This window comes from Crocodylus siamensis, chromosome 11 (genome assembly GCF_052110815.1).
Source record: "Crocodylus siamensis isolate JL-2025a chromosome 11, ASM5211081v1, whole genome shotgun sequence".
NCBI classification, from domain to species: Eukaryota; Metazoa; Chordata; order Crocodylia; family Crocodylidae; genus Crocodylus; species Crocodylus siamensis.
In genome coordinates, this window is record NC_143405.1 from 13,014,836 (window position 1) to 14,168,268 (window position 1,153,433).

General features: G+C 45.1%; 3 protein-coding genes, 2 long non-coding RNA genes and 1 pseudogene across 12 annotated transcripts; 3 read left to right on the forward strand and 3 right to left on the reverse strand.

Annotated features, from left to right (window-relative positions):
- The first annotated feature begins 53,171 nt into the window (after positions 1-53,171).
- Positions 53,172-651,233, forward strand: ASTN2 (astrotactin 2). 2 transcript variants are annotated; one of them, XM_090021411.1, is made up of 23 exons: positions 53,172-53,612; positions 150,073-150,260; positions 207,666-208,050; positions 244,368-244,517; positions 264,262-264,369; positions 287,838-287,984; positions 300,529-300,696; positions 324,318-324,402; positions 324,609-324,683; positions 325,159-325,296; positions 380,684-380,834; positions 403,798-403,964; positions 411,143-411,331; positions 451,419-451,543; positions 452,169-452,273; positions 454,835-455,014; positions 488,775-489,040; positions 506,372-506,505; positions 508,269-508,417; positions 596,526-596,667; positions 635,448-635,548; positions 636,841-637,024; positions 650,324-651,233. In XM_090021411.1, the coding sequence occupies exons 1-23, from the start codon at positions 53,246-53,248 to the stop codon at positions 650,559-650,561; spliced, it is 3,942 nt and encodes a 1,313-aa protein (XP_089877537.1). In that variant the 5' UTR covers positions 53,172-53,245; the 3' UTR covers positions 650,562-651,233. The 2 variants fall into 2 exon arrangements, with proteins under 2 accessions (XP_089877537.1, XP_089877538.1); XM_090021412.1 differs by lacking the exon at positions 244,368-244,517.
- On the reverse strand, positions 395,017-396,390 carry LOC149855459 (uncharacterized; annotated as a pseudogene).
- TRIM32 (tripartite motif containing 32) lies at positions 462,682-470,937 on the reverse strand. 5 transcript variants are annotated; one of them, XM_090021415.1, is made up of 2 exons: positions 470,915-470,937; positions 462,682-467,657 (listed from the first exon to the last, which is right to left on the reverse strand). In XM_090021415.1, exon 2 carries the CDS (start codon positions 467,589-467,591, stop codon positions 465,648-465,650), a length of 1,944 nt encoding a protein of 647 aa, XP_089877541.1. In that variant the 5' UTR covers positions 467,592-467,657; positions 470,915-470,937; the 3' UTR covers positions 462,682-465,647. The 5 variants fall into 5 exon arrangements, with proteins under 5 accessions (XP_089877541.1, XP_089877539.1, XP_089877540.1 ...); XM_090021413.1 differs by lacking the exon at positions 470,915-470,937 and adding an exon at positions 470,304-470,651; XM_090021414.1 differs by lacking the exon at positions 470,915-470,937 and adding an exon at positions 470,139-470,249.
- A 15,711-nt stretch (positions 651,234-666,944) lies between the features above and the next one.
- PAPPA (pappalysin 1) lies at positions 666,945-905,071 on the reverse strand. Of its 3 annotated transcripts, XR_016438474.1 has the most exons (23): positions 904,348-905,071; positions 863,855-864,923; positions 832,718-832,863; positions 827,082-827,375; positions 822,829-823,021; positions 815,236-815,357; positions 806,177-806,684; positions 781,603-781,731; positions 779,763-779,854; positions 766,206-766,402; positions 743,135-743,248; positions 741,862-741,997; positions 738,026-738,239; positions 727,441-727,609; positions 717,643-717,826; positions 713,825-714,035; positions 710,743-710,914; positions 705,892-706,039; positions 701,981-702,087; positions 692,560-692,631; positions 686,211-686,309; positions 672,022-673,341; positions 666,945-671,086 (listed from the first exon to the last, which is right to left on the reverse strand). XR_016438474.1 is itself a non-coding variant. In XM_090021909.1 (22 exons), the coding sequence occupies exons 1-22, from the start codon at positions 904,742-904,744 to the stop codon at positions 673,234-673,236; spliced, it is 4,881 nt and encodes a 1,626-aa protein (XP_089878035.1). In that variant the 5' UTR covers positions 904,745-905,071; the 3' UTR covers positions 666,945-673,233. The 3 variants fall into 3 exon arrangements, 2 of the variants coding, with proteins under 2 accessions (XP_089878035.1, XP_089878036.1); XM_090021909.1 differs by having other exon boundaries at positions 666,945-673,341; XM_090021910.1 differs by lacking the exons at positions 666,945-671,086; positions 672,022-673,341 and adding an exon at positions 677,963-678,953.
- LOC149855462 (uncharacterized) lies at positions 722,723-726,103 on the forward strand. The gene is made up of 3 exons (XR_016438475.1): positions 722,723-722,849; positions 723,023-723,067; positions 725,933-726,103. It is a non-coding gene; the product is annotated as an uncharacterized LOC149855462 (long non-coding RNA).
- A 166,890-nt stretch (positions 905,072-1,071,961) lies between the features above and the next one.
- On the forward strand, positions 1,071,962-1,079,784 carry LOC149855463 (uncharacterized). Its single transcript, XR_016438490.1, has 4 exons — positions 1,071,962-1,072,481; positions 1,076,709-1,076,760; positions 1,077,569-1,077,689; positions 1,079,528-1,079,784. It is a non-coding gene; the product is annotated as an uncharacterized LOC149855463 (long non-coding RNA).
- The last annotated feature ends 73,649 nt before the right edge of the window (positions 1,079,785-1,153,433 follow it).

The window sequence follows — 1,153,433 nt, forward strand, 5'->3', positions numbered from 1 at the left end:
GCTAGCACAATATTACTGCTACTAATACTTGATGTGCCAGCTGAAAAGTGAGCCACGGTAGTTGGAGGGGGTAGGCTGTGGTGGTTGTAACCCTTCAGGGTCCTTCAGCAAAGACCCTCAAGAAGGGAGTTCACTGTATGGTGGTTGAGGAGATACTGGTGCTCTGCGTACGAGGCTCAGAATTCAGCCAGCCTCCTTGGAAAAAGGACACGTGTGCTCTAGCTGAGTGTGCACGGAAACCATTAGCTACCTGCAGGGCATAGGATGAGAAGCAGCTTCTGCAAAGATGATGGGATGACAAGACTCGGCACGTGGCAACCAGTGGGTCCGCGCCACCTGCAGGCAAAGCAGAGGCATCAGAAGCAGCTTGAATAGTGTCTGAAATATCAGATACAGGGTCGGAAGGAGCCCTGACTTGCAGCTCTGGCTCAGGGCTTGAGGTTGTTGGCATCTCTACTCACAGGATCAGGCCTGAATCCCTGCCTGCGTCTGCTGGTCACACTAGACTTGTGCAGCCCATTGCACCACCTTTGCCTGCCCTCTTGCATGGTGCCAGGCGTTTGCAAACTGAATACAGCATCCCATCCCCTCGCAGCTCTGCCCCCCTCCCCTCCTGTCATTCCATGACATAATGGAATCAAATTAAAGCCCCATTTACCAGTTTTATTACCTATTATTTATAATACTCTGGCTCCAAAGTGCTGTTTTATAGAGTGCTTAAGCTGCCATTGCTGGATAGAGTTTGCCATAAATGTCTCCACATGCACAGAACATAATGTCCTCGCGTCGCGCAGGAAAAGGGAAGAGATTATTCTCAATTATTTCATATAGTCTGTTTTATTGTCTTATTGTAATAAACTGTCATACCCTACAACACTTTAAAATCAATAGTTTGCATTAAAAGTAATGAAAAGTAGTTATTAATCCCGCTTAGTGCTTCCGCTCTTCTGTTCACCGCGAAACCCTGGAACAGAGAAAGAGGGTGATAATTATTCATTTTCGATCAATAGGAACATTTTCAAATGCTCCTGTGTGTATCAGTGTTATCACAGCAGGGTGAGTTAATGGTAACCGGGAGTGGGAATGGATCTCCAGACTCCAGTCGGGTGTGATGTTTTTCCCCACCCCCATCTCATGCGGTGCCATCTTTACAATAAACCAAACAACTCTTCCCTTGACCATGGGTGTGGACTCAGACTGAGAAAGGGGCAACTCATCTAAGGGAAAAGGGAGGTCCTGAGAGTTGAAATAGTGCCACAGGCAGGAAATTCTGTTGGGGAAACTGAGTCTGGGTTGCTGTGTCTTGGTGCTCTGTTACCAGTAGATGCTCAGAGGAGGGACCCTATGATAGAGCCAGGGCAAAGCAGCTGAATGATGTCCCTCTGGCCACCCGTGTTCCTGCTATGTCTTGTGCCATTTGGGACTTATGGGACTGTGGCTTTCCTATCCCTATCAGACTGCAATAAAATGACTTCCAATAGACACTGTACCTCAGCTCTGATCTAAGGCAAACACCTCTTTATCTAGCTTGGTCTTCATAGCCCATTGAGTCATGGGTAATTTGAACACATGAGCAACCACGCATTGGCATCTGAGCAGAGAGACTCACCAACTCATTTCACCTGGGCCACTAAACAGTAATTCTTTGTTACATCAATCTCAACCTGGCCTTGGGTCCCTATTGGTGGCCAGCTCTGTCTCCCCATTGCAGTGCCCTGAGCCACCCTATCCAACTGTGTTCACAATACAAAAGAGCAGGTCTTTCCAGAAAAATGAAAAGACAAAAATATTTGAAACAGCATCTGGGTGTTTCTGAATTCACTCTCTATCCAAGATCATTCAAAGCTAATGCCCCTGGACTGCAAATCAAAGCAGAGATTTCTACCACTCCCTCTGAGCTGCTTTCAGAGCTCAGCCCAGGCTCTGAAAATAAAGCTGTGCTCTCCTTGTTCCACTTCAGACATCACCAGTTATAAAGATTCTGGGAGCACAGCTTGGCTGGTCATTCAAATGGTGATGCATGAAGCCATACAGTGTAGCTCTCAGTCTTCCAAGCTATATGGCTCTCGGGGGATGACAGTATAGTTACAAATGCTCTTGGTGCATCCATGGAGTCAGTTGTATAAAGAGAAGCTGTGGGATACGACTAAGGTACAATCGATGCTATTATTTTTTTAGCTATACTTTGACTACTATTAACTATTGGCCTGGACTTCAAACCCAATTCTCCTTGCATTTATATCAGTGTAATCCCAAGGACTTCCATAGAGTAATTCCAGCATTTCCAGATTTGCATGGCTGTAAGTGAGAAAATCAGACTTATTTATAGCCACGATGTGAACTGGATGCCAAACACTGCCATTTAGACTTGGTGGAAGTTTGCATCTGCTTTGCACCGCTGGAAGTGACAGCAGAAGGTGCAAGTCCATGGTGAATTGGGTGTTAACAAACAGGATCTGATTTATGGTGTAAACTGGAGAACCTCCATTGTTCAGGCTAGCTGAGGATCTAGTCAATGATCTCAAAAAGCTTTGAGCATGGCAGACTGAGTGACTGCATCTCCTATGCATTGCCATGATAATTAAAACTAACTAGGATGCTTTTTTGTGGTCTGACTGTCTAGGTTTAATGGAAAGAGAATGGCCTCCCCTGGGATGTTCGTTCCTGCTGGCAGTTCATAGCTCTGGGATGAAGTGCGACGTGTTTTTATTTGGGGTTATTTTTGTTTAGTTTTATTTTCTGGCAGGATATGAGCTAAATCTTATATGCAACAGGGAGGAATCTGCCACACCAGCTTTTGTGAAACAAATATACAGGAGGCTTGGCCAGTCCTAGCAAGTTTCAACACCTCCATTGCTACTGTAACCAGATCTTGTAAATATTGTAAAGATGTTTAAAACTGGACAAAACTAGGGGTGATTTTGGTTCTGCTGCAGATCATCAGCCATATATTGTAAAAGCCAGAGCAGGGCACGAGGGCCTATTCCACTCAATCCCAAATGCTGATAGTAAGAAGGTGGCAGATAATACGGAGTGATTTTCATCACCAGTTCTCAAAAAGGCGGCTAAGTACTGTTATTTCCATGTTTGAGATGGAGGAATTGAGGAGATGATCTGATTTGTCCAGGGTGTCAGAGCTGAGAAGAGAATCCAGGTCACCTTGCTGGGGTTATGTGACCCCAGTAGTCTTTCCTGCCAAAAGCAGGGAGGTTGGACTTGATGATCTCACAAGATCCCTCCCAACCCTAATCTTCTGGGAATCTGTGTGAATTTTTGATCCAGCTCATGTAGTGCAGGCCACTGGTACGCATGCCCCCTCGCTCAGGTTAGGCAACCCATCTCCAAGGCTGTGCACATGAGATGGCAGGAAATGCCAGCCGTGTGCAGAGCGGGTTCTCTGTGGCAGCTGTACTGAACATCAGTGCCTTCCCTTTAGTTTTTAAAGTGTGTGTCCTTTTTTTTTTTTTTCCAATGGGAAAGCCCATCTAGTTGCTTGGATTTACACTGTCTTTGATACATTACAGCTGCAATGAAAAGAACCCACCAGCCAGCACATTAATTCTGTGGGATGATAGCATCAGTGTTCCCCTACCATCACCCTATCCACATGCACTGCTCCCCGGCAGGCCCATTGTAATGATATAGGAGGAGCATTTTTTTTACTGCCGGTGTCTCCAATAGCCGAGTAATAAAACAAAATAATAATAGAACACAAAATGAGTTATCTTCACCTGGGATTAAAGATCGCAAGAGATTTGTTTATTTTTAATAAGGTCCATTTTCTCTGTTTGTCAAAAGCATGTTGGTATAAATGGTAAATGAGCAGAGGCAGAAATCCCCGTGTTTGTATTCACTGAGGAAAGCCATATATAAGGAAATAAGTTTGTACATGCAATCCAAGGATTTCAAAGCACTTCTTCAACTACTAAGCATTGCTTTAATCCTATGAGGCAGACACTTTCTATTAAACCTATTTCACAGAAGGAGAAACTGAGGCATGCATCTGTTCTGGCCATGGGTCAGAGCTTCAGTTGGGAGAAATGCACATGGACTTTGGGGGAGATATTCCAGTTTACACTAGCCAAGGGCCTCTCTCTTACTTAGTTGCCTAAAGTTAAACATCCCACATCCACCTACATAATATTGTTCCAGCTCTCTGAGGGGCCAGTGGACTTTGGTGCTTATGGACTTCAGTGAAAATCATGCTGAGTTTCATTAGTGGCCTAAATATAGACTTAAGTGTCTTTTAGCCCTCTGCATTTGATCATGGTGGTTTAAGTGACTTCCCTAGTTTCAACAAGTCTCTGGCAGAGGCTGAAATACAACCCAGATCAATAAGACGGTTTCTTATCACAAGACTGCCCCAGGGAAGGGACAGAGGAACAGCTAGGCAGGGCAGGAGGGAGAAGGGAGGCAGCACAAAAGGAGAGGCTGCGATTGTGTTTTTCCTGTTGACTCTCAGGCTCCATTTAGGGCAAGGGGTGGCGTCTCTGTCGCCCACAGGGTGACTGGGGAAACACCCTGAAGGGACTGGCCTTAGTGGCCCTTTGGAAGTAGCTCTATCAGGGGAGTCAAAAGTAAAAGTCCTCACCCCTGGAGAGTCGTCTGCTGTATGTCTCCTAGCCTCCAAGGTAAACCAGCAGAGACCATTAAGAGCGAAGGAACCAGAAAGCAGCAGGGAGTAGAGTGGCAGATTAGTGACAACAGGAGGAAGAACAGAAGACAAGGGTGGAGTAGAAACAAAGAAACTGAGCAGAAAAGAAAGAGAAAATTGCACCCTGCATATACATGAATAGGTGCATGCCTGGCCACATGCATGTGAATGCTGACACAAAAGCACGTATGTGCAAACACACACACAGTTGAGATGCTAAACCTCCAGGAAACCTACTCTCTTTGGTACTTTTGCCTGCTTTTTTCCTCTCCTCCAGTGTTGTGTTGGAGTGCAAGTGCCCAATACATTATTATGCGTACTGCAGCAGTGCCTGAGAGCCCAAGTATGAAGCTGGGTCATCCTGTGCTAGGCACTACAAAAACAAGGAACCAAAAGATAGTCCTTGCCTCCAAGAGCTTGGTATCACACCTTTTTCAGTGGCCTAATTAACTCTCAGTGCCCATGCTTGCTGCACTGGTGTCTCGTTGAATATACCCATCTGTAATTCTACAGCAGATGTATTTTCCACATTATCCTTACCATTCACCTCCAGTCCTATCAAATAAATGACAAGCCACTGAGGTAGTAAGTGCAGACTGGGAAAGGTGCAGGCAGGGTAAGGGGCACTGCTACAGGAATAGCCAGGCTGGAGGTGAAAAGGACAAGTGGGACATGCTGTTGTTCCAGCTCCGAGTACGTGGGGGTTGAAGACCAGTTAGTACTGCATACACCTGAGCGTGTGTGCAGAGAAGGGGGAGCGTAAAGTGCTCAGTGCAGAGTGACGTGGGGCAGGAGGCTGGGTTTTTACATAGGCTTTAATCTGGTTTTGACATTATCTGAAATTAAAATCAAGCTTGACATGTGGACAGTGGCAGAAATGAATTACACCTCTCCTGCCAATACATAATCCCCTTCTAATTCCCCATTTTATTCAGACGAGGGAAGGTTTAAAAGAGAGGGGAAAAAAATCTTCCTTTTCCCCTTTGCGGATGCCAGCCTGTTTCTGCTTTCATCTTCCATGGGTCCTCGCAGAGGAAGCTGTGACCCTATGTCACAAAACAAACCCTTGTCCAGCAGGAGAAAGAAGGCTGATTCATAGCTTCTCTACCAAGCAGTGTGTCCGGAGGCCAAGCCATAGGTGAGAACAGGGGCACTGTCGGCTTTACTAGCGAAAGGACTGGGGAGGTAGAGACCTGAGCCCCAGAACAGGGAGCTGTCGATTAGTGACATACAGCGATCATACCTACCCCTGGGTGGGTAAACGTACCAGTACCCCAGAAGCAGGACATATAGGGGCCCTATCATCATCACATCTGAGCATAGGAGGATCTTTTGTTCAGCCTCATAATACCCTGGCAAGGAAGGGAAGTGCTTATTTCCTCATTTTACAGATGCGATATTAAGGCACAGAGAGAGGGTAAATGATTTGCCTGAGGTTACATAGAAAGTTGGTTGTCGAGCATGGACTCAATCATAGGTTTGTGGTTGCTTGCTCTGTGTACCACTCTCCCATGTACAGCAGCACTCAGTGGCAATGCACACACTCCTGTCCATGGCATACTAACTGCAGCACACACACACACACACACACCTGCACACACGCGCGCGCGCGCACACACACACACACACTATTCCTTAACCTCCACCGCTGCTTATGTTCTTCTGAAGAAGCAGGCAACTAGACAGACAATTTGTAAGAATGACACACTCAAAAAAAGCCCAAGCTACATGGCAGTCAGCCCAGAAGTAGCTGGGAGGTCAGTGGTGACACTTTTACATATACGTTGATCACAGCCGCTGCAAAAGAAGGATGGTGAAATAAGTCAGCGGGGACTTGGATATGGAGATGTTTGCTGTTAGGTCACTGGTTCAAACCCAAGCCAGAGCAGCACTTCCTAAAAACAGGGGAAAGTCAGTATTATCAACGGCAGCACGGTGAGCCCTTCCAATTGATCTTGACTAAGGTCAGCTCCCAATACATAGTTGTCCGCACATGCAAATATAACTCTTCCACCACAGCTGACAGTGTCAGCAGAGAAGTTGTGGGTTAAGTGACCCACAGAGATGTTATTAACTGCTGCCTCCTCCATATTGGCATGTGCCCAGTAAGTCTGAGAGTGAAGGGTCCCTATTGCTGCATGTGTCGTGCCTGTCCTCTGCATTAGGACAGAGCATCAAACCATCAACCCCGCTTCACCTCTCATTTGAAGGCATGTAACCATTGGTGAATCCTGCCCATCAAAGACAAATGCATAGATCAACCTACTGGGGCCACGAGTTGTTTTTCATTTGGTTTCCTTGCCTCTCTCATGAAAGCTTCTGTAAGTGAAGGAACTGCTGGAGATCCCCCTGCCTCAGCCCCGATTCGCTCCCCCCTCCACTTACTTCCTCGTTCTCCGATTCTAATGCAGCCCCTGACCACAAATGAATGTGGGTAAAATGAAATGCGCCTGCGAGACTGCAGCACAATTCAATTTCAGGGCCATTCCAGCCAATAATGGCTCTAAACAAAATATAATGAGTAATTCACATAGTAATATAGGCCTAATTACATTTTTGGAATGGGCTTTTCTCTCATTCCCTCCACTCCTCCCACCCCAGGCAGCACAACCAAAATTGGAGAAAGAAAGACATCCTTCTTTTGACACATCACCAGGGATGGGGAGGAAATTGAAGAAAGAATTGATGAAAATTGCAGGGAATTTTGCCATTTTTGTGGAACATTGTTCTAGGCATCACTCTCATACACAGTGTAATTGATTTTCCAGGGAACTCTCAGGTGCTATTTTTTTTCCAATTTACTTTTTGAATTTTAAGTGAATTTCATGCCAGATAGACAGCCCTGCACAGTGAAGCCTACTATTTTTCTACAGATTATGTACAGAAGAAACACTAGGACAAACTCCCGTGCAGGCTGCCCTACCACTGGGCTCGAGTCTGGCTCTATGCTGCACGTTATTACCTACTAGGGGGACCTAGAGTTGGCTGCTGACAGAGACGCCCCAGGCTTAGCTGCATCATTGTTCTGATCCTATACCCATGGATTGTAAGACCAGAAGGTCTAGCGTGACCTTGTATTTAGCACAGGCCATAGGACTCTGCTGTTAACTGCAGTTTGAACTAGGGCATGTCTGTTATAAAGCATCCCATTTTGATGTCAAAATTGCCAGCAATAAAGAATAACAGTCCCTCCACTCCTGCACTGCGAAAGTGAGTCATACTTGACAACAGGCAGCCAGTGACCTTTCTTTCAGGCAGTGTTCATACATCTGTCCAGATGGCATGGCTGCAGTCAGCCAAACGCAGCCCCCAGCTGCATCCAAGTGGGTGATACCCATCATCTCACCAAGTGAGATAGATAACCCACCCCACTGCCAATGCCCCAGGAGGGGAGAGGCTGTCTGCAGTAGGGAGCAACCCCCAAACCTCTGGATTGTAAAGCAGGAGCCTTCATTGCTTGAATCAAAAGCCCCAACTCTGTTAGCTGAAGCAGTCGCAAATTAATTCATCTTTATACGTGGCCCAGCCACCAGAACAAATAGGTGCGGAGTCCACATGTACCTTTTCTTACTACAGCTGACCCCCATCCCTATCAGAAGGATAAGAGGCAACACTGCCTGTTGAGCATGGCGGAAAGGAGGAGTGTTTGACAACAGCTGTCACATACCATCCATTCCTGTTATATAGACTCAGGTCATAGTTTTTACTGAGACCCCCGGCCAGTGGTTAAGTGGGAGGATATGACTCACAGTGTGCCTGGTCCAGTAAGAGCTAAGCTGACGGCAAGCACCCATTCGAGGTGAACACTCTCACAATCTGGGCTGGGTTTGAACTCATTGCCTGTCTTTCTTCGTCAATCCCAAAGCCACCCAAACACCATTTTTTGCTACTGGCTTATTGTCAGACTGCAGAGCCAGCAAGCATCTGGGCATAAGCACTGGCAAATCCTGCTGAAGTTTTTGCCCTGGAAGTCTGCAGTCCATTTTCTTTAGATCATGTGGGCAACAGTCTTAAAGCCTCTGGTCAAGCAGAAAGGGCTGCAGAGAAGGAGAAGTGTGCAATGGTAACATTATCAAACTAGCGCTGCCTGAACATGTTACTCCTCTAAATTTTCACAGAACTTAGAGAGGTGTCACAGTACATAGCTGTAGGAATACCCCAAGGCCCAGAAAGGTTTCCTTTTTTTTTTTTTCCTGCAATAATCCACTTAGGATTCAGAGGTAAAGTGCAGAACTTGCTAATGCACAGTTACTATTCTGCGCCAGGTGATTTCTGCAGATGTTTCTAGCAGCTGTGAAACAAAAAGGAGCAGTACGCCTGCCCCCTGAGCTATAGACTAAAGTGGGAAATTAAGAGAAATGTGAGGGCTGGAGTTTGTTGTTACAGTGTCTTATACTATGGTACCACAGGATGATTCACAAAGATGTAGAAAAATGTCTTTTCTCCAATGGGCCTGCTGTCTAATGTAGGCAGTTTCAAGTTAATGGTTAACTACCAGGTGCAAGGGTTGGTATCAGCAGTGTATTCCTGTGTGACACCTTATATTGTACCTCAAGTACCATCCATCTGTGCCTTAGGTTCCAGACTCAGTGCAGCTGCAAACTACCATCCCTGCTTGCACACTGATGTTCACCAGAGACGGGGTGAACATGTTTGCACTGCTCTGCAACGAAAGTCCAGGGTGTTGGATCTTACTTTCTAGACACTCCATTACCTTCATGAAATGTTCTCATAAAGGGACACAATGCCTTCTTTGTGGCTGGTTTGAGACTGTACAGGGGACTCTCCTAGGAACTGCAGGCCATCGCTAACCCCTCCACCTTCTAATCCTTGCTTTCTCTAACATGAACACAGAGCAAAACAGGGGTGTGAGTGGGTGTGAGTACATGCATGCACACAGGCATAGCTATATCTGTTCTTCAAAAGATCAAACCCCGAACACTCCCCTGCACGCATTTCTTCCCCGCAAGAGAACAACCACAAGACAAGTGTTGGTTCCATTGCCTAAGACGCAACTTGAAGACTCTCAGATGTGACAGCAGTGTAAGGACCTTTGGAGGACAGAGAACAAAACACTGCATGAGTTCAAGGTGATTGGTCCCTTATTAAAGAGGCAGTTTCCAGGGCTTTTGTTCACAGCTTTCCTCCACTGAGATTCAGTCCTCCCTCTCATCTGGGCTCCTGTGTCTGGCGTGTGAAGCCAGGGCGGATGGGGCATGAGTGCAGTTTGAAAGGGAACAACTTGTTTTTCTTTTGTGTTCATGCCTTCCTGTATCAATTACTGCAACAATCTGCCCTGTAACCTTCCCAGACATCTAGGGAAAGGACAAGTAGGTAAACACACACGCACACCTGAGTCAGAGCTCCTGATGCTGCTTGCTGAGCTAATGACTAGAAGACCTAGCTTAGCCAAGCACCACGGGAAGCGCAGGTGCAGCTGGGGACTCAAGGGGCTTGCCCATCCTCAGAGGTGCTTTAGTTTAACTAGGTGTGTGGTTTTAAACAAAACCAGTGCAAAGGGCTGTGTGGAGTTTTCACTGCAGTTTGTAAGATTGCCTTGTTTTACTTTAGCTAAAGTTGATTGGGGGGGGAAGAGTTTAAGAAAATATGGAATAAGGCGCATTTAAACTGAAGGAAGAATGTCAACACAGCAGTTTGCACCTGTATAACAAAACCCGTGTTTAATTTGGTTGACAGATGGCTACAGGTTTATGTCTTCCTGGGGGCTAAGGGCAGGAGGAAGTCGTTTATAATAGTTTTACTGGTTCTTGGGTTCCTTGCTCCAAAACGGGGAGGTCTAATTTCAGGTCTAGTTCCTTCTCTCTGGTATGGCTTTTCCTTTGCTCTTGATAAACTCGGTCAGCCACCGGCTCTCCGTGACGTGTACCTCATGCTCCTGCGGTGAACGCAGCAGATAGGGGCCTTCAACTGAAGGAAGAGACCTCACTTTTATTCCTGGTTCTGCTACTGGCCTGGTGTGTGACCTCTCTGTGCAAGGGTTATGTGTGGAATGGATGCATGGATGTTCTGGAGGAGGTGGCTAATTTATAACCTGAGCTGCAGTGTTTCCTTCCCAGAGCTCATCATAAATATAAATTAAATAGCTATCTCTTGACTGATGGGTGGTTGTGAACGCCCTCCTTTTTCAATGATGGCAATAAAACTATAAGAAAGGTAGGACCCTGAAGCTAACGGTCCCTCTGCAAAGGGAAGCCAGGTGGGGCTTGGCCTAAGAATAAGAAGGTGGCTGAGACACCTCTCCTGTTGCCTGCAGAGGGTCCTGTTAGGAAATGACCCTTTATAAAACACACCATGAGGGTTTAATATTGCTTTTGAGGTTCAGATGTTTCCCAAGACTTTCTGAATCCAGCTATCCCATCCATCCCCTTAGCTATGGGAAAGCAACTTTGGGGGAATTCTCCAGCCCAGATCCTCATATGATAGCTAGATACAAAACTCCCAGAAAAGAGTGCCTAAAAACTTTTGAGGATTGGGGCCTTCCTTCCTATAGGCAGGTAGTAGTGGCACCCGTGCTTTGGTTTAGCTTCACAACACGAAGCGCTAAGAGCTGTAGCCACACCACTGCATTAACTGCAATTCATGTAGGTAAAGGAGTACTGTCCCCACTTACATACATTAAAATGAAAGAAAAGTGAAGTTGCTCAATTCCATAATCAAATCTATGGCAAAATCAGGCTCCTATCTGCAGCCCTGAACTCTTGGACCACCCAGCTCTATGTCTGCCGATGAACTCCATCCCCTGCCTCCTTTAAACAAGATCAGATGGAACAGCATCCCAGCTCCAAGGACTTCTTCATAGCGAGGCCCAACTAGGCTTTGAAGGTTAAACTGCCTTGGAGTGAACGGGCAGGAGAATTATTGATGTTCATGCCTTTGCTGCTGCTTGCATGGCTGCATACAGTTTCCCAAAGCCAGCTGTCAGCATGCTGATTTAGATAAGGAAAGCTAGCTCCACTCAGCAAAAATTGCTGTGAGCAGTATTGATTTTAAAAAGAAAGCTGGGATGCACTGGAAAGACCCTAAAATTCAAAGAGCCCACAACTGCATAATGGCCCTGCACCTGGTGCTTTCGCTGGGAGAAGTGGGGTGTGGAGTAAGGAGGACACAAAAGCTATTTGGAAAATACTCTGTGTTCTTTGTACCATCTGAGATGCCTGCTGGGCAGGCCATGGGCTCGGTGTGAACCCACGCATCCCCGAGCTTTCAAGTTCCTCCAGCAGAGCTGAACATCTAGCTTTATTGCACCTTTTCCCCCACTAATTTCTCCAGCTTCTTCATCAGCTGCTGAACAGGCCTTTTTCCTTTCAGTTGTGAGATGTGGTTTGCACAGTCAGTCCTTTTCAGCACAGAGACCCACTACCATTGTTGGAGATGATCCCACACTTCAGCCTGGAGTTTGAGTTTGTTGGACGCTGGAGTACTTATAACTGTTATTTTATTCTCCAACTCTTGGAGCCCTTTTTGGCAACCTGTGCTCTCTGACACATGCACCATCTGGTAAGTCTTGCCCATTTCCATGCTGGGATCACCCTGAGGGAAGCTCTACTCCCAAGAAGTCAGAGAAGGACAGGGCCCAGAGATGCTCATGCTGAGAACCCACACTGGAACCTCCTCAAGCTCAGGCTAACCTGCCTGGTCCCTCTTTCAAGCAAATGCCTGTCTCTGTTTGCTTGTACCTGCTGCCCTTTTACAGCCATAACCATGTTTCCTGCAGCTGCACACAGTACCCCTGCTCCACATCCTCACAGGTGCCAGATTCATGCCAGGTGCTTTCCAATGCAAGCTTCCCTGCAAGTGATTCTCTAAGGCTACCTGCTGTCCTGTTTCTTTCCTGCAGATGGTTCACCCCCATCAGCACCACCTCTCTCTCCTGCTCTGCATTTTAGTGTAACCGACAGCACCGGGGGTGAAACACTTCACACAGATGGCAAATTATCCCTCCCAGCTGCTCTTAGCTGACACAGACCTTCTCCAGCTTCATCGTGCTGGAGTCCCAGGGCTCCTCTGCCTCTGTACTGCCAGTGCACCTCGGCGCCAGATGCAGGAAGATCCTAACCCCTGCAGGATACAAGTGAACTCCCAGTGACGTCAACAGGCTTTGCTGGGAGTCTGAGAGCAGAGAACGGGGCCTGTGGGGAGCTTTTTCTGCAAGTCCTAGGGAGTTTCCAGTCTCCGCTCCATGCCCTCTCTTTTCAGCTCAACAGCTTCCTTTCCTCTCTGCTTTCCTTCCATTACAAGGAGAGGTAACAATCACCTTGGGAGGATGCGCACCACACAGGGCATCACTACCCGCATGGCGTATTTCACATCTGTTCTTCATTTCTCCTAGCACAACAAAGTCACTCCACCTGAGAAGCTGTTTCCATGGCAGGGCTCTGGTTACCTAACTGCTCCAGGTGGAGCTAGCAGCCCAGGTGCAATGGGAAACATTCAGGTGGGCTCCTTAGCTTTCAGCATCCAGCTTCAGTGCTGCCCCTACTCTCTAGATCTGATCAGTCCCAAAGCCCAGAAGGGTGCCTGCCCTCTCCATGCACGGACATTTGCCCTTCGCTCCCTTTTGAGAGTGCTTCCCCTGTAACAGCTGGCTTCTGTTTTCCTGTTAGCTCCCTGCTAAGCTCCCTAGGCGCAGGGATCCAGCAGGACGAGGCATTTGGGGAGTATACAAAATGGCTACAAAGCATTTTTAGTTACAGCTGAAACAGCCCTTTCTCCTCTATTCAGGCTTGCAATACTGCCTCTTTCCCTGAGGTATCTGATGAGAGCCAGATGCTCAGGTGGTGTAAATTGCTGCTAATTAGAGCTAAACAGATGACAGAGGTTTCATTTTATGGAAGGGTTTGAGATTTCAAATTTGGCTTCCTTCCAATTAGGAATGCCACTTCAACATGTTTGAATTCTCCATAAAGGAAAAGCCTGGGATGGGGCAGGAGGGGAGAGTTTGATTTCAGTTCTTCAAAATACTTTGGCTCGACTCTAACTTGATTACCTTGTGCAATGTTACAATAATAGAGTAAAATTAAACCCCCTTGAAATCAGAAGCCATTTCCAAAGGGGGAGGAGAGGAAAGGAAAGGAAATGTTTTGGTTTAAAAATTTCAAGCCAGGATATTTCAGCATTGTCAGAACTTTTTTTATTTCTCCCTGGTTTTCTTCCAGAATGAAATTTGGGCCAAATCAAGCCAATTTTTCCAAGTTTTCTGATACAGACAGAACTGCCTTTTCCAATGGCATATGATGCTCTAGGCAGCTCTACCACTGATGGCAGTAGGAAGACATTGGTTTACACCACCTCAGGATTTGGCCCTTGTTGCTTGCCATGGCAGTGCTGTCCAGGCATGTCTGTCATTAACGATTAATTCTTGAAATCAGTTCTCCTTGCTCCCTGATCCTGCTGGCTCCGTGTCAGGATGGCCGCAGCCATGGGGCTAGCCTTCAAGGTCAGTCCTTCTGTTCCCCTGCCCTTGCTTTGGATGTGGTCCAGAGCCCAGATCCATTCTGGTGACCATATCTTCCTCCCCATTAGCCTCTTGCAGCAGGGCACTGCTGACAGCTCCCCAGTGTGCATTTATGCCAAACGTGTGACACTGTGCCCTTCGCTTGAATTTCCAGCCTCTCAGTTGGTGATGCCCTTGAGAGCTAGTTTCAAATAACCTTGGGCAATGCAAAGCAAAGCATGTGCTACTCCTCTGGGCACCCTCTGCCTCCCATCTCCATGGTGGGTCAGAGCACCACTCTCTGTTTACTTCTATAAGTACAAATCTTGGGAAAACAATCAAGATATGCCACTCATTAAAAGAAGGGATCTGGGGAGCAGTGAAAATTACCAGCAAAATGACTTGAAAGCCCTCCCATTTTTTTTGCGTGTTTCTTCTTGGTTTCTTGCAGATTTGAAAGGTCACCAGGAGCTAATGAACCTCAGATAGCAAAGCTGTCTACTGTTTGTTTGTCATTTTGAGTTTTTCTGGTTGATTAAGATCCACACTGGCAGCAAGGTATGAAATAACAAGTTCCTGTATGCACAGAGAGGTCATATTTCCCATCCTGAAAAAATGCAGAACTTGCAAGGAAAAATAGTTCATCCCGGCCAGTAAAGGGAAAGACCGCAGACATAGAAATAAAGATTTTTTTTTTCCGTGTGAATAGCTTTCCTCTGCCACCTGATTTTTTATTACTATTATTATTATTTTCTGCTTTGTTTCATATTTTTCAGTAAATCAGGATGTTTTTATTTTTTTCTTAGAAGTAGAGAAATTGAATTCTCAGTTACAGGCATAAATTGCAAATGAAACTCACTCAGGATAAAGCTCAGGGAATAAATAGACATCTCAGCTGCATCTCATCCAGTCCCTGCCATCCCTGCTTCTCTTCTTTGTCCTATTACAATTCAGCTGTAGGCAGGTAAAGCATCCATTACTGCATTTCCTAAGCACTTCCCAAGTAAATCACACCCCAAAATAAGCCCTATTGACTCTACAATGCCAGTCACTTTGCATCCTCACTTGGTGTCGCGCGGAACATGAGAAGCTTTTGTCCCAACCTCAGTGTTGTCAACTATCATATTTTTGAGGACTTGTTTTTGGAATGAATCATGTCCCAGCTCCTGAAGTCAAGTGATTTTATTTGAAAAACAAAGCTTATTTCACGCCCTTCTGGCAGTGCGCGCTGGGTACTCAAATAAAAGAATCTACCATGTCTTATTAGTATTTTTTTCTAAGCTCATGATTTTTGAATGCTCTGAGTTGGCAATACTGTGATTTGCAGACACTGATGAGCACCCACCACTTGTGGCTACGCCAATTGAAGTTGGAGGCACTCTGCATTGTCTTAAAAATCAGGCCCCTCTATGGGCTGTTGCCTGAAGTGGGAACTTTCTGTTTCCACTTGTACCTCAAAAATAATTGTCTCAGGGAGTGAAAAACTTGCTCAGTGAATGCCTCGCTGATTGTTGCTAGACCCTCCATGCCAGCTTTCAGGCACTTCAGGAAATTTGTCAGAGATACAATTGGGCTCTCATTATTCTGCTGCTCTTGGAGCACTGTGTTCACCAGTGGAACTGAGTGGAAGGCAAGGCAAGTTTCCAAATGATTAGTAATTTTGGGTGCCCTGCTTTGGACATCTTAAAGGGGCACTGATTGAAGGAGGGTTGCTCAGCACTGTCTGAAAAGCAGGCCCCTTTAAAGTATCTCAGGCAGTGTACTGCAGACCTACCTGCGCTCATTTTAAGCAAGCTAGCTAGGTAGCTTTAAGCAGCTCTGCCCAGCTAAAGAACCCATAAGGGAAGCTGGGTCAAGACAGCTGGCCTGCACTGTCACTGTGACAAGACTGCTATCAGTAGCAGTGATGAAAGTTAGCTCAGGTAAGTCTGCATTACCCTGCAGTCACAGCAGCAACTCTGATACAGGCATGATATTCATCTCAGTTAAAGTCCATGAGACCTAAAGTATAACAAAACAGTGACTGCAGTGTAGACGTATCTTCAGGCTGGGCAGTCCAAATCCATATTTACTTCTGAACATTTGGCCTTAAATGCAGTAACTGCCTTGGCTTTTCTCAAAATCTGAATACGCATCTGTGACCTAAATAGATGAATCAGCTAGAAGATTTGCACCTCTGTAGACCAGAGCCTCTTTCACCCCTTCACGAACCACGGCCCCAGTGCTACAAATAGGAGCTTAACTTTACCACTGTGAGTAGGCGGAGGGAAAGGGTCAGTTGTTTAATCACGCACAGTAACACTCCACAACAGTTTAGGCTAGGGAGCAAAGAAGTATTCTCTATTCAATTGAAACGGCAGGGTGGATTGAGGTAGACAGAATGCAATTATCCAAATTACAATTTAGCCAAGACATAAATCTTTCTGAAATAATAATAACACTTAGCACTTATATAGAGTTTTACATGTTCAAAGCACAAGTGGTAATGTATATGTCAAAAACGTTTGAACTTCAAATAATTATTAACCACCAAGGAAACTGCCACAGCTGTGGCTTTCTCCAACTGTAATTTACATAAGTAGCTTTTTTGTAGAGAAACTTTACTCAAACTTTTCTCTCTCTCAGCCTGCAGCAACACCAAACTTTCCTCCCCTCCCGAATCCAAGTTTAAAAAGCCATCAAAATGCAACCCACCTGCTTTTTGCCTGCAAAAAATGTTTTGAATATCAGGAAAACAAAGTGACTAACATGAAGGCTAGGGACAGAAGTTACACATAAACCAGTTTAAGTGCTCAGAAGCTGGATTAAGTCTGTAACAGAACTGAAGTTCAGGGCACATAAACCATGTTCAAAATGGCCAAAAGTGGTTTAGGATAAACCTGGTCGGAAGTAGTATCAGACTGAATTGATTTAGGTCAAACTGGTTTATGGAACTTCTGTCCCAGACCCCTTCCTGGTTCAACTTCACTCACAGTCCCCCAGCATCCCAGGATGCTTTGCATCTCCCCTGCAAACACCTTGTGCGTACTCTAGCATATTTTGGCTAGAAAAAAAAAAACTCACATAGAGTCTTTCTTCCATTTGAGGATTACTGGAGTGTGCAAGCTACCTGGACAATGTCCCTTTCCTCCCCTAGACCAAAGGGGTGGGAGAAGTTACACAGGCCAGTATGTGCAGTTGGCCCCTTCAGGTTGCTTCCTACCCTTTTTTTAACATGGCAGGAGCAGTGATCTGGTCTTAAGGATGTATATTGTCTTTCTGCACTAGTTGGGACATTGTGAGACTTACTGCCACATGAACTGCCCACATGAATACCGGTGATTGCACACATAACATTTAGTCAAGTGAAATGGCATGTACACAACTTGCTCTCTGCCCAAAACAATGGGTGCACCTTGCCTTTCAGAGCATGGGTCAAAACCTCACTGAGCATCCCACCTTTCCTAAAACTGCAGAGGATGTTTAGAGTATTTTCTAAAGAGTATAAGCAGACAAGATTATTTGGATAAATCCGATATCATTTATTAGACCAACTAAAATAGTCAGGAAATTTTTGTTTGCAAGCTTTTGGGTACAAACACCTTTCTTCCTGACACACCTTTCTTCCCAAAAGCTTGCAAAGAATTTCTCCAACTATTCTAGTTGGTCTACTAAAAGTTATTGGATTTACCCAAAGAACCTTGTCTGCCTATGTCCGTAGATCAACATGGCTACAACCAATACCAACCAACCAATATAGCAAGCATATTGCTACTCCTACTACTCCTACTATTATTATTATAAAAAAAAAAAAAATCACTCTTTAATTTCTCTCCTCCCTGGACAATTGCTGGAGACATAATTCATTTCTGCCACTCTGCTTTTCTACAGCAGCAGTGATGGCCAGTATTTTGTGCACTGATGGTGCATCGGCCAATTTGCCAAATGCCCCAGGGCCTATTTCTCACTTGTATATCTGCATACATTTTCATCCATTTTGGAAAAAAAAATATTACTGGGGATATGATTGTGATTCAACATGCCTCTGGAGTTTGCAAGTTTCTGGGCAGGCAAACCCTGATTCAGCAACGTGCTTAAAGAGCCCTGCCCCCAGTATCAAACAACTGCCTAGCATAGCGGATGTGCTTTGGTTTTAGCATAGCCACCAAAAGAATTAACAGTCCAAACTCGCATGCACTCATGCCCCTTCCTGCTTCTCAGTCTAGCCCTTCCCTGTTGTGAGCAAGAGTGCAGCATTAAAAGGTAGAAAAAGGAAAGACACTAGGATGCACTGGGGAGGAATAAAGTCACAACAAACCCCTGAAATCTCTTTTTAAAAAAGAAGTAGTAGCGAAGCAGCAACTTTGGTTTAAATACCTTTTTCTAGGCACAATTAAACAGAACAGGCTGCTTGAACTTTCCCTGCAGCAGGATCCCAATGGGGTTAAAGCTTTCTGAACTTGCACTGGCTAAGTTTCTGTCTCTCCTTCTTTCTGTCTCTCTCCCTGTCTCTCTCAGGCTCAGAGCTAGAGGGGAGACTGAGTCATTTGGTTAAAAATAAAAACACTGCTATCTAAACTTTAATGGCTTTGTTTCTTGTTGCTGCAGGCAGTGGTTCATATGCATTCCAAGCAGCACTTTGACTGCAAATGTACCGTTTTGGAAGCTATTCCACCTGAAAAATAATATCTTTCATCTCCCTTCCCTGCACTGTTGTGGGGCCAGGAGCATATCAGTTCTGGCTTTCACAAACAGGAGCAGTAATTGACTGGAGATGGAGAAAGAGCTGGAACAATCCTGGGGGCAATCCTGATTGCCACCTGCCTCAAGCACCAGCAGCAATGCAGCGACATGGGGTCATCGCTGACTTGGGTAGGGATGGCAGGTGTGGTGGTAAGAGGGGCATGGCTTTGAGCAGCTATTGGGTCAGCATTGGAAGAGAAAGCTCTCCACGTATTGTTGTAACTCTTCTAAGCAGGCCTCTGTGTCCTGTCCTCTACTTGCCCATTTAACTGAAGCCTCACAGTCTCCCAGATCACTTGATCATTCACACAACCTCTTGCAAAACCACATAACCAGCTACACACCGTTCACAATGCGCACAGCTAGACATTAGCCAACCTCTCAGTGTCTCACGAACACACGCTCCCACACTGTCATCTAGAGGGACATGCACTCATGCACTACTGCACACGTGCAGACAGCCAGACATTTGCACACTTCTTACGAATGCACGAGCATACTCACAGTTCAGAACCTGCTGACAATATTCCCATGCAGATTTCCACCGGGCGCACACACAAAATGTGTTTGTGCTCACCCTCATCCCGCAAACACACGCCCTCTCCCAAACACATGCATTCACCACCTCTGATCAACTCTTCATATCTTCCCTGTTTTTCCGATCAGGTTTTGTCTAGGTCAAGAAAAAGGGGTCGAAGTTAGGCTGAGTCAGCCTAAAATGTTGTAGATTCACCCTGACTGCCTCCTAGAGTTAGGTATGGTTTATAACTTTAATTAACTTGTATTAACTACCCATTCTCAGTCGTGTAAATCCTTCTCAGTCACCAACAAGGGCATGAAGATGTCTCCCCCCATGTGCCCAGCATAACATGTCTCCTGGCCAACTTGCATATATGGTTTGACATACCCATAGCTCCAGCAGACATCGAAGACTTCTCCCCTCCTCCCAAACTCCTTGACAGCCTCTTGGAATCACAGCTTATCCTCCAAATACTGGCATGGGCAAAGAGCTTCCCCCAGGTGTCTGCCGCTGCATGCACACTGTTCAGAAGCGCTGTAAGTGCAAGGCATGGGGGTTTCCCAGCTTGAATTCCTTTAGCATTAACAGACATCATGAAGCATAAGTGTAACCATGTAAAAACAGCTGGTGAGAGAGTGAGCATTTTCTTGAACGCGTGAGATTTCAAGCCGCACTGACAAGGCGATCAGGGGGTGAGTTGGAAAGGCAGGTGGGGGGCATGTCCTATTCACACATGCCCCAATGGCTTGCCCCTAGGAGGCGCAGCTCAAAGTCCGCTGAAGTTAGTGGGAGGCTTTCCACCGATTTTGGTAGGTTTTGGATCAGGTCCCTGTTGTACAGCAAAGCAGACTCCATTTTGTCTAACCTTTGAATGACTTCTAACATTTCACATAGGACCCTGGGCCCTAACTCTGTCTCCCAGTGAAATCAGTGCTCAAACTCCCACTGGCTTTCTGTGTTGCCGGATCGGGGCCTTCACAGGGCGGCAAAGACAGCAGAGCTGGGGGCAAGGAGGGGTGGCCAAATAACTGGCCCTCAGAGGGGTAAGGCATCCGCCGCATACACATAATGACTTTGTGGTGTTACCCTGGCAACCGAAGCTCTAAGACGATGCAATCAAATTTGGGAACGATGTGATGAGAAATGACAGGGGAAGGGAAACAAAGGGAAGCAAAGTTACTGTGGCAGCTGGGATGCAGCGCTCAGTGCGTAATGCATGTATCCTGGCTGCAAGACATTATTCCAAGCAATTACACTAAATATCATATTCTATTTGCCAGCTAATTACAGAATATCATTCAGAGCTGCTGTCCACCCGGCCCTCGCTCTCCCCGCTTCAGAGCGGCCCTGGGAATGACACTCTCATTAACCTGGTGGTGTTTGATCTGCTCCTACATCTCCACTTGGCACTGGCCCAGCGCTGGCTGCCTTGGTCTCTTCCCCATTTGCATATTCTCTCTCCCCCTTTAACCTCCTGCTCTCACTCCACCGTCTCCTATCTGCGTTTTTCCAGGGACCCTTTATTCCCACCCCTTACAGCATGTCTGAACCTCATCGCCTATCTGCATCGTTTCAGGGACACTTCATTCCTGCCCCTCACAGCATGCCTGAACATCTTACTCAGCTGTCTCCTATCTGCATCTTTTCAGGGACCCTTTATTCCTGCCTCTCGCAGCATGTCTGAACCTCAGTTTACACCACCTCAGAGGGGCTGTCAGATGTCAGGAACAGGGATGCAAAGCATACTTACCCCTCAGCCTCTCATACAGAGGTGTTTTGCTTTCATTGATACTTTGAGGTTTCCTACTGTGCAACAGGAGGAATTAAATTACCTCGACATAAGAGGACTAGCCTCTAGGCTGCTTAAGTCCTTTTTAAAACTGTTGCATAAAACCTATGCTGCATCAATATCCTAAGGCTACATTCAGACAGTCAAAAAGCCCAAGGCTGAATCGATTAAATCTTCGCAGGTTAATCTAAACTGTGTAGATCGAACCGATAAGCAAGTGAACAGACATTCACTTTTGATTGCAGAAACACAGCCACATGCCTGCAGTGGCCCAAGCCAGAAGCCGGGGGGCGCTCAACCACACCTCCCTGCTCTGCTAGAGCAGACAGCTTGGACCAACGCTAGCCCACCCACTCTGTGAGGGGGGTTGGCAGAGAAGGGGCAAAGCACCCTAGGCTGCTGGAGGATTGTGGGTTAACTTGGATCAAGAGGCGAAACTATGAAACTATGAGATCTGGGACAGAAGTTCAATAAACCGATTTAAACTAAATCAGTTAAGTCTGATACGACATCCATCCAGGTTTATCTTAAACCAGTTTCGGCTATTTTGAAAGCAGTTGATGCGCACTGAACTTCTGTTGTGTTCCAGATTTGAACCAGTTTCTGATCACCTGTACCCATTTATGTGTAATTTCTGTCCCTAGCCTAAATGGCTTAAATGTGACCTCTCTGGTGCATAGGCCTCTCTCCTGTACCCCTGCCTATGGCAGGGTACATTAGTAGGCTAAACATGCACATTTTACATGTTTTATAAGGCATAAGGTCTGTTCTCAGTTCCCAAGGTGAGCCCCATTTGTGAACTATAGCACAACCTGGCATAGTTAGGATGAATGTTTCATTCGGGTGTGCCCAGGAGCCTGTTCACGTGCCTTTTGTATGGAAGGAAAATAGCTTTTGGTGGAAAAAGAAAAGAATGGGAAAAGGAATGATGCTATTAATTGTTCATATTGAGTATGATGTTAATCCCTTTTCCTTAGGATTTTGCAGGTCCTTGGACTCTTTTCCCTTTCTCAGGAGGCTGCCAAGTTTAATGTAATTCCCATTATAAAATCATTAAGCCCAGTTTTCCACCACCCTGCACCTTGTGATATCATCACCCCACTGCAAAGGGGTTTGGTGCAAAATGTTGTTGTTCTGAGGTGATGCCATTTGCACTTCACTTGAAGCTTGCACTGGTACAGGTCAACGGAGATTTCCACACCTCCAACATTTGATGGGCCTCAGCATCTCCAACTCATGCCAGAACTTGGAGTGCCAAAAAGATGTGAGAGGTGGCAGTGCCTACTATCTGGATACTAGAGATAGATACTAGAGCTCTGATTCAGTCACCTTCTCAACTCCCATGGAGACCTAATAGCTGGAAGGCCAAATCATGCACAGGACAATATCAATGATGCCAAGTTAAGAAACACTGACTTGGATACATAGTGAAGAGGGAACTGTTAGCAGGAATAGAGTAAGGGCTGAAGATCATGCTTTAGTCCATGTCTCAGATCCACCCATTCTTTGCTCACATTCATCACACCTTCTATATGATAACTAAGGGGCATCTTAACCAGGAATTATAGTGCAAGCTTCATCATTTTGCAGATAATTTCTATGGTATATCTCAGGCACGTGCTGTACCACTGGCTTCATCATTTTGTGCATAATTTCTATGCAGCAGCTTAGTAGTGACTCTTACTTTTTGCATCTTCTCTGTAATATCCACTCTGCAGAGCTCTCTAATACACATCTCTTCCCCCTACTCCCCATTTTGCATCTGAGAATGTGTTGCTTAAAATGAATAGGTCTGGACTGGAATTAACAGCAGCAGGTGTCTATGAGGAGCCACAGGCCTGCAGAATTCGGACAGATAAAAAAACCACGGGATGCAAAAGGAGGAGAGCAGCTGAGAAGGCAGCAAACTTAAATGGGGGATCTGCTATTGCCAGATGGGGCACGGTGAGATGATCTTAATTTGAATCGCTTGCAGGCTTAGCAACCAGGCAGAAGGAAATCGTATAAAATCCTTCTAATGCAAACTAATGCTAGTCATTAGAGAGCAGCATAGAATGGTGCTGTCTGCACCCAAGAAAGATATTAGGAGGAAAGTTTCTGAGCAGGTGCCATAGCCAAAATATAGCAGCTCAGAACAGTTCATTCCCATTTATTACTGTTCTTCATTTAGTTTTTTTTGTTTTTTGTTTTTGCTTTAAATATAAAATAACCCCCAAAGAGCCTGGTTCATGTGTGGAATTGCAGAAAGATTCTTGGAACTGCTGAAAGCCAGCAACGCCCCTTGCAGTCAGTGGGCGCTGAGGCTGCGCAGCGGCTCTGAAAATGAGCCCACCCTTTCTCTTCCCTTGGCTCCAGGTGTAATATCTGTGACCCGTTCCCTGCAATTCCAGGATGAAAAACAATCCCTGCTGGCAATCTGAGTTGGCGGCAACCCCTGTCCTCAGAAACCGGATCCCAAAGCAGCCATTTAAAAAGGACCAAATGGGTTTTGATGGCAGTTTGTAAAAAGCAAACAAATCAATAACTCTCTCACAGCTGCCAAACTTGCCTGAGTTCTTCCAGCCCTCCTGGTTGCTAATGTGTCAAAAGGGACCCGGCACAGTTAACGTTATCTTTAAAGGGAAACTGTCCTAGCAATCACAGTGCCTTTGATTATTCAAAACTGAACCTCTGTTTCCAAATCAAAAGTATTATGAAGCCACTGCTGGTGTCAGCTTGCGTGCCTGGTGTCTCATGCGTCCTACCAAAGCGAACTAAGCAGGGCAAGTTCTTGTCATTATCCCACACATGGTAGTCAGGGCCATGGGTGCTAGAAGAGAGGCACGCCTTTGAAATCCTCCAGGAAAGATCCCCAGCGGATCTGTATTCCTGTCTGACTGCATAAACAGTGACCACGCTAGACATGGAGGCTCCAAGCACAGTCCAAATGAGTGATTCTCAACCAAAGTGCCACCAGATCCTTTGAAGGGTGTAGAAGACGTGAGGAGATAAGCACAAGCTAAGCAGATAAGCCCAGCTCAGGCTTGTCCCTGCCTAGATGATCCCTCACAGTGGAGCCCCTACATAACGAGATAAGCACTGTAATACATACATTTGCCTTTGAAAGAGATGCCACTCCTTTCCCAAAAGCTTTGGAGGGGTGTCTTGAGGCCTGGGAGGAGTGTCTTGATACCATAAAGGTTGATAACCACTGTCTAAATGCAAAGAGGAGTGACCGCACATGGCACATTGGAAGAGAGGGTGACAGAAAGTCATTTTTTTACACCTCTGTGTCAAGGGTTTCTAGCAGCATGTTTTTTACTGGGAAAGCGATGATTCATCAATGCAAGAATGTTTCACGGCAGCATCGCAGTTCCAATCCCTTGTTTTGGTACGATGTGTGCCTGTTTCTGACGGACGCTGCTAGGTTCCCTGCCAGCTCTCCGGTCGCGCTGCTCGGGAACCCCGGCTTCCAGGAGCCATTGCTCTGGGACAGCTCCTCCAGTGAACTCTCCAAGAACCAGGAACCACTGACCGTCCAGGGTTGTCAAGCTCCCCGCCACACCTTCTGCAGGCTTGAAGTGCTCAGGTTTCCCAGCTCCCCACACCAGCACACACAAACAAAAACAAGATTTTTTTCCAAAATAGAAAAAAAAACCCCAGAATTTCCAGGGCCAATGTCTAATTTTTACTCCAAATCTGACTGCTTTTTGAATGCCTGCAGAATAGAAATTCCAAGTTTCCGCCATCCCGTACCGCTTACCTCTGCGTGATATTTGAGGGGTCAGTCCTCTCCATACACTTTGGGAACATGCATCTAACTTGTTGTGCCAATAAAGTCTTATTAAAGTGAATTGAAATTGACTTTGGGGAAATGAACCTTGAAGCTGAGAATCATTGCCTAGGGCCTTGATGAGTTAGCTTGATAACATTTCTTAATGGAGAAAGCCCAATTGGAGAGGAGGCTATGGTACAGAAGGCCACAGAATGAGAACTTTTCAATCAGTTCTTAATCATCCTATAAAATGTAATAGGAAATTGCACCCCACCTATGGCTATGTCTTATAGTTTTTTAGAGAGTAATTTCTGTGAATTTTCCATGAAGCCCTTTGGTTTCATTCCTACTCAGATCTGTAGTGCATTTCAGTACGGGTTCCCGGAAGTAATCTGGACCTTGGCAAAAGTAAGCTTAGTTAGAAGGCCCTGTCTACATGGGAGAAATTGCAGATTCATGGGCTTTTAAGGCCAGAAGAGAGCACTAGCTCATGTAATCTGGCCCCTGCCACAAAGCCAACTAAAGTAATTTTGCACTAGTATAATTTACTGGTTTTGGTTGCATCAGGGCAAACTCTGCTTCATTCTGAGGAAACAAATCTTCAATACAGACAAGGCCTAAGTTACTCAGAGGGTTAGAAAATCATTTATGCTCCTCCCGCTGCAAAGGAAGGAGGAATCTATACAAAAGGAGAGGCCTTAATTCCACTTAGTTCTCTTCTCTTTCAAAGAGCAGCAGGTGTCTGAAATCATCAACAAACTGACCCACATTCAGTCTCCCTGGTTGCAGGGAAATAACTAAGCAGAACTGCAAAAGACTGCTATCAAAGACAACAATCCAGGGTATGTCTACACTGCAGTTCGAAGTGGGGAGTTCAAGTAGCTAGGTTACATCCTGATAGCAGCAGAGGCAGAAACAGTAGCATGGGGCTCAGTGATGGGTACACAACCCAGCCAGAACCTAAAGGCACTATTTGGTTGGCTAGCTAGTGATGACCTGTGCTACTGTGACTATGCTGCAGCTGTACCTGAGCCAACTAGTCAAAAATTAGCTCAGGCACGTTCATGTGAGCTGCATACACACTCTTAGCATCTCCATTTAATAGACAGGATAACTGAAGCACTGAGTTGTTCCAAGTCACACAGCAGGTCCTACTGTTATGCTCTCCAAGGGAGGTATTTAGCAAGTGGAGGGGTTCAATAATGTCCCCGTCCCAGTTTTAAATAGAATGTCATTTTCTTGCTCTGATTTTACTGTCTGTGCCCCTCTAATGTTTGCTTCCGTCTCTCCTATCAGCTCTGGTGTGGTTTATATTAGTCTGTAAGCTCTTTGGGAGCTGACAGTCATTTTTTTTACCACCAAAATGACATGCAGTTACATGTGTGGCAATAGCACCCTAGGCAAATCCCTTCACACAACTCATGCACACTTCATGGCATGTTGGGACAGGGTCTGGCCACTTGAGAGGAAAAGGATTAACCCATTCTTCCTGAGCAGAAGTGATTTAACCCAGGTGTCTGCTATCATTGATGTGACTGTGACTGGGCTCATCTGGAGAGAATTATTTTATCAGGAGCAGTTCCTCAAAGAGGAGCTCTGAAAAAAACACCTTTATTGGTGGGTTTAGGAACTGTGGTGCCTGGGAATGGCAGAAGTAGGTGGTAGGTAGGTGGTAGGAAGCTCTTTGTCAGGGTCAGTTTTCAGGTACTCAGTGCTTGCATTTGGGATGAGTCTTCAAGATGCACAGCACCCAGCAGGAAAACTGCACGGAGGATTGGAACTCGGTTACAGGAAGCCTTTTATTATTTGGCGTCAGTTAAAACATGTCAAAATTCCTAGAAAAGAGAATATATTTTTAAAGGCCATCTTGCAAGGGATCATCCCAAACTAAAACATTTCAGGTTGATCAAAAGGTTTAATTTCGGGTCAACAAGGGGAAACATTTTGGACCAACAAAACAGTCCTTTCTTAACTGAACCATCTGCAAGACCCTGTCATTCCAAGAGAAATGCTGTTTCTAAACCAAACTTAGAAATGTTTCATTCTGAAAATGTCAAAACAGGATTTTTTTTTCTCCTTAATGAAATTCCAGTACAATCGCCTTTTTTTTTTTTTTTGCAAAGTGTCCCGACTGTGACAGAGGAAATTCCCCTGGAAACATTTGTTTCTGTTTTCTAAGCAAGTTTAGCACTCAGCAGTTTGATGTACCATACAATTAAGAGCGGAGCTGTCTGGATAATCAAAGCCCTGGTGACCTCCGGCTTTGGCAATCCCCTGGGGTTTCACCTTGGAGATCAGCTGGAGCTGTAAGTCTAGATCTGACTCCAACTTTCCTAAACCTTCTGAAACATCTGGTTTGGGAATTATTGGGTCTGCCTCAGGTTCATTTTTTGAATCCAAAACCCAGGGTGGTTCTCTCTTTCAGCTTTCCTAAGCTGTGATGTGGCCTGATTCAGGTACTAACACATGACAAGAATTTTCCAGCATACCCTACTGTCTAGACTCCAGTCTGGCACCTTTAAAAAAAAGCAGAAGCTCTCAAAACAAAGCCAGAAATAGATCGAAGCCAGTGATACCAGCCTAAGTTGTACTAATAAATAGATTCCCTCCTCTCAAGATCCTGCTTCCTAGCAGTGATACATAACCCTGAATACCCAGAGAGACATTACAACCCCACGCACCGTCTCCACCAAGTATTCTGGAGTGCGCAATCCCATTTCAGGCCTTGCCTATAGCCTCCCAGAGATGTCTTGCAGCCTCCGTGAGGTCCACTGAGTACAATCCCGACATACACCTCAGCACGTGGCAGACAGTCGCAGTACTGGAGGACTGTTACAGGCCCTTGCCAACCTCTTCCACCCCAGTACTACAATAGACTTCTGTTCACTAATCCTCTTTATATTTTATTTTTTGCTGATACCTTCAACCTCTCCCCCTCCACCTTTTCTGGGGGGGAAAAAAAAAGAGACTTAAACATATTTTGCAGTTAAACCACTTTTTTCATGTCTGCTGGTTCCCACTGGGCTGAAAAGCAATAAAAAGTCAGGAAGAAGTATGGGCTTCCCTCTCAGCTTTGTCATGTGGATGAATAGCACAGTAAAAAGCGCTGAATGCTATCGGTTAACATGAACTCGCTGCTCTTCCAAGTACATTTTGCAATGTTCTGATGGGAAGAGGTGGGGGGATTGGATGGCAGAAACCTTTCTCCGAGATGGATATTTTGTCGGGTTAAAGATTTTTGCATTAAAAAGAGATTCTGGTTATAATCTCCCCACCGACAGCAACAGTTCGGTTCCCCCATTTTTCGTGGCACGGAAATAAATCTCAGGGTAATGTAACTTTCAGCCAGGCTATCTGTGAACATCTGAGAAGATCTGTCAACTGGGGCCTTGGTGAGCAGAGCTAGAGTGCAAAGAGCCTCATATTATCTTGCCTTCACAGTCTTTCCTGGGTATTTCTCTCTCCCATGTTTCTTATTGGGTCCCCGATCAGGCTGGGGGTAAAAAGGAAGAGGAAAAAATGGCATAAATAGACAATGACAAGGCCTTGCAATATTTCACACTCTCACCTGAAAAATACCTCGGTCTGGCATGTTAATATCTAATTGTAGATAAAGGGAGCTGAGCAGTTGCTGGAGAATTTCCCATTAAGATACTAAGATATTTAGAAATCTCTTCCACCCGGGTTTTGATCTCCTATCGTCAAGCAAGCTGAAAGCTGCTCACGTTAGAAGAGTGTGGGCTGCATTGTATCAGATCTTCCTTCCGACAGTGAGAACTGGTGTGGAATTTTTCGATGAAACAACATTTTTGGTCAGAAAAGAGCTGATTTGTCAAAAACAAAACTTTTCACACTTTGACAAGAAGGTTTCTCTGGTCCAAGATGGAAGTTCTGGTAAGACGCACATGTACACACACACACGTGTCTGGGGGCTCTGTGCAAAAATCTGGGGTCCAGCTTCTGTGCTTTGCTAGACAATGTGTATAGTAATATGACAGGAAGACCTGAGCACATGCAGTTTGGGTCCACATGCAGCTGGGCAGTTTGCATTGCCCTAACATCTCCCCTGCCTGGACAGCAGAGCCACAGAGAAATCCCAGAACAGTAAATAGACTGGCGATTAGGACTCGTTTCAGATGTGATCGATCCAAGACCAAGTCTCTGGTTGGCCTGACTCAAAGAGGGGACTGGTGCCTAGGCCACCAGGTTATTGGCTGCTTTAGAGTGTATGTTTTATCTCCTTTTATGAAGTTTATGAAAAACCTTGAAAAGTTTAGGATGCATCCCAATGTGCAATGGGGAAAATGTTGAAATCTTGGAAAGTGTTGCAGGACAGGAAAACCATTTCCTGCCTTGACATAGTCGCAGCATTTCATGGACTCTTTCGTATCTCCTTTATTCTGCAGTGGATATAGGGACTGCCTTTGGTTTCAGTCCCATGGAGGTGATTTCATATTACCTGCTGTAATTCCTAAGACAGGTACTGTTTCTAGGACACTATAGGATGGAACTGGTCCTTCTTATAGGCATATTGTTGGGCCACGTGGTTCAAAAGTCTTGATCGTGGCCAAGCTAGGTAGGCTATTTGAATCCAGTCCAGGCTAGCTAAAATGAGGTGCTTCTTCAAAGTTGGTGTTCGGCACCTCTTTTGTAAAGTGACTTGTGAGTCTCAGTTAGAGCTGGTCTACAAATTGCCATCCAAACTTTTGTTTTAATGCCCGATTGAGTCTTTGGTTAGAGGGAAACTTTCACAAAAAATGTAGGCTTTTCTCAGAAGACCCTGATTTTTCATTGGAAAAAACCAACGTGCTTTTGGTTTTCAGGCTTTTGGGATTCTGACATTCAAAACTTTGCATGGAAAATGTTGATGAAAATGAAAAAAAGCATTGTTCCAAAATGTTGAAGGAAAATGACTGATTTCCTGACCAGCTCTGGCCTCAGCACAGTTTCAGAGGGCTGTTAACCCCCTCCCCTATTCCTTCGGTACAATCTCAACACAGTGAAGAGCTGAGTGAGCCATGGAGAATGACTCTCCCCTCTTCCAGAAGGGAGTCCTCAGTGGATCAACTCTGAGGCATATCATTGTGGAAGAAGCTTGCATCACTGCTGCCAGCCAAGCAAAGACCACCTTAGGCTCCAGGGCTATTGACCCTATACCTTATGCCAGTATTGAGTTCAGTTAACAAAGCCCCACGTGGGGAGGAGGTGAGTGGGCTTTGTGCACTTATGGGAAACGCTACACAAAACAGACGGGAGGAACCCCAGCCCCCTGTCCATCAAAGAGAAAGGGTGGGAGGTATGAGCCATTGCAGAAAGAAAGCAAAACAACAGCTGATCAGCTTCATTATAGCTAAACACATCTCTCTCTTTCTTTGTCTCCGGCAGACATGTGACACCGATCCCATGAAACATTTATAATCAGCATGGCTTTTAGCAATTTCTTTACAAACATTTTTCTTCCCTGGGCTGCAGCTAGACACAAACTGAGACAGCAGCAGAGCCCTCCCAAACCAGCCTGCCAACTCAGCTATTAAAGAGGAACGATGACACCATCTTCTCCGCTTGCCCCTCTCTCCTGTCTGCCCACAGATGTGACAGGAGGAGTAGAGCCAGAGAGGGAGGGGAAGGGACTGGGATGCCATTCAAGCCTTTAAATGCCAACTGGAAAGTCATCCACATGCTGCCTGCTGCTGTCAGCAAATCTCCAGCTGCCCCATGGGTGCAGGACGAGCTTATTCTCTCCATATTATCCAGGCGAACGCTAGGTACCAGTTACTTGGTGGAAATCAGGTGCCTATTCTCCCCACACTGGGCTATGGAAACTACTCCACACACTGCAGAGGTTCCCAGTCACGTAGGTGGACACTGAAATGGAGCCCCATTGTATCCCCCTCCTTCTGCTTCTGTGGCTGGCTGAGAGGGTTCAACCATCCACTTTTCTATCTGGAGTCAAACAGATGGGACCAGTGGCTATAACATTTATTGGACTGCTCTGCTGTTGTTGTTTATCATTTGTATTATAGGGTCACCTAGAAATCCCAACCAGCAACAGAGCCCTAATGCACATACATAGATAGATACTGACCCTGCCCCAGGGAGTTGGCAGCCTAAGTAGACAGGGGACAAAGGGTGAAAGGAGATTGGCAGAGGGAGGTCACAGGATCTTCGGAAAGTAGGCCTGGAAGAGACCTTATAAGATCACATAATCCAGCCCCTGCTCAAATCAGGAACATCCCCGACTAAACCATCCCAGCTAAGATTAATCATCCCAGCCAAGGTGATGAAATGATTTGGCCAGAGTCACAAAGCTGGTTAGTGACAGGGACAGGACTCACAAGTAACATGAATTCCAGCCCACTGCTTTATCCAGTAGATAGAGCATCTCCATATAATACCATCAGTGAAAGTGGTAATTTTATATAGTGTTATGGTTTGTGTCCAGTGCATCTTTCCATCTCTGTACTACCCAGTACAGAAGAGACTAATAACAAATTGAGGACAGTGCAGGGAAGCATAGAGGCTTTCCCTAGGAAGTGATCAAGTTGTATGTGTGCCTTTCTGTGTCTTATCTTCAGCACCTGTGGACTTTATGGGAACAATTGAAACTGGATGGGGAGGTGGGAGATGACCCTACCACAAAATATCATTGCAGCTTAAAACAATTCAAAAGATGGGCATTGTGTAAAGACAATGAGTATCTGTAGATAAAAGGTTAAAGAGTTTTGCAGGAATATAAATCTATCTTGCTCTAGTGGATATACCAGAAACGCTCTGATAATGACAGGGAAGAAACTCTCCTTCTGGTGCTGTAGCTGACTGTCATGGGGTTTTTTATTTATTTATTTTTTGAAGCAGCTGGCATATTTCATGACTGGAGAGACAATCCTGGCTGAACGATCATCTTGCATCACCCTGTGGCACGGCCATGTGTTTTTTTTCTTACCACGTGAGCAAGTTTTGCAGCTTGGGAGGACATTCTTTACTGATGTTAAGTTTGGGCTTTCTAAAAGAGGGAATTGTGTGAACTGCAAGAGAGTTTGCTCTGCCTGGGGGCCCTAAGCATGGTCAATGCTTAAGGCACGGTTGTTCCCCAGGCACTGATTACATGTGTTGGGCTGAGATCCCTGGAAGAAAGAATGCATGCATGCTGTCTGCCTAATTGGTGGATGTATGTGAATCAAGGAAGTTACACTTCAAATCCATCCAGACTCCGCATCACTGGTTTCTGCTGTGCTAGAAAACTGACCTGCAAAACCCCAGACAGCTGCTATTGCTCTGAAGAGGAGTGACACGAGTGTCAGTGGAGGGATCAACATTATGTTTCATTTATCGCATTTCCTTTTGTTTATGACTCCCACTGTCCAGATGGGCCCAAAAGCAGGCAACATGGATGCCAAAATGATGGTTACTTGGGATGGGGATACAGCAGTAACCACAACCCCTCATGTCCAAAAGCCTCTGCACAGATGAGTGCATGGGAAATGCTTCACACATCAGCAAAACAACAGAGCTTGGATGATGCCTTATCTGTGCAAGATGGAAAGCACTGTACTCCACCTGCCAGGTTTAATGGAAAGCCAGTAAATTCCCACCTTGCCCCCTTAAACCAGATATCAGCAATTAATCCAGTGGTGAAAAGAGATTGGAACAAAAGGGGATTTGGTCTTGATGCAGTCAGCTGGGAACAGGGGCACCCCTTGCACTTGTGGTGGCACCCGCCAATACGGGGAGTTTTCACCCACTATCAGAAGAGGATAAGGAACAGTCCTGCCCCTCTCCCCGCTCCCCTTCTGGGACCTCATCAAAAGCATTTCTAATGCCTTAGTCTAAGTTTAATCAAAAGTTTTCAGATAAGACTGATTTTTAGCTAAACAATCCTTTCCCCTCAAGAGATCTACTTGCTTCTGGAAAAAAATTGACATTTCATCAGAAAACTGAACACCCGAAAATTGAAATATTAACTGATGCCACAAGGCCTCACAGTCATTGCTGTGTAAGTGCCTCCTGCTCTGGTTCTCCTCTCTAGGCCCAATGCCCAAATGTAGTGCATCTCCCATGGTGTGACCTGGCCAGGGGACTCCCAGGAGACACTGCCTCCCGTCAGCCAGGGCATGATGGGCCAGGCCTATTGAGGAGGTTAGGAGCATGAGGGAATCAGAGTAGACTTCTGCAGAGGCACTATGGCAGCATTTCTGAATACAAATGCTTGGGTTTTGATTTTTCACCAAAAAGTCCCATTTCTAGCAAGGGGGGAAGGATTTCCTGACTAGCTTGAGTTCTGTCCCCCTACCCCAATGACATGGATTTCTACACCCAGACCCATGACTCTGTATGCCATGGCAGGGGGTCAGACTGGATGATCTGCTCAGGTCCCTTCTGACCCTAGAAACTATGAAACTATGGGTCATATCAAGGATTGACAGGCTGCTAATTTGAATGCCATGTTTCCTGGGCTGAGACTCTGGAACAAGATCTGTGGCAGGAAGAAGCTTCCAGCCAAAAAAGACCTCTTCCTTTCGAGGGCCCATTGCCCAAGGGCAGCCTGCAGAACATGCTGGTCAGAAGATCCTTGAACTGTGAGACCTTGTCTCTTTTAACACTGGCTGTATGGCAGCAGTTCCTAAACGAGTGGGCTTACTGAAGTTTTAAGTAGTATCAAAATGTCCATGGAGCCCCTAGTTTCCTTGGACCTCCAATTATTACTGGTGCCTGAAGTTAATAGGACTGGGGATTTACTGTGCCTTAGCTGCTCAGTGATAATTGTCCCTGTCTCCTACTTACTCTGCAGTAAGAGCTAAGCCAGAGTAATTTAGCTTTGTTTTGTTCAGGGCTTAGCTATCCCAATTTAGCTCTTCCCTGTGGTACAAGTGTGGATGGGGCCAGTTCCTGCAGAAGTGATGAGGCCCAGGAAGTCCCTACTCCCTGTTGATTGTGAACACCCAAACATAGTGCTGCATGGCAGGGAGTTTCAACCTTTTTTTAACAAGTGTACCCCTTCTGTGTCAAAGTTTCAGCTCATGTACCCCTTTATTTTTTTTTGTTTTAACGTTACCATTAAAAGGAGGGAGAGAAGGGGTGTGGAGGGGGACAGGTCAAGGTCCCAGTGGTGAGGCAGGGGTGCAGAAGCAGGCTACAGGGCTATGGGGAGATGCAGGGGGGAGGTGAAGGGGGGCTACACCCACTCCAAAATTTGCTGTAGCCCCCCCCCCCAGCACTGCCACCTCTTGCCCCGAGTGCAGCCCCGACCCGGCCCCCCACCAGGAACAGCCTGGCACTGCCCCAACCCCAACCCCAAGCCTGCAGTAGCAGCCCACCCTCACCCCACATGAAGATCCAGGGGCACATGCCCCCCATGTCCTCCCAGGATGCATGCAGCAGCGGGAGATGTGCCCCCTCCCCACTTCTCCCAGACAAGCTGCAGCTCCATCCTGCTCCCTGCCCCAGCTGTGAAGCCCCTGTCCCAGCCCCGCTCCCTCTCTCAATGCTGGGGCCTTGATCTGCACCCACAATGCCCCTTCCCACATGACAGCCAGCCAGACCCGGTTGCTCTCCACGCTGCTGGGCTGTGCTCCTGGCCACCTACATGCTGCACTGTGGTTGTGTGCATGCACAGGGCATTTATTGGCCACATTATTGCCACATCAGCCAAAAAAAGCCAATTGCCAATACAGTCAATTTTCCTTATATTGGTGCCAATCCTAGATAGGACCAATGTATCGGTGCACCTCTATAAAACAGTAATTTTTTGTCATTTGTTTGCGTACCTCCTATGACCTTTTTAAGTACCCTATGGGTATGTGTACCCCCAGTTGACAACCACTGATGTATGGCATAACACACAATTATCAGTCTGCAAGAAGGGGTGTGACTGGGAAAGGTTTGGGAATGGCTGCTGGAGGAGAAGGCTGGATGACCAAAAAAGCAAGTTCCCCTTAGTGAGGAAGAAGGGAAAAGGCAAGGAAGAAAATAAGGGCGGGAGTGTGGGGGGGAAGGGGCTGCACTGCTGAACTGTGGGGAGAACAGACAGGCCTTTACCCAGAGCCTAGTGCATCTGGACCTGGTCCTGCCCAAATAAGACCTGGGAAGGGGAAATAAAGTCATATCCTTTCTAGCCTCAGGGCAGGACAGAGGGATTGGGTGTGGAGTAGCCCTGTCTACTGCTTGAAGGGGCCAGGGGGGGTGGGCACAGATTTTCCTCCCTTTATTCTCTAGCAAGCTGGCAGGCCTAGCCCCAGAGATCCCCGTGCTGCTTCCAAGAGCCAGGCAGCAGAAAATGACTCACGTCAAGTGAGCCTGAAATGGTTTGTAGACAGTCAGCCTCCCATTGTCTGTGTCCTAGGATAGCTGCCAAGCCCCGGTGCCTTGGCTAAGGGATGTAGAAGGAGCCCTGTTTGGTTCACATCTGTTCTGCTCAGGCTCTGATGAAGGAGGAGGGGATGGGGACACTCCGTTCTCCCTGCCACATTGTCATGCAGTAGAGGACAGCAAGCCCATCCTTTGTGGGGAGATGCCGGTCCTGCCTGACAGCGACTGCCACCCAGAGTCAGGCCCTAGGATGAAGCCCTGGGCTGGAGATACTTGCTCTGCAAGGGCAAGCATAGAGCCCTGATGCAGGGAGCTGCAAAGCGTATGTCTCTGTACCCACAAAGGGAAAGGAAAAGGTACTCGTATTATCTGTCCATTCACAAGGATCTGCCATGGGAAGGCAACTTTGAACTCAGCAAGGGGCTCCAGAATCAGAGGATACACTGAGTCCTTGCATTTCCAAAGACCTCTACTATATTCCCTCCCCTGGCAAGGACATCTACTTTCTGGGCCATATTGGCAACCAATTGCCCCTGTTGCAAAGGGAAAGTTGGAAGTGCTGCCAAACCCTCCATCCACTGCAGCTAGGTATGGCTGGGGGCCTCTAACAGGATCTACACTGGTCTGGGCCCCTGTATGAATCCAGATCTGAGTATCTGTAATGAATCCCCGTGCACACTGAAAGGATCAGAGCAGACCAAGGGACATCCAAGAGAATGGCAGGTGGAAGAGCAACTGATCAGTGGTAGGCAAAGCCTTGCATCTTGTAGGACTTTAAGCAAAAAAGTTCCCATCTGGCTTCTGTTGGGATCTTTTCCTCTCATTCAGTGCTGCTGTGAGTAAGGAGCGGACAATTAATCATTTCACTATCAGTTCCACCACATGCATTAGCTCACTGACCCCAGAGCAAAATGCACAATCCTTGACTAACTTATTTTGTGGGGGCAAGGGTGTGAGAATTTCTGAACCATATGGGGAAAATTTCCATACTTGTGTAAGGCTGGTTACTAATAAAGTATTATAATTGATTCTGATGTTGTTAGGTATTAAAAACATGCCAGAACTTTTACTCATATAACTACAATTATGTTTATGCTCATAATGCTTGGAGACTATAACAATATATGCTGATGGGTTTTTGTTTGCTTATGTGTTTTGTTTTTTTTCCCTTATTGTATTAAATGAGATGTTCAGGCTCATTTAAGAAATTCTAGGTCATTTCTTCTTTGTGTCCCCCAAGGACAAGCCTCAAGTATCAAAAGAAATAACACCCTTGGCTATAAAACACCCAAGCACATTTACACTGACTCTAAAAGGCGGCATTTATAACTTCTATCTTGCTTTAATTTTCCATACTATTATCCTTTTTGCTGTGTTTTGGAAAATATATAAGCATTTGTTATTGGGATATGTGCTTTGTACAAAATATTTAATAGAAGTCTTTAATTGCAAGCTATAAATGTGCTGCAAACAGTAAATTGCAAGGCTAGGAACTATTTGGTCAACAAACAATGCACACAAGTTCTCCTTCAGGAAAAAGACCCCTCATACAAGACACCAGCTTGGAATAGATGAGATCTTTATCTCAAGAAAACAAACGCTAAAATATATTTATGCTTTGGAGAGAGATCTGGTTGTGCAACAATAATAATATTAATAATAATAATCTATTTAGGAGAAAAGAGGAATGTAGGGATGTATTATCAGAGCCATAAACTATGTCATGAAGCGGGCTTTCTTCCAACCCCTCCTTTGCAAGAAAAAGACTCTTGTTTGGACTTACTCAAAAGACAATATTTTTTTCTTATTGAAAGTAATATCTTCCATAAGTGCTGTAAGTCTTCAGGCATTAAGAAAAACATTGACGATTAGAAACATTTTCTACAGAAGCTGTTGGTTCCTCCTTTTTAACTCACATTTCCCCTCTGCGCTGTAAAGCTTGGTTAGTTCCTTAAATGTTTGAGATGAGAAGCTTCTTTTGAGATGTAAAATTGCAAATATTGTGTATATTTATGCAAACCTTCAAATTATGACTTCCCAATACTCTGTTCATGTGAACCGGGAGATAGTTTGTGTACAGTGCAGCAAGCTCAGTTGATGTTTCAACTGGTTACTAATAGAAGAAGTCATTGGAGCAAAGAATATTTATATTAATTGAAGAATTATCTATCTGTCAAGAGCCACCTCACCAAAGGTGGTTAAAGCAGAAAGGAAAACAACTTATTTAATGACTATTTAAGCTTAAAGAAGCTCTTTAAGAATTAATTAAGTTTAATCAGACTATTTTGAGATCTGGAAGTATATAATAGTAAGGCTGTTTGGACTTATTTGAAACAGACTCTCAAGTTCCACTGAAACTACATGGACCTCTCAGAGAATGGTCTCAACAAAAGAGAAAAGTTGAAATTCTTAATTTCAAGAAACTATGAACATGTCCTACCACCAGTACAAAGGCAATTAAAAGTCTGCTACATTATGCATTAAAAGACTACATACATATGCCTAAGTTAAAGAAGTTGCTAAGACCAGCCCATGAAGGTGTTGAGTAAATGAACAGGTGTCAACAGGTAATTTATAGCCTAGTTAAGATATGTGTTCTTCCTTCCATGAAGTGATGGGAAGAGGACATTATAAAACCCGCAAAACTGAAAAAAAAAGAAAAGTGTCTCTCTAAGCCATTCTCAACTTCATCGCACTCTCCAAAGACTCTCTGCAACTAAGAGCTTGGAGCAGACAGCTAAATCAACCAAAACATAGTAAAGACATAGTAATATTCAGACTACAATCATGAGATTTAATGTATGTTTAAGACAGGATACTCATGGATTGGGCCATGTCAGCTCCTGAATGGCTTCTTTTAACTAGCAAATTTAATTTCTTTTGGTTAGGATTTAGCTCATACTATATGCATTTTCAAACTAATTAGGTTATCCAGGCTTTACCAAATTGCCTGTGTCAACCCTTACATGCAATTGGTTCCCAACCTTTTTTTTGCTGTAACCTGCTGCTGAGAGCGGAGTCCAGCAGTGGCCCAGGGGCAGGGATGGGGGAGCTCCCAGCATCTGGAGCAGCTCGTCATTTGTGTGTGACACCACCAGCATTGCCCCCACAGCACTCATTTGGGTCATGAGCCAAGGTTGGGAACCACTGGTCTAGGATAACTAAAAAAAGGGATCACTACTAATTTGAGAAATAAAGTGTTTTGGTCCCCTCTAAGAATGGAACTATTCTCAGAGGTATAATATCTATTAAAATATCCATAGAGAGAGGCAAAGAGGAGCTAATGACAAAATTCACCATTGCTGATTTTTTGAGCTATCTTCTCCTGCTTGAACTTTCTGGCTTAGATCAAAAACAGCTTCTTTCTCATTCTTTAGCAATAAAGCAACCAGGCATCAGTAATTCTAGGTCATTTGCTTGCCGGTCATTGGAGTACCCACAAAGGTTTGTTGATGAACCCTTTGGCTAGGGACAGACATTACACATAAACTGGTTTAAGTGATCAGAATCTGGTTTAAATCTGTAACAGAACAGATGTTCAGTGGTCATAAACAAGTTTAAAAATGGCTGAAACTAGTTTGAGATAAATCTGGTTGAATGTAGTATCAGACTTAACTGATTTAGGTCAAACTGGTTTATGCAATTTCTGTCCCAGACCCCTTCCTGATTTAAGTTAAACCAGAGTTCCCCAGCATCCCAGATGCCTTGCAGCCCTGGGTGGAACTTGGTGATTCGAATCACTGTCCTGAATTAATTCTGCCGAATCTCTGAATCGGCCCCATCCCCCGCTTGCTCTCAATGGCTGTCCCGCCCGGCCCCAGCTCCTGGATCTTTAAAAAAATAAATAATAATAATTTTTAAAAAGCCCATACTCACAAGCTGCTGCCAGGCGGGGTGCGATTCCCACTGCCCCCCACTACCCCACGCTGCATGGGGGGCTCTGCCCCAAGACTGCTGCAGCAGCCAGTGAGTGCAGGCCAGGAGCTGGGGTAGGTGAGGCAGCCATTGGGGGGAGGGGTCTGGGAGAGCAGGCAAGGGTCAGGGGGCTCATAGCAGAGCCCCCCACGCAGCATGCAGCAGTGGGGGGCAGTAGGGATTGACCTCCACCTGGCAGCAGCCAGTGAGTGGGGGCCTTTTTTTAAAGATTGGGGAGCTGGGACGGGCAATGCAGCCATGGGGGGCGGGGAGAGCAGGCAGGGGTCGGGGGGGGCATTCAGGGAGGCTAGGAGAGCAGGCAGGGGATGGGGCCTGGCAGGGGTCCCCCCAGGGTCCCTTTTCCCTCCTCCAGCCCCCACTCCCCCGGGTCTAGCTATCTGCTGCAGTCAATGGGGACTGCTCAAATCACCAAAACTCTCTGAATTTTTTCTGAATAGATTTGGAGAGCTTCAGATCAATTCTGACCATTTAAATGGTCTCCTGATTTGATTTGGATTCAGAAATTCAGCCACTGAATCAGGCCAAATCTCCTTTAAATCGAATCAGCACCCAAAGTTTTGTACAACCCTAGTAGCCAGCATGTGGTATTCTAGCTAATGGTGAGAGGTATCTGTGTAAAGCACACAGGACAGTGTCAATTTAGGGCTTTTTGAAGCTAATCAACAGGTACCTAGGTGGTAATGTCCCTCCATTCCTACCTTGGAAAAAGTTGTTTAAGAAGAGCTTGAACTAATGAGAGAGGTTCTTGTGTTCTGGATGGGCTGATAAATACTATCAATTCCTTGTGTAAGTCCCTGCTGTGTAACTCAATGCTGTGCAACTCCCTGCTGGCTCCTTCGCTGATGAGGAGTGGTGGGGAGGGCGGAGGACCCCTCCCTAATCAGAGCATCCTGTCTGGGCCTGGCCACACCCCTTCCCCCACCACACACACAGAGCTTAGTACTGTTGAAGGGAAGGGAGGGATGCTTTAATGATCCCCACCCCCCAGCTTCTAGCCTGAGACACTGCAGGCATGTGTCAGCATTTCTTCAGTCCAGAGGGGATGTCTATACAGTTACAAACTGGTTCATCCTAGCCAGGTTAGACTAACCTGCAGAGACTGAATCAGTTCAGGCTCAAGCTTTTTGAATGTCTGTCCCTAGCCCTTGTGACTAGAAGGGCAAGAAGCATATCCCTGAGTTGGCCTTAAGAAAGACAACTAGGACCAGTTGGCCCCTACTGTCTTCTTTCTCTTGATTTTGAATTTTCAGTATTTTTTTAGATAAAATAATTTGGTGCTTAATAACCTGAAATGTATCTTGGGTTGATGAGGAGATGCATATACACTGCGTTACTGTACACTGCTGCTAGGGCTCAGAGGCTACATTATGGGATAGAGCAGCTCTACTCCCTTTCAGGTCATAGAGGCCCTTCCTCCTTTGTCTTGGATTAAGAGGACACAGAGACAAAGGGGCTGACTATGGAGCTAGAGAGACGGGTACAACCAAACTAAACACCCAAAACATCTGTTCTGGAGCCGAGGTGAAGTCAGGGCTCTAAGGAGCTGTTTCTGCTTGTGGTGTTACAAGCCACTTCAAAGGAAATAGCACAGGAAAGATGCAGGGGCAAGGGGAGGGGGGGGAGATGGGGGAAGGAGTCCTTCCTGTGAAAGTGGCATGAGCTGCTGCCATTTAATATAGGGACCAATTAGACAAGTTGCTGTATTCCCATTGACTTCAGTGCCTTGCAGGAACTATGGTGAGATGTAACAATTTTGCTTCCTTGAAAGAGGTCTTTCTATGCATGGAGCTGATCTAGTGGAATTGCTTCTTGTGTCCTCTCTATCCCAAGTGGAAGCTAAACCTGGGCAATTTACCACTGAATGAGACAGCTGCTAAATGACCATGGTTTAACTTCTATTTACACTCAAAACTGTTACAAGGCAGTCATAAGCAGGAATCCCCTTTCAAGCTTTTCTTTCAGTATAGTTGTTTCATCTGTCCATACCCTGAATTAAACCACTTGTGCCCAGCACGATCCCAGGGCAAGGCTCTAAGGAGTTTATACACAGCAAGTGTGTACTCCAACCTCCCTCCCCACCTTGAATTGCACCACAACCCTCACGCCATAGCCCGCTCTCAGCAGCCAGTATTAATAGGCCCAGCAGGCTCTATGAGTCTTCCACTAACAAGTCATATCAATCACTGACTCCTGAGGCCTCAGAAAGCCAGCACTATTTGGTGGGTGTTGCTGGCACCATAACAAATACTGATACAATAATCAGATTTAAGGGATCAATTACTGAGAAATGGTGTTCTGCCTCCACAGAGCAGCAGCTCCCACCCTAACCTAGCCGCACCATTTCAGAAAGGACAAGAGCAGATCTCATTTTTCTAGGGGAAGAGAAGGTCTTGACATGTCCTGCTGCTAATTTAACCAATCTTCACTATATTGTTTGGCACTGCAGGCTGCAGCTGTCTGCCCAGGGCAATGGTGGAGAATGCAACCCTCCAAACAAAGTGGCTTGTTCATTCAGTGACAGAAGAGAAGATTGCTGGGTGGGGAGTTCCTTCTTTGGGACAGAGCACATCCTCATGTTATGTTTGTGCAGTAGGGCTGAGATCTCTAGTCAACTCTGCTGCAGCCGTTTAAGGTGCAGTTTTCCTCTGTATAAAAGTTATATCTGTGTGTCTGTGTGTCTTCTTGCAGTGACTGTTAGGTGCAGTTTGCGAGATGAGAGAAGGTTAATCCAATACCCCAGGATCCACCTGGAAGCTGACAATCCAAATTGGGCCATTGCTATCTCTTATATCACCCCTTGGTGATTAAGATTCTGCAGTGAGAGCTGGCAATATTGTCCATGACACAGAGGGCAGCTGTGCAACCTGTTGGTTTGGGCTATGCAGTAGTTTCTTGGGAATGAGAACAGTAGTGGACCTGACCAAACTAAATATTAGCTTGTGGATTTTTAAAGCAACTTTAGTGCATTCACTCTTTTCCAAATGCAGTTTGTGGTGGGTTCGTTTCCCCCCAGCATGAGAGCTGAACCTCAAGGGAGAGGCAAAGGATCCCATCACCTGGATCTAAGAATGACCCATGCTTCTCCATTGCTGCCTTCTCCAATCCCAGCTCTCTGCTACCCCTCAGCTGGAGATAATACACTCTGTCCAGAGCTGCTAACACAGGGGTGGGCAAAATGCGGCCCAGGGGCCAGATGCGGCCCACCAGGACATTCTATCCAGCCCGCAGGGCCCCTAAAAATTTAGAAATTAACATTTATCTACCCCTGGCTGCCATCATGCAGCCCTCGATGGCTTGCCAAAACTCAGTAAGCAGCCCTCTGCCCAAAATAATTGCTCACCCCTGTGCTAACAGAACCCGCTCTGCTAGAAGCTGGAGCCCAGCAATCAAAGGCTGTGCTGACTCAGTTCTCCCTAAAATGCTGTCCTCCTTGAGAACTGAAGGGGAGGCAGAGGGTCATAGAAGTAAACTGAGGTCTTATTCCCTGAAGATCAAAAAATAAATAAGGAGTTATGAAAAGAGCCCTGGACTCCTGACTTCAAGTCTCCTGCTCTCATTCCCATGCCTCTCTAGATAGTTAAATTGATGGGTCACAAGAGGTAAGAAAATTTCCCTTGAAACACAACTGTATTGCTTGTTAGATTATAATTTTTTTGGGGGGGGGGGGCGAGGTCTTTTGTTTTGTGATAATACAGCATGCACTATATGAGTCCTAGGGCATGTCTTGGGCTGTTAAATACTACCACGTTACAAAGCCTAATAATAACAGTGGCTCACATTTTCACTGAACTGTAAGTTCACATTGCCATGTGCATTACCAAAAGGTGCCAAGAGAGGGCATCGGCATTTAGTTCAGCCTGATCCCAGGGAGTTGCAGGATACACAAGCCTGGACTATTGCTGCTGCAGCTGCTATCACACTGCTAACAGAGCTACTTCACATGTTTAACCCTTTCTTAGCAGCACGTGCCATCCTCCCCCTTTTCTTCCTTTTGGACTCTTTGTTTGCAGTTTTAAGTGGAAAGGCTTTTCCGCTGGGGCTTCAGCTTTGGTTTGAAAAACTACGGCCGCAGTCTCTTGGTCAAGGCCCAGCTTTGATAAATAGCATCTAAGCAAAATCTCCATTCAGCCTGGCGGAGAGAAAGCCAGGTTCAAAGTGAAGGTGGATGCTCTGATCTCAGCTGCACGCTGTTGTAAACAAACTCAAAAGCACTGCTGCGCTGGGGTAGAGGAAAGAGCAGCAGCTTTCACTATGAACGTCCTCGCTTTGCTTTTTGTGTGTGTGTGTGTGTGTGTGTGTGCGCACGTTTAAATCCTTGGCATTATTTATAGGTGGCTTTTCTTGGCATTTAATCTCCTCGTTTCGTTTCTCTCATGGATGGTGAAAAAGAAATCGAACTTCTAAAGCTCTGAGCTCCCTCTGGTAAATACATATTGATGTTTGGCCAATGTATCAGAACAGCTCCAAGCAGGCGGTGTCTATTACTTTGCTAAGACTAAGACACATGACATCAGGGACCAGAAGGAATCACCCCCTTCAAAGGCCAGCTACTCTCCGACAAACAGGTCTTTAAAAGCTAGAGCTTGCCTTAAAGCTTCTGACGCCCCAATCAAAGCTCGATTAGAGTCAAGGTTTCCTGCAGAGGTCAGGAGTAGAAGATGTCTTTGCGGGGGATTTTTTTCCACCTTGAGAAAAAAAAAGCATTGAGAGAGGGTTTAATTGTCTCAGCAGGGAAGCTACACTGAGGGACAGAGGAGGAGATGCTGTTTGCTGTTAATATCACAGAAATGTAGGTGTTAGGGAATTCAGTCTCCTCCTAGAAATAGGACACAGTGACACTTGCATACTACTGGGGGGAGGGCTCGATCTAATGGGGTGGCAGCAAACCATGACATTTTAATGCAGATAAAAGGAGAATCCAATTCATCCTCACCTGATTGTCATGCTGCTATAACCCGAAATCCATGAAGCTTGATTACTACCACTTGCCAGTAAGTACATACTCAGGGCTGGGCATGTACCTGGCCCATGACTAGACATACTGGGGTTTAAGTTTTCAGAATGATTTTGCCTGCCCTGCTTGAAAGACCATGCTTAGTTTTCAGGAATTGCTGAGCATCCATAACTGCAGATGAGCTAGTGGGAGTGGTGGTCAATTAACACCTCGGAAAAATCAGCCTCAAGATGTATCAGATCATTTGCTTGAACAATCTTCATCTGCTGTTGAATATGTAGGCCACGCACACTACATTCAGTATGTTGAATAGGGGCCAGAATTACCAGAAACATACAGCCCAGTTTGATTCATTGACTACAGTAGAGATTTAAGAAATTTATGATTTGATTAATCCATCCCATATATCTTTATCTTTATTACCAGTAATTCATTTCATCTATCATAGTCCTCTGAGCAGTAATTTGGCTGACGGTCCAGAATAGGACAGTGTTTTTAGGGGTTAAAACACATCATGTGCTTAACAGACAATAAACTGTTGTGATCTGCTGTTTAAATATGTATTCAGCATTACTGGAGTCTGACTTACCCAGTGGATTTACTCTAGTTTACCCTGTGAATATGTATTTAGGACACAAGCTGTATGCAAAAGAACATCCTTAGGTAATTTTTTTGCAAAACATACTGGCACCTCAGGGTGGTCAAATGTGGTACAGTAGGAGCAGAGATCTGTAAAGATTTCTTGAAACACAGATTCTTCCTTGTTACATCACACACAATTCCCTGTTGTCAGTATATACACAGAAAAACGGGCACTGGACAGCTGCTAACAGGACATGGACTCTTTTTCATGAGGTCATCAGCTTGTATCTAAGTCCCTGCTGGCAGTTCTCATCACGTGTCAGTTCAGTGCATGAGAAAGATCCATTAGAGTGAAGACAAAAAGAACCAAACCCCATAAAACAGCTAGACTCTGACCAGTGATGTTACTTGAGCCCAAAGCAGGGTCTGGAACTAGTCTATGTATTTTTAACACTGTCAGTACTTTTACATGATTGCATTATTTCCAGGGGCAGTTAGTTTTGGCAAAAGGGACTAAATTTCAGGACTGACCATCCCAAGTGTTCAAAGATTCAAAAGTTGGGTCCCAGAATAGCTTGAACATCCTGAGATTTAAAAGAAAAAATGAGGTTCTTTCTAATTTGCTTTCTTTTTTTTGTGCTTGAGGGGTTTGTTTTTTCACTCCACTAGGGAAAGAGCTGGAAAAGTACTTCTAAAGAAGGAAAAGAAAATTAAGACTAAGTAATCCCATGACTCCTAGAGTTGGGACTTTGAGAGGAAAAAAAAAATACCCAGTATTGCAACACATTATTACAACACAATACAATAATGAAAATTGGTAGCAGTGGATTTGAGAGACCCAGGACACATCTTCCCTCCAAAAGACAGGTCCAGTATAGGCGGAAGTTGGGAAAATTTCCCTTTTGCCTGCTGTAATGCCTCACCCCAAACACGTATGTATTGCTTTTCAAAGAGAGAGAAAATCCATCCCTTTGACCCACTCAGCTCTTAGCCTTTCTGCTAAAAAGACCAAAGATGGCAATTAGCAGAAACCGGATTTGTTTTGTAATGCAGACTCCTGTCCATCAAGAAGACAAGCTTGACTTTGCCCAAGCTGCCCATTGGCCATTAATGACAGTCCATCTCTATTAACCCAGTTTGGATTTGAGACCTCCTGAGAAAAAAGCCCTGCATCTTTCTTTCAAGTCCCCAGAGCCATCTGGTCCCCAAAACTGACCTTTTTTGTTTTTTATTTGGTTTAAAAAAAATTAGACCACTTCCTGAACAGAGACCTTGTGTGTCATATTTAAGCCCAGAGCAAATTTTTATATGCAAGTTGTAAAACCCTGAAAATAAAGATTTATAATTGAGATTCTGGCTGGAGTCGAGTGAACAGAGATGCTCTAATTAAATTCTGTAGTGGATATAATTAACCCATTTATTCATTTATTACCCTTTATACAGCTAATACAGGGCTACATACACCATTATCTCTCATTTATTAGGAACCTGTTACTTGCGTGTTTGGCTCAGGTGGTACATTAGGGGTTATGTCTGTCATGCTGCTTCAAAGGGAAGTGCTGTGATTTTATAAAAGCAGGACTCTGTTGTTGGAACCCATTTTGTTTTTCAGGCATAAAATGCATTGTGCACAGCTTTATTCAGAAGGGGAAGGCATGTTGTCTACTGAATTAGGTAGGGCCAGGCATCAGGGGACCTAGGTTCTAGTCCCAGCTCTGCCACTGACCTGCTGTGATCAGTCCTCTCCCCTCTCTGCACTGATAGCTTCCCTTTCCTGGACATAGCTGTTTAGCTTCAAAACTTTGTGCCCTGGACTGGATTTGTACAGCTCCCTACCACAATGTAGTCTCAGTTGAGAGAGCTCCCCAAAATATTTGAACAATAGTACATGTGCTTATGCACTGAGACACTGTACAATGAAGAGACAAGAGGTTTGTTTTCTCGTCCTCATCTTTACTAGTGAAAAGGTCATTTGCAAAGCATTAACTCCTCAAATAGAATGGGCGAAATTGCCATGATAAATGAGACAAGCCCAGTGCTGTCCCAATGCTCTCAGTTCTGAGCTTGCAAATCTGCACTCTCCCTTCCCCTCCCTTTGAATTCTTGGAGGGTTTCACCTGACCAAAAGCCAGCTTAGCTCTTCCAAAACCAGGCTTTTTCTCTGTGCCAGAGGCCCATTCCCTTTCAACGTTTCTGGATCTGCCATAGGATAAAACAATGACTCATCTGGAGATTAGTTCAATAAGGAACCCTCCCCCACCCCTTTCCCTGTCACATGAGCAAACTTGGAGATAAATGCATAAAATCTGGATGTAGAAATACAATTTGTATGAGGGAAGTTAAAAGAAGTGTTGAGCATGGGTGTTTTATTTTGGCATCCATTTCTCCGTAAAGTCCAGCCTGTTGAAGATGTACTGCCTGCAGCTTATCTTATAGTCACTTCCATAGTCCATCTCTTTCAGCAGTGGTGCCGTGAAAAGACAGTACTACCCCTCAAGTTAACATTTCAGACATCAAAAGTTTAGGGTTGTCATTTAAATACTGGTCAATTAATAAGGACACAAGAGATGCATGCATTTAAAGTTTTTTTATCTCTCAAGTGAGAGGAAACTTTATGCAGACACCTATTGTTATTTCTAGCTAGCTGATTTGTAAGGGCAGACTTGGATGGACTAGCTTCTATGGGCAGTCAGGGTGTGCAAGCAAAATATCCTAATCCTGAGCAGCAGTACATCTCCATCTGTGGCCTGCCGTAGGCCTAAGCCATCCAAGCAATCTCTTGACATCTGCTTCCCCCCCAACCTCCTTCACAATCACTTGGCTTCATCAGCATAGCAGCAAGGTGCCAGACCTATGCTAAGTCAGCACCCACTGGTCAGCTCATTCTCCCCTCTCCTCTGGGCACAGGGGTGTTTGAAGAGATGACTCATAATGAAGTATCTGTCCAAGTTCAGGAACGATAGTCAGTTCAGGCCTTATGATGCTTATCCAACTGGCTCCAGTATATTAGAATACAACAAAAGTTCCCGCCTCCCTACTGGTGCTATATGGAAAAAAAAAATGTGCTGCTGCAGCCAGAAACCTCTCCAAGGGTGCTATTTGTCAAACCAGGCCAAGATTGTGAGTTTAAAGGTACTCGGATCCCACTGAATGATCGGCAGTGGATAAAGACTTGAACAGAACTTGCCCTTGCTGCCATCAAACCAAGACTTTGTAGTCTTTGGAACAACCCTCCTATAGCACTTGCACCAGGCAGTTCCTAAACCACGTAGTAAGCTTCAAGGGTACGAACTGCAATACCAATTCCTCCGCACACTACTCAAGTGCAGCCACATCTAGATGTCACTTCCCTGTGTCACCTAGTTTTTTTTCCTAAAGACTTATGTGAACAAATTGCTGACCTAACTTGCCCCTGAGTAGCTTGCATTGGCTGATAGGAGCAGTGAGGTTGCAGACAAGAGTTAGAGACAATACAGCTGCAGACCAGCCTTTATACACAACCGTTTAGAAGCAAAATTAATTCTGTAGCATTTCCTTTGGATATAAAGATCCTCCTGTTCTCTTCTTTAAAAGAGTTATTAATGCTGATGTGAACCTTGCAGTGTGAAATATAAGCCTCTGATTATACCACAGCTGTACAATATGACTTATTTTCCCCTCCACTCACCAAGAGCAGGATTTGCCATATCTATTATAAGCTCTATAAATCGTTCTATATATTGTAAATACATATATAGTGCATTTAATGATTGCTGCTGTATATACATATCTTTGGTAAGAGGGCCAATTGAAAACTACTTCAGAAAGCCTCTATTGATATATTTGCAATGATCTCCTAATTTGCTGTACTAGTTGATAAAAGATGCATTAGGCCAGGCTGTCCAGAACGCCAGCTCACAGGATTGTAAGTCAGAGGATGTTTCACCTATGGCCACTTAAACCAAACTGGCTTTTCTCCCTTTCGCTTTTCTAACTTGGATTTTATTGATATTTTAAGTATTTTCCAGTTAAGATGTCTGCATGAAGATATCCAGAGGGGCACAAAAATTACAAGCTGGCCCGACTCACAATATCCTTTTTGTAATACAGGAGAAACTGGCAGGAGAACAAATGTATATCCAGATCAAGTTTAAAAATAAATACAATATTCCTTGGTGCCATTTAAAATCCACCCAGGTGAGAATCTAGGATTAAACCTAGGTAGATGCAGTCATCATGTAGGCAGGTATTAGCCTTCCTAAGTTTCTTATGCTCCTCTTTCAATTTGCAATATGTTTTTAAAGTGCATATTGTGCGCAGCTCTAGTAGCTAATTCATACAATACATAACAGCCTAGTCGTACTGCAAGACACTGTGGAGAACCCCTTTACATATATCTTGAAGCAATTATAAATACTGTCCCTATAGCCCATAATGCCATATTGCTAGTGTTACTGTCGTGTCCAATTGGTTTGCTTGTGCTACATTTTCTACAATGTAAAATGCAAGTCCAGCCAAGGAGTTTACTGTGTGAATAGACAAGATAAAGAGAGGAAAGCAAAACAGAGGTAAAGTGACTGAATCAATATCCCCTAGCTAGTCAGGGGCAGAGGCAAGAATAGAAGCCATGTCTCTTGACAACCCTTTAAGCACTTTGGCCACTAAAGGACATTGTCTTACTGCAAGTAACTCACACTTTACTGTTGAGATGGCCAGTTACGCTCTAACCTTATGGCAACATGTCTGATCCTGAGGCTCTTTTTTAAAAAGGGAGCAGGGAAGGTGGGAGTTAAAGGGAAAGAGAAATGCCTTTATTGCATGGATTTCAGTGGGTAAAAGGACACTGGAAACTACAAGGGACCTTCCCCATGTAGCCCTGGGCCCTAACTTGAGGTGAAACGCATATCAGGGTTATGATGAGCTATGCTATACTTCATAACAAAAGCTTTCAGCCTAAACAGAGAAGGCTGAAAGAAGAGATAAATTAAACATTGAAAGCATACTTTCTAGCTATCCCTAGAACTTAAGGAAAACTTTAAAATGCAATTTGCTTTTCCCTTTGAGTAGCCCTTCACTTGTATCATAAACATAAGTGGATTTCTATTGTCCATTTCACTTTTGAGGGTTTTACAGCCGACTTTCAAACAGTGCAAAAAGGTTTGGATTTCTCTTCCTTGGAAGTATAGAAACAGACAATAAAGCTGTATTTTATGGGTGGAAATGGCAATCTTAACATTTGCATTTACACAGGTCACAAACCGGGATACACCTAAGCAGACAGTTTCTTTTTTCTAAATAGTTAAAAGAAAGTCACTCCCTCCAATTCTATGCATGTATATGTAGGAGCATTTTTGCATCCTAAGATCCAAGTGCTCAAACAGCAGATAAATATTAGCTGCACATTCCACCAGAAGATGCTGAAGCACAGTAAGGTAAGTGACTTAAAGGTCATACATTTAATAAGAAAACAAACATTAAAATCCAAGTCTCCTGATCTCCAGTCTCCTATTAATCCCCTGAAAACACTGGTCAAACTGCTTGACTACAGACCATAGAAAAAGGAACATAAGTACAACTGCAAGCCTTTGCTGTTGTTGGGGAGGAAGGGGGTCATTTTTTTTTAAAAGGCAGCTAGGTTGAAAGCAAAATTATACCTAGTCAAAGAAGAGGTAAACAAGAAAATACTCTCATACACATGACCCAGATAGCAACAGCACCATATGTTTTTCTCCACTTTGATACCAGCAGAGCAAGTTTCTTAATGTCCAGGAGAACCAAAAGCAACCTATTTCTTTCCCCAACATTATCTGACAGCTTAAAACCTTTTATACCCACACAATTCAAAGAGGGTAGAATAGGCTGGTGCAGTAGCAGCATCACTCCTCATCTCCAGCACTAAGAGAAATCTCATGCTACAGGCAGGACTGATTCAACCCCTTGGTTAGGCACAGATTTAAGCATTCCTTTTCCCCCCAGAATACATTTCTCTACAACTATGTAGACCCTAATAAGAGCTGTTCCTCTAGGACTCCCTTCTTATACAGATTTCCCCCTCCACCCCCTAGCATTTTTGGGAGGGGGTGGGGGCACAGCTCTTTAAAATAAGAACCAAACCAGCTGTGCCCTAAAATAGCTATTTTGAAGCTGGGAACCTTTCTTTTTCCCACTGTGTGAGTGCTTTTCCCTCCTTGTTTATGATTGGGAATGGGGTAATTTTGTTTTTTATTTTTTAAAATAATGATTCATGTTTATTTTGGAATATTCAATGGTCTGAATATTCTCCTGTACAGAATACAGAAGGTGGCTGGGTTTTTTCTGTTTGTTCTTTTCCCTGATTCCAGTTCTTTTATATTCACCCCCAGCTGTAGCTCTTATGTATGGCGACCTTGATTATCTCTGAACAGGACTCTATTTTGGTATATGTTGATTCATTCTCTATTAACTTAATGAAACAGAGGCAAACGACTAGAACTGGCTGTTAAACCTGCTTAACTAATCTTCGGATAACTTTCCTCCCATCTACCACCAAAGAACACGTCTGATGGTAACTTTCTAGAGGCTGTTGAATTGTGTTGGTTTTTTACTCAGAAATTCCCTGATCCGTTTCCCTTCGAAACCTGGTTTCCGTGGTCTCAGAGAAAAGCTTATCCTAAGGCCTTAAGTCTCAAGCTTGCCTGAACTACGTTCATCTTTATAGGCAATCTCGGTGTACCTTGGAAGTAGGAGCTTACCTATCTACCTATAAAATAGTAATAACCAGCAAAATCTCACACAAAGCACACTTCTCTGTTATTGTACAGTCAGTTGTCTAACAGAAATGGATAGCCTATGGGCATGCCTGGCAATGAGCAGTACCATTTCCAGAAAGGAGAGAGATGTGGAAGAGAGGGTTGGTCTCTATGAATAAGAAAGAAGAAGAAATTATATGCAAAGGGCCAGGAAGACATAAGAGAAATCTAATAGCAGAAGGGAAAAACATGTAAAGGGAGCAGATTAACAGAGAGGGAGCAAAGAAAAAAAAAAAACATGGAAAGATGAGTGAGAGGGTAAAAGGCCAAAGGGTTAAGGAGCAGATCAGAAATATATTAATAAGCTAACAGTTAGAAGGAGGGAAACAAAGACAAGCCAAAGGCAGCACGTGAAAGAGAAATGCTGAGAAAGTACGACAAGGGTGGGTTAAAGGCTGGAGTGATGAAGACCAGGGAAAACATAAGAGTGAAGTCTGGGGGGAAAAGGTATGGCTGGAAAAATGGGTCCACAAGACACAAGCCAGTTTGTGTTAGGGAGTTGCACAGGCCATGACTTTTTAAGGTGGGGTTGAGAGTTAAAGGGACCGGGTGTGGGGGTCAACTGAGCTAAAAAGAAAGGAAGGGGCCCAATGGATGGCGGGGGTGTGGGAAGCGCAAGGGAAGGAGACTGAGCTGAAGGAAAGACAAATGCTAGATTCAGCAAGCACTAGAAGGAAGATGCGATGAATGACCAGAGGGGGAGAAAAGACTGAAGTGAATTAAAGTGGGAGGAAGGAGGAAAGCAAGTGATGGGAATAAGGTTCTGGAAGAGAAGTTAAGGACTGACGAGAATAATAATGTTCAGATGATAGCAGGAAAGCTGGAGAAGTAGAATATGTAGAGAAGGGGAAACCACAGAAGACAGGAGAGGGAAGACTGAGCAGAAAGACCTGCCTGAGCACATGCCTGACAGCCAGACACTGCTGAGTTGTCAGCCCTGGTTCTGCCCGTGTCCCGGAGATGGAGGTCACCGCTCAGGTCCTCCAGGTGCGCTGGTAGTAGAAGGGGTGAATGATGCTCGACCTCATCAAAACTTTCTGAGGTAACTAAAGTTTGTCACATCTTGAAACAGTGTGTGTGTGTGTGTGTATATGAAGGGAGAACTGGGTAGGGGTGTGTGTGTGTGTGTGTGTGTGTGTGTGTGAGGTATAACATATATGTATACACACGTACCACATGCTCCTACCCAGTCTCCAGTCTTTTCTGACTCTCCCCTCCCCTGGTTTCTCCACCTCCCGCTGCCTCCGGTCTCCTGTCCGTCACTCCCTGAGCTCCCTTCACCCCTCATGCACCCAGCCCAGGTTCATCTCCTTCCTCGGGTTGTGTACGTATCTACACCGCTACACCGCCGAAAGTAGGGGGATGAATGGAGATCTGGGGCGCTGGATGTGCAACACACGTGTGCGCGCGCACACTTCCCTATTGAGGGACAAACACACAGACACTTTGAGGGGGGACACACTTTATTGAGGGAGAGACGCACGCACTTCTCTACTGTGGGAAACACACAACACTTTGTGGAGGGAAACACCCCCCGTATTGGGGGAAACACATTTCTCTTTTGGGGAAAGACGCACTTTATGGAGGGACACACATTTCTCTCCTGGGGAAATGCGTACCTCACCGAGGTAGACACGCACACGCACACGCCGTACTGAGGACGGCGCGGGCCGGGCCGGGCCGGGCGGGGCGGGGCCGGGGGCGGAGGCGACGGCGGGGGCGGAGCGGCGGCGGCGGGAGGCGGGAGCTGCGCGCCTCAGTCGCTCCGGCTGCGGCTGCGGCTCCAGCCCGGCTCGGCTCGGCTCGGCATGGCAGCTCCCGCCCGCCGCAGCCGGCCCCGCCGCGCCGCCCCGCTGCAGCCGCCGCCGCCCGCGCCGCCGCCCGCCCCGCCGCCGCCGCCGCCGGCCCCGCTGCTGCCGCTGCTGCTGCTGCTGGCCAGCGGGCCCGGCTCGTCCGCGTCGCGGGAGCCCGACAGCCCGTGCCGGGTGAAGACGGTGACCGTGTCCACGCTGCCCGTGCTCCGCGAGAACGACATCAGCTGGAGCGGCTCCCCGCCCGCCGCCGCCCCCGGCCCCGCCGAGTCCCGCCTGCTGCTCTTCGTCCGCAACGAGCTGCCCGGGCGCATCGCGGTGCAGGACGACCTGGACAACACGGAGCTGCCCTTCTTCACCCTGGGTGAGCGCCCGGCCCGCGCGGGGAAGGGCTCCAGGCCACTGCCCCTTCCCCGCGCCTGTCCCGCAGCCGCCCGCCCCCGGGAGCCGCCTTCCCTGCTCCCAGAAACACAGCTATGCCTGTGTGTGGGGACACAGAGTTTTTCCTTGATCTCCTCCCCGAAGTTACGAGCAGCCCCCCTGCACCTGCTCAGGTGGGCGCCCGGCTCCCCGGCCCCTCCGCTTTCTGCCGGGGGGTGTTTGCCACAAGGTTGTCCTCGGCCCTTTCCTCCGCTCCCCATGCTCGCTTCTACCCCCCTTCTTTTTTCTCCCTTCCAGACCCCCCAGCAGCATGGTGGTCACTTCTCATCCCCCTCCCTGTCACTGACAGGCTGGGGTCCTGTGTCTCAGGGCTCCCCTGCCCTCACTGCTGTCAAATGTAGGCCGTTCTTGCTCTGGAAAGGGCAAGTTTTCTTCCCTTTCTTACCCCCCCCCCTTCTTTCCCAAGTTGCAGAGCAGTTTCCTTCCTTGCAATGATCCTGCAGGAGTCACTTCAGTGCTGTCACATTGTTGCGGTGTGATTCCCCCCCTCCTTATGGAGAGCCTACTTAGAGCTTTTTTTCCTCCCTTTTCATGTTTTCCTCTTGGTGCGCATTCCTCTTCCTGGGAAGCAAGGCTTGGGAGGGATATATAGATTTTTTTTTTTTTTTTTATAATTATTATTATTAGCAGGGTCTCTCGGCTGTCTAATGACTTTGGGGAAGACTTCATCCCGGAGCCTGGTAGCTCAGGCTGCGAAGTAGCGGATGCTCCCGAAACGGTCTTCTGCAGAAGGTTGGCCTTGGAGAAGCTGCCGTTGAGTGCAGAGGGAAGAGGATGCTTCATTTTAGCAAGAGGCTTGTTTATAAATATTTTGGTTGAATGGCGCTGATTGCCCTGGCTCTGTGCGGTGCTTGCACAGTTGGGTCTCTTGCAGAATGCCCCACACGTTGTTGTTTTCCTGTACTTTGAAAGATTTCAGCTGTAGCGGGGAGGAAAACTAATGCATTTTTATGGGAACAGCATTGCCTTATTTTTGTGTAGCTGGTTGATCTCTTCTCCAAGAGGATGCTCTCGCTGTGTCTTGTCACTATTATCTTATGCTCTGCCTTAGATCTGACTTGTTATGCTCAATAAAAGTGAATTGTTTAGAATTTGGTATCTAAAGCTTGGCATCTGCTATGGCAGATCACTGAAGGTTTTTGTTGATCTCAGTACAGCTCTTCTTTATCCACCAGCTTCTCTGGTATCTAAACCTACTGTAATTTGAGTACCTGCTTAGTTTTGTGTGCGAGATGCAGCTTAATGAACCTTGGTTGCGACTTTCAGTGGATTGTGTGCATTTAGCATGTCAAGATCTTCTAGCCTGTGTTCACGCTAGCCCGGTAAATAGCTGTAAGCTCAGCAGTGTTGTGGGAGCCGACTGTTGTGCTTCCAAGTGACTGCCTCTCCAGTGAATGTGATGCGCTAGAGTAGCGAGATGACTGACTGCATCTCATGGTCCTTTTAACCCCCTGTGAGGCTCTCCTAGTAGAGCATGCTTGCAGTAGACACTCACGTAGTGCATAAGGGGTCTCGCAGGCTGAGTCTGTCGGGTCCTTACTTTGCAGCATTTTCTAGGAACCTGAAGTCGATCGCAAAGAATCAATGTCCTTCGTATCTTACCTGAAATACAAAGTTCAGAATCGGGGAGCAGACTGGCATGAGGGTGGGCCAGCCTTTACCGTGCAAGCAGCTCGGAGACAGTAAGAGTCTTAGTGTGCTGCTGACTTGAGATTTCGGGGTAAAGTAAACATTATGATAGGGTCTGGGAGTGAATTCTCTCCAGCTCCATATCGTACTCTTGGCTAAATGTATCAGAGGAAGGCAAAAGGCCCTCCAGGTAGCTTTACATATTGGTTCCTGCTCTAAGAAAGATTTGGCTTGCTAGATCAAAAAGTCTGATCTGGTATAGCAAATCTCATTTCAATAAGTGACTGAAGATACTGTATCTGCTGAAGAAATTCTTTACTTAAAACAGCCAACCTGGGGTTTAGCTAGTGCTGTGATGTGCATGCAGCCTCTACCGCAAGACTGCCTCTTTTTGTTGTGCTTTTTTATATGTTGGAGAGCCCAAGGTATCCCCCAAAATTGTCAGAGTATAAAGGGCAGGGAAGCAACTTCCCCCTCCAACCACCACTGTATGGGATGGCTTGATGGCCATTCTAAGTTTAATAGGTGCCTCGTTCCAAGGGGAGATGATTCTTTTCCTTTCCCAAGCTCTGTCGTATGAATTATTTGTATCCTCTGATATTTTAAATTTGTGCCTTTTTTAATATCACCTGGATCTTCTCCTACACTTAACTCTTTCCTGGGCCATTGTTATAAAGGATTTTGCTGGTTAGCATGCTGGTTTTTACTAGACATTGGTCCTAGTCCCAATACACTTTCATGTTGCACAGCATCTGAAGGCCTGAAGAACTTGATTGTTTTGGATAGTGGGGGAAATAGCCTCAGTTAGTTTGTCCTTCCTTTACATGCAGAAATTCTTGGTATCTAGTATCAAAAATGTATTGACCCGTCTTGTGCTGACCATCTGTACTGTCTCTCTGTTGAAGGAAAAACTTCATAGGCATCTAACTATTTTTTTTATTTTAGGAAGGAGAGAATGTTTCTGCCTTGAATAGGTACAGGCACCCTAAGCCGCCTGGCCTGAATAGCTTCAAAGAAGGACTTTGTTAGAAAGTTGTAATATGGGTAACGGAGGGGAAGGAGGAAGTGATGTTTAGAACTTGCACGGAAAAGTTGAGAACAAAATAAGAGCCAAACTTGGGAATTTATTTATTTATTTATTTTTTAACCTTGGGAGAGACCAGAAACACTTTCCTGGCAACTCTCTTCATTCACCGCAGCAGAACGTAGATGCGAGTCCTGAATGTCTCATTGCCATGTTTCCTTTTCCTGTGAGTGGTTTAGGACTCTTAAGGCCAGGAAACACAAACTGTAGCATTCAGTTCTTTGTAGAGATATGACTCTCTGGACCCAAGGACGACTGACTTCTCCTGGGACGCTATCTACAATAAGCATCCTTTCTTGCTAACGCTTTTTTTCTCCGACCCATGGTGTTCCTGCTGTAGAAAAGATTGTCTGACTTCCTCATGGAGTTCCATGTAGGTACGCTTGGAGCAGGGTTAGGGAAGACTGTATCAAGGGCTGCTGGGCTTTGAGAGCAACAGAGGAAAACTTGTGCTCAGGAAAGCAGTTGAAAAAGTTAAGAGATGGTGAATCTGTGAAGACAAGGAGGATTCCCATACAAAAGGTGTGCTGTGATTTGCGTCATAAAAGATTTCCCACCTGAAATCTAGGAAAGACCCAACTTCTGTGGGGCAGGAAACTCCAGCATGTCAAAAATGTCCTGTGCGGCTTTGAAAGGAATTAAGTGCTTTTGAAGTCTTTGGCAGAAAACCAAAAGAGCTATTCTGAGGCAGGAGGTAATAGTCTAGTGCTTGGAGAGCTCTCCTAGGAGGAGATGGGGAAACCAGCTGGGACTTGAACCTCGGGCTTCTGTGGCCCAGGTGATGTTCTGCTTCCCCCGCCCCTCCCCCCCCCCCATGATATTGGCTACTCTGGGTGGGGGAGTCTGGTTTTACCAAAAATGCCATCCTGGACCAGAGAAGAGTGTTTTGCTGAACCTAGTAGGTATCTTCTAGTTAATACTTTGATTATATCAACAGCTTTTTGATGGCGGGGGAAAAAACCCTGTATAAAAACAGGGCCTCTTTTTTTTTTTCCTTGCTTTGTCTTCACAACCCTGATCTCAAAGGGTACTAGTAGGAGACTAGTCGCACCTTTCCTGGCATGTGGAAATATTCCTTGTGAAACTATAGATTTGCTATGCCAAAGGAACATTTTTCTGCCCACTAGGGGGTGTTGGTGTCTGGAGATCTGTGTGCCTGTAATCCCCAGGGCTGCGTAGGACAAATTAATTTGCCTATATGTATATGCTTCATTCTTGAAACCAGTTGTGGGAAGAGAAAGAGTTCTCCATTTCCGCTCAGAAAGCTAGCAGCTGGTTAACTTTTATTGTGCTCCGTCTTCCTGTGATCAAAACACGGGACCCCTGGCTAAAAACTGACCTAATTTTGTTTCCTTATTCTCTTTAGAGTTGTGTTAGCACCCCTCGTCTCTGACTGACACCAGTGCTCCTTGTATTTCATCAGCCGTTTCCCTGTTTGAGAGACCATACAAATTGTCTCCTTCCCCCACTACCAATCCGTGGTTCAGGAATGCTAAAATTATTCAGTAAAGTGCTCTTAAGGCAGGAAATGGAAAATTTTAACTTTACTCCTTGTGCATATATGCTATCAATTGACATACAGCTCACGATGATGCACGAGTTCTCTGCAACCTTGGGTACACCTGTACTACCTTGCTGTATTTAATATCTTGCAGTATTTTTATTGGCAAATGGTCTAGCATCTTCATTGACTTGATCCATTTGTGATGAGGTCTCTTCTCTCTCAAAGGTATGCATCTTGATTGAGTTAGTGGCCATGTGTTATATACAATAGCTTTTTCAACAAGCGGCAGAGCCTGCTTTAAGTGCAATTCAGAGAATGAGGCAGTTAACTTCCAATCTAATTTAGATGGTCTGTGTATATATATGCAGGCAGATTTTCAGCATAGCTCTTATGTAAGAGACTACAATGTAAATGTAAAAAGAGTTTACTATATACTTCTCATAAATGACTTTAATGGATGCTGTTTGACAAGCATATGCAGCTCTGCAAGATGCTTTGTATCTAGGGCTGTCAGAAAAAAGTGTGTGTGCATACGCATTAAGACTCTCTAACAATATCCCCACGTGCAAAGGGCCTGTGCTAAGGTGGTATAACTCTGACTGGAGCTTTTATGGAGTCTGGCTGTGTTGATCCTAACATCGTAATCTGTGTATGTAGTTTCCTGGGTTCTTGTTCTCAAAGTTAACTTCTTTTCCCACGTCCATCTGGGTACTTGAGTGGTTTTTATATATATATGTAAATAAATGAAATGTTTGGTTTTTTTTTTTAATGGAGAGAGTGTTTATTTCTCTCCAAAAGACTTGAAGTGATTTCTCGTTTCTTTTTAAAAACAAATAAAAATCCTTTTGTTTCGCTGAGTTGATTTTTTTCAAGACTTGCTGTTTTCAAAGATGGGATTTTTTTGGAAAGATTTTCAACAAGTGGAAAGGTGGGAGATGCTTTTACAGCTTGAGCATTTGCTGCTACTCCTGTTTATAATACAATACAGGAGTGTTCGTTTGGTTTATGGGGTCTCTGAGCAGGATCAGCTCAGGAGTGAGGGCCAATGTTTGACTCTCTGTGGGTACTTGCCTGTGCCCTGAGTTGCAATTTGTATTTTGTGGCATACTGAAGTAAATTTGAACTCCTGTCTGTTCAGGGAATTTGTTCCCAAACGTGGATTTCCACTGCATGGGCAAAAACAAGCGACTCCAGTGGGCTGGAAGGGGGTAGGGAGGAGCTGTTGCATGGGCTGTTTGTATGAGATTTGAAGAAGCCTGCAAAATACTGAACATGATGAGTTTAAGTGGTTTAAACTGGTTTAAGTGATCAGAAACTGGTTTAAACCTTTAACAGAACTTGAGTTCTGTGCACATAAACCAGTTTCAAAATGGCTGAAACTGGTTTAAGATAAACCTGGTTGAATGTAGTATCAGACTTAACTGATTTGGGTCAAACCGGTTTATGCAATGTCTGTCCCAGACCTCTTCCTTGTTTAAGTTAATCCAGAGTCCCCCAGCATCCCAGATGCTTTGCAGCTGGGCTGGGATAGGCTGTCCTCTCTGCTCTCCAAAGAACAGGCTGGCTTTTCCCCTCTCCTTCCTAGCTAGAGCTCTGGCAGAGACTGCAGGCACAGTAGCATCTACCTGGCTTCCCTTGCTGCTCAAGCAGGGATTCCTGCCCCCTTCCATTTCCTACTACATGGACCCTAGGCATGTGTGATGCTAGCTAATGCTGAGAGGTGTGTATGTGTCTCCAGTTTCACTGGGACAGGCAGACAGAACAGTGTTTGCTTAGGGCTTTTTGGAACTAATCAACAGGTAGCTAGTAATGTTCTTCTGTTCCTTCCTTGGAAAACGGTGTTTAAGAAGAGCTTTAACTAATGAGAGAGGCTTTATTTTGCTGATGGGCTGATAGCACTGGTTTTATCAGCTGCCCTGCTGGTTTGCGGAGAGGGAGATTTGAAAAGCTGATGTCGCCAACAATTGCATGCACTGCCCACCTTCTCCTTGCCTCAGAGTGTTAGCCCAGGGCTGGAGTCTGGCAACACTCCCACCCCTTGAACAGCCGGCAGGGAAAAGCCTGAGACTTCCCCTCCCTAATCAGAGCATCGTGCCATGCCCCCCTCAGCTCAGCATTATGTAAGGGAAGGGAGGGCTGCTCTAGCAACCTGGCTTCTAGCCTGAGCCACTGCAGGCATGTATCTGTATTTCTGGAATAAAAAGGAAACGTCTATCCACCTCCAAATTGGTTCAGGCTTCGCAGGTTAGACTAACCTGCAAAGATTGAATCAGTTCAGGCTCAGACTTTTTGAATGCCTGTCCCTAACCTGTGTGGGTTGGTTGGTTGAAGTTGTCCACTAGATTATTGAATGCCCCCTTGCCTTGCACTGACTGGGTTATTGTGGACAGTCAGGTAAAGTACAGCAACTTCCAACGTTTGCTTCCTACAGATTCAAAACTGAATCATGCTGTGCAAAAGCACTGATGGGAAGTGCAGTGAAAACAAGACGCTTGCAGCAGGCTCCCTGGGGCGGCGAGCCGGGGAGGGATGTCTCCTGATTCTGACAGCATGGAGCCTTCCCTCTGGAAGGACTCCTGTTTGTGTGAAACAGCTGTTGTTAATGTGTTAGTTTGATTCAGGGAGCAGTTCCTTAAATGGGGTGTGCTCTTTATAGGTGGGAGGTGGGGAGGGACATGTGAAGACTAACAGTAAGTGTTGCGGTGTTTCTGTGCCCTATCTGGGTTTTCATTCCAGTATGTCCCACAGTCTCTGTGTAATACTATCTGAGGGGTGGAGTGGAAAGATGCTCTGAAAAAGAGCCCCTTGAAGTTCATTTTCTCATGTTAATAACCTGACACGGAAGAGCTTTGCAGGCAGGTAGCAGGGGGGAGATCAGGGAAAGGGCTCTACAAATGCATGGTTTTAGCTGAGTGCTATCTTTAGCATGTTAGAGAGAGTTCTTCCTGACTACTGCCCCCTTCCCAAGGCAGAGAAGACCCTCTGGGTTACTTGTAAGCAGGTATTGTATCGCAGGGAAAGAAGGAAAGGCGGGTGGGCTTTTAACTCTGGGGCTGTGATGCAGGTGTGAAGTGGTACTAATGTTCCTCCCTAACTGTTTCCTGAAAGGAACTACTTTTAGGATGAGGTGGCTCCTGGCCTGAAAATCTGTCGGCCTTGGCAACGGATCTGAATGTGCCTTGTGGGAGAAAGTAGTTTCTGTTCTTTCCCTCTAATTTGTTGCTACCATTATCGCCCAGGCAGCTGGCTAGAACAGGTAGGATTGTGCAGCTGCATAAGCTGAAGCAATACGGTCAGGAAGTTGCCGCAAGTCGGTAAGAAGAAAGTCTTCATTCTTATTCCTTGCTCTGCTGCTGGTTGCTGTGTCACCTTGGCAAAGTCGCTTAACTCCATTAGCCTCGGTTTTGTTCTGTGACTGTTCGTGCTTCACAGATGCACCTGCAAAAGAGATACTATGCCTCGTATTAAGTTCGAGAGGATGCATGAGTCTGACTCATCGCTCCAGGTTTGGGTTTCCTTGTACTCGACAAATGTTTTAAGCTTCATCTTTAAGAGGCAGTTGAAATTTACCCCGCAGAGAATTCTGACATCTCAAAGTCTTCATTTCTATCCAGGAAAAAAGGAAGTCGAACTTTTCCTGAAAAAGTAGTTTGTTGGGGAGGGGAAAGTGTACTCCTGGGGGCAAAACAAGTGGGTTTCACTAGAATCATGATTTCAGGAAAAGTTGAATGGCCCCGAGTTCCAGGGATTCAGAGAGTCTGGACCTGAAAACCCTGCTATAAACTGACCCTCCTTGGCTCTTCTGTAGGGCTTTCTTTGTTTTCAGTGTTTGGGAATTTTTGATCAAACTGGACACGTGCGTATGCGCGCTCTCTCTCTCTCTCAAAAAAAGTTTACAGAGCATCTCGATTTTATTCCCAACCCCTTCTTTTTAGCCAAAAGAAACGAAACAAAACCCAGTTAAACAAGCAGCACAACGCAGACTGACTTCCAGCCATCTCGCTTGCAAGCTTGTTAAGGGCCAATTTCCCAGAACCTTGATTCAGGACTCTGGGTGCCCTGAGGTGCCCTTGCCATAGGACACTATCGCTGGGATTACAGCAGATCTGGAGAGCCTGGTTCAGGAAGAGACTTCTGGGAAAGTGAAGCTGTGAGGTGGCAGGAAACCAGCCAGGTTTGTGATGCTACCCGTGTTTTGACAAAAAGAATCAAAATAAAGATGTTTCTGTAATCGTTCTTCTTTTGCCAAATCATTTTTTGGGGGAAAGAACCCAGTCTGACAAAAAAATCCCCAGTCACTTTTAACAGAGCCTACGGAGGGCCATTGATGTGATAAGTTTTGTGTTATTTTGATCACAGATTTCTGTGCGCTCTGACTAGTTTTTGCTCCTACTACCTCAAAAGTTTTTTGCTTGTTGCTGTCTAAATCTGTGGAAAGTCTGTCGAAATGGGTGGTGGGGGCAAGTCCTTTATGCCTCTGTCTTTGGTGATATTTGAATGTGGTAGATCCAGCTGAGCAACAAATGCAGCAGCCCCCTCAGCAGGCCCTCAGTACCTCTTATTTTTGTGGTGTTAGGGAAATACAAGTCTGTGTTAAAGCTTCAAAAGACCATCCTTAAAGAATTGCTGCTTTGCAAGAGTACCCATATTGACCAGCTAGTGGCAACAGAAGATTAACTATAGACAGAGCCTCCTAGACTTGCAGCTGAACTGCAAACAGTAAGAGGGTAGGAATAACTCAACACTAGCAACTGGGCAGGGTGGGTTCAAACCTCACTTCCTTCTCCCTTTCTGAGCGGGGAGGGAGGAAGCAGGTGGAGCAGGGTTCAGGTGTGCCAGCAGGGTACAAGTATACTCATGATCCTGGCATCATACAAAGCTGCGCTCCCCTACCATGCGTTACAGGGAACTTCCGGTCCTCTTTGCATGTATTAGGGGGAGGGGAACATTAAAAGCCTCAGATGGGTGGGACCAAAGCAATTAAATTCATGCTCCCTCTGGACAAAATGGGACTAGCCAAGTCCTTTTGTGCTACTTCATGATGTATGTGATGCTAATAACCACACTGACTCCTTAAGTAGACTCCTTTTGCCTGCCTTGCTGTGTAACTGGGATGTTGGCTTGGTCCAATGGCAGGCGTAGAAAGTAGTTGTCAATTATGGTAAGAGCCTAGTAGGGTGGGAAGAGACCGAAGGATTGTTTTCAGGCTATTTTTACTAGGTGCCTGTTCTAGCATGTTGAGGTGGCTGGAGATGCATGTATGCCATCTTCATGCTGGAGGCCAGTCCGTGTTCACTTGGGCAGGAAGGGGGGTATGAAAGGTCAAGCTGTATGGTGTATAACAGCTCCTTTGCTGGGAAGCTTTTGAGAGTGGGTGTATTGTTCGCATCTGTACTATGTCAGGTACATCCAGGATGATTCATAAACAACAAACTGGGGAATTGCCCTCCTCCAGCTGCAGCTTTGTGAACAGGGAGAGAGCAGCACCGCCACTTTTCTCCCTCCTCCTCGTTCTCTCTCCCTTTTCCCTCGGCATTACTGCCTGCTTCTGTTACTGATTACAGTAGCCGCCACACAGTGTAATGGACAGGATCCTTATACGTAACTAGCTTAGACAGTGGTGCCACAGAAATGAATTGAATGTTTTGTGCAAACCGCTGGGAATCTGCTAATTCATTTAAGATTCCCAGTGTCCAGACAGTATGGCGACAGTTAATGGTATTGAAGATGCCAGGTGAAGCAGTGTCCTTGATGTCCAGGATCGGGTGTCCTGGATCTGCCTGTCAATGGGCAAAGCTTCTGATCTCCTTCTGGAGGGTACAGTTGTGCGATCATCTTCTCTGGCTCACCCACTGACTCCTGTGGCCTCTATCCTGTATACGCCAGGTGAGAGAGGAAGCTGGGTCACTCTGCTGCTCAGTCCCTACATTAACTTTAATATACTTTGCCTGGTATGAATGAGTGAGAGATGGAAATTCCCTGATGACTTGGTGACAGGCTGGCTTATCACTGCTTGGGACAAAAGAGGCCAAATACTGGATGGAGCTGGCACTCATCTGTGCCGAATGAGGCTGCTGATTTAAGAAACAAAGGAACTAACAGGTCTGCAGCCATTTTCAGTTATCTGTTCCCTGCCAGCCTTACCTCCTCCATCCCCATGCCTCCTGTCTTTCCATTTTTCTGCAAAAGACAAACTCTGCAGGAGCTGGGGAAACCATGACTGGCTTTGCAGGCAATAGAGAAAAGGAAGAAATTTTCCATTAGCAGCATCAGCAGTAAAAGAGATTTCCCGGTCACCTGGTAACTGCTGTATTTAGGAAGATGGAGTTGACTCTGTTATTGTCGGGGATGTGTTTGTGGGTTATCCTGCAGAGGGAGGGAAAGGAGGCAAGAGCAGAGGTTCTGGGCAGCGTGGGGATGAAGCCGAGAGGAGGAGTGTTTGACTGTCAGGTCTGATCTTGGTAAAGGAGCAGCTCTACATCCCCCTCCTGCAAGCCGAGAAGAAAGTGGGATGGGGGAAACCTGACAAGTCTGGAGCCCTAGGTTCATTGTCATCTTTTGGTTTTGTTTTATTCTTAATGCACTAGAATAAAATACAAAGTGCCCAGCCAGCTGCACTAATGAGCTGCACTTGGGAGCAGGGTGAGGCGGGACAGTGTGGGGAGCATGATGCTGGGAATCCCTGAGGGAGAGTGGATAGGAAAACACCTTGGTCTGGATGTGAGTGGGAGTAAGTGAACTTGTCCTGAGGAATGCAGATGTCCCTTGGGTGTGGAGGCAGGGGGTGCTCAGTTGTGGTTGTGTGGGCCAAACCTCCAAACTGCAGAATCAACACGTTGCTCCCACCTGGCTCCATAGCTCCAGGGACCTCCTGGCTGCTTTGCTTCTTTGATTAAGTTGCTTGTGTTGTTTAAGAAAGCACTTTCCAGAGCCCAGGAAAACCATGGTCTCTGATCAAGAGTCAGCACTGAGCTTTTAGGTTGGAGGCACTGAAGTGAGATGGTGAAAGGCTGAGCCAGCAGCTGTGGAGTCAGGGACTTGGACTCTACTCCTATCTCTGCAGCTGACCTGCTGTGAAGCCCTGGGCAAATTGCTTCACCTCTATCTTCTCTTTTAGCATTGGCCTGTCTTGTCCTTTTAAATAAAATCCTTGAAGGTGGGGATCATCTCACCTCATCCCTTGCCTAGAACAATGGGACCCTGACAGCATTTGGGCCTTCTCCAAAAGACCTAGTAAGGAATGGGGAAGGCCAAATTGTACCACAGCAATCGCATGCTGCCTAGCATGCGTGGGTTTTCTGTAAGAGATCAGCCATATTTTGCTGAAGGGCTGGGTATCTCCAGTGACCTCAGTTCATTTCTTTGTCTCCTCCTGCTTTCACCTCCCTTTTGCAGAGTACCCATCCTGGGCAGAAGCACTGAGATGCTAGAGAGGCTGCTTTAATACACGCACGCATGTTGTCTGTGGAAGGGAGGGATGGGATTGCACCCGGCACCCACCAGGAAGGAGCAGCTGGCTGGTTACAGCTTGCTCTTAGTGGGTCTTGTCAGATGACCTATTTGTTTCAGTTCCCCTTTCCTTTCTCCCCAAAAAGCCTTAAGCATCTCAGGGTCGCCAGCAAGCTCCCTTTGCCTTTGCGGGCAGTTCTCTTTCCCAGACTGGCTATGGTTTCTGTCTCTTTCTAGCTCCCTGGATTATTGGTTGGTGTACCACTGCCTGAACGTGTAGCATCCCTAAAATATGGGATCAAGCAACAGAAAATAGGAGCTGGCAGCAATGCAGGATTTTTGCCTCTAACCAACTGTTCTGTAACATCAGCTTCATGATTCACCACTCCCATGTCAATAGCTTGCTGCAATAGCAAACACCAGGCTTGTGTGGGATGATAGTATATCTGGGAGTGGTGTCATTGGGAGGGAGTGGAGGGGGCGGGCCTGAAATGGAGCTTGCTTCTTGACAGTCTGCGGCTGAGGGAAAAGAGGATGTGTCTTGAATTGTTCCACTTTCCTCTGGCCTGAGTGACCTGGAGGTTTTGGTGATTTGAACACCGGATTTATTTGGGAGCCTGTTGCAGTTACTGCTTCTACCCCAGCGCCTTTCTGGCCCAAATGGGTGAGTCAGACACGCTGGGAACTTTATGGCTCCTTCTTCATGCTGGGTCTGTTCTCCTGCCTTGCAGTAAGTCTGTTTACCACTCACCTGAATATCAGAATAGATGCCTGCCAATTGCCCCCATTTTAATTCTTGGCTATAAAGTTGTCTCTTCTGTGGGGATGACCTACAGCTGTTGAGAGGAGTATAAAACCCTGATTTAGCTTTTCTGGATCACGGTGGCCACTTGTGTGGTACTTTCAATCTAGCTGTCAGATTAAAAACTGTGTTGGAGAAGGAACATGAGGGAGCAAGCCCTATCATCCTGTTGCTCACACTTCTTCATTCTTGTGCACATCAAAAGAGCTGCTGCATGAAAAGGAAGGGGACCTTTACCATGGAAATAAAAGAGGCTCTGTAAACTCTCCTGTAACTTGCCCAGGAGATTCTTCCAGGGCTTCAGAATCCTGTTTGGTAATATTGGTTTTGGACTCTCCCTTCTCTTTGTACCTAAGTGTACACTTTGTGCTTAAATCCTCAATCTTTGTCTGAAGTGACTGGAAGGAGAATTGGAGCCCAGTGAAGGTGGCAGGAGGAGGGTGATTATTGATGAACTTGTCAGGCTTCTGCAGCTGATATAATTACTAGTTCATGTTTATCTTTCCTCATCTTCTCTGCTCAGCCATAGACTCTGAGGCTAAAGCAGGGTACCTCCTTAGCTCCTTCATGATGGCAACAGAGTTCTTCCTTTTCAGCTAAAAATGGAAACAACAGCAATCTCTGTCTCCTTCCCCAGATGGCAGTAGGCCTCGATCAGTCTGTAGGGTCTGTGCAAAGATATTCCTGGGGAAGCTGAGATGAAGAGGCATGCTAGGCATTGAGGTATGAATAGATCGGACCCATGCATGTTCTGAATCTCCTGTGGCATGGAGTCCCACAGTCCAGGGCCCAGCTCCTAGGGGGGAAAAAAAAAATCTCTTCTGTATTCTTGAACATTTCCCATGGTGGCAACTTTTTTATTTTCCAGTGGGAGGTTGTGCTTGTGAAAGTAGTTGTGTTACTTAGGGGAGATGCCTTGAGCTGGATTTTGGCTCCTCATCTAAGTGGAGCACACTGAAATTCTGTGCAGGCACTTGCTTATGTTGGTCTGTAGAGGGGCTGCTGTCTCATATTGGTTGGGGCTTTTCTGGGGTGGGGCTTTGTTTCTAGATCAGAGGTAGTAATTAAGTCTACAGGTGGTTGGTGCATGGGTCTCTATTTCCAGCTCCCTGTCTGAAGCGGGGACGCACAGGCTGCTGGACTCTGCAGAAGATGTGGTAGGCTTCGAGCTGCATGACCAGCTGGGCCACTGGAGGTCCCTCGTATGTGACAGTCTTGGTAATTGTGGCATCACTGCTCCTAACAAGCCTCTGGGATCAGTCAGAGAGGAAGAGTATGGATCATTTATCACTCCTGCTGATTCTGTAGCATTATGGTGGCAGGACAGGTTTGACAAAACTTGCCGATCAGATGCTGAAGGTGCATATCTGGCAAGATGGACCATATATGATACTTCCCCTGCCTAAGGTGGGTGGTCTTTGTTAGCCTCCCCTAAAGGTTACCTGGGGTAGTTGTGGCTTGGGCTGACTTGTTCATATCAGGGCTTTTACTTTTTTAATATCTTGTGGTGTCAGGGGAAGTATTTGGGGGCACATTTGTCATCCAGACAGCCCCTAGCTTCAGGTGAACTTCATGTTCTTGCAATAAAACCATGCCAGGAAATGTGTACTGTAACAAAGCCCCTGGATATAATACATTCCTGTAATATTGCACCTTTCATCTTGAAGGATCCCAAGGAGCTTTCTGAACTACAGTGCGCTATACCCAGCCTTAGCTAGTGATTGCTGTTGGTGAAGGTTGAAAACCAATTTCTACAATATCCTCCCTGCTTTCTTTACTTGCTGAATTCTCTTGGACCAGCAATGTTGTGTGCTTGATCGGGGCCTGAGCATGAATTCTTTAGAGGGGAATTCTTGTAGTGATTTGAGTTATGCATGGATGGGAAAGAAATATTCTTCCTGGGGCAGTGGCAGTGGGTGGGAATTACTTTCACACAGCTCTAGCAGCTTTGGAACTTGGCAGAAATAGCACTCACGGAGGAGGCGTGTGCCCTCCATGCAGCCTGGAGAAATTGGATAATAAAGTTTGAGTGCTTGAAAAATTGTTTCTGGGCATAGGCAGGATAGCAGAGTCCAGCTGACAGGCACAGGGGCTGCTGCCACTGGGACAACTCTCAGGAGGGAGACTGTAAATGTCTCACTGAAATATACCCAGCACAAGTCTTTCACCACCCACCCTCTCCTTTAAAAGTGGCATCATGGAAACAATTGAAGGCCTGGCTATTTTATGGAGTGAGCATCTTGGGTTTGCAGCATTCAGTAACAGACATGCTTCTCTCTCTCTCTGTTTTTATATTAAACTTGCCTTGCAGAAAACTGGTTTCCCAGGTGAGAGGAGGGAGGGAAGGAGCAAGCTTAGTTTACTGTATTACCCAAATCCAAAGTGACTTTGAATTTAAAATGATTTTATATATGGAAATGTTATAAATTTGTCATGTATAGAATCTAATTATTAGAGGATCACCTTAAACTTGTCTCTGGTGCTGCTACAGTTGGGAAAGCGGGCGGGGGGGACACGTGCAATGGGGGGGCAGGCAGCCCCCCACTTCTTTACCCCTCTCCAGACTGTCCTCCCCCCCTGTAGTGCTTGCATTCCTGTAGACTCTGTCCTCCCTTCCCTGTCCCCCAACCACTTAGTCAGGCACAGCTCCAGCTCCACTCCCTCCCAGGCATAGAAAACGTGGAAGTTTTGGCCTCTTCCTGGCCACGCAGCAGCCAGTGTCATCTGCTCCTACTGTGCTCTGTGTCCCAGGAGGGTATTGAGTTGGAGCTGTCCCTGACAGTAAGCAGTAGTGAGGGGGAGGACAGGTGAAGTGGGGCAGGCAAGTGGCTTCTGTGGCTCTGCCTCTAGCCCTGACTCAAGCTCGGGGCTGGAGTCAGATGCAGCAGCCACCTGCCTGTCCCCCTCCACCTGCATGCCCAACATCCAGCTTGAATCTAAGATGAAAGGCTTCCCCTCCCCTTTCCTCTGTTGAATGGGGCTGGGGGTTGGATGGAACTCATCTTGGATTCAAGTAAATATGCCGGTTTTCTGTTTGTGGGCATATGAAGGAACATGGTTTAGTTATTCACATTTTACAGCTGGGGAAGCTGAGGGAATGAAGTGACTGAAGTCCACAGCCGCATCTTTGGAGCATGAATTGTGGAGGCTCGTTCAGATGATTTGCATGCTAAAAGAAGGATGTGACGTACACAATGCTTGCTACAGATGCACACTTGGGGTCTGGATACAGGAGTGTTGGTACAGCTTACCTGTTTTGTAAACTGTTGTGCAAGGTGGACAGATGGCCATCTCTTCCAGGGTAGCTGCCTGTATTAGACATCACATATTATAATGCTTCTCTGCTGGGGGGCAAGGAGTCGACAGTAATCCTTCTACACTGAGCAAAGATTTGCCCTATGGTGAAAAGTGGGTACATGAGGCAGTCTGAAGTCTGGTGTTGTTACCTCTGACACTTACTATTTTTTTGCCCCCTGGGAGAACTACACTGAATAATTTTAAGTTTCAAGGGTGCTGCCTTCTATTGGATGTTTGCCTGCTTTTTAGTTAAACAGGTGCACACATCAGGTGTCCAGACCCTCAGTGAGGAAAGGCATTTAGTATCAAGATTAACATGTGCGAGAGAACTGGTACAGTTAACTTGCTTTTAACAGCAGCCTTGTGGGATACATTTCCCATACTGTACAGCTTGCTAAATGTGTGCTATAAATGTAAAACTAAAATTGCTTCAACTTTGTTCCCTTGAATGTGTCCCTTGTGTGCAAAGCATCAGGGATGTGTGAAGCCATGGCTCTTAAAGCACTAACCCTGTATTTCCTGATTTTATTTTATTTTTTTTTCCATTTTAGTTGAGCTCCATTATGGCAGGGACAAGGTAATGTCTAGGCAGGGGGTGTAATTTTTGTATTTGTTCTTTCCAGATTCAAGACAACTTGTGAACTTGAAGCCATTTCCTCCCCATTCCTCAGCTCTGTAGGGCAGCTCCTTAGACTGCAAAGGGAATATCCTATCCCACTAAAACTACAGGGAAAGGAGAGGGAGCTGTAGTGTGCTAACTGCTTGCAACACTGGGGCCAATGTCCCTTTTTCCTGCAAGCAGTCGGGTCCTCTTGTCTCAAATGGTTTCTAGCGGCACACTGATTTAAGGAAAGCATGCCACCTACTGACTGACAACTTTATTGCGTACAGCCAGAGCAGGTTGGGAACTTTTTCATCTGAATGGTTTCTGCCAGAGAATGTGGATTTATTGAAGCCATTGCCCCCCCCTTGAATTCCTTCCCTCGGAAACCTGTGTTGCTACCTTTATGAAGAAGATTCTTTGCATCTGGGGTGGACATACTGGTCAAAACCAGGCTAGAGAGAATAAACCCTAGAATAAACTCTATCCTTTTAGAACAAGTAACTGGGTATAGGGAGCTCAGGTTCAAATCCATGTTCAAAATTTGGATCAGCAGGGGCTTGAAGGGAATCTTAGTTTCTAGGTTGGTTCCCCAAATATTAGGCTATTGCAGGGGTGGGCAGTTATTTTGGGCGGAGGGCCGCTTACTGAGTTTTGGCAAGCCATGGAGGGCCGAATGACAGGTAGCCAGGGGCAGATAAATATTACTTTTCTAAAATTTTGAGGGGCCCCGTGGACTGGGTAGAATGACCCGGTGGGTTGCATCTGGCCCATGGGTTGCATTTTGCCCACCCCTGGGCTGTTGACTATTCTGGAGTGAGTGCGTGTGGTTCCCCCTCTTCTCTGCCCTAGACACCAAAATTAGAATGGTCTAGCTTTCATCCTGTTGTGGAATAAGAAACGTCAGTGCTTCAGCAGTCTCTTTTCACATGCAGATTTGGAATGCTGCTTTTCTAGCTGTCCCTACTTCAGCATTTTCAGTGTCTCTGGTTTCCCTTCCGGTGCTGATTTAGGCGGTCCCCCTGCCTGAGTCTGTGAGATTTGATTAAACACAGTCCTTAGTAGTTGGGCTGCAGTTGCGTGCTCTTTATTTTCTCTATGGGAGTGTGAAGGAGGAGAGGGTTTTTCTTCTTGCATCCCAGCTCTCCCTTTTCTCTGATGCTGAACTGAATGCCCAAGCCTTCTGACGTTGCTGTGTGTTCACTTAGAAGTGACTGCCTTAGTGGCCAGGATGTGGGAGAGCAAAGCTATTCTAAGATTTGTTTAAGCACTTCTTTCTTGATATTTTTGGGTTATGAGGGATCTGTTCACAACAAACCTGCTGGGGAGGCAAGTCTAGCAACCCTGCTGTCAGCTAAGAAGAGGACTCATGGCGTAGCCAATTTCAGGTATCCGAAATCCTGAGTCAAGCCCCACAAAAGTTTTGAGATAAGCCTCATTTGTTACTTTAAATCTATTTGCCGTGGTTCCTTGAACCACTGTGGTGTCAGCTCTTTTAGCTGTTCTCCACAACCGCGATGGCTAGAAACTTAAACAAAAAGCTCAGCTTTCATTTTTACTAATTTCATGAATCCAGTAGCTGAGGTTTCACAGCCGATAATTCCATTAGACTGCGTAGTAGCCAGTGATTATTCTAGCCCTGTTGCTATCTTCCTTTCTTCCCCACCTCCCCCTCCTTTTATTCCCTACCCCTCCAGAGCTGTGGTGCTGGCCCTTGCTGCTTGGAGGCAGTGCTAGATTCGGGTGCTGTGCTATCACATGGAGCGCCAGCTTGAGAGGACTTTGTGTGGGCTGGTGACAGCTGGCTTGAGGCGTTTCTAAAGCAGCAGTGTGTAACCTAAAGACATATGCAGGGTTCGCTGCTGTGTGTTCTGCTGAATTCCTAACTGTCCTTTAATGCATTGCAACCTGAAAGGGAAATGGAAAAAGGGCTGGATTTGAACTGGGCAGGCCACACTCCTCTGTGCCAAAGGAGTGGGACCGCTTCAGGCTCAGACCCCACTTGCTGTGTCATTGAAATGCCTGTTGCCCAAGACCCCCCTGCTGACATGCAGTTTGTAGAGTTGAACCGGCTGGACTTTGTGCATACCTAGGGAGACTCCCACACCTGGATTCGCTTCAAACGACAGTTTAAAAATCATTCCTTCCTCGTTGAAGGGTTTTACTGTGTGCTTTGAGGAGCCCCTGGGGAAAGGGCAATTTGCTTGCAAATCTGTGTAATACGCTGCTTCCAAATTACATCATCTTGGCTGCCCTGTAGGATAATACCAAATCCCTGGATAGAGTGAGAGAGACCCTTTACTCCCTTTGGGGGCCACTGAGGAAGAATCAGGGGCCTGTCTGAGGGGAGAAATCTGCAGACAAACCACTGCTGGGTTTCTTTCACTGCTCCCCCAGCTCACTTTCCTCCCAGGTGAGGAGGAGTGTGATCCAGGAGTTATGTTTGGCTGGTGCTCATCTTTTTGGCAGTCTTCCCCGCTGGGTTTATGATGCACGGCGAGTCATTCAAAACAAATTTTTTAGGATGTCTTAGCCCATAAAGCCTTTCTTCAGCAGGAATGGGTGCAAATTTGTTTTTGAATTACCTGGGGCAGTTTGAATGGCTCCCTGGGGGTGTGGGGTTACATTTTGATTACAGTGTGCAGCGAGACATGCCTTTGTAGGGGAGAGAGGATGGCAGGGCTGCTCCCAGCCTCTATTAATGGGAGAGGTTTATAACGGGGAGGAAATGTTGTTTGGAATATAAACCCTTGTTGTAGCATAAAAAGCAAGGATTATCTGTTAACACAGGGTTACTGTTTTATCACTGCTGCTTCTGACTGCTGCCTCTATAAAACTCTAACGGTATCTGGGGGCAGGTAGGAGAGGTATTAGTTTACCTCTTTCCTGCTTCTTTTGCAAAGAAGAAATTGGATTGCTCCAGCAAAAGCTGTTTTAAGGGACTCCTTAACTTGGCCTTGATGGCTGGAGGGCACACACGAATCGGGGGGCCCCACTCTGGGCTTAATAGCCAAAGCACCATGCCTTTTGTGGAAAAGCTGGATTAATCCAGGAACTACGCTTTAAAGGGCAGTGATAGAAAGTTTCCATAGGTGTATGCAAGCCTGACCTCCTCCAGAACCACTGAGAGAGAGGACTTACGATAAGCCTACAAAGGTTAAGGAACCAGACCATGGAGGTCCTCTTTCTAACCTGGTGTGAGCCTAGACTACACTGCTATCTCCTTTGCTGGCAGATCAGCGCGTGGAGAGACCCTCTCTGGCGACCGAACCCTCCTTTCTGTGGCAGAGCTATGCCATCTCAGCCGGGTGGCGTTCCTGCATCTTTATTCGGCTGCTGCAGGCCAGTTGGTGGTTGCTGCCTTTCCCGAGTCCACTTTGTGCTCTGGCAGCTAACAAGCTATATATACTAGGGTTTCCATCAGGGCCTGGGTGTGCAGATGCTCTGGAGCAAACTTGCAGTGCTCCCATTTCCCTACTTATGAAATGAATAATGCTGGTCTTAGTGATGAGATGAATCTTAAGCCGTGGCAGACATGTGCCTTGGGGTCCTGGAAAGTGGTATCTAAAATACAAATTTACCTAGTATATTGACAGGATTGTTCTTGAGGACGCTGTCCTTATCTTCTTGTGCTGGTGTAGGCCGAGGTAAGCTGATCTTTTCCGCATGGCAGGGACTGCACGGACCTGCTCCTCTCGGGTCCTTCTGGGCACTCCATCACACTGGCCCCTGAATGGGGACACTGGAGTAGCAAATAGAAGACCATCTATGGTAGACTTTCTTATAGTCCAGTAAGTTGCTTTTCCATTTTTGGCTCCTCTGGACTATTTTTTTTCCCTAGTATTTTAGCCAAATGGAAAACGGTGTTTTTCCCACATTTGGCATGAGCAGAGGAGAGAAACCTGTTGTACTTACGGTGTCAGCCATCAGGAGAACTTGAAGGGCTTATCCATACCAAAGAGAAAAGTGCTTGTTGGAAACAACAGGTGTGGATAAGAAGCTGATTTTCTGTTTTGTTGGAAATTTCAAGATTTATGAACCTTTTCTCTGTTCTGGAAGGGAGAGAACATTAAATTGAGATATTTCTTTAGGGGCAAAACAATCCCCAAAGCTTTATTTCAGACTAATGAAAATATTTCATTCTGAATTAGACCATTAAAGTTCAGGATTTTTTTGTCTATTCTGAAATGGTTATATATAAACTAAATCCTCCCTTCTGTAAATGTTGAAACATAGTATCTTGACATTATCAAAGTCTTCATTTAATTTTTTTTTTCTTGGAATCACTTAAGCAAATTTGATATATTCTTTGAAATGTTTCAAATTAACCAAAATAGCTTTTTCAAAGAACAGCTCTGACAAATTTTCAACCAGCCCTATTAAGACTTAACTCACACATGCAGCTAATTGACTTTTTAAGCAGTAGTAGCCTTGCCTACAGTAAGGGCAGAGTGTGTAGTTTGATGCAAAGTTTACACATTCATACTGGTATAATGTGTAGTGTAGGAAAAGTGCTGGCCTGTTAAACTTATGTTGGAAAATCATTTTCTCGAGAGGAAGGGGAAGAGCCAGTGGAGGGGGCTTTGCATACTTGCTTGCTCTTGTAGATGGCAGGGCTCATTTCAGCATACTTCAGTAGATCTTAAGCGTTGTAAGGAGTAGATATGGTACAAGACAATAAAGCCAAGGGTCTGTAATGGACCCTGCTTCTCAAGTACATGCTGGCACAACCCTCTTGTTTTCTTCTGTACTCTCTTAATCCAGATGTCTCCCCATCAGCCTTTTTCTACTTCCTGCTGTTTCAAACCTTCTTGCCTTTTGTTTTCAATTAAAGTTAGGAGGGTCTGAAAGCTCACAAATGAAAACAAATTTTTCACAGCTGTTTAGTAGGCATCTGCATAATAGATTAGCCAAACAGCACCATCTTAATCATGAACTAGGGAAGAAAATGAAGCAGGCAGCCACTGGCTCCCAGGAGAGTGGCTCGGAGACTGACACGGTACTGAACCGTTCCTGCTCTTTAGCCATTCGCATTCTTTGCAGACATTCACTGCGCAGTTCATCTCAGCTTGCTGTACACACGGCTCAAGAAGCAAACGTGAAATCAGGCAGGCAGATGGGCGATGCGGCAAAGGACCGGTATCACGGTGGTGGTGGTGGATGGGGGGGATGATCTATCAGTGAGGCTGCTGGGTTCAAGTCCCTTGTCTGTTGGACCCACACACACACGTATGTATCAGTCATTTAATCTTGGTGCTGGCACTTCCATGCCATCGTGCTGCCGCCTTCCCTTCTTGCTTGTTGTCTGCTTGCATATTTAGACTAGAATCCCTTGGGACAGAAAAAGATATCTTTTTTGTGATTTCTTAGTTGGTTTAATAAAAAGCATCTTCTCTGAGCCAGGCGATCTAGAGTTTTGCATTTCTTTGGGACAGGGACTGCTTTTGTTTCGGTACAGCACCTTGCACGCTGGGGCCCCTCAGTCCGCGGGAGCATAAGATCAAGCTCAAAGAATGGGTGATTATCTAATGGTGTCTCTTTTCTCCCCCACCTCCCCAAGCCCTCTATGGAGTCTTTTTTTAGGTTTAGTGATGTGAATAGCAAATGCTGGAGCTGGCTGCTGACCTGCAGCCTACCTCTTTTATTTTAAGATACCCTTTCACAGAACCAGTTTCTAAATGTGTTGGGCCATACTGGTCCCCTGCCATCTCCCCTCCCAACCCTGTTAAATTCTGGGTTCCCCCTCCACCCCCTTTACACTGGTAGATAGAAACTTTTGTTTTTAATTATAGGGCATGTGCTTAATTTATTGCGAGATCTGCAGGGGGTGGGGAGGATGAGGATGGGGGACAGCTACGGAAATGTGAGTTAGGAGGCCTCGAGCCCCTGACTGCTGTGCGTGCGTCAGGCAGCTCCTGATAAAGACAAGATTCTCCAAAAATTCCTCACTCCCACCTCCTTTTACCTCCTTGCAAGTTCTAGTTTCCAATGTTATTTAAGGGTGTTTTTCTTTTGGGGTGGGTGGGTGTAGAGCAAATATTTTTGCTGTTCATATCTGACAGCCCCTGGGTGGGTGGGTGGTGTTTGAAGATGTGATGAGAGAGACTGGAATGAATGTTTCATATCTGGGGTTCTTGCAACTACTCCTTGTCTTGTCTCTTGACCCTGTGTTTCTGAAATGCCAGTGATACCTGAGTGTTATTCCTCGGGGGCAATAATGTCCACATGGTGGGGTTCCACTGCAAGGAGTCCAAACAGCCATGCAAGCGGCTTCATGGCTAGCTTCCCAAGAGGGAACTAATAATGGTTGCCTAGCCCCATGTCTTCACGCTAGTCTGGATCCTGCCTGGCAGTGCTGACACCAGAGTTGGGCACCGGAGCAGCTGAGAAAGGCAACATAATCCCAGGTGTAGCCTGTTTTAAGCCCTTCTCAAAGGGACATTTTCCTTCCTTTCTCCTGCCCCAGCTTCTGGAATTGTGGGAAAGCTCCTCAAGGAGAATAAATGTTGTCTTTTGTTTGGCTTTTTTTGGGTTTCTTTTTTTTTGTTTTTTGTTGTTGTTGGTTTGGTTTTTTTGGGGTTTTTTGCAAGCCATCACTCACTTGTGTCCATTTCTGTGAGAGAAGGCTGTACTGCGGTTCTTCCATCACTGCATAGGGCAAGCCTCGGACTGAAAAACATACAAAGTGCAAAGGGTAGACTCTCCAGTCGGCAACAAAATGCTAGTTTGCAGGTGTTGTACCCTGCCTTCTCACTGTGCAGGTGACTGGGCCCATCTGATCTTCCTTGGTTCCACAAAGGGATTTTGAACACTCGACCTTCGTACTCTGTTTCCCTGTCCTTGTTGCCAGGCTCTCTGTAAGCTGGGAAAGTGACTGAGGTGCCACAGTGTAGTACTAGGAGGTGAATCTCTCTCCACTCCCAACCCAGTTAGCTACCCTCCAGTTTAGGGAGTGGAGTCTTGTAGCTAGAAGCAATGCAGATCATTGTGATATTCTGTTCCTGGCTCTAACACTGACTCATGTGATCTTGGAAAAGTCACTTGCTCTTTGTCCCTCTGTTTTCTCCCGTCTGTAAATCAAGATTAATGACTACTTTGGAGCGAAATTTAGAGGTCTAAATTTAGAGGTGCAAATTTAGCCATCTGCAAGTGTGTTCTGGTACAGGGTGGAACATCTAAAGCAGACCCTTGTCTTTTGGGGTGAAGTGGGGCTGTATTTCTCTTGTATTAGAAAGGACTGTGGCATATAAAGGAACTGTGAAAGAGGGGATTATTTTCAGTGTAACGCCAGGCCATTGCAAGGAAAGGGAGTGGGAGGGAGAACAGGGGTTTAAATGGCCTGTATAAACCAGGGCTTGCTGCTTCCTCTGAACAGAGACAGCTGTTGCTCCGCTCTCCTGCTCAGCCACCTTTTCTCCTTCTGCGTGCTGTTCCACCAGTCGCCCAGGCAATGGGGAGCACGATGTCACAATGGTGGTATAATTGCTCCGACACATGGCCCTATTAGGTGATGGTTTCTTGCTGTAGTGCAGTACAAATTGCCTGCGTTTTTAAAAAGTTTTTCTGGCTCCTCCTGATCTTTGCCAGAGAGTGACAGCTTCTCTAATTAGGCAGCTGAAAAGGTAACCTTAGCAACTCTGCACTGGCGAAGGGAACCCATCTCCGGCTGCCCTCGATGTCACGTCTGGTATTAAACAGCCTCTCTCAGAAGGGTCAGGAGAGCTCCTGCTGCTCGAGCTGAGTCTCCCTCCCTGACACTGAGGCTAATGCAGCTCAGAGTCTTGTCTCAGGATGACAAGAGTAAGCGCACAATGACGAAACTGAACCCAGTCTTTCTGCAAACTGCTGCAGCAAGTAGTGGTGTCACTGAGCCTGCTTTGCACAAATATGCATCTGCTGGAGCATTTCGGGGGAGCCTGTGCAAGGGGCAGGTCTAGCTGAAGGAGCTGATGATTGTCACCTTCCTTGCCATTTCCCTTTTTTGATATGGGATCCTCCCCTGCCCTCTGCTTTTCTTGGCACTTTGCGGCCTAATAAATTTTCAGGCATTGGGAATCTGCCGGTTCTCCTGGAGAGCTTCCCATCTTCAGGTCTCATTGCAGCTTGGATTTCTCCCGTTCATATTTCCGGCTGCTCGCTCAACTTCACGGTGACCCCGGCATCCTGTTTCTGTAACGCTTTCTCCTACCCTCCTCCTTGCTTCCTTGTTCGTAACACTGGCTCCCAGGACACATTCCCCTAAGACGCAGTTAGCTCAATAATAAGCTTCTAAGCTTGGAGTCATCGAAAACTAGCATTTTAACTACTTCCCAGCCCTATCCCATGACTCCCTATGGAGACCACAGTTAAAACCCGGCTTTGGAGGGAATTTTGAACCCTTTCAACACTAAATCAGCCTCTTGCAGGGAACTTAATGTGGATAAATACATTTGCAGGGGGAGCTGGCATGCTTTATCCTAGCCCCTCCTCTCCCCCTTTAAATGGCTCAGGTTGCAGGATATTGCAGGTGTTCACAGGGAAGGACATTCAAATTATTCCCCAGTCCTCAGCCTTCCTTGGGAGCACACTGCCCTGGCATGAGATGGAAAAATTCTCTGTGATTCTTAAGGTACTGAAGACTTGTCCCTTCCCTCTCCAGTCTGTATCAGGGTAGTTCAGTGGCACATTAATCTAGCCACGCTGAAATAAGGATGCCTCCGCCACCTTTCTGGGGCATAGCACCTGTGTAGCTCACGGCCATCCCCATGCCCTCCTTTTTCCACTTGGCCAATGTTACAGGAGTATATGAGGCTGCTTTGAGTTGCCCCAACCTATTGCAGCATTGAAGTCCAAGTGCACCCTGTGGTGGCTGTAGGGTTTGCCTTCTCCAAACCATGCTTGGAAATGTTCTTTGAGAGCAGCTGGGAGAGAGCCAGGGTGAAAATGAGCTGAGGCCGCTGAAGGCAGATAAGCTGAGACGTAAACTGTGATTTTCTGCCCTGTGAGCCCTGTGCATGGATTTCATCTTTTAATGGAAGTGCAGTAAATAAAAGCCATTTTCACAATAAGCCAAGCAACAGGTCATAAGCATCTGAGCTGCTGAAATTGATAGAAGTGAGCTAAGCGTAACAAATCTCCCCAAATTGCACCAGACTCCACTTGTATAAACTCCCTTCCTGCATCTCACCAATTTTAGCAAACGGCAATTATTTCTGAGCCAGAGCTTTTTCCAAATAGAACCTCAGACAGAGAGAAGATCAAGCATCTCCAGCCGAAATAGATTTGTACCGGATGGGGGGGGGGGGGGAAACAATTGGGAGAAATCCCATTTGAAGGGGCTTCCCTAGCCATGCCTGTGGAGGGACGAGAATGTCAGACTTGTGGAGAAGCACAAATGTACCTTGTCTGTAGCATGCTGCCTCCAGCTGTAAGGGAGCTGCAGAGTGAGATTTCAAAGTACTTTCCTTCTTTCTCATTAAATGAATGCCTCTAATTAGGACAAAGGATGCCCAGGTGCAAGACTTCAGCCTTGGCATAAGAAGGTCCAAGCTGAGACAGCTCTCTTAGCGTATAGTTAGTACGGTCCTGCCTGCAACACTTTGCATGTCCCTGTTACCAAACACGGACATCCTGCTTTTTCAGGTAGGTTGCTGGCTATTTCCAACTTGAATGTTGGTGGGTATTCATTATGCTGCTCCTAAGTGTGTTTTTTTGAAGCCAGGCTTTCAACAGCTTGGACTTTATTTAAATATTCTTGTGTGTGTGTAAAATAAATAAATAAATCGAATAAATAAATATCTAGCTCTCTCCTATACCCAAAGTAATTTATCCTGTGCCCCTTGGCTATTACAGTATAGATGGACCTATGTGACACCCCCCCCCCAAGGGTAGGTATTGGGGCGAGTAAGCGTGGGGGGGTTCAGATTAGATGCCGAATTTTAGTATCCACCTATCTGAGTCCAAAGCAATCAATCTCTGTAGGAAACGGTCCATGGTGTGAATATGCTCTGGGGGCATATGGGCCCTCTTTCCCAACTCTGAAAGTTATTGCTGGAAGATGTGTTAACTGGGGGCAAAGCCTGCACTACTTATGCTCCTCTGGACCTCCATTAGGTATTCCTCAAGATCCTAGTGTGGAACTGAAATAGCAAAGATCAATCAGCCTGTGTTTTGACCTTGCATTATGTGCCTCATCCCAATGAAACCTTGGCATCTGGGAAGGACCCAACTCACTTAAGTTTGTCTTGAAAATCCCAAACTAAACACTTATTTCGTACATAAAGAACAGTCTTGAGTATTGTTCCATTAACCCAGCACGAGACTAACTGGGGGAAATTTTTTTTTCAATGGCCCTGCTGCCGCTGCCTTGTGTCCTTGTAATGAATTAGATGTTTTTTCCAGAGTCGGAGGTTGTGATGACAAGGTATTTAGCAGATTTGTTGGAATCTGTCAAGGCCACAATGTGAATGCTTCTGCTATGGCCATTATGACAGTCAGAATTTCAAATGGCCAAGGAGAAATGATTGTGCCATCCTCAAACTGGCAAAAAGAAGCCTTCCTTATACATGACGTAGCACCCACACCATTGCACACAAGGAACATTTCATGGCTTTTTAGCACCTTAGGCACCTTGTCTCCTCTCTGCAAGGCTCCTGCAGAGCAGTTGAGGTGAGAAATCACAACTTGGAACAATCAGTGTTGTTCAATGATGCATCCTTTCATGCTGGGGTGGAAGGGAGGTGGAAAGGGTTTGATTGATTTTGCTCAGTGTTAGTTTCACATACTGAATTTTTTTTTTTTCTTTTCCTCAGTCTGGGAATTACGTTTTTTTTTTTCCCTTGGAGTGTCATTAATGAAAACCACTGAACCAACTTCCCTTAAATTGAATTTGCTTGCATGAGCTGTCAGACCAAAACAAAACAAAAAAATATGTCAAATATTTGTCCAGAAGCAGCCAGGACTGCATTCTAAATGGGCTCAGAGACACAAGGCAATACATCTGCAGAGCCATTGGTGAGGTGCCCCCAAAAAGAGGCTTAGGGACTTCTTTGTTTTTTGTTTTGTTTTTCTTCCTCCACCAAAAAAAAAAAAAAAAAATCCACTGTGGAAAGCTTAGCTTTGCTACATAATCACATTTTCCTTTGGCCCCCCCTAGATGGGAAGCATGAGTGGGAATCCCTTGTGGAAACAGCAGTTCTTCAGCAAGGCCTGGGGGTGGGGCACATGGATTCAGGTAGCTTTGAGATGGTTGTATAGACCTACTTGGACCTTGGTAAAGCAATCAATCCTTTATTGTTGATTATTAGCTCAGTAACTTGGTAGAATGGTGTGTGTGGAGGATCCTGTTGTCACTCGTTAGAGGATCACAGCCCAGTAAGCATTGCTAGGGATGAATGTAGTATTGCATAGGCATATGTCTAGAGTTTGGGCATCCTTTTGCCCTTGGGAAGCAGGGGGAGGGAGAGGCACTGCAAGTATCAGTAGAAGTTGTAGAACATATGTCCAGTCGGTTGTCAGGAAATGAGTGAGTAGTGAATTAAGCAAAGTTTGCTCTGGCAGTACAGAAGTGGTACAGGACAACACACAGGGACGTGCCATGTTGTCTTTGCCTCTCAGGTGCCTTATGAGCAAATTCTTTGGCTGGTTGCAGTGTGATGAAAGGGCTAACTTGAGCAGGACCATTTGATGTGGCCTTTAAAACTTGCTTCCTGAGGTGGGAGTCTACTGAGATTTGTTGGAGTCAGGAGCCAGATATCTAGAGCAAATGATCTTGCGTTGCTGGAGCAGACAGTTGTGCAGCAATGTCCCACTGCCTGGTGTCTGAGGGGGTTGACTGCTACCTTTTCCATAATGCAAGCTTACTTATGAACAATGGGACACGCTTTCTCTGTTTTTGCAGGTGTTTGGTTTAAATGGTCAAACTTGTGATCAAGTAGTTCATCTTACTTAGAGACAGCCTTTCTTTTCAAGTTTGGTAGATGTTTCATGTGTATGAAGCCACTAAATATTCTTGTCAGCCTTATCCTACTTTTGCAGGTGGGAAAACTTTGGCACAGGAGGTGAAGTCATTCATCCCAGTTCCCAGAATGTCTGACAGGAGTTAGCAATACAATGTCTTGCCTTAGCTGGGGTAATAAGGATGTTAATTGTCAATAATCTTTTTTTTTTTTGTTTGTTTGGGTTTTTTTTAAAGACTCAAAATAATTGGCTTTGAGTTCTTGTGACAGTGAATTCTCTGGGATGGATATTATAAACCTCTGCAGTTTTTTTTTTCTATTTTTTTCACTATACTTTGGACATGCCCTTTCTCCACTCATATTTTGGGCTACCTGTGGGTTAGAAGGTGGCTTTGATCATTTTGCAGAACTGTCAAAGGGATAGTAAACTTGAACTTAGCAATCAAGACTTGTCTGCTTGTCTCCCTTGCTTGCTTGGTAAGTCTGAATTTTTGGTGTCTCATCACAGGGAAGTATGTTAATTTTAGGACTAAATTTTAGGACTCCAGATGAACATTTTAATTGTTCAATATATCATTTTCTCTCTCTCATTTTTGAAAATGTACCAAAAACATTCTATCTGCTGCTTGAATTGCTGTGACCCACTAAGGCGCATCTTCACTGAACTGTAAGCCTTGGTAGGGAGGAACATGCGTTCTCAGAGGTGGAGGTGGATCTTCAAGGTCTGGTCCATTCAGAATCTATCAGGAGAGGCTTAAGACTCTTCTAGGGTGCCTGACATGAATCCCATCTTCCCATTCCCGCTGTTACAAATATATCAGGAGTTTCTCAAACACTTTATAATTTCTGCAAACTAGGGTGATTTAGTCTCTTCAGCAAACTGCAACTCACTGTCTGCTCCTTCAGTGTAATTTGCTCATGGAGGCAGCCCTATTAACTTATCTCTAATTTAGGTACCATTACTTTTTGGTTTCTTTTTGGTTAGCCAGTTTTAATCCATGACATGGTTTTGCCTCTTACCTGATCAGTCTTTATTTTCCTTAATCTCTTTTGAGGTACTTTGGTACGCTGTCTTAAAATCCACTGAAATTATACCTACCTGATCACCTTTATCTATTTTTTTTTTATTATTATTAACTTTTTCACATGACTCTTAACAGGTTAGTGGTCCAGGGTTTTCCCTCCTTTATGGAGGCAGTGCTCACTTGACCTGTTCAGATTATCCTTATCCAAGTCCCATGTTAGATTTCTGACCCCTAGTTAGATTCATCATCAGTTTTCACTCTACTGTAACTGGGCTCTTGGGTCTGTAATTCCCAGGATCTTCTTCAGCTGTGCAGTTTTTTATTGAAGCACAATAAAGCCCCATTTTACTGACTCTGTGGCTTTCAGGAAGTGTCTGGTATTTAAGAAGAATGCAGTGTGAATCCTTGTCAGTCTCCCTCGTGTTTGAATTCACACATGGGAGGGGATATAGTAGAAGCTGGTAATGAGGAGGAAGATTTGTAGAGTGATTTGAGGTGTTGAATGACTTTTGATGCTTTTTTTGATTGGGAAGTACAGTTGACTGGTACGGCTAATGCCCAATCACCCTGAACTCTCTACTCTAATATAATACGGTTCCCACTCTTCCTTTTGCTTTCTGTGGTAGGATAGGCCTGTACTAACCAAAGGCCAGAAAAATGCCTTGAAGCAGGATGTATTGAATGGGTAGGTGAAGAAAAGAGCTAGGCAAGGAGATACAAAAAGTGAGTTTTTCTAGGGGGAAAAGTATATTAGCTCCTGTAACTTCTAGACTTTCTAGTTTTCCCCCTCCCTAAAATGTTAAGGGTTATAAGAGAAGAAGCCTTACTTATTAACTGGGACTTGTCCTCTAGGATTCTTAAGATGCTTCTGAAATGTCACACTACATATTTAACCCTGTCAATGCCTCGTGGCTTAATACAGTTGGGTGGACATCTATTGAATGATGGATTTTTGTCCCATTGCTAATGGCATCTCAAAAGGGGCTGGGTCAGTGGCTTGCTCTGTCTGGTGGCGACCGCTTATGCTGTTTAGCAGAACCTTTCTCATTCCTCGGTTCTTGTCACCTTTTTCCTGACCAGGAGGAAAACTAAGCACAGCTGAGTCTATGCTCAGGACTTGCTTTCCAGGCTACATTTTAAGTGCTTTTACTGGGAAGAATAGAGAGAGGTCCCTTTTTGAGGCTGGTTTCTATAGAAGTGCCCTGATTAACCTTGTGAAAAAAAAATTGCTTTTTAAATCTGCAACTCTCCTTCCTTCCCCCACCACCCCCAAACTTGTAAAGGAGCTCAAACCTGATTTATAGAGCTTCCTCAAAGCTTTTATACAATGCAGGAAAGCTGCAAGCTGAAATTAGACTAGTTCAGGCTGAAACAAAGTGCAGATTGCTGAGTGAATTATTTTGGTCAGTATTAAGCACAAGGGTGGACTGGATTATCACAATGGTCTCTCTTGCTTTTAAAGTCTGGGAGAATAAACCTCTTTATGGAGTAGGCAAGGAAATGCTTCTTCTTTGTCTGACTGCTTAGGTGCCAGAAGGCTGTGTTAAGACACAAAATAGCTCCTGTTTGAAGCAAAGCATGTTTTCTGAATGTTTCTCTAAGGACATGTAAGAAAGAGGGAAAAGATTCTGTAAGAAAGTCCTAGTTGCCTCTCTCCTTCCTGGTGAAGCTAATGCCAGGGCAGTAGAATGGAAACAGAGCAACCAGCTTCTCCTCTTTCAAAGGCTCACGGGGCTTTCTGCTCAGCTCTTATGTTGCCTTTCCCTTGGGATCGCTTGTTGGCCATAACATGATGACTTGGGCTTCAGGGTTTGCAGCCTATGCTCCAAGACTTCATGTGGTCAGTGGAGCTCCAGCCTCTCCATATCTCTCTATAGTGGAGAGGGCCCTTCTGGGAATAAGAATTTATTCACCATGTGTGGCCTGGCGAAGACGTACAATAATTTGGGATTTAAGCCTGTCAGGGTGTGAAGAATATGTAATCAGATTCCGATTCTCTGAAGGGGGATATAAAGCAAAAAATGTATGATTCTGTTGAAAAAAAAAATTTGCACAACTGGTATTTCATTTTAGACTGCATGGGCCGTATGTCAACGAGACAGTAAAATGGAAGTTACAGCCTTGGAGCATGGCTATAAAAGCTGTGCAAAAAGAAATCCAGAGCAACTTTCTCCTAATCTCATCATAAAGGGGGGGGCACTGGCCTCAAGGGGCTCTCAGGGAAGTAGGAAGACTCCTCCTTGCCTTCCCCTTTCACACCCAGCCCTCTTGTTCAAGGGTCTCTTTGTGGGCTTCTGCATCTCTGCCTTTTGTCCACATGTTAGCACACATTAGGTGAGATTTCAGATGGCTGGCTAGATAACTTGGTTTCTGCATCATCTTGACAGTCCCCAGATTGGTATATTAGGTTGCTGTAGGCTGCTGCTGGAGTGCTACTATTAATATGCTAGCAGAGCTGCACAAATCTAGAAAATATTTTTCACTCTGTGTTTCAAATGGGTAAATGGGGGAAGAAACTTTTTTCTAAGCCCAAACTACAGTAGGAGAAGTGCCGAGAACAGAAGTCAAGTCTTGTAAACCCTAGGCCCTGTGCTCTGCCCACCAGACTGCAGCTAACACTTTTCAGTGGGGAAGTATCCGTTCTCCTGCTGTGGCTTATGTCCTAAACTAACTCACTTTCTGGGGGTTAAATCGGGGAGGATGGCACATTCATAGCTGCTTTGGCCTGATGGAGCCAAGCAAAAGGATTTGGCACAGGTTCTAGTGTGTCTAGTGACTTCCATCCAAAGCATGTGCAGGGCTTTTTGTCCTCCTACAATCCTTGCAAAAGCAGGGGAATAAGCTCCCTCTACTTTCAAAGGAACAAACTCTGGCTTGCCCGTTCTGACATAAGCTACAGCTGAAAATGCAGCGCAGAGCTCCCAGTTACTGCTTTCAGGAGCAGGCAGTTAGCAAGCTGTGCCGTTAGCACGCTGCCATTCAAGGTGACCCGCAGTGATCTCTGGGGAATGTCAGCTACATGCTGTCTCCTGGCACCCTCCTTCACTGATGCAAATTTGGATTGACTAAAACTTTTAAGGATTTGCTTGCGTCTGAAGGTTTCCTCCTTGGGTAAGGCTCCATGGCCAGGTGCTGTCTAATGAGGCCAAATATCTATCAGTAATTAACTTGGAATCAGAACAAAGGGAGTATTTTCTTTTCTTGTGTGGGTAAACTATTTCTGCTCCATCACCATGTGACAGAGATGGTCTCTGCAGGAGCCTGTCTGTGTTCCTGTAGTCTGGCTCCGATCTGTGGGAGGCCGGTCTGTCTGGGAGCCCCATGTGTCGTCGTGGATCAGCTGTGAAATCTGCAGCCTGCAGGGGGGATTCTTCTGCTCGGGTTCTTGTCATATTTTCCATTGGATTCCACAGATGAGGCTTTCTTGGAGCAGGGACAACATTTCCTGCCTCCTGCGTGTTCCCAATATCCCAGGCATTTCTAGCTGACTAAACTGATGCTGGCTGCTGAGGGCAAAATTTGCCAGCTGCGTGCTCCCCACTGCCTACCTCTGCCAAGTTTGGTCGCTACTATGCTTCCTCTCAGGACTCCAAATAATTTCAGCTGCAGTGTCCTATTCGTGGGCCCTGCCAGCTTCCCTGTCTTGGAATGAGTGAATTCTCTTCTCAGCAATGAGCGCCACTTCTGAGAATCAAACCCGCTGGCTGGCCTACAGGGTTCAACTTGGAAGCCGTAAGTTTTGCTTTGGCCTCTTGCTATCCCAAAGCAACTTCTAAGTAGCTGTGCTGCTGCTGACTGAATGCACATGCTTAACACTTGGATACAGTTTTTACTTGATGGTGCCTTTTTCATATGCTATTCCCTTGACTTTTGCAAACCAATTATCCATAGCAACACAGAAATGCACTTCTGGCTGACAACAAGTGCATATTGTTGTGTGACAATGAGTTGGTGGGGGGGAAGAGAGACTTTTTACAATCAAAGAACTGGGGCAGATGCTTACCTTTCTAGGATGACTGCCATGAGGCTTTTCTTCCTCTTGCAGAAGAGAAAGCATATTTGTGTACTGGCTACATTAAGGGCTTGCTTACAAGATCTGCCTTCCACAGTCTGCATGGAGCTGTCTTCTTTAAGGCAGACTGAGTTAATCCTGCCGGCTTGGAGGCGCATTTCTTTGGGCTTCTAAAGCGTGCCATGCCTGTTGCTTAGAAGGCACAGTTATTCTCTCTTCTTCTGTAGTGTGGTATATGTTGGGGCTGCTGCCTGAGAGCAGATGCTGTAAAAGTCACTTTCATGCAGCACTCTCCATAAATTATGAAATAATTTGTACGCTTCGTGTCTCTGCTCTGGACACACTGGTGGCTCGGTTTTGTGATTAGTGGCTGAATGTAGCTTGTGGCAGAGCAAATGGCTCCAAGTTCTGGCATGGTGCTTTTTCTTTAAAATGAATTAAACTCCCTTGCTGGCTCAGGAGTTCAAATTTTCTTCCTTTAGTTTAGTTTCCAGCTGTGCAAATTGGGTATATGCACAAATAGCAATGCCTACTCCAGGCCTTGCTACTGGTGTGAAGATATCTCTATGGTGCTGAAATATCAGGGGCTCCAGGCATGGCGAATATTGGATTTAGATTACAAAAGTGGAGGGGGGGTGGAAGGAACACACATGTCATGACCTCCCACTCTGTAATGGGCTCTCTAGCCTGCTAGTCCAGATATATAGGTCTTTATTCTTTCCTCTTCTTTAATTCGGGGGAGGTTATTGTGAATAGGATGAGGGAACATGGCCCAGAGGTTCTGTCTAGGGCGTGTCTATCTTATTAAGCTCCTGTGATCTGCTTTTTGGCCTGTGTAACAAGGCATTAAAGTGTTATTTTGGCCACTTTTTACCATGAGTTGCAAAGCTGTGAGACCAGAGGATGTAATTTTAGCTTCACTGTGAAAGGAACCATTAACTCTGCTGGGGTCTTGAATTGCATCCAGTGTCTGCACTAATGGCCTTGGTGTAAGGATAAAGTGGTGGTGGTGGGGAACTCCTATCCTGGGCCAGCTGCAAGTAATCCAGAAAGCAAGGCAGGAGTGTGAGAAGCTTTGCCTGGCTGCAGAAGTCTGGTGCGAGTGGCTGGCAGCATTCTCATGCTTTGTGATAAAGATGCAGCCCAGATGGTGTGACCTGGTGTGATGTGATGTAAGCCGATGAGCATAGCGTATGGCTGCAGTTAACACCTGTCCTGTTGGAACAGACCCTTGCTGCTGGATTAGGAGAGCAGGGCTTTGAATGAGAAGGGACTGCCTGGGATGAGGTTTCATGTACTGGCTGCTGCCCAAGGAGGAAAGATCCGAGACTAAAGGAACATTAGGGATATAGATGCTGAAGGACGAGGTGTGTGTTTTCTCCCTCCATTCTAGTTCAAAGGTATTGTCGATTCTAGAGTTTTGCCATGCAAAGTTTTGTTTTGGTAGCCTGTTACCTTCACTGATGTAGCATTTTGGAAATGCCTGGCCTCTTTCTCTCCTCACCCTGTTTCTGATTCTCACCTACACCTTTCCTGCATGGTGGATGCTGATCCTAATAGTGTATTACTCCTGAACTGGGAACGTTGGTATTTTATCTCACCATCACCTAGGTCAGGGGTCAGCAACCCCTGGCACGCATGGCACGCAAGGCCATTTTGCTTGGCACAGCACTGCCAGCCTGAGCTCTAAGCAGCTGCTGCCAGCCTCGGAGCCCAGGCTGCTCCCAGCAGGCGGCTGGGAGGCCGCAAGCCCTGCTGCAAGCAGACGGGGCTCTGTGGGCCGGCTGCAGCTGGGAGGTTGCTCCAGGCTCTGGCATGTCGGCACTCCGGCACCTTCCAAGGTAGACACTGTGATATTCCCCCCCCCCTCCCCCCCCCCAGCTCTCTGGCCAAAAAATGTTGCCTACCCCTGACCTAGGTTATATCTATATTTTTCCCTTTTCCCTCATGTTCTGCCCCAATGCTTGTAGTAGGGAGAATGCCTTGATTGCTGACAGACTCTCAGGAGTTGCAGCACAATTGAATCAGTTCCTTTTCAGCATGTAGAATCCCTTCCAATTGTAATCACCGGCCATTCTTCCCTCTGAATTGTATTCTTCAGGCAGCTGTAAGCTTAATGCTTTTGTCCCTCTCTAGCTGGCATCTGTCCCCGTGCTGTTTTTGCCTAGTAGGCCACCCCTCATTTGGAGTCTGAAAGTACCCTACAAACAAATGCTATCATGGGCCTTCAAGCAAATGTGAATTGTTGGCCGTGATGAGCTAGTCAGGCAAGTATGGTGTGATACTGAAAAGATCAGGTGAGCAGGATTCGGGCAATATGGTGCACCGTGTTCTTTCAGAAGAAGACTTGAGGTGAAGATGGTGGGTTAGACATGCACTTGAAGATATGTTTCTTCTTTTCTTTCCAAGTGAAGGAATGGAATTAATACTGCTGGAGTTGAAGAGCTATGTTTTTGTCAGACCACAAGCTCTATCATAAGCAATCCTGTACAAACAAGAAAAAAGAAGAGGTAGATCATGCCAGTGGGATCTCAATTCCTACCAGTGCCTCAAACATTATAATAAAATAAATTCTAAATACCTATATATTTTGGTGGTTGATTTTTTTTATTTTTTAATCATGGATAATCAGAGATCCCTGTGCCCCCTTTGCTCACCAGGATGTGGATCCAGTTGTGCTGCTTTGTGGTGCTGAGCCATCCTGATATGTCAGAGCCCTACCTATGCCATTGACCCTCACTCCCAAGCCACAGCACTGCCCGCTCCCCTCAACTCTGTTCATGCTCCTCATTCCCAACACACATCCTCCCTCCTGGCCATGCCAGTGCCCCTCACTCCCAATCTGCAGCCCCTTGACCACCCGAGACATGCTGGTGCCCCTCAATCCCAATTTTACAGCTTGCTGGCCCTGCTAGTGCCCAACACTCCTGATCCGTAGTGTCCTACCCCTCCCCTGGTGCTCATCAGTCCCAAGTCATAGTCCCCCTGCTCCCTCCAGTAGCCATAGGCCCCCAGCTGCCCCTATCCTGCATGGGCCAGAGCACACAGCTGTGGTGGCTACAACAGCCAGCGAGCCCAGACCAATGGTCAAAAGGGAGAAACAGGTAAGCGATGGGGGACGGGGCATTGCTGAGACTAGGGGGTCAGTGGGCACAACCGTTGGAGGCCTCAAATGCCTCTACACGAATGCTCGAAGTATGGGGAAGAAGCAGGAGGAACTCGCCCTCCTCCTAGCTGTCACCAGCCCTGACATAGTAGGGATCACAGAAACGTGGTGGGACTCATCGCATGACTGGGCGGTGAGTGTCAAGGGCTATAGGCTATACAGGAAGGACAGGATAGGAAGGAAAGGTGGAGGAGTAGCACTCTACATCAAGGAGGAATATACTTCCTCGTTAATTAGCAAGGGGTTAGAGGGGGGGCACTCTGAGGTGCTCTGGGTTAGAGTAAAAGGCAGTCCAGGGGAGAGAGACTTAACGGTGGGAGTCTACTATAGACCTCCCAACCAGGGAGAAGAGCTCGACCAGGAATTCTTAGGTCAGCTTACAGAGGCAGTGAGGGCTAAGGATGTGGTCATCATGGGGGACCTGAACTTCCCAGACATCTGCTGGGAGGAGCAGTCAGCCAAGTCTGATCGCTCACGTCGGTTCTTAGCCAGAGTGCAGGACCTCCATCTAACCCAGGAGGTGCACAGTCCCACCAGGGGAGACGCCTTGTTGGACCTGGTGCTGGCCACGGGTGATGACCTGGTGAGGGGGCTGCGGGTGATGGGCCACCTGGGAGACAGCGATCATCGCTTGCTGGAATTCACCATCCAGCGTAAGGTGGCAAAGGGCTGCAGCAAGGCAACAGCCCTAGACTTTAGGAGGGCTGACTTCAACAAGCTAAGGAGGATCGTTGGGGAAGCGCTGAGGACCCAGAGGGGAAGGGAATCGGATGTCGAAGGTGAGTGGTTGCTCCTTAAGGAGACGATCCTCCATGCCCAAAGGGAGGTAATCCCAACAAGGGTCAAAGGGAGCAGGAGGGCACATAAACCCCCATGGCTCACTAAGAGCATCCGGGAGTGTCTCCTTGCTAAAAGGGAGGCATATACCCAATGGAGAGATGGGGTCATCACCAAGAAGGACTATGTTACAGTCGCCCGAGGATGTAGGGGGGCAGTCAGGAGGGCCAAGGCAGAGTTGGAGATAGGACTAGCTTCCCGGATTAAGGACAATAAGAAGTCCTTCTTCAAATACATAGAGGGTAAAAAGAGGGTCCCGGGTAATGTGGGGCCCCTGCAGGACACGATGGGCAACTTAGTCATCACGCCAGATGACAAAGCTAACATATTTAACGATTTCTTTGCCTCTGTCTTCCTAAGTAGGGACCAGTTCAGCCACCTCCCTGCTGAGCCCCCCTCGGGCCCCGAGAGAGACACGCCTGGGCCAAGGGTTAGCGAGGAGTTAGTTAGGGTACTTCTGGAGAGGCTGGACGTGTTCAAGTCCGCTGGTCCGGACGATCTTCACCCTAGGGTTCTACAGGAACTGGCCGAGGTCATTGTGGGACCCCTGGCGTGGCTCTATGAGCACTCGTGGTGCTCTGGCGAGGTGCCGGAGGACTGGAAGAGGGCCAATGTGGTCCCTATCTTCAAAAAGGGAAAAAAAGAGGACCCGGGAAATTACAGGCCAGTTAGTCTGACCTCAATCCCGGGTAAGCTCTTTGAAAAAATTATCCTGGCACACATCCAGGAGGGCCTTGCGGGGGAATGCATGCTCAGGGGCAACCAACATGGGTTCATCAGTGGCAGGTCTTGTCAGACCAACCTGGTGGCCTTTTACGATCAGGTCACCAAATCATTAGACGCAGGGGTTGCTGTGGATGTAGTCTTTCTGGACTTCCGGAAGGCTTTCGACACTGTCTCTCACCCTGTCCTCATCAAAAAGCTGGGAGACTGTGGTGTCGATGCCCACACGGTCAAATGGGTCGCCAACTGGTTGGAGGGCCGCACCCAGAGGGTGGTAGTGGATGGGTTCTTCTCGACCTGGAAGGACGTGGGCAGTGGGGTTCCGCAGGGCTCGGTCCTCGGGCCCGCACTGTTCAACATCTTCATCAGTGACTTGGATGAGGGGGTAGAAAGCACCCTGTTCAAGTTTGCTGATGACACTAAGATGTGGGGGGATGTGGGCGCACTAGAAGGGTGCAATAGGCTACAAGCTGACCTTGACAGGTTGCAACGGTGGGCGGAGGAGAATAGGATGGGGTTTAACACTGATAAGTGCAAGGTGTTGCACATGGGGAGGAAGAACCGGCACCACACTTACAGGTTGGGGAACTCCCCTCTTGCCAGCACGGAGACGGAAAAGGATCTTGGAGTCGTCATTGACTCCACGATGAACATGGGCCGGCAGTGTGGGGAGGCAGTCAAGAAGGCCAATCGTACCCTGTCATGCATCCACAGATGCATCTCGAGCAGGTCCAGGGAGGTGATCCTCCCCCTCTATGCGGCACTGGTCAGGCCGCAGCTGGAGTACTGCGTCCAGTTCTGGGCGCCGCACTTCAAGAGGGACGTGGACGATATGGAAAGAGTCCAGAGGAGGGCCACTCGTATGATCAGGGGTCAGCAGGGCAGGCCTTATGAGGAGAGGCTACGGGACCTGAACCTGTTTAGCCTCCACAAGAGAAGGTTAAGGGGGGACCTTGTGGCCTGCTACAAACTGGTCAGGGGGGATCAGCAGGTATTGGGGGAGTCCCTGTTCCCCCGTGCGCTGCCAGGAGTGACCAGGAATAACGGTCACAAACTGGCGGAGGGTAAGTTTAGATTAGATATTAGGAGGCGCTACTTCACAGTCAGGGTGGCTAGGGCCTGGAACCAGCTTCCAGGGGAAGTGGTGCAGGCTCCTAGCCTGGGGATTTTTAAAAGGAAGTTAGATGAGCACCTTGCCGGGGTCATCTGACCCCGGTGCTCTTTCCTGCTAAGGCAGGGGGTCGGACTAGATGATCTACCTAGGTCCCTTCCGACTCTAGCTACTATGAAACTATGAAACTCATGTGGACTGTGGTAGAGTGAGTCTGGCTCTGGCCTGGGCTGGAGGGAGGAGGAGAGGTCTATGACACCTGCCTGCCCTGGGCTGGGGCTTCCATACCACACCAGAAAGCTTGGCCTTGCGCCCCCGCCCCCCCCGGTGCAACGTCTCCCAGCTGCCCCAACCCTGCATGCATGCATGGGCACCAGCCTTGGTGCTGCTGGCTCAGCCCTGCAGCTCTCTGCTGCCCCTGAAGACCCCTACAACCCTCTTCCACTGGAGAAGGAGGTGCCTTCCTCTCTGCCCTCCATGCCTTGCTGCAGCCCTAGTGCCTGGACACCTTCCCCAAGTGCTGGCAGGCACCCATCGCCCCCTCACATACCTATCCCCACCACACATCTCTCCCATGCGCACACGTGCTCCCCAGCCCCCTGGACAGTCCCCAAGCCCTGGTCCTCCAACTCCCTCCCCCCAGACTTACCTGCATCCAGCTGCTGGGGCTGCTCCCACCACCCTGCCTGGCTGTATGCCAGCCACGTGTTTGTGCACATACACGTGCACGTGGTGCCCCTACCTCCAGTTGCTGTCCCTCCAGCCCCAGGCAGCTCCTTGCAGGCTGGAAGTGCCTTCCTGCAGTTTTCTCCTTTAAAGGGGGGGAAAGCCACATTTTTCTCCTTCAGAGAGGAAAAGCTGCATTTTTCTGCAGCAAATGGAAAACCTGGATCCCTGCTCATCAACCCTCTTTCAGTCTTTGCTGGGGCTGAGGAGAGAGCACATGTTCTGACTGCTTTTCTTTATTTGGCTGCTTGTTTTCTTTGCACCTGCTAAAGAAACTTTGGGAAGCAGGTTGGGGCAGTGACCTCTCTTTCACCAGCTTGCGTGACAGCAGTTTTTTTTAAGGGGAAAGAGCCAGTGTGTTTTCTGTCAGGGGATTCTGGAGGATCTTTTGCTAGAATTACTCCACAAAAAATATACCTTCCTCTCTGCTGCTGCATGTAGTCCAGAAGGGTTGTGAAAGGTGGTGGAGAAGCAGCAAGGGGTGGATGGAGGGAAAGGAAGGTTTAGCAGCATCTGTTGTACCTGGGGTCACAGAATTACACGCTTGAATGCAGTGACTGCACACTCCCACTAATGCTATGTGCATCGATGTTATCGTAATGCTTCAGCCTTCACTTTTTTCTCCCTAGCCTTACTGTCTCAGTCACTTCAGCCCTCCTCTTTCTCTAGCCTGTTCCCCTGACACTTCCTTTTCTTTTACTGTCTCTTGTTGCTTCCTTGCCTTTCCCCTTCTTGCTTGCTTCCCTTCTCGTATTTTTATTCTCTTCTTTCGTGAGTTCTTGTCTCCCTCCACCCCACATGCACACTCCTCAGTCCATTCACCTTTCTGTGTTTTTTTTCATTGTCCCTAAAATCCCAGTTCTGCTCTCCCCTCCCATGAATATCATGACTTGACCCATGCTTACCCATACTGGCTGAAGGCAGACTGTGCCATACCAGCTCCAATCCCTCCTGTTTTTCCTCTGAGGGAAAAGTCCAGAATAAGGATCCAGATGGCTTAGTGTGACCCTTCCTTCTCAGAGATGAAAGCCAGTACTTCCTTTAAAAGCACCACAGATCGTGTCCCTACGTTTGCTTGTCTGAACAAGGAAGATCAGGCTGCTGGAAATTCAACAGTGAAGTAGGCATGTGTGTTTGGGTTGAAGTGCCATTTGGAGAGTGGAGAGAACTTGCACCAGAGGTGTACTACCCCTGTGCCTGGGGCTGGAGCTGATGGAAATTTATCTATTGCATGTTTTTGTTTTGTTTTTTGGACCATCGCTTTTACCCAGTTGGTCATTTCCCGTGCCAATGCCCCATGTAACAGAACCTTCCAAAAGGTAGTGTTTGAACCTGCTGAAAGGAAACCCCCCCCACCCCCCCACGAGAATCTAATTGTTTCAGAGGGACAGAAAAAAACTCCCAACCAGCTCCATGCAGGCAATCTCAATTTCCAAGGTGAGACTTGTTGTTTTCAGTGCTTAGTTCTGCTACTCGCCTAGATACCTTTGTTGAAGCTTAAGCAGGGGTGGGGCGGGAGAGTTTGTCATACCAAAGTATAATATCTGGCTGGGATTACTGGCAAAGATGTAATGAATATGTCAGCCAGGATGCCAGGAGAGCACAGAGTCAGCAAGAAGCTAATGTTAGGAGTTACCTTTTTTGCAAGGACCATAGAAGATGGGTTTAGGGGTTGAATCTCCAAATGAACCCATTTTGTTTTTTGCAGTAGAACTCACTTTGGCTGCAAGTAATTGAACAGAGCCCATGTGGGATCCCACTGTGTGAATTTGGGAAAGCATGAAAGGAGTTATCCATTTTTTTTTTAATGGATACCTGCCTTAGAGTAATAAGAGGCTCTCCCTGCTTCATCCTCAAAGCAACCTGTGCCTGTAAAAGAGGCTAGAACATGTAAGAGCAGCTTCCTCAGTGACTCAAGCCAGCTAACTTAAGCAGCAGGGCCAAGACATCTTTGGAAAATTTAGTGAGGAGAAAATTAGGGCAGCAAGGTATAATAATAAAACCTATTACTGTTGAAATGCAGCCAGGAGAAGCTATAGGAGGGCCTGGTGCCAGCTGTGGGAGAAGTACGATTTGGAGAGCCCCTGAGCACATTGATCTAGAGGCCAGGACAGGGCTAGAATAAGCAATCAATCACGTGAGCAATAGGGAGCCAGGCTGGGATATTTTACCCTTTGGATTACGTTAATTATCTTCTATGTACAGGCCTGAACCGTAACTTGGAGCCCATCATCCTAACATGTTTCCCAAGTCAGGACCCAGGGTTATGTAGTGACATGTAGGTCCTTCGGGGCAATGTGAACCTTCTTCACACGGAAGCAGTCTTTCAGCAGGGAAGGAAATAACACAGCATATTTGACGGAGATGTTCAGTTCTTTGCTGTTATGGCACATGTGACCCCATGGTAATCCTGGGTGGACATTCAGGAGCCGCGGCGGCTGGACAGCTCCCAGAAGGCTGTGCGGAGGGGACATCCTGTTGTTAGCTCTGGTTTGATTAAGTGTAAGCCTGACTCTGCCGAGAGACTTGTGGCCATTTTCCTTTTATTTTGACTAGCTCTTCTCCCCTCGGCCCCCTGGTGCACTTAGTCATTATTGGTGAGTCTCGCGTCACTGACCTTTGGTGTAGACTCTATCAGATGTTGTTCTGTTCTTTTCCCAGAGGGTCTCGGAGGTAAATAAAAAGGAAAATAAATCTTCCAGGAAAAAGAACCACATGAAAGTAACACTGCAGTTTCTGCTAGGACACAATCGTGGTGTCTTTTCAGCTGTATTCGGATCGCAAGCTGCTTCTTAGGGGGAAAAGAAAAATGCCAAACTTGAAGTGCTCCAGCGCTCCCAAACTCTGGGTTGAGACCGCTCTCTGGGAGCGTCTCCTTGCTGCCGTCTTGCAGTAATGTCAGGGACTTGTTCTCCGGCTCTGTGAGCTCCAGCCCTAATTCAACAACTTGCATAAGTGCTTGTGCTTGACTTGCAACATCAGTTGAAACCCATTCCTGTTCCCTAAAGGCTCTGAGCATGTATTTATTTATTTATTTTTTTGCCATATAGGAGCTTACAGGTATAGTACACTGCTGTATCGTAATCCTGTGCACTAGGTTAAAAAAAATCCACTGCCCACCAATGGCATTTTTTTTTGCTGCTTAATGTGATGCAGAGGACAGCTTTGCACAGAATTACTCATGGCTTCTGATCCAATCTTCCCTTACGTGCTTCAGGTATTTACACAATTGCACTGTGATGATATCAATCTACTAGGAAGAGCCATCTCATTACCTGCACTTGTTTTCTCCCAGCCTTCTAAATTTTCCATTAATCCCAAGGAGTGGAGAAAAATCATAGACTGTTGGGTAGAGCTTGCATTCCCTTGGTTAGCCTTTCTTCTATTGCATACGAACAGGTTTTTATTTTTAATGAATTTGAGTTTCTTACAAGTGCTGGCTGTACAAGTAGTAGAAATTATATGGTGTACAGTGACACGTTTGCTCAGGGAGACTTTGGGCAGAATGGTAAATAAGGTCAATGCATACATGTACAACAGTTGTGTGACTTTTTTTTGTTCAATATTGCAGTGCAAATGTTACAGTTTCTTGAAGTTTAGTTGCGTAATAGAATCATCCAGCCTTGAATGGCAAAGCGGGGACCTTCACTGGGTGGCAGCATGCCCTCCACCTTCATGCGCAATATAATGCCAGGATGAGTTACATATGACAACTCTTGTTTCCCAGAGCTTTGAGTCGGGTAGTGGAGAATCCATGCTGCTTTGCTCATTGACCAACTCCCTGAGCACCTCACTCCTTCCAAGGAGAGGACAGCAATGCTCATCCCTTTGCCCACCCCAAGCCAAGTAAACAAATAGCCTTTGCTACAGCTTAAAACTTGCGTCCGCACGTCGGCTTGGGTAGAAAAGCTCATATATTCTTGTTTCCCTAAATGAAGGATGCACTCAAGCAATTGAAAACAACTTCTGGGACAATCTTGTTCCATTATGTCTAATGGAATTGAGTCTATGTGGCGCACAGTGTGTGCTGATATCTTAGAGAAACAAAGAGGGATTTTCCCATTATTCAGAGAATGGATGAGACGTGAAATGAACTCCTCGGAGGCGTTTCAGTTTGTCACAATACAGCAAAGTGAGTCACATTTTAGAGAATTCAGGAACAAAATGTGTGTGTGTATTTAATGTTTTCCTTGTTTGTGTCCAAACCCTCTCCCCCCACCACCATCCGCCCGCCTTTTTTTTTTTCTTCTCTCTCTGCTAATAAATTTGGCAGTAGAAGCCCCAAATAATGGCACATTTGCTCACACTTTTAAAGAGTTGTCATTGCTGTTTAGAATACAAAAAACCCTCTTTGGAGCATTGAATTGTCTTTCTGTTGATTTGCATTGGGATTGTTTAGAGAGGAGTTACATTCTGCGGCTGATAAAATGAAGAGTCGCTGTCTTGGGTGCTTCCTCTTTTATGCCGAAGTGTTTTGGCAGCTGTGTCATGGAGCTGTGAATAAAACCTGTCCCTTCTCTGTGTTTGGGAAGGATCCTTGCCAGGAAACTGGTGTCACTCACCCATGCTTGCAAATCCTTTTGATTTTGGTGGGGCTTGTCTGTCTTTGTGAGGATGGAGATTTAATTCCTGCATACCTGCCTTTTGATCCTTTCTCTTGAAAAATGTATGGTTGAGGTTCAGACTGTTGCTAATTCAAGCATTCAGAGCAAACAAAAGGAAAGTAATCGGGTTAAAAATCATGATGATTTTCAAATTGCATTTCTTTGACTTTTCTGTCTAGTATCTTGGCCTTTAGCTTGCTTTGCTACATGTTTTCCTCATTTTTCCTGGAGACTTGAGGGCAACAGTGTCCTCCTTTTTATTTTATTTTATTTTTATTTATTTATTTATTTTTTTCATGATCTAAGATTGTCTTGATTTCCAGCAGCTGTGGCATTAAGAAAAATGCAAAATATTGTAGGCCTTATGATAAAAGGGTTGTCAATGCTGTTTTGGGAGAACTCTAAAAGACTAATGGATGAGTGTTTCAGCTTCTTGAATATTAGGTAAATATTCACTAGAAATTTTGGAAACTCTTCACAGAAAATGTTTCCATCAACACATTTTTTAATTGAACTCAAATTTTTCCCTTTGTAAAATGTGCCTATTTAAAAAAAACCCAAAAAAAAACCCCTTAAAATTTTGACTTGACAGTCCAAAGGCCTGAATCAAAATTGTCCTTTCACTTCTAATATCAAATGATTTTGATGCTTCTGGTGTCAAAACTTCCTGGAATTCTTCATAAAAAATGTTGATATTTTCCGCAGCTTTCTCTTGTGAATTGGGACAAATAATTTGCATTCCCCATAAAAAAGCTGCCATTTTGCAAAGAGCTGTGATCTCACTCCTATAAAAGCTATACACATTTCATGTTTATAGCATCTTGTGAAGACCAAAGCTTTCAAAGACAACTAGCAATTTGGAGTGCTTTCACTGCTCATATCCTCATTTTAAGATGTCTTAAGACATTTCAAAGAAGCAAATACCTGGCCTCTGAAAGCCAAAGTCTTTCGGTGAGTCTCAAACTGGGTCTCCAAAATCATTACTTGTTTTGTCAGATCCCTTGAGGCAAAGATTTACTATCTAAAGGCAAGAGTTTTCCTACAGAAGTTTGGGCCGAGAAGCATAAGTGCTGACTGTTGTAACTATAATACCCTGCGATTTGGAAGGGCAGTGGAGACTGTTTTGTTGCCGGCGTGGAACACTGTAGTTTTTTCTCATTAAACGGTGGCATTTGATTTTCCTACTATAAAAATGCCATCCCAAAGTAAATTCCTCACATGAGAAGTTTTAATTGGAAAATGTCTGTGATTTTAATCTATTCTGTGATCCCTTAGGCTTCCTGTTTCCCATCTCTGCCCTTTGCTTCTTGCTGCCAGTTTGAGCATTTCCCCATGTTTTCTGTAGGAGGAGATGGCGGGGAAAGCCCTGTGTTCAGCACTTTCTCTTGGGGAGCATCGCCTGCTTTTTGTGGGCATCCTCCCTGTGACCCCCTCCCCCCCCCCCCCCCCCGTGTTGCTGATTTAAGATTTGTCTTTAAAGGTGGCTTCCCAGTCTTGAAGGACCGTTTCCTGGCTGAACAGATCGCTACATTAAAATCAATAAATATTTAATCATGCACTTGTCCTCCAGAGAAGTTTCTGCAATTGTGTTGGACTGGCCATGCCTTTCCTTGCTATCCCAACATGCCCCCTCCTCCTTCTTTAAAATATTTGGATAATTTTGTTACTAATGATTTCTGTATTACCGTATCCATTTTTCTCAGTCAGTGTCAAGTTCAATTAGAGAAGAGAGTGGTTGGTGTTTTAAAATGATTAAAAAAAAAAAAAAATTCCTGGAAGATATTGGCTCCATGTGGCTTGATAGAGGGAGAATTTCCAGAGCAAAGGGAACATGGCAGCTCGCCGTAGCTTGTTTGTTGTCTAGTCCAAAATAAGGAGGGAGTTGACTTTTTGTGCTGATTACAACAGGTTGGCAGGCCTGGGCATGTCAGAGCCCTGTAAGTGGTTTTATCCTCTCACCTTACTGAAGGGTCTCCAGTGTCCCACAGTGGCTATGACTGGTAAGGGGCCTGCATTTTGTGTTGGGGCTCGCAAAGGGCTATTAAGTATGCCCAGTCTAGATGTATGCGGCAGCCGGAAGCGCATATGGGCATCATGTGACGTGGCCTTGGAAGGTTTGTCAATACAAGTAGTGTCTTGGGGCAGTCTCGGCTTAAATCAGATCTTAACTGGCTGCCCCCAAATTGAGAAACAAAGCTATCAGACTTTAGGCGGGGGGAGGCAGTGTGGCTCAAGTGACTAGGCACTAGGCTGGGAGTCGAGAGATCTATAGATCTGCGTGCTTATCCTGGCTTATCTGCTGGGTAGCAACTTGAACAAGGCTCTTCTTTCCACTGTCTTGTCTGCTTTGATCAGAACCTCTCTGAGCCAGGGACTTGTCTCCCATTGTGTGTTCAGACAGTACATATCATATCAGGGCCTGCATCTTTGATGAGGGCCTCTGGATTTTACTGCACTGCATCCATATGAATAGGAACGTCACTCTGACAGCTTCTTGGAAAGCGTGTGATCCAGAGGCAACCCTATGAGCTGCCCCCCTCTGGGTTTCCCTGTTGTCTTCCCCTTTTAGTCTGTACATCCCTTGTCATAGACCCTTCTCTCTGTAGGGCAGGGACTTGATTTTGTGCCTTCTATATGTTGCAGGCATTTATTAAATGAGGCAGTAGTTGCTCCACCAGCAACAGCTTTACTTTTCTCAGGTGAACTCCAAGTCTCTCCCTCAGCTGGAAATTTGGAATCAGATTTGATTAAAGAATCAAAATGAGATGACCCAGAATCAGAAGGCTTCAATAATTTGTGTGGTTCTTGTCCCGGGATCCTCATCCTTCCCAGAACTCGTATGCGTGGCTAAAACAGCAGACTGTGCATCACACAGCTCTCTATCCTTCAGAAGAAGCTTTCAAAGCAGTCTCATTTTCTTAAAGTGAAAAACTCCAACTTCAATGAACTCAGATCCTCCAAAAATAGACACGGCACAAAGGAGGTGGCTTGTAACATGGGGCTCTTTATCTTTAATTTCTTCACTCCTGCTTCAAAAATCATCTGATGGCAAACTGAAGGGAATAATCAGGGGAGGTTCTCTTGGGTATAGAGTGTAAATTAGTCTGAATGGAGTGGGGTACTTGCGTGTGTTTTTGTGTAGGTTTTTTTTCAGGGAGAATGGAAAAGAACGCCACGTCCTAGAGTATATCTAAATAATTCGGCTTTCTAGTTTTAACCCGTTCAACAAGAAGACTTAACACAGAAGTCTTGATGTGGGGAGTGCCTAGTGTGTATATATGGAGTACAAAATAATGCAATGCAGCTGTACCCAGGGTAGCAAGGGTACTGGAAGCAGTATGGATGCCGCCCCCCCAGAAGCAAGATGTTACTCTGGGTAGAGGGCCATGCCACTTCTGGTCCCTGAGTTAGGTTAAGCATCTCTGCGTGGTGCTGTGTTGTGTTGTGGCAATGCCCAGAGAGGCAATTTCAGTTATGCCTGAAATTCTGTGCCCCCCACCCAAACACACAGGCACATACACACACCTTTGGGAATCAGTGTGACAAGGGGGAATATAGTATCTTGTAACCAAGGCATACTTTTCTTAAAGACCCATCATAGCCTGTTATCAGATTGCAATCTGACACTTATGACATTGTGTAGCTTTTCTTTTTATTAAGAAAAGCATGTTCTGGCGACATGGTTTAGGGGGAAGAACATTTTAAGAGCAAGTTTTCGTATTTTTTTTCTTTTAAAATTAATGGAAAAAGCTCTTGTCTAGAGTCTGGATGAGATGCTTGGTAGGCTGCACTTCTTCACAGTGATTGCCTCACCCGTTTAACTCTGCTTAGGAGACTGGGAGATGCTTTTCACTAGGGCTGTGCGAAGCTTCAGGTGGTGATTCGATTTGGAGAAGATTTGGCCTGATTTGGTGCCCAGATCTCTGAATCCAAATTGAATCGGGGGACCCATTTAATGGTCCAAATCGATTCGAAGCTCTCTGAATTTTTGGAAGAGATTTGGAGAGCTTTGATGATTTGGGAAGACCTCAGTGGTCAGTGATTCTGGGTTTTTTTTGGGGTGGGGGGTGTTATTTTTGGAGCTGGCCTGGGTGGGGCACCCATGGGGAGGCTGGGGGAGTGAGGGTGGGGTTCACAGGGCTTGTGCAGAGCCTCCACGCAGCATAGGGCAGTGGGGGGGGGGGGCAGCGGGGATCGCCCCCCCACCCGGCAGCACCTGCTGAGTTGGGGCTTTTTTTTTTTTTAAACAAGTGCTGGGAGCTGGGGGAGCCATTGCCCGGCTGGAAGAGGAGCTGGCGATGGGCCTGGCTTGGCCGGTTCTGCTGAAAAGAATTGCGACAGTGATTTGAATCACCAAATTGAATAGCTGTTCCCCGAATCGGCTGAATCCGAAGCAAATACAAGCTGCTTCATGCAGGCCTACTTTTCACTGACCTGTCTTCTCCATTCCTTTCCAACCAAGTTACAGGAGCTTGAGGACATCCCAAGAGAGACTATGGCCCCACTGTGCTAGGAGCTCTCTAAATAGGAGTCCAGTCCTGCCCAGAAAATGGTCAGTCATAAACAGGGGAGTGAGACAGTTGTGGGAGGGAGGTTGAGACATAGGGATGTAGCGACTTGTTTAAAGTCATGCTGCCAGCGAACGCAGAGGCCAGGACTAGAACATGCGCTTTCTTCGGTCCCAGCCCAGTGAGGCAGCATCTTCCCCTCTCGGTTGCATGATACGCTTCAAGGGGGGAGGACATGAAGAGACCTGTCAAACGGCTTTGGGGCAAGGATTTTCAGGCTGCAGGTTGCAAGAGACTTTCTGCTTTTCTGCTGTCTGTACCAAAGGGGACCGTGATGCCGGGTGTCCAGGTATGTTATCTTGAGCTCAGCCAGCTCTCCGACACGGTGACTTATTGCCGTGTTGTTACAGGCTCACGGTATTTGTGTTTTGTGTTGTTTGTTCTGAAGATTTCCGGGGCTGTTTGCCTGAGTTATGGAAACAGACAGGCCTTGGAACAGCTGTGTTGTTAATAATAATGGGGGCTTGGCTTAGCTGGGAACAGGCTGTTTCTTTTACTTGCTTGGTGGATGGCTGTATTTCTGGGGGAATCTAATTCTTTATTTCTTCCTCAGTGATTACCCATTTTACTACCTCAACTTTGCTTTGTTTCTTTGCCTCTTCCTGAACAAGTGTAAAAACTGAGGCGAGGGCTCAGTGATATGTAGGAATGAGCCAGTGTTAACTTAGCTGGGCTTGAATTTTGCCGGCTCTCACGAACTTTCTCCTCCCATGCATTTCCAAGATGCGGAGACTGGCTGCCTTCTGCTGAGGGCACGGAGGTTTTAACTGCATCAAGGGAACATGACAACTGGAGTCAAATTGTGGAGCAAAGGTACTGGTGCTCTTCCAAGCTCTCTCGTTGAAATAAGTTCCTCCCACATGAGCTGTCACTCAATGTCTTGTACAGAGCTGCAGCACAGGATCCAACCTCTCCCTTCTGGCACGTTGTAAGCAGAGACATGGTGTTGACACTTGGCATGTTGTCATTGGACAGATGAGTTAGCTTCTCATAAAAAAAAAAAAAAAAAAAAAAAAATGGGGTGGATGACACCTTAGAGCTATTTATTTTGGGCTTAACAGACCTAGGTGGACGTCACTCTGGTAGTGACACCTTGGTTCTCCTTTCTCAGGCTATGCCAGAGGCAGGCATAATTAGACTGAAGCCTGGTTTTGGGAGAACAAGATGACAATGTGGGAGAGGTGTTGGGTTGCTGAACTGCAACATAATGGCCCCATCTCAACCCTGTGCTGAAGGCTGAGAACACGTAGCTATAACCAAAAAAAGCATCCTCACGCATTGACAGAGCACTGTAGGCTGGTGATGTGTGGTGATTTGTCGTGTAGCTGTTCCCCAGTACTCATTCTATTCTGGTATTGTGGGTATAAACCACCAGCTATGTGTTCAGTCCCAAATGAGAGACAGCTAAGAAATGTTCCTGCTCAAAGAGCTAATTTTAGGGAATGTCTCTGTAGCTTGTCTCTACTCTGAATTTTCAAATCTTAAAGGTTAATTTTGCTGTGGTGCCAGTGGGGACTAGAGCTGATCAAGAACTTCCAGACTCAATGGCTTACACAGGCTGTTCAAATCCAGTGCCCCTTCCCCCCCACACACATATCAAACCCAGTCTTTCTTCTTCTAAGGGAGGAAAGTGAATCCAGCAAACTACAGGCCCATCAGCCTGACCTCTGTCTTGGGAAAGGTCTTAGAAAAGATTATCAAAGAGACCATTCTTAACAGACTGGCTGATGCCAACGTCCTGAGGGATAGCCAGCATGGGTTTGTTGTAGGTAGGTCTTGCTTGACCAATCTCATTTCCTTTTACGACCAGGTGACCTATCACCTGGACAAGGGAGAAGAGATTGATGCCATGTATCTTAACTTTAAAAAAGCCTTTGATTTCATATCCCATGATCACCTCTGCTGGCTGGGGAGTTGGCTCTGTGGTTGGACCCAGCGGGTGGTGGTTGATGGAAATCAATTGTCGTGGTGCACTGTGACCAATGGGGTTCCTCAAGGCTCTGTCGTTGGGCCAATACTGTTCAACATCTTCATTAATGATGTGAACATTGGTATCAGGAGTGGACTAGTCAAGTTCACCGATGACACTAAACTTTGTGGTAAAGTGTCCAGACCTGAGGACAGGAGGGCGATCCAGGCTGACCTCGACAGGCTCAGCAAATAGGTGGACGAGAACCCGATAGTGTTTACCATTGAAAAATTCAGGGTTCTCCACCTTGAGAAGAAAAACTTGCACCATGCTTATAGGCTTGACAGTGCTACGCTGGCTAGTACTATGGACAAAAAGGACTTCGGGTTCATGATTGACCACAAGATGAACATGAGCCTTCAATGCGATGCTGCAGCTACTAAAGTGACCAAAATGCTGGCTTGCATCCATAGATGCTTCTCAAGCAAATCTCAGGACAACATTCTCCCTTGTACTCAGCCTTGGTGAGACCGCAGCTGCAGTACTGCGTCCGGTTTTGGGCTCCACAATTCAAAAAGGATGTGGAGAAGCTTGAGAGAGTCCAGAGGAGAGCCACGCGCATGATCAGAGGTCAGGAAAACAGACCTTATGATGAGAGGCTGACAGCTATGGGACTCTTCAATCTGGAAAAGCTCAGGCTCAGGGGTGATGTGGTTGCTGCCTGTAACTTTAAGGGTGGCTCACCAGGATCTGGGGGAGCATCTGTTCACCAGAGTGCCCCAAGGGATGACAAGGTCGAGCAGTCACGAACTCCTCCATGACTGTTTCAGGCTGGACATAAGGGAGAACTTCTTTACTGTCCGAGCCCACAATGTCTGCAATAGACTGCTGCTGGAGGTGGTTCAAGCACCTACTTTGAATGCCTTCAAGAGACATTTGGATGTTTATCTTGCTGGGGTCCTTTGACCCCTGCTGACTTCCTGCCCCGGGATAGGGGGCTGGACTCGAAGATCTTCCAAGGTCCCTTGCTGCCCTAATGTCTATACAATCTTCTCATGAAAATATTTTGGTGATGAACTTTCACCAAAAAAAACCCCAAGGAGGGTCCCAGCTGCAATGCATCCATGTCTCTGCTGCTTGGCCTGGTAGGGGAGGGGAGGGTACTTGGGCTGCTAGGGGGTAGCCCCTACTACCCTGTTCTAGAGCTGGGGTTTTCAGTGTCCTAGCCAGGGAGTATGGATTCCCTTGGAGACCTGGGGCTCAATCTACAGTAAGTACCCTAGAGTACTAAGGGTACACCATGCTGGCCACATCTCCATTGGAGTCTCTGGACAGTCCCGAGCCCCCAGAGCTGATTCTGTGTAGGGTGTCCTCAGGTATTTAGATAGATGGCCACTGTCTTTCATTTGGAAACATTTCAAACTTCTTTTCATACTTAAAATTCCACGTGGGAATTCTTTTTTCATGGAAATTCTAGCATTTCTGAGATTTTTCTGAGATTTTTTGGTTCCAGTCTGGAATGAAACCTTTATTTTTTGTTTTATTTTTTTTTTTTAAACAACCATCAGTTATACTTGTGACATGTACACCCCAAAGACCTACTAGGGAGCCAAACTTTTAGGAAGGGGGAAAAAACAGAGACACAATAAGCACAGAGCATCCACATCATTGCATGAAAATAAGACATGGCACAGTTAAACTCCAGGTGCCTTCTCTTTCTTTCCTCCCACCCAGCATGACTCCCTGTGGGAGATGATGTTCTGAGTATTATAATTGATTATAATAATTCAGCATTTATGGAATCTTCCATCTCAGAATAACAAAGCTTGTCACAAAGGTATCATCTGCATCAACAGATGAGGGAATGGGAGGTGAAGTGATTTACCGAATGAAGTCAAGTGAGTTTTGAAGCCTGGGGTATAGAACCCAAGTTTCCTGGTGCCTTATCCAGTTAATGACCGTTCTTGCGCAGCAGACAATTACACGTTAGACTGACATAATAGTACTTCCAAACCTTGCAAGTAGTGGAATTGTCCTGCCCTCCGGGTTTGCAAAGTTTTGCTTGCATGCTAATTTCGTTTGTTGATAAGGGCCTGGTCTTTCACAAAAATCCGTTTTTGCAAGAAACATCCCAGAGATTTGGAAATGAAGCTTTGGAAACCCTTTAAAGAGTTACAAGCCCAAGGAAATAGCTCATGCAGTAGCTGTCATTGAGGACATGTGATAAGCTGAAGTTCTACAGAAGCGGAGTTGCTTTGTCGTTCTGGGCTTGACAGTGCTTAGATTTCATTATGAAAGTGAAACCTCCACATTATCATTGTACCATAATTGTGAAAACTACTTATCTGTATGAGATTCCTTCTAATGTAACTAGATTAAAAAAAAAAATACTGTCAAGTGTGGGAGGAGGGGTTTGGGCTTGGGGTACTGCTTCAAGAACTTATAACAGAAATTGTCTTCTAATTAAAGTTATGGAGCTGCTGCTGCAGCAGTATAATTACTAAAGTGGATCAGTGGAGCATGGTTGGATATCAAATAATGTGTGAGATCGGGCTCTTCATCGGGCTCTGGGTGAGTTTGAGGAGGGAGTAAGTGACAGGGGTTTGGAGAGGGCATGGGAATGGTGGTCTCAGCTTGAATTAGTATTGCTAAGAGGGTCAGTCTTATCTGCTGCAGTTCTGCAGTGTGTGTGTGTAATGGTGATACATGGGGCTTTTCTAATGCCTTATGTTGATCTGTGCACAGACCTTCTGGCTCAGTTTAAATGGTTTCCTTCCCTAGTCGCTTGTCCCCCTCTGCATCACTAGTCCCATGACGCCAAGCTCCTTCTAAGCACTAGACTTTGTGCAGCGAGGTGGCAGGCAAGGGCAGCTGTCCTGAAGCTATGTAGGGGCTCTGCTTTTCCTTGCTTGCTTTCCCTGGGTTCTGGGCAGTGTGCACTGCCCAAGAGGGCCACAGCCTTGCGTGCTTCTTAGTCACAGACCGGTGGGCCCTGTTGTTTGTTTGAAAGGAGCCCTTTAGGTGAGCAATAGCCTCTGCTGATTAATTTCATGCCTGGTGCTCAGGGATCAATGGCCTTTTCTTTCCGAGGCTTTACTAAATGCTTTGAATTACTAAAACTAACCACAGTCTGGCCAGTTAACCCAGACGGGGAGGGGAGAAACTTCTTTGTGGCCAACTGCTTCCAGCTGTTTTCTCCTTGCCTTCTGCTTCTTACCTCCTCCCCCCCCCTCCCCCACACTTTTTTTTATTTATTAATGGTTTAATGTTGGTTTAGGAAGAGTGAGACAATTGCAGTCGTTAAGCATTTAAAATGAGCCATTATCCATGTCCCCTGTCTGCAGGGGCCACAGAGTCATTAGCCTTTGAAGTTGGCTTTTGTGACCCCAGTTTAATTTTAGGTGTGGGTCAAAGTAGCTGTTTTTTATTTCCCCTCCTGCAGAATTGATGTGTGGTCTCATGTTATTACTTTCCCCTTGTGAAGAGCTTATGCAGATGGAGCCAAGGTCAGGGAGGTGGCTAGAGGTGAAGTGACAGTGTGTATATGGACCCTGAACACATGTATTGAACCTTTCCTCTCAGCCCCATTCTGCTACTGACTGGGGTAGGAGGGGGATGCCATGCTTTGGTTGTATGCAAATCTTCCCCCTTGTTGGTTTTCCATTGTAAGGGTTGCGTAAAAATTGAAATTCATTCAACAGGCACTAGAGAAGCTACGAGCTGCCAGTCCCTAACAGATTCACGACCCAGCTAGTCTTGTCCCCCAACTGTAAAAGTGACCTGGCCTCAGTGCCTCCAAGGAAGGCAAACAATGTTAATTGTATGTTGCTCTGATATGCATCAAACTGTCCTCAAGCACTTTCTAGGTATGAACCCTATTTAGAGATGCAAGGAGACACCTCTGTGCCTCAACTTCCTTTCCTACTTGGAGATACAAGCATGATTCCCACTTCATAAGTAGTCAGTCTGAAGCATAAAGTGAAGGCTTAAAATTTTTGCCAACTTGTAGATACCTTCATGTTTCTGAACTCAAAATGAGTTGCTTCCCTCCCTCCCCACCCCCCAAATAAATAAATAAATGCAGAGTCCCTTATCTCTCAATGACTCTGCTGAAGGTCTAGGTGATTTGGCCTCTCTGAACACCTACTTAAATATGCATCAGATCAAGGACTCAGAAATTAATGGACCAGGCCTGAAGTAACAGACCTGAGTCCAAGCCATTGTAATGGTGTAGTGACAGTGTGGGACTGGGACCCGAGGAGTCCTGCATCTTAGCTTCCTGCACAAAGTGGTTGTAACACGCTGTCCTCTACTGTGCAGTAAACTTAGTAGAGTGACAGTGGGAATTTCTTCCTTATCTCAGCTGGTATGGTGATCAATTAATACCCCCAGGTATCACAATGAATAGCTTTGACTTATAAAGGATGAACTCTGCATTAACATTAGCTGGAATAAAATATATAAGTTATCTAATCCTTTTATTCCCCACCCTATAGTAAGTGGAAGTAATTTGCTTCTCTCTCATGTCTTCTCCCTCTCCTCCTGCCTTTTCCCAGTCAGCCAGATTCTTGTTTTCTCTTCATTGCATGAAAAATGAAAACCTTCCTTTCTTCAGCAAGCCTGGCAGGATGAGCACTGCTCTGGAGGTTGGACCTGAAGCAGTATTTCTTTATCCAGTGCTATTTCAGAGCCTGGACTTGAAACTAGGGCTTAGGAGAGACTCGAATCCTCTGGGAAAAGGCCAGTTTGAATGAAGGAGCAGTGTATAGAGGAGAAGTCCAAGGGGATTGTCCTGGTGAACAGCTCTGTATCCGAAGTGGGAGCATTCAGCAGAAGTGGGTTTTCTCCTATGGCTATCAGGGGGAGGATGAAGCACTTCCACCCCAGTTGCTTCTGTAGTTCTGCCAAGCTCATCAACATTACCTTCTTGACCTCCAACTCTACAGCTCCATCCTGTGGATTCAGTCCCTATCCCCTGAGTCTTCTGCTGTAGACTTTAATCTTTGCACAGGTTAAATCAGTTTGGTTATTCAGCTAGCCTGTGCAGCATTTGGAGACTTGAGCCATTCAAAAACCTTTGCAGCAGGAGCCATAACATACCCCTTAGAACATTTTCTCAATATTTTCAGGTACTAGACACATCCAGTGTGATTTCTAGTGATTTCTTCAAACCTGGTTTGCTTTCTACTGTAGCAACTGGCTCAGCCCAGCTATTCATATTGCAAGATAGTTGGAATCGAATTCATATGCTTTTAGGGTCTTAAAGATTTTTAAGATTGTTTTTCATAGCCAACAAGTATTAACTGTGCTCATGAGTAGTATCTCAAAACTACTAGGGGTATCTTGACTCAACTTGTAGTTTCTTCCACATCTCCCTTCAACCTCACAAGCAATCTCAAGGGAGAAAGGATTTCATAGTTTCTAGGGTCGGAAGGGACCTGAGCAGATCATTGAGTCCGACCCCCTGCCATGGCAGGAAAGAGTACTGGGGTCAAACGACCCCAGCAAGGTATTTATCTAACCTCCTCTTAAAGACCCCCAGGGTAGGAGCCTGCACCACTTCTCTTGGAAGTTGGTTCCAGATCCTAACCGCCCTGACCATGAAGTAGCGCCTCCTGATATCTAACCTAAACCTGCCCTCTGCCAGCTTGTGACCGTTATTCCTGGTCACTCCTGGCAGTGCTCAGGGGAACAGGGACTCCCCCAATGCCTGCTGTCCCCTCTGACTAGTTTGTAACAGGCCACTAGATCCCCCCTCAGCCTTCTCTTGTGGAGGCTGAACAGGTTCAGGTCCCGTAGCCTCTCCTCATAGGGCCTGCCCTGCTGCCCCCTGATCATGCGAGTGGCCTCCTCTGGACCCTCTCCATGTTGTCCACATCCCTCCTGAAGTGCGACGCCCAGAACCGGATGCAGTACTCCAGCTGTGGCCTGACCAGTGCCGCATAGAGGGGGAGGGTCACTTCTATGGACTTGCTTGAGATGCATCCATGGATGCATGACAAGGTGCGGTTGGCCTTCCTGACTGCATCCCCACACTGCTGGCCCATGTTCATCTTGGAGTCAGTGATGACTCCAAGATCCTTTTCTGCCTCTGCACTGACGAGAAGGGCATTCCCCAGCCTGTAGGTATGGTGCTGGCTCTTCCTCCCCAAGTGCAGCTCCTTGCACTTGTCGGTGTTGAATCCCATCCTATTCTCATCCGCACACCCTGTAACCTGTCTAGGTCTGATTGCAGACTATTCCTCCCTTCTAGCGTGCCCACATCCCCCCACATCTTAGTATCATCAGCAGATTTGAACAGGGTGCTATTTAGCCTCTCGCCCAAGTCACTGATGAAGTTGTTGAACAGTGCGGGCCTGAGGACCAAGCTCTGGGGGACCCCGCTGCCCACATCCTTCCAAGTCGAAAATGACCCATCCACCACCACTCTCTGGGTGCGGCCCTCCAGCCAGTTGCCGACCCAGTTGACTGTGTGGGTGTCGACACCACAGTCCCCCAGTTTCTTAATGAGAACGGGGTGAGAGACAGTGTCGAAGGCCTTCCGAAAGTCCAAGAAGACGATGTCCATTGCTACCCCTGCGTCTAAGGATTTGGTGATCTGGTCATAGAAAGCCACCAGGTTGGTCTGACAGGACCTGTCTCGAATGAACCCGTGTAGGTTACCCCTAAGCATAATCTCCCCCGCTGGCCCCTCGTGGACATGTGCCAGAATAATTTTCTTAAAAAGCTTGCCTAGGATCGAGGTAAGACTAACTGGCCTATAGTTTCCCAGGTCCTGCTTCCTCCCCTTTTTGAAGATGGGAACCACATTGGCCCTCTTCCAGTCCTCTGGCACCTCACCAGAGCACCATGAGCGCTCGTACACCCCGCAGTGACCTCAGCCAATTCCCTCAAACTTCTGTCCAAATAGCTTAAATCAAACTTCCTACTTGCTACATATTAATTTGTAAGATAGATGGGTCTGTTGAGATTAAGGCCCTCTTCCACATTGTCCTGGAATCAAATTCATACCCTTCTGTTTCTCATGGTTACGTAAGCATTTCAGGGTAAGTAAGTCAGAAGGAAATTTGTGTCTTTTTCAGTATTAGTTGATTAGTTTCACTGTACTGTGAACATTTAGCTTTCCACTCAAGGGACTGTCAAGCTGATCTCTTAGAAGGTGGCCTCCAAATAAAGGTAGAAAAAAAAATTGCACTTGACACTTGGTGACGGCTTTATTGTTAGTAACTGGGCACAACTACCTGTGCAATTAATTCAAAGGAATAAACTCCAGTGCCTGGGATCACAGCATGCTGAGCAAGGTTGGAACAGCCCTGGCTGGCAAGAGAGTCCAAGGGGTCAGCCTGCCAGCCTGGGGCTGCTCCAGCCTGACTCAACATGCTGCAGATGGGCTGGCTGGGACACGAGGGTGCTTCAGTGTGGAGCTAGCTGGCCAGTAGCTCCTGCACTAAAGCACCCTCATGTCCCAGGCAGCCCTGTCAGCATCTACACGTGCACTGCTGCCCATGAAAAAATTCTGCAGCAGGGTGGTACTCGTAATTAATTAGCTTCCTTCAGCCTAATAGGGCCACACGTGTAGAACTGAAACGTTTACTGTGGAGATTATTAGGCAGCTCCATAGTAAATCTCATGTGTAGATGTGCCTACTTTAGATCTAATTCACGCTTTTCTTTTTTTCTATTGGTGTTTGTTTAAATGTATACAGCAGTCATCATTTTGTCTTGAAATCAACTGCATGTTACAGTAATGTGATGTACCAGCATCCAAAACCCCACATCTTAACATGGCTAAACTTGGAGTCCTGTACATCTTAATCCAAACTTTGTGGCTGACCACTCTTCTACACTGGGCCATAGTAGAACACCTGAGCCAAACACCCCAAAACTCAACTTGGTAAAGTTGTCAGCTAGATAACTAGGGGAGTTGAATCAAAAATTCAAATGAAACGCAACTTCTCTGTAGTAGCCTTTACTATTAATTTGTTTTCCACATCTCTTAAGTTATAGTAAGAAATTAAATAGCAGTAAATAGTACAAAAGCACTCAACAGGAATCTTTTCCTGAGCAGAAGAGGCAGACTAACTATACTATGACTGTATATCAGATAAATTAAGGTTATTAACCAAGACTCTAAGTCTTGATGTTAGACTTACCTACATATAGAAGTCTTTGATAGAAATCACTTGGTCTTTCATAGATAATATTCCATAGATTTATAAAATACTTTTACTTCTAGATTTTCTGTCAGTGTTTGCTGGTGGCCATTCCTAAGTATCAAGTTTAATACCATGTTAGTACAATGTTTAATATTGTGGGGTTTTTTTCTAATAGAATGAATTGGCAATCTGAACTCAGCACTTCAAAATGAATCAAACTGTGTGTTAGTAAAAGTGAGGAATGGGCTTACTAGAACTGTCCGTTAAACCATTGTGCATCATGCCATTGTGATTTGTGTAGCTTACTGACTGAATTGCTACTTGGGTGTCCTGGGCTTGATTAGGCTATTTATTGAGCATTTCTTGTATGTGCTGAACTCCCAAAGTTATCAGGAATTTAAAGGGGCCCAGCCTTTCTGACCCTCCCAACTTAGCATTAAATATTGCTGGGGTGAGTTTGTAGGTTTGGGTGGGTGGATGCTTGTCAAGGCCATTCTGCTAGAAAAGTCCTCCTGGTGTAACCCTTGGTACCTTATCGGCAAGTGAATGATGACATTTATATTTGGGATGTAAAAAATAGCTTCTCCTTAAGAGATTCCATGTTCATTTCTAACTTTTGAACTAGCTAAAGATTTGATTTACATCTGAAGCCTTCCCACATCCTGACTTGGAAAGAAGAGTTTCTTTTTTATCCCCTTTGCTTAGCCTCCTGACTGGCAGTGTGTAAAGATGTGCACTGCTCCATCTCTTCCATCCTAGCTCAGCTGCTGGCACATTTCCTGCATATACTTTGTGCACAGCTGCCATGTTGCCTTCCCCCATTGAGTTCTTAGTGCCAAGGCAGCACCAGAATTGTCTTGGTACGGTTTGTGACACTCTTCATTGGTGGCCATGACATTGTGAGCAATGATGATGGGACTGACCAGAGCTATGTTAATATACACCTGCTGCTGATGGGAAAGCTCTGGGCAGCAGCAGATGCACCAGCGCTTGTTTTATAGACTTAGGGAGGCAGATAGTTGGCAGAAAACTGGACTAGGCCCAGCTTGTGTTGGCCAGGAGAGCCAGTGACTTTAAAATTTAAAACTTAATTTTACTGTAGAAACTGACTTGGTTTCTTTTGCTTTGTGTTACTTGGAAACATGTTTCTATTTGTCAGGGGTGAAGGAATTGTGCAAACCCTGCCTAGAGTTGGAGGTTTTGAACAAATCATGTATATGAGGGTGAAGGATTAGAGCTTTTAAAAACAATTACGACTGCACTTTCTATCCCCTTGTGAGGTTAGATTTATACCATGTTTGTACCTATGTTAAGCCCTGGAAATATGTCAGTGAAGCCACCCTGGGGGCATGTCCCCTTGTGATTGCTCTTCCTGTGTTTCCAGCATACTTGAGTATAGCTGGGGTAGGGGCTTTAGATTCACCTAGCACAGCTTTCCTGTTAAACCTGGAAATAGGGCAGTGGTGAGAGCTGGTGGGTCAGTCATGCTTGGGAGCATTCCTTGATATGCTGGGGATATAATGTAGAGCTGGAGGGGTGCAGCGCTGGGGCCCACTGTGGGGCAGGGAGGAACCAGCCACAGGAAGCCCTTGGTGGCTTTTTTTCCCAGCAGTACAGAGCCCCCCGGCGAGCAAACTCTCCGCTCTTCAGATTCCAGTGCTTGTAGCAGAGGGTCTGGCCAAGGCTCAGGCATGGGTTGGACTAGACGCAGGAAGACTGCTGGAGGTCCCTGCCAGCCCTGCTTCTCTGTGATTCCTCCCTCCCTCTCCCCCTTCATCTCAGATGTGGGCCTGGGGTCTAGCCATGCCTTTGCGCACTCATGCTCAACCTTTTGGTGCTAGCCTGGGGCTGGAGTCTGGCCACGCCCCCCCACCCCAAAAACAAGCCTGGCAAGGTGTGCTTGCCCCCTCCACCTGCAGGCACACCCTGGCTGGGATCCCTGCAGGCCAGGGTGGGGGTTTAAACCCCTCCCCAGTCGTACACAGACAGCTGGGCCCTGGCCAAGCCCCCCCCAGCTCAGTTTTCTTCCAACCATTGCCAAAGGGGAGGGCTCGCTTTAGCGTCCCCCAGCTTGTAGCCTAGGGTTGGGCAAAATGACAGATCCTTTTCCCTGCAGCTCCTACCCATGTGGCTGGGGCCGGTTTCCATGGAGACCCCAGCAGCAGGCTGTGATAGCATGGGGCCAGGTTTCCACGGAGACTGGTCCCAGCAGGGCTGGGAGCTGCTCTGGTGCCAGGCTGGGATTTTGTAGCGGTGACAGCATGGTCTGGAACTAGGGGAGAACTGCGATTTGCAGCCTGCATGCTTTGGGTAGCGGTTTGTGGCTCTGCCCCGGCTCCGGACTGTGCTGTCACTGCTGCAAGGAGCTAGGGCAGACCCGCGATCCGCTGCCTGCATGCCCCTGCTCAGAGCATGCGTGCTGCAGATCCTGGTTCTGACCTGGCTCTAGACCATGTTGTCACCACTGCAAGATCCCAGCCTGGCCCCAGAGCAGCTCCCTGCCCTGCCTTAAACCCTGCCAATGCTGCTGGGGCCAGTCTCCATGGAAACCCCAGTCCCATGCTATCATAGCATGGCTGCTACTGGGATCTCCATGGAAGCTGGCCCCAGCCATGTGGACAGGGGCTGCTGGGAAATAGAGCCGACTGCTGGTCGGATCTGGCCTGTGGGTTGGACTTTGCCCACCTCTGTTCTAGCTTCAGCCGCCGCAGGCATGTGCTTGCATTTCCAGAATGAAAAGTGATGTCTATTCACTTGCTTCTCAGTTCAATCTACACAGATTAGACTGAACTGCAAAGATTGAATTAATTCAGGCTTGGGCTTTTTTATTGTCTTTACTAAACCATGGTGTCACCGAGGAGCACTTGGCATGGCAAGCACTTCTGGGGCTTCTAAGATGTGACAGCTTTTCAATGACTTTCCTTTTAAACCATTCTAAATTGTGAAGCTTCCAGGGTAGGGATCATCTGTGTATGCATGTATTCATGCCACGGCTAAGGATAGCAACTACCACAAAAAAAGAATAGCCCATTCAGATACATGGACATAGTGGCAACACTGCCAAAGGGTGGCAGCAAGTGAACTGAGTTGATCTAAATCCATCTTCTGCATGTTTAAAGCTGACCTCCTCTTTCTCTTACATCATAATCCAGCAGATGGCTCTTCTGTCTCTCTCCCCCAGTTTGAAATTAGTAAATGCTGTTTTAAATTTTGATTGCTAATCAACCACAGCTAATCTTGTAACTCACTGTGGGGAGCCCTCTGTGTATCCCAGTCTCACGTGTGCACAGGCACGCACCTAATTGATCCTGACCTGCCGGGGGACAAGAGTTTTGCATGAACGTTAAACAATGAAGTCCTTGAATGCAGTGACTTGGAAAACAAACTGCTTAGCAGGCAGAATGTTAGGGAGCTGTTTTTCAAGGCTGGAGTCATTATAATGCCTTTGCACTTTAGCAGTTCCCGCCATTAGCAAACTTGCTTTGCCAGGATCCCCATACATAAACGCAGACTAGTAAATGCACATGGACAGAAGGCGCAGCTGGAAAGTGATCAGCAGCACATGCTCAGAATGCAGTCGCAGGCTGTGGGGAAAGTTATCCCAGTTGTCCTACAGGCAGCAAGATTAGTTGGTAACACAAGAGAACAGGAATGTGGGGGTTTGCAGCCAATGTTAATTCAGTGCTAGTGAAGACTCTTGCATGGCCTTGAAACTGCTCACAGCGTGGGGTGCAATATAGGCTGCAGCGCTGCAAGCTACTGCATTACTCCTTGGTCTGGAAGGAACAGTGTTAATGTGAAGAGGGAGCTTATTGACACTGGATTTATGACCCAGATACCTTCTGGGCAGGCTCAAACCCTCAGATCAACCATGGCTTCTCCATTTGAAAAGAGGCAAGTTTTACTGACGCACAGTGATAGTGGATAAGAATAATGCAGGCAAGGCAAACAAAATACACCCCCCAACAACCTTCCTGATTCTATACTTACCAGTACTAGGGCTGTCACAGAGGGGAAGGTTTGTCTGGCCATTATGTGAGCTCCACCCTGCAGTTCTTTCTTGAATGTCAGAAGCCTGGAGGTTAAAGGCCGAGCCGCCCTCCCCTCCCTGTGGGGTGGGTGAGATGGGCTGGTGGTGTGTCCTCAGTCCATGGTGGCCCCAGGTTCGCCTCTCGGGGACCCTTTGCTGCTCTGAGATCCCTCCTTTTGTATCCTTTTTCTCCTCTGATGACTCTTCATTTGCAGGCATTGTTGACTAGTCTCCCTGTGGTCATCATACCGTCCACATTCTGTCCTGTCAGCATATTTCTTTGTTTCAACAGACCCATCGCATGCACACATCTTAATTTGGTCATTTACCGGCATCTTACTTCGGTCCATCCACCAAAACCGGAAGTCCCAGGGCTCTGCAGCTGATCACCATGACCTGGCCAATGCAGCAAAGTCCCTTATGTCATGTTATGGAACAGCGTGTCTTCAGTTATATGGAACATATGACTTCGGTTTCCCAGCTAGCGTGCCTGTTGGCCTCAGACATGGTGTCTGCCTTGAAGAAAACTGTGGCAAGTAGGCTTTTTGAAACAATGAACCCTTTCTGTTGCCCTGGACCATTGCTCTAATGCAACATGTACTTTACCTACAAGCTGGTTCTTACAATCAAATCTCTGAATTCATTTTCTAGACATCACAGCTCAGTGGGCCTGGCACTTGAAGAGTTTGGTGCCTCTGCCACAGGTTGTGGGGTGAAGCCACTCATAAAGCTGGGTAATGTGGGCCATCAGGTGACAGCCTGGAGGTGCTACTCACCAGAGTCAGACTGGAAAACAGCGAGCAATAGTCCTTTCCCAGGCTCTGCCCACAAACCAGACTTCTCCCAGCTCTGATTCAAGCTGGGTGCAATTTTATGACTGATTTTTCCCATCCCTCCTCAGAAATGCAGACTTGGGTCGGCTGAACCTCTTTGTGTAATCTTTCTGATTTTTTTCTAAGGGTGGGGTGGGATGGTAACATATCTCTTTTATCCGAAGCCAGCGTTTCTTCTGGAGGGAAAATTTCAGCCTGAAATTATATTGTATTTATTTAGGTTCTTCAGAAATTCCAGCGAATAGAAAATAGAGCTATTTTAACAACTCCATCTTTGGTGCCAAAATGAGACACCTGTCACAGTAGATCGTGTACATCTAGTTTGTTTTTTGCCCCCTGTTTTTCTCAGGAGCATTAGATGGCAACAAAATGACATCAGATTTCAGAGTTGTCCTCCTGTGTAGATGAACAGGACAGTTCACAGCATTACGTTATCGTTTCCAGTGTGTGACTCGAGCCAGTATTTTTGCGTGTTGTGCATGGTTCACTTTTTGAAAGTTTTTTCTTCAGGCGTATAAAGACTAGAGGAAATAACTTAATTGCAAATGAATAGCAAAGTTCAGGCTCTGAAGTGGAAAGTTTGGGCACCAGGAAAAGTCCAAGCTACCATAACGCAGCCGAATGTTGATTTGGGCTGGATTTGAAACAACAGTAACCTCAAGATGAAAGGTCCCATGTCACAGGCCTAGAAAGGTGAGGCTGGGAGCAACCTCAACACCATCCAGTTCAGTCCTGCACACTGGGCAAGTGGGTTCCTTGTGTTCCCTAGTTTCCCTCTAATCACTGCTCATACTGTTTTTTTTCCTTCCCCTTTTAGCTGTAAAATAGGTACAGTGTTATTTCCTTACCACTCCGGTCTCCCTAAACTTCTTGGGTGGAGTGAGCTGTGGGATGTGTCAACCTGAGTCAAAGTAGACTTCTTATCCCTAATCTTCTTTTAGAGGAAGCAGGTTGGAGAGAAGGCTTTAGAAAAGAAAAGTCTGGTTTTGTTTCAGTTGAGAGAAAGTTCAAAAAGGCCTAAATTTTAAAATAACCACCCCTCCTCCTTCTGCTCTATGCTTATTTGAAAGCTGACTAGTTTACATAGCTAAATGGCCCACGTGGACTATAAGCTTAGTTTCATTGAATCCCCTAATCCCGAGAAGACAGAGTGCCTGGCCTGTTCCATTGCACATCTGTTAATGTTGCATTTAGAGAACTAATGACAGCGATGTTTCCAAACTGGATTTCCATTTGGAGATGTGAAGCGGCTGCGGCTCTACTGAGTAACAGCTGCTTAAGAGTGCCGCAGGGCAGATGGGCTATCTGTGGGGAAGGATTAAAGTGCGGGCATTGCCACAGACCTCCCTCTATCCTTTGGCTTCCACATCAGCGCGTGTATTTGTGGGCAAGGATAACACTGCCTTAAGACTTATGACCCTGTTATATCAACAGGAGGCTATTAAGGAGTTTGGGGCCACAGAGCCCCATTTCTACAGTGATGCAAATGGACCTTTTGTTTCTTGATTTATTCCTGTTATTTCACTCTCCTTAAAATACATAGGGACATTTTTCCCTCTGACACTGAGGCTAGATCAAGCTGGCAAATGACTTTCTTCAAAAAACACTGCCAGTGCAGATGCTTGGGTATCAAGGCAGTAATTCTTTCTCCCTGTCTCCATAACACTGCCTAGAACGGCCTTCTGTCCAGAAATACACTTCACATTTTTGATTGCAAAGAAAAGCAAGCGGAGAAACTGCATCACTGAGACTGTGCTTCCGATGTGGGGCCTGATTGTCTTGAGGTATATAGCAGTGGAACATAGCAGGGAAGGGAGTTTTTCAGATAGCAAAGAAATGTTAGAAGAGGGAGGCCAGATTTTCAGAGGTCACGGTCATATTTTTAAATGCTAGCAATTCACAATCAGGGGTCAGATATTCAGAAGAGCTCCACATCCATCATGTTGAGCAGTTTGTGCCAGGATTTCAGAACAGCTCTCTGTATTGAGATGCTTCTAGCGTGCACAAACTAATTACCTTACCCTGTCTCTGGAGAAGAGATGCTATTTGAGCTTCTAGTTTTGTATCTTTATCCTTCTGTATGAAAGCAAGAAACAAAACAGAACACAAAAACATGCTATCCTTCTAGCCACGTCCCTGTAGACCACAAATGCGCAACAACCTGAGTTGTATTATTCAGTCAGCCGCTAAAATATTGGAAACCTTTAATAAACATGTTTTTAAGGTAAAGTTTTGATGCATTTGAATTTCAGGCTGGGAGTTCACACTTGAGTTCCCACCTGCTGGTCTGTCTTGCTAGAGGACGGTATGCAGCGGTTGGCAGTGCACAGGTCTGACTGACCCTTCCCCAGTCACTTTCTGTCACTAGTCTGAAAGAACAGGCATTTAGTTAAATTGCCAGGGATTTTTGCAGATTCACAAGGGAATAATTTCTTGGACGTCCATTTCTAGAGCCATCCAGAGGATGAAAGTTCTGTTTTGTGACAACTCTCAAGGTTTCTAATTTTTTTTTTTTTTTTTTTTTTGTGAATGACCCCAAAGCCTGCAGAAGGTTTTGCAAACTGGATTTTTTTTAAATGTCCATTTTTAGACTGTAATGTTCAGGAAGGCATTTGAGTTGGGGTTTATCTCTCCCTCCATGCCCTTGTTTCCAGCAGAAGCAACTGGAGAGTCTGTCCTGGACCTTAAAACCTTCCCATTGAAATGGCGTGTCTCCAAAATGTTTCATTTTGGCCCCTTTGTTAGAGAAAAGATGTATAATGAAACATATTTTCATCAATTCTGATTTCTCTTCCCCCTCCCCTACTTGCATAAAAAGCTTTGCATGAATTTCACACTTGCTTCTGCCCTACCAAGTTGTTTGTTCCTCCTTCATTACCTGGGTGTCAGTGGGGCGCTCTATCACTGTCTCTTCTCAGCCAACACCTGCTTCATTGCAATATGCAGCAGATAATCAGAAGCTTCAATTCCAAATCCTGCAAAATCCTTGAGACTTGAAACTGAAAAGCAACCAATAAATGACCTTGAGACAACTTCACACGTCTGTGGAAATGAAATTTAACTGGACTGATTTGACTGGCCTGAGGGGAAGAAGGAATAACAAATGACAAATGAGTCAGGAAAGTTTTGGGTGTCCCAGGTGACCAGGAACATTAGGATATGTATTGCTTATAAATGTTTCAGCTCAGGATTTCTGAAATTGTTACAGGGATGTAATCCTGAGTGTGTGTGAAATGCAGGCTGTACATGAAAGTCTAAAGTGAAACACTGCTTCCTTGTGTCAGTAATTCTTCAGTGATTTAAATCGGGGCACACTCGGAGTCGGCGCCCCTGGGTTCTTTTCCCAGCTCTGCCCTGATTTAGTGTTTGACTGTCAGTAAGTTGCTTGGCATTCCTGGGCCCCGAGACTCGCACTCGTATGGATATTTTATTTGTACTCTAGTGGTGCCAGAAGGCTTCATCTGATAGAGTGAGGCTTGGTGGGTTCTGTATGAAGCAGCATCTGTCCTAAAGAGCTTGCAGCCTAAGTAGACAGAAGGAAACGATGCATTTTTTTTGCAGCTGGGGAACAGAGATGTGGAGGCATTAAGGGACTTACACTAGGTAACGCAAACTCAGCGTCTGCGGCTACATTTGAACCCCAGTTTCTTGAGTCCCACTCCAGTGTCCTATCGATATGAACAGTTTCATTTGGGCAGGTAAGAGTTATACAACATTTTACATCAGAGGAGGAACAGTGACTGATCAAGAACAAGACTTGTTCTTGGTAGGTCCCTAGCCACAGGCTTCCATTTGGAATAGCCCGATTTCCAGAGTCTTTCTGTATTCCCCTGGCATCATAGATGTCACATTTTACCCTTATTTTAATAGGGATGAATATATCCCCTGACAATCCTATTGAGTTGCTGTCATTTTCTATCCAGTCCAGGCATTTGAGAACTGTCCCCGTTTTAGCTTGAATCTTGGGAGGTGAAAGGAGATCAGATAAAGAAGTGGGAGGAAACCCATATCCAAATGCACGTTTTCTTGTAGCGCATAGTGATCCTCATTTGTCTGACTTGGACGGGTGGGGATCCAGTGTAATGCCCCTCCATGAAAATGAAGCGTAAATGTGCATAGTACAAGTATGGGGCAAGTGTAGTACAAGTCCAGCACTTGGTGGGCCTAGTAACCCCTTATTGTTAAAGGGATGGTTGGAGTTGGCACAGATGCCTTGGTATTCAACTGCTTGTTTGGATACTGGAAGGTTTACTAAGGTGTTCAGGGCGTGTTTTTTCTCCTCTATTCATTTTACCTCTACTGAGTGGTCAGAGGAATTGGATGTCGTCTTCCTCTGTATGCTGGTCAAATAACCCTGGATGTTGACAACCTCATTCAGACCAGAGGTTATTATAGCCAGCCCTAACATGTCCACTCAGTTTTCCTTCTGGGTCTTGGAGCACTGAAGGTTAGGGATGGGACCAGTTAGGCCAGTGGTAGGCAGTTATTTGACTGGAGGACCACTTTAGATATTTGGATGAGCTGTTGCCACTTCCCCTCCACCCAGTCTGCCATGGGTGGAGGGGAAGTGGCAATTGATACCATCTGGCCCAGGCCCATCCACCCCACACCCACTGCAGGGGGCACTGGACAGAGTGGGTAGGGGGGTCTTCATGGAGATCGGCTGGGACCCCCGCAGGCTGCACATGCATAGCCAGGCACATGGGATGGGACTGAGCATTCGCTGCCTACAGGGATCCTCGTGGAGACCCCACCTGCCCACTCCATCTGATGCCACCCGACCGTGGGTACAGGGGGGACAGGCCAGAGTGCCTGGGCAGCAGGGCTGGATTAGGCAACGATGGAGGAGACACTAGCAGCAGAAGCTGGAAGGAGCCACCACCAGGTTTTTGGGAAACAGTCAAGCTGCTGCACCGCCCCCACCCTGCCGCATGCCTGGGGGTAGTGGGACCCACTGCACACCCTGCAGCCCAGGACCAGGCAGGGCCGAGGGAGCCTCTGCAGACCTGATACAATCTCTTGTCAGGCTGAATCCTGCCCGCAGGCTGTATTTTGCCCACCCCTGTGTTAGACTCTGGCTGAGATTTGCTACCTAGGGGACCGGTTGTGGGAGTGCCTCATGGTTACAGGCTTAGCCAACTGGCACTGGCCAGAGATCATCAGTCCTTTCTAAGTAGGTCCCTGAAGAGGCATTGGATGGCAATACTGCTCTCAGATCTCTGCCCTGTGAGAGCCCAGCCCTATGACAGGGCCACCCGCCTCTCCTCATCGCTTTCTGGCACTGTCGAATGTTTGCTCACTGACTCATTTGTCGTTTTTAAGGCTGGGCAGCAATGTTATCTTGACAAGAAAGCGATTTAAAACTCTAATCTGTGCTCGTCCATCCTAATTACTTCCCTTATCAGCCTTCAGGAGGGCAACTTTACAGTAGTAATTAGGGTGGGCTTCATGAGACTTTCTTAATAATTAAACAGCATCACACAGACTATGAAGGGAGGAGGGGGAGAGCCTTCTGTGCAGAGTCAATGAGGCTTTCTTGGGAACAGAGAACCAGGCTGTTTCCTTGAGCAGTCAAAGGGCATGGGCAGACAAATGCGCACACACATAACCAACGTAAGTCGTATCAGGGAAATGTGGTCAATTAAATTAGGATCTAGATGGGGAGATGTGCATCTATATGTTCACACAATAGGTGGCTATTATAACACCTCACTGGCAGGTAATAATAGGTAATAGTCTGATTTGCTTTTGACAGATGGCTGCTGTGGGATGGACTCAGAAAGATGAAACTTAAGCCAGTTAATAAAGGTTTAGTCTTGATTTGTCTGGGACCAGTGGAGAGTATGAATCTCCAACTAGATTGGCCAATATTACCTTGGTTTAGAGGCTTACATCATCTGTTTGTCCCTTTTACACTGGCATAATACTGTTTTACACCAGGATAAACTTTGGGAACTGGTTTTCCAGACTGCCTTTGGACATGGATATACTTTGGTTAGCTGAGACTACCTGATCAAAGCATTTCACAATTAGGCGTTTCAGGGAGATCTCGGAAAAGTATATAATGTGGTACAGCATAACTGAGCCAATTGTGTGGCCTGAGAGGTTTATTGAAAGGAGCATTTACTATGCATTGGCAATAAACCATCAGGGCTTGACCTTCAGAAGTGTCAGGCACTTGCAGCTATCAAGGACTTCAGATGGAGTTATGGCTACCTGGCTCTTCTGAAAATCAAGCTATTCATCTCCTCTAATGCCTGAGAATCAGTAAGAAAAGGGCAGTGTGTAGAAACTGCAATTGCTCAGATGAAACATCTAATATTCAGGGGCTGCTGGACTCAGGCTAAAAACGATGACTGGTTTGATTCAGATTTCAGCATTTTTGTCTCTCAAAACCCCTAGAATTTACAGAGGAACAAACCTCTCGTTCCACATGAAATACCCATGCAGTATTCAAATTTAACACTTGTGGCTAATTCAAGTTAAGTGCCATTTATGCTTCAGATGTAAACAACTTTCCCCTGCTTGTTTTGATGTAATCAAATCTCAACTAATCAAACCCAGATTGGACTAACCAGACCCAGGTTAAAACCGACCACTACCCATATTGCAGGGATGCTTTAGCACTGTCTGTAGCAGCAGTTTTCTGTATTTGACACGCACCATTGGTAGGATGGACCTGTACCTTGGAAAGGACCTTAGCCTGCTGCACCTGCTCCATGCATAAATACAGCTCAGTCTCTGTTACTCTCCAAATGACCTCTGTCCAGCAGAGGTAAAGAGGACTTGGAATCCGTTTGTCCATTTCCTGAGTCCTTTCCATCTTACTTGATGTTATAAAAAAACCCCAAAAAACCAAACCCACCCCCAAAAAACCTTTCTGTTTTTATTACAAACCTCAAAAGCTTTATTAACAGGCTGTGTCACCTTCAGTAACCCTTCCAAAGTATGAGAGAAGCTTTTGAGACATTAAGCCCTGACACTGCTCTGTTGGTTTGAAGGTATATCCTAGCCCACCCTAGCACTTTGCTTTCCTTGCCTAAAGCTGCGGTCTATTGGAGAAGTCCTATACAATGCTTGCGTATGCCAGTACTGCAGTTCCAGCTGTTGAGTTGAGGGCCAGATACTGCTAGCAGAGAGTGAGTTGGCCTGATTAAAGGAAAATTATCTTTGTTATTCCATGGCTTGTGCTTTATTCCCCTTTAGCACTGAGTTTTTGGGGACTGGGATCCAAGGGGTAGATACTTCAATGAACGTGAGGCAGTGAAAGTCCATGGGAGTGAGGTGCCAGACTCCTGCTTCCTTTAAAACACTTACTCGTGCGGTGGTGTCAGACTTTGGGAGGGCAAAACTTGGTGTAGCAGCAGAAATTACACATATGTTGGTGTAGGTGGTTGGAAACTAGTTCAGATCTGTAATGCAACAGAAGTTCAGTGCACATAAACTGCTTTCAAAATGGCTGAAAATGGTTTTAAATAATCCTGGATGGATGTAGTATCAGAGTTAACTGATTTAGGTTATATTGGTTTGTTGAACTTCCATCCCAGATCCCCTCCAGATTGCTCCAGCTTGGTAAGGAGGTATGTTCAGTCTACTTGCGTTAAAGTAATCTGAGAAGATTGAATTGATTCAGTCTTTGGCTTTTTGACTGTCTGTATTTAGCCTTAGAGAGGAAATGGCTGCATTGTTCTTGGCCTGAGTCACCACTGTCACTACCTCCTATGGCAGGGAAAGAAATGCATGGCGACAGCTTCTTTTCTTTTAGTGCCCCAGAAGTGGGAGGGAAGGGGAAGCTGGAGAGTGTGGAAGGGTCACCTACTTGGAGAGAGCCCACCTTGTTTCTCAGCCCTGGCCATGGAAAACACATTTCTCTCCCTTTTAAATTTTCAGTTTGCACAGTGCCCATGGTGCCAGGCAAGTGTCGGGCATTGATTGGCAGGCAGTGACAACTAAGTGGCTTGGTAACTAGCCTGTCCTGTCTCTTCCCCTCCCCTCTTTCCCTGATGGGAGCTGGCTTGGGAAGGGCATTTGGGTGGCGTTATGTATGCATATTGTCTGCTGTGCTGGGGACAGTAACCTTCTGAGGTCTGCATTTCCATTCCATCATCATATTGCTAAATGGAAGAGACAGCACTCGTTCAATAATTCATAACCCCATGGAGCCTCTATCATATTTAAAGGGAGGGGAAAAAAAGAAAACCTGTGGTTTGTCCTTCCTCCAGGCCAAGAGAGGAAGAGGAGAAGTAATGGAAGCCACTAAGTCCCTTGAGCAGTGCAATTTATTTGTACAAATCCCCTTCGCAAAGCAGAGTGAGATGCCCTGAAAGGTAACCGGCATGCAGTGCAGGTAGATGTCTTTGAAGGAGTAAGTACTCTGTGCTGGATTGGTGTTTGGAAGGGCATCAAATGCTGCTTAGATGACTTAAGCATTTTGGACAGTCTGAAGGTGCAATAGGAAGGAATAGATTTCTGCTTATAACCAGGGATCCTGGTTTTCTCTATTTAAAAATTGCAAATTTTCTGATAAAAAAGAAAACATTGCAGGTTCTCTGATTTAAAACCCCCAAGATCTACATTTTTCTGTGGTTAAAATGAGATGGCACTATATAGGTAGGTAGATATCAGTCAAACACAATATTTTATTGATATATTTTCAATTTTAAAGCAGTTTGGAAGCCTACTAGTACCTCAGTCACTATAATACAATGCATTCTAAATGGCTATACATTTTGGTGCTTGATTTGGGTTTTTTATCATGAAAGATCAGAGTCCCCCATGCTTCCTTTGCTCATCGGGATGTGGGTTCAGCTGCCCCCACAGTGGCGTGGGGGTCCCAGCAGCGGCACTGGGTTTTCCCACCCCACTATGCTGCCATGCAGGGTCCCATCCACTGGGCTGCAGAGAAGGTAGCAGGGCAGGGAGCCCGAGCCTGTAGTTTGTATCCTCCCCCACCCCATGCACAAAGCTGGGGCAGGGGGCATGTACCTCCTATGCCCCCACCCTCCCATGAGTGCATGCAGCAGCGGGGAGCTGCCTCTTCCTCCCCCTCCCCGCCCCCCCGACTTACCTGCAGAAGCTGCTCTCCAGGCTACCTGGTGGCCATGCACATGTACCTGCGCATGCATGCATGGTGCCCCTTGCTGATTGCCCTCCTCCTACTCTGCCAGTCTGCAAAGGGAAACCCATCGTTCCCCACGTTTTTCTCCTTTGAAGGAGAAAATCTAGTTTTTTCTCCTTTAGAATGAGAAAATCTGGGTTTTACCGTATTTTTCTGTGGCAAACGGAAAACCTGGATCCTTGCTTATAACCGATTGCTCTATTTCTTCCTCCCATGACTATTCTAAGCTGCTCTTCTGAGGGGAAAACTCCCAGTGGGATGGGGAGGTGTGATCTTGCATTTATCTCCTTCCAGCAAACTGCTGGGAAGCAGTAGTAGTTAATGACTGAGTTGGGTTCCCAGGTCTGTTCCTGGGTATGTTGGTGGGGCTTAAATAAGAGCCAATGAAGTGCTGAGCTTCTATATTACTTTCTGTTTGAAGGACCCCAAAGGACTAGTATTATTCCTGCCTCACAAATGAGGGAATTAATGTGCAGAGGTGAAGTGACCTATTTGAGGCCCCAAGGAAGTCTGTAGCGGAGCCAGAAATAGAATACAGGGCTATAATTTTCACATGTGCCCTTGAGATTCAGTAGCCAAAATCCCATTTCCAAAAGTGACTAAAGATATAGGAGCCTAATGCTCATCTGCAGGACTTAAGCTGTTATGGGCTTGATCCAAGGTCCACGACAGTCAGCAGAAAGGCTTCTGCTATGTCAGTGGGTGCTGAAAAAGGCTGTAAGCCAGGTTTTAAGTCATTTTAAACCATGCATTGGAAAAATCCCATCCTGATTCTCTTGAAGGTGGGCATGTTCTGTAACCAGCAGCCTGTTCCATTACCTTCAGATACAGGGTAAGATCCTGCCCCTCATTTGTAGCCTTTATAAAGCAAACCTAATATTCTTCTTTGGTTGAAAGGTGCTGTGTAAGTCCAGCATGTCTGATGACAGGTTAGAAGTCACTAGAGTATCTTGTGTTCATTATTTTAACAATTGGATTGAGGGTTTTATTTTCTCCAGAATCATAAACACAATCTTCAGTGTGTTTTATGAAAACAATAAAGCTAAACTCTAATAACCACACATTTTCCTTGCTTTATGTGTACGCATCCTTGGGGAGTAGGACCTCAAGGACTCATCTTGCTCAGCTTTTAACGGAGTTTTAATGTGCTCAAGTTGGTAACAGGTAGAGAGCTAGATTATGGATTTGCTTTGGTTTCAAAGGGAATTTTCTCTGCCTCGAGGATGCTTGAGGTGAGCATCAACATGTCTTTGGGAAAGGAATCTGTACCAGCAGCCCAAGGATTTAGCACCGCAATATAAAAAAAAAAAAAAAACCTCCCAAAAACAGCTTCATTTAAATGTTGTGTTTTGCAAACTTATAAGCTGTTACTAATTAGTTCACTTCCTTTAAAAAAGAAAGAAACAAACAAAAACTATGAATAACACTTTTCTTATATAGCAGAGCCATAGCTCACAAAACATTTTGTAAGGAAGAGTGGTGTCTTGTAGCTGCAGATACTGAAGCAAAGAGACTACCAGCCAGTTTCAGAGGTATTTAAGCACCTAGTGGGCTGATCAAAAGCACAGAAGCAGGCAAGGTGCCTAGCTCTGATCTTTGATGTACTGATCTACAGGCAGTTACGTATTTTTCAATAAAAAGTTTTTTTTCATCAGAAAATGTTGATTGGTCAAAACCAGCTTTTTTCAGTGGAACGTTTTTGCTTCTAGTGCGAAGTTTGGCTCATAACTAGAGAGGAAATACAAACCACCTTCCTACCCAGGGCAGCAAATATCCTGAATCAGGTAGAGTCTCTCCCCTGCATTCTGGTTGCATGCCCCTAACACCTGGACTTTTGAGGGGCTGTGCTGTGGTTTTCATTTCATGAAATCTGTTGGTCTCATCTTGATACTGAATGAGATGGTTTTTGAGATTTCAAAAAAGGGTTTGTGGGATGACCAGACTTGTTTTCTGCCAAGTTTTAGTGACTTCAGCATGATGGGAATGAGGCATCTAATCTACCGAGGTACTCTGAAAATCCCACTAAGTGCTCACCTACTTTTTTAGGCCCCTAAATACTGAGCCAAAGTCATATGCTTGACATAACACAGAAAACCCACTTCAGAGTTGGGAAGTGAACCCAGATTCCTGTGTCTGTCTATGCCCTAGAGTATACAGCCTCAGTCTGCCCTTTCTGAATACATGCATGAAGTAGTTCCCTGTTTTGCATAGGTACTTTATTATTTTGATGTATTGAGAACCCAGTCATAAAAACACTCATTGAAGAGTCAGCTTGTGTAATCAAATCAAAGCCAATGGGACTGTTTGATCAGGTAGGGAGTACTTGCCTGGGTCACTGTTAGCACGACTTGGAGCTATAAGAATTTGAGGTTGAAAAGATCTGCAAAAAAATCAGCCCTTAGGCTCAGTCTCTCAGGACTTCCAGGTAGTCTGAGTCAGACTCTTGATTCATAAATCAGTTTCTCCTCTCTTCGGAGAATAGGCTATGTACAGATGCAGGAAGGTGCCGTCTTTCCTGTAGAGGGAAACATTGTAATGCAGCAATGGACTGAAATCTTCCTTGCACGTTCTGTGGATTCTGGTACCTATGTTGGTGAACATTTGGTCTCTGGGGGCATGTCCACACGTGCAATTAACATGCAGTAATAAACTGGTGCAGTTTGTACTGGAATTTATTGCTTCTGGGAGAAGCTTTTGCACACGTGCCCGGGACTGCAGCACATTGAGCTGAGGCAGAGCAGCCCTGGCTGGCAGAGGCCCCTGGGCATCAGTCTGACAGCCCAAGGCTGCTCCAGCCCAGCTCAACATGCTGTGGGGGGGGGGGGGGAGGGGGGCAGTGGCAACTGGGGCACGAGGGACTCCAGTGTGGGGCTAACCTGCAGACATCCCCCACACTGTAACACCCTCATGCCGCAGCCATCCTGGTCACCATCTGCACGAGCATTTTGTTGCATATAACTACTCCGCTGTAGGAAAGTACCTGTGTCAGGCAGTACTATCCTACAGCAGAGTTAACTGGTTTACTGCAGCCTAATAACACCCCATGTATAGATGGCGATACTTTACAGTGGAGCTAATGAGTCAACTCTGCAGTAAAGCATTTCGTGTAGACATGTCCTGGATGTATAAAACGCTGCACAGGCTGAAAAGGCACGAAAGCAAGTGCTCGTGCTGTTCTGGGAAGGAGATCAAGCCATTACAAAGCTTAACTGAATTTGCAGCCCTGCTAAGCATGCTGAGCTATTTCAAGCCAGAAAGCCACAGGTCAAGCTCCTCTCGATGAACATACAAATTAGTGGTTGGGACTGCTCTTGGTAATGTTCACCCAAACTAGTTTCCTACTCCCAGAGGAAAAGAGAACAAGACAAGGCAACTGAGAGCCACATTTCCAAAATTACTCATCCTACGCTGAAAATGTGGTGAGCTATTTTGGTGCCGATCTGAGAGCTTTTGAAAACCTGGCCTATGCAGAGAGGAAGACTGAAGCTTCAGTAGCTTTCTATCATGAATGGTGGGTGCTTTTAAAGCTGACATACCCTGAAATTGTGTCCCTGGCTTTAAGGCAGAACAGGTTGGTAGAAAAATCTCCCAGGCTGCAGGGGTTAATAAATGAGTGTGATCTTGCAGCAGACCTGAGACTCATCACTGTTTAAGCCACAGTGGCACTCCTGCTTCTTCATGATGTCTTTGCTTGTCGAAAGATCGTCTGAGATCTCCAAATTCCAAACCGAGCTCCCCACAGAAGAGTGATAAATGCATTTATTATTATTTTTTCCTGGAGCTTGTAGCTTAGCTTTATCCAACTCTGAGGTTTTATTAGCTGAATGGTGCCTGTGGGAAAGGTTCACAGTGATTAGGCAGGCCAAGAAATTGATGTTGAGAGCAGCAGCATGTTTGGGAGGGAATGTGTCTCCCCTTTCCCTTTCTGTGCTGAACTGAAGCAGTGCTAGTCCGGTTCCACGCTAACTGCTTGGCTTCTGTGTGGCAAGCCTGTCCCCCAGGGTGCCATCCACCTGGAAACGCAGACACTGCAGTGGAGCAATAGTCCTCCTCCTCCTCGCTATTGGTCCTGTACTTCAGCCCACCAAAGAGCCCTCTGGATGTGGCCTGGAGCACAGGACCAGCAGCAAGATGCCTAACGAAAACCTTTCCCTTCCCCCACATGTGGTGCCATAAACCAGGTTGGAGGAGGGAAATGCTTGGCATTGCCTGCTTTTAGAAAGCTCCAGGTGGCAAGAGGAGGCTGCGTCAGCTACCGGCGTGCGGGTGCAGGGACACAGTCCCCCTACTTTTGAGTCTGGGAAAAAGGCAATTTGCAAACACATGTCAGTGCGTTCCCGTAAGAAGCCAGGCTCTGAATCATTACCTTGCAGCCTGCATGCAGCTTCCATCCAGGGAACCTGTTTAATTAGGGGATAAATTTAGAAATCAATTACTATTTGCAGAAGCCATCTTTCTTACTTCTCTTAATGAGGGGGATGCGGGGATTCATTCCCCCTGCCTTTGCCCCTTGTGTGTGTATCAAAAAAAGAAATACTCTGCATGGCTTCTCCCTTTCACGTACCCGTCTCCCTCTATGGCACATCTTCCCACCCTCCCAGGGCCCTCAATACCTGGTCAGCCACCTACAGATGAACTGTTAATACAGAGCGCATTCTTCTTTCCAAATAAATTGTGCTGTGGGTATAGAGTAATGGTTTCTTTAGTGGGTGCATGCATCAGCTTGTCACCTCCAGTGACCTGGTGGTTTTCTTCTGGAATATATTAGACATGATCTTAAACTTTGAATGGGGATGAGAGGGCTTGGGGAGCATGCAGAGCTGCTGGAATAGTTGACAGAATGAGAAATACTGCTGCCAGGGAGGGAGAGAGGGAGATCAGAGCCTCAGGGCTGAAGGAGTTGGGCAAATTGCATGAAGTCTTGTGTGGCAAGAGGGAAATAGGTGCGTCGCGGTCAGAGAGCTTATGGGATGAACTGCAGGGAGTCCCTATGATGTGTGATCATTTCAATCTGCAGAAGCCACAGAGCGCAGTGGCCCCTTGTGTTTCTTCCTCAGAGGAAACCTGCCAACAGTGCTTACCCGAGTCTTGCTCTCGAAAGGTGCCAGGCCATAGCAGAAGGATAAGGGTCAGAGGTCCATCGTGTCCATCTAAGGGTCCATTCCATGTCCTACATTGGAAGAGGTTTCCCAGGAAGCATGTGCTATACTTGATTTGAATTATGGATAGTAGTACATATCCAGATACATCCAGATCCAGGCAAAGCTGTCATGGAAGTCTGGTGGCTGAAAACTGCTTAGGTCTGAAGGAATGTAAGGCTAAATTCCTTCCCTGTCTTTATAGGGTTCAGTGACTCTTGCATCTTCTTTCCCCACCCATTCATACACAACCCAAGCATCAGGTTGCAGAAACAAAAGCTAGGCCCTCTCCATAGCATGGTTCATTGCTGGCACTGCGAACGGTGCCACAGGAAGTGGGGACTTGTAAAAGGCTAGCTTACTCCTGTAGCAGCCAAGCAATATTATCCTATGAGCCAAGAGTCTGCTCTTATTTCTTGCATGGGGTTCATTTCTGACAAGTCATATAACATTTTTCAAACAGAGTGGGTATCTTTTCCTGTCACACGCGTGCGCTATTTCCCCAGCCACCAAGCAGATGTGTTATTTATAAAAACTCTTGGTGGAAATGGTTCCCTTGAGCTTCTGGAACAGCTGGGCTGCTGAACAGACACAGGCTTCAATCACAGGCAGTGCAGTAGCCCCCACCTGCCCGTCACTGACACGCGGTGTAGGGAAGCTGCCTGGAGAAGCTGGTCGCTGATGCAAAGTGGAGCACTAAGTGCAATGTGACACCTGCAGGGGAAGTATTTCTTGAGGTCTAATGTTGATAGCCTAGAATAGGATCCCATCTCATGCCAGGTGGGAGGTTGGCCAGGTGGCTTCTGAGAGTATTGGTTCTTTCCTCACTGCCTGCCCATTGTAGTATGGGACTGTTATCTAGTGGTCTGGGGCGCTGCCTAACTTGTGGCTTTGGCAGGTCACTAAATCTCTTTGCCTCAATGCACCCACCTGTGAAATGGGGATCATTTACCTCACAAGTGGGGTTCTGAGGGGTTTGGCTTGGTTATATGGTGTGTAGGGAGTCGGGTGGGCTCATATTACCTTTTGTTGTTCATATTAAAATGCCTCGTATCCGCACAACATAACTGTTCAAATTATCTGGATGCTTCTTGTGAATGTGAGAATTTTTTCAGGATGAGTTAGTTCAGGAAAAGGTTTATGGGGATGTAGTTGGGTTTCAAATGAACTTTTCTGCGTCTGGCAGTCCTTCCGCTCCCACTGTGTTGCTTCACGTCTGAATTAATGTTTTTTTTCCTGTTTATCAGTGCCTTCTGCTCTGTGGTGGTTGACCTGGTGTCCTCTCCCTGTTTAAATGCAAGGGCATGGTCAAGTGAGATGTGTTTTTAAACTCTTTCCCCTAAAGTTGCATACCCTTCTCAAAGTCACAGCACCCTATGCCATGTACTTCTGTCTGGACCCATGCAGGCATTTTCCTTGATCTGAGGTGGGAATGGTCCTGGCCTGGTTTAAATAAAGCCATAGAAATGCCAAAGTATATGAAGCAAGTGACAGAGCAATCACTCCGGGACAGGTTCCAGTGCTACAACAAGGGAAAGGAGCATTGGCAGAATAATATATACAAAAAAGGTTAATAATGGGACCTCTGGCAGTGATCCCAGGACCTGCTGCTGCTGTGATGAGTTGGACTGGATTATTTCGAGGAGGCTGCCACAGAACTTGGGTATTTAGCTGACAGCCCTGAAGGCAGCTTGAGACCGTGAACCCTGACCAGAACTCGGAGGGGGAGATAACTTATGCCAGGAGCTAAGATCCTTTTCTTCAAGCAAGGTCCTGAAGAAGTTGGTTGTAAAACCAAAGCAAACAACTCATCGAATGGGGCTTGGAAGGAAACTCCTTCCGGTACGTGTGGTGTGCTGCATTACAATGCAGCTGTCAGGGATTTAAACCAACTTCAGTGCCTAGGGCTGCTGGCATTATGGGCAGAGATGAGCTAGGAGATTTTCTAGTCTTGCTTGGCTTTTATTGCCCTGACTCTGATGCATCCACTGCATGCTCAGAGTAGTACCTGTACTAGAAAAATCTAAGGTTCCCAGCAACTTTATTTTTTAATATCCTACAGACATTAGCTACAAAACCACTTTTAATTCCAGCCCCACCCTCCCTGCTCCATTTTTTCTGTCCCACTTAATGTTCCTTTTTCCTCCTGGTAGAGGATAATTCCTTCCCTACCCTCTGCATCTGCCGCATGGTCTTCACATCACTGGAATTTGAACCAGACAACATCCCCCCAAAATAATAACGTTTTTCTCTCTGTTTCACACTCCACCTGGTGGCACCACAAAAGTAAAATGAGGATCCTGCAGTGTACATGGTTTTTGGAGTGGCAGACAAAGAAAGCAAGCAATATAATAGATAAAAACAGTACTTGCCATCACAGGTCGAGCAATGCTGTTAGCTATCGGCTACCTTCTCTCTTTGAGGTTTATTTCCCCAAATGAGATATTTAAAAGAAATGTATGGGGATTAGAAAGCACTTGGCTAATTTTGATCAAACTCCCACTTCTTGGATTCTGAACAGCCAGTGCAGAAGCTTTATTCTGCACTGCACTTTGTGCTGATCTACTGTTATTATAAAAGCTAATTTTAAGACAAAAACCAGTGACTATTCTGGCATGAACTTTGCAAGTCAATGCAGACTTCTTGAGGTCACCTGCATAGTGAAAATTGCCCTTCTAGTCCTGTAGCAGCTGTAGGGAGGATAGTCTGGGTAAGTGTCATCCCTGCATATCTTGCTGGTCTGCACATCTGCCTTTTGGGAAGAAGATTCTTCTCTGCTTTTAGTGATATCAGTCACAAGCTGGATAGGCATCTAGCTGGAGTCATCTGACTCCAGCACTCTTTCCTGCCTAGGCAGGGGGTTGGACTTGATGATCTGTTGAGGTCCCTTCTGACCCTACCATCTATAAGTCTTCCGATATAATGGTTACAGAAGCACATTTGCCCATCCTCTGTGTCAACCCAACCCTACATCAGTGCATCATGAGTTCAGTTTTGGTATGGTGGCCCTATGCAAAGAAGGAAGGTAAAGTATATGGGGACAAAGGCATGCCACAACAGCTGCTGGAATTGATGTAATAGGCAATCCTGTGGAGAACATTTTGGTGTAAAGACTGTGCCCAGCACTGTGATCTCAAACTCTCTATGGCAGCCTGTTGAAAATGGCAGGACGCATCCCCACCCTAACTGCAGCCTTCCCCCTCCACGCCTGAAGACGATGAGAATTCTGGGATCTCACCTTCCTGCAGGCAATGGGCTTGTCTCTCACCGTTTCACACCCAAGGAAGAGCAACGGGCAGAAACTGACTGTTAAAATGAGAATAGATGCACACGTGGGGGCTTCTGCGGACATGTGTCACATCCACAGTGTGCTGTGCAGTTTTGCTCAGTTAATGTTCAATAAAGGTTTTTATTATTTGCACTATTTGTTCAATAAAGGTTGCTATTGATACATTTCAATAACATCACGCTGGCCATATGCAATAAAATGCAATAAAATGATTTCATGAAATCATTGGACAAAACATTAGAAACATACCTGCTAGTCATTTCAACACTTATCCTTGAAACAGGCATTGTGATTCTGTGGCCCTGGCTATTTGCTGCTGTTTGCAGAAGTCGCCTCACTCATGGCTTATAACATTACAAAAGACTCTGTACCTTGTACGGTGATGAGGCACTCTCTCTTGAGCTCTCAGGTGCAGTGTTGTTAGGCTTTTTGGTGGGAGGGGAGGTTGGGAGGGGGGAGGTAAAATGGCAAAACAACCCTCCCCAAAATCCCAAAGAAACAGCAAGCAGCTGTCACGTGAGGCAGGTATTTGCTCACCAGCCTGTAGGCTTTTCATTTCTCACCATCATCTCCCTCTCATCCATCAAAAAGCACACACTACTATCCTTCTGCAGCTATTGAGGGCATAGTTAGTCAGCTCCTTGCTTCTGTCCGGGTGTGCAGCAAAAGCTTCACAAGTTGGAGAGCAGGTTACCACACTTCCCAGAAAGGGAAATGCAACTCTGTGAATGTCCACTGTGGTCCTGAACACAGAAATCTTCTCTTCATTGACGATGGCGAGTCTTGATCTTCTGCGAAGTGTGAAATCATGAACCTTTCCAGATCACCTGCCTTGATATCCATGAACTTGTCGTGGTGATCAGCAGGTCTCGGAGCACTAATGGAGATACTTCCCCCTCTGTTGATGAAGTTTGTCTACTGTGAGGGGGCAGTGAATAGGCACATGCGTCTCGTCAGTGGCCCTGATTATCTTCAGATACCTCAACCTGGCACATCTGTCAGTAAGCTCCTCCAAGCTTTCTGGCCAAAAACGATCAGAACTCACTTTGTAACAGCATGCACTGTAAAGACGTCTGCTGGGTGATCTGTTGGCTTCTGACTGGTTGCAAGTGCAAGTGGTCAACTTCCAGGTGGTGACGCACACGGGTTGCTTCACTCCAAGGAGAGCGGTCATGTTGACATGCCGCTGCTGCAGCTTTGGAAGGTCATGCTGGTGACTTTTAAATGAACATTTGTCCTCTTGGCAATTCTTGTCTTTGGGATTGTGTGTACCTGCAGGGGAGGAGGTTTGGCCCTTTGTTCTTCATGCCATCTTGAAAAGCGCTGCATAAATGACATCTAGAATGACTGAATCGGGAACTTGGGAATACAAGATTTTGAATCTTTTAATCAAATGAGCACGTGACTACCAACTCCTTGGCGTGGACTTTACTCCTTTTCTCTCTAATACGTGTAAACCTGGATGGCTCATCTGAAAGTGCTTCAGGACCTGAGTAAAACTGGATGTCTGAGTACATGGGCAGCGAGAATTTGTCAGCAGTGTTTTCAAAGGAATCATACCTAACATCAGCGATACCATTGGAAAATCCCAGGCAGATGGGGAGCAAAGCTCCTGCAGTTGCTGTGCATGTATCAGAAGGATTCCCAAGACGATCCCTCGGTTGCTAGCTGGTGGAGTGCGACCTTATATGCTAGGTTCCTAACGGATCCTGAAATGTCAGATCCGCACAGCATCTCAGAAAGCAGAAGCCATACAGGTGGTTAAAGTGCATAGGATTCAAGCGGTAAACATCCCATTTGTATGGTGCAGTTGCTTGTTATTTGCTTACTGGTGAGGATTTATCAGAACACCAGGATTGCTTTGAGTCTGGGCATCGTTGTAGTTAAATGCTAACACGGCAATCCTGACTCTTTGTATCAGTGACTCTTAACCAATGTGCTGCTAGATCCTTTGAAGGGTGCCCCCGAGATGTGAGGAGATAAGCCGATAAACACAAGCTCAGGCTTATCCCTACCTAGACAGTCCTCTACCCCACTGCCTGGCCCTCTGCAAGGAGATAAGTACAGTAGTATATAAAATAGTTTTGAAATGGGGTGCTACTCAAGTCACAACAGTTACGGAAGAGGTGCCTTGAGTCCAAAAAGGTTGAGAATTATTGGTTTACATGAATCTGGCTTTTGTTTGGGGGTTGGGGTAAAACTGGGGAGCAGGCACACAAGAGGGTCTTTGGGGTACCCTGGGTGTTTCGGGCAGTGCATTCACACACTTTTCTTCTCTGATCTTTGTCTCATGGATCAGGTTGTCTGCCTTTTGAATCCCAGGCACTTAGACCATCCATACCAGCTTCGTCTCCCTGAGAAAGATGTCAGTGACCCTCACGTGTGACCTGCGAGGCCACCTGCTCATTTAAGTTTCCAGGTCTCTCCCTTGAAGAGAGACAGCCCATCACGTTGAACAGTGTGGGAGTGATTTTTATAAGGGCTGACTTAACGTTCGGCTGTGCAGCCTGCCTGTTTGCGGTTGGGTTCCACTATGCACAAGTCTTCGGTCAGTGGGAGTCTCTGCTGACAAATAAAAATGGAATTGAATGGAATGGAATTGAAAGTCAAAAGGGCCCTGTAATAATTTTAGATTGCCTGAGGCACCATGCTCAAGCAGTAGCATTATAAATAAGGGTAATGTACTAGAGACTGAATTACAGGCAACGCATCCATAAGAACATGGAACGTGCACCAAGCTTATTTAAAGTATATAGAATCAGATTATGATCTGCAGGCAGTGCAGTGCAGGCAAATCAATATTCACTCACTCACTCAGCGGGGGCCACGAAAACTTTGATTAGGAAGGGGAAACGGGGAGGCAGGGCTCTTTGGTGGGATTTGAGTATGAAGTGCAGGATAAAAACTGGAACATCCTATTTCATCAGTGCTCTTGCACGGTTCCACGGCACAGGAGGCTTCTCCATACACAGAGTGACTTGCTTCTCTTCACCTCCTGTAAATCTCTTCGTTCGCAACCCTGCATTGTAGATTGGATCCAAACTTACAAGACAGAGTGTCTGATCTCTCATTGAATTTCCCTTTAATTAAATGTATATAGAATAAATGAACAAAAAAAAATGCCCCAATATAGGTTTGTAACACAATCTCATGGTCTCATTTTGAGTTCACTTACCCCAGCATAAATCAGAAGTAATTCTGGTGACATCAGTGGGCCTTCCTAGTATAAAATCAGTCCGAGAGAGATAAGACTTCCATAGAGAGGCTAGGCTTGAATTAGGAGTCGATGCTTATACGTGCTGAGGCGCTATTGTGCTAATGTAGCTGTCTGCTGAGCAATCACTGTTCAGTTAGAAGCTCTGAAATAGATGATTCAGCTGTATAATGCTGCTATTCTCTCCTAACGAGGCCATGAAACATTTTGACAGGGAGGATGGCTCTTTTTGCATATGTCCCCCTGTGCTGCCTTGACAAGCTTCTGTCACCTTGCCACAACCTTCATCCCTGCAGAAGGTGGTCACACCAGGTCTAGGGCAGAATCCAGGATCTGACTTGGAGAACCAAAGGCTGAATGAATGTGTTAGTAGGAATGAATGCATGGCCAAATGCCACCCCCAGCTATACACAGATCAAGCTCCTATTCATTGCATTTATGACTGAAGGGGAAATTTGACCAAAGGGTGTGCTGGAATCCCTTAAGGCAGTTTTTTTCAATCTTGTTTTTCATTTGTGGACACCTTAAAAAAATTGAATGGAGGTGCAGATCCCTTTGGAAATTTCAAACGGAGGTGCAGATCCCCTTCATTTGTAAGTGTGAGTATTCGCCTACGTCTGATTAATCATAGCCCTCTTTCATGGACCAGGGGTCCATGGATTATGGTTGAAAAACATTATTGTAAGGCCCCTGTGACCCAGGGCTCTGATGGCACAACGTGCATGTATTGGCTCTTCTATCTACAGAACTATGGTTCACATAGTTTGCAAGTGAGAACAAGCTTGGTGTTTCATGATTGCTACTTGTTGCCTGAAGCACCTAATAGTTCAGCATAATGGGTGATCTCTGCTCAAAAGAATACAAGTTCAAAGCCATTTTTGGTATTTCCAAAATGCCTGGGTAGAGAAAGGGAAGGATTCTTGGCAAAAAGTCATTGTAAGGGGTGGAATGACATGTTTTCCTTGCATTCGCTGTGCTGCCTCTGATACTGTCAACCAGACGGACTGTTTGAGAAATGCAGGGGAGAGGGCTTGGCAAGGAGGCTACTGCAGGGTGTGTGTGAAGGGCGTAAACAACCAAAGAGAGGGAGGAAGTATTTGAGGGGAATGTCCTCTCCTGAGGATGGTTACAGATTGGCCGTATTGACATTTAGATCTTCTATTGCTGCCTTTGATGTTGTAGATTGTGAAGTGGTATTGACTTACCTGCACTTCTGGTATGGGAATCTGTTCCTCCTGAGATCCCAGAGGGTAATACTAGGTGAATTATTCTTCCCCGAGGGCTGTCTCATGGGCTACCCTGGGGCTATGTTCTGATGCTTCTTAGCTTGTGCCTTAAGGCCTACGAAGGAAGTACAAGTAGAAATGCACACTGTGCTTGTGTTATCCTATGACTGTTCCATTTTCAGAGCTCAAAGAGCATGGCTGTGTATTGAGAGCAAGTCGTTAAGGCTTAAGCCAGGTAAAGACGAACTTTGGAGGGTTGGGAGAAGCAGCCAGGAGATATGTCAGGGTCTATGTTAGCAGCCCAGAAGCTGTTTGAACTGGGACTTTCTGACCCATGTGCCACTTGGGAACAGGCTGGGGTGTCTAACAGATCTCCAGATACTTCTACAACAGTGATTCTTTTAAAGATGAGGTTGTTTTAAGAGTGCTGCAAAGTGCCACTCTATATTGTCACTGTTAGATGTTCAAACACATGCACAATTCAGAAAAGAAAAGCAGAGATTTCAAGTAGGAATCCACAGTGTCAAAAAACATTCAGACCTGTGGTGGTATGTCTCATTTTTTTGGCAACAGAAAAATTATGTAGAGCAGCGGTCAAAAATGAAAGCAAAGAACTGGTATTTTCCGAGGGGTGCCTTGAGTCTGGCAAGGTTGAGAACTCCTGCTCTAGAATAAATAAAGGCAGGAGGTAGGATGGTTACTTCTTTCTCTGGTTTGTCTGGCTCATCCCCAACCACTTTCTCCTGGAGTGATTTGGGAATGCACTGTGACATGTTGGCTTTCAAATAGACTTTTTGTTCCATATAAAGTTCTGAATAGTCTAGGTGCAATGCTCATTTAAAAGAGAGGGCAGCTTTAATTGGTCAAACACGCCCCTTCCCACTCATTTTGTAACACCGGTCAACCTTGAAGGCATGGCGGAAAACTTAGCTCTGTGGGCTGAGACAAGAAACTTATTTTGGATCTACAGAAAGGAGTAGAGGTGCACTGATACAATGGGCCGATATCAGATTGGCGCTGATGTAAAGAAAATTTATTGTATGGGAAATCGGCTTCATGTGGCCGATTAATTTGGCCGATAAATGCCTGTGCTGCGCTCAGCCACAGCGCAGCACGTAGATGGTGAGGAGCACAGTCAGGCAGTTTGAAGAGCTGCATGCAGCGGGTAAGTCTGTTGTGGTAGAAGGGGTGGGAGGAAGGGAAGAGGTGTTGGGGGGGAGAACAAGGTCCTCGTGGTGAGGGAGAGAGTGGTGTTGGGGCAGATGCTGCCCAGCTGGGACGGAGTGGGTTGTGGGACAAAACTATGGCCCGTTCGGGGGGTGTGGGGAGGAGGGGGCAGCTCCTGCTGCTTTGCGCACCCCGGGAGGGCATGGGGGGGTGCCCCTGGATCTGTGCGGCGTAGGGTGAGGAGGGCTGCAGTTGTGGGCTGGGGTCGGGGCTGTGCTGGGCTCTTTGCAGCACTTCGGGGGGAGGGGTTGAGCTAGGGCTGCACTCAGGGTGGACAGCGGCAGCACTGGGAGGGGGGCTATGATGAATTTGGGGTGGCTGCAGCCTTCTCTCCCCCTCCCCCCATATCCTCTCTTCAGATGCCACTGCTTCCTACCCCGAGTGCAGCCCAGCCCCCACCAGGAAGAGGCCAGTGCTGCCCCCAGTCCCAACTCACAGCTGCAGCCTTCTCCACCCCATGCAGATCCGGGGGGCACCCCCCCCCGTGCCCTCCTGGGGTACATGCAGCAGTGGGACCTCCCTCCATGACCCGTAGATAGGCCACGGCTCCATCCTGCGCCCCTCCCCAGCTGGGCAGTGCCTGTCCCAGCCCTCCCTTACCGCCGGGGGCTTGATCTGCCCCCCCACACCTCCTTCCCTCCCCCTTCCCCTTCCACCACACCAGATTTACCAGCTGCACGCAGCTCTTCAAGCTGCTGGGCTGCATATCAGAAATTGGATTGGTATTAGCTGATACATCTCCTTAAAAAAAGGCTATTGGTATCAGCCCCAAAAATCTCTGTTGGTGCATCCCTAGAAAGGAGCTCAGTTTTTGTATTTCTTGGCTGTCTTTGTATTCGGGATCTGTCCCTGTTTTCTCTTCCAGTGCTTTAATTGCTAAAGTTTAAGTGCTTGTTGTTTATGAGGGAGCTTAGAGCTGATGGAGGTGTCTCTGAAGAAGGTTACATGTATACATAGAGGAGGTGATGAGGAGTCCTGGGGTAAAACTGGCTCTCTCACCAGCTTCTCCCTTTCTGAAACCTTTGAGTTTCTTTCCTGATCTTTTTACCTTTCACAGCTTTGACTGTGTTTATACCTATAAAACTGTAGAGCCCTCTGGAAGTGCTGTTTGTAGAAAGGCCCCCGAGGAAATAAGGTTGTGTGGAAACTCAGCAAAGGAAAAGGCAAGCAGGTCATCAGGATAAAACAAGTCCTAAAAACTCGGTCTGTCTAGCCGGGGAATAATACCTCTAGGGAACGCGGGGGAAGCCCCATTTCTTCAGTCATTTGGCAACTCATCTGAGTACAGCGCTGTAATCTGTTCCATAGGGAGTAATTCCATGCTGGCAAGGGCATGGGAGGGCGCTCTGTTTACGACTCTCTGCATAATTTTGGATTATTAGCTCTGAAGCCTCTATAAACTAATACTTAATGAGGAGTCAGAGCATTCCTAGGACCCTCCGTGGGGAAGGAGGCTGGGGCCAGTAGCAGGAGGGTATGATACAAAGCAATTTCTAGTGTCAGCTCCACTAGTCACAGTCACAGTGAGAACAATCTATATATTTTTAGCTTCATATTATAGACAGTGTACTCCCCAGATTCGTTCTCCTTTTCTTTTTCCTTGGTCTTTCTGGTAGATAAAAATGCTCAGTTGTCCAGATGAGAGACATTAAAGCTGTTTGGCGTGACCCAGGCCTGGTGTTGTATAGCAGGTGGTAGATTAAGGGTAAGAGAAGCATGGTCTGTATGCTGCAAATTCCTTAGAGCTGTCTGCCTGCTCCCCCCACCCGTCCCCAAGGACTATTTCTTTCTGTAAACATACCTGATAGAGTCCAGCAATCTGTGCATAAAGGTGGGGGAAGCACAAGAAACATTTTGGTTATTCATGGGGGAGGCGTTACAGAAATGAACTGCCATCAGTAGTATGGCTTATTCTAATAATGACCTTCAGGAATTAAATAAAAATACACAACAGATTAGAAAGAACAAACCAGTTAAATACAAAACATGCTTTGTAAAAACTCGGTGACAGATAAAGTAGGCTGGTAACCTCCAGAATAACTGATAAATAACTGTGCAGGGGGATGAGGGGTGGCAGGGCAAGTGCGGGTTGGGCTGTTGAATATTTCAAGAATTGCAGCTTACCTTGGAAAAGGGAGAAGGGTGAAAAGGTTATCAGTGCTTGCTTTCCGCCTTCAGTAAAACAAAGAGGGGGGGAAGGAAGGTGGGGGCAGGCTGAGCCGGCCTGGAGCCTGAAGGCATGAAGTTACAATTCTCCAACTTTAATATCTGCTGTTTCATTTTATATTCATCATGTCAGCATAATCTGCTTTTATGGGAATCGTCTTGGTTCCCGACCAAATGCATTTAGGCCCTTTTGCTTTTAAGTTTGATTGTAATATGAGTTGAAGACTTCAATGAAATGTTTATACATAAGGACTGTAGAAATGGCAAAGAGAAAATGGAATTACAAAATCAATCAGAAGGGATCTTTCTCTGGTGTCTTTCCACTGCTTTCCCTGTCTCCCTCTGACCTTTCTCATGAACAGACGACCTATCGGCTGGCTTTGCACCAGTTCCTGGTGTAGGCATTTGGAAACTATTTCCAAGACAGAGATGTGGAGACTACTTCGAGTTTTCTGTGCTTATCCACTAGAGGAAACGGTATATTTGGAGGGCGAGTAACAGCTGTGTTTCTCTGCAAGTTGATTTCTCTTAGAATCAAGGAGTTTAAGGCCATCGAGGAGCATTGGATCATCTTCTCTGACCTCCTGTTACTGTAATGGCCATGATCCCTAACCCGGGAGAAGGATGCATTGCTATTCTTTAAACAAACAAACGAAATGCAAGCGAAGAAACAACCACCTTGTGCATTGCCATTAATGTACCTAGTACTTCACATTATAAGGCTGAGATTCACACCAAAGAGCCTTTGCTATAAGGTAGAAGAAGTGAACTGAAGGTTGTTAGACCTCGACTCCATGCGACGTCCAACAACTGAGGAGACAACGGATCGATGCTATCATGCATCACCTGTACACGTTGTTCATCAGCAGCTTTATTCCAAATGGAGACAGCTTCAGACTAGCTCCAACAAACCAGGGAGCTGCACCGAACATTAATTTTTTTCCATATTTATACACCTTGGTTTATACTCATTAACATTTACCCCACTGTTGTCCCTCCTTTGTTCCACCCTTAGTCCTTCCCATTTTAAGCTCCACCTGTCTTTACTGTTTGTTTCATTAGCATGGAATTGCCTATGTATTTCACTTATTTACATGTCTTTTTGCTATGAACGCATGTCTAAGCCTTTGACCCCACTTCTCTCGGTCGCTTGGGCGGACTTCGACCAAAGCCTGGGAGCTTTTGGAGGCTTCTTTACCAGTCACCATTCACCTTTTGGCTTATGATTATCTTGGATTCTGTTACCAGTTACATGTTGTCTTTCACATTTCAGTCTGTTTTTCAGTCCCACGTTGCACCATTTCCACATCCCTAAGACTTCACCTTATTCACAGCACACAGACTCACTTGCTTCTTTTTTCAGAAAATGGTTGACACAGTTAGAATGGCTACTTAGCATAAGCATTCATAAGCAAAATCTGCTTTATCTTCCAACGATAACTGGTGGTTTGCATCCTGTTTCTTTTACACAATGAGCCACAAGACTACTATATTGTTAGGAAAATGTTTGCCTAAGCATCTTGCAGTGTTACTTTTAACATACCATTCTGCCTTGTGGTTAGCAGCTCTGCTAGGCCACAGGTTATAGCCTTTTTATTCAGCTGCAAATCCAGTGCTCCCCAAGATTCAAATACAGTCACCCTAAAAAAGGTAAGTTCCAGGAAAAGAGTTTCGGTAAAATGGATGGTGTGAGGAGATCAAGTTTGCTGAAAGAAAAGGGTTTGAAAATAGTTGCTTAAAGACCATAGCTTGTGTGAGAAGAGCTAGAAGGTGCTGGCGTATGAGGGAGTAGTGGGACCTATTAAGCTGAACAGGTGAGGAGCAAAAAGTGGAGCACGGAAGTTAGGGTCTGGGAAGGTGAAGAAGAGACACTGGGTTGAAGGAAGATTTGTGTGACACCTGTAGGTGAAGCAGAGGAATGGGATACGATGAAAGATGGAAAACATCTGAAGGCAATTGGGGTTAAAGGAAGGTATTGTAGGATCTGAGAAGAGGAAGGGACCTTTTGCGCAAACCTTTTGGCTGTTCCGGAAGGTGATGAGGCAAGTGGTCATGGGGCTGGACAAGAGGGAGGGTTTGGGATTCAAGGTGAGGGATGGCCAAGGAGACCACCCAGAAGTTCAGCAGAGAGGGTACAGATAGTAAGGGACCTTGTCAGTGGTCTCTGCGAGGGGTGAATGGAGGAGGAATCAGATGCGAAGAGCACCTTAAATTAGGCACGGTTAGGGATCATGAGCCTAGCTACTCTAGGTCCCAGCTACCCTGCATGAAAGGCACAAGAAGGGAAAATCATAAGAGTGTATGCAAGGAGGCTGGGTGTAGACAGTGAAAAGGCATATCCCTGCTAACCCTGAATAAGATGCTCCCTTTACTTTTCCTACCTTGGAAAGCAATGAATGCACAGCTGGCTAGCTGGTTTTGGGAGTCCTGAAGGGGGTCTATCGGGTGGTAGGGAATAACAGAGGAATCCTCCATTGTATCTTTAAGACATATGAAGTGCATGTGAAGCCCACTGTCTTTCCAGACTGAGACTCCATTCCCTTGTGGGAGCTGCTTGGTATGTAATCAGGCAGGGGAGGACAAGGAAATGGCAGAGGCAGCCTGCCAGCAAGTTTCCCTTGCTAGTGCCAGTGGTGTTTTGTTGCACACTCAGTTGTGTTAGGATAGAATTTGAAGACATGTTTGAACCTAGGCTAAGACTCTCCTGTCTTCTAGACACTCTTTTTAAGTACCTGTGGACTCTTAATGCTTTTTCATTACTGCCCATTCAAAGCCTTAGCAGTATTTTATTCTCTTCAGTGCTGAAATGCTGTTAATTTGTTCAGAAGTTATTTGAAAGCTTTGATAACAAGCAATGATGGTGCAGGCTATTACACTCTCTGATGGACAACATATATATATATATAGTTTGCTGTAACTACAATGTAGATAGTGTAAAGATGATATGAGTTCACTGAAACACAGGACAGCATAGTAGTATGCTCAAATGTGAAGCTGGAAAACTTGCCAGCACTCATACAGCCCAGGGCTTCAGTTCCAAATGCCTCTGTTCTCGCAGTCTGTAATCTGTTTTTACTGTAGCAACTCATCTGATGGAAGTAGCAGGTTTTCCAGCAAAGCCGTGGGGCAAGAAGCTTCTATGGCCTTCATATTTTGTGGGGACACTGGCGCTGCTGAGGCATAACAAGCTGTTCAAAGGTTTATGCATTTGTGGTAAGTGGCACTTCGTGTTTGATCTTTATCAGAAATTGTCTCAGGATTCGATTTTTACTGAAACGGTGCAATAAAACATCAACTGAAAGTTCCAGGCTTAAGCCATTTTGGGAGGAAACTTTTACAAAAGGCCCTGTTTCCTTTTTTCAGGAGTTTGGCTCATTATTGTGGAGTCTTGTATTTCAGCTAACCTCCAAACTTGCCCAAAATGCACAGCTCTGACCTTGAGTCATGGCATGCAGAAGTCCAGGAGACAGAGGCAGTCTAGGTAAAGGTTGATTCTGGAGTCACTTCTGTGCTTCCTTAACAGAAGACAAAGGCCCTTACACCTTAGCATTGGGCTCCGGGAGGCACAGGCACAGATTCTTCATCATCGTCCTTGCATAGAAAAATGCGTGGACAGAACCGTCTTACCTGAGCTTGCTTGGAAAGGCTTGTTGTGCTGCAAGAGGTACATGTGGATCCTGTAAATAATGCTTTCCTTTCGGGTCATGGAATAGCCTCAGGGTGGCTCTGGGCAGATGGAGGTCCTGCCTTTCAAATATTCAACTGTGTTTCTACTTAATGAGTGAGTGCATGGCATCTTCTCCGAGCTTGAGCTTGAGGTGGGTTCTAATACTCCTGATGCATAAAGCTTTGTTTCCCTGAGCTCTTCCTGCAGTTTTATATAGACGTGGGGATGTTCTTCATTTCCTGCCTTTAAAGGAGTATCAGGCTATGCTCGTTCCAAAGGGAACTGTCTACCTATGGGAGAAGCAAACTCCTTCTGTTGGAGGCACTTACAAAGATGAAGGAAGTCCTATAAGAACATGGTGCTGTTATTTTATTAGAGACTGTCTCAGGCTTTACCTCACTATGCGTCCTTGAGCATTAGCTCTGGGGTCAGTTTTTGATTTAGCTGGGGGTGAATGCAAGGGGCACCGTTTTTTGAGCTTGCTTCTGGAAATGGCTATTTATATTACAGGAGGCAAAGGGGTTATAAGCAGAAAACCCATTCTGGTGGCAGAGGCATGACAGTGAATTCATGCATCTCCTCTGAGGGGCATGTCTGGCCTCTTACGTATTCTGCGCTTGGTCAGGAGTTTATTTTTTCTAAGTACTGGGATGTGCCGCAGAATAGTGATTGGGAAAACTAGCTGCTGTTGTGTGTATAAGGGAGAGATAACGAGTGCTGTGGGGAACTAGTTGCCCTCCAATTAGATTCCAGTGACAGTGCCATTGTCTTGGGTTTGTCAATAGAATAATTAGTGAGGTGCTGAGCACAGGAGTTTGCAATAATGGCCTAACCTTGCCTCTGCTGTCTGCTGGGCTGCAGCCAGGGATGCAGCCAGCCATGGGGCAGGAGAAGCCTGACTGACAGGTAAATTTAGTTCCTTGGAAAGGATTCTGCTTTCGCCTCTGTGAGCAAGGAATGGCTCTCTTGGTTTAAACCAATGATAAAAGGAGTTGTGAGGGACAGTCTCCCTTGGTACAGTGCTCATGCTGCTTTTGGGGCTGGAAAAAATCCATTTCCCCGCTGAAGAGTAGAGAAGTTTATTTGCTGAATGGTGGGGCCTTGATCCATTGCTCTCTGTAGAAATTAAAGGATGCCTATACACATGCTCTGGGGTGGTGGGGCGGGGGAGGAGGCGGTTCATTTAAGTACAGCAACTCTTGGGAGCCACTCGAATTAAAACGCCCACAGCGTCTCATGCAGTCAGCATCCTGCATTTCAAAATGGTGACGAGGGCGTTTTAACTAAACCTTGTTTGACGAGCTTTAGTTAAAGCACACCTTCTGCCATTTTGAAACACGGGAGTGTTCTGATTGGTCGAGCCTGCTCCACCATGTTCTAATCGGAACGCATCAGAGCACCTGCAAAAGTGCGCAAGCTTCTCGCCTTACGGCTGCTGGAGAGCTTCAAATGGAAAGCAGTGCGAATTAGACACCTCCATTCTTGAGCCTAAGCAGCTGCTAATGGCGTTACTGAACCACAGCCCTGCAAGACTGCCCAAACACTTCCTCTTTTCACTGCTGCTGCTTGGAGCTGAAGCCTTGGCAGGGTTTTTTCATTTTGGTTTTGTCTTTTGGGTTTTTTCGGGGGAGGGAAGTTGTGTGTGTGTGTGTGTGTGTTTGTTTTTATTTATTTTTTTGACAAATAATTTATTTGAATAATAATGGTAAAGAAAAAGAATTGCAAGTTTAGACACTTATTCATGCAAATTGCTTGAAGAGTTTCAACTGGCAGGAAAAAAAAAATCAAATCGAATTAGAACCGCAGAAGTGATAATGTCGCAGCAGTTTTACTTGGTCCTCCCACAGGGAAGACGTTTGCCTGAGAGTCTACAGAAAAGAGCAGTGTCGGAAGGGAGGTTGGGGCCAAATACTCCATCAAGCACAGGAGGGAATTGCACCTCTATTGCCCAGGTCCCGGTGAGAGCTATTGTAGAAGATGCCACTTGTTTCCTTTGCTTTCGCTACAGATTCCCAATACATTCTGTTTTTCTTGAGGCAAAATTGTTTCGTTTTTGCGTTTCATGCCAGAGAAACAGCAGCAGCAGTAACAAATGTGTTTAGTCAATCTGGACTTTTTTCCTGGTGTTTTTGGTTTGGGTGCAAGTGGAAGAATCAGTTATTTGAACTGACTGATTGATAGGCAGCGATGGAGCTTTCAAGACCCCCATTTAGTGGTATGCTGCGCTTGCCAGGTAAGACTGAACAAGCTGAGGCGCAGTAGCTGTTGGCTCTGTTTTGTCACTGATTCTGTGTTTTTGGGCTTTGCTTTTGAATAGAAGGTGTCTGAAATTCCCAAACCCTTAATGATTTGTTTCTGGTGCCATAGGCATATGGGGTGTCTTTGAGCGATTTGAAGAGGCACTCCCAGCCCTGGGCTGTGTACAGTGGAAGTTAGAATAAAGTGAGGTTCAAGAGCTGGGAACTGTGACACCGTGGTTGAGAGACTTAAAAAAAAAAAAACAATTGCAAGGGTTAGGAGGATGGGCAATGCTTTGCAGCATCTTCCCTGCTCAGTGGGAGCTTGCATTCAGCTGCCTCCTGCTGGTATTACTTTTGTGTATTTAGTTGCCATGCTGGGACCGGGGCTATTTTCAGCACTGAACATAATTGCGGTGGCAGTAAGGTAGCAATGGAAAAGTGTTTGTTTTTTGTAATTGCCAGATGAGTGCGGGTTGATCTCTGCTTTTCTGGCTTCTACGTCAAACCAGGAGATGTCTTTGGCTCCTCTTTTGACTGACAGCAAAATCTCTGCTAGGATTGCATCTCTGATCCCTTGGAGATATTTGTTATGAGTTTACTGCATGGGGCACCTTGCCTCTTGGGGACGAAGTCCTCTTTCTTTCATTGCAAATCCTAATTGTGTGTATGTGCGCGCATGTGCACATGCACAATCACACACACTTTGTGTCGTCTTCTAGCTGTCTAAAAAGATTGGGTTTATGTTACTTAGCCATATAGAAAAGATGGAGCTCTGCTTGGGCTTTCTGTTGCACTTCTCTTCCAAAGATCTTAAAACACTTAATAGCCAGTAATTAAGTATACACAGTCCTTTGGGAAGTAGGGACAGTAGTTCAATTCTGTATGTGCAGAAAATGAGGGACAGAGGCAAATTGCCTTTCCTAGGGTCTCTCAGTAAGTCAGATGGAGTGATGAGGAGGGGACCAAGTTGTCCTGGCTCTTAGATCCTTGTTCAGTTCAGTTGGAGGGCTGCACATGTTGTCGTGAGACTTGCATTTGAGCACAGCCCCTTTGTGAGTGCAGGAAGTTTAACTGCCGGGGTGTTTTTGTTGTTGCAGAGATGTCCGGGACTGTAGCTGACATTTCCTTGGTGCACTGGAAGCAGCAATGGCTGGAGAACGGTACCCTTTATTTCCACGTTTCCATGAACAGTGCTGAGCAGCTGTCCCGGGTTACGCCGCCCACCCTCCAAGAGCCTTCGGAGATAGTGGAGGAACAGATGCACATTCTTCACATCTCTGTCATGGTAAGTAAAATCTCCTTTTTCTGGTGAACCTACTGATTCTAGGGGCAAGAAGAACCAACTGGGAGGGAACTCCAGCTGGCAGCCAGATTGAAGTGAGAGGGTGGTGTTGATGGATGGTAAGCTGGTGAGTCTAAGATGAGTTTCCAGTTTGTAAATGTGTCTATCCCAAAAGCATGACAGCACTTCTGATTATCATCCTTGTAGAGCCTCAGCATAGGAAGGAAGAGGATTGAATGTGGTTATGTTTAACGGTATTCTCTCCAAGGGAGGTCAGATCTATGCCAAGAAGAAAGAGCATGGAAACTGGTGCTACCACTGCCTCTGTTTTGCATTTACAGTATATAGAAATCTAGGTGGTGTCACTATAATAATTCCTAGCGTTACAGATGTCTGGCCCACATACACAGAGATTAATGTTAATGTCATAGTATTTTTTAAGATTATTTCTACCCATTAGAGCGTTAACTATGGACCAAACTTCTATTTTGTTCTATGAGAAGCAAAACTCTGATCTTGCAGTGTTGTTCAAATTCATCTCCTGTCTTCTGTGTCCTTTCAATCTGTTCATTTAAGTTACTGATATGTCCCTTCTTACACTAAGCAGTTCACAACCTATAGTGTGGTTAAATTCACAGCACCCTGTGATGTGGGGAGATTGCTGTTATTCTGTTCAGAGATGAAGAACTGAGTCAAAGAGACAGTGGGTATGTCTATACGTGTGCTTTACCCAAGAATTGACTAATTGGCTTCGCAGTAAAGCGTCACAGTCTACACATGCACTGGTATTAAGATGCAGTAAACTAATTCACTCTACTGTAGGGACAGTATTGTTGGGGACAGTACTATCCTACAGTGGAGTAATTTATCTGCCAAAAGGCACATGTAGACAGTGACAGGGGCTGGCCAGGGCACAAGGGTTGTGAAGTGTGGGGTCTATCTGCCACCTAGCCCTGCACTTTAGCACTCTTATGCCCCAACAAGCCCCTCTGCTGCACAATGCTACCACCCAGAGCCTGGAGCTGACCCCTTGGGTTTCCTGCCAGCCCTGGGCTACTCCACCCCAGCTCAAACCGCTGCGGTCCCTGGTGCACATGCAGATACTGCACCCGGGAGCAGCTGACTCCGGCGCAAACTGTGCCAGAATTTACCACGTCACCTTAATGGCATGTCCAAATGCACCCAATGCAACTCAACTGCCCAAATAAAGTCTGTGATAGAGACAGGAATTGAACTGCACTGAAAAGAAATCCAAGATCATCTCAAACTTCACATGAAGATGATGTATGTGAAAAACAGAAGCCCCAGTATAGCGTTGCCATTGTAGTTTTGCCTGCCTCTGCTTTTTAGACCAACATGGCAACCACCTATATCAACTGCAGGTAGGGCATTCACTTGGAACATGCAGAGTGCCAGATACTTGGATTGATTTGAGCAGCCACTGAGAGAGACTTACTCCTGAAAGGTCCGCCATATCTGCCGAAATTATTTCATTTTTCATAAATAATGTAATTAGTAATTATTTACTAATTATTAATAATAAAATATTCATTGCATCTCAGAGAGAGAGTGCATGTCTAAGGGTTGGTAGATAAAGTTATCACCTAACATGCAGAGTTACCTTTGGTTTAACTAGAAGTGGCATCCTTGATATGAAAAACCTTCTTATTCAACTTGAGACTTTTTTTTTTGCAAAAACTTTCAGTTGTGATAAATTGGCATTTTCAGATAGAAAACTGTTTAATTAAAAAAAGGCCAGCAGCTGTCCTAGTACCTGCTTCTCATAATAGAAAAAAACAAGAGCTTCGTTAATAGAAGTGGAAGGCAATATGCCCTGCCCCCATGGGTAAATTTTATTGCTACAGTCTTGTGGTATTCCAGGTCAAAAAAATTAAGCATTTATGTGGGCAATGAGACCATTTACAGCCAGATTAAATGGCACAACTTTCTTAGGAAGAGTATGAATGCTTGTGGTTCGGGACATATACCAACTACAGACCAGTGAGGGAGAGAGTAAGAAATGCCCTTATGCCCAAATTGTGCCATGCTTTCACCTTCCTCCAAAGTGGCTGAATCATAGTCATTGTGGAAGGTCAGAGGCTGAAGTGGAGGGGAGCACAGGTCTGATCCTGATGTGTTCCTGTGTGGAATAGCCTTTAGGGTCTGTGAAAAGTTGTGTGAAAACTGTCTCAGCAAGTTGGGAGCTTCATTACAAATTTGCAATTCTTCCCTGTTCTCTGTTGAAGTCATTCATTTTAAGTGAAGGTAGGCCCAATTTTGAGCTAACAATGGCGGGGGTGGCAGTTTTGGCCTCAGAATTGCATGTAAATCCTGGTTTTACAATTAGTTAAAACTGATTTTAATTGAGCTTTTTCAGCTGAGTGTCAGGGTTTGTTCAGTTAGCCTTTGGCACGCTTCCCCTGGTTTACCCCAAGCCTATATCTCTGAAACAACCTGACAGACATGTTGCATCTCCCAGAGATGTTGCTTTGCTTTACTGTCCCATGCTCTGTCTTCTGTGTCATCCAATCATTTGCTACATGTGGGACAAGCTAAAACATTACTCCCAGTTTGATGTACTTCATAGATAACTTAGAAACTGCTAACCTTTTGTTTCCCGTGCATGACTCCATCACTTATGCTACCTTGTTCCTGTAGCTGAAATGATGGTGTCCTTCTTACCTCTTCACGGTTCTTCTACACCCTTTCTGCTCTCATTTTACTCTGTGCCGCAGACCCCAGTTTTCCTTATCCGTCTTCTCCACGCAGACTGGAAACATGTTAACACTGCCCAGAAGTCGTTTCCAGCTGAATAGCTACTGACTCTACCTACCCTACATGTCCTATTTGTGGATCCTATTTACCAAGCCTAGACAGGGCTAGGATCTTCCCTTTTGTCCTCTGTGTGAAAGAGAGATTTGTCATGTGTAGGCTGTATATTTCTTTTAGTCTAATTTAAATAACCATAACACTTTATCTGCATCCGTATGTTCAGTTAAATTACAGTGTGTCAAGGTCCACTTTACTTGTGGGCTTTCTGTATTTTTCTGACTTGGGGACTGGAGTCCTCTGGTGAAATTTCAGTGGATGAGCATATTATTGCAACCTAAAACTCTACCTTAGGAAAACTTTATTTTGAACACGTATCCTTGGTAAAGTCTATGCATGGCTTTTTAGTAACCTGTTCTGTCCCTCTAAAGCTGAAGTGTACATTGCATTGGGACAGCAGCATAAAGGATAGGTTCCAGAGGCTGGGTCAGTGGCAACTGGGAGTTTCAGGTTTGGCACGTTTTGGGTGTTACAGGTGTGAAGTATGGGGTGAAACTGGTGCTCCAAGTTCAAACTTCAAGCACTGCAGTGCAGAACTGAAGTAAGAAAGCAAGGGGAACTTCTGTAATGCTGCAGTGCAGATCTGAGCTGGGGAACGGCGTACGTTGCGAGGGAGGGCGCAAGGATGAAGAGCAAATGAGCTGCAGAAATGATTGAATCATACCTCAAATTAACCACTCTTGGCATCTTTCACATTTAATTTTGCCTTTATACTTCCGTTAGATTCTTCTGATGCTCACGCGCGTGTGGGGGGAGAGGGTGGTTTTGAAAAAAAAAATTTGTTAATGCAGTGAAACAGTGGGGAATGCTTTTATTCTCCAAGTTGAGCTAATTGTGTTCAGTGTTTACAGTGGGCTACTTCCTTGCAGGGTTTGGGTGGAGGGAAGATCCAGTTCAGTTCTGAGATCTGGCAGTAATGGGGAAGAGGGAGATATACTCAACAAGAAGAGATGAGCATGAAACAGTGCCTGTAAGGTTACAAATTGTTGCAGGGGATGGATTTGGCAGTATGTGGTATTTTAGTGCATTGGAGTCATTGTTGTAAAAGCCATGGATACAGTGCAACAATTACCCGATTCAAACTTCTAGCAACATTCCCCAGCTCAAGGGCATCTTTAATAGCAAAATAATACTTGTTTTTTTCCCCCTCACTGTTTTTTCCCTAATCTCTCCCCAATGAGACATAACATTAATTACCGCAGTTAAAGGGAATTCAGTCTCCATTACTGTCTGCCACCCCTTTCGTCTTGGCTTGAGCATCTGAAATTTGTCTCCCAAATGAAAAGAAAGAGGGGGGAAAATGCAAATGCAGGATTTTATTTATTTACTTTTTTGCGCAGTGTCAAGTAGAAAGGAATCAATATTTTTGTCATTACGCCTGTTGTGGTTTTTTTTTTTTTTCCATAATCTTAGCTGTCATTTGGGTTTAATTGTGTTGTTTCCTCTTGTGTGGAAGTAAATCTTATCTGTTTTGGATTAAAATTCAATGAAGGTCACAGCAGCTCGAAAACTTACCAGGCTGCAGCAATTAATGTTCATTTGGCTTTGATAAATTGGAATGTTCCCCACAATAGGACTGGAGTGGATTTCAAAAGCAATAATTCTTCCATTAACTCAATGATTCCCTGCATGATAGAGCATCTTGTCACTACTCTGTTTTGTCATCTGTCACTTCAAGGATCTGGGCATATGCCTGATATGATTTATCATGATTATTGGGGCTGCTTGTGTCAAAACAGTTAAAACCACTAATTAGTCTTGCCCTGTAAGTTGCTGAATTAAAGAAAACACGAGAGAGATTTCCACCCCCCAATCTTGTTCTCCTCTTCCTTTGCTGTTCTGGGTCATTATCAGTCCAGGCCAAAGGCTATCTTTAATCACGCCTTCCTTTGAAGGAGAAAGGGGACCCCAGCGGGGGTGGAAGAAGGGTCAGCAGGAGCCAATGAAAGGAGGATATTTAATCACTGATTTCTAGTTATTTTTCATTTTCAGTCTTTCACCCAGTGATTCTGTCTATGTATGGTATGTATATGGACCCTCATTGCTATAGTGTCTGAGGCCCTTGCTATCTTTAATGGGTTTATCCTCACAACAGTGTGATGTAGGGCCGTGCTTTTACTCCCCTCTTACAGAGGAGAAGTGGGACACAGGAACTAAATGACTTGCCTCAGGTCAGGCACACAGGGCGTCGCAATAGAGCAAAGATTTGAACCCTCCCAGGTCATGGCAGACGTCCCTAAGATTATGCTATGTTGCTTCCATTTTGCACACTGATTACCATGCAGGCACGTCCCATTGCTAAAACCAGCACTGGCCCACAAATTAGGTGGCTCCAGGGTCTTTGATTTGGAAGGCAAAGATCTTTTCAAAAGGAAGGTTGTTTCAATTATTACCTGACCTGGGCAAGCTCGTGAGGAATGTTTTGAAGTCAAACTTGACAGACAGGATTCCTTTCTCTCTGTTTCGGTAGGGCCTGGAGCTCTTGAGTGAAGCTAAGAAGTGGATTCTAGAGTAATACAGTAGATTCCCTCTCCTAAACGATGGTAAACAACGAAAAAACTTTCCTATGAAGAAGGGAGAAGGAAGTCCAGACTGAAATCAGCCTTGGTCAAATCCATGAGCACTGCATGAGGCCAAATCATGCATTTTTGAGAAGTGCTTATTGGGTTCAGAGTTCAAAGGGTCATTGCAGATGTGAGACAGGTGAGGAATGCACCCAGGTGTGCAGCTCCTGGGAAGGAATGTGCTCCAGGTAAACGCCACCTGCGCTTGTCTCGATTCAACTCAACTCGCTGCCTGGGACCTGGGGGTAAATCCCCTCCAACAAACTGGACTGGCAAAGGTCAAGAGATAAAACACTGGTGAGGCAGCAGGCTCAACACTCTTCAAGTTAACAGGAGGAGCTTTAGTAATGTTCTGTGGGCTGGATTCTGTTCTTGCCTCTGCCCACGTAATCGAGCAGGTCCATTGAAGTCAATGGCATTATGCGGGTGTATACGAGATCAGAAGCTGGCACTGTGAGTGTGTGCAGGTATGCGTTTGCATAGACAAATTGCCCATTGACTCCTCTGGATTCATTGCAGGGATGAGCTAGGCTCTTCAGAGAAATGTAGCAAGCAAATGCTTTGTTTCATCTTCCTTTTAGGGAGTACTAGAGAGTCTGGAATAAAAAGCGAACGAGCCTCATAAGATATTTTCTCTGTCTACACTCTCCTGGCTGTCAACGGCATTAGCCAGTTAGCTGCTGGATTCAAGTTCTCCCAGCAGATTTTCCAGCTCTTATTTATACCAGTTACTTTTTTTATTACGTTCTTACGTATCCTGATGTTTCCCTAATGATCAGTCATTGGGGCTGTGTTCTGTCAGCTTCTGAGATGGACATAAAGTGCACTCTTAAACACTTCACTCTGATTTAGCATCCTGTTTCTGCCTGCTCTGAAGTGTAGTCTGGGGATAGATCTAGTAGGCCTGATTCTCTCCACCCACATCCCAGTTTTACTGGTGTGAGATCAACATCGAGCCCACTGCATGGTGACAGTCACACCTCGCTGCCTTGTGTCTGTGGTCCCTGGGTTTATTCCTACAACAGCGCAAGCATGTGCTTAAACAGGGGGAGGGATTTCAAAGAGGAAGTTCCTTCCTTTCAGGTGCTGTTCCTTCCAGCATTCACAACTCTCCCTGACAGGTGCATTCATCTGCTGCTTCACCTATATACAGTATTGCAACAACCTTTTCATCCACTACTGCAAGCATTTTCTGGAGCAGCCTAGCTCTCCATAGGCTCTTGGCTTTGAGTTTTGCTGTAAAAAGTATGTGACATGGCTTCCTGTCTGTCCTCTTGACACTGTGCAGCAGTGCTAGGATTTATTAATTTTTTAAAATTTTCCCCAAGTGCCTGTGCTTTGTAGTCTCTAGCACAGAGGGATCCCCTTGGCTTTTGCATGTTTCCTCTAAGGTCTGTTGTATCTACAGTTTTGTCTAGGTATAACTTCTGCTTAGGTAATGAGATTTTAGTAATATAGCTATGCCAGTACAATCCCTGGAATGGATGCTTTTAGGTGCCAGTAGGGCAGTGGTTCCCAACATGGTGCCTGTGGGCGCCATGGCACCCCCCCAAGGTTTATTCAGGTGCCCGCGCACATTTTCATGATCAGTAAAAGTCATTATTCCAACAAAAAATGCTGCCGCTGCCAATTGAACTCAGAACAGCAACACTTCAAAACATTTTTCACAGGCTGTACGCAACAGCCCCCAAAATGAGACTGAGTCAGTCTGACTGACGCAGTGATGGAGTGGCGTTTACTACTCCCTCCCCAAACGAATCTATACACATACGCATATCCATGAGTTTAATAGTCATATTGGCACTCGTTGCTTTTTCTTTTAAATTCAAATGTGTCCTTGGGTACATAAATGTTGGGAGCCCCTGCAGTAGCAAATATTCTCCTTTCCAGAAGTGATTAAGGTACCTTTTCATATAAGCATATTTTTACCTGTGCACCTGGGTCTCAGCTGGGGGTGTGTGTTTCCACTTTAATTATGCTGGTCAAAGTTGCAGAGGAGTGACTTTCTGCATGCAGGCAGGTGCTGAGTAAAGGGAAATCTGGTCAGGATCCAATAAGTCATTGCTTTTCCTGGACTTGATGCCAGTCCAGTAGTACAGAGCGAGTGCTCTGATTCATTCTCTGTAAAGTCTCAAACTAAGTTGCGCCTCAGCATCTAGGATCCTTCACAGTTAATATGCTCATCTTCTTGGCATTAACTTGGACTGCTTCCCTTCATAGGCCTCAACATTTATTTGCCAGCTCTGAGCATGTTGAGGGGCTCTCAGTGGAGTTGCCATTCTCCCAGTCATGTAATTCAAAGCTTGATCTCCTTGGAGTCTCCCCAGGGTGTCCTTGGCTATAGTGTGGGAAGGGTCTAATGCAGGAGTGGGCAAAGTCTGGTCTGCGGGCTAGATTGGGCCCAGGGCAGACTCCATTTCCCAGCAGCTTCTGGCTGCCACTGCCTGCCCCAGCACCGCTGGGACCCACAAGGGCAGAGCGTGCACCCAGGCAGCTGGTAGGGGGCAGCAGCCAGAATGAGATGAGTGGGTGGGTCTGGGGAGACCGCGGGATCTGGGGGAGGGCAGAGCTGCAACCTGCTGCTTATACACCCTGCGATGAGCAGGGGTATCCAGGCAATAGATTTTGCCCTGGCTCCTGCCCCAGGCTGTCACCATGTCAAGATCCCTGCACCAGCAGCTCCCTGCCTAGCCCCACGCCCTGCTCTTGCTGCTCCAGGCAGGTCTCCACGGAGACCCCAGGAGCGGCGTGGGCAGGGGCTGCTCTGAAATGAAGTGTGTCTGCTATCCAGCTTTGCCATTTTGCATCCCCTGCTACCCCCCAGGTCTGACGGATGTAAGGTAGTGCTCTCTTTTGGGGGAATGTGCGCTTTTGCTCTGCTGCTGCCTCCCTCCTTCTCTCCCTCTTGGTGGCAACATCTGACACCGTCAGCCTCCTCTATTGGAAAAGTGGTGTAATATGAATAATGAGGTAATGAAGAAGGCGCAACATCTGTGTCATCATTTCTGCACCAGGAGGTCAACTAGATTCATAAAACATGCACTTCCAGCTTGTGAGATGTTTAGGAATTAATTAGGACAAGGAGGGAATTGCTGCTGCAGCAGATTTCCTTCTCTGAGATGTGTAAAAACTAAACTGATTTCAAACGAGATTCATTATTTAAATAAATGGAAACCCACTTCCGTGCCATCCCCACGTGGCAGCGGTGGCCCTGCTCCCAGTTAATGAGCATGGGGGAAGGAGCTTTTAGCTCAACTTCCAGATGGGCTGTGCATCCACAAATCCCACTGAAGTCTATGGGAACTTCAGGTGCTTGGCACAATTGAAAATCAAGCCGTTAGTACTTACCCCACAATGGCAGACCATTAGCATCCTCATCTAGGCAGTGGTTGAGCGGGCATTTAAGTTAATCTCATCAACTGCTTTGCTGAGTGAAGGCCCAGAGGAGAATGCTAATGGGATCTTGCTCCAGAATGGGGACTAATGACTCAATTGCCAACAACTCTGAGCACCTGTAGCTTTTGTTGACTTCAGTAGGGTTGGCAGGAGCTCAGTGTGTCTGATGTTGGGATGTATGAGCTCTTCTTTCTCTCCTTTTTGAGTGGAAGAACACTTAAGTATTTTGATACCAAAGGGACTGAAGCACTTGCTTAAAGTTGCACACGTACACTTGAGTACTCTGCTGCAGGACAAGGCTGCTGAATCAGGACCTTGGCTGAGACCTCTGGTTGCATGGATTCATGCAAGATCCTTTTCTTGAGGGTTTTGCACCATGCCTTATGCATAGACAAAGAAATCCAGTGCTGGACTTTTTTTTTTTCTTGTGAATAAAACACGCTTATGGGTCCCTGCTCCGCTGGATTCTACCGAGGACTTCATGAGACTGGTCACAGGGAAATAAAAAGAAATAACTGGCTCATTCCACAGACCTCAGGAGGGAATGAAGTTGTGCTGTGGAGAGGAAAGAGCAGATGAAATCTTAATTTGGCACCATGGCTGAGCGAAGCAAGCAGTCAGTTTCCCAGTCTCATCCCAGCAGCGCTGTCAGTAGCATCCGCTCACGTTCTTGTGTCAGGAATGTTCTCGATTTCAGATTAATTTCCATTATGTTCCATTAACCAACTTCTGAGTTGGAGGAAGACGCATCTTTCTCTTTCCTATCCTTTTATAAAGACAGCATAAAACCAGCGTTAAGTGTAATTAAAGATTTGCTCTTGCATTTAGGGAATTCATTTTTTTTTATTTGTCTTTAAAGTGTCATTCTTGTGACAAAGACACCTGGTATGCTAATAACTTTGCACCAGTCTCTCAGTAGAGGCCTTGATGTTTTCTATCTTAGTTACTGCGAATACATTAAACGCTTTGCAGCATTCTAGTCTAGCAAGTTTGGTCTATGTTAAAATATGTAACTGGAGTGCTCAATTTGCATCTCTGATACAGCAGGGGTGAATAAATTTAGTCCATCCAACCAGGATATACCTGGACTGGGCAGTGAACCAACTTTCTCAAAGCATCCCTAGAACAACCCAAGCTACTGCCCAAGGGAAGACCAGCCGTGTGAAGCATTCATATGAGATGTGATTTTTTGCAGAGAGGAGCAAATGTGCAAAATGCCTTGCCAGCAACAGAATCTCCCAGTTTAAGTACATTGAAAACAGACAGGCACTTGGAGAAAAATGTTGTCACAGATTAACTCCTGAAGCAGATGGAGGGATGAGTGAGAGAGAGCTGAAGTTGGAGTCGGGGAGGAGCAGGTATTTGAGGACTGGGAGCAGGATTTTGGCAGAGGCTCTGGTGAGCATCAGATTGCTGGTGGTTCCCGAGAGTATTGGAAGGAGGATTCACAACGGACGCTCGTTAGGAGTACCTTTCCCCTTGTAGTGCAGAGCTCCTGAGAGCTGCGAGCGTGAAGGCTGCATTTTTACATGACTCTCCTTTTGGGTTAGGAATGAAATGTTGTGTTTCAAACTCTAATCTTATGTGTCTCATGCATTGCTGTGGGTGGGGCGGAGGGTGGAAATCATGAACCTACAATTCTGGGCACTGTTGTTTGTATCTCGGGATGCTTATGCTCAACTTCTCCTCTGCATCTCTCCTCTCTACACAAGGAAGCTAAGGGAAAAGCTTTCATTTTTGTGCTTTTCTGTGTTACCAAAGCTGTGGGGGAGTAGATAGAACATCCTTGTCCAGCACAGAAGGGTTGTTTCTGTCCCTAGCCAGTCCTGCTGATTTGCAGGTGCAATTCTGTGCCAAAGCCTGGCACTAATCTTTTATTATGTCTGAGTCCCTGAGTATTGGATAGATTCCTTTGAAATATTGAAGTAAAGGCAGAACTATTGTCTACTGGGCTAGACCTAATCATTTTAAACTGCCAGTCTCAAAACTACTTGAGATGTTCTATATAATAATCCAAAAGTAATACCAAACTCTTTTGTAACTAGAGAATCAGCCACCCAAATAACATTTTGGCCAAAGGGGTGGTAATGGGAGGGAGGGAGCAAAACCAACAAAAAGAGAGCTCTAGAAAGGAAAATGTGATTGAAAGATCATGAAGTATTATTTCTTTGCATAGGCTGCCTTTGTGCAAAGTTCTGAATGAGTTGGAGTGTTGGCTAAAAAGAAGGGGGAAATGCAGTCAAGAAGTGAATGCTTGCCAGATAATGGTCTGATCTCAAACTTATTCCAGCATCCATTGCCTCCATCTAGTTCGGGGTGGACAAAATGCAGGCTGTGGGCCAGATGTGGCCTGCCAGGCTGCTCTATCTGGCCCTCAGGGCCACTAAAAAATGTAGAAAATTAATATATAGCTGCCCCTGGCTTCCTGTCATGCAGCCCTCAATGGCTTGCCAAAACTCAGTAAGCGGCCCTCCGAAATAATTGCCCACCCCGATCTAGTTCTCACCCCATGGATTTGTTTGGTCCTTAAAATAGTGCATTTATAGAGGATTCGGCTTGTAAATGCTGTTGGGTTGAACCTGACTCTCAGACCAGCCTTTTGTAAAATTTGTATTTCAAGTAAACGAAATTTGTATTGGAAGAATATTCTTGTGGAAACAAACACAAGGTTCGGTGAAAATAGCGCCATGACGTTCTGCTTGTTTTGGTGGTTCCCAGAGCAAATGCATTCAGTTTCTCATGAGAAATGGTTTTCCTATTTCTCCAAATCATGTCCCCAACTGGACCTGCACAGCCATTTTATTGCTAGCAGATGTGTTTGGTCTAAGTGACTGCAGCGTGACAGTTGTGCCAAAAAGGTGCAAGAAGGAGCACAGTCTGATTCGCCCTCTCTTAGCCATCTTGGTTCTGCGGCGCTAATGGAAGTAGAAAGCAGAGACAACCTGTAATCTATCATGAGCTCAGCAGTTGAATCTGGACATGCATGTGAAACTGGTCTGTTTAATAACAAGGTCTTTTTACATTGGCCCTGTCTGGATTGAGGGCTACAAATGCCTATATCTGTAAAACAACAAAACAAAGCAAACTTAGCTGGAATAGTTGTTTTTCTTTCAGTTTGAACTTGGCTTGTATCAGTATAACTCAAGGTAAGATTAACTGATATAAGCAAGCTTACATTTTAATGGAGAGACCGTGCAGGATTTTGCATTAGGACTGTGCAAATTATTGATTTGTTTGCCCATTTTGTTGGCCAAACCAAAAAAAATGGAATATGTTTTCATTTCCCAGTGGAATGAAATACTTTATTGGATCTAAAAATGTTTAATTATCTTGTTTGCTAATTCTTTGTAATTAACATAAAGCTGACTTGTGAAACAGAATGTCCTGAAACCAGACCTGGCTGACATGACTCGAGTTTACCGTTTGGGGTTTTTTAGTTGTTTTTTGGGGGTTTTTTGTAAGCCAATGGTACAAAAGGGAACAGTGTGGCCAGCATCACACTTATCCACCTTTTACTCCCTGGCTTGAATGTCCAGTTGCCCATTGAGAGCTGTGCTGAGTGGGGTAGCTCTTGGCAGATCCAGAATAAGGTCCAAACTCATTCCCCTGGAGCTGCCGAGAGAGGCACCTTAACTGCTCTTCTGCCACACCCCTTGATAACATAGGTGGGTGCTAAAAAAAGGAGCGAAAATGTGTATAACTAGATCTTGCTACTGTGGAAAGTCAGCAAAATTCCCATTGACTTAATTGGTACCAACATCAGGCTAAGCGTGGTTATTTTTAAACCTGACGCTGTTTCCACTCCACCTTCTCTTCCCCTCCCCTTGCCTCCCAGGACAAAAAGAAACGAGGTCTATTTTAGCCTTCAAAGGTCTCTGTGAATTCGGAGGCACAGCCGTGCATTCGAGACATACCACAAAGAGAATAAAATAATTGCATTTATTTTAAAATCCAATTATCTTAAAGTCCCAGCATTTTTTTATTTTATTTTTTAATGAGTAAAATGTTCCAAGAGGAAAAGATTTACCCCTAACTGGTTGCAGCCTGGGCTTGGATGCCTTTTCCATAGCAAGGACTGAATCATTTTAAGGTCAGACTTGATTCTTTTAACTAGAAAGAAAGCTACAAGTTTGGCTGTTGGTCAGTGTAGGGAAAGACCCTAAAAGGAGTCCACAGAAGGACCTGTTTCATTTTAGGTTTTTCTTTTTCTATCAAGTTGTTCCCTTTAACTAGGTCAAATTCCCCCTCCCTCCCTCATTCTTTCTGTCTTCTGAACAATCAGTTTATTTGCCGTGAATGGGCTCTGAGATCTGATCAACACTTGGATATCATTCTTCCAGCTGGCCCCAGAAAGCGTAGCGTGGTCCCAGCAAGGGCTGGCAAAATCCATCAGGTAGCAAAGGCTGGTTCCAAGCAGCTTTGCTAGCGGGGAGGAGAAGCCCATGTCCCGGTGATGTTGACAGACTGCAATCCATAGTGAAGCGAGGACCAGGAGAAGTTGGAGAGTTTGTGCCTATTAGCCAGATGGCCTTGCTTTCCCCAAAATCATTAGTTTATTTAATCTTGGTTGGGGATGTGTATGGAGCTACGGGAGGGGGGAGAAAAGGAAGGGTAGAGGAAGCAGATTCACAATACTATATGGTTATACGTAGCGTATGTACATTTATTCTGCCCTCCCTGCCCTCCACATCCCCTCCCCACCCCTGGTCTGGATTCTGTTAAAAGTTTACAACCTGGAGCACCATACACGCTTCTCAGATAAAATGGGTTCTGGTTTCTGTCCCAACCTGAGCAACTGTTTTCATGTTGCACTAGTTTTGTAGAGCTTTGCCTGGCTTTTGAGTCAAACTGGGGGAAACTTGGTGACTGTAGTGCCGCGGTGCATCAGAGCAGTGAGGGGCTGTGCACAGCCTCATGGGGGAATTGGGGATGCTGCAGGCCACAGAGCGTCGCAACAGTCGTGCATCGTGTAACCCTAGAGGGAGAGGGAGTGTGAGCATTGTGTGCGGATGGCAGGCAGTGAGAAGGCAAAGTTAAACAGATGGGTAACCCTCTGGGTAGGGTGGAGTGTGCCGAGCAGCAGCTGCATGGCAACAGTTTGCAGCATGAAATGGAAATGGGGTTTGATTGCATGGAAAGCACTTGGCCTACATTAATGCCCCAAAGAGACTCTCTCTCTATGATTAAGCTGCAGGTTTTGCTTGGCCTCTCCTGGAGATCCATCATTATTCATGTCAGCATCGAGCCTGTCAAACTCTCTCTGCCACAGAAATTAATGATTTGAACTCTGCGACCTGCTCGCAGGATGGGATGAGCCTCTGTAAGCCTGTGCAGGGTTGTGCAGAGTGACAGCAATCCTTAAAATGGCAAAGTGCCAGGTGCTGGGGATAGCTGCTTGCTCCACTGCTGAGTGGGTAGAGCTGGGCAAAGGGGGTAACCGAGGTGCAGACACAGTTTCTCTATTTTCAGGGCTGGGCTGGACAGTTAAAGCCTCAAGTAACAAGAACCAAAGCTAGGTTTGTTTAAAAAAGAATCAAAAAAAAAAAAAAAAAAGCCCTGCCTTTCAGAGTTCAGGGCTCCTGTACATGTGCAGGGAGGCTGCTCCGATGCATGTCAGAGCAGACTCGATTAATTGAGTCTGCTGGAACGTGGTAATTACTGCACTCCAGCAGACCCAGCATCATGTGTATCAGCATCTCCACACAGAAAAATGGCAGCAGGGTGCTTTAAATTAAAGCTTATTCGATGAGCTTGAGTTCAAAGTGACCTGCTGCTGTTTTTCAACACGGGGACTCTTATATACTAGACACTCTGGATGCTTTTAATTAGCACAGCTCTTGGAGCTTCCCCCCACCTCCAGGAGTATGTCTGTAAACTTAGTTTGCAATGGCAAATCCTCCCCTGATCATTATTTCCCTCTTTTTGTCCTCCCCTTCCTCCCTTTTCACCCTGTTCTCTTTGAGCCTAGCTTTGGGGAAGTCTCAAAAAACCCTACACTTGGTGAGTTCCCACCTGTATCAGACTAAGAAGTATCAAACTCTATGGGGGGCAGGCTAAAATGCCTTCCCAAGCTTCCCCTGTGAAGACAGCTTCTGTGCAGGATCCTAGCCCTTTTTGCATGGACCCATCTTGTGCTCACCTGGGCAACGCTTACCGCTTCAGCAGCAGCTGCAAGCAAAGAGCGGTTTTTTGTTCTCTCTCACAGCAAACAGACTTGAACTGCTGCCTGCACGACGCAGCTTTGCTCAGCCTCCCATTGTCTGGGGAAGGAGGGGAGGAGACAATGCAATTCAAGTTGTTCCAGTAACTGACTGCCTCTTGCCCTTGTACACTGCATTGAAGAATCACCTTGCAGAAGTAGGGAAGGTGCCTTCCCCTTCACTGGGCTTGGTGGAGTCAGAGGGAGGGGGAATAACCAACACTAGTGCGAGTGTCCGTTTTCTCACGCTTGCTGTTCTTCAGTCCACTTGGGTGGGGGGTGAATCACTTCTGCATTGGCATTAGCAGCTAGAAAGATATACCTGGCTCTCTCTCTGATTTCCCTGAATGACAGTCTGATGCTGTGTGTCCTGAGGGGTCATGAGGGAGTGGACAGAGCTGGGGACATCTTGCAGACAGGCTCTGCTGTCAGCATTGGAGAGGCTGGCCCTGGCACATCCCATAGTTGGGGCCCACATGTTGCCCACCTAGTGCACACTCCTAATGGCTGCCTCTCTGGCATGGCAGTCTTAAGCATCCCTGTACAACAATCCCGACCCGTGACACTGCCTTACTGTTTGAAAGGGGAATCTTTGGTGGGGTCGTTCCTTAAGGCTTTGGCTGAGACCATCCACACAGATTGGCGTCCAGACTTCCTGAGGTCAGATGACACATTGACCTATAGTGGCTGCAAACCCATTGCAGATCCCTTCCTCTATAACCCAGAGTGCGTGTTCCAGCCTCCAGAGTTGGGTAATTAATGTTGAGCGTGTGGTGCCTGGGTCAAGCAACCTGATGCAGAGAAGATGGGTGGAACGGCATTAATAATGGATAAGCCACGAGCCCTTCAGCAGCCATCACTTTAATTTAAAGTGAGCACACTTCATCAGTCCAGGCTTCGCCTGCCTTTGGGTGTCTTTGTCGATACGTGATGTCTTGTGACTTTACCCATATGTGCGGGCCTTGCCAGGCATGGCTCTGGTGCAGTGGAGGTGACACTTTCTGCCGCAGAGATAAAACAGTCGTGTTTAATAGCACATGCCACTTGGCTCCAAGGCTATCAAAGCTGTGACCCTGATGTGAGACGTATGCCGAGTTTGAGGTTTGATAGCTGTGCCTGTCCCTTTCTTTCTCAGTCTGTCTCCCTCCCCTTTTTTTTTCTCAGCACACAAGGCAATTAAACTTCAAACCCCGAGTCCTTCCTTGAGAGACTTCTTCTCCCAAATGCCTGTTGCTCAGAGCTCGGAAGCAAGCTTTGCAAGCATCTTTCTACCCTCTGGGCACTGCCTATATCTTGCTCATGGGATTCCTTCAGTAGAGCAGGCATTTATGGATGAGCGTCATTCCTCAGCTTTTGAAGAAAAGGACTTTTGCTCAGAACATCTGCACTGATTGCCTTCCGAGACACTATTTTTAGTAAATAATCCCCCTCACTCACCTGCCCATCCCTGCTCAGTGTGCTGGTACAGCTGAGCGCTCCACATGTAATAATGCTTCCCTTTTGCCTTGAGGACTTTTGATCATGCTAATTATCTTCTGAGGCTGGAGTTACTGTCTCTGGCAAACTCCTAGCTTCTGCAGAGCAGTGTGGGGTGGGTGGGAGGATTGACAGAGGCCTGGAACTGCCTTCTCCTAGGCACTGGAGATAGGTCCATTTTAAATGACACTGTGACAGTTGATTAACACTGGGTGTGCCTGCACATTCATTAATGCACTGTAATTACAGCGTATTACATTTTGCGCCTGTAATAACAGCTACTAACTTAATAGGCCCTAATTGACACTACTGTGCCTGCATACACATTTTTGTGATGCTAATGTGCAGTAGACTAATTCTGCTGTGCATTAACATGGTTTTTCCCTGCTGCAATAATGCGCAGTAGAATTAGTCTATTGTACATTTAGCATCTTGTGTAGACACACCTGCTAAGGCACAGGTGTAAAGGATGGGCCGAGTCCTGGACTGTTGCTGCTGGTTATGATTTGCATTGCTCAGAAATTATGCTTGCAAAGGAGTGCACACCTGGCTTTTGCTTGTTACTATAATTACAGGCACCAGCTGAAACTGGGGATGCTGCTGTGCTCTGGGCTGGAATGGGATGTAATAGACGGTCTCTTTTAGGAAAAGCTTCTACTCCAAAAAGATGAGGCCGAAGAGGTGGGAGGGGAGATTGAGGCATGTTGAGCAGAATGAATCAATATACCTGGAGTCACTGAGCAGATCAGTGGCAGAGCAGGAAATAAAACCAAGGGTTTGTCTGTGCTGAGGCAGTGTGCTACAGAGCAACCCCATGAACAACACCCCGCATGCTTGTTTTTGCTTTGCGCATGCCGAATGCTGGAAAAACGCCACATACGGGAGCCGCGTTGGTTGTGCCCAACACTTGCTCTAAGGATGGCAAAGATGGAGTTGGAGGGTAGCACCTGGCATTTACCAAAAAACAATTATATTGAACTTTTTTTCCCCCTGCATTCAGGGTGTACAGGGGATGAGCATGTGGACAGGATAGGCATTTACAGAAGAACTCCCTAGCAGGCTCTGGTTCAGTGTAGATGTGCCTCAGGAGTCCAGTTATATAGATTGCAGTGCAATTTATGCCTGTGAGATCAGGTCAAGTATCTGAACCCGGGCTCCCTTATGATGGTATCAGGCCATGGGGTGGAGCTGGCTTTATCAGATCAGTACTTTTGTGCTGAGAGCAAGCTCTCCCAGGACATGTTTGTTCACATGTTGCTACAGTGCTTGCCAGCGCATGCTCATTTCTGATCAAATGGGCTTGGGTGGGGAGCAGTTGGGTGATCCCACACCCCGGCTCTTTTCATGCCAATTAGCTTTATTTATTTTATTGCTACCTTTTTCTAACAAAGGAGAATCATGTGGCCATAGACACTGGACATTGCTATAGTTCCTGTTGCCAATAGCATTGATGTTTTGAAGGTGTTAGGAAATATGTGTTAAATATTACCTCCCAAGTTTTCTCCTGGAGAGAAAAGGCCGTGCAGCAAAACTAACATCTTGGTCCTTGCCTTTACCTCTGTTGTCCACTTCCTGCACATTGATCAACTAGGTAGCTTGATCTGCTCTGGCCCTGTCAGGCCTGATCTGTTCATGTAGTAGCACAGGATGAAGCTTCTGACAGGTGGGGTTGAGTCTGTTGTGCTCCAGGAAATGGCAGAGATCAGGCAGTCGAAGGTGAGCTCTCTGCTACCCTGTTGTGCTCAGAGGTAAAAATGCAGAAGAAGAAAGTTGCAGTGCTTGTAGCAAGCACCCCTTTTGACAGTCTTCTGGATGGACCCATGATGTGATTGATATGGCTGCATTTTGTAAAGTGGCATAGGGTGTCTGCAGTCTTAATCGTGACATTCAGCAGGATGGGGATGAAGGAGCCAAGTTGATTGATGGCTGCCTGATGCATCCTCCGGGACTAACACAGTGAGCTGTTCTTGCCCCAAGATAACTACTAAGAAGAACCAAGGTTGCGGCACCCGGAGATTCCTGTTGGCAGAGATAGACTAGGGCTGCACAGGCCACTTGGAGACAGCAGAATTAGGTGAGCTCAAGGAGGAGTCAAAATACTATAAAACTAGAGATTTCTTTGGAGAAAGGGTCTATGACACAGGCTATGACAGGCAGCTGTTCCCTCAAGCCTTTGCCTGTGTGCCCTCATCTCTAGCAAAGTTGCCAGCCTGGAAAGGTGGGAAAGGACAGGTTTGTATCCTATAGCTCTGTAGTAGCAGGAACATCAGTGTTAATTCATACCATGAATAGGAGCTTTCCTATGCACCTGCCTCTTCAGAAAGGGGGAAAAAAAGGTGTAATAGTTCAAGAAAGGGGCTTGGAATCAGGAGATCTGGGTTTCTGTTCCTGACTCTGCCACCGACTTACTGAGTGGCTTTGAGCCAAGATACTTCACTGTGGTGCCTCGGGTTTTGTGGGCATTTTGAGGAGCCCGGTGTAGCCCAGCAGACCTCCCATGATGTGACCTGGAACATCCACCCAGCCGGCTTCAAGCAGAATGCTGTTTCGGGGTCTCTGAAAAGATAGACCTTATTTCCAAGTGTCTGGTCAAGCCTCTCTGCTTGCCGTACCATGCCATTGAATAGAGTAGATGGGGAGGAAAATCCTTTCCTAGGCTGTTGCTTGAGAGGCAATATATCAGGTTGCTGGAATGCAGCACAGGAGCTGGATGAAACACTCCCCAGACCCGCTCCATGCTGCCAACAGCCCTCTTTCTACACGCCTTCAAGGAGGTATGTATGTGAGAGGGCACTGGCTCCTAAATGCAGCCTGGGGCTTTGAATGCTTGTCTCCTCCATCCTGGCATCAGATATCTTAGGATACAGCAGAGGAAATTCCATTTCTTAGAGTCATGCAGGGTTTTTTTAGTTTGCTTTTTTTGAGATCTATGTTAGCCCCCTGCTTTGCACTCAGATTAGAAACTTCAGTGTCATTTTCTGCCAAAAAAATAATTTAGCCTTTTTCTTAATGACTGAAGAGCAGCCTTGAAAATACACGTATCTGGCTTATACATCTTGTTAGGAAAAAGAGAGTTGTATTGTCTTGAACAGTTACATGCTAGAGAACCTTTCCTTACTGTAAGATTTTGACACTTAGTTCATTTGCCACTTGAAAAAAGAGAGTTATCTTCTTTTAGACTATGTGATCACTTGATTTTGAAATGGTAACTTCTGGGGAGAGTTTAGTGAAAAGGGTCCTCAAATTTAAGAGACTAGTCTCACCAGCGTGATGGTGCAAATGAAACCCAGTGAAAATTCAAAGGACTCGAACCCTGTAGTGCCCCTGCAGGTAGAATAAATGCAAGAAAAAAGGAAGGGACAAGATATCCCTGAGAAGTGATTTGGCAGTAGCAAGAAGGAGGGGGGCAAGAGAAGAAGCCAAAGGGCAGGGGTCAGAGCAATGACAAGTCTAGGAGCTGTCTTTTTTTTTTTAATTTTTGCTCACATTAGCTGCAACCCAGCTTCAAGTAACAAAATACCCCTGCCTGCCATGGCCATGTTCCTTTCCTCCAAGTTTTTGACACGGGAGATGCTGCATTTATACCTGTAATTCTGCTGCAGACAATGTGTAAGCACACATTTCAGGGATAAGCTGTAGTTCGCACAAGGTGGCTCTGAGGTCAGGCTTGAGAGGGCGGGCAGCAGATCTTTTCTTGTCCTGGGGCATTCTCTAATCTGCTCAAATTCCACTTATGTTAGATGCTATTGTAACAGCAGCTGGAAAAGCCTTGCTGAAAGATAGGGCTTCAGAGTGTCAGGCCCTGGACATACAGATGGTAATAGCCATTCCCTGCTCTGAAGAGCTGGCAAGAAAGATAATGAGCGGAAGAAATAAATTGTCTTAATTTTTTTCTGAGACTCAGGAATCGGAGAAATGTGAAGAGCCTTCCCACGCTTGAGCAGACTCTGTGATGGACCCAGGAAATAAACCCAGATCTCTTGAGCTATTTTTGTCCATTCTTCACTGCAGGTGTCTTTGGGCACTTCAGCTTCACTTTCATAGCATTGTTTTAATTGCTCTCAAATACCTCACTCCTGGCCTAATACCCATCATTGAGTTATTCCTTAGTGCCAAGATTTGGGGCTCATCTGCAGGTGAAAGCTGTTAGAATAGGTATTCTGGAGTGGACACTCTGGGACACATGGTAGATGCACTCTGGTTTAATCAGCCTCTGCAGTGGTGTAAACAAGAAACAGACTTAATGTAACTCCCTACGCTGTTAAGCACAGTCAAATTCAGGATAATATTTCCCCAGAAATGAACTGTAGTTAAAATCCAGCAGTGTTAAGTTACACTGGCCTAAGGGTCACCTATCTGCTTCCGTTCCACAATAGCCTTTTGCTCAAGGCAAGCAGCTGCTCCTGGCTAGCCAGGGGTCTGCCCGTTTTGGAACTGGTATATAACTGACGTTGGTGTCAGAAGCCTTATGTAAATTGTGCCTTAGCCTGTGGTGATTATTTAGTTTCCTGAATTCACGGAGTCTGTTTTGTAAATGGTTTAAGAAAGAAAAAAAAATATTTTTATTCTGATCCCAGATGTGGAAAGCTTCCAGTACTTTGAACTTCCCCCTTACTCCTACAACAACTTCCCTGGATAGATCAGCCCTTTGTCTCTAAAAATCATTCCATATGGTTCAGTGGAGAGCTTCTATACTTGCCCACCCTACGCTTTCTCTTGAGCCTCTCTGCAGGACTGTTTGGGCTAACTGGATGTCGTCATGCTGGGGAACAGTTTGAGGACAGAGCAGCATGTCTGGATGGAGAATTTCAGCCACGACTTGTTTCACCACCTGCAGGTGGAGCAGGGTTGTCTGTTGTTGCACGCTGCTGACTGCTGCACAAGGAGGTGTTAATGACTTTTTAGCACCGTGCAGTGGCAGGTTGGGGTGGGCTAGGGGCTGATGTTGGTTTTGACTGTATAAACAGACTCTCGTGTTCCAGTGCCTGCTGTGGGGGAAGGAGTGTGTCTTTTTGCTGAGCTGTGGCTGCTGCCTCTGCTCCTGGATTCAGTGCTTGCTGTCTGTCACCTTTTAAAAGCGGCTCTGTAGTGGGGGAATGTGGACCGTTTTCCTGGCTGCTGCCTGTGTGTTCCTGTGTTTGTGTATGGGATCTTTCCTGCTGGAAGGGATGCCAACGAGATTTATGGACTAGACCCAGTGTCAGTGGAAATACTATTGTGATTTGGTAAAAACAAGCAAACAAACAACACCTCCCCACCCCCGGAAGATGAAGCCCGGTTCTGAGCTGGGTTATGGGCTCTCTGATCCTATGGAAGACTAGACACAGTATTTGCTTCTTTAAGGTCAAAGATATTTGTGCATATTTCAATGGATAGGACTCAGGGCAGAGGGATAAGCGACTCAGAGCCACTGGCGTTTGACCAGGGGTGTTTTGAACACTGTGGTAGCTCTCTGCTGAGCTACTGGTCACCGTACTTCTGCACAGAGTGGAGGAGACAAGGGTCCCTGTACCAACTTGTGGAGTGGGCTCCTGCATCAATGCACTTCTGTTGCAGTCTGTAAATCCTGATCAGGTCCTTCCAGCTGGATGACGTCTCCTCTTCACTCTCCCCTCACGCACATCACAGAGGAGTAGGTGTCCTACGGACATTGCTAGTTTCTTTTGAAGTTTCTTGGAGCGTAAACTCCAGAGCCTTGTGCTCCAGAGAGAAACTTCCATTAAATCCAATCTTTGATGAGAAATGCATAGGGCAATACGTTATGGAAACATTTATCTTTATTTTAATTAGCTCTGCTCCCTACAGCCCCCCACCCCCCCAAAAAAAAAACAAAAACAAAAAAAACAGTGCTACCTGGTGTGTTTCTGGCTGAGGCTGGCCTTGTATATACTGCAAGCTAACCAGGTAACCCTAGATTTTACCAGTGCTGCTCTCAGACCTCTGGCTGCTCTATTCTAGTTCCCTGCATGACACCATGGAAAAATGCGATGTCTCTGGTTCTTCCTGCCCTTCACATGCAGCTTGCCTTGAGCAGCTGGCTACCCCAGGATAGATGTGGACAGATGCCCCTGTACTGGTATAATACACATCAGTGTATTTTAAGTACAGGGTTTTTTTGCTTTTTTGTGGGGGGGGGGCGGGGAAGGTGGCCATATCCTGGATTGGAGGCCCTAAAATTTACAAAGCTGAGCATGACCCTAGGGATTGGCAGGTCTGTTTGTGGAAATGCTGTTCTTCTTCCAGCTTCTGTCCTGGTTCCCATGTGGCTCCTTCATCTGTTAGTGAAGTCCACTGATTTGAGCTGTGTAACATCTTCAGCACTTGCATTATCTTGCTTGTGTAAGTGTTTTGTCAGCCCATTGACAGACTCTTCCTGTCCCCTCTCCTCCCTTTGCAGCCGTTCTACTTCCACCATAACGATGGACCAAATCCAAAACCCTTTCTGTGCTGGCCAACACCTCATCCTGTACCTGCAACAAGGGGCTGGGAACAGACAAACAAACATTACTGTGATGTGCCTAGAAAGGGTTAATGGATACGTGTTCGACTCAGAGAGTAAAACCCATGATTTTAAGAGGAAAAATGAGGTTCTGATTTCATAGTTTAGCTTTATTTATATGTTGCTAGTTCTTTACTTCTCCCCGCCCCCCATTTTCTGTTCTTAAATTGCTGAAGTGGGTGTCTTGTGCTTGTTTCTTAATTGTTGCAGAATTGCAGATTGTACAGTTTTCTAAGAAGTTTCAAACTTAAATGCCATCCCTGCTCCAAAACATCCTGACTGTGGAAACAATGCAAATGTGAACAGAAAATGGACAATCAAATAATTCCCACTATGTCTGCAGCCATCGACAGCTTCTCCGCTATATAACTCCTACAGCTTAGGCAAAAGCTGATTGTGGCCAGGTTTATGCTCCTCCATCATCGGTCGAGGTTTGGCGTTGTAGCAGCTTGTTCTTCTTGGTAACTGAGATTTGTTTTTGAAAAGGCCCTGGTAGGTTCCTAGGCTTTTTTTCCCCCGACATCAGAATTTTGCCTTCTATTTTTAAGCGCTTGGCCTGCGTGTGAACTGTGTCTCGCACTAACTTTGTAAATCCGTTTGTTGTTAACACTGAAGCAATTATGTTTTGAAATGGTGCATCTTACACCATGAGGAGAAGGGGGGGCTCCTTCTTCATACCTTATGTCTCTGCTGAACTTTAAGGTAAGAGCACTGAAATCTGTGGGACTGTGCTTGTGAATAAAGTTACAGGTTGCGGGATGAAGGACTTGCTTTTCATTAGCTCTTTGTTTATGTCTTTAGCAAACCTCGCGGTGGCGAGTGGCTTTAACACTGCTTAGAATATAGCTCTTTGTAAATATTGACCCAAGCTGCACTACTGCAAATGTGGAGATTTCTCTCTTCCTCAGTGAGATCTAAATTTACAGTTTAAAAAAAAATTAAAATGCCTTTTAACCTCCTCCTGTGCATGGCTCCTTCGAAACTTTCAGCTCTGCTTCAAGGACCTGCCTGGCTCTGGGTGTCCGATCTGTGGCCCCAGAGTTGAGCTCTGCTCCTCTGCCACAGACCTAAAGCAATTCTGCTGCTTCACCTTCTCTTCAGCCGAGGTCAGCGCTGTTTCAACATGACCCAAAGGCTGCTGGTACCACAGTTACATGGGCCTTGGCAACCCTGAAGAGCCACAGAAAGGATGGGCTTGGAGGAAGAGAGGGAAGTACAGTGCAGCATGCAATAGCAATGGATGATGAAACCGAAACGGCCTAGAGGTCTGCTTAGAGAGGGGGAAGCATATATAGGAATCAAGACTGCCTTTGGCAAGAAAAAGGGATGAGTGTTTTATGGGCCCTGGCTAGTAAGGAAAGGAGGAGAGAGCCCTAAAGAAGCTGTGCCCAAGCCATTTTCTTATCAAGCCCTCTCCTCCCTCACTCTTGGGCACTTGGGAGTATTTATCTATCTGGTTTTAAGTGGTGTTTTCAGGTAGAAGCTCACTATGTCCTGAGCTACCTTCAGCAGGGAGCCGCATCCTCAGCAGAAGTGCAAGGTGCCTAAGCACGTGGGTATGCAAATAGGAAGCTTGACTTTGTCTCACCTTTCTCACCTTTCTTCCAGAAAAAAAAAATCATGACGCTACATTTTTTTGCAGTGGATAATCTGCCCCTTGCTGAGCCTTTGGGGAGATGCCAGGCAGGGCAAAAGGGAAGAACAGGTGCCTGGAAACAGAAGCGAGCGCTGTGGGGAGCATATGTCAGAGCAGGCCAGGCACTTCTCAGCAGAGAGATTTAAGCATTTCATTATTTTCCTGCCAAGGTGCCCCCTTGCTACATTGTAAGCAGCTTCTTTGCTGCTCTCTCCTGCTTTTACCCTGAACCCAGAAGTGTCCAGAGCCAAGTGGGGAGGAGGATAATGTTCTGCCTGCCCATCTGACAGATACTGTACTGCCTGTAAACACTAATCTCTGCCTCCTGGCTTGCACTGTTCAGTCCCTGCAGGGACCATGTTACTTGGTGCCGGAGGCAGGGAACGCTGTGCCCTGTGCAGCAAATCCATTAGTGCCCTTGGTTGCTACAGTTCTTTTTTTCTTGGGGCTCCTTTCTCATCTGTGCAGGTCACATCCAGCAACTGATCTAAAAATTATTATTCTGATTGCTGAGCCGGTGTTTACAGAATATGCTGTGAGCGTGGGCTGTGTTTAGAGCCAGGATCCAGCTGGTCGTATGACCCTTTTGGTTGTAGTGCCGGAGTGCCTTGCATACCCGAATAAGTCTCATCTTCCCCATGCCCTGTGTGGCAGGGAGGTATTTCTCCCTCTGAGGCAGACAAGAACATGTAACAATTGTATGATGCGTCTAAGGCCAGGCACAGTGTCAGAGCTGGGAGCTGAACCCAGTTTCCCAAGCACAAGTCCAGTGCCCTGACCCCGAGCTCCTCCTCCTCCTGTTTGTGCTTTAAGTGGGAAAAGCTGCACGTTTCAGAAGGAGAGATTCTTGCTTTTTAGTACAAATTAATAAGACTCATAGATTCATAGACTGTAGAGTTGGAAGGGACCCCAAAGGATCATCATGTCCGACCCCCTGCCCCAGGCAGGAAAAGGACCGAGGTCAGACAACCCCAGCCAGGTGCCTTGTCTAGCCTCCTCTTGAAGATCTCCAAGTTAGGTGATAGTACCGCCTCTCTTGGCAGATGCAGTGAGAATGCACATCAATCTAAAATTGATGCTCTGTCCCATGGTGGCCCCTCAAAATGATGATCAAAGATGAGGGCCCCTTTTGCCTAGGGGCAGTGCAAGTATGGTGGCCTCTACCTTGCAACTTGCGACCCCAAGGGTTACTAGAAACAATGGCCTTAAACTGGAGGAGAGTAGATTTAGCTTGTACATCAGGAAATTCTTTACGGTGAGGGATGCCAACATATGGAATGGGCTTCCAAGGGAGGTGGTGCTTTCCCCTACCTTGGAGGTGTCCAAAAGGAGATTAGACAAGCACCTGGCTGGGGTTACCATTCCTTGACCCCAGCGCTCTTTCCTGCCCAAGGCAGGGGTTGGACTCGATGATCTAATCGATCCCTTCCAACGCTACAAATCTATGAAATCTGTTTCCTTTGCCAATATACTGTGGTCCTTACACCTTGTAACACGCCCCCCCCCCCAATTCTATGGAGACTCATTTCCAGGATGAACCTGCAGTTTTAAGGTAATTTCTGGAATTATGAGACATAGTGTACATTCCTACGTTTGTCTCCGGCCTTTTACCCCAGCTTGCTTTAACCTGACTGCACCCTGGACTCTATGCAGCCAGTGACTGAACTGCATCCTCTTTCAATAGGAAGAAGGCTGCTGCATGGCACATGGCAATTTTGCGACAGTTTAGTACAGGCAACGAACAAGTTCCAGTTAAATCAGTACCCCAGGGTTTCTGCAGCATCGCTTGTGTAGAGTATAGCCTGCAACTGCCATGGGGCTGGAGTGTGTTAAATGGCAACAGGAAGATATGAGGGAGGTAAAGTTACATCAACAGAGCTAAATTCCTTGTGCCCCTGTAATATTCCCTATGCTGCATGGCGTGGCTGGTCCAGCAAGCTCCGTCACTGGATGGGCAGGAAGCATGGAGGGACCGTCTCTGAGGGTCTTCCCCTGTTTCAGCATCCTCCTTGTACATGTGGGTGCACTGCACTGCTGCATGTGTTTAAGGGTCTTTGTCCACTGGCCTGGCTCTGTGGTTAGCAGTTGAGAGGGTGGCAGTCCTCCTGAGTGTGTAATTTTACTCACCTGTTACTCCTGAGAGAGCCTTTTTGTTTTCTCTTGCTATCTGGGGCTATTACATTAAATTGCCTGCAGCAATTGCTTGGCTGTCTCATAGATTTTATCTTGAGCAAGTGTTGTTTGGACAGGGAGCCCGAAGGTGATGCCGGGAATGTTAAAACAATAAATTTGTTTTGCACCTGGAAACTGGAAGCGGCAGCCCTTAGGCGATTCAGGAGGTGTGTGACCTTGGAGCAGCAGGAATGGGCAGGGGCTGTGGGGGTGCTACATGGGGCAGGTGTGTGATAGGGGAGACCCAAGATAGCAGTGCCTTGGCCCTTTAACTCACCCCTGGGAAAGGGACATCTGGTTCCAGTTACCTTCTGCTGGGGAGAACCAAAACAGAAAGGAGAATGAAGTATAAGACGGGATAAGGCAGGTGGAGCCTGGGGCTTTTGTGCTGCGGAGGTGGTGAATGGCTGGCTGTGCAGTGTCACTAGTGTGCACGATGCCGCACAGAGGGATTAAACCTGCCTGCAATTTCATCTCTCGCATGTAGTCACTGCCAGAATCCTCTGCCTTCCATAGCACAGAGTCTGGCACTAAATTGGACTGAACACATTATTAAAATAGGCAGCTCTTGACAGAAGCAGGACAGACGGAGGCAACATTATGCGGCTGTAGGGATGCATTGCTTGCAGTTGCGCTGTGGGGATTAGGGCATGGAGTATGTTCCACAGAGAGAGCTTATCATGCTCTTACGGAGAGCCTCTTTGTTCCTCTTTGAAAGCTGGAGGCTGTCCCGAGCCTCACCTGAGGTATCCAGCAGCACATGCTGCCTTGGAGCTGGAGAACCTTGCTGCAAAATGTGTGCGCCTGGAGCTGTGCTTGGCTGAGCTGGTGCTCCACTTCCAGCTCTATCTACCCTCTCTGCTGCACAGTCTGTTGTCCTGGCAAGTTGTCTCACAAATGGAGAAATCCTTCAGGGTTCAGAGCCCCTGTAAGCCTGCACAGCGTCCTCTGTGGGGGGGCTGAGGTCAGCGTGACCCAGCATGTTAGCAAACGTCTCTTCAGCCATCAGAGGTGTTTTTGGCAAATGCTAAGTGGTACTGCTGTCCGATGCTGGGAAGCCGAAGGCCAGTGGTTAGGATTTATTTTAATTTTACAACTGGGGTGAAAGGAAGAGGTGAATAGAAGGGAATACTGAGCCAAGCAGAAGGTTTTCCATAGTGAACGTGCTACTCTTTTTACCTGGATTGCAAGCAAATGCAGATTAGAGCTAGTTAGAAAATCCTGCCTTAACAGCCCCCCCTTCAGATGTTCCTTTGCTGTGGTGTCAGCTTGGCCCCTGTTACGTGCTCCATTTTTCTAGGTGCTGTATCAATGTACAGTGCAAGGTCATCCTTGCCTTATAGAACTGTGCTTTAAGTCAACATGAGAAACTCATGGGTGCAAGGGAGTACAGAAGCCCAGAAAGCTCAATTGACTTTTCCAGGGTCACCCAGCAAGTCAGTGGCAAGGCTGGGGCTATAACCCAGGGGTTCTGATTCCAGTCTGCTGCTTTGCCCATTAGACAATGCTGTCTTTCCATGCATTGCAAGCTGAAGGCTCATAGTGAGCTTACATTCCTCCTGAAAATGGATGAGCTCTCACTAAATGCAATGGAGCACCTAAAGAAACCACTTGAGGCTGATCAGAAACCAAACTGGATTTCATGCATCTTGAGTCCACACCAAAGCTCTTGAATTACTGCTGATTTTTCTTTCCTCCTTTTTGTCCTGCAAAATAATAGCAGGCTTTGTATTTTCTGTTGGTAACAGTGAGGAGGAGGGTAACTGGAGGGTTAGGGCTGTAGCTCTGAACTTGAAAGATGGGGCTTCCATATCCTGCTCCTTCTCAGCTGCTTCAGGCAAGTCACCTAGCCTCTCCGTGACCTGGTGCCTCATGAAAAATGGGGGGTTCACAGCACTGTCTTAACATCTCAGAGCAGCTGTGAGGATAATCCAATGGTGATGGTGATGTTCTTAAATAAGGGGAGCTAGAAGAAGTTAGGGTAGATGATGCTGTTCTAGGGAGCTTTACATCTTCACAGCTTAGCACTCATCCCAGAGGCAGATGTTACATTGCTCCTCTTTGGGAAGAAACTGAGGCACAGCAAGGCTATTGGTAAATGGCCAGACCAGGACTGCCCAGTGAGTCGGTGCTGGCGGCAGAACGAAGATCACGGAGTTCCCGGCTCTGAGGGTTGAGCTAAATCCACTTGCCCGCACTCCCTCGGCAACCTGGCAGCGCACGCCGCCGAGAGGCTCGTACCCCCCCTGCTTTGCTTTACTCCGGGAACAAACTTCCCGAGGAACACATGCATTATATATTCATCTTTCACGCACTCTCCCTTCAGGCCAACTTCTTCCTCCAGCCGGAGACCAAGACTCCTCTGAACGCAGAAGCTGCACATGGACTCAATCTAATGTGATTTAGATGTCCGCTTAGGAATCCAGTCGAGTTGCTGCTGGAGTGTCAAGAACTCATCCCTCCGTGCCAGCAGCACATCCTCCTCCCTCTGTTTGGATACATACATCCTGCCCATGCAGGCAGATTTGTTTTCCTCTCCTTTGTCCTCCCCATATAAAAATCAAAGATTAAGGAGGCTCTTTCCCTGTCACGACCCTTGGCAAGGATTTGTCTGTCTCAGGCACTGTTCGTCAGAAGGACTTTGCTACACAGTGCATAATGTGTAACTAACATTTCTCCTTTCAGCGCATTTTAATTTCCTCCCCGCTATTCCCTTAGCAGACAGAGGGATCTGTCTGCGATGTGTCAGCTGCCAAAGTTACCTAACGGCATGTTGAAAGAGAGAAATGGTGGTGGGGGGGGTGGTAGAGGAGATGGGTGGGAGCACAGCAGGCCTGAGTGAACAGTGCACTCAGTGGTGTAGCTAGGAAGGGTCACCTACCCATCGGGTTTTTATACTCGACAACTAATTAAATGTGTGCAGGCAATGTTTTTCCTGTCCCAGGAGAATATGCACACATCTTTTACAATCCAAATAAGAACACAGGAAGAAAAAAGAGGGGGAATTCTGAAAATTTTATACAAAATCATAACCTGAAGGTAGGGGAGGGGGAAGGATAAATATGATTGGGCCAGTTTGGTGGGGTTGGTCTGAAAGTTTCCAAGCATTTCATACTGATTTATGACTTGAAAATAAAAAGAACCACTTTTTGTCCTAAACTTTTAATTAAAAACAAAAACTCACTGCAAACTGTGAAAGGAAGAAACTATAGAAAATGTCACAATTCTGATGATGATGAGAAGGATGGGAGACGGGAGCCTGGTTTAAGTGGAAGGAATGACTAACTTTAATGTGGCTTGTGACTGAAGAGGAAGAGACACAGGACCAGTGCAAGAGGATGGAAAGTCACTGTGTCCCCAGTGTTTGAGAGTTAGAATCCAGGCCATGCCTCTGACAGGTGCAAGGTTGGACAGAAAGGGGAAAGCAGCTCTGCTAATAATGTTTTATGGAGCTGTGAGACTTGAGGATACTGGAGAGTAGTTGAAGCTTTTTTTTTTTGTCCTTCATACTTCTTGGGTTCAGCTGTTTCTAGTCACCAAGGACACTAGCTTCAGAGCCTTACTGTAGCTCCAGGAGCTGCACATGCAGGAGCGATAATTAGCTTGGGTTGGTGGGGGATGTTTTAATTGCGGGTGTTCTTAGAGACAGGTTGGGGAGGAGCTGGAGAATGGTGGGCTGCTCAGAGGCCTGTGAAGTGATCCCTTCTCTCAGTCCAGGTGCTTCACCCTGTTTCCCTGAGTCAGAATGAAAATGTGCTTGGTTTTCATCATGTCAGCAGCATGCATCGTGATCTGCGAAACCAAGGCTAGAATACTTGGCAGCCTTACACATATGGGGCCTGATTCAGATTTTGGACAGGTTAGGTGGACTCTTTAAAGATCTGGCTGTCGGCATCACAGCAGCATTGCTAGGTGCTGAGACGGTCTGAAGGGAGCGGTGTAGGTCTGAGTGGGCTCCTCTGTTTCTGTAAGGAGAGGGCTCCCTGGCAGAGATTGTACAGGGCTTTATGGGTCTGGGAGGAGAGAGGGAGTGGAGGAATTCCCCTTCCTTCCTGCCTTAGCAGGGATCAAACTAGGGCACACGTGTATTGGTTTGTATAGCATAGCTAGTGATCTGCGGGGAAGTGGAAAGCTGTGCTTATGTGACAGCTCGTTCCACATCCTTAACCTTTTGGAAATGAGGATTCTGCACCACATGCTACAATCATGGGAAGTTTAATCTTGTCCTGGAGCTTGGTGTCAAATCTGCTGAAAGAGCTGGGTGCATTGTGGATGCTCATTGCCTCCAATTTCATTTACGGTAATGAGTAGTGTGCAAGGAGAGATGTGCTGGCAGCTGGAGAGGGGCTTTATCCGCAGGTCCTGAAGCACCTTTGACACACAGATTAACCTAGAGACTGTGTCCTGGGACAGTCCATTATCTCTGCAAGATCACTTCAGACAGGGCTTTCATTTCCCCTTTGCTGCTTCTATACCACATTGTGAATGGAGAAGCAAGGAGGTTGAGGGAGAGTGGAAACAAACAGTAGAGGGAACTTTAGTCGCTGATAAATGTGGAGCTTAGGAAGATGGTGAAAAATCAGAACTAGCAGCACTTTAGGAAAGGGCACCAAAATGCTTTGGGCAAACTTGAGTGGAGAACTATCCAAGTAGTCTCTCCTGGGCTCTGGAGAGGAAACAAGGTGGGTGAATTGGTTGTACTGATCCCAGCTAAGAGCTGGATCCTGTACTGTGCTAAGTTCTGTACATCCACAGAGTAAAAGAGTCAGTCTCTGCCCCACAAATCAGTGATCCAAGTGGTGAGGAAAGGCTGGGAGGCTGGAACATTACCATGCCCAGGCCCAGGCATCTAGCAGCTTGTCCACGAAGCCCAGGGCAGAGCCAGGAGTCAAAGCAGAGTATAAGCTTTCACCTCCCTAGGCATTCTGGATGTGACCTCTGAATGCCTATGATGACTGAGCTGGATTCAGTAATAAACTTAGCTGGGTCAGATAGAGCTGGATAGCTGTGCGGAGGCAGATAAACACACAGCCTGTGGTTATGATGAGACTACTGCTCTCATTCATCTTTCTTTCCTTTTTGCTATCACTCTAGCATCGTTCTCTTATTACCTTTTTTCCTTCTCTTCCACGCGGTTATCACTGTCTCTGATCTCTCCCTCTCTGGTATTACACGCTCCCTTTCTCCTCTCTAAAAGCCTCCTCTGCTTTGCTTCCAATTATGCTCCCACCCAAACAATCGGCCTCCTTGTTGCAATTTTAGTAGCTTTCAGCTCCATTGATACTTTGGGGTTGATGGGTGGGGGGAAATGTTGAGGGGCAGAAGAAGAGTCTTGGCTTTGAGGGAGGTCACAAGGTGAAGAGAGATTAGGCTAACTCAAAATCTGCCTTGCAGTACAGTCGCAGCCTGTTTCTGAGCAATGATGCAGCCTGCAATGGGTGGCTTGCTTCATTCCAAGAAGATTATTCACAGATGCTGCAATTACATAGGCAATATTGTGTCAAAAATGCAAAGCAGCATCCGAATGGGTGTGGGGGTGTTATTAGCCCGTTATTATCCATTTGCCCACATATCCCAGCTAATCAGCTTTTAGACGGCAAGAATTAATTGGTTTTGTTCGGAGCGCCAGGCACGTTTAATTGAAATGAATTCTTTCCCATTTCCGAACGGACGGCTTCTCAGCCACCATTAAATACAGAGAGGGGGACAGGCTACATCTCATAGATTTCCCATCACAGATTGTCACAGCACAGTGCAGCTAGGTTGAAGTGAACCAGCTTTAATAGTGATGCCCTTGAATTCTCTCCCCATCTGAGAAGGACTTCTTCCTTAGCAGGCATGCACCATGGTCCCACTTGGATACAGTAGAACCGCTCTCTTCAGTGAGGAAGGGGATGCGACTTAAATTGTTTCAGCCCCTGAAAGCATACAGAGCAGCCTGTACAATAAAGTTGGTAGGGATCTGTATCGTGTATGTGTAGTGTCAGCCCTGTCTCTTGCTGCCTCGCATGGGAAGGTATTTGGGGGGGGGAGTGTAGGTGCAGGTGGGAAAATCAAAGAACAGAGGAGAGATGTGATTAGTCAAAAAATGGTATTTGAGCTGGGGTGCCAAGCAGATGAGCAATGCTGATTGGTAGCTCCAGGCATTGCCTGTACTAAGGATGTGCCCAGGTCAATGTAGCTGGCTCCAGTAAACTCCCTAATGAGGACAGGCTAAATTAGTACAAACCGGGGCTTGCTGCGGTGCTGCTTATACTTACTGGGGCTCCAGGCAGGACTAAACTTCTATGAGGGCATGTAGCCCTAGCTGGTGGCTGGATGTTGAGGACTTGCTTCAGTGGCATAGTCCCCCGTAGTGGGGGCCTTGTCTTTAGACTAAAGCTTTTGTGTAGACCTAAGCTTTTGTGTAGCAACACAGTAAGTCCCTAGAATGTGACAGTGATATTTGGTGGATTATCTAAGGTGTCTAGATTGCAAACTTGCCATAGTCAGCAGTGCAGCTGTGTCTGGGCAGGTATCCCACCACTGGTATGGTGAGCATGTAACTATACTGCTTCTGGTTTGAGGGGGGAGGGAGGAGGGAGAGAATAAGAGAGTAGCGCATGCAGAGCAGCGTGGCATGTTTAGCATTGTTGCTAAGAGTGGTAAGTTTATGGTCTAAGTGTGACCTGAGGTTCTCAGCAGAGTCCGGTGTCCTCATTCTTCACTGTCTTTTGCAGAGGTAGAGGTGAAGGGCTTTTGCAGGTTGGTAGTGACCCTTGAGAAAGTGCTTGTGGCCTCTGCCAGGCAGACACCAGGAGTGAGGCTGTCCTTTGAGTTTTCTCTGTCCTGGCTTGAGCAGGCTGTACCTCAGTGCCTGGGCACTCCCACGTTGAAGAAAGTCATGCCCCATCCTGTTAGGTGAGCAGATCTTCTGAGCCACAGCAGCTGCTACTGATGGTTGAACTCTTGCCTGCTCTACGTGGTATGTTTTCCACTTATGTGGCTTCAGTCCCAGATGAAACATGCCTTGATGGAGACTTCATTTCCACTGGGGAACATCTCCTTCCTTCCTCAGCCCAGCATAATGTAGCTAGGAAAAGACAGTAAAAAAAACCTGAGCCTGAATTGATTCAATCTTTGCAGCTTAGACTAATCCGGCTAGGCTAGATCAGTTTGTAACCATATAAACATGCATTCTGGACTGAAAAAAATGCAGGCACGTGGCTCAGGCTAGAAGCCAGAGGGTGCTAGAGCAGCCCTCCCTTCCCTTCCATAGGGCTCAGCTGAGGGGGGCATGGCTGGCTCCAGCAGGATTAGGAAGGGGTTCTCCCCTCTCTTTGATAACAGGACATTTATCAGCTCTGTTATCAGCATTTATCACCCCATCAGAAAACAAACAGCCTCTTTCATTAGTTCAAGCTCTTCAACAAAGAAGAAAGGAAGGGACATTACTGAGCTGTTGATTAGCTTCAAAAAACCCTAAGCCAACATCGCCATCAGCCATAGCATGGGCCATAGCCAGCATGTGGTTGGCTATCTAATGCTGAGATGTCTTTGTAAAGCAGAGGGGACAGGATATCCCTGCTTAGCAGGGAGTGGTGAGGGGAGGGGGAGATCGGGAGGAAGCCAGGCAGATACTGCTGTGCCTGCAAGTCTCTGCTGGAATTGCAGCCAGGGAGCAGAGGGGAGGGGCCAGCTGTGTTGCGGAGCAGAGAGCAAATCCCTGCCGAGATGCTGGGGGGACTCTGATTTAACTTAAATCAGCAAGGGGTCTGGGGCAGACATTGCATAAACTGGTTTGACCCAAATCAGTTAAGTCTGACACTACCTTCAACCAGGTTTGTCTCAAACCTGTCTCAGTCCTTTTCAAACTGTTTTATGTGTACTGAACATCTATCCTATTATAAGTTCAAACCAGTTTCTGATCATTTAAACCACTTTGTGTGTAATGTCTGTCCCTATCCTGTGAGGGCAACTGAAGCTGTTAGGGATTTGAACTGGGAATGTTTGTTGCTGTGGGGGGGGGCATTGTTTTGCCCTATCTCTGTGTCTGTTGCAGGGGGCTTCATGGCATCTCCCTCTCATTGCCAGCGAAGTGCAGTGGAGTGCAGAGGCATTGGCTGTGTTAAAAGCATATCTTTGTGTGGGACAGAGTGGCATTTGTCACCAAAGCAGGAGGTTGTGGGGAGAGGTGGAGCAAAAGCAGGGGGAAGTTGGGGGTAGCACTGAGGATGAGCCTGGCAAGGTGATTTGAGCTATGCTTCACTTTTAAAGCTCATGATATAAAGTTTAACAGCAGGAGACGATGCCTAGGTTTTTTTAATGGCCCTTTAAAATGCTGCAGCTTTATTTTTGGTTCTTTAATCACTTGTTTACTTGGGCTTCCTGGTCAAGACCTTCTGGGACTTAGTTGCTCCCCACATAATGAAAATGATTGAGTCGGCCTCTGTGTCGGGAAAGCAGATCACATGCTTGCAGGTCAGGCCTTAGTGGAGAATACAAGCAACGGATTGGGCTGCTTTACCGTACAGAGTCTTTCCTTGTTCCCACTCCCTCATCTCCATCCTAGCACAGTGAATGGAGGGAGATTTGACTTTGCTTTTATGTTGGATCAGGGTGCAGAGAATCTATCCATGGCAAGGTTCTTGAATCAGTGACTTTCAAGGGGCTGGTGTGTGCCATGCTCCCTTAGAGCTGTACTCCCAATGTGGGATAACAAAGGTGGGCAGAAGGGCCTCGGGCTGCATTTGAGTGCCAGGTTCTGTGCAGGGCCCGTCGGCAAGACAGTTTCAAAAGCTCTCATACGTGAAGAGGTTTTGAGTTGTATTTTTAAAAGCCTGGCACTAACCCTTCGGCGGGAGCGGTGAAACACTCCTGTCTCTAGCCAGCTCTTCTTAATTAAAGCTCTGTCTCCTCTGTACTAGGATGCTGCTGTAATTAGCACCAGATGTGATGGCTGATTTTCACTGTGTGGAATCACAAGGGAAGACTTGAGGGCCTGGCACCTGAGTGCATGTCCCCTTCGTGCTCATCACAGGGTTGTTCCTTCCTGGGATCCTCTGTGATTTCCCCACCCCAAGCCCTGAACTGCTCTGTTGATCAGCTTGCAGAGACGGGTGCTGCGTGGGAGGAGAATAGTCACAGGTCCTAAAGTGGGAGGGCTCCTCAAGATGCTGCACACTGAGCAGTGCAGCACAAGCCATACGATTTCATGCAGTGTTTCCTTTGTTGGGCCCATGCATCGAAACTCATCTGGAAATGATCTGTTATATTGCAGGAGCACTAGGGCTAAGTACAGAAGGTACAAAAAGCCTGAGGCTGAATTGATTCAATCTTCGCAGTTTAGTCTAAGCTGTGTAGATTGAACTCTGTGTGTGTGTGTGTGTGTGTGTGTGTGTGTAATTTCTCTCCCTTGCCAAGAAGCAAGAGTCATGGACCAAAGCTGCTTATTAAGTCACTGTAGAAACACAGAACAAAAATGCCAGTCCCTCTCCCAATAACTTACAACCAAAATTGGAAGCAGGGGAGGAAAACTGTGATTTCTTCTCCTTCAAGCTGTAAGGGCATGTGGTTTCAATGGAGTGATATTGCTTCTGATGTCCTGCTGTGAGTGACAAAAGCCAGCTCCGTTTGGAAGTCCATGTGGATGCTTGAAAATTGTTGTCCTGTTTGGATGCTAGGTAAAATACTGCCATGTTTGGTGGCCAGGGCAACCAACTTCTTTTGGTTCATGTACCCACACAACCCTTTTCCACCTGTCCAAATTCCACCCTGGGCCTCAACATGAATTTGTCCTAAGCCAAATCTTTTCAATTTCTGTTACTGTTAGCTTTGTCTCCCTTACCATCCTAAGACCAAGTCACATATGCCTTGCTTCCCCTACAAACTGCCCAGTGCTACCCTACCATAGTGTCCCCCAGCACTATAACAAAAGTTAATCTCTCTTATCCTGCACCCAAAAATGCTTCAGTGAAATGTTATACTTCTGTTGTTGGTAACAAGTGTTGTATTTTATTTTTCTGAGCAGCTTCTTTAGCAAACACAGCCATTTCACCTAGCGCCTGCTTTTCCCTTCTAAATCTTTGCTAGATGTTTATGTGCACATGACTTCTCATAAATCACTTGTGATTTCCAGGACTTCAAGAACACTTAAGGAGGCCTAGTTTTCAGGCATTCAGTCACTACTTACTTCTCCAAAGAAGGCCAATGTCCTTTAAATAATTGCTATGGAACGTGTTCAGTGCTCTTATTCCAAGAGCACAGTGGGGAAGGTGAATATTCAGAAACCCCTCATTTTTCTCCCTCTGATGTCTGGTCTGTGTTCCTCTTCCCAAATCTTTTCAACCCCAGTGATTAGGTCTCACTCCCCTCCCCCATCTTTCCATTCAAATGAAGCTGGATGATTTAGATTGTCAAGTCTTCGGGGAAAGGGCTATTTTTCGCTGTGTGTAGAGCCAGGCATGGAGCACTGAACCTTGAATATATTTCACAGGTGCTGCAACCATACACATAAATACTAGGGTGGGATCCTTCTGAAGCTCATGAATGCCTAAGATTAGTTATTGGAGCAGTTTCATTTCCAATACCATGTAGTGATGTGCAGTGCTTTTCCCTTGCTCCATGCTCTCTTCTCAGATCTCATTTGTTTGGCAATGAGATCACTGGGCCAGTCCCTTTTAAAGCACACTTGAAAACAAGGAAACCAAACTACAGCTGAGTTCTTCCAGTCTCGTTTTATCATACTGGCTTTCAATCAATACACTAAGAGATCTGGGAGCTCAGGTTACGAGTTTTCAGCAAGAGGGCATAGCGGTGAGTGTAACAGCAAGCATATGGTCCTAAGTGTTGTAGAATAAAATTATCCATGAGCCTTAAGATGTGTGAGCATTAATTACAGAAATGCTGTATTAGTAAAAACCCTTCCTTGTGGGATTCCTCACATACAGCCCAATGCCGAACTTCTTTTGGAGACTTCTAACCTTGAAGTGGGGACTGGAAACTATCTGGGCCCTAATCAAACACCAATTGCGCTTAACTTACAGCATGTGGTCCATTCTTAAGCATTAAAGGCCTGTTTGAAGGCAATAGGAATTTAGTGCCCTGCTGAATTGGGTTCTGAGTGACCTGCTAGACATAGACGGTTTTCGTGGGAGAGGGGAGGAAGATGGAAGGGGACTGTGAACCTCTTACAGTTTTGATTAAAAAGAAGTCAGATACCCAGTGGTAATGCTTAGCCCATGCTGTGGCGTACAGAGAGGTTTGAAGTCCCTACTTTCTCCATCCTTCCAGATTGGACCTCTGAGACAGCAGTCTGCTCATCCATTCCTCTGAGGAAGGGCTTCCTTCTAATATGTGTGCTTGCATCTCTTGGGAATAATCTTCTGCCAATTATGGCAAAATTGGGTGACTTTTCCATAACTGTTTCCCTTTCCCTCTCCTATTCTAACCCCTGTCATGCAGCATCCTGTGAGCCAGTCAACTGCTTCTTGCCATGCCTGAGATTGCTGCATCTCAGTACACTAAGAAGCCACTTTGCAGTGCTCCCAGATGCTAGGAACTGCATACACAACTCTGATCCTTACCATTGTGACGAGTGTCCTCCCTCTCTCCCCTGGAAAGCAGTGTTCATATGAAAAGTGGAGCTCTGTTTTTTACTGCTGCTTTTCAGGAGCATGTTCATTATGCTGAAATATTTTCACTTTAAAAAACTGCCTAAACATATGTACACAGTCGGCTGGATCATTCCTGAAGCAGCTGCCAGCTATCAGCTCCATAATAATAATAATAAAAAAAAGAACCAACAACCAAAAAAAAAAAAAAAGAGAAAACCTAACAAAGAGAATGCTTTCCCTGCGCTCCTGCATGCACAATCACACCTACCCGTCAACTCCTAGCTCCATAAGTTGTTTTGAAATGTTCATAAATACATTTTCAGAGTCCTTTTTAACATTCTCTCATGCTTTCATTGTATGGTATGTATATATGAGCGAGAAAGAGTACATGCCTAGCACAATGGAGTCTTGCTTTATGAACAAGGCACAACAGTAATCTGAATCCTTCCTGCATAGTCACAATTTTAGGGGCAGTAATTATCAGTCTGGATGATCCCATGGCCGACTTGCAGCTATCCTTCCCTGCAAACTGTCCTTCCCCACAAACAGCTCCACACTGTGCCTCCTTTGTGGTTCTCCAGTCAGTCATGCCACAGAGACATCTGGACCTAGCATGTGCAGAGCTAGTTTGGGACAAAGGCAGCATAGGTCTTCTTGCACGGTGCTGTGCCAACCCTCTTAGGCTAAGTACAGATAGTCAGAAAACCCAAAGCTGAATCAATTCAGTCTTTGCAAGTCACAGAGATTAAACGGAGAAGGAAGTGAACAGACATTCACTTTTGATTCAGGAACTGCAGCTACACACCTGCAGTGGCTCAGTCTGGAGCCTGACAGGGGCACTAGAGCATGGCTCCCAGCCTGCCAGCCACTGCCAAAGGGGAAGGGACTGAAGATCCAAGGCTTTTCCCCCCTCTCAGTTGGAGCAGAGGGTGATAGTCAGGCCCCATTTGAGGGGGGTGTGGAGGACAGCCCCTGCCAGGTAGAGGAGGTGATGGGTGGGGAAAAAGGTAGTGGCATTTAATTGATAAAAGCTTGAACAAGTATAGCCCTTTCTCTGAAACAAGCATGTATTGAACAAATCTATTTGCAACCTCAAGCGCACAATAAAGAATGACCAAAAATCTTTGCCTAAGCTAAGATATAGCCCAGTAAAACACAGCAAGAGCACATGGGACTTAGACTAACTTAAAATGGAATGTAATCAACCAGAAAGACAAGAGAAAGCCTTGCATAAGTCTTGCATAATCCTGAGGTCAGAGTGTCTCCTTACAGCCAGGGATTCCAGGAAGTCCTTCTCGGGGAATCAGCAGGTGGTCATAGGTGTTGGAGTGGAGATACCACAGGCCTCATCTTTACTTGGGTTTTTACAGATGCGCTTGTACTCTCTTTTCCCATGGGGTGCCTTGACATGAGTATGCTTGTCACCTCTAGCACCTTTGGCAAGACTCTCATGCATTCATTGTCGTTTGTCCCTGCTTAGGTATTCCAGTCTCCCACCTTGTACAGGTTCTGCTTTATAATGTAAATGTAGTTCTCTGCTTTCTTTAGCTGTACTAGCTCAAGCTATCTGTGACCCTCTCCTGTTCCCTTAGCTCCATCTCCAGCATATAAATGGGATGATTGTGCCAGGTCTTTGCCAACCCCCCTTCTCCCTCTGTCTGGTCCTGCAGGGTTTGGCCCTGTGCTCACAGGTGGCAGGGGACCTTCTGCCCTGGTTTCTCCTCTTCCATGGCCTATGGGAGCTGAGGGGAATTAAACTTCTTGCCTCAGTCTCTGCCAGACGTGGGAGGGGGTAGAGTCTGCTGGTCTCCTGTTGATCCCCTGTCTGGGGTCCCATGCAGGTAGAAGAGGGGGTTTAAATCTCCCTCCCTCCCTTAAGCCTGAGCCTGCCTGCTCATGTCCCCACCCTCTCTGCTTCAGCAGGGAAAACTCTGGCCCCAGCAGACTCAGCTGCGGTCCTGAGCCAGGTTTCCCACCTGCACCCTGTTTGTCAGCCAGCCCTCAATACTCTGGCCAGGGAGCAGAGGGGCAGGGCCAACCCTGCTCTCTGGAGCAGACAGTACAGCCCAGATAGGCCCAGGGCTGCAAAGCATGCTGGGATGCTGGGGGACTGTGATTTAACTTGAACCAGGAAGGGGTCTGGGACAGAAGTTTCATAAACCAGTTTGACCTAAATCAGTTAAGTCTGATACTATATACAACCAGGTTTATCTTAAACCAGTTCTAACCATTTTGAAACTGGTTTATGTGCACTGAACTTCTGTTACAGGTCTGAACCAATTTCTGATCACTTAAACTAGTTTATGTGTAACGTCTGTCCCTAGCCTTAGCAGAACAAAATTAGGCTTCCTGCAGCACTTCACTAGGCTGTTTCTCATGCTAGAGGTAAAATTAATGGGGTACCTGGGCAGCACTCTGGTCTGTCCTGAGTTTCTCTTTGTACATCCTCTGTTGTTCAGTTCTGTAATGGTGCTTGCTCTCTCTCTCTCTCTCTCTCTCTCCCTCTCTCTCTCTCTCTCTCGTTTGACACAGGGTCTCTGCTTTGTGAATTTCCAGTAATATGAATACAACTGTTAAGTGAGTCTTTGCTTTATGTCCTTTCTCTGCCCTTTGCTGTGTTCCTCTTCCTGGTTTGCCAACTCCCCAGGATGGCCATCTGAGAATTCACAGCCTTGGGAAGCTCATTGACTAATTGAGCAGAAGGGATGCTGTAACGTGTCATTCAAAAGCATCTGAGCGCTGGAGGCACCATTTGAATTGTGTTAATGTTCCCTCATCTGGAGATGTGTGTCTTTTTATTAGATTAATTTTTTTAATATATGCAGAATATACAGTAGGAACAGCATTAATGCACACTAATGACTGGGAGATCCACTGAGAATTAACTGTGGTTTTTGTAAATTAGCGAGGAAGCTAATAAACACAATTATTCTAAAAAAAAATAGAAAGAAAGCAATAGTTCTGCAATAGCAAATGTTCTTCATGCATTTTCCTGACAAGTGTTCTTTACTTTTAATTATTTATGATGTTCCACGGTTTGCTAGAAAATGTTCTGTAGTAGATTTTTGTAAAAATAATGAAGTATTAGTAACTTGAGACCCTGCTCCAGCATCTGTTAAATCTTTGTTTGGAAGAAGAGAGAACCTGCTGGGTTTTGTCTTTGTGAATTACCAGGTAAGAGAATTAGCAGGGTCCTTCTGTAATTATTATTTTGATTATCATTAGTGTTGTGATAGCTCCTAGTGGCTGCAGCTGAATTCATGGCCCCCCAGTGATAGGTGATGTGGTCCCAGAAGGACTTACTGTATAAACAGAAAGACTAAGGGTGGCAGAAAGGAAGGTTCTTGTTGGGTGTTGGGGGACAGAGAAACTTATTTGCTTGAGGTCACTGGGAATCTGTGCAAGCACTGGGAACTGAAACCGGGTCTCCTGAGCTCCAGTTCAGAAGGCTAAGTACAGACAGTCAACAAGTCTGAGGCTGAATCGAGTCATTCTTCACAAGTTAGTCTGAGCTGTGTAGATGGAACCGATAAGCAAGTGAGCAAACATTCACTTTTGATTCCAGAAATGCAGCCACATACCTGCAGTGGCCCAGGTCAGAAGCCAGGGGAAATTAGAGCATGCCTCCCTGCTCAGCTGAAGCCAACACCTTGAGCCAAGGCTAGCCCACCCACTGTGCGTGGGGAGGGGTTTTGAGGGGTGGCGCAAGACATCCTGGGATGCTTGGGGACTGTGACTTAACTTGAACCTGGATGGGATCTGGGACAGAAGTTCAATAAGCTGATTTAACCTAAATCAGTCAAGTCTGATACTACATTCAGCCAGGTTTATCTTAAACTGGTTTTGGCTTTTTTGAAAGTGATATATGTGGACTGAACTTCTGCTGTGTTACAGATTTGAACCAGTTTCTGATCACTTATTCTGGTTTATGTTTAACTTGTGTCCCACCATGTTCCTTGAAGAAGCTGTGCAGTTTCTCTCTGAGTTTCCCATTTACTGACTAGCCATTTTGCCCTGTATCCAGTTTTTCCCCTCTAACTGCCATACAATTAGTACCACTGCTGCTCTGTACACTAGAGCCAGTTGGTCAAGGGTAGAGGTGGGTTTTCATCACTTCAAGTCTTTATAAAGAGACACAAAATCCTTATTTAGATGAGAGCATCCATCTGAGTGACAGCCTTATGGGCTTAGTGGAGGAATCGCTGGGTGAAATTCTGTGGCATGAATTGTGCTTGCGTTCAGTCGGCGTGATCATAATGCGTCTTTCTGGTTCCTTCCAGTGACTTCCTGACAATAGTTTGAACTCCCTTTGGAGCAGCCTTTGGACAGTAACAGCTGGGTTTTCCAACAGTGTCTTGGTAGTGGGAGCTGGGATTTCAGAGCACATGACTCCTGTGGGTTTATAGACAGCTTTTACAAGGGGCAAAGGAAGATGGACTCAGAAGAACAGAGAATCCCTGTGGTTTTTTCTGCTCAGATATACTGTGACCTTCTAGAATTGGTAAGAGAAATTCAGGAGCTGCTTTGATATGGGGGATAGGCCATCCCATAGGTGCGGGCTGATGGGGTGTGTGGAGGAGTCTCTGGGATGCTAATCTCGGTCCATGGCTGTTTCCTTGGGAAAGCCCATTCTCTCCTCAGAAGAATCCTATACCTGGGGTGAGAGCAAAATCCTCAGCAGAATAACTTTTTGGGAAGAATTTACCCCTGCTTGCGTAACACAGGCGAGTCATTGCCATGCTGGAGAACTGAAAACAAAACAGACCTGGGAGCTGTTCATTTCTCTTCCTTCCCATTTGTGTGGAAGTTGCGTGACCCCAACCTCAGTCTCTTCAGTCCTCTTAGTTCTTGGTGAGTATTTTCCTCCTTGGGTAGACGTTCCTAATTGGTGCTGTTCTGCGCTGGTCAGGGTTGCTGCGCGGAGCACGGGAGGGAGGTGCAGCCTGTAAGGATTCCACAGATGTCTTTCAAATTGAGTCTGCACTAGCAGCTCGAAGGGCCTTTTATTCAGACATATTGTCTGAACTAGGATTCATTTGGTTGGGTGAGAGGGTGGTAAGGGAAGGTGAGCGTGGCCGCTATGCTGCGACCCGGTTTAATGCACCTTGCAGAGCTAAGGAGGGAAAAACCACAACAGAGAGTGCAGACGCAGGATTTCCCTGGACGCTGCCACCTGCTTTTTCAGAACAGCAACAGACTTCTGAAAATATTCCCCTGGAAACTAGTTTTGGGGTGGGCATCAGAAACTTTGAATGTCCCCTTCCTGCAAAGACAAATCACCGGGAAGGCAGAGTTAGCTGGCTTTCTTCAGTTAGGATGACACTAGTATTTTCCTGATGGCCACTCTACAGACTGCTAGAAAGGGGGACAACCCCTATACATGCAACTCCCCCCACCTCAAGAAGCATTTTCATTTAACTCCCTGTTTAAATAGTAATTAAAATATTATCTATCATAAATTTGTATAGTCTTTGTACCTAGAGGCAGCAGCTGGTCACTAAACAAGCTTGAAATAAATGACAATCCCTTCTCCAAAGAGCTTACGGTTTCAGATCGGTGCAGCGCAGGGGAGTTATTGTTGCTTTGAAAACCCTTTTTATTTAAATGGGAGCCTGTCAATTCTTGACTCGAATAGATGTTTTTTCCCCATACAGTGTTGCTGAAATTCAGGTGAGAGGTTTGAATGATCAGAGTATGAAAAATAAGTGCGTGTCTCTTGAAGACGTGTTCCTGATGAAAAGGTGTGTTTTTGGGGAGTGGGAGAGGGGGGCTTGGATAATTGAATCTTCTTGAAAAAAGCTTTCGTCTTGTTCCAGACTATGCACTTTGCTGGACCAGCTGCGTTAAGAAATCTGACAGCTAACACCTGAGTGTTAGTGTATTTTATTGTTGCCCGATAGATGAGGCAGGCTGTAATTTTTAGCATGTTATCTGGTTGAGGTGAAGCAACTAACAAATGCGCAATAAAACTACAGTTTGCCCTGTCTGTGCTCAGATTTCAAAACATGTTAGCTGTCAGAGTTTTAGAATAAAATCCGTTTTTTCCCCTCTAGCCTATTGAAGACAAGTGCGTAATAACTCTGAAGAAATAATGCAAATTCTTAACCTACAAAGACATGCAGCTTCAGAGACAAAGAGGTATTCTCTGTTTATCTGGAAGCTTTGTGCGTGTCAGTCTCTTCATACAGGCTGTGTGAAGGAGACCATTCAAATAAACGGTACTAGTCCATCACATCGAATGTTTGAATGGCGCAGGTTGTCTGATTGGCATCCCTCCTCCTCCTGTTTGTTTGATGGCCTACATGAAACGGCATAACACAATTCAGTGCGTCAAAACTATGAAAACGTGGCTTGTCGTTTGACATTTTTTTTTTAATACAAAAGAGTCAAAGATTTTAAAGTTATGGTTCCCACAGCAACTGTAACTCTGCTGTATTGTGTGTGTGCCATGTTTTGTAGGACTGTATATGTTGTTAAATTTATGGACAGCATGTACACATATGCCACAGCATATAATACCAATGTGCAGAATACATATGAGGAGAGGAGGACTTAAGGCTATTGGGAGAGCCTGAACTTTTAAATTCCTGTGCCAGATCCTATGCTTAGTTACATCAGCATAAATCATTGATACATGTGAGTGAAGGATTTGACCCCTGGACATTTGTTTTGAGGCTCCCAACGGCAGCCTCCATGCATGAGTGCGTCCGTGCAAGAACAGCGATCTGTAGTTACTTGTCAGCTCTGGGCATGGTGGAGATGACAATAGTAATAATAACATCATCATGAGTCTAGGTGTGTTATAATAAGAACTTATGCATGGGAAAGGAAATAGAGTCCTCTCCGAGGCTGCAAATCAATAAACCGTCTCTATTCAGCAAAGCATTTCAGCATTTGCTTAAGACTCATAAGGTTTGATGAGAATTATATGATATGATTAACTTCATGCATGTGTTTTACTGAATCAGACCTTACATGGGGTGTTGGTATATAGGTGGACTAACTTGTGCTGTCGTGTTTTGCTGGGGTGTCTTTTTGAGAAGAATACTGGGCACGTTTAATTGAGATGGTACTGTGCAGTGGTTACTGTGCGTTTATTGAGTCCTTGTATAATTAGGTATTAAACAAATGTGCAGTAACCAGAGTTACTGTGCAGTAGTGCCTGCAAATGCCTTTTTAGTGATACTACTGTGCAGTAGCATATTAGCACTGTTGGTGCTGTGATGTGCTACTGTGCAGTATTGTTCGGCCACTGCGCATTTAGTGTCTTGTGTAGACGCGCTATCTCCATAATGGACTGAGTTCCAGATTAGTATCAGGGACTCCTATGGTTTATTTTATCCCAGGTTTTACTTCTCCATCCCCACCCCTTTCTCTTTCCTTCCCACAGACTGACTTTGTGACCTTGCTCTAATCACCATCCTTGGCCTCAGTTTCCCTAGCTGTAATGTACTAAATAATGAGGATTAGTTTGCTATTTTATCTCAAGGCCACAGTGGATATGAGCCATTTAAGGTAATTACAGCCCTTCAGCATAAGAGGATAATGAGCTCTACAGTCTACCTTGGTCCACTTCATGTTGCCTGTAAATAGGCTGCCAGTCCTTATGTGCAGTGTGTATCTTCTGGCGTGTGCACAATACCAAGTCTGGAGATGGCTTGTCAGAACTCCATTAAGTACTCAGCTCATTGCACCTGATGCACCTAGCTCTTCTTGCCTCTGTACCACTGGCATCTCCATTTTTCTTAAAATCCTGCCCCATAGTCTGGCTTCTTCCCTTGTACACAGCCTTGGTGAAAATAAGTCTTTCATTTGACTTGGATTTTGTTCTCTGACTTGACTCACTGTATGGCATCATTTGCCTGATGTTATATGGATGGGTACTAAATAGGCAGGGGGAGTGAAATGTAGAGTTTGCAAATTCTTGTGAGCTCATTAGGTGAAAAAAGTTGCAGAAGGGCAGAGTGTTGTTAGTCTTGGGAACAGTTGTGTGCTGCTAATGTATTTCCATGCTGTTCGGTGTCATGATCTGGAGTCATGGCATGGGAACATTGAGGGTCTGGTGGTAATTTCAAAAGGCAGCTGTAAGAGAAGAATACACTATTGGATCTTTTTCCCTTGGCCTGCTCTTTCTCTAGAGCTTGAGGAAGCTAATGTCAAATACGAATCTCCTACACCCAGAAAGATACAGAAATGACAGAGTGCAAAGAAGGTCATGATAAATGGCAGTGTGTAGGAGAAAGAGCAGCCTGAAAGGTTTTTGCAGGGATCCATCTTATTTATCATCATTAATGATCTGAAGGAAGGAGCAAACAGCACTTTAATTAAGCTTTGCAGAAGAAATTACATTGAGAGGTGCAGCAAAGATGGAAAACAAAGCAGTAATACAAAAGGGTCCCAAGGAGGTGGCCAGTGCAGGTAGAGAATCCCATATTACATAACTGTCCTGATAAAAATGTGAATTAATGCACCGGATCTGGACAAAAATAACTTACAATGTTTTTCTTTGAAATTACCACTGGATGTAGCTCTACCAGTGGTACTGCTGTGGGGAGCACCGGTCTGGAAGGACTAGTAGTGGGATAGACTCTCCTGCTCTTTCTGGGCTAAAGGAGTTTTAGGGGTTGGGGCATTTAAGAAAAAAAAAAATAAAGATGCAAATGTAGGCACAGCTGGGCCAAGACCTGGGAAGGAAAGAGACTGAAGGACATTTAAGGGGTGAAAACAGATAAGTTGATGTAATTTTGGGGACAATGCATGCAGAAGTACAATGTCAAAAACAGGAAACTGATATGCATTCTCCATAGGTTTGGTCTTAATCACAGCTTTTAGTCTAGATAATTGATCACTTACCACTGAATGCAGTCGTAAATGCTAGTGTAGAAGCTTCTAAACATTTAATTCTAGTTTTTTGGGTTTTTTTCCCCTACATCTCAGCCTTTGAATCACAACCATGAACAAACATTTGCTGCTGGAGCAAGTATTTATGGAGTGCTTGCAGCAGAATTAACAATTGTATCAGTTAACACCAGGTAACAGGAATTGATTACCCTTCTGTGTGATATTGTGGAAGCCCTTTGAGACCAATGGGGATCAGAGATATGGGCTGTCCCTGAAGTGGGATGGTGCAGTTTTGCCAAATGCTGAGTAGGTGGTGAAATAACTGGTTACCTGTCTTTCTTGGTTGGTTGTAAGCACAAAGTAGGGTATTAACTGTTGTGTGATATTAAGAGGGGTACACAGTAAGTTAAAATGAGCAAAAGAATAGCCAAGGTGTACGACGTAGGGACTTTTCCTGCCTGACATTATTCTGTGTGATGCTATAGAGTTTAAAAGGAAACAAACAGGAAATAATATCCAAGGAAGATGACTCTATAGAAACTACCCAAGGTCCTGAAAGCTGGAGGGAGCTAGTTCTTGGGGAATGCCTGCCTTCTTGGCTCTCACTAGGACACCCAGGCTAGTTGCCCCTTGCCTGAGCCCTGAGATTTAAGAGCTCTGAAACTGTTAAATACTCTTGCTTGCAAAGGAATGAGAGTAGCGGAGCAGGCAGCAGCAACTGGAAGCGAGTCTGGCAGGGGCTCTTCTGTCTCCCAGGAGTATCCAGGCTTAGCGGGACTTACTCACAACTTGCAAAGTGAGATTGAAGTTTAGGTGTGAGTCACGTGCAGGCCATCTTCTTTACTGTAACCTGCTCCTTTGACTACTGTGCTTTGCTTGCCAAATAAATAATACTTTGTTTTGAAAAGGCAGTAGCGTGTCGCTGTTGCACATTGTCTAGTTGCAAAGCTCCTGGGAGAAAAGGCTTCTGCAAGGAGCCCAGCCAAATTGGCTTTGCTGTAGGAGCTATGGTATACAAACAAGGGATGTTAAACATAGGGACCTGCTCAAAGATCAGCAGAGTCTGAGGAAGAGTGAAGTGGAGGCCCAGGGCACGCAACAGGGAAGTCACTCTTGAGTGACAAGGGGGATGCCTAGATTGCTCTGAGAGCTCTGACACCACCTCATCCCATTGCATGCGAGTGTGTAAGTGGGGTGGGGAAGGAGCAACTTTCTGCTGAGTCCCTTGTTTTGAATACTGTCTTCCTGCAAGGAGAATTTGTGCCCGCTCCTATTCTGAAGGTTCAGTTCCCCGCAAAATAGATTGAGAGTTCAGTGCAAGTCGCACAACTGTAGGGACTGTTTCTCTTTGTTGACTCAGCGAAGGAAAGCCTCCTTTGTTGAGAAGGAAAGCCTTTAACCCCAAGGCACAGGTCATGCGTGGGTGGCCTGTGCTCCTTTTGGACATGTTTATGGTGCTTATGTTAAGATTAACTGTGCTGTATCCCTGATCTGTCTAGATCTTTGTAGTGTTTCTAAAAATGGCTTTGCTATTGAATCACCTTGCCATTGGGCAGTTCTCAAGTATCCCTTTGGAGATGTATGCCCATATTCTCACCGGTTGTCTTGGGAAGTGTTGCTGCTTTCTCATTTGGACTGGGGATCTGCTCCCATTTCTTCCATCCACTACTGAGCCTTGATAAAAGCTGCATTTTGTGTACATGGTAAGCTTTTGCCCTCTTAAATTCTGGTTGCCCTTGTCACAACCTCTGTATATCATGGCTTCTCTTGTATGTGGCCCAACAACCATCTGCTGGAGAAACCTTTTATCAGGTTCAAAATGACTGTGGGCTAAGTTTCTTTAGGATGACTACAGCTGCAGGGCTTCACTTTTTTCCTTTCCCAGTGCTGATCTGAATAACTTCGTCCACCCTTTCTAAGATGCCCCTGGTGAACCCAGCTCTCAAATCCTGTTGCCTGTACACCTCTGTCCCAGTTGAACTCAGTTTGTTGCCAGCATTTCTGAGTATCCTGAAGTGACAGGCAGTGCTTTTATCCACTCTTGCTATGTCTTGGTAATGTGGAGTCACATGGCTTGACTCAACATGTCCTGGACACGTTGGGGCCTGACTTGAAAGCCTGTCCCTTATGACTTCATGCACGTTCACCTTTGTCTCAGGCATCAAGCAGAGGAGAGAGCTAGTGTCAGGTGCAGCTTTTGGGAAGGCTTTTGTAATCCCTTTGGGTTGGACAGCCAAGGAGCGAGCTCAATGTGCATCTTGGCACTTGTGAGCCTGTGTGCTCTGCCAGTCCCTGTTGGTGCTTGGCTGACTCCAGGGGCACAGAGGAGTGCAGTGAGAAGGACATTACGCAGGAGAATATGCATGTTCACAGCTCAGAGGATTAAAGGCCCGTGTTCTTATCACTGCAGAACAGAGTATTATAAATCCAGTCTTAGAATACCAAATCCCCTTGCGGCTCGGCCATTGTTTGGGAATATTAAAAAGCCCTGAGACAGAAATAATCAGTTTCCGAATGACACATTGTCAAATAAAACATTTCTCATATTATCCCTCCCTTCCCCTTTCTCTCTCCCGCTCCCTCAGTTGGATAATTTAACATGAAAAATAGATTAAAATGAGGCCGGCTTGAATGCCTCCTAAGTTTGACTTTTTCTTCAGGAAGATCTCTCTGCATGTGTGCGTTGTGTTTAAACAAGCGGCTGTTGGCACAGGGGTCAGGGACGAAGAGAACGAGTTGAAAATGAGCCGTCCTTCTGAAAGTGCTTGCTGCTCAGCGAGGGGGACAGGTAGCAGCAGCGGTGTGAGGAAAGAGGCTGCTTCTGTGCTGCTCCCATGGCATGAGATGGGATGGCTTCCAGCACCTGCGTGATGCAGAGCCCACAGGGAAGCAGTTTCATCCCTACCAGCCTGACTTGGGGCTGGCAGCCTGGCCATGAAGGTCATGAAAACCCAGAGAGCCTGTCAAGTATATTGTACTGTAGTGCAAGGGGCAGTGGCTATTCCAAGTACAGGGGGAGAAAATGTTATGCTGGTTCTGGACAGCTCTTCCCGCTACTAACACCACGGATCGTGGATCTTAGCCTTTGGGGCTAAGTTTCCTCTCTTCAGTTACAGTGTGGTGGAGCAGGTGTAGTGGGAAGAGGGACTTGGAGGATGTATTCAGCATAGTCTCTCTTCCACTTATGGTTCAGCTCAGTTTCACATATGATCCCTCCTTCCTTCACTGGGGCCTGTTGACAAGAGCATTTTCAGTGACAGGAATTCCTGTGTCCATGGGTCCTCTTATTGCCAAGACCTCCTTCTGTCACAGACCTGTGGCCTAGGGACAGAAGTAACACACAAACTGGTGGAAATGATTGGAAACCAGTTCAAATCTGTAACACAACAGAAGTTCAGTTCACATAAACCACTTTCAAAGTGGCTGAAACTGGTTTAAGATAAACCTGGATGGATGTAGGATCAGACTTAACTGATTTAGGTTAAATTGGTTTATTGAGCTTCTGTCTCAGATCCCATCCAAGTTCAAGTTAACTTGCAGTTCTCCAGCATCCCAGGATGCTTTGCACTTCCCTGCACACCTCCTTTCACAGGGTGGGTGGGCTAGACTTGGCTCAAGCGTTCTGCTCCAGCTGAGCAGGAAGGCATGCTCTAGCACCCCCCAGCTTTTGACCTGGGTCACTGTAGGTGTGTGGTTGCATTTCCAGAATCAAATGTGAATGTCTGTTCACTTGCTTATCAGTTCAGTCTATGCAGCTTAGACTAACCTGTGAAGATGGAATTGGGCTTTTAGATTGTCTGTACTTAGCCATAGGCAGGGAGAAGGAAAGTTTGTCTATGTATGTGTTGGCAAGAGAAGGAGAGGGAGTGACTTCTTTCCTTACATGGGGGATTGCTTACTCTTGCGGTGAAAATGAAGGAGCAAACATGGAAGCTCTGTGACGTAGGTGTCCTTTGGTGATTCAAATGCACTTGGATGATTAATGCTCTAGGTATGTGTGAGTGAGGGAGGAATGTCTACACTAATTTTTTTTCTGCTCATCTAGTAATTTTGGGTGATGTAGATGAGTTATTTTTCTAAAGGCCTTTCTATACCAGGGCAAATCCCAGTGTGGACACTACTGGAAGTCCATTCAGAAAGCTTGGCACAAACTAAACTAGCAAAATAATGTTTGTTTTTTTTTTCCTGGCAAAAGCCATACTTGCACCTAGAGTATTTGCTGGTAGAGTGGGAAACCCTAATATAAAGTAGGCTTTGGTATGGAACTGAGCAGTTCAGAGCCTTTGCTAGCCTAAAGCATCCGTAGCAGCCCCATTCCTACCTTCCCAGCTTAGTTTTTCAGCCAAGGAACTGGAAAGCTGGATTCTGATCAGATGATATCTTTTCTCCTAAGCTAATAACTGGCATTGCCTGTGTGTGCGTGTGGGAGTGGGGAGGGAAAACAGTTGGGGGGCGGCAGGTTGGAGATTTCCAGGACCAGCATTTAGACATGCACATGCTGTTACACAGAGCTGGGGTAATGGAAAGCTCCTTCTGTGCATTTCCTGAACTGCCATGCAAGATCTCCAGACTGAAATCTCCAGAAGATAATGGAAGATGCTTCAGAACAAGACCATGAGGTGAAGACCTAGGTTAATGCTAGCTGTATTGGGCTTTCCATGCTTTAGGCTGGTTATGGGACTGAAGGGTTAGGGGAGCGCTCTATTTTGACAATTCCCTCCCATCTCAGGCAACTCACAGCTCTGTTTTATTTACCAGGAAAGTGTCCCCTCCTTTCCTGCCTCCTGACCTGCTATCCTAACTGACTGAATGAGCATTGCACATTAGGGGCCACTCTGAGCCTGTAGGCTGAGAGCTGCTGTGGAAAAACTGTGTGATACTATAGTCAGACAGTTCAGTGGGAAGGACTCTAGAAGTATTCCCAGGCTACCACTGTTGCATCTGTATGACCACAGGATACACAGGGTTTCTGTCTTGTGCAATGTGGAGCTTGTATGTCTGGAGTTCTTCACAGTGTCACTGCCCTGCTATTCCTGCAAGTCATGCCATGGGAATCCATTTAGCTACCTGGTTAAATTGGTGAGGTGTTGCAGGTGACTTTGTAGCAAGTCCCAAGATGTAAACTCCTTGTTCTCATAAATGGCTTTGCAGAAATCTACCCCAGTACGCATTGCTGCCCGTTGTGTAGTATTGCCCAGAACTTTATCATCCCTCACGGCTGCACAGACAAAGCAGAAAATTGATTTCCTTTCTTTAAAACTTGAAGGCCTTTAGTCTCCCTTGATTTTAAGCAAGGAAGAGGCATCCACAGTGCTTGGCACACTGGGCTCCTGGTCTGTGACAATCCTCTTAGGAGCTACAGTTAAACAAATAGTAATGATGATGATGAAGTCGGTAGTGCTCCCTTGGTGTGCCCATCTCCCAGTCGGAGCTCCCAGAGCCTCGCCTGGCCACTAAAGTGTTATGTTTCTTGACAGAAGCTGTCAGCTAAATTGGGAAAGTCGAACTGAGCAAAGTCATTCCGCCTCCCTGAGCCCTTCTTCCTATTAGTGTCAATTATGGGACCAAATGAGAAAACAGATGAGGCTGGGGAGGGGAGAAGGGAGGGAATCCTAATGAGAGATGCCATATTGCATTTGCCAAGTCATTCTCTACAGAAAATTGGAGGCCTCTGCAGCTGGGCTGGGCTGAGGAAGCTATCCCTCCCTGTTCCCTTCTTTCCCCACCACCTCCTTGCTTCAGGCAAGTGGCTGTTGGAGTCATGGCAAGATCTATGTGTGGTAGACCCCCTTCATGTGGGTAGAGCCTCCAACAGTTGAGTGGCCAACGAGAGCTGTTTCACACCCTTCCCAGCCAAACCAACGCTTCCTGGCACTTTTCTGCATCCCATGGCTTTGAACAGGAGCTCGGTAATCTCAGTCTCTGTCCTAAAAGGGACCCTGGCCTTCTATTTCTCTTGCCAGCTCAGGGGCAAGTAGAATTTCCATTGCACGGGGCTCCAGAAATCAGGTGCAACTTGTGGAGGTGCAAATCTCCTGAGCTGTGAATGGACCTTTCTCCTGCAGGTGTACATGGACTCAAATGACTTGCTGGATATGATGAACAGTGCAAGCACCATCTACCATACACATGCACATATTTGAGCTCCTTGGGTGTTTTCCAGAGGTCCTCCACGTGGGTTAGTGAGTGAAGTGTGGTGTTCTACAGTTACTCAGAGTCAAGGTGTCTGACTCGGGACTGTTTTATTTAATGGCTTGAGTTGTGATCGGGGTTGTAATGTGAACCTCTGAGCCACAGTATGGGTGGTTCTGACTGACTTACAAGTACCTCTTGAAGGGACAGTTCCCCACCTACAGGACATTTGTACCATGCATATGAGAACATGAATTTGTGGGTGCGGGAGTGACACCGCCACACTGCAAGCGAGTGTGCAGGGGGTGTGCGTGCCCCCCAGAGATCTGCCACGCGCGAGTGTGTGGGGCTTGTGGCTGTACACAGTATCTTGCCATCTGCTTCCTGTGCTCTGGCGCGTATTCCTCGGTGCCTTTCTAAGTTGAGCATGACTGAATTATGATGGCACCTGCTCACAGCGCATGCAAAGATTGCACTCTGCGAGCGCAGCAACCAGCTCAGCCGAATCCATCCAGCTGCCATTGGCTGACTGGCTGCCTCCCAGGCGAACTCCTCTCGTGAATCGTGTTTTTAGACACTAGCTTTTTATAGATTATCCTTCTTGAGTCTCAGATCCTCTCCATGCACGTGCAGTGCTTTTGCATGGAATGCAGATGAAATATGTGTTAGTCTCTTCCACACTGTTTAAAGTTCTTGGATTTGGGCATACTTCTTCTGAAAGAACGGTCCCCCCTACCTCTGGCAGTTACACGTCACGCTGCAAAGCCTCGATTGTTCACGCCACTCCAGATTTACATACCCTGGCTTACTTGTCCGCCACAGTATGAAATTGTCTGTGAACTGCGGAGAGATTCAGAGCGGCTTCAAAATGCCAAGCACATGTCTCCTCTCGGCCTCAGAGAGCATGCTGGTATTTACCTCTAGAATAAGTGTGTCATGGGGAGTGGTAGCGTATGTTTTCTTTGGTCCTGCCTTCTCCATATGACTTAAAGACTCATGCTAGGGATGTAACTACACCAGGAAGACAGTTATTTTTTCCGATAGACCAGGGGTTGGCAACCTATGACTTGCAAGCTGCATCTGGCCTGCCTGGCAATACCACCTGGCCCATGAAGCCAAGATGTTGGCAGCAGTTTGGTAATGGGGCATATCAGTGGCAGTTCAGTGGTGGGGCAAACAGCATTTGGGGTTGCAACACATTGGCAGCTGTGAGGACTGACAGTGGCTGTGTTGCAAGCAATGGCCTGCCTTAGGAGCAAGCTACACTAATTTATCCCACTGTTCCTAAAAGCAGTGGCATAGATAGTGTGTGCTATCAGCAGGTTACACATGACCTAGCTCTGAAGGGGTTGCTTTCTGGCTAAGATACTGAAATGGGAAGCAGGAGAGCTGGATTCACCAGCTGTACCTGCCCTGTGTGACCTTAAATTTATTGGTACCTCAGTTTCTCATCTGCAAGAAGGAGCATTGCTGTTTGTCCTGGCCACCCGTGGAGGGTTTAGATTGAGAGTGTGGTTGGGGTAGAAAGGTAAGAAAGATTTATTGACTTAAGAAAAACACAACTATGCGTAGTAACAAGACAAATGATGACAGACACAAGCCATTCATGTCGGCAACTTATCGGCAGTCCCTCTGATGCCTGATACACAGCAAGCTTCTCGTTCTGCAAAGTTCAACGAGGTCAGGTGTCCCCGAACAACGCTGTCTGAGGGGTGCCGGGGAAGGACTCTGGGATGCAGTTCTTGGGCTCCTTGGGGCCCATGGGCCCACTTATCCAGGCAACAGCTAACTAATCCTTTTCACAGAGCTGCATCTTCCTTCTCAATGGTTTCCAGATATTTCAGGTAATTTATAGCTTCTGAAAGACACTGATGATGTACAACCACTTAGATTCCTTTTTCTTCAACTGTCCTGAAACTGACCAATAGCAGTACACGCCTTGCATTCCTTTGATAAGGTAATTTTAACTGTGCCACAGGGCTTTACTACTTCTAGGCTTTGCTAAATTTACTAGGCCTTACTTTATACAAGACCTCACAACATCTTAAACAATTAGGCTTTTAGCAGCAACTTATAGCTTAATATCTAAACAAATACAGAAAAAAAACCCCACTTGGTCTAATCTTCGTAGAGCCTTCAGCAAGCACTTTTATCACACATACATACTTTTCAGCTGCCACAGCTGTCCTGTCTCTCAGGCAACATTGTAAGCAGTGATCTGATGTCTGCAAGGTGCTCAGACACTGTGGTGACAACAAGAAGAAAGAAGTATATGGGGTGCTTATAGAAAAAAAAACCTGAGCTCTTTACTTATTTTCAGCTTGGTGTGCCCCTGGGCTGAGTGTAGCGTATACCCAGAGGAGAATCGTGCCAGTTTGACCTGGCTTGCCCAGCATCGGTATAGCTCACATGCTTTAGTGGGGCTTTTTGTCACTTTTGCATAATGGCTGATTGAATCAGCTATTAGATAAAAGCACCAAAACCCTTGCTGAAGCGCATCAGCTATACAGAGACTGGGGAGCCTGGTCAAACTAATGCGGTTCCTCTTCCAGTAAAGTGCTCTTTCCCCCTGCCCCCCTCCATCTGTCAGCACCGTTAAAGAACAGTAATGCAATGGATAAGCTCGCTGTTGGCTTGGAGAGAGAAAAATGAGACCCATGAACTGCGCAGGAGGGTCTCTGTGTAGTGCGGGGACCAGCTGCAGGAAGGATGACATGGTGGTCGGGTACCTCAGTGGTTAGCATGCCATGTCATGAGCTGAGTTCAATTCCCTGCTCTACTGCAGACTTTCTGGGCTTGTGTGAGGACATATGGATGCCTCCTGGCCACTCTGGGGAGGGGAGTAGCACAGGGAAGCAACACATGCCTGCTCTATTCACCTTAGCAGTGTGTGACCTGTGACAGTAATCTTACTGTGTTGGCCTTGCTTATCAGCAGAAGCTTAGTACTGCTGTGGGATGGCTGTGTTGTCTCCATTTGGGGCCTTAGCACCTGAAGATCAAGTATGGCATGCTTCACAGTCATGATGTGTTCATACCCCTTGGCTGCCCTGAGCAAGTCACTGTGGACATGTTAATGCTGCAAAAAGAGAATGTGTTTTTGCACTGGGTTAGCAACCTTGCCTTAAAATAGTGGTGAACTATTTTTTTTTACCCCTGGGTAGATACAGCAGTTCAACCCCAGCTTTACTCTATCAGCTTGAACTTGAGCTGGTAACTAAGTTAAAACCTAGGCTTCCTTGCCTTCCTTGCTGTTTTAGTTAAGAGCTGAAAAGCCAACTTTTTTTTGTGGGGTAGAGAGACTTCCCCTTGCCTTTGTGTTTCAGTTTCTCAGTGGAGTGGCTGGTATGGCCCTGCCTGATAGGATGGCATGGGGTTAAATATATGAAGAAATGTGATTTGGCTCATGAAGTGATTGGAACCAGAGAAATAGCTGAGGTGATCTCCGCAGTGCAGCGCCGCTAGGCAGCGTGCTGTAGAGCAGTGGTCGTACATCTGATTTGGGGGCTTGCTCTAGGTTTGGCATTTTGCCACAGCTTTGTCTTGCTGTACTCCTAGATTATTGTTCTGTTGTGTCTTGGCTTGAGTAGGAGCACTTGTGACTGTGGCGTCCAAATGGCCAGAGTAGATGGCTGGAGTTGTAGTAATGTGGCCTCTGTCCCATGACAGCTTAGTGGTGTGTGTTGCTGTTTGCAGTGAGACAGTCTTTTAAATGAACTCTTTTGACAATATGCTGTCCTGCTGGGACCTCAAACTTCTTTCACCCTCTTTTGACTACAGTTATCACTTGTCCTTGGCTGAACATCCCCTCTCTGTGCCCTGTGCACTTTAGATTCCCGGCTCCTGTCTTCACCCCAGAGGTGGCTGCTTTTCAGGAGTAGGGAAGCATTTCCCCAACAGCATGCAGTGTGCAAAGTGCTGTATGCTCCTCAGGCTTGAAAGGGTGCTCCAGAAATGGGGTGGGAGGATGGGTCTCCTGCGTGCTGCTGTCATTGTCCCCTGTGGATTGGGACAGGGCAGTGATGTAGGTTCAGAGCCCCCGTTAATTCCTATTATTTCATTTTGCTTTAGGGCGGCCTGATTGCTCTGCTCTTGCTCCTGCTGGTGTTCACAGTAGCGCTGTATGCCCAGAGGCGCTGGCACAAGCGTCGCCGGATCCCCCAGAAGAGTGCAAGCACCGAGGCCACCCACGAGATCCACTACATCCCTTCAGTGCTGCTGGGGCCGCAGGCCCGGGAGAGCTTCCGCAACTCCCGCCTGCAAGCCCACAACTCTGTCATCGGCATGCCCATCCGCGAGACCCCTATTCTGGATGACTACGAGGACGAGGACGAGGATGAGAACCCACGGCGGGCAGAGTCCAGCACCCGGGAGGATGAGTTTGGCAGCCAAGTGACCCGAACTCTGGAGAGCCTAGGCAGGGGCGGGGAGGAGAGGCCTGACTACGAGAAGAAAGGTTTGCGTTTTGCCTTCTTACTTAGCCCCTCCTCCCTTCCTGCAAACATTAGTGGGCTGTGCGGCTTCTCCTCGAATACACTGGGGGGTCAGTAAGAGGTGATGGATGAGCAAGGAGGCAGCTGATTGCAGTGGTGCTGGATGGCAGCCATTGCCTGTATGGCCTTGCTCTCCTTTTTCTCACTCACCTACAGTGCAGGGCACTGAGCTTGCAATGCTTTATGGAAAGAGAGAGAGAACTGAGCCACTACTTGCCTGGCTGCTCGATCATGCTTGTTTCCACCTTGGGCCTCTAACTGATCTTGGCTTTGAAGGGGGGCCCCCTTCCTGAGCCTCTGATTCTGCTGCTACTGTGGTTCGTGCTAGCACCTCTGTGCTCTGTGTAGCATATCCTCTCTGTAGCGACTCAGTCCTTAATGTCAGGCTTGCTGTCATTTAGCCTGAGTCCAACCTCTGTCACTTAGCCCGATCCTCGCGTTCTTCATAGTGCTTGCAGGGTGCTCCCTTAGAAGGGCAGGCTGTTGACTAACACAGATTAACCTTTTACAAAGCTTTTCAGCTTCAGATTACTTTGCAAGCAATGCCCTCCTTAACCTATCTACAACAGGGGTCAGCAATGTTTTTTGGCCAAGTGCCAAAAACACCCACAGCCACGACTTGTAAGATGTTGGCGTGCCAGGGGCAGGTGGCAGGGGAGCAGCGAGGGCCCCTATCCTTGTTGTGGCAGTGCAGTCCCAGCCCCTTCCCAAGGCATGAGTGCCAAGTAAAATGGTATTTCGTGTCATGCTCTGGCACACATGCCAGGGATTGTCTACCCCTGGTATACACAGAGGTAAGTAATGATAGTGCCATTTCAGAGAGAGATGGGGAAACTGAGGCACAGAGAGTGATGGGGAAACTGAGGCACCTTTCTCTAGGGTAGAGATGATGTGTGTGTGGGTGCCAGGAATAAAGCTGTAGCTCTTTGCTCTCAGGTAACCAGGTTCTTTAATTCCACGTGCTTACCAATTCTGTTTAGTAGTCATGTGATTTGCAAGTAGAGCAAGGCACCAGAATGTGTAGGTGGCCTGCAGAGTTGCGGCTTTTTATGGATTTTACTATATTTTCTCTTGCATCGGTTTCTATAAAAAAAAAGATGGTCTGAAGCCTTCTATTCCAAATGAGTTTAAGAGCCTTCACAGCATGATCTAACAGACAGACAATTTTGCTGTGTTGGAGAGCTTAGTAGCTGCAACTCTATTTGTGTAACATGGTGGTTCTGGTGGAAGCTGTAATGCAGATGGAGATCTTGTCTCGCCTTTTATGCCATAGGTTACCAACCTCATGGCAGAGGTCATCTTTTTGCTTTGTGTTTGTGCAGTACCCAGCGCAGTGCTGCCCTGGTCTAGGAAGGTGTGCCACAGGCACTTCTGCATTATAAATAATAATGCTGATGATAATACTGCTGGAGCTGTGCCATTGGTGGCACAGTGCTACACTTGTCTGGCAGTGCGGAGACAGCTGTTGAATTCTGCATCCTGATAGACAGAAACAATAGCACCACAAGATGTGCGACTTTCCCACCTCGGTTGGGTGTCAGCACAGAGGCTTTAATTAGGCCAAACTTTATTCTTCCTATACCAAAGGTGTTACACCCATCTAACAAAGGGATTATCAGATACATCCTATGGTCCAGTGTGGCTCAGTGACCCTGTTGTGCCCTGATGATACCAGGTGGGTTTGTTGCACCAGGCTGCATGTTCTAGTAGCAGCAAAATAGGTTGGGCTTATTGTTTGCTTGGCTGCTGAGACAACCCTGTCACCACCCACAGCCAAAGCCACAGGGCCAGCTTAGGAGACTCTAAATGTAATAAATACAAAAAAAGCCTTCATGAGGTTAGACACAGCATTTCAGAAGTGTGTTGTGGAACTGAATACAGATGCAGCTAGAGGGGCACTGGCACACTTGAGAAAGTGAGATCCTTTCTGTGGCTTATTTTATTTTAGCCATGGTATAGGTTTCAACCCAGCATTTGTTTTTTAAACAAACAAATAAACAATCTGCCCCCTGAACTCCCCCTCCAAAAAAACCCAAACCCAACCCAGATCCTATGGTAATCTGTCTCCTGGAATTGTTACCACTCTATAGCTCTCTAGCTTGGTTATGGCCCCTATTTGTCTAACATTGGATCAGATCATAGTCTTGGATATGTTAATCCTAGGCAGGTCAGTGCTACTATCCTCATTCTAGAGATGGGAATGAGATGCTAAATAACTTGTCCAACCTCACACAATGACTTGTTGCAGAGTAAGGCATGCAGAGTCTCAGGTCAGCACCTCACTCCTTCCTCTGCCAGGGATATGCTAAATTGTGCACTTTCCTATTTTATTCTTCGCACGCACCGCGTTGATGCTGTTCTGGGCAGGCAAGAAGGCTGCAGTGTATTGTACATCTCTTTCTGAAGGTGCTGAGGCTCATGCTTGTCAGAGGCTTTGCATGGTGTCATCCATGGATTGACAGTTGCCAAGGGAGCTCTGTCTGCTACACAAGCAAATTGGGGCAGATGTTCTGCATCCCAGAGGAAAGTAGCTGTGGTGTAGGAGGCCAGAGTCAAGCAAAGTAAAGCTGCCCCTCAGGAGCTGTAAGTTGGACCAGTCTCCTGCTGGCCTTGTGGATGACAGATCCGGTTGTGACATGACGCCCCTGGTGAACCAAGGGCCAAAACGGAGAGTTCTGGGGCATTGCAATCTTTGTCAAAGCTCTTTGTGATGGCTCCTTTTATATGACATATAGGTATGGATTGGGACATTGCAGTCACCAGCGAATGGCTTGATATGGGTACATCTGAGTGTGATGGGATTGGGTGCAGCCTTTCTGCCTTCTGTACATTTAGAAGAAGAGCTTTTAGGCAGCTGTTGCTAGCTATTGAGGGTATCCAGAGGCCAAAGAGATGGGAACAGCAGGGTATCTGGTGTTAAGGTCTATGACTTCTGGGGAAGAGGACGAGAGAGAGAGACACATGACAGAGATTAGTGATGTCTCTTAATACACTGTTGGAAGGCGCTCAGGCACTCCAGTCATGATGGCAATATAAAAACCAATATAGGGGAGAATAGACTGGCTCTTCTTTATTTAATTGCTCTCTTAATCTAAAATAAAGCTCGCACTGCCAGTTCATGCAGTTCTGCTCCTGTGGTGGGAGAAATGAAGCTTGGAAGAGACGAGTTCAAAGCCAGCTACCCTGCCCCTACCCTTCTCCTGCTGGCTGTGTGCTTTCTGGAGGCATTACCTGTTTGAAGGTGGACCTTGCAAAATTGCAGAATTGGTGGGATTTGTTTCTCCTGTACAGAAAGGAAAGTGCTTTCCCCAGAGTGCTTAGGCTAATGCACATTTGATTGCCTGCATTTTTAAAGTCTGTCTCTCCAAAATTGTAACACCCACATCCGCTTATTGAAATGTCATTAGAAAACATTTAGTACTGTTAACCTGCAACACACTGCAAAATGCATTCAAATAAACAAAAGCCAAAATACATTATTTGTAATTGCTAAGTGACTACAGAGATAGCTAGGGTAGGAGTAGATGATAATGCTGCACAGGTTTGCTTCTCAAATGAAGAGGTCACCTTTTTCTTTTCCAAAATATTAGGGCGTGGATAGACTTTCAATCTACCAGGGAACCCAGTAAAGCATAGGGTTACTTTTAATACATTAGGAGTTCAGTTACTGTCTTAGATCACCTAAGCACTTCGTGCTGTCTAGCTAATGCAGTGGGCTGTAATTTAGGAAGTCTGAGTCCTAGGTCTGGTTCTTTTGCTGTGTTGCCTTGGATAAAAACACTGAGGATCAGATGTTCAGAGATGCTGAGAAAGTAGGGAGAGCCGTGGGTGCTCTCTGCAAATCAGGCTTCTAAACTCTGTGCCACAGTGTCCACAGAGCAATTGAGGCTTAAATAATCCGGCATAAAAAACACTTTGATTGCAAAGCGTTATTATTATTATGGTGTTCAAATGAGTCTGTAGATGCCCCAGTGTTCATAGATTGGCACTTAGGTATCATCAAAGCAGCTCTTAAGCACCTGTAGTTGGGTGCGCATGGTTGATATTGGACTTGCAGTGCTCACATAATGATTCCCCAGTCTTTTGCACTGAGAGTCCTTTGCATGCCTGAATTTGCTTTATTTTATTTTATTTTGTGTTGTTTTGTTTTATTCTGTAGCATTCTTTTCTTTGTTTTGCTTTTTTATGAATTATTTAGGATTGTATGAGTTGGTTAAGACAGAAATAACTGAATTTTCAATACTCTTCAGAACATAATAGTAAACAAGATATAAGGCAGAATATTAAACTCTACTAAGGTTTCAGGAGTCGGTGATAAAGTACCTTTTACATTGACTGGAGAATTTCCCCAATGTATGACTTCTAATAGCTTGTTCTCATTGCTAGAGATGCTGGTAGACTTCTAGCCGCCTTGGGTTATGTAAACAGATCTTACCACTGGTTCAGTTAAGGTAATAAACTTTTGTTTTAAATTACCCTCCTCCATGTTTTACCCAGTGGAGTGGCCTTAAACTGTAATAGCAGAGTTGGGGGAAGGAAAGACCTAGAAGTTATGTAGATTTTCACACATTTTAAATGGAAATACCTGTGAATCTAGTTAGCGTGAAAATGACTGCCAAAGTTGAGGATGCTGATGAAGAACGAGGGAAGATATTCAGGGGTGTGTGAAACTGTACTGTTATCATTTCCATTTGGCCTTATTGATGGCATGGCTACCTGCCCATCTGGCACTTTGGAATCAAGTGTCTCGGCTCTCAGCTGTCAGACGATCTCTGGAGCTGCCCAGTTTTGCCTTTCTGCATCTCTTCAGATGCCCGTTGATGCAGTGGTGCTCTTGATAGTCCCAGACATAATGATTTGGCCCAATATCAGATCAATTTATTTTACTCTTTTTACTTCATTAACTGCCAGGGTAGTGGCAAACACTCAACATACCCTAGCCTGAGTCTTTAGAGGGATATTTTTGTATCCAGTTTTATCTACTGTTTTGCTATTCTGGCTATTCTGAACATGTTCAGTAGAACTTTTTATTCTCCCCAGATCCTCAGATCCTTGAATTCACTAACTGATTCATGCTGTGGCATAGGGAAGATATTGCTGCCCTCCTGGAGTTTGGATGACCAAGGAAAGTCTTTGTGCATTAGTATGGCTGGTCCCCTGTTCTTCCTCTTCACCGCTCACCCTGCTCCCTGAAGCTACCTTGTAGCAAGCAAACTGTCATGCTTTGTCTGCGTGTGATGCTCTTCCAGATCTCAGGTGGAGAGGGAGATGCTACTTGGAGTTCTTGCAATGCGGCACTAATAAGGTATCTGCGGGGACTTGCCAATAGGCTACAAACACTGACATGGAGCCTGTCACAAAAGCCTCTTTCAAGTGTCAGTCCCTCGCATTAATTGCTGGAGATAGCAAATTGTGGGGGGAGCTCAGGTGTTCCTATTCTGCCCCCGTGTGCTGTTCCTGCTGCTTTCTCACATGCACACTGGCATGCAATGAGAGCAATGTGCGGTGCAAGAGTGATTGATTTGGGGATAAGGGCTTTGATGAATGCTGAGCGCAATGAACTCTGACCCAGGGGTGCTGCCTTCGATCCAGTCGGGCTTTGGGGCCGCAAGCTGGTGGCAGCTTTTCCTGTTGTTAGGAAACTGTGCGCCACATGGTACAGCTGCAAGCTGTTTGGATCGATTGTGCTTCCCATGAGCAGTAGCATTTTTCTCCCTGTGTGGAGCTTTGCAGTTATTTGATTAGGCAGGGGAGGCATGCTGGCCCCTTTCATGGAGGACTCTGGTTGCATACAATGTTCAGGCCAATGGAGAATCCTCTGCCAGGCTTTGCGTGCTATTTAGAAATGCCCATTCCCCTAAATGATAGGTGAATGCAACACAATAGACCAAAGATACCCCGATAGACAGCACCTTGACAGCAAGCAGAAAAAAAAAAAAAGCTCCCCCTGTGTTACCTGAGCAGCTGAAGTTGAAGCCCAGTTCAGACAAACACTGGAGCAATGCACTGAATAATGACATAGAGCAACAAGCGCATTTGAGTGATAAAGTTAATGAAATTACAGGTTCTGACCTGATACCAGGCTCTGCCAGGGACAGATAAACAGCAGGGCAAAGATGAGATGTTTATTTTTCCCAAGCAGCAGACTGTAATCTGGATACACTGTACCAGTTTCATTAACATTATTGCTGTTAAGCAAAATCATTTTTGATTAAAAAAAAAAAAAAAAAGCAGAAAACCTAAAGTACACTAAATTAGAATTGTAGCAGGAAAAGAACTGACCTGGTGACATTGCATAGAGACTAGATGATTTAGACAGAAGAAAATCCAGTGCATACGGTTTTATAGGAGGAAAATGTGAACAATAAGCAGGGATTGGTTTGGTTTGGTTTGGTTTGGTTTTAAGAAGGGGTATTTTGGAAGTGCTAACTAACCTTTTAGCCAGGCACCTTTTCCTGATGGGCTGGGGATAGGGTCTTCAGAGTCTGCATTGGAAGGACTGAGTTGCCATCTTCCTCATTTAGGAGGAGAACAGGCTTGGATGATCTCCACTCTTTTTTGCATTGTAGGTTTGAGAGCTGTGGCACTGATTTGTGGCTTTGCGGACTGTGCTTCTCTGGGCTCTGTGCTCCCTTCAGGTGTCTGGTGAACTTAGGTTATGGGGCATTTTATTCCCTTCAACCTGAGATTGCGTTCAAATCTTTCTTTGACATCTTCCCTATCTCTTTCTGTAACTCTGTGACCAATCTCCATCCTGGATTGTAACTCATCTCTCCAAGTAGATGAGAAGCAGCATTGCTGATGATTTCTGCTTATGATTTCCAGCTTTTCTTCCCCTTTCAGAGCTGTTGCCTAAAGCTGCAACCCGCTGGGAATCCCTAATTTAGTTGCTGGTATCTTTTAATACCTTTATCTCTTGTCTTTACCAATAACATCCTGTCTTGCAGGAGCAGGAGCATTGTGTTTCTTTGTCAGTATTACCTTGCTCATTCAGGTGGTAACCAATGAATATTTCTGCTTTTTCCTGTGGAGCAAGTCCTCTGTGGCAGCGAATTTTGAGTTCAGCCCATCTCTGGAAGCGCTATTAGGCCCAGGGATGTTACCGACAAGCGGCATCAGTTACAAGGGGCTGGAGGAAATGAAGCAAGTTTAAGTGAATTCAAAGGTGACCTGCAAAGCAAAATTGAAAATAGAGTTATCTTCAGATTTCTGGGCTGAATGCCCTCTTACTTAGACTTGGGGGAAGGGCTTTTAGCACAGAAACATTTTTTTTTTAAATTCATTTCAAAAGTTTCATCTGTATTTTCCTCTGCCAAAAGTCTGTTGTCACTTGCTGGTTTACTGAAGAAACCCTGGAATATAATGTCACCCGTGTTCATTGTGCCGTTGTAATAGGCATAGGGAGAAACATGTTTAAATCAAGTGGAACAGAAAAACCAAGACATGTCAAGTTTCTCACGGCAACTTCTACTCTCTCGTTCCTCTTCTGCACCGGCAGTCAAGCAGCCCTCGTTTAAGACTTTTTTTCTTTCCCTCAGCAATGAGGCGTGTATGTGGGGCGGGGGTTGGTGGCGGTGGTGGTGGGATAAGCTGAAATCTGTGTTTCAGCTTCCCATCTATAGATACGGGGACAAGCATGGCCCTTCCTCTGTATGGAAGTGCTGTGCGGATAAACACATCAAAGATTGTGAGGAGCTCAAATACTAGAGTAATGATAGACACTTGTACACACAAAGGAATTAAAATAGGACACCCTTATTAATTCTTGCTTCTGCTGTTGTGGTACCTAAACCCCATTGAGCTAGGTCTATAGAGACACAGAAAAAGGAGCACAGTTCCTCTATACAAGAGCTTGCCATTGAAGTATAAGGCAAGAGACAGCAGAGGGATACAGACAGGCATACAGGGGAGCAGTGAGACCGGATGAGTTGCTGTGCTAATCAGCGAGTCTCAACATGCCATCAGCTTCTCTGCTTTCAGGTTTCTGCAGGCTTCACAGCAAAATGGGGTGCTAAAGCTGGATATAAAGGGGGATGATGCAGGTATTTACAGGATGCTTCTCCCAAGCATGGGGGGCCACAGAGGAGAAAGCATCAAGGTGTTTACTTGAAAAGTGGGAAGTGGCAAGCCTTGTGCATTGGTTGGAGGCAGGTGTCTGCCTTTTGATAATGAATGGAAGGTAATAGGTAGAGATAAGTAGGAATAAGTTAGGAAGGGCCTTGGAAGGGCAGATAAGGAACTTGCACTTGATGTGAAAAAGGCTGGAGGCAGTGGAGGGATGCAAAGAGAAAGGCAATTTGGTCCAAGTGATGGGTTAGGGGAATGAGCCATGCAGCAACACTTCAAGTGGGTACAAGCGAGACAACAAGCATTGGGAAAACAGCCAAGTAACTGGGGGTGACATGCAGAGGGGGCCAATCTCTCTACCGTATAATGTGGCATATTTCCAGTAGTATAGAAAGCCTCTACATGAGGAAGAGTTTGGCAAAAGTGTGGAGTAAGAATAGACTTTGAGTGCACCCAGGTTCCAGCTGAGACTTGCTGCTGAGTGCGAGAAGGTGAAGTGAAATGGGGAGTCAACATATTAATTAAAGGCTTTGGAAACCTTTAGGGGGGGAAAAAATGCTGGTTCAAATTGTTGCTTCAATATGAGGTTAAGCTGAAGCACAGCCTCAGTGTGATATCTGGAGGCTCCCCTTAATAGGCCTCAGTTTTATTTGATTGTGCCTGCCTTGGGTCTGATCTCTGCAAGCTCCTCATGTTTTACAAGTGCCTATTAAAAATAGAGTGAGAGTGTCCACTTGGATGCTGTTTAGAATATTCCAAGTAGCATATTGATTCCTGGTTGAAAGGTCCCATTGCAAATTTAAATTAAAAAAAAAGAAAAGGCAAAACTCTGCACTTTAAGAAATAGACCCCAATTTGGCAAAGCATTTAAGCAAGTGCTTAACTCCATCTCTAGTTAACAAAACACTTAAGCATGTCCTTAACTCAGATCAATGGGAATTAAGCGAGTGCTAAAGTGCTTTACTGAATAGGAATGCCTTGCTGAATTGGGGGCTTTAATTGCTGGGGTTATTATGTATATGCCATGCCGTCAGGTCCTGTAATTTTGTAGTGATGCCTGCTGTGACTTAATGCTGTCATTTTTTTAACACATGCTGGGGAAAATCTTTGCTTTCTGGAGACATAAACAGTCCTAATTAATGCATTAATTGCCTTTTAGGCTCTGACTGGACAGCTCCCGCACTGGGGTTTGGGGTTTGCTTTGATCACCCCATTTTGTGAAGCTGATTGCTTCAGTTGTCAATTTGGGTTGCCGTGGGGACATGGGGTGCAGCTTGGAGAGGGGTCCAAGTTCAACAAACCACGTGCAGGATTGGGTAGAATGAGATTTTTCTTTCCCTTTTTCCTCTTGTTTAAAATTTTTAAAAAATTTAAAGAAGCCAAGCAGGAGGAGAAACCTCTGAATATAAATGAGGCATGCTATTATAGAGGAGCTCTTAGGGATCCTGTGGGCTGTTAGTACAGCAGGGTAATGTTTGCTTGCTTCTCCCAGTGATCCATTAATCACAGGGGAACAGGAGCAGGGTGCTAGGAGAGTGGCATGAACTGTGAAATTGGTATCCTCCAAGGTAGCCTGGAGCAGCAGGTAAAGAGTGGCTCCATTTCACAGCTGGGAGAAAGCAGCCTGGGGAGGGAAGGGGTTGAAGGGGTCTCTATTGAGTTGGTGCAACTCCAGCACTCGACCTGAAGTCTGCCTCTGCTGCAACATACCCGAGGCTTTTTGAGGAAGAGTGAGAAGAAAAGAACAGTAGATGGAGGGAGAGACCTGAAGAAAGCTTGTTTGATAGCAGGATGATAGCAAAGGGCCTCTCTGCTCAGCAGAATTATTGATGCGGGGAACATTGGTGTCCCTCTCCTCTGGAAGGAGTTGAATGGGGGAAGAAAGTCCAGTAGTTCTGGACAGGCTCTGTGTGTGGTCATGTTGTCTGGAGCTGCTCTGAAGAAGGTTAAGGACCCTTAGCCCCAAAGATGCTGGTGCTGGAGTCCTGTGGGGTCCCAGCGAGGCACATCAAGATGGGGGAGTTTTCAGGAAGAGCATGCTGGAAGCAGGCATGTGCCCTTAGTCTACTTCACATCTTTTGGTCGCAGCAGCACGGTTGGGGAGGTGTCGGGAGGCCCTGGGAAACCCAAAGTATCCTCTGTTAGGCTTCCAGTGAGCTTGGTTTTGGGGTTGCCTCAAAGCTAGTGTTGTCCATGAAACAAACTGTGAAGTGCTTGTGTAGGTCTGATAATTAAGGCTGGAGTGGTTCAGAGCACAACTGAGGCTTGCTCTGTCCCACAACAGATGCTGCAGTGAAAATGCTCAGAGGTTTGATTTCCTGGTGTGCTTTTCTTCTCCCTTCTCTCCCAGATACAGTTTGCTAATTTTATTAGGCAAAAAGCAGGTGGAAGGCTGGCCCCCCAATGCTGCTTTTTGGGCAAGAGGGGGAGGTCAGGGAATATGGGCAAGGGGACATTTTAATGTATTTACTTTCTTGGAAGAGCAGCCAATTGCAATAGCCCTTGCCTAGTAAGGCTATCTACACAACATTGATTGATTGATTGGCATGTGGACCTGAGCCCTCAGGTAAGCCCAAGTGTGAGCTAAGTCATACCTGCATATCTGCTGCTTTTCTGCGCTCACCTGTGCAGAAACATGGGGCATTTCCAATGTTTCCATGGGCATGAGACATTTTAGGGATCTCTCTCAGACAACTGGGGAGAACTTTTGATTCTAATACTTTTCAGGACATTTTGAGCCTTGGTATGTGATGGGGCAATATTCAGTCAGGGATGATGGGCTGGATGATGCGATTGAGAGGGACAGATTTTTTTTTCCTGATTTTATCCCCAGTCATTTGATCCTTTAAGGCAAAGTACTTCACTGATTGAGAAAGGAACAAGAAAGCCTTGTCTCCCTGCACCGTTAAATCTATTTCATAGCTTCCTAGTTTCTAGGGTCGGAAGGGACCTGAGTAGATCATCTAGTCCGACCCCCTGCCATGGCAGGAAAGATTACTGGAGTCAAACGACCCCAGCAAGGTGTACATCTAGCCTCCTCTTAAAGACCCCCAGGGTAGGAGCCTGCACCACTTCTCTTGGAAGTTGGTTCCAGATCCTAGCCGCCCTGACCGTGAAGTAGCGCCTCCTGATATCTAGCCTAAACCTGCCCTCTGCCAGCTTGTGACCGTTATTCCTGGTCACTCCTGGCGGTGCTCGGGGGAACAGGGACTCCCCCAATGCCTGCTGGTCCCCTCTGACTAGTTTGTAACAGGCCACTAGATCCCCCCCTCAGCCTTCTCTTGTGGAGGCTGAAAGGGTTCAGGTCCCGTAGCTTCTCCTCGTAGGGCCTGCCCTGCTGTCCCCTGATCATGCGAGTGGCGTCCTCTGGACCCTCTCCATGCTATCCACATCCTTCCTGCAGTGCGGCGCCCAGAACTGGACGCAGTACTCCAGCTGCGGCCTGACCAGTGCCGCGTAGAGGGGGAGGATCACCTCCTTGGACCTGCTCGAGGTGCATCTGTGGATGCATGACAAGGTGTGGTTGGCCTTCCTGACTGCATCCCCACACTGCCGGCCCATGTTCATCTTGGCATCAAGAATGACTCCAAGATCCTTTTCCGCCTCTGTACTGACAAGAAGGGAGTTCCCAGCCTGTAGGTATGGTGCCGGTTGTTCCTCCCCAGGTGCATCACTTTGCACTTGTCCGTGTTGAATCCCATCCCGTTCTCATCCGCCCACCCCTGCAACCTGTCTAGGTCCGATTGCAACCTATTCCTCCCTTCTATCGTACCCACATCCCCCCACATCTTAGTGTCATCAGCAAATTTGAACAGGGTGCTTTTTACCTCCTTGTCCAAGTCACTGATGAAGATGTTGAACAGTGCGGGGCCGAGGACCGAGCCTGGGGGGACGCCACTGCCCACGTCCCTCCAGGTCGAAAGTGACCCATCCACCACCACTCTCTGGGTGCGGCCCTCCAGCCAGTTGGTGACCCAGTTGACTGTGTGGGTGTTGACACCACAGCCCCCCAGTTTCTTAATGAGAACAGGGTGAGAGACAGTGTCGAAGGCCTTCTGAAAGTCCAGGAAGACTATGTCCACTGCTACCCCTGCATCTGATGATTTGGTGATCTGATCATAGAAGGCCGTCAGGTTGATCTGACAGGACCTGCTGCTAATGAACCCATGTTGGTTACCCCTAAGCATGACCTCCCCTGTTGGCCCCTCGTGGATATGTGGCAGAATAATTTTCTCAAACAGCTTGCCTAGGATCGAGGTAAGACTAACTGGCCTATAGTTTCCCGGGTCCTCCTTCTTCCCCTTTTTGAAGAAGGGAACCACGTTGGCCCTCTTCCAGTCCTCTGGCACCACACCAGAGCACCACGAGTGCTCATAAAGCTGTGCCAAGGGTCCCACAATGGCCTTAGCCAATTCCTTTAGTACTCTAGGGTGGAGATAGTCTGGACCGGCTGATTTGAATACATCCAGTCCCTCCAGAAGTTCCTGGACTAGATCCTCACTAACCCTTGGCCTACATGTGCCTCCCCTGGGGCATGAGGGGGGCCCTGCGGGAGCGTGACTGTTCTGGTCCCTGCTCAGGAAAATGGAGGCAAAGAAATCGTTAAACATGTTGGCTTTGTCGTCTGGTGTGATGGCCAAATTTCCTAGCGTGTCTTGCAGGGCCCCGCGTTACCCAAAACCTTCTTTTTGCCCCCTATGTATTTAAAAAAGGACTTCTTGTTGTCCTTGAACCGGGAGGCTAGTCCCAGTCCCATCTCTGCCTTGGCCTTCCTGACTGCCCCCCTACATCCCCGAGCAACTGCAGTATAGTCATCCCTGGTGAAGTCCCCTCCTTTCCATTGGGTGTACGCCTCCCTCTTAGCTAGGAGACACTCCCGTATGCTTTTGGTGAGCCGTGGGAGCTTGTGTGCCCTCCTGCTCCCTTTGATCCGTGTTGGGATGACCTCCCTTTGGGCTTGGAGGATTATCTCCTTAAGGAGCGACCACTCTCCTTGGACACCTGGCTCCCCTCCCCTGCGGGACCTCAGTGCCTCCCTGACTATTCTCCTTAGCTCATTGAAGTCCACCCTCCTGAAATCTAGGGCTGCTGCCTCGCTGTAGGCCTTTGCCACCTGGTGCTGGATGGTGAATCCCGGCAGGTGATGATCACTGTCGCCCAGGTGGTTGAGCACCTGCAGCCCCCTCATCAGGTCATCTCCCATGGCCAGCACCAGGTCCAACAAGGCGTGTCCCCTGGTGGGGCTGGGCACCTCCTGGGTTAGATGGAGGTCCTGCACTCTGGCTAAGAACCGACGTGAGCGGTCAGACCTGGCTGACTGCTCTTCCCAGCAGATGTCCGGGAAGTTCAGGTCACCCATGACTACCACATCCTTAGACTTCACCACCTCTGTGAGCTGACCTAAGAGTTCCTGGTCAAGCTCTTCCCCTTGTTTGGGAGATCCATAGTAAACCCCCACTGTTAAGTCTCTTTCCCCTTGACTGCCTTGTATTCTAACTCAAAGCACTTCAGAGTGCCCTTCCTCTGACTCTTTGTTAATTGATGAGGATGTGTATTCCTCCTTAATGTAGAGCGCCACGCCCCCACCTTTCCTTCCTATCCTGTCCCTTCTGTACAGCCTGTAGCCCTTGATATTCACCAGATGAGCTCCTCCTGCATATTCCTCAAGCTCCTGGCATTTGTGTACAGACAGGCAAGTGTCCCCTTGGGGGCCCTTGCCTTGCCCACAGATTGTACCAGGGCAGGGGAGGGATCCCTTAAGTGCCTTGTCCTGTTGGCTTTGCAAGGATTGCTCAGTGGGCTAGCAGTGGCGGTAGTCCCCCTGTCCCCTGGCAGGCTTAGTTTAAAGCCCGGTGGAGCAGGTCAGCCAGTCTGGCTGAGAAAAGCCTCCTCCCCAGTGGAGAGAGATGGAGGCTATCTCTTCCCAGCAGCTCGCTGCCTCTCTCGCCAAAGGGTGGGCATGGTCATGGACTTACCATATTCCACAGTGTATAAGTCAAGGTTTGGAGCCAAAATATTTACCTTTAAATTTCTACCCTGACTCAACCCAGCCTTTCTCAGTTACCGACAGTGTCCCTGTCACTGGAGGCCGTGGGGCCTGGGCCCAGCCTGAGCACAGTCTGTGAGCCTTGCCCTCACCATGGAAATGCTGCTCAGCCAGGTGCCGAGCCCGGCCCCATCCCCTGTGAGTGGCACTGCCTGGGACATGCCAGCCAAGCGCCAGGCTCAGCACTGCTCAAAGGGGATGGGGACAGGGCCAGGCTTGGTGCCCCTCCAAGCAGCATCTCCATGCTGACAGCAAGGCCCACAGGCTGGGGTTCACAGGGGCTCATGGCCTGTGGGCCTTGCCATCAACATCAAGATGCTGCTTGGCCAGGCACTGAGTCCAGCCCTGGCCCCATCCCCCCGGCCCTATCCCCTGCAAGAGACATTGTGGCACGTGTCCACCCTCTGGATGCCAGGCCCGCAGTGAGGGCACACGGGCTGACGTTTCTGATCCAGAAAGTTAGGTCAGTTTATACCAGGGAGAAAATCCTAACATTTTGGATCAGAAAAATGGGGTCGACTTATACGCCATGTTCACTTGTACACCGTGAAATATGTTATATCCCCTCAAAAGGTTGTAGCAATGGGGCTAGCTTCAGGTTATGTTAAAGTGCATAACCGTTACGCACTTTAACAACGTCTTCATTGTCGTGTCTCCAGTCCAACTTTTCTATGTGGTCTGCTCCCAATATTCTGCACAGGCCACTGCTTCTGGGGTTGATGTTGCCAGATCTTATGGGGTACGTTGTGGGCTTACAGGGCATTTCAGGAGATGATCCGTGGTTTGCTTCTCCTGATAAACACATTGGTTGGTTGTGTACAGGCCCCATGATTTCATGAGAAAGTTGCATCTGCTGAGACCCACTCTCAATCTGTGCAGGCCCTGCCCATTTGTAGTTGGAGCTGGATGCTAACTCCTCACTGGGGTTAATTCGGTAGCTTTGTCACCTGGTTTCTCCTGTTCTTTTTGCCAGAGGTTAGTTCTGGCTGATTCTGGTGATATGGTCAATGGTATGGTAGAGGTCAAAAAGCTATTTCTCCATGAGAGACAATGGTGCGTTGGTTGATGTCCATATAGCAGGCGACAGTTGTCTGACTCTTGTTTCTGCAAGTCAGTGTTGCCTGTTACTTTCCTTCTGCTGGAAGGGAGTGCTGTGCCAGAAAGTGTATATTGACAGGGAACAGTGATGGGTTTTAACTTTAATTTTAACAGGGGTTGGTTTTACACTTTAACTGACTATTTACCTTAACATAAACCTGCATTTAGATCCGGATTTGTATAGGTTTAAGTAGGTATATGTGTGGACAAGAGTCACCGTGGTTTGACTGAATGTGTATGAAATCTCACCTCTGATTGTGCTGGCACATGTGTGAGCAGCCTGGTCTACGGGAGCTCAGAAGAGTTTCCGTTTGCATTTGTGGAGAGAAGTCAGCTGTAGAGCTAGGAGAAACTGTCCTTTATAAATTCACAACTACGTGGCTCTTTGAGTTTTCACGTCCTTCAGCAAATTAAATATTCCAAGTTCCATGAAACAATTGTATGCTCTTTGGATACAGCTGGCTACAGCACCTTGCACAAATGGGCTTTGCACAGGCAGTGCCACGGTATAAATGATTTATAACTGTGTTTTGCAGATCATCCAAGCGGACCTGGGTCAGTCTGTTTTTCCATTGATAGTACATGACAGTCACGGGCTAGGAGCAGACACTTTAATTGAATCTGAAGAGAAGGTTCTGTATGAACCCCTGTAAACCAAAGCCCTGGAACTTTTTGCCGATTGAATTGGCAGCTCTTTTAATTTGGGGTTTATCTATTTGCATGGGGTCATGTCAACCTCTTGATGCCTGTTGGGAAGTCATGGTGGCTCTTTGTGTGATAGCGATGAATTCCCATGGTGTCTAAAATGCTTTTCATCCAGGCGAAATCGCAAGTGCACGGAAGATAAGCTGTGAAATTTTGGCTGTCCAAAGAAAACAAGCCATCAGGAACTATATTTATCTAAATGCCAGGCCTGCATTGTTCATCACTTTGTACATAACTATGAATGTTTGATAAAGCATTTAAATTATTTATGGCTATGCTGCTGGTGCTAGCTAAGTTGTAGGCTGATTGTTGACCAGTATTGGTTTGGAGATATGTTTGTCTTATGCAAAAAATATTAAAACAAAAAAAATAAATTAAAAAATGGTAGCTGTTTATCTTGCCCAGGGGGCCTCTGTCCCCTCTAGGGAATTTAGACTATTCTTCTCTTTTCCTCTTCCAATAATCTTCCTGTTGCACAGTGTTTATCATTAAAGCAACCTTCTTCTAGGTGGGGCCAACCCTTTTGTCAGGCATGCCACAAATTACCCCCACACCCTTCCTGAGTGCCAATCCGATCCCCTTTTCCTGCCTGGTTGGCTGCTCCGCTTTCTGTGCCCTTCCCTGTGCTCCCTGCCTGATTTGCCTCTCTGTTCCCTGACTATTTGCCACTGTGTGGCCTGTCCCCTCCCTGGTCTGCTGCTTGTCATACAGAGACTGCCTGGGCCACAGATGGCACATGTGCCACAGGTTGGCCACCCCTGATCTATTTGCCTCTCTTAGGACTGCCAAGCATTGTGCTTTAACCAGCTAGGTGGAGTCACTGTTGAGCAAAATCTTACGTTGGTTCTTGAATTTTTGCTGAAATGAAAGACAAGAGGGTGTGGGGGTGGGAAGAGGAGAAACACCTTGCAATTTTCCAATTGCTGCTAGAAGGAACTGCACAGCACATAATTCCCATTTAACGCGTTGGGCATTTCATTCCAAAGGGAGGTTAATTGTCTTTGAGCTGCAGCAAGGCCATGTGGATGGTTGCTGTAATAAAACAGTTTGTTTCCATGGCCTGTTTCAAAGGCATATGATTACCTCTATGCTTTTCTGGTTTTGCTTATGTTTCTGGGCAAGCTGTGCCTGTCTTCTCAGTCTGGGTTTGAGGAGCGTGCGGGTGGTAGTCACACTTGTCATGTGTGAACAGGATCCCTTCCAGACAAAGACTGGTCTTTCCCTTGCTCTCATCAGTATTTTTCTTAGGAGACTGGGTTACCAGGAACTCAAACACATTGCAGATTGTCCTTTATTTAAGAAGCCATCTCGTCTTCAACCCTTTTTGGAGGAAGGGAGAAGACAGGCAAGTCCAGCTGCTGCTGTGTTGTTCCCTCTGTATATCCTCCTGCTTTCAGTCAGGCGTTGCCTCAGTCTAGCACCGAGGCAGTGTTAGCCCTGTCAGTTGACCTAGCTCTTAAGGATGATAGATCGAGGACAGATGTCTGTGCTGTTATTAAATCTACCAACCGCTTTTGTTGCCATTTATCATGACGCACTCACCTACATGAAGGACCTGGCAGGGTGAAAAGCCTTGGTAAAAGTTGCCTTCACTCATTTCTTTTGGAAAGCTCTTCCATGAAGTCTCTTTATGGTAAATTCCTATAGAGCGTCATTCATTCTCTTGCCCTTCTGGTTTAACATGGGCCTGAGGGCCGTGTAGGAGGTTGTAAGGTGAATAATGACTTTTTGGGGCTGGTGCTTAAACTAAAGAGGGTGAGGAGAGAAACCTGACAGGAAAAAAAGTTTGTTTTTTATTGGAAATAATAATGATAAGGATAATAATAGAAACAAAGATTGTTGTTCAACTTGGAATGAAGTATTTTGTTCGCTTTTGGGGTTATTTAAACCTTTCTGAACACTTTTCCCCCTCTTTCCGTTAAGCGTAGGTCAGTGTTTTAGAAATCATTTTCAAAGCTGTCAAACAAAGTCTGTTTGAAAAATACTGAAACAAAGAGTTCTGGCATTCCTCAAATGAAACATTTCATTGAAAAACAAAACATAATTGAACAAAACATGATTTTACGTTCTTGAAACATGTCCCTCCTTCCCCCCCCATTTCAGATGGAACTGTTTGCAGACTCTGACCCGTATTTGAAGATGGTTTGTTTTTCTGAAACACTTTTCCTGCACATTTTGCTAATCGCTGGGGGGGAAAAAAAAAAATCTCCCAGCTCCAGATGCAAGGTGCTGTGGGCTGCAGCGCTGCTTAGAACGTTCTTCTTTAGACAAGCTTGGAGAGCCGTCGTGGCTTCCTTGCTCTCTTGAAGATGTCTTCTGGAGCTAGGGAGCTCAATGAACCCTAATAGGTTTAGGATCTCTGGTTACTTGAACCTGATATGAGTTGATAGGGGGAAGTAACTTGAGGAATTGCAAAGACCTGCAATGACATTTTTTGAGAGTATAGAAGCTCAGGCTGTCCAGATTTCCAGTATTGGGTTCTTGGGTTCCTGGGTCACAGAAATAGCCAGAAGTACCTTGGTGGACAAGACGGCCATGTTGTCTGCTGAGATGGGGACCTCTATCCATGGCCCTGGCACTTCCAGACTAGAAAGGTATAACCTGTCTTTTCCAGTGGGCTTTTCTTGAAGACCATTCAGGTGCATCAGCTAGTGGAGAAGATCTCCCTGGCGTTGCATCCAACCAAGGAATGCAAGCATGCCAGACCAGCTCCATGTTCTCGTCGGCTGTTTGTCTGCTACATTTTAACTCATAAATTGGATAAATACACCAGGCTTCTTGTCCACTCATTCTGCCAAGCCAACTTGTTCCCCATTGCATACTTGTATTTCTACAAGAGTAGTTCTAAGCCCCTGGAGTCATGTGGCTTCCACCAGTCTGCTCAGGTATTCACCCCTCCACTTTGAGAGCATAATCCAGCCCTGTCAATGGAAAGCTGGCTGTGATATCTAGCCTCTCTCTTCCATACATTCATTTTGAAGGTATGTGACAACCTGCACTTGAGTCTAGGATCTCCAGCCATTTTCTAAGCAAGAGCCCCACCCCTGATCACCAAGTCTCACCAAATCAGCAAGCAGCTCAGGGTTTTTCTTTTGTTGCAAAAAATGGCTGCTTGCCTGAGACCCTTTTTCATTGCCTTTTTGTGAGGTTTTGCACTTTGAACTGCATATAAAGATTTTGAAACATTTTTTGTATTTGTACCATGTCTGACACTGTGTCCCCATGACTCGGCCCCCAAAGTCTTTGCCACAGTATGATAGAGAAACAACACTTTGCAGTATAATGTTGTTTCCCTTTTGATATTTAGCCGTGCTTGAGTGCACCTTTTTTTAGCTAACTGCTCACTGTGCAGCTCAATCTTTCACCAGGCCAATTTTCCTAGGGAATGGGGCTGGCATTAATTTTGCTGCAACGTATGGGAAATCTGAAAGTCTGAATAGCCAACTTGTTAGTAAAATGAGGGCTCTCCTCCTTGGCCGGGCTCTCTTCCCAGATGTGTGGCATTCTGCTTTAAAGCAAGAGGTGCCTCAGTGGCAGCATGCCACGTGTTTTGTAGCACTGATGAGGATCCAGGGGAAGGATCTAGACACATGCAGATGGTGTGAAAGATGGAGGAGGAAGGAGGCCTTGAGGTCTATCTGTAGTAAAGAATGTGGCAGGAAGGAGTTGTGTCTTGGTGATCTTTGTTTCTTTTTGTTTTATGACTGTTAAAAGTCATCTGGTGCACATCAATTCTGTTGGTTTGGGGAAAGCAGCAAGAATAAAATGACTGCTTTCAGTTATATCAAGCTATGGATTCATATTACAAGCTTTTCGGGTCCAAGAAGATTGTTGTAATAATGTAGTCTGACCTCTTTTGTACCATAGGCCAGAAAATTTCATTCTGATGTCTGATCAGGGTCCAATAGTTGCACAAAAAGTTCTTGCAGCAAGGCAAGAATCTACTTTTTATCTCTCTGGTCATTCAACTTCCTTAACAGGGCAGAGGGCCGCATGCTCTCTGTAGGCTTTGGCAAGCTGAAGCATTGTGAAAGTCCCTGAAGCAGAGAGGCTGGTCCTTCTGGGGTGCGAAGCCCAGATGCTCACAGCTTTTGCTGGCACAGGTAGCTGCTTGGTTGTGTTCTTATCCCTTACCAGTCGAGGAAAAGCTTTTTTTTTGCTTTCCAGGCATGTTCGGGAATCGGTAGGCTCTACAGACACTCTGCGAGTGGACTTTAGACAGCTACCTGGACCAGCTTTTTTGGTGGAACCCTGCCAGAATAAAGACATAGGTTTTCGCACATGCTGATGTTGCCTCTTGGACTCTGCCAAAGGAATGCCTTTCCAGACAAGTCCTCCTTGCTTTCCTGGGACAGCACTGATTTAGCTGACCAGCAGAGCTCTTTTTCTCAGTGGCCATGGTGTCAAGCTCTGTTCTGCAGCTGGATGGGCCTTCATTAGGTCTCTGTAGCCCTTCGAGCACTTCTTTTCCTTTTTGAAGCTCCTTTCCCAGCCTTATCCCTATATACAACTTCCAACTGCTGTTGGGAAAAGAGTTGCCCTTCATAGATTTCATAGACATTAGAGCTGGAAGGGACCTTGAAGATCATCGAGTCTAGCCCCCTACCCCAGGAGTAGGAAATCAGCTAGGGTCAAAGGATCCCAGCAAGATAAGCATCCAAATGTTTCCTGAATGAGTCCAGAGTAGGTGCCTGTATCACTTCTGGGGGGTGTCTGTTCCAGGACTTGGGGGCTTGGACAGTAAAGAAGGTTTTCCTTAAGTCCAGCCTGAAACGGTCTTGGAGGAGTTTATGACCGTTGGTCCTTGTTATCCCTTGGGGTGCTCTGGTGAACAAACATTCCTCCAGATCCTGATGCACACCCCTTATGTACTTATAGGCAGCCACAGGTCCCCCCTGAGCCTGCGCTTCTCCAGGCTGAAGTGTCCCATGGTTCTCAGCCTGTCTTCATAAGGCCTATTCTCGTGCCTTCTAATCATGAGTGTCTCTCCTCTGGACTTTCCAATTTCTCCACATCCTTCTTGAATTGCGGAGCCCAGAATTGGATGTTGTATTCCAGCTGTGGCTTCGCCAAGGCCGAGTACATCGGGAGGATGACTTCCTGGGATTTGCTTGAGAAGCATCTGTGGATGCAAGCCAGAGTTTTGTTTGTTTTACCAGATGCAACATCACATTGGTGGCCCATGTTCATCTTGTGGTCAGTCATGACCCCCAAGTCTCTTTCAGCCATGGTGCTAGTGAGTGTAGCATTGCTGAGCCTATTAGCGTGCTGCAGGTTTATTTCCCTGAGGTGGAGTACCTTGCCTTTTTCGGTATTGAACGTCATCAGGTTTATATCTACCCACTTACTAAGTTTATCCAAGTCATCCTGGATCGCTAGCCTGTCCTCAGGTGTGAATGCTGTACCCCAAAGTTTAGTATCATCGGAGAACTTGGCCAGTGCGCTTCTGACACCAATGTCCACATCATTGATAAAGATGTTAAAGGGAACCGGTCCAAGGACAGAGCCTTGGGGGGACGCCACTGGTCACGGAGCTCCATAATGATTCGCTTCCATCAACCACTACTTTCTGGGTCCAACCTCGGAGCCAATTTCCCAGCCAGCAGACTCTGGTGTAGCTGAGGGCATAGATGGCCAATTTTTCCATGAGGAGATCATGGGACACCAGATCAAAGGTTTTTTTAAAGTCCAGATCTATGATGTCATTAACTTTTCCCCTGTCCAGGTGATATGTCACCTGGTCAGAAGGAGATGAGATTGGTCAGGCAAGACCTACTCACAACAAACCCGTGCTGGCTGTCCCTCAGGATGTTACCATCAGCCAGCTTATCAAGAAGGGTCTCTTTGATAATTTTCTCCAGAATCTTACCGGAGATTGAGGTCAAGCTGATTGGCCTGTAACTCCTGGAATCTACTTTCTGCCTTTTCTTGAAAATGGGGACCACATTGGCCTTCTTCCAATCTTCAAACACGTGAGCACCACGAGTTTTTGAATATTTTTGCCAGTGGTTGGGCTATGACACCTGCCAGCTCCTTGAGTACTCTAGGGTGCAATCTGTCAGGACCAGCTGACTTGAAAGTGTCCAGCCTCTCAAGGTGTTCCTTTACAAGGTCTACACTGATGCTGGGTAAAAATATGCCCCCACTCTGGCCGTCCCGCATCATGCTAGGTAGGGCGGTCCCTATGGGCTGATGAAACACTGACGCAAAGTACCCATTAAGCAGGTTGACTCTTTCCTGGGTGTCAGTTATCCGTTGTCCCTTTTGGTTCACATACAAGAGGCTGGGCATCAACCCCATGGGCCAAGAATGGCAACTTCTTTCAAGTTGTCCGTGCTCTGAGAAAACTACCACGAGCCTGTTTGCTCAGGAGAATCCCCAGAGAATATGAAATGAAGATGCATGGTCTGAAATGCATCAGGCTCTTTAGGACACCAAGGGATGGGGGAGACATCATCCTGCACTGGACTATAGAAGGGTTCTCTGGAAGGAAGTAAACTACATGGGACTGGAGGCTGAAGACCAGGGATGATGACCTTTGGGATGGGGGCTGGACAGGGAGTGGAAGCAGGGGGCTGTGGAGGTGTTGGGAGTGGGTGCAGGAGGAACATTAAAATCCAGCCCCAAGGAGAGATTTTCCAACTAGTAACTTGGGACATAGAAACTCAACTTGGATTTCTCCCCCCACAGGCATTATTAAAGGTACTGCTAGAGGTCCAAATAAGCTGTTAAGCTAAGCATCATTGTTTCCCTGGTTGTGAAAAGTCCTGCATCAGATTCTGGTACTTTCTGCTTGAACTGCTTTCTCAAGTCAGTGCTGGGTTGCTTAAAGTTTGTGGTGACCTACCCCCACCCCTTCCTCCTGTGGATGCTGCTAAAGGTCATTAGCTTCTGACTACTTTCTGCATTAAAGAGGGTAAATTGCTTAATCTGGTAGGAGGAAAGTGGTGTGTTAATCCTCAAATCTTGACTTGCTACTGCATGAAGCCAGGATATTAGGGCTGTTTGAAGCGTTGGGTGCTGATTTGATTTGGAGGACATTCGGCCTGATTCGGTGACCGAATCACCAAGTCCGAATTGAATCAGGGGACCTGTAAAAAGGTATGAATTGATTCAAAGCTCTCCAAATCAATTCAGAAAAGATTTGGAAAGCTTATTGGGAGAGCTTTGACAATTCGGGCAGTCGGTGGCTGCAGCACGGAACTGGAGCCGGATTTGGAACTGGTAAGTAGGGTGTAGGAGAGGGGGGAAGGGACCGTGGGAAACCCTGCCAGGCCCCAACCCCTGCTGCTACCCCAGCCCCTCTGACCCCCGCCTGCTCCCCCAGCCCCACCCCCATTGGCTGCCTCACCCACCCCAGCTCTGGCCCTTTAAGAAAAAAAAAACAAAACCAAAAAACCTGTGGACTCACTAGCTCCTGCAGCAGCCTTGGGGGGACCTTCCCATCTCTTTGCTGCCTGTGTCTTACCACCCCTGCTATGAGCATTATGGGAAAGTTATGGGAACTGTAGAAAGATTTTTATGAGCTTGCTCACCTCTGGACCAGCAACGGGTTCTGGTAGCTTAAGCTTCACTGAAGCAGCGCCCCTTCAGGGCTTCCTCACCAAAGTGCCACAGCGCCAGCTGCGGGGAATGTCAAGGGAGTTTTCCCATCACCGCATCCAATGCATGGCAAATAATACCCTCACTGAAATGCCCTGTGGGATGGGGAGAGGCCACAACAACCCTACTGTGTTTGTGGAAGGGGCAGTAGGGCCCTTTTTTTGCCGTGAGAGCAGACAGTGGTGCTTGCCCAGCTAAGGCTCGAGTCAGAGACAGGTTGCTGGACCACAGCTCTCAAGTGTTTGATCTTTCACTGTGTGCTTATAATTATACCATATTATCTTAATTACCCTGACAGGAAGAAGGGAGAGGAGGGAAGGAACACAGTGAAAGTGCTGTGGGTGAAAAATAACCCGCAGTCGCTTGTCGGTATGGCTGTGATTGTGGTCATAATTGGAAATGGTGCTATTAATACAACGCTTATACATTTCGTATAATAAAAAAATGGAAGCGCCTCACAATTACCCATTTCCAAATGAAATTAACATTCCGTGGCGTTTTCCAGTAAATGGTTAGTTTGCACACATGAGTGGAGGCAATTAGCTGGGAAGTGATTGAGCGCCGTGACTGGAGAGAGGATGAAGAAGGGTCAGGGCGTGCAACAACCAGCAAGGGCACCGCTGGGGTTCTGGATCTGAAATTTGTCTTCCCTGTAAACCAGAAATTGGCCTCTTGTGGCCACCTGAGTTTTGTTCACCGGTACGACTGGCAACTGGGACAAGGACAACGGCTTTCAATTACACCTACTTCTCTCCACAACTGGAGTTGGAATCCATGAGGGAGTAGATGAGTCTGAAGCTTTGCACTGGGGTAAAAACACGACAGGAATAAAATAGGTGAAGAGAACTAGGGAGCCAGGCTTCTGGCCATTTAGAACCAGACCCTTTAGACTGATGTCTCTGAAACCCACTTGGCCATCCAGAAGTGGGCTTTGGTGTGCTGCTGAGTATTGCTGGTAGACCTTCTGGACTGATCCTTGCAGAATCAGGCTACTCATATCTGGAGGAACTCCCCAAATCAGGCTCTGGCCATCACAGCCAAGCAGTCCTGGTTCAGATTCTGGGAGAAATCAAGTTCAAGCTCTGCATGCAGCTGGAGCTGGTAAGGAAAGTGATGAAACGGAAGGGCTTGTACCACTTTAACTAAGACTGATTGAAACTCAATTTACACGAGTTTACCTTGCACCTATAACTTGGGTGCAAACCAAGTTACTTTAAGCCAGGCTCAGTCCTGTGTAAGGATGTTCTCTAAGGGTCCCATCCAAGGGTTGTCTTACTTTCACTCAATGAGTTTCAACCAGCAGAGACTCCCTATGCCTGACGAAGGGTGACTGCACCCAAAAGCTTGCTAAGAACTTTTTTCCAACTACTAATAAAAGATATCACGTCTACCCAAAGAACCTTGCCTGACAAATGCATGTCCAGCGTAGCTATCTCCATTATTCCTTCCCTAATTTGTGTGGTGTGTGTGTGCATGCACACACACATGCATGTGCATACATATTGGTGATGTGATGACTAAGCCCACCTACACTGGAGCACCTGTATGCCAACCTTTTTAAGCATTTCCCTTCTTACTAAACATCACATGCTCTGACCTCTATTAAAAAACAACCAACATCATTCCCCCACCCCCAGGTTTGTTAAACTATTGAAAACTTGTGATTCTATCAGGGATTTCTCCTGCTTGGTACCAGATAAGGGCTGTGCTGGCTCCGAGCCTAGAACAGTGAGGGTAGAGGGGAACAGGGTAGAGGCACAGCCATCTCATGAATATGTGAAGGAGGAGAGTACATTTATTCAGTTCCCCTCAAAGGAGACATCATCTTAAATGCAGGGTTTTTTTTATTTCTTCTCCCCACTGCCCCTGAAAAGAATTTACAATTAAAATTACCCAGCTATATCTATTAATGAGTTTTTATGCATTTTCTTTTTAATGTTTTTTTTAAAAAGCAGGGGATAGTGTCAATAAAAACAAGAGATTCAACAGTAGGTTTTAAAGCACTGTGGATCTAATATTGCTTTTGTGATGAGCTAAGTATATTTACATCAAATAATTTCTCCAAGCTGCATAGATTTGCTCTGATTCTTGTTGCTTATCAATCAGGTAGATAGGCTGGGGAAAGGAGTACAGGGAAACGGAGAAGAGCTGGGAAGATCTCAAATCGTATTTAGGTTTTAAGCTCACCCAGTTAATTCATACAGGAACAGTGGGAGATGTGAGTACTTCCGAAACTATCAGTATCTTCCACATTGCTACAACACATGGTTAAGTTTGGTTGGTTTTGTTTCATTGTGGTTTTTTTAATGATTACTTTGCTGTGTATCTAGCAACTTTGCAGCATCTCTCAAATCTACACACTCATTTACTCAAGGGACCTACTGAGAATGGCAAAAAGTGGGCTGGGATCATTGTACAGAGATTTTGCGTTCTCGCTGAAGATGCAAGAAGGCAGAGATGTATGTTGGTTGGACATGGACTGTGGAGGTTGGGACTCTAGGATTCTGTTTTTAGCATTGAGGCAAGGTTTTTTTTGATGATACCTTTTGTTGGACCAAGTGTACGGTTGGGATAAAGCTTGAGAAGATTTTGAATGAACGGCATTCTTCATCAGGTTTTTTCCTTTGCCATTTGACCTATTATGCGACTCTAGGCAAGTCACTTGGTTCCTAATGTTCTTTTTATTTTCTAGCTCTGAAGTGCATATAATGACACTTCCCAACATGCTAGGAGGCCTAATTAGTTATTGTTTGGAAGATTTCTGGTTTCTTGACCTCTTTTTCAGAAGGGTCACTGATGCAGTTAGTGTGGAACTTGTAAAATTAACCGCTTTCATCCTTTTAGAACAAATACTGTAGCTTCTTGAGTGCTTCAGAAAGCAAACACTGATTTTTAATGTTGGTTGCAAAATAGAATTTCCATCCCATAGGCAGTGTCTAACAGTCTGAAATGTATTTAGTTTCCCCTTCACCAAATCAGTAGAAATAGTCAAACTCCTGACATTATTTTGCTGAATAAAAATGTCTGAAACAGTTTGGATCAGAACTATCACAACAACCTTAGCAAAATGAAAAGTTTGGATTTGATAGAAAAATTATAAAACCAAGTGTGAACATCATTCATGTGTAACCTTTTCATGATTTATAAATGCATACACATCTATATGCAATGGAGTACAGGTCTATTAGCCTTGCAAATCATCTCTTTTGGCTTTAGTTATCCTTTCTGTATGGCTCAGGAAGGCAGATGGTTTGAAAAATGCTGGAAGCAATCACTGGGAGAGGGAAAGACAGTCCTGGAAAGGAGTTTGTGCCTGGGAAAAGGGAAGTTTTGGAAACTACTGTGCTTCTAGGATGTGTCCATATCATGTCCTGCTCTTGGGCATGCCTTGCCCTGTGTGCACCAGACCTTAATATGTGGGGGTGAATCTGCATTGGGGCATCCCTTGTCATGTGCTTGAGAGAAACTGTGGAGCTTTGCTGTGTGATGTGCCCTGTGATGGCTTTGCTACTGCATTTTGGAGCTTGGTATGTACAAGTAGGAGCAGGTGGGTGGGATATTCTCAAAAGCAGGTGCCTTTTTAAGGGCCTGGGATGGGAGCCTGTTGAATGGGTCAGTCGACCATCCCCATCCTCTTGCTGCCCAGCGCGGGTCTTTTGTGTTATCAGGAGCATCTCTGGAGGAAGTGATATGGGGAGTGGGCAGGTGACCTGAAAGGAAGCCCCCTGCCTAGTTTGGGTTTGAAGCCTATAGGAGCAGTCTGTGGCTTGTCGCTGCAGAAAGTGAGTTTGAGAGACAACAGAGGAGTAGGTCAGGAGGGAGGTTGCCTGGGCTGGGCTTGCCAGGGCTAGAGATGCAATAGATCCCAAAGGCAGGGCAGCGGGCCCCTGAATTAAGAGAAGAAATTTACCTTAGCTGCCTGGCGGGCTCCTAGAAGGAGGATCTGGGGGACTAAAAGGGCTTGCATTTTGCACAATGAGCTGAATAAATTAGACCCCACAGGTGGGAGACTTGCTTCCAAAGCTCTGGGGTGTGTGGCATATGCCTGCCTGGGCTCGAGAGAAACTGAGGCAGCGTGCCGGCAGCCCCAAGCCATGAGAGGCCAGTCCCCACAATATGAATCTTACATTGAATGTATGTACAAATGGATCTAAAACCTTAATTGAAATATGGACAAACATTTAAATATTTAATATGTATGTATAAAAGCCCGCATGAAACAAGATACTCTAATTGCTTCCACACATTTCCATTGGAAGTTTAATTGAATTTGACACCTTACCAGGAAACATTTTTATTTCAGCAAAGCAGCATTCCAGCAGAACACAGTCCAGCTGACCAGATTTTAATTATACCATGCCACCTTTTCTCTATAGCTCATGGAGGTTTGCAGAGTATTGCTAATCATAAACATCGAAAAATCTTGAATCAGACATCCCAAAAATCAAGATATTGCCTTGAAAGTCGTTAATATTAAAAAAAAAAAAAAAAAAAAAAAAAAAGATTCTGTGTCTTCTGTATTCTGAACCTGTAAAGTTTGCCCAAGCTGTATGTTCAGGATGCCTTCTGCAACCATCAAGCATATAAACTAAAAAAAAACCAAACCAAAAAAAAAACAAAACCAAAAAAAACAAAACAAAAAAACCCCAACAAAGCAAAAACTGGTGATTTCAGGAAATGAGGCCTTAAGAAAAAATGCCACCTATTTTTAGATTCACAGTGAACTGACTAGAGTTGGCATCTCTTCAAACATTATAGCTCTGTTTTGCCCTCAGTGAAAATTGAGGCATAGACATGCAAAGTGTTTTGCCCAGCTCATATGGTCAGTGAAAGAATGAATTCTTGGACCCAGGAATCCTGGCTAACGTTTCCGTTCTGTTAGTTAACACCGCTTTTGAAGCAAGCCCAAAGGAAGGTTAGTGGAGTGAAATCATTAATGCCTACTTAGTAGCTTTTCTTCATTCATTTGTTTAAAGCAGCCTGTTCCCATTCATGTCAGATCCACAGGGGCATGTGCCAATGCAGTGAGGTGGTAGACTTCAAGAGATGGCTGAAACCAGGTGGCCAAGTACTGCCCCTGAGGCTGCGTCTGCTGCCTTTGGGCACTGACTTCAGCGCCCCTGCTAGACTGATTGCATTTTCCTAATGTCTGAGAGCTCTGCAGCTTCCTAATTGCCTCTGCCTGGCAAGCATTGATGTCCTCAGCTTTGCCCAGTGCACGCATGAGGTTCCCTCCCTCTGGTGCAGTGGGAGCTTTCCAAACAGATTTCCCCTGCTCTCCCTCTCCAAACACCAGCCTCCTTTCTGGACGTGGCCTCTCAATTGTTCCCATCCATTCTGGGAATAGTGCAGCAGCTCATGCTTGGTAACAGTGCAGTCTCAGGTTGAATCTGGGGATTTGCATTCAAGGTCCCAAAGGGGGAAGAACTAAGATGGGGATGGGCAATTATATTGCTTGAGGGCTACTTAATGAGTTTTGATGTCCTTTGCAGAGCCTCTGTACAGAGATGTAGGATGCCGTAATCCCCATCCTGTCTCCCTCCCTCCTTCCCTTCCCCTCCACCTGGAGCTGTAGCATACCCCAAAACCTGCCAGCCTTATCCACAGCTTATGCCGCCATCCACCTGGCATGGTGGGAACAGCCCTGGGCAGACACTGGCATCAGGTGTGGACCCAGCTGGCAGGTTCTGGGTGGGGATTAGGGTGATCACCCAGCACTGGATAGAGGCAGTCCCACCCAGTGCAGCAGAAACAGTCCTGCCCGCCCACCCTCCCAGCACCACATGGTATCTGATTGCCATGATTTGGTGGCTGTCCACCCACAGCCTGGATACAATCAGTTGGCAGGTTAGATCCAGCCTGCAGGCTGTATTTTGCCCTCCCCTGCATCGCGAGGTGCTTGATTGTGTCTGGGAGAGCCATCAGCTTCTGGGTGAAGACAGCCCCACCATATCCAGCATGGCAGGCACTCTTGTGTCTTCTGGGGCTGCCCACAAGGCATCCAGGCAAGGCTGGAGATGCTGTTACAGGGCTTGGAAAAAGGGGTTCCCTAGGGGCCTGGGTACTGCCCCCTCCAAACCTTGTTTCATAACCACTATCCTATGGCCCAAAGCATGTTTAAAGTGGTTTTGCAGGTACTTGATCTTTGCTTTGGGCTTTTGAACATATTTGTGTTCTGGGAACACAGGTTTCTTTGGAAAGAGGGACCTGAAAACTACAGGGGCCTGTTGTCACTGAGTGAGCCTGGGGGCACCCTTCTCTTTGCTTTACTAACAGGGTCTGCAGAGGCAGCAAGTCTGGTTCTAGCTCAAATAATTTCCATTAATCAGAAGAGGTTATTTACATTGTCATTAATAAAAGACTAATGTGCAACATTCCTTCCATCCAATTAATGGACTCAGTCCTATCCAGAGGCAGGTGCAGCACAAGAGAGAGAGGTGTAAAGCCAGTTTTTTTCTTTGGGTTAAGCAATGACGGAAGGTCAGACCTGCCTCTCCCATGCAGCACATCTGCTGTACTCTGTTGAGGCTGCAAGGATGCAAATGAATCCTGCATATGGGTAGGAGTTTGTTAAATATGTTGAGCCAAATGCAGCTTTTGTGCAAGTCCCCGGTCTGCTAAGGAGATTGTGCCGAAGATGATTCTGGGCCATTTCTTATCATAGTTATGCTACTGTTTTGCCCAGGACCAAACCAAGCTCATTACATTTTATTGACACTTGTGGGGGGGTAGAATTAACTTTTTTCCCCTACTGAAACCTGTGCCTGAGAGAGAAACCACAGACTATGTTCCTGATGTTTTGCTATGAGGCTTTTGTAGAAACGAGGTAAACCCAAAGAGGATAAAGACTTAGTAAAATTGGTTCATGGAGGAATCGAGAGACTTGAGTATACAGCAGGACCACTGAACTTATTTTAGGAAGCCCAGCACAGAAAACTGGAAGCAGTTTGCCATTGAGGGAGATTGAATGATGATATACAGAGGTTGAAGAACCTGCATTTGCCTCCAGGGACACTAGTTGCCCTGCTCAGGAGTTAGTTTTATTGTTCAAAGATTGTTATATGAGAGGGCACTAGACCATCATATGTATCCAGTTTTCAGCAGTGTATGTGGTTATATTGCTAAGGACTAAGGACAGTCACACAATATGGGTGCCTCGGCTAGACTTTAAACCATTGCAGGTGATGGCAAGGATGTGCATGGCCTAAGCTCTCCAGGGCTACCTCCTTACCCTTGGAAACCTGGAGTAGAAAGTAGTTGAAATCTGGAGCTGAAGTTTGGTGGGTTGATGTGAGTTGACAGCTATTTTGAATTCTGTGGCTACCTCCCTTTTGACCGATTGTTGGCAATCCGGTTAGGAAAGGCTTATGACTAAACATTAGTGATGCAGACACTGAGCTGTCTGAGGGAGAGGGGCAGGACACAAATAGTAATGGGTCGTGCAGGTCAGAGTCGAGACGCGGGGCTGGACCTGAATGGGGTCCACATGCTAAGTGCACAGGTGCTTTAAGTCAGAACAGAAGTGCTTATTCTAATGGAGTTTGCCTAGCTTCTGCTCTAGCATTAACTGTCTCCTCTTTATGAGCAGCTGAAACCTGCTCTAGAAATATGAATAGTCTTCACAGAGTTTATACATACTGTATGGTTGGCAGCTTTGAGGTGGTGAAGTGTATAACATGGGACAGCATTTGTTGTGTAACCCATTCTCAGCATGCACTGCTGTCCTCAGTCCCAGTGAGACAGGGCAGGAGTCCAGCCGACTGCAGAGCCTGGCTCAGGTGGTAGAGATGCACACTTTTATCTGTGGTGGCCTCTGATTCAATCCCTGGTGTGGCTGAGAGGGCAGCAGACATCATCACCCGTCTGCGACAGGGTGCAGCTTGAACCCGTTATCCTGTGCAGGTGTAAAGGATACTTGGCAAGACTCCTGTTAAATGGGGAACAATTTACCCAGGGGCTGCTAATTCTCTCTCTATTATTAGGTGTTACTATCCTCTTGTCTGCTTCTTTTCTGTCCACTGTCAACAACTATCCCCATTCTGCAAGCCCTGATTATCATGTTTTTGCTGCTTTTTTTTTTTTTTTCCTGCCATGCTGCACAAATCTAACTCCAGCTGTTGAGATCACACAAGCAGTGGCAGAGCCTGACTGCATCTCAATGATGAGTGGAGGAACTCTCCAGGCATGCTGGGTTTCTTCCCCCTTTCCTGGAGGTTGGAGCAAATATTTGTGCCCATGCAAGTAGCCAGTGGCTGCTAGGGTTTTCTTCCTGTGAGGCTAACACTTCCCTGCTCTTGGCATCCACTGTGATGACAAAGATGCAAACAGATGCCTCAAGATTGTATAGTGCCCAGATGGGGCACAATCATAGTCTCACTAATGATGCCTGTCAACTGAACAAGGGACGTGAGAGGGTCATGACTTGGACATTTCTTAGCTAGGTGAAAATCCACCCCCCAATCCCCTCCTCCTCCCTCTGTACTCTTGCCTGGCCTCTCAGTAAATAAGCTTCAGCCACACAGCTCTTAAGATCACTGTACGTACTTGCGCATGTTATATATTACACAGCCCCAAGGTTCAAATAAATTGCCATCTGTTCACAGGTAGGCCCTGCTACAACAAGCTCTGTCCCTGCACAGCTGCAAGAGGAGGTGAGAACTTGGAGTAAAGAACTGGTACCTCCAAAAGCACCAGACTGTCCCTCCCGGTCACAGGCACCATGGCCTGTGCATCAATGTAGTGTCTTCCTCTACCTATATAGGCAGCAGCAGACTCATAGGGAGCCGGTCTGGGCTCCTTATCATATTGGTCCATTGCTCTTAGAGGCTGTGCTGTTGTGCATTTGATGCAGCACTGTATTGTGATGCACAGCTTGAAGACTTTCCTACCAGTTTTTCTTGGAGGATGCTGCCTTGCTTCAGGCTAATATGCACATGCTGTAGCTGGTGATCCCTGATCTCTCAGGCCAGATGCTCTCTTAAGTTCTGCTGAGTTGTGTCCACTTACACCAGCAGTGAAATTAATCCTCGACCACTCCAACAGCCAGTGGTGCATTGCTGAACCAAACTCCTTGGCCAGCTGCTCTCTCTGATGCCCTTGCTTGGACTGAGGGTGGGAGAAGGAACAGGTGAAGCACATCACAGCTGATCAGTACTGCTGGCAGTGGGATCCTGCAGTTTTCAGGATGCTTGTTATGGAAAGGGGGAGGTGTCCCTCCTTCATCTAAACTCTCTGAACTGTCCAAGAAAGGGACCTGAGGCCACATTTTAACACCCATGCCTACAGACATGTGCTGAGACTGACACTAGAGGCAGTAAAAAGTTCCTTTGAAAGACACGAGAGATGCTTTGAGGTTTTGCTTGAATTTGTTAGTCTCAGGCACCCTCTCTGCTTGGGAGTATGCTAGGGACTTGATGCACTGGGTAAGAAAGGAGATCCTTTGGGCAGAACTAGGATTGTGACAAGCGTCTGTGGCTCCTTTTGGAGAATGGGCCCTTCTAAATAAGGTTTCTCTGTGGTATGTTATGGGGTTGGTGTGCACTAGGTTTGCAACGTCACCCGAGCATAGTTATGCCCAGTTTGGCCCAGTGCTCACAGTACTCAAAACACAGATCTTGGGAGTTATAGCAAAGGAAGGGCATATATAAGTGTGTGGCTCGTTGATTGTTCTAACATCTCAGCTTTGTCCTGCAGCAGGTTTCTTTCTGTCCAGAGCAATATATCTAGGAGGTGTAATGCTGGAGCTGCTTGCTCCTAGTTGGAAATCCTGTGTCCCTTCAAGACACTGCAGCTTCTGCCTACTGAATACCAGCCTGTCGTGGAGATGGGTCTGTCTGCACTGATAAGCTTGCACTGTAACAGGAGTGCTTTAGAAATTAGTATTTGGAAGTTTCAGGTGCATTATCTCCGGTGCTGGTGAAACCCCTTCAAAGGAACGGGGAATCATCGACATGTCCAGCAGCCTAATGGTATTAGGGACATCTATAGTTCTGGCAGCGGCTCGCGGAGTGTGAAATTACACTGCCAGCAAAGGGAGGGTGAAGCAGGCCCTGATGATATCAGCACACAGGAGAGAGCAGCCTGTCACCACACTGGACTGGACTGGAATGACAGTGCCTACCTGCATGTCTTGCTTTCCTGCTCATTTGCTTCCAGTTCTTCCCTGGTTTCTCTTGACCTTCCCCGCTGCCCTTCCCTTCCTCCACTATCAGCTCCTGCTTCCCTCGTAATTGCACTCTGCTGCTTGACGGAGTTGTTTGTGGTCGCTTGTGCAGGCACGTGTAGGGTGAAGGATTCGTGGCACAGGCTGGATTAGGTAGATCACATTGCACGCAGGGAAAGAACCTGAAACTAATGCCACAGGCCGCCTCATTGCCCTCCCCGGTACCCCCTGCACAACTAATTTTAATGCCGTCTCTGTCTCCATGGGAGTCTCGGCATTTAAGTTAAATTCTCATCTAGGCTTAGAGGCTCCTCCGTCCTGCATGGTCACCCTCCTATTTCCTGTTCAAATGGAGCCTGCCCCATGCTGGCAAGAGAATTAGAGTCTGTAGTCTGTAGCTGTTGTAGATCCCAGGCTCACCAGGGACCTGAGTATCTTCAGTTAAAACACGTATCTAATGCATCTCTGGGCCTGGGGGGGTGCAGTGAGTGAATGCATTAGCCTTTTAATCCTGACTGCCCAGTATGGACTCTGGCTAAGTCAGTAGCCCGAATGAGCTTAACCAAGCCACTTTCCTAAATGACATTCGTCCACAATGCAAACCCGCTGCACAGTACGGCTGATTTAAGCATGACTGACAGCTTCCTTGCAGAGGGAAAACCAGGGCTACGAAGTGGCTGATTGCAGAAATGCGGGCGATTAGCACAGCTGTGTGGTAAAGAGGGAGTTAAAGGGGTGTTTCAGGCCGGAATGGAGGTGTGATGGGCAGAGCTGGTGTAGGTGAAGCTTAAATAGCCCCACTGCCTAGCAATAAACTTGGCACATGCCATGTGGTGGGCACACTGAGAGCCCAGTTCCAAAGTGAGAGGAGTAGTACAAGAGAGAAGGAATAGTATGTGGTAGCCAAATGGGAGAACCCAGCACCAGGGAATGATTAAAGAAAGAGCTGAAGTGGGAGACAAAGTTTCAGTAAGGGTTGCCAGCCATGAACGTGTGCACAGCAGCCCAGCAGATGGGAAGTTGCAGTAGTAAAACCAATGTGCAAAAGGAGGGAAGAGGGAGTCAAACTGCTTAGCAAGGGATGATTCCTGTATGTGAGCTTTACATGGACAGTTTATTTCTAGGGTTTATGCTATCTGCCAGCTCCAAGCCTGGCAAAAGCCAGGGGGTACATGGGTGGCTTGAACAAATTCTGTGACGTTTTTGTGAAATGCAGAGTGGCACTGGAGCAGAGGCCAGTGGTCTGTCAGGAAGCCTATGTAAGGAAAAAATAGGGAACGCCTACCCTGGCAAAACCAGACTGACTCTCGTGACCCTTCCAGCCAGGGCCTGGTGGGTATTGAAGTTAACTGTACTTTGTATGTTCATTGTTTCCTTGCATGCTTCTCTCCTGAGGTGCTCTGTGCATGATGTGGCAGTCATTCCACTGCCCCCCCTCCCACTGCTCTTCGGTGGCCACCTGTGGAGAATGGGTAGGATCATTTAAAAATTGAGACTTGACTTCCTGGCCTGGGGCATTAAAGGGCCTCAATTTCTGAGCTCAGTTCTCACTTATTGCAGATGTAATGTAGGGTTGAAGACATCCAGTGCTTGATGGAGGATGCTGTGTTCTGCTTAAGTGTAAGCGTAGACACACTGCTAGGTTTGGGAAGCTTTTGTTCCTCCATGCCATCCAGTAGGGATGTCCAGAGTTTAGCAGCCTGGGTTGCTGCATGTACTTTGTGAGGTTGGAGTATGGAAGCTGTGAGCATCCATGGTCTTGCAAGTCTGTAACTAACTCCCAGACCTTGCTGACAGGCCCAGGTCTTTCCAAAAAGCCTGCAAGCCTTTGGGCTCAGCCTGGGCAAGTGCAGTCCCCTTTTGGGTTTCCTGCAGCTGTCCCATCAGTGACTGGTGCTAGGAGAGTTCAGGGTATGGAACAGCACTGAGGACACTTACACACTTAAGGTGGTTTCATGACCACTTTGTCCTGGGCATAAGAGGGAAGGCAGCAGAGGGAGACTTCTTCAGCCTCTCCCATCTGAGGTAGGTATGGTTCAGTCGTTGTGCTCAGGATAGTGCTGAGACTCTGAAGCATTAGCACTGAAAGCGGCAACAGCCTTTCCAAAGCACCTGGTCAGAGGGAGATGAGGGCAACTTTTGAGGTTGCTGCTCAGGCCTGCAGAAGAGGGTGAGCATATGCCACCTTCTCCAGAAGATATGCTCTCTGGAGCTGTCAATGGTGTGCTGAAGTTAAGTGCATTGCTGCCAGGAGCCTCTGCTAGAGTGTATGTCTTATTTTAAACTCCTGTTGCAGATTTATGTTTGGAGTGAATGCTACAAGTGACCAAAAGTGTCTATGCTCATGGTCAGATTTTCTCAGAAGTGCAGCTTAATTCATTTCAATTCCATACTTCTTGCAAGCCTTGGAAAGTGCCAGCTCCCTGGCTGAAGCATAGCAACCCCTTGGGCCTTGTAATGGCACGTCATGCCCTTGCCCTGACACAGTGCAAGGCTGCCTAGGGGAGTAAGTGCTCCAGTGGCTGGCCCAGTCTAGGATATTTTGCGGTGCTTGGTGTCCGCACATCTTTTAACCTTCATTCCGCTTGCCCACGTTTCAGCCACCGAGGTGACGCAGGAGACAGTGGAGTCCCTGATGCAAAAGTTCAAAGAGAGTTTCCGCACTAACACGCCCATTGAGATTGGCCAGCTCCAGCCAGCGTTGCGCAGCACGTCGGTGGGGAGACGGAAACGCAGGAGCAGGCCCCGAGGTAAGAGTCCATCCTTCACCATGTCATCGTCTCCCCTCCCCTTCTCACACCTCTGAACGGCTCATGGATACAGGGGACATTGCTTTGTAGAGGCTAATGCACAGCCCAGTAGCATAACCAGAGTGGCTTCATAAGCAAAAAGACTCTGGTTCTCAATTGACCATGCAGAAGACAGTAGCTAATTGGTGCCCTAAAGTCATTCTCTGGTTGGAACAAAAATTGTCCTGATGTTTTACTTTTTGGACAACATCATACATTTTGGATGGGGCAAGGAGAGTTAATAATATTTCAGCTTGATCTCAGTTAGGGAAGTTCTTGGCACAGTACTTTTAGGTTCATGTTACGCTTTTCCACTAGAGCTGGATGGAACCAGAGGGCACCTAGCACCTTTCAGGACTGAGCCCTTTTATTCCTTTAAATTTTCATCCCTGGATACTTGCCCTCTCCTGAGTAATAAGTTTCATGTAAATGAATTTGGGTTTCTATGCAAATCTTCCATTCTGGAAGCAGAATTGAATCTTTGATCACATCACTGGAGTTTCTCCTTGTTGCAAGCTTGCTGGGTTTTGACATCTATAAATAAGAGCTCTTCAGAATGGAGTTGGGGAATATAGGCTCACACCTCTTACCTGCACTAGAGCAGATTGGACTGGATGATGACTTAGCCAAAGCGGGGAAACAATTTTTATTTATTTATTTTTATAACAAGAATTATAATGCAAAAATTGGCAGTGCAGTCCAGCATGCGAGAATTGGCAGTGCAATCCAGCATGTTGATCTGGTTTTATAACCCAATGAGATACAGCTTGAAAGCATAGGTTGCTTTGTGGCAATTGTTTTCCTTTTCTTTTCTTTCTTTTTTTTTTTTTTTACCCAGCTGTTGCATGTCCTGATTAGACTGTGATCGGATTCATAGATCCCCCATACTGGTAGATTTATGCTTAATGTAGGAGATGCTGTTCTTCATTGGCATGGCTGTATTGTGGTGGCTTGTGGAGCACCATTCATATGGTCCGCATAGAGCTAGTCGTAATCCAGTGGTAGAGTATTGCTGAAGTGCAACATGGTGGGCTATCAGCTGGCCTCTCATGTCCATGGACGTTTACTAAAATTATAAAATCCCTTCCTGCTTCTGAACTGTATAAATACAACCTTGCCCTCCTGGCAGGTGGGCACACTCTTTCACCATGCTAATAGGCTTGGGTTGCACCTAGAAGTTCCCTGCTTTCCCAGGTCAGGTAAAGGGCCAGCTCTAAAAAGCAGAGTGCTCATGTAGTAGTTAATAGAGAAGGAATCTCCCTCCACTTTCAGTTGACCTTGGATGCATTTAGGTCTTAGATTTGCTTGCAGTGCCTTCCCATGAAATAGGTAAAGTGAAGCTGGGGTACAGTTTTCCCATTCTGCAAACCATGTTGGAGATTTTGAAGCCTATTTCTGTTCTTAACAACTAGTTGTGGCCTCTTGAAGGCTCATATCAAGCATAGTGGCTTCTTAACCTGGCAGGGGAAATACCATGTATCTGTGTCCAAGAAGGCAGTTTTCCTGAACCGCTTAGCAGGAGAACTGCTCTTCTGTCATAGTTCAGTACCTGCCAAGGTGCAGCAGCTTTAAACTCAGTTTATGGAAATGAGAGTCTCTTCCCTTGCTTGCTCCGAGGGCCTTATGGCTAAGGGCAAGCAAAACTCAGGGGCGTCCAAACCCCAAGCCTTTGGGCTTGGGCCTGCAAGTCGGATGCCTGCCAAAGGTTTTGGAAACATCTGAAGCCCCAGGTGTGAGTGAAGGACGTTTGCTGGTAGGAGAGCCACTTCTGGTTCTGGACTCTTGGATTTGGAATTAGTTTTGGCTAATTTGGCCTCCGATACAAATTAAATTAAAAAAAAAATGTGGACCACAGTGGTTCAGGGCTTAGTTTCTATGCTGATCTCTAAGACCCCAACATGTCTCTTCCCTTTGCTCTTTTCAAAGCCTTTGCTTCCTACCTAGCCTTAAGGCTCCTGTGTGCAGTACAACACTGAGCAGCGTTCTTTCTCAAACTGCGTCTATCTGTAGTGTGAGAGAGAAGACGAGTCTGCTCTATAATGACTAAGAAGGAAATTCTTTATTGAGGGTATTGTGGGTTTCTTTGACTCTCTAGTGCCCATGGAAACTCTGCCTCTGCTGTCTAGTGTCTCTGTAACAAAAAAAAGCTTTGATTCATGTCTCCCTCTCATGGGTAGGCATCATAGGATTGCAGTCTACCATTCCTGCTGTCTAAAGGGGCTGCTCCTTTATCACAACCAGTAGATATATATGGCTCAGTGCTGAAGGTCTAGAGTCTGTACCCTGCTGATAGTCGTGTAGAAGTGGCATGGCATCATCCCACAAGAAAACCTTCCCTGGAGCAGGCCTGGATGAGACCTCCAGCCACAGCACACTGCATGCTCATGCCCAGCACAGTGCAAGTCTTTCTGTGGCAGAGCTGGAAAACCAGGGGAGAACTGTTTTCCTTCTCTGTTTACAGTTGGTTTTATTTTTCATTTATTTATGAGTCTGAAATGTGATCTTTCATTCTGGATACATTTTCTTACAATACAGGTCTGGAGAGGGCTTTTTTATTATAGCTCTGGCCATAAATTATTCACTTAGTGTGGAAAAAATGTTCTGACTCTTTAACTGGTTTAAATTATTTGGTTTATTTTGTTGCAGTTATTCAAATATGTAGATATGCATTTTGGTGTAAGGATAAAATGGGTGTTTTTTGGGGTCACGCAGGGATACTTATGCTGTTTTCCCTTCCCTGCTCCTTATCGTCCACATTACTTTCTATCCACTTCCAAGCCCCTGCAGGAGACCTTTCTTCTTATTAAAGGGATGAGTTTGCTCGCTGTAGAACAAAGCTAGATACAGTCTTTCCAGCATCTCATTTGGGTTGACCGGGTGGGGGGGTGTCAGTCAACAAGCATGAAGAGTTACCCAGACCCCTGAAATGAAACCTAAGCTGCTTTTCCCAGCAGCCCTTAGGACAGGAATAAGAGCTGCAAATCCAGATCTTCTGGCTGGGCTGCTTTGTTGACAGTGTCGCAGGTTTCTGCTACTTTCTGAAGTTTTTCTTTGATTTAGCTGGGGTCACTATGCTATGTCTCTGAAGACTTACAGAGCCTGCCTTTGAGGCAGATCTTCCCTTTTTTCAGCCTAACATATCCTTTTCCTAACTGCATCCCTTTTTGCTTCATGAACACCCCTATGACCCTGCTCTAATCAATAAGCTCCCTTCCCTGACTGGTACATGCCATTCTTGAAAATTGACTGTTGGACCAGTTAGACCTACTTTGTAATGTGAAGGAAGCATCCAGAGGGTGCTAATCTGCAACTTTCTGGACGCTTGCATTCATGGCCTGCTTAAAGGAAGGAAAGCTTCTCTATTGAACCGTTAAACCCTTCCTCCCCATGTAGCATCTACACTCAGTTTTGGCCTTCTGGATGCAATTGCCGTGGCGTGATGAAGACTAGCAGGTTGAATGTGCTTGTGATTTTGGCTTGAGATGAGTGTTGGGATTCTAATACCAGATCGAAGTTAACCTTTTCACTTTGTTCCTCTGTTTCACAACCCACTTGTGCTGCTTCTGACAGGAAGGTCTTAAGGAAAGTTCCTTGGGGAACCCAGGCATTTCTTTGCTGAGAAGGCCCTGAGCCATTAAAGCCTTACTCACATGAAAGCCACTATGGCCATGTATGGCCGGGGCCCTAATTTTACGTTTTATCAGAAAGATAGCATCTTCTACCACCCAGCTTAATATTCTGTAGAGGATATTGTCTGGCTCAGGGCTTCTCTCTCTCATTAGCTCTGTGCACCCTGGCTTCACCCAGCTAGCGAAATAGGATTGCTTTGGAACCAGTGTGCACAGCTGCCTGTCTATAAATCTTCCCTGACATGCTTTCATAGTATTTTGCTTTCCTGAAAGTGTCTGTCTCCTTCAGGGAGTTTTGGGTGTGCATCTGAAATACGTTGTGTGTCTTATTTCAGCAGCAGGCTTTGTCTGGCCCAGCCACACCAAGCAGGTCCTCACAAGTTCCTATCTTGGCTTTAGAAGCAAACATCCCAAGTTGGTAGTTATGGCAGATGATTGTAGAAAGGAAAAGGGGGAAGGGTTCACTAAGGCACTGGGTGTTCTTATGAGCAGGAATTTAACTTCTGCTTAGGATTGCAGTAGACTGGAAGCAACATCCTACCTACTGTTATAAGCTGGCAGAAATGCATGTGATCCTTGTGGATTTGTGGGTGTCCAAACGTCAAGGCTAGGGGCACACATTCAAAAAGCCTGAGCCTGAATTGATTCAATCTTTGCAGGTTAGTCTAACCTGGCTAGGCTGAATCAGTTTGTAACTGCACAGAAATGAAGGCACATGCCTGCAGTGGCTCAGGCTAGAAGCTGGGGGCTGCTAAAGCAGCCCTCCCGTCCCTTTTACAGTGCTGAGCTCAGGGGGGCATGGCTAGGCCCTGTGAAGGATGCTCTGATTAGGAAGAGGTCCCCACCCCCCATTCTGACCAGCCCCAGAAGGGAATTGATGATGTAGTGTTTTTCATCCATAACTCAGTGTTTATCACCCCATTAAGAAAACACCAGAGGGACATTAGCAGCTACTTGCTGATTCCACCTTTGTCCAGTCAGCCACAGCACAGACTGAAGCCAGCATGTGGTCTGCTAGCTAATGCTGAGAGGTCTGTATAAGGCAGAGGGGTGGGGCCGGCCCTGCTGTGGAGCAGAGAGCATAGAGAGCATGCTTGGATGCTGGGGGAGTCTGGTTTAATTTAAACCATCAAGAGACAGACATTGCATAAACCGGTTTGACCCAAATCAGTTAAGTCTGATACTTCAACCAGGTTTATCTCAAACCGGGTTCAGCCATTTCCAAACTGGTTTATGTGCACTGAACATACGTTCTGTTACAGGTTTAAACCAGTTCCTGATCACTTAAACCAGTTTGTGTCTGCCCCTAGCCCAAGGGTCTGGCTCAATGCCATGTGGAGAGGCAGAACATGGGGATTTGTTTGCATTCTGTGATTTCCCAATCTGTTGTTCCTTGTATCTTGTTAGTCGGGGTAAAGGATTGTTGGACTGTACTATAGAGAAAGCCCCCCTCTGTAGTAAGGATAGCATTTGCCTATAATACAGTACATGAGCCACACGGTGATTAAAAAACTAAAAGGAGAACGTAGGAGATGGAAAATGCAGTCTGGGGTTACGTTGGGTGGCTGAGTTCTGTTCCTGGCTGTGATTTAGTCCCCCGAACCTCAGTTCCCTCGGTCATAATATCTAGAGGATGATGCCTCTCTCAGAAGTGTGTTCAATTCATTAATGCTTGTGAGGTGCTTGGTGGAAGGCAGAATGATCTATCTCCTTTCAGTTCCCAGCCTCTTGAAGGGCCTTGCATAGTACATTTCCACTTGTTTTCTTTTCTGCTGTTTTCTTTTTTCCTTGCAGTCGGGAGGAGTCTTTGTGTGGAACTTCTTGCAATGCATGCCCCCTGTAAACCTTTGCTCCCATAATTGCACATGTGTGTGGGTTCAGTGGAGAGCTGCATGCTAGTTTAGTGTATTACACACTGCAATCTTCAAAAGGGGCTAGTGACTTAGAGTGCCTTTGTTGTATTGTGATCCTAAGTCAGTATATATTAGCGGCTTAATTTTCAGAAAGTACTGAGCATTCACCCCTGAAAATCAAGGACTCCATGGCACCCTTCAACCTTCTTCCCTCTTCACGCTCTTAATCATTGGTGAAATTTGTGGCCAGAAGGTCCATGATGCTGCTACATTAGACTGATCACTTCCACTCATTCCCTCAGCTCCTTTCCAGTTTAGGACGTTTGCTTTTACGGCTTGCATTTAATTGCTCCTCTGGCACGTTAGCGATTGGAGCGCTATTGGGCATTAAGGTTAAATGATGATATCACAACTTACTATGTTTGCATTTTACATCCAATTGCAAACACAAACCCTTCGCCTCATTAATCCTTTGCAATCTGATTTTTTTTTTTCCTCCCCCTAAATGAAATTGTCGGTTTGGGATGCATTTATTTTCTTTTAACAACAGCGTGACAGTTCCGCTGATGGAGTTTGCATCCAACTTTGTTACCGGGTAGTGACACTGGCCTGATGGATGCATGTGTGTAATTATTTTCTCGCAGTTTGATTTAATTAATGCTTAACCTCATCAGAGTCCTACAGCTGGAGTGCTCTCTCTGCAGGAACTGCTAATGGCAAAAGGATTTCTTCCTTTGGAGAGAGGCTCCAAAGGACTCCAAATGCCTGAGTTTAGAGAGAGGAAGAGTGCAACCCAATGAAAACAAATCACAAATAAGCCTCTCTTTCTTTCCATCCCTACACTAAGTGCATTTAAACCACTGCCTATTGCTTGTCGTTAAATCTGATTTTGCACTAAGTGTTTCTAACAGCTCTGGGAAAGGTCATATTTTGCTGAGAAGATCTACTTTAAAAAATCCTCTCCATTTACAGTACAATATAACTTTATTTTGTATAATGCCTTTTTCATACAAACTTTCTCCCCAAACACATTTGTCTAGTGAAATACAGTTAGAGTTAATAAATAAAAGGAAAGAGAGGATACTAGGAGTATAGGCACAGGAGGAACACATAGAGTAAAGGATACTTTTCCTGATGGTTGAAAGTAGGCAGAGGCTGGGCAGACAACCAGGTGGCCAGGAAATAGTTCAAAATTGTACTTGTTGCAGAGAGGGCTCTGTTGCATTATGGGTATAGTAGAAGTGGCTAGTCCGTTGAACCAGTCAGAAAGGAAGCCTGTTTCCCACTCTGGCAGGAACCTGTCGTGTGGCCTCCACCCCTCCATATCTGTTTCCCCAGGTGTAAGACAGAGGAACTTTTATAAAGCATCGTGTGCTCTAGGACCCCCGGGTATTGTTATGATTGGTCTGCAAAGGAACAAGAAGGGAGATGAGGAGCGCCAAAGTCATCCGGGGTTAATCCATGGCAATTTGTTGTAGGTAGTCTTAGTTCGAAACAAAAATGATGGGCTAATTAGGGCATCAGTGCTGGAGTGTGGAAGAAGGCAGTCTGGGTGTACTGCCATATTATGTTGTACTGAAACTTTTCTACGGCTAGGCACAGACATTCAAAAAGCCTGAGGCAGAATCGCTCTAAGTTGCATGGTTTTCTGCAAGTGTTTAGCAAACAGAGCACATATTCGCCTTTGGTTGGTTGAGGAGGGGTGCAAATCTTAGATTGGGTGTCGTCATTTTTAAACTAGTCTGCACATGCCAAACTTCTGTTTTGTTATGGGTATAGACCAGTTTCTCATAGCTTATACCTGTAAAAGTATAATGTCTGGACCTGGCCTAAGTCTAAGTGACGCTTGGTTCATGCTGTAGGCCCCTGTGCCTGTTGTGTAAACTTCAAGAAGAAAAGACTTTTTAAATATAGGTGCCAAACTAAAAACTCCCTGGCTCAGTTCAGTTAGCAGTGTCCATCTGAAGGATGTCTGCTCTTTGCTATTCTAATCCGAGCAACCTCTCCATCTGGGTTCACCCAACTCCTACTATTTTCAGGCTATCCATGTAGGTGGTAGCACAATCAGTGCTCCTTGCTGAGTATTCTCCATCTGTTGCTCTTCCAATTGTACTTTTATACCTATTTAAAGTGTGTGTGCGTGTGTGTAATGCACACACATGCAGAGCACTTTCCAGGTCATTGCATCCTGACATAGCGCAAACTACGGGCTTTGTTCCTGTACTGGGCATTTGTGATTCCTATCAGATTTGGCCTCTGGTGAGAAATGGAGCCTGCTCTGGGGTAGACCATGATACCGTCTTTTAATAAAATACATCTCTTTACTAGGTAGTGACTTAAAGCAGAAAGCTGAATGCATGCTCAGTCGAATATGCATTCAGGCACGTGGCCGATTTTAGGAAGAGAGAAAGTAACGCCTCTATTTTAACTGAGCTGAAACAGCACAGCACCTCCTACAGAGGAAGACTATGATACGGTCGTTAGAACACAGGGCTGAAAACCAACCAGGAGTTGGTTTTATTTAAAGAGGGGTGTATGGTGCCCTCTCCTGGGGCAGATGTTTAAAAGCATCACAGCTCTTACAGGAGTTGACAAACTTCTTGATACCTTAGGGGAAAAAAAAAAGAACGGAGGAACCAAATCAAAGTGAAATCTACCATAGGCACCTGAAGAACTCTGTTCCCTGAGCCTAAAGCTGCTTGGTGGATAAAGGCCAGCACTGAAATATGGTTTTTATCTCAACTGCCAAAGGTAAATAAAAAGGTTAAATGAGCGCCTTTCCCTTTTAAAATAAATAAGTGATTAATAGATCATTCTGCCCTGGAGATAATTTATTGTTGATCAGAGCTGTATCTTAATGCACTTTAGAGGTCTCCACTGTGCCATAATTTACCAAAAGTTGCTGCTGCACAAGCCAGGAGGGGAATTAAAGACCCAGAAGAGGAAGAAAAGAGCATTGCAGTTAGGTCAAATGTTTCCCTTGGGGACCTGTTCCTGCCAGTAGCCCCCTTGGCTTTCCATCCCCAGCATGGCAGGCGTTGATGTGTTGCAGAGTACAGTGTGTTGGCAAAGCCTTGTCTGTCTCCGTCTGCATGCATCCAGGAGTAGGAGTTTTCTCAGTGAACCTGGTTTTTGTCAGGCAGATTCCTGTATCCTACTTCCAAATGCAGCCTTTCCTATAACTGAGATGGCTGCATGCTTTTGACTTGATTCTCTTTTAATTGTTCTTTATTAAGGGGTTTGTTGATTTGATGCTAGAGCTTAGAAACCATCTGTGCCTAGTTTGTCCTTGTCCCTTCATTGAGAATAAAGGACAGCAAAGATGTTCTTTAAGGCTGTTATAAGTAGACCTCCTTGAACCGTGAATTTTTTGTTCTGCTTTTTTTCCCCAGCTGAGTCGCCCATGCGTGTGCACACCCCCATCTGCACCCACACATACACACTTTTCCTGCCAACACAAACAGTCAGGCCCTTCATTCTGTATTTAGCCTTCTTTTTTTTAAAACAAATTCAACTTAGATACATTTTGAAACAAAAAATGGTTTAAAACATACCAAAATGTTGTGACGTTTCTTTTTCCTTCTTTCCTTTTCTTCCCTTTTATAGGTGGCTTGCATGCTCCCCCCCTTTTCTGAAATGACAGGGTGAGTCTGGCAGACTTTACCAATAAGCTTGATTATTCTGAATCTGCACGTCTTTTGGTAAAAGCCTATTGGAAAAGTTTTGCACAGTTCTAATGCTACGGCCTCCCTACCTCAAGATACCATAGTATCTTAATGCCTCACAATCTTTAATGCATGCATTTTCCCCACAGCCTTGGGGGTAATGCTATTATCCTCAGTTTACTAATGGGGAAACAAATTCGGGAACTAACTGACATACCCAAGGCCACAGGCAAAGCTTGTGGCAGAGCTTGGAAGTTGAACCTGTGCTGGGCATTTGTGAATTTGGAATTAGGTGGTTTTGAACCCTTTTGCATCCTAAGGTTCAGAACCACCCAATGATGGGTCTGTCTACGTTCCTTCTGCCCCACACAGCACCGTGGGGAAGAAGAACAACCCCAAGGGAGAGGTGGATGCAAGAGAAGCAAACTGAAATGCAGCCCATGGGCCAGCAAGCCTGGGAAGTGTGTGGAATGCGAATACGAGGTGGTCCCTGAGCATGTTCTGTTTGTAGGCTTATTGTCATAAGGCACACGCGTGCACTCATGCACGTGCATACACGTGCACCCCCGCTTCCCTTGCAGCTGATTCCATTTGCTGGCAGTCATCAGCAGTTGAAGTGGCGGGGGGCACGACTGGTAGCTGTGTGATTTTCACATGGGGCATGGCCCACAGTCTGGGAAATACTGCCATGAGGTATCATTGATGTGGCTCGGGGATCCAGCAGGAGCACACAGGTAATTTGCTGAGCCTCGAGGGGAATCATACAGAGACTTAGCTGGTAATTCTGGAATTGCATGACTAGACAAGTGAGCCACTAAGCCCTGCTTCCCTGGGACACCGCTCTTCTGCCTCTCTGCCTTTGATTCCTTCTTGGAGCCTTAGGAGCATTTTCTTTTTGTTCTGCCCTGCGTTGAAGGTGTCTTTTGAAGCCCGCAGGCAGCTGTCCGCCTCTGTTTTGCCAGCTTCGGGGATCAGAAGGAGAAAGGAGGGGCTTTTATCTCTCCCCTGTTGCACTGCTTTTCTCCTAACTTTCCTGCTGCCTCCTGCCCCTCTCCTCCCCTCTTCCAAGAGGCCACACTAAAAGTTAGCTCAGCCAGGTACTACTGGAGACCCTCCAGAAAGAAAAGGGCTAATCCCCGTGGAGCTTACCTTGAAAATCTTGATGGTTAAACTGGATTTTTTTAAAAGGCCCTGGGGAGGGGAGAGATGGTGATAGCCATTTTGCTTTGGAAGACAGAATAGTGGGGGGAAGAGGTGGATTTATAAAAAAACAGATGGACACTGTGCTCAGAAACCTGGTGTGTGGCCTGCAGAAAGAGGGGCACATTGCATAATGATGGCCTGCTAATTATATCAACAGGCCATGCCGTGCAGGTAGCAATGCCTGCAGTTGAAGTGCCAGGCAACGTGGCCTTATCGACCCCTCGTTTTTTGTTTTTTTTTCTTTGTTCACTTATAACTTTGTTAAACTTGACCCCTGTGAGCTGATTTTTTTTCTAGGTTGGATGTCTGCTGCCTTGAGCAGAAATTATTTGGAACATTTCTGGTAAAGCCGTTTGCCTGTTTCCACAAATGAGCTAGCAGGACGTAGCTTTGAGGAAGAAAAGTTCCTGGACATCTCTAGAGCTGTTGAGTGGAAAGAAGGGTGTGTTCTACTCTGCCCTTAGTCAAGTTATGTATCTTTGAAAAATCCCATTTTATAGACTGTAACAGGGTACCATGCCCAGGGGTGGCTGCAAACCCCTGGAGGGGCCCACAATTCCCCTTTTTACCCTGCCCACTCTAGAAACAGTCTTTCTTTGTCATTTGCCATGTCTTGATGTCCCTTATGGTTATAAAAGGGAGGCTGCCCCATGGCTTCCCAGATCTGGTCTAAGGAATACCTGGAGGTGGTGGTTCCTTTCCTTAAGGGCTAATTGCACGGCTCCATGCTCCATGCCTCACAGATTTTGAGTCACCAATTGAGTGGGACACTTGTCCCTTTTATCTTCAGGACTTTCTTTTTATCCTTTTTCTTGGGGTTTTAGCCTTCCTGGCTCCTTGCCCTCTACGTTGGCTAGTTCTGCAACCCAGGCCCACTGCTCTAAGCCTGGCTTCTGGGCTCCAGCCTGCACTCTGCCTTGAACCTGCCCCCAGCAAGGCCCAAGACAAGCATATGCCCCTAGGACACTAATGGGACCTCTGAACCACCCCTCTAGTCCCAAACCACCAGCCTTATCATTTAAAAAAAAAAAAAAAAAATTAAGACCTCTTGCCTACTTATCAAGTGTGTGTGTGTCTCTCTCTGGGTGGTTCTTTCTTGTTTCCTGCCCTGAAGAGCTGCTTTCTTCTAACCTTGTTGGAGAGTCAGGAGCGCTACACTTCACACGCTCAGGGCTGGCCCTCTTTGACTGGGTCAATCCCAGGGCTTATATAGCTCTGGCTTGAGCCCACTTCTGGTCATGTGAGCCCCCACTCAGCTGACCTGACTACCGGGCTAGGTAGGCTCTAAAAACTGTGCCTTTAATGGGGCTGCACTACTCTCCAGTAAAAGGGCCAGGGCTCCCTGTTGCACAGACCTTCAGTAGAGACTTGTTAGAGTTGGCCGCTTGGACCTGCAGACGAGGAACTGGGCTTTCTGCCGGGGCTGCTATGTCACGTGGGCACACGAACTGAAGGCAGAAGATGGCCTCCTCTTTGCTCTCCAGGCTTCCTCTACTGGCTCCCGGGGATCATTTTGGGTAGCTGGACAACTAGAATTCAGAGAGAAAATTAGACTGGAGGGGCTGGGGATGAGTGGGCAAGCAGGCTGAGTTAAGGTTGAGAAACCTGGGATGGGGGATCAGCAGTTGGGTGGGGAGCCCTCAGGGGATCAGAGAACTGGCTAGTTACAGAGACTGATATGAGTCTTTGGGAGGGAGAGATGAGACCAGGACTGAAACAGAGCAGAGGTGAGGAGGCAGAAGAAAGGAGTCAGTGCTGGGGCTTTGGGGTATAAGTTCAGGTACTTAAGGTGTAGGTCATGCCCAAATTAAAGTTGTCTGCACAGTGTTAAGGCTGGTGCCTTTGGCGTGTGCATTATGATGCATTCTTTAATTACGTGATCACATAACATGTTTTCCTTGGACCCCTGCCTCGTTCACTGTCTGAATTAACATCTGCTTCAAAACCAACTGCGAGAGCCCTGCCCCAGCCACACATGATCTGTTTGAGTGGATTAACGAGCTTGTAAATCTTCAAACAGGATTAGAAACAAGAGCACCTTTATTGAGACATCTGGCTCACCGGAGGATTTCAGCAGGGCTGTTTCCGGGTTTGCCTTCAGTGGGGTGAGGGGGAAATGGGGAGCTTATTGAATCCTTCCCAGTCCTCTCCCCAGGACACTTTGTGATTTCTGCCTATTTTTTCCACCCTCAAATTCAGAGTGATTTGATGGCTTGACTACAGAACAGAGGGCTGCTGGCCGGGCTTTGAGTACGTTCACACCTTTGCAGCCAATATGAAGGACCCTGCCTTCTGCTGCCAAGAGGTGCCTTTTTTCAGGAGTGCAAAAGTCTAAAAACTCTTGGTTCGGAGATGCTATCTTTTATTAGACCAACAACTCTTAGTTGATCTAATAAAAGGTTTCCTCTCTGAACCAAGAGTTTTTAGAGTTTTGCATTTCTTTTTGTCTCAGACCAACACAGCTACCAAATACAACCTTTTCAGGAGTAACGTTTTCATCATCTCGTCATCCTGCCCTCCAGAGAAGCTGCAGGAGATGCGTGTGGATGCTCCTCGGCCTTCATTTCGTCTCTGTGGTCCAGTCAGCCTCTAGTGCCTTCCCATAGGGCACTTCGTGCATAGTGGAGCTGCCAGAAGTGGGCATGTGCCCTGTCAGCTTAGTGGTGGCAGCCGCTATCTGCTGTTGGAGGGTCTGGTGGTGGAAGCAAGCAAAGGCAAACCAAACCTTAGCCACTCTTATGGCCAGAGTCAGAGGTCCCAAATCTAGAGTCTGTGCATAAGTCTGGAGAAGTCCCCATGGAGATGCATCTGCCCAGAGAGGCAAGATTGGGCCCTTAAGTTTAAATAAAGATGTGAAGTTAATATTTGCAGTAGCATAACTGAGGGAGGGTGACTGGGGCAGCAGCCCTGGATGTCACCTCTGTGTGTGATGGGCTGGGGGGTGGGGTGGGGTGACAAAGTCAGCATTGATCTTGGGAGCACACATCAAAGAGATCTCTGCAGAGTGAAATCAGGTAGGTGCCAGAGTGAGATGGAGGGGTTTGCTTGCACTTCACTCTTCCCATTTCCTAAAACAAAATGCAGTGTGCTTTTTTCCCCCACACAGAAGACACACATATACACACGCATGTGCACCAAAAACACAGTGTGCTTAAGTATGGTTTTATCTGTGCTTTTGCCATGTGTCATGTGGGACATGGGCAAACTAAGAGAATGCCCTGTGTCTTATAGGTGGGATACGAGGGCACTTCAGATGCTTAGCCCCAACAAGTACAGTACAAAGCTAAAGGTCCATGCCCTGGGGAGTTTTTATCATAAACAGAGAGGGAAAGCACTAACCTACTGGGAAACCTAGAGATAGGCCCTACCTTGAACAGCTGCAGGCTGTGGACATTTGGAGGAAATGAAAGGAGAGAGAGAGAGGGAGAGATCAGTTTCCAACAACATTCACTGATACCCAACTCCCTTGAGCTTCTTAGAAAGCATCAGCCTTAATTCTGGGGGGATGACTTTGTTGCTGGCCAAGTGATGGCATTTTGTTTTAACAGGGTCTAGCAGTGCTTGTGGGATTCACAGACAAACCTGAGAAATGAAGGTAAAGAGAGACAGTGCTGTAGCTCTTGGGTCACACAGTAAGAAGTTTTGCTGTAGAGGATAACATAGCAAAAAGTCATGGAGATGAGGTTGACTTTAGGCAGGAGAAAAAGGGCAGAGAGAAGGAAGGTCTGTGCCTTGGGAGAGGGAGGGGATGATGTATATATGGGGGGGTGCCTAAGCTACAAGAAAATTTAGGGGGAGGGAGGTTCTGCTAATGATGGCTACTCGACATGACTCTTAGTGTGAGAGCGTGTGCTGTTCTCCGGAGCCGAGAGGACTGTATTCCAGCTATCTCTGCAGCACTGCACATGCTCTGCCAGGCATAGGGTATACTATACTTTATCAATACATAATTTTGCAAAGTTCCTGCTGCTGTATCAGACTCTCTTTCTTTTTAAAGTGATTACTCTGCTTTGTAATTGGTTGCAATGATTAGAATCTTTTTTTCTATTACTCGACAGTTTTTCTTCCCCCTTTTAAGAGAACTAAAGGAATTGCTGACGAGGCGCGACTGTCTTGTCTTTAATCTGGCGGTCGCCTTGTTCTCACTCTGACAGCTGCTTCTGCTCGGATGAGTCCAGCTGGGATACCAGTGTCTATCTCGCCAACCCAAGGCATCCCCTTATTAAAAAATGGGTGAGAGGGGATGGATTCGTCCTGGGACAAGATAGGGAAGAGAATCCCACATCCTAAACTACTGGATGGGAAATTAAGGCAAGACTCTAGCAGCTGGGATACATAATGCCACACTCCTTGGAGTCAGACTTGCTACCATGGGTTTCTCTTCCCTACAAGTGACCTCAGTTGGGTTCTGCCAGGCTCTTAGGTGCAGAAGCATATTGTAGCAGGAAACGCAGAGCCACTGAGTTACCAGAAAGATGCATCATCAAGGTCTTTGTGGATATGTGAGGGTAGTTCAAAGGGGGCCTGCCCTCCTGCCCAGCTGTTTTGGCAGCTGGATGACCTTTGTCAATTCTTGAGGGGTAGGGGGAGGCATTTCCTTTCTAGCTTGGGGACCTGTGCACAGGTCTCTCAAGTCCCATATTAATACATCTTGCGCAGTTCTAGGTAATCAGAAAATGCAATATCTCTGTCACCAGCTCTCTGAAGACATCCAGCCTGAGTAATTTAACATGTCAGCACCATCCATCATGGAGACGCAACCAGCAAACAAACGAAAAGCCGCTAAAGGGGGCTGGAACACTAGCTGCCTGTGCAGCTTGCTGGACATGGACAGCCCCATTTTCCAGTGGTCGATGTGTGTGGCGTAATAACTTACTTTGGGGAATTTGGGTGGGAGTGGGGGTGCCAAAGAAAAAGCTGAGATCAGTGCTGCTTCCCTCTATAGCTCAGAACCTGAGGGGGTTTACTGGGTACTTAGTCCAGGAATGAACTTCCTAACCCCTTGCCAGGTGGCTTAAGAATGACAGCAGCCGTGAGTTTGGGAGAGACTGTTTTTTCCAGGTTGGTGTGTGTCACATTTTTTTCTGCTCCCCATCCAAGTGGATTCTTGCTGCCCCGAGTCTCTCTCAGGTGTTTGAGTCTTGCTCTGAATCAAAGCCGGGATAACTCCTGACTCAAAAATTGGCTTAGGCTTCTAAGCTGGGCTCCTAAGCGCTAAGGCTTGGAGTCCAGACAAACATGTTGATGTCCCTGTGCCAGGCATCTAGGTGGCCTGAACTTACCAAGCTCCACTCACTTCCTTGTTTTGTTGCAGACCTGCACCTGCCCCTTGCACAGCTTTCATCTCAAAATCCCTCTGCCCTTTTCTTTCCCCAAAACAAATGCTGACTTTTCATGTGGCTGCCAGCTGGCCTGCGAGTTTGTAGGGACAGTCTCTGGTGCATACTGTTGTAGTATAAGTATGTCTGACACCAGTCCTGTGCTGTGTCTCTGTGGCAGCCTGGCATTGACGCCGAATGTCAAGTGGGCATGAAGGTGATATGGCTTACCAGCTCTGAGGATCTGCTTTCTTAACCTCAGGGTATGGTTTTCAAAGCCTGCTACACCATGCTACTGATGAGCGCGGGTGGCCTGCAGACTCAGAGCCGTTTCTAAAGCCCTTCTAGCAGGCTGATATTCTGCTATTATTGCTCTCCCGTTTTAGCCATTTTCTATCTTTCAGGACCCTAATGGAAATATTCAAGTAGTGCTGGGTAATTAATGACTGCACTTTAGTGCCCTAAATCGCACACAGTAGTAAAATGCCAAGCAGCAGGCACTGTTTGCAGCAGCCTGAATCACTGCAGGGGGCTTAATTGGTCATTCTGGCCTCCAGGTTGCCTTGGAGCTTCCAAGGCCGGTTCTGATGTGTCCCTTCCATTCAGTCTGCCTTTGAGAGCCGCCATCAGACACTTGCTTGATTTCCACCTCTCCCTGCCTATGCTCCTGGGCTGCCCCTGGGATGCTCAGCACCCCCTGGTAAGCCTTGTTCTGGAAGGGCCCCTGACGGCAAAGCACACAGTGATTTTTGTCTTTGCATCACCCGTGGCATCTGTAGATGCGACTTGGAAATAGAGACTGAGGAGAAGAGAGGAAGGGTGACCAGCAGCCCGTCCTACATGTTGCTGCGAGAGTGGGGAGTTGACTGGTTTGTGTGTATTTATCGGTCTATGTTTGTCATTTTTAAGTGAGCACATTAATCGGAAGGAGACGGTTGGGGTAAAACTCCCAGGCAGCTTGCTTGCCATGCTCTGCCCCATACGGAGACAGGTGGAAGCCTTTGCATTAGCCTGCACTGAGTACGAGGCCAGACTCCAAGAGAAGCTTTGCCTTATTAATATCTGCCTTCCGGCGCCAGCTGCGGCTCTGTGCAACAAGTGTGCAGCCACTGACTGCCTGGGTGTTGTGGGAGGGAGTGGGTACATGGGAGAGCAGCACCAGCAAATCACAGCTATTGGTATTGCTCAATCCTGGCCAGAGGCCCCAGGCAAGCAGTGATTTTTATTTCTTGACCAGAGTTCATCTTTTCCTTCCTTTCCCTTCCAAAGCCTGAGACCCTGCTCTGCTGGCAGGCTTCCACAATCAGGGATCTGTTGCGATGCGGTGGGGTGAAATCTGGCCTGTAGTGACCTATCTGCCACATTAGAGATACCAAGGTTCGGAGTTCAAACAACAGCTGGCCTGATTCAGTCCGTTCTTTGCCAAGTCGTCAACTTGCTTGCCAAGAAGGTCAGTCTTTGGGTGAGATTTAAAAAACTTAGAGCCCTGTCTAACCTTAAATACATGCATATTTTTGGCTGTCTTCAGAAGAATAAGAGCTAGTGTCTGGCCTACCTCTCAGTTCCCTTGTGGTAGAGGGATTGTCCATCTTTGTGTGTACAGCTCATGAAGCACTCCTTGGGTTTCTGCTGTAGTTGCCTCTGTGCCTACTTTCAGTTCCATTCCTGCTACACCATGCATGGATTGAATAAGGCATTGCATTTGCTTATTGATGAAACAAATACTTGGGACAGAAGTAATAGCCATAGAGGTGCCATCTGTAGCTTTTCTGGTGCATCTGACTTTGGCCTGTCTGTACTTTTGTAGGAGAGAGAGACTGCAGCTATACTGACCATACTACTTTCTTTTCTCTACGTTGGGCTCCTAGCAAATGTATAGAAACAGTGCCTCTCCCTTGGAGGGGACTGAATGTCTCAGAGTTGATTAAATGTGCCCATCCCTAGTCTTCACCTTTGATCTGAATGCAGCCTTGGTCGGTGGCCTTCTGAAGGCAATGGAATGCCCTGTGTGCAATGAGTTTTCTTCCTTCATTGTGAGTATTGCCTTTACAACCCTTGCTCCATCATTGGCACAAGGGCATAGTGGTTGAAGTGTCTCATAGACAGGCAAGGTTCTTCGAGTAGGTGTGAGATCTTTTATTAGATCAACTGAGTAGTTGGAAAAAAGTTCTTTGCGAGCTTTTGGGTGCAATCACCCTTCTTCAGGCATAGGAAGTCTCTGCTGCTCTGAGACTTGAAAGAAGCTTAAAGTTCATTTTAGAGCTAATTAAAGCTCATTGTAGAGGCATGGGTTTGAGTCTTGCTTCAGAAAGCTGTCCCAGACAGCACTGCTGTAAATGGGATCCTGGCCACTCAGGTGGAGCATCAAAGGAGCTGGATGTGACTGGCTACATCACTGCCCTGTGCATTGTTGCTTACAGATACTAAAATGCCATAACTGTGGTAGTCTAATGGGCTTCCTTGGCTTGCAGAACTTTGACACCCCTTTCCCCCCATCCATGCTTACAGTCGTAGTTCAGAAGCCGAGGTCTGAAATGTCCCATACGAGCAGGATCGTGGCAGGTTGGTGTGGGCATCCAGGCAGTTCTGCCAATGCTTGCATCGTATCAGCTCTGCTGATAGATCGTGATTCTGAGCTTCAGAGCCATCAGCTCAGTGCCTTCCCCCAACTCTTTCTACCCTGGCCTCACTGAGGCGATTAAGAATTTCACAGGGCATAAGGTGGCACTTTCGGTTGCTGTTCCCTTGCCAAGAAGCATGTGAATTGTACTTCTTCCTAGACTAAAAGAGTTTTAAAACAGTAAAATATTTTAATGGCCATTTAAAGGGCCAGTGTCAACCCCTGGAGGCCTCTTCTTTTTTAACTTTCCGAAAGGGTGGAAGGCTTGTGCCAGTTCTGTTCCTAGATCATTGGGTTATTTTAAACACAGGGGCTCCTAGACATTTAAAGCTGTTATAGAGAGGAACTGCCTGGTTGAATGAGTATGCATGTTTCTGGGTGTTCCTCATCTCATCAGTACCTTAAACTTTGGGTACTCTTTCCTACTTAACAAAGTGGGTCACCTTTCAGAAACTGCCTGTCGCTCGCTGGATAAATCCAAACAGAAGGATGATTCTGACTGGGTGACCTGAGGGAAGAGGCTATTTTCCCTCCGTTATTTGTATTATGATGGTACCTAGAGCAATCCTTTTCAACCAGGGTGTCACAAGATCCTTTTAAGGGTGCCTTGCAATATGCCAGGTGTGCAAACACTTGCATATGGTTCATGAGAGACCCATAGATTTCAAATAGAAACCCATGGTATCAAAAACTCTCTGACCTGCTGTGGCCTTTCTGGGTCCTTTGCAACTGAAAAGTTGCTCTGTTGTTTTTCCATTGTTGAGAAATGAGTGTAAGCTAAGAGCTGGTATCTTCTGAGCAGTGCCTTGAGTCTAAAAAGGTTTGAAAACCACTGGCCTAGAGGTTGCAGTGAACATTAGAGCTTCATTGACATAGGTACTGTACAGACGCATGATGAGAAACAGTTCTTGCCATAATAAGTTGCTGACCTAAAAAGACCTAACAAAAGGGTGAGAGGGGAACAGGCATTGTGAAAGGGAACATGAATTACCTAAGGTCACACCAGAAGTCCATCGGAGAATCAAGAATGAAAAACAGGTCTCAGTGTTGTGCCCTATCCCATGCTGCCTTTTACCTGTGTTTTCTGTGCCTCTGTGAGTCCAATATACAAATCTATGTGGCATTCACTGTACACGGATCTATAGGAAAGCAGCTTAAACATTCAGGATTCTCAAAGATATTTCATTTGTAGACTTGCTGGGTCTTCTTTTTCTTTTTGTACAGCTCCTAGCACAATGAGGTCTCGGTCCACGACTGGAGAAACAGAGCGCTATGGCACTATGCGTTTGTGTCAGGGCTTTAAAGAGATGGGAGGGGTGGCAGCTGGATGGTGCTTTCCTGGTGAGGAGCTCACAGCTCAGTTTTGCTATTAGGCATCCAAGACAGCAGTGCTGACGCTCCTCTTTCATTCCTGCAGGCGGGATCGGGTTTGGACGTGCTAAAGGAAACTCTGGCTCTGAGGCAGATGATGAAACTCAACTGACCTTCTACACCGAGCAGTATAGGAGCCGGAGGCGAAGCAAAGGTAAAAATAAAATAGCAGGAGCTCTTAAGAGGCAGAAGAAACAACCCCTTCAGCTTGTGTCCCCTTGTGTTGCCCCTGGTGTATGATGGCTGAAGTACCTTAACTTAGTCTATGAGGAAGGATCATTGCTCTCAGTAATTCACAATCAACCTGTAGATAAATATGTCCCAGCCTGGGACTGCTGTTTTCTGCCAGCGGGAGGTGGGAGACATTAGCAATGTTTTGTAGTGATTATATCAATTGACTCAGTAGCTTGTTAGCATCTATTCCCTCATCCCCAGTATCAGTCACGTTAAAGATTTAGGAAGCACTGATCAATGATTATGGGTCCCTTTTCTTCTGCTGCTCTTGCAGAATGTGGCCAGGTGGGAGTTCACCACTAGCAAGCTCACCACTAGCATCGCTGCACTGATGCAAACACCTTCTGTCAATATGTGCAACTGCCATGTATATAACCAGATTAGGAAAAGACTAGACAGATTCATGGAGGATTGATCAGTCGGGGCCATAAATAGAGAGATATAAATTTCTGACCACTGGTAACCGGGAGGGCAAGATAGAAGATGGATCACTATACACATGCTTTTTCTTGGTTTCTTCATCTAAAGCATCTGCTACTCACCATGATCAGAGATAGGAAACTGGGCTAGGTGGGTATGTCTTATTCTTAAAATGGGATATACCCTGAGATAGATTGCCATAAACTGAATGAGTATATACAACAACTTTCTGTCTACGCTACAGAGTTAGGTTGGTACAGCCCCTGTCTTGATCCAGCCACCAGTAACAGTAACTGTAGCAATCCTTCCAGCTAAATAAAGCCCAACTTTCTATTTTCTATCATTGTCTAATGTTTGTCAGCAAAATTCCAGTTAAACTGAAATGCCCCACGCCTTCTGTTAACACAAAGACAATTAAAAGAAACAAGTACAAAATGAGGGCTGGGGCAGGGATTTTTTTTTTTTTTTTTTTTTTGCGCAAAACCCTCTCCAGCAGGGCTTTTAGTAAGTTCTAGGAGCAAGGAAGTGAAATGCCTAAGGTTTAAAACAAGTGTCCACAGTTTCCCCACTCAAATAATACCAAAATGACTTTGTTAAAAAGCTCAGATTATCTTTGTACCCCGTTCTCTGCGGGGATCCATGAGATTTTTGTTGCTGCTATTGCTGTTTTTTTAAAAAAAAATCTCTGTTAAGCAATAACAAGGTTTGGAAGCGATTTTAAGATTGCACAGTGGGTCTGTGCCCTACGCTTGTTTTCTTTATTAAGCCAAGCATAGCCAGAGTGCAGCATTCCAGATAGATGCCTGCACCCAGCAAAATAAATGCAGCTCTATTTATTTCAATGATTAGGCATTCAGATAAATGCGCATAACATGTTTATTTCAATGTGAAATTACCTCTACACCTATGATCGGCTCACTGATTGCACATTGGAATAAACAGACACATATTGCATTCGTTTCTCTAGGCTGAGAATGCATTCAGGTGTTTTTCTTTTCTTTTCGTTCTTTTAGGAGAAAAGGAAATTCGGGGTTACAGAAATTCCTACTGGATTATACTTGAGATTTTAAAGGCTCAAAGAATTCAGAAGTTAAGGCTTTCTGCAAAGACATTGTCTTAAAAGTAAATATGGGATCATAGGATCAGAGATTTTGCTTTTTTTTGGTAGGCATGTGGGGAGGTTCCTATTCTTCAAACAGCTATCTAGGACACAATCCTGCATTGGCAGACACAGGGAGTGACATTTTCAAAACTGTCCAAGTGACTTAAATGTTGAAGTTTTTAAAACTAACATAGACACTTAGGAGCTTACAACTCTCTGCATTTCTGTGGTCATGGGCAGACATAAAAGTTAAACCAGCTTTATTCTGTTATAACTGTGTAGTCTTTTCCCTTCTGTACTGCTGTACAGTCTGCACTTACATCAGTTTAACTCACTTAGGCTTCCTGGCATGTGTTCATCTAATGGTGCAATGGGACCTGATTCCCACCCCCAACAATCCTGCCTCCTGTACATGGAAAGATTTCAGGATAGAGGATCAGATCCCAATCACACCATTTCTACTTGCGAGTGCGGTGGGGTCAGTGGTCCAGGGATCATGATCCCAGGCTCCTCTGTACCAGCAAGTTGAAAGCTGGGTGCCCGCAGCCCAGCATGAACTGTGAGCTGATGCAGTTCTGATCCTGGGGCCGTCCAATGGTCAGTTTCAGCCCCAGCACCACACCGGAGCCAGGACCGACGGTCAGCTGATCGTGAGTCTCAGCTCCAGGACTGCACTGGGACAGTTTCGGAGTCCCATGCACTGGGATGTCAGAAAGTCTGGTGTGCAGCTCAGCTGCACATGTATTTTTTTTAAGGTCCTGGCACTCATGGTCCCTGGGATCAGGGAACCTCTCCCCAATCCCAGGGTCCCTGTGGCCAGGATGTGTCATGTATTGCGCTGCAGTTCTCTGGGAGTTATAGGCCAAGGCAGTTAACCTGCTGGGTTGCGGGGAGCCCTGCGGCTCCCTGTGACTTGGCACCACAGCCCAAGTGATGAGCTCCACTTTACTTAGCACCCTGATAGCAGCAGGGTGTAGCCCCATTCAGGGCTGTGCTACATATACAGGGGAGACGTCAGTGAAGCCTCACTATTCAACCTCCATCAGGCTTCCTGGCAGGAATCTTGCAACATTCAATTCAAGGTGCAATGGAAACCAACCACAAAAATATTACATGTTATGGAATAATTTTGTGACCAGTTTCTCATTTTGTCATGCCACTAATTGCCTGAACCTGTGGTTGGGGTACTATTTTACACATAGTTAACAGATTAATCAAGTCTTAAATGTAACCTCTGCCTTATTCTGGTACAGTAGTGGCATAACACACTATAGCTGATGTGTGATTTCAAGCAGAAAATCTGTCTTCATCTTTACATGATTTAAAGTTGCAGCTGCCCACAGCCAGTGAATCGCTTGTCAAAACAGGACTCGGTCTTTGAAGTCAGTCTAGGTGCTTTTGAAAAACACACCCATGAACTAGTTCAGTGTTGTTCAGCTTGTAGGTCATGATGAATGGGATGCATAAGGCAATTGGGTGAGAGATTGCCAAGCATTGAAAATAGTGTTAGACTCTAAAGCAGGGGTCAGGGACCTGCAGGCTGTGGGGTAGGTCTGGCCTGCAGCGCCATTTGATCCAACCCGGGAACATAGGGCTTCTACAGCATTTACTTCTACCTGTTGCTTCTTGGAAAAGTGGCAGTGACAGCTGGGGATCTAGACTAGATGCTCTAATGAGAGTAGCTGATCCCTTGCTTTCTGATTCCATTGAGCTGTTCCTGGGTTTGACTATTTATTTCTCTGTTAACCCTTTCTATTTGTTAAATGAATATATAAATGAAGCTCTGTGTTTAAAGACCCTGGCTGCTTTTACCTGGAGTATGGCAAAACTTTGCCTTGAATGACTTTCTGGAAATAATTTTCCATTATCATTTCATTGACTCTTAGCTCCCTCATGTACAGAAAGCACTAGCTTAGCAGTAAGTTACAGCGCAAAAATTATAATTACCACTAAAACAAAGATCTATAGTTGGACAGGGTCATAATTCCAATAGAGAAGGATGCATAGTCAGATAGAGCTAATTGTTGCAATGATGTTCTAATATTGATTTCACAATGGATTTGTGTCATTGTAGGTGCAATGAGATAATCATTAGGCACAGCGAGAGCTCTTCATGGTGATTTCTCTTCTAATGCCAGATTTTGCAGAAGACGTTAATGAGGTGGCATAGACCATTTTAATGAAGCGTTACAGATCATGGGTGAAAGGATGACAAATTCTCACTGGGTGTGATTTGTTAATTATAATATGCACAATGGCTACCACTTTTGTCTGGATTGTCCTTTAAATGACAAGTTACATTGTTTTTCTTTTGTGCTTTGGTCAAGACAAGTTAGTGAGGTGGCCATATGCTTTGCTCGTCTCCAAGCAACTCAAGTACGATGCAGGAAGGGATGCACAGGGAACTGTTGAGAGAGGTGAAATTCCTACCAATGAGGTTTGACTCTAGAGTGGCCTGTTGAGGAGGGGTGAAAGAATCACTGCTTGATTAAAACTAGTCTAGATAGAGAACAAAGTTGTAGATAAATCTACATTGGTCAGGAGTGCAGACTGCATAATGTTTCAGGAGTCTCCTCTCTCTCATCTCCGAATTGTGTGCTTTCTGTCAGACCACATCAGTGATGTATTTAGTAGCTGTGCTGGAGGGTCTGGTAACAACCATCAACTCATCCTTGTGGTAGGGCATGTGCATGCTTGTATGATGCCTGTGGGCCAGCCTTAACCTACTGCTGAACCTGAGAATTGAGTAGCAGCTACTGTATGTGCAGATCTCCACTGATTGCTAGGCAAAAGGCTTTGTTCCTTTCAAATGAAGACCTAGTGGCCATGACTATTTATGCATTTCTCATCTGCAGGGTGAACTGACACAGCTCTCCATCCTTGGGTCCTGACGAGAAAGCCATAGCCCTCGTGCACCATGTCGAGTTCCATCTCCTAACCCACCAGTGGGGGACAGCCCATGCCAACCCCCTACACATCATCCAGTCCCATTTGCCATTCTAGCAGGGCTTTGCTAAGCCATTAGTGGTGCGTCCATCATCTCAGAGCCTCCTTGTTCAGGGAAGCGCTTAGCAAGAGCTAGGATCATTTAGCATGCCACGTTTATTGGCAGCTGCACAGAGTGGAGCAGGAGGCAGCAGCACAGACTTGATTTTGAGTCCCACGACACCCTTCCAAAGGCAAGCATGAAGCATCTTGTGCTCACCATCAAGCCGGTCTTCAAGTTTAGGGTTCTTAAAGATTTATTCAGCAGGAAATCAGATGCATCCTCAGATAAACTGTCCTTTATTAACCACAGACCAGGATGGACGACTTACAGGGTGCTGGTATCAGGAATCTGATTGTGCCAGGCCTAAGGCAGATATTAACTGCCTCTCTTCATTGGGTACTATATTAGGATACTGTAGTGATGAGTGTGTATTTCATTTTTTTAAAATCCATTTAAAAATGCATCGAGACCCACTGCTGCAATTACCTGTACTCCCCTTGGCAACTCCCCTGGGCCACAGAAAGAAACACCCTTGCTCACTGCCATTGGCTAAGGGCTGGCAGGGTGCTATGAGGAGCTTGGGCTGCTTCTGTTACATCTGTGGGTATGGATTAGGCTCCTGTTTTTATGGCTGTCAATCTACACACCTTTTCCCAGCGCTAAATTCACTTAAAGAGAGCTATCAGTGTTTCGGAGATGTTAATCCGCCTCCACAGCTGCCCATCATGGGAGGTTTCAGAATCCGTTATTATCAGGTTCCAACTAAATTTAGTTGGTCTAATAAAAGATATCACATCCACCCAAAGAACCTTGCCTGCCTGTGTCCTTAGACCAACACGTCTACCACCAACACCGCCCCCCCCCCCTACCAGGTTCTCTCCCACTAATTATTTGGTTTTGTTTCATACAGCAAAACAAAATCCACCTTTACTCCATGCTCCTCTGCTCCCTATCTCTACCCCACCTTGCTCTTGAGAACAGCTGCTTTTAGCTCTCAGTTGGCTTCATCCCAAGCCCTTCTTCCCACCTGCCAAGTGAAATACAATTCAGCTGCAGTTCTGACTTGGTCTAACTGCTCTGAGCATTTCCGTTTGCTTGTATCGCCCTCCAAATACCTTTAAAAAAAAGGCTGAGATTTCGGAGCTGAGTTGGGCTTCTTGAAACTTGGAGGTAGGAGAGGTGGGGAGCAGTATCTTCTGGTTATGTTGTGGTTTGTGATGTCTGAAATAGGCTTAGTGCATCTACTGAGTCTCTTGGAAAGTGGATGGCGAGACACGAAAAGGTTTCACCCTGTCCTGCTTTTGCTTTGGCCTTTCTGAGCGCCTCTTTTGTAGACACGGAAGTAAAACAAATTAACTTGCCCTCCTCTAGCATCTGGTCACGAAAGGAGCTTAGAGTGTGGGTTAGGTTTAATGAGTGTCGCAGCGGGGCCTGGACCCATTTGGATTGGAAGCAGAGAGGGGCTAAAGTGATGGGTCCCTTCTATTGCAAGAATCTGTGATTGGGGCCCAGAACTGGTCTTGAATTGCCTGACTCCAGCCTAAGCCATCCTCTCTCAGAGGTCTGTGTGCGTTCTTCTCCTCCATTGCTTTGCTCTCAGTCGTGCAGCCATGGATGTTTGGAGCACCCACTTGGAGGCGCCTGGGGACTGGCTTTCAGAGGTGCTGACCCCCTGTGCCTATAGCCAAGTCCCACTAGAGTGGTGGGCATGTGACATGTCCTGGAATTGAGCCATGGACCCCTGTGTGCGTTTCCCCCCCAACTACAACATGGAGGGGATTTGTATCTGCCGCTCAGAAGTTAAATTCGTAATGTTCCTGGAAACTCTCTGATGAAATCAGACCCGTGACATTGAATATAAGTGCAAAGTATTATTATTATTGCTATAATGATGACTTGATGAGGGCTGTGATGGCACCTGAAGAGGGGAAATAGCCTTGATAAACTAAATAGCTCACCTGTCTGTTAGCATGCAAATTATTTAACGAGACATTTTGCTTTTGAGTACATACTCCCCATGGACCCCACTGTGAATAAGCATCTGCCTGTGCCAGCATCCTTTTCCCTGGCCCCCCTACCCTGCAAGAGCAGAGCATCAGTAGCTCCCTGAATCTCTTCTGTTTGCCTTTTAAAAGTGGGACGACGGGGTGGTGGGAGAAGAGGGGGGATGCACTGCTATTTGTTTGCATTGCTTATGTCCAAGCACTGTCTTCCCAGCCACAATAATCTGGCTCCATCATCAGGGTAACACACACAGCCTAGTCATCCTTTGGCCTCTCAGGAGACACATTACTGCCTCATAAAACACCTCAGTCTGCCCATTATGGCCTAATTAAGACCTTGGGGATTTGGGTTCCTCTTGTCCGCTGATAAGTTCTACGCTGCCTTGCTGAGATAAGGATGTCCCAGTTCACTCAGCTTTCGTCTTTGGGGGCTGTGGACCTTGGGGGATGATGGAGTTCAGGTACAGAAGTGGGGTAGGAGGGGACTCGACCTACAACCTGTTCTTTGGGTGGCAGTCTAGGCATATGAGATGCCCAGTTGTCTCTGTAGTCTGCAGCAGTGTTTTAGACAAATTAGCAGAGCCCAATTATCTGCCGTGTATTTGCAGCAACCTCTGCATGCGTGTGCATGCGCGAGCGTGTCTTGCTGGCTGGCAGAGCCTTCTGAGGGCTGTTAGAGAAATGAGAAGCTGGGCTTTGATCTGCCTCTGTATTTGGTGTTTAAAACAAGGCCTTTTATAAGGGAAAATTAGGTATTCGGAATCTGTTACATATGAGGAAACTTCCCTTTGATCCTCTCCTGTCTCCGGAGGCAACAGACACTTACTATTTCATGAGGAACTAACTGAAACGTGGAGTGAAATTTGGGTAGCATTCTCCCTTCCTTCTCCGCCGAAACCCGCAGAAACGTCAGGGCTAAGTAAACAGGGAGCAGCGGAAAGAAAGCGAGTCACCGAGTATCAAACACGGCCCCTTTGAGGCGGAGACGCTGCTGGAGGATTTGGTGTATTTAAATTGTGTCTCTGGGTCTGCACCTTCTTTGCTCTCCAGTTCAGCTTGCCTCCCTGACAGCAGCAGGCTTCAAACTAAAGGAGCCGCCTGTCAGGAATCAAATAGGAGACAAAAGGAGATAAACCAAACATGTCGTTTTTTGTTGCTTACACTAGCAAGAGGGGATAATCAGTCTCTCCTGTTCGCCTCCTTTTCAACTATGCTTCGTAGGTCTCCCCCCGCCCCCAGCGCACACACAACTCAGTGAATTATTTCTCCCCTTCTCTGTCTCATTTGCCCTCCATGCTGAACAATGCTGCTTTGACTGATACTTCTCATGCAGACATTTATTCAGAAGCATCAGCCAGTCTCTGATAATTGTTGTTACAAAAATTAGATTCCCTGGGAGCAAGTAATCCTAGAACCATCTACCGCTGGGTGCCTTCCCACAGAGCAGTGGGCGCTGGGCAGTGTCATATATGAGATGCTGGGCTGCGTGGTTCAGGGGTCTGATCCAGCATGGGGATTCCTGAGTTCCTAATTTACATCCACCATGGATACATGCACAGAGGTATTTGCATAGGCTTCACAGTAAGCAGAATTGAGGCTGTCCTGTATCGCTGACAACAGGGCTCTTAATTCCTTTTATGTAATTTAGCTTTCACAGTGGATGTCAGATGAGAGATGGCGAAAGGACTATCGATGACTCATTTCAGTCCCCTCACCCTTCCCTCCCGTCTTCATCTGAGTTCTGCATATCTTCCTGGTCTTGCAGGCAACCGGAAAATAGTCTTGCAGCTGCGGAGAGTCCTGAGTTGGCAGCACTGGTCCTGCTGCTCAGGGCAGAACATTTGCACAGAGTCCTCGAGCAAAGGGATCCAGTTTCCCCTTTAACTTTGATTCTGAACTAAAAACGCATTTAGAACATGATACTCGCTCTGTGGGCCCACCCTGGAGCCCTAAGCTGGAGAGAGAAGGTAGCATTTTGCTGCCTGAACTGGAGAGCAAAGAAAGTGCAGACCCAGAGACACTATTTAAAGACCCCAAATTCTTCAGCAGCATCTCTGCCCCAGAGGGATGAGTTTGATACTCGGGCACTGCTCCCTGTTTACGTAGTCTGCCCGGCACAAGGTGGGACTCCCCAGCTGGCAGCGTGAATGGAAATAGCTATTCTGTCAGCTCTTGGAGGTGCTCTTCCCTTGCCCTGCGGTAACATTTAGCCCACAGACTACACAGACAGACATCACTGGGCTGAGGGCAGCTCTCTTGGGGAGCATCAGACTCTCTGATGCTTTAAGATGGACAAGACAGAACACTTATAAACAATGTAAGGAACAGCCAGGGCCCTGCAACATATCCAAGTCCTGTAAAACTTGAGTAGTGTCAAGGCAAAAAACTCTGGTTTGAAATGGATGGAAAACCCCCAGATACTTGCACCACCAAGTTTGAGATCTGCCTTCCACCTTTGCTGTTCCTTCTTACCATTGGACAGCACTTGTGCAGGCAGATCTACACTATAGTCCACTGCTGGATTAGCAAAGTCGCTGAGAGAAGAGCATTTTGCAGCTTTTTTATTACACTGACAAAAACATGAGTGTAGACATACAGAACATGCTTTTGCCAGTCAAGCTTATTTTGCTCATGAAACTGGCATAAACTGGGTTGGCACTGCCACTCTCATGCTGCTGGTAGGTGTATCGGCATTAAGGTTTGGATAGATGAGCTGAGATAGCTACCCGAGGCAGAACCTTACTAGCGCAGGCCTGAGGCATGCGCGCGCATGTGTGTGTGCGTTCATATACGGGAGACCAGAAATGGCTGCAGAATATTGGAAAGTGGAGCGTGGAGCTATTATAAGGAGATGGGCATTAAGCAGAAGATGATGAAATCAGAGGGGAGTTCACTGAGCCTCTGCCTGGGTGTCACAATTAGGCCAGCCATGCTGCAGCTATACCAGCAGCCTTTTTAACTTCCCTCGGACTGCGATAAAGATAACGGCTTTTACATCTGTTCCTGGAGGCAGTGCTTTTCTTGATTGTATCTGATACAGCCTCACCGAGTAATTGAGTGTTTGAGAGTGAAAAATTATCTCTCTGGCTTGGCCCTTATCTTGACAGCAAAGCGGCACTTTTAATTTAATTTTGTTGGGAGCATGCGGGTAACAAATTTCACTAATCGCTCTGCTGTCGCCCTCCGCATGGTAACAAGCCTCTTGTTTCGCAGCCAATATAATGTAAACACGTTGTTAGATGCAAGCAGAAGGGGTGTGAGGTTTGGTGCTTTGAAAATAGGCATGCGCATGAACTTGCTTGGTCAGCAAGTCCATGACTGATCAATCAGACTTCTCGCTGTAGCAGAGAGAATGGGGAGGAAATGCAAAGTGACATACGTCACACCTACAAGGTAATGGTAATAATACTCAACTCTTAAATAGCACTTTTATGTGCATTCTTCCCATTTTATAGGTGGGGAAACACAGGCACAGAGGTGAAGTGACTTTCCTGAAGTCACCCAACAAACCAGTGGCAGAGCTTGAACTAGAAGTCCGGCTTTCCAAGTTCTGCGCTTGGGCAACATCTGCTCAGCCGCAGTAGAACAGCTGCCAGAGTGCTCAAGAGAGGAAATACAGCCCTGTGCTTAAATGGTTGCTCTGTGACTAAGGAGACCTGGGTTCACTTTTGACCTTTACCATTGTCTCTGTGTGACCAAAAGGCCCTCTGATCTGCCTCTCAAATGTTGAGCTAAGGCCTCCCTGTGTGTTTTGAAAATGAAATCTTTGATTGTGAGGTGCCAAGATATTACAGCAATGGTAAATTTGGTTTGCCTTGATGCACAATCCTATTGGTGGTGCCCAATAAATTATAATGGGGCATATGGAGTCCGGGTGTAGTCTTGGAGTCCAGGTGGGACCCACACAACTTTCTGTGCCATGTTCTAATCGAGCTCTCCAACACTTTGACATCTGCCCCAATTTGTTTGCAAACTTCTAAATGGAAGTAACTTCTCTGATTGCCCTTTTACTTTCCAGACTACACTTTATAGCGAGCAATTACAGGTTTCCCTTGGGACAAGATTTAAGTTATACTCAGAGTGGAAATTGTCTTCTGCCCTGAAAAGGAAGCTCTCGATTCACATTTGAGTCAATGTGGGTGCTTTATAAATGCAGGGTTTGGAGGAATGGTTTTGGGCTTGTTTGTTTGTTTTTGTGTTATAATTTCAAACGTTAATTCCAAGAGAAGAGTTTCCATTGATTTGTATGAAAGAAAATTCCAGTGCAAATAGTCTTTCTTTTAAACATGTAACCATTTCCCTAATGCGACTGCATCTCTACTGTTTCAGTGCCGAGAACATGAAAGCAAAACTGACTCCATTGATTTTAATTGTCCATGCCAAGAGAATGCAAAAAAAGTAAATAGCATAACTAGCTAAAGAGAAATTGGATTCATGAATATTCTTTCCAGTTGAATGCACCAAGGTGTTTTTAGTAACACAGGCGTAGGGACTTTTTTTCTAATATGTGATCAAGTTGACAGCGCCCCACTTATTATGATGGAATGCATTTGGGCAGTGCTTCCTGAGTGAATTTGTCCAATCTAATGAAAATCCCATTTACCATTTTCAGTTGGCGATAGCTTGGGTGACAGGGAACGTGGTCAATAGCTGCTTCTCTGACCCCTGTGTTCACAGTGGTGTTCATGGACTGGACTCTGTGAATGGCCGTTTGGGAAAGAGGTGTGGATGCTGGCACTTCACACTCAGAAGTCACAGGACATGGCTGAACCCCAGAATAGCCAGTGTCCCTTGTGCTGCTTGGTTTTCGCATGTGGAGAGAACCCTATGCTGATTGGGACTTCCTATGTCTTCCTGATGAATTATTCAGACGGTAAAAAGCTCTTGGGCCTTGAATAGCCCAGTGAAGTAAAAGCCATACCTTCACTGAGTCTGGCTCCAAAAGAACAAGTTCTCAACACTCAACATGAAACCCTGGGCCCACATCCAGGCAGAGGCATACAGGGCTTTTTGCAGAGTAAACTAATTGGAGTTCAGTCTCACTGAAAATAAGGGGGAAATTCAACTAGTTCAGTCAGTGCCAACCCTGCCTGTGCTTAGAGAGTTAGTGTTGCTGCCGCGGCTTTGATTGCTGGACTTGACAGCAAATCAGCCAGTACCTACTCTTCAGTACCTTGTAAAGCCAGTGTCCTCAGGATTCGCTGGCTGCCATACTGTTCTTACTTTGAGATGGAAAGAATCATTTGGACCTCTTCCTTCTGGCATGGTCTCATGCAAAGGAGATGTCTGCTGCAGCTGCCTCTACCATACCTGAATGTCTAATGCTTTGAGATAGGGACAGATATTCAAAAAGCCTGAGGCTAAATTGATTGTCCTAGCAGTTTAGTCTAACCTGGCTAGGTTGAACCAGTTCGTAATCATACAGACATTCCCCCTGGACTGAAGAAATTCAGGCATATGTCTGCAGTGGCTCAGGCTAGACATGGAGGGGGATTAGAGCAGCCCTCCCATCCCTTCCACAGTGCTCATTTGGGAGAAGCGTGGCCCAGCCCTGTCAGGACACTCTGATTAGGGAGGGTCCTGTCCCTCCACCACTGTTGATAACAGAGGATTTAGTTACACAGCAGGGAGTTACACAGGGAGTTGTTAGCTTCTATCAGTGCATCAAACAAAGCAAAATTTTCTCTCATTAGTTCAAGCTCTTCTTAAACAGCATTTTACAAGGAAGGAACAGGAGGACATTACCAGCTACCTGTTGATTAGCTCCAAAAAGCCAACACTGTCCCATCTGTCTTTGTTCTGTCTCTCATAGCACAGACCATAGCCAGGATTTGGTCTGCTAGCTAATGCTGAGAGGTGTCTCTGGAAGGCAGAGGGGAGGGGGGAATCCCTGCTTGAGCAGAGAGTGGTGGGTGGGGGAAGCCAGGTAGATGCCACTGTACCTGCAGTGTCTCCCAGAGCTCCAGCCAGGGAGCAGAGGGGAAGGGCCAGCCCTGCTGGCCTGGAGCAGAGAGCAGAGCCCTGCTCAGGGTTGCAAAGCATCTGGGATGCTGGGGGACTGATTTAACTTAAATCAGGAAGGGGTCTGGGACAGGCATTGCATAAACTGGTTTGAGCCAAATCAGTTAAGTCTGATACTACCCAGGTTTATCTCAAACCAGTTTCAGCCATTTTCAAACTGGTTTATATGCACTGAACATCTGTTCTGTTACAGGTTTAAACCATTTTCTGATCACTTAATCTGGTTTATGTGTAATGTCGGTCCCTAACCTTGATGTTCTGCATTACCTTCAGACAGCATTTGTCCAATTCCTGAGGTTTCCTGTCACAGGCAGGATGTAGGCAGATGTAACAATTGCTGTAACGTGATACCAGTATAAGAGATTAGGATGCAACTGTTACCGCTGCATGCTCCCTGTCATGACATTGTTGTAATTTTAATCAGGTTTAACTTCTCCTCCTTTTGCTTTTTCCATTCGTTAGCCCAGCCTGCCATTCATTTTCCTCTCTTTTCTTACCCTCCCATTCTCATTCTTGTCACAAGTCAGACTTGTCTGCATAATATCTCCCTGCAAATTGCAGGCACCATATTTCAAATAAGTGAATTCTGGGAGATGGGGAGGAGAAGGGGGGAGGGAGAAGCAGTACTTGAAATTTTACTAAGTAAAGATATTTATTTAATGTATTGGACACTGACCAAAATGATATAACCCACTGAGATTCAGGTTATTAGGAGCAGATTAACAAAGACTTCAAGAGCTCTTCAAGCTGAATGGAACATGCAGGCTGCACAGTGAAGGAGCTTGGCTGGCTGAGTCCCTGACCTCTGGTGTGAATTATCACCTGAGGAGCCTTAATCAGGTACACAGAAGCATGTCTGATCCTCCTGCAGTAGCTGATGGGATCGTTTTTGTGGTATCTTCTCCAGCCTCCATCCAACACAATAACCCCTTCCGTGAACACAAGTTAAAATAGCCCAAGCTATTTTAATGTAGGAAGTGTTGACAGACTGATGTTATTTGTACATGTTAATGTTACCAGTCTTGTTAGCTGTGCCCTTAAGCATCTCAAACTCCCAAGAAATAAAACCGCATCCAGTCCTTCCCCTGTCTTATTCTTTCTCCATTTTGTCTTCTTCCCCCCAGAGCTGCTCAGTGAGATGTGAAGGGAATGGTCTTTGTGATGGAAGGTTGGCTGATGAGGGGAGAGAAAACCAGCTGTAGGGCCATAGTGCTGATTCAAATGCTGAGGCAGATAGAAAAAAGTCCAATCCATTCTGCTAATGAGAAAAGTCTGTACGGGGACACTAGAGTTGGACTTGGGACCAAACCTCAGGTCCAAACAACACTGAAATATGTGGCAAGGGCAGGAAACTTGAATCCAGATTCAAATCCTAGGTGGGGTTGCTGGGCTTGCCTAAGGTGCTTGGGAGGACAGGAGAAGGCATGCTCAAGGGAGAAGATGGCGGAAAGGAAGATGGGGAAGAAAAGCAGAGGCACAGTGTTTCATGGGGATTATAAACTTTTCCTTCTCCAAGACTTGGATGCGAGTCATGGGACTTAGTACATGATGCTCCTTCCCCGCCGTCTGCTGTCCTGCACCTGCAGCAGCATCTGGCTGGGGCATTGATTTGGAAGGGACTGTGCGCAGTCGGTTGGAACTTGGGTAAAGAGGGTCCGCTTGGGACAGACTGCGCAGGATGGATGGGGAGGCAGGCAGGAACCTTCTTAAAGCAGGCTGTTTGTCCCTGCATAAATTCAGATCACGCCTGAAAAAGGACTGTCCAGATCCTAAGAGATTGGCTCAGGGTAGGTCTACACCTCTGGGAAGATGGAGTATGAGCCCTGGTCAGGTCTGTGGGAAGGAGAAGGAGGTGGTCTAGCTATTGAGGTAAGGGGAGGAATGGTTGGCTTTTGCCCTGTCCAAGTACCAGTGGATTGCCCAGTTGATCAGGGGCTCTGCAAGGGTGAAGACGACCTGGGGAGCGAGCAGGAGCCTGCTAGCCAGCAGCCATTAGGCAGCGTTCTTCCCTCCCAGTGAGCAATGATCTACAGTGAGAGCAGCAATCCAGCGCCGCTGCTAATCTTTAATTGGTATTTGATTTGATTTAACATGATCTCCTGCTTGTAAAACACCTTGAGATGTTTCTCTGTGTGAGAGTGTCCTAGAAATGCTGTTGTAGTGTATTAACGAGTCTCTGCTGGGACATAAAGGGGGATAATTAGAGGCAGTGAACTCTGCCGCATGGGGCAGCCAAGCGCTTTCGAAGCAGTCCTCCCATGTGATCAAGTAGAAGTGTCCCAGGGTGTGTTGTTGGTGGGCAGGAGTCAGCAGGGTGGTGTCACCATTTCAGAACTCTGTCTAGGTCTGCCTGGCCTCCACCCCAAAAGTGGCTGAATTTTATTGCTGCCGCACTGAGATGCAACATACTTTCCTTATGCTAGAATCACTGTTTTCTCAGCAGTAGGTGCCTGTGTGTGCAACACACTGATGCACACTCTGCTGGATTTGTTATGTGTTGCTAAGCAGTTCAGGCTCATGATGTTACCTGAGGTGGATTTCTATATCCCCATCTTTCTCGGGAGGCAGAAATACATTTTAATATTTGAATAGCCTTGAAACACTATGTATTATACTATTATCTGTGGGGAGGGGGAGGGAAATTGCAAAGCACTTGGCACTTAACACTCACATATGGCTAATGCTATGGGATATGTGCTGATAAAGATGGAGTAATTAAAGTTTATTTTTTTTTATAGACTAATCTCCCAAGCATGTATTTATGAGCCTGATTTAGAAACATCATATTACCGCAAGCACAGGGTATTTGTGTTTCTTGTAAATCCATATGTGTTTGGTGCGTACCTTTTTGACTTAGGCAGTGCTCTCAGTGCCAGAGAGACAAGCTTAGAGGTTTTTTTTGCCCTTTTGGTGGGTTGGGGTTGTGGGGAGAGAGAGGCAACCAAAGCAGCAAGTAATTAGCAGGATGAGGAAATGAAATTTCAGATGAGACATGGTATATTTAATGTGTCTGTTTGCAGAGTGTTTACACTGGTGGCTTTGAATTTATCTTCATCTTGCAGCAGGTGCAAAATCTTTAGGGGAATTCGGTGCTTTGCAAGCTGTTTCTTGACTCCGTAGAGGGGTTCAGGCGAGCCAGAGCAAAGCTAATTGGCACCTGTGTAAGAAATAAATAAATATTAAGCACAACGGCACATGGTGGCAGGGGCTCTTTGCCCACAGCAGTGGTTGCTTGCATGGTTAGGGACAGAGACTTCTAAGGAGAGTTTTTATTTTTGAACTTCTTTTGTCTTCCAGTCTTAATTAAAGTGTAGTTAATTAGATCATGAGCAGGAAGAAACTCTGATACAGTTTAGAACTCTTTAACTGATTGGTTTGCTTTTATTTTCACTTTCCTTGGTTGTCTCCTGGGAATATGAGGTCAGGAGAAGAGGTTTCTCACTTCCTTCTATTTAGTAGGAATCCATTCTGTCCTCCTATTCAGCCTCCTCATGGTTCCTGTGTTCCCTTCCTTACCACTTCATCTCCTGTTTTCATCTTCCTTCTCCCTGCACTGGGGACAGCTCTTTCTCCCCTCTGATTCTTCTCTGCCATACCAAAGAAAAGCTAAGTTAATGAAATGTTGTGGTTGAAAATATTAAAATGGGGACATGAAGGACATCAGGCTCTGGTTCCAGTCTGACTAGAGGGCATCCCCAACCAGATCAGCTCAGACAGATTACACTAGTTGATTCCACAAAGCCGCATGCATCTCTGTCAGCTCATAACCCCTCGTAACCCATTAGCTCCCACTTTACAGGTTTGAAAACTGAGGCACAGGGCTGCAAAGTAATTTGCCCAAGTTATTTGACGTTTTTGATGGGATAAGGGCCAATGCTCAGGAGTTTTGATACCCATTCTAATTCCTGATACTTCTTCCAAGTCATAGGAAGAGAGGCGCAAGGAAACAGGCTTTTCAGCTTAATGGAAAGGCACTTAAGAGGACATGATAGCAGTCTTCAGATATCTGTAGGGCTTATATAAAGAAGTGGGAGAGAATACCTTCTCTGTCTTGTTGCACAGCAGGATACAGGTCAGTGGCTTGAAGCTGTAGCAAGAAAAAACATCGTCACTGTTAGAGCAATGAAGCAGTGGGATAGACTGCCTAGGGGAGCGGTGCAATCTCCATCATTGAAGGTATTCAGGATGATGTTGGATAGGAATTGCTTCGGAGTAGTTATACCTATGCTATACTATGGGTAGTGCCCATGCTTTGGGGCTTTGCTAGGTGCCACATGGGGCTGGAAAGGTGTTTTGTTTTGTTTTGAACGCTCTTGTTGCCTATATGTCAGGTTGTTTCTTTTTTTTCCCCACTTCCTCAGAAGAATTAGATGTTGGGTATAGCCATGGATAGGGATTTTTGGCTGGGGTGTGCCAGTGCTCCTGCTATGACTAAAACCTGGAGGTTCCTAGCTAGAGAGTCTTATCCGTCCACTCTGGGTCAGACTAATCACTGCATTTGGGGTCAGGGAGGATTTTTACCCTGTGGTCAGATTGGTATAGACTGTGCGTATCGGAGGTGCGGGGTACAGTTTGCTTTTCTCTGCAGTGCAGGGGTGTGATCCTGTTCTCTGGATTTCTCAAGTGTATTTTCACAATCCTTGCAGCATCAGGACACTGACTGCTGTTGTCCTCCTGCGTTACCTGTGGCAGGTTAGGGTGCTGTATATACCTTGTGGTTGTGTGACAAGGTTGATGCTGTCACTTTAGTAATAGGTTAGACAGCAATTTGTATGGGAAGACTTGGATAGGGATGATCCTGCCTCAGACAGGGGGTTGGACTAGATGACCTTCAGAATTCCCTTCCAGCCCTACTTCTCTACAGATTCAATCAGGCTTGGCTGCCAAACCTGGCCCTACGTCTTCCTACCTACCGGAGACTAGAGCTGTGGCAATTGTTTTAAGACTGAACTTCCCCTTTGTGTCTCAAAATGGACATCTGAATGTTTGGAGTAGTTCATGAATTCCCATTAAACTTCCTGAACTGAGTGGGCTGAGGGGGGAAAATAAAACGGAAAAAAGAAAATCCTGAAGAGTGGTTTGTTTTGACAGTTTTTAAATGGAACATCTCAGTTTTTCAATTCAAAATGTTTTGTCTTAAAATCTATTTCCATTTTGTTTAACCCCCCCTACCCAGGAAATCTAGCATTTCAAATGGTAACTCCCCCTCCCGCCCCCTGCCGTCAAGCAGTCAAACAAAATAGGGGTTTGCCAAGCTCTGAGATACATCAGCCAAGATGAGCTGTAGGCAAGGCGTTTCTCCTGTGGAGTCATTGATTTTTATTCATATTGATTGGGATTACTGAAGCAAACTTCTCTGGCCTCACCTGCTAGCCATCTTTTAGGGGAAAGGTGGGGGGTTGATTTCTTCTTGCCTATTCTTGGGTCTGGCTGACTGCAGAAGTGTGACTAGAAGACCGTGGGGTGGAGAGCCCTACAGAGTACTGCAGACACTGCTCTTCCCCAGCGTTGCTCACCCCCTGACTTCACATATCTGAATATGCAGCATTGACCCTCTCCCCTTCCAGCTACCCTCCCAGCACTGGCTGCTACACGTTCCATTTTCCCCTTGGCCACACAAGGATGCAATTCCCCCTTCGTTCCTCTTCTCCAAGTATGGCCCTACTGCTCCGATCAGAGTAGGAGCTGTTTGCTTCTTGCCTCCGCCATGCACAAGCACGGGGACAGGTGGAGGGGGAGTAGGGACAGCTTTGACTGGCATTTGGCAAGCTTTAAGAAGCTGCAGGCCAGAACAACCTGGCCCTGGTCCAAAGCAGGCTGGGTGGCTTCAATAACACAGCAGCAGCAGGGGACTCCCCTCTGCAACTGCACCAGGGCCTGGCAGCTTGGAGCTGCTCCTGCACCTCTGCTGCTTCTCTCAGCCTTGGGCTCCCTGGTTGGGGAGTGAGCACCGCTTCCAGCCAGTGGGGAGCTGTGCTGGGGCTGGGCAGCAGCAAACCATGTCCATGCTGTACCCCCTACCCCTGCCTCCTGGCTGCAATGCAGATGCAGCTGGAAGCTCCCCACTGGCTGGAAGCTGTGCCCATGCTGCAGCCAGAGTGGGAGGAGGTGAGGGGAGAAGTAGCAGTGACTCAGCTGCTTGCTGGCTTGCCCTGGCATGATTGTGGGCACAGTCAAAGGCCTCCAGCTGCATAGGTCAGATCCTGTGGGCCAGATCTGGCCTTTAGGCCACATGCTGCCAAGCTTGGCTGTTCCCTTTACTTCTGTAGCCAGAATAGTTGACTGAGCTTGCAAGGGAAGTAAATAGCTCTGTGAAGCGGATGAAGGAACATGCTCGCCTGTCATCAGAGCACGGTAGGGTCTAGGACTGGGCTGTGAGACTGGGATACAGATTGTTCTCTGCCCCTAACTTGGGACAGGCAGGAAAGGTCCAGGAGCCATTTCCTCTGGGAGGATTTCCCCATGCCCACACACACCCTCCCTCTCAGACCTTATGCTGCCCAACCCTCAGCCTTATTCCCTGAGGAATTTTCATTCCCACTCTTCCTGACCTTAAAATATCAGCCATGGTGTCAGTCATTCAGTTTACTTGGTTTGCAAACTGTTGTGCAGATATCTCAGTGGGAGTCCAGGACTTACAGAAGGTGGAAGGGGGAGTGGAGAGCAAAGGTTCAGAGCAGCAAAGCTTGGGTCTTCAGCCTAAGCAGGGTTAACAAGGCAATTCAATTAGTCCTGGCAGTTACTGGCGTACCTGCTGAGAGCTGGATTTGGGTACCCTTGGGGCCAGAACAGAATTGTTCTTTCTGTTTCCCTTCTTTAGCACTGACAGAGAAACCCCTGAGAACCTGTTGAGATTTGTTTAGTTAGCAATGGGTCATAAAGCATCCATTTCTCTGTGTTTTTAGAGGTCTGGAACAAAGCCATTTGTTTCCAGATGGGCATTTAAACACAATGCAAGAAGACTTATGCTGAATCCTTAGTGGTCTGAAGAGCAGGCTCTGGGGTGGAAAAGAAGAAAAAATGTCCCTGTGTTTAAATGATGAGGGAGGGATATGCCGTCTCCAGTGGTGTCTTTTAGATCCTGGCAGCAAACTGGCCAGAGGCTATAAAAGGCTGAACTGGAAATCCAACATGAGCCCCATCACCCATTGATCAGAGCTCCCTGCTTGCCAGCACTTGGTGAAATATGTTTGCAGTACTGGAAGTCAATAATTAGATGCATGTGATGAAAATTAACAGTGAAATGGTGTTGGGGCAGGGAGCTGTCATCCTCGGTTATGAGAGTTGCTATAAATCACCCTGGCCTCACATATCTGTCCCTATCTTTAGTGAGCTCAGATGTAAAAAGGCTTTCAGTATCTTGCACCATTTTGGGGTTGTTTTTTTTGCGGGGGGTTGTTTTGTTTTTTGGGTTTTTTTGCGGGGGTGGGGAGTGGAGTTTGTTCTTAGGGGCTTAAGACAGGATGGGGAGAAGGGACCCTGAGTTCACTTTCCATCTCTGTCACTGACTCTCTGCATGGTGGTTGACAAGTCATCATATCTGTGACTCATTTTCATTGCAAAATGGTGATTACCCTTGTCGAATGCAAAAGGGACCTGAAGTTTAACTTCTGGAAAGAGCTTTAAGATCTTGGAATGAATGTCAGTTTATAATGAGGAAAATAGGGGCTGTCAAGGCTGTTATGAATCAGAATATTCCCATTACCAGTTTGTTTGTTTTTGCCTTCTGGTAGGCCCCAATTGAGAGGAAGAGTATGGTACTGTGCACCACGTGCACATGCACACACACGTGCACACAGTCTGATAATAAGTGGGAAGGAAAAAGGAACACAGCAAAGTGGAAAAAGTCATACAGGAAATCAGTGACAAAGGTGTGAATAAGGCTAATTGAGTATTTTGAAGGGAGGATTGTGTGTGCAATACTTTATGGACACAAAGAATTTGGAAAGCGCTGTACAAATATTTCTTTTCTCTCGTCTCCAATCCCTTTGGTTCTTGAAGGAGCTGTCCAGCAGGTCAGCACCTCCTCTTAAGCACTGTATGTCAGCCAGACACAAGAGACATAATTAACCATGTTAGTCTGAAGTCAAGTAGAAGGCAGGATAGATTTTCACTGTATAGACTAACCAACAGCCACACTTACCTGGTCTGTAGTCCCTTTATCCCTCAGACTTTTTTCCTTTGGTGCAGCTGTTATTTTTAATTGAAAATGTTGTTCGTGTTCTGGATCCAGCTCAAATGCAACTTCCTTGCTCCCCTGCCAATATATCTAGTAGCAGAAATGATCAAATTATAAAGCAAAGCGCAGGAGTGCTAACCTGCTGGATGTCTTTTCTGTTCAATTTTCAAATGAATGCATTTTAAACCTCAGTTTGCTGATGAGATTGGGGGTGATGGTGGGGAGGGGGGAAATAGATTGAGTTCCAGAAATAAATAAATATGTCTGCTGGGAATTCAGAGAAGGATGTGATCAGACCTGATGGGAATTCAGCAATCGCTCTTGAACCCGTATAGATCATTCAGTGGTGGCTCCCATTAATTGCAGGTCCGTGTCCTGTCTTATGCATTTTCATACTCCTGAAACTGTACTCCCCTGGCATGGAGCTGATTCCCCAGTGTCAGAGAAGGGTTTCCTTTGCTAAAGACAGTACATCTTTCACTAGTTTTAAGTACACGTTAGTGCTGATGCAAAGTATTAAAGTAGGTACACCTGGGGAGTGAAGTTTTGTAACTAAGAGGAGATGCAGCACAAACAGCAGCAGTACAGATATCTGTACCCAACCCACCCTGCTCTGTCTGTGGGGGAGAGGGTAATTTATTATCGATGGCCCATGGATGCCTTGAATTTTCAGGTTACAACCGTTGCATGTCAGTTGTGATGGTGCAGTTCTGGGCAGTGGATACCTGTTTAGTGGGCCATGGGTGAGGGTGAGGACCACAGTCTCTTTCCATGGTGCAGCCACCAGATGCTACCACTGACTTGTGCTGAATGGGAGCTGTTGGATCCCATGAGACAGTTCTCCATCTTAACTTACTGTTTCTGTTTCCTTTCTTTATATAGTGTAGCTGCTTGGCGAAATGCAAATGTGAAATATGAATGAGCACTGGTCTAATTTGGTTTCCATAATGTAATGTGATGGACCAGGGTTTCTCGGTGAATCCTGTTCCCTGTGTCATTCTGTACAGAGCTGCTCATGATCAAGTTCTTTTTTCATTTGATTCCCTTTGCTAAAAAAACCATCAAACAACCTTTGCTGAAGCTGAGGGATTATGTTCCGAGTCCACCAGCAGAACACTGTTCCTGGTAGCTGTGAAGGGATGAGGATGAGGGAGCTCTTTAGCTTCAAAGGCCCCATGTCTACTGAATTATTTCTGAGGTGCCAGCATTCGATCATCCATGATGTTAGACAGATGCCCCTCAGAGATTGAAGAAGGAAGGCCTGGTATGACCCACACATCGCTCTGGTGTCAGGGTAGGATGGGGAGCCTTTAGAGTTGAGTTGGCCTGCACTGAAAGCTGTCTTCCTAACGTCAGAAAATATTTGAGCTAACACAAGCAAGAAAGCCCTTTGCAAGCTGTGCTTTGAGAGATGTTACAAGCTTCTGTGACTGGCAAAAGCATTCTGCTTGGAGTGTCTTATGCTTGTTTTGACTCTGGTTTGTTTGCACAGCTTGTTTTGTTGTTGACTGAAGTCACTTTTAAATGCCTAAAATGGTATCAGTATTAACAATTAGTAGATAGCACTTGCTAATTACTGCAACTGAAATATTTGTACATGGGTAGAGTTCTTGTGACACTGCATGTAGTTAATGTTAGCATAATACAGGCCTTCAGACCTGGTCGTTGTCGTTGTTGTCGTCGTCTTCTTCTTCTTATTATTATTATTAAGACTCAGCAAGTCTCAATACAATCAGTCAAGCAAGCAAAGTTTGAAGAAAATTGATTTTATAGGTTGTTTTGAAAGTTTAGGTTGAAAGATTAGAAAATGAGTGGTGACCTGGGTACAGGGCACTCAGTCCTTGGGCTCCAGGCGCTTTAAAGAAACAGATTTTTAAAAAGTCTTTAGACATCACTACTAAAAATTAGGTCCCTTAAGTTTTCTTAAGTTGAGCACTAGAAGATTGAAGCATATAGAGTCACCAGCCACATCTGAAAAAAATCACACTTAAAACAGATGGGCTTTAGAACTGGGCTGGCCCCAGTGGCCCAAGCCACTTAGACTCTGAATTAATCTTAAAAGAAAATGAATGAATGAAAAAATTCAGGTAGACCCTTGAAATGTTCTTCAACCTGAATGCTATCAAACTGATTTTCTTAAACATGGTTTGCTCTGAACTGCACTGCCCTTCTTCAGGAGATGCACTTAGCTGAGGTTGCTTTGCAATTAAATCTAATACTTTCACTTGCTTAACCTTCTAAGTTACTGATGAATTTAGGCTCACAGCCGCATTTTGAGCTGATAGATGTTACCCCCAATGGAAGGGATGAGCCAAATGGATGAGAAGGGAGCATGATCAATAGGCAGTTGCATGGGGCAATCATGATTTTGCTTTCTACTTCAGCCATTGGCTTTCAGTGTGATTTCTGAGGTGAGTCACTTATTTATCCTGTGCCTCAAGTCCTTTTGTGAGGATGTTTCCCTCCCTTAGAAGGGTTTTAAAAAGGCAGAATCCTTTCGAGATTGTGAAGCATTTTGTCCCTGCCAGCCGTACTTTCCTATGATCCTATATACTTGGCTGGGATGGTTTATTTGGGGACAGTCTTGCCTTGAGCAAGGGGTTGGATTAAATGACCCTATGAGGCTTTTGACATCAGGCTTTATGTATATAACCTATGTATATATTTGTTCTAGGTTCTGTGAAGAGTCCTGTGAACAAGACGGCTCTGACTCTCATCACAATCAGCTCCTGCATCTTGGCCATGGTATGCGGCACTCAGCTGTCCTGCCCACTGACGGTGAAGGTGACTCTTCATGTTCCTGAGCACTTCATTGCAGATGGTAAGGCCCTGAGAGCAACTCTGAGCTCTTGGGTGCATTAGATACCAGATCTGTTTCAGCCAGTGCAGGTCTCCTGAAATGTTCCTTTATTAGATCTCTTCCAAAAATTGCTCCCCTCAATCTTAACAGAGGGGATTCCTCCGAAATATACTTGGCTATAATACTTTATAGAGCCCTTAACTTCCTGCCCTCACATCCTCGCATCACATCATTTCCCCAAATGCTAGCAGTCTCTGCAGGAAGAAGAAAAAGATGACAGGCCCAAAACATGGCATTTTCCTCCCACCCCTCCTAAAGGGATCTCTCAAGCACTGGCCCATCACTTGCAGTAGCATCAGGTGTAGCATGCATTGCTGCTGCATGAGCTGCACTGTTCTGTGGGTGAGCTGGGGGTTTCAATCTCAGGTGCTGGTCATCTGGCACCAATCCTGCATTCACTTAAACTGTTTTGAAAAAGGAGCTGGAAGGTTGAGAGGAAGACACTGAAGGGAATTTATGGATTGGTTGTGTGGGGGCATTGTAGCTGGTTTGATTCTAACCTACCCCATACCATGCCTGATATCACCTGTGAAGCTGACTCATGTCTCTGCAGACTGTCATTTGAGACAAAGGGATGCCACCCCTATGAAAGCAAAGCAAAATTAGGTAGGATGGGGAGGCAGAAATCTTCTTATCGCATCCATTTACAATCCCCTGTCCAGCTGAAAATCCTAATTGCCCTGAATTCAACTGCTGGGATTTGCCAAGTAGCCCTGGGAAGCTACATTCATGCTCTCCCTCCCATTGGAGCAAAGCTGTTTATCTCCAGCCTTTGCTGCTCCATGGAAAGTGAAATTGCTAGTACTGGAGCAAAGCGAGAGAGGCTCTGAAGAATTAGACAAGGGCTGCTGTCACTATTTATTGCTTTCGCCAGCTTGGCTCCTTGTGTTTGTTGTGTTTCACTGACCTTTTCCATATAATGTGCAGTGAGCATCAAGTGCAACTTTTCAGCAACATGAGGGCAAATTTCATTTTCTTCCTGCAGATGGGACCCATTATTTAGTCTGTTCCAATTCTTCAGCTCCTGCGCTCTCCGTACTGCTTGGGGCAGGCTGATGGTGTGCCTTCCTCTGAAAGAAATGCGGTGCACAGCATCCACTAACAAGCGTTAGGTATGCGGTAGCCACAGTCTATCGCTCGCTAGCTTGCATATCGCACCGGTAGGCATTTGGTTTTGCTCCAGGAGTGGACCTTCTACTTTTGTGCTCTTTGTCAGAGTAGTGCTGGGCAGGCACTAAGCTTTAGTGTGGAGGAGAGAGTAAATCGGAGGGACCAAGCATGGTGAGATGGATTTTAAGTCACAGCCAAAGAACTGGATGAAAACTTACTCACTTGGATCACCTGGCATCAGACTGGATGTACAACCATGGTCTTTTTTGGCTTTAATATTTATCAATGCTATCGATATTTGCACTAACTCGAAAACCAAGTGCCCTGCTCACTCCAGTGACCTGAGTGAAAATGTTTCAAAGGAGCAGGAAAAAAAAAAAAAGGTTGGAAGGAACCTTATTATGATAAAGGATCGTGCCTACTCCAGGTAGAACCACCCCTGTCTAAACCACCCTAGAGGCTGATGCCCATAAGATTTGCATGTATAGCTAGGGAACCCACAAGAGTACTTGTGGGACTGGCTGGGTTGTAATGTGCTTCTGAAAAAATCATATTGAGGAACAAAGTTACCTTTTCCACAGGTCTCAAAGATGCTACCTAAATCTTAGCCTATAAAAATCACAAAATGAATTTTAGTGCATGTTGGGTATTGTATTATATCCAACATTTGGCCCTTGTCAGCTATGTTGGTTATGTTTCCATTTTGGAATCTTAAACGGAGCTGGGGGGAGGAAATCTCAATATTAAGAACAGGAAATGACATGGTTGTAAAATGAACCCAGTTACTTACCTACATCCTTAGAAATTATTATTATTATTTTAAATCCTGGTAGAAATTGAATAGCATGAATACTATTGGAGTTTTTACCAAACACGGTTGAGGAGTAATTGGTGAACAGAAAAGAAAATATAGAAGCCTTGCAGTGTTAAGGAGGCAGTTGCTACCGCTCTTTTGCTGTGCAGTGGCATCCAAAACTTAGATCATTCACAAATTAGTTGCAAATTATTATTATTTACTTTTGGTGTTGTGGGTGCATCCAGGAGTAGCATGTGAGGACTGCAGCCCAGTGTGCCAGGTGCTGCACAAATGCATATCAGACATGAGTCTTGCTCATTGTGCTTACAATTAAAATAGCTAAATACTAATTAAGATTCTTGGTGGCCCTAGGTCTGGGAGGAGGGGAGGTGGAGAGGGAGTATTATTCTTATTGTACAACTAGCTAATTTTAAGGCACTAAAAGCTAAACTGATTTGCTGAAGGTCAACTAGCCAGTGAGTGGTGTGAATTGAACCCAGGAGTCCTGCCTTTCAGGCTGCAGTTCTAACGGATGTCACTGTGTCCTCAAAAATAAAATAAAACAAAATCTAATGTGACTCCATAGCATTAAAGTGAAAAGGAAGCCAGTTATGTTCCCGTCTCTAGAAAGAGGGTGGCACTGAAAATTATGCAAATACCCAGAACACTCAAGCGGAGATGACAATGAAATACCAATAAAACTGATTAATATCCTTGAAACTGGGGGAAATGGGATGATCTCCAATCCTGCCTTTAATGACTTTTCTAAAGAGAAAGTGGTGAGAGGACTGGTGAAAAGGTTTGAAAAAGAATTAAAATGAGATTTGTAATGAAACTGTAAAATATAATTATAAACTGTGAAGCATTTTTTTTATTATATTTTTTTAAAAAGAGAAACACAGTCAAAGGCTTCGAGGCAGAATCGGAAGCAACAAAGACAATTTGCAGTGAATATCAGTTTTCCTGAAATCTCATCATTAGATGCACTGGCATTCAGAGCCCCTTGTCTTGGAACAGAGAAGTGCTTAGAGCCATTCCCTCCTTTAAATAACAACAAATCCCCAGGTAGCGCCAGCCTGGCAGAAAAGTATTATAAAACATTTAAGGAGATCACAGCATTAAGCCAGGACTGGAAATGCTAATGATGCCCAGTAAAGTGTGGTTGGCTTTGCTTTTCCCCTGTATGAATTGTTGCTAATTTCAGTGTTGCACAAAGGGAATAACCAAGTTTGACATTCAGAATTGGAGGCTGATTTATCTGTTTGGATAGCAGCTCTTGTAATGTGTTTACAGAAAACAGAGGGAGGGGAGACCAGAGAAGAAGGCTTCTCATTCTGTTTCTCCCAGCTAAACCTGAACAGAGAAGCAGCGAATAATGCACTGAGGGTCTAAAAGGAAACTGGAGAGCACCTCTCATAGTGAGGCCTGATCTATATTAGGCCATATTTGAATTTTCAAGGAGATGCCTTAAACTTGGGAAAGATGGGACTTGCACTCATGTGATCTTACCCTGATTGTAACTAGGCGAAGCAAGGTCCTTTCCTGAGCTGGTGCACATATCAGTATTTGAGGTTTGTGCTGCCATTCCTACATGGAGAGCATGACACTGGATCTGATTTCCTTAGTTGAAACAAGCCTTTAGAGCTTTGATCAGTGCTAAAGCAGCCTATTGCATGACCCATAACTGTATGCTTGATAGCTTTTAAATGTTGCCACACACATAAATGCTTTGGTCTTCTCAAGCTGTGCTTTCTGGTATTTGCATGGGAATAAGCCAGTCCCTCTGATCAAGGGGTGGATAGGAAACATGTTGGAGACAGCTCCAGGTGCGAGATGAAGGTGCCCTTGTTTAGCATCTGGAATCAGAACTCCGGGTAGAGGTGATATCTTTTATTAGGCCAGCGCAGTTTCTCAGTAGATGCCAGTGATCAAGGAAGTTACAAGCATCCCCACCTCTCTGGGAAAAGACAAACAAAGGCAGAGGCTGAAGAAAAAAATCCTTTCACAGCAGATGAAGACACATCTTTGAAGGGAACTTTAAATGAATGTGAGCCAACTTCACTTTACCCAGTTCCAGAGCCAACCTGCATGAAAGCAGAGCAGCAAGGGCCACATGACCTCAGACATAAGCAGCTTTCCCCTGCAGAGCAAGCTGTGGCATTGGAAGGAGAAACACTAAAGCAAAGTGGAATGACAGTGATCAGGTAGGGAGTTGCAGAAACAGATGCTGAATGAAAGCGAAGGAGAGCAAATGCATTGCACCAGGCTGGATTAATAGCCCAGTTACCTTTATTGCCCTTCCTTCTCTCTGCATTCATTTTCTTTCTTACATTCACTTGTTTGCTCCTTTTTCCCCTTCTCAGAACAATTAGTGCTTGATTCGTACAGCTGCTAACCCTTACTTTGATGGGGCAGACAACTAGTGTAAAACCCCAGTGTGATCTGTCTCCATCCCTTCAAAGCCTGCTGAGTGAGGCAAGGACAGGCAGAGGGGTCATCACACGGGCACTTCACAGCTTTCTGCTTTTTCCATCCTTTTTAGGCACTTTATTTGTATCCCTACATTCTGTGGAGTCGGGTCAAATGCAACATACTGGCTCCAGAACTGGGCTTGCCCCAACCCTCTAGGGTGCAGGCAATGATAGGGCATGGATAATTGCATTACAATAATTTGGTTAGGAATGGGTGGGAGGGTGAGAGGGGAAAGCCTGGATGGAGAATCTCTCCTTTCCTGCACCAGGGAAGCCCCTCACCTGCTCTCCACAGCTTGCCATACTGGGAGCCCTGGCTAGGAAGTCCAGCACCCAGGTCAAACGTGGCGTTTTTTTCTCCAGCCTAAGCCTTGCAGATGGGTTGGCAAATAAAAGTAGATCCAGCGATAACTGATATGATCCTTCCCCCCAGCCTTGTGGGGAGGTCAGAGTTGTCTGTGGTCATAAGGAGAGTCTCCTATGATCTCTCCAAGGGAAATGTGCTGGGTGGGGGTGGGTGTCGTGGATTCAGCAGGGAAGTTGTAGGCTGTCAAGTGTCTCCTTGAATCTCAGTGGATTTTTGGGGGAGAGGGGGACAGATGGGGGAGAGCGGTGGATACCTCCCCCTCCACACCCCTAGCCCTGGGATTTGGTGGATAGGATCACTCCTATTCATTCCAGCTGCTCCACTTTCTCCTCCCCAAATTATTTGGGTGCAGTACCATGAAGGGAACCTCCTAGTCAGTGTTTCCCTCCTCCCTCTTGCCCATTTGCCTCCATGTTGCGGCCACCAGGCTTCACATTTTCAGCCAACCCCACTGGAAACTCAGAGGCACCTTTTCCCGCACCCTTTCCCACACCCTCACCTCGGGCTGCACAGACAGCATTGCTATGATTTCAGAGTAGGCTATGAAGTATAAAATTATGCAGAGGATTGTCTGAGGATATGGACCCTTAACGTATTATTTAAAGCAGCATTTAGCAGCAGCAAAGCTGAGGGGAAAAAAGATAGCAAGAAAGAACCCCTCTGTCAAAGTGATAAAATCCCCTCTGAATATGTTAGCCACTCCTCAGTTATGCTCTCACAATAGTTCTTTCTTGTAGGTAATCATTTAAAATGTAGAGATACAGGGAGCTGCTTGCCGAGAAACCCAGGCTGGAGAAAAATACCCTAGAGGACTTTGCCTAGAGTACGTCCTTGCTGCACAACAGCTTGAAATATAGTATCAATTAAAGCTTCCCATTTTTACAACCTGCAAAGAGGTTATATACGGTGCAGCCGTCTGTTTATATCTGGATATTTTTGTGGGAGAAGTGGGTGAGAATCTGTACACCACACAGACAGCAGGAGGGAGCTGTGTTTAGTTCGGAGGAGTCGTTGGTTTATGAATGGGGAATAAAGAAAGGGAAATAAACCCTGGTGAAGATGGTATCGCTTTACAGATAGCTCAGAGGACCCGCTGCCTCCTCTTCAGCCCCGGCTTCTTCCCACCCTTCTCCTTCCCTGCCCTCCCCTCCCCATTTCTCTACACTTTCCACCATGAACTCAGGGAGGAAGACAGTCCATCCTTCATGCATCCTTTCCTCCCGTACATGTAAGCCTCACCTTCACTAGGGAATTGACCTGACCTCGGCTACCAGTGTAGCTGCTCCTGATATACAACTCAGGAGACTGACTGAGCGTCCATCAACATGATCTGTGCTGGTTTGGCTTTACCTCCGAATAGGGCATGCTGCCACTTTGCTCATCTGCCCCAGAGCAGTTGTGCTGGTGGCTAAAAAGAGGGGCAGCTTGCCAACATGGACACGGCCTGCTAGCTCACGTGCTCAGCTGGCTTCAGCAGTTGCAGTGCTACAGAGTGGGACCTGGGATCAAACCCATGTGAAACTTTTCAAGGCAAAGCCAGCACTTTGAATTCCAAGTTGCAGCTTGAGGATAGCAGCAGTTAAATTTAAGCTGTAGCTTTCTCCCCCTGTTCCTGAATGATCTCACTCTCTGATTGTCATGCAGCTGATCTTTAATTGTTTCATCTGAATATTATTTATCTCCTTCCCCCATGATTTTCTCCTCTAAGATGCTCATGGAATTGGATGCTGCTATTAGTAGCTCTTGCTAATTTCCCCCAAAGATTGACTGAGCTCTGCAGGCTGCAGTGTTGGGCTCGCAACAACTTCTCATTTTGTTTTTAATTAAATGTGTTGCTTTAAATTGTTTGCTTTCAACATCTCTCTCTCTCTGTCTTTCGCAGCCCTGAGAGGTGACCCAGACTCAGACATTCACTCTTGTGTGCACAACATGCCCAGTGCATGCAGTTGCATATAAAATGAATATCAAATGTTAAATCCAAAATCTGCAGAGCTGCTTGCCTCTCCTTTGGCATTAGCACTGACTGCAATCTGAGGAATATGGAATAATCTGACTTCAGAAAACATAAAATCTACACCAACAAAATGGAGTTTAGGATTTCAGCCTTAGTATAGCTGTCTTGCTGTGTGATTAGCCCCCAGCGGCACCTGCTAGGGGGATCTGCTTCTTTGTCAACTGGGACCCCATTTAGACCTTATCCCAATCCCAGTGCAAGCACTAGAAGGGCCAACTCGACTTTGCATTAGGCATCTCATTAGATAATATCTGCATGTGGAACAGTGTCATGAAACAGATCTTGCCTTTACTCACATGAAATGCTGTGTTCATCCTACACTGGAAGCAGTGTTTCCCCTCTGTCAGGATACCAAGTGACCTGGACAGTGCACTTTTCTGTTCATAAGACCACACAGAGGGATGACCTTTGTTGATTGTCTTTAATTTTATTGCATCTCTGTGAACAAGGAAGTTACACACCAGTTCTTAATTACCAAGCCATCTTAGCTTTTGCAGCAGAGCTTAGTTTTGCCCCTGCACAACTGACTTGTAAAACACTGTAAGCAAATGGTTGCAGTGTTACAAGGTGCTCGCTCTAAATATTAACATCAGTTTATAAGCTGTCTCAGCGTGGATCAAAGGGATTCAAAGACTGCTTTGCAGTACAAACACTTTTTGCATGGGGAGCTATCAGGTTCTGCAGACTGAAGTACATCATGTTTTTATCATCCCTTTGACAGGCTTCAGATTCTGCAAAGTTCTCTTTTCTTCTGCTAGCCCAATTTGCCCATCCTGTCTTGAAAGGAGTTTGGGCAAGCCACCCAGCCGGGAATGCCAGGCTGCTAGCTTGGCTTGTGAAGCATGGGCAAGCACCCAGTGGGGTGAGAGTAAGGCCAAGCCATTCCAGTTGGGCCCGTGTCTAGAATTAACGGCTATGTCCTACACAAGTGTTGCCCAGGGGTCAAAGCCCCAGAGTTGGAGTGACTCTTAGGATGAAGTATCTCCCTGGGGATGGGTTGAAGCTTTCGAGGAAGAGAAAGGGTCCAAGTTCAGAAAAGGGCAAGGAAGCTGTCATGTGAACTGACATGCTGTCTCCAGATGGTGATGATTAGGAGTGGGCAAAAGGTTGGATATGTGGGGAAACTGCGGTGTTGGTTCTGCTGAAACTATTTGGGAATTTGTGTCAAATTCAATCAGTTCTGGATGAAAGAAGGAAAAAAAACCCTGCCCCCCTCCCAAACCCCAAAAAGCAAAGAGGCTACAATGCTTCCTGTCAGCCTTTCCAAAATGAAATGGTTTGCCTTTCTTTTTGGAATTGCAACTTTATTTATTTGCCAAAAGTATAAAAAATGAAAACTAAATGGACAAACAAGAGAGAGAGAAAATGTTTGGTACTGAACAAAACGTTTTGTTTGACCTTAGATATTTGGCTGTGTATTTTTACTTTTGCCATTGAATTGAAAATAGCCACATGTTTGCTTGGCTTTAGCATTGATAGGATGTGCTAGTGGGGTTGGGAATTTTATTTTATTCTGAGTGAATTTGTGGACATATTTTTCCCTCTTATCGTTGGTTTTGTCTCTAAGGTCAACTTATGCCACGTAAGTAGAATCTATTTGGCTGTTTCTCTGAAATCAGCATAGGAGGAGCTGCTCAGTGAAGAGTGGCTGGAGTGGTCCTTATGGGAGAAATCCTTTAGAGTTGAGTAGGAATAAAAATAATAGGATTCTGTAGAACTTTAACAGAGTTATTCTTAGCAGCTATAGAACTGAGCAGGGTATATGATCCTATCTATATGTCTTTCTTTTTATTTTTTTCTCTTCCTTTATACCGTCGTTCAGAATTCCATAGCAGAGATTTAATTATACTATACAGGGGCTTGCCATATAAGGGTAGATGCAGTAAGAAAGGAGGTTAGCATGAACTGTCATGGCATTCAGACAAGAAATGCTAATTTTAGATCAAAAGGAGTTTGCCCAACCAAGAAATAGCAAATAGGCTAAAGGGGACAAAGAAGGGGGGGGGGAAATTATGAATTCTGAAGTTGAAATTTTTAAAAAAATGTTACTTTTGATCTCTCTCTTACCCAAAAAAAAAAAAAAAAAAGAGGGCAAGTTAAAAAAAAGCCAGCCCTTTTTTGGCTGCCTTTTGGGTACTTTGTTCTTTTCCCTTGTTAGCTATCTGTTCTGAGCTGTTTTATCCTGTTTTGTTCTGGAAAAATAATTTCTGAAATGTCAAAACTTCAAGCCTCTTTTGTCAAAGCTTAAACAGTCTCGCTGAACTTTGAAGGAGACCTCTGGATGAGACATGTGAACTTTTGATGCTGTCTTAGCCAGTTTAGCTTTGATCAGAATAGGAGAAGGAAGGGGAAGAATCCCAAACAAAACAATAGCCTGAAGTCTTTGTGGACCCTGTAGAACTGAGAAACAGCTGTGTCTGGGGCTGTGAGACGTATGTAGCTTCATGATGAAATGCTCCACGCCACCCACACTGCTGCCTTTGCCTCTGCCTCTCCCTCTCGTTCTATCTCATGCAGCCAGCAGTCTAGCCACATTAGTTATGACTTGATTTATTGAGTTTCTGTGCACACAACTTCAAAACTGTTATATTTTTATTCCCCCCCCCATCCCTGTTATGAAATCAGACAATGTAGTATTAATGGATGACTCGTCTTGAGTCCTAAAATTCTGCCTACAGGGTGAATTCAGTTGAACTCTTGAATAAATCTTCCTTCCCCCCATGATAAGGAAGCATTTTAAGTCTGTTGGAGTGCTGGTGTTTACCACTGCAGAATGGGGAAATGTTTAAGATGAATTCCCTTTCCACACAGCAATCAAGGGGAGATTTGCCACTGACTTTTTTGGATCCAAGGTTTCACACCTGGGTTATGGTATTTGTGGGAACTATAGACTTCAGGAGTTAAAGTCAAAAAGGGGGAAGCGAGGGAGGTGCATGGACTTGCATGCTAGAGATCTGCACCGGTTTTAAGAACCTTTTCCTCCATTTCTTCTCATTTCTGGTCAAATGAAAGCTTTGCTTCAACCCAGAACAAAATGTTTAATTATGGATTCAGCCATCATCAAGGAGATGTTTCTAAACAAAGGTTTATTTCAGAGTTTTAAAAATGAAATATTTCACTTTGAAAACACTGACTTTTAGACTATTTAGACTGTTTCAGTTATCATGTTGGGTTTCCCCCCTAGTACAAACAGTTCAGCAAAGCCAAGGCAACGTTGCAGTTTATTGTCCCTAAACCTGATTTATTTTATTTTGTATTTACAAAAAATAACTTTCACTGGAAACTTCTACCAGCTCTAGTGAACACAATAGCACCTAACAACCTGTGCTATCACTTGCAGGATCAGAGGTCTGGCAGACTTTCGTTTTGACATCAGAGTCGAGTACTGCTTTGTAGAGGGAATGCAAAACTGGTATTTATTTATTTTTAGCTTGCTCTGAACAGCAACCCTATGCTGCATTTTATAATCCTAACAGCAACACAATGCCTATAATTTTATGCTGAATTCCAGTAAGGAGCCTCAAATTTGGCATTGGGCTCCTAAGTCCATTCGGGCTCTCTGAACCATCCTTCTTCTCTCCACCGTTCCCCAGCATTTGATTGCACACCTGTAAATCTTTAAATCATCAGGATTGTTATTAAATGAAGCTTTTTGTGCCTCATCATTTCTGATGTGCTTCTTGATTAGTTGGCTGCTTATTGCTCAGCTTATTGTATTCTAATATAATTTCTGTCATTACTGGTTTGACTACATTTTAAATTTAGGTAGGTGGAGATCTAAGTGGAAGTGGTGACTCACCACAAACTAGTGCACCACTTTGCTGCTCAGTCATTTGGAGCAGGGAGAATTGTATGTGTAACTCTCCTGCAAAACATGCGTGCGTTTCTCAGGCTACCTTGCTTTCAACCATTCAAAGAAAAGAAAATAAAGTAATTTAGGAATGCATATATGAATATATAAACAAGTGCATGCATAAATAAAATCATGTGCAATGTGCAAGTATAGGCACAGATCTTTTAACTGACTTTTCAGAATCTCCCTTAGATGAGCTGGAGGTGCTGAAAACTGAGGCCACTCATTTAGGTGTTTAAGGTTTTTAGTCTTTTTTTTTTTTTTAATCTTGGCTGTGTGGTATGAAGAGAAAGGAGGTTTAGTTGCTTCTTACTGATCCTTCATGATCCTTAGTAAATGGCAATAAACTTCTAATTTTCAAGCAGTTTCATGTGGGGTAGTTGTTTTAATCACTTGACTTCCTTCAGGGCTAATGGGAAATGAGAGGATTAAAACCTCCCAATATTTTAGAAAATCAAAGGATGGGTCAGGTACTACGTTTTGTGAGTCTTCCATGCTGCAAGTAAACCATGGGGCTGCGGTCGCTCCATCTCTGCTTAGTCACTTAGCTACAAATGCTATGAATATTTGGTTCATAACCTGTCCTCCATCTTTTAAGGTAACACTGGAAGAACAGATTAGCTTGAGGTCTGTCATACAGTCCTCAGGGTCCATTTTTCTTCGAAGGTGTCTTCTCCCATTGGCCTCCATGACCTGTTTTTAGTGGCTTCTACCCAGAAACATATAACATGCCACTTCCTGGCAGAGGTTTTTGAGCTCACCTCTGATCTGTGCAGCACGATTACAGCAGCAGTCTTATAATCAATGTAATTGAAGATCAGAGTTAATGAGGACCTCTGTGTCGGCAAATCCCCCACGCAATGCTGGGCTTCAGATGTTAGATAAGGAAATGATTGGGCTGAACTGAAAATCTATTTGGCTAATTAGATGATGCATATTCCATCCAGGCAGTGGGGGGAAAAAGACATTTAAAAAATAAAGAAATCTCAGATTTCTTGAGAAAGGTTTTGGCAGGAAATCACTTCTACATCTCAGGAGGAAGAGAGAGAAAGTGAAGTTTCTTTGAATCTAGATTTCTCCTATGGGGATGTGTTTTATTGGGCCAGTAGATTTACCTTGACCAAGGAGAAGGGTGCATACAACTGCTACTGCTACAAGGTCCATGTCACCCTAATTGAAGTGCTCACACATACCACTCATTTTACAGGCAGGCAGTGGGTGAAGCACGGTGGATAGTTTGTCCCTTCTCAACCCAAGCCAGGAATTTAATTCAGATCATTTGAGTTCCAGGGTAGTATCCTACATACTGGGTCACCTTTCCTCTTATGGATGTGTTCACATGGAGGTGAGCTTCACAGCTGATTCAGATTCTTTGGGTGGGTCTTAATATTGATGAATTTGGTACAGTAAAGTGAAAATACCCTCTTCCCTCAGTCTTATGAACATTGCTGCAAAGGGAATTGTCTTCTGCTCATCTGACATATTGCATGCAGTCTCACTAGGGCAAGTATTTCCCTCCAGCAAGTAGCATGGAAGGGAACATAAAGTAGGATTGGAAAGTATTCCTGGCCAGAATATTTTTGAAAAACCCCGGGGGGATAACATGGGTCATTTCTGGTGTTGACATAAAAGGAGCTGTTCTAACACAGTTGCATTTGCCATAATATACAGGGCGTTTGCAAGAGTTTCCCTTAGCAAAAGAGTGCCTTGTCTAAGTGATTGGTTTAAACTGCACACTGGTCTGATGATGCTTTGTCCACGCTCATCTTTCAGGAGTCTCATCCTCTTCCATTTGGAGATCCTCCCGCCCAGGCCTTGGCTTGAAATGCATGAAGTCCGTATAACCTCTGACTAAACAAGTTTTTCCATTTTTGTTTTTTTTTCTTAACCCCAGGAAGCAGTTTTGTTGTGAGTGAGGGAAGCTACCTGGACATCTCTGATTGGTTAAATCCAGCCAAGCTGTCCCTTTACTATCAGATTAATGCCACGTCACCTTGGGTGAGAGATCTCTGTGGACAGAGGACTACAGATGCCTGTGAGCAGCTTTGTGATCAAGAGACTGGTGAGTGAATGCTTGGGAAGGGTGGTCTTCATGTGAGATCTGACAAATGCAGGAGGTTTCTCTACACAAGGTGGAGCATGCTCTGCCTACCTACACTTTAGCCTGGTGTTAAAGGGCTCTGTGCCAGTGGTTATGCTGACCTTTATAAGCCATAATGATTGATGTACCAGCTCATCGGTTTGGCATTACTCTTAAAGAGTGATATAATCTAGCAAGGATCTCTCTTGCATCTCTCTACTTCCATGCTAGGGACAGGGGCAGTAGCTTTTCTAAGCTAGAAATGGTCCACTTTATCACTTATATTGCAGTGCTGCCTAGGAGTCATAGTCCAGGGCTAGTTCCCTATTGCAGCGGGCAACTCCACTTGTTGTCCTGGTTAGCACCTGAGAAAAGAGTCACGCTGCTCTTGAATTGTCCAGCATCTGAATAGACTTCTACATCGGACTGTCGCTGCATCCTGCTGTTGGGATGTGGGTTGCAGATCGGAAGTGCTGAGCAAGCGACAAGCTTTCAGAATCATACTCTGTCCACTCAAATTGCTCCAAGGTACAGTGAAAAATTGGTCCCAAAGCCTAGCATTAGCCATACATTTAAAAGAAAGTTCTGCAACCAGCGGATAAAGGAAAAGAGATGAGGAATGGGGGAAAATGTCATAAAAAACCCTGGAGCCAATAAATCCGTAGACCTGGCCAACTGAAAACTCCTTATCAGGTCACTTTTCCTTGACACCTCCTTTGCTAGCAGAGGTAATGAGGGAGCAGGGCCCTGCATGTGAAGATGACTTTGTGGCTGTGATTGTTTTTCATAATGAGGGGGCCTGCAGTGCCCTCCACAGGGTTCAGAGAGAGCTGCTATCTCTCCCTGGGGTGCCTTCTTGGCTCCTGTGGGAGGAAGTAGCCTTGGTGCTGGTAGTTTCCTGCCTGAACCACATCTAAAGATCATGCAAATGACCTTGACTCCTAGCAGGGAAATAACTTGCATATGTTAACCCTTGGCTTTCCAGACAAGAAGCTTCACACCATCTCTGTCCCGCTCCTGCTCTCCTTTGCAGTGAGGGAGCTCATTTGGTACATGTGAAAATTTGCAGCTGCTCCAAAGGCATTTCTTTTCTCATTTCTGCTGGTAGGACCAAGGGAGAGACACCTGATGGATTTTGAAAGCCTTGCTGAAGCTCCACCCAGTCCTATAACTGCAACCCACAAGGAGGAAAGACATTTTAAACTGTTAGCATCTATATTAAGCCTCTAAAGGTTTTCCCTGTGACTCAGCATCAGAGATTCTCCAAAGCAAGGGTTGGTTAGTTTGTTTTCCCTTTCTGAACAGGGCTGTGTCTGTCTGTCAGGGCTGGTGCAATTTCTAATCTTCCCATCACCCCAGCCTGACCATGATAAAAGACAATCTCATCACAGGGTAAGGCAGAGGGGCTGCATGTGGTTAGTACTGATTTTTGCTGCAGCTGTTTTAGGGGTGTATTGTATCTGGAGACATAATTTGCATTAGCTATCAAATAGCTTTTAATTTAGGGCACTTCCCAGTGCTCTGCTGCTGCAGAGTGTCCGTTGAGTTCTTGCTGCTACTTTGGTACCCCCGAAGTGAAGTGTCTAGGGTTCAGGAACAGCTTCATCCTGTATTCAGGGAATTTTCAGCTCTGCTCATCCATTGGGGAACTGGAGTGGAGCTATTTTATGTTCATTTGCTTTTCTCCTTTCTCAAGGAGTTGCTGCCCCACATGGTTCTGGGGTTGTGGTGGCAGTGGAAATGCTGATGCCACACTTGTTTGAATAGATACATTGCTGTTTTTGGGACCGTGTTCATTTGGAAGTACCCTTTCTCAGGGATTCACAGTTTCATAGAAGTTTAGGGCTGGAAGAGACCTCATGAAATCATCGGGCCCAGCCCCCCTGCTCCGGGCAGGAAAGATGGCTGGGGTGAGATAACCCCAGCAAGGTGTCTGCATGGAGAAACTGGAATAATTTATGCTGGTCATTTTCTTTGGGTAGACAAGTGCTCAGTATCACTCAGATTTCCAGGGAGAAGGGAGTGAACAGCTACCTCTTCCACCCCCCGGGACTCCCCCCACCACCAAAATGTAGAGATAGTAAAAGGACTGGTATGTAACAAACTGATACGTAATTGTTTTCTCCAAATACCCCAGTCCCCTCCATACACTACTGTACACGGAGATCAGTACAGCGAGCAGCACAGCACAGCCAGGTTTGGAGAGGCAATGGGAAGGCAGCTCCCTGGGAATACCCTGCTGACACTGCCGTGGCTGTTCAGAGGAGAAAGTAAAGACCCTGGCATCCTGCTGAGACTTCAGGAAGAGCCTCCGGAGGCAGAATGCGATTTCCCTGTCAGAAGGAGCCCTGAAGCTCCATTTGCAAGCTCCATGCTGTCCTTGGCATCAAAAGGGCTAGTTTAATCCTTGAGCAGTCTTTGCTGCGAGGGACTGCTACATGCTGCATCTGTCCAGCTGCTGCATCCCACTTTTCTCTGGCTCGTTGGAGCAGCTGCTTCCCCTTGCTGGATGCCCCATGCTTTAACAGAATGAGACAAAACTTAATTACAAGGAATGGAGCCGTGCCTGCTCTGTACATGCGATGCATGCTATCTCGGGGGGGGTGGGGCTTTGCTCCACTGCCATGCTGTATTCCCCCTTTACCAGCTGCCTCTCAGTCCTTTGCTAAGGACATCACTCACACACCATCCAAAATGGACAGGGTGGTAGACATCCATGGTGGGGGCTGGGGAGTGGGGGACATCAATTGGACCCATTGATCCAAGGATCTTCTATCCTGTACCTTGCTGGTTTACTGATCTGGGAAGCAAAGAATGTAGAAATAAATCCATCGGAGAGCCCTGGAAGAGGCTTTTCCTAGACATGGTCTGTAGGAGTGGATCAGTTCAGCCCTTGCCCATACTGTCAAGCTGAATCGCGGGATGCTTGTGAAAACATGGGAGCGGTTCGGCCAGAAAGAGTGAGGGAACAGACCTGGCGTGTAGTGTCTGAGCACCTGGACCTGCTACGGAGACGAGTGCTATTCTTAAACCTCCCATGCTGTTCTTGCCTCGCCCCACTATGCTTACATATTGCAGCACATATGCTGTCTCCCCAGGGCCCTGGAATGAGCTGGTTTTCAGTGCAGCATCCTGCAGGCAGAGTGAAGTGAGCTAAGTGTAGAGCTGCCTTGATCTGGGCCCTGCTGTTGTAAACCTCAAGTTTTGTTGTTTTTTTTTTTTTTAAATCAAGCTTCTCTCTTCCATTTTTTTTCACAGCCAGGGGAGATGAGAAGTGGTAGTGCAAATTCTGTCTCCTGTCCACGCCAGTTAGAGAATCGGGGTTTGAGTTGGGACTGTTTTGGAAAGACACTGGCTGAGAAACTTGGCTGGTGATTTTGAGAGTGACTTTGAGGCATCTTAGCAGGATGTCTGAGCTTAGCACTCTTCTGAAAGTCAGGATATTCCCCACTCCATCCCCTTCCCCTTTAAGGTCTCAGGTTGGCCCACCCAGAACTCGAGCCCCTATTTCTTCTATCAGTCTTGCACAATATTGCTGTTACAGGGCTGTTCAGCCAAAAGGTCCATGCTTGAGGAAGGGTTTCAAGACCAGCATATGGAAGAAGACCTAGTTTTTATGCTGTTGTGCCCTGTTCCGTCCTCTTCTCCCTCCCGGCCACCACCCCCTTTAGCTGGCATTTTATTACTGCAAGACAGTCCTGGTGTTTTACTGTGAAATATATATCTTGCCTGGATTTCAACCTTTTGGGGTCAGGGATTTTATAAACTGCTTGGATCCTAAATGATGGCTTGCAGGAAGCCTCTTCCATCCTGTCCTCTTCAAACCATACAGGGAATTGATGTGAGACAGGGCTGTATTTTAGCAAATGGGGGTTAGATATAAGGGAAGGAGGGAGTGTGTCCCACACTGCGTGAGGGAGCCTCAAGTCCAGTGATACCACTTTGCCTTTCTGCAGCAACTCTTTTCTGAAGGTCACAAAGTGCTTTGCAGGCATCTGTTAAGAATCTTTCTTGTGTGGGAGATGGGTGCTGTCATCTCCGCTTCATGGATGGGGAAACTGAGGCAGTGAAGAGAGGTTAGTTTGGGCCAAGGAGCCACAATAACACAGTAGAAGAACTGGGACTGAACTCTTCCCTTGCTGTTGTCCAAGGAAGCCCTAACCTGGAATAGAAGAGCAGGATCATAGTTTTTGCCCCATCCCATTGTTTCTGCTCATATGCAGAGACACAGTCCAGGTTCTTCTTTCCTGAAGACAGAGGCTTCTTCTACAGGAGAGAAGGGCGACTCTTTCCTGTAGCTGTGGCAGCACTAAGGGACACACGTACATGAGCAGCTCTGTCAGTCCATCTTGCAGAGGACAGCAGTGTACTTGCATCTAGCTGGTGCATTTCAAGTCCCGGTAGCCTTTGGGGTTAGGGGCCAGCATTTTGGCCCAGGAACAGCATATCAGAGTCTGGATCCATGGCTGGGACTGGGTTAAGTTCTGCGGCAGTACATATAATGAAGTGCACAGAACAATCAGTATTCTTCCGATTGCAGAGTTAAGCCCTGAAACTTTAGGAAATGCCAGCATTAGTTTGCTTGTGCCACCTTGATTCAGCCCTCCTGTGCATTATGCTGTAGTATTAAATTACATTATCATATCCACCAGATCTGGTTTTTATTCTCTCTTCCCACACTGGCTGCTAATTGTTGGGTCTGTCTGCAGGTTTCTCATTAATCCCATTCCCTCCCCAACTCCTTGCAGACTTTTGCCCAGCAAGTCACTTCACTTGAGCTTATCAGCCCTGTCTCTCCTGCCTTCTGTTCCCGTTCTCCAGCCTTCCAGTCTCTGTTCCAGCAACAACCAGTCCATTTCCCTCCCCCTTGCAATCCCAGTCTCCCTGTTTCAAGTAATGGCTTTCCCTCCTCCCTGGATTGGTTTTAGTAACCTCTGCATGGGAAACAGGCAGCTTTCTCCCCCACGCTGCTGGGGACAGAGTGGAGAGTTCACTGAGGGCAGTATTGAAACTAGCTCCGTGCCCTCAAGTCCATGCCCAGTGCCATGCAGGCATGGAGCAGCTGCGAAGGGGAGAAGACTGGCTTTGCCTCTGTAACCCTTGGTGGGAGACTGCTGTCAGTATGCAGGGCTGGCGTGCATGCAGCATGGTCAGTGCTGAGACCTGCAAGGGGCTGAGCATGCTCCATAAGGATAGAAATTTCAGAGCACATACGTGCTAGGGTTGAGGACAACTCTTCTGAGCATATCCTCACCATCATCTTCCAGGTGCTTACAACTTGGCTAACTCCACACAGCTGTTCACTAGGACAGAAAAGAAAACACAAGCCATCCCCTGCCACGGTTGAAGACTGTGCTGCCAAGCATGTAGGTGCTAAGGCTTAAAAAAACAAATCACCAGGGTCCTTATCACGAGGAAAATGATATTGTTTCTCCCCAGCTTATGGTCTTGGAAATGGTTGGGCTGAAATGTTTCAAGGAGAAAATAAACTAATAAAGCCAGCCTGAGACAGGCATCTGGCTTGGAGAAATTCACCTCCGACTTGTTAAATTTTGGCAAAGCAACTGAAGACGGTATTGTGTAAAGGAAAGTCAGACAGCTTTCACTTTGAAGGCAAACTAGCCCTGCCTATAACAATAAATATATTCCAGCATCCAAGTTTGGGGTTGTCACGCATTTTATAGGAGACTCATTGGCTACTGCCAAACTGATGTTAGGAGTTGGAGGGTAGGAGCGGGGAGGTTCTTCTGTTCTGCTGGGCTGATGCCACATGGCGTACGTGCTTTGGGGAGCTGGATTGCTTTCAGAGAGCTTAAATTCAAAGTTCTTCCACCCCCACCCCAATCTCTGAATATTCTGTAGTTGAGATGGAGACTGGCTCCAAGGCTGCCTGTAAGATGCCCACAAGGATCAGTTGTGGCAATTTGCACCCTCTTCCGAAAGACGACACTGCCCGTTGTGCAGCGAAACCTAAACCGGGAAGAGCTGCTGCTCTGTTGAAGAGGCTGCGTGCCAAGGTGCCCCATCTTGTTGGCAGATTCTCACTGCGTTCAGGACTGGATGGCTGCACACTGTTTAGGTTGAGAATAAGGAGGGATTGTGTGTGTGTGTGTGTGTGTGTGTGTGTGTGTGTGTGAAGTTGGACTTGACTCTGTCTCTTTCTCAAAGCATTTGGTCTTCATTTGCCAAGTCTCCTATTTGTACTACACACTATGATACCTTCTCATAAAATCAATGAGTGTTGCTTTTTCACTAGCTTGCCTTATCAGCCTCGGTAACATTTATGAGAGTGTTCCTTTTCTGTGGCATATGCAAATTCTGATTTGTGAGCACAATTACCTGCTTTGTATGCACAAAAATGATTCACTCACACATTTTGTGGGCACAGCTTAAGAGGCCTGCTGGAGAATTGGTCCCGTAGGAAAAAAGAAAAAGAAAGCCTCTGATTTTGTGCTGGCAGACTTGCTGGTACAATGACATAAATGAGATGGATAGCTACCTTGATTAGCAGGTGGAAATGGCTTTATTTATTTATTTATTTTAACCCCATAAATCAGGAATTTATCTGTCCGTGTTCTGACATCCGCATCCACACCAGCGCACACCCACAAAACTGGAGGCACATTTGATGGACAAAATTGGGAGGTCAAGTAGTGCTGAGGCTTCTCTCTTAACTTGGTGGTGCAACTCTTTGCCATGTTGTCACAGCGATCATTCCTTGGTATTGGAGTCACAGAGAAGACTACCGTCTCCAAGTCAGTAGGAGGCTCGGAAAAGTCATTTTAAAAAATAACCTATTAAAAATGAAACCAAGCCTGCTTCTTAAGAGACATTTGAGCCTGCACGGTGGAACATGTCAATCAGGAACCGGCCCACTCTGGGTGTTTGTATAATAAAGCAATCTCTGCTTCTCAAGCAATTCAGTTTAATATCATACAGCTTTCCTGCCGTATCGAGCAATGTTTGTTTATTCTTATATACCACTGCTATTTTCATTGTCATAACAGTCCAGTATCTTTATTGACTTAGACTTTTATGTGATGAGGTTCCTTCTCTCGGAGGCATGTATTTTAATAACTTGGTCAATAGCCGTATAATATATGATTCCTTTGCATCCAGTGGTACAGCTTGCCTTATGTGCAGCTCAGGGCACAAGGCAGTTAACTCCCAAGCCTACTTAGCTTCACGCTTACATGTGGGGGCAGGGGGAATGTGTGTGTAAGCAACAATAAAAATGCATGCACACAAGAGGACAGAGTTAAGGTATTTACCTGCGCTGCCCTTACATTCTTACTGACTAGAGTTCGCATGTTGAAGCCTGCAGCTGTTAATGTCCTAGCCACCGAGTTTCTGGGTCTGTGTAAAGGAAAAAGGTTGATGAGTCCTTAAAAGGGAACTTGTTTTGTATAAGGGACTGTGATGAGGTGTAAGGTCTTAGCTATAAACCTTTTAAGATCAGGGCATCTTTTACTGTAGTCATCCTCAACCTTGTTAGACTCAAGGCAGCCCTCAGAAAATGATGCTCTTAGCTTTCATTCATTTTCTGGCAACAGAAAAATAATAGAGCAATTCTTCTGTTGTGGAGAACTCGGACTGTAGCAGGTCAGAATGCTTTTGGTACTATGAATTTCTGTGTGAAGTTGCTGATCATCTTGCGACTCGTGTGGGTGTTTGCACAACTAACAGTACTAATATTGTATGGTACCACTTTGGCACCCTTAAGGATCTCCTTGCACCCTGGTTCAGAGTCATGGCTTTAGGAAGTAGTCGGTGAAAGAATCTGTCCCTCATTTGGCATGAGCTTTCACAAAACCTGCTGTTCGGTTGTTAGTTCCACACACATGCCAATGGCAACCGTCCTAAGATATACTGTGTAAGAGCTAAGCAAAGCAAATGAAAACTGTAACGGGACTGATGTACATCCAGAAAGTCCAACATGTGCATAAGTGCTTTCAGGAACATAAAAGGTGACGTCCACAGAGTACAGTTTTGTCAAATGCTCCCTGAGGGCTTCTGTCCTGCTTAATTTTATTAACTCTCTATCCCCACCTGTTTAAAACATCATAGCAAAGAATACTAGTTGTTTCATTCTCTTTATCCTTGAACAACTAAACTGCACTGCCCCAAACTTGTATCCAGTCCTTGAAGGGCAGAAACCAGGCCTGGAAATTGTCATCCCACAAAGTAAGAAACAGTGGATAGCAATGAGCTAGAATGGAAATTGTTGAGCAACTTAATTGAAGCAGCTGCTTCCACTGTACTCATTTGCTAAACTGTTTGCTACCTCAGCTTGGGGCTATGTCTTTCTTGAGCACAAACTCTCTGAAGATCATGCCCTGTAACTCAGATGCATGTTCCCATTGAAGTTAGGCATTTAATGACTGTAAGGATCTTTTTCACCCTTGCTTGTTGTATTTAATTTCCCTTGAATCACCATCTTCACAAGAGACTTCCCACCTGGCAGGGAGTGCTCCCAGATCTGTCCCATGGAGACAGACTTTTTCTTTCTTTTTACTTCCTCTCATCAGCACAACCTAACAAAACTCTGTAACAATCAGATGTCTCAGCATCAAAGTTCATGGAGGCTTATATTCCAGCCTTGTCTCCAAGGTAAGGTAGAGACGTTCAAAAAGCCCGAGGTGGAACCGATCTAAGTTACATGGTTTGCTGTGAATGGTGTAGTTAGTTTAGACTGGTAGCAAACAGAACCCATATTTGCCTTTTGATGGGGAAGGGGAGGGGGGCAATCTTAGCCTGGGTCCTGGCATTTTTAAACAAGTCTTTGTATGCTGACCTTCTGTTCTGTTACAGGTATAGACCAGTTTCTGATCACTTACACCAGTATAAGTGTAATGTCTGTATCTGGGCCAAGTGGCTTTTCCTTTCATTTCACAGTATTGCCCAGCATGTGTGTCATTCCTCCAACGAGGCCGTTAGTGCAGACAGGGGGTGAGGTTCTGGTGGTAGGACCAGCTGGTCATCCAGCCCACCTCTAGGGAGGATTACTGAGACAGGGAAGTTAAATTCCAGGAGGCAATCTGTCTGAGTGCTCCTGCTCTTACAGAGCTACAACAGGTAGGGGATATTCTGGAAAAAAAAAAAGCTAGCTAGGGATTAGCCAGGGCCAAGTTGTTTAAGTAGTGTTACATGTTATTTAAGGAGTGTTGTCTTTGCAGTGTTATGGGGGACAGGGAGGGCAGGTTCCTTGAGACCTCCCTGATCCCAGATTGTGATCCTTTTGATTGTGACTTTTGGGCTTGGGATCCACCTATAGAGAGAAGGCGTGAAGTGAGACCGCTTCACACTGATCTTGTCAAGCTTCAGACACTTGTCTTCTCTGCAGTGGTTAACTTGAGTTCACATCCTGGCCTTACTCTACATCATCTAGCCTAGCTGTATTGGAGATCCCATGCTGTGAAACAACCCTCAAGCTACAGACTGTGTGCATCAGTAGCATGACAGGATTAGCAGCTGATGAGGTATTGGAGCTGGAGCTGAGACATCCCCACTCCCTTACTTGCTAATGGATGAGCTGTGCTCAGACTTCTACCCCACTCCTGGAAGAGACGGCTGGCTCAGGTTTGAAGCATCACTTTAACTCAAGCTAAGCACCTGGGAACATATGCTGCATCTTTCAAAAAGGCGTAATAAGGGCAGGCTCCTCCTGCTTGCCTGGGAGCTACGAGAGGTATTCCAGTGTTGGTCCCCAGTGCCTCCTGGTCCTCAACTAGGTTACTGCAGCTCCACATTATTGCAGCTCCGGTGACACAGGAACAACAGAGCCTTACCTAAGTGTCCGCTTAGAGCGCCTTTCACAGGCCTCAGGACCCAGTCTGTGTGACCGGAGGGAGCTCTTCATTGCCACCTCAGTGGCAAAGATGTAGGGACAGGTGGGACACAGCACTGCTGGCACCTTTTACCAGAGCTACTAGGGAGCAAGTGAAGAATACCGTATCCAGATGAAGCTGTGAGGTGGGACTGAAATAGGGAATGCTCAAACCAGAGATTAGCCAAGACAAATGGACATTAACAAATGACCTGAACTATTGATCCAGCAACTGGAAGCATGGTGGAGATGCACTGATAGTTACTGCTATATAAACTGACACCCCTCTCTTCCCCCTCCCCCTGCCCCCATCACTTCGTCACCTCTTCTTATTGATAAAAAGGCAGGCGACAACCAATAGCACAGATAAATGAAGTGTTGATGGGGCCAGACTTGTGCTTCTAGAAGAAGGAAGGACCAGCAGGTTTTGTCTCACCCGTTTTCAAATTGTTCAGGACACCGGATTAAGAAATTATTTCTCTAGCATTTCAGCTGAAGCTTAGAAGATGTCCACGGCGAATAAATCAATCTGCAGCTTCCCCTGGACACTTATAAAACTTGGAGGTCTCAAAGGCTTCATTATTGGAGAGGAGTGTTAGTAACTGTTAGGGGCAGAGTATGTCGTATTGACCTGTTTACCGCTGCTCCTCTGGGCTTTTCGCTGTGCTGCTGTCGTTCAGGACTAGTTACGTTCCTGTAGATTTCAGTGGCCATGGGGTGTGATATCCAAGCCTATATGGCACATCTAAGCCTATATGGTGGTGACACAGGGTGTCTTGTGTGCCTGGGGAGTAAGGGCTGGTTGTGAAAATAGACAGAGGTGCTCCTGGTGCTGCTCTGGCATTAGCCCCCTGGGCCAGGCCAGGCCATGTTGGCAATGACTTCTGCTGTTGTCAGGAAGGGACATGCAGTTTGCCCTGCTGCCAGTTGGGAGGATGCCAAACACTGCCTTTAACTTGTGTAAAATGGAGACCCCCTCCATCTACCTTTCTTTTCACTAGCCTCAAGCTTAGGGCCTGTTTTCTCAGTGGGCTGCATCGCTAAATGAAGAAGAGGGCTCTTGCATTCCCCTTCTCTGAAAGAAGAAGGTATTTGCTTTGCTCTAGACCTCTTTCAATCTATCTGTAGGCAGGACTCGCCCAGGGAATGGGTGTGCCAACAGGTTCCCCACCTCGGAGGAAGGCCTTTTCAGCACTAGTGATCCAGGGATGCGTTTCCTTGGTACAGAAGCTGGAGCCCCAGGCTCCCCGCCACTGAACAGGCTCCATCCCTCTGTATCACTGCAACATGCAGCCAGTGAAAGGGCCAGCGGGGGTGCCAGCCTCGCCTGTGACTGAGAATCCCTATTGCCAGCCAGAATGAGGAGCCTTATCAGAGAGCGATTGTAACCACAGTCATCCTTTCAGAGCAAGCACAGAAAAGCGCCTGCCGCTCTCAATCCAGATCCTATCGCTGTGACTAAAGGCAGCTCACCCAGAAAAGAAGGGCATTGTGCTTGCTTTTGTGCCAGCGATGTCACAGACAGTGGGGGCAGTCAGCCATGCTCCGTCTGGGAAATGGGGGCACTGAAAGGGTGCTTCTGTTCACTAAATAATGCTCGACCTCAGCCCTCGAATTACAGCTGGGCCTTTCACTCTAGCAGGAGCTCTTCCCTCCTGCCTTGTCTTTCTCCTCTCGTTCTTTGGGTGAGACGGTGGCAAGGGGGAGGCGGGCAAGCAAGAGGCAGTGTTAGAGGGTCAGCTGTGTTCCTGCGAAGGGGCTGGAGGATGACATTCAAGAATGGGCCCTGTCTCCTCTTGGCTCCATGAGAAGGGGAAGACCCAGCTGGAGCTGCATTTGGGTATGAATAGACAGCCACAGGGAAGTGGCCTATTTAATTTCCAGGGCTGTTTTCCTGCTGGCTGATTGGCACAGAAACATGGTCTGGTGGGAAAGGCATTTTCTCTCGTTTTGTCCCCTTGTGCATACTTCAGCCACGTCTCTTTGGCTGCTTTCCCGTTCCTAGCCCAGAGTTGTCCCAGAGAGCCAAGAACAGGCTGTGGTAACCGGGGTGTGCAGCTCACCACAGGCAGTCACATAGTCTTCTGCTAGAAGAGACACCCAAGCAGAGCATATGTATAATGCTCACATGAATCGTGAATGCATGCATATAGCTATAAAAACCCACAGGGTGGGGCAAGGTCTCCAGTTTCTCGGTAGAGAGAGGAAAATCGTGGTATGGTCTCAAAAAGAGCCACTGGTCAGCAACTGAAGCGGAAGGGAAAATCTTCCATGGGAACGCAGCTCGCAGACATAAGTGCCAGCCTCTGTGGTACAGGGGGATCACCCAGTAACCACACTGATACAATTTTAATACGTGCTCATGCTTCTGTCATTAAGCTTGAAAGAGTGGCTGGTGTCATGGAATCATAGATTCATAGAAGTGGGGTCGGACGGGACCTTGTAGATCTTCAAGTCCGGCCCCCTGCCTGGGCAGGAGAAAAACTGGTTTGAGATGTCTCCAGCCAGGTAGGCATCAAAGACCCCCAGGGTAGGAGCCAGCACCACTTCCCTTGGAAGTTGGTTACAGATCCTAGCTGCCCTGACAGTGAAGTAGTTCTTGCAGATGTCTAATCTAAACCTCCTCTCCAACAACTTGTGGCTATTATTCCTTCTTATGCCAGAGGGCACTAGGGGAAACAAGGTCTCTCCTAAACCCTTTTGGTCCCCCCTTAGTGAGTTTATAGACGGTCACCAGGTCCCCGCTCAGCCTTCTCTTGTGAAGGCTGAACAAGTTCAGGTCCCACAGTCTCTCATTGTAGGATCTCCCCTGGTGTCCCTGGATTGTGTGGGTGGCCTCCTCTGGCCCCTCTCCATGTTGTCCACATCCCTCCTGAAGTGTGGTGCCCAGAACTGGACGCAGTACTCCAGCTGCGGCCTGACCAGTGCCGCATAGAGGGGGAGGATCACCTCCTTGGACCTGCTTGAGATGCATCTGTGGATGCACGACAAGGTCCAGTTAGCCCTGCTAACCTTGACCTCGCATTGTCAGCCGTGTTCATCTTGGAGTCAATAATGACTCCAAGATCCCTTTCTGCCTCCGTGCTCTCGAGAAGGGAGTTTCCCATCTCACAAGTGTGCTGCTGGTTACTACTGCCCAAGTACAGCACCCTGCACTTGTCAGTGTTGAAACACATCCTGTTTTTGTTAACCCACCCCTGCAACCTATCCAGGTCTTGCTGCAGTCTTTCCCTCCCTACTAGCATGCTCACCTCACCCCAAATGTTGGTATCATCAGCAAATTTAAACAGGTTGCTTTTCACCCCATCATCCAAATCGCTGATAAAGAAATTGAACAGTGCAGGCCCAAGGACCAAGCCCTGAGGGACTCCACTGCCCACTTCTCCCCAGGTCGAATATGACCCGTCCATCACCACCCTCTGAGTACAGCCTTTCAGCCAATCTGCAATCCATCTGACTGTGTCGGCATCAGTGCCACAGTCGCCTAGTTTTTTTTCATGAGGATGGGGTGGGAGACGGTGTCAAAGGCCTTGCTGAAGTCCAGAAAGACTACGTCCACGGCGACACCTGCATCCAGCGCTTTTGTGACCTGATCATAAAAGGCAATCAGGTTGGTCTGACATGACCTGCCCTTAATGAAACCGTGCTGGTTGCCCTTGAGCATCATCCCTGAGGCCGGCCCATTGCAGATGTGCTCCTTGATGCTCTTCTCAAAGAGTTCCCTAGGATTGAGGTAAGACTGACGGACCTTTAGTTGCCTGGTTCCTCCCTCCTCCCTTTTTTAAAGATGGGGACCATGTTGGCTATCTTCCAGTCATCCGGCATCTGGCCCGAGCACTACGAGAGTTCGTAAAGCCGCGCCAAGCAACCTGCAATAACCCCTGCTAGCTCCCTGAACACCCTGGGGTGGAGAGCATCTGGACCTGCTGATTTGAACACATCCAGCCCCTCCAGAAGCTCTCTAACCCACTCCTCCTCAACCTGAGGTCTGGAGGCATTCCCCTCGAGTCCATCTTGCATCACGGTGGGGAAGTCCCGGTCCCTGCACAAGAAAACGGAAGTGAAGAATTGGTTAAAGAGGTCTGCTTTCTTCTCTGGCGCAACCACCAGATTGCCCAGAGTATCTTGCAGGGGTCCCACATTTTCCGGTGCTTTTTTCATCCTCCCTATATATTTGAAAAATACCTTTTTATTATCTTTGCTCTTGGACACTAGTCCTAGCTCTTATGTCTGCCCTAGCTTTCCTACAGGCCTGAGCAGAGGAGGTATACTCCTCTTTGGAGATAGCACCCCCTTCCACCAGGTGTACGCTGCCCTTTTGGCATTCGGGCATTCCCGGATGCCCTTGGTGAGCCGGGGGCCTTTCAGGCACTCCTGCCCCACCTGCTTCTTGTTGGGATGATCACCCCTTGGGCCCTGAGTATTGTCTCCTTAAAGAACGACCACTCCTCTTGGGCACTGAGCTCCCCTGCCCTTGAGAACCCCAGCGCCTCTCCCACTAATCTCAACTTGTTGAAGTTGACCCTCTTGAAGTCTAGGGCTACCGCCTTGCTGCAGGGCCTCAACACCTTGTGCTGGATGGTAAATTACAGCAAGCAATGATCGCTATCACCCAGGTGGTCGAGGACCTGGAGGCCCCTCACCAGGTCGTCGCCTGTGGCCAGGACCAGGTCCAACAGGGCATTTCCTCTGGTGGGACCGTGCACCTCCTGAATTAAGTGGAGGTCCTGTATCTCAGTCAGGAACCTCCTGGAACGGTCTGACCTGGCTGACTGCTCCTCCCAGCAGATGTCTGGGTAATTAAAATCACCCATGACAACTACATCCCTTGCCTTAAGTGCCTCTGCAAGCTGGCCCGAAAATTCCCGGTCCAGCTCCTCCCCTTGGTTGGGGGGTCTGTAGTAGACCCCCACCGTTAAATCCCTCTCCGCACAGCCCCCTTGTATCTTGACCCAGAGCACTTCAGCTTGCCCCTCCTCTGACCCCATTCTGCTGGCAGAGGATGTGTAGTGCTCCTTGACATAGAGCGCCACACTCCCGCCTTTCCTTCCTTCTCTATCCCGCCTGTAAAGCCGATAGCCCCTAATGCTAACTGCCCAGTCGTGGTATGAATGCCACCACGTTTCTGTAAGCCTTATTATGTCTGGGTTTGAACTGGCTATTCTGAGGGCGAGTTCCTCCTGTTTGTTCCCCATACTATGAGCATTGGTATATAGGCATTTAAGGCCTTGCCTAGCTGCGTGTGCCACCCCCCGATTTGGGAGACTATCTGGACCCCTGTTTCTTACCTGGGCACTCCTTGCATTTGTCACCTGTCTTGCTCAAGTGGTGTCTCCTTGTCTTCCTGCGGCCCCCTCCCCCCGGCGAGGCTAGTTTAAAGCTTGCCGTACGAGATCAGACAACCTGGAAGAGAAGACACGCTTGCCTTTAGGAGAGAGGTGAAGCCCATCCTGCCCCAGCAAGTCCCTTGCCCGAAAGCCTGGGTCATTATCTAGGAGCCCAAGGCCTGCCTGGCAGCACCAACTGCATAAGCACCTATTGACCTCGCCAGTGCAGGCCCCATGTTGCCGTCCCCGCCTACTCACCAGAAGAAGAGAGGAGAATACCACCTGCACCCCCGTCTCCTTAAGCTTGTCCGCCAGAGCCTTGAATTCCTTCGTAATGTGGTCAGGGTTGCCCCTGGCCATGTCATTTGTTCCCACGGGGATGACAACCATGGGGTACTGGTCTGCCGGTCGCATGTAGGCCAGGATCCTCCCCATGGTTTTCCTAACCCGAGCCCCAGGCATGAAGCAGACCTCTCACATCATGGGGTCAGGCCGGCAGATGGGACCTTCCAGTCCTCATAGGATGGAGCCTCCGATGTCAAGGACCCGGTGTTTCTTCTTGCTGGTGTTCACTCTCTTCCCGTTCCTTGTCATATGGGGAGTGGCATCGTCCCCACCGGAGGCAATTTCTCTGTCTTTCTCCGTCACAGCTGCCAAGGCATCAAACCTGTTTCCCAGGTGAACCTGGGGAGCTTCCACCACTCTAGGCCTAGCTGCTCTGGATTTGGACACCTTCTGCCGCTCCTGTGGTGGATGCGTCTCCTGTGGGGCTGTACAGTGGGTGCCCGGGCCTGCAGAGAACAGAAATGGGCATCAGTTTCATCCTCTGCATCCCTGATCCCCCTCAGACTGGAGCTCCCTCACCTGGTCCTCCAGGGCCCTAAGTCGTGCACAGGAGGGACAGGCAAGGGGACTACCCCCCCCGCCCCCCCAGACAGGAGCAAGGGGCCATCGACCCTGCCGTGAGCTCCGTCTGGGTGGAGGCCTCAGAAGAGCCCATGGCAGGCAGCGCCAGGGCGGCAGCCGCACTCCGCGTTTGCACCATGTCTGTCAGGTGTGTTGCCTTTTGGGGCATGTGAGAATTTTTCACGTCTTTTGTTGTTGGCTTGGAATTCTGTTCCTCCATTAAAAATAGCTAAAGTAGCTATTTTGCACTACAAGAAAAGCTTGTTGCCTTAAGGTATGGCTGCACCTGTAGGCTGCAGCAAAGTATAGAGATGCTGAGGTTTCTGGGATACCTCTACACTGTACAACAGTTGTCTGTGCAATGTTATCTTTAGTGTTTTTCCCCATTCCCAAGGATTCCCTACTGGTTTGTCCTTGGTCATCCAGGAGAGTCATGATGACCTTCCATCTTCCTGGCACTGTTAGCCCCGAGGACAGTTGCCTAAACAACCAGTGGAGGTTACTGTCACAGCTCTACAAGCTCCTCCAGAGCCCCAGTCTCTATTGCTGCAACCCACTCGCACTCAAAGATGCCCAGTTGTTTGAGGCTGTGCTTGGATGTCAGTCCACCCTTTCCTCTTCCCACTGCAGGCAGCAGCTCATTCTTTGCCGCACCGGCTTCTTTTTACATAAATGCACTTTCATCCAAGCCATCGGTAGTCTCCATAGATAGCAACTATGGAAATTAAAGGCATAACAGAAAAAGGGAGGTAGCCAGTGGAGCCTGTTTCTAATATTTATCAGCATGTGTCCTGCTGGTTGAGGCAAAGGGGCATCCCCACAAGCAGAAACCAACCAAGAGATTTCTGTGTTGCTTATAATTATCCACTGATGCTCAGAGCATGACGGTCTTTGATGGAGTCTTCTGAAGTTGGGCAATGGGGGTTGGAGGTGGAAGATGCAGCCTGCTCAGAGAAAACAGCTCCCAGGAATACTTAATGCACCCATCCTTGTAATATTTAGACATCTGGCATGTACAGGCTATCTTGTTATGAGTCTGCATGGCACTTAGCACGATGGGGGGCTGCTCTCCAACAGTCTCTAGATGCACCTGTAATACAAATTAAGGGCTGATGCTAGATCCAAGGAAGCAAGATGCTAATTCCCTGCATGGGAGGGACAGCCAGTTGAGGGGAAGCAGTGAGAGGGGGACACACTCCTTCCCAACCAGCCTTACCCAGGGGGGAGTGGAGCCTATGAGTGAGAGTGTAACAGAGGGGAACCAGCTGAGCAGCCTGTGCCAACTGTGCTCTGCCCCTGGCAGGTCAGCTAGTTACTTCCATATTTCTTCAGACTAGAAGGAGCTTTCCAGGGAGCTGCCATTGGGCTCTAGTAGACCTGGAGCTGAGGAGGGTTTGTATCTTTTCCATTAGGAATATAAGAGGCCTTAGAGAGGGCAGGATTACAATGGCAGGCTGAAATTACAGGGCTGGATTGTGTAGATAACCACACATCCTGCCCTGTTCTTGTCCCAGATACCTGCATCTGTACTGGGGGAAGTACTGGATAGAAATACTAACCCTTCCACCTTCCAGTGATGTTGAGAGTCAATCTTTTTTGTGTGCTTGGTCTTCCCTTGTCCTCATTCCCGGGTCTCATGTAGAGCTCCTTGATGTACTCCAGCGTGTTCAATGCTGGCGATGAGCTACATAGTACTTATTATGCTAGTAAAGCATGTTGCCACCTTCGCCTGGTGTGGGACATGCTGGTAATCCATGAGGTGGTGAGTTAGTCATGGGTTTGTTCGTATTTCTTGGGATTGCACCTGGCTAATCATCGCTGCATTCCTGCTACTCGTGCCCAAGAATTTTGGCATCAGTTAGTCGCTTGTGGCTGAGATTAAGGGCCATAACCTTTTTCAGCTCGTTACATCAGCTATGAACCTCTTCACATTTTAAATTCAGCATTTTGTAGGTTGTGTTGGACATTTCTAAATGGAAGGAGGAGAGGATATGCAGAGCACATGGCTGATATTTGCCCTCTTCTGGGGGGAAATAGGGTGAAGCATTGAGATAGATCGGCATGGAGATAGAGGGAAGAAGAGAGGAGCGAAGTTGGAGTTTTTCAGTGCGACAGTTTACTGGCAGGGAAAGTATCTCAACTGTGAGCACCAGGGATAGTGACCATCTACCTGGTTGCTTTGAAGATAGGCATCTTTTTTTGTCTGGAGAGGCATCTTTTACTAGACGCTGGAGGGTTGTCATGGTTGTTACCTCAAGCCCTCATGAATTGTGATCATCTGACCCAAGGTGTAACTGAATGAGGTTACCCCTAGATACCAAGGAGGTAAATTAATTCATTGAAAAGTCTGCTGTCAGAATAATATTGACATATCTGATCATTTCTGTATTTTCCTCCCTGCTTCCCTGCTAGGAGGAGGCAGTGAACGGTCAGCATTTGCTCCCAGCTCTGAACAGTGTAGGTGCAAGCGGCCTTTTGTGAAGCAAGGTCATTGTGGCTTTTGGCACAAGTGTTGTTGGGTAAGGGTGGGTGGGGGAGATCAATTCCTTTTTTGATCATTAAGATTTTGTCCATGTGCTTGGTGATCCAATCCAGGAAGGTCAGCTGTTCTGGGGTGTGCAAAAGAGTCTGAGAGTTGACTTCAAAGTTGACACTTCCCCCTGCTCAGCTAGGAGGAGAGTTGAGATTTTCAGCTTGCTGCTGCTCTGATTGCATTTGAGAAAGTGTCATACTACAACACCATCATGCAGAGCTTTAGCAGGAACTGGATAGATTAGTTGTAAGACCATAGGACTCAAAGCTGGTCAAGAGTGAAATAAGGCAAAGAGCAGACAAGAGGACAAATGGCAGCATAGGCTGCAGCAACTGAAAAGGAAATCCAGTGGGTTTTGCAGAAGAGCGATTCCAAGGGAAGAGGAGCAGCAGGAGGGAAAAGCATCTGGAGGAAGAAACACAGGTGAAAAAGAGCTCCCCCTCCCTCCCTGGGAATAATGATGCTTGTCTCAATGCCCAGCTCTTGCGTTGGCCACCTCCTACCCTTCGTTCTGCCAGGTCTTACTGGTGCAGGAAACTTTTAAGAAGCCGATTTTTTTCTAGGTGTCAGAGCACTAGAAGCCTGTCCTTCAGAGTGAGAGCAGGACTTGCCCTTGAAATCCTTGCTGATGTCTCTTGGTTCAGCAGCGCTGTGTAGGAGTGGGGTTGTGCAGTCATCATCCACCCAGCTGAGCTGGATTTCTTTACCCTTTTCTGTGCTCAGAAGACACTGCAGCTTATGACATGTCCCTAGAGGATTCTGGACAGAGAGCAAAGGTCTGGTCTGGCAGCTGTACAACTTTAGAAGGGCTTCATTGCCTTTGCTAGTCTGCAGCTCCCCCGTCAAATTCCCTTTATGGTCTTGTAAAACCACCGTACTCCTTTTTTAGGTTAATCAGCCTTGGCTTACCCAGCAGCTAAGGTTTTCTCTCACTATTTTCTGGTGAAATAACAGAATCTCAGTCCTTTTCTTCTGTGTAAGGAAGGGCCTAACCCTTAGCATACAGGTGAGCTGTAACCTAGTAGCTAAAGTGACAGGGTCACTCCTCTGTCCTGACATTGGGGAATTGCACTGGGTGCCCCTGCTGTTAAAACCAAGAACTGCTGTAGCTTCAGCTGCAGGAGCAAGGCGCTGGGAGAGTTTCATAGTCTCTGTGGACTGGACGTGGAGAGAAGCCAGTTAAAGAAATTGGCTGGTGGGCTTTGAATGCAGAGGGAAGTATATATTACCCCTGATGTCTGTGTTTGTGACGTGTGTGTGCGCGCACGTGCATCTCTGGGTGATTTTATAAATATTGTAACTCTCAAAGTACTCTCTAAACACTAATTAATTGGGTCTCCTCGCAGCACAAGCTTTGCAAAACCTTTGTCACTAAAGCGGAAGCTGGATGCAACTTGCATCCTCTCAAGTTTTGTGACTGGCTGAAAATTGTGGGCAAGCCCCAAACCTAATCCAAGTCTCTGGTGACTCTGAGATGACTGATCACCTTACCTTGAAACCACACAAGAGTTTAGTGGCTCAAGCTGTGATTTTTTTAGTTGTGTTTCTACAGCTTGCTCAAATCTGAAATGCAGAAAATGCAGGGTCTTTCACAAGTGAAGGTGGAGGCAGAGGTCACCTTCCCTTGTGACTGATGGGACAACTTGAATTCTCCCTCTTCTCCTTTGACTAGCCCTGCTTACAACACTCATGCAAAATAGGAGTGAGCTCAGCATTGCGCTGGAACTGCTGAAACAAGGATGGCAGTTTTATAAAGCTAGAGACAGGTGCCTCATGGGGTTTTAAAAAAAAGCCCACTGAAATTAATGGAAGCTAGGTACCATAACCTGCTCAAGCAGTTCAGATACCCCATTAGAGCACTTTTCTGCATCTTTTGATGCCTAAATGTGCTTGAAATTCTGGCCTAGAGTGTCAATGGCCTGATTTTTCTAAACAATGCACTACCCGGCTGCTTCCCATTGTCAGGGTACCAGATTTTTAAAAATCTTAACACTTTATATGTTGAATTCTCTTGCGTCTTGCATCATTTTGGTATTAAGCAGATCAGTTGTACCTTGCCATGATTCCAGATGCCTTGGTCTTCCTGCCGCTGAAGTGTGGTTCAATATGTCTCTGCTGTCTAAAAAGAGTTTAATATTCAAATGCGGAAAGCAGCCAGTTGGCAGAGGTTGCCATCTTTCTTTACTGAAATAAACCTCCCAATGAAAGGCTGGGATTGGGACTAGAGTCAATGAAATCAGTATTCCTGTGGGTTGATAGAGGCTCTGCTTCAGACACCAAAGTGACCCAGCAGAAAACAAACCAGAGGCCAAAATCAGCAGCTGTGCTGTACAAAAGAAGGGTTAACTGTCTTGGCCTCTGCACTTAGCAGTAACAAGGGACTAGGTAAAATCAACCTCATGCTAACCCTTAAGGAGAGACCAGGCGTCTTTCAGCTCCATGTGTCCAGGTGGCTGGCATCAGTGGGACTTACTGTAATCCTGGGGGTTTGAGCTTCAGTGTGGATGGTGGGCCAGCACCCCCAGTTCCCCACAGTTGTGCTTTGCAAGCATTTTGAGAAGCTTCTCATTTGCAGAACACACATTTGTTATGTAATAAGCGTCAAGAATTAATGATCCACGCAGCAGCTGAGAAAACTTGCCTGCTAAGCACTCAGAAAAAATAACTGGTGTTTGTTTGTTTGTTTGCTTTATTGATGGTTCGGCTGGCGCATCCATTCCTGAAAACCAGAAGCCTCCTCCACAGCCCCTCCGGACAGTCAGGCTCATCCCTTGGCATGTGCATTCTTGCAGGGGACAAAACTGCTCCCCCTTTCCCCGGGCCCCTTCCCTTTGGAGAGGTGGCGCTTCCACCTCTCGTGTTATGAATCACGAGGTTAGCAGCTTCTGGCAGATCGTAAATCAGTACTTCGAAGTCACTAGGACAAATCCCAGGACATTTAATCTTTAATATTAGACGTGTTTAAGGCGGTGAATATTTCATGAAGGTGCTGTTGCATTTTAGCACATCATTAGCTGTCTCTTTTTTTTTTTTTTTCTGTCTCCCCACTTTGCTGACAATTCTCCAAATCTTCACAGCTGAACCCCCCCGATTCCTTTCCCTCTGATAACAAAGCTCCTTACATTAATCCCCATGAGACATTTTAAGGTCTCGTAGGAACGGAGAGAAAACACTAATATTTGACAGTGTGTATTAACTCTGTCAGGGGTGTCTCCCTCTCCTCTTACTCCCATCATGTCTTTCCTACACCCTGTTGGCTGGGGCCAGAGGGAGTGAAGCTGGTTTAAATGCACTCCCTGACATGGTGCATACGTGCACGCACACCTTCCCGACTCTCACTGTGTTTAAAACTCAGCCCAGAGCCCTACTAGGTGAAAACGTTAGCTGAAGGGGAAAAGGAGGTGGGGAGAGGAGTGGAAAAATCAACACAAGCTTTTAACGACAAGCACACGTGCAAATCCAATTAATTTTTTATTTTGTCATCTCTTGCTCCAGGATATGTATTTCTCTCAAACACAGAATCAATTTGGGCCAAGCAAAGTTAGGTCTCTGGAATGGAAAATTCATGATGCCTTCAGTCCCTCTGCAGCAAGAATGGGGAGGAGGATCAGAAAAAGAAGAAAGAGGGATGAGGAGAGCGGTTTGGAAGTCCAACTAGGAAGGGGACCATAGCGAGAAGGGTTGAGTGGCAGAACTGAGTAACAGATCAAATAAAATTGTTGTTGTCATCGTGCATCTCCTTTGAGGGAGGAGGACTGCTGTCTTCATCACATCTATGAGCCTGGGATGGGAGTGGAGCCTTTCTGCAAGCGTACCTGGGGACTGTTCACATTAGGAGCAAGCCTTGGTCCAAGGTTTTAGGGAGGAAAGAGTGAGATGTGAGAAATGAGTCAAGATTACTTCTGTCAGGGGAGGCTGGGTGGCTTGCAGGACTGGTGAGGAGATAACGGAGACCTTATTATTCAGGGGGCTAGTGTGACTCTTTCCCAGCTGATGGGGAGATTGGAAGCTGTTGCAATGAACTGGTGGTCACAGATAGCATCACATGTGTGTGCACAATTCACGGAGCCCAGCTGCAGCCACGGGGCAGGGCCCAGCATGGACTAGGGGAGGAAATAACTTTTAAACGTGGAGAGCCGCAGGGACAAAGTCAGTCTTTCCTGACTTTGAGGGCCATTACCTTGGCTATCTTACTCTGCTAAATCCTGGCCTTGCTAAATCAGATTCCTCAGTGCACTCATTTAGGGCCACATCCTGCAGTCTTGATTCAGGCCAAGTCTGTGAGAAGGTGTGCCACCTCAAGGGACAGAGGAAGGCTCCGGGACTGTGTCTGAGTGCTGTGTTTATCTGTGCTGCAAGGCCCAGGCTGCACTTTATGCTCCTTCTGCCTGTAGCAGGGAGCAGATGGATGACCTGACCCTACTCCGTGCTGAGCACCCTTGCTTCCTGGGGGTCCTGTATGGAGCCGTGGGAGGTACCGAGGCGCAGAACTTCGTGCTGACTGGATGGTCTGTCTCTAACAGAAGAATCGGCCCCAAAAGTATTCAGTCTCCTTTAATCTCTTCCTTGTTCCTGTGTGTCCTGCCTGAAGTGCAATGTAGCTGCACTTAAGGCAGGACCAGGCAGAGGGGTAATCTTTTATAAAAGGTGGAGGGGGCTAGCTGAAAGTCAGAGAAAGCTGCAGAGAGTCACAGGAACAGAGAACTGGGAGGGAATGGTTCATTGAGTCCAGTGCCCTGGTATCACAAGTGTTGCATCGTATAATCCCCTTCATAAGCTTATTGCGTCTCTTTACCTTTCTCAAGCTCATCACCCTAAGATGAAGGAACAGTCTGAAGCTGTTTTGGATCCCACTGCGAACGCATGGGAGGAAGCAGTGTGAGGACTATTAGTATTGGCATCTGTGGATAAGCAGGGGCATGGATGGCAGGCTGCAGAAGTCCTACACAGGGATTCCTCACGTGTTCCCTGCAGACAGAAGTTTAATCTCTCTCTCTCGTTTCCCTTTCAGGAGAGTGCAGCTGCCATGAAGGCTATGCCCCTGACCCAGTGCATCGACATCTGTGTGTGCGTAGTGATTGGGGACACAGTGAAGGGTGAGTGGGGAGAAAACCTACCAAATTTCAGATAGAAAAGCTGGAGCTGTGCTCTTCTCCCTTGATCTCCTCCTTGCACATTATTGTAGATATTGCTAACATGCATAGTAAGGTGTAAACCCAGCTCTGGGCACCACTGGTGCCTTTGACCCTCAGTGTTTTGCCTTTCCTTGCTGACTGACCTACTCTCCCTCTTTGTTTCTCAGGCCTTGGCCCTACACAACACTTGAAAGGGGCTATGACTTAGTCACAGGAGAGCAAGCGCCAGAGAAAATACTCAGGTATATTGAACGATGTGTCGGTGTGCGTGGCTGGGGGGGGAAGTGCCTGTTTGGGTACCGTTGTGATAGGCTTTGTGATCGGTAGCTCCTGGCACCATCTTGTACTGCTGCTTGCTGATCTCTTGACGGATAGCAAGGCCCCTTCTCTCCTGTGGTCCCCATCCTCAGGAATCAGCACAGAAGGACGCATGAACAGAAACGTCCTGGTGTTTTCCTCTCTGTGGGTTAAATGCAGACAGTTCACAAATTGTGCTCTGTCTGCCGTTCCTCCCTTACCCCTCCTCTTTTCTATTCCTGTCTCATTTCCCAGTGCTTGGCTTTCTGAAGGGAGAGGCCCAGAGGCTTTGTAGTACATCCCATGATGCCATCAAACAGCCCCTGGTGCTGTAACTACCAGACAGTCAGATACTGAAGAAAGGCCTAGCATTTGCTGTGTATTTCCTGGTTTTATGCTACACTCTTGTCTTCCTTTTAGGTCCACTTATAGTTTGGGTCAGGGGCTCTGGCTGCCGGTCAGTAAGAGCTTTGTGGTTCCACCCGTGGAGCTTTCCATCAATCCTCTTGCCAGCTGCAAGACAGATGTACTGGTGACAGAAGACCCAGCAGATGTCAGGTAGGAAACGCATCTCTCTCACGGAGACAACTCTGAAAAAGATGAGATGTCCTACCCTTTTGGTGGGCTCCTTTTCTTCTAGGCTGAGTGCTCCTTGGTGTACTTTATAGTGTCATTTTTCAGCATGTTGCTTGGGATCAGCAGTGAATCTGCATAGGTGCTGGATGTTCACCTGCCATAAGGCATCTCCTATATCAGTCTGTTCCCAAAGAAGATCACATTTGCTATGCCCCCCTGCCTCCTCCCATGTCTCTGTTCATGTTTGAAGTGATAGAGCTCCACTTCAGTTGTTAATCTAGTGGAAACCTCTGCAAAGAGACGTTTGATGCAGCTTCTAGATATGAAGCTGTTCCATTGTCTAGTTTTGAGGAACATAGGCCAGCTCTGCACATACAGTTGCTTGGACTTACCTAAAGGCATGTTTTTAAATCCAGTTATACTGATGCAGATCCTGTGTGGAGCCCTCAAAGCAATCCACACCTGGCTTCTGGTGGTGTGGCTTGCATTCGATGCTATTACCAAGGCAGAGTAAGAGGTCAGAAGTGTCAGCAGCTCAGGTAACTAGCAAATGTCACTAATGCATACAAGCAGGAAAATGGAGTCTCTGCAAGGTCCAGGGTGGGTATAGGGAACAATGTCAGAAAGAATACTTGGTTGCTTGGCAAAGAGATTATCTTTTAGAAGCACTTATGTAAATGTCAACAGATCTGAACCCAGGAAATAGTTCTCTTGGTTTTCACAGCAGGAGGCACTAGCTGCAGGCAGAAATGAAGGGTGAAGAGAAACATGCATATACACTGCCTTCAGCACATTGCCGGTCTTCTGTTTGAGCTGCTTTTTTCCCCTGGTGTTTCTCTGAAAACCCAGTGGATTCTGTTTGGTTTCCTGACTTGGGCTATTCTTTTCCCCAGGTGCCATCTGGCTTGTGCTGGGTTTAATTTGGAAGCTGTGTCAACGGGTGTAGGCAGAAGAAAAAGCAGCTCTGCTTGTGGAGAAGGCTTGTATGGTCTAGAGTGTGAGTGGGTAGGAAGTATTGGGGCAGGGGGTTGCCTTACAGTCATTACCAAAGGCAAGTCACTTGTACACCCTGTACCTGCTGCACAGTTGGGTGTAAAGCTAGATTTCAGGGAGACCCAGCTACCATGCTGCAGCAGAGCTGTGATGGCTATCAGCTGCACCAGGGTAGCAGAGGTGCAGGACACCCCCTTCTTTTCCTAATATGTGAAGGTTTAACATATCCTCTCACAGCACAAGCTCCCTCCTTATACCCCTTCTCCCAGCCATCTGGCATTTCTGAAATCAGGCGGAGATTGAGAGAATATTTGAGTTTTGCTGTATGGCAACTTTGGGCTATTTAGCCTTTCTGTTCTAGATACATGCTCCCCTTTCCCCTGAATGTGGGGCCTCCTGTGTATCCTTGTCTCTGATGCGACACTGCTCTTTGGGTGGTAAGCTCCAATGAGTCTCTTTCTCTCTGCACTCAATAGCATGAGTAAGTTTGTTGGTATAGTTCCTATCTTCCTTTATGTTAGCAGCAAGCTAGACCCAAAGTCAGCTTTAGGAGAGCAGCATTTGGAGGAAGCAGCTAGGCGTCAGCACTTCTGGGTCCCATTATCTTTCTGCAGTGCCCCTACCCCCTGTGCTGTGCTAGCCCTCTCATTTTTCCTCACAGTCAGTTTTGCACCTGCTTTCTCCTCACCTTGTATTTTGCATGTGCTCCTCCCTGGGCTTGTCTGGAGAGCTACTACCTTCCCCAACTAAAGTTCACCTTATACCATGACACCTCCAAGATGCCCGTGCTGTGGTGTAGCCATTACCATTTGGCTACCAGGGATAATAGCTGGGCATTTACTGAACATAAATCCCAAATATGGGGACAAAACAATGCCCTGTTTTGCATTTGTCCCTTTTCCTTCTCCCCCTGGTGTGTTAGTTTTCTCATTTGTGCTGTAAGATATTATGGTAGTTGGGCTTCAAGGGTATATATACATCACACAACGCGTTGCGGGTATTCTTGGACTAGAAATATTCTGCTCCAGATTGCTGTGTATCAGTTGCACCTATTCCCTCTCGTCTACCTGGCCACCCCAGTGTAAACCGTACAATGTGTGCTATCTAAAGTGCTTTAACTCTATGGAGCTCAGATCCCCTGGATAGATTTTTTTTTTTTTTATCCCACCCAAAGCTTTCTGTGAGACAAGAATGCATTAACCACATTTAACCGATTGACATGGACTCTGGGGAGGAGGTTTAAGCGTCTTGACCGAAATCATGCAAGAAGTCTACAGCAGAGCCAGGATGCCATTCAGTGCTTTTGGTACTAAACTTTGGCTCTTCCCTTCATAACAAAAACAAGTAGCTGCATATTACACCTCCTACCTATGGGACTGTAGCGAGTGTTACTCTGTTTGCAAAGCACGGTGTGGTGCTAGAAAGCAAGGGGAAGGGTCAGTGTGTTGCTGCATTTTTAATGTCTCCCACCCCACCGAGCCAGGAATATGTCACCCCCCTCCCCCATCACTGCATTTTAGTTCAAGCTATCTTAATAAAGGCAAAGTCTATTAAGTTCACTTTCCTCTTGGCTACAGTAACTGTCTTTTGACAGTGATCCTCATAGAAAGTTCCTGGGATCACTTGCTCCTGGCAAGGGGGTGAAAGGATAAGCATCAAGGAGGGTGGGCGTGGGGCTTCTGAAACTGAGAACATCGCCTACTCCCTGGTAAATGAGACTTGAATCTAGAATTTCAGATATAAATATTGGAGTGACCCAGGTAGAATAAAGGGAGAGCAGTTCACCAAGCTTGTATCTCACATGCAGGAGGTGCTAAATTATTAAAACTTTAATAAAAGTAATAATAAATATTTGATGTTGAATTATGGAAGGTTTCACAGATACAGTGCAAGCCAAAAAACCATCTATTATATCTGCATTAGAACTTAAACACTTCTCAAGCGGGGATCAGGCTGTCAGCTCAGGTTCCTGGCTATCCTGTGATGGATGAAAACCAAGGCAGTCATAGCTTAGTGCTGCCGGCTTTTGAGCGTAACGGATGGAGGGTAGTCAAACAGTATGCTGTTTCATAGAAATAAAGGCCACGGTGATCATCGGATCGGCAAGTCTGGCCACCTGTGTATCATAGGCTATAAAGTTTCACCAAGATTTTCTGTATGTAGAGTCTAGTGACTTAGAATAAATATTTAATTCCTCAAAAAGCTAGAAAGTGCATCACATGTAGAAAACAGGAAACATCAGGGCATTGCCATTAATATATGTGCATATAGAACAGGGGTGGGCAAAATGCAGCCTGTGGGCTGGGAGTGGCCCTCCAGGCCATTCTGTTTGGCCTGTGGGGCACCTCAAATTTTTAGAAAATTAATATTTATCTACCCCTGGCTGCCTGTCATGTGGCCCTCAAGGGCTTGCTAAAACTCAATAAGTGGCCGTCCACCAAAAATAATTGCCTGCCCCAGTATAGAAGCTCAAAGCAGAAGGGACGCTATTTCTTGAAATGCCATCTTAAAAAGTATGCCTGTAGCATCCTTAATGCTTTTCCTTTAATCAGAATGTCCTTTTTGCTGTTTTGAAATCTTCATACAAAATAGCTCGGTCCCTTGAAGTTTCAAAGGCAGATAGACAGGCAGATTCCAGGACCGGACATTTGCTGCAATGCTGAGAATAGGCGATGCCATAGTGCCTGCTGTTCAGCAGGCCGGATTCTGTCCTGTCTCAGTGCTGGAAGTTTTGAGGTGCTTTTTTGTAACCAAAACGCTGCTTTGAAAGTTCAGTTTTGCAGTAAATAATCAAACACACCCTCTTCTGATCTCTTCACTCTATCTATCTGGACTATGTTATAGCTGGATGGGTGGACAGATAATGCAACTGTCTCTCGGGGGTGTCATTCTGAAGTAATGACTTCCAATATATGACCCGGCTCTCGGGCACTGCAATGGAGTAGCTGCATTGTTATTGTATCGCTGCACCTGGAAGTTCCTATTTGCAGAGCCGCAGTGCAATGGGAGTCATACGGTCATGTCCCTATGGTGGAAGTTCCCGTTGGTTGTGCGGCGAAGCATTCTCTCTAATACTGTCGTGACCCAGTGCCAGGGGTTCCCATATCTTATTCTGCAAATCTGTAGCGGTTGCAGCCATCTGAGCCCTCTGAGGTTCCTGTTCGCTGTAGTGTAATGTTGTAGCAGCAATTCAGCCCGTGTTCCTTTCATGTCCTTAATAACAAGCATGCTATGTTCCTTCAGACTTTCATTAGTCAGTCACCTTTTGGACCAAGGGTCACATGCACCAAAAAGTTTAATGGACGGAAATTGCAGAAAGCCTGCTTTTGAGGGAGAGAAAAACGCATACAAAGTCTTTAGAACTCAAAGGGTAAGGGTCTGAGGGTGGCCTTTAGCTTTTATGAAGCTGCTTGAGACTGTGAAAAAGGCAGATAGAGACCTCCCTTTCAGTGTCTGTCCAGTTAAGTGTTGGCTCCTGCTTCGCCCTGTTGTTCAGAGGCGATATTGTTCTTGTGCTGTGCCGCTGAGTGGCATGGCAGCGGTCAGCTGCGGGTGCTGACTGCGTGCAGTGTCTCTGGTGAAGCAGGTCAGCAGCCTTGCTTCTGCAGGTCTGAGTTCAAATGTGGACCTTGAGAAGCTGCTTTAGAAATGTAAGAGGGAAAATATATATCCTCTAGTGTAATCAGGAGTTAATTCAGAGAAGTGCTGCGGTCTGTGTTGTGCAGGAGGCCTGACTAGGTTGCCATATCAGTCACTTGTGGCCTTATAATCTATGAACCTACAAATTACAAAACGTATTCCATTCTATGTGCCTCTCGGTATATGTTAATCATGACTCATAGTAGAGATGATATCTTTTATTAGACCAACAAGATTTTTGCAAGAAAAAATCTTTAATTGAAAAATGTTTTTGCAAAAATCCTGTCGGTCTAATAAAAGATATCATTTCTACTACGAGTCCTGATTGCCTTTTCCTCGAGACCAATATGGCTACAACCTGGATACCTCTCAGTATATGTTATCATTTCACTCTGTCTCTTAGATGGTAACTTTAAGCATATTGTGCGCAAGGGCTTTCTATAACAGTGTCATTGCTGCATCAGATTCACCTGGCTGTAGTTATTAAACAAGTCACCGGTCAATAAAGGCACGCAGTGCCTGAGACACCCGTGTGCATGGATGACTGCTGCACACTGATCGGTAGCAGAAGTGGAAAATGTAACAATGAAACCATAGAGGAGTAGTTGAATGGGTTGTGCTTTGGGCATGGGTGAGCAGAAACTGCATGGTTACAGCAATTGAGAATGGGCTATAGAGCCTTTCACCTTTATCCAAGCCCAGCTACCTTGGCCCACAAATGGCATAGCTGATGCCGTCTCGGCGGCTTCTACAAATCTTCCCAGTTTTACCGAAGACTAGTCCTCACCCCCAAGCCATCCATGCTTAAAGGCCTTGTTACAGTCTGGTTTGGGGTCCAAGGATGGAAGGGGGCTGGTGGGGTCTGAACTGATCTCATTGGGTTTGTGCTTAGGGATGTTGGTGAGTGTAACACACACACCCTTTCTCACTTACGGCTGTGCTGCTCACCTGCGTTTGACAGTTTCATCTCTGCTCCTCTCTTCAAAGTGGAGGTTTCACGCACTCCTGCTTTGTCACCGATTCCAAAGAAAAGTTTATCATTTAGCCTGAGCAGACATAAATCAGAGGAGCAGAACCTCAGCTGCCAGCTGACATGACTTATAGCTTTATCGTTATGGCAACCATAGAAACAAATAAAAGCCCTGCTTTTGCTTGACAAGCCTTTGAGGTGTCCTGATGGAGAGGCAAGTGTTCAGCGGAAGAATGAATTCTCTTGAACTCTCTGTCGATTCATCTTCGTTTTGCTCCCAAGCGAGCCCTTTTGCTGCCTGAATTCTTTGGCAAAATGCAATCAACAGGTTCCACCCCCTCACACGCTTCTCTCGCTGCTGCACATGCTTCTTGCTTTTCAGCAGAACAGCACAGAAAAAACCCCCCAAAAAAGCTGTGTCTGCCGTCTCTGAACTGCCCCAGTACGAGAGGTGAGTGCTGCAGGGAAACGTGCAGTTGAATGCCGAGATTGGCTTCTGAGCGCAATTCCCCAGGGGTTTCTGTCCCTGCACTTGTCTTGTGATGCGACCTTTGAGCTAGTCAGAGTAACATGGTCAGAAGCGCTTAAGTGCATTAGGAGCCTAGCCTCTCTTTCAGAGGGGATTATGGTGTTTTGGAGTCAAAATTGCATTGAAGGTCAGTGACCAGGACCCCATTCTGTCAAGCTGAAATACCTTACCTTACTCAAGGACTGTATAACTAGGCACAGAAAGGGAGGCGACATTCCCAAGGTCACACAGGGAAGTGAGGGATAAATGAGATCTCTTGATTCTCGACCCAGCTACTTCTCCACCGGACCACAGCAAATCAGACACCGATTCCAAGACCCACTTCTAAACCAATGACTTATAAATCAGTCCATCCCCTCCCCGCCCCATACTCCTATTTCATGTAGAATGAGTTTTCTGCTTTTCTCAAGTGCCACCTGATTCGATACAAGAGTCTTTCTGTTTCTCTCTCTCTTTCTCCAAGTTCACGCATGCTGTTCTGTATTTCTCCGTTCTGCCCAAGGAATTCATTCATCGCGGCACCACCTGCTTGCTTACAGAACTTCAAGGAAACGAGATTGGCTGGGCGCCGTGCCGGAGCCTGGGTTACTGGATGGCGCGTGGCAATGATGGATGGATGGAATGGACGCAGCTGATTAGAGAGCCTGTAATGACCAGAGATGTTCATGGTAGTGCTTATTACAACATGGAGTCACAGGAGATGCCAAGAGCGACTCCCAAGCCCCTTCTCCTCTTCTGTATTGAAGATCTGCCTAGTGGGTCCCTTCTGTGAAGTGTGTCCCCTCCCTTAAGGACAGCCCAGGCACCAAATTGGAAGAGGGCTCTGTGGCAGTCACCCATCCTGTAAGAAACCAGTTTCTGCTGGGAGGGGGAATGGTTTAGCATAAAGCGAGTCCTTTATCAGCCCCTTTAATCAATGGTAGCCTTGAGCCGCAGAGAGCTACCTTCAAAGGCTATTGCTCTGTCGATAATGGCAGCAGCCGGCGCCGATAAAAGCAGCCCTGAGCCCCTGACAGCAGGTGCCGGTGATGAATGGACAGCTTAACATGATGGAGCAAATTGATCATTGCATCACCAACCACATCTTATTCATTTCTGAAGAGAGGGCAATTCATTACCCTGCGTGAAGCGGAAGCCGTGTTGTCGCCAGAGAGAACAGCCCCACCGCACTGGCCAGCAGCTCTTGTCACCCTGCTGGTTTCTTGCTTCATGAAGGCAGTGGAGAAGGGGAGCCCCACATTTTTAAAAGCCAGGATTGGGACTGTCCTTGGGCACAACCTCCAAGGCATGTAAGCTGGAGGAGATGTTTTGCTGAGAGGCAGATAGGAATATGCCTCAGCCCAGTGCTTGTAAACTCATCATCATCCTAGCTGCTTCTGGGAATCGTTCCTCCGTCCCTGCTTCCCACTTTGATTTATGAAAGCAGATTAACAGAGCCAGATATGTCTAGCTTGGCTAAGGGATGACTAAGTGGAGACCTAACCTTGCAAAAAAGTTGTGAATGGTACAAATGCCAGAGGAGGAAAGGAATTTTTTAGGATCTTGCAAAGCAGGGTAACTAGGAGTGAGGAGGGGAAAGAAAGTAAGTCAAACACTATCCTAAAATTGTCTAGGTGGATCAGATCTGAGGTTCAGGGCAGTCAGTCTCTTGCATCAGACAGTGCCCCTGCACCATCACTTGAGTCGAGGCAAAGCATGGAGAGCCCTTGTAGCAAGCAGTTACAAAATAACCTGGATCCTGGGCAAGTTTCTTCTGACCCCAGTCATCAGCATCCTGAAGTAAGAGAGTTTATGTTTCTTCCAAAGCTCTTAGAGTTTTTGTTTTTATTTTTATTGTTGTTACTATTTTTATTATTATTGTCACTTTGAACCTGATATCTTTGGTCCCTCTCAGGCTCCACCCCAAGGAAAACTGTAGAAACTAGGCTGGAGCCTAGTTTTAGCAAGTCCAGGAACCTGAGAGCATAAATAAAAGCGCTCCCGCCACCATTTTGAAGCAGGGGAGGCTAATATGATGCATGAGATGCTGCAGTGCTTTAATTAGAGAGGCTCTGAGAGCCGCTCTAATTAAAACGCCCACTCCCCCCCACTCCTGGAGCACGTGTATAACCACCCTGAAGTTTTACTTGAGTCTGACCACTCCTGCAGGACAGGGATGATTGATACATCACAACCAGGCAAAAGGGAGAAAAGAAAACCAGATTTTATTGATATGTTTATTGAACCAATTAAAAAAAACAAACAAACTCCAATTATAAGAATGCTTGATGCCAACCGGAAACGCTCCCTTTCATTTGCTCTGAATTTTTCAAAACAGGATTGTTTGTTATCGTTCTCTGAAGCTTCCCTAAATTCAAGTTTTTTTTATCCCACCTCTTCAAAAGACATGCGGGAGATTGTCTGTGAGCGTTTGTGATTAATAACAACAATGGGCACTTGTGACAACCCCCAGAGGCTCCAGACAGGAGCAGGCCCCCCTCTGCCAGGCTCTGTGCAGACACTTTACAAAGTCCTGATTTCATTTGCCTTCAAACAGCCTGTTGGCATGGACCTTCCTGCTCTGTGGTGAGGTGATTGAACAGGGTCCTGCAGGCATCAGGGGAAAAATGCAGGAGAGGAGCCTTTATAAAATGCTGAGGTAAAGCAGCTGGGGCACTGCCAGACTGCTCACTCCTAGAACCAGTTGCTTGCAATGTGGCTTTTCTTTCCCCTCCTTCTCCTCCCCTTTGATATTTTATTTTATTCTCAGGATTTTCTTTGGTTAAACAGGATCCAGAGTGTGTGTTATAGCTGCCCGTTCAAGGATGATGATGCATACCCTGTAACCTCTATTTATAGAGACTTGCAATAGTATTTTCTTTTTGTCTTTTTTTTTTATCCTTCCCCTGTCTGAAGTTTATTAACTCTGCCAGTGTGACCACCACTGATCTGTGAACAGAATTGTAGAAATTATGGGTAGAAAAGATGAGTTTGTTCATTTTCTTCCCAAGATAGGCAGATTCTTGTGGAGCATGTCCCTTCTGGCATCACAAAGTTGGGTCTATAGCTGCCCCACTGGTAATGGGTTTCCAGCCCTTCCTTGCCTGCACAAATGTCACTTGCCTGTATTCCTCGCCACTTATCCGTATTTTTTTTTTCTTGCCCCGGGGTCAGCCAAGCAATTCTGGATCCTATGAATACAATTCATTGTACACCTACAAGCCCTCAAATTGTGTTGGGACTTGTGCGGTGTTACCACGCCGCAGTGTTACGCCACGTGACCTGTGTTTGATTGTTCAGCATGAAACTCTTGTTCCAAAATGAATGAGGTCATGTTTCCAGCAGGGGTGAAAGTTGTTGCTATGCTGGATAATATCTGCTGAAAACTCCGAGTCTGTCGTTTGATTTTAAAAAGTATTTGTGTAATTGGAATGTGCCTAGAGTTTTGATGCCATCGACATCCTCTGCCGGTGCAAGCTCGACTGAGTTCATCTAGTCCAGGGTATGTGACCGGCTCCCCACACCAGGACGGAGCTGGACGGTTGAATCAATCTTCTCCCCTGTTGCGGGAGTTGTCCCATCTCTGTTGGGTTTTAAAAGGGTGGTCTCAAGTCATTGAGATGCCAGATATTACCTCTCTGGTGGAAAAGTCTGATGTAAAACACATGCCTGCCTTTTTCTAAAATTTGTCCTAATTCTTGTTTTAGACAGGATGTGTTGTCTCTGCGCCCCCTGCTCACCATTTTGCATGCACAATCATATACTCTACTATTTTTCAGGAACTATAAACATTCCCCTGCTCTCTCTCTTGACAGCAGCTGGTTGAAGCCTCTCCTTCTAATGCAGTGGTTCTCGATCAATTTTATACCATTTGTCCACCTAACAAGACTAAGGGGAAAAATAAGGAGGATCCTTTCACTCATCCAGCTATAAGAAAAGACAAGGGGGGTCCTGACCCTTGTGGAAACTTCTTATTTCCCCTGCCCTCTCAGACTGTGAGACTATGGCTTAAAGGTGCAGCTAGGCTGGCAGGAAAAGCAATGAGATATAAAGGGGGAAAAAAAATGGCAATGTTAATTTTAGCTCCTTGCAAAACACAGCTGGGTTTGGGGGAGGGAAGCATTGCTTCTGAAGTGGAGATAGCTACAATGGTTAAGGAATTAAATGTTTGTTCTTAGGTTTCTAAGCAGGTGTTGAAAACAAAGGAAAAATCATTTTAAAGGTACCTGAATTAAAACTATATGAAAATAATAGCAATGAAAAAAGTCCGTGGGGGTGGAGATGCAATAGTTATCAGCCAGGAGACGGTGGGTGGGTGCTACAGCTGACGTCTGTAGACATAGGCAGGAGGACAGAGCAAGTGGAAATGGGACCTTGGAAACCTCCTCCATCCTTGACCTTTCTGCCCCTTGGCTGTGTAATCGTGTGGAGAGGAGGATGCCAACTGGAGGCGGTTTCCTTTCTGAACAAGCCATCGGCAGGGGTGGCACAAAGAAGCTGGGGGTGAGGAGCGTGTTAGAAGATAACATATCAGCAGGGCTCATCTGCATACAGTGTTGCTCTGCTTTAATTAAAGGCATGATTTATAACTGATTGAGTTAGGCCAGTGTGAACAGCTGAATGGATGCTCTTGTTCCAGCTTAAACTAGGCTTGGGAGATGGCAAGCAAGCCCAAAGTAAGCCGGGGGCGGGGGGGACTTAGTGTGTCTGTGGTACCTGCCCACGTGCATGTTTTTTTCATGCAGTATATGTGAGGTAGATTATCCCACTTTCATAGAGGGGCAAGTCAGCCACATTTAACACAGGGCAAGAGCTCACATACAAACTGCTACTCTGGAGTAGCTGACACTATGTTTAAACCAGCAATTCTCAACCTTTTTAGCCCTAGCAGCCCAGCCCTCCACAACTTTGGCATCATCCCTGCTTGTGAACCACTGTGGTCAACTTGGGTCCGTGCCTTTCAGGTGCATGGTAGTGCCTCCAGGTAAAGGTGCACTGCATGCCTGCTGCACAGCCAGACCAGGACAGGCTGGGGCACATGCACATGCTGCACTAGGTTTCTGCAATCAGTGCAAAGCAGGCAGGAGAGTCAGCTTGTGCTCTAGCCTTTCCCAGTCCGACCCTGCATGGCATTGCCTGGAAAGTGCACTAAACCAGATTTAAGTCACAGAAGGATTTGCACTGCAGTTACTTATTGCATATAAATTGGGGCAGATTGGCATGTGAACGAGGCCTGAGCCAGGCACATGGTTGCACCTGGTTCAATGGCTTGGCCCTACAGGAAACAGGCCCATCCCATTATCGTGGAGTGGAGGGTCTCCACCTCTTTCAGAGCATAGACCTTATCTCAATTTATAAGAGAGGAAGGACTGTGAAGTGGTCAGTACTCTAGCCCAGGACTTGAGAGACCAGGATTCAAGGCATTGTTCTCCCACAGACTTCCTAAAGTTCTCATTAGGGAAAGCTGGCATCTTGTGAACTGCCAGCTCCGGGTGGGCTTTGCTGGGGGAATGTCTGTCCTGGAAGTGTCTGAATTGGACACTCTCTGTTTCTCTCTACCAGTCTTTATCTCCAATAACAAGTAATGGATTTCATAGATTTCATAGATTTCATAGACATTAGGGCTGGAAGGGACCTCGGGAGATCATCGAGTCCAGCCCCCTGCCCAAAGGGCAGGAAGTCAGCTGGGGTCATAGGATCCCAGCAAGGTAAGCATCCAATTTACTCTTGAAGGTGTTCAATGTAGGTGCTTGAACCACCTCCGCTGGCAGACTGTTCCAGACCTTGGGGGCTCGGACAGCCAGAGGGCAGAAGTAACACTTGTCAGGCACAAAACTTTCTAGGAGTTTCAGTAAATTTCTATGGTGAACACCCTGCCTGTGTGAAGGACAGACACGGTTTGCAGGGTGAGGAAGGGGAGAGGGCAGTGAGTGATGATCTCTGTCTTCTGAAATCTGTGCCTGTCTGTGCTAGGTCCATCAGCTGCTGAGGACAGTGACCATCCCTTGAACATCTGGAACAGGCCTCCAGGTGTGGTAGAGGCTATCACAGCTGAATAACTTTATTCATGCACCTGCTTCAGGGCATTTTCGTTCACAGATTTATTGACACTTTGCCTTGCCTTTACCGAACACCTCATTCTTTGCTCAGAGAATAGGTTTGATAAACTCAGGGAGGATGCGCTGAATTTTCCCTACATCACAGACAAATTAAATACACAACAGGTGCCTGAGGTGATGGATGCAGCTCATGTTTAACTACAGCCTGTGCTTTCATCGTAATAGTAACCATAGGTATGATACGCATCCAGTGGAGAACTTCAGCTTTTCTGAGATGACAAGCTGTGGGAGTGGAGAAGGACATGCTGGTCTGAGTCCAGTGCAGAGAGAGGAAATGTGGAGGGGAGGGGATGGAACGAGTGCATTCCCTGACTTGTTCTGTAATATTGCAGGCCTCATAACACTGAGATAAACAGCCCGATTGAGAACGTGAGTAAACGAGGCCTGGATTTGGGACAGACACAATTGTAGGCAGTGAACCGATGAGGCTTTGGTCTCCAAAGACAAATAAAGTTAATTAGTTTCAGCTTCTGCTTTGGAGCAGCCGGTGCTTGGGTGATGTTTCCATTGACTCTGGTGGATTCAGTACAGTGCTTCACGATTGCCTGCCACTCCTCCTGCTCCTGAGAGGAATTGAATCCATGCTGGGGCATTACCCACTGCCCTGAAGTGATTTATTTGGGGGGAAAGATTTTTCCCTGTACCTTGAGAGAGAGCTGGTGCTGCATTTTCAGAGCAGCTTTGCTGACTCTGCTAGGCAGCTCAGTAGGTGGACATCGGGCCTCACATGTAGCCCTGCTCTGCCCCAGGTCATTACTTCAAATCTCATCTCAGTTAGCAGTGGGTAGAGATTACTGTCGCATCATAAGCTCTGTGGTGGCCTGGGTGAAATGAAAGGAAAGTCTCCCTCTAGTTCCTGGTGAACTTGGGTTTGCATCACACACAACCTTGAACAGTTTCAGCAAGGAAGGCCAAGGCCAAATTCTTGCCTGTGATCTAGCTGGAGCCCCTTAGTCCTGTGCTTTCTGGCCATGATCTAAGCTTTTGCCACTGGCATGAGATCCTTCAGTGCCAGCAGAGGCTTGGATCAAATGAGTCCACATTCCTTCCCCATCCTCTTTATAACAACAGTTTCCATGATGCAGAAGAAATTGCCTGCTGCCCCTTTCCGGATAGCGTACATCCAGTTTGCCCCTTGAGTTGCTCAAAGTGGACTTGGCAGGGCTGGGGCATCTGGGTCAATGCACTGATGCCCTCCCCTCTCCCCCCGATGAGACTTGACTCGACCTTCAGTTCTGCAGGTCAGAATGAGCATGAACTCCTAAAGGACTGGGCTGGGGGAAGGAAGGTGCAGGGCCCCTGTCTGCCTTGTCCAGGAGCGTGGTTTATGCTCCAGATCTGTCAGTCAGGTGCCCTTAAAATAATCTGCATTTAAAATAAGCTGTTTGTGTAACACAGCACACTTCTTTTTGGGATCTTGTTCCCAGCTGCTTTGTAACTGTTGGTAGATGTAGCACAGCCAAAGTGCTTTGCTTTAGGTGTACGTCATATACTTCACCAATTCAGGTTTCACTGTATTCTCTATTTATTTTGTCTTGTTTTTTCAAGGAATTGATATGATCTTACAAGACCCCCCTCCCCTTTGCCCAGTCTGGCTCTGGTGGGTGCAGAGGAATTAATTTGCTTGCTAAACTCTCTCAGGCTACTATAAATATCATTGTGCGATGATGGGGTGGGGGAGTGTGATTGGTATGAATTTCCAGGCAGTATACAGACAGGTACTGAGCAGAGTGCTGTTTAGAAAAAAGCAAAATCAAATGAGAAGCTTGGTGAAATTGGAAAAAAACCAACAAAACCCTAGGTGAAACCCAGCAAAAATAATCCCATCCTGGGAATTGTCCTGATTTCACTGCCTGATGAATTACTGAGCACTAATCAATTCAACTCCAGACATTTCCTCTGGTGTTTTAAATATAATGAGTTGCTATTGGCTTAAACCAAATGCCTTTTATCATAATACAGATCAGCATCGTGTGGGACCTACTGCTGTGGAACAACACAAACTGTATGCCAGACACTGCACTCTGCCTCTAGGGACTCCTTATAGTCTGTGAGTTGAGTCAGGAGGACACCCTGTTAACTAAATGGAAATAAGTAGAATGACAAAAGGAAGGAGTGATGTGGATGCACAAGAAGAGTGCTGTCGCTTGTAGAATTAGCCCCGTCTGTGCCATGGCTTGAAAGAAGGTCATTCAGGAACAGCTGTCAAGCTAGCTCAAGTGTGTGTGGTTTCATGTGTGTGTGTCTGTATGTGTGCATGTGTACATGTGTGTGTGTGTGTGTAGGGGGAACATGGGGGAAGTATGAATGACGTTTAGAGGCCAGAACTGGATGTAGGGAGTTCTGAGACACTCAGGTTTTAAGGTCAGGAGTGGAGCATTATGTTCATTTAGGTTCAAACACCTGCAGAACAAGCCCATAGCTTCTGGCTGGGATGGAGTTGTATGTTCTCTCCCCTGCTGGGCCACAGACTCGGTGCTCCCTGGGGTGAATTGTGCAAGGCCTGGTTTCCATCTTTTCTTTCTTTCTCTCTAAGAGGTGCCGACCATCCAATTCAAGCCAGCGGGAGATGTGGGTTCTCTGCACCCCCTGGAAGTCCTGCCTTTCCCATCATGCAAATATGAATGACTTGAGTTAAATGCTGAAGTCAGGCACAGTTTATTTTCAGGCTGTCCGTGTTATTTAGCTTCTGGCACATGAGAAGTCCTTGAGGCTGGAGCAAAGCTGGAGGCCCTCGAGTACAGGGTGCTCCCCATGGGCAGGATGTTGTTATTGTGTTGGATGAGTAACTCCTCGAACACCTCTGTCACTAGCATATTGGATCTCGGGTTTCATTTCTGGTACAACCATAGTCTTTCTTATTCACTTCAGGCAAGTCGCACAGAACTTAATTCACACGGCCTCTTTGCTTAGTGTAAAACAGGTGAATTCTGTTTACCTACCACCCTTTACTGCCAGGGTTGTGTCAGTGGGCCTTAATGTAATTGGGAATCAGAACCAGAAGCTCTCTGTGCCTCAGTCCCACATCTATAGCAGTTGGCTACTACTTCCTTTCTCTCACTCTTTGTCTTGTTTATGTAGGTTGTAAACTCTGAGGCAGGGCATCTCTCTTGCTACGTGCCTGGCAAATGAGCCCAGATGACAGCTTCTGGCCACTGAGCTTCTGTAATATAAATAATAATAGGTCCCCATATGTATTCTTCCTTTACTGTGATCCTTTAATGCAACTCTGCCTAATTCTTTCTCCTCCCCAGCTCTTCCTTCCATCATGGCCTCCCAGCCCTGCCCCGTACCCATTGGCACAAATGGAGTAGATCTCCCAGATATTCAGAAGTCCTGCTGAACCCAATGACAAAGAATTAAGCACACACTAATACGTCTTCAATAATGTAGAAGGCTTAAAATGACATTAATGATGTGAGAAGTAAGGCAGGACACTAAGTAAATATGTACTGAGCCTTTGCAATGAAAAGGCTCTTTTATTCAGTTCAATCCACTTTTTTTCCCCCATTTGCTATGTATTAAGCAGAGAGGAGGTTCCAGCCTAAAAAAAAACCCTGTAAATCCGAGGCTTTGGTTTCAGCTCAGATTTGCGGCCCAAACTCCCTTTGGTTATACTTCTTACCGAGGGTACAATTATAAATAATTTATAACAGATTATTGATTAGTTAACAAATGATTTAGTACAGGGCCAGACAGTCCAAAAGTTTGTAGTTTGCTTATACTCTCTGTAATACAATACTTACATCTGTAATACACTTTTAAGATCTCTTAGGAGTTGTTTGCACAAGGCAGTAGCCCAGGAAAACTATTTCAGAACAGTTGTCACTAGCTTATTGTGTAGAAACTCTTATTCACCTCTAACATAGTCCATTTTGCAAGTGGATTAAATTCACCCATGCATAGGCATTCTTGGTGCAGGATAAAGTCTACACAGGGAGTTAGTGTGAAATGACTATTGCTCTTTCTAGTTATATCCTAGCTAATCGTGGAACAGTTTCTCCATATAACCAAGCTCTTAAGCATGCATTAACCCTATATAATCCATAAATGTAACTCAAACTTGGATTATGACTCTCTGAATTCAGTGGAATACAGGTTAAAGTTTCTAAGGGATCAGAGCTGAGCGATATGGATGCTGACAGAAGTGACATGACATTTGATTGCAAGATTGGCCCCCTGAAGCACTCTACAGCTGTGCCCTTACTGAAGGGCACAGCTGAAGAGTGCTTTGAAAGGGCCTGATCCCACTGAGAGTCTGAACCCTCATTACATGAGGGTTCAGATGAAGCACTTTAATTAACATGTGTTAGCACATGCTGGGAGCAGGGCTGGGCTGACAGCCTGGTTCCTGGTGCTTTTTTCAGCATAGGTATGGAGGGGAGGGCCAGGTGGAAGCTGGGTCTGGGGTTTGTCCAGCCAGCACTGGAGGGCAGCATGGGTGGATTGGAGCCGTCTTGCCCTCCCTTCTCCCCCAAGGTGAGGAGCCTCCAACCCACCCACCCCAGTGCTGGCTGGCTGGACAAACCCCAGAGGGGCTCCCTCCGCTCGCTTTCCCCACTCCCTTTCTGAAGACAGTGTCAAGGCTGGGGGGGAGGAGTGGGGCTAGGGGAGACCGGCTGCAGCCTCCCAGCCACTCCAAATTTCACCTTGAACGTATGTTGGGTTTGAGGAATCACTGTAACTTGCAAAGTGCTCTTCTGTTTGCACCTGATATTCTGAGTGCTATTAGGGCACCTGGCTCAGCACCTTTGCCTCAGCAACTGTCTTTTGCCTCCAAGCACAGCTGTGCATGCCATCACCTTAACCGCACCCTGGACATCCAGGGCTAGGTTATAAATTCTCTGGGTTCCTCCTTGAGACTACAAAGCGCAGCATGTGCCTAGACTGCCCAGGCTTCTTGGTAGCTAAGTTAGGAAGAGCACTTTGCTGCACTGTGATCATCTATTCTGTTTTCTTTTTCTTGCAACATTGAACTGATTTCTTGTGAGGAAATCATCCCAAAGCCTTCTCAGAGCCACACTGCACGGGATACACATTAAGCAACTAGAGACTCACGTGGGTTACACAAAACCAGCTATTTGGTTTGTCATATTTTGCCACTCCTGTGTCTTCTGTTTGCCTGCTCAATCATTACCCAAATAAATCTGTGTTTGAGCATTTTTCCTAAATGTTGGCAGATCCCAGACTCTTGAGGCTGAATCCTCTAGGCTGGTGGCATTACCTGCTGATGCAACAGCAGCTACTAAGGATCTGTCAGAGAAATACCCCAGAACCGGTTACCTGCAAAAGTCCTGACTGTTATAAATAGTTGTTTCAGAAGTGATTTCCTTTCTGACAGTTAGATGTATTGTTCTATGTAGCTTATTATACTGCCCTCATCATGAGAGGAGTCAGGTGTCTATGGAAAAGGACATTTTGATTGGAGGGGGGGGGGGACGGTTGTGCATTGAGTCCAGTTAACAGCAGACAGGCGTCCTCTCTACAAATCTTTATCGGCAGTCTCGCTAAGTGAGCTCGAGGGGCACTGAACTCTCCTCTTCCCTCACAAATGGTTTCTCCAGGGCAGAGTGGTGACTTATTGGCAGGCGCTTGTAGAAATGGATTGGTGCTTGCATCCCTGACTACCCAGCAGGGAAATTAATAAAGAAATGCATTTTCACATAACCATATTTAAAGGCATTAGTGAGCTACGCTTCTTCTACCAGCTCAGTAGCACTGGGATGTGTTTATTTACATTCCTTTTAACTACAGAAAGGAAGGATATCTTTTAGTTAAGGGTGGTTTAAATAAAACAGATGTAAGCAGAGCCCAGACTAAGCCAAAGAAAGTTTCAGAGCAAAGAGATTAATATGTGAATCATTAACAACCCCAGCAACTCTGGGCAGCATGTTGGGGTGATGGGTGCAGACGTAGCAGGGGGAGGTATGTCCAGGAATCATCAGCCTAACTATATTGCCCCATCCCTGCTGGAGGAGAGCATTGGAATTGTTGCTAGCCCCTTGCTCAGCCAAGGGAGGCTGCAAATGCAAAAGCAAAAGCAGGGGCTGCGAAGACCCCGTTACTGTGTTGTGTGGCTTCATCAGTTGTGGCTTTGCTGAGGTTTAAGGGAGTATGAAAAGATTTAGCGTTAAACATCTGTCTTGCCAGCCTTTTGGCAGCCTGTATTAGAGAGCTCTGCGTGTGCGTGCATGCCAGTTGTAAACTCCGTTCCCTTGCACGTGGCAGAGTTGAAGAGGGGAGTTAAAGGCAGAAGCCTGGCATCCTTTTGCCTGATAGATTGCAGCTCTTGATTGGCAACAGCATCTCTGCACGTGACACTTCCTTCTCTTGGAGGGAGATCAGCTGTTGCCCTCTGGGGTCACTGTCTCCTGTATGTCTATGCCTCACTCACATCTTTCTTGCCTGATTTGTGTGTCATAGGCTGTAAGGGAGCCCTTTCTCTAGGGTCTGATGGCAGTGATATGCTTAAAGCAACTGACTGTCCTGGATTTTCAGAAAGAGTCCTGCTTTCAAGGCTGTGTGCCTGAGGACTCCCTGAAATGGGGCTTTCATCGCAAAGTTGAAGATTTGCTTCCTGATAGGTACCCTATTAGGGTCAGGGATTCACAAACCATGCAGCTGCAGGGACCCAGAAAACGACAAGCTACTGTCGATGTGAGAGAGACTCTGAGCTGTGTCTGGTATGCTGCCATTGCCTGCAGTGACTCAGGATCTCTGTGGGGGGTCAGCCTGTGAGGCTGTGTGTATGCTAAGGTGAAAAGCACTGCAAGGAATCCTGTTTTTGTCTCCCTATTCAGCCCACAAGACAGATCAGAATTGGACCACTCCCCAGATCAGCTCATTCAGTCTAATTAAATACAAAGCGATGGGTCCATTCCTTATCACTCTTCATCTTCCTGTTTATTTAAGGAACATCGAAGGGCAGAGATTGCAACAGGAGCATGCCCCAGTTAGAAGAAAGCGTCTTCTGAGGCATCATTATTAGTTGTGAACTGCTGTACCACTACCAGCTCTTGGCTTTTTCTTCCGTGTTGCCTTATTTCTGCTCTCATAGCACAGAGGTAATGTTACCCTCTTCTGCCAGGTGTGGGGTCCAAGTCAGCAGCCTGTTCAGTCCACGGCTTCTGTCTTTGTTCAGTCCACAGCCTCTTTGGGGGAAATCAAACACAAAGGATTTCCCAGTACTTGAGTCCAAAAAGTTCCAGGAGTCTGACAGATGCTGTGAGAGAGTTTTGTGCTGCAGGGAGCCCATTCTTTTTTGAAAGGAGCATAACCATATTATGAGATTATACAGCATGAACTTCCCGAACTTCTGGCCTCTCTTGGCAGCTGTGACAATTTGATTGCTCATCTGTACATCATCTGCCAGAGCTGGGATTCAGGGACCTTTGAGGCATGCTGCAGGGTTCATCTCAGGATGGGGGCTGGAAGAAGGATATAGCACAGAGAGCTAAACAGGATGAATTATAACTGGAGGAGAAGCGGGGGGCAGTTCCAGGGAGGGTGGCAAATCTGTGCACAAGGTGATCGATCTTTTACAGCTTGGTGTTTGGAGTCGGGTAGTTTTTCAAAGCAAATTTATCAAGATGAAGCTGAGCATGAAATGCCGAAGTATGACCCAGTTAGAAAATCCAAGTCAAACTCTCTGCTCTGCTCATGGATTGAGGATGCTGCCTCACAGACCCTCCCTCTAACAATACAGTAACTGCTATGTTTGCATTTCATCCTAGAGAGGAGTGGGTTTTGTCCCAGGCCCTGAACTCTTTCTAAGTGTTGTCTGCTATTGCACATGTTCTGTGTACCACCCCCTCAGTAAGAGTCTCTTTGCATGGCTCTAACATTTATGGTCAGGATGATATCTCTGGATAGCAGTCTCAAGCTAGGATTGCCCCAGCTAAAACACAGAAATTGGGCAAAGTAGCTGCTTTAATGTGGCCATTGGTTTGCTCCAATCAACACCTCCGTACAATGAGCTGGAGAGTGGCTTGGGTGGGGTAGGGGGAAGGGCAGGCGGCGGTATGCTCCATGACAGTCTAGTGCAGCTGCATTACCCCCTTTCTGGGACATGGCATGCATAGGGTGGGAGTGCAGGTGTGGGGCACGCTTCTCAGCCGCACTCCAGTGGTCATCACAGAGGCTGTGCAAACAAGCCCTTAGTCTTTGTGTGCCTCAGTTCCTATTCTGCACAATGTGGCCAGCAATACCCTGCCTCACAGAGGCGTGCAGTGGTGAAGTACACTCAGGAGACTGAGCTGTGCTTGTAGGGGGGCTGAGTTGAACTCCCTCTAGCTCGGTGAGCTCATACACCCAGGGGTGTTTCAAATGGACATGCTCCAGTTTATAAAGAAGACCCTGGATCCATTATCTTGCACTTTGTACTATTACATTTTCCTCCACTTCTATTGCTCTCATCCTCAAGGTCATCCAGGTCTTTCAGTCTGATATCCCTGTCCTCTTCTACATGGATGATGCTTCCCAGGTTTATCTCATTTATAGATTTCATTAGCACTATTGTGGTCACTAAGGGAAATATTAAAATGTAAGTCCCAAGGTCTTTCCTTGACTGTAGCCCTTCCATTAGTAACTCCTTCCAACCCAATCCTTGCCTTTCAGCCCAGCCTGTTGTGTCTCCTTTCAGCCAACTCCTTATGCTTCCCTTAATTCTTGTATTAATGTCCATCTCCTCCCGTTTAATGATTCCCCACATAGCTCTGTCTCAAATGCATCACTGAAGTGCAGATCTGCATTTTCTTTATCTGGGAAATCAGCTGTATTATCAAAGGAAAAAAAAAAATCAGGTTAGTCTGATAAATGTAGGAGCCAACAGCTGGACACAGCCAAAGGAAAAGAGCACAAGAAAACAACGAGACAGTCTATTGATCAGCCTGAGTGATCCCCAAAACTAATATCCAAACTGTAGTGAAATCCTTACGTGGACAAGGCAGTTTTAACTTTAATATGTGTTAGCAGATCAAGAGAAGCCTGTTAACACATCTTTAAGAGAAGCCCTTCTCCTGGATGCATGCCTGCTCTTGTGTGCATTGTATAGGCTGGACAAGCTCCGTTGATAGCGGTAAAGAGGAAAAAAAACCAAAACGATTCTGTGCTTTGCCAATTTTCATCCACCATGACATTCTGGTTGACTCTCAGCCCCAAAGAAACCACAGCCTCCTTCGTGTCTGTTGATGCTGTGAGATGTGCCAGCCCACAGGCACATATGCAGGGAGAGTGCAGATGGCACGTGGAATCACGTTACCTACTTAACCTTCCCATTAGTACATGCAGCCCTGCCTCTGCTTTTGGGAGAAGTATGACAGTGTTGGGATCCACGTTCTGGTCAATAGAAAGTGCCTGTAGGATGCTGATATGACCAGTACCCACCAAACCATTTAAGGTAGGTTTCCTGCAACCCTTCCCCCAACACCCCACGCTACACAAGAAAGGGAGGATTTCCCGGTTTCTCCCAATGATAAAATCAATACCAAAGGCTTCCATTAATATTCTGGGAATGGCAGAGAAGATTGACTGCCTCATTAGCAAGCATCGTGTGGAACTCTGACAATAATTAACAACTCAACGGTCTTATTTGCTGGCCTATCACAGAAGTATTCAATCAAAAATGTAATTTGCTCGACGCTCCCATTTAGCATGAAGAGAATATTCCTTCAAAGTTTTAAATAGACTAATTAAGAAGGAAGAAATACAGGGAAAAAATTATTAACAGTATAGTTTTAATGGGAAATTACTGGAGCGTATTAATAATGCAATAACCATTTTTAACAGCTGTCTGTCAGTTTGTGGGCCGGGGTAATTAAATTAGTCACTAAAGGGTTAGTCAAATTAGGCGTCGGAGAGCAGCACGGGGCTAGTGAAAGAACGTCAGGCTTAATGTCCTGGCACATGAAGGAAGATGAGGCACCATCAGGACCCGTATGGTAAACATTTAATGAGAGGTGCCGTCCTTCCCTTCTGTCATTCCCATGTGATGCAGTAAGCTTGCTTGGCATTAAAGGTGAACTGAAAGGCTTCTTTAGATCTCTCTTGCATTCAGGCTTCTGCTGTTTTTTTTTTTTTTTCTGCAGTGGTTGACTGTTTCCCAAATGAGGAGGCAGGAAGGGCATATTATTATTTGGGTTAGGGCAGCCCATAGGGGCTCCAAACCAGATCAGGGCCTAGGCAATGTACAAAGACCCAGTAAAGGGAGCAGTTCACGGTGTGAGGAGCTCACGGTCTAAACACAGTGGTGGCAAGGGATATGCTAGAAGTGGAGCCCGGGCACCCTGGCTTCCACTCTGGAGTCTCATCTCTTGAGCAATGTTTCCTTTGAGTCAAATTAAACCAAAGATGGAGGGACCATCTGCTGGGGCTTCTGTGCTGTAAAACACTCATTGAAGAGCAAGCAAGTCACATCTCTGCTCTCTGCCTTGGTTTCCTCATCTCAAGCAATTAAAGTCTGGTAAAGTATCTGAAAACAAGTACTTATGGGAAGTGATGAAAACCTAAATATAGCCAGTGCTACCAGCCCAACCCCTTGTGCATGAACAGAGTGAATAAGTTGGGCAAAAGTTTTTAGAGTAATTCTAGTGAAATCAACTCAGGGATAAACTTGAATCAATGTTACTGTGCTCTAGGCAGCTTCTCTGCTTGCTGGCTATGATAGACCCCTACGGTAGCAGAGCACTTGATTGGGTGCTGTTATAAGACCATCAGAAATAAAATAAAAGCATTTTGGCATTCGCTTACAGAGGAACTCTGATTGCATCGTATCAAGTACTCCAAATGGGCTTTTGAAAGCAACACTGATGTAAGAAGTGACCTCTTTCTGCCCCTTGGCTTTCTGATCGGGCAGACTTCCTTCCCTTTAAAGAAAGCATGTAGAGGGAGGGTTTTGATGCAATAAAAGATGGGGGAGAGGTGAAGTCTTTGGATGTGGAGAGCAAAATGAAGGGCTCATGAAAGAGAGAGATGAGGGATGGAGCATCATTTAGGATAGGCTGCACTGGGTGCGTCTCTGGCTGTTGGCACGGGGGTCTATGTTTGGAAATGCACATGGGGAGATAGTCTAGTGTTAGGGCACTAGCCTGCAACTGGGAAAGCCTAGGTTCAAATCCTCTGAAAGTAGCAACTCCCTACTTCTATGAGGTTGTATGAGGATGACTAGATTGAACCATTGGGAGGTTGTCAGACACCGTGGCAGCCTAAGCATGTAATTAATTGAGCATGTAATTAATTAAGAAACATATCTTTAGAGCTGCTGGGCCCGACTGATTAAAATGGTAGAGCAGGTAGTTCTGTATATTTTGAATGTCCAGCAGGATGCAGCCCAAATGTCTCCCAGATACCGAAGGGCTATGGCACCCTTTGTCCCAAGCAGCATCAGGTGTTCCTTGTTTTCTCCAGGAGGGGAGCTGGGGGGGATACGGTATCACAGGCTTGGACCGCATCCATAAACACTGCCCGGAGCAATTTCCTCAATGACGTTTACTTCAGCTTGATGTCGCTTGACCTCTCCATCTCTCTTCCAGGAGCCAGAAGGCAACCGTGCTTTGGCTTTGCAGCCATCGCTTTAGAGCTTTATACTCTGCTGGCTTCAGCCTTGCTTTCCCCTACTTTTTTTTTTAAATTAATCTCAGTTAATTTTGGACACTGTAAAATCTGGAACACATCTCTCATGCTTCCAGCCTATTAAAAAATATTTACAGCTCCATAAAGCAAAGCCAGCTGTCAAGGTAATGTCCTGCTGGCTCCGGCACATTCAGGGTGGGGGGTGCCAGATACAAGAGAGGAGCTTTGTCCTGGGCTCATGTTTCCTACAGGAAAATTCTCTGTAGCCAAGGTGGGGGGGAAGGGATTTGCAAAATGACCTGGGGGTATGAGCAGGAGTCGACACATCAGGATGCTTGGGTTGGCTTCTTCGTGTTATTACTGATTTACTGTGCCTCAGTTTCCTCATCTGTATAATCAGGTTGCTGGTATCTACCTCTGGAACTGGGTGGAAACAGTTATTTTTTGCCCAGTGTTTCAAACATGGCCCTGTTCTGTTTTGAGATGAAACTGGGAAAGTTCAATCCCACCCCCCCACCGATTGTGTACATTTTTTTTTCCATGGGGTGGAGTGAGGGGGGGGTATTTGGGGAGGAACCCTACCCACACAGAATAGCCACTGGACCAGTAGCCATGGCAGTCATCAGGCATTTGGGAAACTGAATTTGGAAACCCGCTGGTTTGAATCAATGAGTGAATTGACTTAAACCATAATCTTTCATATCCCATGTGAGTACTGTACCTCACTGGCCTCTACTGACTTTCCCATCTTGATCAGATATTTTCTTCTGGCTCAGAATTTTTATCACAACTGGCATGTTCATTGTCAGTATATTTGATTTTCCCAATTAAAAACCCTTAAGAGAACATTCCTGACCCCAGGAGCAGAACCTGGCTGTCCCACAAGGGACTTGAGGGATGTGATGTTTGTAAATGCCTCCAGGTAATGGAAAATGATCAGGACACTTTCATACTGAACCTGTTCCTGTTCTCCTTCGAGTGATCAGAGCCTCTTACTCCTGCTTTTCTTTTGTTCTGTCAAGCTCTGTGCTAAACAGACCCTCAGATTGCAGAAGATGGAGAGAAGGCTACCTATTCCACAGCTCTCTCCATTCACCTGCCTTGGTTTGATCTATTTTATTACACCACATACTGCTGAGATCGTCTGGTAAAGAGAATTGTTCCTTGTGTCCCAGGCCTTTCAGTACAACATGCTGGGGGAGCCTCTTGGATTATTTCCTAACAAGGAAGGAGGTCCCAATATGCCATTCTTGCCATTAAAGTATAATAGAAGGGTTAAGTTTCACAGGGAAGCTCTTACCCTAATGGAGTGTTTGAGTGTTGATGAAGCAGTGATTGCCGAGAAAATCTGAGAGAAGAAAGGGGCTTTTGGTGATATACTTTTACTAAACCAGCTGTGTAGTTGGGGGAGATACTAGATAAGCCTTTGGGCACTAAGTGTCTTTCCTCAGGTCACTCTACCCTAGCATGCCTGTGTACCTGAGCTGGCTGGAAAAAGGTTGACAAGAAATGGGAAATGGGGGTGGGATATCCAAAAGAATCCAAGTGACTTAGCAGCCCAAGTATTATTTATGGTCAGTGGGACTTTTAGGCATTTAGGGCATTTTTACACATGCTCTGGAAGTGTGTGTGTGTATGTGTGTGTGGCGGGGGACACTTTAATTAGAAAGGCTGCAAGAGTCACTTGAATTAAAGTGCCCACAGCATCTTGTGTACCAGTGTCCCTGTGCTGAAAAATGGCGGTGGGGGCGCTTTAATTCAAGCTTGTGGAATGAGCTTTAGTTAAATTGCCCCAACACCATTTTTCAGCACCAGGACGCTGACACACGAGATGCTGGAGTCTGCTGGAGCTCACTACTTTCCACACTCCAGCAGGCTTGAGTAATTGAGTCTGCTCCCACACACTGTAATTACGTGTTGTGTATAGGCGCCATTAGGCTTTTCTGAAAATCCCTTCCAGGAAATGTTTGCAAATAATTTCCCCCATTTTCTGATCAGCTCTGGCCTTTACAAACTAACTAGGGAAATAGCTAATGAGCTTGCTGCATGGCAGGTTGACTCCCTTTCTGCTTGGGAGGGGAAGGATTGTCTAGGTCCATCCACCCTACTGAGCCCCACCCCTGGGAGCTCAGAGACCCTAGCAGCAGAAGAAGATGAATGAGGGGAGCGGCTGGACTTAGGAGTCAGGTTAACCCTTCAGGGACTGCATGTGTCCCGTGGCCTGCCAGTTGGACAGCCCTGGTCTAATGCTTAGAGTGCTTATCTGGTGCCTGCAAGATCTGAGTGCAGACTTCCCATGTGACACTGGACAGGTCACTTCTGGCCTGATTTTTAAAGTTCTTCTGTAGTGTCCTATTTTGCAACCTTAAAAGCGTTGAAAAAACAGGCCCTTAGTTGCTCTTTGCCTCAGTTTCCCATCAGTGAAAGGGGAAGATAGCACTTTCTTCCATTCTGGGGGCACTGGGCGGAAAAATACAAGGCACACTGTGAGGCATTAACATGCTGTGGGAGCAGGGTCCGTGCCAGTACCTGAAGAGAGGCAGGTGACAGTGTCATTGTTACCTCCTCCCATCAGCTGGAAAGGACAGACGTGCAGATGGCCTCTTTCTACAGTCTCTTCCCCTTAGGTGCACTGCAAAGGTCTATTTAGAAAGCAAACCAGCAAAACACCTCATGGGCTCCCAAGCCAGAGAAACACTACGCCCGCCCAGACTGCAGCATGGTGAATGACGTGGCCAGAAGCTCCAGCCGAAACAGGCTCCACTCCCTTTCTCACATGCTGGAGAATTACGAGCAGTATAGATTATTTTAATGGCCGTATTACTTCCAACTGTGCTTCCACCATCTGTTCTTCTCCAATTACGGATGCAGAAACCCAGCATGTTTCTCCATTCTGGCAGTAGAGAATGAAATATAAGTGCTATAAAAGGCTATATATTCTTTGAACAATGCAGTTGGCACCTGTGATATTTTCTTTACACTTCAGGCACGCGTCGGTCAGGAAACCCTGCCCGGTTCCTGCTGTACCTATCCCTGCCACAGTCAAGTTCTTCTGCAGCAGAGGCAAGTCTGTTGATAAAAGGTAGAGCCTTATGTGTTACATGGTTGGCTCAAGCCATGTGGGGTACTTGAATTATTAACAAGGACCAAGCATCTAAATGCTACAAAACTCAACAAGATCCTCTTACCTCCAGCACAGCGATAAACAAGATTGAAGCATGGTTGTGGGGGGGGAATGAAGGCCAGACATCAAAGATCTGGATTCCATGAAATAAATGAAGCCGGTACTGCGGTAGAAAAAGTCACTAAATGTTTTATTAAGGATTTTCAACAACTACCAAAATTAAGATGGAAAAGATGAATTATTTAACAATAGATTAACTAAACTAGCCCCTGAATTAGACATGAAAAGGTACCTATCAGAAGTAGCAGTAGCCCAATGTACTGCATCACAGTTCGTCTCTGCAGGTGGGCTTATTTGAGGTTTGGCAGGGTCCAGGAGCAAAAACACAGCGATGATGGAGGGCAGAGACCCATCTGGTGCACAGGACTCCATCGCTGGTATTTGTGTTGCAGGAACACCTCTCAGTCCTGGCTCAGAGGAAGACCCTCTTGGCCTCGGTCCTATATATCTCAAAGAGAAAGAGAGGCTGCCTCAAAGAGTTCAGAGCCAAAGAAACGGCAGGGTGGGAGAAAGGAGCTATCATTATACCTCTGTTACAGAGAGCTGAGCCACGGAGAGATTGTGACTTCTTCAGTCTTAAAGGGCAGTTATTGCACTGCAGTGAAGGAGTAACTCATGAAGAGTCTCGTCCATGAAACATGCCAGCAGGGCCAGGCACAAGCATGGCAAAACCAGGCTGCTGCCCGGGCCTGGACAGAAAGGGGGCCTGAAAATGGGTCATTTGTGTTTTTTTTTCTGTTGTCCAATTACGATTATGATTATTTCTGGCAAAGGGGGGCCCGATACTAAAAGTTCGCCTGGGGCAGCCAGGAGTCTAGGTATGGTGCTGCATGCCAGGGAGGCCAAAGAAAGCCAGCGCTGCAGCCTGTTGAGACCACGGGACTCTTAAGAGCCTGCAAATTCAGCCTGTGAAACCCAAGCACAGAAGCCCAAAGAGTGTCTAGCAAAGGGAGCTGTACAGTTGCTGTGTGACACCATCCAAATGCAGCCTCCGTGTTTTTTAACATATGTGTAATGTCTTCTGTGGTTGTCTGAATACAGCCCGTCAGCCCCTGCAGAACTCCCTTGAAGAACTGCATTTATCTCACGAGCTGTTCCTGTCTGCACCACCAAGATTCACAGGATGGCCCTACTCTTCTGCAAGCTGTAGGACAAACTGGAAGCCTGTAAGATCACACTGATATCATCCAATTTTCTGACGCACTAAGGCTGGTAGAGGAAGCACACCCCATTGATGCTTGGGTAGCACTGTATTTCTAAAATCCTTGGCACCGAATAATTTGTGGCACACGGTAGGCAGTTTGGGGGTGAGGGCACAGATTCAGAATTCAGGCCTCCTGCTGGTTTTGCAACTAGTTGTAATGTTTGCATTTTTTTAGTTGCAAGAAGCCCCATAGCGGATCAGGAAGCCATGTGCTAGGAGCTGCAAAAACACAGGACAAAAAGCCCTTTACTTGTTGCAAAATGCTTACAGTCATAAGTGATCCGGATACCTTCTTCTGTCACTGACTTGCTGCATTGCAAGTTATTTTTTCCCTGTGCCCCAGTTTCTCTATCTGGCAGACAAAGATAACAAGTTCACCAGATGCGAAGTGGAACATCGTGGCTTAATTAGCGTGTATCAGTTAAGTGGCACTTTGCGGTGGGGTATGACCAGGAGACAGGGTGATGGTAACCTGTGAATTCTAAAGCCCTGAAACAGAAGGGAGAGGAGTTGATGGCTCTGTGTTTAGTTTTTAGTCCCCAGGCTCCTAAGTGCTCTGCCTTGTTTTTAGAGCATGTTGTGTCTGGGTGCTTTGCATAGCGTCTCCTTGAGAATGCAGAGGAGGAGTTGTTGGTTTTTTGTTTTCTTTCCTTTTTTCCCCCTTTTTCCTTTCAAAGCTTGTGCATTCTAATCCACAGTCAAAACACTGTGAATAGCAGCAGTAATAAAGCCACTAGGAACAATACACAATATCTCTATGGTAGCACTGCTTTGAGGCTCACTTTTAATGGAACAAGTGGAAGCCTTGCTCATCATAATAACTTTTTTTTCAGTTGCACAGCGCCTTTCATCTCAGCATCTCGGAGCACTTTCCAAATATTAATTAAACTGCACAGCACCTTGGAGGGAGGGAACCGCTGTCCTTGTTTAACAGATGAGAAAGCTGAAGCCATGACACGTGACTTGCCCAAGGTCGTGCGTCAGAGCTGGCATTTAGATCCAGAAATCCCCAACTCCCAGGCCTGAGCTTCACTTCTAGACACCTGTCTTCTAGTTGCCTATTTTACAACAGAGCTATCTGGGTGCACAGGAAGGGAGGGAAAGGCTGGAGGTAACAAGTGCCTCTGTGGGAAGAGAAGGAAAGCAGGGAAATAAGGACCAGAGAATCCCATAAGGCGTCTGACCTGTCAGGCTATCCAGATCAACATCCTCCTCATGCTGTAGGCATCCCGATTGAGTTGCCCTGATTCCCTTCCTACACCCCTCATGTGCAAGTGAAGCCAGTGTTGTCTGGTTTCTCTTGAAACGGGTGCCGTGTTTCTGTCAAGGTAGCACGTTGTCTCTGCTGTCTGGAGTGCCGCTTTGGTTAGAAACAGTCTCAAGTTGCAGCAAGAGAAGTTCAGGCTGGATAGGAGGAAGAACTTTCTCGTAGGAGTGTAAAACACTGGGACAGGTTACCTAGGGAGATCATGGCATTTCCATCCTTGAAGGTTTTTAAGACCTGACTAGACTGAGTCTTGGGTGGGATGATTTAGTTGGGGGGTTGGACTAGATGTGACCTCCTGAGGTCTCTTCCAACTCTTGTTTTCTGTGGTTCTGCAGGCAGATAGATGTCCAGGGCTGGCCGTAGGCTACAGCAGCACTTCTGTGCAGATGGTCACTTCAGCTCAGCTCTGACAGCGGGACTGGGTTTGCATGGGTAAGAGACTGCACCCTGGAGACTTCTCAGGCCCCTCAAGAGCTCTTTGCCTAGAACGGCGGTTCTGCATCTGTTTAGACTTGAGGCACCCCATCCATAGCTGTGAATTGAGCAGCACCCCATTTCAAAGATGAATGTATTTACTACAGGCCTTGCAAGCTTGCAGAGGGGGCAGGGAAGCACCTGAGCCTGCCCGTATCTGCTTATTGCCTTATACCTGAAGCTTGAGCTTGTCTTTATTTGATCATCTCCTCAGACCGTGCTTATCCCCTCATACTTCCTATGTTGCCCTTCAAAGGATCTTGTGCCCTGGCATCCTGGTTAAGAATCACTGCTCGAGCCTGTGCCTTCCCCGGCAGCTGTGCGCACCACTTAAACAGTGTAGGTGGATATAGGAACTCCCCCAGTATACCACAGATCCGGAGTCAAAATTGCTGCCCTTTGGCCTGACTGATTAGCCAGTATTCAGGGCTTTGAAGGGCCATTTCCATTAGGATGAGGAACTGGTGAATTTTGTCGGAGATATCTTGGTGCAGGTTTGCTCAGTGAGAATGCAGAGTCCTGTTTTCCCGAACAGCAAAAACAATCAGCAAGCAATTTCGGAAATCGTCAAGTCTGCCACTCCAGTTCCACGCCCAAGGAGTCCTGTTGCTCTGCTTCCTCTCATGGCAGCACCCACAGCTGCATGTCCTGGCTTTTCTTTCACTATCATGCAAGAGGAATTTGCGGGCAGATCCCAGGGCCAGCTGCCATTTTTGCGGGCTGAGCATGGCAGGGCTTCTCGCACATCTGGCCAAAGCACCCTGGCAGTCTCGCCCCTTCCCACAAATTGCCATGTGGCCCAAAACTGTGGCTTAGTTACCCTGATTAAGTCCATGGAAGGCATTAATGCATGTGTTATTAAGCATGGAGTAATGGCTTCCCCAGACTTAATCAGGGTACTCAAGCTGTGGTTTCAAGCCATTCCCAAGTGGCAGACTCTGCCATTTTGGCAGCCTTGCTGCAAAAAACCAACCAAACAAACCAAAAACTTCCCGGCAAGCGGAGAAAAGGCCCAGAGGCCCTGCAGTCTTGGGGCACGGGGGCAGCATCCCACGCCCCAGTCACTCCTGCCTCCCCCCATGCTCCAAGACTGCAGGGCCTCTGGGCCTTTTCACTGCTTGCTGGTAAGGGGTTTTTTTTTGTTTGTTTGTTTGTTTGCTTTTTGGGGGTTTTTTTGCAGTGAGCCTACCAAAATCACAGAGCCCACTGTTTTTCACAGGGCATGCCTGGAATCATGTTTTCCACAAAAATCATGCAGTCATAATTTCAATAGCTCCCTAACCATGAACACTGGGTTTTGCCCTCCTCCCCTCTCCCTCCCTTTGTGGTTGGTGTCTAAAGGACCTTGATCCTTTCTGCCTGTGAATCTGAAAGGCTGTTGGCTCCTCCCTGACTTTAACAAGATCCACGATTGTGTTTGGATTAAAGACTCGCCGCATAGTGCCCTCAGCACCTTTCAATCATAGGTGTCTGGAAAGGGCAAGGAAAGGTCATTTTTGAAAGATTATACCCTCCAAATTCTTCCAAAGCTGTTTCACAGGGTTTTTTTTATTATTAATATATTTCGTGTTCCAGGTCAAATCAGTTCCAAATTCTATTGACCGAGCAGAAATCAATCGTCCCAAAACCCGTATCGACTGCGCAGGCAGAATTCATCCGTTCTAAACGCCACGCACGGCGCTACACCCAGCAAGCATCCCCTGTCCAGGCTTTCACCCTGAGTCTTCAGGTACTCCCAAACCCATCAGCAGGCATACAGAAAGGCCCCTGCCCCACATCCTCAAGGCATTTCAGCCTGCTGGTTTCATGAGAGCGGCTAGTCCACTGAGAACCGCTGTCCTTTCAACATGGTGATACAGGCTTTTGGCTGGTGGCTTTCAGCTGTTCATCAGTATTCAGTGCTGAGTGCTTTTAGGTTTGATTCCTCAGGAATGCTTCTAATCTCCTTTGTATTCATTCCATATCTTACTAAAATGGCTAAGTGTTTTGCGCTACTACAAATGCCCGTTTTGTACTGAGCTCCGTTCCTGCTGCTGCCTTCTCAGCCCTGACAATGGATTTTGCATTTATTTCTCTAGTACCTTTCAAAGGAAACACAGTGTATTCTGTGCTCTCCTCCTCCCGTCCTCATGAGCCCTGAGGGAGCCAGACCTTGGGTTAGAACGGAGGCCTTTCTTTTTGAGTCTCCTTTAATTAGAGTAGGTATAAAAATGGGGGCAGCTGGGGGAGGATGACTGTGACAGAGAGAGAGAGACCCAGCAATCTCAGTGCAAGGCTTTTCCCCCTGTGATCGGATGCCTGTTGCTAGATATGACACTGGAGAGCAGATTCCAGGGCACGGTTCTGTCTGATGTGTTTTGACAGATCTAATCAGGCAGGGACACGATGACCGTGTCCCACGCACCAGTGTCTTCCCTTGTGCATTGCAGTTCAAACCAAATATCCTTCACAATTATACCTCTGACTGAAACGAACCTGATGGCTGAACACTGGCCCTGGTAAGAGGAAGGGTTCACCCCAGCCCCCCGCACAGCTACAATCCACTGCTGTGATATAATTGTCCTGTGTGTATATTGGACAGGGAAGATGGTGCCGGTGCGGGGATGGCTCTGTCTTGGCTCTTAGCAAATGCATGAATTAATTCTATCATCATCATCATCTTAGTTGTTGTTGTTGTTATTCTTAATAATGCTTGGTGCGCATCATAGTTTATCATCTAGCAAGGCAAGGCGTTCTTCTGCAATGCTACATGCATGAATTTATTCAAACAAGTGCCTGCTTGTATGTGGGGGGGCACTGCTTTTTCTTGTTTGAAAGTAAAGTTGTTGGCAATTTAGGCTTCATCCCCACTCTGGGTTAGAAGAACCAAAAGCAGGGAGATTTTCAGAATAGCAAGCTCCTGTGTGAAGACCATCCTTTTTTGAGGTTGCTGAGCTCCTGGAAATCTGGCTGCACAAGCCCATCCCTACTTCTAGTGTCATTTTTCCCATGGCATCTGCTCTCGTGGTTGAGGTGTACTCACCTTGTATTTATATTTTTTCACCCTATGACAAGGTGTCAACATGTGCATTTGTGCGGTTGCAACTTCTCTTTTTGCAAAGCAGGGAGACAGCCTCTCAATTAGAACGTCTTAGACCTGAAATGCTGGAGGCTGCAAGTGAAAGAGGAACAGTGGAAATAACGCTGGTCATACCCAGTTCATGCTCCCTTTCAGCATCCAGTCACTGCCACTGTGTGACACAGGATACTGAGCAAGATGGATTTATGGCCTGACCCAGTAAATAGCTGTTCTTCTGTTTCTCGTAATACAGTGGTACAAACCATGTATCACAGCAGTGCATGCTGATTTGCACTGCTGCAAGGATTGAAGGCAACTTAAACTGGTTATTAAGAGGTCCCCTCTGTGTTGCAAACAGCAGCATTCTGGAAAGGCCAGGTTTGGCCTACATCAAGGGCAACGCAGTTGCCCGCCCATCAGCATCAAGCTGTACAACATTAGCCATGTGAACACCGGGCTGAATTCTACTTTGCTACTCAATCTGGTTATGCATTTTACCTAATGACTGCTTACTGCCACTGCATCACTTACGCTAGTGTAAATCTGGAGTAGTGTCCTTGTGTAATCCAGATCAATGCTATTGCTACTTTAGTAGTGCAAGGCAGGGTCTGGCCCAGAAGGACTGCATGAATGCAAGTGAGACGGGACTCTGGTCTGCACTGCAAAGGGTTATCTGAAAGCAAGTGGATCCCCAGTTGTTAATAAGACTGGTCCACCATTGTCAGGTGGATGTGTGGTGACAGGTGTCGGAGAAGTGTGATTCCACGAGAGATTCGACAGTGGCAAGCGTAGGTTGGTGTCCCAGAAGGTGAGCGGGCTGGAGTATTTGAAATACTGCAGGCATGCAGGGTTTTCTTTTGAAAGAAAAGTCAGAGACCTTGAGGTTTGCTACTACCAATCCACCAGGTTCTCTTTTCCTCTCACTGGTCATAGGCACCCTAGGATTCTGTTAAGGATTCTGAGTCATGCCTTCCAACAGGCCTTTCCTGCATGAAGAAATGCTATAATGAGGACTCCCACCAGAAAGCTTTCTAGATGGTGTATTTGGGGTATCTCTGCCAATACCCCCACTCTCCTTCCCTCCCTCCCTCCCTCTCCCTCCCTATTGTCCCCCCACCCATCAAGCAGATGGAGTTTCCCAAAAGACTGTAATGCAAGTGCACAAAAAGCATGGAAAGCAAGTACCAACTCCCTTCCTCCTAGTGGGCATGGACACTGCACTAGCCATAGGTAGGCTCCTTTTCATTTACTCACCTTCTCTTTTCCAAGGCAAGTTTCCCTTGTGGCTGCCCAGTGGTCTAGCTTCAACTAGAGGCCCTGCTCTGCCCTGCCGAACCCTGGGCTGACACTTAGGCTATAGCCTTGTAACTCAGTGTGCAAAATCCATTTAGGGAACATGGGCTTTGAACCTGGTTCTCCTGTTCCCTGGGAAGCTTGCATAGCACTTCTGTACCTCCACAGGAAAATAATTGCAGGGAAATAATTGCAATGGAGCATGACTGGAGTTGGAGGACACTGTGGCTGTCTGAACTGTTTCTGAACATATGCAGTAAGGCAAACATAGTCACAGAGGGCAAAATATGGGTGGGTAAGAAATGTAGACATCTTAATGGGATTTTGGCTACGAACACAGTCAAATAGTTTGTGAGATGCCTTAGAACCCTGGAGACTGCCCAAGTGGCACTTAGAGACCTTGGCAGTGAAGTAACACTTGGCCCTCCCTGTTTATTGCTGGCCCTGCCAGTAATGCATCAACTTTGAGTTACGTGGAGAGGCCAGAACACAAGGGTGTGGTGAGACAAAAGAAAAAGAAAAGAGAAGAGTTAGCCCCTCTGCTTTCACTCACACCAGTGATGCTCACCTTGTAGGTGCTGTAGGACTTGGCTGCAGGCTGGATAGGACTCCATGAGCCAAGATCAGGTTCTGTCCTGCCTCTGGATGGGTCCCCACACTGCCTCCATCTGCCCCTCACCATAATATCAGGCCCTGCACCTCCTCCTTGAACTCTGCCCTGCCTCCCTAGGGGTCTGCACCACTCGTACCTCTTCCCTGGGGTTTTGTGCTCCTCCCATGGATCTGTGCTGCTTCTCTAGGGCCCCACACTATCAGATCTGAGCTGCGCTCTGCCTCTGCTCAGCTTCACACAGGATCAGGCCCAGCACCACCTCCAGCCAGCTGCTGTGTGCCTGGATGAGGCCCTAGGCCGTGGCAGTGAACTGATCCAACATGCTGGGCCCCCCATGGGTCCATACATTTGGCAGCATGAGAGGGGCAATTTCTGCCTCTGCTGCCAAATTTTCAGACCCATGGGGACCCCTGCTGCCAGATGGCATGGCTCCATGGGCTGGATTTAACCCATGGGCTGGGGGTTGAGTCCTCCTGATTTACACCATCAGGATGCAGTCATTTACACCAGCTTATAATTCCTCTTCCTCTCTAGGCTAAATTCATCCCCCATGTAACTGCATGGATGACAGTTTTGGCAGAGGTGAAACTGGCTGATGGCTTTATCCTACTAAATAGCTAAAATAGATGTAACCAAACCTTGATTTTAACTTTTCAAAGCTTATGTCCCAAGTGACCTGTGCCTGGTGCAATGGGCATGCTCTTGGTACAGGGAGGTATAAGTTGCACAGATTCCCATAGACTCGTCCCTGCTTTTGGCCCCTTACGCCATAATGACTTAGCATTCTTGCTTGATGTTAAAAGCCTGGAAAAACCTGCTCCAGCACAGAACAAAGTCCTCGTCTGAGCTGGAAATTTCTCAAGCCCCCAAACTGAGCTTTTGAGTGCAAATAAAGCACTGACACTTGGGCGCTGGCTCTTATCTTCTTTTACTGTCTGCTTTAACCCTTTCTCTTCCCCCAGGTAAATAATGATTTTCACTTTTCCATATTCAGCTCTCCACTCAATTTATCTTGTTTATTGACCCAAACAGAAAGTCAGTGTTTTCTTCATCTGCCATCTGGCTTGATGGCAGCCAATTTGGTTCAGAAGAAGTGAAAAAGGATGCAACAGAATTCAGCTCCTGATATATATATTTTTTAATGCTGATTATCTTTTTTTTAAACACACCTGGCCCTGGATGCAACTACGCAACATTTGCTGCACAGTATGGCTGCAGGGAAGGTTAAAAATGTACAGCAATTACGCCTCGAATGGGATAGCCAGGAGCAAGCTTGAGGGTCAGCTCATTACACAGAAGGAAATCCCTATGGTCAGCAGTGCCCACATCTCTGTAGCTGAGTTTTGTCTGTGAAGCACTCATATCTGGGGTTTTATGGGCACTTGAAACTGCTGCTTTCTCAGAGGTCTGACGTCGGTATTTTAAAGATGTTGTCCAGATTGAACTGAGGGCTTTTTGCTTGCACAAGGAAAAATGCAGTTTTTCATAATGAACCCTGCGGTCTCTGTCTAGTAGCAAACTCCATGGAGCTGCTAACAGCCTTGCTGAAATTATTGGAGCTCTATACAGGTACGAGGGTCTGTCCCAGCCAAGCCCATTTCATGATCCTTTTAAATAACAGCGAAAATATGTAAGCAAACTGAACAGATGGATGTGAAGCTTCTGGGGGGCGGGGGAGTGCATGTGTGTGTACCCAGGCATCTCTTTCTTTTAGTGATGGGGAACTGGGGGAGGGCAAAACTGAGTAACTTGCCAGAGGTCACATAGGAAACCTGTGATGGAGCTGGGAATTAAAACCATCTCCTGAGTCCCAGACTAGTGTCATCCAGTGAACCGTCCTTCCCTGGGGCTCTTTTTGTAACTCCAGTAAACTGTCCCCAGATGTCTTTCCCCTGAACTATGATGAGTTTCATTCCTACTTCCCCTCTACCAACCTATACTATAGTTTAAAACCTCTTCTAAGTTTCTGGGCTAAAATCTTCTGCTCATCATGTCCTGTCATCCTTCCTCAACGGACCATACCCCTGTCTCTTGCCTTTCCTGCACTCGCCTCCATACTGAGAATATGTCCACAGCATAAGACCCCATGGCAGAGAGAGGGAGGAGCCATTGTCGAAGTCCAAGACAGTTCTAGAGAGTTCGGACCCTGATGGGTGGAGTTGAGCTTATCATCCGTTTTCAAACAGATTTTTCCAAGGGGCTCAATGCATAGGGTTTTGTGCTCTTTTGCTAAGCTGGCCTTTAAAATTTGTACTCACTTTATAAAGGTGCTTTGAGCTGTTCTGATGTAAGATACTATGTCGGACCAAAGCATATGTACATTTATTTGCATAGATGAGCCCTTTTGTGTGTTGTTTTGCCACATGTGGCCCAGGGACTCCATTTTGGAAAGAACAGAACTGCCCTTTCCTGGCTCAGACCATAGGCCCATCTTTCCCAGTACCCTGGCCTAGGGACAGACATTCAAAAACCCTGAATCTGAATTGACACAGTTTTTGCAGGTTAGTCTAACCTAGCTAGGTTGAATCAGTTTGTAACTGCACAGACATCCCAGAAATTCAGGCATGTCCCTGCAGTGGCTCAGGCTTGAAGCCAGGGGGAAGTTAGACTCATCAACCTGTAGTCCCCTGTGTCCCCTCTACAGCCTTTTTTAAATATGGGAATCATATTGGCAAACTACCAGTCCTCTGGTAGCAAGGCTGTTTTTAGTGATTCATTGCATATTACACTTAGGAGTTCAGCAATTTCCGATCGGAGGTCCTTCAGGACACTAGGGTGAATGCCATCAGGCCCCTCTGATTTGCTACTGTTTATTTTATCAATTTCCTTTGCGACCCCATCTGAAAGCTCTCTCAGAAGCAGCGTTCAGGGTTTCATCCCTGAACCCTCATTTCTCTTCTGCCTCTACTCTATGCACTCCCCCTGCATTACTCTTGAGCCACAGACACCCTTTTCAAAGTAATTGGCTCTCAAGGGGTCTCTTGATTGCAGAGGGTGAATGAGAGTGAACTTGTGATTGCTGGGTGTTAGCAGGTCAGTAAGAGCCACACAGCTGCACGCTCTGCAAAATACAGAGGTCAACCAAAGGCTTAAGGCTTTGTTTCTTCTCCCTGCCCTGAAGGGGCCATAATTTGGGGCAGGGGGTTGATCAACCATGGTTGCTGCAGAGAGATGCATCTATCCGCGCTGCATTCAGACAGACGGAGAAGAACCTACCACTGTAGCATGCTGAACCTTTTGGAGCACAGCTTGCCCAGTGCTGCTCCAGGCTTCGCCATTAGCTTGAAGGGAAACCTAATCCCAGGGAAAAGTGTAATGTTGAAGGGCTCATTCCTTTAAGGGCAGCTCCATCTGCTGAGAGGTGACATTTTTGCAGCACTGCACATGTCTTCTTACGGGGAGGGAGAAGCGAAGTACACAATCAGAACGCATATCTCCTCTCTATCTGGCTTTGTGGAGCCGCAGGTGAGCGAGAGGCAGCACTGGGACCCTGGAACCAAGCTCGGCTCCAGTGAATCTATTTTCAGGGAGTTGAACTTTCTGCAATTACTAGTGGCCCAATTTTCAAAGGTGCTTAGGCCCCCTCGGTGCCCAAGGAATCAATAGGAGCAGCAGGTGCTCAACAACTCTGAAAAATCATGGCATAGATGTCTGATCCTGCAGCACTGGCCGTTTCCTATTTATCTAATCCAATTCTATTGGCATTTTTAAAGTGCTTATCACCACTAAATCTAAGCATTTTGAAAAACAACAGCAGTATAATGAGAATTGGCCGGGCTAGAGCTGATCTCTGTGGATAACAGAGAAACCAAGTAACTGGGGAAAAGTGGGGGAAACAGTCCCCCTGGCACCTTCTTTACTACATTTGACTTTCAGTTGTGACCTTCAGGTGAGTTGCTCTGATGCCAGCTACAGCACAGCCCATTAAAATGAACAGTTTTTGACTAATGCCTTTGTCAGGAGATACCAGGAAAACTAGGATAGAAAAAGCAACTACTCACTCATGCATGAAGCAGATATTCAGCATAAGTCTGCAGTGAGACCTGTTATTCTTCAGCTGCAGCTCGAAAAAAGACTTATTACGCTGGTGGGTAAAATGCAGCTGTTCCCATTTTACAGACATGGAGAACAGGACTGAGTGAGAGACTGCAAGTAGAACCAGGTCTCTCAAGACCTGCATCCTCTTCGTCAGAAGCGGTCACAGCACACCTGGGTCTTTAAACAGTTATTTCCCCTTAAGTTCACCCCAGAATGCTTCACTTACTTTTGGACCTTATTGCGACTTCCTCGTTCCTTAGACTGCCTCTTCTCCCCATGCAGAGTTCAGCTTTGTTGCAGTGGGCGAGGTAGGGAGGCCCTTAATCAGCGTAATCAGGTTGAAGCCCAGTGCACCACAGTGGGCTTCTTATGTATTTTGTTCAGATGTGGTTTGTTCACACTATCTGATGTGGTTACCATGGCAGCAGTATGGACCGTACCTATGTGTGCATGAACTACACATTAATCCACAGCAGGGCAGTATGCAAAATGGCAGGAGAATGCTTAATTTGTCCCAGCCTCGGCTGAACAATAAATGGGGGCTGGTGGAGCGTTAGACAGAAAGAACAGAGAGCCTTCTGCAGGGGAGAAAGCAGGTCATTAGCTTGAGAGAAATGAATCACCAAAGCTTTCTTTGGGATGACGGATGAGTAGTGACCTTAGATCTTGGGTATGCTGGTTGCTAATTGTTTGAGAATTTGGGGGGGCAGGGGGGTAAGGGGGAGGGGGCAATGATCAAGCCCTTTCCAGTGCCCACCCATTTAATAGTGGCTTTGTCAGGAACAGATGAGCGTGAGACAGCATCGGTGAACAAGTCTGAGGCTCTCGTCTTATATCATTGGCACTGATGTGATTTTTTGCTGTTGAACTACAATGGGAATAGAGCTGACACGGTGTGTGATTGGATCTATTCCATTCTATTCTAGGCAGAGCTGGTGGCGTTGCCTGTTATTAAGGTTGCCCGACACTTCCCATTTTAAGACCTTGTTTTCAGTTGCTTATAACTTTGTCAAACTTTAACCATTTGGAATAAAATACGTTCTGCCAGGTGTCTGCCTCAGGCTGAATTTTATTTTTTTAAGCAAAAGCTGTTCAGCTCATTTCCAAGAGCAAGGCAAAGGAGGGGGGGAGGAAATAAGCAGGAGAAAGCAATGAGAAAAGTTGTTTTGACCACATTTTGAAAAAGTGAGATTTTTTTTCCCCAGTTCCTTTGAAAAGTCCTAGTTGCCGTTGCACTGTAGAAAACGGACCTGATGTTGTCTTTAGCCGGGCTGTAGGTTGTTACTGTGAAAATCCACGTGGATGTGGCCAAGATCGAAGCCTTTCAACCGGTCTGCAGATGCTCAATGTAGACTTCGACTTTAGTAGCTAAAATCTCCAAAGATTTTTGCCCTTCTGAAGCCTGTTTGAGCCTCTCTGTTTCTGGTACTTACCTTGTTGACTATCTGCCGTCCTCGGAGTAACCACGTTCCATCTTGAGACTAAAGGGCTGAAGCTGGATTTTTTTCCCTGTAGTGGCTGTTCCCATTTATCAGGGCCAAGTAGTGCTGGGGATCAGGACTGAGAGTGTGGAGCCTGTCTGTCCTTTGCTCTTTCAGTGATCCCTTGGCAGACCCCAGCAGCTAGTGGGAAGATGAGGACTGAGCTAAATAATTTGAAATAAGAGGCAAAAGCTGGCATTGGTAGGGAAAGAAGGAAATTGGGACTTGAAGTGTGGTGATACTGGGACTCGATGGGGGTTGGAAACTGACTGGGAGTGCCAGTACTAATTGGGAAAATACTGGGTTAGGAGCTCTGGGAGCAACAGAAGTTGGAACTGGCTGGGCAGAGACTGGTCCTGCTAGGTGAGGGGAGACTGGGGATGGAGCAAACAAGAGAACAAGATAAGTGCAGAGGCCGGGAAGGTTCACTGAGCCACTGGAGCAATGACTGACACTAGTGGAAAAATGTGTGGAGACTGAAGGATGTGATCAGATGAAAATCTGGGAGGAGAGAACTGGAAGTGACTGGGCAAAATGACTGGGAGAGACTGAAAGCACAAGGCATTAAAACGAAGCCTGACTGTGGTGGAAACCTGGGTTGGGCAGCTAAGACCCAAGCTAGGATGAGAAGCCAGGAGGCGGGAGGTAGCAAAGTGAGGGTGGAACTGAGCCAGGGAATTAGGAGTGGAGCAAGGATAGGACTGGGGAAGGGGTTTAGTAGAGCAATGAGACAAGTGCTAGTCTACATGGATGGCAACCATTTATTATCACTACTAGTCACTCCATTAGTTCACATAATGGCTGTTTACGCCTGCGAATGAACAGTGTGGGCGTCAGTATGATCCCACGTGACCAATTTTTTTTGTTTTTCAATTCCCTTAAAAGCTTGGATATAACATGAACATCACCACCAGCACCGGTGTATGAAGAGTGTCACTAAGGTTGCAAAGGCAAGTATTCAAAATTAAGATGTGTCAGAATTTAGGTTGTCTGTGCAGCTTCTAGCTGGGCATCTTTGTGCGACTGCATTGTGACACCAGCTTTAATGACATAAAGGAATGCTATTTTCTCCACCTCTGCCTCACTCAGTGCACTGGGTGAACTGGCTTCAGAGATAATTTGCATTAGTTCAGAGCTCTAAGAACTACAGCTAAACTCAATGGGAGTTATGCCTTGAAAAGATAAAGTACCATTTCATGCTAAATACTCTGGAAGAAATCAGGTCCCAATGTCTCTCACTGGACACCTTAAATTAATGGGAACTTTTGACCTCGATCTTTCTGTGCCTCAGCTCCCCATCTCAAGAGTGGGGATAATAGTCCCCTTTCATCTCCTGGGGATGGTGTGAATATAAATTAGATGCTGTTTGCAAAGCAGGCCATAGTGAATAGTATCATAAGAGTCAACAATGAAATGAAAAATTATGGATGCAGGGCAGAGTTTGAACACTGGGCAGAACAGGAGGCCTGGAGCCATATTGACCAATTGGGAGAAAGCAAAATATTGAATAGCTGAAAACTCAAAGGCAAGGATTTTCAAGGAATGTCAATGCCTAAAGTTGCCAATAGGCAGGAGATTCGGGTTTTGGAGCACCTACCTGCCTAACGCCCATTGATTTCAGGAGCTGGAATGACCCTGACTGAGTACTGTGCATTCTGTGCCCTGGGAGAAAAACCTCATGCGATCATGTAATCGAAGACCATACCGTAATGCAGTTACCCAGTGGGACAAATAAAGCTTGCACAGACCCCCCTTAGTCTTAGCATTTTCTTAACTTTCGAATATTTGACTTTGCAACCTTAATAGCATTTGTGGGGGTATATTTCTTTGTGTGATTCTGTGCATATCCTCTTCACCTTTGTGCAGGACTGCCTTTTAATGGGCACTGCATGATAGGTGTCCGTATCTTTCCTGATGCTTATGGAGGGATGCAGTTTTATTTTTGACATCCTTAGTCAAGCCTAACTGTTTGCCTGTTTTTCGCCTGGTTCAGAGTCTGAGCTGATGGTCAGTTCATTGCAGATGCCTGGAATCAGGACTTAACACCAACAGACACAAATATGTCTGGTTAATTTTAATTCCTAAGACTTTGTTTTTCCCCTTTGGTGCCTATTGCAGTGGTCACCGGAGCCCACAAAGGGCCTTCTGCCAGCATCAAATGGCCTACCCTGGACTCAACATTTCTTTCTATGCAACGAGTAATACAGGTTTCTGTTCCTTCCTCATCAGTCATCGCTATATCATCTGAGTGCCTAGACCACAGGGGAAAAAATACACAATGCTTTCTAATTACTGAATCCAAGCCAAAAAAAAATCACCTTATTTACAAAGCTTTACTGGTCTTAACTTTAATATTTTGAAGGGATAGGGTAGGCGGAATTGCTTGGCAAGTGTAATACTAATAAAAATATTAATAAGCGAAGAGAAATCACTAAGTAATTTTCACTTGCATTTTTTTTAATTATGCATTGCTTCAAATTATAAATAACCCCTCTGTCATTACAGTGTGATATGTTTTCCTCGATAAACGCATTATTTTGTAAATGAGTTAATTAGTGTTCAATTACTATCAGTTACTTGATATTACTACTAACAATTAGTTGTTGAGCGGACACATCTTTGTTTCCCCTGCTACTACTAATTTTGTGGCCACGCAGAATCCTTTCCTATAAGTGGCTTGAATAAGCAAGTATTTTACTATTTCCACTTGTTCCTTTCACTTCTCAGTGACCCTGGGCTTGATTATACTAGCTAGTGTACAAGCATCCAGATCCAAAATAATGAAATTGGCTTAAAAATCTTAAGATTTTTAAAATATTTTTTTCTGAGCTTTTTATTTGCAGCACTTCTTTCTTTTTTTCCTCCTTTATTTCACATTTAAGGAACTTAATTAAACAGGTTTCTTCTGCAATCATATGGAGATATATTTTATTAAAAAGATGACAGCAGAGATTTTCACTCAATCACATGACTCCGGAAGCTGAGGTTTTAAGAAACACCATATATCACAAGTCATAATAAAATTGCAAGAGCTGGCAAGCCTGCCCTACCATCTGGGGTTATTAACTTCTTTAATATATTTAGGTTGTGATGATACCCAACCTGTGCTAGGACGTTTTCAAACACTGAGGGAGCTGTGACCTGGCCTGAATCATATGCTACCTAAGGCCCTGTTCATGCAAACAGAAAGTCCTCCAGCACTATTAGAGAGGAAAGAGTGGCACTTATTTAAATGTAGCAAGACTGAATTCTAAGAAAACCCTTTTGTTCTAAGAATCCCCTTATGTTCATCAAGTATGGCTACTCTTGTTCTGGAAAACCAGTGGGCTAGATCCTTGTTTATACCCCTTTGGCAATACAAAATGTTCTTGAAGTGAGGGCTCTGGAGAGGAAAGTGTTTGTGATCTTGGGGGATGTATGCATTCTAGGATGTGAATTGGAAGAGGAAAAAAGGTGCTGAAATCCCATCTCTGTCTTCCACACCTTCATGTCTTGATGTGATTAACACTGTTTTTTTAGTCTGCTGCAATCATGACCATACTGTGCTCTGAACCAAGTGTCCTGCGTTTTATTGTCAAAGTGCCACTTCTTGAAAAAGCATGAACTTTTTTAAAGGTGCCACCACGCGTGAAATCAAATGCACAGAATCTGAGAATAATTATGAGCCGTGAGAGCTTCAGTGAACTGGGAACTGAGACATATAATTTACAAGGATCTTATTGAATGTGTTTTATCCTCCATATTAGAGCTCATATGCCTCTTTTTAAATCTCCTCTAGCAAAGGTTGCCTAGGAGACCAGGTTTGCATCAGTATATAGATAGGACATCTTGTTTGCACTTGATTTGTTGAGAATGGAAGAGATGATCATGTTTCTTTGCTAAAATAAAGGAAAAATGAATATAGAGTTGCTTAAGTCGCACATGACATCACTGATTGATCCCAGCCCATTGCATACGACACATCCAAGACCACAAGCCTTGCACATGATGCACCTTCATCCCCTTTTGTGTGTTACCTTACTGTGAAATAGGTCACAGGCTGGATGGGAGTTCTGCATGCAGATCTGTATTGGATTCATCCCTGGATAGCCAGGCAGAACATTTTCCTCTATAGATGGCATGATTCTCCAAGGACAAAATTCTCATAGAATGATCTGTTTTTGTACCGAATGTTTCTTCCAGAAGATGTCTTTTATCCCCACCCTCCCACCACCATTTTTTGTGGCTTTGTTCTTAAGTTTCTGGCCCTTCTGGTTGCAAAGATAAGCTTCAAAATACAGCTGATGTAACACCAGCTTTACTGAATCACCAACATGGTATTGCAGACTTTTTGAGGGGGAAAGGCAGTGTTTCTTTCTGTTTTTCTTTTTTGCACCTTTGAACCACCATTAAAAAAAAGATTTGCAAACAGATTATAATACTTAATACCAGAAGACATGGTGATACACTGGAAAGTTGATAAGAAGCCTCATCTGGGACACCCAGATCCATGGAAATCTGTTCTTCAAGTCAGTGCAACTACTCAGATTTACCCCAGCTGGAATATGGCCTGCATGACTGACATTTTTTAAACCACCTAGGATATTCGCAACACCATTAGAATGGTTGGGGATTGCCTGTGCAGACCCAACGAGTCTCAGGTTGTACATACACCATCCAGAAAAAAAAATGATACGTTTTAAGAAATTTAACTAGGTTGCAGACTCAAACACTCTGACTTAGAAAAAGCTGGAGTTTACTTTGCCTGTGCAATCTTAATTTGGTCAATTAATTTTGGCATATGCACTATGATACAGTCTTTACTTACATAATGACATACAATTTTTTTCTACAGGCCCTGTGTCTCATTCAGTCCACAGAATGCACTTACTCTGGGGATGAATCAAGGCCATGCAATGAAGGGGGCTTTGGTTTCTTAGATGCCTGCCTCTTTTGTTGCAGCAATTGTAAAAGCCAAAATGAACCAAGCAGAGGAATGAAAGGGACAGAAGGGGTGCTCTCATGAGTGAGACAGTGAAATGATGCCCTGGATAAGAGGAGTTTATCCCCACCTCAGCCATAGAGTTGTGATGTAGACTAAGTACAGACAGTCAAAAAGCCTGAGGCTGAATTTATTCAATCTTTGCAGGTTAATCTAAGCTGCATGGATTGAACTAATAAGCAAATGAACAGACATTCACTTTGGATTCAAGAAATACAGCTGTATGCCTGCAGTAGCCCAGTCCAGAAGCTGGGGGCCACTAAAACACTCCTTCCTGCTTGGCTGGAGCAGACTGCTTGAGTCAAGGGTAGCCTGCCCACCTTGCAAGGGTGGGTTTGTAGGGAAGGTGAAAAGAATTCTGGGATGCTGGGGGACTATGAGTTAACTTGAATTTGGAGGGGATCTGGGACAGAAGTTCAACAAACCAATGTAAATTAAATCAGTTCAGTCTGATACTATCCATCCAAGTTTATCATAAACCGGTTTCAGCCATTTTGAAAGCAGTTTATGTGCCTTGAACTTCTGTTGTGTTACAGACTTCATAGTTTCATAATTAGTAGTCGGAAGGGACCGGAGCAGATCATCAGGTCCAACCCCCTGCCATGGCAGGAAAGAGTACTGGAATCAAACAACCCCAGCAAGGTGAAACTTTAACCAGTTTCCCATCACTTATGTGTAATTTCTGTCCCTAGCCATAATATTTTATGAGTTACTTAAACCATGCTTTTTTGCAGGCAACCGCTTATTGAGCATCCTTATTTGAGTGTTTGACTTCGAGATTATAACTTGCAGAGGATTGGAGTAGTCACAGCCTTGACTGAAGTTAATGTGAGCTGTATTTTAAACAGATAAAGTGTCATACAATACTAAGTATTTGAAAATCCAAGTCTTAGGAATTTCATATTGTTTGCTTAAAAATACTGAGTATGTTTTATCTTAATTGCTCTGTGTCTTGCTTCTGCATATCTAAATGGATATGATTCCTCCAGCTCAGAAAATGTTCATGAGGCACATATTACTGGACCGAGCGCAATGGGGATGAGGGGGAGGCACAGAGGTGGAGGACCATGAGGGAATGAGTGTCTGTATTCAGAGCAGAGTTTAAATAATGTGCAGTAAACAAGACATAGGGCCAAGCGATGAAGATTAAATAAAGTGGAGAATGAGTATTCTTTAACTGAGTGAGCATTGTCCATGCAGCACATTGAATGAGGGAGCAGGCCTGTGGAAAAAAAAAATCCTGTAATCATCTAACTTGAGGTTGTATCATAATACATATCATCAAGGAAGCTAACGTCAAGTTTCACAGGCAACTTGTAATTATGAGATTTGCTTAACTTTCAAATGTATGGTTTTGTAACCTTGATATTCCTTTAATACAGTTTTTTTGTGCCTTACATTTGTATGCAAGTGGGCACGTGCACGCACACATTTTCATAGGCTACATTGCAGACACTTTTAGAATTGGTTACACCAGTTGTAGTCCAGTTATGCCAATAGGGCTTTGCAGGTTTCATCAGGACCATGTAACAGTTTTGCTCGTGATCTGTCTTCCTGTGCATTGACCATAATGTTGTGGTCAGCATCATTTTACCTAACTCAGCTTTTCACAGTTGCATTTTCAACATGATCAAATGTTGTAGTGCAGGCAATTCCAAAGGCGAAGGGCAGAGTTTTGCCCTGTAAATCGAGGGAGTCTAGGTATGTCAACCTTGATGCTACCGAGAGGTCAGAGCTGTGTGTTTAGATCTACCTTTTGTTGTTTAACATTTTTAGAGGCATCTTCTTCCTGGAAATATGAGGGCGGAGGCCCAGAGTGGAGGACCTGATGTTCACACAGCATCAGCTAAAGCCATCTGCTGTTGTTTCTTGTTGTCTATGGAAGCTCACAGGCAATAATGCTTGCCCTCCGTGCCCCTCTCTAATATTCAGTGTGCAACACGGATTAATCAGAGAGCAGCACTTGCTGATAGCGGGATATCACTGGGGGCTCTGTGGTTTGTCAACAGCGATTTGCCCAGTTGGGTAGAACTTGGGGGGCGGGGGGGTAGATAAGTCTCTACCATTTGCCAGCTATAAGAGAGGGCAGAAGAGTTGCATTACACCCAGCAATCCTCTCCCTGAGTGAGCCTGAGAGAAACTTTCCTTGCAAAGCTCAGAAGACTGGTGCAATGTGCTTGTTCCAGGATGAATGGTTTGGAACCTTTTAGAAGTGCATGGCATGGATATTTCATGAATAAATAACCCCCAGCAACATTTGTCACAGAATCTGTTTTATTGATGAAGGGACTGGAGCAAAGGCGGAGGTTGGAGAGAAGTGGGGAGGTTGAAGAGAAGAATATTTACAAATGACTAGTCAAAACAACTGCAGGCAGTAGAAGATGATGCATGGCCAGGAAAATAATGGACATTGCCGTCTCACTAAAGGACCGTGGGGAAGCCTGAACGGAAATGAGTATCTTTATGTAGCATGCAAATAATTTATTACAGTGGAAATTGTCAGACGAATGGATTTTGCAGTGGTATGTAATCAGCAGAGCTCATCTGTGAGCAGGATGTATTTTGTGTCTCCCTCTGTGTGTGTACATGTGCATTTGACATTGCTAGGATCCAAAATCACGCATTTCTGACCCACAGAATATGTTCGTATTTTTACTCCCATAAGCTTAATATTCTGGGAGCTTGGATACAGCACGGGCATGGTGTTTCAAAGCATGGTTAGGGCTTGAGTAGCAGCTCGGTTGGCCATCAAGTGATTACCCAACCCAGGTTTATGTAGCCTAGGCCATGGAAGAGCCAGAAGGGATTGGCCTGAAGTTTCTGGCATTCTGAAGGCTGAGTTGATGCTGAGAAGCCCTTCCTGTATATCCTGTCTTGCCATAATGGATCCAGTGGGTCACTTAGTTATTTTAGCTGCAGAGAAAAGTAGAACAACAAATTAAAACTTTTCTTAAAGGAAGCTGGCTGATGTAGGGAATCCAACCAAAACCTCAAAGGCAGTCCAGTCTTATGCTTCCGAACCTCAGATGATCAAGGTATGTTCTCCCTAATGCCCAGCCATACACAGTTGGCTAAACTCTCTTTCCTCTGGTATCCAATGAACTATTTGTGTTGGAGACCAATGAACTATTTGTGTTGGAGACCAGAGATGGGACTTGATAACCCTGTGTTGCAATCTGAAGTGACTCCAGTGTCCCCATGACCCTCCGGGTGCTGACGAGAGGTCAACAGCGATAAAACCGAGAGCGCTGAACACCCTGGCAAGGCAGGGTTGATGTTTTGTTCCCCCAGCAGGTGTGGGACAGGAGCAACCACAAGCAGGGAGCCATTGGGTTCAACGTGTGACGTAGGACAGCCAGGCATGGTGATGACATATAATGCAGCAATCGGAAAGGGCACATATGAATGGTAGAACTTGTCAGCATCTGTTAGCTGTATTTATTCCCCGCATAAATCCAAGCAGCTAGCTCAAACTGACAGTGAGATGGGACCCGGGCGAGGTATGCGCCCTCCAGAAATCAGCTGGAGGCTGAGGGGACTGGAGGCTGTTTGGTCTAAATCTCAGTCAAACAGGAGACATCTGACTGGCTTCCCTTGGCAGCCCACCAGCTGGATTTTTTTTTGTTCATTTAATACCCAGTGGTGTATCACCACTGACATTTAGAGATCACTCTGTTTCCATACGCATCACGTCATTGCTGGGGTCTGCAGGATTTTTATTAAGAGGCTGAGCGGTACGGTGTGTCAGTGCACTCGCCCCTCGCCTCCCAGTGGCCTGCCCACTTAGCATTTAGATAGTGTGTTCTCAGCTGCGGCTCTCAAAGGTAGGCGGGCATCATTACCTGCCCCTTTTGGCTGACTGGGCTACGGAGAGCTTGACCGCCTTGCCTGAGGTCCCTCAGCATGCTGTGGTCCGAGCCAGGAATGAGACTCAGCATGCCAATTTTTGTGCCTGCAGCCTTACCCAACCAACCATGCTGTTGTTGCTCATGGAAAGAATGGATTTGAAATCCTCGGCTGATTTCTTCAGGGGTGTTTGTTTGTTCTCTTTCCCTTGTGTGATACTTGGTGAAGTATAGCCCATTAACCATTTGAGTGGGGAAGGATGGCAGATCAAAACTGAGGGGCAGAGCTGTGGGTATGTTTTAGCAGGGGGGAAATGGGAAGTAAGGGCCAATAGGTCAAGATGAGGTAGTGATAAAGGGCGAATCGCTTTGACCATGAAAACCTTCAGCACAGCCACGCAGAACGTGCTGGAGTAATAAGGAGCGTTTGCAGACTGCTCGTCATTAAAGAGACTGAGGACTGGAATAGCTGGGGACAGGGCAGAATTGAAGTGCATCAGCAAAGGTGGTAAGGAGCTGTGATGTGGAAGAGTAGGAGGTGCTGCAGGTCAGGGTGGGGAGGCACGGGCAGGGCTTTGCAAGGAGCTCAGGACTGAGGTGCAGGGACAGAGCTACACATGTCAGGAGTGATCCATGTCATGTACCCAGCATTGAGCCCTGGCTGTGCAAAGAATTTAATTAGATATTGTGAGTGCTCACAGTCACCCCCCAAATTAAAAACAAGAGCTGTGAATGTCAAGGTAAAAGAAGCCTTGGACATGCCTGGTGAGCACAGATCCTGGCTCCTGACACCTTGAACAGCCTCTTTTGGGAGGCACAAAGCAAAATTTGCTCCCGGTTTGCACTGAGGTCAGCATCAGTCCTCTCATCAGTGACTTCTCCTCTTGTCAGTCTCTGTGTTTAAGTAATGTTCTTATAATGTAACAGATGCTTATGCAGAGTCAATCCGTCCAAAGTCTAACAGCCCTTCTCTGCTTGGAGACAGTGCCGTCACCCCACTCTTCTCAGCGGTGACATTTGAATGTCTCTGTCTGTCTCTTTCTTCCATCGTCCCCATCTTCTGAGGAGGTTAATATTTTAATACACTTAATGGCTCGTTCAGGCTCATCAGCCCCTGTCCATGTTTTGTCAGCAATGATCCATTACAAGCAGGCGTGATTTCAGAGAGCAAGGTTTCTTCCCCCTACCACCCTTCTCCTGTCACTGCCGGGTGAAATAATCAGCTGTTCAAGAGGCACAAAAGCCTTTATCATTCTGTATTTCCAGTTTTAATTAAAAGAGAGACTTGCTCCCCCTCCCCTCCCTAGCCTCAGCCTGTCCTCCAGCCGCACTGTGGAAGTGCAGCATGCTGTAAGGATGATCCGCGCTGTGCATGGTCCTCTTCAGTTCTCAGGGCTGCTCCGCTTTACACTTGCAGAGCTGGCCCGGGGGTCCCTGTTGCAGCTGAGCTTGTATAGGCGAACACCGTGGAACTAAAGCTGGATTCCTCTCCTGTTGTACACATGCTAAAGCTACACAGCACCAGAGCTTTGTGGTTTGTTTGTACATAAGAAAATCAGTCAGCCCCACAGTGACCGCGAACGAAAACCATTGCTTTTTTTTGGTGAAAGAAAAATGTAGTTTGGGTTGCTGTTTTTTATTTTTTTAACTTTTAAAAACCTTTTTCAATTCAGTTTTGGCAGTTTCCAAAACAGAGATGTTTGGAAACAGAAAATCAAGGTGAATGCCTCCAAAATGTCAAAATTCATCAGTTTGTCTTTTATGACAAGATGTTTATGGTTGTCCAGAGTTATGCACTTTATTCAGCCTAGCTTGATGAACAGCTTTGCTCCCATCCTTTACAAACTGCATATTTCACTGAATAAGCTCTTCCCCAAAGAAACTTTACTTAGCTGTAGTATGCTCTCTCCTTTGGGAGGAGATGCAGACCCTAGTGGGCACATCTACACCTATGCTTTATGAGCAGTATTCTATTTTCCTGCAAATTAAAGCATCACATAAAAACTTTGTGATTATGCTAATGTGCAGAAAATATGCTATTGTGCAATAAGTGTCACTTAAAAACAGTGCACGTTCATTACTATACATTAAGGCAGCCTAATGCACATTTGTTTAGTACCTCACATTGAAGGGCATTTATACACATACTTTTTCGTCCTGTGACATGCCGGAGATCTGCCGTTTCAGAGCAGACTCAATAAATTGCCTCAATTTACTGAGTCTGCTCTGCACATGAGCTGACGCTTACCATGGTGAGCCACTTGAATAAGTGGTAAAATGCACATCACTGTGAAGAAAATGGTGGCAGTGTGCTTTTGAACTAAAACACCGCCATTTTCTCAGTGCTGACATGCATTTTGCCATTTGTACAACTGCAAGCATCGCAGCACTGTGTGCTTTTCAAAGTGCCTGGTGCTGTGCTACTTACATGTGTAAACATATCTGGAGGTACTAAATATAATGCACATTAGGAAAAGTGCCTTGATGCACATGTAGACGTGCCTAGTGAGAGCTCAGGACTACTCCAAAGTGTCTCAACACATATTTGAAGCACTGCCAAGAAATACGATAGGGAACTTCAGCTTGAGGCATACAGCAAGTGCAGCAAAAAGGAAGGGCATCAGCGCAAACCCAGCTCCTTAGCTGGAGGATGAAACCTGAGAAATGTTAGCCATGATGAAAGTGGACAGGCAGTTTAGACATGTGTGTAAGATGGCCAGATCTGTTGTGACAATTACTTGTGCTTAGAGAGCACTTTGAAAACAAAGTATACTATGGGTACTTAGCTCTTAACAAATCTTCCATCCTGCATTTCCCCTTATAAGAATCTGGTAGAATCCAGTGGAAAAGAAAAAACTCTGCTCCGAATACTTCACTAGGTGTACAAGGTGCGTGTGGATTTCCAAAAAGCCTTTGGCAAGGTCCACCCCCAGAGGCTCTTAACCAGTTTAGGTAGTCATGGGATTACAGGGAATGTCTACTCATGGATTAGAAATTGGCTTAAAGATAGAAAGCAAAAAATAAGTATGAATGGTAAGTTTTCAGGATGGAAAGAAGTAAATAGTGGGGTCCCCGAGGGATCTATGTTGGGACCTGTTTAACATATTCATAAATTATATGGAAAAGGGGGTGAGTAGCAAGGTGACTAGATTGGTGGATGACACAAAATTAGTCAAAGTGGTAAAGACCAAGGTGGACTGTGAGGAACCCCAGAAGGATCTGGCACAACTGAGTGAATGGGCAACTAAATTGCAGGTGAAATTCAGCGTAGAAGGCTAGGGATGGACATTACACATAAACCAGCTTAAGTGATCAGAAGCTGGTTTAAACCTGTAACAGAACAGATGTTCAGTGCATATAAACCAGTTTGAAAATGGCTGAAACCAGTTTGAGATGAACCTAGTTGAATGTAATATCAGACTTCACTGATTTGGGTCAAACTGGCTTATGCAATGTCTGTCCCAAACCCCCTCGCTGGTTCAAGTTAAAACAGATTCCCCCACCATCCTGGCATGCTTTCTGGGCTGGGTGGGGCTCCCTGCTCCACAGCAGGGCTCCACCCCCCACAGCTAGCTCCTCCCCTCTGCTCCTTGGCTACAGCTCCAGCAGAGACTGCAGGCTGCTCTCCCCCCCACCCCCCAACTCCCTGCTAAGCAGCAATTCCTCCTTCCCCTCCCCTCCACCTTGTGGAGAGGTGTCTGTGTATTAGCTAGCAGACCACATGCTGGCTACAATCCATGCTGTGGCAGACAGGACAAAGGGAGAACCAACAGGTAGCTGGTAATGTCCCTTGTTGTTTTACTAATGGGCTGATCAATACTGACTTAGGGGTGATAAACACTGTTATCTATTCCTACTGGGCTGGTAGGGGGGAGGGAAACTCGCCCCTAATCAGAGCATCTTGCTAGGGCCTAGCCACGCCCCCCTCAGCTCAGCACTGTGAAAGGGAAGGGAGGGCTGCTCTAGTACCCCCCAAGTTTTTAGGGTGAGCCACTTCAGGCATGTGCCTGCATGTCTGGGATGTCTGTACAACTACAAAGTGGTTTAGCCTAGCCAGGTTAGACTAACCTGCAACAATTGAATCAGTTCAGGCTCAGGCTTTTTGAATGTCTGTCCCTAGCTGAAAAGTGTAAAGTGATGTGCATGGGCAAAAATAACCCAAACTATACCTACACTATGATGGGCTCTACATTGGCTGTTACCACACAGAAAGGTGATCTGAGTGATTGCGGACAGTTTGTAAAAAAACATCAGGTCAGTTCAGCAGCTATAAAAAAGGCAAAAAAAAAAATGTTGGTATTAAGAAGGGAATTGTTAACAAAACTGAAAGTATCATCATGCCCCTTTATAAATCCATGGTGTGTCCACACCTTGAATACTGTGCCCTGTTCTGGTCCCCACACTTAAAAAATAAATAAATAAAATTAAAAAAAAGATACAGAAGAACTAGAAATGGCCAAGAGAAGGGCAGCAATGATTATTAGTGGTATGCAAGGGCTTCCATGGGAGGAGAGACTAAAGAGGCTAGGCCTATTCCGTTTAGAAAAGATGCTTGAGGGGGACATGATAAGGGTTTACAAAATACTAACTGACAAAGAGATGGATTTATTATTTACTCTCTCTCACCACTCAAGAACTAGGGTTCACAAAATGATCCTAGTAGGAAGTCAGTTTAAAACTAACAAAGGAAGTTCCTTTTCACACAGCATGTAATTACAGCATAGATCTCATTGCCCCTAGATGTTGTGGGAGCTGACAGTTTAGCCGGATTCAACAAATTGTTGCAGAAAAAGAGCATCACGAGCTATTTAGCACAGAAGTTAGTGATACAGCCTCTGAATTAGAACTTCCTATACCTTAAATACTGGAGGCTGCAAGTAAAAGGAGCAGTGAAAAAAAGCCCTGGTCGTACCCAGTTCGCTCTCCCTTTCAGCATCCACTTTCTGGCGCTGTGTGACAAAGGATGCTGGGCAAGACGGACCTATGGTCTGACCCAGGGAATGGCAATCCGTATGGCCTTATGTGGTTCTAAGTGGCTAGGGTGGGTTTCTTCGAAGTGCTTTGGTCGCTGAAAGCCAGTGGGAGTGTGATCTTCCTTGGTTTAAGCATCTAGGAACTTTCAAAAGCCCCTCAGTCCTAAAGACAGACCTGGCGTCTAGATTGTATCCTGGGCCTCTGTCCTGGGAGCCGTTTTGCAGGAGTAAAGTTCACCACAAAGCAGTGGAATAACTTGCACAGAGGGCAGTGGGATTGCAGCTAGTACTGAGAAACCTGACTGCCACTGCCTGCTGCCCATGCCTACTGAGTAATCCACTCATCATCTCTCTTGCTTTATTCCTCTAAATGTGCTTTTATTGGCTGCCTGGAAAACAGCAGTATTTGAAGGATTAGAGGGCAGCTGATGTATGAATCTAAGGATGTCTCTCACTCTCTTATGCTGAAATGTTTGTGTGTGTATGGGTCTGTGCATATGTGTGTGCATGCATAGATGCGTGTGCGCATGTGTTGGTCCAGCATGTGGAAAACGCAGGTTATAGGCGACCAACAAGTTACTGCAAGGTAAGTGAAGGTGTGAACTTGCAGTGTGTTTGCTTCTCTGTAGCAACTACTTGTGTGCATGCTTTAACCCCCCCCGGTAAAAGAGACAGCTTACCTTCCAGGAACTTGCTCCCTTTTTTACCGCAGGGTATGAGTGTACTTGCAAGCAGTTACCACAGAGTAGTTCATGCATACTCCACTTACCCTTCCAGTGCCTTGTTCGTGTGTCCGCAACTCTAGGTACAAGTCCTGCTCTGCCTGGTTAAAGACAAAATTCATCATCCCAAATGCCCTGGAATCAAGTAAAACAGGGGCTTCAGATGGGATCCTCCGTGCCTCAGCTAGTGCCAAGTTGTAGGACAAGGGGGGCATTTCTTAGAGCCTGGGACCAGAAAGAATTTTCTGACAAAGCCTTCCTGGAAACCAAGAGAACGCTATGAAGCATTACAGCTTTGTAGAAACAGCACAAGTTGCTGAAATTTTGTACAAATATTCTGAGCAAGTCGACTCTTTTTTTTCCCTTGGACAACCCTGCAGGCAAGCTGCCTACAGTCTGGTTCATTTCCCAGTTCTAACAGTGTCTTTCTCTCTCCAAGGGAAGAAGCAATGTTGTCCACCTACTTCGAAACCATCAATGACCTGCTCTCCTCCTTTGGGCCAGTCCGAGACTGCGCACGCAACAATGGCGGCTGTACCCGCAATTTCAAGTGTGTTTCAGACCGCAAGGTGGACTCCACGGGCTGTGTGGTATGTACACAGAGCTACTGCTCTGGAGAAAGTGTGTGTTGTAGGGAGATGTGCAGAAGGAGGCATTTTTTGCTTTTTGTCAATACAAGCTAAGGAATCGTTCTTGCCTTTTGGGAGGTATTACTGGGGATCTGTCTATCCCCATGATTTTTATCATTTTTAGACTCAAAGCACCCCTTTGGAAAATGGTAGCGGTGCATTTTTGCTTGTATTTTTTACTACAAAAAATAATTGAGCAATTGTTCTCTTGCAAAGAACTTAGAGACCACAACAGCTCAGAGTGTTTTTAATACTATGGATTCCTATTTGAAATCTCTGAATTTATCTTGTGGATCATGTCTGCACACCTAACAGTGCTGAGTGTGAGGGACCCCACGGCACCCTTGAAAGGATCTCAAGGCAATCCACGCTGTCAAGTAGAGGATCGCTGGTCTGTCCCTTTAGCCCTCCTCTTCTCTACTGCTTGCTATACTAGGCGAGAGTGAACTTTTCTGGCCCACATGCTTGGGTGTCCTGTAGGATCTCCATACATGTCTGGTAGAATCATTTCAGTTGCAAGGAGGGGGTCATGGTGAGGAGGCAAATGCCCCCCATTCCTGCTGGTTACACTGGATAACACATGAGATTGCTGTCTGAAAATTTGGACAGATGAACGAGTTAAAGCCCTTGTGACCCTTTCAGCCTGAACAGTAAGCCACTTTATGTTGTCTTACCTAGCTGTTGTCATTAGGAAGGGAAATGGGTGATTGGAGTCAGGTATTTTTTTGATGGGATTTGGTTATTGACCCTGGATGTTCACAAAGGCCTGTTTACCTGAACATAGAAACTAATAGCAACAGGCTGTGGCCTTGCTCAGATACCCAGTCTGCCTCTTGAGCAAGTACTGTGCCAAAAATAAGTCCTGTTTCTTAACTTCTGCCCTGGACCATGGTTGCCACTCTTGCTTTCTGCTGCTTCCCTGCTCACCATACACATGCAGAGAGCTTTCCAAGCAAGCTCTTCACTCCCTTTCCTTTGCACCCACTTCCTAGGAAACCTTCCTAACCTCACGACTCAACTTTGCTCAGGCCACGGTGTGCAGCCCTGCGTCTCATGCAGTAGCTCTATTGCCAGCTCCAGTTCTCATTGTGTAAAGAAGCATTGCTGCTCCTTTCATGGTGTGCTCAGCACAGCACACCTGTGGCCTTTCAGCTGATCTGCATCTGATGGGAACACAAACAGCTTCCTACAAAACAGCTTTCTACAAGAGGGTGTTGGTTGCTGTAGGTTTGGTTTTTACATAAACTCTGGAGGTGTGCATATGTCAGGAAAAATGTTCTTTGCGCAAAGCTTTGTGAAGCCGAGTCAGTTCTTGATTTTCACAATTAGTTTTCCTCTTTCTGTAAAACAATCCTGAAAACAACAAACAAATTAACACGGGGCTCTAGTCTGGTGGCATAACTACATGCTTTAAGCAGTAGTATGGAGTGTCTGTCACAGGGGACCCATCCCAGCCCATTATACAGACAATGAGACTGCCAACCATGATATCTCTGCCCTGTACATACATGCAGGTATGCACGCTTGTGCTTTTTCCCTTTCTCATTGTTATGTATCCCTTGCACACATACCTACAGGCTGCCACAACTGTACTTGTGACCTTCCTGCATGTTCACCTACAATCACACTTGTTAGGGGTTGTGTTTTCTTTTCCTGTACATACCTTCTTGCATCCAGTCATAAACATGCTCACACAAACTTGTGCTGTTTCTCTTGTGCTCACATACTTCCTACACAACCAGATACTTGCTCACTTTCTGGCATGCATACACATGTATGTGCACAAACCCAATACACACACACCCACATGCGCACACACATGCACGCTCTCTCTTCTTCCAGCCCCCTTAACATCCTCATACTCCCCCAATCCTAAAGCCACTCTATTCAGCGTGGAAGTATTTCCTGTTCCCCCTCCTTGTCTCTGTAGAGGCAGAAGTTAAGTGTCTCTTTACTTATTGAAGATGTTTATGTACAGTATCCTGGAAAGGTCAGACTGGAGTGATGCTGTCTCTGGGGTGGCTTTTTCATTATCCCCCATTTCCAAGTGCTTGGTAAGGACATTTAGTATTGCAGCCGGATGGCGCTGATGTGTTGCAGGCCGTACTTTGCAAAATGTATCCTTACACGATGGTTTCCTCCCACTCCTCCTTTCCCCTTTTCTTCCTTTCAACTTCTCTCACTCTTTTTTTCTGTGGGGTTTTCCTGTTGTTGTTTTGTTCCATTTGCCATTTTGCCCTGACAATGAATATGCCTCCCAGATATTGTCAGAGCCCATTGGAGTCGTGGTTGCTGCAGGCTGCCAGGAAGAGACACTGAGACGCCTCTTCTTAAAAGTCAAGATGTATTAAGATAGAAATTGTCAATAAATTACAGGCCTGGCGCTCCCCACGCCGGCACATGGAGCGGCGGAAATTGAAATCTGTGTCACTCTGGGAAAACGAGGCCTCCCTCCCTACTCGATAATGACTAAATTAGGCTGTATTTGAAGAGAACAAAACAGGAAAGGAACAGGGAATTGGGGGAGGGAGCGGAGGGAGAAGGAATAAGAAATCACCTTGGTGTGCCTTCTGTTCCCTAATGGCTGTGGGGGAGAAATAGAGCAGCCTCCACATGGGTGGAAATCCCTGGCTGCCAAGAGGCACTGGGCACTTGCTTGTTCAGGCTTTCTCAAGGCACAGACACCCCTGCACACCTTCACACATGCACATAAAAACACTCATGTGTGTACACATGCACACACTTATGCAGGCATGTGACCACTACTGATTTCTAGTCTACATCCTTGCAGCAGAGAAAGGAGATGAGTTGGCTCCATGAATTGCCAGGATCCAGGCCACTCTTGGACAGGCAGAAGAGCCCCCTCCAGTCCCCTTCCTTGCCAGTCTGAGAAGGAGCAGGGATAGCTGTAACAGACGGTGTGAGCTCACAAAGCTTTCATCTCTCCCTCTCATCCTCTCCTTTATTCTCTCTCTTTTTCATCCCTTGCTTCTCATCTTTTCTTTCTCTTCTCTCTCAGCAGCATAAATAGAAAATCCCAGGCTGTCCTGCGGTGTTTGAAAGGGGAGGAATCCCTGCTGGGCTATGAAGCAACTCCAGTCCCAGTGTGCCCAGAGAGCTCCCTAATGAGTGATGGTGGCTATACTAGGAGAAGGGCTGACGTTGTGGACAGCCCCATATTGCTCCATTCACAGGCCTCAGCTGTAGCCTGGCATGAACACCACTGTGCTGGTTGCATGGGGAATGAAGGACTGATCATGGCCTGGGATGACTGCAGGAGAGTTATTATAGCCCTTCCTCTGGGAGAGCTGTTACTCAAACTGCTGCTCCCTCAACCTTTTGGAAATTGTCGTCTTTCTTCTCTGTTTAAATATCAATGGGAGATTGATTTGGGATTTTGGAGGAAAATCAAAGCTGGCTCAATGAGCAGGCAAATTGATATCAGATGATGAATGATCTGGAAAGCTAAGCTCCATAGTCAGACACACTGAGGGACAATGTCAGTCAGTGGCCGCTAAAGTGAACATTCGCTCATGGTTGACGCTGTGATCAGGAATAACGTGTCATCGGGGTTTGTGCATGTCTCCGGGGAGGATTCTTCAAGAAGAAGAAGTGCAAGGCTTTGTGTGCACTGCAGATGCTTTTGGTGGAGCTCGCACACCAGGGCTGGAGTAGTTCTGCTGGCAAAAACCCTGCTGTGGCCACAGCTCTGCTGGCAGAAGCCACCATTGCCCAGCTGAGCTGCTGCTCTTTGGAGGACAGGATGTTATTCAGGCAGCTGAAAAACTTCTCCTGCTAGCACAGTTGTGTCCACATCGGGGGGCCTGGCTGTCTTCATGCTGACGCTGTAATTAAGGCAGCAGCAGCCCCCATAGAGTAGCAGAGCTTCTGATTCCCTGCTGAAGAAGGGCTCATCCCAAGAACACTTGACAGTCATTTTACTAAGCCAGCCTCTGGGAATGGTGCACCAAAATGGGATCTGCTGATAGCGTCCACAGAGCATCATCTCTGAGAGAAGGAAGGGCCGGGGGTGATGATGACCAGGCTGTGGGAGGATCCAGAGCTGAGAGAAGGGAGATGCCTCTAATAATCACTTCTCTGGTTTCTGTTCCACTTAGCTTCCCCTCTTCCTGAGGCAGTAGAGGAGGTAAGGTTGAACAGCATCCCAGGAATAATCCCTTCCTGCCAGACTCAAACCTATACATCCTGTACCAGTCACCCACACCTCTCGGGGTGAAGCCATGGAAGGGAAGGGATGGGCGTATCATGAGGAATTCAGGTTCCTTATGACCCAGCCTTCAGTCCCCATAGGTGGAATGGGAATAGTGCTGCTTCCTCTCTCTGCCTTCTCCATGTGGTTCTTAAGATGGAGGGAGATTAAGACATCTTTTTACAAAAATAAGTGAAATTTAGGTTTATTTTTATGGATTTGCCCGGGTGCCAATCAGATTTTCAGGCTGAAATGTAGCATACTAAGCTTGACAATTTGTTAAGTACTGTCAGCAGAATTGGCATGGAGTTAAGGAGGTACATTTTTTTAAATTGAATCCAAGGGGAGTTCTCTTACTAATGTTAACTCCAGGTGCTTATCAGGGCAACCTTTACCTTGGACTGTGTTTTTTTTTAAATCAGTGCACTAATTCTTACCCAATCAACAACTTAATAATCTTCTAAGAACCACGTAAGTATATAATCAAAGGTTCATCAATCAAATATAGATTCAGCTAAGGTTCTAGGCATGTATTGAACATAATTTATTCATGCAGTCGTGTAAGCAATTAATATTGACCAGGGTTGGTGGTTGCCTTCTCATTTTCATTGGACATGTTCCAAATTGCTCTCAGCTTTCAATTGTCATGCTTATTTTGCTACTTCCATTGCTATCCAGTAGATGGCATCAGGTCAGGGTATAATCATTTTCTTATCGGAGGCTTTTAATGTTTGATTAATTTCAAGATCCTATTTCTAGATTACCCAAGCTAATAATTGAGGTTGCCCCTTGAAACCCTTTATTTCAGATATCCTTGGTGATGAGCTTCTCTTTCGCAGTATTGCTTTTCCTTTCTTCCCATCTATTGCTTTTCTAATACATTCCAGTCACTCACTCTGCTTTATACTCTTCTCTATATTGTCCTTTCACAGCATCTGATGAAGTGAACTTGGATTCATGAAAGCTTATGATCTCTCTCTACATATGTATTGTATTTAGTTTGTCTATAAAGGTGCATATCTATCCTGCCTTCCATTTCCTTCTTGTACCATATCATTCCTATTTGATTGTTGCTAACCAGGTCTTTGATGGTCACTCAGTATTTAGTAGATCCTGGTCCCTTTGAGTTCTATATATCTTTGATTTGCACAGAATGCAAAACATTGCATTGGAGAAGAAAGGACAAATGATCATGCATGCACACATATTTGGGTAGGTAAATGTACAGTTTTCCATTTGGGATAAAAGACACACTAAAGAAACACACCAGACTATCCATGGCATATTTGATTCATAAGGTGGACAGATGTGCAAGTCATGATTTAGGATAAAAATGTGAATTGCACTTTATGGGAAGAATCAAGGACATACCAGTAACCCACCAAGCATTCATACAGAATCACAGCTTTCCCACCCATTTCTTGATCTTGTTTCACTCCCAGTGTACAATGGGCCACTCTGCAGATTAAAAAGTCTAGTTATTCTTGCCTGGTAGGGGTTCTCTTCAGCTTGTGAGAAGAAAGGCAGTTTCATCCACTCATGAATTGCAGGTGTGTAAGACTTCCTGGGGAACCAGTACTTCATGTTTAGCTTAGGTGATGTTCCTCAGAGAATATATCCCAAGTGTTTGTATTGATCCCCATAGTTTTCAGTTACAAGAGGAAGCTAACATGTTGAAACATCTATACATATGGGTCATTGCCATGGAAAAGAGTAAAAAAGGAACAGAGTGTATGCTTGTCCATGTGTGAGGTATAGACATGTATATGCACAACACATGCATATACACAAACATGGAGTAGGGTTGGAGTGAAAGTCCATAAAATGTATGAGGCAAGAAGGTTTTTGAGATGTCTTTTATTGGACAAACTTTATAGTTGGAATTTCTCTTGGTCATTAAGTGCTCAGACCTGAGGAAGGTTGCTTGGGGCCGGAAAGCTTCTCAGATGCATACATGTATGTATATATATATCTATATGTATGACTGCAATACAAATATCATCTCTCTTTATAGCTCAACAGTATATGCAAGTATATGTGTGCATCTGTTTGCATGTGTATGGGACCCTGGTTTTGATCTGCTGTCTCAGAACTGTTATAATGCAGATGATAAATCATCTCTTGGGACACGGGTTGAGTAGGGAGTTTAACCTTTCAGCCAACTGATATCTTGCAACTTGGAAGTAGGTCACAGAGTTGAGTATGAGCCATACCATTTCATGCAGCTAGTGCTGGACTTTGGCAGCCTAATAGGTCAGTGCAATTTGGGACTGTCTACGCTGCTCATGGAGTACCAAGGAAATAGTCTCTCTTGTTTGCTGGTTCTAGTGTGAGTGCACCTTTGAGATGCCATACCCAGAGCCGTCTTGCCACAGAACAGGAAGGTATGGAGGTACGTAATGCATGGTTCTGCTGAAACCATGCTTGGAACATTGTGCTAGGCGCATCTTACAACCTGAAAGATGCCGAGACATTGCTTTGGCACTTGAAGAATGATAAATGTGCTCAGGTGTTTAGAGAACTCAATTTTGGGGTAAAGAGACTGAAAGATAGCCACCTGAGCTGCAGATGCCTCAGAGGAGAGTGATCTGCAGAAGGTAGAAAAAAAAAGAGAAAATATATTATGTGCTTCAGGCCAAGGCTGCAGGGACAGAGTTGCCTTTGGACTTAAATCCAGAGCTAACTAACCATGGGCAACTGCATACAAACTGGGATGGTAATTGGGGTTAAATGTCCTGGGTTAGGGCAGATTCACCTGATTTTAAGAGATGCTTCATAGATTCATAGACACTAGGGCTGGAAGGGACCCCAGAGGATCATCGAGTCCAGCCCCCTGCCCCAGGGGCAAGAAGTCAGCAGGGGTCATAGGATCCCAGCAAGATAAACATCCAAATGTGTCTTGAAGGCATTCAAAATATGTGCTTGAACCACCTCCAGCAGCAGTCTATTCCAAACCTTGGCTTCGTGTAGTCATAGGTTTTTTGTGCTTTTTTCTCCCCTGGTGTGTTTTCTTGCCGCCCTCCCCAAATCGTCCTATTCATGTGATTCTGGCCTTAGTGACTCAGGGGCAGTTAATCCTTTTTCCCCTTTTAAAGAAAAGTTTTGATACTCAGGAGGGCAGCATTAGGCCCAGGTATTTAGCTAATTTGTAGCTGCCTTAAGAGCAACCATGTAACAATGCAGAACATTGTTGTAAATAGCTTAACCCAGCAGTTCCCAAGCTGGGGTCCACAGACCATTTATTAGCAAGACACAGAGAAATGCCTGGTTATATGGTGTTGGCTTGTCCTCTTTGTTTCCAGCTGTTACATCATATTAGAGAGAGCTGCAGATATCAATTAATTATTCCTGTAAGCAATCTCTGTAATTACCATGGGGACATCATGTGATTATCAACAGGAATGGGTTTGTTTGGCTTGCTATTAAGTGGGAAAAGGAGCTGTGTGCCTCCGTGCTGTGAAACTCTATGCTATAAAACTAGTTCAGTCTTGCCATTCTAGACATAGGGGGAAGAAAAATTAGCCACCGTTTCCAAATAGGCGCTTAAGCCTTAGCTCAGCCTGTCTTGAGCTAATCCTTCCCTTTCATTTCTTTTCCACATCATGATGATGGTGTATTCCTGACCTGCTGTAAAGCAATGCAGAAAAATGACTCAATTTAAGACTGTAACCATTGCATATAGATACAGAGTTTTCAATAAGGGCCAGACCACTGGCCCATCCATCTGGTCTCTGACCTCCAACACAAGCCAGAAGCCGGTGTTTCAGATGGAAGCAGATGGGGCGTATAGTTAGAAAGGTGCTAGCTGAAAACACAGAATTTTTATTGTGCAGGAAGTCCAACATTTCAGAATTTCCTTTCACTGCAAATCAGCATGAAATGATGACATTTCAATATTTACTACAGAATGACAATTCCGAAATATTTTATTTTGGAACTATCAGAGCTCCTTTTTCTAAATCCTTCATCTCAGTGAAGGACTAAACATTTAATTTCAATGAAATAAAAAAATGTCATCCCCATGATATCATTTAGACTTCATTATACTGCACTCTGTTATTACGACACAACTTGACATGACACGGCACGACGTGATACGACATGACAATGGAAAAAAAAATGTAGTGGAAACAAAATGGTTGGATTTTATGCAAACAAAACATTTTATTGATTTCCCTGTGAAACATTACATCCGATCAATGTGTCCTAGTGATACGTTCAATGTAATCAAATCTGCATTTTCTGAAAGCTGTTTGTCAAGATTATTTTTTTTGGTTCACCAGCTCTAGTACTAAAACACCCATCCATTTTTATAGAGATATATGTGTGAGACTCTTCCCAGTCCCTGTAGTTCTTAGCTGATGACCTTAAGTAGAAGAATACTATTTAGTGGTATTGTGGTAGCATCGAAGGGCTCCTATATATGTACACGATTAATCGTGTCTACTGAAGCCTGGAAACTAATGCACTCTAGCAGCCTCCAGCATCACATGCATCACGGTCCCCACGCTGAAAAATGGCAGTCAGGTGTTTTAAACTAAGGCTCATTCAATAAGCTCTAGTTCAAAGCGCCCCACCACTATTTTTCAGCGTGGGGACACTGATACACGTGACGCTCTGGGTGCTTTTAATTAATTAGCGCAGCTCTCAGAGGTGTGCTAATTAAAGTCCTCCTTCTCCCCACTCACTAGCACACACACACACCTCCCGGAGTACGTGTAAAAATGCCCTAAGAGCCCCAGGCTTGGATTAGAGTCCCACCATGTGAGGCACTGTCCAGACACAGGACAAAAACATCGTCTCTGCCCCAAAAGGTCTGTAAACTTTGATTCCTGGTATTACTCTGAGTGGCCCCTGATATTAGAACTGATGAGAAAAGTATCTAAGTAGGGTTAGCAGTAACCAGTGGAGAGTTACCAAAAGTATCTGGAAACTTTTCAGAATAGTCAAGAAATGCAAAGCAGCAGGCATTAACGAGAGATTACATGTGCAAAGAGGAGAGGGGAAACAAGCTCTTTGGATGGATGAGTAGAGTGACTGTCATCACGGGGGTGAGTGGCAGATGAAGAAGGCAGAGGCTGGCATATTCCATCAAGCCCAGAGCAAGTCTTGCATGGTTCGTGATGCAGTGGGGATGTGATAAAGGTGGGGAGTTTAACCTTGGCTTCTGTGACATTTTAGAGCTGTGCAGTGGGATTGCAGGATGTGGGCCCCAGTGCTGGTTCAGGAAAGAACTTAACTATATTTAAGCGTAAGTAAAAATAAATACTTAGTAATATAGGAAAATGTGGGGGTGGGGGTTGTGTTCCCTCCTGGTCTAGAGAGTTAATAGAAGCTGTACCAGCCCCAGCAAACCTCCCTCCCGGGCTCAGCCTTCACTGACAATTTAAATGGTAACAACAAATATTTTCTCTCAAGCCCAGCTCTCCCAAGGGGAGCCCCTGCAGGGCCTGTCTGGCTCGGACCATCTTTCCTTTTGCTCCCAAAGGAGGCTGCAGCCATACACACATTTTGATTGCAGTTATTTGGACCTGCTGGTCAGCGTGATTCAGCAGAAGTCACCATGCATCCTTGTGCAGGGTTCAAGCACGTGAAATCAGGGTGCCTCACTGGACGGATTCTGCATCCTCATGGGGATTTTAAGTCTGTCCACCAATTTGGTCTCTGTGGCATGGAAACGCACCGTGGTGTATTACAGCTGCCTTTGTAACATCTAAATGGACTGTGTTCTGATCCTTGGGAGGAAAGCTGACCATGGATTTCAGATTGGCCTAATTTCTTCCACTCAGGGTATTTGCATGGATTCGTTTAGCCTCACACAGATGTTGGAGCTAGGCAAGCCCTTGTATCCTCATTCTGAATTTGGGAAAACTGAGGTGCCGGGACAAAAGATTTGACTTCCCAAGATCATGCCTACATTTATAGCAGACCCGTCCTGCAAGTGGGGAATCCATTGTTCTGTTTCATTTCCAAATCCTTTACTGATCTCCCTGTGATTGTCATCATGGGGGAGTATGCCGGAAAACATGAGATATTGTGATTCATGTTTAGAAGCCTAAAAACCAGATGGATTTGATTATCTAAAGCTAAAATAATGACTGATGATTTTAAAAAGGAAAGAGGGTGGGGGAAGGAAAGAAGTAAGAAAAGACAATGGCTGTTATTTGAGAAAACAGTTGCAACATCTTTCCCTCTGGAACGAGTTTACCCTCCAGGGGGTCCTGAATATTAGTGTGTAAAAGCTGCTAACAACACAGCAACAGCCAGCTGTGGAGTTTAGCAGACATCATTACTGTGAAGAGGGAGAAAGGATGGGATGGGATGGAGTGGGGGTGCCACTCACAGAGGTGGGAGATGCAAATGATTTTTTTTTTTTGGTGTTGAGTAGCTTCCTTTCTTGATGAGAAGCCCAGAGGCAGAGGAGGTCTGAATGACTGGGTCACAGAAGTGATGAGACTAGAGAGCAAGTGGCCTGTCATTTTTTAGCTGGAGATCCTTGGGGAGAAAGGGCTTTTGGAGAGAGAAGGACTAGAGATGCAATTAGGATGGAAAATACTGGCATGACCTCTCCCCTTGAGAGTATGAGGTGTTAGTACAGAGCTGAGAAACAAAGAGGTTGCATATGGCCTTTTCTGAGCAAGCTGCCAGTCCCCCAAATATCCTATTTGAAATATATAACCCATGCCCCATGATACCTCGGGTCTCTGCCCCATATCCCCTGTGTTTGCTTCTGAGTGATAGCTGGAGCACCTGCACAATGATCCAAGGCCATCCTGGCTTTCTCATTTGCAAGGGAACTGCTTTGCTGGCTCACAACCTGCAATAGGCTGTGGATGGGCTTGGGATGGGGGAGCAACATGGAGGACAGCTGCTCTGCAAACTGGCAAAGGCAGCAAGCAGTGAGTGTACAGGGGTAAATAACCGGGGTCTGTGGTGACAGACGTGTTTCTCTCAGGACAGAAGCCCATAAGGCACTGCAAACCTTTCTGGCAGAGTAAGTCCTGCCTTAGAGGCACTTGAAAAAAACAAACCTTAATGAGGACTTGTAAAACTGTGCTTTTTCTGATGGCCACTCTGCTAACGAACTAGAATTCAAAGCATTTCTGGACAGATGAAAGATACATTTCAGTGTTAGTAGCATCTTAAATATAAAATGAGGTCTGATTAATTCTGGAGCGTTTTACCTTGGACACTGTCCCTTCTCTCGCATTAGGGGGATTTTTCTTTTTAATAAAGTAATCTTTACCCTTGTATACTGCCTACATGACTTATAGGCCTGCAATTTTACAGGGGCCTTGTCTTGGCTTCTAATGTCATATCTGCAGTCGACTGTAGACACAAATGAAGGTACGGGACGTCCGGCTTCCTAATCTGCAGGTGCTGTCAGACAGCTTGATGCCTAAGTGTTGTGCATTGCATCTCTGCAACACCGGGCCTGTATTTCATAGCTCATGCAAATGGGGAGGCTGTTCAACATTTGGCTCTAAAATATCTCAACATCTCACCTCCTCACGTTGCAGCTCGCCAGTGCATGGAATTCTGCTGCCCCGGGATAGCGACAGCAGAGGTGCAGTTTGCAAGGTGTGCTCAACAGAACTGGGCTGCGTGAGAAGGAGGCAGGAGTTTTGGAATGCTAAAATTCAGCCTCACAGCACCAATTCCAACCACGTTCTGGAGGACAACTCCTCTGGCTTTGGCATTTCTTCCAATGAACAGCCAATGCTCTTTGTGCATCACGGAGGGTGATGGTGGCCAGCAACCCTGTTCTCTCGGTCCAGTGGGACTCTTAATGGGAAAGCTGATTTCTTCCAGAGGCAGGAACTTCTCAGGAGCTTGCTTGAGATGGTGCAATGCACTCCCTGAAGACCTGCAGACTATCATAGGCCAATCTGCCTTCTGTTCCAGGTATGGAGCCTTCTGATGTGCACGTAGAGCAGTACATAGATTAAAAAACAGCAGCAGAAAAGCAAACCGCCTGGCAGGTCTGTCCCTGTGGGGAGAAGATAAGAGGACATCCACACATGACAAATATTATTCACAGTGGAAGTTGTTCAGATACTACAGAGATGACTGTAGTATAAGGACTTAGCCAGACGGGATCAAAACAGTGCTCCTTGCAAGGTGTTCCTATTGTGCGATGATGTTTTTCCATGTTAAAAAACCTCACCCAGGGCACCTAATGCCACAGCTACAGGCCTATTTGTGGTTTCTCATGTTGGGCACCTACAGTCCCAAATCAATGTTGCACGTTCTTCTTACTGGGTTCATTTAGTGAATTTAATGCTGCCAAAAGGGGCTTTCCTTCAAGACTGACTTCTGCCCGTCTACAACATAGCTTTGTCAGCAGCATGGCGGTTCTGTGCCCTATAGGACCACCATTTTTCATAAGAAGTTAGTTCAGTTTCCCCTGTTGGCTTTTCAGAGGCCATCAAGAATTGGGCTAAGCAGTGCTAGCTTTGGTGGTGTTTTGATGCCAGGTGGACTCTTCTCCATTAGAACAGGGTAGCCAATCTGCAGCACATGTGCCACAAGTGGCATGGGCAGCCTCTGTGTGTGGCACACAGTAGATCAGGGAGGGGACAGGAAGCACAGGGGCAGATGGGGCAGAAAGCAGAGCAGTAGATCAGACAGGGAGCACAAGGCAGGAAGCAAAGCAACAGATCAGGCTGTTCAAGCAAAGCAGAGGAGCTTGCAGGGAGAAAAATTCAGAGCAGCAGATCCAGCAGGGGAAAGGAATTGGAGAAGCACTCAGAGAGGGTGCAGGGCTAATTTGTGGTATCCCTGCTAAAAATGTTTGCCTTTACTATGTTAATAAATGGACAGAGACCAGCAGTTCACTTCAGATAGGGCACTGAGAAACCGTTGACCACCCTCTAACTAATTTGACTAAAACCAGTGACAGATCTTTCTTTATCAGGTTCCAAAGCTCCTTATTAAAAATGCTCTCCAACATGTGTCTTCTGGGAAAATAGCAAAAATATACTATGCATGTGTTATCTAAATATATCTAGACACACAAACATATTTAATGCATTTGCATCCTGTTTCAGAGCCAACAAGCAGATAAACTCACTGCCACTGCACAAATTTTAGTAAAATAATATTCCCTGGCCTGACACCAGCACTTCTGCTTTCATTTCAAACTAAGGAGGGGTTCATGTGGTGGGCTAGATGCCTGTGGGCATAATACCTAGGAATTAGCTCAGGGGTTGTTAACTCTTTCACCAAAGACCAAATCTGAGGCAGTGATCAAAAGTAGTTATCTTGTGCTTGCTCTTTGGTGGCCTATATGATAGGAAGTTGGTGGCCCCATTCTAGCTTGCAATGGGCTAGTACCTACATTACAAAAAGTACCAGCACAAAAGGCACTTATACTCTCCCCTCCTCTATAGCTTTGGGTAAGAAAGAGTCTAGGTTTGCCTCACAGATAGATGACTTCCCCTGTTTCTCCCATTGCCATCCATGGGTGAATGAGGCAAATTTGCCCTGTTACTATCTAGTTTGTACCTGCTCTGTGATGCATTTCAAGGCTGCATCCATAAACTCAGACTTCTCTGGGCTTTTTATTTAAGGTCCTCTAGGGCCATATTCCAGCAAAATGCTTAAGCACGTGCTTAACTTTTAAGTGTTGAAGCCAGTGGGTCTATATTCCTTTGCCTCAAATTAAGTGGATGCTTAAGTGATTTACTGGATCAAGCTAGAATTGCTCAGTGACTTAAAGGGGGTCTGCGGTGGTTTTGTGCTCTTCCTGGATAGGATAGAAGTGGGAAGCCAGTATGCAAGAATGCAGATCAGTGAAAATGCAAATGAGTGGCAGTGAGGGTCAGAGGGTGAGAGACAATGGGTGAGAAACAGGTTGGAGGGTGGGGGAAGGGAAATGGCGACCTGGTGATAAAATGTAGCTGGTACATTGTAGCGAGGTTACCTGGGATATCAGATGTCAGGCAGGTTATAATGTGCCATAAATCCAGTGTCTATATTTAATCCATGATTTGTTGTATCCAGGAGGTTGATGAAGTGAAGTTCGTAAGCTCGTCTGTGAAAGGTGTTCTGTAAATTCCCTTTGAGAATTAGAATGGAGAGATTGGAGAGGGAGAGATTATCTTGTGAAAAGTGGGCATCTACTGGTAGTTGTACGTTTTTGTCTTTGATGGATTTTCGGTGTGCATTCATTCTGGTACACAGTTGTTGTTTGGTTTCTCCTACATATTTTCTATCAGGGCATTTAGTGCACTGCATACGGGGTGAGATATAAAACATTTGTGGAGGTGCAGATGTAAAATCCAGGAATGCTAATGGCTCTGTTGCAGGGTGTAGTTACTGTGGGAATGATGGAGATGTGTTGGCAGGTTTTACATTTCTTGTTATGGTATGGTCTGGATCCATTTGGTGTGTTTTGGGCCACAGGAAGTTTGCTTCTGGTGATCAGTTTGGCCAGGTTTGGTGCTTGTTTAAAGGGAAGGTTGGGTGGTTCTGGGAAAATCTCTTTAAGAAGTCACTCATCTTCTAGTATGGGTTGCAATTGTTTGAGAATTTTCCGTGTAGGTTCCAGGGAGCGGTGGTACATCATAACTAACAGTGTGTAATTCATGGGGATTTTCTTTTTGTACTCCAGCAACTCCTCACATGGTATTCAGGTGTGATCTATCTCTTTGGAGGAGTGTCCTTGTTGGGTGAAAGCCCTTTTGAGATTTGTGAGGTGACACCTGGAGGTATTGTCCTTAGTGCAAATTCAGTGGTATTGTAGGGCTTGGCTGCATATAGTAGCATTCTTGGTGTATTTAGGGTGATTGCTGGTTCTGTACAGAGATGTTTGTTGATCTGTGGGTTTCTTGTATATGGTAGTTTGTATTTTACCATTCTGGATAGTGATCACAGTGTCTAAAAGGAAATGTTGCTGCAGGAGTATTCAAGAGGTTGTCTGATGGAGGGGTGATGATTGTTGAATTTCTGATGGAAATCAATCAGAGATTGCAGGTTTTCAGTCCAAATTATGATGATGTCATTGATATATCTTAAGTATAGCATGGGTTTGATGGTGCCGTCCTTGAGGAATTCTTCTTCCAGGTGGATCTTAAAAAGGTTGGCATATTGTGAAGGCATTTTTGTGCCCATAGCTGCGCCCATCATCTGGAGGAAGTGTTGGTTATTTAAATTGAAGTTGATGTGTGTGAGGATGAAGTGTATAAGTTCAGTAATATCTTCAGATCGTTACTCGGAGTTGTAATTTTGCTCTTGTAGACGTGTAAGGCAGATGTGGATGCCATCCTGGTGTGTGATATTGGTATATAAACTGGTAATGTCCATGGTGGCTAGGAGGGTGTTGCTGGAAAGAAGGTCCATGTTTTTAAGTTTTCATAGAAATTCTGTTGCGTCTTGGACAAAATGTGCCCTTTTGGGTGATGAGAGTTTTTGGGATGGATTCATTGAAACCTGTATTTCCTCAGTCAGGGTTCCTTGGTTGGATACAAGTCTGCCTGGGTTCCCTTGTTTGTGGATTTTAGGGAGCATGTAAGAAGTCCCCAGAGTAGGTAGTGGTGGGATCAAGTTTTGTAGTTTTTCTTGTGGTTCAGATGGAAATGATTTCACGGTAGTTTTAAGGTGAAAAGGGGAGTCGGATCTTCCTCTAATTTTTTGTAGTAGGTGATGTCAGAGAGTTGTCGGTTGGCTTCTTTTATGTAGTCTTCCCAGTTAAGGATAACTACAGCTCCTCCTTTTATCTGCTGGTTTGATTACTGTTTGGTGGTTGGATCTTGGAGGTTTCTGTGGCCCTTTTCCCTGAGAGGGAGAGGTTGATATGGCATTGTGTGTTGTTGATTATTCCATTGTTCGTTCTTTCCCTGAAGCAGTCGATATAAGGGTCAAGGTTTGAATTTCATCCACTGTGAGTTGTCCAATCTGATTTTGGGTTTTTTTTGCTTTTTGGGGGGTTGATCTTTTCCTCAATGTTGTCAAAGGATGAAATGTTGTTGGAATTAGATTCATTTTCGTTGTGGAAATATTCCTTAATGTGGAGCTGTCAGAAGAATTTGTCTAGTTCTCCACATTGTAGTATTGTATTAAGGTGTTCTGGACAGAAATGCAGGCCTTTAGAGAGGACAGAGGTTTCTCCCATGTGGTTTTTAAGAAGTAACTGAGGACTTGGATTCACATCCATGCTGCTGACTGCCTCCAGGGCTGGCACAACCTTTCCTCAGCACCAGCTACCAGTGCTTTGCAGGAGAAGCTGTGCTTTCATCTCTTCAGTCTCTCCAGCAAAAGAGGCTGCTAATGTTCAGAAAATGCAGCAGAACCATAACATCGGGCAGTTTACTCTTTACAGAACCAGTTTATTAAATATTCTTTTTTAAACTTAATAACAGAAAAAGGAAAAACCCTGTCAGGCAATTTAGCTAGAGAGTTAGTTTCCTCTCATCAGCGGGATTTGTGTCAGTAATGAAGCATTTCTTATGTTTCCAGTGACCCCCTCACCTATCTCATCACTAATGAGCTTTGTAAGTGCAGACGGAAAAGTGTGCCTTAGCTCACTGAAATAAACAGGGACTGGTCAGCTCGTTCCTTCCTCTGAGAAACAACCCAGTGTGGTTTTTAGTTGCTGTTTCTTTAATCTCTCCTTAAAAGAGACCCCTTGTGCCTCCTTTGTCCTGGAGTTAATGGAGGTGAGTCTAGGCAGAGTCACTTTGTTCCTGGCTTATTGGTGAGGCCGAGGACCACGGAGCAGGAACCGGACAGTTTGAATAAGGGCCCAGTCAGACCTTGTTCTTGATGTGGTTTTAGCTCACGAATGCTCGATGAATGGGCGTTTTTGCTGCTGTTGTTTGCTTGAAAGCTAGCAATATGATATGTCAGTGCAAGTGGTTCATGTGGTCTAGAGAAGTGGTTTTCAACCTTTTGTCATTTGTGGATCCTTAAAAAAAATTAATGGAGGCATGTACTCCTTTGAATTGCAAACATGGGTATTCATATACTTTTGATTGATCATAGTCATCTTTTGAGGACCCCCCAGACATAGGTTGAAAACCACTGGTCTAGAGGGCCAAGCAGGTGATGCAAGGGCAGGAGTCCTGGGTTCAATTCCCAGCATTGCCATCCTTTCGCTATGTGACCTTGGGCAATGTCATTTGAAAACAGCAATTCCATTCCGAAAACTACCAGTAGGTAAAAATAGCACTTTCTTATTCAGCATATCTGCTCTCCGTGCATATTCAGAGCCCTTTCTGCTGACTGTAGTGACAAAAATAGAGTCCCTTTTTTTACTCCTGTTAGTCTTGCATTGCCAACGCGGGTAAGGCAGAATGAGCTGGAGTCTGTTCCACTCTGTGCATCATCAGCAGAAATGTTTACAGTGGTAATCAGTTCCGCCTGTGCAAACCTATTGATGGCAGTGGAGTTGCATGGTTGTGGATGTGGGTCTGATTTAGCCTGCAGAAGATTTCTGGTGGCAGGTGATGAGCAGGGAAGCAGGAATCTAACTCGTCTCTGAGTTCCCAAGTAGATTTTGCAGAGCCGGGGATCAAGGAATGGAAAGAAACATGTCTCGGTATCTACATTGAGAAGACTTGTGAGACAATAAACGTGGACCCCAAGGTTACCAGTTTGACCATCACTTTTCAGAACAGAACTCTTCTCCATGCTGTTTCTTTCCCTGTAAAATGGGTCAAATCCTTGCCCCACCATCTGGGTGGAGAGGGTTACCTTTTTTAGCTGTTCATAAAATTATCTTGGATCTTTGGATGAGCAATTCTCTACAAGTTTCAAGTGTTCCTTTGAACTTCGGAGGTTTTTGGTCCTATCGGTTCTGATTAACTTAGTCCCAGAGGTTGGATCATTGTTTTTCAGAAACCTACCTAGCAATTTGGTGAAACTGTTAACCTATATGGAGAAAATAGAGTAGATGCTCTTAGTATTACAGTTACTGCATGAAGTCAGCTGGCTGGCATGGTTACGGTGCCTTACCCTGCCTACTCCTACCCTGTGCAGCTTGGCTTTTATGGATGGTCTGGTAAAGGTTGTGTCACCAGTGATAGCCCAGATAGAAATATTGGCTGAGTGGGCTATTGATTTTATAATCATTTTCATATGCAACCCTCCCCCACCCGTGTCACTGCAAAGGCAGATCACAGATTGAACTGCGGTTGAATTGATGTGGGATTGATTAAAACTCACAGTAATTATTGGCTCGCTGTTGCCCAAGCCAGGCAAATCAATGTCAGCAATAACGGATATGGTTCTTTATTAAAGCTCAGAAAATACTCATCCAGCACTGTGTGTGTATAAGCCCACCCAGGAGCAGAGACCTACCTTCTAGAGCTGTCTGTAACATGCACGTGCAACCTGGGGGCTCATAACCATATGACCCATGGCCACCCTTTCCAGGTAGCCCCTGGCTGAAGGCAGCGTGAACAGGGTAACAGCAAATCTGACCAGCCACAGACTTTAGTGACAAGCCAGCAAAGTTCTGTGTATCTGTCAAGGAAGATGCAAGTACATTTACAGGGGCCAAATCCCTTGAGACGCTGAGTAATTCCCATTGACTACAGAGAAACATCCATAATGTTTCCACAGAAGATGAGGATGCTCAGTACCTTTCCGGATTAGACCTTGTATAATAGTGAGGTGGTGTTTAACACGGGTGAAAGTAGTTCAGATAAATGCAGTCCCTTGCCTAGGCAGCCATCCAGTTCATAGCAGATTGCCTTACACCAAGGACCCCACTCCCAGGGGGAGAACATAGGTTATTTTCTGTGTATCCTTTGGAAGCCCTGCTCCTCCCATCTCTTGGGACAGAGACCAAGAGAAAATCTCAAGAAAATTCTTGGAGACTATGTCCCCTCATCAGAGCTAAATTTGCCTGGTGTGAAAGTGGATCATGGAGCTTGTGGTAGCTTTATGGCTCTTGGGACTCTGCAAGGCCTGGGACTGCCAGGTGTAATCCACGTTCCCTGTGGCCAGTGTAGGTTGCCCTCCCTGGCCTCTCTTGCAAGAGCCAAGGGGCTGGCACGTCAGCAGGTATAAACTAGTGGCACATCAGCGGGTCTAAACTAGTGACACATCTCCACTGAAGTGAAGGGATTTTTGGCAGCTGGGATTTGGTCTAATTCATCATGATACCAACATGAAGGCAGAGACTATGAAGGTTGCCTGTCCCCAGGTAGATGGGTGTATCCCCCATTAGTAGCATACACGTTTAGGTCCCACTTTAAAAGCTTGAGATGTTAAGGAGCCCACTGCTACCTGGAACACTTGGCTCATTAGTTTGGTCAACAGCATCTCCTGTGTTTAGACCCAGAGGAGCTAGGCTCAGTTCCTGCAGGTAGTTCATCACAGCATGAGGGAGAGTACCCCACCCCAGGCAGAGTTTACCCTCACCACAAAGTACAGAAGGGACTAAGAGATTCCTTGCCTTTACAAAGTGATCCCTTGACCCATTTCCATATACAGGGTGTGTGTGTGTGTGTGTGCGTGTGTACCTAAATCAGCAGTTTTAGCAATAACATATCACTACGGATCTACATAGAGGAACCAAGATTCCCACTTCTTTGCCTTGCATTCATTGCTGCTTCCCTCTCTGCCCCCCTGGGCAAAGATAGCCATCTCCCCTTGGTCCTTGCCTCACCTATTCTGTATCCAGAGAAGATGATCTCCAGTGCTTGTAGCGCAAAGCCCCAAGCCTGTGTATTGTGCCTTGCTGAGAGAACTTCCTGCTGTACTGTAACAGCTGGTTTGTGAGCTGGCTTCCCAGAGCCCAGGGCTAAGGCTGAGGGAGGGACTTTATTTTAGAAATTTCACAGCAAGCTATTTACATTCCATAATTAATGCATATTAGAAGGCATAATTACAAATAGACACAAACCATGCTTCCTGGTGATTAAAATATCAAGCTGGGGAAATGTTCTGAGGAGCGGGCTCCAACCAGAAAGTAGCTGAGAGTGTGTGGGAAGGTGCCTCAGGGTGAACCTCCAACACTTCAACCTCCTGTTAGCTAACTCAGCCTCAGGGAAGATGGCAGAGTCTTTCTGCATAGGCAGGAGAGAGGGCTCCTACCTCCTTACTGCGCTGCCTTCCTCAGAGTCACCACTGCTGCTTCAGGAGTGAGGGCAGCAGGCAGCAGCTCATGAACGAGTCTGCAGTCTCCACAGGTGTGATCCTAAGGCAAGAGTTCAGATAGGATGTAACCCAGGGCCCCTTGAGGTCAGTGGAAGGACTCCTGTTAACTTCAGCAGGGTATGGCTCACAGCCCTGCTGGAACAGTTCAGACCTTATAGTTAGGAGTCTCTGTTTCAACCGTTCCTGCTCATCAGCATTCATCCTGCCCAGGAGGGAGAGAGGAGCTAAAGAAGGAAGCTTAGCATATAGGGATCAACCCAGGGCTTCTGCAGCTTCAACATGCCTGCCACTGCACTCAGTTAACCCTTTGGTCCCTTCCAGGTACAGTATTTGTCTTTATACCTCTTTGCACAGGACCTATTACTCTCTCTGTAGTGCAGAGCAACTAGAAAGGGGGTGCGGGGATGCATTCGCTCTCTCACAGCCACACCACACAATTATTCTGAGCCTATTTTTCCAGACTGCGTAGCACTCGCATGAGGCAGGCGTTCTCCCTTTGCATCTATTGTCACTGTGTGGACCAAAACAGCTCGTTGCGTCATCTTCCTCCTTCTCTGCTTCCTTGTGCCTACAGAGGCCTGCAGTTGCCAACGCTTCCAGTCCTTGCTCCTTCCCCACCACTGGACTTGTCCTCACCCTCCCTGCCTTGTGGACAGAGAAGGTTTCAGATTCCAGTGCCATTCCCCTGCCTTTGCTGCCATGTATAGGGAGGTCTGTCTCTCGGTGCACTTTTTTTGCACCGCCCCTTCTCCAGGGACAGAAGAGAGGAAGCCAAGTGTCCATCTCTCTCTCAACAGCTCAGCTGCAGGGAAGGCCACAGGGGAGGGTGGAGAACTGTTTGGAAGTTCATGGCTTCTACCATCTGCTACCTCTGCATTTGCCCTGCAGGCAGGCTGCACCTCCTCACCTGCATAGGAATTTATAAGTAACCACTCAAGTGAATGACATTTTATTTGGAGAAGCTAGCAACTGGGGGGGGGGGGGGAGGGGGGAAGGCTAGGGCAGAGGGCAGGAGCATCTCATTAAATAGCTGAGCAGCTCCAGGACTATTCTGGTATTTGTCTCTGCAGTCAGAGTTCACCTGTTGAACAGCTAAGAGCCTGATGACCAGCCATCAGTCAAGCCTGGCAGCTTGTATCCGGAGAGGAGCCCCGGTGGCAAGCAAAAGCGGGAACAGTGATCTCCTGAACTTTTATTAATATGTACGACATTTTGCTCCCATGGAAAATTGATTTTCTTTTTTAAGCACAAAGTATAGCGGTTTTATAACCTTTCTTCTGCTTGACAGAGGCCATTTATAACCTGCCTTCATTGCTACCTGTACAAGCTGGGGTCTAACTCATCTTCAAGAACGCCTTAATGCATTTTTAATTGTGAGCTGTTCCTAGGCAAGGTGTTTTTTTTTTTTTTTTTCCCAAGGACTGACCTGCCTTTTTTGTTTGGAGGGTGTGTATGTGCGTGTGTTGGGAAGGTGTGGGGGGGGGCATGTGTGGCTGAAAGAAAATAATTAAGTAACAAAGGTGGAATGGGAAAACACTTTCATCTGAGTGACAGCTAATTGATGGCATTTGGTGCTCACTTGTTTTAATCTTTGGCGACAGGAAAAGCCAAGTGGAGAATTGAAATTAAAATGGAGAACCAGGTCCCTGGCTTGTTGCAAATCAGCGTAGCTCTGTTGACTTTGCTGGAGTGACTCCAGTTCTCATCAGTCGAGGATCTGTTCTCCTACAGTCCTCCATCTTCCCTGACAACCTGGAAGGGGCTGTGCTGCAGTGGCAAGAACCTCTGCACAACTTTGCTTGCTACAAAGATGCATTGAAATGCTTCCTTTAAAAAGCAGGGCTGAGGATCATTAATAGGAGTAATGATAAGCACACATGTGTGAGCTTAAATGAATGACTAATACAAGGCCTAAATTCCCCCTGATTTCAGTAGAGCCATGATCCAATTCACTCAAAGCCTCTTAATTGGGATTCCCTTGGTACACCATGTTCCCATCTTTTTTAGTATCAAAATTCTCATTCCTGAGTGCTAGGAGGCCTTCTGGGGAGATGCCCCCAATGCAGAATGGCAATGTGAGATGGGGGAACTCAGCATCTCATGAGAACAGGCTATGAATGAAATGTGTGTGAAGATTTTTCCAGTTGTGCTGGTCAGATCACATTGCGGGTGCCTGCTTTTAGCTCTCTCGTGCACCTGAGGCCCAGAGAGGTGAAATGATTTGCAAGAGGTAACTCAGCCGCAGGACCAGGAGCAGAACTCAGGTGTCCAAGTGCAGTGCTTGTTTCCATCCATGAAGCTCTGCTGACTCCTCAAGTATATGAACCCATGGAGACTTGAATTCAAGGTTGCATACAGACTCCTTTTACACTGATGACAGGAAGAATGTGCCATTGATGTAAGGAGATGTGACTCCAGTAGAGCTGAGCCTGCTTACCCCAGTCAGGAATTTAGCTCCCTAGGGTGAAGAGTTACAAGGGAACATGGAGCCATCTCCTTCATACTGGTTACTTCCATGTGTCTTGCAGAGAAAATGCTAGGCCCTGGTCCTGGGACCTCTGAGGGTAAAACACACCAACTACCTTACCAGGTTTTCTCTCACTGCAGTGCCCAGAGGAGCTGAGGCCCATGAAGGATGGCACCGGCTGCTATGACTACTCCAAAGGGATTGACTGCTCTGACGGTTTCAATGGTGGCTGTGAGCAGCTGTGTCTCCAGCAGACCCTTCCTCTGCCGCATGATCCCTCATCCAGCACAATCTTCATGTTCTGTGGGTGAGTTTCTTAGAACGGTTACAGCAAAAGCTTTTTCTCTGGGATTTTCCGTGAATCAACTCGACTGGATCGTTGCTTTCCTCTCCATATCTTTCCTTTTCCTTGGATTTCTGTTTGTCAGAGTTGTATCTGGATAGCCATCTCTCTCCATTTATGTAATTTGACATGTGTGGCATGGAGGGAGTAGCAAGAAATATAGTGGACCACAGCAATGCACATATGATGCAATTAGCCTACATATAACTATAGTTGTGTCCCAAGAACATGTGCAGCCCAGAGCTTGCCTCTTTTTATACAAGTTACAAGTTATTGTCCATGTTGTGTGCCTCTGGGAAGCGGGCATTTTTCACAGGGGTGCAGGTATGGTCAGGTATGCTTACAATTTTTTAGGGCAAATGTATGCACATGCTGGCCTGCAGCAAACCACACCAACATAGATGTACACATGAGAACAGTGAATGCATATGGACAGAATATTCCCGTCTGATTTTTCTCCTCTGTGGGGGGATGTATCTCAATTAATCTTTGCTTTATAAATCCCAAAACATTTTCTTCCTGAGTTTTGCAGGCTTTGTTTGTTTGGGGCTTTTTGTGCTTTTTTATTATGTTTTTTTCTTATGCATTTCTTAAAATAGAGTTTCATCCCAGATTTTGGCCAGGATCCTGTAATCCTCTGCAATTCAGCGTTTTCTCTAAGGAGAATCTCCCCGACTATAGAAGGGAGCTCTGTGATTATCTGGCTTTATAGTGCACAGCTGCAAAATACAGCCATCCATTACCTGAGCCATCCTAAGAACTGCCATGGTTCAGAGGCTGTGCAAACGGTAGCACCCTATCAGTGCACATCTGTATATACATGTGCTCAAGATGCCATCCTTTAACCCACTTCAGTCCTTGCAGCTTCAGAGTAAAAGGTGATAAAGAGCCAGGGAGGGAGAAAGAAACTGCACAGTGAATGAAACATCTGAGCCTTATCATACCTTGGAGAGGAGCAAAAATTTATGGGGCAAGAAGGATTTGAAAAGAATGCACTGAATTATTTTCAGTGGGTTCATCCAGCCAGCTAGAGGCACTTATCTCCACTGGATCTGAGTGTCCACACAGAACAGTTCCTTATATGCATGCCACACCATCGCATGCAAGAAAGAAAAGGCACACGGCAGACTCCTATACAGGGGAGGCAGCATTTACAGTCCCAACCCAAAAGAAGTCTGAGGCCATTTTGGGACACATAAACTAGTTTCATAGTTGGTAGGGTCGGAAGGGACCTGAGCAAATCATCGAGTCCGACCCCCTGCCATGGCAGGAAAGAGTACTGGGGTCAAACCACCCTGGCAAGGTGTTCATCCAGCCTCCTCTTAAAGACCCCTGGGGTAGGAGCCAGCACCACTTCTCTTGGAAGTTGGTCCCAGACCCTAGCCGCCCTGACCATGAAGTAGCACCTCCTGACATCTAACCTAAACCTACCCTCTGCCAGCTTGTGACCGTTATTTCTAGTCACTCCTGGTGGTGCTTGCGGGAACAGGGACTCCCCCAGTGCCTGCTGATCCCCCCTGACTAGTTTGTAACAGGCCACTAGATCCCCCCCTCAGCCTTCTCTTGTGGAGGCTGAACAGGTTCGGGTCCCGTAGCCTCTCCTCATAGGGCCTGCCCTGCTGTCCCCTGATCATGCGAGTGGCCTCCTCTGGACCCTCTCCATGCTGTCCACGTCCCTCCTGCAGTGCGGCGCCCAGAACTGGACGCAGTACTCCAGCTGCGGCCTGACCAGTGCTGCATAGAGGGGGAGGATCACCTCCTTGGACCTGCTCGAGGTGCATCTGTGGATGCATGACAAGGTGCGGTTGGCCTTCCTGACTGCATCCCCACACTGCCGGCCCATGTTCATCTTGTAGTCAATGATGACTCCAAGATCCTTTTCCGCCTCTGTACTGACAAGAAGGGAGTTCCCCAGCCTGTAGGTATGGTGCCGGTTGTTCCTCCCCAGGTGCATCACTTTGCACTTGTCGGTGCTGAATCCCATCCTATTCTCATCCGCCCACCCCTGTAACCTGTCTAGGTCCGATTGCAGCATATCCCTCCCTTCTAGCATGCCCACATCCCCCCACATCTTAATGTCATCAGCAAATTTGAACAGGGTGCTTTTTACCCCCGCGTCCAAGTCACTGATGAAGAAGTTGAACAGTGTGGGGCCAAGGACCGAGCCCTGGGGAACCCCACTCCCCACATCCCTCCAGGTCGAAAATGACCCATCCACCACCGCTCTCTGGCTGCGGCCTTCCAGCCAGTTGCCGACCCAGTTGACTGTGTGGGTGTCGACACCACAGTCTCCCAGTTTTTTAATGAGAGCGGGGTGAGAGACAGCGTTGAAGGCCTTCTTAAAGTCCAGAAAGACTATGTCCACTGCTGCCCCTGCATCTAAGGATTTGGTGATCTGGTCATAGAAGGCCACCAGGTTGGTCTGACAGGACCTGTCTCGAATGAACCCATGTTGATTGCCTCTAAGCATAATCTCCCCTGCTGGCCCCTCGTGGACATGTGCCAGAATAATTTTCTCAAAAAGCTTGCCCAGGATCGAGGTAAGACTAACTGGCCTATAGTTTCCCGGGTCCTACTTCCTCCCCTTTTTGAAGATGGGAACCACGTTGGCCCTCTTCCAGTCCTCTGGCACCACACCAGAGCACCACGAGTGCTCGTACAGCTGTGCCAGGGGTCCCACAATGACCTCAGCTAATTCCCTCAGTACTTGAGGGTGGAGATTGTCCAGACTAGCTGATTTAAATACATCCAGTCCCTCCAGAAGTTCCCTGACTAGATCCGCACTAACCCTTGGCCTAGGTGCGCCTCTCCTGGCGCCTGAGGGGGACCCAGTGGGGGGGGACTGTTTCAGTCCCTGCTCAGGAAAATGGAGGCAAAGAAATTGTTAAATATGTTCGCTTTGTTGTCTGGTGTGATGACCAAATTTCCTAACATGTCCTACAGAGGCCCCGTGTTACCGAGTACCTTCTTTTTGCCCCCTTTGTATCTTGTTGTCTTTGATCCAGGAAGCTAGTCCCAGTCCCATCTCTGTCTTGGCCTTCCTGACTGCCCACCCTACATCCCCAAGCAACCATGGTATAGTCCTCCCTGGGGATGGCCTCTCCCTGCCATTGGGTGTACACCTTCCTTTTAGCTAGGAGACATTCCCGGATGCTTTTGGTGAGCCATGGGGGCTTTTTGCACCCTCCTGCCCCCTTTGATCCGTGTTGGGATGACCTCCCTTTGGGCTTGGAGGATCGTCTCCTTAAGGAGCGACCACTCTCCTTGGACACCTGGCTCCCCTCCGCTCTGGGACCTCAGTGCCTCCCCGACTATTTTCCTTAGCTTATTGAAGTCCACTCTCCTGAAATCTAGGGCTGCTGCCTTGCTGCAGGCCTTTGCCACCTTGCGCTGGATGGTGAATCCCAGCAGGTGATGATCACTGTTGCCCAGGTGGTCGAGCACCTGCAGCCCCCTCACCAGGTCATCACCCATGGCCAGCACCAAGTCCAACAAGGCATCTCCCCTGGTGGGGCTGTGCACCTCCTGGGTTAGATGGAGGTCCTGCATTTGTGCTAGGAACCTACTTGAGCGGTCAGACCTGGCTGACTGCTCTTCCCAGCAGATGTCTGGAAAGTTCAGGTCGCTCATGATGACCACGTCCGTTGACCTAACTACCTCCGTGAGCTGACTTAAGAATTCCTGGTCGAGCTCTTCCCCTGGGTTGGGTGGTCTGTAGTTAAATCCCTTTCCCCTCGACTGCCTTGTATTCTAACCCAGAGCACTTCAGAGTGCCCTTCCTCTGAGTCTTTGCTAATTGACAAGGATGGTTATTCCTCCTTAATGTAGAGCTCCACGCCCCCACCTTTCCTCCCTGTCCTATCCCTCCTGTACAGCCTATAGCTCTTGATATTCACTGCCCAGTCATGCGTTGGGTCCCACCACATTTCAGTGAACCCCACTATGTCCAGGCTTGTGTTAGCTAGCAGGAGGGTAAGTTCCTCTTGCTTGTTTCCCATACTAGACACAGTTACAGTAAGCAACCAGAACAGTGAAGCAGGGAACATGAGGTGTCTTAGTCCCCATCCTGAAGCAAGGCAAAGGCCAGCAGTCAGTGGTTCCCAGGCAAATAGGCAAACAAAGCACCCGCTGGGTCATGCATAGGCATGGCACATGGCAGCATGTAGCAAACAGCTAACTATGTTGGTGAAGAGGGGTGTGCATTCAGGAAGTGCAAAGCCATCGCCCTAAACAGAAGCTGCTGGGTTCACTGATAGGCTCCTGTTGTGCCAGGCCTTAGCAGCCATTATGGTCTCTCCATCAGTGAGAGATGCGTTTTGCTCAGTAAATGACATGAAGCAGCTGCAGCCCTATACATCTGTAACAGTTGCTCCAAAGGGCTTTTTTAATGGAAGGAACCTTGTCTGGAAGCGGGAGGGGAGGTTACAATTGTTTGCAACAACAGTGCTTCTGAATCCAGCCAGAATCTGGTAGGTCCCGTCTGGTTCAGAGAGTTGGAAAACAACCCCCGCCCCATTCCTGTCTCTTTGGAGCCTGCTGCTGTCAGGCTGGATGCTGCATTTCACAGGAATCCTTCATGCATCACTGCCCTAGAGTCACTTCAGCTACACAGGGACTGGGCCTCAGGCACCTGTGGTGTACACGCCTTACCCACTTCTCATTCCTTTCCTCTGGTCCCACTCACGCAGCACAAATCCCTTTTCCATCAGTGCCCAGAGAAGCAAGGGGCATCTTTGTATGCACATTCAAAATACCTATTGAATGGCAATGCACACCCAGCCAAGCATTCACTATTTTTCTGCCAGGGGTTCCCAAATGCAAATCACCCACCAGCTCCAGCAGGCAGAAAGGGCAGTATAGGCACTGTAGAGCAGGCTCTCTGGAACATCCTGGATGCTGTTTGCTTCTTGTCTGGTGGCTGCTACTGCTCAGAAGGGCACTTTGACCTTCAAGGACACATGAGTCATGGCTTGTGCTGCAGAGAAGCAGAATCCTAAAAGTGACTCAGAGGAACTTCTGTCAGCTTCTGACACATCCAGGTGCACAGACAGCAGAGACCTTGCAGAGCCCCAGTCATTCACAACTCCCCAGAGGGACTGTCTTTGTCAGCTAGTTTCTCCTCACTCCACCCCTTTTTCTTTTTTCCTTTCCTGGCTGGGCTGATTGGGTTATTAAAAGCAAGAGCACACAGCCTCATCAGCTCCAGCACAGGCTTTTCGGGATGCCAGGTGGGTTCAGCAGAAGATTTGGTCAGCAAAGTTCTTCCTTCCAACAGAATGTGTTTGTGTGTGCAGGGAAAGGCAAGGGGAAATGGCTTAGGTAGGCCAGACAGGCTCCACAGTGACAGGGACAGGGCAAGGTGTTGGCTTAGAGATTGTATAATCCTTCCAGCACCCAGCCAAAAATCAGTCTCATTTTTCTGGGGGAGTGTGTAGTGAGAAACAGTCCCTAGCCAGAGTTGTAATATCAGTCAAGTTAGTAAAATGAGTAGGAGGAAGGCAGAGCTATTATTTCCATGTCATCTGGGAGATGAGGCACGGGGACCACGAGTGGCTGACATGAGGTCACATGGAGTCTGTGGCTGACCTTGGTTCCAGTTCACTTCCTCAACCACAAAATTAGCTTGTAGAAGTACAGAAATGTGGTGAGCAGGGTTGTAGTCCTGTGTGTTTTCCAGATTTCAAGGAATCTGTCAGAGTTTGTTCAGCAGAAAAGAACAATCCTAAATTTAACTCACCCCTCAGTTCCTTAGTTTCTCTCCCCATTAATGGGTATAAGGCTATGATGATTAACCCCTGGGTGGGATTGCTGTCTCTTGGATAGGGGGCTTTTTCCTCTCAGGGTAGTGAAAGGTAAAGCACAGTGGAAGAATGGAAGTGTCACAACTAAAAAAGCAAAAAATCAGGAAGGGCAGCAGAGTAGAGAGGACATGGAGGAGAGGGCTAGCAGAATGCCATGTGAGAGGCCCATGTAGGAGGAGAAAGGGCCAAATGGTAGAATCAGCAGACCCTCGTCAACGTGGAACAGCAGCTAGGAAGGCTACCTGAAAGGGAAATTGGAATAAAGAGAAAAAGTTGTTAAACTCAAGCAGGTATAGACCACCAGGTAAGCACTCTGTTCCTGACGGTGTGGGTGGTCTTGCTGAATTGCATTTGGACAAGTTCCTTCTCCTTTTTTGGCATAATTTGCCCAAGTGTAAAACAGGGACAGTGATACTCTTCTGTGAAGCACTTTGGGCGTAATGTTAAAAAAAATGGGGGGTGGGCAGTGGGAAGAGAGGAATAATAATAAAAAAACAAAACAAAACACTTGGAGCTGGTTCATATGTTTCAGACCTGGCAGGGCTAAAATAAAAAAGGGGCAGCATCTCAGAACTTACTGTTACTGTTTGCTGGAGGGGCACCAGTGCACACGTCTGTACCTGTGTGTGTCTTTTGGCAGGATGTATGCGGGATTGAGATGCTGTTAAATAGACATTGTTCCTCAGGCCCAGTTCGCCCTCAAGCCCAACATGATTCATGTTGATTTCTTGGCATGTACTGCAATAGGTTTCTGTTTCATGCACCCACTGTTGCATGAAACCCACTGTTTCATGCACACAGTGGGTAGGTAGGAATATTAAGCTGATTTCTGTTCTGCCCACACCTGACTGAGTTTTGTACAACACGCTGTGTTGTGGCCTTAGCACTAGTTGCCCATGGACCCTTGTAGAGTCTACAGAGTAGACCGCAGGGGCGATGTGCAGGGCTTGCAGCTGTCTGTGGTGCTGAAGAGCATCATCCCTGATGCTACGAGACTAACAAGCTGCAGCTGTTAGGCTACTGGATCTGTCCCCAGCCTAGAGTCAAGACGATCAAGGCTAACACTATATACTCATATTTCATAAGGTTTCCATGTGGGGTGTGCCTGGTTGGTACATTTTAAAGTGTTATGGCTCCCTTATGTAGCTTGTTCCATTCCAGTTTTCCAGATCCCTATCTCTTCCTCCTAATCAGCCGGCTTGTTTCACTTCAGTTAGGCTTAATATGTTGGCTTCCTCCCTTGAGAAGACTCTGTCTATGTTACACTCTGTTTAAGGGTTTTGTGTTTCCTGGTGCTTGCTATGTGTGTGTTTGCCTAACATCATTTTCTTTGCTTCTCAGTTGCGTGGAGGAGTACAAGCTGGCCCCAGATGGCAAATCCTGCATCATGTTGTCCGACATCTGTGAGGGCCCCAAATGCCTGAAGTCGGATGCTAAATTTAATGACACCCTCTTTGGTGAGATGCTTCATGGATATAACAACAGGAGCCAGCATGTCAACCAAGGCCAGGTGTTCCAGATGACTTTCAGGTACTTCCTCAACCTTTCTCTGGTCATGTCGTGTCACTGTATTTGTCAGATATACCTTGAATATACTGCAACACCAAGGGATCAAATGCAAGAAGAGGAGGGGCTCTGTGTTGAATGTGCCCATAGGGAAGTGTGGTAACTCACTTAAGTGTGAGGATGAACGAGACCTGTGAAGTTCTTCTCTCTGCACAGTATCACATGCTGTGACATGGTTATCAGCTGTTGATTTTCAAGGGGCTGTGCTGAGATTATCTCAACTGAGGATCTGGCCTAAGTGTAATCAGTTGGTATCCCACAAAAGCATGTCAAGGCTGAATGCAGGCCTGCTCACTACAGGTGAACCTTGATTTTTTTTTTTTTTTTTACAAGGTATCTCTTGTACCTTGATTTTTTTTACCAAGACGCTGAGGCCATGTTCCTCCCATTGACTTCAGTGGAAATTATGTGTGAAAACTTGGACTTGGGGCTTTTTTTCCAGTTGAGTATAAGATCTCCCAAGCAGTGTATTGTACTGAATTCTGGCTTTTCACCGTGCTGTTGGAGGCTCTATAACTACTGCTACTTATCTGCATGGATGAAGGCAGTAGAAAACTGAGGGCTCAAATACCTTCATTGGTTGGCAGCTAGGAGTCTGCAGATCAGTAGCCTTTACCAGGAGTGAGAACTGACAACACACAAAAGCAATTTTTGTAACACACTCGCCTTTAATTTCCCTTTGTACCACATAGCAATGACAACTGCTGGCATAGCCTTCAGAACAGAGGGAGGGTTGTACATCCAAAATCTCTGATGTAAGCTTTTGTTTTCTGGTGGCTGAGAGAGGCCAGGAATTTCATGAAACCCACCAGCTTAAAAAGCCCCTTGTGTGCCTGCTACAATCTCACTCAAGCTCTCCACGCATCATCACCAGCCCCAGCCTGCACTGTCAGTCTCCAGACTACAGGCTTCCTCTTGCTGGAGCTTTAATTTCCTTTTCAGCTCCTCTAATAGAGTGGCCTTTCCTTGCATTGCACTGGAGCTGAGGGATTTGTCGAAGGCAGCCTTCTCCTTGCACAGACAGTGCTCTGATTGAAGGGCCTGTTTATTGCTGCCTGAAAGCAAACACGTCTCGTGAGCAGGGCTTAGGGACTCTGAGACAGGTGTGTTCTGTCCTTCAGCATTGCGGCACCAGGGATGGATTCTGACAGGAGAGATGCTTTTAGAAAGTGGAACATGCACAAGTGATTAGGGGCTGAATTGCCTCCCCATCTCAGCATGGCTCTCAGGCTGTTTGGAGCTCTTTGGTTTATATGAAACCTAAAAAGCCCCAGGCCTCCTTTATCTGACCATGCCAAGTGTCCTTCACTCTGGGGTGGGATTAAAAGCCAGGCAAGCTAAGTATCAGTCAGAAAAAAAGATTTTGCAACTCCGCTGTACTCTGGGAGACACTTCCCTTCACTCCTGGCTTCAGTGGCCAGCTGCCTATAGCCCAAAGTGATTTAAGAGACCACCCAGCCATGGGACTTTGTGGGTGCATCTCTGGTGCCTTCAAGGATGTCAGAGGATATGTCCTGCCTTCCCACTCCAAGTGGCATGAGCCAAACCAAAAAATGCAGCAGTGAGCCATGCTGGGGGGCCACCTCCATCTCCGGTGTACTTCAGCAGCTTCCCCACTTTCTTTCTAGGTTTGGTGCGTGTGAGTTTGGAGCAGGAAGGCAGGGCATTCTCAGAACATTGTCCTCCAAGACCTCAGAGACATGACGTAGACCTACTGTGCACTTGGAGAGTCTTCAGGTCCCCAATCAGTGTCAGCAACAGGCAGCCCCAAATCAATCTTTCCCTCAGGCAGGCTCATTGTACCTCTTTTCCTAATGACCTTCCTAATTAGAAGGTCATATCTAGAAAGGAAAGGTGCAGAAAACTATGTTGGGCATCCCAAGTGCTTTGGGAAGTCCACAGAGGACTTTACCCAAGTATGTGCTACAGAAATATCTCTCACTTCTGTAGAAATGTTCCACACCTGGTAGCTTGAAACACAACAGGATCCAGGTGATGTAGCTCTGAGCTTCTGTCATTCATTTGTTTCTTCCACTTGTGCATCTGTACCTCTCTCAAACCCTACCAGGTGTCACAGTCCAAAAAGCCATTTACTGGGGACAGTTTGTCAGGTCCTGTAGCAGGAATTAGTCTGGAAATCACCAAGTAGAGAAGGGCGAGTAGTGGGAGGGAAGCCTTTATGTACACATTCTCCAACTGACATGAACACTGTAGAGGCCTTGTGCAAATCCTTTGTGTCTTTGTTTTGGGCACATATAGGTTCCAAGTATCCATGCCCACTTTACCAGCACAGCTCTCACCTCAGCCTAGCTGGGGCATAATGGCAGGGATGGTTAGTACATATCCAAGCCTGGAAAATTTGGCCAGGTGCCTTGCAGGCAGGGATCTAAGAACAGAGGGCCAAACCCTTAGCTGGCATAAATCAGCCTGGCTTCAGTGAAACTAATAGAGCTATGTCAGTTGATACTGGCTGAAGGGTTGGCTTGGGCCCACTCACTGCATAGGGTGGGAACAAAATGGCTCTGAGATGAAAGCATGCAGCAAAACTACACCAAAGAGTCTCCGGGGGGTAGTCACATTGGCACGTGGGCTCTGAATAGAACAAGAGGTTTTTGCAATATCCACTGAGAACAGAAAAGAGAAGTAGTTACAGGAAGGCACGACTGTGTGGGCAAAGGCAGCAGGGAATTCCACTGTACTGTACTATCCTGTGTACCTCTATAATGTTATGCAATATATATGACTCCTATACTACGCAGTGTTCCCAGTGCTGAGGAAGACAATGCCTTTTGCTTTAAAAGTTGTTCCCTGTGGCTTTCAGGTTGGTGCCAGCTTTGTTTCCTGTTTAAGGTTAGTATGTTTGTTCCAGGAATATTAGCTAAAAATGAGACACCCCACATGTGTGCACACACATTCAGTGCTCTCTCTTTCAGTCACTCTCTCTGGTGTAAACAGAGGGTTATGGTGTAGAAACACCATTACATCATCTCCTAACAAGAAAAGAGAAGGAGGTTAATGGAGAAGAAATTATTAACTAAAAGATGTAATTTGCCTCTGATTTTCATAGATATTCAAGAACCTCTCTGAGCATTAAGACACCAGCTGTTAGAGAAGCCCTTAATTTGGTGCATTTGAAACATAGCAGGAAGCTGCCTAATTCCAGGGATTAAAAGCCTGTTTCTGCAAAGTAGGAGCAAGAACCTGCTATCAGAACAAGGGGCTGAGTATTTTAGAGGGATTTATAACCGCTGGGATCCTTTAGCTGTGCAGATGTGACAGTCCTTTAAATATGGCCTGCTTCCCATGTTGCTGCATCTTCAGCGTCCTTAATAAATAGGATATTCTCAGTTGACCAAGTACATCAGTATGGTTTAGGGGGAAGGCTTTGTGCTGTCAGAAGCCCTCTGTATTGGCCTAGAGTTTTCCCATCAGTCACAGTTCCATTATATAATGATAAAAGCTACGTAGCTGCTCAGACCACCCTTTTATGCTAAAATTGTTCTTCTGCCACCCAATACTCTACTTTAGTTACTGAAGGTTATGCCGGATATGTTGTTCCACACACTGCTTAGCATGACAGAAGGGACATAAGAGGAGACTCTTTGCATGATCGTGCAAACTCAAAAGACTGGGATGTGCTTTGACCACCTTCACAACACAGATTATGTAGATAGTGTGTGGGGCAGGGCACTCCTTTGAGAGTGAGCAGCTTGAGAGGCTGCGTCTGGGTGGCAGAGGGGAGCTAATGAGGGACTTGCCTGACTGGAAGAGGGCTCAGGCTGGAGCTGTATAAGCTCAAAGCTGGCACTGGTCAGAGTTTCTCCCCAGCAACTGTGAAGTGAGGAGCTCCTGGCTGCAGGGTAACAGGGCTCCTGAAGGGACCTGGATTTAATTAAACTCTTCTGCAGGCCTAGGGAACAGAGACACGGTCCCTGAGCAGAGAAAGGCTGGATTACAAGCAAGTGGCCTTTGTTTTATGTACATCCCTAGAGGGTTTGAGGTGCCTACTAGAGGGTCTGAGAGCCCAGAGGAGGTTTTGTATATGGGACCAGAGGGTCCAAGAGCCCAGAGAAGGGGCAGTTTGCAAGCCAGGACCAGAGGGTTTGAAAGCCCAGAGGAGGGGCTGTGTGCATGACCAGAGGGCCCGAGAGCCCTTGGAGGCTGAGTGTATAGGCTAGGGTATAGCACCGGGCTGGAAGGTATGCCCGCTGAGGGATGAGAAAAGTTTTCCCTCTTAAAGGAGCAGAGGGCTGCTTCTGTTGTTGCTTGTGTTTCCGTTATAGCTCCGGGGCTTATGGCTTATGTTACTGTTTAAACTGATGGTTTGGGTTGGGACTGTAAAGGGAAGTTACGGAGGTCCCATTAGTACCCATGGGGAATGCGATAGCTTCAAGACTTGCCAGGGGCAGGCCCAAGGCCTGAACTATTGTTGAGCTCAGAGAGGGGCGGACTGCAAGGGCACAATGAGATAGGGCCCAGGGGCCTGGTGCTCAAGAGGAACACAGTCATACAGGGGCCAAGGGCCCGGTGCCCAAAAGGGGCACAGCGAGCTAAGGGCCAGGGGGCCTAGCACTCAAGAGGAGCACAGCCATACGGGGGCCAGGAGGCTGGTAGACAGGGGCCAGGGGCCTGGTGACCCCCCATTATAGTAACATCCGCGAGGCTTGGGGTGTAGTGTAGGGAAGGAAAAGGAGCCATGCAGTTTGCCCTTAAGGCTACAGCTGCTCTACAGGGACCTTGTCAAGCTGAGAGGGATCCATCAGGCCTGAGGCTGGATTGAGACCCAGTGGGAAAGTATTAAGATCAAGGCTCACTCTAAGGCTTGTTGGCAGCCTCCCTTAACTAACCTTTAATATTAAGAATAAGGCATGGCAGGAGAGCAATCTCGGGAGACTGGTGTTAAAGTTTGAGCCAGGCAGGAGCTGCAGGGCCACTAGGGGGTGTCGCAGCCACTCCTGTGGCCACAAGGCATTTCACAGTGTGATGGCATTACAAACTAGCCCTGCTTTCAGCAGCAAAGTGAGTGAGTTGGGAAGATTTTGTGTGAGATCTTAGCCCCAAGTCGTTAGTGTCGCATGCTATGGTCTCATGCATACATTTTCCTTCCCAGGTTCACATAAAACTCAAATTTCTTGCCATTTTCATACAACAGCTATGTATGCCAGAGTTCAGGCTGAAAATCTCCAACTATCCCAGTGTGGGAAATGGCAAACCAAAGGTACATTATTCTTCTGAAAAATATATTATAGCGCCTTCTCTATACTGTCCATTGTGCCAAGCCTCTATCCTGAGACAGCATCCTTAAATACCACGTCCCAGTGCATACCCATTGGGTGAAGGCAGTAGCTAACAGCCCTTTGCGTATTCATGTAGCCCTGTGAGTGTGAATGATATTTAGGTGAGGTCCCTGCTTCAGTGAATTTACAGCAAGATCTGTGTGATATTTGGGAAGTTGGAAAATTGGGGATGGGGGAGCTGGATGAATATACTCAGGGTTTTCATGAAAACGGGATATTTTCCTTTTAAAACAAATGCTTCATAGGGTTTGTTGTACCCTGAGCATGCATGAATATGGGAGAAACTGCTTCTTCATTGGAGTGAGGAAGGAGATATCATCCTAAATAAACACCTCTACTGACAAATCTAGTTAGTAGAGACTTGAGCTAGGGCATCCTTGATAGGGGCTGAGCAGATATAAAGTTTCTCCATCCTCCTGCTGCTTTTCACATCTGGAACAATACCTGCCAAGTTCTTGATTATGAGCTATGGGGCTGTTTTTCTAGGAAGCAGCCTTAGCATGAGTGTTTCAGAGAGCTGCGGGCAGTGCCCTGATATGACATTTTTACAACAAACTCCCTTTCTTTCCCTGGGCTGAAAGCTTGGGCGGCAGATGAAGGCTCCTTAATCACATTCCAACAATCCGCTTTTCTCCTCTTATTGAAGCTTTCCTTTGGGACGACAAGAAACAAAATCAAAACTACATTAAAAAAAAAAGTTACATTTGCAGAATATTAATAAACAAGCATCATCTGATTTCCTGCATATACATAAAATATTCCATTCACGCCTCTCTGTTTAGCTGGGAGGCTCAGTGATGGATCCAGCTTGCTAAAGAGAGATTAAGAATGACTTCCCCCTCCTTGCATCATGATGGGGCTCAGCCCAAACTTCATTCAGCCCCCATATCGCGAGGGATTTTTTCCAAATGGGTTGTTTGCCGGTTCCTTACTGTTTTGTGCCATCTCTTTCTCCCAAGGGAAAAGGGATTTGTGTTTAAGAGCTGTTTGCAATTTCAAATTGTTGCTTTTATGCTATTAGTATGTAAAAAAAAAAAAAAAAACCCAAAAAAAAACAACAACCCAGCCCCACCAGAAACCCAAAAAACCAAACAAAATCTCCCCAAATGACTACCCATGGAGCAAGGTTTCCTGGCTGCCTTCTTGATAGGAAGCAAAGAGTATGTCAGGCTGACTTGTAGTTGTCTCATGTCAAAGCAGTCCTGAAAGGACTTGCAGACTGAAAGGGCTGGGCTCAGATTGATTGGCCCTAAGAGTGATTTTTTTCCTTGCCCTTCCTTTTACTTTCTCATTCCTTTCTTCCAGGTTGGTCTGTCCATCTAATCTGAAAGTCCCTAGTCTAGACACACTCAGTACCAAACGCCTCCCCTCCTTTCTCACAGTGGCATAACAACACTATTTGGTGGAGAGCAGTGTGCCACGAGTCTGCCAGCAGCAGGGTACCTCTGGGTCAGATCCTCTCTTGAGCTCTTTGGAAAAAAATGCCTTGCACCATCTTGCCTTTGCTTGCGCCCCACAGCTTGCTTGCTTTTCCGTCTCTGGGTCAGTAAACACAGAGCTCTCTAGCTAGTGGGGACAGGATGCCCGGTCCGTGCAGTCTTGGAGAGGAAATGCCATATGTTGGGGGAAGAAAGAAAATATTTTTTTCCCAGCTATTTGTCTGAGAAGGGAAAATCTGGTTGAAGCATCTCAAGGTTACAGAATGTATAGTTGATAGGCCTGTGCGAAACAGCTAGTATTGGCTTCGGATTTGGATTTGGCTGTTTTGGGGGACAGGGATTTGATTCGGTGATCCTGCATGAGCCCCCTGCCCCCCTCCCCCCACTTCTAACCCCTGCCATGGGGGCCCCACCCACCCCAGCTCCAGCCATTTAAGAACAAATATCCCCAAAACCCTGGACTCACCCCAGCAGGGAGGTGATCACTGCTATTCCCTGCTACATGGGGGGCTTCCACAAGCTCCCCAAAACCCTGAAGCTGCTGCAGGAGCTGGTGAGTCTCAAGGTTTTTTTAGTTGTTTTTTTTTTTTAAAGGACCGGAGCTGGGATGGGTGGTGGGCAGCCATGGAGGGGGCCGGGACAGCAGGGGCGTGTGGGTCAGAAGCTCGTGTAGAGCCCCCATGCAGTGGGGGGTAGCGGGGATTGCCCCCCAACTGGCAGTATCCAGTGAGTGGGGGCTTTTTTTTTTTTTTTTTTTAAAGAGCCAGGAGCTGGGGCAGGCGGGGCGGCCATAGTTTTATAGTCGGTGGGGTTGGAAGGGACCTAAGGAGATCATCAAGTCCAATCCCCTGCCATGGCAGGAAAGGATGCTGGGGTCAAACGACCCCGGCAAGGTGATTGTCTTTTTGAAGACCCCCCAGGGTAGAAGTGAGCACCACTTCTCTTGGAAGTTGGTTCCAGCTCCTAGCCACCCTGACAGTGAAGTAGCTCCTCCTGATGTCTAGCCTGAATCTACTCTCAGTCAACTTATGGCCATTGTTCCTTGTTACCCTCGATAGTGCTTGGGGGAACAGGGACTTCTCCATTGCCTGCTGGTCCCCCTTGGCAAGTTTATAGATGGCCACCAAATCCCCTCTCAGACTTCTCTTGTGGAGGCTGAACAGGTTCAGGTCCTGAAGCCTCTCCATGTAAGGTCTGCCCTGCTGCCCCCGATCATGTGGGTGGCCCTCCTCTGGACCCTCTCCATGTTGTCCACATCCCTCTTGAAGTGCGGTGCCCAGAACTGGGCGCAGGACTCCAGCTGCAGCCTGACCAGTGCCGCATAGAGGGGGAGGATCACCTCCTTGGACCTGCTTGTGATGCATCTATGGATGTATGACAAGGTACAGATGGCCTTCCTGATGGCATCCCTACGTTGGCAGCCCATGTTCATCTTAGAATAAATAGTGACACCAAGATCCTTTTCTGCCTTTGCACAGACGAGAAGGGAGTTCCCCAGCCTGTAGGTATGGTGCCGGTTGTTCCTCCCCAGGTGCAGCACCTTGCACTTGTCCATATTGAAACCCATCCTATTCTCATCTGCCCACCTCTGTAACCTGTCCAGATCTAGTTGTAGCCTGTCCCTCTTTTCTAGCGTGCCCACTTCCCCCCACATCTTAGTGTCATCTGCGAACAAGGTGCTTTTCACCCCCTCGTCCAAATCGGCAATGAAGATATTGAATAGTGTGGGCCTGAGGACCAAGCCCTGGGGAACCCATTGGGAGGGGGAAGGGGGGCTGGGGAGCGGGTGGGAGTCAGGGTGGCCAGGGGGAGCAGGCAGGGAATGGGGGCTGACAGGGGTGTCCCCATGGTCCAATTCCCCCTCCTCCAGCCCCTTCTCCCCTGTCCCCTACTTACCAGCCGTGAGTCTGGCTCCAGCTCCCTGCTGCAGCCACCGGAGGCTGTCTGAATCATCAAAGCTCTCCAAATCTTTTCTGAAGATTCAGAGAGCTTTGAATCGATTCAGACCTTTTTATTGGTCCCCTGATTTGATTTGGATTTGGAGATTCAGTCACCTAATTGGGCCAAATCTACTCCAAATCGAATCACCACCTGATGCTTCACACAGCTCTAATAGCTGATTCCCTGAGGAACTGAATGCTGCTTAGTCATTGCACAGCGTATGATGAATGCGAGTTGCCTGTCTGTGTTATAAGGCACCAAAGCATATGTGAAGTGTGTGTGTGTGTATGGACATGCACATCCTTGTACATACACATGTGCACACATATGCCTGGCAGAGCACTTGCAGTTGCTGCCATCTTACCACAGCGGGGGCTGAAAGTTCTTTTATTTTCACTGCTTATCTTTCACAAAACCTATGGGAGACCACCCCTCGCTCGGGAGCTCCATTACCTAGCACCAAACGGTTAGTCTTATGATACGGTCTTCCTTTTAGACCCACCAAGCAGCGCCATATATTCCCAGGCTAGAGACGTGAGACAGTAGCCCATTTTATCTTCATAAATGTCATGCTTGCAGAGACTAAGGCCACTGATTCCCACTGTCTTGGCCCGAGGGGGAGTCATTTGCATCTGGATGATTACTACTAGATTTTGTAGCAACACTGCCAAATCTGGAAAGTGGCTTTCTGTATGCCTTTGGCATTGGAGCAAACAACACCTCCAGCAGATACAAGCTTATTCTGTGCCAGGCCCACGGTGCTTCAGCGGTCATTGACAGGACGTGAAGAGCCTTGCTCCAGCCTTTGCTGGTGGATCAAAATATGAACATAGTGGTCGCAGGAAGAAGCTCCCCAAGAGTGCAAAATGCACTCTAGTGACTCAGGTACTAGGCAGGGCATCAGAAAACCGCATCTCTGTGGGAACTTTCAGCTTTCCTCTGTGACCTTGAGCTGTTGCTCTGTGCCTCCGTTGGCCATCTGCAGAATGCGGGGGGCAGAGGAAGTGACATCTCCACACGCAGCGTTTCTTCCTGTGGGTACAGCCCTGCCGTGTGCATGTGTGCGGACCATTAATAAAAGAAGAGGTAGAGTGAGGGGTTTTCATCTTTGGAAAATAATAGTGGCTGCCACCGCCAAAGTGGAGGACCTGGTGAAGGGTTTGTTTCGACAAAGTTATGTTAATATTGTCAGGCAGTGTGCTGGGTTGCTGAACCAATGTGGAGAATTGTCATAATATTGATAGGGAGTTTGGCAAGTTAATTTTAAATCTGTCACTCCTTCCCCTAGCTGCCTTTCCTTCCTTAATAAAACTCCGCAGTGATGGCAGGGCTCTGCTGACAGCTCAGAGTGATCTCTTCGACTCGAGCCTGCTGAAAAGGCTGCCCGCTCTCCCCTTAACTCCCCCACCTCCCCATCAGGGCTCATGTCCTTCCTCTTCTAATGCCCTGCAACGTACATGTGTTCACATGCAGGCTAAATACAAATAGAGGGTTTAGGTACCCAAAGACAGGGGGTTGGGGCACCTTTTCTCCTTGGCTGCCTTTCCTTGCTCTGGCAGCCTGACTGCTGCAGTGAGGCTGGAGGGAGAGGAGGGTGGAGGTGCAGGGTGTTGTAATGTTGGGAAGTAACACTGTATTTTCTGAAGGATAGGATAGCTTCCTAATGAGCTTCTCACAATGATAAAGCCCCAGTCACCATACCCAGGATTGCCTGGAGCTCTTTGCTTTCTCTGGGATCGGTTCAGATGGGCTGGGTGTGGAAACCCATTGAAGATTTCTGCCATATCTGAGGTCACCAAGAGCTTTTTAATTAATGCCCTGAGACTTGATACTAAGGTAAAGAGCCAGCAGCTTCACTGACGGTGTCTAGCCGAGTAAAGGGCTGCAGAGAGCTTGCCGACACTTCCAGCTCAGCATGCAGTGAGGCGGGTGCCAGGCATGGGGTATATCCTTTGCTGTGCTGTCAGTTGTCCTGAAGTCCTGTTTGTAGACTCATAAGAAACAATTCCTGTTCCTTAATGGCCTCCCACAAACCTCCTACACAGTTCCCAGCTTCCCCTTCAGTCTGAGCAGAGAACTCGCTTCTCTCCCTGCCTATATAGATGTGCATTGCTCCTTGTCTCCCAGCTGTTCTGCCAGAAGATGTATTTGTAACCTGCTGTCGGGGCATGGCACAGGTCATCAGCGGTGTCTGACCCTCTCAGGGCATGAGTGCAGTTGCCTCTTTAGGGAGTCACAACTGTTTAGAGGAAGCTGCAGCAGACGGCAGCCATCAGTTCCCCAGAACTGAGTTGACTAAAAGGAGCTGGTTATTGGGGGTGAAAGCAGACTCCACCTGACCCAGCATCTCTGTTGCTTGATGGCCTTTTGGGACCCATCATGGTCATTGTTGACTTCCCAGGAGCACCTGTATCACCCCAGCTGAGACTAGGTGTTGTATACACATGTTGTCAGAGGCAGCCCCAGCCCCACGTATCTGAAACAGGCAGTTCAGTGATTTGCCAAAGATGATAAAGCAGGTCAGTGATGGAAGCAAGGGCAGAGTCGAGATCTTTTGAGCCCCTTTCCACCTGAGTATCTGTGTTACATATGTAGGAGTGTGTGGCAGAGTGTCCTCAGCTCCTATATGAGTATGCAAGTGGGGGAAAGGGTAGAGGACCAAGGGGCCATCTAAATGCTAAGCTGAAGGATGCCAGGGGAGGGCAGTGTGTGAATGCAGGGCAATAGCACACCCAGTAGGACACAGCTAAGGTGGGGGCCTTGCATCCTTCCAATGTGCTTCATCATGATTGAGCTGGAGCAAGATGCATTTCATTAGTGCTTTCAGGTCCCCAGACTGGGGTTTGGAGCAGGCACGGCTGGCTCACGTGCCAGCTCCTCCGTGAGCACTTTCCTCAGCCCCAGCAGCATAATAAATGTAAAGTCAGTAACTACATTAAATTAATTTCATTGATTTTTCTTTCGTCTTTTAAAACATCGGAGTGTGGAGGTTATAATTGGGCTGTTTATTATTCCTGTGCCAGAGAGCTGTGCACCTCCCTGTACCCCAAACGGCTTGTTTACCTATTACCCTTCAGGTTTGGATAATGGATAGAGCTCCTTTCTGGTGGCTGGCTTCCATTTCATTCCCTTTATTATTTGTTGCTGTGATTCTATTACCTGTTCACAACTCTGAAGTCTCAGATATATTGTGTAGAGGTGATGATGGCTTTCCAAGCCAGGCTAATGCCTGAGGCACAGTTTCTAAGGATTGGACCAACTGGAGCTGGTAGCTGAGTCTTTAGCAATTTAACAGAATTGTGACGTCCTCGTTGAAAGTGATGTTCGATTGAGTCCCACTCACTGTGCAGCCTCCTGCTGCACAATTTGAAGGAGCTTGTGAAATAACACCTTTCTGTGATCCCACAGCAGAGTCTGTTCCCCACCAGCCATTTTGTAAGTCCCTACTATTCATGACTGCCATGGCTACCTAATAGAGAGATGATAATCTTGTTTGCCTGCCAGCTTTGTCTACAGACAAAGCTATGTCACCGTCTGCCTGCCACCAATCCAGTTAGAACACAGGTGAGCAGATATGGATCCCCCTCATCAGAAAGGCGCAGCACTAACGCACCATCTCTGCCTAGGCTCGATTATGTCAGCAAGCAAAATAGTGTTCTTTGGGTCCTATTTGACGGCACTGTGGGTGGTCATGCTTAGCCCCTTCTTTGTAATGCACCTAGACAGTTGCAGATCTGCTGGTAGACCTTGGGCAGATCACTTCACCCTGGTTTGCCTCAGTTTCACCATCTGTAAAATGGGTATAATAATGAAATCCTTTATATGGTACTATGGATGAAAAGTACAATGTTTGAGCTGGGGATTGATGTTGTTGTTGAATTTGGCATGCATGTAGGAAGGGCCTGTAGGATGCATTTTCTGATGGGTTCCACATGCCCTGTAGTATCATTATTTGCATCATCCTAACTTTCATGGCTGCAGATCTTGCTGGTGATCACAGAATTAACCAGCCATTTGTGGATGCAGCTGCCAGGTAAGCCCTGGGTCTGTGAAGTTGATTCTGCACCATCACAAATGTGTAAAGGGGGAGCAGATCTACAGAATTGCACCAGAAGAGCTCCCCCTGTCCCACCAAATGTAAATCCCAGGCACCCCCTGACCCGAAGTCCTCTGGCTTTTGGCTTAAAAGTGAAGGCTTATAGGGTAGCTTTCAGGACCCTGGTGCTGAATATTGGAGTCTGAGTTTAATGGGGTTTAAGCCAAGCCCGAGGGGTTGTGACTCTCAGTCCCAGGTGCTCACGTGCTGCTGTTGGGTGGGGAATTGATGTGTGGCTGGGTTTGGGGATGAAACAAGCATGCCATTTGTTTAACCTTATATCTTCCCTGCTGTGTGATGAGCTCTGCTTGCTGTATAAGTGTGTTTAGGGTCCTTTGCTTAATGCTTATTCATTATTAGTATCTCCTTTGCAGACCATGACAGGGGAGATGGTTGGATATGGTGGCAACACCCCTTTATTTCATTCTAAAACCACTGACCACAGCCCAACCAATTCCTTTCCCTTCTGACATCCCACAGTGCACAGCCTTTATTGGGAAGAGCTAGGAACTGAGCCTCTTCACTATCTTCCCATGCACAAATCTCCCCATCACCAAATAACTGGGCCATTGCTGCAGTTCAGACGGCACATTGTACTTTGGGAGTCCCTCCAGCCTTTTACAGTAACAGTAGCAGCAGTGGGTTTTGGAGGCGAAGCACCATGTACCTTGTGGCAAGCTGGATTTATGTCCCAGAAGGGAAGTTCTGCATCTGTGGGGAGCAGGTTAAGCGGGGAGATTTCACATTAAATGTGTAAACAAACAATGCAAACTGCACAGCCCCCCCGTTCTTTATTTGGATATTACATTCAGCTCCATGTGCATTTCAAAGTTAACACCCCGTGGAAAAGAATGAGAACAGATTGCACTTCCTGAAGCTATTATTCCAAGACTGTCTGCAGACATGGGAGGGTGCGGGGGATTGTGTCTATACTTGGGTTTTTTTCTTCTGGGTTTCTTTTCCCCAAATCTTGAGGATTTTTTTTTTTTTTCATTCTATTGAAAAGAGATCTCATAAAACAAAGCCTATCCCTAGATGGGGGGAAAGTGTGCTTAAAAAGTATTAGCTGCATGTTTTAATTAACATAACTTTAAAACACCACTTAGCAATATAGACAGACCTTAGCACCTTTCCTAAAACAAACTAGCTGGACCTGGTTAACTTCAGACATCTGTTCCCTCTCAGCCCTCCCCTGGTGGTGCTAAATGCTGTTAGAAAATATGCTATTTGAAATGCATGAGCCAAACCCATGTAACAAACAAAAAAAAAATCAAGGCACCTTTATGCCAAGACTTGGTAGAGACCATACTAGTTTACCTGTAGTTCTGTTAGTTTTTTTTTTTTTCTTTTTAGTAGTCTGTGCCACCATGTGAATATCAGCTTCGTTTTTTTCCATCCAGGAAGAGCCCACACCAACTGCAGACACTCCCTGGGCCTGACAAAGGGTATTTATACCCGAAAGCTTGCAAAGAAGAATTTTTCCAAATATTTGAATTAATCTAATAAAAGATATCCAATTTACCCAAAGAGCCTTGTCTAACTTAGAATATAGACATACAAATCATTTACTGGGCATGTCTACGCATTCATTAATGTGCCATAATTATGACACATTAAGTTTACTACCTGTAATAACAGGTACTAACTTAATGCGCTATAATGGGTGCTACTGTGCATTAGTGAAGATGAACACTTTTTGAATGCTACTTAATGCCCATTGGACTAATCTACTGTGCATTAACATAGTTTTTGCATGATGCGCTAATGCACCGTAGAATTAGTCCAAATAGGCATTAAGCGTCTTGTGTAGATGTGCACACTGTGGAATAAAAGGGAGTGGGGCTTTACTACATGCCCTAGTGCAGATGCACATGTACATGCCAAGCAAAATGCCTTTGAGCACCACACTCTAGCACCTGTGCCAGGGCTTGCCTACCCCTGCCCTAGTGACTGCCATATACATATGTGTACCCCCCAGAAACTTCAACTAGACCTTCATAGCCGACTTCTCTCTTTCACAGACAGTTAAGTTGCTGTGATTTAGCTTCCATGTTCCATGGGGTAAAAGCAGACACATTCTCACCTCTGTAGCTGCCTTCTGGGAAAGCTCAGCCTCCTCTAATAGCATGATCAGTTCATATGTCCATGTCCTGAGGTTCTGAAGAATGATGTTGTGGAGCAGGGTGATGACTGGTTCACAATCCATGGAAAACACCTGGCTGGAGAAATGAGAAGATGCAGATAATCAAATGGCCTCCTCTCTCTGTCTGAGCTTGGGAGTGTAGCTTTAGAGCTCCCCTACATTTTCCCATCTGTGTTTGTTATGCGCTTTAGAATCAAATCAGGTGCTTGGACACTCAAGTGCTTGGCCACCCATTTGGTAAGAGGGCAGCAGGACAGGCCCTTTGAGGTGAGACTGAAGGACCTGAACCTGTTCAGCCTCGGCAAGAGGAGGCTGAGGGGGGACCTGGTGGCTGCCTACAAACTCATCAGGGGAGATTGTCAGCAAATAGGAAGAGCCCTTTTCTCCCCAGCACCACCTGGGGTGATGAGGAACAATGATAATAAGCTGATGGAGAATAGGTTTAGGTTAGAGATCAGGAGGCAATATTTTACAGTTAGGGTGGCCAGAATCTGGAACCAACTTCCTAGGGAAGTTGCCCTTGCCCCTACCTTGGGTAAATTCAAGAGGAGGTTGGATGATCACCTGTCTGGGGGGTATTGTGAACCCAGCATTCATTCCTGCCTGTGGCAAGGAGTCAGGCTAGATGATCTGTTCAGGTCCCTCCTGACCCTAGCTACTATGAAACTATGACACTTGCATCTTAAGGGCCATAATAAGGAACCAGCTAGATGGAAAACCCAAGTTGGTTGTGGCCCTGTGCTGAGCTCAGGTAGTGCACCCACAGGAATGAAAATGGCCTCAAGTTTTCCTGGATGACAAGTGGTGTTGTTGCACAGAGCATGGGAGGTCAGTGCAATCTGGACTACGATTGTCCAGTGCAAGACGGTCCTGGGATTGTCCAGCCATTAACTGCAGCTCTGTCCAGAGTCACTGGAATCTGTCAGAGGACTACACCCAGATGCACACCAGCTGTGTATTTGAAGCACTGTCCAGGATCCTGATTCATAATTCAGTGAGGCTGAAGGAAACCTCTTGATTTCATGGTCTTTGGTTCAGCCCATGCCTTGCAGAACTGTCTTTTCCAGAGGCAGCTAAGATGCCTCTTCCCCATCCCGAAATGCTGAGAAGCTGCCCCCCATCCCCCCACCTTCTCCACCCACGCCCATTCCACTCTCCGCCCTGATAGCACGTTCAGTGTCTGCGCAGATGTTTGTATTCTCTGCAGCTGATGAAAATATTCATTATCTTGTTAGCTGCTGCAGCGAAGGAAGTTCGGATTTGCATTTCCACAGATGATCACACAGCACAAACAGAGCCTGTCACCCACCGAGCACTAATTGGGCAGAACACCAACCCACAAAGGAAGGGGAACACCCCACGCAGACAGGAGCGGAGCAGTGAATGCTTCCCTTGCTCCATACAGCACAAACATGAGCAGAGGTGGTGTGGGTGGCCTGGGTGGGAGGTACAGAAGTGATTTCCACTTGGCATGTCTCTGAACACCAAGGGGAAATGAGATATCAGAAATCTGTCTGTGTGTGTCTGTGCCTGTGGACAGGCTCCTTGTTCTGTGCAGGGCAGTGTAGTGGTTGGAGCAGGAGTTGGGATGCATTTACTGACTGAGCACCAGGGGTGGGTCATGTTCACACCAGAAGTAGGCAAAGGGAAGCCTGGGGGAAGTGTGTGTGTATGCATATAACAGGTGAGTGCTAGGGACAGAACAAAGGCCCGTGGAATCATTAATCCCTTGTTTTGGTTTGAAAGTCGGAGGGGGATCATAACAGTGGCCAAAAGTAAAGCCTCTCCCTTACTGTAGTGTGGGACCAACTGTTCAGCAGGCGTACCATAAGACAGGCCCCACTCACTTGCCAAGTGTCACTCTCATCCCTTTCCCCAGCCCAGTCCACTGCTTTGCTCTCTCCTCCCTGCCTAATTTGCCTGTGTTCTCCCTGCTTTGTCCTGGCACGAAGTGGCGGCATATGCCATTTGTGGCACAGGTGCTACAGGCTGGCATTCCCAGGCTTAGTGGGCAAGGCAGGTGGAAGCCAGGACAGCACAGGTGTGGTGGATGGAGTTATCCCACGTGTGCTGGCTGAGGGAGGGAAGGCATAATAAAGTTTCTTAGTATGACCCTGAACACGTGAGTGTCTGTACACCTGATTTGATCCCCAAGTGCTTAACAAACACAGATAGGAGCATGGAGGAGGCTCTGAAACGTCATTCTAGAGCCCAGATACAGCAGCGAGGGGAGCATTTGATTCTCTCTCTCTTCATTTCTCTGGCCAGGACCTGGCATATTCCATGGAATATAAATTAGCATTCACCCCGTTCCATAGCTTCCTTCATCACAACCTCAGGATTTGGATATAAAAACAATTGATCATTGATCGAGGAGGTTGGGCTTGCCCAGAAGGCAGTTACAGAGGTGAGGGTGCTCTTTACCCCGTGGAACATGGAAGCTAAACCACAGCAGCTTAGCTCTCAGTGAAGTAGGTGCAGGCTTCCACTGTCTAATTGCACTTCCAGTGGGGGAAGAGCATGTATACAGGGCACAGCAGATGCAGTAAAGCCCCACTCCCAATCCCAGTAGATTGTAGGCTGAAGATTGTGTGTGTTGAACATAGGAACATCAATGGGTGTTGAACATGGGATCATGCATATGTTGTGTGCCCGGAGTGGGGAGAGCGGGAATGAGCATTGTTAGATACCCTGTGCAGGTTTACTCTGTGCAGCAGGTTTCAATCTTCTGTGGCAGGTGTGCAAGGCAGAGATATGCATGCTTCTTTATACTCAGCCCATGGGTTTAGGGGCCAGTTATGGAATAAGTGGGAGTTGTATATGGCAGAAAAATCCAAGATGCTGAGCTGTTCAGGGATGCCCGCTGTTGGAGGAAGCCATTCTGACTGAATACAGGGCTTCTCTGAGGGCTGTGCTGTTATTCAGCCCAGCTGTCCTCTGATTTTTTTTTTTTTGTTTGTTTTATTTTTTTTTCCTGGTATCCAGCTTTTTGGGAAGGTATGGGACTTGCTAGGAAGATAGCCCAGCCCCCAGCCAGTCTGCGTTCTGAGAGTAATGGGGAATAAGAGGGCTTCCAGATCCTGTTTGGCAAGGGAGGATATAATTAACCCTGTGCCCTGAGTCTTCAGTAGACCACGCGTGTCCTCACACCTTCAGGAAAAGATGTGAACTCAAATGAGGCAGAATTCTGTGGGAATGAACCCAGGTATAGGTGGAGACATGCAATAAGAGATGGTCTTGGGCATTGGCACTGGGCTGATGAGAGTGTAACCCGTGTCAGAAGCGTGGGAAGACTCAGTCTCTCGCTGCCGTCTGGTCTATATAAGAGAGTGTGAGCCAACTATACCTGCCAGGAACTTGTGCGATAGAAGCTTTTACTGTCAGCACTGCAATTCCTGGGCTACCACTGGGTGACAGACACAGGTACGGGACCAGCATAAATGCTGAAGCAGGCACAGATGGAGAGAAGACACTCTGCGGATTCACTCTGACTCACCTTGCTGCTTTCTCACAGGCTCAGCGATTTCCTTCCCCACTTCCCCACATTACAGCTCTTACTCTTAGTGCCTACCACTGCAGTTTAGGCTTGGCTTCAGTTTCGCTAGCTCCCAAGGTATCTGCGGGACTCCCCCCCCCCCCCTCCCCACATTACCCTGCAGGGAACAATCCAGTTTCTGGCTGGGGATGGACTAGTTGACCTGTTAGGTCTTTCCCATCTCTAACTTTTATGATTCTAATTATACCTGGGATTATTGCATAGTTAATCTACATTATTAAGAGATGTGGCAGAAATTGGTTATATAATAATAATAGCTCAGAATTATATATCACCTTTCATCCCAAGAGATCCCAGACTGTTTTATAGCCTTAAAGTGATAGGCAGACTGTAACAAAGAGATGGCATCATCCACACCTGGAACCCAGCCACTTCTGGAGCAAGGTCTGGTTGATTGTTGGATAGGACACAGCAATGCTACACAGCAGCTGAAGAAGTGTGTAGGAGAAGCTCATATTCAGCTGAAAATAGAGGAGGAGCTAGGGAGGCAGCAGGGCTGGATTAACCCTTTAGTGAGCCCGAGGCAAACAAACTCATGGGCCCCTACTGAATACTGTATTATATTACTTTTTAATATACTATATTATATTACTTTTTTCACTCAATAATTATAATATGTAAAATAAGCACAACTGGGTCCCTTCTTCACTTAGGGCCCTGGACATGTGCCTAGTTTGTCTATGCGTTAATCCGGCCCTGCATATTTGTTCAACTTGGAAGTGAGGCAGGAAGAGTTAACAACCAGCTAAGGGATCTGCAGTGCAGGTGAGGAGAGGGCTCTGCTTTTGTGTGTCAAATGAAAGACATCATTTCCTCCAGCACCGTGACATCACTAGCACAAGGGACATTGCACAGATAGGACTGGCACAAAGTGAACCATCAGCACTACCTGGTTGGTCCTCAGAGGTCCCCTATGCAGGGACTCACCCAGCTTGGCATTACTTAGCAATGAGAATCATTGCTCTAGGCAATGTGACTGCACAGAGATTGGTCAGGGATTTCTGACGCTGCCAGCCGTCAGCCTGAACCTGCTGCCGAGTGCCTTGTGGTGGGATCGTGGTTGCAGTAGAAAGCCTGTTGTAACGCACCTCAAGTAATCATGCAATTGCCTTCATGCTGGTGACAGCTTAATGCAGACAGTGCTGTTATTAAAACAAGTGCTGGGTCTGGCTTTTATTCAGGAAGGGCTTTCTTCTTGAGTTAATTGAGCCACACTTACCCAGTAGATGTCAGCCACTCTCCCCAACCTTCCCCTTGCCGGACCAGCCATAGCAGTATCCTGTGACCTTGATATGCTTAGGATACCTCACGCCTCTATACAACATGTGGATGCACAAGGTGTGAGACCTTGCCTGGCCCCATACTCAGAAATGCAGGGCCAGGTTGCACCCGCTAATCCACGAGCCCCTCTTTGGATGTCCTGTCAATGTTCTGTTGCCCAGCAATGATTTGAGCTCTTTTTGCCTTCAGACAATGTGTGGGAGTCTCCCATGAGCCTACTGGGTCTTTAAACATCCTCCCTTGAGAAGGAAAGCTCAGGGCATCTTTGTTGCTTCATTTCCACTCCCCAGTCCTAGCCTGGAGGGAAGAGCAGCCTGCTTGATGCAGTGGCCAGCAGTGCAGGTAGACAACACGGAGCCTTCCAAGCCCCAGCTCTGTTTCCTAGGGGGATTGCACCATTTGCCAGGTGTAGGATGACCTGAGGGCAAGAAACAAGCATCTGGAGGGTGAGGTGGCCCTGCCACTTGTCATGATGAAGCTCAGCACCCTTTAACATTGATGCGAATGGGCAGGTCCACAGGGCGCAGAGCTGGAACAAAAACCAAGGCAGAGGCGCCATGCCCACGCCCACATCATCCCACAATGGGATCTTTCCTTTTCCCTTGCCCAAGCTTAGCTGGGAGAGCAGGATTAATCACTTCTCCCCGTGCTGCAGGTGCATGTCCTCCACCCTGGCTCGGTGAGCACAGCGTTTCATGGCTTCCATAATTAACTTCACACGCAGCAATGCAGCCTCGCAGATGCAGTCACAAATTTTAGCTAATTAACCATATGGTCTGGCTGCCTGACAGAGCTGGGTAGACATATGAGCTAAGCACCGACTTCATGAGCACTGACTTGCACAGGTGCTGCCTTCTTTGTTGACACCAAGACCCAGGAGGCTCCAAGAAAGACACTAGGCTTCTTCTGCCTACGGGTGCATCTGACTCTGGGGTGTGCCTTCCAGTAGAAACGCACCACAGTGGTTGGTGTTCGTGCACGTGTAGAGAGAGAAGCATTCACTGCAGGAAGCAAATGGCTTGTACTAATCCTGATTATTTGTAGGCACCAAGCCAGGTTGACAGCTAAGCACCATGGACCTATCACTGCTGCAGTGAAGCTGCTGTTGCTCTCCCCCTTGCTGGCAGCGCCCAGGCACTGCTGCAAGGAAGCTCACACCTCTGGAGCCCTCTCTGGCATAAGGCAGGCATTGTTCTGAGGGAAAGCAGGAGCATTAGAGCAGTGTGGAAATGACTTTGTCAGTGTGCCAGCATATGAAATGTTTGGTGATATTATAGCCCTGCCACTGCCTGTGGCTGTTTTTCCTCTGCTTCTAATGACTAATAGAGAGAAGACAAAACAATTTCTATTAGTTTCTCCCACACTGCAGTGGGTTTCTTATTTTCTAAACCTCATTAGAGTTTGTAATACCATGGTGGTAGTCAAGAGCAGTCCAAGTTGCCCCGGGGAGAAGAAGTGAAGAGGAAAGTGAGAGAGATATGATGTGTAGCCCAGTATTAACACTGATTTTGGCTGGTTTCCAGAGTCCTTTCTTATTCACTTCCAAACTCTCATGCCTTATCTCAGTCTTAAAGGTTAACGACGAAGCTTAGAAGGAGAAAAAAATGTTTAAGATCTCAAATTGTTAAGAGAAAATATGTGTGTGCAAAGCAGGGAGCTGCAGAGGCATTTACATTTTGAAGGCAAATATTTAAAAATCAGTTTCCACACCTGTCCCACATCCCAGTTCAGGGCTCTCTGTTTCCCTTGAACAGCTGCTGATGTCAGGGACACAGAGCAGGGCATGCAGGAAGCTGCCAGGCTTCAGGTGTCAGCTGTGATAGCTGTTGCCATCACCAATATAACCAATACAGGGAACTCCACAGCAGCTGAGTTTTTTCAAAGGTTCCCAAACGCCATCAACATTCAGTGCAAGCTGGACACCAAATTTTCATTGGCTCCTTCAGAATTCCCTGCCAGGATCCTAAAGGGAAATCTTAGCTCCAGTGCAGTGCAGGGGAGCTTTTCTTGTTGTTGCCACAAGACCAATGGAGATCGTTAACACTGGGTGCATTTACCCGAGATGCTCAATGAGCAGTAGACGAACTCTTCTGCCTATCAGTGCATCACGACAAAAACCACGCTAATGCACAGTCGAATGAGTCCGCTACGCATTAAGCATTGCAGAAAGGCTGTGCAGCTTTGCTGCTACACAGTTGCGCTGGCTACTGTGCATTTATGTAGTACTTCCTATTAGAGGTACTAACTTAATGCGCAGTAGCAATGAAGCATTAGTATACGTGTAGATGTGACCACTGAGTGATTAAGTTGCTTGAGATGTGCCTCTGACATAATTGCAAATATTGCCCTAGTGTCTCTGAATGAGAAGACCCATGCCTTCGACTCACTGCACCACAAAAAACGCTTTCACAGATAAGGAATTTAATTTGCTATAACCTTACATCAGGCATTAAAGCAGACATGCGTGGTTCATTTCAGAGCAGCCATTATCTGAAAAGCAAATGGCACAAGTGCTGCTCTCTGGACTTGGTTTTGGGGTTTTTTGGGGGTTTTTGTTAAGGTAGGTCTCCTGTCCAAATATTTAAGAGGCTGAAATGTGCTGAGCTTATGAGAGCTGACAAGGTCACCCCCTTTTAGTGTCAGCTGTTGCTAATATAATAGAGACAGACATCTTGAATCCAGGTACACTGTCGAGTACTAAATGGGTCCAAACCATTTCTGACTAGCCGTATCAGTTAGTTTGAAACATCTGGGGTCTGCCCCATGAGTGAGTGAGTGGGGAATCAGGACTCCCAAGTTTAATTCTCCTTTGCCACCAGGCAGCTGTGCAGTCAACGGCAAAGCCATTTACCCCCAAACTCAGCCTTCCCTTACCACCTGCTCTTAGGGATATTATGTCATGTTATTAATTGATGTGGGTTTCCCACAGGTCCAAGTCTGCTCCAGACAAGTGTACAAGATCTAGCTAGGACTAAGTTAAGGATAGGCTTTTTCTTCCTACTAGCTTGCCTGGCCAATTAAAACAAGATACAGTCTAGTCTTAAACAATTGAATTTTATGGTGCTTTGTTAAATTTCCCCAGTTATATAACAGCTTTATAAACCACAGAGTTGAGCAGGGCTCAGTACAAGTAAAAGTCCATGCTCTGTAGATGGCACAAATGCTTGCAGCAGGAATCTTAGCTACATCCAAAAGTACCGAAACAGCAATGGCAGTCGGCAGCCCGTGGGGTCATCTTCACTGCCAAACATGTAGTGTTTGCTGAGGTTGGCTAACCTGAGTTAGCTAACATGGCCTAAAACAACCATAAAAAAGGCACCATCTCGCCTTGTGTTGTGCCTGTAAAGGAGGCTTGGGCTCAGCTGAAGCTGCTGACCTAGGACAAAGGCCGAGTTACTGTATCTGCACTTTACCCCGAGTTAGCCAAGCTAAGGTAAGAGAACTAAGTGAAGATACAGCCTTCAAATACCTAATAATGGGTCAGACTGCAGTGCCCATATAGAAACGGGTGAGTAGTTACTGACACAAATAATCCCATCAAAATCAATAGGGCACAACCAGTATAGATAGGAGGCTTGTTTAGATGCAACAAGAAGGAACCACCTTTGCATGCATTATAATATTATCCGCTCTCCTACAGCTAAGAAAGGTTAACCGAGTTTGACCATTAATTATTGTTCTGATTTCCTCCCCAAGCCTCTTCCTCCATGTCGCATGCACTTGCCCGTCTGGAGGATTAACTGTCTGACAGGTGTGAACTTTTGCAAACAAGTTGTGCCTGAGTTCTGGGTGAGCACAATAAAAGCTGCAATACTTATTTTATTTATTTGTTTTTGCTAATCAGAAACCTGTCAATTTTTCCTCACAGCCCTATCACTCAAAACCAGTTTGTCTGAATTTCTTAAGACTTCCTGCAAGAAATCACCTTGGAGCAGCAGTAAAGCCTAGGAAATTTCAGCCCCAAAGGGAAGAATCTATATATTTGCAAAAGTTGTATAAGGAGTTGAAAAATAGAGCTTAGCGTGGAATTCCTTCTGCAACCATGACTCCATAATTAAGGCATAAATCTAGCGCTGTATACATTAGCATCGCATGCTACATATGCACAAGGCGTTGCTGTGGGAACCATAACTTTTCGAATCTGTTTTTACTCTGCACTCTGTTTCAGCATGTTCCCAACAGACACTCTGGAGGAAGAAAGATCCATAGCCTACCGCAAGATTTCACCCACAGGAGACACAGTTTAGTAGAATAAATAAATAGCTGTATAATGGGGAACAGCGGGGGGTGGGAAAAGATAATAAAAAGTGAAGTGGGTGTTGGGTTGACTTGTTAGGAAGCCAGTCTGCCTTCATTGTTGAGATCACACCCATCACTGCAAGTGCTGGGACAGCTAGGCTGCTTGGGGCGTGCGCGCGTGTGTGTGCATGTGGCAGGATGTTGTGCTAATTTCTCTGGGTGTATGCAGTGCTGGGGAGAGATGGGGGATTGGCAACTTAGGAAACTGCACTGCTTGAACCGTGCTGTGGGTACAGACAGACAGCTTGAACCCCCACTGGGCAGTCTGTTCGAGAGAGGTCCCTTCCAGGATTCAGACTGCAACGTCTGCTCTATCCTATGGAGGCTCTGCTGAGGTTAAGGGTGCCAGTTGTGGCATCTGTTCTTGTTTTGAGGCATCCTACATTAAGTGAAACTCTCGGTCTCATTCAGATGCAGCCCTCTTGAGGCTGCCTGGGCCAGGGAAGGCATCAATCTCCCTTCCTAGCAGTTTGTTTCCTCTCTGGTGTGCTTACTTAGATCCAGCCATGGCTTTTGTTCTCCCTGCGGATGTTGGCACACTGTCAGGGTTGCTGCAGAGTGGAGTGCCGTGGATGCTGGCACGCTGTCAGGGTGGATGCCGGGTCGAGTGCCATGTCTTTCTGAGTTCCTTCACGTGCATGTGTTGGGAGATCTCAGTTGAATTTTTTTGAGCCCCTTTTGTTGTCATCTGTTTAGCTGCACAAAAGGTGTTTAGGGCCTCACTGCTTCTTGTCGGCTTCTCAGGGATATATCTGTGTTTTGCATCATTTGGTGATGCAAGTCCTTGGTCACTGATGTTTTGTGGGGATGAGGGTGACAACAAGCGGAGCCCAGTGCAACATGCTACCCCACATGAAGACAGCTCTGGAAATTAGAACGGGGACAGGAGCTGTAGAGAGACTGGGCTGTATGGCATAGTGTATTGGAAACCTGTAGCAGACCCCTCTGTCACCCTTCGAAGAAGGTCTGGAGATCACTATTAGGAAAGCCAGGTTTGAATGAGGCAAGATCACGTGGTGACTGATTTGGACAGCCCAAAAAATCTGTTTTTGGCGTGACTTAGTTTCCAAACTCCCATCTCCCAAGAGAGCAGCTGAGGCAGGGGCTAAAGAGTGTTTTTGGGGTGGGGGTGGGGGTGTGGGGACAGGGATTCTCAGTTCTCTTAATTCTTGCTCTTACATTTTGTAAAAATGGGTTAATACTCACGGGGTCAGGGACTGGAACATGACTGTCCCACCTCGGGTGTGGTTATCTCACCTCCATTCAACGGGAGTGATTGAGAGAGACCCATCTCATAGTGTAATCATTTCTACATTGTGGTCAGTGGTCCACAAGGCCATGGCAGCTGGCCCATTGATCACATTTGTCTCACCCTCCACTCTCAGTTTAAGACTGGATGATAAGGGTGTGTGATAGTCTGTGAGAAAGGTTGGTCTGTTGCTCCAAAAGGTTGAGCATGCCTCTCCCAAAGCAAGTGGTCTGTATCCCATCCGCACTCACAAGGATTGTACCAGTTATGCCATGAGAGTGGGAAGAGGGGTGTCTTTGGGTGAGTGTTTTACTTCCTTGCTTGTTTGGGAAGGATCTGCAGTCCTTTTAACTTGCTCAGTGCATTTCATTAGGACTCCTTTTGAAGATCCTCACTTTTTAATTTACCACAATTGCCACTTACAAAAGAAGCTGCTGTGTAGACACTTTTATCTTTTATCGACCAGCAGGTATCCTTGCTTCCCTCTGGCACTGTCCTATCTGGCACTGTCCTGGAGATAGCTGGCTCTCCCTTCACTCCTGTCCTTGTCTTGGAGCTTGCCAGGCCTCAGCTGGATCCTTCCAGGTCTCACCTAGCAGCAAAAGAGCATAAGGCTGGATGGAAAGCAAGTGCCAAATCCCACTCAGGGGCCTCCCAGTCTCAGGGAGCCTTGCCTGAGGTGTCAGTGAAAGTTGCCCCTTTTTTTCTCATAGGATGTCCCATTGCTGTGTTTGTGTGTCACTGCAGCAGTCGGTGGAAGAGAAGACAGGAAGAGAGTTGATGCCATGGTTTTCTCCCAAGCAAACCTCCTAGTTTCTCCAGCTCTGATCTGTGCAGAGCAGCTCATGTATTTTGCAAACATTGTGCCTGTCGGCTCCAGCATGGCTTTCTTTCTGCGGACGGTTGCTTTTTTTTTTTTTTTATTCCCCTTACGTTCCCATTCCTGTCGGCTTGTGTCATCCCTGCCATGCTTTTGTGTTCTCAAATCAGATGCTATTAGGGAAGAAGAGCCCAGGTTATGCTGTCTGGAGCCTCCCGCAGCTGCGGAGCAGAGCGGCATCAGCGGTGTTAGAGCAGCGGCGTGATTAGTATTCCACTGCTCAGATCAAAGAGCTGCCAAGACAGAGCCCAAGGCATTTCGCCAGCTATGATTGACTGAATCGTTTTCAACACCTCACAATTACAGAGCAGATAACTTCATAGCAAAGCTCTGATAACCCCCTGGGAGAGGCGAAGGCAGGAAGCACGCCAGGAGGGACTGCACAGGAGTGAGGCCTGCACCCCAGTGCTGGGCCTGGCAGCAAATACAGGAAGGGACCTGCCAGCTTTCCATTTCCTTTAAGCCATGTGGCCAAAGGAGTGTCCATATAAGCTGGCTGATCCAAATGTCCCCAAACCTAGATCAAGCTGGGAGCCCATTTCTGGGACTACCCAGAGGCTGGCATGGATATGACCATGCCTCAGAGCTTGGTTCTCCTTTTGCAGCAGAGGATGGAGCTTAAAACCAGTCGGGCTTTTTCAGAGCTAGAGGAATCGCGTGCACAGCAAGTACACACACCTGAGTGCAGGCACACATGTGCTCGTATCTCACCGCCCGAGAGAGAAGCACACGAAGCTCCGAGTGCCGGGAGGCACTGCTAGCCAGCTAGGGCATGCTCCGATCCCCGCACTCTCATGATTTACCTCTCTGAAATACCTCAATTTAAATGCTAATTTTCCCTGAACCAAGGGGGTAAAGCAGCTATTGAATACTGTTGGGCTGTTTATTAATGGAGCTAAAACACTGACACGTACTCTTGATGTGGCAGGGAGGGGCAGGCAGCAGAGTGCAGGGACTTTCTTTCTCTGTGCCGACAGCAGGAAGGTTGAATGATTGACTGACTGATTGATTGACTTTCCTGTCACACTTCTCCCTCCCCCTCAAATATTCAGTGCCTGGATCCCAGGCTGGGATTGGAACAGACGTTCCCGTCAACTCATTTCAATTTCAGCCTGATTCCCAGCCAATGCGCTCCCCCTCTCACAAGGAAGCCTCCTTGTCTGTCTGTCTGTCTGATGCTAATGCTATTTCGGGGCACGTACGATGAAGAAACCTCCTGGAAATCTCCTTCAGCCAAGCTGTGGGCCGTCCCTCCTGCTTAGTAGCCCCTGAAAAGCCAGTATCATTGGCTCAGAGCATCAGCCTGGGAGTACAACCTGCCTCAGCTCCGTATGCAGATCACACCTGCAAGGAAGCACATCGCAGAGACGCGGAGCCAGAGGTGATCACTCTTGCTCGTTCTCTGCGTTCCCTCTCAGGATTTCCGCTGCACCCTGAGCTCGCTGCTCTTGTCAACAGAGGAGGGATTTCTGCTGTTGCCTGTGCCGACAAAGTGGTGCCGTCTTAGCACCAGACCTTAAAGGGCTATCGCGTTAGCCCTCTGATCTCATCCTGCACAACATCCCCCTGCTCTACTACCTATTAGGGATGAACAACGGGAGATATACTGGAGCTGGCTCCCAACACAGAGCCACTCGCACATCTCTGGCAAGACAGCGGCAGGATCTGAAAGCTTGCAATGCTCTCTCACTTCTGAAATCTTTGTAACGCTCTCATTAGGCAGGAGCTGTATGACCATCAGCTTTTCTTGCTGTGTGAGTTTTGAGCCCCAGCTTCCCCTGCCCCACACAGACTGGGCTGTGTCTGAACGGGAGGACCCCTGGATCCTCAATTGCTCACCATGCAGGGGGCCTCTCTGTCCAACGCCACGGACATTGCTGTCATTGCACCTCAGGTCCTCACTCTTTCCTGTCCCTTTGGGCCCTTCTTAGCATTCACCTTTCTCCTTTAGCCTTATTGTCCCACACAGGGAGAGGATGACTCCATGCCACTGACTCCTGCTACAAAGAATGCTTTCCCAGTGTTAGAGACTGTCAGACTGTAACTGGCTGCAGTAAGGGACAGGAGAAGCCCAGCCAGGGAAGGAGCCATGAGGTATGGTCATATCTGATGTTACACCAACAAATCAAAGCTCTCCTTGTAGTAGGAGCACGAAGCCAGATGCCTTTCTCCTATTCCAGGATCCCAGTGAGCTAATAAGCCTTGCAGGCTATTCCCCTCTTCCATTCCCAGGGGCATGCCTGAAGTTGAGACATTGCAAATACTAAGGCTGTTTTGCGCTGAAAGTCAGGGAGCTGTGTGGGACGGAGCATTATGAAGGGCATGGTAGAAACTGATTAGTCTCTCCTTTTTACACTGTCTCATTATACAGAAGCAGGGACTCACTCAAAATTAATGACCAGTAAATGTAGAATAAGTAATGCTGCTTCACACAGTGCATGTTCAGTCTTTATAATTCACTGGTACAGGGGGTCATGGAAACAGATCCTGGGGTGAGATTTACAATGTGCTTACCTTTTCCAAAGTGACTGTAAAAATAGGACACCCCACTTATCGTCTCCCAGTGACTCTCGATCAAATATGCTGAGTTTACAAAGAAAAGGGTAGTTCCAAATGCCAGCCCTGCAGACTCAAGCATGCACATGGAAGCCAGCTAGGCTCTTCGGTGCTCACAGACTATTTTCAGAAAGAAAGATCCTCCAGCTGAAAGTTAGTTTTAAAATGTTAATGATGCACACAACAGACTCAAATTATGCTTACCCTCCTCAAAGCCTTTGCAGGGCAAGAGAGGTAGGACTAATAAATTACCATTGCCATTGAAATTGGCTGATCAGAGCAGATCTTTGCAGAAAGTACCATTTTCACACACAGTCACTTTTCTAAACGTAACCACGCTGGATAATATGATTAGCATTTGTAGCTGCGCCGGCTGAGATGAGGGTAATTAAATCTCATGCTTCAGGGCACTGGCTAATCACTTGCAGGGGTCATTTCTTTTTTTTTTTACCCCTTTATGAATATCTTTGCCCAGTTAACCAGGTGCATTATGGGGAGGGGAGCAGTTCTCTGAAACTTCTGCTATGGATGGAGATTTGATCAAGCCAGGAAATCGTATGGGAGGCAGAGGGATTCAGGAAGGAGATGGCAGGTGAAAGTCCAATGACATGTCTTTTAAACATTAAGAAGGAGAGAAGAAAGGTGCATCAGGTGGACCTCACCACAGTTTGTTTCTCACTGGATTGCATTGCAAATGGAAAGTGAATTGTGGGGCGATGGCTGGTATTTCACCATCACTGGCCAAAATCTACCCTTGATTAAATCCAGTGTGATCTGTGTATTTGGGGCCAGGTGTCTACATATCCATGAAGCACATAAGGGGACCTTCAGCCTGTGAGTTATGGATATAGCATCACCCATTTGACCTTCTCACAACATTGTGAGGCTTAATTCTTCTCTGAAAGATCTGCCTCATGTTTTACTCTATCTCCCAGATGGCTCAGAGCTTAGCTTGTGCTACCATTTTAGTTTCTTCCATACACCCTCACCAGAAGATCTCTCTTTTCTGTATGCCTGGGGTAATTTCATCGTTCAGAGCTTTGTGCCCCACTGTGACAGAATTTTTGCCTGGCTGTGTGATAGGGGCCAATTTTCCAAACTGACCTTAGACTTTGAGCAGCCAGACTTCAGCCAGGCTGGAGCTGAGTTTCAGAGGTTCTGGTCTTATTTGTATGATCTTCCTTATCTTGGTACCAAAGCGCCTTGCAGTCACTAATGCATGTTTATTCTTTCAACATCCCTCTCAGCTAGGGACATATCATCACCATTTCAGCGGCAGTGGAAGCACAATCGCTAGATTGTGTGGCTTGCCCAGCATCACATGAGATCTGTAGGAGATTTTGTAAATTTAAGCTTGAATGTCTTATTCCCCAGACCAGTGGTTGTCAACCTTTTTTGGCTTGAGGTACCTCTGCTCGACTTGAACTGCTCCTGGATAGACTTGAGGCACCCTGGATAGACACTTGGAAAATGCCAGCTCTTAGTTTTTTACTCTTTTTTGCTTACAGAAAATAATACAGCATTTTTGCTCTTGCAAAGAGCTCAGAAGGAATCACAGCTACGGTTTTCTATTTGAAAGCTTTGGGTTTAATCTTGTGAATCGTGTTTATACACCTAACAATGCCAACTTTGTGTGGCACCCTGCTGCACCCTTGAAAGGATCTCAAGGTACCCCAGAGTGCTTGAAGCACCCTGGTTGAGGATCGCTGCTCTAGACCATAGTGTCAGTAGGAGCATTTTTGAACATCAAGCCCCTTTTATTCTAGAATTGAGTCCCAAAAATAGCAATCCCCAAATTGGAGGCTTAACTTCTCCTGCTTCGCTCTGTAGCTGTAGAGCAGCTGTAACAGCTTGTACGTTCCTTCCAGGGGAGTAGTGCGAATTAGTTAGTTAATTCAGAGTACAGTATTTGGAAGATGGAAAGTGCTGTTGTTACTAGAACAAGGCATTAAACATCTGTGTTGAAACAATAAAAGTATCTAGGGATCAAATGTGTGATGGAAAAGGTCTCCTGTAGTTTTGGGGAGGGTATTCATAGAAGCCAGGCAGTTCGGTGTCCTTATGCACCTGATCAAGATGAGCGCTGTCCCAGGGGTAGAGAGAAGCCATGGAGGTCCTTCCAGACACAGCTCGGCTTCTCATGCAGATATGCCTCAAGTGACCACACACACACACATACACTTGGTGTATACCCTTCTATACACACCCATGCCCACGCACTTATAATATGCAGACTCTCCCCAGTAGCGATGTACACAGACTGTCTTTCACACCACTGTACACTGTGTGTACACTCACACACGCACTGCATGCACACATGTACACACACGAACACAACGTGCATCTGCAGACACACACAGCCTCCCCTGCAGACATTCAAGGTGTCTCATGCAAACGCGCACAGATACACTTATGTGAGCAGGCATGAACGTGTAGACTTTTGGACATGCACATAAGGACATGCACATGCTGTTCCACTGGGTGCTGCCAATAGATTGCTGATCCCTCCTGAATCTCCCCCTCTTGCCAGCATTTCTTTTCCTTGCACAGAGTGCAGCAGGGTTGGTATGTGGGGGCTTTGATCAGCGCTTCTGAAGAACACAAAAGGGGGGCGGAAACTCTTCCGTGTGCATTTACTGTGAGCCACAAGGTTATTTATACCGTTGAAAAGGAGCTACAGCCCTCTGCTGGCTGAGGCCTCCAGCTGCATCTCTGGCCACTGGGAGCCACATACTGGAGAAGTTTTCTGTGAAAAGGAGGAGGACGTAGGATATCCTGGGCAGAGATTGCAATCAGCACATGCTTCTCTGTCTCCTTCTCTCCCCACCTCCCCCTATAAGAGCAAGTAGCAGCTTGGTTCTGTGTAGACTCAGAAGAAAGTGCTGCCTAATTAACTGTGGAGAAAATGAGATGATGAAGGCTCCAGACCTCGGGCTGCCGGACCCAGCACTAAGCAAAACAGCCTAGTGGCTCTTCACCCTCCACCTCCCCATTGTTCCTCCTCTAAATCACTGCATTGTGTGTGCAGTGGAGTTTCAGGAGTGGGCGCATCATAATGCCAGGGCAAGGGAGGTTTGTGCTGACCTGTTCCCGAGTGATGAAGGACACAGCTGTGGGCAGAGGGAAGGGAGGAGGCACAGGAAGAAAAGCTCTTTTGACTACAAAAATGTGTCAGCAAAGCTGTTTTTAAAGTCCCCTCTATGAACACTGCTCCTTCTGATACCCCACAGGCTGGGCTGGTGCAGGCTGTGGAGATTTGCCCCTTCCCCACGGGCACATGCACAAAGACCTTTGCTTGCAACCACATGCCCTAAGCACCTGGACAAGTTTTCACCTGGCCTTCAAACAGCAGTGCAGTGAGCACAGCTCTTCAGTGTATACTGAGGATGTGGAGAAGCTTGAGGGAGTCCAGAGAAGAGCCATGTGCATGATCAGAGGTCAGGAAAACAGACCTTACGATGGCAGGCTGAGAGCCATGGGGCTCTTTAGCCTAGAAAAGCGCAGGCTCAGGGGTGATCTGATGGCCACCTATAAGTTTATTAGGGGTATTCACCAGGATCTGGGGGAATGTTTGTTCACCAGAGCGCCCCAAGGGATGATGAGCTTGAAGGGTTATAAACCCCTGCAAGACCGTTTCAGGCTGGACATAAGGAAAAATTTCTTTACTGTCCGAGTCACCAAGGTCTGGAACAGCCTGCCAGCGGAGGTGGTTCGAGCACCTACATTGAACACCTTCAAGAGTAAACTGGATGCTTATCTTGCTGGGATCCTCTGACCCCAGCTGACTTCCTGCCCTTTGGGTGGGGGGCTGGACTCGATAATCTTCCGAGGCCCCTTCCAGCCCTGATGTCTATGAAATGTGTGAAATCTACTTTCTCCAGCCATTGCATACAGATTGGCTTCACTTCTTACCCTCTTTGCATCTGCCTTCACATAGCTACTTTCACACACAGCTGCCCCACTTCCCCAAGCTGTTGTTTTACCAATGTGCTGCTCTTGCCCTAGATAAGCTGGTAGCATGCCCAGGTTCCTCTGGCTGCAGGTGGAAGCAGTGGATTAATCCTCATAGATTCATTGAAACGTAGGGTTGGCAGGGACCTCAGGAGGTCATCTAGTCCAACCCCCTGCTCACAGCAGGACCATCCCTAACTAGATCATCCCAGCGAAAGCTTTGTCTAGCCCAGTTTTACAGACCCCCCAAGGATGGAGCGTCCACAACCTCTCTGGGTAACCTGCTCCGGTGTTTTACTACCCTCCCGGCGAGAAAATTCTTCCTAATATCTAACCTAAACTTCCCTTGCTGCAACTTGAGACTATCGCTCCTTGCTTTGTTATCTGCCACCACTGAGAACAGTTTAGCTCCATCCTCTTTCGAGCCCGCCTTCAGGTAATTGAAGACTACTATTAAGTCTCCTCTCAGTCTCCACTTCTGTAGACTAAATAAGCCCAGTTCCCCTCTATATGTGTCTGCTGGTGTCACACACATAGTGTGACATACTATCTGTGTGTATAGTATATATGTAGCTGTAAGTGGGACATATACATGGCATGGCTGCTGTCTTTTTTACCTGTAGGCATCTGTAAGGAAGCCTTTCCTTTCCATAGATGACTCTCCTTAATTACCTAAATACATTTTGTGGGTGGTAGTGGTGAGAGGGAGACAGTTTCCTTGCATTTTATTTCACCTGCTAATGGAGACAATGTACTGGATTTACATGGTGTCAGGGGTCAAAGCTGGTGTCCAAAGCCTCTCTGAGGATGTGTACCATGTGTGACTGGGTGTATCTAGCAGGTTCTACAAAAAGGTTGGGCCCCTATGTAGCATCTGCGCTTTGTGAGTCATCTGCACATGCTACCTGCCAGGAGATCAGTCTGCCTTTCTGAAACCACTGGGTAGCTCATGGCAAACTCTTGCTGCTGTGAACTAGAGGGCAGAGGGCTCTTCACCCTCTGCACTGTGCTTACCCGTGGAAGCTCATCGCAAAGAGAACAGGGGGAGACACCCTGCGCTTAAACAGAGTTGATGGCGAATGAAACAGGTAATGCCTGGGGAGAGAGAGTGTCCAGCACAGGAAAGCATTTGCTCAGCAGCATTTCCAAGAAGAGTGGGCAGACCCTATTGAGCCTCATCTGGGCCTCTGATGAACACTGCCCTTGCCCAGGAGTTTGTTCTTCTCAGGAGCCAGGCTGCTTTTCCTGAGTAACACTTGCATCACTACAGCTTGGTCCAGAGCCTCTGGCTCTCAATGCCAGGATGGCCTGGCCTGGGGTGAAGACAGGCCAAGTCTTTAATTGGCATAAATTGCTTTCACTGGAGCTGTACTAACAGATGAGCTGGCTCTATACTTATGCCATGGTGCTGCATTCGGCCTTCCAGCTGCTCTGGAAGTGGCTCTGATAGTGCTTGCTCTCCCCTACACGCTTAGGCTTTCTACACTCCTTGGAAAGAGAGCTAAGTATCTTGCTCAAATCTCTCCTTCTTTCCCCGCATCACTTTCCCTTCCATTGTACCCCCACTTCCACCCACCCACACAGCCCCCAGGCTCCTGGAGTAATTGCCATTGCTTGTTTGCATTGCTAAGAAGCTGAGGGCTCAGAACAGCAAATCACCCATTCACCACCTGCCACCGGGGATCCAGAGTGGCGTGTGATCAATATTAGATTTGTGAGTGTATGTGTGCAAGAAAGATTTTTTCCCCTCGGACAAATAAAACATCCTTTGTTGTTATTGCAGCCTGAAGTAAAACCTGTAAGATGCAATGAGATGCCCGTGCCTTTGTTATACACCACTGTACAGAGAATACTGGTTGTCCTTAAATAAGCAGCCAGGAGCCCCAGCCCCCAGTTGGTCCTGTCTGCATTGCACAGCACCCTTTGTTCTTCTCACTCCTGGCCTGCGCTTCCCTGCCCTGCCCTGCTCGCACAATGGAGCCAGCCCCAGGCTCAGCCCCAGCCTCTAAAGAGAAACACCCTCGGGGTCCCTGTATCTTGTCCTTATGCTGTGCACGAGGCCTGTACATTGGGCATAGCTTGCCAAGGGGCTTCTCAAGGGTCTCCTCAATGGCAGCTTCTCCCGAGGCCTCAGTGCTCACAGTACATGCCAGGTGTCAGATCAGTTCAGCTCCTGTCGGATGTTACGTCCAGTAATGTTATTTTGAGCCTTGTACCAGGTATTAATTCCAAGGCTAGGACACAGTTACTCCTTAGCCATTAACACATTTATTTAGCCCCTAACAGTTACAATTATATTACTGTAGTTAGTCAAAAGCAGTACAACGTGCTCATCACCCCAAGATACAATGACCGTGGCGTCACTGGTTGATCAGGCTGTGAAGTCTTGTCCCAGGTGCCCAACTCCTTTGCCTCAGTTCTGAATCTGGGATCGGTGACCGGATCCTTCAGGAGTAGGAGCCAAAGCGTACGCTCTCTCACCTCTCTTTATATACCATATATAGCTTGCATTTCTTAATACGTAACATTAGCTTAAGCCTTCCTCCTAATGCATATTAATAATTTTACTTCTGTTTGCCAAATATAGCTAACCTTAACCGGACTTTTCCATTCTGAGGTAATCTTTTCATTTTTCGGTGGGGGTAGGTTTTGTTCTGAACCATTTCTCTTTTGCACAGACTATATTTATTTATTTAGCCAACTTCCCAATTTGTTTTAAGTCAGAAACAGTATTTTTTCCACCTGCTCCTTTTCACTGGGTGCAAATCTCAACCACAATTCAAGCTCAGCACAGCTTCAGCTAAGCACAAAGGTCAAAAACTAGGCCTAAAGGCCTCTTGGTCCCAGCACAGGGCACCAAAGCAAGTAGCTGGGTTTTCCAAAGGGCTCAGTATGGAGCCGTTTGGGCACTGAGCTCCACTGAGAGCGTGGCCCTGAGTGGGGCGGTTAGTGCTGTAGGTCTCCTGGAGAGGCAGCTTGTGCTTGCCGCTGCAGTGGCATATAGATATACCCCCTAGGCAGCACGTGCTTTCCAGTAGCATCCATCAGAAAGGGCATAAATCTCCCTCGCAGCTGTAGTTTTCCAGAAGGCTGAGCAGGTGTGGAGTCAGCAGGAGATGGGTTTCTAGGGCAGCACTGGCTGGCTAGCAGCACCCTGTCCTTGGGAAGCAAAAACACCCTCCTCCCCCAAAAAAGAGCTTCCCTAGCCTGGCCCGGTCTGCTTCCCTGTGCACTTTCTGTCTGCATGAAACATGAATGGGAGGGCTACCACATTATGCTCTATAGCCAGGCCTTGTAGGCGGCTCAGCAGTACTGTGACAGACTAACCCAGTGGGAGCAGAAGGTCTTCGGGGTATTAAAGGCATAGAGCATGTATCCTAGTTGTTATTAGCCAGTCAGATGCAGAGAGAGGCCTGGGCTCCATCCTTGCCTTGCCGTAATGGGACTGTGACCTCTTTCTCTCCCCCTGTATACAGATCAATGAAGTTGTGGTCATTTCCCCTATCCTTCTGTATACAGATCAATGTGAGTTTATTTGATGGAGCATCGCTCGTATGAACCATCTCCCAAAGCACTTCACGGAGTTAAATAAGGAGAAAGTGCCAGCAGTGAAAGCTGAGGGGAGTCTAGCCCTTCAGGCAAGGATCTGAAGCAGCTGGGGAGCTAGGGCATAGGGAGGTCAGCTGGCAGCTTTCCCTAGGCTTATCTCAAGGGAAACAGCACAGAAGGGGAGTGTCGTGGGCAGAGCAGGCAGAAGAGGCACATGTTGTACACTCTAGTGAGTCTAAAGGGACTTTAATAGCAAAAAAGTTCATGGTCTCTCAACTGGTTATGATCTAGGTAAGGCAGTCAAAGGAGCTTATGTTGTATATGAGGGCAGAAGTATCCAGCACCTGGAGCATGGGGCATCAGCTTGCGAGTGGGCTGCAGAGGGAGGAGAGGTCAGGGGAGCAAAGGCGGAGCAGACAGTGCTGCAGGGAGGGAAGTAGTTGGGGGGGGGGGTGGAGATGGATTTCCAAGCATGCAGGAACACTGGACTTTCTAGCCATTTGCAGATGAAAGCATGCATGGGATCAAAGCACTCCTTAAATACGTGTCCTATGAAGAAAATGAGCCTGGCTCTAGCAACAGAAACAGAGACCTTTATCATGGCCTTCCATGAAATACAGACGGTGGGGCCTGATTATGGTGCTAATAGGAGCTGTACAAGCTCCTCAGTGTCAACAGTAAGGGGTGAAGAGGGGTGAAGCGGTGTAGGGGACCTTCCACGTTGGGAAAAACATCCCTTCCTTTTCAGTTCTCATGGCGTGAGCCGGCATCTTGCCTTCGAGCTGGCTGAAATGCTGTTTGAGGGAGCGGGGCAGCAGTTTGCAGAAGGGGAGCAAGGGATATCCGTTCTGCAGAGCTGGGTAACCTTGGGCTGCAGGAGGTAATATGGAGCATGAAGAGAAGAGTGGGAGTTAAGAAATCGGGAGTGCTGATGGGAGAGCCTAGCCTGTCTGCAGAGGCACTGAGGGCATGTGCATCACACTTCATTATCACTTCTCCCTGTGCTCTGCCTTGCTCAGCAGAACTTGAGAGACATGTTGGGCCAAAAGTCTCCTGGATGTAAGCACTGGAAGTAGTGGAGCTACACCAGAGATTGATTTGGGCCTTTGTAACAGTTTCTAATTAGAAAGAGGATGTGACTGGTGGAACAAGCACAGGTTCCCCTGGTGGAGGGCAAGTACCCAGGGGTGTTGTCCTGGCTAGGCTGATGGGATATGACTAATGGGGTGACAAATGACTTTAACATAAAAATGCTATTACTTTTTTCCCTCCTACCGTAGACCAATGGTGTGGGTACATTGTTCTCATTTTGAATACAGAAATAGTTAAAAACAGCCACAACCCTAACTTTAGTAGCTGCAAAGAGGTCTGTGGGTATCTGTTAGGGACAGGGGCCCACTATAAGGCCTTTTTTAGGAACTGAACATTTATGTGGGTGGCACCAGGAGCAAGGACAGTTCAGGGGAGTGACCTCCTCATCCCCATCTGCTGTCTGATGCCTCACGTTGCTGTGGCACAGTTGATAATCCAGATTGGACCTGGCATATGCTCCCCTGGCCTGACAGTCGAGTTTTTCTGTCATCTCCGCTGCTGGAAAGCTAAGAAAGATAACAATGAAACAGCCCTCCAGGGAGCTAATTAGCAGCTCGCCTTCCTTGGGTGGGGAATCTAGGTTTGAAAATGAATGGCAGCACGCGCTGCAGATTCAGATCTCAAAGCCGCCTCTGTCCGCTGGGATCAGTCTGCAGTCATTCCAGGACATGGCTGACGACAGCCTTCGCTCCAGGCTCAGGCTCTCTGAAGGCGCCTCTGCTGCCTGTGAGCACCAGACCTACTTCTGACACTTCAGGGGTGGGAAAGGAACAGCAAAGAACAACTAACTGTGGCACTTCTGGGGCTGGCCTGCAGCTGCATAGTTTCATAGTTTCATAGTTTCATAGTAGCTAGAGTCGGAAGGGACCTAGGTAGATCATCTAGTCCGACCCCCTGCCTTAGCAGGAAAGAGCACCGGGGTCAGATGACCCCGGCAAGGTGCTCATCTAACTTCCTTTTAAAAATCCCCAGGCTAGGAGCCTGCACCACTTCCCCTGGAAGCTGGTTCCAGGCCCTAGCCACCCTGACTGTGAAGTAGCGCCTCCTAATATCTAATCTAAACTTACCCTCCGCCAGTTTGTGACCGTTATTCCTGGTCACTCCTGGCAGCGCACGGGGGAACAGGGACTCCCCCAATACCTGCTGATCCCCCCTGACCAGTTTGTAGCAGGCCACAAGGTCCCCCCTTAGCCTTCTCTTGTGGAGGCTAAACAGGTTCAGGTCCCGTAGCCTATCCCCATAAGGCCTGCCCTGCTGACCCCTGATCATACGAGTGGCCCTCCTCTGAACTCTTTCCATATTGTCCACGTCCCTCTTGAAGTGTGGCGCCCAGAACTGGACGCAGTACTCCAGCTGCGGCCTGACCAGTGCCGCATAGAGGGGGAGGATCACCTCCCTGGACCTGCTCGAGATGCATCTGTGGATGCATGATAGGGTACGATTGGCCTTCTTGACTGCCTCCCCACACTGCCGGCCCATGTTCATCGTGGAGTCAATGACGACTCCAAGATCCTTTTCCGTCTCCGTGCTGGCAAGAGGAGAGTTCCCCAACCTGTAAGTGTGGTGCCGGTTCTTCCTCCCCATGTGCAACACCTTGCTGCATGATGCAGGGCTCTGAGATACTAGGCCCAGCAAAGAGCTGTGAGAGCTACAGGAGCAGGGGCCAATGGCTCCTCTGGAGGAGCGATGGGCCAGTCATCAGAGCTGGTTGTTGGGCTTTCTGGACAAATGCATACAGACCGCCCTCTCCAATTTCAATTAGGGGCATGGAAAGGTGGAAGCTTGGGGGATGGGGCTTGTAGGAGAGAGGCATGTACTTCTGCTTGTTCCTCACCAAACCACCAAGCCCTGCAGAGCTTGGACTGGCAAGAAGGGAGGGGACAGGTACAGGGGTCTAAAAACAGCATCAGAACAGAATATCTTCTTGTGACTTCTGGGCTGGCTCCACCCTTCATTAAGATCGTCCTCTCCTGTAGGCTACAGCTCTGTGTGAAGCTTCTGAGCATGCCCACATGTGCATGTATTAGACTATGCTGTTTCATCTTTCCATCATGCTGGTTCAGGTTGTCACCATGATTCAGACTCAAGACCCCATGGTAGCCAGTCTCAGCAGCACTGGCCTTGCGAAGAGGGCCTCCAGGCCAGGGGCTGCCAAATGGTAGGATGTGTGCCACAAGTGGCATGGGCAGCCTCTTTGTAGAGCACCATCAGTCAGGAAGGGGAAAGGCAGCACAGTGGCAGGTAAGACAGGAAGCAGTGCAACAGATCGAGCAGAGGGCATAGGGGAAGAAGCAGCAGATGGGGAAGGATATCAGGAAGGGTGTAAGGTGAATTTGTGACATGCCCACCAAAAAGGTTGGCGCCCGCTGCTCTAGATCGTGTGTGGGCCTCAGCAGCAGCCATTGCCATTGAGGTCACTGGTGCGGGCTCACTTCTATGAGGTCCAGAGGAAAGGGTCTGCCTAGAAGGGTTGGGGAAGGACTAAAGAGCCTATCCCACAGCTGACGCTGAAATCAAGAGTTTGATTCTGTGCATGCAGCTTCACACAGCTTTGTCCTGAGTAGCAGGCCTGGGATACTACACACATCCACACACACCTATCCCTCTACTCCCATCACATGTGTGAGCAGCCCCATCTTAGCGTCCCTACCAGTCCTCTTAGTCCTGCTGCCAGGAGGTCGCCTCCATCTTTGCTTTGGAATTTTCTTTTTTCTCTCTTCAGGGAAAATAACTTCATCAAAGACTTCCCCCAGCTGGCAGACGGCCTGATGGTGATCCCGCTGCCCGTGGAAGAACAGTGCCGTGGTGTCCTGTCCGAGCCCCTGCCTGACCTCCAGCTGCTCACTGGTATGAGCCCTCTCCCCTCTGCTGCTGCAGCCGTCTTGCCTGGGTTTCATTCCCAAGCCAGCCGAGAGCACCTAGGCTTTGCCAGCTGTCTTGAGACTCTTCCCACAGCAGTCCCTGAGAGAACAGGACCCCCTCTCGTTTGCTGTCCAGCGAGTCATTAGAAGTGCATGCTCAGAACCAAATCCTCCTCTCCTCTTCTTTGCCCTGTACCCAGCCTCTGTGTGCAAATATCTCCTCTGCTTTTCCCAGCTGCCCTGATCTCCCCAGGCTCAGGTACCTTCCCTGCATCCTCCAGCCCACAGCCACCATTGCTATATCAGTCTGAAAGGTGTCATTGTGAGCTTGCTCCCAGCAGGCCCATTCAATGTCAACTTGCACTTCTGTAACAGCATGAGCTCCCTTTGAGCCCTGCCCTGCTTGTACCAGCTACAGCTTTTACCTATCATCCCTGTCAATACTAGTAGGACTCCCACCGTGCGATGTGTCTGAGGTTACGATCTCTGTTATCATTGTGTTCGTAGCCCTGAAGCATGTAGCAAAGAAACCAATCAGCATGAAAATAACACTTCCCAGACTGCCTCCCAGTCCACTCCCTCTGCTCTAAGTTGCCAGCTTTCCTTTCCAGGAGACATCAAGTACGATGAGGCAATGGGCTACCCAATGGTGCAGCACTGGAGGGTCAGAAGCAACCTGTACAAAGTGAAGCTCAGTTCCATCACCCTCTCTGCAGGTGAGAGCTCCCTGGATTATCATTATGTTTCTAGCTGAGAGGACTGTGGGTGGGCATGCGCACATGGGGCATGTGTTTGGGGAAGGGCATTAGGTCTGTGGCTTCTGGGACACATCACCTGTTGCTACCCCTACTCATAAGCACATGGCTATACCAAGCATGCAGCCAGCACTCTTCCATTTCCTGACTCTATAGAGGCAGTATCTAATGCTCACAACCTTCTTGGTGAGGCAGAGAGAGGTTTCTCTCATTTTACATATAGGAAACTACAATTCATTCAAGGTCACACTAGAAGACCGACATAATTAGCGTAATAAAATGATAGTGTCAAAATTTGGTGACTTTTCTCTTCTTTCTTTTTCTTTATTTTTTTTTCGGTGGGAGAGGAGCACCAAGGCAGAAAATAGGTTTAATTTGAAAATGTGCATTGTGGAGATGTGAAAATATTGAAACTTGTTATCTCAACATTTTTTTTAAATAAAAACATTTTCCTTTGGAAATGGGGAAAATGTCAAAAGAGAATAGTGCAGCTTGATTCCCCCCCCCCTTCAATAAAAAGATTTGCTCACTAAAAATCGGGCTAACTTAAAAATAAATAAATCAGTTAATTAATTAATTGAAATAAAGACCTAAATAACTTGAAGAAGAAACAAAACATTTCATTTGGGGTCAAGCCAGAGGTTTGGGCTCAATCCAAAAGGAGATGTTTTGGCTTTTTTGGTTTACCAAAACAAAACAAGAAAAAAACTTTGGCTAAAAACATGTCTGTTTTGATTTAGTCTGAACTGGCTTTTCTCTCTCTTCCCCCTGCAGTTTTCTTTTGTTGAGGGAGGAGCAGAGGGGTGGTTTTCTTTGATTTTAGTTTTGGCCACTGAGCCAAACTATTAATTATTCATTGAGCTTTAAATACCACTGCCTGCACACAGAGATCTACAACCAAGGAATGCAAAGCCACTAAGAGTTATAGGATAAATACACTCCCATTCTGCACACATAGGAGAAGCCTCAATTGGGAAGCCGAAAGTGCGAAGAGGAAGGCACCGAAGTGTGTGCATAGACACCTGAATGAATGACCCAGTTTCTGAGAGGTGCTGAGAGGTCCTGTTTGCTCCCATTGGCTTTAAATCTAATACAGTAACTTTGGCCTCCGTGGCTTGGCCCTGGTGACAGCAGTGGAACATAAGGGAACAAAGCCTGGCTTCATGGGGTATATTTTCTTCTCAGCTCCTACCTTGAACTTGCAGTGTATGGTTTCCCTTCACTCAGCGATGCCCTTTCTCTCTGAATATATTCAGAGTTGTCCCTCCTTGCTCAGTAAGAGAATAGCATGGGCCTGACAGGATGATCATAACCCCCAAAGCTTGCCCCAGGCACATCTGCTTATTCTGTGCACCTTCGAATAGTGGGAAACCCAGTTCCCTGAGGAGGTGAACGTCAGAGATGTGCTGGCTTCTGGTTGCTTGGAGGGTCCGTGCTGGATGGGAGCCTGAAGAGACTGGCCTAGGTCCACCTGGGTTTATCAGTTTGGATCTTTCCCAGAGGTCAGCGTCATTCTGTTCAGAAATCTTACCTGCCGTCACGACCCTTCACAATCCTGCCTCGTGGCAATAACCCCACAAACATGGTGGACAAACTCAATAGAAACAAAATGTAGATTCAGTCAACAGAGACTTTTCCTCCTGGGGGATGAAGTCCTATGGTCCCTGCCGAAGAAGCCCACCTTCTTCAGAAGCATTCTCCCATCCTATCTGCCACCTGCCCCTGGATTGCCCTGCCCCAGACCCCTGTGCAAGGGGATGGGGCACTTGAGTGAAGGATCCTGTGCCTTTGTTAAGACGCATGCTTATGCTGCACCATGCCCGCATTGTGGCAGTGCCCTCCTACTTAGCCAGCACTAGGAAATATGGTGGGGAACTTGTTGTGGAAGCCTCTTGTGAAAATCCTGAGAGATGTAACCCCTGCTTTAGGGTCACTCGCTTTCATCTGAGACTACTGGGCAACCGAAAAGTTGATGGGACCCACAGTTCTAATCTTGTGTCCAGTTTATTACCCACCCGTTCAGGTTACTAAGGGATGTGCTCAGCTTTTCTAAAAATAAGCTGCCCAGAATATGTCCTTTGGGCCTGCTCCATTCTGTGAGCTGTAGGAAATGAATCCCTACAGCAGGGTGACATCTCCGGCTGTGCTAATTGCAAAACGGAGCTCTGACAAACCCTACGTGGCAGGCTTTCATTTCAATCCTAGCATCCTAAAAAAAGGTTCAGTCTCTGTGTGAGTCAGAGTGTGTGTGTGTGTGTGTGTGTGTGTGTGTTTCAGCACTCTCACTAGCAATTTATTTGTAAAATCACTTTGGAAGGGGAAGACACAGGAAGGTCTCAGAGTTGCAGCCCAAGGTAAATAGCACATAGCCATGCTTAGCAAATGATCATAGAAATCGAGGTAGAAGAGGGAATGCATTTGGCAGCTCTTCAGGGAACAGAGAATTTGGAGCAAGGAGTTTCTGTGGCTGCCCTGTCCTGCCCTACCCAGTGCCTCAATTGATGAAACACTCATTCTTTTAGGATTTGCAAATGTCCTCAAGATCCTCAACAAAGACAGCAGTCGGGAAGAGCTGCTGTCTTTCATTCAGCAGTATGGCTCCCATTACATCGCAGAGGCACTGTATGGATCGGAGTTCAGCTGCACCATTCACTTCCCCAGCAAGAAGGTACAACAGCAGCTTTGGCTCCAGTATCAGAAAGGTAAGTGTGAGTGGAAGGAGCAGCCCCAGCCTTGTGTGTGTCCACTGCTGGAAAAAGAAATGCGCCCCACCTTTACTGACCCACCTCCCAGCCCATTTTGCCACTGCACTGCATACACGTTGGACTGGGCCTGTAACCAGGAAAGATCAGAGGAGGCCTGCTGACCAAATGCCCAGTGACACCAGCCTGCTGCATGTGCCCAGGGGCAAGAGCTCCTGAGTCAGGCGATCTCTCCATTCCTGCTGCTGCCTCTTGCTCCTTCCCCATGCAGCTGCGCATCGCGCTGTTGCCTGCAGGCCTGAGCTGCCATTCCTGCTTTGAGATGAGCATGCCACAATCCTCATCATCTGCTTCCCTGCCCTGCTGCAGTGGCCCCCAAATGACATGGGTGATTTGGGTCACTTTATATAGATGTGACATAATTGAGCTGTCTCAGAATGGCTTCGTTTTATTGCTTGTGACAATGACGGTCTTTAAGGAAGTGTATTAAATCAATAGCAGACTCATTGTGCTACACTATAAATAACGAGACACATCATTAAACAGGGCAATAAACTTCAGGACTTTGAAGTAATACAATTAGGTTATGTTTATAAAAACTCCCTTATCGCTGTAACCTTCCACGTGCCAATTCATCTCTCTTCTCCCGGAAACCAAAGATATCCCCTTGACTTGATATTTTTCTATTGCATGTGACCACATTGTATGTATGAATGCTGAAAACCCACCACAGAATTTATCATTCTGGACCTGGCAACAGCGCTCTCATTTTACCTTTTGTGCATTGCTGTGAGTGGTCTAATTTATTGCAATCAAGAGGATACTAATGTACTACTTTTGAACCTCATTGGTGGCCTTTTGCCATTTTCCTTTTACACCCAGGCACAGCTATTCTCGTGAGCATATTTATGAAACACCATTTGTTTTATTTTTAAATAGTGATAAATTGGAGCTTGCCATCTTAATGTCCCTGTTTAGTGGAAAAACATTGTGGAGGTGTGTTGTTTACCTACATGCCATGTTATTAATCATTCACATTGTGCAGCAGCTTCCCGGGATCCCTTTGTAAACAGGTTGGTGCAAAATACACACAAGCCAGATTCTGCTCAGCACTGGGCTGGTTCAAATCCAAAGCAGCTTCACTGGAGAAAGAGCAGCACCACTAGATGTGGAAGGGTGTAACTGAGGGAAGACTCTAGATTTGTTGACTAAAACAAATAATAGCTATAGCTATTTTTGATACAATAATGATAGCCCTTGCACAGTATTTTCCATCCACAGCCCTCCACATACTTTAGAGAGATGAGTGGGTAGTATCATCCCTGCTTTATGGATGAGGAACCAAAAATGAAGGTTTGAATGGACTTTCTCAAGGTCAAACAGCAGGGCAATGTCAGAGACGAAGTCTCTTGACTCCTAGTCAAGTGCTTAGTGCACTGCAGCATGTAGCCTCCCTCACCAAACAGGTGCGTTACTGGTCCTTGCTGGGCAGATGGCAAGGTCATCTGTTTTTTTCAAATCTAGTGAGGCAAGGGAATCTCCCTCTCACAAAGCAGCTGCCTCTGGAGTAGTGTCCAACGTCCTGCACAGCTGCACAGCACTGACAGCTCTGCTGCTTCTTTTCTCATATACCATATCCCTAAGGCTTCTCCCCCGAGCTATCCCTCCACCAGCACTAGCTCATGCTGTTGCTACTCTTATCATCCCAAAGCAGCAGGAAGAGTATAGTGTCCTCGTATAACTAGAGGACACTGAGATTTAGCCCTTTTATAGAAGGACGAGATTATTTCCTCCTCCTAGTCTCTAGAAACTGCTTGAGGGGAAGGGTGATAAAGTAAAGCAGTTGCTATTTCTTCCATCTAGAGGTGGAAGGCATTCTCTTTCCATATGTATCCTAGTTCCGCCGCTTGCTCCTAAATCTGTTGTGATCTCCCCTGTTCCCATGAGAAGACCAGATGTTTTCAACTGCTTTTTTTTTTTTTTTTTATTCCGCAGTGTTGTATCTAGCACATAAGGTCTCACCTGTATTTTCTTAATATATGTCCCATACTACCGTGTGCACTTTGCAAACAAATACGTACATATGCTGCATGGTTATATGTCTCAGGGTCTTGTGAGTTCCAAGGTTGAAGTTCAGTTGCAGATAGGAGGAGAGACGGGATGGTCTAGCGAATGGGTCATGAGCTTGAGATACCATGGTCCAACTTCTTGTGCCGCCGTGACTTTCTGTGTGATGTGGGTCAAGTAACTAAGGCCCAAGACCCACTAAAAACAGTGGTGGTTATGTGCCTAAGTATCTTTGAGGATCTAAACTTTAGCCTCTCAGCAATTCAGTTGCATCTATAAAATTAGGATGCACCCCTTCCTTGCCAAGTTGTAAGATTAAACGTATTTGAAATTGGGAAATGCTCTGACATTACAGTAATGGTGTCTAAAGGAAGTTCTCTGCAATGGTCTGTATCACTTTGTGCATTCGGCGCATTCAGAGTCTTGAAAATTGTTTAGGGAGGCTCTGTCATTAAAGGGTTAGAGAAGATTGGGAGTCTGGAGAGGCCTGGCTCCTCTCCCTCAGTCTCAGAGGGAGCACGGTTGATTAGTCACAGAGACGGTTAGTCAGTTCTGTTCTCAGCTCTGCCTTTGACTTGCTTTGTAACATTGGCAACACCCTGTGCCTCAGTTTCCCTATCCAGGAAACTAATATTACACCTGCCTAAGGGGTTGCCAGAAGGAAAGGAGCTCTGTGGTGCAAACAATTAGTCTTAAAGAAAAAAAAAGGAGGAGGAGGATCTGAATTAAGACCCCCAACCCAGACAGTTGTACCGAGTATCTTCTCAATTCAGAAACATTTCTGGCCAAACGCACACATCCCGCTAGCCAACCCATTTCATAACGGTGCACAGAATCAACATATGCAGCTTGTCTATTAAATATACAAATAGCTCCGTGCTACTGCAGTTTGGTAACAGACTAAATTTACGAAACGGGGGGAATATTTCAAGCTAATTGGACCTGCACCAACCAGCAAGTTATAAAAATGTGTGTTGTAGCAGGTTTGCTGCTTCCTATAAAAATATCTTAATATTTTAATTGACTTCATATATCAATCTGGAGGCCTCAGGAAGAGGTACCCGCCAAAAAAAAAGTGTACAATCTGTGCATTTGTGTCCTAATTGAAAACATTGTCTCCAGCATGAAACTGCGCCACTGGCAGTCCGGCTTCTTGTAAATTGCTGGGCCAGACCCTGGCCAGTTGCCGATGTTGGAACAGCTTGAATACCATGCTAGCAGGCTGCAGAAGGCAACAGTAACCACTAGCCTTCATCTGTGTAGGTGTTTGCATATGGATTTCTTCAGCCAGATGGAAGAGATGCTGATCTAGTTCTGCTGAGAGCCAATACAAGGTTTGCCCCTCTCGCTCTTGATGCTTCAAGCATGATATAAAAGTCAGGAGAGCCCCGTTGCTCTATCCCTAACAAATGCAAAATGAACGCTTCCCTGTGGTGGTGACAGAAAGGATAAGGTGTTTGCTGGAGCAGATGAACAGCCGGGTCTCTGTATTCGTTATTAGACAGGGGAAGGGAGAGACTGAATTCATCCTCTGTACATTTATAGTTTCACAGTGTCTAGGGTCAGAAGGGACCTGAGCAGATCATCAAGTTCGACCCCCTGCCCTGGGCAGGAACGAGTGCTGGGATCATAGTACCCCAGGCAGATCTCTATCCAACCTCTTCTTGAAGACCCTCAAGGCAGGGGAGAGCACCACCTCCCTTGGGGGCCCTGTCCAGAGCCTGGCAGCCCTAACCGTAAAGTAATGCATCCTGATATCAAGCCTGAACCTGCTTTCAACCAGTGTGTGGCTGTTATTTCTTGTTATCCCAGGTGGTGCCCAGGGGAACAGGGTCTCACCTATTTTTTGGTGGTCCCCCCAGGTGAGTTTATAGATGGCCACCAGATCTCCTCTCAGTTTTCTCTTGTGGAGGCTGAATAGATGCAGGCCCTTTAGTGTATCTTTGTAGGGCCTGCTGCTCCCTGGCCATGCAAGTGGACCCCCTCAATGCTAGCCACATCCCTCTGAAGTGCGGCACCCAGAACTGGACGCAGTACTCCAGCTGCGGCCTGACCAGTGCTGCATAGACGGGGAGGATCACCTCCCTGGACCTGCTTGCAATGCATCTGTAGATGCACGATAAGGTGCGGCTAGGCTTACTGACCACTTCCTCGCATTGGTGGCTCATTTCCATCCTGGAGTCAACAATGACTCCAAGATCCCTTTCAGGCCATGTGTTGTTGAGAAGGGTGTTCCCCAGCCTATAGGTGTGTTGCTGGTTCCTTCTCCCTAGATGCAGCACCTTGCACCTGTCTGCAATGATTCCCATCCTATTCTCACCTGCCTATCTCTGCAACCTGTCTAGATCTAGTTGTATTCTGTCCTTCTGGTGTGCCCACTTCTCCCCACATCTTTGCGTGATCAGCGAATTTGAACAGTGTGCTTTCTATGCCCACCTCCAAGCCGCTGATAAAGATGTTGAACAGTGCAGGCCCCAGGACCAAGCCCTGGGTGACCCCACTGCCCACATCCCTCCAGGTCAAAAACAACCTGTCCACCACCACTCTCTGGGTGCGACCATCTAGCCAATTTGCCACCCACCTGACTGTGCAGGCATTAATGCTGCAGGCGCCTAGTTTTTTTTTATGAGAACGGGGTGAGAAACAGTGTCAAAGGCCTTCCTGAAGTCCAGGCAGATGACATCCACCTCGGTGAGCTGGAGATGGGAACTATGCTTGGGACAGATTCCCAGGAGGGCAATCCCCAGAGGTGAGGGAAGAGCTTTTCCTAATCTATTGCAAGATAGTATGAGCAGCCTGGCCTTCCTGCCACCTTAACCCCTTCTTGCCAACCTTGGAAAAGCTGAAGCCACCAGTGTTTCTGTGTAGGGGACAAGAAGAAATTGAGGGGAAGTTTCTTTCCTTTTAGGGCTGAGGCAAGCACTGAAGTTTGCCTTTCCCCAATCTCCCTTCCAGAAAATGAGTTAGACAGAGAGCAAACAAAACAAACCTACTTTTAGTTCATTTAAAATGATGAAAGGTTCTGCTTTCTGGGCCTCCTTGGCTATGTTACCTAGCAACACCACCTCATCCGAGGGGCCTGCGCCAAGACCTGGAAATCGACCCATCCATTGATCCATTTCACCGGGACCCAAACCCGTCCTCTCCACACTGAGGCTGTTTAATGCTTTGTATTACATTCCCACCAATTCTACAGACATCTTCATTTGGCAGGTGGGGCAAAGGAGCTGCCCTGAGGCCACCTCCTGTAGCATTTCAGCGACTGTCACACAGGAAACAGAAAGGAGGAAACAGGAGAATCCTTCAAGAGGGGAGTGCTCAGACAGCAAATGCACCTGCTGCCGATTGAGCCATTCAGCGCAACATGATTACAGTCTGCTTGCTTTGGGTTAGGCTTTCTGGGGAGAGAAGGGAGCCATGGCGGGAATGGGAATAGTTGTTCTGGGAACCAAACTGGACACGCCAGACAGGCATCTCAGGCAACCCATCTCTGCAACACGCTCATTTCCAGCAAGATAAGCACGACACAGAAAATAAATGGGCATTTAAAAATGTCACCACCTGTGACAAAAACAGGGAGGTTATCTTATCAGCAATACAGCAGAGGGTCTCCTGCAGCGAAGCACTTTAATGACAGCTTTTGTTCACAGCACTGTGCATGCTGTAACCGAAGCTCTCAACACGCCCGTAAGGTGAGCTTGCTTGAGGCAGAGGGGTTAAGTGACTCACCCAAGACCATACAACATCAGATTAAAACTCAGATGTTCCCAGGCCTCTGGCTCAGATGGTTCATTTCCCTTGCAAACACCATAGCCAGGGAAATTGAAGCTGCTGAGAGGTCTTGAGTACTGCAGACTTGCTGTGCTTGGAAAAGGAGCAGTTATGTTTGCTCTGTCAAACACAACCAGTGCCCCTGATCATGGGCTTGGGATAATTTTATTTTGTTCTTTTTACCCCCTTTTCTGCAAATGGCAAAAACCTAGAGCTCCCTTGTCTGAACACCTCCAGAGCAGGTCCCAGCTGTTATAGGGACTCACAACTTTTCCCAACCTGTCAACTTTGAACTCATGGTCATCACCTTTATCGTCTTTCAAACCTGGCATTAGGTGGGTCCCTGAAAATCAGTATGTAAAATACATTGTACAGCTTCCAGTTCCTAGGCACAATTAGGTGCATTCAGAAAGCCAGCAAAGTGACTTCTGCAACTGGCTATTGAAGGATATGTTACCTTTGCCCTTTGCTTTTCTTTCTCGGTTACCAGTCAAAGTGTCTAGAATTTCTTATTAGCTTGAAGACTGTTTCTGCAAACTAGCACTCTGTTACTTTTAAGACTTTACAGCATGCTGTTTTTGCCATGCTCTATATTGTAAAGCCACATATGTAACATTTTGTTCAAGCTAAGAAAAAAATGTATAGCCAGTTGCTGTGAAATTTAGTTTAGACTAAAATATGTGCTGTGAATCAGTCTGCTAAATGACCTTATGCACTGTTCATTGTAATCCAAAATTGCCAGGCAAGTGCAGTAATTAGTTGTGCAAAATGAAATAACTTTAAATCCCCGCACTGAGTAATGACCCAGAAAAATCACTTAAGCTACACAAAGAAAGAGCTGAACAGCATCTGTATTTATTTTTACTTTTGTAATTCTGCTCCTTTGGTTCAAAAAAACCCCCAACTTACAAACATTCGCAAACTCAAACTTCACAAGCTGATTTCCATATAACAAATGTAGACAGTGGTTATACCTACTCAGAGAAATCCTGCCTTTTCATGAAACGGCTGATCAGTACCAAATCTAGCAATGCCAATAAATAGAGTAATCACTCTGTCATGTTCTTATATTTTACAAACTAGCAGCTCATTGCTGCTGAAAGAGATGCCTCACATCATATGCTGGGCGATATAAAATTGTATTCTACAAACTGAGCCGGGTAGCGGAGAAATTAGAGGATGTATCCTCATTGAGGGTGCTGATGTCTTCTAACCCTAAATGCCATTGCTTAGCTCTCTTGTGGTTTCCCCAAATAAAATATTCTTAATGTTTCTTGTCCACTAGCACTTATCAGGCTAGCCTATTTAATCCACAATAATCAGTTAAACCTGATGCTACCCCCTGTGAGTCAGATAAGCAATATTATCCTGATTTCACAGGAGGCTAAACTAAGGCCAGCAGTGGTTCACTGCTCAGTGGCAAACCTAGAATTATAACCCAGACTTTATGTCTCTAATCACTTAGATGCAATTTCAGCTAGTTTAACTAAATGTGTTATGGAGGAGTGGAGACGGTCTGCTTTTGAAGCATCGGGTATCAGCCACAGCAGGGAGGTAGAATACCAATCTTAAGGGACTACCGGGTTGGATGAATGTGAGAAACCCTAGTATTTTGCTTATGAGATGGGGAGAACAATACAAGATAAAGTTACCCTTGGCCTGCCAAAGAGATCAGCTTTGTTGGCCACATCCTGACAGCATGAGACGAGGTATCTTGCTGATGCTGTGTTAGCAAGTCTAATTCCTGTTGGCCATGGAAACAGATCTGCCACCAAAGGAAGTGTGAGGAGATGAAGCGTTTTTAATAACCAGATGAGCCATTTGTGATGCACTTTTAATTGGATCAATTTTCCCTTTATTACACAACCTTTAAAAATCAACCACACACTCATAATCGGACACATTCCTTCTCCAGGTGAAAAGCAGAAGCCACAGTATTTTATCACAGTCTTTCATTACTTTATTTCATCTCATGTGGCAAATGATCACAACACCAGGGAAAAATACTGTTGCATGGGATGCAGCTCTCTTGCAGTCAATTCCACTTTACCAAAGGAGGCATGTACTAAAATTAGGGATAGCAGTTCCTTTTCTGTCTCCCATCTCTGCCTGAAACAGGAGAACAGAACAGCAGCTGCGAAGCAAAATGCATGCACAGGCACTGATCTCCTCCCTCTACCTTCTACCACAAGTGCATCTTAAAATAAAGTGGTATTTTCTTTGAATCTGTAATAGAGGGTGGAACAGACAGTGGAGACTTAGTTTATATGGCGCGGCCATTGGGACAGAGCTAGGCAGCCAAGTGCTCAGTCAGCGCAAAAGGCCATGTTTTAAGTCTACTTAAATGTATGTCTGGGCTCTAGGAATCATTACTAGTGGAATGTGTACTACAGAAGGATTTTACTGGAACAGCATTCGATGTAGGCGCTTACTACCAAAGATAACATTGCTTCAACGAGTCGGTTTCATGGAAGCTTTCTCCTGAAAGCAGCTCTTAGAAACAAGAGAGATTTTAAAATGTGAAATACCAGCATGATAGGAATCACCATAACTCTAAATGACTTGGCTTACAGCAAGGTAATTAGCTATAAAAGATCCCAGATAAAACAGTCATTTCCCCCTAAAAAACATATATATCATGACAATACAGAGTCCCCAAATTGCCACTACACGCTTGATGCAAAGTTCAACTTCCCCCTCCCCCCCGAAAAAACAACCCAAACAAACAAACAAACAAAAAACAGAGAGAGAGGCAGGATGTTAATCCCTGTTTGGACGTTTGTAGCTATAACAAATAGCCTGCAGCTCATCTGGGTGACGGCTGAAATTTTAAATCCCATTAAGCAGTTGGTTGCTTCCACGTTCCTACTGATCTCTGTGTTTAGCCTGTCCCCCGAAACCTCTTCTAGAAAATGACTTTCTATTATAGTTTCACCAAGATGCCGTAGGCAGGACTGGACCACGCTGTGCCTGTCTCTGGGCACACTAACAAGGTTTCAGGGTACCTGGGTCTATTGCACTGGCCCCTGCACAGTTCTTCAGCTGCATCAAGGAGTTTTAAAAAACACTGTTCTCTTTGCTCCAGACATTTGTTCTTGAAGCTCCCACAGCTGTCAAAACAACTGGGTGGAAGGGCAACAGCAGCAACTTCTCCGGCAAGGCCCTTTTAACTGCCGTTTTGCTAAGAAAAGGGAAATTTTATGGGAACTGAAAAATCCACCTGTTCTACACACATGGTAGCATAGATTTCATACCCTGGCAAATACAGTTGTAAAATGTTGGACGTGACAGCCACTATAAAACCTGCTTTTATATTGTCTGTCATGCCCCAAAATTTGCAACTACATTGTTGATGGTAACAAATAAGCGCACTGCAGTGTAACTATTATCTTTGGCAGATTAACATTCTACAACTGTGGCCTATTTAAATGTTTCTTTTCTTCAATAAACCATTTTAGATGAGCAGCACCACACTGAGGTTTGTGTTTATCAGCCAGCATAGATGCTCCGTGGGTGCCTTAATTCACACAGCTGCAGTTTTGTGCTTCATTTGGCCCAAAGCCGTGATGAACATGAACTCTGGTGCTTGCTAGCACCATAAAAAACACTGAGGAATAAAGCATTTGGCTGTGCACAGGGGAGCAAAAAAACACAAAAAAGCAGAGCATCAGTGGAACACCTGAGAAACAAAATATAAATCCTTCCTCTCCCTACCCTCCACCCCTTTTCCCCCCCGTATCTTATGAACAAGTAGCTTTCACACAGAGTGCAAACTGGTGGAAACCCATCAATAAATGCAATGGTCTGGAATGCAGCATATTGAAGTGTGCTGGTGAACGTACAATTTGTCACGCCTGATCTTGTTTATTCCCACTTCTTTCCCTCCACCCCGGCAAAGTTTCAGATACCAACCATACATTCAAAGACAGTTTCCAAGCTACATTTAATAGTAAAACAATTTTGAATGCTGATAGATTGAAATCAAATTCTGTTAAATAGGTTTGCCATCCCATTCTCTCTTCCCACCGACCCTGCCTCCCTTCCCTCCCTAGCCCTACTCACTTTATACTTTCCTCATGCTAATCAAACTCTTTCCATATAATAAAATCCTGCTTGCGGTTAGGGAGTGGTTCTCTAGCTCCTGTCAGTCTTCCAGGATTGCACTGTCCCCACTTCATATTGAATAAACAGGAGGACCGAGCTGGGTTTACCCATGGCACCATGAGGACAATTTCCTAAATACCAGAAAGATAGAGTAAGGCAGCCCCTGCTCTTCAGCTTTAAGCCACCTGCCACTCTATGCAGTTTAGGAAGGCTCTTTTGCTTTAGGCAGCTGCAGTCCTGTAATCAGAAACAGTTTTTTCCATCATAGTTGTCCAGACAACTGCTACTGAGTTCCTCGTGAGCATCACGGTGAGACTAGTATCACTTCACGGATCCTCTAAGGAAAAGCGATTTACAATGGTCAGTCAATGTTTATGGCACAAAGAAACATGCAGTGGTGGAAGCTGCAGCACAAGGAGGTAATGTTTATGGAGTGATCGGTCACTGGACACAAAACCTATACTCTCCAAATACCCTTCACTCCAACAAAGGGTTGGGTTTTTTTTTTTACAAATAAAAAAAAACACACCACACAAGCTATTTGATTTCTAAACACAAAATACAGATGGCCCCTATGCGCCACCCTCCAAACTGGTATGGCAGTCTACCTGAAGGTTTGGCACTGACTACTGTCAAGTTGTGATGAGGCTGGAAGAATCTATGAGAGGCGCTTTTACGCACTGAAATGCCCTTACGGTGTTGAGTATCTCCTTAAATGGTAACTGTAGATCTTAATGCAGTGATCCCAGCAGTCCAGCACTAGCAGCTGCCCCTTGGGTGTAATGGCTATTCCAACAGGGCAGGTGAGTCCTTCTCTGATTAAGATGTTGTAGCCACCTCCTTTAGGAAAATGCAGAATTTCTTTACGGCTGCTGTCTGCAACAATCAGATCTCCCCTGGCATCCACACACATCCCAGCAATGCACCGGAAATCCTCATTCTCCGAGAAGAAGTGGCTGATCTGGCGGCCTAGCTGCCCATCCGGACCGACAGAGCCAATCGAAAAGCCCCCTTCCAGGTGGTGCTCATGCTGACGGTTCTCCAGGTTGAGTCCCAGCCCTTGAGTGAAGTATATAGTCCCTTCAGTGTCACAAGTGACAAACTTTGGGCGCACTGCACTGCATAGGCAACTGTACTTAACTACGCCAACGCCGCGGTCCACAGTAAAACACCAAAGCTTCCCCCCTTCCACATCGGTCACCACAAACTGCCCAGAAGGCAGAGCAGTGATGCCCCATGGCTTACTTAGCTGGCTCCTGTGACATGCCACACAATGTCCATCCATGGTATACACCTTTACTGAGTTATCATAGCTGTCAGTCACTCCTATCAAACCATGGCAGTTCATGGTGACAGAAAGAGGAGTCAAATTAGGTAGGTCCGCTCCAAGGAAACTCAGTACAAAGCTATCGATGCCACTAGGGCTCCTCCGGATCTCTTTCAGAAAGCCCTTGCGGGTAAATACCTGGATTCGGAAATTGCCACGATCTGCCACTAGTACCTCTCCCTGGACAGTGACGTGGAGACTGACGGGAAGATTAAACATCCCTGGCTGGCTGCCTTTAGAGCCCATCTTCTTGATGAAGTTACACTGTTGGATACTAGAGGCTGTTTCAGGCATCCTTGGCTTAGCCGGTGAAGAGTTTGGTGTAGAACAAGTCTCTTCCTGCCCCACGTCAATCTCTCTAAATGACACCGATGAGGATGCGACAGTCTCCATCAGCGATTCTTCCATGTTGACAGTCCGAGGTTTCTTTACCACCTGCCCAATCTGCAGTGGCCCCACATGGCCCACCTTGAGGAGCTCAACCTCTTGCAGAGTCAGCTCTCTTGGGAAGTTATTGGTCAGTTCTGGCTCTTCTTCATCTGCTGCCTCCTCCAAAACAGCTATATCTCCCTGCTTAATTTTGGCAAGGAAGTAGTCACACCGGGACACTATCTGCACCTCTGCTAAGTTCAGCAGATAAGCTTGTTCCTCCATTATCTGGTTATTTACTTTCTCCACTTCTGACAAAGAGTTCATGAAGAACTTGCGTGACCGAGACAATTCCTCTTGGATCTTGCGCTCCTCCTTGCTGTAATCCTGCAGGACTGCTTTGTATCTGGCTTGCAAGTCTTTGGAGACCCCCTCCAGTGATGCTTTCTTCTTCTGCAGATCCCCCATGAGCTCCCGTAACCTGCCAAGCTTTGCCCCAAATTCCTTCCTTCTCTCATCGGCAGCCTCTTTGATAGCAATGATGCTGTGCCCTCGTTGCACATGCTCCATCTCTCTGCATGGCTCACACAGAACTAAGTTGCAACTCTTGCAGAAGTGCCTGGGGAGCCTCCTTCCACAAGCCTTGCACATGAGAAGCCCCACAGCCTCGCTCAGCCCCGCAGTGTCTATGATCTTCAGCACTGTGAGGTTGTCAGTCAGCTGAGCCAAGTTTGTGATTCGAGTGATCTTGCTGCAGAAGGGGCAGCGTATCCCATTAATGCTGTTCGCCAGCAGTTTCTCCAAGCATTGCTTGCAAATGGTGTGCCCACAGTGTAAGAGTTTGGGTCTCAGCTGGTCTTCTGTAAAGGACTCCATGCAAATGGGACACTCCAGGACTTCCCGGAGGGCATCTGGGTTGAGATGTGGGGCAGCAGCCATGACTTTCCAAGGTAGTTTCAGCTAGTGCAGAATTTGTCCTTACATTTATTCCAAGGTGCTCTGATCCTGCCCAAAAAGAAGGAGGAAAAAGTGATTTATTTTCTCTCTACCAGCAGCTCTATATACATGCAATATATTTCTGATTTATTACCCAACTCTGGCAAAAAAAAAAAAAAAAGGAAGAAATCCAGTTGGTCCTTCCGCATGCTACAGTGGCAGATTAATCTCAGCTGGTCTCACACTGGGCAAATTCCAATGCTAAATGCCTTTTCCAATACAATGAATAATCTTCTTGCAAAATATAATGTATAAGCAAACCTGAAATAAGTGTAAGGGCAACAATAGATACTGATGACTGAATTCTGTCCTCAGAGTGCCTTCAAGTTTATATAATGTAAGAAAATCCTGGGCAAGTACACCAAGCATTAAGATTTCATAGACTTTAAGGGCTGGAAGGGACCTCTGAGATCATCAGATATTGCGTGTTAAAAGTTTGGCAATGATAAGGAGCAGATCGTGGCTGCCTTAGGATACTAGCAGGTCTACCCTAGAGATTTAGATTCATGTGTGGCATCAGACATGGGTAAAGTGAACAGGATTGTTTTATCTTTCTAGATAACTATGATCAGCTGCAAGTTTCATATACATTGAAGAAAGATAAATTCCAGTGTAAGTGATGTTACAGGAGCTGGTTTCTACAGTTTTAGCACATTTGAGAGTATGCTGCTCAGATTTAATGCAATACATTTCATTCATCTCTTCATTCCTGCTTCTCTACCCGAAGACACTGGGAAAACCACTTTCATTACACCAGTGAAAGTGTTAATAACTGGTCCAATAAAAATATGTGAATGTGAGTGCTCAGTATCCATTCTCAGACTTGGTTTTAAAATGTAGCTCATTTCATTTAATTTAACAATCTGGTAGCATCCATCCCATTTTGGTTCAGTCTGATGCCACTGCTTATCCAGGTTTCCTGTATCCTCACATCACTCCCTACTGTGAAAAGATTCCAGCAGTTCTCACTAAAGCAGCCCCATTCAAAAGGGTTCACATCGTTAAGCTATTATTCAGTAGACTCCTTTTCCATATCTTTGCTATTCCTTTGCTTTGCCATTAAAAGAGGCTGGGGGGTTGGGGTGAGGGAAGTTAGAAATCCCCGAGGATCGTTTTTTCGGGGTTCTTCACATGAAGAGCAGTGCTGCAAGCCCTGTACAGAACTGTGGACTCTCGGCTGTTCTCTGAGTCGTGGTTGCTTGTTCTCAGCATTTTTTACCTCCCTGCTGAGCCTGCTTCATTCTTGGGAGGATTTTAGACAGAAAGGTTTGGTGCATTTCAGGAGACCACTTGCTCGACAGAAAGATGACATTTACAGTAGAGAGAAGCACTTTGTTCTCATGCAGGGTGAAGCATACATTCATTTATCTGCTTCCAACCAGAGCCCTGTTTGCTGTTCTGTGCAGCCCTCATTCTCAGGGACTGGATCGATGCTTTAGTGGAGTTGCAATGAACTACCAACTGAGATCTGCTCCTTAGCTCCCTGGATTAGCAGCACTGTGGATTTAAGACTGTCCCTGGGAAGTGACAGGTGTCCAGCACTGAAACAGGAGAGTTGCCTTTATCTTTAGCATGGGCAGGAGGCTGTGGGACCAGGAGAGAATGCTGAAAAGTAGGCCAAAACCATTCCCTCAAGGGGTGAACAATGGCATTGAAAAATGCTAAAAGCAAGAAACCCAGAGTGTAAAACAAAACCTACTATCTAGGTTAGCAATTTCAAATCAGGGTGCCTTGAAATCTTCTCAAGGGTACTGAAAAGTGCCACGCAATATTAGCCCTATTAGGTATGCAAACATGATTCATGCGACAAACCCAGCTACTTCAAATAGGAATCCATCTTATTAAAAACGCCAACCCTTGTGGTAGTCTTTCTGAGTTCTCTGCAATAGGTAAAACGCTGTATTTATGTTGTGTGTGTGCACACGCGTGTGCGTGCAATAGGAGAAATGCTGTATTATTTTGTGCGCGTGCATACAATAGGAAAACGGTTGTATTATTGTACGTGTGCATGCGTGCAGTAGGAAAAATGCTGTCTTATTTTGTGTGCGCGCAAGAGGAAAAATGCGGTGTTGTTATGTGGGTGTGTTTGGGTAATCAAGCCAGCCAAAACGAAAAGCCGGCATTTTCTGAGGGCTGCTTGCAGTTTAAGCAGGGCTGGGTCTGAAGGAGGTTGAGACCCACTGATCTAGGTATACGCCGTCCGTAGCAATACGCCAACAGCTTTTGCTTACGAGCGATAAAGGAGGATGCTGGAAATGCCATAAAGGGCTGCTGACCGCCTTGAAGGGGGGCATGCTTTTGTTAGGGATAAGCAGCTTTTTCCTTTTAAAGCGGGTCAGATTTCCAACAGGCAGAAGGAAACAGCGGCCTTTGAATAACAGAGAGATAGATAGATACAGAGAGAGATGGGGAGAAAGAGAGAGATCGAGGAAAAAAGAGACAGAGGAGCTCCTGGGTTTCAGGAAGGCCCGTGGGTCTCCCAGCCTTTACCTCACTCACAGGAGCCCCGGGTTTGACCGAGGCTTCACCCGCCCCTCCCCGCGGCCCGGCCCGCGCTGCAGGGCGCACAGCCCGCGCCGCCCCTCCCTGCCCCGGGGTGCGGGTGCGGGTGCGGGTGCAGCCGCGGCCCGGCCCGACCCCGCCGCCGCCGCCTACCTGCCCGCTCCTCCGGCCGCCGCCGCCGCTCCCAGGCTGCTCAGCGAGCTGCGCCCAGAGCAGGCTGGGAGCTGTAGTCCGGCGCGGGGATGCTGCGGGCGCCGCCTGTCTGCACCGAGCCCTACCCGCAGGCGGCTTTGGCTGAAGCGTGCCCGGGTGAGCGGCTCCGATGCTGCCCTGCCCCAGCAAGAAAGGTTGTCCTGGTGCCCAGCCTCCACCCGTGTTGCAGCCGGACAGCATGGCGCCTCGCTGGGCTCCGTCCTACGTGGGGCCGTGGCCTGAGATTTCCGGCCGGCTGGAGGGAGCCGCAGCTGCCGTTCAGCCCCCCTCTGCAGGCTGAATCAGCCCGGCCCCCTCGGCTCATCTGTCACGGCCCCCCGAACCATTTGTGGTTGCCCTCCGCTGGGCTCTTCCCTAATTTGTCCACGTCCTTTCCATAGCAGTGGCCCAAAACTGGACGCGGGACTCCAGATGTGGCCGCGAGGGGAGGAATCGCTGCCCTCGACCCTCCGGCAACGCTGCTGCTCGCGCAGCCCGGAGGGCTGTTAGCCTTCTTGGCAAAGGCCCTGGTTTTGGATTGATATCGTGCATACTTTGTGCTGTATACTTACCCGGCAGGGGAAATACCAGGAGCCCTACGGGGGTTTTCCTAGTCGCTTTTCTGGCATGGAGTAGTACCCGTGGACGTAATGTGTAGGTAACCTCCCACTTTCATTTCCAGTGGGAAGATCTTGGCATTACGCCCACTTTATGGAAATGGGAGACTCCTCCCTAGCTTGCTTTTGCTGCCGTATGGCTGAGGGCAAGTAAAACTTGGGTACATCTGAACCCCAGGCCTCCGGGCTTGGGCCTGCATGTAGGATGCCTGCCAAAGGATTTGGAAGCATCTGAAGCCCCAGGAGGTGGAGGATGTTTGCCAGGTGCAGGGCCACATTCAGTTCTTGAATGACTCGTGGATTTGGCTTGGAACACGCACAATATTCCTTAAAAAAAAACCCCAAAACTGGGACACATTGTTGGCTTGTAGTCAGCTTATTGTCCACTGTAATCCCCAGGTCCTTTTCTGCAGAGATGCACATAAAGGGTGGCTTAGGCAGCATCCTGAGGCTGTGGCTTAGGAAGAGCCAGGTCTTGCCTTCATTTGCGAGTAGGCCTGCTTCCCTTCTTGGAGGCCAGCAACCCATTTAGCTGCTCTAATACCAACCCCCAGTGTAGAGAAGAGCAGGCAGGGTTTGCATCCCAGCCTGCCCTTCTTTGCTTGTAGGATTTGACATGGATAGGACCTGATCATGATACAAACTGTTCTTGGCATATTGGATATTGTTCCCTATAGCTGTGTGTCAGCAACTGAGGTGGTGACCGCAGGGTGGTTCCTTACCTACTGACAAAAAAGGAGGCACCTTCCAGTTACGTTCCTATATTTCTAAGATGCATCACACCTTCCATCCAAGGATCTCAGACTGCTTTATAGATGCAATGTACTTCACTTATATAATATTGGATGACTGCATAATTAGCTTACTTATATAGCACATTGCCCGCACATTGTATCATCTAGTATTGCTGCATTTTAATTACCATGTTGGTTAAGTGCATGCACTGCTTAAGTGCATAGCATAGTTCAGCTCTGCTGTCTACTTTATAACTTCATTGTACTTGGATAATTGCATGTTGACTGTAATGGTAGTTCTTTACCTAGTAACTAATTGGCCTTGATTTAACTGCCAGAAACAGGGAACAGGAAGCTGCTGTCAAAGAGGTGCCATTAGAGCTTCGGAAATGAGCTGGACTAATCTGTTTCATGGCTGCTGTCTCCCTATATTTTCAAAGCGTCTAATAGAACAGGGGCAGCCAACCTGCGCCATAGGTGCCACATGTGGCACAGGCAGCATCTGTGTGGGTGCCCTGTGGCAGATTGGGGAGGGGACAGGTAGCACAGCAGCAGATAGGGCTGGGAGCAGAAAGCAGAGCATCAGATCAGGAGGGAGCACAGGGCAGGGAGCAGACAGCAGAGCAACAGGTTGGTCAGGGAGCATAGAGCAAAAAGCAGAAGAGCAGATCAGGTAGGGGAAAGGGATCAGAGTGGCACTTGGGAGGATGGGGAGCTAATTTGTGGCTTGCCTGCTGAAAACAAGGCTGACTCCCGCTGTAATAGAAGCCTCGAAATATGAGGAGAAAAACCTTGGAAATTCAGGAAGCTGGGCAATTTCCAAACTGTTGGCACCGCAGCCTTGACAACACAGGGCATGTATGTACTTAGCAAGCCTTGCTTACAGTGTTATTGGTGCCACGGTTTTAGCAACCCCAAAACCAATGAGTTCCCTTCATTTGTAAGGCTTCTAATAGCAGACCTGACTTGAAAATTATGGGGGCTTGTCAGTCTGGGGGCTGCCAAATACCATGGCACTGATAAATCTTTAAGCAATGCACGTTAAGTATGCAGTGCTGCCATTGCTATGATACTTGAAGACCCCAAACTGACTAGCTCCCCTTATGCTCAGAGTTTCTAATAATGGATATATAGGCTGCCATCAAAACCCCTGCAAATAAAGAAAGCTGATCAGAAGCCCATGACCTCAGCACAGTGGGTTCTCAAATTAATTTAGACTTGAGGTCCCCATCAAAAAATGCCAGCTCTTAGCTTTTGCTTGTTTATTTTTACTACAGAAACAATTACAGCAGCTCTTCTGGTGCAAAGAGCTCAGAAGGGCCACGACAGGTCAGACATGTTTTTGACACTGTGGGTTTCTATTTGAAACATCTGGGTTTATGTTGTGAATTGTATAGGTGTTGGCACACCTAACAGTACTAATATTGTGTGGCATCCTTGAAAGGATGGCATGAACCCTGGTTGAGAATCATTGTTCTAGCAAATATTCAAGTCGCTCTGTTCCAGTAACATATATTTTTGTTCTTGAATCAAAGGAGAATCATAAAATCATAGAAAATTAGGGTTTGAAGGGACCACGGGAGGTCGCATCTAATCTAGCCCTCTGCTCAAAGCAGGACCAGCCCCAACTAGATCATCCCAGCCAAGTCTTTGTCTACCTAGGTGTTTAAAACCTTCAAAGATGGCGTTTCCACCTCCTCTCTGGGTACCTGTTCCAGTGTTTTACTACTCTCCTAGTGAGAAAGTTCTTCCTAATATTTTACCTAAACTTCCCTTGCTGCAGCTTGAGACCATTGCTCCTTGTTCTGTTATGTTAGCGAGGAGTTAGTTAGGGTACTTCTGGAGAAGCTGGACGTGTTCAAGTCCGCTGGTCCGGACGATCTTCACCCTAGGGTTCTACAGGAACTGGCTGAGGTCATTGCGGGACCCCTGGCACGGCTCTATGAGCACTCATGGTGCTCTGGCGAGGTGCCGGAGGACTGGAAGAGGGCCAATGTGGTCCCTATCTTCAAAAAGGGAAAAAAAGAGGACCCGGGAAATTACAGGCCAGTTAGTCTGACCTCAATCCCGGGTAAGCTCTTTGAAAAAATTATCCTGGCACACATCCAGGAGGGCCTTGCGGGGGAATGCATGCTCAGGGGCAACCAACATGGGTTCATCAGTGGCAGGTCTTGTCAGACCAACCTGGTGGCCTTTTACGATCAGGTCACCAAATCATTAGACGCAGGGGTTGCTGTGGATGTAGTCTTTTTGGACTTCCGGAAGGCTTTCGACACTGTCTCTCACCCTGTCCTCATCAAAAAGCTGAGAGACTGTGGTGTCGATGCCCACACGGTCAAATGGGTCGCCAACTGGTTGGAGGGCCGCACCCAGAGGGTGGTAGTGGATGGGTTCTTCTCGACCTGGAAGGATGTGGGCAGTGGGGTTCCGCAGGGCTCGGTCCTCGGGCCTGCACTGTTCAACATCTTCATCAGTGACTTGGATGAGGGGATAGAAAGCACCCTGTTCAAGTTTGCTGATGACACTAAGATGTGGGGGGATGTGGGTGCACTAGAAGGATGCAATAGGCTACAAGCTGACCTTGACAGGTTGCAACGGTGGGCGGATGAGAATAGGATGGGGTTTAACACTGATAAGTGCAAGGTGTTGCACATGGGGAGGAAGAACCGGCACCACACTTACAGGTTGGGGAACTCTCCTCTTGCCAGCACGGAGGCGGAAAAGGATCTTGGAGTCGTCATTGACTCCACGATGAACATGGGCCGGCAGTGTGGGGAGGCAGTCAAGAAGGCCAATCGTACCCTATCATGCATCCACAGATGCATCTCGAGCAGGTCCAGGGAGGTGATCCTCCCCCTCTATGCGGCACTGGTCAGGCCGCAGCTGGAGTACTGCGTCCAGTTCTGGGCGCCACACTTCAAGAGGGACGTGGACAATATGGAAAGAGTTCAGAGGAGGGCCACTCGTATGATCAGGGGTCAGCAGGGCAGGCCTTATGAGGATAGGCTACGGGACCTGAACCTGTTTAGCCTCCACAAGAGAAGGCTAAGGGGGGACCTTGTGGCCTGCTACAAACTGGTCAGGGGGGATCAGCAGGTATTGGGGGAGTCCCTGTTCCCCCGTGCACTGCCAGGAGTGACCAGGAATAACGGTCACAAACTGGCGGAGGGTAAGTTTAGATTAGATATTAGGAGGCGCTACTTCACAGTCAGGGTGGCTAGGGCCTGGAACCAGCTTCCAGGGGAAGTGGTGCAGGCTCCTAGCCTGGGGATTTTTAAAAGGAAGTTAGATGAGCACCTTGCCGGGGTCATCTGACCCCGGTGCTCTTTCCTGCTAAGGCAGGGGGTCGGACTAGATGATCTACCTAGGTCCCTTCCGACTCTAGCTACTATGAAACTATGAAACTATGAAACTATGTGCCACCACTGAAAACAGTCCATCTGCATCCTCTTTGAACCTGGTTCAGGTAGTTGAAGGTTGCTACTCCACCCCAAACTAAATAAGCCCAGTTCCCTCAGGCTCTCCTCATCTCCTTTATAAGTTAGTAATTCAGGACCTTTGAGGCTTGGTGGAGGGGTTCTAATGGTATCTAGTAGCATATAAGCAATGCATCTGCTATATTACATTAGTAGGGTCCCCATTTTACAGATGGGGAACTGAGGCATACAGTGATTTTTTGTGGCTTGATTATGACTATGCAGGCGCTTTATAGATGAGATGGGTATAGGAGCCAGACTGTCTGACACTTAACCATTTGATTATTAATGCAGCCATACAGATTGGCTCTCTTCTTTGTGCATATGCAGCCACAAGGATTTAAAAACCTACCTCTGACCATGGGTTGTGCGCAGATTTGTGCTCCAAAGCCAAAGACTGAACCCGAATCTGCAGCACCATCCTCTGATTGGGGAAGTTATCATAAAATTTTGGAGTTCAGCAGTGTAGTCAGTCGGTGCACTTCTCTAGGGAGTAGGGACAAGCCCTGAGTTGAATCACAAGGGGAAATGAGATCCATTGCGTCCTTACTAGCTTCGCTCTTCGTGCCCCGGTGACAGTAGAGTGCTGAGGACATCTACTGAATAGAGTGCCAGCACCCTCGGGGACGCGCATTCCCCAGAGAGGTGGCATTGTCTACGGTCATGTCTGTCTGGTATGTTGTAGTCCCACATCAGTCATTAATGTGCCCCTCCTCTCCCATCCCCCATTTCGGCCTAATTAGTGGTAGCCAGAAGTCCTTGTCTGAGGTGGTGTTGAAGGTCTGAACGTGACTTGGCAAGACCTTTGTGAATGTTCTTTGTGTGTTTTCCTAAAGTCTCTGAAATGACTTTGTTATTGGGAAAAGGACTGACTATCTGTTGTTTACCTGCAGAATAGCAGCAGGGCAAACTCCTTCCAGCCAATGGGTACATGAGTAAGGAAGGAAAAGCCCATAAGCTTTGCTAAAAACGTGATACTTATGGACTGACCTGACACCATCATGGCTGGAAGAGCTGGTAGACCAAAGGGCTTTGGCTATTAATGAATGCAGCCCTAGTCATGCATTGTCATGAGATGGTTGCTTTGGTGGCCCATGTGAAATGAGCTGGGGACTTGGCACAGAATGGATTCACATGGTACAAGACAGGCACTGACAGGCCCCAGTGGTGATGCTCTCAGTAGCAGCATTACGGGCAAAACAGGCCAAGGAGACCAAAGTCCCTTCACAGCACTGAAGTTTGTTCCTTTCAGGTAAGGGGAGGATAGGCATGTCAGCTTAGGCTCCGTGTGCAGTGCTCTCCAGGGAATGCACAAAGGACATCAGCATCTAGTGCAGGCTGGCAGTGTCCGCAGCAGCCAGCAAAAGCTTCTGAGGCTGGTCCCTTTCAACTATACTCATCTGCACTGCACATCAATAACAACACAGAATAAGGATTTAAAAATGAGGAAATGAGCTTTTAACTTGTGCTGTTGGGAGTGGGGGAGGCAGTATTTGCAACTGATTGAAAAAAACAAAACAGTGACGAAATGAGGTTGTAACTTGGACTGTATAGACCCAGTGCTACTAGGTATATGCCATGGAGACCTAGAAGTCCAGATCCAAAGTGATTTTGACCCAGCTAGGTGGAAAGACTCAGAGCTGGGAAGCTGCTGTTGCAGTGATGCAAGCAGGCAGAATTTGATGGCAATGAACTGTGGGCATGCTATGGAAAATCTATTGTACACGTGTCCATGCGTGTTGTGGAGGAGTGGGTTTAATATTGACCTTCCAGGATAAAGAGAGAGTGATCCTTGAGCTGCAGAGATGAGCCCTTGAAGCATCATTCGATTTGATGAGGCACAGTCCCGCAATCACTTGGAGAGAGCATGGGGTCCCATCTATGAGTGTACAGCATAAGGCTTCCATCCATCTCCTAATGAGCCAGGTGCAATGCAGACAGCAAGGGATGCACACAGCGAGGTCACAGTGCAGGCCTCAAAGGGCTCTAAAGAGCGAGCACCTTGTAAAGGTGAAGTAGGGAGTTTCTCCACTTTTGCCCCTTATAGGGGTTTATTTGTGTGGCTGCAAAACATTTCCCTGCTTTTCCCAGCCTGAACAGGCTCTTGGGCTGTGCTTATGGTTTGGCAGAGCTGGCTAAATTTAGTCCTATTGTCTGAGCCTGCTCTTCACTCAGAACAGGCTCCAGCATCCCAAGGACCGAGGCATGATTCTGTCTCCCAGACATCTTCCTTGTGCTTTCTATAGGATGGGCCCAAGGGCATCTGGTGCCCTTGTAACCACAGACTCCATGCCTGAAGTAGGGTGTTTGTGTCCGAAAGCTTGCAAAGAACAGTTCTTCCAACTATTTAGTTGGTCTGTTAAAGTTATCACATCTACCCAAAGACCCTTATCTGCCTTGAAAATACAGGAAGAGGGTGTTCTCACTAAACTGTAAAATCACTGTGCCTTGCTTTCATCAAGGACATCTTGGTGTTGTGGACCCCCAGGGGTGTGCTCTGCAGGTGCTTAGGCCCTGCCCTGTGTTCTGTAGCCAGAAACCAGTTTGTCTGTGAAATTAAGAGCAAATACACAGTTGCTGCTAAGCTTTCCTGACATTCCACAGCCCACATCATTGAGAAGTGTGGATTCTCTGCAGGAAGCCTGCTCTCGTGGTTTCTTTCTCAATTTGTTCCTGCCTCTACACATCACCATGTCAGGTCTGGCTGCCTTTGAGTTTAACAGGGACTGTAATGCAGAGCACACCCTTTCAGGAGTGTTGCCCTCCAGCTGCACAACAGCTACCACACAGGTAGCATCACTGAAAGGTCTCACTGCTGCTCTTCATATTGTACAGGCACGTACATAAGACTGTAGGTGCCCTGGTGAGCTCTCTGTGGATACTGTCTTTTGGCTTTCATGGCAGAACTGAGTGATGTTTGTTCATAATTAACAGTAGACAGGGTTGAAGCATACCCTGAAGGTTACTGTGCTCCTGACCCTAGAAAGGCCTGTTCCCAGGACTGAGCAGGGGTCCCTCTCTATGGTCTGGTTTGGCCTTGCCCTCTCTGTGGAGGCTGCCAAGGAGGAAGTGCCCACTGGGGTGGATTTCATGATGTGGATGGTTTAGTCACTGGGATCTGGCCAGGCCCATCAGCAGTAAAGTTCAGTTGCTTGGCTGGATGTGAACCCTCCAGGGCATACTTCTAGTCTTGAGCAAGGCACTCCTAAGTCAGTCTGAGATGATGGCATGCCTATTGTACCATTGCCTCCTTCCAATTAGTTTGCTATTGCTCTTCATGTGCTGCTTATTCCCCTTCCCACCCTCAGTTTCAGGGACTTGGCTGTATCTCTTCCACACACGGATAACAAGCTGACGCATTCACAAGGCATGTGCAGAGGCCCGTATCGCATCTATACAAGGGGCTCTTGCAGCTCACAAACGCAGGTCCCGCACAATGAAGGCACCAAAGCTGAGTTTGCCCGGACTCAAGGCACATGGCCGTAAATCACTCCTTCCCTTCTGAAGATTTTGTAAACCTCAGGACTGTGATCAACCCAAGCTCAAGGCTTCAGAGGCTTCAAGGTACTTGAGCTTTGATGTTCTTGACCCGAGAATCATCATTCTTTAAAACCACTAGAGGGCACCAGTCACTTACAGAAAGCGGCTTAATTATGTGCCCCGGCCAAGAGACACTTGAAACGAAGCTGGGTGCACACACACATCCCTGCTGTTGCTCACATGTGTGCATGCACACTGTGTGCACACTCATTTTTCTTCCTCTCTAATACACACATGCACAGAGTCCCCTCGCTCTCTTTCCTATTCTGATGTGCTTATCCTGCTGCACACAGGCACATGCATTCAATGTTCCTGTGCACACACGTGCATCCTATTCTGGTACACAAAAATATTCCTCCGTGCTCATGGCTCACTTTCCCACTCACCTTTGTGCCACCCACGCCTTCCTCCTCCCCCTGCACCTCACCTCCATTTAGTCACTTTTACGCAGGCTGTACCCATGCATAGACAGTTTACAGTTTCAAGGTCTTTCCAAGGATCAGGTTAATTCTGTGGTAGCTCAGTTCCCCCATCTTGAAGGAGCTTATACAGAGCCCAGCCTGTCCTAACAGGCCACGTGCGTGCGCTCCGTTCAGCGTGATCCAGCTAGCTGTGTGGTTTGTTCAGCATAAATATTGCAAGCCCTTATTATTGTTATTTATTGAGCTCTGACAGCATGCTCAGCACTATGCAGCTATTGTACAGGCACATACATAAGACTGAAGGTGCCCTGGTGAGCTCTCTGTGGATATTGTACTCAGGCTTTTGTGGCAGATCTGAGTAATGTTTGCCCATAACTAACAGCAGACAGAGTTGAAGCTGTCAGAGCACTTCATGGCTCTGTTGGTTACTGCTCTAACAATGTCTTGGTACAGGAGAAACTCCCAGGCAAACACATCCATTGATTTTCTTTCTAACTCCCTTTAGATGAATTTGCAAACAAATGGGATATTATTCCACTAAGTAATAAACTGGCAGCTGATGCAGTTGAATATGTATTGCCCATGCATCCTCACTCCCCATCACATACTGGCAGGTGGTGCTCTCCCTCTACTGGGCTGCCAGCGGGTCTGCATTCAGAGAGAGGTGGATGAAAATTGTTAGGTCTTTGAGATGAGGTGCAAAACTGAGATCCCAAATCTAGTTAAGATCCACACGCTTTTCACCAACATTAGTGGTGGCCTAGGGAACAATCCCAATCTGTGTTACCATGAGTCTCCCTCCTTAAATCCCACTACTCTTTCAGTTAGATGTTGCAATTTTCTTTCAGTTCTGTTTCAGACTCTTGAGCTGTTAAACAGGTGCCCCATTCCAGCCCAGTGAAACTGCGGTTTTTAGGAGCAATTCCTGCTTTTGGATGCTTTAGAACAGGAGGCACTGTAAAAAATGTAGGACCGTTATCAAGCCCATTATCTGCTTAAGGATCTTATGTCACAAAGTGCTTACATGCATAGGACTTTTAGGTAATACCCTTTTGTTATTATTTCATGAATAGTATTACTGAGCATCCTCTGTCATCCCAGCACGGGGGGGATGCTGTCTATAGAAGATAAGTTCTGCATCTTCAAAGGCCAAGTCTCAACCAAGGACCCTAGAAGGCTGCACAAGGCTTATTTGTCTTTAATGTGGACCATTTAAAACCACTGTGGGAGTACACACGCACAGAGGTCTGTATAAGAGTAGCCATTCAGTTATCTGTGGACACTTCCTGATGTGGTACACGCCTGTACTTATGTAAAGCTTCATGCTAAGCAAAAGGCCATTATTTTATTTTATTTTTTACATCGTTCAGACAAATAAACAAACTAATAACTCCCACAAGTTGCCGTGATGCATCTAACCACATCCGTGGCACCCTGCTTACAAACAGATGTTGCTGGGATTCATTGAGTCGCCAGGAGCATTAGCAAATAAATAAAATCAAATAAAATGAAATAAAATAAAATAAAGCATGTACAGATGGAAAAGTAGATAAGGAATTGCTCATTCATCGCATTTGAACGACTGTATTTCAGCATCCTGTCCGTAGACCTCTTCACTCCGAAGAAAGTTTCCATATGTCAGGTTTTGAATTGACACAAAAGTGGTCACCCTCAAAGACCTTGTCCCACTAGAGCACAAGTTATGTCATGTCCTCTGAGAGCAACACTGTGAGTATTAATACTTTGGGAAATGGTACCGTACTGTAGAAAAACCCACGTAGTATAGACCTGTATAGTAAAACTGAGTTACTTATTTTGGACCTGACCCAATTTCCATTTAAGACAATGGGAGTGTTTCTGTTGGCTTCAGCGGAAGCTGGAGACGGCATTTCAATGCTAAATTGCAGAGTCTGGTTTTGATCCCATTTAAGCCAATGGCAAAACTCCCATTGACTTCACCAGTAATAGGGTTGGACCGTAAGTGTTTTAAATTAAGGAGGAAGCCTGTCAGCTGGGCCCCAGCAGTAATGATGCTTAGGAATATCACACAGAAACTAGAAACAAAAGACAAACTGAGCCTCCAGGCATAAGAAGGGCTTCCTCAGTTCACAGCAGAGTTTGTCTTGCAGGGAGAGAGTCTTTTCCTACGCACATAAGTGGCTACTTATACAAGTAGCCCCATGTATCTATGTGAGTCTAATCTGGAAGCAAACTTATGTTGCTTGCTCTTCTGGGCAAACCTGTTTTCCAGAGCTGAGGTGCTGGGTGGTTTCTGTAGCAGGGTTGAAAATGGTTCACTCCTTCTACACTTCCATTTTTCAGCACCAGTTGGATGAACAACAGGGAGGGTTTGTTGTCTGCACTTGATTATTTCCTTAGCACAGAAATTGACTCCAAGGAGAGAAAAATCTGAAACCAAGACCTGAGTCCTCTGACTCTAAATATGTTTCTACTCAAATTAATGCAATAAAGTGATTGATTCCCTTTCCATATTCTTTCTCACCTGTGAACACTCATTAGAATCCCTGTAGGTTTCTGGCATTGCAAATCATCCTTCATACTGAATTGAAACTTGTTTTAGAAAAAGAGAAAGGAAGAAAAATCAAACAACTTGCTCATTCTTCTTTGGCTAACATTGTTATGACTAGGTTCAGGAGCAAAGCAGGCCTAGTGTAGAGGGTGAGCTCCACAAAACCTGGCATTCTCCTCCCTATTATTTTGCTGGGCTCTGGTGAACACCAGGTGAGGATGAAATGCACAGAGAAAGACTGCTGTCAGAATGGCTCTGTGGTTTTTCAAGGGAACCATCATTTTCTGAAGGTGACTTTGGTCACTTTGAACGTACCCGATGATTGTCTTGATTCATAGTGTTGATTTACCAGAGGTGTTTGCAAACCTACCCCTAGTAGGCGGACACCATTTCCATTAGAACATGTTGTCAGTTCTCTTTCTCTCTTTCAATATTTGGCCAACTTGCCATAACTCCTAGGAAGAGGAGCAGTTCATAGGGTGATGGGTTTTGTGACATGTTTGCTAAGAAGTTGCCTGAGATGCCTAGCTTATTTCACAAAATTGTAACCCAATACTGGTGACCAAGGCATTGCCACTTGGGGCTTCAGGAGGGTAGCAGCTGCATAGTAAAAGGGTCTGGAATACTTTCTCAGTCTGCTGAGCAATCTACGCTTCCAATCATTTGGTCTGCAATGGCGCCTCAAATTGTTTTAGTATTGATCAAATATTAGTCAAAAGAACATTGAGCAATAAGTAGGAGCAACCCCTTCCACCATAAGGGTCTCGGTCTACAAAATGATCCCATGCTCTAAAGCAACTTTTCTCAATCCGTGGGTCATGACCCCAAAATGGGTTACAAAAATATGAAAGGTTTGTGAACAAAATTTCAAAATGGGTTATGTTTTAAAGGAGAAAAACATGGGAAACAGTGGGTTTTCCTTTGCAGACTGGTAGAATTGCAGTTGGGGTCAGGAATGAGGAGCACTGGCAGGGCCAGGTGGCTGTTTTCTACGTTAACTATTTACTGGGTCAGGACTGGCCATTGATGTTTACAAATGGACCCCGGTACAAAATGGTTGAGAACCACTGCTCTAAAGTAGGAATTTGATTATAATAAAGACAAGTGAATACATTGCCCTGTTTCTGCTTCACCCCCAGAGAAAGCTTTGTTAAGTCTCTCATGAGTCACCTGGTCTAGAGCAGCGGTTCCCAGTCTGTGGTACGGGTACCACCAGTGGTACACAGACAACCTGTCAGATTTATTATAATTACTTCATACGGCAATAATTTGCTTGTGGTACTTAAGATTGTATTATTTTAAATTGGTGGTGTGCAAGCTCAGAGGTTGGGAACTGCTGGTCTAGAGATTTTTTTTTTCTTGAGGGTCCAGGGTGAGCTTGCTGCATAATCAGGGCTGGCCGACCCGTGGGTAACCTCCCTGATCTGCTGCAAGATATTGCACAAGCCTAGAATGATCACTTGGCCTTTGAGGAGTAGTTGGTCAGCACTTGGAGTTTCTTTAATGGTTGCAGAGTGAGATCTTATCACTTCCCACAGGAACATTGTGGCCTCTTCCAAAGAGAAATTGCTCTGACCAAGATCTGTGTCAGCCATGAAAAATGTGGGAAGAAGACACATTTTCACTGGTCAGGTGTGGGCAGAAATGGGCTGCAGTTGTCTGGGAATGATTTGGTTGGTAAACAAGAATCGGGAACTTTTCCAAAGGGAGACAGTGTCTTGATGTGCAAAGGAAAGTCTTAAACTTCTGTTTTTTTTCCCCTAAAACTGGCTCAAACCCTCTTGGCACTGCTCTGCCAATAGCCTTCAACCCCCTGTAGGGCAGGAGCCATTGAAAGCAACAGGGGTATTTATGGTCCACTTGATCCTTGGATGCCATTGAAATTTCCTTTCCCTATATGCAAACAAGGACTGGGCTTCTTTTTTACCTCTTCGCATTTGGTGGTGAGGACTGACCACCAAAGGGCACCATACTGAGAAGGGCATGTCTCCATGCCTCTGCCCCCTGGAGCTTCCTTTGCACTTCACCTCCAACATCTGTCTTGACATTTTCCATGGGCTAGGGCAATGTAAGGTTGACACTATGGAATTAGCACACAGAATATGTTCTCTGAGCTGTTTCTTCTTGCAAAGGGAAGCTGTATTTCAAAACTGATGAAGCCTCAGTTATTGCTATTTTTATCAAACAAGAGCTCATCCTGCATTTGCAGAGGTGATGGTTCACCCACTTTATACCTGTCCCTTGAAGTGAAGGTTGGCTGAGCTGCATTTGTATTCCACGGTGCTAGAGGAAAGACAAACACTGGAATACAAACTCGCATTGGTTGGGGTATCAGCTGAGCATGAGACAGTGCAAGGGGACTGGCTGAATTCACGTCTTAGGGTTCCCATGGGTTCCCTTGCCCACCCCATGTTGCTTTTCAAAGGGCCACTGAATTTAAATCAGAAGGACCAAGGGATATTGTTCTTGACTGTTCAGTCCAATCCTTGTGTGTATTACTCTTGTACCTAAGAGCACAACCACCATTCTGCCCGGTTCTGTAGGGAATGTATTAATAGTGGCCTTTCCAGCCCCAAAGTGCTTACAGCCTAAACAGAGAAGACAGTTAATGGACAAAAGAAAATGAGGCACAGAGAAGAGTGGGGAAGGGAGGGGAGGGGAAGGAAGGAGAGGAGAGCTGGCTTGCCCAAAATAGTGGCAGAACTGAGAAGGGAACACCAAATTTTGGATTCTCGGTCTATTCCTCTAGTGATAGGACTGGGCTATCTGTTAATCCCGGGCTGTTTTCAAGTGCCTTTCCTGAAGATGTGCAGTGCGGGATGTGGTTTTCTATGCTGTGCTCCCAGGCCTTCCCACCCTGTACCTTCCAAACATTTATTTTTTTCCTACTCAGGATGATAAGGTTTAGCTGTGAAGAGTTGAATTTCCATTTTGCCAGATACTGATAGACGGCTCACTGCATCCCTTGACAATAGATATAGCAGGGTGACTCAAATGACATCCTGGGAACTTTCTAGCTATTCTAGGTATAGATGCCAGTCTTCCCTATGTTGCCTCGTCAGTGTATGTCAACCTGTACTAGGGCGACCACGCATAGGGGATAAAAGGATGTTCTGTTTCCATAACTGATTCAGTTGTTAGACCGAGGAAACTGCCTAGACAGCCAAATAATGCCATGTATCGCCAGGATTTTGTGCATGTATGATTTGGAGAGCTGTCTGCGAGATAGTAGCCACAAACCACTGTAGGCCTGTTCTTCCAAAGGGCTACTCAGTGACAGTCTTCCCTCAGTCTCCACCTTCTAGCAGACCTTACATCATGGCCTTTAGGTGGTGATTTATGGACACCCACAACCTTTATGTGGTGATGCTTTTCAGAACCTCTCTGTCAAACTAGCAAAGTAGAGAAGGAAGGCTCTGATTCACATTGCCAGCACCCTAGCTCAGGACTAGCTCCTCTTCTGTTCTTGTTCATCCCAGATTTGCTTCATATTTTCTTTCCATCACCACTCACAAACTTCCCTCGCCGTGGTTTCTGTGGTATCACTATCTGGAAGTTGATATATAAGACTGAGACTAGAAATGTCTCTTCCTCTAAGGCCACTCAGCAGTTATAGCCAAAAAAAGAGGAAGAGAGGACCCTTCCCACTCCCCACCCCTCCACTTAAATTGTGTCCAGAAGTAGGAAGAGCGGCTCCCACCTCCCTGAGCCACTCAGTTTAGCACAGCTTCATGGTTTTCTCTTACAAGGCTTCAAATCGCCTGGAGTCACCTTTCAAAAGCATAATCCCTCTGGTAACCAGTTCCAACTTTCTTTTTACATGTCTGTGTATGCTGCCGTCTCCACAGATGCTGAGATACCTCCTTCGCAGCCTTGTTTTGTTTATCTTAGCAACTACCCTGCTTTAATCCCACTGAAAGATCGGTTAGTTGGAATTTGCTCACTCTTCCTGCAATGCCTTTGATCCCATGCACACAAGCATTCGCTGACAGCCAGACAGAGGAGGCGGGGCTGCATCCCTGGCCCAAGGGCTTGCAAATAATGAATGAATCCTGTGTTTATTTGTATTTCTAATTGACATGCGCCTTGCCAGATCAGCTGTGTGTTACTGCAAACTGAGAACATCTAAGCGACCTTCTTTCTTTCTCAGCTTATTCCTTGGGGCCAGGTGGCTGATGCCAGTGGGCTCTGTCCTTCTTTCCCACCCTTCTCCTCATGGCACAGGGCTGAGTGTTCTTTTTTTTTTAATCCTTCATTTTTCACTGCTCCTATGTACACTCATTCTGGGTGTGGAGAAGTAGAGAAGTGTTTCTCCTGTACATGCCTCCAAAATGCAGATAGGCTGTGAGAGTCTAGGCTGTCTCCCATGGAGCTTCCCAACCGGGAGCCTCTCATAGACACGAAGCTGCAACCTTAACTGATATTTCAGACTCAGTAGGTGGATGGAGGGGTGAAACCAGGAGTGGTTCAGTTGACCCCCCCCCCAACCCATTTGATTCCTGCTGCACCCAAACTTTAAAACCAACTTCCTGGGAGGAGCAGTGGCATTTCTACTCAGGCAGCACAGAAGCAGTCAATTGACTTCATGGCTCTTTAAAATCTACTTGATTCCTGCTACTTTCACTCCACAGGGAGTAATGACCCTTTTTTTCTTTTTTACTGGTCTTGATCGTTCCACTATCCTTTCTGTTGTAATTTTGCTGTCTGTAATGCCTAGTAATGCCTAGTAATACCTCTCTTCTGTTTCACAGCCCTGCTGTCTGTTCTTAGCTGTAGCTAAAAACCTTAACTCAGGTATAGTAATACTAACCCAGGCGTAGATGTGACCGACTGAAATACTGGAGGCACTATCAGGAGGCTCAAGATGACTAGATTTTGTTTTACAAATCTGAATAAGAGATGTACATTTAACTATAATGACTTACAGGACAAAAGAAATAATAACTGTTGACTATTTTGACTGTTTTTTCCTAGTGTGTTGGGTTTTTTAAACTAAGTATATCATCCACATTCCAGTAGAGTTTATATTTGGTTTTGCTTTGATCTTAAATTGAATAATATAGTTGTAGGCCCCCTAGCATATTTGTAAAGCTTTTAGTTTCTTCTTAACAAGAGCAAAATAAGTGTTGTGTTATCTGTGAAGATACACCACACCATCTGCGCCCCGCTTTTCAAAATCCTAGATCTGCCCATGGGTGGAAGCTTGCCTCTGCTTTCAGAGAAGAGTCCACTCTCTGGCAGAGCAAATGCATGAAGTCTGTTCTCAGTTTGTCACTTGGCTCTTATTCATGCAAAGCTGTCATGGGCCTTGGCAAGACTTTGGCCTAAGAAGGAACTAAGGGAGGGTTTCAAGATTTATCTCCTCGGAATTAGGACTGCCAGAAAGTTGTGCAATGGTTGCAAACAATTCAAAATGTTTTAGAAAAAATCCTGTAATAATAACATGATTATTAACAACAGCCTGCTGCACCTCCACGGGCCTTTTCATTAGACAGCCTCAAAACGCCGTGCCTTGCTCACTGAGTTTTGTGCCCATTGCAGCACAGGTAATGCTACAGTCTTCATGAATAAGCAGGATGTTCTTCTACGCTAAGCATCAGGCTTAACACAGAAGCAGTGCCCTGGTTTTAACTTGGTTTGTCCCATCCCGAATTATGTGTTGAATGTATATATAAATACTTATACCTGGGTTTGACACATAGTTTCACCCAGTGATGTGGCTGTCCTGTGCAGTGGGGTGGGGGGTACTGGCTGGTGGCAGCTTGGTACTGGAAGAGAGCACTCTGTGGGTGGCAAGTGTGTACCAGTCACCATCCAGCCAGCAAGAAGACCAGTTCTGTGGCCAGTCCACCTCACTGATGAGAACCTTATTTCTGAGGTTTAACTTATTTCCCTATCCCCTTCTATTTAGTGGTAGCTCCTTATTATGTCATCCATAGCACATAGCCAGGGGTCACAGAGCAGAGACAGGGCAGCCTTGACACCACATCTGTGGAGGTGGAGCAATTTTTGGAGCAAGTCTTATAATTTATTATATATTTGTAGGGAGTGGCCTTGACTTGGTTGCCTTTTTCTGTATTAGTAGTAATAGTTCGTCTCATGCTAGATGATAGGACTTGCTTCAGAACAAATAAGGATGCCTACCATCCCAAAGGGGAGCAGTTCTGTGTGCTGGGAAATACTTGGGATGTCATCTTTTCTGAGCCTAGCTATCTAAGCACCTTTTCTCTGATCCGCATGGGGCTTGGGCCATCCTTGTTTTGATGCACCCAAAAGACAAACGGAACTTGGCTGGAAATGCCTTGTTTCATTTTGTATGATTAAGATCTGAGCTGCCACAATCTCCTTGCAAATTGGGCTGAGTTTGTGAAAGGGTAAGAGCCTGCCTTGAAAGTCTGGGCTGGAGTTCAGGCTCTGGTGACGCAGCTTGTGCAGACTTACACTGTCCAGCTCAAGTGCAGGTAGCAAGATACACCATTATTCGAACCCCAGCCAGCTAGTTTAAAGTGAACCCTAACATACCACTGAAGTGACTGTAGTGTAGATGTATATCTGGATCAACTTCCCGTGACATCAGGGCATTATTGGACAAAACTATTCCTTAGCAGAGTCAGTTGCTCATTGGGCAACCATTGGCTTCATCAATATGGTTGATTGTTTGTTTTCTCATAAAAATTGTGAAACTGGAAATTTGCCATTTGATCCATTTGCAAAAGAATTGAGGGAGCGGGGAGGAAGAGACAGTTATGGAGGTGGGAAGACCAACAGCATACCAAATGTTTTGGGTTCCCAAACACCAAACATCTTTGGCTTTTGTTTCATGTAAAAAGTGAGGGGAAAAACAGCAAATTACACACCCACACCCACACTGTCATTTGTCTGGAAAGCAGTTACATTTTTTGACCACCTCTCCCCAGCTCTGACCTGAAAACCCTGTCATTCCCCTGATCTGCTTAACCTTCTCTCATATCAGAGTCTCAGCTTGGTCCCACATGACTGATACCGCAAGCAGCTGCAGTTGAATTTTGGCTTAGGCACAGATGATGCTTGATAAGACTGAGATTTATTGTGTGCATTTATTTTTTTCTTTCCCTCTCCCCTTCCCCAAACCAGAAACAACTGAACTTGGTAACAAGAAGGAGCTCAAGTCCATGCCATTTATCACCTACCTCTCAGGCCTGCTAACAGCTCAGATGTTGTCGGATGACCACCTGATCTTGGGTGTGGAGATTCACTGTGAAGAGAAGGGGCGCTGCCCCTCTACCTGCCACCTGTGTAGGCGTCCTGGCAAGGAGCAGCTCAGCCCTACCCCGGTACTGCTGGAAATTAATCGCGTGGTGCCACTGTATGCTTTGATCCAAGACAACGATACTAGGGAGGTGAGTGATGTTTGCAATAGTAACCTCTCTGCCTCCTTGCTTCTTCCCCCCATCCATCCATCTTGTAAGCTGTCAGGGGCAGGGACTCCTTATTTGATTTTAGTTTTTACACTGCTCAGCACAATGGGGTACTAAACCATGACCTAGGTTCCTAGGTGCTACCATCACAATATAAGATAGTGGTTCTCGATCGTTTTATATTTGAGATGCCTCTCATTAGATGCAAGGCACCCCTTGGAAAATGCTAGCTCTTAGTGTTCGCTCTTTTTTATTATGGAAAAGTAATAGAGCAGTTTTTTCTATTGCAAAGATCTCAGAAAGACCACAAAGGGTCAGAATGTTTTTAACATTATGGATTTCTATTTGAAATTGCTGCATTTATCATTTGAACTATGTTTTCACACTTTACAGTGCTAACATTGTGTAGGACTCCAGGGCACCCTTGAAAGGATCTCAAAGCATCCAATCCTGGCTAAGAATGTCTGGGATAAGTCTTTATCCTATCTATGTATCTCACGCCAGTTAGAATCTAAGGGCCCAGCCCCAAAAGGTTACTAAACACGTAATTCCCACATAGAAGCCTAAGTACTTTTTTGGGTCTGTCCCTGAGTACTACCCAAATTGTTCTTATTTCAGTATAACAGTCTGAATGTAACTTAGTGCCCATGTGCCTCATGTAACTCAGGAGAGTCCCTACCCTACAAGTCTCCCCCTCTTGTGTTCACTGTTTCTCTTGGATCTATGCATTCCTCCCTCCCTCCTTTCACCAGGATGAAGCATCCAAATCATTCTCTCAGCAAAAGCAACACAGAACAGCCTATGAAAAGTTTGTCCTCCTAGGCAGGAAGCAGAGCTTGAGATCTTTGTTGTGGACATTCCTGGGATTTGGGGAAGCGGGCACGGGGCCACCTTTACATTTCCCCTTGGGGTCTGGAGTCTTGCCTCTCAGATTTGGATAGGGAACACACCTGAGATTCTCAAAGCAGCCTAGCACCTTGCAGCCCTCATCTCTGCCCAACCACTGCAGGGGGAGTCTGGCCTGGGAACAGACCCCCGGGATTCACTCAACCAGCCGCTGGAGGTCACTGTTACTCTAATAGGTACAGGCGAAGCGTGGAGGTCAGCCTCCCCTCTGCAACACGGCTTCTCTCCTCTCTCGCTCTCATTCTGCAAATCCGGCAAAAACATAAATGTTAATCATATGTAGATTTATGTCCCGGATTCCCCATTCCTACCCCCTTACCCCCACCCCCTGCCCCATTCCCATATCCAAAAATGACAGACCTGCTTAAAGTCACTTATTAGCACCAAGCCTGCTCTTGATTAAGGGAGTTGGAGCGAGCCAGCGTGCAGCAGCTGTGGGTGGGACGAGAAGGGCTGCAGGTCTGGAAACAGTCCTGGCAAGTAGAGGTGTGACCACCGAGCATGAGCGCCCAGCCCCTTCCCCTACCCCAACATTGCATCCATCCCTCTTACAGGCTCCATCCACTGTTACCTCTGCCTCTCACTTTCCCTCCCTCTATCCCTTCATCTCTTCCCCCTGCCTCAGTCTCTCTTGGCACTGCAGTGAGCCCCGTCAGAGGGCAAGGGGTGTGGGAGAACGTGGGGTGGAGGGTGAGGGAGACAGTAAGTGCAGAGGGGGCTGGGGGATGGCCTGAGTCAAGATACAGTGCTGTGGGTATGGCAGACAGAGTGGAGATGCCGTATGCTACACAGAGATCCCATGGCGCTGGTGCACAGCAGCAGCTCACAGGCACATCCTTCCACACTTAGGGCAGGGATCAGGAAAGATTGGTGCCCTCTTCCTTGCCCCCCCCCCAGTTGTCACACAGAACCTCGCTGCTGGAGTGCAACAAGGGCAATGTCATCCTCCCAAAGCCAAAGCCAGGGCCAGGCCAGGGTTCATTTGTCCAGTGAGAGGCTCTGATTCCTAGTGCTGTTAGTTTGCTCCTTTTAGGGTCCCTATAATTTTTCTGTTGCAAGAGCCAGGTAATTCCTTTTGTATCCCCTCTCTCTATCCATGCCTGTCCCCTTGATTGCTCTGTTTATCCATTCTCTCTCCCACAGTGTGTTTGCATTGTTTCATTCTTCCTTTCTTTTCCCTTCACTGGTCTACTACCTCTTTCTCTCTGTTTCTTCCTTCCTTCCTTTTTCTGCAGACTCTTCCTATCTGTTATTTTTATCCTCCTAGTTCTAATAGCCCTGGATCCTCTGTTGAATGGGAGAGGTTCCTATTATTTTGGAGTCAATCAGCTACCAGCTTTGAGCCCCCAGTAGGAACTCGCAAGCACTACTGTGCAGAAAGATGAGGAGGCATGTCTCTGGGTGCCAGCATGGGTCAAAGTGCCAAGATGCTCTGTGTTGCCGTTGCAGGAGTGTTGGTGCACCAGGCACATTTCCTACTGGGGAAACAGCATGAACCCCATTGAAAGACAGAATTTGAGTTGATATGACCCAGAATGGACCTGTTATGCTGGGTTTGTTTTGCCACTGTGAAGAAATGCAGTGGACCTGGTCACAGCACCACAAGCTGAGTCTCTGCCTCAACGTGAAGTCAGTCAGTTGCAGCAAATGGACTCAGCTGGAAAGAATCCACTGCCCCCCTTCCTCTTCTCCCAGCCATTCATATAAGAATAGGGCCTTTCCGTTTCCCCTGGGTGAAGAGATGGCTAACCCATTTAAACACATTAGTAGGAGATGTGGAACCAGGCTGAAACCCAGCTTTCAGTTCCCTGTTTGCTTGTTGGGTCTTCATCACCATAGCATATCCTAGCACATGTGCAGAGAAAGTTCTGTGGACTGATTGTTTGATAGTAAATATACAGTTGTCCGTGTGCTACTTAACTGCAGTTGGTCAGAAAAGTCACATGATATGTACTTCTGTTGAATGCTCAAGCATTCACCATGCCAGTGCTTGGGTTTAAGTGTTTAAATCCTGCTTTCTGACATTTCCTGTGCATGAAACCTCAACATTTGCCTTCTACAAACATTTCTCCTGGCCAAACACGGCTCCTCCGGTGTCCGTGGAACACGAAGGTAGAAGAGAGTGAGCGTGGCTAAAGGACATTCATTTAAAGTTTAAATACTTGTGAAATGACTACCCCATGGCTATGGAAAAAGTAACATGGGGGTCTTTGGTAAAGGGCTTCTCAGTGGAAGGGCTGCCAATAAGATGAATACAGAGGGCATGATCGAGCTGCCTGGGGTGGGGCTGGTGAGTACACTGCCTTTTTCACTCTGTTGCCACTGTCCAACTTGCTTTCAAATCCGATCCACTGCCCTCCTTCTGGGTTGAGGCTGGCCTGACGTGAACAGGCAGAGAAGTTGTGACTGAGGCACATATTGGGGCAGTCTTCTGCAGGAGGTCTCTGGGGACCATGCCACATGCAGACTATGTCTGTACACATCTCCTCAACCCATTGAGGTCAGTTTTCACCCTGCAGGCACCATGATACTAGGTTTGAACAATGGTCTACGCATTCCAGGATCCTGTTTCGGACAGCTGTTAGTCACTGATTCTTCAAAGGAAGATGCAAGAAATTGTTCAATGTCAGGGCATGGGACCCCCTGAGGTTTGGCTCATGTCTTGAAGGACAAGTCTCCCATTATGCAACTTTATCCGGTCTCATGAAAAAGGTCCTCTGGATGTCTGGTGCAGAATGCTCTTGAATGAGCATGACAGACTTTAGGCAGCCCTGTGGAGAAGAGATATGTGACAGCTTTATGGTGTCCTCGATGCAAGTTCCAAAGCTGAAGAAAAGAAGAATTTCATCTGGCCTCAGAAAGGGCAGGGTTTCTACATGTGCCATGCCTGTACCATGTGGTGTAGTCATTTGGTGTCCTGGGCTTAGCCCATGCACCTTCAGCATTTCATTCCCACCCCATGTTGCCCATAGCAAAGCATCCATTTCTTGGGATGGGCAAGACGATACTCATTACATAGACCTTTCCTGGCCCTGATCCTGATCCAGATGAGCAACCATCTTCTCCAGTCTTGGTGGAACAGGGGGTCACTTCCTTTCTTTCTTTTTTTTTGGCAGTGAATTTTCCATGCAGCCTTCAGCTTTGAGTGTAGCCAGGAGAAAGAGGAGGGAGGCAAAGCCTATAATATCATTATTCTCACCTTTTTGCCCCTTTGACTCCTTAGCTCTCTGCAGCTGCATGATTGACTAACAGCCCAGCTCATGGTAATCATGGAGAGGCACAGGCTGAGAAAGAAAGAGCGAGACAGCAGGTTTGCATATTCTGTAAACCTCCAAGTCCCCTGGAATAGGCTATTAGAAACAGAGCCAGTCGGCTAACCCTGAGAGGCACCAGGAAGAAAACGGAGACGCCCTGCTCCTTTCCCGCTCTCCCCTCCCACTCTGAACATCAGCTCATAAATGATACCGAGACCTGGAAGACTTGGGGCGTGTGGGAATGCCGGTTACCTGCCAGACCCCACCTTCTGTAGGGACTGCCAGCAAAGCCATGCCGGTGCGGCGGTTCAGATGTGATACGCCAGGGGTGCACAATTTGATTTGCATCGTGCTGTCCCCCACCAAAACTCAAACAAACCCCCTCAAACCCGAGCTCTCACAACACAGCGCGGCCAGCTGCAGAAACACTTAGAGTGTGGTGTGGGGAGGGAGGAGAATGAGAGGAGATGAATCTTGTCCCCTCTGGGAAATGGATTCAAAGCTCTGTTGTTTGTATTTAAGGAGACAAATGGACATCTAGTTAGAATTTTAGGAGACCTCTGGGACCTTATTTAATTTAAAAATTGAGTAATTTCAGCATTAATCTTTAGCCACGTCCGCCTTGCAGCAAACAGCACAACACAGGACCCACAGGCTGAGCCTGCTGTGTGGAAGAGATGTGGATTCACTGGGTGTAGACACAGAAAGTCCCTCAGTAGTGTAGCTAGTCTCTTCCCAGCCAGGCCTTCCTGCCATCATAAGGGGACACAAGACTCTTTAGGGACTTCTTTTCTTTTTTGGCCCAGGATGCAGCAAGCAATAGTGACCTGGATGTAATGTATGAGACTATTCCTTTATTTCCTCTCCTGTGGGGATAGCTCACCCCACAGTGTGTGTACGTGTGTGTGCATGTCCGTGCATACATGTCCAAAACCAAGTCTGAGCTTTTACTACACTAACCATGCGACTGAGGATGAGGACTCTTTAAATGGTATTGGATTTTTCCATTGTGGCCTGTGATCTGATACTATTGCCTGCACTTCTGTCCTTGCTTGTGCTCATCTGGCCTGGAGCTTCTCCCATCCCCTCATGTCTCTGCATGGACCTAGTCTTTCCGGAGGAAATTTCTTCAGTTCAGCAAAATATACCTAATGCTGTAGTATCTCAGAGGCTTTAAACTAGCTAGGCTTATGGTCCCAGATGTAGTGGGACTCTCCTATTAGCACACTGAAGGGCTAGATCTGCATTACATCCTCAACCTTTAGGCAGGATGGTAAGCAGTGGTACAGCTAGTATCTGTTAAAGCAGTGGTTTTCTCTGCAGGGGGGTGCACAGACTGTGTCTAAGGGGTCCCCAAAAGTTACTATCGTTCAAAAGCGTGGGAATATTCATGCTTACAGTTCAAAGGGTCTGCACCTCCATTCAAAATTTCCAAAGGGGTCTGTACTTCCATTCAAAATTGTTTACCGGTCCACAAATGAATAAAGGTTGAAAACCACTGTATTAGAGGGATGTCCACCTGCTTTTCCACCCGGACAGGACATTACTGGGAACTTGATCAGTGAATATGATCTGCATTGTTAGCACCGTGCCCCCTTACCATTCTCTGAGCAAGTCTAGATGAGGCTGGCAAAAGCAATGTCAGCCAATCTCCCCTGCAAGTGGCAGGGCTGTTGTACCATAGCACCGTGAAGGGTTGGGGGTAAGAAATAAAGCTCAGCAACAAGAGGCATATCCACTTCCTATTTCAAAGCCTGAAGCCTTGACACCTGGCAACATCATCTCACTTGGCTCAGTAAGGCAAATGTTTAGCTACTGCCTGGGTGGGACAGTTCCAGAGGATGCCGTAGGAAATGGTGTAGGTGATGCAAGAGGAGGTGCTCTTCCTCCCAGATCAGTCCTGAGCTTCATAGAATCATAGAAAATGGGGGTTGGAAGGGACCCAGGAGGTCATCTAGGCCAACCCCTGGCTCAGAGCAGGACTATCCCTAATTAGATCATTCCAGTGAAAGCTGTGTCTAGCCCAGTTTTGAAAACCCCCAAGGATGGAGCTTCCACCACCTCTCTGGGTGACCTGTTCCAGTGTTTTACTACCCGCCTAGTGGGGAAAGTTTTCCTAATATCTAATCTAAACTTCCCTTGCTGCAACTTGAGATGGTTCCTTGTTCTGTCATCTGCCACCTCTAAGAACAGTCCATCTCCATCCTCTTTCAACCCCTCCTTCAGGTAGTTGAAGGCTGCTATTAAATCTCTCCTCAGTCTTCCCTTCTCTAGGCGAAATAAGCCCAGTTCCCTCAGCCTCTTCTCACAAGTCATGTTTCTCAGCCCTCTCACCATTTTCATTGCCTTCCAATGGACTCTCTACAATTTGTCCACATTGTTTCTGTAGTGGGCGGCCCAAAACTGAACACAGTACTCCTGATGTGGCCTCAGCAGTGCAGAATAGAGCGGAATAATCACATCCCTTGACTTGCTGGCAACACTCCTACCAATGCAGCCCAGTTTGCCATTCACCTTTGTTGCAACAAGGGCACGCTGCTGGCTCATATTCAACTTATTGTCCACTGTAACCCCCAGGTCCCTTTCTGCAGAGATCCTGCCCAGCCAGTCAGCCCCCCAGCCTGTACCGGTGCATGGGATTGTTACATCCTAAGTACAGGGACTTTGCACTTGTCCATGTTGAACCTCATGAGATTTCTTTTGTCCCAATCTTCCAATTTATCTATGTCACTCTGAATCCTAGCCCTACCCTCCAGCATATCTGCTACTCCCCCCCAACTCAGTGTCATCTGCAGATGTGCTGAGGGTGCACTCCATCCCATCTTCCAGGGCATTGATGAAGACATTGAACAAAATTGGTCCCAGGACCAACCCCTGGGGCACTCGACTTGATACCAGCTGGCAACTAGACATCGAGCCATTGATTAGTACCCTCTGATCCCAATGCTCCAGCCAGTTTTCTATCCACCTTACAGTGCATTCATCCAGCCTGTACTTCCTTAGCTTGCCTGAGAGAATGCTGTGGGAGACTGCATCAAAAGTCTTGCTAAAATCAAGGTATAGCTAGGACATCCACTGGTTTCCCCACATCCACAGAGCCAGTCCGAAGTTCATGCCCTTGTCCAAAACATGATGGTACTGCACTGCCTGAAGTTCTTTCCTTTACCCGACATGCAAACTCTAGAGGGTTTTGTAAGTCCTTCAGGGCAGAGGTGCTCTCCTACTTTTTCTTTCTACAGTGCCTGGCACAAGGGGCTGGAGGCTGTTATTGCGGTTGTAACAGTGATAATGACAATTAGCTAATAGGCATTTAAGCAATGGTTTCACCCGGGCTGTGACACTGATACAAGGACCATCAGGTATGATTGCTATCATCACACTTCCATGCCCAACTGTTCTTGAAGCTGAAGAGGAGGAATCCATTCCTTGTTATTTTGTGTGGGTTCTGCCACTGTTCTCACCACCAGTGGTAATTGCTCACCTGTCCCTGTGCATCGGCGATTGCAAAGCTCCCATCAGAGAAGATGATCCTTGAAAGTAGCAGTGAGAAAGCCAATAAACGGTGGTCAGAAAACTAAGCTGCATAAGATCTGTGAACACACAGTGATGCTTAATCACATCACACTTCTCCAGCTGGATTTTGCCTATATTTTGGAAATGCAGATGTCCCTAAGGAGAGGTCTCCAGCAGGCTGAAGTTAAAGTTGAATATATATGTACAAGTATGAGGACAATGACACACCGTTGGGAGTCCAGCACTTCTCTGAATCCACAAACTCACACCTTGGAACGCTCTGGAGTGAGGAGGAGGTGATAACGAAAGGATGGGAGAAGACCGATGGGTTTACCTGTGTCTATAGATTATCTTGGGAGCGTCCCCTCTGGGTCCCACAGGCCATTGCTTGAGCACGCCACCCCTTCCATCTCCCAGTTCCACAAGTTAATTATTTTCCCTGCTCATGTCTTAATTCACCCTGGAGTCAGATCAGACCTGAACATGGGAAACCAGCAGCATGTACCGAGGAAGGATAGCATGGGTTACAAGAGGTCTAAGCAAAACAGAGAATTCAGAGAAAACATCAAACTGGAGTCAGAGGACCTCAAACTGCATTTCCCAAGGACTTTTCTGACCTAGCCAGCAGGGATGGTTTACACAATTATGCTTTTTTGGCCTGATCTCTTCATGTCCATTTAGGAAAACAGACATTTGTGTACCATCCTATGAATCTTTTTTTTTTTTCTTGGAGACCATAGAGCTGGTCATGTGAGGGACTGTGAAAACAAAACAAAACAAAAACGCACACATACAAGCTACTGCAGCTCTTGCCAGTGTCCCTCCATCCAGTCTTGGGCCCTGATCTTTCCAGACTGCAGAAGACTGGTTGATCAGATGACTTGCTAAAGGGAAAGAAAGCAATCCATGTAGGTACATAACTTTCCCAAAGCGGAACTGAAAGACATGGCAAGTTAGTGCCAGTAATGTATTTTTTTCACAGACAAAGCTGAAAGGGAGCCAGAGTGACTGGAGACAATGTTTTTACTGTTGGTTTTTGTTTTGTTGCCTTTCAGTTTAATATCTGTTCATTGGCAGCCTTCCTATTCTATGCACCAGGCACATTTTAACAATTTGTGCATCCTGATATGGATCTTGCCCACATCCAACATGTTTTAACAAGGGAATTAATGGGCACATTGTAATCTTTCCTATTATGCTATAATAGGGAGCTTTGTAGTCTAGGTGTGGAAGCAAAGCCAAGTCACTAGGATGGGAATCTCAATGCTGTATGAAGGTTTGTTAGTGCTGCCAGGGTTTACAATGTCCTCTGCTACTCCCGTTGTTCTCATAAATAACAGAAACCAGTGTGTTGCCCATCCTGAGTCCTTTCCAGCATCCTGACCTTTCTGGTAAACTGCTGAAGTGCCTTCACAGGATGAACTGATGGAGATACTGCTCCCCAAGGATAGGCAGCCGGAGGAGAGGAGGGCGTGAGCACTAGACGATGAGGTCACCTGCCAACAGCAGTAGGGAAATATCATCCTTCTTTGCTGAGAACCTGGAGCAAGTTTGCAGACACCAGCTACATGATCCTGGAAAGAGTCTTTGACTTGGGAAATCCTTTATTTTATTTTATTTTATTTTATTTTACTTTTCCTCCTCCCCCAGACATTTCAATCACTATGAAGTAGCGTTTATCTCCTGCTGAAGAGCATTGAGCCACATGGGAAGGGTGAATTATGCATTACAGCCAAAGTCTGGCCTGAAATGACTGTTCTGCCTAGTTATATATGGGTCTATCACTATCATAGGATCCTAGCTGGTCCGTGAATAGCATCCCTGCATGGATGCACACTCTGTGCCATTAACTGACAGGAAGGACATTCAGCATTATTTATTTATATTCATATTACCTGTATTGTGGTAGCGCCTCAGTGGTCCTGTCATGGACTGCAACTCCACTATGCTCAGTGATCTACAAACAGGTCATTTATCTGCCAGTGGATCCACCCCAGGAGTGTGATATCACAGTAAGCTGGCAGCTGTATCTCCGCGGGCACTTCTTGCTCTCCATCCCATAGCATTGGCTATATTTGATGAGGAAGATCTCATAACTAATTGACCCCAACACCATGTTGATGGTAGTAAGAGGCAGGGTGTTAGTCCTGGCTGCCACCAAAGAGCAGGGTGAGACTGAATCTTGGCACAATCCAAAACTCCTCCTCTTTTATTTATTTTGTACTTTTTTCCTTCAGATATCATCCTAACAACTTAATGTGACAAGAAGCTTGGCTAAGTGCTATTGCTGCCTAAATTAGCAACTCGAGAATGGAAGGATTGGAACTGTGAATCTGGCTCTTCCTTCCCGAAAGACGTGATGCTGCTTTGAAACTCATGCAGCGATGTCTAAATAGAGCTATGATTGATGGTTCAGAAATCGAAGTAATAAGAAAGACTATGAAGCCAAAACACAAGGAGGACCATAGAGATTAGAGAGTAACAAATGAGGCTTAGTCGTAGTAATACTGTATACACTAGAACAATACCAAGCATCTTGGGTGTAGGGGCTCAGTGGAAAGTCTGCTATCCTACTTCTCAAACTTCCTTACCCAAGAAAAAAAGCTAATTATCCCCATTTTAAAGATAGAAAAACAGACCAAGAGAGCTGAAGCAACCTGGCCAAGATGTCCCCATGCAGGTGCAGTAGCAGAACTGAAGATGGATCTCAGGAGTTTTGAGTCTCGCCTAGAGCCAGGATCTAAGCTGCAGAAAACAGTCCCTCAAAGGTAGGATGAATGTGAGCTCTTTACCTCTTCATCTTGTCAAGGGAACTCTCTCTCAGTACCATCTGAGTCAGGGCTTTGAAGTGACAAGAAAGAAAGGGAACTCTTCTTCTCCTTTGTTAAGGTTTTTCTAGTAAAAAGGCAATTCCTGGAAGAGTCTGGGGATTGAGGTTTGAAAGGATTCACCAGGAAACTATCACAAGAAACTAAGAGCATGTCCATCCCATGGCAGTGGCAAGTCTGGGCCTGGATGTTCCCAGATATGCCCTGTCCACCTGCTCCAAACCTAGCAACACCGCTCATGGGGTGCCCCCAACAGCCGCTTTCAAGCATGATGGGGACCACAGTCAGGAGTAACAACAAAGTGACCCCTGGAGTAGCCTTACCAGCAGACTTTCAGGTTTGGAGAGAATAAGAGGGAGCAAGTAGGCAGGACTGCAGTGTAGACCAAATGACCCAGTGTACCACATTAATTACTTTCTCTTGTAGCTTTTTCCAGACACTCTACAGGCCCATTCCATCATTTCCCCCAGAAATCTACCTCCACATTCACCTCACCCTAATATTTCCCCCATACATATTTTGTAAGTATTTCTGAAAAAAGCATGCCCTAAACATAGAAGTCCTTTAATTCAAACAACAAGTAGGGGTAGGTTTTTCATGTCCTCAGCAACCACAATCAGAGATGGATTTTTTAAAACAGGTGCAGTGTCACCCACCAAGCTCTTTGGAAATTTCAATCTTCATGGTGAGTGCTGAGTCCTCTGAAGATTTGGGGCTTATTGCTCAGGCTTTTTCAAATGGCTGTTTTACCAGCACTATCCAACATACATCCTTAGTCTGATCCTAATAGGACTCCCTTCAGGTTCAGCGATCTTACTCCTATAGCTCTTGGAGCTGAATTCTCTTTTCATTTCAGTACAACCACAAAAAATGATTGGATGGAAACAAGTTTTCATCACTTCTTCCTTCCCTGATTTGAACTGGAAAATGGAGAGGCAAAAATTGTCTGTACTCTACTGCTCAGCCTCTGAACCATAAAAAGTGGGTAAATCTGCATTTCCCTTAGCACAAACAACAATAGAAGACAGACCCGTAAGCAATCAAGTCTAGGATAGATGTGCTAGGCAGATCATTCATTTCCCTAATATTTTTTATGAATAGGCTTAACGTATGGCAAGATGGGGCTTTATAGTCCTCTACGTCTTGCTCATGTCAAAACAAATGATCTAGCTGTCCAATGGGGGAACCATCAATCCAATATATGTGTGTATATGGGTGTGGGAAGCCAGTCCTATTATACCTTTAAGAGCAAATTAGATGCTGTTCCTATGATTCATAACACTATATATCTAATAGCATGAGTCGTCATCTAGAAAATAAATGTTTCAAGCCAGTTTCTCATCTCATAAATTTCCCTCTGGCACTGAAGGACATAAACTAAGTGGACTGACTCATGGGGAAACAAAACAATTTGGATACTTTTAAATGAAAGATAAAATTGATTCAAGGCAAAAAGCAGCGTTAGGGTTCTGTGGAGTGGTTGGCACACGCTGGGAGGGAGGTCTGCTCAGTGCACTATGAGAAGAGCCCTTTTCGAAGGTTAGCCTGCTGTCAAAGACCCCTCAGAAATGGAGGCCCAGTCCTTTGAATCCTTTGCTAAGCATCTTCCGGTCCCTTTGACTTGCCACTGAACAGCACCTTGCCAGGATTAGGCCCTAAACCAGCACAGCCCGAGGTTAATTTTACAACATGGGAGAGTTCCATTAAAAACCATGCAACATGAAGACAAGGTGGTGTCCATGAGCAAAAACGGATCTCCAAGTCACAGACAATGAAGCAATGAAGTACCTGAAGAAATCAGTGTAGCGTGGTGCACATGGCAGTAGCATGTGCCACCCAGAACAGGAGCCTGGCTAGCCAGTCATGCTCCGGCTGCCGGCCAGGCTCTGGCATGTCTGGATGGTCATTGCTGCAACCCTGGGAGGCCCCCAGGATCCCAGATGAGGCTGCAGGGGCCAGCCTCAGCCTCCCCTACCCCACCCAAGGCAATTTGCCCCATGCCAAAGTACACATATAGGGGGATTCCCTGGGGACAGCTAACAGCAGCACAAATATGCGCCACTGCTATTTATCCCGGGAGAAACACACGTAGAATAGCACTGAATTCTTTGCGGTGACAGCAGTGTCCCACAGAAGGAAACCTGGGGCTTAAGGAGGATGTGGCAGATGCTACTGAGCGCTGTGCTTTTGTTAGACAGGAGCAGAGCCCCAAAGCAGTCCTAAATGTTACAGCAATGGACTTGAAAACCACAGGGTGCCCTGTGGTGGCCCTAATTTTGACACAGTGTTCCTGTAAGCCATGGAAATGGCCATATTGGGAAACTGGAGCCTCCAGAATGCGTGGTAGAGTACTTGAAGGATAGAGCAGCCTGTCTGGAGATCAGTGGGGCTGCCTTAACCCAGCTTCCAGAATAGCTTTCACCTTCCTCCCAACCAGTCTGCTTTTGCAAACAATTCACCTCTCTCCTTCCCTCCAATCCCTCCTCCCTTCTCCCCTCCTTGCCATATGCTCCCTAGCATATGCATTTCCTAGAAATCTTGTTTAAGACCAAGCAAAGACAGCCCCAGTGAACCCAGCCCACCAGCTGCCAGCTGAGCCCATCACTTTGCCTTCCATGGCTTGGCTTGACGTCAGCTGCTTGCTCTTTCATAAACAAATGTCAGGAAAATTGAATAGAGGCTGCTGTCAGGGCTGGGGGGTGTTTGGCTATTGTTTCCCTGTGTAACCCTGTTATTGCATGTAGATGCATGTGACTTAATGAGTAGAATTGAAAGATGCATCGATTGGATAACCTTGTTTGTGTAAAGGTTGACACAAGGCAGATCTTGCCTCTGTACCTGTGGGATCTAATTAAAGTGTGTGTGGATGGGCAGTGGTGGGGTCAGTCCAGCGTTGTAGTTACCGTAAAAAAAAAAAAACCCAACCAAACAAAAGAAATTAATTATTGGATTTAGCTAAAGGGCAGGAGCATGGCCAGTGAGATTTCCTCATTGGGTCACCAAATTATTTTGCAAGGCTCTGGTGGGAGGGAGAAGGCAGAGCTGGGACCAGCTTTGACCTCAGACTCAATGAAGCATACAAGCGCTGTGCTGTTAAGATCCCACCTAGTGAGCAAACCTGCTGCACCATTGCTGGGCAAGGGTGCATGGTGACAGTGCTAAGGCAGTAGTACACCTTCGTTGTGATGGTGTCAAGGGGCCTGCACAGCAAGTATGCCACAGGACACTAAGGAGAGCAAGTTTGGTGTGCGAGTTTGGAGAGAAAAGGAGCTGGCTGTTAGGACAGCATGGGTTTACGGTGTTGGTGCCATGCATTCTGGGTGTGTGCTTGTATGGGTGCAGTACAAAGCAACTGAGTCATGTCCATATATGCAAATGGTGACAGGAGTAGAGCAACATAGGTGTATGGTGGCAGTGTAGTGGGAGAGTCTGGGTGTCTCAGTGAACAGTGGACTGCATGGGCATGGCGGCGGCAAGGAGGCAGCGAGGGGGTGCCATGGTGGAAGATGTGCAGTGTGGGTTATGGGAATGGGAGGTTGACCAAGTAACTATGAAGAAACCATATGAGGAGGTTTCCACTGTATAGCAGGCTCTGCTTTTGTCCCAAGTGTTGTCCATGTGCCTTTACTCATCAACCAGACTCAGCTGCCTCTGCACAGCTCTTTGCTGTGGGACTGGGCCCCAGGTCACGGGTCCAGACTCCTAGCTCCATGTCCCCCGGTGGGTGTTGAGCACTGAGAGGGCTGGAAGCTGTTTCCTGAGAGGTGGCTCAGGTGTTTTCTTTTTCCACCACTCCCTCCTGCGCTTCACTCCCTGACACCCTCTGCACATGGCCTCACTCACGCCAGCACAGTCACTGGGTCTCTTTCCTTGGCTGGAGATGTGAGGGGAGCCTGCACCCGTATGTGCCTTCAGGGAGCCGTAAACTGTGAGTCCACCACAAGGGAACATAACTTGGAGCTGGAGGAGGAGTTCAAAGCAAAGACCAGCAATGATATAATGCCTGTCCTCCCTACTACATCTCTCTGCCTGCCAGGAGGCTATTTCCAGCTCTGTGACCTCTAAAAACCTCCAGGGCATCCAACCCATGCTCTCTCTGTCTCTGCCTCTCTTTCTCTACCGCTCACTCTCATCCTTTATAAAAAAAAGCCTTTTTCACTGTTTCCATTGTCTTTCCAAACAGTCAGGAAATCCCTGCAGAGCTCTGGGCCTGTTGAAAACCATCCTGGCTTGGTCATCAATGGCAGTCTATTCGTGTCAGCAGCACACACATCCCTCCCTGACCTGGTAAATGGACTGGGTGGGATGTTTTTTTTTTTTTTTTTCTATGTGCCCTTTCCCTTTCCTTGAATTCCTTGTTACATTGTTTGTGTGTGAACCACCCTTCCACCCTCGCCTGCGCAGTGCAGAGGTGGGGAGAGGATTGTATTTCGTTAATCTTTACAAAAGGAGGTGATTCATTCTCATACATCTGAGCTATCTCTCTTCTCTGTCCCTATGTCTGTCACTCACTATATATTCCTTCGAGCTGCTTCTCCACCTCTCTATCCATCCACCTATCCTGGAGAATCGCTAATTGTTCTTTCTACTTCCGGGCATTTAATTAAGATTTTAAAAAAAATCCAAGGAATAAAATAATATAACATTTTTCCTCCCATCCCTCTTGCTATTTCTCTCTCTCTCTCTCTGTTTTTTTTCTTGTTGAATGGGAACATTTCATAAATGTCTGGAAACAAATACCGCAGACAGGGCTGAGTCAAGGCGCCTTTTTAAAGGTGGCTGTACATTTGGGGAAGCTGACAAGATCGCAAACAATAGGGTGCATGACGTATACGTCTATTTTTACCCTTTTTTTAATAAATGGCTTGAGGAAGGCGTTTTTTACTACAGTTTTGTGTTAAATACCAAACCTACTGAAACTGTCCCTGTTCTCCCCGGGGTAATTTCTATCTTGAAGGCGTAGCCTGGTGGGGGGTTAGTTGTATCATGCAAGCCAGGCATTTGCAATCTGGCACAGTCAGAGATTTGAAGGTCAAAATACCGTTTTAAGTACTAGAGTTTGGTCAAGTATGAACTGCCCGGGGCTGTGAAGCGAGTGTGTGTAAGTGGGGGACTGGGAAGGAAATTCTAGCTCAAAATACTGGATTTACACTAAATTAAAAATGGGCTGTAAAACCTGCTAGAAATAGATTCTGCAACATTATTAAGAGGAAATAAAGGTTTCACTATTGCTGTGGTAGCACCTAGAAGCTGCAGCTGAAACCAGTGCCATCTTTGTTGGGCATATGTGAATATATTGAATGTGCCCATGAGAATCTAAATGTACTTGCTGAATCTGCTGATGGCAATTAATGCACAATTTTACCTTATGTTCACAGTATATTCCACACTGGCCAGCCTGGCAGCACTCATACCCACACTTATTCTTGAAGTCACTTGTTTCAGAATGCCCTTGGACAAACACAGCAGAGACTCCTTAGCCACGAAGCTTTCAGATATTGAGGGAGAGAGACAGTGACTTACACAGTTGGTCCATGGTGGAGCTAGGAGTACAACCTGGCTCGCCTGAGACCCCATCACATCCCTGGAACATCAGACCAGGGGTCCAGGCCTGTTAGGGTTTAGCCAAGCATTTCCCTGCGGTGTGGGGAACTCCACTGCAGTAGCTGGGTCCAGCACATGAGACTGGAGAAAGGGAAGTGATCAGTTTGGTTGCAGTTTGTATGGATGAGCTGGTAGGAAAAGTTAGCAGTGGGAATAGGTTTAAAGAAAGAGGGACATCAAAAATATATTTTTGCAACCTGTTCTCTACAAGTGTCATTTTTCCTGTGTATCAGATTGCAGTATCAGGTGCTTTTAGCAGCAGTGAGGAATTCTTGGCATGCTGATAGGATCGCATTTATATCCCCATTCCCATCCGGATGCACCCTGAAAGTATTTGACACACTTACACGTGACAGTACCTGGTCCTGCAGCGTGTACTCTTGCAAATCATTCCTAGCAAGATTGGAGTGTTGTAGCCCCGGTGATAGAAGAGATGTTGACAAGGCTTTTTTTGTGATGTCTTTACTTGAACCAACTGTATAGTTGCGAGGGCTGTTGGGCAGTTCTTCTGCAGGAAAGCTTTCAGTAGGCTGACTCACCCGAGTAAAGAAAGCATGAGCAGAATGGGGCACTTTTCTGGGGAAGCTCTGTATTTGGGCGCCGTTCCACTCGTCTTTGGACTGGAGGCAGTTCTGGGATGGAGATCAAGGACATGTAACTGTGCCTAACAGCAGAACACAGTGACTGAAGGCAGGAAAGGAAGAGCACCATACGCAATGAAATTTCAGGGGCAGAAAGAAGCTCAGCTATGGCCTCCCACAATGGAAGTGGGCTTGAAAACAGTGGTGTGGCTCCACTCTTACATACACAGACCACCTTTCCTTTTAAAAGTCTCCCACTGCACTGGGCACAGAGCAGATACAGAGGGGAAATCAGCTCTTGCCAAAAGCAGCACATGATCTACAGAGTCAAAACAAACCCCATTATCTCAGCTTTGCAGATGGGGTACTAAGGCACACAGAGATTAAGTGACTTGCCAGAGGTCACACAAAGACTCCATGGCAAAGCTGAACACCTCTTCGATTGCTTAAGTCCCAGCTTTGTGCCTGAACTACAAGTCCACCCTTTCTCTCCAGATGCCATTAGCAACCTTGATGCTCGCAGCAAGCGCAGGCTGAACTGCTTGCTGATTTCACTGAGCTGTTAGCAATCACTCTCTTTCCTTTTTCTTTCTCTCTTCTCTTTTTTTTTTCTGCAAAACATGCTAGGCATTCAAGGGAGCCCTGATGAGCTCATACTGGTGCTCAGGAAAAGGAGATGTGATCGAGGACTGGTGCAGGTGTGACCTCAATGCCTTTGATGAGAATGGACTCCCAAACTGCAGCCCTCTCCCTCAGCCTGTGTACGTATCTCCGTGAACTGGGCTCTGTTGCAAAGCGGCCCCCTCTCATTAGCTGTGTGCGGTTACAGATTTACCCACGGGCGCCTCCTTGCTCTTGCATTCAAGCCCAGGGCTAGAGTCCAGTGCATCTTGCTGTGTGACTGATGCCTTCAGGATATCCTGGCTCAGGCAGCGGCTCTGGATGGTTTCCTTATAGATTTTCATCACTTTATTACTAGGGTTTGCAGAATGAAATTTAAAATGGTAAAAGAAATGGAATTACAGTGCAATTCATTGTGGCTTGTTGGAGTGAGAGCAAATCAGGAGCAAATTAATGGGGAATTAGCTGAGAAAGCAGGAAGACTGGCTCCAGTTGTCCACAAGGAACAGAACACCTTTTTAGTGAGCCAGTATCCTCAGAGGGGATTGATTTGCCATCCTGAGTTCAAACAGCACATCTGTATGCTCTGAGCCTGGTTCTCCGTGGCCCTGTACTTTGTGTAGCTGGTGACACCATCGCAACATGGTTGTGATTAGGCCTGTGCAAAGCAGCTAGTATTCACTTCGGATTTGGATGATTTGGGGGACAGCGATTCAATTCGGTGATTCAAATCACCGTCATGAATCAAAGAGCCAGGAGCTGGGGCAGATGGGGGAGCCACGGAGAGTGGGGGTTGAGACAGTGGGCAGGGGTCTTACAGTGCTTAGGGGGCTGGGGGAGCAGGTAGGGTACGGGGCCTGGAGGGGTCCCCTAATGGCCTCCCCTCCCCTCCTCCAGCCCCCCCTCGCTGCCCCCTACTTACCAACATGGAGTCTGTGTCCAGCTCCCTGCTGCAACAAGTGGGGACTGCCCGAATCGCCAAAGCTCTCTGAATCTTTTCCAAATCAATTCAGGGAGCTTTGAATCGATTTGGATCTTTTTATTGGTCTCCTGATTCAGTTTGGATTCAGAGATTTGGCTGCCGAATTGGGCCGAATCTCCTCCAAATCAGATCAGCACCCGAAAATTTGCACAGTCCTAGTTGTGATGCTTGAGGTGGTAGCACTTTGCACTGGTGCAATTGGTGATACAAGGCACAGGACTTGAGAAGAAATCAGGCCTCACTCTTCCCCCTCCCCCTCCCCTGCTACGCAGCCTCTAGTTCACTAGTACTCCTGCAGTCTTAGATCATAAACACAGTCTGAGCTAGCTTCTCCCCTCATTTACACTCAATACCTTCATTTTAGCTAGGGTACATGGACATTCGGGGTGGGGGGAAAGTTTGACTCCTTACAACCATAGAAAAGGATGGCTGGGAGGGACCTCAGGAGGTCACATCTAGTCCAACCCCCTGCTCAAAGCAGGACCAGCCTCAACTAGATCATCCCAGCCAAGGCTTTGTCTAGCCGGGTCTTAAAAACCTGCAAGGGTGGAGATGCCACAACTTCTCTGGGTAACCTGTTCTTGTTCTTGTTTGTCTGTGAGCCCATAGGGCTGCTGAACCAGGCCTCTCCTCTCTGATTGCAGGAAGTAATAAAATGGGAATTAGTTGGGAAGATGGTAAGACTCCTCCAGGTATACTGGCTTTAGTCATTTAGTCCCAAGGCAGAGGCAGGGGTTGTGGCTTTACTCACCTGAAGTGTAGTTGAAAGTTTATTTTTCTCCCTTAGTTTTTACGCCCTTTGCTTTTTATAGTCTGGTGAGTTGTGCAGTGCATGGAAGTATCTGTTTAAAAAAAAAACATTTTCCCGAGAGCATTAACTGACCTCTAGGCTTTCCACCTTTTTTTGTGTCTCTCGTGCAGGTTGCGCCTGTCTCCCAACGTAGAGCCCTCCAGCACAGTGGTCTCTCTGGAGTGGCTGGATGTCCAGCCTGCAATTGGGACAAAGGTTTCTGACTATGTCCTTCAACACAAGAAGGTTGATGAGTACACAGACACTGACCTCTACACAGGTAAGTGAAAGCGGCTGGCTTCCCCATGCTCTGGGGAATTTTGCAGTAATTCAACTGCTTCTGTATCCTGAATCAGTGATTTCAGAGGTAGGGCCTCAATTAGTCAAAGTTTGGTCTTGTGCAGGAGGGTGCATGAAGCAAAAATGTCAGGAGTCATTAATGACTCCAAAATGAACATGAGCCACCAATGCCAGACCGCAGCCAGCAAAGCCAGCCATACCTTGTTGTGCATCTCAAGCTGGTCCAGAGAGGTGATCCTCCCCCTCTATGCAACACTAGTCAGGCCACAATTGGAGTACTGTGTCCAGTACTGGGCACCGCACTTTAAAAAGGATGTGGTCAGCCTGGAGAGGGGTCAGAGGAGGGCCACCTGCTTGGTGAGAGGGCAGCAAGGACAGGCCCTATGAGGAGAGACTGAGGGACCCGAACCTGTTCAGCCTCAGCAAGAGGGGGCTGAGGGGGGACTTGGTGGCTGCCTACAAACTCATCAGGGGAGATCATCGGCAAACAGGAAGAGCCCTTTTCTCCCCAGCACCACCTGGGGTGACGAGGAGCAATGGTAATAAGATGATGGAGAATAGGTTTAGGTTAGAGATCAGGAGACAGTATTTTACAGTTAGGGTGGCCAAAATCTGGAACCAGCTTCCCAGGGAAGTGGTCCTCTCCCCTACCTTGGGCAAATTCAAGAGGAGGTTGGATGATCACCTGTTTGGGGTCTTGTGAACCCAGCATTCATTCCTGCCTGTGGCAGGGGGTCAGGCTAGGTGATCTGTTCAGGTCCCTCCTGACCCTAGCTACTATGAAACTATGATTGAAGTCCCTGCCCCTCCAGGGCAGAAGGTTGTAAAAGCCTAATGGGGAGTTTAGGTGAATAATGTAAAGGTCTTGTATTAACACATGAACCCCCCCCCCAAAAAAAACACTACTGAAAATGATGCTCCAGCTCTTCTCATGAACACAACCAGGAAAAGATGAGTGCCTTATGCTGTACGTTGTTGGATTTGTTTAACCACAAAACGTTAGGTGCAAAGCTAGGGCCCAGTCAAAGCTGACTGGAGCAGACACAAACTCACATAACCCTCCCCCCCGCCCCGCCAAAAACCTGTATGCTAATGACCTCCTCCTTTGGGAGCTGAAGCTGTTAAAGTGTACCCTTGTCTAGTCAGGAAACCATTAGAAGAAGGCATCCAGCCATCCTAGAAGTAAGATGCTTAAACAGTCCTCCAGCGGGGGCCACATGGGCAACAATCTTAAGTACTTTTAAGATGGTGCTTGACCAGTTTGTGAATGGGATTCTGTCATGGTTGCCTATGACAGTGGGAAACTAGACTACAAAATACCCTTCCAGTCCTGTGTTCCTAAGAAGTACTGACATGTCGCAAGGCTGATCTGACTTTGCAGTGGGAGACTAGCTGAGCTCTCTGGTAGTTAGCCCCTTGGGCTTACTGGACTCCAAAGAGCAGGAGCTTCTGGAGTGCCTGAAGAAAAGAGCAAAAACAAGTGAAAGTTGTTCCATGGATGTTGCAGGTAGAGCATTATATTGCATATGACACAATCTGTGGGTTATGTGCAGCCAGTGGTGTGTGTGTCTAATGCTTTTTCGATTACCCATCCTGGGCTTATCACCTGGTGTCCCAGGACCTGTAGAGACTACAGAGTCAGTACTATAGGGGCCAGCCCCCAGTGCTGCATGTATTACTAGGCAAAGCTGTGTAGAAGTACATGGAATAGATCTGAGACTGAAACCCACTTGGATCCTCCTGCACTGATGATCTCTCATCATGGACAGCTAGAGGCCAGGTCTCTGAGGCTGTTCCCTGACTCTTACTCTCTGTGGTACAGCATCTCTTAGTGCTCTTGCATGTTGGCTTGTTAGCTATTTGTAACCCATTGCTCCAGTCACTGGCAAAATTGGATTCTCCTGATGCCCACCTTTCATCCAGATGGTGAGTCCAGGTGTCAGGGAGTCAAGAGGAGAGGAAATGCTAAATTTCAGGCTACTGAATTCACAGGCTTCTGTTCAGAAAGTGTCACTGTGCATGAGATCCTCAGAGTCTGCAGATGGGCAAAGTGGTTTCCAGCATTGGACCAGGTGATGGCATTTGCCATAGAAGGTTTTTTAAGTGACTCTGGCTGCTTTTGGAAATAAGACTCCTGGTCGTGAGGCCTAAGAGGGTAAAAGGGAAGGGAACCTCAACCTGGCATTCTGACTGTGTGACGACTGTGCAAATCAGTCGCACCAAGATCAGTCAGAGCCAGTTGAGAGAGAAAAGCAGAAACAGCAAAACTTGGCTTTTGGTGGCTCTCTTTTGTTTGGCTTTGTTTTTCCTGTACTTTTTAAAAGACTCTTAAGCAGCCAATTCTCTATTTCTGTCAAGTGGCCCATTTCCACTAGAATCAACAGAACTATACCAGATTACACCAGCAGGGCATTTTGGCCCCATCTGCTGTTCTTCTCTGACATATTCATCCTAGTCCTAGTTCTTACAGTATCTGAGTACCTTTTGCTTTGAGGCTAAGATGTTCAGTGCTAGAGAGAGATCAAAACATCTGTCAGAGGCCACTGATCATTTGTAGTGGCCTCAACTCCAGATGGCCAGAAGGGTCTGTGTCCCAGTGGTACCCGATGTTACCTATTTAGACACCATTCCTTCCCCAAAGTAAATTTTCCTCTCTCCCCACTCCCCTCCCCATGTTAACTTCTGTTTCCAAAACTGCCAAATGCTGTAGTCCTTGGGTTGCATTTCCAGTTCCCAGCATGGAAGGTTTGCTCTTTATCTTGGAGGGCACCCTCCAATACTAAAAAAAAGGAAAAACAACCCGCCAAAGGAAGCACTTTGTTTTGGATGGAGATTCCAGATTGCTCACACATTTGTCAGGTGAGGCCAGGCAAGGGAAACACAAATTTTCTCTTTTGATGTGGCTGGATTTCTGCCTGGCAGCAAGAGTAGGAAATACAGATTATTATTATTATTTTCTTTTTATGACTGCCATGTGTTTGACAGGCAATTCAGTTCATTCTGAGGAGCTACATAGCCTGCTCCTGGGGGCTTAGCTAATTCTCAGGCAAAGTAACCTCAATTACAATTTAAACAAAATAAAAACAAAAAAGCAAGCCCTACATCTCTCCTACATCTCCAGTGTTGTTTAGGGCCAGGCACCCCCCCCCCCCCTTCTCAAACTCCGTTCCAGCTTTTCAGACCTTTCTGGCGTAATTTCCAACAGTGGCCAGTCAGCCTTGGACATCCACCTAACGACACCAAAGAGAGAGATGAATTTTCAGAGGAGCCTGCAATATTGGTCTCCTTGATTTCATTTGAACCTTTGGTTGCTCAGGTCTATGAAAGCCCTTCACGTTTGTATTTGTGTGCATCTCTCCATCAGCTGAGAATTAAACAGTGTCTGTGTAAAATCAAGGGTAACACCCTAAAAGTGAAAGCCAAGCTCCCTTGGAAAATGTGGGCCTTTGTTTCTAAAGGTTGAGGGGATCACCCACCATGATGGGGACACTGGGAGTTGGATGGGTATTTGTAGAGCATAGCGGTGCCAAAGTAAATAACAGGTATGCTCTATCTGAATCTGCTGGAGTCATTCTTAGGATCTCCAGGACTTTCATGCAGAAGGGTTTTTTGTATTTTATTTTATTTTAATTAGCTATAACCTCCTGGCAGTGTGTTCTGCTGTGGCTTTGCCAACTCGTTGCCTTGGCTACACAGCAAACTTTGCTCCCGTATGGCATCTGGCTGTCTGCCTGTCCCCCAAAGACTCCAGTGTCTAATCTTCACAAAGCCCTTGGCCTCCTGCTCCCCTTGCAACTGGAAGATGAAGCCCCCTTCCTGAGCCAAACATCATTTTCTCTTCTTGCTCATCTTGGAGTAATGTCCGGAGCAAGTTTGCAGGCTGGGCCCCTCCACGCTCCCCAGTCGTCTTCTCTCAATGTGCAGGGCAAAGGTGGTGGGGCTTGGCTAAGGGGAATTTGGACCTTTTGGGGACTGCCTGCCCACCCAAGCCCCTGGCTACACATATTTTTAAAGGCTTGTTACTGGTACCTACAAAAAAAAAGCACAACCTTCTGAACATCTGATGTTAATAGGATTGTTCCTGAAGTGAACATGTGTGCAAAATAGACCACACTTTCAACACCCTGCAGTGGGGAAGAGAGCACTTCTCCAATCGGCAGCCAGGAAAGGAGACATTACATCCCAAACTGTTTGTTAAAACTTGTGGAAATTACTCATAGGTCCATGTGTACAATGCCTTTGTAGTTGAGCGATGTTCTTTGTTCAATCATGAGGTGCTCAAAGAGACTGTGCGTGAGTGTGTGTGCATGCGTGTGCGTGTGTGTGTGTGTGTGTGTACAAGTCTGCACTGACTGGGCAAGCCAGCAGATTATGTCATAGAAGAAGCAGGCTGTGCACCAGAGAGAGAGCAAGCGCGCGAGAGAGAGATGTGTTTTACAGGGTGAAATACAAACTGAAATGGCTATGAACATCTGGAACTGATATTAAGCTTGGAAAATATTTTCTGTCGCTCCAACGCTCCTCTGGAGGGAAGGTTTCTAAGTTAAGAGCCTCCAAAGGGGATATGTGGGTGAAGGCAGAAAGGGGTCCCTGCAAAGTGTTTTTCATTTCTTCATTTTGATTGCCACCCCATTTATTTTGTCCCTTACGACAGTCACCCAAAGAGGCCCTGAATGAGATCTGGGCACCCTTATGCTAAGTGCTGTACAGACATAATGAAAGATGCTCCACATCCCAAAGAGCCTGCAAACTCACCAGGCAAGACAGATGAAGGGTAAGAAAAGGGAAGGATTATTGGCTTTGAGAAACGGGAGGCCGAGACACAGAAAGATGAAAGGTGGGATCCTCACACCGAACTCTCATTGAAAGTCAGCAAAGCAAGGAGCTGCCTTGGAGGAAAAACGCCACAGACGGAGAGAATTAGAGCAATTTTCAGTAGTGAGCTTGAGTATACTCTTGACTTATGAAGATAGGCTGAAAGCATTATGATTACATAGTTTGGAGAAGACAAGACTTGTGGGGGAGCTAGTAACAGTCTTCAAGTACCTGACGGGTGGCTGTACGGAGAATGAAGCTAGACCATGCTCTGTGGCTGCCGGGAACAAGGCAAGAAAGAATGGCCTTACACTGGACCAAGGGAAATTTTAGTTTTGTATTAGAAATAACTTAGCAGGTGGGATGTTGAATGGATGGTTTGGTCAGGGATGATTCTGAATAGAGCAGGGGTTTGGACTAGATGACCTAAGATCCCATCCAGCCCTGCTATTCTATGAAAATCCCAAGCTGAGTGATTTGCTTGTGGAAACCTGGGAAACATGGGAAGTCTGCGCAGAGGCATGAAGTGAATCCAGAGCCTCAGAACAAGACTATCTTGCATCCTAGTCCTTGTTCAAAATGGTTGTTGTGGTAAAGCCAGGGACCTCCGGCAGAGGCATAGTGAACTGAAAATCCCTATGCATGTGGGGCTAGTTCCACCAAAACCTCTCCCAGGCTGGACAGGGTTTCTGGGCCTTGAACAGATCTTTGTGTTGAAATTCACCCTTTATCCTCAGACCCTTAACTCTAGAGTCTGTGTGGGAACAGGATACGAGAGCACTCCCACCCTCAGCTTGAATTTGTAAGTAAAGCTGGTGCTAGTGGAGAAAAGCAAAGCAGTTGCTTGGAAAGTGGAGTCTTCTGTTCATGCAAGTGAGAGTGCAACACAGGCACCAGTACAGTATGCACGCATGATACTGGTGGGGAGAAGAGGAGTGGTTCTCCAGGCCTATTCAGTCTGGAGATGATGGACTCCACAGCTTTAATTCACACCTTGTGCAAGTTGCTAATTCTGAGGATATTGCATTGGTTTGAATTCACAATTGCCCAGGTAGCTTATTTAATACAATTAGCATCAGTTTTCTTCCAAGCTGTCCAGTCTTCTATACTCTGGAGCTCTGCTTTTAATTTAGATGAATGGACTCCCCAGATCCCCGCCCTGCTTTACAGAGGTTCAAGGTTCTTGCTTGAATTCTTTGGCAGCCCAAAGAATGAAATGGCAGGCTTCAAAAATGCCCATGATGCTCAGCTCTGGCTGGTTAGAACCAGTCCCTGTACTATTTGGTTTATATTATAGTAGCACTTAGCCCCAGTTATGCTAGGTGCTGTATAACACAGAAGAGAAAGGCATTGGCAGTCCCTGCTGCACTCTGCTTAACAGAGCAGGAAATGACTTTGGATTCTTCTTCAATGACCGTGAGCAAGTAAGTATTAAAAATCTACCTTTTCCCCCTGGAAGTCACTGCCCTGGTCCAGGACTTGGTAATTCATACAGCGCACTCATTCAGAAGTCGGTCCCTTTTGCTCCTGATTTGTCTACCATTGTGGGCTTCTCTCCCTGTAGCTGCTGTCCCAGGGTGAGACTGCCAGTGGCTGTCCTGAAATTAGTCTCTGCCGTGCGAAGGTGTTTGGTGCTCAGTGGCATTCTAGTATCAGTGCATTACATGTCTCCATGCCATATAACTCCAGCTCCCATAAGCACAAGAGTCCAGCAAGCTTACATCGTGGAAGGAGAAGAGAGGTGCAAACCTGCTAAATATTTCAGCAGCATGTACCCTGCATGGCCCATGGGTCAGAGCAAAGAGAAGGCAACTTGTTAAACAGCCTCTTCGTTAGGAATAAATGGGATCATTAAGTGTAACGTCACTAATCCCATCTCTTGTTTGTGTCCTCAGCTGGAGGAGGCTTGGATGGATACTGAGGGCTTCAGGGTAAAATAGCAGCATTACCAGAGGGTTTCAAAATAAAATATGAATGTTGCGTTTCTTTTTATTGGAGAATAAGAGTCATCACCTAGTGTTGGGGAGCAGAGGGTGCTCTCCTGCTGCAAAGTTGCAGAGTGGGGCTGGCCGAGGCACTGCTCTGTTTGTGGGGGCAGGAGCCGTGCTGTGGTAGGGGCTCTTTCAGTCTTTCTTTGCATCCTGTTTGTTTTTTCACCCCTGACCTCACCTCTGTGTTTCCTCCTGCCAGGGAATGCAAGTTTGCCAACAATAGTGCAAGGGCTGTGCCAGCTGGGACTCCCACCACTTGGGCATCCACAAAGCAACCCCTCGCCAAGGATAACTAGGACTTTAGCAGCAGGAGCTTCCTTGCAGGAGCACCCTGCCAGTGGCTAATGGAACATCAACTCTGTGAGCTTTCTGCTCCCCAGGAAACAAATAGTAAGGGGCTGCTGTTGGGACACTCTCCTGAGTCAGGGCTAACTCAGAGTCTCTGCGTGGGAGCTTCCTCAGAGCACTGCTCTGCCTGGACAAACTCGTGGCCACAGACCTAGGCAGAGAATAAGCAGGGAAACTCCAGCAGTCCCACCATCCCCTCTGGACAACTTAATGCTGGGAGCAGCCTCCTTTCCAGAAGCCAAGTGGAAAGTCTTCCCCCACCTCACTCCAGTCCCTGTCTCTGCATCTTCTGCCTCTTCAGTTCTGGACTCTGTTATTGAATCAGGCTGGTCCTGTGACCCCTGTGCCATGGTCCAGCTTGAATTTGGGCACAGACTCCCATGATCTAATCCACTAAGTAAAAATCAAACGGATTCCATTAGGCAAGAGAAAGTTTGTCCTTGAAAAATGGAGTAAATAGGGGCCGAGAGCACTTACATTGTTTTTATTTTCCACTCATTCTGTTTGTGTGGGTTATTTCCAACCCTCCCCCCCTCCCTTAATTTAATGATGACCTCATCCTTGGAGGCAGAAGGGAGGTTTTGTCCATGTCGGAGCAGCAGGAGCAGATTGAATTGCAGGCAGGGTGCCAGCACTGAATGGCACAGACCTCCTGTCCTGCTCATACAGATTCAGAGGTAGCTTGGTTAAACTAAGGCAGGATAAAAGGCACTTCCCTTTGGCAGAATGATGATCCCACAGGAGTCATCAGCAAAGCTGCCTAACTCTCCTGTCTTGACAACTGTGAGGAGTCCCCAGACACTAGCAGAGGGGTGTGGGAGAGATGCTTTCAGTACATGCACAAGGTTTGTAAGGACACCTTGTTCTCTGTAGCATGTCCTTGGAAGGGGCTGGCTATGTGAATAAACCAGCCCTTGCAACTCATGAAGTGAGGAAGTGTTATCCCTGCTTTATAAATGGGGTAATTGGGTAAGTATGTTTGTGCCTCTGTGCCATCGTGAGCCAATGGGAGGCTTAAGACAAGAATGTGGGAGTCCTGATACTCAGTGCTATGCTATAAGCACTTGATAACCCTCCTCTCAGAGCTGAAGGGAACTCAGATAATCTGACTCTTTGGTTTGGGCTCAAAATACTTGTTTTCAGCTCTCTCCCAGGGCAGGACACATCTATTCTGACTCCCAGGTTCATGCTCTAGAGATGCAGAGCAATCTGGATACTAGTCTTTCTCCCCTGCTGAAGGGCTTTATCTTAGATCTGCAGAAAGCGAATGTGAGGATGCTCCCTTGCTGCCTAGCTTTGCTCACTGTGCTGCAAACCTTAACAGCCTTAACTGTCTTGGAAAAAAGAGGGGTTTTTTGCATGCATTCCATGTACCAAAGTGAGCAAGAATAGGGGTAAAAGGAAGAAACAAGTGGTCTCTGCAAGCAGTTGGATGGCTACTGCCAACCCTCTGGAATATGCAAGGATTATAGTATGGAAATATGTTCAAAAGGGAGAAATCTCTTAATGCAGGAGCTGCCATGAGGGAGATGTGACACAAGGGGAAAATAGGCACTGATGCTCCCCCCTCACTGCCTGCTCACATCCTGTTAGTTGGGAGCTCAGTAGAACTAAGTGAAGTTCCTATGACAGGGGCAGGCAACGTTTTTTGGCCGGAGTGCCGAAAAAACCACAATGTCTACCTTGGAAGGTGCCGGAGTGCCGATATGCCACAGCCTGGAGCAGTTGTTTGCAGTGGCCCAGCTGCAGCGGCCTACGGAGCCCAGTCTGCTTGCAGCAGGACTTGCAGCCACCCAGCCACCTGCTGGGAGCAGTCTGGGCTCCATGGCTGGCAGCAGCTGCTTAGAGCCTGGGCTGGCAGTGGCGTGCCGAGCAAAATGGCCTTGTGTGCCATGCTTGGCACACATGCCGGGGATTGCTGACCCCTCTTCTACGGTGTCTGGAACCCAGTGGTGACTAGCCAGCAGCTGGAGAATGGAAGAAGCCACTGGCTAGGGATCAGAAGCCAAATGTCTCATGTGGTAAAGGTCGAGCTTGTGGACACCTCCTAGACTCAGGGTATGCTGGTATGAACCTGCAACCACCTACTCTGGACTCTTTCAAAAAACATCTGGATATTTTTTCTTGCTGGGATCACTTGATCCCAGCTGACTTCCTGCCTATGGCGGGGGGGTTGGACTCAATGACCTCATGAGGTCCCTTCCAGCCCCTAATATCTATGAAAACTGTGAAACATTCACTACAGTGGTGCTGCTTCTCCTGAATAACCCTGCAGGCCCCTTCTTGTCTCCCAGGGACCACTAGCTCAAACCCTCTCCCTTTCTATCAATGTTCCTACACTGCAGTACCCAAATGGTTACAAGTTTAGGGTCTTCTAAGGGTCTTCCCTTAGAAGAATCCTCATGGCTGTCAGTCTCAGGGCATTTGTCCCTTTTACACGTGTCCCAGGAACAGAAAGACCATTCCCTCTAGGTTACTAGGCCCTCAGAGATGTCTTTTTGTAAAGTTGGGGAGAAAGACACTTCCTGTTCTGTGTAGAGAACCTAGCATGCCTGTAATCAGCCATATAACTCCACCCCTGGCAGTTGGCCTATGGCCAGAAAAGCCTAAGCAGGAATACCACTGGGAGCTGCTGATGGGCAAGAGGAATATCTGCGGTTACTTCCTCTAGGGCAGGGGTGTCAAAGATAAGGCCCCACACACAGATCCTGGGACATGCTGCGTACACTGCTCCCAGTCCAGCTGGTCCAGGACCCACGCTGCATGTGGCACCCATTGCAGGACTATGGGCCCAGTCTGTTGTGGGGATTGGCTCCGTGCCAGTCATTCAGTCCCAGGGATTAGATGAGTTTGACACCCTTGTTCTAAGGGCTTGTGAAGCACCAGGTTCAGGGCCTTTCATTTAAAACCATTTCTAGCAATGGCATAGGGTGGGGGCAGAGGGGAGCAGATATTGTCATGGGGAGTGTTGACTGCATCCATTTACATTCCCCTTGCAGGAGAAATTTAGAGAACTGGTTTCCCCACCACCTGCTGAGCATGTACTCCTTTTGGCTTCAAAGCCGTCCTCATCCTTCACTCCCAGCTCCTTTAGCTTCAGTGATAGAGCTGCCTGGACATGGCTGCACTGGGCATGTCTACATGTGCAATTTACTGCACAGTAAATTACTGCACAGTAAGCAGGAATAGGCCATCGTCTACATGTGCAGGCATTAAAGTGCATTAACACTGTGTGTGGAGTGACTTGGGACTAAAGTTAGTCCCAAGTCAGTCCACACACACAGTGTTACCGCACAGTAAAGTGTCTACACATGCATTACTGCACAGTAACTAATCGGGTGTAAATTTGATACCTGCACAATGCAGGTATCAAATTTATGCCCAAGTAGGCGTAAGTCACCATATTTATTGTGCAGTATGGGCATGCAAGTGTAGAGTACGGCCATAATGCGCAGTAATTTCACTTACTGCACAGTAACTGTGCACATGTAGATGTGCCCACAAAGTTGCTTTCCCCTCCCATTCCTAGGTATATGGTGCAGCTCTCTCCAGCTACATTGAGCTAGCCACCAGGCATGGGCACATCATGGGGGCTCCCTGGGCGCCAGCTCAGAGGCCACTGCATTCTTGACCAAACACTTATGCTCCCCCCTCCCACCCTCCTTCAGTAACTATCTGAGGTTTTGCACTAAAAACAGGGGAGCTGTATACTCTTGATAGCAAGCCTTTTGATTTATTCTAAACATACCTGCTGTTAATATCCATCAATAATCCCTTGTTCTTCTCATCCAAGACAGGCTCGTTTTTACCTTAGAACCTTCTTATTTTAAGGAGGGGTGAGGGCTCCTTTGTCATCAGGTGTGCAGGCTGGGGTTTCCTGTGGCTGCTGGGACACAGGCAGTCCAATGTACTGGGCTGCTCCTGTACAGCGGATTCCAAGTCCCTTTCCAGCCATCTCTCGCTGGGTGTGTATGGCAACCCTGTCTGCAGCTGGGAGATATTCCAAGGCATTGGGTGGAGAAGTAGACAGCTAATTCTGCCTTGCTGTGCAGACCTGCCATGCACACTGGAAATGTGACCCTTCACACGTAGACTCTACATTCAGGTTCCTTGTTGTTGGAGCTGCTAAGCTACACAACTAGGAATGGGCCCCCATTGTTGCTGGGTGTTTTGTATGTCCTCAGAGTAAGAGATTGACCCCTGCTCTAATCAGTTTTCCATCTGAATAGGCTAAGGATGGAGGAAGAGGAAGCAGAGGCAAAAAGGGATTAAATGACGTATGCAAAGGCCAAGCTGTGGCACAGCTCAGTTGATTTCAGCAAGACTGCACCACTCTGATTTGGAGAAAAACTTAGCCCATGGGCCGAATGGTGCCTGTGGACAAGACACCAATCTGGATTATCTGAGGAGGTCGATGTTCTAGCTGTTTAACACACTTTGGGGTGAAAGGGAGTTGTTAGAAACTTGGCAGACGAGGTTTTTTGGGTGAATCTGATATCTTTTATTAGATCAACACAGATAGTTGGAAAAATTCTTCTTAGCAAGCTTTTGGGTATAAATACCCTTCGTCAGGCTGAGGAAGCATCTGCAGTTGGTGTGTGCTCTTCCTGGATGGAATTAAAATGCTACCTTGTGTCTTGAGGGGGTAGAGGGAAGCACTGGAAAAACAGTGGGGTCTTGCATGGAAAAGACTCTTCCCTTGTACCGGACAGACCCAATCGGGAGGCTTTGCATTTTGGTAGATCTCAAGCTGCATCCTCATAACTTAACCTTATTTACAGCCCTTTTCTGTGATGATAATGAGTCACTTAAAAGCATCCAGATCTCTCTGCCTCTGTAAATACAGTTACAGTGACCATCACTTTCCAGCACATTTCTCTAGTGTATGGATGTTGTGTCATTGATGTTATAACAACAATTTGAAGACTGAAAGAAAAAAAAAAGCCAGAGGGGTTCAGCAATCAGTGCTTCTGGCCAAGATTTTTCAGGGAAAAAAGGGTGGTTTGAAGTCAAGTTCCTAGACATATGCCTAAGCTTGCTGATAAGGTCAGTAGCATTAAAGTGATGTTGTAGCCATAATGGAGTCCTAATTTTTGAGCCTGTACCACTCAAGATGACAGGAGATACTGGGTGTTCAGCATTTTGGCAAACTGCAAGTACTCAACAAGAGCCAAACTGAGGTTGAGTGTTTGTGTGAATTTTCAGTTATAATTAATGGCCACAGAATGTTAAAAGGGATCTTAAAACCTGTGCTTCAGAGACCAGATAGGACCTGCATAGGGGTGGGAGGACAGATTATCCATCCCACATTTGCCTACTTGCAGTACTGTGGTTGTCTCTCTTGAGCCCACATGTCCTCTCCCAGAGCTCTCCTACTGTCCTTATTAAAGGGAGTTTCTCTCCACTGGTTCCATTTGATCTTTACTCCACTGTAGCAGTGCTTGCAAGTTGGTCTCCGGCAGTGATTCTCACCCAGGATGTTGTGACACCCTGGGGTGCCTTGAGATCCTTTCGCAAGAGTGCTAGGACATGCCATAATATTAGCACTATTAGGTGAGCAAGCATGATTCACAAGATACTACCAGACTTGTCAAATAAGAATCCATACTGTTAAAAACATTCTGACCTGTTGTAGTCTTTCTGAGTTTTTGCAGCAGAAGAGTCGCTCTATTATTTTTCTGTAGTAAAAAAAAATCAAACTAATAGCTGGTATTTGCTAGGAGTCTGTTGAAGGGCGCCTCACATTTGAAAAGGTTGAGAACCACTGATCTCAAGTAACAGGGGGATTCCCATTGTGATTGCCGAGCTGTTCTTCTCCAGATTAATTACCCTTTTCCGTTCCTGATGACCTGGTTTGATACAGCCCAGAGAGCAACATGCAGGTACCCACATATCGCTGTCCCTACATCCAGCATGGATCTTAGCTCACTCCACTACTGAATAACAGCATACAGTTAAGGCCGGGAGATGTAAAGAATGATCGTGGCAATATTATGGAATAATACCAAATTCTGTCACCATGACCTTGGTCATGTCCCCGCCCTTTCCTGTGCATCTGTTTCCCCATTGCAGATCTGTTTGAAAAATAACTTCGAGAAACTCGTATAACAGCGATGTTCTTGTCGTAAAGTGACAGTGGATTAATACCTATGGAAGGTGTTAATTTAGGTGTCATTTTGACAGTTTGAACCTACAACTTTAACTGCATGGCTCTTTGTGGCCAATGGCTGGTACATTTTCTTTCCCCCCTGGATAGGGGTGGACGAAAATGTGACAAGGCATTATTTGTTACAATGAGGTTGTCTGAAGCTTTGCTTATCTGCTTCATCGTAGTGCTATTTGATGACTTACCTCAAATTTTAAGACTCTCTCAGGTAGTAAATACTGATATTCAGGAAGGTCAGTTGTTCGTAATTGTTTTGTGGAGAATCTGGACATCTAAGCTTCTGCTAGAAAACGTTTGAACATCTCTGAGACGGTGGAGAAATAATTGCTCTGGAAATCTGATGAAGAAATATTGAGGCTTTTACCTCAAGGTCATGCTGAGCAGATGCTGTTGCCATCTGCTACCACCTCAATGGTGTGTATGGAATAGGTCTGGGTCCATTCCCTAACGGGGATAGGCATGTGTGCGACCAAAACCACTATTCCAGTGAACAGCGGTTACAGACAGGCTGAAATTAAAGTTGCCTCCACAAAAGGGGCCTGTCCAGGTTAGGGTTCTTGTTATAGGAATGAAAACCCTTGCTGCCTTTGGTATAACCATCCCTGGATAAACAAAAGACTTCAGTTCCCAGGTCAGCTCCCCTAAGCACTAAACCCAGTTAACTAGTGGGCTGGCTTTAAAACACATGCACAAAGGGAAGTCTTTCAAGAGAAGGTCAAGTTCTTGGAAGCTGCTTTCTGGGATGTGTTGTGGAATAATACCAAGCAAGTAGCTAATTCTGGACATTGCATTCATTTTGAGCATGCTGATTTTTCTCCCTTTGGGATAGCTGTAGTTGTTTCCACCTACCAATGCCATTCTTATATCCTGGAAAGCAAAGAGGGAGGAGGAGATTTCTTGGCTGATGTTGAGCTAGATGCCTAAATGTTTCATTGAGTCACGGTCGTTCCAGTTTCTGATTTTTGCAGAAAGGCCTTTTGGGCAGAACTGAGGTCAAGGTGTTGCCTCCATTCCCTCCCAAATATCCTTGCTGGTTGAGAAGGAGAAGAAAATAATAACCAATAAGCTTATGAAGGTAGAAGACTGAGAGTGCTGGATGCAGTAGAGCCAGGAATATCTGACCTGCTCTAAAATCTTGCTGCTTCTCAAAAACTTTGTATTGTCTGAAATTGCGCTGGCTCTTACTGAGGACAGGATTGGAGAGCAAAATGACAGCTACAGAATACTCCCTCCTAGTTGACAAGACTTTGAACTTATTACAAGGGACGTTAATGAGTTCACTCTTGGCATTTTATCCTGGCGTATAAAACTACCACCTGGAATTAAGGTTTTTCTAACCTAAAAAAGTTGAGGCCCAAAGTCTGTCCTGTCAGAAAGAATCAAGGGACATTCTCAGTTGTCCTGTCAGAGTTAGAAATGCTAGTGACTGGGTAGGTATAAATATGCCAAAGTACTTTGCTGGATCAGGGTGCTGTGGAGGGTTTAACATGTTCTGTGGAAGCATCTGGTCTTAACTACTCCATGAGACCAGATAATCTGGATCTCTTGGATCTGGATCTCTTGCACTGCAGGTTGCCTTATTCTTCCTTTAATTCTGCTGTCATGTTCTTGGGTTTGCTGATATCTTGTATTATCTGAGTAATATGGTGGGGGGGGAGTGGGAGAAATGCAACAGGCAATGTATAGAGGGTGAAAAGAAGTTGTCATAGTCTGGAAAAATGTCCCTTTAGTACAGGAGTTGCAGAGCTGGCATGCAGTGCCCTCCCTACAGTGACTCCCCAGTTAGCTCAAGTGTAGAAAGTCTTCTGGGGACAGAGCTAAAGGCAAGGAGGAGCAGAACTGTAGCACTGGGTGCCACAGTTGTTATCTGCGGAGCCGCCCATTGCCAACCTGTAGGAAGCTCCTTGCTTTGATATATGCTGGGGGCTGCACTTGAACCCCAAGCAGAGGTAGAGTCTGTGGTGCACAAGTAGCGTTAAGTCCCTGTACCCCTGCTGTCACTGAGCCGTCCCTTGTATGGCTGCTTTAAGCAGAACATGGCATTTCCATTTAGCACATGCTTCCAGCCCCGCAACCCCCCCACCAGGCCCAGTATCACATAGTTCTTCAAGGCAGGGTGCTATCCTCTCATTGAACCCTAGTCCCAGGCACTGCCCTGCATCTGCCCTCTATATCACTTTTAGGTGGCTGGAGGGGGGAATTGCACATGGAGCCAGAGGTATTTGCCAATTAAAATAGCTATTCCTCTGTCACGGTTCACATGATATGAGAGATGGGGGAAGCCCCCTCCTTTCCCCCATGGCCCCTTCCCAGTTTGTTCAGCTTGCTGCTGGGCGAGATCTGGTTGTACAGGGAAGGCCATGTCACATTTCATGCTGTTTATACAGGATAAACCTTTCCTCCTTGTAATTGGGTGATTGAGTCCGTGTGCTTTCCCAGATACTAATCTGGAGACCCTGGAGGGGGGTCAGTTTAGGTTATGGAGACATAATAGGAAATACTGCTATGGCAAGTTTGGGTTATGGGGGATGAAGGGATATTCTGTAGCATTCCCCTGCTGGGTCTCCCGCTTTGGGGCGGGGGGTCTGCTTACAAAATCAGTGTTTCCTGATAGCCCCTCTCCTGAAGACCTTTCAGCTTTTGTAATGGTTGCCTTTTCCTTGTCAGAGGGAAGTGGGTAGTATGGACGTGCTCCACTCCTGGTTTGCAGAGGAGAGGACTTACGCAGCTTCACAATGCAAATGGGTGCCATATTGCCAAGACAAAAAAAAAGATAAAAAAATGCCTGGAAGCTTCCTGAAATTGAAAGACATATGAAAAATGACTCTGGCATGTGTTTCCCTTGCTAATCCAACCCATCCCACCCAGGGCAGGATGGTATGTTCCAGATGGGTTGGCAAGGGTAGCAGTGCAAAAGAGGAACCTGAGAATTATTTCCACCCCCGGGGGATAACCGTCACCTTTCTACCTTCAGATCACTCTTGTGCCAGCACACAGAAGTGGTAGCAGCCTATACTTTCTGTCCCCAATTCAGGACCATATCTAAGAAGATGGTTTAATTTACCTTTATTCCAGATGGTGCTTGAGCATCTATCTGACTGAGGCCAGTGCTAAAGTCTAAGGCCTAAGATAGATGACATTTATACCAGCATTAAAAAAAGGTAGGGGACAGACTAAGCAAATAGGTAAAGCATTTTACTTGATCCAGGGGTGAATAACCCCCCAAAGACCCTAGTAAAGCTCTGCTGAGGCAAGTTAACTGGTTTACCATTAGCAAGCCAGCGTATTACTTGCTCCCTTGCCACACAGCAGTGAGGTACCGTAGTAGCTGCCTTTGCAGGATAGCTACACTGGAATAGCTGCCTGGCTATACATTTGTGATTCAGGGTAATTTACTTTTGTGTAAATTATCCCAAAATATGTGTTCATGTGTCTAGGACCTATTTTAGACAAGTGGAATTTAAAAATGTGCTTAGCTTCAGGGTATGCTTCAGCGCTGCATTTATGGGGCATGCTTTCCTGAATCAAAGCCGCCAGGGTGGTACCAGAAGACAACAAATACAGCCATACTGATGCTTGGACTCCTCAAGTGCCATGGAAGTGGCAGTCAGTACCCTTTTGATGCCTCAAAGAATTCACGAGGAAGATGGTTTTGCTGAACTCTGTACCAGGAGCCTCCCCAGGCACCATCCTGCATCACTCACTGCAGCCTTTCCTTCCTCTTGTTAATGATGAAAAGTTATTAAGTCCTAAAGAAGCAGGGCTGGAAGGAACCTCCAGAAGTTATCTAGTCCAACCTCCTGCCTGAGGCAGGATCATCCCTATCCAAACTAGCTCATACAACCATAATCTATATACAACTACCCCAAACCTTTACACAACACAGACCTGACACCCTAACCTGCTACAGGTAAAACAGAGGAGCCATGCCAGCCAATGTCTTGCTTCTATAAAATGTTGTCAATATATGCTCAAGAGGTCCCAGGTAGAGGGCAATGCCCCCTGCTACAGAGGAAGACAACCCCCCCCCACAGTTCATACCAATTTGACCATGGATTAAAATTCCTTCCTGACACCAAATACGGTGCTCAGTCTGACCCTGAGCAGGGGAGCAAGACTCTGCAGCCAGGGACCTCCACAACTTTGCTCCTAGCAAGAGAATCAATACACTTCAGTTGAAGTCCCCAGCCATAGCTGTAGCTGACACCCAATGCCTCTGGGGAGGCTTAAAAACACAATAACATACATAGCAGAAAAGCGGGGGTGGAGACAGGGGTGGGAGCAACCAACAAAGCCCAGAAGCTTGAGAAATACCCAAGGCAGAAAATGGGCATAGCTACACCTAGATCAGTGGCTGCCCAACCTCTTCTTGAATACCTCCGGTGATGGAGAGTCCACAACTTCCCAAGGCACCTAGTCCACTGCCTCACTATTCTAACAGTGAAGTTTTTTTCCAGATATCCCATCTAAATTTACTTTGCTGCAATTTCAAGCCGTTGGTCCATCTGCCTCTCTGAAGTGAGAGAGAAAAGATGTTTTCCCTCTTCTTTATGACAGCCCTTCAAGTATTTGAAGACTGCTAGCATGTCCCCTCTTGTCCTAGCTCCTTCAGCCTCTGCTTATATGACTTGCCTTCCAAACCCTTGATTCATTTTTGTTGCTCACCTCTAGACCCTCTCTAACTTCTCCATGTCCTTTTAAAAATGTGGAGCCAGAACTGCACACAGTACTTCAGGTGAAGTCTAACCAGTGTCAAGTAGAGAGGCACTATCACCTCCCATGTCTTGCACCCAATGCAGCCTAAATTGCATTTGCCTTTTATGTGGCTGTATCACGTTCCTATGAAGACTCCTGTTGGTCTACCAAGACTCCCAGGTCCTTTTCCATAGTGCTGCCATCCAGCCAGGTGTCCCACACTTTGTACCTGTATTTCTAATTATTCTTTTTGGAGGTGTAGCACTTTGCATTTGTCCTCATTGAACGTCAGCCTGCTAGGCTGAGCCCAGCTTTCCAGTCTGTCAAGATCCTTCTGAATTGCACACATATCCTCCAATATGTTCACAGTCCTTCCCAGTTTCATGTCATCCACCAACTTGCTCAAGAAGCTTTCTTTCCCAGCATCCAAATTGTTAATAAACATGTTGAGCAGCACTAGGCCGAAGACAGACCCCCTATAGAACTCCACTCAAAATCTCCTGCCCTTCTGACATGGGCTCATTAATAATTACCCTTTGCTCACAGCTGTTGAGTCAGTTTACTATCCACCTTGTAGGAATTTTATGCAGCCCACATTTCTCTCATGTTTATGAGAAGGTCATGTGGGACCTTGTTAAAAGCCTTGCTGAAATCCAGATATGCCATATCCACAGCCTTCCCTTCATCCACCCAGCAGTTTCTATGTCAAAGAAGGAGATCAGCTCTTTCTTTGTCATTGCCTTCCTGATTTTGTCTAGGCAGGTTATTGCTATTTCTTGGTTTGTGTCCTTGCTGGCCTGTTCATTCTTCCATTGCCTGCATGCTTTCCTTTTGCATCTGAGGTAGTTTAGAAGCATCTTGTGCAGCCACATTGGTCCCTTGCCATTCCTCTTGTGACTTCCTCATGTCAGGACAGTTTTTTGTTGGGCTTCCAATACTGTGCCCATTAGGCACTCTCAGCCCTCCTGGGCACCTTTATCCTTCAATCTGCCCTCCTGTGACAGTATACATATTAGCCTCTTGAGCTGGATAAAGTCTAGCTTTTTGAAATCTAGTGTCCTAATTTTGCTGACCTCCTGCTTTCCCTGCCTCAGGATCTGGATCTCTAACTTATCATGATTGCTTCCTCTGAAGTTACTCATTACCTCCACATCCTCCACCAGTTCTTCCCTGTTGGTCAGGACAAGATCCGAGATGGGTGATTCCCTAGTTGTGTCCTCTACTTTCTGAAAAAGAAAGCTGTCCTCCACACAAGTTAGATACTGGCTTGACATTTTGTTTGTCTGCATTGATCTTCCAGCAGACGTCCACAAAACTGAAGTCTCCCATCAGTACTATCCTATAGCTTTTGGATGGATTTGTCATCTGCTTGAAGAGTGCCTTGTCCACTTCCTCTTCCTGATTAAGTGGCTTATAATAAACCCCCACTATTATCACAGAATGGTCACTGGCTTCAAATTTAGGAAGCTCCCAAGGTATTAAGTGTTAGCAGAGCCCCAGGGGCAGGACTGGCAAAAGTCGGTGATTTCACCATCCTTGGATTCTGGTGAAATAGGCTGACCTCCCATCCTACTAGAAACAGTGCCATACTGTCAGGGAGGCTTTGAACAAATAGGCAACACAAAGATGATTCGTTGCCTCAGAGCTTACAGTCCAACATGCCCTGGTTATGTGTGACGTAAGCTTGACTCTTTCTCTACCACAGAAATACCCTTAGCTGCATTTTTAGCTGCTCAAGTTTTAATCTAAAAATCATGCCTAGATAGAATGTGACTTGTTTAGCTTCTTAATGCATATAAAAGCCATGGCTAGATAGGCGAGATAATTGGAGATGAACCCTACTTCCACTCCACACACAATTCTGCCCCCCCCCCCAAGATAAATAAGATTAAAACCAAGAATCCTTTAAAAGGAAGGGAAAGGGAGACAGGGAATTGTGGACTCTGTGACATCCTGAGTTCCCTTTCAGCCCTAACACGTGGCTCAAGGTAGGAACACCCTTGTCCAAATTACCCTTGCAGTTAAAAATCTAATGATAGATATTCCACAGCCTCTCAGGGTAATTTGTTCCAGTGTTTAACCTCCCTGATAGTTAGAGTGTTCCCCCTAATGCCCAACTAACATTTCTTCTGTTGCAATTTAAGACCATTCCTGATTATCTAGTCCCTTGCGGATACAGAGAACACCTGATCACCAGAGTCTTTTATGACAACTCTCTTTGTATTTTGAAACTATTACCACTTTTCCTACCCTCCAACCTCATCCCCGTCAGACTTCCCTTTTCCAGATTAAACAATCCCAGATTTCCCCAAATCATCATGTCATATTTCTAGACCATGAAGAAGCCATTGCTCTCCTCTGGATTTTTACTAGTTTGTCCACATCTGTCTTTGAAGCATGGTTCCCAGACCTGGACTCAGTACTCTTGTTGAGGCATCCCCATTGCTTAACCAGGAGGAAGAACTTCCTCTCTGGACTTTCGTACAACACTCCTGTCCCTATACATCCATATGTTATTAGCCTTTCTTTTTTCAACAGTGTAACACTGTTGAGTCCTACTCAACTTGCAATCCACTATATTCCCCCAGATCCTTTTATAAAAGCCAGTCAGTCCTTCCCTATGTTGAGTGTGTGTGCGCGCACACATTTGATGGTTCTGACACAAGTGTATGTATACATTTGTGTATTGTATTAGTCCTTACTGAATTTCATGCTGCTTTTTTTTGAGCCATATCTCTGACTCTATCCAGGTCATTTTGAATCCTTACTGTATCCTCCAAAGCATCTGCTACCCCACTCACCTGGTATCATTGGCAAATTTGCTGTCATAGCATAGCCTCTTCCTCTCTCCCCTGCCTGCTCTGGATTGCATTCTCAGACATTTGCCTGAAAAATAGCCATTCATTCCTGGTATGTCATTTCCTTTGCCTTCGTTGCTTGGCACACGCTTTCTGTCCATATTTTGTGTTTGGGGAATGCAAGGTAATGTTAGGTGCACATCAGGAATTTTTGTCCTGGGATCCCCTCTCTCTCTCTGTCAGCTCTGCTTATGCTTCTCAACCCTGCCTGCGTACTCATAGCTCTCTTACAGCTTGTGACTGCTGAGAGCAGCTGTGCTGCCTTACAAGTCCAAGGCTTCACCTGTGATGCTGGTGCTTGGAGAAGCTCTTCTTGACCTTACAAATCCCTTCTTCCCCCTCTGCCCCCTAACTCCAGATTTCTGCACGTCACAGGAACCTCATAACTCTCTCCATTTGTTAAAACTTCTCTTTATAACCTTAGCATTATCTCAGACTCAACCCCACCCAGGATAATATATCTGAAGTCTTGAGGCATCAGTTTTTTTGGAGGCAAGAGTAGGGACGAGTGAATCCCATCCTTATTTCTCCTCTGAAAGCTCATAGAAACCTGGAGTGCCAGCCGCTTTTGTAGCCAACTCCTGCTCTGACCCCCCCAAATAATTGGAAGAGGTCTACAAAAGTAGCAAGAACCTCTTCGTTCTGGGCTTGGAGCCATATAGAAGCTAGAGGTGTGTTGTGGGATGGCTGGAGTCTGGGGAGGCTACTTTGGAGGATCCCATTCCATCTGGTACTCTGCTCCCCTGTCCCTTCAGCTTTCACAGTGCTTTCCTTCTTTATTATCCAGATGAGGCTGGCAAAAGTGAGTGTCTGTAGGAAGGCATGCCTGGGCTTGTTGGGAACATGACTGGAGAGGGAGAACGCTTTAACAAGAGTCTGTGTAGGCAGAGGGAAAGCAGCATAGTTGTTTAGTGCAAGACTGGGACAACCAGACTACTTGCGTACCAGGCAATGCAAGCAGCGTTCTTGGCCTTGCCTCAGCTGTGCCCTGTGATGATGCATTACTGAGCATCCGCCTCCCTCCTCCAGAAACATTCATCAATAATACACCGAGCTGTACAAAGATCAGCCTTGCATCAGAGTGCGGCTGGGTCAGTCTGCTCCATTTGGCCATCACCCCTTTGGCTCACTGTGGGAGAAAGGGTCACTGTGTCTGCCTGTGTACAGGTCGATACACCACCACGGCACCCAGGAAGGACTCTTTCAGATCCAGTGGCGAGCACGTGTATAGCAATGGCCAGTGTTTGACAGTGCAGAGGAAGCTAATACACTGTGAGTCAGATGGGTAATGTTGTTGCTGTAGATGGGATCAGGAAAGTGCTTCCTCCTCCCCCTGCTCGTCCAGTCAGCTGACATCTTAGAGCCCATGATGGATTTCTCTTATCTGCTAATATTAGCAATAAAATGATCCAGCCCTTTCTATAATCCTGTTAGAGCCTGTGACTTCTGCATCTGTGACTCCTGATGGTTCTAATTAGAAATGCCCTCAGTTGTGATTAATGGCTTGATTCATCTTAAATGGCATCAGTTGCCTTTTTTTTTTAAGTAGAGCCCCACCCCCAGTGATTTATGAAAGGGGAAATAAACCCTAGCAAAAGAAACAACAGCACAGAAAGGTACCACTGGCGTTTTGTCTTCATCTGGCTGTTCTGCATCCATCCGTTCCCTCGCTCATCTCCTCTCTGCCTTTCATCCCTTAGTTATCAAGAGAACAAGCCTAATTACCACTTGCTCTAATTTTGCTGCACCGTGGCCCATAAATCACTCTGATGTGCGGAGCATTTTCATGCTCCATAACAAAGGAAGCAAGAGTTTCTCCTTTGCTGCATGTTTTACAAGTGACTAATTCTGTCAAGGAACCTTTTGAAGCCATGACTTCATCAATCGCTCATACTTCTGCACTGCTAGTTATATATGCATGATGGGAATCCTACATTTATTAGGATTAATTTATTCTGCAATCATTTTTCTTATGCTACAAGGACAGGGGAGTTGAGTGATGTTACCGAGTTGGACCCACTCAACTACGTAAGCACGATTTCTTGCCTCATTACTGAACTTGAGATATTTTTGTTACACGTTGAAACTTCTCCAAAGGAAAATGAATAATGTTACATCTCCGACAGAAGTGCTCCTGGGACTTCAGAGAAAGCAGAGTTATTTCAGGGCACGTACAAATTGGCTGTAGATCCTCCGCCACTTTGTTTCCACTTTCCACTTGCATTTGTCATGGGGAGTGCATGTCTGGGTGAGAGAAGGGGCTTTGTACAAAAGGGGCCTGGGATGTGCATAGCTAAGTCTCTCCCAGCTAGGAAGTAGCCAGGACAAGGAGTTTTCAGCCCAGGTCCATGACCCAATAGCTGGCTGGCATTGCTGATAGCTGCCCTTTTCCATCGTGCTTAACAGGAGGGGCATTGTAGCAAGCACCTGGGTGTATGAGAGCTTCCTGCCAAGGGTCCAGGAAGATGAAATCCCAGTGTGAAACAGGTGGACAGGTACTGGCTTGCTAGCTCACAAAGCTTGCAGTCCTAGGCCCTCCCTGAAGGAATTGGTATAGGTAAAGCTATTGCAGACTCAGCTGTGGCTACTAGCTACTCCAGCCTCACCCTCTCCCAGCAGAAGTCATTGTAGGAAATGATATAGATGAGTATATGAGGCTATGTTTGTATTATTATTTCAGATTTGGAAAGAAATAGGAATGTATTTGGATATCAGTTACCACCCCTCCACCTCCCCCAATTCCTTTAGGGTAGCACTGATATTGCTTTCATTTAGAGAAGAATAATATCCAATGCTGCCTACCTCATGTTAGTTCAGTACTATGCTCTGTTGCATGGCTGGCTCAGGGTCTGTCCAGGGAGAAGTGTGCAATACTTCCCAAGGATCAACTTCAAGGCTGTGGTTAATGGGACCCGCAGTTAAGTCCCCTCCAGGCAGCCCCACAGCCAGCACGATGCTGGACGGTGCTGGACTAGAAGGATACAGAACAGAAACTAGGTGAAAGGATGGAGAAGAGCCATAATGCCATGGGAGATGGTTCTGCTACAGCGAGGGGAAATGGGCTAGCTTACAAAACTTCATTAGCCAGCTAACGTGCAGTGTTCCCAGCACCAGGGAGAGCCTGGTTGGCAACAGGTTATAGAAGCTTAGGTGCATATTCTCAAGAAACACATAGCTATTTTGAATGGGCAGCTTTAGGCCTTGGAGATGTACTTGGTCCAGAACCTCACAGGGAATTGTTTAGTTTGGTTTTGCCAGACAAAGAAGTAATTCCAGTGATAAATCTGCTCTCCTGCTGTGCATCTGGCCGCAGTTTGCACCTGCGCTAAATGAGACCAGCTATTAATGAGAGCAGCAAAGGAGAGACCTGATTGCCATGTGCATTATTCCTTGAGCCTGAGTTTGAAACCGAGCCATTTAGAGGCACTACAGCCTTGTGCCTCTTAGTTCGTGCCTCGGTGGAAGCTGGTGCAGCTGGCCTTGGTTCTGCGATAAGGCTTCTGGGTGGAGGGTGCGGGGAGGGGGGAATATTGTTGAAGGGACTTGATAAGAAGCGGGGGAGTCTGGTAACAGCATCCCTTTGCCAACAGAGGGGGCTCCTGCACCACCCACGGCTGTGTGCAAGGAGCAGAGCTGCAGAGGCTGCCAGCTGACCTTTCTCAAACAGTTCATGGGTTTCCAGAGCAGCGGAGGTGTCAGTGGTGTAGAGCAGTCACAGCTTCCCACTCGCTGGAGGAGGAAGGCAGGGGGCACTCGAAAGGGGAGGAAAAAGGCTCCGTCCTGGAAGGATGGAAACCTTGCAGCCTATTAACTGTTTCTCTGCGGAGAGAAGCGACGAAAGAAGGGAGGCGAACAAGGGTGCCAGTTCTTCTGTGCTCTCACTTTGAGTCTCATTCCCTCATGTTTGCTTGACTTGGCTCCCACAAAGGCAATACATTTAAACCCAGATGGCAGCATCCAGGACGTAGGTAGAATTGGCACTGCCCAGTAACCTGAGTAAACCTAAGCAGACCTGCTTCTTGGCACAACATGCTCCCAGCAAGAGATCCCTGTGGAGAGCTGCACGCAGACAAGGCACTGTATACAGCGCCTTGCAGGCACCGATTATGCCTCTGCCTCTGTGTCCCGTACTGCCAAGGTTACAGCCGTGGGCCTGGAATGACAGTCACAGAAATCCTCTCCTTGTGGTGGATGTTAAAGTGGGCTGCTGTCTTGTTTTTATCTTTTCCATGTATTTACTAATTTTAAAATGCATTTGTTCCAAACAGGGGAAAATGTTCTCCTGGTTGCTCCATGGCCAGCGGAAACCAATGTGCTGTTATTCAGGGATGCCAAAGCCAGGAGCAGATTATCCAGCAGGTGACCTAAAGGGAAGTGGTTCCACAAAAGTTAATTGGTCTACAAATATAGCTACCGGGGGCTGACCGTGTGGAACTAGGACTCGGGGCTCCTCGGCTCTGTCTGGCTTTGCTGATAACTTGCAGCATTGGCCCTGGGCACATCTCTTCCTTTCTCTGTGCCTTGGCTTTCCTGTTAGTAGAATGAGAATGACGATACCACCGTGATCCCTGATGGGTGATAGACTCCCCGTGCTTAAGCTCGTCGGATGCAATATTGATAGAAAGGCAGGTTAATATTTTATTTATTATAATGAGAGGGAGAGAATAAAACATGAAGTTTCTGTTTTTAATTATGGGTTAGCTGCTAATGATTGTAAACAACCAGTTTTCAATTAGAGAGTAAATCCCTAGTCTCTGACCACCAAATTCTCCTGCACTGTAACAGCAGCTCATTTGTGTACGGGCCAGAAACTGATAAGGAAATAAGAGATGATTTTACCTCCCCTGCCCCCATCTCTCTCAAGAGCACTCCAGTGAAACTTGTTTGAATCTGTTGACCTGTAGCACAACCCAGTAATATTCAGTGATCTGTTTTCTGAATTAGGAAGTTTTATAATGGGTTGCCGCACAGCATCCACCTTTTCCCAGTAGTTATTGGAGATGGTGATGGTGATGAGGATGATTTTATTAGGGTAGTATCTCCCGACCACAACTGAGGTGAAGATACCTTTGTGGTGTATATTATACATAGACAGACAGTTCAAACCCCAAATGGAGAAGGTGGGCACAGGAGGATGAAGCGACTTTTCCAGGGTTTGGTGGGAAGCTAGTCAGGACCAGTATCTTCATTTTGCTGGCTGCTGGGTGTGGGGTTGCACTGGTTTGTATTTCTGACGCTTGCTGACCCTTGCCTCTGAATTGGTCCCTATTTCTGCAGGTAACCTTTGGCTATCCTCTGGTTGCTTGCTGCAGTAGCTCACCCACCATTTTTCATGAAGTAATTGTTGCGTGGTTTTCACAGCATGCAGCCAATTGCTTGACAGCATCTCACATCTAGCAGGAACAAGTGGAAAATGGGAGGCTGCAGTACAAACCACGGGTACTGATAGTCCATCCAGTGTAAGCATTCAACTGCAGCATCCATTCCTGTGCCAAAGCTCTCTCTTGGCCCACTCTGTTCTGTGATATAAAGTTGCTTCAACTTTGCTTCCTGCTGGTGTCTGCTAAACCCTTAATCCTTCTCTTTATAATATTTTAAGTAGTCTAAGCCATTTGAGGCAGAGGCGAGATGGGGAGTTTCACACATCAGTCCCAAAATGCACATGTTCTTGCCATCTCCGATATGGATATTCCTGACACTGACACTCCTCCCCTCATCTGACCCTCCTCCACTCATCTACAGCTTCTCACTCTTTTGTCCGTCTCTTAAAATCTTGCTAAGTCCAGACTCCATCTCACCCCTAGCCATGTATCTCACACACAAAAGATCATTACCTGGCTACTAACAATTCCCTTTGCCCTCAATCAGTTTGATCCCATTCAGGCCCCTCCTTTCTTTAATTACTGAAGCTTTCGAATGCAAACATTTTCAAGCCTTTCATTGCTTTGGCCGGGCAGGGCTGGGGTTGAGAAGGGCATCTGTGAAAACCAGTGCTACAAATCTGTCATTGTATGCAAGCCGTTTCCATGTGCTTACAAGGTGTTCTTTCTGCCTATCGTTAAACATTTTGGGTCAGAGATGGGATGCTATGGACTATGTGTACTTGTTCCAGGGTATGGAATAAAGGCAAACACTAGTGGTTTACTCAGGTCATTAACTACCTACAGAATTTTCCATGAGGCATACCTGGAGAGGTTGCTTTTATGTGGGAACTTTTCTTTTTCCTTTCCACCCCCACCAAAATAAAACTTTTTTTAGCTTTGTACCAGCTCAGTCTCATGAACAAATACCCTGCTCTGGGGTAGATGGGCTCTGTGTTTCCATACGGTACCAGAAGAAAATGGGAAAGGGGTTGACAGCTGTAGGCACTGCCCTGTGGAGGAGCTACAGTATGCATTTTGGAGACTGAAGGGAAAGAAGGGGAAATGCAGCCCCCCTCCCCATTGCTGCTTACATAACAGTATTAGATACTCAAGTGGTTTAGGGCAGGGAAGGTGGCCGTGGCTAGTGAACAGAACTTGGTTGAGATTTGCTGATTTGCTATCTGTATGTTTTATGGGTCATCGCAGAAGGGGAAGACACTACTGAGGGAGTAGTAACAAGGCTGCCAGAGCTTTTTATATCACTTTCCTGTGCGGTTGTCTGTGATGCAGTTAATATCTAGCTCTTATATACTACACAGTTTTCTAAGTGCTTTACCAAAGGAAGTCAGTGCTGCTTTGCCCCATCACTGCGTTGTGCTCATGTCTCTCTGATGCCTGGTGCTGTGTGTGCACAGCTGGAGTTTCTGCAAGGACGGTGATTGCCACGCATCCTTTTGGGAATCTATAGCTCTTGCCCATTATGGGTGACTTCCCATTGGGTGGAAAAAGCACAATCTTTCTCTAGCCATGCAGTATATGTGCAGAAGTAGCAGCTCTGTAAAATCAACAGGGCCAAACTCTGAAGTGAGATATTCCACCTTTTCTCTTTTGCCCATTCTTCCAAGCCCACCTTGAACTAGGAACAGCTAGTTAGGGGTTTTCTTTCCCCTGAATGAAGCCTCTGGGGAAAGCAGCAAGTCCTGGGAAAGACAGGGTCCCCTCACCAAAGAGCTGGCAGAGGATCCTGTATGCTTCTCCTTGGCTAGATACGATTCTGCCATTGCTTTCTATCTCACTGCAGATGTGACAGGCTACAACAGCACCTTTCATCCTAAGCATGCTTTAGAACAGACCCAGGTTGTGCCTTTTTGCCAGATTGCCCTTTGTACAGCAGTTCAGGCTGCATAATGAATGCGGAGAGACACCACTAGACACAGGAAGGGAGCTATTTCAGGGTACTGTGTCCCTACTCCCCACCCCAGCTGTGTATAGCCGCGTGCTGGAACTTTCTCTGTGTGAACTTATAGCTGGAATAAAGCTCTTCCCCTTTTTGACCTTAAATGATGTTTCAGGCTCACTTTATTTGTGGAACTTTTCCTTGGCATCTCTCGCTATCTGTCTCTCCAGAACGAGTTCTGCTCTTTCACTTGCTGATGCCAGATTGGAATGTCGGCTTATTACCCTTCTGGATCAGTAAATAGCTCATTTGATTTAATAATACTTAGCATTTATATAGCGCTTCCCATCTTCAAAGCAGTTTGCAAACGCTAAGTATGCCTCCCAGCACTCCCCTGAGCAAGGTGAGTAAAAATTAATCCCAGACAACTTCAATATGGTACTAACATGGAGAACACAAATCAGTAATTTTAAGACTTGAAAAGTTAAAAATCAGCAACTTCATAAGAAAGTTGTAGTTTTAAAAGAGAGAGCGAGCACTAAGGTTAAACTTAAAACCTTGAAACAAAAACACTCAACTAAGACTTGAAGCTGCCAGGACAGTGAACAAGCCATAAGACTTTTGTGCTTATAAAAATACACCATAGGTAAATCTTGCATGCACAATCTTGCCATTAAATATGGCTTCAGACTTTTATTTTGATGTGCTTTAAGCTTAATTTACATGCTTGTCTTTCTCACATTGCTTAGAAATGAGGTAAAACTTTAAAAGTCTCTTGCAATCAAAACTGAATTTCTGAACTTCCTAGTTATTGTGAATAACACCAACATTCCTGCATTGTGTTCACTGCATAGCAAAAGTAACCAGGTGGTAATTATACCCACTCCCTTCCCTTAACCTGTCAGGGAACAGTTTCCTTCCTGTTACAGTCAGACCTGGAGGCTTCCAACAGATGTGCTCTCTTGAAATGCCTCCAGTGGCCTTTGAACCTCATTTCCAAGTCTGTCCTATCCCTAGTTCTTCCTAAAAGCTGTGAGTAGTGTTTCTTAGTGGGTAGAGCACTGCCCTGGGACTCGAGAGTGTTATTTAGTTCTTAAGTCTCCCCCTGATGTGCTGGGTAAAAGCAACTTGAGAAAATTGCTCCCCTTCTCAGTGACTTAGTTTTCATATCTGGAAAACGGGGGGTAACAATACTGACCTGCTTTGTAAAGTACTTTGATATCTAGTGATGAAAACTGCTATTTCAGAGAGAAGAGAGGTTTTATTGTTGCTAAAGTGATGATAGATTAATGCATATGGAAGTTAATTTAATGAATTGTGAATTATGTCTAATGATTCCATTCTGTGCAATGTCTGAAATCTCAGTGACCATATACTTACTGGGCAGCAAATCCATGCACCTTTTGTGCAACCTGCTTTGGTCATTTCTCTATTAATGTACTTCATGGGCATACCTTGGGAATATCACCTGTGTAAAACCTTTTCTCCTGTATAGGGGCTCCGTAGGTAGATTCATAGCCTAGTCTTTTTCTGTGGGTTTCCTTCTCACATGATCCTCTGGGTTAATAAAAAGTTATTTTCACAGTGTAGTCTTCCCTTGAGTATCAGAATCTGTGCTTGGTGACTTCTGTCATTGTGGCAGAGCACAAGGTAGGTGTCATTGTCACAGAAGAAGGCATAGTGTGTTAGCTATAATCTTTGCTAGCATGGCTAAGGAGGGGAATGAAAATCCGGTGAAATAGGCTGCCACAGGCCACAGGCGGTTGTATCCGAAGAGTTGTATTCTGTTTGCTAGTCCAGGTTGGAGCCTTTGACACCATATCTTCACCACTGCTGTTTCCTGCACTGTCTGGATTAAAGCTAACGTGGAGATGCCTGCCTGTGCTGCTATTGCACCTTTATGTTGCTATACAAACCGAGCCATGGTCTCGTTCAGTGGTGGCATGCCTGCACTGTGGCAGAAAGATAAATTGGCCTTCAGCCTCTGTTACAGATTTGCTCTTTTGCTTCAAGATTCAGCTTATGCTCTTGGCTTGTCATCCTTGATGATGGTATTTCAGATGACTAGCCCTTCTGCGTGATAGACTGACTCACTCTCTTGTACTAGCTGCTCGCTCTAAACACATAAGGGTTAGATTGGTCTTAATGAAATTCTTTCTGGATCACCCTAAATATCAAGTTTTATCTAACACAATTGATAGCTCCTCCCCAGCCACTCTCTCCCTCTCTGCCATGTGTACCAGAAGATCCCCAGATCTCTCCTGTAATGTTTCCTACTGGGGTGCTTTGTGAATCAAAATCTGACCTCCTGTTTCGAAGAGTTGTGCAGCCTTGTTCCGTATTCCTCTCCACACACCCTTTTTAATTATCATCTCTCTGTTGCCTTCCTGCTTCTCTTATCACCTCTGATTAAATGTCAAGTCCAGGGTGGTGGTTAGTTTACATAGAGCAGGGGCGTCAAGCACGTGGTCCATATTGCTGCATGATCCAGCCTGCAGGTCTTAAACCAACCCCACATGCAGCATGCGGAGCCAGTCTGGCATGCAGATTGGACCCAGGACCATGGACACTGTTCACAGCGCAGAGCGGCAGTCCAGCACATGAGCCTCAAGTGGTACCTGCACTGGATCAACTGTACACACCGGTTCTGGGGCCAGTAGGTTCGGGTGGTGCTGGAGCATATGGCACTGTGTGCAGTATGTGCCCTGTGCTAACACCCTGTGCTATTGGGTCCAGCCCATGTGCTGTGTGACCTATGTGCCAGCCCCAATCAAGGGGCTGTGCTGTCTGCAGCATGCAGGCTGGACTCAGCACCATGGGTGCTGCCCACAGCACAGGCTGGCAAGGAGTGAACACTGTATGTGGCCTAGCACCACATCAGACAGCCACCTGTGCGCTGGCTCTGGCACACATAGACAGCGTGAGGGCTTGATACTGACTGGTCCCAGAGGCAGCACTCAGGACTGGTCTAGTGAGGCACGACATGTAGCATGCATCCTGTGCTAGCCCCCTGGGCTGCAGCCAGTGTTTGCAGTGCCACGTCCAGCCTATGTACCACCTGCAGTGCATGCCCTGTAGTGAGACCAGCCTGCACTGCCTGTGGTCCTGGCGGCGGGCACAGAGAACGTACTGCACATGGTGCCCTATTGAACTGGCCCTAGCCACTGGTTCTGGTTCCAGGGGATCCAGCCCACGGACCAGCCCAGAGACCCTCATCCAGCTCATGGGGCTGGATGAGTTTGACACTCCTGACATACAAGTTAGAAACCTATTGTCAGAATCCATGGCTAGAAGTAGCCCTTTGGGCAAAACAGTACATAATCTGAGCTTCTGTGCAGAAGGTCTTGGGTTCTAGCTCAGCTGGTAACTTTTGGTGTTAGGTAAGAATGTATGTTCTCCAGTTCCCATACAGTTCAGCACTCTGTTTTTCCTTGCATTGCTTTTGTGTTGACTCACATGTGCAACAAAATGTAAATTAGGTATTGGGACTGACCCCCCCAACATCAAAATGGCGATGCTGGGGAATTACTTATATCAGGTGCAAGGACAAACGTGTCTCTGAAGGGATGATTAGATTTCCACCGCCCCTCTTCCTGTGCACTAGCCAGCTTTGCCGACCTACCTCTGAGTGCCCTGCAACCTTATTTCCAGGGGTGATAAGGAATAGATATTTTTGACCTGATGTGGTTCTGCTATTCTAATTCACCACATATCATTTTGCATCCCTTAGATAGCCAATGAAGTCCTTTCTGTATTGGAAACAGTGTGTGGTTCTAAAAAGACTCCTCAGATTTTGGAAAGCTGTGGGACAGAACAAGGAATGTCAACTCCCAGGCCCGGTTAATAATAATCCCCAAATTTATACTCAGGACTTGCAGTATCCAGAGGTGGGAAGTTTAGTTATTGTACCCGCTGCTAAAGCTCATTCCTTGCCCAGGACCTTCTCCGGGTTCCCTGGAGCCTCAAACAGATTCACCATAGTTTTTGTGGAGCCTGCCTTGTCTACTTGGTTCCTTAAAGCAGAGGTTAATCATTACCTAAACTTTTTGGACGTGTGCATCGAATCATAGTACATTTATTACTTGTCCATGCCTGAAAACATCATGTGACCAGCCATCTTGTCACAAAACAGCCAAGCAAGCAGTGCAAATGTTCCATACCAATCATCCATGAACTATCTGCAAAATCCCTTTGTAGTAAACTGGGTTTTATCGTCCATCCTTCAGTGCAGAATGGTAAAACAAGCCATCAAAACGCCCCCTAGAATGCTCTATAAGCTCTTATGAACAGGGGTGCTTGAATGTCTTGTAATTAATGAACCTCTTTTATAAATGCTTTCCAGTATAGCTGAAAAAACCTTCCTTGGCCACTGGCTGCATACGGTGACTTTGCAAACAGGAGATCATTTTTAGTGGATTTTGAAACCAAAATTAGGCTTCCATTAGAAATGGGGAGGCATTGTGTCATTGTCCTATGTTGCTCCACTGTACAGGTAAAGCAGAGTCTGCAGAGAGAGAGGTACAAAGAGAGAAAACTGAGACTAAAGCTCAAACTCGTGTTGCTAGCCTTGTAGTCAGACAACGAGATCATGTCTCCTGGTTTCCACTGACTGCAGTGGGCTTTGGCATAGGCCCTCATGACTGAGCCATGCCTTCTTCCTTGTATATGGTATCTGGAGGCTGGCTAATAGTGACATGTCTGCTTACAGGCATCCTGCCTATTTAATGTCACTGAACTGCAGCATCGTTCCCTTTATTTCTCCATAGAGCAATCACTGCAATCAATAGCTATACTAATGTACAGGCCTACAAAAGACTTCTGGACTCTTCTAGCTGACTGTCCTACTGTGACAGCATTATCCACAGACCCCAAACCAGTAATAAAACATTTAAGAGATTTTATATAACATCAAGAACATTAATGGTGTGGAAATAGGAACTTTAAAATCCACCAGAAAAGGAGAAGCTGGAGGCTTTTCATATCTGGAAACCCAGGTTTGCTTCCTCCGCTGAGATAACAGGTGGAGCTTGTCCTTGCCCTATTCCTGACTGGTTATTAGTCTTGTCCACATTGCAAAATCACCTGTTGGACATGCCTGGAGTAAGTGTATACATCTGGAGTTTCCCAAGGACGATAGGTTGTATTTAGCTGCACTCACAAAATTTCTGGGATAGACTGGGATATCAGGGGCTGCTGTTGCAAGCTTTGTGAGCAAAAGACTTCAGAACGAAAGAGCAGGTGGTCCAGTTCAGGACAGAAGCATGATGAGGGTCTTGTGTGGCCCAGGACTGAAGGTCAGCACTTAAATGAATTCAGAAACCTGCGTGTGGACCAGGATGGGCCAGGAGGGGGCCTGGAGATCAAGACTGGCATGCACTGGGCAGGGCTGTGGTGGAGCCTAGGACTGGAGCTGCAAAGGGGCTTCAGGTCAGGACTGAAATGAAGGAAGCTCATGCAGCATCTGTGTGCACTATTGCCATTTGAAGCCACAAAGCTGTCATAGCCACTCACGCATTGTAAAAGCAATACAATAGCTACTTAACCCTTCTCCCATGTTGTCGAAGGAGAGTGCGGCCAGTTATCATGAGGATCTAGTCAGGAGGGAAAGGCAAGGCAAAGAAAAAGGCAGATTTGAGAGATTTTAGGTATGTCTAAAGCAGACACACACAATACACATGGCTCTAGCTTGGCATTGTTGCCTCCACTGACTGCCCTGTCTCCCAGCAGCATCCCCCCCGATAGCTGACTTCTCAAGTAGTAAGAACAATAAAGGTCTGGCAGGTCTGTTTGCACTGCACAAAATTAAATTAGTGATGGTATGTGAGGAACACGGCTCGATTTCCACGGGAATGAGAAGATCTTTATCGCCCCCCTGGGATTAGCCTGTGCAACACAAAGCCCCCTTTGGAGCAGGCACAGAGATTGCACTGTGTAGCTCTCTTGGGTAAAATTAAAGTGATATCCTCCCTGGTCCTCTGCTGCTAGTGCCGACTCCAGACTCTGAATAGCCTTGAAGAAAACACAGGGAAGTGAACAGGAAAATGGAAGTAAATGTTTGCCAGGGTGCCAGGCTAGGGTGGAGGTGCACTGTGGCTGGGGGGAGAGAGTCCCTGCTAGTTTTCCAGTTCTCCCTGCCCTGTTCCCCAGTGCACAAAGCATCTTGAGGTTCATCAGGTGAACTGTGAATTTACAGACATCCTAATTCATTCTTAGTGTGGAAAAAACAGGGCTGCATATGAACCTACAGCAAAGCAAACCAGCAATTAATGGCGTGAACTCAGGGAGTACAATTCCTGAATCCTGCCATCCTCAGTCCAGACTACTGGCTTCTTGATCCCCTGCTAGGACCTGTATTTACCCAACCAGCTTAAACTTGCTGCTGAGCACCTAGTGAAAAGAGCAACTGACACTTTGCAGAATTGTGCCCTTAAAGAGGGCACTTCTGTCCCCAGAAGGATTTCTCTCTCAGGAGGACAGCTGGCACCTTGCATCATACCTTTGGTAAATGGCAGGCAGCTGAGAGAGCCCTAGATTGATGTTGGGCGCTGGAGAGATGGTAGTATAAATGTCAGATCCTTAATGCCACTGGAAGAAAAAGAAATAAATATCAGCTGTAGCTGAGAGACACTCTTATAGCCAGTAGGACCAAACTGCATTGTTTAGCACTGTGTTTGTCAGCTTAAGCTATGTGTCTGCACAGCGCAGTAAGAGAGTGTAAGAGCCCACCCACACTCCTGCACAGGCTGCAGCCAGGCTCACCAGAGTTTGCTTCCTCCCTTCCACCCTGGAGTAGTTGGGCTGGGAAGGACAAGACGGGCAGAATCGTGCCCAAACCTCCCATAGTTCTTGGCCAGCGCAGCTGAGCTGGTGCAAGTGGCGCGATCATATTTGGTTGCTGATGTGACATGGTGACAGGTCATGGTGGCAGGTCATATAAAGGGCCCCTGTTGATTTGGGGCAATAGAACGAAAATGGCAGGTGCTAGTGGCTGCAGCTGATCAGCTTTCCAGAACAGGTGAGCTTCAGAAGAAAGTCCTTGTGAGCTTCAGCTGGAAAGATGTCTCCCCATGGCACCAGTGTGAAAGATGGCACAGAACCGAGAAGGGGTGAAGCTAAAGGGCTACTCAAGAGTAGGAGGAAGTGAGGGTTAGGATGCAAGCAAGAGATCATGAATGTGCAGAGCATGCAGAAGAAGGGGATAATGAGTGAGGACATTCAAAAAGAGAGACATGGGCAGAGCGGTGGAGAGGAGCAGCCCTGTGTTGGGTGCACTGCAATGTAGGTGAGGAGTGAAGAGAGGCTGGGGGAGCAACCAGGCCCCTTCTGCCTTGTCAGTCCAATCTCCCATTGTTTGTTTGCCCCCTTCCTGCCTCAGAATAACTTGCCAGTGCTGCTGTTTCTGCGAGCGAGCCCACTGTGCTCGTGAGCAGTCCTGCCAGGTAGACGGGCAAGGATCTGCCCATGTGAGGTTGGGACTGCCAGGCCCCCGATTCCATGTACTCAACACCTGTGGGCCATTGACCATCCTGAATGTCCCAGAACAGCAATGACCTGTGTGCTGCAAGCCAGCTGGTCTGTGATCTTAGCTGTGTCACTGCAAACCAAACTCCTCGTTCATCACACACTGCATGAAAGGTTCCCAAAGCACAATGATTGTTGCGTGATCCTGGCCTGATTTATGGCTTCAGGTTCTGGGTGGTCACGGTTCCCACCAAGCAAAATGTGTTGAGGTTAGCTGGGCTTTTGGGGGTCCCTGCAATGTTTCCCTGCCCCCCCAAGAACTCCTGTTGGCAGCTGGATGTTTGAATCCTACAACCTTTTTCCCACCTACATCCAAGGACAGAATTCATGGCTCCCAATCCTCCCCTAAGCACTAAGTACTGTTTGCTGCTTCCATCCTGATGATAACAGGACCTACATCTACCTGGACGTGGCTTTCCAACCGCATTTGCTATTACAAACCTGGCATTTTCATTTTTCCCTTCTGTGAAGTAACCATGTACTTCCATTTTCCAATTAACAAGGGGTTCCATACAGCCAAGAGTGGGTATAGGGATATGTGCATTTGCCTGGGGAAAATGCCAGCCTCCAGACTGAGTGAGGTGGCAGCGAGCTGAACTTGAGTCTGGCTATGCCTAGGAAAACACAGCCAGATCTACGCATGGGTGCACAGATGCACCTGTGATGTTGACATTTCTTGTGCTATTTATATTGCTTCATTGAGAAGCAGAGCTTGGAAGTTTTTTTGCAGTTATTTGCTTTTTGTCGTGTAACTATCCTGTCTGTTGCTCTCACAGGTTAAACTAATACGGTGGAGGAGAATAGAAAAAAAATCTCTCTCTTCCCCCCTCCCCCCTTCACCCCCCTTCCCTTCTCTAATGGGCGTCTAGGGACCTTTTCCCTGCTGACGTCAGAGTCCTATCCACCAGCCTTTGCAGTGAGGCCTGATTTGCAAAGGACACCCTGGGGTAAAGCAAGAACCTTGGTGAAACTTTAAAGAAAAAGGAGCTGTTTGAAACGATTCACTGTTTCTTCCCTTTATGTCCAGAGTTCACCCTTTATCTATTTTTTAAAGTTGGGGGGAGGGGGAGAAAGGAGAGAAAAGAGTTTATAGCCCCCCTTTCTCTCTCCCTCTCTGCTTGGCTCACTCTTCCAGCTGCCATGCAAGAATAGGCCAAGCCTGAGCAGCTGGGCTGCTCCGTCCTTTCTTGGCTGGGAAGGCGAGGGGGCCCAGTCTGGGTCTCGCTGAACTCAGGCGGCCTCAGCCTTGCCATTCTGTGCATGGCTTTTTTTCCCTTTCCTTCCCCCCGCCACCTCCTTCCTAAGGGCTGGCAGTGACTGAGGTGGTCACGGAGGCTGCAAGAGTCCCGACCACCCCTCTCCTCCCCGTGGGCTCAGCAGGCCTCGGGTCCAGGCACGTAGAAGTCAAGGAGGCTACTTGCCTACCGACTCCCTCCCAGAGCAGGTGGGTGGGGAATGGGCAAGGCACAGGCAGAGTCTTGGCTCCACATCCCCGCTAGGAAGCCAGCATTTCTGTGCCAGAGTGAGGGGTGTTGTAATTTGCGTGGGTACATTGCTACCCCCTCTGAGGGCAAGGGAGGGGGAAGGAAGGGATTTTCAAGGGGTGTCTCCTCGGGCTGTTCCAGGAGTGGTGCAGCTTACACAGTATCCTTTGCTCCAAGCTGTGCCTGAAGGCATGCTCAGGCACCACATATGCAGACCCTTTGTGTTCCTGAGCGGTCCGCCTGGCTTACTGGATTTCCTTTGCAAGTGTTGCACTCTGGTCCCTTGCAGCACAGGCAGCATAAAGCTGTAGGTGGCCTGGAAAGGAGTTAGCTTGCAGCGTGTCGTGTTGAAGGAAGATGCCAGAATGTCACTTCCGAATTGATGTCCTCTGTCCACAGCACTGTCAGAGGCAGCGCAAGCTTCCTGCAGGCTCCCGTCTCAGTGCTGCCACTACTCGAAGGATTCGAATGCATCTGCCTTATTAGTTGAAGCCTCTTGGACATGCCAGCTGCAAAGGTATCAATGGCTGCGTGGCCCATTCAGTACTTGGTCCCTCCGACACTAAAAGTATTGATTTGCACCTATAGTAGCGGTGGTTAGGAGCTTGAGACCAGCTCAGTTTTACAACCCATATTTATAGTTGTAGGTGGTAACTTGTGATTTGTGCAGATCTAGGCTGGCTATAACTACATCCTCTGGAAGGGAAAGGTTTCTGACCCCAGCACTCTGAAGTATTCAGTGCCCCTGGTCATGCATTTTCCAAAGGTGTGTTTAAACGCTGGGAGTCTTCCTTCCCACTCGTTTCATAAGGATCCTGTATGCAGGGCTCTCACCAACCATGTGGCATGAGAGTCCCCCTTCGGCTCTCCCTTGCCAGCTTTGGCTGTATGCACAAGTGAGATATGAAGCAGAAACTTTCAAACGTCTGACATAAGCAGGAGAAACTTGGCAGGACTTGCCTCAAATATCACTTGGCGTTAGCAAACATTGATCTTCCCAACAAGGGGTTGAGGTGGGTTTCTTCATGCATAGAGGCTTGATGACTTGTTACCTGCTCTGGATATAGGGGAAGTAAAATTGCTGTCAAGGAAGGGAATGGAGGGAGTGAAGATCCACAGGCTGAACTGAGCAATCCTGCTTTCTAGAGCAAGACTAGTGAGAAGTGAGATTGGGAAATTAAGAAGCGTCCACATATATTAGAGACACTTTATTTGCAGTTTACTGCTGACTTGTTTGCTGTTTTGCAGGCATGTAGAAGAAGTAAAGCATCCCAACCCTTCCTTACGTTTGGGGCTTAAGTGGCTCAGCAGGCCCAGGGCTCTGTGGCAGGAGTGTGCACGGACTGTCTGACAGCAGCGAAGCAAAATTGCACACATTCCTGAGTTAACGAGTGAAACAATCAGGCGTCTGAATCTCTCCCTGACCCATCCAAGCACTAGCATCTCAGATTTTAAGTCAAGGTGGCGACGACTTGAATTGGGTCTCATGCCAGTGTCTGTTAGTTAGAGACAAGGACTGAACCAGCTGGGGATGTGCTGATCTAGAAGGACTATAGAAGTAACAGTTCGGTGGGTTTTAGCTTAAGCAAGTTGCATGGCCAGCTCTGGCCAGATTCTCCCTTATCAATCATTAGTAGATATTTATTTTATGCAGGGGGCACTAGCTTGCTGTGCCTAAACCAGTAGTCAAGATCCTTCCATCCCCAAAGGAAATTTAGTTCAAGGCCCAGCTAGCCCCTATCTCTGTAAGAAGCCAGATCATCCCAAAATGTGGACAATATCAGAATCAGGTCCAGACACGGCTCCAGAGTATGCACATTAAGTTTAGCTCTGTATCCCCTTTGCTTTGTGAATACTTTAGTTAAGTTATTTAGCTGCGCAAAGGGCCCAACCTTGCCAAGGCTGAGAGCATCATTTTGCCCAGGACTTTGTGCTCTCCAGCTTGCTTGTTCTACTGTAATCCCTTACCTGTGTTCCCTTTCTGGTACAAAATGCTCCACCATCTTTAGTTTAATGGACTTGTTCCCTGTGGCTGCTTACAGACATTTAAAACAAAAACAAAAACAACAACACAGCACTTTACTTTAAGCTCTTCATGCCCCTGTGCCAAGCCCAGCCCATGCCCAAAAGAGGCAGTGTGTGACCCTGCTTGTCGTACACTTGTATGGTTTGGGAGTTTTAGTGGGGATTTTTTGGAACTTTTATCTAATAGCTGACTGAATCAAGACATTTTTTGAAGTCACCCACCCTGGTGATCTTCAAAAAGCATCCTGACACGCATCTTGCTGGGGTCATCTGATCCCAGCAGTGTTTTCTGCCTAAGTGCAGGGGGGCTGGACCCAATGATCTGTAAGTTCCCTTCCAGCCCCTAACAACTATGAAACTATTAGATAAAAGTTCCAAAAAGCTCCGCTGAAGTGCTTAATATATATGGACGCTGCAGAGCCAGGTCTAACTAAAGCACTTCTTCCTCCAGTAAAGTGCTTTTTCCCCTCCCCCATGTTTATCATCAGCCTGATATCTATATAAGTTTGATAGGGCTCTGATGCTGGTTGGTTTGGAAATAATGCAAATAACATTGTTATAATCCACATGTTGGGTCTGTGCATGTTACCTTATTTCTATATACACCAGAGCAAGGTCAAGGTAGAGACTGGTGATTGCTCTTGCAGGTGTGTTGTGTTGTGCTTCTTACTAGTGACCGGGCAGGTCTGTCATGAACACCAGGGCTAGGGACAGAAATTATGCAAAAACCAGTATATGTGATCAGAATCCAGTTCAAATCTGTAACACAACAGAAATTCACTGCACATAAACCACTTTCAAAATGGCTGAAATGGGTTTAAGATAAACCTGGATGGATGCAGTATCAGACTGAACTGATTTAGGTTAAATCAGTTTGTTGAACTTCTGTCCCAGATCCTTTCCAGATTCTGGTTAACTCACAGTCCTCCAAGCATCTCAGGATGTTTTGCACCTCCCCTGGAAACTCCCCCTCTCAGGGTGAGCAGGCTAGCCTTGACCCAAGTTGTCTTCTCCAGCCAAGCAGGGAGGCCAGCTGTAGCACTCCCAGCTTCTGACCTGGGCCACGGCAGGCATGTGGCTGCATTTCCAGAATGAAAAGTGAATGTCTGCTTGTTTATCGGTTCAATCTACACAATCAAACTAACCTGTGAATCAGAACAGCTTTAGGCTTTTCAACTGTCTGTACTTAACCTAGAAGGAAGGAGGTTTGCTTCTCTTTTTTTCCCCCGGTGATTTTTTGTTTGCGTGTGTAAAGAAACATCTATGTCATAATGTGCAAGATCAAGGGTTCCCAAATTGTGGCCCACAAGTCAAATGCTGCCCACAAGTCCCTTTGCAGCCTGCCACCCAGGGCTGCCCTTTCAAAATGGCCCCTCAGGAGCTTTGGGAACCCCTGATTTAGAATATATATATATATATGCACCCCCAAATAATACCTATGACTGGACTGGATAGATCTACAACAGGGGTGGGCAAACTATGGCCTGAGGGCTACATCTGGCCCACCAAGCCATTCTATCTTGCCCACAGGGCTCCTAAAAAATTAGAAAATTAATATTGATTTGCTCCTAGCTGCCTGTCAAAGATGACAGGAGCCAGGAGCAATAGGACCCAGAGGAAGCTAGTCGCAGGACCCAGCAGCAAGGTCTGCCCAGCCCTTGCCCCCAACCAGAAACCCCTGCCTAGCAGAGGCTTCTGGCCTGGGACCATGGGGCTGTTCCTGCTTCCCTGCACCAGAAAGGTAAATGCGGCCCTCAACAGTTTGCCAAAACTCAGTAAGCAGCCCTTCACCCAAAATAATTGCCTGCCCCGATCTACAACTTCTGATACCCTTGCAGCAAGCCAGGTCTCTTCAAAGAAGAACTGTTATGAGAGCCCTGAGGCATTATATATGGGAAAATCCTATAGGGGAAACTCAAAACTGTGACTTCCAGACTGGGGAAGCGCTGATCTATGTCAGCAGATGGCACCAACACATAATGAAAAGTGTTTTGTACTGGTGGCACTTCTGGCACTAGTTTTGGAAGAGCCCCTGCTTGAATATGGCATTTGGACAGCTTGAGGAAAGCAAAAGGCTAAGACTTCAGTTGAATAGGACAAAGTCCACTCAGAGCGGTCCATCTCGAGCCCACGCTGCATTCTCTTGCACAGCACTGCTGCCACCAGCCAAGGCTTGGACAACGGACAGCAGCGCTTGCTCCTGAACAATTGGAGTGGAGGCCTCCTCCAAGAAAAACATCCAGCCTGCTGCCTTGATTGAGCAAGAGGCTGGAAGAGGAGAGCTAGCCTGTGTGACGCAGGCGAGGCAAGGAAGGTCCCAGGGAAATCGATGCAGCTCTCAGCCTGCTGCAGCCCCAGCTGTTCTTGCAGGGAGCCTCTTCACAAGCTTCTCCTGAAACGCGCTGTACAGCCAAGTTTGTCTCAGAACAGCACTGATACATTGTAAATTTAAAAAGTTCCCTTCCTCCCCTTCTCTTTTCCCCCATCCCCTTCTCTTCTTCCTTTTTATTTTTTTTTCTCTCCCCCTTCACTGCTACTTCTCACTTTGAATTACCTTAAGCAAACACCACTGCATCTCATCCGAGCCAGGCGAGAGAAAGCTACTCTAACCCCTTTGCCAAATGGAGGCTTAGAGGCACAGCACAGACACAGCTCCATTAAGCTAGGCCGAGCCTTACGGGAATCATCGCTGGCCCTGTCTTGAAAAACAAATATAGCACGTTGGTTTTCTTTGGCTGCTTTGGGGGGAGGGGGAGGGTCACTCAAGGACACAGGTTTGCTGTTCTGATCTCTAGCAAGGTCCAAAAGAACAGTGTAATAGGCTGGAGAGCAGTGGATTTAGTATGTCATTATTTACATGTCAGGGATACGTCCAATAAATGCTCGGGACAGGCTCGTTCTGATGGTCCGGGCTTTGTTTATATTGTGCTATCACATGTGGGAGATGGATCAGAGGGTCGTGGGGGCCAAGTGTGGACTTCTTTAAGCAATATCTCAAACCAAGGCAGGCTGAAAAAAGCAGGAACAGATACATTAACCCTCTCCACAGAGGCAAAGGACCAGGTACAGTTGCACCAAAGCCTGCGTGCATACGCTTGCACCTTCCAGTTTGTGTGCACCTGTCTGTCCACGAATGTAATTGTCTATGCATTGCTTTGTTGTGCTCCAAGGTGTACAAGGAGCTCTGCAGCAGGCATGGGAAGAAACAGTGCTAATGCTAAAGAGCCTGCAGTCCAGCACACCAACCTATGAGATTTTTCACCTTCTGAGACAAATACAAAACTATTTTAAATTGATTGCAGTGCCATTGAATTTGCTTTATATTGAGGGGTGATGTCAGTACAATGGCATATGTGGTAGAAAGACCAGGGTTAAAGTATTAGGTTGGGTTTCGAGGAAATAGAGGATAATTATCTATCTCTGCCGCAGGCATCTTGTAGGACCCTGGGCAACTCATTTAATCTTTGTGCCATAGCTTCCCATCGACAAAAGAAGGGTAATAATGCCTCTCTTTATGTACCTTATTGGTTTAAGGGGTAAGGTCTTTGCAGAAATCTCTGTATAGTAGGAACCCTATCTTGATTAGCCTATCCTATACATGTGTGTGACTCAGTTTAGCAATCACAGTAATCTATGTTGTATCTGAATTTGATCTTTAGAGAAACCAACCTGAAAAAAAATGCTGACTGCATTCAATAGGTCTGACCTTCCAGTTTTTGTTACTGTCAAATTTTCAGGCACCCAAAAGATTCATAAAAGTTTCTTCCTTATATAGGTAAACAGCCTTATACAATAGTCTGGAAAATCTGGATTTCAAAACAATTTTGTGTAACTTCTCTTCTTGGCCAAGTATGTCCAGTTTTTCCAGTATCCTTCGTTTAGGGGGAAAAGACCATAAATTTAGAGACAATTTATTTATATGGATATATAAAAATTTCAAAAAACTTATCATCAGAAGCTTACACAGGAGCAAGGGGAGGGGAGAGTCCCAAAGCTAATTTACCATTTTTATTGCTGTACTTAGGGAAAAAAAAAAATACTGACTTTTACCAAGACTTGATCTTTGATGTCTTTTATAGCTAGTTAGTAACTTCACTACCAGTTGCTAACCCTGTCTGGGATATGTCCAGACATGCATATGCCTGTTCACATACACTATTTCTGTTTGTCCCTGTCTCCATCATCCTTACAGCCAAACTCACCGTGACCTAGATGGGTCCATATGACTATCCAGTCCCCACCCTCCCAATACTCTTTGCTATAAAAGCTCAGCCTAACATATAAGGCACCAACTTAGAGGATGGAGGGGCCAAGAAGGGTTGGGTGGGGGAATGAGGGGGGAAGTCAAGGCACCTGATCTTCTGTTTGCAGCTCTACCATTGACCTGCTGTACAACTTCAGGCAAGTCCCTTCACCACTCTGATTCCACCCTACCTTTTTTAGTGTTTCTTGACCTAGAATCCTTTAAGTATATGGCCACCAAGATACCAGTAGTGTCACTACAGCCACTGGGAATTGGCAATGCCCTTGTCTCCCCTGCTTTTTCTCCCCCCCCGCCTATGTGTAGGGTGTTTCTGGGTTTTTGCTTTATAGTTTGCAGGGGGGCAGGGAGGGACTTGAAAGGGTAATTTTGCCTAGTCTGAAGTTAACGACTCCCTGTAAAACCAGGGTGCTAGACTCTTGCTAAGGGAGTCCCTCCTAGTCCCTAGTTCCTGTTTAAATAGTTCAAGGTAGGGACTGTCTTTTGCAATGTGCCTCTACAGAATCTAGAACAAATGGGTCTTCTTTAGATCTGGATAGGAACCACATATTCCATTCAGCAGGAAATTCTGTTGTTCCTAAACCAAAGCTTACTTATACCACAAAATAACATTCAATCGCATTAAGCCAATTGAAATATTTTGTTGCTATAATTATTTTTAAAAAATCAATTTCGCTAGCTTTAAAAATAGTGTGCTTCACCAAATCTTATTTTTAAAAAGTATTTTCTTGACATGAATAATCAGAACAATCTGTTGCAAACGTTTTGAAACAGAGCATTTCAGCATTAACAAAATGCTTCACTTGTGGGGGGGTGGGAATTCATCAACATACTTTTTTTTTTTCTCCCTTTCCTCAAAACATGATGATTTGGATGACAATCACATTTTTAAGTGGAGGGGAGATTTCAATAAAAAAATTCTGATCAGCTCTGCCCTTAATCACAGCTGGGACTAGTAGGCAGGCCTGTGATACACAAAGTCATAAAAGAGGCTCATTTGAAAATCAGTGTCAGAAAAATGCCTTTTGTCATGTATTTTCTTGAATCTTGCTGTATATTGGGCCAGGGTAACCCTTCCCTCCTAAGGCAAAGAGTGCCTCTTAGCAGCTTCCGCTTTGCTCTTTACCAACCAGCAAGGTCATACCTAGCTCAGTATCAAACATAGGGGTTTCTGGGTCCACCAAGCAGAAGTCCCAGGTCATCAAAGCAGACAGCACATAATTTTGCCAGGAATGGCTCAGAATTGTGATGCTGACATCACAGCAGGGGCTAGTCTTGACCAAAGCCATCAAAGGATGAAATTTGCTCTGCATCCCTGCTTTTCATAATAGCCAGTGTGTGGCTCTTGTTAGCACGGTGCATCCAAAGGACTTACTGAAATATACAGCAAGAACTGTTGAGCATTGCAGTTGCCTGCAGTGGGCAACTTGAAGTCTGTTAACACACTGTGGGGACCCCAAATGTCTGTCTTTGCATTGCTTCCTGTTGAGAGGGACCTGAGGAAAACACCATGTTTTACATCTCTTGATGCTCTAAACTTGGGTGTAGGTCAGTGGGATGCTGTCTGGTTTAGTTAAGATGGCAGTGGGATGAGGAATTCCTGCCGTGGGATGTTAAGGAAATATAAGGAATGCTTTGGGACAAAGCTGCCACTCATAGAAACCTTGTCCCATGTGTAATCTTGGCACCTGACTTCCTAAGATACTGTCCACATCTACAATATCCTCTTGCTGCAGGTGGAAATTTAGCTGGTGATAGAGCCCAGGAACAACCAAAGGGCTCACCATACTGTGACAGATTTCCATGCACTATAGCTTTACTCAAAGGGTGAAACGGGGAGGGTATCAGAGCTAGGAGTTAAGGGTCCCTTCCAGTTAAGGACACCAGCCAGTGCACTCTAGGGAAATGCCCTTGTAAGACTAGAAGGCGGTGTTGATTCTCTGCCCTCCTGTTGGCAGTAGCATTTGTATGTGGCTGAGTGAGGGAGAGAGACAGATAGTCATAGAGAGGCTGTTGGACACAGCCCAGATGAGGGGAAAGAAAACACACAAGGGTCCCTAACGTGGTGACTGCTGAGAGCTCCAAACGCTGGAACACGGTGTCGGTGGGGAATGAGGAATCCCCGTGCTGCAAGGCTTGTGTGTGTGCATGGACACATGAGTGTGCAACCTATATATATATTTATATAAAATATAATATTAACAGGGTTTAGCTTTCCCAAGTCAGCCAAGAAAGTGTCTTTCTCCTCCCTCTGCCACAGTTTCCCATTGGCTTGGCTCTGCGGAGGGTTTTCCTGTTTGCTGCTGCGGTCTCTCAAGGCAAAGAGCTGGAATCTCTCCAAGCCTGAGGGAGGGGGGTGTGTGTGTGTGTGTGTGTGTGTGTGTGTGTGTGTGTGTGTGTGTGTGTGTGTGTGTGTGTGTTGTTTCAAAAAAAAAAAAGCATCCTGCAAGGTGAGTCAGTCTAACTGCTGTGCCTATGGCCTTCAGAGCTTTCTCCCCATCCATAACCTATAAAGACCCCACAATTTGTTCCAGCCCCCATGCGTCTGAAAGCTGTGGGAGCCCATCTTGGCTGCTCTGGATCCCATAGCAGGAGTGCATTCAGAAATAGCCCAAGCAGCACCTTTCTTAAATCATATATATTACATGCAGCCTCAGTGTTCATCGGGAGGCCACTATGATGGCTGGGAGGGATTTACCAGGTCCAAATTCACTTGACAGAAAAACAAAATTCCAGCATAATTTTAACCAGCTGTGGTAGGGGAGGGAGAGAGAGAGGGGAGGGGGAAAAAAAAGGAAAACAGTGTTTGGGGAGGGAGGAGAGGGAGTAGAGAGGTCCTGGCTGTTATGAATGGACTGGGTTTGAACAGTTTTTGTATTAGGAGAAAGGCTGTTGTAGGAGTCAGGGTTTTCAGGATGCTTTCTAGGAGACAGCACTACCCATAGCATCCCAAAGATGTCCTATACAATGTGCTAATGATGATATGGGTCTTAGCAGCTACTGCTTCTGTACAGTCATTTCCCATGACAGTCTTTTCTCCTGGCCTGTCGATATGTGTTCTTTGAAGGTCTCCTGTGTATGCTAATATTAAGGTTGCAAAGTGAAGGATGCAAAGGCTTCAAAATGTATGCTGTTTTGCAAGAGTAAGTCTGGGGCAGGGAGAATATTACAATATTCAAATTGTACCATTTCTTATCTTAACTCAGGGACTAACTCACCTTTAAACTTTGTGAATGCTAATTTTTATGCTGTATACAAAGTAAGAAAAAGTCTTCACAAAGTTTAAAAACAGGCATATACTTTATAGATATCTAGATGTTATAGTTATGTTCCACTTCACTGCAGACTGCTTGTGTTTATATATTTTTTCCCTTCAAGTTGGAGTATAATCCAACCCATATTTACGATGACCAAAAATGCAGCTGGAAAAATTACGAATGATGAAATTTGTGTTCACTGTTGAACTTTGTGAAGATAGGCACTTACAAAAAAAACCCATGAAAAATACAGATCTATAAAAGCTTGTATAAGCTTTGTTGTTTATATAATGTTGCCTTGCGGTTCTCAGCAGAAACGTGAATTTTTGTTCACGTGTGCCAAATTATTCAAAGGTTTTGTGGGTTTGGGGTCTCATTGGAAACCTGTTACAATGTAATAGTTTTACTGTATACATAAAATATAAATAGAGTCTCAACCCTGCAATGAGCTTAACATGAATAGCTCATTGAAGCTGGTGGGGCTCCAGGTATATGGAAAACTCTTTCCATGCAGGGCTTTTTTCAGGATCAGGGCTATAGACTGTGATGCGTAAATGTTGGTAAAGAGGTGTTTACATAGCACATAAATAGAAGAGGAGGACATTCACACCAAATGCCAGAGAAAGAAAACAGACTGTGTTCATATTGGTAAAAGACCAAATAAGTGGCATGACACCATCAGATATTTTAGAAGAGGAACCAGCCCTGTCCCATAAAGAATAAATCTGTTAAGAAAAAAAAACCCTTGCTAAATCTGCATAAATTCATTTCCAATGGAGAGGATGAATAAATGTTTTATTACTATTAGAAATAAGAAAATAATGCTACTGTTTAGACCCTAATTCTTCACAGCTATCCCTACTTGCCTGACTTTATGCAAGGGAGAAGGCCCACTGACCATTTCAGGGGCTCCTTGGAGCATGTGAATTTAAAACGTGTTAAGGATTGTTGGATTGGGAAGGAGGGGGATTCGGGAAGTGCTGCTGCTGCATCTGGGGCGACGAGAGGAGGAAGCGAATCAGGGATGGGAGTGTCACTGATACAAGGCAGTCTCCAAGGGTAGCCAACAGTTCCCAGTTCTCAGCGCCCTTCCTTCCAAGCAGAAATTTTCAACCAGCTGCAAAGTGAAGCCGTTAGGAGTCCCTTTGTCTTGCACTGTATAATCCCTCAGGAAACATCTCTGTGCCCCTTCTGTTCCCACCCTGGGCCCTTTGGGCACATGGCATTTAGTGAGGATGCAGGCTCAGAGTTTTAGCCCATGGAATTACTGAAGGATTTGAGTTGAACTGAAGCTGGTGTGCATGTACATGAATCTCACCACTAACTATACATGTATACAAAGTTAGCATTTGAAACTTCCTAAAGTACCTGGTCAGTCAGGCATATTCTGTCCCTTAAATCCTCCCTCCTCCTGCTCCCTCTAGCCAGGTATTTACCATATTACAGGTTTCTGAAGAAATGATCTCAAAGCATATTCCCATTATTAAACATATACTTATTTTTTAACCAGCCATTTGTCCAAAATAGCTCATTCTAGTTATCTTAAATTTACCCCAAAAAAGAAAGAAAGAAAAAAAAAAAACCCAGACCCCAATCACAAAATATTTAACCAGAAATGATGGCAGAATTGCCAAGTTAAAACTTTCTGAAAAATAACGTCAACAACAATACACCCAAAAAACTTATATTAAAAGAATTAGGCAGCCTCAACTATAGGTGTCACTCTGATATTTATACTCAGCTGTACCATTTGGTCCTAGAAAACCTTGTTTGGAAAAGGTAAATATTTAGTGGACTCGTGCCATGTTCCTAAATGTCACCCATCTGTAAACAGAAATGCAGACTTTTGAGGAACACTAGAGTGTGATGCTCACTAGCACAATAATATGGAACACAGTTGAGGTCTCATTTTTTAGCACAACGCTCATTACCAGTGCAGATCACTGCGGTCCTTGCATCCTGGGACCAGAAGACTCCACAAGCTGTAATTTAGTATTAAAGATGAAGCACTCGGGATATGCATTTAGCTTTGTTGGATGATTTTATACTCCTATCCAAAAAGTTCCATCTAGTTAAGATGATCACAGGGCTGAGGGCACGGTGAGCATATTCTGTGCTCTTTGAAATGCATCACTTTGTTTCCCTCACACTAGATGTCCAGACTGGGCCAGGTAAATGTTTTCTGTGGTTGATTTTTTTTTCTTGTTCTCTATCTACCCCTTAAGGGATTGAAGAATTTTGAGCACATATAGAGGACCTGAGATGAGCAGATCTTACATATGTCAAATGGACTTTTATCCAAGGCAAGCTTTGTTTCATTTAACTGTGTCCAGTACGTTATAGGTCAGAGGCAGTGGAGGGACAGGGCAAAGGCCAAGAACATTTTAGTAGGCTTATGCATTCAATGCTCATCTTAGATATGTCTTCTAACATGTTTTCCAATGACAGTGAACATGCTTGTGTTGGGGTGTGCTGGTGCTGACGCTGAGGGAGCTGGTGGTTCTAAACGTGGCATGGCATGGAAAGACTGAAGGTGCCTGGGAGCATGTGTCTAGAGAAGTTCACCTTTCCTTGGGACCATTCATGAATATTTCATCCCAAACTCTAACATGGGAAGCTCCGTTCTTCCCCAGTAGACAATGAAGTCGAATTTCTCCAGGGACAGAAGGAATCCCACATTCCCACAATTTTCTCAGCATTGGCACAAATGACCATTGAGTGAGGTGGAGAGGATTGTGCTGTTTTGGAAAGACCGTTTTGAAAGAAGTCCTGAAACCTTGCATCCAGTAAATAAATCAGAGCTCAGTTCAGCCAGTGTTGACTGCTAATACAGGTGGGGCTCAGGGTGGAGTGCTTTATGCCCCAAATCATCAAATACTTTAAATCCTACACTTGTCCCTATCTCTGATCTAGTTGGGTGATAACTTTTGTATCTGGGTGACAACATCTTCTATTATCTCCAAATATTTCCTGTTCCCTCTCACACCCAGCCTAGCTGTGAATGAGAGTGTGTGTGCTTGTGTTTCAGAGTGGTAGATAATGACTTCCATGTGGGGCTAGGCCTTGTAGACAAATTCCCTGTAATAGTGGGAAATGTTCCTTGGTTTCTCATCATGTCTGTCTTTCACAAGGAGGGAGAAGTGCTGACACTGGGAAGAAGAACTAGTATTTTAAAAACTGAGTAATTCTATCCACTGCATCTGCCTGCTACCATCTACAGCCTCTCCTTCTCTTTCTGTAGTTTGTTCTCCTCTCCATCTGGATGTATTTGGATAGGAAATGGACAGGCTGTTGTGCCATGAAGAGCTCCCACCAGAAAGTCTGGCCAACAGGAGCCTTTGTTCTCCCTACAGTTTGAGCCATGTAGCTTCTGCTGTTGGGGGAAAGACTGCATGATCTTGATGGCCAAGACTAAATGTTGGAGTGGGAATTTAGCCTTCCTCTTGGCATGTCAGCTCCAGACTGGGAAAGATCTTTCCCTTCCCTGTGCCATCCCTCCCACTCCCATCCCTATAGAAGGCTGATTAATTGGAAATTCCCTCATGCATATGTGGAAATCTGGGCAGGATGAACTCCCTTTAACGCACATGTACACGTGCACAGACCCATTGACTGCCATACTTACTCACGTGCACACGCAGCTACAAGCACATGCACACTTTCTCTCATGCTCTATGTCTGCTAACTGTCTTGAGCACTTGCCATTCCATCTTTGGACACACGTACGCCAGCTTTGTTGCTCAGCTGTGATGTGAAGAAGGGAGAAATGGGGGCATTTTGATTACAATCATAGAGTTGATTTATTAGAATCATTTTAAAAGACAAAACCATCTGTGTGCCTCCTCCCTATCCAAGCTGTACAAAGAAAAGACCATTTATCTGACCCTCAGCTTTCCCTCCTCCAATCCCCTGTCCAATCTTCTCAGCAGCTATCTTGCCAAGACACTTGCCCATACTCAAGTTTTTTTTTCCCAAAGAGACCATGCTTTGCATTCTTGTAGTAGAAGCCAAAAAAGAAAATCATCTTTGGTCTGTTAGGTCAAGCAGGCACTATTTGGGATGTCAGGAGTATTCCAGGAGGGTCTAGGCTGGCTGTCCACCAATCTAGGCCACTGAACAGCCATGGAGGTAGCAATTTTATGGCTGCCAAACTAAGCCAGCTCCCAGCAGAATCTGAGCAAAGGGTGAGGTTGGTGATTCAGGGTTGCAATCCTCATCCAGACAAGCAGAAACATTTAACTGATATTTTGCACCAAACACAGTCTTGTTATTTTTTGTTAGCGTTTTTGAACTTCAGATTTTAACCCTTCAGCCCTGTTTAGGATGAGAGTATTGAATCCTCATACTGATGCTCCACATGGATGCAGAGGAATGGAAACATTTTTGAACTGCTAGTAATGAGGATCTCTGGGGAGAGATGGGAATTTGAAAAGGATTTAACCTTTGCCCACAAGTATGTCTTCACTGCAAAGCACATCCAATCTTTTACTTTAGTGTTGCCTGTAGCCTTCTTCTGTCCACACGCACAGTCCTTCCCCCCCAAATGTAGTGGTTCTTTTACCTTGGGCTAACTGGTTCCTCTGGTATATAGGGTAAAATTTGAATACAACTTTCACTCAGGCCAGTAACCTGCCTACATTGAAGCGACGATGTAGGTTAAATCACTGAGGTGTTAGCAGGCTTTCATTCCCTTCCCACCAATCCCCCCGTGTGCCCAGCAGGACAGGATGTTTCCCCACAATTCTCTGGAAAAGCATCTTTGAGCTGCCAAGCTGCAGTGCTAAGGACCATGTCCTCCAAGCCCTTATGACACACAGATGAATGCAGCACCAATGAGGATGGAGTAACTTGGATGTGGTTTTCCAGTTGGTCTGGGCTGGGATATTCTGAGCACTCAGACCCAGATACCAATCATCCAAGTTAATTGCAGTGAGGACATACCCTAGAAAACATGCCAGCTCTAGTAGGGCTCTTAAAATGAGAGTGGTTTAAAGAATGAGTAGTTATCAGATGATGGGAATCACAATCTGCCTGTGATTTTGTTAGGGATTTTGTCTGAAGACAGCATATTTTGACCTACTGAATTTTCAAGGTAGGTGATCCCATTGCCCTTCTCTGAATTCTTTTATTAGCTTGAATTGTGCAACCCTCATTCACCACCGTAAGCTGCTCTGTCATGCTTTTGATGACTGCCACGTCCCACCCTTGAAGCAGCTGCATTCCTGGGTCCTGTGTACAAAGTGCTTCAAGTCTCCTTTTCAATCTGGAGCCTTTCCTTTGAAGGAGTCAGTGGAATTACACTGGTGTAAAAGCAGCACTACAAGAGAATCAGATGCAGATCTTGCTGGATGGGTAGTGCTGTGCTGATGCCAAATCATAGCTCTAACTTCCTTCACACTTCAAACTGAGAATCTGGTTGAGAAGCCTTTTTTTTTCCCCTTTTGCATTGGCGGTTTGGATTAAGAGGCCTTCAAGGGGCAGACATTCAGACATTTTTGCATTCTCTCATACCCTATAAATAAACTGCACCTCCCCTGTGTTCAGACTCCACCCTGCCATTGCAGATTCCACTGTCTAGCTGCCACCGCTTGGGATGGCCTTGCACACTTGTCTCTTCTATTTATTATGGAAATATTAGTAAACCTTCCTATCCACAAATGTTAACGGGGGAGGGGTGGGGAAGGCATCATCAGCCAAAAAGCCTATCCAAAAGAACGCTCTTCTCCCTCTCTCTTTTGCAGACAAGATCCCTGGCCAGCCATAGTCATCTGTTTTGTTTTGTTTCCTGTCCCTCTCTGCCTGAAAGGGCTGCTGGATTGTCAAGGAATGTGGCTTAATGTGACCAAAGGCTTCTGAGAACTGTCTTGCCAACCGCACAGATTTCAAAGCAGAGATGCCCTTGGCATCTTGTTCAGGCCCAGGGATCATAGCCCTCTGAGTCTCCTTTGAAGAGTTTTTCATAAGTCCTGCCACACCAAGCGCAAGGAAGAGGTTTTGCAACGGGGCTGAAGTCTCTGGGAAGTATGTGTGGAATCCGTCCGCTGCTCGGTCAGCCTTCTGTTGTTTTCTTTTAACTTCTGCCCATTCCCAAACCTCCTGAGAAATAACCACATGCCCCCTTTGTGCAGGAGTTTCACATCATAGTCGTCTTTTTCACTTGGGTGCAACTTATACAGCCACCTCTGGGGTATGTGGGTTGATTTCTTCTATATTTTTTTCCTCTTCCCTTTTCTCCAGAACCTGTCAGGCTGGTGATAGGTACCTGATAAATATACCTGAAGACAGAAGTTTTCTCTCTTAACCCTGCAAGATGCAAACGGTAATCTTGTGGCTATGCCAAACCAGAAAGCTGATATTTTTAACAGTTTCTTTGCCTCCATTTTCTTGAACAGGGCCCGGGATATCCCACCTACCAGAGGTAGGGACAATCTCGGGGATAGCTCTGTCAGGCCTTCAATTAGCACAGATAAGGTTAGAGATCTTCTGAAAGGGCTAGACATTTTTAAATCTGCAGGTCCAGATGCCCTCCACCCAAGGGTGTTGAGGGAGCTGGCAGGGGTCATCGCGGAGCCCTTGGCCCCAGCTGTATGAGCATTCGTGGTCATCTGGCCAGGTGCTGAGGGATTGGAAACTGGCTAATGTGGTCCCCATTTTCAAGAAAGGGAAGAAGGAGGACCCAAGTAACTATAGGCCTGTAAGCCTCACCTCGATGCTCGGGAAGTTCTTGGAGAGGATCACCAAGGAGCACATCTGTGGGGGGCCTGCAGGGGAGATCATGCTCAGGGGCAATCAGCATGGGTTCATCAAAGGCAGGTCCTGCCTGACCAACCTGATTGCTTTTTATAACCAAGTAACTGAATCTTTGGATGATAGTGTCACCGTGGATGCAGTCTTTCTAGACTTTAAGAAGGCCTTCAACACTGTCTTTCACCCCATCGTCATCAATAAATTAAGTGACTGTGGCATTGATGCCTACACAGTTAGATGGGTAAAAAGCTGGCTGAAGGGGTGCACCCAGAGAGTGGTAGTGGACAGGTCGTACTCAACCTGGTGAGATGTGAGCAGTGGGGTCCCCCACGGCTTGGTCCTCAGGCCCGCACTGTTTAACATCTTCATCAGCAACTTGGACGAGGGGGTGGAAAGCACGCTGTCCAAGTTTGCTGATGACACTAAGGTGTGGGGCGAGGTGGGAACACGTGAAGGGAGAGAGAGGCTGCAACTAGATTTAGACAGACTACAAAAGTGGGCAGATGAGAATAGGATGGGGTTCAGTGTAGACAAACACAGAGTGCTGCACCTTGGGAGAAGGAATCCACAGCACACAGACAGACTGGGGAGTTCCCTCCTTGAAAGCACAGATGCAGAAAGGGATCTTGGAGTCGTTATTGACTCCAAGATGAACATGAGCCACCAATGCCAGCCCGCAGCCAGCAAGGCCAGCCATACCTTGTCATACATCCACAGATGCATCTCAAGCCGGTCCAGGGAGGCGATCCTCCCCCTATATGTGACATTGGCCAGGCCGCAATTGGAGTACTGCACTTTAAAAAGGATGTGGCCAGCCTGGAGAGGGTTCAGGGGAGGGCCGCCCGCTTGGTGAGAGGGCAGCAGGACAGGCCGTACGAGGAGAGACTGAAGGACCTGAACCTGTTCAGCCCCAGCAAGAGGAGGCTGAGGGGTGACCTGGTGGCTGCCTACAAACTCATCAGGGGAGATCAACAGCAAATAGGAAGACCCCTTTTCTCCCCAGCACCACCTGGGGTGATGAGGAGCAATGGTAATAAGCTGATGGAGAATAGGTTTAGGTTAGAAATCAGGAGGCAATATTTTACAGTTAGGGTGGCCAAAATTTGGAACCAACTTCCTAGGAAGTTGTCCTTGCCCCTACCTTGGGTAAATTCAAGAGGAGGTTGGATGATCACCTGTCTGGGGTCTTGTGAACCCAGCATTCATTTGTGCCTGTAGCAGGGGGTCAGGCTAGGTGATCTGTTCAGGTCCCTCCTGACCCTAGCTACTATGAAACCTTTGAGCAGGTACCAGTCCTCCACCCAGATCTCAGCTCCACTTATAGAGTAAGATTTAAACTCTGCTAAGATAACAGGGCTTTCTGCATTGTTGAGTAAGGAAAGCAGGAGGCCGTAGTAGATGATGTGGCTCGGTATGGTGACTTTATTCCATTCTGGCAGATTCAAGTGGTAAGTCTTGTGTTGTCAGGGTTGACTGTAGTCTTACGAAGAGTTTAGATTATGAATTGTATAGGATGGTTTGGATAGAGACGATCCTGCTTCTGGCAGGGGTTGGACTAGATGACCTCTGGATGTCCTGTCCAGCCCTACTTCTCTATGACCCTGTGATCTATCTCTGACCACCAGAGTTCTGCATAAGCATTTATGAGTTTATCCTCACCAGACTCCAGTAAGGTAAGACAGTGCAATTCATTCCATTTTATAGGATACAGGAATTGAAGGACGCATCCCAGCCACCTCCGGATTATGTTAGGCAGCACTGCAGTGAAGCGTGGAGTGCCTGCTCGGTGTGCTCAGCATCCCAGAATGGAAGCAGCGTGGCTGCCATAGGGTGGCACTGGGCATATACCACTACCTGTGCTTATTGGTGTGTACCCAGAACAGCTCTAAGGAGTTGCTTTCTATCCATTTTGGAGAATAACAGGCTGTGCTTTACTGTAATGTTCCCTAACGTACTCTTTTGACAAATATGCCTCACTGACTCACCCAAAATCTTCCTGGAAGCCATTCTAAGATGAAGCAGTGGATTCAACCCTAGTTTCCCAAGTCGTACTTTAAGTTAACTTCTAGACTCGCTTCTCCCTGGGAGATATCCAAATGGGAGTGTTCACTAATGCAGCTGCTAGGGAGTGTTTATGGTTAGGGGTTGTAAAATATTTTATAAAATAAAACTCTTGAAAAATTAAAAGAGGAAGCCCCTAATGCTTTGCAACGGTTGGGACAGGTTTACTCAAAAAACTCCATTTTTTGCTGAGAAGTTACTGAATGAAAGTAGCTGGTGTGTGCATGTATGCTCACACGCAGATACTTAAGATTTCTCATTTTTAATTATTTTTCTCTAGTGGCTTTCTCTTCCTTTATTAAAAAGAAGGCTCACTCCTATCCCACTGAAGTCAATGGGAGTTTGTCCATTGTTTCTACTGAAGATGGATTCCCCTCTGGTTTATTCTGGTCCTCGTCTTGTCTAGGAAGGGCTAGGTTCCACTGTTCTTGAGGCAGGAGGTTAGCTCTCAGTCCGCAGCTGGAACATATGGCCCTGACCCGGCAATCAGATATTTGCAGAGCTCCACCATAGTCCACAGAGGAGCGTGCAGGTGAGAGAATCTGCCTATAGGAATCCAGTTGTGGGGTGGGTGTAAGAACCTCAGCCCCCGCCACGAAGTTGCTACCATTCAAAAGCTATTTGCAGAGCTGTGAATAGGAAAGGGTTGAGGAGCACCTGTGATCCCAGCTGTGCACTTATTTTGCTGAATTCTGGCATATAGTTTACATCCAGTTCTGTTATCAAGGCCTCAATGCTGCTACTGTTTTCAGGCTGCTATGTGGTTCCTGTTAAGTAGCACATCCACAGGCTGTCAGCTGCTCCTTGGCCTTGTGAAGGGAAGTCTCAGAGTGTGCTGTCCTCCTGTAGCGTCTTCAGTGCAGATAACTAGCCTGATCTCTAGCACCTGTGTTTCTGTCTTACCCATTTGGGCAGTCTCACCCCATTTCTCCTGCCTTTCCCCTCTGTCTTTTCCTTTCCTGAGGTCCGCTGTCTCCCAGCCTTTCTTTTTTTCCCCTCTCTCTTCCTCCCCTTGTGCTCCTTCTCATCCTCCCCCTCTTCTCTTTACTCTGTGATATTTCCATCCAAGGGATTCTCTGTCTTTCTTCTCCCTTTTAGTCCTCCCCCTTTTCTCTTGCAGGTGAAGGCCAAGAGCTGCCTTTCTTTCCACCACAGTAACTGTGCTGAGAACAAATGCTAAGAAATAGCAAAAGCAAGAGAAAATAAAATCCTGCCCATACTGAATTCAGGGTTAAAACCCCAAGAGGGCCAGGATTTTACATTGAATCTTCAGGGCAGAAAGGCAAGAAAGTAGAATTCAGTGTAGAAATTCAGAAGAGCTCTGCTGGATCCACAAAGAGAGCTTCCTTGTGTGCCACTTCCCTCTGTTTCTGTAATATGTCTCTTAGCAAGACTGATTTACTTCCCTGCACCTTCTGAGTGCACCTAGTACTTGGGATGTGCTTCCTTTTAGTTTGGAGTAAGAGCTGGGCAATGCAATTGCAGGCAAAGTGGTACACAGGCCCTGCAACCCACTCTGCTCACACTCTGGGAATGAATGCGCAGTCGAAGCTGTGAGAGGTTGGAGCATGTTCAATGCAGACAGGAGAATTCAGTTGCCAGACTAAGTCCCTCCTGAGGAAGTATAAATCAAAATTTTCCAGAGGTTTATTCCTTTACCAATTTGGGTGCGTTTTCACACTAGTATAAGCACACCTCTGTCACAGCAGTTACATTTAAAAGTCCCTGACAAATTGAATGTCCTTGCTCTAAGGAATCGCAGCATTAGAACTTTTCAGCAAAGTGGTTGTAAGATTTCCTTTTTAAAAAAGAAAAAAAAAAATGGCAAAACAATGCATCTTTCCCCTACTTGATACTTTCCAAAATTATATCAGCTTGAGGTAAATGCCCAGTTTGGAAAATTTCAGCCCAAACAGAGTTTGCCAAATTTCTTAGCTACTAAGGGGAAGTGTAGGCAAGCTTACTTATGGGGGCTGTTACCTGTGCTGCTCTAATATATATTTTGTGGAAATTCTCCATCAGAGACAGTTGAGCATGGGTTCAGAGACACTTGAAAGGACTGCATGCCAAGAGCTGCCGGGAAAGATTTAAGCCTCATTCCCAGATCTAAAAAGAGACAGAAATATCTATATCCAGTTCCCTGAGTCCACACTCCAACTACTAACAAAGTAGCCTTTGCAAAGAAGACATGGATTGAATAGTCATGGAGGCTAGATTAGATTTTCACTGTTACTGGTGATGCTGCCAAAATCTGTAAACTGGGATGGCTAGAAGGAAGGCTATGTACCCGACATTGGGAGAACATGACATTGCCTGTCTGTAGTGGATGTTCTGTATAAGAGACTGGGCACATCTACATATGCACCATAATGCATAGTAGCCTATGTTAATGTGCATTAAAGCATCACATAAAAAAGTGCAATCATGCTAATGTGCAGTAAAATAGTCTACTGTGCATTAAGCATCACTTAAAAACTGTGCGCATTCATTACTGTGCATTAAGGCAGCCTAACGCACATTGGTTTAGTACCTCAGGGTGCCTGTACACGAGGGTGGAGGCTGCTTCGATGCACTGTAATTACAGCATGTTGAAGCAGACTCGATTATCGAGCCAGCTGGAGTGTGGTAATTACCATGCTCCAGCCAACTTCTGCATCTCAGGTCCCTGCACTTCAAAATGGCAGCAGGAGGCACTTGAACCAAAGCTTATCGAACAAACTTCAGTTCAAGCAAGCACCCCTGCTGCCAGTTTGAAGCCAGGGAATACTGATTTATGAGACGCTGTGGTGCTTTAATTAGAGTAACATGATATTTAACATGGAGGTACTACACTTAATGTGCATTAGGAAAAGTGCCTTAATGCACATATAGATGCACTGGCTAAATCTGCCACGAGTGACTCCTTTAGACTTAGTGGCAAAGACCCCTGGTTTTAGCATCTGGGGTTCATGCCCACTAGTGGTGGGAGAAGCAGGGCTACTGCAGGCTTTTAGGATCATCTTCAAATTTGCCCATGAGAGGGATGATAATGGTTTTTTTTCAGTGTCTATTTCCTGTCTTAAAACCGTTTAAACCTGCAACACAGTGTTACCCCCACTTCCAAGAGCTAACAAGCAGGTTTGGGAAGGAGGGTTACAGCCTCCTGGCCCTTTAACTGGCCCTCATCGAGCCTTCTCTGTTGCCCTTGTACCTGAGTTACAGAGTAGCTTCCTCTGGGCTTTGCCAGAGACCTGCTTTTCAGAAAACTGATTCAACAAAGCTTGTAAAATTCCATCTCTGAGAGCCCCAGGGCTCCTGTTACTCTGGTGTTATTGTTGGGTTAGAAAAGGAGTTTTTGAGCCTAGATGGTTTTTTTCTTCGAACAGCCTGTAAACTTCTGGGGTAATGGCTAATCGCATAAGAGTCTCTTCTGGGTTTATTCTTCTCATCATTGGAGTAGCAGACGTTGGGCAGTCATTGTTGTCATACCATGCATGGCAAGCCAGGAGAGAAACTATGATATCAGCTCTACCATCTGCATTCCCTCTGAACACCACTCTCCAAGAAAAAAAAGCATGCCCCGGATGCATGTGCCAAACCAATCTCTCTTCGGATTGTGGAGCCTGCCTTTCCCTGCTTACCCTCTGTTTTCCTCCCCCTGCATTCACACACATGCCCTTTTCTCAGCATCAGAGCCAGGTGGAACCCTTTCCCCCTCCAGCATCTGCCCCGAGGGACCTCTCCTTCATCCCGCCCCAGAATAATGCACCCATGCCGTGCCAGCTTGAGTTGGAATGGGCTTGCAACCAAGCTCCTCGCTTTCTTTTCTTTCAGTGTATGGAAGAAAATAGCATGCTCTAAAATATGTTCCACACACTGTGACATCAGCACAGATTGTTTCCTTTGGGATGGTGCTTTATATTCCAGCTGAAATTTTGAGGGCCGGTTTTCATTAAAAGTGGCTTTTGAAAATGGTAAAGTAATAATTTGCTAAATAAGGCCCTGAACTGCTCAGTTTAGCAAATTATTGCTTACTTCTTTTTTTGAACATATGCAAAGGGAAGCCCAGTTTTATGAAAAATGGCCAGACTAAATCAGGCTGGATAAGCATTCCATCCAGGCAGACTAATCACAGCAACAATAGTAATTAATATTTTCCTGTTGTGTCCTCCTTTCCATGTTAATTAGAATGATGTGGCAGCCAGTGTAATAAGTAACAGCTTTTTATTTGTTTGTTTTGCTTGATTCATAGATTCATAGATTCATAGATGCTAGGGTTGGAAGGGACCTCAATGGATCATCGAGTCCGACCCCCTGCATAAGCAGGAAAGAGTGCTGGGCCTACATTACCCCAGCTAGATACACATCCAACCTTCTCTTGAATACCCCCAGGGTAGGGGAGAGCACCACCTCCCTTGGGAGCCCGTTCCAGACCTTGGCCACTCGAACTGTGAAGAAGTTCCTCCTAATATCCAATCTAAATCTGCTCTCCTCTAGCTTGTGGCCATTATTTCTTGTAACCCCCGGGGGGGCCTTGGTGAATAAATACTCACCAATTCCCTTCTGTGCCCCCCTGACGAACTTATAGGCAGCCACCAGGTCGCCTCTCAACCTTCTCTTGCGGAGGCTGAAAAGGTCCAGTTTCTCTAATCTCTCCTCGTAGGGCTTGGCCTGCAGGCCCTTAACCATACGAGTGGCCCTTCTCTGGACCCTCTCCAGGTTATCCGCATCCTTCTTGAAGTGCGGCGCCCAGAATTGCACGCAGTACTCCAGCTGCGGTCTGACCAGTGCCCGATAGAGGGGAAGTATCACCTCCTTGGACCTATTTGTCATGCATCTGCTGATGCACAATAAAGTGCCATTGGCTTTTCTGATGGTTTCGTCACACTGCCAACTCATGTTCATCTTGGAGTCCACTAGGACTCCAAGATCCCTTTCCACTTCCGTGCCACCCAGGAGGTCATTTCCTAGGCTGTAGGTGTGCTGGACATTTTTCCTCCCTAGATTCAGCACTTTGCATTTCTCCTTGTTGAACTGCATTCTGTTGTTTTCTGCCCACTTGTCTAACCTGTCCAGGTCTGCTTGCAGCTGCTCCCTGCCTTCCGGCGTGTCCACTTCGCCCCATAGCTTAGTGTCATCTGCAAACTTGGACAGAGTACATTTCACCCCCTCGTCCAAGTCGCTGATGAAGACATTAAAGAGTATCGGTCCAAGCACCGAGCCCTGCGGGACCCCACTGCCCACACTCTTCCAGGTCGAAACCGACCCATCCACCACAACTCTCTGGGTGCGACCCTCCAGCCAATTCTCCACCCACCGGACTGTGCAGTCATCCAAGTCACAGCCCCTTAACTTGTTCACCAGTATGGGGTGGGATACCGTATCAAAGGCCTTCCTGAAGTCCAAGTATACGACATCCACCCCTCCTCCTGCGTCGAGGCGTTTTGTGACCTGGTCATAAAAAGAGACTAGATTGGTCAGGCACGATCTACCTGCCACGAACCCGTGCTGGTTTCCCCTCAGCATAATTTGTCCTGCCGGGCTCTCACAAATGTGAGCCTTGATGATTTTCTCAAAGATTTTGCCAAGGATAGAGGTGAGACTGACTGGCCTATAGTTACCCGGGTCCTCCTTCCTCCCCTTCTTGAAAATGGGAACCACATTGGCCCTTTTCCAGTCCTCCGGGACTTGACCCGTGCGCCACGAGCGTTCAAATATTCCCGCCAGTGGCTCTGCAATGATGTCGGCCAGTGCCTTCAGTACCCTCGGATGGAGCTCATCCGGGCCTGCTGACTTAAAGGCATCCAGTTCTTCCAAGTGACCCTGCACCGCCTCAGGGTCCACGCATGGCAGTCTGGTGCCTTGCTGCTGCCTCCCTACACTCCCAGGGAGAGACTTGTCGTGCCTCTCGCTTAGGAACACTGAGGCGAAGAACTCGTTGAGGAGTTCAGCCTTGTCCCCTCTGTCCGTCACCAATTGTTTCTGCCCATTTAGCAGAGGTCCTATTCCTCCCTGGGCCTTCCTTTTACTCCCTATATATCTAAAAAACAATTTCTTATTGTCTTTTACTTGGGTTGCCATCCTCAGCTCCATGGTAGCTTTGGCCTGTCTAACTGCCTCCCTACAAGCACGAGCAGAAGAGGTATATTCCTCTTTGGTGATCTCTCCCTGTTTCCACTTTTTATGTGCTCCCCTTTTGGCCCTTAGGCTGCCCTGGATTTCTCTGGTCAGCCAGGGAAGCCTCCTGGCCCCTTTCCCTCTTTTACCTCGCACGGGGATCGTCTCGCTTTGTGCGAGAAGGATAGCTTCCTTAAGGCACAGCCACCCTTCTTGGGCTCCCATCATTTCAAAACTACTACTCTGCAGTGCATCCTCCACTAATCGCCTGAGTTCGCTGAAATCAGCTTTCCTAAAGTCCAGCACGTTCACCCTGCTGGTTACCTTACCCACTCGACGCCTTATGTTGAATTGTACTTTTAGGTGATCACTGTCCCCCAGATGGCTACCGATCTGTAGGTCCCCTACTATGTCATCCCCCGTTGGCAATACCAGATCCAGTAAGGCATTCCTCCTAGTGGGACCATGTACCTCCTGCGTCAGGTGGAGGTCCTGTACACAGGTTAGAAACCTGCGTGAGCGGTGGGACTTTGCTGTCTGTGTCTCCCAGCAGATGTCCGGGTAGTTTAGGTCCCCCATGACCACCGCCTCTTTAGCTTTTATGGTCTCTGAGAGTTGCCTCAGGAGCCCCAAATCTATTTCTTCCCCTTGATGTGGGGGTCTGTAGCAGACCCCTACCACCAAATCCTTTTCTCCTTGCCCCCCATGTAGCCTAACCCACAGTCCTTCTACTTCCTCATCCTTTGATTCTGTCTTGATGAGGGTTGATGTATATTGCTCCTTAACATAGAGCGCAACCCCTCCCCCCCTTTTCCCCACTCTGTCCTTTCTGTACAATCTATAGCCCTCAATATGTACCGCCCAGTCGTGGGATGGATCCCACCAGGTTTCCGTCAGCCCCACTAAGTCGTAGTCGTTTAGTGCAACCAGGAGCGCTAGTTCATCCTGCTTGTTCCCCATGCTCCTAGCATTAGTATATAGGCACTTGAGCCCTGTGACTGGTGCTTTTGCTACCCCCTCGCTCCAAGTCCTAAAGGGCTTTTTGTCTCTAACCTTCCCGTTCCTTACCTGTGCCGTATTGCTGTCCACCCCCTGTCTTTCACATTCCCAAAGCTCTCTTTCTTCAGGCTGGGCTGTCCTTGTGGGTGCCACCTGGTTTGGTGGTCCACAGCCTCCCCCACCCACATCTTCCCCTCCCCCCGACGAGCCTAGTTTAAAGCCCTAGTTTAAAGCCTAGTTTAAATGATATAATGAGTTTTATATCATTGTTGTAAGGCTCTTTCAAAGGCAGAACATAGTAAAACACAGCTTTGTGGAGTGTAACTAGGCAAGTAACTAGCTTTTAAATAATTAATGAATGCCCTGATCATTTTTATTTAAGATTGTTCATTTGATTGAAACCTAAGCAACCCTTTCTCCGCACAGCTATCACCGTATTATACACCCTTGTAACAACTGCAGTGCCAGAATTCAGCTGTTTTTACTTCCAAAGCGCAGACTGCAGGTACCCAGGCTAAAGGATAATGTGCGCTCAGAGTTTGTGCCACGAAAATAGGGCACTGCAGTAAGAAATTGTTTCCTTCCAGTAGAGGGCAGTAGCATCCAAGCACACAATACGTGAGCTTAGAACTGGGACCCAGGGTATCCTGAGATGCTGATGCCCTCTGAAACAGCTTTCAAGTCTTTTTCTATGTGACTCAGTTTCCCTGTCTGTAAAATGGGATTAATCGTATTGCATGGTGTGCTGGGTGAATGGATTGTTTAGGGCTATGTTGTGCATCTGAAAACTGTGAGCACAGTGCAAAGATGCCTGCACCGGTCAGAATACACAACTAGGAGAATACTCAGGTAGGTATTTATAGAAGGCAAGGGCTCAGACAACTATTTGGTTTACTTCGCATTCCCCTTATACTGGCCACTGCCTCAGTCAGTGAAGAGGGAGCCAACACCTTTCAATGTGCTTTGTCCTATTGATTGTGCTAATGCTCTCCTGATCCTCTACAGGAAGTCCAAGGGCTAGGGTGGCACCTGAGCTCAGTGCAGAAGGTGCAGCATGTTCACGTGTGCCTTTACCTCCTCTTTCTACCCTCATAAAGTGCCAGCTCTATTCTGACCCGTGAGGCCAGGGTTTTTGTAGAGATACAGTAAGGGAGAACACATCCTAGCTCGCTGAACCCAGACCCTTGTTCCTGTAGGAATCACATCATGTAATCCCTGCCATCAGCTGACATAAAAACAAGCTCTTCATTCCCCCAATCATCCCAGTTGCCCTTCTCTGCACTTCTTCTGGTTTCACCTTCTGTTTTTTGAACGTGGATGATCAGAACTGTACACAGTGATCCAGAGAAAGCCTTGTACTGTGGTATTAATCCTTTACTACTACTACTACTACCACTACCACCACTGGAAATACCTCACCTGATACTTCCTAGAATCACATTTGCCTCTTTCATGGTTGTCACATTAGTGCATCACAGTCATCCTGTGACCATTTAATTTATGCAGTTCTTTCTCTGGCTCTGTCACTTGCAGCTGTTGATCTCACCCAGCTTATAGCAGACTTTCTTGGTGTTAGCCCCTGTGTACCTGACCTTGCACTTTCTTGTATTAAACCTCACCCCCATTTCTGTGACTCCGATCCTATTACTCCAATTCTGTCATCCTTTATGATCTTCTGACCATCTTCTTTTTTGGAAGTGCCTTCCAGTTTTTGTGTCATCAGAAAACTTCCTTATTCTGCTCTGCTCTTGGGCAAAAGTCATTAATGAAAATGTTAAAGAAGATTACTTCAGAGAATGAGCATTGAGGAACCCCATGAGTAACTGCCCTTATAGCACAAACCAATATCTTTTTTTTTTTCTCCCCTTCAGTCATTTCCTTATCCATCTTAAAATTCTTGTGCTAATTAACTTAAGATCTCATCATCTAAAAATGAATGGGGACCTTGTGTCAGAGCCAGGCCATTAAGATGTGCCAATGGATGCTAAACCAGACAGCTTTTCATCTCTCCTTGGTTCTAGGAGTCCTTCCAGGTTTTGTTACTTGGATTCCTTGGTGTGTAGGTTTAGCAGTTAGGGGCTACATCCTTGGATGCATACATTTCTATCAGTGGCCAGGTGCAAAACTGCCTAAGTCTTGACACTGCCAAGCAGCTCAGCATGATTCTCAAACTAGGAGTCATTTCCTCACCTGTCTGGGCTTCAGGGTCCAATCTGGTAGGCATTTCTCAGATCATGCCTACTGGGTCAGACCTTGCACAAAAAGACAGCGTCTCTAATGGTGTTTGTAGATGACACTTTAAAGCAGATTTAAAGTGGGGTTAAGTGCCTTTAATGTAATTGCTGTTTGCACATTCAGCAGCGTATTGCGGATTAATTCCAGCCGCTGTAGCACATTTGGCTGCGTAATGTGCCTTAAATGACTTTGGGATGCAGCAAAGGACTTTGGGGTGCTGCAAACTAAAACACCTCTGAGGAGTTTTAATTTCCTACCCTACAACTAGGGAGGGAAGCACCAGGCTTCGTGCAGCTCAGGGGCTGTGCAGGCAGACAATGCAGGCAGCCCAGCAGCAGCCTGGGAAGGCAGGCTCCACAGGAGGAAAAAAAAATAGCGGCAAGCCTGATCTTTCCCCCTGTTACCACCCTCGGCCGGAGCCTGCCTGAGCTGTGTGGGGGCCCGGTGCGTCTTTCCATGGCTGTGGTGCCCCCCAGGACTGCCTAAGCCAGGTGCCTGCGGGTGGGTGCCTCCTGGATGAGGGGTGCTGCTGCCACGGAGGGAAGCACCAGCCTCCCAGACTGCTCTGCCTGCCAGCAGCTCGTTCCCCGCCGCTGGAGAGGCAGGTAAGGATCAGGCAGACATGGGCGTACAGGACATGGGGGTTTACTTTGCCCTGAATTGAAGTAGTGTTTTAAAAAAACACTGCTTCAATTTAGGGAGAATTAAACCTCTGTGTTGTGTACAAATGCCCTAAGGGTTTACAATCTCTAGTTGACAAGATGGGAGTAAAAATGGAGACACTGAGAGGTGAAGTAACTTGTTCAAGGTTATACAAGCAGTCCAGGGAGAATCCTTTTCTTCCGAGTCTTATGCTATTGCTTTATACACTGGACCATTCTGGCTCCTATAAAGCTATTTATTGTCTTGAATGCAAGCTGGGCTATGCAGGTCTTAAACCAGTTCACCCCATCACAACCTCCACAGTTGCATCAAAGTTCTCTTGGTTATCACTCACTTCCTCACTCAGTCACTATTTGTACCTGTGCCTTTCTCTATTTGCTTGTAAACTCTCTGATTCCCCTTTTTTCCCTCTATAAATTGCTGGCTTGTGTAGAGTAACAGTGGAATCTCCCACACTGCTGTGGTCCTAACAGGTTTCCCCTAATATTATGTCCGAATAAATATTAATTTAAAAAAAAAAACTGAATAAGAGCTCATTGACCAATTCTACAAATATTTGCCTCTGCATTCGCTTTCCAGCCACTGGCTCCTAGAGGAAAGTTTTGCCCTTTCTCAAACCAGGGCTTGCAGGAAATAAACATTAATTTTATTTTCTTGGAGAAGGAGAATGCAAATAATGTTTGGGGTCTAAAACCCACGTCTCTTGTAATGAGTGGTTGCATAGTTGCTGATGCAGTGTGAGACCGTTTCCTTCAAGCCTGGCTCTTATTTGTAGCATTGACATAGTGGGCCTTGGCAGAAGTGGCCAAACAGGTCTCATAATAATAATAATATCGTAGCAGCTCTCAGTGCTTTACAAAACAGGTAAAATGAAAGGTCTTTCTATCTCCAGAAGAGATTACAGGGAATAACCCCAAGCCTTCAAACAGTTCCCTGCATTCACATAGACACATGTGCAGGATTAGAGCTTAAACTGAAACAAGAACGAGGGGCACAGTGGGAAAGGGCAGGACTAATTCAAGGACAGTAAGGTTGCACAAGCATTTGAGTCACAGAGAGAAGAGCAGCTCCCTGTTGTAAGTCATGGTGCTTTGCAGGAAGTGCCATGACTTACGATGACCCCCTAGACCCAACAGAAGTTCACTGTTGGGTCCTAGGGATTGGGGAATCCAGCTGTTGGCTGTGAGCCTGCAGCTGGTCTCCCCTAGCAATGCCTCTTCCCCCTCCCAGCCCTGGCACTGTTTCAGAATGGGAGGCAGGAAAGAAAGTGGAGAAAGATTGTTCTGGGGTTTCCCCAGCCAGTGCTGGAGGGTGGGGTGAGTAGATTGGAGACCCCCACCTCAGAGGGACTCCAACCCACCTGCCCCATCCTCTGGCAGCTGGCTGAAAAAAACCCAGACTGAACTCCCTCTACTCTCTTTCCCTCCTCCCATTCTGAAGACAGTGCGGGGGCTGGGAGGCAGCACAGACAGAAGTTACTGAGGGCACTCCAGTTTTTGGAGCATCTCCATCTGAACTGTCATACAGTGAGGGTTCAGACTTTTGCTGGATCAGGCCCTTTTAAAGCATTCTGCAGCTGTGCATTTCTGTTTGGTCATGGCTGTAGAGCATTTTCAGGGCTCAAATCCCATGAAAATTGTCACTTCTGTCTGTGCCTTTGGTGACTTGGGTCATGCTACAGGGTGCCAGTAGGCACAAGCTACTTTCCCAGTGGCTACAAGGTTTTTGGGGTTTTTTTGGGGTTTTTTTGGGTTTTTTTTGGGGGGGGGGCTTGTTTATTTTCAAAAGGAGATGGGTTGCTATCATTTGTTCTATACAGGGATTTTTGATACCTGCATTGTTGAGGGTGGACTAAACATGACCCCAAATTCAGATAAAAAGGAGATGACTCTCTTTTCAGGAAGGGGTCATGGAAAATAAAGAGAAATTTAAGGCCACCCCCTCGTTTGTATAGAAGGAAGCAGATTGTCCTATCCCTTGTGGTTAGTACAGGATGATTCATTCATTCATTCAGGCTGACAGGTGCTAGCAGGAAGTGATTTATCCTGACTTGAGAGGACAGGTATCCTCTCTCTTTTTCCTGGCTGCCCCAAACAAATTGCTTAATTGCTGAGAGTTGCTTTTGCCACTTTCTACATAAAAAAGACAGATGACGGTGAGCCTTTTACTGAAGTAGTCGACAGGCTGTATTTGCTGCTGACTAGACTCTAGCCCCTCTTGTGCTGTGCAATGGTATTAAAGCCTGTCCTCCAGGGGTCTCTGAATCTTTAAATGCTGGTCAAGTGGACTCAAGAAATCCCAGATTTATAGACTTTGTTCTGCCTGCCTGCTGATGTATCTTTCTCACTATAGTTTCTGTGACTACCAGACATGTGAATAGCATGGTCTTGTCCCTTTCCTGATCCTCAGGAAAGGGTGGATTTCACTGTGGATTAACATTTTGAAGAACTATTTTGATATTCTCTTCCAGATTTTTGGTGTCCCCCTTCTCAGTCTCCTTCAGTGGCAACATTAAACAATGCAAAAGGAGAAAAAGAGAAGGACATAGCCACATTTTTTTTTGTTTCAATGTTCAGGCTTTTTATTAAGAAATTGGAAAATATCAGAAAGCATGAAAACTGCATTCAAAGCTAATATTTTCATAGGGTAAAAACTACATTTACTAACCAGTTTCAGTCATCTTGTCTACCTGACAAGGCCCAAGCTATGCAACCATCGATGCTTGATTTCAGTGGGACCTCATGACAGGAGATTTAATCCTGTGAATGTTGCAGAATAAAAGCCCTAATTTGGAAATACTGGACCTCACCTTTGTATAAATCATTGAAATGCAACTCATGTCACTAAACACAACTGTGAATCTGGCCCAGTAACAATACAAAAAAGGCATGTGCAACAGAGGCAAGGATGATGGATATGAAAAGAGTATGACCAAGGAGTTGGGTTGGCTTGTAATGCATGCTTCTAAATGGTCCTGGTACATTTGCTCTCATTTTAAAAACCCGACCAGACACGAGGACAGGGGGGCAGGACATGTCCAGGAAAACCCAGATGTATGGTAACCCTTGTTTACTAACAGAAAGTGAAAGCACATCCTTGCAAGAAGTAAGGTTCAGGGAAGTGGCTATCCAGGAGTGAAAGTTTTACAAGCAAAAGTTCCAGTCCTTACTACCCAGAGCCTAGAAAAGTTCCCAAGTTGTCTCTGTAAGAGCTACATTTCTACTTACGGTAAATAAAGCACACATAACACATTCCTGAGCCAGGGTCTCAACATGTAGAAAGCCCTGAAGTTCCCCAGTGGCACAGTGCTGATTTGCATCAGATGAGACTTCTCTCTCTCCCATGTGGGATTGCCCTTTTCTCTTCTCCTTCCATGAGGAAGCCCTGGATTGGTATGAGGAATGACAAGCCTCTAGGCAAGATAGGTAAGATAAGACCTAGGTATAGACTGTTGCTTTTAAATCTGTTTTGTTGTGTCCGGTGAGGGGGGCTCCCCCCCCCCCCCCGGTGCTATGAGTAACTCGTGTTGTTAAGTTTAAACAATACTTTGTTGTAACAAAGCTGTTGGGTTGCTTTCATTAATTGCTCATCATCACACACTCCCAGAGAGAAGAATTACAGTTGCCAAACCCAGCCAGCCCTTCGAGGCAAGGGGAATGAATGGATCAACAGGGTACAATAACCCAACACTTCATTTAACAGTGAGAGAATCGTCTGATTCTGTCCTGGGAGTGGTAAAGACACAATGCCTAAGAGTGTCTTGGCTAGGACTCCAGATATGGAGCTGTACCTACCCCTGTAACCACAAGCGTCTGCAAGACAGAGTCGCATCACACCCCTACTGGAGGTGGATGTGGCAGAAAAAACATGGCAGGGGTGAGGCCTGGTGATAGAACTACCCTTCTGACAGCCCAGAGCTGCTGCCTCTGACCACCTTCCTGAGGCTGGCACGTAGTCTGGGCATTGGTACAAAGCTCCCAATGTTTCTGACCATTATATGTCTGTTCCACTGATGTACGAAGGATTCCAGTCCCTGTCCCTGTCTGTCCAGTTGATTTTGCCAGTACCAAAATGTAAGTTATTGAGGTGACTGATAGCAGGGATCCTCGTTTTCTCTGTTTAAAAATTGCAAAATCTCTCACTCCCAACTCACAGCCCCCAGGCTCTGTCGATGCCCCTCACTCCCAACCCACAGCCCCCAGGCCATGCTAGTGCTCTTCACTCCCAACCGACAGCCCCCTAGTCCTGCTGGTGCCCTCACTTCTGACCCGCAGCCTCCTGCCCCCCCAGCCCTGCCAGAAGGGTCTCCCAGCTGCCCCTGTCTCACTTGGGCCCAGACTGTGGTGTCTGTGGCAGCTCTGACATGTATGTGCAGGCAGTGGTGGAGCAAGTGTGGCCCTGGCACAGGCTGGAGAGAGGAGGAGGGGAGGCCTGTGGCACCCCCCACCCTAGCCTGGAGCTCCTGCACCCTGCCAGGTGGCCTGGCCATGGACTGCACCGGGCAGTGTCTCCCAGCCACCCCATCTTTGCAAGCACAGGCTCCAGCCCTGGTGCCACCAGCCCAAGCATGTAGCTCCACGGTGCCCCCGAAACACCCCCCACCCCTTTGCCTGCTGGAGAAGCAGGAGCCTTCCCCTACACCCTTCTGCCCTGCCACAGTCTCAGTGCTCAAACACCTTACCCCAGTGCCAGAAGGGACCCATCCCTCCCTACATACATCCCTCCCACACACACAGGCACACACACAGACTCACACACCTCTCCGTTCCCAGCCCCCCCCGCCCTGGCCCTGCTACCCTCAGCCCCCCTATAGACTTATCTGCATCCAGCATCCAAGGATTCTCCCACCACCTTGCCCGGCTGTAGGCCGCCACACGCATATGTGCATGCATACGCATATGGTGCTGTTTGCGGGCTAGAAGGCTGTCAGTCTGCAAGGGGAAATTTGTAGTTTCCCACAGTTTTCTCCTTAAAGGTAGAAAATCTGCGTTTTTTTCCTTCAAATGATTAAATCCACATTTTTCTGCAGCAAGCGGAAAAACCAAATCCCTGCTAATAACAACCTATACTTTGAAGGGAGGTGGCACATTTGCCTGAATTCCTGCCACTGGAATGCAGTTGCTAAACCGTCACGTATTTCCATTGCCCCTCCATGGGTCTGGCTCCCTCTCTGCATTCAGACAATGGAACTTTTCTCCAGACAGCTTGCTGTGCAGTAGCGGTCCTCATCCTTACAGAGGCTGAGCAACGGATGCTCCCACTCCCCTATTGCTCCCTTAATGAGGCTGGCTAATTAGTTATTACAAAGGAGGTTACAGAATCTGGAATGGAAATAACTCCACAGCTCTGCTAACTCACACCTAGGTAAGCCAGCCTTCCTTTCCTAGCCCAACACGTCAGATCGATCAAAACTGCTGCTCTGAGATGCGCAGGAGGGAGTCTTGGCTATTGTGTGTGTGTGTGTGTGTGTATACATATATACATATACATACACACACGCACACATGTGTGTGTGTGTGTGTGTGTGTGTATAGTAAAGCTATAAACTGTATGGGTTAGATATGAATTAGAACCTTATAAAATGTGTTTACTCACATGGTGTAACTCTAAGCGGGGATTAAACAGTAGGAAAAATTGACTGGGAGAGTTTTCCAAGCTGAAAAAAAATTTACAGCTTCAGCTTTGCTTTCATTGTGGGACTTTAGAGAGAGAGGGATTTTGTTTTATTTTTATTTATTTATTTATTCATTGGATTTAATTTTAGAACCAGGTTTCCCTCCCTCGTATTAAAAAAAAAAAAATCCCTAAAAGGAGGGAGTATGAGAGCGTGTGTTTAGATAAAAAGAACAGCTACTGGTTGAAGAGGGTGATTTAGTAAATGGCCTAAGATAGACATTCACGGGGAGCTGATATTTCTCTGAAGATCAACCCCCACCCATGGACATCCACTAGGGTAATGTGCTTCCATTTCTAAGAGCTTTCAAAAAGGCCTCCCCAAAATCTACAAAGCTCCTAGACAGGCCCTGTTTTTCTCATCTCCTTGAAGGCATTTTTTATGGTCTGCAGCAGGCAGAGTGGAGGGTTGAGGAAATGAAGTGACAGGAATGGGGCTGGGAGGTGCTTTCCACCTGAGGGGCTTGGAGGGAAGTGAGGAAAGTGGAAAAAGAAGCAGGGCTTGAGCTCAGGGGTGGCATCTAGCCCCTTCACCTATGTTCATGTGAAGCAAAGCAAGCACCAGGAAATCATCTTGGTGCTGATGAAGGACTGGCAAGGTAGTCAGTTCTGGTGGTCTCAGAGAGAGGACGGGCACCTCAGACCCATCCCATATGCTTTTTTTCCTCCCGTTTGGACACAGCTTTCTCTCCCTGCTCTCTTGTTGGTGAATCACCTCTGCCTTGCGGCACGGTGATCCTTGCGCTGTGAGCAAGCCTGACTCACCCTTCTCCACATGTTCTTTCCACAGCCCTTGGAGGGCTTTTTTTTTTCACTTTGTTTTATGACATTTTTCCAGGCGATGGAAGGAGAGGGAAAGTGGGCTAGTTTGGGTAATTTTTCCCTCCTGCTAAATGTCAGCATCCCACGCTTGGTATCTGGGGTTGGGGGAGTATAGCGGGAACTGACAGGGCTTTTATTCCAGACTTTATAAGGAAGCAAGGGACTGGGGAAGGGGGAGACTCTCCTTATCTTCTTGACATAGCCCCAGGTCTCAAGCAATGCTTGGATTCTATTTTTGTCTTCAGAGAAAGGAGGGAAGTGATAACTTTGCTGTTCTACCTCCAGTCGCTCACCACCAGGCGCACACTCGCTCATCTGCACGGGTGTTGGAACAGCTGCTGAATCCATTTACTGCTTGGGGTAATCTTGCTTGGCTTCTTCCAGGCCTCTCTCTTCTCCTGTCTCTAAATAGTAAGATACTGCTCTGCTGCTAGCTGCAACGCATCTCCATCAGACCTTGAAGCCGTCTATGAACGATCAGTGCTACGAGGGCATGCACAGAGCACTCGCCTGCCAAAGACTGCTGAGAGCCAAACGACTCAAACATCCCCACTACATGAACGATACCCTATTTTCTTGTATACAGCATGCCTCGGGATCAAATGCGCACCTGTTTGTTTGTTTTTGCGAAGGCAGAATAAAGAAAAAAACAGATTTTTCTTGAGTTCTGGCTGTGTAGATCAGAGACAGAGCTAAAAGGTCTGCAAGACTGTGGAACAGAAAAAAAAACCAGGAGCTGTTAGTAGACAGCAAAATTGCCAGAAGAAAGTTTAGCTTGACTAGTGGAGCATCAAGATCAGTAAAAAGGAGAGGTGATTGTCAACACCGGTGATGTGAAGAGCAATGAGCCGTTAAATCAATTGACTCCTCTAGCTGCCTGAAAGGAAATGCCACAGGTATCATTCATGTCATGGAGATGTTTGAGTTGGTTGACTCTTAGCAGTCTTTGGCCGGTGAGTACTCTGTGCATGCTCAGAATCCCCCATAGCACAGACACTGCTCAGCAGGAATCAAAGTGGGTGCTTCTATTCCTGGTAGAAAGATCAGCTTCCCTGCTTAAGACATATACCCCAATTTTGGAGGACTGATTTTGGGGAGAAAGATGCATATAATATGCAGGAAAATATGGTCTTCTGCACTTCCTCCTCTCTGGTGAGACAGACTCCCCCTAAGCAGCAATATATAGATGGGCCACCAACCTCAGATAAGACCCTTATGCTGAAGGCAGTCTCAGGACCACAGATTTGCTTCGGTTTCTGAGTCAGTGTGATCTACTTTTCAGTGTGAACTACTTTTCTGCCTCTGCCACTATGTCCTGCCATATGATTAGGTTACTTTTCCACTCACTGCCTCCATCCTTCAGTCTGCAAAATGGGGTTAATGATATTTAGGACATGAAAAAGGTATCAGGCAGCATAGTCTCTATTGGTTAAATTTCTAGAACCCAGGAGCCCTGGGTTTTATGTCCACCTCTAACACACACCTCTGCATAGCCTTGAACATGTCATTTCTCCTGCTTCTTCTCATACTTTGTTGTCTTTATTTAGACTGGGGGTTCTTAAAGCAGGGGTGATATGTATATAGCACAACTGGAGCCATACCTTGGCTAGGGTTTTTTAATGCTATCACTGTATGAACAATGCTAACGACTTTTGTTCTGTGCTTTGAAACCTTTGGCCGCATTCCCACAAGTGGGAACACTCAGTTTATGGCACCTCAAAACACTCATGAGTCTGTTCGCTGCGCTGCATATTTGCAGCATGGCAGCAAAATTAGATCTTGCAGCTCCCGGCTAGGCTCCAAGCAGCTGGACTGCTGCTGCTCTGGGAGGATCCCAGGTGCTGCCCCAGCCTCCCCTACCCGACCGAGGGCAATCTGCTGCACACCAGAGCGCTCATGCAGGGGCGTGCCTGGGTCCAGCTAGCAGCAGCACAATATGTACCACAGCTAGTTGTCCCCGGGGAAACACACGTTCCCTTTCATGGGGATGCACCCTTTGAGGGTAAAATCCACACTGAAACAAGGTGTTAGTTCCAAGTAAGATCCTGAGTGATGTGCAATATTGGAGAGTATGCATCAGTGAAAATAGGACAGTGGCAAGCGGCAGAGTTTTCTGTGAGTGGCATCTTTTATTGGAGCATCTTCATGAGTGGGATGGAGTTAGACAAGTTTGCCTAAGACCATCCCAACCATGCAGGTGGTCCAATAAAAAGACATCCCGCATGAAATTCCTTGCCTCTGCCTCTCTTGTATTTCCTGCACCATCACTACAACATCACTCCAGTGGAACATCAATGGTTGGATACAATGCATGGTGAGGGGAGAAGAAAGCTGGAAATGTTCCATGTGAAGAAGGATAGAAAAGGCTGAGTTGGTTTGCCATTAATAGGAGACCACTAAGCATAGATGTTGACAAGAGTAAAAGGCCTAGGCAAAATAACAAATGATCGACAGAAGGTAGCCCTTCTGTTCACCCATACTGATGGCAAAGGAAATGGGAGATTTTCAGTCAAAGTGGAAGCCAACAAATGTGAAATTGATACGGGGAAATACTTTTTTCATACAATGCACAATTAACCTGTGGAACTCTGTGCTCGACTGAAAGATAAGCATGGTCTTAAGTGCTTTGCTGGATCAGATCCAAAGTGCTCAGTACCTTACAGAATCGATCCATATTATTCCGAGGGAGTTAGTCAGACTAGCTGTCTCTCTTGGGAGAGCCAAAGGGAAAATAATGGTCTAGTTGACACATTTTTTTTTCATGCAGAACTCTGAAAGAGGGCAGAGTCCTGGCCAATTAGCATTTTCAAATGAGGGCTGAATTACACTGTTGCTCTAAAGACTTTATATAAACCTTTCAGCCATTAACAGTGGTGAACATCCCTGTCACTAAAAAGCCCATTTAGTATCTGCAGTGCACGAGGATGCTGGAAATCAGAGGAATGTAGTCTAATGGTGCTGTATTTTGTTCTTTACCCAACATGCCCAATATGAAGGAACCTGATGGGTGAGGTTCAGATAACTCTGTTCACCAGTGATGTGCAATGTGCAAGGCCTTTCAGTATGTATGTTCAGACACAACTGCACCAGCAAGTTTCTGGTGTTACCTTACACAGCAGATATTGGGGCACTATCGGGCTTTTATACCATTTAAAGCAATACTATCCAATTGCGTTCACTATAGCTAATTTCTGGGGAAGGGTAACGATATACCTAATTTCTTTATTTTAAAAGGTTAAAGAGCCCTGGAAATTTTTGGAAGGGAAGAAAGGCTGGAATGGAGAAGTGGGTAATGGCAAAAGCAAGGGAAGTTGGGAAACTAGGTAACTTTCTCTCATGAGAGACTGACCATAAGACGTTATGGTCCTGCACTCGCATGCATTCTCTTGTATTTGTAAGTTTGGGCTGGGGGATTTCCACTTCGGGGGTTCTTTGAGAGCTGTCTGATATTCAGTTGTGTTGTTATGGCGCATGCAGTTGGTCACATAAATCATATGACATGCCTTGGATGGTGGCAAATTTTATAAAGAGATAAAAATGCATAGCATATTTCCTGGCAGGAATTTTCAAACTAAACAAACGTCTATACTAATGCTTTTTAGGATTCACAGAAATTTCAGAAATGATAGTGTCAGTAAACTTAGCACAAACATATGTACCTATTTCACTTTATCTTTGTGAGTTCAGTACAAGTACTCATATCAGTAAAGGAAAACACATGTAAAAATTGGCAAGATCAGGGTCAACAGTTTCCTGAAAATCCTAGCAAACCATCTCCATGCTTTTATTTGCAACTGTATTCACTAGTCTTTCCTGTTTCAAATGACTTGCTTGTGGGTAGTGCCTATTATGCACTCCTTCCAAATAGCCACAGGGCCAGTGTAACTTGTTACAGTTCCATTTATTATCAGAATTTCATGGACTTCAGTGGAATCGTGATAGCTGGCATCCTCTGAGAGAATTAGATGCCCATGATTGGGAAGAGTTCATACTTGGTCTGTTCCATTGGGGGCAGACTTCCAAAAGTACTCATCCGCCAGCATGCTACAGATCTGCCCTGAGTTGGGAGTACTGAGCGCTGCTAAAATTCTGGCCTGCAGAATTATTAGTAACACTGCAAATATCAGCCTAGGACAGTATCTCCTGTATCCCAAATAAATTGGGTCGGACAAAGAGCTGCTGCTTTAAATCAGTCCCTGCTGACAGTACTGAACTCTGGCATGTGATTAGTCCATTCTCCGGCTTTGAGCCATGAAATTTAAGAAGGGGCCAGGAGTTGGGGGGGAAGACAATGGTGACACTATAGAACTAATTTTCTGATCTCACAGAGCTACAAAAATCCCACTTATCCAAAAAGTGCAAGGGGAAGTGAAGCAGAGAGCAGCTGATTGCTTTTCGGCATAGGTTTACAGTAATTTGATTTGACAAATTGCCTAGGGTAATCATGTTTTTAGAGATTAATTACACACTCTGAGTTTCTTTCTAGGAAATGTCCCCCCCGCACTAGATTGGTATTTGAGGCTCGGGTGTGTTTGTGGAGAGAAGGATTCTTTACATGCTAAAGACTCAATTCTGCGCTGATTGGCACCCAGTTAGCAATGTCCCACAGTGGATTAAATCAGTGGAAAATTTTGCTGTAAAAAGTTTATGATTAGCGTGTGTGATCAACAGAGTTGAAAATCAGGGATTGGCAACGCATGGTCTGGCAGGCTCCATCCTTTTCTCTTGCTAGATCAAAGGTCCCGGGTTGCATTCTGCAGCAAGTGAGTTGGTATGTTGGACCCAGTGTTGAAATTGCATGAGGAGCTACAGGGCTGGTCCTCAAGTCAGTGGACTTCCCCATAATTCAGGAAGGACCCCTGGCGAAGAGACCCCAGGTAACCCCTAGTGATGGCTAAGGACTTGTACATGCAACACTTCTACAATGCAGCGGTCAGCCTTTACAACAGTATAAGCAAGGAACAGACACATGATGTATAGCCCTCTTCCAATGTGACTTGCTTGAATATGGTCTAGAATTACCCTGGGGGGAATCAGTGAATAACTACACCAGTAAAACTACACCAGAGTATGTGTCGTGTGTGCAGCTGTCCTGAGGTAGTTGTTTGCTATAGGCAAACAAGCTATTGCTTCTTTCTCACTGTGTAAAGTCAAAGCACTATAATATTGCTGACTGCAAGGAGCCACCTTGGAATACCTCTTCATCCACTGCAGACGCTGTTCTGTTTTACATCCATTTAGATAATCAGTGTAGGTTTCCCTGGTGTAAATGTGCTGTACAGTGGAGCTCAAGGAAATTGGAAGAGCCAGCTCCCTGCTTCCCATTGCACACCAAACATGAGTATAAAGAAAGGAAGAATCCGATTAAGTCCCTTAGCTCTCTACTCTGCCATTGCATACAGGATAGATTCATATTGTCTAGTCAGTGGTGTGTTGGGGGACCAAGATGGAGATGCTGGCAGAGCCCTTTCTTCACAATGCTGTACCTTCAGGTCACCATTGCCAGGGCACAAGCTGGGACTCTTCCAAACATGTTGTCCTTTGATTATACAAACAGCCGCGATGAGCAAATATCCATAGGGCTTAGGTACAATAGTGATGGATGCAATAGAAAACCCTAAGGTAGATTATAGGTCTTTTGAAGGGATTCATTTTGGCAATTAACTGCAACCTGGATGCCAATATGTGGAGACATTTCAGTGCATTCAAATAAATTCCTTCTATTGATTAGAATAGTTCAGGCCTTCATTCTACCCTGCCAGTCAGGTGTGGTCAGACAATATCCAGCTTGTCTTAGCCCTTAAAGGCACTTACTCTTTAACTGCTCGGATCAAATTGGAAAGTGTCGCTTTTGAAATTTGGTCATTTACAAATGGAGTCTTCAGTCACTAGTGGAAGTCTCGAGGGCCCAGTGGAACTTGGAGCCTATTATTCTTATTCTTACCATCATCATTGTTGTTTTTGCTGCTGTTATTCTTGCTGCTATATCATGTAGGTCCTCTACTTACAGGTGTTGAGGGCAGTTCCTACTCTACAGGTTTTACAATCTAAATAGTCAATGGGTGGGAGAAAAAAAGTGCTATTATCCCCATTTTGTCAACATGGAGTTAAAGTCCGGAGAGATTACGACTTACTCACAAGGACAGGGTCTTAAGTACTTTCTGCATTTAAGCCTAGAACTGGCTGCATTTCTGGGTGCAAGTAGAGTAGTTCTTGGTTTATTGAGTGTGTACAGCACTTTGTGACAGTCCAGGACAAAGGGACGGTGCTGTAGACTACAGGGTCTCTGGGACTGGAGACAGATTTCCCTGATTACACCAAAGGAGACTGACTCAGTTTGGGTACTACCAGAATATGAGTAGGGTCTAATTGTTATTAGCAAGTCCTGTTTGTGAAGCTCAACAGGACAGGTGCAGCAGTATGTTGCCTTAATACGGCATCACCAGCGTGTAAGACAACAGGTCCAGATCCTGCTGTACTACTAACCAGTTAGCCTCTAAATGCGCCACTTGGCCCTGCCTTCTTTCCAACAGCAGACCGTATCCTGCTGTAAATCAGCTTGTCTCCACTGACTGAAGTCCATACCATTCATTTCTGACAAGTGACCATGGAACCCATTGTCCCAAGAAATACCCGTCCTGGCTGATCTGAAAGCCGCCTGCACTCAGATGCAGCTGACTGCCCATGGGCAGCTCTCAGCCCTGCCTTCTGCACATACTACGTCAGGCAAACTGGAGCACAGCTCCTGCTCACAAACTCTCCCTCCTTTGCACTCCTTGTAGTGGCCCTAACACCCTGAGGCAGACGTCTGGAGGGAGAGTAGGGTGCAAAAAGCACTAAAAAATATGACAACGTAACAGGACTCCACATGCCATGTGTTTCCTGAAATCAGCAATGAAACTAGGTAGGAGCAAAGTGGAATCAACCTCCTTCTGCATTTGCTTCTATTGGCACCACTCCGAAGGTCACCACTGGGGACAGAAGTCCTGACGGGGCCCCCACTGCCTCCCCTGGGCCCTGCCATTTGTGCCTATTAGGGTCTCTGACATGCTGTTCTGTTTTTCTTTCCTTGAAAACGAATAGGGAATTGGGAGCTGCTCTGCAGGAATGTGCCTGTTCCCCATTACCGCTCCACTGGGGCTGTAACACGATCGTGCCTGCTCCGTACCCACACATATATTTATTTATCCATACAGACTTACTCCTTGTTTTCATTAAGTTAGGCAGAAAAGGTTAATCTTTCTTCTGCTGAAGCTTCAAAACTAACCAAGCTAAATAGAATATGATTTTTTTTAAAGGACTTTTTTTTTTTGTGCTTTTTTTTTTCCCCCCCTAAGTACCAGATTGAGTTGAGGTCACAGTCAGAGATGCCACGAAAGTAAATGAAAAACAGGTTGAAAGAAAGAGGGAGAGAGAGTACCCTGATCAGAAGAATTTGGGCCAGTAAAGTAGCTGGCAGCCCTGAGTGACACATGGAAGCCCATGTGTTCTCCTCCTCCTTCTCTTTCTAGGAATCGCAGCCACTTAATCGCAACAAACAGTTCTTATCGAGTCTGCACACTGTTCCTTCTTCATCTCTTTCCCACCACCTCCCGGTTGTCTCCACGCCAGCCAGGTTCGGTGGGCCCCAGGAGGACGTGTGACAGCTTCCAGGGTCCCTTTGAGGTAAAGCCTCTGTGTAGCCCCAAAGGAACTGGTCTATCGGGATGTTTCCACAACCCTCTGTGCTGCCGTTGGCTCAATGTCTTGGTTTTTCTGCCGCGGTGCAATGGCCACACATTTGCCTACATCAAAACAGGCTTCCATATTTTTCTTTCCATGGTGTCTCATGGCTTGAATCTCTCCTTTCACTTAGCTTAGCTGCTCTCAACTAGGGCCTCCACTTCCATGAAGCTAGTCTTGGTGGACTCGAGTGTAAGTGAGAGGAGAACTAGGACCTCAGTTTCCATTGGCATCAGAAAGTCCGTCACTCAGCACATACTCAGGACTAGGCGAGGAGACCCTGGGTTCAGTTCCCTCGTCTTGATGCCGCCTTTGCTCTGGGGTAAGTTGCTGGCTTCTGAAGAGCGATAAGGGGAGTCGTCATCCAAGATCTGGCCAACTGGACAGTCGTCCAAGAGCTGTCCAGTTTCATAGCATGGCTCGGTCAGTGGCTTGCTCAGCGTTCTCTTTCACCATAAAACTTTAAAGGGAAGCTTTGGTTTCTTTTTCAAGGAGTAGATAGTTAGCTGTGTTTTTCTGAAGTCACGCAGAAGGCAGGGCAAGGCAGTATCTTCAGAGGCTGCTAACCAGTTAGCCTCTAAATGCGCCACTTGGCCCTGCCTTCTTTCAAGGAGCATAACAACAGCAGGAGCAACAACAGCAATAAATACAAGGATAAATTGTAAAAATAAAAGCATGGCAGCTGGCACAGCAAGCCTGGAAAGTCTGCTTCATGGTCATTTCAGGACGCTAAAACACTGCATTATATTCAATGGCAGTTTGGTTTCTATGGACTCTGGACTGGACATCAAGTGCCACCTCCCACTGGTACAAGCTGCCATGCTGTATACTTCCTTTCATACACTGGTCCAACTCCATCTTAAAATTGGTTAGGATTTTTGCTCCAACGACCCCTCTTCAAAAGAAGCTCCTTTACTTGTTAGAAACTTTCTTTCAACTCCCAAGTCATTCCTGGTCAGTTTATACTCATTCTTTCTTGGGTCAATATTGTCTTATAGCTTAAATAGTTCTTTTCCCTCCTCTGGTGTATTCCAAGAGGCATTTATAGGGAGCATGCCTCCCCTCCCCTCCTCCTTTTTATTACTAAGATCAACAAGACATGCTCTTTTAGTACCGTCTCATAACTCAGTTTCCATTTCCCCGATCATCGGCACCGTAACTCTTCTCTATGCCTGCTCCAGTCTCATGTCAGCCTTGAACATGAGTGATCAAAACTGTTTACTGTATTCTCGGTGAGTTTCCCCTGGGATTTTATACAATAGTATTAATATTTCCCTATTGCCACCAGAAATTCCTTGCCAGATACATCTGTGGATTGCATTTGCCTTTTTTTAATTCTAGGCAGATAACATTGATGCCTCAGTCATTCAGTGATACACAAGTACATCCAGGGTTTCCTTCTCAACCATTGCCAATGTATAGCAGGAATTATTAATTTTAGTCACTATTGAAACCTTGACCAGATTCTCTCCAGGTGTTTCAGCTTATGGCAGAGTAATGAAAAAGGCATTTTCCTCATGTTTTTATCAGAGACCGTGTGAACCACAGCTGCATATTCAAGCTGAAAATTGATGCATTCTTTGGTACTTAGGTAGGCCCTGTGGTAGCCAATTTCTGTCTGAGGTGTCCTTCACCTGAGTTTATACATGCCTTGTACTCCCTCCACTCACTAGCCACAGACACTGGCATCCTGGCTGCTGCCTGCATGGATACAAAAATGCTTTCCAGCTTTGGATTGTTTTGGACACTTTGCTGGAATCTACTTTAACTTTTTCTGTAACAAACTATTACATTTGTTGCACTGCAGCAGGGCTAGGGGCAGAAGAGTGAAGGAGAAAACTTCACCGGAGGCCCAGGACTGAACAGAAAGCACTCTCTCACCGTAGGGGTTTTATTGCTGTGGGTTTTGGCTTAACCCAGATTGACACCAACTTGGCAAAAGTCTCTAGCTGCATTTCCTTCTCTGCAGTGAGACTAATAGCAAACTGAGAAATATAGGCAAGAGCCTCTGCATCCTGCAACAAAAGGAGACCATGTTTTGCAGCAGTAAACCCCATTCCATGTCCTCCATAATCATTGCGCCAAAAAACAATGAAAAACCCACAGTTGAAGTTATAAAAGCAAGTATCTCCCAGGCTCCATCCCCATCTCTGTCTCATGCCCATCTTCATTTGAATTGGGTACCTTTCTCCTATGCTGCCTGGGCTAAAACAAGCCCCCCATTGAAGTGTTCAGACCCCATACAGCTTGCTGCAGTCCACAGTCACAGTCACAGTTAGGAAAAGTCCTGCTTAGCCATAAGAGCATGCCTAGTGGAGATGGAGTCATTAAGGACTTTAACTGCAAAACTGTAGCTTGTCTTTACTGACAAAAGGCTTTTCAAAGGCTTATCCCCTGCCCTAAGACAGAGGTTTATTTATTTATTTAGCAAATGCAAATCTGCGAAGCTAAGCAATAGCCTCCCCGTTAACTGAGTTCAAAGTTATTAATCCACCTCTCAGTTTGTAGAGGGGACACTCCATGGTGATATGCAGCACTGTTTGTATCTCTCCACAAGTGCAGGATGAGCTAGCACTGAGGCCCTAGAGGTGCACAAAGATGTCCGTAAAGTTCTTTTGTCCCTAAAGCCGCCACCCTGCTAAACACAGTGTTCCTGCTTCAAAGCATGGGGGCACTACAGGTCTTCACAAATATGTTTCCAGACCATTTCTTTTACTACGTGCAGAACAACATCCCCCCTCCCCACCTTCTCATTCCCAGAAATAGGAGTCCCATTTTGGCTGACATTTTCCAAGAAAATTCAGTGTGAGGCAGACACTTGGTACAGACATTTTCAGCTTATGTGGTTAAAGCTTGGCAAAGCAATTGAAAATAACATTTAATAACCTGTGATAAATAATGAGAAGTACTAGACAATTTTAATAATAGGTAGTGTTACCAACCTAGTGTACAATACACTAGGTATCATCACTTAAATATCATACATTCCCCACCTATGTCATACATAAATCATACACACATACATACACACATACATATATATATCTATGTTATATATTATTTATAACATACATATTCCCACATATATCATTCCCACAAATATCATACATAAATATTATAAATATCACTTAAATATCATACATTCCCACATACCCCTATTCCCATCAAACAGGTACAGTTACAATTTGTAAATATAGACTATCGGGGATTATTTTCATTAATAGTTATTTCTGAGGAGAATGGGGGTTGCTTTCAGAGAGGTTTTTTTCAGAGGCAACTTTGCTCCATTTGCTGGGTCTTAGTCCTGTGATGATATTCCTGCAGCTTGGCCCTCCTTGCATACTATGGGAGGAGGGAATATGTCACCAGGTTCAGCAGCTCATGTACCAACTCTCTTGACCTTCACTGCTCTTTTCTCTAGGCAGTCTATACTTCTGTCTCACTCCTCTCCCAGCTAGACTTCATCTTCACCTCTCTAACCCCTTGCTGCTTGGCTCTGCCAACCAACAAAGGGATCATGCAGTGGGATCCTGTTAATGAGGCAGAGAGCAAGAGGCTGCTGCAGACCGGTTAGCAGGACAGGGCTGTAGAAGACAATCTGTCAGACGTCTGGCTGCAGCAGAGTGGCGAGTGGCACAGCATAAGTGTCTAATTAGGAAAAAAGCCTGAGGCCACATAATTGTCATGTCCCTCAGGTCATGACTCCCAGAGCTAATGTTTCAGGCTCTTTTCAAACTCAGACAGATATTGTTATATCAGTTTACATTTGGTTCACTTATCACTATAAATGCAAAGAATAGCTAGCTAATTAGATAGATAGATAGCTATAGATAGATAGATATGCTCTTTTAGTCTCCTCTCAGTTTCCACGTCCCTGATCACCATCACTGTCACTCTTCTCAGTGATGATGATCAGGGAAATAGAATCATTAAGAAATTTATCTTCAAAATTGCAACTTGTCTTTACTGACAAAGTAAAGGCTTTTCAAAGGCTTATCCCCTGCTCTGATTTAGGCAAAGTTTTATTTATTTACTTAGCGAATGCAAATCTGCGAAGCCAAGCAATAGCCTCCTTGTTAACTCGGGAGGGAGTGTGCATGTGCGTGTGTGTATGTTCCTTGCATTTACAGTTATAGGTAAACCAAATGTAAACTGATATAAAAATATCTGCCTGAGTTTGCAAAGAGCCTGAAATATTAGCTCTGGGAATCATGACCTGAGGGACATGACAATTATGTGGCCTCGGGCTTTTTTCCTAATTAGACACTTGTGCTATGCCATTCGCCACTCTGCTGCAGCCAGACATCTGACAGATTGTCTTCTACAGCCCTGCCCTGCTAACCGGTCTGCCCTGAAGGCCCTGAAACACTAGCTATATATATATATGCGTGTGTGTGTGTGTGTGTGCGTGTGTGTGCGCGTATCCCTTGCATTTACAGTTATAGGTGGCCTGTATTCAGCAAGTGCTGAGGCAGCTACATTACATATTTTGGACTGTAATGTGCATGGAGTTGAAGCCATGCTTCATTTTGATGCTTCTTGTGATTGGAAAGCTGTGTAAACAAGCCGTGAAAGACTGGTATGCCGTGCCCAACCCATGTGTTTTTTTACTACATTGTCTCATTGTGAATGTGGGTGTTTCTAAAAATTGTGTTAGACAGAGCTGCCGTCACCTAAAACTCTGTAACTGCAAAAGAACATTTTAAGCAGATTATTAGGGAGCATTGCTACAAGTCAGGAGGGCTTTGGCTCTACACCAAGTAGAGAGAGTGCATCTTGTGCCCAAACATTATGAAGTGCTCCTGTACAGAATGCATACCCACTAAACTCCCTCTAACTCATCCTGTCACCTCAACCCAAAACACCTGCTAGTTATCCTCAAGTGACCCACTGTCCGGTATTCAGAAGGGAAAGCTTCAAGATGTCTGTGCAAAAATTCCAGATAGCAAGGCTACAGCAGTAAAAGGTCAGTGTGGATCCTAACTGTTGTGATAACAGGACCCATAAGCTCATCTGTATGACGTCCATTCAGAGATACAAGGCACCAGGCCTCAAAGAACAAGGTCCAAACTAAATAGGAATAAATAAACAGCAAGGAAAGGATGAATAGATTAAATAAACACCCAGATCTTTAGCAGTAACAGAGGGATCACCAGACTGGGTCAATTTGAAGTTGTCTAGACCAGTATCCTGCTCCAAACAATGATGGATACTAGGCATTTCAGAGGAGAATGCAAGACCCCTAAAGGAAACATAGGTGGGATAACATAGCCACAGCATTAAGTCTCTGCCTCATCAGTTAATAGTTACGGAGTGACTGAGGGCCTTGTTACACCTTACACTGAGCTGCACAAATGTTGATGGGATGGTAGTGCTAGCTCAGTTTTGGAGCAGGCACTTATATAGGCCAGCAGGGGCCTGGGCGACTGAGAGGTTACCTCCACTCCTATTCCAGGCTCCCCACTTTCCCTTGGGGCTCTCCCCATTGCTCCCTCCTTGCCCCGAGGGGTTCCTCTCTGCCTCCTGCCTCCCCCCGCCCCCAGGGCATTACTTACTTGTGGTTGCCTTTGCTGTCTGTCCAAGAGGCACAGGCAAGGAAGGATTCACCTGCCTTCCCAGGTGCCAGTGCTGCTGGGCTGCTGCTCGTCTGGTGGGAGGGAGGGAGGGGAGGAGGGGGGCAATGGGCCTAATTCAGGCCAGCAGAGGAAGAGGGCAGGTGGGGCATCAGGTGTTTCCTAGAGCATCTCTACCTCAGTGTAACAATCCTGCCCTAGAGTGGCCTCACTTTGAGCTCCCTAAGGAGTGCTTAAAAGTAGTTTCAGAAGTTAATGCGTGGACAATTGAGGAGTTAAGTGCTCCTCGAGCCGCCCAAAATCACGGTGTAACAAGGCCCTAAATCTCTAGAAAGTTCAAGAGTGTTAATTGTGCTTTTTTCTGGGTGTTTATAAATGACAGATCCCTTTATGTATTTTAGTAAGTTCCTGGTCTCAGTGATTTCTTGTAGCAATGAGTTCCACAGTCTAAGCGTGTATTGTGTGGAAAAGGATGGAAGTGGTAGCTAGAAACAAGGGCCAGTCATGTAAAAGCTTTGTTTTTTTAATCAACCCATAAGCCCTGAGTCTAAATGGTTTGTCTCAGGTCAGAGTGGAAGTCTGTGCCAGAACCACAGCTGAACCCCAGCCTTCTGACTCCCAGCCCGGTGCTTTAACCACAACCTTCCCAATCAAACTCCCCAAAGGTTTGTTTCAGGCCCATCTCTAATAACTATGTTAAATGATGGCAAGTGGTGACAGCTCTGCCTGAAAAAAATAAAAAGGTTGGAAAGAACAAGTCATGCTGAGAGCAGGGACCTGAGTGGTACATTAAAATGAATAATTAAGACTTGGATTCCTTTACGGAAGAAAGGAATTCATTGCTGCTCTCTTCTCTGGCCAAGGACAACATTTGTTATTGAATTGTGTTTTGTGAGACAAGACACAAATGGGATTATTTTCTGCTACCTGAGTAATCGTCCCACAGAATTATGCACTATGAATGATTATACCAGTGTGTTAGTTTGAACATTTTATACCAAAGCTCTAAAACTGATGTTGCATTTCTGTGGCTCTCAATCAGATTGACTTTCAGTAAGACAAGGAAAGAAACATGCTAAGAAAGGCATTCTTCTCAATGCTTTAGAAGTCTTGGCACCTATGTACAAGATGCACTGGCACAAAAGGGAATGAAGGGTCTGATTTTGAACTCACACCCGTGTAACCTGAACCCACTTCAGTGGGATTCCTCTTGATGTACATGAGCATCAGTGAGATCACATTCAAGTGAGTCAGATGAGCTAAATGTCAGAGTCGTCTGATTATTTGCCTATTTGTGCCCGTGTAGTCCCTTATACCAATGCAAAGTGGGTATAAAACACCATAAAAACCTAATTGTAATTCAGTTTGCATGTCAATGCCAGTTCGTGGCGGAGCTCAGTGGAGAATCCAGGCTAGGAAATGTAATTAAAGAGATAGTGATCACAGCTACACGAGATGCTGATGGCGCTGTTGTTACTGTGCAATCATTTAGTACTTACATACACATTTAGTACTTGTGCATGCAAGTACTAAATGACTGCCTAGTAACTCCGATTACTGCTCAGTAGCGTCCCCGATGGCTTTCTGGTGATGCTGACTGTGCGGTAGCTCGTTACTACTAGCATCTCATGCCACGTGATGCTACTGTGCATTAATAATGAGCTACTGTGCAGTCAGCATCTCATATAAATGTGACTACTATCTGCTTAAAAGTTTATCCAACCGTGCTTATGCTGAATCTCAAAAAATATTTTTTCTGCATTATTATTTTTAATGGGTATGTCTACATGTCACTGTATGGCGATGTTGTTACTGCGCCTTTTTGAAGTATTAAAATACGGTGCCCGTACTCTGTCGTATGGACGGCGCATGCTTAAATTTCTCTTCTACGTTGCCGTAGCAGTGCATTATAAGTAGGCAGTATAACTAGCGGTATAACTAGCGGTCACTTGTAGACCCGCATGATCACTACATCACCATAGCACGCCCTACAGCAACGTAGCATGTAGCTACATCATCGTAGGGCAACATGTAGATGCTCCCAGTATAAACACAAACAGCTGCCTTAAAAGAAGCACCCATATCCAACTAGTCTGAACTTACACCTGTGGCAGCACTTGGAGCATGAAGGACAGGCTTTTTATGGCTGAACTGAGAGCAAAGTCCTTGAATTTCACTTCCCAACCTGCACAAATTAAATAAGGAAAGGAAACCTGCCTAGTAAACTGTTTTAATTCCCTTTGGTTAATCTAAGGTGATATTAGGTGTAAGCACCCAATAAAGAAATCTGTTTGTTTGAGTCTGGTGATTTTTTTGAAGCTGAAACTGTCTCTAAAAATAAGCAGAATCTGCAGCCAGAGCTGCTTGGGATGGAAAAAGCCTATTGCAGCACTGAATTCATGTCCCTGCAGGGGAAGTGCACATACCCATTAGCAGATATATGTTTAGCATGTAGAAGTTAGCATGGAGGCCATCTCCCCATGTTGTCTATACGATTTGTGAGTGTGCCTGTTCCCTGGCCCAACCTATAACACATCTCAGTTGATATATGGCTTGCTCAGTGTGGGCCTGTGTTCGTCCTGTTCCTGAAGTGGGTTTGTATGCTGCCGATGTATGCATGTGTCCATGTGTATTGCCCATGGGCAATGTATTGCATAAGAAGAAACTTTGGTCCTTGGTTCAGATTATAGCTGAGTAAATGTTGCTGCTTGCCCATGGGCAACTTTTAAGGGAAGTGTTCTGGAAATATATCAGACATAGGCTAGAGGTTGAGTTGGGGAGTTTGCAATCTTACCCTTCTCTTCTTTGGTCTATAGGAGAATCCTTGAGCTTTGCTGATGATTTGCTCTCTGGCCTTGCAACGTCCTGTGTGGCAGCTGGTAGGAGCCATGGAGAGGTCCCCGAAATCAGCCTCTATTCAGTCATTTTCAAGTGCCTGGAACCTGATGGCCTGTACAAGTAAGAAATGATGGGGTGGGATGGGGTGGAGGGAGGAGATCATGAGGACTCTTCCAGCGACTGATGTAACTGCTGTCTAATACTTTTATTGCAGTTGTGCCTCAAAACTTCCATCTAGTTGGATCACTGTTGTTCTAGGAGCTGTAAAAAGAGAGCTTCTTTCTATGGATCTGTGCATTAGGGTTGAAGTAAAAAAACTGAAAGCCAGTTTTCCAGCAGTGCAGATTATGGGACTGTTTACATCTGGGCTTTTGGGTTGGTTGCATCCTTAGGTAGACAAGACACATGGGACCTCACTGAAGCAAGCCTGCCTCTGATATATGATAAAATTGCAATCCCATTCATGAAGGGATGTCGTTTGCTTCATCTAATGACTTCACCCAACAAGGAGTAGGCAAAACCACCTGCTTTTTCTCAGTTCCTGATGAGCAAAGAGTAGCCAGCTAACAAGGCAAATAGCAACCTCAGTGCCATTTGCAGCAGTGGCACCTTGTGCCTATTTACATGTGTTCGCTTTCACCGCAGGGAGGACAATAACAGAGCAGAGAGAGCCACTCCATCTATCTGATATGTATATAACAACCCTTGGAGAGCAGGACTAGAGTCCTTGCTCGACTCACCTGAGGTGCTGTTTGTGGAGGAGAGGGGGTTCAAAGGCAAGGCATTTGATTTTCTCCTTAGCCCATGGCATGTAATTTATGACCCAAGCAATGTGATTATTTCAACACGTGTGCATTTGATTCTTCTCTGTGCTGGGGGGCTTTTCAGGCTTTTCCAATCTCCTCTCCTAACAGATGCCTCAGAAATATAAGCTCTAAGAAATGAAAAGGGTCAAAGTGAAGAAATGAGAGCATTGGCAAAATGAGCTTTTTTGCACTGAGGCAGTTGTATACACTGGGGAAGCAGAGCTGTGATCACCTCTCCCTGATCCTTTCCAGGTAGCAGTCCCTACCCTGGTATCAGTGATCTTCAGTACTGGCAAGGCTGCAAAATGCTGATCACCAGTACATCTGCTCATGGTCTGAGAACAGTCTGGGTCCCAGCATACAGTTAACCTACAGACCTGTATGAAGCAGCTTTTCTCTGGTGCTGCTCTGTGATGGGAACACAATGAATAAGATCCCTAGTCCTGGTCAGATTTTCTTTTAGGATAGGCGTGCCTGTATTTTGTATCTGCCAAGCTGCTCTTGCTCTTGGCAGTATACAGGACAAACATCTTTGTCTAAAGCAACTCCCCCAAGAAAGTGTCTCACTCATTGCTTTTGTGAAAGGACCAGATGAAGAAATTAGGCTCCATGTCACCCATTACTTCTGTGGAGGGTGAGAAAGCACTTATTACCCTACCAGGACAGACAAAGTTCTCAGTTCTCTCTGACCCCAGTGGAAATCAGGAGTAGCTCTGCTAAGACAATGGAGCTATGCTGGCCTAAAACCAGCATAACAGAGATTGGAAAGTGACCTCCATGGGAGTGACCAGTGCCACACGTAGGTACCTCCCAAGTTCTGCTCTCTCCATTGCCACTATTGGCAGATAAAAGCAGATGGCCCCATGTTGGTGAGCGTATGGTACAACCTGCAGCCTTACCGTTCCTTACCCCCAAGAGTTGCAGTCAGCAGAGCGGGGAGGATGGGGGAAGTAGGAGAGCAGATTTAAAAAAAAGGGAGAGAGAGAGAAACACCCAGGGCTTAATGTCAGAGCGGCTGTAATAATTAAAACACATTTTGTATTGAGTAATGAAACTTTTTATGGGACCACAAAGGCAGTTAAACTGAGAGCTGGCAAATGGTCTGTCAGCGAGAACTTTTTAAGATCTTGATTAATACTTTCCCTTTGCCTCCCCCTTCCACCACCCCCCCAGTTAAATATGTTGACAGCCTCCAAAGAAGGCAAGGCCTTTATTATGCATCTCTGTTGAAGCAGCCAGAAGCAGGTTCCAAACGGTGCCTCTTGCCATATAATAATTTTTAAAGTTTCCTTGTTATATATGTATATATCATTATTAATATCACTGGGAATAGGGCTACTCTGAAAAGATGCCAGGGGTAGGCTGGAACGGTCACAGAGCTTGCTAGGAATTCACCTCCAATAAAATTCCAGTCTCTTGCAAGCCGTTGGCAGTTTGGTCTCTGTTTCTCGGTGGCACCAGCCAAAGGAGGAGCCATTGTATTTGCCCTCTGGCTATTCAAGTAGCTGATCTTGAGGTTAAAGGGCTGATCTGGACATCAGGAGATCTGAGTACCAAGTCCCAGACTCACTGGTTGATCTGTCAAGTCATCTCTGACTTAGTTTCCTCACCTGCAAAATTAGGATGATGATGATACCTGCTTGCCTGCCCATGGCTTCATTTATTGTCATGTTTTAAGGGCTCAGGCCTCTTCAGATGGAAAGGATAAAGTTTTACCACATGCTTTATCTATCCCAAGGGAGCAGAGAAAAAGAATCACTTTCTCCTTGGCCCAAAAAAATGGCCTCTGCTACACAAACATGAGTTGCAGAGAGACAGAAGTGAGGTGAGGGCACAGGGCAGAAAGTTGGTCCTCAGCTAGTCAGCCTAGCTTCTCTCTAGCAAAGCTCTGTGTGCATTTAGCAGGGCAGTTGAATGGAAAGCTGCTGCTCTCTGCAGATGCTTCCAGGGAAGTGGGCCTAATTTGTACAGGAGCTTGATGGGTAAAATGATGCAGCAGCTTTCTGCATTAACAACTTGATTCATCTCACACTGGCATCAGTGGCAGCCAGTCCATGGGCATCAAACAACTTTGGAGGCGGTCCTCTCAGTGTGTCTTTCCAGTACAAGTCAATGTGCCTTACCAATATAGATCAGAAGAAGCAATCGGGCCTTCGTTTATAGACGTGCTGGGGGTGGGGTGGGGGGGAGGGCATCTATACATGTGCTCCGTGGTGGAGTGGGGGGCGCTTTAACTAGAGAGCTGCTTTGAGAGGTGCTCTAATTAAAGCATCTACAACATCACATGTATTCAGCATCCTGCACTTCAAAATGGCGGTGGGGACACTTTAACTAAAGCTAGTTTGATGAGCTTTAGTTAAAGTGCCCCCATTGACATTTTGAAATGCGGGGACACTGAATACACGTGACATGGAAGCTGCTGGAGTGCGCTAATTAGTATGCTCCAGCAGACTCACCACAGGCTCAATTAATGGAGTCTGCTCCAACGCATGCTAATTAACACGTGTGGGAGCAGAGCTCCATCACATTTATAGGTGCCCCAGAGCTGTTTTAATTAAAGCGCCTGGAGCGTCACTTATATCAGTGCCCCCATGCTGAAAAATGGCATTGGGAGCACTTTAACTAAAGTTTGCCAAACACGCTTTCGTTAAAACATCCCTGCCACCATTTTTCAGCTCAGGGATGCTGATACACATGACTCTGGAATCTGAGTACGGTAATTACCATGCTCCAGCAAACTCGATTAACTGAGTCTGCTCTGATGCATTGTAATTACAGCACGTCGGAGCAGCTTCTCTGTGCGTGTATAGGTGACTGAGTGCTAGGGAGGTCTGGAGCCTGTGGAGAGTGGTGAGCCCTATGCATCCAGCCAAGGGCCTGTGGGGTTTGGCACTCACTTCCTAGGGAAGCCTAAGATGCTACATTCAAACACAAGGGACCCATCCTGTTCAACATCTTCATTAATGATGTGGACATTGGAGTCAGGAGTGGACTGGCCAAGTTCACCGATGACACCAAACTTTGGGGCAAAGCATCCACGCCAGAAGATAGGCAGGTGATCCAGGCTGACCTGGACAGGCTCAGCAAATGGGCGGACGAGAACCTGATGGTGTTTAACACCGAAAAATGCAAGGTTCTCCACCTTGGGAGGAAAAACCTGCAGCACCCTTATAGGCTCGGCAGTGCTACGTTGGATAGCACTACAGAAGAAAGAGACTTGGGGGTCATCATTGACCACAAGATGAACATGAGCCTCCAATGCGATGCTGCGGCTAGTAAAGCAACCAAAATGCTGGCGTGCATCCATAGATGCTTCTCGAGCAAATCCCGGGACGTCATTCGCCCTTTGTACTCGGCCTTGGTGAGGCCGCAGCTGGAGTACTGTGTCCAGTTTTGGGCTCCACAATTCAAAAAGGATGTGGAGAAGCTTGAGAGAGTCCAGAGGAGAGCCACGCGCATGATCAGAGGTCAGGAAAACAGATCTTACAATGACAGGCTGAGAACCATGGGGCTCTTTAGGCTGGAAAAGCGCAGGCTCAGGGGTGATCTGATGGCCACCTATAAGTTTATCAGGGGTGACCACCAGGATCTGGGGGAATGTCTGTTCACCAGAGCGCCCCAAGGGATGACGAGGTCGAATGGTCATAAACTACTGTGAGACCATGTCAGGCTGGACATAAGGAAAAATTTCTTTACTGTCCGAGCCCCCAAGGTCTGGAACGGTCTGCCAGCGGAGGTGGTTCAAGCACCTACATTGAACACCTTCAAGAGTAAATTGGATGCTTATCTTGCTGGGATCCTATGACCCCAGCTGACTTCCTGCCCTTTGGGCGGGGGCTGGACTTGATGATCTCTCGAGGTCCCTTCTAGCCCTAATGTCTATGAAATCTATGAAATGTGCACATATATACACACAGCAGAATCTGTGCACGTGTCCACAACAGACACAAATGCACCAGGAGAGATATACATGCCAACGTCTGTACATACACCCCCAGCACATACATGCTAGCATCTGTACATGCATGTGCTAGCACTTGTGAACACATACCAGCATCAATACACCCACCAGCACATACAAACATGTGCCAGTATTTATACACAGGCAGTTGAACACCCACCCACAAGCAACCTTATGCACACATCCCAGCATCTGTGCACACATGAGCACACACACAAAACTTGGACACTCTGAATTCACCAGTCTATATAAACATGCCAATATCTGTACTCAAACACACTAAAGTATGTCAGTATTTGCATATGTACACTGGAACACAGACTGATACATATGCACACTCATTTAATACATTTTCACACTGCTCCATACACACATTTATCAGTGCACAGCGATATAGAAATGTGTCTGAAATTTTGCATTCGGCACAGACATGTTTAATATCAAGGCTCACACATATCCTGAGCGCTGTTCTAGTCAAATAACCATGCCATTGCGACACAAGGTGTAGAAAGCCAGGACAGTGAAATGTGAGGCTAACACACTGTTCTGAACCTGTGCAGACGTAGTAACAACACAAACATGGGCACAGGATTGGTTTTTAAATTAAATTTCATCTGCTTGTTCCATTTGTTTTTGAGGAAAACTGCTTTCTTGGAAGGCTGTAACCTGGGAGAAATCCAGATCACAGCAATTCAGCAGGGATCCGTGCTTTATTGCAGCCTGTCAGGTGAACGCTCATTCACTCTACTACATTCAGGGCTTCTAAACAGCAAACGCTTTGGCTCTCTTTGGCCCCTCCAGTTTGAAGATAACATCTAAATGGAGAGGGAGGCCTGTGAGATCATGCAAGCTGATCAAATCTATAAAAATGAATCTCACATCATGTCCATTTTCATCTGAGTTACCTAAAGCAATTAGGCCATATTATTGGCCAATCTCTCGGCCCGTTTCCATCCTGAGATCAAAGCAGGGACTGAGGTCAAAAACAAGCAAACAAACCAGAATAACCCCCTCTTCTCCTAAACAACCTCCAAACAAACAGTCTGATGGGTTTCTCTGTTTTTTGAGACTTCTGTAATTTTAAAAACATAAACCACCAAAAGCAGAACTAATTTCTCTGTCCTTTTCAATTTCAGCTTGAGGAAAATATGTTGCCTTCCTACTTGTGTTTTTCTGCTTGTAAAAAAAAGTGTGTTTGAGACACCAGTCCTGCAGTGCAAGGGTTTATAGTAGAAGAGCAGTTACAAGTCAGCTAAGGTGCGTGCACATACACACGCAGCACAAATGCAGGCACACACGCGGTCTCTCTCTCACACACACTCGCATTCACATATAGATGCACTTTGAACTTAATTGCGTGCATACACATAGCTGTATTGGGTGTTTCTGGAGATACCATGTTTAGTTTAAGTCCTTAAAGGGGAAAAAATAGGAACAAAATATAGTGCAGACAAATGTGCCACAGGAAAAAGAATTCCTTTTCCCAGAGAGCAGATGAAATGGAGGTACCTACAGATTCCTCCTCTGAAACTGCTTGGAGGAGTCACCTCCAGGGATGTGTGGGAAGTGTCTTTATCTCTGTTCAGACCTCGGCTTCTGCAGAGGCAGCTGCACAGAGGTAATAATCAGTGCCGGATACATTGGTGGCTTTGATGATACAAGAAGCTGAACTCAACCGGCCATTAAATGGGAAGGTTTATTGATTGTCTCCAACCATGATTAAAGTTCAGCCTAGAACTGACAGATTCCACAGTCTGGGATCCAGTGGTACGGAGCCCACCTACCCCCTCTACCTCCCCTCTGCTCCTCACTGGGACTCTTGGCCAACACCTGCAACCTCCCTTGCCCTGTAGCCCACCTTGCCCATTTCAGCACCTTACCTAGCTGCTCTCTGGGCATTGGGGATGCCTGTTTACTGAGCTGTAAGAGCCGTCCTCCTCCAAGCGCTGTACCTGATCGGTTGCTGGCAAGTGGGTTTGCCAGGGTAGCATGTTTATTTCAGATACTTGGGGAGACGCCATTAGCTTGGAGCCAAAAATTGAGAGTTTGGAAAAGGAGATGAAACCCCCTCCAGCTCCTCTGTAGATCTGCGTTGTAGAAGCAGGAGCAACACCAGCCGCTCTTCCCTCCACCACAGATACTGTAATTATAGATTAGATGAAATCCCAGTGTTTCACTTTATTTACATTCCTGACCAAGCCTATTCATTTCCGGTGTTTGTGCCAAGAATCAGCACAAAATTTACTGGAAATAATATGGAAATCATTAGGAACCCTTCCAGAGCCTCTTCCTTGGAGCATGCTCTTCGGCTGAGGAGCTTCTAGGCTCCTGCTGAGTTTGCTTTCCTCTTGCTATGCCAAACTGGGTACCTTGGTGGCATGCTGACCTGAACCAACACCTCTCACTAGCCTGAGTCTACAAATGTACCAGAAGGGTCTTGGAAAAGGTATAAGCACAGCGTGTGTGGTTGCACTGTGTATCATCATCTCCTGGATTCAGGAGCTGAGAAGCTAGAGGATATGGTTCAGTGAGTCTCTGGCATATAATGGGGCACTGGGGAAGTAGAGTCAATTCACTTGGATGGAAGTATAGCTTAAACCACAGGACAGCATTAAAACCTTGGAACAACACTGTCTTGTCCCCATCTGCCCCTCTCACCCCCAAATAGCTAGCAAATCCTTCCTGGAAAACTTAATCCACTAGCTGGCAGAGGAGCCTTCTCCAGAGCAAGTAGATTTGCCCTGAACAATCTGTATAACACTTTTTGTCTCTCTGTCTGTCTGGTGGGTTTTTTTAATCCTTGCCTCTGTGTCCTGGAGTTTGCTAATGATAACTGCCATTCTTCCTAATTCAGTATAATTGTAGTTATTAGTCTTCTACTGGAAAGACTCATGAATAAGGAACAAGGAGTATCAGATCCTGAAAGACTCAGTGGAACAATTGAAACACATCTGTTACAGGCCTGGCTGACCTTTCCCTTAGGTGTGGTCATCAGAATGATGTGCTGGACCCAAACCTTGCACCTCACATGTTTTTAGCGCTCTCCTGCCACTGTCTCTATATGGGGCTTTTCAGACTCTTCTTGGGAAGTGACACCGAATCTGGACTCTCTTCTCAGGACATGGTATGCCACAGACTTCTTTCCCTAAATGATAAAAACAGCACTTACCTTTCCCTAGTCTTCCCAGTAGCTTATGCATGCTCCTTCCAGCAACTACCCTTTAAGGTATCCTGAATTAATTGTTTCACAACATTGGGGACTCTGTAGCAGATAAAGCAAGTAACCTACAGATCTTGCAAAGCACTGCTGGACAGTAGGCACTTTACTTTACTTTACTTTACTTATTGACAGGCATGAATGATAGATCGATGGAACTAAACACACACACAAACCTGAACACAACTCTGCCTTAGTTTTCTTGCCATTCTGAGGTTTCTTTAGCTCTCGGCCTCTTCCAGGGAGCCCTGGGATCTTCCACGCTCTCTGTTCTCTTACCTGGACTTGGCTGTTGGTTTTTTTCTGCTCCCTCTGGCTAAAGGGAGATTCTTACACATTTGTCTCTCTCAGTCCTTCCTCTGGGTTTCTTGGTTCCCAAATCCCTTGTGTTTGTTACAGTGGCTCAGAGTCATTAGCCAAACTATTAGCTAGTTTTGGTAAGACGTCTCCTCTTGATCTTGGCAAAAACAGAAGTAGTCAAGTACCCTCACCCTACTTTAGATCTACACACCTTGGACATGGAGACTGCTTTGGACACCTATATTATTTAAGTATCAGCGATCGAACTGTGTGCAGACTCTGTGTGTGTCTCTTTGCTGATGTGGAATTTCCACCTCCAGGACTCAGTCAACTCAGTGCACACCAGAGCAGACATCAAAATGGTAAATGAAATAGGACTACAGGTAATATTCATAAAAAAGGATTAAAGTGACATTCACAGTCATCCCAGTACCATATATTTACCTTGCATACATCTCTGTACTCACTTACCTTGCCATGCCATTGATTGCCTGAAGTCCCTGATGGTTCAGTGGTTAAATCCTTGTCTTCTGGGTTTGATTCCTGGATGTTTATACAGCTACAGCCATCGAGGCACCAAATGCCTGGACTCAGTCTGGCCTTTAGATTCTGTCTCAATGGCCTAAAAACAGGGTGATAGGTCTGGGCAGCCTCCACGCTTCCATATTCCTGCCTAGGCATGTGGATTGAAGGTCTGGGTGTCCTCTCATGCATACACCATGATCCAGAAATGTCAATGGCTGCTTTTGATTGCCTGCATCATGTGTAACGAAACAGGTACAAATACCCCTGAGAACAAGGAAAGGGATGAGGGAGAAGATGAATGAATAAGTGTGGATATGATGCTTTTTAATTGAACAAATGTTAGAACCAAAAAATGCCACCTGCTGTAGTTTCCGATTATTGTCAATGTTGTATTATAGTAGGGTTTTCCCAACCAGAGTGTGCAGCTTAACTATCTGAAACCTGCTGAATCACCATCATCATCAACAGTGTTCAGGAGCCTCTTTCACAGACCAAGAACTGTATAAGTTCTGTACAGATGAAGTGATGTGCATAAGCTCATATAGGAAGTTCCTGGCAGAGGCAGGATCTGATCAGGTTTGCTGATCTGCTGTTTTAAGCCCAAGATTTTCCTTCCTAGGTGTCTTAGAGCTGTTGCAAAATGAGGCTATCCAGATGCTAGCTCAAGTGAGTTTGTAGGGACTAAGTCCACTTTCCAGTCAACAAAAGTCCAGGCTGCCTGTAAAAGCATGCCTGCACTGGACATGAATCAGTCTCTTCAGTCTGCAGAGAGGCCAGGCACTGGGAGACCCATGCCCTTTCTCATTTGTACAAGTGATGGCCCAGACACAGGAGAAGGTTAAGTTGTTACTGCCTGGATTGTCCCAATCATGGAGGTACCCAGAGGCAGTTTCCAAAGCTGCCTTCTTTCACAAGCATTAATACCATATAGCCCTTTTTAAAGGAAGGATCTACAAATAGAAGCCACATGGAAGAAATTTGGTTGCTTCCCTCCTCACCCAGACAAATCAGGAGGCTTGGATTCTCTTCCTAGCTTTGATGCTGTTCTACATAAGCCAGTCATTTCACATCGTTTTCTCTATCCTCTTTCTGCATCGTTCCTTTAGACTGTAAGCTCAGCAGGGCAGAGACTGTCTCTCACTATGAGCATGTACAGTGCCAAGCATACTGATCAGAGCAGTAGCAATGATTGCCCTGGATCCTTCCTAAAACTTTGGACTTTCTCCTGCTGAACCTAGGCCTTGACTTGGACATCTAGGACAGAAATTCTGCTGGTTTAAATTGGCCTAGTTCCAGTGTCTTACATAGAGGCCTGCTGATTTACATCATGTGAGAATATGACATTCTCTTTCCTTTTTTTTTTTTTTTTTTTTGGAGAGGGCAATTGATCCTTCCCACCTTCCCTATGCCCTGCTACACCCAACAGTAGAGCCAGAAATAGAATAAGCTTTGTTGATTCCACATACCCACCATCCTTTCCCCAGGATGTCAGGAATTAAATAGCATTTTTGGGGGTTTTGTTATAGAGATCCTGGCATCATATCTGCAGACCCCACCCGGAACTGAACTTACTTGCATTGGTCTGTTAGATGTGCCTGGAGGAGGAAGAAGAGACAAGGGAAGCTGTGCTGGGGAACAGCTAGGAGGAGCTGTTGTCAGAGTGCTATTTGAGGTACCATAGCTGGGCGGGATGTGGAAAAAAAAGAGGACTGTTCTGCTTGGAAATGTTAACGTACAAAAGGAATAAAAAAGGAAACAAAGGCCTGCTGCTACGTTGATGGAATATTGGACTTGTGTGATTCCAAGATGTTCCTTATTCCCATCACTGATTTACTAACCCCTTTCATTGATGAGCTGGAAAATTATTTTTGCTTCTGAGTGAGCACATCTACACATGCGTTAATGCGTTGTAGTTACTGTGCATTAAGTAGTTACTGCGCATTAAGTTTAGTACGTGTATAATCAAGTATGAAATTAATGCTCAGTAACTGGCATTACTGCACAGTAGCACCAGTGCATGCCTTTTAAGTGACACTTGCTCAGTAGCCTAATAATACTGCACAGTAGTGTATTAGTACTGTTTGTGTTGTGATGTGCTACTACACAGTATTATTAGGCTACTGCGCAGTTAGTGTCTCATGTAGATGTGCCCAGTGTGTGGTAACCTAATGCTATTAAATAGGTCTTTCCTACTCATCTCGGTGAACGCAGAGAGAGAGCAAGAGACCCAGGGAGCACAAAATAAACACAAACAGACAGTATTGGCTTTGGTTTACTGCTAAACCAGCACAATCTTTTTCATGCTGTTAAGTCCTGTGCATTTATTTTATTTTATAGATTCCCTGCTGCATCCAGCACCTTTCATCTGAAGATCTTTAGCTCAGGATAATGTTAATATAATCCTTACAGCAGCCTAAGATTGATTCTCCTCCTGCTGGATCTAAGTAATTCCCACTGATTTGAACAGAAGTTTCTAGTATCCTGTAGGGGAGGCCTGCATCACCTGAAGAAGAGAAATGATATTATTATTCTTGGCCTCTTCTTAGTTAGGAAACTAAGGCAGAGAGAGGTGAAGTGACCTGCCCAGTGTTACCAGTAAGCTGGAGACGGAGCCAAGAATTGAACCCAGAAATCCTGCTTTACACTAGACCACACTCCTTTTTCCACGTATCATTTTTCTTCACAGAAGCCCTAATCCAACAGAGTATTTAAATGAATTGCTTTGTTGGATCAAGGTAGTAAACAGCATCCTCTGCAAGGGAAAAGCTGAGAGCGGCCTGCTGCATAGCCTTCCAAAAATATTTTCCCAGCTTCTTTCCCCAACTAATGGGCTCTCCAGCTCCACCCTTCCCGTGTTCTTAGGAGGAAGAGCACGTAGATAGACAAGGATTTAGTTTGAGGACATGCAGACCAACTTTGATGCCCTTGCAAAGATCCCTATCTTGGCATTGTTTCCCTGGTTGGGTCTCAGCCCATTTTTCATCCATGCAAACCCAGGTCCTTGGAAAAAGATTTTTTTTTGCCTGGTGAAAGGGAGGTGTGGCCCTCTGCAGATGTATTTGTCAGCTACAGTGTCCCAATTACATCTAGACAGGAGGGACTGTCATGAATCCAGTTCCATCTTCAGTTAGAGATTCTGTAATCTCTTCCAGACACTGCCTTGGGCATGCCAGGCAAATTGTCATCCATGGAGGTGGGCAGGGACCTGTCAAGCATTCAGCACAACGGGGCAGTACTGGAATGGACAGTGGGAATTAAGAACTTGTGGGGTTTGTTTCCAGCCCTGCTACTGCCTCCCTATGTGACTCTGAACAGATCTGATCTTGTTTTTTCTCTTAGTAAAATGGGACATAATCTTGACCCACCCTATGGAGCAGATACATGAATTCTTCCCCTCCTGGTAAAGGGAGTTGCCAATAGAGAGGGGAGTTTCTGTGGAAGTCCAGCATGCTGCTTACAGTGAACTTTTGCATGCCAGGGAATACTAGCCTGGTGCTCTCCTCTGCACCTTTTCCTTCCTTATCAAAATGCATTAAAATTGCTCTCATTTTTAACAGTTTTATTCACACATTGGACACTTCAAACCCAGGGCTCTTAGTTCTTGCAGCAACAGGCTATATACATAAATATCCCACTGATGAGGATATTACTGGATGCTTGAAGAGGCATATTTTCACATGCTCAGTGCATATACATGTGATCTGTAAAATCAGTGTTGCTCTTTTTTTTTTTCTCCCTTTCTCCAGCTGACACCTCCAACACCTCCCCTTCTCCCCCTTTTCCTTATACAAGACGTTTATTGAGGAACTGTATGATTAGCTGCAAAATAAAATGTCACTATCCACATGTGCAGTGCTTTTAGGCCAAAGCAAACTAATTAATTAGAATAATAGTTATAAATACTGATACTGTGCTGCAGTGCAGTTATTTAGTCTGCAACAACACACTTGTAAATGCTGACCGAGATGGCTGGGGCATGAAGGTGCTTCAGTCCAGGGGCTGCCTGCTGGCTAGCCCTGTCGTGCAGCACCCTCATGCCCCAGCCAGCCTCTCCACAGTGCATTGAGCCAGGTCGGAGCAACCCCAGGCTGGCAGGCTGGCCCCTGGGGCTCCCTGCTAGCTGGGGCTGCCCTAACCCCACTCAACATGCTGTAATCCCAGGCACATGTGAAGACACAGCACCTGGGAACAATAAAATCCAGTGCAATAAGTTGTGGAGTCTGTTGCTTTGTATTAATTGCATGTATAGATGCCCCCAGTACCCACAATTAGGGCTCAGTTTACAAAAGATCACAGCTCCCATTTGGGCATTTATAATCCCAGCTAAAACCCTGCTTAAAGGTTAAAGGAAGCTTCAAATCAGACCTGAAAGACTATGACTTAGAGGTACCCCCTATTCAAAGAGCAGCATAAGCCAAAGATTTCTCTCTCCTACAACTATCAGTAGAGTCTTTATCTCCACATACATGAGCATAAAGTCTAGCTACCAAGGTGAACTGGTTCCCCCTGTTGAGACATGCCCGAGGTCTGAGAGTTTGTTAGAACAGTGATTTCTGTCAGCCTGACCCTGATCTGTAAAATCAGTGTTGCTCTTTTTTTTTTCTCCCTTTCTCCAGCTGACACCTGCAACACCTCCCCTTCTCCCCCTTTTCCTTATAAAAAGGTTCAAAACAAAAAGGCACAAGAAGTCCCTTACCAGCCTTATCTCCAGGAGGGCACTTCAAATTATTAGGGCTTTTTTTTTTTTTTTTTTTAACAAATATTTCTTTTCTAATCTTCCATTTACGCAGAGCATTACGTCTTAGGCACCCTTGCCAAGCCTAGTTGCTGCCTTTTATCAAGACCTGATACCACCAACCAACCCCTACCAGCTATGTGAGCCATTCTTGCAACTCAAGGTTTCAAGACAAAATTGTTTCCAAGCCCTCCAGTGTGGTTATCTTGGGTACTGTAAGGGTTAGATACAGGGATCCCCCACAAAGGGACCAGTTGGGAGGAGGTGGGGGTGGGGGTGTTGAACTCTGTTGCTTTGCTAATGTAGCTTAAATAACCAGTCACTTAGTTACTGTTTTTCCATGTACAGGATTTGCTTGTTTTCCTTTTCTAATCCTTGACTGGAAGTTGTAGAGGAGAATAGAGTGCTCCTGAAGTGACTGTATTTTTCTCTTCTTGGATCCTATACTTAACTTTATGATCTGATCCCAAACCCGATAAAGTCAAAGTTTTCTCTTCTTGCCCTGCTGAGCTGAATGGAGAAGTGTGATCCAGGAGAACACACTGGGAACCCCATTCTGCTAATCACTGATCTGCTAGAATATTTTGGCAAACCACTGAGGGCAAAATCATGACAATATCTGTTAATTTGAGGTACTTCAGTTATTGGGTGCCCACATTCAGATGCCTGTTTTAAGGACCAGTTTTCAGTTTCGGAGCCCCTGTAGTCCCTGAGGGTTTTTGGTTGGACCTCCAGGTATTAAACACACTATTCCAGGGCCTTAGTTTTCTAAAAATAGCCAATAGTTTTGTGTGCCTCCATGTTTAGATGTCCAATTCAAGCCTGACATGCCAGCTACCCAAAGCTGCCACTGACTTCCACCAAATTTGAGTGGAAGAGCTCAAGACCCCTGGAAATTATTCTCAGCAGCTTCGGAGTTGTGCAACTGAACTGGAGGTATCCAAAATTAGCAAACACATGACAATGTTGCCCTAAATTGCCCAATGCCTCAATTTTCCCACCTGTAAAATGGGATGATATCTAGGTATTATGACAGCTAATTAGTTAATAACTGCATGTCATCTTGAAGATGGTGAAATCTTTAGTTGTACTGGAATCTGCCTCCTGTTCTGAGCCAAGATAGGAGCTCTAACCTTTTGGCAATTACCCCTGGAGCTTGTTCATAATTGTTCTCCCTGGATTTTGCTTTGAATGCATGCTCATTCGTTAGTGGTGGGTGAATCCTGACAACAATCACTTTAGAAAAACACCACAAAGCTCAGTTCTTGAGTAAGAAATCTCAGAAGAACAGGCACTTGTGTGAGATGCATTGCACTTCCTTGCTTTTGTTATTTCAGTCCTTCATGCCGCAAATAGGAAGAGCAGAAGCTTCCCTCTGCCAAAGCTAAAATAAAGTGAGGTAGCTTTATTTGCACCTGTCTTGACTTCATATAGGTCCTGTTTTATTAAGAACTCAGGCACAGCTTTAGGCAGTTCTTCTCTTTCCTGCCATTCATCCCTCATTGCAGTTGGCCAAATATTGCCCTTGCCAAATGCTGCTGAGGTTGCTGGCCGGATCATCTAATATCAGAATTTGATTAAATATGCCAAAGAGCTCAGCACCCGATATCTCCCAGCTCAGCAAGTTCATGTTGCATTCTTTGCAAAAATCTGTGCCTCAGTGCCACATGGTGCTTTAAATGCAGAATATTTGAGAATCTGGCTTTAAATGGAAAATAAGTGGGCTTTGACCTAGAAGTACGTGACAGGCAGATATCACATGTTGCATATGAGATGAAATCCTGCATCTGGATTTACTGGAGTCTGTTACCCCTTAATTTATGGTCTTGGGAGAGGTTGGCCCAGTGCTAAGTGTGTTGGCTTCTCCTCTCTGCTAAGGCACATCCTCACCCCCATTGGAGTCAGAACAGATCTCTACATGGGAAGTTTAATGTAGACCAAGCGTACTGTAGCCCCAGAGGGTGCACGTTAAGAGCTCCACCCATGGAGATGGTTGTGGAAATCCCACTTAGCTGAAACAGATGCCATCTTCAGTGGGGAACCCAGTGGTTAGCTTTCAGTTCCATATTTATTTATACCATGTTCTTCACTGTAATATCTAAGCTGACACCCCCCACCCTTGTACATCCAATGCCTTATGCTGACAAGGCCAGAGACACTTGTCTCAGTGTTTTCTCTGTGCAGAAGTATATGAAGTACTTCCAGCCTCCCACACCTACACACATCTCCCCTCTTCAGGAGTGAGATGACTTGGTTATATAGCCATATGGATGGTTTCTGTTATGAGAAGGGGAAAGAAAATACCCTAGTAGTCACTGGAAACCCTCTGAGCCAAAACTTACATTATAATTTAAATGCTTCTTTTTAAAAGGGTTGGTGGGGGAGGGAGTAAATGGTGACTTGCTTCTGGTGAGGACAGGAGCTGCTTATGCATAGGAGGACATAGAGGGAGTCCGTGTCTCAGCTCCCCTCTTCTGGGTGAGGTGGGGGACCAGGTGTGGATATCTGATGCTCCTAATTTGAAGAAGCAGGGAGAGTGGAGGAAGAAGCCCAATTTCAGGGAAATCATTAAAAAGTCTATGTGTAAATATTTTTCCAAGTGCCTATGGGAACTCCAGATGCCCAATCCCCCAATGCCCATCCCACCCAGGTAAGAGAGCTTTGCCATCAGTCTGCCACTGCCATACCACTCCTGCCTTGGTCTTCACACCTGAGAAGATGGCTGTGTGCCACAGACTGCATGTACTCCTTTCTGCTGAAGCACAGAGGCTGCCACAGTTGCTCATACAATCCTCAAGAGTTGGATCCTAGTTCTGGGCTTTCGTCTCCCTTCCCAAACCTTACCATCTGAGCCACTGCCCACTGCCCAAGCCTTTCCTCATTGATCTTGGCTATTTTATCAGAGACTGCTTGGTGAGTGGCCTGTAGATGTCAGCATGGTCCTTGTTTTCTCCTCCACAGGGCCCCCATGCCTCTGTCAGGGAAGCCCTGAGGTTCCCCTTGTTATTCATGGATCTCCATCTCCATCCTCCTCTCCCTGCTCCATATACCAGTCACACCAGCAGCAGAGGCCCACGGACGTTCCCTCCCAGTCCAACCCCTGATGCTACTAGAAGCAAGGCTCTTTTTCCTCCCAACCTGCCTGGAAGTAACCCCATAGGGATTGGCTAGAGACCTCCAGTCCCCACCCCACCTGCAAACCCAGCATCTTAAATGGGGATGAGAATCATTCAACAGTCAACTCAAGGAGCAGCTCTCTGTGCTGGCAGCAGTTAGGCTTTGGAGTTAGCCTCCATCTCCCCAAGACAGGGTGCAGCCCAGCTAGCTTTTTTGCAACAGAGAGGTGGAGAGGAAGCACGACGGGAACTCGGCCTCCTTGTAGGAGCCTCCTCTCTCTCTTCAGTACTTGGGGTGCTGCCTCTTAGACCGCCCCCCTCCTGAGCTGTGATCCATGTATCCCAACAACACGACTCTGTCAGGGCAGAAAAGAAGTCTGCATCTCGGTGATCCTGCAGAGGGAGCTCTTGGTCAGGGAATGTAGCGTCATGCCTAAGAAGTGAAGTGTATCCCTGCAATTATACCCTGATCTTAGCAAAACAGCACTTCCAGGAGGTACCGCCGCCTTAATGGATACAACATTGGCTTGGGAATAGAGAGACCTGGGCTTTCCCAGTTAGACCTCTGCATTACAAGGGGCAAATCACTTACATGTCTCTGCCCCAGTTTCTGGCTCTCTAAAGCACTTTGAAATCTGTGGAGGAACAGAGACAGGTGTTGTTATTACGGGCTCATTCACTGCTGAGCTGAAAATTGGCCCTTCATTAGCACAATGCGTGGGTGTTGGCTTAGGACTGGACACAGGGCACAAATCCACTTACTTGCAGTACTGAGCCATGTTGGCCCGTGTCTTATCCCAGGACTCTTTTGGAGGGAGTGATCTGAGGTGCAGTGCAGCCAGAGGTATCCAGATAGCTGGTGGCACATGGCAAAGCCTTGGGGATCTGCCATTGTTCCCTTTTCTCCTTTGGCTATGTCGCTGTCTCATTGGTTTTGAAATTGGTTCAGCTCTGCATTTTGTGGTGTGGCCACAAAGGGATGTGTACACAGTTGGGCCCAGTGCATTCTTGCTGGGATTGTATCTCTTGTGGGTTTCTTTTTTTTTCTGTCTGTCTGGTTTGCAGGACTGCAAAATAAAATCCTCAAAATATTTCCTTTGTGTAAATAGGAAGCACTGGGGGGTGGGAGGGGAGGGGGAATTCCTCAAACAAGAGGCTATCATCAATGGGCTGTTGTTGTTCCTGTTGTGTAACAGAGAGCAGTTGAATACTCTAGAGGGAGAAGTAGGCTGAACCCTTCTTCACTCTCCACAACTCCCACCTTGTTGCAAATAAACTTGCACACATGGGCACATACACACACAGAAACACACATGCACAAATACACACATGCAAATGCACAAGCACATACACGCTGACCAAGAGTTGGGACTGCCCATGGGCTAACCACAGAAGGTTTGCAAACAGAATTAGGATAAGCATCCAAAACAGAGATGTTTATTCAGCAGCTCACATGCTGGCATGCCCTTCAGCCTAGTCTCCAGGCACCAGAGTCAAGCCTTTTTTAAATTTTTTGGTTGCTACAGTGAAGTTTTCCCCGTGATTGGTGAAATGCAGGAAGGAGGTAGATGGGCAGTTGCTGGTCCTGGCTTCTCATAGTGTTTCGGTCTAAAACTCCCCAGCATTTGAAATGAATGGGTGCCCTTGTTGGCAGCCCCAGGAGAGAGGCCCAGGATAGAACGGACTCAGGAGACTCGAGTCTTCACTCACTCCCACATGCAAGAGTTGGTCTCTTCAGGTCACTGTTTAAGTACACTGGCAGAGGGAGGACCAGACCGGTGCTATGGAGTATTCCCACGTGCAGCGCGCCACTGCTGGCTTTGCACAGCTCCACTGGAGGAAATAGTCCTCCGCTGTGCAGGACTGCCAATCCGAGTCCTGAAGCAACACCAGACTGTTCATAAGAAGCAAAGAACAAGTTCAGATAAAGAGGAAGTGGGATGTCTGGAGGCTAAGGTGGGATGGAGTCTGGAGCCAGGTTTCTAGGACATTGTCCCAATAGCATTCCCTCTTACTCTTTTCCATTTCTGGTTCTGGAGCACCGGCTGCGAGGCCTTCCCTCTTCTGTATTGCAATCCATCAGTAGAAAAACCTCTCTTAGTTTGGGGATCTAATCCTAAGCGCTCACATTTGAGGCTGGAAGTGATTCCTGGCTTCCTTCATTCTGATTTCCATTCACTGTGGCAGCATGTACCTATGTGCAACATAATGCATATTGGGTAGCATTTCCAAAAAGTGTCTCGGTGACTTAGGAGCATAAGTCTCATTGAGAATCAATGAGATGTATGGGACTTAAATTCCTAAGCCGTACAAGTTGCTTATGGCTCTCAGCGACACTTTCTTCTTCCCATGATATCCATCCCCACATGACTGGATATCTAGAGACCTATGCTTGCCATGGAAAAACAAGTGACTGCTATCAGTGTTGCTCTGTGCCACCTCAAGCCTGCCATGAACTTCTGAGTCCTTTTCTCGGGCTTCCTAGGTTTGCCCTAGTCACACCCTTGATGCAGGCAGCAGCTGACTCAAAGGGACATTGTGGCCCCACAAGAGGACGGGCAATGGGGCTGTTAGTTCTGCACATCTTTGCTCATTGCAGTCATTTTTTGCCATGTCCACTGCTTCATTTTTTTATCTTTGTAAGAGCATGGAGTCCCTACGCTTTTGTCAGCCTGGGCTCCTACTGTGCTTGGAAGTGTCTGGATGGGGGCAGATGGCTACACAGGCTTTTAGGAGTGTGTACAGAGGTGTTTGTGGGGAAGGCCGTGTGCATATTATATGTGCATGTAGACAGGGGTTTGCACACAAGGATGTGTGTTGCATTGTGATTGGCAGGGATAGGTGCTTGTATTTAGGCACCTATGAGCATGGGGGAAAGGATGGGAGTGCCGGTGGGCCGCTGGGTGTGTGCACACTCTTTGCATGCGTTTCTCACGGGAATGCGTATATTTACTTACCTTTATATGTCATGCATCTCTGCCCTTCTGTCTGTCTGCTTTCATATGTACTTGTTGGGGTGTTTGAGTAGAGATGCTATGAGATTGTACGTTAGAATGTATGAGCGCATGGTTGTGTGCACTTGTGTGTGTATGTTGTGTAAGCCCGCTGCGCAGGACTGTTCGTGTCTGAAAGCCCAGTGGGGCACCACTGGGGAGCACAGCAGCACTCGGCGCGGACTGTATAAGCGTACATGCCTGGGAATGTACAGTGGGACACCTGGGACCTAGGCTGGGGCCGTGCAAGGGTGTTTCTATGCTGCCCAGCCATGCAGGTGTGTGCGTGCATGTGTGTTTAAAGGGGGGGAGTGTTATTGCAGCCCTGGTACCACAGCTGCCTTTAATTTGTCGTCCTGGTAAACTTCCAGGGCACATTTGTTTGATATTACATTGTTGTTGTGTGGGTTCTTAGACGGGGATGCTGATGTCTGACGAGGTGGGGCTTGCCGCTGCTGCTGCTGCTGTTGTCGTCATTGTTGTGAAGCAGCCCTAGGACTAAAGAAGAAGAGCTGAGAACACCCACACAAGCACGAGGGCCTGCTTAGACAAGGCCAGGTCCTACAAACCGGCATGATGGCAAGTGATCGGGTGTCACTTTGCAGCCTTTGCTTGTATACTAATTGATGCGGCATTGTTCTGCTCTATGTGCTGTACTTTTTTCCCCGTGGAGCCACGCAGTGTAGGTACAATTCACACTACTCCAGACCCAGCCTTGTCTAGCTATTGTCCCTGTGGAGATTGCTGTAGGGGCATCGGTTCTTCTGGGGGAAACTTGGAACTGCTCAGCCTTTTCCAACAGAAGTCGTGGTAGAGTAGGGTGTGGGGGTGCTGGGCTGTGGTAGAGAGCATATAGGTCTTTGTTCACACTTCTCTGCTCAGGGCATTGCAGAGGACAGAGGAGCCTCAATGCTGTTGCAATCTATCAGCCAAATCTTTTTTTTCCATAGACCATGCATTGTGTCATTACGTCTTTCCTGCACTTCATACTACCCCAGGCTAGCAGCTGGTAGCTGAAGTCTCTGTAGCTCATCCATCCTCTCCTTGCATGCTTGTAGAAGACCCCTGCAGAAGAGTCCTTTGCAAGGATCACCACACATACTGCCACTGAGCACTCCCTGCACCCAGCCTTGGGTCACTCTTCAGGCAACCCCAGTCAGCCTTGAGCTGTACCGCCAATCTGTCTCAGTCACTCTGTCTCAAACCCGCCAATCTGTCTCAGCCACTCTGGTTTTGTCCCTGGCTTATGCCTACTGCAGTACCTTCAGCTGAATTGTTTTCAACGTGGAAACATGAGTTGAAGTATTAACTCCATGAGGGCCTTTCTGTGCAATGCATAGGAATTAAATATTTATGTTGGCAAAAAGCATGTAATAGATGGCTCGAGATCTGAGATAATGAAATGGAGGTGTGTGTGTGGTACTGGGAGAGCTGGGCAAAGAGGGGGTTGCTGGGGTACAGGGGTGAGGGATAACCAGTCATAGATGCAGTACAATTATTTTATATTATTACTTATCTCACCCCCGTCCAGGTGGCTTCTGCTCTGTGCTCTGAAATAAGGATCCATGGTCCATGGGTAGGTACAGTGGATGCAGGGGTGGAGGCAACTGCTGCCTGATTCTTCCATCGGCTACATCAGAGTTCAGGCAGTCCTCAGACTTGCAACACAAATGGTTCCTGAAAACCATGTTGTAAGTCGAAGTGTCATAACTCAGAACCAATTTTCCAATAGTAATGATGTTATAAATGGGGGATTGGTGCCTGAACCAAGGCCCGATACCCTATTTTCACCAAAAATAACCCAGAATTTTGTACTCAGTCAATTATAGATAAGTAATATCACTACATTAATGTATTTATATTGTAAATAGCAATCATACTGATTTGGAAGGACTTCTTTGAGGTGACTTTGGTGGACTTTTGAGGGGTTCTGGGCTGGAGTCTTGGCTGCAGGTTCTTCTGGAGTCTTCCCTGCTTTCTTAAAGGAAGCGTCCAAGGAAGTTTGGACAGGTGTTCTCCAGGGAGATGGGAGATGCAGCGAACTTGTTCGCTGGTGTGGCGTCGCGTCAGATCAAGCATTGTAACGTCGAAATTGACATCAGAAAGTCGAAACGGTGTCAATTTGTAAACATTGTAAGTACCGCTCATTGTAACTTGAAATGTCTTAAGTGGAGGACTGCCTGTAAACCAGGTTTATTTTGATGTAAACCCGGTTTAAGCACAGTCAGCAGTAGCTTTGCATGGGGATGAATGTGGGGTTGAAGAGATGGATCAGGCCCTCTACCTGTCATCAGGGGCTCTGTTATGATTCTAAATCATGAATGGGCTCTGATATAGGATCCCTTACTCTCCTGACTGCTGGAGTCAAGGTTATTTACCGGGTACTCTATCTGATCAGGCAGCAATGTGGTTTGGATTATATGGAGAGTTCCTCCGAGGGTCAGGAGGGTGATGATTATGATGATAGAGGTAGATTTACTCTCTCTTTCTCTCTCTCTCTCTCTCTCTCTCTTTAATTCATCGCTATGCACTGAAAGAGGGAGGCCTAGCTATAGGGAAGAAAATGAGTCTCCTTAGCATTGTCTAAAAGGAGAGGGGCTTGGGGCTTGGAGGCGAGAGGGGGATATCGGCAGAGGAGAAGGGGAAGGGAGGCGAAAGAAAGAGAGATATGCAGAGGCAGTGTAAGAGAGGAAAAGAGCCTTTTGCAATAAGCGGTGGAGGGACAGAAGGAAGGGCATATTTGTTCGCAGTAACAGAAAATGTAACAGCTGATACACACATAGAGTGTGTTGTTATTTCTCAATTCATTATCTTCATTAGATACCAGCCTCCCACCCCCTTTCCCTGTCTCCCCAAAACAAATACCACTGATCAACAAAGCCTGGGGCTCTGACACAGGATGCTCTGGTTTCCTAGCTGTGCTGTGGAATCGTATCCAACATCAGAACCCACAGGAAGATACAGCACACATTGGTGAATGAAGTGTGGGAAGAGAATGAGATTTCTCTGCTGGATCTTTTGAGAGGGGAGCGGGGGCCTTCATAAGGATGGCAGGGCTGCCTCTCGCCAACATACATTTCTTCATACCCGTTTATTTCTATCTCTTGTGCAATCTGATGTACGAGACAGCAGTGGGAATTGGAGTGGATCCCAATGGTACATGAATGTGCTCTAACAAGCTTCCCACTGTGTCCGCAGTGAAGAACCAAGAAATAATAACAAGAATTAAAAAGAAAAATCGGGACTTCTTACTTATTCCTATCAGTTACTTGCAGCACTTAGCCCCATTGTGCTAGGTGCTGTACTTGCATATAGTCAAAGGCTGTCCCTACCCATAAAATGTTGCCATCTAGATAGAAGACAAAGTGTGGGACAGAAAATAGAGACACAGTGGTTTGCCCACGATCAGAAGGCAGAATCAGGGCGGAGGGGCACAGAATACAACTTGGATTTCCCACATATCAGATCTGCCATGCAATCATACAGACTCTTCAAGTGTTTCACTTGCCATGATACAGGATAAACAATCCTGTTCCTTATACTTAACATGGGCCAAGTTATACTAAGCCATATGTGTAATGGGGCTAACCCTCTCCATAAATCATCTTGCAGTGCCAGCTTGCTACTCACCTAGACTATAAAGTAAGGGCTGGGGTGGTGATCTCCCGCAGACATCCCAGTGCCAGTTCCTAGCACCTAGGGGCACTGAAAGAGGAGGTGCTATATCCCCACTTCCTTCACCCTCTAGGACATAGTCCTGGAGTGACCGAGGAGAGGTGGGGTATGGAAGGAACATAGGCTCAAGCTGCAGCACACAAATCAATCCTCTTGACAAGCCGCAAATTATTTGGAGCAAGGCAGAAGCACAATTGGAAATGGTGCCTCACTGAGACAGTTTTCAGGAGATCTCACAGGGCTAATCCTGGGGTGGCGTGACTTATACATAGCCCCCTTTTTATGGCTGTGTCTAAAGACAGTGCCTAATCCATTCAGTTTGGGGGAAGGAGGTGCTCTGCTCATAAACCAAGGTGGCTGGGAGTCCCTTGCTGGGAGTTTGCTCGGTCAGGGTCCTGTCGGGTGAGTGGGGCTCTCTGTGATGTTTCTTGTGCAGTTGTCATTACAATAAAGAAATGATTACAAAAGAATAAAAGGGGGGGGAAAAACCACATCTGGTTTACTTCAAATCCAAGAAGATTCCTTTGCTTGCAAGGAATGTGTAAATCATGCCGGGCTGGGAGATGCCCATAACCCTTCCTGAAAGCTCCTCTGGACTTCAAAAGAATTCTAACATGCTTACTGGGATTTTGTTTTTATTATTTGTTTCTTTCCCCCTGCCCTCCCCGTCCGCCTGTCAGATTCGTGAGAATTTCCCACCAGCCGTTAACCTTGCAGTGCATTCCCGCTCTGATGCAAAGGCTGGGCCGGGAGAGGCTCTTGAGTGAAGGGGATCACGGTTCTGGCTGGATTTCTGTTGCCTGTGCGGTATGTGTTGCCCTGTATATATGTGGTGCTCCTTTACCTGCTACCAAGAAAGCTCCCACTGGTCAGTCTTGTTCTCCGTGACCACCTCCTAGCCCTTCCTGGGCCACCTAGCTGCGGACCACTTTCTGGCTATCTTTATGCCAGGCAAAGTGCTGTTTGTGGCCCGTAAAGATCTCCTGCACAGTTCAAACTTGGATACAAGACTGCCCATTTTTCATCCTTCTTGCTGTTACCTCCTGCACTGGGAATTGAGGCCCCTTGGCTCTCAGCTGGGCAGGCATGTACATTTGCGGTCTATGCAGTCCTTTGCCTTTCTGGTGAGACCAGAACCAGAAGGTTCATGCGGCGGTGTATACAAGGACCGAGGCCCGTGCGGGCATGTCATGCTGACTACCCAACAGTTTTCACTATTTTTCGTAGCCAAAACAACCCAGGGTAGATTTCAGCCAGAAGCCTAGATGAGAACAAGAAACCAAGCACCCGGCAGGATGAAAACAAGCCCCACTAAACCGAAAGGAAAGCAGATCACCGGGATAGCCAAATGTGCAGTGTCTGTTTCTGGTTCTGAATAACTTTGGGGTTGGGAAGGACATAGGTTCCCCACTTTTCCAAGGGCAGTGAAGCGCCATAGCCCCATTGGCCGATCTGTGCAAGGAATGCATAGGTTAAATGGTTAGGAGAGTTAAATGGGAATGCATCTATTGTGAAACCAGCTGCAGGGTTTAAAGGCCTCTCTCACCTCTCCTCTCTCCCAGGCGCTTCAGGAGGAAGAGTTTGTTTTTTTCTCTCCTCGTTCTGAACAGTCTTCTCTTCTCTCCACGCACGCGGCCACCCTCAGCCTCCAGCTACCCCACGAGTAGCCCAACAGAGAGGAAAGCACTAAAAGTGACGTGTCTCTCTCCAGAGACCTGTGCAATACAAGGTCTTGCACTTTAATGCCTTTCAGATGTGGCTCAAAGCAATGCAGGCATTAGACTTGCGAAAAGCAGATAGTCTGTAACCTTTGACTAATGGCTTATCCGTTAACATGTAACCTTTGTGGAGCTGCGGCTGGAGGCTTGGGGCTGTCCATCAGCTGCAGGGGGGCCTAGTTATAATGGTTTTGTTTTGGGTTTTTTTTCCGCTGAAGAAATTGCATATGGTTTGAAGCCGGGGGGGAGGATGGGGACCGGGTGAGAAAGTGCCTAGCCCCAAGCCCTGTGTCTGGCAACGGAATAGAAATCTGAATTGTCATCGTGGCACTGGCAATTAAGGACAATTCTGTGCTTGCTTGACCCCTTCTGAAGTTACGCATTTGGTATCTTGTTCTGCATTGCAACCGAATGTGCACTGTGGTACTTGAGTGTACTGATATATCTGCTTCGCTATCTTTGTATGAAACAATGAAATCAGGCAATGGTAGCGTGGCTCAGCCCATTGCGTTCCCTGCTCTGGCAAAGGGGGCAAGATAAAGAGCACAGCAGAGCACGTAGCCATAGCCGTGACAGGTGAGAGAAGCTAGGCAGCCCTTGCGGTGGGCAGTGTAATTCCAGTGAGCGTGTATAGACAAAACGGGGGCCCTAAATTGAAGTGGTGGGTTTTAAAAAACACTGTTTCGATTTAGGGCTGATTAAACCCCCATGTTGTGCACATCCCCCACTAACTTACCTGCCTCTCCAGCAGTGGGGAGGGGAGGGCGAGTTGCTGGTGGACGGAGCAGTCCCTGGCCTGTCAGGGATGGGGAGGGAGGCTGGTGTTTTCCTCCACGGCAGCCGCACCTCGCTCAGGTGGTCCTAGGGGGCACCGCAGCTGCAGGATGAAGCACCAAGCCCTTGGGCAGCTCAGGCAGGCAGGCAGGCTTCAGGAGGGAATAAAAAAAAAGATCAGGGTTACCGCTTTTCTTGGATGGAGCTGCTTTCCTGGGCTACTGCCAGGCTGCCTGCAGGGCTTCCTGCAGAGCCACGGAGCTGCACAGAGCCCGGTGCTTTGCTCCATGGTTGTAGGGGCAGCAAGCTAAAACTCCTTCGAGGAGTTTTAGTTTGCTGGACTCCAGGTCATTTAAAGCACATTACAGTGCTGAATTTCTTGGAATTAATGCGCAATATGCCACCGAGGCATGCAAACACCGACACCACTAAAGCAGTGCAAAAGCACTTAGCCCGCTTTAAAGTGTTGTGCGCACAATGCAAGAGCATATCTCCTGATCCCTGTTCCTTCCAGGTACACAGCCAGGAAGAGAAACACACAGAAATCGGGAGGCAGAGGGACTGATTTCAACCCCATAGTGTGCCCCTGTCGTTACTCTGTAGTGATCTTCTTGCCAGGGATTTTATTGAATCCACATTCCCAGCTAGGGCTGATTGGCCTTTCCAGGGAGCATGCCCTTCCTGCTGCACCCAGCTTTCTTCTCTATCAGGCACTTTGTGTTTGCCACACAGTGATTTGGTGTTGAGCTGTTGTTTTGGGCTGAAGCTTTCAGTCAGGACTCTGGCTCTGGGGCAGTCTTTGAGATGGGAGAGGGTGAGAGGCACTGCTGGACTTTCTCTCTTGCAGCTGTGGTTTAAGTGAAGAAGGGTCCTAGAAGGAGATGCTTTCCTCCATGTGCTTGGGCGAGTAAATGTGGCATTGTGTGCTCTGCCCTCTGGGATGGGGAGGGAACATGGCAACATACCCCCCATGGTCCTTTCCTCCACTCTCCAGAGTGAAAGGGGGATGTGAGCTTGACACCCTCCGCCTTCTGGTGCGGGGTTGTGCGCAGAACGGCAGTCAGGTACGGACTTCTGCAGAGACACCTGGTGCTGCACTGAGGCCCTGGCAACTTAACAGGACGGGCAGCGAAGCTAGTGCACAGCATAAGCCACGAAGTGAGCACTTTCCCCTACAGCTGTGCCCCTTCCTGGCCCTCCCCCAGAGGGGAAAGGTAAACCCTTTATCAGGAAGAGGACTGCCTTCTCCCTTGGACATTGCTGGTGCTGATTGAACATCTCTGTGATTCTCCTTTCTCAGCCATGCCCTTTATCTCCCTAGCTCAGTAGCCATCCCTGTGGGACCTCCTTGTAACTTGCTGGGCTGCTCCAGATTGATAAAGACCAAGACCCTTGCTCCTTGAAGCGAGTCTAAGTCCGCAAGCCCTGGGCCTCCAGTATAAGCTGCATTAATGTTATCTCATGTTTGGGCTGCTTTTTGGATGAGCTTGCCTCTTGTCATGCCAAGGAGCTGTTCTTTCCTCCACATTTTCACTCCCTCAGAGGGTTTTGTTTAACACACTAGTCCTCTCCCCCTCTTTCTCCCCCCACCCCCAGGGAAGCTCAGGCTGCTCTTTCTTAATCAGTGGTATAAAGCTTTTTTTTTTTTTTTTTTTCTGAAAGGACATGTTCAAATGTAACACACACACTCAGGAAATAGAAACCTTATCAAGTGTGAGGGACAAGGGACAAATTATCTGCTACTTGCCAGTGGCCCTGAAGAGCAGGGGTCACCCACAAGGAAATCTGTAAGACAGAGAGATATAGGCAAGGGGATTTAGCCAGGGCTTTCATCAGGGAGGACTCAGGGAGAGGCAGAGACTGGGCCCCACAAAAGTCAGTGGGAATTTTGCTCTGGATTTCAATAAGGCTATGATTTAACCTTAGAGGACCCCATCCCTCTCTGCCTTGGCAGGGTGGCATTGCATGCTACTGCCAGAAAGGGGTACCCCCTAGTTGTGAGCTCTTTGAGAGAGAATAACCGACCTTCAGATAGACACTCTCCAGCAGCAAAGCATCAGGGAGCAAGAAGTTTCCATGCACAGTCAAGACCATTGCAATACTGGGGACAGCAGTTTTGGAGGGGTTAGAGAAGCAGTTTCCAGAAAGATCGGTTTGATTCCAACCTGCCCTGGGACACCGGCATTGGGGTCTGAAAGGCTGATTTCCTTCTTTGGTTTGGGGGTTCACCTGGACTCACAAGTCTCCCCGCCCAGCATAGCAATGGCACATTTGGGAAGTTGCAGAAGAGGATTGCTCTTTCTCCCTTCCATCCTTTTAGGATCCCAGCTGACATATATGAAACAAAAAGAGATGGATGAATTGCTATGTGTTTTGACTCTTGGGTGTCCACCGAACCCCAGCCTCGTGGAAAGACCCACTGATATGCTCAAGGATCCTTCCTGTTCTACACAGACATCCCTAGCCCTGTGCCCTCATGGAGGCAATGCCTACTGCATTCAAAAGCTCTCGTTGTGCCAAGTAACAGAGAATCTCTTCACATGACCCTCCAAATGAGGGAATCTATAACTCTTGATGCAAAGAAAACTGGGATCCTGGTGGGAGGGATTATGAGCTACAGTATTCTAGGATTTACTTTTTTTTGGTGTTTCTTGTAGCGTGGAACATATACCACAACAGGAATGGGGATACCACTGTGCACAAGGAAGAAGATGTCTATTTTGCTCTCCTATAAAACAGATAGAAATTGTATTTCTGAAATCAATCAGGACAGGGAGGAGTCGATTTAAGGAATGCTTCTTTTTCTGACCCTCCTTAAGGCCAGCTGCCTTTTTTCTTCAGGCCCTGGCTGACCAACAGCAAATGGCCCCTTTTCTGGAAATCTTTCTATAGGATCAGTAATCAGAGTCATTCTCTTCTGAGTCACCTCTTACCAGTGCTTAGCACATCGTCTGCCCTCTGAGGACACACCCCAGTGACTTTACCTCTGCACAGTCTCTTACTCAAATGCCTGAATTTCAGACCAAAATTGTATGTGACTTACCTAGTCTCATCTTTGGCAAGATTTACATTTGATAGACACATTTTGTCATCTCTTTGTCATGAGATGTATTACAGTGGTGCTTAAAGCCATTGCACTTACACATAATAAGATACAGTCCCTGCCTGAAGGAGTTTACAAGCTGGAAAGTCTTATTATCCTGGAACTGAGAGTCAGAGAGGCTAAGGATATTATCTTCACTGCTCAAGTTGTTCCAAAAGAGAGCAATCACAATGTGAAACAACACTTGACTAGCCCTCTCCACATAGGTGCTGCACTCATGTCTTACTATTTTTTTGGGGGGGGGGTGGGGGGGGATATCCCACAGTGCATTGTATCACAGTAAGCTGAGCTCTGCTAGGAGTTCTAGTGCTATTTAAAACTTTATATGGTTGCATTTACAGTGCAAGGCATTAATTTTAGCACCTGGCACATTTTAACTGGTGTTAACCCGTGCCATGACAGGCCAAATGCCTTGAGTTGAAAGCACCCCTGTACTCTAGCTACCATTTTTGTGTGTGCATAAACATGACTTCAAGTAGAGACAACACTCAAGTTCTATCTCAAGTGAACTTTGAAGTGAAGACAAGTCCTAAGACACTAGCCTTTACTGTGGACTTCCTCTTAGCAAGACAGTCTCTCACCTCCAAGTTGCTATCCTCTACCTATGGCAGTTCTTATGCTCTCCAGGGTTCGTCAGATGTGCATAACTTAGCCCCAGACATGGAAGAGCCGACTCTCAGCTCCCAGTTGTATCTCTACCCCCTTAGCGGCTGGTTTGTTTTTAGAAGAAGTCTTGGGAGATACCCTTTCCCCCTTTTAGTGTTTCCTGCCCCTGAAAAAAGAGCATGGACCTTTAAAATAACATAAAGACTGCCTTGTCTTGTATCTGACTTTACAGACAAGGCTGCATTATTCTGACATTGTGCATCTATAGTAATGCTGATTCTTTTCTATATCAAAATGACCACCAAAAAAAAAATGGTGGTAGGAGAAGGGGAGGGAGGGCAATTGCCTCAGACAATTGAAAGATCCTATAGAGCAGATACAGTTTTCTTAAACTCTCTCAATTGTTGGAGTATTGTCTATTGAACTGTCAGATATTTCTGTATACTCCTTAGGTTTTGTCACCTGTGCTTTTTAAAGGAGTTTTCCAAGTCTATCCTAGTGTGTTGTTCAGCATGCAAGAAATACAGTTCATAAGCTAGGGACAGCAGCTGGACACTGCATGTCACTTCCATTGCCTCACTGTGTGCCACACACCATCCTACTCATATCCTCGTCTTCTATAACAGGGCTCTTACAGGCAATGAATTTGCACAGTCATGGTCCTTATTCACAGTACAACTCTGCTGTCTCCAACCCAGCATTCGAGATGATCCTCCAATTTCCTAACAGTATTATTTCGTCACTGTGATGCGGGGGTGGGCAATTATTTGAGCTGGAGGGCCTCTTATTTTGTTTTGGTGAGCTGTCAAGGGCTGCAAGGGTAGCCCCAGCCCTTGACAGGTGACCTACTCCCTAGTAGCCATCTCAGGACCAGGAGTCCCACCCTAACCCCCGAACTTTGCCACCTGAAGTCCCTCCCCTTGCCCCAGAAGTACTCCGGGGAGGCTGGAGTTGCCAGGAACTGGAAAGAAATACAAATCATATACTAAAAAATCTGTCAGGGAAGGCAGGCGGTGTATGTTGGGGGGAGGATGTGGGTGTGGGGGTGCAATTGGGGGTGGAGGTACGTGGGAAGGTGTGAGTGTCTGTGTGGGTATGGTAGGGGGAGTTGTGGGGTTGTGGGAGGGTGTGGGTGTGGGGGGTAAGATGGGGGTGAGGTGTGTGGGAGGCTGTGAGGGTGTTTGGGGGGAGTGGATCTTGGCAGGGGGTGGGTCCTCAGAGTCCCCAGAGTGTGCGAGCCCCTAGAGCCTCATGGGGTGGCAGTGAGCAGAGCCAGCCCCACCCGGCCCCATAGTGCACAGCTCCCCAAGCTCCCACCCGAGTCCCTGGCTGCACATGGCACCAGCATGTGCAGCTAGCCCCACTCAGCCCCATAACACACAGCTCCCACACTCCCATCCAAATCCCTGGCCGCACGTGGCAGCAGCGTGTGGGACCAGCCCCACCTGACCCCATAACATGCATCTCCCGCCCAAGTCCATGGCCACACAGTGCTGGTTTCAGTGGCAGGTCAGCTCCGTCACGCAGCTGTGTGCTTGCAAACCCAAGCACAGCGTACAGATCAGCATGGCCTTGTCTGTGCTAGGCTGTCTCAGAAAGCCTCTAGCCTTTGCATCGTGTATGATCAAGTAGTTCCACTAGAGGTAACAATGGTAGGAGTCCCTGTGTAGACATGGCACCAGCATTTTTACTGTCTTGGTAGCTAACTCTGTTTCAGAGGAAGTTTGGAGGCTAAGTGGTAAAAAAGACTGGCTGCTTCTATCCATAGTTGTGCTCTCATGTCCTCCCCACAGCTGTTGCCTGACTACAGCAATGGCTGTCCTGAAATAACCCAGGCATTTAGTAGATTAAATTGATAGATTAAATGTTTATAATGTTGTCATTGGTATTATGCTGGTGTAAAAAAGAAGACAGACAACACGGACAACCAAACTGGCATGACTTTGCCCAATCTATTGGAGAACTGACCCTGAAAGAATTGATCTACCTGTATGTTTTGCTGGTCTAGGTTTCATCTGTCCATCTCCATCCTTGGGTAGATATTTCCTGATTATGCACAGTAATAACCACCTGTTATGGTGGCTGCTGTACAAGGCATTCTGGGATAACTGTACACCTCTCGGCTCCAAATCCTGATGTAATTTATGTTGGTGTGCAAAACTGACATATAATGGGGTATGTGTTCATCTGCTCACACGTACATCACACACACATAGATGTAGCCTTTGCCATTCATGCATAGTACGTGTACAAACATTCATAGTCTTATACAAGAATATATTCAGAATTATACCATAGTTATACAAACACTTATTCGTGTTTGTATACATTCATGTATAAGATGTATACAGACCAGTAGAGATGTATTTATTTTCAAACACAAGAATGCATCTGAAAACTTATTTATGTAGCATTTTTCATGTTCGGGGTAATTTTTGCCAGACAAATTAGCATTCCCAGTGAGTTGATACTAGGTACTCACATAAGCTGTATGAAGAAAACCTGGGGATTTCTGTGCACCTCTTGAATCATAGTTATTTATTAAGTGCTGATCACCTTGATAATCTAAGTGCTGGACAAAATCCCAAAGAAGGAAAAGAACTGGGAATAAATGGTGCTTTCTCTCTTTTCCTCCGAGAGCCAGGGCATGGAACGTGATATATACAAAGGCTGTGTTTACATGTGCATTTATTTGTGGGCATTAGTCCTGTGTGAGGTGTCTCAGATTTGTTCTGAGCACACTTGAGTTCAGGCACAATCTGAATTTTTCTGGCATTGAGTCTTACCATTTGAGTCATGTTCCTGAGATCACTTTGATCCTAACACCTGGCTTAGTCTGGCCGCCTCATCACTGGGAAGGATGGAGGTCTTGGAAGTTGTGGAGGGTAAGGCAGACTGAGCTGGCCAGGGCCTAGTCTATGGAGGCATTTTAAATATAAGACTTTAAATGCTGTACCAAAATGAATGGGGAGGCAGAAGACCAACAACACCAATGTAAAGTGTTTGCTTCAGTTCCCAGCCTCAGTTACCTTATGTGAGTGGCATTTAGACCCAGAGATGGTGAGCTGTAGAAGAGGATTTATATACAATGTGATCAGAGATCTGGTTGCAGTAAGTGCTAACCTCCAGGTAGCTTTCATATGGCTAGCTGAGCTTTAACAGCACCATAGGCTTCAGCTACCATCCATAGACTGTCTATGGTTCTAGGTTGCTTTGCATACCTTGTGCTGAAGCCCACCCTGTTGTGACTTCATTGCTATTGATATCTGAGCTAGCCAGATTACACCAGAAGAGACTAAAGCCTTCAAAACTGTGTCTAAGCCCTCCATAAAGCAAAGGGTGAAGTTGAGTGATTGGTATTAGAACAATACTTCCAAACTTTGAACAGCAAGAGGAGGTCTGCTCATCTGTTTCTCCAAAGTGGAAGAGTGTAATTGTGAGACTGCAAATTTGGGACTCAATAGACAGAAAGTTCAGCTAAGTTCGATAAATACAGTTGTGTACTTCAGAGGTGCATCAGTAAAGCCACACATATGACACTGGCTCAGAGATGCATGTGATGCAGGCAATTAAGAGAAGAGGATATGCTTTGATGGGGTAAATAAAACAAGTTCTTCTAGATTCCCCTCAAAAAATATGTTCTTCATTCCTACAGTCATCCTAGGTGCCCTTTTCTGCTCCCATTTCAGTTTCATTTCATTTTTCATGAACTTAGTTGGCTAGAATTGCACATGGTTTTCCAGGTATGCTCTCACCACCGCCTTGTACAATGGTAAAGCCTCTTCCTTAGCTCTGCTGAGAGTACCTCTTCCAGTGCATCCTGGGGTCATAAGTCTCTTTTTCATGGCTGTATCACACTGGAGGCATATAGGGCACTTATACGCATGCTGCAAGGCTGCTCTATTGCAGTGTAATTACAGTGCATCAGGGCAGATTCCATCATCATGTGTATCAGTATCCCCATGCTGAAAAATGGCGGTGAAGGCGTTTTAACTAAAACTCGTTCAACCAACTTTAGGTACAGCACTCCCACCACCATTTTGCAGCATGGGAACGCCGACGCACATGATTCTCCAGGTGCTTTAATTAAAGCAGCTCTCAGAGCCTTTCTAATTAAAGCATCCATGCCCCCACCCTCCCACATAGATGCTTGGAGCACGTCTATAAACGTCATCCTACAGTTAACTAATATGTCACTCCTTATCCATTTTAAGATCTTCCAACTGATGAGCTCCCCACTTACAGCAACATTTGGCATTTGTTCCCAAGGGCATGACCTTGCATCTCGTACTTTTGAATTTCACCTCATCTATATTACTTCACCATCAAAATCACCTGCTTCTTTGTGTATGATATCCTGAACCTCTTCTATGCTGGCTGTGCCTTCTAACTTTGTGTCTGAGGCACCTTTAATCAGTGTAAGCCAAGGTCATTCCTAAAAATGTTAAACGAGATTAGTATCAAGACTGATCCTTCAGAAACTCCACTAGTAACCTCCCTCTAGCCTGATCCTTCCCCTTTCATCACTACCCATTACCGTCTGCCTTCAGTCCAGCTCCTTACCCACCTTACAGTTATTCCATTAATCCCCATATTTTCAGGCTTCACTAATGTCTCCCCATGCAGCACTGTATCAAATGCTATAATGAAGTTCAGCTATATGAGATTCCCCACACTCCTTTTATCTGTGCAATGAGTTATTTAGACTCTCACATTAGTTTGGCATGATCTATCTTTAAACTCTAGCTCCAATAAGTGCCTGCAGCCAGCACTGGCCCCCTTTGCTCCCAGCTAGGTTCTCTTCTTGCATTTTATCCCATTACCTCCTTGTCTATAATTGCTGTTTCCCTTTGTGTACCCTTTGTCTAAAGGTCTGTCCTGTAGATCAGCAGTTCTCAAAACAGAGAGAATGAGTCATGACTCCATTTGGAGTTGTGGCACTTACAAGTGGTTGCAGGCCCCACAGAAATCCAGTGACTGCAGATGGGCTTGGATTGGAAGTGGTGTCTTGAGTGATCATGAGGCAACTGGAAGTTAGGTCATACGCCTGGAAGTGGGACGACAGCCCAGAAGAGTTTGGAAACTGCAGCTTTAGAGGCTCTTTTAAGCAGCTGTCTGTGAATCGGCAGTTTTATGTGCAGGTCTACTCCATCACATCCTCAGAACTCTGTTACAAGTCCAGCATTGTCCTCAGCTGCATTTCCAGTCCTTGAATCTTCTCTTCTGTGAGTTTTCTTTGAAGACATTTTATTTATATATAGCTTCCATCAGGAACCCATAGTAGGCTACTACACACCTGGCAACTTATACCTTCAGGCATCTTTATTATATTTAGTATCCATCCAGTGTCCTCCATCACTGTCATCATCATCTCCCTTGTCCACCATCTCCCTATAGATTTCCATGAAAACTTGTGGTTAGTTAGTACCTCAACAGGCCCCATTATTTCTGACCCTATTTGTTTTGTGTTCTGTCCTCCATAGAATTTTGTTTGTGATTTCTTTTTTCTGGCCATTCGATGTAAGGATTTGTTTAACAATGTTTATGAAGACTAAGTTTTAAGATAGTAGGGTCTTGAGAAATCTCCAAGTTTCAGCACCATGAAGTAAGGCAACCATTACATCGGTGCTAAATATACAGTTTAGTTTGGAGGGTGAGGTTTCCTGTTTCTCCAGATTGGCTTCAGGGTTGCAAAGGGCTGGAAAAAGTCCAAAAGCCTATTCTGTTGGCTGGAAAATAAACAAAAGACCTGCTTCTGGAATGGGTGAAGAATTGCAAAGGGAAAACTTGAGCAGACTCCTAGAAGGCAGCTGCTTTTGAAATCTCTGGCAAGAAAGCAGATGGTGTCGATGTTTGCAGGAGAGTAATTTTGAAAGAAGAAAAAAAGTCAGCAGGCAGATTCACAATGGGAGTCTTCGTGGTCTGTAGCGTAATACCATCGGAGAACACGGTGGATACATTCTGAAAAGCCAACTTTCCCTATTATCCCTAAAGATTAACTAGACAACTTCTCTCTTCACATTAACCTCAGTTAGCCTTAAGGCCTTTTCCCTTCTGATTAAGTTATCTTTACTATCTGTATTCCGGTAGTGCCTAGAGGCTGCACCCAAATTGAGGCCCTGTTGTGATGGGCTCTGTACGATCACATAATAAGAGACAGTCCCTGCCCTGGAGACCTTGCCGTCTAAATAGACAAAGAGAGAAAACGAATGGACGAGAAAAAGACGTAGTGAACTTGCTCTGAGTGACACAGCAGAACCGTGGCACAGCTGGAAATAAAACACAGGTCCCTCGGTGCCCTTTCACCAGACTGCCTTTCTGAAGTCTGACTCCTGAGCTAGCAGCTTCAGTTTCCTTTCCAAATCTTGAGTGGCAGAAAGGGAGTTGTGCTGTGAGCGGGATCACTCAGCAACAGGAAGGGGAACTGAGAATAAAGTGGCTGGGATGGAGAAGCCTTAGAGATGGACAGGATGAACTCCTGGGTAAAACGCTCCAGCCATAACAGTTGGAGGATGGAGAGTATCCTAATGAGGCAGTGGTAGAGGACGCACAGACCATCAAAGGTGATGTATAATATGGTGAAAGCTAGATTCCCGTAAGGCCTAGGAACATTAGCTTTTCTTTCTATAGTTGATTTACTTTATTTATAGACCTTTGGCTATGCACAGCACTGTAGAGCTATAAATACCCTAGGGCTAGGCAAATCATAGGTGCCCGCTGAGTTACAGTCTGACCTGCAAGGGGGGACAACATCAAACAAGACAAACTCAGAGGATCTAAGCATTTTCCTTGAAATCAAGAAGAGCCAAACAGAGGCACAGATCTTTGCAGGTATTTAAGTGCCTTACTATTACTCAAATGCCTAAGTCTATTTTAGGAACAGGGCCCAAGCCATTTATGAGACTGAGCGGATCACAGACAGGAAGCTTTCTGAGATTTCTGAATGTTCTTGAAGGCAGGAAGGATATAATTTGGTGAACAGAAATCATGAGGTTCTTGTTTTGCTTTTTTTCTGCCATCACTGCCAGGGTGAGATTTAGACTGCATGAGACTCTGGGACTATAAGGCCCATGTCACATTGCAGTGAAACATCTGATGTTTGATGGAACAGCGCTGTAATAAGTCACAGTCCAGGGGGCAGAGCCTATGTCAAGCGTTTCCCTTCCTCCACCTTAATTAGCACAGTCTTACACGCTGGAAATGTTCTTGGTACTGATCACTGAATAACCTTCCCATTGTTTCATTCTGAGTTCTGCGCTCAGTGACAAGTGCTATTGAGGTGCCAGTCAGGCCCTTTGACATCATCCAAGCTTGCTGAAATATTCAAATACCCTGCCAGGCACAAATGCTGCTTTACAACCCCTTTGCAGTGGGAGAGGTTGTCTGGGCTTTACTTACCAAGTGTGACAATTATGCTTTGATAAAAATGTTCTACTTTAAAGGGAAATGCTGTGCAAATTGATTGTCTTGGGGCTAATGGAGTCTTCCTGCCCCAGCTGCTATCAGTGGGCCAGAGGTTATGTGCTAATTCATGCTGATGCATTAAGAAGACAACAACAAAAACCACTGCTGCTAAGCCAATGACACCCCTAGTAAAGTGAAAATAAGCTGACAGAAGAAACATATGTATTAGCCTTTTTTTGCCTTTTGACAATTCCCATTTATGTTGTACAGTGGGTTGAAAAGGTGGAGTGTAGTCCGGCTATTACAGGAAAAAGAGACAGGGAAGCAAAACTCTTCTGTCTCGTTGCTGGTTCATCTACTGTCTGCTGAACTCTCTGGATCTGTTTGCATCACAGTTCACATTTTTATAAAATGGCATAATGGTACTCCACTGTTTTGTGTATCCAAAAATGCTAACAGAACCACTTTAATTTAAAATTAGGGAAAACAACACAGTGGAAGTGAGTAAAAGTATTATTGCCATGAGAAAGCACCGCATGTCTTATTCCCCTCTCTACCTACTGCATCTGCTTAGCTTCACAAACCAGTGCTGGCCCTGCAGAAAGGCATTGTTCTTAGCAATTTGCAGGGGTGGCTGCACCATGTAGACACTGAGGATAGTTAAGAAAATCCTCTCTTTGTGCTGGTGGAGGGAACCACATGATTGGAACTGCCACCAGCTGCCTTGGTGCAAATGGCAGCTTCCATTCCTTGCATGCCAAGTACGAAAATAGCTACTCCAGTGTGGCCAGTGTTGGATGCATCAAAGCTAATCCCAAGTATAGACAAGGACAGTGTGTGCAAGAGAAGAGCCAAGCTCTGTGTTGTGCGGCTGTGTATGGTCGAGGGCATGTGGGAGGTCATTACTTCCGACATTGCTAAGGATGCTAAGGGCTTGGTCCACAGAGAAATAAACATACATCAAAGTCCCAATCCCTACTTAAGCTTCAACAGCTTTTAAAAAACTATTTTCACTCACTCATAAGAGCTGCTTGATTTTACATCAGGATAAAGAGCTGAGCTATGTTACTTAGTGGCTCACTCTGTCTTCAGTCAGTGGGTGCCCCCTCATCGGGGGTTTCAGACCTCCAAGGCGGTCAGGCAGGCTCCTGCACTTTGTCAAAGCCAGTCCAGGAGACTTGAGCTGCACGGCCTGGCTCTGAGTGGATAAATATGGCAAGATGCCTTTTGGGGGCCCGACAGAGGATTAGCCTGGGATTTACCTGATACCCACTTGATAAGAAGCTCTCTGAGTTTAAAGCCATAATCTCCTGATCAGGACACTTTTTTTGCACAGAAACCAAAAAAACCAACAACAACAACAAAAAAGCCCTGTGCAGCCACAGCCTGTTTATTCAAAGATTCATCTAGTACAAGAGCCATATTTTACTGTCAGATGATCTCCATTAGCTTCAAATGTGAAATCAACAACCTCAGCCTTTCCCAATCTCTTTCTGGCTTTGAAATGGTAGAAAAGGAAATCCAGGGACTGTTCAAAGGATATATACTTGCTTCCTTCTGCCTGACTTCAGATGAGCATGGCTATTGGCTAACTACCTCTATATATACACTGGCACTAACCTCGCATTGTGTGTTTAAGGAAGGAACTAAACCCTCAGTTACTTAAGAGGAGAGGAACCGTGCTAGCAGAAATTCCTGCCTTTACTCAGATGTGATGCTGCAGCGCTAGTGAGTGCTGCAGACACCCATGCCATGGTGGAGTGCAAGGCAAATACTTGCCAGTGATGTGGGTACTGTGACCCCAGCACCTTTCCCTTCTGAAGTTCTCTTCTCTCCCTCTCAGATTGCCAGAGGTGAATGGTATTAACTGGGACCAAGTTGTTCTTTGTTCTCTGCAAGACCTTTTCTGGACAGATTCATGTCTGAGCTGAAGTTATGCGGAAAGCTGATCTTTCTCTGCCTTTCAGGTTTACTCTGTATGCTGTGGACACCCGAGGGAGGCATTCAGAGCTGAGCACCGTCACGTTGAGGACAGCCTGTCCACTGGTAGATGATAACAAGGCGGAAGGTAAGTATTTGGTCTCCAGACGGAGACCCAAAGACATGTCCTCTTATTAATTAGTTCCCTCTAAAGCAGAGGTTCCCAACCACTGGGCCACAGCCCAATACCGGGCCGCAAAGGGTTGGCTGCTGGGTCATGGCATGAGCCCCCCGTTCGGACCCCCATCTGTCTGCCCAGGTGAGCGGCTTCTGCCGCCGACAGTCACGTACGGGGTTAAAGCTGGGCAGTGGGGCAGCCCCAGGAGGGAGGCAGCCGGCTCCATGTACCCCATCCCACTCCCATGCCAATCCTCAGTATAGCAAACAGTGGGAACCACTGCTCAAAAGCAATACTTCTCAGCAGTGGTATATCCAACAGCACAGGTACTTCAGGCTTTTGTGACTAGTACTCTAGGCTCTCCTTCCCTTGGCTAAGGGAAGGCCTAATTGGTCCTTCTCAAGGTTGTACACACATTGGGCAGCAATATAAAGCACTAGCACCCAACCTTCTGGCCCTGCAGGTCAGATGAGTGGTGTAGGGTCAGTCTGCAGGCCCGATCCCGCACAGGGTCATTCTGTGGGTACAGCCCCACAGGCCAGGATCCATTCATGCAGGGTCAGTCTATAGGTGCCTCAGTTGGCCCAGCCTGAACCTGTATGCCCAGATCTAGCCATGCTCTGGCCTTAACCAACCCTGTGTGCCTGCATTCAGTCACATGCCAGCCAAGCCCAACCCTATGTGCCCAGATCCAGCTGCACATTGGCCTGACCTAGCTCTGCACATCCACATCCACATCCTGTTGCATGCTGGAGCAATCTAGCATGTAGAGTCATGTTATTAGATCTACAGGACTCCCCACAAGTCTGGAAATTTGACATCAGGGGAATGGTAATAAACACTGCCATTTTCCCCCTACCACCATATTTGCAGAAGTCAAGGGAGCCTCTGTGGGCCAAATCTGGCTCACAGGCTGGGAGTTGAGCATCCCTAGTTTAGAGAGTGCACTGCTGAATGGGAGGTGATAGGTACTGCCTGGTAAAGCCAAGGTGTGTTAAACCATAACCTGGTAGATGTTCTACATGGACAGACCCTCTTCTTGAGCCACATGGAGCCATGTCAGAGTCACTGGGACTCTAATTCTAGATGTGCAGAGCCACTTGCAGGATTGGAGACTTTGTTTGGTAAGTTGGTCAGGCTGACCAAATAGGTTGGCAAGGACTGCTTCACAGCTGACATCCCACTTCCTGCTCTCCTTTGGTGTCATGTTCCATGCGGTAGTGCCTTCTTTTCCTTTGTTCACCTCCTGTGCTCCTTTTCAGAGATAGCTGACAAAATCTACAACCTCTACAATGGCTACACCAGTGGGAAGGAGCAGCAAACAGCCTATAACACACTGATGGAGGTCTCCGCATCCATGCTCTTCCGAGTTCAGCACCATTACAATTCACACTATGAAAAGTTTGGAGACTTTGTCTGGCGCAGCGAGGATGAGCTGGGGCCCAGGTACCTATGCTTTCACAAAGTCCTTTGGGTTTAGTCGATCCAGCATCATTACCTGGCCTGCATTCTAACTGCTGAGTGCCCTGTACTTAAATCACTAGTCACATGAATTTGTCCTAGTGCCTAGCACCATTTTATACCTTAACCCATCTTCTGTTGTGACTGGCTCAAGAAAGGCCGAGTTCTGGGACAGTTTAGGACATTGGTGAATTATAACAGCTTTGTGGAAGTGTGGTGCTAGCATAATGGAATGGGCTTGGACAGAAAAAGAAGCGTTTTGTGTGTCCCTGGAAAGGAGCTAGTAAGTGCTGTACCTCCTAGAACCGACTTCTTGTATTTTTAAGTCTGCAGTGATGAGTGGCTTTTGCTTGTGTTTTGGCTTTGATCAGCAGTTTGGTTTACTAAGCTAAAATATCACAGAATGTCCCACACTATGTCCACGGATCTGAGGGGCTCAGAAAGGCTTTGTTCTGGAAGTTGGGGCTATGAAGCATAAGAGCCTCCTGAAGCTTTTATTTAAGGGTCAAGAGAGAAGGTTTACATGAAAAGACAGGCTTGTCATCATGACAGATTGCACAGAAAGTTACCAGTTCTTTAAGTGATCTACAGCTGGCAAGTCATTGGGTTTTCCTCTGTAGTTATACCCATCTGATATCTCCTCAAAGTTTGGTGATAGACCTATATGTATTTGATATGCTGCAGGACAATAACCCCCAACATAATGGAAAGATGTTGAAGACTCTCTCTCATTTGACATACCAAGGTTACATATAATTTTCTATCCTTCTAGTCAGTCTAGTTCATTGAGCTAGGTTCCAATTTTACAGCTTATCTTTACTCACTCTCCATCATGGTGTCTGGGTGCCTTGCAAATTATAAGTACTCTCAAGGATCTCCCATCATCCAGAGACTATAATACCAACATACTACAGTGGCTATATAGTGCCCACTGCAAAATGTCAAAGGATGACACAGACTCAGCTTCCATCCTTAATTTAATGCTGAGTGTGGGGATTGGGAGCTGGGTAACACGGCGACTATAAAGAATAGCAGTTCCAGCGGTACGCTGCCCCCAAACATCACACGGAAGTATTTGCAAACGTGCAGGTTCTGACAGACTATCGCTAAGGAATAAGGCATCTGAGGAATACATCATGTCTGAGGGCCAGGAGAGGAAATCATCCTGTCACGATCTGTTTGCCAAGCCTGGAGAGCGGCTCGGCTACCATAACACCCCATGACTGCGCCGCCGTTCCCAGCCTTCCCACCATGGCGGAATTCCACACTGGATTCCAAGTTCAGGCAGCAGGCTGAGGGATGCTTTACAAAGTCTCTGCTCCGTCTGCTGTCTGAGAGATCTAAAGATAGGAACGGGGAGGAATGTGAAGGAGTAACTAATGGTAACAATGAAATAACTTCAGAAGATTGTAATTTTCTTGCCCACTCTGCTTATTTGGCTTCCCCAGAGATCCATCTCTGACTCCAGAGGCATAGTTCCTTGCAAATTGCTTGACATAAATCCAGGTTAGCCTGTGACTGGCCCTCCCACAGAGGTGACCTTGGTTATAATTTCTTCGTTAGCTCATTAACTTCTGATGTGCAGCCACTGTCTCATTCTTTCTACCATCTTCCTCTTTCCTTGATGAGACTGGAAGCTGTTTCTTCTCTTATGCCATCCCTGACCCTATAAACGTTTGGGAAACATGGCCTTTTGTTACTTAAGTTTTCCTGGACCCTCAAGTGGCAGTGACAGTGCACCTGCATAGGATAATACCTAGCATGAAAATGCAAACCAGGCAAACTTTTTTTCCTCTATGCTAAGCATGGGCATTTTAAAGGGTTCATCCAGTATGCCCTTGCTGTTCCACTTACAGAAAGTAATGTCTAGATTTGTTCATGTACTCTGCAGGCACATATACATGAGACTCTACTGCACAGTAGTTACTGCTCATTTATTTAGTACTTGTATAATCAAGTACTGCACAGTAATGCCAGCAAACATCTTTTAAGTGACACTACAGCTCAGTAGCCTAATAATACTGCACAGTAGTGTAGTAACGCTGTTGGTGCTGTGACATGCTACTGCACGGTGTTATGTGGCTACTGAGCAGTCAGCATCTCATGTAGATGCACCCTGCAAGTGGCTGTCTTCCACACAGAGAAAAGGATCTCCAGTTGAACCTCAGATGTCCCTATTGTGCATCTTGAGGAACCGGTACCTCATAGCCATGGGGGAGCTTCTGAAAGTATCGCTCCTCTTTGCATGCAAGACCAGGCTCTTGCCAAGAATGACAGTCTGTCCTCCAGCTCCATTTCTCAAAGAGTCGTGACAATGATGGAGCCACTGACAGCAAGAGAGGTAAATGAGGATTTTCCAAGGGAACATCTCATAATGAGATTTTAATGGACAGGCTGTTCTCATTCCCAGGAGGTCATTCATTTTCATACCTTGAAATGTTTATCAGATGAGCCTCAGATCTACAGTAAATGTTGGCTCATAAAACTTAGTGACAAGAGGGAAGTCTATTGCCTCTGAGTAATAAATACATCATGTTGGAGCCCTCGAGAGCCCAGTTTCCATGAAAGCCACAGGTTACTGCAAACAGCTGCTCCGAGAAGACACACTGACAGCCAGATGTCCCAACCAGACGGTTTACATTAAGGAGACATTAAAAAACTTAGCTCATAGGTGGCCCAAGACCAGGACTTGCTGTGGTCAGCAGTGTCTTGGCACCTGGTTTGGTCTGTCCTGCTACTCTCCTTTAAATACACACAAAAAGAGACTGTGGCATTAACTTGTTCCAACAAAACAGAGGAATCTGTCTAGACCAGTAAAGGTTTAATGCTACTGTGTATTCAGTGCCTCACTCCTCCTTGGGCTTTGTTTGTTTGCTTGTTTGTTTGTTTGTCGTGTTTTGTTTTGTTGCAGTGACGGTGCTTTAATATGATAACGACTCTTTTAATAACGCGAGGGATTTTAGGGGGCAGTGTCCGCTGCTCAAGAGGAAGGGAAGGAAGCTGATAAGGTTAGATTGTTTTCTCCCTTCCCCACACCCAACTCTTGCCCACCTTCTCTCATCGCTCGAGGAAATGACATCAGCATAGGGTTTGAAGGCCCTCCCTGTCTTAAAGCAAGCCTGCTAGGGAGGGGAGAGATGATCCTCTTAAAACGCAAGCATCTCCACCAGGCAGCAGCTGCATTGTGGTAACAGGAGGGAGTGTGACGCACTGATGAGAGGCTGCGATAACACCCTGCGGCGTTCTGGGCTCTCTCTCTTCCCATCGGAGAGCCTGACAGACCCGAGTCAGTTATAACTTTAGTGGAAAATCTGAAATCATTACAAGGACATGCACAGGACATACCAAGCAGGCAGATGTCCTCTCCCCCATGCTCCCACTGCAGCCTAAGGACAAGACTCCACTTGATTTAAGGAAGATGCTGCTACCTGCCTGCCCTTGGATTCTAGCTTGTGCAATGCTAGTGCTGTTCGTTCTGGGACAGGTACCCAGGCACTTTGCAGGCAGATGGGAGCAAAGCGAGCATCACTGCCCCCTTGTTACTGATAGACAGAGTGAAGCAGGGAAAGGTAAACTGCTTCATCTTTAGGCAGCTGCTGGTCTATGCCAAAGTCGGAAAAAGCCGACCCGAGGTGCTCGGTCCTCAGTTCTTCAACATGCCTGCTCTGAGCTGGGAGCAGAGCCCCTGTCCTCTGCTCTAATCATTGTACCCTGCTACCTCCCAGAAAACTGGGACCCAGACATCCTGACTCTCTGCCCCCTGCTCTGATCATCACTGTCACATGCTTCCTTATGGCAGAGCTTTTAGTCAGACGAAGGCTTTCAGCAGCCATTCAGCAGAGACCCTTCACTGTGTCTGTTCAAACTTCCCTCCCAGAAGGTACAAGAGAAGGAAGCAACAGTGCAGAGCCTCTGTTTCTAATCCTCCGCTCCATCATTCTTGACTGCAAAATCAACCCTCTAAATCCTTTGCTTAAATAGGAAACAGAGCTGGTCCCTGGCAGGCACCAACTTAAAACAACTGACCTTGAAATGCTGTGTGGCAAGCAAGATGGACCCTAGCGGGCTGCATTATCAGTTGGGGATGTCTTAGAGTGGGAAGTGGAAGCAATTAAGGCTCAATATAGAGCATGGTCAGCCTTGGCTGTAGCCTGCTATAGGTCTGACATTCCCAGCCATCCCCTCCTGCTCCTGCCCTTTCATAAGGCAATAAATTGTTGTTTCTGGTGGGGGTGGGGTAGGTCAGCATTTAGGAAGATTTCATTTCCAGTATTTGAAAAGGTGGTCACCATGACCCGACATCTCTCCACAGGGAGCACTTGGGTAATACCCAGAGTTTGATTTATGGCATTAAATTGGCAGACCAAGAACTGCTCCTGTAATTTATTACCCAGCCTTCCCCAGAAGACTTCTCTCTCTTTCACGTGCCTCCGCCATCCTCCCCTCCCCTCCCCTTGCCTGTGTGCACACTTTCTCTCTCTCTCTCCCTCTCTCTCTCTCGTTCTCCCCTTCTTTTTTTTTTAACTGAGAAAAACTGCCAGCCAGAAGCAAATTCCGCATTTACACATGGCTTCATGAACCCTCTCAAATAACGTAGACCCACTCCGACCAAGGGAACTCGGCGGTCTGGCTCTAGCTGAGAGGGTTTATCATTGATGTAGGACTGCCAGAAATGAGCAGAACCATTTCCCTCCTTCCCCTCCATTTCGGCGAGGTCCTCCACCCCCTCCTTTTTTTTATTCCGTACATAGCTTCCCCCTCCCGTGTTGATCCATCATATGTTTTGCAGTTAATGCACACTTCTGGCCAATCCACCACTTGCTGCTTCCCACCATCACCCTCCTCCCTGCCGACCCCCCATGCCATCATTTCTTGGAAGCTCACCAGCCATTTCACAGGGTACAATTACAAACAAAGCAACCCTGTAGTGAGATGGAGTGGAGGGGTGCAACCACAACTTTGATTAAAGGCCCTGTGGAAAACTAAACAAAACCTCTCCTTACCCTAAGAAGTGTTACCCCAGGAACTAAAATACCCCAGGTATCTTGCATGGAGTATGTTCTTTCATGCCCCTGTTTGACCTTCCAAGCTGTCACTGTCATAACAGCACAGATCATTGGTCTTCCTTGCCTGAACAGAGAAAACAAGTATAGCGCTTCTCAAGCACAGCAGAAACATTTATAGTAATGCCTACAGGTATTAGGATGGCAGTGCCAACAGAGTTAGAGAGAGAAAATGAGAGAAAGTAATAAAGACAAGAAGGGAAAGGACAGAAGAGATGTCCAGATGGAACAGGATACAGAAAGAAAAGAAGGGGTGAGTGTTGAGGGAAGTGAGCAGAAGACCGAGGAGAAAAAATGGTTGGGAGATGGAAAGAAGGCGTGAACAAGGATGAGAGAAAGAGATGGGACTGGAAGCACATATGCATGTGTTTTGGAAATCTAGACCTTCCCCTGAAGCATCCAGTGGTGGCTAAAGTGAGAGATAGGATGAGTCATTAAATCTATTACTGGAGCCTTTGTTTTTTTAAATCTAATGGGTGAAGCTCATCCATGTGGACACCAATCATACTGCCAGGGGTGTCTCTGAGCAGATCAAGAGTGATTACAGGGCTGTGGGTGCAAGGGTGAAGAGGACGGGGGCACAGATCATGTTCTCCTCAATCCTTCTGGTCAAGGGGAAGGTCTCTGGCAGGAGCATCACTGCATGGCTGCACAGATGGTGTCACCAGCAGAGATTAGGCTTCTTCAACCATGGGATGTTGTTCCAAGAGGAAGGATTGCTAGCAAGAGTCAGGATCCACCTGATGAAGAAAGGGACGAGCATCTTCACAGACAGGCTCGCTAACCTAGTGAGGAGGGCTTTAAACTAGGGTTGCCAGGGTATGGAGACCAAAGCCCTGAGGCAAAGGGGGAAGTCAGAGACTTAGAGAAAGCACAAGCAGGAGGAGGCAATAAGGGAGGCCTCATTCTTCCTGAGAAATCAGGGCAATCGGCGAGTCACCTCAGGTGTCTGTACACGTATGCGCAGAGCCTAGGAAACACGCAGGAAGAATTGGAAGTCCTCGCACAGTCAAAGCACTATGACGTGACCAGAATAACAGAGACTTGGTGGGAGCTCGTATGACTGCAGCACAGTCATGGATGGATAAAACTGTTCAAGAAGGACAGGCAGAGGGGAAGAGGAGGAGTTACACTGTATGTAAAAGAGCCATATGATTGTTCAGAGCTCCAATATGAAACTGGAGATAGGCCTGCTGAAAGTCTCTGGGTTAAGGTCAGAGAGGAGAGCAACAAGGGAGATGTCATGGTGGGGGCCTGTGATTGACCACTAGACCAGAAGGATGAGGTAGATGGGGCTTTCTTCAAACAGCTGGTGTATGTTTCCAGATTGCAGGCCCTGGTTCTTATGAGGGACTTCAATCATTTTGGCATCCTCTGGGAGGACTATACAGCAGTGTGAAGGTAATCCAGGGAGTTTTTGGGGAGCGTTGGAGACAACACTGGTGCAAGAGACCAACTAGGAGTTGTGCTCTTCTTGAACTGCTGCTCACAAATAAGGAAGAATTGGGGGAGATGTAGTAGTTGTTGCCAAGTTGCACAGCAGTGACCATAAGATGATCCAATTCAAGATCCTGACAAAAGGAAGAAAGAAGAGCAGCCGCTCATGGCCCCTGGACTTCAGAAAAGCAGACTTTGACTCCCTTAGGGAACTGATGGGCAAGATCCTCTGGGAGGCCAGTCTGAGGGGGAGTCCAGACTACTGTACTGGGCAGCACAGTTTGGGGAGAAGGTGAGAAGCCCTCAGAGGTGAAAGAGCAGGTTAGGGACTCTTTAGGAAATCTGGATGTGTATAAGTCCAGGGGCCAGATGGGATGCATCCAAAGGTGCTGAAGGATTTGGCTGGTGTGATTGCAGAGCCACTGGTCATTATCTTTGAAAACTCATAGCAATCAGGGGAGGTCCTGGACAATTGGAAAAGGGCAAATATAGTGCCCAGCTTTAAGAAAGGAAAGAGGGAGGATCCAGGGACCTACAGACCAGACAGCCTCACCTCAGTCCCCAGAAAAAATAACTGAGCAGACCCTCAAGGAATCCATTTCTAAGCACTTGGAGGATCAAAAGGGTGATTAGGAACAGTCAAGATGGATTCACCATGGACAAGTCATGCCTGACCAACCTGATTGCCTTCTGTGTTGTGATAACTGGCTCTGTGGATGCAGGGAAATCAGCGGGCATAATATACCTTGACTTTAGCAAGGCTTTTGATGCTGTCTCCAGCAGCATTCTTGCAGGCAAGCTAAGGAAGTATGTGTTGAATGAATGGACTGTAAGGTGGATACATCGTCAGGCTTATCGGGTAGTAATCAATGGATCAATGTCTAGTTGGCAGCCAGTATCAAGTGAAGTACCCCAGGGATCTGTCTTGTTCAATATCTTCATTTTGGAAGATGGGATGGAGTTCACAGCAAGTGTGCAGATGACACCAAGTGGGGCGTAGTAGATATGCTAGGGGGTAGGGCTGGGATTCAGAGTGGCCTAGCCAAATTGGAGGGTTGGGCCAAAAGACATTTCATGGGGTTCAAGAAGAACACGTGCAAAGTCCTGTACTTAGAATGAAAGAATCCCATGTACTGCTACAGGCTTAGGAACCACTGGCTAAGCAGCAGCTCTGCAGAAAAAGACCTGGGGGTTACAGTGGACAGTAAGATGAATATGAGTCAGCAGTAGGGCTGCCAAGATGGCTAACAGAATACGGGGCTACATTAGTAAACGCATTGCCAGCAGGTCAAGGGAAGTAATTATTACGCTCTATTCTGCACCAGTGAAGCCACATCTGAAGTACTGTGTCCCGTTTTGGGCCCTCCACAATAGAAAGAATGTGGACAAGTTAGAGAGAGTCCAGTGAAGGGCACCGAAAATGGTGAGGGGGCTGGGGCACATGACTTATGAGGACAGGCTGAGGGAACTGGGTTTATTTAGTCTGGAGAAGAGAAGACTGAGTGGGGATTTGATAGCAGCCTTTAACTACCTGAAGTGGGCTTCAAAGAGGATGGAGCTGCAGTGTTATTAGTGATGGCAGATGACAAAAAAAGGAGAAATGGTTTCAACTTGCAGCAAAGGGAGTTTAGGTTGGATATTAGGAAGAACTTTCTCACTAGGAGGGTGGGAAAGTACTGGAACAGGTCACCCAGAGAGGTGGGGGAATCTCTATCCTTGGAGGTTTTTAAGGCCCGGCTCGGTAAAGTCTTGGTTGGAATGGTGTAGTTGGGGCTGGTCCTGCTTTGACCAGGGGGTTGGACTAGATGTGACCTCCCGAGGTCCCTTCCAGCCCTCATTTTCTGTGATTCTGTGATTCTAAGCTGTTTGCTGGAGCAGGTACACTTTTTGATACAATGAATTCCTTCATTGTTTATCGGCAAACACAAAAGCCAGGGATACTCTCTGCAAACATCAATTTAGCTGCCCTTGGTGACAGAATTTAAGGGACAAACTACTATCTGTTTCTGGCCCTCCCCATGCCATCCCTTGTTTGGCTCCTCTGTAGCAGCTTCTGTGATGTGTGCTGTTTTTCTCCAGTCTATGTTGTCCCATCATCTCCACTCAAGCCACTAGCCTCGATGGCACAAAGAGAAGCATGTCCCTTTAAGTCGGCACATATAGGACTGGAGCCAACAGCTGGATGACTTCCTCGCTTTGAATCACCCAGTGGGTAACAAAAATGACATGGTGTTTCTGGTGCTGAGACAGCTGAGATGAATGCCTTACCTTTGATGCCCTGTGCTCTCTCATTGCTCATGCTAGACACCACTGTCTCTTTAGCTAGCCCAGTGCAGATATATATGTAGACTCACATAGTCCAGCCTGCTTCATGGAGTTCTTCATCTAACAAGGAAGAAATTGTTTCCAGATGTCTGCTTGGGAATTGGTTTTCTTTTCTTCCTGTAGAAGCCTTCCTTCTCTTTCTGTTCACCTCGGTAGCGTGAGCAATTCCCACCGTCCTTACATTTCATCATCACGGTTGCACCGTTCAGACAAAATCCCGCTTCACTAACCTCCATCTTCACTCACTCATTATGAAGCTTTCCTGAATTTTAATGGTTCTTGTTGTCCAAAATTGGATGGGTGGACAGCAGCTTGACTGGTGGGACTGGATTTAACATGAACTACAACTGATCAGCATGTTTGCTTAAAAATGTCTCTTCATCTGCCCTTTTACAATTGTACTTAATACCAGGAGCTTCCCAGTGCTTTACTGCAGACCTGTAGTGTTCCCTCAAGAGATACATTGCCATTGCACATCAAAATCTGATGCTTGTTAATCCCCCATTTATCCCCCCTTGAACTTAAGTGGTGTCTCAAGGGTGAGGGCACTGCAGAATTTGGCTCTTGGGTGCACCGAACTTTAGCCATGTCAGCCTTACTGGAAGCACTGGCCTCACTAATAGTTAATATTCAGCAATATCCAGCTAATGATTTCTAGGAAGGATGGCTATGGAAGGGAAAGGGACTGGCTTCCTAGTGTGGTGTCTACTTATAGGAATTTAGTTAATAGATTGAGGTGGCTGTGGTCAAAGGCCAATCTAACACATTGAATGTGTATGTGTATTGTGAAGCTTTATAATTAGTCCTGAACTGTCCTAACTGAGCCTGTTCTTGTACATTAAATCAAGACACATCCGCTGCGCTCAAAATGACAATTGCTGGACACAGGTGTTCACACTTGGTATTTGGTTCCCCTGGAGGAACTATTTTGAGGCCATCCTAGTTTGCAGGTGGAAGGGCGGCCACTTATCTGAAGCTGAGAGGGGCTAGTGAGTTGTTAGCTTTTGGTATAACTTTCCCTCCCTAGAGCAGGTTATGGCCTGTAGACCTCCTGCCTTCTCTCTCTCTCTCCATCGCAGTCTGGAGCTCATGCTTTTCTGACTCATGGCAAATGCTTTCTTGGAATCTCAATCAGTGGATGCCGTTAAGTGCATAGCCACATCAGAAAATAGCTTTGCTGCCTCCCAACTATATAGCTAGCAATCCGGGGCTGAAACACCATAAAGCTTTCATAATCAAATAATCCCCATGTTTATGCCTAGCTGACTGACAGCACTGCCTCTGACATATCATTATTGGGAATTTACATTCCTCCAGTAACTGCAAAAACCCCCAACCCCAAATCCAGAGCTTTTCGGAGGCACCAGAGGGAAAGGAAATAATCTGTGATCTTGAGACTTTCAGACCACTGAAGTAAACCCTCTCCCCCCTCCCACCGCCATGTGTGATTTAGCACTTTACAAACACTCACTAGGGGATATTTTGTTTTGTCCTCCTTTGTTGTTGTACTTTTCTTTCTCTGCCGTTATAGAGCTCAGTTCTTTCTATCCATTTCCCATCATGAAAGCTTGAGAAAAATGCAGTGCTCTGGACTCAGTTGGGTGCCTGTATATGTGGGTTGCCTATAGTTAGGTGCCGATATATGTGCATCATTTATGTTCTAATTAGGATGCTCCAGCTCCGTCACGTGGATTAAGCCCCTGCATGTTTCAAAATGGACATGTAGGCATTGTATCTAAACCTAGTCAAATGAGCTTTAAATAAAGTGTCCCACCACCAATTTGAAATGTGTGGGGGCTTAATACACGTGATGGTGAGCTGTTTTCATTAGACCAGCTATCCAGGAACTGTTCTAATTAAAATGCTGTGCCCCTCCCCCAAGCATGTGTATGGGTAACCATCAGCTAAGGAGGGTAGCAGATCTGCTTGAGGTACTTCCTAGTGAGGGGCATGGGCCAGGGGGCAGCAAGTGTGTTACAGGGCTTCAGAAAAGCAAGGACCCAGGAAAAACTGTATAACTATTAGGGCTGTGCGAGGCTTTGGACAGAGCTTCGGATCCGGAGAAGCTTTGGACGCCTCAGGGTCCGAAGCAGCACATCCGGGTGGAAGTGCTGGCCTCGTTCGGCTTCCCAAAGCAGTTCGGAGCCGCCTCGGAGAGCCGGCTATAGGGTATAAAGGGGAAACAATAAAATATCTATAATGCTGTTGTTTTTTGTCTGATTTGGATGAAATTTTCAGGGGTGGTGGACTCTGTAGAGAGACTGAAGCTTGCCAAGCTTCAAGAAGATCAGTGCAGGGGCTTGGGGGGAACAGCACCCCAAATTCTTGAAAGCAAAACTCCTTTCATGTCTATGTGTTACAACACAGGGGGGTCAAAACTAGAGGGCTGGTAGCTTTTACTGAGGCCACAAAGCCTGCCAAGCTTCAAGCAGATCGGTGCAGGGGTCTGGGAGGAACTACCCCTCAAGCTGCGGACAAGCAAAACTGGTGCCATGGGTGCTTGTGGGACTGACTGTCTCTGTCTTGGGGCAGGAGGAGAGACACTGCTGCAGGCCTGGCTGCTGAGCTGCTGTGCTCCCAGTTACCAATCAATCAATCATGATTCACTTGGGGACCAGGGACTCAGGGACCAGCTCAATACATAGGGCCTAGCTACTATATAATGACTTAACAAGCATCAATTAGCACCTACAAAACCAGGCTAAGGAGAGGAAAGACTCAATACAGACAATCAACTGCCCCAAGATGGACACAGTCTTGGCACAAGTTCTGCCTGTCAGCAGCTCGGGGGGCAGGGCCCCAGAGCCCCCTGCACCGATCTCCTTGGCAGCTGGCAGGCGTCACAGCAGGGGCCACCATCCCTGCAGCTGTCACCCCGCTGCACCTGAACGCATGCAGTGTCACCCATGGCACGAGTTTTACTTGTCCATAGCTTGAGGGGCAGTTCCCCCCCAAACCCTGCACCGATCTCCTTGAAACTTGGCAGACTTTATGGCCACCACCCCTGCAGTTTTGACCCCCCCTGTGGTGGAACACAAAGCCGTGACATGAGTTTGGCTTTCAAGAATTTGGGGCACAGTTTCCCCCAAACCCCTGCACAAATCTTCCTGAAACTTGGCAGGTTTCATGCTCTCAGCAGCAGCTACCATTCCTGCAAGTATCATCCAAATCAGACAAAAAACAGAGTTATAGATATTTCATTGATTCCCCATTATACCCTATGGCTGGATCACCAAGGCGGCTCCAAACCGGATTGGGGCGGAAACCCGGTCCTGGCTCGCGGCCATCCGAATCGGCTGGATTGGATCACTGCCAACTCACACAGGCCTAATAACTACCCATTGCTCTTTGCTTGTCCTATGTTTCCTTGAGACTGGAGCCATGATGATAGATCAAGCTAGCTTGCTGGGTCTGTAGCGGGCAAGATTCAAACCTGTGCAGGAGAGCCGTAACAAATGTTTAGTCCATTGTCATAAGTAGTCATCTACAACTACTATTGACAGAGAGGTAGAGAGCTCCCTGTGTCTTCAGCTCAATCAGTTGTTTCCATGGAATAACTGAGGGGAGAATTTTCTCCCTAAATAATGAAAAGGGAGGAAAAAAATCCAGCTCCTAACAACACGTTCTTCTTTCTCGCACTCTTCAGAAAGCAATGGAGCATGTTGTACATTTAAATGATCACCTCAGGAGTAGACCACATTCATGGATACATCTCCAAACAAGCCATATTTGTGCTGCACTCATCAGTGGTCCCACTAAGAGCTGACTTATTTCAGCTGAAAATTTAATCAAGGCTCTCACTCCTGAGGGAAGCTTGCTAGTTTTGAAACCCTGGGAAGAACTCAATACATTTTCTGTGATGTCCAATGCTGTTGAAAATCACATTATTTGCAAGCGGTTATACTGACTAGAGAATGAACTGGAACTGAAAGATATGGTGAGAGGTTATATTCCCGGGTCTGGTGTGACCTTTGGTCAGTCATGTCTCCTGCCTCAGTTTCTCCATATAGACATCGGGAATAGTATTTTCCTGGTGTATAGGGTAATAAATACTATAGAAATGTAAAGTATTATTATCGGCGAGCATTTAACCAGGCCAAGTGTCTACCTACCATACAATGACAACTTCTTTTTTGATAGGTCACTTGCCTATATTATAGGTTAGAGCAGGGGTGGCCAACCTCTGGCATGCGTGCTGCAAGTGGCATGGGCAGACTCTGTGTGTGGCACGCAGCAGCCTGGGGAGGTGACGGGGAACAAAAGGAGCAGAAGATTGGACAGGGGAGGGGGATCAGAGAAATACTTAGGGGGGCATAAAATTTATGGCACATGTGCCAAAAAGGTTGGTCCCCTGCTGGATTTGAGACATCACTTGATCCCAGGAATCCTGGCTCGTGGACTCCTCTTCTCTCTGTTCTCCCCACCTACCTCCTTTGTCCTACTCTTGTCTTCATTCTAGGAAAGCACACCTGATCCTAAGGAGGTTGGAGAAAGTCAGCAACCACTGCTCAACCCTGTTACGCAGTGCCTATATCCAGAGCCGCACTGAAACCATGCCCTACCTGTTCTGCCGCAGTGAAGAGGTTCGGCCACCCGGCATGGTCTGGTACAGCGTCCTAAAAGACACCAAAGTGACATGCGAAGAGAAGATGGTTTCCATGCTGCGCAACATGTACGGAGAGTCCAAGGGGCGGTGAGGGAAGATGTCGGCCTGAAGCTGTGGAAGGCAAAGGGACTCCAAGGAGTCAAGAACTTGTGATATCCTGAATAGCTGGTGGGATGTGGGGGAAGGGTGACGTTCGGAGGGGTTGGAGGGGACAGCAAGGCCGAACGGGACTTTCTCACTAAGATGGTGGAGAAACGAGAAATCAGCAAGTTGGACTTTAATTTCCTTTTTTTATTTTTAAAGAGAAAATACCTAATTTGACTCAGCATAAAAGTCTCTCCTTTTTAATCTTTTCTTACTGAATTTCCTGGACTACACACATGAAACCCGAGTGGAGGAGAAATCCAGAAGAGCCAGGGCCACACCAGGGAGTGAACCGGGAGAGGGGAGAGATTGACTTGGGCATGACCTCCCCTGCTAGCCCTGGAAACAGATGGGCTAGGAAAGGGGAGGTGGGTGGTGAACTGCCTCGGTGCATCAAGGAGAAAAAAGAAATACCTTGGTTCTGGGAGGCGCCGTGAGAAGCTGGAGGCACCATCCTGAATGTGGAGGTCATGGAGATTCATGCCAGGCAAGTGCCAGGACATTGCAGGCAAACTGTTTTTTTAACACTCCCAAGTTTACAGAACTGTTCCTTGGGGAGCCTTCATTTGCAGGGTTCCTGACAGGTTGTTCTGTGCATTAAAGATTCATATTAAGTCCACCTTCCTTGCCTGCTTGGTATTTCTTACGGATGCACTTCTCTGCTGCTGTCTGTGATCATATACAGGGCCTTTACATGGAGTGACCTGGGATAGAAATGGGTCATTTGCAAGCCCTTTTGAAAGAAATCCCAGTGTCAGGTACATGACTAAAGGGCAAATTCTTTGCCTGACAAGCCACTTCTGAATCCCACCCAGGGGTAAGGGAGACAGCAGCTGAGCAATAAAAGAGGAATGGTGGGGAGAGCATAACCTCTTTGTGTAGAACCAGACAGCTCTTCTTCTGCAGTACCCCCAGCCCCCATGGACGTTAGTGAGTGTTATAGGCCTGTGTACAAGTCCAAGAACTAAACAGATGCGGAGGCTGTTTTATTTTTATGACAGGTGTGAGTACAGGTGGCGTGAGAGTTGTGCGACTGTTAGGAAGCCAAACCTAAATATGAGGACATGGGGAAGGGAATGAGAAAAAAAATATCAAGTCTACCTTGCCACCCAAAGAAACAAGGGGAAAAAGTGGGAAAAAAAATGTTCTGGTTGAATGAAATGGTTTGGTCAACCCAACTCAAAATGTAGTCTTTAAGTTTGGGGTGATTGAACTCTTCACATGCTTGTAAAAATAGGTTAATTTGCAAATGAAAATGCTTTGAAACCAAAATTTAGTTTCATTAAGAAAATGTCAAAAGGAAGCAGCCTAGCTTTCCGAGATGTTTTCCTCTTTCTTGTTTTCTGCTGAAACTGTTCACCAAATGTATCTGCAGTTGCCATGAGTTTGGGTTGCCCAATACTGCATTTGGTGATACTTAGTGTTCATCAAAAAAAAAAAGTTGCCCTACTGGCAAACACTTAATGGCACAGGGTGGGAAGCTGAGGCTCAACATCTTGCTCCATACTTCACAGAAATCAGACAGAAGTCTATGTCAGTGGTCTTTGAGTCACGCCTTAGTTCAGCGGTTCCCAACCTCTGACAGATTGTGCACCACCAATTTAAAATGATACAACCTTAAGTACCACCAGCAAATGTTTGTAATATAAAGTAATTATAATAAATCTGTTAACGTGTACCATTGACAAATTGTTTGCATACCACCACCGGTGTTACCCGTACTACAGATTGGGAACCGCTGCTTTAGTTACTTCCCTTTGCAAGGCAGAGGATGTGTTTGGTCTTAGCTTTGGCATCTGCTGAGGCAGCAATGCAAGGGGCATTCACATTTGCAAGGTCCTGTCTGAACTGTTGAAAAGGAGTCTAGAACTGACCAACCTCTGTGTCTGTAAGAACGATAATGTGGGGAAGGGGATTAGTGATGACACCAAGGAAGACACTCCATTTTCGAAGCTCCTTTAAAGCAGCAAACATCATGTCATTCTTTCTGCAGCACCGAACATGATGAGGAGGCACCGGTGCCTGGCTGGGGGTCACTAGAAGCTACAAATAGTAAATAACAGCAATAATTTTCTCCAAATCTTTCCCACATTCCAGACTCAAATTTGCTAATTTGGGATCCCATATTTCTCCTATTGTAAAATGCTTTCATGTGTCATCATGAAATCAAGGTGCCACTTGCATAATAAAGTGCTTAATCCCCTGGCACCTGAAAGACTCTCCCTCATAATCGTCTTCCCTTCCCTTGGGTTTTGCTTGTCTGCTGTAGTCGTTTGGGCCTCTGGAAGTGGCAAGTTTTTGTCCTCCATCACTCACCAAATTCTTTTTGCCATTCACGACCAGATGGTGCATTTGCAAGGAAAAACTGAAAGTCTAAAGAGTTTCTTCTCTTTGTCTCTGCATGGAGGCCAACCACAATGTGCGGGCATTTAACACACAGTGGATACAAGGTGCTTCTTTTTAAGAAGTGCTGTGCTTCTGCAAGCTTTCACTGACTTTGATTGCAGCATCAGAGGCTCACTAACTAACTCCTGACCTGGAAGCAGAGGAGAATGCAGTGAGCAGGTGACATGCTACCCAGGCATGATGAAGTGGATACTACTATACCCTCTCAATAGCCCTGCAACTGCTGTGAGTTTTCACTGCCCGACAACCCAGAGTAATAATTCTGGCTAAATCCTGGGGTCTTCTACTGCAGACAATCACTGCTCTCCCTTTCCAACTCTTGAGCTTGCCATGGACACCCTCCAGGATTTAACTGGATAAACAGCTCCTTTTAAAAATACCGTATAAACCATACTTAGCCCTCAAAATGAAGCATGCACCTCAGCTGCACCTCAGATCACATGCCGAGTAAGGGAATTGGAGAAGAGGTTAAGGAAATATTTGTTAGGACCTATTATTGTGTCAAACAAAACAAAGTCAAACTCTTGAATTGAAAATAAGTTGCTGCTTGATGCCCTGACTGCTGTTTTGGCATCGGGTTGCTGCACTGTCATATACTGCCATTAAAAATACTGTGTGCAACTGTGAGAGGAATCTCTTGGGTACCCTAGACCCAGGCTGAAGAGGCCTGATTCTTCTCTCTTTCCTTACAACCATGTAAACTCATTGACTTTTAATGGGGGGGGGGGTTACTTGGTTTACACTGAGGTGAGTGCAAGAAGAATGCCATCCAGTCCCATGTAATAGCACAGAACAGTGGTTAACCTTCAGTAGGGTATATATGGGAAATATATAGCATATACTCATCAGCTGCAGCCTGGGATGGTGTGATATGGTGCTACAAATGGTTGAACCTTGAGTGAAAAGGGTTGGGTTTTTTTGCAGATTTCTTGAACTCTTTTTTTTTACTTGTTGGTTCTCAGGTTTTTTCCAGAACCAGTCCCTTCTCCTGCCATTTATGTTACAGATTCAGTTTGGTTTGCTTTTTCAAAGAAAAGCCATGGTTGAAAACCAAGGCACACATGACACAATGGAGAGGAGCTTTGGAGACTCAGCTGAGGTAGGAGTCAGTGTTGACTGTCCCCCTGGATAAATCAGGGTTTTTTTTCTGTAATCCCAGTTAAGCACCTAGATTGTGGTGGTAGGTGCTATAGGGACACTGAGAGACAGATGACACTTCTAGATATGGAGGAGCTTGTGCAGTGAATTAGGGACAGGCGTTCTTCCCAAAGCTGGGGACGCAAGAGTGAGTGCCTGAAGGCACATCTTGTGGGCATGGTATGTTCTTACAGCTGAATCATACTCTTGCAGATCGCAGATTTGTTTTTCCTCGTGATTTGCACAGTTTCGCACATAACACATATTTGCACACCTTCGGCCTACAGAACGGGGGAGGTGGAGAAAGCACAGCACTCTTGCTATTTTCTGCAGCCCAGGGTGCACATGAGGACATGGGAAACAGAACTATAATTGCAACAATCCCAAGACTGCTCAAACTAAGGGCCAAACATGATGGACGTGATGATGGCTTAAGATGATCTTAACCCCCATCCGCCCTTTCCCAAGTGTCATATGGGTGTAACTAAGAATGAAGCCCAGAGTATAAGGTAGGTTTTCAAAAGTGGTGTGTGCATGTAACATCTGTGATCTAGATGATACCGCCTAACATATTTGCAAGCATATTACAGAGTACGGCGTGTATATAAACACCGCACAACGTGGGCCAGATTTTCAGCTGGTGACTCAACAGTGAAGTCTCCCAAATAGCTTTGTTTTACTCTAGTGGTAGTCTAGCTTCCCTGTTTGTCTATGCATGCAGAAAGCAAGAGAGTGTGTATGTGCATGTGTGTGTGTGGTTCTCTACAGCAAGTGACAGTCTAGAAATAAGGCAGCCTGCAGAACTTGACAGCACAATCGTCTGCAGGTAGTACAGTGTGTATAACTGAAGATCAAAGGCATTTTAAGTCAGTGGAAAAATGGAAAGCTTATAATTTACCTGGGAACCCAAGCCAAACAAAACCCAGGAATTATTCGAGGTTGCTAATAAAGCAGCTCACAACTGAAAGAAAGGTTCTGTATTTCCTCTTTGGATATTTTGAGCCTTTTCACCTTTTGGCTTTTGAGCTGATCTGTTGCACTTTTCCATCCCAGAAGCACTGGCAGATAGCAGCACAACCCATATTAGCCGCACAAAGCTTCTTTCCTGACTTGGCAGTTATAAACACTTCTGGCTATAGATTATTCCTTAGAGAATAATCCTTAGAGAAAAACTGATTTTAATCTATCCACCTTGCCACAGAGCACCCGTGCATAAAGTCACCACCTGCGCTTCAATTCTACCCTGAATAGTTATAGCTTCTGTGGCACCTTCAGGAAACTTTGTGGCTGAATGTCCTAATCTGGTATTACATTCATTGGGTTTAAATGTGGCTGGGTTACTGGTCTATGTGGGTGTGTGTTGGGCAGGGTGTCAGGACACTACAATGGGTGTTGTGAATTGGTGGTGAAAAGGAATGGGTTGAATCAGAGAAGAAGGTAGGAGGGTGGGAAATGATTTTTTTACTTAAAACAAAAGTACAGCCAGGCAGCTAGCAAGGTATGTGGCTTATATTGTTCTCTTCTGCTTGGATATTGTATTGCTATCTCCTGGCACTAGTGTATGCTTTAATTTTGGACTGTAAATTCTAGGGGGACAGGACTGCATCTTCATCTACATGCTTAGCATGTAGCAGACACCAGCAATAGCTAAACAATAAATAGCAGCCATAGTTTTACATGAAAGCCAATGTCCCTTAAAGAGAAAAACGTCATGGTCTAGGACAAAGTTTGGAAATGTGTTATTTATTTAAACGAGACAAGTGGAGAGAGTGACTGGGAGTGGGGTTTTGCAAAAGGTTCAGCACATTGTGCTGAGATTGGGTGCAGAGCTTTTTGAAAAATCTCGGCCTACTTGTCAAATGATGCAGGGCTCTGAGTTTATGCACCTGGCATCAGGGGATGCTACTTCCCATAGAGCACTTAGAAAGTCTCAGCCTGAGACATGGAGCATTCAGAGTCCAGGATGAGATTCATATGCTCTGCAGTTGCCATAAGGGTTCTCCCCATTTCAATAATGACTGGTGTACATGGCCCTGTGTTGATCTTCTCCCTCCCAAAACACTTGGGCCACATTGGGACTGCAAGTTTACCATGCCCAGCTGAGGCACCCTTAGACCTGCTGGGCAGTTCCCTGTGTGCTGCCACCCACACCTGAAGCAGGGCAGCTGAGTCTGCGTGCCACCACGGGCAGAGTGATTAGCACTGCGAGTAGCAGTGTCCGTTAGCCTGCCATGGGCAGCGCATAAAACTATCTCTACTGCCTAGACGACAGTGCACTGAGGCAGGCGACAAGCCGGAGGGAGCTGCTGCCAGACATGGACTTTGCAATCCAGGAAATCACGGGTTGCCACATTCATTCTCAGTTGTGCAGCCTTTTGCTGGAGGCTGCCATCCTTGCATGTGTAAAAGATGTCGTTAGCAGCCCTCTATCACAGTCATAAAGAGCCACCATCACCGCAAGACCCAAAAGGCTCTACGGAGCTACTCCTCCCAGCACCTTCCCATGTGGCTGGAAAACATTCAGTTTTGCTTTGTACGGTGGAGGCACAGAACAACTGTCTTACGCACAGGTGACACTGGAGGGCTGGCAGAGCAGGGAAGTACAATAGAGGCCCCAATCCTAAACCAGGTCATTAACCACTAGACTAGCTTCCCACTGTAGGATATGCCCCACCAATCTCCTACCATTTCACTTCCCTGCCCCTCTGTTAGTCACGCTACAGCTGCGTAGACTCCCTAGCTGGGGACATGGCACTTGGCTCCCATCTCACCCTTTTTCCTTCTCACGTCTGCACTGGATTCCTGCACTTGTAAAGACTCTGGACTGAATTGAGGTTCCTCTCATTTATATTTCCAAGGAGCTGACATGAGAGGAGGCCCTGCCTCCCTTAGGTTGGAAGCAATACGCTCCCAATTTATTCATCGGGGTAGATAAATGTTTACCATAGGAAACCAAGATACCTTGTGCCAGATGCCAGTATTGCCACGCTGATCTAGCACTGGATTGCGTTGGGTTTTTTTTTATATCCTCCACAGCTGTCACTATCCTTTTCATGTGAGCTGGAACCAGTGGAAAGCAGAGCCGGGCAGGAACATGACTAGGGAGGCAAGAGGCAATAATCAGGGCGTGAAGGGAAATCTTCAATGCTGTAAACAAAAATCAAACCTTTGAGAGGATTTGAGTTTTAATGCTGAAATATTCTGATGGTTGCCCAGATTATTTTATAGTCCATCTCTATAGTAGTTTCTTCCCAGATGACCCTTTGGGTCTCTGCTTTTTTATTGATACAGAGTCAAAGGTGTGTCTTATAACAAGGCCATTGGGGTGAACATGGCATGAGTACAAAGGAAGGGTGAGGCCAAGAGATAAAAATGCGATGCCTTGGTTTCCTAGTAAACACAAGTAATCGTCAGGATCCGCAGGCAGCAAGTACTCAAAGGGAATTCCAGTCCAGACACAGAGCAAAGCTCATCATGTTGCACCTACAGCCAAACTGCCAGGAGCAACTGAGGGTTTTTCCCCCCGCCCTCCCAGTGGTGTTAGCTGGCAAGATACAGGAAACAGTGCATACCAGTTTAGAGCAGACCAGTGACCCATCTAGCCCAGAGCCCTGTCTCCACCCCTGCTATGAGGCCACTTCCACAGTGGGAATCTTCTCATTAACCTTATGTTTGCTCATAAGGTGTAGTCTGTGCTGAAGCTTTTCTTATGTTGATCTTGAAGCAAGAGCCTGGGGTTTGAGCTCAGTCGCCTCCCAGCGCCCAGCTGGAACAGAGGCGAATACGTGCATGCATAGACACCTGGACTCTTCTTCCTTTGCAGTTCCCAACTTACAGGTGCTTTGCCACAGCATCCACGTGCAGCTCTGGAGGAAAGAAGCTGAACCACTTTGAGAGAGTGAAATCCATTCGCATGGAAGCCTGGAGCAAGGGCTGTTCACCCCTCAAGTCTTAATTAATCGCTAGCTGAGGTTCTTGCTCATCTCATATTCTAGGGTGAATTTTAGCTCAAAAGAAAAAGCACCATGTAACAATATGCATTGTTTGAATCCAGGCTGCAGCTGGCTTTGTACATACAAGAGATGATTGTTCCAGTTGCTCTCTCCAGTTTCAGGGTCTTCTGTGAAACAATGCACAAACACACACATCACACCGTACACACACATACACACACGCCTTGCACTCTGTCTCTTCTCCCTCTCGCTGAGATCAGCAGCTGGATTTCTCCCCTTGCACCCCAATATATGTCTCAGTGATGTTTATCCTTTCAAGGGCATCTAACCAGAAATAAGTGTGATGCACACAAACCATGTTCTGGTCCCTACACTGCTCAGTGATAACATCAGCATCGTTATTGATGTTGCTGCTCTCCTCTAGTCTAGCTGTAAAGCTAAGGATGCACTTTGCCACTTACAGTCATGTCAATGTTGGCAGGACATAAACAGCAGACTGTAGTTAGTGGGCAGGGGAGGTAGAGCGGGGGCTGGGACAGTGAGCAAAGGCACCTAGGCCAGCTCTTGAGATGGTGTCAGTCAGTTTGCAGTCATCCATCTCTTCCATTTTGTCCCCATAGCCCTCCCCACACAGCTTCAACCATGCAGGTGCTAGCATTACTGCTATGCTCCAGTGCATCCCTAGATGTTCAGCTGCCAGCTGGACGTGGAGAGACAAACTCTAGGCTCTTTGTGCTCCTGTCCTCAGCGCGCTCTTGTGACTGCTCCCAGAGGCTGGTTAAAAATGAAACATGCTTTGTTGAGCCTGCTGCAGTTTCACTCAGCATGATGGCTGTCAGCAAGCCCATCTTATGCCAGGTGAGAAGCTGGTTATAGTAACACAAAATGGCCATGCCATCACCATAAAAACCTCACTGCTGGTGAGTGGAAAATGCTTGTAGCCAGGGCCGGATGTAGGCAAAGGTGAACCGGGCAGCCACCCAGGGTCTGGACAGCGACGGGGCCTGAAAATGGTAATTTTTTTAATTTATTGCTATCATTATCTCTGGCGAAGGGTGCAGCCAATACTAAAGGTTGGCCTGGGGCCACCATGAGTTTTGGTACAGTGCTGATTGTAACCCGAAGAGGGGTGAAATCAGGAAAGGCAGATGAAACATGGCTGTCTCATACTTTGCTTCCTGCCCCCAAGGATTGGAAAGCATGCTAGCAAAAGAAGGTCACTATGGGGCATCTGAGGCAAGAGCAAGAAGGTGCAACTGCAGAGAGTGTGACAAAGCACCCAGACCTCTCGGCGTCCGAGCTACGGCAACACATGGGAGGGTGCCTACAAAGGGCCCAGGCCCAAAGTCCTTGTAGCTCAAATGCTAGGAGCTCGGCGCAAGCATGTGCTTCAGGAATGGCCTTATGAGTACAAGTGCTCTGTAGGGGGGCAGTCAGCTCATCGTGTGGTTTGCTTTCTAAGGTACAGCACGGCCCTGCTGCGGCCTTTGAGAGAGAGGGAGTATTTGCAAGTTCACTCACTGATGGCTGCCTCCTGCTCCCGCTGAACGAAGTGGTAAAACATCCATCAGCTGCAAAGGAAGCAAAAGTAGGCCAAGCATGAGACGCTTGCACGGAGCCAACACTGGTGCCATAAGGCAGACTTCTTCCACAAGAGACGGGCTTTGCAGCGTTACTGCTTTGAGAGTGGGCTATGTGGCTCTGTGTGAGGGCAGACTTTGGCAAGACACAACTGCAAGGGATTGCTGGCATGTGACAGGTATGACCTACTGCAAAGGGTGCTTGAGTGTCTATGAAGTCAGCGTGTTTCTCTCCTGCTTTAGAGTTTAAAATTATGCTGCAGAGGTTGAGAAGGCAGCCCCTGAGATTTTGCATGACTTGATGGAAAGTTTTAGTGTTGAAATGCTAATAACATTTCCAATAAAAAGGATTCCCTTCCTTTCCTTTCCAGCCTCCCCCCTTCCGCCCCTTCTTGTCTAAGCCCATTTAATAGTCTCTATGATTTGCAGCATTCTTACATTATGGAAATAGAGGAGGGGGGTAATTTCCACATGACAGAAGTATGTAGCTGTTGCCAGTGCCAAAGGTTAGGGCCGACTAAGCTAGATAAAGGGGGGCAGCTGAAGTCTGCATGTGATGTGAGGAAATGTCTCTTCTGCACACACATCAAAGAAAGAGAAGTAGAAGCAAGGAGGAGATGGGGATGGCGAAGCTGGGAGTTTTTAAGGGTTGGGTCCTATAGCCCAGTTGGGGTGTGAGTGGGGCTATGGTGGGGGTACCCACACTAGGTATCAGGGTAACAATAGCAGCATGGATTTTAGCACAAGCTGGATAAGTCTGCCACAAAGAGAGAGAGAGAGGGAGAGAGAGAGAGAGAGTGTGTGCGTGCGTGCGTGCGTGCGTGCTTGGCTTTCCAGGCTGCATTGAAACTCATGCAACCATGGCATCGCTCTCATTAACTTAAAGCTAGAGTTAGTTTGCCTACCCATGCTATAGAGCAGCAGTTCCCAATCTGTGGTATGAGTACCACCAGTGGTACACAGACAACCTGTTAGTGGCATGTGTTAACAGATTATAATTACTTTATGTGACAAAAATATGCTGGTGGCACTTAAGGCTGAACTGAAAAATGTGCTGGTGGTACTTAAGGTTGTATCATTTTTAATTGGTGGTGCACACCCTGTCAGAGTTTGGGAACCTCTGCTATAGTCTAGATCCACCTTCACATTTGCTGCACAGACATGCCAGGACCACGACAGAAGACAGCAACTGGCTTGATATGTCCCTGGTGATTGAGGAGGAGATGGCAAGAGAATGCAACTTTTGACAGAGACATTGGGCTGAACGCACACCTGTGCTGTGATGCTGTTCAGCTTGGTTGTATCCAGTCCCTGACATTTATCCATAGGGAATTTGAGCTGGAGCATAGAGATAGAACATGTGAGAGGAAAACTGGGAACTGAGCCTATTAAAGGAACAGGTCAACAAGGTCAAAAAGACTTTCTGGCTTCAAGTGTTTCAAGCACCTGAAATTAAAGCCACTTCTTTGCACTAATTGGCCAGAAATCTCCATGTCTCCCAGTTTTCACACAATTTAGGGGAATGCCACTCATTGAGGAATGACTCTCTCAACTGACCAATGGGGTGTTTGCTTCAACAGTGGTGCTCAGCCTTTTTAGACTTACACCCCCCTTGGCTAGACCTCAGGCAACTCTAGATGGACTCACGGCATCCCCTCAGAAAAACACCAGCTGTTAGTTAGAAGCTTTTTTTTTGACTACAGGAAAATAATAGAGCAGCTTTTTTTCTGTTGCAAAGTATTCACAAAGACTGCACCTAGGGATAGTGTGAAAACTCTGGGCTTGTCTTGTACTAACTGTACTAACATTGTGTGGCATCCTGCAGCATCTTTGCAAGGATCTCGTGGCACCTCGGTTAAATATCACAGGCTTAAATATTAGGCACTCATATATATTTATGCTCCTTATACAATAACCATTATGGGAGAACAATGGCATTGTAGAGAGGCAAATTAGCAAAAGCATGCTTGGAAGCTGGGAGGGCAGGGAGAGAAACTAACAGGAGGTGGTTGATGCAACCCAGTCAAACAGAAGGTTAGTCAATAGTTTTTATTTTATTTTTTTTTAAACACCTGACTATGGGCAGCTTCACTGCCTGGAGAAGTGAACAGAAAGTTGCTGAGCCCCTTAGACCCAGATGCTTAGTGCTACTTAGGTTCTTATTGCCCATTATGGCTGGACTGCCCTGCCTTTAGGGACCTGGCTCTTACACCCTGCCCCACTTCCTCCTGCATTTAACCAAGGGTAGTAAAAAATTGTGCCTGAATTTAACTAGGTGCTTAAGTGTCTTGCTGCATTGTGCAGTAAAGAGAAGTTCTTGGGCCATGCTTTGTACCTAATACGTTTGATGCAGGAGCACTCCATACACCCTGTTCTGTGGTTGTCTTACTGGACTTTACAACGTAAGTATGAAATGCTGGTGCTCTCCATGCTCTGAGGTAAGCGTCGCTTTGAAAAATATACTCAACTCACTTGATGGCTTCTTTCCAGATGCATGTGTCTTCATGAATCTGCCAGCATGGGTGGCTTTCCCGTCATTTGCTGTGTATGTTGGCTGGCATGCTGATAGGATCCAGTACACGGATCCCAGTACACTACAAGGAATGAGAAGTCAGCAGTAGTAGGGGAGTCCAGTATCAACATTGGAGCCTAGGAAGCCATAAACCTTAGCAATCTGGAGGAGATGAAGGGACCCTGAGGCAGTTTAGGGCACATCATAGAGCAGGAGATGGCAATGTTTTTGGGGCAGAGTGCCAAAAACACCTGCAAGCTCAGTTTGTAAGATGCTGGTGCATCAGGGGCAGACAGAGGAGGAGCTGCAAGGGGCCTGATCTTTGTTGTGGCAGTGCAACCCTGGCCCCTTCTCTGCTATCTGCCCCAAGGCGTGTGCGCCAAGCAAAATGCCTTCATATGTCACACTCTGGCACCCGTGCCAGGGGGTGCCTACCCGTCATAGAGAGAGGGATGCTAGCAACATGTGGAAGAACATGTGATGGTGTCCAGAGAGGCCATCAGGTGGCAAGGGGGTACCATGCCCCTGATGTAGGCACCTCAGTCAAAGCCCCCTCTCCCTCCTGTCTAATATTCCTGGCTGCCCTGCTAAAGAGGCATCTTGGCCCTCAGCCTCCACGTCTTTCAGCTGCACACAGTGGTCTCTCGCCATGCCTGCTCCCCCAGTGCAACCTCGTAGACCCTCTGCTATACTGTCCTTCCTTTCTACCCCCCCCCGCAACTCCCCAACTTGCAGCCACATCCCAGAGGTTGGTAGGCAATAGCTCATCCCCTGTGAACAGCCTCAGAGGTTGGGGGCCTAATATCATGTAAGCTTGCAGCTCTTGTGGAACGGGGAAAAGAGGCTGGGGGGATGGGGAAAGGAGGGGAGACATTCTCCATAGCAGCTGCACTGCTCTGGCTGCCTGGCTGACAGTGGGTGGTATACAGCCATGACCCTTTAGCTGGCCTGTAGCTGGGCACCCAGTCCCAGAGCAGCTGGAGAGCTGCACTGCGGGGCAGGCAGCCATGACGTCTGTAGGTTGGGGCATGGGGCAAGAGGCAAGGCCAGCACAGGCAAACAGAGCTGGAAGCTGCCGTGGCACTGCATGTAGAAAGCACAGCAGAGTTAGGGCACCTATACAGGTACAGCGCGGCTGCGCCGATGTGCTGCAGTTACAGTGCGTCGAAGCAGACTCAAATTAAGCGAGTCTGGTAGAGTGCAGTAATTACCGCACCCCGGCAGACTCCAGCCTCATGTTTATCAGTGTCCCTCCACTGAAAATTGGCAGCAGGGGTGCTTTAATCAATGTTCATTCTACGAGCTTTATGAAGCACCCCCTGCTGCCCTTTTTCAGTGTGGGACGGCTGATACATGGGCCGCTCCAGATGCTTTAATTAGGGCGGCTCTCAGAGCCCACCCTGCCCCGGAGCACATGTAGAAACCCCCTTAGTGTCGAGCAGCATCAATGGTGGTTTTGGCATTTCAGCACTGGTTGCTAGTCTCTTACTTCTGAACTGTGGGTGCCTAAGCATGGTTGTGTGTAGACCAAGCTTGCTCAGTAGGCTGTGCATTAGCCAGACAGATCTGCATGTGTGAATGTGAGCCCAAGTCTTGGTTGGGAGGAGGGGACTAGGGCAGACCTCCCTTGTTTTAGTTTTAGGTGGGAGTATGATCTGCATCTCCTTTGATAGCCCAGTCTAGTAGTCACACCACTATTCCACAGGCTTGGCCTGTACCAGGCCTGTTCTCCTGCACACCTTTCAAAGGCTCACAGCAAATGACAAGGGATCCTCCACCCCCACCCCAGTGGCTAATGCTGTTTTGCTTTCCCTGCGTGTCTACTACAGGAGTGGTACAGAAACACTGCTGTGGGCCAGGATCTAAGGCCTGCTAATAGGCAGAGCATTACTGCTTTCCATTGGGGCGTATACTAAGTCACAAGCTGGCCTATAGTTTATAGTGCTCGTTAGAGTCTTTGAAGATAGCCAGAAGCACCAGTGCGGAGAGTGTAGCTAACCAGTCCCTCCTATATACATTCCTTAGCCAAACAGCCTTTCCATGTCTTCCCCCTCGCCCCCCCCCAACCAAAGTGTACATTTCATGCATTAGCAAGAAGCTACAGTACTGAGGCTTGATTTCCTTTCCCTTCCTTTTGGACCTGCAAGCCCCCTTGGGCATGTAACTGAGATGCGTCCAGTTATGCACAGATGAAAACAAGTTTAATGGATTGCAGAACCTCATTCTTTAGGAGGTAAAAGAAATGCACATTTGCTCCATGTAAACAAGGGAATAAGATTGAATTGCAAGCACTATATGCAGGAAGTGCAGCAATCCACAGCAGAAATAATGGCCCATAATATGTTTGTATCTGCTTGTCTGGCCTGGGAGGCTTCCACATGCTTTAAAAAGCATTGGTCAGTGATGGGTTGCAATCCTGGATCTCCCTTGACCACTGGAGACCAAATCTTAGCTTTATCAACATGTTTTCTTCTGTGTCCATAGGCTTAGAGTAGCTGGAGCTTCCTGGTATAGAATTGCGTTTAGGTAGCTATCAGCCCCCTTCCCTACTGTACCATTATTTTCAAATCAAAACTTACCCTCATGCTAGAAATAAATAATTTTCTGAGAGATGGGAGCTGGGAACTGAATGAGACACTCACTAGAAGCTTGGTTTTAATTCACTCCTTTTAACGATCAAAACATTCAGGCCACAGGATTCAATCATCTCCTCTTCTGTAAGAAAGCCCTTCAGGGATCAGCAAACTATGCAAAGGGGGCAAGCAAACGGACCTCCATCGTTTGGCGATATGTGCATAGCCAACACCTACTACATGCCCTGCCCATAAGAGATGGGGCAATGCTGAGATAAGAAAATATAAACATTTGAGGGTGCACGGTAGCAAACAAGGACACAACTGAGGCATGCCCTGATAAGCAGTTTGTACCGACTTTGTCTAAAGTATGTTTTGCTCTGAACACAAATGCATTTCCCCTGCTCTGTTGACTTCAGCGACCAAGGTTCAGTTGTTACTCCTTGTTACTGCTGTCAGCTCTGCAGAGGCTGGGCAGCTATGGGAGAGGGAGCTGTGTTTTCTGCTGCTTTGTCCGTTATTGATACAACAATTGGCTGAATTCCTACTGCAGGCTCTTTATTGTTTTTGAGGCATGAGCCAGGAAGGACCCCAGCTTGACATTCAGATCCCAGGGTAAGCTTGTAGCAATTGCAATTAGGAAAGATACTGCTTCACTTGTCATCTGAGCAGCTGGGAACAAAGAATCAATATACAAGGAACCCCACAATGCCTCAGGTAGCAAGGCATTACAGTGACCCATACTTTTATTGTTAAACGTTATATTTTAGATAGTCGCTCTTGTCATTAAGTTCACATATATATAGGGTTTTTTCCAGTCACCAGCAGGTTGCTGGATTTCGGAAGATCAACTTCACACTCTGAAGTGACAGCACATGCTCTTTGTAAGTTGAATAATTTATATTTTGTCCTGATACACAGCCTCCAGCTAACTCTACTTTCATATGTATGTGACAGTCAGATTAGATAGCCAATTAGTTAACATTTAGTTAAGTGAAGGGATTCTGGTGCTGCATCAGAAAAAGATCTCTCTGTGGGCACGTCTACACGAGACACTAAATGCACAGTAGACTAATTCTCCTGCGCGTTAGTGTAATAGCACAGCTTTCGCCATGACGCACTAGGGCGTAGGAGGATTAATCTACTGTGCAGTAGCACCGGTTGTTGCACATTTCATTAGTATCTGTTATTATCAGTACTAAACTAAATGTGCAGTAACCACAATGCATGAATGCACATGTGAAGGTGCCTTGTATGTAATTAACTCTTGTTTATGTACTAAAGGACTCAAGTGCATCTTAGAATTGAGCACAACTTTTTTTGGCTTTTGTTTTGTTTCCCCTTGAATAGGGACTGAGCTAGGAATATGTTTAAATTGTTTCCTGAATCTGGGCCACTACTTATAACTAGTTGAAGGCAAGCTCCATCAAGGTCTTAACTCATGAGAAATGGCCATTTCAAATGAGTCCGAAGAAATGTCGATGTTTGGTGATTACAAAAAAAAAAAAAAAAAAAAGGAATAATAGGGAATTAAGATTTCAAGTTACATCATGATCTACACTTCTCTAAGCTGCCTATAATGCAATCCATTTGCTTGACCTTTCGAACTAAGGCTCATCCTTAGAGTACTGAAATAAAAGTTCTTACATTTTCTTACCTACCCAGCCACCCACCAGTACACACTGTGGTCAATACTAGGAAAAAATGTATCCCGACACATACAGAAGCTGCCTGCTCTATACACATGCGTGCTATGCTCAATGTCCGTCACCGCAAGAAATCAAACAAGACGTGGCAGAGAAAAATGCTCCAGTTCAGAACTCTTTAATACAATCTTATATTGTTTGTGTTTCTGATTCTGTTCTCCCAGCATCGGGGACATTAACCCTCATATGTGTGTGAGCATGTGTATGTAGGTATATACAAAATCACACAGTTAAATAGTTAAGCATACAAGGTATTATATATTTATATAATATAGAACTTTAGGGTATAGGAATCAACAATGGCAAAATAGTTCTGATGTCTTGGACATATTTTTTTTTTAGTGAAATGTGATTTGTACTTGAAAGACCAGAGGACTTGGTTTTATGTAATGGGAGCAGAGAGAAACCTGTATAAAGAAATTCTGTGAAAATGATAAAAAAACTCATGAACCAAAAAAAGAACAACTGTTAAAAACTGTATTGAAAAAAATAAATTAGATGAACAACTGTGTAAATATAAATTAAAAAAAGATGACAATCTTAATAAATAAGCTTTACTATTTACATCTTTATATATTGCTTGGAGACTTAAATTAGATTCGTTAAAAACAAACGAACGCAAAATAAAAACCCAAAATTGGAGCAGCAAACGTACAGGCGTGAGGTACAGAATTTAGGGTTGAACTGTATTTTGTTTGTTTCTTTTTTTTTTCTTTTTTTTTCCTCTTTTATACAGTAGACCAGTAGAATTCTTGTGAAAATAGATCCTCAGCACTTCATTGGATTATTGGTTGTCATGGCTTCCAAAAGGTGCCAAGAAAGATTCCATAATAATAATAATAATAATAACCATAATAATCATAATTATAACAATAATAAAAAGATAAAATATGATACATAAATATGGAAGAGCAGTTGGTAATATGAATACATTTTTTCTCTAGACTAGATCACAGTTTTACTTGTAAATATTACACACATATATATAATATTACACATATAATATTATATATATATATATGTGTGTATATATATATATATATATATATGTATATATATCATATATATATTTATATATATAATATGGCTCTATTCTGCTCCCATTGAAGCCAGTGACAAAAGTGAGAAACCTCTAACTGGCTTTGATGGGAGCAAAATCCAGCCCATTATCTGCAGACAGGTAAGTGATTACAGAGGCCGTACAATGCAAACTCCATAATGGTTCCAATGCCTCCCTCTTTAATTGCTGGTGAAAATATGTCATTAAAGCCCTGGTTCTTTGCACTCAGAAGATCAAAACTGGTGGTTGAATTGTGACCTCACCAAATGAAGATGCAAAAATGAAAATATATAGAATTGAACCAAAGAAATGTTCAGAACTGAGGTTCTTTTGGCTCAAACATGACCCTCATTAGCTCCACCTCCCATCCTGACAATAACAACATTGAATAAATAGCACCAAGACTCACTGTCTGACTACAGTGAAGCCAACTCATGCACTTGTCCTTGGCCACAGAGGAAGAAATTACATTTTTAATTAAATTCTGGATCTGTAGATCAAGCCAAAGAAGTATAATATTTGTTTGCCAAAAAAATATTACTGAAGTCAAATGATAAGCCCTATATTGCTCCCACAAAAAATGAATGAGAGTTTTGAACACTGGTTTCACTGGCGTAGGAGCAGTCAATTAATTTTAGGTCCTATTGCCCACATGGCCTGTAGAAATACAGCTGGGCAGATGAGAGTCTTAGCTAAGTCCTGATCAAGCTCCCACTGAGCTCAATGGTTTATTTCCATCGGTGGAAACAAGACTAGGCTGCCAAGGCTCAATCCAGGAATAACAACACTGTCAGTCAGAGTTAAAGGTGCTCAGCACCACTTGGAAGGGCTCAGAACGTTACAGGTTTTGGCCCCGGAATAGCGTAAAGTGGAAATAACTCAGTTGCAATCAATGGAGTTATACCACTGAGATCAAAATCAGACTCGGGATCTTAAGGGTAACGAGAGTATCCGCAGCACTGTATATGGCCCTCTCCCAAGGACAGTTCAGATGCACGTATCTACCTCTCACTGGAGTCCTTGGGAGTTCGGCAGGTGAGAAGACTGCAACATGAGGCCTTCAGGCTGGAATTTTCCAGGCCATCCGAAGGAGTTAAGATAATGACCTCCCAATATCTAAATCCTTTTAAAAGTCCCAGCCAAACAAGGCATTGGTTTAACCGCTCTCCCCACCTACTTCTGTCTTCTAATTTGAATTCTAATGGAAATCCAGGGATGGAGTCTAGGAAATGGGGAACCATTTAGTGCCCCCAATTCCAACCAACTGGAATTACCTGTCTGATCATTTAGCAGCTTTTCTTTTTTATTTTTTTAATTCTCTCTCTCTCTCTCTCTCTCTCTCTCTCTCTCTCTCACACTCTCTCAATGTTCTGAATTTGGACTGTGCAGTGATTCTGAGTGCAGTAATGAGAGCACAGTGAAATACTGGTTAAATGCATATGTACAGTTGGATAATGTAAAAAAAAAAAAAAAAAGCACAAATACACATGATCTTTTTAAACAATAATCTGGAAAAATAAAATAAAAACCCCAAAAGCAACAAAATACCAAGAAAAAGAAGTAGCCTTATTTCCTGGACTTATCACAGAGCACAAGGAAAACAAAACCAGACAATGTTATAAAACCTCACTGTATTTCTAGGGAAATCTACACTTAAGTGTCTAACTCTCTACTCAGTTGGCAGACAACTTTTTTTTTGCTTTCGAACACACAAAAATAGGTTCTGCTTTTCTCAGGTTTGGAACGTGCATTTTTCCTTTTCTATCGCTTTCTTTTTTCTCCTCTCTTTTTTTTTTTCTCTGTAAAGCATCATGGTTGTTGTTGTTTTCCCACTTGAATCAGTTGCAGCAAGAAACTGTTGTTGGGTTTTTTTTTTCGTTTTTTTTTCTCTCTTTTTTTTTTTTTTAACACAGGTAAAACCTAGAACAAACCGACAGTTACAACCAAGTGAAACCGGAACCGGAAGGGAGGTAGCTGGAACCTGATTTCAAAGTGTCCTCTGGGGTTATCCTCCTCTCCCAGCCTTGAGGAGACGGCAAAACATGCAAGAAAGCAGGGACACCAGCTCAGTCTGGGTGGGGGTGAGGTTGGGATAGCAGCTGATAGGTTTTCCCCACCCCACATCATGTACAAATCATGGCTCTCTGCTTACACTCTTCCTCCTCCTAGTCATTGAGTCCACCAACAGCAGGAGCCAGGGCTGGGCAAGTCCTGGTCCCAGTGAAGCCAGCAGGCTTGCTAATGGTTTTTGTGGGGGTGCAGTGCTGGGTGCAGTCCTGTTACAACGATGCACTTGGCACAAAGTTAGGTGCAATGGGACCTACCTTGAGTCAGCAGCTGGAGGCTGTTGGCATGAATTGTTCTCTGTGCCCCACATTCACTTGAGGAAGTTCATGTGGGACTAGTCCAATGTCCATTAGAGTCAACAGGAACGACACCTCTGACTGAGCCCTTAAGGAGCGAATGCCTAAATACCAAGGGTCAATTGAAACTTTCCCTCTGCACAGATACACAAGGGAGTGGAAGTTAGCCAGAAGCTCGTGTCCCATAGCACCTTCTTACCAAGTCCTTGTGTTTGGAAAGTGTGACTGGGCAGAGCTGGAGATCAGCATTGTCCCCTGATATAGAGTAGAAGTACTGACTTCTGCTCCTGGTTCTGTGAGCCCAACCGGAGGAGATGCACAGTGTAGACAGCAGTGAAAAAAATAGCAGCATGGAGAGTCGGTCCTTCGGAAGAGGGCTACTGCAGCAGGGAGATGCCCTGGGACTGCAAGCCTGATGCTGTCGTGTGAAGCCATTGAGGTGAGAAGCTGTACTTCTCTCCAGGCTGAACCCTCCCTCTGAAGTGGGGAGAGCTCATGTTCTGTAAGAAAAAGCTTGCCCTAAGCTCTACCCATTCACACTTTTCTGTGCAGAAGGGTCTATGATGGCCCCGGTGTCCTCAGAAGCCCAGAACAGCAAAGGGTAATTTGCTTAATGGAGCTCCCTTCTGGAGTCTGCAAACTTGGGAGCGCTCTGTTCTGGGGCAGGTGGACACGATGGAGGACAGAGTAAAGTTCATGCCAACATCTCAGGCACAGAGGCCATAATGAGATCAACATATTTGGGTCATTTTAATGAACCGGGTGACACGTTGGGAGCTAGCTAAGATACGGTGAGGGAGGGGGAGAATGCAAACTGCTTGTATTTATTTCCTTTTTGTTGTTAATGTTTGTTGTTAAGAGGCAAAAGCCTGAGGGCTGCAAAGACCTGGGTGTCTAATGGAACACCCATTAACATCAGCCGGAGCTGAGACTATGCAGTCGAACCTCCCTGAAGGAGCCACAGTGCCGGAACTCTCCTTTTTACTCCTATGCACCCTGATGGACAGCAGTGAGCGTGAGATGCTTGCATTACTGCCAGTGTCATCCCATAGTCTGTGTCCAAAGACAAGGATTCTGAACATGGATCTTTCACCAGATTTCTGACACAGGCTCTTCCTCGATGCCCCCACATATGCACTTCTCAGGTGTGCTCTTAATTTAACTTCCTTGTCATCAGTAGACCTGCAACAGGGATATATTTGGTTTTATCATTGCATCCTGAAGAAACCAGACCCTGGGCCCTAGAAGTTCATCGGTTTTTCCTATAGCCATTTTCCCAGCATTTTGCCGCCACCCTGGTGAACTGTGGATTTAAATGGTTTTCTCTACAGCTTTTCCTTTCTGCAGAGTGTAAATACTCATTTGGAGAAAGTTCATTTCAAGCTGCTTTTATCCAAGAGATTCACATCTGCTCAAAGACAGCTTTAAAGTGGCCCCAGATGTGACCACAGGGGCTATTATAGATTATGAACATTTGCACTTGGTGCTGTCCAAAATTAGTTGAGATTTCCCAGTAAGACAATGTCAACTTGCTTCTTCTTTAAGACCACTAAAGCCCTGGAGATAGAAGAATTAACACTTAAGAGGAGATTTATTTAGATACTTGTTATTGTGAGTAGGAGCTCTAAGCAATAGGAGTCAACTCCTGCCCGGATTGTGCAGACATTAAGGATTTATTTGGGATGGGTTGTAGCAGCAGTGACTGCACTGAATCCAGTGGATATCACAAGGACTGAGTGGGTGCAGGGCAGCCAGAAAATGCTGAGTCCCAGTTCAGAAATGAATATCCAAAGGATTGGGGCAAGGGATGCTTTCCAGGGCTAGAAGGGGATAGATAGGGGATGTGCAGTTGGGAGGTGTGAGTACAGCCGCACACAATACCTATTCTTTTGGAAGAGTCAAGGAAGCTGATATCAAGCTACCACCTGGGCCTTGTGCACAGGCCTGGAAATCTAATACTGACAAAGGAGGTTGAAACACTAATACTGTCCCCAGATATCTTTTTCTCTTGGCTTGTGCTTTTCACACACTTTAGGGGCCCTTTCGCCCTCCTCCCTCTCCTGGGACAACAGGAAATGAAGAGGGGTTTTTGTTAAATATAACATACACAAACCCACACAGGGATAGGAGACATTGTAGATGAACCATTGGCTGGATGGAGATAAAGAAGCAGATCCCTTTGACTGGCTGGTGTCCTGTTTTCTTGCCCCAGTGCTGAGAAGGAAACCAGAGGATTTGAAAGACAGGTTGTAGGTAAGCTTTAAGGCAGACTGTTTGGTTGCTTGGGGTTGTTTTCACCCTGTCCTGACACAGTAAGGAAACTAGTTGTATGGGACATAGCAGCAGGAGTAGCAGCAGCAGACATGCTCGAACGACAAGTATGGGGGTTTGAGTTACCCTCTCTGTTCCCTCAGGAGCAATAATCTCCATTCTCCAGTGCCAGCCCAACACTTACATGCCAATCCTTAGACTTTCCACTCCCTCTGCTTCACCATGGGACTTGTCTGCCCACCTCTACACTTAAATATTGCTGGAGCTCTCACCTGTGAGGACTACAGTTTTCAGGCTGGTCACACATCAGGGAGCTGTGCTGAAAAGACCACATCAGTTGCAAAGCTCCCAGGCTGGAAGTAATGTTCCTGTGATGAGCTAATGCAACCCGTTTTTCAGCTGGGTATTCAGCAAGTCACTTGCCAAGATGCACTGCCCTGTGGTGAACCCACCCCAACCTCAGTGCCCTGAGCATGAGATACCTTGGCATTCAACATCAGACTAGGCCGGGCTTGGTTTCATCTGAAACCTTAGCCTCCATGAATGGTTTGAGTTGTGAGCACTGGAGAGGGGAAAGTGTTTTTGTTTTGTTGTCAATCTCTCTCTCTTTCTCTCTTTCTCTCCCTATTTTTCTCTATAAATATGCGTGTGTGTGTATATACATATATATATATATATATATATATATATATATATATATATATATATATATATATGGCTTGTTTCTCGCCTTAAATCTAGATACAAACTGTTCAAATTAGGTGGGCACACAACTGCATAACACATGCTGTTTTGATACTTAAAAGTCTTCTTGACTTGACTCTTTGTTGCTGTTTGTTTTTGTTGTCACTATTTAAGATATATTTAATACAGAAACCCCTACTTTGAGTCCTCCTTGGACAAAAATTAAAGGCAGACTGGTTGAATTCTAAGGGTCCCTGGTGCAGAAATGCCATCCAGTTGAGCAGCTAAATGTTAAAAACAATACCAAAAAGAGATGCGGTGTCTCTCCTAGCCTGCCTGGTGCGGTGCGGCTGTCCATTCCACCTTGTTTGACGTTACCCAAGACTGAAGCCACGCAGGTCCTTTTGACTGTGCTCTTGGGCATTGGGATCCAGGCAAGCGCATTCCCCTTGTAAGTCACAGGACATAGGGAAAGGAGTAACCTGTGCGAGGAAGCCAAAAAAAAAGAGAGAAGGGCATAAGAAAATGAACTTCTCCATTGTCACATGGGTAAGGACACGTATCCTCAGACAAGTGCAGGATTTCTTGACCAAGTTAATTTTTAAACTGTTTTTATTTTGGCACTGGATTGGCAGCACTGGGACAAGTCTTCTGTCCATCCACGGCATAGAAGCTACAAGGCTGTATAAGCTTCCCCCATACCGCTTCACAAACCTACCTCACCTCAAACTCGATTTCCAGTGGTAAGGGAGGGAGCCCAGCACATTTGGCCACCAGCGAACAGAGCCTCTTACAGTATCTCATAGTATGAATATGGACAGGATAACCCGAAGAGTCACCAGCAATCAGGTTTGGATCAGTTATTTTTTATTTTAATGTGCCAGATTCACGACCCCTCCTGAAAGCCTGCTTCAGTACAAGCACAACAAGGACACAACACTATAACAAGGTCACTGCACTGCCGTCCTCGATGGTCTAAAATTTCCCTGGGCCTCAGGACCGGAAGAATGCCCCTGTGATGAGGGTATAAGGTTGTGATATGGGGAGGCCCAGGTTCAGCTCCCTGCATTTTATCTAACTGCTGCTTCATGTCAAATGTATAAACAGTCAGTCCTTGCAGCAGCAACTAGCATACATGTCTTCCCAGTCCTATCTGAATGCACTGACCACTCAGTTAGTCAAGCTCCCTATTATTTCCTCTCTCTGGTCCAGTGAATCTCGAACTTTTCTCTAAAGTGGTCACTTACTAAAAAAAAATGAATAACGCCTGTTTACTACTTAAGCTATCGATGTGGCCAGGGTATCTAAATTCTGCCCAAGTCCCTCTTTTAAGCACATAATTCAACCCATGCATTTGATAAGATGCCTAAACCCATAATCCAGGGGAGGGAATTCCATTAGGCAACAGCACTTCTACGGTTTAGATGATGCCACAGAAAACTTTGCAGTGCTTCCATGTGCTTATAGATTTCACCTCTAATTTTGGGGGGGGGAGCAAATTAGCCTAAATTCCTTGTTGCAAGGAAAGAAACTGTTATGAATTAAACAAAGAAGGATGGAAATATCGATGAGCTTTACTAAGGAACAGCCATTAAATACTGGGTCTTTTTTTCAGTGCAAGTGATCCAACAAGTGAGTGGGGGGAGTCGTGACGGGATGGGATCAGGAGAATATGCATTGTGCAAATAAAATCCGCCTCTTTAAAGCAGTTAGTGCAGTAGCTGAAGCAACAGCCTGTCATGCTTGGCTATCAGAAGTTGATTTCAACCTATTTCATCATGGCATTTACATGAAGAAGAGGGGAGGGGAGTGAGTCTTTGTTGCCTGAAGTGAATTCTCAAGAGTCTCTTCCATCTGCGCAAATGGAGTTAATGACCTAATTCCCTTTCCCCCCACACCCCTTCTAGGACAGTGCCACAACCTGTTCAAATGTTCTCGGCAAGTACAGCATGCACTTGCTCAGCCTCATGTACTTGGCTCTGCTGCCACGTTTGTTCCCTCTTTTATAAACACTTTTCTCCAGGCCGTGAAGCTTGGGTCTGTGTGTTCCCCGTGCGTAATCAGCCGTCACCAGCACTCCAAGGAACGCGGACCCTTCACTCACATACATAGTTACCACTTCTATCCACCTATCTTTCCTTTCCATGCATGCGCTGGCACGTCCATCCCTGACGTGCCTTTTTCCTTCCACATGCAGAAGGGAAAGAGGAGGGTGTGTCTTTATTTCACAACTATGCAGCACCAAGTGAAGACACAGTGAAGCTCAGAAGAGGCCCAATAGCCAACACGGGGCCCTGACTCAGTCTTCTCCAGAACTTCCACCCACTGCTTCTGGCTTCATCACCAGGAGCCTTGACCTGCCCGTCAGGTGGGGTAAGGCACCAGCCCTGTATCTAGCCATGACCTTGCTGATTCATGACCAAAACAGCTAAACAGTGAATAACTTGGATAAGCATTTATGTCACTGTGAAGCATAAAAAGTGGAAAGAAATTTCAAGTCTCTCTCTCTCTCTCTATATATATATGTATGTATGTATGTATATGTGTGTGTGTATATATGTGTATATATATGTGTGTATGTGTATATGTGTGTGTGTGTGTATACACACACACACACACGCATATATTCAAATAATAAATACAAAAATGTTTAGATATTTACAGAAAACAGTAAGAGTGAAAAGGTCACATGTTTCATTCCCATCTCAGCCAGTGTTGCAAATATCCCTAAGTAGTTGTATGCAATAGAAATGTGTGAAATACTGGCAACTTTTAGTCTTGACTGAACTAAAAAAAATGGGAAAAATATTTACAAAGAAAAGGATTATTTTTTTCTCAGATGTTTCAGAAAGTGAAAAAAAAAGCCAAGCCAAAAGGAATGTCTTGTTTGCTCCCATACGAAACTGTTTATTTTTGTGTTATTTAGCTTCCCTTGCATCTTTTGTTTTTAAACAAGGTAGGTCAAGGAAAATGGAAATGCTGTTTTAACAGGACCAGTCTGGATAAAAGGGACCTAGACTAGGATATTTACAAAGAGTAGACTTGCAAACTGTGCATACATGCCAAAAATGGCAGTTACATACCTGGGTAACTGTTATTTAGGTATGTAAAGTGAACTAGGATGCTACCTGAATTGTTTCATGTAGAAAATGTCAAAATGAAGCATGTTGATGCTGCTCAATTTTTTTACCTTTTTTATTTGACCTTTCTTTTCTTATCTGGCATTCCACCCTCTATTGAATTTATAGTACACTAAAAAAAAGAATTGCACCTTTCCACAATGATGCCTGTAGGTTAGCATGAGGACACTGGTTCAATACTAACTGTGACTGATGTCATGCTTTGCCTTAGCCAAGGTCTCTTCTCTCACTGTGGTTCAGTTGCTCTCCCTACAATAGAGCTCTCTCTTTTCTGCACTGAGGTGCCATCAGTGCAAAATTTTCACTGTTGGGAACTCCGGAGACAAGAATGAGATCTGGCAAGATGAGATTTTCAAAGCAGCAGAATTCTGCTATGTAATTTCCCATTATTCACTTCATGAGATTGTGCTAAAATATTGACCTTAAAAGCTTCTTGACTCTCTGGAATTCTTTCCAGCTTGATGTCAGTGTGGTGTTGCTTTGAAGTGTGCTCAGCAGGGCTTTCCTTATTTCTCTGGTGCATCTGTCAGCCTTTTCACCTTCTCCTTTACTGTCTAACAAACCATTACAAAGGTATGTGTCTCCAAAAATGGGCAATTTGAACAAATAACGTGTGTGGATCTAGAAAGAGATGCTCACAAGTCACAAACAAAGACGGTGATGACCCTTCCACAGCAGGTGAACTTCTGGAAAGGCAATGATTTCCCGCACGTTGCCCTAAAAAATACCCTATTGTCCAACTGGAGGTACATAAAATAACAACCATCAGTGGTCCATCTACCTCTGGGTGGCCAACCTGTGGCATGGGCAGCTTCTGTATGTGGCATACAACAGGCTGGAGAGGGGACAGGTAGAAAGTGGAAGATAGGGCAGGGAGCAGAAAACAGGGCAGCAGATCAGGCAGGAAGCAGAACGCAGAGCAGCAGATTAGGCAGTGGAAGGGGATCAGAGTGGCACTTGGTGGAGGCTGTGAAGTTGATTTGCGGCATGCCAAAACAGTTGGTCCTCACTGACCTAGACCATTATCCTGCCTCTCAAAATAGGCAGTGTATCGCCTCAGACAAAGATGCAAATAGCCCCGCTGTGTAATAGCGTATTCACGTTCTAAATCTTATACATTTCTGAGCCTACCCACTGATACAGAGATTAGACATTTGTCTGTTATCTTACAGCAGTGAGTTCCACAGGTTCATTTTCCATTATGTAAAAATATAGAGGACTCTTATTTGGAGAATAAGCACACCCACAGTCATATTAGACATGATCAAATCTTTACAGACTTATGCGGAAGGGCATAAAGCAACCAATTATTGACAGGGAAGAAAAATGTAGAATGAGCTAAGGCCAAAGAAACTTCTTGACAACTTGTGGCCCATCTCATTAGTACAGCATCAAGAGAACAAAGTAAAAGTATTTTCATTCTAAGTAATAGTTATAGCAAACATATGCTCCCATAAAGTGTCAGATTTTCACAGGTATGTAGGCATCTAACCTCCCTGTGGACACCAAGAAGGCTTTACAAAACTGCCTGGGTACCTAAACCCCTTATTCCTTTAAAAAGCTGGTTCTAAGCTCCTAGGTGCAAAGCCTTTTGTTCTGTGCTTGTACAGTGCCTAGCACAACTAAGTGCTAGGCCATGAAAGGGAAGCCAGGTGCCACCACCACCACCACCACCATTCATCACCACCCCTGCCACTACATGTCTTCCAAAGGTTGTTCTCTAATCCATGACCCGGTTGGGTGTTGAGACTGGAAAAACACATTTTTAGATATATTGATATTTTTTAGGAGCTCTTGAAGATCCCAAATTATTAACAGACTAGCTGAATAGCACTGCAGTTTCTAGATGCATACAATTTAAGACAAATATTTAAGAATTAGTTCTTCCTTCATTTACTTACTTCCAAGACCTAATTTCCCCCGTTGTTTCCCCTCATGAAACTTTATGTTGAATATCAGGGAACACAGCTATAGCAGGAGAAAGAATATTGAACTCAGGTCTTGCCTCAGTTATTGTGACATAATAGACAAAGATATGTTATCTGCAAACAAACTAAAATACGTGGAGAACAATGCATCCCAAGAAAGAGTAGGGAAAAGGGTGAAAGTGAGAGAAAAGAAAAGGAGCGCAATTTTTTATACACAAACCTTTGAAAAAATGGTCCAGAACCAAGGCCAGTGATCAGAACAATGAGGAAATTGGGAAATGTGGTCCTTGGGTCCATTTTCAGTGCACTCACCCCCACACAAAAATGCACATACACAGACACTACTATCCACTAAGTGACCCGAATGAATCAAAGAGCCCATGTCTATACCATACATGTAGGCTAAGCCAAACAAACAGATGTGAAGAACAAGGGGAAAGCCAAGCCAATTTAATTATCCCAGAATAAGACTTCTATATGTGGGATTAGTCAGGAAGAGCTATGCTTTTTAATTTCCCTTCTAACAGAATTTGAATTAACTTTGAAATTAAAAAAAGGTGTCTCATGTATCTAATCCCCACTGAGTTACTAAATGTTTGATACTTGTGAGCCCTTAGGGACACTGATCTAAGGCTTGATTGACCCCTGCATGCTAGCCCTGCATAATATCCTGTGTCAATGAGCTCCACATATTAAAGATTATTACCGTTTATTAATCTGACAAAACAAGGAGTCAATGATACCCACACAGGAAACTCACAGAGAATTGCCTGGAGAAGACAACTTGTGGAGACAGGGGAGGATGTTTTGGAGGATTCCAGCTATCTCTTTCCACAGGACCAATCACAGGTTGATGGGAATCCCCACAAGTTAGGAAAAGAGTAACAAAAATGACCTGATTCTGCTCATGAAGAAATACCTGTTTCATGTGACTGCAATTCCAATGGCTCAAGTGCAATTCTGACTTACAGCAGCACAACTGAGACAACAGTCAGGTCCAGTGGCCTCAGCGTGGGCTGCAGGGGTCTTAAGAGGGAAGAGCACATGTTGGGAAACAGCGTGTTATAAGATTTCAGCTGAAGTGTCTGCAAAATCTTCCTGACGTGAGTAATGCTGGAAATATGAAGAACCCCGGCACACATCCCCCTCCCCTGGATAAACGCACTATGTCAAGATAAGCATGGCAGGCTGCGACAAGAGGCTCTCAGTGGTCCCTCACCTCCCCCACCCCAAACCCTCACAGTTCAAATACCAAGGGAGCATTTTGTTCCCTGATGGGGCCCTTATGGACAAAACATGTCTTGGAAGTTTCTTCTCACTGGTTTTTGGCATTTAGGTCACAAGGACTTTTCTGAGATAAGGAAACAAAAATCCCCTTTTAACTCTTTGGGCTGGTATGCAGGGTTCACTCCAAACCTAGTTCAGTGCCCCCAAGGGCCTGGGAAAGTCTACATTGAAGTTCCTCAATGACCCCAGTATAGAACAGTATGTAAGGTTTAGAAGGCCTTATGCTCCTCCCACTTGGATGTAAATCAGGAGTTAGCCCATCAAAGTCAACAGGCCTGACTTCCCTCTCCCTCCTCTTGGGGTAACTTGGGAGTCATTCCACTGCAATCAGTTGGATCCCATTGCTGTCATACTGGCACAAGAGCAGAGGAGGATGCAGTGCTACCCCAGGGAAAGTGGGCCATTGTTGTCCCTTACCGTGAGGCCACCAACTCTCCATCTGTATTTTGAATACTGACAAACAAGGGACTGAACAAGGAAGCCAGTTTGCCAAACCACACAGAGTGTGAAAGCAAGTGGCTCTACCACTCAGCAATCTGCTATGCTTTGCACCCCTGTGCTACTGATTGTGAAAACATGAATGTAATTAGCCTAAATAATCACAAAGGATTTAATAGTGGCCAGACCACCCAGAGGCCAAATAGCTGGCGCTGTAGCAGGAGAGGCTACGTTCACTGGTTTTTGTAACACTTGCTAATGAAGTGAGGTTGGATGGCTGAGCAAACACCCTCTGTTAGCTCTTCTTTGGGGAATGCTGTACGTTGTGGGAAGTACCGTGCCCCTTGAAGCCAAGAATTTTCTCTCAGGATAGGCAATGTGTGCTACTACCATCACTGCTTTTAATTTATTGTTGTCTGGAAAGGATCCCTAAACTATTATGCAAACAAGCTCTAAGCCCCAAAACAAGCTCTCAACCAACCACAATTGAAAACACCCGCATGCGTCAAATAACTAGCCACTCACAAGCCAGGATGAAAAATCACAAGCAAGTTCACGCAAACGCCCGAGCGAGACAGTCAACTTGGAGCACACAGTAAGCTCTGGACTACTTCCACACAAAGGAAGCAATGCATGTCGTTACCTCCCTCCCCTCAAGCTCAGCCCACTGTCTGTTGTACCTCTCTAGCTACGCACAAGGGCACAGAAACAATCCCTGTGCAGGACACTGAAGTTATCTGGAACAGAATTGTGTCAGGGACATCCAAGCTCCCTTAGTTTCAGCTATGCCAGTTGTGTTCATTTACCCCTCCAGAGTACTGAGATGTTGTCACTTTTTCCACCAGCAACAGAAGTTAGACAGTCATCCACAGGATCCCACTTTTGGAGGAAACAAGCAATCTTTGGCAAGGCAGCATATCAGCTTAAGATCCTTTACTTTCAGCCTTGAATTCTTGGCTGAAGAAGCTCAGATAAGTCTGCATACCTTCCAGATTAGCAATGATTTTGATAAAATATGAATGGTTCCCCATCTGGCGCTACTCCTCAGTTATTTTCCACTGAACCACTTGCTATGTTTTTCTCGCTATGGTGCATGCACCTGTTACAGTAGAAGTGGCTAAAATGGGCATTTTTGCCAGGATGATGTATACCTTTTAAAGTGCCAGGACACAATATGCTCACTGCAGATTCAGACTGTTGAAACTACATGAGAAAGCTTCTCTCCTACCCACTACACACAGGTTATACAAATGCAATGGATACGAAGAGTGGAGGCTTAAGTATGAGGAATATTTGGCACCACAAATACAGCTTCAGGGAATATAAAAGAGCTAATTTGGGCTGTTAGATTTGCTTGAACAAACTGCTGGGACTGGGCTGCAGGATCATTGACAAAGAGTATCTATAATTACAGTTTGGAACAAAATATGCAAGCACAGGCTGCTTAGAAATCTGAGGAAGGTCTTTCCTGCCAGGTTCATAAAGAATGGAGAAAAGAAGAAATTAATGGAGAAGAAAGGCAAATGGAGAAGAGAGAGGCTGAAGAGTAAAAAGGCAAATACACAACCCCAAATTTGGGCAGCAGTTAGACTACACTAGACAAACTATAAAGCTCACCAGGGCCAGGGAGAGAAGTTATACATAAACTGGTTTAAATGATCAGAAACTGGTTTAAACCTGTAACAACAGAAGTTCAGTGCACGTAAACCAGTTTCAAAATGGTTGAAACTGGTTTAAGATATGCCTGGTTGAATGTAGTATCAGACTTAACTGAATTGGGTCAAACCAGTTTATGAAACTTCTGTCCCAGACCCCTTCCTGGTTCAGGTTAAATCAGAGTCCCCCAGCATCCCAGCATGCTTTCCAGCCCTGGGATAAGCTGGACTGTGCTGTCTGCTCCAGCAGAGAAGGGTTGGGTGGTAGAGGGCAAGGACTGCCTCCCCCCTCACCCAGCAAACCAGAGCTGGGGTCTGGGGCCAGGGAGCAGGGTTAAACTTCCCTTCCCCCAAGTACAGAACAATCCTGCCCTGCTAAAAACTTACTGTTGGCTGTGACTGTGGACTACAAATCCCTGGAAGCACCTGGAAGCAGGAAGAGGAAATGATGAGCAACTCTGCAGAGTTCTGCTGCTGTGATTTTGGACTGCAAATCCCAGAGACCTCAGTGGCATCAGGAAGAGGAAGCAATACACACCCCACGCTGGCTATATGCCAGAGAAGCATACTCTAGTGCTCTTCAGCTTCTGGCCTGAGCCACTACAGGCATGTGGCTGCATTTCCTGAATCAAAAGTGAATTTCTGGCTAGTTGTTTCTCAGTTTAATCTCTGCATCTGAGATTAACCTGCAAAGACTGAATCTATTCAGCTTCAGGCTTTTTGACTGTCTGTACTTAGCTCAGATCGCTCCTGTGGAAACCCTGAGCTAATACGAGGTAATGGGAACCCCAGCTGAATCAAAGGAAGCTAACAGTGGGATTTGATGGTGATCTCTACTAAGGACTAATCTGTTCCTTGTCAAATGCAGATCTCTTATGCACAAATGCATTCAGTGCCCATGTTTAACCAATGGGTCTAGTCTTACATGCTGAAAGGGGCAACTAACTAGACCAAGATGAGCATGTGGGACATTTCTAGAACTCATTTGTGTTGTTCTTTGTTGGCTCCTATTCCTCTTGGAGACAAACTCAGTTCTAGTGACTCTACCAGGAGCATAATTTTGCATTTGTTTTCACTCAGTCTGAGAGCCTAAAATACAGTACTACCTCCTTTGAATGTCACCCGGCTACCTCCCTCCCCAAAAGGAATTCCTTGCAGGGAGTAGTCAGCCTAGAAATCCAACAAATCATTTGCTTACTCAAGTTAATAATGCAGTGCACGTGATAAAACAATGTAAGAATACTTCTGCTTATTTGCTGTGGGACAAACAGCAAGGAGATGTAGTAGAGAGCATTAGGCAGAGGGCAAGCTGGCAAGCCATGCTTGGTTAGGAGGTTGCAAACATTAGAATGGGATGGGATGTTATTCTTTTCTTAATGGAAGACTCTATCCCCTCTGAATATACAACAGAATCCTTTCTCTTTTAACAGCTCAACCTTCATTTTGCCAAGATGACCTGCTTGGTGGTTTGGCGCTTTCTGCTTCTAGGTCATTTATGGGCTAAACTGCAAGACCACTGCAAAACACTTTTTCCTCCTAAAGTCAGGCCACACTGCCTCCCCATCACTCTAGACTAAGAACTGAATCTGGATTGTAGGTATACAGTCTTTGGTAACTGCCAGGGGCTGCAGGGTATGGTGTTGCTAATTCTTCAGGTGGTGCTTTTCTCTGAGAGTCACTACCAAGTCCTTGCTTTGGGATGGTGTTATGAATTACCGCAGCTGATCAATTAATACACCAAAAATTATTTACCTGCTGAATGCATCCTTTTCTTGCTTCCTAAATTTCTCTAGCATGCTGCAATCTCTTCATACATATCCGCTGAAAACCTAAACTTACCCATTATAAATTTTGCAGCATTCAGTGATGTTCTTCAGTGACTTATTTTAGACTCTGTGAACTAATTATGAACACTTCTTGGCAAATATACTTTTTGAACTGGGTTGGTTAGTTTTGACTGGCCAGATAAAGTACATGGCATTGTTCTTCTTTGACTGGATGAGTGAATAAGGGCATAAAACCGAAGTCCTGACTGTTTCTGGACATTAAAGACCTCAAGTCATTTTCTGCATGACTGCTAACCACTGCAGTTTCACTTGGATATGCTTATAGTCTTCAATCCCTTCCTAAAATAAATTATGTAGTAGCATTGTGCCCTTTGAGCATCTGCCATACTTCTGCTCTGTGGTGGCTGTATTTCGAAGGTGGGTAAAGAGATGAATACTGTATAGGTGGACCTTGTAAAATATTCAGACATTTTTTATAGGCTGAAAGGCTCTGTAGAAATGGAACATATTTTACCAAGTCCCTTTTTTAAAATCGGAAAAGACTGGCACCCCTGCCATGCAATGCGTGAACCTGGAACAGAAGTAGTGTTTCCTTCAAATGCGCTAATGCTTTCTACAATTGCATGGAAATATACCATCATCTGGAACTGGAATTAAAAGCAACAGGCTTGCCCCTCCCTAAGCCTCCTTCAGCTTTTGGCTTTAGCACCCAATGTGTATTTTAAAGCTCTGCTTTTTAAGTAGGTGGTGAATAGTGCTGGAAGGATTTGGTATGTGCAGTATTTTTATGCAGCTCCCTTTTCTCTCACTTTTCATTGTTTTTCCCTCTGGAATATCTCCTTTAACATTCCACTCATAAAGCTCTTCAAAGGAGGGACTATATTTGAATAACTGTGTTTAAAATCTGTTCTCCAGTCAAAGGCCTCAGACAGGAAAATAACTAACAGGGCTGAGTTTTTCTGCCCCCGTGGCTGGGTTTCTGAATCAGAATTCAAACAGGTGTCTGGGAGCTGGCGGCCGATCCTTTGAACTGCAGGAGAGGCTCTGCCTTCCTCAAACGGGCCTTAGATTTTTACATCACACTGGCTGCTACATTATTGTTTCCCCTCTGTATGCTATAAATTTAATAAACTGGGCACTGGCCACCCCACTTTTGGCTTTGAAGGACCTGCAAATGTGTTGTTTTTCTCATTTCTTTTGAGCGTTATTCAGTCTCACGGTGGTTGTTGTCTTTTATGAGAGTGAGGAAGTGTCGGAAAGCTGAATGTTTGTATCCTGAGAAAACACTTCATCTGGTTCAGGCCTTAGGAACGACTAGGAAATATATAGGGCAGGTTTTGCAAAAGCACTCAGTATTGGCCACCTCTACTTCCACCGAAATGAGTAGGAACAGAGCTAGGTCAATGGTGAGCCGTTTGAAAAACTTACTGCAGAGTATTCCTGTTTGGACTGAATTAGCAGGTATTAGTTGGCTCTTTATGGACAGGTGCCTGGTTCTCAGTTTTATAGCCCTGCTTGTGTTGGCCTCTCTCAACAGAATGGCCAATGAACAAAGGAGGCGGCCATCCTTATACCTCCAAAGAGGTTCCCTTCAGTTCTGGTTTGAGCCACATCAGCAAAGGCACGTTAAGAAGCTACTATGATATATTGGATCAGTGGTATAACTAGAGCATGGCGAATAAGGAAAATGCCTTAGGCACTGAGTCTGGTGGGGAGGGAGGGTGAAAAGAAGTGGCTGCTGCTGGCAGCTACGTGATCACAGTTGTGTGTGGACCCTGTGCTGCTGTACTGGATTATGCCGGTGCCCAATATGCTCTTAATATAATCAGAGAAAAGTGCGTGAATGGTGGTCTACCATCACCCTAATATTTGCCCATCCCCATGTCGAGGAATATATTCTGCCTCCAACAAGGGGCTGTCCTTGTTGCTCCCATAAGGGATATGGGGGAGATGGGAGAAGAGTTGCTCTGAGTTGCTGTGCTCCATCTGCTCCATCCTTCCTTCTCTTTCTCTGTGAAAATGGTTCTAGCTTCTAAGGGGAGACAAGAGAGTCCTGCCTGCTTCTCCCAGCAGCCCCGACTGGCTGCTCTTTAGGAGGATGTGGGCAAATGGGGAAAGCAGCCAATCAGAGACACTCTAATCTTCTTAAAGGAAATACTAAAAATATATGTTTGTCAACAACCTAGTTCACTTTTTAGAACTGTTATTTTTTGGATGCGGGTCCCACTGTCACCTCAGAGACTCTACGTGCTACCCATGCTACAGCCAATCCAGCCATAAGCACACACCTTCTTTGCAAGGGCTGCCTCTGCCATCCCACAGATCACATGAGTCATTTTACAATGGATAATATATCAAATGCTTACCAAGAGGCACAACTGGGAAAATCACCTCCCTCCATCTCATGTCTGCTGCTATGGAGAAATTAAATCAACCTAGTTTCATTGCCAAAGTTTGTTCACTCCCCGTTTCCAATGCTCCCTGGTGAGCCAGAGAAAGACGGCAGCATGGTGTTGGGAGATGTGTTTGGATGAACCACAAGAAAGGTGAAAGAAAACCTTGTAGCTAATGGCTCAGTCTCTTGGCTTCATCAAGATATTCTCCCTTCCCCAACCTCAAATCCCAAAGAAGAGGTAGAGTTCTGCAAAATTCAACACTTCAATATGAGCATATGGAGCAAAAGTTCTTGTTTCCTCCCCAGCAACACACTGCTAATCTAAACCCAGATGATGCGCATACTCTGAAAATTTCCTGGAGAGTTAGGGTCAAATATGACACCTGCTAGCTTTTGTTATGACATGCAAAAGAGTGCCAACGGTTGCCTGCAGAGCAGCCATTTGTTTACAACAAGAATCAAAGAAGACAAGCAAGTCTCATTTGCTAACACATGCTATAAAGGCTTAAGGAAGGCTATGATGGGAAGCACATATATATCAATGGGGAGGAGCATCTTAACCTGAACCACCTGTAAACAGACCCTTTGGGGAGACAATAGTCATTGCCCATTAAAACACCCAGATCACCTGGTGATCATGAATATGCGTTGGTTTTGCCCAAGTCTGGGGCAGACACTTGGTAAGGGGAGCTTAGGGTAAAAAAGGAACTGGCAGACCTACCTTTTTGGTCTTCACTGTTGAGGCGCAGCAGTCCCCGCCATCATAATTGCAGAAGGCTCGGTTGTTGATAGAGTCACAGTAGTTGTCTCCCATGAAAGGCTGGGAAAACAAACAGTACAAAGATGGTGAGAACAGGGACGTGGGCCCTGGAGGAACTCAAAGGCCTAGAGCAAGCTGAAATCAAGGACCATTCTTATGCCCCAGGCAGAGCAGTACAGCATCTCCATCCAAAAGCCACAGCCACTTTTCTTACTTTCCTTCCAAGCACACAGGATAGACAGGAAGTTAGAAGAAAAAGAAGGGACTCCCTCTGCTTGTAAAATGTGAGTAAGTCTGACAATTTCAAGAGAGGCCACTGATTTGAGGAAACGTAGACATGAAGGAACTAAAACCTATAGTCACTTTAGACAGTTGAGGTCTAGTTATCTAAGTGTAAATGCAAGGGACATAGAGAAGAGTAGGACTGGTTGGTTTAGGAAGCGTAAGCATATTCAAATTGACAGAGGGAAGGAAGTGGGTTTGGAGCCTAGACAAGGACTCTGGAACTCCAGTGGTCCAATTCTCATCCTGCCCTTGGCCCTCTATACGACCTTGGCCAAGTCACGTAACCTCCCCATGCATCAGGCTTCACAGCTGTCAAACTGAGGTAATTATAAGTGCTCATGGAAAGCTGTAAATGTTCATTAAGTAATGTTCTTAATCACCTCAAAGAAAAAAATATGAATTATTATAATGGCTGTATGGGTCTGAATAATAATCATTACTTTAAAAACAGCAGTCTTTTGCTTCCCTCTTTTGCAGAGCAGATTGAATTTGCTCTTAAATTCATCACTCCAGGGCAGCAAGAACCTCTCATAGAAACCAAAGTCTTTCTACATTTCTAATTGGTGAAACTAGGTAAGACCCATTTGAAGGAGGTAACCTTCAAATACATGCATGTACATACATATATGCATATGCATACATATGCACATACATACATGCATGCACACATTGTAAAGGCAAGAGACAAGTCTGCCAATAAAGCAGACAGAGATATACTGTGACATAGTTGTAAACAAGATGCCAGATGTGTGCAAATGATTAATGGAACCGGTCAGGAGAGCCTGGGGTCGTGACTGTGGACTACAATGTAATTTTTGTCACGTTCTTGGCTAGTGCCAAATGGATGCTGTCTGAAAGCACCTCCAGTCAATCTGCTCCAATGTGCAAGTCCACTTATAACCTTCATGGCGAAATATCCAGCACTGCTACACTGGGCCCCCAGCAGCTGACAATTTTATGGCCCTCATGCACCTTACAATTGGTTCAATAGGGGCAGATCCCTTTGAGTCAACACATCTCCTTTAATGAAACTATGGCCTTTCCTAGAAGAAACCATCTCTGGGGAGTGAACTGGGAAGGTGGTCAAGATTTCATGTCAGGATTTTATACTAAGTGCAATACTAGATTTTTTTTTCTTTATGATGGATGCCTCCAGAGAACAAACTATGAGGACTTTGGTATGCTTTTCTCATAAAAGGGCTATGACCAGGCTCATAAATACTCTAAAAAGACACCATAAAGTGCTTGGACTCTGTTGTTGTTATTGATTTGTAAATTTAAATACTTCCTGGTAGTGTTGGAAACCCAAATGGCAGCAATGCTGGATGACTGCAGGGGAGAAAAAAAGTCAGGAATGAATTGACTAATCTAGTTTAATTTTTCAAAACATTTTATGTGCAAAAAGTAAGCAAAGAGTGTAAATAGGGAAAAGAAATTGCAACGGTAGGGTCAGATACCTTACTGTTGTAAATTGGCTCAACTCCCTTGACTTCAGACAGCTATACTGATTTGCGCTGACAAAGGCTTTAGCCTGCAAAGTCTTTTCCAGTTTCATTATTTAATATGCTAACAAAGGAAAGATTATTTTTTTTTACAGATACGATTTTTATCTTGACAAGGCCACTTTGAAAAATGTAATATTTGGCCACTCTCCCAAAAAACTTGTATGGGCTTTTCCTCCATTTCCTTTTTGATTCCTTATCATTACGTATTGCCAAAGTATCTGTTTGTCAACACAGGCTTTCATTTCAATTCTCCACCCTCAAGTTCCTGCTGATTTATTCAATTATGCCATGCACCTGTCAACACTGGAAAACTCTCAATAGGAACTTCAGGAGGAACATGCCTCCCCTGAAATACTTTGAGCCGTGCAGCTCATTGCAGGGGCACAATGGGAAAACAATGGATATTTTGTTTTGGTAACTCAGCTCTTGATTGGATCAGCCAAGGGGAATGAACATTAGACTCATAAACTTACAAACACTTCCTTCTACTGCCTGAGTAGGCTTGCAGGCAGTACTAAGCTCATGCATTTCTATACATACCATTAAAGGAGTTCAAAGAGTTACACTGCATTGCATTTGCCTGGGTTACATTTTGAAAAGCAGAATCCAAATCCCCTTTAGTCAGGCAAATTTGTTATCAGTGCATCAGAAATTATATTCTTCCTGGCACCATTCATTGTGTTGCCAGTCCATGGGAATGGGGAAGGTGGTACGAAGGTTGTTTATTCCTTCCATTAAGGAAGGAAAGGCGTACTTTGTTATGCTAGAAAATACAACCTGGCCCACTCTGGGATAGTGGCAAATCAGGCTCTGATAGCATGGAAATGGTCCTATGATGGTAGATTGTGAGGCATTGTATACTGCTGAATGAATGATGAAAAAGAAGACTTCTACCAACATAGAAGGATCCTAGAAATGAACAATGATGGGGAAAATGCACAGAAAAGGCACAACATGTCTGTAATAATGGCTTTTGGTAAACTGTTACATTATTTCAAACTTTACCTGAGAAACAGTCACTCTTAAACAGCAGAGGAATAGTTCATCAGCACACCAAAGGCATTTCTAATAGTCCATGGATGCTATTTTAGCTCTCCCCAGAGAACAGGGGCACCTAGCCAGCTTGTAGGAACATAATGCATAGGATAGCTTATGACATTCAAAGCACAAACCACCCACAGCAGAATGCTTTTCATTTAGGGAACATCTAGACAGAAGACTATTATGTTGTTGGAGAGTTATTACCCTCCTGGGTCTGTCATTTATATGCAAAAGAAACCTGTCTTGTAGCTCATGACAAGTCATTCAGCATACCATCCATCCAGCAAAAAGCAGAGTGGTCCAGTATTTAGTATGGAATCAGGAGACTGAGTTTTGTTTTAGCTTGTTCTGACACCTTGGGCAAATCACTGAACTTCAATGTACCGACTTTTAAAACAGGACTCAGATTTACCTGTTTTGCAGGGGTGCTCAATGTGTTATGTCAATGGTTGCAAATCTTAGTTGAGAAGGTGCTCTCCTAGTCCTAGCAAGCTTCATTTTAAGGCACTGGAATGGGACTCAGGAGACATGGGTTCAACTCCCTCCTCTTCCACATAGTCTCTGCATGACCAGGCAAGTTAATTCTTCTGCACCTCAGTTTTTTGCTATACAGTGCAGACAATGTTGCACTACTACTACTAGTACTGGCTAATGCTTGTGGGATACTCAGACATGATGGTGATGGGAGCCAAAGAGAGAAGTGCCAAATGTTGCTTTTACAACAAAAACATCTTAAGATTTCTAAATCTTTTCAAGGAATGCTGCCAAAAGAAACTACACACTTCAAAATAATTGCTAATTGCTAATGACATGTAAGGCTGAAAAAACAGACCCAATGTTTAAAAGCAAATACACTTCCCCCCCTACTTATCGGAGGCTGCACTGTGGTCTGGCCTGTGCAAGGGAACAAGGAGGTGCAAGTTGCCCACTGTTCTTTTAGGCTTGTTCCCCAAGTCATAGGCAGAAGTGGAGGAGACACTGAAAACAAAGGGGGCCAGCTCCTTAGCTGGGGTAAAATAGGCATATGTGCCTATCTGGTGTACTCTGTTTATTCCCACTAATTTAGGGTTTGGCCCACAGTTTACCTGGAAGACGTGCAGGTGCCTGGTTAATTTAGCTTTCAAGACATTTCAGTGAAGAATAAGAACCTCTAGTAGAGAGATCTGAATTCATGATGTGTGTGATCCCATCTTGCTGAAAGACAGACATCACAGCCCAGAAACACTTGGTCAAGTGGCATTACTCAGCTTCTGTTTCTCTTCGGCTGCAAGCAGATGTTGCCCTCATGGCAACATAGGCAGTTTTACAGTGGGGCAAAATGCAAATTTACAGACATCTCTGATGCTGGTCATGCCACAAATGTCCAAAAATGTGTGCGCGACAATATTTGTTGACAATTTGTCCCAGTTTATCATGGCAGTTGCCCATACATTTATGGTGCATTGGCTGAATGCACAGTTGGAAGGTGGCAGTGCATCCTACATCCCTGGTACATGCGAGTCCCCGGACACTGACTGTACACTGATAGTTGGCCCCAGTCCTGGTACACCAGGACTTTTAAAAAACATGCGTGTAGTTGTATATGTTGTTTTTAGATGTCCCTGGCACACAAAGACCCCAGTTCAGGGAGACATTTCCTGATCATGGAGACCCCAGGTTCTGGGAATGTCAGAAACCTGCCTGTAAAGCCAGGCTGCACACAGAGTTTTTAAAAGTCCTGGCATAATGGGACTGGGCCAATAATTGACTGCACATAGCAGGGGCAAAAGTCAGGGACTTTAAACCCCATGCATGGCAGTTCTGGCCACGCTGCCAGAGCGCAGGGGATCAGAGGCCCACAGCAGAGTTTAAAGTCCCCAGGAGGGAAGCCCTTCAGCCCCTACCCCAGCAGGAAGTCTCTGATCTCCTGTGTCCTGGCAGCCCAGCCAGAGCAGAGGGACATGGGGTTTCGACAATCAACTGATTGCAGGACCAGTTTGGACAGCTCAAGTCTCCAACTGAACTCATGGCTGTCCTAGCTGGGGCTGACAATCAGCTGATCATCAAACTACCACAAAGGAGCTGTACTTTTAAAACCTGCTTTGAAAGGTGATGTGTGGACATGTCAATCTTCATTGCAAGACAGGTCATGGTACAACCCATGTCATGACAACTGTGATGTCTCTTTATAGGCTTAAGATAGTACTTTCTCTGATCACAGCAGATTTCCATGCTGGAAACAGAAGTGCCCCTACTCCAGTTGTGGAATACGGTCATTTACACACCACCAAGACATCCTTCAACTTTTTTCTGTGCTGAATTCACTGCCCCTGAGTCTTACCTTGAGCTTTTAGTTAAAATCAATAACCCAGCGGCTCATTCAATATGAACTTATATGGTATCAATTCAAACCGGTGCAAAATGCTTGCTTCCACACAACTTCAGTACTAAACCTTAAACCAGCCTCAATTTGCTCAAAGACGGGACAGGATTTGCTAAGGAGGTTTATGAATCTCATAGTTCATTAGGATGGCAGCTTGAGTTTGTGACAAAACATAAAAGTTTTGCATGCTTTCCAAGTTACATTAGAAATGCTTCTGCGGCTCTCAGTTGGATGCTTATTCAGCTATAATGCATAGGTGGCATTAACAATTACTTAATGCTTGTTTCACAGGGATGGCTCTTGATTCAGAAATAAATTATTACGGGCATGATTTTAGCGCACAGAAAAGTTACGTAGTGGGACCCATCATAAGAGGCTCCTTTAACAGAAAAAAGCATGGTTTGGAGGAGTCACCAGTCAAGTTTGTCTCTTGGTGGCTATTACTTTCTGTTGTGTAAGTACAAAAATGACACATCACATTTGAACAACTCAAAAAAGAATTCAGGAAAGAATTTTTAATGCAGCATAGAAATGTTAAATTTCCTTTTCAACTTCAGTCAGAGTTGGGTGTCTCTCGCTCAAAGACTTTTCAAAGGCCCTTCTTCATCCAGCCATTGCCCAGTTCCTCCTGTTCCAATTCAATATCTGGATTGTTCTTACTATATTCTTTCCTTTAATTTTCCTAAAAACTTATCTCTTCTCCAAAGCCTGGAGGTAACTTGTCCTTCAGAGAGTTGGTTTTCTAATTAGATAGCAGGACTGTTATCCACTTCAGTATAAAGGCAAACAATGAATATAGGGACACAATGATCTCCTAGTCCTAAAAACTGCCAAGGAAAAGGAATCAGATCTATTAGCAGCCTTTATTTGTCCACATTAGATCATGCAAGGCTCATAAAATCACTAGCTGTTATATGAGTTAGTCTTAACCTCAGCAAACATGATCTATTTTTACCATTGGGTATCAGAATTGATGCTGCTGTACCCAATTTAACCACAGCTACAGACAACACCAAATCTTGATCCAGAAAAAGGATTTTTTTAAAGTTTGGCTGTCCCTGTTGTTACTGTGAGATCCAGGCAAACAAAGGTGATGGGCACTAAGTACAATGCTCACCTCGCAGCCTTTGACACAGTGGATCAGCGAAGGGTGAGGGTACCATTTGAGCCCTGCTGTGCAGACAACACTCTGGAGAGAGAGAAAGAGAGAGAGAGAGAGAATGAACTTGATTAAGACAAAGAAATCAGTGTATAGAAAGCCAGTGATCTGGCTTATATTCTGCCCCGCTCCTCCCCAACACACACACCATACCAATGAAGTTCAGTTCCTAACACCTCTTGTATTCTCAGGGCCTGGCTGTCCTCCAACTATTTACAAGAAGTGTTGGACTTGACGCTTGCAATAACAGAACGTTTGAGATTAAAATAATATTTAAGGTTCTCCCCAAGTGTCATGTTCAATATTTCACTTGCGGTGGGGGAATGTGGCAAGCAGAAGCAAAGGCATTGTCCATAATCTGGCAGAGGGAAGTGGGGGAAACATTTAGGAATGCCTTCAGAAGGTTTCCTCACTGCTACAAGGCTCCAGGTTTCAGTGACTGCCCAGGAAGCAGGATGGGGTTGCTGGGGTGAGAGCTGGCAGTGGCACGCAGCAAGTCGTCTGGGAGAACAAAATGTCTTTTAGAACTTTGCAGAAAAGGGAAACCTCCATACAAATCTTTTGCACTGTCCAATGATCATATCCCCATCATAACCACTCAAATAACCCATACGAAGGCTATTTCATTTGATAGGTTTTAGAACAATTTCAACAGAATATTATGGATTTTATCCTTATTAAACATCTGCTGACTTTTCCATAATGGAAACCTGGGAATGACTGACTAGTCGTGGGCAAAATTCTGATATTTCAGGGTCTGCAGAAGGGAGCTGGAAATCTCATAAGAACAAGTCTCATTCCAGCACAGTGGGGACCAACTTTTTTGGCAGGTGTGCTACAAGTTTAGCCCCAGGCTTTCCTGAGTGCTACTCTGATCCCCTTCCCCCTGCCTGATCTACTGCTGCTCCTTGCACCCTCCCTGATCTTCTGCGTGCTGCACAGAGAGGCTCTCTGTGGCACTTGTGAACAGGTCGGATGGCCAGCCTGTTCTAGACTGGAACAGTTTGACTATCCCTATTCCAGTATAAAGGCACTCTTATTTTTAGATTCAGAGTAGTCACAGTTTGCACTGGGAGGAATGGTGCTTTTTCATGCTCAGGCCAGTTGGGGATCATCCTGTTTTCCTTACAATAGCATAAAGTAGATCTACTTAGCTGTATGAGGCATAGTGTAATAAAAACCCAGCTAACTCTGAATATCCTAGCTCAGGTGCCGGACGCTGTCTACTTGCAGGAATATAGAGCTGTGCACTGGCCGATTGACCATATTAAGGTATCTGCTAGGACTGCCTATAATGGGACATACAGTTTTTTCACATCTACACCATTACTCTGAATCCAGTCCTTGCCCTTGGCTCCACTGGGGGAGGAGTCAGGTAAGAAGGCCTCGGTGTTCCCTGGCAAGCAGGGTAAATTAATCAAGCAGTGAAGAGCTACTGTGGCCGAACTGCTTCTGGTGCCCAGACTAGCTTGCACCAGGTCCATGAACGGCAGAAGCTGAACTGGCAGAAGTCTCCTCCTACCAGCAGAATGGCTTGCACATAGACCTTTTTGCTGGCAGAGCTACATCAGCTGTAGAGTGTAATCATTATACACCCCTATATGACACCCCTAAGAGCCAGTGGACAGAAAGGACTGAGCTCCTTGGGTCACCTCTGGCTCCCCATCCTCCTTGCTTATCCACCAACTGCAGCACCCATTTCAGAGGACCATTCTCCATTATCCAGGAGACAACAATATGATTAAGAGAATAGCAGTGATGAAACGGCCCGTTTACAAAGCACGTCAAGAGACATTCGGCAAACAGCTGGGGCAGGGGGTGAGATAGAAGTTTAGGAAAGAAGGGGATTAACATTTGGGAGGACCTGATGCACGAGACTTCCCTTCCCCTGTTTATTTGATGTCTAATTTAATCCATCTGCCAGAGAACCTCAGCATGTTTTTACAGTTTCTGTCATTTAAAGCTTACCTGACGTGTGCGAGAAAAAGGACTTTTATACTATCTGCACTGGACTGTTTATCTTTCCAATGCTCGCGGATTTTCCACTATTAGTCAAGCCCAGCCTGCTCCACCTGCCTTGCAATAGGACCCGTCTGTGTGAGAGGGGAAGAGGCTGGGGGAAGCTGGCAGGGGAAGCGGGGAGGACAATGTTGCTTATCCCCTCAGGGAAGGAGATTGCAGGGTGCAGAGCCCATGCAGGGTCAAGTGTGCTCCCAATGAGTTCTTGACAGACATCTGGAAATTTCAAGGCCAAGGTTGCTGCCTGCCACAAGTGTTAGGTGTTTCCCCTCCTTCTATTTACTGCACTCGGGCTGAAAAAAACGGAGGCAACATTTTTAGGTTTCAAATTAAATAAGTCCAGCCCGCAGGCTGGCAGAGAGGAGATTAAAGACAAGACTCCGGCTGCTTTTCAACCAGGGTTTAAACTGCAGAAGAACTGGCAAAAAACATAGACCTTCCCCAAGCCCAGAGTCAGTCGCGTAAGTGGATATCCAAAGAGACATGGTGCCCTTTGAGAGTGGCGCTAATATCTTGCTAACTTTGTGTATAAGAGTTTAACGGTGAGGAATGGAGCCAGGGTGACAGGCTGGAAAAGGCAGAATACTGTTTATCTACAGAACCAGGCAAACATTTGCAGCAGCAGGACAAACTCCATGATTGCCATCCCCTATTGACTCGCTCAGCTCTTGAGGTGGAGAGGCCTTTCTGTAACCCATCCAGTCCTTTGCCTCTGTTCAAACTGCCCACAAGACTGCAGATTAATACAAGGCAGAACTGTCTCAAGGACACCCAACTGCATGCACAGGCCCTCCTCAATAGATCCTACAGCCCAGGCTAGATACAAACCCATGGCTTAGAGGTGAAAGACTATCTCATCATAAACAGTCTTAGCTGCAAGGCAACACAAGGGGAAAATTAAAACACATAAAAGAGTTGATAGCTTCCGTAAAACACTCCTGGGAAAATGATGATGAGCCACGGAAAAAGAACTCCACCTCTAGCCCTCAACGCCGCAAAGGGTGCTGTTAAACTATGCTTGCCTAAACTTGGCAAGAAAGGAGTATGCATAAAAAAAGTGAGCACCATTTAACCCCCCCAAGTCAATGCACATTACCATGCAGTGTTTTATTGGGTGAACTTCCACAATAGTGAGGACTAATCCTAAAACACTACTCAAAACAGCAGATAAAAATGGGCTGTTTAAGGGGTCAGCCTTTAAATAAAGTAAAAGGGGACTTGGAAGTTGCATCTTCGGAGAAGATGCTTAAGAAAGGATGTTACCAAGTCAGGTCAGTCTCTTGTAAAGAATTTATTGGTCACTTCTGCTGAGCTCATCGGTGCTAAAAGCAAGAAGTTGTTCAGCTTTGTCTGACCCCTCAGGACATACCCAAGGGATAAAATTTCCCCTAGAGTAAGGGACAGCACAAAATGAATGCTCTCAATTAAATCCCACTTGAGAACTAATGCTTAAGTGCTTTATACAATTTCTTCTCGTCCTCTGTGGCGAGAACTGCACCCATATTTTGGAGCCCTATGGGGTGCCTTTGCCCCAGTTATTCCTGTATTAAAATTGATGAGGATGAAACCATGGCTCTTGGGCTGTAAGTGGAGAAGGATTTAGAGGATCCACATTCAGTGAGAATCTCAGGCAGGGAGCTCAAGTTGCTTGTTAATTTTGGGAAGTGAGATCATGAGCCTACCTACACCACTCCTTCTTCCCTGTCAGGAAGGGAGGGTTCAAAGGGGCCAAGGTGTGGGGATGAGCAAGCAGAGAGGGTCTGTGTCTCCCAGCTGGCATGCATTTAGATCCTGGCCAGAAGCAATGGCAGTTTGTACGTGTTTTGGTCTCCAGTCCTTCTCACACATACACAAGGCCAGGTACATCCAGAAACGAGTTGGTGCAGTAGCTTGTTCAAGGGTACATCTTGCATATAGCACAGCTCACCTGGGTTCTGTGATCTTCACTGACATGAATTCATTGCCAGATACTAGTTATTGTATTAGGCCGTGTGTAGACGAAATGAGGGGCATGTATGCACGACACTTTAAAGTGGGCTAAATGCTTTTGCACCGCTTCAATGGTGTCAGTGTTTGCACGCCTTGGTGGTGTATTGCTCATTAATTCCAGCCACTGTAGGAAATTCGGCAGCGTAATGCACCTTAAATGACTTGGGGCACAGCAAACTAAAACGCCTCCAAGGAGTTTTAGTTTGCTACCCCTACAGCTGTGGAGTGAAGCATTGGGCTCCATGCAGCTCAGGGACTTCACAGGAAGCCCTACAGCAGCCCAGGAAGGCAGGCTCCGCCCAAGAAAAGCAGAGAGCCTGTTTGGTTTTTTTTCCACCTCCCCGCTCAAAGCCTGCTGGCCTGCTTGAGCTGCGCGAGGGCCCGGTGCTTCCCTCTGCGGCTGCAATGCCCTCCGGGGCAGCCCGAGCCAGGTGCCTGCAGGCAGGTGCCTCCTGGGTGGGGGTCGCCGCTTTACAGACTTGGACCCTTATGTCAGTTCAGTGTCAGCTACTTTGGTGACCAGCTCTCTCCCAGGGAGATATCCTGGCAGCTGAGTGCATTGGAACTGCTTGAACTACCACCTAATACTGCTGGTATTCGGAGGCACAGAGGCAGGATAGTCCCAAAGACAGACCCTCAACTGTAGACTTGGCTTGCCTTGCTGATTTGCTAAAACCCAAATTCATAGTAAAAAAGCCTTTGTTTCCTATGGCTTTCCATGGCAGGGTGCAAAGGAATGACCTGGTGGGAAAGGGTTGGGCGAGAAGTCTGCTTGCATGGAAATTCATGTGGATTTGGTTTACTGGGCTCTGGTAATAACCGCTGTGGTTCTAATAAATACACAGGTGCCTGGGGCATTGCACAGGCCTACTGAAATAATGCCGACCTTGTTTATCTGACTAAGATGCAACTAGTTTAGAGCAGACATGGAAGACATTTTACAAGGTCAACAAAAGGCATCATAAAAGGGGAAGGGGAAGATCACATTTAATACTCCCTGAACTAAGCAAGAAGAGAATCCCATCTGGCCTCTGGTTATATGAGAGCAAGTGTTCTCCATTCGTTCCCAGGCACTGACACAAAGTCCAGTGACATACGACTCCCTGATGGGCCCCTCTTTTATCTGTTCCTATAACCCAGCTGCCCTTGGATTCAGGCCTTTTTGCATAGTTTTGTATGTTTACTTTGGTCTTGCCCCCACCCCATAAATGCCACCATTCGGTCCCATCTGTAATTTGGTGGCTGCCTACCCATCTTTTCTGAAGGGAGAGGGAACTGAGGTAGGGTCCCATAAGAAGTAAGAGGCAGACAAGCAAATAAAAGTGCCATTTTTCCCATGTTAGGCAAAACCCAGAGGACCTAGATCCTCACCCCAGTCTGGTACCAAAATAGTGTTCTCAATGCACTGAGAAACTAGGAGTTGGGTTAGGTGCCCCCAGGAGATCCTGTCTAAAGTTCTCCTCCTCATACAGTGGTTAGAGCTTAGAAAGGATAAATTATTGGGGCTTATGTGCCCCCATCCAGTCCAAACCAGCACTGATCCAACAGCATTAAGTAAAATACGATGATTAGCAAGAGGTTTCGAGCTTAATGGCATCCATAATTGCTCAGGGAAGGGAGAGGGAACCCCAAACTCAGCAGGAGACTTTTCTGGATTAGTACAGGAGGGTCAAAATCCTGCATCTTAGATTGCCTGAGTTTGGGGTGTGGGGGAGTTTCATACTACCTGCTTTGCTATGATATCCAAGGATATACAGAGCATGCCATAATGCCTTTGAGCACTCTCTTACCAGATTTCTGGCAGTACTGGGTGCACCTTCCAGGCCCTCTGGCACTTGCCATACAGGAACATACTCCTCCAGCAGCGAGGCTGGCATTTTGCATGGCCTCATACTGCACAGTCCCCATCTCTCCAAACTTGAATTGTGGCAAAACGTTTCAGCTCAAAGTTTTTCCCACTCCAAAAAAAGCAGAATTTGGTGAACTAAAATATGCAACAGACTTGAAAATGTTTTGTTGAAACATTTTCTGAATTAAACATTTAGATTTTTTTTTTAATTTGAAACGATACTGAATTTCTAAGTGTGATTCCATCTGAAATACAAGTAAATATATATCTTTGAAGATGAAATGGAATATTTTGTTCTAGGTTAAATAACAAGTGATGTTCATTTGAAAAATATATACGTTTTAACCCTTCAGTTTCTCCAAAAATTGCTAAGTTTTGCCAGAGGTGAACAAATTTGAGAAATAGTAGAACTTCCAGTGAACCAAACAGTCACATTATTTGCAAAGCTCAACTCTGAACAATTCCCACAGGAAAGCTGACCCTTCCCAACGCACATTTCCAATACAGATGTTATTTAAAAGGCACAGAAGAACCTTTTTTTTTGCTCTCCCAAAGTCTTATGTGTATCTGCCTTTTACAAGGCAAACTCCTGGATGGGGCTGCCTCTATCTGTGCCCTTACAATGCTGTACATTATTAGCATTTAACAGTAAGGCATAACAACAGGCCCTTACGTTGGGAGAGTGCTCAGAAATCTTAGGCAAAAGCTACTCTTGTAAATGCTAAAGCCCAGATACTGCTTTTGGGCAACAACTTCGGGATCTGTGGGGTGACAGACTCACTAAGGGCAGAATTTGGCCTGGCACATTAACATCAATGTAACCAGCTTGCAGGTGGGATTTGTTGCTTAGACACTTCTGGCTTCTCCATCCCTTCTATGTCTCCCTGAGTGCTCCAGCACAGACTATATCATCAACAGCAGATGGGGATTGGAGGGGTTAACATGAGTTTTTTCCCTCCAGATTTTGGAACTGACTGGAAATCTCGAAGTGTTGTCCACAGATTGGCTCCAATGGCTAGCACTAGGATTTCTCACTCATCCAAGTTAACCCCATCAGAGCCTTAGCACCATACCCCACCAAGGCAGTGGGGGCCAACCTTTTTGTAGTAGCCCTGCACCTTCCCCAAGTGCCACTCTTATCCTCTTCCTCTGCCCAAACTGCTTTCTGCTCCTTATTCTGTGCCACCTGCGTGAGCTTCTCCTCCACTTTTTGTGCCCTGTCCTGTGTTTCTTGCCTGATCTCCTGCTCTGCTTTCTGCTTCTTGCCCTATCTGCTGCTATGCTGCCTGTCCCCTCCAAGTCCCGCCATCTGCCACACACAGGGGCTGTCCATGACACTTGTGGCACTTGTACCGTGGCTTGGCCACTGCCTTAAGGGATGATACGGACACTGACACTATCGACAAGATGAAAAGATGTTTCCTAGTTGCTCGAAGTAGAACCTGCACCGAATAAATGCTCCATCTCAGCACTTGCAAAAGAGGTAGGTTTATTCATGCTCCGGAGTGGTATAACAGTTGTTTTGCACCCATAGTGCCTGACTTCACCTTCTAACACAGTTGTAGAAGCTAAGACCTTTTAATCGGCTATATATAAACAAAGCATTTGGGGGTCGAGACCCCAGATGTTCACAATCTAAAGCCCTTGCAAGATCACTGATGTAGGGACAAAATGAACTCATACTTAACCACTGTGTTCCTGGAAGCTATCAATTCTCCTCTATACCTCACTCCCCTCCTTCTCCCCCTTTCCTACCATATTTTTCCCTGCTGCCTAATGAGCCCTCCAGAGACCCACAGGTATAAAACTCGTTACAGCTCCCTCTGAGTACCAGCATCAATAAATGAGGGCAGCACAGCAAAGAATGGGAGGGAAGCTGTAGTTTTATTTCACCATGAATTACAAAACCACTTTAAAGTCCAGAGCGCAGGAAAGAAGCAGTGAGAAATTGCCCCTAATACAGAGATAAGGGGTTTTTTATGCTCCACACCAGTAAAACCTAAGCTTGGCCAGTAATATAATCACAGTGTCTGAGGTGCTCAGAGAGAGACGCTGTTTGATTGTAACATCCTGTAGATACTTACTTCCCAGCCCCCTCCTAGGAATTTTTCTGTTCCTCCTTATGCCAGTGTTACAGCACAGCTAGGATATTCAGAAGGGCTTAGCATGCACAGTCAAGCTCACCACACATTTAGGCAACTAAATAAGTCAATGGGTTGTCAAAAGTGTTCAGTTCATTGGGCACATGTTAGCTGCTTGGTTCTTTTCTTAGGGAAAGAAATCTAGCCCTAAGTGTGCAAAATGTGGGTTCATATTTGCCAGAGACACCAGATTTTCAGGAGTTCAGCACTTACAACTGAGGGCAGGTTTCCAAAACAAAGGTGGTAGTGCCAGTTTCAATGGAAGCACCAAAAAGGGCCATATTTTCCAAAGCGTTTCACAGTCAAGTTGCACCAGATATGCATGTGAACACATCCAGAATTGTATCTATACTTCCACAACAATGTGCAAGAAAGTATATATGTTTGCATGTATATATAAAGGCCTTTTTGTATGCATTTCTAGGCAGGAGTGTGCTTTTATGACGGTAACACAAGGCTGACTTTGTATGGATGTGTGTGCCTGTACATCTGAGAGCTGAATTTGTGTATGCCTTTCCAAAACAGTATGGTACATGGGCACATGAACACCAATTTGCATGGGTATTTTATGAATGACTGCGAATATGTAGTTGTGTATATGCATCTTCAGATACATGCCTGAGTATTCTTATTAATGCCCACCTGTGAACATTTAGGGGTACGTAAGAGCGTGTGTATGCATTGTGAGTGTTTGCAGTGTATGCACATTTTCTGTAAGTATGAATCTATGGGTCTGTAGTATATAGTAGGAATGTATGGTGACCTCTGAAATTCACTGATCCAAGTCTACATCTGCCATGAGTAGGGATAGGAGAATCAATACCTCAATTTGAGAGATGAAACATGGGATTCTTTTGTCATCAGGCAGCAATCCAGGGAACAAAGACACACTCCCACCATGCAATGCATAAACAATAGAATAGAAAGCCAACCCCATAGCCTTTCTCTTGTTCTGTTTTGATTTCTCCTGCAGAGACATGTAAAAATGAAGAGTCCACTAATCAGGACTTTTAGGGGCTGTGTGGGACTGAGGGACCTTCCTTGATTCCTTTAACAAGAGGTGGAAGTGTATGTCTGATGTTGCACTGAGAAACCTCAGAGATAAATGATAATACAGAGGAACCCTGGAACAGGAAGGTGCCACTTCTTTGCACCCCTAAAGCAACATAAGAAGGCCACAGTAAAGGAGACTTAGCACTGGAGCCCCTATTGATAGCCCTGACAGAAGGCTGTAAGCTCTTTAATCACAGGGATCATAAGAAGGCTACTCTTTGGACAATGCTGTTCCTTGATTCCCCACTTCAGAAGTGTGCGTTTGCCCACGCTGTGGGCACATTGAAGTCTGTGGGCTGAGAGGAGCATAATATCAACACCCACTGACCTTCACTCGTTGAGGATTCATCCAGTGCTGGATGTCTTGCAAGGTCTCATTTGCACGCAGCAGGATGGGTTCATTGTGATCCAGGCATGAGGTGGTACACTCAGCTCCTTCACAGAACATGCAGAGGAGGACAAAAAAAAAAAGCCAGCAGTGCATTATTTTACCACCATAATTTCAATTATCTGAATAACACCCAACTATCTCACCTGCAAAGAGATTGCTACAGTCTGCTATAATGGAGCCCTTTAGACCCGACGAATATCACAGCCTCCCGGGATTTATATGGTCATAAGATAATGACCCCATTGCGCAAGTGCTAATCTCGGCGACTAAAGGGACATAGGAGTTGTTTCTTAATGTGACCAATGAATTAAGGTAATTAGCTATCACTGTGGCTACTAATCCAGGGACCAATGAGGGGTGCATTCACTTCCTGAAAGATAACGATGGAAAGCATTTCTTAATGCTGATCTACTCCACAAGGTCTTTCTGGAGATGTGAAGCGATTAAGCAGAGGCCAACAAACTCATCTCAGTTATGACATGCACAAAATGCCAATGGCCTCATCTTCCCAGATTAAAAGATCCTTCAATGATGTCCCTTGCATTGATATTGCAGGCTGGCTGTTACCTAAGCCTCATGTTTGACAAGAAGTAAGCAGAGAGGTAATGACTGCTTTGTTCACATGTAGACTTGCATTTTCTCTGATTAACTGTCATATCCTGTGGGATTCCTGTCCTTTCCTTATTAAACCATCCTGCGGTACTCTGCAGTAATATCCCAGAGCCCTATACTGACTCAACCATAAACCCTAGTGTGTTGGACCATTACCATTTTCCCTCTGGAAAATCACTCTTAAATGGCGCAGCTGCTGCAAACATGTCATTAGGATTTCCGAGCTCCAATCAGTGTGAGCAGGGGAATTAATCTGTGGCTTAGTTTGGACGGCTATACCTTTGGCTCAAAATTTACCACTGTCTGAACGGGCAAATTAGGTGTCAGTAGAGCCTGAGGGGTCACACTGACCCTGGCTGAATACTACTTTTTCCCCAACTGCTTCCACCTTCATGCTTTCTGTCATGCATAAGAGCCAGTTGGAATAACACCGAAGCCAGTTTGGTTAATTGTGGGAAGCTCACTAAGAAGTCGGGCTTTGTTTTACTTCCTTTGCATGGGCAGTAGCTGCCCAATGGACTTGACTGAATACTGCTTGTTAACACAAGACCCATTAAAAGTGAGGCAAAGAAGAAAGTCCTTTTCTGAGGGACACTGAGAAGGCTTCCAAAATCTGGATATGATCCTGAGAGGTGGTGTTAACCAAAAGTATGGGTTGTGCTTCCATCTGGCGAGTATAACAGCCTACAGCAACTGCTAAGCCTTAATGGAGAGACTGCTTTAGCTCAAGTTGCGGAGGTCCGTTCTATGATGTTGATGGTCCAAGATTCAAGCTATTCCAGGGGTCTTGTGATTGAGCTACCTCACTTCTCACTATGTGCCAGTCTCCACCCTGCTCAGGGTTGGGAACCATAGACCTTACTTCTGAGCAAAGCTACTGCAGCTAAATTAACAAATGTCTGGAAAAACACAGTGAGATGAAGGGGTCAGGAAAGTGGCACCCATCAATGCACAAACAGTGGCTGAAAACCCTCCTCATTTCCAGCGTCTAGAGCTTCCCCTTGGAACAGGAGATCAGTATTTCTTTTCTGAAAAAAATGGCAGGTCCTGTTAGGTAACCAAAGGTCACGTCATCTCAAGGGCACCATGCCTTGTCAAATTAAGAATCGCTGCTGGCCGCTCACTGCTCACTCTCTTTCTGACTCCACTCTGCTATTTACACTTAGGAAAAGGAGCGGGTCTGAATTGTTTTGATATATGATCTGTAATTGGCATCATTACAGAGCAGTGATCTCATCCAGGTCGTGTTCTTCTCCCCTGGGATGGAACTTAAGCTGGTTCCTGGTACCTTACAATGGCTGCAATATAATGAGGGCTCTGCGCAAGAGGGAACACTTTCTCTGAGTTCAAACGTGCAGCAGCAGAGGAGTGGGGGGAGCTCCAGGGACGGGCTGGGGTGGAAGGGGCCCAGAGTGTCTTTCTAAGGCTGTGTGTACTATTGCTCACATTCAAATGCTGCAATGTGGAGACCTCAGGGAAGAAAGGTGCAACTTGGCATGGAGAGCTGGGGACTCCCATGTGACGCAGCAATGCTGACCACTAGGAAAAGCAGTCCAAAACAAATCAGTCGCTTATTGAGTAATTAGGCTCCATGGAAAGGAGAAGAAGGACGGAGAAGAAGGACCCTATGAAGGTCTCTCAAAGACTCTACTGGCATTTGTGCTTGTCTTTCTGAGCATGCTGCTTAACCCAGTGTCACCTCCTTTCATGGAGGAGGTCTGGCAGAATCCTGCCCTTCCTGGAATCAACCACTGGTTTTCTGTCCCTGTGCATCTAGTCCGGACTATTTACCCTCAGCTGATCTGGCCATACTTACACCTCTGTCCTCACTCATCCCTGCTTCCATACCCACCCCTTCTGCAACCCAGTCTACAAGACCCACTCTCTTAATATTTTCCACAGTTGCTGTGCCACGTGTACAGTCATACTGGTGGTAGCAATGGAGTCAGGGCATGGAGGTAGACAGAGGATAAGTGTTGTACAGTCATATCATCTGGATCTGCACTGAGCAGGATTAGATGACATGACAGTCAAACACCTAAGAGCTGCTAGCACGTCCACTCCAGCAGAGCTGCACTGCTGCCAGTGCACGGGTAGGAGATTACCCGAAAGATACTATTGAAGATACACCCTTTGTTTCCTTCTCCTTGACTGAACTCAGGTCTTTTCCATACCCCCTTATGTTTGCTGCGCTCTCACATTATTATTGTTGTTATATTTCAGTAGATCCTATGAGTACAACCAAAATTGGTACCCTGTTGTGCTATGAAACTGTGAAACTATGGTCCCACTAAACAGACAGTTCATTTTCCTTTAAATTATTGCTAACCCCTGATCATTATCCTACAGCTTTGTTTCAATACCTTCCAGCATCTTTTAAACAAATAAATGCATAATGAGAATGCATTCAAAATAAAGAACTTACAAGATACAATGCAATTACCTGTGTGTGTAAATGCAGGTGCTTGCACAAACAGATACAGATAAATCACATGATCTATCCCCTTCTGCCTCTCACCTGTCTGTTCTCTCTACACACATATGTAGAGACAAATTCCACAGGACATATACTTTGCCTCCTTTTGCATCTTTAAGATGATAGGCAAGCCTATAGATTGCTGGAAGTTGTAACAATTAATAATATGAGCAAGTATGTATGTTTGTGCCTGTAGAAGTGACAGCAATGGTTCTTGTTTGTTTGAGAATAAACAGAGCCATGTGAATGAATTTACATTTGCACAGGAATATCTATGCATGTGTGAGTGGAAAGGCATATGTGTCGGGGAGCATATGCATGTACATGTGTATGTATATGGCTACGGGCCTGTACTCCTGCAAGCATACTTTTCAGTCTCTCAGTATGCGTGTAACTGCAATAGAAAACACACAACACTGGCATGTTTTCTTCATTTAAAACATCAGATTGGATTTGCTGCCTTTGCAGTTTGATCCCTGGCACTGTCCATTAAAGTAAAAGGACAACAAGGGACATGGTAGAAGTAGGGATGCTGCAGAGGAAGCCAGCATATGTTAGCTGGTATCTGGCATCTGAAAGCCTCACGTTCCCTGAAAATAATTCCCTGAAAATCCTCTAATTAGCTGCTTCTCACTCAGACAAATTGGTCCGTAAGAAAAGGTGACCTCAAGGACTTTGCCTCCTTCCTCCCTCTTTCCCTCCCTCCCCAGTTCCCCAATGGCAAGCAGAACAGCTGCGGCCATGGCATTAGTTCATATACCTATTCCGTAGCCATTAGCACACTTCAGCTTAAGATTACTGTTGAGCTGAGTAGGAAGAGAGCACTGGCCCTGCATCTCCCTGCAGAGGTGAAAGGAGCCGCTCCAGGTGCCATCCTTCCGGCAGTGAATCACGTTGTTGCCACGGCCCTGAACACGAGAAAAATAAAATGTAGTCAGCAAAATAATACAATAACCAGGATAAAAGTGGAAGCTGAAGTTCTCTTGACGCTGGGTAAGCCTAGAATTTGGGCTTTCAGCCTAGAGAGTACGACAAAGAACAAAGAAAAGACATGCTGTACTTACACGTACACACACACTTTAAGAGTTTCCTATGTAATATGATGACTTTTAAAAGCTATTTGCAAGGTCTGTATCTCAAAACAGCCCCCCCCCCCAACCAGTACAAAGGGACATTCACCCAATTTTCCCTGTTTGCTGATTCTGAGATGTGTGAGAGGAGAGCAAGCAGCCTTTCTTCCTCTTCCCATTTCCTAACCTACTTACGTCATCCTCCTTTGGAAGGAGAGAGAGATCCCCAGGGCCCAGCTGAAGGAAAAAGAAAAGCCGGACACTGCACTGGGGAGGCGTAGTTTAGGCTGAGGGCAATCTTTAGAGCTTTGCCATCCTGACCGAAAGCAAAGACAGAGCCCGATGCAGAGAAATAGAAAGAGGTGTAGAGAAAGAAATCATCCAGCGTGGAGGGTGAAGGAGGGGGATGGAATAGAAATGACATTTCTCATACACAAAGATCCTTAGTTAGATACTGAAGGAGGAAAGACAATGTCCAAGGGGAAATCTCATGCCCTTTAGAAACAACCAAGTGGTGCACAAGGCTTCCTTTTGCCAAGCTATGCATGCGGCTCCCAGGGAGTCCTGCACGAGCTGTCTGTGGGATCAACAAACCTAGCTCTTAGGGGGGGAAGCAAGAGACACTCAAAAGGAGGGTACTTCTTGGGCCTGGGGTTTCTAGCTTTCAGCGGATGCCGGCGTGTTTTGCACTTGGCATAGCGTGCACTTGGCTCCCAGCTTGCTATGCAACAGGAGTTCATGGAGTCCATGTACTTGTCACAAAGGGACCGAACCAGACAGTCGCTGTGAGAACTCTTGTGGGATCTATGTGCCTGAGAAGGGGCTCGATGAGACCTAAAAACACAATGTTCAAGGGTGATACAGCTGGTCTTCTCTGTAGCCTGCTGGGTTGGATCTTTAGTTCATTTATTTCTCTGCCTGATGATGATGGCACCATTTGAATTTGGATTGGCTACAGCCATCACTGGCTCACAGGTAGCCATGGGAACAGCATAAAAGCTCAAACTAACTGAAGACTGTCAGGTGAGGTACCACAACTTTACCTCCTTGCTTTGCTTGCTGTTGCTTGGGTGTTATGAAACCAGAAGCCTCCAAGTGAGGGGGCACGCTTCCAAAGAGCAAGAGGAAGTTCTTGTGGCGATATAGAAAGAAAGGGATTTAAGTGGGGAACATCCTCTCCCCTCCTCATTTCCCTAATTTGATCTGTGAATGAATAATAAAAATGAGATGAGGAAAAAGACCCACTGGGTAATTTTGTCCACTCTCCTGACAATCCCAGACTTGGTTCCTATGCTACTGTATAACATTTCCTAGAGGTGTCAGCCTAGTCTGCAGGCACTGTAATAGTTTTCTTGCAAACTCTTACTTCTCTCTTTCTTATGACCTTGCAACCTCAAGCTGTAAGGTGCATGTATGAAGCTGATCCCTGACACTCAACCAAATGCTTCAGGTTATTAGGTTCACTTCATCTTCTGGGGGCATAAGTCCATTCCCTGAGGTAGCAAAAGAAACATCTACTCCTGACTGCAGCCAAAGGCAGGGTCCTGGAGTAGGTGGGACTTTGGTCTGATCTAATACAGGGATTCTTATCTGATGCTTGCAGTGCAATTTTTACCAGGCCTAGAGGCATTAGTTTGGATCTGATTTTCTAGACAAAGGACCCAGAAAAGGAAGAGCTTCAAAGCATACGTGTATGCATACCTGCTTAAATAGTCATTGCACCTTGGGGTTCAACTTATCTGACTACTTCCAAACACTGTGAGTATAAAATGCTTCTGGCCAGATTCTCAAATGGTTAATACCCCTTTGCCCAACTCAGATGGAAAATTCCTGCAGAGAAACCACCCACTCACTCCCAGACTCCGGTAATTTTACTGAACTTCACTTTACCCCTACATTTCCCAACCCGTGGTGGCATCCAGCGGAGGTCAGGGAAGGACACCTGCATTATTCTAAGCTCTCACTGGCATGGAATCCATTAAGGTTCCCAAATCAGCAGTGCTCAGCAGAAATCTAAGTGCCATGAGGCTTGGTGCTGTCTCTCAGAATCAGAGAGCTGTAAATGGCTTCTTGACAATGTCAACTCTCCCAATGCACCCAGATTTTTGAGCAGAAAAGAACCACATCTTATTATTCCTTTTTCTATAACCAGGTGGGAAGAAGATGATAATCAAAAGTTGCATGGGTATTGGGGATTTAGCATGCATGGCATATTGCCATAATTTGAAAAAATATGCACATTGAAAGTAACTTTTAAGGGGCCTGTAACTTGATTCACGTAGCTGGCTTTGCTTGTGTTATTATTGTCTGAAGTTCTCTGAGATCTCTGGATGTCCACTCTTATAATAATGTCCTGTCCATCGTTCCCCACCCCGCATAATCTCTTGTGGAAATCCCTGCTGTGCTCCTCTCTTGGATGCAGTGTGCATTATCACCTCATATTTCTGAGAGTGTCTTAGAGAGTTTTAATCCTTAAATAATTAACACCTCTTGGGTGGGTTAGTCTGGGGGAGGGGTTCTCTCCTTTTTATAATGTGTTTTCTGTGGTATTTGGAGACACCTTTCTCTGGAAGTCCCTTTTTTTCCTAAGCTGCGGCTTGCCTCTTCGCCAGAGCTGCTTTCTGGGCTGACTGTTCACCACAATCTCTCTTTAAAATGAATAGTGTCATGCCAAAGTGTACCAAGATGCTTCTCACTTTACCACATGCGGTCTCTGTATCTCAGCTAACCCTTAGTTCTTGGCCTGCTTCTTTTTACACTTCATTGACCTCTCAAAAATGCACAAAACATATAGCATCCTCCAGGGCTCATTGCCATGCATGACTGTTGCTGCACTTGCACTAGTCTCATCATGACTTACAGGCCCCATGTCACCACTATGTCTCCCCTTCTATCGCACAGGCCACATAACTCTACCTGACCTCACAGCACCATACAAGTCCTGCTGTGCCACCACCATGCTCCTATTTCATCTCACAGGACTCATAGCAGTACACTGACTTTGTAGCACCACTCCTTCCTTCCTTCCTCCACCTCCCAGTCCTTCACTATGTTGCACAGCTGACCCTCACTGAATTTCATTGGCCTCATAATGCCAAGCAGGACTTTTAATCTCACACAAGCTGGATAACCCCAGCCAGCTTTCTCGGCACACTTCCAGCAGACCTCAAACCGAAGATCTGCTGTGCTTCATGGTCCAGTGTCCTTCTCACCAAGAAGGCAGGTCAAACGTATGAGAAGTAAGGATGGAAAGAAATATTCTCTACTGCCAGTTTAAATATGTAAAACCCAACTCCTCTCTCTTCCTACCTCTTGCATACCTACCTCTCTTCCTACCTCTTGGAGTAAGTGTCAGTTCTTTCTCAACATGCCCTCAGAAACTGCAATTATATTAAGACTATTTTGGCAGCATGCTCTCTGCTTTTTGCACTAAGGACAATAGCAGGAGCATCCAAATCCCCCCACCTTCTCTTACCAGCTTTTTTTTTTTTTAAGCAGAGGCACTTTGCGGAGAAGTTGTTTACCTTTCAAAAGCAAATTATCTTTTGCTTAGAAAAAACTCTAACATTTCAAACTGAGCTTTAATTTCTGGAGCAGATCAGCATAGCTCCATGGAAGGATTTGGCCCTGATTGTTTAATGACAGGTCTTTGGCCAAAGAAACCCAAACAGTTCAGTGAATTGTATGCATGGATTTAACTGCCAAAATCCATATAAACTACTATATGAAGTATATGCCTATCCAGAACAGGGGAAAGAAAGCCTGAGGTTGAACTAAAGGTCTTGTAATGAGCAACACAGGTGATAAGAGTCGCTGCTCATTCATCCTTAGTAACTGCTTCCCAGCTCCCTCCTGCAGCAGTAAAATACTAGACGAGGTATTAACTAATATCTATCTAGATTATAAGGCCTTCAGGCCCTCTTTTTGTCTGGAAAGCATCTAGGTGCATTGTACTCAATGGGTACAATTACCATTGTAATAAAATTATAATTCCACGTGCATTAAGTTATCTCTTTGACCTTTTTTATGCCTACTCTGTCACACACACACACACACACACACACACACACACACACACAGAGCAGCTTCAGGCCTGGTAAGTATTTCAAATACATTCATGAAAGGCTCAAATTGGCTAAAATGTTACTCAAATCACTGCATGGTTCACCTGTCAGAAAATAACTGAGACAATACCTCTCAGAAAAAGGAGTATCGAGTGACACTGATTGTCCATTTGCCCACATAAAAGGAGGACAGAGACTCTCACATAACCTTCAGCCAACCATTAAGAGGTCTTATAGGAGAAATGGAGTGGTCATTCACACTGAAGCGCAACAGTTTGTATTTTACATAACTGACACGATATTAAATATCCTCATGCCCTGCAAAAGAACCTGGTAGTTGTGGCCTTTAACTAGTTCCCAGAGTGGCCCCACAAAGGTTCAGTCACTGAAAGAGCAGGGCCTTATACTAAAGATTAACCAGAAACCAGTGCCTGGTGTCTTCGGTTATTTGGACAAAAAAGAAATAAAGAGACTCACTGATTGATTGTCATCATCTTCACACTTGATCCGGCACTCGCTGTTGAACTGGAAGCCATTGGTGCACTGGTAAAGTCCATGAAACTTGGAAGGTGGAGGCTCACAGGTCACGGGCACACATGCTCCAGCCACCCAGGTGCCATCTTGCGTGCACTGGATCTTAAAGGCCCTCCTTCCAGGCAGAAACAAACCAGCATATTTACTGAACAGCTAAATCAGCTACAGTTCTACAATATCTCAGCTTTTTTAACAGGCTGCTAGAGAAGGGTGTGCTTAGGCTTTTAAGGATCGGGGAACAAGTTGTGAATTTGCGTCATGAGGTCCAAGAGTGAAAATAATTATTATTTGCAAAGCCAACATTCAGTCTGTTAGCCCAAACCCCTCTTCTGCCTTTGACACATCTCCCAAGAACACTGCTTCCCGAGCTTGTGGGCTGTGGTTAGTTTGAAGTGGGTGGCAGAGAGTCAGAAATGTATGATGGCAGCAACCCTTTCCCACAGAGTTTCAAAGGGGACTCCCCAGGTTGCATATCAAAGGGGTGTTTCTAAAGTAGCAAAAACTGGTTTAGAAGTGTCAGCTAAGATTTTCAAAGAGCCCAAGGGATTTAGGTGTCAAAATCCCACTGACGTTTAACAGGGATCAGGTATCTAAAGCCTCTAAATTTCCATGCAACTCACTCTTGTTACCCACTCTTTTGGGGAGATTTATGGTATGGAAAACTTGCATTACTCTTTGCTAAGAGGAGGTTTCCTTTCATTCCTATGGGATTCTTTGCAAACCTTAGCCCATCCTCAGCCTAGTTTCAATCTCTACATGAATTGGTGGGTTTTCCTCTGCACTTCCGTAATCCTGTATCTTTAGTAGTCCTTCTACAACTCTATACCACTGAACACATTTCTATAACTAGATCCGTCTCAATTATGGGATGTTTTTGGACAGGGACAACCTTGCCTTGAGCAGGGCACTATATTATTGAAAGGACCCTGAGGTCTCTACCAGCCCTACTTTTTCTATGACTCTGATTTTATGATTTACTGCAGATACATTATCCAGTTTATTTAATCAACTTTTCTGTTGGTCAAGGAACATTCTAATTTGCCAATTTAGTCACTGGTTTTAACTGTTTGATAAATAGTTTATGTGGATGTGAATTGCCAGCAACCATTTGCTTTTTGGAGTCACTATTTGGTACTCACTAGTCACCTGGGGCATTGTTACACGTGCTCCAGTGCATTCGAATTAGAACGTGTTGAGCAGACTCAATTAATCAAGCCTGGTGGAGCATTATAACGAAAATAACCTAGCGTGCTGCAGCATCTCGTGTATTCAGTATCCTGTATTTCAAAATGGCAGTGGGGCACATCTGTCCTTGCTGCCATTTTGAAATGCAGGGTGCTGAATAGATGAGACACTGCGGGTGTTATAATTAAAAAAGTTCCCGAGAGCTGTGCTAATTCAAATGCTCACCCCTACCCCAGAGCAGGTGTATAGGTGCCCAATGTGTTTTAACCACCTAAACCATATGACATTGTTTCTGCTCTCTCACTGGACAATTGAGTTTTTTGTGTTTTGTTGTTGTTTTTTTAAATAGGTAGATAACTATTGCTGAAAGGTGAAGCATAAATTATGAATACTAAATAATTAATTATCTTTTTGGAGTATGGATACTTTTGTTCAGATATGAATATGAAGGTTTGTGTAAAAAACAGGCTTTCTCCAAACCTTTATGTGAACAAAGCATGTTCACCTGCCAGGTCAACAATACTTAATACAAGGAGGTCTGAACAGGATTCAGAATCTGAGTAGATGCTTGAAAACATTGTTCTTTCCATGTATAAATAGCACCGTCTACACCCCATGTGATCTCATCTTGAATCTCTTAATCATAGGATAGCACTATAATTCTTTTCCCTCATGGGGCCTTCTATAATTCGTTGCTGTTCACAACAACTGTCAGCACGCATCAAGTATGTCTACAGGTCTGGGATGCTCTACAATAGGGGTGCTCAACTCCTGGCCAGTGGGACATATTAGCCTGAGAAGCCATGCCATCCAGCCCAAAAGGGTTCCTCATGCGTCTGGAAATTTGGAGGTAAGGATGCAGTAACAGCATTAAAATTGATGCTCTTCTGCTGCCAAATTTCTTGACCCATGGGGAGCCCCCCAGGCTGCATAACATGCACTGCATGCTAGATCATTCCAGTTTGTGGCTGGATTTGTGCATGTGAGATCGAGTTATACATGTGTTGCTGGATCTGGGCACATGGGGTTGCACCCATGGACCAATCTCAAGAAAAATATGACCCACAGACTGACCTTGCACCATTACCTGGCTCAGGAGGCCACAAGGCTGGGCACCACTGCTCTACAATAATTTTTGGCTTTTCAAGCAATCCAAGAGCACAGTGACAGAGCAGTTAAGGTTCTTGCTTGGGCAACAGAGATGTGAATCCAAGCCTAGACCAGTGCCAAAGACTGCTTTCAACCGACCCAGCTGTAAATGGGCACCTGGACATTTTGGGCTGGGGAATCAAAGGCAGCAAGACCTGATTCTAGTCTTTTTACTCCCTTGTGTGCCACTGGCTAGAGAAACTGATAAGATTTAGACACACTGATTCTCAACCGGAGTGCTGTGGCACCCTGAAGTGCCTTGAAATCCTTTCAAGGGTGCCATACACTGTCAGCACTGTTCAGTGTGCAAACATGATTCACAAGACAAACCCAGAGTTTTTAAATAGGAATCCGTACCGTTAAAAACATTCTGACCTGCTGGGGTCTTTCTGAGTTCTTTGAAACAGATGAATTGTTCTATTATTTTTCTGTAGTCAAAAAAAAAGTGGAAACTAAGAGCTCATATTTTCCGACGGGTGCCTCAAGTCTATCACAGGGTGCCCTGAATGTACGGGGGGTGCCTTGAGTCTACAAATGTTGAGAACCATTGTTCTAACTAGTCTAACCCAGTGGGCTCTCTACTTCAGCAGCCAATGAACTCTTTTGCCTCATCCCCCTCCTCGCCTGGGCATCTTTTAAATCCATGACTTTCTGGAAAGGGCTGCAGGCTTGGTGTTGCTGTTGCACTTACTTCCTTGCCTTCCTGGACAATCCAGGAACATGGTAGCCTGGTTTGCACTTGTACTTGCAAAAGGAGCCCACTTTGTGCTTATCGTCACGGCAGCGGGCAGTCTGTAGATCTGCATTGGGAACTACCGATGGAGCCCGACACATCAGCTCACAAAGGGCCTCGGGGAAAGACCACAAGCCATCTTCCATGCAGGTCAAGTTGCTGTTGTTTCCTAGGGAGGATAAGATTGCAAACGATAATGAGAGTTCTGTTTTCCTTGGGCAGTTTAGTTGATCAGCATCTTAAAGCTTTGACAAAAAAGGATCCATTCGTTTCTGAAATGGCTTCATTGATTCCAATGGAGTTACGCCTGCTGTAGTTCCTGTATCTTTGGTATTTTACTCTGTATGTACAGAAACAATAAAATTTACCTTAAACAAATAAACACATCCAAAAGCCAATACTCAGCCAAAGACCTAATATTACATTAAAACAACAATCTAGACCTGCAGAGACAACACTTCATTCAGACTGCCAGGTACATTTTACTCAACAGTCATCCTCCTCCTACCTGATCAAGAAATAACGTTGACTAACTCTAAAGCAAGTCCCATGTAGTCTCCATGATATGACAGGATGAGGCAGGAAGACTGGGATTCAAAGAGAAGAATCCCCAGGGCTCTGTAAGATAAGCAGAGGAGTCTTCCTGGCTCTACACAAAGATAGATAGACCTTCTTTAAGCCATCACTGGCTTTTTCTCTTCCCTTCCCAATTTCAGCTCATTGCTAAGGTATTGCTGTGAAAAGTCTCTTGCTCCTCTGATCTGACTTTTGCCCCAGCTTGCTCCTCTGGTCTGACTCATGCTGCAGTTCTGCAGCCCAGTACTGCTGATATACTTGCTGCTGCAAAGTGATGAGCTGTGACATTACGCACAGTGGCTCCCCATGATTGAATTAGCAATGAGTCATTCAACTTTCATCCTCAAGAAGCTCAGTAGCAATGCCTGTTTATCATCATCTATGGCAATATACCAAATGATACCTACACCATATTACTTCAAAAGTGCAAGAAGACCAGAGCTGTGAACTCTTCAACCTGATTCACAAGTGATGTGGCCAGATCCACAAGTAGTTGACCAGTCAAGGACCCGGTCACCTTTTCCTGGCATTCTGCAATGTTTGGTGTGAAACACTTCAACTTTTTATTTGGGATGATTTTGCCCCTCTCAGATTTGACTAAAACTTCTATTTTCACGTTTGCAACATTTCTCCCCTGAGACATTTTCCATATGTTTTCACTGAGAAGCAACTTTCCTCTTGGAGACTGCCTCATGCTGGACTATTTTCAAAACAGGGAAAATCATGAGCAGTTTGCTTTTTCACTGTGAGGGACCTGGCTGTAGTCATACAGTTAAGGCTGAGTTGAACTTTACACTTAAAATAGGGATTCAACCACCTTGTCCGATACAAAGAGTGTAGTATATCCTCCTACAATATTAAAGGTATTTCATATGCCCCATCTGGAATTCACAACTAGCACTCGTAGAAGAGGTGACGCTGTACACACACAAGAGCTTTACATGTGTAGTGTGCTTAAATATATAACACCACTAGGGATGAGTCGAGAGCTAATGGGTGACAGGCTAATAAAACTTCAGCACTTTTTCAAGTTAACGGTGCCTCCTCCCGGTGTTACCAGAAGATCTCATCTGGGACTGTAGGCACCAGTGAGAAGCGTAACAAATGCAGGGAGACTCTGACGGGAACTCTGGAACGGAAGCAGAAGTAAACCAGGGTGGGAACTCACCCGGGAAAACAAAAAAAAACAACCAGTAGTGGGAGGGAAGAAGGGAGCAGAATATATGCCTGACTAAAGCAGCTAGAAGACCAAGGTGGAGAAGACAGAGGAGAAAGGTCAGGGTAGGATGGACTGAGGAAGGAGCATAGCAGCGAGAGGGAAGAAGGTATAGCTGGGAAGTGTGTGGGTGCCATTGGGAGATGGAAACTCAAGTCTTCAGCTTCCGAAATAAGCAGAAGCAGCATAAAGGTGAGCCAGACATTGGAAATAGAGGAGACATGGGAAGGAGGAAGACAGAGCAAGGAAACATGCTGCTTTGGTACTGGCAGAGTTCCAGGGGCCAGAGCCTCGGCTGTGCCAGAGAGACTCAATCTGTGCTTCCAATCAACGATGGGATGCTCAAAAGCCCAGGGGGCCACTCTGTCCATTGCATCATCCTGTGAGACTCTGGGAAGACAGGGGCCAAAATCCTGTGATCTGAATGCGCTGAACAGATGCACTGCTCTGGCTGGAATTAATCCAATGGAGCACAACTTCCTCCTCCAAGCCTGAGAGCGTTTGGAGGGAGAATCCCAATTCCTTGATTAATAATAAGCCAGGTTGCATTTTGTGCTTGGTGAGGACAAGTGAGAAAAAGGAGAAGGAACTGAGTTCATCCGCTGGATGTCTGCCATTAACACTCAACCTTCCTCACAGGGCTGACGGTGGGATGCCTGGAAACAAACGATGAAACACACGCAAACTTTCTAAGGGTGTTCTGGGTGGGCCAGGTCCTGAAGAGATGCGGAGCATTTGCAGCTCCTGCTGACTTCAAAGGGAATTGCTGATGCTCAGCACCTTTTAGGATTTGGCCATCTAGTAATAGTAAAACTTTATGGAATTTCCTTATGTAGCTCCCTCAATAACTGAGAGGCTTCTGTCCCGCCTGGGTGCCCAAGAGGATTTCCTTCTACTCCTTTACTCCTGAACTACTCTCTGCAAAATTTCTGGTTGTGTAGGGTGTGTGAACCTGATGAACATTTTTGAGAATAATTCAGAAGTCACTAATAATAAGCAGTTGCCAGCAGCTTACTTTCTTTCAGGTTGGATTCTGGTGCTCTTTTCGACGCTGAAGTTATTGGCAGACAAATGAGTTAGCACAAGGCAAAAGGGATGGGGTTTACCCTGTGTCAACAGTTCTGCAATAACTGCCTGTGTGCCTGCTCTTACCAAATGGTAGAAAAAAGTGAAAGTGTAGTGGTTAGGTCTCTTCTTTCATTAAAGATTTATTTCTCACCTACTGTGGAGAAAGAGCACACACTTGGGCAGGTACTGGGAGCAGATGATGGGCAGTAAAATCTGGCCCCGTTTTACTTTGAGGCACTGAATTTGTTTGCCCATAGTATGAGTAGCACTTTACTAGCCTAGCAAAAGTTAGTAGGACCCCTTGTGAATAAGGAGTTGTTCAATGCAACTAGATTAATAAGACTCATATCTATAATATAGCTTAGCATGTACAGTGTGCTCCCAAGCGCAGATGCAATAGCTCTCTCAAGGTACAGCATACTGAACAGCTGCCAGTTGTTGGAATAAAACTTTCACAGGAGCCTAAATCTTAATTTCAAAAGACACTTAGGTACCAAGTCCAATGGTATTTCAATTCTAAGTTTCTTAGACACTTTGGAAAGTTCCCCTCTATGTCCCTAAATTTAACAAATATTTCAGTAAAGATAAAGACCTTTCCATTTTACTGATGGTTTTAAATTCCCAGAAAACTGAGCAAGACCAGAGTATCGGGCTTGACTTTTTTCCTGCAGCTTTTAAAAATGTTGATTTTATGGATGCAATATTTGCTGGAATTATTATTTTCAGCTGGTCATCACCAAGGAAATGTCTAAGTAAACCAACATGATGAAGAGGAAGAACAGAGGAACTTCTAATTTAAATGAAATCATACAAGCCACTGTCTGCTCTCCTTGTTTGTCATACTTAAAATTACATGGAATGATAATATTAATAGGAATCACCCATGTTTCCCATTGAGCTAAAGCACCCTTTGTACCTTTCAGCAGAGCAGGAGGTCGGCAAGTGAAGGAGCACTTCTTCCCAAAAGTGGTGCCCTCACTGCAGTTGAATGTGGCTGGGTAGACGTGGTATTGATCAGGGATACCACAATCCACAGGGTCACAGGTCACCTGTTTGTTCCATTTTCCATCCACGCAAGTCATGGTGATGCTGGACCCCAACTGAAAGAGACACAAAGGCAAAGGCACAACAGTCAGCAAGGGAAAAATCAAAACTAGCAACAATGTAATAACGCCTAGTGGGTATTAACCATCACCTGCAGCCATGCCACTGCTCATGTCTATTATCTGTCTTGTCTCATAAGCCAAGAAGAACTGGGCCTGATCATCATCATTTGAAATGGAGGTTTCTAAAGAACATCCAGGTGTTGCAAGAAGTGGTGTAGGTGAGTCTATGGTGGATACTTTCCCTTGAGTTACCCTCAAACCTGCATCTTAGCCTGATAAAGATATGCTATTGCTTGTAATGGAGCACTGTAGTGGAGTCCTAATGACCCAAGGTTGTGAAAGACGGTTGTACTTTGTTTAGTAGTAGGATGTTAATCCCTGTTTACTGGAAGAATTTCAATGGGACTGGCATTCTTCTTTACTTGTATACCTAAAATGTGACTATATGTGGTGTTAAGCAATCTCTGCATTTTACCCCAAAGACTGCTCCATTGTCGGAGTAGATGCATATCAATCTGTAAGTCATTCTTACACAAACGGTATCACATACATATAAGTTACTAGTATTTCTAAAACCAGCTATAGAAAAACAAAAATCCATGGGCTTGGTTTTCCCTTACCCTGTTCTTTGTCTTTCTATTTACACTGCAGATGTGGTATGAAATGTTGCAAAATCAGAGAAGCAGATTAACCCCCACTCCGCAAGGATGACAACGACTACAAAGTACAGGGCAGCAGGGAATCTGGATTCATATCTGCTTGGTCTGCCAAGAAGAATGGTGACAGTGACTCTCCCAGCCTCTCTGCAGCTGTTGTTATTGCAGAGGATTGTGAATGAGAGAGAAAATCTGGATCTAGAGAGCCAACAATTATGCTCATGCTAGCATCGTGCCTTTGAAGTAACTGGAGGGAATGTATAAGCCACTAGCTCGGAGGGAACCTCTTGCCTGTATCACAATGGCAGAATAAGCATAGAAGTTGTTGTAGGGACTGACAAAAGAGTATAGGCTTTAATGAGTTGGGGTGACACCAGGCCCAGCCTCTCCCAGCAGGTGTCATTTTAGGGACTGCTGTAGGAGCAGATGCTAGTTGAGATGCTCCTGGTTACTCTGCTATTTTTTCATCCACTGATAGTTTCTGTTTCTTTGTATTCTGGAAGTGCCTAGCATCTCTAAATGAAACCAGGGTGTCACTGTGCTGGTAACTAAACACACACATGGAAGGAGACAGCCCCCCCGAACAGTTTCCATTCTAAACAGAGAAATGTAGTATCCTTATCCCTACTTTTTTTAGATGGGGACTTGTGGCATAGGAAGGTCTCACGTGATGAAGGACATGCAGTGAGTCTGCAGCAGAGTTCAAAAATGAGTTCAGTTCTTCAAAGGGCCAGCTTAGCATCAAAACCACATGGCCATCCTACACTGGTTTTGAGGAGTGACCTCCAAACGTTTATAAACCCTAAAGAGCTGAGCACAAGGAAAGAGGAGCCACCTTTCTAAAGCTAGGGCTATGCATTTTCTAAGGGGCCACAGTTCAATTTGATGTAAATAGAAAAAAAAAAGGGCACGTCCAAATGTTAATTAAAAAAGGAGTATGGTTAGAAATAGGTCTGATAGTAGTGGGAGACTAAAGGGGGAGGAGGGGAGAGAAAGGAGGTGCAAGAGAAAACACAAGAAGCAGACAGCGAGGTAAAGAGAAGATACCTGCCACAAATGTGACTGAACTGTAGTAATCTTGTGCCTCTGGGGGATATTTTATTCCGGGCTGGCACAGTCACAGGAGATTTGCAACGCCAAGCATTGATCTGGGTTTATAAAAGCAAGGGAAATTTTTCTAGCACACATCAAAGGGACCTGGAATTCCCCTTTGCCAAAACACCCTAATGGTTTCAACAGAAGTTCGGACCTGTCTCCCTTTGATATATGGTTGTATTTAGAATGGAAAAAGCAGTCCCACAGCCTGGAGACTGGAGACTTCCCGAGTGGGCACAAAACCCCTTTTCCAGGCCACTGTGTTTATTTAAACAAACAAACAAACAAAAATGCATCTCCTACTGATCTGCAGTATAATGTGCAGGGAGCCCTAGAGAACCTAAGGCAAAGTGACGTTATAGTCCTCATTTCCAGAGGATGTGTTCTCCGGGGGCTTTTTACTCTAGCTTTGTTGATTTCCAAATTGGCTGAACTATTTTAACAAAGAACGTTCCGACACTTCAGAGAGAAAACGACTTGAATGCATCTGTACTTTAGGGAAGCTGCTTTATGGCATGTGGCTCCGCAGCAGAAAAGTGAGGCTATGGAAAACCTTTCCTTGTATTTACACATACCGACACAGCAGCAAATCCAGAGACACCCTATCCCACCTGCAACCCTCCTGTTTGCTTCAGGTCCTGCTTTTGGAGCAGAAGCAGAAAGTGGGCTATTCTCAACCATTAAACGAGACACCCGTTCTGTTGGCAGAGCAGCACCTCAGCTACCGAAGGAGTTCAGGGCCTGATTGATAGATGCCAAATGCCTAGAGCTCCCTGAGATTGTGGTTGGAGTCACAGATGCTCAGTACTTCAGGGAATCAATCCTTAGCTTTTATAGACCAGGGAGAAATACAATCTTCTCCCAAATCCCAACACAGATGTGGTTTTTCACTCCAAGCTGGGTTGTTCCAGGGTAAGCGGAAGCCTCCTTTTCCCATAAGAAACATTATTATTATCTACAAACATGTATATTGTCCATCTCCATGGCTCCTGGGCATTTCAATTTCAGAGGTTAAAACACAAAATCAGAACAAAATAACTGGTGTTAATTAAATCCTAAACAAAATACAGGCCTCTTGCGTTGTTCCCTGCAGGACATTAGGTTCAGGCCCTGATGGAAGGCACATGGATGTGAATTCCAATGTGGGGAAGCTCTGCTCAGAAAACCCAGCTGCCGAGTATGGCGTGTTCTAGCTCAGGGACCAAAAACAAGCGCTTTTCAGCGGATGCAAGAGGCAACTTCTCGAATAAACAGGTCCCAAATCAAACAGGGTTTTAAAGGACATTATCTAAATATCCTGAGCTGCACCCAAACCTGGAAGCTAATATAAAAGGTTGAGTCTAAGGTGTGATTCCAACAAGGAGATTCACACTTTTCAAGCATATGAGTTTTGTCTTAGCTAATGCTTCTGAGAAAGTTCACAGGTAGCTGGCAGCCTGGACACACACCACCTTTACGCTGGTGTAACATGTCCTTAGAGCAGTGCAAGGTAAGGAGCAGACAAACAATACATAAGCCTACACAATATGATGGACACTGCAAATGACCCTGGAAAAAAATCAGTGGTAAAACTACACTGGTTTAAGTTACATAGACCTAGGTTTCCATTTCTATCTTGCGGGCAGGTGTTTGTTTAATGCAAATAGGCTATTCCCACCATTTATTGGAAAGGCATTGTAGTAGTGTCTACTGCAGCAGCCACACCAGGAAAGCTTGCTGTCAGCTGCATAATTTACACTGATGTTCAAAACTGACAAAAGTTATATACAGGCCTGACATGCTGAGCTTACTAAAAAGTAAGCTTGAAATTCAAAGAAGCCTATTAGAAAAGGGACATTTTTCTGTCATTTGGAAGAGATCACTTGTCAGCTGGGCACTTATGCTGCATATATCTATCCTTATGCTCTTTATTTTGATGTGAAAGGATCATCTCCTGTTTTATAATAGGAAAATTAAGTCTTCATACTCTCAGTTCCCCTATAGTACTTCACCAATGAAACAAACCCGGAGCCTTTACACATGTCTCAAACTCTTCTTTCAGTTCTCATCATGAACAAAAATACTGGCCCCTTACAGAGAAAAAGTATCAGCACGTATGATGGTTGATTTCTCAACTTGTGCCTTTTGTTTTGCAATGTTTTTGGTGAGGCTCTTTGTTTTCAAGGTCAGGGATACTCACTGTGCTCTTTAAAGCTTATCTATCATCTGGCATAATCACTTTAATGAATACTAAAACACACTTACTTCTGTAGCAGAACATTACAACAGTGTTTTTTTTACCCCTGGAAGGGAGGTGAAGACTAACTATCTAAACTGAAAATGCAGGGGAAACTGAGATTGTCTAAGAGTAAATTTATCCAAGGCGTCGGTTAGCAGGCCTTCTTGCAAAAAGTACTGTGGGATTTCTGAAGGCTGCATGTTGCCAGGCCATCGGCCAAAAGATGACAGAGCCAACACAGCACAACCCTCCTTTTCTCCATGTGGGTACTTATTCTGTAGTTGCGGTGACTCAGTAAATGAAAGCACCTTCCGAATCACTTGCATCACTTTGGGCAAAGACCACACTGGACCTCGCAGGTCTCCCATGAAGCCAGGCACCAGACACTTGCCAGTTGGCTTGTATGACTTGACAAGACTGTACATCCTAAAACATTTCCAGTGAAGCTCTTGGCTTTTGTATTTGGTACGCTAGCTCTCACTTTGGCCATTTTGTGCTATTCTGACTGGCACTTCCAGTAACTGCTGCTCTCAGCCCCATGCCTCGCACAGTAAGTCTTATGTAAGGAGGGATTAAAAAAAAAAAGAAAAAAAGAAAGAAAAACAATTCCTCAAAACATCGAGGATGGATTAAGCAAACCAGACCTTAACCAACACCATAAAAGATCTGCTTGTTGGGACTTTCAACAACTTGTGAGAAAACACATCTCTTCCCCACTATCCTAACCCCAGTGTGTTCTTTCTGCAAGAGGCAATTCACGTGTGCAGTTTCCTTTCCTTAAAAATGAACAGCTGTGTACTTCCCTCTAAGTACTCTTCCACTGCTGCCCACTACTGTGCCTCTAATTGAACCCACATGAGCCATGCTTTCTTTTCCTGGCATGATTGATGATGCTTTTGCACAACATTAAGGAGCTGCTGGGTTTTAAATAACACCTCTCGACCACAGCAGCAGTGGCGGTGGCTTCAGGAAAAAATGACAACAAATAACCAAATGATTGGGGCTTTTGCTGAAGGAAAGAAAAAGGGCTGCGGAGTGGAGGAGAAAGGTAAGGAAAACAAAGGGCAGGGGGCAGAGAAAGAAAAAAGGAGGGAGGTGAAGATATAGAAAGAAAAGAAAGGCAACAAAGTGAATGATGGCTAGAAGCGGGCACCATGCTAATGGCTAGTTTAAAATGGTCTTGTACGTGTACTGATAATTTGTCCCGTCATTAACCTACAGGGAGACATTGTTGATGTCATTGAGATACTGAGAGAGAGACCAAAGGTAGGTCTGTGCTTCCTTTCCTTTAACTGAATGTAGCACTGATGTATGTGGGGTTCCCTCAATTTTCAGGGTTTGGCGATGGGTGAAGAAGGGGAACAGCTCATTGAGTAGCAGATACGTGATCTTCATGTTCCTGCAATGCCTGAGCCCTATGGCTCAGCACAACTGCAGAGATCGAATGGTTCAGCAACAGGTTAAATTTTTAACATACCGAAGGGATTTTACTGGGACACACACTCCTACATGCTCTCAGGTGCTTATGAAAATCTTCCTGATTTCCTTGCTCAGTTCTTCCAGTGTTGTTTCCTGAGATATCCAGAAATTCAGCTCTGGTGTTGAATGTTAGACCGTATTTATTGGCTTGTTGACCATTTGCATAAGCACAGTGATCCTCACTGTCCCTTGTAAAGGCATCAACATCCTTTGAGACCCCTGTCTCCTTTCCAAACACCAGCTTGAGCAAAGCTGCCTTGCTTGCCCTTCGTTAGACCCCATTCAGGCTACCAGATGAATGCGAGGAAGATCTCCAGCTCTGCAAAAATTGTTCAGCAAGGTTCTCAACCCCCCAAAAAACAAACAAAACAATACAACTGGATACAGACAACCTGCCACATGTTTCATCTCATCTCCAGACGTAATCAGAAGAGAAACTGGAAGCTGGAAAGTAACTGTGAGATGATAAATAAAAGCACAACAGGAATCTAACCTGAATATTCCAGAATTTCTGAGAAATTACTTCTTGGACAAACATTACACAAATTGTGGCACGGAGCTCCTCCTGATTCAATAAACTGAACCCTGGTGGCCCTGAAAAGAAGCGGTCTGTTGTCGGTCAACAAAGCACTTAAGCACAAGCACAACTTTTAAGCATGTGCTTAAAAACTTTGCTGAACAGGGACGGACTGAAGGACACACTTAATCCTTGACTGATTTATACTCAGAGGGCATATCTACATGTGCATATTAATGCACACCAATAAACTCTGGCACATATTGCACCAGAGTTTATTGCTCCTGGGCGCCACTTTTACATGTGCGCCTGGGACCACAGGATGTCGAGCAGAGTCACAGCAGCCCCATCTGACAGGAGGCCCAAAGGGTCAGCTTGCCAGCTAGGGACTACACCGACCTGGCTCAACAGGCTGTGGAGGGGCTGGCTGGGGCTTGAGGGTGCTTTAGTGTGGGGCCAGCCAGCAGGCAGCACCCATACTCATGCACACTTGTGCCCTAACAAGCTAGGTCAGTGTTTGCACATTACAAGTACTACTGCAGAGTTTATTAGTTTCCTGTACCCTAATAAGGCCGCATGTGTAGATGCCGAGACATTCTTGTCTAGATGTGCCCAGGTTATACAGAACATAATAAAAAACTGAGCCTTCATCCTAGAACTTTTTGCATTCACTTTCTGGGGAGGGCAATGGATTGCAAAACCTGGGGTGATCGGAGTTGGGTTCGGAGTGTTTTGGTGGATAAGGAATATCCTCAGCTAGTGGCTTTAATGTTCTGCAGTCCTGTTATATGAATCAGACCCAACCTTGAATGCTCTGGGTGAAAAAAAAAAAGAGGCTCCGAAACTGAGGTTCTGAGATCAAAAACATATAGTAATAATTGGCATAAATCTCCCCCATAGGGGACTTTTCATATTTAAATGATATGGTGCTGGTGAAATGCCTTTGGGTTTTTTTTATTTGGTTTGTGGATTCCTGTGCGCTCAATGCAAAGATCTCTTCCAACTATTTCCTTGTTCAATCATTCAGGCTTGTTTGAGAATTTGTTTTCTGTTCTGCAAAAATGCTCAGCTGGAGCTAGGGTCCTGGTGCTGATGCCAATTAGGATGGAAGAGGCCCAGCTTGTGGGGTCCTGTATTTGTTTTGTAATTGAGTTGAAAGGGCTGACTCATTCCCCTCCACTCTGTCTCCCCCTCGATGATCTTCTGAAGAGCACAGTATTTTACAAATACAGACAAGCTGCTGAGTGTGACTGTGGCCTTATACATTATCTTCTTTACACACACGCACGCACGCACACACACACACACACACACACACACACCCCTCATTGCTTCTACCACACAAAAATAGGTCCAGATGGGAATTACTGTGTTCACGTCTCACAGACGTGACCCAACTAATATTACATAAACACATCATAGGGGAGAACTAAACTAAGAAACAACTTAAAACTTTGCTCTAAACTTGAAGTGAATGCAGGGATGTGTTGGAGGTAGGGCTCACAGATCTCCTACTCCACCATTACCATTCCCCAAAACAAACAGAAAGCTGAAGTGACTTCTGTGGTCCTAAAAAAATTCACTCCCTTCTGGAAACCAGTATCCTTTTGCCTGGGATGATTTATCCCCAGAGCTCACAAAAATTCTTGTGCAGAACAAACAGTTTGTCTTTGGAATGCACCAGACTGCACTAAGCGTCAGGTATTTGGGAAACGGGGATGGGAGGACAGGGGAACGGGAAGAAGGAGTCCAAAGACAGTCCTCCAGTTTCCCACTAAAAAGTTTTCACAAACACCCATCACTTCCAATCTCACATGTGAACTAGCTTGCTATCAATGCACTCAATATGCTGCCCTCAGAGACCAAGTACAAACATTTCCCAAACAAAATGAGTGTACATTTTCCAAGAGGCATTACCTCCCCTTCTTAGTTTTGTTTAAATGAGAAAACAAATTAACATATTTCCCAGTCGCTGACTTTTTCTGCTCGCACATGCACCTGTGGTACTAGAGTCTTAGGGCATCATTAAAAGAAGACAATACATCATGCTCTGAATCCCTTCTTAATTACATCTGAAAAAGTCTGGATTCATTCTATCCTTGATTCCTGATCTCTGTGCACCTCTTCACTGTCAGGGTCTGCCTGGAAGTGGATACTTGGAAATACTGCAAAGGAAGCAAGGCTTGTGATGCTTCGGGCCCAGCCAAAGGAATCTCAGCTGATAGCCGATCCTCATGAAATTTCAGGCCAGTTTTCCAGTTCCAGTAAGATCAGATAAGTTCTGAGCAGCCACCAAAATGTTTGGGTGCTTTTCCAGACTCCAGAAAAAATAAAAAGAACTATGCCAATTAGAACATTTCTTTTTTAATGAGGTTAGAATATTAGAGCATGGTTTTATAAAGTTTCCTGCCTACTCAGATAGGAATGCACACACACGGGCGCGCGCGCGCACACACGCACACTAAGTTAAATGGCCTGTTGAGAACAAGCATTCCCCAAGAACAGGCCTGGAAGTAAGGAGACCTGGACCCTATATTCAGCCCTGCCAATAATCATCTATTGATCTCGGGTCATGTGACATTTCTGTGACTCAGTTTCTCCACCTACACTAGGGGTGGGCAAAATGGCAGAGCTGGCCAGTAGGCCAGACTCCATTTCCCAGCAGCCCCTGCCCACATCACTGCAGCCAGTTCCATGGAGATCCCAGGGGTGGCGGGACCATGACAGCATGGGTCCACGGTTCCCATCGAGACCGACCTCCGCAGCGCTGGCAGGGTGCACAGCTGGATGGGGGGCTGCTCTGAGGCCGGGGCTGGGATCTTGCAGTGGCGACAGCATGGTCTGGAGCTGAGGCAGAACTGTGATCCACGGCCTGCCCACCCCTGCCTGGGGCATGTGGGCAGCAGATCGTGGCTCTGCCCTGCATCTGGACCATGCTGTCCCTGCTACAAGAACCGAGCCCTGGAGCAGCTTCCTGCCCTGCCAGGGCTGCTGGGGCTCGTCTCCCTGGAAACCCTGGCCTCATGTTGTCTCCTGTGGTCTCCATGCAAACTGGCTGCAGCAAAAGGGCAGGGGCTGCTGGGAAATGGAGTCCACCATGAACTCAGTGTGGCCCATGGGCCAAACTTTTCACCTGTCCCTGATCTACACAGTTCAGACAGAAATACTACCTACCTCCCATGAGTGCTGTCCATCCTAATAAAGCTAGAAGACTGGGAATATGCATATGAAAAGCTTGCTGTAATAAGACCTAAGTGATAAAGAGACCCCCAAAGCTTTGGAGTATCTTTTTTACAAGCACCAACCAGTTACTATCCTTCTGCATGACTACACACCAGATTTGGGGGTCTGGAAATGAGAGCTGGAAATGTCAAAAAAGCAGGGTGCCTCAAGAGATTGCTATTATATCATGCTCCTGATCAGATCAGAAAAAGCATTTTGGTAACTGATTTTTTTTTAGGTGTCCCAGCATTTCTGATGCTGAACCTGGAAAGGACCATGAGGTATAGAAACACCTAGAAAAAGAAATTTTACGCATACACACACACACATATTTAAACAATTGGAGATTTGGGGTAAACGGGCGGATCATTTCTTATCCTATCCAGACTCTTTGGCCCAAACTTGATGACAACAAACAAACCTGGCTCTTGATGAGGTCGTCATCTCTGTGCACTTGCAGGATGTAGCCTGTCTTGCAACTAATGTTGCACTGGGCGCCATTGTACCACCCACCGCTGGTGCAGTTCAGCTTGGCATTCTCAATCTCCAGCTCTTGGCAGTCAGTGGCTTCGCAAGAGTAGTGGACACAGCTAGGAAGGAAACAAGAAATAGCATGTGTAGTTCATTTTGTAGAAGAATGGCTGTTAGACCAACGAATCCTTCTTTTGTAAGGCAGCAGATAAAAGTTACTGAATCCATTTGGTAGCAGAATCAACCCAGGTCAAACAGCAAGAACCGTTGCTACATTTTCTGCTGAATGAGGAATGCGTGCTGGTAATGACAACCTCGCCAAAAAACAGATCTCTGAGCCTGTGAATCTAGCACTGAGGAAAAGGGTAGATGATCATTCCTTGTGAATGATTTTCATTTGTAGAGTGCCAGCAAAACAGAAACAGAAACAACATGACAGTGGAATTGTAACCTTCCCACTCTATCCTCTGCTTAAGTGCCTAAATCATGTCTTTGGAAAAAAAAAAAAAATCCCATCTCACTGGGTTAGTGAGGCAGTTCATGCCGCAGTCTTTTGGCTCTACTGAAATTAAGTGTCAGCTAGCACCAGTGATGCTGGGGAGTTTCTGAGCTGTAGATACTTATCTTTTAGGAACCTGACTGAGACAGACTCATTCACTGGGGAAAGCGACAAGTGCTTGAATGATGTGCTGTCCATCACCTCTCTCCAACTGCTGTCCACAAAGTTCCTACTGCCCCCACAGTTTTTCAAAAGATAGGACCTTTCCATTTTCCCTTCATAAAATGGCATTGAGATTAACAAACCAAACAAAACAAAAGAAACAACCCCGCCCCACCCCCAAAGAAAATCCATTTTTTAATTTTTATTTCTAATTATGCACGAAGTTTGTATGGGGCAAAATCTCTCATTGTCTATGATCACTTTAACCCAGTTGTATATTTTAGCATGCATTCAATATTAGGCACATAAGTAAATTGCCTGCCTTCAATGGGAGTGCTCACATACTTAAAGCTATTCATGTACCTAAGTGTTTTGCTGTCATAGAGGCCTAAAATTCTACAAGTCAATATCCCTACGCTGGGACTGCATCTATATGTGTGCATAACTGCGGAGTAGACTAAGTAGCTCCGGAGTGAAGCATCGCCATCTACACATGTGACACTATTAGGCCGCAGAAACTAATTAACACTGCTGTGGGACAGTACTATTGGGAGCAGTACTATCTTACAGCGGGGTAATTAACTGCAATTAAACACACATGTAGTTGCTGACTGTGGGCATGAATTATGCCCAGTCAGCCCAGTCAACAAGGGGCCACACTCCTGCTTGCTACTTAGTCACATGGCTCTGTACTTTCAGCACCCTCATGGCCCAGCCAGCCCCTCCACCACCTGCCACCACCCCCCAAAGCAGGGCAGGAGCATGCCTGGCATAAACTGCTCTGCCTCAACTCAAATGGCTGCTGGCCTGGGTGCACGTGTAGATGCTGTGCTTGGGAGTAGTTTACTCTGGCCCAAACTGCTCCAGAGTGTATTGCTTTGAATCAATTGCACATGTAGATGCACCCTGGGAGACTGACATGTACTGAAATCAATAGGAATTAACCAGATCCTTGAGAAGAGGAGCTGGGCCTCATTTCATCATCTGCCAGGGCAAAGAAGAGGTGGAACTGGTGGGTACGCACAGTGAAAAATATTAAAGAAATGAACATCTATACCATGAAACTGGTTAAGATCTAAACGTTTCCCTCTTCCAGGAAAAAGGCTAACAACCACTAAAATCCTACCCAGTTCATTAATCGTGGTACTTGGTGTGTGTATAGAATTTTTTTTATACACTCAAAAAATTGTTCATTAATTAATCCTCATGGCAACCCTGTAAGGTAGCTGTGGTAGTGTTATTACCTCTTTGTTAGAGATTGGAAAGTGGAGGAGGGGTTAGGGAGGGATAGAGTGACTTGGCCAAAGTCACAAAAAGTGAGAAGTGGAATGAGAAATGGGGATCTCTGGATCTTCACATCAGATTACGTTATAGTGGTATGAATCTGCAACTACTTATTTCTCTTTCAACAAGAAATGACCCCAAATGGGGGTGATCAGCTTGTAAAATCCAACTTCCTTCATCTCTTGGAAGCCTTTCACTAGGGTGAGACAAGCTGGGAATCTCCTCCACATTCAGACAGCCATCTCTGGGCCAGATTTGCACCACCTCCTAAAGGGGTTTAGGAGCTACACTAGGCACAGCCCAGTGAGGTAGAGGGCACAGCATGTAGCAGCTGCTAGTGAGAAGATGCTTCCAGATTTTCCACTTTTCACTTACAGGCAACTGGTCATACCCTTACAGTGTGCAGTATCTTGATGGACTAGTGAAACTGGTGGTCCCCGTACTCTGCTTCGCAACACTCCCTTGAACAGCCCCGGTTGGAGTCATGCCCTTACTCAAGGGGAGCAAGGCTTTATAGTCCTGCTGATTTCAATGCAATGCCTCTTCAAATGAGGCAATACTCAACATTAGGGTGTCTGACTGACCATTAGAACGGCATGACTATTAAATATGTTGTCTTGCCAAACCTCACTACAAATTCCTGTTACACCTACACTTTAAGGCTAATCATTATTTTGTTCCCTTCTATTTTCAGAAAGTAGTGTTTTATATGTGAATTCCTTCTGCCTCACTGCTTCGCTGACAAGTAAGTTAAGCTGGTGAGGAACAGAGAAAACATCACTGACAATTCTGTACTCAGAAGGCTACATTGTGAACTTTGCTCCACGGCACATCTTGTGTGAAGAACTAAATTACTTTGCATACATGCTGGATAAATAAAATAACACCCTACAAAATACTGGTGTCCACCAGTGTAGAGCATGTTAATATTATGCTGAATTCCAATCTTGAAGGATATCATAAGAATGAACAAATCTAGGAAAATCTAGGACTGAATTCTTCTGTCACTTACATCTGTGAAAACCTAGAATCACTTTATTGAAATCAGTGGTTGTACTCTTGATATTTATTGGGGGAAACACAAACAAGAATCTGGCCTGTAGAGTTCACATCAGGACACAAGAGGAACAAGCTTAGATTTAAAAGCCACACAGAACTGAAACACCAACAACAAAAGCACGAAGTAACTCTTATTGTGATGTTCCTCCTGCTGTTTACAAGTCCCCTTGTGGTCTTAGTAAATGGCCAGGGAACATTTTTAGCCACCCCCTCCAGGCACCAGATTATGCCTTGGTTAGCAGGATCATCCGAGGAGCTCTCTCTGTCTGTAACTCTATATGAATGACTTCAGTAACAAACAATACAACCATTCACTTTTTGCAAAGCAACCACCACCACCCCAAATGTTCCCAATTTAAACATTTCTGGTTCTCTAGCTACTGGTTCCAATTTGGTATCAGCTACTGTCAAACATAAATCCTAATGAATTTTAGAGTAATGATTCTGAAGCCAGTTCTGCAAATGCAGAATTAAATAGGATAAGATAAACATATCTCAGGGAAAGGCAGAACTCACTGTGGCCATATACCTAAAACTGTGGGCTACACAAATCCTTCCTCAGGTAGTGTCATATACCAATGGTTAGACATCACTTGTCCAGGGAACCGTACAGTCCTCAGCAGCGAAGGAGTGAGGAATCCAAGAATAATATAATTTTAACCTTAGCTCACCTTCTTCAGTGCAGACAAATTAGTTTTCTCTTTATGCCATAATGACACTTTGGACCTTTCAATCATGGCTCACAAAGTAGATTTAAAAGAAGTGCCTCAATTTTGTATATGGGAAAATCAAGGTACAGAGAAATGAAGATTAAAGTTTTCAAAAGGAATTTCTAACCCTAGGGGCACAGCCTGAACAGAGATAGCTTGGTCCTGATTTTTAGAGGTGCTTAGCTCTTGTAGTTTCAAGAAGGGTCAAAAAGAACTGCAGGTGCACTGAAGTTCTGAAAATCATGAACAAAAAAGGGCACCTAAAAAGAGAGGCCCCTTTTTAAATGTTTTATTTTAGTGACTTGCTCAAGGCAATATAAGCAGCCCGTCGCAGACATGGGAAGACTCACTGACACCTATTCTAGCAACTTGTGCACCGGGCCACACTGACTGGCTGAACAAAAGGCACAGTCAGAAAAATGATACAGGCAATTTCTTCTTCCCTGCAACTGATGCTATTTTTTCAGAGCATTTTTCTCTGTCATGGCTAATATTCTGAAAGACTCTAGCTTCTATTAAGCAAACATGAACATGAGCTTGTTTAGTCAACTCATCCCCTTAAACAAAAAAGACAAACAGCTAAAAACCACCACATTTCACAGTTTCCTTTAAGAACCAAATCTCATCCCCAGTTTCCATGAACTTGAGAAGACACTTGCCCGCATTTATTTGAAAGTTGGCACAGGCTAGCTCTATGTTGGATGCAAATATGGGCACATGTAATCTGGATCCAAGTTTGCACCCATTTCTACTCACAACTTTTTCCAGTTTCCTCAAAACATTCTCAGACCTTAATAATCCAGGACCAATTTCAGGATGGTAGTAAGTCCTGCAAGCAGGTGACCTCTGCTTGGTTCTAGCTTTGCTGACAATATTTGGCATTGTATGATTACTTGGCAATATTTGATTCTCGCTTACTAGTTGGATATTCTGATAATCTTATAAGATTTCCAATATGTCTTAGTTTCAGTCAAGATGGAAATAACACTGCAGTGACAGCTTTTGTCACGGTACTGTCATCAGCTGAAACCAGGACTGCTACCAGCTGAAACCAGAAATCAGAGATAAGTGATTCTATTAAAAATGCATATATAGCCAAATAGTTTTGACTTAAAAGGCAAAACAAAATTTAAAAACAGGTGGGCATGCGCACACATATGCATCAAGTTCAGTTCAGGTTTAGGCTGAAGCTCTGCATCAGTTCTTACTCATCTGAGCTGTTTCATCCATCCCTGCTCTGAATGTGCTCCATAGAACATCTCCAAATCCTCATTTTCCTCTACTAATACTGACCCTGACTTAGAAATTCATTCAAACACATGCTTAGCTTCAAACACTTGCATAAACCCTGTTGAAGTATGTGACTTCAGGGGATTTAAGCACATGGCTAAATGCTTTGCTATGTTGGAAGCCTGTTGATACAATACTAGAAACATTAGTATCTTAACATGTTTATACAAAATTATGACAATTAAGTGGTAATCTTACTTCTTCACATCAAAACAAACTCATACCTCCTGCTTTGTTAAGCTCAGAGCAGCCAAACATCATTTCCTAACCCTGAGGTCAAACACTTTTCCAAGAACTTATCCTAACACACTGCCCTAATTATTTAAGTAGCTTCCTTAGTGATCACTGCCAAACATATATGTAGAGACAAGCATAGAGGCATACAAGTATACACTTGTATATAATAAAGGCCTGATTCAGATCTCATTTTACACAGATACTGTATCATTTTCATTTGTGTAGCTGCAGTTAATTTTGCAGGTAAATGCAAAAATCTTAAAAATTTTCATCTACTCGGACTCCAAAATAATGCACATATGACATACGAACACTTTGTCTGTGTTTCTAATGAACTCATTGTCTGGAAAATACTTTTCAATGGGCTGAAAGCAGGTTAGCTATTTTTAATCCAAACATAACATGGATATCAGCGCACATAAGACAGTTAGAAAAGCAGACACGTTAGTTCTATTTTTGGCCGCAGTAATACAGTTAAATACATAAAGGTTTGAAATTGTTTTTTTTTCCCTGTCTTTAGCTTTTGGGAGGGTTTTTTGTTTGTCAACTAAAATCTTATAGGTGTCTTTGTTATGAAACAAGAGCTTAGACTGTGCAGAAAGAAGTATCAGAATGAATTGCACAGAGGAACTAGTGTCTCAGGAGACAGGGGACTGAGTACAAATCTTTACATTTTAGGTACCTTCTTCACCTTTCTGGTAATAGTGACCAAAAATATTTTCCATTTAATGGCTAGTCAGTGACCCGTGCGAAAGGGACCTCAGTGCATTTCCCAGAGGGGTAGCAATGGGAATTAGGAATTCACAACAATGATATGACTGGGCCACACAAAGGAAAAATGGAAACAAAAAATATAAATGAGCAGGTAGGGGTGCTGGGTGCTCATTTCAGAATTTTCTAAACAGCTTTGTTCTAAACATGGGTGAACTACAGAGGGGAAAAACGCACTATATAGTGCTTACAGGCACCAAACCAACTGAGTTCCAGTGTCACACCAAATGGTACCAGTGGTTAAAGCAGAGGGCCTGGGGTGTCAAGACCTGTGGGTTTCATTTCCAGCTGTGAAATGGGTATACATAAGTATATATGCTATTTCATCTCATTTTCCTGGTGTGTAAGATGTCATGTCCACTGGAGCTCTCACTGAGATGAAGACCTCAAAATGATAATGCTTTTAAAACCTCCCTAAGCCCTTATAGTGGATAACAATAACCGGAGGGGGGCGGTGTTAACAACCTTCCAGTTCTCCCTGTGAGAATGTTCCGAGGCGAACAAAGAAAATGCATCACGTCCCAGTTTAATAAAAGCCAAATGATGCTGGTTGCCAATTACCAAAAGGGGGGTGAAGGTTAAAACCCCACTGAATTATAGCATATGTCATGGACCAAGGCTTCTATGATTAACTGTTCTCTGAGAAATTCATTAATTTCACCAGAACCAAGTTGAACAGAGATTGTGTAAAATGACAGAAAGCAGGAAAGGGGTAGACCATACTAGAAAAGGTTAGAAAAAGCAGCATTAAACAGCAACCCACAGATCAGGGGACACTTTTGTTATTGTTGCTTAGAAAAAAAATACCCAACAAAACCCTTGGGGATTACAAAAAATGATTGGGCTTGTTAAGCCTTTATATATGGTTTTGTTCTTTGTCATTTCTTCTTGGAGGCAGAAAGAGCAGGAGAGAATTAAGAAAGGGGGCAACTTGTGCACTGATAGAGTTATGTTGGCTCACGGAATAGAGAAATCTCTGACGGAAGGGATTTGTTGAAGGGCAGGGGCAAGGGGAGGGGATGGCTTGTTGTTGAGCTATGGTTTATGCTGGCTCAGGTATGCCAGGTCATGCACTTCTGTGGAAGGAGCTGAGGGTGCATGGTTTTCAAACCATATTTAAACAAACCATGGGTCGGTTATTCCAAACCTAATTATTGAACCTGGGGAGCTGAGAGGTGCTTTGGAGGTGCTGAGTTTTCTGGACTACAGCATTGGTCCGTGATATGTGTACAGCGGCAGAGATTTATATGTACATATGTATGTACTGCTACATAGACATAACTCAAAGGGGGTAAAAAATACAGCTCACCCTGAATGAGCCAGTTCTTGGCTGCTACAGCAGTGCTGAAAGTAGCAAAACAAAGTTCAATAGAACAGGGAAAAGCAAATGTACTTCCTTCAAACTATAAAGTACACATAGTGGTGACATAGTTATATAACAAAAAACCATGAGGTACCTATGCTAGAGAACGACATAAAACGAGACACCAGTCCAAGGAAAGGGAAATGTATCTTCATTATAAACAAGGAGTCAGCAGAGAATTATAAAGCGGAAACGTTATGAAAGCAGAAATTTTAGCAACTGAACCAGGGCATCTGTCTTAGCTTCAGCACCGCGGTTTCCAGTACAGAACAAAACTGCAGTACAAGGCATGCAGGTCTCCTTGTGCCTGATGCGTACAGGAATCCGAGGAAGAAGTCAGTGCTTAACAACAGTTATCCCTGAGAGGTTTGCGAGACACTGCTCTGGCCTTCTATACGGTGAAAAGAAAATTAGCATGGTATCTCAGTTAAAGGCATAGCAACAGCTGGCTTTTTTTTTTTTTTTTTTTTAACAGCAGCCATGCTACTTACAGTTTTCAGGACGTGCATTAGGGAGCGTGTTGGGTGACTATATAAGCAGACATGCATACGAGCCTTGTTTTAAATGTCCCTTACACAAGGCAAGTGAGGTGAAATGTCACTGTTGCCAGTAGAGCTCTACAGGTGTTAAACCGGTGGAATAGGAAAATTAGTTGCATGACATCTACTATGCATCTCTTTTATAGCACATCTCCAGCAGTGTTAGGTACCTCTGCCAAAAAACTTCTGCAAGTTGCACAGGGAAAAACAAATCAATGGAAAATATGGGCCATAATTTAAGAAACAGGAGCACAAGTACCATGATGTTCAATAGAATTTGTGCCCCTGACCTGCACGGACTCTTAAAAATCCCATCCAAAATATACACTTTTAAAAAGGAGTGGGAAAGCACATTTTATTCTGTATTTGGGTGGTCTGCTCACTGACACATGGGAAAGATACACTTCCTCTTAAAAGAACTTCTATGAGGAGATATATTCCTATTCTCTCTCATATTCAAAGTCCTCGCCCAAGCTCATAAGCACCTGTATCTAACTGCACATTCTCTCCAACTAAAATAGTTCTCTCTCTCAGAGGAGGGAAACAATTTCTCCTGCAGAATGAAGCTAAAGAGAGACAAAAGAAATGCCTGTGTTTATCTGGGGACAATGACAAGCTGTTTATATCTAGGGAGAAAATTTCTCTTAAAAAAACCCCATATAAATGAGATGAAAAGGACAAGGAGAGTGGGAGATCAGGGAAAACAGCTGGAAGCTGTTCAGACAAAGAAAGTGAGCGAAAGGCGGCATGTATTTGTGCGAGGGGGAGAGACCTGCTGGGACTTTAGACCAGTCCTAATGTACCTTTCCCCATGCTCTGGGCTCATCTGAACTATATCATGGTGCCCCAAGCGGTCCCACCATAGGACAGTTTGGATCCTTCCCAGCAGAGTCTGATCCAAAGTGCACTGAAGGCAACAGAAAGGCTGCAATTGACTTCAACAGGCTTTAAATTAGACCTTTGTTTTAAAAGCCTTTAGGTCCTTATAGGAACTTAGAAGCTTTATATATAATATACCATTTTTTATCCATAAAATGGATGCTCTACAGTTTTGCTGCTTTGAATAGGTGAAGCTGTCATTTGGGGACCAAATTAGCTGAAGCTTCCAGTGGTTCAGTGTATCATTAAAAAAAAAGGGAAAAAAAAGGTTAAAAAAAACAGTGGGCAGCTATTATTATTTACAATTATTAAAAGATAAAGATGTATAATAGTAAATGATGTATTGAAAATATATTGTGAATTATAAAGAAATGTTTCTACAGGTTAGTTTGCTGGGAGGATGCATTTTTTCTATTGAGGGAATAACTTTTCTAGACACACAACACTTGCACTTTTATAATAAATAGTTCAATTACTACTGAACATTGAGGGGGGAGGAAAGAAAGCAAGAGAGAGAGAAATGGGGCCCATTTTTTCTGAGTCCTGTCAGCCTCCATGCTGCTTCTAGCTACCTCCTACCCCTGCATCTCCCTCTCTCTCTCCGCCTTCTGCACTGGGATTTGGCCAACTTCCACAGCTAGACCTCTCATCTGAAACTTGATCTTGCTGTCTTTGGGCCTCTGAATTTATACAGCTTATTGCACAGAATGATCAGACTCCTTGAATCTAGGTCAGAACACACTGACTGGATTGATTTAGCTATAGATATACTTTTCTTCCCTCCCCTTCCCCCTTCTCAGAATAAAAGCAGGTCCTGAAAAGCCAGGTCAGAAAGCTATCACAAACTGGACAGTACTCCTACGAGGCAGATCAGGGGCTTGCTGGGCAATTCAAACTAGCTTGTTTTACTGTTACTGGTTTTCCTGTTTGAATGTTACTTGCAGCTTTGGGCAGGCTGAAGAAAATGTATCTTTTAAAGGTTTTGCTAAATTTTCCCTGCTTGCTTTTGCTGCCTTGCTGAAAGGATCCAGGAGATTGTGGAGAGAGAGGCTGTGAAATGTCACCACCGCTGTGGGATGCAAAGCGGAGATGGGGAGGGGCGGGTGGTGATCTATTGATCTGGCTCTAATATCAACAACAATAAAGTAGTAGCCATAAACTTATAGTGCTTTTCATCCTGGAAGGTCCCAAAGAGCTTTTCAGAGAGTGGGCCTGATCCTAGAAGTGCGGAGGGCCCTTAACTGAAAAAACACAGAGAGCAGTATGCACTAGGGATTTATCCCCAGGTGTTATGCCTCTTCTCTTGCAGAAGTAGGCTAAATATAAGCATGGGAATCGCTTTATTCATCACAGAAGGGCAGCCATGTCTGTGGCCGAATGCGGTAGCTGTTTAACAGCATGAAGATTGCTTCATGCACAGCAATTTAGCTGAAGGGCTACGATGTGATTGGCTAAAGTGGCACCTTATTGGAGAAAGTATGCCGTGTTAACTGGACACCATTCCAGCTCATAACAGAAGAGAAAGGAGGAGGAAATAATTTACTAACAGTATCCCCTGTGGGTTAAATACGCCATCCATCCTGGTCAATGAGAACACTGCTGTTTTTACCAGCAACACAAAGGGGTCAGCAGAGTTCAGGCCCCTGGCCCCTCCTGTCTCTTTTTAACCTCTTGATCAGATCCAGTGGAGCACAAAGTCAGTGGGTGGCTAGGGGAAGAAGGAAGCAGGCTGACAGGCTCACCTCTGCTCAGCTGGGCTGTAGGTCTGTCCTCTCTGACAGCTGCTGATGGTGATGGGGTCGAAGTTGTGAAAGGAGCGCAGGGCCACCCCGGAGATGGCCACAAACTGGGAGTTGAAGCTAATCAGGACAGCCTGGGTGTGGTAGAAAGGGTGACTGAGGTCATGGATCACGGGGATAATCAGGGGATTGTTCCTGCAGCTCAGAACGTGGACACCTGTCAGAAGAAAGGCAAGATCAGAGGACAGGGGTCTTTTCACAATGACACTCCTATGCCACTGGCATTTGAGAAGCATGTCATCCTCATGGAAGACCCCTAGAGAACAGTTATGACAAACGTGCCTATCGGGTTTGTTTTTGGAATCATCCCACGGGTTTTTTCCTTGAATCCTATGGAACGCTCCACACAAAGGCCGTGTCAGTCTCTCGGGTTAATTCTGTAGGCCGGGCTGGAGAACAATGTCTTTAGAATCCTGTTACATTTCTATTGCACCCTATTAAATCAGAAGCAGCCACAATGACGGAAACGGAGTTACGCTCTTGTAAAAACAGTGCAAGTAGGAAGACAGTTAGACCCTTTATGTTACACATCTAATTGTGCCAGCAGAATGGGGAGCTTTGTGCATAATGGGCAGTTTACCAGCAGTTTGTTTGCAGCTGTGTGTGTCATTACCCACTGGATGCAGGATATTTTGGACCCCTTCTGTGCATGCCCTAGCTTTTGTTTGTTGTTTGTTTTAAATAAAATAGCTTTTGGCTTTTCCTTAATAGGACAAGGACGAGTGGAGTCTGGAGAGGGATACTGGCACGTGGTGGGTACGGTGAAGATTTAAAGGTGACCCTCTCTGACAAGAATATAAATCAAAGATTGTGGGGTCTGCCAAGGTGGACGTGCCAAACAACTGCTGTGAGATACTGCGCAGCCTTCTCACCTCGTTAACTCTAGTAGGAGAGGAGGACACTCAACAGCACTCAGCAGATGCTCAGCACTGCACAGCATAGGCCACTGACACAAAAAGACTTCAGTGGGCCAAAATCACTCCAGGAGTAACCCTACTGATTTCTTTCGAGTTACTACAGGACTATACCTGGCTGTAAATCCACTGACTCCAGTTGGTTGTACCAAGGAGGGATATTGAGCTTTCTTTCCCAACCCCCTGTGGAATTGCTGTAAGGATCTATTTGGCTCCCACTTCATTCACCTTGCTGGAGTTTCACCAGCAATGAATTTGGTCCAGAGCTTTTGGCCACGCTGATACATTTATGAATTTGAAAATGCGTTCTATTTGTGTGTTTAACTGACTCTGGGATTTTTCTTTTTTAGTCCAGCTTTCTTAATTCAAGAGAGAGAGAGAAAAAAAGAGAGGACTTTTTTCCCCGCTTGGAAAGGGATTTCCTGTGAATTAAGACAGACTTCTGATTATTCTCTTTAAACTTCTCCCTCCCTCTTTTTTTTTTTTTTATTTCCCACTTCTTCCTGTAATAAAAAGGGCTCTTTTCTCCTTTTGCTTTCTATCTGACCCTGAAATAACCTCACTGTCTGCTTGCCTCCCACAGGTCTTTTGAGATGAGCTCCCTGTGGAAAGGTGCAGGTTTCCCGCTTAGGAACAGGTGCGGTTCATTCTTAAAACTCCTTGGATTCCAAATACTTTGGACGTTTCTGTCTTCTCTGATGGAAAGCCAGAAAGTCCTGACTTTGTCTGAGGCTGTTTGTTCACTTCAATCTCCTGCGCTTAGATGTCCATCACAAAACAGATGATTGTGGCTTGCTTTAACTGGTACTTTTGCTCCCCATGAAGGGGACTAGGATTGAATGGGTCATGGCCAGTGTACTATTCTTTCTCACCTAAAGGGAGCCAACAGAGACAGGAATGGTACATACAGGACAAATCAGCAGTGGTTAGAGCTAGCTGCCTGCTTGAACTGACTGCACAACTTTTAGCACCTCTTCCAAAGTTTGCAGCGTCTGAATCTTGGGAGATGCTTTTCAGATGCTCTTTGGCTACAGCCTGTGGCTGAGACTTTTTTCCTCATCACAGCTCTGCTGTACAGGACTCAATGGAAGTTTCCCTTCATCTTCTGAGAAGAGTAAAATAGCACAATGCAAATGTCACTTCTGCAACTGTCAGGCAGCATAGGGATACCCAAACTAGCTTTAAACTACAGGGTTTTGGGTACCCGTAATCCAGAGCTCTGTGCTGGTTATGTTACCAGGATTCGAGTGTGGACTGACTCCTATTCTGATCCTGACCTCTACTTACGGCTCTCTGCCAGGTCTTATAGTACAAAGAGTGCAAGGGCACAGAATGGGACTGACGCAGCCGACAGTACTCAGCCAAAGCAGCCAGTGAAGTCAACAAGGATCCCGACTGAGGAACAACTACTGAGCTGGGCCCTGCCTGTATCTCCCTTCCATTAAGCTAAGAAATCACTGTAGTCTGCTGGCCCCTGGAGAGGTCAGAGGGGCTTTTCCATCATGAAAGCAGTGTCTTAAGTATGAAGATTTGCAGGCGTCAGTTTGGGCTGTGCCAAACACATGTTGCAATATTTTGAAGGATTTCAAAACTTTGCCCTTGATTCCCTTTCCTGCTTCTCTTCTCTCTCAGTGTGTGTCTCTCTCCAAACAAGTTGTGTATTAGATGTTACTTAGCAGGGCCAGCTCAACTTTCATTTATTTTTCAGAGGGTAGCAGCTACAATCCTACTACAAGTCATTCCCCTGGGAAAGGGGGAGGATGCTACTGACCCAGAGTACTCAAGGAAACCCATGCAGCTAAGACAATGGGCTTATCTATCTGAGTTGCATTCAAATGTAAAGGGAAGTCCCATATATAAATTCTTCCATGCTCCTCTCCAAATGAACCCTTATATAGGCTTCCTTTTGCTTCATGCCCAATCAATGTTACAAAGTGTAAGTTATGAGTGAGATAACTGTCCAGCACCCCTTGACTTGCTCTGGTCCCATTCTCTTCCTCTTCACAAACACAGTGGTGATATGAACTATGCAGCCCCCCTCAAAAAAAAAGAAAAAAGAAAAAAAGAAACATGATCCTGGTTTGTCGGAATAGTTTTGTTTGTTTGAAATCAGATTAAAACCAGCATCCCTCGGGCATACCCATCAGGGACCCAGGCTGGGTTCAAAGGAAATGCTATTGTGTACTCAGTGAAAGTACACTGAACCGAAGATATTCTGGCATTTTGATGATGACACGTTATTTTGTTGAAAACTTCTGACTGGGTCTAATAAGAATATATAAGAAGAAGGGAAATTTAGAAGGGAGCCTGGAAAAAGCAATCCCTTACACTCCAGTCACCACAGCACCTTGGGAAAAGAAATTATATAACGGCAGGGGGACTTGTTCATATATCAATATCTATATGTAGATATCTATATAGATACCATGTTATCTACCTATATAGCAAGAGCCACTCCAAAAGAGGCATTACAACAGATGTTCAGAACTCAGGATGCAGCATGCTAAATTATTTTGGAAACCTGCCTGTAAATGTGACTAAAGGAGTTGCTGGGGGCAGAATACTTTTGCAAACATGGTCCTTATTTTGGTGCCCCAAGGGGAGTTAAACCTGTCTGAGGATATACCTCACAGGGACTAATTGCTGAGCAGCCTCTGGGTAAAATGACACCAGAACACACTCAATAAGCCCCGGCTTTTAGAGATTTAACAAAAACTTTCACTGCTGGCTTTCTGGTCCAGTGACCCCCATCTGATGCTGGAGAAGCCGAGTAGGAGTACCCTGTGAATGGGGATAGGAGTGGATGGAGGAAACAGAGGAAGCCTATGAAAGAAGAAAGGCAATGCTCAGTGGAAAACATCTCACCGAGATCATGGCTTTGGTCCTTGGTGTCAAACAGTTGCACATTGATGGTTTCCTGCTTCTGATCCAGATAGTATGTTCCATCAGTGACCAAGTGCACAATGACTGCAGCAGCTACCATAGGTTGTGAAAAAAAGGTCTGTGAAAGAGAGAGCAAGCAAAGAGGATAAGGTGCAGAACTGAGCTGCTTTATACCTTTTTAAATGCAATAGCGAAAACAATCTATGTATAATCAAAATTTTTATCGCGGGCCACAGAAAATCTTCTCTTCCATTCTCTCCTTTTGCTCAGCCATGTCTGTCTCTTGGGGAAAATGTAAGGCACTAAACTGAGGACCTCCAGATTTAAACACAGCAGCTGCTAAGCTACTGCTTGAATTAGGCCACTTCTTTATGCTTTTAAAATTGGCTTTAAAGTGACTTAATGCCCTTTTGCACTGCTTTAATACTGCAGCCGTTTGCACATGTTGGCGGAGTAATGCGCTTTGATGGCGGACTGTTTGCTTGTGTCAGTGGTGTAATGCACGTTCAATGACTCTGGGACGCAGCAACATAAAACATCTCCAAGACGGTACTGTTTGCCATGGAGGGAAGCACTGGGCCCTGTGCAACTCAGGGGCTGTGCAGGCAGGCTCCACTGAAGGAAAAAAAAAATAAGTGGCAAGCCTGATCTTTTTCTCCCACCTGCCAGAGCCTGCCTGAGCTGTGAGGGGGCCTGGTGCTTTCCTCCACAGCTGCGGTGCCCTCTGGGACCACACACGGCAGGTGCTTGCAGGTGGGTGCTGCCGCTGCCATAGAGGGAAGCACCAATGCTCCTCTCCCTGCAGCTTAGGGACTGCGTGGCCTGTTGGCAGCTTGCCCTCCCCTCCCTGCTGCCAGAGAGGCAGGTAAGGGTCAGGCCCAACCTTTGTGTACATGCCATGGCGGTTTACTTCACCCTAAATTGAAGTGATGTTTTTAAAGACCCACTGCTTCAATTTAAGGAGGATTAAACTGAAGTAAACCCCCATGGCATGTACAAATGCCCTCAGAGGTATGGCTCTATAGCAGGGCTCTGTAACAGCTCACATCCTCTTTAGCTCAAGACCAGAGTGGGAACTAGCAATATACCTTCAGCCATGGGTTACATGTGTGACCTTTGTATTATTCATACACATGGTAATTTAAAGAAAATAATATGTCTGTCCTGCAAAGTCTGTTTCCCTGCTGGAGAATCTCTGAACTAGTTAGAGGAGGAGAAGACCTCAGCATTGTACTGGTCACTGTGCGCCTCTTACCTTGAGCCAGAAAATGGTCTGAGCTATATGTGAATACTGAAAGTTGGCTGTGCATGGATACCAGGCGTACTGAGACACACCGTCACTCAGGTCAATCACTTTTGTTCGGCACAGCTGGACCAAAAGAAAGAAAAGGTAAAATATGTTAAAATGGATTGAGGTTCACATATAAAATAGGTATTTTTTTTTTCCAAGAGGTAGATGGGCGCAAGATATGCTGGAATAACAGTGAAAACAATTGGAAATGATACTTCCAGTACACACATTTATTCATAAATCATTATCTTTAGGTTTTCCCCCTCACTGGTCTTTTCCAAAATAATCCATAAATGGGAACAAAAGACTCACAGTGGTAACAAGAAATGCAAAACTTTTAAACTCTTGGTTCAGAGATGATACCTTTTATTAGACCAACTAAGAAATCCCTCCCCCCCCCAAAAAAAAAGATTTATCTTTTGCAATTTCTTAGTTGGTCTAATAAAAGGTATCATCTCTGAACCAAAAGTTTTAGAGTTTTGCATTTCTTTTTGTCTCAGCCCAACACAGCTACCAAATACATCCCTGAAACAGTGGTAACAAAACACTCACAGCAGGGCTAAGGGTGAGGTTTTCAAAGTGCTCAGCTTAGTTTTGCTTTCATTGAAGTCAACTGCTATCTCCTTCCTTTGAAGTCAGAGCACTGGGCACTTTTGAAAATCCCACACTAAAATGACAGGCAGACAGACAAACAGAAAGATGAATTGCAAAAAGCACTCCTTGGCAACCACTCACTGTGTCCTTCTATTTAAAACCTGCCTGTTTCTAACTGTATCTAGCTGGCCTTCTCTCTGGGGTGGCTACAGACTGCCCTGTGAAACTGCAGAGAAGTGCAGCCAGGAATGCACTTTGTCCACTTTCCAACTCAGTCTTGTTAATCAATCTTCTTAATTACAATCACCTTATTACATCCACCAGCCATCCCAGCACAGCCAGGTTGAAGAAGAGCTTGCAGTCCCACTGACATATGCACAAAGCTCTCTTGTAAAGAGGAAGCATGATGAATCTTAAATGATGGGAGAACTGTAGCACAAGCATGGAAGATACGGAAAAGGTGCCAGAAGACATAAGGTTGGAGTGTTGTTGTAGCTGTGATGGTCCAAATAATGACATGGATTTCCCCTTGCAGCACTGCAACTCAGCAAGGCTGTTTTTAAAATGAAAGCACATGTCTGTGATGCCCCAAAGCGCTGTCCCTGGAGTGCAAGCATGGCCAGACTGCAGCACTTTGAATATTAAAACCACAACTGAATTGGTAGGATGCCTTCCATTTGAGGCTCTCAGTGCATTTTCAGGGGTATTAATTAAGCCTCCCAAGTCCTTGGCAAACTGAGTAAATGGCATTCTTATCTTGTGAAACTGAGGCACGGAGAGAAGAAGACTTTTTCTTTGTGGTGGTCACACAATAAATTGGTTGCAGAGACAAGAACACAGTCCAAGAGGCCAAACCTGCCCCCTCCCCCCCGCCCCGACTGTGTTAACTGCTTCACTACTTTTCTTCTTCCAAAACGGCACCAAAAAGGATGCTAAGGCCTTGCCTCGGCAAACCCCTTGACTGGGTGGAGCTGCATTCCCTTGGGTGCAACTGCAGATCTGATTGCAAGACTTGAACTAGGGCCTAAACTGCAGAACCCGCTGTAAATAACCCATTCCCAGCGAGGAGTGCATTGTTCCTGACAAAAATGAAACAAGAGGATTAGCAGAGCTATTTTGATAGTGAAAAATACAATGGCTGTTCAGTAGTGATGCACAGAGCTCCGTGCCGTGTCTCTGCAGGCTAAATCAAGGCAATGCTAAAAGGGCTTGAAATGCTCAGGAATGGAGCAATCGGATTGGCCAAAAGTGAGGTAATGACTTCTATAATTTGAATCCCGAAAGGCCCAGCGCAGAGGAATCTATGGGCAAAACATAAATCAGCTTTAATGGGCTGGAAGATTTTTAGTTTATTTATTTTTTTAAAACAACTGGGACCAAGCTTCATTGAGGCTAGCCAGTGGATAGTGTTACATTTTACAACAGTGCAAGACTTTACATAAACTATCTTTGGCATTTGAAATCCAGTCCAGCAATTCAACATGTATCATTTCGGAATTCTCCTTTCTTGCATTTTCAGCAGCCCCTCGCTCTTGTTGGGAGTGTGTGTGGCATGGTTTTTATTTTAATACCTACTCAGCTAGGGAATATATCTTACCCACATCTGCAATTTATATGGGCACAGACCTTTTTGACATGAACAAAGGCATCATTAGTTTTAATATAGTTTTGTTCTCATTCTTGTCTCTCCACTAACACTACCAACCCAAAGACCTGGCTGAAAGAAACAAGAGGACTGGGGTTTGGCTCATTTTAACTGCCACTTGGGTGAGATAGGTAACAACCACTATTAAGACCTGGCCTGAGCTTTCACCAAAAATTTGATCCAAACCCAAAACAAACTGCTGTTGAGGTACAGAAAAGCTCTGATAACTTTTTAAATACCTCATTTGCAAACGTTGGGAACCTTTACGCTTCCTGTTTCTCTCTGAGACTATGAGGAGGAACCTGAATACGTCACAAGAAAGCCCACTCCTCGGGTATTTCTAGTTCAATTTTGAAAACTCCGGAGATCAGGCTAGTGTGAACAAGGTTCAGATAAGTTCACAGCCTGAGATGGGTCTGAGGCTGACTTATCTCCACTCCTTCAAACAATTCAAAACACTTCCAGGAGTGTCTAATTTGGAAGCCAGCTATGATTGTGAGGGGTCTAAGCAAGTCTAACTAAGACTCGAGAAGTGTTGTCTGCACCAGAAGGACAGGTTTCAGCACTGGAGTTATCAGTTTTAAGCACATTTCTCTAGTGTGGACACATTTCTAAGGCTTTGGCAATAACAGCCATATTAGATCAACCATCCCACTTGCTGACAGACTTTACCATCTCAAAAGCCCTTCTAAGTTTGCCTGGTAAATGCACACCCTTTGCATGTCCAACCCATAATGATTGCCAGAATACACCTGAAAAAAGTTTATTAATTACTTGCTAGAAGCATTTTTCACACACAAGGATCATTGGAAGAATAAAGAATAGACAACAATACTGAGGCCATTATTATTGGAAAGCCATTATTTTTAAGCTACAACTGAGCAACACAGGGTAGCAAAGTACACAAGGAGGGACATACAGAAAGAAAGAAAATGGGACAGAGGGATGAGAAGATGGAGCATGGCTGCATCCCCTAACTTTGCAAATGGAAAAAGTAACACAGCTATTTCTATTACAGTGGGGCAAATTCTAAAGAAATCCATATTAATGAGAAATGACCCGTTTCCCACTATTGTCCACTGATGTTTGCAACAACTATGCAAAGTAGAAGACAATGCACCTGACAGATAGGAACGGAGGGATAGATGGATGTATTTCATGTCAAAGGAAGTTACCAAATGCAAAGTATTTTGCGCTTATAATGCCTGAGCTACTGAGCAAGGGCATTTTTACTCGCTGATAGGTATCCAGGTCAAGATACCCAGATTGTATTTGGGCTACAAGCTTACTCTCTGCTCCTCCAGTATCTGGGGAGGATTCATGGTTACTGAAATCCCATGTCAAACTCCTCTCTAGAAAGCTGCTTTCAGTTAAAGGAGTTAACAAAGTCTGCTCCTTTCAGAGGGTTTTAATCCAGTTGGTCTTCCACCCACACACTTTGTACACAGAAGTGGAGAGACAGAGCGAACAAGGGCAGAGAGTGTTGTGGTATTCTCCCACACAAGGGAATGCCTTGAGGTTTCCCTTTGACTGATTTATACAACCCTTTGTCAATCACAAGCCCAACATGTTCCTCAAGCCTCCTCTTCAGTTTTCTTCCTCTTGCCCAAAGGGACTTGGGAATCTGTCATGCCAAAAGGAAAAAAAAAAGGATGCACCAAGGGTTCTCTTTTCATCTCCATGTCTCTAAGGCAAGTAGGCCTTTGAAAAGAGAGCAATTCAAACAATGTTCTGCATTTCAACACACGTTACCACTTCCAACCGCTGTAGAAAAAAAGTACAGGGGGGAAGGATGCTCCAGGTGTAAGGCACTACAAGAAGACTCAACAGAGCTGGCTCAGTCACAGACCTCCTGAATCCTTGAGTGAATCGCTGAGGACCGTATCTTGTTCTATCTCTTGGGTGCCCAAGTAGCATGTAGGCATTTAAATGTGAACCTACTCCAGTCCCAGAAATAAATGTTATTAAGTCTACTTCTGTGGTGGGTCTTAGCCTTAAGAAACCACTAAAAGCAGGTAGGAAGAGGAAGGGCTTCCAACCCTTTCTATTAATGTTTTTCCAGGGACATAAGCCAAGTGGAACAGGATCACACTTAGATGCCATTTAGAGCTCATAATGGATGGAACAGGATCTGTGCCTCATTTTCCCCATGTGCAAGGTGAAAATAATATTTTCCTACCTTGTAGCGATGTTGTAAGGATATAATCCACTAATGAGTGGGGCATCCAGAAACACCGATGATAAAGGACAAGTAAGAACCCAAATATATGTAAATATGTAGATCTGCCTCTGCAAGAAAGTGTGACAATCTCCTACCCTGGAAATCTTCAAGAGGACACTAGACAGTCACCTTGCTGGGGTCACCTGACCCCCAGTTGTCTTTCCTGCTTGATGCAGGGGGCTGGACCCGGTGATCTTCCAAGGTCCCTTCCGGCCGTACAGCCTATGAATGTATGAATCATCTCACCCAGCTGGTCTTCTTCAGGGGGGATAGCCAGGCCAGTACATACTCTGTATGCCTGGGGGATTTAATCCCTTGTGTAGCTATAACAATGCAACTCCCAAAAACAAACAAGCAAAACTGCCACTTGTACCCTACTTAAAACTGGCCCAAAACAAAAAAGGTAGCTTATCCTGCCTGTGCCCATCTACATCAGGGTTTGTATTAGTGCAGCTACCCACCTTGGTAGTGACAGATGCCTGTCAGTGAAGCAAATCTCTGGTATTTAGACAAGACCACAATCTAAACTTATTTGTTCTCACAAGTTCCACATGATGGGGCTTTGTCCAAGTAAGGCCTCAATGCTGGCGGTTTGCTAAGCGGTAATCACAACACCAGTGTCTCAACATAGTGGTGGAGGGGAGTTGACTTTGGGAGGAGACAGGTTAAAGTGGGGAGAGTGTTTTGTACAGCAAGCTGCCTTCTGTCTTTAGTGGGAGACTCTATTCAAGTGATTCTTCTATGTACTGCTACAGTAATAAAACTGTTTTTGGGATTGTTTTGAGATGAAAGATGCTGTACACAATCCTGCTTGCGAAACAGAAAGCACAAAACGAGTCTGAACAGGGGCTACTGTCACAACTCACAGTGACAGGTGTATTTGTGCTGGGACATGAAGTCCTGAACAGCGATTGTGGGAAGACAGGGAAACCTCACCATTCAACATAGAGGCCCGCGGGGGCACAAACTGAGTGTGTTCAGCTCTCTACGGAGCGAACTAAAAATTGCCACAATAGTAAAAACCAGTTCAATTTCTGAGGTTTCTAGCTGGCTTCACTGCAGAATATTCTTTATATTCATCCTAGCAAATTTGTCCACAGGCCAGCTTTGAACTGTAATGCCAGAGAATCCCAACTGTGGACTTAAGAGACATCTCACTGTCTCCCTCGCAGACCAGAAGTTTAACTCTTTGATGTCAGAGTTGGGGTTTGTCATGTAAGAGGACATAGTCTCAAATACTTAATTGCTTCTGCAGACCCAAGATTTACTCAAGGACGCTAAGCTTCGATGTAGCAGGCGATTTTCAGAAAGAAGCTTGTTCGCTTACAGCCTACGATTAATGCTAAGTTCACTCCCATAAGGACATCACAAGATTCACCTGCTGCTGCACAGTAGCCTAGTGAGTTCTCAAAGCTTTCTGCTGCTACAGTTTTCTCCTCATTTAGGGTATGAAGTGGGGACCGCAGTTACAGAAAAGTGAAACACTGTGTATACCAATGGTGAGAGAGTCAGCAAAAGGATCCTTTCCTACCCCCCCACAAATCTGGTAGCTTATCTGAACTACCCAAACATCAGGAGCCTGCAGACCTGGGACAGAAATCTCACAGAACAGACTTACTCCTGAGACAGCCAGCAATTCTGCTCCAGGTCCCGGCCATAAACACTATGAACAGCTTTCCCCCTAGTATTTTGAAACGTGTCATTCTTGTCCTGTGCAGAACCAAGAAGTAGCAAAACAGAGGTGATTTTAGTAGTTTAGAAATTCAGTAAAGGCCCATGTCTTGTCTGCCTGTAAGCCTTCAGGTAAATATTCAATATGCTTCCTCACCCCCACCCCACAGATTGTTCTGTTCATTCCTAAATTAGGCTTCTCTTGCCTGCTTTTCTTGTATATTTGTTGGAACGGACAAACGCTTGGGATAAAGTAAGAAAAACTATGGCACGGCTGCTGTCCTTCAAGCCAAAGAACTGTATGCAGCTCATCAACAGCCCTACTTTTTCAACTGGAGGTTGTTTTATCCCCTGGGTTAACACACTGAATCCATATTTTACTCCCAGATTCAGCTGGCTCAAAAGCGAGAGGAAATTTCATCTGTCAGTATCACTGGGGTAGCTCACTTTTGGCTTGGGGACTGGGAACAAAACCTATGTCTCCTGCATAAGGATATCCTCAGTTGTGGAGCTAGTTCTCAGTACTGATAGTTTCTGTTTGAATCTAGTATAGCTGATGGTATCTGAAACTTGAAAGCTGCCATGCTACTGGTCAGGGGCTGTCAATACTTATGGTCAGCACTCACTTGACTAATTATCACTTTGACAGATACAACAGCAATTTTCCTAGAAAAGGACCCCAATTTTCCACGGACCATCTTTAAAATTGTGTTCATTGAAATGTGACCTTTATCCATGTCGAAACAACATGACTGATCTCACATTGCTTTTACGGTGATGTAACTCTGTTGGCTTCAGTGGAATCCTCCTTGATTTATACCAGCGTAACCGAGATGAGGATATATTCCTTTTATTTTAACAACAGCAAAAACAATGGCATGTATTTCCACGGGGAAATTACCTTATCAAGCATATTGCTTATGAAAAGGGATTATGAAAAGAGGAATCTAATTGGCAGTGATAGGAGAAGACAGCCATATCCTCATCTACAAACTGGTTTAGCTTTCTAGAATTTAAAGCTCTCTACATCTGCTGAAGGCCCAGACTACATGTGTGTTCAATATTACTACAGGACTCAAGGTGTTGTTAATATAACATTATTGAGAAACTTGGTTATTTCACCCCAAAGACTTTTCAGGAATGTTGTATTTGGATTTTTAAATCATGTGGATTTTTGCTGTTTGGATTTTGCTTTGATTTTCTGAGACCCCACAACTCAAAGCAAAATTAATATAAAACCAATGACTTTCAAATCAAAATCACATGAAATCATGAACTTCCCATAGTATCCATGCAAAACCATAAATCACCTTGGATTGGCTCAGAACCAGGCCCACAATGGCTTAACTCTTTCCCCAGATGTGCTCAAGAGGCCTGTGATCCTAATTGAACCTTTGGACAAACCTGGGTTGAGTTTTCTGAGTTTGTAACAAAGGCCCAAACCCTGTGATTTTGCTTAGTACAGAGCATTAATCAGTAACCAATGCAAAAAAAAAAAAAATCATACCTGCGATAACCTGCTTTAATAGTCAGATGACACAACTCTTTCTGTGAATAAAGATTCGGTATTGCACAGGTCTTTGTGGAATCACCGACACCAGTACAAATAAGTGTGAGTGGTAGCAACTGGTATTGGAAAGTGGAGAACAACAAAGAATGGGAGTTCGCTTGAAGTATATGGGTGTCCAGCATAACTGAGTATGTTGCACTGTATTTCTGTTTATGTACATCAGGTTACTGTTTATGTAGCAGGGTCCTTTGGAATAAAGATGCTGCATTCAGAGAACTGTGCCACCTCTCCTAGATGTGTTAGAAATTGCTCTAATGAAGCAAGGTCTTGTGACTAGGGGGTAAATAGTGTCTGTTTTCCAGTAGGAGACGGTTTAATTTCAAATTTCCAAATATCCCCACAAGTTACAATTGCCAGCTAAAGGCATGGAGCCCATGGAGGATGCAACTTGAGAACAGGACCCTTATACCTTTACTCCCTGAGCATGGGCCACTCCTGTTAGAGCTAAAAGAAACTCTCAACCAGTTCTATGCAGCAAGAGATCTTGCAACCCTCTTTCATAGCACCATTCATGCACTGCCAACTGAGAAGTGGTTTAGCAGATTTTATCTCCCATCTGCTAGAAGCCATCACATTGCCACTGGCACAGCTGGATTCCCAGAGTAAGGATCTCTTAACCTGAAGCACTCAAAGTCTACCTGAGAGTAGTAGCTCACTGGTGCAGCATGGTTAAAGTCTATTGATTTCTGTAGCCAGCACCATAAGTGATGCATCTAGCATCACATCAGGCCACCTTTCACTCCCCCCACCCAAACGACCAGGTGCAACTGCTTCAAATAGAGGTAGCCATCAGCACAAGCCCAGAGCAGGCCATGAACTCACAACCCCAACATAACCACAAAATACCGTACCCATCGTGCTTGCATGCCCCTTAGCACCACTTATAACAGAAGCTCCATCTAACAGCTGGCCAGGGCATGTATTCATGCTGCTACAAAGAGAAACAATCCAGTTTAAAAAACTCTTAAATGGTTAGAGCAAAGAACCTCTTAAGCAACACCCATCTGACAGCTATTTGCACTAGGAAGTCAGTATGTCAAAAGCAGAGAAATCTGGCATAAAAGTCATGTAGAAATACATGCAAAAAATCCCACCTTAATGGGTATAACTCAGCTCACTTACACTGGTGTGGCACTCGTTCAAGTCAGGACAGAATCGGGCCAGTTTCGATGTACCCAGGAGCTTCCTCTCCCTGCCCTCTCATAAATGTGACAGTAATGATGAACTCTCATGTATAAAATATACAGCCAGCTACAAAAACCTGGACAGAATAATGATGACAAATCCAGAAGGAGCTCTAGTAAGTTTGGTAGCTCTCGACCATAATAGTATAAAAATTGAGAAGACACCTGGACAGCAAAGATATTTGAGCCTCCTTAAACAATGAACACAATTTCAAATAAGAAAAGAAATAACAGTTTTAAACTAGTAAACTGGAAGAGAAGAACCCAGTTCTCCTATGCTGGACCAGACCTAACTTCTACTGGCTACAAGGACAGCAGACTCTAATCAGGTGCCTGACCAGTGACCACCACGTCACTCTCTTAACATCCAAACTGCACAAAGCAGCATCTGCCAAAATGGTAGCCTGAGGGTTATTTGAGACAGCAAAAGTGCCCTCCATGCTTTCAGAAGATTTCTAACTAAGCTTTGCCTGTGGCTGCAACAAACAGCTGTGCATTGGTTAATGTCAGCTCTGACCACACCGCCCCATTCAGGAAAGGTCAAAAGAATGATTTTTCACTTAAAAACATCTGTGTGTTAAAAGAACAGAACTTCCTCATGTGCGGAAAACTATTTTCAGCATTAATCATGTTTTAAATAGTGTATAGTGTTTTTTTACCAATTAAATATGCTGTATTAACTATACACAACCCCCAACACACAGCTCTTCCACGTTAGAAACACTGAAGGCACAAATCTCTCTCCCCCTGTCTTTGTCTCCTTTCCCCTCTCTTAACTGCATAACTCTCTGCAATGGTCTGACAGCTAATGAGGGAAACACCCCGTTGCCTTTCTTCAGTACATGAGGACTTAACCAGGCCTCACATCATAAGGGTATCGTGAGAGAAGGCTGCATTTGCTCAGGCCAATTGGATGCATGCAGGGAGACAATACATGGGGTGAATTAAACAACAAGGGGGAAGTAAGTGATGGAGTTGTTAGAGGTGTGTGTGAAGATACGTGTGTGTGTTTCTTGGGGAGCAGGTAGGCATTCCAGCAGTCAGCTTATTTTGGTCTCACACACAAGTACTTGGACATACATCCACACATGGCAATGACAATTAAAACCGTTCTGTGGCTTGTTTCTTTCTGTATATCTGATGATATAGTTTGTGGTATACAAATGAGAAAGATCACACTTACTTCCCAGGGCTGTTCCAGCTGTCGTTCCAAAACTGCTGACTAACACAACTGATGCCACAAAGCTGAGTGAGCTCCCCTAAATGAGTTGGACCATCCAGTAAGACTCTTCCTAAAGCAGCAGCCAGTTGCTTCCTTTGGCATTCAGCATTCACATCTGCATCCAAGTACAGTTTTGCTGCAGGTGTTTGGGGAAGCCTGACACATTTATGTGATTGCAAAACAGTTCTGGTTGATCTGATGAGCTTCAAACTTTGATTAATTAAACCCAAAGATAGTTTAGAGAATTTCTTCATAGATTATACCAGGACAAGGGAGTTCACACAAACTTCAGTCCCAGCTGTTTCCAACAGAAGTTACGTAGGGATTAAAGCAGGATTAAAACTTGTGAGAAGAAGCTCACAACTACTCCAAACTCAATTTCTCCCAGGAGTAATCATTAAAGAGGACAGAGTAGGAGGAACTTTGCAAAGGAACTCACATCTGCCATAGCCTCAGCTTTTCCCATCAGAAATCACTACTGGGGAGAGAAGAAAAACTCCATATTCCAGGGCCTTTCTTCCAGTAAGCTATGGAAGGAATTGTGTGGGTCTGCAGTCTATCAGGAAAATAACTACTTGGTTCTCAGGGCCAGATTTCCAGACACTTAGGAGCCTAATGATGCAGACAGTGGCCTAGTGGGATTTTCAAATCAGATCAAAACTAAGAAAATGCCGACCTTCCACTGAAGTACAATGGGAGATAGATGACTAACCAATTGAGGTATTTTTGTAAACCCTAAAGACCTAGCTGCACCTTTAAGAGCCTAAATATTTTTGAAAATCTGATTGACTTCCAAGGTTTGCATTAAAGCATGAGGGAATTTAGTTTCCCATATTTCACTCAAATTGGAAGCTAAGATCCTATTTTAGAAACAGAGATGCACAAGCTGAGGTCACATGAGATGCACGAGTTCAAGCAAGTCACTGTGTGCACAAACACACAGCTGAGCACAGAAAGTAGGCGATTACCAATTCCACCTATGAAATCACCTGCTTGCACGTGAGCATGTGTGTTTTGCTGCCACAATCACAGCACAGAACTGGGGAATAGAAGTGAAATCTATTCCTAGCTCTGAGTTGCTGCGTGATGGTGAACTCATCAACTCCACTCTGTGCCTTCGTATCTGGGTAAAATAGAGACATTATTTTTGTCCTGCTTCAAAAGGGTGATGCAAGGATAATTAACAAGTGATAATGAAGCATGTTGAGACCTTCTGCCTGAAGTGCAAAGTGTTATGAAGTACAGGCAGGCTGTAAACCACTTACATGCAGTAGTTACTCATAAGAGCAGTAGCCCTGAAACAAAACTGAAATGTTCTGCATAAATGCAGGTTCCCTCCAACACACCCTTTTTCATGCTGGATCTGCTTGTGAAAACAACTGAGTGTGGGTAAAAGGTGTACCTCACGGCCCTAAGGTCCTATTTGAAAAATGTCTTTTTAAGAACCTACTGGTACTGTCATGGACATGGCGCAGCTTGTGTTGATCTCAATGGGAGTAGCACCCATTTACTTGAAGGGAGAATTTAACTTTGCTTTAAAAATGTTGAGGATGCACCAAGGTTAATGAGATGATTTGACAGGAAACAGTGAAAATCAGGCCAACATTTTCACAAGTGGCCCTTCAGTATTTAGGACGCAAGGTGTGACACCAGAAACCAATGGAAACATTTTGTGTCAGCTGAGGATATGACCCTAAGTGCTACATTTTCAACAGCAGCTACTGATTTGGGATGCCTGACTTGAGATTCTTTTTAAAGTGCCTTGGTTTTCAGATAGTGCTGACTGAGCACCCAACCTCTGAAAATCATGCCTCGTTAAGGAGTCTCGAGCTGGACACCCAAACATTGAGAGACACCCCAAATTAGTGGCCTCCTATAACAATGTGGGCCTAAATGCCTACATTGCCCTGAACAAGTAGTGCAGACAATCCTTCATTTAAGAGAAAAAATAAATTCTCCACTGCTGGCATGAGAAAGTTTACTTTCAGGCTTAAAGAAATGAGTGTGTGGTTTTGAGAATGGCATTCCGTTCTGCTGAAGAATAGCACCCTGCCTGTCTGTATATCTGTGGCTTTGTAGCTACATTACAATCTTGGAGAGCTCTGTTTACATATTTTACATGTTTTCTTGTGCAGAACATGAAACCAAATTATATAGTAAAGGCCATTATGGCTTTGCTCCTGCTCCCTCTTTGTCCTCTTCCTCAGATTATTTTTTTTTTAATACAATCAAAAATAATCTACAAGCATATTTTTAACCTGGCTTGATTGATTGGCAGTGTTTTATTCCCTGTTGCCAAGGGAAATCATGCAAACTACTAGTGAAGCCATATGATGGGGAGAGTGAGAAGAGAGTTGCAGAGGGGGTGGGAAGAGAAATGCTGAGACCCCTTCATGCGTGAACAATGTGGATGTGTCGATGCATTTATGAACAATTGTTCTACTCAGAAGGGAGAGGGACCCGAGGCAAACAATCTGGATGGGATGTAGGGGAGCTGTCCCGTGCTCACTGCTATATATACTCTGAATCAAAAGGGTTCTGACCAGTAGCAGGAGCTGGAGGGGCCACAGCAAAGGAAGGGGGTGTTTCCATTCATAAAGGTTTATGCTAACAATCATTTCCCTTTTCCTATAAGACCAGGAGTTCAAGTGTGTGTGTGTGTGTGTGTGTGAGTGTGAAAGACATGATAAAATGAAATACTGCTTTTCTTAACATGCTATTGAGACTTTTTATTAGTAAAGAAAACATTTAAATTTCTTTATGTCTTCTAGTAAATTCAATCTTTAAGTAGAAATGACCTGGAATTCTAACTTTATTTTGTTACTGGAAATGTCTCTGGGTCACAAGAGAGACTGAACCAGTTTCTAGCACCTGGAGATTTTGGGTTTGACCATCACTGAAGAGGTCAGAGCGAACTTCTCTCAGAGTCCTGATGGCTGCTTTGCTCTCTGCATCATCCTTTGTTTCTTTTATCTATTTTCTGTACAGTACACAAAGGGAACACAGTGTACCAGCCCCTGGTACTCACTGTTCCATTCCCCTTAGATGACTTGCATATGTGCTCTTGAAAAATGATTCTAAAAAACTAGTGGAGGAGGGGAGGAAGAAAAAAAAAATCCCTTGAGTATTTAGTAAAAATGCTTAGAATCTCCTTTGACATCTCATTGTGTTTCCTCTCTGTCTTTTCCTTACACAAAGCAGCTAGAGGCTACTTCATTAGCTGGGTAGACTGAGTGGTTTACTACTGCAGGGGTCAAATAAGTACAGAAGGGAATGGGGGTGGGGAAAATCATTACATGCTCCAACTGGAAATGGAGTCAGGTGGTTGGCATCATACTTTTTTTTTTACTATCCAATCTTAGATGTTCAGTAAAGGTCGTTTTCAGCCTTCTATCTACAATACAGCCTCTTCTTGTCTGACAACACACACAGAAATCCAGTTCTCATTCAATTTTGCTTTGAGCGGTAGATTTCCTCAAAAGCCTGATCTCAGTTGTGCACGGGAGGGTTGGGGTATCATCGTCAGTGCACATCCTTGCAGCATTCTGGGCTCAAGGAGCTGTTGGTGTTTTACACAGGACAGGGGACAGAGCAATAACGGGCCTAGGTAGATGGTATGTGCAGGCTCCCTGGTCAGCACAGCACAACTATGACAAAAAAAAGCATCACCTTTGGCAAAATGGACTGCAAATCATGTTTTTCCAGTGAGAGAGATCATAAGAAGTTTTCCGGCCATTAAGAAGAGTGAAATCTTGGAACAGCCTCCCAAGAAGAGTAATGGGAGCATAACACTGAACTAGTTTTACAGCTTAGCTCAGTGAGTCTAGGAATGAGATTGAAGTGGTTGCCTGAAGTAGCAGGAGACTGGATTTGCTGTCTTAGGATGCCCCTTCCATTCCTGTTTTCTGAGGAACTGACCCAAACAGGACCCAAACCTTTCATTAGGTTTGGACATGTTAGGATTAACTTAACTTTTCAAGTGTCACTGAACTATCTGGTAGGGCTGTGAGAAGCTTCGGTCCCTGATTCAATCTGGTGGAGATTCAGATCGATTCGGTGGCTAAATCTCTGAATCCGAATTGAATCAGAGGATCCTTTAATCAAATTGGAACCCTCTGAATTGATTCAGAGAGATTTGGAAAGATTCAGAGATTCGGCCATAGATGCAGCTTTAAATGTTTTTTCTAGGTACCAGGCAGTTCGTGAATGTTGTGATACTGGGGTGGATGGAGAGCCCCACAGAAGTGCAGGGGGCTCCCCAGTGCACTCGGCAGCAGACCCAGAAGTGGACCAAAAGCACTTGCGCTCCACTTCCGGGTCCGCCAGGGAGTGTGCAGTGGGGTGGGGGAGGGATGGCGCACTCCCCTGGCTCAGCAATTGGTGCCTCCTGGGTCTGGGGGGGCACCTGGGGTCCCCCCAGTGGCTGATCACTGAATCAGGGGAGGTGCAGGAAGGCCCCCCAGTGCACTCCTGGTGGACCCAAAAGTGGAGCGGAAATACTTCTGGTCCACTTCTGGGTTCACTGCGAGCACTGTCCCCGCCCCGGGCTCCTGTGGGACACTCCATCCGCCCCAGCACCGCAGGGTTCACAAGCTGTGCTGGTACCTCAAAGTATGTAGAAAAAACATGTAAATCTGTGTCTATGTCCAAATTGCTGATTCTCCAAGTTAGCATCAAATCTTCAGATTTGGATCCGGCTGAATCAAACTGGGGACAGTGATCCAAATCAATGAATCGAATCACTGTCCCTGATTTGGGCCAAATCTGAATCAAATACATCCCATTTTGCACACTCCTACTATCTAGATCTTGGAAAATGAGTTTAATTCTATGCAGCAGAGTGACCAAATTGGAAGTCGGGGAGGGGGCAGGTTCTCTTCTGGCCCGATGGACAACATTGAGCAAGTCTCAATGCTTCAGTTTCCCTGGATGGTTCCGATGTGGCTTAATTAAGTAATAGCTGTAAAATGCTCATGTATACCAGCTGATATGTAAAGTATAATTATGAAAACTACAGAGTGGAGGTTCTAGGACCGACTGCCCTTCTGAGACTTCCATCAAAGTTTTGCACCTGGGGAAAGAAAAGAGCCCGCTGTCAGACACAACACCTGACTGAAGTGGCCTGCTGAGGCTTCTTGGCTGTAGTGGAATTGTGGGTGGGGTACAGCCAAGGCAGCAGCTTCTAGACGATGTTCTTCACGCCTCGGGGAGAGGTGGTGCTAGGATGGCAAGGAGGTCACTGCATTACATTGACCCCTGCCACCTGAAGAAAAGCCACCACTGAAGACAGAGAAGTGCTTTGGCTATGGACCTGGTCCGCAAGAGCTGGATAAACATACTGAAGCGATACCAAGCCTTTTGGTTGGTGCAGTGCTCTGAATCACTCTACAGAGGAAAACCTACATTCTTTTGCAACAGAAAGCAAACCATATTAACTCCTCTTTTTCCAGAACCAGCTTCTATTCACTCATGGTTCCTCCATTAACAGTTCTTAGTGTGAATCTGCACTCAACCCAGGGGCCAGCAGTTCAAAACCCTGGTTGGGCTATAAATAACCACAACATTTGCAAAGCAAATCAGCTTATTAAAAACGGGGATTATTTCTCCCTCCAAGCACAACAGAAATTTTACCACTGAAGAGTAAAAACACTTGGCTGCGAATGGAGAAGTTCAAAAAGGGACACTTGCAGAGCCAAGAGATGGACACCCTCCCTCTTCTCAGCAAGGTCCCCCCTAAAGGAAGAGGATGGGTTCTCAATTAGAAGTAGCAGGTTTCCTCTCTTCCCCATCCTCAGTCAGGATGATTATATTTATTGGCATTACCAAATCTCTGGGGAATTCTCTTCTGAGCAATATTTATTAACTGAAATAAAACTGTGTGGCAGAGACCAGGGGAGTGGATTCTTCATCTGTCTCTTCAACTGCATAACTTTATTGTCTCTCTATTTTTTCTACCACCCTGGTGGTCCCTGTTTTGTTTTGCTTTGCTATTGCTTCCATTATTCAGGGCTCCCTCTTTCTTCTGGTGTGCAGCATTTCTGTAGGTCAGGGTTTTCTGTCAGTAGTAAAACAACATGGTTATTATAAGGCTCATGGGTGGCTGCAACTGTGAGGAGTTAGAGAGGGGATCTTTGTTTTGAGAGATAGTAAAAGGCCTCTACCATATCAGGTGATCCCTAGGCAGTGCTGTGTGTTAGTAAGCCTTGAAGCTAATAGCCAGAGAGAAACACATGGTCTGTCTATACCAGGCCGCCTGAATAAAAAAATCCTCTTTTGGATAAATGACACAACAGCTCTGTCCTTTTTCTATACAGGCAATACAGGTACTGGCAAAAAACATAAGCTGAATATTTACATGATGACTTGCTGTAATCAACTTCTGCACATTGGGAGGAAATGCAATCAAGGTCTGCTAAGCTATTTAGAGGCTGGCACTTTAGGTCGCCAATGCAAACATTGGCTTCTGGGTCCCACACACCATGTTGCTATAACTGGGATGATAACAACTGTGGCTCTCTGTAAGTGTAACAATAAGCTATCCAAAGATTCTCTTTTTATTCCTTTATTAAAACCACTTAAAGGCTCAATGGGAATTAAACCACAAAAGAGTTAGCCATCCGCAAGTGGGAGCAGTGCCAGAGAGAGGTGAGGTGAAATGGCCTCCCAGGCCTCCTGTGGTCATTCTGCGCACGCGAGTACTCCATCTGCTTTTCACTCATAAAATAGTGGATTTCCCTTCAAAAGATCTCCAAGGTAAACAATCTTTCCTGAAACCAGCCTGTCAGAGTTTGTGTGGACTTCCTGTAAAGGATACGAGTGAAGGCGATTCTGTGTTAAAAAAGTTCCTCTAAAAAGCACTGGGTGCGGGGAGAGAAGAAGAAAAACTGCACAACCTTTTCTAAAAGAGAGAGGGGGAAAAAAACCCCCTTTTTCTTGTGTTCTTGGAAATAAAGAGCACACTCACATGATGAGGATGTTGGCTGAATCCATGACGGCTACATTTTGGGGCGCCTTTTCAAATCCCAAAGGAAAGCAGTGCGATTTCCAAGTCACCTTCCATCTACTACACACTAGACTTTCTCTCTGAAAATTCCCACTAACATAGCATCACCAAAGACAAAAAGGATGGGGATGTTACCTCAGATCAAGAAATAAGCTTTTAAACACTTTTCCATCTTAATTTAGAGATTTTTAACTTGGGGCACAGAGGATCACCTCCAGTCTAGTATTTCTTATTAGTAACTGGAAAAGGGACCATGATTAGATCCCAGAAGCTTCCGAACAGGCTCCCAGGAGGGTCCCACTATGCAAAAGCTGCTAAGTTTTTTTTGTTTTTTGTTTTTTTTGGGGGGAGGGGGGGGCGTTCAGTCTACAAGGTAACAACAATTGGGTACCAGAGCCCACTTATCTACTTGCTTATATTATCTCTCCCACTAAACCTTCACAATAGAACAACAATGAGAAACTGGGAGAAAAAGTACTAGCAAAAACAAAGGGGATCACACCATTGGTTGTGTGAATCAACCTCCACTCTACCAACTTCAGTGGAGCTTCACTGAGGTTCATCAGCCATGGACGTACCCTAAACTCTGTGAAGAGCTACATTTCCCACAGAAACTATCAATAGAAGAAGAATGGGTGCATCTACATGTGCTATTAATTTGAAGTAGGCTTACCATGCAGTAAAAATGCTGTGCTGCAAGTCTACCTGGGGAGCACATCTACACGCTCTCCCTCTTGGGAGCAGATTGGCTCCCACCCTGCTCTGCCCCCCTGAAGCAGCAAATGAGAGCTCCACGCTCCCCCTGGGTGCCAGCCAGGGGTTGGCAGGAAGCATGGGGCAAGGAGACAGTCATTTTCCGGCCCTGTACACATTGGGAGAGGTCCTGATTTGCACAGGGTGGGAGAGCTGTTGCTGGAACTGAGCAGCACCAGGACCAGGCCCCTTGCTGGTGTCGCTGCCCCGGAGCAAATTTGCTCCTGGTTAGCATCTACAAGAGCTGGACTGTGCCATATCTATTGCACAGTTAGTTTAGTACCTGTACTTACAGGTACTAACTAACTGATCAGTAGACTAATTTATTGTGCAGTAGCTTATTAGCATGGTTACTTAGTGACACTTTACTGGACAACAGATTAGCCTACCACACAGTAAAGCATCCCATGTAGACCCACTCAGTTTGAAGGAGAAGCACTGCTGTAGAAAAAGACATGTTCACAAAACATCCACATTAATAGTTCACAAAGAGTTTACAGAAAAAGGAAGATCCTTATAAGCTCACAGCAAGCTCTGTAGGTAGAAAACATGTTCAAGTGTACAAATCCCCTCCCCCCCGGATTGCTTATCTTGTCAATAATAGGTGCCTAGCTGTGTTTGAATGAAATGCTCCCAGCGGGGGACAACATAGAAATCAAGAAAATACCTTGTGTAGGTGTAAGTAGCTTTGCATTGGTGCAGTATACCTGACTGGTCCTACTTGGCTTTAAATATGATGCTGTCAGTACTGAGAATATTTCTTAATCAGTTCTGAACAGTAGCTGCCAGGAAAGCAAAAGTGGCTGTCTATCGTTTCTTGCCTATGTGGAAAGTGTGATTGTTTAAAAGTGGGGATATTTGACCTTTCCATTTTTCTAAATTATACCTGTTCGCCAAGACCGTGTCATTTTTTTACAAGTATTCTATTGTTCAAAACAAGCCTTACAATGTAGAATCTCTTTTTGTCCTGGTATTTTAACACTGAGCTGTACTCCTGAGTAACCCCACAACAATAAATCAGTGCTCGTGAGCAAATCGATGTGAGGAACCAACCCTACAATAACAAGCAAATGGGGTCCAGTGTTGCTCAGAAACAAAGTCAGAATAGCAAACAACTGCATGCAGCCTAATACTTACGAAAAACACTACAATAACAAACAGCTTTGCAAGGCCTATTACTCATAAGCAACCTATTTGTAAGCTATGATTGAAGTACAGCTGTGGTGAGAAAACAGGTTTTGAAACACCCAGGGATGAAAAAAAAAAATCTAAGTGATCCTTAAAATACGTATTTAAAATGCTTTAAAAGCACCTGGACTGAGCTGGTGTAATTATGGAAAGTATTGATTGCTAGCAAACACTGAGTTTATATCTTTTGTGTATTACTACAGACCACACCTACACATATATTTCAAGGAATTCGCTACCAAAAGCCAACACAAATGCTTCTCTGATTTCAGTCAAATAAATATAACAGCAACGTGAGAAATGTGTAACTGAGAACACACACACACGTCTCTGAATAATATTCTGATGGAGAAAGGTGCCCCCACCTCCTCCCTGCCCCCCAATCAGTAATCTCAGTTAAAGAAAATCACAGGCCCCGGTGCTTCGGGTAGATAATGAAGCAGAAGGTGTTAATGCTCCACTGATCTTCACATGCAGTGATTAGAGGGGGTCTTAGGTTAATTTTCACCCTGTCAGAGCTTCTAGTTAAGAGACTGATGGCCTGCTGTCTGATCTAAGTGCTTCAGAGTGATAAATCAGAAACCATTTCAAAAGCTACGGACCTACCTTGTTCCCGTGGAAAACAAAAGCTCCCCACATATATTACTTTAGTTTAAGGAAGTTCAATAAACCTAATGCAGCTAAACTGGAATCAGGGGAACGCAGCTCTATTTACACCAATTCCAAGGCTATAGGCTGAACCGTAGGAATTAAAAACAGAAGCTCCTACTCTACTAGCCATACCAATTTAGAAATTGCTTTTGTTGGGGGTAAGTAGAAGGCTGTCATCTCTGCAGGAACAGCCAATAGGAAAAGGTCTGAATCAAAGTGAGACACAAGCACATCTGCAAGTACAAACAGCACAACTTCATCTTTCCTGGATACAAGAAACTGGAATTATATCTATGCAGCAGGCATTGTAATCCCACCCCATCAAAGCTTGATCATAAGTCACTTCCCAGTCACTACAAAAAAGCCAGCACAAATGTTTCTCTGATTTCAGTCAAATACATATAACAACATGAGAAATGTGTAACTGAGAACACACACCTCTGAATAATATTCTGATGGAGAAAGGTGCCCCTACCACCTCCTCTCCCTCTCCACCCCCCCAGTCAGTCATCTCAGTTAAAGAAAATCACAGGTCTCGGTGCTCTGGGTAGATAATGAAGCCTACCTGCACTGGGGAATTATTGCTAAATCAGAGCTGTAATTCTATAATGTCAATGTTAAGGATGGACATCCTCCCCCCACATGCCCATCACCTGTGCGTGAGACATTGTGCTTTGAAATGTTCTAATGCACTGAGAGCTAAAGAGGAAGAACAGCCAAATCATTTACAGGGGCACCATGAGGGAGTTCCTTCTATGCTTCAGAAAGCAAACCATAAACATGAAGAAAGGCAAGTGCATGTGATCTTAGGTTGCTGGCAAGAGTGAAATACTGCCCTGGTATTAACCCAGTACTACCTAGGCATATTGCATATCACTAATCAGTTGCAGACTCATGTGCAATATAAATAGGGCTAAGTTATTTGCAAAAAGATGTTCTCACTGGGTGGGTCTACACATTCGCTTTACTGTGCAGTAGACTAATTTGCTGCACAGTAAAGCATCACCATCTACACATTTGTAGCACTAAGTCTGGTGTAGACTAATTTACTGTGATGCTGGATAGTCCCATCAGACTCAAGTACTATCCGACAGTGAAATAAATTACTGTGCTTAAATGCACATGTAAACAGTGATGTCCACATTAGTTTACTTCAGCTCAAACTGTGCCACAGTTTATTCAATCACATTAATTACACGTGTAGACACTCCCACTGACAGGGCAACTTGGAAGCATTTGGAGAGAGATCTGCTTATTCCATGTGTGGACCTTACCCCTCCTCTCGGCTCACTCAAGCCCCATTCCAGATACTGAAGTCTAGTTTTATTAGGAGAATAAAGGGGAAAGTTAGGGAGCTGGGGCTAATCATCCTAGAGAGGAGACAAATAAGAAGAAGCATAATGAAAGTATACAAAGTACTGAACAACAGATACAGGGAAAACTGATCAGAAGAGCAGAAGGAACCTTCCTTAGAATACAAAACCTAGGGATATTCAATGAAATTAAAAGCTAACAGATTAAAATATTCCAGGAGAAAAGACACTGGGTGCATCTACATGTGCATTAACATGCTTTAGTTAACGAGCATTAAATCTAGTTCCTCCAGGTGTTTATAGATGTGCTCTGGGAGATGGGGTGGCTTTAGTTAGAGAGCTGCACTAATTAAAAGTGCCCAAGCATCATGTGCATCAGCGTCCCTGCACTGAAAAAAGGGTGGCGGGTCACTTTGAATTAAAGCTTATTTGACAAGCTTTAATTCAAAGTGCCCCGCCACCATTTTTCAGTGCGGGGACACTGATACACATGACGCTGAAGGCTGCTGGAACATGTTAATTTCTGTGCTCGATTAGTCAAATCTGCTTCAATGCACTGGATTTACAGCATGTCGGCAGCCTTCCTGCATATGTGAAAGTGCCTTCCATTGTCAAGTACTAAGAAAATGTGCATTATCCTGTCTTAATGCGCATTAACTGAAACAGTATGGTTTTTAAATGACACTTAATGTTAATTAACCTATTTTAATACGCATTCCCCCAATAGCACAGTTTTTTTTTAGTCAAGCTTTAAAGCGTATTAAAAAAGGTTAAATCAAATTAAAGCACATGTGTAGATGCACCCAAATGTCATGTAACACAATTAGCTTTTGCAGTTCATTGCCCCAACCTAGTACTGAAGACAAGAACTTATCAGGATGCTGTGAAGGATTAGCTATGAAAATGGATGACAAGAACGTTCAGTGCTGTTAGACCCTGACTCCACGTGGCACCCAACGACTAGGGAGACGATGATCCAATTGCTCAGAGAGCAAACACCAGCACACATTGCTAGCAACAACTTTATTCAAAATGGAGACAACTTCAAGCAAGCTCCCAAAAACTGGGGAGCAGCCACAAACATTAGTTCTTTCTACATTTATACACCTTGGTTCATAGTCATTAATGTTTACTCTACCTTTGTTCCTCCTTTGTTCCACCCATATTCCCTCCTATCTCAAGCTCCACCCCTGTTTACTGTTTGTTTCATTAGCATGGAATTACTTACGCGTTTTACTCATTTACATGCTTTTTTACTATGAGCACATGCCTAAGACTTTGACCTCCGCTTCCTTTGGTCACTCACCATTTCTTGCTAACTCCTTCATCTCCAAGGTCTTACTTTTGCTTTATCTCCTGATGATAGCTGGTGGGCCACATCTAGTTCTCCTTACACAGTGAGCTACATATCTTACGACACTACGACGTTGTTAGGAAAATGCTTGCCTAAGTGTCTTACAATGTTACTTTAAACATATCATTCTGCCTTGTGGTTAGCAGCTTTGCTGGGACACAGGCTATAGCCTTGTATTCAGCTGCAAAGTCACTGTTCCCTAAGATCCAAATACTGTAACCCTAAAAGGTGCCATAACAAAATATATAAACCAACAAAAGTTTTGGAAGCTATGGTATATAAGCTGATCCTAACTAACAGGTTCTGGAGGAAATTCTCCTTGGAGATAAATTATATCATGACTGCTTCTTGGAGGTTTTTCTTCCTCTCATGTTGCAGGTATTTTTAGTTTCATTGTAAGCTTCTCTGAGCATCTTTTGAGGAGGGGGCATATAAATAAATATTTATAAATAAATAATTACTAGTTACTCTTAGAGGCTTAATCAGACAGACTACCAGCTTCATTCACCTTAGAAGTTCCTGCATGGACACAGAATTTGGAACTGACTGCTATGCAGCAGGCTCATAGGAAGGAAAGCTGGCACCATAAAGCTTTTCTTACCAAACCTACAAGTCAACTGCAAGCTTTTCATGGTTGGCACTGAAGAGCATTATTGACTTCCTTACCTGTGTTGCTGCTGGCTGACCAATGACCACCCATCCTGGGCACTGCTGGTCATTGTTATGTGAGACTGACACATTGGAAGCCCATTGGTCCAGGAAGCCTTTGGGAGTATAAACACCACAGTCTTTGATGCTAGTCATTTGTTCAAACTCTTCACACACTCCATCACCATCATGGAAGTAGCACCTGCTAGGTTCATCTGTAGTGAGACATCAAAGAAGGATCATTATTAAGTTTCTTCCAATTCTCTGGGTCCCCAGCAACAGAAAATAATCCAGGCAATGTAAGTGGTGATGAATCCATTCAACCAGGCCTCTTTTACTACAGTGCCATTCATTACTTACCAGCGCAATATGAGATGATTTAAGAAACCAAAGAAAATGGATTGCAGCATTTTTGCCATATGAAAGTTCCCAAGAAATTTCCCAACTGAAGTTCTCCCTGCCTATTTTTACCTGTATGCACTGTACCAACACACAAGCAGAAGACAGAACAGGGCCAAACTGCTGGCATAACTCCATAGTCTACCATGGTTTTAAGCCAACAGAGAATTTGGTTTGCAATGTTTCCTATTTAAATGACACTTGCAAAACAACAACAGCTGAATTTAGTGAGGATGAAAGCTGCCAAATTAACAGCCTTAGAAACCAAAGGCCAAATTTATCTGTTTATCCAAAAAGCAGATACAGTGTGGGTAGAAGGCGGCTAAGCTTGCCACACACACTGCCCCAACCAAAATGACTCAGACTTGACCTGAAAGAATCAGATATAAGAGGGGACTTTAGTTTCCTTGTTCATTCATTCTGTGGCTTCTCTAATGAGAGTGCCAACAAAGATGTCCACCAGTGCCAATTTTTTGAGGCTGTGTCTGTGAAACAGGCCCATTAAAAACTGAACTGAGACCCATCTACTTTCAAAAAGACCACAGACCAGTAAAGCCACTAAAAGTCCACTGTGAAATGTAAACCTCTGACCTACTGGTATCTTAATTTTGTATCATGTTGTCTTTGTCAAACCCCACAAGGTATCCAGGCCTGACAGACGGTTGTATTTTTGTCTGGCAAAGAAACTACTGCAAAAATGGTAGGGAACTGGCAGGAACTACTAGCTGGAATGATGGCAATAACTCCTGATGAGAATTGCATTGGTAACACTGGACTATCTCGGGGTAGGTGTCAGAAAATCCAACGGCTGCTCAATTTTGAGTTACTTCCAAACTGCTAAATCCCGTTTATTTTTCCTCCTAGTTTACACAGTGAAATACCACAACATAAGCCAGAATAAATCAGCTTATTACAATTCAATCATTTAATGACCTTACACCCCACTTTTCCCTGCCCCTGTCATAAACTTCCAATTCCTTAACAGTATGCCTGGTCATAAGATTGGAGGATGACAGGTAGAGAATGAAAGATGGAAGACAGAGATTGCCTTCACTTCCATCCTGACGTCCATAGACAACTTGGATTGGAGTCTTAACCCATTTAAAGAGGGGTACCAGCATTTTGTCCCTCTCCAGCTCTTTTTCTAGTTCTGATCTTTCCTTCAATGGAGCACTGAAATCTCCTGCATGTCTCTCTGCACTGTCTGAGCTACTCTGATATAAAGAAATCAAAGCTGCAAAATAACTTCCTGTTAATGATATCTCCAAATTTCAGGCAAGGTGAAGGTCCGAACAGAAACCTTTGAGACCTTTTAAAAAAGTGCAAATAGCAAAAGTTCTAAAAATTCCTTATAACTTCCACATGCAACTCACACACAGACAAATTTATACAGAAAGACACAGTCACACTCTTTGTACTCTTCATGCCTGTGTAAAGCTCACACTGACAGACATGCAAACATGCATATACGTTTCACATAAACACCTAATCCTATATGCAGATACTGCCACTGGCACAGACTTACACTCCCAACCAAATATATTGTGTCCATCCACACAGTCATAATACATCTAGAGGTTTAGAAACAATGCCCCTCACAGACCTGCAAACACAGATTTTTTTCCCACTATAGGCAATGAAATAAGTACATTTATATACCAAGCTTTCTCCTGTGCTATCTCTAAAAGTTCCCTCTTAATGACATGATAAATGTAATAGGCCTCTGATAAGATCATGTGTATGGGATAAAAGAATACTCCAGATCTGCTCCAATCAGATGACTTAATTCATATTCACGTGGAGAGGAAGCAGCCTTTGAATAGCAGTGATCCAGACCAGTGTGTGATCTTTACAGAGGCTAATTTGTTCCTGATTATGTTTAAGACCCCAATAAATCTGTCTACTTGAGTCTGCAAAATCTGAGGGAGGAACAGAACGGAGAGACGGAGATGTCTGAATTAAAAGGAGACGGCCCAGATGATTAACAGAGTCTTTGCTGAATGGCACCGTATCATGTCCCTTCTCCAATGCACTGAGTCAGTGTGCCCTGCCCTCCATAACCCACCAGTGCTGCCAACTAAATTGCATTAGGAAGATTAGGTATTCAATCAAGTTCGTAGGTTTTGCAAAAAGATAGGGAATTACGGCTTTACAGCTGTAATTTTCTTTTTAAGAGACTATGTGTTCTTGCCACTGGCAAGTTATTTTGAAACACTTAAGGGTGTCCTTTTATGGGGCAAATAAATTTCCAACCCTATGACTCTGAATTTCAATATGCCACTGTAGCTTATTACATAAATATTCTTGCTTTGGAAGGAATCCAAAGAATTTGAATTTTCCCTGAAACTTCTGGAGATGTGAAAGGGGCAGGTAGAAGAGGCATCAGCATCAAGATGACAGCCAGTGCAGTTCAACTTGGTGTTGGTGACTCAAAAGACAGCACAGGGCCTGGCCTTCAGAGGTGCTGAAACAGCTGCAAACCTCTTGAGAATCAAGTGTACAGCTCTCATGTGGAAACGTTCAGATTGGTTCTTCCTAAGAATCTACTCACTAACAGTAAGATGGGTTTGCAGAAAATATTATTTATCGTGATCAGGACTTACTCTCCTAAGTGTGGTATACACACATGGCAAGGTCCAATCTTTGTCTGGAAGAACCTACAGTCCAAGGCCCAACCCTACAAGCTGCAATGAGTTTCAGGTAGCTGTTGTGAACCTTACTGGCACTCCTACATCATACAGACAGGGCGATCTCTGTGTAAGAATGAATTAACACCGATCTAATACCAACTGCAGGAAGACGCGAAAACCTGTGGTAGAACACTTCAACCTTTCTGGTCACTCCATTTTTGACCACAGGATTGCTATTCTCAGGCAGAAAAAAATTTAAAGCCAGTTTGAGCAGGAAATTGCAGAACAAGAAATCCTCTGCAAATTGGACTGGGTTAAGTATAGTTTAAACAGGGACTATGAAATATTATATCATTACCTGGATTAGCTTTTGTGACCCCTTTAGTTCTCTTGGTTCTCTGCTTGTATGCCTCTTGCAGCACATCTCCACTCCCTCTCCCATGCTATCCCTCCCTTTCCTGCTTTCCCACTTATTGTATTATAGTTAGGGAACTACCTAAATTGCAGTGAGACAAATGGATTTTTCATGGACCACTTGCCACGCATGGAGCTGATTTTGTGGTCTTTATACGGTGAGCCCTCCCCCCCCGCTGCTGATTGGCCAAGAGGCGCTGGTGGCCCCACCCCTCACTGCTGATTGGCCAAGAGACCAAATACTCATCTTCAGACTGAGGCATTGCATCTGGCTTCTTAAAAGATGGTGCCAAAACCCTTTCACTTTTCTGACTAGCACTTTCACTGAATCTATATTACTAGCTCAGCCTCTAGAGTACCCTGTGCTCTATGGCTGCAGGGATTTCTGTGCTCTCTTTGTATGTTGGTAAGCTTTTATATTTTTTTCCGGGAAATTCTGTGCATAAGACCTGATGATCTTGCGAGGTCCCTTCTAGCCCTAATATCTATGAAATCTTAAGTAGGTCCCTAAATATAATCACTCACTCTACTTCATACTCTGCCTTTTGCTGTCCTTTCACAGCATCTGATGAAGTGAACTTGAGTTCACAGAAGTTTGTACTCTCTCTCTCTCTTATTCAGTTAGTCTATAAAGGTAGATATTTGTTGTTCCTTCTGACTTCAGGCTAACACAGCTACCTATCTCACCTCTAAAACAAAACATAATTTACACAGAATCAATGTCTGTAGTCCTTCAGGAATTAGGTGGGAGGGACAAGATGCTAAGATGAAAAAGCTAAGGCTTTTACCCGACCCTGTTAAGCAGTCTGAAGTCCCTTCCATGGCAGCACAAGCTATGTTTACCCTCCAGAGAGTCAGCAGGAGCCAAGGACTGATGCAACAGCCTCAGAATCAGCAGTCTCAACAAAAGATCTCCAGTTTATGACTTAGTCCCGTAGCTGGCCTTCCCATTATAAAAAGGACACTCCAGACTCCATCCATTATAACCTAAAACCCCCTTTCCTCTTTACTGGACCCAGAATCCTTTGTACTGTACAGTTCATCTTGCTCCTGGTACCACTCACACAACCTATATATGCATATATATATATTTTAACTGCCTACATGCTTCCCTCTGTTGTAAACTGCCTGTTCCATGTACTTTATTAACTAAGGGGGGCCTTTTCACTTTAAAGCTGTGCCTGATTTGAACAGCATGCCCTGGACTTGGTCCTGAAGTGGACCAGATGTTGACCGTAAGTAAAAATGACATGAAGCAATTAATATGCAGTTAACTACAGCCAAATAAAAACCTAGAGCAGTAAAACTGCTCCAGGGGCAGGACCCGAGTGTGTAAGATGGTGTCTCTCTGGAGGTTTTGATACAGGTGCCCCAAAACCCTGAGACGACCTTGGGATCAGAAGCCAGATCATCCAGGCCATCCAAGTTCCCTTCTCCTTACAAGCCATCAGTGAAGGCTTGGGAATTTGGGGGCCAGCTCTTCTTCTGCTGGAATGAAATTGAGAAAATCCAGAATGGCACATGTGTGTTCTCTGCCACTCCTTCCTAACCAAGCACAGGGGCATAAATTAGGAGAAAGAAGCATGACTAACACTGCTGCTTTCTAACAGTCCTTAGATACAGCCAGACTTATAGAAGACTTGGGGCTGCTATATGCCATACATGAACCAAACTAGCTCCTGTAGGCCCCAGTGTGAGGGTGAGGTTGTCAAGGTAATGTAAAGCTACCTTTGCCCCTGCTCCCCAAGCTGCACCAAGTGTAGCTCAACTACAGCAGAAAATACAGACAGGAAGGAACATATAAAGCCACAAAAACTGTCCAGGAAGTGTCTAACATAGCTAAGATCATGGATCACTGAAGGATCATGGCTACCTGTTCTGGGAGAGGCTAGAGATTTACTCCAGTGAAACCGATGAAGTCTGGGCCATGTCAGGAAGCAGCCATGCAGGATACAGACTTATCTGTGATGGGCAGCTTTCCACACCATGAAAAAATAGAGCTACCTAATTCACAGCACAGAGCACATCCTCGGACGAGGCCTTTAATGTCCAAGCAGAATGGTCAAAGTGCTGGGGACAGACACCCAGAGCAGCTTCCTGTTTTCAGCTTGGAATACAGTGATTGGCACCAGAATAGTCTTCTTTTGTACAATAACTACTATTTTTTTTAAACAGGCCAGACAAAAAAAGGAGTATTTTTAAGCTCAGCTGTTTATTTAGGGACGTGTCCAACTACAACAAGCCTCATGCCACATAGCTATTCGTCCGAAAAAAGGGACAAAAATGCACAACCATTGTCTCAGAGTAAGAAATTCTTGGAACAGAGCAGACTTCACATCTTAACCCCTGACAGGTCTGTTCAACCCTCCTCGGGAGGTAGGAGGGGATGGCTGTCGCCTGCAGGTCTTCCCAACCACCAGCAAAAATGTTCAGACCTATTAAGGTCAAATCACAGTGTCTCCCACCTCAAAAAATAGTCTCCTAGTGACTTCTAAAGGGCCAGGATTTGACCCCCTGGTAAATAATCAGTACTCAGGCATTTCAGCTGAATCTCCAGCTGCAGAGTAACATCAATGAATGAGCAGATGCTTGTCCAGAGGTTCCCTATGAAAATCTGAAATGATTAAACTGCACCATCTGAATGCAGAAACCGAGCACTGGCTCCTGCCCCATTTAAGCCAAAGGGAGCAGAGAAGGTAACGTGACCTAAATTCTGAGATATGCTTGCCTCCTCTTTAATGCTGAAAGACTTGAAGACAGCTACATTTCCTATTTCAATAAAGTGCTTGGGGTTAATTTTCCTTTCTGTGGGTTCTAATTTAGGAGAGAAAAATCACTAAACAGGACATGCAGAGACCATTCTGAATAAAGTCACATATCAATAGCTTGCAACGTATGTCATCAGAGAAATAAAAGGTCTGCCTAGTACTAAATAGCAAAGTACATTACAATGGGCCTAGGATTCTCACACTTCTGAATTTCAGCCCTGTTTCTTCCACTAAGTCTCTCGCTTAAGCAAATCATTCTACTTCTGTGTCTCAATCAGCCATGTAGAATTAAAGCTGAATGAGGCTTTTGACACTGTCTCCCATCACATTCTCAGTAACAAGTTAAGGAAATACAGACTAGATTGGAGGTGAATACACAGCTGCTTGGAGTATTGTGCTCAAGGAGTAGTCATCAATGGCTAAGTGTCTAGCTGGGAGGAAGTATCAAGTAGGGCTCCCAAAGGGTCTCTCCTGAGTCTGGTGCTGTTCAACATCTTCAATAATGATTTGATGATGGAACCAAATGTACACTTAGAAAATCTGCAGATCACACCGAGTTGGGTGGAGTTACAGACCCTGGAGGCAGGGCTAGGATCCAGAATGACCCATATAGACTGTAAAAAATGGTCTACAATCAGCCAGATGAATTTCAGCAAGGGCAAGTACAGAGTCCTGCATTTAGAACAAAATAACCGCATGCACAAATACAGACTGGGGAATGATTGGCTAGGCTGCAGTACTATAGAGAAGGTCCTGGAGGTTACAAAAGACCATAAGTGGAATATAAGCTAACACATTGCTCTTGTTGCAGAACAGGCCAGGAATAGACTTGGCTCTGTTAACAGACGGGTCACTTTCCAAACAAGACAAGTGATTCTTCCATTCTATTCAGCACTGGTGAGGCCTCATCTGGAGTCCCGGGTCCAGTTTTGGGCCCCACACATCAAGAAGGATATGGACAGATTGCAGAGTACAGTGGAGAGGAACAAAAATGGTTAGAGGCCTAGGAAACATGACTTATGAGGAAAGACTGAAAGAAACGCTAGGATTATTTAGGCTGGAGAAGAGAAGACTGGAGAGGTGTGGAGGGGGAAGAGATTTGACAATGGTCTTCAAAAGCCTGTAGGGTGATGGTAGAGAAGATGGAGGTGGGCTTTTCTCAGTGACAGTAGGGGACAGGACTAGGAGCTATGGCCTCAATCTGGAGCAGAGGGAAATAGAGGTTAGAAATTAGGAGGAACTTTCTGACTGTGAGGCTGGTCAAGCAGTGGACCAGGCTGCCTAGAGAAGTTGTGGAATCTTTATCTCTGGAAATATTCAAGAGCAGGTAGGGCAGACACTTGGCTGGGATGGTTTTGTAAGCAACAATCCTGCCTTGAGCAGGGGGCTGGACTAGATGACTTTGTGAGGTCCCTTCCAGGTTACTTCATTACTGGTTTTATGATAGCACACTCTTGCCTCGAAGAGGATTTATGCGGATCCATTAGCCATACTGAAAGCTACTATGGTTTCTGGTGCACATGGGTGCTAACCATGCAGGAAAGCAGTCATTTCAAGTATGAACAAACAGTGACTCTCCCTGAAGCTCATCAATTTGCCCTAGGGAAGCAGCTCTGGGGGAAAAATACAAGTGGTCCCATTTGCAAAGGAAGACAAACTATTTCTCTCTCTGGTGGGATGGTACAGCGAGGAAAAGCCATGAACTCATCACTGCCTTGCGAGTCCAGCAAGTTGATACTGAGGATGCTCTCACAGGAGAGAAGCACGTCCAGAAAGAGAAGCCTGCTTGGTTCCTGAAAAGAATGACATCAGAGTGGAGAAACAAGTAGGGGAGAATTACCTCTGATGGACTTCCAGTATATCTTTGTTTTAATAAAATGCTAAAGACCAGGCTTAGTATCCCTGGCCTAGGCAAAACCATGCTAGGCCACATTCCCCCACTAACATGCTACTGCCCTTAAGCATTTTGCTGCCCATAGTGATTGTTTTCCCTGCCTTACGGTTGAAGTAGCCTTGCTAAGGCCTGCACTGTTAATGACTGCTCCTCCAGAAAAAAATCACTTTACAGCCCTTATGACATTGCTGCTATTATTAACTTGCCAAACGAGTCCTTAGAAATTTTGGAGCATCGAGTCACACACTCTATTGGGCTACAGGAAATGGTTGGCTACAAAGTATTTTCCTGAAGCTTAATATTAGTATTTGCTTGAATGGTAACTGAATAGCTCCAGTCACTGAACACATTTCCATTTGCTGCTAAAGCTCCCTGCCCATCCACTACTCCAGTGGAGGCCAATCTTTTTGGCAGGCAGGCCACAAATGAAGCTCCTCACCCTTCCCAAGTGCCACCCCAATCCCCTTCCCCTGCATGATTTACCACCCTGCTTTCTGCTCCTTGCCTTGTGCTCTCTGTCAACTCTGCCGCCTCCTCCCTGATACGCTGCATATCACACACAGAGGCTACCTGTTCCACTTGTGGCATGCCTGCTGCAGGTTGGCCACCCCTGCACTACTCCTTCCCAAGCTACCTGGTCAACACTTTGCTGTAGCCCAATCCTGTGAAGTGCTAGGCACCTCTTGAAAGGGGCTGAGCACCTTCCACTCCTTTAACTTTTGCAGGATTTGATTTACTACTCTTGGAAGAAGAAGTCACCATTAGCTGCTGTGCAGGGTTGTAGAGTCAGCTGTCAAAGCCGCATGTTCCTGTGTGGGAGTGTGGGTCGGGGGGAGGGCAGCTCCCTTTGCTCTAAAAGCATGCCCACAATGAATATGGATGGTCATCCATCAATGTATTTTAAGCACATTACTTCTCTGTCAAAGAAAAGAAAGAGAGGAAGGAGGAAGAAGAAGAAGAAAAGGAAAGACATAAAATTAGAGTTGTGTCACTCACTTAACATTGCAGTTTCCCAAGAGGTTCACGCTCCAAACAAGGATAGCAAACTCATGAATATTAATTATTTTCAGGAATGCAATGCAGTCTTCAAACAATAAGATAAAGGGAGAATGCTACACTTAAAGGGTAGTTAATGAGAGAGGTAAAGGAGGTTCCATCTGGAAGGGGAATAGGGAATGACAGCTCCCAATTTGTAGCAAACCATGAGCTGTTACCAAGGATAAGTTGAAAAGAGGTGTTAAAGGGGACATTAGTGACTTAAAACCTGCCCTCCTCTCACCCTTTTGAGCCACTACTGTTGCATCTAGACACTTAGTATCATTTTGTCCCTTTTCTTCTAATTTGTTTCCACTGGGCAGCATGGAGACCCTGATCCAGCATGTTACTTAAGCATGTACGTAATTATTACAAACGCAGGAATACTTCAATAGTACTGCTTGTGCATACTTATAATTACAAGCTGGCTGCAGTGCTTTGTTGAACTGAGGCTTTAGTTTATAAACAGTTGCCTTTATTTATGTGGGCCTCTCTCCCCCTGAAATGAAATATAATGTAAAATATATATAAAATAATAAAGATCCTAACAACAACCACAACAACAATATGATGTAAGAGAACAGAAACTAAGCAGCAGACACAGAAGTTGAGATAGGACCTGAAAATCTTTTGAAGTCTTTTTTAAATTTGCCTATCTATCTTCTCTAATATCCTTTCATATTGCCTTTTCATTGGATTCTTTGATATTTATCTCTGTGTCTTTTCTATTATGTCCTTCTCTTTCTTCAGGAATGAAGAGTTACATCAATGCACAATGAATATGACATACACAACTGGAATGAAAATTAATACATTCATGCATACATATATAAAAAATATACACATGCATTCTTACAGATGCATGTTTATAATATGTGTTTTTTGTGCACGTGAGGGATAAATATAAGGAGATGGGGGCTGTATTAGAGCAGATTAGTCATGTGTATGTTTATTTGCTACTCCTCAAAAAGGATCTTAAAATGGGAATGGAAAAAGGCAATGGGTCCCCTTACTGACCCTTTCAACTTATGAGTGAGGAGGATTTTCATTAAGTTTTAAAAGAAAAGATGGAAGCTGCCATCTTTAGGTCCTTGGTTTGAATCTGGCTCTGATCCCTGGTGATGAAAAATCATTGCTGCGCTGTGAATGTTCAGGGCAATAGATATCCATCAGCTCCAACAGAACAGGTGTCTGTGTCACAGTGGAGAAAGCTTTAGGTTGCTTTTCTCCTGTAGTGCGCAGGGTGATGTTTATTAACAAAAGAGGGTGGACTTTTCCTCCGGGACTAAATTCCAAGTCCTGTGGAGGGGGCGGGAGGAGGAAGGTTTCCATGTGCAAAAATCTGCAAAGCAGAAACCTATGCTTGTAGTCATAAATAATAACATTCAGGCTGCAGAAGGGTTGCTTACATTGCAGCATTATATTTAAAAGAAAGTATTGCCAGATGTTCTAATTAATGAATTTATTTATTCCAATGTTGCTCTTCGGTTTGGTGGAAGGAATAAAATGCTGTTAAGCTTATCTGTTTTCTTTTCTCTGCATGGTGTTCTGGGAAGGCCAGGACAGCCTGACAGTAAAGACCACACAGTTTTCTCCCCTGCCTCCCTCCTCTTTTCAATACCCATCCCATTACAAGGCAGACTGATCCAGATTTATCTGATTATAAAGAAAAGGGTGAGGGGAAACCAACCAACCAACCAACCAACAAACAAACAAAAAGACCTAATACAGTTACAGGCATGGGTGCAAAGTGTCCTCAGAGCTGCAGGTCACGTGCCCAGAACACTGTGGACCGGCCAGAGTAAAAGAAATTTAAAAGACATTGATGGAGAGGCAAAGCAGCAGGCTTACAACTGGAGGGTGTTTGCTTGCATAATTGTATTTCTGTTCTAGCAAATGAGGTTAGGTTGGTGGTCCCTATCTAGGTGTGAGTACACATGCTCCCACCTTCTGTTAAGCCTTTTATCATGGAGACCTCACACTACCTTTTCATTTGGATACTGCAGTCCATATGTGTAGTGATTACTCCCTATAATTTGGGGTCCAAGCCTGTAAATCCTTACTGCCAAATGTAGCAACTGCAACACTGATTAGGTTGGCATGCTCAAACCCTCACACCCAAATTCAGCAAGTACATAAGCGTGTGATCAACGTTATTTACTGAGGCCTTAGAGAGCTAAATGTTATAAAAGGAGTATCAATATGAAAATGATACAATGTGAAATGATTATTTATTATTTCAGAGGGCCATAGTGTGCGGTAGTCTTATAAACTCAGAGGAAATTTACATATTTTATTCTTCATTTCTTGAATTATGGTCCAGTCACATAATCATTTCTCAAGCAATATGTCCCACTGAGGTCAAGGAAGAGTTTTATTTGACAAAACATAACAGATCCAGCTTGATGTTATCAGGCTTTCAAGACAGTAACTTCCTACTTCCTCCTAAATATTGATATATGCATAGTAATACAGTCTCCCCAATGTTTTAGTGGTTTCTGATAAGATTTTATCGTGTGTTGAAATAGGCTTTATAATCAGGACTGTCTGAAAGACAGATGTTGCATCTCTTCAGGTTCTTATGGTATTCATTGCTAGTGATTCTGAGGCATAAAGTCAACGGGGCCTAACTAGATCCTCAATAGTATTACAACACGAGCTCCCATTGAGTTGTCTATATACCTTTCAGGAGCTGGGCCTGTTTGTCCTGTTTCCATTGACTTTAGTCTGTTTTTTTCAGATTCCTACTGAATCCACATTTCAGAAACAACTGGGTTCTCTCTTGATTTCTTTTTAACTTAGACTCTTTGCAAAGACATAAACTTTCACTTTATTCCTGCTTTACAGAAAGTGAACAGCGTTTCACCTGCTCTGAAAACTACCTGTTCTTTACAGGCAAAACAAACTAGAAGCAAGACGGAAAAACTATTTCATTTTATACTGAAATAAGAACACCTGATTTGTATTTTATTGTGCTCTTTGCACAAATGGTTGGCAGACAGAGTGTCTCCAAACTTCTATATAGTCTGAGACAAGCCATGGAGCTGTGATAAAAAAGCATTTTTCATTATTTCATTTCTGGTTTGGACTGAAAAAATATCACAAGAAATACGTTTTCATTTTTGAGACCCTGACTCTACAAACTGATTAGAGAAGTGCATAACTTTCAGCAGGTTTAAGTACTGCAATTTAATACAAATATTCCCATTGACTTCCAACAGGGTTACTCACCTGCTTAAAGTTACAAGGATTGTTTTGGGTTTTTTGGTGATATCTGTTACTGGGTTAACTGTATAGTTGGGAGAGATGTTAGACAAACTTTTGAGTGCAAATGGAAGGGTACTTTGTACCTGAAAGCTTGTCTAACATCTCTACCAGCTGCACAGTTGGTTCAATAAAAGGTATCACCAAAACCCCTTGCTTCTCACATATTTCTTGGACTATCATGGCTACAAGAGTACTCCGACCCTACTTAAAAGCTACAGTCATGCTTAAGTGCTTTGCTGAATCATGGCCTTAGGTCATATGATGGAGGCTGCTATAGACAATTCTTCAGCATGTTAGATAGACTATGGCTAGGTAGATTTCTCTCTTGGTCATTCTGGACAGAACCAGAACTTAACATTTTTCTGAGAAAAATTTGGGGTCTTTTTGTGATTTGTACCCTAATTTCTTAGATTCAGGAAGTGCTTTTCGAAAAAGCATCCACTCCAAACTCTAACTGAGGCCTATCCCAGCCCTAGGCTATAATGCAATTCTATGATACAGGAGCATAACACAGATGCTGTAGCATAGACGGGGCTTCACTTGCCCACCTCCCCACTGCCCAGCTTTCTTCAGGAGATGTTTAATAAATATGTAAAGCTTGTAACTGCAACCCTGCCCTCTCCTGACAGCTTGAGCATCTTCCGGCCATTGTGTTTATAGTCCTTGCTAATCAGGGCAAAGCAGGCTTGCAAAAGAAATCTGATTAAGCAGTTTTCACCTCCGAAAAAGGGGATTAGCTGGACCTTTGATCCTCAGATATCGATTTGCATCTCAAAAGAGGTGTGACCTCAGCTGGACCTGCTTCTTCTCCCCGGCCCTTCCCCTCACACTCTTTCCTCTGTTTACTAGAAGGGATCAGTTGATATCCTCTCAGGCAGCCTGATCTAAAGCCTATCAAAGTTGATGGAAAACCACCCACCAACTTCAATGGGCTTTGGATCAGGCTCACAATGGCTGACTAGGTTAAAAAGTCCAAGGCTTTTACAACACCACTGAAACCAATTTCTCATCCGATTGACTAGTAGCTGGGGAGGGCATTCACCTTTTAAACCCACAAATTCCACCTTCTTTCTCTCCTCCACAGAAACTCACTGGCCAGTCACTGGGGTTGCTGCTGATTTTTTATTCCTGCCCACCCTGGGTGGAAAGAGCTCTGAACCAGACTTACCAATGCAATTAAAGGATAACTCCTGCCGGCAAAAGAGAGAGCAGCCATCACCGTTGATCTTATTCATGTCATCGCATTCTTCCCCCAAGTCTCTGCAGGCAGGACACATGCACAAAAGGAATCTGATGAAAAATGGCTGAATGTATAAGCTCTCTGCATTCCCTCAGTTCCTTTCTCATAACCCCAAAATGCTTAATTCATTATTGTAGAGCATTCCATTGTGGTCTGACCCTAAAAACCCTTGCCTCCTCACTCCACCCCCCGCCCCTGTCCCCGTCCCCATCCCCACATATCCCCAGCATTTATAGTTCTACTGTTATAAGTCTGCTTCCTCCCCACTACCTCCCTCACATGTACATGCCGCTATTATCCCCTGGTTGGGATATGGGCAACTTCCTTGATGGCTGCTGTGGTTGGTGACCCAGCAGGTGTGGGAAAGAGAACAACCTAGAAGATGAGACGAAAGCCTGAGAAGGGAGAAATGTATGAGGTTCATCATAGTCAAAGGGCCAGACTGTGACCTGGACAATGCAGTTGCCAAGTGGGGGATGAGGAGGTGTGAGGCCCCTTCTCTGGGCTGGCTGGACAAGTTACAGGTGGCAGCTGGGGATGGAGAAAGGTTGATGGGGTATGGATAGGATCTGGGCATGGCCCCTACAATGTACCACCAAGGACAGTTTTTCCAGCATGATAGGGGAAACCTGAACATGATAAAACAGGTGGGCACAGGTAATTTTCCCTGGTCAGAGCAGTGGGACAATGGAGGATAAGACTGTGAGAGAACCTCGTTCCTGGTCTGCTCCTGGGGAAGTTCAGCCTTGCACAGACCCTAACTCAGGACTTGTGGCAAAGCCACAGTTGATACAATGACTGAGAGTGGATATGCCCCACATTTTTCACTGATGTGGCTATTTTATCTGAATGAAGTGATTTAGTGCTTGGTCTGGCAAACACTTACTGCCAGGTTCTGCCCTTGATACTTTGAGTTCCATTGACTAGACAGGAAGCACTGCACCCAGTAGACAATGCTTGCTGGACTGGGCCTTCACTTGTAGCTATTCTTGTCCTTTAATTAATTAAATTTTGTAAATGCCTGGAGGCTTTGAGCAGGTGGCTGATGAGCTATAAATTAAATATGGTAAAAATAATAAATCCTAATGCAATTGGTAATGATTATTTTTATAACTAGTGGCCATGCCTGGGCAGAGGGTGAGAGGGAGGAGTTAATGGAGAACCTGCAATACCTAACATTGTCCCTCGGAGCCCAAATCTGTCACTTCCAAATGTATCCCAGTTCTAGTGGCCTACAGAGAAACCTCATGCTAAGAAGTTGCCCTGGAAACCTGGCCTCCCATAGGGCAACTGAATATAATGTCCACCAGCTGCCGGGCCACGTGGGACTTCTCACTTAATGACAACACCGAAGATGTAGTGAACAGCCCCCCTTTTTGTCAGAAATTAACACTAATTGCATATGTATATGTAGCATATATATAATGTACATAGATATATTATATATATTAATGTATAGATAACCTAAATAACTTATACAGGACTGTATATGTACATGTATATGTGTCTATACACATATGGGGGGGGAAGGAGTGGTTCTGCTATCTCGATAATTTTACCTATAAAATTAATACCATCTTGATAATAGATACATGGATCATTGGTTAACACACTCCCTCTGAGAGTCATCATACACTATAACAGACAGCAAATCACCATTTATCACAGTTGAAGTTATTATAGAAAAGGCAGTCACTTCTTTTCTGAACCCAAACTATAGATCACTGGGAGAACCATGGTTTCACCTATCCATCTACTGCCTACTTACCTTTGGATAATCCCATCTCCACAGTATCCACTTCCAGAGATGTACACGAGTGCAGGGGAAGGTTCACTCTCTGTTGTCCCCGTAACGACGACAACCTGGTATGTGTATGTGGTACTGTCACTCACCTCCCTATAATGCAAGAGGGGATATTATTTGAGACTTTCAATAAAGTAATTAAGAAAGTAATACTCAAGAGCTACTAAAAAGGAGCTACTAAAAAGGAGCTACTCAAAAAGTTTTCTTAATTCAGGTCCCTTGAAAATTCTTGAAGCACCAGTGTGGGGTTATATGGGTCTGATCAGGTTTTCTTTTTTTTCCCCCAGAAAGCTCTTATGTGGGAATACTCACCATTTTTCTCCATATGCAGTTCAACTGCAAGCACAAGTAGTTGCAACTGAGAGCTGCTTGAATGCTGGAGCAACCCAAGCGGTTAAATTTGTTGTGCTACGGATTTACAAACACAATTGATTTTGTGGGTACAAATCTGAAGATGAGTTCTATGGATGCAAATTCAACCAGGAAACCATGAAAGACAGGCTGAAAACCACACCTCAATCTGTTTGGAATAAAGCAATATACAAGTATCTACATATGTGGCACGCCAAAATAATGCTTTGCCCTTGAAGCATGCAGTATTTCCATTGAAGGATCTCAAAGTGCTTTACAAACATTGATTATTTCTCCGTACAACTCTGGGCTCAACCCAACTTCTGCTGGAGCCAGTGGAAATCTACCAATTGATTAAAATGAAGTTGTATTGGAATGACTCCATGATAAATAATCATTAGTACAGTAACTTTAGGTATTTATGCAGAGAGGACAGGATGAGACTGAGTAGTGGGCTACATGAATGAAAATACTGAGGTCGAAGCAGTAGGAGCTAGGATCCTTGTATTAGACTCAGGGTAACTGAGCTGAATATTCATAGTCAACCTTGGGTTAGAATTTCCAAATAGTGGCATATTTTTATATTTATGCAGGGCTGTAAACTATTTATCAGCTGTTTCTGTAAATGAGAAATAAATTGTTGCTTGGCAGTAAAATAATAATATTGATACAATGTCTTCTGGCTGTAATATACTACTATTTATGAGTATATCTCAATGTGCTTTATATGTGAAGACAGTAATGCTATCTCTTCTTTATAGCTGGGGCAACTTAGAAACTGAAAGTTGAAGTACCTTGACCAAGGTTACCCATCAATTCAGTGGAACAACTGGAAATGGAGCCCACTTCTCTCAAGTCTTGCTCTAATATTCTAGGAACTGGACTCTACTGTCCCTCTTACTATCAGAAAAATGTACATTTCCTTCTAGACAGAAGCAAGGAAACAGCTCCTGTATGATTAAAACCTGAATATGTATATATCTATTAAAGTCTGACCAATCTGGTTGCCTTCTATGATGAGATTTCATAGATTTCATAGACATTAGGGCTGGAAGGGACCTCGGGAGATCATCGAGTCCAGCCCCCTGCCCAAAGGGCAGGAAGTCAGCTGGCGTCATAGGATCCCAGCAAGATAAGCATCCAATTTACTCTTGAAGGTGTTCAATGTAGGCACTTGAACCACCTCCGCTGGCAGACTGTTCCAGACCTTGGGGGCTCGGACAGTAAAGAAATTCTTCCTTATGTCCAGCCTGAAACGGTCTTGCAGGAGTTTGTGACCGTTCGACCTCGTCATCCCATGGGGCGCTCTGGTGAACAAATGTTCCCCCAGATCCTGGTGGTCACCCTTGATAAACTTATAGATGCCTAGCTCTGTGCATGTGTGGAAAGCAGTGGACATGATATACTTTGAATTTAGCAAGGTTTTTGATATAGTCTCCCACAGCATTCTTTTAAGGTAGCTAAGGAAGTATGGGTTGGATGAATGGACTGCAAAGTGGATAGAAAACTGGCTGGATCATGAGTGTCAAAGGTAGTAATCAATGGCTCGATGTCTAGTTGGCAGCTGGTATCATGTGGAGTGCCCCAGGGGTCAGTCCTGGGGTTGATTTTGTTCAGTATCTTCATCAATGAGCTGGAAGATGGGATGGTGTGCACCCTCATAAGTTTGCAGATGATATCTAAATGGGGGGAGTATTAGATACACTAAAGTATCTGGGGGTTATAGTGGACAATAAATTGATTATGAGCCAACAGTGTGTCTTTGTTGCCAAGAAGGTTAACAGCATACTGGGTTGAATTGGTAGAAGTGCTACCAGCAGATTGAGGGAAGTGATTCTTCCCCTCTACTTAGCACTGGTGAGGCCACATCTGGAGTACTATGTCCAGTTTTGGGCCTCCCACTATGGAAAGGATGTGAACAAATTGGAGAGAGTCCAGCAGAGGGCAACGGAAACAGTTAGGGGTTGGGGCACATGACTTATGAAGAGAGGCTGAGAGAGCTAGGTTTATTTAGTCTAGAGAAGAGAAGACTAAGAGGGGATTTAATAGCAGCCTTCAACTACCTGAAGAGGGGTTCAAAAGAGGATGGAGCTGGAGTGTCCTCACTGGGTAGCAGATGACAGAACAAGACGCAATCGTTTTAAGTTGCAGCAAAGGAAGTTTAGGTTAGATATTAGGAAAAACTTTCTCACTAGGATGGTAGTAAAACACTGGAACAGGCATTGGTGATACGTAGGGAGTGCACATGGATTAACGTGCACCCCCTGAGATTGGCGGTGCAACCCCTGTGAACAGCGCTGCCAGTGCTGCCGGTGATGCCCGTGGGCAGTCAGCATCCGCCACCCTCGCCCCCTGTCACTGCCAACACTGCTGCAGCTACCAGTGGGAGCTCCCTGCTCATCGCCACCACGCCCCCACCGCTGCCCCCGCCTGCGGGCGGTCGCTGTGCTCCCCCTGCCTCCTTGGGCATGCCGGGGTTCATGGGAACAGGTTACCCAGAGAAGTTGTGAAATCTGTATCCTTAAATGTTTTTAACACCTGAGTAGACAAAGCTTTGGTTGCAATGATACAGTTAGGGATAGTCCTGCTTTGGCCAGGGGGTTGGACTAGATGACATCCAGAGGTCCCTTCCAACCTAATTTCCTATGATTCTATTACATACAAGAAGAAAGTCATAACCTTGTTACAGGTTAATTACCAATACAGTGTAGTTAATAAGATATTCAAATTGATGAGATTACTAGTTTCTTACTTACGGTACAACTCATATAACAGGAATGCCTTAAGCAATCACATTGCACATTCTAAATTAACTTGTAAACAAAATTATTTCTTATGAACACTAACTGCAAAATAACTACAGTTAGTGTTCATAAGAAATAATTTGGTACAGTTGGTAATGTATAGAATACACATTTAAAAGACATGAGACTGATTTTGTTCCCACAGTTGTGTAAATCAGGGAAATCTGCACTCAGTTGAGTTAAACCACTCCAAAAGTGGTATTTCTTACTGTTTTACCAACTAGAACAGTTGATTGAATAGTAAGGAAGACAGTTTGCAAATATTACGGTTTTCTACAGTTGCTAGCGTCTGTTATTCGTGTTTGTGAGTATCTGGATGAACACCAGGAATACATTAGTTTGTCAGTGAATCCTAAAAGTTACATTAATTTTAGCATGAAGGATTATCCTACAACAAACTCTTATCCCAGGAGTCTATAGCTTTTCAATCTCCTGCTTAAAATGTTTCAGTCATTTATAAGAGGCAACTCAATTGATCAATCATACAATACAAAAAGTAAAACCAAGGGCCTTATATGTCTCTGACTTCCCCAGTTTTCTTTCCCCCCGTGTCAATCCACTGTCTTCAGTGAAGTGAATCCAAATTTACACTAATCAAGAGAAAATAGGACCAGGCCCTAGATATTCAAAGCAAATTGTTCAAAGCCATCAAAAGCTGAAAATTACTAGTCGAAATCTTGTCTAAAAAATTTACGATTAGAGAATACTTTTACAGGCATCAGGCTTGTTTCACCAATGATCTTCTAATCACAAATGGAGCTAAATTACTAACCAAGATAATTGCTCATTAATAGTTCAAGCAGCAGCAATAACTACAGTGCTGCAGCACAGGCCTGGATTTGTAAGCTGGGCCTGGCCTCCTCACTCCCTCAAAAAGAGAAGTTTTAGCAATTTGCATGCTCTCCGCTTGAACATGCACCCCTGCATTTCCTGCGGTTATCAATGCGAGTTGGATGGACATGAGTCCTAAGGGCAGCAGAAGACATCCCATGTCTGTGTGCTTGCGAATGGATAAAAAAATTAACACTGAGCACCCAGATGGATGTTACCGCATGCAGAACTGGAGATGTCAACAAGACCAGCTCTGTTCCTAGCATTGACAGAAGCATGTTTTTGACTACTTATATTCCCTTCTGCCTTCCATCCAATCTGATGGAATACTATTAACGCTAATGCGTCCCTTCCAACCTGCTGTCAGCTAGGTCCAATGCATGCCTCTTTCATATGACGTTGCTTACGGAAGTGAGAGTGAAGAGCATCTTCAGTGTTAAGGATGTGAACCACCCTTCTTTTAAATTTATATCTATGGTCTTTTAATGACCTTTTCGAGAACTTAGTAAGGAGTATTGATTGCTCTGGCTTCCGCCCGTGGGGAGGTACTCTTATTGAAAACCAATGACTCAAGCCCTATGTTTAGAGCAGGAATTAGACTGTCCTGGGCGAAATACTGCAAAGCCTGCTGCTGCTGTCTTGAGGGGCAAGTGAGCATCCAGGGGTGGAGATATAAAACCCTTCTATCCTTCCCTGTTGTTTGTTCTCTTTTTACTGGGGCAGGCAGTTCAGTTAACACCCCTCCTCACCCGTCCCTATGTCTCTCAGAATGGACCTAGTTAAGGAACTGCCTTCCCTGCTTATACTTCAGCCTGGGGGGGGGTGGGGCGGTTGCTATATTATTTTCAAACAACTCAGTTATTCCTCTAGGGAAGAGGTCCTTCCCAAGCTGACGTGACTTAAAGGAGTGGGGACCAACCTTTTTGGCAGGCATGTCACAAATTAGCCCCACAGCTTTCCTGAGTGCCATGCTGAACCCCTTATTCTGCTCAATCTGCTACTCTGCTTTCTGCTCCCCTCAATCTCCTGCTCTGCTTTCTGCTTCCTTCCTGATCTGCTGCTCTTCCTTCTGTTTCCTACACTGTCTGCTGCTGTGCTGCCTGCCTCTTCCCTGAGCTCTCATAGTTCACATCTAGTGGCAGCACCGTATCTAGACTCCTACCAGCCCCCAGCAAAGTTTTAGTATTGGGCCCCTGTTTGTCAGAGATAATGATAATAATAATTTTAAAATTACCATTTTCAGGTCCCCTTTTTGTCCAGGCCTCAGGAGCCCACCCGGTTTGCCCATGCCTGTTTCTGGCCCTGTCCAGAGGCTGCCCATGCCACTTGTGCTGCAGGTTGGCCGCCCCTGTCTTATGGGACCATAGCTTTTGGGTGAAGCACACGCTCCCCTTTCTTGAGTGCTAGTACATTTGTGAGCACAGGGGTTGGGTTTTTGGAGTGCCTTGGTATATCCCCTTCGGGGCATTCTGAACTTGGGACCAAACTGATTGCTCCTGTTATTTTGGGACTGCAAATTGGTTCACTCTAGGTGTCTAGATATCTCATGAGTAGTTGCATTTTCTCTCATTGCAAAAGACAAGGGGTTTTAATAGCATAAATGAGGGAGAAATTTGGTTTAACTGGGAAAGATTCCTCTTTAAACATGACATGGAGAATTTTGTTAGAGCCAGTCCCAGATGAGGTCCTACAAGTGCATGGATGCCCACACAGTATTTCAAGGAAAGGCTAGTAAAATTCAAGTGCTCCCCAGGGCTTGGGGCCAAATTATGGCCTGCCACCAGCATGGGTGCAAAGCATTGCTGCACCTTCAACACTTCAAGGGTTTCCATGTAGAGTCAGTCTTTATTTAGCCTTAAATGGGAATGAGGGCCTCTCCCAGAAAGACAATGCTCTCCAGACAGATGCTGCCTCCCAGTCCTCCCCACCCCAAAGATGTGTTGGCAGGAGACCTAAATAAGTTTGCACCACTCCTCTCAATTAATATTACCACGATGTGTTCTTTCTACTGCAGTAATGACTCTAATTGGCATTGAGGTCCCATGTTGCCAGGCACTGTGTACACCCATAGCAAAAGGAGCCTGTGGTCTAAACAGGGAAGGCAGACAAGGTGCTGGGAGGAAGAAGAGGCTCAGGAAGAAGCAACTGGCTTAAGGTCACATATTATTTCAAAAACCTATCAGGCATCCAAATAAGATACTTTATTTACAGAGATGCTGAGTGCTTTGAGCTCCCACCAACTCAGAGAAAGCTCTGCACCTCAGAGATGACACTGAGAACCTCAGGGGGCACTGGGCCAAGGGCCTAGGTTAAATGACACTGTAATGCATGAGCAACATCCTGCTCTATGGGTGAGACTGCATCCCAATCTCTGGAATCCCTTCTTGAAGCTGGCAAAGAGATATATGACTCTTTACTTCCACTGCCATGGAAGAACACCTCAGAAATGCCACTCTGGCCTTTCCATGCTCCCATCTCCTCTGATGCTTACAAAAGCCCTTCTTAAAAGAGATGGCCTTAGGGGATAGGGTCACTTCAGGACATCCTGAATAGACCTACCGACTCCTCCGTTGTTTTTTTGCACTGCCATTGATTGTACAAATAGGCTGCTTTCCTCTTTTATCTTTTTCTTTCTTCTGTATTTAATAAAAATGGTATGAGCGGCATGGCAGAAGATAATGAAGAGAATTCCTGCCTGATTCTGAAGTGGAAAAGGGGCTGGGATTTTGTAAACAAAAGAAGGACGTCAAAAAATCTCGAGTTCTTGTGCCTGTCTGTTATTTCAGCTGCTGTCAGATCTGTAACTGTTTGGATAAGCCCAGTGACATGGCAGGTGCAAGGGCCTCAGAACAAGCTTCCCGCCTCTCTCTTCAACTCAAAGTTGATTTAGAAGACACAAACGCCAAGAAGGCTGCTCCTGTGATGCTTTCTTCTCTACACAAAACAGGATGGGTCCCAACATTGGCAGAGGCCTTGCTCTATTCTCTGGCTTTGGCGTGCATCTGGACATTTGTGTGTATGCGCATGTGTATGTGTGTGTTCACCAGAGACATCAAAACAGGACAACTGTAGGTACTCTCATGGCTCCCAAGCAGTGTGTCCCCTACAGAGAAGAGGATGGATTTCTGCTTATAACTCAGATCAAGCATTTCTAAGGAAGGGTTTTGATGTCGCTTGCCAATTGTCAGGTTGCATAAAATACAAGCTTGGGTTGAGATTTGTTAGAAGTGCTCCCCCCCCCCCAATGTGCCTTAGCTGGGACAGTTATATATGTTTTTATTAATTCTTCCTAATTCAGTAGCACAATGAGGTCCTGGAGATACCCTGTTGTGCCAGACACAGCACACACACATTGTGAAAAATTGTCCTTGCCCTGGATTGCTTACAATCTAAATAGATGAGAGAGAGAGGTTGGGAGGAGAAAGGGAAGCAGAAATATTGGATCAGTGGCAAAATCAAGAACAGAATCATTTCCTGAGAGCCCTATCCGTTAGCTTACACTTCCTCTGTTGCTGCAAAGCCTGGGTCTCTAGAGTGATTCCCCCCTAGTCAGCACTGTTGAGGTCATATCAGAAGTATTGTGTCCAGTTTTGGGCCCCCCACTAGAGAAAGGATGTGGCCAAATTGGAGAGAGTCCAGCGGAGGGCAACAGAAATGGTGAGGGGGCTGGGGGACATGGCTTATGAGGAGAGGCTGAGGGAGCTGGGCTTATTTAGTATGGAGAAGAGAAGACGGAGAGGGGATTTAATAATGCCTTCAACTACCTGAAGGGGGGATTCAAAAGAGGATGGAGCTGGAGTGTTCTCAGTGGTGGCAGGTGATGGAACAAGGAGCAACGGTCTCAAGTTGCAGCAAGTGAAGTTTAGGTGGGACATTAGGAAGAATTTTCTCACTAGGAGGGTAGTAAAACACTGGAACAGGTTACCCAGAGAGGAGGTGGCATCTCTACCCTTGGTTTCAAGACTTGGCTAGACAAAGCCTTGGCTGGGATGATCTGGTTAGGGATGGTCCTGCTTTGAGCAGGGAGTTGGACTAGGTGACCTCCTGAGGTCCCTTCCAACCCTAATTTTCTACGATTCGATGATTCTGTGATTTGTTAGGGAGTTGTGCGGGGCTCCCTTGTGCTTCCTTGTGCTGAGTAGAATGCCAGCTTGCAAATGGATATGGAGAACTAAGAAGGAGGGGAGGATGGGAACAGACTATTCCCAAGCCTTGAAGACACACAAAGCAGCTTCCCCTCCCTCCAAAATGAATCATTTTGGGGTGGAGAACCCACACACATTGTTCTCTGAGATCTCAAGGAAACAGGCTGTGCCCAGATGGAGATTAGACATGAATGCCACCAAACCAATGAAGCCAACCAACAGAGTATGCTCTGGATTCTGTTCACCCATGGTCTAGCAATTAGGACACTTTGCTAAAAAGTAAGAGAAGTGGGCTCAGATCCTTTCTTTCTGGGGGAGACCTAAAACCTCGGTCTTCTATGCTTAGGGAACCTAAAATGTGAGCATCCACAATAAAGCTCAGTAACTCATGCTAAGTATACTCTGACCACCTCAGAGTTACACCACTTCAGGTGGGGGTTGACTCTGTACTGTCTACTTAGGTCATATTAGGATAACTTTAGTCTGTTTCATGAAGCTTCAGTTTGTAATCCTCCAGCATCCCATGATGCACTTTTCTCAGACACTCCCCCCTCCAAAGGGCAGAGGCCTGGTCTCCTCATTTCTAGCCATCCCCATGCTCACCAGCCCTCTAGTGGTGAGTCAGAGCAGTGCAGGCAAGAAACGGTATTAACCCTTAATGTTCAACTGCTCATAGCACGTTCTAACTTTAACATTGCTTAAAATGTCTCAGATTTAGTATGATCGAAATGTAATGCATAGGCAAAGGGAGAAACATTTTTCAGTGGGAGGGGCTGAGTGCATGTGTGCGCATAGGACCCTCCCCCAGGCAGGAAAGTTTGCAGGAGAAGGGCTGGGGGAGGGAAAAGGGCCGGGGCACAAGGGGGCTGGGGCTGGAAACACACAGGGATCAGAATGGACTAGACTGGACCTGGGCCCAGGATAGGATTGGGGCTGGGGCCCACTGTGCCCATGCAGCTGCCCCTTCCCCTGCACCTGGGGTCATTGTCCAGCACCAGCCTCCCCCATGCCAATGAATCCATCATCCCCCAACCCCGCACTGGCCCTGGCTGCCTTCCTGCACTGACCCGGGTCGCCCAGAGCTGGGGCCTGGAGCGGGTCTGCCTTGGCTGCTCCACCAGGCCAGAGGGAATGGAGCCCCCAGGACCCTGACACCCGCCTCGAGTTGTCATTGTTCATAATAGCAATGATTACAATAACATTAATGCTGCTACTGCTGGGGCAGGCCCTGCACAGCCAGGGTGGGGCAGGATGCAGGACAAAGCCACAGCTTGTCTGGGGGGTGTGGGGAGGGGGGTTGGCTCCCGCCGCTGCATGGGTCCTGGGAGTGCATGGGGGCGTGTGCTCCCAGATCTGCTTGGCGCAGGGCAGGATGCTGCTGCAGGCTGGGGCTGGGGGCTGCGCCAGTCTCCTCCTGGTGGCGGGGAGGGGTGGTCTGTGCTCAGGATGGGCAGCAGCAGGGCTGGGAGGGGAGTTGGGTAGGCTATGGTGAATTCTGGGGTGACTGCAGCCCCCACCCCTATAGACCTTTCCCACTGCCACCACCGCCTACCCTGAGTGCAGCCCAGCCCAGCACACAGCGGCAGCCTGCCCTGCCCTGCCCTGCCCAGATCTGGGGGCAAACACCCGCATGCCTCCTGGAGTAAGCAGAGCAGCAGGACTGTGCCTCCCCAAACAAGCTGTTCATGGCTCAGTCCCACACCCAACCCACTGGCTGTACAGTGCCTGCCTCACTCCCTCCCAGCCTCACTCCCTCCCCACCGCTGCTGCAGCTGCCAGAAGCCCTGGGCCAGGCTGCCTTGTGGCCCTACCGTGACCCCACATTTGGAGGGGGGGGTGCTAAGCCCTATTAGCCCCTACCTTCCACCACCTATGGTAATATGTAACTTCACCCCAAGAGAACTAACTGTAGCCGTAGTTTTCATTTGCAATTTGAGCACCTAGGTTATGTTTCTGTTCATTTTCTACTCAGACCAGCAAGTAGTTTCCTCTAAAGATACTTGGTGCTGCACTGAGCTTTGTGGCACAGAATCGTCCTGATATAACAACTCACTCTGAAAAGTGGCCTTCTGTACAGTTTTAGCAGGTAAATGGGCTTGCAACTATTAAAACAGTTGCTTTAAATATATTTTATATTTATTTCTTCCTTTATGCAAGCTCGGGAAGTTTTAAAGTAGCAAACACACACACACAGATATATAGTCTGTTGGAGTTAATCAGTTGCACAAATATATGGAGGAGGAAGGTCTCTCCAGGTCTGAGGTCAATAGTGAGGCGGAGTTACACACACACACACACACACACACACACATATATTTATATCTATATATGTGCAACTGATTAACTGCAACAGACTTTGATATAATCATCTAAATATTCATCATGCTGCCAACTTAAATCACAGTAGTACATTTAATAAAAAAGGCAATTTGCAATTGAATTTTTCAAGACAGTTTGTTTGTTCATGCATCCATTCATTTATTCTTTCTTTCTAAACTTTCTACCTTTGATAGATTAGTTTCTACTTTCTTTGTTAGAAAAGGGAGGATTGGGGGGCGGGGGTTAGATGGCATAGATGGAGGTTCTTAATGGGATCAAGTTACATATCCCAGGATAAAGTCACTACTACAAGCCCTGAGATGTAGAAAGGTGTTTGTACCAAAGAGGTACTTTTAAGGAAATATACTGGTTAAGGGTCTCAGCACCTGGATGTTATTAAAGAAACAGGGAGAAAAAAAAAAAGTGTGGTTTGTATCCTGAACATAGTGTGATGAAATGCTAATGTGTGATATGAGAGTGATATGAGTTTTAATAAAAACACACTCCTGCAAAATTCAGTCTCAACAACTGCAGAGAGAGCGAGAGAGAGAGATTTGTTACAAGTCAACCTAGCAGGAAGGATACTAGCAGCTAAAATACGTAAAGCTGCATGTTTAGTTGGCGTAAATCAGCAGAGCTCCACTGACTTCCCTGGCGCTATGCTGGTTTACAACAGCAGGGCATCTGGTTTAAACAGCTGATTTTCAGCTAAGCAGCTACAGTGTATCCTTTTGACAAAGAGATGATAACAACCCAGCAGGTAGGCAGGTTAGAACAGGTTAGTGTATTTAGCTTTAAAGGCCGTCATTGTCAGCAGACACTGGTGAGCTCTGTTCCCTTACAGTGAGGCCAGCATGGGTGATCAGCATTTTATTACTCATATCTTTAATGATGTTCCCATTGCTTAGCTGATGTTCATAGCAATCCACTGCAGTTTCACCGAGAAGAATGCTAGTGGGATTGGTATATGCTTTAACTTGATTTCGACAACTATGCTGTCTGGGAAATGCCTGACTCACATCCTATTAATTTAAATCTGAAAAGGCTCTGAACAGGAATGATGGGGACCCTGTGAATCGTCCTCAGATTGGCTTTGAAGTGCAGCTGGTTTCAACATCAAGAATCAGCATGTTCAGTCCTGCTCCATTTAGCCAAGGTTTGGTGCTTGTCCCTGGGAGGAAGGTCTCTCCAGGTCTGAGGTCATTAGTGAGGCGGAGTAATGCTCTACAGTGTCCTTGAATCCAGACCTGACTTCTAGGATTTCCTCTGCAACGATTCGGAGCCAAGGCCGGCTTTTCAGAATTTAATACCTTAACATTTCTGTGTTATCCAGAGGAAATGCTAAATGTTCAGCATGAGGAAACAGCCATGTGAGCAGATACTCTGGGTACCCAATCCAAAGCCCCTGAAGCCTCTAGGAGTCTTTACATTGTCAAAGGTTTTGGCTCAGGTTTTTAATACACACAGATGTTTAGGGTAATTCCTCTCCTGTCAGCTAAGCCACCTGTACTATCCTGTACTTTTTTGCTTCAGAGAGTGCCACCATAAAACAAGAGACCTGGGCCACTCTGAGGATATCGGGTCCTGATGACGTGTGTGTAAGATATATGTGGATGTGCTCATACACATGACACTACTGACGGCAAGCAGAGATTTGAAATGGGATGAGGTGCCTATTCCAGATGAGTACTCCGTGAGGTTCCCCTCCACTGGGGCTCTGTGTCTTAGCTTAATCCACTTCAGATTAAGAGAAATCCTACTAGCTAGTCACTTGTGGATTTTTAATGGTTTAATAACTGACCCTGATGCAACATGTGGCCTCTTTCTCTACGTCTCTGAAGCCCCATCATGAGTGAATTCCCTTCATTGTTATTACATTTGCAACTGGCCTCACATTAAAACAATAATAAGTACAGCACTGTGAATAAATGGATCCAATTTATTATATGTAGTTTGAGAGTCAAGATTCTCAGCAGTTGCTAATGACGCTGCTTGTTCGACTTGGGGTTCTGTTAAGAGAGATGATTTTCAGAAAATATGGAGCACCCTCTCCCCTTCCAACCAGGTCTCTTTGAAGGGTCTCAGGCTAAGCCCCCCAAACTGAGAAACCTTAAGCCACTAGTCACTTTTGAAACATCCTGGCCAGAATTAACAGGATCAAGCCTGAGAGGGATAAATTAGTATCAAGAGATTATGATCCTTTCTGTGTGCAAGCCGTATGGCCTTTAAAGGAGTTTTCTATAGTGCCTATTCCTGGAGTAGCCACATCGCGTGTTGAGAAAAGAACAGATATGTCAAAGTCTGTTTAACATGTTTTAAAGTCCTATCTGATTGCACTCTGTGCTCCAAATTTAACACACTTGGCATTTAAGTTTGGGCCATAGATATTAAAATGAAGAACCCAGAAATTGATCAGTTAACTAAAATTGCAAAGAAAATGGGAACAGCTGCCAATGCTGATAAAAACACAGGTAACACACGTCTGCTTCTCTTGCGGTATTTGAAGCTCACTACAAATTTTACGAAGGAGTTATTTTTACATTGTTGCATAACACATGCCTGTCCAATATTTTTTCCCTCAATCAAGCAAAGAAAAGTCATTTGTTATTCCTGGGAGATTTCTGCTGCTTCTTATTTAGAACCCAAAATAAGAAGAACATCAAAAAGGAAACATCAGAGAGATATAATTAACCATGAGATAATGCACAACACAACTCACCACAGCTCTGAGACGGGTTTACCTGCAATAAATCCTTTAGCCCAGTGAGACAATTCTCGCCTGACCTTCACACTTTCCTGCAGCTTCAAACCTTACTACTACTAATAGGTCACCAGTTCAAATTCAGTCCTGGCTAGTAGGAATCAGAACTCGTGGCAGAGGTGATATCTTTTATTAGACCAACTAGATTTTTGCAACAAAAAAAATAAATAAAACATCATTGCAAGTTTTCAGGCACAAGCACCCCTCTTCAGGCATAGGAGAAGAGATTAGGGATTGAACTGTATGGCATTCTAATGATATCTTTCTGGAGGTAAGACATGAGTAGAGAACACACATTCCTGTTTTTATGGACCTTTGGGCCACTTGTTGGCCTTTCTCTTTATGTCACTCTGTTGGTACCTGGATGATGAAAATCCAGCTTGACAGGCCTCTTGAAGACTCTCCCTGAACACAACTACTACTGGGTGGCTTACAGTTGGCATACAGACTCAACACTATCTCTGCTAGCTCCTGGAGCTGGACACACTTCTGAGGAAAAAGCTGGTTTGGCCAGAGTGCTACTGCATCCCAGTGTTTCTGAGCTGTTGGTTCCACTTCCTTGAACCTTAATCCTGATGCTTCTCTGTCAAACCCAGGGCCAAAAAAGTCTCTAATCTGCCCCAAGTTCAGAAAGCCACAAACGTGTACACCTACATTTGCCTCCCCTTCCCCCACACTAGATTTAGTACAGCTCAACTAGAACAGACAACGTGAAGCTTCATGTTTTGTGAAGTGCCATGTCTAGCTGTGGTGTTATGCAAGTAACCACAGCAGCTGATCTTTGCAAATCCTATCACCACGGCTGGCACAAAAAGGCTAGCTGGCACGGCCGGCACAAAAAGGCTAGCTTGCACAAATTGGAGGCTGAAGGGAGAAAATGCCACTGAGTGGGTAGGGAAATAGGTGTTTTACTTCTGTAGGGCTGGCCTATACTACTATAGCACAGGGGAGCAGGGAAGGAGTTTGCAATATCTACTACGTGTGTGAGCATGTGTGCATGTGTGTGCATGTATGGAGATTGAAATATTTTGTGTGTGCGCATGCATGCACGTGCATGTGTGTGACAGGGGTGGTTAAGAAACAGGTTTCATTCTCTTGTAAAGATTATCTGGCACCTTGAAATAGCACTAATTTAATTTATGAAAGAAAGACAGGAAGATTTGCATCAGATTGTGGCTGCCAGCTGTCAAGTCATATCAGCTAAAAGAAGATGCATATTCCCAAACAGCAGCAAAAATAGTCTGTAACATTTAATTTCAAGCTCTTTGAAAAAAGGGACCTGCTGCATCTCTTCCGTAATGTGACCAGCGAACATTTGGTAATAAGAACAACCACGTCAACATTCAATTGTGATATATATATGAAGGAAGCAGAGAGTAAGGAAAGTTAAAGAGCATAATAGACAGAAACAAGTGGATTTTTCTTTCTGGTTCCTCTCCCCTGAATACTTGGGGTGTGCTCTGTGTGAATGAGTAGGGGTACATACTCGTTTCTGACACACGTAAATGGATGTAGTCATTCTCACAGCCTCCCTGCCCAGGTGCGGCCTCAGATTCTGAGATGAAAGTCAGAATTGAGGATACATTGTTTGGAGAAAAGGAAGCATTTTCCCCAGGGTAAGCCTGCAATGTTCCCACTGGGTGGAGAAGCTGCCGTCCTACAGAGCACTGAGCATCTGTTACAGTCAGGTGGGCCAAAGACCAATTTCCTGTCATTGAAAGTGAAGGTGCAGGGCAGGTAGTTCCATCTTCTAGATTTCTCCTTGGGAAACTTCCAGTTTCATTAAACAAAAACAGGGCAATCAATACAGGTCATAGCAGGAAGGCTCTAGAGATGCTACCAACAGTAATGATACATTTTGAGAGGTGGTAGGTGAACTATTCCAACTGAGGTTGCTGTCCAGGCCAACCCTGACCTGGACTTCAAGGGAGGTAAGAGCTGACACCAGCAGTCTCAGATCCTGTATTTTTGCCTAAACAGATTGCAAGAAGCTCCTCAGCTCTCAGAAAGTGTAAAGTTTCTAGAGGTTTTCATAAAAAAGACAAAGCGGGGCGGGAAAGCAGTCGTCACTGTACCTAGTCTGGTTAGGAATTTGGCTGAGGTCAGAGAAAAACAACTGATATGTTTATACAACAAGACAAGGAACCTGGGCAACAACATGGAAAAACTAGAACTTCTGCACATGGCATGAAACCAGGTAATACAGGGGGAAGGAACAGAGACACAGAAGAACAGCACTCATGACCGAATTACAGGTACTGAAGAGTGTGTGCTGTTCAAGAAAGGTAAAAAGAAAAGAAAAGGTGGTGAGATAGGGTCATAATACAGCAGAGTATTGAAAAAATTACAAGAAACAGTGTGGATAAAACTGAATTCAAGTCACTCTGGGGAAGACCTCTGAAAGGGATTCTACTACGATAGTCTGCGACAGACCCCCGGGGACAGATCTGAATACAGAGTTGTCCTTTATATCCAAGAGATAAATGCTACCAGGAAGTGTGAGATGGTAGGAGCCTTTAATTTTCCAGCTATCAAGTGTGTAACAAATCATTCTAATAACGACAAGCAAGATATTCATGGGTGTGATGCCTTCTTCCTTCCTTTATTTATTTACTTGTTTTACCAAGTAGTCGTGTAACCAAAAAAAATGACTTTATTTTGGGCTTTTTTTTTTTTTTTGGTAAACAGAAAAAGAAAGTTGTAGAAAACAATTGCAAGTGGTTCAATTTAAGTGAAAAGAAAAGATAAACAAAAATAGGCTTGTAACTAAAGTTTTCCATGTCAAAAGGCTAAAGCTTGAGAAACTGAAGGAAATAATTATCAAGATAATATGGGCCAAAGAGTTTAAAGACTCATGTGGAAGAAACATGACATTTCTTTAAACTGAAGGTGCCAACGCTGTCTGTGACCTGCATCCCAAGCAAAGGGAAAACCTGTTAGGGAAGGACTCCAGACCTAACTGAATGAATAACCAACTCAGGATATTAGCAGTAAGCAATGAGCTTACAAATAATAGGGAAAAAATCAGCTTAGAAATCTGTCTTGGAGGTCAGAAAGTGTAGTGATAAAAGTGAAAATTGCAAAAACTAAGATGAGTTAAGACTTTGCAAAGGAAATTAAAAACAAATAATAATAATAAAAAAAAAGGGTTTCTGCTACACAAATACAAAGAGAACAAGGAAAGAAGGAGGAAGCTGCTATGCAGTGGGTATGGGGTCGAGATTAAAGATAATATAGTTATGACCAAAAGCTAAATGAATGTTTTCCTCAGTTTTCAGTGAGGATAATGTAGACAAAGCAAGGGATGCCTAATGGGAATGAAAGTATAGAAATGTAAATCATCACAACTGAGATGGAAGGAAAATTCAAACTGCTTTATGAGCTCAAACTTGGGGAAGCAGATAACCTCTATCCCAGAGCACTGAAAGAACTGGCACTGAAAAATAATCTGGTAGCAAGGACTTTTTAAGAAAGCTCTCCAGGCATACTCTATCACCTCTACTTGGACAACAGTAAATGCAGTACCTATATTAAAGAAAGTGGAAGTAGGAGGTGAGTCAGTAGTCTCACTTTAATAGTATGCAAGGTTTTTTTGGTTTTGGGGTTTCTTTTTTAAAACAAATTTAGAGAGGAATTAAAGGCATAGGGCACATCCAGAAGAGCACGCGCATGCAGTTTGAGGCACTGCAAACCTGCTGCAGAAGTAGATGGAAAATTGGACAAAATATAACGTGCGTTTTTCAAACATACAGAACATCATCGAGAAGGAACTGATTATGAGACCTGGATTAGCAGAAATGGGATAAAAAGTGTAAAGTTATTCACTGAGGGTAGGGGCTAAAAGCAGAATTTCTGCTATAAAGTGAGAACTCATCACTTGTAAGAGAGCAGAAGTGAAATGCCTGAATATAATATAGGAGAACCACAAGCTGCCAATATGATGTGCCTATGACAAAGGCAGATGCAACCCTAGAATGCATCAGTAGGGAATAATATAATTGTCCAAAACACTAGTAGGACTTCACCTAGAATACTCTGTGACATTTTGGCCGTACCTGCCCAAGAAAAAAACAGATGGGAGAATGCAGAAAAGGGCTATGCATAAATCATGGCAGTCATAATCATGGTAATTAGGGCCACCATAACAGAGGAAACTCAGCAGTTTGTAGCAATTGTAGCAAAGTCCACAAAATCTTTTGGTCTTGATGATTAAGCTTTTTTGGACAAACTGGGTTCTTCTGAAAATTCCTGATTAGTTCTAGTGATGACCGCTTCTTGCTAAGCTTTACGAGCCACATCCTCAGCTGGCGTATATCTGCAAAGTGGCACTGAAGTCAATACAGCTGCGTAAGCTTATACAAGATGGGTATCCTCAGCACTCAGAAATGACATAAACACTCTCAAAGCACTTGTGAATAGTTCTGTGTGTGTAAAATGCTTTGTGAATGCATCTCTCATGCCTTATGTACACCCAAATATTCCTGGCATATCAAAAGGTTCTTGGCACCGCAGGGGAGGGAAAGGAGGAAGATAACCTACATTTCAGAGCCTGGCATGGGAAAAACATCCACCTGGTGATCTGTATTATGTTTGGGTAAAAATATGGTGTTACTTATCTCCATGACAGATGGATCTAGCAATTCAACTCAGATGCTTTAGATCATATGTTCTGATCTGGTAAAAGTTAAGAAAATAGAGAAATAGCTCTTTGAATAGTTATGAAGGAAGGAATGCCATAATAAGGACAGATGTAGGTATGGACTTTAGAAGGGGCTTACATTCAATAGAGACTTACACTCTCACATCAGCACTGTGGTATTCATACTTCTTTTTTAATCTCTGTACAGATGTGGCCTGTTCCAGAGACCATGAAAGTAAATGGGAGTCTTTCCACTGACTTGCAGAGGCTTTGGATCATACTTACTCAGTGATGTTTATTTTGTAGCTATATCTAATGTAAGTACCCATCATGAATAACCTCTCCTGATTTTTCATCATACCTCTTGCATGTACAAATAGTTCATACAAACAAATTTCAGTCTACAAGTTGTTTACAAACTGCATCCATTATTCATATTTGTGGTATATGACTGGTCACCTTTCTGCTCTCACACAAATGAAGACAACCCATGGTGTATCAGAGGTATGCATTTCCAAAACAAATAAGAATCAGGGATAAACTTCATGAAACTTTTGGGGGGGTTTACAACGATTTCTTCTAAATGAGACCTGATGGGTATGAATATACTTACAAATAGTGGTGTTAATAATGTATAAACTTCAGTAGCTCCTAGACACTTCAATAAGATTATAGACTGCCTATAATAAATTACAGCCCTTACCAAAAAAATTTATGAACCCAGAAATAATGGTGCACCAAAATAACCACTTTCACCTGCCAGAATATTTGAGAGTAACTTTTGGTATTAGCCCAGTAGTCCTATTTGTTACTGGGTATGTCTACATACGCAATTACTTTGAAGCAATAAACTCCGGTACATATCATGTCAGAGTTTATTGTTCTCATTTGAACATATGCCTGGGACTGCAACATGTTGAGCTGGGTTAGAGCATACCTGGCTGTCAGAGGGTCTGGGGGGGTTCAGCCTGCCAGCCCAGGGCTACTCCGACCTGACTCAATATGCTGTAGAGGGGGTGGCTGGGGCACAAGAGTGCTCCAGCGCAGGGTTAGCCAGCAGACAGCCCCCTCACTGAAGTACCCTTGTGCCCCGGTCATCCCTATCAGCGTCTACATGTGTGTTGCTGTGCACTAAAACACTAGGCAGCAGGGTAGCTGGGCCTGGCAGGGTGCTGTGAAATATGCTGTGATTCTTGCTGGGGTCGTTTGACCCCAGTACTCTTTCCTGCCATGGCAGGGGGTTGGACTAGATGATCTGCTCAGGTCCCTTCCGACCCTAGAAACTATGAAACTATGAAGTTGTCTCCTGACCAGAAGCAGGGTAGCTCGGTCCACACAGTGCTTCAAACTGTTTAATTTACATTGCTCAGTGACAGAGCCAATTAAATCGTCCCTGCGCTAACAGACCAGCCTGGAGTCATACAGGCTCTGCTCCACTGATTCCAGCTTAGGAGGCAGCCAGAGCAGTGCAGCAGGCTTGAGAGTGCTTCTGAGTGATATTCATCCCATCAGAGAGGGTACAAGTGCCTCTAAATGAAGACCTTATGCTGGAACCTGCACACTGGGATGGATTTCTCTTAAGGATGCCATTTCAGCTAATAAGATTTTTTTGGAATAGCAGCAACATTCATGCTGCAAAAGAGACTAAGGTTGCTCTTTTCTAGCATACTTGCAGGTATGCTACGAAGCCCGTGGAAGAATACTTGGAAAAAACCTCAGCAATTCCAACAGCCCTTCAAGCTAGCCTCAGGGTATGCCTACACTGTGATTGCAGCTTGTGTACATACCCAAGAGTGCTTTGAACTAGCTAGTTTTGATTTTAATAGCAGTGGGCTGCTGTGGTAATAGGATCTGATACCGAGTACTCAGCTCAAGGTCTAAGGTAGACTCGGTGAAGTCCATACTGCTGCTACTAGTAGCTAGCTAGTGTCTAGATAGCCATAAAAATAAAAACCTAAAACACCTTCACATTTTCTTGGCAAAAGAAAGGAAATGTTTAGGACTGACAAGTCCAGGCTTGTCAGTCTGCAGTTAGGATGAATAGTATTTCTCTTACTCAAGTTATTTCTGTGATGTGTGTTGTGGTATGTTTCCTCCAAGCTTTTTTTTCTTTTGGAGGGGGAAGAGGTGGGGGGTGGGGGGGCGGGGGCACTTCTTGACATTTTCAAGCTATTGAGTCCTTAATAACAGCTTTGATGAGACTTCCACCTGAGTAAGATTTGAAGGGAAACTCATTATGGCAGATTTCAAGTACTGGCTAAACGGAAATGGGGTTCAAATACATTTGGCAATAATATCCAGATAGCTAAGAGGGCCTAGAATACAACGTAATGTATGAGAAACACTACGCTGTCAATACAAAAATATTTCTTTTTTGGAAAATCAAGAAGTGGATGGTACCGGAGGCAGGAAGGAGATTCTACAAAGGTTTCACTTAAAAACCTTCAGCCTCCAGTCAGGTTCTCTCCCTAGTGTTATTTTACTTTTATACCAGTACAGCTCCACTGAAACCAGTGAAGCTTACCCATGTAAAAATGGTAGAGCATTGTGAAGTATCGTGCCTATGAATCAGTTTATTTTTTTGCTACTGCACACAAAACACACTACAGACACATGTGCTTTCAAGCTGAATTTGCTCTGACAATTTAAGGAGAATAAAAGAATGGAAAGGCCCATACCCCCACTGCCCCCACTATACATACCCCTGTAGCCAACTGCAATCTAGCCTCACATTTGTATAGAAACCCTCACTGATTAATGACTGGTAAAATAGCAAACTAACGTGTTTAATGAATAAACTGTGAGGTATCTAATCACATAGCTGACACCTCTGCTCTGCAGCACAAATGGTTGCCCTGTCACCTGTTTATCTGATATCATATCGATACACAGAAGAGAGGCATCCAGGTTTCTCGGAGCCCAGTGGAAAGCCCGATTGCAGGGGTGGCCAAGCTGTGGCACGTGTGCCCCAAGTAACACAGGCAGTCTCTGAGCACTGGTAGACTGAGAAGGGGACAGGTAGCACAGGGCAGATAGGACAGGGAGAAGAAATCAGAACAGCAGAACGGGCAGGGGACAGAGATCAGAATAGCACCTGGGCAGGGTGCAACGTTTACCTGGTGGCACGTCTGCCCCCCAAAATTGGGCCACACTGCCCTATTGGATCTCTTGTAAAGTAACATGAGTATTTTACTTTGCTATTTCTGGATAGGCTCTGATTTTCCTTCTTAGAAATCCAAGTAAGTGGCATTGATTTCAATGGGAATTACTCATGCCGTGTGACAGGAGGACATGGCTACCAGAATTTTAGTGGTTATAGGAATTTACTGGGAAAATACAATCCAGCTGTGGATTCCTCAGCTACATATAGGTTTTTTCGGGGTGCCAGCACACACAGTAAAGCCCTGGTACAAATTATAAGTTGGAACAAACCACTTCTGCCTGTGCAGAAGCTGTCTGCACGCTGCCCACTGCTACCAATGCACAGGAAGATCTGTTACAATTTCTCTTCTCCGTTCTTCTCCATTGTTTGCTCGTAATCAGACCACATTTTGTGGGAAAAAAAAAAAAAAAGGAAAAAAACCAAAACAAACAACCCCCCCAACAACAAATAAAGACAGCTCCAGTGATCAGAAAAGATGATTCCTTTCTTACTGGCTATCTAACCATTTCTCTGACATCCTCCAGAAACCAGCCTGTCCCCAGGTTTCTATATTTAATACTCCTCTCCAAAAATCTCAATGGGCTTTTCGCAATAATGAGCACTGAGGCAGTGATTTTGTTGCAGCCATCACCAGAGTACTGGATTGCAAGAGGGTTAAAGGGAATTCAGGTTAACTGTTTCAGCCATCCCTAGAGATCAGCCAGAATGAAAACTCCAGATCTGAACCCTCTGAACTTTGGATCTGGATGTGAACTGAGATCTGAACTTTGCAGGCAAGTCCCCTCCCCTTGCTAGTTATTCCTTGGGGGGTAAAGAGCTCGGCGTTCTTAAACTCAGCTGAAGTGAATGAGTTTTGCCTGGTTTCCCCAAAACCTCTAAGGAAGAAGAGGTTACTTGGACCTTAGCCCTGTCCTTTTGAAATGTTCACTGAGCTCAGCAAATCTGAGCCGAGAGCTGGGATTCAAATTCAACTTGAGAGCAGACAGGTTTGGCATTGTTACGTGTTTCTTAACACAAGGTTTGCACTGCTCTAGTTATTCCTTCCCTCCTGTAAGAGCACCCGATGCTGACTAGGCAAGGGCTATCCGTTAAAGCTGTCTCTCCTCTCAGCGTAAGGAAAGTGTTCCCTCTCACCAACATGAAGGAGGTATGAAAAATTAATTTTCTCCAGGTGTGGCACCGATGAAAGGAAATGATACTGCCTGCAGATAGCAGAGCTTTGTTAGGGGGAAGAAAGAAAAGGAAGATCAAGGTCAGAGGCGGCAGGAGGTGTGCAACTTCCTTCGCAATAAGCTTTATATGAAACGGGTCACTTCATTCAATACCAGAAATGTTCCAAAACATGAGTAAAGGATAACTGAGCTGGGATTTATGGAAAGGTAATGGGGCTGTTATATCAGGTGGTAAAGAGCTCCTGTCTTACAGAGTGAAACAAACAGGCAGAAGAGAAAAAGCTCCAGCTGAGAGAGGCTTCAAAGTGATGGTCTGTGTCCACATGTGTGTAGAAATATATCCTGACGCCCCTTCCACAGATGCTGAGATGAGTGAGCACAAGGAGACCTCCATTTCCTGCTTAGGGAGTACAAGACCTGGGTCTTACCGGGGACAGACAGAAAGCTAGTCTCACACACACCCTTACAGTTTGGTTAAAAACTAGAATCAAACTGAAAATAAAAGATCCTGCGCTAGGTACCCAAGTGTGTCCATGACATTGTACTGTCAGCTCAGATATCTATATTGCCTCCATAGCTGTAGCATCCAAGCCATTATAGCATGTCTCCACACATCGATGAAGCAGAAAAGTGCTACCATGCCATTTTACCTAAATGCCAGCTAAAATTGTTATTAATAATACCCTAACCACCAAGCAATATGCTGGTTTGAAATGGGACTTCCCATTCCACCACTCTTGTACAGCTGGCCTGCTCGAAGGGAGCCTGACTCTGAAGTCTGGAGACCCATAGCTCATGAAAACAACCTTCCTATCTAAGGTCCAGTTAAGAGGACTGTCAGCGAGAGGTCTGTACTGTATTCAAAACAAAAGTACAGAGGAACAGGACTCCAAATTCACAGGTTTTTAAATATTTTTTTTCACATTTCATTATGAACTCAAAATTGGGCCCATTTCTGTGGGAACTTGTGCTAAGGTATGCATATTTTGCAGGCAAGCCAGTCCCATTTTCCAGTGAGAAGGGGCCAGTTTTCAGGAAAAGATGCTTTCACAGCAAAACCATGGGAAAAGTCATAATTTCCCAGGTTTCCAATATGCGAATAGTACTTCTACTTTAAGCGCCAGTAATTGTTGCAAATTAACACTCTAGTTTAGGAATGTATTTAAGCAGATGCTTAACTTTCAGCACTTGAGTAGTTCCAATGATATCCATGGAGTTTTGTTTTTAATGATAAATTGTTAATTAAGCTGAATTTGTGTGAGCAGAGAGACAATTTGCATTCTCCGAGTTGCAGAATTGGACTATCAAAGGGCAGTTTCCTACAATTACTAGATTGTTTAGAAGACTATAATGATGCACTCTTCCTTGATATCAGACAAAGTAATTAGATCATCTCTTCTAAATTAGCATGCATTTTTCTCAGCAGGTTAATTCCTTTTATCTGGTACTCATTTTCCAAAGAGCTTCATGGCGTTCCTGGGGAACAGTGAATAATTTCTAAGGAGTTATTTATTCAAGAGATGTTGCTCCTTTTCTGTTTATACAATGCCTGTGAACACACCATGGATTCTCTGAAGTTATCAGGGAAAAGCAAGATTTGTGATTTGCGATGGAATATTGGACCAAAATTTGGACTTATTAAAATTGCTTTTTAAAATGTTGTTTAACACCATGTTCGGCTGGAAGTGGTCATGAAAGTTGCAAGGTGATGTTTATAAACCCTCATTACAAGAGCATAACTCTTCACTTATGGTGAAATTCTCCCTTACTTTCTACAGATCAGTGCAAGGCACGCGGACCATGCATGTCCCCTTGAAGACTACAAGCATTTGTGCTAATAAAATGTGATTGAGAAAAGTGAATATAAAGAAAGGAATGAGACCGTGGCTAAAATAAATTCATTAATAAATCTAAAGATGCATCTGCACTCTTGCTTTTCAGCATTCCTTCAACTCTACATGCTTGTATAAATGCCCCTGCTAGAGCACTGAAAATAAACTCTACCACACATTTCTTTCAAAATGTATTATCCCAAGTGAATGTCATCACATTTTTCTCAGAGCCTTCTATTGGGGTATCTCTAGAACCTCAAAAAGGCCAGAGGTGCAGAAGTAAGCAAATTATCTCAATGCTTTGCATCTGCTGACCTAGGCGGCAAGTCTGAAGATGTAAATCTGTTCCATGGGTTTGTGGCATAATTCCATATGTAAGCTACAAGTGTGGCCTCTGTTGGTGATATTCTGATCGTTTAAGTATGTAAGAAACTCATCTTAACATGAAACATAACATCGTAAAGAGAGAACTCTATTTTTTCCAAACCATTTTGTCTACTCCTCCATCTAGTTGTACTTACATGTCCACAAATCTCCTGTTGAGGTTTGAGATGATGAATGGAGAGCCGGTCGGGAAAGGAGGGTCCCGGATCACCTTATATTGGATGGGTTTGCAGTCTGCACACAATAGGCTCTGAGGGATGGAGCTCAGCATAGCTGCATCAATCTCTAGATGCTCATCCAAAGTGTAGATCTGGATGCCATGCACTTCCTCACCCACCTGCCTGGCATCCAACTTGATAGTCAGGGGTATGTCACAGAAGACATTTTGAGGCCCCAGAGAGATGTTCTTCCCACTGGTGGTGAGCAGCTTGATGTCATTCACTGCTCCGCTCGAGTCCCAGTCTGAGGAGACAAATGTCACCCAGATAGTGAGGGACTCTGGAATCAGAGGATAGTGGAACTCCAGCTGCAGGTAGCAGCCCTGAGGCTCAGGACAGGCTGGTGGCACCGTGTGCTGACTGACTGCCGAGTTGGGACTCCAAGTCCGGACACTGGATTTACAAGGTTGCTCTACGTCAGGATGACCTGAAAGAAAAGAATAGCAAAGAAAAAAAGATAGAGAGAAGGGAAGTTAGAGAACATGGGCCAGCACTGACTACAGGACAAACTGTGAATTCAGATGGCAGGGAGAAAAGATACCGGGATGGAGGGAAAGTTGAGAGAGAAGGACCTAGGACTGCACACTGTATTTCTGAAGGAGCTGAAAATAGTCTGCTCAACCTGGCAGTGCAGGATTGTTTCCTACTGCGCAAACAAGCCAGGTTCATCAGTGTATTTTGGCCACGTGAAAGAGCCATAAACCCAGTCGAAAGGGCCAGCTGAACCAGGTTTTTGGTACCCTTGCATCAACAGAGCAGCACAAAGCAGCTGAAGCATGCCAAATAAGCTGGCCTCATATTTTTTCATTTCTGTTGCTTCATCCAATTGCAACTGAAAGAGTTTCTATCCCTTTCCCTTGGGTAGCTATTTGACAGTAGACTCAAACTGCCTGATAGCTAGTCGCAGCTCTCCTTACTTTAATCTCACCCCATTACTTCTAGTCCTGTTCTCTCGCTCAGAAAGATTTCCTTTCTCTGTGTAGAAACTAAGGAAAGAAGAAAGAACATCGGATGTTTCTGAAAGGCAGATTCATCATGAGGTAGTTAGGGTGCCATATACAATAGGGCTCTTTGGGTGAAAATCATTCCTGTGCAGAGGGCCCATACAAGGTTAATGCCATCTTGTGTAAGCCCTATTTTTTGGACACAAGTAGAGTACAGACCTTGTGCTGGCTCTATGGACTCATTGTGATGAAACAAATAGGACTTGTATTTTTAAATTTCTCACGATTGGCTTTGTTCAGCTACACAGGAGGTATTACTAAAAGCTAATGAAAACCACAATGCTTGCTGGGCTCCCAAATACTATGGTAACATTACAATCTGGCATAAAGTCATGTACTGAAAGATCCAGAGAGGTCAGATGGGTGGAACAGTCGGTAACAGAATCCAGTGCTAGCTATAAATTCCCTCTTCCTTCCCAAATAACCACATGGAAAGGGAGCAAGCAGGACAGGGAAAAGACAAAGCCGAGGAAAGGAGGAAGGGAAAGAAAAGAAAAGAAAAGAAGTGAAGGAACAGAGAAAGAGGGAGCAAGAGCGTACAGCCAGATGTAGCAGAGAAAGGAAGCAAGGTAAACAAAGCATTGGGCAAACACGAGCAAGGGAAGAAATGAATCCTAATTTAAAGACAAAAGGCTATGCATGAAGTCTATTTTCATTGCCTGCAGGCTACTGAAGTGTTAAAACTGTGCTTTATTTTCCTGAAGATGGGCAATTTTAGGACTCTTCTGGACACGCAGGGGGAGCCTGGTTACAGAATGCTTTGCCTGCATCTAGTACAGTCCTTTTGGAGGTCCAAAACATAGCACCCTGCGCCTCTTTACCCTTCACATGATTGTATGTATCCTTTTGCTCTTTCATACATACTACTACATAGCAAGAATGCCACAAAACTCAGGCAGTGACAGAGACATAAGCTCAAACAGCAGTGACATCTTTTGAAGGAAGTCAGGGCCCTGTTTCACACGCTGTACTTTTTTTTTTCCCCTGGGAGATTTACAAGTATTCAATGTTTAATCAATCTGAGTAGCCAATGCACCATCCAGCTTACATTATCTCACAACAGTAGTTGCTGTGTGTGCCTGCAGGTGGCCAGGCCCTACAGTTACTTTGTCATGGACACGCATACAGCTCCCAACAGCAGCACAAAGATGGATTTTTTAACCCTCAACTCTCAAGGCAATTTAGAAAGACTGGTAAGCATTACACTTGCCATCTGGTTAAAGGAGAAACAGGGGTGCTGGAGGGCAACTCACTTTGCCCACAGTGGGATTTGAGAGTGTTTGGCTCCTCTGAAAAGCAGGTTCAATTTGGCCCCTCTTTCAAAAATACTGGTCTAATGCCACCACGTTTGCAAGGTCAGCATCAGAAGCAGTGTTTCCGGTTTCAAAACCCAGAGCCCCTTTTACTGGATGACACTTTCTCCCATTCACTCTCCCTCCTTCCTTCCCCCTAGTTTTTAAATCCCCTATAATGCTGCCACACACACTCCTTTTTGAACAAAAGAGGCACATCCTGAAAAAGGATGCAAGTTGCGCTTGTATGGACTGCCAGCTCTACGTCTATTTAACACTTAAGTTGTCAGTGGCCTTCAGCGGTGCAGAGACTTTGTGCTGGTCCTTTGCACACGGCTGGGTTTCATTCAAACTGCAGGGCATTTAATACAGTACATTAATCCCTATTAAGTAACAGTAGTTCTGATGGACAACATTGTATACTTGACTATAGCCTTGCGTAGTTTGAAAGCTTAAGCCAAAATATCACTGTTAAAGCTCTAAAAAATCCCTTTCTGATTATGGGCAGTCACTGTTCAATGGGCTTAGATAAGGAATTTGCATGTCATTAGAGAAGAGGAGCAGAACTGTATTTCACATGCCTTCCAAATTTTAGAGTGGGGTAAATGCTGTAAAAGGAAAAAAATATATATTTGTTTGCACGGTAAGCGCATTTGCTTCAGGTGTGTTTGTGTTCAGCTCCTGCAAATACTCTGGAACATGACAAGACTGGCAGGAAGTATCAAAGAAACATCCGATTCTACTCAAGCATTGCAGAAAGCACACGAAGAGTGAATTTCAGATTTGCTTGTATGAATAACGATGACAAGTCCTGACTGTAAATTATGCTTTTTTTACCCAGGGCAAAGGAACCTCCTATGTAACTTCTGTATCCAATCGAGACGACTCCAATTTCAAATATGGAACAGGCTGCTCTTGAGCCAAGTATTAGCCACTGCCAGAGCATAAACTAGTGGTCTGATAAGTCCATGGAATAAAGGCAAAACTATAGTTAGAGCAGGGGTGGATCCAGAGGGGATACGATGGCACGGTCACGTTCTCTTTTAGTCATGCCACCTGTGAGCTGTCCATCCAGGTCTGGCTGAAACTGCTGATTACATGTATCTCGAGCCTGGAGGGTATGCACTACCACCACTGCTCATCCCCTGCCCCCCTTGCTGCTCAACTGAGTGGGAAGGAGGAGGCAGGGGAAGGGCAAACGGCAGCAACGTTCACTCCCTGGACTCAGGAGCCACTTGGAAGTGGGAGTCCAGCCAGACCCCTCCTTGATTAGCTGATGCAAAGCTCTAGCAGGACCCTATGCCGACTGGGCAGTGAGCTCACTGCATATGCATGGCACAGCCAAAAGTTGGGGAGCTGCACCAGGTGTCTCCTGTTCTTGTATCGGCTGCTGGGTTAGTCAATACAGCGCAGGAAGCCACAACACACACGCACGATGGGCTTGAGTCCACACAGTATAGTTAGCTATAGCTATTACTCAGGTTTGAGCATTAACCTCCCTGTCACAAATACCTGTGACTCAAGTTTTGAAGTACTTTTGTTTATTCACCTGGAGTTGAGAGTAACAGCCCAGGCTGGAACTGCCCACTCTGTAGTGAGGATGTAAGCTAAATCATTAAAGCATGGATAGTCCACCAATGCCACCTCACAACTGTCCCAAAATAAAAAGCTTCTCCCACAGCTAATAAACTGACTGGAGTGCCTCAGTGTAAAGGACCAAGGCATACTACCCTTATATACACGGTGAGTGAAGAAACAGTGAGGATGCAACAACAGAAGCAGGGCTCTGCAGAACAGGTATTCACATCCAGCCTAGGTTAACCCTGGTTCTTTGACTTGGCTGTCACCTGGGTTAGCTGTGCAGTGTAGGTGTAGCTAAGAGCTCCTGCGGTTTAAAAATGCACCCATTCAATTAGTAGAAGGCTTTGAGGCAGGTGAGAGGTGTAGCTGCCTGGTAAGAAGCTGGATGAGGACTTTGACTATTTTCCACAAGTGTTATCTCAAATGTTAATGTTAGCTCATTTTGGCTATGCTTGTGGCTCTTTTGTGTTTGCTTTCTATGAATGTTCAAGGAATGGAGATTTACTCAAATGCTTGTGAACGTGAACTTTAATAAGATTGCATTCAGGGGGTCTTACAGACAGGCAATTTAAAAAGCCAGACAATTACCTAACTGGACTATTTGTAACTAGGACTAAGTACACAAACACAGTTCCTGAATGTTAGAATGGCAGAGAATTACAGAGCAAAAACACCACACATGTGGTATATCTTATATATGCTTGGGGAGAGAAATTATTAACATAGTAGCTGGACTGTGTTCCCAAAACCCTTTACTAGAGCTAGAGCACAGCAGCAATTGAATGAGACAGATAAGGATCTGACTGCATCCTTCATAGTTAAGAATATGCAGGCACACTCACTGTGAGAAAAGGAAATTAAATGTAAACTCTGCAGCCGGCTAATAAATCTTACAGTAGCCTAGTTTTTCTAGGAATAATGCCTATGGCAAGGCGTGTGAGATCTAGAAGGAAAAGGTTTCAAATTAGAGCTTGCTGGAGAAATTTTCATGGAATTACATATTTCACTGGAATATGTCATTCCATCAAACTCACAAGGCTTTGCAAAAATTAGATACATTTTGCCAGAATTTTATCTTAAAGGAAAACTGGGAAGATGTTTTTAGCAACGTTGAAATGCCCTGTTTTGACACTCTTTGGAACACAACATTGTGACTTTTCATTTTGAAAAGACTCTTCATTTTGATTTCTTTTAAAAAATATTTTGCTATATAGTATGCTATAATGCAGTGTTTAAAAAGGACACATACCATGCACTGAATAAATTAAAATATATTGGTCAACTTAAAAAGGTTTTGATTTGTTGTTGCTGTTGTTAGAATAATCCTTAGATGAGAACTTAAACATGCTGATTTCATTCTGATTCAAACTGAAGCCAGATATAAAAAACTTTTGTTAAATTAAATTTTAATTCTTTATTCACTTCTTTTTCAAGTGACCCCAAATGCTCTATACTTGTTTTTCTGCTCCAGCTCCCTAAGACATTTCCTTAAGAGAGTGATTTCTTTATGCCTTCTTTTGCATTATAATAGTTACACTAAACCTACCATAGAATAGAAACAGTAGCATATGGCATGGTACACACATACATATATAGAAGAGATCTAATAAAAGAGGACAGCATCTTAGAATAAATTCTCCAGCCCATCCCCATCATTCTCCTTTCAAAATGCTCTAGAGAAAAGCAATAAGGAGGAGTTGCAAAAGTACCCTGAGGAATAGGTGCAATAATAACTTTTAAGTCAATCCATTAATTTATCTGGGGCCTAATCTTTTACAATTACTCACAATCAGGGATCTGGGTTTTCCATTTCCCATGGAAAAATGGAAAAAACGGCAGAATTTTCACTTCTGCCGTAGAAAAATGTGGATTTTTCATTTTAATAGAGAAACTTGTAGATTTTGCTCTTTTGCATGGAGCTCTGTGCAGACTGGCAGAGATCCAGCATGCAAGGGGCTAAGGAGAGTGGGAGAGGGGGTGGTCAGGCAGAGGGTAGGTACATGCACACGGCTGCCAGACACCCTGGAGAGCAGTTCCCACAAGTAAGTGGGGGTGGGATTGAGGCCCCCATAGGGAGGGAGGGAGGGAGGCCGGCAGGGCTGGGGCTGCTGCCCAGCTGCAAAGTGCATGGGGCTTGGGGCCCAGGGCTGGAATGCCCAGTGGGCAGCAGAATGGCGCTGTGGGTAGGGGGAGGCTCCCTGCTCCTGCATGCACTCCCAAGGGGGTAGGGGGAACCCGTGCCCCCCAGGTTTGTGTGCAGGGCAGGGGCAGGGGCAGGGGCAGGCTGCCCACTGCAGACTTAGGCTCCTTGCCCTGCTGCCCTCCCCCTGGGGCCTCCACAGCCTGGTGGGCAGAGTGGAGCCAGGCAGGGAAGCTCCTTGCAATCTCTGCAAGCCCTGCACTGCCCTGGCAACACACCCCCTGCCTGCCTGGCAGCTGTGGGGGAAGTGCAGGGCTGTGCCCCCACTGCTCTGGGGTGGGTGGGGGGGGGGGTGTCACCAGGGCAGTGAAGAGCAACAGTGCCAGTGAGCTTCCCCACTCAGCCCCCCTGCATATTATCTAGCAGGCCACATGCTGGCTTACAAACCAGTTCAGCCTAGCCAGGTTAGACTAACCTGCAAAAATTTGAATCAATTCATACTCAGGCTTTTTGAATGTCTGTCCCTAGCCCTGAAGTACAGCCATGGCCTGAGGGGAATGGTTACCAGGCCATGGTGGTGGGACAGAGCTAGAGCCCAGTGCATGAACAGCTGGTGAAAGAAGAAGGTGAGGGCAGTGTAGCCTCCCTGTCTGTTACTCCTCACGTTGCTGGTGGTGTGGCTGTTGCAGGGGTTCTGGCAGTGGTGGCAGTCATGAGTCTCACCATTCTTCTTTAGTCTCCCACTCTGGGTCCTGCCCACTGGGCTGCGGAAGTGACTCTTCCCCTCGCCAGTCTGGCCAGGATGCAGCCCCATGCCCATTTTGGGTGCAAAAATCTGGGGGGCACATGCCCCCAGTGTGTCACCTATGCCCCCCACCTTTCTGCCCTATAAACTTGCCTGTGGCGAGCTGTGGGACCTGCCCTCCTCGCTGCCTGGCTGCCATGTACATATGCATGTGACACTCCCAGCCTGATCATCCTTCTCCCACTCCCCTCAGTCGTAGGCTGTCTCTTGCAGGCTGGAACTCTGCCAGCCTGCAAAAGGAAACCTGCAGTTTCCCATTTTTAATCTTTTAAAAGAGAAAATCCATGATTTTCTGCCTTTTTCCATGATTGTTCATGAATGTGGCAGAGTACATGGAGTGCCTGACAGCTTGCAAGGCTGCTGGCAGGTGTGGGCCAGGGCTAATGTGGAGTTGGTTGACCCAGGAAGCGGGCAGATGGATAGAAGGAGTCATCTGACTTAGGAGGATGGCTGGGCTTAGAACTGGTATAAATCCAGGTGCTGAGAGAAGCCCAACAGAAAGATCCTGGAGGTTGCAGAGAGAACATCATCTCAACAGAAGGACTACAGCTCTGGAGCCCCAGCACAGAGAGGACAGCTGAAGCAGTCTGGAGATTTGGATGGGAACTAAGGGGCTGGAGGAGCTTCCTAGGGACCAAGGCTGGGGTCTGGGTGAGCCCAAAGTGAGGGCCTCAGAGCCCAAGACCTATTGTGAGGCTGGGGGGAGCCCAGATTGAGGGGCTCAGCACAGAAGATTGATTGTGGGGTCCAGGTGAAGTCCAGAGACAAGGGCCCAGTGTATAAAACCTATCATGGGGTTCAGGTCAGCTCAGAGATAGGGGCTGAGAGCTTAAGAGACCTGCTGAGTAGCCTGAGAGTGGGCCCATCAGGGAGTGTTGGCTGGTAGGCTGGACAACCGACCCCGGTAGAATCACGCTGGCCTGCTAGTAGGGCCAGGGTCCAGAGAAGGGCTGAAGGCAGGAGGTGGACACAGCGGGAGAGGGGCCTGGAGATCTCAACTTGCCCAAGGTGGGGCCAGGGCTAGGAGAAGCCACAGCCAGAGCAAAAAGGGAAATCTGGGGGGCCACCAGGGGCTTTGGGCCACCACTGGGGATACTGCCTGTAGTAGTAACAGTTATTAAAGAACAATATCATTGACAGGAAGTGGTCAGTGGACCATTTTGGGTCAGGAGTTACTGGTTACAATAAAGGCTTAATGAGAATAAGGAATCTTCCTGCTTCTTCCTAAAATCCAGAATAATACAGTGCCCTGCTATATTCTTGCAATCCACTTTTGAGTCATGACCCACAGGTTGAGAAACACTAATGTAGAATATCTTGTTGATCTGATGTAGAGTATCTTGTTCTCATTGCCTCCACTGCTGGCATTCATGGAGTACATTAGTACTTAGTGGCCATGTCAACACATATGCTTAACTGTGGAGTAAACTAATTAACTGTGGAGGAAAGCCTAACTGTTTACACATGTGATGCTATTAGGCTGCAGTAAACTAATTAATGCCACTGTAAGATACTACTGTCGGGGACTAGCAGGGTCCCCGCTATCTTATGGTGAGATAATTAACTGCAATTAAATGCACATGTCGGTGCTGACTGCAGGCACAAATTATGCCTTGTCAGCACAGCCAGCAGGCACCTGGCTGCACATTTTTAGCACCCTCTTGCCCTAGCCAGCCTCTCCACTACCTGATGCTGCCACCCAGAGCCTGGGGCTGACCCCCTATGTCCCCAGCCTTGTCGTAAACTGCTGTACCCTGGCTCAAATTGCTGCTTTCCTGGGTGCCCCCAGGGCTAGTTTACTCCGGCTCAAACTGCCTTGGAGTTTATTGCACCCAGTAATAGCAAAAGTAACAGAATCCTGATAAATTAAATGAACAGTTTCCTGGAACATCCTGTTCTTGAAATGTATGTTCGTCTCCCATTGACTTACATGGGAGCTGTACAGGCATGTGTCAGCAGAGGCTTCAGTCAATGGGTTACTTTGAAGATGAAGTTGCTCCTATACATTTCCTGGAGCTTTATTTTGCATTGTACTACTTGTGGAGATAATCAGTTTTATCTGACTCTGTCCTTTTCTGTTCTCCTCCTTTACTACCACTATACCACCATTTTGCTTCTATAGCAAAAACGTCCTCTCCTCCATCCTGTCTACTCACCTTCTGCTTCTCTTGGACTCCAGTGCCCTGATGGGTCACATGGCATTGGTGAGGAGGCACTGAAGGCATATTGCACCAGGACTCTTCCTTCCACACATAGATCGCATGCTGATCCCACTTCTCTAGGAGGCCAGGAAAACAGGAAAACACACCAACTTAGTAACAGTTGAATAAGCAGCTCATTCAACTATGCTAAAAGCAACAAGACTAAATTTCACTTAACCTTCTTTCCTTGAGGCACTGGCAAAGAACACTTTCTGGCCTTCTGAAGGTTCAGTATAATGGCCTATGAAGTCTATATCCATGTAATGATCATGTGGGATATACAGGTTTCTCTTGCCAACCAGGTTTTGCCAACCACGGTTTTGAGTATCCACGGTTAATATTCCGTACACCATTATGGTTAACACGGTATACAATTTTGAGTAACCACAGTTTTTGGTGGCCATGCATCAGCCTGCCACCTGCCATTTCAAATCACCCGTGCTCTTGCTAGCCACCCGTGACACTCCCATCTCCACATGCACGCTCAGTCTTGCGCTGTGCTTCACACCATTAACGTTCAGTTGCAGGTGCTCTGCATTTTTCTCTCAATTTCTTAGTGATTTTTGCATTTTGCCCTTAATTATGGCCTCTCAGTGAGTGAGTGGTGAAGGTGAGCAATTTGTGAAGAGGGCAAGGAAAGTGGTGTCCTTGGAAACAAAAGTGAGGTTGCTGGATTGTCTAACATGTGGAGAGAGTGTGGTGAATATAAAACACTGTATGTTCCTTTATTATTTATATTCAAGTCCCTAACCCCATTTTTCCCATAAACCTTTTGTCTTATGAACCACAATTTTTCCAGCCACAGGAACTTTCAGGAACCTAACCCCTGTGGTTGGCGAGGGAAACCTGTACGAGGCCAGGCACTTGCAAAACCATGCTGGGTTGTTTGATTTTTCTTTAATAAAAGGGGATCAAGCCCTGATGAGAGAGAAGATGCCTGGTCTAGTTCTTCAAGCAGACAAAGTGACATCAGGAGATTTCATTTCTATTCTTGACTCATCTGTGGCCCCACTAGTGACCAGAGGTAAGGCATTAACCTCTCTGGGCTGCAGTTTCCTCGTACATAAAATATGGTTAACATGAGCTCCTTCCAATGTTCAATGAGGAAAAAGAAACAACCCACTGATTCACAAATATTATTGCTATTAAATTCATAGAACCAGAAGTACAACTGATGTGCACTGGTGCAGTTCTAGTGACTGCGGTAGTAATACTGATTAGCCTCTGCTGGGGCGTTAACCCACTAGTTCCAGTATTCAATGCTCCTGGCAGTCGCATCACTTTGAAGTATGTATTAAAATATTTGCAAGGCTTGGAAGCCTCCCAAATGTTAGTGTGCACCATAATTCATCCAAAGATTCACTAGTTGCTATTTATTGCATGCCTATTAAAAAAAACGTGTGCGCACCAAAGGCACAACACGCATAGCAAGAGCCAGATAAAACAATTACTTTGCACTCTGCCTCAGATATGTATGGATATCAATCAGGATTGGTTCAAAACCAAATTTCATCACCACAAATAGACGCTAATTCTTAGTGATTAGCAGTTTGACTGGTTCTAGTTGTGAGGCTTATTTGTGCAGTTTTTAGCCAGGTCTTTTGGCATCCTCAGCTAGAAGTTATTGTAAAACTAGGAAATGGCATCCTATATCTGAGCTCTTTGAGAATGGTAAGACGGGAAGGGCCCTCAGAAATATGAATTCAGGCTTTGACCTCTTATGGGGCTCTGGGGTCTAGCTTCTCTTTCAATGACCAAAACCCAGATTCACTCTGTTTGCTGTAGGATCTTACAGCAACACTTATTTGTAGATTGTAGGTATATCTACACATGCTGTTAATGCACAGCAATAAACTGCAGAGCTTACTGCTCTGCAACTTATTGCTCCTGGGCATACCATTTACTGCACAGCTAATTATTCACCTGTGCAGTAAATGTCTCATGTAGACATGTCCAGTGATTTCAAATCTTTTTTTTTTTCCTTCGGCTCTTTCATGAAGCTGTAAGGGGAATTGTCAGGAAGAAGGACCTGGAGTGAATTTTTGGAGCAATGGGAACAATATTATGGCCATTAACGTCAATGATGCCAGGAGCTCATTTCTGAGGAGAAATCATGTGCATTTTAAACAACACAGGTAAACAAATGGATGTGTTCATTGAACATTTTGGAGGAAATTAAAAGTACGTGTGTACAGAGGTCAGAGTAAGGATCACAGTATCCTTTGCTCTGCTTCCTGTTCTCTATTTGACCTCCTATAGTGCCTGCCACAAGCTATATATTACTTATCCTCTCCGTGTCTCAGTTTACACACCTGCAAAATTTGGTTAATACCACTTACATACTTTACAGGGCATGTCTTAACTACTTTGTTTGTAGTTATTGTTTGAGAAACTAATAAAGCTTAATTAATTGACATATGTTTATAAGGCCCTTGGCTGAGAGGCACTAGGGAAGTGAAATGTAGCATTATCATCATGCACTTTTTTTCCCTACAATCTATGGATATGGGGGACAGAACCCCCTGTAGCAGCACTCTTCCAGTTTCTCAGCAAAGAGACTCCTGCACTTGGTCCTGGATGAGGACCGGGAATCAAAAGCCAAGTTTCCACAATTAGGACTGCTTTTACTCAAATTAGCAGCTATATGGTTTCATCATAGGCTGCCATGGTGGAAAAAAACTGTAGGCTCATGGACAAACATTTTCTTTTACCAGCAACAACTTGGAGGTAAGAAAAATCACAAGGAGTATCATGTGGGAAAGTCTGTGAACACTTTCTTCTTTTTACTTTTCCAGCGTAGGAGCCAAACTCATCCCTGATTTAACTCATAGGCTAAAAAGGAGTTACGCTGGGGATAACTCTTGGGCTAAAGCTTTTGGTTTGTTTATTCATGCAAACTTTTGCACATAAATCCTATAAGCAGACATAGACATCTGAACCACTTAGGGTTTTGCTATTACGGGTTTGTGAAACTCTGAGCCAGATTTTCTGCTGCCAGGTACCTAATGCAGCCATTTACACCAATGCAAAATGCTACCCAACCAGAACGATAACCAGTCACACTCAAGTTTTCTTCTGAAAATGCCTTCATTCTGTCCTAATGTAGTAAGCTACCAAAAGTGCAGGGTGATGGAGGATCTAGCTTTCTGTGTTATGTGAGAAGCCAAATACTAGGCAGACTCCAGTGGCATGGAGTTCATGGTATAGAGTGGATGTATTCCAGCAAAACAACCAGTCAGTGAAGTGGATCCACTGCTTTCTACTGAGACAATTGTCATAACAGTCTCAGTAAGATTAGTGGGCAATCCAATAGCAAATGGGAAATCTGCCATGCTTTCATACCATGGATGGCTGTATTTAGATTGAAGTTTACTTATGTCTATTTGGAGTTCAGAATTCCTTCTGTGTCCTCAGAGGTATTGAAAGCAAGCAAGGAAGGAAGTACCCTCGTTTAGATCTAGAAATTGTATTGCACCAAATACAGTGATGAAAAGAACAAGGTATTATCACATCCATGGAAACTAATGCACTTGCTTTGATAAACAGTTGGAAGATCAGAAGCACTCAGTGCTTATTACCCAAGCAGGACTTGCTGTATAGCTCCCCTACAATAACTCTTTACATTCAGCCTATGCATATCAAAGCCGTATCCACATGAATGGATGTTTGACAACAGCAAGATGAAAACAGTGTGGAGATGCAGTCGGGAAATGAATGATCGTTTTTATCCCCCTTTTGCTTTCATGTGATTTGCTGCTGCTGCTGTTTTGTTGGGGGTTTTTTAATACATGCGTTTGTGGGACAATCAGATAATATGGAGGCTTTCAGTTCACAAGACTGGTTCTTCCAAACAATAGCTGGGAGCATCAGGAATGCCAAGGATTCCAGACACACAAGCAGGGATGACGTTCTGGACTACTGGAGACTACTTAGACTACTTCTTCACAAGGACTGTTACACTAGTGTGGGTATCTGGTAGAGCAACCTTTGCTGAGGTGCCTTGGTCTTTTGCTATGAGTAAATTAAAAGAATCCCTCATAGAAAGACAAGAATACAATATGGTCAACTGCACCCATTCAAAAATCATGAATGCGATTCCTCCCCCTCCACCCTACCCCTCCCAAATCATTGAGATTAAGAGAGCTGGGATTCTTTTTTCTGGTTTGGAAACTTTAGAGGTCATGTTTCAAGCTTTCTTTTGCAACCAAAAAGGATGGAAATATACTTTTTTTGTTAAGTAATAGCTGACATTTTTATCTAATCACATGACTCCAGAAGCTAAAACTAAAGGGAAATACTTAGTATTGCAGGACTTCAAACAACAATGACAAGAGCTGGCAACATGAATTAATTCTAAAAGACAAGCAACTCCAGGGGCTTCAGGTCACAATGCAATACCATGCAGAGATATCTTAGCTAGCTATGCATTACTTCTTTGCTAGCAGATACAGCTCAGTTTTGTGCAGTTGACTCAAGAACGCTTTATACTACTCTGCCATTATAAATGGGACTTAACGTACAATACATATTATGTATATCTAATTGATGTGATATATGCTCTCTCTAGTCTCCTTTCCACTGCCAGGGGAGTGTAAAAATGGTCTCAGTAGAGTAAGAATCAGGCCAGAGGCACACAGCAGCAGCGAATCTGTGTTCTGGTATTTGTATGAATAGTTCTACTGCAGTAGATGTATCTATTCATTTGAATGAAGCAAGTGAGATTTGGCTTCAAGGTTTGCGCTATGACTAAATATCACTGCATGGATACAGCCTTGTCCCATACAGGTGAAACGACATATATATCTATTTTCACCTTTGAGTTTTCTCACACAGTGGGGACTACCCTGCAAACTGAGGTGTGCTTGCCTTTAACCATGTAAGCAGTCCTGCTGGATTATATAAGTACTTAAAGTTAAGTGTATGAATACACATTTGCTGGACTGGACCCCCTAACAGTTCTGATCTGTTGAAAGAAACAAACTTACCAGCAGAACGATTAAGTTTTAAGAAAAAAATAGTTCAGCGACATTTCTAAAGGCCATGGAAATATTTTAGTTTAAGTTAGGTTTAGCAAACTTCTTTTAATATGAAGAAACAAGGAACTGGATATAAACCTCTTAACAATGTCTCGGTGCTAACTGTACTCAGTAATATTGACCACATAGATTTCAAGTCCCAAAGGACAGGTTTCAAAGAAATCAGTACTCAGTTAACAGAAAATAACTTTGTTATGGAAATCTAAATTTAATGGGCTATTCATTGTGTACCCTTTAAGCAACAACTAGTTATGAGTTATTTAAAATATACATATTTCTTAGACCTCAAGTTATACTAGAGACACATTCTTTTACCTAAGGAAAAAATATTGATATAAGATTAATTAACAGGCAGATGGGATTTATTTAAATACAACAACTAACTTATGAAATCTAAATTAAATGCATATGGGGGAAACTTAATTTACCTTTAAAAATGGATGATCATGGGCCAAAAATGCCAGACTAATTCTCATTGTTTCAGACAAAACCCTATACATTTTAGGGCCATGTTTTCAAAACACATTGTACTGATGCATAACTAGAATGAAAGAAAATGGTAATGTGCTGAAGCCCTCTAGATCAGTGGTTTTCAACCTGTGGTCTGTGAACCTCTGGGGGTCCACAGACTGTTTAAGGGGTTTGCAAAAGATGACTATGATCAGTCAAAAGTATGTGAATACCTAGACTTACAATTCCAAAGGGCCCGTACCTCCATTTGAAATTTGTTAGGTTGAAAACCACTGCTCTAGATCCATGACTGATCTGATCAGAGCTGTAACTGGGAGGCTCTGGGCCCTACATGGTGGTGGTGCACAGGGCAGCAGCTGCAGTTGCACTGTCAGCAGTGGCATGGTAGCTAGGAGAGCAGCAGCAGTGGCTATTATTTTTATGCCTCCCTGCACCAAAAATCGGCACCTGGGGCTGGTGCCCCAATTGCCTCTCCTTAGTTTCATTACTGAATCAGATCTGTTACTGCATTAGCTGTCTTATCATGCACATATGGTGAAATCCCTTCTTGTGCAAAGGATTAGAACAAATTTCTATGTATCATGTAAATCCAAAATATAGTGGAATTGCATCTTAAATGGTGCATGGTTTTTTGTCTTGACCTTTTTGCCCAAGAGGGAAGTTTTTCTGTGCTGTAGACAATATTTTTTTTGAAATATTTTAATTTAAATGAATGTGAGTATTGACACTTAAGACCATTCATGTGCTAATATACTTGTATTTGGAATGTCACAAATTCAATGCACATTGCTTTGACTCCAGTGGACACACAAATTTATTTTTAACTTAAAAATCCATGGAAATTCCATGCAAACAAAGTTGGTTACTGTAATACAAAAACTAAGAATGCAAATGTCTGCAGGAAATGTACTGGTAGATCTCTCAGCACTACCACAACTCAGTCAATTTGGTCATAAATATATTTTAATGAAATACAAAGTAGTACAGGTTGCTGCATACATGCAAGCGTTTTATATTGTGATTTTTGCAAACATGAACTGCCAGCTTGTTCACGTAGTTTTCATTAATATAGAATTAATCTTTTTTATTATATTGAATATGCATAACTAACTACAGGCCTCCATGTGCACACACCATCTCCTATACAAGTTCTTTCTGACATATACTTAGAAGCTTGTACGGTCTACGCTACCCTCACTAAAAGGGTAATAAAACACTGGACCAGGTTATCCAGAGAGGTTGTGAAATCTCCACCCTTGGCTGGGATGAACTAGTTGGGGCTGGTTCTGCTTAAAGCAGAGTGTTGGACTAGATGACCTCCTGAGGTCCCTCCCAACCCTACTTTTTATGATTTCTATGATCTACAAGCTTATCCAGCCTAATCATTTATTCAGTTAACAAGCCTGAGTAGTTAGGCTGTACAGACATTTTGAAGCAAGGGGGACAAAAATCTCTTAACTGAAGTTGTTCAATAGCTGTTAAGATGTACTGTACAAGTGGCTCTGAAAGATCTCCTAGCCTTGCCCACTCCTTGTTGTTACCTATTTGCCTAGCAAAAGGGGTGTGCTGTTCCAAACACTGGAAGGAACTGCAGGGCCTCTATTTCTTATGTTGTCACTGCAGCAGCAGCATGATTTGTTGTGTATTGCACATGAAAAGTATAGGATTAGGCATAGCAGGGGCTTGCATTCAGAAGTCCTGTTTGTGAATGGACAATTGTGTATGGAGAACTTCTCATATAAAAAACAGAGACTGCAAAAGTGAGAATCAGTAATTTTAAATGCTTTTTTTATATATAGCAGGGAAGATATGTGCTCCTCAAATGACTAAACAATGGGTCCAGACAGACTGCTACAGCCTGGTCAAGAAGCAAAGGAACTTGTGGAAGTGGAACAAATAGATCAATAAGCTACTGAGACGAGCCCTGATTAGGAAAGCATCTCTAAGCACGAAGGAACTCAAGCATGTATTTAAGTGCTTTCCTGAACTGGTGCCTTTGGTTAATTCGAAGCTCCTAGAGCATATAATAACTCATGATCACCTTTCAAAGAAGTGGCCATCGATGGGAGGAAACCATTCCAGGGTGATGGAGGTTGATGTTCGGTCTACGATCTGTGGGGCGATGGCAATGGGGGCTGGCTTCTTGGCAGGCTGCCAGCTCTGGTATACCAGGTCCAAGTAGCAGTGCATTCTTGCTACTTGATTGGGCGTGAAAGAGTTGGTGCAGTCATCATCTGAAAGCCAAGAATGAGAGAGAGGGAGAGAGAATTATGAGCTGGTAAATGTGAGCTTCTGAGCTCCTTGCGGATGACAGGAAGGGCTCTCCCAGAGTGCAGGAGTTAATGGCCTGTGAACAAATTAGTGCAGTCATCACTTCTGGAGACAGGTGAAAGGAAACAGAAGTAAAAAAAAGAATCCCTCCTTTTTCCTGTGTCTTGGGGCACACATGAAGATCCTGAAGATCACCCCAAGGTGAACAGTGATGCACAGAGGTCCAAAAGAATCCAGAAAGCCTGAGTGCAGCTTCTTTTGATCAGAGTTGGAGCTACACTGTGACTGGAAATGGAAAAGGTTTTCATGTAAAAGGAAATGTAGGAAAAGAAAGGAACAAAAGCACAATTCAGTGTAAGGTTCTTTTTCCAAACCCTCCTCCCTTATCCCATCACACACACTTGTCCAAACCAATTTGTGGAAAGTATTTTAGGTCCTCATCCTGATTCTCAGTATCTTTCTGCTACAACCAAGCTATGAGTTAAGGTCCAGGGAAAGGGATTGCCCCATGTAACAAGGACTTAGGATGTGGTACCAAGGACTTTTGATGGGGCAGTCACAGGGCCCAGGGGAAACACAGAACCACCTGCACCAAGAAATGGAAGTTTCCTTTTCTTGTTTTGGTCTCCAAAGATCGGAGGTTTTCTTGGACTGCTTCCTGAACTCTTAAGTCTAACAGGTTAAGGAACTAAGCAGTTTTGTTCTCAGAGACAGAAAAGGAGGGAGCACCCACTTGCCACCCCCTTAGATAGCCAGAAGGAAGCAAGGGACACTAAAGAGACAACCATTTGCAAAAACATCAGCAATGTTAGCTCAGGCAGGAAGGCCATAAACCATATTTCACTACTAAACAGAGGGGACATCTATACATGTGCTTTAATGTACAGTAGCCTCTTCCAATGCCCATTAAAGTGGCCCGGAGAAAACTGTGCTAATATGCGAATGTACAGTAGAATAGGCTACCATGCATTAAGCATCACTAAAAAAGTGTGTGCTTTTGCTACTGTGCATTAGGGCAGCCTAATGTGCCTTTATGTAGTACTTCACATTAGAGGTACTAAACAATGCACAGTAGCAAAAGCACATGAATGCACCTGTAGATGCGCCCAGAGAAAACTAAATGAGTTGCCCAATGTCACACAGAGCAGGGACAACCCAGAGCTCACCATTCCCAAGCTTGCACCTTAGTTTGTCAAAGGTCCTTTCCTCCATTCTGGCCCTTTTCCAGCAAGCACCAAAGAGAAATATTTCTCACCGTGTGCATGTAACATGTAGCTCAACAGGGCCTGAATCTTAGCAAGGGATTCTAGACACAACAGTGGTGCAAGTACCAGTGAGTTTTGCACCGCTGTTGTGAGAGTGGTGGGTTACTGAAGCTGGGTCAGTTGTTTGCTTATTTGAATATGTTGCCAATTTGATATAGTTTAAGGTTTAGTTATACATATTAGCAGGGGTTCTGATGCCTTCAGGTTTGAGCTCAAGCAGAATTGGACAGCGTGAAAATGGTCTTAAAAGCTGACTGAATTTACTGACTTGGTAGAATTCTCTCCACTCCTCCCACAAACGACAGCACAAGGAGCCTGCTCTGGTTGGAATCGGTGCTTAAATTGCAGCGCTCATTACTTTTTTTTTTTTTTTTTTTTGCTGAACCAAATGCAGGAGACTGCCTAGGGATTGTGTACTTTACAGTATGTCTCCTTGGCAAATTCCACAGAGTAACTAACTTCCCCTCATCAAGCACAACAATAAGATAGGCAGGTGCAGTTGATTTGAAAATATCCATTAAATCCCAGTGGCCAGCCCGAAGCTGCTGTTTACATGCAAGAAGCCACATTAATGTAGCATCCTTGGATTTCCTCAATAATTATTGATGGTCCTGAGCATCCTGTAAAAGCCATAAATATTCCTCAAGGAAGCCCCAAAGTGCACAAAGGCCTCTAATAGCCATCATAAAGGAACAATAAAATATATACAGGAGAGCTTGGAGACAATGGCGCAGGGGGAAGATGACCTGCATTCTCTGCTGGAGCTTGGAGTCAGTCTAAATATCTGCATGGGCTGTTTTGTGGGAGAAGAGCTTTAAACATTAAATTGGTGCTCAGATATCAGAGCTGGACGCAAGATGACAAATAAATACCTAAACAGACAGACTGACTTGTCAATATTACCTGTCTGGTTAAGTCCAAAGAGAGCAAAGAAGATATATTTGAGACACACAAGCAGATATTAATTGGAATGAAAGCAGGCAAGCAAGAATTTAGAGCTGCATGACCTCAACCTAGATGTTTCAAAGGTATTTCTACAAAGATCTGATATCCTGATATAAATTTTATTCCACTGGGAACAACAAAAAAAGCAAACAAACAGATTCATGCATGAGCTCTAGAGATGCCTATCGTGTTGCTTCACTTATTTTTTCAAGAATAAATAATAATTTTTGTCCCCAACACCAGCACATCTCTAGTTCCCACTAGTAGATAGATATCTCTTTGTTCTGCCTGTCGGTGTCATCTGCTGATAGAGTTAGCAAGGAAGGCTCTCTCCAGACAGAAGAAATCTCTGCACATTGAAACATTTATTCCCCATTCCAGGGCTATTGCCCCTGTCCACATCCCTGAAAATATTGATTGGAGGTGTGTTATTACCAAAAAGTGGTAACTACATCCAGGTGTGAGACTGTTGTAGAAACTTAGTAGGTAGAATTGGTTTCCTACTATTGTGCTCACAAGAGGTACACAACATGTGGTGAGGAGCTGGCTTGCTCTGTACAAATTTGTCCTTGAAACTACACCTTAAAAGAGGGGAAAAGAAAAGAAAAAATCAGCACTGCTTTAATTCACTGACATTCAAGGCTTAAATGTATTTTGGTTATAAAGCAAACTTCCTCTTTGCCTCAGGCCACTCACATGGCCCCTTGCATGAAAAATCTAGCCATGGCAGGAGTAGAAATATACCTGAAAGCAACTGTAACTAAAATAGTTCACTCATTAGTTGCACCTTCTCTTTGCGGAGTAAAGGAGTCTTGCCATCAGGACTTAGAACCCCATGAAAAGGGGAACGCTGACCAAAGCATCGAACACTATCCCCTTCATCAAGCGACCCGGGCTTCTTCGTTTGCCCTTGAACTTCCAGCAGGCAGGGGCAGCGATCCCATCCCCCGTGCCCATGCGTTATCTGAGGGAGAGGCACTCGGAGAGCTCAGCATTCCTTCCTAGCGCTAAACTGAAATGTCAGCACGGAGCGCCAGCCCATGTGTATACTACCGATTTCTGCCAGCACAGCTTTGTCAGCCAGCAGTGTGGAGGAGTATGTTCCCTGTCTGATGCACCTGTGCTGGCAGAACTCCCTTTAATAGATTGACAAACTGTGCTTTGCTGGAATAACTTGATTCACTTCTTGGCTGTGGTTTTACTGCTTTGTTATTGTAGACCTAGGAGTGCTTTGTAAGGATGCTATACCAGGACTACTTAACTAGGAGAGCACTCCAAATGTAGACATAATACCAGTCATAAGACACAGATTTGAACCCTTGACAGAGCGATGCAGAGACAGGAGGGATGGAAACAGAGCCAGCCCATACCATGCAAATGATATTAGAGCAGACAGCAAAGCGTATGATCAGGCACATCCAAGCACGTGGCTGGCACAAGTCTCCAGCCTACATTTACCACTTTGGTAAGGGACGAGAGACATAACTGCCAAAGCTGATATTTTCAAAGGAGATCCCAGAGGTCAGGCATTCGGATCCCATTGACATTAACGGGGATCAGGGCGCCTAACTAGCTTCAGTACCTTGCTCAATCCCAGCCCCAGTTTGCCAGAGTTGAGCCCTGACCACCATACTTTTGGATGAAAAGTATCATGGGAATTTCAATGACAACACCCGGTCACAGCAACGATAGAACATCCCATCTGAAATAAGCCAGTTACAATCTAGTCTCTCATGACTCCACCCCTAAATCTACTTATTACACAGCATCTTTCTTCTCCCCACTCCCGGAAACGTAGGAAAAGCCCGAGTACCTGCATAGCTCATGAAGTTGCTGTATGGTGTGTTTAGGAAACTGCGAAAACCACATGTGTCATTGCCAGGCCCAGGGTCCCCACACAGCTTCTGCTTTGGAGCTGGGTTGGTATCACTGCAGAGGTCTCCCGTCTCAAACGAGGGCTCGGTTTCCATGCAGGGGTCACTGCAGGATAGGATCTCAGAGATTCCCCGGAAGACGTGGTAGAGCCCCAGGCTGTGCCCAATTTCATGGATCATTGTATGTGTGTGGCCGGGGATGCCATAAAAGGATGGATTCAGCACAATACCACCTGGGGGAGAAGGAGAAAAGGATGGATTCAGCACAATACCACCTGGGGGAGAAGGAGAAAAGGATGGATTCAACACAATACCACCTGGGGGGAAAGGAGGAGCATTGCATTTGTCTTACTTGATTGGAACGTCAGGGGGTAAGGAGGTGGAGAACATTTATAGGTCTAAATCTTACTGTTCATCACACCATTATGGTACTGAGCAGGGAACTGAGACTGCTCTGCCCAGAACAGAAGACAGTCAGCTTTTTGCAGGCTTGACACCAAAAAAATCATGTAAAAATGCTGTATCTACAAGAGCTTAAAGAGTTAAAGATAATGTATAATGGGGCCCACATGACTTGGGTTTGCTACGGTACTGGAAGGATAAGGAAGCCAGGGACAAACCCTGTAGTCCTGATTCAAAGTTCATGGATGTCAAAAGAAATATTTCCATTTGTTTAGAAGGCTTTGAATCAGGCTCTTGCGTTATTTGGACAAAATTCCTGTTAAAATCAAAAAACTCTTTCCAGCTTACATCCAACCTGGGTATAGTCCAGAGCGTTTGGATACAATGCTCCTTCATGACAGAACGTAAACAGTACATACACTGTACATTATTTACATGGGACAAAATCATATATAACAAAACCCTATTAACTCACAGAGCAGTTGAAGAGGTATGTTGCATATTGGAGATATCTGCAAATTAATTAGTGGACAAAGAAAACTGAAGCTATTTTCTAATTCAAAGGGAGAAATTTTAAAATCAGTTTTGAAAATCTATACTTAAAGATACTTTGTTCACTTGCTATCCAAGTGTGGTTTAATGCGAACCGTTTGTGGTATTACTTCATAGCACACTAGCAAATATGCAGGAGTCTAATTTGTAAAAAAAACCCAATATGACATCTTACTAACGTGATAGCTTATTAGACCAACTTCATTATTAAATGTTTGCAAAGTAGTAAACGTGATTTTTTGGTGTGTGAATTACGGAATAGATAAGCAAATGGCAAATTAGCAAGGTTCTGCAGTACATTGAATTAATAATGAGAAGGATATGTTTAGCTGAGCCATAGCTCTGCTTGGATTTAGTGCTCTGTTCCATATTTGCTTTATTTAGCACATTAAACTCAACTTTTTTTATAAGGCTTTTAGTTTAAAGTGTTTACCTACATTGCCTGTTAAGATTAGGAAAACCCATATTAAAAAGAATAATGGTAAAATAAATCTTGGATGTAACGCCTAGCTAATTTAGTGAGAGAGATGAGAGAAATGGCATGCAGGAGGAATTTTATCAGTGGCTGCAATACAGTGAAGATGAGATCATTAAATTATGATGCATCACAGATCCGATCCACCGTCATCTTTTTGGTGACTCTTGTTGCAACAGTAAAAGGGTATGAGCAGGGCCACAAACACGTGAAAGATTGCCTTTGTGTGTGTGTTGGGGAGAGAAGTCATATCCATTTTTATGTATATTTTATGTAAGTGTGTGAGCAATGCAATGAGGAACATCTTTGCCGGTGTCGAAAACCAGCATAAAGCTCTCTGACCTGTTTTATCCCCCTCAGAAGCAGCACCAGAAACCTGCACAATCATTTCAAGTCACAGAACTGGTCCCTGCTCCAGCCCTGCATGGGTCAAATTAAGGAAATGTGGATTTGTTTTTATGTGGATTCTCTGATCCTAGTGTGCTGATCCTTTCTTTAGGAGGATGATATGACTGCCACCTCCCTATCCTTCCTGCACAGCATCTGCACAGATGACCAGGTGTTTGACCTCTATGCGGGTGGAATGAATTGCTCCAAGACAGAACCTCTGTTAAGTATTTTGCGATGGCCCGTTACAAAAGGATGCTCTTTTGGGTATATTGTCTAGTGCTGGAAATCTTGGCACCAGCCTGAAATAGGAGAGGCAATTACAACAAAGGTTGGCTAAACAATATTGGCACTGGACTGTATTGGGTTGTATGGGCAGGGCTGTTTTATTTTCGCCTTTGTTTAAGACGTATATTTTTCACAGATGTCAAGAGTCTAACTCAATTGAAGTTTTCCAGAAAAGATAACTGCCTCACCCAGATAATTTATATTCCAGTGCTTAGATCTGGACTACAGCACATATTTCATATTTTTTTATTAAACACATATTGGATTTATGGAAGAAAGAAGAAAGAAAAGATTCAAAATGAATTCTCACAGATCAACCATAGGACTGGGGTGGCTGTTCTAACAATTTTTTTTTCTTACTTTTTTCCTCATTGTGAGTCAACCTGAAATGGCTAGTTAAAGGTTTTCTACTCAGCTCTTGCTCTGGTCAACCTGGTCTGTCAATAAACAGCTTTGTTAGGAGATACTGTTGATGATTAGCTATAATTATAAGATAGAACAACTGATACAAACTTCAAAATGAGTCCCATCACCTCTCTTTCACTACAGAAAGCCCTCCAAGGATTATTTTCTGAGCTGAGTAAAGAGTCCACTAATTCTCTGTCTCTTTTCACAGTTACATGAAGGATAGGTAAAGGTAGGTAGCCACATTAATCTGAAGCCAGGCAGAAGGCAGGGCCACGTAGCACCTTAGAGACTAACTTGTTCAGAAAGGCATAAGCTTTTGTAGGTGACAGGCTACTTAGATTATATGAAGAAGAGATGTAGGACTATTAATTTTCGTAGAGCTGGATATTTTTCCAGTCCCATTTTATCTCAGCAGGAGTCAGTGTTTCCTTAGACTCACAGAAAAGTAGGGCTGGAAGAGACTCTGGAAGTCGCTTAGTCCAACCCTCTGCCTGAGGCAGGATCGTCCCTGTCCGAACTATCCCATCAAAAATCCTTTCCCAACGTATTACCCAAACTACAGAAATCAACTCTGTCACACAACTACAAGGCACAGCATCCTAACCTGGCATGGGTAAAGCAGGAGAACAATGGTGGTCAGTGCCCTGGTGCTGCAGGGGTTGTTACAATGGGCTCAGGAGATCCAAGGAAGAGGTCCATGGCCCCCACTACAGAGGAAAGTAAAAACCCCACAGTCTGTACCAACCTCATTATGGGATAACATTTCTTCCTGACCCTAAATGTTGCAAATGGTCTGGCCCAGAGCAAAGGGACAAGAGATCTCTTTTACAAAAATCCTTGTGATTAGCTACAAATAAATGACAGAGCAACCAATCAAAACTTCCAAAGGAGCCTCATCACCTCTTTTCCTGCACAGGAGTAAGCTGCTATAGGGAATGTAGTAGGATTGCTGACTGTGGGACCTTCACAGCTATCATGCTCCGGTTGCTTTTAGCAGGGGTCAATAAAAGAGAACATTGTAGAGATACAGGAGTGTAAGGAACCTCTAGTTTCCAGCATTGTTTTGCAAGACTCATGTAGGGGAGGGGTCCACAACTTTTGCTGATGAGAAGCACACATCTAAGAAAAGCAAAACTTCCCATGGCTATCAGTAATATTGGAAGGTCTTGAAGGTAACGTTCTACGAGCCAGCAGTTAGGGAAGACCACTATGGGAAATGGTGCAGGTCCTGGGAGAACTTTCTGTTGTACACAAACGCCAGAAGTCTTCACCAGCAACAGCTGCAGTGATGAACTCTGTATAAAATACCAGCTAACTGTGGTGGGGCCCCTGGCTTCAGTGCATTGGCCTGACTAGAAATGGTGTCTGGCCAATGCACTGAAGGCCAACAGAAGTCATATGCAGTCCAAGGGACAAAGATGTTCCTAGTGATACCAAAAAAATTATTGGATGCCTGGTTTATGGCTCCTGTTACATAATCAGGATTCAACCAATCACCAGTTTTGGCATCAGGAAGAAATTATCCTTCAGGCCAGATTGGCAAAGGTCTTTTTTTCTGCCTCGGTAATCATCTACGTAGAATTCATGTCCGATTTTCTGCCATTTCACCAGGCCGAAACATAAGCAGCACCTGGGACCTCCCTGGCTCTTTTTCTGAGGCACAGTACAGTTTCTGAAGTTTTCAGCCTTTTGTACAAAAGGTCTTACAATTGTTTTAAGATTTCCAGGGTGTTTTGTTGCTTTCTGGTGTGCAAGGGAGGGGAGAGAGAACGTTTCTGTGGACCAACCTGGGCTAAACAGCTACTCTGTTTGCAGGGGACTAGGTTCAACTAGTAGTCCCATCCTCCCCCTTGTTCCTATGACCGAAAGGAAATGATAACATATTGGTTTCTGTGTATTGTGTCTTTGAACATAGAAAAGCTTCCCAGAGGGCTTCAGAGCCAGTGGCAAGGTTGCAATTTTGTGCTTCAGTTCACATGCAGAATGCTAGTGAGTAATCCACACCATACACTGTATCTCATACGGACTGCGTATTTTGCCATGTCTTTGTTGTTTTGCTTCATCTGAAAACAGTTTGGGCTCAAATAAGATATGGATTGAGACAACTACTCCCAAACACTGAATGCAATATAAACCACGCGTTATTTTGTGTCTAGAAAATTCTGGATCCCGATTCTAATTCCCCTTATTATCATTCACATATTTTGCCTGCTGCTTCTGACTGCTACTGGATGCAGGAAGGTCTGGAAAACATACAAGAAACCTTGTCCTTATAAGATTTGCAGTCTAGTTTTGCAGCTATTGGGGGGGGGGCGGTGTTTCCTGTTGTTTAGAAAAGTGCATCCAGACTCTTTGGGTACATAATGAACTAAGACCTCTTCATCTGTGGAAGCTTATTAATAAGGAACAGAGTCACTCTGGCATGGTGGGTGTCCAGGCAATGACTCATCCGGTAGGTTGTTCTGCTTCCTTTGGATACCCAGGGTTATAGCAGCTATATTCAGCAAGCTAAGCTATGAAACATACAGGCCAACCTGCAGGACAGCAAATTCTTTCCAGTTACACTCAAATGAACATGAGAAAAACAGGGTTCTTTCAGCTTACTTTTTTGCACATTGAGAACAACAACAACAAATCTGCATTATATGTTGTGAGGAAAATTAATAGAAAGAATTCTAAGTAATGGGCGAAGGTTAATAACACAATGGCCCAAAGTTAAGAATTCAGAGCTGTCCAACCTTCGCCCCTTGCCATTCTTCTCCCACCTCCTTTGCGAAGTGCTCCCATGGAGCTGATGCCCTGTAAAGTAGCTTCACTTAATAGGTGAAATATTTTCAGCCTGACATCATCTAGAAATACCATAATATGCTTTGGGTTTATCATCTAATATTTTCCTGGTTGTGAGCCAGTATCTGGGAATCGTGGATTTTTTTTTTTCCCCTGACTATGTAAGACTATTAGTGGAATGATAAGACACCAGAACAGAGCTTAACACATACTTGTCTTCCCTTCTTAGCTCCTAGTAAGAAATTTTTACTAGGAGGTAGCAGCTTTGTGACTCACCTAGATGCATGAGAGCTTCTTTATCCCAAGGCCAGGTGGCCACTCCAGCCAGCTCTTCTTCAGAGGAGTTAGCAAAGAAGATGTTGAGGTGTGTAGATCCATCCAGTTTCAGTATATTCTTTAGTTCATTGACATCTAAATATGCCCTGCAACACAAAAATTAACATTTTCTAATGACACAACCAGGATTGGCAGTATCTGGGGAAGCTGAAAGCCAAGTAAAGATCCATAGAAAGCCATGAACAAGAAGCACTTGAAAACATTTAATATCCTACTCTCAAATCCCAGTTTTTTATAATACTTTGCATTTACATTGTGCCTTTCATTTGATAAAACAGAGATCACAACATTCAGGGTAGATATCCAAAATAGTTCACCTTTTTGGCAGCGATAGAAATTTCTATTTTGTTTGTTCTTATTCTGACTAATCTATCAGGCTGTATATCCAATTACTTTATATACCTTAATAAATTTATTACTACTACCTATTCCTCTATTCTGGAAAAATATAATGGCAAAGTGAAGGGCAATGCCGTCACCATAGTGGCTCATAAACTAGATGGTAACAGGCTATTAGTGCTCTCAGTTCTTAGAGTTATTTCTTTAGCCAAAGCGGTAGAAGTTGCCCCTGAAAATCTAAAGCAAGATGATGACTCTGGTTAGGAGCAGCTATATCCAGCAAGCATACAGCAAGAGTAGAGCCAAAGAATAGGTTAGATTTGGATGACAGGCTGAGCGCCATGGGGCTCTTTAGCCTGATAAAGCGCAGGCTCAGGGGTGATCTGATGGCCACCTATAAGTTTATCAGGGGTGACCACCAGGATCGGGGGGAACGTCTGTTCACCAGAGCGCCCCAAGGGATGACAAGGTCGAACGGTCACAAACTCCTGCAAGACCGTTTCAGGCTGGACATAAGGAAGAATTTCTTTACTGTCCGAGCCCCCAAGGTCTGGAACAGTCTGCCAGCGGAGGTGGTTCAAGCACCTACGTTGAACACCTTCAAGAGTAAATTGGATGCTTATCTTGCTGGGATCCTATGACCCCAGCTGACTTCCTGCCCTTTGGGCAGGGGGCTGGACTCGATGATCTCCCGAGGTCCCTTCCAGCCCTAATGTCTATGAAATCTATGAAATCTATGAAATATAAAAATTCTTCAAAATAATAAGAAAAGCAAAGCACTTATTGGCAAGTGGCGCATGAGACATCAGATAAGGCAAAGCAAAGAGGCTATTACAGATAGAGACAGAAACACAAGAAAACCATGAAATAAAATGGGCTCATTCTACACCCTGATACAGAAAGCAGCTAGGGGATCCCTGCTTGTCTGTTTGTACTGTGTGGTTGAATAGAAAGGCCACACTTGACATTAGTATGTGGGTTCGAGTGCTCAGTTAGTATTACTTCTGCACGTGTATCTGGATGCAGCGGGTAGCTGAGCTGCTACATTCTCACAAGTAGGTCACTTATCTTGCTTCCTTAGTTAGGCAAGTCAGCTCTGGGTTGAGGCTTTCAAAGCAGTCTTATTTCTCTCAAAATGGCTTGGCAACCATAATACACACATCAACCAAACCACAATAAACAAAACAAGCATGCATGCATGCAAGCAAGCAAGCAAACTAAGCCTGCTGCCCTCCTTCAGATAAAAAGAGAGGGGCCTTTCTAGCTCTGTGCCCCTCCCTCCAGCAAACCTCTTCCTTCAGCAAACCTTTCCTGGAGTTCCTAAGCCTCTTGGTGGCTGCCTTCTCCTTAGCAAGTTATCACTATCAGCTTGTCCCTAGCCTCCCAGCCACGCTGCCTATTATCCACAGACCAGCTGCAGCTGGGCTACTGGCTCGAGTCAAGTACCAGGGGTGTGCAAAACAGGCCCTATTTGATTTGGATTTCGCCTAAATCACAGCCATTGATTTGATTTGTTGATTTGGATCACTGTCTCTGATTCGATTCGGCCAAATCCAAATCTGAAGGTTCGATGATGATTTGGAGAATCAGCGGTTCAGACATAAGCACAAATTTTAATGGTTTTTTCTATATACCTTGAGGTACCAGCATGGCTTGTGATTACTACAATGTAGGGGTGGATGAAGCGTCCCACAGGAGTGTTGGGGGGGCCCTTCATGTGCTCAGCGAAAAACCTGGAAGTGGACCGGAAGTACTTCTGGTCCACTTCTGGGTCTGCCAGGGACGCACAGCCCTCCCTGCCCCCCACCCCCCGCACCCCCTGGCTTGGCAATTGGCCACAGGGGGACCCCGGGTGCTCCCCCAGACGCAGGAGGCACCAGTTGACAAGCCGGGGAGGCATGGGGGGCCCCCCAGTGAGCTCTCCGGCAGACCTGGAATTGGACCAGAAATGGCCCTAGTCCACTTCCGGGCCTGCTGCTGAATGCGCTGGGGAGCCCCCTGCACTCCTGTGGGACACTCCATGCGCCCCAGCATTGCAGCACTCACGAGCCACCTGCTACCTAGAGGTATGTAGAAAAACGTTTAAAGCTGTGTCTATGTCCAAATCTCTCTGAATCTCTCTGAACTGATTCGGAGAGGTTAAAGGGTCCTCTGAGTCAATTCGGATTCAGAGATTCGGCCACCGAATCAGGCCGAATCTCTGCCAAATCGAATCAGGGACTGAAGCTTCGCACAGCCCTATCAAGCACCTCCTTAAAATTTTCTTCTCTCTCTATTCCCACAAAAGTCCTAAATCATTAGAAATATGTCATTTAGATGACAGCCCTGGGACTGCAGCTCTGAGTCACCGACAGTGATCTAACATCCATTCGGAACAGTTGCCGGTTTCTTATGTCTACCCTCTTGGGGGTGGATTAGGCCTACTAGCCATTGGCCGCAGTGCATCTGCGGGCACTGCAGGACCAAGGCCGTGACATTAATTCCCTCTCTCAGATCCTGCAAGAGGTGTTAGATTTCTTTCTGAATTCTGAAACATCTGCAGGGTTACAGGGACAGCTCCCTGAGGGGAAGCCAACCCAGTCCCATGGGCTCTGTGCCTTTTCAGAGCATATTTAGCTCTTGCACAGAGTATGCCATGAAAGGATGTCATCTGCCCCTAAACACGTGCACAGCTGGCTTACCAGAGGGTATGTCATTAAGTGCCAGCAGTCTTGCAGCAGTCCAAACTAATGGAGCACAACCGGTGAGAAAGTAAAGGGTGAAGGTGAGAAGACGAGGCAGGGCTCTATCCAACAGGAATAAACAAAATGAAAAATGTTAAGGGAAGAGTTGGTGTGGAAGCTGGTGTTGGCACAGGGACACAAACCTGCTTTCTTCTCTTGATGCCTCATTAGCAAAGCAGCCAGTACCTCATGGGAAAATACTGAGGGTATCAGATACTGTACATTCAGACGAAAAAAAAAAATAGACTCACTAAACAAAATCTATAAGAAACGAGGCAGATTTGTCATACAAGCACTATCCAGCGAGGCAGAAATGCTTGGGATAATCAAGGTAAAAAAAATCAGATTTACTTCCCGTTCAGTTTCCTCATCCAACCTACTTCCTAGCTTTTCTGAGGAACAAGTCTAGAAGACAGAAGTTTGATCATTATGCCCCGCTGAAACCTCAAAATGAAAAGAAGCTGCCTCTGCTTCTGCTTCTCCTCCCCCACACTCCCACATGAAGAGAAAGGTGACCTGGTTCTGCATTTCCTTGCCTTAGTTTCTCAGTTTGTAACATTGGAAGTTAGGATTTTCCAAAATGTGTAAGAGCTCCCAAAACAAGGTCCTCTGAGAGTCCAGGGAAGTTAGGTACCTAATCCCCTTAAGCTTCTTGGAAAATCCCAGAGACTGCCAATAATTCATACCTAATTTTCATAATGCTGTGGGATCATTAGATGAAAGAAGCTATGGATATGCAGCATTGTTATGATGATGACAATATACTGAAATCAAGATTTTGTTTACTGAGAGTGCCCATACACATGCACATACCACACATGCACTTTTATGAGGCACTAAAATCATTGCCACAAGTGACTGAGTTGAGGCAGAACAGATGGTGCTGAAACCAGTGAAGGAAGCAGAACTTATAGCAACAGCAAAGACCATTTTCTTTGTAAATGACTCGAGAAATATAAAAGAAATAGGAAAAAAATACAGAAAATAGGTCTTAACATGGGGGTGAGGTCCGGGGAGTGCTAAGGCCTTAAGATGCTGAGAATCCACAACCCTTATGAGTTTTGATTCTGATCATTTTATACCAGTGTAAATTAGGTATAATTATCCACATTCAATTCAGCGGTAGCACACTGGAGTAAAACTTAGGTCGGATCAGTCTACTAATAACCATTATAAAGGTATGGCCCTACTGTAAGTATCTGTATGCAGGAGCTTAAATTCTTTCAGAGGTTCTGTTCAGTTTGGAAAAGCAATTAAAGTTAACAGGTTAGAAGGCAGGAAAGAACTATTCTGATTATTGTGAGCGACACAGGCCGGAGAACTTCCAAGACTTAATGCCTGAAGTACAGCAGATTTTTTTATAGGAGAAATAAAATAAAATAAAATCTTGATTTTAAAATGCTTAGTAATGAAGACTTCACCACAATCCTTGGAAAGTTGTTCCAGTGGTTAGTAACCTTCACTATTAAAAATTAGTGCTTTACTCTGGAGTCTGAAATTAATTAGCTATAACGTTCAGCCCTTTGGCCTTCCTAGACCTTTGCATGATAGACTATGCTGACTGAGTCACTCCTTAGCCTCCTCTTTGATATGTTAAAAATACAGAGCTCCTTAACTCTCAGCATGAGGCCTGTTTTCAATCCTTTAACCATACCTGTGGCTCTTCTCTGAACCCTCTCCAGTTTTTCAACATCCTTCTTAAATCTTGAAGTGTAGACATCAGAACTGGGCACAGAACACCAACAGTGGTTACACTACTGCCAAATACCTGGCTGTTCCCACTTAATATCCTACTCTTGATATATCCAAGAATGAGGAGAATATCCTTTTGGCCACAGTACTGCATCGAGAGTTCATGTTCAGCTGATTTTAATTATTTGCTTTCCTTATTAATCTCCTATGAGTAGTATTATTCTTTATTCCATATTTTGTTTGCTATTTCCTCACTATATAGAATCGCAGGAAAAGGGATCTCCAGGTGTCATCTACTCCATTCTTCTACTCTAAGGCAAGATGGATTATAACTAAAACAGATATTTGCTTAACTCAATTTAAAAAAAACACACAACAAAATGCCCCACAAACAAAGCAAATAACAGACCCCCCACCGCAGTAACAGTGATACAGATTTCATAACTTCCCCAGGTAACTGATTTCAGCCCCTAGCTCTTCTCATACAATTAAAATTATTTTCCTAACATCTATTTTACCTGTATCTCCCTTGTGCTATTTTGTTTCTGGCTCTTCCACTTAGGGACACATAGGGAATTTCTTACCTTCTTCTTTGCAACTACTTATTAAATATTTGAGAATTTATCATTAGGGACCTACCTAAATTACAGTTTTGCAGATTGTGTGGAAACCACAAAAAACAGCATTCTCTGACATTGGCCATAATTTCCCACAGAATCAACCAAAAAAAGGGCAGGGGGTAGTTAGGTAGACTGAGCGAAGGTGCTCTCTGCCAATCACCGGCAAGGGGTAGGGCAAAGAAAGCAGTAGGGATGTGAACTGAATGAAGACACCCTCTGTCAATCAGTGGCAAGGGGCGGGGCCACCAGGAAATGCCCACGAAATCAGCTCTGTGCGCTGTGAGCAGGCCACAGAAAAACCGTATCTTCCTGCTGCAACATAGGTAGATCCCTAGTTATCATATCTCCGTTCTGTCTTCACTTCTTTCCACTTTCCCTCATACATCATGCTTTCTAGACCGCTGATAGGTTTTTTTGCTCTGTTCAACTCTTTCCCATTCATCCACATCTTTCTCAAAGTGAGGTGCTCAAAATGGGATGTAGTACTCCATCTGAGGCCTTACCAAAGCCAAGTCAAACAGCAGGATTACTTCATGCCTCTGACATATGTGCATCTTGTTTATATACCCCAGGATGGTGTTTGCTTTTTATTCAATTGACTTCTCTTATTACGTACAGTTCCAATAGGAGATCCTTATCCCAATTTGACAGATGGGGAAATGAGACAACAGAAAAATCCCCAAGATCTGTCACTAAGTCAAAGATGAGAATCCAACTTCTAATTCTTTACTCTACACACAGTTTAGCAGACTGCAAGTGCCATGTGGTTTGAGAATGGGATGCCATCCTGGTCAGAGAACACTCCGAGGATAAAAATAGTTCATTAGGGAGCTGAATATTTCAACAGGGTGTTCCTTGCACCCGGAAAAGTCTGTTCCCATTCTAGTATGAGTATGCATGCATGTAGCTCTCATGAACTCAATGCACTCTCACATACAGCAAGAAGGGTTCCTTGCATATTTTGCAAGGCTTCTATTCCCAGAAGGGTGAAAAACTGAGGGGATCTGGCCTGGCACCAAGATCTTTTTGTCCTTCCCTGAGGACACCCCAATGGAAAACAGATTTACATTTCCGCAATAGTTTCCCTGCCACTTGTTGAAGTAATTGCCTCCAAAATAGTACAAGGCTGGGTGTCCCCAGGCCCTCAATGACTCACAGAGGAAAAAACACTCTTTGGGGACACCAACAGAGTGGTATGTTTCCATTCCATGTATCATTTATCTTTAAATCAATGGCCTGCAATGTGGCTGAAGTCCTGAAGGACAGATCAGCTCTGTGACCCTTTATACATTTCTCATCTCTTTGCCGCTCTCAATGTAGCTATGATAAACATACAGCCCCTCCCTGCAGCCCCTCAAACTTGTTCTGCAAATATTGTATCATGCTCTGATACTCAATGTTAGTTTATTGCCAGGAGCATTTTTTGTGCCTTTAAAAACATCTTTGTTTTGTATTTATTTAGATGCGTGCACCTGTTTGTGTGTGAGAGTATGCAGTTATGTATTTGCATATATGCATTTCAAGTATAAAAGTTATCATACCATGTATGTGAAAGCATATATGTATGAAAGGGTGTGAGAATATATGAAAGCGATATGATGAGTACAGGTTTGTGAAAGTGGGAATTATGATTAAGTGTGTGCATGTGTGTGTATCACTGAGTGAGGGAATGAGGGAGTGTGTGTGTGTTTGGGAAAAAGATTTCTGCTGCTCATCCTGGAAGCAGAGAGATTGTGGGAACTATGAAAGTCCCATATACTTGTGCATTAAATCCCTCCTGAGTTTAGCAATTTTATCCCCACTCTGCTCATAGTTCTAAAGAAGCAAGCTGTTCCTTTTCTATTCTTAGCTATCTTTTTTGCCTATTATGTCTACAGCTCATTCACCAGGCACACACCCCTTTTATACTGCCAAGCAAGCACACACATGCACATACACACACCTTTCTTTATCTTGAACTCAAGAGCCTTTGGGGGATGGTTTGCAAATGAAGTAGTACTGTAGCTAACCCATCTTCCCAGACCTGACTGTACCAAAACCTGACTGCCCCATGCGAGCACTTCACAATAGGCTCAGCTCATATTTGGTGTAAATTCAGTGAAACCAGGTAAAACATACTTGTTTCTGCCTATTCTGAAGTCAGTTCATAATGTGGCACAATCTCAATTTGAGACTTGTAGTTAGTAGTCAAAGTCTGTAAACAAGGGAATTAGACCAGGCAGCGCAAAGGCAAGATGCTAGGCGGATATTTAAGCAAGGGCTTTGCAAAACAAATGGCTTGAGTGTAATCACAGTGTGTCTGGAGAACAAGTATGTGTGATACCCTTTACACATGTATTGTAACCCCTTTCAGATATGTAAAATACTCTCAAGCTCATGTTCAAATTCCTAGTACATGCATGTGTAACACCCTCCATGCACTGGGTTGTATCGTGTGTGTGTGCACGCACACACATGTGTTCTGGCCATGTGCTCAGCACATGGGAAGTGGGGCCTGTATCTAGGGGAAATATGTAAAACTCTATAGTCCCATTGGCCAGGGGAAGCAGAGGTTTCTTTAGGCCAATTGGTCCCCGTGTCCGGGAACTCCTCCTTTTCTTCCCTTTTTTCCCCCCATCTCTTTTGAGGTTTTAAGGGATTAATACTGGGGAAAAAGTATTGGTTCCCTGGGTTTGCTGCTCAGGATTTAAGTGTGGCAGCTTTAACAGGGCTGGAACCTGGGAGTTCCTAATTCTGCCGGTCTGGGGCTGGCACTGAGACTTGCAATTTGCTGCTTCCAGTGAAGCTGTTGCCCAAATCACCTGCAGCCCAGGCCTAGAGGCTTTCATTTCAGCAGGCCATACCATCCAGCCCAGAAGTGTGGGGTACTGTCTGGAGCCACAGTCGCCCCCCACACACACATACAGCCCCACCTTAGGAACAAAGATTGCCACGCCGCTATCTGTCCAACAGCACTGAGGGGCCCCATGCACCACCAAAGGACCCGTGCTCTCAAACAGATTCCCCTTGCACAGCACAACCTATAGACCATGTCATAGTTATCAGTGCATTTGGTGTTTTCTGTATTAAATCTGTTTTGGTTACACTGCTTCAGGGTGGGGTGGGGTGGGGTGGGGTGGGGTGGGGTGGGGGAAGAGCTGTTTATGCGGAACACCCTAGTAATTAATTTAGTATTCCCAGATTTCTGGGTGGGGGCTCAAGCCAAAGTAAATACATTTACTACCTCAAAAACTGAACCTGGCCCTTGTGTGGCTGGGCTGGGCAGAAAGGTTACACACATATGTGTGTCTGTGTGCATGTTCAAGAGCATGTGTGTGAGAGAATAGGTTTGGGACTATACACACTGCATCCACGCAAGGCGGTTAGAACATGCCTGTGTGCAAGAGCAAGCTGTGTGGATGTGAAAGGTTGTGGAGTATACATGAGACATAAAAATACCATCTCTGATTCTATCCTCTCCTTCCTCCCCATGTTTCTAATAACTTTGCAGCTTATCCATCATCACTACATTCCTACACTTCATGGAGGTATAAATTAACAACTTTTGCAGTTCATATCCAACCACACTGCCACAGACAGTGGACTTGGCTAGGTCAGAATAGCTTGGAGTTATTGTGTTGGACTGAGTTGACTCCCTCCTGCTGCTGCTGCTTCTTTGTTATCATCCCAGAATATCTGATCCAGTGCAATCTGTGAGCCTTGCTTGCTCTTCTCAAGGTTATGTGGGTCCCACGATAGAGGACATAATGTCTGTCACATGGGCCCATGCCAAAGAGAACCAAGGAGCCCAGCCCCTCCAGCGCTGCCAAACACACATTTCAAAGACATGAGTGCAATCTTGGAAAGGGATCAAAGCCCTTCCAACTGTCATTAGAATATTTCCTTTATGCATCTCTCTGAATGCCAGCAACATATTTCATAAATGTATTGGCTCAGGATGGTACCTCCAATATAAACCTGAATGGGGGAACTGTCAGGGCAAGTCTGCGTGGAAAACAAAACACAAAACACAACAAAGCATGGGTAACTCTTGTAATGGAAAAACCTCATGATGTTTTGAGCATGCCTAGCTTGAGAAGCATAATGAGACTATTAGTACATCGTAAAAGGTCTCCCCTGCTACAATCTGTTTTAGACATAGAAATTCTACAGGCTGTTTAAGGCCATTGGGGACACTGAATCATATCGGACTGTGTGAATGTTCCCACCCAAATTTTTGCACAGGCATTTTTTCCCCCCTCATATACATTTTTCTTCTGTAGAGAGGAGAGCATGCGGGCCCTACACTGTACAACAGCTTCCCCCTCAGAAACAAATCTCCATACCCCCACCAGGAGCACACATCATATGCAAGAACTCCACCCCACCCTGCCTACTTTGGTGAGGTTCCTTAGTTTACGCAGTGTGGTTTCTCTCACACAGCAGTTCCACTGACTTTTCATGGCTCAGCCGCTATCTATTTCCCTCTCCCATCCATCAGGCCTATCTTCCATCAGCTGGAACTCAGCCATCAGGGCTATACTATGCTGGATCTAATCTGTGTGTATGGAGCTAAAGTGCCTTGTAACTGGAGCTAGGAAAATATGTTTGCACCCAGGTATGGAGCTAGAATGGAGCGCAGGTTTTTCAACCTGATGATTACATGGCTTGATCCTCTACAAGCAAGCTTGGCTGAAGTACAGCCTCTTGTTCATTGTCCTTGTTAACAGTAGAGTAGGTGGAGCTTTCTAGCCCTCACTGTTAGGAAATGTGTTCTGACATTTGTCCTAAGCTCTCCTTTACCTGACTTTATTTTGCATTTTTCTTCAAAGACGAGTAGTGGAATACCACTTCCAAGCAGAAAAACAAGCGGCACACAAGGTGGATTATTGGCAGGATCCTATGTGCAACAGAGAAGAGGCCCAAAGCTATTCAGTCTTTCCAAAGCACAGCCTCACTGACAGCAATATGAGGAATATCGCTACTTCTCGTCTCAGTCCTTTAAAATAAGAAGTCACTCCCACGTCCTCCCAGGCGACAGTAGCAGCGATGGATTCCAAGCCTCCAAAGAACCCCGTCCCCTATTTTGCGCTGGGTCCAGTCCCGACTCAGAAAGCTCTGCCTTGCAGAAAGCAGAAAATTGTCAAGGACTGCACATAATTCAGTCCCCACTCAGCTCAGTAACACAGCTATGATTTGCCACCAATCTACTTTTATGTATGGATATGGTATTCCACAAATGAATCAGAAGCGCTGGCTTGAGCAAAGTATAGGGTTCAGCAGGCCGAGAGAAAACCTTCCACTATCGCTTCGCCAGGGAAACTCAGCTCTGACCTCTCGTTCTAACAGACTTAGATCACAGTGAGGTTCTGCTGACATGCCCCCAAAACATGACCCGCAACACCCCTCTGGTCTAGTCTTGCAGTCAGTCTTGAACAGAGACTGCAAATAATAGTAAAGTTACTGGCTTCCAATAAGTAAACTGATATGTGATAAACTATATATATGCATAAACTAAAACGTGAACCCAAAATTTCGGGGTGGGGTGGGGAGTCATTGCTTTGACTAGGACTGCGTGAAGCTTCAGGTGGTGATTCGTGTTGGAGAACATTCGGCCCGATTTGGTGGCCGAACCTCTGAATCCGAACTGAATAAGGGGACCAATTAAAAGGTCTGAATCAATTTGAAGCTCTCCGAATCTTTTCCAAAGATCTTCGATGATTTGGGTAGTTCCCAGTTCCTGCAGCAGGGAGCTGTAGCCAGACTTGGAGCTGGTAGGTAGGGGGCAGGGGAGGGGACCATGGGGGACCCCTGCCAGCTCCCCCAGCCCCCCGCCAAGGCTACCCCGCCCGCCCCAGCTCCTGGTGCTTTAAAAAAAGCCCCACTCACCGGGTGCTGCCTGGCTGGGGGGTGATCCCTGCTACCCCCGATTGCCCCATGCTGCATGGGAGCTCTGCATGAGCCTCCCAATGCCCCCCACTCCCCCAGCCACCCTCCTCCTCCTGGCCCAGCTCTGGCCCTTTAAGAAAAAAACCCCGAGAAAACCCCAGCACTCACCAGCTTCTGCAGCAGCCTTCGGGCTCCTGGGGGCAGGGAAGAGCCCCCCCAACATGGCAAGGGGCAGTGGGGGGCAGTGGAGATTCCCCCTGTCAGCAGGAATGGTGAACCCGGGGTTTTTCTCTTTTTCTTTTTTTTTCCTAAAGGGCTGGAGATGCGGCGGGGACAGTGGCTCATGCCGAGCCCCCCATGCAGCATGGAGCAGTGGGAGGGCAGCAGGGATCACCCCCCACCTGGCAGCACCCGCTGAGTTGGGGCTTTACCCCCCATGTGCTGGGAGCTGGGGCAGGCGGGGCAGCCATTGCTGGGCTGGGAAGTGGGGCCTGGCCTGGATGATTCAGAGCTTCAGATTCAGCAACAGCCAAATCTCTGAATCAGATTCATCTGAATCGATTCGGGACAGTGATTCAAATCACCAGATCCAATCACTGTCCCCCAAATGGGCCGAATCCGGAGCGATACTAGCCGCTTCGCGCAGGCCTAGCTATAACCACATTAGGATTTTAAAACGACAGCAATAAATAACAATGAGCCTGTCACCAATGAAGTAAATAGCAATGTTTCCTGAGGTCAACAGAATTGGCACCTGGTCCTTAAATTATGCCATTTGGCCCATACATACATAGCATATTGGCCCCAGAATAATATTTTAACTTTTCTTCCCCTGTGGTTTCTTACTTTTACAGGACCTGGAATGAATTTTTCCTTCTTGTAGGACCTACAAAACTCAGTGGGCACAGACAGACACCTTCCACTAGACTACATTACAGACATATGTGTATTTTACTTCTGTCTTTGTCCTCAGTCCTCTTTCTGAACCATTTCACTTTCCCTTCCCAGCTGAGCTTCAAACCTTCCACGGGTGACTCTTTGGAGACCTCTGTGCCCTTCCTGTTAAGGAAGGGCATCTTCACACTTTAAATCCTTATTAGATACTTCCCTGCATTTTTTTTACAATGGATTTATTTTGCAAATCCACTAGAAGAATACAGTAGCTAAAACAAGGCCTTCCTGATGTGCTGTCACCATTAACACTTCTTGTATAGAAACTAATTCAGTATAATCTAATCTATAGCCTTCTGAGCAGTAGGCATTTTTGTTTTTGACTCTCTTTCAATTTCCCGCGTGATGTTATGTGCACATCGGGAACCTCCACAGACAGAACACATCGTATAGAGAACTTTGAATATCACAAAATTTCCAGTACCATTTTACCAGATCGTACATTAAAGATTCACTGTAGTTAGCAAAGTGAGCTTTGCTAGTTAAGATGGGTGGTTGCAATATTTTCAAAAGCTGTCTGCGTAGTTCTGCTAATGCAAAGGTATTCTGCAAATAAACTTCTCCCAAACTGAGCTTATTTTAATTTTGTATTTTTCTTCCTTTCAGGCTCTGGTGATTCAGAGCTTTACCCATTATAGAATTCTGTGGGGTGCAACAAAAGCCCCTTATATAAAATAAATTAATTACCTATTACATTCCCATAGACTGGAGTAATTTCTACCAAACCCTAGTGGTTTCATGTATATTGAATGCTACAGAGATTTCCATAAAACATCTTTAATAAAATATATGGTTGCAGCACATACTTCCACAAACAAATTCTGAGGGTTGCAAAATGCCAGTATGTGTTGAATGGACTAAATCCAAACACCAAATCTGAATAAAAATCAATTTGGGATTCTTAAAATTCTAGATCTGAGACCAAGTTTTGACAATTGCATCTATTTTACTTGTCTGTTCATTTTGGTTTGTATTGGTTAGTATTGCAATACAATTGCTGCAGTGTGAATCTAGATTTAGCGAGGACAAGATTTGCTTCTCTGAATTTAGCTTTGAGTTCAAGCCCAAAATCTCCAACGAAACCTCAGCTGAAATGATAAATTTTTGCCCTATTTCTGTCCAATAAAACTTGGTTTTGTAAGGAGGGAGGAAGGCTTGCTTGAATTTCTGCACAGATTCTCTCAAAGGTTTGCAAATCCCTGCCAAATCCTTTCACAAACCTGGGCTGAGAGTCAGAAATACAGTGAAAACAGATTTTTTTTTCGGCACTTCTACTGCTGGTCCTGGCCAGGATGAGAAACAGTAGAGGTTCAGTGAAAAAAAAAATGGAAGAAAAAGATTATCCAAAAAAAATCAGATGTCAGAAATGCTCAGCTTGAGCTTTGGGAAAAGCTTAGGTCAATGGTTAGTACATGCAAAATGGTTCACCTACCAACTAATGGTTGTACTCACAGGAGACCACGGCTACAGAGACTTATATTGTGTTGTACTCCTGATGTATACAAGTATGTTACCTTCGTGGCCTCTTTCTCCAGATTGTTTGTTCCTGATATAGGCACAGGTTTTACTTCCAGTCCTCAAAACCTTACGCAACCGAAGCTATAATAAATATCTCTGAAAATCAAACATGAAGAACTATGATCATTTTTCCTGGCCAACAAGCTTATGGAGAGGAAAAGAAGGATGTGGGGTGGAGGAAAGATGCTATGATCCAGTCAATTTAATACGTTTCCTCTTCGTAATAACCAGGAAAAGAAGACAGGGTGAATTGCAAGAAGCAATTTGAAGAACAATGCACTGTGGTGATTGTCATGCAAAATGCCTAGTATTCTGTAATCATCAACATTAGCTGTTTAATTTGTTTCAATTTTCTCTTTCTTATTTCTTGGTTGGTTGGCTGGTTGGTTGATTTTATTTTCTTTTTCAAGACTAAGGCCAAGTGACCCATGAGAAATGTACAGTAATTTGCCTGTTATCCACCCCTCATCTCCATCTGATATTTTCTCTGCCCTTGTTACCCTGATGTTTTTCTAGACTTTACACACTGCACCACTGTAACAAAGGGAAAAGTCAAATGATAAAGAAATAAGAAGTGTAAGGGCATTTTCGAGAACCTGTTTGGTTAAGATAGATTTCCCCTGCTGCTTTTCTATAACCCTTTCAGCAGAAGCAAACCTCATTCTTATATCCAATAATTTAAAGCAGTATAATAAACATACAAAGAACTCTATTAGGCAATTTTAGTGCTAATTATATACTACTTGGCACTTCTACAGCACTTGCCATCTGATCCTCAAAATACCCTACATACTTATAATGAAACTGACCAATTTGGAGGGTTCAAGTGAACTCTGCAAGGCACTTAAATGATTCACAGACCTTGCACTGGGCCTCTACCGAGGAATGAACTTTGTCGTAATTAATTTAGCATCATATCCATCTGCTAAAGTAGGCAAATAGAGTAATTATCCCCATTACACATATGGAGCAACTGAGGTAAACATTACATAACTTGCTTAAAATTCCACAATAAGTCAGCGTGAGAGCTGGAATTAGAAACTAAAGCTATTGAGCATGGTGAGGTAGCTACAATGCCATATTGTGTCCTTTCCTTGTGCAAGGGTCTTTTCTTCTTCATGCTTCCTTCTCCTTTTGATGGGAGTTGGTGGTATTACTTCTATCTCGGAGCCTGAATGCGCTGGCTAGGTACAGACATTCAAAAAGCCCAAGGCAGAATGGATCCGAGTTGCACGGTTTTCTGTAAGCATGTGAACAAAACACACATTTGCCCTTTGGTGGGGGAGGGGGATGTGTAGCAAATCTTAGACCCAATTCACCATTTTTAAACCAGTCTGTGGATGTTGAATTTCTGTGCCATTCGGGAGCACACCAGCTCTGTGTGCCGAATTTCTCTTCTGTTATGGTTTCTGATCACTTATACCAGTAAACGTGCAATGTCTCTCTTCCTGGCCACTATCTCTGTGAAACACTAAAGTTCTCTGGACTTGGAAAGGAAAGCAAGAAGTCACTTCAGTCTTGATCTGTTAGATGCACTGTTTCAGAAAGAGCTGCAAGCTTGTGAAATTTCTTTCACAGATATTCACTTCCATTACTTCTGAACTTAGGACTCACTTCTGGTGAGCAAATACCCTTGTTCTAATAATAACTGGTGCACTTTTCACCCCAAAGTTTTCAAGAACCACCAAACAATCAGCCTTTGGGAATACTTTTTGGTTTAGATCACCAGAGGCAGCCTTCGTATTACTATGGGAAGAAAGGATGGCTCAGTAGTGTAGCTTGCAATCCCTTCCATGACTGAGGTCACCCTATGTGGTGACAGCAGATAACACAGGCAGTGTTAATCAGATAGAAAACATGAAGAACAACAGGGCTTGCCTATGCCCAGAAGTCTCAACAGAGAATCCTTTTTGTTAGGAAAAGCTTATATAAGCCCCTAAATTTGGGTTGCTTAACACTTTCCATTACAGATATTTGTTCCAGGCAAATCCCATCTTTTCTCCATCTTAGTTGGAACTAGAGGCTACCTGGGCATCCTTCAGGTCTATGGAGATAAAACAGTATGTAACGCTATTATGCCAATACCAGATAACCTGATAGCTTGTGACTAGCGTGGCTGCACTTCTCCCTTCTTGGATACCACAAGTTGTCAAAGAAGTGATCCCTGACTTGGAGAAGTTGCACCCTGCTCCACCCTTCCAAGCCCAAGATGTTCTCTAGGTCAGCGAAGGAAGAGGAAGAGACACAGGCTTACCCTTTCACCATGCAATTCCCTTCTGGCACATGGCACTCATGCAGATGTTAAAAGAAGACAGGACCTGTGCCTCCAAGCCACTCTGTAGCATCCATCAGTGGTGGGGGAAAGAGCAAAAGGCTCCATGTGCCCTGCCAGATTTCTCTGGTGCCTGTCTACCTACCCTTCACCCAAGCTTTGAGCACCTCTACTGTGACTGGCACACACTCTGGCCTTTAAGGTTTATACCTAAAAGGCAGCCCCTAAGTAGTCTTAGATCCTTATCTGACAGACCCGTCCTGGTAATGACACACAACTTAGTATGCCTTCCTTAAACAGATGATGTTGGGATTTCCCTGCTGGGTTTCCAGCTGGAGTTCCAGACTCTGGGTACTCCGGGCCTGATATTTAGCATGCTAAGACATCCTTCTGGCCTTTACCCTCATTAGCATGCAGTAGTAAAAACTGAAAACAAGAAAAAAAGAGCAAACTCTAGGTCTCAGCTCTTTTCATTTCATTTTGTTGGCATTAATCCCTACTGTATATTGACAGAGACCTTCTGCACATATACTCAATGCCACAAAATGAAATACGCATTTGCTATTGGAAAAAGAAAGGCTTGGAACCAGGCCCACAACAGCAAAAAAAAAAAAAAATCCCCTCCTCTCCCTTCCCTCCCCCCAGAAAAACCCATAGATATCCACAAAGGAGTTAGAAGGTTTCTTACGTATATTTCTACAGTTGATGGGCCAAAATAACCAGCTCAGCTATGTCTCTTGCAAAACATCACTACTGCTTTGTAGATCCCACTTCTCTTCTGTTTCTGTTTTTACAACAGACTGAACTTCTAAATCTTGTTTCTTAACCTTCTGGCAGAATTCTGCATAATGTTGATAGCATTAGCCCTGTAACAGGCAGATCATGAATAGTTCACAGTTAAAATAATCTCACCGGTCCTCAGTTTGATGAAAGTTGAAAACCTAAATATTAAAGGTGAAATTTCCTCTCATTTCATCTTTGCTGCCGATTGATAGTGTGGGATACCGAATGATAATATCACAATTTACTGGCAGAGGCCTCAAATTCAAGGGCATTAAGAAGGATTCGGCTCAAATTTCAAAACGAAAATGTTATTTTTTTTAAACAATACCTATCAAGGGAAGTGGAGCTTATTGGTCTTCTAGGTTTTTTGCTTTGAGGGTTCATGCTGTCAAGCCTTTTCCTCAAGTGTGAGTTCAAGAAACTTACTTTAAAAAAAATGAAAGATAAGGTTATCATAAAATTATGGGATTCCAGTTAGAACATTAAGAAAACACTGCATCCTCCCTCCAGATCTCCAGATCAGGTCTGAGTAAAGCAGCAGAAATAAAGACTTATCTGTATTAATATATGGAAGTATTATTCAAATTCTTAGAGACTGTCATAGCTTATAAACCTTATACCTACCCTATGTCAGGAGCCGTATAGCTCAGTTGGTAGAGTGACTGGATATGGGCTAGAAGGACCTGATCTCAATTTTGGGAGAAGGTTTCTTTTCCAGTGTGGCCTGGAGGCCCATCCACCCTCCTATGCAATGGGTAGCAAGAGGTACCTGGGGTAAGGGTGGCCAGACTGTGTTGCTAAACAGGACTGTGTCCTTCTTCTGCAAAAGCTAAACAGACCCCTTTACTTATACTAGATCTGATGGGTCTTCAAAGCAGGGTATAAGAAGGGCAAAAAGTAGTTTCTGTACCCATGTGTGCTCATGCACACATATGCCTTTGAGCTTAAATTTGTTGAACTAAAGGCTATGTAAAAAGAAAAATGTATTTTGCCCCTTAAATAAGCAATGGGCAAAAATCAAATCAGGGGCTGAGGTACCAATATTAGTAGATATATAGCCTTGTGTATGGATTTGCTAAGGTAAAGATCATAAAGGAAGTATTATCAGTACAAAACATCAGGCTCATTGTAGACATCCCCTGAAGAACATGGTTCCTAAGACCCCACAAACATGGTCTGACAGCATATGAAAGATGTAATGTTGTTCCTGCCTCCTACGAGAAACTATAGTAAAGTCTTCTCATACATTTCATATAAGCCTTCAATGATAACAGAAAACTGCCCCTTTAGGCACAAAAGAACTCATAATCAGATGAGCCTCCTTAACCTTTTACAAATACAAACTTCTAAGAAAGAGCTGAATAAGTACAGCTTTCTGTTAGACATTGCCAAATGAAAATCAGTGATCGTGGAATTCTAATTTTCATCCTCAGCATAGCAGGGTCATGTTATACTTCTGGCAAATACAGGCTGTGTATGAAGGAAAGGAATGTGGTAGTAATCCCAAGCTGTCTAGCTGCTCTCTGCTGTAGGACATATGATGCTTGAATAACCTGGTTGACACACCTCAACCACACAACATGCAAATCATGGTGATTTACCTCACTGGCCCACATTCAACATGTCACCAAATGCACCCTCTTGCCTTCTTATAATAACCAAGATGTAGGTGACTGAAAATTGGGGTTTGCAGAAGACCTAGAAAAGGTTGTATGCAACTATTTTTGTCTTCTATGCTATATATATTAGATCCCAAATTACACAAAACAAAAATTGATAAATCTCATTTAAAATAGAAATGCCTCCACGTCTGTATCAGACAGAAAGCGAGTTATGACTTTCCCTCACCTTTGCACCCCGTAATTTAATGCCATCTCAAGAAGTTTGTAAAATGGGGACCCAATGGTATAACACTAACAGAGAAAAATATAACTGGAATTCAAACCATCTTTTTGAGTCACTCTTGCACCTGGTTTCTAAGCTGAAAAACTAATGTTTCAGGTAATATTAGTCCTGACCAGATAGAATGCTGCTCTGCATACATGCAAGTCAAGGAGATTTAAAGGATTCTTTCTGTATTTCTCAGACAAAATGAGGCACTCTGAAACAAAATGTTATGTGTAAATCTGGTCCCAAGAATGCAGCTCTCAGATGAGTTCTGAACGTATAAAGGAAAGACCATAACCCTGGAACTCGCAGCCCCTATCTATATCCAACTGGCACGTGGGGAAAGACTCAAAATGTGCAGACATCATCAGGCAAAATGGAAGAAACACTCTCTGTGTCTGCCTGACCGGAGCATTTTGCATTATGTTTGGAACCCTATCGTGACCAATCCATTCTGGAAGAATTATCAGTGTTATGTGAGTGAGTTTGGGTTTTTGGCACTGGTGCAGAAGTGGTAAAGTCTCAAAGGGCTGGAAGCAACGAGGAGGTATTCTGTCATAAAGTGGTGAATTACTGCCATCGAATCTGATTCAAACTTTTCCTTCACCTACTCTTGTGCAGTGTGCTGGTCTGCACCATGTGCCCTTGTGACCACTACTTTCTCAGAGGTGACTTTTGTACCACTCTTGCCCTACATTTAGAGACCTGACACAAAGTCTCTCCATTGCCTCCAATAGACTTTGAATCAAGACCGTAGTGGAACGTCGCTCTTTGGAATCCCTGCCAGGATGGAAAATGCGACATGGAAGGGGAATGCTATTATATTGTTTAACCAAATGGAAATGATGACATGTATGGGTTAATGGAAAATCTGCTGTACACAAGGGCCTAATTCTGAAAGGAACTAAATTACCTACCAGTTACTGATAAGGAGGCCGGCGCGAAGCAGCTAGTATTCGCTTCAGATTTGGCTGATTCAGGGGACAGTGATTCGATTCGGTGATTTGAATCACTGTCCTGATTTGATCTGGCCAAATATCCAAATCAGATAGGCCAGGCCCTACCCCACCCCCTCCACCCCTGCCTCTCCCAGCCCAGCAATGGCTGCCCCGCCTGCCCCAGCTCCCAGCACTTGGGGAAACCCCCCCCCCCCCCCGGCTCAGCAGGTGCTGCCAGGCGGGGCGTGATCCCTGCTGCCCCCCACTGCCCCACGCTGCATGGGGGGCTCTGTATGAGCCCCTGAACCCCCCCTCACTCCCCCAGCCCTGTCACAGGTGCCCCATGTGGGCCAGCTCCGGCCCTTTAAGAAAAAAAAAAACCCGAAGAAACCCCGGACTCACCTTTATGCCGGAGGGGGTGATCCCTGCTGCCCCCCCATCACGTGGGGGCTCTACAGGAGCCCCCGAAGCCCTGAGGCTGCACAAGGACCAGTGAGTCTGGGGTTTTCCTCTGCTTTTTTTTTTTCTTAAAGGGCCAGAGCCCTCGCAGGCGGGGCAGCTGGAGGGGAGCGGGGTCAAGGGGACTCACACAGAGCCCCCCATGTAGCATGGGGCAGTGGGGGGTAGTGGGGATGGCCCCCCACCCGGTGAGCACTGGGGCTTTTTTTTCTTTTTTTTTTTTAAGTACCAGGAGCTGGGGTGTGGGGGGGTGCAGGGGGGGGTATTCAGAGGGGCTGGCAGGGGTCTCCCCATGGTCCCCTCCCCCAGCTTCCCCTCCTCCACTCCTAGTGCTTACCAGCTCAGAGTGTCTGCAGCTCCCTGCTGCAGCTGCCGGGGACTACCCGAATCATCAAAGCTCTCCGAATCTTTGCCAAAGATTCAGAGAGTTTTGAATCGATTCAAACCTTTAAAATCAGTCCCTTGACTCGATTCGAATTTGGAGAGTCGGCCACTAAATCGGGCCGAATCTCCTCTGAATTGAATCGCCACCCGAAGCTTTGCACAGCCCTGCTCATAAGCACTCTCAACTCTCACTGCTATCAGTGTGAACTGAGATCATCAAGCACCTTCTATAAAAAAAATAATCAGCACTTCACAGAATTTGGCACTAAAGAAAAGCAAGAGCTATGCACACACAACCCCCTTCACTGGAAACATTAAGCCGAAGGCTAACTAAATCTCCCTTAATATTTGTAAAAGTCTAACGGTCTCCTTTACTGTTTCATGTTTTCCTGCTCCTCTTTCTTTTGTAGGACTAAATGGGCTCAAAAGCTGAAATATGGCACATGGCAGTCAAGGACAACCCTGCATTATTCTGAGACTATTGAGAAACCAGGAATCTTGCAGGACACTGGAGAAAGCCCCTTTCTGTCAAACTCCCGGACTGATTTTCTAGAGCCAAAGAGTTCAGACAGTTTTAATAAGCTTCCCAACTCTTAGGCTGCCTATACACGTGCTCAGAGGTGGGGGGCTTGCAGGGGCATTTTAATTAGAGTGGTTCCCAGACAGCCGTTCTTATTAAAACAGCTCCCGGTCACTGTATTAAGCTCCCTTCCTTCCCGCATTTCAAAATGACCGTGGGGGCGTTTTAACGAAAGCTCATTTGACAACATTTAGTTAAAGCACCCCCATGGCCATTTTGAAATGTGCAGGTGGGGGGACTTAATACACGTGATGGTGAGGTGAGGCTGGAATGTTTTAATTAAAGCGTTGACCAGACTTCATTAATCATTCTAATTAGAATGCAAATGAGCACATCTATAGGCAGCCTTAGGTGCTTATCTGAAGCAAACTAAGTTCTGGCCCTTATGAGGTCCACTCATCTCCTCTAATGTATTACCATATATTTCCTTATTTACTCAGCATGGTTCACTAATCATCTGCCCCTGTCTCATTTCCTATTAAGCAAAAACAAACCAAGTGTATTCAGACAGAGAGAGAGAGAGAGAGAGGGGGTAGTTTTTCAAACCGTTAACTTCCCTTGCTGGACACTTGGGCTCAATCACATAATAGACTTTTAGGCCTTTGGAAACCTCACCTGCAATATTTAAAGGAATTACAAAAACAGGGGGATTTCCAAATGAAATTTGTATCCATATCTTTACACCACCCGGAGTATATGTTTAAACCAACATGCTCGTGCTCTTCTCCATGTTCCTTAATCAGTCTTCCGTGGTATGAAAACAAACATACTTGAAAACCGAACCATGTGGCTAAATACCCTAGGCAAGGGATGGCAACCTACAGCACATGAGCCAGATTTGGCCTGTGGAGCTGGGGGGCATCCGGGTTGCACAGAGAAGTGGTGGTAGGAAGAATCAGCAGCAGCTGGATCCTAGTGCCAGCCGACCTTGAACCTGAGTGGGGCTGTACTGACCCACCACTGGGAAACGCTGCTGACTGCAGCCCTATAGAGTCTTGTCACAGAAATTAGAGATGGGCAGAGGGGGATGGAAACAACCCATCTTGTTTATACCATACTAATATAGAAAATCTATATATACATTTCCAAGTAGTGTGTCCAGTTTTAATTTAAATGCCTCCAGAGGTGGGAATTCCAGCCCTTCTACAGGGCAGTAATTACACAATGTAATACATCCAAAATCTAGACATTTTCTATTTAAGTTTTGTTCATTTTTTTTTCTATAATAATATTTGGTTTTATTGTAAAGAAGATGATTCAGAAATTCATTCTATTAGGGGAGAGCAGCTCATTAGCAAAGAAGAAATACTATCAAAGTACAAGGAACAGATTCAACCTTTTCCTGGCATAGTTCATTTTACTGTATCTTTTGGTGTAATTTCAGCACTGAATTTTCCTGGCATTAATCCCACAGGCTTCCTCCCCCAACCCCCAAACTTCTTAATACTGGATAATTCTGTGTTTTGGTAAATTTCTTCTATTAATAGTTGCCCTCTGTGGCTATAAAAAAATGCCTCAGTAGTCAAAAGCCAAGCCTTGCTAGCTAACAGCTGTGGAAGTCTGAATGCACACAAGACCCGACATCACACACCAGAGCCCCTTCTTGGCTCCATGTCAGAGCAAACTGATTAAATAAGGCCGTTGTCAACTTAAGAAAACGGAAAAGGAGGCCCCCCATAACAGAGGAGGGAGGGAGACTGACTCCTGCATTCGACTGAGGAAATAAGAAGGTATTTCCATTTGCTCACTAGCTTTCTTTACTTAGCAATCCCCCCAGCCTCCAATACCCTCTTGCATTTCAAGAGACAGAACAAAATGCTGCTCATACATAGAGCTGTAGGCTATGGGGTTGCAGGTTTTAAAGTCTATTCTAAGCTTTCTATTTGGTTGGTTTACCTGAACAAAACCTTTCTGCTACTCCAGTCCTGCTATTGGTGCCTGGGATAACTCTGTAATAGAGATTAAAACCTATCAGCTGTGGGCAGTGTTGCAAGACAAGGGCAGAAATGCAAATCAGAGGATGCTGATTAGGCAGTACAAATCGGGAGGGGGGTGGGGAATACATCCATTTGTTTCCTGTCAAGGTGACAAAAGTGCTTTTATCTGTCAGAAAGGGAAGTGCTTAGCTTAGCAGAGGATAAAAGGAATTTCCCATATTCTCAGCATTTCAGGATGCCTCCTCCTTATGCAGATTATTCTATAGGTGACAAAGGTACCTTAGCTGTATGTTTCAATAGCAAAATCCCTAAGGTATTTTCAGGGTCCTTTAGCCAGAGATGCACTCGAATGTCTGGGTCCGTGTGAACCCCAAATACTAAAACAAAATCTACCAGGAACTGCTGAGTTTCAATTACTTCCATTGCAAACCCATGCAAAATCACAAGCTTCGGGAGGTTTGAAATGAAACAATAAATTGGCTACTGCTTCACTTGGAACTAGGCCCAGGTTCTCAGACCTTCTAACAAGCCCAGTCTGAATTTGGAGTCGGTTACAAAACCAGTAGCCAGGCAACTTCGGCACATTTTCAAATTTCCCTGTGAACGAGCTGCTCAGTTATAAAGCTGAGGAGAGTGATTAAAAAAAAAAAAAAGAATTTGGATTGGGGGGGGAAGCTGAAGTTATAGATCATGAAAACTGAAGAGTTCTGTGTATCCACAAGGTACAGAGCACAAACAGCATTCGTTTGAGGTTTCCTGCCAACACAGATCAATTCAGACCTACAGAAGCCATCTCCAAGTAGGAGAAGGACATTCATTCTCCATAGCCTTTTTAACCTGACATCCCTTTGCTAAAACTGCAACCAAGTGAGTCAGCTCCTGCCAGCTTCAAAGATGAATTTCTCACGTGGCTACTGGGAACTAGACAGAGATACTCCAATCCATTTTACACTGAACACCTGTCAGACAGAAGTGACTATGACCCACAACTGAACAGGATTTCAATAAATCCTTCAAAGGTTTTGCTGTCCTGTTATACTTCCTGAGCCATCAAATTGTCTCACAAAAGAACTGGTCTGAGGTTTGCAAAATCCTTCTTTGTTCCAGGACCAGACTGGCCACCGGAGCCCAGAAGTGCAACGAGAGAAGAATTTTTCCAAGTCCAATTTTCCTAGAGGCTTTCACTGAGATCAGATCAGGTTAAAAGAAGAAGAAGAAAAAAAAAAAAACCTGATCCGATTACATTGGAGTCTCTCTAGTTGTCGTTAATTCAGAGGAAAAGGAAATTAAAAATGAAAAACTACATTGGGGAAAAGTTATGCATTTACTTCAAAACTCACACATGCCAGGAAATTCAGAGTTAAAGGTGAAACTCCATTCTAAAGGAACTTCTGCTGCTCCCCAGATTGCAGGCATCTCAGAAAACTAACACGAGGTGTGCTGGAATACATAGTCACAGCGGGGTGCGTCAAGTATGGAATTTCAGCCTTCCCTCTGAATTTCCTGGCTTTGGGGAGCTTATTAGATGCCTGTGCCCTTAACATTTTAAGTATTATGGATGGCATGGAGTTCCCCCAATGCTGCTTTCACTGACCTTTCTGATTGCCCATTTATCTAGCTGTCCATCTATTACTAATGAACCTGGAACCACTTCCTTAGTAACCTATGTTGATCTAAGGTGTTGAAAGCAGATGCAAGCTGAGTATGTTCAGCTGAGATTCATTAAGAAGTTGGGGACTCTTAACAAGCCAAACAAAAGCTTATAAACTGCAAACCTGTTCAGAATAAAATGGAAAGAAAGGACTTTAAAAAACCTCATGCAGAGCAAGAATCCTGAGTTTTCCACAGCTGTGTATGAGCTCTCTGATTCTGTTTCATCCAATACAGCTCTTGTCACATTGGGTAACACTGATTTTGCTGGTGATAAGTTGGTCTAAACATCCCACAGCAGTAAGCCTGGGCCATAAACATCCCACTTCTCGCTGGATCTGGCCATAAATTATGAAAAATGATACTGTTATAAGCTTCATAAATTTTTATAACAGGTCTTTTATAAGCATGCATTATAAACACTGCAATGGGTCCATGGGGATAAAGACATCTCATAACAGCCCTGAAAAACCTGTCACAGGGCTTTGCGTTACAGTCCTTCAGGATAGCTCTGAAGGAGACATGGCACTTGGCTCCATCCCAAAACCCACACACACCTTTAAGAGTTTTTATAGGGGTTTTTCTGGGTGCTGCTTTGACTTATGGCTTAGTGGGAAGATATCACATGCACTTTGAAACTGATCTTGACTAATAAATATGCAATTCTTCAGCGTTTATGGAACAAGCTATTTTTTAAACCTCTGTTATCGTATATTTCCCTTCAGGCATACGAGGCTCTATAATCCAGCTCCCAATTCCCGACTTCCTCAGTCTCCTATGTTAGGGAGCATATCTAAATTACAACCTCTATCGCTTCACATACTGCCCTGATTCTGGTACTGAAGTGTACTGGGTCAGTTCCTCAGTTTAGGTCAAAGACGGCAGCATCATCCTGCCTGCTGCTCCACGTTCCTCTCTGCCCTTTCCTCCCTCGTCTTCCTTCCCTGTGTTTCTGCTTCCTTCCTATGGCCCATCTACCTTCCCTATCATGCTCTTTTCATTTGGCTAACCAGCTCTTCACTGAGCCCCTTCAAAAAATGCAAACCGCTGCTCCAAACCCTGCTCAAACCTCCAACACTTCCATCATGAACAAAAGGAACCCTGGCAAGCATCACAACATTCGTATGTTATCCTCCATCTCTCCGTTCACTCCACTTACGTGTTGTTTCCCTTTTCCACAAGCCTTTCTGCTATACCTTCAGGCTACAGGCTCTTTGTGACAGGCACTACTGCTCTCTTTTTGTACCGGGCTTTGCACAGAGGGGGCCCGCATTTGGTTAGTCTCCAGGCACCACCCTTAAAAATGTATAGCACAGTATGCAGCAATTAAACGCTGGTGCAGATATCTGTAGCTGGGTGATCCTCCTGTGGCTGCTTATGCCGGCCACACAGATAAATAAGGTGGAAAATAAGCAAGCTTATCTCATGCAAAGTTACAAGCAACTGCTGTTTGTCGCGAATTGCCTTTGGGCATTCACACTCATGGGCTTGGTGCCCCTGGCACGGAGTTCACAGAACTTCCAGCAAAGCCAACCTGGGGCTGCATGAACACTATGAATAGAAAGAGCCCATACTTCACATCACCCCTTCTCCCCCATGCATTACAAATAACCTACTGAATTTAACAGAGGCGTTAGTTGGCTCAAATTAAAACGGAACATCCTCCTGGTTTCCGGTGTGTGAAGGTACGTTGCACCTGCAAGTCTGTGGGAAAGAGATGAGTTGATTAACATGGGAGTCCCTAGAGACAGATTTTGTGTGAAGACAGGCGGACCCCCTATACTGTGTGTGACAGCATAAGATAGGCTTATTAGCAGGGTCCGTAACTCACTCATCTTCCAAGCCGAGGCAATGACTATAAAGAATGTGGTTATGTACGACAGATCATTCTAGATGTGATCTCCAAGGGGATCAAATGGGGATCTTAGGAGATTTGCTAGTACTCAAGTACAAATCCCACAAGGGAGCAAACTCCTTTACCGAGGGAAAAGGGTTTGGCAAAGCTTTCAGATAATGCCTGGCACCAGTGCTCTGTTCCCCAAGAAGAAAGGAAAAAGGACTTGCAGTGCTCAGTCTTTCTCAGATATCCAGTATATTGCTGTGTAGCCTGGATCCATCTTGGAGTTTCAAGCTCCTGAGATATCGCCAGAGAACTGTGTAGTGCCTAATGCTGTTGGAACGCGAGGGGTGAAAGAAATTCCTGCTATCCTTTCTGCTTATTTGCTTCTTCCTTTAAAGGTGTCTTGTAAAAATGTCTCTGGCGGGAGATGAGAGGTGAAAGAAGGTGGTGGTGCAAAGAGTAACTCTACAGAGTAGCCTTGATATATAACGTCTCCCTTCTGCAGCAGTGTGATGGGATTTCACACCAAGATTTGTAGAACTGCACATCCTGGTAAACAAAGGGAGTTTTGAGGAGGCAGTAGAAATGTAGAATTGGCAAAACACTAGCTTTGACTTTCATGTTGAACGATGTCTGAGAAACATCCCTCAAGAGCTTGTATCCAGACTAGTAAGGCTCCTTCCCTATTTTCCTTGCTGTTTGGCAGAGAGGACAGGAAAGGAGGTCTGCAGAGAGTTTCAGTACAGTACATAAGCATAAGTGGATGTTTATAAGGCAAATCTCTGGTATCAGTCATGTCTGACAACTTTCCAACTTCAGTGGCAGCAGATTGTATGAGAACACGAGAGACTGAAGTTACTCTGGTAGCTTTCAAATTCCAGAATTTCATCTGCCTTTTAACCGAACAGAGTTTTACAATCAAGGGGAAGATTTTCTATCTGCCCGCAGCAGTTCATGATGAAGTCTGACGTGCAAAGCCATGACTGTATATAAGCAGTGATTCCAGTGGCCCCGATCTTTGCACAGGAGTGTGATCTGACATTATTTTTCCACCTCAGCTAGATCCTTTGAGTGGAATAGAACCAGAGGTGGGTGCCATGACCTCCCCACAAGGCGTCACTCATCCCACCTGCTAAGCAATGACATGCATGGCCAAAGATACAAGGAATATATCTTTCAGACAAGTGCATTTATTCTGTTTCCTTTCTCTATCCATAGAGGTAGCCTCTGAACTAAACCAAATATTCAAAGCCTGTGATGGAGCAGGGTACAGCCTGTCTCCTTGCTATGAAACTGCTGGAGAAGACTGTGTCCAGAAGGTTTCTTTGACTGGGGAAAGCAAAGCCTTATGTATGGATAGGAATACCTTGTCTTTGGTATATTTTGCAGAACATTTGATGCTATATTACCCCTTGGTACATCTACCACCAGTATGACAACATCATTATAAGAGTCTTGCAGCATTGTGCCTGCTGGTACCCGCAAGCACTATGGACTCCTGGCCCTTTGATGCAGGAGACGTTGGCAGTAGTTCCAGAAAGGAAGGACAGAGAAGCAATGGTAGTGGTAGTACTGGTGCTGAAATCAACACCAGTAAAAAGGGTGTTTAGCAAGGCCAGTAACTGAAAGGGCAATTCTGCAGGACCTGAGCACTTTGTCCACAAGGGCAGGAAGCGACTGCAAGGATCCTTTTCATAGATCTATTTATGTGGTAGATCTATGAGTGAAGTCAAGTGTTGTCAAGAAGTATCTTCAATATTTCTTGAAACAAGAACCATAAATACAGTTGTAAAAGGTCCTGGAAGGAATGTGTGAAGTGTGATAGGACCAATAACAGACTATCTTGTTTATAGCTTGGAGATTGGCCAGTGGGAATCATTTTATAGTGGATCAAAAGGTGCTGGAGGCAGTTCCTGTATCTCAGCCACATATCCAGGATGCCAGGGGACTGTGTGGTGGCTTCCCAGAATAGGTGACATTAAGAACATATAAGGAGCTTGAATCTGTGAAATCTGGAGGCAACACATTGCTGAGGAAGACTGAGAAGCCAAGACCTCTTCATCTTTCCTCTTCTTATTTGAGGTGCAACCAGAGTATGAGCTCTTTTCCCCCAGCTTCTTGTATGATCGAGCTTTGACAGAGGAAATTCCTGGGAGTGAATCACATAGAAGACAACGAGATGTCTTCAGCAATGGATTGTAAGGCCTGCATCAGAGAGGTGTGAGGACTCGATGCATATCAAAAGTGGCTGGAGGTGTGCAACAGGTGTGATCAGTGCCAAGTTAATCACTGACTTTGAAACACTGAACAGAGGGCAATGCTAAGGCCAGAGATGGGGTTTGAAGATCCACACCCATTCTGTCAGTGAGGGCTTTGGTGCCAAGCTGGTGATTGCAAACCTCTGTTGTTGGCCTGAATAGCTAATATGGAGGCATATGACTTAAAAGCCTCATTGATCAATGATGCCTGTAGCCCTACCTGCTATTGTTGACATGTTCTGACCGAGGCACGCTGAACAGCAAACGTGTCTCAGATTACAGAGAAAAAACAGACTTTTTAAAGCCTTCCTTGGCCTCTGTGCTAGCCATTGATGTCAGTGTTGCAACCTCAGGCCACCCCTGAGGCCAAATTTATTTTCTGTTATTTTGGATGATAAAAGAAAAACAATTCCATTAATTTACAGGTTTGAGGGATGATGGGTGTCTGGCAGATCCAACCAGGAGAAGCTCCTAATGTTCACCACTGCGGAGGACGATCTCAGACAGCTGAAAGCAGTGTCCTGTTACCTATTTAGGATGTCAAAGTCACTAGGGAGCACTCACATGGATCAAGCAGACAAGGCTTGGGTAGAGGTTGCGTGGGCTCCATCCCATAGGGTGCTCAATTCACAACTGGGAATGCAGCCCAAAGGCCCCTTATGAGGAATATACAGTTGCTTAGGAAAAACCAACAGCCTTGTAGATGTAACTGCAGAGTTAGCAAATGAAATCACCTGCGTTAGCTTGCACAAGTACATTTTGCCTACAAAGCCTAGACATTTAGTTCAGAAAATAAATGTTTGTGTACATTAAGATAGTAATAAAAAGCCAGTTTTATAAAATTTTAAAAGGCTTTCCTGGTTGTGTTGTATTTAAAAGGTCTGTGTATATGACATGGTCAACAGCATAAATGTTGAAACACTATCAGGTTACAAATAATATTTTGCTAAACAATATTTTAGCTCATTATTACTAACACCTTGAGTTTTGAGAACTGAAGATTTATTAACAAATCCGACTTCAATTTTGTCTTTGAAGTTTGCTCAGTTGCTTTTCTTGTCCACTCCTCAATGAAAACAGACTAGTCATTTTCCCTTTTTGATATTTGTGATCATGGGTGTTTAACCAAGGTCCTCACCTGGTTAATATGCACACAATTTTGACCTAAGCTGTGACGGGATATTTGTTCTATGTTTCTTAATTCAGTGGATGTTTTTAAAAAAACAGATGCACATTTTCTCCCTCTAGTTGTATAAATCTAGCAGACAAGTTCCCTTGACAGTGTCACTTTCTTATAAAAATAGTAACATGCTTGACTATACAATCTAGATGATCCTGTAGCAGCTGACATTTTCCTTCATAACCAGCCCTGTTGTTGATGATGATACAGGATATTCTAAACACTGACTTCCGCCCCCCTCTCCAATCCTTCGAGGTGCAATGTGGTGCCCTAACAAGGTATGCAAAGGATAGGGTCTTAGCAGTAATTTCTCTTTTATGTGGGTCTTTATCATACTGCCATGATTATTTCACAGAATGGTAGGGGATCTTCTGTGGTATACACTATTCAGTATCTACTTCTCACACTTACACTGATGTAAAACTAGATATCAAACTGATGTAACTAATTTGAGAAATGGGTTCTTAGTACAGAATAATAGTTTATATCTATATCTTAAGCCAAAGATCTCAGCTTGCTTTACAAGCTTAAATAGCTACCTTTCATAGATCTCCTGTCAGGAACAGATGTGGCACTATCCTCATCTTTCAGATGCGTAAACAGAGGTACAGAAGAGTTAAGTTACCAGCCCAAAGTCTAGAATAGCACCTAGGAATCCCGACAGTCTGTCCCCTTCTCGCTACAACCACAGCATGATATTCCCTCCATAAGTACATACAGAAATCTAAATTAATATAGCATTAAGGGGCCTTGAATAAACTGTCTACCCTTTAAGAAGTCTTGGTTGAGGTCTGCCTGAGAATATTTAAATCTCTCTCTCTCACCTCAGGTGCTCTTCCCTCATGCCACACGACCTTTTTATGGTTTCAGGTCCTACACTCTGGGGCCTTGAGCTAAAATCGGCTATGCAACACTATAAAATACAGTTTATAATCTACCACTTATGGGTTTTCCCAAGTTGCCTGTTTGAATCTAATGCCGTTTGAAGGGAAAGGAAATTTAGATTCAGTGGCAAGTCAGTATTGAAGACTTCGCTCTCACTGAATGTATTTGAGTGCAATTACCCAAGGGGGGAAATGAAAAAAAAAAGAAGAGAACCAATAACTCAAGGGGGATGGACAGCTGGCAGACCTGTCAACACTCAGTCTAATGTTCACTAGTACTATTATAAACACCTCAATTTTAAGAAGTTTCCTACCTGTAAGGAGAATAGGGATCAAAACATGTCTTGGTGACATCAGTTATCTCCGGGTTACAGCACTCCCCATCATCAAAGCTGTATCTTTCATAGTTACAATCCATGTCACACACCCCATTTTGCTTCTTCTTGTTGAACAGAGCGTGACGCACATGCCGGCAATCCCCTCCATCATACCCGGTCAGGGTGTGATTGCACTCAGGGTCACAGTTTTCATCTCCAATCTTGGTGATATCACAATTGGCTAGGATGAGCCGGTGGCGAAGTGAGGAGTTCTTCACCTCCAGCACCTCCAGCTCCCAGGTAATGTTGTAGTGGCTGAAGGCCTCGTTCAGGTGCTGATGCTGAAACTCAATCTGCTCCCGGCTGACCGTGGGATTTTGGTGCTTGTCATCGTAGAGGTTCACTACCCGGTAACGTACCACCTTGTTGCGGCGGAAGCTTGGGAGCTTGTTGTAGCTGGCAATCACGTCCACGTTGTCACAGACTGTCTGTCCACAGAGAGGAGGATCCAAGCTGGTATCCAGCAAGTAGCTATGGTGATAGCTGAACATAATCTGAGGACTGCTGCCATCTTTCATAGGAGACCAGGTGCTTTTCACATTCAGTAAACTGTCTTGAAGAACTAGCTGAGGTAGGGGGGTGCCTTGTCCATGAATTGCCTGGCCCATGTCCCACAAGATCTCCTGCTGAGATTGGGCTGTCCTCCAAAAGCTGAAGTGCTCTATGTAACCCCGATAGTTCTGGTTTAGGGCATTTCCACCAATCATGAGCACCTTGCACTTCAAGGTCAGAAGGCTGAAGATGCTGCCCACCTGCTCCCCGCTTGTAGCCACCTGGGCACCATTCACATAGAGTTTCATCAGGTGCCCATCATAGGTGGCAGCCAGGTGCACCCACTGATTAGGGAGGTAGCTGCGATGTGCGGCAATGGTGGTAACTTTGCGAGCACGGTCTGTCTTCAGCGAGAAGAAATAGCGGGGGTCTCTATTGCCCTGGTCACTGATGGTGTTTATCCCCAGGACCCATCCTCGGTCACGAGAGGTGTAAGAACATTTGTCATATAGTCCTATGTGCCCCCAAAAAAGAAATATAAATAAATAAGAGTTGCAGAACAGGCTATTTAACGTATTTATTTTTTAATTAATAACATGTATATATAAATATGTATATTAAGAATGTTGAAGTAGACTAGCCATGTCAAACCATCTGATGAGCAGGTGGCTATAGAAGAGGACTTAGTATCAAAGGCTAGGGGTTGCCAAGGGCATGTCATACGAATCAATGCAGCTCCCTTTCCACGGCCAAAGACCAGAATTGTTTTGCAATCCCACAGTGGCAAAGATGGAAGTTCATTCTCCTTACATGTATTTGAGCCATAAATTTGACGTCACTTGTTTAAACCAAGCGGAGTTTCAAGATATGTCCTTGATTACTAATTCTCTCTCCCTCTCTGCCTAGGCACATACCCCATATCCCTTAAATCTTTGTTCAAAAATTCTAGGAGGAGAAAAATACGTCATTTAATTCTACCACAGCCTGCAAAATTATGCATGGCTAGGATTCTCATCGAAGCCCAGACCAAGTGGAATGTGTGTGCCTTACTCCTTCAGGCTGTTTGTAAAATCTCTCCCCATGAAAACTGGTGAGAAAAATATATACACACTTACACTGGAGTCACTGTATTACAGAGTCGTAGTAATGCTCTACAAGGTGATTATCTGTATGCTCAAAGGGGAGTATCCATTTGCTGCCCACAACAGAAATATATGCTAATCATGTCTTGTATACAGTATAGGTCCATACCTCAAGAGTGGCATAACTTGGGATGATGATAAGGACAACTCCCTTGGGCCCTGACTTGGGGAGAGGGAAGGGGGGGCACAAAAAAATGGCTGCTGTTGGCAGCTGCATATTTGCAATCGTGAACCAGAAGTCGCTGCTTTCGCTTTGCCCTGGGTACCTGCCTGCACCCCTACACTGCTGTAGGCAGTTACATGTCTACTGCACCCTGACTTATGTGCAAGTCAAAAGCTCAATTTTAGAACATGAGGGGAAATGAAAGAGAGGTAGGAATGAAAAGAGAACTGCAAGGAATGAAACAGGCCCGTTTCCCAAAGACTCGGGGAACTATCTCCTTCCACTGTGGGTCAGTGAGCTCTGGAGGTTAGAGGTCTAGGGAGAGCGAGCTCCTTCCCAATTTGGGACAGGTGAGAACTGGGTGGGAAATGTGGGGTCCTCCTCTCAGATCTTAATGGCTAGGAGTCACAAAACGAGGGATATAGGTGGACACACCTTGATCAGGGTGGAACGGGGGAAGTGTTAAGGACTTCAGTACCAAATAGCATTCTAGTACACGTGCATATGAATATGCCCTGTCCCAACCTCTGCTTCCAGATGTCTGACTGGAAATCTTAAATCTTTGATGGTTTCAGTCTGTATTTAAAGACTAAATATCCCCTTACTTCACCCTTGCACCCTAACCTTCCCAACACCACCACCAAACAGCATCTTTTGCTTGTAATGCAGAACAAGTTGCTCAACAGCCATCTGTTAACAATCACTCATTAACAGTGTGGTCTTGTCTAGTATCAACAGAGCAGAGGTTACAGAAGTGTTCGACTGTATTTTTTTTCCTCCCCACTTCTGTCACCCACCTTCCCTCTTCCCCCTTCTCCTCCCTGCCCCCCTCCACAAAAAAACCCGTCTGATGGGAAAGTCAAAAAATTTTACACAGGTCTTTTTTTTTCTGCACTCTGTTATTTTGCTAGGGACTCTAAGCTCCCCCTTTTCCTGTTTCCTTTGGAAGAGAGATCTCAGGGTTAGGAAGGTAATGTGTTTATTCATCTGTAGGGCGCACTCAGTTCAAAATCTTTTCAAGATCAGCTTCAAGCTTACCCTGATACTTCTGATCACGAGAGAGAAAGAATGAGAACGGAGAGGGAAAACAAGCTGCTTTAAAAATGATATTTTCCAATCAGGCCAAGGTGAATGTTTACCTGGGAAACGAATGTTATCATACTGCCAGTGATGTTTTGGGTTAAGCTCTCCCTGGGTATTTTTTCGCAAAATGTACTCACTTTTAGAGGTATAAAAACATACAGTCTCTTTTGCATTTTTAATAGATTCATTTTATCTCAAATGAAGGTACTATGGTACCTTTATTCATATGATAGGTAACATGGTACCTACTGTGGCGATGCATGCAGAGTACCAGAACGAGCAGGGGGAAAACGGAGGATAGGTCTCCTACAGATAAGCTCTTGGGACTAAAAATGCAAAATAGAAATACCTTTGCACGAGTTCAAAGGAGCTCTCATGGAGAGAAGTACAGAGCACCCTAAGGGTATGAGGAAGACCTAGGAAGCATAGGGGTGCAAAGGAAACTCCCACGCAGTTTTAAGAGAGGCCTGAGGGTTAACAAGATGTGGTCAGCTCTTGCTTATCACCAAATGCAAACTTTTGTTGATCTGAGGAATATTTAGAAGCTGCATGTAACGGCACGATAGTTATACTATCCAAAGTCAAAGATGGAGGCATAAAGTTATATAAGAAAAACTATTCCTTAAGGGAAATCTAAAATGCCATTGGATTCCTTCTTTTGGGGTTACATGACTGTTTCTAGAAGCTCAGGGTTTCTTTCTGACGTGGAAAATTTTGAATAGCAAAAATGTGGACTATCAGTCACGAGGAACTTTAGGTATAAATGGTACAATGCCCCTCACAATGACAGACATTTCAGAGGTGTACTACATTGATCACGGACCTTTCCCTCTCAGTGAATCCCCCTTAGGAAGCTCAGTAGCTCAAAGGGCTTCCAGAGTCTCTGATGAGCAGCTCTTGGGACAACTTTCTAGGTCTGAAGCTCCCAGTCTCTAGCCCTGTCATACTGACTGTCTCCAAATACGTGACCTGAAGGCTTCCAGAGTCAAGCTTTGAATTTTGTGTCCTAATCTAGGCTAAATAAAAGCCTCTGAAAACTAAGAAGCGTACAGAATAGAAATTCAGTTTCCATCCAGCTTTAAAAGCCATCCTCCTCTCTCTCATGCTGTAGGATGCTAGTGATTGACCTCAGCTGAATAAATGGAGCTGCTGGAGGAATACTACAGGTTGGTAGTGATCTCTGTCCTTCCTTTGTGCACTTTGGCTCTGATGTGATGCAATGTGGCTTGAGCTTGACTCAAACGCCTGCTATCAATTCAAGATTTATAGCGAGCCAAATGAGGACAAAACCAGTGACAATGGAAACACCCATAATACAGCTACTGAAGTGAAGGAATTTAAGATTCTGATTCCTCGTGCTTTTTTGGTTTAGGGCACAGACCAGCAATAAAATCAAAAGAGCTATCACATACGGTATTCTTCTCTCCAGCTTTTATCGGCTGCAGGTACCCAACTGTTGTTACAAATGCTGTGAGGACATGAGTGAAAAATAAAACTTAACATTTGTTTTTCCTACAGCAGGTACATACACACACATACACGCACACTCAAAGTGCAGGATTTTCACACAAAAGGGCATACAGAGTTCTGCAGGTTTCTGCTTGCATGCTACAGCTGAGATGAAACAGTCTGTGTTGCCAATGTAAGAGCCCTGAAATATTTGTTTTTCCTCAAGCCCTGGATTAAGCAAGAATCTCAGCTTTCATTTAAAATGATGGTGCAGAACAATGTTCTAACAGGTGTCATTGGGGCAAAAACCCTAACTCCTTTTAAGATGGATACTGTAAGGTTATGAACAAGGATTATATAATGCAATTTTCTGCAACAGTGAGAGGCTGGACTTGAAAACCCAGAGGGTCACTTCCAGTCCTAAGTTATATTATCTTCAAAATATAAATAAAGCTTAGAACTTATGCTTGTGGGGAATAGTTTGGAAACGTAGGCCTTACAAGCTGAAATCCCCAAAGGCAAAGCAAAGCATAACAGCGCATTTATCATTTGTAGAAATCTCATCATGTTTAAGCTGGGCTCATGGTTTTATAGAACCTAAGCTATGACTGTTGTAATATATCTTTGCTAATCATAACAGACCACCTGCAGGGCTTATGTGCCCCTTAAAGCAAAGTAGGGCTTAAGGGTTTAGGGCAGGCTGAAACAGCGCACCAGCCTTGCAGATGCACTCCGCACAGGGCACAACTGAGCACTGTTAGTGTAGTATTGAGCACCGATGTGTGAACTTCTGCAAGCTCACTTGAGGGGGCATAAGACACTGCTGTAACTAAGCCCAAGATGCTGAGGTCACAGCAGAGGGTGATCATCGCTAGAGAAGCTGGGACACACATCTAGAGACTTTCACTATTAAAGTAATAAGCACTCTCTGTGGGCAGCATTTCAAAGTAGAGGAGCTGAAGTAGCCAAGCAAACTGTTGTAATCCATTTGCAGTTCATCAGTAACAAACTCCAGGCCTCCCCCGTCACTTCAGCACTGTTTCTTGTGTCTTGCTAACTGCAACTTCCCAGTAACCATCTCAGCTGCACAATTATCCAAAATCTTTAATCAAAATAATTTTTCCCATTTAACTGAGTGACAAGGCAACAGGGCTTATTGTGGCATTTGTGGGGGAAGGGGAGGGGTATCAGTTTGATATGGATACAGTGTGCTACAGAGTTTGGGAAAGAAGAGGGCAAAATAATTCCCCGCCCTTCTAAAAGTTGGCTGTGTCTGCTTTGCTGGGAGAACACAACCAGAGGTGACAGGACTCCGTTATGAAAGGGGAATTTAGGTCAACAATCAAAGCTACAGTCAGGGGGCCCAAGAACAGGGAACTAAAGGTTGGGCTGGGTATTTTTTTCCCCCTAGCATGCTTTAATCGTTTAGTATCAAAGCTGCAGAGGAACGCTTGAAAGAGCAAATATTCTACAGGAACCTATAGAAAGCTTTTATCTGTCCAGAGGAAAATAATTAAAACAGACAGATTTGGGTTAAGTATCCCCATGTTCTATGCAATTGGATAAGTCAGGGAAGATCCACTGGATAAGCATCTCAAGTTCTGCACTGGTATGGCACTGAACCCAATATAGTTTTGTGGAGGGAAAGAATAATCTCTCTTCCCTCTCTCCGCCTCTCCCTTCTCCCACGACAGTTAAATAATTCAAACGCCAAGATACTTGAAGACACATCTCCACCTATACATTTTCTGATACTGCTAAGAGGCCTTTAAGACTCTTCTAGGAGACAAGGAGCAACTCAAACAAACCACCTGGGAAATCATTCAGGCACAGACATCATGCTCAGGTCCAGTAACAAGTAGTTATCATCTGCTGCCACCAATTTAGCTGAATTGAGATAGGATACTTCTCATTTACCTACCAGGCACTGGTATAGGATTGAGATCCAGGAAAGACAGACTTTTACATACTTTCTTTTTGGACACAAGAGGCAAGATTTGCAGACTGGTTTACACACGAACTTGAGTGGAGCTATGCTGATTTACACCAGATGTTGATTTGACGTATGGTTCCCTGTGATACTGCCATCTTTAGATTATGAACCATATGGGCTAGGGACAGACATTACACATAAACCAGTTTAAGTGATCAGAAACTGGTTTAAACCTGTAATAGAACAGATGTTCAGTGCACATAAATCAGTTTGAGAATGGCTGAAACCGCTTTGAGATAAACCCGGTTGAATGTTGTATCAGATTTAACTGATTTGGGTCAAACCAGTTTATGCAATGCCTGTCCCAGACCCCTTGCTGGTTTAAATTAAATCAGACTCCCCTAGCATCCTTGCGTGCTCTCTGGGTTGTGTGGACCTCGTTGCTCCACAGGAGGGCTCGCCCCTCCCCTCTGCTCCCTGGCTGCAGCTTGACAGAGACTGCAGGGGACCCTGCTCCCCCCACATTCCCCTCCCGACTCCCTCCTAAGCAGGGATTCCTTGGTCCCCTCTGCCTTACACAGACATCTCAGCATTAGCTAGCAGACCACATGCTGGCTACAATCTGTGCTGTGGCAGACAGGACAAAGGCAGAATCAGTCGGTAGTTGGTAATGTCCCTCTTATTATTTTTTTAATGGAGTGATAAACACTGACGTAGGGGTGATAAACACTTTGTTATCAATTCCCTGTTGGGCTGGTCAGACGGGGTGGGGGAAACACATTCCTAATCAGAATGTCCCGCTGTGGCCTGGCTGTGCCCCACTCAGTTTAGCAGGGAAGGGAGGGCTGCTCTAGTGCCTTCCAGCTTCTAGCCTGAACCACTGCAGGCATGTGCCTGCATTTCTGGGATGTCTGTACAGTTACAAACCAATTCAGCCTAGCCAGGTTAGACTAACCTGCAAAGATTAAATCAATTCAGGCTCAGGCTTTTTGAATGTCTGTCCTTAGCCTTAGTGTTAACTTTAGGTACATCTTTTGTGTGATGTTCTAGGCTTATAGAGAGTTTATAGATGTGCTCTGGGAGGCAGCGGGGGGTGGGGACGATGCATTGATTAAAAGTGCTCAAGTGTCACATGTATCAGTGTCCCCATGCTTAAAAGTGGCAATGGGGCACCTTAAATAAAAACTCATTGAATGAGCTTGACTTTAAAGCACCCCACCACCATCTTTCAACATGGGAACACTGATACACGTGACACTGAAGGCTGCTGGAGTGCATTAATTTCCGCACTCCAGCAGACTAGATTAATCAAGTCTGCTCTTACTGTGATGGCCAGAACCAAAAAAATAATAAGCAATAAATATGTGCTTCTGGAAACATTTGGAACTTTTGTCTAATATGAAGCTTGTATTATTGTAACCAGCAAATATAACTTGTAATTGTTTGTGGATCTGACTAGCCCTCAACGACAAAGCTATAGCTGTGAAATTAGCTGACCTAATAGTTCTTTATCGCTCAGAATTTAGCCTTGACGATGGTAAAAACTGGATTCAACTGCCCAGCTTGTCCAGTACATTTCAAGAAAGGACATCTCAAAAAAGCATAGTCAGAGAGTTCTGAAGGGGCTGGATTTAGGCGGGGTAATGTTAATTTCAAACCTGAAGATGCTGTGTTGCAATTTGCTTATTAGATAAACCCAAGCTTGGGCAGTAACTTATTATAATGATTTCTAACACCTTTTAACCCCATAGGATAACAGATATAAAGTAATATTATAAATGGCTATATAACTAAAAATCAGCATAATTAGGATATAAAAGAACACGCATGTCAAAGTAACCCTTGGGAAGGATGGAACAGAAGGGTCATTGCTGTCCCATACCCCCCCCCCCGGATCTCTCTTACTCCCTGTGAGAGCGAGGACCAGATCCTGACTGAGGGGCTTCCACCGGTTCTCCTTCGGGCAGCCAGTTCAGAGACGTCTGACTTTGCTGATTCAACCTGGCGTGCATCTTCTAACCGAGGGACTATCGATAAGTTACTAACCAAGTGGGAACTCTTGGTTAATTTCTTTATCTGTTTTATTATCATTGTCAATTTTAATCTGGATTGTTATGTTGTCTGTTTATTAGCTTAACCTTTTTATTAACTATTATATATGCAAACTATATCTTTTGTTGTCATAAGTAAAATTCATTCCTTTTTGTAAGTGAAACTTGTCATTTCTTTCCTTTCTGACATCACCTCCTTGATCCCAAACCAAAAATCCCAGTGGCTAATAAAGTTGCAGTGCTCAGTCAGTCTGCAACTAAATTGATCTACTCACAGTGCCCAGCTGGCCTGTGACAATTGGTGTCACGAGCAGGATTGAGGATGGAGAGTTTGGAGGGGAAGAATGGTGTAGAGGTGTCAGAGGGGTGGGCCCCACTGATTACTTTCATAGAAGAGGTTACGGGTATTAAGAATCTGGGGTGGGATAAAGAGAGATTGAAACCTGCCTGGAGGGACCCTACCACAGTTCCCTGTCAGGGCTGCGTTCACTGCCATGCAGAAAGGCAAACTGAGGAAGGGATGTCTGTCTTGGCTGCTGACAACCTGCCTAAGACTGGGAGCAGAGGAAGCCACTCAACTCCATCAAACAATTCAATCCCTAGAGAATTGAGTAACCCAGCTTGAAAGTAAATTAAAAAAAGAGAAAGAGTCTAGCTCTGTTGCGTGCGCAGCTGCAAGGACAGCTCAAGATCGACTAGAGATACTAGAACGTCGAGAGGGGAAGATACTAGTTACACAGGCAAGTGCCTCCCTTGAGCATAAAGTGCAAGTAGCACGATCAGTTAAACCTTCCCTTGAAAAGGTTCAGCAGTGTCTTTCTAATGGGATTCCAAAAACTGAGCTGTGGGATGACCCAGAGAATGAAAGTCTGTATGGTGAAATTGCAGAAACTAAGCCAGGGAATGATGAGTATGTGAGGCTTGCAGCAGAAGCCCTTGAAATCCCACCTCCTTATGCCCTAGCAGTCCAAGAGAATTTGGGAGGAGGGTTAACTCAAACCTTCCCAGTGGTGATGACCCATGCAGGGCCACAAGGGGGAAATCCCCAGACAGAGACATGGTCCTTTACTCACACAGAAATCAAAGAACTGCAAGAGCAACATAAAGCTAAATGAGGGGAGCCAATAATAGATTGGTTAGTTCGAATGTATAGTGAAGGAGCCTCAGCAGTATCTGTGAGTCACACCAAGGCAGCACAGTTGGTCCTGCGACCTGAAATCCAGTTGGGTCAGTGGGTCGGGTAGGACCAAAATATTACTCTGTTTTCTGCTGCAATGCAAGTGGCTGCTGCAGGTTACGGTAACATGGAAGAAGAGTTTAACGCCCCCGCCCCCCCTCCCCACGAGCATGGCTTAATTTAGAGGAAGCCATTCGTTGTCTTTACTAGCTGTCTTTGACAGAAATTGTTCAAGCAGGAAACTGGAAGCATACTTCAGATGAAGAATTAATAACAGAGGCCATGTGCAGAAAGTTTTGCTGAAGATTGCCCACCGAATGCACTTCAGCTCTCCTGGCACTGCAACAGGAGTTGGCGACTTACCCGGTAAGAGATGCGATATGGAGGCTAGTACAGCTTCTGCCCATCTTGCAGAAGCCAGGGCTTCCCAAACCAATAAAAACTGCCAAGGCCATGGCAGGGGCCCCGAGAAAGATGACCCAGCCAGGCCCCCCAAATCCAGGAAAGCGGGAAATGAAAATCCCAAAGCTCCGCAGGCGCAAACGTGAAGAGAGCTACTGGCAGCAGGGTTTAGTAAAGAGCAAATTGACAGACTGCCTACCATAGTCCTGCAGGGGTTATGGATCAAACACTTTGAGGGTAAAAAGGGGAAGAAGACAGAACCCTCAGCACCCCCCGGCCCCCCGCAGTAGGAGTCCCGGCCGACCCAGCACCCCGTGCAAGGGGCCATTGTGGGGGCAGTAGAGGATCAGGGACCAGTAACACAGAATAATATTACCCCCTTAATCAAAGTGCCTACAAAGATTTGTTTAAATGGAAGGAAAAAGTTAATTAACATGCTACTAGACACTGGTGCCCAGCTATGTGTTTTGGACTCTGCAGAATAGAAAGAGGCACAGGGAACCCCCTACCAAGTGGTAGGAGTTGGAGGTGCCAGATGATCAGGACATTTGGTCCAACCCACATTCAACTTGCCTAATGGCTCTGTAGTAACAGAAACTGCTATAATGCTCCGGGGAGGGCCGAACCTACTGGGACTAAATGTGTTGCGAGGGCAGCAGTTTATTCTTAAACAGGAAACCTGGCAGTTTGGCTGTACCACAGCCCAGGAAATCGAGCAGGAAGACATGATGATGGCAGTAGCCTGATGTTTTATGACCCCGCTCGCCCTGCCAGCCATGAAGGGGGTACACCAATCTCAATACATCATACCCCCTGAGACAACACAACCCATCCAGGACATCATCAATCGGCAGCTGGAGGATGGACCCATCATTCGGACTCATTCTCTGTACAACAACTCAGTGTGGCCGGTATGTAAACCAAGTGGGGATTAGCTTGGTTAGTTTGGTTGGGGATTAGTCAATTGACGATTGACTTTAGAGATATGAATGCCAATAACAAGCATTTGCCAGCTGCGGTCGCATCCATGCCTGCATTAACAGAAAACATTAGGTGTTATGGACCCCAGTGGATGGGATCTGTGGACATTAAAGACATGTTCTTTGCTATTCCCATCCATGAAGATCACTGGCCTTTGTTTGCCTTCACATAGCTAAGACAGCAGTATACCTACACAGTCCTACCCCAGGGTTGGGTGCATAGCCCCACCTCAGCCCATGTAGTGCTGGCTGCAGTGGTCCATGAAGTCCAGCTGAGCCACCCAAAGGTGCATGTCTGGCAGTATGTCGATGATGTCATAGTGGGAGGCCAGGACCAGGAATTAACCATTTGTGCTTTTGAGTCCCTAAAGAAGAAGGTGCAGGCATTTGGATTCACACTGTCCAGTAAAAAGATACAAGAAGTTGGGCCCCAGTGTGAATTCCTGGAAATCCAGTGGCAACAAGGTGAACCCACCATACCGGCTAAGGCGCTGCAAAGCCTGGTAAATACCTCTGCCCCCAATAATGTAAAAGAGCTGCAAGCCCAGCTGGGAGCACTTAATTTCTGGTGCCTGCATGTCCCTGAGTTTAGTGTGTTGGCCCAGCCTTTGTATAATGTGTGCAAGAAAAAGGAACAGTGGGAACGGGGCCCAGCTGGGAGCACTTAATTTCTGGTAACCATTCACGCCTTTCTAGCAGCATGACACCCAGAAGGGGAACTCTGGCTCCATATAAATGTGTCCAACAGGGAGCCCCAGTGGAGCTTATGATAAAGAGATACACCTAAGGCAGAGGGAAAGCCCCTTGGGTTTTGGAGCCAAGGCTGGAAGGGGGACGAAGCCCGATACACCCTGCTAGAACAAATCCTATGTTTAGCAGCTGCAGCTTTAGAAGCCACAGAGGCCCTGAGAGGGGAGTTACCCACTGTCATAACTACTCTGGTACCCATCCTGGGAATGGCATTGTCTGACCGACACCTCCCGCCCGGAGGGAGGGCCCAAGAAACAACAGTGCAGAAATGGATCTATTATATTTTAAGTCAGGCACAGCGGGTAACCCCAAAGAAACATCTAGCACTAGTGGAAAAGGTTACAGAAAACACGGTCAACATATACCCAGATGCAACCAGCTCTGATGAACCATCTCCCATCAAGGAAGCATCTCCTTTCTCACCCAACATGGAAACATCAAAAGATGTAGAAGTCTGGTTCACTGACAGCTCAGCCAAAGGTCACACCTGGAGGAGTGCTGCCATATGAATTCGAGATGGTAAGCTGCTTACAATGGAGGGAAATGGCCAAAGTGCGCAGTATGCTGAGTTGACTGCTGTAGTCAGCGTGGCCAACTGTGAAGTGTTACTAGGGTCAGGCTATACAAAACCCATTTACCTCTACTGCAATTTGTAGATGGTAGTAGAGGGTTCCACCAAGTGGCTACCCTTGTGGAAAAAAGAAAACTTCAAAAGATGAGGCAAAAATATTTGGAGCTATGATAACTGGGAGACTTTGTGGGTAATGGCAGAGGGAGGCCTTCCCCTACATATACAATATGTTAGTGCAGCACATGGGAACAAAAAAGCTGAAGGGCCTAAAGCAAAATTGAATAAGCAAGTAGATAAGCTAGCCAAAGGCAGCACAGAAGTCCTTGTTGCTGAGGCAAAAGCTCAGCCACCCCCAGAGAAGGCGCCCAGCCCCTCCCTCCAGGCAACCCGTGGAGTGCTAGCCGCAGAATGGCTGTATCGACAACATGGGCACCCTGGCCACGATGGCACTGCTCGCCTAGCAGCCACCTGGGACATCCACCTAACCAAAAGGGAAACACAGGAATTAGTCAACTCCTGCATCACCTGCCAGGAAGTCAAGGCCTGACTAACCCCTGCCTTAACTACCACTTTGTTGTTACGCGATGGAAAAGTAATATGGCAAATTTGGCAATGTGACTTTATAAGCCCACTTCCCCACACACCCAGAAAGTGACAGTATGTGTTTGTAGCAGTGGAAGCAGTCACCGGAATGACGTTTGCTTTGGCCTCTTCCAAGGCACTAGAAAACCTGCTAGCCATCTACCCACCTCCTGTAGAGCTGCAAAGTGACAATGGTTCACATTTTCGCAACCATCTTGTCTATGAGTGGGCCACAAAACATCAAGTGCTGTGGACCTATCACATTTCCTATCACCCGCAATCTAATGGACTGGTAGAATGAGCCGACGATATCTTAAAGTGCAACCTGCGAAAGGCCGCTGGTTCGGCTTTCAAAGACTGGGACCTGCACCTGGATTGCTCAGTCAACTGGGCCAACAATCAGCCCCACTCCAGAGGAAGCCCCATGCAGCAAGCCTTTGGTCAAGGCGGGCCCCGCGAGCTGGCAGTGGAATGGCCAAACGGTGGTTGGGGGAAACTCCAGGTGGGGGATCAGGCAGTAGTTAAGCATCCACAAAGGGACAAATGGGAAGGGGTGCTAATGGCACGAGACGCATGTAACTCATGGGGGGTATCAAGATCAGATCCATCTAATGGAAGCCAGACTCCATTTTTCCTTCTTCCTGCAGATTGGGTCCATCTGCGGGCATAGCCGTAGCAACCTCGGAGTGCTCTGGAGTCATCATCCTGCTCCAGAGCAACGCTGCCACCCTCATCCAGCAATGAAGGGGTAGAATGCCATCATGACAGGGCTGCTAATTGTTTGCTGTTTGTTTGACTGATGTGGGACATTCCCATGCTCCTGGACCCCAGAATGCACCCACTGCCAAGGCCTCAGACACACTGAAATACTGGGAACGCCCAACTGCAATCGAAAAAGTGCGAAATTGGCCTCTCAGTCATCGGCAATGGATTGTGGACTAGCAAGGGGGAACCTGTCAATGTTAGTGTGGGACAGGGTGGTTACTTGGTTTCCTCCCATATGCCAAAATCAGGAAAAAGTAGTGTGGGACAGGGGAAGATTGTTGTGGTTTCTTCCAGTAGCCCTGGTGATGTTATATTTTGCCTGCAGGTACACTGCCCACCATGAGTCATGATGTGACCACTGCTGTAACCCCGCCAGCAGCTGGAAATTCTACAACCACCGGAGCCCAAAGAGATAACCAAAACCTCCAACCCCACCTCGATGGAAAACAATTGCTCCAGCAGTCCCCCTATCCGATGATACTTTGGCACAATGGTGTACAGCTCACCAAATGCACCAGTCCTCCAAGTATAGCAAGGTACTACGGTAGTTTAAAAACAGCTCTTATGCTGTTAAGTGGTGGTCCACAGACTGGAAAGCCAACACATCCTGTGTTCCGGGTATTTTGTAGTTCTGCCATATGGATAAAGGGGGAATCGCTCATGGAATTGAATATACTATAGCCGCCTATCGCCAAACAGTCTAGGAAAGTCTGCAGGGCACAGACCTGGTCAACCCAGAAATACTGGCTCAACCCATGAGGAGAACAGTGCCAGAATCATTTTTGCAAGATACCCATTCCAGCGTCGTACCTGGACAGTGTGCGTTCAAGTACGCAAATAGATGCATTCCAGAGAATAAACCAACCCCACTGGGAAGTTTACCAATCCCAGAAACAAGAAGGGAAATGATTAAGCACCTGAACAGAAAAACCCCTGTCCATTTTTTGCATTAAGCAGGGATGCACGTTGCTAATCCAAAAAGAGCCACCCCAGGTGTATCCGCTACCTCGCTTGTCTAATGTTACCCCATGGTGGAGGTCCCAGACCAGGGCTCCAGTTCTCCTTAATGCCTCCCTGTTTAATACCCGTATTACCTTTAACCATGAACAGTGGTTTATCAGAACAGCATTCCCCAACTGTTCTGTCGGTGCCTGGTTGGCAGAGAAAATGTTGCGCTGGACTTGGCCAACTGTTTTCCAACCCACAGCCCAACAGCCTCCAAGCGCCTGGAAAAAAGAGGTACCCTAGACCACTAGTCTCCAAACTTTTTTGATCACACACCCCTATCAGCAAGAATTTTTTGAGCACGCACCTCCAATATATGTATATTTATATAAATAGAAATAGAAGTTCTAATATTTTCTTCCCACACCCCAATGGATCGTCTTGTGCACCCCACTGTGGAGACCACTGCCCTAGACCATGTGTGGAATGGGCTTAATTCAGCCATGGGAGTTTGAAACATAGATAAATTTCAGAAAAACATGCAAGGAATCATGGATATACGATATAGGTTTTCTCACTAAAGGGGGTATGATTGATAACATGGCCCTAGAATACACTGATGAATTAGCAACCATTGGCCGTGAAGCAGCACAAATAAGTTATTTGTTAATGCATGCAGCCTTTCAAGCTGATGCTAATCAAACTTGGAGCACTGCGTGTGCTCAAATGCAGCTTTCACTTAACTTTCACATTTCCCAGTTGATGAGAGATCTTAGACACAAAGAATGGCCTGCTGGCTTAAAATGTCATGGACTACCCCCAGTTTTGACCCAACAGTTAGTTTACCGAAACACGTGGAGCACATGATGGGAGGGTTGTAGCAAAACAAAATGCTTTTTTGTTGTACATGGAGTAGCAACCGGCACATGGTCCATTGTCCATCTCTTAACAACAGGACTGGGAGTAGGATGTATGTGGGACTGGGACTTGCATCATCCCATTTGGGAAATTATAACCCCAGAAGGCCCCAAGTATTTAGCTCAATCTCCAGTGTAAATGGCATTCTAATTGGCTTGGGAACATTGTGGAGGGGGTGGCCCAATAGTCCCCCTGACATTATTTGTATACCACCCCTACCAGCGACTCCCTACATTACCCTAGCTCAGTGGGATTGTTGGGAAGGTCCTGGCCACCTGTACTATCCCAACAGAGTGTTTTGGACCTCCTGCACCAGCTGCTGTGCAGAAGCTCAAGATTTTCAAGGGGCATCAGCTATCCTGATTGTCCAAGACCAGGAAGCTATTTTAATGTGGCCAAAGACCCTGCTAGAAAGTCTCACCCTTAACCTAAGTCTTACAAAGTCCTGGGTTCAAGATGTAGACATGGCTCAACTAAAAGGGTGGGATAAAGTAGCAGCCTACATCAACAATTTGCTTGAAGATGCCCAAAAGGTAAACAGCTTGCTCCCACAGCCCAAGAGGGAGGGCGAATTATTGAGTGTGCTACTAACATCCCCCGCTGTGGAAATGGTATGAAGTAATTTGTACTGTGCAAATGTATGCCTTTCCTAAAAATGCTCCTTTTCCTTGGTTTGTAGTAGTAATAAGTTTGGTTATGGATTAATAATTGTTCTATATAATCTTTAAATGGTGTTGTTATAAAATTAAGTCTAATATCCGTGCCAAAATAAATGTTTCTGCCAACCATGTACACGCCACCTGGCAGAAATCGTATTTGTAGGCCTTACCAAATGCTCCAAAGAAGTAAGAGGTGGATTGTGATGGCCAGAACCCAAAAAAATTAATAAGGAATAAATATGTGCTTCTTGGAAGTATTCGGAACTTTTGTCTAATATGAAGCTTGTATTTTTGTAACCAGCAAATGTAACTTGTAATTGTTTGTGGATCTGACTAGGCCTCAAAGACAAAGCTATGGCTGTGAAATTAGCTGACCTAACAGTTTTTTCTCACTCAGAATTTAGCCTTGATGATGATAAAAACTGGATTCAACTGCCCAGCTTGTCCAGTACATTTCAAGAAAGGACATCTCAAAAAAGCATAGTCAGAGAGTTCTGAAGGGGCTGGATTTAGGCGGGGTAATGCTAATTTCAAACCTGAAGATGCTGTGTTGCAATTTGCTTATTAGATAAACCCAAGCTTGGGCAGTAACTTATTATAATGATTTCTAACACCTTTTAACCCCATAGGATAACAGATATAAAGTAATATTATAAATGGCTATATAACTAAAAATCAGCATAATTAGGATATAAAAGAACACGCATGTCAAAGTAACCCTTGGGAAGGATGGAACAGAAGGGTCATTGCTGTCCCATACCCCCCCCGGATCTCTCTTACTCCCTGTGAGAGCGAGGACCAGATCCTGACTGAGGGGCTTCCACCGGTTCTCCTTCGGGCAGCCAGTTCAGAGACGTCTGACTTTGCTGATTCAACCTGGCGTGCATCTTCTAACCGAGGGACTATCGATAAGTTACTAACCAAGTGGGAACTCTTGGTTAATTTCTTTATCTGTTTTATTATCACTGTCAATTTTAATCTGGATTGTTATGTTGTCTGTTTATTAGCTTAACCTTTTTATTAACTATTATATATGCAAACTATATCTTTTGTTGCCATAAGTAAAATTCATTCCTTTTTGTAAGTGAAACTTGTCATTTCTTTTCTTCTCCAGCATCACCTCCTCGATCCTGAACCAAAAAGCCCAGTGGCTAATAAAGTTGCAGTGCTCAGTCAGCCTGCAACTAAACTGATATACTCACAGTGCCCAGCTGGCCTGTGACATCTTACACACCAGATTTACAGTGCGTCAGAGCAGCCCCACTGCACATCTACAAGAGCCCACAGTGATACTTATACTTGACATGATTCCTTGTAGGGTCCAAATGGGGAAGCAACAAAGGGCATAGTTATAACAGTGATATGAATTTGCAGTTGTTGATTATGAACATTACATAAAGCTTTGCTTTCTAATAACCAGATATAGATTGTAGTACAGCAGCTTCTGGACAATGCAGCCCCAATAATGTTAGCAATACCTCACTGAGCCTCCTTGAAACAATAAACCTGCCATCTGTGCACAGCTGCCTCCAGGAAACAGATCTAGTGGGGTAAGGTCAGTGAAATTACTGAATTACAAGGGATTGTGACAACTAAAGATGCAACAAGCATTGAAAAATATGATGGTACAGAAGGCTGTGCTTGAGCACTACCCTTTAGGGCACTTAAGCAGGATCATCCTTTACTGGGTATCCCTTTTAAAAGTCAGCGAAGATCCACCAGCTCCAGTAAAAACAGTATCAGTAAAAACAAGAGTGAATGAGGTTTGCGTCTTATCTAGATCTCCTCAGGCTTTTCTTAATAAAGCTGCAGAACCTTGTGGAAAAGGGCACTCAGTTAACCAGCTGTAACCATTTCTCGTCCAGGTGCCTCAGAAACACAGTTGATCAATAAATAACCAACGGCTTCTGAGATTACTTTTTGGTACACATTTATACAAAAATTAAAATAATATAAGGTCAATTTGGCAGTTAACCCCTCCCCTGTATCCATCGCTGCTGTAATTTCAAGTTCTTGCTCTAAGTTGAAGGGCATCAGAGAATTAAAAAAAAAAAAGCTTCAAAGAGGTTTAATATGTACAAAACAGCATATTTTCCCCGGTCCTGTTCTTCGAAATGGCTGAACTTTTCTAGGTGAAATTAAAAAAAAGTCAGTGCAAGGCAGACACCCAGCAGGGAAATTTTCAGCTCAAACAGTTAAAGTTCGCAAAGTTATGAGCAAATGAGCACAGGGTCATTTCATGGAAAGCGTCAGGCGACCTTAATAACAGGCAGCGCTACTTAACTATTAAGGGGCAGTCTTGCTAATACGATCATGAAATTGCAGGCTTTCTTATAATTCATACACAAGGGAGCTGAATTAAAAGCACACAGGCAACCTTAATTTTGGCATTTTCTAACATTTAAGTGCTTGGGCTTTGCTACCCTAAGTAACAGTCTTTTAACATAGCTTTTCTGTGTCATAAATGTAAAGGCTAAATCTCGAGGCCTTCCATCAGGTTTTACCCGGGCAAGATTTCAATGGGAGCTTGCCAGTGCAAGACCCACTTTTTGGGCCACCGTAACAGCAATGTTTGATATTTATGAAAGCGTGACATCCTGTAAATACAGAACTTGAAAACGGAAGTCCTTCAAAATGCTCGCTGGCTGGGCTCACGTGGAGTGTAGCATCTCTCGATTTGGATGCCCATCCAACTAGAATCCAGCTAGTAACTTCTACACAAGTAAGAAAAACTGTGCTCAAAATTAAGGGAAAACAAGGTTTCTTAATGGTTTCTAGAACTTCCACCTTCCAGCCAGCCAAAGTGACTGAAAAAAAGGACCGCCTCCCACGGTGTTGGCATTTCTTCTTGTGGCAATTGTATTGGGTGACGTGATTATAAGGGCAAGCTCAGGCACATGGCAAAAAAAAAAAAAGCAATTTTAGAAAGAAGTTCATTGTCCGATTCTCTTTAACCTCAGAAGAGACATGTTGGAAATGAGTGTGTTGGGCAAAGGCTCTCATCAGTTCCTACTACATCTCAATCAGTGTATAAAGCTTCAGTATAAATACTCTATTTACTTTGAAGAATCCATTTCAAGGTATATGCATGAAAACACACACACATGGGCAGGCACAGACATACTTACAAAGGATATATTTACAGACACCCAAGAAACATGCATGGAGGAAATCACCCACAAGCCTGTTGTATATTTACACGCGTCCACACACATTCACACGCACGTTTGGTGTCAAGCACATTAGCTCTGCTCCCACGACTCTTACCTCCCAGCAGAAACATCAATTAAACCTCAGAGTTCTGCAGGAAAATAATATCTAGCCTTCTACCTGCTAACTCATCAGTGATGTGTATAGGTCTTCCCACTTTGGAGGGTTAAAATCGGGCCGCAACCACTTCAGAGAAGTTGTGAGGTAGCTCCCAGCACAAAATAAATAATAAGTGATATTTCTGAGCTCCTTTATGGCCAGCTTTCCATGCTGCCTGAAACTGGGTCAAAAGAGGTCAGGGTACCTCAGAGTACAGCCGACAGCCAGAGCGTCCCAGGGGGAAATGTCTCGGAGGGATTAAGAGGCACATCTGTGTCATTGGACAAGTGCACACAATACCCATCAGCTGACCGGGACTTCAAAATGCCATTTAATTTCATAAACTCAAATCAGCTTCTGTGCCTGACTGAGCTCTGCAAGTAAATCAGCTGCGATCCTGGCCAAGCTAGTAGCTGGGTAGGAAAAGTGCCAGACATTTTGCCCTGTAGAATACTTGTGTTGGCCGGGACTGCAGAATAACAAGGAGGTGTGTGTTTGTGTGGGGAGGGGGTGGGGTAGGGAGAAGGCAGAGTATGCAAGTGAGGTTGGCTGTAGTGCTGTCAAAATACACCGGAGAGAATGGGGGAAGGGGAACACAACTTGTTTTGCTCTTCAAAACTCCCTTGCTACTGACCTTTCCAACAGCTTGGAGGGCAGCGCTGGAACCAGCTGAGCAGTTAGTTGCTACTCCCAGCTGCAGAGGGGATAACTTTTACACTGCGCACAATGGGAAGTGTGGGGGTAGGGCTGGAGAACAAAGAAGGGAGCACTAGCAGCACCTAAAAGTAATAGGAGGGGCACATAACCTTGCAACATTTGCTAGGCCAGACAGATGGCTAAAGTCCCCAGTACCATTCTTCTACCCTCCCCTCCCCAACAGAAACCCCAAGATCAATACAACCCTTGGTACCAGCTCTGAAACTGTAAAAATCATATCGATGTTACCTTTGATTCCTATTTGTAATGCAGGGGCGTTCCTATGTGAAGTAGGCATGATGAGCTCGGGCAGATTCTTGTCTGATGCAAATTTGTGCCCATCCAAAGGACTCGAAGGATTTACACAGATTTATATCAGATGAGGTTCTGCCCCTCTGGGAATCCAGAACCCTAATCAGGAGTTACTTCCTTTATTGCATCTTTCTCACAAGGCTTCAGCTTCTTTTCTATATGCTAGATGCTTTGGAGACAATAAGGAAATATGCAGACTCTAAAAACAAACCTTTTAGGTCCAATTTGTACACAAGGACACACTAACTTCACCCTGCGGAGGAACTGGGATTGTGTCTTTTCCTGCTGTCACTTTTGAAGTGCATCCTGGTCTTATCTAAGCATGAGAATTTTGTGACTCAAATCCTCCTCTCCATACTCACTACCTCCAAACTCATACACCAAACCACAGAGATATTTCTGCTTTCTAGGAAATGTTCAGCTGAAAAAAATAAACAACAAAAACAAATAAACCACCCCCTTTCCCCCCAGCCCTCCCTCAAATGATGTACCTGCTATAGCATGCATTCTTGATAGGATGCAGGCTCCATGCATTAACTTGGAAACATATAATTTAAGAGTCACATTTACAGCTCAGTCTTCTTAACCTAACTCTGTTTGTTGGGTGCAATTTTCTTCCTGCAAATACTGAGCCTGTGCTTTTGCACACATAATGAACTGTGACCACAAATACAACGAATCACCTGACTGACTGATTTGCAAGCACAAATACCTAGAGGCCAAACCGAAAATCCTTCAGTTTGCAATTTATTCCAGGTACAAAATGCGTGCAGAGACAGAACTGTACCTGTGAAAGTAAAAACTCTTGCTGAAAAATCGTACCCTTAACTCTTAAAGGGCGAGATGTGACAGCGAGGTGCAAATTTCCAAATGGTCAGGATTCTAGTTTGGTTTCCAGAAGCCTCCCCCCACCTCAGCTGCTTTTCAAAAGTAGCTGATCTTGAGTCTGCAAAACTGGGAGTAAAATATAATGAGAACAAGCTTCCTTGGAAGTTTTTCTGGCAACTGTTGTGTTTTAGTTGGGCAGCAGGAAATATCACGTGTCTAACCTTTTAAAAAATGTTTCAGCCCTTCCACCTCTGGTTGTATCTGAAACCAAAGAAATGAAGAGTAACAAAATAGTTTTAAAATCTGGATATTCTTCTCCACAGGGTAAATCTGAATTTTAGGCAAAAATTCTTATTTTATCTGAACCATCTCCAACTGGAGACCTTTCAGGACTTGAATTACCTTCATTAGGTCTTTGCTTCATTTTGGGAGGCCTGCAACTTCCATGAAGTCATTTGAACAGGTTATTGCAGCATTGAGTGAGCATGCCATACTGGACCACCATTGTACCCCAACACTTTGAGACAGACCACCCAGCAAGGAGCTGACAACTGAAAGCGTTACCATCCATTGTTAACACTTCAGCATTTTCTTCTTTATTTTCAGAGGATGCCTGTTGAGCTAACCTAGCATCTTCAGTGCTCTTAAGGTTGCAGCTTCTGAAAGGAGATCCTAGAATCACTCCCTGGAGGGTATGCTCCTGGGCTGAAATCCTGTCTTCAGCAAAGGCAAAGCCAAAGCCAGGCTTATCATCAAGAAAGCTAGGATATCGCTCTTGCTCATTATACTGCCTTGAGACACTGCTTGTCTACAGGGAGCGTCTAAACCACTCTGCAGTTGAACAGCCCCTACTTGCCAGTATATAGAGCTCCCTTTGCTAATGTGCCAATACATAGTGGGACTCTGACCCTGACAGCCCCTGCTGTGTCTTGGGTGGACTGAATTATTAGTGCACCATCAGGGAGAATCAAGGTAAAAGCTGACTAAGGAAGAAAATTAGATTGTAAGCTTGCAAAATAGTTTTCTTCAAGACTTGTTATATTACCTGAGCCTGACAGCTTTGGTTTTCATGGGTGCTTGACTTGGCTGAGAGAGACAACATATGAAACTGCCATGAAGCTTTGTGGGATGTGTGAATGCCTGGGGAGAAGGATTACCTGTCACCCTATTGCACACAGGCACACACCCACAAAACAACTATTTCCATTCTTAAAAATATAAATTGTGGTAGGCAGAAAGCATGAATTAACTTACCAGTAACCTGCACAACCCTGGGGGAGGGGAGGAGGCACAAGCCCCCCTCCCCAAAACCAGGCTGCTGCTGCAGTTGGCCAGCCACATCTCTGCCACAGTCTCATTACACCCCTGTACTTGTCTCCCTCTCTCCGAAATCTGCATCAGGGAAACTTATGCAAGATCCCCCAGCGTTACTGAATTTCGGCCTCCCAGAAGATGATGTTTCTGTGTTGTTCTTAAGGAACTAGCCCATTTCATTGTTCACAGGCAGGATTCCCTTTAGGAAGAAAGGTCGGTCCAGTGGCCAAAGCACTAGGCTGAGATTTAGGAAACTGGATTTCTGGTTTTGTCACTGACTGTTGTGTATCATGGGCTCTGTCTACTCCCCTGTGCCTCGGTTTCCTCTCCCACCATGTATTTCCACATATACACCTGTTTTCAAGGGGCCTTTATAAAATAAACAAAACCAAAACCAAGAAAACTTTCCAGTGCTAGCTTGGGTCACTGGCAAATCACTAAGACAAAACAAGGGCAACACTGATACAGAAACAATGCCTGCCTATCTAAACCTAGAAGCACTCACAAACACATACCCCACGTCGGCAGACTCGCAGTGGACCATGCCACCACAAAGGCTGGCTCCAAGTCTCCTAACCTATGTGATATCTCCAATGTGAATATTGGCAAACATCTGGTGAAGTGCTATTGAAGACAGAGCTGTTAAATATTTAAAAAATCAATTAAAGGAAAGAAGTAACCTGCCTTTTTGCTGTGTGCTCCTGTATAGTTACTAATGGAAGCACTGTATGTTATACACAGCACTCTTTTCTCAAAGTTTCAAGGCTAGGAATGCTTGAGTCACTGAATCCACCTATTTAGTTTGATGCACAGTCACACTCACCTTTCAGCACACACATGGGACCTGTCCATGTGAAGGAAGCACCATATCTCCCAGGATCTACAGGAAAAGGCTAGTATCCTATCTTCTTTTTACAGATAGGAATACTGAATAGAGGACCAAGTAATGTGCTTCTGTAGATCATATGCAATTACAGTAGTCAAGGGAATTTTGCAAGATAGCAACCAAAAGCAGAAACTATGCCATGGGACCAAAGTCACTGACAAGATCCAGGAACAGAATATAGAAGTCCTGACTCCCAGGCCTTTGCTCTAGTCACTAAACCTCAGTGTAGACTATTAAAAAGGGTGGTTTGTTGATTGGGCCATTTGTGGGCCAGTATATTTTTGCAGTACAAGTTGCAAAACACCAGAGTTATCTTACAGTAGATATTAGCACCTGTGATTTCATGTTTTCTTGCAGGTCATTGATAAAAAATGTTAGTGCAGGGCCAAGAAGTGACTCCAAGCAGTCTGCATTGTGTGGAAAGCAAAGGTACACCACAGGCATGTCTACATGAGGCATTTACTGCACAGGTGACTAATTAGTTGCATTTGGCATCTACATGTGGTCCCCTATTAGGCTGGAATAAACTAATTTCTCCACAGCCGGCTAGTACTTGTATATACAGGTAAATACTTGTAAACACAAATACTATGCTGCTGCTGAGTAAAAAACCTCCATGGTAGCACACATGTGTATGCTGGAGGGGCTGGTTGGGGCATGAGAGTGCTTCAGTGCTGGGGGTGCTTGTTGGCTAGCCCCATGCTGAAGCTCCCTTATACCCCAGCCAGCCCCTCCACAGTGTGTTGAGCTGGGAGAGCAGCCCCGGGCTGGCAGGCTGACCCCTGGCACTCCCTGCCAGCTGGGGCTGCTCCAACGGGGCTCTACATGCTGTGCATGAATAAACTCCAGAGCTTATTGCTCCGGAGTTAATTGCTCCCAAGCACATGTTCAAATGGTGCACTCAGGAGCAATAAATTCTGGAGCAGGAAGCTCCACAGCTTATTCATGCACCATAATTGCACATATAGACACACCCTGCTTGTATCATTCTGTCCAGTCAACAGTTCTGACTCTCAACATGGGAAAACAATGACTGTGAGGCAACCGTATGCATGCTTGCAGAAGAGGCAAGAAAATCACTCAAGAGAGAAAAGATGGGAGAAATAGATTAGGATGCCGTGTGACAAGACATACTTCTGTCTTTCTGCCTCCTGCTCTCTGCCATGTGAATTCTTTTGCTACAGCAGCTAAGGGGACCATTCTACACTGAAAAAGTCCTTGGCAAAAGGAACCATTTCTGGTATTTTATGATATTTGCCATGTACTTACATATTCTGAGGTTCAAAGCACTGTACAGATGTTGACTACTAATATTCACAGCCGTGTGGGAATAGATAGAGACATTTTGTTACCCCCAAGTAACAGATGGGGAAACACATAGAAAGATAGAGTGACTTGGTCAAGACCAATTCAAAGTCAGGGTTAAAACTCAAGATATTCTTCTATCCAACACAGGGCTCATTCCTCCAGACCTTGCTGCCAAGGGAATAAGGAATAATAATGACAGCGAGTTTCCTTTTCTTGTCCAGAGCAGTTTTGATACTTCCCTACAAATATCTCTTTCTTTCTCTCTCAAGCGCATCTAAATTATTACTGAGGAAAACCACTATCTTACTTCCCAAATCTATCAGCAAGATGCACACTTCTCTCTTCTGCCATTGCAATTTCCATCACCCCCTTTCTTCAAACACATTCCTGTTGCTAAGCCTTTCTATGGTGATATTTCCATGAAACAGTGTGCCTCTTTGGACTTATTCTGCCACCCAATGCTTGATAAGTACCTGACCTGTGCCATTTTTATACAAACTAGACTGTAGTTCTTTTGTGCAGGCACTATGTTCTGTGCACACTGATGTCGCTTAATAAATAACATTACGACTTACCTAGGTTCAAGATAAGAATCAATGATTGCAGTGTGCCCAGTGTGAGGAATTACTAAAGTTTAGACATGAGCACAAACTGCAAAGCTTGGATAGAGTTTTGAACTTCCCTAAATTTGGCTCAGAGGCATCTAGGATTTCATTGTGATATAGTACAAAGATAAAATATTGCAAAGTTTGTATTTGTAACTTGGATTCAGGGGTGTTCTTCAGCTCCATCTCTTGTTTCCTTTCAATCTTTCACTAATGAGGAACCATTTTTTTCCCCAAATGATTCCTACCCAATGGCTCCTATAAATCACCCTGTTTCTTTTGCACTTTTTGAAAGTCTCAGACCACAGCAGCTGTTGGAAAGGCTGTTTGCCACATCATTGACTGATGATTTCCCACTGACAGAAGGAGGTGTACATTGAACCTCGCTCCCCTCCATAGTTGAAATGAGATAATGAATGTAAACTGTTTGCCTGACTATATCATCCACAGCAAGATGACCACATGCAATTCAACTTTTTCCAAGTCCAAATAAGTCTCGGTGATAAACGCTTAACTTCTTTATTAATTCAGAACCCTTCAAAAGACAAATATCCTGAGATTCACCTAGAACACTTGGAGGAAGCTTCACCAGTAGAAACTGACTTCACTTCTCCAAATGTGTCTTCTCCAGGGAAAAGATATATTGTGGCAATTTGCTGGCTTCAATCTTCATTTCCATAGGAAGTACTTTGGCTTACAGCACACAGAAGAACTGAGCAAACTTGTCCAGTCTGTAATGTAAAATGTCTGGCTCTGAAACATCATGTCTGGTTTTGTTCCTTCTGAATGAAGTCACTTGAGACAACTTTGGAAAGATTCATATGGACAGGGCTGTTGATTACAGGCCAGAAATGACCAGTGACAAAGACTGCTGTAAACTTCTTCCAGTGCATGAGACCTTTCAAGCCTCTTTGAAGTCTCTCTATTTCTGGGACCACAACACTCAAGATCATTTGTAGGTGGGAGAACGTCTACACATGCGTCTATACGCAGCTTCACTGATTGTTAATCTTGTCTTCTGTTGGTGTGTTTTCATCCACAGCTTGCCATAAAGAACAAAACCAAGCACTTTTCCAGATCAAACAGGTACTTTGCAGCAGGTGTGGGATTAAGTCATGCGAAATAAACTTTCATAATATGGCTCAGAGATGTTGTAATACATTTCTAGCACTGTTTTGAAATGTCTGTTACTCATACTGTGGCAGAAATTAGCAATGGAAAATGGTCTTGTTCAACCTCCAAGGAACAGAGAGCAAGGATGTTCTCTGGAGTATATTATTCAGTGTTTTGTCTTGTTATCCTAGCTTTAAATTACTCAAGTAATGCAGCTTCCATCACTCCACATGGGAAACTATTCCAACGTGTTTGTATATGCTGATCAAATTTAATTGCTGTTCCACTTCTATAACATCCTTTCAAATTTTACTATCCACATTTTTATACAACATCCTCCACACCAAGCATATTTCAAGGTAATAAATAAACAAACTAACATTTTCAAAGGTCAGACACTCACATTATGGCTTTCATAGCACCCATTACTTAGCTCACCCTCTCTTGCTTTTCAAATGTCCTCCTACTCAAAGTGGGCTCTTTGGGGTGTCTAGGGGAATGTGCATATCTTTAATTTTGAAATGATAGTGACACACGTCAGCTGTCCATTGAATTTGTCTTATCTGTGTGCCACCACCACAATTATGAGCAACTGTGCCTCTACCCCCCTCGCACTTTCCTTTTATTTTCTATTCTTACATGCTAACTTTCCTACACACTTTCCCAAGTCTATAGATGCCATGACGTCAGGTTGCCTGAAGAGTGGCACCATCCTCAGCAGCTCTACCTTCTGTCCAAATCTGGGTAGGACCCACAGTGGAGTGTTCCCTCCATACCAAAGCAAGTATAGGAAAGTCACTTGAATTTAGCCCTACAGCAACTGTCTCCTGCATGCACTTCAGGAGACAGTTACATGCCTTAATTACTCTGTCTCCTATTTAGAGACAAAGAGTTCAGTAAGGAAGGCACAACCAACTTGAACAAACATGTCTTAAAGTTACTTATGATCTGCCTAGATTCTGTTGACTCTGATCTCTGATGGCTGCTGTGGTCTCAGGGACATATTAAATCAGGCCCAGGTCATTTTATGAGAGCCTCCCTGTGGTTGCCTATGCACTGCTCTACAGCCCACAATCACTGTGATACTGAGTGCTACAGCTATTACCCCTTCACCGCTACTTCTTCCACATTGCTGAGGGGGAAGTGTAGGGCCACATGTACAAGTCCTGCAAACCTACTGCAGTGATGAAATTTCATCCCCCGCCCTTCAAGCTATTTTGGCCCCCAGAACAACACAAGGAATGCTGATAAATGTGCAGCTCCCTGCTGTAACTCACGGCGCTTCACAGAAAGTGCCATGAGTTACAACACCTCACCCTCCACTCAACACAATAGAAGTTCACTGTTGGGTTGGGACAGCGGTGGATCGACCTCCACTTTCGAGCCAGTCCAGGAGAAACTTGTGCGTCTTCAGGCTCTCTCCCCTGGTCCCACCCCCACCTCCGAGGGGCAAGGGGCTCCCATCCACCCATGTCCCCTCCAGCACAGGCAGGGCAAACCTCAGGCCAAGGTTCCCCCCTTACATTCTTCCCTCCCATCCTGCAGACAGCACTAGGGTGGTCAGCCCAGCCCAGCCCCAGTCAGACAGAAGTTAGTGCAGGTGTTACACTTTGGAATGCCTTCACTTGAAAGTTCATGTAATGAGGGATAATTTGTCATGTGATCAGGCACTTTTAAAGTGCTCTGCAGCTATGCACTTCTGTCAGGGCATGGCTGTATAGCACTTCCAAGGGGCCAATCACGCAAAAAATGACACTTCTGTCAATGCCCAAGAGTAACATACTGTGACTCACACACAGGCCAGAATCTGGGCCTCAGTGTTTAAAAATAATAGACATGCCAAAAAAGCAGATCTTATGGATTTATAAACCAATACCTTGAAGTCATAACACATGCTGATTTCTCCTTGACTTGTTATTGGAGCAAATTGATTCTACAGGCAACGTGCCTCTTTCCTCCTTGCGCATTACCCATGAAGAAAGGAGAAAGAGGATGAGAGACATTTAGACAAGCAGGCAGACGTATCGTCAAAGTGATTTTTATAAGCAGATGCACAGTAGGAAATATCCAGAAACCCTGCTGATTCCTACCCACAGCCTGGGACCAAATCTATAGCTGACTTTCATTCTCTTCCTTCTCAACTTCCTCATTAATGTTTGTTTGTAAACAGAAGAGGGGATATTATTTCTGGACACTGGACAGTAGAAGGGAAAATATTTAGGGCTACAAGACTTGAGAGTAGAACTGAAATGTGTTTTTTGTTGTTCAGAATACAAAAAGCTTGCTGTATACACTGTATATGGCATGATTTTACAAGGCTAGTGGGACTATGACAGGTACATGCAGAAAACGCTTCCAAGAAGGAAAAACAGCTCCGCACTGTACAAATGCTTCTCAGTGCATCACCAGAGCCAATACACACCCAGATTAAATCATATTCAGCAGCAAACAGCAGTCTAAAGACAGGTTCCCAGAAACCTAAAGGGGCATTTTTCAAGCACATTGTTTATTTTTTCCATTGAGTCCTATATTACTAGGCTCCAAATTCTGTTACATGGGCATAAATATGCAATAGCTGCAGACACCCATTCTCCTGGAGATACTGCAGGTTTATCCTGGTTTACTTCACAGCAGCATCTAGCTCATACTGCTCATCCTTTCCTCTGCTAAAGGCACCCATTTCAAAATCTGGTGCATGAGAGCCACAGTTAACATTAATCTACTCTCAGGACTGCTTTTCTTCCTTAGAGTCCATCCAGGAGCGATACAGAGGGCTCCAAATTTTGTCTTGTTTATATTGAAAATCATTATGAGTAAATAACTGCTGATGAATGGTGTTTTGACAGCCTCAGAGACAGAGTCCTGTGTTTATCATAGGATAGATGGGCAATACATAGCCGGTAGTAATGCAAACTTTTCTTGTCTTAACCCTGTATCACAGCTTAGACTTACAGAGATGTGTCTTAGGTTCAGAGGGGTCAATGCTTTTCATAGCTCAATCAATCTACGGTTTCTCCAGAAAAATACTAGTTCTTTAGCTGCTGTGACATGCATACACTAAGTACCAGTCCAGATGGAGTAACAGATTTGATGGAAAAAGCAGTAGATCACTGACCAATCTTCATATGAAAACATCTTCCACTGTTCAAATTAGTGATTCTCTATCATTGTCCAGAAATATCTATGGCTAGGTTTCCAAAACTGTTTGGTACCCAATATTTCACATTATGAGTAATGGGAGCTGTTGGCTATTCTGAAAACTGATCCCCATCTTCTCTAAGTGAGGGTCCTTCCGACTGGAAGAAGGCACAAGATGTGGTTTGAAGTTAAGCAACTACAGTAAGTTTTTTTGATAAAAAACAAACCAATTGACCAATGCACAGACTAAAACAACTTTCCAAAAGCATTAAACTCTTCTATTTTAAGGAGAGGTGTGTCTGAGCTGAGGCATTTGGATGGAGCTCAGGGATACACAGACTAGCAGACGTTGGAAATAAGATCAGTGGATCTTGATTCTCAAAGAGCGGAGTATTTCGATCTGTGATTTTAATACACAATTGTTCCTGATGCCTCTAGAGAGCCCTTCCCACCATTGCTGAATGATTGTCTCTCCCTCCCTTCCTCACCTCTCCCACTTATTGCCACTATATGAAATAACATGATGCCAGTCTCTACTTAAATTGTACTGTTTACCAACATGTGTAGTATAACCTAGCAAGGAACTCTAAGCAGATACAGTGAAAGGACCTGAAGGCATTTAGGATCATAGATGTGATTTTGAATGAGAAGAACTCACATTAAGGAGCAATAAGAAGAGGATCAGGGAAAGTGTGGGAGCCTTACCGAATGGGGGAGGCAACCTAGTGACAGAGGATGCAGAAAAGGCTGAAGTACTCGCTGCCTTTTTCACCTCAGCCTTCACAGGCAAGGTCAGCTCCCAGACTACTGCACCTGACAGCACAGTTTGGGGAGGAGGTGAGCAGCCAACAGTGGTGAAAGAATAGGTCAGGGACTGTTTAGAAAAGCTGGACATATACAAGCTGATGGGATGCACCCAAAAGTGCTGAGGGAGTTGGCTGGTGTGATTGCAGAGCTGCTGGCTGTCACTGTTGAAAGGTCGTGGCTATCAGAAGAGGTCCTGGATGATTGGAAAAGAACAAATATAGTGCCCATATTTAAGAAAGGGAAAAAAGAGGGGTCAGGGAACTACAGACCAGCCAGCCTCATCTTAGTCCCTGGAAAAATCATGGAGCGGATCCTTAAGGAACCCACTTCTAAGCACTTGGAGGAGAAGAAAATGATTAGGAACAGTCAGCATGGATTCACCAGGGGTAAGTCATGCCTGATAAATCTGATTGCCTTCTATGATGAGATGACTGGCTCTATGGATGCAGGGAAAGCAGTGGGCATAATATATCTCGACTTTAATAAGGCTTTTGATACCATCTCCCACAGCATTCTTGCAAGCAAGCTAAGGAAGTATGCACTGGATGAATGGACTGTAAAGTGGATAGAAAACTGGCTGGAGCATTGAGCTCAGAGGGTAGTAATCAATGACTAGTTGGCCGCTGACATCAAGTGTAGTGTCCAAGAGGCATGGGCGACTGTGGGCGCTTTAGTCAGGGGGGGCACATGCCCCCTGCCCTGCGGCCAATCTCACTGCCTGGGGGCGGGGGGTTCCCCTGCACCCAGTCTAGCTGCCCAGGGCACTGATCCCACAATGGCAGATCAATCGCTGCAGCCAATTGCTACAGCTGCTTCCGGGAGAAAAACAATAAGAGAAAGACAATAAAATCAGAGAGGAAAAGGAGTAAAAACATGACAGTAGGGTAGAAGAAAAAAAGATAAAAAGAAACCTAAACCTAACTGAGAAGGAGCCAAAGAGCACATCTACATGAGACATTTACTGTGGAGCTGCCTAATTAGCTCCACAGTAAAGTCTCTGTGTCTATACATGCAGCCCTATTAGGCCACACTAAACTAATACACTCTACAGTAAGATAGTAATTATGTTTACTATTTCTAAGTATTACTACAGTGGGGTTATTTACTGTGCGGCTACGCACATATAGATGCTGAAGAGGCTGGCTGGGCCACAGGGGTGCTTTAGTGTGGGACCTGCCTACTGGCTAGCCCTGCACTGAAGCACCCCTGTGCCCCAGCTTACTCTTCCAAAGCATATTGAGCTAGGTTGGAGCAGCTCCGGGCTGGCAGGATGACCCCCTGGGTTTCCTGCCAGCTAGGGCTGCTCTGACCTGGCTCAGTGTACTGTGGTCCCAGGCACACATTCAAACACAGCACCCAGGAGCAATAAACTCCAGTGTGATATGTGTCGGAGTTTATTGCTTCAAATTAAATGCATGTGTAGATGCACCCAGGGAAAGTCTGATAGCACTCAGGAGTTAACTGCTCTGCCCCCTGGTGATTTTTTTGTCTAACTCAGAAACCTTTTTGCTTTCATGAGTTAATATTGTATCTCCTAAGTTCTGTCTCTTTCACCATGCCAGCTCCAGACGCTGCTCCATTTCCGTTCAGCCCTCTTTGTGAATATCTGTGCAATTCAGTGCATTGCTTGTCCCAAGTTTGTACACCACCAGGGTCGTTATTGGGAAAAATATCAGTACTTGCAAAACAATGTGTACATGCATGCACACACACTGCACACACATGTGCCCACCTGCTTCACATCCTCCCCCCCCCCCAACAAAAACTGCAAAAAAAAATTAGCGACCAATCAAGAAGCTGCTTTTAGCTCTCAGGGTAGAGGACACTACCCTCATGCGGTGAAAGATGAACTGAACTCTGGCAAGCTCAAGGTTATCCAAGTCATGGTATTTGCTTGTCAGGCAAAAGGCAAACAAGACTGAAACTCTGCCTATTGGTAAGAAGGGAAATAAGGGGGAATCAAGGACACTAGATAGTAGGGAAAGAACCCAGAATATGATGGTGATAAGAGGGGGTGGAGGGATTGGACAGGAAAGTTATACACTTACATCACCCGGCAGAACAGAAAACTGGACAGCATGTTTTGAATAAATACTTATTTTAACAGTGAGAAAAAAACTATTTTGGAAGAGAGAGAGGCCATGGTGGGATTTGGATTACAACAAAAACAATTAAAATAAACAAATCCCCTTCCCCCAGCCAATTCCTCTGACGTTAGGGCTTTCTGATTTTTCCCTTCAAGTCTGGCTCCTGTATCCAAGGCAAGATACGGCAGGAAACAAATGGATGTTAACTATCCAGTGGAAAGACCAGGTGTGGGGAGTGAACATGACATAAAAGCCCCTCATTGCAAATCACACTGCCTGCCCCAAAGCCCACCAAAGTCAATGGGCATCTTTCCATTGACTAACTAGGTCCCTAGTGCTTGTATTAATCAACATCAATAGAGCTATGCTGATCCTTGCTGTCTAAGGACAATCCAACCTCTACCTGCTATGTCTGTAGGGCCAGTGCTACCAACCTCATGTGAGCAGTAGAATGAAAAAGTCTGCAAATGGATTAGCTGCAGTTTATGCTTTTCTCTGTTTTCCTTTCACCCTGGGGTCAAGCTCTTTTTTTTCCCCCAGGGTTACACTCTTCCCATATAGACTTTGAAGCAGACCATTATAATAAAGCTTTCTTTTACTCATGGCTTTTTGGAATTGGAACTATACGATCACATGGATCCATAGAAAGCCACCCACCACTTAGGAATTTACCAGACCCTTCAACTGTGTCAAACAATTTAGGCAAATAAACAAGCTCTTTTTACTTTATGATTGGAGTTTAAATGCTCTATTAGTCTAAGAAAAATCAAAGGGGCTTTGGGAATCATGTGTGTTTGTGTGTGCATGTGTCTTCACATGTAAAAGAAAGAGGAATAAAACAGAGCAGAAAGCAACAGAAATAAGATAAGCAAAAAGTAACAGAAAAAGAGTGTTTTTTCTACAAAAAGCTAGAATAAAAACAGGGAACAAATTCAGATCTAATTTACATCAGTACAAGGGAATTGTTACAGATTTATCTCATTAAATAAGTTGGCTCACATTTTTTCTGAGATGTCATACCAGTGAAAAAGAAATACTGAAGTAGTCCTCATTCATTGTTGAAAAACACTGGTGTAACAAAACTAACATGCATGCTATAGAATACTGTATTATTTTTTGAACTTATAAATTAGTAGGGTTGATCTAATCTGATATTTCTTGTCTTATATTTAGTGCAACAGACTGGAGTGAAAGAAATGCAATGTGATAGGATGGCAAGATTGAGGAAGACCTTCTTCACATCTTTCCCAGATCTGAGAAATGGCACATTGTGCCCAAAAACTTGGGTAACATCTCTCCCAACAGTTGGTTTAATAACAAATATTACTAAATAAACCTTGATTATGGCTACAGAAAGCATTTCAGCAGGATTATTTGGGATATAGCAATAGTTTTGAGGAAGTGAAAGTAATTCTATTATTAAGTATTGTACCACAGTGGTCCTTAGAGGCAGCAAAGATCATGACTAGGGTTGACTGGAAATGTTTTGCAGAAAAAAAACTCCCATTTGTCAAAACTGGTACTGTTCATGGGAAATAAGCAGTTTCAATGAATTTCCTCATTCCAAACAACCTTGGGAACAGGTTTTACACCTGCCACAATGTCCTCAGTTGACATGTTCAAAGAAAAATTTCCTCATTTGAAATTGTTTCTTTTGTATAATTTGAAATTATGTTTCTTAAATGTGTATTAAGGTGAAATAACAAATTTTTTCTTTAGAAGTCAAAACCAAAACGAAGCATTTCAGAATTATCAAAACAAAACATTTTGATTGCCTTAGAGACTTTTTTTTCTTTAGCATATTCATAAAAATTGTCTGAATTTGAGTTTTTATTTCTGATGCAAGTCAGGAACAATTTAAAAATCTTTGACATTTTCAGGGGATGGGGAAAGCCTTTCCCTCCAAGCCCTAATCAGGATTCTTCTGTGCTAGGTGCAGTACAAACCTGTAGCAAAAGAACCCCCACCGCAAAGAGTTTACGACATTAAATGGTGAGAAAGACAAAAGGGGAGGGAGAGAAAGAAAATCAAATCCTCACTTTATATGGGATGGAGACGGAGAATGGTGGAATATATACATTAAAGGCCTGATTTAAGAGAGGCCTTGGGCACCAAGTTGGTGCCTAGGGGACCTAGGTCCAAGTTGCAAGCCCAAAAGTCTTTGCTTATTTGCTACCTGAGCCTGAAGTGCCATAAACTCCACCGATGTTGCAAGTTTTAGCCTTAAATTTCTCTAGGTGCCTGAATGTTTTACTTCTGATCTCTGGTGTCAGCAGGACTAAGCACCTAAATCATGCCCATGCATCACCAGGTAGGCATCCCTCCACCAAAATTTCCTGGGAACCTGGTCCGGCAGGTGTTCTTAGAGCCTGCTTAACACACACTATCAAGATTAGACCCCCTAAAAAACTGCACCACCCAGTCACATTCCTTTTTAAAACACATCTGGAAGAGATGCTCTCCTTTTACATGGCATGTATGGGTTCAGTAACCCACCCAGGAAATGAGAGATGCAGGTTCAATTTACTCCTTTCTGGGATCCCTTCTCTTGAAGGGATTCAAGCCACCATCTTCCACATCCCAGAAGACAACTCTACCCAGAGCTTTTTCTAATGGTTAGCTCTGTGGAGCCACAGACTGAATATGTTGACTTGAGGTCAATCTGATAAGTGGGTACAAGGATCCTGACTTGAGGATCAACCTACTGTTTCCCTGATAAGTGGGTTTGCTGTTTTGGATCTCATCCTGAGGCACCCAAGTCCCCTCATGTATGACATATGGGGACTAGGAACCTCACCAGAGCTCTGGATTCCCCTCTGGGGGCCAGGCCACTAAAAATTAGGTATTGCAGCACCTAGCTTTTAGGCACTTAGATCTTTGATTAGATCTCACCTTAAAATACTTCCCAGTGCACAAGCCTCTTGCAGGACCCCTTGGGATGTTTCAGCCTTTCCCAGCAATCTGTCTTGTACTTCTCCAAAGACTCTTCCCTGAGCCCAGTTCCAGGGCTCTTCCTAGTCCTAGCCCCTCCAGTTCATTTTCTGCTCTCTACAAGTCTCTCTCACTGACTCAGCTACGGTCTTGCCTTAAAGACTGGAGTTCTAACACATACTCCAGGGATCAACCAGGTCTAGCTATGACAAGGAAGCCAACTTATCTGGTGACAAACTAGGACCCTACAACAGAAAAACCATGTGCAAATGAGAGTCTTTATTTACTCCTTCCCCCTCCCCCCTGCACTCACTCACCTTAACATCCTTTATTTAGTATCCATTAGTTAGTAACAGAGCCAGGATTTAGAATCTTTTTTGACAAATGCTTTCCTAAATATGTTGGTCTCATTTATAATGAAAAAAAGAAAAGAAATTCACTATCCACACTCATCCAAGATGGCATATATTCAATTCTATGCTATGCTATGCTAATTCATGTATCCTGCCCATCTTACTGGTATTTGCGTACCTTCCACCAGCACATTAAATGATGAGATTGGAATCAGTCACATTTGACTCTGTCATTATACAGAAATTAATTTAAATATTAAGTTTAAGCAAACAACAGACTCATGCAACTGACAAATTACAGACTGCTGAAAAACAGGAGCTGCTGAATTATCTGTCTACCTACCTACTGTGTTTATACCAGAAGACATCCCTGTAGCATCTGAGCTGAAGCAATCACGCAACTTGAAAATACACCTGCTGGAAGAGTCAGCTTGTCAGAAAAGCACCAGCAGTACCCCCTACTCATGGAGTCCACCTTTATCTTATCAGTGTAATATGGGATGAAAAACTATGGAAAGAAACTAAATGAGTGTGAAACTAAATTTACAAGTGTGAACTTTTTGCATCAAGTTCTTATCTTCCGATTAATTCATTTGTCAAAATCCTGATAGAAGCATTTCTCAGGCAGTTTACTGTGGCTTTAAAAGAGCTCCACTGTGCTGATTTTGGCATGTCTTGCCCCTTGGATTGTGCTGCAGTTGTGTGCTCACTAAGGAGTGAAGTTGGGAAAACATAGGCGCTTCCTTATATTATATGAAGCTCTATTAATTCGGGATCATGATCTCTGTTGGCAGCCAGAGGGATAAAAAGACAGAGAGAGAATGAAAAGGGAAAAAACCCAACACATAACTTTCACTCTTCCAAGTGGGCATGCCTTTTTCTTCCAGTTCCCACTGTCAATCATTCCTACAGCTCCTTGCAGCTCCTAGCTAGTAAAGAGTCAACGTCACGCTTATAACAAAACATATGCCATCCGTCACTTGAGCTTTCTACCAGCAAACACACTGACATGGATAACTCCCAAGGATCTTGTTTCCTAACAGTTCATAGGTTGTTAATGTATTTCCAGAGTAGAACTGGGGTATTTCTGATTATGACAGAAGCAAGAATCAACTCTTGGTTAGAGTTGATCTTTTTTTTTGCAGTGTTTTCTGCACAGAGTTTTTGCACAGAGTCAGTAATCTAACAGGATTAAAGCCTGCCCTACCCTAACCTGGTTAAATTAGCTCCTTTGTTAACTCTCTAGATGCCTCTGGGAGTTTTCTTTAAAACTGTTCATAAGCTCAAGTACTTCCACTGGTAGAAAACACGTGTACCTATGTCACTAATGTTGGGTGTGTGTGAGGTGATGATTGTGCTTGTGATGTGGGTTTGGGGGGAGGTCTTGTGCAGCACAGAAGTGAGCTGACTGGGTGGTGAGTATGAGTGTGTCTGTGCGTCGTGTCCCAAAATATGAAACCTGGAAACAGATTCACAGAAGTTTAGGGCTGGAAGGGACCTCCTAGATCATCGGGTCCAGCTCCCCTGCTCTGGACAGGAAAGACAGCTGGGGTCAAATAACCCCAGCAAGGTGCATGTCCAGTCTCCTTTTGAAGATCTGCAGGGTAGGTGCCTGCACCACCCCTGCTGGGAGACCTGAAAGGATAGCCAGGTGCCTTGCTCGCCTTGCTGCATTCAATGCTGGACTTCTGAACAGACCATGTTAGTGGGTCAAACTGCTATTTTCCCAAAAGATTTGCTTCATAAAATGACTACACTAAAATCACTGAGGTCAAACAAGAGTATAACCTCACTGGAAACCAGTGTGTAAACTGGCAGATGCTTATACCCAGAATTCCCCCACCATCAGGCATGGGGATGGCCCACAGCAATGACCAACCCATTAAATAGTGCTATAAAATTAGGCATTTATGAAAACAAAGTGAGTGCTGCAGCAGAGAGTGATGTAAGGAAATTTGGCTTCAGAGCAGCACAGAAACTCCTTGAGCCTGAAATAGCAGAACAGCTTCTTTATCTCAGGGTTCCCTTAGAGAAGCTATAGCAACCTGGACTCTACCTGTGGTTTATAATGACCTAATTACATGGCCATCCATTCTGCCATACAGCTATGTCATTGACTCCTTTGTGGCTTGCAAACTGAGAAATGATTATCTGAATATGGTTGGGGGCATGTTGTGTAGCAGGGCAGGGCAGGAGACAAGGGCTTAAGACGGGGAAGGGGCATTGGAAAAAATGAAAAGTTCCTAGCTTTACCTGAAGTCAAATTCTTCCCTCTTTTATATCCATGCTCCATTGGCTTCCCATGATACAACAGAACAGTGGTAAAGCCAGTGACAGAATCTAGAGGAACAAGTTCACCATTTGCACCAGGGATGAATTTAGCCCCATCTCCAGCCCCATTTTAACAACCATCAGGTTTTTAAAAAATTTCAGTGGGGTCAAACAGGCATAAACTCCAAGTACGAGTCCTCGATCTGTCACATCCAACGCAAGCAAAAATGAAAAAAACAGGTTTCTGGCAGCCAGAACCTCTGATTTCCTCATTCAGGCAAGTGTAATCTCTCCCTAAGCTTGTTGCAGATCTGGGAGACTGTAGTGCGTGGAGGATACTCCAAGTACGTTCCTCCTTGGATCTATTCCAGGTGTTTACACACAGAGCCAAATCTGGCTCCTCTTCAACTGGGGAAGGGGGAGTTTAGGAAAAAAAAAATTCTCAAAGTCCTCTGGAGTAAAGCTGCAAGCTTTATGGTGCTGAACTGGGGCAGTTCTGTTCTAGCGGAATGTTATTTCCGTGAATAAAACGGGTCAAGTGTTTTATACAAGCAATAACCTAACCCTCCCATCCAATTAAAGTGTTTTACTACTAACAATCTTTGTGTGTGTATCTAGCTTCCTAGATTTCTCATTGAGTGAATTAGAGATACTTGTAAACTAGACTCACACCGTGCTTCTGTAGCTGAATTAATTTATTATTTAAACTAGTATTCACACACATATGCACACACACACAGCTCTTTCCCACTGATGTTAAAACTACAGTCTGTCTTCTCCCCACTTGAAAGGGAAGCAACTTGAGCCTTTGCTTTGTAAATCAAGATTTGGAAGATGGGGGGGGCGGGGAGGAAAATCATCATCATCGTCATCATCATCACGATCTTTTTCTTGTATAAGATCATTCATCTCTCCTTACTACAAGGCAGAAGGGAAAACGAGCTCTTCCCAATGTTTCCCAGACAGATACACACACCACTGAGTCCCCTCCTTAAAAGTGAACACGGCAGCTGGGCTTGGGGAAAAGTTAAAGCAATTTGCTGCTGAGCCCATTTTGGTTTTGTTTCTTCCCCTTTCTTGAGTGACCACAGCCTCATAGGTCAAGTATAGGGCAGTCAAGAGAAAGAAAATAAAAGAACAGAATGTGGCAGAGGAGGAGGAAAAAGCAGCCCTAAAGGCTGATCAGTGACTATATTAAGAATAAAAGCATCCGCTAGGCTCCTGTAGGAAATGACTCTCGTTAAAGGGACGGGGGAAATCCTCACTGTTTCTTTAAGGCAGCCTAGGACATGGAAACTTTGTACTTTCAGGGAATCTACTTGCCAAAAGAACTGTAAAACATACCCTCCCCTGGCCACACTTCTCCCATGTTCTGTTTTTTTAAAAGATTTACATTTTCTATGGCTTTCTTCAGAGCAAAGATGGATGTTGCTATGTTTATAAGGGGTTGCAACCCTTCAAAAAGTATCCGATTTCACTACAACTTCACTGCACTTTACCACTAGAGCGAGAGATGGAAGGTGGTGGAGAGAAAAAGAAGGACCCAAATTCATGATGGGGGTCATAAAATTCAAATCCGATAAGTGCAATATTCCTCATTATTGTCAGGCTCAGACTGCTCAGGTCAATAAGTGGTCTTAGTACGAGGTGATTTTATAGGGCAATTTGCCCTTACAAGTGTTTGTGTTACACTTGCGTTTTCTAAAGGGAGACAAAAATTCTCAAAGCATCCTCTAAATGTTGTACACATCAAGTACTAGCAGAGTGTTCAGGGGCTGAGAACTTTAAAAACTAATTTGACTACTGAAGTTTCACAATAGCTAAAAGTTGCTTTATAGCTTTTTGGAAACCACAAGCTAACCTAGCATCTTAAAAGGTAACGAACCTGAAATAAACTGCAATGCTAATAAAAACCGTGGAAATACAATAGGAACCTTGCGTACACATCCTCACGCCCACATATTTCATATACATGCTTTTCTTTTCACACACACTCAAAACACACAGATATATATATTTTTTCCCAACATCAAAGTTACATTAGAAATGCACAGCAAGTGCTCTCTTTCTTACTTGGACACTGATTTATAAATAAAGCAGCAAATTTAGATACTGCCATAACCTCATGAAAACATGTATGTAACTTTTTGTAAAAGATATACTTTTATAATAGTTGCCAATTTTTGATAATTCCCCAAACGTAGATCAATATCTATAATCTCCTAACACACAATAATGTATGCGTTTATACATACATATGTGCGAATACCTGTATATGCACCCACCAACACATATCTATTTAAACATACATTCACATGTTACTGTACACATGCGCGCCACAGCTGGCTGCCCTGCAATCTCGTGAAATGTAAAAGGGATGTTACAACTACAGGCACAGCAAGCTACCCACCTGCAATGACAGCTGGAGATCTCTGTCCTCCTTCAGCTTTCAGCCACACTTGCAAAGTGAAGGCATCTCTAGGCAGCTCGGTATCTGCTTTCAGCCGCAGCTGATCCCCTTGTCCACTGAAATAGAGTGCCCTGCTTGGGGTAAGGGAATCCTCTTCACCCTTTGCCTCCCGCTGTTGCCTCCTGCGAGGGACATGCAGAGGCTCTATACCAGCAGTGGAGCGCCTTCCTCGGGCTAACCTGGTGGCACAGGTGCCCGGGGCAGTGTAGTGGATCTGGCGGGTGTGCCTGGTGTCCCTTCTTGCCCTGCGGGAGCGCTCGTCCATCCCACATTCGGGTCCACTGGCTAGGGCTATACAGAGAAGCGCAAGAGGCAGCAGCAAACTCCAGAGCTGCATTTCCAATCTTCCCCCCCCTTCTCCCCTGCAAATCCTCCCGATCTGCCAGCTTTGGGCTCCTCCTTGCCTTGACTTTCTTCTCTTGTTCACCCTTCTTGGTATTTGCTCTTTTTATAACCCTTCTCAGTTGCTTTTTCTTTTCTTTTTCTCTTTCTTTCTTTCTTTTTTCCTGCTTATAGATTTGTTTTCCTTTTTAAAAAACACAATAAAATAAAATCAAAACTCCTTGGTTGCAATGTATTTCTCTGTTCTTCCTCCTGTATTTGTCTTCTTCTCTTCTATTCCTCCACAGCTGGAAATCCTCTCTCTCTTCTTTTCTCTGCTGGATTTTCTTCCCTTTATTTTTTTTTTCTTCTTAAAAAAAAAAAAAAAAAAAAAAAGACACAGCTTTCTCCAAGACTCAGACCCACTGATTTCCCTCCCCCCCAAAGATGTTCTAATCTATTTATTTTTTTGGCCTCCTTTATAGCATAAGCCACAGCCCCCTCCTTTCCCCCAAACTCCCCCCTCCCTTCTCCACAAAATGAAAGAAAAGAGAAAAAGCCCCTCAGAAGAAGAGTAAACAAGGATATATGCTAATCTACTCTAGGGTGCTCCACCTTCCCAATTGAATGATTCCCATTAAAACTGCAGGGATCATGACTAATCAATCAGCTTGAAGGGGCAGATAGCTCTAGAGACTCAAGCACTTTTGCTGGTTTCTTTTTTCTCCCCCTTCTTTTCTTCCCTTCTTTTCCTCCTGTCCCTTTCCCCCTTATCTTTTTTTCAAGAGGGCAATTAATATGAAGGGTTCATGGGATAAAAATTCTGCACCCCTTTTTGCAACCTCCCCAGCTTTCCTTCTCAGTCCAGTCCAAAACACACATTCCTATTTTTTCTTGGCAAAAGAGAAAGCTATTTCTCCTCTCAGACTCCCCGTTGCACTTTACTGGTAAACCTCATGCTCCTCTGCAGCACATAAAGAGTCTTGAAACTTGATTCTCAGATATTTTTTTAATTGCTTTCTTTCTTTCTCTTTTCACTCCCTCTCTATCTCCCTCTCTTTACTCTCTCTCTCTAATTCTTTCTTTTCCTCTTATTATTTTCTTAAAGTTATGCAATCATCCAGGCTCCCCCTGTTGTGGTCCCCCTCAGTGCAGTTGTGTGCAGCTAATCCAAATGTTGCATCAAAGGTCCCCATCGAATCATCAGGAGCAAAAAGGAGAGAAGCTTTTTGAAGAGCATTTGCCTTCCAGAAGCTGTAGCAACAGAGCAGGGTTTGGCTTTTGAGTGCTCCCAAAGACTCTAGGCTATTTCTTTTGATAATAAAAAAATATTAATTTTATTTGTGGAATGAGTTAAAAAAAATCCTCTCTCAATTTGGTTAATTTTTCAGTCTAAGGAATTTAGCTCCCCTTGTTTCTTTGGCTTAGTTGTAGCCACAGGTAAGATTCTGGCTGCTTGCTGGTTTCTGGATCTCTGTTTCTGAGCTGGGACGTTTTGTGTGCGTGTATGTCTGTGTGTGTGTGTGCGCGCGTGTGTGTGCGTGCATGTTTAATATATATGTATATATAAATAAATATATATATATATATATATATCTCACTCTTGAAAGATCTCAAAAGCTCCCCCTGATGGCAACAAAAAGGATTTTTCTAAGTACTTAATAAGTGGAAATGACTTAGCAGTCATGCATTATGAATCTACTGACCACTATTTCGTTCAAAGAAGGAAAAAGGAAACAAAAAACAAAAACGGTACAATGTTGAATTTCATCACAGCCTCAAGAAACCTGTCCCAGCCACACCCCGCAAAACTACAAGCATTCTCACCTGACTTTTCTGCAAGCATTTCATGGCAGAGCCGCTGGAGTGAGATGTCCAGTCCCTCTAACTCTGTTGCTTTTACAGGTTAGCCTACTAGTATAATATGTTAACCAAGAAACATATAACTTAAAAGCATTCTTGATACAGCTGGCTAAATAAATTATTTCAGTTAGAAAGCTGGAAGGGTTGGGAAAAGGGGTTCTTTCCATTTTGTTAAAAACATTTATGAGGTTTTTGTGCAATGTTTTCTCCCTGGCTTGCCAATTAGTACATATTCAGGCGTTCATAATGAGCACCTGAAATTTAGAGATGGCAGACCCCCAAGAGATCCCACCAAAGTCAGGAAGAGTGACAGATGCTCAGCACTTTCCAATTAGGCCAAAGCCCCCCTCTGCACACATAAGCTCTAATTATGATGATCATGTAAAATACCAGCAAGACTCGAACATTTTTCATGAAAGAGCCTCACAGTGCATCATGGACATCTGTAATTAAGCATCACAATGTTTCCTAATGGCAGTGAGAAATTAGTGAGTCCAGAATAAAACAAAATACTAATCTAATCATACAGGGATGTTATAACCTAAGGAATGGTGGGGAGAGAGACAAAGAATGCATTTAAATATATGCCCATTTTAGAGAGCTATAAGAGCTGAATCTGCACACCTCATTAAGCTGCTGTTACACATAATCTGGATTGAAGGAGCAACTAAAGTAGAGGCCCCAAAGGAGACTGGGTTTCCATTATGCTTGATGCTGTGCAAGCAGGGAAGGAGAAACAGATCCCAAGGAGTTTACAGTCCGTAGCAAACAATGCAGACATCAAGGGTGTAAAGGAGAAAACAGTGACTTAAGGAAAAGAAATGAACTTGCTTAAGATCAAGTAACAGGAACAATTGTCCCAGGAAGTCTCTTGTATCCCAGTCCAGTGCTTTATTAATTGGCAAACTTCCACTGAAGTGAACAGAAATGTTGCCCAGCTATGGTTTAAAGAGAACTGAACTGAAGCGGTTGAAAATTTTCAAACTGGTCAGTTTGCTCGTGGAAAATGTTAATTCAATGAAATCTAAATGTTACATAGGAACACATTGATTGTGTTGTCATTTTCAATGAGAATATTTGAAACATCTCATTTTGAGGTCAAAGTGCTTTATTTTGACTATATGATATAGTATATCTCATAATATATGTAAAAATAGAAATATTAAAGGCCAACAAAGCACTTCAGCTTTCCTGAAAAGAAAAGCTTGGATAAGGTTACGTGGTATTTCTGAAATAGGTGTTTATAGAAGTTACACTTCAACTGTTCCCATTTGGGACAAAAGGAAATTTTGAAATGTGGGAATTTCCTTCAAATAGAAATCCCATTTTCAGTCAGTTTTACTACTGAGACTTGGAGAAAAACCTAAGTACAGAAAGAAATATAGCAAATGCATCTGTTTTGGAAAACAACGTTTTGGTAAAAGTAAATGCTTTGCAACTGATGAAACACAATGCTTTGCAGACTGACATTTATTCCCTGCATAAGCCAGTATTTGAGTAATGTGCAGACCTTCTGGGAGGACTGCATCTCATTCTGATCCCAGACAGAGAAGTAAAGGGTAGCAAAATAATGTCCTTTATCAAAAGCTATTTTTGCAAGAGAAAAAGGAGCATATTTTACAAACAGGCACTAAAATGGATATTTGTGATAGGCCAATAAGTTATATTGAACTATCTGCATTTATTACAACCTAAAAATATTCAGTGACAATCTCAACTAAAACTTCCAGTAATTCCTAAATTGAATAGGAGTGAATAAATCAATTTCATAGATTCACAGATGTAGGGCTGGAAGGGACCTAAGTAGATCATGAAGTCCGACCCCCTGCCCTGGGCAGGAAAGAATATTGGGCTCATATGACCCCAGCTACATAATGGTCAAGCCTCCTCTTAAAGACCCCCAAGGTAATAGCCAGCACCACTTCCCTTGGAAGTTGGTTCCAGATCCTAGTCGCCCTGACTGCGAAATAGTGTCTTCTAATGTCCAGCCTGAACCTACTCTCTAACAACTTATGGCCATTATTGCTTGTTACTCTGGGAGGTGCTCGGGTGAACAGGGTGTCTCCCATTTCCCACTGGTCCCCCCTGGTAAGTCTGTAGATGGCCACTGTCAAGATTTGACATTTTTTTCTGTTTGTAAGCAAACTGCAGAAACCTGCCAATGTTTCACTCTGTATGAGTGGGTCTACACATGCATTAATGCACTTTTACTAATGCATATTAAATGTAGTACCTCTGGGTGCCTGTACAGAATGCAGAGGCTGCTCTGATTCATTGTAATTATGAGTCAGAGGAAACTTATTTAATTAAGTCTGCTGGAGCATGGTAATGGTCACACTCCAGCAGCCTCCCGTGTCTTGTATATCAGTGTCTCTGTGCTTCAAAATGGCGGTGGAAGCACTAAAGCTTGTCAAATGAGGTTTAGTTCAAGTACCCCCACTGCCACTTTGAAGTGTGGGGATGCTGATATATGAAACGCTGTGGTACTTTAATTAGAGTGGCTCTGGGACCCGCTCTAATTAAAACGCCACTTCCCCCACCCCCAGAGCGTATGTAAAAATGCAAAAGTTTTTGATCCTTTGCTCTAAAAACTCCATTCTTGCAAGCATTCAGCTTAGTTAAAATCCATCATAGGAATTCTGAAGAAGAGAATACTTCAGAGTACTATTGAGCATGACACTATAGAAGTTCAATTTAAAATATGAATGATTGAACATGCGTACACGTTTCTTCCCACTTGGAAGTCACCCTTAACTTGAATCAGTGTCTTACATGAGTTCCATCCCAAACTTTCACCCACGTTCCTTGGAAATGTGGTTTAGATCAAGGCTGTCTAACTAAAGGACTGAGGACCTCACAAGGCCTCCAGGGGGTTCATTTGTGGCTCCTGGGCTTCCACCTAGTCTGTTCCCCATGTTGCTCCAACTGCAGCAACAGCAACTGAGATCTCCAAGATTTTTCTCCCTTCTCCAGCTAACTTCCTGCCACTGCCCCAGGAGGCAGTACAGTATGGTACGGTGTAGACCACAGCCTGGGGCCTCTGCATGGCATGGTATATTTGGGGGACCCTGAGGCTGAGGAACTGAGGCTGAGTCTTGGGTGCCCATGTGACATGCGACCCAGGGGGCTTGGACTTATGCTACTCAAGCCCATGCAGCATGTGACCCTCAATGGTGTGGCCTGAGAGGTGCATGTCATAGTTTCATAGAAGCTAGGTTCAGGAGGGACCTGAACAGATCATCTAGCCTGATCCCCTGCCACAGGCAGGAATGAATGCTGGGTTCACAAGACCCCAGACAGGTGATCATCCAACCTCTTTTTTAATTTACCCAAGGTAGGGACGAGGACCACTTCCCTGGGAACTTGGTTCCAGATTCTGGCCACCCTAACCATAAAATATTGCCTCCTGATCTCTAACCTAAACCTATTCTCCATCAGCTTATTACCATTGCTCCTCATCACCCCAAGTGGTGCTGGGGAGAAAAGGGCTCTACCTATTTGCTGATGATCTCCCCTGATGAGTTTGTAGGCAGCCACCAGGTCCCCCCTCAGCCCCCTCTTGCTGAGGCTGAATAGGTTCAGGTCCCTCAGTCTCTCCTCGTAGGGCCTGTCCTGTTACCCTCTCACCAAGCCACTGACCCTCCTCTGAACCCTCTCCAGGCTGGCCACATCCCTTTTGAAGTGCGGCGCCCAGTACTGGATGCAGTACTCCAACTACGGCCTGACCAATGTCGCATAGAGGGAGACCATCACCTCTCTTGGCCGGCTTGAGATGCATCTTTGGATGCACGACAAGGTATGGCTGGCCTTGCTGGCTGCGGTCTGGTATTGGCAGCTCATGTTCATCTTGGAGTCAATAATGACTCCAAGATCCCTTTCGGCCTCTGTGCTTTCAAGGAGGGAACTCCCCAGCCTGTATGTGAGCTGGGGATTCCTTCTCCCAAGGTGTAGCACCCGGCATTTGTCTACGTTGAACCCCATCCTATTCTCATCTGCTCACTTTTGTAGTCTGCCTAAATCTAGTTGCAGCCTCTCTCTCCCTTCAAGTGTGCCCACCTTGCCCCACATCTTAGTGTCATCATGGATGCTTAGAAGTTGGGCAGGTCTGGTTTAGCTTTTCTTCAAACGTGATCCAGTTTCTCTTGAAATTCACACTAGACTTGCAAATGGAGCTAAATTCTAAAACATAGTGTGTGATGAATGCTCAGGTTTTCTTACAAAACTTACTCATCAGGACCTTGACACTCAATCAACTTGCCTTTTAAATGTTTGCTTGTTGGTCCATATAAACCTTGGCAAGATCCAGTGCCTTCTACTCAAATTGTGTGGCACCAGTAGATCAGGGATAGTTGTCTATCCCTGGAAGAAGTTTCCCATGAAGAGTTATCTGTTTCAATTTGTGTGTGGGATGGATGGGGGCGGGGGGGGGGTATAATATAGGCAGACACAGGACCATTGCTTTACGTATAAGTAACAGACTACAAGAAAATGTTTGGACTGAACAACGATGGCATAATAAATATGGACTACAGTAGGTCTACATGTCAGTGATGAATGAAAGTCAAATGTCTGAGAGTTTGGTCTGAAATTAAAAAGTAACCAAACTGTTTAGGTATTTTGCTTCTGAATAAGGCAGATCTCTGAAAAGTAAACTGGGTTTGGCAACTTAATAAAAACTGTATTTCTCATGAGATTTTGCCTCCAAGTTGGGCCAAAAAACACTGCAAGAGAAATGACCTCATCCCTAGAATTTAGACACCCTTGTGGTTGGTAGGATACAGGAATATAGAGATCCAACAAAAATGTAATATAATGAGAAATAAAATGATGAACAAGGATTTTTGACTCTTAAAACAGCAACTAAAGTCTTGATTTGGGCTCAAAGTAAATTTAACAGAAAGGGATTCTACTGGGAATTTTTTCTAAAACCTTTCTCCACCTGTACTATATGAGCATATTGTTTGAAAATGAGGTTGCATGACTTAAAGCATTTATCTTGCCTTAGTTGCCTATGCACACTGCATATAAAAGTTCAGCTGTTAAGGATCCTTTACTGCCTATTGCCCGAGGTTTCAAAATAGTGTATAACTGTGCTAACCTAAGCAGAAATTTAACTACCAGTATTATATTTCCTTTATTACCTGATAAGAGACTCACCGGTTACAGTTTCCTCAGTTGTTCCATATCATATATGAATATACACATTACATTACTTTAAGTCAGTGAATACAGCCTCATGCTAAATTTAAATATACTCTTCAATCTACATTAGCTTCCCCCCACAAAATGAAAAATTACAACCAAGTTCAATCAAAGCAAAATTGGTTGATTTTTAAAGTTGTCCATTACTTTGTAAACTAATTTGCAGTAAAAAGTGACCAGCTTTTATTTTAGACTAACAAACCATCCTTTCTCTTCTGCAGAAAGCTTTATCTCCTTCCCACATTGCTGCCTACTTTCTCAGAATTCAGTTAGCTGATCCTTCAAAGTACCCCTCATGAAATATATTTCCAGCCAGGTTAAATGTTCTTTGAATGTTTTCCTTCTTCTGTGAAGTAGATTCAGGAAGAAGGGGGTAAAGGTATTCATTTAATTATTTATTGACATTCAATTATATGTCATTTGGAAAGGAAAGTTTAATGGGACAACTTCTACTTTCTGTATCGATATAAATTCAGACTATCTTCATTGACTTGAATGGGATTATGGTGGATTTGTTAGAGTAACTGAGCAGTTTAGATCAAAACTAACACCAAAAAAAAAGAGAGAGAGAAAACCCTTTTAAGCCAGTGGCTCTCATTTTGGCAGCACAGGTAGCTTTTTCATGGTAGTCTGTTCATCATGGACCTGATGGCTGAAATCCTGATTCCAGTAAATCAAAGGCAAAACCCCACTGACTTCTCAACAGGCCCCTCTGTAAGACCACATTTCCACTGATGTGACATGCATGTGTAAAGCTCATTTTTTCAACACATATATGTATAGTAGCATTGAGCTCACTGAATTAATCTGGAATTTTCACATGTACCGGCCTGATTATCCATCTAGTCACTTCAGCGGCACAGCTGTGGGACACGCTATTCCACATCAGGGATGAAGAATCCCTGGGCTGAGAAGAGATTTTTACCCTAACTTGAGAAGTGCCTGCTTTTCTTTTCCACAGAAATCTAAACTATCCATCCAAAACAATGTAGATGACCTAAAATAATTTGAAATATATATTTGGGAGCATTGTGGCCCAATGAAAGCGGTACTGGATTTGATTATTCATTTTTGAAGTAATGTTTGCTAGCTGAGCACAGAAGGCATTCTCAAAGGGTATCATATCCTGTTGCAAGAGATATTTGTATTGCTTTCTTCTTTGATCAAGTTGGGGGGTGCAATTAATGTGCCTGAATTTTCTGTGCCAAAAATTCAGGCTCATTAAAGCACTCCCCGGTGCATGTCTACACGTGTGCCACTATGAGGAGCAAACTGAGTCTGATGCAGGCAGCCCAATCCAGGGCTGCTCCTGCCCTGCTCTGCCTGTTCTGCAGCATCCCAGGAGAGCTCCAGGCTTTCCCAGGTGCCAGCCTGGGGGCTTCGGAGGGAAGGGGGAGATGTCTCAGCTCAGCACGTAGCTCTGTCCCAGATGTGGGGGAAATTGGGTTGGCCCTGGGCCTGGCTGGGGCGAGGGCAGGAGGGATGCTGTCCTGTCTGGATGGGCAGCTGCCTTCCAGCCACATGGAAATCAGGATGGGTCCCAATCTCCAAGTGGCTAGGAGGCAGCTGACCAGGAGCCAGCCTAGCTCTCCCTTCTACATGGCAATTAGGGTGTGTTCTTGCCCTCTGTGGCCCCCTGCTGCCTAGGCTGACCAGGAGCAAATTACTTCCAGTCAGCATCTACACATGTGTTAGTTAATGCACCATTTTTCTAGAACCTGTATCTACACACATTAAATTAATATACCGCACAGTAATTGCTGCACATATGTAGATGGTGATGCTTTACTAGATTAGTCTAATGTGCAGTACAGCATCTCATGTACATGTACCCAGTGAGTACCAAGAACCTTCTCTCCCTTCCAAAAAAGCAAACACTTCCAAAGGGATCTTGGCTACCTATTGCATCTTTTCTTTAAACCAACAGAGCTAAAGCAGATCCACAACTCACTAAATCTGATTAGCAAGTAACTCCTTGCTTCTGCTGGGGTACAAAAGGAGGAGGACTGGAGTACTACTGTAGCCATGATGGTCCAAGGAATATGTGAGAAGCAAAGGTTGATTTGGTAATATCTTGAATTGAACCAACTATACAGTTGAGAACGATGCTGGATAAGTTTTTGAAGGCAGGTCTGGGAAGGAAGCAGATACAGCCGCAGTTAAATACCACTTAGAACAATGACTTCTGTTTAAATCCATTATGTAAATGAAAACAGTCACTTAAAGAAGGTAGTAAGCCAGTGGAGAAAAAAGAAGTAATCACAACTAGCTACAAACCAAGTAAAGCACAAATGAACTCCTTTTAAAGTTCCCAGTGACAGGATCAGGATTGCAATGAACTGTAGGGGGCAGATTTACAAATCTTTCTAGGGCATTCCCATTCATTTCTAAAAGGAAGAGAATATTTAAATACCTTTAAGCAGCTTTAAAAATCTACATTTCTTAGTCTTATTTAAAATATTAACAAGCAAAACATTTAAAATCACTGGGGCAGATCCTCAAGTCCATTGACTTTAACTGAACTTTGGCAATAAGTTGTAGTTAAAAATCTGGATCCTTATTATCTTATTACTGTATTGGGGATAAAGCACGTATCTGGGATTCAAGGGGCCAGGGCTCTATTCCCAGCTTACCTACAAACGTGCTGTATAATACAGGGAAGTTAAAACCACACTGTGCCTTGCTTTCCTTTCTCATTTAGCAAGGTTAATAATATTTGCTTACCTCACCAGACTATTGCACAGATTAACTGACTGCACAGAGATATGAGATCCTCTGATGGAATTTGCTATAGAGTTGCAAAGTATTATTTTAACCACTTCTTGACATTTTGTCTAAAGAATTTCCAAACTGCTTTAAAAATTTAATAGCAAATATAATGTTTGAAACAGCAGATAAAAATCCAGGAGACTAAATGAGTAGACTAAACTCAGGAATAAACTAAGAGGGTGACTGCTATCCAGGATGAAATGAGATGGAGTCCAAAACTGTCTCATCAGAAGATTATAAAATCTCCAGGATTTCTGGCTTGGGGTCAAATGCTGAGGAAAGAAATCTGGAAATTACTATTTTGCCAACAAATCTGTTTATCTGATTGTTAGGATAATACAGGCTACTACAAGTTACTGGGAGAGAAAGGGGAAGATAGCCAACCTTCTCTCTCAGACAGTCCACTCAACTTAACTGAAGAACTGCTCTGAGCTTTTTTTGTTTCTGAAATATTGGATGATTATTTCTAGAGTTTCACTGGGAGCCGTGTCACATGGCCTCTGCTTTACTTACTCCATGCTCATATTCAGTCTCTGCTGAGAATACTGCAAGCAGCCCCTTATTTTCACCAAAGGTCTCAATTTTATAAGATCAGGCTTTGCGGAGGAGCTAAGCATCAGTAGCCCCTACTGATGTTAATGTGTGCTCTTGCATCTCAAAATGAGGCCCAGGGTGCACAAAGTTGTTAACCCGCAAAGACTCTCAGATGGAAAAATTATATTTATATTAAATGACAGAGAAGCTGACTTTCCATCAGTGCTGGACAGCCAAACCATCAGAAGATTAAAAAAAAGGGGTGGGTGATGGAAAAGAGGCTTTTTTTTACAGATGGATATGTTTTTTTAGTAGACACGTTGCATTGAAATGGGCATGTGAAGCAGAGTGATGTAGTTGCTATTAATTAGTCACTGTCCCACTGGCAATCGCAAGAGAGAGGTCAAGGACTATGCAAGCTATGGAGACAGAACTAGTCTAAGCCTTGTTAAAGTTTGCTCTACTGGGAAGATATATATACATTCGTACTGAAGGTGGGAGCTGTGTATCATCTACCACTTCTATACCTGTTTCGGGAATACGTGGAGGGCATTGATGTTCAGAGCCGTCAATCTGGCACCTTTCCACAGGAATAATTCAATTTACACACAATAAAAAAAGGGGAAAAAAACCCATTGCGTCTGACATGCCACTCTGGAGGGGGGGACCGTATAGCCAATAGGCAGGCAAGAGAAGTTGGGTTGTCTTCCATACTTCTCTGTCTGGTGGTTGACTCAGAGGAGTTCTGGAGCTGTCCAGGGCAGCATGGAAAGTAAAGAGCTGGGGGAGGCTTTCTGTACCGCTCTCTCAGCTATCCTGAAGGCTGACTCAGTATGGTGTGTCATTACAGTAGAAGAGCTTTGTGAGCTTCTCTGAAAGCCGGAAGCATAGGTGCTGTGCTGGCATACCGGCATACATGAAGGGACAGAATGGGATAGAAGAAACACAGGAGTGCACAGGGATCCAGAAAAACCTTGAAAAATTAAAGCAAAACAACCTCTGGACTGGATCAGGCTTCACTAGAGGGTCCCATGGCTTTTGAAAATGAAAAAAACTAAGCACATCCAAATATTTTTTCCAGAACCAAGCTTCTACTCAGACTGGTTCTTACAGAAGCAGAGAAGGGAAACCTGTGCTGTTCTGCCACTGAGGAAGATAATAATGAAAAAAGTGCTAAACAAATTGATTAGGATAAAGATAATGTGTTTCATTCAGCAGCACAAAAGCCAAAAGACAGAGTCTAGGGGAAAATGTGTCTCTGCAGGATATTCCATGCTTTCACTTGAATGGCTTTTGAAAAACACCAGAATGTCTGGTCCAGATCACCCAAACCTTCAGAGACAGATCTGAATTTAGCTATGCTGATAAGGCCCTACCTATGTCTGCTAAATCAAACACAGGGGCTAACTCAAAGCCCTGAATGCAACATCCAGTAAACCTCAGATCCTGATCCAAATTGTATGGCTTGGTCCATCCATCTACAAATGGTAGATTGAAGCTAAACGATTTCCCACATACTGGCCCTCTACCCCAAGACAGGTTTATCTCCCTACACCATTCTCAATCTCATGACCAACACATCTTCACAGCTTTCTTGATGAACTCTGATTTCCTCACTCATGAACTATTATCCTTCTTTCCAAGAGGCTGATAGTGAAGTCCACCACAAAAGTCACTTATGCACTCTACAACTGTACCCTGGCTTGGACTCCCAGTTCCACTAAGGCCTTTTTAATTATAGGGCTTCATACGACCCCAGGGATCCTCTCAATAAACTCTGCCAAGAGAAATAACATGAAGCCACTTCACAGCATTTGACAAAATGAATGGAGTCCGAGGACAGGTTGAGAATGATAGCAGAGCTGAGAAGTCAAACACATCTATCTCAAACTTGCCGCTGCAAACCACTGCTGATATGGCAGGAAGGACAGAAAACAGGGGGCTGTTGGTCCGCTTCAATTGTGTTCCTTGTTGACTCCTATGAGCGTGGAGTGGAAGGATCACACGTATCTGTGTTAGCCTCTGCCAAGTGGGCTGTGTCCTGGTCTTCTACAGTCACACAGTCCTGGAAATGCAAAACACACCAGCACATGTGCAGTGGTCTTAGTGTTTGGCGTAAGGTATACCTTTAAATCCTCCTACAGGTACTCCTCGCTTAATGCTATTCCAGTTAATGTTGTTTCGTTATTATGTCACTGATCTATTAGAGAACATACTCATTTTAAGTCGCACAATGTTTGGATATAACGCTGTTTGGCCGCCGCCTCCTAGTCGGCACGTACTGTGATGTAATTGGATTTGCTTAACATTGTTTCGCTTGAAGTCACATTTTTCAAGAACATAACTATACCGTTAAGTGAGGAGTAGCTGTACCTATACTGCAAGAGGGTCAACCCATCTATAGCTACTCCCTCTCAGTCATGTGGTGATGTGCTCCAGCTCTTGAAAGACTTCATGATTGGGTTGGTCGTTCCCCATTACATCATAACAAAAACACTGCTAGAGCTTCACCTCCTTGGGCCCCCCTTGCTCAGATGAAGTATAGCTCCTTTTTCTCCCCAGGTATTACACTGCCAGAAGGTGAAGGAATTAATTGATTTATGTAAGGAAAGTGCTGCCAGGACGATGAAATCAAAACATTCCTCTCATACCTCCTAAGCTGTGGAGTGGAACAAAGATTCCTCAAATACAGTAAAAAAAATCAAAACAAACCAAACAAACGAGGGTGGGGAAAGTGCATGGAATAGAAGAGTGGGAGACAAAAAGGAAAGAAAGGAAAAAAGCAAAAAACAAACTCAATCTGAGGGCAACCCAAGCTAAAGACCTTTTTTTTCTCATTAGAAACTGATCCCCGGTGATCTTCTGTAATGTCACTGCATTAAATTAATACAGTGAAGTAAGAACTAAGAAAGCAATTGCTTTTTCCACACTACTTGCTACTATCTTTGTGCAAAAGCCACAATTAAATGAGTGACATCTTCATCTGCCTTAAAGTGCAAATATGTTATAAATCAAGCTCTACCACTGGTTACCAACCAATGGGCGCGTCTACATGAGATGCTTCGTCAGTGTAGTGACAAGCTATGGTGATGTAGCTCGTCACTATGGCAATGTAAGATCAGTGGGCATAAACTGTGATGCCAGTGCTACTGTTCAGTAGGGTCAGAAATGACCCAGGCACCACCAGGACTGCACAGTAACAGTGGCTACTGTGCAGTCATTTAGTACTTGCTTTAACAACTGCGCAGTTGGGTGCAGTCCTGGTGTAGACATGCCCAGTGGCAACTCCTAGTCAAAACTCTGAAAAGGTCTTTGGCTTTACCCATTCTTCCCTGCAATTAAGGTCACTATTGAAAATGGCACTTACTTCTCTAGACTGACTACCTTATTCTTCAGTGATGATTGGAAGCCTTTCACTTATACCTGATGCAAAACACCACACTATTGATTCTGAAGTCCTACATGCCCACTCGAAAAATGAAGGCATTTATATGGACAACTATTAGTGTTGTAGAGAACTGGGATTAAGATTAATTTACTTTATTGTCATTGGCTAAAATGATACTCCAGGTGCCCAATGGTACCACTGTACAGTATTGTGTCAATGCAGCTGCATGCAAAATTAAACTTTCTGAAGTTTGAAAACTTGTTATCTCTCCAGTAATGAAGGTTCAGGCACTCTGCAAGCCATTAAACTGATGAATGTGACAAAGCACAAAATGATGGATGTTGAATCAGAATCTCAAGAGAATATAAAACTCCGGAGGGTACAAAAGATGGGCTGGAAATATTACAACTTGTCATTCTTTCAATACTTTGCCACTTCAGGTTCCAAACAGAGTGAGGAAATGAAAAGGAGGGATGAATGAAAATGGAAACAAAACATTTCCTTATGGAAAAGTCCTGTAGAATATTAATGGGGTGGAACCAACAGGGTCCTGTGCAAGGTCAAGAAAGATCTGCTTTCAACAGTTGTTGTTGATGGTGGTTGTAGTGGTGGCGCATTTCTCTAACTTGTCCTAGAATTATGTAGCACTGATACATATGCTCCACTAATTGTTATAGTGTGTTCCTAGAAACCTATTTTTGAAAGTTAGATATTTTCTATACATTTTAAGATTTTTCTATAAAAATGCTGTTACAAGGTTAATGAGACATCAAAATCTTTTCAGTTGAAATAAAGAGGAGTTTTCTCTTGGTTCTTATTCTATCAGAACTGGTTTGTCTTTCTCATTCCAAATATTAGTATTTAAATACTAATGGAACATAGTATTATTTACCAGAGAAATGAACTTTGCCATTGAAGCCCACTCCAAGCAGGTATTAAAGACTAAAAATTTCATTAAATTGTGATACTTTCATATTTTTAATGATCTGGACCTTTTATGATGTTCAAAATATGCCACAGATGTCTAATCTTACGCATGGTTTCTCTTCTTCAAGAGAATGGCCAAGATTACTAGACTTGTCAAATAATGTCTGATGGCCTTATATGAAATAATGTGCTACCATGAATCCCAACCCAACAGCTAAGCATTCATTTTACAAAGCTACCACAGGAACTGCTGCCAATTGGCAGCTTTGTTGAGATCAATATAGAAGCCAAAGCCTGAATTGCAGGAATGGGGATTGTCTGCTCAATTTTCTCACTCCAAATGAGGGTGGAGGAGGAGTATATGGAAGTCTGCATTGTCACTGCTCAAAACTATACTTAGTATATTGAGTTCCACTCTCCATTTTCATCCCTGTATCTTTCACCAGTGCTAAATTCCCCCCAAAAAGCTATCAAAAAATACAATAACAAAAAATAAAGGTTATCAGACTTAAAACGGGGTTTATTTTGAATGTATTTTGAGAAGATCCTCAAGGAGCATATCTGTGATGGACCGGCTTCAGGGATGATGCTCAAGGGCAACCAGCACGGTTTCATTAGGGGCAGGTCATGTCAGACCAACCTGATTGCCTTTTATGATCAGGTCACAAAGGCAATGGATGCAGGTGTCGCCGTGGACGTAGTCTTTCTAGACTTCAGCAAGGCCTTTGACACCGTCTCCCACCCCATCCTCATTAAAAAACTAGGTGACTGTGGCATTGATGCCTACACAGTCAGATGGATTGCAGATTGGCTCAAGGGTCATACTCAGAGGGTGGTGGTGGATGGACCATATTCAACCAGTGGGAAGCAGAGTCCCCCAGGGCTCGGTCCTTGGGCCTGCGCTGTTCAATTTCTTCATCAGCGATTTGGACGATGGGGTGAAATGCAACCTGTTTAAATTCGTTGATGATACCAACATTTGGGGTGAGGTGAGCATGCTAGTAGGGAGAGAAAGATTGCAACAAGACCTGGATAGGTTGCAGGAGTGGGCTGACATAAGCAGGATGCGTTTCAATACTGACAAGTGCAGGGTGCTGCACTTGGGCAGTAGAAACCAGCAGCACACTTATAGAATGGGAAACTCCCTTCTTGAGAGCATGGAGGCAGAAAGGGATCTTGGAGTCATTATTGACTCCAAGATGAACATGGCCCGACAATGCGAGGTCACAGTTGGCAGGGCTAACCGCACCTTGTCGTGCATCTCAAGTAGAGCCAGGGAGGTGATCCTCCCTCTCTGTGCTACGCTGGTCAGGCCACAGCTGGAGTACTGTGTCCAGTTCTGGGCACCGCACTTCAGGAGAGATGTGGACAACATTGAGACGGTCCAGAGGAGGCCACTCGCATGATCCAGGGACAACAGGGTAGACCCTACAATGAAAGACTGCGGGACCTAAACCTATTCAGCCTTCGCAAGAGAAGGCTGAGGGGGGACCTGGTGACTGTCTATAAACTCACTAGAGGGGACCAGAAGGGTTTGAGGGAGACACTGTTTCCCCTAGCGCCCCTGGCATAACAAGGAACAATGGACACAAGTTATTGGAGAGTAGGTTTAGATTAGACATCCACAAGAACTACTTCACAGTTAGGGCGGCTAGGAGCTGGAACCAACTTCCAAGGGAAGTGGTGCTGGCTCCTACCCTGGGAGTCTTTAAGAAGAGGCTTGATGCCTACCTGGCTGGACTCATTTGAGTCCAGTTTTTCTCCTGCCCAGGGCAGGGGGTCGGACTTGAAGACCTACAAGGTCCCTTCTGACCCTACTTCTATGATTCTATGATTCTGTGCATCCCAGGTTTGGGGTTTCTGCTTCCTAATTCCACTGACAGTTCTTATTAAAACTGATCTTAACAAGGACAACAAGTTCAAGAAGAAAAAAAAAAGCAACACTACTGGTTTGTTTAGGTTGAGTCACACAATAAAGGCAGGTTTTGTTTTCCTTTTAGTTTTGTACAGGTTGGCTTTAAGAAGCAGCATATTGTTGGAATCACACTCTTACGCTGCAGTGCAACTTTCAAGGTACTGAAACCCAATCCATCCTCCTCAAACCAGTGTCTCCTTAATTATTTTAGTGATGAATTTTCCTATTGTCAGCTAAGGGGGAATAGATAATGTTACCAAAAATGTTCCCTAGCCTCATTATTCTGGTTGGGGTGGCACTTCCTTCTCTCTCAGATGAAAACTAAAAGGCCACTTTTCAATGCATTCAGAAAGCCTGAGATTTTTCCAGTGCGGCTGCTTGGACATGCAATTCATACCACGTTATATAGAAACAGGGAGCCCTAATCTCAACCATTATTCTTACAAAATTCCTCTCAATTTAAATATTGGTCTCTAAATGCATATAATATAGTAGAACAGAGCTCCTCTTTTTGCCCCTTTACTCCCCACAATTAATTTCTCTAAGATATGAGTTTAAGACAGCTCATGATTAGTACAGACACTGTTTTTACAGCTATGAATGATTTAGTGCTATAAGAAATAAGTAAAATGTACTATTAAGAGCACTGGCTGTAGGAGAACTCACAGATACTCCTGCCTTAGTCATTTCAGCAAAATCAGTTGTAAGGAATGGAAAAAAGTCCCTGGATCAAGTTGTTTTCAGCTACAACAGCTCCAGACTCTCCCAGCAGGAGCCACCATAAGGAACAGTCCAGGAGGACTGGCTGTGGGAAGTGCTTGGCTACTCCAATTGCAGCCTCTCTCTTCCGAAGTCACTCTAAAAACGGTGCATAAGTGCTGGCTTTGAGGGAACTCAGAGCTACTCCAGTTGCAGGCTCTTGAAGCAGCAGTCACAGCAGGAAATAGGGTGGGATGCTGTCTCGGATGAAGCTTCCAGCCACTCCGAGTCCCACATTGCCTAGCAGGAATGGCTCCAGGGAATGGGGTGGGAACCTTAACTATGGAGAAACTCACACTTTCTCTAATATCCAACTTTCCCAGAAGGACTATTGAAGCCAGGCTGCTTTTCTTTCCCCCCTCAGTAATCACTTTACCAATATTTCAAAGACATTATGTAACTGAAACAGTGTAAAGTTATTACAACCAACGTCGTCAATAAATCATTAACATTTCTTAACAGGAACAGTACAACTGGTCGTGTCATGGCTGTCTCATTCACTTTGAAATCAAGCTTTCAAATGAAATATTCATTTAATATTAAAATATTAATGCAGTCCTGCTGTTTCTGTAACAAATATTAAGTTCTTATGGCATTTCCAGGCAATGCATAAGTTATAAACTTTAGCTCCCTCAGGAATTCCCTCATCATTCCCTTTCCCTCCTTACATTATCCTGATATCAGCCCAGCAGAGGCTTTTAAAAGGGGCAAGTTGTAGAAAGGGGAGCACGGTAGATAATCTAATTGAAAGTGTACCCCACTCCTCCCCTCCCACGCAGCCTCCTCCACCCTTAAATCAGAATATTGAAGGCTGGTGTTATATCTCCTGCCTACAGAATGAGTCATTCATCCATTCAGCAATTCCTGTTGGAAAAACAGCAGTGAATGTCTCTGTCACCAAAGCCCATTACAGAAATTAAACTTTGCAAATCTTCAGGGAGGGGCAAGATTTAAAGTCTTTCAAGGCACAAGCCTGGTCTCTCCACTCTCCGGAGAAGAATTGATTTGACAATGAGCTTTTACAGTCTTAATGCCTTGGATATGCAGCATGCATAGCCCCTGGATAGAAGGCAGATTGCAAGAATATAATACTTTCCTTTTGGATTTTTTATTGTTAATATTATCATTATTATTATTAGTGCAGCAGCGGTTCATCTTGGGCAAAACATAACAAATTAGAGTGAGGGAGTCAGTATATTACTGATAGTATACAGTAATGATGACATCAAAAAGCAGTGTCTTCCTCACCCTATTTCAAGATGGATGCCTTTGGGGTATATAACAGGTGATGGTATTCCAAAAGGTAATATGTATTGGCCTGTAATACTGCTGAAGCCACAGTACCTAAGAAGGAACCTGCAGTGTCTTACAAAAGGTTTCAGAATGGCAAGGATTTGACTGTACCGAAAAAGCAGGTCAGAAGGATCTAGGGGGAGGGATCCTTTTCACCAAATTACAAATGTACAATCCTTCTTCAAAAAGGCTGATTCTCTAGACAATTAAGTATAATAGTTTCAGCTGACTGCAATCTGGTTATCCTCTAACTTTTGGGACCATTTATTCCAAGTTTTCCTCGCTATGCTATGGAATAAAACAACTCCAGCCTGGAATCCCATTGATTTCTTTCCCTCATTCCTGTTTCCATTCCCTTTCCAAGTCTGCAACACCCAGATTAATCTGGCTTCTTGATGCATCTCCATGTCCTCTTCTTACAGTCTCAGTCTTCTCCATTGTCTACAAGAATGAAAATGAATCCTTTTTCTCAACTCCCCCTGGTAATCCAAGTTCTCCTAATTGTGCTTAGACTGTTAACTCTTAGGTAAAGAACACTCTTCATTTTACTTCTGGTTTTTCATGAAGTATGCTGGTCATGTTTAACAAGAGTGTTTAACAGTGGTGGAAGTGGAAGGCAGTTTTAGTGTTGTTATTCTCGGCACCATGAACCACTTCAGATGAATCATGAAATAGTAGGGTTGGGTGGGACCTCAGAAGGTCATCTAGTCCAAACCACTGCTCAAGACAGGATCATCTCTGCCTAAACCCATTCCAGTCAGGTGACACCAGGTGTTGACTTTACATTAGCATGGACTAATTTATTTTGCAAATACCCATTATTTTTCACTACAGTTCTGCTGAATCTAGCTGCAGATGGAGATAGGAGCAGAGGTGCCAAAATACTAGAAAGCAGGCTGTTCTTTCAGGTTGGTCATGGGTGATAAGTGAGTAGGACACAAACTGCTTTTTCTTTTCCACCCAAACATTTTGAGGAACAAAGTCCCTTTTCTTTTAGTGTCCATGTAGGTGCAGTCAATCCTGAAGAAGAGAGGGGTGTATTTCCCTGTCATACCCCCATCATACCCATGAAAACATGACAGCCATATAATGGTTAACTCTGTAGAGGATAGCAAGCTGAATCCTTCCAAGAGACTGTGTAATACGTTACATAGTTACTCGAATAGAAGATGACCCTGATTACAAGACGGCCCCCCAATAATTAGACGCCATATATGGAAAATGTATACATTGCTATAGTTTTCCAGGTAAAGAATCTAATCACTGGAGGTTTGCCTTGAATTCTTCTCCCTCCCACTGCTACAGCAGGGAAAATAAATCAGAGAGGTCAGGTAGCCCTTTGCTCTCTACTTCCCCCCAACTTTTCCCTTGGCAGCCCTTTTCCCTTACTCCTTACTCTCAGACCCCACTCTCCATGAGCACATGGAGGTGAGGAGGAAAGTTGGAAACAATAATATGGAAATAAAACATGGCTGTAGCAATTTGCATATAGTATCTGTAGACTTCAGTTCATTCAGAATTGATGCATGTTACTTTTTTTTTTTTAAACTGCTGCAGGTTTTAGTATAGGTACTCCATAAACACACTTTTGAACAGCACTTTGGCAGCTACTTATATGTTGTACAAATTATGTATAATATCAGTCCAAAACTAAAAGGCTCATGATTACTCATAGTTCATTGGGCTGAGCCCCACCACAGTCAGTGTTTCATGCCATGGTAACCCAACTGCTCAGCATGTGTGTGTAGTCCAGATACTCCCAACCAAGGATCTATGTACTAAGTAGACTTCACTCATGACTGGAACTGGGTGTTCTTGTCACAAGTCCTGGGAAGATCTAAACATGTATAAGCAGATGAGGCACAGGGCGACATGATCCAGCTTCCCCTCATGGAGGGTGGGACTACACTAATCATATACCCCAGACTGAGAGAGTAGGTGGCAGAGGGATTATGGGTGAATTGTATGCAATGTTGTAGCTCACCATGACTCAAACAAGAGTCAGTGATGAGGGGACACTGCACTTAATGGGCACTACCATATGTTTTAATCAGATGGGCTATACTGACCTATTCTTGTGGTAAGTTCCCATCAACCTCGCAGGGGAAGCAGTGTGGCCACGTAGGCTGGTTCCCCAGGGCAGGTGATTGTCTCTGATATGTCCTCCATTGGAGGTAGTGAGCAGAATCTTTTTGGTGTTGGGTGGTGGAACCGGAGCTTGCTCCATCCACTCCATGCATTGACCTGGTATAGCAGTGCTTGCAGGACCGGTGCAAAAAAACGGGGGGAAAAAAAAAGTTCCCATCAACATGTTGCCTAATGTGGGCCAAGTGTTTTATAGTGTTGAGTAGTTGAGTAAATACAGTACTTTGTAGTGCTTCCCCCGGCTAATGCTAACTTGTTCCAGTCACACTGCAGGCCAATACCTTCATACCTAGCCCCAAGGTTTTATGGCCTGAGTTGACATAGCAGGTATTAGAAAGCTGTTTTCAAGGTAATTCTGAAGACAAAGTCAGGATCAATACCTGTTCTTGTTCAAGTAGAATATCAGCATCTTGGCCACTCCCCCATCCTTAAGCAAAATTCAGCTGCCTTACAAATCATACAAAGATTATAATCACAAAGGACTGACTCTGGTCACAGTGGCCTTAGACACTCTTAACATCCAAAATATGGAGTTAAGTAGCTTGGCTAGTTTGGGATGAAGTTGAGTGAAACTCTGCTGAAGATAACTAGCTATGTGGGCTGCAACCTTTTGGGGGAGAAAATAAAAACAAATGTTGAAATTTTGATTAGAAACTTTCTTTCAGTATACATTTTACATAGAAGTTGAGCTCACAGACTGAATGCACCTGCACAGCAGCAGCATTATCTGTAGATCTAAGTGTCACCAACTCATTGACATGACCAATCAGCATGGGACCAAAACCAGATTTAATAGAAATTTCTAAATCCACTTTCCCAGGGTACAGAGTAACCATCAACATCCATGTGCTCAATTAAGCAGGCTACATATTCACCTGCCTTCCTTCAAGCGCTACCTCCTGTCCTTGCTTACCACCCCCTTCCTTCTTGCCTACTACTGTCTCCTTCCAATCCCCCCTCACTGCTATATACTCACTTTCTCCCATTGCTAGCTCCTTCTAGTCTCTATTCATAGCTGGGTTCAATTCTTTTCTTCTTTCTCTTCCCATAATTGCCTCCGTTTCCTCCCACTGCTCACTTGTCCACATCCATGCTTTCTTCTCCTGTTATTGCCTCTTTCCATTCTCCCCAATCCATCTCATTTGTAAACTAGCAATTCTGCCTCTCATCCATAGACCACTTCCCTCTCCCCAAAGTAGCACTGCACCTCACCCTCCAGAAGCATTCAATCTCTTCTACCCTCTGACTATAAAGCAGCTGTTGATACTTTTTTTAAAGATGCTACATAAAAATAAACTCTCTTATTTTTTAAAAGTCCCACTGCTCATTAAACTAGCACACTTGACTATGACTTTTTATGGCTGATCGTAAAGTCTGCAGTCCCATTACAGTTGACAGAAGGAATAAAATACGGTTTTGAAAGTAATCCGCACATCATTTCCATTAGAGATTTCCCCCTGCCCTCCAAGAACTGAATGCAGAAATCAATGACTTAAAAACACATCCCACCCTTGAAGTTTTCACATCACTACACAGAGGTGAGAGCAGAAGGGAATGTGCAGGACAACTCTCATGGGGGCAGGGGGTGGCAAGGAGAGAATATATAAAGCTGGTTCTCAGACTTCTTTTAACCATATTTCTACACCACAGGTTTAACCTAAACTTGTAACTGGGTATTACCCCAAGCTCCTCCAGCAAGCTTCACACAAAACCCTTGTGCCTTGGTTAATATGTGCTTTGAAAATGAGCTTGCTAGCCTGGCTGGGGGTATGGGCGACAGTCCAAGTTTCACTTCAAGGCAGGCTCTGACCTGCTCACTTTGCAGAAGAATGCTGCTAAAGCCCAAGTTCAGCTCCTATCACCAGACAAACCACTATTTCAGCAACTCCCCATCTGCATGCTCCTTCTGTGAAGAAGGGTTCCAGTTGACTGCTTACCATTACCCTGGGTACAGGACCCACAGTCATGCACAGAAGACTCTTGAGCAGAAACCGTCTGACACTTACACCAGACACAAGAACGGGGAGCAAAGTGGTTGTGGAGAAGACTCCGGTGACATATGGGAAAGAAACACATGAATAGAAGACTGAACAGACCACAACACTGGATGGGCTAGGTGACACCATGAGGTCAAGGTTTTCTTTGGATATAGGAACAACAGAGAGAAAACAACATCTGGTTATAAGCCAGGATCCATAATCATAATCTTTTAAGTAGCTGCCATGTTAGTTGTTATACAATAGGACAACTTTAACTTCAATTGAAGGTAGCAGCTTTTATCCTCCTAGTTCAGCATCCTGTAAATGTTTGCTCAAAATATCCTCCACTCCTGGAATCTTTTTTCATACAAGGGATGGTCAGCAATATTTCTGGGTCAGACAAACTTTCAACTTGTAGCCATCTAGAATTTGCACTTCTCTTGGGAACAGGTAAATGGTTCAGTTACCCTAAAGTGGGGGTGGGCAAAATGTGGCTAAAAACTCCTTCACAATCAGGGTGTCCAGCTGGGAATAAACTCCCTCCAGTGGTGGTGCAGTCACCTACCCTGAAAATATTCAAAAGGAGACTGGACAGTCACCTCACTGGGGTCACTTGACCCCAGTTGTCTTTTCCTGCCTAGTACAGGGGGACTGGACCCAATCATCTACAAGGTCCCTTCCAGCCCCTAACAATCTATCAATCTATGAATACCTGGGCTAGGGACAGAAATTATGCATAAACCAGTATAAGTGATTGGCAACTGATTCAAATCTGCAACACAACAGAAGTTCAGGGCACATAATCCACTTTCAAAATGGCCAAACCATCTTAAGATTAACTTGGGTGGATGTAATATCTGATTTAACTGATTCCAGTTAAGTTGATTTATTGAACTTCTGTCTCAGATCCACTCCAGATTCAAGTTAACTCACAGCCCCCCAGCATCCCAGGATACTTCGCACTTCCCACACAAGCTCCCCTCACAGGGTGGGTGGGTTAGCTTTGGCCCAAGCTGTCTGCTCCAGTGCAGCAGGAAAGTGTGCACCCCCCGGTTTCTGGCCTGGACCATTGCAGGCATGTGGCTGCGTTTCCGGAATCAAAAGTCAATGTCTGTTCACTTTCTTATCAGTTCAATCTCTGCAGCTTCGACTAACCTGCAAAGATTGAAGTGATTCAGCCTCAGGCTTTTTGACTGTCTCTACTTAGGCCTGGAGGGAAGGAGGAACAGAATATGGAGGTGAAGGAGAAAATGCTTGCACAATATTTGAGCAGGCCTGAAATCAGATTGAACTAACTGAGCAACTGCATGTCCTCATGATAACCAGGCTAGAGTTCTCAGCTCCAGCCCCAGCTCCTACATTGTCAATGGTATGTAGAGTCTCTCCATGTCACAATGTCTTGTAGCCACCGAATGATTGACTGAAGGGTTGGGTGTCTGATGAACCATCCCATGAAACAGGATGGGCACTTCCCCACTTGTTCTAATCACATATAACCTATTCATGTGAGGTCAGTGAACAGGTACATGATGGCCTTCACTCCCACTATGAGTGAAAAGCTACTGTGTTTAATTGCTCAGTTGTGCATTCACTTCCATTTTTTAAATTGCTATTTGTTGATAGGCAGCTAGGATGGCTTTCAAATACACTATAATTTTATTTTTTAAAACATATTTACAAACAATTTTAGTTGCAGTCAAAGTTGTTATAATAGTAGTTTAAATGTATACCCCAAAATTATCTCCTAATGACATTTGCTAGGGCTTTGCCCATTGTGACATGAAGTAACAGAAATCCTAATGCTTTCCTTGGGAGCCCACACATGCTTCTTGAACAAATTCAGAGGTTTGTCTGAGGGTCTCTCTGAAAAAAGTTCAGGTTCTGGGCTTTAGGCTGGAATCTGGGCTAGGCTCTAGGTTCTCTAGGCCTTATCAGCTTTCAAATACGGGCTGAGAATCACAGCCTCTCTCCTAGGATTTGCACTTATTTATGTACACTTTTTGTTCCTGGTTGATCCAGGAACACATCAAGACAGACTTTCTGATGCTGCAAAGCCAGGAACTCACAGAGATAAAAACTAATAATTTTTAAGACGTTAACTTTAAAAAGTTTCAGAGTTCACATGTTACTCTGAGTTGAGGTTTATTTTTGTGGTTGTGATTTCATTTTTTTTTTTTTTAAATTTAAACCATTTCACTTTTCCCTACTCTGAACCTTGCAAGACAAGGAGAAACATCTCACCCTATCTTCAATTTAACCTTCCTGCTCATCGCAAAGAAGCTGAGGAGGAGGAAGCAGATGATATTGTGAATAGTCCAGCTTCCACAGAAAGCCTTTAAATGTTATTTATCAGAGTGATAGATGGGCACCAGCCCAGGAGAAGGCACAAGGTCTGGTGAGCTATCTAGAAGCCAGCAGAAATCTTTATAATATTAATTAAGGATAACTAATTTACAATGAGATAAATGCCAAATGTGTGTTCATGTTGTGGGCTGGAGCATCTTATGGTATGTTACATCACAGGCTGCAATCTCCACACCTCTGATATTCCTTTAGATGTACAGAGTTAAGCTACTCCAGCTCTTTGTCATGTCAACCTGATGTAGATACCTGGCAAAGAAAAGTCACCTGTATAGATAAGCCTGATGAAGCAATAAGCAACTCAAATACAGAACGAAAAGAAATTTTCAATTGTAGGCATCAGCATGCATGCTGCCTATGATTACATGGTGGTAAAAGGTAACCTTTTTCAGACAAATACTTTCAATTGAAAAGTTTGAACTGACCTAACATCAATCAGTCTGAAGTTATTCTCCCCCCTCCCCCCCGCCACACACACACATATTTTGGCTAGCAAACTGAACAATCAATTATTCACATAACTCATGTTCTCATACCATTCATACATACAGACCACTCTTAATATCAGCTATGGGATTAAGTGAAGACTGAAAAATCACCTGTTTGTTAAGATTAATTATGTAATGACCCATACCTGGATCAGTAGCAGGGAATGGGTTGAGGATTTGCCACTTGAGATACAAGAAAAATTCTGATACTTGGCAGCAGTAATAGGCATTACCATGTAGCTTGCACTGAGCATACAAAGAATATCACACGCTTGCATTTCCTAGGGAAAAAAATATTTCATATGGGAGATTTGCAGAAGTTGTTTCCAACCATTTACAGATCTCTGGACATAAGTAAGAATCACTGCACGACATTAGCTATTTGCAGCTTGACTGTTTGGATGTGGCTTCAGATGAGCTTTCCATACACATACTACTGCAATACATGGTTTATTGCTGACCCCATTAACACCTTTATAGAATGGTTAAATTGTTGGTTCATCATGACTTATTCTGGCTGCCCAATGCAGTTGTTTGCTTGCTTATTCCTTTATTTACAGAGCCTTAGTTTTCTGAAATGCATTTCTGTTTGCCTCTGAGAAGATTGTAAGAAAGCAATGATTTGGTAGAAACGGTGCACCAAAAACACATTTCATAGAGACTATGCCACCAGATTCAGGGGAGAATTGTAGCAAATTTATTGCCTCCAAAAGATGCCAGTCCCTCTCAGGATATTGCTAAATCAGACTTGCTAGAAGTGACTTATTCCTTGGCTTCCAAAAATATTACTGAGGAGTTAATTCTTTGCTGAAAATGGTCAACATCCCTCAAATGGAAAGCATTCCCTAAGGGACTGCTTATACCATCCTGATTTCAATAGGCCTGCTTTAGTGCTGTAGCAACGAAGGTTGGTGCCCGAGGCAAAGCCTGCAGCGGCAGCCCGCCCTTGCTCCACTCACAGAGCTGGGGGGCACACGTCCCCATGCTTGCCTGGGGGGTGCATGCAGTGGTGAGAGCTGCCCTTCCCCTGGCACCCCCCGCCCCAAACGAGCTGCTTGTGACGCTGTCCCGCACCCTGCCCCAGCTGCACAATGCCTGTTGGTACCCTTTCACTTTGGTGCCTGGGGCAGTCTCTCCGCTTGCACCCCTCCCTATGCATTGGGCTGCTTGCAGATTAAGATATTACTCATCACATGAAAGGTGGCCAAATTCATACCCAAGAGATCTTCATCCTCTTTGCCATTCAGGCTACCCAAGTCAAATACTGCGCTCGTCAGAAATACATTCTTTATATTTTTCAGCAACAAAGTATAAATTTGTCTGGCAAGTGAACTCATTATAATTTAGTTTGCCAAGTGGTGCGGTGTCATCTCCCTCCTTGATTATGGTTACCCAAAAGTGTTTTTGTTTTAGATGGGAAAACAAATGGAATAGATTCTCCAACATCCAAACCTTCTTCACTGAAATGACATGCTTCTTATGAGATTTATTCAAGTCTAAGAGGGGAAAACTTTCTCTAGAAACCCCTAATCCTGGTAGTAGACCCTTGTGCAAAATAATTTACAGTGGATTATCTCTGAATGTTTTACAAAAATGTCGTAGTGCCATGAAAATGAAGGAAAAGAAAGCTTTAGGCCAAATCCCTAGCAAGTGTAAATTGATCTATACCTGCTAAGGGCATGCCTTTTATAGCTGGCAGAATTGGTCATTCCAAATAATTCTCAGTCTGGGTTTTTTGTAGTTGTTATTGAAAAAAATATTAAATGGGTAATTTTTAATGATCTGAACAACTATGTGGGTTTTACAATTTTATTCAACAGATAAATGTCATAGTTTCTCCACTTCCCCATCAGTATTTTAGTAAAATATTTATTAATGGAAAACAATTCTTAACTTCACCTTTTTAGACCCACTTACCTGACTTTTGGTTCTTCTGTGGCACCCCCATCTTGTGATATGACAGAACTGTAACCATCATTTCACTGCTGTGCTACATTTGCCACCTGGCAAAAGGTACCACAAACCCCTCTAGTACTCTGGATAAACACATCCATTCTGTAGAGAGAGTTAAAAGAAACTGGTACCTATTTTGTTAATTTAGGATTATAAATACATTCGGAGAGGGACTTATCTTTTCACTGTCAACATCACCTAATTTCTCCCCCGGCTCTTCTTCTCCCATAACCCTCATTTCAACGTACTGCACACAGCTCAGAATATGCATCTCACACTCATGGGCATTAGGAATCCATGCGTTGATGGTAGGTAAGGATTTGTACCATACAGGTTTTTTTGTGTGTGTTGATGTGTAGAATACAGCAAAATGCCATTATGCATTGAAGGGAAAAGGGATAAAGAGAGAAGAGATGAGTAATTTCCCCAGAAGAGGGAGTTAAAGTTAGTTTAGATGAGCATCCAAGGGCAACTATCTGGCAGGAAGCCTGCTTCATATACAGCCCAGTCCGTTAAACTCTACAAGCCCCAGAAATATAGTGGGATTTCTTTTTAGTTTTAAATGTCTTGTAAGATTAAAGGTTCCTAACCAAAGCTGAAAGAATCACACACTGCAGAAACGGGTGGCAGCAGCTGCAAATCTGGGAGCTGAGTAGTCTCTGGGGCTAGAAATGAACACATACATTGCTATATTAAGTAGCAAAAATATTTAATAGAGTGAAATCTCTCTAACTTAATTATTAGAGGCATATTTTACACCACAGTTTAAGCAAGCTCATGTCATTCTTCCTACTCAAGAGTGTGAGCCCTATAATATAGGCAGTTACTGACAACTATTATTTTAAATAGCTGAGGAATCCCTGGATCTTTCTGCTGAGATAACATTAAACTTTCTTGAAACATTTTAGGAAGAGAGATTAGTCTGAGTTCTTGCTATTTTCTTTTTTTAGTGTGAGTTTAGTGCTGGTGAGAGGTTCCAGTTTGACAGTCCTGGAGACAGGAGCTGATTGTTTATCAGGCAACTACACGGCATAGACTTCTACCTTATTGTAGCAGGGCGGCATCCCCAGGGGTGGCCGTAAGCCCCTGGGGGCCAAAAAAAATTATCCATTTTTGCCCTGTTCACTGTGGGAACAGTCTCCCCTTCACTCACCTGCTATATCTTGATTTCTTTTATGGTTAAAAAAGGAAGGCTGCCCTAGGCCTTGCCAGACCTGATCTTGTTTTAATGACCACCTGGGGGCTGTGGTCCCTTGCTTTATGGACTAATTATATAGCTCTGCACCTCCCCTACTCCATGCCCCATGCCTAGCAGATGGCATCATCATGGACATTTTCTGTCACAAGCCTATGGTCATGCAGCCCTCCTCCAGGTCCCCAGACCCCTTGGTCTCTCTGAGCTCTCAGACTGCTTAAGTATCTTACACGGACCTGCTCAAGTCTCTAGGTCCTCACTCAGCCACTCTCTGGGCACTTAGACCCCTTGGTCCCTCCTTCAACCCCCCTCTGAGCTGCCAGATCTTGTGGTCCCTTATTTGGCCCCTTCCTGGGTCCTCAGACCTCTCAGACCTTCTCTGGGCTGCCAGGTCCCTTGGTTTCACTCTTGACCCCTCTCTGTGCTGCCAGACCCTTTGAGTCCCTTGCTGGGCCCCTCTATTCCTGGACCCTTCTGGTCCCACTATACTATTCCTGCCCTCTTGCTGGGCCGCTGGACCCTTCTGGCCCCAGTCTTTCCTGGCCCCTAGCTGGGCCTCTGGACTGTCTGGTCCTGCTCTTCCTCAGCTCCTTTGCCTGGGCTCTGCCTCCAGTCCTGCCCTTGCTTTTATTTCAGGGTGCACTCCCCTAGCCTTTCCCCACCAAGGGTTAACCCACGAGGCAGCAGGGGATGGAGTTTAAGGGCACCCCAGATTCACCCTTCCCTGAGGTTTGGCCCTGATGGCACTTTATAGGGGGTGCTCCAGCATGAGCAGTCCCACGATCCCAGACCCCAGCAGGGTACGGTTTTCGGTCATACCCAGGACATCTTTAGGCCCTGTCCCCTGTCCCCAGAGCCATGTTGTCCCTGGCCAACAATCTTGGCTACAAGCTCCTTGGCCCCTTACTGATGTTACTGCTCTGGGCTCCCTTGGCCCGAGATCCCTCTTGTTCTCAGCCCCCGGTCTCTCTGGCTCTCATGTAGCCCTTGTCTAGGCTCAGCTCACTCCTTTGAAATGTTTTGAGTTTCAAAGCAGCCAGGAAGACAGGGGAGAACCAGGGCTGCACTCCCAGCAGTTCTGCAGCCCCGTGTGGCTCAGCTGGGAGCATAGCTCATGGCTCTCCCTGCCTCCCACGGCTGGGCTGAGTTCCTTTCCCCAGCCTGATCCTAGAGCTGGGGAGGGGCTCTGAGCCCCTAGCTCTGGGCTCACCTGGAGCCCAGCCTGGGTCCCTAGGAGCCTCTTCCAGCCCCTTAGTTCCTATCCAAAACCTCCAGACTGCTTCAACTGCCCTCTCCATGCTTGGGCTCCAGAGCTGCCGTGCCCCAGCTAGGGTGATATTCTATCAGCAGGCTCCAGGTCTTACTACTGGGCTTCTCTCAGTTGCTGGGTGTATACCTGCTCTAAACCCAGCCCTCCTTCTGAGTCAGATGACTCCCTCCTGAATAAGGTGACGCCCTCTATCAGGCCTTGTCTCACCTGATGACTCCCTGGGTCAACTGACTCCCAATTAGCCTTGGCCCACACCTGTCGGTAGGGTCTCAGGCCGCTTGACCTCCTAAAGTGGCAGGCACCTCAAGTCCCCTGCCACACTCATCCAACATAGTGGTTTCCCACTTCTTTGCACCTTGTGTTGTTAGTTAGAACTGTGAATAATGGGTGTAAAGCACTAGTAAATGAAGACTTTATGAGGGTTTCCAGCTCTTCTGCCCAGGTATGAATAGCAACAAATGGTATGAAGCAATGGAGACTTATGCATAATGCTCCTCAGCCCAACCTCAGAGTCTAGAACCCTGGAGGGTTCTAGTCGGAATTAGCAAAGAACTGGAAGGCAGGGCCTCCGGGGGGAATTCCCCACTCAACATTTGGTCTTCGACTTCTTTGCTTGAAACTATCAAAACCATCAACTCATGCCAACTAAATTACAGTGGATTCAGGTTTTTTTTTTCCCTGACATGCACAATTATCCACTGGGAGCTGGACCAAAACCACATGGCCCACTCTACAAGCAGTCACCAGTAGTTTGGGAGGTATTTGAAATGGCATACGCATTATAAAAAGTTTGATGACTCACTATCTCCAAGCCTTATGTACCATCTCTCTCTCTCTTTCCATTCTGCACATTCCTTTGGACAATCCTATTCATAAGAAAGCATTTAAGCAAGAGGTGCTATATTGTAGGGAACAGTCATGCATGTGAAAATACTTCACAGAGAGGGAGAGAAAAAAAATAAAGCCATCCGCCTTCAGAAAATGTTTCAGAATATTTGGTGTTATTTGCTCATTACATTAGGCAGCTCCTCTTCCTTCATCCTTTTAGACAATCTTGTTTTCCCAATATTCCAATGAATCCACACAAGTGATCCTCAACCAGGGTGATGCAGCACCATTGAATATTGCAATTGGTATGCAAAGTTAGCTAGCATGGTTAGGTGCAAAAATGTGATTCACCAGATAAACCCAGAGACTGAAATAATAATCCACATTGTTAGAAACATTCTGACCTGTTGTAGTCTAAATTCTTTGCTCCGTTATTTTTCTGTTGTAAAAAACGTAAGTGAAAATCGGGACCTGGCATTTTCCAAGGGCTGCCTTGAGTCTAATGAGGGGTGCCTCAAATATAAAAAGGTTAAGGACCACTGAGTTACACAGAGCATTTCATAGATTTCATAGACATTAGGGCTGGAAGGGACCCCAAAGGATCATCGAGTCCCCTGCCCCAGAGGCAGGAAGTCAGTAGGGATCATAGGATCCCAGCAAGATAAGCATCCAAATGTGTCTTGAAGGCATTCAAAGTGGGTGCTTGAACCATCTCCGGCAGCAGTGTATTCCAAACCTTGGGGGCTTGGACAATAAACAAATTTTTCCTTATGTCCCGCCTGAAACGGTCGCCGTGGAGTTTGTGACCATTCGACCCTGTCATCCGTTGGGGCGTTCTGGTGAACGGACATTCCCCCGGATCCTGGTGAGCACCCCTTAAAGTTATAGGCAGCAACCAGATTGCCCCTGAGCCTGCGCTTTTCCAGGCTAAAGAGTCCCATGGCTCTCAGCCTCTCATCATAAGGTCTGTTTTCCTGACCTCTGATCATGTGTGTGGCTCTCCTTTGCTCTCTCTCAAACTTCTCCACATCCTTTTTGAATTGTGGAGCCCCAAACTGGATTCAGTACTCCAGCTGCAGCCTCACCAAGGCTGAGTACAATGGGAGAATGACATCCCGGGATTTGCTTGAGAAGCATCTATGGATGCAAACCAGCATTTTGCTTGCTTTACTAGCCGCAGTATCACACTGAAGGCTCATGTTCATCTTGTGGTTAATCATGACCCCCAAGTCCCTTTCATCCATAGTGCTGGCCAGTGTAGCATTGCTGAGTCTATAAGGGTGCTGCAGGTTTTTCCTCCCCAGGTGGAGAACCTTGCATTTTTTGGTGTTAAACACCATCAGGTTCTCGTCCGCCCACTTCGTGAGCCTGTCAAGATCCGCCTGGATCATCCTCCTGTCCTCAGGTGTGGATGCTTTACCCCAGAGTTTGGTGTCATCAGCAAACTTGGCCAGCCCACTTTTGACACCAAGGTCTACATCATTGATGAAGATGTTAAAAAGTATAGGCCCAAGGACAGAGCCTTGGGGGACCCCCTGGTCACAGCGTACCACGATGATTGGCTTCCATCAACCACCACCTTCTGGGTCTGACCATGGAGCCAATTCCCCAGCGATCATGGTGTGGTCGAGGCCACAGTTAGCCAGTTTTGCCAAGAGGTTACCATGGGATACCAGATTGAAGGCTTTTTTAAAGTCAAGATGCATCACATCAATCTCTTCCCCCCTGTCCAGCTGACAGGTCGCCTGGTTGTAAAAGGAGATGAGATTGGTCAAGCGAGACCTACCCACAACAAACCCGTGCTGGGTATCCCTCAGGATATTGCCATCAGCTAGTCTGTTAAGGATGGCCTCTTTGCATGGGGCATGAGAAATGACAGCAAAACTTTCCAAAGCAGATACTAATCTGGGCACGTAAAAGAATGACACAAAAGGAAGTTTTTCATTGTCTGCATTTTCTCCTTCCCCAATTTCTTTCAAGCATTATAGGATTGTTGGTGAAGAGGAGGGGCTGGGGGACACCAAATTAGGTCACTATATTCCTTTTCAGTGGTTGAAATGCTCGGAAGACTTTCTTTCACCAACCAGTTCCCTCCAACCTTCATATTCATTCTGTCTATTAACATAATGACTAGTGGACACTATTAAATTTATTTCAAGCAGCTAGGCCTAAGTTAACCTGTTTACCTGGATCATAAGTATCAGCAAGGAGAAAGATTTGACACAATAGATTATTGGCTTGCAAATTTTAATGAGCCAAATGTCACATTGGCAAAGGCTTTATTGTATTTTATTTTTTGTTTTACATTTTTCCATCTTGGCCCTCAAAAAGAGGAAATATAGACCCGGATCATGCAAAGACGTATGTGTAAACTTACACATACAGGGTGGCAATGTATTTACATACTAGGCTTATGCATGTATGTTAATGTTGAGGCCTTTGTTTTCCCTCTGCTGTAGCTGCTCAACTGAGGCACATAGAGGCTATCAGTGTCATCTCCCACCACGGTAACAGTTCATTCATATTACACTGAAAACAATTTCACTTTTATTCATACACTGAATATTCCAAGCCACAGAGTGAAATTGTGGGGATCTCAGTGATATGTCCCAGGAGTGCACATATCCTAGCTGCAGCAAGCTGAGCCCATTCCAGTCCTAACATTCATTTGGCTTCACAACCTCCAAAAATGAGGTTACATATTTCCACCCTACTGTTAAAAATCCAACCTGTAACTTTAACATTTAATATCTAAACAAAACGTTGAATGTTTACACAGCGAAGTTCTTGTTCTAAAATTAAACCTTTGCTGCAGTGAGATAGAAAATAGTATTGGGTGAACCTCAAACATTTGGAAGGCTAGGTTCAGTATGGAAACTTATCCAAACCTCTTCTTTCTTTAAAAAAAACAAAACCAAAATGGCTGGGAAACTTGTAAGAATATGAGTCATCTGTACATAACTCAGCCGTATTGTGAGCCTTCCACTTATATGGGAGGCGGTCCTCAAATTCTCTTCCTGGCCACCAAGTTTTGCTATTGCTTTCAGGTGCTGTCGATGCTGAGTTAGTGATGAGGAAGCCTCTGTAAAACCAGTTTAACCTAACCACAGAACTACAGCCAAATACAGATCTGCCTTTACCATGCCCTCATTTGCTCCCATTTCAGCCTAACCCCAAACCACAATGTAATATTTTCTGAACCCAGGACCTGGTTCTGGTGCTGGCTCAGAGGCCCATCCTACCACAAGTTACCCTAACTTTGGTCTGCAGATCTTTGGATCAGCCTCACTGTGTTACAGGGCACAAGCTATATTGGGTCCTTAATTAATGCTTGAATTAAGAGGTCTGGCGTGGGAGTGAGGTGTACTTCACAGAAGTTAGTTGCACATAAATGATAACTCTTGGAATTGGGTAATGTAGAGAAAAGACCACAGTTTTCTGCAAGGCAAGGACTCTACTGATTTGACTATGAAAGTTGCCTTATTCATCTGGTTGGTCTTATGCCTGTTCAAGAGCCATGCTCAACAATATAGTCCAGGCAGGATTTTTTACTGCTTTGAATGGGAAGTCACTCTAGATTTACAACTTCTAAACTTCAGAGGATGGTCTCATATCCAGACAGCTACTCAGAGTTTTTCTGTCGTAGAAGAAAGAAGGGTCATGCCTTCAAAAATCAGAATTATTTAACAGAAGACAACCAAGAGTGAGGCATCCTAGCTCACCTAATTGTGTTTTTTATAGCTATAAGATCCATCAAGAAGACCTGCTTCTTATACATTAAACAATTTAAAAAGTCCCAGCTGGACAGCCCAAAACCAATCATAATTCTTATCAAGAGATAGAAGGGAAAAAAAAATGTAATCAAGACAAATCAATACAAGGGGGAAATAAGCAGCCTGGTAAAACCTAGACAATGATTAACACCATTGAGATTTTATACAGATATGCCATGGTCTTCTTAAACCTTATTTCTAATGAAAGTTTACCGAAAAAGGGGTGACTATGTGGTAGCCAAAATGTGAGTCCATTCAAAGAATATGGTTATTGCCTTTCTCTTCTGGGAACTCTCTCTCTTACAATGCCTGATCTATAACACATTGAAGCTAACAGGGCATAATCCCCTGACTTCCAGAAACTTTAGATCAGGCCCCAAGTGTTGAAAGAACTAACTAATTCACAACTTCTGGGTCAGCCACATTTTCCCACAATCCCTACAATTAAGGAACATGACCATGGTCATTGTTAGTATCGTACAGAATACTTACTCCTGCCCTTGACATCCCTCAGATAAGCCATTAGGCTGATCTGGGGCAGCACATTCCATAAACGAGATTCACTAGTTGTGTAAAAATCATTTCTTTGTACCACTATGAATCTTCCCCTCAGTACTCGTAAACCAAATCCTATCATTTCAAAAGCAGAAAAGTTCAATATAGAGCACCAGAATTTAAGAAAAAAATTCTGCAGCAAATAAATGGCAAATATAATTTAGTTTACATCATGACTATCTATCATGCAAGAACTTCTGGAAATGTCTCTATCACATCTTCCAAACAGAAATTCATGTTATGAACAGACATAGATTGTATCCTCTATGGGGAAATTCAATTCAAATTGCCCCAGTAATCCATTTTTATGCCTGCAATTTCTGGTCAATTTTATTTCTGAGTTTAGTTTCTGTGACTTGAAGTCATTATTTTCCCCTTTTGATACCATTTTCACTACTTCATCTCCCCAGTTGTCTCTGTGGAGCCAGCCCAAATGTCACAGAGACTATTAATGGTGTATACTTAACGCACATACTTACAGTACGCTCATTCGCAGGGAGACTAAACATTATTGAAAGGTTACAGCATTTATTTTGATGCGTCTGTTCAACCAATTCTAGTAAATGTTACACAAACACAAACTAGCCCTTTCCTCCCCACTGCCCACAGGCCACATTGAGCCATTGACTTTTTTTTTTTAGCAGGACTCCCCACTGAAATCAGTCAGGGATTAAAAATTGACAGCACAATATGGCACCTTGAGGTAGTTCTGACTTAGGCTGAAAAAATCAGGGAGAAGAGAAATACCTTTGTCCTCCTTTTGTATAACTACCTAGGAGCCAATTCCTTACTCAGACCTCCTTAAATAACCCACCGGTTGTACTCATCTTTGCATGTCACCACTACAGTTATAATGGAGAATCTCAGAAAAGCTCAGTAGTTCACCCAGAACTAGGCCCCCAAATTTGGATCAAGTGATGAAGATTTCCTTGCAGATTTGCAAAAACAGGCTTGCTTTAAAGTCTTAAAGGTTTCATTTAGGCTGGAAATTAGGGCTGTGTGAAACTTTGGGTGCTGATTTGATCTGGAGGAGATCTGGCCCAATTCGGTGGCCGAATCTCCAAATCCAAATTGAACCAGGGGACAATTTAAAAGGTCCGAATCAATTCGAAGCTCTCCAAATCTTCGGAACAGATTTGGAGAGCTTTGATGATTTGGATAGTCCCTGGTGGCAGGGAGCTGGAGCTGGACTTGGAACTGGTAAGTAGGGGACAGGGTAGGGAGGCCTAGAGAAGGGGGGAGGGGACCATGGGGGAAGCCCTGGTAGCCCCCAACCCCTGCCCACTCCCCCAGCCCTCCCACCCCCACCCCCATGGCTGCCCCAGCTCCCAGTGCTTTAAAAAAAAGCTCCACTCACCAGGTGTTGCCAGGAAAGGGGAGGTCCCTGCTGCCCCCCCCACTGCCCTATGCTGCATGGGATGCTCTTCCATGATCCCCCTGACTCTCCACTCCTGAGGAAAAAAAAAACAGAGAAACCCCCCCAGACTCACCAGCTCCTTCAGCAGCCTCAGGGCTTCAGGGGTCTTGTGCAGAGCCCCCCACATGGTGTGGGGCAGAAGGGGGCAGTAGGGATCACTCCCTGCTGGGCAGGAATGGAGAGTGTGGGGTTTTTTGATTTTTCTTAAAGGGCCAGAGCTGGGGCAGGCAGGGCAGCCATGGGAGGGGCTGGGAGAGCAGGAGGGGTTGCGGGGCTTGTGCAGAGCCCCCCACACAGCATGGGGCAGTAGGGGGCAGCAGGGTAGCACTCGGTAAGTTAGGTTTTTTTTTTCCAAGTGCCAGGAGCTGGGGCAGGTGGGACAGCCATTTCCAGACTGGGAGAGTGGGCGAGGGATGGGCCTTGGTGATTCGGAGATTCAGCTGATTCGCTACAGCCGAATCTCCAAATCAGAGTTGGCAGAATCGATTCAGGACAGTGATTCGAATCACCGAATTGAATCACTGTCCCCTGAATTGCCCGGATCTGAATCCAAAGTGAATACTAGCTGCTTCACACAGGCTCTCTGGAAATAACTAGTGCATCCTTTCTTGTGGTTCTTTCCAGAACTAGGAGTACAAAAAATGGAAAACATCTTTACAGAGCCAACAAGAGTTTTAGGCATGGGATTGTTTCAGCTGTTGTGTTAAGTGAGCCCATTTATCCATCTCTACTAATCATCACTCACTGATAAGAGGGATGTATATCAATGTTCCTCTTGCATTCTAGGAATTTTTCAGTTACATGACCATGCAAACAATCTATCAGCTTGTCTGTTGTCTGATATACAGAGGGAGGGAAAAAAGAGAGGATCCCGCAAAACAAAAAACAAAGCCAAAACTAAAAAAAAACACCAGGCAAACCATTATACAGGATTCATCACAGACTTCTTGCCTTGAATCCAAAACAACAGCCAAAGAAACAACAAACTTAAGAGCTGAGCGATCCCCCAGGCTGTTCCCTGACTTCTTGTAAATGATGTAAGAGTTTGCCTCTAGCTTGGGGCTATGTTCAAAATGCCATTCTGTTTTCCCAGTTAGCCCCAAGGTGTTCAAACCCTCCCATGTGAATGACTCCATGCACCCCTGGGGTATCTCACAGGTGCAGGGATGCTAGGAGCCATCACAAAGTAAAATTCACAGAGAACTTGTTCCATCAAAGTGACTATCTTGGCGAGAGATGCCATCAAAGCAAGACAGACTACAGCACTGGTACTATTTAGGTAAAACTGGAATCATGCTTCAGTAGCAACATGAAATACATAGCACATTAAGGAAAACATTCACTATATAACAACAAACAGTGGATTTTCAAGGTGCCGTGGACCTAAATCCCACCCCAAAATATAAACCTCTCATTTCAATCTCTTTTCTTCTCTTATGGGGAAATTAGCCTGACTTGATTCCTCACTGAAATCATCACACATGAAAATAAAACCAAACCCAGGCTGCCCTCTCCTCAACACCACCCAGCCCTTAGACTTCCTCTGTTCCACCTAACTGACCATCTTGCCACATCTCAAACTCAAACTCCCTTCAATCCACCACCCCCTCTCCCTTCAATCCATCTGCTCCCCCACCAGATTAGAAACCCACCTAATCAGCTGCTCGTGCTTCGCCAAGCCCTACAACAGGTAATGGCAGCAAGAAGCTTGAGCTTCAGATGTTGCCTCTGGCGGGTGGAGGAGGGATATGTCTGTGGGGAAGGGGAGGTTGTTCTGCGTTGGCCTCTCAGAAGTCTGTAACCCTTACCTGCGGCTTCCTCAAAGGATTCAGGGACTGCAGGTGTAGTTACAAGATCCTCACCCCTCAAGCAGCTACCAAAGGTACTGAGCCCACCAGATAATCTCCAGCCCCTCTATGAGGTACATCCAGCAGCAACAGATAGTATTGCAGCCTGCATTATCCACAATGGAGCTTATCTGTAGGATGCTATCGGTATGTTTTAGACACACTGTCCCCAATGTCCAGCTACTGGTATTGTGTCCTTTCTGTATCTATCTTTTTCCTCCCTCCCCTCACTCCCCAACTTTCTTTCCCTTCCCCCTCGCTGACCTGCTCTTCCCCTTCAGTGGTAGCAAAAGGGAAAAATAAGCTAAATAGTTTTCTTTTCTGCTCAGTGCAAGGTTGGTGGCTGTGAGAAGTGATAGTGGAGAAAGTACCCCATACTACTTAATTCCCAACAGGGTGGGAGAAAAAAACATAAACCAAAAAAACCTCCTTGTATGGCCATATGAAGGCTGCTTTTGCCATCCATAGCAGGACTACTTTTTCACTCAGCGCTTTCTTCCATTTAGTGATATAGCGATGGCAAGGTGGTTGTAATCACTCATGCTTTTCCATTAAAGAACTGACCTTATCAATTCTGGATAAAATACAAGCATTTCAAACTTCTGCCGGAAACCAAAGCACATATCAAACCCTGTATAAAATTAAAAATGAAATGGTTTTCATCGAGTTTTTTTTAATTTTCATGCCACCTCTACACTAACTGGCTTTGGCCTTAAATGGCAAAATATTTCAAAATGGATTCACAGCAAAATCTTTGGGGAAAGATTCCCAGTGTTTTTATAGAGACAGAAAATGAAGACTAAAATCCAGAGGATTACCTGGCTGACCATATGATGCTTCTCTAAACTATCTTCCAGCCTTAGAGTTCCTTCATGCCAAGTTGGTTGTCTGTGAATAGTAGAATTGCCATACCTTCATTAAATAGTACAGAAGGCTAGGAAGGGTGTACAAGGTTACATGTCTAGATCTATTTGAGTAGCAGAAGCAAAAAGCTGCATAGTTTCTGACCATCTCAGCAGAAAACCCTGTTCAGAGAAGAATTTGAAGACCTCAGTGGTGCCTCTTGACTCCCATCTGTTTTCAGAGTCTGTTTTCTAGAACTCTTTTGCAAACTATTAGCACATTGAATATCCAGTTCAGGGCTACAATGTGTGTGTGTGTGTGTGTTAATTCCAAAGTAAATGCTTTTGCCCCAAGAAACATGCAACACAATAACCTAATTTGAGTTAAGCTTATTTTAATCTTTTGGGGCTTTTTGTTGTTTTGATCTGGTCCCAGAAGTGGAAGTCTGGTTTAAGTAAAGCAATTTTTTTTTGTTCTCTTTCTGGGATTTGCTCACCATGAGCCAGATTCCTGGAGCTGACAAGTGCTGTTTTATGCTACTTGCATTGCCACCTGCATAGCCAGAGTGAGATTGAAAAGGCCAACTTCCGTGTTGGTAAAAGCAACATGCAAGGAGAGAAGCTGTGTTCAATATTGACTGAGAGGAGATTTGCTTTCTTCGCTCACTTTAATTTACAGCAGCATCCTGCCTTATTTGCCCTCTGACCCACACACACACCTCCTGGACAATGGGTTTCCTATTTGTGACCTATTTCCTTAATATACCCTACAAGCTCTCCTGCCTCATATGCTCTGTTCAGTGAAGCATCTTACTTATGGGTACCTCCTTGGTGAATGATACAGGGGTATAAATGCAGCCTTTTCCTTACTCAGTAATGGGAAAGCGATGGATCTTCGCCAGTGTCCCCAGCAGCTGAAATTTCAGGTGTAAGATGTAGGCAACATGACTTTCAAATAGAGAACTGAGGAAAGCTCTGCCAGGGAGGCCAACTGACCACCAATGTTCATTTTACAGTCCTGGCTACACCATTTGCTTAGTAGACAAAATGAGGCTAGACACTAGGCAAGGAACTCCACTACTGGATTGAATGCCACGCTTCAGATCCCATACACAGCGGGTGTGTCTACATATGTGCCCGACTTGCTTTAGCAAGTACTAAATGACTGTGCAGTAACCACCGGTACTGATCAACTCCGGCACTGCATGGTTTGCTTCTGACTTTACTGCGCAGTAGCAATGAGCTACTGTGCAGTAGCGGCAGCATCACGGTTCATGCCTGCAGATGCTACATCACTGTAGCTTGTCACCACAGCAACATTTGGGCCACCCAGCCCTGGGTGGACCAAGAACAGAACCCAGGAATCCTGATTCAAAGACTCTTGCTTTAGTAAGACATAAGAATTAAAGAAAATGTGATAAAAGCTGTAGAAAAGTGAGATTTATTTGATGCTGAGTTCAGTAGCATCTGAGCTGGAAATTTATCCAGTACCGATGAGGTGATTTAGCTACAAAGTTTAAGTTTGGAGACCAAGGGTCAAAGGACAAAAAAATCTGAACAGCTCCTAAGAAGGCTCACTGAACAGCATTGTAATGCCATAGTTACCTGTGTATACATGGGGCGCCCTGAAAAGGGGGTGGGAGGCAGGGAAGAGAACAAATAATTTCTTTGTAGAAAAAAATATAAGTAAATTATGCACTGTAAGTACGCAAGTTGTTTGGAAAAATGAGGTCTGACATTAGACCTCAATCAAATAGTCCACTATGGTCTAACACCTAGAAAACACAGACATTACAAAAACCACATTGTGTTTTTCTGGACTTCTTATTCCTTCACAGTTTTATCACTATTTAGTGAACAAATGAAGTAATAATTTTTTAAAAGATCAAATGTTATTAAAGGTGAGTGGGATCTTTCCTCAATCCATCTTTTCCCCACCCCTTCGAGGTCAACTGATTCAGAAAATCAAAGTGAATGAGTGTACTGGGTTACAATGAACAGAAAAAAAAAGATGACTAAGACCTTGATGTGTAATATGTCTGTACTTGAGCTAGACATACAACTTTTTAAAATTCAAAATAGGAGTTTGGTGACTCAAAACTATGGAGACCTTCCCAAACAGAGCAGAGCAATAAATACCACATTATAATATTTGGGGGCAGGTTAAATATGTTTAAACAAAGCTGTTTATTTTCTTTGCCATAAAAAAGAACTATACAGTTGAGTTTTATGTTGTCAAAGGAGACATTAGCTAATAAATATCCAGGACTCCCTCCCTCTTATGTTGAGACCTATTGTCTCTAAATCACCTATTTTCACTCACAGCTGGTAAAATAAAATAGAGGGACTGTAAATAAAATGGCTTTTATGAATAGAGTTTGTTTTTTTTTTAAAAAAATAGCAGCTCTTTTCAACGTTAATGGGCTGGAAATGGCTAATCTATAGTTAGGGAGGAATTGCTTACATGCTACTAGGCAAGGGTAATGGCTGCCAGATGGGCCAACTTGCTGGGGATTGAACAGGTGACCTCCAGGGCTAAAAGCATGAGCTGCTCAAGCTCCCCAGCTAGGCTATGACAGACTCAAATCCTTGTGAATCAGGCACAGAAATGGGGTCACGTTCTGCCCTGTAGAGGATACACAGAGCAACAAACGGCACTGAGGCCAATGAAGTCTGGCATTTTCACAAACCAAATTAATCCCTGGTACAACAGTGCTGAATTCAGATTCCCTGGTATTTATAATTAGACCCATCTTTGCAGATTGCATAGTTGTGGCTAACTGGGTTTGCTGCTCTGAGTAGGAGGTGGACAACAGAGTATCCTAAAATACCAAAAAAGGAGTGGTTAAACTGAATATTTAGCCACCAGTTTAAGAAGAGATGTCTACATCAGATTACCTCTTAGTATCCAAGAATCTGAAGTATTTTGCTTTAGGCCTAATCCAGACTTGGGCAAAAGTGAAGTGTTATTTATTTATTTACTTATTTATTTGATTTTTGCTAGATAACATGCATAACTAGGGTTCTTCTCAGTAAGGACAAAGTAAGGATTGGGAAAGGAAGCAGATTTTGGCTAAACAACAACAAAACTTTACCCAGAAAAAGATGGAAAGGGGGATTATTGTGCATAAACATTTCCTTCCATCTTGAAGGGAAACAGCAGAAGCAAAAATCCACAGCAAGACCATGAAACATTTGGTCTCTGGCAAGATTAAAGGGGGGCACAGACAGAATTGACCATTTTCACCCAATTCAGCCACAGAAAGCAGTTTATATTTGTGACCAAAAACAAATGCATGGCTCCAGACAGCTTAAAAAATAGCCAATCTGGTGAAAATCTGACCCCTCATTGCATGAGGTATCAGATGAAGATGTTTCAAAATGTAGCATCTTCTGTAACTTATGTCCCAAAGCTCCCAGCCTGCCATTGTTTTCAGAATGGGAGGGGGGAAAGGGAGAGGAGGGAGTCCAATCTGGGGGGTTTTCAGCTCCCCCCAGCCCCGTCCCTACCGGAGGGTGGGGTGGATATATTGGAGCCCCCCATTGAGGCAGGGGGTCTCCAATTCACCCACCCCACCCTTCAGCACCAGCTGGGGAACCCCAAGAATGAGCTCAATACGCTGCTTTTCCTGCTCCCAGTCTGAAAAGAGCCAGCACTGGTGGAGTCGTGGTTGTTGTTCTGGGAACCTGGCTGCAGGCTCCCAGCCCCAGCGATAGTCTCCTCCCCGCAGAGCCAACAGTGCACTTCTGTTTGCTCTGGGGTAACACTGTAACTTGGAACGCTCTGCAGAAAAGATTCTAAGTTACAGCCGGGAGCTGCACTTGTCTGCAGCCACAGTTTTTAACGTGATTTTACAAAAGGTAGGATTACGTTGCATTTGCTTGACAGTGTATGAAGATGACTCACTTCCTGAAGAAAGGGCTAGATTATGCAAGTCAGACCTATAGGGTAAGTTAGTAAAGCAGTAGTCCCACAGGGAACTATCGTCACTAGCATCCGTAAGGGGCTCACCATCTCAAACACTGGGGCTTCAACCTCTCTCTCAGGAACTAATTTTCTTGCAGTTAAAACTGAAGTTAGAAGAGAACTATTAGATTGCAGAGTTCATATTCCCAGCAAGTCAGGTTGATTTCCTATACTGGGAGTGTGTCTACATGAGACATTTATAGTAAAGCCACTTAATTAGCTCCGCAGTAAATGTCTCAGCATCTACATGTGCAGCCCTGTTAAGTCAACTAATTAACTCCATAGCAGGTTAGTATTTATAAATACCAGTATTATCCTACTGCAGATTTCTTCTTTTTACCCAACAGCATCACACAAGTAGATGCTGACCCAGCTGGCTGGGGTATGAAGGTGCTTCAGTTTGGAGGGTGCCTGTCGGCTAGCCCCACACCGGAGCACCCTTGTGCCCCGGACAGCCTCTCTGCAGCACATTAAGCTGAGCGGGAGCAGCCCTGGGCTGGCAGGCTGCTGCCAGGGGACCCCTGCAAAGCAGGGCTGTTCTGACCTGGCTTAGTGTGCTGTGGTCCCGGGTGCATGTTCAAACGGTGTGCCCAGGAACAAGAAACTCTGGCACGATATGCGCTGGAGTGTACTACTTTGAATTAATTGCATGTGTAGACCTGTAGGACCTACAGGGATTTCCTAAAGTTCTGTCCATTCTGATTTTAAAGGCCTTGAGAAATGGGGCTTAGAGACTACTGTATTCCATAACCAAACACATGCCTTTCACTATTACAGTCTGATCATTTCATTCCTATATTCCTACAGTATCAATGTCCCCAGTTGTGCCCTCTCCCATGGGGAAAAAAATAAAATAAATGATGGGATAGAATGACATGGGAGAAAATCTTCAGCAAGGTCCTCTCTGTAGTGTTTACCCATGTATTCTACAGTGCAAAGAGTTGCATGGTTGGCCTGTCCCTGGGAAATCAAAGGGTTTTGCCTCAAGAAACTGGAAATTCTAGCCACGCTTCCCTCCCCCCACCCCCATACTCCCCACTGCCCACGTCCAGATCCATGGGAATGTGCTGGAGGATAGGGTCATCAGCTCCTAAGGTAAGGAGAAGATGGCAAAGGAATTTTCATTCTTACCCCATTAAACACTTTTGAGATACTATACTTCTTCTTTCTGATTCCACCTGCTCATACTGACATCTCTCATCAAGTTTCCAATGCTCCTCTAGGTCATGATCTCAGTTTGATCTAACACCATGTTCTGATTGCTTGCTCTTCTTGCTACTTGAAGTCACAGATGGGTAGGTAGGTTAATATATGGCTATTCTTATCTTTCTGTATTAGAACTTCTGTCTCCCACCTTATGTTGTTGAAAGTGCACAGCAGATCATTTGGGTGACAGGAAAACTCCCCTTCTCTTTAGTTCCCACCCAGTTTGAACACATGCTACAAGTATAAATCAGATCTTCAATATAAATAGAGCCTACCAGATCCAAACAGACTCATCACCAAGCTATTTTTATCAGTGTTCTGTAAATCTCAAACTATCCACCTTGGTGTAATGCAGGCCAGCAAAATGTGGGCCTTTTTTCATGCTAAGAACTGGCCTACATAAAGGAATATTGACCTACTACAGTCCTGGAGGTACTCATTTCACCAAAGTAGTAGAGACTTGTTGTTCAAAACCCACTTTCAGCCCAAAGAGGATCAATTCTACATTCATCTTTCATTTGGTCAAACCTCTTAGTTGTGTCTTCTTTTTGCTTATACGCAGTGCTAGAAGACTTACCTGATTCTCCCTTCCATAGCTATCTTCCCAGATCCTTGCAGAGATTTATGATTGTATCAAATCTTCCTTTGCTTGGATCATTTGTTCCCACATGGACATAATCAATGGGAAAGCCCCAGCATTCTTTAGGATATTTATAGCTTTGGACCACTATTATAGCATTATAGCCATGAGGTCATTGTTATATCAGGAGATCCTTAGGGACGTCTCACCATCAAGATTTTTTTTTTCAGGTACTCAGCCTAAAATTCACATACTTTCCTCCAATTACCCATAGGTATACCTCCACTTGAACCCTAGACATCTCCTTTTGCTTCTTAGTACTTATATGCTTGAAGATAAAGTATCTGATTCCCACTTAATCATTTTTAAACCAGTTATACATATTTTGTTCTTTTAATCTTTTTCTCATAAATCAACCCCTTTGGCCCCTTTTACCAAAGATAGGAATGTTTTTGTATGGCTATGAAAGTGAAATATGAAATATTCATCTGTTACAAAATAGCTTGTATCTGATTTCAGTGAGAAGAGACAAGTGAGTTCAGAGATCACAAGAATATGGAAAGACTAATGCCATCCATCAGGTAAAATTCCCATGAGCTGCTAGCCTCATGCCTTACATTCCCCGCTTCAAAATTCTTATAAAAGTTCCAGTGAGTCCAACTCCGAGCTAAGCAAAGGCCTATCCGAATGCAAAATAATGCACCTAATAATTCAAGTTGCTTCTGACCCTTGCCATTTGGGATCAGGGCATTTCCTTTCTTACACTTTCTTAAATGTGGTTTTAATCTGCTTAGAGTGCAGCAATCTAGATTTCAGTCTGCAATGAGACAGAATTTAAAATAATTGTGAGTCTGTAACTCTAATGACTTTAAAGAAATGTTATGACACAGCTAATCTAATCCCATCTGCTTAAAGGAAAAGCAAAAGGAGCTCAAAATTAGGCAATATTGTGACTAGGCTTTGGGAAGGTGGAGATCCAGGACCTATGCTCACCAGGGCACCATGACTGCTTGATCACAGCTTTGCACATTGTTTTCAAGATGAGAGGAAGGGCCCTGAACCCATTACTCCCCACCATACACTGGCCTCTTAAATAGACCGAATGGTGCTAGGGGGAAACACTACGTTTTCACAGAGGTGTAAAACCAGACACCTTCCCTCACAGGTTGCCAAATTGCTTCTGGTCAGTGGAGCTTCACATCACTCCCAACCCACGCCTTTGTTTAAATGGCATGAATAAACCCATAACATAGCAAATGATGTACATATTGTTATTACTGAGATTGATAACACAGCAAAGAAACAGAGACTTGAGTCTCCACAGAGCTCTCAATACCTGAACATTTGCAGAGGGTCACAAACATTGTTTTTTTTTTTTTGTGGTGTGCATATATGTAATAGGAACTCAGATAGCATCATACACTCAGAAAATGGCTACCAAACCCTCAGGATCCTGCCACCCCACGAAGAAGACAGTGGTGTGCATGAAACTATTTCCCAATAGCAAGGCCTTTTGAAGTGAAATAGCTCTAGCTTGCCTCAAAGAAGAGCAGAGGGGAAACGCGCATACACATATACATACATGTGCATCGCCAGGACTGAATTGATCATCAGAACAGACCCAGATCTGAGCAGACCCATCTCACAGCCAACAAGGAATCCTGGAATTAGGTTCTAAAATGATACCATTCTTAAGAGCTTTTAAGTTGGATCACAAATCTAAAGATTCAGCATTAATACTTGCGCATATCCAAGGTTTAATCTACTATATATTCCTACTGCAAATACAAAATAAAATGATAGATTTCCATGTGTAATTAGCTAAATACTATACCATCACCTTTAAAAGACTTAAATAAAAATCCTGTTTCTTCCACTAGCCACTTGTTTATAGGAGTCAGTCATTTTCGTCAAGCCAAACCTGGCGTGACTAGCTCTGATCCCAAGTTCAACAAAACCACTGCTGTGTTTATACATCCAAGGGGACCTTTCTAAGGAGGGGAAAAGCACCTCCAGTATGTTAATTCCAAAGGACTTGATGATTAATTAACTAATCTTGTAACACGTGCCAAGGGCTAAATCCTGGTAGATGAAACCTGAGCTAATGAATTAAAAACCTGAAAATTACTTTGGCTGCATAAGCCTACTTTTTATTTCATCTAACCTTTCAATAATAATCCTTCATGATTTTTTTTCCATGATGCTTAGACTTTCTGAGATATGTGACTCCTCTTGGATACAAGCTCCCTTGTTATTTTATTTCTTGGAAATATTTAGCAACGTCCCAGTAACTTTCTTGTTAAAAGTATATTTGCTTTTCCTGTCCTGAAGGTTTAAGTTGAGTTTTCCTCTCTCTGTGTAAGGGGCTTGGCTTATAACTGCATTTTTACTGCTGGAAGTAAACAAGACTAGGAGGAAGTTTGCCATATGTTGATATAATGATTATGTCATGTACGGTGCCCCTCTGACATCATTCTAGAAGTACCCATTTTCTACAGCCAAAGAGGAGTAAAAAAGACAATAAAAATCATCCCAATCTTTTCCCTGTAACTTCAAAGGAACCCCAAATTCAAGTGCATTATAGAAGCTTTAGTATTTGAAAGAGTGGCTTCCTATGTCAGTGGTTCTTGATCTCATTACATTTAGGGTGTAGACAGAAGTGCAGCTTCCTGGTCTAACTCATGGCACTTCACAGAAAGTGCCATGAGTTAGACTGATCCTTATGGATGAGGAATTAAACTTCAATTTTGGAGCTGATCTAGGGAGAGAGGCTATGCCTCTGCAGCCTCTTCCCCTAACTCTGCCCCCCTGCCCCCTCCCAGCCCCCAGTGCTATCTCAGGATGGGTGGGAGCTTGCTCTGTGGGTTGCCCAGCTGGCACTGGAGTGGGGAGGGATGGGTTCAAGGGGCCTCCAATCCACCTTCCCCACCCTCCAGTGCTAGCTGGGCAACTTCCTCCCTCCACTCCTTTCCCCACTTCCCACTCTGAAAATAGTGCTGTGAGTTGGGCTAGGCTGCATCTCAGAAAGACTGCAACAGGTCAGAATGTTTTTGAAATCACTAGGTTTAACCTTGCGAACCATGTACAGGTGCTTGTATACCTGATAGTACTGACATTGTACAACACCTTTAATAGGATCTTGCATCATCCTAGTTGAGAGATACTGGACTTATCTACATGTTCATTAATGCACCTTAGATACTGCACATTTAGTTTAGGACTTGTTTAAAGTAACATGAATGCACAGTAACTAGAGTTACTGCACAGTAGCACTGGCACAGTTATTTTGTGATGCTAACTGCACATCAGCCTAAAAGCACTACACAGTAAGCTATTAGCACAGTTTTTAACCAACATGTTACCATGCAATGTTATTAGGCTAATGCACAGTAAGCATCTCATGCAGATGCGTCCACTGTCCTGGACTGTGGAGGGAAGAGTCTGATAAAAAGCAGCTGTATAAATATATATTTTTTCCTGGGACGTGATTAGATATCCTGGGGTAATGAGTTCTATAGATACACAGAGATGAGGAGGCAAATTAATTAAAGAAGAGACTGAAAAATCCATTCCCAAATTAATTAAAAACCTGAGCGTTGAGTTCAGTTAATTATCGTTAGTGATCTCTTCATGTTTATTATTCAGATATGGTTGGGACAACCATGTGGTATTTGTGAATGTTTGTAAATCCCAAAAGCATTTGATGGGTTTTACCATAAAAATAATCTTCCAAAAACTTGTATCAGACTTATTCATTATTATCTCCTTTTTGCTATTTCCCCATTTGACATTTCTGATAGTCAGAGAGCAGAAGCAATATCAAAGAAACTGAAGGTTTTCTTTTTACAATGGATACAAAGCATGTGGATATTCAGAATACATTCACAATCAGTTCTGTAAACTAATCTGTCCTTGACCTATCTTATGATCTTGGGCAAGGCACTTCATCTCTGTGTACCTCCATTTCCCATCCCATTCTTTGTCCTTCTTGGCTACTTAGATATTAAGATCTTCAGGACAGGCATGGTCTCTCACTTTGTGATTACATAGGGCCTAGCATAGTGGGGACCTGAGCTCTAGGTGCCACTGTAATATAAATAATGAAAAAAAGATTTTTCTCTAGATCATGAGGGCCAACTTTGCTTTCTCCTCCACTTCAGTTCTCCATACCCAAAAGTTTGTTCTTGGTCTCTCCAACAGAAGTCTTATGCAAAGAACAAGAACCATGTAGAAAGGAAATGAAAAGGAAATCAGAAATGTATACTGTAAGGAAGTCCTCTCACATATGACAAGACAAGACACCAAATGGATAAAACCACAAGTGAGGCAGGACAAGCTGACATATTATTGCCTGGATTGGATCGGGTGGCCTGGAATTGGTGTGGGGGAAATGATACTAACAGAGCTACATGACCACTTTAGACTAAGAGTCATCAGAAACACTGAGAAAACATTTTGCTTCATTTGAAATCCCCCTGCCCTCCAGTTTTCTAGGCCTGCAGAAAGGAAACAACATATCTAATGATATTTAAGTCAACCAAGTTTACAAATAATCCTTTCAGCATGTATGGGGAGGGACAAGCACTCCTGTTATGAACAGTTCTTGTAGACTTTGCATGGAGGAATGAAAGTTATTGTTGGCAAACCTCAGGTTTAAGCTCCTTGTGTCAGGGAATCTTGCAAAAGAGTGGGATAGAGTAATGCACAAAAAAGTGCAAGACCCTTTGCAGGCTCGGAGTAGTCAGTCTTTCTCCTAAACACACACACACACACACACAGGTTTATTCCCCACATTGATGTTCTGCTATTTTGGCTAACCCCTCCACCCCAACTCCTCTGCTGTCAGCTCTATAAAATAATACCTAAGTGTATAATACTTCAGAAATTGGGCAGTGTGGTCAGAAGTGAAAAACCCACTATTTTAAATTCCCTGGAAAAAAAAAAGTTATAGATTCTATATTTAAATAAAGGTTAGAACAATAAAGCTACAGGGTTTTTCCACAGTGACTCTCACCTTCTCAGACAGTAAATGCTGAGTAACTTTTTGTCCCTCCTCGCACTTTGCTGCTTCCCACACCTTGGCGAAAGGGCTCCGTGTTCCCTCTTGTTTACTGAATGTCTGTAGTGATGTCAGGATATGCCACAAGGCCTCCCTTTAAAGAGAGACCACTCCACTTGTCACAGAGCAAAAAAAAAATAAAAGCGGGGGGGGAGACAGACATAGCAACAGTCACCCAGTATGGTCAGCATGGGTTGGATTATGGTTAAGGGCTTTTCTTTGCTGGTTCCAGACTGGTCTGGCAGAAGTTCAGTGAATCAAGGCCAACCTGGGGGTGTGGATGTGCTGACAGTTAGGAGCAGTGTAATGTGTGTGCGCACAGGGGGAGGGCAGGGGATACTGAAATTTTTAGGTACCTGGAGTCACCGCAAGGATTCCCAAATCTCTAGTTCCATTAGGGTGTGTGTGCTTTTGAAAAACAGGTCATTTAAAAATGTGGTTGCACTGCTAGGTCTGTGCTTCTTTTTCCTCTCCAGCGTGACAGGCATGATATAAATAACAACTAACAAATCTGTTAAATAAATGGGCAACCCTGTTGAACACACACAAATATGCACGGTCCAAAAGAAGGCAACAGTAGCAGTATAATTTATTGAAGGGGAGGAATAGAAAGTTAGCAGTAATGAATGGCAGGTGGCCTGCCAGCCCACTGTCTCGATACTAATCAGCAAAGAGATGGAGCTTTACCCATGTCGTGCTGGTTTTCCTGATATGCCGGATTTGGATTTACCGCTTTTAACCATTCTCAGTCCAAACTGGATTCCGTGCTTTCCAAATGCCTATAGTTCCTATACACTTCAGAATAAACAACATATATTAATGTCAACCTCATACGCCAAGTGCTGTGACGCCCACACTGGGAGCTTCCAGTACTGGGCCTCAGATGGAACTTACAACTGTCCAGTGATTTGGCTTGTCAGATCACTGGCATCAATTCACTTGCACGCATTGTCATTTTGAGGCCAGAAGGGCAATCTGCACCGCCCGCCCCCCCACCCCTTCCATGGAATGACTTTTTTTTCCCCCCTTGACAAGGCTAAACTGTCTGCTTACCGTTCCACATACACAGCAGCAGCAGCTGGAAGCATCTGGCATGGGACATATGGAATTTAATTTCCTGATATTTACATAGATTGAAACAATTCTGACTCCAGACTTCAGAAGGACTGTTGCACCAGACCTCCAGGCAAAAAAACGTTCAGTTCATTTCATTTTCCTCCTGTTCTTTTGGCGAATGAGCTGGGAATAACAGTTTAAAGTCTGCACGGGCTTTAGTATGTTGAAAGACTCTGAAGTCCTTGATCTATAAGGCTTACTGTGTAAATGCTGCTTTTTGCTTTTGGGGGAATCCAAAAGGACTTTTAATAGCCCTAGCCACTTTAAAAATGTCCCTTTTCAATGACCTTCACTAGATGTGAAACAGGCCATTTGAGACTTGTGCAGATGTGGATGTTGATAAAAGTTTCTTTGTAAAAATAAAATAGTTCAAAATATTCAGGCACACAGGGGAGAATGAAAAGGGACAGGTCTAATGTTAACTACAGAACTGGCTGTGATTGCTACGCTACTGCACAGTGGGATGTTGAAACAGGGCATTCATTGTCCTGAGACAGAGTAACGTGGGACCTTGTAAGGAGATACCAAATATATAAGAGTGAAGCCATGGGCTCTTCAGGTTCGTTGCCCTAATTTTTTTTTCCAATCGTTCGCTCTCCATGGAAAAAGATGACATCTCTAACCATTATGGAAACAAGAGTTGTAGAGTCCTTGAACTCCATTATTTACAAAGACTCTCTAGCAATGACATTGGGTCAGTCTTACTGGTACAAAAATGCTTTTGCAGCAAAGCAGGAATCTTAAAGGTTTCTGCAGAAGACTCCTTGCCTGGAAGCCATGGTTTAAGGTAAACCTCTCCTCATTATTCTTTTACAAAACCAGCTGGTGTAAGTTTGTATGGCATCATGGCACCCAGAAAGCTATGTTAATTCCTAATATACTGGCATATCAGCCTACAATACAGATTTTGTACTAGTAAAAAGATTACAGCTGTATACTGGCCCATTGAAACAACAAACAAAACAAAACACAACAAAACAAAAAACCTTCACCAATTCTGACTGAACAGAAAAAAGCTTTCAAGTAATTATTTCTGTTCTTAATTTGTATTACAGTATCACAGAGATGTCACAATTAACATTCAGGCCTTATTCTGCTAGGCCCTGTACACCCTGAGAACAGATCATCCTTGAAGAGCAAGCAATTTAAATAAATAAGAAAGATAAAGAGTGAGATAGTGAAGTGAAGTGAAGTGAAGTGAAGTGAAGTGAAGTGGCAGCCCAAGGTTCCTTAGCAAGTAAATGGCAGAGCTGGAAATATATAAATCAGATTTCCAGACCATCTGTCCAGTAAACTATGCCCTCTTTCATAGTTTCATAGTTAGTAGGGTCAGAAGGGACCTGAGCAGATCATTGAGTCCGACCCCCTGCCATGGCAGGAAAGAGTACTGAGGTCAAACTACCCCGGCAAGGTGTTCATCTAACCTCCTCTTAAACACCCCCAGGGTAGGACCCAGCACCACTTCTCTTGGAAGTTGGGTCCAGATCCTGACTGTGAAGTCGCGCCTCCTGATGTCTAGCCTGTATCTACCCTCTGCCAGCTTGTGACTATTATTTCTAGTCACTCCTGGCAGTGCTCGGGGAAACAGGGACTCCCCCAATCCCTGCTGGTCCCCTCTGACTAGTTTGTAACAGGCCACTAGATCTCCCCTCAGCCTTCCCTTGTGGAGGCTGAACAGGTTCAGGTCCCGCTGCCTCTCCTCGTAGGGCCTGCCCTGCTGCCCCCTGATCATGCATGTGGCCTCCTCTGGACCCTCTCCATGTTGTCCACATCCCTCTTGAAGTGTGGCGCCCAGAACTGGGCACAGGACTCCAGCTGCGGCCTGACCAGTGCCGCATAGAGGGGGAGGATCACCTCCCTGGACCTGCGTGAGATGCATCTGTAGATGCATGACATGGTGCAGTTGGCCTTCCTGACTGCATCCCCACACTGCCGGCCCATGTTCATCTTGGCATCAGTGATGACTCCAAGATCCTTTTCTGCCTCTGCACTAATGAGAAGGGAGTTCCCCAGCCTGTAGGTATGGTGCTGGGTCTTCCTCCCCAGGTGCAGCACCTTGCACTTGTCAGTGTTGAATCCCATCCTATTCTCATCCACCTACCCCTGTAACCTGTCTAGGTCCGATTGTAGGCTATTCCTTCCTTCTAGTGTGCCCACATCCCCCCACATCTTAGTGTCATTAGCAAATTTGAACAGGTACTTTTTACCCCCTCATCAAAGTTGCTGATGAAGATATTGAACAGTGTGGGCCCGAGGACCAAGCCCTGGAGGACCCCACTGCCCACATCCTTCCAGGTTGAAAATGACCCATCTGCCACCACTCTCTGGGTGTGGCTCACCAGCCAGTTAGCGACACATTTGACTGTGTGGGTGTCAACACCACAGTCCCCCAGTTTCTTAATGAGAACGGGGTGAGAGATGGTGTCAAAGGCCTTCCTAACGTCCAGAAAGACTACGTCCACTGCTACCCCTGCATCTAAGGATTTGGTGATCTGGTCGTAGAAGGCCACCAAGTTGGTCTGACAGGACCTGCCTCGAATGAACTCATGTTGATTGCCCCTAAGCATAATCTCCCCTGCTGGCCCCTCATGGGCATGTGCCAGAATAATTCTCTCAAAAAGCTTACCCAGGATCGAGGTAAGACTAACTGGCCTATAGTTTCCCGGGTCCTCCTTCCTCCCCTTTTTGAAGATGGGAACCACATTGGCCCTTTTCCAGTCCTCTGGCACCACACCAGAGCACCACGAGTGCTCTTAAAGCCGTACCGGGGTCCCGCAATGACCTCAGCTAATTCCCTCAGTACCGGATGGAGATCGTCCGGACCAGCTGATTTGAATACATCCAGTCCCTCCAGAAGCTCCCTAACTAGTTCTTCACTAACCCTTGGCCTAGGTATGCCTCCCCTGGGGTTTAAGGGGGTCCCAGTGGGGGGGATGTTCTGGTCCCTGCTCAGGAAAATGGAGGCAAAGAAATCATTAAATAGGTTAGCTTTGTCATCTGGTGTCACGAGCAAATTTCCTACCGTGTCTTGCAGGGGCCCCACATTACCCAGTACCTTCTTTTTGCCCCCTATGTATTTAAAAAAGGACTTCCTGTTGTCCCTGATCTGGGAAACTAGTTCCAATTCTATCTTTGCCTTGGCCTTCCTGACCACCCCCCTGCCGCCCCAAGCAACCGCAATATAATCCTCCCTGGTGATGGCCCCTCCCTTCCATTGGGTGTGCGCCTCCCTTTCTTTCATGTTGTATACATGCTTTTAAAAAGTTACACTTTTGAAAAGTGCATTACTGATAATGCTTCACGGCTGGGTGCCCAAAAAGAGAATTTGAAGAGAATGTCAGAGTTCAGAAATGGACAGTGGCAAAACTAGAAGCACAGAGGACTTCTAATACAGAGTATGGATCTGCACTTGTGCTCCATTAGAGAGACTGAGATAGCTGAAGGAACACTTTCAATCTCCATATACAACTCCTGATTTAATTAACTTGTTAAATTTTATTTTATGCTAGTGTGCCAATGGAACTCCTTGTTATGGACAGTTTTATCTAATCTTATACGGTGTTTTAATATTGGTCTCATTTCATTTTGTTACTGTATTTAGAAGACTTTATTACATTTTTATTGCTATTAAATCACCTTATTCTCCTTGTGATTATTTTACAGGGCACTAGACAATTGGTCTAGATGCTTTGTTATTATCTGTACCAGGCGGTGGACAGAAATGGGGCTCTTCTGCCAATTATCCTCTTAAATATCTAAGATTCAGTCTACATGGCAGGACTGACCTCAGTGCCTCTGCTGCCCCAGGAGAGACTACATTTTATTGTTCTATAAGGGGTCAGAGATGAGAGAGCTTCCAGCAGGGGATTTTTTTTGCTGCCTAGATGAAAGCCTTAGGATTGAAAAATAGTGCTTCTTTCGTAGCACTGCCATTCTCTCACTTCTCCCAACCCCTAAGGTGTCCACATTTTACTGATGGACAAAGTGATCTCTTTATAGTTTGTAAGAGTTGGTTGTGTTGCAGCTTAGGAAACTTCATAGAAACATTGTTTCATAATGACAGCTAGATCCTCAAGGTTGTTAGGCACCCAAAGCAACTTGGGAATGAGGAAGGACACACTGTTGGCTAGCATCCTCAGGGCTGCTCTAAGTTGTGCCCAACAATTTGTCCATAGAGAATATTTATCCATAGAGAATAGCTTATCATCATGTCAGCTGAGTACTTTACAATCCTTAATTTATTGGCCTCATAACACCTCTGTGCAGCAAGGAAATATTTGAATTCTGTAAAACAAAAGAAAAATCCCCAAACCCAAATCAGAAAATTGTACAGAGAAGACCAGGAGATTAAAAAAAACAAACAAAAAAAGACTCATGTTTTTGACTGCTTCCATTGCTAGTACCCAATTTGAGACACCTCGAAGGGGGTGCATTTTCAAAACCCACTGAGCACCTGTTCCCAGAAATGCAAGCCTCTCTGAAACATCTCAAATTGAGCACTCAAAAAGTGAATTCACTGCTGTACCGCAACAATCATTAATCACTTTTGAAAAACCTTGGCTCAAGGTCACCTGGGTTATCTGTTGCTGAGAAGAAGCCTGAATCCCAGTCTCCAAGGTCATAGGCCCATAGACACAGGCCTTTCCTTCCCCTCTGGGAATATTACAGGAGCCTTAATGATTACAATCAATGTAGTTTCAACTGCAACAAAGACCAAAATCAGATCCAAAGTATCCCCTGAGTGTTTACTGATTGCCCAAAATACAGGAACAATCCTGAGGGCAGACTTTTGAAAGAGCTCAGCCCACATTTGGGAATCTGACTATTAACTGGATTTCTAGAAGCGTTCAGCACTCATTGTATTGCACACTTCCAAAAACCTGGGTAGATACATTGGAACTGCTTAGGTAGATAAATGGGAACTGCTTGCTTATGTCTAGTATTGTGAACTGGTTAAAAGTTAAATCTGAGTGTCCTGGCAGCCAAATCCATATTACAAAATCTCAATTGCATATGACTTCACAAGTGTCTCAACCACTCAGTCCCACATCAGCAGGAAATTTGGAAGCTACACTTATCAAAAGAGAACTGCTAATCCAAGGTATTAAAAATACCAGTGTATAGCATAATAAAACTACACGGAGGATTAAATCCTACCTAACTCTTGCAGATTTGGAAGCTGTGTTGCATCCTTTACTCATATCCAGATTGGATAATGTTAATTCTTGGTGGACAGCTTTGCCAGATTGTGGTTGATTCAGAATATGGCAACAGGATTTTTTTTTTCTGGCATCCATAGTAACAAGCCCTTTTCACCAATTTTGAAACCTCTGTGTAGGTTTCCAGTTTCAGCTGGAATTGAACTGAAAACTGGCTTTTGAATCAGCAAGAGATTGGACAGGATAGTCATTAATACTGGACTTCTGGGGATCTTGGACATATATATTTGGTCCCTAGGCTTTTTGACAGCCACTTATCACACTGGCCCTGCCTCATTACAATTAAGATTTTTGTTCCTTAAAAAAATCTAAATAATTTAAAACCTCTTCCTGTTCCAAAAATCTTTGACTATGCCTGGAATCGCATTGCCATCTATTCTGAACAGTTTTCAAGACTGACTTGGTGAAAGGCTTTGAAATAGCAGCTGTGAAAGACAAGCATGGATAAAGTGACTGACTGATTGATTGACTGACAATATCGTTTCTTTTATTGACTCAGTTTGTAGCTCTACTTAATCTAGCCAATTGTCCACACACACACACACACACACATACATATATATATATATAATTTCCAAAGTACTTTTTCATGCAAGCACCTTAGGCACTATTCAAAATTAATATAGCATGCAGTGCAAGGACCAATAATACCTTTGAAAGATAAATCCCCCTGATGATTATTACATTCATCTTTCCACTGAGACACATATTCTTATATACAAAGTGCTACAATTATATCTGTTGCTTTCTGGGAGTCAATGAAATCCAGCAGAGACTGTATTTTCATATGTTTTCACAATGAGGTCCCAGTCTGGGTTAGAACTGTAAAAACAATAAAAAGAATACTACAGGGATATGAGATGGAGTTAATACATCTCAAGATTTAGACCCAAATAAATCCTCTAGTTGACCTACTATATTTTGTACCAATTGTAGAAATTAAATAGGAAAAGCTGAAAAATCCGTAAGTGCAGTAGTCAGGTTGGGAACTGAGCTTAAAATAAAGGACGCTCTGAGGTTTCTGAAACTAGCCTAGAAAGCAGAGGTCTCAATCTGGCTAGATTCCTGAAGTGGTTGGAAGACACTTTAATTACACGATCAATATGGGTTCAAAGAAAGCTTAGAAGCCACAATGACTCTAAGGTCAAAGACATTATTTGAAGGATAAAATGAAACCCCACTGAAGGAAAACCTGAGACCTCTGCACCAGGAGAACCAATCAATATCAGCTCAGTTTTGCCTGTCTTAAGTTTAAGAATATTTGAAGACATCTAAACTTGAAGAGTGTAAAGACAATTAATGCAAAACAGTTGGCAGCTTCCGAGATCCAATGTTAAAGTTGAATATCACCTGCAAGGAATACATATAACCCAGACAAAACAGGAGCCTGATCTTTCAGCAGGTAATGCAAATCATGAAGCTCCTGCTATAAAGGATAACTAGCAAATAGCTTTAGAAATGCCACTTCCATCACAGGTTTCTTGTTCCATGCTCATGTTATTCTGTTCTGAATTTCCAAGGTCAAATACAGAAGCAGACCAGTAGAAGCCCACAACCCTATGGAACAAATGCTTAATGGACATTTTTTGCTCACATAGTACTGTTTTTAAGTACTGGACTCTTAATTAAGCAAATGAGGATGTTACTCCTCTCAGAACCCAGCCCAGGGAAAGGATTTTTAAAGTGGAGGGTGACTGCGTAGGCTGTTTGCCTGCAGCCCAGCGCTACCCCACTGTAAGAACAGCAGACTCTTCAATTAAACTGGAAACCACAGGCCTGCATTAATGATAATGGTCATCAACAATACTTACAATATTTACAAGATTATTTACAATGATAAGTAAGAAAACAGCGCATGAGAGAGAAGAGAACAGAACAGAACAGAAGGCGGCCCCCCGGGTCTGAGCTGCAAGCAACGTTGCAAGTCACACAAACACATGCACAGCGGCTCGGCTGTTACAGGCTCTGAGCCCTGTGCTTACATTGAGAACTGCACTGATCCCCCACCTTCCCGAGAGATTTTCCCCTCTTTAAGGTGCTCTCTCTCCTTCAATCCAGGGAAGGGGGGGACACATCCACAAGTGCTGGCCCACCAGCACCAGTCCTGGTTAATGGTTGCTCTCCCAGAGGGATACCTTGCTCTACCTGGGATGCACACTCACCTCCAATGGCTCCACAGACACCAGACACTCAACAAACACCCTTAATCTCATCTAGTTTCAGACTCACTAGACCTCAGCAGTCTCTCTTCAGATGCAGGCCTCAAACTCACAAGACTCTCTCCTCAGAGGGACACAAATTCACATAGACCATACTCACGCAAGGCACTCTCACACACAGAGAGCAGAGCTCAGGCCCCTTTTAACCTTCAAAATTACCCCACATTCACAGTCCAATCTCACCTCTACGGTGTCTGACACTCAAACTCTCATCCAATTGGCGCATGCATCAAGCAACATGTTGAAACAAACTTAACCTTCACACTTCTGACTGATCATCATCCACTCTACCACAGGGAATAGTGGTCACCACTTGATGGCAAAATCCCTGTTGCCGGATCTCTATTGCACATGCTAACATCTGTATTTAAGTCAGTCCCTCCTCAGAGGTGAAAAAAGTTCGCTGCAGAACTCTGACCGCATGCACAGTGTTGATGGATGCACCAATTTTAAAAACGTTACAATGTTCAAAACTTGCGCCTTGAAACTTGAGGATGAAAAAGGTTAGAATTAGGTAGAACAAGGTGCTTGCCTACATTGTAAAAAACCAGGTTCAATCCCTTATTGGGTTCCTGAGTATTCAGGAGAGCAGGGGAGGGGTTAGGAAGAATGTATATTCCTTCTCTCTCCCTCTTTCCATTTCTGAAAATTTGAGAAAGTTTTTATTTTCATTCCAAAGCAGAATGAAAACAAATGTCAAAACCTCAACATTTTTTTATAAACCAAAATCTTGTTCTCCAGCCAGTCCTCAGTAATAGGACATAAGTGAAAAGCCCAGATTTCCCTATTAGGAACATAGGGCTTGGAAGGGACCTCCTGGATCATCAAGCCCAATCCCTTGTGACTGCAAGCAATCACATCATCTAAACCCTTTCATAAATGTATTCAGGTACATCTTAAAAACAGTTAGGTTGCAAACCATTAATGATGTCAAAGTTGTTTAACTATTTTGGGTGGTCGGAGTCAGAATCCTGTAAGTAAAAAGCAAGCATGCATCTTGCTATGGAGGCAGTGTGCTTTAATGGAGAGGGCATAAAACTATGAACTAACAGAGGCTGAAATCTGTTTCTCGGTTTTACAAGTTGCATCTACATGAAACTCAGTCATTATGTACACAAGTACATAATGACTGAGCTGTAACCAGAGTTACTGCGCAATAGTGTCTCCAAATGGCTTCTTGGTCATGTCATGCTGATTGCACAGTAGCTTGCTACTACTGTGCTGTAGCATTGCACCAAGATTGTGCCACGTGACGCTACTGAGTAGTAACGAGCTACTATGTGGTCAGCATCTTGTGTACACGTGGCCACAGTGACTTTCTCCATGACATTAAACTACTCCTTTCTGTTTGCTGTGCCTGAGTTCTCCCCACTCCCCTAACCCCACAGCTCTACTTTTCTGCCTTGTCTATACAAATAAAATTTTTGAGGCAGGCCTGGACTTATATTATGTACGCCTAAAATGACTAATACAGTGACAACAATGGTAAGATAACCTCTCAATACATGTTAGTCCCACTAGGTAATAAAGCAATGCATAAAAATAAAATAAAATGATATCCTTTGTCATGTTCTCTAGCAGCTTTTCAATGACATCCAGACCTGAATGAAAATGCAACATGTAAAGAATGTGGGTGAGATTTGGAAAGGGGAATTTCTATTAAAATGCAATAGGATTTGAGTGCCTAACTCCTTTAGGCTCCTTTGGAAAAATCTCAGTTTGTATCAAGAAAGTATTCACTAACCTATTATGGTTTCAGATGATTTTCCCCTACAGTTAATTTCTCTACCCCAGAGCTGGCTCTAAATGATTTTTAAGAACCAGTATAAGCAATGGAACCATAAACTATGTCCATCTCAAGGTGTCCTTTTTCCTGGAACTAGAGTGAGGACACCACCCGATTTTTTTGTTTGTTTGTTTCTTTCTTTTTTTGGATGAGTTCCAAGAGCAAGCTATTTTATCCCTGCTTATCATGAATGATAGAGATGCACGTAGAGATTATTAATGTGCTGTGCATGCTTTTACAATTATGCAAATACACATGCAAATTAAACATGACCTTTGGGCTCCCGTCATGTTTCTAACGCATCCTGCAGTGGCACAGAGTTGGGACACGTTCCTTGCTTTCATATTGGGACTTACATGCAGGGCTCTGAATGCCTTTCTGCAGTGCTGAGTACCTGAGTCTCCCTTTAATTTCTGCAGGCAGTGAGGACTCTTGGAATTTCACCAGCTCACATTCAGGGTACACCACACATTTCTGGTCGCATGGGAGCCTTTGAGGCAAATCATAAGATACGTGCAAAAACCAAGAGAGTGAGCAGTGTCATACCCCACTAGGCCTGCAATCAGTATAGCGGATGTATTTAGTTGTGGAATGCCATGAGGTTAGAGAGCATCACTCACCTTTGTGTTTAATTAAAGCACAGAACAAACTGATACTTAATTCAGGGGCTCACTCGAGGTGCCTAAGAACAGCTCTGCCATGGGTGTAAAGGCCATGTCTGGCATGCTTAAGGTGAAACTCATCTAAATGCACTATGTAGTGTGCTGAACTGAAATTAAAGAAACAGTCCCCCCCACCCGCCTCCCTTTACTAACTGCTGAAATAGGATTAACTGGCCTCCTAAAGGAATAAATCTGTTGCTTTCATTCCTCTCCAGCCGTGTGCACAATGAAAGCCTTGATAAATGAATATGTTATAAACTTCCTACAAGAACCGCTGACTATACATCAAAGTTATGTACTTCAACCGCCCCAGGGACAGTGGGGGATCTGCCTTTGGGACAGAACATGATCTGAAGCCAGCAGGGGCTGGGAGCACTTCTGAAGCAGCACTCTCAGCCCCTGGGGGTTGTCGGGGGTGGGGGGAGAATAATGGACTTGGGTTGCCTCTAGAGAAGTATTGATGTGAGGCACTGGGTCCATCCCTTCTTTGTGCATTCTCCTTCAGCCAGAAGTATAGGTAGACTTCTGAGGCAGAGGCCCTGAGGGATAGCATTGGGGGTGAGATAAACTGGCAGATCCAGGGATGCTTCCATGCCCTGTAAAAATTGAGGGCCAAATCCACCTTTCCTGGAAATGAGATCTTTCCTGGACCGCCACACTGTGCCCCTGACTTCAGCAGTGTTACTCCCATGTGTGAGGCCAGCAAGTTTATTCCAGGAGAAGTCTACAGTGCCGGGGGAGCAAAGGGGGGTGGGGGGGCGGTCACTGGTTTCTTCACTAGAGAGCAGGTGCTTCTTACATAATGCTCACTCTTTTTGAGAGATTCTGAAACCAAACACTAGCTCTTTTACCAGCAAAAGACTATATGTAAAAAACCCTTTAAAAACACGCCCCAAAACAAGAGCAAGTAGGGAGATATACACCTTGCTGGGGTCGTTTGACCCCAGTACTCTTTTCTGCCATGGCAGGGGGTCAGACTCCATGATCTTGGATGCTTATCTTGCTGGGATCCTATGACCCCAGCTGACTTCCTGCCCTTTGGGCGGGGGGCTGGACTCGATGATCTTCCGAGGTCCCTTCCAGCCCTGATGTCTATGAAATCTGCTCAGGTCCCTTCCGACCCTACAAACTATGAAGAAGCTGTTTGTGAGAGAGGAGATTCACATTCACGGCTGTTAAGGCAACCTCTAAAGGTGCAAGCAGAAGTTTATTTGTCACATGATCAGCCCCCTAAAAGTGCTCTACAATCATGCTGTGACACACATGCATGGCTGCTGAGCACTTTAAAAGTGGCCGATCACATCTAGATGACTGAACCCTCATCTAATGAAGGAGCTCCAAGGTGGAGCACCTTAGAGAATGTAGGTACTTATTCCCCCAGCCTTTCCTCTACTTACTTCAGGCTTTACACAATGAATCCCCTCAGGGACACCGAGGTAAAGGCACAGCTGTCCCTAATCACAGATCAATCTCCTCTGTGCTTCTTCTTCCCAGCTGTAATTCATTCATACTGATAAAGTAAATCACGTCTTATTCCTTAATCATGGACTCAGATTCATTCAAATTTCACAAAATCATCACCCTTTCCTTGAGTACTATGTTGTCATTCAGTTAGGCTACATCAATTGATCTCACACACTTCTTCCACTTCTCCTCATGCTTATCTGGCCTTTTCCTTTTCCCACATTGGCTTGGCTCTAACTCTGACCACTCTTCACAGGGTCAGTCCTGCCCTTCTCTGTCATTCCCTGCTGGCTGTCCAAGGGACTGTCTCCCTCTTCACCCCATCTCTAGGGGCTATAATGAGCCCCACTGCCCTGGTGCCGGCTTTACTTATCTTTCCCCACGGCAGATTGAGTCCTGCTTCAAGACTCATCTGGGTCTCTGTGACTGTCTCCAGTTCAGCTGCTTGGATCTTCTTTCACCCTCCCTCTGCACAGCTCCCAGCTTTGTTGGTTAGTCTGCACTCTAGGGGACACCAAACAACCAGCCCCCATCCAATGTCTTCTTTAAATGACTCGGTTGGCCTTCCAGGTCAATCAGAACAGGCTCCCTGGGGCACAGGGCATGTGGTTCCCCCCCGGATTCTCGGTCCTGGCGCACCGGGGATGCGCTGCGCTCCCAGACCTGCCCTGGTAAGTACCTCGCTGGCTTGGCCCATGCAATGGGTCTGCAGCAGGGGCTTGACTCCAGCCCCCGAACAGGGGTGATTTACAAATCTTTCACTTGGATTTGACATATCATATCCTACCTTTGGACCTCAGCAGAAGGAGTGAATACCTTCTCTTCCTCAAAGTTTTGTTTCACGATCCTCTCCAGATCTTTCCTTCTTGCACAAGGAATGAGTCCATTTCCTTTTACTAAATATGTGCTACCTCACTTCTGGCTCCAGGCTGCATATAGTATGTTCCTGCCTGCAGCAAACCTGTAAGTTGAGAAATTCTCAAAATACCTCTGACCTAAAAAGTTTCGGCATCAGTTGCCTTGAGTTTAATTAGTGGGGGATAGAAGCTTTAAACAGAATTTGTACTAAGAGGGATAAAACAGTCCTCCCCTTTCAAAAAGATAATATAAAAGCTGTTATGAGTCATGCTTGTTTAGTCAGGGTGAAGTCATGTCCAGATCAACTTTTGAAAGAGCTTAAAGAGATACATCGTGTACCAGTCCGGCTTTTTCATGTAATGAGATGTCGTCACTAGAGTTGGAGACATCAGGAATGTGCTGGATGATACTGGAATTTGAATCATGAAGCATCCCCAAGTCAGGCCCTTGAATCACTGCAGACCCATATATATATTGGGAAAGTTGTCATAGGTTGATATTCAGGACGAGTTGCCTCATATTGTTGATATCCTTTGTTGAGTCTAAGTTTCAAAAACACAGTATCACCATGCAAGGCATGAATACAATTATTCATTGTCAGCAAGATGTAGTGTTTCTCACTGTGTATTTAGGCCCTCTGTATACATCCAAATTCTTATTTAGCATGTCTCCTTTTAAACTGCCTCAAATTTGGTATGGAGGGACTGTACGTGCAGCCAGATTTTCAAAAGAGCTCCAGGCCAAATGTTTTGAGTGCTTATTCCCCACAATCAGAGCCAGATTTGCATGAAGAGCTCAGCAATAGACCTGTTTGGAAAACAGAATTCCTGTCTCATAGGCAATTCCAATATCTCAAAATTTATGTTGTCCCCCTTCCTCCCCCCCACCCCCCGCAAAAGAGGAGGAAACACTGACTCAGTGAAAAATTCAAGGAATTCCCCAACATGTTTTAAGATGTTTAACTGGGAAGCATTGAAATGAAAGGCATATTTTTGATGGAAAAAAGGTTCATTTTTATAAATTTCCCTATGGGAAAAAAAGCACAAATCAAGATTTGGTCAAAACTAACTGTCTCTGTTTTGTTTTGCTTTGCTTTGTTTGTTTTATTTCTTTCAGACCTTGCCCCCAAACCAGGAAGATTTTTCATCTGAAAAAATAAAAATCATCCGGCTCACATTTAAACACTTAACTAAGGACTGTATTTTCAGTAGTGGTCAGGATCTATTGTGTCATTTCTCAGCCTGATTAAGAAAAGAGCTATGCACCCAACAAATACCCAATGTCTCTTGACCATCTGGCTCAAGGTATCACTTCAATGATAATCTGTTCCTTTTGGTTTGGCAGCTCGCTCAGAACTTGCTCTCAAGAGTTGAGTCCAGGAGGTTGTGCTACTGCAGGCACCAATTCTCTTCACTTGCATATGAACTCCAGTAACCTCCTTTTCACCCCAGACCTTGAAATAAGAAGGCATAGTTCTGGACAAGTATATTGATCTGGATTCCTGTAACTATCCCTTTGAAACACAAATAAACTATTGTTAAAATAACCCAACAGATCTCCATTTGTGCTCTGGTTCCTCTGCAATGTGTGTTCTCTGAATCCAATCCAACGCCTTGTCTTGGCAGTGGAACAGCAAAGCAGGCATCCTTCTGAGCCATGAAGGATTGCCAAGTATGTTTTGCCTTTGTATTTACAGTAATAGTTTCAGCTTTCTCCACCACTTGGTTTTCTGTTTTGGATCTAAGGGCAGAGCCATTTGTATCCACAGGTATCAAAACAACCCCAGTTTGGGCAGAAGTATTTTGTAAGAGGTGTTATCCAGAATGTTTCTTAGTGCTAATCTACAGCACATTGTGTTGTAATGCTGTCACTGGCATACAGCTAAGATTTAGGCCTGTCTTGCAGCGTGGCTGCTCTTACAGTTAGATTGCCCAATTCTGGACTCACTGATCCCAATTCTGCTCTCAGGGACAATTGCTTATCGTAGGAGCAAAGATTTCTGGCCCATCTAGACTGTGTTCAGATCTTGATCTGGAAAGATAGAGTTGATTTGTCACTAGACTGGCCCCTAGCATGGATCGTTCCCAGCTGTGAGCTATTTTAGCCAAGATTAAACAACAGCATGCAGGGTGTTGGGATGGAAAAGAAGAGGAGTGTCTTCGCCATGCCAGTTCCCCTTGGGAATTATGGAAGACTGGAGCACAAGACGTGTTGCTGTTGCAGTATCTACCACTTGAGGATCTACCTGCATCTTTTGGGAACTAGATTCACCAAATACAGGGTCACTTAATATTGAAGTGATTGTTGTGTAACAGTACTAACTGACAAGCCAATGTGAACCTAGAAGTAAGCCCAAGCTGTTAACATCTAATGGGTAGAAAGCCGGATTAGGCCTCATAACCTTTGACAGGGGCTGTGACCTTTGACCATGGGGAATTTTTCCTGCTGACAAGTTGAACTATGCTAAAAACAACTAATATCCAGTTCTCCACAGCCTTATGTCTTGGCACAGAACCTTAGCTTTGCCAAGGTTGCAGTTTCTAGTGTTGCAAGACATTTCAATAGGATCAGTAACTCGTGAGCAGCAGGGTACTAGCGAATGGTTTCCTGACCGCAGCAATCGTGGTACAGGCATCTGGCTGACAGGGCTGCCCACTCTCCCCGACCCTTTTCATCTGTGAGATGGAACCACTAGCCCAGTGACTCAGGCAGGACCCTGGGATCAGGGCAGTGAGGATCCCTGAGGGAAGTGGGGAAAAGACGAGAGTCCTGGTCTACATGGAGAACCTCAATGTCCTGTGCACACACAGTGGTCAGGGGACAAAGTGCTGAAACCAACCCCCAAGCATACAGAGCAGCAAGACGGGCCAAACAATGTGAGTAAGAGCTCCCACCTGGTACTCAGCAAACTCAGGGACATGCCTACCCTGGGGGACTCTGTCCCCTGCAAGGGGGTAATGATCCTTGGGGTGGTTTTCGACCCAGAGCTGAATGGACAGAAAACATGGGAATAGGCTGAGGGCAATGTCAAACAGAAACTGGGACTGTGGAGTGCGTGCTGCCTGTGGTGCTCATGAGGGTGTATTGCTACCAGAGTTTCTGTACACCTCATCGGTCTTTCCCCTTCCCTGCTCAGAGCACATCATCCTTAGAATTCAAAGGGCCACGTGCATTTTCTTCTGGGGCTCTAAATGGGAGAAGGTAGTGAGGACCACACTGTATAAAACTAAATGGACTGGGCGGCCTGAGGAATCCCAGACATCCAGCTTCTCATGTGGTCAAGTACACAAGCCGGATCTGCAAACTGGCATCTGGGGCAGACTCCAAAGCAGCCTACTTCCTAAAGTATTTTGCAGGCAACGTGCTATGATGCTGGTGGGTATCTATATTGCCCAACATGTGCCTGTGGACCTTGGAACAGCTGTGGTTTCACAAAGTCCTGGAGCAGTTCCAGAGCAGCTATGAGCTGCAGAAAGAAGGCCTGATGATCCTGAAAAAACACAGTATGATGAAGGAGGTGGTAAGAGAAAGGGATGGATTGCTGCCCATGGATGTACTTATCTGGTAACAGCTCCCAGGCTCTGTGGCATTGTATTTTCCACAAGGACCTATAGAAGAAACACAGGGACTTGAACTGGCAGATGGCCCACTGAGCACTTCCTATGTGGGCTCTGAGACACAAAGAGGGGCAGAAAGGCTCTCCATCCTGTCGCAGGCAAACCTGCCAGAAGAAGGAGGAGACAGTTAACCACCTGCTCTGGAGCTGCCTATTTTGCAAGGAGGTGTGGAGGAAAGAAATCATGCTCCTCATGATGGTGACAGGGGTCAAGACCCTGACCAGAGAGGCAGTGTTGTTCAGACACTGGACCATGCGGCAAGGGATCCTGACAGTCTACTTCAACCAGTTCATCTCCTGCTTCAGGAACACCCTGCGGAAAACCAGATACATGCTCATGTACAGGCATATGAACCTCCCAGTTGAGGACTGTATCAGAATGGGAGTGAGTGAGCTGCAAGCGTACAACATGAAGATAAGAGAAGACAACAGAAGACAGCAAAGGATGCATGGAAGAGAAGAGACTGGCACATGCTGTTCAGGACCAAGACCCCCCAGAGAAGATGACAATGATGAGGATAATGATGATCGCAACGAAGCGGGGGTGAGTGATGAGGACGAAGAAGAAAATGATGATGACAGCTTAGATTAAGGATTGGGGAAAGAGATGGAGGGGTTGTTGGGAGGGGAAGGTGGAGGGAGTGGAGGCAGTTGGGCATGTTTGCAATGGTTAAAGAAGATTGCACTGGGCATGCAATCAAGCAGGTGTGCAGCTGCAGTTCTTGTAAGGGGGTAATAATGTTTGACTGTACATGTGGGTTATGGACTGTCAGGTGAACTGGGCTGGTCATGAGACAGAACTGTAAAGGTATAGATATATTTATTTATATAGAGAAACATATTTTTGCAAAAAAAAAAAATGGGAAAAATGATTCAATTCTAGATAAACTAAGTCTATGTTTATTTCAAGGTCAGCATTGTCAAATTCTGCCCTCCCTTGCTAAGGGAGAGCAGGATCTGACAGTAAGGAGGGAGAGAAAGGGCTGCAGGGGGAAGAAGCTGGGGAGGGCAAGGGGGCTACATGACCTCTAAGATTTATTTTCCCTGCTGCAGCAGTGGGAAGGGGACAAATTCAAGGCAAACCTCTGATAATTAGATACTTCACCTAGAATATTATATCAAATGTATATATTTTCCATTGGGGTGGGGTGGGGTTGTCTTATATTCTGGGTCACGTTATATTCAAGTAAATACAGTGACCAAGACAAAACCAGACACCACATCTACCAGATGCCACTGCCCCAGATGCCACTGCCCTAACAGGCCATTTTTCTCTTCTAGCAACACACCCTATGTCATACACACATATTCACTGGAAAGACAGATCAATGCCACAACATTTAGGTCTGGGTTTAATTCTCAATTTGAAACAGGCCCAGTGGTCAAGATATACTGCAACTTCAGGCTCAGATCCTGTTCCTAAGTGAAATGTTTTAAACTCTGAGGCCAGCACCACCTGCTGGCATGCTAGAGACAGATCTAGTTTTGGGAACTTCACCTTTTCTGCCAGCAAGAAAAATATCATGTGGTTTTGGAGCTGGATAGTGGATCCATATTCAGCTGGGGATTTATGGTGACTTTATAGTTCCCACAAATGCCTCACTACTACCATTTCTGGAAGTCAGAGCATTCAATTCCCCCCTTTTTTTCCTCTTTGCAGTTATTTTAATTAATTTTTTACATGTACCTGTGCTTTCATAGAGAATATAATGTGACTCTAATCCTATCACATGTTGTCTGTGCCTTTTTAACTATATGCCTCTTTATATTTTGCTTTTAATGTCTTCTGCATGCCCATTCCAAATGGTCAAACCCATCCCGGGTAGAATTTCAAAAGTGTCACTTCAAGGCAATTTAACCCAATATTCACAGTGCTTCAGTCAAAGTGGTTTGGTTAGCCATCTTCTGCCAACTAATGAAGGCCCTTTCCCTTCCTTTTCAGTAAACTGCAAGGTAATAAGCAAATACCTCTGCCATTCACAATAACTTACAAGAACCTAACATGGTTACTTACCCCTTCCCCTCCCCAACTCCATTTTCATTTTTAAGGTATATCACACTGTCTCAATTGACCCTGGAAATCATGCTTACACTCTTGCTGCAGAAATCACACGAACAATTTTTTTCATTTTTCTTAGCCTGTCAGGTATCTTTACATTACTCCAGTATGAATCATTAGCTTCCCCGTCATTTCTTGTTCCATAACAGTTCCGAGAAATGGTGCAACTCATATTCCAGTTTTTCACTCATATTCTAGTTTTTTGCTGATGTGGATCTTCCACTGCCAAAAAGCTGGTCTGGTAGCTAATGCTTCCTCTTAGCATGCATCCTAGCCTGTAGATCTTCATATCCTCTAGCAACTGGTTCACTTCTTATCTTCAGCACCACTCTAAAATGTTGTCAAAGTGTCTAGTCTCAGCCCAAAATCGTAACCATAAAGCCATACTTCCTCTCATTATGCCACAGGCAGACTGAGAAATATTTTCCTGTACATTATATCTACTTCAACACATATGGTAGTCTGGATCACTGACAAGGGTAGAAGGACCCACCCATTACAGGTACAACACAGATCTACACCACAGTCTGAGAGAATTGAGTACTAGACTCATGCAATTTTCCCATAATGAAACCTCATGAAACACACTTGCTTTTAGGTTTTGGTTATAAACACGAAGCTCTGTTCATGTGTCTTGAAAGTTTATCTGAGTTTCATAGCGCTTGTTGAGTAATGATAGGATGAGCTGGTGAGTAAAGCACTGGATTGAAATGCAGGAAGCTAAGGTGTGGTTCCTGGGGATGCCATACATTTCCCTGTAGGGCTTAAATAAACCTTAAAATTCCTCTGTGCCTCAGTTCCCTGCTTGCAATGTAGGATTAGTTACTTCTTGTCTGTTTAGTTCAAGACCATTCAAGAAGGGAGATTGCTTCTTCCTCTGTGTGTGAGCCAGGCTTGGTACAATGGAATTCCAGCCTCAGAGAGACTATCAAGGCACAACTGCAGTATAGACAATGATGTCACAAGCAATCCTAAGCCCATGTAGCCTCTACTTTGAAACCACGTGAAAGGCTATGGCACTAATTTTTACTTCGGAGTTTTTGGTGGTAATTCAGACCAGAGCAAAGCTCAAGGGATATACATGTCCACATCACTCTCACACCTGCCAGAAACGGAGGACTTGAGAATGGCTGTGACTAGGTATTCCAGCTGCATTTCAAGGTTGTTGCATGTGACCTGGAGCAAGTAAGCAGACTATGACCAGGATCAGAGAAGCAGATATAGAAAGCACCACAGAAATAGGGAAACGGAACATCTTTACCTGGACTACACCCAAGCCAAGTGGTTGGTGTGAACCAAAGCACCCCTCAGACAACACTGCATGTACAAATCCCCAGGAAACTAAACTGTTGAGACTTGCCCAGCAATGCTTGACTCAGTCATGTTTATCCTGCTTGTGTAACATATTCATAGTAGCTGATAGTATATTCACAGTGGGCAACTACAAAATAGGAACAAGGAAATCTAAAAATAGATGGGATTGCTGGCAACCCAAGCTGCATTAAACCGCCAGCATGAATATGCTAATGATAACATACAGCATGCTTTTGTCAACCAAATGCAATTATTCAAATAGATTTCTTTTGAGCTCTTCGTTAAGAGCGGAAAATATCCTCTAGTCCATAGGCTGAACAGAGCTTGTGGTGTCTTTACTCTTCATTGCTGATTATCGAGAACCATTTTTTTCCCCCAGAAAACTCCAGTTCCTTATATATCCTTGGCACGGGGTGGGGCCTAGGAGCAGCCGTGATCCCACTAGCACCCCCTGCCATGCCAATTAGGCGATCCAGCACCCTCTTACTCGCCCGCCATGTCTTGTTGGTTTATGGTTCTAGAAGGGAGACTGCCTCTTGTCGCCCTGGACACCGTGCTATGCTTACACTGTTCCCCGTTCCGTATGGAGTGACCTGGTGCACCCCAGCCTTATGGGCTATGCGTGCCTCCAACCTCCCCTTTAGCATGCCCCGAGCCTCGCAGCTCTTCCGGACGTTATCAGGTCCTTTTCCTTTCTGCGCCCTGCCCGGTGCCCCGGGCTTGTCACGCAACTGGCGCCCCTTCTCTGGCGCCCCTGGGCTTGTCACGCAACCGGCGCCCCTCTATCCATTAGCCCTCTTGAGCTCACTGACAGTACTCTTCCCAGTGGGGCTCAGGTGGCCTGAGCCTCACCTGGCCCCTTTGACCCTTCGGGGTCCCCACCACTGTGGAGCCCCTCTGGGACCCTTTCCAGTCCGCACCCCTACTGGGGTTTCTATCAATAATATGTGCCCGCTCCTGGGGCTTCTCTCAGTACACATGCCCGCTCCCGGGGCTTCTCTCAGTACAGACTGGGTCCTATCGGGCCAGTCTCTTCGTGTTTAAGCACTCTTAGCCCTCACCGGGCTTCTCAATAAGCTTATTCCCCTTTTGGGGCTTCTCAAGTCCTTCTCACAGTTGGGGCTCAGGTGGCCGTAGCCATGCCTGGCCCCCTAGACCACCGTCAGGGTCTATTGCCCTACTTGGGCTTCTCCGCTTATCGCCCCATAGGGCTGGGGTCAATACCCCTCAACACCGCGCCACACTGGCGTGAACAGCTATGCCTACCTGGCACCGCTCACTGTACCCCACAGGGCACCAGGAACCCCCAGATTACTGGGGAGCTCCCCTGAGGCCTCCTCGCACCCCTACAGCCTCATCCAGTCCTCCGGTCTGCAGCAATACCAAACAAGAAACGTAAAGCCGTGAGCCAACTGGCTATAACCGAAAATAAGCCTCCTGGCGAGAACTTAAGTGCTGTGCCCTTATGGCCACTATGTCCCACCTTCAAGCTTCCCAATCAGGGTTCTCTCCCCTTTACCATGATGCAGCCGCCTGGGTGATCAGGCTGCACCGCTCGCCTCTGCCCTGCTTGGCTCTACTGCAGAGCTCTTGCATCACCGGTTGTCAGCAGGGAACTGCTAGCTAGGCTTTGGCCTGAGCTGTTTATAAAGGCCCGGCCCTGCCTCCTTCTGGTCACCTGACCAGCACGGCTGCCCCAGCAACCATTACCTGATGTGCCCTTGTGATTGGCAACTGCCCTTATTCCTGCCTAGGAACAGGGCAGCTCAGTGCCCCTGTGACAATCCTGAATACCCATATTTTCCACTCTGAAGGGGCATGTGACAGAGGGAAGACACACAAAAGTCAAAGGTTGGCAGTTCCCTGTGGCTTTAGTAGGACACTCCTACAGTTGGGTAACCTAATTACACAGGGCAAAAACCTCACCTAAGCATATATTTTCCTTAGGAACCGGCTGCCACCAACCACTTTGACTCTTCATTGAAACAGAGTCCCCCTCCCCTACATCGTTAAAAATTTATTATTTAGACTGATGATGACATCATCTGGAGTGGTACCAGGGCTGTGGTCATCAGGCCCTTTTTCTGCATTACAGAGAGGCAGTTTCTCCTCTCTCCCTTGCAGTTCATTAATTTTTAAAATAGAGATTTGCTTTAAATATATACATCTATGCTTTCAGTTGATGAGTCATAGGAGGTGTCTCTCTATAGAGTCTGATACCACTGTCCCAGGCTTCCTGCCCAACTAGGCACACACAGGCCCCATTGAAGCCCTTTACTGAAAGATTTGCCGGGTCAAGAGCACAATGTTACATCTGAAGAATCTACAACTTTGCCCCTTGTAAGATCCTATAATATCAATTTTAAGGCCAAAGGAACATGTCTTGGTTGAAGGAGAAATGTAATTGCTTTTTCAAGGGGCTGACTTGCTTAAATAAAGTTTCCAGGCTTGTACCTGAGGAGGATGAGGAGGATAAGGCTTTACCCCAGAAGTATTAAGCCTGGAATTCTTAAAGGGGTGTAGGGGAGTTAGGCACCCTAGTCCATTGAGTCCCACTTGATTAAGTCCAGATGACATTCATCCTCCTGAGAGCTGCCATTACCCCACTAAATACTTCCCACCATCAGCCATCCACACTGTGTATAAATCGTAATGCCTATTATTTATTGCAGTTTAATATCTGAATTAAAGAACACCCAATTGGACTGGTGCGCTCTTGTTCTTGACACTGGAGGATAGGTCCAAAAAGGGTCTGGGCACAACAATGAGTCATGTAAGGCCTAACTTTTCTGTGCATGGGCACTGGAACAGAGCCCAGACCCCTGAGTGAGATGGTCATGCTCTATTATAGACATGTGGGGAGACCTAAGGACCTCAGAACCACCACCATGTTGAACTGGGAGCCATTCAGAGCTACCCAGTAAGAGATACGGAGGACCAGGGCATGTCTGAAATTCTACCCTTTCATGCACTTGGGATCCATAGCCCAGTACCGAGGCCCTTTTTTAGAAAAGTAGAGCAGAAGTGGACAGTAATTCTTTTATTGTTACAATTAAAACCCAACCAGAGGAGCTGGTGGGGTTGCCACCAATATAGGGAACTTGCCTAGAAAACAGGATTATTGGGATCGAGTCTGTGTTCCAAAGGCAGGTTTATAGATTTTATCTAATGACTGCTCCATGTGAAAAACATGCCAGCCCACAGAACAGAAACTGGAAGTCAGGACTTCCAGGTCCAGAAAAGCATCTCAACCTGGTGCTAAAATGTGGATTCATCCTTTTTGGCCCAAAGAATTCTGAATTCCTTTCTGCACCGCCACTGAGAGGAGGATGAGAAAGGATGTCTTAACATGCAAAATGCCCTGTAGCCTGGGGGCTGGCAGTGGTAGGAAATGTAGGTTTGAACACCTTTAACCATAGGGAATTGAAACTGTGTACCATATGTACTGGGTAAATCTTCTAAGCACTAGGATGTTAGTATTTGGGGGAAGCTTAGTAGCCTCAGCTCCACTACTACAACCACCAACTCATCTTCTGGCTGTGTTTTAGAAGAAAGCAGTGGCTGCCATTAAACTTTCTGAGGAGCCCAATCCTATTGGTATGCATTAGGCAAGCTTTGAGAATACCTTTCTAATTAAATCCTTTAGGGGAGTTAGGTGAAGAACACCAGCTTCTGGAGTGTAATCAAGCTTCATTGTGATACAGCTGAATATTGTGGCACCTCTAGGCATGCCCAGAAGCATTTTGTCACCTGGGGAAATGTAAAGTAAAAAGTTAGGTGTTAATGGAGATCAGGCTCTTCCAGGGTAGGCAGCAACTGAGCAGAAGTTGGTAGGATTGTAACCTTGGACTGCGGCACCTCAACTCTGCAAGGGCAGTGGCAGTAACATAAATACCCTACGAGGAGAAAAACAAACAGATTCCTCAACTGCATTTATTTCATTATCCTTTCACATAAGGCAATACTTATCATCTCAGGAACACAGTCTGTTGTTCAGAAGAGCATTTTACCACCTGCTATTCTCCTTAAATACACTTCATGTTTCTTATTTTAGAACGTTCAGACACGTACTCCCAACCACCAGTGAACTGCAACCACTTCTAGAGTAAAGACAGCACGTGTTTAATGCTGCATGTCAATTTAGGGCAGGAAGTCATGAAGAATACCTTTTCTACTAGAAGCTGTAGTAGGCATTTACATATGTAGAAGATACCTACTGAAACTAGGATTTGACTAGAGCAGAACATATTACTCATCTGCTCTTGTGAAGAGTCTAAGGGTTTTCTCGTATGTCATTGAAATACAAAACCAAGCCGTGGTGCTCTGCTGGGGCACTTGATCAATACCGACACAAGAAGATTACTGCTGTCTGTTAAATCACCTCCAACCTGTTCTTCCTGCATCACTGTTTCTCACTGAATTTTCCACATTCAAGTACAAACGAGGCCTAAATCATAGTTTATGAGCACTTATCTAATTAGATACCCAAGTTATATTTATGAATATGAATTCTATAATCTACCCCTAGTCCCCTGCAGATCTCTAGTAGATAGCAAGACTTATTGAAGTTTATACAAATATCACATAATGTTGTACATAGATTGCATGCAAAAAGAATGTGAAGAAGCCAGAAGTATAACCTGGCGGTTAATTGATTCATGCTGTAGTTTTCCCAGATTCTGTAATCCACTAATGTGTTTCAACAAAATCCTATAGATTGTGACCTAATGCCCTGCTCAGTATCAAAATAACTATTTGCATTTCCATCTCCTTAAACCTGTCTCTATTTCTGAAGGTATAACCAGGTGACCTCCAAGCCCGAGGTTTCAAAACACCGATTCATGGAGAGCTAAATATTCGTATGGTGCTGGCCTTCCTCTTTTTCTGGCCGGAAGAAGCAGAACCAATTAAAATGGAGTTGAAATGAAGGCGATGCAATTAAATGCATTTCATTGCACCTAAGTAAGTTAAAATATTAAAATATTTTCTAACATGACTTCTCTGTGCAGCGACAAGGGGATATTATGTAATCATAAATAGCAGGGAGAATGATCCACGTAATCCCAGAAAGAAGGAGAGGTTCTTGTAAAGTAGCCTATTAAGTACCCTCCAAATCAACAGCTTAGGGTGTGAACAAGCATTTGCTGCACCTGTTTTAGGTGTAGACAGCTCACTTTAAGGCAGGTTGTTCCAGTTCTTAACCACTCTCATGGTGGTTTCAGAGGGCTCAAATACTGAGCTCTTTGAAAAAACTGGATTTCCTTGTGAAGTTCTGAGTCTTCCTGAAAAGTCCAGCCTCTGAATAGCTAGTATGTACTGTCTAGCGAGGAAACACCCACTGCGTGAGCTGTGACTAAGTCCAAACACAACATCAATCAGTGACTACCTCGATGTTGGCCCTACCCTGGGATCCAGACAACCACATGCACTGGCTAACAAAATAATCGTATGAACTCCTGATCTTTGTATTTCTTTTAGGTGGGGAGTAAGGTGGATTTGGAGGGTGGTTTTGTCAGGGGTCTTTGAAGATGAGTCACTATACAGAACCAGCAAGAATAATGCTTTGGATGTGAGGTATAGCAGTGGTGGTGAGCTGTTTTATTTCTTAGTCCACAATTCCACATTCAGATTTTCAATGAGGAAAAAATATGAATGAGGGCAGTAATCTTCATCTGGATATATCACTTCTTCAAAAGCACTGCCAGAGGAGACTGTGGCAGGTCCCGATCTTTTCCAGTACCTTTTCCAGTAATTGCTTTTTTTTTAGATGTCTCCAGTAATGGATCTGAGCTCCATTTACTAAAGCTGGGTTTTTTTCCCCACTCAGAATAGCTTCATGGAAGAACAGCTCCTTTACAGGCAGTAGCCCAGATTTATAGAGCTGTATCTCAGCCAGTGGCTGACCTTTAAATTCCATATTTACAACATCAGGCAAATGAGTAAACAAGTAAATATTGTATTTTTAAAAGGCAAATCTCCACTAGCTTTTGTACACCTTAAGAAGAGAGGAAAGAATACACACCAACGCATGGCTCTTCATCTCTCATTCAGCAGCCTTTCCGGTGGAATATAACTGTACAGCAGCTTTGTTATCTTTTGCCTTGTAGGAAGGGAAAAGACAGGTGTGTATGAATATTAATCAGTATTAATTTCTTTTTAACAGAGACACATATTTCCAAGGCGGTTGCCCCACTTGCTCTACATCTGCATTAGTTGCATGTGGCCACACACCACCTTCACCCAGACAACAGTAAGTTGTGAAAAAAAAGTCTCGGAATATGATACATTTCGTAACGAAAACATTCAGTGGCAATTGGGGGGGGAAGAAGCACTTGCTCGCAATAATAGCTGTTTTCCTTTCCTCTTACAGCAACACAATGAAGCAATTACTGCACACTATACTTCCGTGGGGTGTTTCAGCTTAGCAATTGGCTGGAAAGGTTACAGCGGGGTGGAGAAGTGGCACCAGGAAAAGAATAACTCCTACCAGATATGATTCACTAACAACAAAAACATCCCCCTTAGTACCTCTTACTTTTCATAGCATGAGGACGGGTTTTCCACTAGAAAGGTTTTCCGATTAGAGGAATATTTCTGTAATGGGGTCGATGACATAGGTGTTGGTATGAAAATAGGAAGGACAAGAAAGGTTAAAGCTGAGCGGAGAGTCTCACAATACCTGCATCTTTAGAGATTCTGAGAAAACTCCTTGCGGTCTCAGGAAGATGTGCTGGACAGGAAACCCTCTAATTTAGCTGAGAGGAGGACTCATGCAGGGGTAATTATCTCTCCGGAATTAAACTGAATGGAGAAATACATGCATAAACATAAAATGCTCCTCACTATACAAGCCACAGGGTCTCAGACACACACACATGCGTGCGCGCACACACACACACACACACACACACAAGCATAATCTATTGTTTGAGACACTGAATGTAAAACATGCATTAAACCGAGGAACATCATAACAATTAGAGGTAGATTAAGGAACACTGCATCCAGGCATCAAATGATATGAGTGAATCATTCAGCCTGCCTCACAGATGTGTATTTTAAAACATATATTATTTCTGAGAATTTTGATCTGTTTTTAAAGTATTTTAGAAGAAGTCAGTTGCTATGCTTACACTTAAGTTGCCTAACAATTTCTGTTTTAAAAGTTTCTTGCAGTCTTTTTTAGAAGCTTTTTGGTTATTTATTTATTTTGATATAAGACACCTGCTGTGTAATGGCATTGATGGATAGGCAGCTAGGAGAGAAATTATTATTACCATTATTTTTTCACATAAGCAATAGTTTATAGTTTCAATGCCACTCATTAAAAGACATAAGATTCTGTAATTGCTTATAAAATGAATGCCTGATGAGACACAAACCTGGGGCTGTGAGCATTTTTTTTTCAATTCCACAACACTTTTCATAGTAAGCAGGTTGTTATGCCTCAGTGTGAGGCCTGATTCTGTACCACTGAAAGCAATGAGAACCTGCTTTGAACTCAACTGATGTAGGAACAGGTCTCTAGGTAATGCATTCCCCATAATATTCCAATATAGTATTTCATCTTTGTGCAGGTGTGATTGAGGCATGATATTTGGAATTCCCATTATCTTCCATGGGACTTACAGGTGCTTTACGCTGCTCAGAATCAGGACCTTATCATCAGCAACCAATGCATAGCTAAAAGCTGTTAAACAGATGGCACTTTCTGCCCCAAAGCTGTATTTCATTGACAAATATATATATAAAAAAAAAGAAAAAAAAAACCCTACGTGCAATATGTGTTTTGGGATCCTGTGGAATGAAGAAAGCTGTATAAAGGTAAGATGCTAAATTGTATTGTTGCTGTCTTTCCCACCCCCATTTAAAGAAAGCAAAATCAGAAATGTATACGGTAAATATTTGATATGTTCTTCCAAATGCAAGCAACTTTATGAGTTGGTATGTCATGTGGTGGGGGAATACTAGCTTTAGTCCAAATGAAACCGCAGAATGAAATAAAGTGCCAGACATGGGGAGGAAAGGATTTTTTATAACAACACAAATGGAAATTAAGTAGTTCACTACTTTGAACTGACTCTAAATATTGGGGGTCTTTTTTGTGTCTTTTGTAAGGTGTCTAATTTATTATGATTCTGGTCTAGGATTTGGGCTCATCTCTGCTAAGTATGGTCAACTTCTGGCCCACGGGCCAAAAGCGTCACGCAGAGCCATGGCATCTGGTCCGCAGGACTCCCCACAGGTCGGGAAATTTGGCAGCAGGGGAGCTGTGGCTATTAGTACTGCCACCCTTCCATGCTGCCAAATTCCCAAGCCCCATGTGGGAGGTCAGAGCAGAGCCATGCCCCTGAATGGCTGCACTGGGGTTGGGCCATGCCCCTTCTACCCACGGGGCTGGGTTGGGGCCAAGCTGAGCCCTCTTACTCCCATACAGATGCCTCCCACACCCACACCCGCATGGTGGGATGGGGCCCTGCCACACCTGCCCCAGATACCAGATTGGGACCACCAGCTGGATCTGGCCCACAGACAAAGTAAGCATTACCTATCCAGCCTGCCGGGGAAAGAGGATGAGCACCACTGGTCTATGCTACTGCAGTAAAATAAACAAATAATTTCATTTTTAGCAGAATTGTTTTTCTTGAAAAATACATACTAAAACATACAAAGGCATGTGCGCTGTATAATACTGGTAGCTGTCAATAGCACACAGTACACAATGAAATATCTCCAGGTTATTTTTATTATGTTTCTACTGCATATAACTTTGTTCTCATTAATAGTAATACCCAACTCTCCTAACAAGTTTTATGCGTATATCTCAAAGCATGAGACAAAGTGGTTTCATTATCCCCATTTTACACATAAGGAAACTGAGGTACTAGGAAGTGAAGTGACCAAGTCTACGCAGAGGCAAGTAGCAGGGCTGGGAAGAGAAACCAAATCTCTTAAGTCATACTAGTCCACATGAGAACCTTACTGTTGTAAGTATTCTTCTATTTTTTAACACCAAATTTCAAAATATAAATTTTCATTGCAGCATCTATATTTCTATTACTAGTGCCACTGACAGATAAATGTGGGGCTGGCAACATCTTTCTTATAATTTCAAATTTTGTATTTTGGAACTTTTCTGATTCTTTTTAATTAAAAAATTTCAATCTTTTCAATTTCGTTTTAGAATTACTGAGGATGGTGCTTTCATTTTGGGGATATCTCCTGCCAACTCCTGTGACAGAACATTTGAAAGATCCTCATGCAAATAAATAAATGTACCTAATAGCCTATTAGTGCTGCAATCAATGACTTAAGTATCTCTAATGAACACAAAGGGAAAGAATTCACTTTTAGTCATAAACAGCATACCACCTGCTCACACCATGTTAAAATTAAACAATATTCAGGACTCTGCTAAAGGATCTTTGAATTTACCAGTGCCCCTTCCTTAAGTTCAATAGCATATCCTTGATTTCTGTATCAACAAACACTTGCAAATAAAGACATCTATTATGTGCAAATCCATTTTACTTCATTTTCATGCCAACGAGAAAGGCATTTTAAGAAGTATAGTTAATGGGATGGTTAAGAGAATCATGATTAATTTGTTAAAAGAGGTCATGTTAAATATTATTATTGTGATTTTTAATGATTTATAAAGCACTGTAAATCTCTCTGACAGTAATTATGATGCTTTGTATATATACATTTTGGCATTCTACATATACAAACACTTGGACTTGAGCTCTCCCTAGATCATTAGGAAATAAGAGGTCATACCACTGGTCACATGAAAAGTAATTTCCTATAGCTTTTTAAGCAATTCTCAGATTTGCCTTCATTGTCACAAGATATTAGTGAACTCTCCATGGCCATAAAGCTCATTTGAAGGATTTGATTAATGGCCTCTTATGTATTGTGACCTTATTTTGCAACAGAAAAAAGTAGCTTTGGGACCCCTTCCCACTGAGTCCCAAAGAAAAGGAAGATCACTATGGCCCAAGGGGATAGCAAGCCCCAGATTGAGGATCCACATTTTAAGTAGGTTAATAGAATATTGATTTCAAAGATAGACCCAATGAGCAGAATTTGTTAGTTTCCAAAAGCTTGCCCTAGCTCTATGCATTGCTAAAGTACAGTGTAAATACTCTACTGAAGACCAAAGTAGGATTTAAATAATGCTTAGGCCTTGCACTGATATCTATGCAGGAGTATTTCACCCCAGGAGAGCTCCAATTATTCTCAGCCCTCACCCCAATTTTGAAAATCAATGTCTGCGACGCATGTAGTTCCAGATAGGATATTCCCATAGAGGATGGTTTGCTATTTAAATCAGAAAGGCATCCATCCCAATCTCCCATTGCACTGATTCAATAACCTTTTGTTGGCAGTGTTTCAGGTGTCTCTGGTGTTCCACTCTCCCTTTCAACAGATTTCTCTCTGGGAATAAGCCCAGGTGACATCACAATGTAAGTCAGTTGCCTTCAAGATTAAACTCAGCTTTCCTCTGTTTAATCAAATACGGGGATTCAGGCTTGTGAAACCTGATTGCAGTTGAAACATGGATCATCTACCCCTCTGCCTTTTGTCTCAGGAACTTGGAGCTATTCACTGTGTAGGTAATTGCAAAAAGCTTCTAATCCAAGGAAGACTCATACCTACTTGAGGTATGGAAATATGCAGCACAATCCAAGTATCCCATGGTAACAACGTCTGAACTTTGGCTAAATTGGTTGTAGGATCTACCAGCTTCAACACTGGTTTGGAAACATTCCTGGATTGGTCTATGCTAGTTAAGCAGGATGGAGGCAAGGTACAGTCAGCCTGTGCCCTGACATTTTCCCATTAACCTTCACAACCTTTCCCTTTCCCACCCCACAAACACACCAGTACTGTTTTTATTATTTACTCTGTAATGGTTGAGTCTAATAATCCTCAAATTCCTAACACTAGAGTGATGGCTTAATGAGGACTTCAAAGGCAGTGAGCCTGACTGAATCCTTTTGGATTCTAGCATGCTTTTCCTCCTAGGAGCAGAAGGCGGCTGCAGCCAGTGTCCACTGGGAGCTTCCCAAAAGAGAACCCTTCCTGAATTATGAGCAGGCCCACACACACACACATACTCAACTTCACAGTCCATTGCTTTCCCAGGAGCAGAGTCTGTACTGTCTGCACCAAGGCAATATATCTCTTTATGGCCTGCCAGTGACTCTGCAGAGAGATAAACAAAGCCTTTAAATCAAAAGAAGACAGAGCAGAGGAAAATGTTTGGCATCCCCCAGTACACACTGCTATTTATTTTTTTTAACCCGTTGCAACAAACAGAACAGCACAGAGCTTCTCTGAACACCGACTGCATCATTTGGTATCGAGAAATATATATGGAAATACGGAAGAGGGAATCAAATGAATTCTCCAGACCAGACAAAACAGAGGAAGTTACAGGCAACATTTCCTTGGAATTGACAGAAGGAATATGAAGTTGTGACAGTGCGTTACAGTGGATATAGCACTGAACTGAGTACTAGGATAGGTGGATCCTCATCCTGGTATGTAATCTTGGACAATGGCTTTGCTTCCTTTTCTCCTCCCGCCCTCGACTTTGTCTATGACCTTCTGCAGACATTCAGGAACTCCAGGGAGAGTTGCTGCTTTCCCAGAAGAATCCATGAATGTACAGGCATTCAGGCTTTTTTTCTTCCAGAGTAAAAATGGCTGACCCAGGAGAAAAATAACCTGGGAGCAACCAGAGTTAAATCAGTTTCAGGATAATTTGTCTTGGGGGAGTGAGTGTCTGTACATCCTGTGGCATCTCTCATAAGACAGCACAGTCCTCCAGCACCCCCCATCCCAGAAGGCAGTGTGTCACTTGCTGGACTCTGCTGCTTCAGCAAGGAGCAGAACATGCCCTGTTAACAATCCCCACATTGTGCTGCAGGGAAACAGGGTGACCATGGGCAGTCTGGGTCAGCCAATCAGGACTGCCCTGTATACTACCGCTATCTGTTATCAGACAGAATAAAGGAGTCTGCACAGAGCCCTCTCTGGGCTGCACAGTGTCAGCACTGCAAGCTCCATGACCTTCAGGGTCTCAGCATTTAAATATCTGTATATGCGGCTCTGGGTAAGTTTTTTCTACAAGGAAAACAAACCCGGGAGAATTCTAGCATGCAGCCTACATTTACTGCAAGTTATTTTGGGGATGGGGAAAGACTGGCAGTTACAATTTGCATATATAGGACCTTGCACAAGGAAGTTCTGACAAAGTTTGGCAGGTTTAGGGACTATTACAATAACAATAATAAAGCAAAATGAATTGTCTGGAGATTTTTTCAAAGAGCAGCATTTTTCATACAGGTTGAAGCGCAAGACATCTCTACTCTGTCCAGAACTGGATTTAATTGCTTTAAGATGATGAAGTCAGGAATGTGGATCTATCAATGGAATAAATCATCTTGAAACAATATAAGGCAGTAGAATACTGGGGGAATTCTAGGTTACATGCTCGGAGGCACTCTGCTTTCCTCCATAAAGAGGTAATATCTATGCCCATTGCACAGATTCAGCCATATTTTATACACTGTTTATTGTGAAAATGGTTGAAGCCATTAGATGAAACCCTTGTCTTCCAGCTAGTCTGAAAGCTCCTTCACCTTTTCAGCACCAGTCACTGATGTGTACAGATCTCATCTCTTCTCTCTCTTTTAAATCGACTGCTATTTGCAAGGACAGCATCTCCGATCAGGACATTCAAGAAATGCTAGGTCAAAGTCTTATATAAGAACTTGCAGAGAAGGGAATTAAAAAGAATGTTAGTTTGGGCCGATAGGACAAAGTAATTGAGAGTCTAAAAGAAGGGCTTGGAGACTACTGGGGTCTCGCTGCACATGTAAAACTGGACAAGCTTGTTATTAACCAAGCAGATTGTTTCAGATGTACACAACTGCCTGGTCCCAAAAAAACATTCATGTGTTTGCATTGATAGTCTACTGTAGGTGCGGAGCTCCATAGTTGTACAGGAGAAATGGGTAACTGCAGGAACATGTGCAAGTGAGTATTGTGTGTGTGCAATTTCTCACTTGTAAATTTTGTAAGCACACTCAGGTTATTTTTTTTTAAATGGTGGTTCATAAAATCCTATATAATAGGAACACCAAAAACCTCATAAAATAAATGAAAGGTTTTGATTTTTTTTCCCAGTATAGCTTCAACAGAGCTGTACAATTCAAAACCAGAAGCAGGTTCAGGTTTTAAAACTTTCCTGGGTGTTCAGAGCTAGGACTCCAGTATTTTATGTCATACATTTCATCCACACCTCACCTTGGTTTTATTCCACTTGAACTTAATAGATATCAACAGTTTTACTCCCAATTTATACCATGCTAAATAAGAAGAAAGTCCGAGCCCCAAAATTCAACTGTATTCAGTAAAGTGGACCCTTCTATTTGGCTCTGATCATGATTCTTGTCTGAGATGTTCCAGAATCTGAGCACAAAAAAATGCTTCTCCCTATTTCTGTTCGCCTTCACAATGCTATTCACTCAAGATTTAGAGCACACAAAAGAAAGACAGGCAACTGCATACTCTGCCCATTTTTTAATTATTATTTTTAGCTTTTTTTTTTTCTTGCTGTGATCACAGCTGAACTTCCTACTGGTCTACAGGGAATGGAGAGCAATAACTTTAAATGGCCGAGTAGATGCGGCAGTGGCCGCTAGCCAGCACTAATTTCCAACCTTGCTGTGCTGAAGAAAAGGGAAAGAAAAAGTGAGAGGAGAAAGAATGAAAACCAGAAAAAACAGATATATTCCTTAATGTTAGTGAGAATTGGAAAGTCCTGTTAGTGGTTTCATTAACAGCTCTAAGTTTCTATTAAAAAAAAAATAGAAATTGGAGTATCTGTTTAAAAAGAGAGTGAACATTTTCCCTTAGATGAGGAATGTCCTTGGGACATTCAGGCCTCTGCCTTATTGCATGCAGGGTACAATTTAATAGACCAAGTAAAGCACTCTATCTACTAGAGTTCCACAAGCATTGGCAAAGAGATTAAAAATAAAGACTTAACCTAATTTGGGACCCTGTCATGCCTGAATTCACTATTCTCATATTTCTTGTATTTCAGATGCCCAAGGGTCCAAGTTCCATTTCTAAACCTACATTGTAGCCCCTTTTGGGGCTGTAAGTCACTTTGGGTCTAATCCTTACCATCTACGCCATAGTTTAATCAAATGAGGATGCTTCAAAAATTAATATTTTTAGGCACTTTTCCCCATCAAGAAGTCTCAGTATCACTGCACTGGCTGCCACTAAAAGGAAATGTCGTAGCTATTGGACAGTGCATAGCTATGCCATCCTAGGCAATTGTCTAGATCAAAAGCAGAGCAGGAATGCTCATGTCCAAGTAAAATTTATGAGGAATTTTGGAAAAATGGGATCACCCACATTGATGTCTGGCCAGGAAAATGGAAACAAACTGATGAAGAACATTTTGTGATCCTTATTGACCACAACCTCTGAGAATCTAGGCCCTGTTTCTACATACATGTACATTTTTACCCTTTAAGCACACGAATAATCTCATTGTGTCTGAAGGACTGGATTATTACTGACCATGGAAAAGAATGTTGCATCACTATGAGCTTGTCTTCATTGCAACAGCTAGCTCCAGTGAGAGTCGCTGTAATGCAAAGTAACTTTCCATCTGGACTGAGTGTTTGGATTAGCAACACAGACTAGATTAGCAGCTGATGAGCTGTTGCAATTTGAGACGATTCATCCCCGCTGCACTACCAGTACAGTATCAACAGCATCTGAGCTTCAACCAACTCCTTTGGTCCTGGAATGGGAGAGCTAGTTCTGGCTTAAAGTTCCCCTGAACTCAAATGAGAGATTTTTAATTGTAGACGGCAGTTGGGTTAGAAGCAAGAATTGAGTTATATCTCATGCTAATACTTCAATAAGAACAAGCCCTAACTCAAGGGGCCATATCCTAACCTCAGTAAGGATAACAGATGAACAGGATTTGACCAAAACGGGCAGAGAATGCAAATGGGTTTAAAGCTTCAAAACATTTGAAGAAATGCAAAATACAAGTGAGGACGATGCATTATATAACACCATAAAAACGCACGGAAAGAATCTCTCAGGCACTATAATTTGAATTTGCGCCTCCACCCTTGCCCTGCAAAATAGCGGAGCTTTTTAAATGCATTGGAGGAATACATTGCCTAAGAATTACAATTTTTTGTTCTTTTACTTCCACTCCTTAGAAGAGAGTGCAGACTGCACTGAATTTTTCCTTTCCAACCCTAAGAACGTATGCTTATTGCAACGAGGCACATTATTACTTGAGGATACTGAGTGCTGATTGGAGACTCCTTAGTCAAGGCTGCAGGATCAAATGTTAGTTTTGAATTAAAGCATATACTAAACCGATTGTTCAACACTAAGTACGTGATGCTGCCGCCTTTGAAGTCGGTGAGACAGGGGCCACTTATTTCAATGTGGAGCCGTTCCATTTACTTGTGTCATTTTTTTCATTGACTTAATGAGCTCTGGATAAGGCCCTGAAGCTTGAGTCTGGCAGAACAGTGAAGCATGTGGTCAACATTAAGCAGGCAAGTAGTTCCACTGAAGTCAACTGTTGGGACTAACAGGACAATGAATAAGACTACTTGTGTGCTTAAACATATGTTTAAGTGCCTTGCTCAATTAGGGTCAGATGTTTAAAAATACTTGGACATGGCTGCACTCAGCATTACAAGGCCTAAGGGACAGATTTTAAAAAGTATTTAGGTGCCTAACTCCCACTGACTTCCATACAACATTGGGCCTAAGTCAATGGAAGTTAGGTGTTGTGATCACTTTAAAAATGTAGCTCTAAAGTTTATTTTCAGAAGTGACATAGGCACATAGGAACTTAACTATCATTGAGTGTAGTGGGAATCAGGTTTCTAAGGGTTAATCACATCTGAAAATAGGATTTGGACATTTAATTCCTTAGGCCTTACAATGAGGAGTAAAGTAACACCTAAATACCCTTAAAAACCTGAGACATAGTGGCAAACTGCTCCCATTACAATTTAGTGGGAACATGTGGATATCTAGTTTCCATACACAGACTGGCCATTTCCATATGCAAAAGTAGGATTTACATTTTGTGAGTCCAGTTTAACGCCCCAAATTAATAACATACCCTTAATTTACAGGCGGGTTTGCACTGCTATACTTTGGAAAGTCCTGACCTCTGAGAATGAAAGATGAGGCTCTGAAAGTGCAAAGTATCTTTATTAACCATCATTTTACTTACACAGAACAAAGCCCTGGAGGACCCTTAGCAGAAAGGTTCTTTAAAAAATGCGAGCACTCAATTTGGGATTCATTTAAAAAAGGGCAGGATGGATCAATGATGTTCTGGCTTAAACAAAAGTCTTGGAAATGATGCTCTCTTATAAGTGCAGAGACAGGAGTGAATGAGAAGAAAAATATTTGCAAAAAGGGTGCATTTATTTACCTTTGGACAAGCATTTCTGTTGGGGAGCTGCCTGGCTATTTCTCCTGAAAGAGGCCAAGTGGGCTTGTGTTTTGCCAAACTGAGTTTTTGGGGCAAAATGGTAAGTGTTTCATTCACTTTTATCTTTCTCCCCCCATCTCTTCCTTAACAAGTTGAGCCACAGTCACATTCCATTCCCTCACTACGATTGTTTCATTAGATTCTTTATGTTTCTTCTTCTTTTTTTCTGAATCCTGGAATATGCTCTGAATTAAGAGAAAAGCTCTGTCACTTGGGATTGGACTGCTGCTGAACTGCTGTGTGTGTATGGGGGGAGCACGCCCGTACATGCGTGTGTGTGTGCGTGCACGCCAAAAGCACCTCAGGGGCTCTCCCTAACTGTTGGGGTCCCAAAAAGGGTCTGCTTTTCCTGATTGGCTGCCCTCTGCAGAGACGGGTGGGGGGGAGTTTTTCTCCACCCCCGCTAACACTACCCTCCCTCTAAAGCACATCTGTCCAAGCTTGCTCACTGCTGGCCCTTTCCTTCTGGCTCTTTCCATATGCTACAGGCATTTTTGGCCTGACTGAATCCTTAGTGCATTATGCAGGAGGCCCCTGGTTCAAAAGTTCTCCCCCACTTATAATATGTAACCCAGAGGAAAATGTGTGTGTGTGCGCGTGCGCATGTGCAGAGGGGGGTCAGCAAAAAATAAAATGTTCAGGCTGTTTACTCTTACCTCAAAAGAGGAAAATTATCAGAGGTGAAATAATACATAGCTTGCCTTTTAACCTTTTCTGTTCCACGAGCAAGCCACGAAGGTGGGATTTTTCAGGCTGACTTGTTGTAAACAGAAATTCAGCAGCATGGAAATCTCCTCAAATCTACCTCTGGTTCGTTTACTCTGGACTGAAGGCAGATGGGTGTAAAATGTGCACAGGAGCACATGTGGACACACACACACACACACGCACACACACACTGAGAAAACATGCTGTATATTGCTTTGTCTGGTCTCAAGTTTAAGGCTTAAATTTGGGAAACAGTCAGTGCAGCTGGAAAACATCTTGTCTGGATTGTGCTGGTTTAGCCCTAGTGAGGATTATGAGTGCGAGCAGCTACAGTGTACTGGGTATAAAACCTTCCTGAGACCTAAGTTAGACTACCTAATTCCTCATTTGGCTATACATGAACACACAGGGATTGGAAAACAGGAATTTAAGGTAGAAATGCAGGACAAGCTTCTCTTCTAAGGCACTTATGGCTACATACACACATTCAAATAATGTGGTGGGAGAAGTCTCCCAGGTTTGTTCTCCTGGTAGAAAAACTTACCCAAAGATAGCATATATAGACATTTGCTGTCCTGGAAGTGATTTAACTCTGGTTGTTCCTAGATTAGATTTTCTCCTGGAGCAGCCACTTTTACTCTGGAAGTAAAAGCCTGGACATCTGTATATTTGTGTTTCTCCTGGGAGAGCAGTGACTGTCTGTATTTGAAAACTGTCTATCATGTTTCTGCCATTGCTTATTATTGGCCTGAATACAAAACCATAGAAGGCTTCTCTGACAAAAGTAATGGTTAGTGCAGCAGGCTTCGTTATCTGAGGTTCTACTATTTTACCGTTCTTGCTGTCATCCCTGCCTTATGGTTCACAAATGTGCACTACATATGCTAGGCATATCAGGAGGCTGGACAGCTTCCATATGAGATTCCTGCACAAGGTCCTGAAAACAAAGAGGGAAGACAAAATGCCAAATACATCAGTGCTGGAGCACACAGGATTGATACACCTAAAAACCATTATCAAGAAATAGAAGGTTGCAATAGCTCGGCCATGGGAGGAGACCGTATCCCCAAGAATATTTTGTACAAAGGAAATTCGAGATGACTCTAGAAAATGGGATTGTCCTCTTTGGTGGTACTATAAGGTGTGCAAAAGTGACATAAATGTAGAAAGCTGGGAGAAGTGCACAGAATCAGGTCCAATCTGGAAAGAACATGTGGCACTGGGTGCAGCTCAGCATGAAGCAGCTTTGATCCAGAAGACAGAAACAAAACAAGAAAGAAGGATGCAACAGGCTGTAGACTTGGACTCCAACTCAGACAACACATGGATCTGTGAAAAGTGGCTGTGTCAGTCTTGAATTGGGCTTGTCAGCCACAAGCAGGTTCATTAGGCACCTGATTAGACCCCTTACGTGTATACCAAGATCTGGAGGACTGACCTTTTCTAACTTGACCTTTAGCTCAATGCGTGTTCTGTGGCAAGTTATGGTATTTAGACTTTAAGGTTCACTTGTCTACTAATTACTGTTATTTCAGGCTGGACACCCAAACATTTGTGAAACAAAATTATGTATGTACAGTTCTGACTATCTCACCATCCTTCAGTTTCTGCATGAGAGATAATAATTCTTACCAAGTACATTATGGAATTTCTTTTCCTGAGACAAACTTATTTGTCAATCAATAACCACAGATATCAAACAGATGTTGTAGATAGGGATGATCCTGCCCTCAGCAGGGGTTGGACTATATGACTTCCTGAGGTTCCTTGCAGCTGCATTTTTTAAATAATTCTATTATATGAAAATAGGCGCTCTCTCTCTCTCTCTCTCTCTCTCTCTATATATATATATATATATGAGCATTAATTACTATTTACCATTTGACAACGGAGGGAGTTAAGATACTAAAGCATGTGCAGGAATGCCAGGGTTTTTTTTCTTTGCAAAATGTATATCTAAGCAACTACCAAGAAAACCACAGCTCAGATACTCAGTACCATTAGAATGCCTCAGATTTTATATGAATGTGCTACCTGGGCACTTACTGAGAAGAGCCACAACTAAATACCTTAAAAAAAAAGGGTTAGAGTGAATATACTTTTAATCCTTTCCCCATTTTTTGCAGTCTATTAAGGAGCTGGATCTTGCATACAGAAGTGTGATTTGACATAGCCAAGGTAGTGACAGACAGTAGTCCCTCTTCCCTACTCTGTATGCCAAGATATCAAAGAAACAAGGCTGGAAGGATACTTTAGGGCAGGGATGCCAAAGATTTGGCCCACAGGCTGGAACTGGCCTGTAGAGCCATATTGTCCGAGACCCAAAGTTGTCTGCCACATGACACACATGCTGGCCCTGGCCCACATGCCTCATGTGGGGTGTAGAGCCCATTTAGTGTAGGCTGCACACAGCGTGGGACTGTGCTGCATGTGGCACCTGTTGCCAAACTGGCTCTCAGCACTGGATCCAGGGCTCATTCAGATCTTGCTCATAGACCAGCTTCATGTGCCAGATCTAGTGTTCAGGGACAATCTGGTGTGGGTACTATGAACAGCACGTGCACCAAACTAGCTCTTCCTGCTTGCTGGCTTCACATACCGTGTGCCACACATGGGGCAGGGACTGACATATGCTGCATATGGTGCAGGGACATGCTCACTGCAAGCAACGTACGTAGCCAATAGAGCCATGCAAAGCTTCAAGTGGTGATTAAATTTGGAGGAGATTTGGCCCAATTTGGTGGCCTAATCTCCAAATCTGAATTGAATCAAGGGACCAATTTAAAGGTCTGAATCAATTCAAAGCTTTCTGAATCTTCAGCAGTCTTCCTGCAGAGCCTCCCATGCAGCGTGGGGCAGTGGAGGGCAGTCAGGATCACCTCCCCCCAGCCCCCGGCAGCACCTACTGAGTTGTTTTTTTTTTTAATAAGTGCTGGAAGCTGGGCAGGAGGGACAGCCATTGCTGGGCTGGGAGAGAGGGCAGGGCATGGGCCTGGCATGCCCGATTTGGAGATTTGGCCAAATCAAATCAGGACAGCGATTCGAATCACTGAATTTAATCACTGTCCCCTGAATCGGCTGAATCCAAAACAAATACTAGCTGCTTTGTACAGGCTGCTTAGTGGCCAGTCCAAGGTGTGCACTGTATGTGGCGCCCACGTTGGACCAGCCCTGTGAGCTATATACAACCCACAGACTGGCCCTGCTCCCCTCATTTGGCCTGAGGGGCTGGGCCAGTTTGACAGCCTTGCTTTAGGGGATAGGATACTTGCCCAGGAGCCAGACATTAGCTCCTTAGGTTTCCTATTTGTCTCTTCCTGGATTATCTTGAACAATTATTAATCTATGCTCTACCTCAGCTCCTCATCTGTAAAAGTGATTGCACTTTCTTCCTTGTACATTAAGTAGAGAATATATTGCTCATCATATTGTGCTCAGGTACCTTTTTTCTTCATTCCTGCACTAACTAGACAGAAAGCTGTTTACACTTCACCTACCTACTGGTATCAGTCTTTCTATTATCATTTTAAAAATATATGTTTTATTTGGTTAATTCTTAATTGCACTGATTTTGAATTAGCACTTTATGTTGGGTGCCACACAAACGTAGAAACCATAGGAACGTAGAGAAGGGACCTCAAAGAGTCATTTTATCCAGGCCGGTCAAACTAAGGCAGGATCAAATATACCATCCAGAACAAATGTTTGTCTAACCAATCTCCAATGAAAGGGATTCTGCAGCTTCCTGAAATACTCTGTTTCAGTGCTTAAATATCTTTGTCAGAAAAGTTTACATGATACCTAGCCCAAGTCTTCTTGGCTGCAAATAAAGCCAGTTATTTCTTACCCTTCACTGAGCAGTCATGGAGTTCAATTGATCACCATCCCCTTTGTAACAGTCTTTTACATATTTGAAGACTGTTATCATGTGTCCCCTCAGTCTTTTATTTCCTAGACTAAACAAATCTAGCTCTTTCAATCTTTCCTCAGGGTCCTGTTTTCCAAAACTCTTATCTTCTTGTTTCTTTCCACTGGACTCTGTCCAATTTATCTCCATCTTTAAGTCTGATGTGCAAAACTGGACATTGTTGCAGCTGAGGCCTCACCAGCCCTAAACAAAGCAGAATAATTATATTCCCTATTTTTGTTGACACATATTCAGTTAGTGGTCTATAAGTACTCCCAAATTATTTTTTGCAGTACCATTGCCTAGCTAGTTATCTCATGTTTTGTGGTCAATTTTGTATTTACATTTGATTCTTACGTGTAATAATTTGCACTTTCCTTTATTATATTTCATATGGTTGATTTTGGATCATTTCTTTCATTTATCACAATCATGTTGGACTTTACTCCTGCTTCCCAAAATGATCGTATCCCCTGCCAGCATCATGACATCTGAAAATTATATAAATGTACCCTCTATTCCATCATCCCAGTAGTCAATGAAAACATTGAACACTGTTAGACCCAGACAGATATGTCATCCTTTTGACACTGAAACATTCACATCAACTTTTTGGCCATGGTTTTATAACTTCCATAATGTACACCTACATTATAATAATTTCATCTAAACCACATTTCCTAGTTTGCTTATAAGAATGTCATCTGGGACAATGTCCAAAGTTTTACTAAAGTCAAAATATATCAAACCTACAGCTTCCTCCTTATCCCCTAGGTCAGTTAGCCTGTCACAGAGGAAATTAAATTGGTTTGACATGATTTGTTTTGGACAAATCCATGTTGGCTATTTCTTTTCACATTATTTTCTGGGTGCTAATAAATCAATTGTTTAATAATTTGTTCTAGTATCTTTCTGAGTAATGAAGTTAGGCTGACCATACCATCATCCCTAAGTACTCCTTTTTTCCTTCTTTAAAAATAGGCACAACGTTTGCCCTTTGCCAGTTTTCTAAGGCCACCCACATGCTCCTCAGTTCTCAAAAGTAATTGCTAATAGTTTTGTGGTCACTATGGCTAATTCTGCATGTAGCCTGAGCTGAAGATCAAACCGTGCTTATCTGAATACATTTAAGTTACTTAAATATTCTTTAACCTGTTCTCTCCCTATCCTGGCCTCAGCTCCTGTCACCTTCTTAAAGTTTATTGCATTAAGTATCTGGTCACACTTGACCGTTTTTGGGAAGGCTGAAGCAAAAAAAGGCATAGAATATTTCTGTATTTTCCATATCATCCATCATATCTTCTCTTTCCTTGTTAAGTAACAGACCAAATATCTTGGCATTTGTTATTTGCATTTATGTTCTTCAGGGTCTTTGAATAAGGAACTGATTTATGAGCGTAAAATAACACAAAAACAGTGTCTCCATTATCTAGAAATTCAAATACCACAAGCAGATGGGTTGATACATAATTTTTGGCTCCATAATTGGGTCCATAAATAGTTCAGTACCATTAAAATGTAGGGGAAAACACATTCACTTGAAAACCAAAAGAAATTTAACAAGCATAAATACAAATGCAAAAACCTGAACAACCTGAACCAACACATATTTGCCAACTCACTGGCATGAATGTGTTGACCAATGTAAGCATTGTGAAGAGCAACTTTGGACCCTAGTATACAAGGATCTAATTTTCACATGTATCTAACCAAATTATTTCAAGGCTTTATTTTTTCTCCCTAAAGTTGGGGGAGTGGGGGGGGAGGCGGGGAGCAAGCACAATAGATTTTGAAAATGTTTGTTATTCAAAGTTAAATCACAGAGGATAGGAAAGTAGGGCTGGAAGGAAAGGACTTCATGAGGTCCTCCAGTCCAGTGATTACCAACATTTTTTTGGACCAGGGCCCATTTGTAAACCTCAGTGGCCAGTCCTGGCCCAGTGCCCATCACTCCCGACCCACAGTCTCCTGCCCCCAGGCACCAGTCCCCTAGTGTGTGGGGCAGGGTGTGTGTGTGGTTGGCATGGGGAGTACCAAGCAGCTCTTTGCAGGCTAAAACTCTGCCAGCCTTAAAGGGAAAGGACAGTTTCTCATGTTTTTCTCCTTTAAAGGAGAATCCATTTTTAAAGTTTGTTGATTTATCTTTAAAGTTTGCTTGCAACCCTTTCATATATTCTTACTACCTACTTTTAGGCCCCCAGTCTGCTGAAGAGACTGAATAGATTGTCCAAGATCCTCTGGCAGCACAAATTAGTTCTCTGTCCTCCAGATTCCTTTGCATCCCTGCACCATCTGCTCCTCAGAGTGAGGCTGGTCCCATTCCCTGGGCTGCCAGTGGTGGGGCAGAGGGCAGGAGGGTGGGGGAATGGAGGCCCCTCACCATGCAGAACCTCCCCTCCTGGCTGTGCTTTCTTGGGTCTGGGGGCACAAAGCCAGGGCCAATGCCAGGTCATGGGTGAAGACCACTTCCCCCTGATGCTGCCAGCCTGCATGATGCTAAGCTCTGCTCCTGTCTGCCTGTGTCAGCTAAGCCAGGCAAGATGAAGGGAAGGGTCGAGGAGCACAGTCTCCCCCCAACTGTGCTTTTGTGCTTTCTTGGGTCTGATGGGGCTGGGGTCAGGTCTACAGGGTGGTGGCTTCTGCTTCCACACCCCCAGCTCTGACTGGCTCTTCTGATAGTCCTAGTATGGCACTCAGGCCCAGACCCTACCCACCTGTACCAGCTGAGCTGTGCAGCAGTGGGGGCAGGGAGGACAAGAGCCCCTGCCCTGTGGGTCTGGCCCCAGCCACTCTAGGCCCAAGCAAGCACAGCTGGGGGAGCCTACACTCCTCCACCCTGCATCACCTGACAGGGACAGACATTCAAAAAGTTTGAGCCTGAATTGATTCAATCTTTCCAGGTTAGTCTAACTTGGCTAGGCTAAATCAGTTTGTAACTGTAGACACCCCAGACATGCAAGCACATGCTTTAGTGGCTCAGGCTAGAAGCGGGGGGGGTGCTATAGCAGCCGTCCCTTCCTTCCATACAGCTCAGCTGAAGGGGGCATGACAGGATGCTGTGATTAAGGAGAGGTTCCCCCCTTCCTGTCCAGCCCAGCAGGGAATTGATAACAGGGTTTATCATTCCTAACCCAGTGTTTATCACTCCATTAAGAAAACAACAGAGGGACATTACCGGATACCTGTTGATTCTGCCTTTGTCCCATCTACCACAGCCATAGCCAGCATGTGGTCTGCTAGCTAATACACAGACACCTCTCAGCAAGGCAAAGGGGAGGAGGGAATTTCTGCTTAGCAGGGAGTAGTGAGGAGAGGCCGGGGAGCAGCCTGCAGTCTCAGCTAAGCTGCAGCCAGGGAGCAAAGTGGAGGGGACAGCCCTGCTGTGGAGCAGAAAGCCCTTCCCATCCCAGAGAGCATTCTGGGATGCTGGGGGACTCTGGTTTATCTTAAACCAGCAAGGGGTCTGGGACAGACATTGCATAAACTGGTTTGACCCAAATCAGTTAAGTCCGATACTACATTCAACCAGGGTTATCTCAAACCAGTCCCAGCTATTTTGAAACAGGTTTGTGCAGACTGAATATCTGTTCTGTTACAGTTTTAAACCAGTTTCTGATCACTTAAGCTGGTTTATGTGTAATGTTTGTTAGGGGTGTGTGAAATAGGTCATATTCAATTTGGATTTGGCCTGAACTGGGGACCAATTTGACTTGTTGATTTGGCTCACTGTCCCTGATTCGATTTGGCTGAACCAAATCTGAAGATTCAATGCTGATTCTGAGAATCAGTGATTCGGACATAAACAAAACTTTAAATGTTTTTTCTACATACCTCGAGGTACCAGGTGTGGCTCATGAACACTGCAATGCTGGGGATGATGGAGCATCCCACAGGAACGCTGGGTGGGGGGAGGGCCTTCACATGCTCAGCAGTGAACCTGAAAGTGGTCCAGAAGTACTTCTGGGTCTGCTGGGGAGCGTGCTGCCCCAACCCCTTACACTGGGGGTCCCCCATGTGCTTGGCAGCGAACCTGGAAGTGGACTGGAAGTACTTCTGGATCTGCCAGGGAACACATGGGGTCCCCCCCCATCACCCTCCCCAGGCTCAATGATCAACCTTTGGAGATCCCGGGTGCCCCCCAAGACCCAGTAGCCATCAGTTGCTGAGCTGGGAGGTGTGGGGGGGTGTCCCTCACACGTTCTGTGGCAGACCCAGAAGTGGACTGGAAGTACTTCTGGTCCACTCCTAGGTCTGCTGCTGAGCACGCTGGGGACCCCCTTGTGCTCCTGTGGGAGACTCCATCTGCCCCACCATCTCAGTGTTCATGCGCCACCTGGTACCTTGAGGTATGCAGAAAAAACACTTTAAGCTGTGTCTATGTCCGAATCATCGAATCTCTCTGAATCCATTCAGAGGGTTCTGTTTCAATTTGGAGAGATTAAAGGGTCTCCTGATTCAATTCGAATTTCAATCAGAGACTGAAGCTTCACACAGCCCTAATGTCTGTCCGTAGCCCAGCAGGGAGAAGCAGGGCTGAGAGCGATTTGGGCTATCAGACAAACAGGGCACCATTACAGTAGGGGGAGGAGAGGCCAGTTAGCTCTGTTGTTAGTCAGTTAGACAGCTCCGTTCCCATGAAACAAACTTTGATCTTTAACAACAGAAAGAGAACCAAAATCCTTTACCCTCCCTGGATGTAAGAAAAAGAACTGCTTTCCACTATGACTTTTGCCCAGCCCGGCAGCCTGGTTTCTCATCCCTGCAAGCTGTTCCCTCACAGCTTACCTCCTCCTGCTCTATCCTCTAAGATTTAACCTCCCAGTGAGATAGTCCCTCATTAGAAAATGTCCCACAGCTGCACTTTTTTTTTTTTTCCAGGCTGACTGTCCCTTCTTAAGGGGACAGATCACCTTGTTAAAACAACCCATTATGTTGTTGGGTTTTGTTCTGGAACAAGAGCATGTTTCATATTCAACTTATGGTCTACTGTAACCCCCAGGTCATTCTCCGCAGTTCTGCATCATTCCTCGGTCTGTATTTGTATGTGCAATTATTCCATCCCAAGTGCAGGGATAGTTTTTCAACATAGCTCTTAAGCAAGAAAATGTCAGAAAACTTGGGAGTTGATTATTTCTTAATTAGAAGTGGCTCAAATTATTTGGAGTAATGATTTGTACATGTTGCATCTGGATTAACATGGAAGGAATATTTCTTCCTGATTTGCAATGTAAACCAGACATGCAATCAGATTTGGACAAGCCTCACTTAGAATAAGAGAACCAAAGTGGTTATACTGGGCCAACTGTTTCTGATAAAGCTCTAACTAAAGAGATTCCCTGCACAGAGTCAAACAAAATATATTTTGATCCAAAAAAATGGGTTAATGGGGAGGAAGCAGCTGAAGGAGTCTGGAAAGGAGGGAAGGATGTGACAGGGTCAGAGAAGGTAAAAACTGAATTTGAGACAAGGAAGAAGAGAGAACTCAAACATTTACATAAATTACATAAATGGAGGATCTGGATTAAGGCCCAGATCCTCAAAATAATTTAGACATGTAACTCCCATGCAAATCCCTCACTGGCATAAACCTTGGGGCAGCAACAGAAGATGGATCCAGTCTGTAGAGTTGGGGAAGCTTCACTCACACTGCAGCTGAGTGGCTAGAGAGGCTTCATGGCAGGACATGCAGTGGCATACACTGTGCAACCGTGGGGCAGGGAAAAGGGGCACAGCCAGAATCATTGATCTGTATGGACCCAAGTTGTTTGATCTGTCCTGCCACTCCAAAACCTGACTGACTACTGGTATACATGGCTGGAGCTCATCTGAAGGCAATGGAGACACTCCTTTTAACCCCAGTAGAGAATCTCCATCCCCTTGAAGGGCTGCATTCTTTAAGCAAGCAGGATTTTTAACTCTTAAGATTTGGGTGCCGACAATAGATCAAAGGTTGTGGAGGTTCCTTTCAGGCCTCTGACTCCAGTCCCCTGCATTCCTGGATAGGCATTTCCCTAAAAAATCCTAAAAAGTCATCAGCTCCAGCCCTTCACACACAGACCACAGCTACAAAGCATTTTATGAAAACAAAGTCTATAATCCTCCACAGGGTGCTTCAGGTAAAAAGTATGGGAGGCAAAGGAAGGGTGCCACTGTCATACATTAAGCTAATATATGCTCACATGATTGTCTTTTTCCTCCTTAGTAACCCTTAGGGCCCAAGCATAAAAATCAAGTGGCTAGGATTGACTGAACTAATCTGAAATAATCGAGGCTCCAAATGAATGCAGCGAGTCTGCCAATATTGTTTCATGCCTTTTCTCTATTTCCAAATGGCACCGGAAAGCAACCCATTCATTGAATAATTCTTAATTTCTCTCTTCTTGTTTGAATTTTCTGACTCTGTTTGTTTAACCCTCTGAAATACCCTGCGAGGTAGCAAGCATGGAGGAACATATGCAGAGCTGAACTGAGTCCGGCAGTCTCCAATGAATCAGAGAACTAGGGCCCTGTGAAAATGTCAGTTATATTAGGAAACAAACAAAAACAGAGCAACCCACCAACCCTATGTGAAGCCTTTGGATTTTATTTTAATTTTACTAAATTAAATCCTTGAAAATTGCAATGGGTTGCTCACAAACACAATTGTTTTAATACCCCCCCCACCCCCCGAAAAACAAAAAACAAAACCCCAAACCAAACAGACCTCTTCTTTTTGGAATGAGTCCAGTTCTGGAGCAAAACTCGGTATTTTTTATAACACTTTTCTAAAATTTCAACTTCTAAACATGTGTTTAATTAATACCACCCTGCCCTTCCATGCTTAATAAAACAGACACACTGTGGAGGTTCCCTGTGTTTCAAAGCTGTTGGGTTTTTTTCAGATGTCAGTCAAAAATCTGTATAAAACAAAACAAAACCAAAAAAATTATGAACATTTTCACTGGGAATATTATTATGAACAAATATTGGACAATTTCACACGATGCTTAAAATCTCGAGTCACTCGGTACCGGTCTATTTAAGTCCCATCTGTATTCTGTGACTCATCTGTATATCCTTGCTGAGCGCTTATTGCAATATCTTCTCCCTAAATAGAGAGTGAAATGCTAAAGGGAAGAAGACTTCAGATCTGGATCCAGATGCCTGTGTGCATCAAAGATATGCTAGGAGGAAGGCGTAGTCTGTTCACACATGGGCAGCAGCCGCACCTTTCCAGAGGGCTTTGTTTTCTTCTTTATGGGGCTGCACATGCCAAACGGCTGAATGAGGTTCTGGAAGATCCCATGAATGTGAACACCCTAATGTGAAGCAGTCTGGATAAAATATGTAGGCATTGCCTGACAAATGCAGAGCTGCTCAGAAACATCTTTATTTGTTCATGTCTGCATCCCAAAGCTTTTGATTTTAACCTTCTGCTTTGGAAATCTGAAGATAAGTATCAGCAGCTGGACACTGAGTAAAACTTAATCACAGACTCTGTGTAAATACTGAGGTTTCAAAAGAATGAAATTATGTCAAACAGCTTTATGCCCTGAACAGGAGAAGGGGGAGGAGGCGAGAGCAGTGAATTTGCTTGAGAAATCCAAGCCTCTTGAAATGTTTGAGGACATGTCTGAACATGCCTGAACTTGCCTGAAGTTAAAGCCAGACAGAAATTTCTGCCTCCTTTTACTCAAACACGAAGCGGCCCCTCTGTTTAAATTGGAGTGATGATATCAGAGGAAATTAAGGATTAGGGACTAAGAGAGAGCGCCTTAAGAGGCTAAAACCTGCTAACTCTAGAGTGCTATAGCTCAGCCACTTTTCACAGATCAAATAACTCAGCTTTAACTTATGCGTGAGCTGGACCCTTCTCCAAAGGTGAATGGCAAATTGAGTCCCTCTGCTCAATTCGTGGAATGAACCGAAGAGTGATTTGATTAATGCATGCAGACGTATATGCAAGGGGAGGGGAGAAAGAAATGAGAAAGTGCTCTCTGGAGGGTCAATATTAATTAAAGAAAGCTCACTAATGAAATCACAATCTACAAAACCATATTCCAACTACAAGGCCTCCCCTAACAATTTTAGCATCTATTACACATGCTCCTGGAGTTTGGGTTTTTTTCATCTTAACTGAGCCAAGCTTTTCACTTTCCCTGTCATTACTCATTCAGGCTCCTTTGCTCCCCCATACTGCTTCTTGAAGATCACTTGGCACCAGGTTCTCATAACAGGGGAGGTCTTACATTCATTTAAGGGGAAATTTGCAAAGATAAAAATGGGAGTTAGCCTGTTATGGAAAGTCAGCGGGAGTCGGGTGTTTGGTTTAACTGCCCTTTTTAAAACTCTTCCTGGATTCTTGGGGTTTTTGTGCATTATAGATAAACCCAGATTTCAGGAACTATAGTTTTATTAAGCTTGCATTACTTTGAAAGGCCTGAGGTCCTGACTCTACGACTTAATGTATATGAATATCCCCCTACATGGAGCCCCGAAAGAAATCAGTGACATTCCAGGTAAGAGTGGGAAGGTCCCCAAATGGATCAAATTGCAATAGAGGGACCTCAGTCTCTACTAGTTTAACAGTTCAGAAAGGTGTTACATTGCTCAACTGTTATAATACCCCCGCTTTGCTAGAGTGACTGCTATCCCTCGAGGCTTTGGTAGAACTGAGTTTTACCAGTGCTCCCATATATATGCTGAGCAGAATGCGCTGGGTATTATAATGTGAGGGAACCAAGCCAGCTCAATTTTGCTTGTTGATGAGAAGAGAACAGATATAAACTGGAGGTGAGGCCCAAAGGACAAAGCATGGCAATTTGTTTTATGAATGAACTGCAAAAAAAAGGTGTAAAATACATGAATTTTAGATATAATGAAAGTTGATCTAGTTAAATAGGTGGCTTGTCTTGTAACATTATTCTACCCAAGAGCTTCGTGCCAATGGCTTTGATTTGCAGCAAGAATTTCTTTCATTTTCTTGTTTTGCAGATATTGTTGGAATTAAAAACACAACAAAGGGAAGTGGGTTTTGATAAATCCACCAAACCACTGCAAAAGAAAAATCACTGTATGAGTTACGTCCTTCTCTCTGTATTATAAAGTTAATGGAAAAAGCTCTAAACAGATGTGATTAAAGAGGCTCTGTATAAAGCACCTTTTGAAAGTTTGTTTTATTGCGTTTAGATTAAGACAGATGAAGATGAGGGATTTGGCATATAACAGTATCTTTGAAGTGAGTGGATCAAACTTGTTCCTGAAGCAGGAGGATTGAATGACACTTGCAGGGAGAGGAAAGGGGAAACCCTTTTTTCCTCATAAATAGGATTCCTTCCTCAGTTGAGTAGCCTTATTTACTTTAAGGATACTCAAGCAAGTAAAAGAATGATATGACTGATCCTTGGAAGGTAGAGTCAGCAATTGCTTTCAGCTGGAGATAAGCACACAGGCTAGTTAAACATTTTCTACCAATGTTCCTTAAAGCAATGAAATTTCCATTAGCTCATTTTTTTCTTTATTATTTAGTAATGCCTAACATTTTCAGCAGAAATAGACTGAATATGCACCATTACAAACCAACATCTCTGCTTTGAAATTCTAGGAATTACCACCAGGATTGGTACCGTGACTGAAGAATACTTATCCGAAAGCAATTAAAATGGAAAGACAAAGCAATCCATGGTCTTCAGCCCCCAAAATAATAAAAATGAAGATGAAGGGCTAATTTCTCAACTGGCAGAAAATGAGATAGTTCTGCTTAATTTAATTCTGATTTCTACCAGTTTCACATCTCCAAAACCTATTTGGAGATTTTACATGAAACAGAAGAAAGGAAATGCCAAAAGTTCTTTTTTCTCAAATGATGTGTCTTTGCTGGCACTCTACACAATGAATCCAGTAGATTTATAATGTCTTTGAAAATATCCTTACTGTGCTCCATCCCTCCTACTGGAATATACACAATTTACTGGTAGCCAGAAGCCATTAGGTGGATCCGGTCCTTTCCCTTCATCCTGTTTCAGCAAACAAAAATCCAATGTGCAAAGTCTACAGAAAAGAACAGCTGCAGATAGGAACTCAACTGAACATTTGACTGTAAATGAAGCCTCCACTAGCTTATTGCTTGGAAGTGAGGACAGAGGTTGAAAAGTAAATGCACTTTGTCCAGGGCAGAGCATTGCTAAAATAATTTCCGATGGCTTGTGCCAAAGTGCTGCAGTAAACGGACTTGGCTAACCCACCCTTATAAATACAAAAGCATCCTAGAGCGAGCAACCAAAAGAAAGTCATACTCATTTTCCCTAACCTCCACAAGAGTCAACAGGAAAAAATTATCCTCCCAGTAGCATTTTTCAGAGCTATGGATGGCTCTTCACGATCCTTAAATGTGTCCACCTCACTTCTGGTTAGCCTACTTTCTGCTTGAAATGATAAGTGGGTACCAGCTGTATGACTGTGGCTTATTCTCACAACATTTTTTATCCAAATAACCATCCACCTCAAAAGAGAAGTAGCGCTCAAAGAGCTACTCAGAACCTTCAGCTCTTTTTCCTCATTGCTTGCCATCAGCACATTACATTATCAGAGAATCATAGAAAATGAGGGTTGGAAAGGACCTCAGGAGGTCTAGTCCAACCCCCAGGTCAGAGCAGGACCAGCCCCAACTAGATCATCCCAGCCAAAGCTTTGTCAAACCAGGTCTTAAAAACCTCCAAGGACCCAAAACTGGACACAATTCTTCAGAGGTGGCCTCACCAGTGCTAAAAAGAGGGGAATAATCACATCCCTTGATCTGCTGGCAATGCTTCTACTAAAGCAACCCAGTATGCTGTTAGCCTTCTTGGCAACAAGGGCACACTGTTGATTCATATTCATCTTATTGTCCACTGTAATCCCCAGGTCCCAATTCTGCAGAACTGCTGCTTAGCCAGTCAGTTTCAATGGGATCGTTCCATCCTAAGTGCAGGACTTTGCACTTGTTGTCACTGAACCTCATGAGATTTCTTTTGGTCCAATCCTCCAATTTATCTAGGTCACTCTGAATCCTAGCCCTACTCTCCAATGTATCTAATACTCCACCCAGCTTGGTGTCATCTGAGAACTTGCTCATACTGCACTCTGCCATCTTCCAGGTCACTGATACAGACATTTATTGAACAAAACCAGCCCAGGTACTGACCTATGGAGCACACCACTTGATAATGGCTGCCAACTAGACATAGTGCCATTAAATACCATCCTCTAAGCCATTGACTACCACCCTCTATGCCTGATGATCCAGCCAGTTTTCTGTCTGCCTTACTGTCCATTCATCCTACCCATACTTCCTTAGCTTGCCTGCAAGAATGCTGTGAGAGACCTGCTGAAGTGAAGGCATACCACATCCACTGGTCTCCCTGCATACGCAGAGCCAGTCATCTCATCATAAAAGGCAGTCAGGTTGGTCAGGCATGACTTGCCCTTGGTGAATCCATGCCAACTATTCCTAATCACTTTCTCCTCCAAGTGCTTAGAAATGGATTCCTTGAGGATCTGCTCCATGATTTTTTCATGGACTGGGGTGAGGCTGACAAGTCTGTAATTCCTTGGATACTTATTTTTTCCCTTTCTTAAATATGGGTACTATATTTGCCCTTTTCCAGTCTTCCAGGACCTCTCCCAATCACAATGAGTTTTCAAAGATGATGGCTGGTGGTTCTGCGATCACATCATCCAACTCCCTCAGCACCCTCAGGTGCATTCTGTCCAGCCCGTCACTGAATGAGATGGGGTAGAACAATATTAATGATGCTTTTGGGTTCTAAGGACACCGGAGTCAATATCCTTCACAGTTGTAATAATTTCGAACATGTAAGAATCTATTATTCCCAAGCTACTGATAGAAATAAACCCCCCCAGTTAAACAGCTTTAAAGTGGCGCTTTAATTTTAGTGACATCATTCGAGTTGAGTCACAAAGTATATATTATATCTATTTGAAAACCATCGCTTACTTTTAATTGAAATCCTATTTTGGATAAACAATTCTGTTCCACTGAGTACTTCATTTTACTTCTTTGTTTTTATCATCTTCTTCTTTCATATGACTGACTTGAAACCACAATTATAAATCCAGTCTAAGGTTAGTTAACCAGTTTAATACTCTGGAAGATGACAGCCTTCTTGTGGCCCACCCTGCTATGTGGAAATCCAAAACAGGAAAATCCAAAACTAATGTCATCATAATGGCAACCAAACACCCAATGGCCTCCTGTTTGGTGGAGCAACAACCATAGAAACCATTTGTTTTTATGAATCTCAAAGAAGTCAAAGTTTATCCTTTAGACCTCCTGAAGAAACTATACCATAAGTTGGCAAACACATTTACTTTCCTGAGGTTCCTATACCTTTGCATCCAAAGGCTTAATTCTAGGCTCTGCAATGGAGTGGAAGTTCTGGATTGTTTTCCGCATTTGTTCCGAGTACTGCTGCATGGTTTCACTGTTTGAAAGCCAGAGCTGCCTCTAAGCTATAACTACTGCTTTCTGTAAATCAGCACTTCAAGCTCTGCATGATAAGGCTGTATTATGTTAAGTAATATACATGGAGAGTTAAAACCAACAGTTTTACTTTGCCTGGTTTTAGCCATTCCTTTCTCTAACTCTAAAGAAAGTGCATTTTCAGCCCATTACAGCTCAGAGGATGGTCCTGGTTTCTTGCTGCAGTCTCTATTAGCTTTTTATTTCTGTTCATACAAGATTAACCTATCATTATACATCCAATGACCCTGTTCATGACATTCCAAGCGGGAAACATTATCCAAGTCTTCTGTGTACTTCAAGTCAACTCTTTCAGTTAAGGACATTTTATACTGACACAGATATGTGAATGCCACCCCTAGCAAAATCTACTGAGAGTCTGTTAATAGTTCATCTCTGTGTTGGACCTTCAGAGGATATGAATCTGTTACAGTTGTGACTAGAACGCTTTTGTACTTAGTTCAAGCTTTAGCAGCTCCTGGTCCTAGCTTTGGAAGGGTCACATTCAAATCCAAAGTCTATCAGCCAGGATGGTGCTTATTGCACCTGTCCCAGACTAACTTATTCTGGTGACTGCAGACAAACATGCAGAAGAATAAGTACCTTTCTGCTGGTATAACTGCACCCACAACAAAGTGTTGAGCTGATTTTACTCCATAGACTTACAAACTATTTCTATCTCTTTTAACCACCACCTCCAAATTTAAAAGTAGGGGGCAAGGGTGGTGGTGATACTGGTTCAATGTTGTTTGTGATGAGCCTTAATTCTAGGACATGTTGGTCCAAGAATCTGTTTATTGACATAGGCTACAGGACTAATCAATCTGGGCTAAGAGAAGTAACGCAGAATGATCAAGAGAAGGTAGTTATTAACTAAGATAAGCTGATGCAAAGGGGAAGCTTGTATTTAGAGTGGTTGTGTTAACTTCTATGGGGTGGGCAAATTTTTGCATCAGCAATTTATTCTTTTAGCTTGGCATACGTCTAAAATTTGTATGAGCCCACAGACCCTTCCTTACAGAGGTGCTGCAAGCGAGAATTTTCCCATTTAATACGGACTTGATCATGATGGAGACTAACACTGGAAGAGGGAAATGTTAGGATTGCAAAGATCAACTCAAGTTACTTCCTTCCTTACAAACATGAGCAAGAGTGACAGAATCTGGCCCTTAAAATGCACTTTGTATTCTTGGCCAGGTGCTTTTCCTGTGTTATTCCACCTGCTTACATCTCCTCTTTACACAAGATAGGAGGTTGACACTGGCCAGCAGTCAGATATTGGTATGACTTTGTAACATATATAGGATAATGGAGTCCTGATCCTGACTGAAGTCACCAAGTGCAATTATTAAGTATAGTAAAATAAATATCATCCTTCCAAGGCACAAATCTGTTCCCTGACAGATCATGGTCAACAGGGACCTGGAATGGATGCAGACTCCCCTTCCTTTTGCCCTAAACATGAAACAGAATTCTTTTCCATCCAACTTCTGCAGACAAGATACCACTATCAGGCGTGCCCTTGCTGTATAAGCAGAGTGAGAAGAGCAGTCCAATCATCAGCCTAATAAGGACAATGCAGGCCACCTGAAAAAAAAAATTGAAGCAAGAGGGTTCAAGCACACACTTAAAAGCAATAGTCTCAAAATAGCCCCAGGACCAAAGGGTAAATCTGCTCTAAAGGAATGGAATGCAAAATGAAGGAATTGGCAGAAATCTGCAAGATATGATTTGAACCAAGATACACAGTTCCAGTCAATTTATTCATTCACTTCAAATATGCAAAAAGGACACTGGTGCACTGTGCTGGAAGCAGCAGTGGTGAAAAGATTAAGGAGCACTAATAGAGAACATATCCCTAAATCACCCTCCCACATGAGAGGGTTGCACAAACTTTCCAGTAACCGATCTCGCTGATGCCCCTTGCCTGAAGCCAGCATAGAATTTATGGATGAGATCATGTACATGGAGCTGCTATGACACCGTTATGCAGTGACCTTCACCAGAACCTTGAAAATAAATGGAAAATACCATAAGACACCAGACAAAAAAAATTGACATATTGTCTGGTGAGAGAACAGGCTGTTTCAGAGCTTGAGAGAGGCATACTATATGGCAGTAAGTAATAGGGGCCATCCATTAATAAACACAATCTCTTTTGGATACAGATCCCAGGGATAAGTTTTCAGTGTGACATTGAGTTTCTGAGACACTGTCATAGGTTTAGCATCTTTAAAGGAAGTTTGCATAGCAGAGCATAATTTATTTCCAACCATGTACGATGTACGTCCAGGCTCTGATTCACACCTTGATTCAGGACAGCACTCAGAGCCTTCTGGAACAGGGATGCTTTTCTAAATCAGGGCTTTGGAAAAGAAAGTTCCCTGTGATCTGACACAGCTTCCTTTATCCAGGGTATTAAATCTGACCCAACTTAATGCAATAAGGGGGAAAAAAAGTCGAGCAAACATGTTAGTCCATAGTTGTCTGTTTCCCACAGGAGCACCTGGAAATGGTCACTCAGGGAAGGTATACAGGAATATATTGAACCAATAATACTGGACCAAGGATTTCAACTGATGAGGCAAAGTCTGTACCATTTCTACTCTGAACTTTGCATCCATGATGCTGCTCTTCAACTGTGGCAATTTTACATTGTCCTAAATTTCTGCCCCAGGATCATAGGCTCAGGAGTTCCTAGAGGAAAAAAATGGATGAGTGCAAGAGATCTTGCTGACTGCACTAATGGCCAAGAGAGTGTCTGGAGATTACTGCCTTTTGCTCACTGGAGAGAAAAGACAGTAGAGAAAAGGGGGTGGGAAACTGGGGAAAAAGAAGGCTGCTTAAAGTTTCAAAATGTGACATTATGTATCTATAAAATCAACCTGCTTTATTGTTGGAAAACATTCACCATAACTTCCCTGAATTTTTCTCTGTTTTAATTTCCAACTTATTTTGAAACATCTAAATTTGAAAAAATAAAATAAAAAGCTGTTTGTAGCAGAGTTCATGGAAGAAACAGGTTGATAGACATCAAGGATGCTGAAACACTGGACCTTTCATTTTAACAAGTGTGGTTCATTTGTTCTGACATAGGGTTGCACTTTATGATGAGCTCATGCATGTCCAGTGGTATATTTTTGCAATGACAATAAAGTCTAAGTAACATAAGATCCCACTACCTGGCTGGTAAATCTTTGCTTCAAAATGGTGTAAACCTGCCGATTTGTTAAATGAGAGTTATCGGGATCACAGAGTAGCAAAGTGAGAATTAGCCAACTTCTACTGTATACTGTAATCTTTTCAGCTAGCTAAATTACTTGTATTATTGCTTGTCTGTAAAGTACCTAAACAAACACTGTCACTATAAAAGTAATGAATAACTGGTATTAATAAGCTGAAGGTGAAATACTTATGCTATTAACTCTTTAATGCCCAAGGTGATTTTGCTTATGTTTCTAATCTAGTTTGCCGCCAGTTCTGGCCTGCAGGGACACTGCTCCAACTTGTAACTACTTGGCAATTCTTTTAGCAAGCTATTTCAGAATTAATTATTTTTAAGGTCAAAGGTACACAGACAAGATTAAGGAACCATCATGTGGTAATTCTTAAATTACCATGTAGGCAAGACAGGAAATGTCTTTTATCATTAGTAATGAGGAAAAAACAGAGGAAGAATTATCATCACTTTTCATAAGCAAGAAAATAAGGTCTAGCGAGATAAACTGACACACCCGGGGTGACATGGAGAGTTTGTGGCAGCACTGAAAATTTTACCTGATATCTCCCAAGTCCAGGTTCATGCCTTAAATATATTGCCATTCTTCCCTATCAACAATCTCTTGCTATTATTATACAGCACAGCAAAATATGCATGAATATCAAAGAGCTGAAGCAGAGTTTCAACATGAAAAATGGTCTGATGGGTGACTGAGGTGCCATTCAGTCAGGGGTGGGTACATATAAAAGGTGTGGCCAGGCTAGATGTGGAACAGAACAAAATGAAACTAATCTCCAAAGGTTCATTTCTGGCCTGTGATGCTCACAGACTCAATCCCAACACACAAAAAAGGATAGTCCAAAGTGCTAGACAGACTATGGAGGCTCCCATTTGGGCCTGGATCAACACCCCTGCCTGCACCCCCTCTCCTCCAAAATCCCTGGGCATCCTTGAAGAGCTTTGGGTCAGATCCTAAGACAGCAAGTGACTCTTGCTCCCCCACTGTCACCAGTAGCTGATCATCCTCCAACCTATTTCAAAGCAATCTCTTCATCTGTGACACCAAAACCTTCTTCAAGCCCTAATCACAACTCAAGGACAGTACGGCTTCAAGTCCCTGAGCATGTCTGTTCCCTATTTTTAAATGAATATGAAAGGGGATAGCAGTACAGTTCAAGGTGATGCTCTGTACTATTAACAGGGAGATCCATTTACACTAGACAAAACACTCCTGGACAGAATTTACCTGCTGCTGAAAAGTGTCAGCTTATCAGTTGTTCCAAAGTCACACAGACAGATAATCCTCTCTACTTGTGTTGACCTTGGGTTTCCAAAGTACTTAGGGAAAATGCTAGTTACTATCAATGTCTAGGTAAACTCAGTCTTGCCTCAAGGCATTGGGATGGAGTAAATGACCCCCCGAGGTCCTTTCCAGCCCTGTACTCTATGATTCTTCATTGTGGGGCCCAGTTCTGCAATCCAGCTCTTGCTGTATGCTCACTGACCTTTACTGAGGTCTCTAGAAATGGACTAACTCAATTGCTCTTCCTGGATATCTAGCTCTAAAGCTTATTAATCGTAGCTTGCACTGCTTAGTGTCCCTATGCAAGCTCCCAGTGAATCTTATCCTGGACTGCTAAGACAAATGGGTAAAGTTATAAGACACAGTTTTCTGAAGCTCCTGACAGTGCCATATCCTAAAAGGAGGCCTGATACTTCATTGGCAGAGTGTCACTGCTTGAAACCCTGATGAGAGTGACTGCAGTAATGTTTTCTGGGTGTTCAAAGAACTTTTTCCCCCCCTCTTCAACTTATATAGCTTGTTTAGGCTCTTGGTAAACTCAGAGGACATTTTGTTTTCTAACCTGACCACTTGATTGTTACTTGCAACAATCCAACAGTAAGAAATATCCATTGTCAATGTTACTACTAGGGATCTTTTATTTGTATCTTTTCTGTTACTGTAGTACCTTAGGACCATGCTGTATTAGGTGCTATAGACACCAACAGTGAGAGATGTTGTGTGTCCATAAGAGCTGGCAATCAAAATAAGACAGGGCAAGAGACAGAGTGACATAACAAGTTATCTATATCGCCATTTTACAGAAGTGGGAAATAGGAGCAAATATTAATATTAAAAGTGGAAATTTTCCAAGGAACTTCGTGGGGTCAGAGAACCCTCTTCTGTTTAGTCAAGGAACTAATTCCCTGAGGCCCCTATGAAGAGTCCAGCCTAAATGACCAAGGGTTTCAGAGCAAAGGATCAAAAACAGGGCTTCTAAATACTTGTCTACATGGCTCCTGGGCTGAGACTCAAGGGTATTGTTACATAGCATCCACTCAGACCCACTTCGCATGGATCAGATCCCAAAATGAGACAATGTAGGCATCTGAGAACGTCCCCAAGTACACATCCCTCTTACACATTCCTCTTGAGCTCTGTGGTTTGGGCGCACTTTTCATCTTCGCTCAGAGCTTTTCTAAGGTAGCTACACTCATTATTTAGGAGGGTTGATGTGCACAGGGTAAAAGCAAGTAGGAAGCACTCACAGGCTCTGCTCGGATGCATTGCAGACACAATTAAGTCCCAGGCTAGTGCTTTAAAAGAAACATGTCACTTTTGTTCTTCCAGGAAAATGGCTGTATTTGCAGAGTGCCAGGAGAAGTAGGCTATGTGCCATGACAACCATCAGCACTTCTTTGGAGAGGTCCAAGGTACTAGTCTTTACTTTGTGCTAGCTTGGTGTGCACACCAAAGCTGGGCCGGTGCCTGCAATGGCAGCAAAATATACCTTGGCCTATTTGCTAATTTAGGCACACACCCCTTACTTAAATACATGTTTTCCAAAGCTCTGCAACATAAATGAGGATTTCTTTTTTGATGCAACGTGTCAAAGTCACACATTGAGAAACTGACATCTGCAATTTTCACATGTCAGGGTGACTGTAACTTGAACTGACAAAATAAATTGCTGTTCACACACTCCCACTGACTTTGTTATATCCCTTGAGCCCTGTGCCTCTTTTTTCAATTAAGAGCCCCCCTCTGCCATCCCCATCTTACTGCTGCAGAGGCACTATAAATGACTGGTAGGAGGGCAACTTGACTTTCACAGCTGGCAGTGGTCAACTGAGAAACGAAATCGTCTTGCTGAGACATAGGGAGTCATTCTCACCTGGCCTTCTTGAACAGGGAGTTGTCCCTCCACAACCAGTTAATACTAAAAGGCCAGGCCCACAGCTAGTGTAAATTAGCAGTGAAGTCAATGGTGCTATTTCAATTTACACTGGGTGATAATCTGGTCCTATACCTGTAGGGTTTTAAAAATGAAGCTGGCAATTTTAGTAGGTCAAAGTTAGTGATCTTTACATAGCTAAATTCTTATTCAAACCAATGTGAGATGTCTGAGGAAAGACTCCTATTGAGGATACGGCCCTTGACCAATGATGATTTCAATTGATAGGCTACATTAATTTCAGGTGTAACTCCACTGGAGTTTGGATGGGTGGGTAGATAATGAAACCACATGCATAAACTGCATGTGTCAGGAAGAATATGTTTCCAACACTACGAAAAAAATATGGTTTTAGCTTTCTGCACTACGTCATCAAGGTATGTTGTGTGGGTGTGCTGCCATTTTTGCATTAACTCTGGATCCTTCAACTAAGAACTGGGAGGGGCATGCCATTAAACCAATAGCTGTGAATGTTGCAGTGACCCAGAAGGAGGATACATTTTCCTTCTTTTATTTTCCTCTTTTTTTCCCAGTAAGGACAGAATTCATGGACCCCCAGGGCAAAAACAAGGAATACTGGGCTACTGCAGAAAGAGTAGAAGTCAGCTCCTCCCATGGCATTAAATTAACCCTGTAGATTGACCCTCTTCTGGTCAAGGAAATAGGGAAGGGTCAAATCCCCTATAGAGGTGCTTACTCTTGGCAAGCACCAGTTGACATGGGGGATAAAAGCTTGCATGACCATTTTCTCTGGTCCCTGATCATGAAGGCTCAAGTAATGTAGTCTTTATATCACTAATGCACCCCTAAGTAGGAGGTATGGCTGAATAAGATGGCATATGGCCAGAGCCTCTCTCGGCTAGGACTGTTCCAAGTTGTTGAAACTTCTGGAGGATGGAGCCAATAAGATGCTAATGAAATAAATCCAAGTCATTGAACAGTCCAGGTTGACCCAAATTTTGCAGTGCTTTCCACTAATATGAACTGAATTTGAAGCAACAAAACCACACATGGCTCGTACAGCATTTTATGCAGTTTGAAATTCCTTCCTTTCATGTGCAGCATTGGCAGATGCATTATGATGGAGGGATTAACTTTCCTGTGGAGCCCTGGCCATAGGAGAAAGAACCCTGTTTGACCATCAGGGCTGGTTATATATAAAAAATCCTATGTTTCTGTAGACAGAAATATAAAGCCACCTAACAACTGCTGGCGGATGCACCTGGGTGTGTTGCTGCCTTGGAAATTGTGAGAACATGCTATAGTCAGGTCACAAATAGCGGAAATGTATGGAAATGTATTTGGAGATCTGCAAGCCTACAGTACTGAGGGTCTCCTGAAGAATTCTGCTAAGAGGCTATGGGATTGCAAAGGAAAGTTATGCAGCTCTATCTAGCCCACGTGAGCTGTGCATGATACAGCAACAAAAAGGGGGTGAGGGGGGAATGGAGGAAATGATAGACCTAGCCATCCCATCCAAATGTACTATAAAAGACTGGAATTAATAACTAAAGAAATAAAGATTACTCAATGCAATAAATGAAAATAGCTATTCTTCCTCAGTGTAATTCTTCAAGTAAAAAGAAAACCATCTAAAAACAAAATACAGGGAAATTAACAGTGACAGCTGCTTTGCCTTTAACTTTAACTGAAGCCAATTCTGGTGGAAAGTGCCAGTTAGACAGACTATATAGAAGAATTTAGTCTTTTCTGTCCACAGTCAAGGTAGCAAAACTGGAAGCTTTCTTCCCCTGACTCATTATAAATCAAAACCGAACTCAGTTTTTGCAGCGACTACTGAACTAGTCAGTGAAGTGTGTCCTTCCCGGTATGGAGCTTTGTGGAGGTTTCACTACCGACTCTCAAGGCTTGGAGGAACTGTTTGACTGTAGATCCTTTAGGTAATGGATGGAAGGATGTGCTACATGAGGTATTTACTATAGAGCTGCCTAATTAGCCTTGCAGTACAGTCTCTGCATCTACACATGCGGCCCTATTTGGTTGCAGTGAACAAATAAACACTGCTGTAGGTTAATACTTGTAAATATAAGCACTATCCTGAGGCCACATTATTTACTGCGCAGCAACACACTCATAGACGCTGACAGAGCTGGCTGAGGCTGCCTGCCGTCTAACCCCTCACTGAAACACCCTCATGCCCTGGCCAGCCCCTCTGCAGCATGCTGAGCCCGGTAGAAAAGCCCTGGGCTGGCATACTGACTCCCTGGGCAGGCCTGCTTCCAGCTGTGGCTGCTCTGACCCATCTCAACAGGCTATAGTCTTGGGTACATGTTCAAACAGTGCACCCAGGAGCAATGAACTCTGGCATGAACTGCACTGGAGTTTAGTGCTGTGCACTAATAGCACGTGTAGATGTGCCCTGTGAGTACTGCATAGAATCAGGATGATGGTAAGTTTATTATATTGTATTTACCTCTGTGAAAGCAGAATGCTTGAAACCCCACAGGAAAATATCAGGGGGCATTATGGGTGTTTTTACACATGCTCCAGAAGTGGGCAGGGGAAGGACTTTAATTAAAGTGGCTCCAAGAGCAGCTCTTATTAAAACACTCAGAGCGTCTTGTGTACCAGCATACCTGAACTTTAAAATGGCAGCAGGTGTGCTTTATCTAAAGCTCACTGAATGAGCTTTAGTTAAAGTGCCCCCCCTCCCCCGCCCACTTTGAAGTGCAGGGATGCTGATACATGAGACATGGAGGCTGGATGAAGCACGATGATTACCATGCCCCAGCAGACTCGATTAATCAAGTCTGCTCTGATGTGCTAGAATTACAGCATGTCGGAGCAGCTTCTTGGCTTGTCTACAGGCACACTGGGATTTCTTCCATGTCTCTGCACAGGAGCAGAATTCAGTTGCTCCCAAGGCATTATCCTCCCAGTCTTTCCATCTGTAGATTAGCCCTCTGTTGATCAAATTAGGTGGGGTAAGAGTGCTTTACAGATGTCCTGCCCCCTGGCAGGCAGCAGTGGATTTGTGGGAACAAAAATTCATACCGACTAAGAGCAGAGAGGCAGAAGGGACCCTACAGCTACAGTGAAGGCAAAAGAAATTCCTATAGCAAGGCCAAGCCTTTGGGAGATCTTCTGAGACCATTAGGAGATAGCCCATAGCATTCTGCAGGGAGACAAATACTGCCTTCTCTGATTAAATGCTCTGGAAACACTCCACCAAAGGAGTGGTGGTCCAAACTTTATGCAGGATTTCTCCCCAGAAAGGACCCTGCCATGGGTTGCTCATGGAAGATAGGACACTTCAGGACATTCAGCTCAACCTTTATCAGGTGGCTAAACACAAATACAGTGCTTTGGGAACTTCCTTCCCAAGTGTTTGCAACCAGATCAGGCTTTTGCCATTTGTTAGCAGGATCCAGTTTGGATATGACAGTAAAACACTTTAAAAGTCAAACCTGTTCTTACCTTGTCCACTCAGCAATAGAAATAGCTGGGGATTTTTCAACAGAAAATGCTGATTCCTTAGAAGTGAAATGTTTTGCTGAAATGTAGCAGTTTCATTAACACCACAGCACAGCCTTGACTATTTTGTGATTAGGATATTCAGCTGGGCTGTGCTATTCCCCAGGTTCAAGTCTTGCCTAATTTGTAGCAATGGCTTGAACCAGGATCTCCCACATCTTAGTTGGGCATCGTATTTACTAGGTGGATGACTAGACTGACATGAGGCAGAGAAGGGGGAGTATCTGGGGAGCAGAAGGGGGTCTAAATATTGTCCCACCACAAAATGAAACCAAATGTCAGAATCTCAAAATCTAATCAAACTGATTTCTTCCCCCTCAGTTTAAGATAAACCTGGTTGAATGTAGTATCAGACTTAACTGATTTAGGTCAAACCAGTTTATGGAACTTCTGTCCCAGACCCCTTCTTGGTTTAAGTTAACTCACATACCCCAGCATCCCAGGATGCTTTGCAGCGCTGGGCTGGGTGAGCAGGGTTGGTCCCACCCCTCTCCTCTCTAGCTGGAGCACTATCACTGCTCTGCTGGCTGAGTAGGGGGTGGGGGTGGGATGAGTGGTGGGAAGGGGTGTGGCCAGATGCTGGGCCTGGGCCTGTGGTGAGGGGAGAAGGGAGGGGCCTGGCTGGTGTTGTCATGGGCAGAAGCAGAGGAGAGGCGGGTAGGGGAAGAGATGCACCCAGAGGGATCCCAGCACTGCACCTCTCTGATGCAACAATGGGGACAATGTGGGACATTTGGAAGCAGGTGCTGGATCTGGGGGCACTTGCTGAGTGGCTTCTCCTTCCTCCAGGACCATGCCTGGCCAGTGTCCCCAGGAAAGGGAAGGGCAGTGGCACCAATCAGAAGACAAGTGGACACCCCCCTTGTCAGCTGGCACCTGGGCCAACCTGCACCTGGCCACCCACCAGTTCTGCCACTGCTGCAGGGCTGCCTCAATTGAGCAGCAAGCCCATGCCTAGTGTCTGGAGTAGCCACACAGGGCCCAGGGGCAGTAGCCAGGGCACTGCAAGCAGGGAAGCAGCCCCAGCCAGACCAGGCCCAGGGAAACCTTGGGGCTACTTCCCTGCTTGCAATGCCCTGGCTGCTGCCCCTGGACCCCATGCGACTGCTCGAGGCATGCTGCTCAGCTGGGACAGCCCTGCGGTGGTGGCAGGGCTGCTGGATGGCTAGGTTCAGGCTGGCCCAGGTGCTGCAGGGACTGGCTGGCTCCTCCCAGGGGACCTGCTGCTGCTGCTGCCCCTGGCTGTGCCGAGCTCCACCGCTGCTCGCAGCGGCTGGCCCGGCTGAAAGCCTGCCCAGACCAGGTGGTCTGAAAAAGAAGGCTGTGATCAGGCAGCTTCAGCACTTGGAAACTCTGCAGGCAAGCACTGGCATCTTCCCCAGCAGTAGCCGTGGCTCCCCGGAAGTGAGTGAGAGTAACTCCGGCAGAGTTGGCAAGGGGGGAGGGTTATCCCCACTTGTCTCCTGATCAGTGCCACCGCCTTCCCCTCCGTCAGGGACACCATCCCTGTGACACCATCCTTGTGCTGGGCCTAGGCCTGGGCATGGCCCTGGGAGGAGGAGAAGCTGCTTGGGAGGTGTCCCCAGGTCCAGTGCCCACTTCTGAATGCTCCACGTCCTCCCTATTGTTGTGTTCCAGGGATCCGGCAGCCACTACCCCTGCGCTCTGTGCATGTGTGTGTGTGCGTGGGCGGGTGACCCTCAGCTTCATGCAGCCCCTTGTGCATGTCCCATTGCAGAGGTGATTGTCCTGGCAGGGAAACAGGGCTTTCCCCCTCTTCTTTTTGCAGTAGGACAGGGCCTGAAATGCTCCGTTCTTGGAGGAGCGGTGCAGGGCGTTCCTCTCTGGATCAGGTCACAGAATCCTAGAGGAGTGGGTCTGGGGGGGACCTGCAGGCTCACATCTAGCTCAGCCCCTGCATGAGGCAGGGGTATCCTTGTCCAGACCATCCTGTACACACTTATACTCTAAACTCTACATAAGATGACAAGGCTCCCCTGCCTTAGCTTGAGCAGTGAGTGGAGCAGGGAAAAGCCAGACAGACCCCAGCTGGGGTCCCTGCAGGCCAGGGTGGGGGTTTAAACCCCTTCCCAATCATACTCAGTGGCCTGCCAGGGCCTGTCCCCCACCCCAGTCAGCTTCAACTGCTGCAGAAGGGAAAGGAGGGTTGCTCTTGTGCCCCACCCCCCAGCTTCTAGTCTGAGCCATTGTAGTCATGTGCCTGCATTTCCAGAATTAAAAGTGAATGTCTGTTCACTTGCTTGCCAGTTCAATTTGCACAGTTTAGACGAGCCTGCAAAGATTGAATCGATTCGGCCTTGGGCTTTTTGACTGTCTATACTTAGCCCAAGTGTCTGTCTAGTTCCCACTAAACACTAGCAATACCCACCTCTCTGTGCGTATCTATTCTTAATTGTTGGTGTTTGCTTCTTCTTAGAAGTGCCTTTCCCCTTCAAAGTGTCTGAATGACTCAGTTGTTCCCCCACTATGAGCAGTACTGGATGAAGAGTAATAGCAAGGGGTGAGTATTTTTGTCAATAAACAAGTGAGATGATCTTCAGGTATCATATTATTTATAGTTCACAAGTTTGCTACAGTCTCGGAAGAGTCTCGGAAACTCCAATATTGAGATTTCAACACCAATGCTGGTTTTCTGAGCATTCATCTGAAAAAACACATTGTGTGTTCTCTCTTTAAAAAGGACCAGAAAAATGGGGGAGGTGGGACAGCGGGGGACAGATCACCAGAACATAACCCTCAAACCAGCTAGTACTATAGTCCGGTGATACACCTATTTCAATTTCCTGTCTAACTAATTAGTCCAGCCAACAACAGCTGATTGAGAAGAAAGAGGAAAAAACCCTGGAGTAGACAGTTATGGAATAACCTTCTTAAGGGGGAGTTTCTTCCTAACCCCTTCCTAGCCCTCATTAGTTAGTGGCTGGCTTATACCCAGAAGCTTAAGAATACATACCCCTCTTTTTAAATTATCCTAATGTAATTGGATGTTCTCATTAGCCATATACTTTCTACCATGACCAAAATGGTCAATCGTACCGTGAATAGCAATGTCAATGTCTCATTTACAACCTGTAAGTTGAATTATTTTTTTTGCATTTGATAACACTTGATATTTATATTCCATGAATGCTTCAAGGTCCCAGTCTGACAGACCTTTACACAGGAATAAGAGAAACTCCCTTCTACAAAGAGCTTACTATGTGAACAGGCAAGAGGCATTACCCGCCTTTCAGAAAACAGAGAATTAGAGCATCAAGAGATTAAATGATTTATCTGAGGTCACGCAGGCAGTCAGTAGCAAAATAAGGAACTAGAAATAAGTAATGTGAGTTTTAGTTTAGTGTCTTAAACTAAAACACGCCTATACCGATGAATAACAGATGAATACTGGGAGAAGTCAGGAGCAGTTTGTGAACAATTAGCTAACCAAAATGGGGCAAAATACGTAGTCAAATGCCTCCAGTAAAATAAAAGAGCATCTGTCACTACACCCCTATAGGCTAGATAAAACTGGGATTCCCCGCCCCATCCCTCATCTGCTTTAGCAGGAAATTGTGGATTGCACAGAAAAAAAATATTAATAATTTCCACAGTTAATCTTTTAATTTTTGGCCCCAAGCTACAGGTGAAAGCTAAAACTAGATTCATAGATTCATAGACATTAGGGCTGGAAGGGACTTCAGAAAATCATCAAGTCCAGCCCCCCGCCCCAGGGACAGGAAGTCAGCGGGGGTCATAGGATCCCAGCAAGACAAATGTCCAAATGTCTCTTGAAGGTGTTCAAAGTAGGTGCTTGAACCACCTCCGGCAGCAGTCCATTCCAAACCTTGGGGCTCGGACGGTAAAAAAGTTCTTTCTTATGTCCAGCCTGAAATGGTCATTGAGGAGTTTGTGACCATTCGATCTTGTCTTCCCTTGGGGTGCTTTGGTGAAGAAATTAATCTTAATTTTTGCCCCAAGCTACAGGTGAAAGCTAAAACTAACTAACTTTCTAAACCCAACCAACAAGCAACCAAACAAAACAATCGCGCAGGGTTTTCTAGTTGTAATGGTAATTACAATATTCCCCAGCTCTATAGAATAAGAACATTCTATGAACGAAGGGATCTCCCTTTCAAAGCAGCAGTGATACCGTAGGTATGTATAAAAAGAGCAGCTGCTTGGTGACTATGGTATAAGCAGCTATGAATTCTCATAGATTTCATTTAATAGATTTCATAGACATTAGGGCTGGAAGGGACCTTGGGAGATTGAGTCCAGGCCCCCACCCAAAGGGCAGGAAGTCAGCTGGGGTCAGAGGATCCCAGCAAGATAAGCATCCAATTTACTCTTGAAGGTGTTCAATGTAGGTGCTTGAACCACCTCCGCTGGCAGACTGTTCCAGACCTTGGGGGCTCGGACAGTAAAGAAATTCTTCCTTATGTCCAGCCTGAAACCGTCTTGCAGGAGTTTGTGACCGTTCGACCTCGTCATCCCTTGGGGCGCTCTGGTGAACAGACGTTCACCCAGATCCTGGTGGTCACCCCTGATAAACCTATAGGTGGCCATCAGATCACCCCTGAGCCTGCGCTTTTCCAGCCTAAAGAGTCCCATGGCTCTCAGCCTGTCATCGTAAGATCTGTTTTCCTGACCTCTGATCATGCGCGTGGCTCTCCTCTGGACTCTCTCAAGCTTCTCCGCATCCTTTTTGAATTGTGGAGCCCAAAACTGGACGCAGTACTCCAGCTGTGGCCTCACCAAGGCTGAGTACAAGGGGAGAATGACGTCCCGGGATTTGCTCGAGAAGCATCTATGAATGCACGCCAGCATTTTGGTCGCTTTACTAGCCGCAGCATCGCATTGGAGGCTCATGTTCATCTTGTGGTCAATGATGACCCCCAAGTCTTTTTCTTCTGTAGTGCTAACCAACGTAGCACTGCCGAGCCCATAAGGGTGCTGCAGGTTTTTCCTCCCAAGGTGGAGAACCTTGCATTTATCAGTGTTAAACACCATGAGGTTCTCATCTGCCCATTCGCTGAGCTTGTCTAGGTCAGCCTGGATCACCCGCCTATCTTCTGGCGTGGATGCTTTGCCCCAAAGTTTGGTGTCATCGACGAACTTGGCCAGTCCACTCCTGACTCCAATGTCCACATCATTAATGAAGATGTTGAACAGTATGGGTCCCAGGACAGAGCCTTGAGGGACCCCACTGGTCACAGGGCACCACGATGAGTGACTGCCATCAATCACAACCCTCTGGGTCCGACCACGGAGCCAATTTCCCAGCCAGCGGATCGTGGTGGAGCCAAGGCCACAACTGGGCAGTTTGGCCAAGAGGTGATCATGGGATACCAGATCAAAAGCTTTTTTGAAGTCAAGATATACGACATCAATCTCTTCTCCCTTGTCCAGGTGATAGGTCAGCTGGTCATAGAAGGAAATGAGATTGGTCAAACAAGACCTACCCGCAACAAACCCGTGCTGGCTATCCCTTAGGATGTTAGCCTGGGCCAGTCCCTCAAGGATGGCCTCCTTAATAAACTTTTCTAAGATCTTCCCCAGGATAGAAGTCAGGCTAACGGGCCTGTAGTTAGCCAGATCCACTCTCCTCCCTTTCTTGAAGATCGGCACCACATTGGCCTTCTTCCAGTCTTCAGGCACTACACCAGAGCACCAGGAGTTTTCAAACCCTTTACAAATTCTGGTGTAAAGGGTTAGAAATAGAAAGTGCCATCATTGTTTAGTGATAAAGGAGTCAGATTTTCAGCATCCACCTTCTCTTCCGAATATCTCAGCACTGATTTTGGAGTACCTTTGAAAATTCTGCCAAAATCTCCTCGTCCTTTAGCACAGAGGATTAAACACAGTCCTATCAGGGAAACTGAAAAAGCCACATGAGAAACTTTTGCTGTGAAACCCTGCAAGGTTCAAGTCTATTTTCCCCCTAAAAAACTAACCCAAAGCTTTAGCCTTTATTTTCTGTAGTTCACCAGTCTTTCAGTGAGCCTGAATTTTGGTCAAACTTGAGCTAATTTATGGCTTTGGACAGAAAACGGAAAAAAATGTGGTGGCTTTGTCTGGGTTTTGCTTCAGGGTGTGAACACAACTGAACCAAAACAGAAGACTCTGTGAACATAACCTTTTGCACAAGTCTAAAATGAATGACCCACGAGAATCAGAGCTGTAGCAGAGCTCTAGATAATAATGGTCAAAACAGATGCTAGAACAATTAGCAGTCTTCACAAATGTAACAGTTTTCCTGCTCGGTCCTTCAGACTGGACTTTTGAAAATCAGAAGGACAAGTCTTCTTTATCTTGAGGGTCTCAAAAGAGTTTCAAGGTTGTTCTACCTTTTCTTTAGTCCCCCAGCTCTCTGTTATTCTACAGAGCACCAGAGGAAATGCTTTTCTCTTTAATCTGCAATGCCACCTTGTGGCAACCAACAATGAGGACATTCAAAGATCAGATAAATATTAGGTCATCTTGACCAGGAATAAAAGCATCAAACATGTAAGAGATGCACCTTATCCAGACCTGGGAGAGGATCTGTAGACGCATGTTCTGTTCAGACTAAAGTCTGATCCATATGAGATGTGGAGGTCCAGTTGGAAGACACTGCTTCATAGCTGTGGGACACTTACTGCAATGTCCTGAGCAGACTGGTCCCTTGTCCTGCATGTTTCCAATCCCAGCCCTCAGTCTCTTAGGAAGGAGACAGTCCTACCAAGAGAAATGAAGAATAAGCTGCGGCACAAAGACATACAGCACGGCAAAGAGACGCATGAAGAGTTTTGAATTCATTTCTCTTTCTACGACAGGACAAGGTTTTCTTTAAGCTGGAACGAGAGTCAGCAGTGATTCATTGGACAGTTCAGCTGGTGTGTTTTTATCTTTCAAAATGTGCACGTGCTACTTCCTGGAGTAGCAGTTCCTGCATCCTCTTCTTATCATAGATGTAATAAACCCATATGAGAAAAGTGCTGATCCTCCCGATTTCCAAAGGAAAAATCAGATATGCCTAAGATGGAGCCACTTCCCTGTCAAAGGGTGGAGCTAAGTGTAGATGCACCACAGCTACTGAACATGTTGTTAGAGTCTCCTTTCAAAGATATTATGACACTTCCCCTCCACTCTCATATTCACATTTGCCACCTCTTATGGCCTTTTCAACCCTGCACCACTCTTCTTTTACTTTCATGAGTAAAAGAATATACTTCAGGATTTCTCCCCGTCATCACAAGCTAAGGGGAGCAAAGCTGAAGAGAACTTCACTGAGGCCAGGCATGGTGCACCATTGCCGTGATCTATACTGCAAACTCTCTGGCCTGAAGAACTTTTTGTTTAATGAATTATGGAAGCCGCTGTTCACCAGTTGCATTAATCCTATACAATTTGGCAGTTGTCACCCAATGATCGCAAAGCACCGCAGAGCAATTTACTGAGTCTCACAGCCTGCTGTGAGACATTGAAGCCATTATGCCATTTAGCAGAGAGGGAGGCTGAGGCTCAGAAATATAAGGCTGCACAGGGTTACTGTACTATTAAGCATAGAAACTATATAGTGGGTTTTTTAAAATTCTTTTAAATGATCTTTTCAGGCAAATTATGAGAAAAAGTATATTTCTGCCACTGCGCAGAACATGATGGGGAAAGTCTGGTTCTCATGGTCTGATGGCATTTATAATAATACCTTGTCTCACTCTCCACTACTTGGCACCATTTACACCTATGACAAACAGGTGCATAACTGCTAATGGTTTTTATTTGTCTGTTTTCTTCTAGGATTTTTTTTTTTTTTTAGCACTTGAATAAATACATGCACTCTTCTTCCAAACCCCACTCCCAATTTTCCCTCTCCTTGGCCACCCTCAGATGGTCAATCAAATCTTCAGACTGTCTCTTCTCAGGCCAGGTAGAAGGATAAGCTACCAGGATCTCCACCCTGCCCCCCTCAAACCACACACAGAAGACCACAAAAGCCACAGCATAATGAAGACCAGGCTCACCAAATGAGAATCAACCCATTGCATGAAAGGTCCATGATAGGGAATGATGTTGTAATATTTCATCCACCCCAGGAACGTTTCAGGATCCCAGAAGCTCCATCTATTGAGAAGCCTCCCTTACATGCAAGGAAAACATGGCCCAGTACCATCTCCTTTATGCTTTGAATAGAGCCACTGTTTCATTCTTTGTCTTCACATCAGTATTTCAAGTCAGTCTTAAAAAAGCGATTCTGTAAATCAGAGGGTTTCAACCTGTGGTTCACAAACACCTGGGGGTCCACAGACTATGATTAAGGGGTTCACGAATAACCAGAGGTTTGTGAATGGCCACACCTACAATTCAAAGGGGTCTGTACCTCCATTTGAAATTTCCAAAGGGATCCACAAATGAAAAAAAAGTTTGAAAACCACTGCTCTAAATCATTGGGCAACATTGTTGGCAGGCATTTCACAAATTAGCCCTACACCTTCCCTGAGTGCCACTCTGACTCCTTTCCTCTGCCTGATCTTTGCTTTCTGCTTCTTGCCCTGTGCTGCCTGCCTGATCTGCTGCTTTTTTTTCTGCTTCCTGCCATGTTACTGCTGTGCTGCCTGTCCCCTCTCCAACCTGCCATGTGCCACATGCAGACGCTGCCTGTGCTGCAGGTTGGCCAGCCCTGTTCTAATTGAAGGACCAGTGCCCACTGATCAATGTGGCCACCAACAATACTAGTGTCTTCACTGGGCCCTGGACATACCAAGTTTATGGCACTCAACATAGCTGAATGCCAGAGGAACGTAGACTTTGCTACAGCATAAAAGTTAACCAGTCTTCCTCTTCCAGTATACCTGCCTCCAGCAGTAGCTTTTACCTTTTCAGTATTTAGAGCACAAGTTTTAGTACACTCCAACCTATGACTAATTCATGTATTGCTGACTGCAATATATGCAGCGCTAACAGGTGCTCAGTACGGCTGTGCAAAATATCGCCAGCTGTTTCGATTTGACACTGTTTCGACTCATTTCGAGCTTGAAACAGTGAAATCGGATTGAAACAAAGGGCTTCGAAACAGCCTTGAAACAAAACAAGGCTAGTTGAAACATTTTGAAAGTTTCAAAACGTTTCAGCCAGGTGGTGGGAGACAGGGGACAACCAGGGCTGCGCTCCCAGTGGCTCCGCAGCCCCATGTGGCTCAGCCAGGAGTGTAGCCTTGGCTCCGCCCACCTCCTGCGGCCGTGCTGTAGGAAGCCGATCACAGCTCAGGGGAAAGGAACTGAGCCTGGGCTCAGTTCCCCTCCCTAGCGCAGTGATCATGCTGGAGAAGGGAACTGAGCCTGATCACTCAGTTCCTCTCCCCAGCCCTATGATCGGGCTGGGGAAAGGAACTCAGCCCAGCTGGGGTGGATTCCTTTCCCCAGCCTGATCTAGCTGAGCAATCGGGCTCAGTTCCTTTCCCCAGCTTCCCGGTCCCAGGCGGCAGCACCCAGCTCCGCTCCCTCATCCGGCAGGCAGATCAGGGGCCCACAGCCCCAGGATGACTGGCACAGCCCCCGCAGTCCTCCTGGGGTTGCTGGCTCCCATCTGCCTGCTGGATGAGAGAGGCTGTTTCGAGCTTCCCCATTATAGCAAATGGGTGAAACGTTGAAACAGCGTCACTGTTTCGACGAAGTGAAATGGAACAGCGGTTTCAAGTCAAAATGAAATGAAACGCTGTTCCGTCGAAACCTCGAAACTCGAGTTGAAATGGAACGGTGCCATTTTGCACAGCCCTCGTGCTCAGCAGATTGTTGGTGGAATTCACTAGGAAGCCCCCAGAAAATCCTAACACAAAATCCCACAGAACTTCGGGATATGGGAGTTGTGCTTATTGCAAGCGATGATGAACATACTGGAACAGACCTTTAGTTGTCATAACCTCAACAAAGATCAAAGGATTTCCCAACATGTCTGCCTTCCCCTCCTCCCAAGAGCTGACTTGGTCAAAGCACACCAGGTTTCATGGGTAATGGCACACTACTAATGCAGCTGGCATGATGTCCAGCTGTCCTTGACTCCACACCCAGGATGGCCAGGTACACATTCACAGCTATGTTAACTGGGGGGCAGATTTCAGCACAAATCCAGAGAAGGACTTGAACTCATGTCTTTAAAGCTATACCAGGATACTTCCACCACTGTCACAGCAGAACGGGGCAGTATCCTGCCACAGCTCCAAAGATGCATGTTCAAGCCCTACTCTGGGCTCGTGCTGAAATCTGCCCCCAATGTGAGGGGTTTGATGACTATCAATGCCACGTTAAAATCAATTCAATTCAAGCTGTTAGCCAAGAGCATCTGAGGAGTTGAGCTTACAGATATAAACACTCTCACCAAAAAGTGAATTAAAACATTTGCCCAGAGCCGTTTTAAGAGGAATAAAATAAAGGATCTATTCTCCCATTTCTCAGCAGCTTGTGTAGTTTCTAAACATAGTGCAGAAACTATGGCTGAACCCCTGCCACGGTGAATTGATTGCATGCTACATCTACTTTGCACACAGGGGGTGGATGACTGGGGCCCCAGCCCCACATATCCATGTAGAGGAGACATGCCACTTCTGGCCCAGCAGCCACTGCAGCCTCAGGCAGCCCAGCCCCTGACATCACTGCTGCCTGGAGCACAGACCCTGGTAGTTACACCTCTGACTTTAAAGTAAGTGGAAATGACTCCAGAATGTGTGAAATAATAGCTTGACTTCATGCCATATGGGTAACTGGTTTGTGCACAAGATCAAGGGGACAGATCGTAGCAACCTATTCAGGGTCTTATCTGGCTTAGATGGGGCCAGCCTGCTTCCTTAGTTTCCCCTCTTAGAAGTTATTTACAAGCTAGTAGGCTTCATAGCTTCATAGGTGTTAGGGGCTGGAAGGGACCTTACAGATCATCAGGTCCAGCCCCCTTGCACTTGTTCAGGAAAGACTGCTGGGATCAGATGACCCTCGCAAGATGGCCCTGCTGTATGCCCCGATATACTTATAGGCTGCCACCAAGTCCTCTCCGAGTCTTCTCTTCTCCAGCTGAACAATCCCAAGTCTTTCCGCCTCTCCTTGTATGACCCGGTCTCAAGGCCTCTAATCACACGTATGGCCCTCCTTTGGACTCTCTCAAGCTTCAGTGGGGCTCTCGCACAAGAGCTTGAGTGTGTGGTGGCAGAGCTCCATTGCTGTCATTTTTCAAACTTTCAGGGCTTCCTGCAATCCCTCCTCCCACAGTGGAGACAGGGAAGTTTACACTCACTCCCAGTGCAACATCATAGGTTGGGAACCTAGTTCTATCCCTTCTGTACTTGTTCTAGCCAAAGGACCCCAGCCTGATGGGGTGACTGACTGGGACTACCCCATAATCCCTTCCTGTCTCAGGACCTCAGCACAGCGCTCAGTCCAAAGTGCTTTCCTGGCTGATTTTCTGGTCATAAATGAAGCGTTTTCTCCCATGCCTGGTTCTTAAATATAATCCCTCCCTGGCAGATAAACCCTTTACTCATTTCTACCTATGGAAACAGGCTACAAATTACCTGGAAGAGGTAAGGCTGAGCTCCAGACGCTTTAAAGAGCCAGCTTACAGTACAGTCGTGGTGCCTAGGTATAAGTGAAGATGTATCTGCCTTAAATGTGGCTTAGTAACTCAAGAGTTAATAAGAGGGAAAAAATACTTCAAAAAACCCCAAGAAGCATAAGGAACCAACTGCCTTTTCTCACTTATTCTGTGATTAACTATGGTGCCAAATCTTGGACAAACAAATCTGTCCTTTGGAAACAAAAATCAAGGGCCATACTACTTGACAGAAATATGGTTGTTGTCAGTGAAGCATCAAAAAGGTTCATTTGGGGATATACAGACGTGTCTGTACTGAGCAGTCACTGAACGTCCTTTAGCCCCCTGAATAGGTCAAGATGAGATTCACAAATAAAGGCCATTCCAGTGGATGAATGCATTCATTTTTTCCCAGTGTGCCTTTTTTTTTAACCACTAGATCAAGCTAGTAAACTCTCTCATGCTGAGCACACTTATTTATGCAAAGTTTGATTGGCTTCAGCCTCCCAGGGACACCTGAGGGGACGATGAGATAAGACAGCCCCGCTGGCCTCTCCATCCCTTCCAGCAGAATAGGGAGCAGAATTAAACATTAATTTTGAGCCACACAGGGAACGCAGCAAAATAGATTCACTTGTCAGTAATGTCTGTACTGATTAATATAAATGCACGTGGTAGCTGATACCAGAGAGTGCTATGTGGATTTATTTACATAATTATTTGAGAACTCACCCTCCTCCTTGACTTTGCTGCTTGGTACGTATTTATTTACACAGCACTGCACTGCGAGACAAGCCAAATGTTTTCCAGAAAGACATCAGAAGAATTACAATTGTTTGAGTAGCGGTTATTTCAGGATGATAAAAAACAAACTGAACTAAGATCCATTTAACTGCTAAAGACCTTTCCTTATATTACTGTCACAAGCGATGCTGCCACCGTCCTTGGATTGCTAGTGACCTTGACTAGCTCTCTGAAGCCAGCAGCAAGTTTCTAAAAGGATCTATCACAGGTATAATTGTTGCAGGGCTGGAAACAGCCAGGTTTGGGGTAATGGGGCTGGGTTTGAGTATAAAGCTCTAACTCCAGCAAGCGTTAGTCAGGGACCAGAGTTTTATCAAGGGAGATGTTCCCACATTTCATATTGGGCACAGAGGTGCTACCTAGGTCATCCAGATGAACATACCTATACCTCAGCCTCCGCAGAGATCATTCTGCAAACTAAACTCCTAGATTCAAGTGGCTGCATTTCTTAAAAGCAGCTGCCGTAACGGGCCTGATTTTCAGAGGCTCTAACTGAGCAGCTGAGGGTCCCCTTGAAGTTCATGTTTATTTTGGGTGTTCAGCATCTCTGCAAATCAGGCCTTTGAGTATCATCTACTAACAACAGGGCAAATTGACAGAGCTGGGAACCTTTCACAGAGGGTTCCCGTTTACCTAAGTACATACTGCACACGTCTATATGTGCCCCCGACTGCGCACTTGGTACTGCACAGTCCCAGCAGAACTGGGAAACAGGTTGTTTCTGACCCTACGTCACTGTAGCGATGTGACGTATTGGCTGCATGATGGTTAGTGCCTGCTGATACTACACTGCTGTAGTGATGACCTATGTCACCGTAGCTCATTGCTATGGCGATGTAGCATCTCATGGAGATGTGCCTACATCGTAGGAGTCTTGTTCTCACTGAAGACTGGCCTTAGACAACGTGTACAGACCTGGATCTATAATCACAGAGTTATTTGAGGCCCATCTCAAATCCCCAACTTTCCTAAATATACTCTGGAATTATCCCAACTGGGTGCTTAGTTGCCTCCTTGGCTTCCCGGTAAGGGGTCAGAGAATTCCCAATATTAGTCAGGCTGGAAATATTATGACTTACTTTCTTGGCATCTATTGGCCTTTCAACTTATGATTCCAGGGCTAAAAAGGATGGATAAGTGTGATTTTGGCATGTAACGTCAGAAAGTTACTGTTTTGAAACAAGCAAGAGCTTTCCAGCTGACTGATCTACAGGGGACCATAAGGTAGGATGGCTTGAAGACTGCCGTAATCAGAACCATAGGGAATAGCACACAAAACAACAAGATGGAGCAAGGAGAGGGGGCTGTAACCACCTTCCCTGAAATTTAAAATTCTGGTCTGCGTAGAGCTAAGAAATACAATGAAAAATAACCCCCCTTTACTCTGCTTACTCCGCACTTCCTAGATCATCAAAGTAATGGCATTGTGCCAATGAAGCAATCTGGGGGAGGCAGCCCAGCAGGTGGGACAATGTGTTCCACCGTGTGGTCTTTTGGGGCTATTTTTGTCGATTGTATCATAGTACCATTTAGAAATTGCACATGGCTAGGGGCTATACATATGGCAAGGAACCATCCCTGTCCCAACTAACCTACAGACTAAATAGAAAAGACAGCTGCTGGAATTTCAATTCCTCTAATTTTACAGAGGAGGTGCTGCAGCACCGACATCTTAAAGAAGTGCCTACATGAAGATGTTTGAAGTTAATCTGATTTAACTAAAGGTGTACATTTGAAGTGAAATAATTTAAACACATTAAATCATAGTATGGACACTTTGATTCCAAAATTAAATCAGCCCGCATTAAGTTTTGCTCAATGCCAAAGTGGATTAATACAGTTAAACGCTTTCAAATCAATTTGATTTACTATTCTTGCATGCCTCTATACAGATTAACACGATGCAGTTTGCCCAAGTTTACACTAGGAACTTGGGGTAGGGCCAAGGAGTGAACCTAGATAATCCATCTACATTCTCCACAAGACCATCTTTCTTTTAATAATCTCTTATCCCAATAACATGTTTCAGATATAATAATGTTTTGGTATTAAGGAGGAACTGAGAAAAAATGAAGACAGTACTGGCAAATTGCTTTTGACAACTGTATCAGTATGATGAAGCCGGATTGTGAGTGTCCTGTAAATGTGAATGCAACAGACATCCTCATGTGTCACTCATATTAAAACCTGGTGTGTATACCTACAGACTACCTTTATATACCCCTTTGGAGGCCATCCAAACAAGAGATCTCAGGATGACATAGATCTGTGAGAACTGTGGTCATGTCTGTCTGCAGGGGCTGCAGGGGCCTGAGTTTCAGTTGCATAGAGTCATTCCCCCTGAGTTTTACCTTCAATTTGAATTTGAATGAATGAACTCAAAAGCTGTGTGAAAAAATCAGCCAGAATTGCAAAGCTTCGCCTCAAGAGAGGGATCAGATTCTAGTAAAACCACAACTCTAGTTGGTTTCCACCCAAGCTCATAAATTCCCCCAGGTTTGCCAACAGGTTTGTGAATCTCACAAATCTTTTTTTTGACAAAGCTGATCTAGATTGAGGGGTTTACAGAATGAACCCCAGGCTTAGCCAGAACTATTAGTCTTAGTGGGATGTCAGCGACAAGAAGAAACTGTGCTTTGGTAAAGTGCACAAATCCTTTTCTGCTTTCCTATTCCCTTGCTCTCAGAAAGACATGACTCCTTGCCCCAGCACTCACTTTGGCTATGCCCTTAGGAAAGGCACTCGGGGCATATTCTGAAAAGTGCCTAAATCAAACCCCTAAATACCTGTTAAAATCTAGGTTTCTCTCTTTCCCAGTTTCCCACTTGTAAAATTGGAATTATAGCACTCCCAAATCTCATGGGGACACTGTTAGGACAAATACAGGGAAGCCTCATCATAGCATCATAGCTCGGCCATTGGCACAGATCTTTGAGAGCTCGTGGTGCTCAGGCTAAGTGTCCAAAGATTGGAAGAAGGGTAATGTGGTGCCTGTCTTCAAGAAAGGGAGGAAAGTAGATCTGGGGAACTATAGGCCCATCAGCCTGACCTCTATTCCAGGGAGGATCTTGGAAAAAATCATCAAAGAGACCATTCTTGGCAAACTGGGTGAAGGCAACTTCCTGACGGATAGCCAGCATGAGTTTGTTGCAGGTAGGTCTTGCCTGACCAATCTCATCTCCTTTTACAACCAGGTGACCTATCACCTGGACAAGGGAGAAGTGATTGACGTCATATATCTTGACTTTAAAAAAGCTTTGATATGGTATCTCACAATCGTCTTATAGAAAAACTGGCCAACTGTAACCTAGCCTACATCATAGTCCACTGGCTGAGGAATTGGCTTTGTGGTCAGACCCAGAGAGTGGTAGTTGATGGCAGTCAATCATTGTGGTGTGCCATGACCAGTGTGAGCCCCCCAAAGCTCTGTCCTTGGGCCTATTCTTTTCAACATCTTCATTAACAATGTGGACATTGGTGTCAGAAGCAGACTGGCCAAGTTCGCTGATGATACCAAACTTTGGGATAAAGTATCCACAACCATGGACAGGATGGTACTCCAGGCCAACCTTGACAGGCTTGGAAAATGGGTGGATGAAAACCTGATGACCTTCAACATGAAAAAATGCAAGGTACTCCACCTTGGAAAGAAAAACAGGCAGCATGGTTATAGGCTTGGTAGTGCTACGTTGGCTAGCACTACAGCCATAAGGGACTTGGGGGTCATGATTGGTTTGTAACCATTTGACCTCATCATCCCATGGGGAGCTCTGTTGAACAGGTGTTCCCCCATATGCTGATGTACACCCCTTATATACTTATAGGCAGCCATGAGGTCCCCCCTGAGCCTAGGCTTTTTCAGGCTGAAGAGACCCATAGCTCTCAGCCTGTCATCATAAGGGATATTCTCCTGCCCTCTGATCATGCACATGGCTCTCTTCTGAACTATCTCAACTTCATGAGGAGGAAAAACCTGCAGCACCCTTATAGGCTCGGCAGTGCTACATTGGTTAGCACTACAGAAGAAAAAGACTTGGGGGTCATCATTGACCACAAGATGAACATGAGCCTCCAGTGCGATGCTGCGGCTAGTAAAGCCACCAAAATGCTGGCGTGCATCCATAGATGCTTCTCGAGCAAATCCCGGGACGTCATTCTCCCCTTGTACTCGGCCTTGGTGAGGCCGCAGCTGGAGTACTGTGTCCAGTTTTGGGCTCCACAATTCAAAAAGGATGTGGAGAAGCTTGAGAGAGTCCAGAGGAGAGCCACGCGCATGATCAGAGGTCAGGAAAACAGATCTTACGATGACAGGCTGAGAGCCATGGGACTCTTTAGCCCGGAAAAGCGCAGGCTCAGGGGTGATCTGATGGCCACCTATAAGTTTATCAGGGGTGACCACCAGGATCTGGGGGAACGTCTGTTCACCAGAGCGCCCCAAGGGATGACGAGGTCGAACGGTCACAAACTCCTGCAAGACGGTTTCAGGCTGGACATAAGGAAGAATTTCTTTACTGTCCGAGCCCCCAAGGTCTGGAACAGTCTGCCAGCGGAAGTGGTTCAAGCACCTACATTGAACACCTTCAAGAGCAAATTGGATGCTTATCTTGCTGGGATCCTCTGACCCCAGCTGACTTCCTGCCCTTTGGGCAGGGGGCTGGACTCGATGATCTCCCGAGGTCCCTTCCAGCCCTAATGTCTATTAAATCTATGAAATAAAGCAGTAGGGAGACATTTTAAAATCTGAGATCAACACGCTCCTTCAGACAGTCTCGGGATTTTGACCTCTCTCACTCGTTGACCCTTTAGCAGTATCAGTGCAGCTGGGACTGTTTTCTGGGCTCTCACACAGCACTACCACCCATTGCGCTGGAGGTTGCTGTACAACAAATGAGGTGCAATCTGGCCTCAGCTGAATGAATTTTGTCTACTGAATGTAACTCCCCTGTGCTTTAAGTCACATGGGTGTTTTAGAAAAGCCACACTCTTAGACAACCGTTCTTTCACTGTCACAGTCTTAACATAGCTTGTCAGAGCTTGGTGTGTGCCAGTTCATGGAGGATGAGGGTGTTTTGTACATGCATATGAGAAAAAGTGATTACTTTTGAAGACATTGGAATAATTTAACAAGACGGCACAACAGTTCTACCCTCGTTCCTCTGAGCTCTGGGCAACGGCTATCTGCTTGGACAAGGTATGGTGCCATGTGGGAATCTGGGGGTTATGTACTCCAAAAAAGGCCATTGCATACTTTCACTGTGTCCTGGGGCTCTATATTAGCAACTGTGCCTGACTTTAGCTGTCTTACCACTCCCCGCTGCAGGGTAGTGCCAAGCTTAGGACTACATGTTCTGTCCTGTACTGCTCAAGCACACTCCCCTGCACATATTTTCTACTTCCCACAATCCCCCACTGCAAAGCACACTTTGCTTCAAGTAAGGAGGAATATTTGGAATACAATGAAGAAGGGAAGGGTGGAGGGGGAGGATAAAGAGATAAATATAAACTCAGCGTGACAAATGGTATACAGGGCTATTTGGTTTTATTACATCCTATCAAACATCCATAACTTAAACAGAAGAGCTGATAAACATGCCAATGCATATATTTACATTGCCTGAAATGTGTACAACCTCCCACAAAATTTAAAGCACAACTGTAATGATCAATCCATTAAGGGAAGCAAATTACTCCAAAACATGGACTGGCTTTCCCAACAGCTTTGCTCCACTGAGCCTTCTTTTTTGCAGAAGATTTTTGGTGGGGCGATGCTATTCTAAACTTTGAAGTTCTTTAACCTAACTGTTCTGAATCACCATGTGGCTGAAGGAGAACTCACATACTAGCTCAGGGCAGATATAAGCAGTGGGCCAAACTTAGAGGTTATATGTAAGATGGGGTAAGTTAAACCCCCTCTACAACAGTGCTTAGGGATAGGCCGAATGTTTAGGGTGAGCACTGAATAAAGGAAAAGCTGCAACCTAGGGCTGGACACTTATATGGGGTGGAGGGCTACTTAGGGTGTTTTGGTGTGCTGTTGTGGGCTGGGTCACCACCCTGTCCTTGCCCCATAACAGTTCACCAAAGCTCTCTAAGTGCCTCTCCCCACACTTGGCCGGGAGGCAATGGGTGGGCGGGGAATGGTACCTGGGAGGGGGACAGGCAGGTGGGGCTGGGGCTGTGACAGCATGGGGCCAGCGATAAGGAAAGACCTGCAGTGCACTCCTAGCGGGGTGGAGAGCAGCATCTGGAAGAGGGACGGGCAGCGGTGCTAATGCCTAGAGCAGAGCCACAATCCACTCCCTGCTTGTCCTTACCTGTAGAAGTGGTGGTTGTCACAGGGATGTGAGGGCAGCATATCACGGCTCTGTCCCAGGCCCCCGCCGCACACATTGTCATCATCCCAAGATCCCAATCCCAGCCCTGGTAATGGCCCCAGCCCCATCTGCCCATCCTGCTCCCAGATGCCGCTCTCTTCCTGCCCTTGGCCCCATCCTGTCTTCCTGGCTGAGAGTGCGCTCTGCCCACGTAGGCTCTGCCCTGGACACCCCACTTGCCTGCTCCATCCAGCACCCCCTGAGTAGGTATGGGGTGAAGAGCAAATGTCAGTTGTCCCTTCTCCTGTAGTTGATAGGAAATTTTCTAGTCAGTTATTTAAAAAATAATTGAATAAATATTGAAATAAAGCCTGACACAAGCTCTCTCTCAACGTGTTAAAATAGTAATTGGCCAGATCCTCACTTGGCAACACTTGCAGAGTCTCCATCCTGTTTCATAACTGACAAAAAAGATTCCAGTCACAACAGGGATAAAAGGCAAAATCTTGAAATTTTTCATGAAGCAAAAACTGGGGGGGCGGGGAATGACTGGGGTCATCTGAAATGTGTCATTTGAGGATTTAAAAATGTTTTGTTTTGATTTGGACCACTTTATTTTGTAAGGTTTTAAAATACGGTTAGCTTCAATTTTAAAACAGCAAGTGATTTTGAATGGGGCAACCTTGATTTTTTTTGTTTTGTTTTGAAAATGTGTAAATGTTTAATTGATTTTGGTTTTTAATTTTGAGTAAAACACTTAATCAAAATCAAGCTCCTCTTCCAGAGGTTTCATTTTCAACAACAAAAAATATTTTAGAATAAAAAATATTCCACTAAATAATCTTCAATCAACTCTGCCAGTGCCTCTGAGAGAACAGTATGTGTTTGCAAGGGTGAACTTTACTTCCCCCAACACACGTGGATATTAAGTCTCCACCCCTTCTCTCCTCCTCCCTTATGTCTTGCTCTTTGTTTGCAGATGGGAGCATCACTACAGGTTGAGCTCTTCACCAGATCTACCTTCAAAGTCTGGTCCCTCTGACTTTTACACATTGGTTACATGAGTATAAGGAACCTAAATGAGCTTGAAAGGGTCAGTTATGTGAGAAAGGTCTAAGTTAGGAACCTTAGGACGTGGGCACACCAATAAGTTACTGTGTGGTGAAAGATGGTGGGTTTTCACTGTCATCTGCTGTACAGTAATTCCCAGTGCACAGAAGTAAATAAGGAAAAACCTAATCCATGGTAATTTAGCTCTCTTTCGCAGAGGACTAAAACGCCATAGCTAAGCTTTCACTTACTTCTGCATAAAAGCATGCATGTGGCATGGGCCATGGAGCAACAGTTGCGCAACAGTGCTCTGTGGGGGGGGTTTTGTATCCTGCAGTAATGTGTGCATGGTGTGTTCATGAACTTTTCACTGTTTATGTTCTCATGTGAGCCACCTATGTTCAAATTATTCTGCATGAAATCACTGGGAAGCTGACAGCTGAACTGATATTTAGGTTGCCGAACACTCCCCATTACAAAACATATTTGCAGAAGCACTGATGCTTGTCCAGTTTGCACTGGAACTTTGAAATGCAGCAGGAGGACCGCTGGGTTAAGAGAAATGTTTGTTCCCAGACTTTCTATTCAGGTTTGACTGAAATATAAACCTGAAAATGTACACTTCCCTATTGCAGTTTATGTGTCTGAGGAAAATTTAAGTAGTAAATAACTGATTATGAACTTTCTAAGACTGTCGACCCTGATACCAAAGCAGCTGCACATACTCCTGGGTAGGCCTCCCCATCAATCACATCTCACCCTCAACTTTACTTAGACTCAGCACATAAGCCTAATGTCTTCTTCCATACTCTGGAGGCAGAATGTGGAACGGGAGTTTCTGCTACTTTGGGAGGGATAGAAGAGAAAGTTAGGATACAGTTATTGTACTTTTACTGTAAATAGCTTTCACTGGACCTAATACATGATGTAAGCAGCCCATTCCCACTCCAGAGCTGTAGCATTGTCTTGCTCTAAGCTAAAGCAGTTAGTCTTGTCGCTCAAGTGGTAGAAGTTTGTACTGGAAGTTGAGGATTTCTGGACTGTCAGCCTAGCCTCTTTCTCTGCCATGACACAACTACATAATAGTTCTTTTCCACAAGATGACTATTTCACTGAAAGCACAAAATCAACGAATAAGGAGATTAGATTAAGGTGAACAACCATAACTGTGGTATGTCTTAACCTCTAAGTGCTTGGCATGGTAATCCAAAAAGTTTTCAGCTGATGCAGATTATTTGCAAATAGTATGCTGGTATCTTTCAGCAGGGCAGTTTGAATAAGGATTTAGTCATCAGGGTGCTCACATGTTTCACTTGCTATATTGCAGGACGGGAAGCTAGAATTTCTATTTTGGAAAGACGCAGCGAAGACAGAATTTGTTTACCGGCTTCACCGTTATCATTTCTCTTCTTTTCATGCTGTGAGGACTAGCACCCTTCATGGCTGCCAGGCTTCTTTTCATTTCAAATGATCTCATCCTCCACAACACAGCAGATCTTCAATGCAACATTTGGTAAGGGACCTTGCAATATGTCTAGCATATGGAACTGTAGTAATATTTAATATAAATGTGGAAGAAAAACTTAAAATGGAGGGTGAAGAATAAGAGGCTATAAAGGTGTATAATTCCTGAGCCAACAGAAGTATCTGCCTTGGGACCTCGGAAATTATATCAATGAAGAATCAGATATTGGACAAAGAACCCTTGGGAGACTAAAACGCATTGTGAAGAACAGTCTCCCCAAACGAACAGAACGGGCACAGTTGGAGATGCCCTGGGCAGATCTTCATGGGTGTGAATGAGCATACAAGGAATTACTTCATCTGAGGGCCTGCCTGCCTGCTTGTCTAGAGTCCAACTTGCTCTGATATGAATACTACTACTACTAATATTTGAATTACGTTTTTCATCTTGAAGGATCTCACTGTAGTATACGCACAAGCACACATGAAAGAGTAAAAGGGCAGCCATCATGGAGGATAAACACAGCAGCTGTTCAACTGAGTATGACAAACCAGGAACAGGAAATTAGGTTTATCGCATCTATTTAAATTGGTGGAGAGAGGGGGAATCATGACAGGAAGAAAATTGCCCCTTCTAAAATTCAGGCAGTACATTGTAACTTAAGATTTTAATGTTTATAAAAAGTGGCAGGAGGCCTTCAACGGTCATGTGGGAACAGAGTACCATTTGGTATCTCATTTTAAACAGGGCAGCACAGCTAGCAAAGTCTGCCCTCAGAATACTATATGGCAACCCTGGTTCAGCATTGCTATGAAGAAAAAAAGATTATCTACTTGGCTACCACTCTTATGAATTTTCCAAAAGCTTTCTGTTCATAATTCTTAAATAGCCTGACTGCACAGTTCAGATATGTGTACAGATGGGGTACAAACCACTCTCCAAATAAAGTTTTACTTTGCAATATATAAATACCAACAGACATTCTGTTGAGATTTCAAATAAACCTAGAAAGTCAAGATTTAGGGCATATAACCCCCTCCTGAAAATCCCAGTCTTATTGACCTCAACTACAAATGCTCAATTCCTGTTATCATGTGCAGCCTACAAATGAGCACTCGGGGCAGTCTAAGGACAAGGTGTTTTTATCTGGAGCTGTGTATACTCATTTCACAGCAGAAAGCGGCTAAAACTGATATTGGAGCTTCTCCCGAAATGAAACACATGGCTCGGATCTCCACAGTGTCTTCAACTAATGGGAATTTAGGATAAAGGGGTCAAGTCAGAGGCATTTGCACCATTTGTATTCTTGTAGCAGTTTTGGAAAGACTAACAAAAGAAGAAGATAACTTCTTAGAGCAATATTTCACTGAATTTGTGCAGGAATGTATGTGTAGAAACATTAGTTAACAACTTCAGCTGATCATTAACCTACAAGTATGTAATTATTAGACAAAAGGAGATGCTGTCTGCCTGCATGCTTATATTATTCCATCCAAATGAGTAATATTAGCATCTTTTATTTCCACTAGGTAGGGTATCCCAACACACGAGTCAGGACTAGAATCTCATTTTGTTAGATACTACAAGTTTACAGTTAGATGTAGGATTTTCTCTGGGTTCCCAGATCTTACGGTTGCTTTGCCTATTTGCCACTTAAGGAAAGGTTTTGCAGCCATCTGCAACAATAAATTAAAGTGGTAATGTCCATCTGCTTAAAGAATTATCCATCTATTCACTACCTCTGTCTTTCTGATCCATCCAGGATAAATTGACCCCTAAAGAACAGGAGCCAGAATCTGCTAAGGGTGTTTGTACAAGCACTAAATACTGCAATAATAGGGAAAGGTCCACTGAAAGGCCAACACTCCTAGTCAAGACAAGTGTTAGGTTTATATTTTCACGGGGGAAATTTCTGATGTTGGTGACACTCGTAGAAATTATGCTCTTCAGCAGATTCACAAATGGAAACACTTGGCATATAAGACTCAATTTTTTGGCAGGTGTAGTGGATTTTTCACAGGCTTGAAAGGTGAGTGCCAAATTAGCTATCAACCAATCCATTTTGAGCAACTAACCATTAATCTAATACACTGAATCTTGTCTCTTCAGTCCTTCTTCCTACCTTAAACATACTCTAACAGGAAAGTGTATATCCTGTTAGAAATCATTTTGGATCATTGCCAGTTCATGAAGAGTTTTTTTTTTAAATACCTTTTGCCAACATAAATTCATCACAATGAACTCTTTGAAATTAGCCAGGTCAAGAGTTCTCTTTAAATCATCTTCTCCTTTGTGATATATACATAGTGGAGAAATTGAGACTGCTAGTACAATCTGGCTTTACTACCCATGTGAGATGCATTGGAGGCTCACCTAACCCAAAGCTGAGTCCAATTAAAATTTGTACTTTTGTAAAGCATCCGCAAATATTATGGCTTCTTAGCCTACTAGTTTTCCAGTGCACACATCTTTTGGTCAAAACGATGAGATACCAGTTTCATTAATGTCCCCTGTGCTCTAGGTAATCATTTTAAAGTTTGATGAATAATGTAAAAGAGAGTTTGTGAATCTTAATTCCTACTCTTCTACTCAAACTATTGTTTGATTTTTCACAAAGCCTTTCACTGACTGTTGCAATTTCTTTTGATTGCGTTGCACGTTCATGAAAGGTCTTGTCTGCTCAGGGTAACATCTAGCCCTCTGTAAGAGCCTGCTATCTAAATCACTGATTAACCTTCTTTTCTGTGTTGGACTAAAAACAAGAAAGAACATGTCAAATGAAATTGCAAAGCATGCCTGAATAGCAGCAGACACTATTTATTATCATCCACAACATTGCTATTATTATTTAACATTTATATTGCTGAAGCAAATAGAATTCAATCAAATCAGGATGCCATTGTGCCACTCACTGCACAAACTTAGAATAAATTAAAAGTTCTTTCCCCAAAGAAGATCTTTTCTAGATGAAAGTTCACAAGAAAGAAAGGCCATTCAGAAAATATTGCTCTGGACTGAGGCTAGAGATGGAGAACAGACTTTATCAGCTAACTGTGACTGACAAGATGAGAGACAGCACGCAGGGTATACGGAGATTAGTTGTAACCAAACTGTTTTTTGAGAACAAGGTGCAAAAAATTGCCTTCCTCTGATAAAAAAGGAAAGATCAGGTAGTCACATTATGCACCTCAATGCTTCTCTTAGAATTAATTTAAACGAACCCCAGCTAGCCATGCACCGAGTTAGCTTGTATATGAATGGATGAATGTTGTGAGGGATCTTTCTAATGTAAGTATGAAGTTCATTACAGATACACTGGAGAGAGCACAACACTTTTGACAGCAGCCGCAGCATAGGACTCACTGCAGAGAGCTATAGAGGGGTGAAACTCTGATCAAGTTTCATACCTGCCTGACTAGTGGAAGGCTTTTTTCCTCCCAAAACTGAATGGGCATATACCATCTACAACAAGCTTCTCAGTATTTTCTCCCACAACCATGCACATCACCCTTATCTGGGCTGAGTTTCAAAAAAGCATTCAAATACAAATTCCAGACAGTCACATGGCTCAGAGACGGGCCAAAATAGGCCAAGTGAGACAAAGACAGAGGTGTGCACCATCAGCGTAATGGTGCTGCTGTAAGGTATACTGCTCCCGGCTGCTTCATCTACATGCGGCATTTATGGCTATCTATGCTACTCCGCAACACGCCTGTATCATAAGGATGTGTAAGGAAGGCAACAGCCACGTTAGTCCGGAGCTGGCCAAAGTTAGGACCAAAGTTAGGGCATCTGCCAAAGTAAGTTACTGCCTTTGAAAGCAAATGTCTTTCTGAACCAGTCAGTTTCTACAGCTATAAACAAATGTCAGCTGATCTGCTTCACTGGGTGACAGATGTTGCCCATTGTCTTGAGCTGGGGTGCAGCAGTGCATGATGCATGCCCAGGGCATCCCGACAGGGGAATCCCAGTGTGCCTCTGCAAGCAGGGAAATCTGGGCAGGCACGCTCACAGTTTCAGGGGCACAATCCTGCAGGGAAATTCCTGGGGTGCACAAGATCAGGCCCATGAAGCCCTGGAAACTCCTGTGTGGGACAACTGGAGAGTGTAGGCAGCCTAGAGCAAATAAATGAGGGCAGCCATAAAGCAAACAGATGTCTGCTACAAAAAAGAGGCACAGTTTTTTACCACCCACTGTCAATGCCCACACTTTAGGCATTGGTGGCACGACAAGGGACATGGACATCTGTTTGCTTGGGCTTTGTGCCTCCAGAAAAAGTTTTACAGTGACACAAAGGTGACATCTCCTTCCAGCCTAATAGGCCAACCTGCCCAAACTTCTTCCATAAGGAAATGTATAATGGATCAGGAATACAGGAAAACACACTCTTTTTTTTTTTATAAAAGAGGCTCACTCTGCATACCTACCAAAGAAACACCTTCACATCAGAAGGTGTGACGCAGTGTCATTGTCCATGGTGACCCCTCATGGTTGAAGATGATCACTCCCATGGATCATGTAAAGGGTTGTAGATGAGTCCACCAATGGCTAAGAAGGCTGATCCCAAAGCAGCAGACTCTAGCAGATGCCCTGGGCAGTAGTTAACGGGAGGGTCGACCCATGTATTTCCTTGTTTCTTTTCCTTCCATTTCTGTCATTTTTCTGCCTCCACTCCAGAGCAAGACAGTTCTCCTGGAAGTAAGATGTACCTTCTCTCACAAGGCGTCACCATGTATCCTGGCCCCAGGCTAGTTTTTCCCAATTTGTGAGGTCAATGCCACACTTCTTAACGTTCACCTTGAGGGTGTCCTTGACGTGTTTTCTGTGGCCCCTGCATGTCCTTTGTCTTTGACTGAGTTGGGAGTATAGCAGTTGTTTTGGTCAATGTACATCAGGCATGCACACACAATGTCCTGTCCACCACAGCCGATGTGGTTGTTGAATAATCAAAGCTTCTATGCTGGTGCCATTAGCACTGGTAAGGACACTGACATTTATACAGTGATCCTCCTACTTCATGCCAAGGATCTTTCAGAGGTAGGTAGTGCTGGTGAAGATATTCCAGGCTTTTCAGGTGGTCTCGGTAGGTCACCCAAGCTTCACACAGCCATAGAAAAGAGTTGGGATTATCATGGCCTTATATAATAGGAGGCTTTGTTTGGCTTCTGATGTCATGATCATTGAACATACAATGATAGTCTTTTGAAGGCAGAGCTGGCCCGTTGGATCCTGTACTGGATCTTGCTGATGTTGGCCTTCTTTGAGAGGTGGCTGCCAAGGTATGCAAAATATACAGCCTTCTCCAACTCTTTTCAGTCAATGAGGATCTTTTCTGGGGGGAGCTAACTGGCTCAGAGCAGGCTGGTGGAGCACCTTTGTTTTTCTGATGTTAAGAAAAGGGTCCAACTCAGGCACTGGTATGCTTGGGAGAAGCAGTTAAGGCCTGTTTGTAGGTCCTCCTCAGGATGTGCAGTGACAGCACAGCAGTGTCCTGAAGTTTCACAACTGAAACTGATGCAGCTTTGGTTGTGGCATGGAGACGGGCAAGATTGAAATGGTCCCTATCCATCTTGTATTCAATGCTGATGCCTTGCAGCAGATGGTCATGAATGAACATCTTGAATGAGCTGCTGTTGAACTGCTGTGAGATCTTAGGCAACTCACTTCCTCTGTTTTTTTTTCCTACCCTGTCTTTTGTCTAGTGCAACTGTAAGTACTTTGAGATTGCCTCATGCTAGGGTAGGCACAACAGTGAGACCTTTTGTTTGGTTGGTGGTGACACAAGTTGCAACAACAAGCACAATAATAAATAAATACTTTTAAGATAAAAAAGCTCAGGCTGTGGGTGCCTTTTTTTCTCTTAACTCCTGCAAAACTAAGGCTTATAAATACAAGAACACTCAGAACTTCAAGCTGCCTCATGAAATAAAAATTTATAGTCTCTCATTAGAGAAAATGAATTTGTTTTAAAATTGGTGTGCAAAGGAAAGAGCTGACTACAGGAAAGGGAATTATGGCAGGATGTGCCTGCTCCCCTAGGTACCATCTCCAAGTGGGATTAAATTGCTTTGATACAGATTCAAATTTAATTTCAAAACAATGCATCACATTTCTCTGCACACTGAGCTGAAGAAAATAAATTATAATAAGCAAACAGGGAAGAAAAAAAAATGCCTCCATCAGATATGACTTGTCTCCACTTCAGCTGAATGACCTCATCATTAGTCAAAAATGTGAGTCATCCCTCCATTTACTGAACTTCTGACTCTGATACATTTCAATCATCAACACAATTGGATGGAGCTTTGGATGAGACCATCTGGCTCTGTTCTTGGCAGATCCCATGGTTTGAAATTGGGGCTACACAGACAGTGAATTTGCAGGTGCTGTCTATTCAGCCATCAGGCAAAGCAATCCCAGTGCAGCTATAAATCTGTCTATATTTTTTTCCTGCACAGATTTTGAACAAACTAGTTCAACATATGATTGATAGTGTGTATCAATAAAAATGCATATTGTCACAGTAGGCAAATCAACTGTGTACTGTTGTTGGAGGGAACTATGGTGCTTCTTAAAGTTTGGGAATACCATTTTTGTCCTCTTTTCAAAACTTGAACCTGCTTCATGTTACAGTAAACCACTGCCCAAGGTACACAATAAATAGGCAGCTTGTCCACACTGAGATAAGCTGCTTCCATCAAGGGGAAGCATGGTTAGCATGGGTTACCATGTGGCCCATCTCTAGTGAGTTTCTCACAGATGCCGAAATTGCCTCTTGAGGTTAGGCTGTATTGAATTAAATGTTTGGTTTGAGAAGTTCTCCAGTCAATCTACCAGGCTGTCATATCAGCTGCAACTCTGCAATTTGGACTAGAGAGTCAGGCTCCCAAACTAAGAGCTCTACCTTATTCCCAGCTAAACGTGATGTAGGCACTAGGCAGAAGTTCCTCCCATGTAGTAAAGCCACAGTCATCCTTCTCCTCAAGTCAAGAACCTCGGGTACAGGAGGAAGTCTCAGTCATTAGGTGCTGGTGAACCCAGGTCTGGTCCTGATATTGACTGAATCTCATTTCAATAGCATATGAAATGCATCCCAGGTCCTGACACATTTTCTAATAGGCATGAGATATATCAGAAAACCTACACTCGTTGTTGATGACTTCCTTGTTGACAATGTCCTCTGACAGGCCCCAAAATAGGTTGATCTCCAAAATGACCCAGACCCTCTATCTCCTATATGATCTAACTGTGTCAAAACTGAGGAACAATGATGTGGTAGGGTAGTATAAAGGAAGTTTGCCCTGCGACTGACCATGCTGTATCTGTTCTTGCAGATAAATAGATAAACAAAGATCTATAGCCCTTGGGGATCTCAGTCTGGTACCTTTCAGCAGCACTAAAATCACTTCACAAAACAATAATTAATCAAAATAGACCATATCAGCATGTATTAAAGTAATAAAAAACTGCAAGACTAGTATGGGAAATATAAACATTTCAACTGATAACACCATCCAGGACCAGTATGGTAAAAATGAACTGGGTTTAACCAAACAGCTTGATGCTGAATTACAACAAACTGACCCTCAGGGCCTGTTGCCTCATACATAGCATATTTCCCTAGGAGACGCTTCAGAGTTTTGACATTTATTCATGTCAGAGCAAGATGCAACAGGTCAGAACACAGAAAAAATTCTCTTGACAGGAGACAAAATATCTTTCTGCCTCATTGCAACAAAGTGAGAAATTGCCCTTAAAACCTTGCCCTGCTATGCCTATCTAACAAAATACATATATGTATATCTTCGGGCATTTACAGTAAAACTCACTACATGGAGACAGAGAATAGGAGTGTGCAAATAGGAATCTATGCTTCACTCAAACACTTTCCTCTTGGCTACAGTCATGAAGGAAGTCCAGAAAAAACAATTCTTTATGGTACTCAGAGGGTAGTTTTTCTCACCCTTGCTGCCTTTCTTACTTTCTCTTTTCCATTTTTAGAGAAGTGAAGGTACATTTATTTAATAACAGTCTAGACCCACCTCTCATTTTTCTCAATGGGTACAAGTACAAACTTATTTGCTAATAGTAATACTTGCCCTAGGACAATATGAAGCAGAATTCTTTTGAAAATATAGCACCTTGGTAATAACATGAAACAAATCAAACTGGTATTACACAGCATAGAAATATCTAAATTATGTCTAGGGATGGGCATCATTATATACCCAAAAATCAACACAAAGTGAAAGTGAACTGAGAATGATCCAGGTCCGGTGCCAGTTGAACTCGACATGTGCCTGTACACGTTCCAGGAAGCTAATCCAACGGTGCTGTAATTACAGCACGTCAGAACAGAGTTGATTAATTGAGTCTGTTGGAGGGTGCTAATTAGCATGCTTCAGCCAGCCTCCATGACTTTAACTAAAGGTCATTTGATGAGCTTTAGATAAAGTAGCCCCACCTCCATTTGGAAGTATAGGGACACTAATTAAAGTGCCTAGAGCGTCTCATGTATTGGAGTGGCTCTCAGAGCCGCTCTAATCAAAGCCCCCCTCCCACACACACCTCTGGAGCATCTGTAAAAATTCCCTAAATACATTAATTCATTTCTTTGGTCCCAGGTGACATGGATCATAGATAGGAACTCTGAGGACAATCTCAGGCATTGAGGTTGGGCAGTAGCCTGTGAATGTGTTGTGGACAAGCTCCCTGGACCCCTTCCTGTTTCTGATCATTCCTGGAGGCATGGTCAGGAAGCATTGGCTGCTCACAACCTCAGACTATTTTCATGTATTTATTTGGGGAGGGTATTATTTCAGAGTCAGGTCTGGAGCTGAGTCTGACTCCAGAAACATATGTATACAGAAGGACCTACCACAAAGAAACGGAAAACTACATTTGGCATTTTTATGGTACCTTTTCATTGGGCCTGAATCAGAGCATACTAAGGTCAAGGAGTATCGCTTCATTGCCACCAGTGAATTTTGGACTGGATATATAACATGTTCATGTTCATCTGATCTTAGTGCTGTTGTCATCTATCCTTGCCATTGGAACTTCCTTTTTGTAGTTAAAAGATATGCTTGGTGAAATCTAATGAAATGCTTCTATTTTGACAGAAAACTTAGATTGAAGAGAGAGAGAGCGAGCATGAGAAAGGAAGAAAGGAAGGAAAAACATCTGTTGTTACAAAATGCACACTGACATTTTTGGCAAAATGAAAAAAGAAATGGAGGAAAATTGACATTTCTGATGATTTTTTTTTTCCAAAACTGAAATGATTTGTTGATAGAAAATTTAATTACATAAATTTGGTTGCAAGATTATTTTAAGACTGTTCTGCCTTCTGCAATGTGTATCAGATTGTTATCAGCTGTTTGTTTATTGTGTAGGCAGATAGCATTAGAGAGCCAGAATGGAACATGTCCTCAACATATTGGTAATCTTGAACAGAGTGGGAGAAATCAGACAAATTTCTGTGCGAGATTTTTTGCAAAGAAATTGAAAAAATCCTTTTCCAGTAATTCTGTGGAAACAATACTATACATATTAAATAGCCTGAACAGGGAAAAGTTTTGTGCTTAGAAAAGAACACAGTGCTAGATCATCAGCTGAAGTAAATCAGCATAGCTTCATCAAAATCAAGGGAGCAATAATAGTCAACACCAGGCGTGGTTCTCACTCCTTAACTAAACTCTCAACCAACCTGTATTGTGGGTCCTACAAAAAGTTCTCTCTTGGACTATAAAGCCTATATTTATCCACTGGCCAAGGGAAGTGATCACAGCTGTGACATATGTAACCCTCACTCTGTTTTTAAACTTATGCAATGCATGCATAAAACAAAGAAGAAAAATTACAGTAAAGTGATGTTAAGTGTTTGGCTCGGGACCATCAAAACTAGGACATTCTAAGTTAAACCTGAAACGACACCCTTAACCTTAACTCACCCCATTGTGCTTGGGTATTGCAGCTGCTGAAAAGGGAAATTCAGAGCTGTTACAGTCTGGTGTGTGAATAGGCGTTGAGGGACTCTTAAATCCATGATTATTTGGCTGCCGCACACTGTGAGCTGAGTCCATGTGGTAGAAATCCTCATACATTTTTTGGTGGGGGAGGAAAAGTCTCTCTCAGACTGCCCTTAGTTGCAGGTTTCTGGAGAAAGTAAAATATATTTATTTAATTAATTCAAGAGTTGATACGATGTTTAAGGGCTGTGGAGTGGAGAAGCTGAGATCTTAGAATTGAAGCAGTAGCATGCATAGTAGACCTGTGCAAAATTTCACTGGCTGCTTCGTTTTGGTACTGCTTTGACTCATTCTGACCTCAAAACATTGAAATCAAAATGAAACAAAGGGCTTCAAAACAGCCTTGAATGAAATGAGGCCGGTCAAAATGCTTTGAAAGTTTCAAATGTTTCGAGTTTCAAAGCAGACATCAACCAGGTGGTGGGAGACATGAGGAGAACCAGGGCTGTGCTCCCAGTGGCTCTGTAGCCCCATGTGGTTCAGCCAGGAGCACAGCCCTGGCTTTCCCTGCCTCCTGCAGCCAGGCTGCAGGAAGCTGATCACAGCACAGGGGAAGGGAACTGAGTCCAGGCTCAGTTCCATTCCCCAGCACTGCAATTGGACTGAGGAAGGGAACTCAGCCCAGTCACTCAGTTCCCCTCTCCAACGCTGCCATCCATTAGGATGGGGAAGGGAACTGAGCCCCATCGCTCAGTTCCCCTCTGCAGCACTGCAGTCAATCAGGCTGTTCCCTTCCTCAGCCCTTCGATCAAATTGGGCTGGGGAAGAGAACTTAGCCCAGCTGAGCTGAGTTACCCTCCCCAGCCCAATCGTAGTGCTGAGGAAGGGAACTCAGCTCAGCTGGGCTGAGTTCCCTTCCCCAGCCCTGTTGCAGCACTGGGGAAAGGAACTGAGTGATTGGGCTGAGTTCCTTTCCCCAGCTTGCCAGTTTCCAGGCTGCAGCACCCAGCTTCCCTCTCTCATCTGGCAGGCAGATCATTGGCACAACCCCCACAGCCTTCCCGATGTTGCAGGCCCTCAATCTGCCTGCTGGATGAGAGAGGCTGTTTTGAGCTTCTCCATTATAACCTATAGGCAAAATGTCGAAACAGTGTCACTGTTTTGATGAAAAGAAACCAAACAGTGGTTTGGAATTGAAACAAAATTTTGGTTTCTTTTCATCAAAACATGAAATGCAAGTCAAAACAGAATGCTGCTGCTTCGCACAGCCCTAATGCTTAGTCAATACCTGGATGGGAGACCTTTGAGTCAGATGCAAAACAATGGTTCAGAAAGTGAATACTAGATTATTTTACATTTAACTTAAAAAAAAAAAAGTCTTTTTAATGAAAATTTCCCATTTTTTAATTAAAACCAATCCAAAAAGTTCTGAATATCAGATTTGATCTTGGGTTTGCAAAACTGAAAATTAAAGCTTGTTTTCCTCTCTCTTTTATTCATCTTTCCTCACTCACTTATTTTTACTAGCAAAATAAGAGATAAAATAAAAAGTGAACATTCTGAAGTTTTTCCTTTCAGGTCTAAACTGAACAGATGCTCCTGAATGATTAAAGGACACACACTGTTGATAAAGTTGCTGTCCTTTAGATGGGATATAAAACTAATGGCCTCATGAATGCATTAAGTCATTAGAGAGGCAATTGTAAAAGTAGAGCATTAGACTGGATTTCCTTCTTTCCGTAGAGTATAACTTTGTGCAAAATATAAAAGATCTGGTGCCATATACCCCAACAATGTGTTATCTTCAGTGAAAGCTGAAGTTACTTTGGTTCATGTAATAAGCAAGATCATAAAGTCCTTATTAAAGCAAACACCTGTTAACTTCAAATAATGAGTTCAAAATTTAGCCCAACTCTGTAGAGTGATGGTTATGGTTTTGATGGTTATGGTTTTGGTATATGGTTATGGTATATGTACTTATTATTCCTAACATTCTGAAGGACAGCAAACACGGGTTTGTTGTGGGTAGGTCTTGCCTGACCAATCTAATTTCCTTCTATGACCAGCTGACATATCACCTGCACAAAGAAGAAGAGGTTGATATAATACATTTGGACTTCAGCCTTGTGTCCCATGATGTCCTCATTGAGAAATTGGGGAACTATGGCCTTGACTACCCTATAGTCTGATGTCTGGGGAATTGGCTCCAAAGTCAGACCCAGAGAGTCATGGGCAACTGGTGCCATCTCAGTCAGGGAGGACACATGCCCCTCCAGTGACCAGTCAGTGACTGGGAGCGGGTCCCCCCGCAGCCAATCTCACCCACTGGGAGGGAGTTCCCCCCATGGCCAATGTCACCAATGGGGAGCAGTGGGATGTCCCTCTATGGCTGATTGCAAAGTGGCCACAGTGCTCCCACACCCCAACTATCCCTTGAGTGGTGATAGTCATCCCCGTGCACCCCCTACACATCACCACTGCAGAGAGGGGTAGCTGATGAAACTGAATCAACATGGCACTCAGTGACTAGTTGTATCCCCCAAGGCTCGGTTTTCAGACCTGTATTCTTTACTGTATTTATAAATGATCTGGACTCTGGTGTCAGAAGTGGACTGGCTGAGTTTGCTGATGACACCAAATTATGGGGAAGTGTCCACACTTGAGGACAGGCTGGCAATCAAGGCCAACCTCGATAGGCTCTCAAGGTGGGCAGATGAAAACCTAATGGCATTCAACACGGAGCAATGCAAGGTATGCCACCTCGGGGGAGGGGGAATCAGCATCAGGCTTATAGGCTCAGCAGTGCTACATTTGCTAGCAGCATGACCGAAAGAGACTTGGGAATCGTGATTGACCACAAGATGAACATAAGCCACCAATGAAAGACTGCAGCCAGCAAAGTGAACAAAACTCTGGCTTGCACGTACCGAAGCATCTCAAGCAAGACCTAGGAAGTCATCCTTCTAGTGTACTTGGCCTTAGTGAGGCCGCTACTGGAGTACTACATCCAGTTCTGGGCTCCACCATTCAGAAAGGATGTGAAGAAGCTTGAAAGAGTCCAGAGGAGAGCCACACACATGATCAGAGGGCAAGAGAACAGGCCTTATGAAGAGAGGCAGAGAGGCATGGGACCCTTCAGCCTGGAGAAGCACAGGCTTAGGAGGGACTTGGTGGCCACCTATAAGTACATATGGAGTGTGCATCAGGATCTGGGGAAATACCTAGTCACCAGAGCATCCCAAGGGAAGACAAGGTCCAATGGTAAAAAAACTCCTGGAAGACTATTTTAGGCTGGACTTAAGGAAAACTTTTTTACTGTCTGAGCCCCCTAAGGCCTGGAACAGACTGCCACCAGAGGTGGTGCAAGCACCTACTTTGGACACTTTCAAGAAACACTTGGATGTTTATCTTGCTGGGATCCTTTGACCCTAGCTGACTTCCTGCCCCTTGGGCAGGGGACTGGACCCGATGATCTTACAAAGTTCCTTCCACCGCTAATGTCTATGAGATCTAGTATTTGTACCGTGGTTGTTATTAGGATCCAGCTAAGTTAGAAAGATAGAAACATAACAAGAAAGCAACCCCTGCTTTAAATCTAGATACGAATGAACATTCCTGTCGACCCAAGACTAATATAACACCTAAACGCAGTCCGGGCATTTGGGACATTGACTGAATTGCTGCATAAAAGAAAAGTATTATAGCGATAATCTATGGGATATTGTTTCTCTTTATTCAGATTTACCACTGCTTTGACATGATGAATGAAGCTGCAGTCCCTGGGCTCCACAGCATTTCTTTAGATTAGACTATCAGATGTAACAGTTGGCCCTGTTATAGCTTCTCACTTAAAGAGATGCAAGAAAGCATGTTCCCTGAAGGCTGTGTTTTCAAACATCTGATTTTGCAAGGGTAATTAACATAGTGTCTGAGAAGTATTCTCCACTCTGTTCTGGCTCCTTTTTCCACTTGTGTGTAAGCAAGCAGCTAAATTTGGGAAGAAATCCCCCCCGATGCAAGGACAATCTCTGCTCGCACAGGGCCAGTGTACCAAGCCCTGTATGATTCCCTAGCCCAACTCTGTCCTAAGAGATGAGAAGAAGTGAAAAAGGTCCATGGACCTGAACGTTCTGCTCTCCCATCACCGTCAGGTTGCATGCAACCCCCTGGGGACTGTTCCCAACCAACATAAGCAGAGATGGTGAAGGGTGGGGGTCAGTGCAGATGTGCCACAAGAATTGCTGAGCTATCACTGGCTCTCAGACTACCTCCACCATTCCCCCTGCACTGAGAAAACATGAACCAGATGTTGAAATACTGGTAAAAATTACTAAGGACACAAAGTTACAGACTTGTATCTGACAAGAAACCTGCAAGGAACAGAGGTCGGCTGGTTTCTATAAAGGTGGGGACAGGTTCAGATGCCTCGATTGGGCTCGACTTCTTACTGAGAGCTGATAATTCATTAGAAATAACATAATTAAAAAGGGGGTTTCTTTTGTTTTGCCAAAGAAGACCCTCCATCTCCCCCTATACAGTTTATTCACAGTATACCTTGCTTCTACTGTCTTTCCACAGCTGCTGTCTTTTGTATTTTGCTTCAAAGTAGGGACAAAGGGAACGCACAGTGGATAAATTCCAATTGTAATATAATTACAAAAAATAAGCCTTGATGGAAAGGACTGGTAGGTGGTCATATTTTACCGCTTGGCTATTATATTTGATTAAAATACAGTGCAAAATATTAATTAATTGGGCTGGTTACTTAGACAGCTTTATGTCTTGCAGCAATTCATGTAACAACAAATTGAATTTTAGCTAAGTGAGACATGGCATATTGAAGAAAAGGACCAACTGGAAATATGAGCTGAATGCTGAATACATTAGGTATTCTTAGTGTAAAGTTATGATGTATGTGTGGCATTACAAATTCCAGAGAGGAGCAAAGTTAACAATTCTCTCTGCAGGAGATGCAGACTTAATTTTGTGTCCCCTTTGAACACCAAATTCTCTGATTTCGCATTCATGACACATCACTCTAAAACTTTCTGCCTCAGAGAATCCAACATAGAAAAAATGTTTATAAAGAAGTAACACTAGTCAGACACAAAATGGGCTGATGGTCACATCTCCATTCTTAACAAGCAAGTGTCCACAACACGAGAGACTTCAAGTAACAATGAACCCCCCCGTCCACTAAAACTGGCAGAATTTACAAGCAGTCTCCGCAAATCCTGAATGCATAAGAGGAATGAGCTTTCCTTCTTAAAGACCTGATGTGAAGGCCACTGAAGTCAATGGGATTTTTTTTCTATTAACTTCAGTGAACTGTAGTTAAAGCCTCAGGTGAGGCTTGGTCACATCAGCTAGGTAGAGAAAATGGCCACCCCTAAGAATCTGTCTAATGGGATCAGCATCTAGACTTTAAACCATTAATATCCTGATTAAGAACAATATTTGGTCATGCATCTAGACTTTAAAATATTAATATCCTGATTAAGAACAATATTTTAACATATGCTGAAGTACAACTCAACAAAACCACCTACGCACTTCAAGCAACTTAATATCATGCAACATTAGGAGGCAACCTCCTCCAGATGTGCTGCAATGTTGGATTACAGAGCTAGTGAATAACTGCATTTATTAAGATCCAGAATTTGGGCTTGAAGAACTTCAGCAACCACAGAGCAGACAGCCTCTGCACAAGCCATACCTGGTATATGGGTTGCCATTCTGAAAACTTCAATCCTAGGTTTTCAATCCACTAGCTTTTTAAAAGTGTATTTAATGCTGGAAAAAGAGAAGGATACTGATTCATCTTATTATTGGAATGACACTGACAGCTGCCTTTTCCTTGTTCCCCTGAGAGTAGCTTTGCCAGGAGATGGGAGATGAACTAGTACTTAAGGTTGCAGCAATCCTGCAACCATGTTATTCAAGAATGAAATAAAAAGTATATATATGTATGTTTCCAGAGTAGGTTGTATTCCTGTCCTTGTCTCTCTCCCTACTATTTGCAGAAGAGATTCTTTTTCTTGTGGACACACATTTCTGTCATATGGGAACACGTGTACATTTGCATTGAAGTAAGTGTAAGGAACAGGTTTTAAAGAAAGAAATAGTCCACATTAATGATTAATACAGCTGGTCAGAAAATGGAAAACAATTTTCAGGAACATCTGCATAACTTTTTTTTGTCTTTAATGTTTTTCAGCCATCTCTAATGATGATGCAAGACTTGCAAAATCATTCAGGCCAAGAGAAATACGAAGATTTTTCTGTACAAAGGATTAACTCTGCTTATGTATTTGTTGTCACAAACCAACAGCTTTTAGTATTTCTTCTCGGTATACTGATTTCCCACTCTCCTCTGCTACCCCATTTTTACTCCCAGAAAGAGTACAAAGCAAATGTTTTTTAAAAATAATCTCAGTATGGATGGAAAAAAATGGAAGAACATAGAATGGGTTAAAGCAGGCAGATATTTACTTGGAGATGAGACTTATCTGCTCCCTTATGAAGAGAGAAACAAGGCCAGAAAAACATGCAATTAAATCACGAGTGCATCTTACTTATGTTCAATTAGCCTTTTATTAAAGTAAGGGAGGTTGAATTTTCAAATGTCTGTGGCCTTTTGGTAAGTATTTGTTGCTGTCTTTGTTTGGTTAATATGGCCAGAACTAGCAAAATCCCTGTGAGAAGGAGTAGGCAGTAAGACATTCTTCTAAATGGTTGACTCAAATGCCTTTTGAATGAAGAGGAAAGTACACAGGCTCTGTTCTCAGCTGGTGTACACTGGAATACTGCTATTAAAGAAGTTGTCCAAAAGAAGATGATAAAACTTTATGAATAAATGACTAGGGCAGGTGGTAGATCAGCATCTGCTATTCTTGGCCAGTAAATCAGATCCACAAGCATATGTTAAAATATCCAGCAGAATTAGCTTTCTTTTTTGGTCAGCTTTTGTATGGAACTACTTGCTATCCTGAAAAAGAAATATGATGCTCGGGATTCATTGTCCAACTTTTACTTCTTAGTCCCAAGAAAAAACTTTACACTTTACCCGCAGAAGTCCCCTAGTTTGAGAGAAGAAACCAAGATTATGTTAAAACAGGTTACTTATTAGCTCTGGGTTCACTTCTCCACCTACAGTTGTAGTCAAGATTTCTTGTGACATTAACTCACTGAGAGAGACAGTTTCTCAAAACTGCATTTTAGAAGTTTCAGAAGCAGGACTGGCCTGGAGGCCAAGTGGTAGGCTGTTTCATAGAATTATAGAAAATTACAGTTGGAAGCGACCTCAGGAGATCATCTAGTTCAACCCTCTTCTCAGAGCAGGACTATCCCCAACTAGATCATTCAGGCCAAGACTTTGTCTAGCCGGGTCTTAAAAACCTCCAAGGATGGAGATTCCACCACCTCTCTGGGTAACTTGTTCCAGTGCTTTACTGCCCTCCTCATGAAAAAGTTTTTCCTAATATCTAACTTAAAACTTCTCTTGCTGCAACTTGAGACATCAGGGCTGGAGGGGACCTTGTGAGATCATCGGGTCTCGCCCCCGCCCAAGGGGCAGGAAGTCAGCTGGGGTCAGATCACCCCAGCAAAATAAGCAACAAAGCATTTCTTAATGGTATGCAGAGTAGGTGCTTGCACCACTTCTGTGGGGAGTTTATTCCAGACTCTGGAGACATGGACACTAAAGAAATTTTGCTTTACGTCCAGTCTAAAACAGTCTTCCAGTAGTTTGTGACCATTAGACCTTGTCTTCCCTTAGGGTGCCCTGGTAAACAGATGTTCTCTCTGTTTCTGATGCACCCTCCTTATATACTTATAGGCAGGCACCAAGTCATGCCTGAGCTGTCACTTCTTCAGGCTGAAGAGTCCCATGCCTCTCAGCCTCTCCTCTTAAGGCCTGTTCTCTTGACCCCTAATCATGCATGTGGCTCTCCTCTAGACTCTCTCAAGCTTCTCCACATTCTTTTTAAAGTGTGGAGCCCAAAACTGGTTGTAGTACTGCAGCTGTGGCCTCACCAAGGCTGAGTGAAGCACGAGGATAACTTCTTGGGTCTTGCTTGAGATGCATCAGAGATGCAAGCCAGAGTTTTTTTCACTTTACCAGCTGCAGTATCACATTGGTGGCTCATGTTCATCTTGTGGTCAATCATGACTCCCAAGTTTCTTTTGGTTGTGATGCTAGTGAATGTTGCACTGCTGAGCCTATAAGTATGATGTGGGTTTTTTTTCTCCTGAGGTGGAGCACCTTGCATTTCTCTGTGTTGTATGTCATCAGGTTTTGATCCACCCACCTTGTGAGCCTGTCCAGGCTGGCCTGAATTGCCAGCCTATCCTCTATCATGACCACACTTCCCCATAATTTGGTGCCATCTGTGAACTTAGCCAGTCCACTTCTGACACCCAAATCTAAATTATTTATGAATACATTAAAGGGTACTGGTCCAAGTACTGAGCCCTGGGGGATGTCACTTGTCCCCACGCACCATATTGACCCAGTTCCATCGACTATCACTCTCTGGGTCCGACCTCAGAGCCAGTTCTCCAGCCATCAGACCGTAAGTTTGTTGAGGCCACAGTTCCCAATTTTACCATGAGCACATAACAGGAAACCAAGTCAAAGGCTTTTTTGAAATTCAAATATATGACATCAACCACTTTGCCTTTGTCCAGATGATGCATCACCTGGTCATAGAAGGAAATGAGGTTGGCCACACAAGACCTACCTGCAACAAAGCCATGTTGGCTATCTCTCAGAATGTTGCCTTCCATTAGCCTGTTATTGATGGTTTCTTTGATTAGTTTTTTCCAAGATCTTTCCAGGGATTGAGGTCAAACTGACTGGCCTGTAGTTCCCTGGATCTTCCTTCCTTCCTTTCTTAAAGATAGGCACCACATTGGCCCTCTTACAATTTTCTGCAACCTCTCCTGCACACCATGAGTTCTCAAATATCCTCAACATTGGTCATGCTATGATGTCAGCCAACTCTTTAGCACTCTTGGGTGCATTCCATCTGGTTCAGCCTCTCAAGCTGTTCCCTCACAAGATCTTCAACAATCGAGTCCACTGCTCTTCCCACATTCACAGAGCCAGTCATCTCATCATAGAAGGCAATCAGGTTGGTCAGGCATGAATTGTCCTCAGTGAATGCTTTCTGATTGTTCCTAATCACGTTCTTCTCATCCACATGCTTAGAAATGGATTCCTTGAGGACCTATTATATAACCTTTCCAGGGAGGCTGGCCATCTGCAGTTGCCTGGATTTTCCTTTTTCCTTGTCTTAAGTTGGGCACTATACTTGCCCTTTTCCAATCATCTGGGACCTCTCCCAGTCACCATGAGTTTTCAAAGATAATGGCCACCAGCTCTGCAGTCACATCAGCCAACTCCCTTAGCATCTTCACATGCACTGCATCTGGCCCTACAGACTTGTACATATCCAGCTTTTCTAAATAGTTCCTAACCTGTTCTTTCACCTCTTCTCCAGACTGTGCTGCCAGGTAGAGTAGTTTGGGAGCTGACCTTGCCTGTGAGGACTGAGGTAGAAATGGAGAAATGGCACTGAGTACTTCAGCCTTTTCCACAACATCTGTCATTAGGTTGCTTTCCCTATTCAATAAGGGACCCACACTTTCCCTGACCTTTCTCTTGTGGCTGACATACTTTTAGAAACCCTTCTTGTTACCCTTTATGTCCCTTCCTAGCTGCAACACCAATTGCACTTAGGTCTTCCTAATTTCATCCTTGCATGCCCAAACAATACCCTTATACTCCTCCCTAGTCATTTGTCTAAGTTTCCGCTTCTTGTAAGCTGTTTTCTTGTGTTTTAGCTCACTGAAGAGTTCACTACTAAGCCAAGCTAGTTTTCTAATGTTTTATTAGAAATAAATGATGCAGAAAGTAGAGATGGCAAGCAGGCAGCTATGGTAGATGTATCACTGTTATCATTTCCAACCCCTTTAAATACCAACCCCTATATTATAATTTTCCAGTTTACTGTCTAACTCCAGTGTATGTCACTTTTGTAAACTGATACTCTTTATCCAGGTCCATTCATTCTTTTACAAAAAGAGTGTGCTGTTGACATTGCTGGTCAATGTGTTAAAAAGGTAGGGTAGGTATACAACTTTATAAACTAAATAAGATATGATATATAGAGCACAAGTTTTTGTGAACCCAAGTTCAGGTCATCAAGTGTTAATCATTGTAGCCTATGTAGTAGGGCTAACAAGGAACAGTTTACGGCTGATCTCTTTTGATAGAACTCAGGAAGTATAACAGCTCCATAAACCTTGCTTCCTTTCCACTAGAGGCATACTCCTTTTAGGCATGTGCTAGTTTTCCTTTGCTCTGAAACACTATCCAGTTTGCATTCTCTGTGCTAGCGAGAGTAAGAGGGACACAAGGGACACACATTGTGCATTACAACTGCTCCCTTTGGTCCCCAAGCAATGTATTTTTCTGTAGTTGATTAGAACAAAGTGCTTGGGGTGGTTTGGAGCATAAAGACTGTAATATAACAGTTGATTTCAGCTGAACTGAAGAATCTGAATAAAGAATTCACAACACTTCCATCCTGTATCCTCATCTAAAGAAACAGCAGACTGCTTCACTTGGAAATATCACCTCACATTACATTCCACTCACCCTTGCTATAAATCATTGTTTAAGACTACCTGATTTAAATTTGGATAGCGTTCATCTGTCAAACTCCATGTCTCCAGCACCTTTTTATGCCAAACATCCCCAGGTGTTCTTATCAAATACTCATGTTAACAGCTCAATTAATTATAAGTTAGCCAGATCAAACAGGCCAGGCTAGAGCTTGGCAGGCATCTGATGTTTAGATATCCTACCTAGGCAAACTTTACAAAGTCAAGTGAATTCAAATACCAGAGGGATCAGATCAATACCGCATTAAGATGCTGAGCTTATCTCTTCATTTTGGATGCTAAGGAGAAGAGAGGAACTGAAGAGCCTGCTCTTTGTCAATCCATTTATTGTATTAAAAAAGGTGCATGTGTGTGTGGGTGGGTGATTAAGAAAGCAAGAGAATAGTTCCCTATGCCCTACCTGTTTGATCTGACACCAAAAGACCCAAGACGGTGAGGATTTCAGTACTCTGAGTGGAAGCCTGAAACAATCATGAGGGGGCTGGAGAAAATAAAGGACAATTCATGATGGATATATGTTTCTGGAATGACTAAGACTGTTGCTGATTTCAGTGAGATGTGAAGGATATGGCACATTACAGAGGGGCAGAATTGCTCAGAAGCTCATTATTTACAAACTTTTGTGATAAGCTTAGCATTTGCAAAGGACTTAGATGCTTGCTCAGCTCTGTTAGTCCCCATTTGGAAATCCCAGATTCCTCTCGAGTTCCATCAGGGGTTGGGTTGTATGATGGTTTAATGGGATTACCACTTGTGAAATATGTTTAGGGCCATTACTCTCTAGCAGCTGGTTGCTTTAAAGTTCACAGAACAAATCCATAAACCACCTAGCTTCTTAGACCCGTACAGTTCAGACAGAGATGCAATCTTCTGTAGAAAAGATTATACAGCAAGGAATTGCAGCTATTGGCCTCCTCAGGTTCTCCTGTTGCTTCACTGGCACTACGTTTGGAATCTATGTTCAAAAGAACCAAGGGCTCCTAAAATTATAAGCGCCTGCATGCTTACAAATGATTTCAAAAGAAAGCCAAGGGTCTAAACTCTCTAATCTGTAGGAAAGATGGGAGAACGGACCTGTGCTATTTCAAGAAGCTGGATTAGAGGTGTGTGGCATACATTCATGATGCACCCACTCAAATGGTGGTTCCCAATAGCCTTAAACTCTGCACAGTTCAAAATCTCAATCCTTATCTGAAGTTTGAAAGCTGGGGACCTTTTTTCCAGCTCAAGCTTTTAAGTTGTTTTTTTTTTTTTCATGTCAATGAGGTCCGGTAAGCTCCAGTGCCTATTTTTTTTTAATGACAAAGGCTTTTATTTATTTAAAACTATTTGAGGGACTGACTCACAGATGCTTCGGTAAGAAGAATACTTAGCATTTATGGCAAACACCGTTTCCCAGCATACTGCCGTGCAGACATAAACTAATCAATCTTCCCAGAATTCGTAGGAAGTATTAAGTCCATTACATGTTATTGGTCAGATTTACACCCTTAAGAATAATGACTCAGCTTTTGTTCGAGTCATCCCTTTGAATTTCATGGGATAACTCCCAGGGAAAAGCACAACCAATTATAAGTTTGCAAAATCTCATCTTATAGCATTAACTTTAGTTTGCATATTAGCAGGCGAGAGCTGAAATGTAGTAGTTTAAAGAGGTTAGACAGAAACCAGTTTCCATTGAGTTTGGACACCTAATTCCCTTTCAAAATCCCAGTCTCAGACAAAGTCAAATTTCCAAACATGTATGCCTTCATACAGGTATCCAGATCAATCCTGAGGCAAGCTGCACCAAAAAACTGGTGAGGCTAGGAGAGATATTTCCAGATAATCTTCTATTAATTTTTTTTTATTGGAAATATCAAAACTGATCTAATAACCAGGCATCTAAATGCCTACTTTGTGTAGCTGAATATCATAGCAAGGTAAGAGAATATTTTTCTGATTTAAAGAAAGGGTCAGTCAGGTTGAAAAAAATCCCCAAGATCACACAGGAATGTGATGTGGAAGATACGGTGTGAAGCCAGGTCTTGAATCCCAGCCCAGAGCTTTAACCTCATGGCTAACTTTCTTGCAGCTCCAGTGATGGAAGTAGGAGATGTTACTTTAAGTACGTGACTCCGGGCCTTGCTGAATCAGGGCCTTGCAATTTATCAGCACCATAATCAGCTGCAGGTTCTTTTTTTAAACAAGTTAAATGAAGCTGAGAAGAGATTGTGGGAAATACGCCAACAGCTGGGAGTGGGACTTTCAAAGAAGTATAAGGAAACTTGGCTCCCAGTTCCCACTCATTCAACATATTCATCTCTTACACTTCTTTAAAAAATCCCAACCCAAGTAACTTCATGGATAACATTGTGCATCAAATCCCATATTTCTGGACAAATCATTTTTTACCTTATTTGCTAAGCTATGGAGAGATACAAAAAATGTTTCTTTATTAACTAATTTTTCAACAGCTCTACAGTTTGATGAACATGATCTTATTTATTCAGCTGTGAAGGTTTCATAGTTTTCATAGACATTAGGGCTGGAGAGGACCTGGGAAGATCATCGAGTCCAGCCCCCGAACGTTAAAATCTAGCTACTTTTGTCTGCATGTCACAATTATGACAAATGCGACACTACTGCAGCTTTTCGGCCCCTAATAGATTGCATGCACGTACTACCAGAGAAAGGTATGGTTGATACTCAATTTACCCTAAGAGCTTTACTTGCCCCTAAATTTCAATGCACTCTGAAATCTGACAGTAAATCTACATTTATGATACCAAAATGTGATGAGTGCCATGATCATAGTACTGCTACCTGAAGCAGCAGTTCTTATTGCCATTTCACAATAAGTCAAGCAAAATACAAATAAAAGAAAATAAATTTTCTCTTAAATTTAGCTTTTCTTACTCTTAATTGTTTGGTTTATGAGGCATTGTCTGTTATGCTCTTTCACTAAAAATCTCTGTCTGATGCACAAGGGCTTCAGTTGTGGCTGAAAGCTCTGTGGTAATTGTTTTTCTCTTCCATTACCATCTATCTTTGTTAAAGAGGTGTTAAGTATGACACTTATATTTGAAGGGCAGTTTTTCTTATTGAGAGCTCAGTTTCAGAATAATGGGAAACATTAGGATGCCTTTAAATTTTCTCTTTTCTATAAAAATAAACTGACAGGTAAAAGATATTTCAGAGTCGATGCACTCATTCTAAGCAATGACATTTAATTAAACCAAGTGCAACACCTATGTTAGTTAATGGATGCTTCAGAGTTCCCTGAACATTAATTCTTTTGGAGGGCCTCACTCTTGTCTGCTCTCTAGTGACCATCTCTGGAGGACATTCAGGGCTTTCTACAAAGTTTGGGAGCAGTAAAAACAAATTGTTCATGCTGAAAATTAAGCTAGGCCTGTCAAATGATTAAAAAATATGATGGTGATTAGTTGTGTGATTAAAAAAATTATTTGCAATTAATTGTGCCATGTCTCAGTGCCACCTTCCCTGAACCCCAGTGCTTCCAATCCAGCTGCTCAGGGTGCTGGATGGGGGCTGTGGGTGGGTGCATGGCTGCACCCCCCTCTCCCCGCCCTTCCAGCTTCAGCTGCTTGGAGCCTGCACCTGGGCTGCCTGATGCCTCCTCTACACTGCCACCGCTAACCCACAGGGTGGCCCGGAGGTGGCGGTGAAGGTAGCGGGGCAGGGAAGCCCGGGCTGAGGCTCCAAAACCACGTGCACGATTAACATGTTTTAAAAAAATTAACGTGTTAGTTGTTCTTGTATTAATCATGCGCGTTAACAGCAGTTAATCGACATCCCTATTAATTACTAATACAGAGATCAAAGCACACTGGGTCATTTCAAATAAAGAAGGAGATGGTGGTGTCAGGATTCCTTCTGTCCCCCACAACCTCTCTATGGAGAATCGTGACAAATCGCGGCGGCAGTATCATCAATTTTTTTTGTGGAGAATTCTGACAAAATACACAAATGTGAAAACTAGTTCATTTTCAGTCTGTGGGTTTGGGGCTTTTTCCCATAAAATAAGAACTTCTGGGGTGAAAAATGGATTTTTCCACACAAATGCCACTTTGTGATTTAAAAAACGTTTGATGGAAAAATCTGCTGCTGGTTCTGTAATGGCATTGCTTCTGTCCATATCGATGGCGGGAAGCTTGCACCAGTGAAGCTGCACTTCTTTACAAACACAGGGCATGCCGATGTGTGATGTATACAAGTAATCTTTCTTAACTATTTGAGCAAAATCTCTTTGGCCATTTTGAAAAAACTCAGTTTGTATCCCATGCAACAGGCAATGCATTCATGCAGCCTAGATGACTTTTAAGGGAAACAAAGAAAACTGATAAGGACAAAATCTCTGTGAAAGACAGGCGGAGCAAAAAGTTCACCACTCTGTTTTGAAAATACATAAAAACCTACCTCTAGCAGCTAGTCAGTCAGAGTTCTTACGTTAAAGGGCACAGCACTCACAACACAGAATCACAGCTACAGAGCAGCAGACCTAAGGTGCTTAATGGACCAAAGTCCTGTGCCAGCAGTTTATTTCAATGAACCCCAGGAGGAAAGAAGCAGCATTCAGTGATGAAAGTGAGTGCACATAAGTGCTGTCAAATGCACAAAGCAAGCAAAACAGAAACAATAAAGAAAAATCCTCTTCCCTCCCCCTCTCCACCCACACGCACTTTGAACCTACATGCATGACAGTAAGCGTTAAGGTTATTGGTAACAAAATAGGTCAAATATTTCATAAGAGGCATGGTTTTCAAGTGAGAATTGTGTACCTCTATGTATCTTTGTTTCATGCACATTTTTGTTCCACTGCTCTAATATTTTTTGCATTGTCATTTTCATGCACAGGACTAAGCTGATTTTTTTTTTTGTCCTTCCCCGCATAGGCAACTGGTAGGGGAGGGGGTGCATGGGGGTGCCCCCCCCCCCAACAGCCATTACTTAGATTATAAAGTATTTTTGAGCAGGGGCTATCTTTTTGTTCAGTGTTTGCTCAGTGAGAGGGCAATGGGTTCCTGATCCCTGAAGGGAGTTTTTCTACCTGCTACCACTACATATGTAAATACCAAGTTTGATGAGCTACTGTAGTCTGGATACTGGAGATTTGAATTTTCAGAACTGTTTTTGCATCTGTAAATTCTACTGGTGTGACTGGGAGCTGTGGGGCTCATTCCCTCTGAAAAATTAAGCTCCAGGTCGGGGTCTGAGTTATTTAACCATGTACAGTATGTCTGTCAAGAGAAAGGGGCCAGCAGGAACATTATGGACAACATACTTTGAATGAAAGAAGACTTTCAGTAATATTTTTGGTTAAATAGGAAATAGAACAATGCCAACTAATTTGCTTATTATGGAAACTATTTTAGCTTAGGAAGATTATGACTAACTTGGCTTCCTCTAAAGAACAAAACAAAAACCATGAACTGGAATTTAAAGGATGCAAGTGGAGAGGGTCAACTGAGTCTTAAGGCTTGAAAAAGAAAAAGAAGATAAGGAATACCGGTGATAGAAATTAGGGGTGTGCGAAGCGGGCCCTATTCAATTTGGATTCGGCCCAAAACAGGGACAGTGATTCACTTTGTTGATTCGGATCACCGTCCCCGATTCAATTCGGCCAAATCCAGATTTGAAGATCTGATGCTGATTCAGAGAATCAGCGATTTGGATACAGATACAGCTTTAAATGTTTTTTCAACACACCTTGAGGTACCAGGTGCAGCTTGTGAACGCTGCAATGCCGGGGCACATGGAGCATCCCACAAGAGTGCGGGGGGCCCTCCACGTGCTCGGTGGCAAACCTGGAAGTGGACTGGAAGTGTTTCTGGTCCACTTCCGGGTCTGCTGCTAAGTGCACTGGGGAGCCCCCCGTGCTTCTGTGGGATGCTCCGTGTGCCCTGGTACTGCAATGTTCATTCAGCCCTTGCTACCTGGAGGTATGTAGGAAAAACATTTAAAGATGTCTCTATGACCAAATCTCTGAATCTTTCCAAATCAATTCTGATTCGATTCAGAGAGATTATGGGGTCCTCTGATTCGGTTCCTAGTAGACAGGGGCCACCATCATAACACGCTAGTAGTCTTATCAGAGATATCAAGCATAGACTCAACCCACCGAGCTTAAATTATACACTCCCTAGTGAAATGCTTCCATATCAAAGTTGATGAAGAGGCATGTACCACATTTAAATAATCAGCTAAAACACATTTAATTTGTATGATCTGAGTGATTGGGTTATTTTTCACTTGGAAAAAGGTAGGCAGTGATATGATACTCATGAAAATGTTTGTACACTTAGAAAGCTTCCATATCTGAGAACTAATGATTAATTGGCCAAATATTCACACTGCAGACTGTGTTATTAAGTATTCTCATGTGAAAAAAACTTCAAACATTTAATCAATGAGAAAACAAACAATACCATATCATTCAGATGACTAACCACACAATTAAAAACAAAACAAAACAGGTGAGTAATCCTAAAAGAACAGTTGGTCTGACAACTATACCTCTAAATTAGTGTCTAAATAATTACAAATAACAAGCAGTCAAGGCACAGTAAGGGAGACTTGTGACTGATTAACTAATAGGGGCAGCATTACTTGTAATGAGTACTTTGGCTAGCCCTACTTCTAAACGCCAATTAAAAAGGCAAAGCACAATCTGCAAGATTAGGTGGGTCAGCCATGTTTTTAGAGCCAAATTACAATTTGGGTAATTTAATCCATAAATCCTCTCTATACAGTTTCATTGTTTACTGTGGGCCAGATCCACAATTATTGTAAATCAGCATAGCTCTATCAGTGTTAATGGAGCTACACTGATTTACACTGCTTGAGAATCTGACCCATGTTTCTTAGCTTTCCATGATAAAAATTATCTATGTGACAGACTTCTTTCAGAGGGTCAGTCGTTGTTTGTTTCAGTAAAATATTGTTTCTTCTATTCCGTAGTTCTAAGTATGGGCTGGAAATATTTATAGGGTGCTGCTTTCTTCTGCCCTCCACCCCAAAAGTTACAGGTTTCCTTCAGATTTAAATCAAGTCTGGACCCACTAGACCCACCAGTTCCTGTGGCTCTGAACTGTTAAGGAAGCCACTCTTGTAGGTAAATAATTTCATTAAAAATATAATAAAGAGAGCATACACAAGTGAGACAAAAGATATAAAAATAGAAAGGTTATATTTTGTAGCACACAAGGGGTTTCATGGTAGTTTCTGACTTGGCTTTCTCAGAGCTATAAATTGCTATCCACTGAAACTCAGATTTTTCTAGGTCAGCTTCTCAATATATATATATATTAAAGATCTCTCTTTAGGTTTCTGGTACAACATATTATGGTGTTAATTCATGGTGTTAAAAAATAACCCTTGAATCCTTCACTTATTTAGGCTGTGGTTCAGCAAGGGAGTTGGACCTTTCTACATGGGGAAATGGACCAAAATGCCTATTGTGCAATAAACTATTCCACAGCAGCTATTCTGAAAACATCTGTGGTGTAGACACGCTCTTCCAGGATTAAAGTAATTTTATTTTAGAATAATTTGTGCATTTCCAAAATGAAATAATTATCCTGGAATGAAAGTTTTTCCTTTCAGAACTGAATGTTCACACAAGGTTATTTTTACAAGTGGAGGGACCTCAAGAGGTCATTTAGACAATCTCCCTCCTCTGAGGCAGGAACAAGGAAACCAAGACCAATGTCTGTCTAACCAGTTATTAGCAACTTCCAGCAAAAGGGATTTTTCAATCTCCCTAAGTAGCTTGGTCCAGGGTTTAACTATCTTTACAGTTAGAAAACTTTACCTAACATCTAACCTTCCTCCTCTTTGCTTCAAACTAAGCTGATTGTTTTTGTCCTTCCCCCCCATAGGCAACTGGTAGGGGAGGGGGTACATGGGGATGCCCCCCCCAACAGCCAACACTGATACTGTTGGTAGGGCAGATGCTCCCCATGACTGGGACACTGCCGTCGGCAGCTTCTGCGGGTACCCCCCAGATTCAGGAGGCACCAGTCACTCATGCTTCCCCCAGTAGACAGAGAGAATCATTTTTCACTGTTTCTTTTATAGGAAGCTTTTTATATATTTGAAGACTGTTACACTATTACGTCTTTCCTCAGCAGTCTGTTTTTGTAAACTAAACAAACCCAGGTCTTTCACCCATCCCTGACAGTTCACATATTCTAAACTTCTCGTTATCCTTGCTCCTTTCCTCTGCATTTTTTCCAATCTGTCTATATCTTTCATAGGATAGGCATAGACATTCAAAAAGCCTGAGGCAGAACTGATTCGTTATGTAGTTTTCTGTAAGTGGCATAGTTTAGATCGGTAGTGAACAGAACACACATTCACCCTTTGGTACGTGGGGGTAAATCTTAGACTAGTTTCCACCATTTTTAAACTAGTCTGTGTGCCAAACTTCCGGTTGATTACAGGTTTAGATTGGTTTTATGTGCCGAACTTCTGTTCTGTTACATGTATAGACCATCACTTATACTGTTACAAGTGTAAAGTCTGTACTTGTGCTTAAGGTGCAGTGCACAAAACAGGATGGGGTACATCAGAGACCTCTTCGGTCCTGATCATTTCACAAATAGTACTCTAGCCAATACTCCTGTGCAGATACACCTGAAGGCCTGTGCCTATCTTTAAGCATAGAAGTAGTCTGAGATACTTCCCTAATTCATCCAGAGTAATAAACCCCTAATTCATGTTAAACATAGAAGGTGCATACAGCCATATGCCATACCTACTCTGTTTACATGGCTTTCTTCAAACCTGCATGAATATAGACCAGAAGTGGCACTTAAAGCTATTTGCAGTGTAGGGAGCTATTCTAGGAACCCAGTGTAAGTAATCTGAAATGACAAGGACAGGTGGAAAGGATCAGAGGAGACTAGTGGGTCGGCGGGGGTGGGGGTGGGGGTGTTGACAGAGTTCAGTGGGATTGGGAAGGGGGTGGTGAGTTTGCAAGAGGTGTTGGTGAGTCTGCAGTGGATTGTCTGTCCAGGGGTGGGGGCTTGGAAGACTAAAAATATCCCAGTTAGGGTTGGGCAGGTAGGAAGAGCATAGCCTCGGGGCTGAGATGAGTGACTGGGCTTTCCCAGCCCTGGAGATGCACTTTGATGGCATACAGGTATTTGATGGATCAAGTTAATGCATTCCTGATCTAATTTAGTTCACCTCCACAGGTGAACTAGACTGACCTTTAGATTAGGTCCATCTAAACGTAATGGTTGTATGCACCCATATTTAACCCTGTGCCATTATATTGGAAACACCAGTGGTACAGATTCTACCCACTCTAGCACGGAAATGGGCTCTAGTGTCTTTACAGCACCATTATTTCCCCACTCCAGACTCTTTACAGCCCCTTCTCCCATATAATCCAAGTTACATTCAGGGAAATGCATCAACCTCAGGTGATTGAAAACATACATCTAACCCATATATCATGCATAGCAATAGCAATCAAACTGAACTGATCCGCTCCCCCTCCTCCCATCCTCTTCATTCTAGTAGCTTTGTTGCAGTTGTTGTGTGGTAGCCAAGTCTGGAATGTGTAGAGGTTCCTGATTTCATGGCTCTATGGCCAGTTGCCAAGAAAGCTGTCCTTCACTACTCGCATGAGTTTGAGGTTGACATTTTCATTGTTCCTGTTAAGTATAACTATTACAATTGTTATGGTGCTAATAAGTCCTTTGGCTGTGGGGATTTATGACATAGCTGCCTGAAATATCAAAGGGCTTGACTCAGTGAACCAGGAACTCCTTCCCAGGCCTTTATACTATGTTTCTATGATCTCAGGCATTTTTATTTCTCAATCTACAGAAGGATCAATATTTAGATTTTGGTATCACACAGCTAGCACATAAAGGGAAAGAATCACTGGTTTGTTTGGCAGAGCTTAAAATTGGCAGAAAGTGCTAAAAAAGGGAGGGTACGTGAATGGGTCCCTAAAATACTGGGGACAGACAATAACTGTGAGCAGGAGAAAAACAAATCTTTATTGTGCCACAGGAGCATACAGGACATTGCCTGAAGATTGTAATATTTCATGGCACACTGAAAGATACAGTTATAATATAAAAACGAGTCTCTGTGATGCAGTAATGTTTTGACTGATCTTGTTTGCCTATGAGACCTCCGACAAAACCTTGACTAAGCTAGGAAATAAATATTAAATTATTATAATGCACCATCAAGCAACCGTCTCTTTTGAAACAAAGAGCCTACTCATGTATAGAATCACAAGCTTTTGGGGACAAACCACACCTTCATTAATTCATTTTATTATCATCATCATTATTCTCTTCCAGTATATGTTAACCACTTCAGAAAATGAATAAAAAGACAGGGTCCCGGCTCAGATGGATGTTTCATATTGGTTGTGATGCAACCTTCATAGGCCTAATGGTTCAGTTTATATTAAAAGCTAAATGCTTAGACATTCACTCAAACCTTTAATGAAGCACTTATATCTGCAAATTTAGGCTGGAAGCCTTCCAAAAACTGCTTTGCCCGAAGCCTTTCAGTTCCTGCCTTTTTTCCTGTGCTGGGAATATCATGAGAATGGAGGTGGCTGGCAAAACTAAAAAGAAACCGAGGAGGAGGAGGGGGTGGGTTAAAAAAAAAAAAGCTGACCACAACTTTTGGGAGCCCCAAGAAAAAAAGTTTCAGGTTTGGTTCAGCTTTGGTCTATCTCCGTTGTACCCAAGCTTGTTCTTCTAATCCTTATGCCAGACCTAATGCAGGCCATAATGTACAGCCATACCACATTATAATAAGGGGTTGAGAAGAAAGCATACAGCCTGGGAACCACAGACATGGTAAAACCAGTGGGGAAGGGGGTGTTATCTAGCACAGTCCAACAACTGGATGAGAAAACAGAACAATTCTTTTATTCCTTAGGAAAAACATGAACCATCACCCATTCAAAGAACTCCCATAGTGTACGGTTTCTGGGGAGTGATTCCTTCATTCTTAATCTTGGAAACTGGCAACGGACTGTGATCCAAAGTCATGCTTTGTACGAGTGTAATGGTGGACCTTGACTTTCTGTATCCTTTTATAATCTCCCAAAGAACTGCAAGTACCCCGACTTTCCCGCCTGCCATGCCTTGGATGTTATTATAATATGTTCTGTTTTATGATGTCACTTGTCAGGAGGGTTGTTATATATATATCTGTTGTTTTATTTTGCTCTTTGGGTGTCTCTATTAGGAATCCCGGTATTATAGAGGAAAACTTCACTCAATTATTCCCACACGCTCGCCAATATATATATTCACAATCAGATGCAGATTAACACTTGTCTTTATCTTTAGTCTTTATAACACTATACAAACTTTCATTATCTTTAAACACAAGTGGTCCCTTTCTTTTTTTTTAACAATTATATCAACTTTGTAATTCTATCTACATACTGTTCTTATTTAGCCTTTACCAGTTTGGTTGGACTGAACCTGGTTTTTGTAAACAAAGTCCCTTTAACTCTGGTTTGTCTACTGCCTTTTTAAAAATTATTATTTATTTATTTAGAACAGGCTTTTCTATTTAAGCCTTGTTATTTCTCACTCTTTACTTTTGCTATCCTGAGTGTGTATCTTTCATTTGGTGTGTGCCTGAAGCCTTGCATCCTTGTGGTCAGCACTCAGTTGTTTTCACTAAGCTTGTGGGAGTGAGTCAATTCACTCCTCTCTTTTTTATTTTTTTTGGTTTACTTTTCAGCGTGGCTGGCGTCCGCGTCTCCGGTGCCTCTTTGGAGATCTGCCCCTCGTTCTCAGAGCTCCGCTCTCTCCAGCGACGAGAAAAATCCTGAGGTGAGTGTCTTATCTCCTGGAGATCTTCTTTCTCCCTCACTTTCTCCTTCAGACGCTCTTTCTTCCTTCTCCCTTTCTGAGACCCCCTTCTCTTCTTTCTTTTCTTTTCCTGGAGCTTCTATGGTAATGGCTCCGGAAGCGGCGTTCTCCGGCTCTTTTTGCCGCATCGCTGTTTACTCTTTCACAATGAGCAACATGGGAAATTACTAATGGCAATCACAAAACATTTACATTTCTTAAATGAGGAGGAAAATAGCAAATAGCTACGTCAATCTCTGATTTTGAAAAGAATAAGGAAGTACCCAAGAGACAGTAAGAAAACAAGAAAGCAACAGGGACATACTCAGCCAGGTTCTTTAATGTGCTCCCAGTTCTACTTGGCAGTTGTACATTTTCCAGACATAAAAGTCATAGAGCAAGCATGCTGCTCATTACAATGGCATCTATCTCCATTGAAATAGGGCAAATTCCTGAAGTCCCAAAAGCAAATGGAGAGAAAAATAAACATGATCAAGGCATCAGCACTTGGCTACAGAGGGAATGCAACCAGAATTGGATGTTTGTAAAGAAAATTATAGGGGAAAGGACTTTGCCTCTGATCTGCAGAATCCCTTGGAGAAACATGTTTAAAATAAACGGGTCCATTTTTTTCCCTTTCCTGCCATATGCTCCTAATGGCATACAAAGGGTAAAAAAATAGAGAAAAGAAAAGGTGGATGAAGCATCTCAGTGGAGATGCAAAAGAAGCCCCAAAGTATTACAGCTTAGAATAAGAGTGGTTGGTCTGACATACCGGGGCAGAGGAGGAGGATGTGAGGCACCTCGTCAAAACCTGGTGCTCACGTGCCAGACTGCTGATTCCAGACACAGCCTCTCCAAAAAGTGGGCAGGGAGTGGGCACAGCCATATCTTTGTCTTGTGCCTTAGCTATCTTGGTGCATCATAAAATATATGTTAGAACCAGTATGTGCCCAACTTAACTCACATTCCAAAGCTGCGACCCCTCACGTCACAATCTCTCTCCTAGGCAGCCTTTAATCATAAACTAGTGATTTATCCTAGGAACTTAGTAACTGAGATCAACCCAATATCAGTAACTTATATCAACTATATCGCTTATATTGGATGTTGAACCCCACTAGCAATATAGTTGTCGATTACTGGTGTGTACATACAAGCACCCACCTTGCAAGTATCCAACTATGCATTTTACAGCTCTCATGCATGTGCCCATGTGCACTTTGTAAGTGATGGCAAAAATTCTAACCAGTCTCCCTCTCGTACTGCAGCTGTATGGATGCTGAACAGTCTTAAGGAAGGTTGAAAGACATGTCATGTCCTTTCTTGCTAGAAGTTTATCACTGAGAGGAAGGAAATGGGAATGCACTTGTTTCCTGTACCAGTCCTTCCAGCCCATCTTGAGTTTTCCACCTACGAATGGAGGATGTGCACCAGAGTCTAGTGTGACAGAACTTTCTGTACACCCCAAGTAGAAAATGCTACTTACTTTAACATCTTTTCAGAAGGTTTTGGAGGCTGTAATAGTTTTGTTTTGCAGGATGAAAGAGAGATGAACAGATAGTTAAAGTAAAACTTTTGGGTAAACATTAGCCTAGAACTGTAAGATACACCCCATCAATTTTCAGATGTTTTTCTTACATCTCTGTGCCACATTCTGATTTAAAATGCACAGCCCCTCCTGCTTGCTTGAAGTCAGAATCTTGTGACACTAACTTTTCACATCAGCAGATAGTGTCACTTAAGGACAGGATTATGAATTCACAGGAGTATGAAATTTGAACAAGTTAGACTCCAAAGGAGAAAACCCCAGCTTCAACTCAAATGTGTGAAATATGATGTGAACAAAAGACACAGAGAAACAACAGTGCCAGGTATATTTATTCCCCAGACAGTTGTTCACTTTTGTTCAAGTATGCACTGGGTTCCCTTCAAAAGATCTATGCTGAAGTCATGAACACAGCAGTTTAGACAGGGCACAGAATCTAATATTACTGATCGGAGCATGTTCAGGGATCTTGCTGCTTCAATAAAAAAGTTAGTGAATTTTAATCCCATTTAGAGCAATAAAACTGCCTAAGTGGTATCTTTCTTGGAAGCCTGAATTATTTCTTGAGCTGAGCCTGATAAGTGTATCATCTAAAATTGCTTCTTTCTGCATTTAGAATTGGTAAGTGCAAATAGCAGCTTTATTTCCCAGTGAAGGATTCATGTCTGGGGATAATTTACTACCTTGGAAACTATTGTAGGGAGAGCATCAAAGAGACATACTGAAGGTTGTCAAGAGAGGCTGTCAATCTTGATGATATATCTCATTAACCTCTCTGCTATGCCTAGAACAACAGAGCTGTCTTTATAATTTATTATGGGACTCCAGGCAAGAAAGAGGCCACAAGCTATAGTGGGTGGGAAGGGAATCTGGCCTTTCCTTTTCTCTCTTTTGATTCTAAGAGTCCTTTCCCCTCTAGTATGACTGCTGGAAGGAGGTGATTGAGCAGTGCTGGGGGGAGGGAGGGTTGGACATCTGGACTGTGATTAGTTCAGTCCTTTTTGCACTTTTTGTTTCTTTTTGCTATCCTGCCTGCTGCACAAGTCAACAGGGAACACCTGGTTTTGCAAATCGGTACTTTGACCAGTTGACTTTGATGGGGACTCCTTAGGTGTGTATAAGGCTTGCAGGACTGGGCACAATAAGGGGAAGACAGAAGATACTATGTTCCTGGAAGTAAATTTCTGGGATAAGCACATAGGGCATGTCCAGATGAGAGTGCATGTTTCTCTTGCCCCATCTCAAACCCCTTTGAGGCAGGGCAAGAGGCATGCACAAGACCAAAAAAATGTTCCCCGTGCTGCAAACTTGCAGTGCAGGGAGAAAATTAGACACCTGGATATCCAGGGGTCTAAAAAAAGCAGAGATTAAAAAAGCAAGACAGGGCATGGTCCCAGACCATGCCCTGAGGCAACTGGAGGCTGGGTCCCTCACGGTGACACTCTGGTTGTCAGAGCATCTCTGTGGTTGGCCCTCGCCCTGGTGCTGAAACGCACGGCCTGTCAGGCCGCATGTTCAGCACCAGGGCTCTAGTGCTAGCAAGTAAGGGGGAGAGGGGGCTGAAGTAAGGGGGAGGGAACTATGGGGGGACCCCCACTGGCCCCGCCCAGTACCCCAGCCCCCCCGACCCCTCCCCTGCCCTGCCAGTCCCCCCCAGGCCCCCAATCACTTCCCTGCCCAGCCCCATCCGTCACCTGTCCCCCAACTCCCAAATCACTTTCCTGCCTGACCCCTCCCCCTGCCTCTCCCCTCAACCCCCCCAATCACTTCCCTGCCCAGCCCCTCCCCCCACCTGCCTCCCCCCCGGTCGCTTCCCTGACCAGTCCCACCACCCACCTCCCCCCAGATCACTTTCCTGCTGAGCCCTCCCCCGCCTTCCCCCCACCCCCCCGATCACTTCCCTGTCCAGCCCCTCCCCCCACTGAGGCCCCCGATCCATGCCTCACCCCCAGCATCTCCATAGTTTAAAAAAAATGAAACACCAAGCCCCGGCACTTACTGGCAGTCTGGCTGCCATCTGTATCACTGGGGCCCCGCCTGCACACTGTGGGGCAGAGGGATGGCCCCAGCCCAGGCCCTTCTGTCCCCTGCTGCTCTGTGCTGCCCAGGGGGGCTCTGCTGCGAGTCCCTGGAGCCCCCCACCCCTACTTCTAGGGTAAGTAAAGACTTTTTCTTTTTTTTTTTTCTTTAAAGTGATGGTGCCTGGGTTGCAGGGGAAGGCCTGGGGGTTTAGGGGTGCAAGTGGGGGTGGGGTCAGGTGGGGCAGCCATTGGGGGGTCTGGGGGAGTGAGGGTGGGGCTGGGTGGGGCAGCAGCAGCAGCTGGTAGGGGATGGGACCAGGTGGAGCAGCAACAGGGCCTTGCGGGGGGGGTGGTAGTCCCTGTTGGGGGGAGGTAGCCCCTATTGGGGGTCCATAGCCATGTGGAGGCTGAATCCCCTGTTGGGGGGACCGTAATCCCTGTGTGGGGGCCCTAGGCCCTGTGGGAGGGCAGAAAAATATATATTCATCTATTCATGAATTCATGAAACATGGAACATGGATTTAGAGTTCACTTTATTAGTATGATAAGAGACTTGCTTTAACACTGTAGCTATATCAATTAAACATTGTCCAACTGATAACTGTCTGTCTCACTCTTTCTCTCTCTCTCTCTTTATAGTGGTCTTTTGTTTTACTTGTGGAGGAACATGGATTTGAGAGTATTTCACAGAGTGAGTTTGGGATATTTTTATCAGGGCTTTTTCAGTTTTCTAATAGGGAACACCAGAATTCCTGCTAGGGAGGCCAGTGGCAGGACCCTGCCTGCTCAGAGCTCGCACTTTGAACCCAGCTGGCTGTGGCTGACCTCCTGGCCAGATAGTGCTAGGAGGACATGCTTTGACAGTTAAAAGCAGGCCACCACACCCAGAACATCCCCCGGGCGATAGCTGCCCAGATGGCTGGGCAGGGGGTACATGTGGCAGTAGTGATGTACAGAGGCCAACAATGAAGCCAGAGCCTACTGGCAGCTGGCCCAGAGAAGCACATGCCTCTACTGGCTGTGCAGTCCCCATCTGGGTCTGGCAGGTGGGCAGGTCACAGCCAGGCAGCAGCCCCCACTGCCAGACTGCTGCAATGGGTCAAAGGTAAAGGGAACCCTCAAGGCTGCTTCAGCAGTCCAGCTGGCACAAGAGGTAGTGTCCCCAGGTACCAATTGGCTGGGCCCCAGAAGCTCCTGAGAGCTAGTAGCCCTGAGCTACTTGCTAGGGTGGCTTTTTATACTGCTGGGGACAGCACAGGTGCTGGCTCTGGGCTCTAGCTCCCCCTTGCTGCAGATCTGGGAGGAGCCAGGCAGGGTTATTTTGGCCCAAGTGGCACAATTTGCTCCTCAGCAAAGTGCATGTCCAAGCACATGTGCTGAGGCAAAAATCCCTGGCTCAAATTTGCACCACTTCTATTTGAGCTGCTGCAAGTGCATGTGCTTGCATGTGTGGACATGCCCATAAAGGACAATACTAGTTTTTCTCTCTCTTTGGACAGGTTAAGAAATGCAAGTAGCCACTGACTAACTGTTCCAGCCTCTCCAGTCTCCTGTTTCTCCTAACTTTAGTGGGTTGCTTCCTAAGCAGGCAGCCTACCTCCTTGCTTACCCTAAAAAACTGTGAGTGTGACTGATGTTTTCTGTTATGCCATTTAGAAATAGAACTGGTTCTAGTGCAACACAATTCATTAGTCTGTACAACCTCTGATGAACTTGGCACCTTCATTCTAATTGGCTTTGAAAAAATTGTTTACACCCTTTCATCATGGATACTTTTCTTTTAAAGGATGAAGCTTGTTCATTATAATCATCCGTTATTCATGGCAAAGGAAAAATGAACAGGTATTGTGCTTAGGATCAATTTTTTTTTTGTCAGGCTGACGCAGTTATGAAGCTCAATCCTGTAACCCATCCTGATGTTCAGCAAGTTAGGATATATATGTATATGTATACATATACACACACGTACATATATTGAACCATGTTAAGAAAAGGGATGGACTGAGACAGCTCAGATTATATACAATACCAACCACAGCCTTCACACAAATTATGGACTCAGATTCAAATTGTTTGAGGTTTGGAAACATATTAGGATTTTTTTTTTTTTTTTTTTTTTTTTTTTAGCAGAGACCTTCTCTGGACAGCACTTACCATACTCCCCGCATCGTGTAACAAAGCATAATGACAGACTGCCTCTAAGGAGATTCCCAGCCTATATCAGAAACCAAAACTAGATTCAAACAAGCTACAGAATCGCATAAGCATTGTCATCTTCTGACTGGAGCCAAAAGGAATCCTCAGCAGCTTTTCATTTCTATCAGTATAGATAAAGCTCTCTCTTACCTATGCCAAGAATGATGCAACCTCCCTGAGTTGTTCCATAAGGCATCTACTTCACCCATCTCTAAAGCTCATTTTAAAGATCTATTCTCTATACCACCTGCTACCTTCTGGACATAAGTAGTATAATGAGGACAGGGAAAAACTAATCTTAAGGTGGGACTGGACAGAGGCAAAGCATATGGCACACTCACTGGTCCACTGCTAGGGTGATCCCTAAGGGAATGTAACAGCGTAAGCAATTCAGAGCAGACAATAGGTTGTTTAAATTACATAAGGGGCCAAAATAGCCTTTGACTAGATCAGAGCAGCAGAAGCTGACTCAGAGTGCTGACAAAAGTGATGTTTTGTTGCATGATCGGCTTCCTGAAAGTGCTGTACAGCTGTGCCCTGACAGAAGTGCATGGCTGCAGAGTACTTTAAAATTGCCCAGTCACATAACAAATTAACCCTCAGTACCTGATGGTTCAGATGAAGGTGCTCTGAAGTGCAGCAACTCCATTAACTTCTGGCAGTTCCTGCCAGGAGCAAGGCTAGGCTGCATCAGCCCAGCCCTGCCCTGAGTACTGTCTTCAGAATAGGAGGGAGAGAAAGAGGGGAGGGAGCTTGGGCTGGGGTTTGTCCAGCCTGTGCTGGAGGGTGGGGTGGGTGAATTAGAGCCCCACTGAGGTGGGGGGTTCCAGTCTACCCACCCCACCCTCCAGTGCAGGCTGGGCAAAGCCCAGCCCAAGCTCCCTCCTACCTCTTCTCCCCCTTCCCATCCCAAAGACAGCACAGGAGCTAGGCTGGGGTGTGGGGCAGGACTAGGGGAATGGCTGATGAGTGGGTGGGGGAGGTTGCTGTAACTCATGGTGCATCTTGTGATGTGCCACAAGTTACAACCGGGAGCTACACGTGTCAGTACCCTCGAAGCTACCTTCCCTCTCCCATGCCTTGTTTCCAGTTCAGTATATAAGTAACTAATCCCCTAAGGGAAGGGAGGGGAAAGGGAATCTGGACATTCTTACTCATGCAAAAGTCCTATTGATTTGGGTAGAGCAGACCACAGCATCAGGTGCGAACCAAAGGGAGTCTGTGAAGATAAAACTTTCTTGAATGTTCCTTCTGACATACAGGAAGCTTGATTGGTTTCATCATTCTGTTAAATGTTAAGCCAAATACATCTCTTCGCTGGACACCAACACTGCCCTACTAGCCAAGAGGAGAAAGGTTGCTGAGAAGCAAGAACTGTATTGGTTCATTTAAAAAATTAATGCTGATGTAACAGTTTTGGCCAGATTCCTGTTGAAATGACTGCATTGCACCTTAAATACAAGGGCTTTGTTAAACCATTTATGATGATTACAACTTCATGTGGTTTTACAAAGATTGGAAATGTAAATATGTATTTCTTTAAAAAATAAAATAAAGATTTAATATACTGCTGTCATTTTAAAAATACTCTCTCCTTCACCTCATCCAGGGGGTATACATAGGACTGCCTTGTAGTGCTGGCACTTGCACTGCACTGATGACATGGGTCTCCCATGGTACAGTGCTTTCTCAGACAAAATCTCCTCTTTGGATTTCCAGGATTGGGTGTTTTAGGGCAAAAAAATGCTTCTCCCTGAAGGGTTACAATGAAGATCTCTATTGGCTTGCGGCTCAGGTAAATCAGGAGACAATGTACTCACAGAGGTATAAGTAAAAGGACAACCCTTCATTTGGGCTGCAGGAATCAGTTTCCCCATTGACATAATCTCTGTTGGAAACTCTTTTCACTTGCCTCTGGTTAACTAAGACACGTTGTAATTCACCCCCATGCAGAGGGTCTTTTCAAGGCCTGTGCCCCACTTATGAACTACTTAAGCACACCAGGCATGAAACTCCCCCTATCCCCATCTCCCATTCCCTGCTGTTTTAGCAGACACTTATGCTGTCTTGATTGTTTTGTTGGATTTGATGGGTGGGGGGAAGAAAGTTTCTACAGATCTCTTGACAACAGCATGGAAAACCCAGCATGGGGAAAAATATGAATGAGGATCTGAGAAATAAAAAAGAAAAGCACAAGGCTCTAATTGAACTGATTACTCTTAATAACAATGAAGGAAGAGAGGGAAAATGTCCTCTTAATTTTGCATCATTATAGTGCAATTTTTTTTTTGTCCTTATGTACCAGAATGTAATGGGTTACAAAGGCATAATGCCATTCACACCTCCTGGCATTTTTATATACAGGTTTCATCATGATAAAGCAGTATGACAACACGAGGTCATTCTGCTTCATTAATATTTGTTGTATTTGTCACCACTGGGCATTGACCATAGAGCTCTTTATGGATGGAAAAGTGTTTGATTGGGCAGGTTTCCTAGAAGGCACTGTAACTTTGTGCTCTTACACACAGCTCCATTTGTTTCAGTGCATAGGAGAGAGATTATGTTCATTTTAAGGACTAAACCCTCCAGCACATGCTTTCTGTTTTTTAAGTGTCCACGGGTGAATAAGGTAAGTTAGCTCCACCAGACAAATATTTCAAGAACATGGTACTAGGTTGGGAATTAAAGAATGCCCACTGTGCTATGAGAGTAACATTTCCTCCTGCTCAGTGATTCCCCATGAGCAGCAGGCATTTCTCCAGTCCTACTTATGCCTACAGAAAAGGTTGACACGGTACTGAAGGTGGATCATAAGTGTTGTACAAATCGCACGCACAACCTGCACAGTCTTGCAAGATGGCTATTTAGCAGATATAAATCTAATTCCTTTATGTGAAAGGAATATGCCACATACATTTATGTCCTGGCTTCCTGAGAGATTATCTATATCTCCATGTCAATTCGCGTCACCTGAGATATTTAAGAGAGCCGCTCCTTCTCAGTATAAACAGGAGATTTGCTGGATTACTTTATTTTGCTTCTTCACTATAACATACTCTAGATTTGTATGTCATTTATGCTAAAATATTTGGGCAGTGGAATACTGCTGGGGAAATGTTGCTTTCTTGGCAAGCTCTGAAATTCATTTCCATTTGTGAGTGGCCAGAATCTAGATTTGAAAAACCTGAAGACCCAACCTATTTCCCCAGAATTTTCCTAAAAGCATAAAAAAAAAAAAATGAGACTAGCAAATGGGAGTTGATGGCTGGGATTAAGGAGCCATTAAAAGAGGTCTGGAGTAATATATTTTCAGATTTCTGGGCATGTCTTTGTGGTAGTTTTAGTTACACTGTGTGATGTATAAAAGCTAAAGACGGCTGAAATAGTCTGAATCTCAGAAGGTTCAGAATATTTTCATTACACACCCAACCTCAAATTTTCATCATTGCCCCTCTGCCCCTGATAACTGAATATCCCACGTTCAGATTCCCTCACCCGCAATTGCAGATGTTTGTGGTTTTCTCTCAGTGCTAGGCCTGACTTTGGGAGAAGCTGGTTTCCACAGAAATGGCTGGGGCAGAAACACTGGAACATCGACAACGCGAAGAGAGAAAAGAGAACTCAGGCTGCTGGACATGTCCTTAATGCTAGGTGAAATAAATTTAATGTGGCCTCATTAAACGCCACAGCTGCAGTGTCAGTGTTTTCAAAGTACTCTTGCAAATCTCTATTCCAGCACTCTTTAGATATGCACCGGTACCAGAGTAACACAGTCCCAGGATATGAACGATCAAATCCATTTCTTATGCCTGAATTCACTTTATGGACTATTCCCTTAGCTGGTGTAAATCAGTGCAGCTTCACTGAAATCAGTATTGGAAGTTTCCCCCAGCTGTAGATGCATGCACGTAAGCACAGCTCTCTCTCAGCAAGCTACTTTTCTACTTGCACACTTTCACTACATCTGGTTGGGATCCAGTTGACATCAGAATCAACAAGAAGTAACTTCATTCATGGTATAAAAGGATAAAACCCCATTGAAGTCAGTGAAATGGCACCTTCTGGAAGAGCAGAATATTTGGCCTGCTGGAATTACCAGGACAACATTAAAATCAAGCTTTTTGTACTCGATTTTGCTTCTTCACTATAAACGCACTAATTCTAGGTTCCTATGTCATTTATGCTAAAATATTTGGGCAGTAGAATACTGCTGGGGATATACCTGCAGGGGTTTGATAAGCATCTTAGTGCCAAATTCATCCTCTGGAAAACTTCCCAAAGCAAAGTAGCAACTATTTTCAGTACCCAAATTATCTTCATAAAAGCATCAAATATGCAAAAAATTATTCTGGAGGACTTCTTAGGTGGAACAACACAAAAAAGCAGCAGTTTTAATAATATATATTACAACTTTTTTTTTCAAGTTCATTCACTAATCTGTGTTAGGTTCTGCCCAGGTAAAGTATGGCACTGAGCAAATTTGCTTCATAAAATAATATTTTAAAGGTAAATAGTTTTAAACAATTGAAAGATATTTTCTAAAGCAGCATCTAACTAACCTGCTGACACATCGCAACAGGGTATGTAATTGAGGCAAATATCTTTAAAGGAATTTCAAAAAAGGAGGACCGCATGCTTTAAAAAACAGAGAATTCATTATGACGCTAACTGAAACGAAGCAGCAAAGCAATAGCTTTCATGTTTCATGGTACAAGTAGGGATCAGGAATGAATTCCTTCTTCATAACTTTAACAGCCTAATAACAACATGTTTGTTGGCTCCCAGGTAACCACAGAGACAGGAAGAAATGGAGCTTTGGCCTGTACTTTTGCAGCAGTTCCTATATTGATATGAAACACCATATTAAAGTGATGATGGCCTGCTGAACCAGAGTGAAGCCATTACCATCTTCATGCCATGTTAATACATTAATGTTGGTGCAGTACCTCGGTATAACAAAACACTCTAGAAAACAAGAAAACTCAACAGTGTACCCTTCTACAGAAGCAACCGAAACAAGGCTAGTACTAGACTTCAGGTACAGCCTTTGCCAGACACAAGCTCCCTGATACTGGAAACAGCAGGCACACCCTCAGCGCGTGTCTGATATCCCACAATTAGAACTAGATAGTGAGCACTGTTTATTGGAGACACAATGGCCAGGTACAGGCATTTCACTTTTTCAGGTATAAGCGATCAGAAACCAGTCTATACCTCTAACAGAACAGAAGTTGAGCACACACAGACTGGTTTAAGAATGGCAGAACCCAGTTTAGATTTGCTTCCTCCCTTGTCCCCTCAAAGGGCAAATGTGTATTCTGCTCACCAATTTAGACTATACTGCTAAGAGAAAACTGAATAACTTTTTTGCCCCGGGCTTTTTATATGTCTGTACCTAGCTTAGGGAAATCCTGGCCCTCCAGGAACTGGTGGGAAATTTGTCACTGACTTTAGCGGAGTCAAGATTTTGCTCGTGTACTTCAATTTAACCCTAACAAGCTGGAAGCTCGGGCGGACGTAACGAACAAGGTTAGGAAAACAGAATGTAGAGAAACGCATATCTTTTCCTTTGAATCTTTCCTTTTGCCTAAAGAAGAGAAGGTTGAGAGGGGACTTGATGGCGGCTTACTGCTATATGAGAGGAGTGCATCACGGAGCTCAGTGAACAACTGTTCACTAGGGCACCCCTGGGGAAGACCAGGACCAAATGGATACAAACTCCTGGAAGGCCACTTCAGGCTTAACACCAGGAAAACCTGCTTCACAGTTAGGGTGTCCAGACTGGGCAATAAACTCCCTCCAGAGGTGGTGCAATCATCTACCCTGGAGGTTTTCAAGAGGAGACTGGACAGTCACCTTGCTGGGGTCACCTAACTCCAGTTGTCTTCCTGCCTAGAGCAGGTGGGAGGGGGGCTGGACCTGATGACCTGCAAGGTCCCTTCCAGCCCCTGACAATCTATGAATCCATGAATCATTAACACCTAGCTTACAAGGAACATATATTTGCTGTGTCTAGGAAATCTGCCTATTCAAAATGGATACAGTGCTATGTCCTGCTTCTGTAGGGGGATTGATACATCGGACTCCTTTCCAACATTTACTCCCATGATCTCTGAATTCAGCATGCAGTTCACAGAATTCAGGAGGACAAGGACCTGACAGGAGTGTCTGAATATTTCAGAGCAAGATTTCATATCTTGGGTGAAAACGTAAGATACTCCACTTCTGTGGAAGTCTCCCCTGGCTCAGATTTTCTGAAATGCAGTGATGTGTGAGCTGTGAAGCTGATATTTGCATCTGGCCCTTACCCGGATCCCTTAGTATTTTCTTCTCTTGGAAGGAAAGACTTAATAGTGCATGAATGTAAATCTTCAAAAATATATTGTTTCTGTCAAGATTTGCTAAGTGCTTGTAGCTAAGCCAAAGAAGTTGGCACTGGGACATACACAGCTTTAGCAAACCCAGAAACACAGTGGAGCTGATCATAGTGACACTGGATCATTAATTTCACCGTGGTCTGATGCCAGCTCAGTACAGCCTAGGCTTCCTCAGAGGCGTAACTTTATTTGTATTTGAGGGGAGCTAGCAATGAAATATAATAAAATAACAGCTGTGGAAAATCAGTTTTACAATATCTAATTATTGCTGCAAGGACAATCTCCTGATTAGTCACGTATTCTTTACTTCAGCACAAGAGGGAGGCAATCCTCTCATGACCTGATCGACAGAACTGGTTAAGAATTTTCCAAGAAAATCTCATCAAAAAACCCATACAGCCTGGGAGAAAAGATAATTCCAAGGAATACCCTGATTAAAAAAAAAATATGCAAAGAGTTCCGAATTTGACAAAACCGATGTTTTGATACTTTCAAAGAGAAAAGCTTTGCGTTTTTTCCCCTTAATTGAAATGACTTGTCATTAAAAACAAAAACAAAAAACCCACAGTCAATGTATACTGAATGTAAGTTAAAAGACAACATTGATATGAAATGTTTTAAAATTATCAAAATAAAGTACTTGACTGACAAGATCTAATTTGTTTTTTTGGGGGGGCGGGGAGGGACTGGTTTATTAGTTTCAGATTTCTATTTTTTGTCCCAAATTTTCTCTCATGATAAAGAGTTGAGAATTTAGAAATCCTGGGATGCTCCCCTGAGCTAGAAAACGTGGAACTAACCTGCTGTTACTCCCAAGCTAAATTCTGTTTAAAAAACCCTAAAATTAACTGTTTTGATTTCAAAATTATTTCCTTTTTTATTTTCTATTCTGAGAGAAATTTAGAAATGTATACTTTTGGTTCTTAAAAGGCTGGAAGTTCTCACGAAATAAAATGTCTAGCCTTTTGTATTTACCAGGCATCAGGGTCTTCTGTCTAAGATGGACTGTTCAGAATCGTGGCTTTCTTGTCTGAGAATTATACAGCACAAAGAAGGGCCTGCAAAATTGAACCACAGTCTTTTAAAAAGTAACACTTTCCTGAGCATTTATGTACCATGATTGACTTGATCAGTCTTAATAAACAAGATAAATGAGTTTTTGATCCAAATTCCACATTTCTTTTATTTTGTAATGGTGTCTTTAAGTTCTTGGAGAACCAGTCCTACCCATAGAAGCTTCTTCTGACTATGTCCATCTACTGTAGGAGAGAGCCCTAGGTGAGGAAGGAGAAGGTTGGACTTTTCTTTGCATGCCAGGGACTAGGCTCCAGGATCACAAAACTCTTTTTTCCTATCAGTTCCTTACTTCCTAATAGCTTTTCAGGCACAAAACGCTATATTTGATATTCTGGCATCATGAAATGATGGCACTGTCAGTCAATCATCATGCTGATCAGAGATGGTTCTGCCGCTAGAGCATCAAGCACTCTACCTATTTAAAAAACATTACAATAAAACTAAAGTAAAATAAATTACCTTTCTTCCTAGTATTGCCATATGTGCCATTTACAACTGTTAATTTAACATCCATCTGCCTATCATATTTTAATGCTGCTCACTGCTGTCATTTTATACAGCTATATTCTTCTTTCTTACAGATGATGGATTTGCATGGGGACATCTGTCCCTTGCACACAGTATATACTTCCATGCTCTGTATGATCATTAAACATGTATATAATGCCATAATTTTGTATGGCTCTTCACAGCAATTTGAAATAAATGAAAAAGCTGTGTCCTAACACAGCTCACAATAGTACTGGCAACTAGGGCTGCGCGGAGCTTCAGTCCCTGATTCAATTCGGTGGAGATTTGGCCAAATCTCCAAATCCGAATTGAATCAGAGGACCCTTTAATTTCTCTGAATTGAATTGGAACCCTCCAAATCAACTTGGAGAGATTTGGAAAGATTCAGAGTTTCAGACATAATGCTGAAATGTTTAATGTTTTTTCTACATACCTCTAGGTACCAGGCAGCTCATGAATGCTGTGATGCTGGGGCAGATGGAGTGTCCCACAAAACCATGCGGGGCTCCCCAGCACACTCGGCAGCAGATCCAGAAGTGGTCCCCCTGCAGCTGATTGCCAAGCCGGGAGGACTGGGGGGAGGGCATGCTCCCCAGCGGACCCAGAAGTAGACCGTAAGTACTTCCATCCACTTCCAGGTTCACCACCGAGCATGCAGGGGCCCTCCCGCACTCTGATGGGATGCTCCATCTGCCCCAGCATTGAAACGATACTGAGCTGCACCAGCTACCTCAAGGTATGTAAAAAAAAGACCCTTCTAAAGTTGTGTCTGTGTCTGAATTGCTGATTCTCTGAATCAGCATTGAATCTTCAGATTTGGATTCAGCCGAATTGAATCAGGGATAGTGATCCAAATCAACAAAACGAATCACTGTCCTCGATCTGGGCTGAATCCAAATCGAATAGGACCCATTTTGCATACCCCTACTGGCAACCCTAAAGACTTAAAACCTCTATGAAATATACCAAAAATTTACAAAATTAGTTTAAAAAAATCACAAAATAAAATAATAAATTTGAGGTTCTCGTCATTTGCCTTCTAGTGTTGTCGGGTCTTGTGTTCGTGTTTTGGAAACTCTTTGATCAATTAGCATAGCTGGAAACTTACTTTTTGCTTTTAAATCTGACGAAAGTTTTCCATGGTAACCCGATTCCATCAGCAGAAGATTACAAAAAACCATCATCCACTACACACTTCCTAATATGGATGTCTCCACCAACAACAGGCTATAGCATGGTCATGAGGGCACTTTCCTCAGCTGTAGACATGATTTTGAATCCCCTTAGGTTGAGGAAGGCCTAGAACACAGGTCTCCCACTTCCTGGGTGAATGCTTCTGGATGAGCCACTTTCTAGTTCAGGATCCTCAGCAAATTGGGCACTTAACCACTTATTTAATGGATCTTATTGGTTTAGGCAGGGGTTAGGATCCTATCTATTCAAATCAGTACTTCTGGACTTGCACAAGAGGCAGAGCTGTCGGGACTTAGGGAATGATCAGGTAAAACAAAGAGACCTCTATTGCATTTAGGTGCCTCCAACTTTAGATAATATCTGAACAAGGGTTTTCAGATCCCCCTAAGTATAAAGTCTACTTAAGTCCTCTGTTAGGAGTCTAAGTCCTTTTCTGGATCTTGCCTTTTGTTTGGTGATTTCAGAAGGCTGCTGCAGGCTACATGTTCTCTCAACCACTTGCCAACCCCCTGTCTATATTTTTTAGAAAAAAACTTTTAACACAGACTATGCTTATTAAGCAGCACCCTGGTCACCCCAAAGCATTCTTAAATGTGCTGAGAATAATCATGCAACACCTTTATGAGAAAACCACTTCCATTAAATACCTGATTGTGGTATATTCTTTCCTAACAACTTGGATACATTGCCTCTCCAATCCAGTTTACTGCTGCCAAAATAATCCTCAGCAAAACTCTCTCTCAAAGTCTATTGTGGTGTTGCTTAAAAATCTTGACCATCTCAGCAAATGCATCAGATTTCAGTTCTGAGATGGTCACAGATTTAAAAAAAATCATTTTTGTAAATGTCCTTGCCAGTTTCCATTGCAAAACCTGCAGCGCCTGGTAAGAAAATGAAATAGTATAATGTTCTCATGCTTGTGAAATATCTTCACTGTGGGATAAATGGATAACTTGGAGTTGAGGAAAGGGGAATAGAAAATGTTTTGACCATTAGTTTGGGAGGTAGGGATGTTTCTTTACTGCAGAGGGAAGGGACTAATAGATTGTATAGAAGGAATTTGTGACAGAAAGACATTTTTGCTGTAAGGCCTTGTGTAAGAAAAACCTTGCTAATGAGTATACTGTGAGATTTCCAGTTCTATTCACAAGGAAACCCATTATTAATGCTCTCATATAATGTCTGCCAAGGGCCAGTTTATAGATACTCCACACAAAACGGAGCTAAATATAAATATTCTCTGAAAGCCGCTTTAATTAAAGCAGCCAGAACGTTTTGTGTATCAGTGTCCCTGTGCTTCAAAATGCCAGCAGGGGTGCTTTATCTAAAGCTTGTCAAATGAGCTTTTGTTAAAGTGCCCTGTCATCATTTTGAAGCAGGGGGACACTGATACACAAGACACAGAGGCTGGCTAGAGCATGGTAATTACTTGATCAATCAAGTCTGCAGCCTCCCAGCTCATGTACAGGCACCCCTGATGCTCAGAGGCTACTATGAAGTGTGATACCAAATAATTGCATCTTTGTGCTTCTCATCTTTCTGATTCTATAGTATGATAGGAATGCAACACTGCATTAATCTTTCACATACTAGGCCTGATTTTCACTTACACTACAATCTTAAAGGAGGCATATATTCAGCTCACGGGCCATTTGTAGCATCAGAGTATAAACAAGAAACACTAGCGCAACATGACAATCAACAATACTTCTATCAAGCAGTGCTTTGCATCTAGTCTGCACCTGAAGACTAGATAAATGCCTACACCTGAAGGAAAACAGAGAATCAGAAAGCCATACATTTATTAATTCAGAAAAGAGAACAGTATGATACAGTGTAACAGTAGAGTGTGCTCCTTTAAGAGGGAGCAGTCAGCCCATTGAGAGAGACCAACTGCAGGGCATTTGGCTAGGTAGGGATGTCCTACTAGGAGCTTTAAAAGGTTCTCAGAAGAGTAAGCAGGCTGTGAATACAACTGCTTGCTACAAGTGGACCATGCTGCTATGCTGGCAGCCAGAGACAAAGGGTTATTCCTCTGGGACAGGGCAGAAGGGGTTTGTTTTATTTGACTATCTGTTGGCGTGTTTGCTGCCTACTGTCAAGCCACAGCCTCAGACCTGGGGCCTCGACCTGGCCAACACAGACATTCATCCTGGCTTGCCACTCCACAGCTGACCACCTAGACTGACCTGATGCCTTCATCAGGGCTTAGCTCTCTGCCCACTGCCTGCCTTCAGGTGGCCAGTTGGGGTCAACTGACCCTTCACATCCCCAAAGCAGCTCCTGAGCAGGAACAGAAGATGTCTGGGCAGCAGGGCTCAACCCAGCACTAGACTGCTTTTCTCTTCCCTATGGCTTGTGCTTTCTGACTTTGCTCTGCTTGATCCCCCATCTTCCTAACCCAGCTTGCTCTCCAACTCTGCTCTGCTTGATCTCCTGGCTTTTTGACTTGGCTTGTTCCTAGACTCTTCTCTTGGACTGACCTCTTGGCTTCCTAATCTGGCTTGCCCCTGGATTCTGCCTGCTCCTCCTGACCTCAGTTACCCAAGAAGCCCCAGACCTGGCCACCCATGATCTAGCATGAAGCCTACACCCAGGGTTTTTTGAGAGGATTGGCTGAGAAGCCCTGCCTAGAACAGAGCTCATTTGCAGAAGCCAGCAAGCTAGGTAACCTGCTTACATGCAGGTATAAATGATCATTGTGCAACAGTCCACATTACCCTCTCATCATCATTTCCTCAATTATAACAAGAGCATGCATCTTACTCCACTAACACAATAAAGAACAAAAAAGGAAAAACTGACAAAATAAGTTTGATAAAAAAAAAAAAAGACTCAAGGTCTGGAGAGGTTTCAGTTTGGCATCTTCCATCAGCATGAAATTGGATGAAACAAAAAATATTTTACACATTAAGGAGGAAACAAGGATTTTTTTCCTATTTAAAGAACTTCTGAATGTGATCAGATCTGGAAGCCAAACACAAACTAAGAACAATTTTACATAAATACAGGAAAAATAAAATGACAGCACTTGGGAAAAAGCATGATGAGTCAAAACTGCAGAAGTCTTCCCACTGCTGCAGAATCACTTGGAAAAACAATCTGTCATTTTCAAAAGACAGTAAGTGATGATAAATGTGGACACATTTATTAGGAGGAAAGTTTACATCCAGTTTTTTACCCTCAAATCACAGAGGAGGATCACTGTCTATGTAATGCAATAATCATGACATGCTGTTTAGACAGAGATGCAACTAATAACCACGTTGACAGATTTACTTAACACTTTGGAGGGCTTAGCATTGCCAGGAAGAAATACAAGCAGGAGGTCACTTATTTAAAAGAAGTCTGCAGCCATTTTATTAAGCTGCCCTCTTTCAGAGGTGCAAATGGGGAAGAATGTGTTTGCCTAAGATAAATTATTGTAATTAAAAATAAGACGTTAATTAAAATTGGTAGTTTTATATCCTGAGGACCATCTGATTCTTCCACTAACCAATCAATGACCACTGAGGTGGATTTAGCCCATCAAGAACCTTCTTTCCATAATCCAGTCACTGACTTCTGAGAGAAATCAAACTCTAGTGCCAAGAACAAGAAACTGGGATCTGAAAGATCCAATTATTATTCCACATACTACCACAGTCTTTCTGCATGATGTTTCTTCTCTCTATGCCTCCATTTTTTTCACTAACAATACAGAAACAATACCAAATTTGTACACAAGGCCTGCGTAAAGCTGGTAAGAATTCATTCCTTTTGGCAGGAAAAAAAGTGAACAGAAGATGATACCAGAATGTGAAGCATTGTTTCTATAGAGTATGGGTGGCACGTTACTGCAGCTGAAATGCAAATTGGGGTGCCCAGAGTGACTAGGCAGCAATCCCAACAGCAGGAGCCAAATTCAACATGACTTCAGTGAGAAGTTAGACCATGTACCTCTGAAACCATCGTGGTAAAAAATGACATGATTTATGACAGTAGCCATGGGGAAGGCCCAGTGTCAAACAAGTGACTCTGTTTCCACTAGTGATGACAGAACCTGCTGTAGTGACCTCAGAGCCTCTAAAACAAGATGGAACCAATCCTGTTGAGCTCCAACTGTGCCTTGTTTCATGTACACAAGGTCACAAGATATTTCTTGGAATACCATCAACATGACTGATAGCATGATTACAATCAGTGCATCTGAACTGCAGAAAAGAGAAGAATTTTAAAAAGTGCTTTCCTTTCTCCACCCCCCTGTAGGTTCATTTTGACCTTCACTACAGTCTCACCTGTTATAAAATGAAATCCCGGTGTCAAATGCACTAAAAGCATGCATGCCAGATCTTGTCCTATCCATTTATGTGCAGTGGGGCTAAAAATATAACAAGGGGTTTCATCATACAGTCCGAGTTTGTAGAGACAGAGATGAAATATCTGAAGCCCAATTCTTTACAGGAGGGAGAAAGATAGCAGAAGATGACATGAGGAGTAGTACAGGTGAAGAAAAAAAAAAAAAAAGAAAAGGACAAAAAGATGAAAAGACTCAGGTTGTTATATCTTGTAAAATCAAGAGGAGGTTAGTAAATTCAAGTGAGAGTGTAACCTAATGAATAAGCAGTAGGTTGCGTTATCATGAATGCATCAAGATCATAAGGGGTGCTACTTTAGGGGGGGTGTACAGAAGTTACAGTTTTTGCACAATGTGGCCCTCAAAAGCACTTAGTCATAATAAAACAAACATTCATGGCTGCAGAGAACTTTTAAAATGGCCGATTGCACAGAAATTAACCCCCGTCTGATGTAGTATCATCAGACAGGGGAGCTTTAGGTGAGAGCATCCGAGGGACCCTGTGTACAGGTTCCCTGCAAGAGTTAATTTTGTCGACAGCTCATGCTTTTGTGGGGCTGGGCTGGTACTCATGTGGGGGGGTACCAGCCCAGCCCCTCTGCCTCCTGCTGGTGCAGCTGGGTGGAGGGGTGGGAGGAGAGCCCTGCCACACGTGCCTCCCAGCTACCTCTACTGGGATCCTGGGGAGAGCTGGGTTGGGCCTGCATGGTGTGGGGGGAGGTCATTTCTGCCCTGCCCCTGCCTGAGGCTCTTTACAATGACAGGCTCATGGCTGCCATACCTGGAGCTGAGGCGGGGGGGAACAGAACCCCCCCACCTTGAGGTCCCAGCCCATAAGACCCCAGCAAGGGTAGCCATGGCAGGGGGGCTCCATTCCTCCCCCCACCCAAGGCCCCTGACAATGGCAGACTCATGGGTGCTGCGCCCAGAGCTGGAACATCTGCAGGAGAACAAAGCACAACGGCTGCATGTTCCCCGTCCTTCAGCTACCCCTGCAGGGGTCTTGGTGGGAGGAAGCCTGGGCCCACAAGGCTGGGGGGCTCCATTCCCACCCCCTACCCCCAGCTGCAGGCACAGCAGCCACTTGGCTACTATTGTCAAGATGTTTGCATGGGGGGCAGGGGGAAGGGAATGCACCCCACCATGCAGGCCCAGCCCAGCTTCCCCCAAAACTACAGTAAGAGTAGTGGCGGAAAAAATGCCAACTGATGAAGGTGGGCAAGGTTAGGGTGTGTTCCAGCAACCTCCTGGGAGGTTGCTGGAGCGCCCCTGCCTGCTGGCTTGGGCCAGAGCAGGCAAACTCTGAGCACCCACCCACCCAACAGGCAAATGTCCGTTGGGTTCAGTGGTGCCCTAACTCATGGCACTTTCTGTAAAGTGCAATAGTTAGAGCGCCTCCCTGGCAGGCTGTCTAAATCTCCATTCACAGCCTCCCTCAGTAATTCTTGATTGCTTTCATACTAGGTTCTCTCTCTTCCTCTGCAGCTGAGATCTAACCAGGTCTTTTATTTAGCAGCCTAGGGTCTGGTCCTGTCTCTGACAGGTGATGACTTCCAAACAGCATTCTGGAACTGTCTTTTAATAACAGCGAGAGGGACAAAAAATCCTCACTGGTTTTAGGATGGAGCTTGATCAGGGCATAGGCATAAATCTGACTATATGATGTCATGGCCTGTGACAGCAGGGGATTAGAATTGGTGACTGCAGAAGTTTCTTCCAGTCCCATATTCCTAAACAGAAAATTTGTGCTTTAGATTAATCTGTAAGAGCAGAAACATTTATATTCTGTCATGATTGCAGGGTGCCACTGATGACATTTGGCATGTAAACTGAAGAAAACATGGGGAAAAAGAAGGGTATCAAGACTTTTACAGAGTGCTAGGGATGTTCTGATTTGACCCCTTAGAGAAATAGGCATTAGCTTCAAAACCAAACTGGCAGCTTCTTTTAACCTCAGAGCCATTTACATCATGGTCTTTGGTTCACACCCATTTCTCTGTATTTTCAGTTACAAGAGGCGATTCCTTATCCACAGATTTCTGAGAACCAAAAGTAGGGTTTTGTCCAAGAAATCTTTTGTCTTCAACAAGTCAACTGCCTTTCAGAAAGTGATCTGGGTCCATTTTGAGTTATCCTTTTTTGTTGTTGTTAGAGAACCTCTCTCCAGCAATATATATATTTTTTTTAAATATTCACACCCCATGATCTATTTGGTTCATAAAATCCACACCATCTATCAAACGGCTCAACGTCAAAGGAGGCTTCTGTCCACATATTAAGGCCTCAAGATCTAAAATTAGCAAGTTACATTTCTAAATGTTGTGCTATGCATACATTGTGTACCCATCTGAAAAATGAGTGGTCTCATTTCCTTAGATTTACAAGCTGTGAAAACCATGAATAAACTTCAGTTTTATGACTTTTTTTGTAGTCTGGAGGTAAACTTGGGATTCATAGCTTGGCAGAGGGGAAAGTTTCATTTAACCACCTGTGCAGACATACACTAAATGCTTGAGTTTTAAAGTTTAACATTTCAAAGCTGCTTAGATAAATGTCTGGGTAGCTTCCAAATTCTCCTAACAAGACCAGTTGCTGAATGTGCAGCAGCTTCATAAATTCTCCAGTCTTTCAGACCATGAGTTACTGGAGTGAAACATGTGGGAGAGCTGGCTTATGTAGTAGGATTTACTGCGTTGACTCTAGTCTCAGTCAAGAGTCATCGATTGGAAAGGTGCATAGGGGGCTTTTGGGAGGTTACAGCTTCTCCTCGTACTTCTTTTATTCCACAAAGGTAACTGGCAGCCTGGCAGTGACCGAAATTTTACAGCTTGCCCTTGCTTGTGTCACCTTTATTATTATTGTGGTCCATTGCTTGCTTAGTTTGCTTAAATCTCCTCAGAGTAGCAGCCATTTATTGCTATGTGTATGGGCAGTGCCAACCATACCGGGGCCCTGTTCTCAGGTAGGCTGCTATGTACTGCTATTATTTTATTAACGTGCTATTAAATAATACAATTATTTTATTAAATAATAAATAATAGCAGCACCTAGTGGCCTGACAACCAGGCCCCATAGTGGTTGGCACTGCCTATAAACATAGCAACAGATAGCTGCTACTCTGAGGAGATTTAAACAGGCAATGGGTGGAAGAAAGAAATCCTTTTCCAATTTTGCAGATGGAGAACTGTGGCACAGTGAAAAGTGACTTGTCTAAGACTGCACATCAACACATTTTCAAAGCCTGGACTTGAACTCAGATATTTTGATACCCAAGTGTGTGCCTGAACCAGAACACTCTCTTTCATCTCTTCCAAATGCAATGCAAGGAAAAGAACTGGCTGAAGAGACGCGCTCACATTCCTGCAAACAAGAGATGTGACCTCCAGGAAAGTATTATAAATGTAGGAAAGGCAAATCTATATCATACCAAGGCTTTCTTGGAGTCTTCCCAAGGCCTTGCTATTTTACATTCCTCATACTTTGGTTTCATGGAGTAGTCAAGCTCCAGTTAATTATCAGAATTTCTTTAGGCTCTGACCTGCTTCGGTTTTTTTCCATAAAAGCCACAGCATTGTGCACTATACTCACCTGTAAACCAGAAATATGCACTATTATCTTTAAGCACTCTGGACCCCAAATTACAGCCCCCTGCAGTCAATGACCTTCTTTCCCCTGGTTGTACTAGGCTTCAGATCAGACTCTAACCCGAAGTTCAACTCACCGATCATTTTCTCAGATATCCTGGGAAATTCTGGATGTGTGTCATCAGGGCAACTTCCTTCATATGGCAGAACAGAGCAACGTGTTAGGCCTCAATGCAAGTAAGCACCTACAGCTAAATGGTCAGTTCAGAGGCAATACAAATAAACTGGCATTGCTTGAAAGTGAGATCATTAGCAATTTATCTTTGCCTAGGTCCTACCAGAAAGAAAACAGTGTTTCATGTTTTTTTTCTCCCCCCCTTCTTTCATTTCTCCTCTCTCTCTTTGTGATTTCCATCTGCTTCCCACCACACTATAATCAATCTTTCCTAAGGCCAGAGGGACAGGAGTAAAGAGGTAAGTTGGAGTGCATCAAAAGACCCTACACAGTCCCAGTTCAAATGTCTCAACTCATATGGAGCTAAAACAGTCCAAGGAAATGTTTTCTATCCTCAGATGTCAATTATAAAGAGGTAGAACATTAGAGCTCATTAGTAAATCAGTCCCTTCACTTTGCACCACCTTCTTATCTCCAAACCACGCCAGATATCTTCATACAAAAGAATTTCGCATTTTTTAGAAGTTTGCATTTTTTTGTTTGTTAAATGCTGAACACCAAAATGTCCATTCTTAGCACAAAATTCTTCAGCCACTGAATTCAAGCTTGGTCTGCTGTTCCTGCCGTTGAGCCACTAGAGGCTTGTTATTGATGACAGCAGCAGTTCGGGTAACATTTTCAGAAGCTGCAAAGTGACTTAGGAGCCTAAGTCTTATTTTCAACAAATCACCTATGTTTCTTAGGAGCCTGAGCCCCATTGGAAATCAGTGAGACTTAGGCTATGCCTACATGATCCGGTCATAACAGTTCAGAGCAACCTCTTCGAGCAGGCAGCATTACTCCTGGCGGGCTACTTCCGAGCCCAGACAAAGTATAGCTCTGGTTGCATGAAGCCATGAACAAGATAGCATGAAGACTGCACAACTAACCTCCTGAAACAAAATGTGGCATGTTTGAGGATGCTTTTCTGGGGCATAGTAAGCTTAACCTGTAGATAGGGCCATTTGGCATGGACTTATATACAATATACCACAGGATAAAGATGGACAGGAATGTAGCAGACATGACATACTCCACAAGTATTTCCCAATGTGTATGCCTTTCCCCTGTCAGTAAGTAGAAGCTGAATTATGGCAGTCCACCATTCACTGAAGGCTATAGTACCACAGTTTAGCTTGCATTTACTAAAGGTTAAGAAAGTGCACATAAACAATTGTATGGAGCAGCTAGAGCACAGTGAAACCCTGACCTCTTTTTGTATGGTAAATCGTTCCTCTGTCCATACCCTTAAACTCCTAAGAACCCAAGTAACTTGTGAGAATGGGATTTAAGGCTGGATCTTTCCTAGACACTTTTGCCAACCTGGTAATCAATAGAGATTAGGAAAGCAATTTTTGTGACATTTGTATGCTGGCAAAAACTCAACTTCTGATGTAGTTATGCTGGCCCAAAAGTCCTTTTCATATAGTATTACTTCTCTCTTAAATTGCCAAAAAGGTATAAGCTACACTAGCAAAAACATTTTTGCCAGTAGAAATTGTCTATGCTAGGAGAATATTACTGGCATAGATATAAACAGGAAAACGTAAGTGTACCTTAAGTGAACCAAAGGCATACGTGACATATGCATATTGGAAATTGTTAGGCTTCATGCTCTAAGCAGGGGCTACTACCCCTGTAAGTTTCATCCAAATCAGACAAAAAACAAAATTATAGATATTTAATTGATTCTCCATTATACCCTATGGCTGGATCTCTGAGGTGGCTCCGAAGCTTCGGAGCTGCTTCGGCCAGATCAAAGTGGGAACCTGGTCCGGAACTCCGGATTGGATCCCTGGCATCCAAAGCGGCCGGATCCAAAGCCAGATCAAATAGCTGCCTACCCGCACAGGTCTAGTGTGCAGTGCACGCATCTGTTGATGATACTGAGCTTTTCAATTTCCCTCTCCCTTCTTTTTCATACTGTCTACAAACCTGACAGGCGAGGGAGCCAGCAGGGGGCTGATAACACAGTGTTTATAAACCCATCAATAAAACAAAAGCCTCTCTCATTAGTTCAAGGTGTTCTTAAACAACTTTTTCAAAGGAAAGAATGGAGGGACTTTACCAAATAGATCTATTAGCTCCAAAAAGCCCTAAGCAGACACTGTTCTGTCTGCCTTTGTCCTGTCCCAGCGAAGTTGGACACACACAGATACCTCTCAGCATTAGCTAGCATATCACATGCCTAGGGCCCCTTGGGCTGGGGTCCATGTTGTGGGAGATGGGAGGAAGGGAGGGAGAGAGAGGGGGAAATTGCTGCTTGGGCAGCGAGCAAAGCCAGGCAGACCCAGCTGTGCCTGCAGTCCCTCCCAGAGCTCCAGCTAGGGAACAGAGGGGCAGGGCCAGCTCTGCTCTCTGGAGTAAAAAGCACAGCCTAGCCCAGCCCAGGGCTGCAAAGCATTTGGGATGCTGGGGAACTCTGGATTAATTTAAACCAGGAAGGGGTATGAGACAGACATTGCAAAAACCGGTCTGACCCAATTCTATTAAGTCTGATACTACATTCAACCAGGTTCACTTAAACCCATATCAGCCATTTTGAAACTGGTTTATGTGCACTGAACTTGTGCTCTGTTACAGGTTTAAACCAGTTTCTTATCACTTAAACCGGTCTGTGTGTAACGTCTGCCCCTAGCCCAAGTGATTACTCTTGGTTTTGGGAAAAAAGAGGGACGCTTAAGGAAATTATTTTCTTGAGACTTCTGACATTATTTGCTTTTGGTCAGGCAGAAATAATGTAGTAAAACCAACTTCTGTCATGGTATTTAGCATTTTTGCTTCTAGTCATAGCCAGAGACTTTCTGTATCTCCTCATATAAAAAACTGAGTTAAATAAAATATTCCTCATACATTCAGAGAAAGCCTTGACAATGTAAACTTGAAAGGCTTAACAAACTCAAAAGGCAAATAAAAAGAACCCAACATTTATTATATTTTAAAATAATATTTTCACATTATTTTGAACATACCTTTGGAAACCATAGTTCTTGCATTGTCAATGAAATATCTAAGCACTGGGCATTGATCAAACATATAGCACAGCCCAGTGGCCTTCTGGAAGTCTAGTTCTAACCAACCTCTGATTCAATTTAAGTTTTACATAATGTTTTGCATCCATTTTTACTTTACCCAAGCTGATTCACCCATCTGAATAGTTAAAACTCTCAGTAAAACATTCTCCAGGGAAGCTGGCTGGAACATTTTTAACAAAAAATGATTTTCAGGAAATATGCTATTTTGTCAAAGCTGGAGTATTTCACGGAGGCCCATCAATTTCTGTGACATTTTTTATCTGGAAGGCTTTTAGAGGGAAATTTGTCATGTTTTCTGGTCTACTGGTCAGGGTACAGGTCCAAAGCCTGGGGAAGTCACATTTAAGTCCCTACTTGGAACAATTCAGAGCAGGATTCTCTATTGCTCTGATCAGGCAGACTGAAGATTTGAACCTAAATTATGCACAGTCCAGATTTATTGTCCTAACCAACGGGCTTCAGACACAGACAGCCCTTCCTAGATTGAAAAGCTGATGATCCGAAAGCTGATATTTTGCTACCTTACCTTTTGCACAAAATGTTTAAAAGGTGGAACAAAAAAAGAAACAAACTTCAAAACCTTGAGCCTTACCATGAAATAGAATGTCATCTTTCAGCCAGCTTGGTCCTCTAGTAGCTCTTTTATCCATTATGATGTGCAATTTGGTCTCCGAGGCGGAGATGGATTACTGCAAGAAAAAGAGGAAGCTACGTTATCATTGAGTGTGCAATTTGTTGCAGCTGATATGTTGAGAATACCACTACAATTTTGATCAGTAAGGGACCCATATTCTATATAATATAGAATAATGGCACCTCTCTCAAACTACCTTCTTGTGCTCGAATCTTAGCCTTCAGTTAAATCAACAGCAATGGGGAAATCCTGACCTCACTAGGAACAAGTAAGAGTACTGATATGAATGCAGATGGCGCAGGGTTCCATTGATGTACAATTAAATATCACCTCAGTGAGGTACCAGGGAGTCCCCCTTCAGACACTGTGCCTTTGAAAAATGGGAAGTCTGCTTTGCTGTGTGCAAAGGTGTCCAGGCCCCATGTAACAAACAGTGCTCAATCCAGGACATCCTGCAAAAAAATCCACTGAATATTTCAAATGCCTTTTCCTTTACTAAAATTTGGAACCAAAATAGACTCTCACATAAATAAAAGAATGCACTGGCTGCAAATCAACAACCATCCGTGTGGCTTCTCTGAGACCCTTAAGTGGGTAGCTGATGCCCATCATTTTTAAAGTATCTTTCCACAGCTTGTATTCCTACAATGCAAAACCATGGTAGAACATCTTTCTACTTCAAGACGTGTGGAACAACCAGACCAAAATCAAGATCAACGCTTTTTTTTCCTTCTTAATAGAATCGCTCACAATATAAACATGATCTATGCTCCAAATATCAGTCTTCTGGTTGATTTTGAATTTAATAATTTTTATAGGAAGGTAAAACTAGCATAGTCCTCTTTGGCAAGGATTAGACCTGCAACAACTGTTTTCACAAATAAATTATTCTGGTCAAATGGCAAGACCTTTCTCTTCCCATTCTTCCAACACGTAGCACAGAGAAGACCCAGGAAGGTGCTGGCATTTTACAGCAGTGGCATTTTGGAACGGAGTCAAGCCCCACTATTCCTGATCCTCTAGTGGTTTAAGCTCTATCATAAACCATACAAAAGACATAGAAGATAAAGTATGGTCCTGAACGCTGCAACTTCCACCAGGGTTAGGTGGAGGATCAAGAAACCGAATCTGACTCCCTATTTCTGGGCATGATGAAGAACTGAGTCCTATGTGTCTAATCTCAACCAAATGAACAGGTTCCATTTTCAGATGCAGTTAGCTAAATGATATGAATTGCTCCACAACACCTAGTATAGGCAGTTTAAACACCTTTGTATTTAGGCTGACTGGTCACGTTGAATGTCTGCAATTATTTGTTCTCTTCTCTCTGAGCCCCTGAAACCTAGGCACTTCCAGAGCATGTATCTTGACTTCAAAAAAGCTTTTGATCTGGTATCCCATGATCACCTCTTGGCCAAACTGCCCAGTTGTGGCCTTGGCTCCACCACTATCCGCTGGCTGGGAAATTGGCTTCGTGGTCGGACCCAGAGGGTTGTGATTGATGGCAGTCACTCATCGTGGTGCCCTGTAACCAGTGGGGTCCCTCAAGGCTCTGTCCTGGGACCCATACTGTTCAACATCTTCATTAATGATGTGGACATTGGAGTTAGGAGTGGACTGGCCAAGTTCGCCGATGACACCAAACTTTGGGGCAAAGCATCCACGCCAGAAGACAGGCGGGTGATCCAGGCTGACCTGGACAAGCTCAGCAAATGGGCAGACGAGAACCTCATGGTGTTTAACACCGAAAAATGCAAGGTTCTCCACCTTGGGAGGAAAAACCTGCAGCACCCTTATAGGCTCGGCAGTGCTACGTTGGTTAGCACTACAGAAGAAAGAGACTTGGGGGTCATCATTGACCACAAGATGAACATGAGCCTGCAATGCGATGCTGCAGCTAGTAAAGCCACCAAAATGCTGGCGTGCATCCATAGATGCTTCTCGAGCAAATCCCGGGACGTCATTCTCCCCTTGTACTCGGCCTTGGTGAGGCCGCAGCTGGAGTACTGCGTCCAGTTTTGGGCTCCACAATTCAAAAAGGATGTAGAGAAGCTTGAGAGAGTCCAGAGGAGAGCCACGCGCATGATCAGAGGTCAGGAAAACAGATCTTACGATGACAGGCTGAGAGCCATGGGACTCTTTAGCCTGGAAAAGCGCAGGCTCAGGGGTGATCTGATGGCCACCTATAAGTTTATCAGGGGTGACCACCAGGATCTGGTGGAACGTCTGTTCACCAGAGCGCCCCAAGGGATGATGAGGTTGAACGGTCACAAACTCCTGCAAGACCGTTTCAGGCTGGACATAAGGAAGAATTTCTTTACTGTCCGAGCCCCCAAGGTCTGGAACAGTCTGCCAGCGGAGGTGGTTCAAGCACCTACACTGAACACCTTCAAGAGTAAATTGGATGCTTATCTTGCTGGGATCCTCTGACCCCAGCTGACTTCCTGCCCTTTGGGCAGGGGGCTGGACTCGATGATCTCCCGAGGTCCCTTCCAGCCCTAATGTCTATGAAATCTATGAAATATAATTGATTACTCTTTTCAATACACAAGGCAAACACAAGAGCAACATGAATAAAAGGAAAGAAAAGGGTTAAAAACCAGCTACTGGACAGAATCCATGTTGTTTCATGAATGCACTGGACCAGTGGTCAAATTAAAAATTGAAGCACTGCAGCAACAACAGGAAATCAATTTGATATAGATACTGTTCCCATCTTTCTGGTCCAAGACATTTAGTATTATTAGTTTACAGTGGTATCAACAATAGGCTAGCTCCTTTAGAGACACTCAAGAAGGGACAGTTCCTGCCTGAATGGGTATACAGTCCAAGGACAATGTAAACTACTGCTTGCAAGCCAGTTGGCCATTTCCCTAGCTCAGGACAGACTCACCCACCCCTTTTACACAGCAGTTTTGTTCTTCAACAAATCAAATCTTATGCAAAACAACAAACACAACAGTCCTCGTCTCATCTTAGCCTAGCGCTCCCTGGCATTCTTCCAGTCTCACTGTTTCAGAGTTTTACTACATAATCCTGTCCCAACATCCTCCCTGAGAGCCCTCTCAGCAATTTATAGGGAACATCTCACCATTTTTCAGCTGTGTTTGATAATACTACAGATCTGGGCAACCCCAGGCCCCTTCATCCTAAAAGGGACAGACCACTTTGTTACAAACAGAGCCTTGAATAAGGAGGAGAAGAGAGCAGTAGGTTTGTATTCAATCTAGTATTAACTCTAAGCCTACCCCTTTCTCTGACCTAAACTAATTTCAAACCTCATTATAATTTTCTTGAGACCTGAGCATCCAAATTCAAATTCTGTAGTAAGGAGTGACATATTCAGGTACAGAACCTAGTGATCCAGTTTGACCATTTGGCCAGGATCCGATTTGGATCAGATCCCAAATGACTTAAGCAGACTTTGAAGAAAACCCTAAAAGACCTTCTGTTTTTCTGGGTTCACTTCTTTTTTTTTTCTCCTTTAAATGGAAGCAGGGTACAAAATAAGTCATCTCAGGTTATACTCAGCTACTGGAAGAAGAGAAAGAGCTAAGTGAACCATCTCATTCTCTAGCTGTCAGTGTGCTAATGGAATAGCAGGAGCGTTTTTCCTCAGTTCCTACTGATACCAAAACTGCTTTTTTTTTTGTTCTCCTTTTGGCCTTAACTTTTATTGGATGTAATGAAATAATTCTGTTTTACACCACTCAGACATTATTCTTGTCCAGTCCTGTTCACCTTTGCCTCACTATTATAAGCACCTTGTATTTGCTCCTACTCTTTCCAGGTATCTCTTGCTTTGTAGACTCGGCTGATATTTGAGACTCTCTCACACTATCAGGTTTCTGAATTTTATATTCAATTGAAATGGGATAAGATACATACACAGTCCTGGGAGCAAGGGTCAGAATCCAGAACTCCCCCCTTCCCCTGCTAGTGCCTTAACCATCACTCCCTCTTTCTGATTTCATGAGCAGTCGCAGTTCTTTAACTGGGTGAGGCAGAGGGAAGGAAGGTTATTGAAACTGCTGTCACTCAAGCTAGAACATAGCAGGGTTAAGGGATTTTTTCTCAGAAGGTTGGTTTGAACATCTTCACTCACCAAGGAAGTACACTACTAGCTTGAATTAAATCACCAAGAGTGCCTCAGAAGTCATCAAGAGCAAGCCCTGCTCCATTCTTTCAAAGATTGGATACAGGTACTTACCTCCAAAAGGATTCAGGGGCACAAATCTTACGTGAACAAAGGCTTCTAATTCAGGTCTCCAAACTCTGGAGAGGGTTAGGCTTTCAGACATACCCTGTGCTTAGCATTTCTTATTTGCTGACTCCATGCAGGTCCTTAATTTAACAGGCAGCCTGTGCTAGATCTTCATTCTGAATCCCCTCTCTCTTCTTCAGTCTCCCTCCTGTGCACTGTACAATGAACTTAGGCATCAAGTATTTTGGGAAACAGAAGCCCAAGTCCTTTCTGGGTCTAATACCTACATATAAAAAATATCAGCTTAACCAAACATATGTGCCCTCTTCAGTAGCAGTCTCTCAGCATCTATCCTACACAGCTTTATCTTCAACTTTAATTAGAGGCAGATGCAAACAGCAGGTACTTATTCTCCAATTAACCAGTTTGCCAACCACTTAAAGATAATTAACCCAATATTCCTGGGTTAGAATTTTATACAAGGCACTTTTATCCCCTTTCTAGCATAAAGTCCTAGTGGGTCCTGCAGTTTCAAATCAACCCCTGGCCCTCAGCCACTTGCAATGAATCCGATAATGCAGCAGTGCCTCTCAAAGTGTATTCCTGAAATCTAAAAATAAAAGCTTGGGTTATTTGTCAGAGCCGAACATGAAATGAAATGGGAAGCAGTGATTACTTTCTTGATTATTTAATTTAAGCTAGAATTTGATCAAAATATTTTGACATGACAAGATCTGCAAAAACAAATAGGCAATCAGCAATTCACCACTTTATGGAAAAGAGTTATATTTAGAATAGGAATTAAAGATCTGGCATGTGATTTTCACCTTCATATAAACAGCTCTCATATGTTACAAGGCAGCACAGTAACACTGGATTTGGAAGGCCGTGCAAAAGACTGTAATATTAATAATTAAAGGGCTGACCATGCTGGATGGCTGCAGGCAATGCCATAATCAATATGGTCAATTTTCTGTATTTTATCAATAAATCTTTTAATGAAAAAAATATTTATAGAAAGTCCTTGGAACAAGGACTGGAATACAAGTTTTCCACTAACCCAAAGGAGTAAGCTATCCAACAGGCTCAAAAAAATCATGCTCATTCTTGCTTTTTCCCAGAAAACCTAAGTAGTCCAGCTTCATCAGGAGGGGTAAAAGTGCTACCAAAACAGCCTGTTAGATGCAACACTCTCCTTGGATGTAAGAAATGATGTCTGAAGTTCCTTCAGGCAGAGGAAGCAGTGAACCCATTTCTCCCACCTTCCAGGTAAGCACTCCACCCATGGCACCGTTGTATTAAGGTGGGGGCAGCAACATCACTCCCATGACTATCAGTTCTGAAGCCAAGTGTTCAGAGCAAGTCTACCAAATCAAGCTACTCGGGTGAGAGAACAAAAGAATACTTGATTCATGGATTACGATGGGGCTTACGTGCAAGCTGGGTGCCTGCTTTCTCAGGCTTTTCATGACCAATGGGCATATTCAGGGGCAAAATATCATGTGTCTTGGCATTTTTTAATGTTGAAAATGTAAATACCTAAGGTGATATTAATAAGAAAGTACATTAATAAGAAGGTAAATATCTAAGCTTGCACCCACTGACTCCTCAATTTACATCTTCACTGACTGTCTTTCTTGCATGCAGACCAGCCTCTGGCCTCTTTACTATTCACTCCACTCACGAAGAGCCCACACCAACTGCAGAGGCTTTCTCAGCCTGACAAAGGGGTTTTAAACCTGAAAGCTTCCTAAACAACATTTTCCCAGCTATTTAAGTTGGTCTAATGAAAGACATCAGATTCATCCAAAGAACCTTGTCTGCCTAATACCTAAGGTGAGGCAGCTGAATGGTATTTTACAAATCAGAGTTTGGGCCTCAGGTGCCTAAGTCCTTTTGTGGATCTTGGCCAAGGTAATTTGCCTGAAGTCACAGACAAGTGGCAAAATCAGCAGTGAAATATAGGCTTCCTAAATCAGTTTCTCTCAACTTTTTAAGTAGCAAGTACCCCCTGACTTCTGAAAATTGTAATAAGTACTCCAACACTCAATTTTCCAGGAGATTTTATATTTACAGACTAATGTGTGCCATATGTTGGAAGAAGAGCTGTGTATATAAGCTGTGATATGATCTGGCGTGGGTAGGGTTGCCACCTTTTACACCAGGGGTGCACAGTTCAAGTGTGTACCTGGGCTAGAGGGGATGTTGGCCAAAGCTAGGAGGGCTGACCCCAGCGCCGCACAAAGTGTGGCATGCCAAATTATTGCTGGGGAATTTAAAGCGCTACACCATGTGCAGCGCACAAAATTTTTTGCCATAGTTTTGAGAGAAGGAAGGGGTGAGAGAGAGAGTGTTGGGGTACCTGCATACCCCCTGCCTGTGTCTTGCATACCCCCAGGGGTATGCATACCACAAGTTCAGAAACTATGTCCTAAATGACTACTCCTCTGCCCTTACCGCTGGACCATATTGCCCATGTTTTACAGTATCATAAAGAAAGTAGGGCTGAAAGGGACCTCACAAGGTCATCTACCCAGTGCCCTGCTCAAGGCAGAATCTCCCCTGAGTAGACCATCCCAGCACAGTGGGATCCCAGTCAGTCTAACCTGTTCTTGAAAAATTCAAACCGCTGCAGCATCTTCTACAATAGAACATGACTATGCTGACTGATTTACAATGAACTGTGCCTGTAAGGAAGAGTAAGTGCTGCCAGTTTATAGGTGGAAGCCATGACCAGCCTTGCTATGTGACAGCCCATAAAATTACTGTTTATTTCGCTAGCAACTTTTTGATACTATAGGGACAGCATCCTAGAGAATGTCACAATGAAAGAACTCTGAAACACTATGGATGCCATATCTTCAACTGATGTAAATGGGCACAACTCTATTGATTTTAGAGAAGCGGTGCCTATTTAAATCATCTGAGTGTTTGATTCATGGAATTTTAGTTCAAAGGTCTGGAAATATATCAGAAGTTTATTTGAATTTCTTGGTTCTTAAAGTTTGGGCGAGAGTCCTTTCACACAAAATTTTTGCTTGAAACAGTTCAGACTTTCAAATCAGATATTACACATCAGGGTCTTGAATGTGATTCAGCGTCTCTATCACAACTTTAAAAATTTTAGTGTGATGGTAAATAGCAACAACTAACAAATGCAAAGAAAAAACAAAACAAAACAAAGCAAAACAAAAAAATTCAGGGAGAACTGATCTAAGCCACAAAAGCATTTCTGGAAGAGGGAATGGAAATTAGGTGTGCACAAGGGAGAGTGCAGGTACCAGATTAAGAATTTACACAGCAATAGGACAACATTTTCAAAAGCTCCTCTGAATTAGGAGCTCACATCCTATTTTTAAAAGCTGCTCCAAGATGGTGATAGGCATCTAGTGATATTTTCAGAAGCATCTGGGTTCCTAACTCCCATTTCAAAGGGACTTTAGGCTCTATGCCTATGCCAAGTTTGGAAATGGGCCTTAGGCATTTAAGTTACTTAGGTCTTACAGTATTATGCAGAACAATCCTTAACTGTCTTTAAAAATGTAGGTCCTAAGCACTTTTAAAAGGCTTATTTGGTTTAATTTAAAACAAAAACCATTTCAAACAGATTCCAACATCCTTCCAATACTGTGGCTCAGACATGTCTGTTTTCAGAAATTCTGAATTGCCTTTCAAGCAACTGATAGTGCTGTAACTAATTTGAAATTGGGACATTTCTCTGCCCCCCGCCCCTCCAGTTCCAGGTCACTCATAACTTGTATACCTTATTGGAAAGTGTCTCAGATCTGAATCAGATCAGCTAGTCCATGTTTATTAATCATGCACAAAGCCAATTAGTTACAGAAGGAAAAGCTGCTATAGTTAAAAAATTAGCCACCCCTCAGCACCCCAAAAAAATATGAGAGAGGACATACGGAATGGATTTTATTTGTAAGGAATACTGCATTAGGGATACTGTTGACATTATTTTTCTACAGTACTTTTTTCCTAATTTGTTTGCATAACATTTCCTAGAAACACACTCCAAATTTATGTTCATACTGGCAAACAACAACCAGGTTCAGTGAGGGATAACACCAGAAAGGTGGGAAGCTGACATCTCAGTTGAGAAAGACAATGTTGGAAAGAAGCCTCCTCTAAGACTAATGTTAGGCTGGGCTTTGGTCAAGCTAGGTGAGCTATTCCAAACCATCAGAACATCTTACATCAGATGTACACAACTGGATCTGGAAAGATTAAGTTTAGCATATAAAGTGCATACCTAGATTTGGAAAGTTTCATTTAGCATCTGGTGTGGTGTGTCAAATCCTATTTGAGATACTGGGCTCAGGAGACTAGTGTGGGAAACAACATTCTCCAGAGAACTTGTGTAATATGAGGAGTTAATCCCACAAAAGCATTCGTCTTTTGAAAGTATATATTTTTGACAGATTTGGAGAGTGTGCTTACAATTTCCATAATGTTTGAAAACTTACAGACATTTTTCTCTGTGTCAAAATGTCCTGACTTCTGTGGCCCTTTTCGTGATACCATAAACTTCTTGGAAATACGGTATGATGTCAGAGGATGTAACAGTACAAGAGATGAAGAGCAAAGCGGTGAGAGCATTCAAATGGTTTTTTATGGATTAAAAAAAAGGGGGTGGGAGGGGGAAGAATATCTTAAGTTTGAGCCAGAACATTTTGTTCATTTGCTATGCAGGGGCGCCTTTTGTATAAGCAATGACTGGGTTTTGGACTTTTGGTCTTCTGTAGTCTCCATGAAGCAGAAATGAAGCTGGTGAGAGATTATTCCCCATTGTTTCCAGTAATACTAGTTTTTTATTCATCCTGCCTGCTGGTTAAATGTTCATCTGTAATAACTTGATGAAAAGATTCTGAGTTTTCATTATGGGAGGAGAAATTCTCACCACAACTAAGGTTTAGATTAATCTTCCATTAATTGAGTTGAGTTTGTCAAATGAACTCATCTGCCTATAAAATATTCTATGCTTCTGCATCTAATAAATACAATCCCAGAAATATGCGAGCATACCTCAAATAGAACTGGACTAATCATGTTCAGACTTGACGTATACTATAGATCTAATTTACGTGTAATGAATAAGCCAAGTTAGAAGTAAATTAAATCATCTGCTCTGAAGCCATATTTATGAAACTAATTCATATATATGCTGGATTGATTGACTGACATGTTATTTGCTTGGTCTCCAGAATAGTACATTAGGGTATACTAGCCTTTTTATAATATATTTTTAACAGTGCACAAAACATAGTCTGTTAAAATAGCAATAAGGTTGCAAAGTCACAAATTGAAATGTGAAAACGTGACAGAATTGTGGATGCCTTAATTATGTCCCATGTCTGTGCATAATGATATGGAATCACATACTCTTTTTTCCATTGGACTTCCCCCTCATTCAGAGCACAGGATAGAAAACCTTCCCTTCCTTTTATTTTATCCTTATTGTTCCATAGAGTTGTATCTTATTTACTACACACTATTTATACTCTGGTCCAAGGGAAAAAACCTCTTTTCCTACAGAGCTTATCAGTATAGTTTGTGCGGAGACTAATTTCACGTTAGAATCATAGACTCTTAGAAAATGGGGACTGGAAGGGACCTCAGGAGGTCACATTTAGTCCAACCCCATGCTCAAATCAGGACTATCCCTAACTAGATCATCCCAGCCAAGGCTGTTTCTACCTGGGTCTTAAAAACCTCCAAGGATGGAGCTTCCACCACTTCTCTGGGTAATTTGTTCCAGTGCTTTACTACCTTCCTAGTGAGAGAGTTTTTCCTAACATCCAACCTAAACTTTTTTTGCTGCAACTTGAGACCATTGCTCCTTGTTCTGTCATCTGCCACCACTGAAAACAGTCCAGCTCCATGCTCTTTTGAACCCCACTTCAGGTAGTTGAAGGCTGCTATTAAATTCCCCGTCAGTCTTCTCGCCTCAGAAGTCATATGCCCCAGTCCCTAACCAGTTTTGTTGCCTACCACAGGCCTCTCTCCAATTTGTCCACATCCTTTCTGTAGTGGAGGCTGAAAACTGGACATGGCACTTGAGATGTGACCTTGTCACTGCTGAAAAGAGGGAATAAGTCTCTTCCCTAGATCTGCTGACAATGCTTCTACTAATGTAGTCCAGTATGCCATTAGTCTTCTTCACAACAAGGGCACACTATTGCCTCATATTCACCTTACTGTCCACTGTAATCCCCAACTTCTTCTTTGCAGAGCTGCTACTTAGCTAGTTGGTCCCCAGCCTGTACTGGTTCATGGGATTACTTCATCCCAAGTGCAGGACTTTGCACTATTGAGCCTAATGAGATTTCTTTTGGTCCAATCCTCCAATTTTTTGAGGTCTCTCTGAATCCTAGCCCTACCTTCCTGCATATCTACTACTTTCCCCAGCTTGGTGTTATCTGCAAATTTGCTGAAGGTGCAATGCATCCCATCTTCCGGGACACAGATGAAAATATTGAACAAAACTCGTGCCAGGACCAGCTCCTGAGGCACTGCACTTTATACTGGCTGCCAACTAGACATCAAGCAATTGGCCACTACCCTCTGAGTCTGATGATCCAGCCAGTTTTCTATCCACTTTACAGACATTCATATAGCCCAGACTTCCTTAGCTTGCTTGCCAGAATGTTGTGGGTGACAACTACCAAAAGCCTTGCTAAAGTCAAGGTATATCATATCCATTCATCTCCCTGCATCTACAGAGCTAGATGTCTTATCATAGAAGACAGTCAAGTTGGTCAGGCATGACTTGCCCTTGGTGAATTCACATTTGCCTACTCTGTGCTCTGAAAGGTAACAGCCACCTTGCCCTTTATCTCTTCCCAATGTCAAGTGGGTCCTTCAAGAAGATACTCTCCATTGCTCATCAGTCCTCTATCCTGCAAGTTATCCCCCACTGCATCTGATGATCCACCCAATGGGCTGAGTGACCTTCAGCTGGCTTATCTCCAAACTACCTTTTGCCATTGCCAAACTACATGTTTTCTATACACTCGTGGTCCATATCATCCTTTTCCTTTCTCTAGGGCCCTATCTTAATTCCTGATCTCCTGACATCTGTCAGTCTATACCCCACCATAGTACCATGGCATGCCAAGGATATATATAATGGAAAAGTAAGGCTGGAACATATCTAAGGAGGTCATCTGGCCCAACTCTACACTCAAGCAAGGATTATCCCTCTCTAAACTATCTCAGAAAAATATTTATGTAATCTGTACTTAAAGCTTCCAGTGACAAAGAGATTCCACAACCTTCCTAAATAATTGGTTCCAATGTTTAATCTCATCCATAGTTAAACAACTCTTCCTAATAGCTCATTTGTCTTGTTGCAATTCAATCAAAAATTAAAATTACATGTAATATTAGTAATCAAATTGGCATTCGATGAGTCCACGAGCATGGCATGTTGGTGGCACAATGTATAGCCTCCCAGTGGTTACCCATTCTGCAGAGAAAGGGAAACCCATGTCATTATCCACATATCTGTAGATCCCTAGGCTGTATCCCCAAGAGACTCCTTTAGAACCCCTGGTTGACATTCTGGCTGCACCTTTTCCCACATCTCATATCTGTATGCTCCATCTCGGACACAAAGTCACAATATTTGCCTACCTTCTCCTGATTTTGGCCAAAAGAGGTGGTGATCGCCAACTGTGCTCCCTCCTTCAGTTCTTTCCCCAAGTTTCTTTGCCCAGCCAGTTCTAATTTTCTTTGTTGTGCCTCAATTCCTCATGAGATTTGCCTCCTTCCCCTTCTCCACATCTCCTTGCAGAATTCCAGTTTTACTCCCTCCACAGGTTTCTCATCTGAACTCAGTTTCCCCCACTTGCTGGTTTTCCAGTCCTCTCTTCAATCCACTGACCCACGTCCTTACCCCCCACCCCAACTTGCTCCCAAAGTTTCTTTGCCTAGCCAAACCCAGGCTCTTTCGCCCAGCTCCCAGTCTCAGTAGCTGCCATCCAGCTCCTTGTTTCAGTCATGTCTCCCCACCCCGCTACAGGTTTTGCTTTTGTCCTCTGTTTCAAGTCAGGCAACCTCATCCACACTGTCTTGGCCAGGATGAGGGTAAGAGGACCATGGAGTCCCCCCTACCTTCTATTCAGCTGCCTGAACCTACATTTAGTAAGGCAACAGAAAGGCTTGGGCTGCTACTGGAGACAAAGAGCCCTGCTCAGCTCCAGGCTGGAGCCTGTACAGGGAGGATGGAAACTGTGGACAATTTAGCTGCAGTATTCTACATCTTTATTTTCCAGAAAAATATTAACCTGATGTAGATACTCAGCAAGGAGAATTTCAGCCCAAATGGCTAAATGGTAATAGCTACAAGAAACTGCAAACATGATCTTATAAATGGAAATAATCATATTAATATGTGGTTCTCCAAGTTCCATTTATCAGGCAGATTGCACTGGGATTATCAAAAAATTCTTTCAAAACTTGTCCATCAAGTCTCATTAAAGTTCGGTGCATTTGGTGTGTAACTCTTAGCCTTGTATGAGAATGCATAATGTTTTGGTATAATTATTTTTCCATAGCCAAGAGTGACTAATAATACCCAGGGAGGTAGGTTGAATGTTATATTTTGCCCCTGGTTAGACAGACACAGTGAGGTGGTGAGTCTCTGGCATGCTGCAGGGAAAATGTAGTATCCACAGGTACCATTTGTACTAATGTCCTATACACATAGAAATCTCTTTCCAACATGTGCAATAGAACTGAGTTTATTTTTAAAAATGGAAAACCACATGAGAGACCAGATCTAGAACTTTATTAGAAGCAAAATGCCAATAAGGACGTATTTCAGAAAGCTGCTTCGGCACTCCCTTACCTTTAAGCAACATTTAACTTCAAAGGAATGGAAGCATTTACTTTAAGTGTCCTGATGAACCAGAAGCAAGTGAATAAACTTTTATGCTTGATTTTACAAATAACAAAATGGTCCATTCAAATAATTTATGGTCTTGTGTGAAAGCAACATAAATCTATATTTCTACTAGGTAGCATTTTGACTGTAAAAAATCAGTTTAAGGTAACTTCAAAAATCAATTTTTGTCTCATTTTGATCTTTATTATGAAACTTTTGCACAGCTAAAAGGTTGTAAGGGGCAATTTCTGATTACATTTACACTTACAGATGTCAGTGGGATTGGGTGAGTTGAACTGAGGGCATAATATGCTTCATAATATGTAGTCCATACATAACAATCTGTATATTTGAAGATGTTTCCTGAAATAACTAAAGTTATTTGAGTAATTCATGTAAATTCCCAGTTCTGAAAAGATGACAGATGTCTAGCCATGGACATCTCATGCCATGTAGAAATAGCAAGTACTAGCTTCATCATCTGGTTCAAGAGGCAAGGCACACAAACAGCTGTTCAAGTGACTACCATGGCATAGGACATTTACACTACATCCATGCTATGTGACTATGACCAACAGAGATATGCAAAATGGTTTGAATGTCTTTAGTCCTGTTGCATTATTCATGTCAAAGTTAGGTTACTTCCTCAGCTGGGTAGACATGAATCCTAGGAGTTATTTTTCTATTGTTATTTTTGGAGTTGTCTAGAGACAGCTTTCAGCCTACGTCTTAACCAGGACTTGGACTCATGCCTCCAGCATGATAGCAATATGCCTAAACCATTTTGCTTCCACAACTCGGCATAGATGATATGCTCTAAGAGTAAAGTCCATGGCCACTTAGTGTCAATGAGACTTTTATCACTGACTTTAGTGGAACCAAGATTTTAACCAGATTGGCAAGGTCTCAAAGGAGGTCAACACCCAACATCTACAAACCACGTCAGGTTACTTTGAGTGTCTGGCACTAATTCTGATGCTGATACTGTTGACTCCTTCAGACAATTCCAGTTTAACTAAATAGGTATAACAGTACCCGACAGTCTTGTAAAACTATTCTGGAGTAAGACCTTTTTGCAACTGTGATGGAGGGAGCTCTCAGTCTAACAAAATAGCATATGGAAAACCCCCAGCACTTCATGTTCTCATAATTTTTTGGAACACTGTAAATATTTGAGTCAGTGGATCTTAATCCATAAACACAGCTGGACTTAAAAAACAATGATGGTAACTTATTATAATTTAAACAATTGTGTAACAAATCAGTGATAATCACTTTGGTTTTCTAAGGACAATGGGCTCAACCTTTTCACAAAGTTGACAGGACGGACCTTGTAATTACATCAAAAAATAAACTTACAAAAGCTAAGATAAATTATTCTCATCTTTTTAAGAACATTGTAGAGAAAAGAATAAAACAGCTACATGGTGTGAAGCCAGCATTTCATCTAATGTACAGCAGAGCTAGAATGGTAAATATTAGCCAGCAGACCTCTCCTTCTCCTTCTGTCCTCTTCCAACATATATAAAATTAATCATTTTAGGAACAAGAACATACTTCCCCTGAATTAACCCCCAGTATAAGCCCTTATGTATACAGTTTATATACATAAAAACACATGGTGGCTGATCTTTACTGTGATTAGGGAGGGAAGAAATCACTTGGATAAAATAAGAACAGACCTGGACCATCAACCCAAATTTGTAATGAACAGAAGGTTCTCTCTCCCCACCTCCTCCAAGGTTCAAATCAGTTCACATCACTTCTTATTTCCTTTACTTTTTTCTTTTTCATAAGCCTTTACATTTCATGGCTTTTCCATCCAGGAATTGAAGCAAAAATACCGAAATAGGATTCAATTTTTTAGAAGTGGCCCAAATCGGGCTCAGTTCTTATGACTTGGCTATCTCAAAGAAATTTTGAAGGGTTTTAAGTAAAACCCCATACTCTTTTGAATCATGGTTCATAGGTTACTGTAGCAGTGACCTAAAATATACACATTTTCTTTTTTTCACAATAATAATAACTAACTGCATTGCAATATAATAATATGGAGCCTAATTTTCCAAGTGCTGAGTTTCCATAATGTCTAGTGCCTTCACCTAGACTTGTATGTGCTTACTAGTGAAAAAGCAAAACTTAAGTGTGCTGAACTTGTTCCATATTATTTTTATTGCAAAAATACTTGAGACACTAATGGATATCAGGGACCCATTACATTCGATGCACGAATGTACCGAGAGACAGCCCCTGTCTTGAAAAATCTGGAGTACAGCTGGGGGAGGCAGAAAGAATGAGGGGAGAGAAAAAACATCGTGAAGAACTACGAGTGTATCCAGGTAAGTGAGCACATGAGGTTTGCAGCGCCTCAAAGCTGTCTGAGATGCTGCCAACTATGCACAGTGCACATGCAACCATTTGCCGCACTACAAATTTTCAGTGCAGCACCAAAATTTGACACCAGGTGATCCCGGTGTCAAAAAAAACCTCCACCAAAAAAAAAAAAAAAAAGAAGTGGCACTAAGATACTAACTTGGGGTCAGAAATCAAGATCAGCAGTCACAGCATCCAGTTTAGAAGCCCAAGACATAAACCAGTATACCAGGCAGGAGTCAGCGACTTCAGCTGAGTCAACTACCCCACTACCCCTCGGGAAATGTTGATAAACTCTGAAACAATTGGGAGGGTGACTTAACCTTTATAAAAGGACACCAAGCAGGTCAGTTGTGCAGCTTGGCATGGCAGGATACAGGTCTAACTGATTCTAGACCATTACTAATCCATGTACTTGGCCTCCAGTTTTTATAGGATGTAAAAATCCTTTAATGATATTTTCATTCATTTTTATGATCACAGTGAACACTGTAACAAGATGAAAGTGCCCTCATAAAACCTATTGTGTTAATAGAAACTTGGGACTGTAGGCCATACATACATTGCCTTTCTGTATTAAAAAACAAACAGAAGAACCTCAGAATTAAGAGTATAGGCTCACGTTGGACAATTCTCTAAACAGAATTCCTATCCAAACTCCCAGGATCTGTCAAATTCAGCTGTAATGTTTTTGAAAGTGGTCTGAGATTTCATAATTTGCCCGGACAGAATCAGAAATTCTTAAAATAGCCTCTCTCATGTATACATAGACATTTACAAAACCATGCTACACATGTTTAAAAGATAGATAAGACTGTAAAGTCAAGTATACGAAAGCTTGCTGATGTCACAAGTAAGATTCCTTGTGTAACCTTAAATTGACCTCTCGGGCATGACTTACGATGCAGTCTGATATGGGAAAATAATATACTATTTTTTCCTACAGGCCACTACCTCATTCATTTCAGAGGATGGATGGGCAATCAGGAAGAAGGCTCTTGTCCATACTAACGAGCAAAACCTTCCCGCTAAGTTTCTTGCATTGTTCCAGAGCATGGAGGTGCCAGAGTTCTCAGTTAAACAAGGGGACATTTTTATTTTAGCATGAGTACATGTATTTTTCTCTGAGCTTGTGCCGAGAAACAGATGAACTGTATTAGCTGAAACTTTCCAAAAAATTCAACCTGAGGCACACACCCAACATGGAAAATATCAGTCTGAATGGTTTAAATTTGGCAAAGTTATAAGTAACTAAAATCAGGGTCTTATAATGGGAAATGACAGGCAAATTGAACTATAGAAGCAGCTACTTGTGTCACTTTTAATAGCAGTATCTGGGAATAGGTGGAAGCCACAAAGTTCAGACCCAGTTCAGAAGCCAAACTTTCCCAAGATTCAGGGTGCTTACAAGTAAGAGTTTTATTTGAGCCTGATCTAAAAATATTCAAATTTTTGAGGATCTTAAGAAAAGATTTAGCAAGAAGTTGGTTCCACAAGTGGTTGTGGACTCCGGGGAGTCACCTTTCCCAAATTAAAAAAAACAAAATCATCCTTTAAGGGGCCAAAAAAACCCAAACAAACCCAACAGTGGAAATGATGCCTTGAGTGCCCGACTCATGTTCCCACCCCAGTATACTGCACTCTACAATAAAAACATTGCCCCCGTTCCATTATATGAAACAAATGTCTTTATATCATTTATGACACTGTCCACATTGATTTAAATCCCCATTTGACCCAGAGCTCATGAGCTGTTTATGTGAAGTACTGAATAGCATTGAGACCATTTATTGACTTGCGAATGACGTCATGTTCAGAATGATGAAATCTTACTTTCCTCTTGTGGCTTAGCTACTCCACTTCTTGCCTGGCTGCCAGGCAGGTAAACAGAATTGTACTTAATCAGTCTGCAGTTTTAAAAAAGCAACTTATAGCTAGTCTACCAAAGTCAGGCTTTTCAAACATGAGTGCTTAAAGTTAGCAACCTAAATCCATATTTAGGAACATAAATAAGTGCTCTGATTTTTAAAGCCTTTATAACAAAGGCCTTATGCTCTATGGAGTTTTTCAGCTCAACACGGTTGGCATGTAAATAAGAAAGACATTAAATACGACACTGTGTTGTTCTTTATTTATTGTCTTCCAGAAACTTCCAGATTGAGGTCGTGGTACAAGTAAAGCTGGCTAGAAAACAACATTGGTTCTACAAATATTTCAAAGTTTTTAAATTTTGCTTCCCTCCTGCCTTTTGCAGGTAGACTGAGATCCTAAAATAACCACTAGTTTCAGCGGTTAAAAAACTCACCTGAGAGGTAGGATGCAGGTTTAATTCTCCATTCTGAATCAGGCTGATGAGGGACTTGAACCTGGACATTTCACGTCCTATGTGCATGCCCTTAACAATGGGTTATCCTGGACCTAAGGGATCTTCCTGATTAAAGCTTTCTTGAAAAGTATATTTCTGCAAAAAGCTTCAAGTTTGACAACTGGCATTTTTGGAAAAAAAAATCCCAAGCAATTCTAGACACAAGTTGAAAAGTGATTCTTAACAGGTAATCCTACAAATACAATCTAACAACCCTAGGATACTGCTCTGACACCACAACCTGACACCACCAATCACACTGGAATATAACCTTTCATATTCATCATGTCAAAAAAAGGGGAAAAAAGTCACTGGGGGTGCATCTATACATGCACTTTAATTCATAGTAGATTATTTTACTGTGCATGAAAGCATCATATAAAAAAACCTGACATGCAGTAAAATAGTTTACTTGCATTAAGCATCACTTAAAAAGCATGCAAATACACTACTGTGCATTAGCGCAAGATATGTGCATTAATTTAGTACCTCACATTGGAGGTACTAAATTTAACGTGTATTAGAAAAGGCATACCAATCCACATGTAGATATGCCCTTGGTGAACTTTCAGGATAAAAGTCACCTAGCAAAAGTCACATGTTGTAAGCGTGAGATTTGAGTTCGGTGGAAGCAGACTTAGACTGATGCAATGTGGTTTTTGCAGAACACATGAAAAATACATATCTGTTTCAGAAGTCAAGAGCTTAGTAATAATTATGTCACAGCGTGATCCATTAGACGGAGGAGCAGCCTCCAAAAGGTAAACCACGTCGTTGCTAGGCAACATTTAGAAATAACTGAATGCACAAATACAAATACTCTATCAAGCACACGCTAGAAAATCGTTCTACATTGCCCCTTTGGGGTAGAGTTGATATCCTGCAAACAGCTAAGTGGCCTTCAACTTCCATTGACTCCAACACGTGGACTCCAGAAGGAGCTCAGGAAAATTAATGCATCCTATAAAGTAATCAGGGCTTGCAGCATCTGTCTAAAAGGCAGGATTTTCCAAGAGCATGAAGCACTGGTCTCTCTCTGTGCCTGCTAATGTCACGGAAATCTTTACCACTGACCTAATGGGATCAGACTTATACTGAAACTGAGCACCTTCTGAAAGTCCACCTGCAAGGTTTCAATTCAGGCGAGCCAAGGATCTTAACTCTTAAATGGCTCTCAGGGACATCACTTGCTTTAATTCGCATATGAGCAATGCTGTCCATGTTCAGAGTTTTCTTTCACTCTTGCTCTCTGAGATGAAGAGTCATGACCAAGAGTTTATGGAGATAATTATTTATGCAACAAGAATGAATCCTTAACCAGTTTAACTTTACTAAATGAATCATTTTTGTGGGGCCTGCATTTTGGGTGTCTTGCCTACATACTGCATCCCACATCTGGGCCATGGAAGGAGGGGCTGTTTAGTACAAATAAGCCAATCAAAGTGAACGCAAGCAGTTGCATACGAAACAAAAACCAATCAACCAACCAACCAACAAAGAACAGTAAGAGGAAATGCAGTTTAAGGGGGAGATTTTCAAAGAACTTGGACAAGCAATTCCCATTAAAATGAAAGGACGTCAGCCATTCAGCTCCCCAGATGACACAGAGTAGCTCAAGCTAAGCCTCTATACAAAGTCAGAGGATGGTGTAATCGATTCATATTGTCAGCACATTTTCAGTATATTTTGACACACGTGGAGAAGCGTGTCCATGTGTAACTGCTAATTCATATCCATAGATTATCAATCATTCAAAAAGCAATGGAGAGGGTGATCTCTACCTGTACATCCCTGGAAGGATCCTAATTTAAGCAAAACTCTTAATCTTGATTTCTGTGAGATTTAAGCACAGGCTGAAGTGTTTGGTTGAATTTTATACAGTGCATTTCAAGAAATAGAAGGGGTTTGACTCTGTTCAATGGGAACAGCTAAAACTGTAACCCGGTAAAATATAAGCAGGTGCTTGGTGCTCTGGAAGCAGCAGGAGTACTGGACTCTTATACAATAGAAGGTGGTTTTAGCTCCTCATGGGATTAAGTCTTGACCTTTCACAATACCTTTCCCTTTGACCTCATCCCAAAATGATTTCCAGTTTTGAAATAATCCAGCTGCAGAGGAAAAAAAAAACAAAAAACAGTGGAAGAGGAAAACTACACAATATTTTAAAAAAGGTAAAAAAATAAAACATTTTCTCTTGCAATATGAAAAGGAGGTCCAGCAGTGAGAAAGCAAAACATGGCAAAGTTATTCCAGATGGCAGGAATTTACTCCAGGAATTTCCTCTAATCACATTCTCGGCAAGATGTTTTGATTTGCATGACATTTATTGATCTCATAATTAAGAATTTAATGCCTTGTTCCCACTGAAGTCAATATAAGACTTCTATAGACTATCCTGGGATTGGGAATTGATGTGAACATGAAGTGCTGAATATATTATTTGTGGAGTGAAGTGGAAAATTTCAGACTAAACCCTTCTTTTCCCCTGGTTGGGAAAAGATGATTCATTAAAATCAAAATGCTCACAGGAACGTGTCCATCTCCACAAAATTCCAATAGGAACATGGCAGGTTTCCATTGCAACCCTACATTGTTTCCTGTACGACTGTCCAAAGCTTCAGGTGGTGATTCGATCCAGAGGAGATTCGGCCACATTCAGGAGTCAAACCTCCAAATCCAAATCGAATCAGGGACCAATTTAAAGGTTCCAAACGATTCAAAGCTCTCCAAATCTTTGGAAAAGATCTGGAGAGCTTTGATGGTTCGGGCAGTCCCCGGTGGCTGCAACAGGGAGCTGCACCTGGACTCCGTGTTGGTAAGTACTAGGGGCTGGGATGGGGGGACCCCTGCCATCCCCCAGCCCCTCCCGCTCCCCCAGCCCCGCCATGGCTGCCCTGCTTGCCCCAGCTCCCAGCCCTTTAAAGAAAAGCCCTGGTGCTCACCAGGTGAGCCAGGTGGCAGGAGCTGGCAGAGCAGCCAGCTGCAGTCCCCACTGCTCCCCACTGTCCCATGCTGCATGGGGGGCTCTGCATGAGCCCCCAACCCCTCCCCCACTCCTCCAGACCCCCACAGCCACTCCACCTGGGGAAGCTTTGGCCCTTTAAGAAAAAAAATGGAGAAAAGCCCCAGGACTCACCATTCCTGCAGCGGCCTCAGGGCTTCAGGGGGCTTATGCAGAGCCCCCCACATGGCACAGGGCAATGGAAGGCAGTGGAGACTACCCCCCACCAGCAGGAAAGGTGAGTCTGGATTTTTTTGTTTTTTCCTCCCTTAAAGCACCAGAGTTGGCCCTGGTGGGGCACCCAAGGGAGGCTGGGGGAGTGGAGGGGGAGGTTGGGGGGCTCATGCAGAGCCTCCCACACAGCATGGGGCAGTGGGGGGAAGTAGGGATCACCCACCCGGAAGCCCCTGGTGAGCACTGGGGCTTTTTTTCCAAAGAGCCAGGAGTGGGCAAGGCAGCCATTGCCAGGCTGGGAGAGTGGACGGGGCTCAGGGGGCTCATGGCAGATCCCTCCATGCAGTGTAGGGGGCAGCAGGGATTGTCCCCCACCCGGCAGCACCCAGTGAGCACTGGGACTTTCTTTTTAACAAGTGCCAGGAGCTGGGGCAGGCGGGGCAGGCATTGCCGGGCTGGCGGGGACGGGCTTGGCTGATTCGGAGATTCAGCAGGAGCCGAATCTCTGAATCAGATTTGGCCTAATCGATTCGGGACAGTGATTCGAATCACTGAATCGAATCACCGTCCCTCGAATCGGCCGAATCAGAATCCAAAGGAATACTAGTCACTTCGCACAGACCTGGTTTCCTGCTGGCTTGTTCACCTGATTCCTCAGACCAAGTGTCCCACATTTCTAGTTTCTCAGTTCCATAATGATCCAGGCTCCCAGCTGCTGGGCAACCTGCCTGATGGCAAGCTGGGAGCCTAGAAACCCTAGGAACTCCAGCCCCTACTTTTCCAGATCCTCAAGAGCTCCCAAATCCCTTTCTCTAAAATATGTCACGAGGCAAAGTATCTGGAACCTAGAGATGAAGGCTCTCCAAGCTGTCCCGAGCTCTATCTAGAAAATTAACTGGGCACCACACAGCTCACAGAGCCTCAGAAATGTTTAGAAGACAGGATGACATTTTAAATTCCTGTTCCATAGATAATTCCATTCAGTTTTTAGACTATTTAAATGATGAGTATTTATTGCCTGTGCTATAGCAATATCTAGGGGTCCTACATCAGCCCTAACATTGTTCCAAAGAACTTACCTTCTAAATGAACACGATAGAGGCTGGGATCGAGGGGAGAATGGATAAAGAGGTGAAGTGACTTGTGCAAAGTCATAAAGCAAGTCAACAGCAGAGTCAAGATTAGAACCCAGGACTCCTGTTTTCCGGTCCGATACTCTGTACAATGTACCTAACATCACTTCTCAAATACAGTGAAAGCACTGTTATTATTTCATCTTTGAGTGAGTTTCCATTTTGAAATCAAGCTCAGATGGGATTTAAATTCTTTTACTGTCAAAATTACTCTTGGAGCCATTGGGAGTTTCATCTCCCTCCCAAGGATATCACTGCAAAGGATCTTCTTGCATAGCTTCTTCGAACAGCTGTATTCTGAAGGTAGGCGGCATACACATATGCATATATGTATTATTAATTATTAGAATTGCTGTAATAAGTGACTGTTGTCTGGAATATGCCTACTTCAAAAAAAGTTAAGCCCAATGAGACCTAGCTTGCCAACAACACATTTCACTTTTCACATCCCCAAACAGACATTCAGAATCATCTGTTTATTAAATGTGTATCTAAATCATATTCCACTGTGAGATCTAAAGAGGGGTTTCTGTTCCTATAAATGTCCCCTTGTGGGGCATTACCATCTGTTCCAATCATTGTAAAGAATCCCGTGCTCCTCCTAGTCCAACCCCACTGAAGCATTTATTTAATGACTCTAAAACAAAAGGCTGGAGGCTTTCCTGTCTTAATTTATATACAAATATATTACCAATTAGAAGGTAATTGTAAAGAATAGAGCTGATAATGGAATGCCTTCTGCAACCTGAACTGTGGCATTGCTACCATGACGTTATAATAATTACTTAATCTAGCCTATAATTTGTCTCAATTTGCATTGGCAGAGTACGAGCTGCTGCATACACAATTTTTTTCACTGAAAAACGTAAGGCCACGGAGAGAATAATTATAGTCCTTCCATAGTCCACCCATTTTCTGCATGGATTTTCCCCTTTGTTACACGGGTGTAAATTCAAAATACAAGTCCATTAAAGTAAATGGTCTTATATTCCAGATTTACAAAAGATTAACTGAATTTGGCTCAGTACTTTTAAAATATACCAGACTTATGCTCTCAAAAGTGTCTTATCATTTTACGTGGCCTGTTGCTTAAGTTCTTGCACTGCAGCCAACTTCAGCTCAGTGAACTGCTTGCAGCGGACAACTTGTCCGTTGAGCCGAGTGCTTTTTTTCAGTTTGTAAAGGGTTCGTGATAAGTTCATAATTTCCCTGACTATTTTTCTCCATCTCGCTCAAACTGACCTCAGGTGTGGTGGATTCCAGGAGCCAGATGCAGGTCTCTGAACCTTAGCAATGTGGTTCTTGTGTTAGTTAAAAGCATAAAGGACAGCTCTAATCTACACAATTAGAAAACTGGGGTAGAACTCCACTCTGCCATGACTTTTTCCCGTTATCATCTTGCCCCTGGAATATTAACAGTGTACCTTAACTCTAAGGATGGGATTGTGGCAAATGCTGAAACTATCCTTGGTGGCTTTCTTTCAGCTGACTTGCTCATGAATAGGAGAAATTTTCCTTCTCCCTTCCCCCTCTGGTTTAAGTTTGCTGAGTGAGCACCATATTGGCACTAACAATGAAACTTAAAGGATTGGAGAACCAGATCCCAAAACCTTTATGCAATTATGTTTTGGCATATGGCTCATTGATGAATTGTCCTTTGTGCTGCAGCATTTGTAGTCCAAATGCTCTTAATCAGAGATATACCTAATATTATATTTCCATACCTTGATTTTTTTCTCTTTCCATCAACATTACAGTCCATCTTTATTTTGATTTCAGTATCCCCTTGCCCCAACCGGGCTCAGGCCTCATTATGGTAGCCGTTGTTCACACACATGATAAGAGACTGCCCTTGCCACAAAAAAGCTCTTACCAACTAAATCAGTGATTCGCACCCAGGGCGTCCTGGCCCCCTGGGCTGCCTTGAGATCCTTCAGGGTGCCACACAAGGTTAGCTTTGTTAGGTGTGCAAATATGATTCACGAGATAAACACAGAGGCCATGTCCACATGAGCATGGATGTTTGTTTCCCCAGGGGCAAGAAGCAGTGGCACACCTTGTGCTACTTCTACTTGTGCCTGGGGAATGCATACCTTGTGCCCTGCTCCCTCTGGTGCGTGACAGGTTACCTCGGCTGGAGTATAGGAGGCTACGGCCAGGAACTGTGCAGACCGTAGCAGCTATACCTGGGGTCCTTTGCACCTTGGGGAGCTGCAGCCGTGGTAATCCTGCAGCTTGGAGCCTGGCTGGTGGTTGGAGTGTGGCTCCAGCTGGCCAGGCTTTGGTTTTGGGTGGCGCGTGCTGCCCCCATATGTGCTGCCCCACTGTTTGCCCCCGCACATTTTTGGACCCCGGGATCGCTACCTTGCAGCATGGAGAACACCTGAACACACAGCGTGTGGCACCGCAGACAGGTCTGTGGCACCGCATACCACATGGCTGTGCTTATCTAGACACAGCCAGAGATTTCAAATAGGAATCCATGGTGTTGAAACTATTCAGACCTGCTGTGGTCAGAGTTCTTTGCAACAGAAAAATTGCTCTATTATTTTTCTGTAGTCACACAAAACGGTGAAAACTAAGAGCTGGCATTTTCCAAGGGGTGCCACGAGCCTTTCAAGACTGGTAGGAGAAACAGAAGGTGCAGGTCAATGAAGTGTCCCAGCACATCTAGCAAATCAGTAGCACAGCTTGGAACAAGAGTTCTCCTGACTGAAAGCCTAATGCTTGGTGTGCTCCACCCTACTTACTGGCCATGTGGCTGTCAAGCTTGAGCTATCAGAACTGGCCAATATACTTCACATTTCATAATTTACAGTGCAATTCTTTACTGAAATATCAAATTCAAGAGGGAAAAAGAAGAAGTATTTGTGGCATTATTTTCTAAGCAGGTCTTGTGACTATTGCAGAGCACAGTTTACAGAATTTTTGCTGCCCTTGGAAAATGAAATCTACCCTTGCGTACAGGGCCAATGCAAGAACTATGGTACCACTTATACCATACTGAAGCCCTGTCTTGAGGTTTGAAGTGAGGTATGCACTTTGTGCTCAGCTTCTGCAGAGGAGTAGAGATCTGCCAAAATATTTGCCTTCAGCATTTTTAAATAAATATAAGGGCATATGATTACCTCTAAATTGCTTCCTGGCACTTAATCCATGGGCAGAAATGAGGGAGATTCTCTTCAGAAAGAGTTGTATAATTTTAGTACCTGCATTATAATTTTAGCATACTTCAAGGATATGCAGTATATTAAAAGGGTAATGAGTACAGTAAAAACTCATTTGTCCAAAGAGTTCCTAGACCTTTGGAAATGCAGGGCTTAGGTTGAATGGTAGAGTAATGGATGGAGCAGATGGATTGCGTATTCAGCGCTGGTTAACCAAAGCTCACTTAAATGAGGTAAACCTATAGTCTATGCTGCAGTTATTCCTCCTCCCCACCACCACCAACTCAATCCCACTTGAAGACCAATGCCAGAGACTTCAGTAACTAAAAGACTAGCAAAGGAAAGGTCTCTTTCTCTTTTTATCCTTACAATTGAGAAAGTGGAAGACACGCAGCTATGACAGTCTGATCTGCAAACCATACGGGCAGATTAGAATGGGCAGACGAATCAGAGCAGAAAACCAGAATGAACCTTAATCACCTCGTGTTCCCCATTTCCATCAGCACAAATTCCATAACCGAGCGAGAGGGGAAGGTGGAAGGGGGTAGAGGAAAAGGAACAACTACCATGGGAGTTGGAGTTGCAGAGTACGTTAGAAGTGAGGAAAACAAGCAATGTAATCACAGTCTGGACAGAATCATAAGAGATCCTATGCATCTCAGGGGGTGCGTAAGATAAATACAGCTCATGCACATACAGTCACGTACTAGAGGTTTTGCCGTAGACCTCTGCTTAGTGTAAGCAGCTTGCCTCAATAAGCAAAAAGATCTTTCTTCAGCCGAGAGGCAGAGGAGCCGGGTGCTCTAGTTTGACTGACTGCAGGGAACAATCTTGTCTGCTCTCTCATATATATATATTTTTAAAGTAGAATGGGCAGCAGAAGAAAGTTGATCTCCCAGGGAAAATTCATCTTTGATGCAACTTCTCTGGTTTCAATGTATTTGCACCAGAGATGAACTTTGCTCAATATGTCATGTAAGTTACTTGTGACCGAGGGATAAGGCAACTGTTTGTAACGTGTTATGAGATGCGATTACTCGAAAATACCATGAACTTCCATGCAAAAGGAAGATGAGAACTGCATTCAGCAAGAAAAAAGAAAGTAATTCTGCAAGCATTCTGCCTCTCTTTGCTGTCAGTTTAGGACAGGCAAGGCTGCCTGAACATCATTTCCAACTGAAAAGATGAAATCGCACAAACAAGAACTTTCTAAGCCCTGGTATTTAGTGTGAGGGGATCTGGAAGAGCAAAGGATACGGCAATGTAGGATAGTTTGGAAGAACTATTTCTCCAACAATTCTGGAGTAGTAATATGCAACTTTAGATCGGGAGAGGTTCCTCTGAATTAGAATTAGGATCTATTCAGAAACCCAGAATCGGATACTTATGATTCAGAAAAATTGCTCCTTCCAAACACAGCACATGACTTACCAGCTGGCACAAGATTCCCATCATAAGCAGCAGCAAGGGAATAGCAGCATATCTTTCCTTCCCATACACACGCACAGTCTCTTCCACCTTAAGCTCTCACACAAGCAGAGCTCTTCTGGATACAGTGGTTCTCAACCTTTTCTGAAATGACAACTTACTTCAACAAGTGCAAAATGATCTTCACAATCACCAGGGTAGGGAATAGCATGGTGAAGCTGTCTTAAGTGTGGCTTTGTTGCAGAAAAGCACTACCAGGCAGAAGTTCCCAAACTGAGAGATGGGGCTCACATCCCAATCCTCTCCTAGAATGAGCTGCCTGTTTTCTCTGAGATAGGGCTCACATCCCAATCTTCTCTTCAGTATTTCCTCCAAGCTAGCTTAGGTAGCTCCCACTTGGCTTGGTGGTTTTTGTGAATTCCTTTCTCAGGTGCTTATTGCTTAACTCTCCCCAGGCTTTGTATAGCATAACCTGGACATTTCTCTTCGACTTACAGATCCCAGTAGGCATCAAGAAGGCTAAAAATGATGCAATCTTTGGAGTCCCCCTTGTGAACCTACTTGGGCATTATTATTATTGTTGTTGTTGTTGCTGTTGTTATTATTGCAATGGAGATCTAACACAGATAAGATAACGCTTGTGGTCCTGCTTTTCCAAGCCATACAACTTGTGATTTCACCAATGCTTAATGGTAGTGATTAAAGCCTACTTGGTACTAATACAAATAGCTCCACAATACACAAGACAATCAAGCATTCGGATTCAAGTATTCACTTTAGTACCGTTATATTTTTCACAGAGTATCCCTCTCTTAAACACACATTCCCTTTGTAAGTATTAACTGACATTGTGCACAACTCTGTATTTTCTTTCTAGAGCTAAACTGAGATACAGAATTAAAAACTAAAGCATTTAAATTGCTCATGGAACTTTATGGAGGTCCAGAAGAGATGCTCCCATTCTTCTTCATCTCACCAGTAGAAGAGGCCAGAGACCACAATGGTTTTGAGTAAGCCAATGAGTGTGTGTGTATCTCTAAGGAAGTACCACCTATGAACTGACTACCCAGAGGAGATTTCCATCTATTGACTCCTCTGTAAAATCCTATGAAATATGAACATTCATTGCTACCCAGGAGAACTTTTACACTCTTTTCTCCAATGCTTCATGAAGGGTGTTTGTGCCCGAAAGCCTACAATTAATTTTTTTTTTTTTTTGCAAAAATCTTGTTGGTCTAATAAAATATATAATCTCTACTATGAGTCCTGATAGCTTTTTCCTCTAGACCAATATGGTTACAACCTGGATGACTGTCTCTAAGAAAAGCATTTCCCCAGAAGGGGAGTGTACTGAGGAAGTATTTTTCGCCATACCTTTCATCATTATATATATATATTAGAAATTCCACGTCAGATGAAAGCCATTCCCCGTTTCTTCAGCCTCTTGCTATATTTCCTGTACACAGTGAAGTACAGAAGTCATTACTTGGTACAAGTTCACTTGCTGCACGTATTTAAGGATAGCAAACAGTGCTGTTTAGCCAAATATTTTCACCCATGAGATAATGTGTATACACATCCTGTGGTGTATGAGCAGCCATTACTGGGGATATACTGTACCTTTAATGTTACAAGTCTAGACTCAGGTAGCCCCAGCTGTTTGGCCTGATTGAGAAACATAGCCTGGGATGTGAAATTGTTATCTTCTCTTTTTAGTGATGGCTTATGTCAGATAGAACTCACTGAGGAATTCTTAAAATATAAATGAATTAAGAAAGAACTGGCATTAGCAGAGGAATGACTAGAGACTGGCAAGAATCTGTGTTCTAATGACAAATTTAGAAAACAAATTAAAGACAGCCAAGAGTGACTTGCAGAACAGCCACAATTTTGGTTGTGTTCTATAAAGACTGAGCTCATGCTTCAGTGCTGGGAGCCTGATCAGCAGCTTTCCTGAATTCTGGGAATTCTTGGAGACAGCCAGCCCTGCTGGATAGATTTCCCAAACGGGTCAAAACCAGCTATTTTTGTCATCCCCCCTCATCCTTCCCCAGTTCAGCATGTTTGGCTTGAAATAGTAAATGAGGTTTCATTTTGCCAGACTTGAATCACCCCAAATATTTCTAGTCTGTATGTCAACCTCAGTCAGATAGTAAATAAGCAAGGTGGTTCCAAAATGTATATGTAGTGATTTTTCATGTGGGACTACCATCCCAATTTAACCAAGGGACATTGGAATTTATAGGCCAAATAAGGCATGCGAGGTCCAAGTTATTTCAGAGACTATACCCTTACTCCCAAAATAGTTCTGCTGGCTTCTGTAGGATGCTAATTAATAAGTTATTTCAGAAACTATACCCTTACTCCCAAAATAGTTCTTCTGGCTTCTATAGGATGCTAATTAATGAGAACAAGGGACTCAAACTATAGCCTCGCTTCCTCTCAAAAGGATAAGAATGCCTCTTTCCTCCTGGCCTTCCCTTGTCTTGTGTATTTAGATTGTGCTCCATGCTGTATATACACAATCAGATCCTGATCTGTTTTGGATCATTTAGGCCCCACTGTAATATAAATAGATATGCTACATAAACAGATATGCTACCATCACTTCTTGTTTGCTGTAAGGTACCTTCTTATAAACTTTGAGAAGCTAGTAATGTAAGTTATAGAAATGAGCCCAGAATATGCTCAAGGGGAAAAAAAACCCTAAAGAATCCTTAAGGGGAATAAAAATAACCGAATGATCACAACTGTTGCTAGACAGTCAAGGTTCCTTTAGCATGCAACTGAGTCATTGCCATGCTTGTTAAGGAAGCCTAAGTTACACATTAGTTAAAGTTAATTAGGCAGAAAGGAGTTACTGCTATTTCTACACTAGTCATGGGTGAAAGCAATAGATCAAACCAAGGGCTTGAACTTCTGTAGTAAACACATGCACATATAAACAACATATCCGAACGAGCTGCTGGCAAGTCCAGCAGCTGAGAAACAGGGGAATGTTCTTCTCTCCCATCTGCAGGCATTAGAGCAGCTTCTCCGACTTTCACAAACAAGGGGATGTCCTAGATAATGGATGGTGTCCCAGTCTTCCCCAGATGAGGGAGTTTCCTTTGTGAACAAGTCCTAAAGTTATTTCAGCAGCATCTGGCAGTGATGCGCTGGTTAAGCTGAGGCTGTAGTTCTATTTATAAAGCCTGATTGTTCACTCAGGGATAGCTCTTGGCATACAAGGCCTCAAGAGAGTGACAGTGATCTGGTTAACAAAACATCCAATGAGCTGGGACATCGTCTGCTTTTGATTTATAATGCAGTGAAGTGAAATTATGATTTGCCGGGCTCATTTTGGCACACTCATAATTCAAGTACAGTTCTGATTTTTTTTAAAAATAATATAACCCCCCCCCCCCCCAAATTTAATTACCATGATTACGGAAATACTCAGGGAGTGAAAATGACTTAGGGGATAATGAGAAAAACTCACACGACTCAAACTCTGCTAATTAATGGGATGCTTGGTTTGTTAGACAAGCCTCAGTGAAGAGACAAGCCTCCCTGCTGACACCATTCGAGCCTGACCCAAGGTTCCTGTTGGTGTCTAGGTTTTATTGTTAACCTGTTGTGCCCCCTTGTGCTAAGGCATCAGCATTACTTTTGTTTCAGTCACAGAAAATTAGGGGTGGAAGGGACCTCAGGTGGTCACATCTAGTCCAGCCCCCTGCTCAAAGCAGGACCATCCTGAACTCAATTATCCCAGCAAAGGCCTAGCCAGGTCTTAAAATCCTCCAAGGAGGGAGATTCCACCAGGTCTCCGGGTAACTTGTTCCAGTGTTTTACTACTCTCCTAGTGATAAGGTTTTTCCTAATATCTAACTTAAACTTCCCTTGCTGCATCTTGAGACCATTGCTTCTTGTTCTTGTCGTCTGCAACCGCTGAGAACAGTCCAGCTCCATCCTCTTTGGAATCACCCTTCGGGGAGTTGAAGGCTGCTGTTAAATCCTGCCTCAGTCTTCTCTTCTCCAGACTAAATAAGCCCAGTTTCCTCAACCTTTCCTAAGAAATCATGTCCCCCAGCCCCCTAACCATGTGTGTTGCTCTCCGCTGGACTCTCTCGAATTTGTCCACATCCTTTTTGTAGTGGGAGGCCCAAAACTGAACACAGTACTCCAGATGTGGGCACACCAATGCTGAATAGAGGGGAAGAATCACTTCCCTCGATCTGCTGGCAACTCTCCTACTGATGCAGCCCAGTATGCTGTTAGCTGCCTTTGCAACAAGGGCACACTATTCAGCATACTGTCTACTGTAACCCTCAGGTCCTTTTCTACAGCTTAACTGGTTGATCCCCAGCCTGTACTGATGCATGGGATTATTCTGTCCTAAGTTCAGGACTTCACACTTATCCTTACTGAACCTCATGAGATTTCTTTTGGTCTAATCCTGCAAATTATCAAAGTCTCTCTGAATCCTATGCTCCAGCATATCTACTACTCCCCACCCTCCACCGGTTGGTGTCATCTGCAGACTTGCTAAGGGTGCACGCCGTCCCATCTTTCAGGTCATTGATGAAAATATTGAAAAAAAACAGCCCCAGGACCAACCCCTTGATACCGACAGTTTAACCAGCTTTAAGTCCTTAGCATGCCACCTCAGGCTGCAGGCAGGATTCAAGCTGAATCCTTCAAAATGTATACAGAAGCATTGCAACGCCTAATTATTAGACTCCTTGCTCCAGAGAGCCCTTCTGTTTGGTCAGGTGAGGCAAATAGGGTTCCTATATAATCTGTGGAGACTTCAGAGGCACCTCAAAGTGATTCAGATTTAGGTGTCTGGGAACTGATAATAGAAAGGGATTACCCCCAGAAATGCCAAAAGGCAGCCAATAAAAAATGCTAAGAAAAGGGGTGCATCTGAATTCCCATCACTCTCAGGATCTTAGGGTCCTGACTCCTGCTGTCCCTTCACAATGCCTCCAATCCCTTTGGTGGAGATTTGCCCAATCATTTTTGAAGGCAGGTGTCTGGCTGCAGTGGCAGACACTTTTACATTTTAGCTACCGAAGAACATGGATGGTCATTTGCAGTAAGTCTATTGTGTTAGTAAACTTCTAGAAAATAAGTATTCACATCTCAAAAATCATGTTCATTGTTAGTACAAATGTGTAACCTAGCTGGAAGTCCGGGGAGAAAGGACCAGATAGCCATGTAGACTGAGCTTCTCAGCTGCAGAAACGTTCTCTCCAGCTCAGTATTGAGGGGTTTTTGTCAGAGCGGCACACGGCAGCTTGCCTTGCTGCTACCCAGGTTGCATGTGCTTGGTGGATAAAAAGAACACCACTCCCCAGGAGTCATCACTAGTCTCCCATCACCAGCAGGAATTTTACACTAAACACACTGAAAGAAAGGCACAAAGACCAAGTCTATCTTTTGTAGCTCCCAGTCAATCTCAAAATAAACCATCATTAAATAGTCCGCTGACTGAACTGGCAGCTCATTTTGCCTTGTGCTACAGCTGGCTCTGATCCTACATGTGGCACTTTTCAGAACACTGCAATTCACACATACCCTTGTAACACAAACACCGCCAAATGGTAGAAAGAGCATATATATGGGGTAAGATCCTTAGCTGGTGGAAATCAATGTCGGTGCATTAATTTATGGCCATTAAGGTCTTGGCCTATTCTTTTCCAGAGCTGAAAGCTTTATACGTTAAAAAAAAAAAAAAATCATGAAACATATTAAACAGTGAAGCTCAGAGAAACTGGGACAAGATCACCATAAATTCTGTTTGTTTATCATTGAAATAGGAAGATAACCTCGCTTAATCCTTTCTCCACAAGTGCATTGTTGCTGTAGGACGGATGAGTGGGGGAGCTGTTATGATTTGCTGAGCGCTGCAGAAGGAATTTGCAAAGCATCACTTCAGTGGCAGATAGGAAGGGCTGGCGACAATTTAAATTGCATTCTAATCCACGAATCAAAGCGCTTGCAATTACCATTTCAAGGCAGGTGAAACAAAAACAAATAATGAACAAAGCCATGTTTCAAGTGTTTGCTGATAAACTCTGCGCTTACCAAATAAACAGCTAACTGGACACATTTTAGTTTGAGCCAAGGTGATTGCTCACGATAGCTTCAGTTAATCAAGTCTTTGGCAGAAAAGTTAGTGTTATCTCCTATATTTCAACCTCCCCCCATGCACATCCATTCTTCTATCATCTGATACGGCTTTGTAAGTGCTTGCATATATTCTTTTAGGAAAAGGAAACCGAAGCCATAAACAAACTGAGCCAAGCTGCAATTTAACTAAAAAGCCATTGCAATCCCATTGACTTCAGTATGGATTAAATCAAAGAATTATTACTATTTACTTCTTACTCTGGGTAAATATGTGCTTAGAGCATGCAAGACAATGGATTCTCCCTGAATATCTTTGCATCTACAAGATGTGTGTGAAAAGACAAATCACACTCTGGGCCCAGAGGAAACAGTTATCTTAGGTAATTCCTCTTCTTAATCCTTTGTGTGCATGTGTGTGCAGGGGGGTAATTTCTTATGTGGACGCCTCACAGGTGAAGGTCCATCTCCTATTTTTTTTCAGTGTCTCACACTCACAAGCCAGTAACATGTCACTGCCAAATGCTGCTGAAATAACTTTAGGGCTCATGCACAAAGGAAACTCCCTCATCTAGGAAAGTCTGGGACACTATCCATTACCCAAGACATCCCCTCAGCTGCTGCGATTGCCAGTCACCCACATTCAGCAGCTTTCCACTGTTGCTCAATGGTTTTATGATCAGGGAGAGGGAAAAATGAATATTTCAGGTAGCTGTGAACTCTCAAGTGCGGGGCTTTAAATATTAGGACTGACACCTGAGATTGGACTGCATTCAACGGAGGCGAAGCAAGGCACATGGTACAGAGATGATGTGATGTCCTGTGTCTCTAAATGCATGAGGTTTCACAGTTTCATAGTTTCTAGGGTCGGAAGGGACCTGAGCAGATCATCAAGTCCGACCCCCTGCCACGGCAGGAAAGAGTACTGGGGTCAAACAACCCCAGCAAGGTGTTCATCCAGCCTCCTCTTAAAGACCCCTGGGGTAGGAGCCAGCACCACTTCGCTTCGAAGTTGGTCCCAGACCCTAGCCGCCCTGACCGTGAAGTCGCGCCTCCTGATATCTAACCTAAACCTACCCTCTGCCAGCTTGTGACCGTTATTTCTAGTCACTCCTGGCGGTGCTCGGGGGAACAGGGACTCCCCCAGTGCCTGCTGGTCCCCCCTGACTAGTTTGTAACAGGCCACTAGATCCCCCCTCAGCCTTCCCTTGTGGAGGCTGAACAGGTTCAGGTCCCGTAGCCTCTCCTCGTAGGGCCTGCCCTGCTGTCCCCTGATCATGTGAGTGGCCTCCTCTGGCCCCTCTCCATGTTGTCCACATCCCTCCTGAAGTGCGGTGCCCAGAACTGGACGCAGTACTCCAGCTGCGGCCTGACCAGTGCCGCATAGAGGGGGAGGATCACCTCCTTGCACCTGCTCGAGATGCATCTGTGGATGCAGGACAAGGTGCGGTTGGCCTTCCTGTTTGCATCCCCACACTGCTGGCCCATGTTCATCTTGGCATCAATGATGACTCCAAGATCCTTTTCTGCCTCTGCACTGACGAGAAGGGAGTTCCCCAGCCTGTAGGTATGCTGATGGTTCTTCCTCCCCAGGTGCAGCACCTTGTACTTGTCAGTGTTGAAACCCATCCTATTCTCGTCCGCCCACCCCTGTAACTTGTCTAGGTTTGAATGCAGCCTATTCCTCCCTTCTAGCATACCCACATCCCCCCACATCTGAGTGTCATCTGCAAATTTGAACAGGGTGCTTTTTACCCCCTCATCCAAGTCACTGATGAAGATATTGAACAGCGCGGGCCCAAGGACTGAGCCCTGGGGGACCCCACTGCCCACATCCCTCCAGGTCGAAAATGACCCGTCCACCACAGCTCTCTGGGTGCGGCCCTCCAGCCAGTTGGTGACCCACTTGAGTGTGTGGGTGTCGACACCACAGTCCCCCAGTTTCTTAATGAGAACAGGGTGAGAGACAGTGTCGAAGGCCTTCCAAAAGTCCAGGAAGACCATGTCCACTGCTACCTCTCCATCTAAGGATTTGGTGATCTGGTCATAGAAGGCCACCAGGTTGGTCTGACAGGACCTGCCACTAATGAACCCGTGTTGGTTGCCCCTAAGCATAATCTCCCCTGCTGGCCCCTTGTGGACATGCGCCAGGATAATTCTCTCAAAAAGCTTGCCCAGGATAGAAGTAAGACTAACTGGCCTGTAGTTCCCTGGATCCTCCTTCCTCCCTTTTTTGAAGATGGGAACCACATTGGCCCTCTTCCAGTCCTCTGGCACCACACCAGAGCACCACAAGTGCTCATAAAGCCGTGCCAGGGGTCCCGCAATGACCTCAGCTAATTCCCTCAGTACTCGGGTGGAGATCGTCCAGACCAGCTCATTTTAATACGTCCAGTCCCTCCACAAGTTCCCTGACTAGATCCTCACTGACCCTTGGCCTGGGTGCACCTCCCCTGGGGCCTAAAGGGGTGCCGGGGCGGGGGGTGACCCGGTCCCTGCTCAGGAAAATGGAGGCAAAGAAATTGTTAAATAGGTTAGCTTTGTCATCTGGTGTGATGACCAGATTTCCTAGCATGTCTTGCAGAGGCCCCACATTACCTGGTACCATCTTTTTGCCCTATATGTATTTAAAAAAGGACTTCTTGTTGTCCTTGATCCGGGTAGCTAGTCTCAGTTCTATCTCTGCCTTGGCCTTCCTGACCACCCCCCTGCAGCCCCAAGCAACCGAGGTATAGTCCTCCCTGGTGGTGGCCCCTCCCTTCCATTGGGTGTACGCCCCCCTTTTAGCTAGGAGATGTTCCCATATACTTTTGGTGAGCCATGGGGGCTTTTGGGCCCTCTTGCCCCTTTTGATCCATGAAACATTCTGAAAGATACATTTTTACTGGAGTGGCACTGAGACATCAGCCTATGTTTAGGGGCCCTCCTGAAATAAAGCCTCAGAAATGGGAGTGAAAAAATCTGGTTCCCCTCTTGGAATTCTGCTACTAGAATTTAACCTGATCTCTCTCTGCCCGCTTTATAATAGGAGCTAGGTCTCCTGTTTACCATACTGATTCTTGGAACAATATAACCCAGGCTGTGGAATGGGCAATGTATCCAAAATCTTGTTTATTGGTATGCCCAGGGACAGCTAGAAAATAAAACTGCACTTTCAGAAGAGCTGCAGCAGATATTCAGAGATTGTTCACCCCCCACATTCACACACATGTGAATTCCCCTATCAGTATTACTGAGAATCGTGTGCATACACTGCAGACAGAACTGGCCCATTCAGGTGAATGGATGATACATAAGGGCCTGCACAGCAAGTGGAGGAGAAAAAAAATATACAACACAGGCTCCTAGTGTAACTCTGGGGAGTCTTCAGTTGGCAGGCTTTCTAGGCATGGTCCCTGCTGTTGTTCTAGTCTTATAGGGCATTAGGATCATATCCAAACAGAGCCTACACTGGATTGGACCTAGTGGTGGTGAAGCCACATTTAGCATAAAACAGCTGGAATCATCAAGACCCAGCTGATATCCCTGCTGAAGCCCCCTATTTACAGGGGGCTGCTGAGCTGGGAAGAGGAGCTTTGTAATCAGAGCACCATTATGGAGGGGTCTACCTTGGCTGAGCATGAGTTGCATTGCCCAAATGCACCCTTTCTCTCAGTCGTCTGCAGAGGGAAGAAGGTGGGGGGAGAGGGGGAGGGGGGAAGTGGAACCTGGTTCTTGCTACAGCTGTAAACTCCAATTCACAGACCTGGCTAACCCCTTTGTCCTCTGGAAAGTTGATTCCCAAATCCTTAGGTGTTTCATTATCTCCTCCAACTGAGGCACTTCTCTTTCTTTCTCTCCCAGATTTTCTTTCAGGTAATTGTTCTGCATCCAAATGCAGCTTCATTTTACTAAAGGGCTTCTCAGTATAGCTGGGATAGAGACTTTTTCTCCTCTTCCCCTCCCCTCCTCCCCCCGTCTTTCTCTTTACCTGTACAAGCTTTACACAAATCAAGAAGTCCAACAGCAGCTTTTATAAAGTGAATCTAAAACAGCACAAAGAAATCACTCCCAGGTAGACTGTAAAACAGCCTCCTCAGGGAAGCTATGTAGTTTGTGACAATGAAAGCTGGACAAAGTAGTGCATCACAAAATACCAAAAAAATGTTTTGTATACCCTACTCTGTAGGCAGTCTGCCCAGCTCTCACCCACCACGCTTTGATGTTAGTTGTCATAAACAGTACAGGTGGCTGCTCTGGTCTTTTTGTAATAACCACCGTATTTGTGGTCAAGGCCTTATGTGCACCCCATTATTGCCTTTCCCTGGCATGGCCCATACATAACATTTCATGGAGTGTGCCCCACCACAGGTATCCCCATCATGCTAACCAGCCCCAGTAGAGTGCAGTTTCAGATGTTATCCAGAACTGGTCTTCAGGCCTACTTGATTTCCGCCCCCACCACCCCAGATGTCTAAAACCCCTCCTGAGCTACTAACCACTGGGTTCCTTGGCCCTAGCTCCATCTCACATCGAGCCCTCCAACTCTGGTCCCAAGTTGTCTCTCTCAGACCCCTTTCCTGGATCCCTTCTCTTTGGACAGCCCAGCACCAAATCCTGGGTTGCATGCCCCTTAACCCCTTCCTCTTGGCTGTGGCCACAAAAGGACCTTTGGCAACTCCTATGTCCTGGCACCATGTTGGGCCAGTCAAGAACTCCAGGCTCTGACAGTCTCTGTTGTGATCTATTTCACCCTTCGTCCCCTCCTGGGCCCTGGCCCCGCACGGGCCAGCAATGATTCCCAGAGTCAGTCCTCTGGCTGTCAGCCCTCTATCCACCCTATAGACCACACACTCTCTGGGCTTGCCTGGAGCCCTCCATAGGGCTAGTACATCCCCTTCCTTCTCTGGGCTCATCTGGAACCCTCAATGGGCCCCCACATTGTGTCCCACTCACTCAGTCCACCCAGACCCTTCAATTGGTCTCTTAAATACTCTGCCCCACTCCCAGGGCTCACCTGACCCCTCAGTAGGCCCCGATGCACTCATGCCCTCTCTCCTGGGGCTCTGGACCCCACACTGGGTTCCCAGGAAATTCCTCCATCCCCTTAGTTTCTACCCAAATCTCCAAACTGCTCCAAATGTTGCACTCCCTGCTGACCTCTTGGAGCAGCAGCCTTCCTGCTGAGACAGTGCTTTCTCAGCAGGGCTTAGATCTTACTGCCAGCCCTACTCTCAGGGTCTGGGCTTATACCCTGTCTAAGCCCAGCCCACGTCCAATCCGGTGACTCCCTTGATCAGGCCTACCTAGCCTCACTGGCCCCGTGAGTCAGCTGACTCTGCAATTAGCTCTGACTCCCACCTGCCGCTGGCTCTGCAGGATACCTGACCTCTTGAAGTGGAAGGTTCCCCAGGTGTCCTGCCACACGCTGAAAGATACATTTTAGGGGGGCGGGGGAATGACAAACCTGCACTGGGCAAAGGGCATGACCTAATCATACAGACCAAACAGATATGTCCCTGATCTCCACACAGCTCACGCAAAAATCAGTCACAACACCCTGATTTACTTTGGTAAGAACAGAGGCCATTCCACGTGCATGACCCCTATTCCACTGATGATACAGAGCCTGATTTTCAAAGGTGCCAAGCTCTCAAAAGGAAAGCTGGAGTCAATGGAAGCTGCAGGCACTCAGCACCTCTGGCCCTAGTTACGTCATCACAAAACATGCAGACTGTGAGCTCATTTTTTGGCAGGGAAGGCACGGACTTTGAGCCATAATTTGAATTATTATTTTTTGTGTTTCATGTAACAGACAGAAGAAAAAATCTTCAGCTGGTATACATCAGCCTAACTCTATTGAAGTCAATAGGGTGATGTCAATTTGTACCAGCCAATCATGTGGGGAAGGATCTGCTCATTCAAAATCTTGAAACAGTTGAAGAAATTTTAGTAACTTTTTTTTATTATTAAACTCTTCTGTTCATCTTTAAAATGGCTGACTTGAACATGTGTACTACTTTTCTCTTGCTATTACTGTCAGTTAATCATTGCCAGCCCAGTCCGCCAAATAAATAAATAACCCATAGAGAAGTCTTTCTAGTTGCTGTGTCTAGGGCTAATTAGAGCCAGGCAAATGACACAAAGCCAAAGCAAAACAAAACACAAAGAAATACGATTCATGGTCACACTGTTAGTGATATTTAAACCTGTTTCTGAATCTAACTGGGCACATAGCAAAGAAAAGTCTATTAGCTAAATAATTAAAACACTGCAAAGTTCTTTGGCCCCACTTCTGTGCTGCTTTAACTCTCACAGATGCTGTGCAATGCCATGGCCACTGAGGGAGAAATGAACTCTTTCATCTGGGGCCTCACTTAGGAAGGAGGTTTCATCATGTGAAAAAATACCTTGAACTGGACTCTGTATTCCAGGGGTTTTCAACCATTTTTGGTTTGGGTACTCCCGGTGGCCGGTGGCCAGTCAACAAGTGGTGGGTAGGGGGTCCCTTGCGTGGCACGTGGCAAGAACTAAATTCTGCTTTCATATCTATGTATGCATCTCCCAATGAAAGAACTGTGAACTGTGGATGGGTAGCTGTTAATTTGGCCATAAGTATTAATTTAATCTTTGCTTAGGTAAGCTCCTATTAAAGCTGCTGGAACCATCTCCAGACTGTGGATTCAAAAAGGCATGCTGGATGTAGCCTAGAAAAGTGCTAGACTTTTTCCATTAGCATCAGTATCTCCCCTAACTAGGAAAAAAGGAGATGATTCTCCTATTCTCCTCTGCCTATAAGGGGACCTGATTTACACCATGATAAAAAATAGAGATTCAGGCCCTGAGATTTCAAGTTGCCCTGCAGCTTGCATGACAGTCTTCAACAGTTGCCCTGAAGCTTGCATGAGGAACTTCAACAACAGCGTCACAGCTGCGAGCAATGTGCCTATACAGTGTCACCTTTTGGATGATCTTTTAAATTTGAAACCCTATTCAAGCTGACTAGGTGGCCATCAAAGACCTCAGAGTACTTTCTGGGAAGATTAAGTGAAATCCCATATCCAGGTTGACATTCCCTTTCTCAATAAAACAGGTCTGTAATAAGCAAGGCTATGTCTGAGTTCTTGTTTCTGCTCGCTTGACCTATTCTGCCACTTTACTGCCAATATGTTCCTCATTAGCACTCAGGGAAGCTGTGAGTATATAAGGCGCTATATGCAAACCAGTTTTCATTCTCTCCTAAAACACACATGGAAACACTTTAAAAGTAACAACCTCGGGACCCAACTGAGGGTGACAAGTGGCAATTCGAGTAGGAGCTGGAGCCAGCCCCTGACAAATTAGAACCATCCAGTTTTAATCCACAAAACCCCAAAACTGATGCTGAATAAACCTAGTCATTTTCGGAGAGGAGATTACATATTATGTAATGGAAAATCCTGGACATGGGGAGTCTGGTCTACAAAAACTGGTTAAAAATAAAACCCTTCAGTTAGGTTTCCATGATTAATGGAACTTCCCATACATGAGATTCAGTCAATGTTTCCATGTCTTTCAAAAGCTCATTGATATTTCCATATTTCTTAATGTAAAGAAAATGGATTTATAAGAGCTCCCCTGTGTTCCCATAACTTACTAGGGCCCAAATCCCCCCCGTTTCCCTTTATTCTCATCCAACCAAGGACAAAGCAGTAACAGTGCATAAGATGCTTGTCCGTACTGGGTCCTACACATTTTTAGGATGCACCACTGTATTAAAGTGTAGTGATAACTTTTAGGCAAAGACAGCCTGGATGCTCATCTACTTCTAGTGCTTGAACTAAGGAAGAAATGGCTTCACAGAGATGACTTCAAGACACCTATGTGCTGTCAGTGTTTTGAGGATGCGCCAGGCCTTGCGCAGAGCTTGAGACAGTACAAAGACTCTCCACTTTCACTGAGAGACAAACTCCCTCCCACTTACCCTGGGTCAGAAAGTGCACACAGACAAGGGCTAGCCAGTGTATTGTAAATTTGCTCCCAAGCTTATGTCATGGTAACTTGTTCACATAGCCATACCCTTCAGTGCTTAGATAGGCTTAGCATCATAGCAGCTGAGCATCTTCAGGAAGAAGCATTATTATTTCTAGTTTACCAATCAAGAGCGATACATTTTGTCTAAAACTTGAATTGCTCCCTTCACCAGAAGCTGAGTACAAGGCTCGGGGCGGGGGGGGATGCTCCCTCTGCATGGGGTATTCCTCAGTGGGGAAATATAAGCCCCTGTACACCGTAACAGGGGCAAGGAAGAGTCTCACTGTGTACGAGGCTCAGGGGCTTAGGACCAGAGTATCTTTTAACCTATGGTTCTTGTAGAGTAGGCCTGTGCAAAGCAGCTAGTATTTGCTTAGGATTCAGATTTGGATGATTCAGGGGACAGTGATTCAATTCGGTGATTCAAATCACTGTCCTGAATTGATTCAGCTGAATCTGATTCAGAGATTTGGCCGCTGCTGAATCTCCGAATCAGCCAGGCCAAGTCCATCCCCCACCTGCTCTCCCAGCCCAGCAATGGCTGCCCGCCCACCCCAGCTCCCGGCTCTTTGGGGAAAAAAAGCCCTGGCTCACCAGGTGCTGCTAGGTGGGGTGGGGGGTGATCCCTGCTGCCTTCCATTGCCCCATGCTGCATGGGGGGCTCTGCACAAGCCCTGACCCCCCCCTCGCTCCCCCAGCCCCACCCCATGGGTACCCTGCCCAGGTCAGTTCTGGCGCATTAAGGAAAAAAAATAAAAACCCAAGAAAACCCCCAGACTCACCGTTTCTGCCAGCAGGGGGTGATCCCTGCTGCGCCCCGCTGCCCTGCACCATGTGGGGGGCTCTGTGTGAGCCCCCTGAAGCCCCGAGGCCGCTGCAGGAGCAGTGAGTTCTGGGGCTTTTCCGTTTTGTTTTTTTTCCTAAAGGACCGGAGCTGACCTGTGGGGGGAGGGAGTGAGGGGGGGGTCAGGGGGCTTGTGGCAGTGCCTCCCATGCAGTGTGGGGTAGCATAGGGCAGCAGGGATTGCCCCCACACCCCTAGCAGCACCTAGTGAGCAACGGGGGTTTTTCTTAAAGCACTGGGAGCTGGGGCGGGCAGGACAGCCATGGCTGGGGAGGTTGGAGGAGCGGTGGGGGGGGGGTCAGGAGGGCTGACTGGGGTCCCCCCATGGTCCCCTCTCCCAATCCTCCCTCCCCCAGCCCTAGTACTTACCAGCTCTGATGCAGCCCCCTGCTGCAAAACTGGGGACTACCTGAATCAAAGCTTTCCTAATATTTTTGAAGATTTGGAGAGCTTTGAATCAATCTGGACCTTTACATTAGTCCCCTAATTTGATTCAGGTTTGGAAATTTGGCCACCAAATCGGGCTGAATCTCCTCCGAATTGAATCACCACCCGAAGCTTCGCACAGTCCTATTGTATAGTACAGGACACAGAATCATAAAAAAACAGTACTGGAAGGGACCTCAGGAGGTCATCTAGTCCAACCCTCTGCTCAAGGCAATATTGTCCCTGATTAAACCATCCCAGTCAAGTGTCTATTTAACCTGATCCTAATAATAATTTCCAAGGATGCAGATTCCACAACTTTTCTAGGTAGCTTGTTCCAAGGCTTGGCCACCCTGATAGTGAGAAAGGTCTTCCTAATATCCAGCCTAAATTTCTCCGGATGAAATCTGATGACTCTGTCAAGGGGAGTTTTCTTTTAATAACCCTGCCCAGGACTCTTAAAAGGGATCATTATAAACAGTATCTTACCCAGAGAAATATATCTGCATCCACAGAACTTCTCATCTCTGTCCCTTCCTTTCTTCTAGCTATCACTTTACCTACCACAGAAAAACAACCATCTCTGGATGAATTTGACAGCTACCTATCCGTAATACTGTACTGCATGTTTAGGAGTGGGGAGGGGAGGTCATTTCTTGTGCTTAATGAGGACTTTATAGAGGAATACTAATTATTGAAGTTAAAATTTGACCAACTTCCAGGGCTCTACGTACAAAACATGCCTTTGGAATTGTAATAGCCATGAGGATTTAATGACCATAGACAAAAGACAACAATAAGGATCAGCTTGGACACTCTCAGAGTTTCAAATAATACAGTGACTCTGATACCATGCTAAGATATAATTTCCATTCTTTCTAAAAGGGAAAAAATATTAATATGCTACTAAAACTATTGGGAAGGGAAAGGATACTAGCCATATGCAAACAGGTCCAGAAAATGCTCTGAAAGAAAAAAAAGTACTTTGGTGAAGCAGCAGAATTAGACACTTGCACCGATGGCAATGGGTCAAGTACCTAGTGTAAGACATAAGGAAGTCAGGTCTCCAAGCTTTCTCTCATTCTCTAACCCACTTTATCATTTTTCTCTATGTAACTTTGCCAGGTCAAATTAACTATCTGTGCCTTGGTTTGCCCATCTGTAAGATGGGGTTAATATGGCCTTGTTTCACAGCACAGGTTGTTAGGTTTAGGGTGACTTTTTTTAAGGATCCTAATAAAACCGAGGTGCTCACCTCACATAGAATTTCAGAGCCTAATTCTTTTAGGCTCCATTGAAAATCCCAGTCTTAATTACTTTTGTAAAGTACCTTTCATTTCCCAGATTGGTTTTTCAAAGTTTAATTTATGGTATTGGGATGACTCTTTTGGTGTGGGAGTAGAGATGCACTTTTTTGGAACATGTTTCTTTAAATTCCTCCCACAGCAATTAATAAACTCAGCATCTATTGATTGCTCTTCCTATTAAAAGTGGCATGCACACATACACAAGCAAGCAAATTGAAAAGTCAGGGGTTTCAAAAGCTTTTGGGGTTGTAATTTCTGAACGAATCAGGTTTTAAAAACTCAGCAATTTCTCCCATCTTGACGAGCTATTGTTTATTGGAAGACCAGTAATTTAGAGCAACTTAGGCACTGCAATGACAAGTTGACACATAACCAGCACTTCTATTAAATAACATTTTACTATACCTGTTGTTCTTCATTAAATGTGAAAGTTAGCCCTTGGCAGAGGGCCAGCAAAGCCTGTGCATGATGCATGTCCCATTTAAGCTTTGGGGTTTGTGAGACAGTAGAGTGATGCATAGATCTGGGGCTCTCTCTTTGGATGAGAGCGAATTTCACCACAACTGATTTCCTGCATAAACCAATATAATAAGATCTATTCTCTTCTGGTCTGGCCAAAGCACAGATTACAAAGAACACCATAGAGGGCCCGAACCTGTGCCAATTTACGGCACCTGAGATTCTGGCTTCTATTTTAGGAGGACGAAACAGGAAGGTATGTAATAGAGATAGATTCCAGTTCCCAGCTAATATAGGCCACCCTACAGTTCTTTTAATAAATTCACTAAGTTCCATATTAATGAGAGTTCAGGCTTTTTTTGGCCCTGCTATTCCTACTATAAACTTAGCCTCTATTTACCAGCTACCAAAAGCAACTTACAATTTACTTGGATTTATTAATTAATTTAAATTATTTCCATAATCTTTCCTGTAAATTAACATAATGGAAACCCTTGGAAGAAGAGGTAGTTCTAAACCAAAATGCTGAGTCTGGTATCTCCACCTGTGCTGAAATGCACCACCAGGTTTGTATACTCCTAACTTATGAGCACGGTCAACATCCAACAAGATTTTTTTTAGTTAAGAACACTTCTATTTGAAATATGCCCAAGTTGTGTTTTCCAATAAGTCAGCAAGTCAGATTCTGATCTCTGTTATATGGATATACAACTGGAGTAACCCCACAGAAACCAGGAAGGCTATCCCAGATTTAAAAACTTAATATAACATCAATCAGATTCTGGCCCAGTTTTCCTTTTCCAATGTGCACCATGATTCATTATAACATTAATGTGATTGGATTTAGTAGGGATCATCAACAACTACAATTTTAGCCTTTGAAACTGTGAATGCTGCTTTTCTGCTTTGTCAACCCTAGTCCTCCTCCTAGTCCTGCAAACTCAATTTCAATTACATTTAACAAAGCTAGGAGTATGGGAAGCACGAAGTCAGATGAAGTTCACTGCAGACAAATGCAAGGTAATGCACTTAGGAAAGGATAATTTGAACTACTCAGAAACAAAGACCCAGAGAACTGGATCCAATAAAGGATTTAGGGGCCTATAAGTCAGGTACTGCAATACGTCTTATGCACCAATCACCAGAGTAGTAGCCAAAGCCAAGAGGTCTGTGTCCCCAGGCTCCCTGTAAAGTGCACGGGGAGAGTTTGGCACCACCAACAGGCAATTACAAAATACTGCATGTATTTTCCCGTACAGTGATATTGCTACAGCACCGTGCTTCAATACTTCCTTTTGGAAGTACTGAAGCACAGCGCAGTACGGGCAGAGAGTGTGCCGCTATGGCGACATAGCTGGCGACCATGTGTAGACCCATGTGATTGCTATGTCGCCATGCGGCAGCATGTAGACATGCCCAAAGTGTCTGAACTTCTGACCCACTCTGAGGCTAAAGTGCCCTGGTTAGGGTTGCAGGCAGGTATTTCAATCCACTCAGTCATGAGCTTCCTCCCCTGATGTGCCTACAACTATTGCTCCAGAGGCCAAGGAGGAGGTAGTGTTGAATCCCAGCATTTTATAATTGAGCTATTGCCCAGGAAGATAGAAATTACCTCCTCAGCCTGAGAGAACGAGGAGAAGGGGTATCCCCTTCTCTCTCAAACACAGAATAGTATAATAGTCTAGTGATTAAGACATCCTACTGGGAGATGTGAGCTGTGGATTTGAATCCATGTCTTTCACTTCCTGGGTGGATGTTCTGAACGCCGAGCCATTATTGGGGAAAAAAAAAAAAGGTGGGCACCAACAGTATCTCCTTTCTCTCCTGTCATGCTTTAAAAAGGAAGCTCCCATAACTGCTGAGGCTTAGTCCTTCTGAGATGTGCCACTCTTACTGGAATTAGCCCCTTGCATGGGTTTACGTGCTGTTCTGCCTGGTTTCTATACCCCAGTGGAGCTAAGGAGGGCCCTCCCAGACATCCCGGTAAGATGCTGTGGAGATTGTAGTAAATGCGTGTATACTTTGTGTAACGTACTTTGTTAGATCTTCCAGAAATCCAAAAGTGTAAATGTCCTTAGCACTATTGCAACACAAAGCTAGAACCGTCAGTTTTCAAACTAGCCCTGAAGAACAGCACCATACGCAAGTATGGAAATACGTGCCTTGTGAAAGGATCAAATTCCTAATACCTCCCCCCCTGAAGCCCACTGCTCTGATTGTCCCTGCACTCTTTGCTAGAGCCCAGCCAGCACCATGGTGTCTCTCTGCCAACCTCACCCATCTGCTTCCTGCCAGGCCCGCATTCGACAGCCAACTTCAATCCTGCAGAACACAGCAAAAGCTGGGCTTGTTCACTGTAGTCTGTCTCCGGATCCCAAGCTGGATCCAGCCCTCTGTTCTGGGATTTCTGGAGCCCTCTAGTAGCCAGCTGCTAAACTGAGGTGTAACAGCGCTCTGTAATGGGCTATCTGGTATGCTACACCCCTCCTTCCCTTGAAAAGCAGCAGTTCTAGAGATTTTTCGGGGGGGGGGTGGTATTTCTGTTGCAGCAGTGACCTATAGCATCAGCTCTTCTCTCAACCTCTGTCTGAGCCTCAAATGCTTTCACTGTATAAAGTGAAGTCAGATGAGGGGATGGGAGAAAGGAAGAATTACTATTCTCCATTTACAGATGGGAACCGAGGCATAAAGGGACTAAGGCCCTGCTCATTAAAATATTTAGTGGGAATTAGATGCCTAACTGGATATCTGCATTTAAGTGATTTTTTCCCAGGTCACGCAGGATGCCTAATGAGTGACTCCACATCTCCAGAGTCCCAGCCCAGTGCCTTCAGCACAAGATCCTCTCCCTCCTTTTCTTTGGAAGGTGAATCACGATATTTTGCCATCCTACAGCCATGCAGCTAGGAAGCTTGTGCTGATCCTAAAATAAGATCGGTGTTAGATTTACCTGGCTTCCTACCAGAGTGGTAGCAACATCCTCCCAGTTTCCCACCATCCCTCCCTCCTTTCTTCAGCCAAAAAAGTAAGGGCATCCAGATTAAAACACCACTGTCTCTAAGGTATCTGGATAATTACAAACAAAACTGAACTTCCACAAGGATCTTAACCAATGTTGCCTTTGGAAAAGGAGATTATTTTGTGATGTATAGAGCCATCTGCTGGGCAAAACAGATAACAAAATCCCAAATGCTGAATGAGTTTGCTCCATTCATCTTTGATAATTGAATGCATGCCCTAGGGGGGCTGCATAGCGCAGGGGTGAGAGGATGCGAAGGGGAGAATGAGTATTTATATTTGTCTTTCTAAATTTAGTTTGTCTTTATCTCCAGCTATTTTGAATGTCATGGGGAGTTAATGAAGACATGTTGTGCATCTGCAACAAATGGAACAACTTTCTCTCCTGTCCTGGCATATTAGATTCTTACTTACAGCAGGAATTATACCGAACAAAAGGAGAGAAACAAATATGAGGGCAAGAAAGATGAAGAGCAGTGAGATGTGCAGAAAACAAGAGGGTAGAGAGGAGGCTCCCTGTTTTTCACTCTTATCTCTATCTTATGTTACACAACATTTTGGGGCCCCTACATTTTCCCTGCTTTGGCCTGAAACTCCAGTCCAAACTCTGTAGCCTAATGGAATAGTCTCATTTTAGCCTTCAAAATGTGGAACCATCTCCTTTTTAATGAACCTTATCACCAACGGGAAGTGGGAGGCTTCTGAGATCAAAGACTTGGGCAAACTCGAAGGGGGTTCCTTCCGCACTGACAGAGGAGGGACTGCGTGAATACAATTTTGGACCTCAAGAAACCAGAAAGGATGTCCCAGGTGGCCTAGGGCCTGGGCATCATGTCAAAGAGCAAGCCATAGGCTCAACCACTCCAACAGTACGGACTTTCTGTACATGTGATAGGGGAAAACAGGCTTTTAAAAGAATTTTAGATCAACTTATTTGTCTCTAGTTCAGCTGTCCTGGGCAAAGACTAAGCCAGCCACGTCCCTCTCAAGAAAAGATGGGCAATGACACCTATTTCTTGCTGGAACACATCTCATCTCTTTCCTCATTTATACCCGTAATCTTGATTTTGTAGAATGAGCTAGGGATATCAGGAAAGAAAAGGATGAAGTCATGCTCACTAAGCCATTCAGGGCATGTCTACATGTGATGGCTATGTCACCGTAGCAACACACTATGGTGACATAGCATCTGTGGGCAAAAACCATGACGTCGCTGTAGTGATGCACTCCTTCATTGTAACATGTCGCTATAGCGATGTAGTGCCTAAAAATAACCCTGCACAGCACGCATGGCGCAGTACAGGCTGATAGTGTGCCATCTTTTAGTACTTCCAAAAGGAAGCATTAAATGATGACGCAGTAACAATAGCGCCATAGCAGCATGTGTAATGCACCCCCAGACTTGTATGTGTCAGATCTACCCAGCCTGCTCTCAGGATGTCCATCTTTTGTAATCATTGGCTGTAAAGAAGATGCTCTACATCAATGTATCTAAACCTCTCATCCCGGTGTGCCTACAGTCTGGTATTCTCTCCTATCCAGGCAAGACCCAGCCCCACTCCAGCCCCACTCCAGCTGTATGGGAAGGTTTTGATCTCCTACTTAGACACAAACCAGGGTTTATCTGTGGCAGAGGTCATTTATAAGGAAAGGATATGGCTAGAGTGCAGAGAAGCCCTTTCCTGGGAGATCCTTTCTTTACCTTTCCATTGCTTGTTGAGAGGCCAAAACATGAATTTTCCTTAAATGTGGGGCTGTTGCTTGGGAAATAAAGATCTGTCCTTTGCTGGCATTTCCCAGTTTCTCTCCTCCCCAGAGGCAGTATCTGGCACATCTTAGATGTTCTGGTTTGGCCAGAAATTTTATTTAGACTGCTTCTTGCCTTTGGGATTCTCTGTTTATATCATCTGAGGGTGTTAATAAGGGCAGAATAGTTTCCAGATTCACATCAGCTTATTGGATTTCCTGAGCCTAGGCAGTCTGTAAAATAGAAATATTTTCTTCTCTTCTGCCTTGTACACACACACAAACTCTACTAGTGTCCACAGAGCAGGATAGGTTTGGCCTGTTGGCCAAATGCAACCTAGACAATCTAGAGTGCAGGACCTGTAGCCGCTACTGCTAATACAGAGGTCTGGCCTGAAAAAACTAAACTTTTCCTTCCACAAAGGGAGCAGACTGATCAAGGTGGCTGCACTGCTAAAAGCACAGTGAGAAGTTTCTGGCCTCCTGAAAGAAAGCTTCACTCTTCTGGGCCTCAGTTTTCCCAACTATATACAGACACAATAGCTGACCCCCTTTGCAAAATGCTTTTGCATCTGTTGATGCACAGTGCTCGGGATGTTGTTTAGGCAAGGAGTTAAGAATGCAGTCCCAGCTCTGGCTGCTGGCCTCCTTCACTTTGACGGTTAGCAGGTTTGCATGAGGGCTGCAGCATCCCCTAGGTGCCTCTTTGTGGGTGTGTCCATGGAGGGCTGAATTAGTTTTATGTCTGTGAGGTATTTATTTTCCCTGCCCAACCTCAGCAACTGTTAAATGTTGCTCTGACCCTTAGGCATAAAGTGACGGCTAGCACTGGAGCCAAGAAAATCATCATTTCATCATTTCAAATGCCAGGGCAAACCCACCCTGAAGTCAAAACAAGGCTGCAAGCATCTTTGAAGTGTTCCTGATGTCATTGTCCTAAGGAATGGGAAAATAAATTCTCAGGGAACAGAGTACATAAAGGGTCAAGGAAGAGGGTTGAAGGAGAAAAATGCAGCCATGGTCATTCAAGGAAGGGGAGCTCTGCAGTCTCATCTAGACAGCGAATGTTATCTAACTGCATCATATCAGACATGAGTATAATAGCTAACTTAAGCTAGCATAGGTAACAGGAGGTGTAGTTACACAAGGTAGCAACTATTATATGCACCCAGAGGCCCTGGAAGCCTTGCATTTTGCTATCCCATGCCTCTCTGTCTTCTAGTCAGTTTAAATCTAGGCTGGGTAGACAGAGCCTTAGCATGCAAGAGAAGCACTTGCAGGGTGGCTGGTTAAGGCCCTGGCAAAGGAACTCAGGGGATCTAGGTTCATGATCTGGCTGTCACAGGCTCAAGTTATGATCCTGGAGCCAGATCTTCATGTGATCACCACCCTCCTCCCCACCCCCAAAACACGGAGCAAAATTTACAGACGTGCTCATATCCCAGCAGCATTTACTGGGATCATTCAGGGATTCTCCATTTCTCTCATACTGAACTCACCTGAAAACCTGCCTCACTGTGCATGTGTCGAATGCTAGGGAATATCTGGTCTTTACTGTCTGCCTCAGGTCCTGATCTTTTGTCTATATGTCCCCTTTGCTCATTCTCATCCTTAAAATGAAAGCACTCAGAACAGGGTCTGTCTCTTGCTATATGTGTTCCTATACAATTTAGCCCAGTGGGACCCTGATGCTGGCTGGAGCTCTAGCTGTAGAGAAAGATTACAATCTAGCCCATGATGATGATGATGAGTGAAAGAGACTCATGTATCCTGATGTATGAAGTAATTCTGTAATTGGTTTTACTCTGTACTTTGTATACCTTACTAGTATAGATAGCAGGGATAATTTAGGAACAGCACTTGTGCAGGGGGTTGAACCAGATGACCCTTAATGTTTTTTCCACCCCTATACTTTGATGATGCTATTTTCAGTGGAAGCAAGGAACAGAGCAACAAGACATCTTGGCATGGAAATAACTTCCTCTACCCAGTCTTGCCTACGCAGGATGTTTCAGTTCAGATGCAGCCTGTTGCTACCTGGTACACAAGTGAGGTGCCTTGAAAAGGAAAAGATGGATGCCAGGTCTGACCAATGGATATTTCTAAGGAAACCCAGGTTAGGAGTGGAACTGATAATTTAGGAGATAGTATGGCTTGAATGTTGTTGTAGTCATGATAGTCCAGGAAATGCATGAGTGGAAAGGTTTTTTTGTGATATCTTTCATTAGACCAACCATATCATTAAGAAAGATGCTAAACAAGCTTCCAGGCATAAAGCACCCTTGTTTAGGTGTGGAGGGGGGATGGGGCATAGGCTTCTTCCTATCTTACAGTTTTATATTATCACCCATCGCTGTAATAGCTTAGCTATGTTAATGTCAATAGCACGAGAATGGGCAGATTGAAGATTTTGGAAAGCAGGGCGTAGATGATGAAGTGCATCATTACATAAAACACAGCAGATACTTTTCTCCAGTTAAACATAAACTAGAAGCTTTACTAATAGGCTACGGGCCTAGGGAAACATTATCCAGTTTAAGATTGAAGCAAAACCAAATATAACTTCATGAGAATGAATTAAAAACAATCCGCAGGGCTGTGAAATAGGAGTTTAATTACCAGGAGCAGCTAAGAGACAGCAGAATTGCAGAGGAAAGGATAGCCTGATTGTTGGAACATCAAGTCTATTAAACAGGAGAGAGGATTATTAACATCTGTAGAATGAAGAGTTTAGAAGGGATCAGGGAGTTCTAATGAGCCACGACATCAACTGACTCCCTCGGTGATGCCTGCCTAGAAATACTGCTGCCATTGCTGGGCAGTCGGTTTTATACTTTGGGTGGAGCAGGAATCGGGGGGTTGGTCCACGGCACCATATCCAGCCCATGCCAAAATCCCCCTGTGCTGTGTGCAGCGCTGGATCTGTGCATGTCCTGTGCCAACTCCTGTACAACAAGCTCCAGGACCTACACATGCTGCACACAGCACACAGGGCTGGTCTGGCAGGGCACCACATGCCGGCTCCCTGGGCAATGTGGAGCATGTGTGGCTGCTCCAGCCCCATGTGTTGCATGCAGCACATGCCAGCCCCAGGGCTTGCTGTGCACACTGCCCCTGGGGCTGGCACAGGGCACATGCTGCCCACAGCACACAGGCTGGTCCTGGCGCTACACATGACACAGGGGGTCCAGAGCGTAACTTGTATGTGATGCCCCAGACTAACCCCCTGGGCTGCCTGTAGCCTGTGTGCCACAAGCAGTGTGCAGGGCCCAGGCCAGCACATGCAGCTGGTCTAGTGACCCACAGGCCACATCCAGACAGCAGGTTTGACATCCCTGGGACAACACAAGTTTCAATTAAACACTGTTTTCTATTTGCATAAACCCTGTTGTACTGAAGTCTTCAGATTTTCCACAGCTTCCCTGAAAAAAACATAACCTTACAATGGAGCTGCTGACCCACCCTCAAGTAGCACAATGCCAGCAGCATCACTGTAATAACATATTTAGTATATATGCCATAAATGTAATTTACCTCAATTAAAAGAGCAATTTGCTACACATTTTTTCCAAACACACTAATCAATCTGAGCTCAGCACAAATTGAATGGCTCCACACATGCTGGCCAGAGTCCAAAAAAGAGGAATCTATTACCAAAAAAAATAAATCAATCAATCTTACCACATAATATGCAGATACATAATATTCTGTGATCGTATTTCTGTATAACGGTAAGTCCTATCCCACCACATTACATATATACATAGATCTTGGACATTTTGGTAAGCTCCAACACAATGGTTGTTTAAGCTGATGTTACGACAGAATTTGTCTCTGATTCCAGCGAGGGATGATAGGTGCATTTATGTTTTTCCTTTACAAAAACAAATACATAAATGAAAGCTGATTGAGGCATTTACAAAATAAAACTCAAAGCAAATGAAAGTCAGAAAACATTTGGGAGTCTAAAACACTTTTCACTGCATAAGAACATTTTGGATTTCCAATAAAGTGCCTTAAAGTCCCACTTCCTAAAAGTAAAAAAAATGTCATTTGGACTGAAGTATTATCTCCTTTGACAGCAGGAAAACTGAGTCATGGAGGGCAAGCTATTTAGCCATAATATCATACAATAATCCACTGGTGGATCTTAGCATGGAATGGTGATTACAAACATCTAGCTTTCTGTCCTACCTATTAGGATGCTCTGTGAGGTGAGGGCACTCATCTTAATTTTTCCTGTCTTGATATTCAATATTTTTTTTAAAGAGAGAGGGAGTCTACTTAGTCCCCTGAATGCAGACATAGATTCATAGATCATGAGGCTGGAACGGACCTCAGAAGATCACCGGGTCCAGCCCCCTGCACCAAGGAGGAAAGACAACTGGGGACAACAAGGTGACTGTCTAGTCTCCTCTTGAAGGTTTCCAGGGTAGACGATTGCACCACCTCTGGAGGGAGCTTATTCCACAGTCTGGATGCCCTGACTGCAAAGAAGTTTTTCCTAATGTTGAGCCTGAATCAGTCTTCCAGGAGTTTGTGGCCATTACTCTTGGTTTTCCCCTTGGGTGCCCTGGTGAACAGTTGCTCACCAAGCCCTTGCTGTACTTCCCTAGTGTAGTGGTGAGCTGCTACCAGGTCCCCTCTCAGCCTTTTTTCTTCAGGCTGAAGAGTCCCAGGTCCCTCAGCCTTTCCTCATATGGCTTGCCTTTTAAGACTGATCATACAGGTGGCTCTTTGGACTCTCTCAAGCTCGTCCATGCCATTGTTAAAGTGTAGTGCCCAGAACTGGACTCAGTACTCCAGCTGTTGCATAGCTGTTTCAGACAGGAAGTGTGTCTATATTCATAAAGCCACTTTTTAAAAGCATGCTCCTATGCAAAGGCCAGCTTGGGGCAAGTCTCTGTGCTTATGCGAGGGATCATGGCAGTATCAAGCATCCCTTGTGTTAGCAGCACACATCATGAGTAAAGATGCATAGGTGGGAAAGCAGCCTTCACAAAGCAACTTGGGTGGACCCTTGGTTCTGTTCCCTTACTCCTAGCCCATGGGGGTGTAAAGCTATTCCAGGGCATCCATGGTTTGTCAGGTATGTGGGTGGTATGCAGAACGGTCCCTCTGCTCCGCAAGAGGGAAGGTGAGAGACTAATTGTGACTCTTCCCTCTCCTCTGCTCTAAGGACTCATAGCAAAGCCCTCATTTAGAGTGAAATGATTCAAGGTAATAAATTCCTATGATGATTTGGGGAATCATCACAGACGACATGTACAAGTTACAAATTCCAATTTGATTTTACAAACTGTCTTTCCCTTGGTACTGCTTCGTGCTTCTCATGCTAAGGTTTCTGAGGGATTGTGCTAACTTAACTCTCCTTATTTTGATCTAGGCTGATCAGAAAGGGTTATTTGAACTTGATTTGACTTTGTTTTCAGAAAACAAGAGAGTAACTGCCTCCTTGGAGAACATTAGTGTTCTCTAATTGCTTTGCAGAGGCTGTCCTTTGGAGAGTGGAAGAAAACAATCCCGAACAGCAGGACAAAACCCCAAACGGTGATGC

Bases quoted from the DNA above. Each gene is read 5' to 3' on its own strand.
- ASTN2 (XM_090021411.1), top strand. From the start codon at position 53,246: ATGGCAGCTCCCGCCCGCCGCAGCCGGCCCCGCCGCGCCGCCCCGCTG. The intron at 508,418-596,525 runs GTAAGTGAAAGC...TTTGGTCTATAG, and splicing joins AGACACTGACCTCTACACAG to GAGAATCCTTGAGCTTTGCT. The intron at 635,549-636,840 runs GTAAGTATTTGG...GCTCCTTTTCAG, and splicing joins AGATGATAACAAGGCGGAAG to AGATAGCTGACAAAATCTAC.
- TRIM32 (XM_090021415.1), bottom strand. From the start codon at position 467,591: ATGGCTGCTGCCCCACATCTCAACCCAGATGCCCTCCGGGAAGTCCTG.
- PAPPA (XM_090021909.1), bottom strand. From the start codon at position 904,744: ATGCAGCTCTGGAGTTTGCTGCTGCCTCTTGCGCTTCTCTGTATAGCC. The intron at 743,249-766,205 runs GTAAGGAAGTCA...CTTTTGGTCCAG, and splicing joins GTCAGCCAGCAGCAACACAG to CTGTGCCGAACAAAAGTGAT. The intron at 673,342-686,210 runs GTAGGTCTGCCA...TTCCTCGCACAG, and splicing joins CAACAGTGAAGACCAAAAAG to GTTACTCCTTTCCCTATGTC.